This window comes from Pelodiscus sinensis, chromosome 1, assembly GCF_052426305.1.
Source record: "Pelodiscus sinensis isolate ZL-2025 chromosome 1, ASM5242630v1, whole genome shotgun sequence".
Classification (NCBI taxonomy): domain Eukaryota; kingdom Metazoa; phylum Chordata; order Testudines; family Trionychidae; genus Pelodiscus; species Pelodiscus sinensis.
The window spans coordinates 13376436-14514310 of NC_143052.1; the positions used below are offsets into that span (position 1 = coordinate 13376436).

General features: G+C 42.3%; 4 protein-coding genes, 1 long non-coding RNA gene and 1 pseudogene across 33 annotated transcripts; 5 read left to right on the forward strand and 1 right to left on the reverse strand.

The window, feature by feature from the left end:
• Nucleotides 1–210804: 210804 nt before the first annotated feature.
• PNMA1 (PNMA family member 1) lies at nt 210805–213188 on the forward strand. The gene is made up of 3 exons (XM_006130661.3): nt 210805–211851; nt 212414–212536; nt 212955–213188. Exons 1-3 carry the CDS (start codon nt 210805–210807, stop codon nt 213186–213188), a joined length of 1404 nt encoding a protein of 467 aa, XP_006130723.3.
• A 12542-nt stretch (nt 213189–225730) lies between these two features.
• CELF2 (CUGBP Elav-like family member 2) lies at nt 225731–721016 on the forward strand. Of its 17 annotated transcripts, none has more exons than XM_025188438.3 (17): nt 225731–225955; nt 329213–329248; nt 560423–560619; nt 603239–603321; nt 635457–635505; nt 642699–642833; nt 654081–654110; nt 655947–656026; nt 660261–660419; nt 662002–662065; nt 674314–674448; nt 676362–676493; nt 701623–701742; nt 707302–707499; nt 710683–710826; nt 715334–715505; nt 716808–721016. In XM_025188438.3, exons 3-16 carry the CDS (start codon nt 560442–560444, stop codon nt 715459–715461), a joined length of 1635 nt encoding a protein of 544 aa, XP_025044223.1. In that variant the 5' UTR covers nt 225731–225955; nt 329213–329248; nt 560423–560441; the 3' UTR covers nt 715462–715505; nt 716808–721016. The 17 variants fall into 17 exon arrangements, with proteins under 17 accessions (XP_025044223.1, XP_075764662.1, XP_075764570.1 ...); XM_075908547.2 differs by lacking the exon at nt 225731–225955 and adding an exon at nt 225994–226214; XM_075908455.2 differs by lacking the exons at nt 225731–225955; nt 329213–329248 and adding an exon at nt 383251–390578.
• A 102141-nt stretch (nt 721017–823157) lies between these two features.
• On the reverse strand, nt 823158–1063540 carry USP6NL (USP6 N-terminal like). 12 transcript variants are annotated; one of them, XM_075907624.2, is made up of 15 exons: nt 1063448–1063540; nt 1047482–1047571; nt 962144–962217; nt 954642–954724; nt 919822–919861; nt 907313–907393; nt 880673–880780; nt 875938–876047; nt 872431–872479; nt 864136–864256; nt 861463–861557; nt 850659–850724; nt 850469–850568; nt 844706–844858; nt 823158–826968 (listed from the first exon to the last, which is right to left on the reverse strand). In XM_075907624.2, exons 2-15 carry the CDS (start codon nt 1047483–1047485, stop codon nt 825524–825526), a joined length of 2529 nt encoding a protein of 842 aa, XP_075763739.2. In that variant the 5' UTR covers nt 1047486–1047571; nt 1063448–1063540; the 3' UTR covers nt 823158–825523. The 12 variants fall into 12 exon arrangements, with proteins under 12 accessions (XP_075763739.2, XP_075764057.2, XP_006130713.3 ...); XM_075907942.2 differs by lacking the exons at nt 962144–962217; nt 1063448–1063540 and adding exons at nt 945581–945751; nt 1053874–1054113; XM_006130651.5 differs by lacking the exon at nt 1063448–1063540 and adding an exon at nt 1053874–1054113.
• Nucleotides 940253–941418, forward strand: LOC149525539 (uncharacterized; annotated as a pseudogene).
• LOC106732529 (uncharacterized) lies at nt 1054068–1062026 on the forward strand. The gene is made up of 4 exons (XR_003090758.3): nt 1054068–1054201; nt 1060553–1060634; nt 1060943–1061012; nt 1061352–1062026. It is a non-coding gene; the product is annotated as an uncharacterized LOC106732529 (long non-coding RNA).
• A 7294-nt stretch (nt 1063541–1070834) lies between the features above and the next one.
• ECHDC3 (enoyl-CoA hydratase domain containing 3) lies at nt 1070835–1100665 on the forward strand. Of its 2 annotated transcripts, none has more exons than XM_025188437.3 (5): nt 1070835–1072322; nt 1084821–1084942; nt 1090029–1090126; nt 1093884–1094084; nt 1095539–1100665. In XM_025188437.3, the coding sequence occupies exons 1-5, from the start codon at nt 1072237–1072239 to the stop codon at nt 1095869–1095871; spliced, it is 840 nt and encodes a 279-aa protein (XP_025044222.3). In that variant the 5' UTR covers nt 1070835–1072236; the 3' UTR covers nt 1095872–1100665. The 2 variants fall into 2 exon arrangements, with proteins under 2 accessions (XP_025044222.3, XP_075765406.1); XM_075909291.2 differs by lacking the exon at nt 1070835–1072322 and adding an exon at nt 1083254–1083484.
• The last annotated feature ends 37210 nt before the right edge of the window (nt 1100666–1137875 follow it).

The following is a 1137875-nucleotide window of genomic DNA, read 5'->3' on the forward strand; positions in this document are numbered from 1 at the left end:
ATTTGCAACTTCAAATGCCTACATTAGCCTCCCTAGTTCAAACTAGGGGGCTAGTGTAGAAATACCCATTGATGTTAGTTGAAGTCTTACGATTCACTTCAGAAGACTTTGAGTCAAGCAAAGTAAGTCAAATTTCCAAAAAGACTTGGGCATTTAGGATCATGAGGACTCATCTACATGGTGTGTGGAAACTCAGGAAAGCCAGTTTATAGCATCCTAGCTTGCTGCACACTAACTCTCTGGGAAAACCCTGCTACCACACACTGATAGTTCTGTAATGCACTTCACTATACTGCTGTTTAAAACAGGAGTGTGTCAAAATTCACATGGCAACTGAGTGCGCAGCCAGGGCTGTGTAGACTCACACCTGGGTTTGCTGCTCACTCTCACTAAGGGTATGTCTACACAGCAAAGTTATTTTGAAATAACTTTACTAGCGTCTACTCAGACAAACTGCTATTTCAAAATTAATTAATTAAAAGAGCACTTATTTGGTAACTTCATTCCATAAGGAATAATGCCAAATTTGAAATAGCTATTTCAAAATAAGTGCTGTGTAGACACACATATCAAAATAGAGGGTCTCCAGCCTTCCCAGGGTGCTCTGGTGGCCACTCCAGCCTCAACCAAGAACACTGCTCTCCCTCCCCTCTCCCCGGAGCCCTTAAAGGGGTAGACTCTGGCCACAGTGCCTGTACCAGCTCCAATCCTGCCAGACCAGAGCCAGCAATCACTACACCTGACCTAGTGGCCCCAAAACATAAGCCAGAAAGCCACTGGCAGCCAGCCCTCCACCGCTCCCCAGGAGCAGTCTGCCAGCTCCCAGGAGCCTGCCAGGGCCCATTGAAGGCAGGTTCCTTCCTGGTCCAGGGTGGAGATCATGGACCTTATTCAAGTTTGGGGGTGATGCCCCCAACATCCATGATCTCCGCACTAGATGGAGGAATGCAGCCGTCTATGGCAGGATAGCTGCCAGCCTGGCCACCAAAGACCACATGCGAATCCAGGAGCAGGTTTGCATGAAAATCAAGTTGGTCCGGTGAGACCCCCAAACCTGGGACCTGAGCTTCCCCTCCCCCTTCTTCTCCTTGCTTCCCCATTCCAGTTCCCTTCTCCCTGGTTTCCCCCTCCCCTCTTCCACCCTTTCTCTTGCCCTCTCCCACCTCCTTTCCCCAGTTTCACCAGAGTTTCATCCCCTCCCCCCCAGTTTTGTTAAATAAAGAGAGTTTGTGTTTATGAAAATATGTGTATTTTATTTGACATCAGGAAGGGGGATTAGAAAGGGGTAAGTGGAAGGATGTGAGGGAGGAATGAGGCACAAACCTCCAATGGGGCAGACCAGGGAGGCTCTTAGTGCTCCTGAGGGTGGAAGCTCTTCTGCAGGGTCTCCTGGATACTGACAGCACCCCGATGGACTTCCCGGATGGCAGCTATTTTGAAATAACGCTGTAGTGTAGATATACTCTCACTGATTGTGTAGACAAGCCCTAAGAATCAATGAAAGTCAACTGAGAACACAGACTTCTAAATGTACATGTCACTTTTGATTTTGGGATGTAAGCCCCTCAATCACTTAGGTCTGTCTGAAAATTTCCCCATCAGTGTTTAGCCCTTTTCTTGTCAGAAGAGGTTAAAATATTTGTCATTAAAGTCTTGGGTCTCTGGTCTTAACTATGCAAGAGGAACTGACCCTGCTTAGTAACATTTGTTGCCCTTCACACAATTTTAGAACACTTTGAATCCAAACATAATAGTGCATGAAATGATTGACGGGAATCTAAATACCTTTTGGAGTCAATGAAACTGCAGGAGGACTAAATATCACTTGTGTGTCAGTTGTTTTAAAGCCACTGTGGACACAGACCTGTTGAAATGGTTCAATTAGCCCTTTCACTACTGTCCCACCGTATGTTTGTTGACCTTACAAAATCTCCTGGAATGATCTTCTTCTGAGAGCTGGACCAGTAATTGTAGGATTGGTGCCCATGATATGTTGCAGCTGAAATGGTTTAGGGCCACACTAGCACGGATGAAGGATGAGCTGTGTGGCAAGAATGACATTCAGTTAGTTCACATTCACCAGCACAGTTCTTTAGTGTTGGCAAGGCCTCAGCCTCCTTAGATTCCTTTGGACGAATTCAAAAAACACCACCGATAGGCTGGAGGGACAACATATCCATATGGATAGATGGCAGGTTTAAAACAAACAAAAGGAAGCATTTCTTCACACAGTCAACCTGTGGAACTCCTTCCCAGACGATGTCGTGAAGTCCAAGACTATTACAGAATTCACAAAAGAGCTAGATAAAGAGCTGTACAAAACTAGACAATGGCCAAAATTAAGACAGGGGTCTGATTTCTCACTTGTCCTGAGTCACACTGGTGTAAAACTGCAGAATCAGATCTCATGGTGTCAAATTCGGCCAGATTTGGCCATTATTCTTTGGTCCACTAGTCTGTTTGCAGCTAGTCAGGCCTTGACCACAGTCAAGTGTTTTTCCATTGATGTAACATGCTGTAGCTATACTTAAACTCACTTGAGAAAACATAGTAATAGCAGAAAATAAATGGGGCCTAAATGACACAGCCTAATTAGCAGTCCAGTAGGTAAGCTACAAGTCTCTAGCCATTGCAGATCTGGAAAATCACAGCAGCAACTTGCAGATACTACGTTTCCATTAAAGTAGCAACAACTGTATTGAAAGTGACAGACTTAATAGGCAGCTTCCAGAATCTGCATGAAACCCAATTGTAGAAAAACCTCCGTGCAGCTGCTTCTATTTGTGTCCCCAAACCAAACATCCCAGTTCAGATGATTTCAGCATGCATCTATGTTACTGGAGGCATCACTCCACTTTTATTCGCTTCTCCACCCCTATTACTTGTACTCCTACCCAAAGTAACTAAAAATAAATACACATACATCACTGTTTGCTGTGTCATCAAGGAGGTAAGGAGATTTGCTGGGGATATAGTTCAAAGCAAGACTATTGTTCCTATTAAGGCATCTCTAAAAGAGATTGGGTTTTACAGAAGGGGAGGGAAGGGAAAATACCTGATCTAAGCAAAGGTGTGATGTTTTCAAGGAAAGGATTTTTTTGTCCTGCTGAACAAATGTCACAAGGCAAAATGCCAAAGCTAGATTAACACCTTGGAGTATTTTTAATGAGCTCATCCCTTTGGCATCTAGAGATGAGCTGTGGTTCTCTGCTGTGCAAATGTGGATCGTCTATAGAAGCCACTCCTCTAATACTGCAGTTTCAGCTCCAGTGTGTTCAGTCAATGCTGCAGTCTTAGCACCCGTATTCAGTCCACCATATTAACTGCCAGTTCCACACCCCACCTATTTTCCATCACACTTCCATCTCTGAGCATTGGTGTGACTTGCCTCTCTACTACTGTTCATGGTCAACCTTCACTGTTTCATACCATCCCTTCAACTATTGGTCTGAGCTACTTAAAAACCCCTGTACCTCCTAATGCCTTTTTCCTCCTACCCCAACAGATGTACAGAGGGCTCTTGCCCATATATGCGAGGGTGAGATCTTTCGTGCCTTTTGCCCTCATCTACATCCATGGAAACGCTGCATAGAGAGAAGTATGAGGCTTGTCTTTTCCACACCAGGTTCCTTTATCAGGCTACATCTACACTGCAGGGTTTTTGCACAAAAACTACCATTTTTACGCAAAAACCCACAGAGCATCCACACCTCAAGCACGTTTTTGTGAAAGTAAATTTACAGTGAATTGACAGAACAGAGGGCTTTTTGCAGTACAGGCAGTCCCTGGGTTACGTACAAGATAGGGACTGTAGGTTTGTTCTTAAGTTGAATCTGTATGTAAGTCGGAACTGGCGTCCAGATTCAGCCGCTGCTGAAACTGACCGCCAGTTCTGACTTACATACAGATTCAACTTAAGAACTCCAAGTCAGCTGCTGCTGAAACTGATCAGCCGCTGACTCCAGGAAGCCCGGGGCAGAGCAACTGTGCCTCAGGCTTCCTGTAGTCAGCGCTGGTCAGTTTCAGCAGCGGCTGACTTGGGGACGCCTGGGGCAGAGCAGCTGGGTTGCTCCAGTAGCGCGGCTCCTTGGCGCTACTGGAGCAACCCAGCAGCACCCCAGCTGCTCTGCCCCAGGTGTCCTGATTCAGCCGCTGCTGAAACTGAGCAGCAGCGGCTGAATCAGGACGCCTGGGGCAGAGGGCTGGGGTTCTGCTGCGGGACCAACCGGCAGCGCCCCAGCTGCTCTGCCCCAGGGTCCACAACAAAAGCCTGGTCTGCTGGGGGGGGCACACTAGCTGCGCCTCCTCCCCCCAGCAGACCAGGGACACGGGGAGCAAAGCCGCAGCGGCGGGGTGCCTCGCCTCTGAGGCTTTGCTCTGGTGCGGGACCCGCTTTGCTCGCGGTGTCTCTGATCTGCTGGAGACGGTCCCCAGCAGACCAGGGGCACCGCGAGCAAACCCGCAGCCGTGGCGGGGTCCCGCGCTTCTGAGGCTTTGTTCTGGCACAGCCTCAGAAGCGGGGGAACACGCCGTTGCTGCGGGTTTGCTCGCGGTGTTCCTGGTCTGCTGGAGACGGTCTCCAGCAGACCAGGGACACCGCGAGCAAACCCGCTGGGGCTGCTGCTTTGCTCCCAATGCCCCTGGTCTGCTGAAGATGGTCCCCAGCAGACCAGGGGCACCGGGAGCAGCTTTTCTCACCCCGGAGGTCAAGGTGGCTGACCGCTGCCTGTGAGCTCCGGGGCGAGAAAGCCCCGTTCGTAAGTGCGGATCCGACATAAGTTGGATCCACGTAAGTCGGGGACTGCCTGTATAGGTATTCCTCTTTCTGCGAGGAATAACTCCTTTTCACGCAAGAGTTCTTGCGCAAAAAAGTGTGTGTGGACAGGAAACAGGGTATTTTTGTGCAAAAACAGCCTGTTGAAAGAAGTACAGGTGCCCTGGTGGCCAGTCTGTTAATGTCAATCAGAGCTTTCTTGCTAGAGAGTGTCCATGCAGTCTAGATGCGCTCTTGCACAAGAAGTTTTTGCAGGAGATCTCTTCCGCAAAAGGCTTCTTGCTCAAGAAGCCTGGAGTGTAGACATAGCCCCAAATGAACTCACTTTCCACTGGTGCTTGTTACTATAATGTCTGTGCACCTCACAACATCAAGGCATGTAGCCACACAGTGCCATGCTAAGGTGTGGGGCAAGGGCTGTCATTTTGCTGTGTAGTTGTACTTTGGCTTTGGGAGCTGAAAATCAGCCTGATTTCCAGAGATACTGGTCACTCCCGCTCTTTGGGAGCTACCCAGGACTATTGTCTCTGAAAATCAAGATGAAGGTGTTTCAAGCTAGTAAGACTGCGGATGGAGAGGGCAAAGAGGGCAGTTGCCTTGGGGCTCAGCAATTCAACGGGGTCCTAGATGTGGCCACTGCGACTGTGGCAGCATCAGCGACCAAAGCCCTGGGCCCTTAGAGCTCCATGCTGTAGCGCTTTGTGCAGCTCTCAGGGCTGGAAGGGAAGAGGGGGGGCATGCCACACTCTGGGTAGCATGAAGAGCTGGCTAATTCCAGCCCCACCTCTTGTGCCTGAGACCCCACCCCTTCTGAGAGCACGGAGACACCATCCCTGCACATCTTGCCCAAGGGCCAGTGGAAACTGTTGGTGCCTCTGTAAGCTGGGCACCCAAAATGTTGGCCTGGACTGCAAGTCATGTGTATAATCTGTGGAAGAGCCATGTCTCCTGAATCCCAGCGCATGGTTTGACCACAGATCTTCCATCCTTTTTTCAGGGCTTGGAAACCATTTTGCCTATAGTCATTTGGAATAGTTTAGACCTAAGATGCATTGCACAGAGGATGGTATATTTTTCTCCCACTTGCAGGCCTGGCTTGTCTGAGCACTAATGAGAGTTACACACATGCATCAGAAGGCAATACATATCTAAATTTACCAGTGTGAAGGGCCGGCTTCTATACATCTGTATGGTTCGCTTTTAATTCACAGGGGAAAATAATCTTATGAATCAGCTGCTAGGCATTTTATAAACTTAAACAGCCTCCTGACTGATTTATGCCACCTAGAGTACTTGCAATAAGATGTGGGGAAATGACTTCCAACAGACAATTTCTCCCAGTCTATCCTTCCTTATTAACACAATTAACTCCCACACAAACTGTGGGAACACTCTTATTAATCCTGGGCAAACGAGAAAAATAATGTGAACTAATCCTAACCAGCCTCTAATTCTAGCAAAACCCTAAGATACACTAGCACCCATTTAAAATCAACCCTAGAGCTATTCATTCCTAATGATTCAAAACCTGACAGGTTTATTCATATACTTCCCCATGCACACTCATCCCCTGAGGGCTTTGGAACATTTGCTTCCTAGATCCTCAGGGAATTTATGCAAATACCAAGAGTTTTGGGAGTGGAATGACAAGGACAAGGTAGCTCAAGAATGAGGGACTGTGATGTGAGGGGAAGGTTATGTAACACCTGCCTGCATTACGTAATGTGAGGGTAATTAAGGACCGGAACTGTTTACCTAGGTTTAGGGTGGATTGTCTATATCAGATGATTTTTAAATCATATTGGATGGGGTTTTTTTTTTTTTCAAAAGATCTGCCCGGGAATTATTTTGGGGAAGTTCTATGGTGTGTAATATATAGGAGGTCAAGTTAGATGATTACAGTGGTTCATTCCATCCTTGAAATATATTCATCTAAGAATGAAGTCTAACTGAATCTACCCAGTGTTATCAGTCCTTCCACTTTCATGAAAATAAATTCACTCAAGATCCATTTTGCAGTAAGGGTATGTATGCCAGTCCTACCAATTAGCAAAATAAAATGTCCTCTGATATGTTGATGTATACTGTACACTGCATGGCCAATCAAGAAATCTAAAGCAGATCCCATCATCCTAGATCTGCTTTAGTTTTACTTACAATAAATACATGCTACAATCAATAGAAACCTGTGTGCGAGCAGAGAATAAACACATGGAGACACAGGAAAGTTTGAGGCAGTCTGACAGAAAGGTAAATCTAGCTATGGCTTGTTTAGTGCTCACTTACTCAAAACTCCGCTCTACGGCTTCTCAGCGTTGATTTTTATCGTTTGACAACTGTTGGCATTTATCTCATGAATCCTTCTAATAGGGACTCATCAAATAATTTATCTCCATTATGTACAGAGAGCCATGTTATCTCTATAGAGAGACGTCTTGCACATGCTCTAGCTTGATCGCTTGTTTCAGAAGGAGGTAGTATGCTTTCGGACACTATCTAGCAATCTGAAATACTTGTATGGCCCCATTTACTCTAGCACCTAAGCATCTCACTTTTAAAAATATATTTATTCTTTTAACACTTCGGTGGGGTAGGAAAGTGCTATCACCCCATTATAGCAGAGAAAGCCAGAAAGATTGAGGGACAGATATGTGAAGATATTTAGGCACCTTACAATGCAGATGGGTGCTATTTGGGATTTTTTTAGAAGTCTTGAGATACCTATGTCCCAATTAGAGTTAAGCATCTAGGTGCTTTTGAAAAGCTCTCTAGGCAGCTATTTTCATCTTTAGGCATCTAAATACCTTTTAACATCTCGTCATAAATGTGCTGCCCATACAGGAAACCTGTAACAAAGTAGAGAATTGCACCTGGCTAAGACTAGGCCAAAGACACAGGCTAGTACCCATCCCTGCTAGCAACTAACATGTCTATTTTTGTACCTGTCTTTCTAATCCTTCTCTTTACTCAATCCTGAAATCTTTCCATTGACTTTAATCAAAGTTCAATCAAAGCCACAATTGCTTCTCTTTGATTAGGGGTACAGGAATAGAGGCACAACACTGGTACGATAATATAGTCCAGTCCCAGAGAGTCCACAACTCCTACAACAGTCTCTCATTAAGCAAGACATCTAATCAAACGAGATTGTTCTGGGAGATTTGACCTCTTGGTACCTGATTGTGCAGCCTTTGCTCACATTAGAAAGCAGTCAGTGTGAATGAGTGGTGGACAATATAATGCCTGCATCATAACAGTACATTATCTTGAGAAATATGAGTCAGCTTAAGATTTTCAAAACATTCAAAATATTGATAGGAAAAAGAATCCAGGGACTTTTTCCCTTCCCATGCCCTCTATATTTGCCTGGAAATTTTAGAATTTTTTTAAATGATCAGGGGATTGCAAAAAATGTGTATGTTTATTTTGATTAACACTATATATAGCTCACCCTCTGTATTTCTGTATCCACTATTTAGAATATCCATTTCCTAATCTTTAACAGGCACACATTACCAGATTGAAGGCATCTTCTTCTGTTATACACTAATTCAGGTACTTAAGCGTATGCTTAGCTTTGGCTTGAATGGGACTTAATGCATGTTTAAGAATATAACAAAAGAATGTCCATACTGGGTCAGACCAAAGCTCCATCTATCCTAGTATCCTTTCTTCCAATAGTGGCCAATGCCAGGTGTCCCAGATGGAATGAACAGAACAGTTAATTGTCAAGTGATCCCTTCCCTGTCACCCATTCCCAGACTCTGACAAATAGAGGCTAGGAACACCATTTCTACCCATCTTGGCTACTAAGCACTGAAGGACCTATCCTCCATGGATGTATCTAGTTCTTTTTTGAACCCTGTTAAAGTCCTGGCCTTCAGAACATCCTCTGGCAAGGAGTTCCACAGGCTGACTGTGCTCTGCATGAAGAAATAATGTTTGAAGGTAAGCATATGCATAAGTGCTTTTCTTCACTGGGACCCTCATCCTACCACAATTTTCCTATGTGCTTAACTTTAACCATGTGTGTGGTCCCACTGAAACCAGCAAAACTGCTGCTGTGCTTAATGTTAAGCACCTGTGAGCCTAGGTAGGACTGGAGCCTCAGGGAAAGAGGATGATGGTGGCAGTAAAGTCTGACTATTATTTCTTATGTTAACTATATCACCAAAGGGGCAGAATGGGGGCACACAAAGATCAGTAATTATTCCTTTATCCTGTTGTTGACCTCAAATTTTTTTTTTTACAAAAATAAAGACCTTGTCTTTAGAATTTATCTTGGCTTTTTCCCTGTTGCATTCACCCAGGGCAGTTATCATATCATAGTCAGAAAAGATAATTGAATGAAGAATTGATTTTTATTGCCTGTAATAAAAAGCAGCTCTTATTACTTTTACAAATTACTCATAATTACAATTGTCTGGAGAATGTCTTATCAACCTGAGTAGGACAGAAATAAGCTGCATGCACAATAGCACTTCTGTGTCTGTGATTTAAAACTTGTATTCTCATTAATGGCAATGTAAATTAGCATTATGGCAAATTCAGTTCATATCACTTTACTGGACAGATTCTAATACTGTTGAGGAATAGTCTTAAGCAGACATGCAATTTATTTCTGAACAGCCACATTTCTGTTAGAGTGTGTGGATTGGGGCTGACTTAATAATTATTAAGAAAAAAAATGAGAAAGAAAAGACATTCTGGACACTGAATTGTACAAGCTACCGTTCATAAAACATAGAATACTAGGACTGGAAGGGACCTCGAGAGGTCCTCGAGTCCAATCCCCTGCCCTCATGGCAGGACCAAATACTGTCTAGAACCATCCCTGATAGACATTTATCTAACCTACTCTTAAATATCTCCACAGATGGGGATTCCACAACCTCCCTGGGCAATTTATTCCAGTATCTGACTACCCTGACAGTTAGGAACTTTTTCCTAATGTCCAACCTAAACCTCCCTTGCTGCAGTTTAAGCCCATTGCTTCTTGTTCTATCATCAGAGGCCAAGATGAACAAGTTTTCTCCCTCCTCCTTATGACACCCTTTTAGATACCTGAAAACGGCTATCATGTCCCCTCAACATTTCAATTGAGTCACGATCTTTTAGAGCCTAAGTGGCACAAACTTCAATGTGTTCTAACCAAGTGGTACATACTGAGTATGGTAGATGTTAAAAGCTATTCTAAGCCATAAGATTGTACCTATTAGTTTGGCAAATATAGATTGAATGTCCTTTTCTAATCTCTTGTCTCATATTTCATGGAAGAAAAACAGAAGGTAAAACTGTACATGCAGGATATGAATGCTTCTCTTGTTTATGATTCAAACTGGACAATTCAGAAGATAACCAGTTTGGCGGTTGTTGGCTTTATTGTTTTGGAGTTTTTTAGTAAAATTCTTAAACTTGTCTTTTAAAAGACAGAGAAACAAACAAACAAAATCTTAATTGCAAGTCTTTACCCTTTCTCCTTAAAGTAAAAATAATTGTTAACAATATCCAAAACAGTCTGTCTTCCATCTTACAGAATCATACTTGGCAAAAAAAAAAAAAAAAAAAGACTCCATCTTCATAGGCAGCAGGTTTAAAACAAATACAAGGACGTTCTTCTTCACACAGCACATAGTCAATCTGTGGAACTCCTTGCCTGAGGAGACTGTGAAGGTCAAGACTATAACAGGGTTGAAAAGAGAGCTAGATAAATTCATGAAGGATAGGTCCATCAATGGCTACTAGCCCCAATGGTCAGTGATGATATTCCTAGTCTCTGTTTATCAAGAAGTTAGGAGGGATCACTTGTTGATTACCTGTTCTGTTCATTTTCTCTGGGGAACCTTAGATTGGCCATTGTCAGAAGACAGAATACTGGACTAGATGGACCTTTGGTTTGACCAGTATGGCCATTCTTATGTTCTCACGTTAAACCTCTTAATTTAGATACTCTTAATTTGGATACTTGCCAACGTGCTCTCAAATTTCTGTTTTCTCACGGTATGTCTACATACAGTCATAGGTGTGACAGCAGCAAGCAAACTGCAGTAACCACAGCTTTGATCTAGCTAGCTCTAAAACCAGTAGCCATGAAGTCATAGCACCATGGTGTAGACTCTTGAAAAAGAATCCCACCTGCTTCCCATGCTATCATGCTTCATTGCGCTTGTTATTCAAGCTCCCTGATTTCACTCTTGGCAAACCTTCAAAGGAATGAGAGACTGAAATAGACGTAAAGGGGATTACCTATGGCTTTGGTTGTCACCAAGAAGGGAACAGATGGAGAACTTTCCTGCTTTCAGGCCCAGAGGGAATTGTAGTTATTAACAATATATTCAAGGTATAATTAACAAGTGCACATCTCATAGCAGTATTTTACTCTGCCCTTGGTTCAGGAAAGCACCCAAGCAAATGCATAAATCCATTCCTATAACATGGTATCCTGAATAAAGAGGTTTTCTAGACTGAGGACATTGGCTAATAGTCTTGCTGACTTCAGTGGGACTAGCTGCAGAATACAAAGAAAGCAGAAATGGCATTCAAATTTTCTAGATCTTATACCTACAACTCTCTATCAGTGTAATGCAAAGTGGGCATGGCACTCTAACAAAGTTCACCATTCACAACAGTGCTAGCCCTTTACTAACAGTGCTAGCCCTTTGCACTAACAATGTGCAAAATTCAGGGCTTTTTGCCCCAGTTTCTCCATCTGAACATAGATTTAACAGAACTGGTTGAGCTATCAAGGGCTGTGCAAATTATCCTTTAAATTTACTAATCACAAAATGTATTTTCCTCCCTTACCAGGAAGGTGAAAACACTTGCCATTCTTTTCTTCCTTTTAAAGAGAATTACTTGTCCCCAGGAGAACAGACAAATAGAAAGTTGCAACTGCACACTATTCTTGACAATATTGCTATATTACCTGGAAGCATAATTGGATCATAAATGTTACACACTCCAAATTGCTCATATTCTTGCTTTCCTCCTTCTGGGAGTCACATTTCAGGAAAGATGAGGACAAACTGGAGGAAGTACAGAGAAGAGCCATAAAAATGACTAAACGTCTAGAAAACATGGCCTGGAAATATTGAAAAACCTGGGTTCATATAGTCTGGAGAAGACAAGAGTAAGGGGGAACTGTTTTCAGGCACATAAAAGGGTTGTTACAAGGAAGAAGAAGATAAATTGTTCCCATTAAACTCTGAGTATAAGACAAGAATCAATGGGCTTAAATTGTAGCATGTCCAGTTTAGGTTGGACATAGAAAAAACTTGCTAACTGTCAGGGTAGTTAAGAATTGGAATAAATTGCCTAGGGAGGTTGTAGAATCTCCATCATGGGGGATGTTTCAAAGCAGGGTAGACAAACACCTGTCAGGGATAGTGTATCAAAATAATACTTAGTCCTTCTATGAGTGTAGGGTATTGAACTGGTTTTGGGATTCTATTTATGATTCTTCCTTCCTCATAAAAGGGAAACCTCTTAATAAGAAGACCTTACCTATTATCTGCAGCAGTATTTCTAACAGAGCATCTTGGGAATATATTTGATGGTCATTTGAAGTAGTGTTTTAATTAAACTCTTCCCTATGCATCTGCTTAACACAATGTAAGTGAGACAGAGATCCTCATTCTATGGAGGCTGATTGACAGGAAGGAACAGATTGACTTGGCATGTTAGTGGTACTCATTAATCTTCTTCAAGTACATACTGAGAAAACATGGAGTTCTCTCAACAAGTTGTTACAGAAATAGTGCTTCTATTTGAAGAGTTGGAGGCCTAATGGTACAAGTGCAAGTCACAAACAAAGAGTGATATGCTTTCCCATGATAAAGGTGGGTTTTTTTAATGTAATTATGTGTAAAATGTAATACTAAGAACAATGTAGTATTACAGCTCAAATATAGAGGCTTAAACTATCAAAGTCATTCTTGGGTTTCCTTTGTTGGGTTTTGAGCCATAACTTAACATTGACTACAGGTTGAACCTCTCTAGTCTGGCACCCACAGGATCTGACCGGTGGTGAACCAGAGTTTGCTGAACCACGGGAGGTCAATACTGCAGTGAGTGGGTTTATTTCACTGCCTCAAATAAATGAAACAGTGCTTGCAATGCTACTTAATAATGTATGACTGTACTGATACACCCTATTCAAGCCTACACCTTGCTCAGGCTTATGAGGTCTCTTCATAATGCAGTGTTAGTGCTGTTACACAATTTTACTGTATTGGCACAAGGAAACAAGTAGATAAAACATAAAAAAACATGCTTACACTTAGCAGCATTACCAGTACTTCCACTGCTTACCAGGATCTTAGAAGACATGTAGACTTTGTCTACACTGCAGGGTTTTTGTGCAAGAAACTTTTTGCGGAAGAGATCTTCTGCAAAACCTTCTTGTGCAAAAGCGGGTCCACACCTCAAAAGCGCATCACAAAAGCAATGTGCTTTTGTGCAAGAGAGCATTCACACTGCATGGACGCTCTTGCGCAAGAAAGCTCTGATGGCCATTCACAGAATGGCCATCAGAGCACCTGTGATTTTTCTGATAGGCTCTTTTGCACAAGAAACCACTGTGGAGAATCCAAACATGCCTTTTTACGCAAGAGCTGTAGTGCAAAAAGGAGTTATTCCTCATAGGGAGAGGAATAACTCTACTGGCAAAAGCCCTCTGTCCTGTTGATTTACTTGGTTTTTTTTTTTTTTTTTTGGCAGGGGGGAGGAGTTGCGCAAAACCACACTTGTGGTGTGGACACTCTACCTGGTTTTTGCGCAAAAACCTTGTAGTGTAGACATAGCCTTAGGGGTGAATTCGAGCTAAACAGCAGTACAGAAAAGCTAAGACTGGTGGATGTAAACAAAATTCATGGGACCGCAGAAATTTGACCACACCCATGATAAGTGGACAGCTGGCTAACTAAAATCAAGGCGGACCACAGATGTTGCTGGACCAGAGAGTCTAGAAAGATTCAACCTGTATAACCACGTGCAGCTAATTAAAAAGAAAAAAATTCTTACTGTGGCTCCATAACCTTCTGATATAGATGAAAGCTGAATGATAAATATACCTTAGATACAGTGGGTAGTATAGTGGAAAGGGGAACACCTGGATTTCTCTCTGGAGAAGAAGATATGATAGAGATTGTCTCATTGAACTGAGGGCTTCTCTATAAACATCACTTTTATTGTGGAACTGTGTGTCCACACGAGAATGTTAAAGCAACAAAGCTATACATCTGACCTTTTTCTTTGTAGGATTTCATTGGATTTTTTTCAGACTGCTGAAAAGCTGAATTAGCAAGTACTAATATTTAACTACTGTCTACAGATGTTGACAACTTCTCACAGTCTGCTCTTACAATGATTGTTGTGCTTTATTAACAACCCTATTTGTACCATCTGAAGAATGACTTTAATGAATGGAGAATGGAGAAATTTACTCACGTCACCCTACTGTGTATATAAATATGGCTCCATTGTCATGCACCTCTAAACTGGAAGACAATAACCAGTGCCCAGCTAAAGCTTGAATATGCAAAATGCCCAATTCCTACTAGTTTCAAAAGGACAATTAACACCTTACAGGATTATCTCCATACTGAAAAATGGGTGAGGGGCCAAGACACTAGGGACAAACCCCCATCATTTACAGAATGATTCAAGAAATCATTAGTGTCCAGGCAGGACAGTTTTTAAAGGTCTCAGTCACATGCTGTAAATGGCTTCATACTTTGTATATACTTCATCAGGACAAGAGGTGAAGCTGATCTAGATGGAATTTGAAAATGTAGCTGCAGAGAGCATGTGTCATTCATAGTCTTTGCTAATTCTTCTTAGGATACTGTGAGAGTATAAAGAGGTCTGAGTTTAAATGCAAATCAGACCCTAACCCTTTCAAACCTTGTGCTTATACCCCTTAGCCTTTTGATGCATTTCCCATTTATAAAATGAAAAACACCTCCCACTGATGCTGGAAATAGTACTAGTAAATTACACCTTTTCTTTTTAAAGAAAATCATTGAATTAGGTCAGTGTCTCCTCTAAACACAATGTTTTGTAAACAGAAGTTTCCATTCATTATGAAAGGCATTTCTATTCACATTTATTGGGTCCACAGATACTTCTACTGCAAAGCAGTGTCAATCAAACATTTACATACTATAAATCTTACTGTGCACGCATACTCACAGAGAAATTGATCCACAATGCAACATAGTCAAGCATCCATTATACATGCTGGAGCAAAATTGGACATTGTTAATGGAAATTTCATGGTGACAGAAGTACTCCAATATGAATTCTTAATAACATTTGGTTATCAGATATGCTGTGGGGTGTCAGATTGTATCCTGAGAAACACTATTTATAAACATTATTTATAGTAACAGCAACAAAAATGAAACTATAGATTGATCCTCTTCAGTCCAGCACCCTCTGGTCTAGCAACATCCATTGTCTGGATAGCCACTTTACTTATCATGGCTGTGTCCAAGTCTTCCACAGGCCCATAAAGGACATTTACAGCCACCAGTCCTGGATCTCAGTGTTCTGTGCTGTTATTTAGCTCTAATTTACGCCTAAATGTCTTCTAATGGCCCCGTAAGCAGTGGAAGTGCTGGTAATGCTGCTAGACAATATTGACCTCCCGTGGTTCACCAAATTCTCTGGTTCGTCACCGGTCAGGTCCTGAGGGTACTGGACTAGAGAGGTTTAACCTGGACTGTATATAATTATAGAGAAGGTTAGGGTGATGTTAGGTCACACTTCCTTTCTTCTGCACCTTTAATTTCAGCAATTCTTCAGATCTTTTCAATTTCAAAGGACAATACACATTTAAACTAATACGCACTCCTCCATGCTAGATACATATCATTCCCCCCATTTTACAGCTAAGGAAAGGGATGTAGGGAGAAAGAATCCCTTATATTTTCAGATATGTCTCCTGATTTTTCAGTATTTCTACTTTGGGTACTCAGTTGAGATACCATGAGATGATGTTGCTTTCTACTCCAGCTGAAGTCAACAGGAGCTGCAGGTATTCAGCAGCTCAGGAACTCAAGTCCATGGCAATTCTAATGGGCATCCAGAAACTGTCTCACCCAAATTTGATGGCCACTTTTGAACTTAAGAACATAAGAACGGCCACTTTGGATCAGACCAAATGTCTATCTAGCCCAGAATGCTGACTCCGACAAAGGCCAAAGCCAGGTACCCCAGAGGGAATGAACAGAACAAATAATCATAAAGTGATTCATTCCCTGTTGCCCATTCCCAGCTTCTTAACAAACTGAGATTAGGGACATCATCCTTTACCCTTCCTTTCCAATAGGCCTTGATGGACCTGTCCTTTATGAATTTATCTAGCTCTTTTTTGAATGCTGTTATAGCCTTGGTCTTCACACCATCCTCTGACGAGGAGTTCCACAGGTTAATTGTATGCTACATGAAGAAAAACTTTCATTTGTTTGCTTTAAACCTGCTACCTATTAATTTCATTTGGTGACTACAAATTCTTGTGCTGCTGGAAGGAATAAATAACTTTTCTTTATTGAGTTTCTCCACAAGATGTAGGACATGATGACTCACTCAAAGTCATTCAGTATCAGTGGCATGAACATTAGAGTTCAGGAGTTCCTGGAGCTCAGCAGTCTAAGATTGGGATGTTTCTCTGTTCCACAGCAGCTTCCAGGTCAACCCTGTTTTATGTTCTATGTTATATGCCCCCCGCCCCCCCCAAAAAAAATTGTACGTCAGGTGCATCCCGCTCATTTATTATTCTACACATACTGGAGCATCTCGCCCTGGTGTTGTGCCATTAAGATACCAGAACTGGCGTACAGACTTCTCAATCACAAAAGGATGTCATTTAATTTGATTGTGTAATGGCAACCATAATGCACCCAGAATAAATAACAATGCTTCTATTTGGATATAAAATAATGTGCAGTCATGCAGGGAGGAAATGCATGCAACAAGTGTTGGTCAACAGCCTTGACTTTACATTAAAACTAGGAATTTGAGAGCTGCCTGGCTTTTTAAAGTCTCCTGAAAGGCGCTTATCTCAAACTCACAGCATCATGCGGGAGCATCTCCTATGCTGAAATCTCTCAGAGTCCAATGTTAGGATAAATTAAAGTGTCTCAGGGTACGGCTACACTGCGGGGGGGCGGGGATGTTTTGAAAGGAGGGATGCAAATCACACTCTCTTTTGAATATCTTCTTCTGATTCCTTTCCCAGAAAAGATTTTTCCGATATTTGGCCCGTCTACATGGGGCCAACTGTTGGGAAAAAACCCTCTTTTGAAAGCCCCTGTGAACCTCATTTTACGAGGAATAAGGGGGTTTTCAAAATAGGGGTTTTTTTCTGACATTTGGCCCCATGTATATGGGCCAAAATATCAGAAAAACTCTTCCTAGAAAAGAATCGGAAGAAGATATGCAAATGAGAGCGTGATTTGTATACCTCCTTTCGGAAAAAAAAAAACCCCGTAGTGTAGCCGTACCATCAGCTTGTGACTCAGTTTAACAAATTTCATTACAGAGATATCAGGTACACCATTTCTTCACATGCCCATCCCTACCCTACAAACATACCAAGAACACACAATAGATCTCACATTCCAGGTTATTTTATAGATTTCTGTAACATTCTATGTCGTTTTTCTTCTTTAGCTTAAGCCATCTTCTGAAAGCTCCAGGTGAGCTAGATGGATGGTTACTCTTTTAGGTCAGCTTGGCCACATACTTAAGGAAAACATCCAGTTCCTGCTTTTAACAACTTCAGGCAGCAACCAGCTTCACGCCGGGAAGTTTGTTCTGTTGTGAGGAATGATCTGATCTTTTTATCAAAAGTTTTCTTTTCTTTTTTTTCTTTTCTTTTTTTGTGAAGTTTTACTCTACTTCTCTCTTTTTACCTGATCATCATACTCTCCACCACATTAACCGACAAATAGGATAACTTTTCCACAGGGGGATCAGGCTCCCACGGGTGGGTTAACAAGCTGCTGCAACAAATGGATGACTTTTCCAGAGCCATTTTCAGTGTCCCCATGCCCGTCTCGTCTTTGATTTCTGGGAGACTTTTTGCACAGGTCTCTTTTGCTCACCACTCTTTTCTGAAGACTAGAATATGGAAGAGAAAAGAATACTGCCCACAGAAAAGGGTCTGAAAGAAAAGATAAGATAGGTTCACTCCAGGAGAGACAAACTCTTACAGTACAAAGAATGAAATAAAGACTATGTGCAGTCACTCTTATCAGGAAGGTCTGCTATTTCAGATTATACCCTAGCACTATCAAAGCATTCAAGAGAGTGGTAGGTTCATGGGGCCCAATAGCACCATTAAAATTCTCCCTAAAATGACTAAACTCTCTGTCTTCTTTCTATACTATACAAAGGGTCAGATTTCAGGGGCACTAGAACTAGGGGTTTCTATTAAATAGAACAGATGTGGACAATAAACAGCCAGGCTGGAGTTTAGGGGCCCAGTCTCCCCCATCTCAAGGGGGCCTGAGGCATCCTAGCCCAGCTCTGTGACCAGATTACATCTGTGCTGTGCTGTATCCTGGAGACGCAATAAACTTCCTCTATTCCACCGGCTGGTGCAGTCTGTTTGTGCCATTTCGGGGTGCAGGAGACGGGGGACCCCCAACGCGCCGTCACAGTAGCCAATGGGAGCTGCAGCTAATATAAAGTTTTGTCCAATGACTTTCAGCGCCCCTACCATAAAAATTGCTCCAGTGCTCCTGTAGGATTTTCAAAAGCACCAGAGGGTATGTCTACATGACATTTTGGAGTGAGCCTTCCCACCCAGTGTGACAGGCTTGGGCTAGAAAGGCTTGCACCAACACTCTAAAATAGTTGTATAGACAGTGCTTTGACGTTGCAGCTGCTACCGGTGGGTTTAGAAATCTCCATACCACCCAGGTTTATACCCCTCAATTCAACTGTCCCTTCATGTGCACAGCTGCATAAATCTCGTTGCATCTGACTCTATCCTGGTGCCAAACTTTTACTTAGCTCTGTGGAGGTGATTGAACTGGAGTTCCCCAGCTATATAAAGCCTTGATCCTGAGAGTACTTCTACGATAGGATTAACCTGACACACTGAATTCATCGGGAGTACTCACAGTGGAAGCAGTGAACATGTTTGCAGGCTTGAAAGCTATAAAAGTTAGCTCTGGCAAGGCATTGCCTGCCAAGGCACCACCTTCCTTTTGTTCAGAGTTAACTTCAGTGGAATTCCATGATGGACTAAAGGGTCTAGGACTAGGACTTTAGTTTGCAGCAGTTAAGTGACTCATTTAGTATCTTGGCTAAGTTTTCTTATGCTACTGTGAGTGTATAAAGGGTTCTGAGTTTAAATGAGAATTGGGCCCTGACCTTTTCAAAGCTGGGGTTTAGATCCCTTAGCTCTCTGAGGTGTTTCCCATTTATAAAATGAAAAACACCTCCCATTGGGGCTGGAAAATCACATTTTTGTAAAGAAAATCACTGAATTGGGTCAATGTCTCCTTTATACGTAGTGCTTTTCTATGCACTATGTCTAGTGTCTAGTTTCTATTTCCTATGGCGGTCTTTCATAAACCATGTGCATCTTCTAGGTACGAAGACCATAGTAGCTGAGGATCTCACAGTCATTAGTGGAATTTAAAACACCCCAGCAAGAATTGTTAACCTTATTTTGAGAAATGGAAACTGAGGCCCAGAGTAGAATAAGCATCTCGCCTGTGGTCACAATGGGAATTTGTAGCTCAGCCAAGAGTTGAATCCAAGTCATGCTAATGTAGGCATTTGAACTTGCAAATGAAGCCTGGGATTTAAATATCTCGGGCTTCATTTGCATGTTCCCAGATGGGCGCCATTTTTAAATCCCCTTAGTTCAAACTGACTGCCCACGGCTACACACGGCAGTAAGAAGTTAATCCGAACTAAGTGCTTAGTTTGGATTAACTGTTACACCTCATTGCAGGAGGAGTAACAGTTAATCTGAACCAAGGATTTAGTTCAGATTAACTTCTGACTGCCGCATGTAGCCGCGGCAGTCAGTTCGAACTAAGGGGATTTAAAAATGGCACCCATCCGGGAACATGCAAATATTTAAATCCCGGGCTTCACTTGCAAGTTCGAATGCCTACATTAGCCACCCTAGTTCAAACTAGGGGGCTAGTGTAGACATACCCTTAGAATCCTTGATCTGCACCTTAGACCTTTGTCCAGCCATCTTTCCTACCCTCTGTATGCACCTCGAGGCCTACATAGGCACATTCAAATAAATAAAAGGTTTGTGTTAATGCAATTGCACATGTGCACACAAGCTCTACAGCAGTGGTGGGCAACCTACAGCCCGCAGGGCACATACAGCCCATTGAGGTTCTGTGTGGGCATTTCATTTACCGTTGTCCACATGCGAGGTTGCCAAATTCCACATCGTTTTTTCCCTACCACTAAAGTGACACGCACAATACACACGTGCACACAACTGCCTGCACACAACATTCACTGTAAGAGCGGTGGGCTCCCTCTGCATCGAGTCAAAGTGCTGCTATGGTTCAATCAGTGCACCCCACAAATTCTAGGTAGACAAGTGCAGTTAGCAAAACTGCTTTGTCCCAAGAAGCCATCTTGGTTACAACAATTTTGTGGCCCACTGAGATGACAAAGGGCCATCCAGGTGGCCCACTCACTAGCCTTGGTTTCCCAACACTGCTCTACCTTCATGTGTGGAAGAAAGCTGTAAGCCAATTTTCAGTATAGAAACCAAATAAGTACCAGGTGTCTAGAACAGGAGCAACAATAGGAGCCTTTAAATGATGAGCATATTGCTCTATGACCATCTCAATGGTTAAAGAGTTAAGAAAAATGGGAATAAGTCAGCAGAGGAGATGTATATTTTTGGCTGCAATCCAAGAAAGTAACAGCAAAGGAGAGCTTGGAGAACATGCTTTGTGCTTGAAAACCCTCAGGAAAAAGGATGACACTGATAACAATCAATGAAGGGAATATGACAGGCACTTTAAAAACTTATTCATATCTAAGACACCTAGTTCTGCTAATCCAGTCAAAATAGCTTCAAAAGTGCTGGGACTGCATATCCAATAGCAGTTATCTGAGAAGCTGCCACTGGATACCGATACCATTCTTAAAGCTTGCTGTCTACTGGGTGTTACACTACCTCACAAAGTGCAGGGTAATGCTCCAGTTATTGCCAAATAATTTCTGTATTGCTAATTATATGGAGCATCTCGAATAAATTATTCATAAACTGTTTACGCTTTTTTAAAACAAATGCTTGTAATCTAGCTCCTGTTCATTGTATTCGGCACTCTTTCCATTCATGCTTCTATTTTGGAGAATTGAATTGAATTGTTGTTGGTAGCACTGGTGTGTGTGTGTGTGTGTGTGCGTGTGTGCATGCGTGCGTGCGTGCACTTTTAAAGCCTGGGCATCCGGTTAGATACTTCCGGTAATTGCTGATTCTGACTCTGCTGAAAGTAGACCAGGCAATAAAACTAGTCACGGTTAACTGAAGCAAATGTTGTCTGTGCCAAAGTCATGGATCATGTATGGTCAATAATCCAACACATACTGACAATTAATTTGCTCCCTAGTCAGGAACAAGGCAAATGAAACTAAAATTGATAGATCTGGTGTAAGCAAATGTTTGTCATTACTATGACTATTATTCTGTTTCTTTTGCCCCACTGGGAGATTTGAAGATTATTCAAAGATTGTAAAGAACTTTGAAGACGATGATGAAGCTTCTGAACCCTGGTGCTATTGAAGTTACTCTGATTTTACATCATTGTGAATGCATTTGGTAGATGATACTGAACTGTTCAGCACTATTCTAACTCCTAATGTCCATGTCAATCAATCTACCAAAGTAATGTAGATGTATATGAAGAGACAGCTTGTACCGGTGGGTAGGACACAGACTTTGAATCAGGACACAGGCCTGAATTCTATTCCTGTTTCTGTCACTGGCCAGCTTTGTGGCTGTGGGCAAGTCATCATGCCTCAGTTTCTCTTCCTACATTTGTCTGTCTTGTCTATTTAGATTGTAAATTCCTTGGAACAGAAGCAGTTTTTTGCTCTATGTTAGCTGGGAGGGATAGCTCAGTGGTTTGAGTATTGGCCTGCTTAAACCCAGGGTTATGAGTTCAATCCTTAAGAAAGCCATTTAGGGATTTGGGACAAAATCAGCAATGGTACTTAGTCCTGCTGTGAAGGCAGGGGACTGGACTTGATGACCTTTCAAAGTCCTTTCCAGGTCTAGGAGATAGGCATCTCTGTACATTTCTAATAATGGCTAGTACAGTAGAACACAAATCTCAGCTGGTACTCTAGTACATACTGACTATGAATTTTATAATGATGGAAGCTAATTCCATTTCATTAAAAAAAAAAAACATTTAGATGTTGGGCCCATTATGTCCTTGGTTTAACACCATTGATTTCATTGGATTTGCATCATGAATTATTTTGTCCCATAGGGAGAAATCCTGGCCAGTTGAATTCAATGGGAGTTTTGCCATTATTGTTTTGAGGACCGTGATTTCACTCATAATATAATACTAAATTAAGAAAAGGAAGGAGGGAACACTATCTCTGATAAGCTAATTGCAAATTAGAGATGGTAAATAACTGTAAGGTCATAGTATATTTCTTTGCATTATTCCTTTTGGCACATTTACTAGTACATTGTCCTTTCTTATTGTGCTTATCCAACCATGGTGCTTCTACCACTTTGTTGACCATGTTCAGAGTTTAGCAGCCTTAATTATTAGGAAATGTTTTCCTGAAAGCAACTTCCTATCTCTTTGGCACTTCAGTTTACAGACATATCTATTGTACAAAAATTAAGGCAGTTTTCATTGTATAGCATTTACTCTGAAAACACAGATTCTCATCTCTGCATTATTTTTGAATGGGGATGGTTGTTCTTTTCCTCTTTACCACATGGACGGGTATAGCTAATAACGTGTAAAAATATCTCTTTCCTTCACTTTGTGAAATTGTAAAGATACGCGTGGCACTTAACTTCAAAGATCTGTAATTTTCATTTATATTTTTAATACCATTCATTTAAAGTTTCACATCTGCAGATCTGAAGAGGAGGATGTGAAATATAAAGTACACAGCCTCTGTAGGAAAACAAAAGAGGAGTGGGTGGTTTTAGATAAAGAAATTGCCTTGTATCTCTGACACTGATTATTTTGTTTGGTTGTACAAGGCTTGAAAAGAAAGTCCATTTGGGAGAGTCAACTAGTCCCTGAAATTGCCAGCTACAATGGGAAACTAGTGAGACCTTGGTAGAAAAATTATTCAGCTACATTAACATAGAAACAAGTGTGCAGTGTTCGGCAGGAAATTCTATATTAGTGAATGGATGTGAAAGGACAAGACATTTGTCAGACAAATCTAATGGATACCTTTTGAATTGAAAAGACAACATTGCATCCCTTTCTCTGTCCCTTGTTTGCACTGAGGCATCAATGACAAAAATGAACTGTTTGGGGGGGGGGGTATTATTGGAAGAATGCCTTGTTTATTACCAGATGCTCCTTCATTCAGCATTACTCCAGTTAAAACGACATCCTGGACACTATCACACATTACACATATATTCCACACTGGGCACCAATCCATAAGGAATCCACAATCAAAAACAACAGTCACCTTCTGAGCTGGACATCTGCAGAATTAGAGATGGAAATTGGGCTCTTCTCCAGAAACACAGGCACCTGTCGGATCAGGAGGTTTATTTGTACAGTCATATCTCCTCAACTGAGAGTGCTTTGCTTCCAGCTCTTACACACATTTTGAAATCTGCATTATTCTGGGTAATTTACAGGCATTTCACCAAAAGAAAGAAGTTTTTTTGGTGAAATTTTCCCTATTGCACACCTTGCAAGTACGCAAATTGTCTGGTGGGTCAATGAAATCCAGATGGGGAGCACCTTTTATTTTATACAGTACGGCATTTGCACATATATATAAACATTTTTCTGATTTGCTATTTGCTTCAGTTCAGCTAATTGCAATGCTAACAAGGACTAGGGAGCCCTTTAAAGAACTAGCATTTCAGCTTACATTTCTGTTGCAATATTTGCTGTGCATTCCAGTTGAAATAACAAAGCTTTTCCACATCATCCTGTAATTTCTTTCTTCCTCCGTAAAGAAGAAAGGTTGAAATACCATACTTTTATATATCACATTAAAATAATATTTATTGCTGTCATCACTAAGTACTTTACTATTATTAATTCCCAGTATGGGCCTATGTGGTAAGTTAATATTAATATACCCAGTTTACAGATAATTAAATGGAAGCATAGAGAGGCTATGTGATTTAGTCGATCTTCAAGTGGTTCATTAGGCCGCCACAAAAAGAGAACATGATAGTGTTGTCTTCCAGTACCATCTTTCCTACAATGGGAACATACAACATTTCCTCACATTTAAGACTCACATAAACTCAATTATTATTGCCATTTTTCATATTGTTCTACATACAGTTATGAGGGCAAGAAGTGAGACCTGCTCCCCCCATACCTGCCATCCACACACACACACACACACACACACACCCTGCTCTGGTCTCTTTACTTCAAAAGTAAAAGGTTGCAGCAGCCCAAACAGATGTCAGAAGTCCCCTATCCAACCTTGTCAGGATTCTGCCAGCACAGGAACTATAGAGGACGGACATAAAACTGCCTCAGTAGGACCCCCTCAAAAGTCCTAGTGTAGAAGGCATGTAGGGTTTGGGTCTGGGAGTGAGAGAGGTGTGTCAAGAGTGGGGCCACAGAATGCAACACTGTAGACATTCTGGGGAGCACTGTGCATCATGGAGCCATCGGCCCCTCAGGAGTGTGTAAGTAATGCCAGGGGCTTCTCAAGTCCAGGAAGCAACCCTGGCTCAGAAGGGCACATAAGTGGTTTAAACCAGGCCCACTGACATGGGCAGGGATAAAACAGGCAACTGTCTCAAGGCTCAGTGATTCAAAAGGATTTGGTGCTTCAGGCTGCTGCGGCCGCTACTGCATCAATGGCTGGAGACCTGGGCCCTTTAAATCGCTGCATTCCAGAGTCCCAGTTGACACACTGCACAGCACTGAGGGGCAGACATAGTACAGGCAGTGCTGAGAGCTGGCTTCCTTCAGCTTCGTCCCGCCCACCCGTAGCCTCACCCCTCCCATCCAGGGCCCCACCCTTTCTGGGAGAATGGGAACCACCCCGCCCCATGCACACACCTTGTCCAGGGGCCTGGCAAGGCTATTGGCTCCACTGATTAAAGCTATTTCTGCCCCGTTGCTTGCCTGGATTACAATTTCTCTGTTGGGCCTCACCCAAAGTCCTTGCCCCACACAGAACTTCAGTTGTTAAAACCTTGGTTAAAATGAGCCAGAAAACATGAGTGTGATCACATGGATCCTTGCCTGTCCCTTTGGAACCATTTGTTACTGTAATACTTTAGAAATGCAATAGTTGCAGTCCAAAGGCAGTGGAGAATAAGCACCATGGGTACGTTTTTTGAAAAGGTTCTCAAAGCCTCCCCCTGGGAAATGTGTATGCTACTTGGAAATGTAAAATCTATTGACGGGCAAAGATTCTGTAAAGGAATCAAAATTTGTACCCCTTCCCACAGGCAGATGTTTACATGGTTGACACTGAACTGTATCCTTCAAATATGTTGTGCTTTGCATACTCCATTCTAAGCCCACTGTGCCAGAAACACCATGGGAATAGAATTCCTTCTTGTTGTCTTGAGCAAAGGAGATATCATAGGCATTGTGATATCCATTCTCTGTCACTGTTGCAGTATGGCAGAATGCTATGAGAGAAATGAAGATGGAAACAGAGTTTAGAGAGAGACACAAGAAGAAAAGTGAAAATGATATAGAGGACTAAATCCCCAAAAATAGAAGACTGCTAGCTAGGAGATTATAAGAAGCAAATAGACACAAATGAACAAATGTGAGAAAATCAGAAAGCAAAAAGCCGAAGGAAGTTAATATGCTGGAAATACACAAAAGGAAAGAGCAGAATGAAATTAAGCATAAATGCAAGAAGGATGGGACGCTTAAAATAGAGACATCTGGGACAAACCTAAGAAAGAATAACAGAGACAGAAACTTACAAAAGAAGAGACAATAAAATAGTAAAGAGAAAAAAAAAACAGAAATACAATAATAATTGCAGTCAATCACTCCCATGAAGTGCCCATCAATAGGAAGGAAGGAAGGGAAGGAGGGGAGAGGGAGAAGGAAAAAACTGGAATTGGGGGGGAGAAAAAGAGGCAGTGGGTAGATAAATTTCAAAAGGAAAGCCAGGCCAGCATGTAACAAGAAAAACTTAAAAACAAAAACAAATGGTCTGGTAGCACTTCATAGACTAACAAAACATGTAGATGGTATCAGGAGCTTTCATGGGCATGAAAGCTCCTGATACCATCTACATGCTTTGTTAGTCTATGAAGTGCTACCAGACCGTTTATTGTTTTTTTCTGTACAGACTAACTCAGCTATCCCCTGAAACTTCTGAAATCAACAAATAGTTTATTAGCACCTAAAGACTAAATAGTTAAAAGAGGCAGATAAGAAGCATTAGTATGCAAAGTAAAGGAAGAGTATTAACAGTAGATTCTACACAGACATAAAGAACCATTGGCACCTTCATTGTTTGGTTTGTTGATAATGTCCCAGCCATCCAATAGCACAATTTAAACCATATGCATGAGAATTAAACTTGTGAATGAAGTGGAGTTCCAAACCTTCTCTGTGTATTTGGCTTGTGGAATTGGTCTGTACCAAAACAGCAACTTGGAGATCCCTTAATGAGTGTCCAGGGAGGTTAAAGTGTTCATCAACAGGTTTCTGTATGCTCCCTTTTAGGATATCTGATTTCTGTCCATTCATTCTTTCCAGTAGGGACTATCCAGTTTGTCCAATATACATTGCAGAGGGGCATTGCTGGCATTTGATGGCATAGATCACATTACTGGATGTGCAGTTAAATGAGCCTCTGATTTGGTGACAGGTGTGGCTGGGTCCTGTGATTAATTTACTTGTATAGATATGTGGGCATAGTTGGCATAGAGGCTGATTGCAGGGCTGGGTTCCTAGATGCTTATGATGTAGCCATGTAATGTGGTTACCGGAAAGAATTTGTTTCAGGTTGAAGGGTTGTCTGTAAGCAAGAACAGGCCTTTCCCCCAAGGCCTCTTAGTTTGGCAGTTGTTAGTATGTAACTCATGTGCTAAACTTTTTTCACATGATTACAGTGGGATTTTGAATATAATAAAGAATATGCTGAATCAGGACCTGTTGGCACTAGATTAATTTCAGTTAACGTTAATTTTGCAGGCAATGTCAATTTCCTCATATTCAAAGTCTTTGTGTGGGCATTTGGAGTGGTCTTGTGTATTGCAGAGCTCTGCTCAACTGCAATCCCTTTCTCTGTCAGTTGGTCTCTTTGCCACCCTGTTTGTCTACTCAGCAACATTATTTCAAAATAAGTAATGCTATTCCAAAATAACTTAGCCTGCGTCTACACAGCAAGCAGTTATTTTGAAATACTGTCATGCTGGAGGACTTCTTACTCCAACTCCTGTAACTCTCATTGTATGAGGAGTAAGGGAAGTCGGAGGAAGAGTGCTCTATTTCAAAATAAGTTCTGTGTAAACGCTCCCAATTTTGAAATAAGCTACACAATTGACATAGCTCAATTTGAGTAGCTTATTTCGAGTTAAGCGCTGCTGTGTAGATGCACCGTAAGAGAACAAGCATCTGAAACAAATTTGCAAGAGAAAAGTCACATAGGAAAAGCACCATAGATTCAAAATTTGCAAGGATGCCAGGTTGAGTTGAGAGTGGGATTGAAAACTTGCAGCAAAACCAGTTCATGCAAATACAGTATTATCTCTGTCCAGTTTATATGCTAATTAATTACAATAATAAAGATAATAGCAAGCACCCCTTTTTGTGTTCTGTGTTCTTGCTTACTAGCAGGTCAATATTTAAATCCCTTTTGTTTGATGGCTTCGTTGAGCACTCCATTTGGCATGTCATCTGCATCACTGCCTCGTTACATAATTACTAATGTGACCGGAGGCATGATTAGAATATGACTGGGTAAAATGCACATAAAAAAATGAACAGAGGAGGAATCTTAATATAGAGCTGAAGATACAGATCACAGCTCATCATTGTCCTGCACTTTTTGCAGTTACTTACATCTGTGCAAAATGAGTGTGAAAAACTACCAAATAAAAGTATGTAAATGACAACACACAGCGCTGGTTCAGAGCAAAGGCATTTATCAGTCCAAAGAAATGAGGCACAAGCTAACCAAGCATTCCCCAAAGCTACAAAGTTACATTTTGTGCATTCTCATATTTTAATTGATACATGAATGTAGATTTAAGGACCAAATATGATTTGATTTAAATGTCACAACTCACTGTCTCCAGTAGGGAAATGCAACACCAGAAAGTTCACAGTGCTGTGTGAGGCTCCAATCTTGGTAAAGCTAATAGTGCCTCAAGAAGGTGCATTATTACCGTAGCAAGTCACTTCATCAGAGTGTTGCTATGGTAACCACTGCTTGAGCCAGATCCATGCATGTGTCCAAGGAGCCACTGCTAAACCCCAGGTCCACCTCAGACTCTTCCCCTCTCTCCCCACCTCTCTCCCACACACACCCCGGTTTCCAGGGCCAGCTGCTGCTGCTTCACTATACATAAAATAAACTTTAAATAGCTGTTAAATTAAACATTGGACAGGGGTGGAAATAACTGTATTGGGATTTGTGCCTCACCTGCCAGAAAGTCTCATGCTACCATGGGTCCAAAGTGTGGCTGGATAAGTAGCAACAAATCATTCCAGGAAACAACCACTGAATTTTAACGGCTCTACTTTCCTTCCCTTGGTCCTCTCATCTCTGCCTTGAAACCTGGCTACTGTATCATTTGCACAATGATAGTGACAGAAAATTGCACCTCTAGTATGACTACTATTCCTCTTGCATGCCTGTACTGACCAAAGGCATGTCTACACTAGGGAGAAGATCGACACTCTGGAGGTTGATCTTCTAGCATTCGATTTAGCGGGTCTAAAATAGACCTGCTAAATTGAATTCTGAGGACAGCCCCCGCCAGTGTCCGGCACTCCTCCTTCTTTGAGGAATAAGGGAAGCCAACGGGAGTGTGTGTTCTTGTTGGCCTCCCGCTTTGTGGATGCTGCCACAGCTTGGTTTAAGGTAAGCCGACAAAATGTGTAGCTGGAGTTGCATATCTTACATCGACCTACCTAATCTAGTGTAGATCTAGGCCAAGTGAACTTGTACACCAATTGCTTTGCAGAATGAGGGTCAACTGAAACACGTGCTTTGCCAAATCAGGGCCTGAGAAATTAAGTGACCTTCCCAAAATCTTTGAGAAAGTCCATGGAGGAACTGGACTCAAAGCATAACTCTCCTAAGTCACAGGCCAAGCGTCTTAACTACAAAACTATCATTCATCTTTTCCTTCTTGCTGTGGAATGCTGATAGGCCCAAGTTTCTCCAGATGTACTTGCACCTGGCTGCATGGCAGACTGCTAAGCCTTGATCTTAGCAGCTTTTCCTAAATCTGGTGCTGTGCTATTATTCTGTTGACTGTCGTTGTATAATATTCCTCTTGTTCAGTATTTAATTTTAACTCGCTTTTTAGATCTGAATAAATCCTTCCCCCCAAATCTCTCTGCTGGTTTTTGCCACAAACTGTGTGGTAAAAGGTTTCTTAATAGATATGTTAGTTTTATAAGTCCAGGAAAACTATGCCATTGGCCGTGTCCAGACTCAGGGGTTTTTTCGGGAAAAGTAGCCTTTTCCCGAAAAAACTTCCCCTGCGTCCAGACTCAAGCCGCGTTCTTTCGAAATTATTTCGAAAGAACGCGGCTTTTCTTTCGATGGCGGTAAACCTCATTTCACGAGGAAGAACGCCTTCCTTCGAAAGTTCCTCTTTCGAAGGAAGGCGTTCTTCAATGTAAAGAGGCCGTCTTCGAAAGAGAGCATCCAGACTCGCTGGGTGCTCTCTTTCGAAAAAGCGGGTTTCTCTTTCGAAAGATCCGCCTGCAGTCTAGACGCGATCTTTCGAAAGATGCTCTTTCGAAAGATGCTTTCGAAAGAGCCTCTTTCAAAAGAAGCCTGCAGTCTAGACATAGCCATTCTGTTTCCACCAAGCACTGAACTTGCATTTTCTCTTTGTACTTCCATTATAGTAAAGGGGTTTTTGTTATTATTATTTTATGAAGAGGATTCTTAGAGTTCATTATAAGCTACTAACAGAATCATTTAAATATGGCACAGTAAAAACTGCAGAACAAATCATAGATGCTTTTCAGTGTATAGTAATGTACATGCAATTATTGCATTATGAATTAGAGGCAATTAAGATTAAAATCTTTCTTGCTGAGTTGTACTAGTTTATCTGTGATCAGCCAATAGATACAACTCCTAAAACTACAGAGTGAAAGCACTTCTGAGAAACATTTGGATAATCTGAGCACCAGTGACATCAGGAACCAGCACCAAGCCAGGTAGTATTTCTAGGTCTGGAGAACTGAGGCAAATATATATCCTTCGATCTTTGTGACCTGATTCTCTCATTTGGAACAGGAAAAAGACAGCAGGGGAAGAAGGTGTCTTTAAGCTACCTGTGAAATGTATTCTGGTCTAGAGCCATAAGGAGGCTTCCCTGGTCCCTGGTGTGTGTTACAGTGCCCCCAAGGCTGTTCTAACCTACTTTGCTCCTGGTGGGCCCTGAGATGCAGATAATAGCTGTAGTTTAGTATACGCTTCCAAACCACTTCCTGAAGCTAAGGTAGGGAGCCAGTGATGCAGCAGCTGAGGAAGATCCCTGAAAAGAGGTTGTTCTTGGGTGCTTTCTCTGTCCATTGCAAGGCCTCTTTATGTTGCTAAAGAGGCATCTAAAACCCTTAGGGTATGTCTAGAAAGCAGTCTGGACACTCTCTCTCGAAAAAGCAGATCACTTTTTTGATGCACTTTTGCATTGTGGACGCTCCCTTTCGGAAGAAGTTTTTTCAGAAGATCTCTTCTGAAAAAAGCTTTTTCTGAAAGAAGCCTGTAGTTTAGACGTAGCCACAGGGTATATCTACACTGTGGGCTAAAGTTGACTTAGTGATGCAACTTCAGGCACATCAATTGCATAGCTGAAGTGGAAATAGCTTAACTCAGCTTTTGGCACTGTCTACACAGCAGGAAGTTGAAGGAAGAGCACTTTCCCTTGACTTTCCTTACTCCTTGTGAAAGGAGGGTTATCATGAGTCGGAGTAAGAAATCCTCCAGTTCACTATTATTTCAAAATAAAGGCTTATAGTCTAGATGCGCATTTTTTTATTTTGGAATAACGTCAGTTATGCTGAAATAATGCTGCAGTGTAGACATACCCTTAGTGGCCTGAGAATCAGAATAAATGCAGAGAAGAATGACTCCAAACACAGAAGCAGTGGCAATTTTGCTGATCTTGAAGCCCCTGCAATGTCACCAGACCAGGGGAGCTGACAGTCTCTGAGGGCCCCCCAGATGAGGTGGGAATGGGCAGCACCATGCTCCAGGAAGGGGTGGGACCAAGGGTGGAAGAGATGGGGCTCAAAGCACACAACACCAACCCCTAGGCATCTCTCAGCTCTGCCTGGAGCATGTCCTTAAAGTTCACAAGTCTCGGGGTATGTCTACACTACAAAGTTAGTTCAAACTAACGAACGTTAGTTCCAACTAAGTTTCATAGGTGTTACACTAGCGCTCCATTAGTTCGAATTTAATTCGAACTAACGGAGTGCTTAGTTCAAACTAGGAAAACCTCATTTTACGAGGATTAAGCCTAGTTCGAACTAGCTAGTTCAAATTAAGGGGTGTGTAGCCCCTTAATTCGAACTAGTGGGAGGCTAGCCCTCCCCAGGTTTCCCTGGTGGCCACTCTGGCCAACACCAGGGAAACTCTTCTGCCCCCCTCCCGAACCCGGATCCCTTAAAGGGGCACGGGGTGGCTACGGTGCCCGTGCCAGGTGCAAGCCTGCCAGCACCCGGTCAGCAGACCCTGCACCTGGCATGGATCGATCCACCCACCCGATGCCCTCCAGCCCTCCCCCTCTTTCCCAGACCAGGCTGGCGGCTCCTGGGAGCTTGCCCGGGACCGCAAGAGGCGGGCACCCACCTGGGCTAGTGCAGACATCGTGGACCTCGTCCACGATCTCCGCACTAGGCACAGGAAAGTGGCCGGCTAGGGCAGGAGAGCTGCCAGCCTGGCCACCCAGGAACAGGTGTGCAAGAGAATCAAGGGGGTCCAGTGAGACCCCCGACCCTGAGACCTGAGCTTACAATGGCCGTCCTGGGTCAGACCAAAGGTCCATCTAGCCCAGTAGCCTGTCTGCCGACAGCGGCCAACCCTAAGGACCCTGGAGAGGATGGACCGAAGACAGTGACCAAGCTATTTGTCTCGTGCCATCCCTCTCCAGCCTTCCACAAACCTTGGGCAGGGACACCACTCCTACCCCCTGGCTAATACCACTCCATGGACCCAGCCTCCATGACTTGATCTCACTTCCCTTTAAACTCTATTCTAGTTCTAGCCTTCACAGCCTCCTGCAGCAAGGAGTTCCACAGGTTGACTCTTTGGCTGTGTCCAGACTCAGGGGTTTTTTCGAAAAAACTTCCCTTGCGTCCAGACTCAAGCCGCGTTCTTTCGAAATTAATTCGAAAGAACGCGGCTTTTCTTTCGATGGCGGTAAACCTCATTTCACGTTGTTCAATGTAAATAGGGCTTCTTCAAAAGAGAGCATCCAGACTCACTGGATGCTTTCTTTCGAAAAAGCAAGCCGCTTTTTTGAAATTTCTCCGTGCAGTCTAGACGCTCTCTTTCGAAAGAAGCTTTCGAAAGAGCCTCTTTCGAAAGAAGCCTGCAGTCTAGACATAGCCTTTGCTTTGTGAAGAACAACTTTCTGTTACTATTTTGAAGCCTGCTACCCATTCCTTTCCTTTGGTGTCCTCTAGTCCTTCTTTATGGGAACCAATGAAGAACTTTTCTGTATGCACCCTCTCCACCACACTCATGCTTTTAGAGACCTCTATCCTGTCTGCCCTCCGTCTCCTCTTTTCTAAGCTGAAAAGTCCCAGTCTCTTTAGCCTCTCTTCATATGGGACCTGATCTCAACCCCTGATCATTTTAGTTGCCCTCCCCTCTCCCAGCCTCTCTCTTCCCCTCTCCAACCTCCTTTTCCCAGTCTCCCCAAATTTTGTTCAATAAAGACAGATTCCATTTTGGGAGATACGTTATCTTTATTTTGTACATCAAGAAGAGGAGCTAGGGAAGGGTAAGTGGAAGAAGGTGAGGGAGGAATGGGGCACGAGCCCCCGATGGGGAGGACTGGGCTGGCTCTGCGGGCTTCTGGGGGTGGTAGCTCTCCTGCAGCCCCCCAATTGCCCCCTCTCCCCAGATGGCAGCCTGCGGCAAGTGCAGCCGGGCTGATGGCCGAGTGGTGTGTTGTGACCAGTGTGGGTAGTCCGGGCAATCCAAGCCAGGACTCCTTTGCAAGCGGGGCACCCCTGAGAACTGTCTGTCCGGGGTGGGGGTCGGGACCCTTTAAGCACAGCCCTCGGCTAGCCTGAGACAGCATCTCCACGCTCTAAGTCCTCCTCTGATGCCCTGCCGGCACTGCTTCCGGCCATCCTTAAGCCCGGTTCAGGGTCCACTTAATGTGGACATGCTAATTCAAATTAGCAAAATGCTAATTCGAACTAGTTTTTTAGTCTGGATCCGTTAGTTCGAATTAACTTAGTTCGAATTAACTAATTCGAACTAAGTTAGTTCGAATTAACGTTGTAGTGTAGACGTACCCTCTGAGAACAGATCTCTTTTGATATATAATTAATGTGTGTTTGAATCTAAATTCACTTGTAAATACCACAATTCAAATACAGGCAGTCCCCGGGTTATGTACAAGATAGAGACTGTAGGTTTGTTCTTAAGTTGAATTTGGATGTAAGTCGTAACTGGTACATATTGTAGGGGAAACTCTAGCCAAACCTTTCTCCAGAGTTCAGTTTTATTCTCCCACACCTCACTTCCCTCAGTCCTTTATTCTCAAGCTGAGGTGTCTGCTGAGAAAAGCCGCTCCGCGTCTCCCTGGTCTGCTGGGGGGGGAGGGTGCTAGCTTTGCGTCTCCGTGGTGTGCTGGGGGGAAGCAGCTAGTGCGAAGTTGCCTCACCCCGTTTGTAAGTAGGGATCCGATGTAAGTCAGGTCCATGTAACCCGGGGACTGCCTGTACTACATTTGTGCAAAGTGGAGAAAAATTGGGTCTCTCTGGGAGTACATAATGAGATAGTATAGGCCTTCAGTCATTCAAGTCCATTCAAAGTCAAAAGTCCTTACTGTCTGTTGGAACATTTGGTAACATATGGGAAACAAGTTTTGGAGTCCAGTTCCCAATAAATAGGAACACTATATCATAACAACCAATGCTGCTGCTACAACTGCTCTTGGTGACAGTCTCAACTCTGAAGAATTGACATGACACATTGTCTCCCAGAAAGGCCATGTCTCTGGATCATGGTTGAATCATATGAATGGAGCAGTATGACAAATTCTGCACTTCCCCTTGCCTCGCTCCATATGTCGAATGGAGTGATGTTATTTCACACTACACAAGCTTAAAGTGCAGCCATTTTTTGATCAAGAAAGTGACATGAAAATTAAAAGAACCCCATATTTTCTGGCTACAGAGTGAATTTACATATAGCTTTTTCTTTCTTTCTTTCTTTCTTTCTTTCTTTCTTTCTTTCTTTCTTTCTTTCTTTCTTTCTTTCTTTCTTTCTTTCTTTCTTTCTTTCTTTCTTTCTTTCTAAGGGTACATCTACAGTGCACACTTATTATGAAATAAACTATTCTGGAATAGTTATTCCGAAATAGCTTATTTCAAAATAGCACGTCTACACTGCAGGGAAGCCTCAAAATTAGTCCAGTGCAGGCTTCCCTAATGTAGATATGCTATCTCGATTTAGAGCCCTGGAGGCACTGGGGAGGAATAACTTAGGGTGTGTCTAGACTACAAGGTTTATTTAGAAAAAATTAGCCTTTTTTCAAAAAAACTTCCCCTGCATCTAGATTGCTGCCATGTTCTTTTGAAAGTAAATCAAAAGAACACGGCAGTTTTTTCAACTGTGGAAAACCTCGTTTTACATGGAAGAACGCCTTTTTTCGAAAATGCTCTTTCGAAAAAAGGCTCTACGTAATGCAAACTATGCTTTTTCAAAAGAGAGCATTGCTTTTTCGAAAGTACTGGTTGTAGTCTAGATGCTCTTTTTCGAAAGAGGCTTTTTCAAAAGTATCATTCAAAAAGCCTCTTTCGAAAGAGGCTTTCAGTCTAGACATAGTCTTAGAGTGGCCCCTCATGAGGGCTATTTATAAAAAGCAGCAGTGGAGCATCTACATATGCCTTATTTCAAAATAACTATTTTGGAATAGTAATTATTCCTCATAGAGTGTGTCTAGACTACAGTGTTCTTTCAAAAAAATTGCCTTTTTTAAAAAAAAAACTTCCCCATACATCTAGACTGCTGCTGTGTTCTTTCGAAAGTAAATTGAAAGGACGCAGCAGTTTTTTCAACTGCAGAAAACCACGTTTTACAAGGAAGAATGCCTTTTTTTGAAAGTGTTCTTTCGAAAAAAGGCGCTATGTAATGCAAACTGTACTTTTTGAAAGAGAGCATCCAGACTGCCTTGCTGCTCTCTTTCAAAAAAGTGGCTTGCTTTTTTGAAAATACTGGTTGTAGTCTCGATGCTCTTTTTCGAAAGAGTCTTTTTCGAAAGTATCCTTTGAAAAAGCCTCTTTCAAAAGAGGCTGTCAGTCTAGATGCAGCCATAGAATGAGGTTTACAGATTTCAAAATAAGCCATCCATTATTTCAAAATTATTTCAAAATAACGGAATGGATGTGTAGACACATTGTTATTACGAAATAACACTAGTTATCTCGAAATAACAGTGCAGTGTAAATACACCCTATGTCTGCTCCATCTTTTTAAACATAATGACCATAGGTATAATATAAGCACAAAAGTAGAAAAGCTGAGATTGCATCTATTAGAACTGGAATGCAAAGTCAACATGAGTTGCGAGGGCTGTGTTGGGTTTTTTACACACATTTTTGGAACACATCTACACATCTACAGAAAAAAGCATTGTTCCCTTGTTAGCATATTACATGCAAAGGGTGCTGCTGTCTTGCTAAAAGACTAAAGTGTAAGTGGTATGAATTTCAGTAAACTGATGTATTAGTGCTGCACTATATATTTTGCTAGAGAATGCTGTTTTACATTAACTTTTCATAGCTCTCAAATGCTCAGTGTGTGTGTGTTATTGTATATTTAATAAGGATAACTTATACAACAAATAAGGGTAACTGCTAGTTATTTTTGCATCTTTCATGGTAAATGGCTGATAAAATTCAAAGAATAAATTGAATACGTAATGCTTATATATATTATAAACTATATGCCTATATTATACTGATGCCCAATATATATATATATATGTTAGAGATTTGTGCATCTATGAGTCCATCTGTCTGTGTGTTTGTCCGAGAGTCCATTTGTTCAAGAACGTCTCCTAAATGGTAAGAGCTGGGACCACCGAATTTGGTATACAAAAGTCAGGGTTTGGTTGTGCCAAAAAACAAGAAGTGCCAGGAATAGGACTGTTTTCCATAACATGGAAAGGGAGGGACACAGAGAGGAGGGACATGATACTGGGAGTAGCCACTGGGGACTACAGGAGAGCAAGCCCACAGGGGAGAATTATACTGTAGAGAGGCCACTGGGGGTAGTCACACCACCAAGAGAATGGCCAGCAGGGCTCAAGCGCCGCCATCTTGCCTACCTCCTAACTGGATAAGTAGCCCCACTACCCCATATCCTTTCCCTCCCAGCTCTTGGTTACAGTGCCACAGAGAGGGGAGAAAAAAGGCCCCTGCTGCCTGAGGTGGGGGGAGGTTGGGAAGAAACAGAAGGTCCCTGGTAGCTGCGGGGCCTGGGAGAAGACAAAAGGCCCCTGGAAGCCAGGGAGCCTAGACAGAGACAGAAGGCCCCTGGTGACTGTGTAGGGAATGGGAGAGAAAGCCCTGCCAGATGGGACCCCCTCCCTGAGGTCATATATATAACCTTTATGAAATATTGCATCATTCATAGATCTATATCTATATCTACATCTATCTATCTGTCTATCTAGAATGCAGTATTTGCATCATCTCAGCAGAACTCATATTAACAAACTGCATATCCAAATATATACTTTGTATAAAGGACAATACTAAAGTTCCTATTTGGATTAATATATGCAGTTTGTTAATATGAGTTCTGCTGAAGTGATGCAAATATTGCATCATTCATATACATATAAATGTATGAATACTTCATATTGTCTGTTATCTTCATAAATATTAATTAGACAATATAATTATTTCCTTAAATTTTGCTATTAGCATTTAGTAGAAAAACAGCTCCTGAAAGCAATACATTTTTAAATCTTCTCCATTGTAAGTTTCATAGATTGCTGGTGTCTCAACCACTGCTGTGTTTTCAGTTAATCCTTTTCTGAAAAAACGGCATGTTTTGGTCTTATTTCATTTCTCTGGAGAAAGCTCATCACTTTATAACAGGGAAAGCAGCCTTCCATTCTTAAGCGTTTTCCGCCATACATCTCAGAAATCTTATTTTGAAATGTCTTGGGGTCATTTTAATTGTGGTAGCTCATTCTATAGCGTGATGGCCCCACAGAGTGCATGTTTTATCAGATCATTTCTTCGAGCTCTGACTAGAGTTCTTGAAGAGTGTTTGTAGTCTGAGAAGTGACTATAAAAGGACATTGTGGGTTCCCTTATATAGTCTCCCAATAGATTCCACATCACATTTTCTCAGTCTACAAGTGAAACAAAAAGGTTTGTTTTCTTTTCTCCCACTGTTGGCCATGTAAACTCATCCTGGGATCTGAAAATCAAGCTAGGTTCTTTCTGCCTTTTGTCCCTTCACCAGTAATAAATAGAGTGACCACACGGTCTGTTTTGGCTAGTACGGCCCGTTCTAAGCCCTGGCCACCCTGGCTTTTCTTTTTCAAAAGGAGGCATTTGTCTCTTTTACGTTTGCTGATTTGATCAGTTGGCAAGAGCAAATGGGACAAAGGCCTGCCTTTGTAAAAGAAGTGGGGTGCGCTTTTAAGGAATGTGTGTGGGGGGGAGGTGAGCAGAGAAGCCAGGCCCCCATGGGGGGGGGAGGAAGAAGGGCAGAGTGAAGGGGGAGACCATTCCAGCGCAAGGGGGGGCAGAAAGGTTCCAGTGACAACCAACAGTTTCCTGAGGGGGCTGCCACAGGGTTCTGGCCACATGCAGCGGGGGGGGGGGGAGGGGGAAGGAGAAGGCTTGGGTGAGCATTTGGGGGGATGTCCATTTTTCTTTGGGAAATACGGTAACCCTAGAAATAAAGATTCTAGAACTTTTACACATTGCTAATGATGCCAAGATGAGAATAGAATTGCAGCTTGTTCTCACCCATTGGCTTTGCAAGCTTAATCATCTGAGTCTTTTTTCCTCCTGTCAGCACTGAAGCAAAAAGGCCAAGAAGAGATCTATGCAATGAGAAGAGATCATATTACAAAGTGATACATTATAACATGTCAACACTGTAAATAGGTGGTTGTTTATGTATGAAGAGCAGATTGTTTTGGAACAGAGGGTTTAATTATTTTTTTTTAATCTCATGGCAGGAAGAATCAATCTGAAATTCTACTGAGGGCACTGATCCTGAAAGTGATTCTGTAAGAGGCCATTACACCAGAGTCCCATTGGCTTAGAAGATAGGGGCCTTCATTTATGAGTTATGATTGAAAGATAAATAAAAATAACATGTGTCATAAAGACCGTATATTGTTGGGCTTTCAAATCTTAACTGTGGTATTTTTTAAACCATTCTTAGTTTCTGGAGAGCCCATATATTTTTTGTGGACTAGGCTAATGTATGACTTGTTCCTCCAGGCTATCCCAAGTTGCAATCCAGAATGAGGCTAATTGTATTATAGGAGACATTTTGCCAGTCCTAGTTTCAGGTAGATGTTTCTGCATCAGCAGACTCATTTCCATCCTTCTTGCTTCTCAGTCAAGCAGTTGTTTTGAGGTATTACATTGACCATATTGAAGTGTACCTTACTGTCATTAGTTCATATTACCTCTGTCATCCTGTAGAAGAGAGTTCTTTTGTTAGATTTTAAACTGTCAGACAGAATGTAAAAATTAATACATCACATTATTCTTATGAAGTGAAATCACAGCTAAATAAAATTATCAAAAAATAATCAGGGACTAGAGATATGGCGGTGTGTGACAAACCATTTAATCTTCTTGATTTTGATCGCACTAGTGTATTTTGTGGTAGATTATTCCAAAATGCTCTCTGCTCTTATAAAATGTCAGGATTGTGTGTGCGTGCTGTTGTTAGCTATACAGTCTGTGCAAAAGCTAATCAGAGGTGGTCTTTCAAAAAAGAGGTGGTCTTAATGATGCACTTCACCATTCAGATTATATACACATGAGTATAATATATGTGTGTATATGGTGTGCACAGATATGTTCAAGTTACTTTTTAAAAATATTAAATAGCCTCCTGTGGCAAAAAGTAGGTTAATCAAAATTACACTGTCAAGTGCAGAGTACAGACATTCTTATAAAAGAAAATTAAGTAGAACTGGTAATTATAACTAGCGTACAACCTTTGCATGTAGTCAATAAGACAGTCAATTTGCTTAAAATAATGAGGCACTCTGGCATGAACAATCTGTTCATACTTTGTTCCCAAGAGCCTCTAGTGGGAATCACAGTCCTAGCTGACATTTGATACTTTCTGTCAATTTATCAACTCTGTGTCAGCCTCACTTATAAAATGGTGCTGGGAGGTTGTTTAGGGAGAGATATGAAACTGGAAATGTAGAGACTGTTTGCAGTGCAGCATGTGCTTATTAAATGTAGATAAATGACTCACTGTTCCATCTGCATTAGTCAAAAATTGTATTAGGATTGGATCATTTATGTGGATAACAAGAATTTTGGGTGGGATGTTAAATCTCATGATTCAGGGTTTAAGACAAACTAACTATTAATGATTAGGCTAAAACTTAATGTGTGGGTAAATGGTCACACATCTACCCATTGCAGAATTCTTTTACCTTCCTTTGAAACGTCTAATAGTGGTGATTTGATTGTCAGAGACAGGATACCAAATAGATGGACCTCAAGTCTGATGCAGCTTGGTGAACCCTATTGTCAACAAATTCCGAGAAATCAAAGCAAGCCCAAACATTGTGGATTCGCTCTGATTACCTTTGCTCCAACACGATATGTGGAAATATATACAGACAACTAAAATAATTGTGTGGGGGGGGGTCTCTCGTGGCTTGTGGTTCCCCTTTATTGGACCACTTTGCCCCATTCTGCACACAAACCAAGACCAAGTTCCACATGGACAGACCCTCACAACTTCAGATGACTGGTGATCTGGATGGGGACAACAGGTCTTCTGAAAGTGTTCTACAAAAGAGATATCTGTACACATATAGGTACGTCTACACTGCACCACTATTTTGGGATACCAGAGTTATCCTGAAATTGCTACCCAGTGTCTACACAAGTCACCGGTTATTTCAAAATATTTTTTGAAATAACGGGCATGCTATTTCAGCATCCTGGTAAAACTTGTTGCATAAGAGATAAGGGATGATGTGAAATAGCACATTATTTCAAAATTTGGCGCTGTGTACAGGAGCCAAATTTCAAAATAAGCTATTTCAAAATAGTTTTGAAATAAGATAAGCAATTTGTGTAGCGCAAATTGTGTATCTTATTTCAAGTTTAGGGTGCTGTATAGATGCACCCATACATAGTTAGCTAATGGTTAGTGGATCTAAGTTTGCCGGTTGAACACTTGAACAGGTTGCAGCACCAATGAGTTAATGGCTGAGCAGAGATAACATGAGGGTATTACTCTCATGGACAGTACAGGCTTATAGTCAGCTTATCATTTCAACAAAAGAAACTGATTATGCACCACTCTTGTGCTTCAAGTGAAGTCTTCCAAACACTTCAGCCTAGACACACACTGGATTAGATAAAATAATAAGCAAGTTTATTAATGACAGAAAGATAGATTTTTAAGTGATTACAAATGATAAGTCATAAAAGTCAGGTCTGGTTATAAAAGAAATAAAAAGATAAAAACACAAGCTAATTCTTAAACTTTAGGATTTATCGCAAGTATCTTTCTCTCACAAGTTTTAATAGTTCACAAGCTCAATTTCCTTTCTGTCAGAGACCCTTTCTGCAGTCCGGAGTCTTCAGGTGTTTGTTGATAACATAAGCAGAGAGACAGGAAGAGGAGAGGTGAAGTCAAGTGTTATTCCTTCTGCTTTATAACTCAATTTCCTGTGAGACATCCTTGCTGAGTTATGGTAATACACAGCCTATTGTGGACATGATGTTTGAAATACTCCTGTGATGCAATATAACATTTTTTGTTTGCACTTTCCTGCTGCTAAAGAATGGCTGCTTAAACCAGTGATCATACTTTAAAATATGGCTGGAATGCCAGTGAGTCTTTGCCTCTGAAAAACTGCTTTGAACCCCCATGTCTGAACCTGGGAACAACGATACATAGTAGAATCCTATAACTTCACACACAATACCGATACAATGAGAAGTCCTGTGGCACCTATAGATGAACAGATTTATTGGAGCATAAGCTTTCATGGGCAAAGACCCACTTCATCAGAGGCATGTAATACTGATACACACCTTTTACCATGAAAATAATGCTCCAAAAATTATTACTTTTCAAATTATAGCTCACAAAGCATATTTTGCACAAAATATATCATAACCTTATACAAGTGGTGAACATGGCATCCAGGGTGTCATAACCAGTGTTCCCTCTAAGCTGCATGGCAGCACAGCTTCACAGGTGATTAATCAGCCCAGAGTTTTAGGGCTCCCTACATGGAGCTAACTGATGGAGCGGGAGACACTGGTCACAACCTAATGACAGAAAAAAGAGATGGAGGGTAGAGACATTTGCAGTATAGCATCAAGATCACATATGGTATTAATACAAGGACAATTCTACATCCTCAACTGTTGTTTCCCAAGAACAACAGCATTCAATCAAAGACCCAAACAAGTCACATCGCTTTACTTTAGATAAAAATCTTGACTAGGAAAGGAGTTTACCTCTTAGGTAACAGCCCTGATTTGGCAAAGAGAATGTTGTAAAATCTAGTAACACAGAAATCTCCTGGGAGTAAAGAACAATGGATGGAAGAGATATGAACTGGGAGAGCAGCAAGAGGTGCAAATATGGTATAGTTCACTGAAATTAGAGTTTTCTTTATAGGAAGAGAAATGGTACAAGAGTGCATCACATCTGTCTATGGGTGTATCTAGACTACAGGGTTTTGTCGACAAAAGTGGCCTTTTGTCGACAAAACTATACCTGCATCTACACTGCTGCTGAGTTCTGTTGACATAACGTCGACAAAACTCAGCAGTTTTGTCGACGGCTGTAAACCTCATTCTATAAGGAATAATGCCTTTTGTTGACAGAGTTCTGTCTACAGAAGGCGTTATTACATCTATACTGTCCTTTGCATCTACACTATCATGTCGACAAAGTGGCTTGCTTTGTCGACAGAACTGGATGTAATTTAGATGCTCTTTGTCGACAGAAGCTTTGCTGACAGTATCTGTCAACAAAACTTCTGTTGACAAAAGCCTGTAGTCTAGACGTACCCTAAATGTTAACATTAGTTCATGGAAAACATGCTAGTAGATGGTGATCAAGAATAAGCAACATTGTTCATAGGTTTTATAGTCTTAATACCACCTGACTAGTAGTAGGAATAATACCATACTTGGTACCACGTGATATTTTTATTTAAAAAATGAATATAAAATTAACATGCATACATTAAGAGGATTAAGAACTGGCTATCTGCTCAGTCTCAGAATGTAACTGCAAATTGGGAATCATTATTGAGTGGGTATGTTTCAAGTGGGCTCTTGCAGGAACTATTTCTTTGCCCTACACCATTGAACATTTTTATTCATGATTTAAAAAAAAACCCTACAAAATCATCACTCACAAAGTTTGCAGATGAAACAAAAATTAGTGGAGTGGTAAAGAAGAATGAGGTTGGAACATTGTTTCAGAATGAGCTGGAGGGTTTGGCAAACTTAGGGCAAGCAAACAATATTCATTTAAATATGGCTAAATGTTCATGTATAGAGCTAGGAAGAAAGAATGTAGGCCAGACTTACGGGATGGGGAACAGAGTTCTGTGAAGCATCGTTGGTGAAAAAGATTAGGGGATCATTCAGGATAATACTCTGAATGTCAGCTCCCAGTGCAATGCTGTGGCCAAAAGAGTTAATAAGATCCTAAAATGTATAAACAAGAATATTAAATATGAGTAGAGAAGTTATTTCACCCCTGTATTTGGCACTGGTGTGATCGCTACTGGCAAATTGTGTCCAGTTCTGGTGTCCACAGTTCCAGAAGGATCTTGACAAATTGGAGACGGCTCAGTGAAGAGCCATAAAAATAATTAAAGGATTAGAAACATGCCCTGTAGTGATACACTCGAGGAGGTCAATCTATTTATTTTCACAAAGAGAAGGCTAAGGGGTGACTTATTACAGTCTGTTAGTATCCACATGGGAAACAAACATTAAATCTAGCAGACAAAGGTATAACATGATCCAATGGCTGGATGTTGAAACCAGACAAATTCAGACTGCAAATAAGGTGTAAATTTTTAGCAGGAAGAGTAACTTACCATTAGAACAACTCAGGAAGGATCATAATGACATGGTAGATTCTCCATTACTGATCATTTTTAAATCAAGATAGGATTTCTCTCAAGAAAGGCTTTAGGAATTATTTTGGGGAAAATTCTATGGCCCGTGATATGCAGGAAGCCTAGATAATCTGTCCTAAATTGTTGCCCTATATGTGAATTCCATTGTGCAGCAGTTTACATAAAGCCCTACACAATTGTTTGCCTGCATAGAGCTCAATATAACTTCTGGACACCAGTAAGCTAACAAGCGCTTCACTCCCATTGCTTCAGTACATGGTGCACTGCTAATATTTTAACTAGGAGCTCTCTGATTTTATTTTATTTATTTATTTATTTATTTATTTATTTATTGTAACAGGATTGTTTGTCCTGTCAGAGGAAATGGATGAGAGAATTCTCTTGGCTTCTGTGACACAGGGCTCAGCACTTAGCAACATCCTTAGGCCCCAATTCTACTATGCAGGGGAGCTGGCAGCCACTCCAGGCCCCTGGACAAGGTGGGGAGGCCCAGATCTGCACTCCTGGAAGGAACAGGGCCCCAGGTGGAAGAGGTGGGGCTGGGCATCCAGCCCTTAGCTCTTCCCAGAGCACATCACACTGCCTTCCAGCCCTTACAGCTGCCCAGAGTATAGCACTCTAGTGGCAATTTAAAGGGCCTGGGGCTTTGGATGCTGCCTCTGCTGCAGAAGTGGTAACAGTGGCCAGGAGCCCTGGGCCTTTAAGTATCGCTGGGATCCAAGGCAGTTTTCCCATTTATCCCCTTTGCTCCCCCTTTCCCCAGCTGCGGGACTGTGTGTTCTATGTAGGGTTGCCAGGTGTCCAGTATTTGTGCTCTTTCTCCAGTAAAAAAATTCAGAGAATACTGGACATGTGCAATGTCCGGTATTCTCTGATTTTTCTGGCTGCGCACCGGACAGAAGCCTGGCGTGGGCGGGGGAGCGGCTGGAAGGCAGGGCCACAATCGGCACTAGGAGCCTGTGATTGCGCAGAAGCCTGGCGGGGGTGGGAGGAGTGGCTGGGAGTACCAGCCACTCCCCCCACCCTCGCCAGGCTTCTGTGCAATCACAGGCTCCCAGTGCCGATGGTGGCCCCGCCTCCCAGCCTGGGAGTCCCAGCTGGGAGACGGGGTTGCAATCGCCGCTCTGGGTGCCCCAGAATGGAGGGGCTTATTATCCCGTGTTCCTTTTTTTTTTTTTGCTCGACCGAAAAATACCATGTGTCCAGTATTTTTTGGGAGACCCTAGTTCTATGAAGACAGATATCTGCAACTACTGAAAACATCTTTGAGTTCAATGGCATTTTGTCTGTCTGCAGGGGTGCCCCAGCATGGAGCTCACTGCAGAACTGGCACCATAAGACTTGTCTCCCTTTCCACAGATGTTGGTCCTTTGTTCTTAAGAGTTATCGCAAGCCCAGCACAGTGGGCACCGGGTGCAAATTCAAATGGGAAGGTGGTGGGAAATGAAGAACTTTTAAGGTGGATCCTCCCCCATGGAAAGCTTGAAGTGGCTGACTCTTGGGGAAATCTGGCCCATTCTGGAGGCACATGTTTGTTCTACAGAAGGATTTTTCTGAGCTCCTGTGGTAAAAGTCAGGACCAGCAGGACAGCAAAATCATCCTGTTCCACCCTTCAGTTTGGCTGAAAAAAATTAACAAGGTGTTCCTGAGAACTCCCTTCTGCTCAGCATTGCTGGTCTATTGAGTATCAATAGCTAAGGGACAAGTCTAGCTTCACAACAGTTTGTTTTAAAGGAAGAAAAAAAGAGCATGATTAAAGGATAGAGACTTTAATTATTCTCTAATGTAAATCAGCTCTGAATAAAACTTCATCTCTATTAATTTGTTTTGCAAGAACCCCTGACTCACTTTCCAAATAAGGAAAAGTTTAAGTAGGTTGCCTCCATTTTCAAAATACCCCCCAGTAAAAAGAAAGCCATGCCCTTCAATAAATAAGTTCTAAGTTTTATTATTTTCAGCCAGGAAGTCCCCACCATTATATTGGCAAGAATGACCTAATTCTGAGGGGACTACTTAGCAGCCTGGTAAGAATTACTTCAAACTTGGGCAATGTTAGAAGTCATGATTTCACTCTGGCTGACCTTTAAAAATGGCAATTTTGAACAACCAAAGACATTTTTTTAATTCAAATTAAACTAGAATTAACATATGAATGGCCATACTAGGTCAGATTAAAGGCCCATTTAGCTATAGTAGCCAGTGCCAGAGGGAATGAATAGAACAGGTAATCATCAAGTGATTCACCCCTTCACCATTCGTGCCCATCCTGGCTAATAGTCATTCATGGACCTAACCTCCATGAATTTATCTAGTTCTTTTTTGAACCATCTTAAAGTCCTGGCCTTCACAACATCCTGGCAAATTGTGAACAAGGGAGCTTGATTTTTCAAACATGATGCACTTTGACTTTTGTGACGCACCAGACTGCATGCATCACATGGCAAGAGCAAATCTCTGGTGATTTCTGCTCTGATCACCTGCTTCGGTATAAACCACAAACCCCTTAAACTTACAGAGCCCTTTTATGGCCTTTCAAGGAATAGGTTGGGATTAGGGAGTGACTCAAGCAGTCCTGAGAGACGCTCTCTCTGTATTCCCATAAGGGAGGGTTTAAGCTAAACTCTTCCACTCTATTTGCTGGCATAACACTACAAACACAGCCTAAATTCTTTCCAAAATAGATTATGAATTACAGAATGTTTTTCCACTGAATATCCACACATATCTACTCATTTCTATCTTAAACTGAGACAGTCTCTAGGTAAGGAAGGAAAAAAAGATAGGAATGTTTATCCCATGAAACTGACATAATAAGGGAAATTTCCACAGTAATATATAACCACATCCTCATGCATGTTATTGAACCCAGCCCCAAGAACATTCCTCATCAGTGTTACAGAGCTCAGAGCATGGCTTTCAATTTGCATTATGGATTTGCTGGTATTTGTGTGTTTGTATATGTGTGGGTGTGAGTGAGTGTAGCCTAAATTATACAAAGTGACTAGTGATTTTGGGTGTTTTGTTCTTGGAAGCTTTACATGAGACTTCTTTGAAATGGGCTATATTTTCAAAAAGTGCTAAGCATGCATCCACTGATAAACAGCCCCTATAAAAGTTTTTAAGATGAGAATCTGATATTTAAAAGACTCCAAATCACTGTACAATTCAGTCCACATTATATTTATATGTATTTCCCCTGCCATGATGCATACACTGTGACTTATCTAAAATTAAGGTTAAAATGCTAATTTTCCTCTTTTGCAGAAAATAACTAATTATGTAATCCCACCATGCCCAATTTTCCCCAGTAAAGGTTTTCTCATTGTCAACACGTGTTTCATTCAACCTGCTCAAATTAGGAGGGGCCTTTTTGCATCTTACCAGGGAACTTCCAGGTTTCTGCTACTGTGTAGTTGGTAGGGAAATGTTTCAGGTTCCTTCAGGGCTTAAAAACCCCAATGGCCTTTTAAAGCTATGTGCTTAGACATTTTTTTAATATATTTTCCTAGAAGATTTACCCGGCACTGCTCAGCTCCATAACTCAATTATTTTTTGTTTTTTGTTTGTTTTGTTTTTGTTTGTTTGTTTGTTTTTGTTGGGTTTTTCTTTTTTTTTTTTCTTTTTATTTATTTTTTTTAATAAAAAGAAAATGCATATGTTTCATTTAAATCACTGCTCCGTGGTGGGGCTGGGAATGAGCAATTAGTATGCAGGCTGCCCCGGGGAGAGAGGACCACTCCAGCCTTCTCTCACCGTAGCAGCTTGAGGCCAGGTCAGAAGCGGCTCTCCATGGCTGCTGCAGGTGCAGTGGGCACAGCCAGGGAAGGGGGGCATGTTCCCCAGCTGTAGCAGGTGCTGCCTAGTGCACACTTCATCTACAAGAGCTACAAACTGCACAGCACTTGGTATCCTATGGGTTGCCTCTGGTACACTGACTGCTACCACACCCTTTTGGCACTGGTTTACAAAATGTTCACTAAGGACACATGCATGCTGCAGTCAGAGATGTGATTGCAATACATGTAGACATATTCACACTCACCTTAATCAAGGAGGTACACCTTATTCAAAGAGCAATAGCAGTGAAGCAACAGCAGCACAGGCTAGCCACCTGAATAAATGGATAGGGTCACAAATGGGCTTGTGTGGCCGGCACTGAAATCTGTCCTGTGACAACTTTACGACTCTTGGTAGTGGTGTTAGCTAGGTCAAAGCTGGCTCAGGTACATCTGCCTGTGCTGCAGTCCCCACTCCAATTGCAGTGTAGACATAGGGGCGGAAAAACTTGCCAGCTGTCTACACTGGCCTCTTGAATTTCCGCAAGAACACTGACGATCTCATGTAAGATCATCAGTGTTTATGTGGAAATACTATGCTGCTCCCGCACAGTACTGTTTTCCGCAAAAAAGCCCCAATAGTGAAAATGGTGATCAGATCTTTTTTGCGGAAAACCACGTCTAGATTGGCCAAGGACGCTTTTCCACAAAAAGTGCTTTTGAGGAAAAGCGTCCTGCCAATCTAGATGCGCTTTTCCGAAAATGCTTTTAACGGAAAACTTTTCCATTAAAAGTATTTCCGGAAAATCATGCCAGTGTAGACGTAGCCAGGGTGTGTCTAGACTATAGGGATTTTTTTTAAATGTGGCCTTTTTTCGAAAAATTGTTACCTGTGTCTAGACTGCCGCTGCATTCTGTCAACAGTAAATTGAAAGAACATAGCAGTTTTGTCGAATATGGAAAACCTCGTTTTACAAGGATGAACGCCTTTTTTCGAAAGTGCAATAGGGAAGGAGGCTGGACTGGAGGGGTGGGATATGGGAAGCAGCCATGCTGCCGGAGAAAGGGTGCAGCTGGGAGCTGAGAAGCCTAGCATGTGGCTCATCTGGCGGGGGAGGGCGTGCAGCTCAGCTAGGCTGCGTGGAGGGGAGTCGGGGGGGAGGGAAGGGGAAGAGAGTGGGAAGCTGGCATGTGATTGAGCTGGATTGCTTGGGGGAGCAGAGCAGGAGGTGGGGCTGACAGCGGGAGGCCAGAAATGACCATCCCCGGCCTAAAAAAATCCCTCACGCAAGACCAGGCAGGTCCCGAGGATGCTGGACAAGGGAGGTCCAATTTGTAGTTTATCATCTCAAAAAAAATTAAGTTTACAGGATCTTGCGCAAAAGGGGATTTTTTCCGAAAAATGGCCTCATCTACACTGCGGTTTTTTTCGCAAAAACCTCTTCCACAAAAAGGATCAGAAGAGAATATGCAAATGAGAGTGCGAGATTTGCAAATGAGTGCTTCATTTGCATTTCCTCTTCCGCAAAAATCGAACAGTCTAGACGTAGCCTTACATAGCTGCCATGCTGCTCAGCAACTCAAAATGGCAAAGAAGAAGGAACCCCCATCCTCCTATTGTACCACGCAGGCTTCTACCACTGATGCTAAAGGAGAATCTTTGTTTGCATTGTTGGGTTATAAAGCATACACTTTATTAGTCCTAATACATTTGTCACATATGCAATAATTAGTGCATGGCAGTATGATCGGAGATTCTATTTAACTAGATGCATGATAACAGCATATGGCCAGATGAATAGGGATTAATGTGTGGATAGTAGCTCTCGTCCTTTCCCTGTGCTGCAGTAGGTGCACATTGTGTGTGGTTTATTTTAATGATTCAGCCCCAAGGAGATTTTTTATTATTATTATTTTTGTAAAAATATCTTGCCTAACCGTTCCTATGACAGTCTCCTGATGGAGCACTATTAGTCCCAGGAATGAAAGGCATTTCAAATAAAAAATAATATTTCTCAAGTACCTATTTGAACTAATGTTCCAAGCCCAGATAGTCCTAATGATATGTAGCAGATCTAAAATATTTCCCTTTGAGTTTGATATGCTGCCTGAATATTTAGTGTATTTGAAATGCTAAAGTATCCAGTGATTGATTTCTTGAAACTGTAGTCAGCATACATAAAACATGAGCATGTTTATTGTATGTTGTCTTGATATCGCCTCTGGAAATATTTTATAGATTTATGTCAGTCATCACTAGTTCAGAGGTGTTTTCCCATTTACCATATTTCTTCAGGGACCCAGCAGTAAGCAGTATGGAAGGTCTTTGACTTGTATTGGACAGCTGTAATGATCAAGACTGAAACATGGAACAAAGCTGCAGTCGCAAAATGCTTATTAACATGGAGATGGGTGGGTAGTGAAAGTGACTCATTGTAATGCTGCTGGCAGTGCATTTGTTTTGGTGTCTTGTTTTTATTTTGTCATCTGATAAATGTCCATATCCGTTACTGAGAGTTAAAAGCTCATTAGTTAAAATTTAGTGTTATGTCTGGAGTCAGGTCAGGCTGCTGAAACTGATGTTTCGTGGATGCTATTTATATCCATAAAATGTTCTCCCAATAGGAAACATAGAAAGGAAATATTGTTTGTATAACTGTGGAAATAGTCTGAGAGTGGTTATCCTGTTTATCTGATTATAATGTATGCAGAGTATATTTTCTCACATTTTGGTAAGAAGTGAGGGAAGAGAGGTTATGGTGGCAAGTCATAAACTCCTAAACCTTTTGTATAGAAACTTCATGTTCTGTCTTTTTTTAAAAACATGCTGTTAAATCTCTAGCTATTTTTTCTTTGCTGAGTATGCTGGGTATGACAAAACCTATGTATAGCTAAATAATTAATCACTTATATTAACTTAGGGTACTTCTATACTACAGTGGAAGATTGAAGCTGCCACTGTCAATCTTCCAGGGTTCGAATTAGCAGTCTAGTTAATTCGAAGTGAGAAGGGCACTCCAGTCAATGCCAGTAACCCTGCTTTCACGAGGAGTAATGGAAGTCAAAGGAAGAGCGTTCTTCCTTCGACTTCCTGCAGTGTAGACAGTGCCAAAAGCCGAGTTAAGCCACTTCAAATTCAGCTACGCAATTAACATAGCAGAAATTGCGTATCTTAATTTGACTTTGTCCCATAGTGTAGACATGCCTTTACAGTGCTATCCCTGTGTCTGATGGAAGAAAACACTCATCTTCTGTGTCTTATAGTTTTAAATCTTAGTAGTACGTGTTTGATTCCGCAGTGGACTTTAAATGTTAACAGCACTAGTTACATTGCAATTATGGAATTCCAAAAGAGCTGGTCAGATTTATTCTTTTTGTACACATGTAGCCATTCAAAGGAGGGGAAAAATTGCCATCTGCATCTTATCCTTGGAACATATCATGATCTTGACTTTAGAACACAACCAACAAAAATCTGGCAGTATATGGTTATACCCTGAGAGCCAGGGAAGACCTATTATCCCCATTTTAGAGATGGAGAAATAGAGCACAGAGAGACTTTGGGTGTGTCTACACAGCACCCTAAACTCGAAATAAGATACACAATTTGCACTACAGAATCTTATTTCGATTGTATTTCGAAATAGCTAATTTCAAAATTTGTCATGTCTACACAGCACCAAATTTTGAAATAATGTGCTATTTCAGACATCCCTTAACTCTCATGGAATGAAGGTTACAGGGATGCCAAAATAGCACACCGTTATTTTGAAAAATGTTTTGAAATAATGGGAATGTTTAAAAGATGCGTTGTCTAGACATACTCTAAGTGAGTTGGCTAAGGTCAGACAAGAAAGCTGGTGCTGGAACCCAGGTCTTCTGAATTGCAAGCTGTTGCCCAAACCATAAAATCATCCATTCTGTAATAATTATGTATGCATTCCTATACATAATAGCAAGTATAAGGGTCAGTCCATACAAGGCAACGTGGTCTGCAACTGCAGTTGTCTTCCAGGGACAAGGTGAGACGCTGTGTGATGTATGCTGGTTGCACTCATGCACTGCATGGTATAGAGTGAAAGCTAATTTGTGTTGATAGAGCTCTGTGTTGATAACTTGAATCTCATGGATGAAGGAAGAGTTCTTTTCCCCCTTTTTGTTATCAAGGATCTCCCTTACCTTTGCTATTAAATAGTCCACTGGCTATTTCCCAAAATCTCTGCAGAAACTCTACACAGCTAGCAAGGTATATGAGTCTGGGACTAGTGGGACATGAAAACATTAGAATAGATTCAAGTTGCATACTGAACCTTGGCTGTTGAAGACCAGGAATCCCTAAGTCTCTACACAAACTACCCAGCTATTATAGGCCTATTACTTTCTATCTGTAGGGCTTGCAAGGTATATGAGCCTGGGACTGGTGGGACATGAGAAGTGGTTCAAGGCCATTGCAACCCTGATCAAGGGGTCTCAGTCTTCTTTGAACCAGCGCTGCTGTGCATGACAGTTCTATGCTCACTTATTAAAGCCACTAGCCTTATCAGGATTCAGTAAATCTCTTTGCGGGCACCTCCCTGTAAACTTGGCTTCTACCGTGGTGTGACAATGTACTTTTTTGCCTTGTCCCTGAACTCTTGACTATTATAGCCGAATTTGAAACAGCTTTAGCTGCAAATCCTTTTAAACAGAGGGAGATGCGAGAGAGCTTAGTCTGTGATGCACAGCATTACTGACACCTTAAAGCAGCACATGTGATGTTTTAAAAGCAATCTGGAATCCAAATAGACACTGGCTTAAAATCCATTCTGCAGCCATGTTAGCTGTACTGAAAAAGCCAAAATGGCTTTGAGTAGCTTCAAAATGTGAAAAAAAATGGTTAAGAGGACAATGAATTGAAGGTAAAATTCTTTCCATATATTGTGAAAACCCAGTAAAAAGGATTTTCTTTCAAGCAACTCCTTCAATGAGTAAAGGAGATAGTCAATGATGGGTTATAAAAGTAATCTATATCTTTACCTCTCTGAGGCTATCACATATCCCCTTTCACACATGACCTTCAGAGGATGTGGCACTGTTGTTATAGCCCCCTGGAGGGCTGGCCTTACCATGAGGCAAACTGAGGCAGCTGCCTCGGGTGCCAGACTGGAGGGGAGGGAGAGCGCCACTATGACTCAGAGTATAGAAAATTGCATCTACTGCTGGTGCATATGTTTTCTCTCTGCTCTAGATGCACAGAGATAGTGGAGTGCCATGAGAGGAGTAGAACAGGAAAAGGAATAATTGAGACCTTTCAAAGTTTTGGCCCAAGTGAGAGGGCATGGGGGCGTCATTTGAGTTCCCTGCCTCAGGTGCCAAAATGTTGTGGGCCAGCCTTGGCCCCCAGTTTACTAGGCTGGCTGTTTAGCTACAGTTTAAAGCTCTGAAGGGTTTGTCCTGAAACCCTAAAGCTCTGAAAGTTCAGTCCTTGACATCAGCCAATCTGGAAGCCATCATCCCTTCACTCTAAAAACCAGTCAAGTTTTCTGCAGCTCCATATGTGATATTTCCTAGATGGAGCAATGCTATGGAATCCCCCATCAGTGCCAACCAGTAGAAGCAGATGTCCGTATTTGAACACCAGATACGCACAGTGTGAAGACTCCATCATGGGAGGGACATTGAGATAAGTGAAAGAAATTGGGTAATTGGTAGGCTGGAGAGAGAAGCGTGCTGGCAAACTGGTTTGAGGGAGGCTATCTGGGGAGTATCTGGGATAATCCAGTGAAGTGTTAGGATGTGATAGACTGCCTGAAACAGCAGGGACTTGTGGGGAGACTCCACTGGTGGTGGCAGGGGTCAGTTGATGAGCAAGAGTTAGAGGTTGGGGTTTATCTGAGGGACTAAGGAGTGCCTGGTATTGGTGAGTCAAACAAATAAGTGGCCCTTTAAACTCATACAATACAGTGAGAAATGATGTATCCACTTGAAAGAATGTGTAGGAAAGAATGAATTTACCCAAAATCCAATTTGCTCAGGACTGGTTTAGCATGTACTGCACATTTTTTTTTCTTTGAGGCCAATCAGAAGGGATCTCCTAAAAGCATAGTTTATGCAGAAAAGACTTAGTATTTGCATTTTCTTCTGCATAAATAATGCAATATTATGAAAAGGAATAGAAAAAGATTATCCTCTTTTGAGCTCCAGTACTGGGATGAAGGTTGAAAAATATATTATTGTAGTTTGCAACATTAACTTGGAAAAAGAATTTGAATATCAATAAGCTGAGAGATTTTTAAATGGATATTTACATATAATATCACTGTGTGTTTACAGTTAATATCATATTGGATTTAATTTTATTAAATTCAAGAAAGCAATTGGGTGAAGAATAAACACTGTGTGATAGTATCTCATTGATATGCTGCATCAATATGATAATCATATTGCTGATATGAACTCATAAGAAAAGCTTCTGACATTTCAACTAGGCTTCTTAATTTAGTATTTACAATGAATGTATGAAACTATATACTGTAATCTTATTGTTTAATTATAAAGAGTAAACTTTGATTTTTTTCTTATTACTTTTACTCTGCTTTCAGATGATTTTCAAACTACCAAAATGTCATGAAGACATTTCTTTAAGGTTTTTTTTATTAAGAAATATACAATGAACATATACAACAAAAGACTAAAGGAAATCCACACTAAAACCAACATATGACCTATGTGTGTGTGTGTGTGTCCCCAATGCCACAAACTCATTCCGTTCTTCAAGGGGACATCCCAGAATCTTTCAAATGTATTAAATGAAGTAGTTTGGGCATATTCTGAGCTAGAAACATTTAGGAAACATAGACATAGCATTGGATTAAGAGACAGGAGAACTGGCTTTTATTTGTTCCCTTCTGTACTATTCTAGGCAAGTCATTTCCCTTCTCTATCTGTTTCCCTTTGTTTCAGCTGTAAAGAAGAGAGAAAAAATTATGTTTATACAGCAGCTAGCATGATGGGGCTCTGATATGAGTTGGTATCTCTCAATGCTACTATAATGCAAATGATAAATGGCCCCCTGATTCTATATGACATAGTGCTCTGCCAGAGGAGATAAAAGAGAACTCACAAAGGCCTTGTCTATACTACCACAGACCATTGACCTAAGATATGCAACTTCAGCTACATGAATAAAGTAGCTGAAGATGATGTACGTAGGTTTGCTTATTGTGGTATCTTCACCGTGTTGTCGACAGTTGATATTCTCCTGTTGATGCTACTTACTCTTCTCATTTTGATGGAGTATCAGAATCAATGGGAAAATGCTCAGTGGTCGATTTATCGTGTCTCTACTAGACATGATAAATCAACCCCCTGCTGGATTGATCACTGTCCATATTGAAGACATGCCCTGAGATAACACTATACACCCTCTGGATCATTCTCTAGAGGGAAGAATCACAATCAAGTACATCGCAACTGCACTCTTATAAACAAAGACACAACGACAAAATGTCTTTCACAAGTGTATTTAATGATGCAAGGCCTCTTCATGAAATATGTTTCACTGCTGTGTTAAAATAACTTACTGCACTGAAAAGGACTCTGTAAAAAGTTATAATAGTCCAATACCTCTAAAGCAGATATATCATTAAAGTCACTACAACATTCCAGGCACTGCCACAAGTAATTTTGTGAGGTAGGATTGATTGAGTCTCTATTCAAGAATAAAAAACAAGCCATGTGCCAAGAATGTTGACAAGGAGCGATATGAATCCAGTCTTATCTCAGTGTTATTGCTCTTGCCAGTCACTATCTTACTATTAAGATAAAGCAAGTTACCCTGCTGTGTAAGCCACTGATTGAAGGCTGGATAATGATTTCTGGATTTTTCACTACAAGTGCAATATTGGACAGAGTCTGGGAGAAGATGGATTGGTAAATTGGAATTTACGTTTTAGGATATGCAGCTAAAAAGTAATTTTATACATTTATATATTGGTACATATATACATCTCTCTCTTTTTCGTCAGCTTAAGCAAATCATATCTACTCTTTGTAAGTACATACACCTAAACATACTATATATGTTTATTATAGACGTGCTTTGCATTCGAGAAATAAAAAGATGCTACTTCAGATCTGAGGAGTTCTATTGTATATAAGTCTCTCTCCGCACCCAGCAGAGGATTTTGTTGCATGTTTATCAGCAATGGGCAACCTTGGCTATTGAATGGACTGCATAAGTGGCCCTCCTTCATCTTAGTGGGCTGCAGGGATTGTCATAACTAAAATGGTCTCCTGGGATAGGGTAGTTTTGCTAATTGCACTTCTGTTCCTAGAGTTTGTGGGATGTGCCAATTGAACAATAGCAGAGCATTGAGATTGGATGCAGAGGGAGCGCATGGCTCTCACCTCACTTCATGTGCCCTTCCTTTTTTGGGGGGATAACTTTAGTAAATACTGTCAGGAAAAAAAGTAGGCAGATGGAGACCAGCAGAATCTGGCAACCCTGTGAGTGGGCAACAATAAATAAAATGTCTGGGCCATGTGCAACTCCCAGGACGCAGCTTGCCCACCATTGATCTACATTGTATATTCATACACGCTATTTGCATATGCAAAATACATACATAGTGGGCTTGAATCTGAACCCTTTACATCCAAGTAAAGACTTCTATTGATTTCAACAGCTTTTGGGTCAGATCTAGTATGCGTAACACATTCATATGGTATTATATATTTTTGTTCAGAGGGGCAACTTTTAATTCATTTGCTTTGCCTGTGACTCCTAAATGGGTGATATCTGCTTACAAGCATACAACCTTCATTATCTGCATACCTTGCAAGTTACTATGGAATTACCTTCCAATCCATCCCAGTAGGGAGGGAAATATCATTGTGTTTTATATGTCTGTGTAGTGCATAGCACTGGGAGCATGTTTGAGCTACTAGCTGGTAATACAAATAAATAACAATGCTGATTTTACAGATGAGGTTCTGAGGCACTGAGTGATTAAGTGACTTTCCCAAGGTCATGTAAGATGTTTCTGGCAGAGCCAGAACCTGCAATCAGATCGCTGGAGTCCCAGTGTGTAGTGCAGGTGTGGCTAACCTGTTACAGATGAAGAGCCAAAATAGTGGTGGATAGAGTGCAAAGAGCGAAGAGAAAAAAGTTGTTGAGCAAAAAAAATAAAAATAAAAGCCCTGGCTGACATTTGGTAGAGCAAAAAAAAGAAAAAAAAAAGCCCTGGCCACAGCCCTTTTAAGAGTGGATCAGGCATTTCTCTTTGAAGGTGGCCATTTTGAAATCTGCACCGGCATCCCGTACAGAGAGAAACATGTTGCCCCTTTCAGAGCTGCGAATGCAGGTGCGGGAGCCACAATTTTTTCTTTGAAGAGCCGCATGCGGCTCGCAAGCCGTGGGTTGGCCACCCCTGATGTAGTGCCTTAATCACGACATTATTTTTCCTGAAAAATGATTAACAATCAAAGGAGCCCTCAAAAAAATGGGGAGGAAGAAGGAGATTATACAGGTACAACCCAGTGGTCAGTGTGTTTTTCATGTCTTCATCTGGTCCCATGCTTCAGAGGATGTGAATCTGTTACAGCTCCTAACTGCACCATCTGACTCTCTCCCTCCAGCGATAGAGACTCATAGCTTTGAGACTCACAGCTATAGAGACTTTAGCTGTGCAGAGCCCTGATTCAGGGCTTGCTGTGTCAGCCAAGATGGTTGCTGTCATTCATGCCTTTGACCAGGGGTGCAAACGTGGCATTTTCTCTAGATAAGCCCTAGGTGTGAAATTTTGCACACTGCTGTGTGCCCAAAGAGGTATTAAGAACCACATAAGCAATTGGTGATAAGTAACAGTAGTGCATATGGCTTTGGGTAGTCTTTCTGCACTGGGATGAATTCCAGTCTAAGTAAATATACTGGAGAGGCACTTCTAATGAGAAAAATTATACAACTCACAAGCCCCTAAAAAAGAAATGTTTATCATTTTTGTGTGTCCCCAAATGTGGGAGGTGTGGAGGGATGTTCAGGGGATGCAGTGGGGCCTGGGCCAGCCCTCACAGGTGCAGAAGAGCCTTGGCCAGCCCCCACAGGGAGCAGGGAGGGTGTGTAACCCAGCCCTGCTAGCATGGGAGCCCCAGCTCCCATCATGGCCCCCCATCCAAGACCCAGAGCCACTCCCAGCTGCAGCCTCAGCCTCCAAGCCCACCTACAAAGAGATGGGTGGGGGCAAGGGAGACATTTCCCTTGGGCCCAGCAATTCAAAAGAGCCCAGGGATCTCTGACACCGTTGCGGCTACTGTGACAGCAGCCAGAGCCACTGGACCTTTACATTGCTGCTAGAGCGCCGCATGGTGAGCTCTCGGCGGCACTGAGGGCTGCATGAGGAGGGGACTGGATATGAGCAGCCTGGAATCCACAGATCCGCTGTGCTCTGAAATCTGGTCCTACCCCCAGAGCCCTGCTGAGGGGACAGGGTAGGGAGGAGGGGATGAGCATACAAGTGTGCTCTTAGAGCCTGGTGCTTCTTAGCTAGGGGTGGGGACAGTAAACTAATGTAGAAATTTACTGCTCAGGGAGTTCTCTAGTTGCTACTTAAGGCATAACACTTGGGGTATGTTCAAAAGAAGCTATGCAAATGCGGTGGTAATTTGCATATCTCCTTCGGATCGCTTTTTCAAACAAGGTTTGTTTTTTCCCCGAAAAAAGCAAGCAGTTTAAACGTGGTTCTTTCTAAAAAAAAACCACGGGGTTAGTCTCCGGTGGGCCGCCACCACTATGTTTGCCTGTACCTCCACAGGTATCGGAGGATGGCAGCTCCAGTTGGCCGCAAATCACTGTTTGTGGCCCATGGGAGTGGCGGGAAGCATCACAGACTGGGATACTGCTTCCCACCACTCACATTAGCCATGAATGGCGATTCAGGGCCCATGAGAGCTGTGGTCCTCCAATACCTGTGGCAGGGTCTGACCTCAGCAGTCGATTCGGATGCTAGAAGATTGACTTCGAGAGGGTCGATCTTCTTCATAGTGTAGACCTGCCGCCCTCAATGCCCTATAGCAGGATTTAAGAAACAGTGCCTGGAATGGGGGGAAGAGGGGTTTATTGGACTCAAACCCAGAAGTGAGCTCAATTCCCAATGGTAACAAAAGCTTGTCCAAGAGCAGGAATTCCAGAGGAGATGCAGGGTTATGGGATAAAGTGATGACATCTGAGCTTAGGTGAGAGTCAGCTGACTATTGACCTTCTCTACACTTTCAGATTCACTCTATCATCTTGTTCTCACCTCCATTTAAAAGCAGCTGTTAACTCGCTTTGAGTGTGTATTACAGTGGAATCATGAGATTTGGTTGGCTTTGCATTTGGTACAAATCTGAGCTGGGCAGATTAGAAGTGTTAAGTTTGTGCACCTCGGGCCAATTTCTGATTTTCCACTGAAATTCTGCAGGATTTGTCCTTTCACATGGTTTTTGACTCATATCCAAGTGAAATACAATGGTTTTCATTGTTTTGCATAAACATTTTGGTTACAGTTGATTGAATGCTTTTAACAAAAATTATTTCATTCAAAGATTCCCCCCCCCCCCAGTAGAAAAATTATCAGGAAAAATGGGGCTTTTTCCACAAAAAAATTCTGTTTCTTTCAGAAAATTGAAAAACAAATAAATTAGCTGGGGGGGGGGGGGTATTAAAATTACATTATTGGTAAATTCACCCCCTCTATTTTTCTTGTTTTCTACTTTTTCAGTGGTAAAATGGAAAGTAGAAATAAAAAATGAAGAAAGAGCAGGTGGAAAGAAAGAAGGGTAAAAAAAAACAATTAGGAAAATCTGAACAAAATCCATAATTGTACAAATGGGCATTTCCATTAAAACGTTCAGAAATTTTTGACTAAACAACAAAATGTTCTTTTTCTGAAGTTGTAGTTTTAAAATAACTTTCTTTTTAAACAATCTTTAATTTAAGGGTTTTTTTTTTGAACATGTAACTCAATCCAGAGTTTTGATTCTGCTACTAATTTTTTTTAAATTTCAGACTGCTCTTAATTCTTATTTTTTCCATAATTTGGGGATTTCAAACCTGAACAGATTAAAACAAAGGAAAAATCTACATAGAAAGCATTATCTAACTATAAATGTGTGAGGAACTGAAGAACCAAATCTGGGTCCAATATTTAGCTTATCATTAACTGTTTACATCATGCATATTTGTTACATATTATGCACTTTGTTAAGCAAATAATCCATCAATGGTCACAGCTAGGTTAAATATGGATATAATTATTCATTGTCTTGCTAAAGAGAGAGGCTTACATACTGTCTCCTATATAATTTCTTTAATGTGCACTGTATTACATGACTTAATAGGACTTTTCCACATCTAGTTTCTGACTGTGTGATTCATTTGAACTCTTGGCAAATATTTTCCAATAGTAATGTAGCTGACAGTTGAACAAAGAAGTGGAAAGGAATTGTTCATGGTGGTCAAAGCCTTTGATTCAAAGGTACTAAATGGAATCATGCAATGTAAATAATGACTGAAAAACTGGGTTGGGTATCAGGCAAATTCCTAAAACCGAGGTCTATTAAATTGTAGACTAGCTTTTCCTGAACACATTGCATGGACAATTATATTAGACCTGATAAAACACTAGAATATGTGCTATAGGGAACATTCCCAAATGGTCAGGGTCTAAAGTCACAAAAATGTAGAGCTCGAAGAAAGTTACAGATGTCACCAAAACCAGCCCTCTGTGCTAAAGCTAGACCAATGAAATACATCTAGGCTATGTCTACACTGGCGGGTTATTGTGCAAGTACAGCCATTCTTGCACAAGAATCCGCAGAGTGTCTACACTGCCCACCCGCTCTTGCGCAAGTAAATTTACAGTATGGCGTGATAAGAGAGGGCTCCTTGCGCAAGAGTTACGCTCTTTTTTATCAGGTGTAAGCCCTCTTGTGCAGGAGCTCTTGCGCAAGAGGGCAGTGTGGATGCTCGGCAGGGATTTCTTGCGCAAGAGAGCCCTATGGCTAAAATGGCCATCAGAGCTTTCTTGCACAAGAGAGCATCCATACTGCCATGGGAGCTCTTGCGCAAAAGCACAGCACGCACATGGCAGTGTGGACGTTTTCTTGCACAAGACTTCTTGCACAAGAACCCTTGCGCAAGATGTTCTTGCACAAGAAGCCGCCAGTGTAGATATAGCCCTAGAGTAGACCATCCCTGACAGGTATTTGCAAAATTATGAACTATATTAATGGATTAGCTAAACTAGAAGAAGTCCTTGTTCACCTCTAATTTCTAGGAATCTCTTCTCAATCCCTTTTTTTAACTCTCAGAAAATATTTTCCAATAATAATTTAGCTGACAATTGAATAAAGAAGGAGAGAGGTTTTGTTCAGGGCGGTCAAGGGTATTCAAAAGGAATCCTACAATGTAAATGATGCACATGTGCTCCTGGAATGTATGAAACTCTAGCATGATGCCTAGAAGTGATCCCTCAGGTTTAGACCTGAGTTGCATTGACATAGCATAATGAGGCAACTACTCCCTGTGCTCCCTGTTATGACTGGGAGCCAGAGTTTTGATTCTGACACTACATTTTTTGGTTTCAGACTGCTCTTGATTCTTGTTTAGTCTATCCCTAGGATTTTATTTTATCACCTCATGGAACTCATAGGGTCCCAAACACATAAAGAATTTCTAAGGGTTTTAATTTTTTCAACATGGGCATTGATAAATAAAAGCAGCATAAGTCAAATTATCAGTCCTGCATCTATCTAGACTAAGAGATTTGGTCACCAAGCCTTGAATTTCTGGCAACCAGCCTGAAATTAGCTTTAGGGTAGCAGTCCAGTGCTAAATCAGAGCCAAAAAGGGAATATATTGTAAGGTTTGAAATAAGAAATAGCTAACAGAGCTATTTTTGTTAGTCTTGTGCTACAATATTCATTTTTTAACTGAGAACAGAAAGCCTCCTGTCTTGTTTGATCATTATAAGGCAACCTCTAGATTTATTTCATTAATTGATTGCACTAAAGGATGGGATATGTTTATACAATGTAAATCTTCTTCAGTTTCTAATGAGTCCTTATCTGATTTCAGTTGAATCAATGTGTTGTTTTAAATTGCACTGTGACAAATTAGATATTTTTGCGTGAAATTAAAAAAATTGAGATTAAGACAGTTTTCAGCTTCTGTTTATGGGTTTAAAATTTGCATAAGGCCTAGTGTACCATTTGCTCATATTGCATGCATTAATGCCTTTCTTCTGATGATCTCAGATCTCATAAATATGAGGTAAACCCCTTGTAAAGTGGAAGCAATTGTTATCTTAATTTTATACTTGAGTAAATTGAAGCCTGGAGATTAATTCGAAGTCAGACTTACTGGACAAGATTTCTAGCTGACTTTCTATATGACCCTCATTCCCATAGTATGCAACTGTCTCTCAAACATTAATACGTTTAATATATGCACACACCCCTGTGAGATAGGGAAGTTGTTTCCATTTAATAGATAGAAAACCAAGGTGCCAAGAAATTAATTAATTTTCCTACGGTCAGACTCGAAGTCTGTGGTAGAACCAGGATGTAAAACAAGGTCTTCCAAGTTCTGGTTCAGTGACTTAAAAAGAGAAACGTCCTTCTCTAGAAAGAAACCCCCATTTTCTGACTTCTGTTCCCTGTTTTAGCCGCTAGGAATATTGTTATTTGGTATTTATCAGTTAGCTCTGAGGACACTCTCAATAACTGAGTACAAGAGACAGAATATATAGCCTGTAATGCTTTTTCAGAGAATCCAGAACTGTATGTCACCCTGTTACCTCCCCTGCCTTACCAAAAGTGGAATTTATTGATGCTAAAAGTGTTCCTTGCTTCTCCAGTCTGTTGAGCCAGGCAAACAACTCCTTAGGGGTCCGTCTACACAATGGCGCTAATTTGGATTACTTCCGGTATCCCAAAATCGCTATTCCACATCTTTGAAACAAGCTCGTTATTTTAAAATATAATGGATCCGCTATTCCAACATTCCTGTAAACCTCGTTCTACAAGGGTTAAGGGATGTTTCAGAATAGAAGTCTATATTGAAATTTGGAGCTGTGTAGACAAGTGGCAAATTATGAAATAAATTATTTTAAACTTAACTTGAAATAAGCTACACAATTTGTGTAGCTCTAATTACATAGCTTATTTCGAGCTAAGGGTGCAGTGTAGTCACACTCTAGGACTATATCTGTGCTAACTTTCATGCAGGCTAATCATTGACGTATTTCCATTCTCTGACTCTCTAGAAGTGTCTCCTTGCAGCATCCAGTCCTTGAGGATACGTCTACACAGCAGAGCTAAAGCTGAAATAAGCTACTCAACTTGAGCTACGTTAATTGCGTAGCTTATTTAGAAATAGCTTGTTTCAACTTTTGGCACTATCTACGCAGCAGGAAGTCCAAGAAAAAGCACTCTTCCTCCGACTTCCCTTACTCCTCATAAAATGAGGGTTACAGAGTCGGAGTAAGATGTCCTCCAGCTCAACATTATTTTGACATTAAGTCAAAATAACTGCTTGAAGTTTAGGTGTGGGCTATGTTATTTTAGAATAACATTAGTTATTCCTAAATAACACTAATGTGTAGACGTACCCTGACACTGATCATTCACAGAAATTATCAAGTCTGTTGTCTCCAAAAGGACAGTATCTATAACAACCTATTGGTTCAGCTAAATAGTCACATCTTACTTTATTAGTAAACTTATTCTTGGTTTATTATAAATTCATGTCATCTCAGTGCCATTATATTAAAGAACAGAAATTTGAAAAGCTTAAAAAACAACAAATAGTCTAGTAGCACCTTAAAGACTAACAAAACATGTAGATGGTATCATGAGCTGTCGTGGACACAACCCACTTCTTCAGATGACAAGAGTGTTGGAAGCCCAGATCCAAGAAGGTAATTCCATATGATAATAATAATAATAATAATAAATACATAAATAACAACAGTAAGCATATATTATCTACCACCTGACCAGCACAGTGACACTGACTGTGATATACTCAGGGAGATTAGAGAGGCTATTAAAATTTTAAAAATAATGGATTTCAACTATCCCCATATCGACAGGGTACATCTCACCTCAGAATGGGGTGTAGAGATAACATTTCTGACACCTTAAATGACTGCTTCCTGGAGCAGTTAATCCTGGAACCCACAAGAGGAGAGGTGGTTTTTTATTTAGTCCTAAAATCACCCCAACTTTGTAAGCCTAAGCACTGGGGAGGATGACTGTTGTATAAATAGTGAGGAAGAAAAGATGGTTTGGGAGGAGAGGTGATTTACAACATACAAATATTTTATGCTGATGCTGATTTTTTGCTCCTGTAGATATTTCCCAAACGTGCAATAATTTATAATGAAAATATTGTTCCTGAAATGATCCAAAATACAATGGTGATGCTTAGTTTTATCTGTCCAAGTTGATTTTCATTTATGTAGCACACTCATGTGCCTGTACCAAATTGTAAAAAAAGTGTTGGTTGTTTTATTGGTTAACAATATAATTTCAGGCACAAAATGATTTGACCTTGATGAACAATAAAACTTGGAGCACTGGGATTTCATCACTCAACATAGGCCATTCATAGAACAAGGTTATGTTACAGTTCCCACATACACATGGATGAATTTGTATTGAGTAATATATGGACTAAATGAGATAAAACCAGACCAAAGGCTGTAAATCTTAAAGCAGTTAGCTGCATTTAGATTCATGTGATTAACAATCTCATGCAAGTAAGGAAGCTTGCTAACTGTCACAGAGAAAAACCCAATTACACATAAACAGATCTTGAATTCTCCCTCTGGGCTTGTTTCTCTTAGCTATAGATTTTCATTCTTACCTCTGATTTTTTTTTTCAAATGTAATATTTAATACATCTAAAGGTTGCTGTTTTATTGAGTTCAGACAGTGTTATCCCTTGGGTAGCATTCTTTGATTGAACACGATACATTTTAAATTGAATATATTGACAGCCTATTATAACATGCTTGGTCTATAAATTAAGTTGCAGATTTTTATATGTATGTTGAACATGGATTGTAATTACCTGTTTATATTTTTATTTTAATATTTTAACCAGTTTTCAAATGTGAGCACCAAGACCTGGACTACAAACAGATTTTGGTTATTCCTAAAGGAAATTTGTGCAGGAAAGTAGATGACGTAGAAGATTAATAAGAGTATAAATGGGATTATTAACCTCCTATTTTACTGGCTAGAATTCATGTGGGCAGATTTTTAAAGAGCATTACCAACCACTTGTTTTCCTTTTTGGATTGTAGAAGGCAAGTTAGTTCCCTACCAGTTCATACTAGATAACTGTCCACATCTCAAAATCCACCTTTATCTGTGTAGCCTCAGCAGACAGATCTTGAATTAAATTAGTGTGAATCTGAACCATTTAGCTTGTAGAGACAGTCCTTCTGAACAAGCTTGAGGTATGCTAGGTGGGAGTTCGGGGGTGGGGGACAGGAAGAAAGACAGATTGTTCTGCTGCTGCCTATGGTTAAAAACAAGTAGTGGTTAAAAATCCCCCACTAATAGCCATTTAGAACATTTCCTGAGTGCTGAATTCACTTTGTTTTTAAGTATTTTATATTAATAAAAGTAAATTGTAGCTGAATTCTGTAGAAAGGTTAGAAATCCATTACTTACTTGGCATTAACTTTCTTTTCATGCATGCTTCATTATAATCTACTGGTTAGTAATTAAAAACATTATCTGTGGCCAAACTACGCCCATGTGCCCTGAGGTTCCTCTTTTTTTGCCCACAGGGAATTTTAAGCTACCGGTCACATGGGCCTCAATCTTCTAAAGTAGCTGGGAGAGACAAAGAGTGGATATGAGGTTGGGATTGGATCTAGAGTTGTGTGAGAAGGAAGGGCAGAGGGTTATCTTCCACAAAAAGAGATTTCTGAATGCTCTTATTGTTGACTTTCCCGCCTTCTTTCTTCACAGCTCACAGACTTGAGCTCTTCCCTGGTCTTGATTTCTTGTACATTCACCCTAAGAAGATGCTGCTCCTCTCTAACTACCTGTCAGTTGTAATGATTTTAACCCTTACCATTGCATGAACTTCAGATTCCCACCCCCAATGTATATCTGCCACCAGCTTTCCCACAGCACCTCCCGGATTCTCTCTCCTCCATGCTCCAACCTCAAAAGGTGAACACTTCTCACTGCACTCTTCCTGCGCAAATGTGGGTTGAGCCTTGACTAGAGCGGGTAGAAAAAATTCTGTCAAAGCTGTTTTTCAATGGAAAATTGGGTTTGAGTTAAATGAAATGCTTTGCAAACGTTTAAAGGTAATTGAAAAATCAAACATCCAAAAACTAAAAAAGTTTTGGGTTTCAGCCGAAAGCAAACAAAACAAAAATTGATTGGGAAATGCCACAGTGGTGTCTCTTAGGAAGTGTATTTCAGCTCCTTTATGCCCCCATTCTCTTCCCAGTCCAACTACATATTTTTGATCCCTCACAGGCATGGATACCTATAATTTATCTTGGAGTATGTCTACACTACAGAGTTTTTTTCTGAAAAACAGACATTTTTCTGAAAAACCTTCACTTACATCCACACCACAATCGTGTTCTTTCAAAAAAAATCAAAAGAACAGAGGGGTTTTTCCAACAATGGTAAACCTCTTTCTATGAGGAAGAAGCCTTTTTCTGAAAGAGCTCTTTTGGAAAAAGGCATGTGTGGACGGGAGAGAGGGAGTTCTTTCAGAAGAAAAGGAAAGAGGAAAAAGCACAGATGCCCTGGTGGTCACTCCATCCTTAGTAATCACAGCTTAAATGCAAGATAGCTGATCGCTTTTTTGATGCACTTTGGCAGTGTAGATGCGCTCTTTTGGAAGACGTTTTTTCAGAAGATCTCTTCCGGAAAAGCTTCTTCCAAAAGAAGCCTGCAGTCTAGACATAGCGTTGGTTGCTCAACAAGAGGGGAAGTTCATTGTTCATCATGGGAACAGTAGTTCAGCCAGTGCACCTGCCCATACTGCACATGTCTGGTTTTTCCTGTTTTTTTACCGGACGGAGCCTGCAAATACCGGATTGTCCAGGTGAATACCAGACACCTGGCAATCCTAACCCACTCTGAAACTCAGCCCCACCTTAGCATAGAGCTTCATCTCATACCCTGAACCTTTCTGCCTTGGAACCCCCTATTATTCTCCAAAATCCTCATTCTACCCCATTCCAGAGCCTGTACACCCAGATGGAGCCCTCTGCTCCCTCCCCCCCACACCATCCTGGCACCACCCCATAACCCTCATTCTAGTCAAAGGATATAATTATGTTGGGTCATGGGAATCAACAATTTTCTTCAAGTGGGTCATAAGGAAAAAAGTTTGAAAACCACTGATGTAGTGATGAAAATTGATAAAAAAATGTGACATGCTTAGATTAGAACAGCCAAAATATTGTAATTCTTACAAACTAATTGGAGTGCTTAAATTATTCCCATTACACAAATCTAAAGTGATGGCTGCATAGACTATAACTTAAATAATAGGTGGACGAGTTTTGGACAAGTATGTAATTTTATTTCAGATTAAATTAAAAGGGTTGAAAGCCCTTTCATTCTAAAAAAAGTGACTGATTACTGCTAACAAAAGAAACATGTACATTGTAACAGAGAGATTAAAATGAGACAGTAGAGGAACTCCATCTATTTAGCTTGTCAAAGAAAAAGTTAACTGATGGTCTATGCAGGGAGAAGATTTTCTCAGATTAAAGGGCTCTTTATTCTTGGAGACAAAGGCCTAAAAAGATTCAGTGATGTCAACAACATTCAAACTGAAAATATAATGCCATTTTTAAAAAGTTTTAATTGTATTTGTTTTAAGAATAAGAGTAATTCACTGTAGGACCAGATTACCAAAGGAAGAGTTGAATTCTTAGTCATTTTACATCAAAAGTGAGTGTGCTACAAGATATAACTTTGCTAAATCACAAGTAGCTGGGTTGGATGCAGAAATCATTGAATGAAATATGGCTATGTCACAAAGGAGGTCAAACTAAATCATAATGATTGTTTCTGATCTTAAATTCAAGGACTATGAATTTGGTTGCATCATCAAGATGTGGATATAAAGTTAAGTAATTGTAGAATCTTTTGACCCACTTCCTGCTTTTGCCCTAATAACACCTGATAGTTTGTTGTACCATTCTTCCTGCAAGCTCTACAGGACTGGGACTGAGCCTTTATTCTTCTGGTGACGGGTCTGTTTAAAGTGCATAAACAAGCTACTGAGTTGTACCTAGTCCCACAATTAACTTAACAGTATATACATCTATATTAAATGCTTACAGGGCTGTGGCATGATGGAAAAGCATATGCTGCCAAATAAGGTACATTACATCTGGTGTGTGTCTGCATTAGTCCATAATTTGCCCAAATGGTTCATGGATCTAAATGGAGCTATTCTTTGAACAAAGCAGGTTTTATTTTGCCCTGTCTAATAAGAGCATGGTACTGTGCAGTGCAAGAGAAATGTTTTGGATTATCCAGGGGGCTTCTGAGGAGGATTTAGGAGGTCACATAAAGCGGATGTGGGAGAGCTCTGGATGGAAGAAGGAGGGAGAATTAGAGAATGTGTGAATTGCAGCTCTGCAGTCTTAAGGTATGTCTGCTCAGCAAAAAAAAAAAAAAAAAAAAAAATCCCCCCAAAACCTCAATGGCAGCACATCTCAGGGCTCTGGTTTACTGATTTGGCTCACATAACTTGTGCTAAGGGGCTAACAAGAGCCGTGGAGATGCTTGGCCTGAAGTCTTTCATGGGTTGGTTTTGGTTTTGATTTGCCTATATAGACATGCTTTTTCATAGGGAAGGATTGTCTTTCCTTCAGGCACTCAGGTGTTTTCTCCCTGCAGGAGAAATGAAACACGAGACTCAGATTTTCAAAGGAACCGATTCATAAGCACCCGATTCCCAAAGACCATCCATGAGAGTTGGAGCCCTGAACTCCCTTGAGCCCCTTCGAAAATCTCAGTCATAAGGCCCAAATAAATCCCTCTTCAGGATATCTTCAACCTTGGTAAGCAATGTGACAGCAGCTTTGCTTCCTCTTCAGCAGAGAGGACTGTCCATCATAGCCTTTCAACTGGAGCATACAAGAGGTAACCTATTGGAAGCTGTGGAAAATTATGGTGAAATGAGGTAGATCTCAGCAAAAGAACTGACAGACTTTGCTTGTCCTTGGCTCTCAAATGAGACATCTCCCAGCAAACTTTAACACAGGCTTATGAAAGGAGAAATGAAGCTTGTGATGCATAAACTAAGCAGAAACACATGAAAAGAGCATGAAAGCTAAAAGAAATGTGGCTATACCTGTTTTTGAAGAGATCTCTCTTGGGAAGTAGGAGATTATGCAGAAAATATAAATACACTTCCATTACCAGTGGAAGATAAGTTATGGTTCTCACAGCAATTGTATCTTGGTTTTTCTTTGTATATGTAGTATTCTTTATTAAGGTATTGGCTGTAAAGTGTATGCCTTAATGTACTGCAGAATGTGCAATGTGCGCAGAATTGGTTTTGGTCTACTTTGAATGTCCTGAATTTTGTGCATTAAAACTTTCAGACATAATCCCACATGTAAATAGTGGCTCGGGGGGGGGCGGGGGAGGGGAAGATGAAGGGGGTTGTTGAACTGGAGTTTGTTGCTTCTAAAGAGGAAAAAAAGTGTATGTATAATTATAAATGTCAGATATTCATGACAGAACCTGGGTATGATTCTTTTGAAGTCACTGGAAGTTTAATCTAAATAAGAAAGGCAGGAGTGATTTCTTGAAGCAGGCTCGTGGAGAACAGTAATCAAAATGAATTTATTTTTAACATCTGACATCTGGGGATTTTCCCATACTTTGGTCAAAGGGTGTGATGGGCGCTTGTGCTAGTATATCTGAGCTAGTTTTGCTCTAGCTAGTTTCGGTACTGGAGGAAATGGCAGGACTGCGTTCCAGCTTCAGTAATTACCCCAGGGTTCTAAGAGGGCTTGTGTGGCCCTTGCAGAAGCCTATTCCACTGCAGTTCACTACTGCACAGCCTGAGCGAGTTAGATTAAAGCTAACCCTGTTATGGCTACATGAGCTTCAGTCACACCCAGTGTTATCTTGATAACCTGTCAGGTTACATATGAATAGTTTATAGTGCCAGCAAGTTGAGTCCTCAGTCCTAGACTTCTATTTCAACACTACAGCATGAGAACCTTCACTGCAGACATCATATGGGGTGTCCTGCTCCTTCAATGATGATAACCATCCGGTTGTGTGTGTATGCTCCTTTGTGTGTGGTATTGGCTTGCACAAATAGCCACCACAGCAGACTCCGAGAGAGCTTCCACAAACTCAGATAAGGCTTGAACACGCCCAGCCAAGTTTATTGTCAAAATACAATAATAGTTGCCAGTAGACTCTACCGAACCGTTGTACCCCCTGACAATGGATCAGCTCAGTCAATGCCTGCTACAGGTACTACACAATTTAAACTTGTATCATGGTGCATGTATATGTGCCTAAATTGTCATAATTCCAGTGACATCATATGCTCAACACTAGGTAGGTGTGATTCTCCCAACTCTAGTTATATTTCCAGAGAAGGAAAATCTTCAGATAGGGTTGGTCTTTGTTTATTACTACAAGGAGGTCTGTCATTTATAAGAGGCAAGAGTCCTGATTCCTAAACTCAACACATTGAGTTTGTGGTATTGTTACGCTTTGTGATGACCATATCATCCAATATGTTTATGTTAGGCATAGTATTAATATTGACAAGTAATGTTGACTGAATGTATTATACTCTCTCCACAATTCTGTCCACCCATGTTAAACATCCTAATACCTTGCATTAGCTGAAATAAGCTTTGTCTTAAGTGGCTAGGAAAACTGTCAGGATGAGGACATCTGAGTGTTTTACCATAGCAACAAGTAGAGAATTACTCTCGGGCTAATATTATAATGTTTTAAAGGAGAAGGAGAAGATATATCAATGCTTTACCCTGGTACAAACCTAGAAGGTGCTTCCCTGACCCTTAATACTTAGGATTAATGTTTAGAACAAAGAGATAAGAGGTACACCATGGTATCAGAAAAACAAGGTAGAAAGTCAGATAAACTACACAGTACCTTTTACTTGTAGACAAATAAGGCATAAAAATATGTTTTTTGCAGTGTAACTTAGGAAGCACACCTTCTGTATCAGGAAGGTATCTGTGTCAGTAGCCTTCCAAGTGGTTAAATTCACTGCTAGATGAGTTCCTTGCACTGTTACTTTATGTCTAATGCTTTTAATCACTTTTTGAATTATTCCTTGTCAATTATCAGTATCACTGATTACAATATGGGAGGGAGAACTATTATTTTTATGGACCTCCATCCATGATCAAAAAGACAGTTTCAAAATGTGACTGCATATGGTTTGCTGTGATACAGACCTAATAATTGGCTTTTCAACCTGCAATAAATATTCCCCTCCCTGGGCTCTTCTGATTTCTCTGTAATTATGACTAGGAAGACACAGGTTTAACTCTGTATTACAGATATTTATTTTAAATACCTTCTGCTGCATATATTAACATTTCTCAATGTACTCTTTTAAACAGCTTTGAGTTCTGCAATAAAACCAGATTCACAGTTTAGCTATGTTAATAGCCCTGTGTGGCAGCAGAATGGATCAGTTTGCAGGAAGGAGAGGTGAATCAGTCAACTGCAACATAATTGTGTGTGTTTACACTATAGAGAAATGTATATAGAGAAAACACAATGGAAACACATGACTCACATAAATAACACTTATGCTGAATAAATTGTGGAGGGAAGAGTTGTAGAATGGAAGATTTAATACGCTCACTACACATGTTCCTAAAGCATACATTGATGCATTAACTAGGTCTCTCCCTTAGCCTTTGCGGTTTTTGGAAACAATGGAATAGCAACATTTATTCTGAGAGATATCCTTCTGTAATTTGCTGGTGGGAAACTTCACCCTTGTGTACCACTCAAAATAGAGGCTTAAGTGAGTGAATCTTACCATTGATGAGTACTATAAAAATTGATTTTGAGTCTCTGCAATGCAAGGCAGACATCAGGTACGGATCTTTACAAGAGCTTTTGCTGCGACACGTGAAATATTATTACACCACTTGCAAGGGTAACACCCACTGCCATTTGCTTTTAATTGATGGCAGTTTAAATACTAAATGGGAGGACATATCAACTGATATATGCACAGACATGAATAGCCAGCTCTTCTTCAGTATCAAAAGGCCCTCAAAAGTTCATACCTCAGTGCACCTGTGACATTTTGGCTATATGATTTACGCTTGCCCTTGTAATAGCAATGCTGTGGATTCCTGACAAAAGAGCTTTGTACAAATAGAACATAAACTTTATGGTTGAGATTTTCAAAGCCAACTAGGGGACTCTGCTATATAACTTATCAACTTCGTTCGGTGTTGTGTGGCTTAAACCTCCAGTCAGCTATGAACATCTCAACCCCATCGCTCTTTGTTCTTCCCGGTGAAATGTGAGAATTTTCATCTTTTGCTACTCTGTGAAGGACAGGGTCAGACATCTTTCCCTGGGAGCAGTCCAACACTTCATCTTGTATTTGCCATCTGTGAGAATTTGGTTATTTTTGCAATTATCTGTAGTTTTGTCATTACAAACCGGAATGGTGAATTTTTCAGTTTGCAGTAGCATCCTCTTGCAGCTTGACCTAAAACGGTATCACCTGCCTTGATTTGCTGCCAGCATCTCTTTCAGTTTGAATCAGCAACTTCCATTTTGGTGTCCTAAGCCAGAAGATGCTATTTAATTAGGTTGGCGTACTGCTCTCACCACCATAGTATCTGAGCGCCTTGCAGCAAGGCATAAAAGAACATGACTATCACATGTGGTTTGTTCTCTCTCTAATCCTCTCACCAAGGGAGGATTTATATGTGCTGTGTACTATTTGGTTTTTATATGGATTTGAGGAGTTTAAAGGTATATTCTGATGTATGAAAAGACTATTGTCAATAATAAAGCAGCCACAGATGGAGGAAAAGATTAGCTTATAGTTAGATGTATTACAAAAGAGTCACAAATCAGCCTGTTTTCCTCAAATATTAGTACTGTATTTGCAATCAGTTCTCTGGATGCTTATTAAATACTAAAGCAGCTGGATAACTTTCATTAACTACTTCTATCATGTTCAAGAGTCCAGATGAATCCTACACAAACCAGTTGTAATTTGCACTCACTAAATTGGATCTAGATCCACCTGTTTTCTGACAGAAGCATAGAAATAGCAAGGACTTTGGGAAAAAGACTCCTATTTGGTCAGGTGTTTCCTTGTTGGCTGACTACCATCGTGCACAGAGAGGGGATGTAATAACAATATTTTGGAGTTCCTTATACCTTGTCATCGGAGGACCTCAAAGTGCTGTCCAAGTATTAATTAAAGCCTCACGACATCTATGTACTCATGAATAGCAACTTTCAGGTTTTTCAGCTCTTCTTCTGATCATGATGGCTCACAAATCCTCCGTAGCACTGATTACAAAGGGAGACTGCAGATTCCTCCATCCTCAAGACCCAAGCTATTTCCTACTCCTCGCCCAGAAATCAGAGTTGTGGTTCCAGATAATGGTTTTGAGCCCCAATTCAAAGTGGGTAAAATTTGCTAATGCACCCAGGAGTATGTCTGGAATAAAGAATCTGCTGCCCAGCTACAGCTGACCCAAGTCAGTTGACTTGGGCTCACAGAGCTAAACATTGTGGTGTAGACATTCAAGTCCAGGCTGGAATCCAGGCTCTGGGATCCTCCTCTCTTGCAGGATACCAGTGTTCAAGCTCCAGCCTAAGCCCAAACAGGTGTTTAACTGTAGTGTAAACATACCCTTAAGTGACTTAGGTGCCTAAGTCACTTAGGTGGTCAAATCACTTAGACATTTCAGAAAATGTTTCTTGTCTCACACAACATAATCTATATTGATCAGTTTTAGAAAAACATGGCATAAAATGAACTCAGGGTAGTACTGCAGAAAGCAATGCAGTTGCTTAGCTTAGCCATAAAATGCTGAATATTTACCCAGAACTGCTGTCCTAAGCAATCTAAAATCATGAGTCGAGCTTCAGAACATTTTTTTTTTCTAATGGTGATTTTATTTGGCTCCTGAGTTCATGTGTTCAGGCTTTCTCCACAATTCTGAAGACAAAGAAAATTCCATTTGTAAATAAAAGCTGAGTTTATCACATCTCCAGGAAGAGACACTAAATCACACTAAATATTGTGAGACTCACTAAATAGTTGAGACTGGGCAGCTCTGTTTTCCTTATATTGGCTTCTCTTTAGCTCTGAGCAGGACATCTTTTGATGCAAATAATATTCATGATGTGTCAGTTGAAGAAGATCTGCCAGTCCCTGTCCCAAGCGTATGTGTGTAAGCCACTGAGCTTGAGTTACAGATTCCCCTGTGCCTCATCCCAGAAGTTGTGCATCTGTTACAGCCCTATGCAGCAAGCCTTAGCTTAAATGGAAGCAGTTCATGCTTTTAGCTTCAGCAATCCTGAGTTCAGTCTCTGGTATGACAGCCATCGCATGTGGATACTAGTAAATATACTCCCAGTCATTTCCTCCAAGTGTTTCCTTCCTCTCAGATATCCTCTGTGTGGTACTTTAGAGAAATTCTCTGTGCAGTTTGGAAGAGAATTGGTCTCTGAGGGACATGTTGTACTCTCAATCCATGTGTTTCACAGGAAGCGTGTATGAAACAAGAACCATCTACAACTCTTAGCTGGCAAACTTACGACTCAGGGCAGATCGAGTAACAAAATAGAGTTCAAACGTGGCTTTATCTGACACAGTTATAAAACAGGAAACACCATGTTTAATTTATAATTGTCACAAATACGCTAAAAAAAAATTGTCCATGAGAAAATATTGCTTTTTTTTGTGTATTTGTATGTGATTGGCAGGAAGTAATGAAACTCTCACTAGGAACCAGAACACAATACCTAAATGTCTGGATTTATTTTTAATGGCTAATATCATTGTCATACTATGGCATACAGTGTTTTTAATTATCATAGAGAGGATGGATTCCAAACTGAGTTAAATACAGGCTGCTAAGAACATTTTAAATGTAGAGTTTTCTTAGCCTGGTCTTGAGATTGAACGTGGTTTTCTGTTCCAGTTTATAAACATACTGGCATTTGTTTGTTCTCTTGTCTCCCAGCAGGATTTTTTTTTAAAATGCGTATACACACGTTATATTAGACAAGACAAAGACAAAGAAAAGCACCTTGCACTTGGGGCAGAGAGTGGTGATGTTTATGATAGTCTTTAGTTCCCATGGGAGTTCATTGCACAGTCTTCAGGAGGCATCTAAGAAAGCTCGATATCCTTTGTATTATACATAGCCCTGATGTTTCAGGACATCCACTGCATCTATGGAAGCCCTGATCTTTCACATTGTACATTCTGTGCGAATTTTCACCTCCCAGTTGACATTTTACAGAAAAAACATCAGCACCCCCTGGTTCTCTTTATAAATCAGTCCCTAGATGAACTTGACCACCATCACTACCCTGTGGCAGGCCTGACAGTGGACCTGAGGCTTAGTAATGCCCTGGATATAGTCCTGCAGCTCTTTGTGGTCCGTGCCTTTTGGTGCCAACCTTCCAAACATCTGAGACACCTCTGCTGAGATCACTGGAAGTATCCTCCAAACGCTCCACAAACATTTCTGGTCAAAAGGGGTCCTGAACCATTTCTTCCAAGTATAATAGGAGAATCTCCTATCTATCTGGAAAGATCACATCATAATTCAGAGCTGGGAGCTAAATCTGTGTCTCTTGGGGGTGGGGGGGTGTACACTGCAGGGTGTAACTCGAAACAAGCTACACAAATTGAGCTACGTCAATTATGTATCTTATTTCAAAATAGCTTATTTTGAAATAGGGAGAGTCTGCACAACACTTGTTTTGAAATAGAGCACTCTTCCTCCCACTTCCCTTATTCCTCCTACTATGATGATTACGGGACTCGGAGTAAGAAGTCCTCCAGCTTGACAGTATTTTGACATTATTTTAAAATAACTGCCTGCTGTGTAGACACAGAGTAAGCTATTTCGAAATAGTGTTGCAGTGTAGATGTACCGTTGAGTTCCATTACCATGGGTTAGGTACAAAATCATCCTTTCTTCACATTCTTGTCTCAGTGTGTAAGAAGAACTAATACTTCTCTTACTGATTCACCACATGGGTTCCAGAATATATATAGTTAGAAACAATGTATACCACATGTTCAGTCTATAATCCAATGTATAGATTTCTTTCAACACGGCAGCATATTCAGTCTATGATCATAATTTAAAAGGCAGCACTTGTCTGTATCATGACTGTGTTCTCCTTTCAGTGCTTTGTTTCTGAGGAAAAATTAGATAGGGTGTCATTGAAGTTAATGGCCATCAGGATATTACATCAGTCTTACGTTGGTCCGGTCTTTTATCCTTCTGAGACAGATCATTTGAGTTCTGTGCCAGTCGCTGTGTGGATGAGACCTGAAAACAGTTAAGACCTCTATGTGCTGCTTTTCACTATTACTATATGACTTCAAGGCCCCATTATAGGTAAGCAGTGTGGCCTACTGGACAGAGCGCTGGATTGGGACTCAAGAGATCTGTGAACTATTTGTGCTGGCCGACTGTGTGTAAGTCTTATTCTCTCCCTGTGCCTCATTGTTCCCATCTATAAAATGGGAATAATATTACTGAACTCTTTTTAAAGCACTTTAAATTCTATAGATGAAAATCATTATATAATAGCTGTGTTTAATTATTATTAGTAGTAGTAGTAGTATAGTGCTGGGAACTGTACATACACATGTAAGAGACAGTGGCCATTCTGACAGTTTATAATCTAAATAGTCAAATCAGAGAGATTGTGGGAGAAAGGAAATGTTTCCCATGTTTTGGTAAGGACACGAGGCATAGATTAAGTGAGGGGCTCAAAGCCACACAGGGAGTCTAAGAAATCGAGCTGGCTCCCCTGGAAAATTCTGGTGCACGATGACACCCAGGCAGGTGGCATGTAGAAGGACTGGGGAAATTGTTGCCTGGAAAAGGAGGTTTCAGAAAGCTGCTGGGTAAGGGGAAGGGACAAGTTTGGATTGTGGAATTTGTGCCTCTAGTTGTATATAAAAACATGGTGCTGGTGCACTGACAAAGGGGCCTGATGCAGACTTTGGGTGTAACATCACTGCTTCCTGGACTGAGGGGAAAGGCCAGCAGCCTGCTAATTTGAAATACTTACTGGCATTTGAGATTTGAATGCTGTATAAATTGATGCTGCAGTAGGCATTCTGGGCAGCACATACAAAATACAATGTGTTTTCCTTTAGGTTCCTAGCAAATAAAAATGGAATAGTAACAATTAAATATTAAAAAAAATTTTTTAAAGGGAGGGAGGTTAAAGCCTGTTAACACATTGTTGCAATTTTGGCTTCCTTTTACAAAATCATGTCTAGCTTCTACTAGCTCCATGATAAATAGAAGTTGTACTGCATGACACTTGTGAACAATGGGTGAAATGGATATTAGAAAAATCTCATTTATCTTCAGCCTTATTTCTCAATAGAGGGCCTTGTCACCATGACTATTATGTGACTAGCCTTAGAAAGGCCATCTCATTAGTTTTCCTTATCAAGATAGCAAGGTCTCTTTTAACAGGATAGCACATACATTGTAGATTCAATTAGAAAATGGCATTTTTATTTATTTATTTTTTGGGCTGTTACTTCTTCCTTGAGAAAAGTCTCTGGCTGTTTGGCTGCTTAAATGCATAAATTGTTTCCATAGTTGGTATTTCTGTCATTGTGTTGAAATTAACACTCCCATCAGAAATAAGATATCTATGGGCTACAGATGCTGATAATGGTGTTTTATGTGCAGATTGCTAGTATTTACCATGTGCATTTCTTTATTAAACAAAAAACATCAAAGGCAGTATGGTGACTGAATTCTGAATGTATTTTTCCCTTTGTTTCCTCCACTCACAAACATATCCTCCAATCCTCTGACAACTGCTTTGAAAATTTTCCTCTGTTGCCACTAAGGCAACAATGTGAATGTCAACAAATCAGTAACAATTTAGATTATGTCAAATGGAATTCAACTTCCTAGACTCCTTTCAAAAATCTTAATGACAGCTCGATAAAGTTGGACAATGCCATCTCCAGTGAGTTTCTCTAAATTTAGCTGGGGGAGGGGGGCTTTACAAGAAAGAAAGGGTTTAGAAGATTTCTCCGATAGATAAGTCTGGGGAGGACTAATACTATTCATGTAGATCTAATAACACTGAATTGTCATATCAGCCTCATCTAGTTTTTTATACATAATTAAGAAACATTTCAGAGATTGTGAGAGAAAAGATCAATGATTACAAAATCTATATTGCTAGTTTCTCTGTATGGAATCAGAGTGTAGTAGTGATTAGCTGTCATAAAACACTGCTAGGTTTTGATAAAAATCAAATGAATGGATACTGCGAGACACCTTAGCAGAGAAGGGTCTCAGTGGTAATAGGTGGACAGTGAAGTGAATCTAATAACACTATTAACTTTTCCTGTAAATCATTGTGACTTAATTCATTGTGATTTAAATGAAGATAAAATATTAAATGCAAAAAATTACATTAAGGTTATGAATGTAAAGGCATATAAATCAGGAAATGTAAACACTTCTGCTCCAGCAGTAGCAAGCTCTTTAATTTCAATGACAAATTTGAGTGACAAATGTTATACCTAACCATGAAAAATGTATTTCAACTGTGTCTTTTTCAAGCTTGTTAATTTACGATTTGGAATGTAAGAAAATGCAGTTCACAGCATGGGATTTTCCTGAATGTTCCTGCATGCACTGCCACAACCCTACTGAGATCAGGACTGAGTCCCATTGTCTGCTTAAAATGTATGTCGACATAAGTGTGGCTCTCGGTGAAATGAAACATCCACACCCCTGAGCAACATGCCATGTTAACCTGCGGTGTAGGATGATGGCACAGTGCTTCCATTGACCTAGCAGTCATTGCTCAGGCAGGCTACGTCTACACTGGCCCCTTTTCCGGAAGGGGCATGTAAATTTCACCAGTCGTCGTAGGGAAATCCGCGGGGGATTTAAATATCCCCCGCGGCATTTAAATAAAAATGTCCGCCGCTTTTTTCCGGCTTTTAAAAAAGCCGGAAAACAGCGTCTAGACTGGCCCCGATCCTCCGGAAAAAGCGCCCTTTTCCGGAGGCTCTTATTCCTACTTCAAAGTAGGAATAAGAGCCTCCGGAAAAGGGCACTTTTTCCGGAGGATCGGGGCCAGTCTAGACGCTCTTTTCCGGCTTTTTTAAAAGCCGGAAAAAAGCGGCGGCCATTTTTATTTAAATGCCGCGGGGGATATTTAAATCCCCCGCGGATTTCCCTACGACGACTGGTGAAATTTACATGCCCCTTCCGGAAAAGGGGCCAGTGTAGACGTAGCCGCAGTGTTTGAAAAGCATCTTCTGTTGCTGTGGTCTGTGTCTCCAGTACAAGGTTATGCCGGCATCACGACAGCTTTGTCACTATAGTGTAGACACTTTCCTGCAGGCAAGACTAGCCCATGCGGGTTGTCGACAGCTGGGATTGAACCTGGGTGCTCTGCGTCCAAAAGCATGAGCTAAAAGGTTCATCCCAGTTAGCCCATGCTGTAACAGTCTAATATGCCTCTGTGGCCAATCCACCACTAGAGGAAGACAGTGCCTTACTGAATAGTTTTCATAGATACAGACTGATCCTTTGGTGTCAGGACTGAGGTAGAGAGAAGGACTCACTCCTCTACTCTCAGAGCTTATCCTGCTGGCGCCTAACCATTTTGGGGATGATGGAGGAAGGAACAGTCCGTGGTGTCACAGTGTCACCTAAAGGGAGCATGAGGCTTGCTTATATGCACTTCTTTTCTCTGAACCTACTATAAGAAGGGTAGGGGCTTAGCTTGATAGCTTTGATAAAGTACGGTTTGGTGGTTACAGCCACATCACAAGAAGCTAGAGAGACACCCGCATGCTCATTCAGTATAGGTCAATGAAAACTCACCAGGTGTATGGCCTTTAATATTGACCCAATCTCAGTCAAGATTGACTCAATCAAACCTAAAGGGGAAAGGTTATGATTTCCTTGGGATAGATACTATGCAGAGTGCCTGGTCCATTATTAATATTTATTATTTTTACTATAATAGCCCCTAGAAGGCTCCATCGATACTGGGTCCCTACTGTGCCAAGCATTCTACTGTTAAATTAGAAGATGTTCCTGCCTGTCATTAAGCGTTTTTTTGATCTATAACTTCAGAGGGGTAGCCAAGTTAGTCTGTAACAGGAAAAACTTAAAAAACAACAAATAGTCTAGTAGCACCTTAAAGACTAACAAAACATGTAGATGGTATCATGAGCTTTCATGGGCGCAACTCACTTCTTCAGATGACTGAAATATTAGAAGTCCAGATCCAAGAATAAACAAGGGAAGTGGGGGGGCGGGGGGGAGGAAAACAGCAGGGGGAAAGGAGAAAAAAATTAAAAGGAGAGACAGTAAGTAGATGATTCAGATAGTTACAACAGGTTGATAAGAACAATTAGCACCTCCATTGTTTGGTTGATAGGTTAAGTCATAGGATGTGGAAGGTAGTGTGCGAGCTAGCCAATGTCCTTTTTCATACTATTTGCATAAGAATTAAACTTGTAAATGAAGTTAAGTTCCAACCCTTCTCTGTGTATTTGGCTTGTGGAATTGGCCTGGGAAAAAAATGGTGACTTGGAGATCCATTACTGAGGGTCCAGGCAGATTAAAGTGTTCTCCAACAGCTTTTGTGTTTTGCCTTTTCGAATATTTGATTTGTGACCATTAATTCTTTCCCATAGAGACTGTCCAGTTTGGCCAGTACACAAGGCAGTGGGGCATTGTTGGCATAGATCACATTAGTGGATGTGCAGTTAAATGAGTCTCTGATTTGGTGGCTGATGTGGTTGGGTCCAGTGATGAAATCGCTTGCGTAGAAGTGTGGGCAGAGTTGGCACTGGGGCTGATGGCCAGAGTCAATCCAACAGCCACTGCAGTCAGGGCTGTGTGACTCAATGGCCAGAATTAGGGGGCTGCGACCATGGTCGGGGGAGGTGGTAATGGACAGGGTAGGAGAACACAGGCCCTCCCTGCTCTACCAGGTTCCAGCCCAGGGCTCTGTCAGAGGTGAATGTCATCACCACTCAGCCAGTGAGGATCCTACCACAACACTCTAATTTTCCTCAGGTGGTAGGATTCCACTCAACTGTCTCCCTGGTCCACTTCCTACTGCATGTCCTGAAGCTGGGGGTTCAATGCTCCTCGATGCAGATAGCTGACTGGGATTCTGGTTCCAGTCCAGTCTGGGCCTCAGGGACTCTGTCTCCTACAGGCAAAGGCTGAAGTGACTCCTGGACTGGAGCCTCCACCAATCCTTCATTCTCCTCAGCGGTCAGCTTAGAATGACCTGGGATGCTCCCTTTTATACGGAAGCAGCAGTTGGAGCATACCCAGTATGTCTGATGGCTGGGACATCCACTGTCCATAATGTGAGATCAGCCCCATCTCATCCAACGTGGGATCACCCTGTCACACCTCTTTATGGCATAAGATCAGTGGCAGCCCATCAATACAGGCGAACTAGGAAGTCGCCTAGGGTGCCAAGATAAATGGCCATTGAGGGCTTTGGAGGCAGGCGTGCCGAACGTGTGCCGATTGCATGTTTCACCTAGGGTGCCAGTTGCCGGCAGCTCGTCTAGGGCTGCTTCAGCATAAGATAGCTAGAGGAATAGATGCCACTGCCCAAGGCACTCAGCCACATGGCAAAGCCAGAGTAGGGCTTAGCCATGGGGTCTGTACAAATTTAGGGTACTGTTTTAGGCAAGCTTTGTGTGTGCCTGTGTTAAAGCAGCCAGAAACCCGGCACACTGGAGAGAGGCAGTGTAGTCTGTTTGAGAAGGAGCAGAGAGAGAGAGAGCTCTTTGGGGCTGGAGGGGCAGGCTTAGAAATTGTGAGCAAAGAAACTGCCAACTGTTGTTATATGGTGTTCAGGGAAATGGGAAATAAACAAGACCAAAGAACATACCTGACTCAAAGTCAATTGATCCTTCAATGGAAACAACCCCACAAAGGACTCAAATACTGGCTAAAGCGTCAGCAGTACAAACTGCTGAGAGATAGCCCTTCAGAGCTGGAATTTATAACAACTCTACAGGACCAACAAAGAATGGGGAGAAAAGATACAGAGAAGTAAAGTAAATTGCCCACAGACAATGCAACAGGTCAAACAAGGTATCCTGACTTCCAGGCCAAAAGACCTCACTTCTCCTGTCCTCTGAGCACAACCATTTCCTTCTTTTTTTCTCCCAATCTAGAGGGAAAATACATCATTTTTAAAAAATTCCTAAGACCCCTAAATTGCATCAGTTTTCAGATTTTGGAGTGTTGTAAACAAATATATTTGAGGAAAAAGGTGGCTAAGTCTTTTAACTTCCTTCACCATGCACTATTACATATACTGGTCACCTCTGTGGCTCATTGTCATCCTCACACAGAAAAAAAATCCTTGGCCATATAAATACCATTGTTACATAACAAATCTTTATCTATTTACTTTTCCGAACATTAGATCGATCCGTTATGAACTCTGGTCTTCCTACAATCATAACTATTATTGTTTCCTATTCATTGCAACTGCTGAAATATCAGGGGTACTGCTGATGGAAAGACCATGACCTTACTTATTACACCCCCAGTGCACCCTTGAGAACCCTGTAATTGAAACATTACATGTTGACTCACCTTTTTTCTCATGATGCATTGCTACTTCTCAAGGCTAGAGTTTTCAGTCGTGGGTTTTCATAGCTGTAGCACTGAAAATGATTTCAAATCTATTCTTCTCTGAAATAGGCTGCTCTCCCTCAAGAAGCTCTCAACCTTTCCCGGATATGTTTTTACTCCCCTGAAATGGAGGCTCTTGAAACCAACTTTTTTTTTTTTAACTCTGGTTCATTCTTTTACAAACAAACACCGGTGTGTTAACTGGAAGGGTTTAAATCATTTCTGCCAAACAGTTCAGAGTCAGCTTAGGGGAATATGTGAAGTACGTAGCTAATAGGAATGAGTGCTTTTCTTAAAGGAGGTATCTTATATGTGAGACAATCCTGAATTTTATGCGGCACCACAATGCTCTCTGATTTCACAGACAGACCCTCAGCATGACCACAAAAGAGAAAGCTATTTGTCCTTCCCTGCTTGTATTTCCTATCAACTGGGAGAAAGAAGAGGGGAAACACATTTCTGGCACCAGAAACATACTGGGCCAGATTCTCTGTTTAGATCTGGCCACTTGCTCCTCTTAGGCAAATCACTGAGCTACAGAAGGCCATAAGAAATTCATTTGATGTAGGATAACTGCATGTTGGGCCAAGCATGCCTAAGCTACAGAATTCCCGTGTAACTAAGGGTGGAGGAGGAGCCATTTGTTAAAGCTCAGCTTTACTACACCTATCCTCCACTGGTGTACAGCTCTTTAAAGAACCTAAACCAATAAGTTAGAACTACCCAGCAACCATTTTCAGTGGGGCTGGAGGTAGATTTCTGAGTCCACGAAGCTAGAAGACATGCCCTGGTATTCCTCATTTCTTCTGGTACACAAGAGAACCCACCCAAGTGTATTTAATTATTTCAGTTTGAATACTCCTACTTTGCTCTCTGGCTGCCTCAGTACAATTAAACCCAACCCCTTTTCCATACAAAATGTAGACTCATTAACCAAAACCCCAATGAATAAATAAATAAATAAATAAGTAAACAAAAAAATAAACAATCACCAGGCTCTCCATTCTAATATGGAGGTAGATGATGCAAGACCTGCTGGAATGCCCTCTGATTCCATACCTCAGTAAAACCAGACGTACCTATTCAGGATGGATGCTTCTCTAGTTTATAGGCAATCACGTTGTTCCCTCTATGCTGAGGTGTAATTTAATTTTAATTATAACTAAAAAACACCCACGCCATGTTCTGGTGATCATCTGAAGCCTTTTCAAGCCCCAACACCTTAAATTAGCAAATGACTCGGAAGCACGTTCCAGTGATGGACGTCACCTCCTGCAGTAGTTTCAGCAGGGAGTATGTTACTGGATGTTACAGCTACAGAAGGAGCTGTCTATTACAGAGAAAACAGAGCTAAAATAGTCTCAAATAAGTGTAAGGAATTGAACATCTCACCTGAGAACTTACCATGGGGTTGCATAGGACAGTGATTTTCCATTTTTTTTTCTCATGATCCAGTTGAAGAAAATTGTTGATGCCTCTGACCCAGCATAATTTGACTGGAGTGTGGGCTCCGGGGTGGGGCTGAGGGTCAGAGATTTGGGATGTAGGAGGGGGCTCTGGCTTTGGGGGGGGGGTGTGTCAAGGCTGGGGCAGGAAGGGCTAACTTTGAGCTGCTCCCACTCAGTGGTGCAACGGGGGTGCTAAGGCAGCTTCCTGCCTCTCCTGGAACCACTGACCATTCTGCACCCCAGAAGCAACCAGCAGCAGGTTCCTAGCCAATGGGAGTGCGGAGTTAGTGCTCAGTGCAAGGATAGTGCACGGAGCCCTGTGCTTTCTCTTTCCCCCCTCCCACTACCTAGGAGACAGGCCTGTTGTGCAGTCTGAAGTGCCAAGACTGGTAGGTAGCCTGTCATATCACCTCCACTGTTCATCTGATTCCCCTGCAGCAACGAGACCCAGTGTTTGACATTCCATGACCCAGTTCTGGGTCACAACCCATAGTTTGAAAACCACTGAGGCATAGGAGAATTGAAGCATTGGTAATTGAGCTTGTGGTTCATTCAGTTTCTGGTGTGGATTTGCACTGGGTCCTGCAGCTGCAATGCTTTCTGGCTATTTATCCCAGAGTTCCAATTTTGTTAACTATTTCTGGAAGTCTACAAGTGTTGCCTAAAAGATATAAAGCACTGGATTGGTTCTCAGGGGACCTGAGTTCCAGTCTCGGCTTAGTTACTAGCCTGTTGAGTGACTTGGGATAAATCAAGAGACTTCTCTGTGCCGCAGTATTCTGATCTGTAAAATGGGAATAATGAAGTTATCTTCTTGGTAAAGCACTTTGAAGTGTATTGATGAAAATTTCTATATCCAAGCTAGATATTATGCAAGCTGCTTGGGAAAAAAAGGTTAAATTCCCATAGTGCTCTAGGAAAATTCCATAATTCTTGGGGAGAGAGATCACTTGTCAGTCCCTTGATCCCATACCATAACCTAGTTATCTCCTCAAAATGGCATGCAACTACAGACCATTGCATTCCTATTCTAAATGCTTTAAATGATGAATATTCTCTTTTACAACAACAAATTGTATGGATATTAGGTTTGGCTTTAGTTCCTAGAGAAATTTCACACAAAAATGTTATTAAAATGTGTTCATTTATATCAGTCTACCTTGAGAGCTTGACCATGAATGGCTTTTGTTTTCCACATGCTTCTTAACCTGCATTATTCTGTGGTATAAATTCATATGGGAAAATAGAGATGTATTAAAGAAATCATGCTCAGTATACAAATAATTTTTCATGATTTGCATAATAAAAAGCAGTATTCCAATAATGCTCTTTTCAGTGAAATATTTCTTCTCTAAAAGAAATGCTGCCTCAAATCAGAAACTTCTAGCATATGAAAGACATTTTCATTGTATACTGCACCAGTTGCTTTCTGTACCAGTTCTGTAAAAAAAGTTTAAAGGATTTTTGTTAGTCTAGATGCAATTTCATATGTGAATTGTAGGCTTACAAAATATGTCATAGGAATAAAGAAACCCAAATATTCTATTCAGGAGACACAAAAGAAATCCACTTTGTAGCAAATATGTAGCACTAGCTGTAAAGATTCGCTATGTTAATACAGTATAGTTCTTTGCCCCATCTCTTGGCTAGTACACATATAAAGATTTAGGCATCTGCCACTGTTTTCAAGTTAATGGTTCTGGAATCATTGCTCAAGCAGTACACATTCATGTTTCTAAATATCTCAAGTTCAAGTTTCATAGCTGACCTGCCTGGGATGGTATTACACAAACACTTTTCATACATTAGTAATTTTTCCATTACTAAAGTTGTGTTTACTTTGGTGTGTGATGATAAATTCCTTCCCGATCCTGGAATATGTTGGACCAAGTATTTTCCCCATCTCCTCCTTGCCTCTTGAGAAAAAGCTCTCTGAATTTTGTCATACTTCCTCTTAGCCAGAAGAAAAGAATGACGAAACTCTGAGGGTAATCAAGCAATGTGTTTTGAAAAAATGAAAACGCTGAATTTTCCTTTTGAAAAGTATTTCTGGTGGGTTTTTTTGTTTTGGGTTGGTGGTTTTGTTTGTTTTTTTACTATTTCAAAATCACTTTGAAAGAGTAAAAAAGAATGGAACATTTGTATTAATGCTGAGAAAAAAACTTCGGTTGCGTTACGTGCATAGATATGAAACTGTGGGAATTTCTTGAACGCCTTCAAACTTTATAAGCGCCCAGAGAGGACTTGCACAAGTTCTTCTAACAAGAGTTCCTATAGAACTTTTATGTCCCATGAAACAAATACTTAAAATCAGAGATTGTGTCTCCATGATTACTCTGGTTTCTATTCTTCCTATCTGACTAAAAATCCATTGCACCGAACATTTGTCCCACATAATCCACTTATAATACAATATTTTAGGTTTATTTTTAAATTTTGGGATAGAAAATAGAGGAAACTTCTGCATGGGAAGGATTGGAAGAGGAGGAGCAGGAAAAAGAGAAGGAGCCACTCTCTACTCAGCATCCAACTCTTTTGTTCAGCATACATTTACAGAAAGCATTTGGTTTACAGATATATATTAGGATCTAAATTTTCACCTGTAATTAGGTACCTCAATTTCTGGCTGTCCAGCTGGAGACATCTGCAATGGCTTTGATTTTCAGAGGGTGGGTGCTCAGCCTTTCTGAAATTCAGATCTCCAAGGTATCTCCGATAGAGTAGCCTAAAACTGACACACACACCCAATCACCTGTTCCTTGTGAAAACTAATAGAAATGTAGCTGTGTTAGTCTGGGGTAGCTGAAGCAAAATGCAGGACAATGTAGCACTTTAAAGACTAACAAGATGGTTTATTAGATGATGAGCTTGTGAAAACTGAGGCCTGTCTTTTCCATGAGAACAAGTGCATGACCATTGTTATGCTTTTGTGGAAGATCTAAGCTATTGACAATTTAATTTTCAACTTGTGGGAGTCACAGGAAGTTCTCGGAGAAGGAAGATAGGTATCAGCTCCAGCACTGACTTCTACACTCTGTAGCTGTGGTGGTGGGAAATGTCACAAACAGACTCCAGATAGTTCAATATGCTTCACACATCATCTGAATAACATAGATCACTGAGAACATAATGCCCTGGTGTCCTGCCACTAACTCCTTATTCACTCTTGGACATAATTCAGGAGTCTCAAACTCATGGCCTGTGGGCCATTTATGGCCTGGGCAGTTCCACAATCCGGCCCACTCGTGGCTGCTGTCACATGAGGCCCTGCAGCCCTGAGAGGGAGAAGTGTCCATATCCCTCCCCCAAGCCCAGTCCCTGCCCCCTCCCTTTCTCTTCTTGCCCTTGCTCCACACTCTCCCTTCTGCTATTGTGCTCCTTTTCTCAAGCCCCCACCCCTGAGAGGCGTGGCCTCAGTGATCACCAGGTAGCCTGGGGTGCGGTGGCAGCAGGGCCCAAGCCCTCCTGCACTCACCCTGGTGATGGGAGATCCAGTGAAGTAGAGCGACTGGGCTGGCCTGAGAGATAGCAGTGGAGTGGAGCCCATGGAATAACCTGAGTATGAAGGACTGTGTTGTCCATAGGATGGTTAGGGTGGTCACTCTTGGGGCTCACAAGGCCAGAGCAGCCACCCCAAACTATCCCCATTGCACTGCCAATGGAGGTGGGGGGGGCACAGGAGGTTTTAAATCATCCAGGGGTGGCAGGCAGGGCTGGGGGACATAGGAGAAGAGGGAGCATACAGACCCCTCCTCCCACCCCACACCCTGCCAAAATGGGGTGCACACTGGCTCACTAAGAGGATTTGAGGACCATCACTGGTCCTAATGTGAACTGAATTTGAGACCCCGATCTAATTTTAGAAGAACTATCTCGTCTCTGCAATCTGGGGACTGAACTTTGTCTCTCTCTGCAATGACTTCTTTCTAAAATGATGGCATTAATTGCACAAAGAATGATATGCAATTAGAAGATTGAGATTTTTCTGGTATGAGCACACAGCTGTGGTACTCACCTGGAGTTCACAGCATGGTGAGGCATCACACCATCACCTTCTCTTAGATGAGAAAGTCTTGTCTGTGCTGTCAGCTTCCTGAAACTACCAGACAAAGGCAACATAAGCTCTGCCTTCCTGTCCTCCACAGATCTTTCTCTATATATACCATGGGTTCCCAAACTGGGGGGCATGGAGAAATTCCAGGGGGGGCTTGAGGCAACCAATCCCTCCTCCCCCATCACCCATCTAAGTTTTGCTACTAAGTTTTTCGGCCCCGGTCAGTTTCCTCCTTTTTTTTTCTTTTTTTTTGCTCAACAAGTTTTGCTGCTATTGAGGGGGAAGGGAGGCACATGAGTGTTTCTCAGAAATCAGAAAGGGGGCATGATGCCGAAAAGTTTGGGAACCGCTGCTTTATACAGACAAGAATAGGCCTACACCACTGAGAGTCCTCTGAACATTCCCTGCAGTGTCCTGTCCCTCCTGCATTGAATACTCAGGGTATGTCTACACTACCACCCTCCTTCGAACTAGGGTGGTAATGTAGGCAACCAGAGTTGCAAATGAAGCCCGGGATTTGAATTTCCCGGGCTTCATTTGCATAAAGCCGGGTGCCGCCATTTTTAAATGTCCGCTAGTGCGGACTCCTCATTTCACAAGGAGTAACGGTAGTTCGGACTAGGAAGCCTAGTCCGAACTACCTAGTCCATGCCGCGTGTAGCCGCGTGGCACGGAGTCTACACTAGCAGACATTTAAAAATGGCGGCGCCCGGCTTTATGCAAATGAAGCCCGGGAAATTCAAATCCCGGGCTTCATTTGCAACTCCGGTTGCCTACATTACCACCCTAGTTCGAACTAGGGTGGTAGTGTAGACATACCCTCAGAGAATTATCAGGCCTAAGCATGCCCCTGATGAGTGGTACACCACAGCTTATCTGTTATTTCTTAGAAATCAGCTCTGGTAATCACGCAGTGCTTAGATATATTGGTAGTGAAAACTAGAATATGTTTATTATCAAAGGGCACAGATTCAAGTGATCATGAATAAGATCTTTGGAAAAAAATGACTGCATATAAAACAAAATCATAACACACATTCTAGAGACTAAACTCAACCAGCAAATTATCCTCCAGTCTAAAGAAGCTTATCTCACACAATGTTCCCTCCTTAACTTTCAGACAAGTCTGGTTGATACCCTATTTCACTGTCTGTTTATTTTCTGGGGGAAGGATGCCAGGGTGTCCTTTTTGTCCCCCAAACATACCAGAACAAACCTTTCATGTGCAAGTCAAATAGGTTCCCCCCAGCTTTTTACTTCTTCCTGTTAATTTTCTTTCTTTAACATTTTCACAGTCCTTCATTAGCTTTCTGTTCAGAATGGTGAATGGAGGTACACTGTGAACCATACAATATTCAACACGCATGGAAACAGATGTGCAGACTATCACTCCATTTCTGACCTGTCTGTGCTCATCCTCAAAGGAAACTTACACAATTCCAAAAGACGGTCCTGGGAATTTACATTCATAACTTTGCTGGACACTGACAGTCATGGTTTTTTGTTGACAATGACTTTAAAGTTTATCACAAAAATCTGTAACCCACTAATCTCTGCGGGTTTTGTCCTATGCCTGCATAGATGTTAATCGTTCAGCTTGAGCAGTCTTGTGGAATGTGATAAATACTTGCACTAAACAATATGCTCTACCGTGTATTTAGTTGTGACTCTCCGAGTCTCTTTTTCATACTCAGAGAAGAGCTTTGTAGCTTGAAAACAGGTGTCTTTCACCTACAGAAACTGGTCCAATAAAAGGTAATATTTCGTCTATGTCAGCGGTTCCCAACCGCCAGTCCGTGGACCAGCAGTGGGCCATGAACTGCTGTTTGCCAGGTCACACAGCATGTTGTCAGGCCACGCCATGCTGTCTTGTCCCCTCCAGCTGGAGAAGTGCGTGGTGAGTGGTGCAATAGGCAGGTGCTCTGGGGGTCTGTACTAGGCCTGTGGGTGCGTGCAGGCACGAGCAGCACGGGGCATAGGGAATTGTGGGGTTGGGAGGGTGGGGTGTCTCACGCCTCGCAGCCTCGGGGAAGGTGCCACCTGACTGTGGCACAGGCCACTCCAGGAGATCCGGAGCAGCAACGCTATCCAGCCATAGAGCACATGCATGGAACAGAACGTCTGCCAGTCTTTGCTTCTTAGGGGCCCTTCTAGGCCCCTAAGCTGAGGTGTCTCCATGGCTCGTGGCTCCAGCTCATGGAGGGAGCCGTAAGGCAAGAGGGAGAGGTGATGGCGGCAGCGCTTCTGCCTGCACCAGCCCCATCAGCAATCCTAGTGAGCTCGAGCAGCTGTGGCAACGAGCTGCTCTTCTGCTTCCCCTTCCAGTGGGGCTTGGAGCACCGGGCTACCCAGGCTGGGAAGTGACAGCGCAGGGCCATGTGCCAGGTGCCATGGTTTTCTCTAAGCTGTGCACTTGTGCGCACAAAGGAAATTTCTACCCTGCCCATGACCTAAGCAGAGCTGTGCAGCAGCGTGGCAGGAGTCATACTTGGGCTGCTGGGGCTGGAGAAACTGCACGGCTGGCAGGTGGGCAGGTGGGCTGGTGGCTGCTCTGGCTGGCCAGGGCCGGAAGAAACGCATGGCTGGCTGCTTGGCGGGCGAGTGGGCGGCTGTTCCAGCTGGCTGGGGCCAGAGGAACTGTGTGCCTGGCAGGCAGGGGTAAGGCGGGGGTACTACTCCGGCAGTCCAGGACTGAAGGAACTGCATGGCTGGCAGCGGGTGGCTACGCTGGGCTGGAGGAACCGCATGGCGGGTGGTGTCAAAATAACACGTGACAGCTTAAAATAAATTGCCATAATGAATATGTGAATATGCAAATTCATCATTTACTGTAATGAATATGGAAATGTGTCTGCCGGTTCACCAAAAGTTTTTTAATGAGTTTGCCAGTCTGCAGTATAAAAAAGATTGGGAACCACTGATCTAGCTTGTCTCTCTAATATCTTGAGACCAACGCAGATGATTGCAACACTCCAAACAATATGTAAAACAGACAGCTAGATAAATATTTCTTGCCTAAAAGAAAGAGAACCTGGTTTTCACTTTTCCCAATGACAAATCCCTATGCACAAACCTTAAGAACATACTATTGTGTGGTTACACATAACGCCTTACACAACATGGTCCTGATGACCAACGTGACAGCAACTTTCATTTGAGACCTCACGTGCCAGTCTTTGTTGATCTGGAATGTACATACCAGATCCAAGGGACCCCTGGAACTGCTGTTCATGACCTTTGTGCCACTGGCCAGTTGGTAGGAAGAGGTCTTTGGGTCACAGGTACAACAATGCGACACAGACATTGTAGTTATTCAGTGTACATGAATGGTAACTTGGTGACATGAAGATAATGTGTTCTGGCAATTCTAACAAACATCAGTGGTTGGAATCAGTGAACAAAAAAAGGTGGTTTAAATCTGCATAAGCAGTTTTCCACAATGAACTATTCAAATAGCTCCACTCTAGACCGTGTTTGTTTGAATCTCTTCCCTTGCTGTACGTGCTTGTGTTCTTATCTATGTGCAGCAATGACAGCGTGGAGGCAGCTACCGTGCCTGCATGGGAGATGGGGGAAGAGGCAGGATGGTTTGGATGGAAGAGTGTATTTGTAGCTCAGGGGGAAAGCCGGGTTAGAGTTAAGGCTCAATGTTTTGCCATGTTCACTAATGATCTAGAATTTAAAATCAATGCAAATGATCACGGTGCCAGAGAGGCTTTGACAAAATTGCAGGGATTGAAATTCGGAAGCCAGCTATGCCAGAGGCTGACGCTTAAGCAGATTGCAAGATTGCAGTGGTCAAGCCATTGAATTGAAGAAAGTGGTGCGGGGAGTGTGGGAGTAAGAGATATAAATGTACTGAGTTAATCTAGCCTCGCTCCTGCCCACTGCCATCATTAGAGTCCTATTTTGCCACTGAATAGTCTCAGGTAGGGTTTTTAGAATTTGACAAATGAAGGCAATTTGAGGATTTTGTACATGGGGATACATTGCAGGACTGACTGTGTGACTTAAAAGCCTTTTTTCCCCCTGCAAATCAAATATTACCTGGGAAAATAACAATACTAGCAAATGAAACCAGTCAGGTGCCACTCAGGACTGCAGTCCGGCTCTAATCATGCTGCTTTTTGGGACTGTAAAGCTTTTTAATCATGCAGGGCTGCAAGCATTGGAGTTACAATTCATGGAAATCTACAGGTATTATTTTGACTCCTGGAACAGTCCCTATGAGTACAATGGGAATCCTACTGACAAGAGTGATGTCACAGTATTTTTTTCTTAAATGGAATATAATAACTGCTAATTCCAAATCCCAGGCCTACATTCCTATATGGTGCATTTAATGAGAAGTATGTTTCATTTATTGCGTGTTTGTATCGTCTGTACTTCTGCAGTCTGTCTCTATAGTCCCCCGGGGTTGAACATTAAAATGCTAATAGAGACTGACTCTGTTCAAAAACTCCAAGCATACTTTGAATGAATGGCACCATCAGAGCAATAGTTCAGGTTCCCTATCAAGACCCTGGGTAAACCCTTGCACCAAGGCTGGTTTCATTGAGGTATCCTGGTCACGTTTCATTCTGTAATGGACATAGGACAGCTATTAACTGCCGGGGGATAGGATGCAGTGTCTTTTCTTAGATGATGTCATAATTGTGTGAAATGGGACACTATTTATTTGTACTACAGTAGCACCTGGAGGCCTCAACCAAGATAGGGGTGGTGCTAGACCTAAATACAGCGAGAAAGATTTCTGTCCTTGAGCTGCTTACCATGTAAGTAGAGACCAGAAAGGAGCCTAGAGATAAAGTGACCCATTCAAGGTCCAATAGCAGATGGGTGTGAGCATCTGGAACAGACCTTTGCAGCTCAGTGTACCACACACGGTTGGTTAGTGGTACAGTGGTATGGCCATTTCTGGTGTTCCAGGGTAACATGAACAAAATCCACAAACAGAATTGTGTGTGTTTCAACAAACATGTATAAGAAACCATCAAATGTAGTGCAATTTATTTTATTTTCCTAAGTTTGAAAACAGTTTGCCAGGGCTGCCTGGTATCAAGTTTCCAATGAGAGTGATCTGAAATGGCATGTTGTACACAATCTTAGAACTCCAAAATGTAGAAAGAGTAAGAAACCTCAGTCTACAACGGTACCTACTGGTCACTGCTGTAAGTCAAATTCACTACAGTATAATGACCATGTCAGCTTGATTTTATGGGTTACGTTTCCCATGTATCTAAGCCTTCTGAATATTCCTCCAGCAGCAATATTCTTCTTATTGACAAATCTTTTAAAAACCTTATGCAAGCATTGGTTTATGCAAATCAGATTTTCAAAGATGCCATGTGAGAGCGTATTAGATCCAAATCCACCAGAATGCCAGGGATAAGTGCATGTTACAGAGTCATGGAGAGATCGGGGGGAGGCGAAAGAAGATGAGGGTGTGAAAGAAGATTGGGGAGAAGCAGCCGTTCTAGAGTCCTGATTCAATATCCTACAGCACCATTTTCCAGCTAAATTTATTTCTGAACACCATAAGTTTTCAGTGCAGCTTAGCTTGGCTTTCTAAATCCAAGGACTGTCAGCTAGATATTTGAAGAGCTATCTATTTTTTTTCAGACATTTAAATTAATCTATTCATGGATATGCATGGCTTGTAAACCTACTTCTACACACTGATCTTAATGAGATTTTGCTCTCCAGACCTCTGGTTATGGGCAAAACAATACAATCCTGTGACTCCGTGTATATGTCTTGAATATGAAATGTATGTATGCTTTTCTAAGCTGCCCCTCACCGTGGTATCTAGTTGTTAATATATATTATAAATAAATAAATAAATAAATAGGTTTTAAATGAATAATACAGCCATAGTAATCTAGCTAAAACCTTGCAGAACTCAAGCATTTGAAATTGCACATGAGCACAGAATAAGCTGCTGCAGCTTGTGTCTAACAAATGGAGCTTTTAACAAAATATCTGCATGCTGTTAACATTGAGTATAGCATGTACATGCTATTTACAGTGCAATTAGAACCATTTACATCAGAATGCAGTACAGTGCAGTAGAATTCATTTTTCTTGAAAGGTAGATTACTATTGAAATTGTTAATTAACTGAATGTAATTAACTAAGCAAAGTATAAAGGAGTGTATCACCATAACCCAAGTTGCTTAACCTTTAAGTGCCCTGATTTATTAGAGTTATGGAATTGCTTTAAATACAGTCTGAAAATCCAATCTGATTCAACTCAGCTGTAGGCTGTGGAGTATGAGAATCATATTGTACTGAAGAAGTTGGAAACCCACACCAACTTCGATTAGCTGACATAAAGGTCTTGTCTGCATGCTGAAATTGGCCAGCATAGTTATAGCAGAATAAGTTATAACTATTCAGATATAACTCCCTCCTGTAGGTATTCTATTCTAAAATAAAGTGATTTTAACTTAATGCAAAATAAAGTCACTTTTATTCATGAGCAATGTCCATACGATGGTGTTTATTTTTACTATTATTATTATTTATTTCCTTCCCACACCAATATTGGGGGACAAGGCAAAAGTTTTTCTCTTCTATTTCTCTTGGTCACTTGCTGCTGCTTCTAGCCACTCTGTGGTGTTGAGATCAACTGTTCTGCCTTACCAACGAAGGGTTCTTTTTAAGATTTCTCTTGGGCTCTCTCGTTTCCTCACCCCAGTTGGTTTCCACTTGATGACTACATGTGGGAATTAGTGTGTTGGCATCTGAAGTACATGCCCCAGATACAACTAGTTCTTCCTTCTGATTTCAGTGGAGACATTTTGTTGATTGGTGATTTCTCTGATCCTTTCATTAGTGATGACCAGGATCTTCTATAGGCACTAATGAAACCTATGCTGAAGGCTCACACTCTAAGTTACAAATTGGACTTGTTTCCTCATGGGAGATTCGCCACCCAAGGAAAGAGAGGAATTTTTTCAGTAGTACTAGAAAGATTGGTAAGTTTGCAGGACAGTTGATAAAGAGGATTTTAGAGAGCTGTAATGTCTAAGGGTGCTTGTAGTGTTTAAAAAAAAGATTCCAGCCTAGGTCTCTAATATGAATCTATCAAAAATGGAGAATCACCAAAAGACGGTGTTTTGTTTCTTGTGTGTTTATTATATGCTGATGCCTAAGAACTCCAGTTTGTGCAGATGAATAACAAAGGAGAAGACTCTTGCCCCAGAAGTTCATAATCTAGCTGGTAGACAGGATGCAACAAATGAATGACACAGACAAATGGGAAGGTGGGATAACAAAATGATCAGCCACTTAAGAAAGAAAATCTTTGCTGATCACTTGTCTAACAAATATGAGAGGTCATGTAAACAGCATCCTCCCCTCTAGAATTCCTCCTTGTGCCTGGATGAAGTGCTGCAGGAGACTTCACTTGCTGCATGCACACACACACACCAATAGCTACTTGCCCTACAAAGGCCAGTCCCAGCCAGCATCTTCACCCAACTCCATCTCTGGGTCTTTTGTGGTTTGGTCCTCCAGCCATGTCACAGAGCAGTTCCCTCCCCATCCAGAGTAATGACAGGTCCAACTGAAAGTTCACAAGCAGTGTCCAGTTCTTCAGCCTCTTTCGGGCATGAGTGAAAAGCTCTGCTTTCTGGCCCCTACAGAGATTCTCTTGAGCTATGTTTTCCCCAGCAGCAGCATCCCACTGCTTCCATTTGTGAGGGACTCCAGCAATTACATCCGAGCCTCTCCCTGCTCCTTTTAGGCCCTATCTCAGGGCTCCACCAGATTCAGTCTCCTCTGATTTCTGTGAGTGGCTCAGCCTAAGTTTCTCAAGCTCTTCTCAGAAGGAAACACCTCGTTCCTCTATCCAGGGTCTTCTTCCTGCTACTGAGTTCCCAGCTCTATTTAAATAGTGCTGCCCCTTCACTACCAGAGCTAGGGGCAGCTTTTCTAATTAAATCCCATTATACTCAATTGGGGTTTCAGTTTAGCCCCTATGTGGCCAGCCCATCAGTGAGACAAGAGGGGACTCTGGAAAGTCATAGGCAAGGCTGTGTCCAGCTTTCCGCGAAGGGCCACCCAACCTGTGACAGGTGATGATCTATAGCAGCGGTTTTCAAACGTTTTTTCTCGTGACCCAGTTGACAAAATTGTTGATGCCTGTGACACAACATAATTTGACTAGAGTGTGGGCTCCGGGGTGGAGCCAAGGACTAGAGCTTTGTGGTGCAGGAGGGAGTTCCAGCTTTGAGGAGGTGGGGTCAGGGCTGGGGCAGAAGGGGCTTACCTTGTGCAGATCCTGGTCAGTGGTGCAGGGGAGTGCTAAGGCAGCTTCCTGTCTCTCCTGGTACTGCAGCCCATGCTGTGCCCCAGAAGCAGCCAGCAGTAGGTTCACAGCCAATGAGAGTGTAGAGTTAGTGCTCAAGGCAGGGCCTGTTGGTGGTGGCTTCTGGGGTGCAGCACAGTCTTCAGTGCCAGGAAGGGGAGGTTGCTGCCTTAGCACCCCCACTGGCCACCTGATCCCCCTGCAGCAGTGAACCCAGTGCCCAACATTCCATGACCCAGTACTACGTCGTGACCCATAGTTTGAAAAGCACTGATCTATAGGTAGCACAGCAGAAGTAGGTTCTATCTCACATCTTGATAGCCCATGTGAAATAAGTTGGGTGTTTTAATTCTTAACAGTCAGATGTCTGTCACCTGAAACATTTCATACATGGACAAATGGGTGGACTAGTTTGGCCTTTTGTCCCAACTTGAATGGCAGTGGTAAACGAGAAGCATAGGGACATAGCATGAACTTGAATTTGTTACAAATTGGCCCATAAACATCAAAAAGGAATGATATACTTAACCCTTATTATAGATTCAGCTGATTCCAAAAATATTTTATAAGCTTTTCAGAAATATTGCTCAATGCACTCTGCTAAAGAGAATTTGGAACCATTTTAAAAATAATCCTTCTAAATATGGAAGATAACTTGGCATATTCAGTGTTTTTGTAGAGACTCAGAGAAAGTTTTCGAAGAAGCTTTAGAAAAGCAACTATTTTTTTCATTTTCAATCTCCTTTGTACTTCCTGATTTTGGTTACATATGGAAGTGTTGGAAATAATAACTATACACAATTCTCAAGCTATTATTGTCCTAACAAGAAACCAGGAGTACTAGAAATCCAACAAGAAAACTTGTTAGAGTTTCATCCCATTCTTTATAACTTGAAATTTGAATAGTTTGACCTTAGCTCAGATGAAAAACCAAACCTTTGGGAAGTTCTTCATATTTTACTTCTGCGTCTTATTAACGCCTTGTAAGGCAGTCTGTAAGGCCACAGATTTGAATGGGAATTGAAGCAGAACTCTTCTCAAACCTTCTCTGGTGGTATATAAATGGGATAGTGTGGGAAAGCTTGTATTACCATTGATTCTGTAGCATGTGTTGCCACAGAGGCAGACCCAGCCCAAGTTACGGGCTGACCGGGCTACCGCCCAGGGCACCCCATTGTAGGGGGCACTGCATGGGGCTGCCGGACTGGGCAGAGGCGGGGCCATGCATGCGTCGCACTCCCGGGGGCGGTGCCGCGCTTCTGGGGCCTAGGGCGCACAAATGGCTCAGGCTGGTCATGTACAGAGGAGAATATCAAGGACACATCTCTATACTGCATGTAAGACAAGAAGAGAAAAGGAAAGGTGTAATCCACTATAAATATATGTGTGGGTTGTAGTTGTTGTTATTTGAGAACAGTGACCATAGGAGCCCAAAGGTCTTTCCCTTTTCTCTTATTTGAATATTGTTGAAGTCCTACATCACAGAAGTTAGCCTACCAACTGTTGGCTCATTAGTAGCTGGACACCATTTTTGATTGGGGATCATGCCCTTTCCTATCTATGTGCTGACTAGCTAAGAAAGAAAATAGAATAAGTCCTATGTATCTTTTCATGCTAATGGTGGTCCTTTCAAATTTTGTTTCTATAACTTTAGGCTTGAAATGTTCATGCACCTAGGTAATCAAGTTGTATTCAGAAACACAGGCCTGAATAATGTCTTTCAATTCTCTTAAGTCTCAGTCAAGGAAAGACCTTAAACACATGTATAACTTTTACCATGTGTGTAGTCCTTTAGAAGTCAATGGTACCTCTGAGGATAGGACAAGAAGCAATGGGCTTAAGAACATAATAACATAAGAATGGACATACTGGGTCAGACCAAAGATCCATCTAGCCCAGTATCCTGTCTGCCAACAGTGGCCAGTGCCAGGTGCCCCAGAAGGGGTGGACTGAAGACAATGATCAAGCGATTTGTCTCCTGCCATCCATCTCCAGCCTCTGACAAACAGAGGCCAGGGACACCATTCCTACCCCCTGGCTAATAGCCTTTTATGGACCTAACCTCCATGAATTTATCTAGCTCCTTTCTATACTCTGTTATAGTCCTAACCTTCACAGCCTCCTCTGGCAAGTAGCTCCACAGGTTGACCGTACACTGTGGGTGTGTCTAAACTACATGGCTCTGTCGATGGAGCCATGTAGATTAGGCTGATCAGCAAAGGGAAATGAAGCCACGATTTAAATAATCGCGGCTTCATTTAAATTTAAATGGGTGCCGCGCTGAGCCGACAAACAGCTGATCAGCTGTCGGCTCAGCGCACTAGTCTGGACGCTCCCGCGCCGACCTGAAAGCCCTTTATCGACCTCCCCGTTATGCCTCGTAGGATGGGGTTTACCTCCGTCGATGGAGCCATGTAGTCTAGACGTACCCTGTGTGAAAAATAACTTTCTTTTATTAGTTTTAAATCTACTACCCATTAATTTCATTTAGTGTCCTCTAGTTCTCATATTATGGAAACAAATAAATAACTTTTCTTTATTCACCCTCATAATTTTATAGACCTCTATCATATCCCCCCTCAGTCTCCTCTTTTCTAAACTGAAAAGTCCCGGTCTCTTTAGCCTCTCCTCATATGGGACCCGTTCCAAACCCCTGATCATTTGAGTTGCCCTTTTCTGAACCTTTTCATATGCCAAAATATCTTTAACTGCAGCAAGGGAGGTTTAGGTTGGACATTAGGGAAAACTTCCTAACTGTCAGGGTGGTTAAACACTGGAATAAGTTGCCTCGGGAGGCTGTGGAATCTCCATCACTGAAGATATTTAAGAGCAGGCTAGACAGATATCTATCAGGGATGATCTAGAAGGTGCTTGGTCTTGCCATGAGGGCAGGTGACTGGACTTGATGATCTCTCGAGGTCCCTTCCAGTTCTAGTGTTCTATGATTCTATCTATGTGCCTCCCTACAGGCCCAGCCCCCGACTGATTTTTCTGTGGGTCAGTGGCCCCTGACTCACAATAGGTTTCACACCTCTGATATAAATTAACAAAATGTCTCTCTTAGGGAAGGAACATTATTATCTTTAATTTCTGCTCACAATTTTGTTAGGCCTATAGATTTAAAGAGCTAACAGTTTTAGCCAATTGAACAGGTAAGAATTAAACTTTTTCTGGGATTTAAGATTCATTGTTTTCATAAGTCATCTATTTTTCTATTCATAATATAGATCTAAATTATCTTATTTTGCTTTCAATTTCTATATTTGTTATTCATCTTATGCACTCTCATTGTTTCTATGGTATTTTATTGTTTTCTTTTTGGCATTTGTTTATTTCTTTCATATTTTGTTATTGCTTTTTCTTGTGCTTTCATTTCTAGATATTTTCCATATTTTAGTTATTAAATTTTCACTAAAAAATAAGATTGTCAACAACATACCACTAAGTTATATTGGTCAATACAAAGAAACACAGCAGGCTCATGTATTTTTAACTACTAGGAAGCAGGAAAAGGTATGAGCTAGAGAAATTACATGATATACATTTAAAACAAAGTTTCCAATGATTGGACAAATTCTCTGTATTAAATATTTGTTTCTGCAAACATACATGAAATCTCAGTACACCCAGATATATCCTTAAAAGAAATTTTAAAAAATACAGAACATAGCTTTTCTGTGATCCTATGAACTTTATCAGTGTAATTGCTGGATAGCTGAAATGAAATCCCCATCCTCTAATGCATTGTAAAGCTGCAGTTAGATTATATTTATTGTTGCTATAACAAAGCTTCATTAAAATGTACAGGGGTTCAAAGCCCAGAAGATAAATTACAGCTAATATCAATAGTTTACTTGATCACAATTTGGTAAATACATAAATCTTTTTCTCCTTTCCTTAGATATTCAGCTGTTTGCAACTGAATAACAAGGACTAGGTAAGCTATGATGATAAATGATTCATTCCACTATCATATTCTATTTATAGTTATTTCATTCATTAGGGTTTTTAATTTGTTTTGGTTTTGTTGGTTTTCACGCTTGTTTGTATTTCTTTTTTTTTAATTCATTACAGTTCAGATTTCTTTCTTGTCAATATTTTAATTCAATTACTTTTCTCAATAAACAAGCATTCTTTCTATCTATGTGTAATGAACTACAAGCTGAAGTGATTTTTGATTAGACAAGCTAATTTTGAAAGGACAGAAGGAAACAAGCAGTGAGCTGGATAACAATAATTATGGAAGATACCTTGTTAGACGACACATGGAAGAGATTGAGAACATGTGGTAGAGGAGATACTTAATGCTAAGATATATAAATAGGATTTGTCTTATTTATTTATTATTTATATACCACAGTTTAAAAAAATAGCTTACTTGAAACAATCTAGCTACTATATAGCTGTCCTTTGTCAACATGTGTTCTTATTGCTGCTTGTCTCCTCTTCATCCTTTTTTAAATTAAACCCCAGACCTCTTTGCAGGATGGTGGCTTTAATTGTAAATGTGTTAGAGTTGCAACTGTCTTCTTATCTTCCATTTCTACAGAATCCTCACTCTGAGGCCCTTATCTTGTTTGTGACCGCTGGGTACAATCCCAACACAAATAATAACAATAAACAGTTTTGTTAGGAAATCTGCAAAAGAGAAACAATTATGCAGCATGTTGTTTAGACAAAACCTAAATAAGCCCCAACTTTGGCAAAGCAATTAAGTGCATGCTCAACTTCAAGAATGCAAAGTGGCCCCAACGAATTCAATGAGATTGCTCTTCTGCATAGAGTTAAGACTGTGCTTATGCACCTTGCTGAATCGGGACATTAAGTATAATCAATCTGATAGAATCTTCATCAGTTAGCACCCAGGAACCGCCCTTGTGTAAGTTCTATTTATACGTGCACATGTACTAATGTCCCATAGACCATCATGTGCCAACAGTGCCCCTCTGCCATGTACGTCAGACAAACTGGACAGTCTCTATGTAAAAGAATACATGGACACAAATCAGAGATTAAGAATGGCAACATACAACTAGTAGTAGGGGAGCACTTTAACCTCCCTAGATACTTGGTTTTGGACTTGCAAGTTGCCATTCTCAGGCAAAAAAAAAAAAAATCAAAAGCAGACTGCAAGGAGAAACTGCTGAGCTGGAATTCATATGCAAATTTGACACCCTGAACCAAGGTTTAAATAGTCATGTGGAATGGTTCTCGCCTTACAATAGCCAATTTCCCAAATGGGTTTTATCCAGGAAAGCTCATGATCCTACATATTTGTTAGTCTCTTGGGCTACGTCTATACTGCAGTGCTTTTTCAGGATACCGGAGATATCTCAAAATACCTATTCCGTGTCTTTTGAGCGCGCCCCTTATTTTGAAAATAACACAGCAGCATTATATCGGAATAACGTTAGTTATTCCGAAATATCATAGTGCATGTCTACACTACGAGCCTTTATTTCGAAATAATGTCGAGCTGGAGGACTTCTTACTCTGACTCAGAGTAACCCTCATTTCAAGAGGAGTAAGGGAAGTTGAAGGAAAAATGTTCTTCCTTTGACTTCCTGCTGTGTAGACAGCACCAAAAGCCAAGTTATGCAATTGACATAGCTGAAGTTAGGTAGCTTAATTCAGCTTTAGCCCTTTAGCCCTGCTATGTAGACGTACCCTATGGCTACGTCTAGACTGCAAGCCTCTTTCGAAAAAGAGCATCTAGACTGCAATCTCTTCTTTCGAAAAAGTGAGCAGTCTGGATGCTCTCTTTTGAAAAAGCCCTGTTTGCATTCAAGAACACCTTTTTTCAAAAGAACACTTTCGAAAAAAGGTGTTCTTCCTCGTGAAATGAGGAGTACTGCCGTCGAAAGAAAAGCCACGTTCTTTCGATTTAATTTCGAAAGAAAGCGGCTGTCGTCTAGACGCAGGTGAAGTTTTTTCGAAAAAAGGTTACTTTTTTCGAAAAAACCCTGCAGTCTAGACACAGCCTATGATGCCACAGAACTACTCATTTTTTCAAAGTTACAGACTAACACAGCCACGCCTCTGAGACTTCTCACCACTGTTGGAGATGAGCCATGTCCACTCTGATTTAATTTGTTCTGATGTCACAGTCCCATTTCAATATCACCTTTTTGTCTTTTTTCTTTCTTTTCTCTCCAGCATCTGAGGAAGTGAATTGTAGCTCATGAAAGCTTATGCCCTATTACCCTAATACATTTGTTAGTCTTTAAAGTGTCACCAGATTCCTGGTTGATTCTAGGTATTATTGTTATTTGTTGTTTGTCTCCATGACATATATGACAAACTTGGACACATAGGAGCAAAAAGAGAAAGCCATCAATATACGGCTGAAAAATATCAAAATGACAATCTCCTTTATTTTGCAATAAAATTTTTGTTTGGGACATTAACAAATACTCCAAAATAACTGCAAAGTCTTTCCCAGGGTCTGCCACTTCTGGATCTTCTGACAGGAGACAACTGCTTTCCTCTTTTGCTTTGTTTCCTTGTCTGCTACAAGAGAAGTAGCAGACTGTAACCAGTTACACAAGCTACAGAACTCCCCCAACCAATCCCCAGAAATCATGGAGTCCAGGACTTCCGTGCCTAATAGCTTTATGAAAATAGCAAGCATCCTAATATTTTTGCCTACACAGTTGATCAGGTCCCTCAAAAGTTTCAAGTTTCCCATTTGGAAATGCCTTGACTTCTTTCATTGCAGTCTCCCCTCTTTGTTTTGCACACCACCTCCCACAGTGAGAAATTCCCTATTGACAAACGTTAGCATGGATATTTCTTTTAAAAAGCATCAGTGTTTATGGCCTATGGCTTTTTTTGACAGTCATGTTTAAATATATCTTAACACCCGGTCTTGCAGTCACATCTACAAGCAGAGAGTTCTGACCCTCTCTGGAACCTCATTGACTTCAAAGGCCGTATGCAAAGGCATAGTGTCTTTTCAGCAGACTTCATTTCAGGATCAGGACCTTAATTATGAATTGTGAATATTATCACAGGAAAGGGGAAACCAAGGACACTTCTTTCAAAACCCATTGCCTCTAAATGACTGACTGAATATTCAATAACTCTATAGTCATGGGATAAATCTATTTCCCTCCCTTTCTCCATTTTTCTTAGTTTGCTTTGTTTCCTAAATATATCAGATATATTTACCCATCTCTGTAGCGTCAAGATATTTGAGTGGCTCTTTCCCCCTGTACTGAGAAATTCACAAGAATATCACTGGAGTGATATAGCTGTGATATATGCTTAAGAAGAAATAAAGTGATTTAAGGGAGGGACATGATGTGTTACAATGAAGTCCATATCTTGACAAGGTTATAACTCCCTATTGGTTTGCACCTCAACTGGAGTCAGGTGAAAATGAAGGGAAAAGCCTTCTCAGAAGCTTCTTGCCACTGACATATAACAAATAGAAAATAGAAAACATTGACTAGTAAGATTCTGTATCTAATTGCAGGAATAGGCTTGGTAATTTTTTTCACACGGATAGGGTTTTTTTTTTTTTAGTTAATCCTGCAGAACTGAACTGCAAGTGATAGGGTTTGATTCTCCTGTCTCAAATTGTATACTAGACTTATAGGCTGTGTATTCACTGGCAAGGTTTTTCCGGAAAATCATATGATTTTCCGGGAAAACTTGCCAGCTGTCTACACTGGCCGCTTGAATTTCCGGAAAAGCACAGACAATCTAATGTAAAATCAATTCTTTTCCGGAAAAACTATGCTGCTCCCGTTCGGGCAAAAGTATTTTTCCAAAAGACTTTTGCCCGAAAGGGCCAGTGTAGACAGCACGGTAGTGTTTTCTGCAAAAAAGCCCCGATTGCGAAAATGGAGATCGGGGCTTTTTTGCGGAAAACCGCGCCTAGATTGGCCATGGACGCTTTTCCGTAAAAAGTGCTTTTGCAGAAAAGCATCCTGCCAATCTAGACGTGCTTTTCCGAAAATGCTTTGAACGGAAAACTTTTCCGTTAAAAGCATTTTCGGAAATGTATGCCAGTGTTGACGTAGCCATATAGTTGATTTCTCATCCTAATGAAAACAATCTAGTAAAAACTTGAATTTCAGCTAACTGCTCGCACCAAAGTTACAACAATACCAATGTCTAGAGGAAAACAGAATGTAGGACAAAAGTTAAGCAAAATTAAATGAATCTGTTTAACCTTGGTTGTACAAGATTTACAATTGCATAACACTAACCACTGTTGCTTATGCTGAAAGCCAAAAAGTTAAGCAATTAGTGAATGAGTCAAACCAGTTCACATGTGGTTAAATTGCCTGGTGTTCAGGATCTCCATTATGTTGGGAGCAGGGAGGAATTTTACATGAGACCAGTACCATTGCCTGTTTTAATGTATTTCCTTTTGTTAAAGCTTTTGCAGATTTTCTTTATCCTTTCCGAGAAAATGATATATACCACTTCATAGGTAATCGTGAAGATATTCTGCATTCAGACAGTAGAGAAATGCTTTCTGAAACTATTAAGAGGTCGACATGTAATATCATCCTCTAATGATAGATTGTATCAACATATTGTATATCAAACAGCAGAATTTACTGCTGTGAAAGCCTCTGCTATAACACTATGTTAGCTACTGAAGTTAATCACTGAAGAAGGCAGGAGTAGTTGCAGTTGCAGCTTAATCAGGAACTGCTCCACTGTGGAGAGCTAACTAGGGTCACACTTCTCCCCAGCACCCCAGACACTCAGAATTATGCAGAGGCTGTCAGGGGCACTAGGTCCCCATCAGCATCTCCCCTCCCCTTCTTGCATTTGGCCTTGGGGAAAGAAATTACAAGGAGGAGACAGACAAAGATGATAGGGCAGCTGCAGAAATAGCTTAAGAAGGAACTGATAGACTCTGATGTTGGAGTATTTGCTACTGTTTTGACTGGGCATTTTGTCCTTGTGCTGATTGATCACTGGCTTCTGCATTCTCCCATATCAAGTTTCAGTCTCTTCACCTCAGCCTCATCTGATGCCTGCCCAACGTTCCCTTCTCTTTTCTCTCCTAGCTAGTTCTTTCTCTTAGGTGTACCCTCTCCTTTACTTTGTTGTTCTGTCTAGCATCTCCCCTCCCAACTTAACCCTGATCTCCCAAGAATAAATCATGAAACGAATGGGATGTTTTCTCTCATCCGATTGTTTGCTCTTGTCCATTTATATTGCAAGCTTTCTAAGGCTGAGAAGATCTAGTGCTCTGTTTTTTTGGTGCCTTGACCAGCAGGGCTCCAATGTTGGCTGGTGCCCAGGTAATAATGTCACAGACATGATGGATGGTAAAACTTAATGGATGAATTGCATGTGTAGATATGATACAAAGTATAATAAGGCCTCAGTATACTATACAGACAAGGACTTCTCAGCTAAAGAGATTGCTCAGTGATCCTCTCTGGTTCAGGATCACATGGACCACCTCTGTTTTTCTTGTTCATGTTCTCTTTCAATGACAATACACCATTTCCTTGTCACTCAGGCAATAACCAGGGTTAATTTCTGACCCTCGAGCCTCTCTTTCCCCATCTATCCAAGCCAGGTCAATAGCCATACTCCTTCAGCCGCCTTCTGTGTTTTTACAGCCAACACTGCCATCCAGGCCGTAATCATCTCAATTTCTGTAACCTACTTTTCTCTATATAGGGCTTATCTAGACTATGCAAAAGTGTCAAAAGAGATATGCAAATTCCACAGGAATTTGCATATCTTCTTTCAGTTTCACTTTTGAAAGTGGACTTTTCGAAAGTGAAAGTAGTTTGGACATGGCTTTTTTGCAGAAGTCCCCCTTTTTTGAAAAGCCATGTAAACCTCATTTTTTTTAAAAAAGGGGGAGGGTTCGCCAAAAAAGCCATATCCAAACTACTTTCACTTTTGAAAGCTCTGCTTTCAAAGTGACGAGGAGTCCTGTGGCACCTTATAGACTAACTGAAGTGTAGGAGCATAAGCTTTCATGGGCAAAGACCCACTTCGTCAGATGCATGTAGTGGAAATTTCCAGAGGCAGGAAATTTCCACTACATGCATCTGACGAAGTGGGTCTTTGCCCACGAAAGCTTATGCTCCTACACTTCAGTTAGTCTATAAAGTGCCACAGGACTCCTCGTCGCTTTTGCAGATTCAGACTAACACGGCTACCCCTCTGCTGCTTTCAAAGGTGAGATTGAAAGAAGAGATGCAAATTCCTGTGGAATTTGCACAGCCACTTTCGACACTTTAGCGTAGTCTAGATAAGCCCATGTTCCGTGACATCCACATCCCCTCCCTCCAATCCACACAAGATGCTGCCATGAAGAGCATTGGTTTAGCTGCATACTTATTTGTTTTCTCCTTCCCCTGTACCACTCTAGGAGTGGAGAATCTCACAAACCTAAGGAATTTATCCTCACAACGTCCTGTAAGACTGGAAAACGTAGCCCTATTTTACAGATGGAGTCCTGAAAGAGGCTGTGACTTATATACATCAAGTTAGTACAGGTTGAACCTCTCTAGTTCAGCACTCTCTGGTCCATCAGCATCCATGATCCAGAACCATTTTAATTAGCCAGGTGTCTACTTATCATGGGTGCGACCAAGTTTCCTGGAGTCCTATAAAGTTTGTTTACAGCCAACAGTCCTGGCTCGCAGTGTTCTGTGCTGTTATTTAGCTCTAATTTACCCCTAAATTTCTTCTAAGAGCCAGTAAGCAGTGGAAGTGTTGGTAATGCTGCTAGACAGTATTCCAAGACTTCAAGCTTCTTGATTGTGTTCAACCTACATCACTCTCCTTTTCCCTCTTTATCAGCCCATATTACTTCGTACATCACTTCTAATCTCATACCATTTCCCCCTGCAGCTTTTTTCAAATCCAAAGGCAGATCCTGAGTTGCTTCACAAGGTCTTCTAAGAGCCAGTAAGCAGTGGAAGGCATTTGGGTCTTTAGGCACTGCACTCTCTGAATATTAATCCCTCCCTAAAGCCCCATTCCTACCATGTGGTTGCAATGGAAAAGAATTGAGTGAGTGCCTTCCCATTGAGTGAATTCCCTTTAAGTAGCCAGGAAACCTTATACAGTTTGGACCTCCCTGCTTATGGATGAGGGTTTTTGCTGGACTAGGGGAGGTCATTTCTGGCCCCCCTGCTGCTGTCCCCACCCCCCTGCCCTGCTGCCCCACTGGCTCCCCCAGGCAGCCCAGCTGGGTTGTGTGCCAGGCTTCCCACCTTCCTTCCCCCTCCTCCCAAGCAGCCCATCTGGGTCAGCTCTTCCTGGCTTCTCCCTCACTCAGCCCAACTGCATGCCAGACTTCCCAGCTCTCAGACTTCCACATAGGGCTTCTTGTCTCCCCTTTCTCTCCCCAGCAGCATGGCAGCTTCCTGGTTTCTGGCCCTCTTTGCCCCACTCTCCCCGCCCCCTCATGCCGGGCTCCCACACACACCCCTGCATAAGGGCACCCACCAATCCCCCTGCATCATGCTGGGCTCCTCTCTCTTCACCCCCCACAGCACTCCAGGACTCTCTGATCCTAGAACATCCATGGTCCTGCTGGACCACAGATGTTGCCAGACCAGAGAGTTCCCGTTTATAGAGGTGCAACCTGTAGTAGCTCTGGCTATCTTCTATCTTCTGGAACTCACCAGCACCCATCTGCATGGATATGCTGCTCAGGTGTGTATGTTGGAACCATGCTTATGCAGCTCTTTTATATTACATAAGCAGTTAAAGAGCCGGAGGAGAGGGGGATGGAGGACAGAATAGCCAGGTTCCTGGGCAAAGGGGGCAGCTCCATGCTCATGGAGGGGTGGAGCCTTGGGTGGAAGGGGCAAGGCTGGAGAACCCAACCCTTAGCACAGCCTAGACCACACTGCGTGGGACTCTGGAAGCGATTTACAGAGCCCAGGGCACTGGCTGCTACTGCAGTAGTGTTGCCCACTGATCACTGTGTATCTTGGAATACTATCTTGGAACATTATCTGTTCTTTCAGCAAATTTAGTACGGGTGAAAGGTGCCACTTACCGGCAGTCTTCTTTCTTTATCTTAAGCATATTACTACATGAGCAAACACTATTGAAGATTCCACATATCCATCCCCAAGTATGTTTCAACATTACGGCTAAAAGGATGTTCTGCTACTTCTGTCTGTCCTATCAATTCATGTTGCAAAGGGGCTGATATTATTGTCAGACACTATGTTTTTCTGATATGTTTTTATGGTGCTTAATTCAATGGTTTCAATTTCTAGACCACATTGCAATTAATAATAATAATAAAAATCAAGGACAAATTCTCTAGGTGTGTGAGGGTACTTTAGTTTCCAAGCCTATTCATTTGAAGGCCTCACTGCTGATGCTAATGCAAAGAGATTTATTAATTGATAAAATTATGCTGTAGATTACCCAACCACCCAGAATGAGTAAGCAGTATAAGTGTTTGGATTGTCACTGGAGGATCTGGCATATGAAAAATGTGCACATTTGTAAAATTCAGGCTTTTACCAGTTCAGAGGCTTAATTGCAATATTTCAGCTAGTGCCCTGTATTATATGGCTAACCTGATTTATAATTTAGATGAAAATCAGGTTAATTTTTCTCATTTCTCATATATAGTTCTGAAGTTTAGTTAATGTTCTCAGTAGCATAATTTATTTTTCTCTCTAATTTCCTCTGTTCATGGAGGGAGAACTGTGATCTCATGAAACTGACATAAAATTATCAAACAACATTGAACAACCTAATGAAAACCTTAAGCAAAAGTCACTGTAAATTAGTTATTTACTATACTCACAACACAAGCCTTTGTAAACCTGATATTGTTCTTATGTAAACTCATGAATGGAGACTTTCTCAAATAAATTACTTAATAACATCAGAGAGTCATTGGCTGTGTAAATATATCCCAGGGGCACATGCTAAGATTCCTGAATTTAAATGTTCAATAGAACTTCATATTTGTCACCTTTACTAACGAGTTTTTCCTTATGAAATCATTATTAGCATGAAAAAGTTAAATTTTGTATCTAACTTCTTGAATTAATGCTGTTTAAAGACCCTGAGGGTTTGAAAGTTCTTTTACTGGAATGCATCATTTACATAATTTTCATAGCCTGAGCACTTTGATGCTCTCAACTATGACTGCGTATTGTCATTTTTTTATGCTTCAAGGCAGCAGCTTTTATTTTTCCCCACACAAAACAATTAACAGAAAATAACAGGTAATAAACCTACTTTATTTTTCAAAATTATATTAACAGTGAAGGGCCATATTTCATGGCTCTATGGCAAGACTGTGTGCTAAATAGTAAGACAGCCGATGAGGCTCTTGTAAATGTTACACTATGAAAATATTTGATTAGAAAGGGGAAACAGTTGAGTTAAATGAGATCAGTGAGCACGCCATCATTTTCAATATGAAACATTTGCAAGCGTGCAGCAGCATGGCCAGATTTTTAAACAGACTAGGTGGTATTTCCCCAGATAATATATGGCCCTAGGCCATCCCACTTAACAACTGGATTAGTTACCTGACAGGTTTTTGCCTACCTGTCCTTGGTGATATAGCTTCCCTGTATGACTGCTCAGTTCCCCAATACATTCTGGAATTTTCTAGCTCTCTCATGCCATGTGTGCACTACGTGGAAGATCGACGCTGCCACGTTCGATCTTCCTGGGTTCAATTTAGCAGGTCTAGGGAAGACCCGCTAATTCGAACTGAGTGGGCACCATTGTCAGCTGGAACTTCTGCTCCTCATAAGGAGTAAAAGAAGCCGATGGGATCGTTTGCTCCCTTTGACCTCCCACTATGCAGATAGTGATTTAAGATATGTTGACTCCAGCTACATAATTAACGTAGCTGGAATTGTGTATCTTAAGGCGACCTTCCCCTTTAGTGTAGATGTGTCCTCAGTCCACAAGTTTCCTGTTTTAACCAAAAACTTTCCCGACTTTGACCCATTGCTGGTTATTATGTATTATTTATATTATGGTAGGACGTAGAGGACCCAAATGAGATGTGGTAGGCACTGTAGAAACATATCGTGAGACACAAGTCTTTGTCTTGAAGGGCTTATAATATGTTAATGCTAGCGCTAGGATTAGAACCCTGGATTCCTGGTTTACAGGTCAGTTTCCTAAATATTAGACCTTACTGCCCACTAATTTAATTGAAATAAATGTTACAAACATTTAGGGACAGTTTAGGGGAGAGGGGGGTAAAAAAGACCTGTTTATGTAATCTATTGTGTGATAGATTGGTAAAACTCAAAATATATGCTACAATTAACACACTTTTAAAGGCCTGCATGGGAATAATTTATCCTCTCCTATCACACCTTTTTCCTGTCCGTTGCTTCCACCTTGAACCAAAGACAAGTTAAGAGAAATAATGCAGTGCTGTAAACATAGATTTTTAAAGCCAACTTACTGTATCTCAAATTTCCCTCAGTCTTTTCAAGCTCCCACAAATGTAGGGCATGCAGGACTTTTATGAATCCAAAGCCACAGAGTTTCTGGATACTGGGCAAGATGGACCCCTGATCAGACCCAGTATGGCCATTCTTATGTTCTTAGATGACTGGACTGAACAGCAGGTCTTCCCATTCTAATTTTTACATCTAACCTATCCTTGATATCGGTGATTTGGGGCCATCCCTTTCAGCACAGTGACAAATGCTAAAAAGACAAGAGAATTTAATCGAAACAGAATTTGCTGTTAAAAATTAAATCCTACTTCTGCAAGTTTTATAAAGCATGGATTATTAACTAACACAGATTGCTATAAATGCCTTACGTGGGTTATCATGGGATTGGTGGGTTACTCATGGTGTGCATGTCAAAAAAGAGGGTCAGACATTCAAGTCCCCTCCCTGTGCTTTATGATCTCGGCTTATGAATATAATACCTCGAGGATGCTTTGGACAAAATACCTCATGTAACCTATTAATTTTAATGTTACAATCTGCTGGATCTTCATATCTTGTTTTTGGTGCATGTATTGTTCTTGTATATAAAATTAGAAATATGCAGTATGAGATTGTTTATGGTTTTAAATGTGCTAATGAGAGCCATCAATGATGCTCCTGAAGCCTTAACGGCTGGATGATTAACTTAATGACTTGTAAACAGCCTTGCTTGTCCTTTAAATCTAAGAAATGGTAGGTCGTAGGAAGACATGTGACCATACCACCTTGTACTGGGAAACCAGTTTGACCAGGTAATTTTCCATGGAAGGGGGGATGTAGAACAAAAGATTCCTGCCCAAGAAAAAGTCTATTTAAGCAAAGGAAAGCTATCAGTCCATTTGTGTTTAGCTGGTGGGTGCACACTCAAAAGGAGGGCAAGGAACCCAGGTCAAGGAAAAAAGAGTCTTTGACCTGAAGATAATGGCTAAGACAAGAACAGCTCTTTAGGTAAGAAACAGTTTGCAACAAGTTTTAGGGTATTAGAACTAGCTATGCATTTTCTTTTCATTTTAACTTTGTAACTTACTTCGATCTGTTTTCACTTACAATCACTTAAATCCTACTGTTTGTACTTAATAAAAACACTTTTGATTACTATCAAGCCCAGTGTAAATAATTGTTGCCTTGGGGTGGACAACCAATGTGCATATCCTCCTTTCATTGATAAAAGGAGCCTACCTGAATGAACTTTCATTGGGTAAAATTTTTACCCAGAGAAAGACGGATTTATTTGGAGTTTTGATCACTTTTCAGAGTTGGTTTCCTGGCTGTTGTTCCCTAGAACTGCATTCTCCCAGAGGGTAAGTGGTTCAGTGTCTGCATTGCTCCTTGGGGGAGGGTGTTACCCCAGCTCTGTGCCTTGTCTAGGGGAGACCAAAGAATCTGCACAGCAGGACAGGACAGTGGGGGGGGGGGTGAATATGCAGGAAAATGCTAGGTGTCCAGTTTTAGTCTCTGAGAAATCTATACTTAATAATTCTGACTTCTGCAGTCCATATGCCATACAATGGTATGTCATACAAATTTTCCACTGCTACCTCTTGACACACTCTTACCATTGTAACTTTCATTCTGTGGGATGTATTTTTTCCACTGACTCTTGAGTGGTTGGAAAATCTTTGGGTTTATTATCCTCAAAATGTTTGTTGTGTTGTTTTATGTGTGATAAATGCAGGCTTTGTACAGTGTTGGTGTTTTATATGGTATATTTCAATTTAGATAATGGGTGCCCACTTTATAGGGTGTGATTATATTTACTTTATTGCAGTAAGGTGACGTTAAAGGTGACTTGATCATTGTCAAAAAGTATCTATAGAGGGAAGAATTTCTGATTGTAGGTAGCTCTTTAAACTAGCAGAAAAAAAAGCACAATGATATCCAATAGTCAAAAGCGGATGCTAGATGAATTCAGATTGGAAAATATGGCATACTTTTTTATTAACAGTGAAAGTAATTAACCATTAGAATAATGTGCTTAGTGATGTCACGGATTCTTCATTCCTTGCCATCTCTAAGTAAGACTGGATATCTTTCTAAAAGGTACAATGTTGCTCAAGCAGAAGTTGTGGTCTTGGTGCAGAGCTTCTTGGATAAATTTCTTTGGCCAGTGTAATGCTAAATTATCTCAATGGTTTCTTCTGGTCTTGAAATCTTTGAATCTACAAATGCATTCTATTGTTCTCTGACTAGCCAGGTTGATGCTAGGTTGATAGCATCACTTGGATATAACTCAACATTTCTGCCAAATGGTACTTGAAAATAGGCTAATATCAGTCACTATAATAGAAGCAGCACTTATGTACCAAGTACCTACAGTCAAGTGAACATATCCTGCATCTTTTTTAAAAAAAATATTTTTAGAAATTACAGAACATTTATCATAACTATATGTATTATATGAAAAGTATCAGAGGGTTAGTTGTGTTAGTTTGTATCTGCAAAAACAACAAGGATTCCTGTGACACCGTAAAGGCTAACATTTATTTGGGCATAAGCTTTCATTGGCAAAGACCCACTTTTTTGGAGGCACTAAAAAAGTGGGTCTTTGCCCAAAAAAATGTACCCCCTAACAAAACTGCTAGTCTTTAAGGTATCACAGGACTCCTTGTTGTTTTTACTTGTAATATGGTGACAACTGCATGTTGTTTGGAAGGCCCATAAATGTCTATAGTGCTTGCTGATATATAAGATACGGTGAGGAGATTTTTCAAGGCACTAATGACGGTTGGGCACATTACTGCCAATCAAAATCTCTGTGAGTGAGGTGCCTACCAGTTATTTCTGATTTTGAAAGTGTTTCTCTGTATTCCCCATACTGCCTTATAAAGCTCATAACTATAAAGGTCAAGATATAAGTGATGACAGAAGAGTACAAAGTCAAAGGGAAAGGGGGATAGCTTCTTTGGTTACTAAAGCTTGTCTTTTGAAGGTCAAGTAGTGTGTTTAGGAGGGGATGCCAAGCCTTTCAAGAAAGAAATGTATTTTTAAAGAGGGAGTTGGAATAGGAGAAGGTGGAGATCTGGCAATCTGGGTCAGGAATGGGGTTCCAAGCATAGGAGACTGTATGGAAAAAGTCTTAGAGTCAAGAGAGAAAGAAAAACACAAAGGGATTAGAGGATGAAATCAATCAATCAGTAAAAAAAGACTAAATCCGTTATTATTCATTGGTTCTTGCCAGAAAGGATTTAGGCACAGCCAGAAAGGGATTAGGACAGACAATCTAGCCCTCATACAGACAGTCTCAATCTCAAATTCCCATGACTTTTCATTATTGGAAGAATTCCAGATCAATTCTCAGTTTAAACTGATTCGTTCCTTTTCACACTGATGCCACACACCATGCTGCACATTTTGCCTTCTCCCTTGTTGCAGAATAGATGGATTTACATGTGTGGGCGAGAGGAGCCTTAGGCCCCGCTATACTGAGTGGCATCCAGACCACAGCATTAACACTGGAGAATTTTACCATTAGGAAGACACTGTGCATCTGGCTAGTGTCACTAGTGTCAATTCTAGTGTAATTACAAGGTTCCCAACTATTTATGCCTCTGAAGTGTATTAGTAGTGGGTGGATTTGTATAATAACCCAATTCAAAGAATCAGAATATGTTGGCTCCAAATCACTGGCTAGATATGCTAATGTAGAATCATAATTCACCACCTGCCTAGGATTTGATTTTATTAAGGCAATGTAACAATGTTTGGAACGGGTCCCATATGAGGAGAGGCTAAAGAGACTGGGACTTTTCAGTTTAGAAAAGAGGAGACTAAGGGGGGATATGATAGAGGTCTATAAAATCATAAGTGGTGTGGAGAGGGCTGATAAAGAAAAGTTATTTATTAGTTCCCATAATAGAAGAACTAGAGGACACCAAATGAAATTAATGGGTAGCAGGTTTAAAACTAATAAAAGGAAGTTCTTCTTCACACAGCGTGTTGTCAACCTGTGGAACTCCTTGCCAGAGGAGGCAGTGAAGGCTAGGACTATAATAGAGTTTAAAGAGAAGCTGGATAAATTCATGGAGGTTAGGTCCATAAAAGGCTATTAGCCAGGGGATAAAATGGTGTCCTTGGCCTCTGTTTGTCAGAGGCTAGAGAGGGATGGCAGGAGACAAATCGCTTGATCATTGTCTTCGCTCAACCCTCTCTGGGGTACCTGGTGCTGGCCACTGTCGGTAGACAGGATACTGGGCTAGATGGACCTTTGGTCTGACCCAGTATGGCCGTTCTTATGTTCTTATGTTATGTTCTAACAAACTCCATCCTGTAGCTTTTTCCCATGTTTGTATGTTTCTAGAGTTCATCTCTTTGGAGTTCTGAGCTGCACAATCTAGAGAGGGCAATCCTACATCTTCTCATCCAGGCTGGTATTCCACTGTGATACCTGCCACAGTGAGTTGGCATTTCCTAGCAAAGTTCAAACACCTGCTAACGCATCCAGTCAGTTGAAGAAACCAGCCACCTACATCTGATGAAGTGGGTTTTACCCATGAAAGCTCATGATATAACATTTTGTTACGTCTCTAAGATGCCACAAAACTGCTCCTTCTTTTTAAAGATACAGACTAACAGGGCTACCCCTCTGAGACCTCCAGCCACTTTCAGTTAGTATTACATAGTTCTTAAATGGTTGAAATCTACAAAATTGGACTATTTGCATAAGAGAGCCACCATTTTGAGGAGAACTCTGATGGGAAAGACCATGCATGTGAGATTGTGGCCCTATCTAAACCATAACCTAAAAATGGGCCCTTTTTAGTTGTGGATCAGATGAATAACCCAAACCCTATGCTTCAGAGGGGTAGCTGAGTTAGCCTATAACTGGAAAAACTTAAAAAACAACAAATAGTCCAGCAGCACCTTAAAGACTAACTGTGACAGACCGGGCCAGACCTGGGCATCGCTGAGGGCATCAGCTTAGGGCGAGTTGCTAACAACCAGGGGTACTTACAGCCCTCGAATGGAGACCTTTCCAAATAGGCCACAAATCAGTCACACAGAGCACTTCAGCTGCCAATCTGGCCAGCAGGAAGCCTCATAGCAAAACCCCCTCAGACATCCCAGATTTCCCTGAGCCATAATCAGACCTGGACGTTACACATAGGTGAGAGGTTATAAGTCCCAATCTCACCAACTCCAGACAGATCTTCCTGGTCCCAAAGAACCAGCCACATTACCAGGTCAATTTATATTTTAGATCTTATCCACAAGAGCACGCTGAGCCAATCTTTTATAATCTAAAATCTAAAGATATATTAATAACAGAAAGGAAAGGTTGAGAGTGAGATCGTTAAAGAGAATACCTTGCATACATCAGTCACCAAGTTCTTGATGCAGGCTCTTAGCAGAGATGTTACTGGTAGCTTAAAAGTCTCTGAAACAAAAAACAGGACTGTGTAGCACTTTAAAGACTAACAAGATGGTTTAATATGTGATGAGCTTTCGTGGGCCAGACCCACTTCCTCAGATCAAATAGTGGAAGAAAATTGTCACAACCATATATACCAAAGGATACAATTAAAAAAAAGTGAACACTTATGAAAAGGACAAACCAAATTTCAGAACAGAAGGCGGATGAAGGGGGAGGGGAAGGGAGGGAGGTAAATGTCTGTGAGCTAATGATATTAGAGGTGATAATTGGGGAAGCTATCTTTGTAATGGGTAAGATAATTAGCGTCTTTATTCAAATTTGCATGTAGAGTATCGAATTTAAGCATGAATGACAGTTCAGAGGATTCTCTTTGAAGTGCAGTCTTAAAAGGTCTTTGAAGCAGGATGCAGGTAATCAAGTCGTTGAGACAATGTCCTTTCTGGTTGAAGTGGCAAGAAACTGTTTTTTCTTTGGGTATGTCTACACTACAACGTTAATTCGAACTAACTTAGTTCGAATTAGTTAATTCGAACTAAGCTAATTCGAACTAACAGATCCAGACTAAAAAACTAGTTCGAATTAGCGTTTTGCTAATTCGAACTAGCATGTCCACATTAAGTGGACCCTGAACCAGGCTTAAGGATGGCCGGAAGCAGTGCCGGCAGGGCATCAGAGGACGACTTAGAGCGTGGAGATGCTGTCTCAGGCTAGCCGAGGGCTGTGCTTAAAGGGTCCCGACCCCCACCCCGGACAGACAATTCTCAGGGGTGTCCTGCTTGCAAAGCAGTCCTGGCTTGGATTGCCCGGAGTACCCAGACTGGGCACATCACAGCACTCGGCCATCAGACCGGCTGCACTTGCCGCAGGCTGCCATCTGGGGAGAGGGGGCAATTGGGGGGCTGCAGGAGAGCTTCCACCCCCAGAAGCCCACAGAGCCAGCCCAGTCCTCCCCATCGGGGGCTCGTACCCCATTCCTCCCTCACCTCCTTCCACTTACCCTTCCCTAGCCCCTCTTCTTGATGTACAAAATAAAGGACAATTGTGTTCAAAAATGGAATCTGTCTTTATTGAACAAAACGGAGAGACTGGAGAAAGGAGGTGGGAGAGGGGAAGAGAGAGGATGGGAGAGGGGAGAGCAACTAAAATGATCAGGGGTTGGGAACAGGTCCCATATGAAGAGAGGCTAAAGAGACTGGGACTTTTCAGCTTAGAAAAGAGGAGACAGAGGGGGGACAGGATAGAGGTCTCTAAAAGCAGGAGTTGGGTGGAGAGGGTGCATAGAGAAAAGTTCTTCATTAGTTCCCATAAAGAAGGACTAGAGGACACCAAAGGAAAGGAATGGGTAGCAGGCTTCAAACTAGTAACAGAAAGTTCTTCTTCACAAAGCAAAGAGTCAACCTGTGGAACTCCTTGCTGCAGGAGGCTGTGAAGGCTAGAACTAGAACAGAGTTTAAAGGGAAGTGAGATCAAGTCATGGAGGTTGGGTCCATGGAGTGCTATTAGCCAGGGGGTAGGAGTGGTGTCCCTGACCAAGGTTTGTGGAAGGCTGGAGAGGGATGGCACGAGACAAATGGCTTGGTCACTGTCTTCGGTCCATCCCCTCCAGGGTCCCTAGGGTTGGCCGCTGTCAGCAGACAGGCTACTGGGCTAGATGGACCTTTGGTCTGACCCAGGACAGCCATTGTAAGCTCAGGGCTCAGGGTCGGGGGTCTCAGTGGACCACCTTGATTTTCATGCACACCTGCTCCTGGGTGGCCAGGCTGGCAGCTCTCCTGCGCTAGACGGCCACTTTCCTGTGCCTAGTGCGGAGGTTGTGGACGAGGTCCACGATGTCCGCACTAGCCCAGGCAGGTGCCCGCCTCTTGCGGTCCCAGGCAAGCTCCCGGGAGCCGCCAGCCTGGTCCCGGGAAGAGGGGGAGGGCTGGGGGGCATCAGGTGGGTGGCTTGATCTGTGCCAGGTGCAGGGTCTGCTGGCTGGGTGCTGGCAGGCTTGCACCTGGCACGGGCACCGTAGCCAGCCCGTGCCCCTTTAAGGGGTCCGGGGCCGGGAGGGGGGCAGACGAGTTTCCCTGGTGTTGGCCAGAGTGGCCACCAGGGAAACCTGGGGAGGGCTAGCCTCCCACTAGTTCAAATTAAGGGGCTACACACCCCTTAATTCGAACTAGCTAGTTCGAACTAGGCTTAATCCTCGTAAAATGAGGTTTTCCTAGTTCGAACTAAGCGCTCCGTTAGTTCGAATTAAATTCGAACTAGCGGAGCGCTAGTGTAGCGCCTATTAAAGTTAATTCGAACTAACGTCCGTTAATTCGAACTAACTTTGTAGTGTAGACATACCCTTTGTGATCCTGTCTGATATCTGTTTTGTGGGCATTGATCCTTTGGCGAAGTGTCTGAGATGGCCCACGAAAGCTCATCACCTATTAAACCATCTTGTTAGTCTTTAAAGTGCTACACAGTCCTGTTTTTTGTTTCAGCTACACCAGACTAACACGGCTACATTTCTACCACTATTAAAAGTCTCTGATATTCGTACTGTATCAGCACCACTCAGCAAATCCTTCCCAGCTCTGCGTCCCTAGCAAGGATACATCTGGAATCAGGAGCAGGATTGCAGACCAGATGTAGATGCCCCCATGGCACTTTTATATTCCTGGTGCCTGGAGCTGGTCACATGATCAAACTGGAGCTGGTGACATGATCATGTGACCTGTCTGTGTTTCACATGCAAGAAGCCATTATACACTGACTGTTCTGCAGGCTTCCAGATGCATTCCTCAGGTGTGTATTGGCCACCCTGAGAGCCATTGTCCATGAAGCAGTGCTAGTTAGCACAGCCATTCACTGAACAATCCTTCCTCACAATAGGCAGTCCATACCCATTGCTCCCTCTCAGACAGAGAATATTTACAATACAAGAACAGCACCCATATTCATAACTTCACCTACAAAAATCATACAAGTACATGAGTACCCTACGTAGAATCAGCAGAGCATAAGCTTTCATTTGACACCTCACATGGTCCACTTTGTAAAGAATTTGGGGCAAGCACCACCAGTGGGTGCAACAGTGATCTGTCTGCTCACTTTAAAATCCAATAACGTTACACTAACAAAACATGTAGATGGACAGAGGCTAGTCCAAGGATTCTAAGACAACTCCCCCAGGAATTTTGGAAAGGTTTTGATTTGAATTTCTGATTTGGGCCCACTTCTGACTCTAGTTATCAAAAGAATGCATGTGAGCTACAAATCTGGATGATATAAAAATGTAATTGAGCTTGAAATATCAGCAGTGAGTGAGACAGTTAATTTTGCTGTTAAATGTTGTGCAGTGCTAATTGCTAAACATAAATTTAACAATTAGTTTGGAAAATGTAAAAGTTTAATTCGTAATGGGATCTGAGACACAGGATACATTTTGTGTTAATCGTTCTTTTTTTAAAAGCCTTACAGTGGGTTAGAAAAAGAAAGCTGAGATACAGTGGGAATACTCGTTTCCAATAGAGAAATCTGACCAAGAATTGAATGCATGCCTAATTATCTTCAGCCAAATTTGACACATGTACCTTCTGAATTAGATTGAGCTATGGCTGCAGAACACACTTTCTAACGAGTTACCTATGGATTGACTCTTTTGCTTTCCACAGTTTGCCAATATTAATGAACTAATATTGACATTTTTCACTTAATTGTTTATTTAATTGTGACAGTAATTGACATTGCCATTGCATGAGAGTTGGTTGGGCTTGGGTTCTATCTATTTCCAGTCTGTTTAAAGAGGAGTGTCTGCACCCTGGTATTGAGATTAAAAGGAGACTGCAATATCTTTAGCCAAGCTGCATAACTTCAGTAGTGGACATGAAGACATTTTGAGCTACACAGATCTTACAAGATGATAAAACATTGCCCAATAGTTTCACACCTGCCTGTTTAAAGTTAGACACCTAAATTAGAGCTCGACTTTTCCCCTAGACAATTTTTTAAAAATGAATATTTTGTTTCCGAAAAACCCTTTTCTCGAAATAACTGGAAAACCATATTTGAGGTTTTCTCTCAAAATAAAGCTGATACACTTGGCATTTTATTTTGCAATAACACAATTTCAAAATGGCACCTGGACGCGATTATGGTAATGAAGCACGGGATATTTAAATCCTGTGCTTCATTAGCAATTTTGGTAGACTACATTTGCATCCCTATCTTGAGATAGGGAGCAAGTGTAGATGTACCCTCAGTCCTTTCCCTAGCAAACCCTTGGATTTGGCTGTTTCCTCTATGGGAAGGAGCCCAGTCCCTCACCCCGGAGCAGTTATCCTGGAGAGGACTGATTACCCCAAGTCCACCCTTACCAGAGTGGGAAGTGCTAAGTCTGGCTAGATGAAGGATGTGCCTTGTCACAGAAAACAATTTCCACAAAAATATTTCAACCTGCCCTAACTGGAAACCATAATTAAGCCTCCATTTATCAAGAAATGTACTGAAAATGGGTGCCCAACCTGAGACCCCACCTGCCCTTTCAGACAATGTGTTTTCATGCTGGATACTCACCATGGAAGTTCCCCAAATCTCAAGTCACTAGTGAAAATATAAGGTGTCAATATCAACTCAGCTGCCTGGCTTTGGACAGCCAAGTGTGAAAAATTCTGACCTTTGACAGGTTTCAAGGTATGAAAGAGAATCCTGTGTCTCAGGAGAGTTGTACATTTGCAAGAAATACAAACAAACTGAAAATTGTGACTGCTCAGATCTACAGAAGGAAAAATGTTCTTGTTGGCATTTCAGTACAGCCTAAGTTTCTCATTTGTGTCATGTCTTCTGTTTTTTTCATCTCCCTTCATGATGTGAAAACCAGTGGTCAGTAATCCGGAGTATTTTGAGTTTTGCAGTTCTATATCAATGTATCTGACACTGCAGAATCCTTAAGCAAGTACAGGATAAATCTTGGTTTGTGTAGAATTATAATCATGGAAACATCAAGCCTTTCTGAAGGGCTAGATCTTCAGCTGGTGTAAACTGGCATAGTTCCCTTAAAGTCAATCAGGAAATACAAATTTGTGATGGTGGAGAATCTGGGTCCAATGTCTGAGTGTAGGCAAACTCCATGTTCTGATACCCCACTCATCTTTGTGGATTCTGACTCAATGAGTGGTCTGTGGCTGTAGAATAAAATAGCATATGAAAATCAAGATCTGCCAGACAAAGCTGAGAGGAAGATGTTGCCCATGAAGTCGCAGCACAAATCCAAAAGATCAAGAAAATACTTTAGGAGGAAAGAATGCTCAGCTATTTCAACTGCTCTTTAATCAGCGTAAGACAGTTGTATTGTGTTCAGTACACTGCACCAGTATGAGGGGAAACAGTTACTAGAAATAATTTTAATATATGAAATAGAACCACATCATTTTGAAATGCTTTGAACGGACATTGCCTTCTGATGCCTCATCCTTTGCATTCTCTTCGCTAGTAAAAATGCCTTGATTTTTCTGGCTGCTCAGAAAGCATTATAAAGAGTCTTCAGAGCGTCCCTCATCCATATTGGCCTAGGTATAAATGGGTGATTCATTACCATAGAGAGTCACTGCCGGATATCTTCTCATTACTTTTTCCTCTGTTTCCATGATGTATTTTATATGCAGTCCAGTGATCCTCCAAGGGATTGCAGCCACACTATTGTGGAACGCCCAAGCAACACTAATGACAACCACTTCGAGCCTTCTGGGCAGTAGTCTGTTTGGAAATGTGCATTGTATGTCCACAGTGACAGTGATCAGAAATGGTTTTGAAATTTAAGAATGCAATTAATGAATTGAACCTTTTGTTATAACGACAAAACCTAGTGTGCAGTGACTCATCTAGGTCAACAGATTTCCCCCTCTATGTTGCAGGTTTGCACTCTCTTTTCTTAACAAAAAGAAAGAGAGAGAGCTCGAATTATGTCTATTGCAGGCACAGAAGGGGTTGAATATATAATGTGTATTTTAATGGAAGACTGTGTATGATTGCTTTGATAACCACAGAGCCAAATTGAATACAGCAGACTTTTTTATGCTTTTGTTGTAACACTAGCAATATGTTCTAGTTCTTTTAACCCAAAATGAAACAAATGAAATGATCCTGAAAGCAATATGAGTTATATTTGACCTGGTAATCAGAAAAATGGAAAAGATTATATTTGTATTTATTTCCACAAATACTGTAAATATAATTAGATAGGGATTTTAATGCTCTCTTTATAAAGCACTAAAGGTGCAATAAATTAGTAAGTTACTGCTTCCCATAAAATCAAATTGCAAAAGTAATGCATTTCAGTCAATATATATTAACTTGCTTGGGGTTTACACAGTAAGACAAGCCTGTAAATTATGATAAGTGTTTGTCTCTTATTACATGAGTTTCAGAAAGTTTTTAAGTTGTGTCTGTGAAGAGGAGATTAAGACTGCTCTTTCCAAGGGGTCTACTCTTTGGAATGTTGGGATCCTTAACATCACAAAAACAAAACAGATGGATGAGCAAGCAAATGTTTAACAACTAGACTATGTCTACACTGCAGGCTTCTTGCACAAGAACTGTTTTGCGCAAGGGTTCTTACACAAAAGGTCTTGTACAAGAGTGCATCCACACTTCCATTTGCTTTTGCATAAGAGATGTGCTTTTGTGCAAGAGCATCCATGGCAGTATGGACGCGCTCTTACACAAGAAAGCTGATGAGCATTTTAGCCCATAGGGGTTTCTTGCACGAGAAAGCCCTGTTACCCATCCACACTGCCTTCTTGCACAAGAGGGCTTATTTCTCATGGAGAGAGGAGTAACTCTTGTGCAAGAAAACCTCTGTTCCAACGCCTTACTGTAAATGTACTTGTGCAAGAATGCGCATGCAGAGTAGACACTCCACAAGTTTTTGCACAAGAATGGCAATTCTTGAGCAAGAAGCCTGCAGTGTAGACGTAGCCCTAGAGTTTGATGGATTGTTGCAAGGCAATATGGGTATCAAGGAACCTAGAGTGCAAAATACTAAAGTCAAGAAGTGAGATGATTGAGGCCATAGGCCTACCTGTTGGGGTAGAGAGGAAGGGCTAAAAGAACATCCAAGATCTGGTTATGACCTGGACAAGTGGGAAGGCGAAGACAAAGGACTTGTCCACATGGAAACTCAGTTGTGTGGCATACCAGAGTGCAACTGTGCAGTGCTCTAACCTGGTCCACACCAAGTCATTGTGTGCAAATATGTCCTGCTGAAGTATGTCAAAGTGCACTTGAAGTGCACAACCGCTGGGTCAACACCACCACTTGGAATGCCTCACGCCACAGCACTGGACATTTAAACATCAGCGTGAGCACTAAGTGACAGTGTAGACAAGCTCGAACATGACGGCCAGCTTATAAGCCATAAACAATTCTTAAATGTAAAAAAATAGCCTGAAATAGTAGGAAAAAAATTCACTTTCCTGAGAGAGAGAGAGAGAGAGAGAGAGAGAGAGAGAGAGAGAGATCATTATGTATATAACTCACATACACTTTCTGCAAACCAATTATGTTTGGGTTGTCTACCAAAGAATCCAAAGCCCAGTCCAGATCTTTCAGTCAATCCTGGGGATGATGGTGTGATAAAACTAGAATGGAATCCTGGCCTGCCTACCTGGTGGGATGGGCAAAGGGAGCAACTGCTCCATGGTCCGGTGAGTCTAAAGGACCCAGCTGCCATTACTGTGGCAACAGTAGCAGCCAGAACCACAGGGAAGAGGTGGGGTGGTGTGCCACACTCCAGGCAGCACTGAGGGCTGGCTGCACTTGGTCCTGCCCCCTCTGCCCAAGGCTCCAATCCTTCCACGAATGAGGAGTAAGCCTCTACCACCTCCGGCCTGGAACTAGGAAAAGGTTAAAATTATATCCCTTTATATTAGTGTCCAATATAATGGTTATCTTGCTATATATTTTAGAAATGTGCATCTGCCTGTCTGTCCATCAGATTATGAATCCATTTATTCAAGAACTCCTCCTAAACAGTAAGAGCTAGGACCGCCAAATTTGGCAGGCAGCTTCCTCTTATTATAACTTCAAGGTAAGGAGTTAGTTGTGCCAGGACAATGGGATAGGCCTGGAATTCAATTGTTTCTCATAAAATGGAAAGGGGGGGGGGGTCTGATACAAGGGAGTTATACTGCAGAATGGCCACAGGGGACAGCAAGAGGCCAGAGATGGGGACCAGTATGGCTATAACCGCATTGGCCAGGAGGGTCAGGGGTGGAGAAAGGGGCAGAGATCTACTATATATTTCAGAGAGTTTGTCTGTTTATGTGTTTGTCAGTGTTTCTGCCTATTCCCCAGCCAGGGGACATGCACCCCTTCCACGGCTATACCTGTTGCAGCTGCAACACCCATGGACAGGTGCTTCTCACTTGGCCCCAAACTATTGTGGTGAGAGAGGGCTGGGATTTTCCTCTCTCCCTGAGGCAACCTGCATCCTGAGCCCCTCATCCCTGCCCCCACACCAGAACAATGATTTAAATGAAAAAAAAACCACCCCAAAACTTATTTGAATTAAGGACCTGACCAACAGTGGGTAGATCTTCTAGTACTAAATAAAACCTTAGTTATATTAATAAAAGCATACTCATTTTTTAAAATCTAAGCTCCTTTTCACTGTTTATTTTATATTATCACTCAATGTTTCTTGGACAATAAAGTTTAACTAGACAGTATCATTCCCTTATTCTTATGCAGAAGCGTAAATCTTTCCCCTGTGTTTGTAGAACTTCCGGGGAATACTTAATTCTCTCAAGAGACTGTTTATGACCACTCTTATTTGCACAAAACATTTGTGTTCCTATTATGTTTTCTAAATCTCAAAACTGAAATTTGGAATATGTACATCCAAACGATGTCCCTTCAGAATACATCTGTGTTGCTAATCAATGCAAGTGAAATGCATTTTATAATGAAGTGGATAAATCCAGAATTTCTAACAGGTGAGGATAAATCATGTTTGCCTGTGAATAACAGTTTTTATCAGTGACTCAGTGGGATCATAATGTATTCTTTCAATCTGCTCCAAAGGTAGTAGCAGGAAAGCTATTTTATAGATTTCTTGGTAATCTGAGCTGATGTTATACCTGTTACAGGACATTTCCAATAAAATAGAAACACAGCAGGATAAAAAAGATACAAATGGTGTTTTTATACCAGTCAATAAAAGCATGACTCTGTAGTAATAGAAAATTTGTTCATGAATTGTGAAGTATCAGCAGCTCAGTTGGTAAGATATTAAAATAATTCATGTCCTACCTTTGTAACTGTTCTTACCATTGTGTTAGCGCGTGCCTTTAATTTTCTGTCTTATTTTCATTGTCAACTGGGAAAAAAACAAGTCAAGTACTTACAGACACAGTATAATCAAAGTAGCATATTAGACTGACTTCTTTATAAGCTACTTTATAAGTCAATAGTTATGACAAAGGAGGAAAAGTCCAGCACATTTATACATGCCAATTTACTTCTAATGATTGTGTTTCATATTATGGAAATGATATAGTAGTGACACAACTTGCCTTTTCCCAGAGCCTCAGGCTATTTGTAACAAAGCTAAAGCACATTTTTTTAACCCCCTAAGAAATCCTAGACTGCAATTATGCTATCTGAACTCAGTGGATAGACACTTGTCCGGATTCAGAAACAGTGCTGATTTCTGTGGAACTTCATGCAGGTGCATGGGTCTCCTGGTATGGATCACATGGCGGGATTGAGGCTGTAATTTGTACATCCTGGCTAAGCAACTTATGTCAATTCTGATTCTGATCTCAGTAACCCCAATGTAAATCTGAAGTAAGAAAAGACTGTATTGATGTTTTAATGGTTCATGATTTGGCCCTTGCATTGTAAATCTCTCTTGTGAAGCTCTTGAGGTTCATTTCAAATGATGTGCTGAAAAAATTAAGAACAGAATCCAAAGAGCTACAGAGAGAACAACACAGGAATTGTCATACTGCAGGTGTTATCCCCCTAGAAACTGGAAATGATTGGTAATTCCTCCCCCCTCCCCCCCCCAAAAAAAATTTTTTTTACCAAGTTTGTTAGTTCTGATTCTTCCGGAGATGAGTCTTTTGCTCTTCCCCCCTCAATTTTGCATGTTTCTCACATATGCAGGTAGGTTGCCATATTTTCTGTTTCATCAAATGTAAGCAAGTAACCCTTTTTCCTGGAGAGGGGATTTTGTTTTATACAAACATGGTGTTATTAAAAAAAACATATTCTGCTAAGCACATTCAAACCATAAGAGATTTTTCTTTCAACCTTTCATGAAAAAAATATATTAGTAGTATAAATTTTACATTTTTGATCTCATTTCCTCTCTCCTACAGCTCTTGGACAAAGAAAATGGGAGCTGCATTATCTCTTAAAGATGAAACAGTTTCTAATGTTGATAGTCCAGATTCCCTCAGTAATATTCTTGGTGGATATGTTAATAAATAATTAACTAAATGCCCTATTTTGAGACTCTTAGTTCATGATGATGCATCTTTCTTACATGTTTTATTAGATTTCAGTCTTTATTAGAAAGGGTTATTGGAAAAATTTAGGCTCTCTTACATCGGTTTATTTAATACTGAGTTATGTAATAAACAGGAAGACGTATTACATTTCTGCCTGTTTATCATCTTATGGTGCAGCTGTTCATAATTTTACAATGGTTCACAAGTACAGGAAAAGCAGCTAAATTTCCATGAGGCTATCCAGGGTAGGCATGTTGGCTGCTGCTACACTAGCTGAAGCACTTGTCAAAATGATTTCAGGGCAGTTTACTGTTAAATGGGGGAAAAGTCAAGAAGATTTGAGAAGATTACACTTAATGTTTGAACAACAGTGTCCAGCTGAACCATTGTCATACAGCTGTTTTAAGACTGCTTATGCAGGCTTTTCTTAGTCTACATTATCCAGAGCTTTCAGCGCTAGGAAGCAATAGGGAAGACTGAAGATATATTGACTCTCATTAGCCACTTTAGTCATTTCTAATGTCTGCTGAATCACTGTAGCTTTTTTTTTTTTTTTTCATTTCTCTTCTGTGTCCCAAATGTCAGTGGGAAGGAAGAATGACTCATACTAAATGGACTCTCCTTCCTCTGACTGGATGTTTCTTCCTGGTTTGGTTCTTGTTTTTTTATTGCTCCATAGGTCATCTTATATAATGGAGTAGCCTTGGGTAAATTTTTCAAAAAGGCTCAAGTGATTTAGAAGCCCTGGTTTCCGTTTTCAAAAGTGTCTTGGAAACAGAGTCTAAACTGAAAAAAAGAAAGAGCTAGATGAGTCTCTGTGACCAAATCATTGTTGAAAATGGGAGTAAGGCTCCTAAATTGCATAAGCACTTCTGAATATTTTACCCTTTTTGCCTAGGTCTGAAAATTTACTTTTAGGCAGGGTTAGGATATTTTGAGATTTTGTTTAAAATATTATATGTTTAAAATAATATTTAGCATGAAATAAGTATGTTAGAACTCTTAACACTGGGCGGTGGGCTTCATACTTTCAGTCTAACCATTTTCTTTTTTTCAGATTATGTGTGGCAATTATTCTTAAACTCCTCGATAGTAAGTTACAGTCTCGTCACTACAGTGAATTACAAAAAGATGCAATAATTCCATTGGAGATGTAGCTTTATATTTAAAAAATACAATCATGACTTTTTAATACTTTTAGCAGAGCAATGGAAATGCAGAAAATGCAACCAAATGGGACTGCCATGTAAGGTCAGGGCTGTTGCACATCAACAGGGAGGGAGAATTTTCTTTGTCAGAATCAGTCTTTGTTGAAGACAGATCCATATAGTTAGAATTCTGTACGAATCAAATTTTTGAAATTCACCATAAAATGCTCTAGTCTAATGGTTAGGACACTGGCTTTAGATGTGTCAAATTTAGGTTCAGTTAGAATGAAATTTAAACCGAAGTTACCCACATCTCAGCAGAATGCCATGACCACTAGGTTATGGCTTATTTTATAGCTGTTTTCTTTCTCCATTCCCATTTCACAACAAAATTCAAAAAATTCAAAAGGTTTGAGGCTACTACAGTGGTATGGTAAGTGAAGGCTACTTGGGACACTAAAGTTCTTCTGTATCTGGCTAGAGTTAACATCAGTTCGTTGGTTGCTTAACTCTCAATTGCTTTGCTTTCTGCACCATTTGCTTTTCTAAGTGCTAACAGTAAAAAATATCCGTTACCATTATTCATGGACATTGTATTGCAGAACATTGGATTTATTTATCTGTATACATATAGATATTTGTCTATTATTATATATGTGTGTTTGAGTATAATTCTAAAACCTACATGACAATGATGCCTTAAACACTTTATTTACAATATGCAGGATGAGAATGGGGTATTTATTTATGGAATCACTTCATCAGCCTCAAGAATACCCCTGAGTAAATGTGGCAGCTCTTCAACAGTGCACAGCAAAGTTACATAACCATTTAGGACAGAAAGTAAAGACAAACTCTACCTCAGTAGTGGAAATCTAATTATCCTTTCGGAATCGGGCCAAGACACTAGGCTTTTGTGATCTGTGTGGTATTTTCACAATAAGTGAAATGAGTTCTTAAGAGCTACAATTGGTCACAAATTCTGCTCCACTTTCCATACTAAAGAAAGCTCCAGCAGCATCGTGTCCCACTATAACAGGGCCCTCTCAAATTTATGGCCAGGAATAATGTGACCCAGACCATGAAATCTGGTCTCCCCCCATGAAATCTAGTCTTTTGTGTACTTTTACCCTATACTAACAGATTTCATGGGAGATACCAGCACTTCTCAAAATGGGGGTCTTGACCCAAAACAGGGTTATGTGGGGGGACACAAAGGTTATTGTAGGGGGGTCATGGTATTGCCGCCCTTCTGTGCTGCCTTCAGAGCTGAGTTTCTAGAGAGTGGCTGCTGTTAACAGGCCACCTAGCTCGGAAGGCAGCAGCACAGAAGTAAGAGTAGCAATATCATATCATGCCACCCTTACCTCTTCATTTGCTGCCTTCAGAGTTAGGTCAGGACTCCTATAGTTACAACACCATGAAATTACAGAATTAAATATCTGAAGTCATGGAAATGATTATTTTTTAAATTCCCTGACCATAAAATTGACCAAAATGTAGCATGAATTTGGTAGGGTCCTAATTATAACAAAGACATGATATCAGTACTATCTGAGAAGGAAACATGAAGTCTACTGAATCTATCAATACTATTTCCTGCAGCTGTCTGTCTTTGCCTTAGAGGTCTTTCGTGAAAGTATTCACCAGGAAAGATCCTGCTAAATCTGTGACATCTCATGTGGTATGGCAGCAGATGGTAGGATAATGTTGAGTACAAAGGAAAAGGGAGATTAGAACTTAAAAATCTTAATTGTGAATTGCAAGTAGATCCTACCAGCACAGAATATTAATTCCTAGTATTGATTTTTTTCCCCCAAAGGATATTTTGGCTACTGTACCAGCGTCATTCATTAGATAGTCACTGTGGCTGATTTGGAGTTATTGGCTTGTTTTTGATCTGTCTCCTCCTTACAGGGCATATTTAGCATGGGTACCAAATGCCTTTGTACTTTTTGCTGCAATGACAGTTTGAGGTTCATTTCACAAGGAGACAATAGCAATGTTTTCTAAGCGTAATGCATTGTTCCACATCAGATTATCTTATTTAATTGAACATGTGGTGAAAATTATGCTCTGGATTTTGTTTGCTGCAGTTACTTTTCTCTTGCAATATACATCAGGATGTGAACTGTTCTAACTTCTCCCAAATTATCAAGTGATTGTTAAAATCAAAAGTTCCTATTACAAGAATATTTTATAGTTTGGATAACAGTTGTCCTATTGAGGTTCTAAATACTAAATCTGTTGCAAATACTTATATGGATTCTGTAACATGCTAATTAATATACTGTACATAGAGTCCCTAATATCAGCCATAGTATTTGTGCCTGATGCAAATGTGAGGGGAGAGCTTGTTTTCTAGATAAATCTATCTATAGACCCATTTAGCCAGGTTCTTAAGTATATGCCTAACTTGAAGCATATGAATATTTCAATAGATATCAAATATCCAGCTTTTACACAATCCTCTTGTCCTGAATAATTTGGTTTACTTATATAAGATTCAGGATTATTTAAAGATAGCCCCTGTCTAATTTGTTTAGCCAGCAAAATTATGACAGATCTTAAAATCTTTGGTTATGATGCTGTCATATTCCTCCTTCATTGTTGGGAGTATACATTTTCAAGATAATGGATAGAGTATTGATAGAAATTCCATGTGCGAATAATAAAAGAAGAGCAGAAGAAATACATTATTGACCAACTAACCAGAATGGTGATGGTTATTATGAAATGCTTGGGGAGATTAGAGAGGCTGTAAATAGAGCCCTACAGAGATACAAAATTGGTATCTGCATCTGCAGAAATGATCTGTGGATATCCATAAGTTTGCAGAATTCTAGTTACAAAATTTCTATCTGGATCTGTATCACCAAAATGAGCCATGGATATTTGCATCCATATGTACAGATGTGGATACCAATTAATATAAAGCAGATAATACAGCAGGGCTCTCTATAAAAACAGAAAACTAAATTATAATAGGGGATTTCAACTATCATCATATTGAATGGCTGCATGCCATCTCAGAATGTGATGCAGAGATCATCTCTAAACACCATGGCTACGTCTACACTGGCCCCTTTTCCAAAAGGGGCATGTTAATTTCACAGGTCGTAATAGGGAAATCCGCGGGGGATTTAAATATCCCCGCGGCATTTAAATAAAGATGTCCGCCGCTTTTTTCCGGCTTTTAGAAAAGCCGGAAAAGAGCGTCTACACTGGCCCCGATCCTCTGGAAAAAAGCCCTTACTTCAAAGTAAGAATAAGAGATCCTCCGGAAAAGGGCTTTTTTTCCAGAGGATCGGGGCCAGTGTAGACGCTCTTTTCCGGCTTTTCTAAAAGCCGGAAAAAAGCGGCGGACATTTTTATTTAAATGCCACGGGGGATATTTAAATCCCCTGCGGATTTCCCTATTACGATCTGAAAAATTAGCATGCCCCTTCCGGAAAAGGGGCCAATGTAGACGTAGCCCATTAAAGGCTGCATCTTGGAACAGCTAGGTCTGGAACCCACAATGGGAGAGGCAAGTCTTGATTTAGTCCTGAGCAGAACACAGGATATGGTCCAAGAGGTGAAGATAGCTGAACTGCTCAATAATGCAGCCCATAAAATAATTAAATTTAACATCTGGGAACTACAAAAGAAACACAACACAAAGGCATTTAACTTCAGAAAGGGGAACAATGAGGAACCTAATTAAACAGAAATTAAAGTTTACAAAAGTGAAATGAATGGAAAAAATAAAAATATCACAATAGAGACTCAAATTAAAAAATAAACAATAAGAGGACCCCAAAAAGTTACCACGGCTGAGCAACAGACTGAAAAAGGTGGTTTGAGGCAAAAAAAACATCACTTAAAAATTAGAAGTCAGATCCTCCTGTTGAAAATATACAAGAGCAAAAACTTCGGTGAGTTCAGTGTAAAAGTATAATTAGGCAAGCCAAAAAGAATTTGAATAGCAACTAGCAGAAGACATTTTGCTAATAACAATTTTTTTAAATACATCAGATGCAGGAAGCCAGCCAAATAATCAGTTAGGCTACTAGATTGCGTCTCCACTGCACTGTTATTTCGAGTTACCTAGCATTATTTCAAAATAACAGTGCCTTGCATGTAGAGTAGTGATAGAAATGTAGCCGTGTTAGTCTGGTCTAGCTGAAACAAAATACAGGACTATGTAGAACCTTAAAGACTAACAAGATGGTTTATTAGATGATGAGCTTTCGTGGGCCAGACCCACTTCCTCAGATCAAATAGTGGAAGAAAATAGTCACAGCCATATATACCAAAGGATACAATTAAAAAAATGAATACATATGAAAAGGACAAATCACATTTCAGAATAGAAGGGGGATGCGGGGGGTGGGGGGAAGGAAGGTGAATGCCTGTGTGTTAATGATATTAGAGGTGGGGAAGGGTAGATGTCTGTGAGTTAATAGTATTAGAGGTGATAATTGGGGAAGCTATCTTTGTAATGGGTAAGATAGCTGGAGTCTTTGTTCAGCCCCCCGCAGAGAGTGTCGAATTTTAGCATGAATGCCAGTTCAAAGGATTCTCTTTCAAGTGCAGATTTGAGTGTCTTCTGAAGTAGGATGCAGGTGAGTAGGTCATTGAGACAGTGTCCTTTCTGGTTGAAATGGCAAGCAACTGTTTTTTCTTTGTGATCCTGTCTAATGTCTGTTTTGTGGGCATTGATTCTTTGGCGAAGTGTCTGAGACATTTGTCCAACAATAGAACACCACTTGTCATCACCTACAGCTCCCAACTTAAACCTGTCCAACACATTATCAATAAATTACAGCCTACACTGGAACAGGACACTAAACTCCAAGAAGCTCTGAGAGACAGACCCATAGTCTCCTATAGACAACCACCTAACCTCAAGATGATTCTTACCAACAACCACAGGACATACCACACTAATACCAACCTTGGTACTTTCCCTTGCAACAAACCCCGTTGCCAGCTTTGTCCACATATTCACTCTGCTGACACCATTATTGGGCCTAACCAAGTGAGTTATAAGATCAAGAATACATATTCCTGTGCCTCCAGAAATATAATCTATGCTATCATGTGCCGAAAGTGTCCGTCTGCTATGTACATTGGACAAACGTCTCAGACACTTTGCCAAAGAATCAATGCCCACAAAACAGACATTAGACAGGATCACAAAGAAAAAACAGTTGCTTGCCATTTCAACCAGAAAGGACACTGTCTCAATGACCTACTCACCTGCATCCTAATTCAGAAGACATTCAAATCTGCACTTGAAAGAGAATCCTCTGAACTGGCATTCATGCTAAAATTCGACACTCTCCGCGGGGGGCTGAACAAAGACTCCAGCTATCTTACCCATTACAAAGATAGCTTCTCCAATTATCACCTCTAATACTATTAACTCACAGACATCTACCCTTCCCCACCTCTGATATCATTAACTCACGGGCATTCACCTTCCTCCCTCCCCCCCCCCCACATCCTCCTTCTGTTCTGAAATGTGATTTGTCCTTTTCATATGTGTTCATTTTTTTTAATTGTATCCTTTGTTATATATGGCTGTGACTATTTTCTTCCACTATTTGATCTGAGGAAGTGGGTCTGGCCCACGAAAGCTCATCATCTAATAAACCATCTTGTTAGTCTTTAAAGTACTACATAGTCCTGTATTTTGTTTCAAAATAACAGTGTGAGTGTCTACACATTCCATTATTTCAAAATAATTTTGAAATAACGGATGGCTTATTCTGAAATCTGTAAACCTCATTCTTCGAGGAATAACACCTATTCCAAAATAGCCATTTTGAAATAAGGTGTGTGTAGTTGCTCCACTCCTGCTATTTTGAAATAGCCCCTCACCTGGGCCACCCTAAGTTATTCCTCCCCAGTGCCTCTGGGGCTCTACGTCGAGGTAGCACATCTACATTAGGGAAGCCTGCCTCGGACTCATTTTGAGGCTTCCCTGGAGGGTAGATGTGCTATTTCAAAATAAATTATTTCTGGAATATCTTATTTCAAAATAAGCATGCAGGGTAGACATACCCTGGGTGATCAAGGTGCCAAAGAGGAAAGCAAGGAAGACAGGGCCACTGCTGATACATTAAATGAATTCTTTCCCTCAATTTTCATGGCAGAGGAAGAAAGTAAGAGAGATACCCACACCTGAGCTATTCTTCTTAGGTGACCAAGCCAGTTTGAGGTGTCAATAGAGGTGGATTTGGAACGAATTGATAAATTAAATAGTGATAAGGCACCAGGACTGGGTGGAATATTGCCAAGAGTTGTGAAGAAAACTCAAATATGAAATTACAAAATATTAACAGTTGTATGTAATCTATCACTTAGACCAGGCCTACACTAGAGCGGGAAGTTGAATCGACATATACAGGTCCGGCTACATTAATTTCTTAGCTGGAGTCAACGTACCTTGATTTGAGTTTCCCTGACTTCTCCACAGTGGGAAGCTGATGGGAGCAAATGCAGGTGCAGGAGTACTGGCTACCAATGGGGGTACCCTCTGAGTTCAATTCAGTGGGTCTTTACTAGCCCTGCTAAATTGAACTCTGGAAGATTGATCTTGACAGCGTTGATCTTCCACAGAATGAAGACATGGTCTTAGAGCAGCTTATGTACCAGATGCCCAGAGGATAGCTAATGAAATGCAGATTTTTAAAAAAGCTCCAAGGGCAATTCTGGCAAACAGAGGCCAGTAACTTCAAGTACTAGCATAACTGGTAGAAACTATAGTAAGGAACAGAATTATCAGACACATAGATGAATACAATGTATTGGGGAAGAGTCAACATGCTTTTTGTAGGACATCATTCCTCACCAAGCTAGTGAAATTGTGTGAAGTGGTCAATAAACATGAGCAAGGATGATTTAGTGGATATACTTTACTTGGACTTTCAGAAATCCTTTGGTCAGGTCTCTCACCAAAAGGTCTTATGCAAACGAAACAATCTTGGGATATGAAGAAAAGTCCTCACACAGCTGAGTAATTAAAAGACAGGAAACAAAGGGAAGCAATAAATAGTCAGTATTCACAATGGAGAGAGATAAATAGCAGTGTCACCCCAGGATCTGTACTGGGACCAGTGCTGTTTTATATATTTATAAGTGATATGGTATTCAATGAGCTGGCAAAATTTGCAGTCAACAGAAAATTAATCGAGATAATTAAATCCAAAGCAGACTACAAAAAGTGACAAAGGAACCTCACAAAACTGAGTGACTGGATAGCAAAATGGCAGATGAAATTAAAAATTGATAAATGCTAAATCATGTGCATTGGACAGCATAATCCCAGCTATAAACACAAACTGATGGGGTCTAAATTAGCTGTTACTACTCATGGAAGAGATATCAGAGTGATTGTGAACAGCTTCCTGTAAATTTCTGGTCAGTATGCAGCAGCAGTCAAAAAAAGCTAACAATGTTAGGAACTCTTAGGAAAGGGATAGATAAAAAGACAATAAATATCCTAGTGCCCTATATAAATCTATTGTATGCCCACAACTTCAATACAGTGTACAGAATTGATCACCCAGTCTCAAATAACGTGTATACACATATATTAGAATTGGAAGAGGTACATAGAACGGCAAGAAAAATGATTAAGGAAATGGAACAGTGTCCATATAAAGAGAGATTAAAAAGACTGGAACCATTCATCTTAGAACATAAGAACATAACATAAGAACATAAAAACGGCCGTACTGGGTCAGACCAAAGGTCCATCTAGCCCAGTATCCTGTCTGCCGACTGGCCAGCACCAGGTGCCCCAGAGAGGGTGGACCGAAGACAATGATCAAGCGATTTGTCTCCTGACATCCCTCTCCAGCCTCTGACAAATAGAGGCCAAGGACACCATTTTATCCCCTGGCTAACAGCCTTTTATCTTGAAAAAGAGATGACTAAGGGCAGGATATAACAGAAGTCTATACAGTCATGAATTGTGTGGAGAAGGTGAACAGAGAAGTGCTTTTTAGCCCTTCACATAACACAAAGACAAAGGGTTACCTAACAAAATTATTAGTCCACAGATTTTGAATAAACAGATTTTAAATAAGCACAATTCATAGGCAACCTGTGGCACTCATTTCCAGGTCTTCATTATGAAGGTCAAAACTTTACCAGGGATCAAAAAGAATTAGCTAAGGTCATGGAGGATAAGTCCATTGCTGGCTATTAGCTAAGATGGCCAGTGATATAACCCCGTGGTCTCGGTGTCCAAAGCTTCTGACACCCAGAAGCAGGAACTGGATGACAGGGACTGGATCACTTTACCTGTTCTTCATTCCCCTCTGAGGACTCTGGCATTGGCCACTGTTGTAGGACAGGATTAAAGACTGAATGAATTATTGGTCTGACCCGAATGGCCGATTTTATGTTCTTATGCTATCAACTTAAAAATCACATTGTTCTCAAAGGTTTTCCACACGCTGCTATTCCATGTAGCACCAAAGATTCTGTAACTGAAAGACTAAAATATTTTCTTTGAGCATTTGACAACACTTTGTCCTTTGTCTTCTTCACTGCTTCCCCTTCTACTCACTGGCTACGTCTAGACTGGCATGATTTTCCGGAAATGCTTTTAACGGAAAAGTTTTCCGTTAAAAGCATTTTCGGAAAAGCGCGTCTAGATTGGCCATGGACGCTTTTCCGCAAAAAAGCCCCGATCGCCATTTTCGCGATCGGGGCTTTTTTGCAGAAAACAAATCTCAGCTGTCTACACTGGCCCTTTTGTGCAAAACTTTTGCGCAAAAGGACTTTTGCCCAAATGGGAGCAGCAAAATATTTCCGTAAAAAGCACTGATTTCTTACAGTAGGAAGTCAGTGTTTTTGCAGAAATTCAAGTGGCCAGTGTAGATAGCTGGCAAGTTTTTCCAGAAAAGCGGCTGATTTTCCAGAAAAACTGGCCAGTCTAGACACAGCCAAACTCTGTTTCACCTTTTGTTTATGTGGGTATTTCACAAGGTCATGAGTGAGACAAATATTTTTTAAACAGGACAGCGTGATACCATAGTGAAATTATTTATCTCATGATCTGAACCTGAAACTACTTTATCTTATGTTTTGAAAATTAGCTATATTTTAAACAAGCTCTTTATCATACTTATATTATTTAACGGTTTGGTTATGGTGATTGACATAATTTGTTTTGCTTGATATTAGACACAGTGGTGGTCATTTTAACTACATCAAAGTGGATTGATATCTGGATTATTGAATGACATCAGGCAGCATTATTCCCTATAAAACAAGCGTGTGTAGAAAAGAAATAGCATCTGGTCATTGACACTTTAGCAACCAAATTGTTATCATAGCAAATGTTTGTTAGCATTTCTCCACAAGATGTATTTAGAAATGTAGAATCTGAGCTTGCATGATCAGAGACAGAGACAGCCATCTTTTAATTCTTAAACCACGGATAGATATTTCTGCATTTATATCTTTTCATCCTAATGGACTCAGAAGTGCTTGTACTGAAATGCAGCCACCGAAGGGTGGAGTGCAACAACCATCTGATGTAAAATACACAGCATATTTGTTATGCTTTCTGGCCTGAAAATGACAGCTATATTTTAAACTTTGTGGACAAAGAAGCCAAAAGATTTTTTATAATTGCCCAAGGTGCTTAAATCATAATTGAACTGTGCTCAGAAAACTTTCAAAAAACATTTTGGTCTGAAAAATTATAATCTAACTTTCCAAGAGAAACTGTTTGTTTCTGTGTTTGTATCATCCTTTGAAGATAGTAAACAGCTAGTTCTATTAAAGTATTATCATTAGTTATCTAACTTGTTCTTATATTACTTTTTTATAGATTCTATTCTTTTTGCATCTATTTCTTTAGATTTATTAAGGACTGATACCAGACTTTAAGCATTTCAGAAATTTTAAATTATTGTGCATAAAATAGAAATGCCAAAATCAAGCTATCCTAGCCAAGCCATGACTCAGTAATGTCTATTCTCCATGAAAATCAAACCCATAAAAGTTCCATAAAATTCATACCAGCTTTTTGGAGCCTAATCCTTAAAGGCTGTTTCGACCCTCGTTCCAAATGCTCTGAGTTTAGTAACAGAGAAGGTTATGGGACTGATTTTTGTTGATGAGAGAGACAAGCTTTCAAGATCCAGAGATTTCTTCTTTAGATCTGGGAAAGATACTTAGGGCTTGTCTACAATGGCAAGTTACTACACTGAAAGTTTCTTGTTCAGGGCTGTACAATGCTGCAAGTGTAGATAATGGATCATGGATGAAAGTTGGAGGCATGTAGGTAAGCATAGCAGTCAGTAGGTTTCTGGGGAGTGTTTATGGAACCATCATTTGTTTGCACTGTAGCATCCAAGAAGTAGATCTTTTCTGTGGATCGGTCCAGGCTGAGATTGATGGTAGGGTGGAAATTGTTGAATTCTTCAAGGGTCTCCCTCTGTGGATCCAGATAACATGTCATCAATGCAGCAAAAGTAGAGGAGAGATGCTAGGAGATGGGAGCTAAGGAAGCATTGTTCTATGTCAGCCATAAAAATGTCAGCGTACTGTGGGGCCATGCTAATTCCCATAACTGTGCCACTGACTTGAAGGTATCCCCAAACTGAATCATCCCCGAAACTGAAATGGTCATATACCTCAATTCCAGAAAAATGTTGACAAGCAGGATACTTTTGAGAAGACCATCAAAGATGGTTAGACGACTCAGTTGGTGGGGGGTAAGGACTGATTTAGGTGGATGAGGAAAATGAAAACTGAAATATGAATAACTTGACTGAATGATATCTAAGATATGTGGCACAATTGGTTTTGTTTGTCCAGGATTTAAAGCCACTAAAGCAATTTTCCTTACTGGTTCAGAGGCAGGGCTACTCAACACACGGCCTGTGGGCCGCATGCGGCCCGTGGCCCATTTGTTTGCAGCCTGCAGTGAGATTTGGGTTTATGGTGAGGTTTGGGCTGATATGTGTTTTAGTAGTTAAATCCCTGGACAGTTGTGAAGCCAAAACAAAAAAATAGTCCATATAATGCTCTTCTGTTGATATGCATTTTATAGTTAAATCCCTGGATAGTCATTGCTCATTAAAAGTGCTGTCATATGGGTAGAAATTGGGTAAATATTGTGCTTTATTAATACCAGCAGAACTGACTTAACTGGGGCCTGTGTGTTGTGTAGTCTTGCCTTAATCTTTGTATTTATGTCTGTCAGTGTGAAAGAAGCTATTTGCATATATTTGTGTGTGTATTTGCATATATTTGCATGTATATTGCATGCATATGCAACTACACTTAAGTTGCAGCCCTCGGCATGTGCTATGAGTATCATTGTGGCCCTCGGGGCTTCCAAAGTTGAGTAGCCCTATTCAAAGGCATCCATTGCAAAGCTGAATGTTCACACAGGCTTTCTCACTGATCCTCTGCAGTTGAACATATTTTTTGTCATATGGTGACATCCCATTCATTTGTAAAAGATGTTAAATTATTGATGCACATTCCTATAGTATACCCAGAATGTTCTTTTCCATTAAGTAAATGTAACACAGGTGTAAAGTGATTATGTGATTGCCTCAAGGGACAGCCAAAACATTTGGATAACTGCAGATTCGTATCAGCTAATTTTAGTTGCTATATTAATTTTGCATTCAAGCAACAAATGAATTAAAGATAACTAAAATCTGGATTCCCTTGTTGCTTTCCATTTCTACAACACCTTCTATCAGATATTTTCAGTACACGTTGCAAACTTTACCTGAACCACACACCTCCCATGGGAGGAAGGCAGGTGTGGCCACAATTTTTAGAAGGGGTAACCGAGACAAAAAATAGCGGTTGCTTGTCCAACATGTTTCACTCATTACGAAAGAGAATGCAGGTCCCAGACTCCCAGGTCTGTGCCTGAAACATAATTTCACCCTACCTCCTTGACACCAACCTTAAAAAATAGGGTAAAATAGATAGTCACGTGTCTAAAATCCTTGATCTAGTACTAGCAAAGTAGCTAAGTTTAATAAAGAAGCAAATATGAGACCAGATGCTCCCCTTCACTGTGTGTAGTAAAGGAGGGAAACAAAAAAAAATGAAAAAGGGACAGGGTGGTCCCACAACTAGTAGATACAGTGAGCTCTGGCAGGCCTGGGACATGTGCCTCATCTTCCCCAAAATCCTCCCCACGAATGCCACTTGGTAGGGGCTCTGTGGGTTTAAGGAAGCATGCAGAGCTAGCGAGAAACCACTTTGTGCAGCACGATTCTCTCCAAAATTTGACAGCAATCCATGTGGGAGTTAAAAGGCTGCTCGTAATAGCATTAACTCCCACTCAGTGAGGGGGAGTACTTCACAGCCATATGGGAGGGAGTAAATGACAGCATAGCAGCTGTGAGTGAGACATGCTGATGGAGGGAAGGGGAAAGAGAATAAGCTGACAGGCCAACTGGATTTGCCTGCAGATCAGTACTTCATGATAGTGCATTCTGCCTCTCCACAACCCTCTCTCTCTCCACAGGGGAGAATGCAGCAGGAGCTAAAGAAGCCTCAGGAGGTACCTTTCCTCCAACCTTAGGGGTTTGTTCAGGTCTTGCATGTGTATTGTCTTTCAGGCCTCTCTGATACTAACACGTTCATCTGAATACTAGCTTCGTAAAAACTGACACTGTGAGGAAATCTTCATGCAATGATACAGAAACATGATTTTTTCAATCTGAGGACTGTTCAAGTGACCTTTGTGAAGAGTTTAGCTTCAGTCCTGAGTAAAATATCGACGTCACAAAAACCTAACCACCTCAGTCTTTAGGCCCTGTATACTCTAGCACTTACGTCAGCAAAATTTGTCACCCGGGAGCAGTGTTCCCTGTAAGGTGTGCGCTTGTGCGGCCAACTCAAGAGAGATTCAGATGCTGTCCTGCTGATTAGCAGAGTGCCCACAGCTAAGTTTTTGTTTCTCCTGGTGGTGCACATTTGTACCTGCCTTAGTGCACATACAACATTTATTCTGCACCTTGGTGGAAAAAATCTGCACAAGGATGGAAAAATTTGGAGGGAATTTGGAGCATTTAGGCTGGCAAAATGTATGTTGTCCTGGGATTGGTTTTCATACCCTTGAGCAACGTTGCTTAAGGGTATGAAAACCACTCCCAAAACAACATAAGTTTTTCCAGCCTAAATGCTCAGGTGCATAACGCTGCGTGGGCAGGCTATGCTCTCCCATCGACATAGCTACTGCAGCTCACTGAGCTGGTTTTATTATGAAGACGGTAGAGCTCTCTCCTGTCATTGTACCCCAGCTACATGAATGCTTTGACAGTAACACAGTCGTGTTGTACCAATACATATATTACATTGTACAGCTGTGCTGCTGTAAACTGGCCTTAGCAACTTCTCCATTAGAGCCATGGATTCAATGGGCAAGGAGAGTGAGTTGGTTTTGGACCACACATGGGTTCTCACAAATATTCTGGTGGCCTTGGAGTGCAGCCACCAACTCTTGCCAGTAGCTCCTCTGACAGATTTTCCTAAAATACTTATTTAACTGTAGGAAAAACAAATAAATATGCACAGATAAATGTCCACAACATAATTTATTTATGTATTTTTTTTGCAGACTCAGTAATAAAAATAATGTACAGGTGTTGCTATTCTTTACTGGACATAGGCAGAATAGAGCCACAAATAAGTTGCTTTGTACTCTTGGCATAGACATGGGAACTAGGAATATTGGGCAGGTGGACATTCAGAATTCCCAGGCTCCCGACCTCGCACTGTGAGTTCTGGTACCGGTTCTGCACCGAAGGTCCCAGGTGCCAGGCCTGTGTACCAGGGGCTCTGCTGTTGGTTCTAGGCCCAGGGTCGTGGCTGTCAGCCCTATGTGCCGGGGCGGGGTGGACTCTGCTATGATTCTGGGTGCTCTGCTGCCAGCCGTATAACCCAGGTCCCGGCTGCTGCCCCACATGCCAGGGTTTTGCTACTGGCCTCAGCTTGGGGGGACAGGACAGGGCAAGAGGAGGATGTCAGCACCTCTGCTCTTAAAAATGTTCCTGCACCACTGTTTTTTGGTTGATTTTTGTAGACTTGCTGGTGACTAAATCTGTGACTGTGAAAAGTGACATTTGTATATTTGTTGATATTGCTTTTCACTGCAGACTTACTTATCCCCGGCAAATTGGGGGAATAAATTAAATCCTGAATGGGAAGGTTGAAGAGAATGAAGGAGGGCTAGGGATGATGGGGGACTGGATGGGGGGTGGAAGGGCTGGAGCCTGGGGTCCTTATGAACGGCTTGGGGCTAGAGGAGGCACCAGGGGCCAGGGTGGTTGCAGGGCAGGGGAGAGCTTAGGGCCAGAGAAGGAAGCCCTGCAGCTGGGGGACAGAGCCTGACACTGCATGGACACTCACCACCTTAGGGCTGAAGCCTAAAACTCAAGCCCCACCACTCTTAGGTGGAGAACTCACATTTGTCACCTGCTTGTATGGGGTTTGTGGCTCCTGAAGGAAGCAGGGACTGCTTTGCTGGTGGCTCTTCACACACATATGGCTGTCACCATGCAGGAGCCTATGCCCTTCTCTTCCCCCCCCCCCCCCCCCCGCAAAAAAAAAAAAACCCTGGTCTTTGCATTTGAGAAACAATGCACTAGAAGCACTGAAGTGGGGCTGAGGTATATTGCTGTGGCATTGTGTGGAGATTTGCATTGCCCTTAGGACAAAATTTAGTCTTCTATGGAGATGAGGAAAGACATATTGCTCTGGAGATAGGTTATGCCATAACTGCCTATTGCAAGTTTTCCTTCTCCATCTCTGCACTGTCTAATGCTAGCTACTGTTGAAGGCAAAAAAGTGCACCGTATGGATCACTGGAGTGATCTGGGATAGTCTATTTCTATGGCCTTGTCTACCCTGACTGGCACTGTCAATCTACTTCAGCTGCACAAATAGCACAAGTTGACATATTCACGGCAGCATCTTGCATGTGGTAAGGTCAGATAGGGCTGCTCTCCCATCAAAGTCAGGCACTCTTATCATCTTGGTGGATTACCGGCATTGAGGGGAGAGCACTCAAAGTTTGATTTATCGTGTCTAAGCAGACATGATAAATCAACGGCCAATGGACCGATTATTGCAGCATTGATGCACCGTGCAGTATAGAGAAGGCCTATATACCCGCACTAAGTTAGAGAATTTTAGGAGTATCAGAGTAGAACCCTGCCTAAGTATTACATTCACTCACAGTGCATCTCTGTAATGAGCATCTCTGCTTCTTTCCACGTAGAAATGCACTAAGCTTGAGTTTTAGTTGGAAGATTTGAGGCAGGCTTAGGCCTGCCCCAAAAGTTGACAAATTTTAAAATATTAATGATAAGCTTGCTTGTCCTTAATATAATTTATCCATGTTATAACCAGCACCAAAATGTCACTTGAAAGTTAACAGCAATTTATACGCAGACATCAAATATTTAGTAGCTGTTTAGGAAAATAATAATTGGGAAAAAATCAAAGCTGCTATTTGCACTCTTTGATTAATGTTTGCTAGCTGAAGTATTGGGAATAAAAAGGACCTCAGCAATTTTCTTTATCCTTATAAACACATGGGGCCAAATCCTGGTTGCTGTTAAGGCTGCCTAATGAGCTGTAAGAGGATTCACCCAAAGTGGAGGGAGAAGAAGAAGGGGTATGTGTGGCTAAAATGTTGCTGCTTTCTGGCCATTTGCAGTAAGAAATAGCCCCTGGGCTATCTGTTGCTGCCAGCTGAAGTTAAGAGCAGCCTTGAGGCTGTTCTACTTTTCACCAGGGGATGAAAGCTGGCTCGGTGCCCTCACCAAGCACGGATCCAACACAGCTCAGGATCTGACCTATAGTCTTTTCTAAAATCTAGCCTTTCAACTTTAGTGTTTTATATAATGGTCTTTTGTTAAGGGCCTGCCATTTGGTGCCCATCATTTTCCCCACCACTGCCACACACATGGAGGGCCAGATACTCAGCTATACATCAGAATGTAGTTCCATTTCAACACAGTTGATGCCAGAACTCCAGGGTGATGTTGAAATTCTGTTTGTGCTCACTAATGACTAGTTGCAAAACTGCAGGTGCACACATCGGGCTCAATCTTGCAAGGTTTTGAATGCCTACAGGTCACTTGGAAGCCTGTTACTGCAGTATAATTGCCCTTCCTAATTTCATCCTGGGGCATTGATTCAACGTGGACCTCGAAAGAAGTGACATCTACTTAAAAACCTACATCAGTTCTTTGAATGCTTGAGTTTCCTGTGGAGATTTGCTCTGTAAGGATGGTGCAGGCCCAAACTAACTGAGCTGATAAGATTTTTTACGATTTGAGGTCAAGGTGAGTGTGGCTATGGACTTCATCAATCCAGGCTGATTTTAATTGAATTGGGAAAAAAATGGAGTGAAAAAAATCCATTTGTTTCAAATTTTCACACATTTTGAATACAAATTTTTGTTTGACATCTTTTACTGGGAAAAATAGACTTCTTTTTGCTTCATGGGGTTTTGTTTGGTTGTTTTTTTTACAAGCTACAGTTATCGCCTATTTTTAGCTCCCTCAAACTGCTCTGGCAGTGTGAAGAGACAACTGGGTTGCTAAGAAATCTATGTATACAGTGCTGTGAGATGAAAAGTGCCATGTGGTTGTCCATCCTTAGTCCTCCTTCCCTCATGAGACCAGAAGCATTAGAAATGAACATGGAGCTGGACACATCTTGGAACCCAAATTGCATTATACAGGTGAAGGCCTGATGACTGGTATACAAAGTTCCCTCTAAGCTACGCTGCAACGCAACCCCGTAGCTGCTTAATGACCTCAACCAGCCAGGGGCTCAGGACTCGCCCATGGAGCTGCCTGGCTGAGGGAGGGGCACTACTCCTTCAGTGACAGCAGCAGCATCCTGCTGAGGACAGAGTACCGGCTAGGAGAGACTCGCCGCTCTGTTCTCAGCAGAAAGCTGCTGTTGTCACTGAGGGAGAAGAGCTCCTCCCCAGCCAGGCAGCTCTGTGCACGGAGCCCAGAATCCCGGCTGGGCAGGGCTCATTACACAGCTGCAGGGCTGCACTGCCATGCAGATTAAAGGGAACCTTGCTGGTGAAGAGAACCTTAAAGACTTTATAGCCTTATCATTGATGTGATTCTGTTTCTATGGGCTCCCAAGCTGACCCACAACATTTTGGCAGCTGAGGCGGGGCGCTCAAATGACACCCCCTCTCTAGAGCAGAGAGAATACATATGCAGCAGCAGGAGACACAATTTTCTACACTCTGGGGCTATGTCTACACTCGCGGCTTCTTGCGCGAGTAATATGCAAATGAGGCTAAGTGTGGAGTATCGCCGAGCCTCCTTTGCATACCTAATGAGCCACCATTTTTTTCAGAAGAGGCTCTTGCGCAAGAAGAAGCGTCTACACTGCCTCTTATTGCACAAGAAAAACCCTCTTGCGCAATGCCGTTACACCTATTACTTTTCAGGAAGAACGGCATTGCGCAAGAGGGTTTTTCTTTCGTAAAAAGGGGCAGTGTAGACGCTCCTTCTTGCGCAAGAGCCTCTTCTGAAAAAAATGGTGGCTCATTAGGTATGCAAATGAAGCTCGGAGGTATTCCACGCTTAGCCTCATTTGCATTTTATTCGTGCAAGAAGCCGCGAGTGTAGACATATGCTGGGTCCTAGTGGCTCCACCCCCACCCCCATTCTGGCAGGCTGCCTCAGTTCGCCCTGTGGGCTCCCATACAATTTTCTCTTTAGCTGTGATAAACCCCATGTGGCAGGATCAGGGAGACCAACAGACTTGCAGGGCCCCTGGGCCAGGTGGGGGTGCTGGTCTGCACTCCCAGAAGGGGTGGGACCTCAGGCTGAAGGGGCAAGGATGAGGCAGCCAGCCCTTAGTGCCACCCAGAATTCATCACACCATGCCCTCCTCCCGAGCCCCTCAGGGCCACCCATAGAATCACACATGCTCTGCGCTCCAGCATCGATTTAAAGGACTCCAGTCACTGCCTGTCGGAGGGCCTAAGCAGGACACAAATAAGCCAGTAGGTAAGCCATCATAGTACATTTCCATGAAAAAAAAACCCTCATATTTTTGCTCCTTTATAACGTATCTTGATTCTGTAACACTCTGTTCAACTTGTGATGCTTGAAAAGGGGGCAGGAAATGAAGTCCCTTTTTGTGGTGCGGAGGGATCATCTCCTGGGAAATCATACGAGATTATTCGCCTTTTGGTGCAATCTAGTCCATTCCAAAGGAAAAAAAAAATTTGCTCTTCAGAAACATTTCTATGCACCCCAGGGATTAGTCATTTCAGGCATGAATGATTTACCCTGTATCCAAAGCGGGGGTGGACTCCATCAGAGGCAGAGAAATCACACCCACTGTTTTCAAACTGGCAGTGAAATTTTTAACAAGGGGTTCACAAGAGCCCCCTGGAGCACTGCCTCCTGTGATTCCTTTGAAGAATTATGCTGGAGACTTGGGGCCGTATTCTTCAAAGGGCAATGCATAGATACCCTGTTTGTACAATTTTAGCAAATAAACAGCAATCCCTTTAAGTAATTCTTTTACTTCCTCTAGAAATTATGTTCTCTGAAATAGTTTAAGCAAAAGGTTCCGTGAACTGTTTCTAAAGTTAGCAACTTAGCACACCAGTGCTTTCTAAATAGCCTATTATATTGTCTTCTGAACATTGATAGAACCAATAACCATACCTCAGCAATGGTTCATATTGCAGAGTCGCATGCATGTGCAGTATAAGATTAAAAGCTCTGACAGATGTGCACTCATATTTCTTCTTGTAAATAGAAAAAAATGGCAGAGCTACAGTAGTCGTGCCTTTGTCATTTTCTGTGATTGCAGCTGCCAATCTGCCTGATAAATTTGTACAAGATTAAGTCTGATTAAAATCTTATAGTTACTAATAACACTATCGATGATTAGAACTGATTGCATAATAACAGCTACTACTTTTTGGTTTCTTGTACTTTTACGAGTAGTCACTGAAAATAGGCCTACTTTAGTAAGCTTCACTTTAGTTCCTATTTAGCTGAATTTAAAATTATCTTTGGCTTTTCTACTGAATTGGTGCTGTCTGTGGTTTTCAGGATGGCTGACAGACTTTGCTGGGCACTGGGCAAGATGGGTCAGGGCCAGTTTTGGGTCCCCAGGAGTGGCAGGGCCTTAAGGGCTAGGGGTAGGGCTAGGGGCTAGCCTCCCCCATCCAGATCTTCTCTACCACTCAGTGTGCACCACCTGGGACTCCAGCAACAATTTAAAGGGCCCAGGTCTCCATCTCCTGGGGTATGGCTACACTACAGAGTTTTGTTGGAAAAACAGCAGTTTTTCTGACAAAACTTGAGGAACATCCCCACTGAAATTGCATTCTTCTGCAAGAAAATCAAAAGAACAGAAAGGTTTTTCCGGCATTGGTAATCCTCATTCTATTAGGAAAAAGTCTTTTTGCAAAAGAGCTCTTTCACAAAAAGGCATCTGTGGACAAGGAAGCAGGAGTTCTTTCAGAAGAAGAGGAAAGAGGAAAAAGCACAGGTACCCTGGTGGCCATTCCATCCATAGCAATCACAGTTTACATGTGAGAGAGCGTCCATTCAGTTGGAACGCTCTCTTTCAAAAAAGCAGATCACTTTTTCGATGCACTTTTGCAGTGTGGACGCTCTCTTTCGGAAGACGTTTTTTCAGAAGATCTCTTCCAAAAAAAGCTTCTTCCGAAAGAAGCTTGCAGTCTAGATGTAGCCCTGGTGTTTCCACTGTAGAGGCTGTGACAGGGAACCCTGAGTCCTTTTAAATTATTGAGCCATGGGTATTTGACCTCTTTCTCCCCTTCCCTCCCATCAGCAAGCCAGGTGGGTTACACATTTTGGAAGGATTTTTGGTGGGGGAAGAAGAGGAAATTTTATTTTATTGGAGTTGGAGACTGGGGGAAACCGTGGAAATAAATTCTCGTAGCCATATACAAACCATTAGTAGGGACTGAACCTGGAACCTTTGACATCAAAAGGATAAGTTACTACTACATAAGCTAATTATGAAGTAAGCGTGCATACTTAAACCAGAAAATTGTGGAAGTCTTTTTTCTGATCTTCGGTTTAGTGAAAACTTGGCTGGGACCAAATTTGATTGATTCCCTGTAAGCAGTTATTGAAATATCATTGAAAATCAATGGGACTTGGGATTCTAAGTACCTACCTCACGTTTGAAAATGGAACTTAGGCTTTTTTGTCATTATTGCCCTTGGTCACTATCAACACTTTAGATAATGGTGAAATGTAGAGAAAATGAAAGATTCTATACTTATGGCTATTCCTTTGAGCTTTTCAAACACCAGTCTATTATTTAAGTGGGGAAGGCAAAGAGGAATGGGAGCAAATTTATAAAAGTATAGCAATATCTTTTCAGGTCTTCACCGTAAAAATGTAGAGTTATACATCCAAACTTTGGGATCTTTGCACTGTAAATGGATATTTATACATTCTAAGGTCAGAAGAGAGCATTGTGATCATCTAGGCTATGGTGACACATTCCTGCTTTATCTCAAAAAGTCGGGCTCTTGTGCAAAACTCGTGTTAGCGTCATCACTGGAAATCCACAATTTGCCTTGAAACTGCAGAGCTTCAGTTCAAAAATAAAACCACTTTCCTGAGTCTTTTTGCTCTTTGTACTGATGCTTCTTCACTGATTTTCCAGTGAAGACACTTGATTGCTTTTACCAGTCTGATTGCTCTCCGGAATTTTCCCACAATGCAGCACTAGAGTGGCCACTCTTTGAAACTCAGGAGTCCTGCCTGCAGGTATGCGCCGTTCCCCTTTTGTGCCATTCCAACAGCCAGTGCTGTCACTGCTCCAGGGCACAAAAGAAATCATTATTGTGCAATGCTCTTGCTACAATGTGAGCAGAGGCAGGCAGACAGAATGTGATGTGCAGAGTATGTCTACACAGCAAAGTTATTTCGAAATAAAAGTCCGTTGTTTCGAAATAACTTTACTAGCGTCTACACAGCCAAACCGCTATTTCAAAATTAATTCAAAATAGCAGAGCGCTTATTTTGAATTTGGTAACTTCATTCCATGAGTAATAATGCCAAATTTGAAATAGCTATTTCGAAATAAGTGCTGTGTAGACACTTATATCGAAATAGGGGGCCTCCAGCCTTCCCAGGGTGCCCTGTTGGCCACTCCAGCCTCAACCAAGAACACTTCTCTCCCTCCCACCTCCCTGGAGCCCTTAAAGGGATTGACTCTGGCCACAGTGCCAGTGCCAGCTCCAAGCCTGCCAGACCAGAGCCAGCAGTCACTGCCCCTGACCCAGTGGCCCCAAAACGTGAGCCAGTAGGCCACTGGCAGCCAGCCCTCTACCACTCCCCAGGAGCAGTCTGCCAGCTCCCAGGAGCCTGCCAGGGCCCAGAAAAGGCAGGTGCCTTCCTGGTCCAGGGTGGAGATCATGGACTTTATTCAGGTTTGGGGGGGATGCCCCCAAAGTCCATGATCTCTGCACTAGATGGAGGAACATGGACATCTATGGCAGGATAGCTGCCAGCCTGGCCACCAAAGGCTACGTGCGAACCCAGGAGCAGGTTTGCATGAAAATCAAGTTGTTCTGGTGAGACCCCCATACCTGGGACCTGAGCCTCCCCTCCCCCTTCTTCCCCTGGCTTCCCCCTTCCAGCTCCCTCCTCCCAGATTCCCCCCTCCCTTCTCCCACCCTCTCTTCTCCCGTCTCTCGCATCCTTTCCCCAGTCTCACCTGAGTTTCATCCTCCCTCCCCCAGGTTTGTTAAATAAAAAGAGTTTGTGTTCATGAAAATACGTGTATTTTATTTGACATCAGGAAGGGGGGTTAGGGAGGGGTAAGTGGAAGGACGTGAGAGAGGAATGAGGCACATGCCCCTAGTGGGACAGACCAGGGAGACTCTTAGTGCTCCTCAGGGTTGAAGCTCTCCCAGATACTGGCAGCCTCCTAGATACTGGCAGCCCCCCCGATGGACCTCCCAGATGGCAGCCTGCAGAAAGTGCAGCCAGGCTCACAGCAACGCATCCACGAGAAGCACTAGAGTGCCCAGGGGCAGCTCTGGCTCCATGTTGCAGAGTGCTGTGGTGTCCCGAGTGAGGGCAACCAGAGCATGCGGAGACAAAATGCTTTGTTGTCCCTCATCGAGGCAGGCAAGCAAGCAGGGAAAGCTGAGAACTGGCTGTCTGGGGGGGTCCCTTTAAGCACAGGCCTCAGATAGCCACAGGCAGCAGCCACACAAAGTAACTCCTGACCTGATGCCCTGCCAGACCTGGTTCCAGCTGGCCTTAAAAGCGATTCAGTGTCCACTCAGTATGGACGCGCTATTTCAAAATAGCAAAATGCTTTTTCAAAATGCATTTTGGGTGTAGACACTTTATTTCAAAATAACTATTTCAAAATAGTGTAGACATATCTCAGGGAGAAAGTTGGGGACTGAAGTCAGGGTCCGCCCCCCCCCCCCGCCTTGTCTCAGGATTAGTTGCTCCTGGTGGTCATTACATAGACATCTCTCCTCCCCTCCTCCCCCCACCACCACAATAATGATTTATTTGTGTCCCAGAGCAGTGCAGTAGGATAGCAACCATAGAATAATCCTCTCATTGGAGATGCAAATTCTGCTAATGGAAATGGGTGCCTGGGAAAAACAATATGAACACACACAATTGCTTTTCTTTTAGAACTTATCTATCACTGATAAAACAACCAGGGGAAAAACTCTGCATGGGTACAGAACCCTAGTCCAGGGGTCAGCAACCTTTCAGAAGTGGTGTGCCAAGATTTAACTGATTCACTTCTATTTATGGATTTGTGTGCCAGGGGGCAGGAAGGGGCGGAACGGGGCAGGCTGGGTATGGTGACCATATTTTCTGAACCAGATGAATCTAGGGAGAATGGTTTAATTTAAATTATTAAACAGATTAAGCATTTTAACTTTCTCATGTTAGTTTATCAAACTTCATTTTGAATAAAGTAAACTATTAATTTCTGTCCAACACAAAAGGTTTTAATGTTTTCTTTATTTATGGCAGAGGTGGGGAACCTTTTTTGGGCCTGGGGCCACTGATCCACAGAAAAATCAGGTGGGGAACCACACAAGAGACGCAAAAAAGGTTGTCCCTCCTCCAAAAAACCCAATCCCTCACTGATGTGGTCCCCAATTGAGACACCTCACTCCTTTGGTGCTCCTGTCCCACAGGGTGAGGGGAAGAGACAGAAAGGACTGAGGTTCAGGGTTTTCCATAGGCCAGATTTACTTTTCTGGGGTTCTGGAGTTAGTGGATTTTATGGACCCTCTAAGGCTCTGGGGTGGGGACAAAAATGAGGGGTTTGGTGTGCAGGAGAAGGGGGTAAGGATGGGGTGCAGTGTGGGGGGTAAGGATGGGGTGCAGGATCTGGGTGGGAGGAGTGATGCGGGGGGGGAAAGGGTGCGAGGTCTGGGTGGGTGGTAGAGTGCAGAAGCCAGCTTGGAGTAGGGTGTCTGGCTAGGGGGAGGGAGCAGGAGCAAGGGAGGGTGCAGGAGCAGGTTAAGGGTAGGGTGTCTGGCCAGGAGAGAGGGTCCAGGAGGGGGCTTAGGACAGGGAGTCTGTCCAGGAGGGACTGTGCAGGAGCAAGAGAGAGTGTCAGAGCAAGCTGGGGGTGCAGGGTGTTGGCAGGGGAAAGGGAGTGAGAGAGATTAGGATGTGGGGTCTGGGCATGAGGCGGGATGCTTACCTGGCTTCATGCCCCGCTGTAGCGGGGAACGCTTCATGCATCACTGTGTTGCCATTCCCACGGGGTGAAAAGGCAAAGGGAGCTCAGACCCGCCTCCTCCACACAGTGGGGATTCCGGCGAAAGGGGGAGGGGTGAGGAAACCCCGACCTTCCCCACCAGACCCAGCTCACTGCTGCTCGCTCAGCAGGGTGGGGAGGGGTAGGGGAAGAGAGAACGGAAATGCACAGAGCACACCTGCCAAGCCCAAGCTCACCCCACCCTGCTGGGCTCTGGGCTGAAGCGGCAGCTCCAAGGCATGGCGGTCCGGGAGCAGCTCTGCTGGGTTTTGCCTTGGACCTGCCCAGCCCCCCTTCCACTACCTGGCAGCAGCAGTGGTCGCTGAGGTACCAAAAAGCAGCCTGGAAGAGGAGGCGGTGTGGTAGGAACAGGGGCCCCACGCACCAGAGGCAGTCCCATGGAGGAAGGGGTCCACATGGCATGCAGTGGTGGGGAGTGGCTGGAAAATGCATGCCACAGGAAGTTGGCCCGGCTGCCTGCCTGCAAAAGTCCAATGGAGCCGCCTATGCACTCTGTGGGGGAGGGGAAGGAGGCTGCTGCACCGTGTGAGGAGCAAAGGCAAGTAAAATTGGCACGGTCCCATATGGTCGGCGTACAGATCCGGTGGGAAGGCCTGCGTGCCAGTGAAAATCGGCTCACATGCCACTTATGGCACGCACGCCATAGGTTGCCAACCCCTGCCTTAGTCTGATCTCCTGCATAGCACAAGCCATAAAACTTTCCCCAACTAATCTCTAGGGCAGAACTTTTAGAAGAACATCCCATCTGGCTTTAAAAATGGTCAGAGATGGAGAAATCACTACAACCCTTGGTTAATGGTTAATTATTCTTGTGATGCACTAGGGAATCCGGGGGACACGTTAGGATATTTTGACTACCAGTATTGTTAAATGGCAATGAGTTGTGCCCGATAGGCCATGTAAGATATTTGACAAAATATTATAATTTTCCAAATATGGTAGTCTCATTTCTGTGTTTGTATCTTGGGTTATGAATATGTAAGTATGTCTAAGAATATAAGAACAGCTACAGTGGTTCAGACCAATGGTCTATCTAGCCCAGTATTCTCTGTTCTAACAGTGGCCAATGCCAGGTGCCCTGGAGGGAATGGATAGAAACAGGGAATCATCAAGTGATCCATATTCCGTCACCCATTCCCAGCTTTTGCCATACAGAGGCTATGGGCACCATTCATAGCCAACCTGGCTAATAGCCATTGGTGGACCTAACTTCCATGAATTCCTCTAGTTCTTTTTGAAACCTGTTAAAATCCTGGCAAGGAGTTCCACAGGTAGACAGTGTGTGGTATGGAAAAAATACTTCCTTTTATTTGTTTTAAATCTACTACCTATTCATTTCATTTGAGGACCAAATGATTTGCATAGCTTTAAATTCTCGCCATTTATATCTTTCTCTACTAGACAGACAAGCTCATTAACAAATATTTGTTTCCCATGTAGAGATTTATAGACTGTGACTGGGCCACCCCTGGACTTTCTTTTTGTTCAGCTAAGTAGATTGAGCTCTTTGAGGCTATCACTATAAGGCATGTTTTCTAATCCTTTCATCGTTTTCATGGCTCTTCTCTGAACCCTCTCCAATTTATGTGAAAAATCAAACATGAAAATTTATACCCTGCCGGCACAGAGATTACTTTAATCAACAGCTCCAGAAAAGGAAGAGAATCATATGAGGGGTTTTCTTCAGATGTCCTGCTTATGCTAGTGCAAATCATGCATGGATATTATTAAGCATCTTGAATTTTTTTTATTGGTTCTGAGAATAAGGTTGGGATCTCAAAATAACACATTGCATACCATGGCCACAGCCAGGCAGCAGCAGCCCCGATCACACTACCAACGCTGCCTGGGCTGCCATGGCCCTAGCCAGTCTTCCCCTTCCGGGGCCCTGCCCAATGCTGGGCAGCAGACAGCCCCGATCGTACTCTGCTGCCACCTAGTCTGCCCTGGCCCTGATGCTGTCTGAGATGCTGACCTACCACGGATGTTGCCGGAATAGAGAGTCCCAGTTTAGGAAGGTGCAACCTGCATATCGTTTTTAGACTGGGCAATTAGAACTGCAAACAGTATTCAAGTGTGGGTATACCAGGGATTTATACAGTAGCAGTCTGATATTTGCTGCCTTATTATATATTCCTTTCTAATGGTTCTGAATTTAAAGGATAGGTTACAAACCACAATTAATAGTTCCACATTTTCCCATTTGAGTTCTTTCAGAACTCTTGGGTGAATGTCATCTGCTCCCGGTGACTTGTTACTGTTACATTTATCAGTTTGTTCCAAAACCTCCTCTAATGACACCTCAATGTAGAACAATTCCTCAGATTTGTCACCTAAAAAGAATGGCTCCGGTTTGGGAATCTCCCCAAAATCCTCAGCCGTTAAGACTGAAGCAAAGAATTCATTTAGCTTCTCTGCAATGACTTTATCATCTCTGAGTGCTCCTTTAGCATGTTAATGGAATGGATGCTAGCCTTTAAGTTGCTGACCTATCCTCTCAGCCCAGGAACGGCTATTTCAATAGATGTAGAATAGCTATTTTGGGATACTTCTGCTATTCTGAAATAGCTACGCAGTGTAGACATACTCTGAGTGATCCATGAGAGGACCCTCCCTCTTATCCCATGACTCCTTACATTGCTTAAATACCATATATTAAATACAAATTACCACATACAGTAAAACATGTTATCCGGCACGCTCGGGGATTAGGGCGTTCCAGTTATCTAAAAATTCTTGTTATCTGAGGGTCCCATCAACCTAAGAAAAAACAATGGACAATAATAGTAAAACTCAAGTTTTTAATAGTGGTAGTTTTGTAGTATGAGGCAGTTGGTCTCACGTTTCTATTTTGAGTTAAAGATGATTAGTACTTCTTAAATAAAAAATTGTTAAGCCAATCATGGTAAACCAAGCCAGGCCTGTGTGCCTGAAGATGTGACAGTATTGTGGCTGGGGGCAATGCCGGTTAACAAAGTTTTCTGGTTAACAGAGTGCCGGATAACCAAGGTTTCACTGCATTTAGTTAAAGTATAGTAAAAACACACTTTTTTTCTCTAATATGGCCATACTGAAAGTGACTTTTCTCTCTGTCAGACAATTTATTTTGATGTTCATTCTGGTCTGAAAGCTTCTTTTTTTTCTTTTCTTTTCTTTTTTTTCAAAGGAGAAGTATCATGAACTAAGTGTTTATGCTTTGGTTATAGCATTTTTAAATGTGTTGGTTTTAGAAATGATAGGTACAGCTTGTATATTGCTGAATTTCAGGTCTCAAGGGAAAAAAATGTCTTTCTCCTTGTCAAGAGACCTTCTACTTAATTCTTTTCAAAAAGAAAACAAAAAGAGGAAAAACCTTTGTGTGGAAAAACTTAGTAGTTTTGAAAAGGCATTAGTAACAACTTGTACATTTTCAAGAAGTAGAGCTAGAGCAATATGCACATTCATACTAATATATGTGAATGCAAGATATAATCATTTGGGCTATATTTATAAAGTGTCCCAAAGACTAATTCAGTCAAGCTCATTTAACAGTAAATTCAAGTCCATTCAAAGGCAAATTCATTTACCCATGGTTTGCAATAAACGTCAAGTTTTTCACTTTGAAACCACTCACGTTCACAAAATCTTCATTCATCTCCACATAATCCCTGGAAGAAAGAGGATTTTTATTATCTCAATTTGGATGGAGAAAGAAAATCAGAAATCAGCTGACTTTACCTAAGACCATAGTTCTCGCTGTCACTTTGACACTTTGTCAGTTCGATAAGAATGGATGTCTTGGCTTGTTGTCCTGGGTCCAGGCCATTAGAACAGATGGAGAAAACCAAACAAAACAAAGTCTGTGCTCAAACCAGAGATATAGTAAATATCTGGTGAGTTTCCACCTGAGTTTTGGTCCTCTGCTCGGACCACTAGACAGGGGTTCTCGTTGGATATTGACAGCAAATGGTTCCTAATTCAATGTCAGTTGAAAATCAGTGACTTTCTTCTTCTTTCAACACTTACTCTTGCACGTAGCACAGTTGTGCATGGAGCCCTGAACGGATAAATAAATCTGTACCCGCATCTGCATGTATATCCACAAAAATGAGCCATGGATATCCTGACCCACATCTGCGGATGTGGATATAAAGCAGATATTTGCAGGATTCTACGTACAAAATTTGTACACACATCCATATCCGCAAAAATGAGCCACAGATATCCAGTGGGGATATCCACAGCTCTAATTCCATACATTATTTGTTTAGCTGCACTATCTAGTTCAATGCTTTTGGCCACAGGATTTCTTTGTGCATTTATGACCTGGATAGGAACTGCACCCTTATCTCCTGAGTCCTATTTCAAGCCTTAACCCTAAATCCATTAAACCCCCACTCACTGAGCTAAAATTAATATGAGTCAGTCAACACATCAGTGATAGGACCGTGTCATACATGGACTGTAAAGTACCCAGCTAATTTTGGGAACTGAAAAAAAATAGTTTTTATTCTTCAGCTGCTTCATGAGTCATATGAGAACAGATCTGCTTCCAGACGATTGCAAATAACAGGAACAAAGTAATAAGGCATCTTGTTATTACTGTCTGTGAATTGATGCTTCTCAACTATAGCCTTTTTATGTTTAACGGCTAGTAACTTCTCCATTTAGAGACATATCAAATGTGTCTCTTCTAAAGAGACAACATATAGTATGTAATAGAGACAATGTACTGTAATATGTAGAGTGTATAAGTATTTTGATAGCCGCATAGATTTACTCAGAGCTTAAAGCTAAACAGCTAGCTGGTTTCCATATTTATGAGAACCGAAGCAGTTAAATGATTCAACCTCCTAATGTGGTTTATATTTGAGTTCTTGGGGGGTGGAGGAGAAGTTATTGCCATAACAAGGTCTACCGCTAAACTGAACATATGTTGCTCATAATGTCACTTTCTAAATCAATGAAATTATCATTATAGAACATGTCGACAAATTAGACATGTAAAGTGCAGGCTGTATGTGGGAGAGATGTAATTTGGCTCTATAAAAAGAAATTAAACAATAAAATATCAATGACAGATGTAGTCAGCTAAAGGTTTTGAGGTTTAAATACCAATTTGTGGAAAAAAAATTATGCAGATCCAATCAGGGTACTAGTTAAAAATACCAGCCTTCATGCAACAAGATGATAAAGTATTTGGACCAGATGTTCAGAGACCTTAGCTGAGCCCTTTATTTAACTGGCAAGCACACGGGCAAGTTCTTAAATTTGTAAAATCCAGGTAACAAAGGTTAGCTCAGATGGAAGTAATAAAACAATCAAATATCAAGAGTAATTCATGTCTGTGAACTATAGATGTTTTATAGTTTTGAAACATATTTTCCTGCACACCTGCATTAGTTTTCAAGAAAGTGGCTTTTTTTAAAAAGAAACTTACATTGGGAAAAAAAATTAATCTTGTTTGCTGAAATGGGTCTAACAGTTGAATTCATTTAGAATATGGTAGACACTGTTCCCACAAGTTACCATATTGTACAGCTCCGAGGTGTCAGCTAATATTTGATTAGATCTGCATGTCAGGATTATGAATTATATTCTAGCCTTGCCATTGCTTTGTGACTGGTTGAATTCTTTAGGACAAAATTTTCAAATGGTCACTGGTCCAACGAGGATGGTGGTGTTGTTAAACCTTCGTTTGGTATTTATAAGGTATCAATTCAGTTTCTAGCTTTTCCACATACTCTGTGGGGGCACTCGTTTAACCTCTTGGTGCCTCAATTTCCCTTCTGTAAAATGAGGATAATAATACATTCTTTATGTCAGTTCAGAGCAGAAACTGAGTCTTCTTCTATACCCATGTACCAGTTAACACACAGCGCCCTAATCTGGGTTAGCTCCTCGTGGTATTCTCATAAAGAATCTATTTCAGGGTACAAATGGCAGATTCTCAAGCATGGACTTTTCAGAATGTTGGCTGAGAGCATGCAAAGGTGCTTGCACTCCAAAGGATAGACACCTGAAAATGGGGGCTGGGTTATGGAGGTGGCCTCTCACAAGGACATGCACCCAGTTTATTGTCCAACTTAGTTGTTCACAAGTTACGTCTGGTTCGCTCAGGTGATATAGGTGGTCTCCTAGCACCCTCCATTCACCACTGGAAGTATACTGTTGCATACATTGCTTGTTTGCCAGCCTCCAAATCCACCTCACTATGGATCTCCTTTTCATTCAATAAATTTGGCTTCCTTGCAAGACCTACTCCCCTTCCCAAGCTATTTAGACCACTACTTCCACAACCATCGGCAACAATACAGTGCAGCCTGCCCCAGTTTTATAGAGGTAGTTTTGTACGCATGAAGTCAGTCTGTACAGGTTAATTTCTATTTTCTCATATTTTGGTGACTGCAGTGTTTTCCATGCAGTGCCAAGTAGCCAGGTTTATTGGCTTTCAAAACTGGCTGCATAGAGAAAGGCATGCTTCTCAATAACATGTGTCGAATCTGCCAGCTCCACTGAGTAAATGAGGGAGCTGCAGGCAATTTAAAGTCTTGGCTGTCCAGCATAAGTGCCTGGCTTTTAGGGGAAGAGCAGCCTGGTTTACTCAAGGGTGATAAGTGACTGTTTTCATTTGGTATCATACACTCATAGCAAATCTTACAATACTATCTATTCTAGCACAGACACATACATGCCTTATACCCGCTCCACACATTGTCCTGTTCCTCTTCTTCCTTCTCCCCAGGCCCCAGCACTGAATGGAGACGCAGTTTGATGTCATGGTTCTCCTCTGTAATATTTTTTATGTTGCCTGTTGTCACTGGGATATGGCCCAGACACAAGATACTAACAATCCGTTGCTGCCCTAGGGGAAGCAACAGTGGAAGGCGAGATCCTTTCTGCCCTTGCTGCCCTAGTTGGCTCCCTCATTAGCATCAATGCACAGGTAAGGTTTTGAAATGAGAGAGACCATGTCGGCGTTAAAATGGATGCACAGAGCAGGCTCTGTTGCTTGGTACTATGAGTATGCCTCAGGCCCCGTTGGCCTGTCATGTACACTGCTCCTCAGAAGGAGGTCCTAATGGCACTGCGATGGAGGGCAGAGTCCCACGTCCATGCAAAACTTTTGTCCAGGATCCAATTTTCTTCCAGTCTGATGTTGCCAGGATGATAAAACATGTTGTGAGCTGCTCCTCTAATTTAGTCCAGCGTTTCCTGTCCTTGCATACCAGGGGCAGAATGCTGGCAAGTGGGAGCTGTTTGAAAAGTTTCAGCCCAGCCTGTCTCCAGGTATCCACAGCCCAGGCCAATGGGAACTGTGAGGGTGGTGATAGGAGGCACAGGCAGCTCATGGAGATACACTGTCCCCAGGGTGCACAAAGCGCTGGGAGCAGCATGGGGGCACAGCAGGGAGCAGCATGGGGGCACAGCAGGGAGCAGCATGGGGGCACAGCAGGGAGCAGCATGGGGGCACAGCAGGGAGGCAGCCTGCCTGAGCCCCGTTGCCACGTAGGCCAGACCCTGCGCCTCTCACCCCCTCCTACACCCCACCCCTGCCCCAGCCCAGAGCCCCCATCTGCACCAAACCCCCTCCCATAGCCTGAAGCCCTCTCCTGCACCCCGGCACTGTACCAACCCAGCACTCCCTCCAGTACCCAAATGCCCTCCCCACAGCCTAGAGTCCATACCCCTCACCCACCACCCCTTGAACACCAATACCTTGTACCAGGCTGGCACCCCTTCCTGCACCAAGCCAATTTTAAACAGGCAATGGGTCTTATGCTGTGTCTTGGTGACAACAAAATGTAACGTCACAGTGTATTGTTAAATAATTATAGAAAGTAGCCGTGTTAGTCTGGTGTATCCTTTGGTATATATGGTTGTGACAATTTTTTTCCACTATTTGATCTGAGGAAGTGGGTCTGGCCCACGAAAACTCATAGATTCATAGATGAATCATAGAATACTAGGACTGGAAGGGACCTCGAGAGGCCAAGATGAACAAGTTTTCTCCCTCCTCCTTATGACACCCTTTTAGATACCTGAAAACTGCTATCATGTCTCCCCTCAATCTTCTCTTTTCCAAACTAAACAAACCCAATTCTTTCAGCCTTCCTTCATAGGTCATGTTCTCTAGACCTTTAATCATTCTTCTTGATCTTCTCTGGACCCTCTCCAATTTCTCCACATCCTTCTTGAAATGCAGTGCCAAGAACTGGACACAATACTCCAACTGAGGCCTAACCTAATAAACCATCTTGTTAGCCTTTAAAGTGCTACATAGTCCTGTTTTTTGAATTGTTAAAGAATACCTGGGGCAGGGCGAGGAAACTGAATTGGTGCAGTTTATTCCATCACCTATTTTGATTATTTAAATCAGAATTTGTGTGTCCTCTGTTATATACCTGTTGTCTTTGTGTGTGTGTGTGTGTGTGTGTGTGTGTGTGTGTGTGTGTGTGTGTGTGTGTGTGTGTGTGTGTAAAAGTAGCTTTGCATGTGCTGTGGCTCTCGAAATGTTTTGGTCAAATACAATAACAAAACAAAAAGGCTCTTCTTTTTTCAGAATTTGCCATCACTGGAGAGAGAAGGTAATCTGATATTTCTTTATGATAATTAATAACGTATCTTTAAAGAAAACTACCATATTGACATATCTCTGTAAATGTTGTCTTCTCCTTTGTCATGTAAATAAGAAGTTTTCCCCTTTCTCCACAGGGAAATAATAGGTCTTTTAAAACAAACTCATTTTCCATGCCTTTTTATATGTCTTGTGAATTCAACATCTTTTGCATCTTTTCTGTTTATATTTATAAATGTCACACTCCTTTTCAAGCAGAAAAAGTGAAAATCTGATCATGGCCTTTTTTTTTTAATCTGTGCCTTTTCTTCGGTCTTTCATTCCCATGAAACCAGAATGTTGAGTCTATAATTTCCTGTTATGTGTTGACTATCTGAAGTCTTCATCTTTCTTGAGATATCTTAATATGTAAGTGCTTGAAATGGGAATGATTATGGACAGAAGATTCTGATTCTTAATAGAGCAAATCCAAGAACATGTAAACCCATAGGAAACAGAGCTCCAATTTCTGGACCCATGCTTGCAGAGGCTTATAGATTTGCTTAACTTTTTAGGCTCTCTGAGGGTATGTCTACACTACCACCCTAGTTCAAACTAGGGTGGTAATGTAGGCAACCGGAGTTGCAAATGAAGCCCGGGATTTGAATTTCCCGGGCTTCATTTGCATAAAGCCGGGCGCCGCCATTTTTAAATGTCCGCTAGTGCGGACTCCGTGCCACACGGCTACACGCGGCACGGACTAGGTAGTTCGGACTAGGCTTCCTAGTCCGAACTACCGTTACTCCTTGTTTCACGTTTCACGAGGAGTAACGGTAGTTCGGTCTAGGAAGCCTAGTCCAAACTACCTAGTCTGTGCCACGTGTAGCCGTGCGGCACGGAGTCCGCACTAGCGGACATTTAAAAATGGCGGCGCCCGGCTTTATGCAAATGACACCCGGGAAATTCAAATCCTGGGCTTCATTTGCAACTCCGGTTGCCTACATTACCATCCTAGTTCGAACTAGGGTGGTAGTGTAGACATACCCTAAGTAGTTCTGTCAACTTCAATATTATTGCTCCAAATATGAAAAGTTAAGCCTGTGTAATGTACTTAATATGTCATGTGGCCTTCTTGATTAATAAAGGAGATATGTCACAGGTGGCTGACTCTTCTAGAGGCTCATTATCATTTATGATGAATCAGCTAGGTGAGACTGATCAGTTAGGGTTCAGGTGATGATAAAAGCCAGCAAGTGGCTCAATCATGGTGAAGAGGTAAAGGGAACAGGCACTGGAGCAGGTGGTGTCTCTGAGGCACATGACCTGGAGACAGATCTGCAGGAAGGGCGACAACTAATGCGTTTGAGAAATGAAATCCGAGGGCCTGAGAAAAAGGGGCAGAATCATTTTCTGAGTACAGTATCACTCCTTCCTGGGCAGAGAGGATAGAATCATAGAATCATAGATGAATCATAGAATACTAGGACTGGAAGGGACCTCGAGAGGCCAAGATGAACAAGTTTTCTCCCTCCTCCTTATGACACCCTTTTAGATACCTAAAAACTGCTATCATGTCTCCCCTCAATCTTCTCTTTTCCAAACTAAACAAACCCAATTCTTTCAGCCTTCCTTCATAGGTCATGTTCTCTAGACCTTTAATCATTCTTCTTGATCTTCTCTGGACCCTCTCCAGTTTCTCCACATCCTTCTTGAAATGCAGTGCCAAGAACTGGACACAATACTCCAACTGAGGCCTAACCAGCGCAGAGTAGAGTGGAAGAATAACTTCTTGTGACTTGCTCACAACACACCTGTTAAGATGTCAGCAACTTAAAGGCTAACATCCATTCCATTGAGATGCTAAAGGAGCACTCAACGATGATAAAGTCATTGCAGAGAAGATAAATGAATTCTTTGCTTCAGTCTTTACAACTGAGGATATTGGGGAGATTCCCAAATCTGAGCCATTCTTTTTAGGTGTCAAATCTGAGGAATTGTCCCAGATTGAGGTGTCATTGGAGGAGGTTTTGGAATAAATTGATAAACTTAACAGTAACAAGTCACCAGGAGCAGATGGCATTCACCCAAGAGTTCTGAAAGAACTCAAATGAGAAACTGCGGAACTATTAACTGTAGTTTGTAACCTATCCTTTAAATCAGCTTCCGTACATAATGACTGGAAGTTAGCTAATGTGATGCCAATATTTAAAAAGAGCTGTAGAGGTGATCCTGGCAATTACAGACAGGTAAGTCTAACATCAGTACCGGGAAAATTAGTTGAAACTTTAGTAAAGAATAAAATTGTCAAAAACATTGATGAACATAATTTGTTGGGGGAAAGTCAACATGGTTTCTGTAAAGGGAAATCATGCCTTATTAATCTGCTAGAGTTCTTTGAGAGGGTCAACAAACATGTGGACAAGGGGAAGCCAGTGGATATAGTATACTTAGATTTCCAGAAAGCCTTTGACAAGGTCTCTCACCAAAGGCTCTTAAGTAAAGTAAGTTATCATTTTAACCTATCCAGGAACTATCCAGGAACTCATTAATGGATTTAAAAGTAGCCACCCACATACAAAGGAATTTAAAAAAACAACTACACAGAGAAACTGCAGAACTGGCCTTCATATGCAAATTTGCCACTATCTTTCATGGCTTGAACAAAGATCTGAACTGGATGGGCCACTATATTTAACACCCAAATGACACCAAAAGCTAAGTATGGAACACTTCCAACCCACTCATTTAGCCTTATTAGCAATGGCACTATAATTAACAATAATTTTTCCCTCTCCCCATTTTTTTTAATGTAGCTTTCATCATCCCTGTCTTTTAGAAGTGGGGAACTAAATCACAGAGAGGCTAAGTGACTTGCCTGAGGTCATCAAAAAGCCTGTGGCAGAGAAGAGACCTGAACTCAGGGCTTTGGCTTCCTCCGGAAGCACTGAACCAGCCTTGCCTCTTACTCATTGTTTGCCAGATCCTCATAGTTAGGTGTCTGGACCTAAATTGGGACCTAAAATACTTGCTGAATTGGGACCTAAAACATTTGCTTTTCACCACTTTTATCTTAGTTCCTTTCCTTCATGTTCTTGACATTCTAGATATCTCATAAACAAAAGAGGTCTTAAATATCATAGATTGTTCCCTGAGCAATATTCTGCTTTGAAATGTTCAGTCCAATTATAAATGGGTAAAGTTATTGATCTCCCACCATTTTCATGGTGCACCTGTTCTAGATTCCATCACTTCTAGTGTAACACACAGAAAAACTTGCTTTTGTTTTATTTCATCCTATGACTCTCACAGCCACTTGTGATACCTAAAAATGTTATTTTCACTTCTACCATGCTGTGATGCTTTATATAGATCATTTAACTTGTTCTTATACATATTCTTGTCTGACCTTTTGCTCGGCTGAGAGATGAATGGAAACATATTGCAAAAGAGATTTTTGTACATGTTTTACAACCAAGCCTGTGAGTTAATTCCATAAACCTCCCGCCCTTACTCTCTTTTACTGTTTCCTGTTTTAATTGTCTTAACATGGATAGCCACAGCAAAGCATTAATCCTATCAGATGTACCTTTTAAATCTGTGAAATCTTTGTCCAGATCAAATCAGAAATCTTTTTGTATCCTGCCTATGCAATCCAGAAGGATTGTATCACGTAGTAAAAGCTTTTTATTGTTTAAAGATGGGTTGAAAAGAAAAAAAATAATCCTAAAACCTATTACTTTAAAATAATGTATTTGATGTTATGATTTTCAAAACCCTCTAGGAGATTTACCTATACAGCTTTGATAAATTCCTGTAATCTCAGTTTGCAAATATATATAATAAAAATCAGTTTCTCCTTTATTTATCTGCTAAGAGCTTCTCCTCCACCACCATCACCATTCTCCTTCTCACCTTCAAGATATCACAAATACTTAAAATTAAGATAGGGTTGCCTATCTTAATTCTGAACAGGCAGGGAAAAATTGGTTGAGCAAAAAAAAAAAAAAAGGTCACTGCACCTTTAAATTACCATGCTCCTCGCTCCCCCCCGCCCTCGCAGACGCTGCTGGCCATCCATCCGAGGAAAACAGAAAATACCAGATATTTTACATATCCACTATTCTCTGGGTTTTTTTACCGGACGGAAGGCCAAGATACCGAACTGTCCAGGTGAAAATCGGACACCCTAAATTAAGATGGGGCCTGGATCTGAACTTCCCACTTTCTCCCTGAACTGCTGGGAAAATTTGGATCAAGATCTGAACTTTGTAAAACTAGATCCCCTCTCTATTTTAATGGCTGGGAAAGTTGGCTTGGATTAAAGAGATTGGATGCCTTATCTGAATTTAAAAAGGTTGTCACACTACCTTTCACATGGTATAATGTGCAAAGCAATAGCCATTTCCACAAACTGATTTTATAGTAGAGAAGTCAGATGGAGATTTTGTTTGGTCTGGATTTACTGAAGAGGAAACTAAAATGGGAAGCAGAAAGTAAAGAGGAAGTGTAAGGCAGACATGCGGAAACAAACCCGGGACCCCTGGAGCTTAGAACATGAGTCTCTACCACATGAGCTAAAAACCAGCTGACTCATAGCTAAGGCTGTTGAGCAGACTTATTATTCTGTCTGTAGGGGAAAGTCTACACGAGGAAATGATTTTGAAATAACTAAATTCAAAATAATAGCTCCTGAAATAGCAAAATCGAAATAGCATACCCTCACCAGAGGGGAGCCTCAAAATTAGTCCAAGGCAGGCTCTGTTATTGTGGATGCACTACCTCGACCTAGAGCCCTAGAAAGCACTGGGGAGTAATTACTTTGAATTACTCTGGGGAGTAGTTATTTTGAAATAGCAGCAGTGGGGCATCCACATTAATGTGATTTCGAAATAACTATTTTGAAATAAGTATTATTCCTCTAGGAAACCATGAGTACAGATTTCAAAATAACCAACCCATTATTTCGAAATAACAGGCTAGGTAGCCTGGACACTCCACTTATTATTTCAAAACTAGCCAATTAGCCCATCATAAGATGGGATTTTCAGGTCTTCTCTCCTGAGCTCTCTCACTCCGTGTCTCTCTCTCTCTCTTTCTCTCTCCTCCTACTGCCTCCCCACTCTCTCTCAGCTCTCCTCCGCCTCCTGCCTCTCTCTCCGACTCTTTCTTTCTCTTCTCCCCCTCCTGCCTCTCACTCTCCCTTTCTCTTCTCCTCCTCCTCCTGCTTCTCTCTCCCCTCCATCTCTCCCTGCTCCCCTTCCCCTTGCCCTTTCCTCCCGCCATGGCACTTGGCTGAGTGCTGCCTGCTCAGCCGGGCTGCCGCGAGGGAGGGGGGAGGGGCAGTGAGGTACACAGCCAGGGGGCAGGGCTATGTATGTCACCACCCTGCCCACCCTTCCCCTCCCGCCACAGGGGAGCCCAAACGGGCCCTGGCGGGGGAGAGGAAATGGGGGCAGTGACGTACATGGCCCCGCCCCCCGGCCATGTACATCACCGCCCCACCTCTCCTCCCCCGCGGCGGCCCGGCTGAGCGTGCAACACTCAGCCCAGCCACCATGGAGGGAGGGGAAGGAGGGCGGGGTGCTGATATACACGGCAAGGGGTGGGGCCATGTATGTCACCGCCCCCCTTCCCCTCCCACCGTGGCGCTGAGGGGAGCGCCCCTCAGCTGGGACCCAGCAGGGGAGCAAACGGCCACTTACCGCTGCTGCTGAGCGGTGCAGATCGCCACAGCGGAAGGGGAAGGGGGGGCGTGGCACTGACGTACACAGCCAGGGGGTATGACCGTGTATGTCAGCGTTACAGACACACAGACACTGGGCTGCTATATATATGATAAGGGTAGTTATTTTGAAATAACTCCCTAATGTAGATCAGGGCTAAATGGTCTCAGTGCCACTACACTACATCCAGCATGGGTATGGGTTACAGGAGGATTGTGATGTGGATAATATATTGGACTAGGTCTTGCAATCTCAGGCTATAGACATGCAGTTTCCCCACTTTTAAAAAGAGGTTCATAATATGTATTTTTCCCAAATTATATCTGATTTGTCTGGCTGATCATAAGCTCTTTGAGGCAAGTGTGAGATCTGACACAATGGAGCCCTAATCTTAACTGGGCTCCAGGGTTGCATTAACGAATACTAAAATGCAATCTCAAAGGTTATGTCTATACTGCATGTTTATTTAGAAATAACTCGTTATATTGAAATAACAGAATGTGTGTCTACACAACAAGCCTGTTATTTCAAAATAATTTCAAAATAATGGGCTTCTTATTCCAACATCTGTAACCCTTATTTTACGAGGACTAAGGGAAGTCAAAGAAAGAGTGTTCTTTCTTTGACTTCCTGCTGTGTAGACAGCGCCAAAAGCCAAGTTAAGCTTCTTTGACTTCAACTACCTAATTAATGTAGCTGAAGTTGTGTATCTTAATTCAACTTTTGCACTGCAGTGTAGACGTGCCTAGAGTGTGGTTCAAGGCAGGACATACAATCTATTACTGTCAGTATTTGTAATGTAATGGATGCCCAAAACTATTCCTGTCCCAATTTAAGGGCACATCTAAACTACATTCCTCTGTTGAAAGAGGAATGTAAATGAGGCAAATCGAAAGTGCAAACAAAGCGAGGCTTTAAATATCCTGCACTTCATTTGCATATTTGCATCCAAGCGCTTTTTCTAGCACAGTCTAGACGAGGTTCTTTTGAAAAAAAAAAAAAAACCTTTTTCGAAAGAACTCATACTCCTCATTTATTCAGGAGTACAGATTCTTTCGAAAAAGTTTTTTTTTAAAGAACCGCGTCCAGACTGAGCTTTCACTTTCAAAAAACCCTTTTTTGAAAAACCGCTCAGACGCAAATATGCAAATGAAGTGTGGGATATTCAAATCCGTGCTTCACATGCACTTTCAATTTGCCTCATTTACATTCCTCTTTTGACGGAGGAATGTAGTCTAGACATAGACTAAATGGCTACATCTAGACTGGCATGATTTTCCACAAATGCTTTTAATTGAAAAGTTTTTCCGTTAAAAGCATTTGCGGAAAAGAGCGTCTAGATTGGCACGGATGCTTTTGCACAAAAGCAATTTTTGCGGAAAAGTGTCCGTGCCAATCTAGACACAGTTTTGCGCAAGAAAGCCCCGATCGCCATTTTCGCCATCGGGGCTTTTTTGCGCAAAACAGTCCTGAGCTGTCTACACCGGCCCTTTTGCTCAAATACATTTGCGCAAGAGGGCTTTTTCCTGAACGGGAGCATCATAGTATTTGCAGAAGAACACTGACAATCTTACATCAGATCTTTAGCGTTCTTGCTCAAATTCAAGCGGCCAGTGTAGATAGCTGGCAAGTTTTTCCGCAAAAGCAGCTGCTTTTGCGGAAAAACTTGCCAGTCTAGACGCAGCCAATATGTATAGATCCCAGTTGTAGCATGAGGAGAGGAAATGTCAGTAATAGGAAAACAAGGTTGTACAAATTCTAAACATGCAAACCTTTTTTCACTACTGGCACCATTTTTCTTTCATTCTTGGTCTGTCCCCAATCGGCTGATTGTGCAAGAATGTGTGCACTTCCCAGAATTCCCTTCATTCCCACTGAAGACAAAGGCACTCAACACTTTCTAAGGTCAGACAAAACAACATTTGAATAAAATGTAGACACTGCTAAAAATCGTAAATATGGCCACTGAATGGCAGAATTTGCTCATATAAATATTAATGTTGTTTTTAGGTATTTTTACTGTTGCATTTTGCTTTCACTCATTTACAGGGCGATTTTCAGTACCACCCTTTGTACCCTTTAATTATTGTTGCCCTATAATAATTGCTGTTCCCAAAACATATATTAGAGTAAGAGCTTGGTTTTGTGCAGTAAAACAAATTCAATTTTATGGAACTGAAAGGCAAAATGGTAACGGTAGTTTTAGTTCCACTGCTTGTCTGTTCATCACAGTCATGTTGCAGTTCCTGTGATAAAGTAAAAGAGCATGACATTGTCACCTGTCTGTCTCGTCATCCATCATTAGGCTGGAAAGTGTCACATCCCCTGATTGATGTAGTTGGATGCCATTCAAAGTAGGTTGCTATGAGTGTAGATAGTGAAGTCCTACAGTTGCAAAATTCATTTTTGTTTCAATTCAGACTCCAGGTCAAAAAACTACCACATCCTTTTGTTAAAGACTACAAGCTGACCTGGAAGCCCAGGGCACTGACACACATCACTTCTTAAAATAATTGTTGGAACTTCAGATGTATTTTTTGCCATGTCTAAGAAGCCTTCAAGATTCTCTCTGCTCAGTATAGAATGTTTAGGGGGTTCTGACAAATACAGCTGTTGTTGTTGCAGGCATCACCTGACAAAGAATATTTGAGAGGTGAGCATTTAGTTATGCTGGCATTTTGCTGTATATGCCCAAGGCTTGATACAAGGCTCCCTGAAGTCAAGAGGAGTCCTTCAGAATGTACCAGTTTTTGGCTATGTCTAGACTGCAGATTTTTTCCAGGATGCCAGAGGTATCCTGGAAAAACTCTGCCATGTCCAAGGAACACATCTGCTTTTCCAAAAAGTATTTTGGAAAAGCAGACACTTTTTTTTGGCATCCCTGTAACTCTTATTTTATGAGGAAGAAGGGATGTTCTGAAAAAGGGGGGGTTTTCTAACATTTGGCCCAGTGTAGACAGGCCAAATGTCGGAAAAGCCTCTTCCGAAAAAAAACTCGGAAAAAGATACGCAAATTGTGATTCACAATTTGCCTATATTTTTCTGACAGAACTGTGTAGTCTAGACACACCCTTTATTTTATTTTTAAATAGAGCCACACAGACGCCCCACTTCAATTTTGTGATAGAAGGTATTAAGTTGTATAATGCCTCAGGGTTGGGTAGGTTGAAAGGCAGTCCTACTCAGTGGTTGGAGTTTACATAAGCAGTACAGTTACCAGGAGACCCAATCCAAGGGGAAGGTGGGTCAGGTGAGACAGCAAGGCAGGGTCATGTAGGTCCAAGCAGCAACTAGCAGGTAATGATTTGTTGTTCAGACAAGCTGGAAGTTTATATACAGTCACCAGCTAATCAGAGCCAGGACTATGTGGCCAATCAAGAAGTGTGTCACAGAACCCTGGAAGTTGGCCCACACAAGTCTGAGTTTCCTAGTAATATGCAGTGTCTATGTGGTGTGCTAGCTTGAGATGCTGCCTAAAAGCCTCCCAGCTAAGGGTTTGAGATTAGCACCTTGATGGGCTGGTATTATGAAACCAATATAAGCCATTAGTCACTCTTCATTTCCCATAAAACAATGCAATGCAGAGCTGATCTTACTTAACAGCAAAATCAATTTGTTAGTTGTGACTGTTTACATGTTCATTATAGCTGAAGTTCAGAGGGGTCTAAATTTGTGGACGTAGGGAGAGAATAATTTCAATTATTTTACATTATCATTGTTTTCATTTGTACTATTTCTGTTATGATCTTGATCAGTAACAAAATGTTTCAAAGTTCTCACAATCAATTGGAATCTCTAATATGAACTATAGTAGTTTGTTAAATAAAAAGGAAAACCATATAGCATTGTGGGTAATGCTATGCTAATTGCCATGAAGGCAAGCTCAACAGTGCTGATGTCTCAGCAATACCAATCAGTGTCCTTCCAGCGATTTGCACGACATTATTCACAACTTGTGATTTTACTTTTACATTTTAATTTGCTCTGTAGAGCAATCATATTCCACTACTTTTTTTAGAGCAAATTCTGTTAGCGATTCATTTGATTTCATAGCACAAGGTGAAATCAAAGTGACAAGTATTAACCAATATCCAGATAAAGGCTAGTTAGTATTTCTTTTTATATTGAAGCTGTCCCTTATTGATATTTTTACCAATTGTATTTGTATTGTATTTTCATTACACCTACAGATTTTGATGTGGTAACACAACTAAAACAACACATGGAAAAATTCATAAAATTATATATGAAGTATTGTTGTAGAGAGAAGTAATAAGTTAAGGGTCTTAGGATTTGATTCTGGATGTACTTACAGCAGTCATTTTAAGTTTATAGTCCTATGAAATCCAATTGTCGCTAACAGTGTGCATGATTGGGCACTGTTTAATGATGGAATAATTCTTTTCAAGCAGTTGCTTCTGTCTTTTTTTAAATCAATATAAATGTAGTAGCAAATGTTTGCCATTAGATTAAAATAAATTAGAATCCACTATGAGAAAAGAAATACCTTCAGTTGTAAATATTGCATTTTAAAACCAGTCTCAGTGCTGACTAAACCAATGTTAAGCAAATAAATATATTCAAAGATATATTTAATGTCATAATACTATTGCTCTGCCTAATTTGAAAATCATCACAGTGCAATAAACAGAACCCTCCTCCCCAAAGAAGCCCAGATAAAATGAAATAAGATAGGGTTGAACTGCATATATACGAGTAATAACCAAGATATACTCAACTATTAATCTCATATCAATGAAGGAGATCAAGTTCCATGTTAAATATAAAAAGCATAATAAATGTGTAACTAAATAACAGAAGGTCTTTCACCCTATAGCACTATGCAGTATTGACAACCCCAGATGTTCAAAATTCATGAATCAGGTACCCCAAAAATTGAGAGTTAAAAAAAATAATAATTGTGGTTTCTTCTTATTTGCCTTCTAGTTTCTGAGCCTGTAGGATGTGCTCCAGTCACATTTTTAATCTCTGCACCACAACTCTAAGGACTTGTAACTTCTTTTTTGTAATTGAAAGAAGAGATTCTCATAAATTCACAGGACTTCAGCAGCCTGGAGCTTTAAGAAAACACCACCTAACCAGAGACTCTCAATAAAATCACAAGAGTTAGTAACACGGCTATCTATACAACCTGGGATGGCCAGACTTAATTTAAAAAAAGTCAGTTGAGTTAGGCAATGATTCATTAAAATATTTAAACATGTGCTTAACTTTAAGCACATGCTTAAGTCCCATTTCCTTGAGTCATGCTTAAGTTCTTTGGTGAATCCAGCCCTTAACTTCTTCCTGGTTCTTACATTGTCTGACAATCCATAAACATTAGGTTCTGGCTCTTTGGAACAGTTGTATATACTTGAGAGAATACTCTCATAACTGAGGATTGCAATGCATGGTCAGTACTAAATATGCGAGACAACATTTGTATGCAGTGTAGCAGTCTGATCAGTAGAGGCAAGGAGAGATTACATTGCCCACTGCTTGGTTTAATTGGTGTTAAGTAGATCTATTATGTCTGTGTGCCCCATAGACAAGCTGTTTATTTTGATTAATGTATACAATGCTGTGAGTGAGAGTTTGTTTTGTTCTGTTTTATTTTTGTGGGGAATTTAATGAAATAAATTAACAAGAGGAAAGTGTTGTGTTAAACTAAATTTTCCACAGTGACTAGTTCATTTTGGGTGGCCCAAGATGGGGAACCCAATTTTAGCCTCCTAAAGGGGTCTGCTTTCAGAGTAGGTCCCAATCCACATGTTCTGGAAATCAGGCACTTTTCAAGCTGTCTCCAGTTGAGCCCCCACCTGCAACATCCCAAATCACCAGTTGCCAGTGTTCCTTCTAACTTTTTGCATCCATGTGTATAATAAATTTTGTTAGGTGCACCGGGGCAGATATGCACCACCACTAGAAACACATGGTGCTGGAAGTGGATGGTTATGGATGCTCTGCTAATCAGCTGGATGGTATTTCACTCACTCTTGGGAAGCTGCCCAAACACCACTGCCAGTTGCTTTTGAAAACTGAGGTTATGATGTTATTGTTCCTAAATCTAGCCTATGACAATGCCCAGAATCTCAGTGATTGGGCTTTGAGGGGATGCAAGACTGAGAAGGGTCACAATGATTTTTTTAAAGAAGGCCTTTCAAAATAAGATACAAGAAAGTGAACTTCTGTCTCGTCATAAATAGACATTATTTAAACTGGGATGGAGAGTTATTGAACTGGGAAGAGCTAGGAAACCGATTTTTATGGTTCACTCTTTCTTTGTACTTCCCTGTCTGTCTGTTGCCACTTGTCTTATACTTAGATCGGAAGCTTTCTGGGAGCAGGGACTGTCTCAGTTCTGTTTGGAAGCAGCTAGCATTGTGAGATCCCACTCCACAACTAGGACTCCTAGGAGTTAGAGTAATATAAACAATTCATAATAATAAATTTCAGTCTGAAACAAAAGGTCGGAGCATTAGCTGGAGATCAGAGGAGAAAGCAGATGTATAAAGAACTACAATCAAGTCAGTGGATTGTGATCTAGTCTGCTTCACAGAGCACTCATTTTACTGTAGTATGAGGTCTGAGTGAATTGCAGAGTTAAAGAAAGTACCTCCATCAAGAGCAACTGCCCTTTCTCTGTATCCAAAAAGATAACAGTCTGATTCTACTGTATATTGAGCCTGTAACTTGTGGTGGTCAGTGATCACTGATGGCTTCCAGCACTTTCAGGAGCTGTGTTTGCTTTGTTTTCTGTCCTGTTCCAAATGGCTATGAACAAGAAGAACTTTCCTGTGCTCTGCCCCGAGTATTGGTCTGAGAAATTCAGCCCTTAAAGACACAGTCTTTCAGACCACATGCCTAACTACGTATGCCTATAAGGATGTACAAAAAATCTCAGAGGTGTAGCTGTGTGTTAGTCTGTAACTTCAAAAACACCACAATCCTATGGCACCTTAGGCTATGTCTGGACAGCAGGGCTATTTTGGGATACTGGAAGCATCCTGAAATAGCGTTTCTACATCTTTAAAAGTGCCCATTATTTTGAAATATATTTTGAAACAATGGGTGCACTTGAGGGTTAATGGACTTTGTTGGAATAGCACTTTATTTCGAAATTTGATGCTGTATAGAGACAGCACCAAATTTTGAAATAAGCTATTTTGAAATGACCTCAAAATAAGTTATGCAATTTGCTTAGTGCAAATTGCGTAGCTTATGTTGAGGTAAGGGTTCTGTGTAAATGCACCCTTAGGGTATGTCTACACTACAATGTTAGTTCGAACTAACGGACGTTAGTTCGAACTAACATTCATAGGCGCTACACTAGTGCTCCGCTAGTTCGAATTTGAATCGAACTAGCGGAGCGCTTAGTTCGAACTAGGAAAACCTCATTTTACGAGGATTAAGCCTAGCTCGAACTTACTAGTTCGAATTAAGGGGTGTGTAGCCCCTTAATTCAAACTAGTGGGAGGCTAGCCCTCCCCAGGTTTCCCTGGTGGCCACTCTGGCCAACACCAGGGAAAGTCTATTGCCCCCCTCCCGGCCCCGGACCCCTTAAAGGGGCACGGGCTGGCTACGGTGCCCGTGCCAGATGCAAGCCTGCTAGCACCCAGCCAGCAGACCCTGCACCTGGCACAGCACAGAGCCACCCACCCGATGCCCCCCAGCCCTCCTCCTCTTCCCGGGACCAGGCTGGCGGCTCCCGGGAGCTTGCCCGGGACCGCAAGAGGCGGGCACCTTCCTGGGCTAGTGCGGACATCGTGGACCTCGTCCACGATCTCCGCACTAGGCACAGGAAAGTGGCCGGCTAGGGCAGGAGAGCTGCCAGCCTGGCCACCCAGGAGCAGGTGTGCATGATAATCAAGGGGGTCCACTGAGACCCCCGACCCTGAGCCCTGAGCTTACAATGGCCGTCCTGGGTCAGACCAAAGGTCCATCTAGCCCAGTAGCCTGTCTGCCGACAGTGGCCAACCCTAGGGACCCTGGAGGGGATGGACCGAAGACAGTGACCAAGCCATTAGTCTCGTGCCATCCCTCTCCAGTCTTCCACAAACTTTGTGCAGGGACACCACTCCTACCCCCTGGCTAAGACTACTCCATGGACCCAACCTCCATGACTTGATCTCACTTCCCTTTAAACTCTGTTCTAGTTCTAGCCTTCACAGCCTCCTGCAGCAAGGAGTTCCACAGGTTAACTATTTGCTTTGGGAAGAAGAACAACTTTCTCTTACTAGTTTCAAGCCTGCTACCCATTCCTTTCCTTTGGTGTCCTCTAGTCCTTCTTTATGGGAACTCATGAAGAACTTTTCTGAATGCACCCTCTCCACCCAACCCCTGCTTTTAGAGACCTCTATCCTGTCCCCACTCCATCTCCTCTTTTCTAAGCTGAACAGTCCCAGTCTCTGTAGCCTTTCTTCATCTGGGACCTGTTCCCAACCCCTGATCATGTTAGTTGCCCTCCCCTCTCCCAGCCTCTCTCTTCCCCTCTCCCACCTCCTTTTCCCAGTCTCCCCCAGTTTTGTTCAATAAAGACAGAGTCAATGTTGGAAGAAACATTATCTTTATTTTGTACATCAGGAAGGGGGGCTAGGGAGGGGTAAGTGGAAGGAGGTGAGGGAGGAATGGGGTACGAGCCCCCGATGGGGACGACTGGGCTGGCTCTGCGGGCTTCTGGGGGTGGAAGCTCTCCTGCAGCCCCCCAATTACCCCCTCTCCCCAGATGGCAGCCTGTGGCAAGTGCAGCCGGTCTGATGGCCGAGTGGTGTGATGTGCCCAGTGTGGGCACTCCGGGCACTCCAAGCCAGGACTGGTTTTCAAGCAGGGCACCCCTGAGAACTGTCTGTCCGGGGTGGGGGTCGGGTCCCTTTAAGCGCAGCCCTCGGCTAGCCTGAGACAGCATCTCCACGCTCTAAGTCCTCCTCTGATGCCCTGCCGGCACTGCTTCCGGCCATCCTTAAGCCCTGTTCAGGGTCCACTCAATGTGGACATGCTAGTTCGAATTAGCAAAACGCTAATTCAAACTAGTTTTTAGTTCTAGACGCGTTAGTTCGAATTAGCTTAGTTCGAATTAACTAATTCGAACTAAGTTAGTTCGAACTAACTCTGTAGTGTAGACATACCCTTAGAGACTAACCAAAATATATACAATCATGAGCTTTCATGGGTAAAACCCACTTCATCAGATGAATTGGAGTGGAAATAACAGAAACCAAGATATACATATACATATACATATACATATACATATACATATACATATATAATAGCAGAGGAAGTATCTGTCAATTGTAGGATCCATGTTAATGAGACCAATTAAGTGGTTTGGATGTGTCCCATAGATAACTTTTGATGTGGAAATGTAGATGTTAATGGCAAGAGAAATTGACTTTGTAACATGTAATATAACCAGTTAATGTCTGTGTTTAGACCCAAGATAAGGGTGTCAATCTGTAGATAAATTCCAGTACGGCAGACTCTCTCTCTAATTGGTTAGTGAAACGAATGGCTACTTTTAAATCCATGACTGAGTGATCACACAGGTTAAAAAGTTCCTCTACAGGTTTATGTGAATTTATATCTTAGTTCCTGTGCTGATTCATAGAGAGTGTCATCTAAGAAGGAGAGAACATATACAGGGCTTTATAGAACCAAACCAACTTTTTTAAATGTGCAGTGGGTCTGTCTGTTATAGGATGTGTAGCTGGGGGCTTTTATCAAAGGTCATGAGAACAGGAGCTGAGTGATCTTGGAAAATTGGGGAGAGGAAAGCGGGTACTAATTTAAAGTTGCAATAACCGCCTGTGCAAGCACTCCACTTTTCTCAGTGCTTCTCCCAACTAACACTGAACCTCTGAACCTTTCAAGGTTAACATGTCAGTGCTCATAACGTAATTAAGAGATAATGTCAATGAAATGGAACATTGTCCCAGGACAGCCGTTTCCCACTGCTAAGTAAACGCTGAGCCAAAGCCAAGATATTTATTTGCAAAGTGGGAGATATTTATCCTATAAACATGTTCTGTTCCAGTGATTTTATTTCTATTACACCAAATTACTAATGAGGTGGACACCGTCTGATGCATATGGATAAACTCATATCACTTTCTCTATGTCCTACTATTAATGATCTGGATTCGGATTGGATTAGAGAACAGATTAGTTCAGCCTTTTGGTCAATCTGAAAAACCACTGGATTCACACCATTGTGTTTTCTAAAATGTGCCCTACTTGAGTGGCTCACAAACTTTAACAGACGGAGAGCTACATTATCAGGAAATGGAGCTACAGAGCTATCGCATAATTGCCTTGTAAGTCTGACAGCCGCAACTTGGAACTGCATTGAGATGTGAAAACAACCCAGGCTGAGATTTTGAAAGCCACTGGGGAGACTGAACAGGTGTCCCCTTCAGCTCCTGGAACCCTTGGATGTGAAACCTCACTGTGAATTAAGCAGCAAGCAGAGTCTACCAGAGTTCTTCTACAAAGTGTTTATATTACTTATACTCAAGGCAAACCACAACATGCCAGCAGTCATATAGAGCCCCCTTGCTGATCCTTAACTCAACCTTTTAGACTGCTTGCTTTCTTGTCAAGACTACCTGATTGGTGACCCTTCCAAACCAAAAATACCTAAGTCCCTTTGGGTACGTCTAGACTGCAAGCTTCTTTTGAAAGAGAACATCCACACCTCAAACCCAGATGGAAAAAGCAATCTGCAGACTACATGGACGCTTTCTCGAAAGATTGCTATTCACAGAATGGCCAACAGGGCACCTATGCTTTTTTCAATTGCCTCTTTTTTCGAAAAATGTCCCTGTTCTGCATCCACACACTCTTTTTTTCAAAAGAGCTCTTTCAAAAAAGGTGTTCCTCCTCGTAATTTGAGGTTTACTAATGTCAAAAAACCCTGCATTCTTTTGATTTAATTTCGAAAGAACATGATTGCAGTGTGGATGCAGGTGAAGTTTTTTCGAAAAAACAATGTAGTCTAGACATATCCTTTTAGTCCAACTACCCTGACTTCCCAGGATGTTGAAAATGACCAGGGTGCTAGTTTCCAAAGGGATCAATGTATTGCTACTAACAGTGTGATGAGTAGAATCACAAAGATCCCCTTGAGACCGTCACTGATGTGCTGATCATACTAGGGATGTAAGTGAATAGTCGACTAGTCGGCCACCTGATAAGCATAGACATATCAGGTAGTTGAGTCAAGTACTCTCATTTCCCCCCCCCCGCCTTTCTGCCTCTTCATCAGTTGAGTCAATTACTCTAATTTCCCCTCACACGTTGCTGCCGCTGTATCAAAGGCAGCAAGGGGAGGGGGAAACAAGAGCCGGAGCTGGGAGAAGCCAGCTTTCCCCAGCACCATTTCCGTGGTTCCACCTGCTCCCCTTTGCTGCTGCCTCTGTCAGAAGCAGCAGCAGAGGGGCGGGGAGTCATGGGTGGCTGCCATTAAGCAGCCCTTATCCGTGACAGCCCAGCTCAGTCCTGGCTCCTACTACATTTAAACTGCAGACACGGATCTTTCTACATCTAAACAGAAGAGCCGCAGCAGGCGTAGCCGGACTGAGCACCTTCCTTTATCAACTAATAGGCTGTGTCTAGACTACATGGCTCCATCGACGGAGCCATGTAGATGAGGGTTATAGGCAAAGGGAAATGAAGCGGCGATTTAAATAATCGCCGCTTCATTTAAATTTACATGGCTGCTGCGCTGAGCCGACAAACAGCTAATCAGCTGTTTGTCGGCTCAGCGCGCTAGTCTGGATGCTCCCCTGCCAACATCAAAGCCCTTTGTCAGCAGCCCCGTTATTCCTCGTGGGATGAGGTTTACCGGGGCTGCCGACAAAGGGCTTTGATGTCGGCAGGGGAGCATCCAGACTAGCGCGCTGAGACAACAAACAGCTGATCAGCTGTTTGTCGGCTCAGCGCGGCAGCCATGTAAATTTAAATAAAGCGGTGATTATTTAAATTGCCGCTTCATTTCCCTTTGCCCAATAAACAAATCTAAATGGCTCTGTCGACAGAGCCATGTAGTGTAGACGTGCCCATAGTGTAGTCGATAGAATTTTTATCGACTACATGATCAGCCAGTTACCCACCTCCTAACATCCTTAGATCATACCACTGAGCCTGCCTACCTGCCCTTTCGAGTGCCCACCACTCTCTTGCTGAGCCAGAAGCTCTGGACTCTTCCAGCAAAGGCACAGAGTTGGGATAAGAGTAGAGTGACACAGACACCAAGAACAGCTCAGCTCTGGGAGAACTCAGTTACAGGGACATGATAGGACCCAGCAACACAGCCCCTAAAAGGAACCAAACCCCCAGATACCTCTATCTTACTCTGTGTAAAACTTGTATGCAAAGTAAGCTCATAGACTTTATTCTCTTTATCAATGAAAAAAGAGACATACACAGCTATTCTGCACCACCCCCCGACACACACACAGACACCTCCAATAACAATTTTAGCCCCCAGTTCCTGACTAAAGTTTCAGTCTCAAATCTGTGCAAATGCGGTTTGATTTCATTGTACATCTACTTTAAAAATAATTTCAAACAGGACAATAAAGAATCATAAAGTTAGAATTCACAAATAGTCAAGAAAAATAGTCTTTATCCTTGGGAAAACTCCTTAAATTATCCCAGATGAAGTGAATAAGTTCTTGGAAATAAATTGAACATCCAACAAAAGAACTGCATGTCTTACAGTTACCAAACAAATCACAGTTCATTCCATGGCAAAACAAGTGACTATTAATAGTTGTGCAGCCCATTGGAAGCTGACACAACCAATTTAAAACATATAGACTGAGAGGGAATGCTTATATATTGCAAGTTTCCTAGTTACAGATGTTTTTTTTACTAGCTGAACTGAGAGTCGATGCTGTCATTTGCAGCAATCTTCTTCCCTAATTTACTTCATCGCTGGAGCTTTCTTGTGCCTTAGTCCTGGAAACTAGATGGGATTCCCTAATGACATTAATCATATTCCTACATTGGCCATAGAGAACTGTGCAGAACAGTGCTTTTTCTGTATATATACAGATCACTTTTTCCCTCCTAACTCCCCTGTTAGGCCAGGGAGCTCAATCCACCTTATTAGAATCAGATAGGCTCTTATCCCTTGTCTATTCTAACCCTCACTGCCAATCTACCTCAGCAACGCAAATACTGGAGCTGAAGTTGACATCTCACTGCGGCGTCTTACTTGTGGTAAGGCCAATGGGGGCTGCTCTCCCATCCACACCAGCTCATTGGAGTGTCATTAGAGGAGGTTTTGGAACAAGTAGATAAACTTAACAGTAACAAGTCACCAGGAGCAGATGGCATTCATCCAAAAGTTCTGAAAGAACTCAGATGAGAAATTGCGGAACTATTAACTGTGGTTTGTAACCTATCCTTTAAATCGGCTTCCATACCTAATGATTGGAAGACGGCTAATGTGATGCTAATATTTAAAAAGGGCTCTATGGGCTCATCTAGACTACATGCCTCTGTTGAAAGAGAAATGTAAATGAGCCTGATTGGAAGTGCAAATGAAGCGCAAATTTAAATATCCCGCACTTCATTTGCATATTCGCATCCGATCGCTGTTTCGAAAAAGGGTTTTTCAAAAGTGAAACCGCAATCTAGACACAGTTATTCTTTAAAAAACCACCCTTTTTCGAAAGAACCCAATACTCTTCAGGAGTACGGGTTCTTTAAAAAAGGTTTTTTCTTTCAAAAGAACCCCATCTAGACTGCAGTTTCACTTTAGAAAAACCCTTTTTTGAAACAGCAATTGGACGTGAATATGCAAATGAAGCATGGGATATTTAAATCTGCTCTTTATTTGCCCTTTCGATCAGGCTCATTTACATTCCTCTTTCAACAGAGGAAAGTAGTCTATAGACTAGCTCTAGATGTGATCGTGTCAATTACAGACCAGTAAGTCTAATGTCAGCACGGGGCAAATTAGTTGAAACTATAGTAAACAATAAAACTGTCAGACACATAGATGAATATAATTTGTTGGGGGAAAGTCAACATGGTTTCCGTAAAGGGAAATCATGCCTTACTAATCTGCTAGAGTTCTTTGAGGGGGGTCAACTAACAAACAGACAAGGGGGATCCAGTGGAAATAGTCTACTTAGATTTCCAGAAAGCCTTTGACAAGGTCCGTCACCAAAGGCTCTTAAGTAAAGTAAGTTATCACGGGATAAGAGGGAAGGTTCTTACATGGTTTGATAACTGGTTAAAAGACAGGAAACAAAGGGTAGGAATAAATTGTAAGTTTTCCGAGTGGAGAGAGGTAAGTAGTGGGGGTCCCCAAGGATCTGTCCTGGGACCAATCGTATTCAACTTATTTAAAATGATCTAGAGAAAGGGGTAAACAGCAAGGTGGCAACATTTTCAGATGATACCAAACTGCACAAGATAGTTAAGACCAAAGCAGAGTATGAAGAACTTCAAAAAGATCTCACCAAACTAGGTCATTGGGCAACAAAATGGCAAATTAAATTTAATGTTGATAAATGTAAAATAATGCACATTGGAAAAAATAATCCCAACTAAACATACAATATGATGGGGCTAATTTAGCTACAACTACTCAAGAAAGAGATCTTGGAGTCATTGTGGATAGTTCTCTGAAAACATCCACTCAGTGTGCAGCAGCAGTCAAAAAAGCAAATGTAATGTTAGGAATCATTAAAAAAGGGATAGAGAATAAGACAGGAAATAGCTTAGGGTATGTCTACACTACAGCATTATTTTGAAATATCTTATTTCAAAATAGTTATTTCAAAATAGCTTATTTTGAAATAATGCGTCTAGACACCAAATGCATTTTGAAATAGCGTTTTGCTATTTTGAAATAGCGCATCCACACTTATAGGATGCTGAATCGCATTTAAGGCCGTCCAGAACCAGTTCTGGCAGTGCATCATGTCAGGCGTTACCTTGTGTGGCTGCTGCTTGACGCTATCTGAGACCTGTGCTTAAATGGACCCCCCGAACAGCCGGTTCTATGGTTTCCCTGCTTGTTTGCCTACCTCACTGAGGTACAGCAAAGCATTGTTTTCTCTGCATGTACTGGTTGCCCTCATTCAGGACACCACAGCACTCTGCAGCATGGAGCCGGAGCCGCCCCTGGGCACTCTGTTGCTTCTCCTGGACATTTTGCTGCAGGCCTGGCAGCATGTTCTGCAGGCAGTAAGAGTCTCCCTGGTGTGCCCCACTGGAGGCTTGTTCTTCATTCCTCCCTCATGACCTTACACTTACCATCCCTAACCCCCCTTCCTAGGAGGGAGGAGGGAGCTGGCAGGGGGAGGAAAGAAGAGGACGGGGGAGGAGAAGCTTAGGGCCCAGGTTTGGGGGTCTTACCAGCCCAACTGTCTCCCAGCACTGCGGGTGAGGGGGCCTTGGCATACCTGGGTGTGGGGAGGGTGAGGAGAAAGAAGCGGGAGGGGGAAAAGGAGTGGAAGGAGGAGCGGAATCTGGGGAGGCAGCAGGGGCTGGAGCAGCAGGAGGCAGCAAGTTCTGCCCCAGAGTCAATGACCAACTGGGGGGCACAGACCATCCTGCCTCCCAGGATGCAGTCCACGGCATCAAAATAGGGGCAGGGGTCTGGGTCTGCCCCTGGTTGGGAGCTGCCCCCTGTGACCCTGGCATACACCTGCCGCAGCGCCTTTATTTTCATGCAAACCTGCTCCTGGGTTCACATGTGGCCTTTGGTGGCCAGGCTGGCAGCCATCTGTCTGTAGACAGTTGCATTCCTCCATTTAGTGTGGAGATCATGGATGTTGGAGGCATCCCCCCAAATTTGAATTAGGTCCCTGATCTCCACATTGGACCAGGAAGGTTCCTGCCTTTACTGGCCCCTGGCAGGCTCCTGAGAGCTGGCAAGCTGGTCCTGGGGAGAGGTGGAGGGCTGGCTGGCACTCGCTGCCTGCCTCATGCTAGGGCTACTGGGTCAGGTGCAGTGACTGCTGACTCTGGGCTGGCAGGCTTGAAGCTGACACAGGCACTGTGGCCAGAGTCTACCCCTTTAAAGGCTCCGGGGAGTGGGGGAGAGAGAGGAGATTTCTTGGTTGTGCCCAGAGTGGTCACCAGGGCACCCTGGGAAGTGCTGGAGGCCCCCTATTTCGAAATAAGCATCTACTCAGCAATTTCAAAATTGGCGCTATTCCTTGTGGAATGAGGTTTACTAATTTTGAAATAAGCCCTCCGCTATTTTGATTTAATTTTGAAATAGCGGTTTGGCTGTGTAGACGCTGGTAAAGTGATTTCGAAATAACGGTTGTTATTTTGAAATAACTTTCCTGTGTAGACATATCCTTTATGCTTCTATATAAAACCATGGTACGCTGACATTTTGAATACTGTGTACAGATGTGGTTGCCTCCTCTCAAAAAGATATATTGGCTTTGGAAAAAGTTCAGAAAAAGGCAACAAAAATTATTAGGGATTTGGAGCGTGTCCCATATGAAAAGAGAATAAAAAGACTTTTACTTTTCAGATTAGAAAAGAGGAGACTAAGGGTGGATATGATAGAGGTCTATAAAATCATGACTGGTGTGGAAAAAGTGAAAAAGGAAAAGTTATTTACTTATTCCCACAATATAAGAACTAGGGGTCACCAAATGAAATTAATAGGCGGCAGGTTTAAAACAAACAAAATAAAGTTTTTATTCACTCAGCACACAGTCCACATGTGGAACTCCTTGCCAGAGGATGTGGTGAAGGCTAGGACTTTAACAGAGTTAAAGAAAGAACTAGATAAATTCATGGAGGTTAGGTCTATCAATGGCTATTTGCCAGGATTGGTAGGAATGGTGTCCCTAACCTCTGTTTCTCTGGAGGTGGGTTACTATGGAAGAATCATGCAAGGATTATCTGTTGTGTTCCCTCCCTCTGGGGCATCTGGTATTGGCCACTGTTGGCAGACAGGATACTGGGCGGGATGGACTGTTGGTCCGATCCAGTATGGTTGTTCTTATATTCCTATGTTCTTATGTTCTAATCTTCTCGGCCTGATGGACAACCGATGTTGACAAGAGAGTGCTCTGAGATTAATTTATTGCATTAAGCAGATGCAAAACATCGACAGTTGGTGGGTCTATCACTGCATTGTCCTGGCGTAGTGGACACAAGTCCTTAGTTCAGAGCATGAAGCACAAAGCCACCTAGATGGCCCTTATAACGTATTTTGTTACATTTTCTTTCTTTTTGTTATAACTCCCTCAGTGTTGCACTCAGCTGTGTAAAGGCTAAAAAAAAGTAAAGGAAACTCCAGAAGCAACACTAAATATCAATAAACGGGGAAAGCCTCTAGCCATACATCATTTGGGGGCTTTGTTTTTCAACATTCATCTACAAAGGACAGGCATTCTCTCTTGGTATTCCGTAAGCCCCACCATTCACAAACCCCACGGCCTTCTCTGTTTCTTAGATTACATCCACACCTTCTGCTCTTTCAACTATAGCTGGGTTCATTTTAAGATATTTCTGGAGAAGATGCCATCGGGATCTAATAATCACAGCTTGTTGAGAGGATAGTGAAGGTCTTTTGGGCTCCTAGGCATTACTTTGCAAGGGGGCACTGCAAAACCTAAACCTAACTGAATTCCATCAATTTAGCTGTTAATGTGAAAATACGGATCATTTCTCCCTCTTCATTTTCAAATAAATTCAATATTACCATGTCTCCTGAGAAAAGGATCACTGGATACACAGGACCCTAATGTTAGAGTTTCTCTTCAGCATCTTCCAAAACCTTTATTAATGTAATGTTGGCTTCTTTGTTAATCCCCATATACCAGTAACAAGTATTGGGAAGTGTTGATTTTCTCACATTTGTTGTCATGCTTGGAGACTAGGAGATGTGAAATGTTACAATATTATCTCCTGATGTTGTTTTAAAAAAAGATTTCTTATGGAGGTTTTTCTGATATATAATATATAAAGGAGAAAGTTTGTAAGTTTTTGCTCTAATAACTTGGACACTATAAGAGCTACTGCAACCAAACTTTGCATGGGATAACCTTTCATCCAGGAGAAGGTTTCAAGGTACTTTTGGACCTGGTTGGGCCTGAGCTCAAGCTGTAAAAATAAAAAACGAACCTGCTGCACTGCACTGCAAGGGCCGTTCCGCCCACCCTAGGTCCCGTGCCCACCGCCTGCGGCCCCCAGCACCATCTGGGACTCGCCCCCTACTGCCCACAAGGTTACATAAGCGACCCTCTTCCCCACCCCCAACCCCCGGCGCCGGCACACAGTGCCCCGACCCCCACGCACACAATGGTTCGGGCACCCGTCCTGCCCCCCATGGCACCTGCAGCCCTGGGCACAAGTGGAGGTGCCCCTCTCGCGTGTAAGGGGTTGTATCCCCCCTCCGGGGATTACGTGGACCTCTACTTTAATCCCTATAGAAATCAGTGCAACTTTTCTATCATTCAAAAAAAGATAATGGACTACTGTTTTTCTACATTTTGTTCCTTCAGTTTCCCGAGCAACGCTGGGTAACTCCAGCTAGTTATGAAATATTTTCAGGAAGTTGCTATAATTTGGGAGGTCTTCTTACCAATATTTCCAATCAGTATAGTCTTATCATCTGTAAGACTGTTGAGAATACCAACTGATAAACACAAAAATCAATTACAGATTTATGTCTGGCATATTCTGAGTTTTTTAACTGATTTCATCCATCAGTTTTCTGCAACCAGTCTAGATGCACTAGGGAAATTCCATAGGATAAATTTCTGTAAACTGACATTTGCCCTGGAACAGCTATTTTTGATTTCAAAAGGGATTACGTACACCAATGCAAATCTCACATTGAAATTTTTCAAACTAAGAATATTTTTGTTGAAAATGGCCTTTTTTTCTAGACTGGCAGTTTTCATGAAAAAATGCTCATTTATGTAAATTGTTATGAATCTGGAAAAATGGAAATTTAAATTGTTTTTCTCTGTTTTTAAATGTGGTTATTTTCTTCTTTATTTGTGGCAATAAGAGAAAAAAGAAAAGAGAAGGGGAAAGGAAAGCACAAAATGAAAAATTTCAGAAATGAGTATTTTGACTAAAAATATTTGTGGCAAAACTTCTGTATAAACTAGCCAATTAGCTTGTCATAAAACGGGATTTTCAGGTCTCTCCTCCACGTCGGTCTTCTCTCCTGAGCCTCTGGTCTCTCGCTCCATCTCTCTCTCTCTCTCTCCTTCTCCTACTGCCTCCCTCCGTCTCTCTCTCAGCTCTCCACCACCTCCTGCCTCTCTCTCTGTCTCTCTCTTTCTCTTCTCCTCTCCCTCCTGCCTCTCACTCGTGGGACTGCGGAGCCCAAATGGCCATTTGGGCACTGCACTCCCTGTTCTGCATGAGGGGTGTGGAGCCCAAACGGTCGCTTGTGCCACTTGCTCCCATGCGGCAGCCTGGCTGAGCAGCACAGAAGTCAGCCAAGCACCATGGCGGGAGGTGAAGGGGGGCGGGACGGTGACGTTCATGGCCAGGGGTCAGGGTCTGGAGCTGCTGTCATGCTGCACATCACCGCCCCACCCTGCCCCCTTTTGCCTCCCGCCGTGGCGCTCGGCTGACTTCTGCGCCACTCAGCTGGGCCGCTGCAGGGGAGCAAGCGGCCGTTTGGGCCCCGCCCTCCCCATGCAGCACGGACCACCCAGAGGGAACAGCCAGCATTTCAGCAGCAGCGCCACCCAGAGGGAACAGCCAGCATTTCAGGCAACAGCGTCACCTAGAGGGAACAGCCAGCATTTCAGCGTTACAGACTCTCAGACTCTGGGCTACTAAATATATGATGAGAAGTTGTTTTTCTAAACAAAAAATTACTTGGAATTTTAACCATCTTTAGCCAGCTTTGCTTGACAACGCTAGTGGTTACATCTGTGCAGATATATCAATAGCTAGCCAGCAATGGCAGAAGTCAGGGCAAATTCCCAAGGTAGACATGGTCGGAAGAGAATGTTTATGAATATGCAAGCATGAATACCAACATTTTAATATACCCACTATTCCAGATAAAAATTCAATTCACAACAGCAGTGGAAGATTTGAGACATTAAGTCTGCTGCAGTCTATCGTGAAAGCTTAATTTGTATTTTCTATGTTTATTTATAGGTAAGATTTTATTATGAACAGGATGTTCATCTGATCAAATGCAATGATGTAATTAAATTGCTGCTTGTTGAGACAGGTTGTATACCGCTTATTAAAAGTAAATATAAATAAATGTTTGGAGATTTGTGTATTCTGAAGCAGTTCGTGCTATTGGGTGGAAACATTCTGGCAGATAAAATGTTTTAACCCTTAGCGTGCTGCAGAGAAATATATTAACCCTCCTCAATTGTGAATTAACATAGAGAAAGCTGACATAATTTCTTTGGATTTTCAAAGAAATTACAAGAAGTCCCTCACAAAAGGCTAGTAAAAAAGTCCCTCACAAATGGCTCGTAAAGAAACAAGGTAATCATGGGTGAGTGGTAAAAAACTGTTAGGCTATATCTTCATAGCAGTCTTATTCTGGAATAACTGACGTTATTCCAAAATAACATAGTCTGCATCTACACTATAAGCAGTTATTTCGATATAATATCAAAATAATGTTGAGCTGGAGGACTTCTAACTTTGACTTCCGTAACCCTTATTTTAAGAGGAGTAAGGGAAGGCAGAGGAAGAGTGCTCTTTCTCGGACTTCCTGTAGCTAGCACCAAAAGCTGAAATAAACTATTTCGGCTTAAGCTACGCAATTGACATAGCTCAAGTTGTGCAGTTTATTTCGGCTTTAGCCCTGCTGTGTAGACATGGGTACGCAGCAGAAATCAAAGAGGGGGAGTAGACTTTTCAATAGCGCTAAATGGTTACAGTGAGGCTCCCAAAGGTTCTGTTTTAAGAGCTGTATAGTTTTATATATTTGTTAATGATATGGACAAATAGGTAAACATTTGCTGATGACATAGAATTATTTAGTTTACTTGAAACTAAAACGATTTCTATGAGGAACCTAGCAAAGTTGAATGGGCAGGATAATGGCAGATGATAGCTGAGGTTGGCACAGGGATGGTGTAGTACACATTCAGAAAAAAAATAGACTGAACTCCTCATTCACATCACTAGTTCTAAACCAACTACAACAACTCTGGAAAACGGCCAGTCGTCATTGTGCACAACTTGATGAAAATATCTGCTTAATAGGGTTAAAAATATATTATACCTGGTTAGGTGTACATGTATATAGCATTGTTGTATGGCAGTGGCATGGCTATTCATAATCTGTGGATTTTCTTTCTGAACTCTGACACTTTGGAATAAACTGGAGCAGAACTAATATATCTGCACTGTGTATCTGAGTCTGTAGAGATCTAACATTCTGTTTATTGATAGGCAATGAACTCTGTGACTGACGAGTGGGTTTTTTTCCTATTTCAGAAAAAATAATGATTGAACTACCTCTATTTGAGGAAAAAAGCAAACAAACCAAATAACTCTGTATTAGGCTCAAATTCACCTTGGGCCCTTTATCTACTTTTTTCATCCAGTTTTCTCCTGCCTTTTTTCCCTTCTCTGGCCTGCAAGGATTTGTCAGCATCACCGCCCTTCAGCAACATTTGCTGTACATGGTAGGGCAGCAAAATATTAGCAAGTTTAATGACATGCTCCTTCTCCCTCCTAGAGCAGCATTCATCATCATTATTTAAGAAAATCCCTCATCTCCCGTAGACAGGCTCAAACAGATTATTACATCCACATCTTATCAGGAAAGTGGTAACATCTACCTAGAGGTTATCATGAGTCAACATACATTTTACTACTGTTTCATAGAGAATTAATGTATTGAACCGCCGTGTTAGTTAATTATCTGGATCATTGACCTTGACACCTTAATGGAAAATATTGTTCACCCGTTGCATTGCAGTTCATGCAGAATTAGTGTTGCATTCAGGATGCTATAATTAAGGTTTATATGCTACATAAACTGTTAGGAACATGGAAAGGCCATTCAAACCAATTTGCTAGGCCATTCTTAGTCTAGGTTACTCCCACCTTTCTGCTCTTTTCCCAAATGCATCTTTTCTTTCTTTTTTCAGGCATGACTCTATGCATCTTGAACTCATTTACTGGACACATTTTGTTTCAATTACTTTCCTTAGAACTATGCTTCATATATTTATTATCCTTTTCATAATGCAGTTCTGAAGTCTCTATGTACTTATAATTTCTAAATGAGCATCTATTTTGGAGCCTGTTTTGAATCTTGTTACGCTCCCCTTATAGTCTACTTTTCAATTCTTTTCTTAACTTTGAAAACTTCTGGTAGGTCTCCTGCCGTCTCCAAGTTCTTTCTGCGAAAAACAGCCAGATTCCCAGAATGTTGCCTCATATCTTAGTCTTGGAATTAGCTCCATTGTCTTACCTCATATTGTGTCCAGGATACACAAGTTTTGTATAATTATTCAAGGCAAATAAAGAACTTCAAAAGATTTGGAGATTCGGTTAGAAAAAAAAGCACCCAAATTGTGTTTGTGTGTCAGAATCTTACGTTCCTTGCCAAACCCTGCTTAATGTACAATAATGGGCTAGAAATGCCATCAAGCAGTGCTTTTTTTGTGCTGGTACACACCAGTACAGTGTACTGTCACCTTTTTTTGGGAGCACTCACCGTTTTCCCTCAGCATAGCTCCCAGCCGGCTCTGGGGTCAAGTGGCAATTACTCTCCAGAGCCTTTTTTTTTTTTTGCTAGACAAATTATTTTTGAAACCATAGTACTAGCAGCTTTTCTTTTATTAATAAAGCACTGACATCAAGTCAGCTCTTCCTTACCCACAGGTGGGAAATATAATTAGAAATGTCTTTGATCATTGTTTCAATTCCTCTGCTTCTGCTTTATGGTGGAACCAGGAACTGAGCATAATGGACATGTCTACACTACAGAATTAGGTCAATTTTATTTCATTCGGCTTTGAATATCCGATTTAACAAATGTGATTTTGCATGTCCCTACTAGGTGGCTGTGATCAATGGAACACATCTTTTCTTCCTGGGGTTCTGCCAACTCAAGGAGTGATGCACTGTGGATAGCTTTCCCACAGTCCGTGCAGCAGATTGGAAATCTGAGCTAAGGTCCCAATGCCTCATAGGATGAAAACATTGTTGCGGGTGGTTATGGTTACATGTCCTCAGCCTCCCATGTCTGTGGCTTAGAACCAGCCTTGTCCTGTGGTATACTTATCTAAACTCCTTTATTTTCATATGGAATTGCAGTGTGTTCCTGAGATAGCCTTTATCCACCTTATCCACCTGCCCTTTTGCCAGTTTGGAGACTTACATTCAAGCTTGATGATGAGGTGGGGGGCAAAGGAGGCAGTTGCCCCAAGGCCCAGTGATTCATATGGATCCATGGCTCCCCACTGCCATCGCTGTTACTATGGCTAGTGGGGCCGACAGCCACTGCAGGCCCAGAGACAAGGTAGGAAGCAGAATCTTTTTCCTGTTTGGGCCCCTATCCCCCATCAGTAGCAACTTTAGTACAGCCTTTTTTAGACACTCAGGCTGTGTCTAGACTGGCAAGTTTTTCCGCAAAATCATCTGCTTTTGCGGAAAAACTTGCCAGCTGTCTACACTGGCCGCTTGAATTTCCAGAAAACCACTGACGATCTCATGTAAGATTGTCAGTGCTTTTCCGGAAATACTATGCTGCTCCTCTTCGGGCAAAAGTCTTTTTCCAAAAGACTTTTGAGCAAAAGGGCCAGTGTAGACAGCACAGTACTGTTTTCCGCAAAAAAGCCCTGATCGCGAAAATGGCGATTGGAGCTTTTTTGCGGAAAACTGCGTCTAGATTGGCCACGGATGCTTTTCCGCAAAAAGTGCTTTTGCGGAAAAGCATCCTGCCAATCTAGACGTGCTTTTCCGAAAATGCTTTTAACGGAAAACTTTTCCGTTAAAAGCATTTTAGGAAAATCATGACAGTGTAGACATAGCCTCAGAGTTAGGCACAGTCTGTGGAGGTGGTTTACAGTCAAATTAAGCCATGCATTTAGAAAACCCTTTTTTGTCTACATATTTTTAGCTCTTGGGGCTTTTTATCTGTAGCCATAGCAATGTTTCAAAAACAATGAGCAAAAAGAAAAAAGACAAAATACTATAAGATTAAATTACTAACAAGTCAAAGTCAATGTGTAATATCATGACTGGTAAACATAAAGCCCATAAAGCAAATACAGTAAATCTATTTACATATTTTAGTAGATTAGATATATAATACAGGTGGATGACTGTCCTATGCAATGTCTTATTTGCTACACTTAATTAATCACATCTTACAAACTACAATGAATTGTGCTCCTGTATTAATTACATTTTAAGTGATTTCTTAAGCTTTGGACTATTTAAATTTCTAAGTCTATCACAGAGACAGTGAATTAGAATTTCACACAGTGATTGCTATGTGAAAGAATTGAAATAGTAAGCAAAAGTGCTCCATTTTCAGTAGTCTTTCAGCCATTTATTTCTATTAGTATCAAAGTGGGAATTATGCAAAATGTAAACATTCTAAAAAAGGCAAAAGCAAGATGGCTAGTAGATTAACTTGAATAGAAAAGATTATAACATTTCTTAGGATACATACGTTAAACTTCCAAATTAGCTTTGAAACAAATCATCCTTCATATAAAATAAAATTACTGAAGTATCCTAAAGAAAGAGCATTCAATACTATAAGAATATGTATTAGATGGATACTGTAGGATATATTCTGGGTTGTTACTTTACATTACTGTACTTTTTAATAAAGGATGGTATTATAGACCTTGGCATGCTAAAAGAACATTAAGGAAACTCTCAGATACAAAAGTAATTCAGAATAAACCATGACATTTTGGTATAAAACATTGCCTTAATTTATCTCAAGAAGTTAGGCATAGCTATTGCCTCATGATGGTGGTTTATAGACACAATGTTAAATTTACTATGAATTATTGTGCTGTTTCTTGGACCCACAAGTGAACTTTACAACATTTTAAGATTTTCTTGTGCAAATAGCTAACGTAATAAGTTAAAATAGTTTTATTTACAAGGCTGTAGAAACTCAACAGTGCTCTCCAAGCTAGAAAGTGCTAAAAAGAGTTAATTATTAGTAATAGTGTTCTTGAAAATCCTATACTACATGTTGTAAACACCTTCAAGGTAACTATTTCCCTTACAGTTCTTCAGAAAAACAAAGTTGCTTTTCAAGTACATCTCATACACTCATGTGAATGTTTTGGGACTATTTACAATCAATTATATTGATCCAATAGATTAATTCAATTTTATTTAGCCCTTAAGGTTTCCTTTGCTGAGTCCCCTACCTCAAATATAGCACATTACATTAAATGCTAGGTTCTTAGCAGTGAGTGTTTATTAAGCATAAGAAAAGGTTCATTATAATAAAGCTAGTTAACATTTTTCTATCAAAGTTTATTATATAAAAATGGTTATTTTATTAAAATAGATTTTTTTGTCCGTTTTCTGTTAGATTTTTTTATTTTTCGTTAAAAACAGCCATGATAAAATGTTTGGTTTTATTGAAAATGTTTGTATGTCCTGCTTTATTTACATATAGCCTTTCTCCACTCAACCCTGAAGTGCACTACAAAGGAAATCGGTGTGGTTATTCCCATTTTACAGTGGGGAAACTGAGGCCTGGAGGTGCAATTACATGCCTATGGCCATTCCTCAAGCCAGTGGTGGAGCCAAAAAAAGAGGTTACATCCTCCAAGTTTCAGTCCATGTTCTATCAGTTACCCACTGTTACACAGACATCCGGTGATTCTTGGACTTCCTGTACAGGACTTCATATTTGCAGAGGACTCCAGCCAAAACCCTGGATCCAAACATCCTGAAATCTGTTCTATGAATTTGACATTCTTTGCAGGCCAGGCTCAACAAACTCTTTCATGCATGAGACATATTACTCAAGTGTATAAATATCTGCTGGCCGAGTCCCTCATATCCTAGTTGCAAAATATCCCTCCTGCTTTCATTCTCAAGATTTTGAGTTTTAGGATGCAGATATCCACATTTTATGGTTCTACTTTTCATTGTTTTTCTATTTTGGCTCAGCAGCAAGGCTGTGTCCAGACTCAGGGGTTTTTTCGAAAAAACCTCACCTGCATCCAGACTCAAGCCGCGTTCTTTCGAAATTAAATCGAAAGAACGCGGCTTTTCTTTCGATGGCGGTAAACCTCATTTCACGGGGAAGAACGTCTTCTTTCGAAAGAAGGCGTTCTTCAATGTAAATAGGGCTTCTTCGAAAGAGAGCATCCAGACTCACTGGATGCTTTCTTTCGAAAAAGCAAGCCGCTTTTTCGAAAGTTCAACGTGCAGTCTAGACGCTCTCTTTCGAAAGAGGCTTGCAGTCTAGACATAGCCCATGGGAAGAGAAGGAAGCAGGTGCCAGAAGCAGGATAGAAGAGTGGGACTCCTTCAAAACAGGAAAAATTATTCTCAAGCATTGGGAGAAAAAGATAGAGGCTGTTATATGGAACTGGTGCCCGTGGTAGGGATGTAAATCCATTCCAAACTGTACTTCAGCTGCTTTCTCTGAACACATTTTTTGTTTGTTTGTGTTTGTTTCTGTTTTTGTTTGTTTGTTTGCATAATTTGAGAAATTAACCGTTTGTGTTGCATTAAGGATATAGATCTCAAGTAGTCACTGTGGTTTGCATGGCCCTTTTCTCCCAGGGACTGTATTCAGTTACGTCACAATGCTGGACAGTTGTGTTCCAAGCACATCATCAAACTGCTCTATCATTCTTATTGTCCTGAAGCACAGATTCTTTGCCCATCCTGCACTGACACAGCTGCTGAACTCACTGCTATGGCTGGTCTGATTTGGGGAGCACATTCTGTTTGACACTTCCTTTGCAAACCTCAAGAGGCCCTCATGATCAAGACACAGAATCCTTAATAAATAAAGAGGCTGTAACCTAAACAGTGAAAAAGAAGGGAATGGGAGAGAGCTAGGATCCAGGAGACGTACTGTCTGACTTCAGGGGTTTTGAGAGCAGATAGTTGAATCCCACTGTGTCCAAATTCACTAATGACAACTGCTCTTCCTTGCTTATCAAGGGACCTGAACAAAATGGTCAGTCTTTAAAGAAGAGGACTGTCAGGAGATCTACTCTGCTTTTTCCCCAAGAGCTTGGAAGTTTTTAAACTAAGGGTTGAGGGAAAGCTGACGGGTGTGGATGAGCACATGGATCGGACAGAGACATCTCTTGGGGAGGGTCTATTAATAGAGATTATCTATGTTCTAGTAAGGAGGAGAGGATGGAAGATGATAAAATATGGGTAAGATCAGTTAAGAAACAGTCAAATGAAAAAGAATGTGATTCCATTCAAACACATCAGGAAATGGCAAACATCTAAATAGTGACAAATTTTTAAAGTGCTTATACACAAATGCTAGAAGTCTAAATAATAAGATGGGAGAACTACTTGTAATATGCGTGCATCATATTAACGGAGGACATTGATATAATAGGCATCACAGAGACTTGATGGAATGAGGACAAAGGGACACAGTCATACCAGGGTACAAAATATATTGGAAGGACAGAACAGGTCATGCTGGTGCAAGAGTGGCACTATATGTGAAAGAAAATGAAGTAAAAATTTTAAATCACCAAAATGTTCTATAGAATCTCTGTGAATAGTAATTCCATGCTCAAATACAGGGGTAACCAACCCATTCTGGGCAAAGAGTCAAGATATCAGTGGATCCAGTGCGAAGACTTGGGGCAAAGTTGTCAAGCAAAAAGAAAAAAAAAAGAACTGCCTCTTTTGCTCCTTTAAAAGGAACCCCCGGTCGCATTTGGTCGAGGAAAAAAAAAGCTCTGCCCCTTTAAGAAAATGCATTTAAACACGTTTAGAGGCTTTTTGGCCACATAAGGATCCCGCCAGCCGACGCCATCTTTAATTCTACACCTTTGATGGCTGCACTGGATGGCTCTCCTGCCCAGGTCAGCACAGAGAGATGGGAGGAGGGGGCCATTTTGGGGGGTGCGGAGGAGGCTTATGAGCCACAGAGGGAGGGGGCTTCGTGACGGGGGGGGGGGGGTTGGCCACAGCTGCTCTAATAATAAGAATATAGCAGTAAGGTTATTTTACCAACCATCTGACCGGGACAGTGATAGGCTATGTTTACACTGCATGGGTTTTCCAGGATACCAGAAAACGCTCTTTTGGGCATCCCTGTATTCCTCATTTCACGAGGAATAAGGGCTCCTCCAAAAGGGGAGGCTTTTCCGCAATTTGGCCCTGTCTAGATGGAAAAGCTTCTTCCAGAAGTGCAATTTGCGTAGCTTTTTCTGATAAAAATCCGATAGTGTAGACCTAGCCATAGGGACGTTCGATGAGGCGTACAGATAGTTCGGAATGGCTTGCTAGTTCGAACTATCTAGCCCGTGCCGCGTGTAGCCGCGCGGCACGGGGTTCGAACAAGCCAGCATTTAAAAATGGCGCCGGCCGGCTTATGCAAATGAAGCCCGGGAAATTCAAATCCCGGGCTTCATTTGCACGTTCGGTATGCATACATTACCCCGCTAGTGCGAACTAGCGGGGTAGTGTAGACATACCCTAAGGGGTTAAACTCAGGCAGCTAGCAAAGGTGTTGGCCAGGGGCCAGGAGAACCAATCTAGACAGAGTGTTGAAATTTGAATTGCCTCTTTTTTTTTATGTGAGAAAAGTTAAACCAGGAGTGGAGGGACACAGAATGACACAGAATGTTTTAAACCCAGGCAGGACTACCATGCCTCCAAGGAATTTGGGGCATGGAAGTGGACTGAGAAAAGAGAAGACTGGAAGTAAGTAAAAGGGCTAAGTGAATCTAATTGTGTTCAGGGTATTTTTTCTTTATTTTGTGGTTTGGTTTGAACTGCTCTTTGTGAATCTATGCCTCCTCTCCCAATTTACCATCTAGTATTGTGCCCAGAGATTTTTCTCTGTGTTTTAATTTGTTTTCCTTAGTTGATCTGTAACATCTTGCAATCAAGTATGCTTTATCAAGTTTATCTTTTGTAATAAAAATCACTTTTTAAAGGTGATGATTTGATTCTTGTGTACTGGAAGGTGTCCTGGAAGGACTGTCTATTGGTGTGTATCTGCATGCCTCAGACTGAGAGGTCAGCTCTAGAGATAGTACCTTGTTTTCCTCTTTTCTTTTTTCAAGCTCTTTTAGGGCAAAAGAGCTTGGGGTACCTCTGGGGGTAGGTTCAAATGTTCACCCCTGGTTTTTTAGGGATAAAAATCACTTGATGGTGGTTGTGATCCCCCCCAAATCTGTGTATGGTGATTCTGGGGGGAAGGTTTATGTAACCAGCAGACTGTAGAAGCAAGGTTTTTAAGCTCTCTTATGGACCCTCACCTTCTGCACTCAGAGTGCCGGATTGGGGAACAACCCTGACAGGGAGATTTCAACTATACCCATATTGACTGGGTACACATCACCGCAGAACAGGATGCAGAGATGATGTTTCTTTACACTTGAAATGACTGCTTCTTGAAGCAGCTGGTTCTGGAACCAACAAGAGAAGAGGTCATTCTTGATTTAGTCCGAAGTGGAGCACAGGATCTGGTCCAAGAGGTAAATATAACTGGACCACTTGGAAATAGTGACCATAATGTAATAAAATTTAACATTCTTGTGGTGGAAAAAAGTGGCACCGTGGCTTAACAACCAAGTAAAAGAAAGAGGGAGAGATTAAAAAACATCATTTAAAAAGTGGAAGTTAAATACTAGTGAGGAAAATAGAAAGGAGCATAAACTCTGCCAAATTTAAATGTAAAAATATAACAAAGAAAGCCCTAAAGGAGTTGGAAGAACAGCTAGCCAAAAACTCAAAAAGAATTTTTTTTAAGTACATCAGAAGCAGGAAGCCTGTTAAACAACCAGTGGGGCCACTGGACGATGGAGATGCTAAAGGAGCACTCAAAGACGATAAGGTCATTACAGAGAAACTAAAAACTTCAGTCTTTATGGCTGAGGATGTTAGGGGGATTCCCAAACCTGAGCCATTCTTTTTGGGTGACAAATCTGAGGAATTGTCCCAGACTGAGGTGTCATTAGAGGAGGTTTTGGAACAAACTGATAAAATTAACTGTAACAAGTCACCAGGACTATTAACTGTAGTTTGTAACCTATCCTTTAAATCAGCTTCTGTACTTAATGACTGGAAGATAGTTAATGTGGTGCCAATATTTAAAAAGAGCTGAAGAGGTGATCCTGGCAATTACAGTCTGGTAACTCTAACATCAGTACTGAGCATATTAGTGGACACCACAGTAAAGAATAGAATTGCCAGACACACAGATTAACATAATTTGTTGGGGACAAGTCAACATTCCCTGTTAAGGGAAATCATGTTTTACTATTCTACTAGACTTCTCCAAGGGGGTCAAGAAGTATGAGGACAAGGAAGATCCAGTGAATATAGTGTACTTAGATTTCAAGAAAGCCTTTGACAAGGTCCCTCACCAAAGGCTCTTAAGTAAAGTTAGTTGTTATGGGATAAGAGGGAAGGTCCTCTCATGGATTGATAACTGGTTAAAAGACAGGAAACAAAGGGTAGGAATAAATGGTCAGCTTTCAGAATGCAGAGAGGTAACTAGTGGGGTCCCACAAGGATCCATAGTGGGACCAATCCTACTCAACATATTGATAAATGATCTAGATAAAGGGGTAAACAGTGAGGTGGCAAAATTTGCAGAAGATGTTAAACTGCTCAAGATAGTTAAGAGCAAAGCAGGCTGTGAAGAGCTTCAAAAGAATCTCATAAAACTAGCTGATTGGGTAACAAAAATGGCAAATGAATTTAAATGCAAAGTAAGGCACATTGGAAAACGTAATCCCAATTATCCATATAAAATAATGGGAACTAAATTAGCTATTACCACTCAAGAGAGAGATCTTTGAAACATTGCAGATAGTTCTCTGAAAACATCCACTCAATGTGCAGAAGTGGTCAAAAAGAAAACAGAATGTTAGGAATCATTAAAAAAGGATAGAGAACACGGTATGTCCACATCTTGAATTTTGCATACAGATGTAGTCACCTCATCTCAAAAAAGATATATTGGCATTGGAAAAGATTCAGAAAAGAGCAACATAAATGATTAGGGGGTTTGGAACTGGTGCCATGTGAAGAGAGATTATAAAGACTGGGACTTTTCAGCTTAACAAAGAGAAGACTAAGAAGGGGGATATGATAGAGGTCTATAAAATCATGACTGGTGTGGAAAAAGTGAATAAGGAAAAGTTATTTACTTGTTCCCATAGGCTATGTCTACACTGCTGGCTTTTGCCAACAGAGAGTATGCTAATAAAACGCTCATTAGCATTTGTTGCAAGATCTTTATTCCTCGAAAAAGGAGGTATACAGATCTTGTGCAAAAGGAAGTTTTTGCACAAAACGAATCCATCTACACTGTTTGTTTTTGCACAAAAACCTCTTGTGCAAAAAGCCTCAGGCAGAGAATATACTAATGACAGCACAACAAATGCTAATGAGCACTTCATTAGCATACTTTCTGTCAGCAAAAGCCAGCAGTGTAGACATAGCCATAAGGTAAGAACTAGGGGGCACCAAATGAAATTAATAGGTGGCAGGTTTTAAACAAACAAAAAGAAGTTTTTCTTCATGCAATGCATAGTCAACCTGAGGAACTCCTTGTCAGAGGATGTTGTGAAGACTAGGACTTTAAGAGGGTTCAAAAAAGAACTCGATAAATTCAAAGAGGTTAGGTCCATCAATGGCTATTAGCAGGGATGGGTAAGCATGATATCCCTAGCCTCTGTTTTCCACAGGCTGGAAATGGATGTTAGGAGAAGGATTGCTTGTTGATTACCTGTTCTGTTGACTACCTCTGGGGCACCTGGCATTGGCCACTGTCGAAAAACAGGATACTGGGCTAGATGAACCTTGGGTCTGACCCAATCTGGCCATTCTTGTGTAATATTTTCTCTGAAAGTCCAGGTTTTCTGTTTACTCTGTGAAAACAGCTTAGATGGGCTGGTTTCTGTCAGAATTCGGACCACTGGCTCCTAGGCATAGGTGGCATATGGTAGCACCTGGGGGAGTGCACTGCCCACCCCATCCTCTGTCAAAATTTTAGTTGCTAAATGGGGTGCCTTTTCATGCCCCTTTTCTGTTCCCCTGCATGGTCCTCTCTGCACTCCCTCCCCCACAGGCACTGCTCTTAGCACCCTGTCTTCGGTGGTTTTGCACTTCTTGGTTCTGTCCTAGAAGATGGAGGTGCTGGAGAAAGCAACCTGCAGCATGCCTAAATTATTATTTATTAATTGTGTTATGGTAGTATCAAAAAGCTCCAACTGAAGTTAGTATCCCCTTATGCCAGGTGTTATGCCAGCATAGGAAGAGTCAGGCAAATGAGGAAATGAGGCAGAAAATGTTTAGGTGACCCACCCAAGGTCACACATAGAGTCTGTGGCAGAGCTTCATATTTTCTAAGATGCCATCTTGTGTCTTAGCCACAAAGTCATCCTTCCTCTCTTAAGAGCTGTTTTCTACACTGTTTGACTGAAAGCCATGCATATTGCTTTCAGCCTTATCCTTTATTCTTTCTAATTACTATATCTTTATTAAGTTTCCTTTAAATGATGTTAAATGTCAGGGTAAAGAATGCCTGAAAGGGTGTCAAGAAAAATACCAGTGCTTTTCTGAAAGCTTACTATAAAATAAATAAATAAAGCAGTATTAAGAAAAATTACCAGAGGTGTCATAAAAAGTTAGCTTTAGGCCAGAGAAATGTTGCTTTTCATTTCTGTACAGTACATAAGAATATTTTGTGGCCTAACAGTGCATGAATAATGTTTTATTAAAATGTATATCTTTATAGCTTTATTTTATCAGGTTCTTCAAGGCTCGGAATAAAAAAGGTTTAACAAGTTTGACACATGCTGATTTAGCATTTATACCACAAACTGAATCGGCTGCTTTGTGAGGGAAAAATAGGCCAGCTTTCAAAATACGAACACTGTGAAGTATTCAAAGTGAAACAAAACAAAAGGGAGAGTAAGAAGAACAAAAAAACAAGCCATTATCATTCCAAAATGTTGCGTGTGTTTCCAGAAAAGGGCTTTGGACTGACTTGGAGCATTGATTGCATTAACTTTTGCAACTGCTATTGTCTTAAGTGCTGTGATTGAAAATGTGCATGCAGGGCCTGATCCAAAGACCAGTGGAATAAAAAGAATTTCCCCCTTGTCTTTAGTGGTCACTCAATAAGCCCTCGCTGGGCAACTTTATTACCCACAGCAGTACATTTTTTAAAAAAGCAAACAAAATCCCTGAAAAGCAACAACAGATAAAGGAGCCTTATATTGTGGTCACACACAAGGTCAGGGCCAGAGTTAGAAGTAGATTCCTGATCCTCTACTCAGCACTCTATCCAGTGTTTCTCAAAAACCAGTTCATGGACCAGCGCCAGTCCCCGAGATCTTCCCAACACGGTTTAGGAAGGCAGCAAGTTTGCCTCTGATATCAAAAAGACTATGAAACTCTGCCTTAACCCACAGCTTTTGTTGTCTTTGGCCCACCAAACAAACTCTGACACACATACTAACAAAGGCCAGGAGTTCCATAAGGGGCTGCTTTTTTATGGATTCTTAGTTTTCTCCTTCATTGCAGCAGATGTGACATGTGAGTAAAGTCTCACAGGTAATTTGGAGCCTTTAATGATGAGTAGCAGTAGTTTTGACTTGATGAAAACCTATGTCACAAAGTCATTTGTGGTCTAATGGATAGAGTAATGGAAGAGGAGGCAGGAGGGACCACAAGCTGAATATGAGTCAGCAGTGTGATGCTGTTGCAAAAAAAGCAAACATGATTCTGGGATGCATTAACAGGTGTGTTGTGAGCAAGACACGAGAAGTCATTCTTCCGCTCTACTCTGCGCTGGTTAGGCCTCCATTGGAGTCTTGTGTTCAGTTCTGGGCATCGCATTTCAAGAAAGATGTGGAGAAATTGGAGAGGGTCCAGAGAAGAGCAACAAGAATGATTAAAGGTTTAGAGAACATGACCTATGAAGGAAGGCTGAAAGAATTGGGTTTGTTTAGTTTAGAAAAGAGATATGATAGCAGTATTCAGGTATCTAAAAGAGTGTCATAAGGAGAAGGGCGAAAACTTGTTCATCTTGGCTGCTGATAATAGAACAAGAAGCAATGGGCTTAAACTGCAGCAAAGGAGGTTTAGGTTGGACATTAGGAAAAAGTTCCCTAATGTCAGGGTAGTCAAACACTGGAATAAATTGCCTAGGGAGGTTGTGGAATCCCCATCTCTGGAGATATTTAAGAGTAGGTTAGATAAATGTCTATCAGGGATGGTCTAGACAGTCCTGCCATGAGGGCAGGGGACTGGACTCGATGACCTCTCGAGGTCCCTTCCAGTCCTAGTATTCTATGATTCTATTCCTTGACCAGCCACTGATCTATTCTTTCACCTTGGGCACGTCCTTAGCCTTTGTTTCTTCTCCTGCTTTCTTTGTCTTCACTGTGTTCATGAAGCACGCACAGGGTACCTGTGACCCTAGAACTCTGGGAGCCTTGGTCATGGACCAAGATCCCACTGTGCTAGAGACTGTACTAACAGTAAACTGTATTCACATGTATAATAAAACTGCAGTGATATACTCCGAATTCTGCCCTTTTCATGGGGAAACTCTGGGAGTTGATATGTCTAATCATGTCCTCCAGTGTATTAAACCAGTGTTTCTCAGCCAGTACCCTCAGGAGTACTCAAGAAAAGTCTGGGGGGTACATTAACACAACTGAAAATTGGAGAAAACTGAATTTTTGTTTTAAGTTTTACAGTGTTTTATTATTTTTGTACTTTTTACACTGAAAAATTTCATCACCTGCCCGGCTACGATTAAGTTGTTTAAAGAAATGTGTTGCAATGGTAGAAAAAAAATTTTGTGTGTCTGAAAACTGTAGGTACTGGGGGTACTTATAATTTTTTTTAAAGGGATACTTTATAAAAAAAAGGTTGAGAAACACTGTATTAAACAACTTAGAAGAGTTATTAACATAGAGGCTATGTCCACATTATGGTTTTCTGCTGGAAGAGGCAATGTAAATGAATCACTGATTAGTATTTTGTCATGCTGCATTTGCATAATCTCCTCCGATGCCTTTTGCACAAGAGGTTCTTGCTCAAAAACAGGCAGTGTGGACGTGTCCATTTTGTGCAAAAACCCCTTTTTGCACAAGATCCTTAACCCTCTCCCGGTGTATCTACCTCCACACTGCCTGTTTTTGTGCAAAAGCCTCTTGCGCAGAAGGCAGCGGAGGAGAGTATGCAAATGAAGTGTGACGAAATGCTAATCAGCGCTTTATTTGCATTGCCTCTTCTGGCAGAAAACTGTAGTGTAGACAAAGCCATACAGTAAATCCTCAAAGTTGTGACCACCTCAGGAATGGAGGTTGTTTATATCTCTGTTATGTTTGCAAATATGAGCCAAACATTATGGTTGTTCTTTCAAAAGTTTACAACTGAATAGTGATTTAATAGAGTTTTGAAACTTTACTGTACATAAGAAAAGTCCTGCTTTTAACCATCTTAATTTAAATGAAGTGAGCACAGAAGCCATTTCCTTACCTTATCACATTTTTCTTAACTTTCCCTTTCTTGTTTTAGTAGTTTGTGTTTAACACTGTACTGTAATTTTATTTATTTATTTAATCTCTCTGCTGCTGTCTAAGTGTGTACTTCCCGTTTCATATGAGGCATGTGGTCGACCGGTCAGTTTATAACTTCTACTATAAGTGTCTTTTCTGCTCAGATTATGTGTGTGTAAATGGGCTACTTACTTAAACATCATTAGAGGTTAAGAGTCAGTTCATCTCTTTATAATGACACATTAGACCAGTGGTTCCCAAGCTCTTTTATATTGCGGACTGGCAAACTCATTCAAAAACTTTTGGTGCACTGGCATTGAAGCATTTCCATATTCATTATGGTAATTAATGTATTTGTATATTTGCATATTCATTATGGTGAGTCATTTTAATCGGTCACATGTTATTTTACATTGCATCTGTACGCACACAATACATGTCATTGTGTGGATGGGAAGATCAAAATCATACATTGTTAAACAGATGGCATGGTTTGCAGAATAGTCCTGGTTTTCACTAATTTTTGGAGAGAGGCAAAGGGGTACAGCAGGCAGGGTGGGAGAAGGGGGCCTGTGGCCAAGAGGAAAAAGGGAGGGAAAGAAAAGAAAAGGGGGACCAAGCCAAGGTGAGGCTGGGCTGAAAGTGGCAGGGTGCTGACTCCAGCTCAGAGGGCTTCTCCCGCTTTGTCCCCTCACCACCCCAGAGCACCCCCACCCCTGGAGCAGCCCCACTTGGCCATGTGGGCTGGTTGTCCCAGAAGCAACCGGGCTGCATGGCTGCTGCAGAGCTGGAACCGGAGCCATGGCAAGGCTGATCCTAGTAGGGACAGCCTCGCCACGGCACACAGCTGGGGGTATGTCCTGGCAGAGTGCCATGGCCTGCCAGGCAGGGGTTCACAGCCCGACACCAGTCGAAGGACCTGTAGTTGGAACTGCTGCATGACACTACTTCTGGGCCACATCTTTCTGGAATATTTACTTGAGTTTTCTCACTGACACCAGGAAGCAGTGTGTGTGTGTGTTTGTCTAAGCAGATACATGTTACCACCTGAAAAAATATCATTAGCCAAACACAAGGTGAAGCCAATAGTTATTAATGGGAGTATTTTTACATGAACCTGTACCCGTGCTCTAAGAATGAATATGTGTCCTCACCTGAACCAATCCTAAACAATCCTTGTCTGTATGTTAAAATCCTAAAGTACTTCGCCCTTGCCACCTCCATTTTGAGCTTTTAAGCTTCACCTACTGTAAAGCTTTGCTCTTCCTATATCTCTGCCAAGATGGAGACAGGAGGAACTTTCCTGTAATATGACCAATGTTGGGACCTCTATTTCTTGATGCTTTAAACAGAAGTGACCCCATTTGCATCATGATGTCTCAAGATGCAGGTGGAAGGTTTGGTCGCTGATACATGAAGTCTGTAATTTTATGTTGTGTCAAGAATGGAACATGAGAATGGCCATATTGGGTCAGACCAAAGGTCCATCTAGCCCAGTATCCTATCTTCTGACAGCGGGCAATGCCAGATGCCCCAGAGGGAGTGAGTAGAAACATAAAGATAATCATCAATAGAGATGTAGCCGTGTTAGTCTGGTCTAGCTGAAACAAAAGACAGGACTGATCTGACAATTTGAACCAGAGGGGCTGTGTCTAGACTGCATCCCTATTCTGTAAAAGGGATGCAAATTAGACACATCGCAATTGCAAATGAAGCGGGGATTTAAATCCCCCCCCACTTCATTAGCATAAACATGGCTGCCGCTTTTTTCCGGCTCAGAGCTTTGCCGGAAAAAAGCACCAGTGTAGACGGGGATCTTTCGGAAAATAAAGCCTTTTCCGAAAGATCCCTTAAAAAGGAAAGATCCCTTATTCCTTTTTTTAAGAGGAATAAGGGATCTTTCGGAAAAGGCTTTATTTTCCGAAAGATTCCCGTCTACACTGGCGCTTTTTTCCGACAAACCTCCGAGCAGGAAAAAAGCGGCAGCCATGTTTATGCAAATGAAGCGGGGGGGATTTAAATCCCCGCTTCATTTGCAATTGCGATGTGTCTAATTTGCATCCCTTTTACAGAAAAGGGATGCAGTCTAGACACAGCCAGGGAGTTTCTGAGATCTCTGTTCTCCTTACTTTAAGATGCCTGAACTCCATGATACTCTGATGCTGATAGCATTTCAATCATCCCATAAGTAAATAAAATATTTTGGATTTAGATTGACCTTTCTTTGCCAAAACTTTTTTTCAAACTTGAACAGATGCGCAAAGTACTTTTAGGAATCACGTCACCTTCCAGCTGTTTAAGTAGATGCAGTCACCCAACACCTCAATTCAGGAGCAGGAAGCAATGTCTAGAAGAAGGAATGTCACATCCAATTGAAGCTTCCATAGTATAATTTCTTTTAAAACCTAAAACTGCACAAGCAGCTCAATAGAGTGGGGTCACATGAAGCATACAGCATGTTTTTGATGAAACCAATGCTCCTTAAGTAAAAGATCTACCAGGAACAAAAGACTATGGGAAGTGCATGCCAGAAATTCTGTAATTTACTTTTCAGTTTTGTGAAAGCATTCTTTGTTCTGTAGAAAAGTGACTGCTTTGTAGTTTTTGCCAATAGTTTTTATCTTAACTCTTTCATCTACCGTCTTTCCTTAGCAGCCTACATTGGCAAAATAATAAAATACAAAGCAAGGTGAGAGAGTAGTGTTCTGGGGGTAGCTGGTGTGGCAATGTTTACTGAAACTGTAGCCATTTTGTCTATTTTCAAATTATCTCTATAGTGTGGAACAGATTCACAGGCTATTGAAGATACCACAACGCTATACAATACTGCCAAAATGTATCCACCTATTTCTTTTAATTGCCAGATGATTGAAAAGTGGATTTGAAAAAATGCTGAATATCGCCCAGAAATGATTTAGAGAAGAAGATAAGTTTGGGGGAAGAATCTGAAAGTTGGCCAAATTTTTACCTTTGCTCTAAGAGTCTAAATAAGGAGATAACATTCCTGAGGCCCTATTTTCCGGCTGGGTTTTGACAAGCAGGACTCATCTGATAAATAAGAAATATATCTGGAAAATAGCTAGTACAAATTCTACTAGCCCTGCAGATCTGAAGTTCTGAACATTAAGGCTACCAGATTTTTCAGTTCCTTCCACAAATGTCAATATTTTACTTTAATTTAGATCATCTCCATTATTTTACTCAGGTACCACATGCACTTTGTAACACCAGGGCTCCATGACCTCTGCAGCACAAAAGGCCAATTACCCAGTAACAATCCTTAAATTCCAGATCAAGGACTCCTAAATTATGCCTCGGTTTTAATTCATTTTGTTGAGAACCTTCTTTCCCATTTTCTACCACACACACAGTATGGCCCATTGTTGATAATGTTCTTGACATAAAGTTCCTTGATGTTTTTTTCAACAATTATATTTGAGAATGGATTTTTTTTCCCCTCATAGGCTTTGTGTGGCCTGGTTTCTTTCGCTATGGCTACGTTTACACTACGAGTTTTCTCGGTAAAAAAATATGCAAATTAGGGACCAATTTTGCAGGAAAAGGGGGATTTGCGCAAAAAAAAGTCCACACTGCTTGTTTTTGCGCGAAAACCCCATTGCAAAAATGGATTGGCAGAAAATATGCAAATGAGATTGTAACATGTAAATGAGTCCCTCATTTGCATATTTTTTGCTGAGAAAACTCTTAGTGTAGACGTAGCCTATGTGTGTGAGCAATAGAGGAACTTACATCCAGTGTCTGATTCACCACCTCAGCTCCCTAAGGGTCAATGGCTGCACTGTTTTCTGCCTCTGTTTTCTGCCCCAACCCTCAGGTGAGTTTAAACAGAGAGGCTACGTCTACACTGGCAGCTTCTTGCGGAAGAACAGCCGTTCTTCTGCAAAAACTTGCCGGCTGTCTACACTACACGAGCGTTCTTCCAGAAGTAAATTTACAGTATAGCATTGTAAAACAGGGCTTCTTCCAGAAGATCTATTCCTCTCCCCATGAGGTATAAGCCCTCTTGCACAAGAGCTCTTCCAGAAAAGGGCAGTGTAGACAGGCAACATGAATTTCTTGCGCAAGGAGCCCTTATGGTTAAAATGGCCATCAGAGCTTTCTTGCGCAAGAAAGAGTCTACACTGCCATGGATGCTCTTGTGCAAAAGCACATCTATTGTGCAAAAGCACATGGCAGTGTAGACGCTCTCTTGTGGAAGACTTTTTGCACAAGAACTCTTCCACAAAAGAGTTCTTGCGCAAGAAGCTGCCAGTGTAGACGTAGCCTCTAGAGAGTTGGGGATTGAACTCTTCATAGTACAGTTAGTCTGGGTGATCTACACCCCGCTCAGAGCATCTGGGTTAGTGTGGCCCAGGTGCTGACAGCCAATCTGTAAATTCATACCTACATTACTGTATCCTCACTACTGCTGTATTTCCTCATGGTTCTTTGTGCTACAGTAAGCCAAACAGATGGTGATTCTTTCCAGGGAACACCTCTCTACTTCTGGCACCTGGGAAGAATTCTGGGGCAGATGGGAGGACTATCAGCACTCTATACATCTACACTGGCAGCTTCTTGTGCAAGAACTCATTTGCGGAAGAGTCCCTGTGCAAAAACTCTTCCACAAGAGAGCGTCTACACTGGCATGTGCTTTTGTACAAGAGATGTGCTTTTGCGCAAGAGCATCCATGTCAATGTAGATGCTCTCGTGCAAGAAAGCTCTGATGGCCATTTTAACCATAGGGGTTTCTTGCTCAAGAAAGTCACGTTGCCTGTCTACACTGGCCTCTTGCGCACGAACAGTTGTGCAAAAGGGCTAATGCCAGAGTAGACTGGCAGCAAGTTTTTGTGAAAGAGCAGCTGCATTTGTGCAAGATTGCGCCAGTGTAGACACAACCTATGGGTTTAGCCAGTGTCTTCACTACAAAGGGAAGAACAATGAGAAGTCCTGTGGCACCTTATAGACTAAAGGGTATGTCTACACTACAAAGTTAATTCGAACTAACAGCCGTTAATTCGAATTAACTTTCATAGGCACTACACAGGCAAACCGTTAGTTTGAACTTAATTCAAACTAGCGGAGTGCTTAATTCGAACTAGGTAAACCTCATTCTACGAGGATTAACGCCTAGTTCGAATTAAGTAGTTCGAATTAAGGGCTGTGTAGCCACTTAATTCGAACTAGTGGGAGGCTAGCCCTTCCCAGCTTGCCCTGGTGGCCACTCTGGGCACAACCAGGAAAACTCATCTACCCCCCTCCCAGCCCCGGCACCCTTAAAGGGGCACGGTCTGGCTACGGTGCCCGGGCCAGGTGCAAGCCTGCCAGCACCCAGCCAGCAGACACTGCACCTGGCACAACACGAGCCAGCCATCCGCTGCCACCCAGCCCTCCGCCTCTTCCCGGGACCAGGCTGGCGGCTCCCAGGAGCCTGCCCGGGGCCACAAGAGGCGGATGCCTGCCTGGACTAGTGCAGAGATCGTGGACCTCATCCAAGTTTGGGGGGAGGCCTCCAACGTCCACGACTTCCGCACTAGGCACAGGAAAGCAGCTGTCTAGGGCAGGATAGCTGCCAGCCTGGCCACCAAAGGCCACATGCAAACCCAGGAACAGGTTTGCATGAAAATCAAGGTAGTCCAGTGAGACCCCCGACCCTGAGCCCTGAGCTTAGAACATAAGAACATAAGAATGGCTGTACTGGGTCATACCAAAGGTCCATCTAGCCCAGTAGCCTGTCTGCCGACAGCGGCCAACACTAGGTACCCTGGAGGGGATGGACCGAAGACAATGACCAAGCCATTTGTCTTGTGCCATCCATCTCCAGCCTTCCACAAACTGAGGCCAGAGACACCATTTCTACCTCTCTGGCTTATACCACTCCATGGACCCCACCTCCACGACTTTATCAACTTCTCTTTAAACTATGTTATAGTTCTAGCCTTCACAGCCTCCTGCAGCAAGGAGTTCTACAGGCTGACTATTTGCTTTGTGAAGAAGAACTTTCTGGTATTAGTTTGAAGCCTGCTACCCATTCATTTCATTTGGTGTCCTCTAGTCCCTCTATTATGGGAACTAATGAACTTTTCTTTATGCAACCTCTCCATACCACTCATGCTTTTATAGACCTCTATCATATCCCCCCTCAGTCTCTTCTTTTCTAAGCTGAAAAGTTCCAGTCTCTTTAGCCTCTCTTCATATGGGACCTGCTCCAAACCCCTGATCATTTTAGTTGCCCTTTTCTGAACCCTTTCCAAGGCCAAAATACCTTTTCTGGGGTGAGGAGATCACATCTGTACACAGTTCTGAAGATATGGCGTACCATAATTTTATGCTTCCCCTCCTCCTTCTTCCCCTGGCTTCCCCCTTCCAGCTCCCTTCTCCCAGGTTTCCCTCTCCCCTCTTCCACCCTCTCTCTTCCTCTCTCCCACCTCCTTTTCCCAGTCTCCCCAGAGGTTAATCCCCCCTCCCAGTTTTGTTAAATAAAAAGAGTTTCTATTTTTGAACACACCTGTCCTTTATTTTTTACATCAGGAAGGGAGGCTAGGGAGGGGTAAGTGGAAGGAGGTGAGGGAGGAATGAGGCACGAGCCCCCGATGGGGAGGACTGGGGTGGCTCTGCGGGCTCCTCGGGGTTGAAACTCTCCTGCAGCCCCCCCAATTGACCCCCCCGGATGGCAGCCTGTAGCGAGTGCAGCCAGGCTGATAGCTGAGTGCTGTGATGTGCCGAGTGAGGGCATTCAGGGCACTCCAAGCCAGGACTGCTTTGCTGTCCCTCATCGAGGTAGACAAGCAAGCGGGGAACCCTGAGAACTGTCTGTCTGGGGTGGAGGTCGGGTCCCTTTAAGCATAGCCCTCGGCTAGCCTGGGACAGCAGCTCCACGCTCTAAGTCCTAACCTGATACCCTGCCGGCACTGCTTCCGGCCATCCTTAAGCCCGGTTCAGGGTCCACTTAATGTGGACATGCTAGTTCGAATTAGCAAAACGCTAATTCGAACTAGTTTTTAGGTCTAGATGCACTAGTTCGAATTAGCTTAGTTCGAATTAACTAATTTGAATTAAGTTAGTTCGAATTAGTGCTGTAGTGTCGACATACCCTAAGGCTGTGTCTAGACTGCATCCCTTTTCCGTAAAAGGGATGCAAATTAGACACATCGCAATTGCAAATGAAGCGGGGATTTAAATCCCCCCCGCTTCATTTGCATAAACATGGCTGCCGCTTTTTTCCGGCTCGGGGCTTTGCCGGAAAAAAGCGCCAGTCTAGACAGGGATCTTTCGGAAAATAAAGCCTTTTCCGAAAGATCCCTTAGTCCTTTTTTTAAGAGGAATAAGGGATCTTTCGGAAAAGGCTTTATTTTCCGAAAGATCCCCATCTAGACTGGCGCTTTCTTCCAGCAAAGCCCCGAGCCGGAAAAAAGCGGCAGCCATGTTTATGCAAATGAAGCGGGGGGATTTAAATCCCCGCTTCATTTGCAATTGCGATGTGTCTAATTTGCATCCCTTTTACGGAAAAGGGATGCAGTCTAGACACAGCCTAACAGATTTATTGGAGCATAAGCTTTCGTGGGCAAAGATGCATCTAACGAAGTGGGTCTCATTGTTCTTGCAGATTCAGACTAATACAGATTCTGATACTACAAAGAGAGCAGATTACAAGCCTGGGTGAAAGTGGAATGTGGGTACCAGCTCACACCCAGCTGGGCCAATTAGCTTGGGTGGAAAGCACCACTAAAGAGTGAATTGTTTTCTGTGTAGATGGGAGTGGGGTTAGGTACACTATGTCTATACTGCCTCTTTTTTGCAGAAGAGGCAATGCAAATGAAGTGCTCATTAGCAACTTTTCATGCTTCATGTGCATATTCTCTTCCGATGCTTTTTGCAGAAGAGGATTTTGCGCAAGAACAATCGTGTAGATGGGTCCGTTTTGTGCAAAAAAACCCTTTTGCACAATATCTTTATGCCTCAAAAAAGGAAGTATACAGATCTTCCTCACAAGGGGGAGTGTTGTGAAAAATGGACCCATCTACGCTGCTTGTTTTTGCGCAAAAACCTCTTGTGCAAAAAGCCTTGGGCAGAGAATATGCAAATGAAGCGTGTCTTTCCCTCTTTCCCCCAAAAGGACGACATTTTCTTTAAAAACTCTACATCTGAGGCAGCGGCAGGTAAGGGCTGGCTCCCAGTGGTTATCACTGTCCACTCGCTATCTTCCATTGCTATTGTCTGAGGGCCCAAAACACACCAATTGCACCTTCTCCTCTCTTGCTGACTTCACTGTAGGCCAATGGTGTACTTGTACTGAGGCTCTTCTGCTGAAAGCACTTGTGTATTGAGGGGAACCTGGTGCCATATTGCTGAAGAGCTGAAATCTACTGTGAGCTGAAATCACTGTTGCTGAGCTACTAGCAAAGCAGATTGTGGGATGGCTAGCAGAGCAGTTTATGGGGCCAACTGGTGGATGCAGGCAAGCAGCTGGTGGAGATGACCGACGGGTGGCTGGTGGAGCAGCTGCAGGACCTACCAGCTGGTGGCCGGGGAGCATGGATCTAGGCGGGCTGGCAGAGCAGACACTGCTCCGTGGAGTGGCTGGAGTGGCTCACAGGACAGCAGTTGGAGTGTGGCGGAGTGATTTGCACCAACGGCGGCAGCAGAAACCCACGGAGAGGCGGAGCCGCCGGTGGACCGCGTAAGGTGTATCAACCCCTGCCCCGTTCATTGCACCCAGGTTGGGATGGTAAAACCCTGCCAAGTGAACTTTTGAACCCTGGGGCGGCACTGACCCGGGGCAGAGACTTTTGGGGTGTTGGACTTTGGGACTTTAGGTGATTTTGGGTTGCTGGACTCGAGAGACTTTTGGGGTGTTGAACTTTTGGGGACCTTGGGTGATTTGTGGCTGGGGGGTGGGTCTTTGCTCATGTCTGGTTTATGAATCTGAGTTGTGTTGTTTTCCCACTTCAATGCTGATGTCAGTTACCTTGTGTTATTAAAGATTTGCTGCTATACCAAGGCTCTGTGCTTGCGAGAGGGGAAGAATTGCCTCTTTGAGGCACCCAGGGGTGTGTGTAAGATTTCCCAGGTCACTGAGTGGGGGCTCGAGCTGGCGTTGTATTATGTTGTTGGGAGGAGACCCCTAGATATTGAACCCGGCCCTTGCTGCAATTATGTTGTCCTGACATAAGGGCTACATTTTTGGGGGCTCATCCAGGATTATCTGGGTCAGTACCCCTCGCAAGCAGGTTGTGGGCATTCCGTTAAATTGGGAAAACCCAAAATTATTGTTGTTGGTGTTTTAATCCGTTAGATTCGGGAAAATTTACAGTTTGCATAATGGCCTTACACTTGGTAGAGGATTTGTGCAAGGGGATGACTCTTAATCCTGAGAACTGTCTTCTGGTGCCGGGGGTGCCGGAGACGTTTGATGAGGGCTCGACAGAACCTATCTTAAGGACATTCACTGAGTACCTGAGTAAGTGCAAAATGTGTGGGCGCATGTTTGTGAGGGAGCAGGGGACTTTTGCTGTATTATGTGAGCTGCAATTGGCTGTGGACCCTCTGCAGGTCACAGACACAATAGCAGGGGAAGTTAGTGAGTGGACAGTGTTAACCACTGGGATCCAGCCCTTACCTGCCCCTGCCTCAGATGTAGAGTTTTTAAAGAAAATGTTGGCCTTTTGGGGGAAAGAGGGAAAGACTTTGGCTGATATGCCAGGTCTTCTAGGCCTTGACCCGGGAGTCCCAATCCGGGTGGCTACTCCATCACCTGATGACTGGGTGAAGGCTCTGGGGCAGGCATTAGAGAAGGTTGCGCCACCCCACCCTGAGTCTGGACCCTATCTCAAACTGAGGTTGTTTTCTGGGGGTCCCACCCCAATAACTGGGGAGGAGGCATTTGAACCTTGGCTGGAACACACCACTGAGATGCTGCAGGAGTGGGCGGTGCCTGATGCTGAAAAGAGAAGGCCACTAATAGAGTGCCTCAGGGGACCAGCCCTAGATGTGATTCGTACCCTGAAGCTCAGTAACCCTGGGGTCAAGGTGAAGGGCTGTCTAGAGGCCCTTGATCATGCCTTTAGGAGAACCGAGGGTTCAGAGGATGTTTATTGCAAGTTCCTCAGTGCCAAGCAACAAAAGGGGGAGAAAGTTTCTGCCTATATCCAGAGATTGGAGAAATTGTTACAAAGAGCCATCATGAGGGGAGCAGTAACAGTAGAGCAAATGGACCAGACTAGATTGACTCAGATTGTGAGAGGAATTCAATATCAGAACCTGATTCTTCTCCACCTTCGATTAAGGGAACGGCAAGACAATCCACCGAGTTACTCTCGGCTGATAAAAGAGGTCCGAGAGGAAGAGGAGAGGCAAGCAGCTGGAGAGGTTAGGATGTGCAGCCACACCGGGTGACAGGCACAACACCCATACAAATGCCCACAGTACTGATGGTGAATTCTCAAGAGGAACTTACCCAACGATTGCAGGCCCTGACGCAGAAAGTGGCCAAACTAGAGAATACCTTTGATTCAGCCAATACCTCAAGGTACAAGGCACCTTCTGCTACCACAGTCCAGAAGACTACATTTAGAGACTCTGCCCCACCCAGGCAACAAGGGAGAGGACAATCCTTCTTCTGCTACCGGTGTGGCCAGGGTGGGCACATCGCCGCAAGGTGTCACAATGCAGAGAATCCCACGCTAGTTTATCAAAAGCTGAAGACCATTTGGGGACAGTCAGGAAATGGCCCCAGGGCCTGGGAAGGGAGCCGCCCAGACCTGCAGGGTGTGGAGGCTCCCCTGGAAAGAGCCATGCAGCCCGAATCCCACCTGGATTGATAGGACCTTGGGTGGAGGTCACTGTAAAGATTGAAGGGACAGAATGTAGAGCCGTGCTTGACACGGGATCCCAAGTGACTATCATCATATTCCAGTCTTTTTACCGACAGGTGCTTAGGCATCTGCCTATACAGCCCCTTAAAGGGCTTGGCCTGTGTGGCCTCAGCATGGATGAATACCCCTATCAGGGATATATCATAGTACACCTGGAATTCCCAGAAGAGATCACTGGGGTAAGACAGGAGGTGGATACTGCTGCTTTAATATGCCCTGACCCTAAAGGGGCCTCTGAGGTGTCTGTGCTAATAGGGACCAACTGCAGCCTTTTCAAGGTCCTTGCAGATTACCGCCGACAGCGAGCAGGGAACCAGTATCTGAGCACCCCGGTGATACACACCCATTGTGCCGCAGCCTATAGAAAAATTGAGGACACACGAAAAGTGAGGCCTGACTTGCCAGTGGCCATTGAGGTACGCGAGCCCGGTCCCCTTAGTAGTACTTGCGCTGACAGAAAAAGAAGTGATTATCATGAGTACCTGCCTGAGAGGCAGTAAGGGAACATTGGCAGTGGTAGAGCAGCCGACCAAGGGAGGGCTCCCTGAAGGAGTACTGGTCCTCAGTGGTGTCATAAGCCTGCCTTCTGAAACCCAGGAAGAGGTAACTATACTGACTGCTGATGAAACGAGCCGTGATGTGTTTGTAAGACCAGGACAGAAGATTGCAGACATGTTTGAGCCTGAAACCATTTTGAGACCCCAGTGTGAAGCTCCGCCGTTGGATCCTGCAAAGTTTGACTTCAGGGACTCACCGTTGCCTGAGGAGTGGAAGGATTGCCTGAGGAAGAAGCTTGGCAAGAGATCCAAGGTATTCTCACTGCATGAGTAGGACGTGCCATGAGTGCCAAGGGTATGGAACACCACATCAAGCTTCAAGATCCCTGACCCTCAGGGAGAGGTCTAGGAGGATCACACTCTCTGGGGGTATGTCTACACTACCCCGCTAGTTCGAACTAGCGGGGTAATGTATGCATACCGCACTTGCTAATGAAGCCCGGGATTTGAATTTCCCGGGCTTCATTAGCATAAGCGGGGAGCCGCCATTTTTAAATCCCCGCTGCTTCGAACCCCGTGTAGCGCGGCTACACGGGGCTCGAACTAGGTAGTTCGGACTAGGGTCCTATTCCGAACTACCGGTACTCCTCGTTTCTCTGGGTATGTCTACACTACCCCCCCTAGTTCGAACTGGGGGGGGAGGGTAATGTAGTCATACGGAGTTGCAAATGAAGCCCGGGATTTGAATTTCCCGGGCTTCATTTGCATAAAAGCTGGGCGCCGCCATTTTTAAATGTCCGCTAGTGCGGACTAGCTAGTTCGGATTAGGCTTCCTAATCCGAACTAGCTGTACGCCTTGTGGAACTCACGCGGAGTAACGGTAGTTCAGATTAGGAAGCCTAGTCCGAACTACCTAGTCCGTGCCGCGTGTAGCCACGCGGCACGGAGTCCGCACTAGCGGACATTTAAAAATGGCAGCACCCGGCTTTATGCTAATGAAGCCCGGGAAATTCAAATCCCGGGCTTCATTTGCAACTCCGGTTGCCTACATTACCACCCTAGTTCGAACTAGGGTGGTAGTGTAGACATACCCTGACTGACGGGTGGCCAGTGGAGCAGTTGCGGAACCTACCAGCTGGTGGGCGGGGAGCATGGACAGAGACGGGCTTGCAGAGCAGACACTGCTCCATGGAGTGGAGTGGCTCACAGGACAGCAGTTGGAGTGTGGCGGAGTGATTTGCGCCAACGGCGGCAGCAGAAACCTACGGACAGGCGGAGCCGCCGGTGGACCGCGTAAGGTGTATCAACCCTTGCCCCGTCCATTGCACCCAGGTTGGGATGATAAAACTCTGCCAGGTGAATTTTTGAACCCTGGGGCGGCACTGACCCGGTAAGAGACTTTTGGGGTGTTGGACTTTGGGACTTTGGGTGATTTTTAAGTTGCTGGACTCGGGAGACTTTTGGGGTGTTGGACTTTTGGGGACCTTGGGTGATTTGTGGCTGGGGGGTAGATCTTTGCTCATGTCTGGTTTATGAATCTGAGTTGTGTTGTTTTCCCACTTCAATGCTGATGTCAGTTACCTTGTGTTATTAAAGATTTGCTGCTATACCAAGGCTCTGTGCTTGCGAGAGGGGAAGAATTGCCTCTTTGATGCACTCAGGGGTGTGTGTAAGATTTCCCAGGTCACTGAGTGGGGGCTCGAGCCGGCGTTGTATTATGTTGTTGGGAGGAGACCCCTAGATATTGAACCCGGCCCTTGCTGCAATTAAGTTGTCCTGGCAGAAGGGTTACAATAATAAAATGTACTTAATTAGAAAATACTGGATATTTATACGTCCGGTATTTTCGCAATTTTTTTTCCTGGACAGAAAGCTCAAATACTAGTCTGTCCTGTTCAAAACCGGACACCTGCCAACCCTATTGTCATTCAGCACCTGCAATGGATGTAGATGCATATTCTAAGTAGCTGACATTTAAAAACGCCACTAGGAGTTGGCTGTCTAAGTGTTTTTGGAAATCTCCCCTAAAATATTATGCTATTCATCCATCACATAATTTAATGTATCTATCTTGAGAGCTCAGATTTATATTTTAATAGCTCAAATGATGGGAGTTTTCTTAGTGTAACCCACACACCTTCTGGGGGTGGTGTATTGTCCCAGCTAGTGGCACCAAGACCACTTACAGAGAGAAAAATTAGTTTGCTCTACAACTTTAAGTAACAGCCTCGTGGCTTTTAGCTCATGTAATAGAGGCTCATACCCAGAGGCCCTAGGTTCAAATTCCACCCACAGATGACCATGGTCTATCAATGTTATATTAGCACATGAATGCAGCAGGGTGGTTTGAAAAAATGACCTTCACACCAAGGGGATGGTTAAGGTCATTATCTAATTTTTTTATTTCCTGGGTAACATAATGGAGGATGCCTCAACAATGAGCTTTTCATAAAACCCTCTGGGCATATAGTCTGTGATCTGACACAAAACGGATGGAAATGAAAAGTCAGGACATTATGCAGCTCTGGCATCTCTTTCCAAAGTGGCAGTGGAGGGGTTAACTTCTGCTATGTTTTTGAGTGTTCTAAAATTGACCCCTGACTCCCTTGGATGAAATGAAAAGAAACAGATTGTAGGATGTGATCAACCCTTGGCTGAAAATGTCTGGCAAATACAAGGAGCCTTTATTTTCTTTCTTGCATTCTTTCTTTTGAATTGGGAAGAGGGAACCCTTTTATTGGAAACCTCTGAAGTGCCTTCTCTCTGCCAAAGCCAGAAAATGAAACCACTTTCCTCTTGGCAAATAACATGGAATTTAAATATTTGGTACATAGACTGTACCAGGTGAGCTGTGAATAGTTAAGGGTCATGTTGGTGACTGTCTTTTCAGAGACACTACAGAGGTTTCTCTGAGGATAAAGTATGCTGTAAAAGTCACTCTCTGCTAGGTGAATAGGCTTTAAACCACATCTTTGTTCATAAGCCTTTTATTGTGCCAGTTGTCATCATGAGCAAAACCCGAAAGTACTTGAAATTCCATTAAAATCATATTCACATATAAAAATGCTATCTCCATGAAAGTTTGTCTCTGTAGACTATGTTAAAGTGAAAAGTCAATATGTATGAGACACATTTATGTAATTTAAGATTAATGGTTAACTGTTAAAGTGCAGGTCTCACACAATTATGTCGGCTGCTGAGCTAAGAAATGAAACACTTAACTCCAGAGTTGTTGGTTGAAGTCAGCTTCCAAGTTGTTTTGTGTGATAAATGATATTCTGAAATTCAGTGCATCTGTAGGAATATGGGTGATAGCTAATTGTCTTAGTGGTGCTCAGCCACAGTAAATAATCGCACCCTGAAAGCAGAAACTCTTTAGAATTTACTGAATTCTTGTATTAAGACAATGCTGGTTTTTTTTCAAAATTCTTCTGCATTTGTACATGTCCCCTGTGCCTTTCTTAAGAAGCTTACAGCTTCCAGTTGTGAAAGAAAATTGTGTATTTATCTGAGAGAGCCTGGAATTGTTTTTAAGATTCTGAATGTTTTGGATTTGCTCAGACAGATATTAGCACTGGTGTGTTTTGATTGCAAGAGAATGATTAAACTGGTCAGCATTTTATCACTCAAGGGGGCCAAGAACAAGTGCCTGAGTTCCCAAGTTTAAGCAGAGTCTTGCAAACAATAAACTATGTGTCTAGTAAAAAGGGAGGGAAAATGCATTTTCAATTAGTCATGGCATTGCTTAAAGGAAGAGGCATTAGGCACTGTGGGGAGAAAGGGGTTGGTAAGGTGGGAGGGGAGGGAAAGCAGGAGATAGTCAAAAGAAGAGTCATTATCAGAGCACAACAGGCAGTAGCTGAGTTTAAGGCCATTTTTGAATAGAGATAAACTTTTGTTGGCTCTTTGGCAGAGAAGGGGTTTAATGGTAAAAGCACACCAGTGTTTTCCCCAAATAACTTAATGTTTCTATGTGCACATAGGGACTTGCTTATGGGGCCGAGGGGGGCACTAGAAGGCCATGCACTTTTCACTGTGATCTCCCAACTGCCGTTTTATAAGCTGATTATTGGTCAACTTGGCTTAAAAAAAATGAGGACTTTCCCATACTCCCTCAAATCTTTTGGATGAGATGCCACCCCTGCAAAAGATTTAAATAGCTGAACTACATTTGCTCTACTTTCCTCTCTCTGACACAGTTAAATCCTCAGTTCAGTAAGCTCCTGATGTACAAGCCTCAAAAAAAATCACATGGTGACATGAAAACAGCCTTATATATGCTCAGTGGCTATCATGATTTATTAAAAAAATGTTTAACACTGTGTCCTGTACATGACCTGCAAGTGCTTGTAGCTAGCTGATCTAGGGCTTTTTTTGACTACTCACAGCGTAGCCAGCTGTCTAAACCAAAGAGGGTTGTTTTGCTTAAAGGAGTTTTGTGTGTGTGTATGTGTTCTTTTGAGAGGTGTTTTTTTTAAAGATCTTCTAACATTGAGGAAAATCTTGGATGAAGTATATGGTATGAATGGAAAAGTGTGAATCTCTAATTGTTGGCACATTCAGTACACATTACAACAAGACAGACCTGAATTATATGATAAGTAGGCTGGAATTCTTTAATGGGTAGAGGAAACTTTCAGCTCCATTGCCTCCTGGCTAACTGTAGTAAATGTATGTAGTAATACTTTACAGATGTCTTCATCCCTTCCTTGGCAAACAAGCTAAAGTTCTTCCTATTAAAAAAAAGGCAGCTTTGAGGAGTAAAGTCAGAAACCGCAACAGCAAAACAATTTGGCTAAAAGGGGCAACGGTGAAAGCATGAAAAGCAAGTAATTTTACCAAGTGTTTTTTGGTTTGCTTTGGTTTGCATTCCCTCCAGGGCTAATTGTGTTACCTAAACTACATGAGTCTGTTTTGGAAAATCCCTTTTCTATTGCAAGTTTCTCTGTTGCTAAACTTAACCTTCTATATTTTATTTTTAGAAATCTTATACAGGCAGTCCCCGGGTTACATGGATCCGACTTACATCGGATCCCTACTTACAAACGGGGTGAGGCAACCCTGCACTAGCTGCTTCCCCCCAGCAGACCAGGAAGACGCGAAGCTAGCGTCCCCCCCCCAGGAGACCAGGGAGACGCGAAGCTAGCGCCCCCCCCCCCCCATAGACTAGGGAGACGCGGAGCGGCTTTTCTCAGCAGACACCTCAACTTGAGAATAAAGGACTGAGGGAAGTGAGGTGTGGGAGAATAAAACTGAACTCTGGAGAAATGTTTGGCTAGAGTTTCCCCTACAATATGTACCAGTTCCGACTTACATCCAAATTCAACTTAAGAACAAACCTACAGTCTCTATCTTGTACGTAACCCGGGGACTGCCTGTAGTTGCTTTATTCAGTGCTATGGAGAAAATGGAAAAATGTCAGCCAGATCAGGAGAAAGAAGCAATTGGTTTTATTTGACAAGGGAAGAGGGGGGGAAAGTTTAGGCAAAAAAATAATAAAAATGTAAATAATTCTAATGGGGGAGAACAATCTATCTTTGTAAGTGGATCCTTTTGATAGAGAACCGCTGGAGAAGAGTAGTGGTATGCTCTCAGAAGAAGAGCAAAAAAAGTGCCAAAATGAATACATGTAATTTAAGTGGGCCAAGAACAAGTGAAAAATCACTGACAAGGAGCAAGATTTTGAATTGCCATCACTGAAGCTCTGTAGACCCCTGGAATCAGCTGAGTCCAGGTTTGAGTGCTATGCTGGTTTTAACGCTGTCCTCCAGTGAAACTTTAGGCAATTCATTTAACAGTCCTGGGCCTCAGTTTTGTCATCTGTAAAAATGGGGACCAGAGATACTTACCCTACTCTCTGTATAGCTCTTTGAGGAAATATGCTTGTGGTTTGGATCAGGCCCATCTCTATTATGAATTTTTCAAGTAACAAAAAGTGTTACATCCTTAAAACAGAACATAAAAAGAAAAAGAAGAACAGTTCTCACCCCTCCCTGCCTATACTGTGGCCATGCTGGCTATTTTCAGCATGCAAAGACTGGTGATATTGCAAGAGGCTAAAATCAGAGGAAGCTTGACACCACGGCACACTTAATTTTCTTTTTCAGGTGTTAAAACATAGCATCAGTTTTGCACTTTTAATCTTGGCAATTAACATGAGTTCAGCAGTGAGAGACTTAATCATAGAACCATAGAATCATAGAACCATAGAGCTAGAAGAGACCTCAGAAGGCCATCAAGTTCAGCCCCCTACCCAAGGCAGGACCAATCCCAATTAAATCAACCCAGCCAGGGCTGTGTCAAGCCAAGACTTAAACACCTCTAGGGATGGAGACTCCATTACTTCCCTAGGTAACCCATTCCAGTGCTTCACCACCCTCCTAGTGAAATAGTATTTCCTAATGTCCAACTTGGACCTCTCCCACTGCAACTTGAGACCATTGCTCCTTGTTCTGCCATCCCTCACTACTGTGAACAGCCTTTCTCCATCCTCTTTGGAACCTCCCTTCAGGAAGTTGAAGGCTGCTATCAAATCCCCCCTCACTCTTCTCTGCTGCAGACTAAATAGACCCAACTCCCTCAGCTTTTCTCCGTAGGTCATATGCTCCAGCCCCCTAATCATTTTGGTCACCCTCCGCTGAACCCTCTCCAATGCATCCACATCCTTCCTGTAATTGGGGGCCCAAAACAGGACACAATACTCCAGATGTGGCCTCACCAGAGCCGAATAAAGAGGAATAATCACACCTCTGGATCTACTGGCAATGCTCCTCTTAATGCACCCTAATATGCCATTAGCCACCTTGGCTACAAGGGCACACTGTTGACTCATATCCAGCTTCTCATCCACTGTAATCCCCAGGTCCGTTTCTGCAGAACTGATATTTAGCCATTTGGTCCCCAGCCTGTAACAATGCTTGGGATTCTTCTGTCCCAAGTGCAGGACTCTACACTTGTCCTTGCTGAACCTCATCAGATTTCTTGTGGCCCAATCCTCCAATTTGTCTAAGTCACTCTGGACTCTATCCTTGCCCTCCAGTGTATCTCTCTCTCCCCCTAGCTTAGTATCATCTGCAAACTTGCTGAAGGTGCAATCCAACCCCTCACCCAGATCATTAATAAAGATGTTGAACGAAACCAGTCCCAGAACCGAACCTTGGGACACTCCACTAGAAACCGACCACCATCCTGATATGACATTGATCACTACCCGCTGGGCTCGACCTTCCAGCCAGCTTTCTATCCATCTTACCATCCATTTATCCAATCCACATTCCCTTAACTTGCGGGCAAGAATATTGTGGGAATATTGTGGTACATCACATCCACTGACTTTCCCATATCCACAGAGACAGTTATCTCATCATAGAAGCTAATCAGATTGGTCAGGCACGACTTGCCCTTCATGAATCCATGCTGACTATTTCTGATCACGTTCCCCTCTTCCAAGTGCTTCAAAATGATTCCTTGAGGATCCCCTCCATGATTTTTCGAGGAACTGAGGTAAGACTGACCGGCCTATAGTTCCCTGGATCGTCCTACTTCCCTTTCTTAAAGATGGGCACTACATTTGCCTTTTTCCAATCATCCGGGATCTCTCCTGACCTCCATGACTTTTCAAAGATAATGGCCAAAGGCTCCTCAATGACATTTGCCAACTCCTTCAGTACCCTAGGATGTATTAAGGCCGGACCCATGGATTTATGTACATTTAGCTTTTTTAAATAGTTCCTAACCTGTTCTTTTACCAGCAAGGGCTGTCCACCTTCGTCCCATATTGCGTCACTTAGCGCATTAGTCTGGGAGCTGACCTTGTCTGTGAAGACAGAGGCAAAGAAAGCATTAAGTACTTCAGCTTTCCCCACATCATCTGTCACTAGGTTACCACCCTCATCCAGTAGGGGCCCCACACCCTCTCTGATCACCTTCTTCCTAACATGCCTGTAGAAACCTTTCTTGTTATCCTTCACATCCCTTGCGAGTTGCAATTCCAATTGCGCTTTCACCTTCCTAATAAATCCCCTGCATTCTCGAGCTATATATTTATATCCCTCCCTCGTCATCTGTCCAAGTTTCCAATTTTGTGGGGGGTAAGATATAAACTTGGTTTTAAAATAAGTGACATGGCTGGAAGGTAGTGAAGAAGAGAGAGAAAGAAAGAAAGAGAGAGAGAGAGAGAGAGAGAGAGAGAGAGAGAGAGAGAGAGAGAGGGACAAATATTCTCTGCCTGTATTTTAAGACAGCACACCCACTGAACTTTTCTCTTCCGTCAGGGGTTCCTATTCCTGCAGCAAAAAGAAAAGCTGGTTTGTGGAAACTGTTCACTTGTTCCCCCCATTTAAACATAAAGGCTGTGTCTAGATTGGCAAGTTTTTCTACAAAATCATCTGCTTTTGCAGAAAAACTTGCCAGCTGTCTACACTGGCCGCTTGAATTTCCGCAAAAGCACTGACGATCTCATGTAAGATTGTCAGTGCTTTTGCGGAAATACTATGCTGCTCCCGTTCGGGCAAAAGTCTTTTTCTGAAAAACTTTTGCGCAAAAGGGCCAGTGTAGACAGGAGAGATTTGTTTTCTGCAAAAAAGCCCCGATCACAAAAATGGCGATCGCGGCTTTTTTGCGGAAAAGCGCGTCTAGATTGGCCACGGACGCTTTTCCTCAAAAAATGCTTGTGCGGAAAAGCGTCCTGCCAATCTAGACACGCTTTTCCACAAATGCTTTTAACGGAAAACTTTTTTCCATTAAAAGCATTTCCGGAAAATCATGCCAGTGTAGACGTAGCCAAACGTTTTCTCATTACCATAACCAGAAAGAAAGCAACACATGGCAGCTGATCTGAGATCAGCTGCCCTTCATTGGGAATGTATTTACATTGCTCCCAGCATTGTGATAGCCAAGCTCTTCACATTCTGTAATGTGGTTGTCATAATACCCCTGCTGTCATCAGAAGCGGGAGACAAAAGGGGCAATTGCCCCAGCACCCTTCGATTCAAAAGGGCCTGGGGCTGCTGCCTGCCTCCATTCTCACTGCAGCTAGTGGGCCTGGAGACCCAGGACATTTAGGCTATGTCTACACTGGTGGCTTCTTGCACAAGAACACGTCCACACTGTCATGTGAGAGCTGTGCTTTTGTGCAAGAGCGCCCATGGCAGTGTGGACGCTCTCTTGTGCTAGAAAGCTCTGATGGCCATTTTAGCCATAGGGCTTTCTTGCACAAGAAACCCCTGCTGAGCATCCACACGGCCCTCTTGAGCAAGAGCTCCTGCCCAAAAACGCAAATGTAGTGCCCATCTTTAAGAAAGGGAAGAAAGACGATCCAGGGAACTATAAGCATCAAGTGCTCCTGCGCAAGAGGGCTTACACCTGTTAAAAAAGAGAGTAGCTCTTGCGCAAGAAGCCCTCTCTTACCACACCGTACTGTAAATCTTCTTCTGCAAGAGAGGATGGGCAGTGTGGATGCTCTGCAGATTCTTGCGCAAGAATAGCGTTCTTGCGCAAGAACCCCCCAGTGTAGACATAGCCTTAGGGTATGTCTATACATCAAAGTTACTTCAGGATACCAGAGGTATCCTGAAATAGCTACCCCATGTCTTTTGAACATGTCCACTATTCCGAAATATAGTGGATGCGCTATTTCGCCATCCCTGTAAATCTCATTATACGAGGAGTAAGGGATGGCTTGAAATAGCACTTTATTTTGAAATGTGGTGCTGTGTAGACAATGTCAAATTTCAAAATAGCCTATTTTGAAATAAGCTATGCAATTTGCATAACGCAAATTGTGTATCTTATTTTGAGTTTATGGTGCTGTGTAGACACACCCTTAGGGTACATCTACACTGCCACACTATTTCGAAATAACTAGCGCTATTTCGAAATAACTTAGTCCATGTCTACACAGCAGGCAGTTATTTCGAAATAGTGTCAAAATTCTGCCAAGCGGGAAGACTTCTTACTCTGAATCCTGTAACCCTCATTGTATGAGGAATAAAGGAAGCTGGAGGAAGATGCTCGATTTTGAAATGAGTGCTGTGTAGATTCGCCCTATTTCGATATAAGATACGCAATTGACATAGCTTATTTCAAGTTAAGCCCTGCTGTGTAGACGTACCCTTAAACTGCCGCCAGAGCCCAGGCAGGTTGCTCCTAGCGATGGAAAGGGCTGGCTGAAGAGGAAAGGGGAAGGAAGTGTGGCCTGGTCTGGACAGCACTGAAGGCAGCTGCCCCCAACCTTGCCCCTTCCACCAAAGACCCCGCCCCTTTGTGGAACACAGAGTCTCCCATACACCCACCTTGCCGAGGGGCCCGGTAGTTCTGTTGGCTCCCCTGTATGGATGGAGAACTGAGGCAGAAAGAGACAAAGCGACACAAGGGCATGCAGCAGTGTTCTCCGTAAGCTGTGCCCTTGGGTGTTCACCCAAGATTCAAATGCTGCCCAGATTATTAGCAAAACGCCCACACCTTGCATCTTGTGTTTCTGTTGGTGGTGCACATCTTCCTATGTCTTGGTGCATGCCACAAAATTTATTCTGCACATGGATAGAAACAATTAGAGGGAACAATGGTATATAGGTGTTTTATAATAGAGCACGGTACTGAATCAGAGTCTTCTAAGTCCCAAGGTAGAGCACTAACTGCTGGACCATGATTCTCACTACTAGTTTCCCTTCAGATCACAGTGTGATGTCATAAGAACATAAGATTGGTTATACTGGGTCAAACCAATGCCCATCCTCTGACAGTGGCCAGTAGCAAATATTTCAAATTGAATGAATAGAACAGAACAAGCATTGAGATCTATCCCATATCATCTTGTCCCCACTTCTGGAAATCAGAAATTTGGGGACACCCAGAACATGGGTTTGCTTCCCTGACCATCTTGGGAAACAGTCATTGACAGACCTATCCTTTATGAACTTATCTAATTGTTCTTTACTCTGGTTATACTTTTGACCTTCAAAACATCCCAGAGATTAGTTGTACAGGTCAACTGTACATTTTGTGTAGTAGTGCTTCCTTTTATTTTAAATTTGCTACCCATTAATTTCGTTGGGTGACCCTTCGTTCTTGTGTTACGTGAAGGAATAAATAACATTTCCTTATTCCCCATGCATGAATTTAGAGACCTCTATCATATCTCCCGTTACTTGCCTCTTTTCAAAGCTGGACAGTCCAAGTCTTTTGAATATCTCCTCATATGGAAGCTGGGTTTTTTTCCCCCTCAATTCTAATACATAATGGGGAGACCAGAATTATGTGCACTATTCAATGTGTGGGCCTACTATGGCTGTATATTGTGGCATCATGATATTTTGAGTCGTATTGATCCCTTTCTTTTCTTAGTGATTTCTACTACTCTGCTTTTTTGACTGCACAGCACAAATGTTCTCAGAGAGCTGTCCTCGCTAACTACAAAATCTTTCTTGAGTGGTAACAACTAATTTAGACTCCATCTTTCTGTATGCATAGCTGATACTATGTTTTCCAATGTGAACTGCTTTGCTTTTATCAACACTGAATTCCACCTCCCATTTTGTTACTCAGTCTCTCTATTTTGTGAGACCTCTTTGTAACTCTTCATAGGCAGCTTTGGATTTAACTACCGTCAGGGGAATTTTGTACTGGCTGCAGACTTTGCCCCTTCGTCCACATCATTTATGAATGCTGAACAGCACTCATTCTGGTACAGATCACTGGGGGACCTTGCTATATAAAACTTTTGACTGTGAAAACTGACCGTTTATTCCTACCCTTCCAAAAAACTATTACTGGTCCATGAGAAGACCCTCCCTTTTCTCCCATGACTGCCAACTTTGCTTAAGAGCCTTTGTGAGGGATCTTGTCCAAGTCTTGTGTATTCCAAGTATGTTATATCTTGTATCACTCTTTTCCACATGTTGGTTGACTCCCTCAAAGAATTCTAATAGACTGGTAAGGCATGATTTCCCTTTACAAAAGCTTCATTGACTCTTCTCCCACATATCACGTTCATGTGTGTCTCTGGTCATTCTGTTCTTTACTAGATAGTCAACAAGTTCTTAAGAAGAGCGAAGAATAATTCTAAGGAAGGATGATCCAGAGTTCAGAATACTAGCTTGGGACCTGGGAGACTCAGATGCAACTTCCTGCTCTGTTACAGACTTCCTGTGTGAAATTGGACAGTCTGTTCCCTTCCAAAGGTTTGCTCCGAAGATGCCTATTTGCAGCAGAATTTTAGTAAGGCGGTGATTTCCCAGTAAATTCTTCTGTCCGGTACATTAGTGGAGAGGGAGAGAAAAAGACACTCATTTTCATAAGGCCTTTTTTTAGGGGACATTAAAAGGAGAATTTTTTTAAAAGGCACATGTAAGTGCAATGGAATCAATGCGAATAATTTTAACCAAAAGTACAAAGGAAGCAACTCCTTAGGTTTTTAAAATTACTACACACTGGCCCAGAGCACTGTAGTTACATATTACAAACTCTAGCGATCTTAGAAGTTACTGTACTGGTGATGGTTTGGGGGGGTGTTTGCTTTTGTTTTTTTAAGAACCAACCAAAAGAAGAAATGGATTTGAAGGAATTAAACAGACACCTTTTCCCCTTTCAAGCTTCTGAGGGGATACATCTGACTTTGCTTTCTGTTCTACAAAAACAGCAGCCTTGCCAAAAATCAGTCTGCTTTGAATTGTAGCTTAAGTTAACAAAGCTGTTGGAGGTTTTAAAAAAAAATGAAGCCAAATTTGTAAAGGTTCTCAACAGCTTGAAGGGGGGAGGGAAAGTTACTTTTGAAAAGTCCCTGCTTTATAGTGTCAGAAAATCTAAACCACAAAAAATAAGGGGGAAAGAGGAGACCCTAAACAACCTTCAGAAAAGAATATGAAAGCAAACCTCAGAGGCAGAGGAAATACCCAGAAGGAGAAGACTGCAGCTTGCAGTAATCTGTAAATGATTGCTGGCAAAGTCTAGAGGCTTCAAGCTTGATCTGTGTTTGTTCCAAAAGAAAGCCAAGGAGGACGGTGTTAATAAAGAGAGATTTAACTGAGAGCAGTGCTTGGAATAAAGTGGGCTACAAAAAGGTCAAATTTGATCAGTTGGAGCAGATTACAAGGGCTTTAAAAGGTAGTGGTGGAGAAATGAAACTGGGACCGTGAAGCAATATAGCACAAGATTGATTTTGGGGGTGGAGAGAAGCCGGGACAAGTGCTTATCAAGAAGTAGGAAGAGCTGTACTGGGGCTGTTTTCATTCCCACGCTGAGTAGAGTACTCTGCTGCTTTTTGTGGTTAGCCTTCTCTGCAGTGTTTTTATTAGTATTATTTAAATACTATGGTTTCTATAATATCTGAACTGGATCCATTGAAAGGTTGGAAAGTTTTAAGGTAGGCCTATGTTTTCTTCCTTTTGGTGAAGTGGTTCACCCCCAAATTAACTGGAACTTGAGTTATAATTGAAATGTGAGTCTTGGGCTTAAGTAACAGAGGAGTTTTTGGTAATTAGATCCCTTTAAGATACAGAAACCCTTTAAGCAGATGTTTAGAGAGACTCCAGGGAGCATTTAAAATATACTTCTTCTTGTTACAGTGCAGTAAGGAAGTACTGATCATTTTTTTAAAAATGGAGATTGCTCTGTAAATTAAATTTAATAGTAAGTGGAACACCAGTTGATACTGCAAGAGAATTAACTCTTTGCTTACACTGTGTTGCTTGCTAGGGGAACATTTAGGAAACTTCTAAATAGTAAGAGAGGGTAAGAGTGGATCAGTAAAATATGAATATTGTTTTAAGGAAAAGTAACAGAAATGTGCTGTTGTTCCATATTTTGGTTTGCTGCTTTTTTAGGTAGTCAGTTACTTCTCCGATGCATACATTTGAAATTTGCTAGAGAGTTTTGCTTTATCCCTGACATGTATTTTAAAATAATAGTGCAAGACAAAGGGAAAGTTAAGTGTTAAAAGTGACTAAAATTGTTTCTGATTCTTCTCTTTATTACCCAGTGCTAATGTTGCAATATTACCCAGTGCTAATGTTGCAAAAATGTATTTGAAAGATCTGAGGTACTAACAGATTTGGCTTGCTGGTATTTTAACTGCATGTCTTTTCTGTTAAGAGAATTAAATTCCAAAAGTTGGAAGGTGGTTTTACTTACCTATAAGAAAACAGTTGGAGAAATCACACTAAATTAAATTTGACTGACATGTTTTTTTCTTACTTTTATACACTATCCCAATGCACAGAGGTAGTACATAAGATGTTGGATGTGTGCCACTTGTAAAAAGAGTACAGCACAGATACGTTTGACAGTTTGTGTATATTTTACCTTCTTGGCATATACATTTTTAAAGTGCTTAGATATGTCTAGTGATCTTTTTCAAATTGCAGAAGATGACATTCAAAACATGAGAAACTGTGGTTGGTTTTGTTTTTTGTTTTTTCCCCCTGGATCTTTTCTCTCATATTTGCAAAGTGTTGTGCTTTATCAAAAATGAAATGTTTCTTTGATCATCTTTAGGTCTAGGGCTATATATGGGGCATAGCTGAATTTAGAGCAAGCTTTCTTTTCTTACAGCAGGGATTGCCAGCATTTGGAAAGCTTCACCTTATTTTTCAACTTAGTAAAATGCCACAGTTCCTTTAAAAAAAAAAAAAAATCAGTGTACCTATGTGCTTGCTTATGGCAGTAGTAATACTGGATATATGGTGTGACTAAAAAAAGAGTGTGTTAGGCTGTAGCATAAAGATGTTATTGGTATGGCATTTGGAAGGGGGCCATGTTACTTGCAATGGGATTCAACAATGATTAATTTATGTATGACATCCTAAATGAGTGCCAGTAAAAAATGTTTAGCCATAACACCATGGCATCTGTATGTGACACATATGTTATAGGAAATTTTCAGGGAGTAAATTTTACTGGGGTGACATTCATATTCCTGTGCCAGGAAAGCCTGAGTGTATTGAGTTTGTAGTGAACTGGGCCATGAGACAATAGACTTCTGCACAGACAGAATGGACTGAAGCTTGCCTGAGGAGAGTGGAAGAAACATTTCTGTGGCCAGCTGTAGGGGTTTTTTTTGTTTTTTTTTTTTAAAGTGGTGACTGTTTTGAAGCTGTCCAGTCTTTTGGGAAGAATGCTGCTGGCCCGGAGCCAATGGATTGGTGGACAGAGGTTAGGTGAGAGAGTGAAAGGTGCATGGTAATTTTTGTAATATGGATGTGCAATCCCTCACAAGGTGCAGCCGGTATTTTAGATTGTAATACATGTGTAACTCACACACCTTGTGGGTGTACTGTTTTATCCTATGTAGTGGCACAAAGACTACCTCCAGGCTGTGTCTAGACTTCATCCCTCTTTCGACAGAGGGATGTAAATTAGACACTTTGAAATTGCAAATGAAGCGGGGATTTAAATATCCCATGCTTCATTTGCATAATTGCATAATGGTGCTCTTTTTGAAAAAGCGGTTTAGACGCGGTTCTTTCAAAAACGGCAGGCTTTTTCGAAAGATCCTGTATTCCCTTTTTTTGAGGTTTGCAGGATCTTTCGAAAAAAGCCTACCCTTTTCAAAAGAACTGCATCTAGACCGCGGTTTCACTTTCAAAATGGTGCTTTTTCGAAAGAGCGCTATTACGCAATCATGCAAATGAAGTGCAGGATATTTAAATCCCTGCTTCATTTGCAATTTCAAAGTGTCTAATTTACATCCCTCTGTCAAAAGAGGGATATAGTCTAGACACAGCCACAGAGAGAATAACGAGTCTACTCTACGGCCTGAGCTACCAGGCAGCTAATTGTTAGTTCAGGCAATAGATGCTCCAGGGGTCTCAGGTTCAATTCCAGACCAGGCACGGTCTATTGGTATGTTACACTTGTGTATGCTAAAATATTTTCCAAACACATCTAAAGATGACCTAAATAGATAACTTAATATGCTGCAACCTTTAATCAGAGGGATCAAACCATTACATGTTTTTTTTTCTTGGTCATAGTTAAGTAAATTAAACATATTATATCCCCCTCCCTCCCTCCCTTCCCTTCCCTGTTAAGCTTTCAGCCTCTTATCTTCCTCCTACAAATTTCCAACTTAAATGTTGTGGGGCGGGCACTGAAGTTTAAGTCTCTCCTTCCAAATAGCTGAGAAGCTTACTAGGTGGCACTTCTTGTCGTTGTGGTACCAAAGGACGTGAGTCTGATAAAAATTTGAATGTAGTGGCTTCTGAGGCCAGTTTATGAGCAAAAGTAGCATGCAGGAAAACTCAGGTATGGAAGAAGCAGACGTATGGGATAAAGAGGTCAGTGTGGTTGAGTAAAGAGGATGGTAAAGACAATATAGGACATAAGAAATGGAAAGAGTGGCGTATGGCCTTCAAGGATTTTCTACAAGCCTGTAACTTTACAAGGTGGATTCAAAAGAGCTAGTAGAGAGATGCAAAGAGGTATCTCTCTTTATACATATGTAGACACTGCAAGTCTTCCCTTCTGCAAGGACCAATGGAACTTGGATCCACCTTTGGTCATTCTCTTTGCTATGGAGAAGAGGTGTGTTAATGTATTAGATTATTTGAGGAGAAGACAAACCAGTTTGTGCTTTTCTCACAAGCCAGCAGTCTTAGTTAAACCCTGTGGAGAGCCAGCTGCCTTAAATTCTGCAGGATATTAGTTCAAATTAAGAATATACTTGTTTGGGGGAGTGAAGACAAGGTTTTAATGTGTTTTTGTAAATTTTTTCATTCTTTCCTGCAGAGCTGCACTTTTTTTTTTTCTAAAGCAGCCAAATGCTACCCCTCCCAATTAAATCAGTTGGGAGGAACTACTTTTCCAAAGGGCCTTTCCCTTCTCACGTTGTCCAAATCTCATTGTAAACGAAAATGTACATTTTGCTAGTGAGAGACCAGCAGGAAGCATAATTCTAGTCTGGTTTTGGTTATTTCTGAGTGCAACACCAACCATACAATATTTCTACCCCCCCCCCTCCGCCCCCCCAAGGTTGATTGCCCATGTATTAAGATAGGTCTCCATACTGCCTGGTGTTCTGCTTATAGTATGGGGGGAGGGGAAGGGTTGGATTGTGGCATGTTCAGTTGCCAATTTCAATTGCTGGTAAGAAAAATTAAATCCAGGAAAATTCCTTACCATTTACTGAAACAGCACAAATGTTTGCGTGATGCATCCTCTCCATAATAATCTGCCAGAATGTGACCTTCTACATGAATGTGCAATAAACAGAAATACCTTTGATTAATGGGGGAATGGATCTTAGTTATTCTTAGTGATTATTTTACTTCTGCCACTGTCTCTCAGTGGTACTAATGTATATGGAAGATAGTATCTAGTAGCCTTTGCCAATATGTAGAAAGACTTTCAATACTACATGTTCACTGAACATGTTACAGCTTCTGGAAAATAATTTTACAGGCTATATTTTATTTTGAGGCTTTTCGGAACCTCTTCCAACCCCCTTGAAAGGAAGCCTAATTGTGAAACACAACCCTGGATTCCATCATTGCTCTGTAATACAGATAATGCAACTTGGACATTAATAGAGAATCCAATTTCCCTTGTAACGGCCACAATATGTTTGTTTGGAGAAAAATAAATGTGAGAAGAAGGTGTGTACATTTCATGTTGACTAAAAACACATTCAGGAAATTGTTTTCCAGTTAACACATTCAAAAATACAGATCATGTAATACTCTCAAGTCAAGGGAGGCCTGTGCAGGCCCAAGTTTGTTATAAACATGTTAGCTGCTGAGAGGAAGTTAGAATTTATGCACTAGCATTTTCTTGGATTTCATTTTTTAAAAAGTAGGGTTAGCAAAATACAGTTAGGCCTCTTAGTTCATGCATGTGATTTCAATTAAAAATAGATAGTATATGCATCGAGGGTATACATTAAGTTCCTTCCTAAATGTGATTGTGTTTCCTTTGTATATTTCACATACCTGACCTGTTTCTCCAAATGTGCCCTAATTGTGCAGGGGAAAATACTGAGAGGGTAGTTTGAATTAGTCTGCAATTCTGGCTCAACCAATGGGGAATTGCTTTACTTATATTTCCTGTAATCCTCCTGTTTAGTACAACTGCATTTAACGTTTTGCAATCGCCGTTATAGTTTTGACACATGCTTTATCAGCTGCAGGGTAACCCAAGTTCCTTCTTTATTGCACAGACATGTTATCTGGCTAGCTATTATTCCCTGGTTCTATATGTGTGTATTTGAATTATTCCTTCCTATACTGATTTCTCAACACTTGCATTTATTGTTCCTGATTTCCTAAACACCAGCCCGCTTTTCCTCTTGATAGGATTAAAATGCAATATTGAATCCAATCCTTACTTTATCATCCAAGAACTCGATTAGCATACCTGAAATCTCTCCTAATCATTGATTCTGTAATTCCCTGGTCAGGGGTTTACATCTCCTTTGCTTCACCTGATCCATAGAAGATGTGAGACTTTTACCAACCCCAACTAGAGTACAGGACTCCTAAACTTCATCTCTCTAGATGCTGAAGAAGAAAGATCATTGAATGGTGCAAGAGCAAGCCCTAAAGTTAATAGGTGTTTTGCCATTGATTTCAGTGGGAGTAGGATTAGACCCTTACTGGCTAGGTGCAGCTGATTTTATCTATTTAAATAGAGAATAATCCATTTAACCCATTTATATTTAATGGTCAGTTATCAAGACTGGATCAGTAATATGGGAAACTGAATATTCTGAGCATGAATATTCTGAGCATGAAGTCTATCTAAAGCTATTGCGGCCTCTGGGGCTCCTAAAAATATCCCAAGTATTGAGTATTTAAAAAAATATTTCTATGCACAGTATAAACCCACAGCACCCTACAAATTATTAATTCCTTCCAGCCTCTGTTTCAAACTACCCCAGTTGCACACGTCGAGGCAATCATTATGCACTGAATTTGCCAGGAACAAAATGTTTCCTATGAATTCTACTTACTATAACATTTATGTGCTGTTTCCTTGGCTGACACAATTCATCTTTTGAGTGGGAAAACCAAATGAATGGATTCCAGGGTTCTTATGCCTCTTCCGTACAGCATGATCACCCCAGTACATTGGGTCACAGAATGAGTGAGGGTGGGAGTGGACTGAGAAGTCCCCTTTTTTTTTTTTTATAGAACATTAGTAACACGTCACCACCTGGCCTGCTTTTGACAGCCAATGGAGGACCGCATGCTCATGACTTAATGTCATCAGCTTTGAGATCTGCAAGATTCCCCACTCCCACCCATCTATGTCACTGTTAAGTTGGTACATTGGTGTACATGGTTTTGTATGAAACTCTGAATTGGATCTTGAATTGTTGTGGTTTTGGTTATATATTTGAAGGAAGAAAAGGGTTTTAAAATATACTAAAACTTAAGGTAGAGGAAAAGTTGTGTTAGTTTCATTGAGTTCTCAGTCTTGCAAGCCCTAAAGGGAAACAATTTCTCTAAGTGAAGAACAGTCAGGTGGAAGTGTAACCCACACACCTAGGCTATGTCTACATGTGCGGCTTCTTGCACGAGAAATATGTAAATGAGGCTAAACATGGAATATCGCCTAGCCTCATTTGCATACCTAATGAGCTGCCATTTTTGCAGAAGAGGCTCTTGCGCCGGAAGGAGCTGTCTACACTGCACCTTCTTGCGCAAGAAAAACCCTCTTGCACAATCCTGCTACGCTGATTATTTTCAGGAATAACGGCATTGCCCAAGAGGACTTTTCTTGCACAAGAAGGGGCAGTATAGACAGCTCCTTCTGGCACAAGAGCCTCTTCTGCAAAAATGGTGGCTCATTAGGTATGCAAATGAGGCTCAGCCATATTCCATGCTTAGCCTCATTTGCATATTTCTCACGCAAGAAGCCGTGTGTGTAGACATAGCCCTAGTGTGGTTACTGAGCAATGCAAGTGGTACCTAGAGTACAGCAACAGTTAAGACCAAGAGGCCTCTACACCATGGGCTGGGAGCCAGCTGGCTTTTAGCTTAGAGGATAAAGGCTCCTAGGTTCAAATCCGCCTGGTTGTGGTTACAGAAGGTCCTTATCTAGTTTGCAGCTAATGCACAAGGATTCAGTGATCTATCTGCACATACATTTATAACTTGCACAAATGAGGAAATGTATATGGTATGCCAATATTCCACTTGGCTGGGATTTATATCGTAAAAGCAGGATGAATCCTGGATCAATTCAAATCTGGAGGTGTGTCTATACTGGGAAGTTATTTCAAAATAACTCTTCTCTCGAAATAACAAGGTGAGCATCCATGCTACCAAACCTGTTATTTTGAAATAACTCCTGCTTGTAAAGAAGAATAAGCTTATTTTGAAATAATTCCTGAAATAACTATTTCAAAATAAACTGGTAGTGTAGACATAGCCTGAGTGATTACATTCTACAGCCTATACCCCAATTCCCTAGTATATTTCAGTAGGATGACACCAACATCCTTTCCAATCTCAGACTCCTGTCCTTTACTGCTATAGGTAAGCAAATCATTACTGCATTTCACCCATTGGTGGTTGCTTGCCACTGTTGGATTAACAAAGTTTGTATTCCAGTTGGTAGTACTTTTAGGAAAAGTGCTACTTTTCCGTTAATTTTACTGCACACTTAGAGATTTGGTTTTTTTCTAGGGAACACTAAAATTGGAGATATTGGGCATATTTGCTAATCATACCTATTTACTGGCTAAAAAGCGGTCTTAGTTCTCGATCCCAGTCTGGCAAGCTTTGAATCCTGGCCAATATCCAAGGCAGCTAGTTGAGCATATATATTGAATGTGTGTATCTGTTATATTACACATATTCTTTCCAGCAGTAGGTGCTCTTCATTATTAGAGGCCTACCATCCCCTGGGCTTCTATATAGCACCACTGAACGATTCTGGCAACTATAGTCAGAACTCATCTGGACCCTCCAATTGATCTTAAAAGGGTTCATATGGACCTGAGTCATGTCAGAGGCCAAGGAGGAATTTGGGCAGGAAAGGAAAGACAGAAAAGGCCACGAGGCTTGCACTGTTGGAAGGGGTGTGCATTGAATATGGATCGCATAGCTTTCAGGCACATGTGACTCCCATTGAAGTCCAGAGGGATTTTTCATGTGAAAGCAATGGTCATCTTAGATACACAGCTGGTGTAAATGGGCAGATCTCCACGCTGACTTGGCACATCACCTGAGAATTATTATTATTATTTTTTGTAAGAACTGTTTATCTTGCTCTTGAATACAGGAAGTTTCTGTCTCTCAGGGTGGGGAAAATGATAGCCAAAGCATGTATATAAACTGCTTCAAGCCTGTTGATATCTAGTCTTATGCTGCATCTCATCTGCAATCTGGACTCCAAACTCTCCTGGGGATAAGGCTACATGAAGCTTTAATTCATTAGTTTAATAGTGGCTTTATATTTAAAAACAAGGGTAAAAATAGATGAACCTGCCTTTTGCTTGTGCTCCCTGGTTCATCATTCTGGTAGACTCCATAAAATCAGCATAATCCACAGGCTATCCCAGGCTTTTTAGGTAAGGATGGTAACTACTATACACAGATTGTGTACAACTTCAGCTATTGAGAAGCAGAGTTTGAAGTCTTTAGCATGGTATTTTCAGTGTGTGAAATGCTTTTAAAGTGTTTTACATGAGTTTGGGTGGTGATCTGTCATTAATTTGTAGCCACTATTTTCCCTCTTTCCTTCCCCCCCCCAAAATAGCACATCAGTTTAACCTATATTAACTGCATTTCCCCCCCCCCCCCCCACAGATTTGGGAGGGAAGTTACTTCTGATCCCACAGTTGAACAGCATGAGTTGAAACTACATATGTAGGCACAGAGCTGCTCTGTTAGTCATCTTAATCCATACAACCTCTTGTTAATGGGAGTTTAAACTAGGGGTGTCAAAACGTGGGTAATTGTGTAAAACGTGTAACCACTGAAACTCAGCAGTTACATGCACCCGCGGCCTGCTCCCTGGGAGTCAGTGCTTACTGCTCTCAGGGAGCTGGCTACTACCGTGCACTACAGAGACAGTGGCGTGGGGTAGCAGCCAGCTCCCCGGGACAGTGTAGAAGCCTGCATGTTGTAGATTTACATGGTTATCTCTAGTTTAGACTGTGTGAGTGGTTAAAACAAGCGAGAATTTAGAAGGTTGTTGCACTGCCTTAGAACAGTGGTTAACCTGATACTTAGATAAAGATCTATAGGAGTTTTCTTTAATACATTTTGATCTGAAGATTTATTGTACAGTATTCAAGATTGTAACCCCCCCCCCTCCCCCAGGATGCTTACCTTTATTTCCAACCAGTTATACATACCCACCCCATCCCCCAGAGTATTCTGAGCAGCAGTCATCCTGCCTAGTGATAGCAATCAAAATGTTTCTAGGTAACAAATGTTTTGAAAGCAAGGGATTTAATTATTTCATTTCCAAGCCTTTTACAACAATAGGTGTGGGGGTTATTCTCCCACCCACCCTTGTCTGTGTATTGTATAGATGTAGAAGCGATTCTGGCAAATGCACAGCAACACAATAGTTATTATTTTATAGCACTGAAAAGTGTGGTAGGCATTTTACAATACAAGCAAAGAAATGAGCCCGGTGTGGTAGAGTTTACAATGTGATTTTTGATGTGATGTTTACTGCCCCCTCTCAATCACAGTGGGCAAGACCAGGATGAGGAAGGAAGCAAGTTACAGCCATAAAAACGTATAGTAACTTAGTGTAGATTCATGCACATCATAGTGGTAATATTACTTTGTAATTGTATTGTAATTACTGTTCGAATCTTTACTTGCAGGCATTATGGAAGAAATGAGTCTCTGAAGGAGAGACTTGAGTTCACTGACAGTTAACCAGTGAAGTGCACGAGTATGGTGATACTGAACAAACAAAATTTTCTACTGTACTGAGAAATCTAACAAGAATATACTGAGTATTCAGACTAATCCTATTTGCAGTAATTCACTGCCCTTGTTTTCCTGTTAAACTCTGCAGGTGACTACATACTACAAGATTGGGTCTAGGGTATTTGAGATTCAGGTGATGGCTTAAGTTAAGCAGATACTTTGAAAATGCAGAGCATCACAATAGGAAAGATTAAGCTTCGTTGATTAAAATGAACCATGTACATAATCAGTCTGTGACCTGGACGTGAGATAATATTGCAGTTTGGGTTTCAGCATCATAAAGCGCATGAAAAACTGGAGTAAAGAAAGGACTAGTTCTCCATATTTTGTTTTTATCTGTTCCTACATTCTGTAGCCAGTCAGACCACACAGGATGCTTGCACATATCTACCCGGTACACTGAAAGTAGGAAGAGGAAGTAAGCTAGTTCAGCAGCAAGGAGTTTGTGTGTGGTGTAGGGGGTGGGGTATTTTTTTTTCAAAGATTCTCGAGGGGCTGGGAGCTTAGTCTGTTAAATTTGACTGAAATGTGCCTTTAAGAGAGGAAGTTCTATGGTTAAAACTCACTGCCTAGTAAATCCAACAAATGTAAGAATTGTTGTACTGAAACAGACCAAGTTTCCATATATGGGGGTGTGGCATCCTCTCTCCGGGATAGGCCAATTCTGAATGCCTTCAGGAAGATAATAGAGAGATACTTCTAACAGAGAGTTTCCAAAGAGAGTTGGCTGATGATTAGATGCATGGAAAGACTTCCATATGAGGAGGCAGTGAAAGATTAGGACTGTTTAGTTTAAAGGGAAGCAGGCATGAAGTAATGGACATCATGCTGTTCACACTGGGTAATATGCAAGGGCAAGGAGATATGCAACAGATTAAAACTGTTCAAGAAAATACTGTTTATACTCACACAGGACAATTAGTCTCTGGAATACTGTGGCAGTAGATATTACTGATGCTAAGGATTTTAAAAATAGGGATAATGACAACATCCACAGTTGCGCTAGACCAGTGGTCTCCAGCCTTTTTCACCACAAGTTCACTTTTCAATTTAAGTGCAATGTAAGATCTACCTCAAATCCAAATACCCTTGCTCCATTTCCTTCCTGCCCCTTTTTTGAGGCCCTGTCCCTGCTCCCCCACCCCTTTCCTGAGGCCTCACTCTACCCACTCCATGCCCCTTCCTCCCTGAACCTTGCTCACTTTCATCAGGCTGGGGCTCTGGTCTTGGGCCAAAGGGTTTGGAGTATGGAAGGGGCTCTGGGCTTAGCCCAGGGTGGGAGATTGGGGTCTAGGAGGGGGTTCAGCGTGCAAGCTCTGGGAAGGAATTTGGGTGCAGGGGGACTCATGTCTGGACAGGAGGTTGGGTGTAGGAAGAGGTTCAGGACTGGGAGAGGGGTTCAGGAGGCAGGCTCTGGCTGGGCACTGTTTGACTGAAAACTCCACTACCTAGAAGCTAAGGTAGGCTTACTCCTGCCCTGGCCATGCACTACACCTGAAAGCAGCTGGCATTTACAGGAATGGCTCCATGGCACCATGTGCTGCCCTTCATCTACAGGCACTGAGCCCATAGCTTCTACTGGCCACAGCTCCCCATTATTGATGAATAGGAGCTGCAGGAGTGGTGTGTGCAGTCAAGGACAGCATGTGGAGACCCCCTGCTCTGCCTCTCTCAGGGGCTGCAGAGACATGCCAGCTGCTTCCAGGAGCAGCAATTACCACTGGGATAATGACGCCAACAATGACAAGCTGGGTATTCTAGAACTCACTACAGGCAGTCCCCGACGTACGCGGATCCGACATATGTCGGATCCGCACTTACGAACGGGGCTTTCTCGCCCCGGAGCTCGCAGGCAGCGGTCCGTCACCTCGACCTCCGGGGCGAGAAAAGCTGCTCCCGGTGCCCCTGGTCTGCTGGAGACGGTCCCCAGCAGACCAGGGGCACCGGGCGCAAAGCCGCAGCCACGGCGGGTTCCCGCGGCTGCGCCTTTGCTCGTGGTGCCCCTGGTCTGCTAGGGACCGTCTCCAGCAGACCAGGGGCACCGGGAGCAAAGCCTCAGAAGCGCGGGAACCCGCTGTGGCTGCGGCTTTGCCAGAGGCTGCAGCTTTGCTCCCTGTGTCCCTGGTCTGCTGGGGGGGGGGCGCAGCTAGTGTGCCCCCCCCCCCAGCAGACCAGGCTTTTGTTGTGGACCCTGGGGCAGAGCAGCTGGGGCGCTTCCGGTTGGTCCCGCAGCGCCGCTCTGGGCACTACTGGACCAACCCGGCAGCACCCCAGCTCTGCCCCAGGCATCCTGACTCGGCCGCTGATCAGTTTCAGCAGCAGCTGACTTGGGGACTTGGGGTTCTTAAGTTGAATCTGTATGTAAGTCAGAACTGGCGGTCAGTTTCAGCAGCGGCTGAATCTGGACGCCAGTTCCGACTTACATACAGATTCAACTTAAGAACAAACCTACAGTCCCTATCTTATACGTAACCCGGGGACTGCCTGTACTCAAAGAATTACATTTAAGCATAAGAGAGAAATGAAAATTATGAAATGCACAGACCAGCGAAAAAGAACTCCCTTTGCAAGCAGTGATAGTAATGACCCCTCCCCCCATGTATGTGTTGGGTCGGGAGATGAGAATGAAGGATAGTGTGTGTTTGTGAGAATGACAGAGATTTGCAGTGCCAAGTCCCCTCCATCCCCTTCTCTTTGTGTGGAGATAGGGTACAGAAGTGAGGGCAGGGCAGACACCCTGACATCCGTGTGCCCCCCCCCCCCCCCACACACACACTTCCTCCCACATACAGCACTGCACAGCAAGCAGGAGGCTCCCAAGAGGCAGCTCCAAGGCAGAGGGCAGGAGCAGCATGACAGTGAGGTGTAGGAGCAACTGAAGTGCCAGCGCTTGATAGGTTCCAGGCCAAACTAGTCAGGGTCACCTGTCAGAAGCTCCAAGATCTACCAGTAAATCCCAATCTACTGGTTGATGACCACTGTGCTAGACAGTGATATAAACTCTCATGGCTTTAACCAGCCACTAACATTTTAAGGTCAGGAAGAAATTTGCCCTCTTTGGTAGATTGCCCATAGCTTGTTCATTGGATAGCACTTTCCTTGCACTTGTTATATACTGGAATATCAGATTAACTCAAGTATTGATCTGGTTATATATGGCAATTCCTAAATTTCTATGACTGGGCTAAAACCATATAAACTTCACCTAACTGTACATAATACGAGGGGCGATTTCTGCTTGACACCAGCTGGTAATCAGTTTGTTTCGAAGAGAGAGAGAGCACTGGCAACATTTGCTTTACCTACTGTTACTGAAAAGGACATGCCTAGTAAATAATATCTCAAGAAATCCTGTGGCACTGAGTTCCGCAGATTAATTTTAAATTGCATTAAAACATCATTCTTTGTAGCCATTTTAACTTTAATTTTCTTCAAACTATGAGTGCTCTCAGGTAAATTGTTTTTAACATTTGGGAATTTGTTTCTTGTTGTGGGAGATAGTAAAAAATTTAATTAAATCTACATAGAAGAAAATATTACTGCTGCACTTTATGACAATACTGTATAAATCTCAGTCTTTCAAATTAGTTAGCTTGGCAAAGTCTGGTAGAATAATGTAGCATTAGTTATATTTCAGCTCCAAGGCTGTTCATTTTTAACCTTGATGTGTGGCAACTAGCCATAGCAACAGCTTGCACATGGCTGATATATTACAACAAACTTCTTCATAAACAGAATTCTTATTTTGTTTCTGGGAGTTTGATCTCTGATGCAATGCTGGCCATATTTAAATTCACAGCATAGCCCTGCAGTTGTTTATTGGAGCTTTCAAAATCTCACAACCATTTCTATGGTTGCAGCACAAACTTTCCCAAACCAAAAAACCCAACTTTTCCCCTTGGGTGTATGCTGAAAATATGTCACAGATTGCAAAGTGTGCACAGATTACCTTGAAATGTCTGCTGTTGCCTTGGCCCAGTTTTGGTTCCTGTTTAGTCTAGTATGAGGCAATCTTTGAAAGACCCCATACATCCTGGAAAGATTTGTAAGTTACTTTTTGACTTGATTCTTCTCTCCTTCCTACCCCCACATAAAGCAACCAAACTGATTTCGCTCAGATTTATAGATAGCCTAAACACATACCTCCATCCTTCAGTGAATTTGGATAGCTGGGATCAAACTACCTTTCTATGCTGAAGGGAATAAAACCCCTACCTCTGAATACCCTGAACTTTGAAGAAAGTCTACTAGGTCTAGATCTGGAATTTCCATCTCCTCTCTACAAAAATGAGTAGTCCTGTGGCATCTTGTAGACTAACAAATATATAGTATCATGAGCTTTCATGAGGCTCATGATTCTATATATACTTCATCTCTAAGGTGCCAGAGGAATTTTTTTTCGGTTGGTTGGTTGGTTGGTTTTGTGTGTATGTTTGTTTTTAATGTTGGGAGAACTTCAGTTGAATTTTTTTTCTACACTTCCTACTTCTAGCTGAAAAGGGAAGAACCAAGTATATTGCAGTGTTGGCAAATCTCATGATTTTAGTTTTATGAGATTTGATGTTATGGTTACAGCCCCAGATCGTGGAGACAAGTGAATATGTTGGAATCTTTCTTTCTTGTTTAGTAACTTTCTAGGCATTAGTAATAGAGATGTAGCTGTGTTAGTCTTCTCTTGCTGAAACAAAAGACAGGACTATGCAGCCATCCTGTTAGAATAGGACTATGCAGCACTTTAAGACTGTCTCTGGTTTCTAGTCATTGTAAGTGCAGAGACAAGCTCAGACATGTAACTCATGAAAACCATGGAGGCCTCAAATTAGCAGGCAAATACAATGAATCCACAATATATTTTTCAAATAAATCTCAGGATTTTTACTGACTCGTGATTTTTGTACATTAGAGTTTGTTCTGGATACTTAATGTAGCAGTTACGTTAAGCCAGAAATAAGAAATAACACAATTTTGCAAGAGGTCATTTGGATTGGACTACCTAAACTGAATCTCAGAAACTTCTGATTTACACTCCTTCAGTTGTGATATTTTTTTTCCACTCTACATGATCATCACTTGTGATCCAAACTAACTAACCTTTCTTAAATCTGAATGGAAGCATCTGACCTTAAGTTTCATGGTGAAGAATTTTGAAGTACATATGGCAGACATGAATCAGTTGCTGCCTAACTTTGGCAAAAGATGTCGGAGATACTTAGGCTGGGCTGACTGATGAACTGCAAATGTGCTTAGGAAAGAGTGAAGGTCATTTAAAAAATTGACTTGTGCTGGCCAAAAATATACAAACATAGTTAAAAGAAAATGCATTCAAAGATATGTTGGTTTGGAATAACTCTTTGGTGAACAATTGACTATCCAGTATTCTTATACTCAATCCTCATGAGCATAGTGAGACATTCTGTGCTTTTGTTTGTCCAAAAAGAATCTAAACCCAGCCAAAGCTTGTGTAATCACAGAATTCTGGGTGGAATCCTTTCTGTTTAGTTTTGTTTGTCCTGGAAACTGTTATGAAAAAAAATGGGGAAGGGTGGATGTACCCAGCTTAGCAATGGGCGTCCCAGGCTAGTGAGCCAGCCGCATAAGTGGCCTTCAATCTCTGTGAAGCATTGTCTTGGTTATGACAATCCTGTCTTGCAGGATGGGGTAGCTTTGCTTAACTGCACTTGTGTACCTAACATTGTACTGATTGAATCATAGCAGTACTTTGGTTGGATGCAGAGGGAGCGCACAGCTCTGAGCCAGTGTTGAATTCAATCAGCACACACCTCATTTCGCATGCCCTTGTTTTACATGTGTGTTGCTTTAAGTAATATCTTTAGGAAAAAGGACTACATGCATGTACAACAGCAAACAAAATGTCTTGCAAGCGACACATAGAACCCTGGTCGGCCGCACGTTGCTTATCACTGTCCTAGCTTATAAGTTATGTAAACTGTTGGAATTCTTAAAATGTGGCAGGGGTTCAACAGGTTATCTGGTGGAGGGAAAGTTTTAATCCATAATGCGGACAAATATAAATAAATAGACTAGTGCCTATCCTTTTATACTTTGAAGAAATATAAAGAGTAACATAGCACTTTTTTTTTATTTTAACTGAGCATTCATGTATTTTACCAGAATCAACGTACATATTTATATGCAAAACAATACTTTTTTTTTCTGGACACTTCAAATCAGGCATCTCTGCAGCAAAGCGCTTTTGGGGAAGAGGAAATAAATGTATCTAAAATTTATGAAATCTTCAAACAATCTGAATCATAAACCTATTTAGGAAGCACTTTTTATTACTCTACTTTAATCAGTGCAGTCTGTGATACTTTAATAGCATTTCAGGCATTCCAAAATATCACTTTAGCTTTCAAAATGCCAAAATCTCATGTAACAATTATATTTCCTGAAAACCAGTGCCAAAATAAACCAGGAAGATGCACTGTGGGAGAAGTTCTATCTGTTTCTTTTCAACGATTCTGTTAATACTAGCCAATTAGCCCATCATAAGACAGGATTTTCAGATCTCTCCTCCACGTCGGTCTTCTCTCCTGAGCCTCCGAACTCCCGCTCCGTCTCTCTCTTCCTCCTACTGCCTCTCTCTCTCTCAGCTCTCCTCTGCCTCCTGCATCTCTCTCTGTCTCTCTCTTTCACTTCTCCCCCTCCTGCCTCTCACTCGGGGGACCACGGAGCCCAAATGGCCATTTGGCTCCGCACTCCCCGTGCTGCATGGGGGGTACGGAGCCCAAATGGCCGCTTGCGCCGCTTGCTCCCATGTAGTGGCCTGGCTGAGCGGTGCAGAAGTCAGCCGAGCACCACGGTGGGAGGCAAAGGGGGACAGAACGGTGACGTTCACTGCCAGGGGGCAGGGCCTGGAGCTGCTATCACGCTGCATGTCACCGCCCCGCCCCTCTTCGTCTACCACCGTGACACTCGGCTGACTTCTGCGCTGCTCCGCCAAGTCGCCGCGAGAGAGCAAGCAGCGCAAGCGGCTGTTTGGGCCCCGCACTCCCCATGCAGCACAGGCCACCCAGAGGGAACAGCCAGCATTTCAGGCAACAGTGCCGCCCGGAGGGAACAGCCAGCATTTCGGCATTACAGACTCTCAGACACGGGGCTACTATCTATATGATTCCAGAAGGTATTTTATTTTTCTTGCTTTGAAAGTTATTGTATTACATGTAATCTACGCAGGACATACTAATGTCTGTTCAGAAGTGCATAACCTATATTTCATAAAAGTTCTGCTTCAATGTAGCAGATGTGCTTGTACCTATCCAGAGGTGGACTTGTTTAGGCAACATGATATAGCACCTTTCAAAGCACAATACAAGTATTGGCTATTATATGCAATAGATGAAAGGAAAAAAACCTGCAGACTCTAATTCAGGGGTGAGCAATAATTTAAAAAAAAAAAAAAAAAAAATTCTGAGGTGGCCCCAAGCCACCCAAGAAGGGTGGAACCTTGGGCAGAAGGGGCAGAGCCAAGAGACTTCTCGTGCTTCCCCCCCCCCACCCTCTGATTGGCCTGGGGTGGGAGCGCATAAGAAGTCTTCCCCCTCCCTCTGTCACCCCCTAGAGAGAAACATCATCTGTTTTAAAACAGCTGGTGGTTCCCTCTAGGTGCCTAGCGGAAGGAGACCTCGCATGTTCTCCCTTCCCCCAGGTCAATCAGTGTGTCTCTCTAGCAGCCTTGTGCTCTTGCGGGGGTGAGGAGACTTCGCAAGCTCTCCCACTCCCAGACTCTGATTGGCCTGGGTGTGGGGGAGCGGCAGTGCAGCCGCAAGCCAGATCCACCCTGCAGAGAGCCCTTTGCCCACCCCTGCTCTAATTCCACCTGATCTTATAGAAGAAGCTAAACCGTATTTATAGTCGGTTGTATGGCTGTGAGCAGAAGTGTAATCAAAACTATTATACGGTAGTGGTTGTGGATGTCAGTTCAGTGCCAATCTCTTGTCCAAAAGAACAAAATAGAACATGTAACATTAAATTAATAGTTAATCTGTGAAGAGTGGCCAGGGTTCATCATTTCCCTTTGATATCTCTTTACTTAGGTCCTTGACGATATTAAATGTATACCATGCAAACAAATTCATTTAACCAATCTTAAACTTTCTCTCCTGCACCTTCTCCAAACTACCAAATCTTAAAATGGGTTCTTGGCAGCAGTGGAAAGATGGAAGAAGTGGGTGATCTCAATGAGTTTCTGCTCTATCCCTATTTTTAGCCAATAGGCTTCAGTCAGTATCTTCCACTGCTTGTGTGTGTGACTTCAGTCTTCCTTTTCAGTTCAATACTGCTGCTCATTTCTGTATTATTTGAAGCCCAAATCCACAAAGGGGCTAGGTGTCTTGGCTCTCTATACCAATGTTTCTCAATCAGTGGTGTGAGTACCCTCAGGGGTACTCAGTAGAAGTCCAGGGGGTACGTCAACACACCTGACGTTTGGAGAAAACTGAATTTTTGTTTTAAGTTTTACAGCACTTTATTATTTTTGTACTTTTTATGCCCCAAAATTTTATCACGCACCCAACTGCAATTAAGTTGTTTAAACAAATGTGTTGCAATGGTAGAACATTTTTTTATCTGTCTAAAAACTGTAGGTACTGGGGGTACTTATGTATTTTTTAAAAAGGGGTTACTTATAATTTTTTTTAAAAAGGGGTACTTTATAAAAAAAGGTTAAGAAACACTGCTCTATATGATGAATGGGGGATGAGAGGCACTTCAAAATACCAGCCACAAAAGCCACCAGTCATTAGGGCTGAGAGAGTGAATAGGACACCTAAATGGGAGGTGGACAACCCTAGGTCCATTCACCCTGTGCCCTTCCCCCCGCAACTCAAATCACTTTAATTAATATGGAGTATGATGGGTTAGGGTGTGTGTATGTGGGGGTGCAGGAGTATTATAATGCTGTGGTCAGATGGGGGCTGGGCCCCAATTAGGCACTTGTGGGTCAGGCTTCATTTTTAAATAAAGCGGGATGTGGCCATGGCAGCAGCGAGTCTTTCACGGTCAAGATGGTGGCTGTGTCTGCTTTTGTGCCCCTGTGCTGCTCTCAGGCTTTCTGTACCAGGCATGGCTGCCCGCTGCTCCGATGGCCGGATTCTAGTCAATGGAGCAGCAGGAAAAGCTTCCAGGAAGTGCTTTTGTCACTGCTTTGTCCTCCAGCAGGGGAAGGAGAGTGCACATGCGGAGCTGTTTGTGGCTCCAGCTTCTTCCCCACTCATGCAGTGAGGCTCATGGTTTCTCCAACCCTCCCTTGCAGGAAGCTGGCACTGGCTCCAGTCTTGCGAGGGGCACGAGGCTGGATCACCAACACAGGTTCCCCTTAGCAAGTGGGTAGCTGAGCCTGAGCTTCAAGCCATATTTGGCTCCCAAGTGAGCCATAGGTTGCTGACCCCTGGACTAGATGATCAATTCACATGCTAATGGACTCAATCAAGATATGGACTGGTGGGGACTCTACCACTGAAGGTGCTAACAGCTTTCTGAGCGGTATCCTTCCTATCTGTTTAGGTATAAGTATTCTCCAGATACTTAATGATGCCTTGTTTTCCCCCTTCCCCCTTTCTTTTTCCTTTCTCTTCCTCTCTCCTATTTATTTCCGGTTTTCATATCCCCTACTCATAACTCCAGTCATCTGAAGAAGTGGGCTGTGCTCACGAAAGCTCATGATACCATCTACATGTTTTGTTAGTCTATAAAGTGCTACCAGACCAGTTGTTGTTGTTGTTGTTTGTTGTTGTTTTTAAACTTTAAAGTTTGAGAATGGATGACCAACCATGGTCACTGAGAAGTTAATCTTGTTAGCCAGCGGTCCAGCTTGGCTAATGTTGCCTCTTATGGATATTGCTCGTCAGCATATTGCACAATAATGTGTGAATATCATCGTTTTTATTTTTGACTCTTTCTTTTCATCATCTTATGGATTATTTTTAGTGTTGCCTACACTATTGTGGTCCTTTTCTCAACATCTGTACTTTGACAGAAAAATTATTTCGCAGAGCCTCTCCCATCCCAACTCTGCGGTCCCCAACTGCCTGAGTCTTGAAATATTTCATTCCAGTGCAAAAATGCATCACTTCACATTGGTTGGTGTTAGCCCCAACTGATGATGATCAATTCATTGTGGACTTCTTAAAACCAGCTGTGATTGCATGCCCCCTAGGTGTTCCTTATGCCCTTAACAAAACTGCCCACTAGAAATTTCCATGCTATCTCATAGAGCTGTAAAAGGCCATACAAAACAATATGTCCTGCAACTGCATTTCTGCGTTTGTTAAAATGATGCAATGGATGTTCCTTGTGGGATGATTAAAATGCTCATTTTTGGTTCCTTTTTCTGTACAATTTGATTCAGTTTAAGAGCTACCAAATTGGTGATAACTACAGGTCATGACAGGCATTGTGAGACTACTTGCCAGTGGCTATACTCATACCTTCCCACTCTTACCAGGGTTGATGCAGGTGTTCTAATCATGGGCCCAAAGCAGAAATTGTCAATTAGCTTGAGCCTTGTGGTTGTCTTTTGAGTAAATGTTCTTCAGCAGGTAAATTTTAGTGCCTCGCTTCTATTTTCCCTGGGTTTCTCTGTACACTAAAATGAAGTACCTTTCTGAGGAAAAAAAATCTATCCAAGTGTATACCAGATAAAGCAGCTACTCTTGTGAGCTCAAGAAAGAAATAAGAGTGCTTGATGAATGCCTTGAGGCCAAAACAATGATTCTCTTGCTGGTTTCTCTTGGAATAAAATTGTAAGAAGGAAAATCTAAGTTATTTCAATTTAAACAATACCGAGGATTGTGATAGAAGAGACAGACTAGCCTCTTTTATCGGGTCTGCATTTGATCAAATTCTTTTTGAACAATTTCATCACAAGTGGAACAGCGAGACGTGAGATCCTTTACGTCGTTAAAGTTGAAAGTTTATTGGTAAATGGAGCAGTGTAGAGGCGTAGTTCTGTTTCTATCCTTTCATGCAGTGTTAGTGTGAGTGCTGATTTACATTAACATGTTGGGTATGTGGCATTTAAAGGGAAATGGCATGGCTAAATTTCTGTCCATATTCTGGAAACCAGGACCAATGGCATACTACTGAGAGGACAGCTAGAAGAGCAGTTAATGACTCAAAAAGGCCATGGTGATCTAGACAGTACTGGCCCTGCCATGAGGTCAGTGGACTGGACTTGATGACCTCTCAAGGTCCCTTCCAGTTCTGGTGTTCTAATTAGATGAAATTAGAGACTGACCACCTTTTCCACTATCAATGATATAACATGAACAGCCCTTCTGTTCTCAAACCACTACCTCTCGCAGAGCTTGGAAACTGAAAAGGGAGAAGTGTTGGAGACTCCCCTGAAATCCACTAGGGCTTTTGCTATTATTGCTATTGGGTTGTGGGTTTTGTTTGTTTGAGGTTTTTTTTAAAACCACGAAAGGCCTTTGACTAGCTTGGTGATGGGAGGCTATACAAAACTCTACGGTAGAGGGAACATGCCCATCTCACCCACTGCATTGTGGGCACAGCTGCCACTTGTTTCTCAGTTCCAACCCTCTGCCCAACATGCTGGCACTTAATATTTTCAACTACGTTGTTATTGCTGTGAAAACAAAGAGGCTATGGAGGTCTGCTTTGTGTCACTGGCATTCCTAATGGGCTGCTAGGAAATGGTAAGCTAATGATGAGAGCTCCATGAAATACTTGGCTGTAGGCTTTATAAATAATAGCACGGACCCTAAATTCAATCAAGGATTTGATTGGGTCTGGATTTTAGCATTTTGAATTCTACCAAGAAGGGGGAGGCTGATTCTGATTCTTTGTCCTTCCACAGTTGTGAAATGCTACAGGAAGAAATGTGTAACAGAAGTTCAGTTCTTGTTCACGCTGGACTGAGGTCTACATAGAAGTTCAGTATCCACAAAACACATTCAGTTTGGGAGGAAGTTCGGTATTTATCTTGAATATTTGTATTCATGTTACGCATGTACAATAGAGCTATCATTGTGCTTGGCATAATGCATATGCCTATTAAGGTACTTCCCTTCCCCTAATGAGTTTACGGTCGAAATACATAAGATGTTGTTGTGGAAAGGGAAATATTCCTATTTTGCAGATGGGATAGTAAAGCACAAAGAGACACTTTCCCAAGCTTATGCAGGAAATCTGAGGCAGTGCTGGACAAGCCCCTTAAGGCTTTCCTTTCTCTTCAAATTCTAAATTTCTCCAAGCCCTGGGCCGTTTTCTTGCTGTCTACCCTAAGATTTTAAACTTGGGGTAAAGAAAAAAGGATCTTTTGGTTTACTCTCTGAAAGCTGTGTTTTAATATTTAATAGTCTGTTTCCTAGTCATGACTTTCTACCCTTCTATTTATTGTTATCTGGTAATATCGCTCTTTTGTATACCCCCGGTATCACAAAATGTCATTTCTTAACCAGCCAGAAACTCACATGCCCTGTGTTAGAGATGGACTTTCGCAGTGGTGGGAAGTTTGGGATTGACAAAAACACTACACAGACTCCCAAAGGCAATCCAGCCTAATCTCCTCCTCCTGTTCAACTCTGGGCCTAACTCATTGTCCATCTGCAAGGCTTGTCCAAGATATTCCATCTCGAAATTCCTTCGACTACTCGATTAGCTGATTAATCAAAATGTAACATCCCTATGCCTGATACTCACAGCAATTGTCTCCAATCATGAAGATTCTGGTCTGTTCAAATGAATTAACTAAATTCCTACGAGTAGCATTTTATAGTATTGTCATTTTTAGGCTACTCCAAACATCTTAATTCTCTCAGAATAATCTGATTTTTTCCCCTTTCATCTTTTCATTAGTTCTTTCATCAAAAGGGTATGAATTGAAAACAACAGCAAAATATGCACTGTCTTAAAATGGTTTGTAGTAAAGTGTTTTGTTTGAAAACATCCCAATTTTTTGAGTTGTGCTTTTAAAGGTGCTTGGGTTTCACAGTCATGAAATGGCACACTTATTTTTGTGTTGTTTTGCCTTGTCTCTGCTTTACTTTAAATGGAACCTCGGAACACTTGTTAATAGGCAGTATTGAAAGCAATGCATATGGATCCTGATGTCAAGCCATATTTTACTGAAGTAAGATTCCTTTTTAATCTGATGACAGGCTCTTCTCTACTGAAATAAAATGAGAATTTGCTTCTAGCGCCAAGCTACATGTTGTTGAAACAAGATTAGAGCAATGTCGAGCCCAGATATTACTTTTGTAGGTTAAGGTGGTAGAATCATTGTGTGCCTTAAAGTATAATTTTATGGAAATTTTGAGTACTTTAAACTAAATATTCCCAACAGTTTATCTTAAAGATGTCGGAGCACTTTAAACACTTCAGTGCTGTACTGCTTTTGTTTTTTACATTGTGGTGTGTTTTTGTTTTGTCTTTTTTTAAGGAGAGGCTTGGGGTTTGGTCTGTTTTTGTACCCTAGAGGTATACAGGTCTATCAGATATCTGAGAATTTGAATTTTCTGCCATAGGCTGTGCATATCTGTTCAAATTTAAACCATTTTTGAGCAAATTTCCGTTCCTCATTCTGTATAAAATTGCTTTTTTAAACAAGTACATTTTAGATAAAAAGCTTTTCTTATTTGATCTTTTCAACTACCTGTTTATTGCTGTGAAAACAATGAGGCTATGAAGGTCTGCTTTTCGAGAAAAGTGTTCAAGGTAAATCTACTTGTGTGTCAAATGTCTGTACTTTATTTACTAGCTACCACACAGGTCAGAAAATTAGTACCAGAAAATGAGCAAAATTGAGGATTATTTTGGGGTATAATATTACTACATTGTGCCTGAGAGGGTATGTGCAAAGGGGGGGAGGGGATTTGACTAAATGGAAGTTGGCTCTATTTTATTGGGCTTAAAAAGTCTTTGGTCTTTCTCCAGAGGAAGCAAGGTCTGAATTAAGATTACATTTGGGATTAGCAAAGGAATTTAAAACTGCTACAAACCACAAGTTTAACTGGGGTTTTTTTTTTTTGGTGTGTATTTCATATTGGAGAGAAATCCGTTTTTAAATGATGGTTGGGGCAATATAGGATGACTGCTTACAGTGAAATACAGCACTGCGACATTTACTTTACACTCAAACTGTGATTTCAGCAATGGTAGCATGTCATTGTCTTTGTACTGCTGTCTCTTGAGGCACTCTGGAAAGTGGCACTTGGAAAATGGCACCATACTTCCGTTTCTTCTGTTACCGTGACTCTGCCACAAAATGTACTTTGATTTACAAGGAAAGTACCATTTTGTTGTTGCTACTTTCACAAAATTCCTTCTTTCTCATGCATCATTGGTACTGAATCCTTTTCTCTGCTGCCCAGTAGTGCAGACTGTGGGAGCATGTGCATACCAGTGTGCACCAAGCCCTGTGCTTTGTTTCCCCGGTGTGGATGCTGTGGGGGGAAACTTAAAGTTCCTCGTTCACATTCATGTCCCTTGTCACAGTGTGTTACATGAATGTGAATCAGGAACTTTTAGTTTGCTCCTGCAGTGTCCGCTTGAGTACACATAGTTCAGTACTCTGGTGTGGACTGCTGTTCACACTCCTGTAGTCTGACCTTCAAAGCAGTGTAGACATACCCAAAGCTTCTACATTGTGTTGCAGCCGTTCCCTTTGTTCATGGGAAACACTCTATCAGGGTCATAACATGGGGTGGGGTGTTTTTGTGTTTTATTTTTGAATTAAAAATATAATCCCGAGGCCAAAATTATTGCCTCAGGATTTTATGGACATAAGTGGTGGCTTTCTCTCCAAGTCACACCATGCTGCGTGTGATTTGGATGCTCTTATTGGCTACCCGTATACAGAACATGCCCATGCGCAGGTCACATTTATTTTATCCTTGGGAAGTATGTGGTGTGCATTAAAGGTTTCTTGGGCCCCTGCTGCCATTCAACATGTCAGTTTGGCAGCCTTGTTTATCTGGGAACTCAGTGGCTTCCTTTCCTGCCCTGTTCAGATGCTCTGTTTTGGCATGTGTCACCATGTGTGATCAGGTGTAAAGAGGCAGATGGCACCAAAGCGACATGGCTGTCACATAGGATGGACTTCCAGCAGTGGAGATGGTGTTTCCCGCAGCCTGATACAGGCTGCTCTTATAGAACCCACTGATATGTCCTAGTGACACAGTCTTATCAGATAGAAAGGGGTGTTACATCTTGTCATCAACTGAGCAACACCCTGTGGGTTGAGCTCAGGGTTCCAAGTGTGTTGAACACGAAACTGCTGTTTTTGTCCCATGCTGCTTTCTGTGGTCATGTATGGTCAAGCCAGGGGATGTGTCATTGCTAAACCAGCTTCTGGTTGTTGGATTAGTTCTTAAAAATTATATAAAGTCACTTGAGATTCATTTTGCTTGAGAATGGATCAGGTTTTGGAGTGGGGGTGGAGGGAAGTCTCTCTTTATGACATTTCAGCAGAAAATCACCTTGGTGGAGTAGACTCCTGCAGTAGTTCAGTGGAATGGCTGGATTTTAGCTGTATAGCCTGGTGTATAGACTTGTATTTTTAGGAATAATTTCTGTGCAAGAGAAGGCTTTTGATAGAACTATGCCCTGTCCCCTATAGTCAAGGGAGAGGCACACTGGTACAGTCAGAAATTTGCCATGTTGCCTTTGATGTACCAGACTGTAGAGCTGTTGTCCTGTAATCTTTATTTACCTTGAAAATCCAGAGGGAAGCACAGTCAAAAAGGGCTAGTTTAATGATAACTATTTTTGATCCCATACACCAAAATGAGTGGTCCAAGGTAAGCAGGTACTTTTGCTGTTTTTCAGTGGTCTTACAAAGATCATGGAGTGAGATTCTTTTATTTAAAAAAAAAAAAAAAAAAAAAAGGAACGCAACAGAGAAAAGGAACACAGTTTTTAGAGAAGAGTTTAATTTTTTGTTAGGTTTGTCTGTCCAATTTCAGATTGTCCCTGGCTACTGTTGCACATGAAATTCTCTTTGGGATTCTTTGAATCATTAAATGTAAGAGCTTAAGTATAGGGATCCAGAGAACTATTGTTCAAAAACCCCTGGTCAAACAGGGCACTGTGATTAAAAATTGAATCCAAGGACACAGTGCAAAATTCCGGCTATAATTGCAGTTTTGCTGGGTCAAAGTGTTTGTTGAGACAAAGGACAAATGAAAAATATTAACTTCGCTCCACATTTTTTTTTCATGATATTTTGGCATTTCTGGTCTCATGTGAAAGCATAAGATGAAAACTAACTTCTTTACCTGACCAAAAAGATATGGTTCACATGCTCAGGAATGAGTTTTGTACTCTTACCCAAGCTGATATTCTCCCTTCTCTAGTTATAGCTCCAAACTGAAGCTTTCTAATTCTAAGGTTTTTCCTATCACAATGGCTTACCAGAGGCTATTTATCTCTCTCTCTCTCTCTACATTTTTATATTACCTTAAATACAACAACAATACATGTATATGCTATAGAGATGATGCAGTATGTCTTCACAAAGCAGTAAAAGAGAAGCTAACTACAATTTTATGTGATCTTCATATTCTTCCTTTTAAAAATTGATTGATAGGATCAATTTGTTGCAATAAATATAATATTAATTTTAATTGGTATCAAGTTTTTTTAATGTCATTCTACCAAGAATGACGTGACAAATAAAGGAAGCCATTTCTTATTACAACAATCTACAAAATAGTCTAGTCAAGAAGTTCCATGCTCCCAAGTTTCTTTATAGAGAGAGATGCTTTAAACATGGTGATGATTAATTTCATGTACCCATTGTGTTAGAATGTTGCCATTATGGTGTTGTAGAATGGAGGCAAAATTCCTAATTCTCCATGTTGATCTTTCTTTCAGACCCTACCATCAGAAATTGGAATTCATACTGTTCTCTGCACCCTGCATTGGGTAGAAGGAGGGGAACTTTGTCACCCATCTTCATTCATTTAATGAAGAGGTGAAGTTGCATGGATGCTGTAGTAAGATGAGGGCCTGAAACACAAGCCCTTGCAGCACAAGTCTGGTTTGAGGCCTAAAATGGACAACACTTAGCTAATATAAAGCAAAGCTAAACTGTGAGCAAGAGGTAGGCCCCTGCTCACAGAACTTGGCATGAACAGGGCTGAGAGTGCAGAATGCTAACTGCCAATAGGCCCAGGTGTAGAACAGTAATTGGTACTGAAAGCACATTCCAAAAGGATGGTACCACCAGCTCGTTAAAAAAAGACCTTGGTACCCAGATTCCCCACAGATACTGACCCAGGTTCAGGAAAGGGTCTAAAATGACAGCATGATAGAGAGGTTCTAATCGAGCCACGAGGTAAAGGTTAATGGGTGGTATCTCAGTAGCATCAAAGGGTGATAACCTGACACATCAGGACTGATGTGTAACTTGTTTATACCTGTATATAAAGTGGTGTCTTGGAGGGGCAGTCTTTGTCCAGCTGAGGGGGCCGTGTGGCCTCCCATTGACTGAGCTGTACCCATTGTTACAGGTACATCTGTGTAGTGATTTGGTAGAGTCTACTGACAACTATTACTGTATTTCACTTACCAATAAACCTGTCCGGGTGCTTTCAATCCCTATCTGATTCATGGTCTTTGGGGGGCTCTCTAAGAGTCTGCTGTGTTGACTAATTGCACAAGTCAACATGGCCCACATGATTTGAGTGCTCATGCATGCAGCCTTCTGGCTATCATAATTGATGGCACAAAAGACCTGTCAGGATACCAAGACAGTAAATGCTGACCTACTACAGATGCTTTAATAGAAAGCCAGCTGTCCTTTCTTGTGAAGGTTAAGGCACTAGACCGAGACTTGGGTATCCTGTTTCCCAGTCATCCCACAGGAAGTCTGTGGCAGAAGTCTTCTTTGGATAACTCTTTAGGCCTCTGTCTCATCTGTAAAATTGGGATAATTCTCTGCTTCATAGGAAATTTGAGGATGAAATTCATTTATTTCTGGGAGGCGCTCAGCTCTCTTCACCAGGTGCGATACTGCTGCCTAGATTAGTCAGCTTCCTGCCGGTGGGTGTAGCTTTCTGGTTTCACCATATTCAATCAAATTGCAATGTATTCTGCCAGAAGCACCTCTCTCTCCAGGCTCCTTTGTGCGTGACCTTGGGCATACCAGTAGTATTGAATTTTAACTAAATTTTCACTAAAATTACTTGAACGTCGAAGGGCATATAGGGGAAACCATTCCTGGATTGAAGTACTAGTATATTAGGGTATGTCTACACTACCCCGCTAGTTCGAACTAGCGGGGTAATGTATGCATACCGCACTTGCTAATGAAGCCCGGGATTTGAATTTCCCGGGCTTCATTAGCATAAGCGGGGAGCCGCCATTTTTAAATCCCCGCTGCTTCGAACCCCGTGTAGCGCGGCTACACGGGGCTCGAACTAGGTAGTTCGGACTAGGGTCCTATTCCGAACTACCGTTACTCCTCGTGAAACGAGGAGTACCGGTAGTTCGGAATAGGCACCCTAGTCCGAACTACCTAGTTCGAGCCCCGTGTAGCCGCGCTACACGGGGTTCGAAGCAGCGGGGATTTAAAAATGGCGGCTCCCCGCTTATGCTAATGAAGCCCGGGAAATTCAAATCCCGGGCTTCATTAGCAAGTGCGGTATGCATACATTACCCTCCTAGTTCGAACTAGGAGGGTAGTGTAGACATACCCTCATTGCATTTAAATGGTATCATCTGAGTGACTAACATAATTATCTTTTACATATGAAAACAAAAGTTCATAGTCCCAAAAATGCATTCCTTGAAGACTGCTCAATACACAAGGGCTGCATTGGTAGGTTCTGTTTTCTACAAAAAAAAGTTAGCTTTCCCATATTTTTTTTAATGTATTTTCTGTGAGCCTCTCTTTTTGCTTCAGGATCACCAAAGGAGAATGCTGATGGAGGAAATATGAATGGAGAGTCCCATTTTTGTACTAGGTGGTGGTTGTTAAAGCCCCAATCAGAGCTAAATCTTGTTGTGCAAGGAACTGCCAACACAGAGTAAAATACAGTCAATGTTCCAAAGAGCTTTCAGTGTAGTTGACGAGATGCAATAAGTGAGGATTTGAGAATCAATAACAAGGATTGGTGTTCACACAGGATAGTTGTGAACATTGATGGGAATATTTGAGTCTTTTTAAAAATAAACTGTAAGACCTAGATGAAGAAATAAGGTGAATATCAGAGATGCATACTGACCGTTAACCTGGACCTTCTCAGTTGATAGTTTCCCATTGGCGTAACAGTAGAAATGAATGCTGAGGGATCTGTGGTAGAGCAGGTTAGTAACTTTGTTGACTAGTTTGGGGGATGATATTCCATTCATACTTGGGAAGGAGCCATTCAGCAAAGCACAGCTGTGCTTGCTCTATCCTTGTCTGAGAGAAGAGCCTGCAATGCAGTGATGTAAGAAGGGATGGGCTAAGTGACTGCAAAACGAATGAGGGGAGAGAGTTTTCCATAAGGCAAAATTTGGGGGAGGCTTTAAAATTCAACTACAAAACCCCTGCTATTTATAATGTAATATTAGTCTCCCTGCAGGAGAAACTTTTTGCTCTTGTTTTAAAAATTCATATGATCATTTTTAGAAGAAGATTGAAAATGATTGTACTTCTACAGAGTATTCATATTGATAGATGCTTAAAAAAACACCCTCTTTCACAAACATTATTTCATAATAGGGATTAGTGCCTGTGTGTCTTTCAGGGAGAGATTCCTAAATCAGGATAACAGGGGTAGACACCAAATGAATTGGAACACATGTGGAGTCTCATCCTTTTTTCTCTAAGCTTCCTGTCTCTGCTGGGTCCTAGACAGATGGTTAATGTTACTTTCATGTATTTATGGAGAGACATAGTAGTGACTCTACCAAGTTATAAAAAGAGTGCAATAATGATAGAGCACTATCATATACAGGAAGAAAGCTGATGTGGAATCTGAATTACCCTGACATTATCGAGCCTTGAAACTGAAATATTTGTGTGTGCTTCATAGATCTGATCACTCCAAGATCTCTATCCTACACACACACACTCTCACTTACTGAAATCCATTTTAATAGGGCCCTGACACCATGGAGCAATGTACAGTGAAAATATAAAGGACATTTTGTTTTCTTAATCCATTTTTCCATGTGTTCACTCAAGATGCAAAATATACAGTTAAATAAATCCAATTTGCATGAGATTTTTCATGCGTGCAGCTCTTGCTGTGAACTAGAGAAAGTTTCCTTTGCAATCAGAGAAAATATGAGCCCTGCCAGTGGCTAGTTTAACACCTGTAAGCCCATCTGGCTGTTAACCAAATGCCGTGTAGGCTAGTAGATAAGTAGTTCTTATTATTTCAAAGATACCAAGTTTGACTCTGCTGGCTATGCATTTTCTTTTATCTTCTGTGTCCAATCCATTACTATGTTTTCAACACTCAATTCTCTTCAAATCCCCAAATATTTTAAATTGAGAGTGAAATTCACCTCTATCCAAAGGTCCTTGCCTGCATACTATGATTAAAATGAATGTTTTGGAAAATAAGATACTTATATGAAAAATGATGTATCCATTCTTTACATTGGAAATGCAAAGCACCTGATGCAGTTTAGTTTTCATGCAGTGTTTCACAAATGCATACCATATATACTCGTTCATAAGCCGAGTGTTTTGGGGGAAAAAAATACCTCTGTGGAGAGCGGGGGTCGACTTATGAACGGCTTCCAAAAAAGCAGAGTTGTAGCGGGGGATCTGGTATGAGCTGAGGCAGAGCAGTACTGGCCGCACAAGGTCCCAGACTGCTGTGGCTCTGCTTTTTAAGTGTAGTAAGAGCCTAGCAGCTCTTTTTATATTTAAAAAGCAGAGCTGCAGCTGTCTGGGACCTTATCTTCCCTCCTCTCTCCCACCCCCCAATCTTACAGAGAGAAATTGATAAAAAGTCACTGACCCGTTTAAAAGATGACTCCAGTGTACAGCAGTCTGGGACCTTATAAATGAGCCAGTGACTTTTTACCAGTTTTTTTTTTTTCTCGTAAGTTTGGGTGGGAGGGGTCGGCTTATAAAGGAACAAGTTTATGTTCGAGTATATATGGGAGGTCTTTTGTATAAAGCACTTTGAATTTGTTAGGCTAACTTTTATTAGATTAGTCATGTTCCATAGTTCATTTAGTTTTAGTGCAATCTTTGACTGTCCCAAGCATTCCCTCAAAACGACTGTAAAGTTTCTGCTTCCTGCTTGAAAGATCAAATTAGAAGTGTTATTTATGGACGGTTCCAAAAATATTCTGCCAAGAAGCAGAGACCAATGGTAGAAAACTTCCAGTTGAGTGGTTTAAAGTTTGGCAAAATTATACAAACTATTAGGAACAAGACCTATAATGGGAAGAGTTGGGGAAACCTTAATAATAAGGAATGAACTTAAACAAAAAAATGGTCTGGTAGCACTTTATAAACTGACAAAACATGTAGATGGTATCATGAGCTTTCGTGGGCACAGCCCACTTCTTCAGAAGACTGGAGTTTTTCATCTGAAGTAGACTGTGTCCATGACAGCTCATGATACCAACATGTTTTGTTAGTCTATAAAGTGCAACCAGACCATTTTTTTTGTTTGTTTATCCTCTACAGACTAACTCGGCTACCTCCTGAAGCAATAAGGAATGAGCTAGTTAGTTAGTTTTTGTTTTCTGGAAGTGCCTGTGGGCATCCATTAGGAACAGTGACTAGTACATATAAGAGAACATGTTCTAACCCTAACCTGAACGCTTCCGCAGCCCCTATATTGGGGGGAGAGTGAGAATCAGAGATGAAGAATTTGTATGAGCCCATCTCCTTTCATTTAAAAAGAAAACAAATCTCTCGGGGGGCGGGCAGGATTCCCTTTTAAGGGATGGAGGGCCTACGACAGTGACGAGCAACCAAGGGTAGTGAATGGGCTGCATGAATGGCCCACCTTCACCTCAGTGGACCGCAAGATTGTTGTAACGAAGACAGTCTCCCGGGACAGGGTTGTTTTGGTAACTACACTTGTGTGCCTAGAATTTGTGTGGACTGAAATGGTAGCAGCACTTTGGATGCAGAGCGAGCACATGGTGCGCTCAGTTCATATGTGGTACAGTCAGCACATACCTTGATTTACATGCATGTCACTTAAGTAACACTGGTAGGGAAAATGCCTGCCTAGATGAACACCAGCGGAATCTGGCAACCCTGTGTTCAGGTGGTAACAAAACTGGCACTCCAGTAGGGTTACCAGGTAGGTTTAGAAAAAATACCGGACAGGCTGGTGGGCAGGGGGTCAGGGCAGCGCAGCTGGCCTGGAGAGATGGGGGAGGGGTGTGGGGCAGTGCGGCTGGCCAGGGGAGATCGGGAGGAGAACCGGCCGGCAGGAAGCAGGGGTGGTTGGGAAGGGGTCAGGGGCAGCGGAGCTGGTTGGGAAGTGTCGGGGGAAGTGGGGGGGGGGGCAGAACTGACCCAGGTATGTGCAGATCCTGGGGCGTTGTCAGTCCCGCACACGGTCCGGAGGAGCCCGAGTGAATCCGACTGCGGCTCCACCATGCGCTCAGGAGGAGGGGCAGGGCTTCTCCTCCTCCCCAACACGTCAGATGCAGCCAGGGCTCCCTGCGCTGATTGTGCCCTGCCTCCCAGCCACTCCCCCAGCCCTGCCAGGCTTCCGTCCAGCGCCCAGCCAGAAATCCAGGAAATACCGGACATTGCACGTGTCCGGTATTTTCTGGATTTTTTTTTTTACCGGAGACAGGGCCCAAAAACCAGACTGCCTGGTAGAATACCGGACACCTGGCAACCCTACACCCCAATGGGCTGCCTGTGGCCATCTGGCCACAGGCTGCCCACCCTGGCCTGGAGTCAACCAGCACTTTCAGTTATCGGCCCCAGCTAGGAAAGGGTCAGGTGATCCCTGTAAAGTGAGCACTCAGTGAAGGGAGCTAGGGGAGGGAAACTGACTCCTGCAGTAGACCCTGAAGCTAGGGTGAGTGAGAGAGGAAAAGGGGAAAAGCTTCTAGGAGCTACAGCTGGGCTGGGCCAAGAAACTGTTTTATATTTGATGCTTTGCCTAAATTGTACATTCGTAGAATAAAACTCTGGCTAGAAAAACTCACTAGGTATGACTGTGATTGCTTCATGGGCTGGGGAGACCGGCCAGAAGCCGACATGCGGTGGAAAATATAGGCATGTGATCAGCCCCTGGAACTGAGGGGAAACTGAGGCAGTGGCTAGCCCGAAACCAGACTGAGTCAGGTAGCCATGCTACACTCCATGAATTTGTAATCCATGGGATTCTCAGTCGAGTCTCACTCCTTTTCTAAAGCTAGTAGGGTAAGAAAGCTGTAGTATTTGATCTTTAACTTAGCACATGATTTTTTTTTTTAAGCAAAATTCCACCAACATACGTGCAGTATCTATACAAGCACCAAAAGGTCTGCTCTGTCAGGGCTCGAGTACAGGTACCGATTACTCTTCTGAGCTTTTGAGACAAGCCAACTCCCACTGAAATCTGTCCACTGGTGCCTCACAGCACCTCTCAGGATGAACCCCTATCGGCTCACAGTAAATGGGACGCAGTTGGCTCTTTGGTCATCCCAGTTCAAAGTTCTCCCTTTAATAGGCAACTAGATTGAGCCAGACTTTTTTTTTTCTTGCATCTGCCTCTATTCTACCTCAGTGTTTCTCAACCTTTTTTTATAAAGTGCCCCTTTTTAATAAAAAAAAAAATAATTATAAGTACCCCCAGTACTTACAGTTTTAAGACACACACAATTTTTTTCAACCATTGCAACACATTTGTTTAAACAACTTAATCGTAGCCACGCGGGCGATGAAATTTTTGAGTGTAAGAAGTACAGAAATAATAAAGTGCTGTAAAACTTAAAACAAAAGTTCAGTTTTCTCCAAATTTCAGTTGTGTTGACATACCCCCCCAAACTTCTCTCAAGTACCCCTAAGGGTACTCGTACCACTGGTTGAGAAACACTGTTCTAGCTAATATCGCCCTGGTCCCCATTAAATGGCTTGCAAAAGCATCTGCTGAATCTTTAGCATTGCTGAGATCCGTGGGACTACGTGAGGTGCCTAAAATTAAGCAGGGGTTTAAGGGCTTTCTGCATTAGGACTTATCTAGCTGATAACTTTTTTTTTTCTAGGTTAGCCTTTTTAATACATGAAATGTGTTCCAGGGGTGGGGAGTTGTTTTATGCAACAGTTTCTTTTCTTTTCCATGCTGAAAAGGGGAGTGCAAGGTCTCTCTTTCTGAGCAATACATTATCCGTCCCTTGCCAATAATAATTTTCTGTGACTAGCAACAAGGAAACCTAATGCTCAAAAGTGTAAGCTCTCTGCATGCTCTCTCCTGGCAACAAGGAAACATTATTACCTTAAAGCTAAGAAAATGAACTGGGAGAACTTTGTCTAACAACCATTTCTCTTCTTGATTGAAATAAATGAGCCCAAAGATTTAGCCCCATGTTCATGCTTCAGAGAACAGACTTCTCCATTGATTTGCCTCAGTGAGCATAATTTTTTATTTTGATGTGCAATTAGGGCAAATTGAACTTATTTTTTGTCTGACTTTAACTTCTATACAATGTCCCTTAATTAAGAATGCTATGAAGGGGTGGCAGGTGACTTGATATGTAAAGCTGGGACTGCTGTGATCAGAACTTGAGCCACAGTTCGCACCAATTGCCTGCACTCGCTGGACTATATGGTAGGGAAATTAAAGGTGGGGAAGCCAAAAACATGCTGGTTCAGACCAGAGGTAGTCTATGCCAACCAAATTCAGGTCAGCCTTCATTACAGACAAGGCAGAGGGCTGTATTAATCACAATGCTGTGCTTGCCAGATGGTGGTCACATACTGTTGGGGGCACATGTAATTAGTGGAGTCCAAATCCAGCGGCTGGACTCATTGCATTCTTCCTGCATGTTAATGTTGCTCAGATTGTTAGCAACAACCCCAGCCCTAAATGAATGGAAAGGAAGCTAACTGCTTGTCAAGTCAGCAAGTGCTGTGCTAATCATGTTTGTGGGGCAGTCTCCTCCTCTGATCACAGGGCTGGGAATCAGAAATAGACATTAACGCCCTCTGTGGCTTTGCTTAACTTCCATGGGACAGTTCTGCAAGGGTGTCAATATTTTCATCTTCAAAACACTTTGCAAATCCTCAGTGTTCCTTTGTGTCCTCTGGAAAGGCCACTATCCAGGGGCTGCTGTTACAATTTTTATAGTGGGGGTGGGAGAAGAAGCTGAGAGCCATTGAACCAAACTGTAAACCCTGTATTTAACAGAATCCACTTTAGGGCAAGCAGTATAACCTGCACACCTTCTGGGTGTGGTGTACTGCCCCATCTGATGGCACTGAGACCACTTACAGAGAGAGTAAGCATGACCTATGGCCTTAGCTACCAGCCAACATTTAGCTCATATGTCATTTAGCTCATATGGTAAAGGTCCAGGCATTAAGCTTCGACGGTCCCAGCAGCATCACTAATTCCAGCATTTACTCCACTGTCTTTGTCTTCCATGCAAAATCACCCATGGAGATGCATTAGTTTGTCCGGTGGAAGGGGGAAGAGAGAGGATAAAGATACATACAGTAAAACTATTGTGTGAAAAAAATGTCTTTTGCACAAACCATGTTCCAAAATATTCTTCATCATTATCATCAACAACCATGGGCTCAATGCCTGTTGGTGTCCGATGCCTCCCTCACTATTTCCTCCCATCTTTGCCTGTCCGGTACAGAATGGCTCAGTTTCTGTAGAGTAGCTCTGCACCGACCTACTATCATCTACCCATTCTCTGTGGGGTCTGCCTCTCCTATTCAGACCATCCATTATGCTGAATATCAGGGTCTTAAATTTTCGCTCGTCGTTCATTCTGCAGATATGCCCGAATAGCTGTAACTTCTGTTGTAGAACCTACTGCAGTAGGTTCTATTTTGGCTGTATCTTCCTATATAATTCCTTGTTGGTGACTTTCTCATCCATCCTATTCTCAGGATTTTTCTATAACAACTCCTCTCAAATGCCAATATCCTTCTCTTCGAATCTTTTGTTATCACCCATGTTTCACAACATGCTGCTAAATACACACGTTTTCAAGACGCTCAACTTTGCAAAGGGTTAAATAGTCAAAGCAGAGGGGAGTAAAAGCAATCCTGAAATACGAAGTTAAAAGGTGTTTTCAGCTGCATTCTGAAGCCAGATGGAAATGTAACATGACGGCCCTTTCCCCTGGCAAAAGTATCTGCAGAGGGGAGATCTCTTGCATCAGTAGGTGGAAACTTGTGTGCAACAGCAAAGAGGAGACCTATGCTGTGTGAATGGGCATGGTGTAGTAATCTGGGCAATGACAGAGGGGTTTCAGAAGAAAGGAGGGCAATGCTTCAATCAATCCTAAAACTAGTTGGAGAAAAAACTGTTTTCACTGAAGACAGTGATGCACTTCTCTGAGTGGCTGAGGAAGCAAGTCACCACATATACCCCATGTTGGGGCATGTGGGTGGGCAGAGGACGTAGAGGGGAGAATGTGAATGTGATGTATCTTTTTTTTTTTAAATATAACCTGGTTGCCTCAGCCCATAGTTTCTCAGTTAGATGTTATGCAGTAGCTGCTCCCAAATTGCGGTAAAGTGCAGCAACCTGTTATTGCCCTGTAAATAATTGAATAACCTCTTCCAGGCAACATGGTCAAGATGCAGATTTAATTTACTGACAGGCCAGAAGTAAAGATGGCTGCATCGATTCGGTTCACTGTCTTTGGTAGGAGATACAGTGTATTGGTAGGTAAATAGTTTACTGAATCTGCCAGATTTCCTGCAGAGAATAAGCGTACCCTCTGGTCTGTTACATGTGCTTATATGAAACAGTTCCCCTTCAGTTCTCAAGCAGCAGGGAGTAATATATTTTTCCAATACTTTTGTGGGAAGATATAATGAATCATGTTTATTGTAGCAGAAACTTATAAGGGTTTTTTGTTGGTGGTATTGAAGGCTGATTGTCTTTGGTTTCTGTTTCCTGTGAAATGGTAAGACCTAATATAAAAGTGATCCGGAAAGCTTTTTATATGTCAAGGTCTGAGATTAGGACCCCAAGTTGTTCCTGCCACAGATATTACTTCACTAGCACCAGCACTAACTTTTGTTTTCAGTGGTTGGTTATTAAATGTTTAAGATTGGGAAACTGAGCTTTGGGCATTCCAAATTGAAATGCACCACATTAATGCAGAGGACTCGCTCATTCCGTATCACGAGGCGTGATAAATATCACAACCAAAATGTGTGAAGTTGCTTGTGATTTTGAGTGCCCAGCTTGATACTGCTTATCAGGTCCTGACTTTCAAAAGTACTGAGCCCTCGCCTACTGACAACCAGGCTCTGTTAAAGTGTCTAGTTTTTGGACAACTGAAAAATCGAGGGACTCAAAAGCAGAACGGTTTGGAATTCCCTGGTCTGGCGCTGTCAGGACCTGACCAGTCCTGAAAAATGGAGTTTGCTGGACCAGGAGAGGTCAATTCCTACCACCAGCCCCCCCACAGCCTGGCTCCGCCCTTCAGCCAATCCTCCCCAACCCTTCCCCCACCTCTGGCTCATCTCGGCTCCTGATCCTAGCAGAGCTGCCTCCCCCCACTCCTGCTACTGGTCTGGCCATCCCTCTGACCTTGGAATGGCTCCCTGCCACTGGTCATCTACAAGCGCTCCCTGGTCCAGTAACGTCCATGGACCAGCGGTTGTTCTGGACCACAGCGTCCCAATTTAGAAAGGTTTCACCTGCAGTGTTGTCCTGTAATTGAGTAGTGTATTAGGTTACACTTAAAGGAATGAGAAGTAGAGAACATGTGGCCACTTCAACATTGTGCTTAGAAACCAGGGGTGAAACCTTTAGTCTAGTGAAGTCAGTGGCCAAACGCCCCTTGACCCCGAAAGGCCTAAGATTTTTTTCACCCATAATTTTTGGAATATTCTGACTCTTCCGTCTCTGAATTCTGATGTTACGTTACATTTATTTATTTATTTATTTAATTTATTTATGCTTTTATGGTCTAGTTCAAGTGGTTGTGATGTTTTGCTTGAGTAAGGACTAATGGACTGAGGGGTTTTTCTATTCTCCTGAGGACTTTTTAAAGAAAAAAATGGGGGAGTGGGGAGAGAAAGAAAGAAAGAAAGGAAAAATTGGAGCTAATATAGGGCCCTTTACAGAGGGAGACCTTCAGAAAGGCATCTTTATTTGAAGTCTGCTAAACTGTTTTTCTGAAATAATTTGCAAAACCTGAGTTCATTTTTGTTGTGCCTGTTAACGTTAACCTACTGGAGCTCTAGCCCCTGAATCATGTTGACTACTCAAACTGTCAACTGCTGCCTTTTAATAAAAGGCAGTGATATAATAGAGCCATAGAAACTCTATTTAACTATCTGTCTTTTCAAACCAATAAAAGGCCCTAATCACCTATAATCATTAGATTCTTTTGCTCTTCTCATGGTCATAGGAAAATTTAAATCCCCAGATTCCTGGCCGTATTCCAGAACGGGAAATTATTTTCTCTAGCTAAATTCCCTTTGCACTTTTTGATTGAGTACAGTACTTTTCTACACTTCCTGCTGTAAATTGTTTTATGTAGTGTCACTGTGGTCTGTTAAACAGCTATGAAGTTCCTCTCCAGAGAAAGACGCACTTCAGTGGTGCTATGTGCCTAAATAGCTATAAAGTTTAAAAAAAAACAAAACCCTTTCAGATCAGGAGTCACTATATAAATTCATGGTTTTCTTTGTATTTTCCAGCTTTTGAAGGGTTTTAGATAAAATTTAATGTACAGTCCCATGGTTCAAGTTAGGCAGGGTTGATGACTTTTTTGCTGTGTTTTTGAGGTGATAAATGTATTCTACAGAATCTTAAATTGGGGGAGGGGGGGGAGGGGGGTATTTTCCTTTAAAAAGTTTCTAGTCCACAGAGAAGAGAAAAGACACGGATGCAAAAATATCTGCAGACAGTCAGAATCAATAGTTCAGAGAGGTGTTATCTGCTTCTTTCTTCTTCCTGGGGTGTTAACGCTAATGCCCAGTAGTGATGTTAGATAGCAGGTAATAGAACAGTTGACTAACTGCATGAATTCTTAGTGGTTAGTCGATTTTTCTATAGTTCCCGGTGGTGGGGCTGGCAGCCAGTGCACTCTGGCCCCACTCCCGCGGAGTCCCCTGCCACCTCATGCTGCTGCCTCTGATACAGTATCAGAGGCAGCAGTGTGGGGTGCCAGGTGGGAGCCGGTTCATGAGGGGAACCAGTTTAAAAACCAGCTCCCATCATGGACCAGCTGCCTGCCATCCTGAGCTGATACAGAGGCAGCAGTATGGGGTGGTAGCAGTCACTGTCCACAGGGGGTCCAAGCTCCCCGTGGACAGAGGATGTTGGCCTGGAGAGAGGGAAGCGGTTGAAGGAAGCTGCTGCGAAGCAGCCTCTGTCCCCAGCAGCCTCTGCATCACAGCAGGCTCCCCTGCCCATCCTTCCATGCTGCTGCCTATAATAGAGGTAGCCGCACGAAGAGGGGGTAGTCAGCTCCTGCTCTCCTCTCCTTGCTGCCTTTGTTACAGAGGCACCAAGGGGAGGAAAGAGTAGTCAACTAGATTAACCGATAAGTCCAGGCTTATCGGTTAATCATTTAGTCAACTACTCATTGACATCCCTAATGCCCAGTGATTGATTATTTAACTGACGTTAACTATTTCACTGATGATCACATTTAGGAAAGGAGAGGGAGAATCACAGATCTGCTCATTCTTCTGTGAGTGGTTTCTCATGTTGCTGTAGTAAAAGGATGGAATGTGGGAGTCTATAATCTCTTCTTGTTCTCAGTTGGGCCCATCAGGGAGATTCTAGTCCAGAGGCCCCTTGGTGAGCCACTCCTACTTTTAGCTGTGCCTCTGCAGGTGCTGGTGATCGCAGCTCCCATTGGCTGCAGATTGCCATTCTCAGCCAATGGGAGCGGTGGGAAGCAGTGTGGATGTGACACCACTTCCTGAAGCTCCCATTTGCCAGAAACTGCGATCTGTGGCCAACGGGAGCTGCGATGGCCCATACTTGCGAAGACACAAACACATTTAAAGGTGGGAGCCCACCAGGAGTTAACCCTGGTGGACTGGATGTAGCCCACAGGCCAGTATTTGCCTACCCTTGCCCTAATCTCAGAAACCAGTGAGAGGTTCCAGTTTTTCCTCCAACTCACCCCCTCCCTCCATGCCCTGTGTAGCAGGGGCCAAGTCTACTCTTGGGCTGGATGTGGGGCCAAAAGGATTATTTTTATAGTAGCTGCTGCTCTTCTATCTGCTAGAGACTGCAGACTCACAAAACTATTACTGCCTCAATTACACATGAAGAAGTTTTTCAAGTTTGTTTCCAAATATGAGGACTAGAAGCTTTATTGAAAGCTTAGATTCTGGTGTAATTACATGATTCCTGGAGCTGGGGACCGAGTCCTGTGCCTCTGTCTTGCCTGAATGTCCAAAAGCTGTATTCATATCCCACTAAAGGAGAGTCTAGCCTGCATGGTTCCCCTTCAGGCTTAATTTGAAGATCTCCATGCAAATGTGGTGGTTTTATTTTTGTCTCTGCAGAAGGTGGAGCTTATCTAGTGGGTGGAGCCTATGGGAGTACAGCTACTTCTGTTTTTTCAGATGATCCTTGGACAAGTCATGTGGGTTTTGTGGTTTTGTTATACAAATACAGTACAAGGGTTATTTTTGTGTTCTGAGGTTATGCTTTGCTCAACTTTCTGAGTGTTTTGTCACTTATGCAGCCAAGAAAAATCCCAAGATTTTACTGCTTTTCATATACATTTGTTTTCAAAGATATTTTCTCCCACAAATAGACATACCCAAGCAGATGCACATACATATTAGTAAGCACACATATTCATATTCAGTATTGATGGAAGAGTGCTGTGCTGCTTAATAGTTTGTCGCTTAAGTTTCAAGCTTACATAATCTATGGCTGCTGTAGGGCAAAGGTATAAAACTTTCATGAGAAATATAAAATATACAAAATGTTGTTGTTAATATTTAATACAATTTTTCAGCAGTCAATGAGCAAAATCAATGTTTATTAATTAAGTTGCTCTGTTGTAATAGCAGCCTTCACTTTTTCAGGGAAGAGGAGTGCATGTTTCGCAACAGAATTTAGCCAGCTCTTTTTAAAAACAATTATGGTACATATTGCAATTGTATTAGTCATGCTTATACTAATTGGTTGCCTTGTGCTTCAGCAAGTAAACAGGGCTATTTCACTGACATCTTTTATTTAAACATGTTTCTTGACAAGAAAGCTGGGTTTTGTCCAAGGTGTTTAAGTGAGATAAATTGCAGTTCATACTGGTTACGGTTGGAACATCAGTGCTCCCAAATAGCTGGTCTATTATATCCAGAGGCACTGAAGACAAGAATGTTCAACAATAACTAGCAATTCAAAGAAATAATGGGTAACTTGATGTATCTTTTTCCTTCCCGCCCCCATATCGGCCTAATACATCAAGGGACTTAAGCCGGTGCTGAAATTTAATGGGGCTACTTATATTCCTTGTTGAATTGGGGCTTATGAGACCAATCACAGACTCACAAGTAAGGAGTCCTATTGATATCAAGGGAAACACTCCTAATTAAAGTTATTCATGGGCATAACTCTTTGCATGGTCGGGCCGTTTACCAGTCATAATTTCAGTCAACTGTTACAACTCAAGTCAAGTCTGTTTACCAAGTTGGATCACTTTGATCAAGATAGCATGAAAACTGATAGTCTAGATGTCTGTGTGAGAAGACTCTCTGACCAACTATGATTAAGAGCGGACAGCTGGAAATAGTAATATGGCCATAACAGGCCATCTTTTGATTAAATAGATGTCCAACATTATTTCTGTGACTAAATTAGCTTGTTAACTAATCTTGAGGTCGTTTAATCTTCCATTTTCCTATGGCATGTGTCGCTTAAATTAAACTAAATAGGTTCATGTTTGAAATGTGTGTATCAAGAAAAGATTATTTTGGTGTAATGTGAATTTACTGTAAGGCACTAAAACCTTGCTGATCAGTCTTATGAATTTAACAAAATCTTTAATGAGAACACGGGCATGAGAACTAAGGGTGTAGAGGGGTTCTGATCTTGCAGCTGGGCTGCTGGCCTCAGCTCCCTTACTCCTGTCCATGTCCCACTCCCCTCCCAGAGACACAGCCCTGTTCCTGGCACCTCAGCTCTGGGATTCAAACCACTTGCAAAATTGAGTAGATTTCTCTGGAATTTTGTTTTGGAATAAAACTGGGTTAAAATTCTACCAATGCTGACATTTTCTGAATGAAAAATTTAGATTTTTTTTTTTATTTTGCAATGACTTTGTTTCAAAACTTTTTATTTTGTGCTGATTATGCATTATAACCCAAAATGAAGGAATTTTCCATCAAAACAAAATGTTTCACATCCCCCTCCAAAAACAAATTTTAGGGTGTTTGTGGGGAGGGCGGGGGGAAGAGTAGTAAGTTTCCTTTGAAGAGAATTTGAAGTCTTCGGCTTTTCGTTTTAATTCAGAACAAAGCTACATTTTGAAATCTGTTCTGAAATAGAATGTCCATCGTCCTCAAAACTTTTCCAGTAATGTTCTTGGAAGGCACCAGGAATGTAACCAGCTTGCTAGACAGACACATGGGCTAGTCTCTATGTGCTGGGCTGCACCAGTACAGCAATAACTTGTGCTGTTGGCGCACTTCATGAAGATGCTATTTACACAACAGGAAGCTTCTCCCGTTGGCCCAGGGATTGCAGGTCCCAAAGAGGGGGTAGCTATGTTGATGAGATAAGCCCTGCCGTCTACTTAGCACTGTCTACACCAGAAGTTCAGTGGGTATAGCTGCATCACTTAGGGTATGTCTAGACTACAGGGTTTTGTTGACAGAAGTTTTGTCGACAGTATCTGTCGACAAAGCTTCTGTCGACAAAGAGCGTCTAGACTACATCCAGTTCTGTCGACAAAGCAAACCACTTTGTCGACATAACAGTGTGGACACAAAGGATAGTGTAGATGCAATAATGCCTTCTATCGACAGAACTGTCAACAAAAGGTGTTATTCCTCGTAGAATGAGGTTTACATACGTCAACAAAACTGCTGAGTTTTGTCTACATTATGTCGACATAACTCAAAGGCAGTGTGGACACAGGTATAGTTTTGTCGACAAAAGTCCACTTTTGTCGACAAAACCCTGTAGTCTAGACACACCCTTAGGGGTGTGGACAATTCACAGGCCTGAGTGATTGTAGTTTTGCAGACATAAGTGGTAAAGCAAAATATAGGAGCACATTGAGTACTAAAGCAGCATGAAATGTTTGTCATTAATTATTTTTTGTCTTTATTTTTAAGATCTAAAAGGAAATTCCTGTTTAATACATAGTTTGGGCCAAAAATGACTGAGATTACCAAGGATTTTAGTTGTATTAACTTTTTTCTATAACTGCACCATATTACTTTTCTACAGCACTTCTAGGGGTTTATTGAAATCTATCAACCTTATTGCTAATATTTCACAGACAGTTCTTCATTTCAGCAATATTGAATTCAATTTGAGAAATGTGATATTCCTTCTGAAATTTTAAATTCCCAGCAGATGTATAATTCAATTAAGTCCAGAAGATTAAAAAAAAGCTGAAATCATTCTCTCTACATACACTCTTTCTGCTCGGTTCCAAAATAATGAAAAAGTACAGCTGTTCGGTTTTGGTTCATCTATCACTTTGTACAATTTTATGGGTTTTATGTGTAATCACATTTGCAGAGAGAAATTTTATACAGTCTGCTCTATTTTTTCACAGTTATTATCTTTCCACATTAAAAACAGATTGTAAAAATTGATACACACATACAGTCTTTGGTTCCACCCTTTAAGAAAAGTAAAGTGCAGTCATTAATCATTAGCTTTTCTTTTATGCACTATAACTGTTACATTTGATTTCACTGGGACAGTCCTTTTTTTCTCATCACTCTTTCTCCTTATTGTTTTGTATAGATTGGAAAGAAACTTGCAATTGTTGTATATACTAAAGTGAGGTTTGTAGACATTAAAGACATACAGATTGTAAGTTTTGAGCCAGCTGTCTCCAGTAAAAATATCTTAAACTCTTCAAGGTGAGGAGGTTCAATTCAGGCAAATATTCCCATGGCCAGACTCCTTCTCTAGCTCTTCCGGTCTAGAAATCAGACTGGAAATGTTTAGAAAGATGACATTCCCTGCAAGTCTTGATTCTGTCCCTCATAAATATCAAGAATAGCCCTTCTGAAAGGGAAGGACAATGTGTTTAGTGGTTAAAGAAGTGATCCCTTTTGGACATGCTACAGACTTGGTATGGTCCTGGAGAAGTCACTTAATGCCTTGTGCTCCAATTTGCCCATCTGTGTACTAGGGATGTAAAAAAATGGGTTAAAAACGTAACCATTAAAAATTCCTAGCAGTTGCATGGTTATACGCACTGAGGACTGTGCTTTATACTGCACAGTGTACATAAAGCTTCTATATAAGCATTATACTGCAGAGCCTGCAGCGCAGAATGACAACCAGCTCCCTGGGGGAGGGAGCCACAGTGTAACCGAAACAGAAATCAATACGCTGATGCGTATCAATTAACCATTTAAACAGTTGCACTTTTACATCCCTACTGTATAGTGGCTGTAATATATACCTGCTTTTGAGGATATTTGTGGTGGTTGTGTGAACATGTATTATGGATTTTTAAAAACACACACACAGACCACCGCTATTTTGATGAACATTCCTGGAATTCAATTTTTTAGTCCCTCCAGCACTAAAAAAGGCAATCTTCTGTAGCCAGGGACTTCAAATCGTATCCCCTGTGGAACAGCATAGAGGAGGACCTGTAATGCACACTGGCCAGTAGATTACAGTTAATGGGGTACTGTGTTAATGGATTCTGAATACTTTCTCACAAAAGGAACTGGACATTCTCCTTCAGCTCTGAATTTCAAAAGTGTAATGATGTTGGGGGGGGGGGGGGAGTTTGGGGGGAGGGGTGTTTGGTTGTTTGAAACATTAGATTCAGAATAAACAACAAAGGCTAGTTTTTTGGGTTTTTTTATGTTTTTCCTGGCTGGTTGGAAAGAGTTTTTTGCAAATGCTAACTTACCGGCTTATCAGAGGTATATTGCTAAACTAATCTCAGCTCCATCTAATTAACTGACTGCTTTTGCTGCTCTTGGGGAGAGGAGTCCTGCCCTGCCAGGAAATGAACAGTTGACTTGCTGACCTATATCTTGACCCCCCCCCCCCCCCCTTAGACAAGGTTGAGCTGGGAGTTCCCTGTATTGATCATACTTTTCAGAGTTACTGAGTGGCTTCATATTTAGGAAACAGGTGTAAAATATCATCAGCTGGGTTCTTCCATCTGCAGACAAAACCAGGAAATGCAGACACACCAAAATGGGCACAGGGAAGCTTAGTGCTCCCAGTTCCATTTTGATTTACCTGAAATTTTAATTTTCAATTGATTAAATCAGCAATGTGCATGGACAGAGGGAAGTTTGGGTAAGACAGACTATGCTGCAAAGCACCAGGTACCATTGCAACAATTCTGTGCAATAGATTGCTACTTGTCTGGCCAATTGCCCATCTGCCCTATATCCTAGAATACTAGAACTGAAAGGGACCTCGAGAGGTCATCAAGTCCAGTCCCCTACCCTTATGCCAGGACCAAGCACCATCTAGACGATCCCTGACAGGTGTCTGTCCAACCTGCTCTGAAATATCTCCAGTGCTGGAGATTCCACAACCTCCCCAGGCAATTTATTCTAGTATTTAATCACCCTGACAGTTAGGAAGTTTTTCCTAATGTCCAACATAAACTTCCCTTGCTGCAAATTAAGCCCATTGCTTCTTGTCCTGTGGTTGATTCTGTAAGTTCAAATCTTTCCTGTACCTATGAATGGACTCTCAAGAAATAAAAGCCAATTCATCCACATTTAGGGTTGCCAGGTGTCTGGTATTCTACTGGACAGTCTGTTGTTTGCATTCTCTGTCCAGTTTTAAAAAATCAGAAAATACTAGACACGTGCAATGTCCGGTATTTTCTGAATTTTTTTCCTGCTACGCACCGGACGGAAGCCTGGCGTGGGGCTCCCAGCCGTTTCCCCCACCCCCGCCAGGCTTCTGCGCAATCACAGGCTCCCAGCCTGGGAGTCCCAGCTGGGAGGCGGGGCCACGATCGCCACTCTGGGTGTGTCAGAAGCCTAGCGGGGGCAGGGGGAGTGGCTGGGAAGTGGGCACAATTGGTGCTGGGAGTTCTCTACAATCATTTCAGCTGCAGGATAAAAAGGAGTTTTTCTAAATTCTTCTATAGCCTTAGCTTTAAAGGAATAGAAAACAATGAAAACAGCATGCACATTTGCACAATTACTTCTAAGCCTCTTTACATAGAGATGGTGTAGGATGAAGACTGTTTATAATAAAGTTAAGTATTAAACATAGCGTGTGTGTTCGAGGCAGTGGTTTTTTGTTGGGTTTTTTTGCTTGACAGTTTTAGCCCAAGTTTTCGGTATTTTTTGGGAGATCATTTGGCAGCCCTATCCACAATACTGACAGGGCAGTGGAAGAACAACAACCTTATCCTTATTAAATGGCATTTCTTTCTCCTCCTCCAGTCTTGGTTCTGCCACAGCTTTGCAATGGCATTTCTGTGTGTCTGGCTTCCCTCCTTGGCTCAACAGGGCTGATACCTTTACAAATCACTTGGAGATCCTGCATCAATAAACACAGTTATTCTCTGCCTCTTTGCTCACCCCTTTGCTTTGTAATCCAAGGGGCAAGACGTTTCTCTTGTTAATGAAGTTGTCGGTGAATTATGAGTGACAGCCATCCCTTTGCAGACTGTCCACATTGTGGCTGCCTGCATGCCCCATGTCTGGCAGATTGCAGTGAAAAAGTGCTCTTGACTTCCAAAGCTGCCATTCCCACTTAGCAGAGCAGCCTTTCTCTGTACTTCCAGACTAGCCTGCATGCTTCATTTATATTCTGCAGAAACTTGAACACAGCAAGAGGAAAAACGTATAAAGAAGGGTCATAAATACCACCTTGCATGCAGCATTCTATGTACCTGGACAGTCCAGAGGGTTTCATTAAATGCGATTGCACTTTACAGCTGTCGGCTGGTGCCAGATGAAATCTCTCAATTACTTTTACCCCCAACTTCTTATGGTGTGTAAAAGCTCTTTGAACCTTTGTGAAATCCTGGCTGACAAGACACTTTATGATGCCGAACTGGGATATCTGTTGCCATGGGGGTGTGTAGAGAGCTGGCCTGCAGGGTTTTGACAGCTGGGGTGGAAGAATCTGCTGCTTTTCTGCTTTCCAAGAGATTCTTCCCATCCTTGCTTGCATGTCCCTCCTCCATGTCTCCTTCTCCCATCCTAAGCATAAGGGGGCTCAGCTGCCTTTGTTAAATTAGGCCAAAGCTGAACAAGGTACTGGAGCAGATAAATAGCATTGCTTTATCATTGGACTACAATGCAATAGAGCATTCTGGATCACACACGATGCTAGCAGACATATATGCCAACTCCATGGGTGCTCTGGAAATGGAGCACCCATGGAAAAAATATTGGATGTTCTGCACCCAATAGCCACTGCTGTTTGGCAGTGCTCCGACTGATCAGCTATTTGGTGGCTCAAAGGAATGGGGGGGAGGGGACAAAGAGATGTGAGCGGGGGGGGGGGAGCCTTTGGAGATGGAGCGCAGAGTGAAGAGGATTGAGTATGGGTGGGGCTTTGGGGGCAAGAAGAGGTGGGGTGAGGGTAGGGCCTTAAGGGAAGGGGCAGAGTGAGTGTGGGGATGGAGAACCCCTGGGGAAAACTAGAATTCAGAGGTTGCAAACCCATTGCATAGAGGGGACAACCAGACGAGATTCATTCAGGCTATGATTGTCACCTGGCCAATATTAAAACAGCTTGGCCAGTGAACTAATTTATGGATTTACTAGTTGCCAGAAAAATAACTGAGTTTGCTGGGCGACTGGGTGGTGGTGGTTGTGTTCTAAAGATTTTCACTGTTATCGCAATACACTGGGATAGCTAATGTTAAAAGCTTGTGTGTCCACCTAAAGATACTACAATGCTGCCTTTTTCAAAATAAGAAATTGCTGGAAATATCAAAATCAAATGGTAGATATAAAGTCAAGAAACACTCAATGGATGTTCTTTCTGTATCAAGTTCCAAAACATTCACACTGAAGTGTGTGGTTCCAAAAGAAAACCAGTGCAGTTTGGGGGGAAAAATCTCAGTGAAGATGGACATAAACAAAGCAATGAGGAGAAATGTGACCAAAGTAAAGAAATGATGTAATCAATCTTACCTAGAGAAATAACACATATAGGTATTCTAAATCTCTGTAGAAGGAGAAAGGGGTGAAGTGGCCTTGTGGTTAAGGGTTAGGAATGCACCGATGGGTGGGAGGAGTGCTGGCTTTTTAAAAAAATGTTTTATTTTTATTATTTTATTTTTTCAAAGGTGGTGACCCTAATTCAGACCCAGAACAGATAAGTTAGCCCTGGTTGGTTCTTGTGAAACCTGGATGCCTATATAGGGGACAATATAAGCATGAGTAAAGACATGCCAACAATCTATTTTCAAAGTTGTTGGTCTTTTATTTTTTTTCTTTCTTTTTTCTTTTTCTCTCTCTCCATTCAGATACCATGTGTGAATTTTGCATGGCTAGCCCATTGCATAGAGTTTAAAAAATTCTGCCACTTCTTTTGTTGACCAATGAATGGGCCGTTGCTTAGTGTTGTGATCTGTATATGATCAGGAATGTCTGTCTTCTATTGGATCTTATTTCACTAAAGTTTACTTGGACTTAAATAAAAATCTCTATCCACCCCTGAAAGGCTTCCGTTCTTTGTAAAATCTTCAGAAGTGAAGTACTGAAAGGCTTTTCAAACCTGCTATTAAATTTGTCTGGATTACAAGTCAGGTGAGTGGAGCCAATAAATGAAGTTGAATTTCTTACTTGCACTCCAATGTGTGTCTCTGTTTCATTTCTGTGACCATGTTCCATGGTCAACATATACCACCTTTTTTCAGCTATTGCTTCCACAGGAAGCTGTGTAAGGCCCTAAAGTAATTTTGCTGTAAAAGTTTTTGACAGGCTCACGAGTTTATCAGACTCTCCTCTGCCTCGTCTAAAAGAGGCAATGACTGGCTCTTATATGGTTTCCAACAGCTGTTTAAAAGAAAGGTTGGAATGAGCTTGAAGGTTGCACCACTGAAATCTGGGACTCTCTGGTCCGGTAACATCCAGGGCCTGGCAAGGACCATGGATGTTGCTGATCATAAAGCCCTGGCAACTGGGAATGGGGCATGCTGGGAGTCCAGCGGTTGGTGGGCTGGTTGCAGCAGGGCCAATGATGATGGGGGGGGGGGGGGGGGAGGAGGCTGATGGTGGCCAAGAATCTGAGGCCAGGCCGGTGGCATGAGGGCTACTGGCAGCCGGGGAGTCCCCAGCTGATCTGGCAACAGAGGGTCTAGCATCAGCCCAGAAGCCCAAGACAGGCTGGCAGCTGGGGGGCCAGGAAGCTGCAGCTGGGAGCCCCTACTGGGTGGGAAGGTACAACCCCAGCGGCAGGAGAGGCCAGTGGCCGGGAATCCTGCTAGACAGAGGTGGAACCTGTTGAATGGCAGCCAAAACGGGCCACTGGCTGACGGGAGCTTTGACGTTATCGAGTCCAGCAAACTTCCTAGTCTGGGACCACTCCATTCCTGAGGGTGCCAGAGCAGGGAGGTCCAACATGCATCAGCAGCTGGCTCATGACTAAACATGAGTGCTATTTCTCTGGGAATACGTAAGTTGCGACAGAAGAACATAAGACAGACATCCTTCCTGCAGTTTTCTCATGTTTCAATCATGCTTTGATGGTGCCAGATTTATGCACAAACTATGTATGTTTCAGTTTAGCACCTCCGATTATGAGGGCCTCTAAATACAAAATAATTACTAGTTTTCATTGCATCCTCACTTATGTAATGCTATATATTGTTAAATATAAACTATATTATTTCTATTTTCATTGTCCTTTTGTTAGAGTAATACAGAGTGTTGGTAAGGCTGTGGGGCCACTCAAACTTTAGGGCACCTTATCCACTGTGCCAGTGGAGGGACCCCCCCCCTTCCTTCAGGGCCCCCCTTATCTGTCCTATGTCCCAATGGTGCTAGGGTGGCACTTGAACCCTTGACCTCTGGCTCCAAAGGTGGGTACCTTATCCACTGCACCAGTGCAGGAGCTCCCTCACCTTCCAGAGCAGGGGTGGGCAAAAGCCTGTCAGTTGGCTGGATCTAGCCAATGTAGCTCTTTGAGCCAGCCCTCACAAGCTGTTCCCAGCCCCGCCCCCTAACGTGTTGCCTTGGAGTCAGGAATGTGGTGATCCCTTTCAATTAAAGGGCTCACGTCTTCCCCACAGCTGCCAGGTAATGGCAGCCATGGGGAAGGTGCGAATCCTTTAAATAGCCATTGAAAGGGCTCATGCAACCCTTGCTCCCAAGCCACGCGCTAGAGGTGCAGGAACTGTGAGCCCTTTCAACAGCGTCTATTTCAAGGACTCACACCTTCCCTGCAGCTGTCAGGCAATGGTAGCCATGGGGAAGGCGCAAGCCCTTTAAATAGAGGCAGTTGAGAGGTCTCTCATGTCCCGGCTCCCAGGTAACATGCTAGCAGTGAGGCCGGGAGCAGCAGTCCTTTAAAGAACAGGAGTTGAAAGGGCTTGCACCTCTGGCTCCCCATTAACATGAAACCTGGGAGTGCAGGAGAGGCATGAGTCATTTCAACTCCTGCTATTTAAAGGCACCACCCCTTCCAGGCAGCCTGCAACCACTTCAAAAATTGCCCACCCCTAGTTTAGGGCCTCAGCATGTCTTTATTGGGCCCTGTGTTTTGGGTATAGAGAAACGGTAACCTAGAACGCTGCAGTTTGCAATGGCACTGCCCTTGTGTCTAAAAATGTAAATTCTCTATTGTATGTGTCCAGAGACAATGGGCAGGGTGGGGTGGTGGTGTTTTACATGTTGTCCTTTTCCCTTTGTTGTGTATCTAGATGCACTTTAGGACTTCCATTAATTTCTTGTTTACGTTGCCGGAGAGAAACAATACTGATGTGGTCAGCCTTTTGAGGTAACTAAATGAAAGCAATTAGTTCTTTGCGTGCACAGCTATGCACTTGCTCCTCATGGAAAATAAACATGCCGCTTTCCATAATGCTGCTGAACAGTAGAGGAAAGACCCAGTGAACCTGGCTCTCATCTGCCAGATTTCCTGTAGTACTGTTCTTTTATTTTATTTAGGGGCATACTCTGTTGCAGAACGACCTCAGAGAAAGGAAATTGCAGCCCGGTTGAGATTGGTGGTGTGCGAATTCTGAAGCATGTTGCGTCTTGTGCAAATTTCCTTTTTGAGGGCTAAGGTGTTTTTTTTTTTTTTTTTTTTTTTAAAGGAGCAGCTGATAGTTTCCACCCTGCAACAGGGCTACTTAGCACGTGGCCCGTGGGCCGCATGTGGCCGATGGCCCATTTGTTTGTGGCCTGCAGGTAGCAAAACAAAAAAGTAGTCAACATAATGGTCTTCTGTTCATATAGTAATTAAAGTAATTAAATTCCTGGACTGTCATTGCTCATTGAAAGTGCTGTTGTAACCCACACACCTAGTGTGGTTCACTGACCAATGCAGTGGCACCTAGACCACAGCAACAGCTAAGATCAAGAGACCTCTACAACATGGACTGGGAGGCAGTTGGCTTTTAGCTCAGAGGGTAGAGGCACCTATATTCTGCTTCAGAAGTACTCGGCTCAAATCAGCCTGGTGGTGGTTATACTGTCATATGGGTGGAAAGTGGGTAAATATTGCATTTTAATAATATCAGCAGAACTGACTTAAATGGGGCCAGTGTGATGTGAAGTCTTGCCTTAATCTTTGTATTCATGCTTGTCCGTGTGAAAAGTTATTTGCATATATATTGCATGTATATGCAACCACACTTAAGTTGCAGCCATCGGCTTGTGCTGTGAGTATCATTGTGGCCCTGGGGGCTTCCAAAGTTGAGAATCCCTGCCCTAAAGTATCAACAACTAGCTGCTGGAAGTGGTTGGCCCCTTCTGCTGCATACCATCAATTTTAGCAGCCCTCTTCCAACCTTCCAAGAACTTGCTGTTTCCAGCATGGTGCTTGATGTGAGACGTATGTGATGTCAGAAGCAAATGTGGTCAAGTCCTAGGGAAACCCAGATTTCTGCTAAGCTGAAAGTCAGCTGCAGTAGCACAGCAGAGAAAATGCTATTTCCCACCCAGCTGCTGCCACGGAGGACATTGGAGGGTGGAGTGGAGGAAAATAGGGGGAATATCAGCACCTATTGGATGAATACAGCAGGCTGTCCATTAAGGATGTTAAATTGCGGTTAATTGACTAGTTGAGTAGTCAATGGAATTTTGATCGGCTGCTTTGAAGAACAGCCGTTCTTGTGGAAAAACTTGCAGGGCGTCTACACTGCACGCGCATTCTTGCGCAAGTAAATTTACAGTACAGCATCGGAAAATGCGTTCTTCTGGAAGAGTTATTCCTCTCCCCACGAGGAATAAGCCCTCTTGCGCAAGAGCTCTTCCAGAAGAAGGCAGTGTAGACGGGCAACATGAATTTCTTGTGCAAGAAACCCCTATGGCTAAAATAGTCATCAGAGCTTTCTTGCACAAGAGAGTGTCCACACTGCCACAGACGCCCTTGCGCAAAAGCATATCTCTTGCTCAAAAGCACATGGCAGTGTGGACGCGCTCTTGTGGAAGATCTTTTGCACAAGAACTTTTGCACAAGAACTGTTTTGTGAAAGAAGCCTGCAGTGTAGACGTAACCCCTGGAATTAACTGCCTACAGAGGTAGTGGAATCTCCATCACTGGAGATCTTTAAGGGTGTAGATATAGATAAGCACCTGTCAGGGATGCTCTAGATCGGGGTCGGCAACAGATTAAGCATTTTAACTTTCTCATGTTAGTTTATCAAACTTTATTTTAAATAAAGTAAAATATTAATTTCTGTGCTCCATAAAAGGTTTTCAATGTTTTCTTTCTTTCTTGTAGGGGTGGGGAACCTTTTTTGGGTCAGGGGCCACTGATCCACAGAAAGATGAGTTGGGTACCACGCAAGTGAGAAGCAAAAAAACTCCTCCCAAAACCCCCAACCCTCACTGATGTGGCCCCCCAACTGAGACACCTCACTCCTCTGGCGCTCCAGCCTCATGGGATGAGAGAAGGAACAGGGAGGACTGAGGTTCAGCATTTTCCATAGGCCAGATTTACTTCTCTGGGGTTCTGGAGTTAGTGGATTTTATGGACCCCCTTAAGCTCTGGGGTAGGGCCAAAAATGAGGGGTTCGGTGTATGACAGAGGGCTGCCAATGACTGGGATAGGGATGGGGTGCAGAAGGGGGAGAGGATGCATGGTCTGTGTGGGAGTTAGGGTGCAGAAGCAGGCTGTGGGAGTAGGGTGTCTGGCCAGGTGGAGGGAGCAGGAGTGAGGGAGGGTGCAGTGTGTGGCCAGGAGGGAGGATGCAGGAGCAAGGAAGGGTGTCAGTAAGCTGGTGGTGCGGGACCTTGGTGGGGGGAGGGGAGTAAGTGAGGCGGATTGGTGTATGGGGCACGAGGGGGACATTTACCTGGCTTCACACCCTTTTACAGCAACTGCCACGGCCACACAGTCCCAGGCCGGCCCTGGAGGCTAGAAGCACCGTGGCCACACAGTCCCGGGCTGGCCCCAGAGGTCAGAGGCACTGCTGCCACGGCTGCAGCCATGCGGTCCCAGGTAGGCCCCAGAGGCTGGATGCTCCGTGGCCGTGTGGTGCCGGGCCAGTCCCCGAGTCCGGTGGTGCTGCTGAGGAGCCTCACCACCAGCGCTGCCTCCTCCCACCGCAGCCTAACCTGCTGCTGGGGAAGAGGGAGGGCTCCAGTGGCAGCATGGACTCCCTGCTGTGTGGGGGGAGTAGGGGCAGGACTGAGCTCCCACCAGGCATGCCACTGAAAAGTGGCTCGCATGCCACAGGTGACTGACCCCTGCTCTAGATGGTGCTTGGTCCTGCCATAAGTGCAGGAGAGTGGATTTGATGTCCCCTCAACGTTCCTTCTAGTTCTGTGATTCTCCTCTTTGGCTGCAACAATTTCTTAAAAGTTCTTCAAGCAGCATTCTGAGTAAACTCTGTACTTCTGATAAATAGAAATGAGTCAACAGATATAAGACAGGATAAGGGGGCACATTGTAAGAGGAAAATTACGCCCTGGTAATTTTTATCATGTTCTCCTGTAGCACATTCCTCCTTTCTCCTGGTCTGAGGATGCCTGTTGATAGATGGTTTTCTTATCTCACTCTTTCTTTATTGCTTTCTCAGTTGTACCTGATTGATAGAAAGTGGGTAGGCTGGTACTTACATACGATACCATCCCTGACTGATAACTCTTTTGCCTCCTCCTTTTCTAACCGGAGGTGGAATCGCTAGGCTGTCTGTCTGTTACTGATTTTTAATAACACAAAAGGGAAAGAGAAGACTATGACACCAAGAATTACCTGAAGGCAGTTTTTACCTTACACAAATGTCTAACTTCCACTACATCTCTGATCCCACAAAGATTTTAAGTACAGACGCTCAGTATGTACCTGTACCTAGTTCCAGTCCCTTTCAAAGTTAGCACTTACATTAAAGGTTCTGGGGCCTGGGTTCAGTTCAGCTAAAGATCCAAAAAGGTTTAGTTTGAAGTTCTCATAAAAAATGCAAACTTTTTTTTAACTTCTCCCCTCCTCCCCCCCCAAAAAATCTGCTTCCTAAAGCCTAGCATTAATTTGGGATTTAGATATAGAAATTTATTAAACTGAGCTCAGGGATCACAAGCTCCTTGGGACCACATCTTTCTTCTATCTTTTTAAATCCCCATGCAAATCTATGTTTCTATAGAACAAGCCAGGACGAGAAAGGGGGTGAAGGAGAAATACTTCTCACACCAGGAAAAAAATGTCCCTTCTGGGCAGAGTTGAAGTACTTGCATTGCTTCTATCTTAGTACTTCATTTGGAACTAGAGAGAGGACTGTCTGACTTTTGAGTTTCATGCTGTTGAAAAAGTAGCTGGACTGGCAACTCTAATGTCCAAACACCCCAACATATTTGTATTTCTTCTTCTTCTGCCAACTTGGGATGCAAAATGTTACCTGATAAGCATGTGTCTTATTAGCATGCTTACTGAGAGAACTAGTTAACCGGAGGGGGTAGGGTAGCGTCCCCATCTGCAGCACAGTGCAGTGGGTTCGGCTCGGCTTGGCAAGCGTAGCCCTCTGCCACAGGATCATAGTTAACCAGTTAAACACTTTGGTTTTTAATTCATTAACTTTTTAACAGGGATTTTACATCCCTACTACCAATTTTTTGGTAAAAGTAAAGTAAAGTTTTGGTTGCTTCCAGAATTGTGAAGGCACCCAATATGCCAATCAGCCTCTAAACAGTTCTGATAGTTGTCCCTGTGCATCCTTTTCTTTTCATCCTCTTTACTACATACATATGCTTGATGGCACACAAAGTGCAGCTGTGTTTAATAGAACAATTTTGCCATTGATTTTTACTAGCACTTTTCATAGTTAAAAAAAATGCAACAGCTACATCTTACGTGATGATGTTGTGTAAGCAATTTAGAACCCATCAGTGCATATGATTATTACAGTGCAGTACTTTGCAAAGTCCATTTGAATTTCATAAAGGGCTCAAACTATTGATTTTTTGCCAGCACTTTGTGCATTGAGAATAGTAAACAGTGATAGCATGTGGACAATTTGTATGTTGTTAGAATATTTTGATGGCTGGTATGTGTAATAGTACAATACTCATGTCAGTTGTACTGCCTGCAAGCCTAGAGAAGAAAGCCAAGAAATAAAAGAAGTGAAGAGTTTAGTCTAACTCAAAACTGTATTCAGAAGTACAAATAATTCAGCCCTGATAGTCTGAAAGCTTGCAAATAGCATCTCCCAGTGCATTGTATGATTATAACTTTCACATTTAGTTTAATATCTGTTTACAATTAAATACATTGATCAGACATGAGAATAGCATCTGTAACATTCATATCTAACATTCTCTAGATACAAATTAAATGGCCTGCATTAATCTTTTTTTGAATTTTACTTGGAAACAGATGTTTAAAGCATGGTGTCAGTTTTGCATTTTATTAATAATTACTAGAGGGCTGCAACCCCTGCTCATGACACTCGCCAACCCCCCATCTGTCCACCATAGCCAGATCATGGCCTTTCCTCCTACCTGTGCCACAACAGCAGGGGAGCTGCCACCAGCCCTTCCTATGGCCAGATGAGAGCTGGACCATGGTGCCTGCCCCCAAGATCGGGACCAGGGACAGGACACTGTGGCCAGATAGGGGCTGAGCCCCAATTGGGCAGTGTGTCTGGTCAGGATGGGAGGGGTTGGGGTAGGGTGCCTGGACAGAGGGGAGAGGTCAGGAGCAAGCTGGGGGCAGGGTGTCTGCCCAGGAGGGAGGGGCAGGAGCAGTCTGAGAGCAAGGTGTCTGGCCGAGTAGAGGGGGCAGGAGTACGCTTGAGGGCAAGGTGTCTGGCCAGGACAGGACGGGTCAGGGCAGGGTGCCTGGCCAGAGGGGAGAGGTCAGCAGCAGGCTCAAGGCAGGGTGCCTGGATGGGGGAGGGGTGTCTGCCCAGGAGGAAGGGGGCAGGAGCAGGCTGGGGAGAGAGGGTAGGAGTGGGCTGGAGGACAGGTCAGCCCAGGAGAGGAGGGAGCCAGTCCCCTGGGGAGCACGTGTGGATTGCTAGAACCAGGCAGCAACTGTACCTGGGCAGGCGAAGTGGGGGAAGGGTGGCAGCTGCTGTGGTGGTGGCGGCGTCCTTCTCCATGGGGATCTCCATCCCCAGACTGCAGCAGGTGGCTTTGTGAGACAGGGCTGGCCCCTTCTAGGGGCAACGAATACAGGGGCGCCTCAGGCCACAGAGACTCCTCGCTTGAGAGAGAACTTTCCCTTTCAGCCCCCACCAGCTGGCACTATGGTCTCTGCCCCACCTGTGGGGGCTGCTTGTTATGCTGGCTCTCCAACACAGCCAGGGCTAACAGAGAGCAGCGCTCCAAGCAGCACGCAAGGGCAAAAGACAAGAGTCTCAGTGCATATAGCCAGGTTGGCCAGGGAGCTCTCGCAGGGGCCCAATTTAACTTCAGAGGCAAACTTTGTAGCAACCCCCCTGCCCTCAGGATAGCAAATCCTCCCACCCCTGCCACAGAAAGCCAAAGCTCCTGATACTGCCCTGAGCATGGGGGACGGGAGAGACGTAGAAGCTGAAGGCGGAGGAAGGGGCAGTGGGACGCAGAGTGCTATATGACCTAACTGCCATCCCACAGGGGAAGGAGAGTGGGGTGGGGAGAGAGGGAAAGAGAGAGAGAGAATTGTCAGATTGTTTACTTTCTCTTTTTGAACTTGAAGGCATGCATAAAAAGGAAAGAGTTGTATGGTTAAGCCATTCATTAAAAAGGTGAAAGGACCAATTAAAATACATAGATTAAAAACATTAAAGAGAATTTCTGTCCTCCTATACACTTTGTGAGGGGACAAAAAGAATTTCCACTCTTGGTACAGAATTGAATAATTAAGTGTGTTATGGGGGATTTACAACTTTAGAAGAAATCAGCATTAACTACTCTGAGAGATAATCTGTTTGGTGCTGAAGTTCTTATGGTCTTTTAACTGCTTATTAGTCATAGCAATGCAGCATTAACTGTGGTTCTCAGACCTGTAAGAACAAAGATTGGTACAAACAGTACAAATTGCTGAAACATGCTTAGTTCTGTAAGTGCATATTTTACTTTGTATCCACTCAACTCAACCACTGTTCTCCATTCATGACAAGAATAGAGGACAGTGCCCAAGAAGACACATGGAAAGGATACTAGTACAAAATCAGCAGTGTATCTGGATTGGTTGCAGCTACTACAGAGTAAGAGTTCCTAACCACAAAAAAATTATATATATATATATATATATGTTCAACGTACAACTTTTTCCTTTGGTTTTCTTTATCCTTTTTGCATCAAATGGTTAGCCGTGTCCATTAAAAATACAGGCACTTTTTGTGGAAGACTATGGGCCATGTCTCTCTCTAAGCAGAACTGCCATTGATTTTAGAGAATCCAGTTTAAAAACAGATGGCACACTATGGCCTGGCTGAGTCTGCAGGAAATAAAACTGAACTTTTGCTCAGCAAATCCTTTTGAAAGTGGGGTAAATTCTTCTGGCTGTTGCTGATCTGGGTCAGATTGCCAAGAGTTGGGACTGTTTTGCACCTCTTTGTGGGATAATTTCTTACTCTGTAGTGTCAGCAATGCTTTTGCGCATGCCCGTCATGAAAATCATGATTCCTCCATCATCTTCCTAAGCATTCACCCTATTAAGAGGGGCCCTATAGCATTTAAACTTAGAAATTAAACCTTCCTTAGAGTTTAAATGCATGGTATACTGACTTGGTAGCACAGAGGTTCACAATAGTAAATTGCCAAGTGCCTTAGGGCTGCACCTATTTTGCATATGCATTTCCATACATTTACATTAACGTTGAGACTATTTCTATATCCATCCCAACCTTGTGGTGGCATTTACAACAACACATTTTGCATTTATGAATACATGCAGTTTAGCATATGATATTTTTTTCTTCTTTCCTTTCTCGGTTTCCTTACTACGGCCTGAATTCAGCTAAGCGATTAAGCCTTGGATACCTTTAAACACACGAGCAATTTCTTTGACTTCAGCTCGACTAGCCAAATGCTTAAGAGCTTTGCTGGATTGGAGCCTAAGTCCAACAAGTCTGATCGTAATTTTCCAACAAAGGTGAATTCAAGAGATCTGTTCCGGGTGCTCTTCTTCCCCAATGACCCTGAATCTAGTATTGCTTCCATTTTCCTCTCATAGGCACGTGTTGTTTTTACAGTTGTTTCCATTAAGGTGTTATACCTTTTTGCCACCTTAATCTGCTTTTCTCTCACACACACTATTATTACAATAGAACACCTCGCAGTCTTTACAGTATTGATCTTTACAATATCCCTGTGAGGCAAGAAAATCCTGTTATCCCTGTTTTTCATAGAATGAGGAAGTGGTGCATAGAGAGAAACTAAATGACTCTACCCAAAATCACACAGAAAGTCTGTGGCAGAGGAGGTACATGGGACTCCTGAGTCCCAGGTGAGTGCCCAAATCCACTAACCCCATCCTTTCTCATAAGGTTATCTACCTGCTACTCAAGAATTTTTACAGTAGCATCTGAGTTCTGGCTTTGGTACTCTGCACCTTGAATCTTTTTGGCATTTTTTTAGTTTTTCCACTCTTTGTAAAGCTGAGTATTTGGCATGCTCTTTTGACTATTACAGAGAAGATTTTTGCATGAGCATGCCACTGAAATCTAATCTGCCTTTTTCATTGTACATCTAATAGCTGTATTGTTTAGGAGCATGTGGAAAAGTTCTGCTTATTTTTGCACCCATTGGCATATAGCGAGTTGAAATGTTGCAATTGCTTGGATTTATATTCGATAGAAAGAGTAGGGGAAGGGGCTACAGTTGTATGTCCCATGTATGATATATACACAACAGTTCTAGCCTAGCTGGGTTTTGGGGAAGGCAGGAGTTATCTTCTTCCTAATACATAGCCTAGGTTTGTCTTTACCTGGAACATGAGTTTTCAGCCTGGGGACTGAGACCAGAGAAAAATGTGGCAATGATGGTCTATGGATAGAGCACTAGGGCAAAGAGGATACATTCATGTGAGATGTTCAGCTACTGTTGTAAAGAGAATTGTATAGGAAGATAAAGAGATACAGCACACTCTCTTTATAGCTCATAGCTGTAGCTAAGGTGGTGTCTACATGACAAAGAAAAGTTGGAAAAAGATACGTAAATTGTGAACCGCCAACTTACATGGGGGCCAAAAGTCAGGAAAAAACCCTCTTTCAGAACGTCCCTTCTGCCTCGTAAAATGAGGCTTACAGGGATGCCAAAAAACCGCATCTGCGTTTCTGAATTTTTTTTTTCCAAAATTCTTCCTCCCTCCCCCCCCCCCGAAAAGCTCTGTAGTCTAGTCGTACCCTGAGGTCCTCAAACCATTTCCTGTTGTAATGCCATATCAAGGTTGAGACAGCATAGCACTGACCTAGAACACTTTAAATGGTTAATAAACCTTAACTTGAACCTTAGGTTTTCCCATGTCCTTTTTCTCAGGAAACTTTTTTTGAGCATTGTAAGCTGAAAAAATAACTGGAGATAATTGCAGCACCAAAAACTCCATGGAGCTTTGCTCCAAGGGTGGCGTTTTGAGAGAGCAGGAGGTTGCAGCAGCTGTGCACACCAGGATACGACTTGCTTTTCTTCCCGTTCCCCAGACTGTCAGGGAGCGAGGGGAAAGTACTTGCATTCTGTGCGTGCCTCTCACTCCTGGCTGATGAAGGGAGGGGGCAGAGGTGTAAATCACGGAATGCAAGTACTTCCCCCTCGCTTCCTGAGAGTCCAGGGAAATGGAAAGAAAAGCAAGCCACGTCCCGGTATGCATGGCTGCTGTCCCCCACCCCCGAAACTCCGCCCTTGCATTGTTCATCTTTTTATTGCCAAACACACGTTCTAGCTGTTCACTTGTCCATAGGTGCTTAGGCCTCAGCAGTTCCAAATTAATGATCAACAGTACCCCAAAGAGTCACCATAGTGGGAATTCATTCTTTCATTTCTTGTAAAATACATTCAGATTTTAAAGAGCAAGACAGGAAATATTTAGTGATAGTCTCACAGCAAAATGACTAAGTATTAGTATTTCATCAGCTGCAATTGACTAATAACATTAACATCTTAGTATAACTTAGATTGATTTAATTATTAGCCATACTCAGAGCTTCAGACCCTAACAAATTCGGTCCATATTTGTCAATTTCATGATCATAGGAATTTAACAGTCATAAATGTCTTGCTTTCAGTTATTTAAATCTGACATTTTATGGTTTGTCATTGTAGGGGCCCTGCTGATTTAAAAAGGAGTTGTGGGTCACAAAATTATTGCAGTGGGGGTTGTGGTGCTGCATACTTCCTGGCTGCTGGCAGTGGCCCTGCCTTCAGACCTGGGCAGTGAGTGAAAGGTGGCTACTGTTGATTGGGAGCATGGTATGGTATTGCCTCCCTTACTTCTGCTCTGCTGCCTTCAGAGCTGGAGCCTTGGTCAGCAGCTGCCACTTTCCGGCCACCCACATCTGAAGGCAGCACAGACATAAGAGTGGTCTTCCATAATTAACCTTGTGGCCCCCATGCAACTCCCTTTTTGGGTCAGAACTCCCCAATTTGAGAAACACTGGTCTCCCCCCATGAAATCTATATAATACACAGATTTTGGTGCATAGCTGTTTACATAATTAATTGATAAGCCTGGGCTCATCAGTTAATCGAAAAGGTTACACATTTTTCCCCTAACCTTGCTGCCTCTGTATCAGAGGCAGCAAGGGGGAGGGAGAAGCAGGAACTCAGGGAGGTACCGGTACACATAGGAAGAAACTTTCAAGGCAGCTCCCCACGAGCATGGGCTCCTGGCTGCCCCCACTCACATGTAAACATGTAACTGCTGAAGTGTTTTAGTGGTTACGTGTTTACACAAATACACATTAGATACCATCCCTTGTATAAACATAGTGTAAAAGCACACAAAAGACCAGTTATCTGGTCAAGAAATCTGACCACACATATGCTACGTGCCTGAGATAGCTATGCACTTGGGTAAATCGTTCCATGGAGTAGACTGGACCTGCCTTGATCCTATTCATCATGTGTTTCTCCTTACTTAGTATTTTTTTTTGTGACTTGGTGAGGGAAAGTAGTGGAAATCAAGTGGTACTCAGCACAATGCTTTGGGTGTACATGTAATTTCTAGTGCTTGTTGTGTTTGTCGATAGCGGCAGTTCAATAACATATTCAGTAGATGATGAAATTGGACAGTAGAGTAGACCATAACTAGAGATAGTTTTCCAGTTTATAAACCGAGAGATTGTAGTCCAGTTCATAAACAAAGTAAAAATACAGCAGATGGTAAGAGCGTGATTTATTGGTGTATATCTCTTTAGTTTCTAATCACAGTATAAAATTCTCCATGTACTTTCTGTAAGATAACTGGGGAAAGGATGATGCAAGATGTAAAATTTAAAATCCAACCCTATAAAATGTTCATGTGTGTGGATTCAACAGAGCAGAAACTAATCCAAAGGGATTTTCAGTCAGAAATCCCTGGATTTGCTTTCTTGTTGTTCACTACTCTTGGCAGTAATTCCATGAGATGGGACTGTTTGTAGGTGTTAATCTACACATAATGAAGTTTCGGAGAAATGTCATCCTGTTCTTGGAGTTCAGTGCGTATCTATATGATGATACACAATAACCCAGGAAAGTAGGAAAAGGTATTCAGTACACAATGGCTGTGTCTAGACTGGAAAGTTTTTCAGAAAAATCATTTGCTTGCGGAAAAACTTGCCAGCTGTCTATACTGGCCGCTTGAATTTCCGCAAGAACACTGACGATCTCCTGTAAAATTGTCAGTGTTCTTGCAGAAATACTGTGCTGCTCCCATTCGGGCAAAAGCCCTCTTGTGCAATTCATTTGCGCAAGAGGGCCAGGGTAGACAGCACAGTACTGTTTTGTGCAAAAAAGCCCCGATGGCTAACATGACGATCGGGGCTTTTTTGCGCAAAACTGCGTCTAGATTGGCACGGACGCTTTTCCGCAAAAAGTGCTTTTGCGGAAAAGCGTCCGTGCCAATCTAGATGATCTTTTCTGAAAATGCTTTTATCGGAAAACTTTTCCATTAAAAGCATTTCCGGAAAATCATGCCAGTGTAGATGTAGCCAATGTATGTGTGTTTAAGTTTTTTATATGGTGATAACAAATTACTAAAATTATAATGTATATTAAGCAGATGTGGTGGGAAATTTTTAGATGAAACAGCATTTTGTTTGAAAGTGCCAATTAGTCAAAAATTTAACTTTTTGTGGAACTGTATAATTCCTAACAAAAAAGGTTTCTTGGGCCCAGCATGGAATTTCTGGTCATTGAGAGAGACACTCCAGAATAGCCAATAATAGTCAAGTGGTTTGGGCATTCATCAGGGAAGTGGGAGACCAAGACTCTAGTTCCTGCACCGCTTGACTCAGAGGGACTATCCCATCTAGGATTACCACCTTTGAAATGAAAAAACTCAGGGCCCCCCATGAATAGTTCTCTGTATGATTTGCGCTTGGGGGAGTTTCTGGTGCTGCCTCATTGATTAGCAGAGCACACTCAGCAGGCAGCACGTATTTCTACAAGTGGTGCACAGCTGCACTGGTCTTGGTGCACATAACAAAATTTATTCTGCATGTGGATGGAAAATATTAGAGGGCACATTGCCCGTACGACAAGCCTGCCACAACCCCACCCCTTCAACAGCCATGTATAGTATCTATAGAGGCAAGATTGATAACATCATCAATAACCCACAGGTATTTGTTTTCTCAGCACATTTTGCCAGGCAATTCTTAGCATTTGTTTTGTTTAGCCAGTTATCTTTGAATGTGCAGTTTCTGCTGCAATCTTCTTTACTGGGGCAGGGGAGGGGAGTGGCATACAAAGATCACTTGCACTCTCTCTCTCTGATCTTCCTTTATAACTGTCACGTGTATCCTCACTCTTGTGTGACTTAACCCCCGTCCCCCCCCCCCCCACACACACACACACAAGCACGGCGGGCTGGCAGCAGTTGTTGTGTCTACCATTTTGATGAGTTATCATTTAAATGGTGTAAGTCAGAACACTGTGGCACCTTTATCTGGGCACAGAAACGTTTTCATTAGGTAACCAAGTGTATTGTGCAAATCTTTAGCCTCATAGTCACCAGAGCTGGGGGCAAGCCCAAGTGAGGTTCAGAAGTCAAAGGCTTGGCTCAGGGCCAGGACTGGGAACTGATGGCTGCAAGTGAGGTGTAAGGGTAGGAACTGGAGGAGAAGCAAGGACCAAGCATGAGGCAAGAAAAAGGAGGGAACAGAAACAAAAATCAGGTTGAGCCCGGAGTGGAGCAGGAATTGCGGAACAGGATCAGGGGCATGAGGCAGGCTCTGCTACAGGCCCAACAAGAACTAACCTTGTTGCTCAGACAAACTTCCCTTGCCGCCTTGTGTCTTTGCTTCAGCCAGACTGTTTAATTGGTGGAGCCAAGCAATCTTCCATTCAAGGTTTCAACGGGTGGTGTCCTGTCTGAAGCATTGGAGAAATATAGCTATCCTTAAACAGAGTAGCGAAGGGGATCCAGAGAATTAAAAACCAGTCAGCCTACTACTGAAAGTGGATAGAAACTGGAACAAATTATTAAGCAGTCAGTTTGTATGCACCTTAAGGATAGTGCATTTGTAAGGTTAACTAAAGTAACTGCCAACATTACTTCGTCAAAACAAATCATGCCCGATCGACCTAATTTCCTTCTTTGTCAGGGTTACTGGCTGAAAGGGGCAAGATGTAGACATGCTATCTCGTGATTTTTAGTAAGGCTTTTTTATACAGTCCCACATGGCATTCATATAAATGTACTAGGTTAAATGTGATTGAAATTAAATTACTATAGCTGCAAAACTGTGTGGAAAACCATACTCAAAAAGTAGCTAGCAATGGTTTGCTGTCAGACTTGTGGTATATATTTAGAGGAGTCCCACAAGGCCAACTGCTAATCAGTATTTTTGTTAATGACTTGGATAATTAAGTGGAAAGTAAACTTGCTCATTTGTGGATGACACCAGACTGGGAGAGGGTTGCAAGCACTTTGGAGGACAAGACTAGATTGCGAAACAACTATGACAAATTGGAGAACTAGTCTGAATTCAGCAAGAGGAAATTCAGTAAAAACAAGTGCAAAGACCTACATGTAGGAAGAAAGCATTGAATGCACAGCTGCAAAATTGGGAATAACTGTCTAGATCAGTGGTTCCCAATCTTTTTGATACTGGGGACCAGTAAACCTATTCACAAGCTTTTGGAAGACGGGTAACCTTTATCTGCATATTCATTAAGCAAAGGATGAATATGCAAATACATTGTTTCTGATCCTCTCAAAGCCCCCAGTGCCAACCTTAGCAAAGCTTTTGATACAGTCTCCCACAGTATTATTGCCAGCAAGTTAAGGAAGTGTGGATTGGATAAATGGACTGTAAAATGGATAGAAAGCTGGCTAGACTGTCAGGCCCAGGGTTTCCCAAACTTTATATAGCTGGAACCCGGTTTTTTTCAGTACCTTTTTTGCGGCCCAAAAATATAAACACATATAAACTGGGTTGAGACAGGAGGTGCGGGCTCTGGGGTGTGAATGAGGGATTTAGGTGTAGGAAAGAGTGAGAGGTGCAAGCTCTGGGAGGGAATTTGGATGCAGGAGGATGTGGAGAAGGGGATGCTGGTTCAGGGAGGGGGCTCCAGGCTGGGGAGTGCTGGGCTCAGGTGGAGGGTTGGGTTGCTGAGCAAGCCACAGGTTTGTGGATGTGAGGGTGCAGGAGTTTGGGTTGGGAGAGTGAAGGGCTCAGGGCAGAGAGGTTGGGGAGTATGATGGGCTCAGGACACAGATTTGCAGTGGGTGGATGGTGCAAAAGTGTTGTGGCAGAAGACTGAGGATGTGGGGGTGCAGGAGTTTGGGGATGAGAGGCTCAGGACAGGGGGTTCCAGTGTATGATAGGCTCAGATTTGGAGTCAGGTTGAGGAGTACAGGAGTGTTATGATGCTGTAGCCAGATAACGACTTGGCCCCAACGGGGGGCTTGTTGGTCAGGCTTCATTTTTAAATAAAATATTGTCAAACACAAAAGGTTTCAGCATTGTCTTTATTTATGAGAAGGGTGGGTAACCTGTTTTTGAGTCAGGGATCACTGGCCCACAGAAAAGTCAGTTGGAGCCACACAAATGAGATACAAAAATACAACCCCTCAAACCTCACTAATGTGGCCACAACTGTGCTTGTGGGTGCTGGGACAGGGTTCTGGGGCAGAGTGCCAATGGGTGCTGGGGCAGGGGACAGGGTGCTTGTGGGTGCTGGGGCAGAGTACTGGGTGAGAGGGAGGGGACAGGGACCGACACCTGCGGATCCTGCAACTACACGCCAAGGCCCAGGAAGTGCGCAGGCTGCTCCCCCATCCCCCAAAGAGTGGTGCGGTACCTGAAATGCTGGTCCGTCGCATGCCTGATGCCTTCCTGCACGGGGCGTGGGGGAGCCCCAACCGCTGGGGCAGTGTGCGCCTTGCTCCTCCGCTCCCCACGGCAGTGCGTGCTGCCCAAGCAGCTGGAGCCGGCACAGTCCCGGATCCCCACCCCCTCATCAGCACACGATGGACAGGCGTTTTAGGTACCGCACCAGCTGTTGGAGCAGGAGGAAGAGCAGCCCATGCAATTCTGGGACCTGGCGCGCAGCTGCAGAACTGCCCCCTGACTCTGCAGGAAGCCCGCGCTACCTCCGTGGTCCCTGGAGGTAGCATCAGCGCAGCTGCCCCCCCCCTCCCCCCGGTGCCCCAATCCCGTCTGCTTTATCGGCGGTGCTGGCTCCCATTCTGCGTCGGTGCACCCGGCCTTCTCCCTGTGTCCTAGCACCCGCCGGATCTAGCCCCGCTGCCTGGAAGCATGCCCGGCAGAGACGCTGTAGGCAGCGGGCTCTCTCCCAAGAATCGTGCATGCACATTTTTCTGAGGACCAGTTGTTTTTTTTTTCTTTTTTTTTCTAAGGACCGGTACTGAGCCACAGACCACACTTTGGGAAACGCTGGTCTAGATGGTAACACTGCTGGAAAGAATGTGGTGGTTACAGCAGATCAGAGGCTGAATGACACAACAATATGATGCAGATGTAAAAAGGATCACTATTATTGTCGAGTGTATTATCAGGAGCGTCCTATGTAAAAGATGGGGAGGTCCTGCTCTACTCAGTGCTGGTGAGACCACATACGAAGTACTGTGTCCAGTTCTGGATGCCGCATCTGAGAAAAGATGTGAATGAATTGAAGAGAGTAGAGAGCACAGCAACAAAAATAATTACGAGTTATAAAGTCTGACCTATGAGCAAACGTTTTTTAAAAACCAGGTGTGTTCAGTCTTGAGAAAAGAAGTCCTCAAGTATGTCATAAGAAGGACTGTGATCAATTGTTTTCCATATCCACTACAGGCAGGAAAAAGAAGTAATAGGATTTAGTCTCTGGCATGGGAGACTTTAGGTAAGATTTTAGAAAAACAACTTTCTAAATATAGGGATAGTGAAGCCCTAGAATAGAATTCTAAAGGGGATTGTGGAATCTCTGCCATCTGAGGTTTTTAAGATTACTCCATTATCCAAATCACTAACAAATACTTGTCAGGGATGATTTAGGGTAGGGCTACTCAACACATGGCCTGCAGGCCACACGTGGCCTACTGTGAGGTTTGGGTTTATGCGGGGCTCAACACGCGGCCCACGGATGGGATCCTTTGAACGTGGCCTCCACTGGGAACACGCTCCACAATGGTGAGGCATCTCCCAGGTGGGGTGAGCACTGAAAGACACAAGCGGACCGGGTGGCTGGAACAGATGGGTACAGAGTGTCGGCGTTTCTAGCCTCCAGGGAGGAGGTGCTGGGGCACTGTGGGAAGTGCTGGCTGCTTAGCCTTGTGCGCAAAGCCTGGCTCACACTGGACATGTTTGGGTCCGGCACCGCAATTTAAGGCTTAATCTTTGTAGTCATGCCCATCAGTGTGAAAGAAGCTATTTGCATATATATTTGCATATATATGCAACCACATTTAAGTTGCGGCCGTCGGCATGTGCTGTGTGTATCATTGTGGTCCCTGGGGCTTCCAAAGTTGAGTAGCTCTGGTTTAGGGTATGCTTTGTCCTGCTTTGGTCTGTGGGGGGATGTGGACTAGATGATCTTCTTGCAGACATGTCCAGCCTATGATTCTATGAAGTGAACCCGGGACTATAATTGTAAACAGAACTTTAGGTGACAGTATGGAAGTGAGGGAAGATGGGAATAATCTGAGTTAAGGGTGGACTTTTTGGGGATAAGGGAGGCCAGAGCAGGATTGTATTTAGAGGAGGAGTAATAGAATCACTAATATTGGGGTGTGGGTGGAAAGGAAGTGTAGGTCAGTGGGGCTTGTAGAGGGAGAACAGGTGAGAAACTTTAGTAACCACCACAGAGGGGAGAGTTCAGAACATGCTAGACTGGGATAAGAGCTATCCTGGAAGGATGTCAGTCTTTTTTTTTTTAAAGAAAGGGTGTTAAGATCTTGGGCAGGGACCACATGCAGGAAGATACGTCCACTCCTAAAAGAACTGAAGGAGGGAGTTCTATAGATCCGGTCAGAAGCTAGAATTTGGTTTTGAAGTGCCTGTGACCTTTAACACGTGGTTGGGATCTCTCTGATTTATATCACATGTGAAATGTGGCACCTCCAGCAGCACCACATCCCCTTGCATCGTTCCAGGGCATTGGTTCAAAGGACTCAAAAGCAATAATGATGCTTCCTTGAATCCCCAACTAACACTTCCTGGGGCATCTTGGGTTTCCTTGGTGGTTTCTCTCCAAATACTGACCAACTCTGACCCTGTTTAGCTTATGAGATCTGACGAGATTATAGCCTGAGGTAGTATGGTTGTTGTATAGAACTCCGTAGATGCAAGGGAAAAGACAGAATGGGGTCAAACTGATGAGATTTCGGTTGACGTATATTTCCTGAGATTAAAAGGTCAGGTTTTAATGAACCACATGTGTTTTTATTTTCCTATATTCTTCTCCAGAACTTTACAGTTCCTAATCTGGTCCACAAAGTGTAAAGAACGTGGCTCCCTCTGAACATAAGGGCATCAAAATGATAGCAGGCAGAATGGACATTTGGTGCACCTTTTTCTCCAGATCCCCTTTGATTTTCCAGCCTTCATCCCCGCCCCAGTGTTTTCACCCACAGCCCTTCAAATTAGCAACACCTTAAAATGCCATTGCAGCAGGGTACAACTGCTCTGATCTCACTCCAGTGCCCGGGCATGAACTGTAGGACTGCTGAAAGCTGGTGCCTCCAACTAGTCACAAAGGCCCCTCGTCCTTGTATAAAGTCCTAGAGGTGAAGAGACTAATTTAACTTGGGGGTAACCCTCCCGTATAGATGTGCTGCACTGGTGTATTCTAGTGTGCTAGGTAAAATGTCCTGCTGAAGCAGCATGACGGTGCCGGCTCTACGTATCAGACTGACGGACCCAATATCCCTAGGGGTGAAGGAACCAAATCCCCAGCCCTGTTCTCACCAGGCAAATGTAATCTCCCGACCACTGCAAAGAGCTGAGACTGAAAAGAGTTGAGACCTAGCCTACCAATAATTTTTCTCTTACTTGCCACCACTTCCCTCCTCCCTCTGCTCCCCACTTCTTTCCTCCACACCCTTTTCTCCTCAGGCTGCCACTGCTCACGATCACTGCCCTCCTCCTGCACAGAATTTGAACAAGTAAAAAAAAAAATTGCCCCAGCATTAGCCACTGCTTACCTGTGGGAAAGCTCTGAAGGGCTCCTCTGGCCCGGGGGAAGGAGATCCATTTCTCCTGCCCATTTATTGTTCTGCCCAGTGCCACTTAGCAAGCCAGCACAGGTTACCTGCTGCCACAAATGACCCAGCCCCCCCTGCAGGACATACTGAAAAACCGCGTAAGGCTGGCTGGCCTACCTGCGTCTTTGACTAGACCTTTGAAAAGTGATGATGGGGGAGGCCAGGTGGAGCACTGCTCTCACTACCCCTGCCTCTTCTGGCAAATTGCTCCAGCATCACACAATGGGGAGGAGTTGTCATCCCATAAAGTCCCAGACTGAAGTTCTCCTGCAATCCAGGAGCAGGGATAATGCAGAAAGATTTTGGAATTGTAAAAAACACTTTGCAGAATTGTACTTCTCAGCACTTTCCATCTGATGACATCAAAACGCCTCCCTAAAACCAATGAATTTACCCAAACTCCTGAGAGGCAGCCAAGTATTATTATTATTATTATTCCTTTTTTGGATGGAGAAACTGAGGCACAGGATAATTAAACTCCTTATCCACTGTTGTTGGTTTTTTAAATCAGTGGAAAAACTCCCCTTGAGACCAGGCCTTAAATGATGGGTCCAATGTCACACTGGCAGTCTGAGACAGGAAGACCCCTCATCTTCACATTTCTAGCAGAGGGGAGCACAGACCACTGGCTGCATTGAGGTGGGGAGATCACCTGAAACCCCAGCCTGCCCCAGTACAGGAACTCGGCAGTGAGGCTGCACCTGACCCTGACACACTGTGAGGGCAGGCCCTGCCCCTCTGTGCCAGGCGTACCAGGTGTGGCTGGACAGGCTCAGCCCAACATGATCCAAGTGTGGAGGTGGTTACTGTGGGGGATCCAGGTGTGGGGCAGTCTGGGTGGGGGCAGCTCAGTGGGAGATCTAGATGCACAAGGGCTGGTTGTGGGGTTCTGGTGTAGGGGCAGTGGGACTCTGAGCTCAGTGGGGGAGTCAAGGGGACTGGGGGTTTGGGGTGGGGTCCACGTGCTGAGGTAGTGAGATTTCATAGGATAGGGGGTCCAGGTGCAACTTACTGGGGCTTGGGGGGCTGGGGAGCTTGTTGGATGAGCCTGGTTTAGGGGAGCAGGGCTTGAAAGAATGAGAGTTAGATGGACCTACTTAACCAGGGAGCCCCAGCTGCTGCTGAGGGGACACTGCATGCCCGACTCCTGCTCGCCACCCCCTCCCCATTTCCTCATTTCCCCTTTGCTTCTCCATCCCCCTCTCCTCATTCCCCATTTCTTCCCCACCGCCTCTTCCCTCCCCCCCATTTGTCCCCTTTCAACTCCACTACAGGGCACAGAAAACAAGGAAGCATGTGGGAAGAGGACAAGAAGGGGAGGGGATTGGGCACCTATCTCTGCAGGGCTCGTTGGGCTAGGCAACCCCCCCCCACACACACACACACACACCACTCCACACACTAGTGAGGGGGAAGGGAACTATGGGGAGCGCATGTGGGGAGAGGGCAAGAGGAGAAGAGTTCCCAGCAGCAGGCTCAGGAGCAACTAGGCTGGGAAAGTGAAACCAAACCCACCCCCACTCAACATACTAGCAAAGGGTGCCAACCAAGCATGGAGGATACCAAGGAGGAGAAGGGGGGGCAGCAAGGAGGAAGCCCACTTTGCCCACCCTTGGCCAAGGTGCAGGGAGTGGGGGCTGGATGGGGAGAGGAGCCAAGCAGGGCCGGGGCAGAGCAGAAGAAACTGGCAGAGCAGGACTAGCAATGTCCTGGAGCTGGTGAGATGAATGGAATTGCAGACCAATTCAAGCCCTTTCGCCTGTTCCATGCAGGTTCAGGGGCAGGCTGCTGAGGAAGCTCCCTGCTTCTCCGTCTTCTCTGCCACCCTGGAACCTGCCTGAATCGCACTAACCATCCCACAGCAACCCTACGTGCAAGTTGGAGACTGGGAGGGGAGGAGTGGGTAGGGTTGCCAGATACTTTCACAAAAAATCCCGAATATGGCAGGAAAAAAAAGTGGTTGAGCAACCCCACAGGGACCCAAAGTTGTTGAGCAAAAAAGAAAAAAAGGTACTGTGACTTTAAATATCTCCTCACTCCCCTCGGAGCAGGGGCCAGAAATAAAGGACTGTCCGGGCAAAAACTGGACACCAGGCAACTTTAGGAGCGGGGCCAGGGCAGCACAGCTCCGGCTTTTGGTAGGCTGTGCCTTATATACCAGGTGCCCATGTGACTATTCAATAATTATTCTTCAGTGACTAAAATGATTATTCATTACCATTGTTTGAAAATGCAAAACATTAGTCTCTAACTCCCTATGTGGCTGGCTGCCTATGTAGTTTCACTCACAACCCCTACTTTTTCACATGTACAGTTGGGACATACATCATGAAAACACCGCACTCAAGATGTGAATCATCAGCTAACTTAAATGTACACACTGTAGAATCTTGTTGGAAGGCTTGATTTCAACATCAGTTATTTTGATTATGTATGGAACTGAAAAAGATTATCGACAATGCTATGGCATATTCATACTCTTATATGACAATGCAGTAGCTTTCCACAGTCTAGCTTGCTTTGATCTGAACAATCAGCACATCTGGAGCATTTAAACAATGACTTCCCCATTTGGACAAGGAAGCAGATCTTCATCAGAAAGAGAGAAAGAGAATTCTGCCAAGTATTTTTAATGACTAAGCAGGTCAGCCAGATCATAATTGTCTTTAATTTGCACTTCCAGAAGCTGTAACATTTACCTGAAGCTGAGCCGCACTCAGGAAGAGTTTGTGAAATACTTCCTTAACTTTGAAAACATTTAAGATACGGCCTCAGATCTGACATTTACAACAGAATGTCCTACTGATAGACCAAATACCTCAGCATGAATAGGATATACCTTGTTTTTTCTACAGAGCTGAATGATCACTGTGAGTGCCGAACACTAAAACTGAATTCTATAGCACTGCAGTTTTTCTTTTATTTTTTTTAGCTTCCTTCAAGAACATTTTCAGAATGTTCTGTCTTTTTGAACACCAGTGCCATATTGAATTCTTATTGTTCTCTCTCTGAAGTCGTTAGAGACCATGGAGAATTTGGTAACTGAGCTTATCTACGTGTTTGTGTAGTTGGGTTATTGTTTAATATTATTCCTCCCCTTGTCCAATATTTCCTCTCATATCTTCAACATTTCTTTTCCCCATAAGAGATGAGTGAACTATGTAGCCTTTGGTGAAAGTTTGTGCATCTGCTGCAGCATCATTGGTTTCCAGGTGTCCTGCAAGCAACTTATTTTTGTTCTGTAGTATCTTGTAAAATGCTCTTCCCTTTTTGGGTAAGGTGGTGGGCTTTTTTTTTTTTTTTTTTTTTTTAAACAGGAAATACCCTGAGGCTTTAATTTCCTTCAGCTATTTCACTTGCTGTTTAGATTTTAGTTCTTTCTTTTATGTGCCTTTTCTTTACTTGTTCTTTTGTGGAGAACAGCTTCCCTTCAGTATTTTTATTCTGTGGGAGGCAACTGTGGGAGGTTACAGCTGACGTGTGCTTCAGAATTTTGTAGCTTTTGTTCAAAAAATGTACCATTCCATCTGTCTCTTCTTTTATATAACTAGCTTAGCGGTATGTCTCTGTAATGGAAGGGGGGGGAGGGAGGTCTTATAGTTCTGGAGCATAGTTATGACCTGCGTGCCTTAATTCCAGAGGGGCCCTGCAGAAGCAGCTGCTTCCACAGAAAAAATTCTTGGGTTCCAAAGGGTGACTGTCTGAGGGTATGTCTACACTACCCCGCTAGTTCGAACTAGCGGGGTAATGTAGGCATACCGCACTTGCAAATGAAGCCCGGGATTTGAATTTCCCGGGCTTCATTTGCATAAGCGGGGAGCCGCCATTTTTAAATCCCCGCTGGTTCGAACCCCATGCAGCGCGGCTACACGGGGCTCGAACTAGGTAGTTCGGACTAGGGTGCCTATTCCGAACTACCGGTACACCTCATTTCACGAGGAGTAACGGTAGTTCGGAATAGGAACCTAGTCCGAACTACCTAGTTCGAGCCCCGTGTAGCCGCGCTGCACGGGGTTCGAACCAGCGGGGATTTAAAAATGGCGGCTCCCCGCTTATGCAAATGAAGCCCGGGAAATTCAAATCCCGGGCTTCATTTGCAAGTGCGGTATGCCTACATTACCCTCCTAGTTCGAACTAGGAGGGTAGTGTAGACATACCCTGAGTGCCTTGTCAGGGAGAAGCTGATGAAGGACACTCAAGTCTAATGTAGAGTAGTAAAGGCTGAAGATGTGAATCCCTGCTGGAAGCTCTGTGATGTTGAGAGCTGAGGAGATTGGCTGGCGATCCCTTTAAAGCCATGGAAGGGGAACCGAGTTGGTCTGTAACTGGAAAAACTAAACAAAAATGACTAGTCTTGCAGCACCTTAGAGACTAACCAAACATGTAGATGGTATCATGAGCTTTCGTGGGTGTGGGTTGTGCCCATGAAAGCTTATGATACCATCTACATGTTTGGTTAGTCTCTAAGGTGCTACAAGACTAGTCCTTGTTTTTTAAGTTTTTCCTTTAAAGCCAGTCCATCTACTGCTGTAGCACCTGAGAGAAGGCAGGTACTCCTGGAGAGCACAAGATGGCCTCTTTTGCCAGCCACCAGGATTAGCAGGTAGACTTGAGGGTTGGTGAAAGCAACAACACGGCTGAGGGGAAAACTAAGGAAAATAACCGGGCTTCCAAGGACAGAGTTGGGGGCATAAGTACAAGTTGAAACTCTCTAGTTGGGCAAACTCTGGACCGTCAATATCTATGGTCCAGCATGATGTTAGCCAGCCAGGTGTCCACTTATCATAGGTGTGGCCACGTTTCTAGGGTTGCCAGATGGTTCCAACAAAAATACCAGACATACTTAACATTACATTACAATCTGCATTACATCTTATTTAGAAAATACCGGACATTTATATTTTCTCAATTTGTTTCCCGAACAGAAAGCTCAAATATTGGACTGTCTGGTTCAAAACCAGACACCTGGCAACCCTACAGATTTCCCACAGTCCCATAAAGTTTGTTTACAACCACAAGTTCTAGCTCTCCGTGTTCTGTGTTATTTAATTCTAATTTACCCCTCAATGTCTTCCAAGAGCCCAGTAAGCAGCGGAAGTGTAGATAATGCTACTAGACAACATTGACCTCCCATGGTTCAGCAAATTCTCTGGTTCAGCACTGATAAGGTCCCAAGGGAGCTGGACTAGAGAGGTTTAACCTATAGCAGGTAGCCTGCGTTAGAATGGATATTTAAAGTAAGTGGTTGGGAAAGGGACACTTAGACCACTTACACTGAGAGATAAGAACAAAGGAAGAACCAGCTGGCTTTTAGCTTAAGTGGTAAAGGCTTCTACACTAAGGCTATGTCTAGACTACATGCCTCTGGCGACAGAGGCATGTAGATGAGGCTACCCGGCATAGGAAAATGAAGCGGCGATTTAAATAATCGCCGCTTCATTTAAATTTACATGGCTGCCGCGCTGAGCTGATCAGCTGTTTGTCGGCTCAGCGCGGTAGTCTGGACGCGCGGGTGTCGACATCAAAGGCATTTGTCGACCACCCAGGTATGCCTCCTGGAATGAGGTTTACCTGGGTGGTCGACAAATGCCTTTGATGTCGACACCCGCGCGTCCAGACTACCTCGCTGAGCCGACAAACAGCTGATCGGCTCAGCGCGGCAGCCATGTAAATTTAAATGAAGCGGCGATTATTTAAATTGCCGCTTCATTTTCCTATGCCTGGTTGCCTCATCTATATGCCTTTGTCACCAGAGGCATGTAGTCTAGACGTAGCCTGAGGTCCCAGGTTGAAGTCCGCCGGGTGGAGGTTACAAGTTCACTAGGTTTAAGTGCCATGACATGGGACTGTGAACCACACCTAGGTGTGTAGGTTACAAACTGTTTCTCCCACTACAAAGTTTTCGTTGGGGGCCCATCTGAACATTGATATTCTCCCCCCACACACACAATACCAGATCTCTCCAAAGTCTCTCTGAACGGGACAATACATAATGTGTTGCAATACTGTGACATTTGCAAAGCAAGTATTCTTAACATCATTGTTACCAAGACCTTTTCCTCCTTCCTTGTGACACATGTCAATGTCCACCATGTGCAACAGAATCTAGCTTATTCTTTTCCTGCCATTGGAAAGTATATTTCTCTTTTTTGTAAATGTTGAAATGTTACGCAGTGTGTCATGTGTTTAGTTTTAAATAGAACTAAAACATTTTGCTCAATATAGATGTTTTGATTGAGTTCCAGCATATGGAGTGTATTTAATTTTAAAATGGTCACACAAAAAACTCTGACATTGAATTTACTAAAATTAGAATTTCAACTGCAATTCAGTCTCAATTTTGTTACTTTTCAAATGGAATGAGGGTGCTTGACATGAAACTATAAACAAATGCCCACGCTTTTAATGAACTAAGCAGGCTCTGTTTCCAAAACCGCTTTGATATCAGCCTTTGGCTCAGGGCTCAAGGTTTTCAATCTAGAGTTTAAACGCACCTTATCTTTGCTGATGTTTTGATCTGAGGTTTGGTTCCAGGCAGCATCCAAATGTCTGAGTCTAGTTACCTCTTGTTTACTGTAATGAACATTTCTGTTGATTTGCAGTGATTCTGGTACAAGCTAAAGTCCCATGACATTCATGACTCCACTTCACATCAGATGAGTGAATCTTATTTTTGTTTGTGTGAGGTTTTTTCCTCCCTTGCCTCTTCACTCTGGGTACGTCTAAACAGTGGAGCTATTACGGGATACCGGAAGTATCCCGAAATAGCTATTCCACATCTATTGAAGCAGCCCGTTATTTCAAAATAGATTTCGGAATAATGGGCGGCTTCTTCTGATGTCCCGGTAAACCTCGTTCCACAAGGCTTAAGGGACATTTCAGAATAGTGTGTTATTTCAAAATTTGGCGCTGTGTAGACAGTGCCAAATTATAAAATTAGCTATTTCGAAATACACTCAAAATAAGCTACGCAATTTGTGTAGCACAAATTGCGCAGCCTATTTCGAGCTAAGACTGCTGTGTAGATGCACCATCTTCCTGTTCCACTTACTATGATATGTCATGTGATGTACCTTGTGTAGCTGTGATTTTTCTGTGTAGCTATTACTCCTGAGGGCATTCTGTAGGACACATCAGATGGGGTGCTGAGTGTGGAGGGAGGGAGGCTGGGCACATAGGAGAGCAGCTCTCTCTATAGGAATTCCTCCCCCTGCAGCTGAGGTGTGATGGTTGCAGGTTGAGGAATTTGTAGAGCTTTTTGCAACTGGGGGAGAAATCTGGGGGTGGATCTGACCCAGCTTTGGATGCCACATGGGGGGAACCTTATCCTCCCCAGCCCAGCTGGGACCAGCAGCTGAGCACTGTGCAAGATAGGAGCCACCAGCCAGGTTTTCCCCACTCCTGCCACCTGCCCCACAGTGATTTACTTCTGTCAGCTACCCTGGGCACCTGGCACATGCTGTGGGGGAGGGTTGCATGACTACTCTTGTAACTTCCCTTTGCTTCCCCACCAGAAAAGTTCTTTTTCTGCTGGGAAACAAAGAAATCAGCAGAGGACATAAGTTTTGCACATGTGCATTGGTGCAGCATTCCCCTAGCAGTAAACTATGAGCTGACTTCTGTGTATTGCATCTGTAAAATGTGACCAATATCGCAATATATCTGAGAGAGAGGAATTAAATATGGAGGATCTAAGAATGAAAGAAATCCCCTGCTTTTCTTTCTTATGAGTATAAAAGACTTTCTAAAATTTTTTTCGTAAACTTAGCCAAAGTTCTGGCTTTGTAGGCATTGTGTCAAATTTAGGTACAAAGCCTAAAAAATTGTTGGGGTCCTTATATTTGTAAAGAGAACCTCTGCAGATGTAGCAGTTTATTGCACATAAAAGAGGAGACTGAGGGGGGATATGATAGAGGTCTATAAAATCATGAGTGGTGTGGAGAGGGCCGATAAAGAAAAGTTATTTATTAGTTCCCTAAATAGAAGAACTAGAGGACACCAAATGAAATTAATGGGTAGCAGGTTTAAAACTAATAAAATAAAGTTCTTCACACAGCGTGTAGTCAACCTGTGGAACTCCTTGCCAGAGGAGGCTGTGAAGGCTAGAACTATAATAGATTTTAAAGAGAAGCTAGATAATTTCATGGAGGTTAGGTCCATAAAATGCTATTAGCCAGGGGATAAAATGGTGTCCTTGGCCTCTGTTTGTCAGAGGCTGGAGAGAGATGGCAGGAGACAAATCGCTTGATCATTAGATAGACATCTGTCAGGGATGGTGTAGACGGAGCTTGGTCCTGCCTTGAGGGTGGGGGGCTGGACTCGATGACCTCTCGAGGTCCCTTCCAGTCCTATTATTCTATGATTCTATGATTGTCTTCGGTCCACCCTCTCTGGGACACCTGGTGCTGACCACTGTCGGCAGACAGGATACTGGGCTAGAAGGACCTTAAATTTATCTAACTCCATGGGAGAATGAGCTGTCTCCAGCAAGTCAAGTCTGCTTCATTTGCACCTAGCTAAAATAACCATTGTCTATATTTCTATCACATAACACTTTAAAAACTTAAAAATCAATGAATTGTCTTGCAGCATCTTAAAGATTAACAAAACATATAGATGGTATCATGAGCGTTTGTGGGCACAACCCACATGATTGCAAGATATTTTTTTCCACTGGCCTCTATCATAATTAATAATTCTGTGGAAAGGAGTTAAATTTAGTGCTTGGGAATGTTGTCAAGCATAGGACAAAGTAGATTTTTATTTGGTTGATCTTATGTAAGGGTTTGCCTGATGTGGGAGTTTAAAGACATTTGTTCCATTTCACAAAGCAGTAAGTGGATGATTTGCTTTCATTGTGTCTTCCAGTATTACAGCAACACTTATAATGCCCCAACCAAGATTGGTCCCTTTTACTTGTTCTACAAACCCGTGAAAAAAGTTGGGTGTGAAAACAGAAGCACACACAGCTGACGTGACTTTTCCAAGTTCTCACAGCAGGTTAGCAGCAAGGCTGGGTACAAAACCCAAATGTCCTGATTCCCAATCCATTAGTCCAGGCTATCTAAGTATCCAACGTGTTCCATCTGTGGAAGATGTACGGAACTGGAAAGGCATATCAATATGACCCAATACTTGTAATTTGGTATCTGTATTTACGTAATGACACACATTCGCTTTTGTAGTATTAGGAAATGATACATTTCTCACCTGGAGAATTTCACGTGACATATCTTCATGTAGAAGTAACTGTGGTATACATTAAATTTAATTGCTGTTCCTCTGTGGCTTAAAATTGAGGTCAGCTTCAAAAACGTGGGTGACTTTTTATTAAATTTAATTACTTTCCCCTGCAGCTTATATGGTTACTAATCGGGGCAGCTTCTAAACAAAGATTTATTTGCTATCCTTTAATGAACGGGAAGTGATGGGAAAGTAGTCTATAAAATACAGACACAACATACCTTTTAGGCCACCCTTAATTTATTGATGATGATAAAAAAGCAAGCTGACTGTATCATCCAAGTACAGTGTTTCAAATGTTACTTTTTTTAAAAAAAAGTATTTTTTTCAAGATGAATTTGGCCTTGAAGCATTTAAGCAATGAAACCTTCAATTTGTTCAAGTTCCTTTACAGATTTATGGGGTGAAACCAGGTTAATGATAAATTTTTATAGTGTGTTCTATTGACTATAGATGGCAGATCTGACAGTTAAAATGAAAATTGTTCCAGAAGCAACTTGAGTCAAACTAATTACTGGAGATGTTACAGGGATGTATAATTATATTCACCTTTTAAAAAAGAAAGGGGGGAAATTATTACAAATGTGCTTTTTAAAGAACAAGTGGAGAAATAAAAGCTGTAATTGTTCTTAATTATAGCTAACAGTAATTGCACACAATTGCAATATGCAGCATGTCAGGCGTAGATTAAGAAATCCTGGCGTGCGTGCGTGTGTGTGTGTACACGTGTGTGTGTGTGTGTGTGTGCGCGCACATAAGCAACTTCAAGAGAAGAGAGGGAGTGTTATGAATGCTGTTACGTATAATTTAGCTCTTTTACTTTTGATTCCATCCTTATTGATTTAATTTTGGTTTTGTGGTTATTGTAGGGAGGTAATTATGAATGGGGAGGTTCTGATGCAGTGAGTTATCCTCTTCAGTTAAGTCAAGATTATCACATTCCAAAGGAAACTGTCACAGTTGTTAGATGAAGAACCATTTCTCGGTCTTCATGGGCCAGATGCAGAAAAGAGCCTAACCCCATGGATTTAAGCCTGCTGAGGTGCTTTCAGTTTGGCTTACTTGGTACCGATTTGCATCTTTTCAGTGCTTAAGTACCTAGAAAAGGATGACGCAAGTCACTAAGGGTACGTCTAAACTACAGGCATAACGGGGCGGTCGACAAAGGCTTCCGTTGTCGACTGCGGCCCATCCACACTACTATGCTGTGCAGCTAAACAGCTGATTGGCACAGCGCAGCAGCCATTTTGATGTAAATGAAGTGGTCGTTATTTAAATCGCCGCTTCATTTCCCTTTTTCGAGTACACTAATCTACATGGCTCCGTTGACGGAGCCATGTAGTCTAGACATACTTTTTCTGAAACTCAGAGTATTCTGTGGCCAAAAATCCATTCACTTGGGTATCTCAAGTTACGCGGTGGTTTCTATATCATTCATGTAAATCTGAGTGCCCTGATTTTTTAAGAGTAGGTGCAGCTCCTGGTAATTTCAATGAGACTCAGAGTGTCTTAAAAATCACAATTCTGTTATTGGGAGCCTAAAAATAGTCAGCCACCTGGACTAAGAAACCAGATTTTGAAAGTACTGGCATTTTAATTTTATTTATAGACTTACTCATTCCTAATGTCAGGTTAGAGGGGCATGTACTTATGTCTACTATTATTCATCAATGTACACGTGTCTTTGTCCATTGTTGTACGTTTTTGAGTACTTCACATGGACTCTGCCAACTCATCTCCCTGTGCCAAGACTGCTTCTAATATTTCAAAGCTTTCAGCTGCCTCATACTCTTTCTCTTTTGAAAAGACAACCTGACAAAAAAATGAGATCTGCCTTCCTTCTAAATTGTTTGTACAGAATTTGGCAATATTCAATCTTGAACTGCAGCAGGTTTAAGATTAGGGTTGCCAACTCTTCTGGTTTTTCTGGGAGACTCCTGGCATCAGGCTCTGTCTCCCAAAGGCAACTGAAGCTAAGCCAAGAGATTTTAGGCCACTAAAACTCCAGTAGGGTTAAGGCAGTTTTCCTGCCCGCCGTGGACCAGTGCTGCACCCAGAAGTGGCAAGAGCAGTTCCTGAAGGAGATGGAAGATCTCCACATTCTGCCTATGTCCAAAGAGCCAACTCTACCGCTCCCATTGGCTGCAAATTGTGGCCAATGGGAACTGTGGAGGCAGTGCATGTAGTGGAGGCAGTGCATGGTGGCAGGGGACATGCTGGCCAGTTTTGGGAGCAGCACAGGGCCAAGAAAGGCAAAGAGCCTGCCTTTACCCCCCTGCACTGCCAACCACGAACTACCCAAAGTATGTGCAGTGCACCCAGAGCCCTTGTTCCAGTCTCCTGACTCAGCCCTGAATTCCCTCCCAGAACCTACAACCTGTCTTGCACCTAGATCCTGGAGCCTCCTCCAGCATCCAAACTCTGCCAGAGCTTGCACACTGCACACCTCCTGCACCCCAACTCCCTGCCCCAGGCTCAGCCTGAGCTGTCTTCTATACTCCAAACCCCTTGGCCCCACCTCAGAGCCCAAACCTTCTCTCACACCCCAGTCCCATGACCCAGCCTGGTGAGAGTGAGGGAGAACAAGCAATGGAGGGAGGAGGGAATGGAGTGAGTAAGTCGCAGCTTCGGAGAAGGGGCAGAGCAAGGATATGGCCTTGGGGAAGGAGCAGGGCAGAATAACAGTTGGCAACCCTAGATCTAATAGATCACTATTATAAGTGCTTTAGTTTTGAAAGAATCACATTTCATTTAGTTTTGCACGTACAAAGGGAAATTATAGTCTCAGATCCAAGAAATTGTCAGTCTAAATCACACTGCATTGTAGTTTGTGGACAACAAACGTGATCTGTGGCAAATGTCAGTTCTTGAAGAGCTAGAGATACATTTGGGAGATAATCATTCATTCACTTTGCAGAAATATTGCATGTTCTTAAGAAAATCAATGAAGACAAGAGTAGCAGGATGATGCACAAGGAGTTAGAAAGGGGGTTCCACGTTTAAGACATGATGCACAAGATAGCTGAAGCAGAAGTGGGTGAATGAGGGTGGTTCGGAGAACAAGCAGGTAAAGAAGGAACTTAGCAAAGCTGAAGGTGTGATTGGAGCTATTTTTGGAGACTTCTGCTCCAGCTATCTTGTATAAAATTTTTGAACTTATAGCAGAAGAATTCGTTAAAGAAGAATTAGTAGAATCATAGAAGAGAATTAGGAGAATTGAGGGAGAGCAGTCATGACAACTGGTGTACTCAGAACGAAGGAGCTTATTTCATATGGCTGCACTAGAGCGTTAACATATCTCTTACAGGGTTCCAAATGAGCCAATTTGAGTAATATTTCTTGTCAGCAGGAGTTTTTTTAATGCTTCTTTGTTAAACAAAAAATATATAAAGGCTAAAACCCCAATGGCGTCCAATTTGGATACAATTTTATCATTCTAACATTAAGTATAGCTGGATGGATTGACCCTGCTCTGTACATCTAGAAGGATAATACTAGTTAGTGGAAGCTACTTAATGTGGAATTAACTGTGTATACATTTGTGTGTGTGTGTGTGTGTGTGTGTGTGTGTGTGTGTGTGTGTGTGTGTGTGTGTGTGTGTCTGTCCGCAAAAAGCTGCTAATATGATTCTAAATGCAAAACATGTTCACCAGTCCTCTTTGTTAATACATAGCATTGCTTGTGTTCACCAATAAAATATTATTTCTTTGCTACTTCTGTAATTACATTTAATAATCAGCTCTCACAGTCCAATAGTATGAAACATAGGAGTCTTTTCAACAAAGTATGATAAATAGCTGTTTGCAGAACTGTTGTACTTGAGGAAGCTTTATAGCTCGCTTTGTGAGATTTGTCAATTTCCTACTGCAGCTTCAAAAAGCTCCTAAGCTTTGCTGTGTGGCTTCACTTTTTCCTCACTCCCCCTTCTGTGTATGAATGTAGCTGGGTAAATGAAGCTTAATGTGCCATTTCCAAGTACTATGACACTCCTCCAGGGCTGGTTACATTTACCATTGCTAAAGTCTAAATAAGTGAGTTTTAATGAGCAGAAATGCTTGCTAATAGCTGATTCGGGTACTTACTAGTCCATGTTATTTAACTGGGGTAGAATTACAGACCATAAATGGTCTGATGATTAATAGAGGTACCCACTATGTATTGCAGTCTAATAGTTCTTTAATGGCACAACTATCTTAAGAACATGCTATTGTTTGGAGGCCCATGTGGGAGAAAAGATCTAGCTCAGATGTATGTCTTGATGGCATTTACGAAAATCCATAATACCATTAATAAATGTGCAAGGGAAAGAGGTACTTTGGTGTCCCCAAGAGGCCTGGTCAGCAGACTTGCTCTTTATTTAGAGCTGAAGAAGAACTCCATGTAGCTCGAAAGCTTGTCTCACCAGAAGAAATTAGTCTAATAAAAGATATTACCTCACCCACCTTAGCTACAGCAACACTGCGGAAACACTACTTGTTTTCATTTTTTGCAAAGAGGCAGGCTGACCTAATAGGCCAGATCTTAGCCACTTTCTTTCCCATTCTTGCTTAACTTTTGTGCAGTGGCAGAGCTATTAGTGAGGGCAGAATTTGACCAGATTGCTTAAATGGCTCTGGTTAGGAGGGCAAAAAACTCAGAAGCAGTTGTAAGATAGAACAAAGAAATCACAATAGCTGACAAAGGTAACAGAAAGAATTAAGTGTGGTGTGTGTGAAGTATGGGAGAATCAGGTAATTCAATCCATCCAGAGGAATAGACTTCACAATACTTACACAAATCATGCAAGGGCTCTCATGAAATTGCAGCTGACAAAAGAGATTTCCATTGGCTAGTTTCTTTAAGGGTCCCCTCTCTTCTGCTTAGCTCCTGCTGTTGCCTCCCCCCTCCCAGTGCTCCCAGGCACTTTAGATGAAGGTGGGACTTCTGCAGTATCCAACAACTGCAGATGTTGGACCACCCACTCCCTTCCACAGCAGGACAGAAGTGCTCATCTCCCATTGCTGTCCTGGACCCAATGACATCAGCCACCAAATCAAAGGCTCTTTTAACTCCACATCCACCAATGTGATCTATGCCGGCAATGCCACACTGCAATGTATATTGGCCAAACTGGACAATCTCTACAGGAAAGAATTAATGGACACAAATCAGATATTTGAAAAGGCAACACACAGAAACCTGTTGGAGAACATTTGAATCTTCCTGGACACTCATTAATGGATCTTCAAGTCACCATTTTGTTTCAGACCAATTCCACAAGCCAAATACACAGAGAAGGATTGAAACTTAACTTCATACACAAGTTTAATTCTTATGCTAATGGTCTAAACAAGGATAATATATGACTCTCACACTATCTTCCACCTTCTAATAACTCAACCAACCAATGGAGGTGCTAATGGTTCTTAACAGACTCCTGTAACTACTTGAACTATCTACTCACCATCTACATGTTTTGTTGGTCCTTAGAGTGCTGCTAGATTGATTGTTACTGATTGTTGTTGTTTAAGTTTTATCTACTCACTGTCTTTTTCTTCCTCATCCTGCCCCTTCCCTTACTTTTCCTTGTATCTGGACTCATTATACTCCGGTCATCTGAAGAAGTGGATTTTGCTCACAAAAGCTCATGATACCAACTACATGTTTTGTTAGTCTTGAAAGTGCTACTAGACTATTTGTTGTTTTTAAAGTTTTTCTTATTATTTGGTTGGATATTAGGAAAAACTTCCTAAACTGTCAGGATGGGTAAACACTGGAATAAATTGCCTAGGGAGGTTGTGGAATCTCCATCACTGGAGATACTTAAGAGCAGGTTAGACAGACCCCTCTCAGGGATGATCTAGACAGTGCTTGGTCCTATCATGAGAGCAGGGGACTGGACTCAATGACCTCTTGAGGTCCCATCCAGTTCTATGATTCTGTAATCTTCATGTCTCTCTCAAACTCTTTTGTCTTTGCTCCAGACACAACGCAGTGAGTCCATGAGAACTGCATTTCTCATGTGATTTCAGTTACTTCCTGGTTTTTGCTGTGCCCAAACTGAAGTGAGACTGGCTGCTTTCAGAATACAAAGCAGGAAGTAGCAAAAATCTTGAGCCTATTATTTTATGATTGGCAGCTCAGTTTTAAAGAATGGTGAAGATTGCATATTCAGTCGGAGCCCCCTCCCAAAGTGTACCCCAAAATCTAACTAATATAAGCACTCCTAGTGTATTTCTCATATTGGTACCCCATCTAGATCCAAACTTCCCTAATTTAAAGTGTGTTCCAAGAATCAAAATTTGTTCATGTGCCCACATATACTTTCCATAAAATTCCAAACAGCTTTTGAACTTTTAGGGTTTTAAACAAATCTCTAAATTGTTACAGTTTGTCTGTCGCTAATTTTAATGTAATCATTTCAGTCCATTGATATTTCTTCAGATCAGAGGAAAAATAAATCTTCTTCAAACTTGGCACTGAGGGAAGTCAAGGGTTACTATTCTAAAATTACAGCACTTTAATAAACACTCAAAGCCCCCTCAATGATGCCAAGTCAGCGTGGGTTAGTGAAAATGCCCAGTCACATGAAATCCCCAATGTTTTATTCAGTTACAGTCTGTACGACCTTGCAACACCCATTGATTTAACCCTAACCTAAATTAAAAGAAAAAGGGAAACAAATTCATGATTAAACTGAAATGTGCACCACATTCTGCAAATATTATCCAATAAAATGTAAAGCTTTTATAAAACCCGACGGCAGATTACACATTTGAGAACGAATATTTACAATCTGATAAAAGCCTGTCTTCAGTATCAGAAGATGTATTTGGTACACAGTGTGATGGGGTGTGGTCAGAGAAGTCTCCTTGGGGGTGCCTTCCGGAATACTGATACAGCCAGTGCCACTCACCTTCCTGCTCTCTGGGGCTTCTCACTGCCTGATCCTGCTGGGCCAACTCCACTGGTCTCCTGCAGCCAAAGCCCCAGGCTGAGATCCCTCACACCAAAAAGCAGTACAGACACCAAACCTCTTCAGGTCCAAGGCGAGTGCAGTTCTGAACCCAGCTTCCTGGGTAGAGTTGCCAGGTAGGTATTGACCCGGACAGTCTGGTATTTTCGCCTCCTGTCCGGTTAAAAAAAAAAATTCAGAAGATACCAGACACCTAAAATGTCCGGTATTTTCTGATTATTTTTTTTCCCAGCCAAGAGGCGAAAATACCGGACACCTGGCAACCCTAGTGCCAGAGCCCAGCCCCCAGCCTCCCCCCCCGTCCCCGGACTCCATGCTAACCTGGTTCCTCAGGGAAGCTAAGTTCTGTCTTGAAGAAGAACACAAAATGGCCGTCGGCAAAAAGCCTAAAACCAAGGGGAAGCCATGCCTTCCCTGGGTCTTAGTGCTCAACCACGCCCCCTGTTCATGTCCCTATTCTAACTCTGCACTCATGCTGAAAGGGGCCATGCTGTTTTATTATTTAATATTTTTTTTAGTCTTTCCCCTCCCCTCCCCCAACAACTTTGGTCTCCCTGGTGAGGGGTTTTTTTTGGGGGGGGGGAGGCGGTGTTAGGTATTTTTGGTTCAACTATCTGGCAACACTATTCCTGGGATACCACTCCCCAAATGGGATCAATCTCCAACAAAGAAATTATTTAGGTAAGCTCCCTTTAGCAATGAAAGGAGGAATGTACACACGGTTGCCCCTCCAGGTCACAATTATTTGTGCTTGGTTTGATAGAAAATAAAAGTGATTTTTATTAAGTACAAGCAGTAAGATTTAAGTTGCAATAAGTGAGAACAGGCAGAGCAAAGTAGATTGCAAATCAAAAGAAACAAAAACACTTGGCTAATTCTACACTGCAAACTCAGTAAAAACTTTTTCAAACTCACCCTAAAATCTCTTTTCCAGCTGTTCCTCCAATCCAGGGCAGTCTCCTCACTCTGGGGTCTTCAGTTCCTTCCTTCAGGTACAGCCCAGCCAAAGGACTCCTACTTTCCTATTCTTTTTAAAGAATTCCCTTGTTGTATGCGAGTCACCTGGCCACTCCCTACCAACCAGTGCTAAACCTTAAGGACAGAAGGCTATTTGCATATGACTGCCCAGGCACTTGATGGTTTTCTATTTACACATTTAAAAAACCTAAAGTATTCCCTACTCCATATGTCTAATGTTACACACAAGAGTGATACCGACACCCAAATAAGATAAACGGAACCAAAGGATTATGACATGAATATAAGAACGGCCGTACTGGGTCAGACCAAAGGTCCATCTGGCCCAGTAGCCTGTCTGCCTACAGTGGCCAGCACCAGGTGCCCCAGAGAGGGTGGACCAAAGACAATGATCAAGCGACTTGTCTCCTGCCATCCTTCTCTAGCCTCTGACAAACAGAGGCCAGGGACACCATTTCTATGCCCTGGCTAATAGCCTTTTATGGACCTAACCTCCATGAAATTGTCTAGCTTCTCTTTAAACTCTGTTATAGTCCTAGCCTTCACAGCTTCCTCTGGCAAGGAGTTCCACAGGTTGACTACACGCTGTGTGAAGAACTTTCTTTTAATAGTTTTAAACCTACTACCCATTAATTTCATTTGGTGTCCTCTAGTTCTTCTATTATGGGAACTAATAAATAACTTTTCTTTATCCACCCTCTCCACACCAGTCATGATTTTATATACCTCTATCATATCCCCCCTCAGTCTCCTCTTTCCTAAACTGAAAAGTCCCATTCACTTTAACCTCTCTTCATATGGGACCCGTTCCAAAGCCCTAATCATTTTATTTGCCCTTTTCTGAACCCTTTCCAAAGCCAAAATATCTTTTTTTGAGGTGAGGGGACCACATCTGTACACAGTATTCAAGATGTGGGCGTACCATAGTTTTATACAGGGGCAGTAAGATATTCTGTGTCTTATTTTCTATCCCTTTCTTAATCATTCCTAGCATCCTATTTGCCTTTTTGACTGTCGCTGCACGCTGTGTGGAAGTTCTCAGAGAACTGTCCACGATAACGCCAAGATCTCATTCCTGATTTGTTGCAGCCAAATTAGCCCCCATCATACTGTACGTATAGTTGGGGTTATTTTTCCCAATGTGCATTACTTTACACTTATCCACATTCAATTTCATTTGCCGTTTTGTTGCTCAATCACTCATTAGGTGAGATCTTTTTGGAGTCCCTCACAGTCTGCTTCTGTCTTGACTATCCTAAACAGTTTGGTATCATCCGCAAACTTTACCACCTCACTGCTTACCCCTTTCTCCAGATCATTTATGAATAAGTTGAAAAGGATTGGTCCCAGGACTGACCTTTGGGGGACACCACTAGTTACCCCTCTCCATTCTGAAAATTTACCACTTATTCCTACCCTTTGTTTCCTGTCTTTTGAAGACTGATGGATTACATGAAATATTGTCCTCAAAGTACCTTTGAGTTATGTACATTCATGTCCATAAGTCCATTTCAGAAAGCATGGTGTGTGTGTGGGGGGGGGGGGGAGGATCCATCACATAGTCCTTAACAATCAGAGATGGAAAAGACCATAATAGGCCATACTCCATCCAGCTGTGTAGATATGCTTACTGCTTGCAGTACTACTAGGGTTAGTGTTTGGTCTATTTAATATATAGCAGTGACTGGATGTCATGTTCAGTGTCAATATTGACATGTCAAGAGCCAAATTCTGCCTTCAGTTATACAGCTGCACATCTAAGGCACAATCTGATCCCAAACTATTATTAAGATCTAGGGCATAGTTCTCGACCCTCCTGTTGCCACATACACCTGTGCAACCTGATTTACTAGCATTTTACCTCCACTTTGCCCAAGTGTGAATGGCAGCACAGGGTGCAAGGGTATTGCAGATGGAAAGAAGAAATTATTTTATGCAGGGAGGGTCAGACCCTCAGTCTTTCTACAAAGGCATATGTCCTTAGCACGACCACTACAGGTTGAACCTCTCTCTGGCATCCTGAGTGGAGTCAAATAGGGATGTAAAATCCTGTTTCATTGGTTAACCAGTTAATCAATTAAAAGGAGAGTCTGGATGGCGGGTGGGGGCTGCTCCAGCCTAGCTGGAATGCCCCCTCCCCCATGCTGTCACAGCTGAGGCCAGGAACAGAGCCCATCCCTCATTCTGCTGCACCAGCTGGGTGCCCATGAAGTGCTGCAGCCTCCCTCCCCCAACCCGCATCCCTAGTTCCTACACCTATGGTGCAACCATTTAAAACTTAGTAACATAGATGAGTCAGAAATACTGGCATAGCAAAGTTATAATAATGGAAACAACTGCCTTTGAAAGTCACTGTGGGACAAACGAGAAGCATGTCTGTACGTGTCCTCTGTATTATCACAGTCAACTTGTTTTGGAAAGTGTCAGCCTGTACAGAAATAGAGTGTCCATGTGAACTTGCTACATCACTTCCTAAAATGTGTGTTTTAAATTGCGCTTGAACGGCAAGTTCAACAGCAGAAGGTGCAAATAATGCAGTTGTAAACATTAAAAGTGGCCTTAATGACATTCTATTTTTATTTTTTAATCATTTTGACAGATAATTGGTTTACTTTTCGTCAAATTTTTAGATTTTTATTCCTTTTTAAAATGTTGCAGTTGCATGAAATTATGGGGTTTATGCATTTTTTTTTTCAATTTATCTTGTGAAATTTTCACAGTTCCCCAATTTATGGGAGTGTCGACAATTATTTAAGGACAATACATGTTGAGATCCAAAAAGTTAAATTGCTATCACCCATTCAAATACAAATTGTCTACATCACATTTCAAAATGTGAAAAGTAAATGTTCTTAGAACAAGTCACAATTATTTTTACTTACCTTAATTCAAAAGCCTAAATCATAGGATTTTGGCTAATTCTCAAGCAATATTTTTAAATTCTTATTATCAATGAAAATATGTTTTTGTCTGTTGGTGTATGGTGAAATTAATGTGTACCGGCATTTACCAATTAAAAATCTAATCCTTCCATGCCTAATTATGATGTGAATTAGATGGTTATATTTTGCTTGACTCTCTCATAACTAAGTGTATGTGCATGCACACATGCATGTATGTGCTCAATAATCAGGACAAATAGTGGTACTGTTTAATATTTACACTGTGGAAATCCTTGATTTTTGGAGGGTAGGTCCATCAGTGGCTATTAGTATACTCCAGTTAGGGGTGTAACATCTAGACCTCTGATTGCCAGAAGCCAGCAAGGGAAGATGGATAAATTCATCCAAAATTAACCTATTCTGTACACTACCCCTGGTGTCAGCTGCTGTCAGAGACTGAATACTGAGGTAGAGGGATCGAACCCAATATGGCCATTGTTATATTACTGATCAATATTACAATTTTTTTTGAAGAATCTTTTGTTAACTTTTTCAATATAAAACAGCTTGCCACCATTTTTATTTTTGCCAATATCAGCATGCTTATTCTAGGGCTTCATCCGGAAGCACGGGCATTGTAAAAGTATATAAAAGTGGATGCATAAAAGACAAAATAGCCCTCGATAGAAATCTAAATCAGTGCGATCACAATACAAAAGTTTTTCTCTTTCAAAATTTAGAAGGACAAAACTCAAACTACATTCTTTATAATGATAGCTTGCTTATATTAATGATCCCCACCACCCGCCAAACCAAGGAAGTATTCATCTTAAGATCAGTAAGAGCTCCCATCTCAAAATGGAGTTTCAGTAAGTACTATTCACTCCTTTAAGTCAATAGTGAACCAATTGCCACTGCAGCACTGGATATGTGGAATCACAAGAGAGTGCCTCTGAGGGCGCCATTTTTCAGCTACGATGTAAAATGAATGGCCCGACCATTTGTGGTTGTGCAAGATCCTTTGGGAGATCTTCCACAAGAGTGGAAGCATGAACTCCAATGTCCTGGTTACATTCCAGTGTACATAGTTCCATTCTTCTAGCCTTAAATACCTCCTGCAGTTTTAATTGGATGATTCTTCATTTCCTATTGTAAATTATTGTACAATTTTGCTTTCTGCTGTCAGTTACTGTCTTTCATCCTTTAGGTCATGCATTTTGGTAGCGGGTGAATGAGTTCATATATATATGCAGAGTCTGGAAAGTTTGTTACACATCTGGTTCAAAACCAGCTGAAGACAGTAGGATCAGCCCCACAGTTATAAAATAATTTTGACATCCCAACGGGAAGTTGCAAATCTAAATTTATTATGAACATCATTATACACAATCTGAGAGGATGCTTTCTTCTGTGTGCTACATCATGCCTATGACAGATATTCCCAGAGAAATATATAAAGATTCAAATGGTCGAATTGGCTGATTTCTTTCTTTTAGATTGTACTTCCGTTTTATTTCTTTTATGTCTTTTCTTTCCATTTATTAAGTGGCTTCTTTATGATGGTATGAGTGCTTGTACAATCTATAGAAATCTATAGGACCTGACAATGAAAAAGCTGTGAATAGTCATGTCATGATCATGAGAGATGGCCAGCAGCCTGGGGAGTAAGGGGTTAACTATACCTAACTCAGGTAGAGTTAGCCAATACGAATGTAGGTAGGAATTTCAAACTGGGACACAGGAATTTTTGTTTTTTCCCTCTCCCTTTTCCCTGGGCAGTTTCTCTCCAGCTATTGAAGGGGACAGGATCTCTCCCTCTAAGAAAATACTCTTCACAGTCTGTAAGTAGAATAAAGTTTAGATAAATCAGTTAAGTTTTATTGTTTTATGGTTTGGGAAATGGGATCTGATGTCTGTGCTTTTAAAAATGGGTTTTGCTCCCCTTTGTAACTGGCCTATGGTAAATTTCTCCTCCATGAGTATATTATTTTGTTACTGTTCCATCTAGTCATTATGCTTGCAACAGGAATATTGTGGTGATAATAAAAGTTCTTTCTCTTTCACTTTTATTAACCTGGTATTGGTTAATGGTTGTGTCCTGGTTTATACTTTAGGGATGAGATTTCCCAAGTGATCTTTCCCCTGATTTTTGTATCAATACTTGGGTGGCGGCAGCAGAGATTTTATTCCCAAAATCTAGGTTGTTAAGATTTTGGGGGGAAGTTTTATACCAAAGCCTGGTAGATAAGGTTTTGGGGTACTTTTGCTGGCCCCCACTTCTGCATTTATCATGCCAGAGTGGGGAAGGAGCCATGACAAGTCATCAAAATGAAAATGCCTGCTCCTCTATAAATTGCTTCATCCCTGTAATATGACCTGATAATTAACAAATTTCAGCCTTGGTCAACCAGCAAGTCAAGTGAATACAGACAGTCCCCGAGTTGCGAATGGTCGACTTACAACCATTCACAGTTATGACCAAAGCTGTTGTAAATGGCGGACCCCAAGTTACGAAGGCGATCCACGCTTACGAACAGCGCGGTTGCGTGTAATTCAGTGGGGTCGGACTTACGAACGAGCCAAGTTACGATCAATTGCTTGGTCCATAACCAGTTCATAAGTCGAGAAGAGGCTGTACTGTAGTCAAGGAGTGAGAATGAAAAACACCCTCTCTGACCCTCCTGTTTAAGCCAGGGCCTGTTAGCTCAGGTACCCTCAGCTTATTTTATCTCCTGCACTATCACATGGTTGTCTTTGGCTATGCAATGACTGATCCATAGAAGATGGAAAAGCTCTTGTGTTTGAGCCTTTTAATGAGCCTCTTAATTATATGATTAATGAAAAAAGCAAAGAGCCAGATCCACAGCTGGAGTGAGTCGACAGTGCTCCATTGACTTCTAGTGCGACACTGATTTATGTGAATTGAGGAACTGGCACTAAAGAGTTTAATAGGGTGAGAGAGAATGTATCTAATTTTTTTAATATAGAAGAGAACACACGTGGGCAAATGAGAGGTGCAGGAGATCACTAGGAAATTTAAAGTGATAACCCAACTCTGTGTGTGTGTGTGTGTGTGTGTGTGTGTGTGTGTGTGTGTTGTCCCCCCGTTATAGCTATGTATCATTGTGTTCAAATCCAGTGTGATAACATTTGTGTTTAAAATACACACAGGTCCTACTAGAGACAGGCTCTAATAGTTTTCTAAATCCCAGTCATACTGTGGCTCCAAATAGGGATGTTAAATTGTGTTTAATCAGCTAATCGAGTAGTCGATGGAATTTCCATCAACTACTCGATTAGTCAATAAGAGGGGAAACTGCAGAGCCACAGTGGGGTTAGCTCCCAATCCTGGGAGCTATCCCCACTGCAGCTCTGCCTTTTCAATGTTGTGGCTCTTAATACATTTAAAAGGCAGAGGCATAGCGGGTGATTGGAGGAGAGCCGGGAATCAGCTGACAGCTCTTAATACATTTAAAAAGCAGAGGCACGGCGTCTGGGACCGGATGTGAGTTGGAAATCAGCTGATTGCTGGCTAGCACCTGGTCCCCCCGTCCCCCCCACACACACACAAATGGCTCTGCTTCCCTTACCTCTTCCCCCCTACCCCATGGAGATGACAGGTTGAACCTCCCAAGTCTGGGACTCTCTGGTCTGGCAATATCTATGGTCCAGGAAGGCCACGGATGTTGCTGGACTAAAGAGCTGCAGGAGCCAACAAGGACAATGCTGGGTCTGTGGAGTCCTGGCTGGGCCAGCAGCAGCTAGGCAGTGGAACCCCAGTGTCAGCTGGGCCAGGAGGCATCGGGGAGCTCCACCCGGGCCAGGGAATCCTCAGTGTCAGTGGAGTCAGGTGGCGGAGAGCCCCTGGCAGCAGGACTGGTGCCAGCTGGGGGAACCCCATTCCCCGTGGCAGCACAGCTCTGACTGGGGAACCCCGGCGGTGGGGCTAGGCAGCAGCCAGTGAGTCCTGGCTGCAGCAGGGGAATCCCCAGTTGCTGCAGGGCTGGTGAACCCTAGGAAACTCCCGGTGGCAGTGGGGCCAGTACAGAGCAACGGGTCCAGAAACAGCTGGGCAGCTCCAGCCGGGATCCCCCAGAAGCAGCGGGGCTGGCAGCAGCTAGGTAACCCTGGCTGGGGAACCCCTGGGAACTGTGAGTGCAGCCAGATGGCAGCAGTGCAGGAAGCCTCATCAGGGCCAACTTTAGCAGGGCAGCGGCAGGGTGTGGAGCCCTAGGAAGAGGAACAGGGCAGCAGGGCAGCCAGCAGGAGAAACATTGACCTCCCCTGGTCCAACAAATTTCCTGGTCCAGGGTGGCTCAGGTCCTGAGGGTGCCAGACCAGAGATGTCCAACCCGTAGTGTCAACGCACCATTTTGGAAACGCAAGGAGCATTTTTAAGCACGGTTCTAACTAGAATGGCTTGAAATCAACCCCTGAGAAATCTCCTAATGTGAATGTAAGGGGCTTCTAAGGTAATATGCAGAACTCAGTGTGTCTCTTTCCTGCACCACCGCTTACCTCTTGGCAAAAACAGAGGCCAGAATTCTGTCCTTTCAGGACTTTCATGATTAAAAAATAGCAGCATGCAGAGTTAACTGTGAGATGCAACCCCCTGAATGTAGGTGGTAGTAGCAGCTGCCAGTCAGCCTCAGTCAACCATATAATTTCTTAGTGAACAAAACAAATAAAAATGCAACACTTTTCAAATAGTATTGGGAATAGATTTGAACAGCTTTCTTAGGCAACAAGCATTCTGGTGCTTTTTCCATGGATTTTCCCTGTGTGTACAGTTCAGAGTGACGTTTTGACAAAATGGTTACACTTGTGTTCTTGGTGTGTGAACAGGCAAACGCGGGCGAACATGGATGTGTGCACACATCCACTGCTCTAATTTCACAGGAATGGTTTTTCCGTCCCTCTCTAGTAAAGTGTGTGTGTGTGTGTGTGTGTGTGTGTGTGTGTCCACCCTCTGGATTCTCCAGAGCCTCGAAGAATGGTAGCTTCTCATTTCCCTCCAAACACTCCCAGATTTCTTCAGTCTGAAGAGCCTCGCTGCTAGGAACAGTTTCAGTCCACTGTGCCAGTATCTGACTGGGTTTTTTTTTCTCGGTTTTCCAGTAAGATTTGGGATTCTGCTGTCTATTTCCAAAGCGATTCAGGTATTGGGATTCAGCCTTCTTGGCTGACCTATCTCTTTGATCTTGGGTTGGTAAAATCATGCTCTGGTTTACATCCTTTCCACACACCATGATTTCATGCTCTGGTTTACACCCTTTCCATCCAGCATGATTTCTGTGAGGTGGTATGCAGTGTTAATCAGCCCTGTGTCTTTTACACTAGATTTTCAAGATCCTTCTGAACTTTTGCCAGGATCTTACAACTTACAGTTATGTCGTGTTTTTCCCTTGAGTGTATTTTCTTGCTCTTGTTGGCGTATCCAAGACTGACTTATTTTTTTAATAAACTTTTATTTTGCTGCGGAAGTAATAAGCACAAATGATGATTTACTGTAGCTGTCACTTGGGGTTAGTAGGAATATGAAAATGAGTTGTATAAATCTATGTTCTGTTGCTTGAAACATTGCAGTGTGTGTTTCTATTTGTTTTAGAAATAAACCCTCTTCAGGTATTGCTAGATAAGTGACCTGTACCATAAAGAGTGGTTCTTTACTGCCCAAGGAATTTACTTGTAGACTAGTATTGGTGGTATTCCCAATACTCCCTGATATTTACTGTGGTAAATTTTAAGAACTGCAGACAGTAAATATTCAGTTTTATTGGCACTTAGCGCAAGGATTTATTTTTAACAGAGAAAACCCAGATTTATTTTGTAGGAATGTCATGTGTTGCTTACTAATCTACAGGGTCATTCTTGCTAGGTTTAAATTTTTTTTTATAGAGCTAAATTATTTTCTTATCCAAATTTGCTCGGCATGGCGAAATCGTGAAGATTGCTAGGAAATCATGTCTGATTTTTTTTTTATAAAATGGTTTTTTTTTTGAAAGATGTGCTTTGAAATCATGATCAAATCCAAAATTTCTCTTGTTAAAATAAAAGCTTTATATTCCAAAATGTGAAATTGACAAGACAGTGAAACCTATGAAAAGTTTATGCTTCAGAAGTATGTAAGTTGATTGTTTCAAATTCTGTTAACATCAAGATTTTGTTTTAACTGTAATTTTTCTGATTTCAAAGATGGCTTTTATAGGTGTAACTTCTTGTAATGTATGTAGTGGACTATGTAGGAAAAAAATGGAAATTTTTAAAAAAATATATTTTTATGGGTTACTTTCAAAACTCTGCGTTCCAGCATTACACTTCTTTTTAATGATCATTCCTTTGCCTTGTCTCATCTCAAAAAGAGCATAAACTTTGCTCTTTAAAGTACAAGTATGTGGTCGGAATATAGGGGCACGTGTTACGATGGGGTTTGTAGAATTCTGGTTTTGATCATACCATCTCCTCTTGTGATTAAAAACTAGGCAGTCCCTTTGGGAAAAGGAATCGCTACCTCCTCTCTCACCCCAGGGTCTTTCTAAAAGGTTCTTCTTCAGAAGGGGAAAGGTTTGGGATTACATTGTATTAGAAAATGCTCTGGTTAGCATGGAAACCTTAAATGACCCTGTTAATATGGTACAGAAAGCTTAATGCATTCGTGACTTTGAAGTGTGTAAACTGTGGGTTAAACTTGGGAAATTTAATCTCTTGAAACCAATGCTCAGTAGATCCTAATGGAAATAAAACGTCTAAGAACTATAGCTACACACATACTCTCTCTCCACAGAATCAAACCCAATTATGTGCTGCCCCAGTTTAATTCCCTTTATGTCTTCTCTTTTCTGTATTCTCCTTCCCATCCTTTTACATCCTACCAGGTCACTAGTGCTATTACACTTTTAATAATAGGTGTTTGAAAGAAAGATAAGCTAAATACTTAGCTGGTTGATACCGCTGGGGTTGAATTTAATGGCAATATACCCCTAACTAGGTTTTTTAGAATGGACATATTGCATCCATCTGGCTTGCATGGATGCTGACTTCCCCTCTTAGCTGCTGCTCCCATTCCTCTTCTTCTTCCAAGATCCTAACCCTGTCCTTCCTTTTCCACCCCTGCCCCTCCCGACTCAAGTCCTATTGCAACACTTTTCAGCAAGCCCTCACCCCCATGCGTACCCCATCTGTGCTCCTCTCCTCCCCTCCTGGAACATCCTAGATGCTGCAAATCAGCTGTTTGTGGCACTCTGGAAGTTCTGGGAGGGCAGGGGAGGAGCTGATCAGCTGAGCCACAAGCAGGTGAGAGATAGGGGGCAGGGAGGCAGAGCGGGAGCTGGGGTGCTGAGCATGCACTAATTTTCCCCTGTGGGTGCTCCAGCCCCAGTGCACTTACATATTGGCACCGTTGGAGACAGGGTGGAGAGTGTAAGATACCCATATGCCCCTGCATAGCAATTGAATGCAGCCCCTGTATTTCCTGGCGCAAAACACTCCAAAGAGGACAGTGAAGTCTGGGGAGGTGCCAAGATTCTACTCCTGTGTACCAGCTGACTGGATTGGTTAAGCTGTAACCGTGGCAGGCAGAATTAAACCCGAGACCTCCGGAGCTTCGTGCATGAGCCTGTATTGCAGTGTTGTACAACCTGCAGCCCGAGAGCTGCATGCAGCTTATTGGGGCTCCACCTGTGGTCCATGGACCCCCTGGTTTGCCCCATCCTCCCACACACTTCTAATGCACTGGGCATCAGACCCCCACATTTCTCCCAGCATTTTCGGAAGAGCCACCAATCAACTGATTTGTGCTCGATCCCTGCTCTTCCTCCTCCCTCCCAGAGCTGGAATGCCACATCAGCTGTTCTTCCCGGCGCTGAAATGCTGTGGAGGGGAAGGAGCAGGGACAGGGCACAAATCAGATGATTCATGCACCCCAAAAGTTCTGGGGGGGAGGGAATGAGCAGGTAAGTGTGGGGCTATAGCACCCCAATGCGTAAGAGGTGTGGGGGGAAGGAGCAGACAGGGAGCCACGGGGCTGCAGGTGGAACCCCAGTGGGCCATGGACTGCTGCGGCCTATGGAGGTGAAGGAGGGCTACTCATACGGCCCACCCACTATTCATGGTTAGCCATCCCTGCTCTACCAGTGTACAGCAGACTCGTTATTCTCTCTGTAAGTGGTCTCAGTGCAGCTGGATAGAACAGTACACCACACCCAGAAGGAGTGTGGATTGCACACACAGTTGGGAGGGAAAGGTGTAGCAACACACATGGGGCATCTCTAAGCATAGGTGAGCTTCTCTGAGTCAGAACTCTACCTAAACCTCCCAGAAGTCTTTCTGGCTCCTCACGGTCCCCACCTTGCCAATTCAGAGCACAACTGGGCATAGAAAAGGAGATGAAATTCAGGGTACGCCTAGACAGCAGGGCTAAAGTTGAATTAAGGTACACAACTTCAGCTACGCTATTGAAGAGCTGAAGTCAAAATAGCTTAATTCAGCTTTTAGTGCTCTCTATACAACAGGAGGTCAAAAGAAGAGCACTCTTCCTTCGACTTTCCTAACTCTTTTGAAGTGAGGGTTACCATGAGTTGGAGTAAGAAGTCCTCCAGCTCGACATTATTTTGATATAAAGGTTTGGAGTGTATTCCAAAATAACATTGCTGTGTAGACATGCCCTCAGTGTCCACAAGAGCATGTTAAAAGGAACAATTTTAACTTTAGTTTTCTTTAAAGAACCACTGTAATTTCTTATATCAGAGGGGTAGCCGTGTTAGTCTGAATCTGCAAAAGCGACGAAGAGTCCTGTGGCACCTTATAGACTAACTGAAGTGTAGGAGCATAAGCTTTCGTGGGCAAAGACCCACTTCGTCAGATGCATGTAGTGGAAATTTCCAGAGGCAGGAATAAATATGCAGGCCAGGATCAGGCTGGAGATGACCAGGTGGATCCAATCAAGGAGGATGAGGCCCACTTCTAGCAGCTGATCTGGAGGTGTGAATTCCAAGAGAATAGAAGCTGCTTTTGTAGTTAGCAAGCCATTCACAGTCTTTGTTTAATCCAGAGTTGATTGTGTCAAACTTAAAGATGAACTGTAGCTCAGCAGTTTCTCTTTGAAGTCTGGTCCTGAAGTTTTTTTGCTGCAGGATGGCTACTTTTAGATCTGCAATTGTGTGTCCAGGAAGATTGAAGTGTTCCCCTACAGGTTTTTGTATGTTGCCATTCCTAATATCAGATTTGTGTCCATTGATTCTTTTACGTAGGGACTGTCCTGTTTGGCCGATGTATATAGCAGTGGGGCATTGTTGGCACATGATGGCATATATTACGTTGGTGGATGTGCAGGAGAATGTACCAGTGACAGTATGGCTGATCTGGTTCGGTCCTGTGATGGTGTTGCTGGTGTATATATGTGGGCAGAGTTGGCACCGAGGTTTGTTGCAAGGATTGGTTCCTGAGTTCGAGTTATTATGGTGCGGTGTGTAGTTGCTGGTGAGAATATGCTTCAGGTTGGCGGGTTGTCTGTGGGCAAGGACCGGCCTACCTCCCAAGGCCTGTGAGAGCGAGGGATCATTGTCCAGGATGGGCTGAAGATCACTAATGATGCGTTGGAGAGGTTTTAGCTGGGGACTATAGGTGATGGCCAGTGGTGTTCTGTTGGTTTCTTTCTTGGGCTTGTCCCGTAGCAGGAGGCTTCTGGGTACACGTCTGGCTCTGTCAATCTGTCTCCTCACTTCCTCGTGTGGGTATCGCAGTTTACAGAATGCTTGTTGAAGGTCTTGTAGGTGTAGGTCTCTGTCTGAGGGGTTGGAGCATATGCGGTTGTACCTCAGTGCTTGGCTGTAAACAATGGATCGTGTGGTGTGTCCGGGATGGAAACTGGAGGCATGCAGGTAAGTATAGCGGTCGGTAGGTTTTCTGTATAGGGTGGTATTGATATGACCGTCACTTATTTGTATCGTGGTGTCCAGGAAATGGACCTCCCGTGTAGATTGGTCCATGCTGAGGTTGATGGTGGGGTGGAAGCTGTTGAAATCATGGTGAAATTTGAAAACTACAATGCATAGGTGATATTCCAGAAAACACCATCCTAGCCACCATGGATGTAGAGGCTCTCTACACTAACATCCCACATGCAGATGGAGTACAAGCTGTCAGGAACAGTATTCCTGATGATGCCACAGCACAACTGGTGGCTGAACTCTGTGAATTTATCCTCACACACAACTATTTCAGATTTGGTGACAACATATACCTCCAGACCAGTGGCACTGCTATGGGCACCCGCATGGCCCCACAATACGCCAACATTTTTATGGCTGACCTGGAACAACGCTTCCTCAGCTCTCGTCCACTTACACCACTTCTCTACCTACGCTACATCGATGACATCTTCATCATCTGGACCCATGGGAAGGAGACTCTGGAAGAATTTCACCATGATTTCAACAGCTTCCACCCCACCATCAACCTCAGCATGGACCAATCTACACGGGAGGTCCATTTCCTGGACACCACGATACAAATAAGTGACGGTCATATCAATACCACCCTATACAGAAAACCTACCGACCGCTATACTTACCTGCATGCCTCCAGTTTCCATCCCGGACACACCACACGATCCATTGTTTACAGCCAAGCACTGAGGTACAACCGCATATGCTCCAACCCCTCAGACAGAGACCTACACCTACAAGACCTTCAACAAGCATTCTGTAAACTGCGATACCCACACGAGGAAGTGAGGAGACAGATTGACAGAGCCAGACGTGTACCCAGAAGCCTCCTGCTACGGGACAAGCCCAAGAAAGAAACCAACAGAACACCACTGGCCATCACCTATAGTCCCCAGCTAAAACCTCTCCAACGCATCATTAGTGATCTTCAGCCCATCCTGGACAATGATCCCTCGCTCTCACAGGCCTTGGGAGGTAGGCCGGTCCTTGCCCACAGACAACCCGCCAACCTGAAGCATATTCTCACCAGCAACTACACACCGCACCATAATAACTCGAACTCAGGAACCAATCCTTGCAACAAACCTCGGTGCCAACTCTGCCCACATATATACACCAGCAACACCATCACAGGACCGAACCAGATCAGCCATACTGTCACTGGTACATTCTCCTGCACATCCACCAACGTAATATATGCCATCATGTGCCAACAATGCCCCACTGCTATATACATCGGCCAAACAGGACAGTCCCTACGTAAAAGAATCAATGGACACAAATCTGATATTAGGAATGGCAACATACAAAAACCTGTAGGGGAACACTTCAATCTTCCTGGACACACAATTGCAGATCTAAAAGTAGCCATCCTGCAGCAAAAAAACTTCAGGACCAGACTTCAAAGAGAAACTGCTGAGCTACAGTTCATCTTTAAGTTTGACACAATCAACTCTGGATTAAACAAAGACTGTGAATGGCTTGCTAACTACAAAAGCAGCTTCTATTCTCTTGGAATTCACACCTCCAGATCAGCTGCTAGAAGTGGGCCTCATCCTCCTTGATTGGATCCACCTGGTCATCTCCAGCCTGATCCTGGCCTGCATATTTATTCCTGCCTCTGGAAATTTCCACTACATGCATCTGACGAAGTGGGTCTTTGCCCACGAAAGCTTATGCTCCTACACTTCAGTTAGTCTATAAGGTGCCACAGGACTCTTCGTCGCTCTTGTAATTTCTTAATTAGCAGTATAATATATTGGTATCTTTGTGGACTGCTCAAGGAAACCAACCACTCAATACGCAGGATTATCCAAAGACATTACATTGTATTATGAAAAGAATGAAAAAAAAATCTTTACCATATTGTAATGCCATTAGCTTGCTTTCGTTCTGAATATTCTGTACGCCACTGGTCACCCCATCTGAGAAAGTATATAGCAAAAAACAATAGTCCTCACAGGAGACAAATGAAAATGTATTAAAGGCAAGTAAAATCTTTTTATATGAAGAGATTGAACAGATTAGGGCTACCTAAACTATGGCAGAAAAAATGAGGTGACTTGATAAAGAAATGTGTGTATTTGTTTATATAGATATATACAATATCAATAAGACATAAAATAGCATAGAGAAGGCAGACCAAATGTAACCATTGTCATCACACAAGAGCCAAGATGACAGCCAATGAATAAGCAACAAATTTAAAACTGATAAAGCTTTTTGTTCAAAGCATAATTAATGTGACCTTTAATACCACAAGGTGTTACTGAGGCAAAGATTTTAACAGGCTTCTAAAAGCCTGATAGATACACATTTACTGATATACATTTATGTTAAGAATACAACAGCTGAGGAATACAGGGTAGAAATCTATGACCTCTTCCATCATACTTTATGATGGCAGAGGTTCCTACAATTTTTTTTCCCCCTGTGTGGCCTGCCTTTTAAAGCCGAGGAATGCTTGTGAGCCATCTGCCCTCTCATTTGTGATAGCACAACGTGCCTCTGACAGTTACATCAATGCCGCACATGGAAAACCACTGTTAGGAAAGCATGTAATGTCTTTCAGTGTAATGTGAGGAAAGCGTAGGCTGTCTTGCAATGCAATTTAGCAGCTGGAAATGAGGCGACAGCACGGTGTGACCAGTGGCTTTTTTGCAGATCCCAAGTGTTCACATAGTTTGAGAACCTCTGCTTTGGAATATCAGCTGAAGTGACCAAGAAAACTATTGTTGTTGTTCTCCAATGTGGAGGTTTACATGATGGTTTTAAACATCCAGCAGTTAATGTCTTAGAATGCAAGGTGCTAAACTAAGTGGACCTTAGGTGTGGTCTAGTATAACAATCCCTGAGTTCTTTGGTTTTAGGATTTTACACTGGGACTAGGAGGAAAAAACCCTAGTTAAAAATCCCAAATGTTGGTTAATTGTTTCAAGCTATTTTGTGGTGTTGGCTACTAGAACGAGCCCCAGCCAGATGGATTTAGTAGGTGGAGAGCCCATGGAATACTATAGTGATAAATTTTATATATACACCATTTGTGTGGAGGCGATAGCCATTGGATGAATTGTGATAAAACATCCTCCTTAGCCCACCCTCCCTGCCTTCTTCTCACCCATCCATATCCCCTGAAATGTATTACCAACCCAAGAACAGCTTCAGGCAGATAGATGTAATTTTAAAGAGTTATCCATCAATAAAATGCGGCTTTGTTTCCCAAATATGGTACTTTCCACTTAAAAATTACCACTGCCCAAGGCCTAGGGGAGGAAGATTTGCTCCTGAATTAGTGGCACTTCTGTAAAATCCCAGTATCACAGATTTCACATCCAGTAAGCGGAGGCAGGGACAGAAAATGGGAGCTTTTTGCCATTGCAAAAGAGCTTGGTGCTAGTCCTGGAGGAAGCTGTAGGGTTGGAAATTTAAATAGCAATATAATCGTATGGGTAGGAAAAGTAAACCTGGATAATGTAACTGTCAGAAACTCATGCAAAAATCACGGTGATGCGTTTCCTGGTTTTAGTTGCTTGTGTTTATTATCGCTTGGACTGCCATTCCACATATGGGATATGTGTGAACAAAATATAAGGGTGTGTGTGTGTGTGGTGGGGGCGATATATACATTTAATGCATACATGTATGCATACTCATACACGCACTCATACACACTCACACACACTCTTCCAACTAGTGTAAATGTTTTTTGCCTTTAAAATTTTTTAACCTGCAAACACTAACCACCCTTCTGTATATCTCTTACAGAGAGACTGCCACTGAGTTAGCTGGAACATTACCAAGGTAAGCAAGCTGTTCTAAACTCAATCTGTATATGAGTGTCTGGTAGCTGCTGAAAGAAGCACAGCCTCATGAGCCACATTATATCATTCTTTCATGTAGAAACCTGCCATGCGGTGGGGAGACAACACAGATATATGGAGAAACCAGCATTTTTTGATTTGTTTGCCATTCCCAGTAAAATGGTTGTAAAGTGCCATGGTCCCCAAGAACTAATCATTGTAAATCCACATGTTTAAATTGCTTTGAGGCTCAGCTTAGTTGACTACCACCTGAAGAAAAGCATCCCAGATGTGGTTTCCTGGCACACTCAAACTACATATGCTGTAGGTCGTTTCGAGGTTGCCTTCTTTTTTAACAGCAAGGGAAAAGTTGGTTGTGAAAATCCAAATATGCTTTCATTGGGAAAGCGGGAGAACCACATAGCTCTGATCTGTTTCATGTGAACAAGCTCATCATGAAATAAGAAGCACATGTGAGCGCTAAGCTTTCAAAGAACGGCTAAAGAGAGACTTCCTCCTTGTACTCAGAAGAGACAAATATAAGACTGTAATTCTGGAGATGAAAATTATTCAGACAACTGAAAACATTGGGTGTGGCATCCTGAATTCCTATTAAGTGACAGATTTCATTTTTAATGTCAAGGAGCAATGCATATGTTCCCTTTTCCATCTCATTTCACCGCAGCTTCTTTATTATTGTGTGGGTTTAGTTATTTTTAAGTGAATATTATGTTGTAGTTTGACACACATTCACAACGAAAGTGTGCAAAATGCAAACCATGAAATCTTCATTGGAATTATAATTTTATAACAATAAGGTAATAATGATATTTGACGCGTTAGCTATTTCTCACTCTGACAGGCAGACTTTTTAACTAACTTTTTTGGAGGGTCACGTGAGATGCAATTGTTCATTCATACAAAACCACATCTTTTTATGGTGAAGGCCATGGGTTGATTTAATTCCAACATACTTAATTCCAATAACACCGAATAATTTTCCTCCAATGCTGAATTGGTTTTTGTCAGGTTTTTTTTTAGTTGTTTTCCAGAAATGTTTGCAGGTACAACCTAATTGAATACTGCTAGGTCATTCAGCTATTATTCTCTTTTTAGGTTTCCTGTCCTTTTATTATCTTCAAATGTGCAGTGAAATATCTTGGTGCGATTTTAACAAGGCATCTGAAATTCTGTTTATTCTCTTGCTAATGATCTGTGGTACATGACACTTAGAGATTTTTATTCTTTGTAGTCGTAAAAGGATGCTCACAGTTCTGCATCTGGGAGAAATGAAAATAGAGATTCAAATTGTAGCTTACTAGTTAATCCTTGCTTGAAGACATTGATATTTACTATTTTTCATAATCATTTAGTTGTGTCATTTTCACTAGCATAAGAGTGTTTCCAATCTGATTGCACTGTCGATCATTAATTTAACCTTGGCTTGGTATTAGTTGACAATATATACTAAAAATATTAAATCTTTGTACAGCAGAAGTGAATCTATCCTGGTAGTTTTAAATGCTTTGAAGTTAAAATGAGAAATCTGCACTAGGAGCTTGAGTAAGCATCCCGTTTCTTTCTCACTGCTAATGGAAACCTAACTGTGTTTGAATTCTTGCCATAGCTGAAATTAAAGTCTGGTGGTAATATGTCACAAGTAGAAATTAGATTATATGAGCAATGTGCATGAGGCATTGTAATTGTATTATAAATATTAAAGCCAATGATCTTGTCTGGATGAAAACAAATGTTTACAGCTGTGTGAACGTTAGCATTCTTCTACTAGTCTTCACGCTTTTCTTTGGTATGACTGATCATTGCTTTTCTTCCAGGAGTACACTTTTTCTGATTTACTCTGTATTCGAAATATTCTTTGTTCAAACTTTAAATGGATAGTAATGATATTAATGATTCATAAATTGAGAAACTCAATCCAAGAATATTTTGTCTTCTAACAATGCTGATTTTTCTTCCCAAATTGCTTCATTTCAATAGGCACAATTTTAAGTTTGGGGACTTTCATATTTTCAAAGTAAAACTGTTGTTTTGTAGCTACCATGCTATCCACACATTTGCCTAATGAGACAAAAACAAACAGAAAAGACTAATCCATTATGGTTCAGAATATTAAATCTAGCCTATGTAACCAAACATGACTTTTCTCTATTTACAAGTGGTCATAGATATATATGTAGTATAAATTGCTCAGATCTTTTCCTTCACTAGTAATCTTGCCCAAAAGAATCTCTTCATTAATTCTTCAGAGGGTATAGGTGTGTATGTGCCTGCACTTGTGCATATTCACTGTGTATATGCACTTGTCTGCTCATCTTGAAGGATGGAAGCATTTTCAGGGTTAATGGTGCCTCCAAGGGTTTTCTGGCTTTGTCAACATAATAAAAAAAATATTTCTTTCCAAATTTGTACACAGATTAATTGGATTATAAAAGAAATGCCGGTGCTCCAATTTCCCAGAAAGCAGTTTATACATTAGGAAGCATGTTTTCTTTCTCTCCTCCTAATTAAGAGACTCCAAAGTGTGTGTTTAAGAAGTAAGGGTAAGACAATAATCCTTTTAAAACAAGGTGTGTGGTTTTTTTTAATGTTGGTATGAGTTATCTCATGCTGTTAAACATTTTCTAAATAATCATTTTAAATAGGAAGATTTTTTTTTTTTCTGATTTGCTTAGCCAAAAGATTCACCACCAGATTTCATCAATGCTTAGGGTAAAAATGGGGTGGTGGAATGAAAAACAGCATTTTATAAACTTCCTTTAATGGATAATTTTGTATTTGTAGAAAGATATAAATTAGAAACAAATACATGACAGGCTGAACTGCTAGAACTTGATAGCTAGGTTTTAAACCCTGTGTCTTTTTCTCAACTGGCTTATTTCTGTTTATGTTTAGATTATACAAAATCAAGAGAGAATTGATTTTCAACTTAAAATGTAAAAGATACAACTTCATTATTATATATGTATGAGCCTACAGTTTTTTGTTTTTCAAATAAAGGCATTCTGTGTATAACAGCACATCAAAGAAAAGATCTTCATAAGGAAAACTCCATAATATTGTTAGGTTGTTCGTTGCATGACCTATTTAGAGTACTCAGATTCTTCTTGTTGTAGACTACATAATTAAATTTTAAATGGAACATGATAAAGAAATTATACTGGTGATCTCCAGGGATTCGAATACCCTATTTGGCTCTTTACAAGAGTGTAGCAAAGGCATATTTTAAAATTTAATAAAGGTCTGGCCTCATTTTTTTGTTTCAGATTTTCTATAGCTGCTGTGCCAATCTTGTTTCAAAGCTATATTAGCTACATGTTTCCTGAAATAACAGATAAAAATATAGTTCTTAAAAGCATATTTAGTGTGACTTAGGAAATCCATTTATTTGAGCATGATAGTGTATAGCTGATCAATCAAACTAGGCTCATAAAACCTGCATTTCCTGAATTTATAACTGTAGAGAATTGGGATTCATCTTGTTTTGGTCACATTTTGTGTTGTCCTTGGAGCTTATCAAGCAAAAGGGACAGAATATTATTTTGGAGCAAGAGGCATTTTTGCAATGTAGACTGCCTATTCTCAGAGCATAAATTGCACTCCATGAGGGGGTCAAAGAGACAAGTCAGCACAACCACAGAACAAAGAAGAATATTTGGCTTCCTCATCCCAGGAGCCATTCCAATCTCTAGGGTAAATAAAATATAATTTTGAACCTTCAATTTTTTTTATCTTTAAAGGAGAATAACCAGTTAAAAAATTATTTTCGTATTAATAACATCATACATTATTACCTCTAAAAGAAAATTTAAGATCTAGTTTACTTAATATATTTTGTGCTTTTGGCTTAAGTTTACATTTCATTTTTTTTTTGGTACTTGAGAGAATGACATGACCCCGTCACTTCCTGTACTAACCCAAGGCTGTTATTTGCATTTCCAAAACTCCAAGGAAATGTGTAAAATGCCTGTGTAAATAAAAGTAATAATGGCACTGAGTTTTCACCAATATGTGATCAAATTCAGGGAAAAATTTTAATTACACTCTTCTATTAATTGGCCTCTTCAAAAAAAATTAAAGGAAAAGGTGAAGAAAAGGGCAAACAAAAATCTACATTAAAAATATAGTAGATGTTCTAATACAAAGCACCAAAAGAAGACAGGGACACATTAAAATACAGATTGATGATCTGTATTTTGAGTTCTGTGACTATTTGTATGTTTAAACAATATATAAGGTATCCGTTAAGTTGGAGGTTTACAATACATTATTATTTGAATTTTTTGGCATGCACGTGAATAAAGAATAATTTACTCCTTCCCATAACACAAGAGGGTCACCAAGTGAAATTAATAGGCAGTAGGTTTAAAACAAACAAAAGGAAGCACTTGTTCATGCTATGCACAGTAAGCCTGTGGAACTCCTTGCCAGAAGATGTTATGAAGGCCAAGACTATACCAAGGTTCAAAAAAGAACTAGATGAATTCATGTAGGCAAGGTCCATCAATGGCTAAAAGCCAAGATTGGCAGAGATGATCATAGAATCATAGAATCATAGAATAATAGGACTGGAAGGGACCTCGAGAGGTCATTGAGTCCAGCCCCCTGCCCTCAAGGCAGGACCACGCTCCTTCTACACCATCCCTGAGAGATGTCTATCTAACCTGTTCTTAAATATCTCCAGAGAGGGAGATTCCACCACCTCCCTTGGCAATTTATTCCAATATTTGACCACCCTGACAGTTAGGAATTTTTTCCTAATGTCCAATCTAAACCTCCCCTGCTGCACTTTAAGCCCATTACTCCTTGTCCTGTCCTCAGAAACCAAGAGGAACAAATTTTCTCCTTCCTCCTTGTGACACCCTTTTAGATATTTGAAAACCGCTATCATGTCCCCCCTTAATCTTCTTTTTTCCAAACTAAACAAGCCCAGTTCATGAAGCCTGGCTTCATAGGTCATGTTCTCTAAACCTTTAATCATTCTTGTCGCTCTTCTCTGTACCCTTTCCAATTTCTCCACATCTTTCTTGAAATGTGGCGCCCAGAACTGGACACAGTACTCCAGCTGAGGCCTAACTAGTGCAGAGTAGAGCGGCAGAATGACTTCACGAGTTTTGCTTACAACACACCTGTTGATACAACCTAAAATCATATTTGCTTTTTTTTGCAACAGCAAAAAATGTCCTTAGCCTCTGTTTGTCAGAAGCTGGGAATGAGTGACATGAGAGGGATCACTTGATGATTACTTGTTCTGCTTACTTTCAGTGGGGAACCTGGAATTGGCCACTGTTGGAAGACAGGATACTGAGCTAGAGGCACCTTTGGCCTGACCCAGTATGGCCAGTCTTATGTTCTTGTTTGGGATTTGTGTGCATACTTTCCAAAAGTAATCAAGTCCCATTTTCAAAAGAGACTTTTTGGCACCAAAGTCTCACTCAAAACCAATGGGGCATAGGCTACTCAGCGCCTAACTCTCTTTGACAGTAGCATGAAGGCTCTGAAGTATGTTCAGCTGAAGTAGGCTTTTGAAAAAAATTTCCCAACTTCACTATTATTGAAATATAATACAGTTAAGCTTTTATCTAAAGGGAAAAATAAAAATTGACATCCCACCATATGACAGGCAAAGTGAAATCTCTTGATTGCTAACTGACAGGCATTTTTATGATACCATTGTGTTATGGAATGATCTGTCTTCCAAAGAGCGAAGTATACAAGAATTTGAAACATTACTGCCTTGACAGATGAAGTCCAAGCAACGGCTTATAAATTCTGAGTGAATTATAAAATCTGTGTGGCTATTTCAAATTAGTTAATAAAACATCCATGAAGATTTTAATGAAAACATCATCATAAGAAAAGAACATTTGTAATATTAGCAGCAGAGATTTGATTAAAGGGCTACTTGAGATTCATATTGCTTCTCTTCCATTAATCCACACAAACCATACATCTTCACTGTGTGTCACTCCAACTGAATCACCATCCTCTCCCTTTAAATGTTTCCACTGATTGTTAAACAGCATCAAGTTCAAACTTCTCATTAAATTCAAGAATGTCCATAACTCTGAACTTCTTTGCCACTCGTGTCTGTTATCAAGGCACCCTGCGTTTTGTCAGTGGTGTCAGTATTGAACAGCCATTGTCCGCTTCTTCCGTATATGCATTCCTTCACTCTGTCTTTACCTAGGAAACCTTCTTCAGAAGTCCTCCCACAAGTTATTGGGCTCAACAAAGTAATTACTGATAGAATTTTATAGCCTGTATAATGCAGGAGCTCGGACTAGAGAATCCTGTTGCCTTTAAAATCCATTAACTAGTCACAGTTTCCTTTTCCTCCTGCATATCCCTTCTCAAGATGCACTTCTATTCTGCTATCTTGAAGGAATAGGTCAACTAATGACCTCCAGGTTGAGTGGCATTGGGAACAGCAGATAGTGATGATGATTTTTTTTTTCAAATTATTTGGATCCTTTTATATGTGCCCATATTAGAATCATAGAATTCTAGGGCTGGAAGAGACCTCAGGAGTCATCGAGTCCAGCCCCCTGCCCAAAGCAGGACCAATCCCAACTAAATCAACCCAGCCAAGGCTTTGTCAAGCCAGGACTTAAAAACCTCTAGGGATGGGGATTCCACCACATACCTAGATAACCCCTTCCAGTGCTTCACCACCCTCCTACTGAAATAGGGTGGTGATATTTCCTAATATCCAACCTAGCCCTCCCCCGCTGTAACTTGAGACCGTTTGTCATAATCTGAGTGCTGACCAGCAGTTAATTCCTGTATCTAGTCAAGATGGCGGTCAGCCAATAACAACGCAGGTAGAAAATTCAAACTGGAAAAGAGGGGTTTTTTTTCCTCTCTCTTCTTTGTTTTAAGATCAGAGCAGTTTCTCCCAGGTATTGAGGGAGATGGGAGATGCTTCTCTCTCCAAGAACGGCCTTCTTAAAATGTGTAAATAGGGAAAAGTTTAGATAGTTGTTCAGGGCTTATTCTTTTCCTTGTTTGGGGATTTGGAAATCATGTCTGAGCTTGCTAAGTGTTTTTTTTCTTTTGTAACTAAGTGCCCCACCTCCATCCCCCGCCTGCCAGGATCCCACAGTACTCTCCCTGGCCTTCAAATTCTTTAATTGGCATACCCTGTTTCCCAGTTCAAGTGTAGTAATTCTTTCCTATGGCAGAACTGTTAAGTTGATTTATTTGAAGCGTACTGTTTTGAACAAATCATATCAAAGTTATCAGTTAATTTTCTGAAAATGTATTCACTAAAGCACAGGCAATCCTAACAAGTGAGTGGAATATTTGTTTCTTCTGCTACATATTGAAACAATTTTATGTCCATTAAAAACTCGCTTTTTTCAGATGACGTTAGTCATTAAACACATTGATTATGTGGTCTATCAAATTCACCATTTGCTTAATGAAAACAGGCAGTTTTCCATGGAAGAAAAAATAGTATTGTTCATAATTCCTAATTGTGTATTAACTGATTAATTTCTGAAGAGCTATTTCTAAAGAAAGGAAAGATTTGCAAATTTAAAAAAATAATTTTTAAAGGCAGGAAAGTGAGTTATTATCCAGGTAAACTTTCTAGAAATAATTCAAAAGTGCCCAAATCACTGAAAGCCAGATTTTTAAAAGTATTTAGGAGCCTAAACATGCAAATAGGCTCTTTGGGTGATCTTGAAAATCCCACTAACACCTAACTCCCCTAAATACATTTTAGAATCTGGCATTTAGCTTCTCAAACCAGTTGAAAATTTTACCTTCCACTTTCAAAAGCGTTGACCAAAAACCTCTAATTTTAGTGAGAGAGAGAATTATTCTATCAAATTACCCATCATTTGAGTCAACAACTACTTTTACCACCTCCCAATGACAATCAGAACCCTTGAATGAATTGGGCTTCACATCATCTCCAAAAGTCTGGTAGGTTTTTACTTCCATTTTACATATAGGGAACCAGAGGCACATTCATGTATTTTATTCATCTATCCTAGTCTCCTAGAATCTTTTTTTTAAACTTGCGTTTAAAATTATAGCAATCCAAAGATGTCCAGTGCTTTCTGTGGCAGAAAAGAAAAGAACCGAGCTGATTCACATCATTCACATGATTCATGTCCAGATGATGATGATTTTATTTGTATAGTGCCTAAAGAGTGCAAAGTGCTTTCTAGAACACATTAAGTACATGGGTTCCCCTCTCCCCCGAGAGTCTTTATAGCCTAATTTTAAGGAAGGGGCACAATGAATGCAAATGCTAAAAATAAGGGAGAGGCACAAGACAAGGTGGTGTTTGAGGGTTAAAATAATGGGTGATTACTTAGGTTCATTACAGCCCTGCCAATGCTCCAGGGCTCAGCAATTCTAAAGCTACTGCCACTGCTACTGCACTAAATGCTGGGGAGATGCTGTGGCATGTTCAGGACAGCACTGAGGCTGGCTGCCCCTGGCCCAACCCTTTCTGCCTGAGGCCCTACCCCTTCTGAGAGTGTAGAGCCAGCTCCATCTCCACCTTGCTAAGGGGCCCGACATGGCTGTCAGCTCCACTGGGTCCTTATCGACACTTCTTAATGATACCACTTTTGCTTTTCTTACTACTTAAATATGCATTGTCACACTGAATGAGTCACTTCCACCCTGATGTGTTCAGCTCATTTACACAGGTACCCTCTTTCTTTTGTTATCCTTATATATACCCATATCTCTGGAAACTCTGCTCCAATTCATCTGATGAAGTGGGTTTTACCTATGAACCCTTATGCCCTAATAAATCTGTTTTGTCTTTAAGGTGCCACAGACTCCTCAATATTGTTACCAACTGATGGCTTTTTGACAACTTATTTGAAATGAATTGGTGTCATCAATCCATTTTTTTTTTACACTCACATCCCTTAACAGTGGTCAGTCTAGACCAGGTAAAGCATGTTGATGGGACAAGGTGAAGAAACTGGCTTCTTCTGTAGCAGATAACATGAGACTTCAATTTTGCCCCTTTTCTCAGCAGTGCTTTTGCTTGTTTTTAATGTACACAAATCAATTTTATTTATAAAGTCTAATAATTAGAGAAGCGATGTAACAATTATTTTAATTCCAAAAGATCTTGCTATGAATTATGTACAAGTCTTTAAGAATTCTATATAAAATATTTAAAAGATCAAAAATGTAATACTTCTCCCCGGCATTCAAGGTTAATAGTTTATATTTCATCTACATTATATTAAAAACATTTTTATTGGAAACTATAAATGTAAAACGTTTTTAGGAGACAATGATCATAATGGCTCTGAATGCAGTAGATAACACCATGCACAAAGTTTACAAGCAAAAGTTAGTGATTTTTTTTCCATGTTTAAGTTTTTGGGTGCCAGTCTGAGATGCCTCCTTAGGGTCAATGGGAATGCGCCCATTAATAAAGGTTGCCAGGACTGGGTCCTTATGGACCACCACATGAGTAAGGTAAAAAAGAAAATAAATCCAGAATTGGTTAAAACACACACAGTTTATGCCAGATCCTCAGCTGGTGGTGTAGCACAGGTGACTGTAATGGAGCCATGTCACTTTACACCTTTGGAAGGTCTGGCCCATTTTCCTGACCATCTCCAGTGAGTCCCCATAAGTTTTGCAAGATGTGGCGTACATTGTGTTCCCACCATAGCAACATGAAAAAATTGTGATTAGGTTACTTGGCCTACCTTGGAATACATTTTTCATCCAGACATTGGAATCTTTACAAAATTCGTGTAGCTTCCTGTTGGGAATATTTATCTGTCAGCAAATGCGTTAAGTTGTTTTGATCAGGTCTGAGCTACATTTGTTTTAGTTTATTCTAAAGCTCATGGGAGTATGCTGAGGACGAGGCAAGAGACCTGAAAAGGAAGGGCTCCGCTCTCATGTGAGAACAAAGACTTTGCCATCCAACGTTACGCTGGCCTCCTCTCAACATTCACTTCTTGAGACTGAGAGAAAATATAGTCTGAACTTTTAGATCTCAAACCGTAAAACACTTACATGCTTAATTGACGTCTGTTACTGCTCTTGCCAGTAAAATTAAGCCTGTGCAAAAATGCTTGGAGCATAGTGACTTAATTAGTAGTCAGAACTTTCTTGCAATGAACATCTCTCTCTAGTTTGGTATAGAAAAGCAATATAAACGTATCAAAATGAAACGTTGGGCTACATTTGATTTGACAGTGTTTTTTCAAAGATTCTGTCTGGGATTTTTTTTAATGTCTTAACTCAAATTAGGTTCCGAAGTCTGTGATTTAAGAACCTCAAAAGAGGGTTTGATTTTTTTCAGACCTGTTGAGCACTTCTGAAAATCAGCTTCAGTGCAAGTCAGTGGTCATTACAGGTGCTCAGCTCTTTTGAAAACCAGGCCATTAAGATAAGTGACTGCTGGGGAGACTTTCAGACACACAAAATGTGAGTTTCGTACCCAACTGCCATTTGCACTTTTGAAAATCCGTCGGCAGGTTTGGATCCAGGAGACCATCTTCAGGCATTCATTTTTTAAATGTGCATAAAACTCTGAGTTGAGTTTAATTTCAGAGTCACATGATAGGACTGAACAAAAGTTTTTGCTGCTAGGAAATTTTATTTAACAGAAATGAAATATTATTCATGTCATAAATAATTGAGTCCCCAGATGTTTTCATCTGTATCAATGACTCTAGACAATGACTCTAGATAAAGTATGACAGCATGAATTGATTAGTGCTGGTTTTTTGTTTTGTTTTGGTTTGGAACCTCTAAAGTGGCTGTGGCTTTTTAACTGGCTACTAGGAACTGACATTACAGGCTGTGCATTTTCATTTTCATGCAAAATAAAGTAAAATATTACAGAAATAGCATTTCTTCTACCTGCTTCCACACAAGCTTAAACAAACAGAGATGTCCTCCATGTAGCAATTGAATCTGGAAAGGCACTCACAAGAAAAAGATATTGCTATTTAACACCGAATAACCAGAATGTAATAATAAAAATAATTGCTTTAGCAAAAGGCCATCTGTTGACTTCCTTGGGTTTTATGTCCAAAATATTGATTTACAAAAAAACAGCAGAGAAGGGAAGTTTCTGACCCTTTGAATTCTGTGATGAAATACAGGGGAATACATTTTTATTAGATTTAAGAAAAAGTAAAACAATACACGCTCACGTATGTCCGAAGCTGCTGCTAATCATGGTCCTTGCCACTAGGGAGTGAAGTAGTTAAAAAATTAGTTGTATGGCAACTAATGTACTGTGACTACGCCATATATGCTTGTGTTGCTAAATCACACAGAATAACTTCTCTAATAATAGAGTAGTGATCACACCTTCCATCACAAGGATCCCACAGCTTGGTACAAACTGTAGCCAGCCTCGGGGTGGATGGTACATCCTGCAAGTGGAGCACCGCATGCTGCCCTGAATTGCAGAAGTGGCAGGGAAATGTGGGTTTGTGCTTCCATCAAAGAAACTTCATGTGTGATTGTCATCTTCCTGGTTGTATAAAGACAAAACGAGCAATGAATGAGGCACTTTGATAATTAAGCTCTCCCGTTCAGATTGATTTTCTGAGGCACTTGGAATTCTCCCTTTTTGGTGCTCTCCTTTAGAGCTCTCTGTTATGAATCAAGTCAGCATTATACGTGAAATCAGTGTTGCTATGTCTACACTATGGCTTTTGCGGGAAGAGGCAATGCAAATGAAGCGCTGATTAGTATTTTGTGCTTCATTTGCATAATCTATTCTGAACCTTTTTTGGCACAAAAAAAGCAGTGTGGCCGTGGCTGTTTTGCTCAAAAACCCCTTGCAAAAAAACAGCTCGAATAGATCATGCAAATGAAACACGACAAAATGCTAGTCAGTGCTTCATTTGCGTTGCCTCTTTCGGCAAAAGCTGTAGTGTAGACAAAGCCTGTGAGTGAAAGGTCTCTAAGATTTCTAGTTGACATTTTAAGAGTTAGCTCATCTTCATTAATCAAGTCAAGGCATAATGAAGTTCTTATTTAAATGTTTCCTTGTTGATATTTTTCCTCGGTTATAATATAGAAACCATATGAGGAAGCTCAACAGCTCTATGGTTAGAACAAAAAGCAAATGTGCCCCCTGAAAGGATAATATTCATGCAAAAGTAGGAGAGGAAATTCTGTCATAAAGAGACCTTTAATCAAACAGTATCTGTTTTCTCAAAAATGGAGAAGCTGAGAAGATTGCTGTTTAAAGCTGGCTTTGGTTAGCTTGAAATTAACCATAAACTGTGCTCATGTTTTTATTATCAGAACCTTATAGAACCATCACAAGTGTGTGATGATTTGTCTGCAAAGGGAGTGAGGGTGACAGATGGCAGAGTTTCAGTGGGAGATGAGGGGAAACGTACTTTGGGGACTGCAGTAGGTTAAGTAGTATACACTGAAACCGCTTCCAGTGGTCCTAAACAGCTATCAGAAGCAGAGAAAAAGACTTGGCATCTCCTGTATGTCATTGCTAAGCCTTGCGAATGATTGACATGCTTTTGTGGCTCTATCAGTTAATTTAGCACAAATGGAAAGTAATTTCATATCACGAACCTGTTGCGTGATGCCAGGAACATTGCTGCCCTCCTTGACATCTGTCTAGTTGAAAAATCAGAACTTGGGCAGATGTTGAGAATATGGCAGTGAAATCTGGATGGCTACTTGGATACGTGTGTTATAATTTGGCTATTAAATACATTACATTTTATTAATTATGGTGTATTGACGAATTTTCAGGGGATTAGTAACAGCTGTTTCACTATACGAAGTATGTGGAAGGAGCTGTAGATGTACACAGGAACATACAGCATGAGAAGGGTTGACAAGAGTGGTCTATGTAATGTAGCCTTCTATTTTCTGTGATGTGCAGTACCAGATACCTCAGAAGATGGGGCATGAAACCCTGCAGTAAGCACTTATGGAATATCCTGTGTACCTGTACAGGGAAAATGTGGAAAGACTGGGAGGTACTGTCAAAGCTAACTCTGACCAAGTGAGAAAACACCACTTAAGCAACCAACGGTCTTGTCCCCAGAATTTAATTTACTGACATAGATGAGAGAGAAAGAGTATACTATTTAATTCACTATGGACATCTCCATTCAGATTTACGGCATCTGGCAATCTGACGCTGCAGTGGTGAACTCTGTACAGTATGTTTCAGGCACGTAATACAGTACAGCGATTTTTTTTTTTCATAGTAGGTTAACATGGGATGGATCTTTGTTTTCAGATATGCATGGTCGTATTAAAGGTGATTTCACTCTTTTCTAGAAAAACTGGACAAAGAACCCACTCATATAGAATCATAGAACACTAGAACTGGAAAGGACCTCGAGAGGTCATCAAGTCCAGTCCCCTGCCCTCACAGTAGGACCACGCACCATCTATATCATCCCCGAGAGATGTCTGTCCAACCTTCTTTTAAATATCTCCAGTGATTAAGATTCCACAACCTCCCAAGGCAATTTATTGCAGTGTTTAACCACCCTGACAGTTAGGAAGTTTTTCCTAATGTCCAACCTAAACCTCCCTTGCTGCAATTTAAGCCCATTGCTTCTTGTCCTATTATCAGAGGCCCAGAACAATTATTTTCCCTCCTCCTTGTATTGCCCTTTTAGATACTTGAAAACTGCTATCATGACCCCTTTCAGTCTTTTTTTTTTAACTAAACAAGCCCAATTCTTTCTGTCTTCCCTCACAAGTCATGCTTTATATACGTCTAATCATGTTTGTTGCTCTTCTCTGGACCTTCTCCGCTTTCTCCACATCTTTCTTGAAATATGGTGCCCAGAACTGGACACAGTACTCCAACTGAGGCCTGAGTAGAGCAGAAGAATTACTTCTTATGTCTTGCATTAACTGGAGTGTTGTGAGCATACCAGAATCATGTTTCCATTTTTCGCAACAGTATCAGAAAGACAGCCTTGCTAATGAAGATTGGAGGGTCCGTTTGTTATAAGAGTACAGTTTTCCACTTAGCTATTTGTATTCCTAAATTCTCCCCAAAAAACCACAGCAACAACAAATCATTGAGAGACATTGTTCCCTTGTTTATCAGCTATTCAGTACACATTTTGGGATCCTGAAATTTGATAACTTAGATATGATTTTTATAATGAAAAACCCCTGAGGGAATCATGCAAAAGTACTGTAGAAAGCTATTTGATTTATTATGCTCTATTCCCAGGGAGTGTATTAACATTTTCTTTTTTTAACAGAAAACAATATTAAAAATAAAATAATGTGTGTGTGCAAATTCATGGGTTTGGAGGATGTTTGAAGTTTGATTGAAAACTACACACGCATTAACATGGTCTCCTATAATGTGTCACGTTAAGGCCTGATCATATTCTATTCCACTAGTGCCTGATCTGAGAGAATGTCCAATACCTCCTCCTCCTCTTTTGAACTACCTACATGGGGAAAGGGGAATTCAACAGCTATAATTTGCAGGAGGTCCTGATAAAAAAAGAGTTGTTATTAAAGGGGCCCATGCTTGAAGTTTATGCCATCACACATGTAGGAATTCAACTGTGATTGGGATATGTAAATTTATTGTAGAATCTATCCAGAGGATAAAGTGCAATTGAAAGTGTGGAATACTCACAAAGCGAATGCACCAATTCGAAGTATATAAGAAGAAAATAAGCACTCTGATCTATTCAAATAGAACCTCCCAAGGTAAAACTTGTAATTGCTTTAAACTTCTTCTAAAAACCTACAGCTCTGCTCTCATCTCATCCTACACACACTGATGTGCCTTATGTTCTTCACTCTCTTTTCACAGAATGTCTTTCAATATTCTTCTCCCACTCCAAACCTTGCTCCTTCTTTCACTGTCTCTTCTTGGAACAGCCTTTCACTACCCGCCCACAGCCCTCCTTGAGTCCCACTTCTTACTTCGAAATCTTTAATGCTGATATCGACCACCTAAGACCCTGGAGATGAGGATACCTGAAATTTGGCTCTAAATTCAGAAAAAACACTCAACTAGGTGAAACTCAAGAATGCTATGCATAAGCTGAGATGCATTTTATAATATAGATATCCGGTGCGAGAGTACTCCAAGGAGGCTTGAACACGTCTGCATCTCCAACCTCCTTTGTAGGACCCCTTTATCTGGTTAAAATATTTTTTTAAACTTAAAAGCTTAATTAATACACATCTTTCAAATGCATATGCCAGCTCGGCTTTGCAGTTGTCAAAAAAGTTACATTTTTAGATCATAACAGATTATCACATTAATCTTTTGTAACTGATGAAAGGAAAGTACTGCAATAAGATGTTCAAATCAGGCCAACAACTACAAATGCTTGGTTATGGGAGGGTGACTTACTGTATAGTAGCCTCCGCATTTAAACTCCACTCCGTACTTATCCATTAAATAACCTGATTCTAGCCATACTATCTAACCTGGTTTCCTAGCTGCTGATGGTGTGTCACAGTGATAGCAGCTATTCCAAAAAAGAGGGTGAAGAAGGGTAAGAGAGATGCTTAACATATTTGTAATAAAGCTTCAGAAGGGCTGCCGAGTTAGTCTGTAACAAGAAAAACGTTAAAAAAATAGACTAGTAGCACCTTAAAGATTAACAAAACATGTAGATGGTATCATGAGCTTTCGTGGGCATAGCCCACTTCTTCAGATGCCCACGAAAGCTCATGATACCATCTACATATTTTGTTAGTCTTTAAGGTGCGACTAGTCTATTTGTTAAGTTTTTTTAATATATTTGTAATAAGTTTGTTAAACTGTGTATTTGATTTGCAGGTAATATGTCAAAATTGATATATTGCTGGTTTGTTAAAGGATGGATAAGCAGAGAACATGGCACACCAGTGTGTTTTTGTACTTAGTGATGGGAAATACAGAATTTCCTTAGAGGTTGTTTATTTTTTCACAGAATTTATCTTTAAAGGCTGAACTGGATTGTTACCTTGCACAAATTGAAACGGCTTCCAATAAAGAAAAACTACTTAGATTAACAATATGATTCGGTAAAACTATAGCATTGTGACAGTCACCCAAGACATAAAGGCCACAGTAATGGATTTTAACTGATGGGCGTTTCAGATGTAATGATGAAGATTCATACAAATGTGGGAAAGATTTAATTTTTACATAAGAAGGAAGAACAACCATAAATGAAGCCCATATAGTTATTTCTTTCTCAGTTGTGGATGTGCCCTTGTTACTATTGATAGGCAATTATGAGAATGTATGTAGAGGCTGATATAGCTGCTTACAGCATTCTAATTCTTCAGTGTGAATGAGGTATGTTTTGCCACTTAATTTATTCCTACATATGTATCTTGAGCGCTCATCTGTGTACTATGTGTTAAGTTTATCCACTTGGATATGTACAGAAGTTGCTATTAAGTCTGCTCATGGAATATTTTTCTCCTGAGAGAAATTTAAATCACAATGAAAACAAAATTGTTTTCATCAAAGGTTTTATAAACAGGAATTTTCAACTTCCCTGGGGAAAAAAATGTTTACCAGAAAACTTGAGTTCAAATACATTTAGTTTCCTCATGTGTTGTAGTGTGCAGACTTTTAGTCCCCATTCTGTTATATAGCTCAAGCCCCCTGGCCAGAATGCATCTTCCATGATGCACTAATATCACCCTTCCTACTGAGCCACTGCGAAGCATTATGGGAGTTGCGGTCTGCCTGCAGTCCCCCAAAGAGGAATGAAGGCATGAGACGCTTCAATTACTACTTCTGTAAGGTGTTTCCAATTGGAAAATGTGCTGTATTTAACCAATACACAAAGCTGTTTTTTACTTTCAGGCAGTGGGGCTGACAGACCTGACGAGCACCTGGGTAAGGCAGGGGTGGGCCTGGATCCGCACCCCCAGGAAAGGGTGGTGCCTCAAATGGGAAGGCCTGAGATGGGGTAGCAAGCCCTCAGTGTTGCCCGGACTCATAGTGCAGCATACCCCCTCCCTGGCCAGCCTTCAGAGCCGCTCGGAACACACTTCAAGCATTCTGGTGGCAATTTAAGGAGCCTGGCTGTCACCATTTCTGTAGTGGTGGTGGTGGTGGCTAGGAGTCCTAGGCCCTTTTGAATTTCTGGGCCCCAGGCAAGTGCCCCATTGACTCCCTCTGGGGAAGCTGCAGGATCTCACAGTCACTATGTAGTGACTATTGTATGAGTTGAAAGAAGAGCTATTATGCTGGTTGTATGAACAGTCAGAATGAAGAAGGTGCTTTCTTAAGGATAAATGTGTCATATCCTCTTCAGCACTTAATAAAATACCTACCTCTTCTATAACTGTTTACATCACTAGAGCCCAAACAGTTTTGTTACCCCCATTTGACAGATGGAAAAATTGTGGCACGGATTTTTTTTTTTAAATGATTCAGCAGGCTAGTAGGTCTCCTGGTTCTGGAGTCCCTGTTCAGTGTTCTGTCCAGTAGGCAGAAATGCCACCTAGACACCAATGAATGGCTATATCTTTGCTTAACTTTGTAGAATTTAGGCAAATCCCGTTTAGTTGCTTTGGAAATGAACATTCTAAATGTTCCAACTAATAATTAGTTTCTTGATACGTAATAGGAACCGCTTATGGTATGCGGAGGGACAGCCGGAAAGCACATTAAATATTGCACCTTGCAGAACGTGCTCAATTAAAGATCCATAAAATGTAAATAGGAATAAAATTAGGTTGGTGCATCTATTTGGCTCTTGGTTTTGTTTTGGGGTTAAAGTTAACATTACCATTTGCAGAAAGTCCCAAAATGTAATGTTTGGTTTTTACCATGTGTGTACACTTGAAGAAGCGAAATAGTTTTTGTTTGAGTGGAGCTTCTTTCCATCCAATCCACTCGTGAAGAGGAATAGAAGGCATTGGAAGCCTACGTCTGTATCTGCTTCAGCTGGTTTCTGGTCTTTTCTCTGATGTAGGATGTGCCTAGACCAAACTTGAGAGTGGAGAGTTGATGGATGTGACTTTATATCCTTGAGCCGCTCACTGCCTCATTTAACAAGACTTTACAGGACTACAGAGTAATTATAAAACAATAATAGTAATCCATCTAAAAAATAGATGAACTGGACAGAAAGCCAGGATGGTCAGCTGAATTGAATTTATGAGCTACTGGACAGAGAACAACTACTCCTTTTGTTTAGTCTTTATTTTTTTAATCTCCTTCCACATGGCTCAACAGCTGCTCCCATGAGTGAATCCAATTTGCTACAATTCAGTGGGAAGAAAGTTTTATGCTTGCCGAAGCCCAGGGAACAGTGGCTTTTTTTTTTTCTATCTGGCCCAAGAGTGACAACCCCCTCCATTGCACATCCACAGATTCACCCAGAGTGACATTCACGCCAGTGCATAGAGTTCATACCTAGCTCTAACCATTATTTAAGCCCCATTAAATTGGTGCATAGGACTTTGTGTAGGCCCCTCTGCATGGGTTGCCAGATGGTTTCAACAAAAATACCGAACACACTTGACATTACAATCTACATGACATCTTATTTAGAAAATCCCGGACATTTATATTTTCTCATTTTTATTTTCTCAATTTGTTTCCTGAACAGAAAGCTCAAATACTGGACTGTCTGGTTCAAAACTGGACACTTGGCAACCCTACTGCATTGCAGTGAACTTCACTGTCAGTGAGTTCCATTGTACATATTGCCACAACCCCATTTGGTCTATGCTACCATGCGACAATCCAGCTTGGATTTGTGGAAGGTCTGTGATGGACTTGTGGAAAGTCAGCGTTGATCTCATTTGGGCACTGCCATAAAACTTTTGTTGGTGTAGATTAGGAATCTGTACAGTCGCACCTGTGTGAAACCGGTAGAAGTGAACTCTGCATCCAAGTGAGAATGAATCCAAAATTACTCTCTCAGGCTAGATGGATACTCAGTGCCTAACAGAAGAGAATAGAGCTATATGCTCTCCGAAATGGCTTTCCAAAATGCTTGTTCGAAAGGTTTTTTTCCTTCACTTAAAAGGGGAGGAAAAAATCTGCTAAATTTCCATTCATGTAAATCACTTGCAAAATATAAAAACAAAATGCTCTGAATAAGACAAGAAGCTCAGCAACTACTAACTGAGTGTATGCTCTAACAGGCTCAAACACCTTCAATTCGGTATCTTTTCATAGATTATGATTTCTGATTTATTGCTTATGGATGTAGCTTGGACAAACTGGAGAAGATTGTAAAAACTGCAGGAAGATTTCTGAATTTACATTTAAGGTGTAACATCTTTATTTTATTTTTTTTCTAATGAGAGGGCCTTACACTCAGATCTTAGTGAAGGACCTTTTCACAGGGTATTTAAGTAAATAATTTGACTTACCAAGGTGACATTAACGAGTGCCTGGGGGCAGTGCACGTAAGAGCCAGCCAAGAAACCAGACAGTAGAGTCAGACTGACTCATGTGCAACAACTGGAAGTAATACAGTCCAGGGCTTGACATCGGGGTCTTGCAAGTGTCTCTCACACTGAGTCTGACCACAGATGTAGCCCCCCAGTGCCTTAGCAGATTTTTTTTTTAAGGGAAGGAGTTTGGCTTAATTCTACATGTTAAAAAATGCCAAAAACAGAAGTAGACTTTAAATGGCTCAGCTCGGCTTTCGGTTTGAAACTACAGCATCATTTAAGCACGTCAGCGTTGTGTCCACAGAAGTGTGATGACACAACCCTGAACTCTCTGCAATGCCCCAGCATAATAAAGTGGAATTTCTCCCCCTCTTCAGCACATAGGAGTGTTTTCTGGCTTTGAGATTGAGACTAAAGAACCAAGCCTTCACATAGGCACTTGATTCATATTTTGAAGCTCTACCACTACTCTGTTAGCGTCCTCTCAGACCATTAGCATGTTACAGTAAAAATGAAAATTTTAAAAAAATCCAAATCTGGCTGTTTGTGACCTTCGGAAGACACTTCATCGCTGTGAGCGTCTCTTCTCCATTCCATCCTTTGTCTTGTCTGTTGAGATCGTAAGCTCTCCTCAGGGTAAGTGCTGTCTGATTATGTGTATTCATGGTGCCTAACACAATAGGGCACTTTTTCAGTTTGGGCCTGTAGGGGCTATTAGAAGACAAATAATAAATAAAACAGTTGTTTCTGGAACACAAACCCTTGTCTTTAAATTGGAGTCATGCTCTTAAAAAGTCTCTAAAACTGACCTAATTGGTTTCTGTGCTTATTGTGTCTCAATGACTTCTAGAAAAATGCATTTAGTTTACAGGTCAAATGACATTGGTTAGGATTTTCAAAGCAGTCCAGGGAACTTGGATACAATCTTCCTTTGAAATGGAAGATGGCTAGATCTTCTACACTGCTTTGGTAAACTCAACCACTGTTTCACCCTTCCAGCCCTACTAACAGAATGTAATCTGAAAGGGTTTGTTTTACTTTTGACCCCAGCATCAAAGGATATCCAACAGAAAATTGGTTGACAATTCTGTTGGGGATGAACCAGCCAGAATAGAATTCTGCGCTAACAGGAAGAAGCAGTTGCCAATAAATCTCTTTTGGTGGTTCAAGATATCTGAATACATGTAAGTAGGACCCTACCAAATTCACAGCCATGCAAAATGCATCACAGACTGTGAAATCTGGCATTTTGTGTGCTTTTATCCTATACCAGTGTTTCCCAATTGGTGCTCCGCGGAAGTAAGGGTTCCACGAGAACGCAACACACACACCCCTCCCCCAATAAAGAGACAGTCTATTTTGCGGCTTTTTTTTTTCTCGACCAATTCTGGCGTGGCTTTTTTTTTTTTCCCCCTGCTTGACAAATTTTACCCTGGCAGCCCTAGCCATTCCTTGAAATTCTTTTAAGCTGAAAAGGGTTTTGTGGCCAAATAAAATTGAGAAACACTATCTTATTCTATATAGATTTCATGGGGAGAAACCAGCCATTCTCAAATTAGAGGTCCTGATCCAAAAGGGAGTTGTATGGGAATAACAAGGTTATTTTAAGAAGGTCACGATATTGCCACCCTTACTTCTGCTCTGCCTTCAGAGCTGGGCAGCTGGAGAGCAGTGGTGGTCATGTTGGCCGTGTATCCAGCTCTGAAGACAACACCCTGCCAGCAGCAGAGCAGAAGTAAAGATGGCACTACCATACCTATGTCGCCCTCATTTCTGTACTGCTGCTTTCAGATCTCGCTGGTCAGAGACTGGTGATTGCTGACTAAGGGCCCAGCTCTGCAAGCAGCACCATAGAAGAAAGGGTGGCCACACCACACCACCCTTATTTCTGTGGTACTGCTAGCCTTAAATCTGCACACCTGCTGGTGGTAGTGCTGTCTTCAGAGCTGAGTTCCTGACCAGCAGCTGCCACTCTCCAGCTGCTCAGCTCTGAAGGTGCTGCTGTTGCCAGCAGCTGCACAGAAGTAAGGGTAGCCGTACTGCAACCCCCTATAATAACCTTGCATCACCCACACAAGTCCCTTTTGGATCTGGACCCCTACAATTATAACACCATGAAATTTCAGATTTAAATATCTGAAATCATTAAATTTACCATTTAAAAACAATCCCATGGCTGTGAAATTGACCAAAATGGACCATGAATTTGTTAGGGCCCTGCACATAAGGAGTTAGAAGGTGCATATTTTATTATCATACTTATTTAATAGTCATATTGCTGTTGTGCCTGAAGATCCCACCTGGAATCAAGACTTCATTGTGCTGGCTAGCATGGTTGCTGCCCTGGTAGGCTGACAGTATATATATTTACTCATGTGACCATCTCTGCACCCTAGGGAAATCCCCAGGAGATTTCTAGTAGACCTTTCTTCTACTACTGCTACTCAGCAGTCCTTTCTTGATGGCCCTACTGGGGAAGACCATTCTAAATAGAAAAAAAACATATTCAAAACATTTGCGCACTGTACCAATATACAGTTTCCTCCATAATTGTCTGACATTTGATATCCAGTTCTGCATGCAAAACCACTAATCATTATAGCTAAACATCAATTTGTGTTAATTTGCTTGAAACAAGGAGAGCTTAAAATGAAGTCCATGTATAAGCCACCCATTTCAAAGTATTTGAAATTTGCCTAGTTTCATCATGTGTTGACATTTTCTTCATTACTTTCCTTATGTATGCCTTCCATCAATTATGTATTTCACAAGTCTTAACCTTTGGAGCCACCTTCATATTTTTCTCAGGTTTTTATGGGAATGTTTGTCACTTAGGCACTGAAAAGGATCTGTATTGATTCTGGCACCTGTTAAGGCTATAAAGTTTGTTGGTTTATGTTTCCCAGGGAGCACTAGTTGAGATGTTATTACACATTGTTTCTTTACTAGAATAAAGGGTATTTTATCGTTTCCCATTCTGTAACATCAGAAATCCATTTCTGGTAAGGTGCAGGTGTTAAAAGTGTTTTAATGATTAGTGGTTTTTTAATGAGATTTTTTTTTAAAAAATGGTAGAGAGAAAATTAAAAGCTTCAATTTTCAAAAGCGACTAATGATTCGGGAAAACAACGATGAGTTCTGTGGCATCTTAAAGACTAACAGATTTATTTGGGCATGAGTTTGTGTTGCTAAAAATGTTTACCCACAAAGAGCTCATGCCCAAATAAATCTGTTAGTCTTTAAGATGCCACAGGACTCATTGTTTTTGCAGATAAAGGCTAACCCATCTGAGACCTGTCAGCATGCAATGATTTGGGGTGTGTCAAATGCTGGAGGCCAAATCTGAGACCTTAAAGGGGACTGATTTTTCCAGAGAATGGGTGCTCAATATTTCTGAAACCCCAAGCCCTTTTATGATTAAAATTGGATGCACCCAAAATTACTAGTCCTTTTTAAACACGTTGGCTATTATGTCTCTGGAGAATGCTATCTAATCACCTGTAGTTGTAACCTCCTATCATAGTAAAGATCAGTTTGAAGTTGAAGGTGCAGATGTTAAAGTATTTGTGTTCTTGTTTGTCTTTTGATAGCAGAAAAAAGAAATTATCATAGCACCCTAGTATGGCTTCTGATTTCAGCAGAGATATTGTTGATATAAATGAGACTAGACCTGACTCTAAATGAACACAATCTGAACATACTTATAGGGTTGCCAAATACTTTAACAAAAAATATCGAACATGACAGAAAAAATGGGTTGGAAAAGAAAAGGGGGGGAGGGGCACGAGGGACAAAGTTGTTGAGCCAAAAAAAATCACTGCGCCTTTAAATCCCAGCACCCCTACCAGACACAGCAGGGGAAGAATGTCCCATGCAGCCTTCCATCCAAGAAAAACAGAAAATACTGGTATTTTCTGGATAGTTTTTTATTATTTTAATCGGTCAGAGGCCTCTACCAGACACCTGGCAACACTACTTGCTTTCCAATTATATCATTTGTGAAGACTTTCATTCCTTCATTTTCAGGATAAATAATTTCCTACGATCAATGCTCTGTACGCTGAATCAGTTGTAAAGGTGTTAAACACTGGGTACAAAGTGGCGTTTCAAAGCTGCCTCAATTTAAAAAAAATACATTTTTCCTAGTTTGCAATCTAACCCTAACCACATTTCCTAATCCAGACAAACCACAAGGGAACTGTTAGCTCATGAATGACTGAAGAATGAACATTAAATTCAATAAATCAGGAACACAACAAACACAAAACTCCTGAGAGGTAACAGAAATGCTTTTTTAAAAATTCATCATTCAATGATTTTGCTCACTCTTTGCTTCCCTTTGCACTCTGCTTTCCTTGTCACCAGGGGAGCCGACTGGAGAACCAGACCTCTCGGTAATGTGGGGAGGGCCTGACTCCATGTGCCTTGAAGGGCCTTGGGGCTGAGACAGGTGCCTCCACTGCTGCCTGAACAATGTGTTGCTTACCATTTTTCCCACAGAGTCTGCCAGCGTGCATGGCAAAGGGCACTGGAGGAGCCGCCCAGGGCGCTCTGGCCACTGCCTCAGTAGCAGTGGCAGCTGGGAGTTCCTGACCCTTAGAATCTCTAGGTCCCAGGACAGCTGCCCTCTTCCCCCACCCCCTCCTGTTGGTGGACCTGTTTGCCACCTAGATAGACAATATACCATCTAGCCCTTTCCACATCTTACTTGTCTCTGTAGAACACTATTGGCGCTTTGCAAACGGAACGTAATAAAAACCAATCACGAGCAATGTAGGAGTCACAGGATGATTAGGGAAGTGCCTCAGGCTTTTCTGAACCTAAAACTAAGATATCTGCTAAAATGTTCAGGTTTCATCGAGGCAGATGTTTATGAATGAAGAGCAGGACAGTTTTGGTAACCTATTACAGGATCATTAGGGCTTCTGTGGAAAAGAGGGACCATATCGTTCTACAGGAAGTGTGATGAGAAACGTAGTTGCTGTCTTCTTTAGGAAAAACTGGGGAGGGAGTCAGGTCGTTATTGTTATCTGCTTAAAGTGCCCTTGAGAGCTACACCACTAGTTCTATTTGGGATACTCTGAACAGAGCTTTTTGTGTTCTTCCTTTTTGGTGTATTTCTGGGAAGCTGGTAGATTGGTAGTGACACAAGCACTGAGAGAGATGTGGCCTACAAACCACAGAAACTAGGGCTGGTAGTGTTTTTTTTTTTTTTTTTTTTTTTCAGATGTCAAAAGTCCCTATTCTAATGGAGATATAAATGTACTTAGCCCAGGACAGATTTTGTTTTCTGCCTTGTCTCCAATGTCTTTAGCAGATCATTTCAACTTTCTGGTATATGGATGATAGGGATAAGTCAAAATCCCAGCTAATGTTCCTGTTATGAATCTATATGTCATTAATGCTCATTGGGAGAGCAAAATCCTCATTTAAGTTTCCAGACATCTGAAATTGACTGTTCCTTCTCAGAGGGCTTTGAGTGGGGTGTTATTACAAGCAGATGTTAGGAAATATGGAAAATGGATAGCTGGTACTGATTACTCCACCATATAAACATGTCATAAAAATGTCATTACCTTTGCCTTGTTACATAGCATGTAAAGGATGAAATGCTGCACTCATTATGGAAGGAATGGTTAGTGTGTCTCTGCATCCTCAAGCTATAATCAATTGCACTTCATTAACACAGAAAATCTTTACTAATTAGCTTTTATGATCAAACCGTTATCACGAGGCTGGTTTCAAAGAAACTAAAATGAAACTCCATACAGCTCTGCGAGAGAGAATTATTGAAATATAAATGCCTGGGTCATCTTTACAAGTTAGGGCAAAATGGCTTACAATGGTTCATTAGGTAATTCCAACTACTTGAAAGAAAAAATAGTTACCCAATGATGACACACATTGCAATATCTTTGAGTATTGGCGACTGATTAAAATTAAGTTGTTATTAATAAATGAAAGGCAACTTTAAAAGAGCGAAGGCAGTGATGTGTTCTATCCACTGGGGCATTGAATGAAAAGTAGTAGCTCAAAGAGCCATGCATATAGATTCTACTAATCACTCCAGATGTCGCAAAGCAGTTTACAAGCTCTTAAATAGTTTACATTAAAACGAGAGTTGAATTTTATATTTTAATTTACAGAAATTTAGCATACTAAAATGGTATCTGTCTTTGACACACAATAATCATTTCCCAGCATTGCATTTGAGCTTAGTTTTGACTTTTAGGTTCAGATGACTTGCCAAAGAAACTCAAAGCAGGATTCTATTCCATCTGTTTTTTTGCCCTACACTTCCATATTCTTTACCGCACATGCGTATGTATGCTAAATAATTTATATAGCACATACTTTATTTTATACACAGTGATCTAAATTTTCACAGGACTTTACAATTTTCACTGATATCTAGCTGTACTGCCATTGAAATTAATGAAGCGTCACTTGGCACTCTTCAAAATCAAGCCGTTGTGTTTAGCTGCTGGTTTTCCCTGAGTGGGCAATGGCATACTGAACTCCTTGTTTGAGACACTGGGGAAGACCTCCTCTACAGTGCAGTGGGAGTCTCCTTCTTTCAGGACTTTTGACCTAGACCAGGGGAATCCATTTACAAATGGGAGATGTAAACATTTGGGAGCCTGACTGATTGAGGTTTATGTTCCTATGTATCTAAAATATATTTTTTTAACATGGGTCTGAAAAGCTTTTTTGGAAGTTTATCTTAGAACATTTCAGCTCACCTGGGACATCACAATCACCCTCCATTTCTTTATGGCTTGTGGGAAAGGAAGGCAACCTTGTCCCAAAACTACTTTCCGACTGTACCATGGGGTCATGGTACGAAAAGGTTGAGACACACTACATTGCCATTGGGAGCCATCTTCGACTGCCCAAGAACAGACACACTAGATGATGACCAAGTAGGATTCTTTTTTCAATTAATTAGTGATTAATTTGGCCTATTTATTTTACATTGACTTTGGCAGGAGATGATTTTATAGCGAAATACAGAGGCCTTTGTAGCTTGTTAGGTGCAGGAGTGTTCTTATTTTGCATGAACATCTAAAATACATTTGCTTTTTCAGTATTGTTTTATGGTAGGACTTAGAGCAAGTTTTAGTTGTATTACTAGAACTTCTCCTAAATTTAATAAAGATCTAACATGTTTTTTATGTGTGAGTCTCCCTACATTCCTTTTCTTTGGACTATTGATAATGTTTGTCTAACAAAATAAGTAATGCCTCCCCTAGTAGGTCAAGTACTCCAGCCCCCTAATCATTTTGGTTGCCCTCTGCTGGACCCTCTCCAGTGTGTCCACATCCTTAGATAGGGCCACGATAAGGTGGGTGCATAATTGGCTGGATAACCATAGTCAGAGAGTTGTTGTTAACGGTGCTAAATCCTGCTGGAAAGGGATAACAAGTGGAGTTCCGCAAGGATCTGTTTTGGGACCCGTACTGTTCAATATCTTCATCAATGATGTAGATATTGGGCTAGAGAGTACGCTTATTAAGTTTGCAGATGATACCAAACTGAGTGGGGTTGCAACTTCTTTGGAGGATAGGGACATAATTCAAAATGACCTTAGCAAGTTAGTGAAATGGTCAGAGGTAAACAGGATGAGGTTTAATAAAGAGAAATGCAAAGTGCTCCACTTAGGAAGGAACAATCAGTTCCATGCATACAAGATGGGAAGCGACTGTCTAGGAAGGAGCATGGCGGAAAGGGATCTAGGGGTCAAAGTGGACCACAAGTTGAATATGAGTCAACAGTGTGATGCTGTTGCAAAAAAAGCAAATATGATTCTAGGTTGTATCAACAGGTGTGTTGTAAGCAAAACTCGTGAAGTCATTCTGCCGCTCTACTCTGCACTAGTTAGGCCTCAGCTGGAGTACTGTGTCCAGTTCTGGGCGCCACATTTCAAGAAAGATGTGGAGAAATTAGAAAGGGTACAGAGAAGAGCGATAAGAATGATTAAAGGTCTAGAGAACATGACCTATGAAGCCAGGCTTCATGAACTGGGCTTGTTTAGTTTGGAAAAAAGAAGATTAAGGGGGGACATGATAGCGGTTTTCAAATACCTAAAAGGGTGTCACAAGGAGGAAGGAGAAAATTTGTTCCTCTTGGTTTCTGAGGACAGGACAAGGAGTAATGGGCTTAAAGTGCAGCAAGGGAGGTTTAGATTGGACATTAGGAAAATATTCCTAACTGTCAGGGTGGTGGAATCTCCCTCTTTGGAGATATTTAAGAACAGGTTAGATAGACATCTGTCAGTGGTGTAGACGGAGCGTGGTCCTGCCTTGAGGGCGGGTGGCTGGACTCGATGACCTCTCGAGGTCCCTTCCAGTCCTATGATTCTATGATTCTATGATCCTTTCTGTAGTGGGGGGCCCAGAACTGGATGCAGTACAGTAATTCCTCATTTAACACGTGACCGCTTAACACGTTTTTGCAATAGAAAAACCCTGCAAAGTGGTGGAGGGTTCACCACTCGCCGCGCCATTCCCCAGCGACTCCCTCCCCCCCACCGGACGCAGTGCAGGTCCCGGCAGACCCGTCACAGGGGCATACGCCCAACCCAATCCCCCTCCCCTCTCCTCCCCTTCTCTTCCCCAGAGCCAAACACCTCCCCTCCCTGCTGTTACCCAGTACCCTTTCTCCCCCAACCTTATGTCCCAGTCCTAACAGACACCACTGCTTGAAACGCAACCTGCACCTTTTCCATTATTTTCAGTGGGAAAATTGACCCCGCATAACATGTTTTCACTTAACACAATCATTTTCTGAAACGTATCTATAGTGTTAAACGAGGAATTACTGTATTCCAAATGTGGCCTCACTAGTGCCGAATAAAGGGAAAGTTATGCTCCATGTTAAAAAAAAACAACCTACATTTGATCAGTTCTGGAAAAAGTCTCTGTGAAATAGTTCCCATGTGCTCAAGAGACTTTACAATATAATGCCAGCAAATTGTATAAATGTGTCTATAAGTTACAATTGGGCCCTGTTTTAGCAAACTTAAAAGGAATGCTGTAAACCCCTATTGTGTGGAGATGGGTGCCTGACTTTCTGATACCTGGAAAAATTAGAAAATTGTGTGATTTGCAAAATTGAGGCGAAGGAGGCAGGGAAAAGAGAAAGATGCCTGCACCTGTGCTTAGATTCCCCCTCTCCCCCTTTTAGGCTTCTCCTTTCATATTTTAGTCTGCTGCACTTCTCCTTTTGCTGATTTGGATGCTAGATGCCCATCTACATTTCCAGGGCATTTAGTGTTTTACAACACTGAGGGACTGGACAATTAAGAATGTACATGGCATAGAAAAATATTTTGTCTACGGTACTTTCTTAACTCACTATGATCACAGCAACAATAGAATCTAGTCAACTATAGTTGCACAACCTAACAGAATGTTTATTTTGTAAAGGTTCTTTCCCTCCTTCCCCCAGTGGAGACTAGCTGGCTGCACTCTCCCTGCTTACAATCTGTAGAAGAGTCTTTCACAGATCAACAAACTATAAGATTGCTTTTCTGGATCTGAGCCACAGATGGACCTATACAGGGCAGTGTGCGAGTTCTCATTTAAGAGTCTTTTATACTGTCTCAGCAGGGACATCTTGCCCATAGGTTTTGTGAAAGAGAATGTTTTCCTAGCAACTGATTTAATAGTAGAAGGAGGGGGATGGAAGGAAGATTAATGTTTCTGCCAGCCCCCCAGCAAGATCACAAAAACAATTGGCTAGAGCAGGAGTGGGCCGACTCCATTGCGTTGTGGACTTTTTGTTGTATGTATAATGGCACGTTTTTAGTCCAATGTAAAATACAGCCTTGGCAGATCAAATGGTTTAGCTCTCCTTGTATGTAATTCTGTCTCTTTTAGTCAACAGTGTAACCATTTTTTTCTAACATGTGGTACGTAAGGTTGTATTCTTTAACTTCATCAGCTTAATGGGCTTTTGGAGTTTGGATCATCACAGGTGGAAGCTGTTTCATCCCCAGACTCTGTGGGAGGTATTTATGTTTTAAACCGTGCAAGATGCCAGGGTCTGGAGGTCCTCATGGATTGGGACTGAGTGAAACCAAAGCCTGACTGCAGATGTAACTCACTAAAGCATTGGGGTGTGATAAATTCATGTGGCTTCTGATTTATCTTCTGTAATGATGTTTCAAAGCTCAATAGCCTAGTTTTAAATGTTTAGTTTCCCTAGATCTGGACTTCCGAAGCTGGCTAGATTGAGAAGGTTTCTGTCTTGGCTGTGTTCAAAAGTAACTAGTTGCAAAACATGTTCTCAGAAGTATACAGAGGAGTTGTCCCTCCTCTAACATAGGTACTAGTTAGAAAAGTCTCCCGACTTCAACAGCTGGAAAGATTTCAAGTAGCTTGTTTCCCGTTCACATTAGCAAAGCTACAGATTAAGTTAGGCTACTGTAATACTATGTTTCCCTGATCGCCAGATGTACTTGCATTGCAGATGGTTGAAGCCAAATACAATAATCTGTGTGAAGTGTGCCAGATTCTGTAAATTTGTATTGTTCTGTTCTAATGAATGCAGTTGTGAGAATATACATTTGCTAAGCATCTGACACATACATTTAAAATATATTTATACCCTTTTGCATTCAGATAAGAGGTGCCTTGATATTTATTAGTCATTGTTAATAGTTCAGTGAAATAATGCCATATACTGTGTGAAATGTGTTGCTTCCTGTAACCCAACCTTTTTAAGTTCAAAAACGTGAAGATTGAGCCTGGCTAATTAAGAGCGGTGCTGAAAAAATAAATTAGGCTGTGCTATGGAGTGCTGTCTAGGCAATGTTAATTAACTCTCAGACTTTTCCAAAGACTCACTCATTTCACAGAGTAAGAATTTAATGGAGATTTATAGAAATATTTTAATTTAAAAAGGAGTGTATTTAGTGAAAGCCCTGGGATAGAGAAAGAAAGGAACACATGTGGGAGGGTAGGGGAAAGGGTGATGCTATCTGTTTTGTATTAATCTAGACTGAAATTTGAAAAAGGACTCAGAATTTGCCTAGTTGGTTCCATTGAAGGCAGTGGGAATTTTGCGACTTAGGCCAGCTTTTCTGAATACTTTTGAAACTCTCGCCATATATATTTCTCACTTGCACATCCCTACAGTTTGTGAAAAAACGATTCTTGGTTCAGCTGCAGTAATCAGCAGTTTAACTCTAACAAGCGCAGAGTCTAGCAAGCCAACCAAGCTATGAGATTTGAAACAACCTAGCACAAAGCAGTAATGAGGTTACTGGACTGAGTTTTAATTTGATTAAAAATGTGGCTTTATCCTGCTGATTCCCAAGAATCCTCTTCCCAGCAGGGTAAAGTGACAAAATAATTTGATATAAAAGTTATTTTGACAGAGTTATTTCATCTTCATTTGTACAGCAAAAATTGTGAGAGAGGCTGTTTAACCTGTTAGCTTGGGCAGATTGCTTGAGTCTGGACTCCTGGGTTCTCATTACTGACTCACAGATTCTGTAAACTTCCTTGCAGGAGACGTAAGGCATCTGTCGAAAAAGGCTTTCTTTCTCGACAGATCCCCCTCTAGACTGCTGCTTTTTGCTGACAAAGTGCTGAGTTGGCAAAACGTGGCAGCCATTTTTATGCAAATTAGGTGCAGGATATTTAAATCCTTGCCTCATTTGCAATGTCAACCTGCCTAATCTGCATCCCTCTGCTGACAGAAGGACGCGGTCTAGACATACCCAAAGTGGGCACAATAACACGAAGGGTGTTGACTCTTAATAATGGTTTTAAAACTAGAACGTTGGCTTCCAATAGTTACAGCCGTGGTTCAGGAAACCACTTATGTACATGCTTATGTCCCATTGACCATGAGAGTTGAGCAGCTTCTTTAAAGTCCTTGCCTAGACTAGGCCCTGAGTTTGTATGTGGAGTAAACAGCGATGTTACTTGGTTAATGATAATTCTGTTGCTTGTTATAGCAAGTTGCTGCTTGTTATTTGGGGGCAGGATCATTTTGTCTGCCTAGTCAATTGCACAAATGACAAGGTATTGCATTAACAGCCTATCATTCAAGCTGCAAAAATATTTGGCTTGTATGGTGAATACCCACTTTATATATCAGTATGTAGCCAAAGTGAGGATTTGGGTTTTATTAGGAAGACTATGCAAAACGTATGTTGAATGAAGAAAATATTGAAGCCATTAGACACTTAGATCATAAGGTGCATTTTAAAGGAGCGTATTTCTGTATGTAATACAATGTGATGCTTATTTGAACTGAGTGAACATTTTGCCTTCAACTTCTTTCTCTCTCATTCCTGCTGCTCTACGGATAATAATAGAGATGTATATGCACAAACACATCTGCAGCATAAGTGCTGAGACTTTTGGAAGGTGAGATGAGAAAAACAATTGCAATATTAAAACTAAGGAGTAATTTTATTACTTGTAGCAGTTTCCCAGATTGGCTTCAGGCCTGGATTAAAATACACACATAGGAAAAATAAGGTTAGGCCATTATACATTTTGACCCAAATGATGATCAATTTAGGAATTAAATGTTAAAATTTCATTGCATTGATAATCTTCTTTCTTTGCATTCTCCTAAATTAAAATTAACAATTATAGAACCAGACAAAGTCTGTTTTCAGAATTGCATGAAAGACTTTAATACTGAACATTTACATAGTATTTTAACCTTCAAAATGCTTGCGAGTCATTATTTATACAGTGCCGTACGTTTTCATGGTCCTTTATAGTGTTTTAAGTAAAGATGGTCCTTTCCCAGGGAGCTTACACTCTAAAGTCCAACTTGTCAGCACTTAAACATGTCTAACAACACTTTTTTAAGGGACACCTGGGTAAATGTTTACAAGCTGAGGATAGCCCTAGTCTTACAGTGTCAGACAGTCTTGGTACTGGCGGATTCCTCCAAGATTCAAGTCTAAGTACTGCGATAGCAATGGTAGCTGGAGCCCTGAGCCCTTTAAAGCGCCACCACAGCCCTGTGCAGCATCCTCTAGGTGGCTCTGAGGTCTGGCTGGGGGAGAGAAAGACCTGTCCAAGAATAAACAATAGAGCTGTGGATAGGGCAGTTGCCTGGGGTGTAGAAAACCTGGATTCTGGTCCCTGCTCTGCATGCTTCAGTACAGCAATTTTAAACCTTGATATTCTACATCCTACGCGTCTGCTCTACCCAGGGGGTTATCCCTTATAACCTCTGTCTGTCTTTCCAGATGTCTCTTTTGGAGCTGTTCAAATTTGTGACAGAAATTTAATATTCACAATGCTAAAGGGAGCATGAGACTGACTCTTTAGGCCAGAGGTTAGGTTACTCACCTGAGATGTGGAAGAACCAGCCTCCATTGGCTTGGTGTTCTAATTAATTATTTTATATACAATGGAAGAGTTCCTACAGGAGAGATTGAGAGTAATCTTCCCTAAAATAACTAGAGTCTGCTGTCGAGGGTGCTCATCTGGAATTAGCAGAAAAGGCAGAGCCAGGACTTGAATCTGGATCTTGTACAACTCAGATGAGTGCCCGTCCTATTCTGGAACAGGTTTCTCTCTCTTCCTTTCTCACCCCGCATCCCAGATTGCATTGTGGGCTTCAACAGCTTCTCCACAACAAAACTGTTGCTGAAACTGGGACTCTCCCATAACAAGTCTCAATTTTGACCAACTGACATTTTCTGCTGGAAGATCTGTTTCAGCAAAAATTTCCCAGCCTTCTTACCAGGCAGTGGAGGCTGCAAGAAAAAGAAAGAGGAAAGCAAAAATAAATAAAGCTCACATGGTTGTTGTTTTTTAACATCTTTTTAATCCATCGATGGAGGGAGGTGTGTTTTTGCATTAGTTGGTTTTTACAAAAAATAACTCGACAAAATACAACATTTAACTGGTACGTAATTCTAGAATGGTGTTGGATGGAAATAAAACTTCTGAAAAGCTCTATTGATTGTAGTGCAATTGCATTAGGTAAGCACCATTCATGTGCTGGTTTTGGTGCTAAGATAATTTGCAGTGATCTATTATCGGAGCTTGGTCCTGCCTTGAGGGCGGGGGGCTGGACTCGATGACCTCTCAAGGTCCCTTCCAGTCCTATTATTCTATGATTCTATGATTCTATGATTTTCTGTAATAAAGATGTCTTATTTTGTTATTGTTTAGGAAGTGCTCAGTTTCCAGGTACCTAAAGGATACCTGCATTGAATATCCCACCTTTTTATAAAGAAGGAATTCTGCTTAGACCAAAGGCCAGAATGGTTATTTCCAGTGGAGGACTGAATGTTAGTCATGAGTACTGATCCAGTCTCTTGATGTCCGGAACTTTGGATAAAAATGAGCTATTGATAATTTTTGGATTCAAAAACTTTTAACTCATCCACAATGCAATTATGTAAGATGGCAGTAAGTGATGTCTGAATGAGATTAGCAAGGCCGTCCTTGCTTTACAACACTAAAGGCTTGGTGGAAGAGGAGCAGGCCATTCACAGGGCGAGAGAAGAGTCTGTTCACTAACTAAAGGGAATTTCCAACAGGATTGTTTGGTATTTTATTTCATGAAAGTCAAAGATAATTGATTCATGAAATAAATGACCAGGCATGGCAATGTAATATTTGCATTTTGTTCAGCATTCCATCTTGTACTTGCTAGTTTTAAAATCTCCAAAATCTACTCTCCCCATGACTTTACAAGAAGTCAGTGAATATTTAAGAATAGAAATGGCTATCTACTGCCTAAATGCTTATATCCATCGAAATTAGTAAAAAATAAAAAAGTGTTCATGTTACAGGAAAACAATTTAATTTACAATTAATAGTATACAGCGTTTCATCTTTAATTGATTGGTAAATATTTCATACTGGCTGAACTTGGAAATATGGCACTATAAATTCCCAATAAATCTCATGCACCTGGTGGATTTATTCCAAATAACAGACATCTAAATTTGAGGTAAAGAGAAGTTCACTGTCAAATTGCAATAACAATAAAGTCAAATGCTTTCTGATTTCCTAAAGGTATTATAGTCAGTAAAGTCTTTTGAAACATGGGTGAATGTCAAAGAACATCCTAGGCACATGAGGTACATAAATATGTTTTCTGTTTGTTTTCTTTCGTTGATTGGTTGGTGTTTTTTAACAAAAATGAATGAAAAAACTACTTCTGTAATGTGGTGACCTATTTACTACATAATAAGACACATAAATAAGGATAAAAAGATTTGAAAGTATAGTATTAAAATCTGTGCAACTTAAACAGTATTGCAATTTGATAGCCTTGTTGGAAAGTTACCAGTACCTCTATTGACACAGGCTATGAGCGCTAAACAGCAGAGGTAGGACCAGATTTTGATTTGATTTACACCAATGTAAATAAGGAATATCTCCACTGATATCCGTGGTGGTGCAAACTACTGTGAGATGAATAACATCAATACAAAGTGGGATAGAAGCCCCTTTACATGTTTAAATTATTATCAGTCTGGAAATAGTGCATACAGTAACTGTGTGTGCATTCCAGTGTTCCCTCTACATTGCAAGGCAGCACAGGTTCACAAGTGATTAATCAGCCCTGCCCAGAAAGCTCCATGCACAGAGCCCTGAGCCTCTGATTGGGTGGGGCTGATTAATCACCTGGGAAGCTGTGCTGCCACCTAGCTTAGTGGGAACACTAGTGCGTACGTACATGCACATATGACCCAGACTCTTTTTTGCACGCAGGACTTTTTCATCATTTATGTAGGTAGCGCCATTTTAAGACTGCGTTATGTTATGCTTATACACACTTTTAAAGTTGCATTACAGGGACATTAGTATAAATGAGAATTAAATTCATGTACGTGATTGTCTGATTGCCCTGAAGCATCCACGTGCAAGTTATAGCGTGGAATGTGCCCACATAGTTCTAAAAGTGCCCTGTTTTATACCAAGAGAGTGACTGTGTATTCTAGGCAGACATACATACAAAAGCAGAAAATACAAGATCTGAGCACATAGTTGTTGCTGAAATATGCAAAATATTTGAATCATTAGAAGGATCAATGAGTGGTCAGTTTAATTTTTTCCCTGCAATGGCAAACAAATGGCTTAAAGAATATGCAGAGAACAATACATGCACTGGGCATTACTTGATGTTTCTTGCATAAACGATAATAGAGAGGTGCCCACTCCTGCCATCCTTACTTATGAGAGTAAATTTTCCTTGTGTTATAGTGCAAGTCAAGCCTTGTGAGCAAGGGTAGCAAGATTAGGCTCTCAAACACTATTGACACAGGCATAATCTACATTCCGGTTACTGGCAAGGAAGGTAGTTGTAACTGATGAGTATCGTAACACATTACCCTTCCGCCTCGCTCTCCCTAAAAAGGGAGCGACGAGGAGTCCTGTGGCACCTTAGACTAACTGAAGTGTAGGAGCATAAGCTTTCGTGGGCAAAGACCCACTTCGTCAGATGCACATCTGACGAAGTGGGTCTTTGCCCACGAAAGCTTATGCTCCTACACTTCAGTTAGTCTATAAGGTGCCACAGGACTCCTCGTCGCTTTTGCAGATTCAGACTAACACGGCTACCCCTCTGATACTAAAAAGGGAGGAGACTCTTCTTCTTTTGGTGAATTTGCGATACACCAATGATCCAATTACACTGTAAGTCCATTGGGGGCAGAGGCTACAAGACAGCAATACAAATAAATAATAACGTTTTGTGCTCAAATTTGAGAATTTGTGCCTCTAGGTACTTGGCTTCGAGTTAGCGAGGTAAAAGGATAACTGGTAAGCCTCACCCTTCGAGGCTTACCAGCTTCGTATAACTGGTAGGGGCTGGAGCAGCTCCCCACCCACTCCAGGCATGGTGGGCCCAGCCACTCCCCTTTCCCCCCAGCTGCCTCCCCAGCCCCCTCCCTCCCCAGCTGCATGTTCTACACTGGCTCCCTGGGGACAGGACTGGAGTTGCCGGTCCCACTCCCAGGGAGCCGACTGCAGAGTCCACAGCGAAGCCTTCTTCTCCTGCAGCTGCAGAGCCCACAGTGTGTGTAACCATATAATCATTGTGATTTTTAGTAGTTACGTGGTCACATTTTTAATTGCATTAAATTTGTGCCCAACATTTATCCATTTTGTAAGTAAATCCATTTGGATATTACGTTTATTAATATTTTCTAGTGGGATAGGTTTTGGATTTTTTAATGTGGCTGGTCTTTTCAATTTTGGTCTCATGGGGCTCCTTGGAAAATCTATAAACATTGTCATATGATTTAAAAAATTATCCGGTAATTGTCCTGTACATCCAGTAATGATATTTTGTTCATGTAGAATAGTCAATAGATCTCCAACAGGGGCAAGCAATATTTCCCCCTTTTTATAGGTAAGATAAATAATCCTCAGAGATGGAATTTAAGCACCCAAGACCAATAGTCTCCTTTGAATATCCCAGCCTCTCAGAAGTGTCCACTAATCATGGGTGTCTCGTTTGGGGGAGGGTTGAGTGGGTCCTGATTTTTAGACATCCCAAGGGCACATAGCTTCTATCAACATCAACTGGCATGCACACTCAGAAGTTCTGCAAATCTGTTAGGCCAGTGGGCTCATGGTGACATTGGGAAAAGGAAATCCTTAATCCCACATATATTTATGTTGCTGTGTTTTGAAGATGTAGGTTTTTGGTTTGTTTTTAAAGGGAATGACATTTTTGGTGAGAGGGAAGTGGAAAGGGATACATTTTGTTTTCCACAGAAACTCACTTCCAGCCTTACTGGGGTAAGAATTATTGGTCAGCTGGATTTATGGAAAGTCCCTTTTTGTACGATGTCATCCTGTTACGCACAGTATTCCTCTTAATCTAACCTCTTTAAAGACATAATTATTTCTGGGGATGATAATTAAAAATTATCAGTTTACACATTTTAGTTTTCCCAAATTGTTTTCCAGGAACATATGCTGAACGTGGCCTTTTGGTAATCTGTGAATAATAATGTGGGAGAGAGAAAAGGTCTGCTATAGGACTGTAGCTTTGCGTCATGGGAAACTGAATTGGTCTCACAAGAAGTGTTTGTTAATTTATCAGGAAATATTAATTTTTTTTGTATGCCTTTTCAGTTTCAGTAATAACCATTATCTCTCTTCTCCCCCTTCCTCCCCCACTCCCCTGCCAAGTCACTGTTCTGAGTAGATGACAGATATAGTCCCAGTCAGGAAGTTATTGCATTTTTTTATTATTATTGTTTTGACTCTTTTGAAATTAGACAACACTTCGTGCAGCACTGAGAGTGCTTCTTTCTAAATTCTGATTGGGCCTATCCCTGCTATATTATGACATCTATCAAGGTCACAAAATGAGGCATCTCCAATAGCGTAGGGCAAAATTTTCAAAGACATGTGAGTGCACGGCATTGCTGCAAAATCTATGACTGTTTGGCAAAGAGTCAAGTGTTTTAATGCTGGTGAGTGGAAGAAGGACTCCAGACTCAGTCCTGCGCTGATGGTACTATGGACTAGCATCGAATCTTTGGATATGTATACATCTATTTTGTGTCTTTATTTTTTTGTTTGATGCTTAAAGAGCCCCCAGAACTAGCAAATTCTGTCAAAACTGACAAGTACTGACTTGTTCTGAGTTTGTGCAGCACCTAGCACAGTTGGCCTTTGCCCCACAACCTGAGGCTAATGAGCCTCAAATAATAATAAAAAACTCATGTTCATAATTTAATATTTCTTCTAGACACAGAATTGCCTCCAGCATGTGCCATGATGCATGAGTCTAGTGAGGGGATCTGAGTGTGGGAAATCCTAACTGGATGTTTTGTGCCACTTTTACCACAAAATTCTAGTTTTGTTTAGCGGAAGCAGTAAAATGTTTATTTCGGATATGTACACACAAAGTCATTTGCTAATGAAGCACATCTGATGCTATATGAAGGTTACTTCCAAATACTGCAAAAGCAAGAAAGATTTTTAGCCTTTAAAATCCATAAACAAGATGACGTGGTTGACATTTGGCAGGTTCCTACTCCCCTATTGAGCTTTCAAAACAAAACAGTCACAAAGGATGTTTTAAAATTGCAGTGTCTCTGGTATTAAAAAACTCACTTTCCTGAGTGACTTTGCTAAAGTAAAATGTATAGTTTTAAGACTTAGGAGTAACTCAATTTGGGCATTATTGAAACCCGATGATTGAACAAAACAGTCTTTCTTAACAAGCACATTGTTCCCCAGGTTCAGAAGAGGATTTGCAATTTTTTTTTTCTTAATGAAAATGGAATAGCAAGGAAGTACATTTTGTAGACCCATTTCAGAAGTGCTAATGCAAAAGGCACTGTGATAATGAAAGCATAGTTTCTCTTGCAGATAAAGGAGAGTTGTTAAACATGTAATGACTGACAATGGTCACTTTTTTCCCACATTGTTACAAACTTTCTAAAAACTTTATAATAAAATGATTTGATATTTAAACATGGAAATTTTATTAATGTGTTTAGAGGTCAGTGTGGGAGATGTTAAAGATGCCCAGGAAATTATTTGTCCAAAATTATGAAGTTTCTTTGGTAGAATGCCATCAAGAGTGTAGGATTTTACTCTCCCCTAGGTGGTGCTTCAGAAAGCCTTTGAACTCTTAAAAGTGCTACATTACTTGGGCCTGGTCTATACTAGACAAGGCAAGTCAGCTTAAGGAATGTTATCCAGCTATGCAAAATGCATAACTAGACTCTGCTTACCTTAAGCCAAGCCGCCACCATATCTACACTGTGAGAGGCTGACCGGAGCACATGCTCCCATCTCCTTCCCTTACTCCTCACAGAACAAAGAGTATAGGATACTGGCAGGGACTGCCCTCAGCATTCAATTTGGGAGGGTCTAAACTAGATCCACTAAATCAAACCCTAGAAGATCGACCTCCGGTTTGTCGATCTTCTTTGTAGTGTAGACAGACCCTTGGGATCTTGTAGACCTAGCAAAGACCACTCACCTCAGGTGGACAATGGACACAGAGAGTTGAGTTGCACAGAAGATCAATTATATGGGCACTTGGTTATATGGAAATGGATTCCAAAGGTGTCATACACCTTAATTGAAACTCTGTATTACCCAAAGTTGAGGGACGTATCCCAAAGCTTGACAGCAGACATATGAAATGATAGATGACTGGCACCTTAGTTTTGGCTCTCCTAAAATCTGTGAAGACAATTCCTTTAGTTCCACAGTCCTTGAAGATCAGTTGTGAAATAATGAAGTAGTCTTTGACGTCTTCAGTGTTTGGTCTCTAAATGTGCCATTCTACTGGGCCTTCCTCTACAGTTTGCTCTTTAGGTTCCTTCGGAATTATTTCTTACCATGTCAAAAATTTTCTACAAAGACAAAGTTGAAAAGTAGAAACTAGTGTCTCCCTCAATCAGGTAACTATAAGCCATATAGCATTACAAAAGAGTTACCTGAAAGGTAGTATGAAGCTACAATGAAATATTAAAGTGTGGGTCCCATTATCTTCAAAACCTAAAGATTCTGTTATATTTAGAATTTTGTACATTTATTCATAATAGAACTTCACTTTAACTTAGGGAAAATTGGTTTCATTTTCTCTCCCTTGCATTAATAGCTATTAGAGTTGAAAATATGGCTTTATACATATCATTAAAGTACACCTAAGTAACTTGCAATTGACAATTAACTCAGCATGGGTAATACATTATCATAACATTTTCTCCTGATAGGTTTGTCTTTTAAAAGGCACAAGAAAAGACAAAGGACACGTTTGTAAGACCTGCACTAAAGCAATTCTTGTTTTAATTGTTCATATTTTATACATTATCTCAGTAAAAAAATGTGTATACATATTATAGAAAACCATTCCAAACATTTCTTTCTGAGATTTTGACAATGTATGAGTGTGATAAGAAATTGTATATGTGTTTTATAGATCATACATATATGTAGATGCTGTGGGGAACACACAGAGAGAGAGAGAGAGAGAGAAGAACTAAAAAGATCAAATCTGGATTTCAAGAACCCTTAAAGTTCAGTACTGTGTGGTGCTGAGACTTCTTTGCCGAATAGGGGGTAAATAATGCCATTTCTTAATAGGATTTCAGAGTAAGGCACTGTACACTTTCACCTACAGAGTCATAGTAAAATGTGGTAGCATTCTGAAATTTAAACCATTGTTATTGAAATTCAGAGTGCTTGCTCTCTCTGCATAGTGACCAATGAATGCCTGCTTGCAGCACTTAGTTTAAACGTTACTATGGCAATAGACACCCTGATGGAATTTGAATGCAGCCAATGGGCATTGACCTTATCCTGTCAAAGCATGTAAGAGGCAATGTGGGCAACACTGGCTTTGGAAAAATCGGTCACATTTTATCTAGGACACTTCATTTATTATCATATATTGAGTTGTAGAATTGTAGCTCAAACAGCTACAGTATTATATGTTTTAGCTGAGTAGCTAGAAATAGAACTGACCACTGTAGGGTGCATGAATATTACTCTGATACTTTAGAAGGAAGAATGCTAAACATCCACTCTATGCCCCATATTTTTTTAAAAAACTTGTTCTCAAAAGTGTGTGTGTGATGATCTAGAGATTAGAGGTCAGGAGATTTGACAATATGCTTCTGTTTAGAGCATGCTTAACTTAAAGAATGTACAGAAACACAGCAGAAATCAACAACAGTTTGATATTTGAGTGCAGTACTTCCTAACCCATTTCTTCCCCTCAGTCAAAAATCCCAGCTTGAAAATTCCTTAAAAATACCCTTATGCAAACCGTAAATATGAAAGTCAAGTAAGTCCAAAGGAGATTTATCATCCTCTAATTCTTCATTCGTCTTATTAATAATGATGTTGATTCCTCTAGAAACAAAACAAAAAATTCTATAAAGATTTGGTGAGCTTTTGTATTAGGAAAATGTAACACATTGAATGAGTATAAAACAATTATGGGTCTTACTATCAAAATTACCTATGTCAAATTTACCAGAATGAAACTCTTGCTATTTAGCTCCCTAATAGTGATGCATAATTCTTTGCAACCAAAAGATGTAATGAAAATAATTTGATCAACTTGTACTGCATAGAGAATTTTGTGGGAGCAGCAGAATATCATAACCCAAGTCAAAAATAGGTTTTCCTGACCTTGTGTTTCAGAATAGCAGAGATCCAGGGCTTCAAAGAACTTCTAAATGGAGTGCAGTTGAACTGTGCTAGGAAGAATATGAAATAATGTTCTGTTTTTTATAAATGGTCTATCTGTAGCCAAAAATTCTTTGGACAGGACTTTGCCAAATGGTTCAGACTACATAAATAAAACTGTCCGGCTCTGGGAAGGTCTAGGCTGTGTTTTTGGTCTGTTTTACAATGAGGCAGATAACTTAGCTTTCATTAATAATGCTTATTGTTTAACCATTTCCCAGCACTCTGCCTCAAACCTGGTGACTTACAAGTCACCTGTGGCTGGAGGTCTGACTGCAGCTAGGGAACATGGAGGCTCCAGTAGGGGCTAACAACATCAGTATGTAACCAAAGGTGAGGGCAGACTTCTATATCCCATGCTGAAACCTGTGCCACTATGTCGTGCTGCTATTTTTAGCCATGCTAGCTAGATGACAGGTATAACCATATTTTCGGCTATAGTTTAGCCATATTTTAACACTGGTAAGCTCTTCTTTTTAGTTCTGACAGTAAATCCAATCCAGAGTTTCATTAAACAGTAAGCAGATATATGCTGACAGTGGTAGTCTATTGGTCACTCTGGAGTGGGAATCCAAAATTTTAGTATTTGAAAGTGCACAATTTCGATTCTTGGATGCCAGCGTTCATCTGTTGACTGAGTATTGTGCTATCATAAGTTAGTGGGGCACCAACCCCCAGGTAAAGACTTTTGGCAATGATCCATTTAGATAGAAATCATACATCACCTTGTGAATCTCCTCTTTTTCAAGAAACTTGTTTCTCTTCCTAGAAAGCACAAGCATCATCACTCAGGTCTTGACCCAAAACCCAGTGGTCAGTGTAAGTGTGACCATTGACTTCAATGGGCTTTGGATCAGCTGCTTTCTACTTCAAGAATAAACCCAACAGGTAGAAAAAGCAAAGTTGCAAATGTCATGACTTTCCAGCTGCCAATGAGGCAGCATGGTGTTTATATCGGGGGGCTCTAATTTTTTCATAGTGTAAACTGTATTTGGATACAAAAGTTGTCCCATGAACTGTCTCTTCTCAGGCAAGCCAAGACTCCTAAATCAGCAAGAAGTTCTCTCCAGACCACTCATGGTCCATAGACCAGCCTTCAAAAATGTGTTGCCTTAGCTGGATGTTCGTTGGTATAATCTAGGTATGATATACAGGAAACCCTCACCAGAAGGTTCCTGGTACTACCACAAATGGCAAAATTCTCATATCCTTGGAGCCGCAGATCCCAGCACCTGCAGTAACCCTGGAGCTCCTGAACTCACTGTGCAGTCAGGAGCTGGTGGGAACATGCCACAGGGGGTGGACACGGCAGCAAACCCACTACAGCTGCTAAGAGCCATGGGGAACTCACTCTGGCCCTCATCCCCCTCCCCAAGCCGGGAGACATCTGTGAATATGTGGAACCAGGAATAGTGGTTCCACAAATTGCATTGGGGTCTCCTGTAGTACAATATCAAATATGTGACAAATAGAAATCAAAGAGCCCCAGTGAAATGGAAGCACCACGGTAAACTGTGTCAGTTATGTGCTTGCTCACTCTTCCTAAAATGCTCCTGTAGAAGCAGATCTTTCATAGAATCGTATAACCATAGAGCTGGAAGAGACCTTAGAAGACCATCAAGTCCAGCCCCCTGCCCAAGGCAGGACCAATCCCAATTAAATCAACCCAGCCAGAGCTTTGTCAAGCTGAGACTTAAACACCTCTAGGGATGGAGACTCCACTACTTCTCTAGGTAACCCATTCCAGTGCTTCACCACCCTCCTAGTGAAATAGTTTTTCCTAATATCCAACCTGGACCTCTCCCACCACAATTTGAGACATTGTTCCTTGTTCTGCCATCCATCATTACTGTGAACAGCCTTTCTCTATCCTCTTTGGAACCTCCCTTCAGGAAGTTGAAGGCTGCTATCAAATCCCCCCTCACTCTTCACTTCTGCAGACTAAATAGACCCAACTCCCTCAGCCTCTCCTCGTAGGTCATATGCTCCAGCCCCCTAATCATTTTGGTCGCTCTCCACTGGACCCTCTCCAGTGCGTCCACATCCTTCCTGTAATTGGGGGCCCAGAACTGGACACAATACTCCAGATGTGGCCTCACCAGAGCCGAGTAAAGAGGAATCTTTCCCACTAGCCAGGGGATAAAATGGTGTCCTTGGCCTCTGTTTTTCTGAGGCTGGAGAGAGATGGCAGGAGACATATCGCTCGATCATTGTCTTCGGTCCACCCTCTCTGGGACACCTGGTGCTGGCCACTGTCGGTAGACAGGATACTGGGCTAGAAGAGCCTTTGGTCTGACCCAGTACGGCCGTTCTTATGTTCTATGTTCACTACTCTTCTTCCTTTCTGCTTCTGATTGCTTGTGTTCTCTGGGAAATGTTTTTACTGTTGTTTCATTATTTAATGCATCCTAATTTTAACTAAGTATTGTTGTGCATTAAACATGAGTAGTATTGTACCAAGCCACGGCAACACAGCACCTGGCGAGACTCACTTGGTAATTTATATCCTGAAAGCGCCTAGGAAAGTGTGTTCTTTTTTTGAACTGTAATAAGGCTGAAATCACAACTGCCTCAGTTTGCAACATTATGAGGCTGTTTCCTGATGGGGCTACAAACTGTGTGCTACAAGTAGTGCTTGGGAATGATTCTTGGATGAGTGGTCCTCTCTGTAGAGATGGAAGTTTAGGAAGTTTTTGTCAGATGATGACTTATTTTCTTCTTATTCTGGGAACACCCAAAAAGAACAAAAAAAAGTTTCTGGTGCTTTATCTATTCAGGATCTTTCAGGATGTCCATGGCTGTGATATCTGAGCACCTAATTTGAAGCTTATTCAAATTACTTGGGATTACAAAATAGCAGAATCTCATGAGATGAGAGGTCCTGTAGGAGCGTTCTGAGTTCTAGCTGAGCCCAAAATAAAGTATTTCCCCACTTTTGTTTTGTATTAATCTAGACTGAATTTTGAAAAGGACTCAGAATTTGCCTAGGTGCTCCCATTGAAGTTAGTGGGAATTTTACTATTACCGTAAGTTAAATGGAAACAGGCTTAGGCCAGCATTTTTGAATATTTTTTAAACTCTCACCATAGATATTTCTCACATGCTTGTTCCTACAGTTTGTGAAAAAATGACTCTTGGTTCAGCTGCAGTAATCAGCAACTTAACTCCAACTGGAACTGACAGGGACTTGCATGCCAAATAAATGTATATGTGTGTCTGTGTGTTTGTGTGTAAATTAACCTCCAGTTGGGTGAGATTGAAGTTGCTACTAAATTTCACAGACTTCTCGCTGGTGCCCTCTGATGTTTCTCTCTCCTAGGAGAGGTGTTACATGGTCAGCCATGTGGTATGGTAGTCTTCCAAATTAATGTGTTGTAGCAGATCTTTGCATGAAGGAACTTTGTTGTCCTTGAATACCCTGTGGAAATTCAACCAGTCATTTAGCATAATATTAAGTATGCAGCAATAATTATCAAGAGAAAACCTGTCCTTTACTAAAGTCTATTATGTTCAATGAGAAATGGAAAACTCTTGTCTTACCAAAAGATTACAATAGATTTTGGAATAAAAGACCAAATAACACAATTGTAATTCAAGCAGTCTGCCAGGAAAACACAACTCATTTTGTGACAATCAGATTCACAGCCCAGACGCTAACCTTTCCTTTCCAAACTGCTGCCCTAGTACCCTTCACTCCATCATCGTGTTCTCGGCTGTTGCTACAACTCCTTTCCTTTTCTCCTTCCTTCCTTATTCCTTTAGTACATTGATGACCCCCAGTCAACGCTTCAGGCAGCAGAGTAAGCCTGGCTTAGCTTATTATGTACTGGTTCATTAACAGTAATCTGCTGTTGTTTGAGCTGTTGTCTGCACGGTCCATCTTCTCTGAAGTCATCTTACTACAGTTATGGACCACCTACTGGAATTTGCAGCACACACTATGGCAGGGGTGGGCAATAATTTTTGACCAGGAACCACTTCAGAAATTTTTGAAGTGGCCCCAAGCCACCCTGGAAGGGGCGGAGCCTCAGGCAGAATGGGCAGGGCCAGGACACTTTTGTGCTTCCCCATCCACAGACCCTAATTGGTCTTGGGGGTGGGGTAGCGTACAAAGTCTTTGCCCCCGCCCCCCCCCCCCGAGAGAACTGCCAGCTGTTTAGAACAGCTGGCAGTTCCCTCTAGATGCCTGTGCCCCTGGCAGTGGGAGGAGACTTCACATGCTCCCCCCTGCTGCCCCAAGGTCAATCAGGGCCTGGGAAGAGGAAGTATGTGAAGTCTCTTGTTCCCTGCCCTTGCCATGCAAGAGGGCGCAGCTCTTAGAGTCAACCGCGAGCTGAGCAGCTGGAGGTTGACTTTAAGTGTTGAGCCCCTCGTAGGGCGGGAGGAGACTTCACGCACTCCCCTGCCCCCAGGCCAATCAGGGCTTGGGGCCAGGGGGCGAATGCAAATTTCCTCTTGCACAGCCAGGAGCACACGGTGCTTCTAAGCACTGTGCACCACTTGCAAGGCGGGGGCAGGGCGGGAAGAGACTTGGGGGAAGAAATTGGCCTGGGGGAGCGGCAGGGCGTCTGCGAGCCGGATCAATTTGCTTAGTGGGCTGGATGTGGGCCGCAGAGGTCCTTTTATCCACCCTTGCACTATGGTAACTTAACCCTGCACCTCCTGGAGCTCCCCAGTAGGAGTAGGAAGGCTGTAGGGAATGCAGGATTGGATCTGCTTCAGTCTTAGTGTAGGTACCTCCACATGGAGCCTCAGCCTCAGAAAATGGACACACCGTTTGTGTAAGCTGCTGTGAATGCCACATTCCACTGGGATGATGCTGAATTTGTTTCTTTTGATTCTGAATGGGCATAATGCCTCCAGTGCGCAAATCATGAACACACATTTTCTAGATGCATAGCCACTCCATGTAAACAGCACTTATGAGGCAAAATATTAACGAAGAAAATACCATCCCAGCATATGTTACCCCAGCGGTGGTAGTATGATAAAACACTCATGTGCCAAGAATTTCTTTCTTTTTCTGAAGCTGATTGTTATTAACATCGTTTTTCACTGTGGACCTTTTTGAAGTGTACTGCGAACACGGAGTGTCTGGCGTTGGGAACGTGTGTGTAACTTTGGCATATATGAAACAGCATCATTAATCTCCGCTTGTAATTGACATCAAACAAAAGGGCCAAAAAACTCCCTTTGTTCTTGAGCACAAAGGGTGTTTGTTTGCTCAGGGTACGTGAAAGGCCCCATGAAGTCCAACTGAAGATCTTTAATGAATTTGGCAGTCTCCAAGCTGTCTGTCCTACAGAGTAATCCTAATGACAGAATCATCACACAGCATTTAACAGAATGTGACAGAAGAATCTCTGTTTGAACGAGACTGCGGGGAGGAGGGGGAGGGGGACGGTATTCAGCTATTACACCACAGAGCAGGCCCTTAAGGTCATTTCTTTCTCACATGGTCAATGGGTGCTCTTATGTGTCTAAAAACCTGGAAAATCTGTGTTTTCAGGCACAGATTCTTAACCCTCCCACACACGGGAGTAGGATCCGAATTAAAGCAGGAGGGGATTTATGCCCTGGATTGGGGAGTTAGGAGTTTGGCTGCTTTCTTGTTTATGGTTTGTAACAATGCTATTAGTACACTTGATTCTGTAGCAGTCAAATTCCCTACCCTCTGGGTATTTAGAATCTGATTGAAACTGATATTACAGTGATATAAGGGGAATAGGTACCAACTCCTAATGGAGAATGGTAGAGAGAGGGATACAACTCAAGGAAAGAGCCTCTTTAGGCAGCAGCTCATTTAGCATTACAAATATTTGAGCTGTCATGTTACATTAACTTAGTGGGAGGTTATTTTAGTGGCTAACCTTTTTTTTTTTTTTTTTTTTTTTTTTTTAAGTTGAGCACAATTGCTGGTAGCACACAAGTGTTAAAAACAAATGTGTCCAAAATGCACGGCTAGGGAATACCACAGGGGTTGTTGCATTGGGTAGTGACGGCTGAAAGTGTAATGTTGACAGACCACAGTCACCTGTGGGCAGAATCGAACCTGGGTCTTATGGAGCTTAATGCATGAGCATCTACCACATGAGCTAAAAGCCAGCGGGCTGCTAGCTAAGGCTGTAGAGCAGACTTATTAGTCTTTCTGTTAGTGGGCTTAGTGCCAATAGACAGAACAGTGAATTACAACCAGGAGGTGTGTGGGTTACATTAGCATTAAGTAAACTGTTTACGTTAAATCAATGGTGTTTGTATCAGAATGTCCGTTATTTTGGAATGTTTTTGATGGATGTGACAATGGGGAGTGACCATGTACAGATTAGTTATCTGTATGAGATGAACATTTCAGAGAAATGATTCTCAGCTCTTCCACTGGCTCAGGGTGTGTGTGTCGGGGCGGAGACAGAACTTGAACAACTCCTATAATATAGTCTCCTTCTGTACAATGGAGAGAATCATATTTACCAGTTGCAATGCTTAATTACTTAATTTTTATAAAACCCTTCAAAATCTTCAGACGAAATGTGCTTCCTAAGTGCAGAAAGGAGGAGAAGGAGGAGGAGGAGGAAAGGTTCTTTGGGCATTGTAGTGACTTTAGTTTCTTCATGACATGAGTCAAATCTTTCCTGATGCTGAACACACATGCAAAAATACATTCAAATGTCAGATACTGCAGATGTTCCCACAGGACTGAACCATACTTGCTGGCCCAGTTGATACCAAGCCAGTTGCCAGACAAAACCATAATGAGCCATTATAGTGTCAGGGTGCATAGGTAGGATTTGAAGTAACTTACAATGACACAGTAAAATTTTTATCTGGAAATTTATACTTCTCTGCCTGGCATCACTAGATGAAATAATTGCTCATTTTATCTTCTGGTTGTAGAGAGTGTTGTATGATCTAAAACTGCCATCCCTATTTACCATTCCCCCTTATCAAGTCAGATGTCAGAAATCAGGTGTCTTAATGCTTCTGTGACAAGAACAAGGGCATTAAGGACTGAAGGCTGTTACAAAATTGGCTCAAGGTTTTACAAGATCCATCTGGGAACGTGGGCACTAAACGAGCCATAACATTCATCCCATGAGGTAGCAGTGGGGATTAGGGATGTAAGCGACTAGTCGACAAGCCAGGTTTATTGGGTAGTCGAGTCACTGCTTGACTAGTTGTTTCCCCTTCACCCCGCTGCCTCTGATGCAGAGGCAGCAAGTGGGAGGGGGAGCAGGTTACCCCCCTGCACCGTCTCTACAAAGAGGCGGGGAGGCAGAGGTGCAGCAGGGAAAGCGGCGCAAGCAAGTCCCAACTGCTGCGCCTCTGCCTTTTAAATGTAGTAAGAGCAGCCTGCGGGTGGCTCTTACCACATTTAAAAGGCAGAGGCACAGCCGAGAGAGAGAGCACCTCCCCCCCTTCTTTACTAATAGAGTAGTCGATGGAAATTCCATTGACTACTCGATTAGCTGATTAATCAAAATTTAACATCTCTAGTGGGGATTCTGCAACATTGGACCCAAAGTGGAAAATGCCATTTTGGAATGCTTATTTTCCCTTGTCATTTCTATAAGACGTGTTATGCAGATTTGCCTTTTTGAGGATATTATAAAACTAACAGTGATTTTCATAAAACTATTGAACAAAGAGCAGGAGTATATTTCATCACCACCAGCAAAAAATCAGTGATTTCTGGTCTTCACGCAAGCTACTCAAGCCAATTAGCATGAAATTTAATTTGCATTAATCAGCACAAGGTCAGCAAGAAATTAACTTGAGGGTGTGGGTTTCACATATAACAATTTACAGAGGAGGGGGACTGTCCCTGCAGGGTGCTGAGGTGGTATTCAAGATGCTCAGCAGTTTGTAGGTTTGGGCTCTTGAAAGAGAATAGAAAAGTGGTGGGGGCAGGACTATGGAATGTTTTGGGCCCAAATGATTATGGTGTAGTTAGAAATCACTCCAGGCAGTTTAATATATTAAGAGATTTTAACAGACCTCTTGCTATTTCCTTGCTAAGACCTTCCAGGTGGTGTTTTCCTCGCAACAGATGGTAACATTGTTAACACCTAAGGGCTCTGTCCAGCAGAACATACATGCTGTCTTCTTCCATGTGGAGATGGGGACTGTATAGTGGATCAAAAGTTTCAAGACCTTCAGTGTGCAGCTGGGAAGTACATCTCCTCCTCCAGATCCACAGCAGTGTCTTCCACACCTCTGGGGTGGAAAGAGCTTATGCAATTGACTCATTTCCTCTTAAATACTCCCTGTTTGGATTGTGTGTTTAACTTATGCTGAGATCATGGTCTTTTATTCCAGAGCAATACCCCTTCCATAGATCTAGGTCCTTTTCTGGAGCTTCTTGCAATGGTATCTGCCCACCAGGAGTGTATGGGACATGGGAAGAGATTAAAGGAATATTCTACAGTCCTTGGGTGAGCTGGCAGGATTCCTGGGGTGAGTGGAGGACATTTATTCATATCCCTGACAGAACTGCATTTCAGAGTTGTTGGCCCTGGACATGTACAGCCTGAAGTACATGTTTTGTTTGCCAGAGAACAACCTGTTCCTCTCCTTAAGACATTTAGGGACATGCTAAGCATATTTCCATATGTCCTACTGATGAGTCCAGTAGCCTTGGAAAGGGGTGAACCTTGAGCAAAATTACATGGCCAGTTCCTAGAAGAAGTGGCCATACAGTCTTACAAGGCTCACCAAAGTCTTCACAGCTATAGCATCACAAGGAGATAAATCCTTGGGACAGGATAAAGCAGGGCTACAGCCGAAATAAGCTACCCAGCTTCAGCTATGTCAATTATGTAGCATAAGTCGAAATAACATATTTTGGCTTTTGGTGCTGTCTACACAGCAGGAAGTCTGAGTTAGAGCACTCTTCCTCCAACTTACCTTACTCCTTGTAAAATGAGGGTTATAGGAGTTGGAGTAAGAAATCCTCCGTCTCGCCATTATTTTGACATTATGACGAAATAACTGCTTGTAACGTAGACACTGATTATGTTATTTCTGAATAACATCAGTTATTCCAAAATAACGCTGCTGTTTAGACATAGCTTAAGTGTTGGACAGTACCGGTGACCCTGGGCATCAGATAACACCAGCTGGAGATTGTGTTTTGAAAACTGGTACTTTGATAGATCAAGGACCATTTAGCAGAACAAAACCTAAACATGGGCAAGAATTTCAAAGCTGATAAGTGATTTTTAATGTCTCCATTTTGGGGTGCTCAAGTTTAGACACCTTAAAAGGGACAAAACTTTCAAAATCTGCTGAGCATCTAGTAGCTGAAAATCCAGTTCCTTTATTAGAGCTCAACTTAAGCATGAAAAAATATGGACACGTTTAAAATCATTAGCCACTTTTAGGTTTGGGCATAAATATTAACTATATGAAGCAGGAGAGAGGAACCTGAAATCAAACTGAAGATTTATATACCAGACACTTCCTTTTTATGTAACCAATCCTAATACTTAAGAAAATATGTCTAGCATTTAAAGACTTATAAAAGTGAATGATCATTATTTGATAACATGCAGTAGAATTAATTAGAGAGAAGTTACTGAAACAAGTGTTTATAGTTGCTTGATTATGAAATTTTTACAGTTTTTCTTCTAGCTCTTAATCGGTTTTTGTTTTATGGTAACTATATAGAAATGGATCACTTCCTTTTGTTTTAGTCTCTTCAGTGCACGTATAGTATATAATATATGTCTGAAAATTTTCATCTTCCTCCTCCAAAGTTTTATGTCTAGAATTATAGCACTCATCTATTTAGGAATCCTCAACTACCCAGAAGATTTTTTTTTTCCTGAGTCACTTGAAGTTTGGCTTCAATCTTTTTCCTTTGTATGTAGGTCTCTTGAACTAACATGTCATTTGCTGCCATCATATGGTTCACTCTGCTTGTACATTATATCCCTTTTCCCACCCTTGCATATTTATATAGTAAGCTCTTTGGGGCAGGTTCTCTGCACAGTACCTAGCACGATGGGGTTACATCCTCAGTTGGTCCCTAGGCACTATCATAGTAAACTTTAAAGAAAGAGACAGAATGATCATTCTAGATTTACAGGAAAAATAGAAGGGGGACATGATAGCGGTTTTCAAATATCTAAAAGGGTGTCACAAGGAGGAAGGAGAAAATTTGTTCCTCTTGGTTTCTGAGGACAGAACAAGGAGTAATGGGCTTAAAGTGCAGCAGGGGAGGTTTAGATTGGACATTAGGAAAAAATTCCTAACTGTCAGGGTGGTCAAATATTGGAATAAATTGCCAAGGGAGGTGGTGGAAACTCCCTCTCTGGAGATATTTAAGAACAGGTTAGATAGACATCTGTCAGGGATGGTGTAGACGGAGCTTGGTCCTGCTTTGAGGGCGGGGGGCTGGACTCTATGACCTCTCGAGGTCCCTTCCAGTCCTATGATTCTATGATTAAGACTAAAGTGACAAACAGAGGCTAGAGATACCATTCCTGCCCATCCTGGCTAATAGCCATTGATAGACTGATCCTCAATGGATTTATCTACAGGTTGAACCTCTCTGGTCTGGCAACATCCATCATCCAGCATGATTTTATTTAGCCAGATGTCTACTTATCATGGGTGTGCCTAAATTTCCTGTGGTCCCATGAAGTTTGTTTACAGTCTCTAGTCCTGAATCTTTTTGTTCTGTGCTGTTGTTTAGCTCTAATTTACCCCTAAATGTTTTCTTAGAGTGTAGTAAGCAGTGAAAGTGTTAATAATGTTATGAGACAATATTGACCTCCTCTGGTTTAGCAAATTCTCCAGTGTGGCATCAGCCAGGTCCCAAGGGTGCTGGACTAAAGATGTTCTTTAGTACTTTATTGAACCCAGTTAAAGTCCCGTTCTTCACAACATCTTCTGGCAAGAAGTTCCACGGGTTGACTGTGCATTGTGTGATTAAATACAATGATCATGTGATGTCATATGGTTTACGATATACATGGCAGAGCCAAAAGCAACAATATCAGGTCTTTGCCCATGAAAGCTTATGCTCCAATAAATCTGTTAGTCTGTGCCACAGGACTCCTTGTCACTTTTGCAGATTCAGATTAACACGGCTACCCCTCTGATACGTGACGCAATATAGGAATTGTAGCCAGTTAAAAATAAAGATATCCTAGTTTAGGATGTGCAAGTGTTCTATTTATATCAAAGATAGTTTGTTTTCTATTTCAAGTCACAGATTGTAAGTGGAAGTTGTCATCACTCAGTTGTAGCTCTCTGTTTGCCCCAGCTATTTCACTCTGTGCCTTTGATCTGCTTTCTTCTATTTTTTTTTCTTTATCTGCTGGTTGGATGCTATTATGATATGTAGACCCTTCTAAATAAATTATTAACTTTGAAGGAGTGGAGGATGTATAAATTCACAACATGGCCAGTTATCTGTTTCTAGTCAGGAAATATCTTTAAAATGTGCAGATTTATCATGTTCAAAATGGTGATTTGCCATGACTGCATCTTTTTTTTTTTTTTTTAAAAAACTGTTTCAAAAGAACGACTGAAGCACATGATTTAAGAAACTTTTATTTAGTTCCTTCTGGTGCCTCTGTCCTCCAGCTGCAGAGATGATCTGCATCAGCTCTGTTGAACGGGAGAGCATGTCATCTCACAGAGAGGAAGGGCTATGGCAGGAAACTTAAAACAAATCTTCTCCTGCTGCCTTAATAATTATTCTTACCATTTACACAGAGTTTTACATCACCCAAGTGCTTTACGTACAATATTTAATCTTCATTACTCTCCATATGTGTTGCATAAAAAAGCCTCTGCCTCAGCTCACTAGATTTATATACATGGATTTTCTAAAGCTACACCAAACTGTAAGGTCTAAGGTTTTAAATTAACTTATTATGATGCTTGTCAACCTTTGCAATCAGTGTAACTCTCAAATTTACTGTAAACTGCAACTTTGTAACATGCAGCCACCTTGCTTGTAACTTTCCCTAAGCTGAATTCTCGCCTGAGTGAATGGAGACAGTGTGTGAGAGCGTGTTTGAAGAAGACTGGGAACAATGGGGCACATTTCAATGAGTCATCACAGTCTGGGCATGCTGCTTGCTGGATAAAGGGAAGTCTGGGCATGCTCCCTAATGACGAGGTGAATGAGTCACAGGAGCCATTCACACACTATATAAAGAGAAGGAGCATGTGAGACTCTCTCTTTTTCCTTCCCCTGCTCCTGAGAAGCTCCTCTTCAGTGTCCCTCCTGACCATCTTCCCCAGCCATGATGAGCAGACAGACCCTCCAGGATCCACATGCTTTGGCTCCTTCTGCAACCCATATGTCTGTGTAAGTGTGTGATTGCCTGAGGGCAGGAATGAATGGGAGTGAATGAATGGAGTGAGTGTGAGATCTATCTATCTATCTATCTATCTATCTATCTATCTATCTATCTATCTATCTATCTATCTATCTATCTATCTATCTTATTTAGCTTAAACCTTTGGTGGCTGCTTTCTCCTCTTTACTTTTACCTAGTAGAAATAAACCCATACTAGTGTAACCCTGGGTGGTCTCCAGTGAGAATATTTTTTAAGGTAACAGTATGAGGCTCATACACATACAGTAAGACTAGAAAAATCTTACATCATCCAGTCTGACCTGCATTTTTCAGGTCATTATATATTATCACTTCAATTTTTTTAGATAGAAAAACCAGGCAGAGAAGCTAAAACTCTTGTCCAATGCCCTAAAAAGTTTAGGGATCAGTCTGAGACTGGAAAGTACCATTCCTCTGTCCTGTGTTTACACTACCGGCCCATGGTCCTCTCTCCCTTTGCTTCATCTTCACCACAGTAGTTTGATAATACATTTTTTCATTAGGGGTGTTTTGTCTTTGCACAAAGGTGACAACCCTAGCATGTTTATTTTGTACAATGCATCAGCCACATTTTCTGTCTGTTCTGCATTCTCTGTAATTTTCAGGACGGAAGTTATTTTCACTTATGAGATGAGCTTATTTCCCACAAGTGCTGTACAAGGACTACAGTTCACTGTAGAGGCTTTCCTCATGAAATAGTATCCAAAACTGCATTGATCGGGAGGTATGTCTGTGTATTGCAATGTTCTGACTGTGTCTGCTAAGACTGAAGAAAGATCTCCACGCATGTGCCTCTGTACAATACAAATCATGATTGCCTTGGAGTGCAAAATGAGAAAATATTGGCCTAGAATAAAAGTAACTTCTGGAGTGGTGATCTGTTGCCTGAAAGCAAAGGGTGTAATTGGAGAGCAATTTTTCTGTTATTACCCCCAAAATGTTTTGGGGGTATTAATAAAAATAATTGTTTGTTTATTTATTTGTATATCAGTGTATTTATTTGTAAAGCAGTATAAAGAAACCCCAGCTGAGATCAGGGCCCCATTCTTCTGGGGTCTGTACACACATACAGTAAGAGACAGACAGTCAATGTGCCATTAAGCTTACAACCTAACTGGACCGTTGAAAGAAAATGTGGGAGAGGAAACCGAGGCAAATTGATTTTCCCAAGGTCTCTTACAGATCGCTTCCAGAGCCAGAAAGAGAATGCAGGTCTCCTGACCTTATCGAGGGCTAAGAAACAAAATATCCCATGCAGTAAGAGAAGCAAATATGGTAGACGAACAGCTTGACTTACCAAGGAAATCCTTAGCGAGCGTAAACACAAAAAGGAAGCTTATAAGAAGTGGAAACTTGGACAGATGACTAGGGAGGAGTATACATATATTGCTCAAGAACGCAGGGGAGCAATCAGGAAGGAGAAAGTGCAATTGGATTTGCAGCTAGCAAGTGATGTGAAGGGTGACGAGGTTTCTACAGGTATGTTAGCAATAAGAGGGTGATCAGAAAGGGTGTAGGGTGCTTACTGCATGAGAGAGGTAACCTAGTGACAGATGATGTGGGAAAAGCTGAAGTACTCAATGCTTTTTTTTTTTTTTTTTGCCTCTGTCTTCATGAACAAAGTCAGTTCCCAGACTACTGCACTATGCAAAGCAGTATGGAAAGGAGTTGGACACCCCTCGGTGTAGAAAGAACAGGTTATTAACTATTTAGAAAAACTAAACATACACAAATCCATGGGTCCAGATTTAATGCATCCGAGGGTACTGAGGGAGTTGGCAAATGTAATTGCAGAGCCTTTAGCCATTATATTTGAAAACTTGTGGAGATCAGGAGAAGTTCTGGATGACTGGAAAAAGGCAAATGTAGTGCCCATCTTTTTTTAAAAAAAAAGGGGGGGGGAGGAGGGGACAATCCAGGGAACTACAGACCAGTCAGCCTTACCTTATTCCCTGGAAAAATCATGGAGGGGATCCTCAAAGAATCTATTTTGAAGCACTTGGAAGAGAGAAAAGTGATTGGAAATAGTCAACAAGGGCAAGTCATATGACTGACCAATCTGATTAGATTCTATGATGAGGTAACTGGCTCTGTGAATATGTGGAAGTCAGTGGATGTGATAAACCTTGATTTTAGCAAAGCTTTTGGTACAGTCTCCCACAATATTCTTGCCAACAAGTTAAGGGAGTATGGATTGGATAAATGGTCTGTAAGGTGGATAGAAAGCTGACTAGATTGTTGGGCCCAACGGGTAGTGATCAATGGCTCGATGTCTGACTGGTGGTCAGTTTCTAATGGAGTGCACCAAGGATCGGTTCTGGGTCTGGTTTTGTTCAACATCTTTATTAATTACCTGGATGAGGGGATGGATTGTACCCTCAGCAAGTTAACGGGTGATACTAAGCTAAGGGGAAAGCTAGACACGTTGGAGGGCAGAGATAGGGTCCAGAGTGACCTAGACAAATTGGAGGACTGCGCCAAAAGGAATCTGATGAGGTTCAACAAGGACAAGTGCAGAGTCCTGCACTTGGGACGGAAGAATCTAAAGTATTGTTACCAGCTGGGGACCAACTGGCTAAGTAGCAGTTCAGCAGAAAAGGACCTGGGGATTACAGTGGATGAGAAGCTGAATATGAGTCAACAATGTGCCCTTGTAGCCAAGAAGGCTAATGGCATACTAGGGTGCATTAGAAGGAGCACTGCCAGCAGATCTAGAGAAGTTATATTCCCCTTTATTCTGCACTGGTGAGGCCACATCTGGAGTATTGCATCCAGTTCTGAGCCCGCCGCTATAGAAAGGATGTGGACGTATAGGAGAGGGTCCAGCAGAGGGCAACCAAAATGATTTGGGGGGCTGAAACACATGACCTATGAGGAAAGACTGTGGTATTTGGCCTTATTTAGTCTGCAGAAGAGAAGAGTGCAGGGGCATTTGATAGTAGCCTTCAACTTCCTGAAGGGAGGTTCCAAAGAGGAAGAAGAGAGGCTGTTCTCAGTAGTGACAAAGGCCCGGCCTTAGGGGAAGGCGAGCAAGGCGGTTGCCTAGGGCCCCATGCTGCCTGGCTCCCGGCCCCACACACCCAACCACTCACTTGCTATCCTGACTGAGAGTTGCACAGCCATGCAGCTCAGCCACACTGCCTTGGGCCCCACAACCTCTTTGGCCGGGCCTGTAGTGACCAATGGCAGAACAAGGAGCAATGGTCTCAAGTTGCAGTGGGGGAGGTCTAGGTTGGATATTAAGAAAAACTATTTCCCTAGGAGGGTGGTGAAGCACTGGAATGGGTGACCTAGGGAGGTGGTGGAATCTCCATCCCTAGAGGTTTTAAGTCCCGGCTTGACAAAGCCCTGGCTGGGTTGCTTTAGTTGGGGTTGGTCCTGCTTTAGGTAGGGGACTGGACTCGATGACCTCCTGAGGAGTCTGCCAGCCCTGGGATGGTATGATTCCATGAGTTCAGTTCATTGTCCTGTCAGCTGGGCCATGCTGCCTCCCATGGTTTATGATTTGGAAATGTTTTAAAATATTGACTACCACAAAGAAAACATTGTGGTTACTCTGCCAGGGAAGACAACTGAAAAATCTCACTGAGTTCAGTGCTAGCAGAATCAGCCTTGCCTCAGAAGTACTGCAGTGCAAAAAGCATGTTTCTCCATTTTCTGGGAATCCCAAAAATGAGGGGGAAAAAATAGCTTCAGGTGAACTCAAAACATTTTTTTTTTTTCTGAAGACATTTTGGCAAACTAAAAAGCTGGAGAATTTTTTTTATTTCTATTTTTATTTATTTTTTGCATCAAATGAAATATTTCCCTCAAATTTTGATTTAAAAAAAATTAATAACGTTTGCAGAAAAACGTGATACAAAAAGCACCACTGAATTGAAAATAAGCATTTTGTTTAAGAGGGATTTTTTTTTCAATCAAAACAATTTGGCATAATATGTGAAATGTTTTAGTGCCCTCAAGTCTTCATTGTTTGAATACCAAAAATGTTCCCTTGAGCCATGTTATTTTAAAGCCGCCCCCTCCCCATTTAGTACACCATGCAATTGAAAGGTAATAGGCATCACACATTGCTATGCATGCTCAGCAGCTCTGATTCTGCTGCAGATGTTGCAGTGTCAGTTGTTTCATTTTGTATGACAGAAGATGGGCTGTTTTAGGCTTTGAGTGTTACCACTTAATGGTTGGGTTTGCGGTGCTTTCTTTACCCTATTGAAGGGTCCTTCCAGAATCCTTAGACTTCATTTCACCTATCTGCTACTTTTCCATCTCTGTAGGAGAACTGATCAAGGTTTTCTCCACAGAAGCTGCACTGGTTCCATCGCTAAGCCCAAAGCACTCCTCGGAAGCCATTTTACTCAGTCTGAAAAGCAGCCATTGTATTTTCAGCTAGTAGTGTCTTAAGATGGTGATTCTTCCCCTGGTTTTGGACAAGTATAGCAGTTTATCAGCCAGTGTCTGATTCTCCCCTTCCAGCTGTGCATTCTCTCACACCCTGAACCTTGTAACCCTCCAGACACCAGTCTCAGGAATCTGGACCAATGCAGTCGCCATTGCTGGTTGCAGCAGGCAAAAGGGATTTAGAGGAGGAAAGCACTGGTGTGCCCGTAGAGAACCTGAAACTGCATCTTACAAGAGGGAGGGAGAAAATCTGGGGTGCTTGCAGACAGGAAGGGGAGGCAAAGAGGACAGTTGCCCTGGGGCCCAGCAATTCAAAAGAGCTCTAGGCTCCAATAGTTACCAATGCCGTTACTGAAGGAGCAGCAGCAGTTGGAGCCCCCGGCCCTTTAAATCACCACTGGAGTGCCATGAGGTGTGATCAAGGAGGCGTTAAGGGCTGGCTGGGGAATGCAGCACGACACATTCTGGGCAGCGCTGAAGGCTGGCTGTTCCTAGCTCCGCCCCTTCCACCCGAGGCCCTGCCCCTACTGGGAGTGCAGAGTACCCTCTCCACCATGCCCAGGGGCTCAGCAAGTCTGTCAGCTCCCCACCAGTGAAGCCAGAGAGCCATCACCAAAGCCTGAAACGGCTGTACTGGAGCTAATGTCTTAGCATTTAGAATGCGGGACATGAGTTGCAAGACTTGTCGTGGGGTGTAGCATTGTCTCAGCCAACTCCCAAGGCTGTTCTATGGATGCTTTTGTAAAAGCTAACTGCAGTGCCTTTTGGTGCACTCTCCAGCATTGCACTTTCAAGCATGTACTTTTAATAATGCAAATAGACTGTTTATTTTGTTGTTGTGCCTAGAAGCTTGTCATAGACCCCATTGTGCCAAGCACTTTACATGCACACAACAAAGAGACATGCACTGCCATGAATTTGCAACCTGTAAGGGCTTTTCTACCCAGCAAGTCACTGCCTGACTAGCCATGGTATGAATCTATAGAGCACCAGCTTGCTGTGTAGTAACTTGCCATGAAGACTAGCTCTGTGTGCATATCTAAGGACAAAAATTTGCCCATTGTAGTAGTATGTTTTCTCTTCACTGAAGGTGAGAACCCACCACTCTCTTTGCTGGCTTGGTGATTGCTCCTCCAATCTCATGTCCCATGCACCAATAAGACTAAATCCAACCAGTAACACCAAACTGAGCAAGGAAATCCTCCACCTGTGCAATTATGTTCAGCAAATTGATCTATGCTAGTGAACAGTTGCTGTATAATACCGGTGCATGGTATAAAAAGAGGGACTCAGATGAAAACACTAAGATCCAAACACACTGGAACTTTGGGGAAGTTTGTATCCAAAGTTTGACATTCTAGTCTGACCTTAGCTTATTACAAGGTGTACCTGGGGCCCTGCAAAGAATTCTGTATTTAAGATCTGATTCACATTTACCCTGAGGGCTCTTCACTCCACACTGGCAGCATAAGTGTGTGCTGTTGTAGCCAAGAAGGCTAACGGCATTTTGGGATACATTAATAGGAGCATTGCTAGTTGATCTTGGGAAATGATTATTCCCCTTTATTCAGCACTGGTGAGGACACATCTGGAGTACTGTGTCCAATTCTGGGCTCTCTGTTACAGAAAGGATGGGGAGAGAGTCCAACGGAGGGCAACAAAAGTGATTAGGGAGCTGGAGCAGAAAATTTATGAGGAGAGGCTGAGGGATTTGGGCTTATTTAGTCTGCAGAAGAGATGAGTGAGGGGAGATTTGATAGCAGCCTTCAGCTACCTGATGGGGGGTGAGAGGGTTCCAAAGAGGATGGTGAGAGGCTATTCTCAGTGGTGACAGATGTCAGAACGAGGAGCAATGGTCTCAAGTTACAGTGCAGGAGGTCTGGGTTGGATATTAGGAAAAACGATTTCACTGGGGGGGGAGGGTGAAGCACTGGAATGGGTTACCTAGGGAGGTGGTGAGATCTGCATCCCTAGAGTTTTTTAAGTCCTGGTTTTTAAGACCTCAAATACATGAGGTACAGAGGTTTCTTCAGCAATAGCATGAATGGACCCAGATGGAAAAATACGCTTCATTTTGAACCCTTGTGCAGACTGGTGATTAAGGGCCACAGTCTGTTCTATTGAATCTCAGTGGTGAGTGCCCTATTGACTTCAGTGGGAACAGCTTTTGGCCCTACTAACTTTATAGTGACTCTGGGATCTCTTTCAGGGATTAAAAGTGAAGAAATGGTTTGTAATGCAACCCCTAATGGCCGTGCAGAGATGACTGGGGAAGCTGCACGTCCTCATAGTCGCTGGTGAAGGGTGCCATTTCCTAAGGCTACAGAGAAGTTGTGTCCAACAGGAAATGGCAAACTGAAAACTCTCAAAAGGTCCCAAACTCTTCCGCTCCCCCCTCCCTCTCCCCAACTATCAAATCTCAGTTTCTCTGATCAGGGCTAGTGAAATCAGTGAGCTTTGAACAGGGCAGGGAATGAGACGCGGGAGAGAAATCCGACTGTGAATCAGAAGCCCCAGAGTGAGAGCTGAAGCAAAATCCCTTAAAGCACACAAGGTTATCCAGCCCCAGCCTCTGTGTGCTGCAATATTGATAATTCACAAGCAAAAGATGCATTTCCTATTTTCATTTCACCAAACAGAATAGAAAACTCATTAATTGATTTTTTGAAGGTGTGTGTAGGGGGGAGCGGGGTTTACTAATTTTTTTATGGTAATTAGGAGAGCTAACACCAGCCAGGCAAGAGGGAACGCAAACAAGACCCCTATAGGCTGCAGAGTGCATTAATGTAAAATATGCCCAGACAACATAACTTGTCAGAGAGGATTATTTCTGCTTAGTGAATCTGCAGGGGCCCCTTTGCTCCACCACTCAGAGTCTGACTAGAGAGAGAAAGAGTAGCCATTAGTGAGTAGCGACGGTGGCATTGATGTTTGAGCGCACTTCTGAACTGGCTTTTGTTGAGAATATCAGTGCAGAAAGCATGCGCTGTCCTAAATCCGCGGTTACTATGAGAAATGAGGAGCTGCTTTTAAGGTATGTTGTTGTCTCCTTTGTTTAATGTGTGCTTTCTAGTTGCCTGGGCCCGCTGCGACTATAATCATGCTCTGTATTAAGTAGTTTCCCTATTTAATTTTTTTTTAAAAGACAAAGGCATTGCTATGTGCAAGCAGCATTTCCACTAGTTACAATTGCACTTAATACATCTGTCATCATATAGGTTAAGAAAAGCAGGCAAAAAATACAAAAGAAGCTCAAAGCGGGTCCTTCTTTTGCCATCTCCTTTGCAATATTTCTGCCTGATTCATTATTATGCGTTGGGTATAGAATAAGCATAGAATGAGGCTCCATGTTAGAGTTAGTGCCCAAGATACCACTTTAATTTATACTTCTTCTCAATAAATAGTTATTAATGCGCTACTTCGTCCTGATCACTTGAAGCTGTTCAAAAATGTATGTATATATACATGTATGTGTTTGTGTATTCTTAACACTCAGTAGTGTAGTGGCGAGCAAGTGGCGGCTACCTTTTTCGGAGGGAGAGATTCAGAATTATGCTAGAATTGGCACCCTGCTTTGAAAAATGTAGTCTTTTGTTTATTTGCTAGCAGACATTGTAGCACTGAATGCATCTTTTGGTCTGACAATGGGACAGCTGAACAATGGAGCTGTCAAACTAGCTTAATGCATGTCTGGGGCTGGGGTGTGTGTGTGTGTGTGTGTGTGTGTGTGTGTGTGTGTGTGTGTGTGTGTGTGTGTGTGTGTGTGTGTGTGTTCTTTCTCAGCCCATTTTTTAAATTTTTCTTTATACAGACTATATAGTATTAAGTGTTATAGTATGACTTGTTTGTAGTTTTTAAAATTTTTATACTCACTGTTAATAGTAGGCTTTCTGCATCTTGTAATTATGTCTGTTGCATTAAGTTGGAGATTTATTACTCTCCTCTCCTTTAACTGTAGAGAGAAAACTTACTTATTCTGAATGCTTACAAAACTGATGTCCGCCTGGCAAATACATGGTTACTGGACATAGGCATTTACAATAGTTTATGTCTGATCATTTTAATGTTGATTATTATGTTGATGCCCACTATTTTTAAATGTTGTTGCGACCATGAAAACTAACTACAAAAATATAACAGGCTGTGAGATAGCATTTTCCATATTTGTAATCCAACTGTCAATGTTAAATTAGAATTTTTTAAGTCACGAAGCATAATTTACATGGATGATTCCTGTTCTAAAAATCTAACAAATTAACACATAAAACATTTATTGAATTATCCATCTATTTCGGAAGACCTTGTTTAGGATTAGAATGTTGATGACATTTTTGTTTATGGATTCAGATATGCTCTTTTAGTCCTAAAAAATACAGTGTTGTAAAAAAAAATTAATTTACCAACTTTTCTAAAACCTTTTAAATCATTTATCAGGACAATGAATGGCATAAACCTTAAATGGGATACGGTTTCATCAGTAGCCTGGAATTTCCATAACTCTTAAAGTCTTTTAATAGTAGACATATTAATTAACTCTATCACTGGCCTTTCTAATATAATAAAAATGTAATCTTTGAGTTGAATTGCCAATAGAAAAGACTGATATGCTGTGGCATTTGGCTTTGGCTTGGAACAGTTTTTTAAAAGGACTTGTTTTTGTTTAATGTGTTCCATAGTGTTAGTTTTATGAAATCATACCAATGTTTAGAGGGGAATAAGTTATTTCTTAACAAATAAGTTAAGGACATATTGCTGAGAGAGAGCTTGTAACATACTTGTAAACAAAATTATTTTACTTGAGCAGAGAGCCTTGTGCTTATGGTGGGTTTTTTTTTTTCAATTTAGAGATAAAACAAGATGAACAGATCACTCTTTTGGTAAATAAAAGTGATGAGACGTAAAAAAATCATGTGTTTAAAATAGAGGCTATAAAATAGAAAACTTTTGCTTGCAGGACATATATTTCACTACACCACCATAAAAGTTCAGCTTGGTGTTTACAGTCACTCTTTTTTTTTCTTCTATATCTTACAAGAACTTTTTCCTTCCAGAGAAGTGTTAACTAATTCCCACTCAGCCAGATTTTTCCTGCCTTGGACTGTATAGCTGGGGTGAGGTATCTTTTGTTGAGTTATCCTCACTTATGCAGTGCATACTATCAGTTGCTCTTATCATTATCCCTTGTGATTATCATGCAAGAAAATATGTGATAGCTTACTTCAGATTTCATGTGCATACCCCTTTAAGAATTGCCAAAGCTGGGTGCTAATGACACAATGGCAATTCTCCAACTTTGAGTCACAAACATGTCACCCGTATAATGTATATCCAGCTTCCTTTGTTGAGAGATTTTGATTACTAAACCTGTTTCTAAACCCACCCCTTGCAATGAATGTCACTAGTACGTTGCTTTGCGTGTTTTGAGATTAGAGTAATTGATAATTGCAGAGGAAACGATTATATATAATCAGTGTCCATCTTGTCCAGTATACTCCAATGGCATCATACAACATTTTATTAAAAATGTAAAAATGAAGCTTACAATAAAAACAAAACTCATAAAATATTATCCTTACTCTCCTCCGGATGTTTACTGGATCATTGCTCTTTTAGTCTTTAATTAATTTAACAGCTGCTAAGATTGTGAAACATGGTCCCAATTTGAGAAGAATGTACAGGTTAGAGGTCTCCAGCAATCATAAGGTGTGCTTAGCTTTAACCAGTTGTGAATGGGTGAGATTCAAAGAGCAATGTGGCACCCAGAAGTTGGTAAACTTGTCAACATCTTTTTCCATATTAGTGACAAGATAGCTAATTCAGGCACTGCAGTAAGCAGTTGTTTGTTCCTGCAATGACCGAGTGTAATGCCAGAAGGAATTATATTTCTTGCCTAGCAGAGCAAGACTACCTGGTGTGTGAATCTGGGAAATGGCTTATCAGTATGCTGTAAGAAGACGGTAACTGTAACATTTTTAATTATTAGTCTGTAGTCTTTGTATTTTCCTCAGATTTATGAACATCGTGTTAATACTCCTTGTTAAACTGAAATAAAACTGAAGTGTTTCTTTTATCAAATTTAAGACTATAAGATTGCAAACTGTACCTTTGGGGCTGAAAAACAAAGGACAACATCCAGTTAATATTCATATCTAGAACTTTTACTGCAAATGTAGTTTGTGCTTGAATACTTAAGTCATTCAGGAGTGAATCAATACTAATTATTGTAATCAGGAGGGTTAATTAGCTGAAGATGCTGCTGATGGAAAGTTCATTGCTTACAGCCCTGAAAACTCCTAAGTTGATGAAATCTGAAAGCAAGATGCCTAAAAGGACTTTATATCAAGAGCTGTTTGGCTTTCATTTGGCATTTGAGAAGCCGGTTCTTTCAAATAAGAAAGCATAGATGTTTTGCATTTTATATCTAGAAAGGAAATGAGAAGAGACAACTGAGATTCTCTTGAAGAGCTTTCTGTAATGGTTTCTAATTGAATGCTTTTTGAATAACCAGAAAGTCTCAGTGTAACATTCATTTGTAGGTTACCTAAACATTAAGATTTCGGATATATATGGTTATCCATATTGCTTCAGAACTTTATTCGATATCACTTTACCAGTTCCTTATTTTGGACTTTTTACTATATGGTACGCAACTTTAAAAAAAAATCATTGCTTTTTGACTGCTGTGCCCTCTAAGATACCGGTCACATTTATTCTGTAGAAAGGCCATTCAGCTTCCCCTTTATTAAAAGGTTATTAAATTACCAGTTTATGAATTTAAGCTATGTGGTGTGGAATAAAGACTGAAAGAGAAAATTTTCTTCATGAGTGTTTTGGAATTCCCATCCGCCCGTCTCAGAACAGTCATTCTTCTTAAAGTGAACATCTTTGAATTCAAGAAGAATTTAGCTTCAGAAAAGCTTTTGTCACAAGTGGATGGTGAGAAGTTTGTTCCCCCACCCCTCCCCCCCAGCAATCATATCTGTTAAGATTGCAGTCCAAATGAATCTCTCTGTTTGTTTGAACACACTGTCAAAAAAAAAAAAAAAACCAAAGGAAAAAAAAACCCAAACCACTCATAGTGGTGGTTTTGAAAGGGAGAAATTCTTTTTCAAAACCTATCATTCTCTGCTCTCTAATGTCATTAGAGGTTATCTAGTACAGGTGCTATTTATCTCTGCTTTCCTATAACTGTTTTACTTCTTCAAACACATTTACTTGTATGTCAGCCGTATAAAAGGTAACTGAAAATGGCAGCTGTTGAGAAAGCATGTCACCATGCGTGGAATGACATGCATTATCAGGGCAGCATGAGCTGCTGGCACTACAGCCCATTTCTATTTGACCTGCCAAATGATTGGCTGCCTGGGATAGTGATGAATCACTAGAGTTTATGAAACAGGACTGCTGGCATTCCCACAGAGGAAATCAAAACTGGAATTTTCCTCTAACACTATTGTTGTGGCAAGAAAAAAACAGCTTTTTGTTTTGCTTTTGCTTATGTTATCCTGCAACGAAAGCAAATGTCTCCGTTTAGTTCATTTTAATGCTGTCCTTGGCAAGTTAAACATTGTGCCAAAGTTACCCGTCTCCGTTAGATAGAGCTAGAATGTTTGAAACTCCACATCTGAGCACACCCAAGAGTGGAAAGTCTGAGCTCTAGATCTGAATTTGGGAGGATCAGACACTTTTTTTTTTTTCCTATTTGCTGAGAGTGACTATCCGTGAACTGGCCCTGTATATGAATTGCATCTAGTAAATGCTTTGTTTTTCTGCTGTGAGAGTCAGCTGACCAATTAAAAGTCAAATATCAGATGTTGCACTAGTGCTGCGAACTCATGTTCTACACTTTGGAACAGCTGGGTCCATGATATGTGCCGTTTCTAGACGATTCATAAAATATGAAACTTTAAAACTGCATGATTTGGATTACACAGTTTATCTTCTGAGTCTTCTGCTTGTGGAAAAGCATTTTGGTCTTTGAATCTTCCACTATGCCATATAGATTAAGAAACTGTAGGTTGCTCACTGCTCTGCAAAGACAGCCATATGACTGTGCTGCTTACATTTAATAAGAACATAAGAACGGCCATACTGGGTCAGACCAAAGGTCCATCTAGCCCAGTATCCTGTCTGCCGACAGTGGCCAGTGTCAGGTGCCCCAGAAGAAGTGAACAGAACAGGGAATCATCAAGCGATCCATTCCTTGTCACTCATTGCCAGCTTTTGGCAAACAGAGCCTAAGGACACCATCCCTGCCCATCCTGGCTAATAGCCATTAATCAACCTATCCTCCATGAATTTATCTAGCTATTTTTTGAACACTGTTATAGTCTTAGCCTTCACAATATCCTCTGGCAAGGAGTTCCACTGGTTGACTGTGCATTGTTTTATTTATTTTAAATCTGCTGTCTATTAATTTCATTTGGTGACCCTTATGAAAAGGAGAAAATAGCACTTCCTCATCGACTTTTCTGTACCTGTGATGATTCTATAGCCCTCAATCATATTCCCCCCCCCCCAGTTGTCTCGTTTCCAAGATGAAAAATCCTAGTCTTATTCATCTCTCCTCATACAGAAGCTGTTCCATAATCAGAAGATGATCAATTTTGCTGCTCTTCCCGGGTTGGGTGTAACCAAATTCTAGTTTTATTTATTTCTATATACAAAATAATTGGCGAGTCAGCTAACCATATCGCTATCTAGCTCTGGAACCATTTCTATTTAAATATGTATGTCTGTAGTCGCCATTACAGGTTGAGCCTCTCTAGTCCAGCACCCTCAGGACTTGACTGGGGCTGAACCAGACAATCTGCAGAACCATAGGAGGTCATTATTGTTTAGCAGCATTCCCACCCCTACCGCTGCTTACTGGGCTGTGAGAAGACCTTTACGGGTAAATTAGAGCTAAATAACAGCACAGAACACAGAAAGCCAAAGCTTGTGGCTGTAAACAAACTTGATGGGACCTTGCGAAACTTGGCCACACCTATAATAAGTGGACACCAGTTTAACCAAAATCCCTGGGAGGAGGGATAGCTCAGTGGTTTGAGCATTGGCCTACTAAACCCAGGGTTGTGAGTTCAATCCTTGCAGAGGCCATTTAGGGATTTGGGGCAAAAATTCATCAGGGATAGTACTTGGTCCTGCTGTGAAAGCAGGGGACTGGACTCAATGACCTTTCAAGGTCCCTTCCAGTTCTAGGAGATAGGCAATCTCCATTATAGAAGGGGGGACGTGATAGTGGTTTTCAAATATCTAAAAGGGTGTCACAAAGGAGAAAATTTGTTCCTCTTGGTTTCTGAGGACAGGACAAGGAGTAATGGGCTTAAAGTGCAGCAGGGGAGGTTTAGATTGGACATTAGGAAAAAATTCCTAACTGTCAGGGTGGTCAAAAATTGGAATAAATTGCCAAGGGAGGTGGTGGAATCTCCCTCTGGAGATATTTAAGAACAGGTTAGATAGACATCTGTCAGGGATGGTGTAGACGGAGCTTGATCCTGCCTTGAGGGCGGGGGGCTGGACTCGATGACCTCTCGAGGTCCCTTCCAGTCCTATTATTCTATGATTCTATGCTCGACCACAAATGTTGCCAACCAGAGAGTGCCAGACTAGAGAGTTTCTACCTGTGTATTTTTCTTCCTCTTCTGAATCATTCAAAGCAATTGCCTCTGTTAGAGGCCAGATATCTGAGTGCATTCATAGCTCTTCTTATTTAAGCCAGTGATGTGAGCAACTTAGGCTGTGGCCCTCCTTCATCTCAGTGCAAGATTGTCATAACCAAGATGGTCTCCCAGGATCGGGCAGACCTGAGCAAACTCTGCTTTCATCCCTGGAATTTGCAGGATGTGACAACTGAACCATAGCAGCACTTTGATTGGATGGAGAGGGGATGCGCGGATCGCAGAGTTAGTGTCGTGTGCAATCAGCACGCACCTCACTTCATAGGTCCTTGCTTTATGTGTGTGTCACTTCAGCAATATAAGTAGGAAAAGGAACTACACGGAGAGAAACCAGCAAAACCTGGCAACTCCAAGCATGGGCAATGGTAAACAAAAGGACTGCTAATGGCTGCATGCATATTGCAGATTGCTACTTATTTAAGCTCTAAGCATTCTGCTCCTTCCTTCTCCCTCCAATCCCCCCCCCCCCCCAAAAAAAACTTCAGAAGCATTCTGCTATTCAGCTGCAAGTTGGTGGATTCATCCCTGAGCTGGCTTGTCTGACCTCCAGGTGGGTGAGGAGTAAATATTGCTCTCATTCTGAACAGTCCCATGATAGCAAACCAGCGGGTCATCTTCAGGAGAAGTCTTTCAGGATATTGGTGGACAATAGCCTGCCACTGGAGAATAGCGATAGGGATAATTAGGAGCTGGGGGGGAAATAAAGCATGTGAAAACTTCTTATCCCACCTTACTCATTGAGAAGAGAGGATAAAACACTCTGAGAAGAGACTGTTAGGACAGTAATGCTGGTTGCACATATAAATAGCTGCACATGTTATAAAGAGACATGGATGTTATGGAACTGAATTTACAGCCTCAATGGGCATCTACAGAATCAGACCCCATAGAAAGGAAATTTTTGAGTGAGTAGAAAAGCTAAGATTTCATTTATTCATTCTCACAGACCTTGTTTCATCTACAAAGGATCTTTGGTTTTATTTTAGTCTTTTTCCTAACAAAATATGACCAAGGTAAATTCAGCTAAAATGTGAGGAAAAGATTACTCTAGAACTTGGGAACTTATCTGCAGCATTTCAGCCCACGTTTAATTTTAATGGGATTTATATAACTCCTTTAAAAATCACACATAGGAACAGTCCCTGGACTGCACCAGCAATGTCAGGTTTTCCCCGGCAGTGCTGTTGAAGTGAATCACACAGAAAGACTTCTCTGTGCAAAATTGATACATGCATTTTTATTATTTAGTGAGACCTCAGAATGTACCAGACCTGGCCAAAAATTTCCTGATGGAAAATGTTGATTTTTCAAAACTTGAAACATTTTGTGGAACTTTATCAAAATGTTTAATGGGAAATTATGTAAAGGTTTAATTTCTATCTCAGTTCCTCTCTATTTCCAATTTAATTTTATGAATTATGATATAAACCACATAATGATGAATTAAAACAAAATGTTTGGACCTCATCAAAGCTAAAGGTTTTGACCTCCAATAAAATGAAACATTTTATAAAGTGGAAATGAAATATTCCATGAAAAATTCCAATATTTTTTACTTTTTTTCTGATTCAGAATGAAAGAAAAATTTAATTTCAAAATTTGCCATAAGATGGGAATCCCAAATTTTGACCAACCCTCAGTAGTAGGGGTATGTCTATACTGAATGGCTATTTTGGGATAGCGGAGGTATCTTAAAATAGCTACCCCGCATCTACACGAGCCTCCCATTATTTCAAAATATTTTTCAAAATAATGGGCATCTTTTGGCATCCCGGTAACCCTCAAGGGGTAAGGAATGTCTTGAAATAGCCTATTTTGAAATAGCTTTGAAAGAAGATACACAATTTGTGCGGCAAATTGCATATCTTATTTTGAGTTTAGGGTTCTGTGTAGATGCCCCCCAGGAGTCTTACCATCAACAGGTTTTTATTTAGAAATGGGAGTTCAGGAACAATTGAAGTGAGATCTTCTGTTAGAAAAATAATGAAGGTTTCATGTAGACTGTCCTGCAGTTTTTCAACTAGCTTTCCTTTTTACTGTGTGTATCTTGGGTCTAGCGGACTTTGTGTGTTGGAAATAATAGTGTCAAATGGAGACAGACTGTGTAAATCAGTAATAGTGCAACTTTATTTCTGAGCACCCAGGAGCGAGAGACATTTCACAAACCAAACACACCCATGGAATGCCTTCTCTTAAAGAGAGAAAAAATTAATCATAAGGTAAGAAACAGCCAGTTACAGCAACAAATGATAAAAAGAGAATGAGGTGAAGGGAGAGTGGAAGTTGTATTAGTCATGCCTGTCTAGCCAATCAAGTGTGCTAGACAGACATCTTGGTAGTTTAACAGTAGAGGTAAACACTTGAACTAAAATCCCCAATCCTATTTGCATTTTGTCCACAAAAAAAATCTGGTTGGGTCCATGTTTTTTTTTTTTTTTTTCCTAACCTCCCTTTCCCATCTACCCCTTCTTATTCCATCCCATATTTTCCTTCCTACCTTCGCTATTCTTTCATTGAATAGTTCAACTCCTCACCCTACACGCCTCATAGTTAAATTCAGTGCCTGCCTACGAGCTACTCTCTCACTCTTGCCTCCCCCATATCCACCCCCAAACAGTCAATCTCTCAATTGCACAAAACAGCCCACAGAATTCCAAACGGACGACTTCTCCGAGGCAATCCTGGACTTCCCACAGTTGCTGCTGCTTCTCTCCTCTGAAAGGAGACAGGGACTTCTGCCGTCTTGTGGGGGGTGGGGATAGGCCAGTTTACAAAGCCAGATATGCAACTCCTCCCACCAGTGCTTAATTTGTAATGAACAAGGTGCCAGAGCTCAAACAATTAGGTGCTGCGGTTCAAGCCTTTTTTTAAAAAAACATTCTAATTGATGTAGCAAGCTCGGAGGTGTGAGGGGTATGAACTCCAAGCCTAAAAGTGCCAAGGATCAGCCATGGCCAACCCTGGCACAAATTAAGCCCTGTCTACCTCAGCCACCGTAATATTATTCCATTTCACTCGGGAATCGACTAATACCCAAATCCAGCAGTAACAAAGCCCCATCCTATGTTTTGTCTCCCTCACTGTCTGGAAAAGGGGCTTTTTTTTTTTTAAACTCAGTGAATAGAGCAGCTGTTACTTAATAGGAAATTGGAACTGCCCAGTGCAAACAGAGTCCTAGATTTCTCTCCCGGATAATCAACGGCTGTTCCATTCACTCTGTTGCTAGGATCATTCAGTGCTACTTGTGCTGTGGGGAATATGCCGGTTATAAAAGGACTTTATGAATAACTGGGTTATGGGTGGACTGGGGGTAAAAAAGACTGAGGTCCTAAATTCTCTGTCTCTCACGTGTGTATGTAGGTAGGTCTGAAACAGTACATAAAAGTAGCACCTACCTTTTAGCAATAATGTTTTTCACTAGCACTATAAATTGACAATGGGATTTTAGAGCCTGATCCTACAAATACTTAGTACCAGGCATAATTCCAATGAAGCCACTGGACCTATTGTAATCATGCTACTAAACTCTGCATTCAGTAGTAAATGTTTTCAAGATTGGGACTATAGTTTTCAAAGATAACTGCTGACAGTAATTGCAGAACATAAGCCTGAGTAGGAAACATTTTAGAGCCAAATGCCTTAAAACCCCTCTTTTAAAATACAAAATGGATGTTAATAATGTTCACCTTTTGTCATAAAATCTTGCCTAATTGCTTTAGGAAAGATAAAGTTCTTATTACTCAACAAATGGAACAAAGGCCTTATACCCACGGTCAGATGAAATCGCCTTTTCATCAGTATAAAACAGGAAAATAAGAGTGAGTGGGAAGTTTTACTATAGCAACCAAGTTTACATAATACAGTATCATTGTTTTTCAAGCGAAGCCTCTAGAAATGCTTAATTCAAGGTGCTGTGCTAATTTTAAAAGACATTTATTTCTGCAAATCGCTAATTAAGGGGGGGACAGACCCAGGAATCAGACAAAATCTCTCAAGTAACTAGTGTTTATTGGTATTTAATTTGCATTGACTAGACCAAACAAAAAATTCATTTTTTAAATCAAATCGTCTCTAAGCACATTTTTAAAAAACAAACCAAGAAGCATTGGTACAATTTTAATTTAAAAATGTGATGCAGGAAAGATGTGTTTGATACTGGTTTAAAATAAAGAGCAAGCCTTGGAGACTTGGGGGGGGGGGGGAAGACCCATAAATGAAGTTTAGAACCTGATGTTGCACAACCTCACTCCCAAGAGTCATCCTGAATCTCTTCAGGGGTTGGCTTAAAATGAATGAATTAAAATTCAGGAGTGACTGTTGACAGGCCTTTTGATTATGCCGCACAGAGAAATAAGTTTGTCACTTTTGTGAAGCTGCGTTTATGTTGATTTTCAGTAACGTTTTGGGAGAACAGAGTAGAAGCTATGCTAATTTTCCAAAAAGAAAAAGATTGCTTATCTTCATGCTTGTTTCCCTACTTTCCTGTCCCTCCAGAGAGTGGCTACAGATTTCAGACCTTCCTCACTGGGAACCATGAAATGAAAGAATTCATTACCTGCTATTATGCCAACTGTTACTTTCTAGCCTGGGATCTGTGTAGCATGGGTGCATGTTTGAGAAAAATAATGAGCATTTTATTTGCATAACGTAGAACTTCTTGGACATAAGGGTGTAAATCTGGAGTCACTCCACTAATGTCAAGGTGGTTCGCTCCAGATTATTAAACCACTAAAAGTGAGAGAGGATTCTGGCCCCTTGTTTCTGTTAGATGCTTGCTCTGATGCCCATGATAAGCTGAAGCTCAAGCAGTGCTTGTTGGCCTAGATGGGGAATAAAGTAGTGTATTTGAACTCTCTCCACTGCCTTCCGGGCTCATTATGTAATGAAGTCATTCAGAAACGTTCCCTTGAAGTGCTTCCAATATTAGCATTTCCTATGTTTAAAAATAGATGGGAAGTTGACTAAAAGGATGATAATTAAGCTAGAATGGGGGTGGGAAACATGAGCACCTTGCTAAGCTTGACTGTAGCGCCTCTGCTTTACTTTGCATAAACTCACTTAGAGTGAGAGGCAATGATGTCAGAGTGATGTCATATCCTTCATTGTGATCTAACACCAAGATATCCCTTTCTTTCAATTCACTCTCTTGTGTAGTCTTCTAAAGAGACAGATGTTTACGAAACTGGAGCGCTCGGGACTACTTGGCATGGACATTGAACAATATACTAAGAACTGTACAAACAGTGACTGACCCACAGTATTGTGGGGTAAATTAGTATTCTTCTCCCCATTTTACATATAGGAAAATGTAGAAAGATTAAATTTTACTAAAGCAGCCAGGGCCAGACCCTGTTCCTCTATTCAATGGGCATTAAATGGGAGTCCATTTCAGTAGCATAGGTGGGATTAGAACTCACACATTTTTGATTCCCTATCCTAGCTGCCTTCCTGTAGATTAACACAAACTGTTCCAATTGAAAGCAACCAGGATGAAATCAGCCAATAACTGATGTTCCAAAAGACCACACTATAGCTATTGTTTGATGTCGGCAGTAAAAATTAAAGAGACCCTTCTATTTTTTTCAATATTTTTTCACCATTTCATAGCAATAAGTTGTGCCAGAGCTTTCTTTTTTTTTTTTTAAACTCAACAACATTTCTTAATATTTTAAGACATTATAGCATCTGCTTTGATCACAGAAATGGAGCCAATATTAAAAATAATAGCGAACCATAATTGTAATATTGCTGCGTGAAACATTAGGATTTTTTTTTCACTTACCCTCTCGGTACTATATTAAGTGCATATGCAGCCACTACATTATTTATATTTGGAAACTAAACTCTTCAAATACAGCTTCCCTCCCCCTCCAATCTTTTCTTGATTAAAATCTCTGTGTCCTTTACAAAGTGGGTTTCCTTTTGTATTTGACCCTGGTCCTGCCTCTAACTTATAAATAGCAAAAGCAAATGTGCTTTGAAAAGTGTGCTACACTGTAGTTGTTAAATAAAGCAATAACCTATGCACTTGTAATGCTTTTGCTATGACCTACTTACATACTACTTCACCCTCCTTATAGTATGATTAAAAGCTGCTTTGAATCCACTATTCCCTCAAGGGATTTGGGGCTAGAATTTAACAAACTGCTGAGAAGGCTTAAGTCAGTAAGAGGGCTTCCCTACAGCTTCTTCTAGCTAATTCACATGTAATTAAAATGAAAATAAATATTTCAAAAGAACATATGTTTTAATGAAGCATTTTTAAGCATTCATACCTTTTAAGAAAGGAACAAATGTATATGGAGCTCCTCATTTCATATGCAGATTTTGAGCAAAATTATTTGTGCATTTTTCCCCTTTGATGCAAAAAGCTGTTTTCCTTAAGGAGAAATTCTTTTATTCATTAGGACTATCTTCTTCCTAAATGACCCATGTAAAACTCGAGGAGGGTCAGGAGTCTCTGTAGTCCTCTGAAATTAGAAGGCACCACAAAACTTTTAGTAATGGGGAGCATGTGGATGAGGCCCTAAAGGTCAATTGGCAATGGAGATTTCTTACTTTAAAGAATATTTTCATCTTCACTGAGCTCTGCCTGCTTCATCAGGGCTAAAACCTAACCCTTCTCCCATTGCAAGATTTTGAAATTGAAAGTTAATCCAGCTCTACTCTAGGCTGGATTAATCACCGTGAAGGCCTCAGATCAAAAGGCAGGTGGCTGCAGCCAGCTGGAGAAACTTGCACTGACTTTCTTTTATTTCTCTTTCATGCTGATTCTTCTGCCACTATATGGGTTCACTCCGAGGTAGGACGCTGATGCGGGTGGCACAAGGACCTATATAGGATTTCTTAATAACAAGTCTGAAGTTATTTCTTCAGGTTTACGGCTCTCCTAGTCAGATCAGAGGAAGAGCTATGGGGAGCCCTTTTTTAGACCAGTAAAAAGGCAAAAATTCTACCAGCCTAAGGGTTTTTCTTTCTCTCTTCTATTTGGAATGATAAAATTAAACAGTCAAGTAAACTCTTTAAAATTGGTCCACGCTGATGGATATTAACAGTAAATGACAGTTGGCCCAAATTATAACATGGTTAGTATCGATCAGCGGGTGTACATTTCGGTATAAAATTTGAAACACTAAAGATTAAATGTGCTCAAAGTAGTACTCTTTTATTAATTTTATTTGATTTTTTTATTATTTTTTTTTGGTATTCATTGTATTCAAAATTGTAAAATGTAAAAAAGAGACTCGGAAGGAGAAGAAAACACAGTAGAAATAACAAATTGTCTGTCTGGAGTCCTCAGATCACTCGGTGATCTTTGTAAACATTTTATCAATTCTTTTGCTTAGAGCTGTGTTGCACTGGAGCAAACAAGTATAAGGACATAAAGGAAAATGTAGACAGATTTTCACTTTGTTTGGGTTTAGTAATTGGGTGAGCATGTAGAAATTTCTGTATGTCTTGATTATTTGTTTTCTGTATCAGTTGTGTTGAACTTTAAGTTTATTGGTGGGGGGGGGATAAGGATTTTAGCAGATTTATATAAAGTTAATGTCATTGTTATTAAAATGAATACTTTTTATCATGATTAGCAGAGAAAATATTTTCACGCTTCATATTCCTATGGGCCACTACCACAAAAACCTGAAATGGTTGTTTAAGCTTAATGGAAGCCAAATCTTGGATGTGGGAATTTTGGATATATAAAGTCATTACTAAGGAACTAATTGTCTCTCTTTTGTTTCAACGCTTCTAATGCTTTCAGGTTCCTAGAGTAATTGTTTTTTCACCAGTAAATGGAAATTTAATGTTCTTACTGCGAGAACTCTTGGTGTTTAAACTATCATGTTTTATACATTTCAAAAGTGGAATTACTTTTAACAAAAGGAGCTCATTAACAATACTAATATTCATGTTTACATGGAAGCCTGCATTATGCTGGTATAACAGAACTATGTGTGTACTTTAGGTATATATGTCCAAAATGCTAAATTGTATATGATTGCTAGTTTATTTGCCAGCTTAAGGATAAGTATTGGTTGGAATAGTGTAATGGCTTTTCTGGAGTTAATGCATTTTACTCTTTAAAGTTTAATTAAATGAAATGTTATGCTGTGTTGAGAGGAAGTGGAGCTAACATTTTAACAAGAAGTTCAGTCCCTGAAGTACATTGCATGTCATACTTGCTGTTACTGTTTGAACACGTAAAGGGTTAAAGGAAGTCAGTGCAGTCCATTCGAGTCTGTGATTAAAGCCACGGTGCATACGGAGTTTCTCAGTTTCTAGGCGTTCTGTAAGGTTTTTATCTTGCCTGCCGCCTTTTCCTCGCCATTGTGAACACCTACGGGGGTGCATGGGTTAAACTCTAGCTGCAGTGGGAAAGGAGCTCCACCTCCCATTTCAGCACCTGGTGTTCTATAGACAGTTGCCTCAGCAGTAGATTTCAGAGGGGATTGGAGGAAAACAAGAGGGGGAGAGAATGTGACAACTGCTGACTCTGGCGGCTGCCTTGGGGAGGCCTCTCGCACCTGTCCCTGCCTGTCTCTTGGCCAGCACAGTTGTTGAATCAGACAAGCATAGAAACATTCTTATTTGCCAGACCAGAACGGTGTGCACAGAAAAGAACATGACTTCTTCATTCAAGCTGGATTTTCTTCCGGAGATGATGGTTGATAGCCGTTTGCTAGTTTCTGACAGAATGTAAGTAGAGATTCAGTTGCCTGACAGCGTACAGCTATAAAATTGAGCTCCTCTGCCTCTAGTAACAGAGCTTTTTGACATTCATATTTCTTAGAGGGTTGGCCATATAAACAAAGCTCTGGGTTTGCCTGTGACTTGCTGCTGGAAGTCTCCGTGAGGAGTGTTTAAGGGAGAGTATGGATTTTTCCCCCTCAGTAACTTAAAATTGCTTCGTGATTTGTAGTTTGCTGGCCCCCCAAAAAGCAGCAGATGCATATGTTTGATATTTAGTATTCTGAGGAGGCAGACTGATAACGGTGGCTGAGGGAGGAGGAAGAGAAAAGATAAGTATGATTTTATATTCTGCTGCTATAATAAGGAAAAATACACACAAACCTCTCATAAATAAATGCACTCTTATGCCCAGTGGGAATTCCAATACAGATATTTGTCTTCTGCATGTATCATTTAAATTTGGTGTTGGCTATGCAGGGTTGCTTATTCCCTTCAGTAGTATAAATAAAGATTCACTGATAAAAAATTAACCACTAATCCGCTTCAGATTTGCAACTGCAATTCCCTTTCCAATGCAAATGAAATCCTAATGATCAAGTATAAAAATAGCTAGGTGCAGAAATTAGAGGCAATTTTGACTTCATCCCAATGGCTGCATGGTAAATATAGTGTTAATTAATGTGAGGATGGTGATTTCGTATGTAAGAGGACCACTGATAAGATTTATTGGAATATGTCAAGTGCTGGAATTTCAGAGAGAAAAGTATCCCTCTAATTTATGTCTGTCCTATTAATCTTGAGCTGAAAGTTTCTATTATCATCCGGTTAGGCATTGTCAAGTGGTGAGTATTTTCATGTACTCCAGGCATGTAAAAGAAAAAGAGAAAAAGAAAGAGGTAGGCAGTTTGCTGAAATGTATGAAAACTGAATGCCATGTTACTGTATTAAGCATTCCTAAAATACCTTTTATTTGTATGCTTTTTTTCTTGTACTCAGAACAAGAAATGTGTTGAATTCTTTTAGAATCAAGAGATTCTTTGCTATTGGCTAGATACCGTACGTGTTCCGATGGAAGCAGCGTTTAAGTTTCAAGTGTAAATAAAGCTATGTATGTGAAGTTATGACTGTCATCTACAACTTGCTTTACCTAAATCATCTTGTATATTGTGCCCTATTTTAAGACCATTCTGGGTTTTATTACTTATTTCGCTGGCAACAAACTTTCTTGTAAGGTGTTATGTTCTTTCCCTAGCATAAGAAGCATTTGAGTAAAAGTATTCCGTAGGAGCCAAATGCTCAAGACTCAGAGATCTAATAAAAGGGGGAAGAAGGAAACATATATCATTCCAGTCATTTCACTCACTGTGAAGAATGGCTAAGTGTTTGCATAAATGACCAAGTCCAGTGTCTTAATTCAGATAATTTTAAAGCAATGAATTTCTTTGCTTGAAATTTTTCTTGAAGAACTTGGCTTTAATAACACCATTCTCTTCATGTTTTCTTTGAAAGGTTCTCTATTTCTCTCCTTTTATGTAAGTTACCTTATAAGCATATGTTGGAATCTAAACATTCAGAGAGATGCTCTAAGTCTTTTGAGAAGACCTGTCGAAGCCAAGAATTACCTTGTTTTCATCATCTCAGCTTGATTATACTCCTACCTGCTCTCCTGCCAGTCCGTCAGAACGGATATTGCTAATAAACATCTCTGAACTCCAAGGGTCTATTAACTGAATCTGATCATGCCCCAGTTGCTATTTAGGTTTATGTAAATCTATCTTCAACATTCCCCTTGCAGGGTGAGTTCCATGTCAAACGGCTCTTTCTACAGCTGCCTTTATACATTTCTCTAGGAAACCCCTCTACTATATAACCCCTCTCTTTATTCTAGCACACCTCAAAAAGAATAATCTTTCTGCAGGATCAGGTCCTCATGTGTGTTCAAAACCGTACAAATTATTTTAAACATACTTCAGCCTCTTCTAAGTATATCTCCAAAACTGCAGGTCTGAATGATCGAGCATTTTAGGAGGTTTTTTTAATGCTGTTTGGTGTGTTCTTTTATTTGGAAACTTTAGTCCTCTAAACTGCAAGTAGCATTGAACATTGCCTTTGGGGGTGGGGGAGAGTTAATCACTACATTTTTTATTCACCAAATTATGACAAATTCTAAAACTGTTGCTCTATCATAATAAGAAACCTTTGCTTTGCTGCTGATCTAATAGCTGTGAAGTTTTATGATTTTAAGGGATCATTTGCTATGCATAGAAATTAATATTCAGACTAAGTTGGTATCTACAAAGGGAGAAAAATCCCTAATATAATTTTAAAATAAATGAAATATAGAGACTTTGCTACACAACATTGCTAAAAGAGTATACATTTCAATATTTGCATTATCATCATGATTAGGTTTTCCCATAAGCAGGCAATAGGATATATTTATGTTTTATTCTGTTTGCAAGTCCACAGTCCTCTGGACTTTTCAGTGCTGAAGAGCAAATAATTTTAGAGATTGATTGCACATGATGGGCCATTTGTCATGTAAGCATATTACCCTTAAAATGGCCTGTTCCAGACATCAAGTGTGACACCAGCAGAGTATAAAACAGTTTCAACTGTTGGCACAAGGTGCTGGAGAGCATACACAAAGTTATAATTTTAAACACAACTTTTAGCCTTACTGAATGACCTGTCTGTAGGGAATTGAGTCCTAGCAAAAAAGGAATTTCCTATTTTAAACAATAGTAGTTACCAATGAGCATCTAAAAATTGGCATTTTTATTTCCTGGGTGCCTCTAAAATATTTTTAAAATTTAGGTCTGAACATTTTTAAGTACCCTCTACATAATATCAGAACCTATATGTCCTTACAGGGTATCCATAAAACAAATTATTTCTTCCTTCTACCCCTCAATGTCTTCCTTCCTTTCAAAAAGTAACCAAGAGCGCCACATTATTTTAATAGCTATCAACACATTTTAGTAGTTTATTTGACCTATGTAGTTGATAATCATCGTTTATTTACTGTATATAGTAACTAACAAAATAAGAAAACTTGCCACTTTTAAATACTACCTTTTAGCATTTTACTATTTATTTCCTGACTTGAGAGATTAAAGGAAGATATGACTTTTGGCATCTGAGCTTACCTGTAAACTAAAAGGTAGTACTACTTTTGATATATTTTAAATAAATAATTAAGAGAACCAAAACCACCTACTAAGAAAGTGAAAGCTGAAGTTAACTTTTGTTAAGGAATTTTGAAAATTTTGTTCATGGCGGGGAGGGGAAGATTTTAAAGACATCATCAGTGATAAGGTACTGGAATATAATATCTATTGTATATTTCAGATTCAAAAATATCTTTGTTTTGGGCACAGTATGGGAATTTGGATACTACTGCTATCATGAACGGGTTAAGGAAAGAACTTCAACTAGTTACTGATCTACCTCAAAACAGCCAAACAACTTCTGATTTCTTGCAGGACAACCTATTCATGGTCCACATGCATTGCTTATTTATATGCAATGACCAACTTTTGATCTTCAAAGAGAAGGCCGAAATATACATGGAAATTTAAAAAAATAAATTTGGCAATAAACCATAATCAAAGAAAATAAGTTGATGGAACTTGTTCAGTGAATTGTCTTGGAACAGATGCTTCTATATGTAATTTTGGATTCTATAATGACTTGCTGTGAAGATCAGATTTCGGAAAGTTTCTTATGAGAGATCAGGCTCCATTGGCTACTACAGCAGCACTTCTATAGAAGAATTTGGACTAAATGGGATAAGTTAACGTTAGTGTTATTTTTTTATTACTAACTTGAGGGACAAACTTGGGTTCACTTTTGCTTTTGATGACAGTGAATAAAGTACATGATGCCGATGTCAGAGGGGCTAGAACATGTCCATATACAACTGATTGGGTTCCGTAGCAATCTGCCACGAATTATCCATAAAAAAACCATCTTTGAATTTGTCTCCCTCTTATCTTGAGGAGGATGAGTCAAATTTGCATAGATGTGCAATACTCTAATTAAGCAACCAGTGAGGATATATTTTTGCCTTGCAAGGCATTAGCTAGACAAAATTTCATACGAGATTTCATTATTCATGTAGAATATTTGACTGTATGCATGCATGCACACGCACACAGAGAAAACATATTGCAAATCTCCATTTTGCAAGAAACTCCATTCTGTATCAGGCCATGCTAAAGTGAATTATAAAAGAGATGCCTCCTTAGGAAATAACACTTAAAGCCAAAAGTAATCTGATGGCTAGCTCCTTTTATGGTACCACATCAAAACATGAACTGCTAGCTGAAAAGGTGTACATTGGTCTCAGCTGTTTTCTAAGACCATAACCTCACCCTGTGTTGGCATCTTGGAGACAAGCCCCCTCTTCCATCTGGTTAGTGGTATTATTTTAATTGTTAGGACTTGCTACTTAATTGAAGTTTGCTCAACTGAGATTACTTTGGTGTTCATTGATGAAAACTGGGAAGAAATCCTTGAATGAATAGATAAAAAGCTTCAGGAAAAAAAAAAGATCTTCAGATAAAAACTCAGTAATTAAGATTTCATTTGATTACTTAACATTTTTCTGGTACAATCTCTTTTCTAGCAGCCTTTCTGTACTGACAATGTTCAGTATTTGATAAGTCTTACATTTTTTCCAGTAAGATCTTTCATGTCATATTAATAACAATGCAAGTTGTTTTGTTTCTGTTTTTGTTATCCACATTAAAACCCAAATACAGATTGTTGTGAAAAGTTTCATAATTCTAGATATTTCAGTTTATTGTTGTATATTTTATAGTCATCTTGGCTAAGGTGATCAAGTCTAATAATTCCAAATGTTGTTTAAAAATACTGCACACAAATGATAGAGGAGAAAATTATGCAAAAATATCTCTGCTTTTTAAAAATTCATGGAATGCAAGGAATGCATTTCAACAAGAAATGACCCTCTGGAGAATGAGAGAAGTCACTGATGTGATACAGTGCATGCATATCATCTAAACTCTTTACCTCCAGTGTGGAGGGACTAGACTTTTTGTTTCCACAATTCCACATTTCCTACAGTGCATTATTATTTTTCAGTTTGTATAATCAGACTATGTTAAATCTTGTGACATAGTTTTCTTTGATTAAATATACTGATGGCGGGCGTTAGGTAACAAGAGAAGGTCACAGAATATAGAAAGCTTTAGTGCTTCTGATATACATGGCAAAGCTATTTCTTGCGAGATGGTGGGGAGGGGAGAGGTGAACTGGCAAAAAAAATCCCCTGAGAGAGATAAGAAAAATGCAAGAACTGGAAAGCCTATTTAGAAAATAAAAACTAATTAGAGCAATAAATGTGATGCTCTCAGGTAATTGTGAAATAATTATGCCCCTTTAGAATCATCATTGTGTAATTGCTTCACCCCACATTCCTGTGCTTCTGTGTTCAGATGTGAAGGGATGGAACCACTTGTTTCCCTCCAGGATTTCATTTTTCATTTGCAGTAAGCTACTGGCTTTCTTTGTAAAGGTTTTCCGAAATGATTTTGGAAAGCTTAAAACTGAGTTGTGTTTTTCCATGTGATGCTAAAAGTAAAAGGAGAATGGCAGACGCTGAAGTATACTGAAGCTATAAATTCATTCTTATGGTCCAGATAAATCTTCTTGAGATTTACTCATGCAGTTTTATCCATCCACGGAGTTGCGGGTTTGTAATCAATTTCTCCTCATCTGTGAGTCTATATTACATAAATATGACACACTTTAGTGATGTATTCTCCTTGCTCACAGCTTGATCCTTGAAAATCAGCTGACAATAGTTAAAATTATAACATTAATAAAGAGGTGATATCTTGCCTTCAAAATGACATCTGAAAGCAGCTTCTGTTTTGTGTTAAATCTTAATTACTGTAGTTAAATGAATGCCTAGATGAGGCAATTCACAAAGGAGTTACATACTGTACCAACAGAGCTGCTTTGCTTATTTTTCCTTTGGATTCAAACAATTGTCTACATTTAACCGGAAGCAAGGATGGTCTCTTGCCTTCAAAGCACAGGACCGAAAGGCAAAATAGCTTGGTTCTCTTCTTTGCTGTGCCAAAGGCTTAATTAACTTATCTTTGCCCTAGTGTCCTCATTTGTAAAATGGGGATAATAATATTTATCTCACACGAATGTTGAGAGACTTGGGGCTGGATTAAGAAGTCCATGGAAGTCAATGGAAAATGTTTCCGTCAACTTCCAAACCCTTTGCATCAGGCCCCTAATTGAGAGTGTCAAGTCATCGTGACCTAATAAGCCACTGCCTGGAGTAAGAGAGCACTGGTGCAGCTTGAGAAGGAGATTGCTATTCATTCCCCCAGCAGCTCAGGAAAGGGAGCAAGCTGTGCTGGGTCTATATGCAAGTCCATCAGCATTGCTTCATTGCCTGGAATGCTGTATGGAGGTGGAGCCTGCTGAACTATGCCGAGCCTGCTTCCTTCCTACACTGCTAGTGGCTAGGCATATGGCTGTCCCTGGGGAGGAAGCGGCACTCACAATCCTTTTCTTCCTTGGTCCGCTGCACAACTTTGACCCTTGTGGATGTTTGTGTAGGTGCTAGAGAGGTTATGTGTCCTGTTTTAGAAGGAACCCATATACTATAAGGATGCCTAACGCTGGCCATTATAAATAGGGCCCTACCAAATTCGTGGCCATAAAAAAATGCATCACGTATCGTGAAATTTGTTCTGCCCCCATCCCAATTCCCCTCTTATGAAATCTGGCCTTTTGTGGTTTTTACCCTAATCTATACAGATTTCTCAAGGGAGAGACCAAGGGATTTCAAGTTGGGGGTCACAACAAAAGGGAGTTGCAGGGGAACCACAAGGCTATTTTAGGGAGTTTTGGGTTTTGTCTACTTTACTTCTCCTCTGTGGCAACAAAGCGGCAGCTGCTGGCTGGGTGCCCAGCTCTGAAAGCAGTGTCCTGCCAATGCAGTGCACAGTAAAGTTGGCAATAGGGGGGCCCAGCTCTACAGGCAGCAGCGCAAAGTAAAGGTGGCAATACACTACCATGCCATCCTTCTGACCTGCTGCTGCTAGCTGCTTTGCTTCTGGTCATCCGCTGCCATTCTCCAGCTGCTCAGATCTGAAGGCAGCACAGAGCACAGAGCGTAGGACAGCAATACCACCGCCCCCTACAAGAACCTTGCAGCCCTCTCACACAACTCTTTTTTGGGTCAGGACTCCTAGAATTACAACACTATGCAGTATCAGATTTGAGTCATGAAATTTATTATTTTTAAAATTCCTCAGAATGTGAAATTGACCACAACAGAGTGTGAATTTGAGAGAGCCCTAATTATTTTAAAAAATGTCCATTTGTTCTGTGGAAGAGTTGTTGCTACACACGACATAGATTTCTTGTGGTTGATCAGTTTGGAATTCCAGGTAAGACTTAGCTGTTTTTGTGAATGTAATCAATTAGATGACTTGGGTACAATCCCATGTAAATGATCTAATGCTATGGATTTCTTCCTGAAGATTGGGAACAATAGTTCACCTGACAAAAAGGCCTCAGATTGTCACTCCCACGGGTGACTCACTGGCACAGCACTAAGTTGGCAGCTTTTCAATTCATTGATATTTAAAAAGACTGTGGCAAGTCACTTTTAGACAGTCTCAACTCTGCATTAATGGCCGCTGTCTATCTTCAGCTGGCCTCCGTTAGCTCATTGCTTCCAGAGAAGGGGGGTGCTTCCTATTGAACCAGCTGATTCTCCCTCTATATCAAGAGCTGTACTGTTTTGAAGGCATTATGTGTCCTTTGAGCCAACTTCAGATTAAATGGGAGTCATGGCTGAACAGAGCTATCCTTTTTCTCCCAACTCTAACAAGTAATGAAGATCCTAACAGCGTCCCTGCCAAAAGTCACGATGGTACTTTCTTTTCTGCTAAACCCTGGCCCTTCCCTGGTAATTTTGATGCTGTTTTCTTGCTAACTTTGAGTTGCAGACACAAAACTGACCAGGAATTTACTTAAATCCCCACTCATCCGATCAGCTGCAGACCTCACTGGCACTTGGTTGAAAGGCACGGAAAACACACACAGCCTGGTGTCAAGTGAGTGTGCTTTGTGTGCCTAAAACAGTCCTAGGTAATTGAAAATTATTAACCTGTGGCTGAGGACAATGGTCTTTTGAAAATCTGCAAAATCAAGTGATTCTCCTAATGCTTCCTTTGGCTCATTCAGTTGTTTAGGTCTGGTCAGGTCTCCCTCCTTCAGACCATCCTTAGCAACTTGAAATATAACCACACCAATTATTGATCAGTCCTTGCACATGAAGATTTTGGAATTAACCTACCATGGCATTTTGGAGCACATCAACCACAACCTATACTCTATACCAGTATTTCTCAACCAGTGGTATGAGTACCCTTAGGGGTACTCAAAAAGTCTGGAGGTACACAACTGAAATTGCAGTCAACACAACTGAAATTTGGAGAAAACTGAATTTTTGTTTTAAGTTTTACAGCGTTTTATTATTTTTGTACTTTTTACACCCAAAAATTTCATCACCTGCCCAGCTACAAATAAGTTGTTTAAGCAAATGTGTTGCAACAGTAGAAAAAAAATTGTGTGTCTGAAAACTGTAGGTACTGGGGATACTTATAATTTTTTTTAAAGGAGTACTTTATATAAAAAAAAAAAAGTTGAGAAATACTGCTCTATACTACTACTCCTTCAGGCTCTGCTCTTACTTCAGATTGTAGATGGACATTCCAGTTTTGCAGTTCCATTTTTCCCTCTGTTTCAAAATTTATTTTCAGCTGCTTATTTATGCTTTGTGGATTATATAAAAACTTTTTATAGGTTCATTTTCAGTAGACTTCCATAAGTGTGGTCACAACTTTCTTGTTCCATTAACTCAGAAATATACACATTTTTACAAATACCCGTATTTTACTTTTTTAAAAACAGTTTCTTTATTGTTCACATGCTATGCTTTCACGCTTTATGTAACCAGGCACACACACATCACTTCATCGCACTGCTGTTCAAAGCATGAACTGTAGAGTCCATTAACAGGAAGTGATATGAGCTGTCAATTACTTCATTACTAATATGATCAGAGCACAAAGGAATCTGCCTGTTTTCTGGGTTAGTTTTTATAGCTGATTCTTGAAAACTTTCAGCTTAAACTCAAAACCAGAATGCCTAATTATAAAATGGCCAAAGGTAGATGCTCTCAGCATGGAAAGAAGCAAACACAGTTCTCATGGTCTAAAACAGACATGTGTGATTCATCTTCTTCCTTTGAGCACTGAAATAGGTCAGTGCTAACCATGCCAAGTGAGCAGAAGCTTAGCTTTGGTTGTTTTACTCACAGCAGGATCTGAGTTACCAGCTCTTCTCTGGAATTAAATGAGGGGCAAGGAGGGAAGAGAAAACAAAAGTGTCGTTAGTTTTAAGGATTAATTTGCAAAAGATAAAAATATCAAAAGGAAATAGGGAAGAGTTAATAGGGAGATTTGACTGGACTTCTGCAGCAGTGTGCTCTCTGCTATGGGCCAAATCTTTCTGGTCTTCAGGCAAAGCTTCTGCTGAACTTCCTGGGAGTACTGCGTGAGTAAAGAATGCAGAATTGGAATCTGTATTCACTATGCCTTGCTACAGAGAACAGATCCATGTATTGCTACTTTACACATGTTTTTGCTCTAGTTTCCTAGCCCTCTTTGGGCAATTAACTCAACTTTACCTTATAGAGGAGTGGCCCATATGTGCTGCTTTGGTTGAAAAGGAATGAATTGACCTCTGCGCAGATACATTATGAACAGTGCAATATGGCTTATCCCACTAGATTTTCATTTTAGTATGAAGGAAATGCATCTCTGGGTCCTTTTAAGAGAACCCCTTTTTCCCCCCTATGTTTGGTTTTGGTTACTTTTTTGTTGGGCTTTGGTCTTGGAAAGGGCAGGACTTGCCGATGGTCTGGCTAGAGGACCAGATCACTCCTATAGCCATAACTGCCCTGTAGACAGTGGGGGAAACCGAAGCAATGCCACAATCTAGCCAGGATGGAATGTGTTGCATTGGCCTCATGTGGTGTTAGGGCTTCTATTACTGCACATGGAGGGCCTTTTGAAACAGCTGCCTGTAGTCTCTGTTCTATCTCTGTCACGTGTTAACTTCTGACACTCTAGCGGTCTGAGCAAAAGATGTGTCTATGTAAAGAATGACTGGAATAGAAGTACTGAGCAGCTGTAGTAGTCTGCCACAGACTTTATTATGCTCTTGAATACTTCAGTGTGTAGAGTCTGCACCTAGCACAGTGGGTTTCTGGTCCTGGCAACTAGCACAGTGGTTTCTGGTGCTGGACTAGGGTTATACAAATAATTCATAATCATAATAAAACTCCTCAGCAGATCATGCAAACCCTTCCCTTTGGAACATCTGTGGCAATACATAAGAGTCCAAAATAGTGCAAAGGAGGTTTAATTGGACCTGTGATTATCCACACTGACTGCTGTACATGTTTGCAGGAATACATGCTATTCCACAATCCTTCGGTACCACTTCTTCTTGCTTTTTCTTTTAGTAAGCAGAGCGGGCATACCTGTGTACTTCGGGATTGGCTATGCACCCCTTGTGTGAGCATGCTAATTGCCTTGTGCCCCGGTAAATGCTACTTTTAAATGTTGTAATTTGCATTTAAATGCTGGACAAAATAGTTAAAAAAAAACCCAGGAAAATCCCCAAATATGCAAAACTGTCATGATGCTGAATGATGATCCATTGACTCCCAAAGTCCTTTGTGAAAACTTAGCAGGAAATAAGCAAAAACGCATTTGAAAAAAGAAATAGGTCTGTAAATAACGGAAGATAAATAATAAAGTATCCAAGAGCTAGCAAACACTCCCTTTCCATCTGAAAACATCCTGTAAATAATGAAAAACTCTCACTGAACCAATGAAAACAGTAAATTTAGAATATAGTCCTTCAGCGTTCCATCTATACAGCTAAAACTGTCATCTAGACTCTCATGATCTTGTATCTTGATTACTAGAACATCCTACTCTCTGACCTTGAGAAATATAATCTTGCCCCACTCTATCGGTTCAGACTGATGCTGCAAAGATAATTTCCCTACCTTTGACCTTTCTTCCCCTTTTATTGGGTGGTTACTCTTCTTTATCCCATCAAACATAGGCTGCTTATCTTGACTTGCAAGACCCTTTATCACTTATATCTACTTTGTTGTGTCTCAGTCACTATTGAGAGTTTGACACTTGCCTCTGATTGGCCAGTAATGTTATTCACCATTGTTCATCTCTTAAATTTTCAAAGAAGCACCTTTGTACTTTCTGCCATGCGGCAATTCTGGATTGGGTAGTGCTGCCCAGAAACATCCCCAAGCTAACTCCTTGTGCTCCTTGAGATCCCTCCTTAAAATTGTCCTTTGCTACGATGTCTTCGAAAAAGGGGACAAGGGTTAGCCTCTGGTGTGTTAAGACCACTGTCTATGATACTGACCAATATTGCCTGGTTGTTTCCTTGTGGGCCTCTAACTCTGTTTTTTCTTATGTTGTGTGCTAAAGCTTTGTCTACTTTTAAAATGCTGTTGCTGCGCCGTTGCTGCTGCTGTTTAGTGTAGACACTTAATACTGCGATGGGAAAACCCTTCCCATCACTGTAGGTAATCTACCTCCCAGAGAGGCAGTAGCTAAGTCAATGGAAAAATTATTCAGTTGACCTAGTAGTGCTACCTACACTAGGGGTTAGACAGTCCTAACTACATCACTGAGGGGTGTAGATTTTTCACACCTTCAATGTCAATGTAACCTTTCAATGAGACTTTCCAGCCCTTCAGGGTGGGAATCGTCTTTTGTTCTGTGTTTGCATGGCACCCTAGCACCGTGGGATTCTGATTCACAACTGGGGCTCTTATGCACGAACAGAAATAATAAAACTGTTGCATTTATTAAAGAGCTGTGGTAATAGAAATTTGGTTGGCCAAAAATATAATGCATCTTAAAATGGTTAGGTTGTTTTTGCCATAATCTAGGATTTGATCCAGTTCTATCAGTTCTATCAGAGCAATAGTTTGGGTAATAAGTAGGGATGTTACATTTCGATTAACCAGCTAATTGAGTAGTTGATGGAATTTCCATCGGCTACTCGATTAGTCGATAAGGGGACTCCCTATCCTGGCTGTGCCTCTGCCTTTTAAATATAGTAAGAGTCACCTGCAAGTAGTAAGAGCAGTGGGGAACATCGGGGACTCAAGCAGTCCCCGCTTGCCCAGTGTCCTGACTGCTGGGCTTATGCCTTTGAAATGTGAGAGAGTCCCGCTCTTGCTATATTTCAAAGGCAGACACACACAGTCATCAGGGCCCAGCCTAAGCGGGCTCTGCTTCAGTGCCTGCTCACGCCTTTTCCCTGCTGTGCCTCTGCCTCCACTGCCCCCCCATGGAGACGGTGCTGGGGGGAATCGGCTTTTAAGCTGGCTACCCTCAGCACCGGCTCCTGCTCTCCCCTCCCCCCACTCCTTGCTGCCTCCCTCTAATAGAGGTTGCAAGGGTGAGGGGAAGTGACACTTATCCGGTAGTCAACTAGTTGACTAGTCACTTGCATCCTAGTAGTAAGAGAAAACGGCAGCCCCTGTTGTAAAGTACTGCTAATCCTCTCACTTTCTCTGCAATCAGAAATTGTATCCTGGTACTACCTGTATCTGAGTGTGGGCCATTGTTTGTTTGTATAACACACCCCCTCCCACAGACCCCAGCTGCTAGGCCAAAGGATAAGTTGAGTGTGTGCAGGGCCATATCAAGTCCTCATAAAATGCATTACAGCTCCAACTACTCATGGAATTTCCAGAACTTTAACATACATGATTCACTTTCTGTATTAGTAATTGCTTAAATATTATTGTCTTTGTGCTAGGCATTTGTAATGTAGAGTATTTGTTTTTGCCAGTACAATTAACAAATGTGGTCATGTAATCAAAATGCATCAGGAACATCTATACAAGCCTAATAGAATCTTACTTTTTAAAAAAACAATGAGAGCTGAGATTATCGCCTAAGCACATGACTCCACATGAAACATCAGATACAACAAGAGTTGGCAATGCTGGATCCTCCTGGGTTTACTGGTCCTCCTCAATATTTTTCTCTGAGTTGATCCAAGCAATACTCCTTATGTAGGCTGTGCAGGTCAGGTTCTACATCAGTGATGGCCACACTGTATGGAGCTGCACCCCACACCTACCAAGGACAGGGTAGGCCCATTGCTCAGTGAAGAGGGAGAAACAGTAACCGGAAACTTGGAAATGGCAGAATTGCTTAATTACTTCTTTGTTTCAGTTTTCATCAAGATGGTGACAGGATGCCTAACATAGTGAATGCTAGTGAAAATGGGTTAAGTTTAGAAGTTAAAATAAAAGAACAAGTTGAAAATTACTTAGAAAAGTTAGATGTCTGCAAGTCACTAGGGCCTGATGAAATGCATCCTAGAATACTCGAGGAGGTATCTGAGCCTTTAGCTATCATCTTTGGAAAATCATGGAAGTCGGGAGAAATTCCAGAAGACTGGAAAAGGGCAAATATAGTGCCCATCTATAAAAAGGGAAATAAGAACAACCCAGGAAACTATAGACCGTCAGTTGAATTTCTGTGCCAGAGAAGATAATGGAGCAAGTAATTAAGGAATTCTTCTGCAAATATCTCAAGGATAATAAGGTGATAGGTAACAGCCAGCATGGATTTGTAAAGAACAAATCAAGTCAAACCAATCTGATAGCTTTCTTTGATAGGATATCAAGCCTTGTGTATAAGGGAGAAGTGGTGGACGTGGTATGTCTAGACTTTAGTAAGGCATTTGACACTGTCTCACATAATCTTCTTATCAATAAACTAGGGAAATGCAACTAGATGGGTGTACTATACGGTGGGTGCATAATTGGATGGATAACTGTTCTCAGTAGTTATTAATGGTTCACAATCATGCTGGAAGGATATAACATGGGGTTCCACAGGGGTCTGCTTTGGGACTAGTTCTGTTCAATATCTTCATCAATGATTTAGATATTGGCACAGAGTGTATGATTATGAAGTTTGCAGATTATACCAACCTGGGCGGGATTGCAACTGCTTTGGAGGGATAGGGGTCAACATTCAAAATGACCTGGACAAACTAGAGAAATGGCCTGAGGTAAACAAGATGAAGTTTAATAAGGACAAATGCAAAGTACTCCACTTAGGAATGAACAATCAGTTTCACGCATACAGAATGGGAAGTGATTGTTTAGGATGGAGTACTGCAGAAAGGGGTCTAGGGTTACAGTGGACAAGAAGTTAAACATGAGTCCACAGTGTAACACTTGCAAAAAAAAAAAAGCAAACATGATTCTGGGGTGCGTTAACAGGAGCATTGTGAGCAAGACAAGAGAAGTCATTCTTCCACCTTACTCTACACTAATTAGGCCTAAGTTGAAGTATTGTGTCCAGTTCTGGGCACTACATTTCAAGAAAGATGTAGAAAAATTAGAGATCATCCAGAAAAGAGCAACAAAAATGATTAAAGGTCTAGAAAACATGACCTATGGGGGAATAATGAGAAATTTTGGTTGGTTTAGCTTGGAAAAGAGAAGACTGAGAGGGACATGATAGCAGTTTTCAAGTATCTAAAAGGGTGTTACAAGTAGGAGGGAGAAAAATTGTTCTCCTTAGCCTCTGATGATAGGACAAGAAACAATGGGCTTAAACTCCAACTAGGGAGGTTTTGGTTGGACATTATCTAAATGCAGGAATAAATTGCCTAGGGAGGTTGTGGAATCTCCATCACTGGAGATATTTAAGAGCAGGTTGGACAGACATCTGTCAGGGATGATCTAGATGATGCTTGGTCTTGCCATGAGGGCAGGGGACTGGACTAGATGACCTCTCGAGGTCCCTTCCAATTCTATGATTCAGTGAAATGTCTGGAGATAATGGTGGAGCTAGGCCCCATGGTGGATGGGAGGGAGTACCATCCATACCCACTTTGCCCTCAGCTCTGCTCCAGCCCAGCCTCAAGCCGCAATTCCACTCCTAGATTCACCCCTGGCCTCGCCCACAGCTGTGGCCTCGGCTCTGTATGGCCATGGCTCTGTACCAGCCATGGCCTTGGCTCCCAGCCACAGCCCCCAGTTGTACCCCACTGCAACTCCACTCTCAGCTGCGGCCCAGTCTTGGCCTCAGCCTTGGCCTCCAACTTTGGTCCATCTGCGAGACTGCTCCTGGTCCAAGATCCATCCCGATCATGGCTCTGGCCATGATACCAACCATAGCCCTTCTCTTGGGCCTAGCTCTTAACTATAGCTCCCAAAAAGGACGGTGTCTTACCTGTGACAGGGGTGTGAGGTAAAAAGTTTGGGGACCACTACTCTACATAGATGTGTAGGCTTGTCCAGTCTCTTGTGTGAAGAAAGATTTAGAACCTGAATTGCTTTTGAGATTCAGGAGTCCGATGTTTCTTGTTTGCTTTGAATTGAAAATGGCCTCCTTTTCCCTTTGCTTTGTAGTAAATCCAGGTATGCTTTATTGTGCAAGGAGGTTAATTTCTGAATAGATCAAAACACTCAGAGGGATAAATCTGTTGAAAGGGACACAAAAAGGAGTATCAAGATCACTTATGCCTCAGGCTAATTCTGGTTTGTTATTGAGGTGGCAGAGCGGTGAGTTTGAATGTACAAGTACCAGACATTTTTATTTAAGATATAATTAATTTATACGATGCCAGACTTCTCTGATATGGATTTCTTTTTTTGAGATCAAATATGTACAATTCATTTTTTTGCTAAAATCGTTCACTCTGAGGTTGGCTCTATAGGCCAAATTGAAGCTTTGATTTCTGCTTCTTATATTCATGCAAACAATTCGTTCCATTAGCTCTGACATCAACTTTTCTCTTAATGTTAAGCATTAATGTTTCTCTTAAGGTTACTCCATCTCTGAGTAAAGTGACCTCCCTTCTTTCAAAGTTTTATAAGCATCAAGTTTTCAAAGAACCTTGAGTTCATCTTTCTTCTGATTTGTGTGAGGATTCCCAACATAAAGAGTAGAATAATGAAGGGGATAGGAGAAAGTAAAAGTAGAATTTGTGAATGGGTTAGTATAATGCACAAGCCATTTCAGACTGAATATTAGCTTGTCAAAATACCTCCGTGCTTGGCAGGAGACAAGTTTCATAGCCTAAGAGTCTATGATTTGAGTGGAGTTTTCATGCCCCATGTACTCATTGTGTTCTTACTACTGATGCAAGCATTATCTATAATTACATTTTCTAGAGACTGAAAATTGCAGTCTTTGTTGAACAAAAATGCAGCTTGAAGAATGGAATGTATATCCTCTTCACCCTCATTGATAAAGTTTTCAAAAATCAAAATATAAGGCCCATTGCTCTTGCTCTCAACTATATCTCTTCACTGATGTTGGAACCCTTTCCATTTTGAATGCTGACCTTTCAAAGATCATATTGTAATAAGGATGAATTGCATTATTTTTGCATTGTCATCTTTGAGCCACCTAGATTCAAAGGCATGGTCACTTCTGTTAGAAGCAATCTTTCTGGTCCTCTTTCTAAGGCCACATCTTCACTTACCAAGCCAGAGATCGATCTTCTGGCATTTGATTTAGCAAATCTAGTTAAGACCCAAGTTCCATGTAAGCTGCTCATCTACGTGGTTGTGCAGCTGTTTTCTGACCTCTGCTCAGAAGTTCAAAGCTCCCCTGCAGGCTGGGAGCTCTGCTGGTCAGCAGAGCTCCCAGCCTGCAGGGGAGCTTTGAACTTCTGAGCAGAGGTCAGAAAACAGCTGCACAACCACGTAGATGAGCAGCTTACATGGAACTTGGGTCTTAACTAGATTTGCTTGACCAGTGGGGAGGCAGGGCATCGTCTCACTGAGCAAGCATCAAAATGGAGCTGCTCCTGCTTGAAACAGAGCAGCTCCCAGAGCAGGTAAAGAGAGTTACGAAGACAATAAATGGCTGGGGGCAAGGGGAGGAGGGGGAGAGTAAATAAGTAAGAAATTGGATGATGAGTCAAAGGGGAGGGGAGTTTGGAGAGTCCCATCTGTGTGAGGGGAGAGAGGCAGAAACTCAGCACTCTCAAGCCTCCTGGGAAGAGGGAGGTAAGGGGCTCACTGCATGGGGTAGGAGGAGGAAAGAAGGTGGGTGAGTGCTAGCATCTGTGCAGTGAGGTGGAGGCAGGGGGCAGTTTGTTTGGGGTGTCTGAGTCAGTTGCTGTCCCTTCTGTTTGGGTTGGGGAGGGGGGAAGCAGCCTGCAGGGGGGGGGGAGGTGCGCCAGGAGGACATTTACATGATTACAGCCTCTCTCCAAGTTACAAATGAGTTACGGACCAAACACCTGGCCGTAGCTTGATCCATTCGTAACTCGGACCCCATTGAGTTACTCGCGACTGCGCTGTTTGTAAGCACGGGTCGCGTTCATAACTCAGGGACCGCCTTTATGACCACACCATGGGAGCTTTGGTCATAAATGTGAACGGTTGTAACTCGCCCGTTCGCAACTCAGGGAGCAGCTGTACATTTCAAACAAAGTTGACATAGGTGTTAATGGCTTAAGGTAAGAACAAAAAAGATTCTTTTAAAAGAATGCTTTGGAGTGTTATAGATATTTAAAACACTGATCTTGATGATTTTTTTAAATCCTGCATTAATACATGTTCTATTGTACTGCATTAAGGTCAGATCTTTACTATGTGGTACAGTTCTGGCTCTTATGAGTCAGAAGTAGCAAATACGAGCTTGAGCTGTTAGAAAGGTTGATACATGTACTCCAGAGGTAGTGTTAATGTTCTTTTTTATTTGATTTCATATTAAATATCATAAGCATTGCTCCATGTTTTAATATATTTTCTTCTACACATATAGAAAAAATAATTGTGTGTGTGTGTGTGTTTGTGCTGGTGGTGCACATCTACACATGCACTACCTCAGTGTTGGTGGTGCACAGAAGAAATATCAACCCTACCCAAGGATAGAAAATGGTAGAGTGAACACTGGTTAAGACCCGCTAAATCAAATGCTGAGGGTGGCTTCGGTTGGCGCATTTGCTTCCGTAGGCCTCCTTCTGTGAAGATGGCACCAAAGCTTGGCTTAAGGTAAACCAACTCCAGCTATGTACCTGGAGTTGTGTATCTTAACCCAACCTTCCAGGTCTAACATAGACCTAGTCTAAGTAGTGTTTCACATCTGAACTTTCCTCCAAAAAACTAGATCTTCTTTAGAATTCTTGAAAAAAATCAGTTTTAAGAGCATAAGAATGGCCATACTGGGCCAGACCAAAAGTCGGTCTAGATCAGCATTCTGCCTTCTGAGTGGCCAATGCCAGGTACCCAAGAGGGAATGAACAGAACAAGCAGTCATCAAGTATTCCATCCCCTGTTGTCCATTCTCAGCTTCTGACAGTTAGGTACTAGCGATACCATCCCTGTCCATCCTAGCTAATAGCCATTGATGGACCTGTCCTCCATGAATTTATCTAGCTCTTTTTTTGAACCCTGTTATAGTTTTGTCCTTCACAATATCCTCTTGCAAGGAGTACCACAGGATGACTATTGTGTGAGAGAGCATTCCTTTTATTTGTTTTAAACCTGCTACCTATTAATTTCATTTTATGACCCCTACTTCTTGTGTTACGGGAAGGTGTAAATAACATTTCCTTATTTACTTTCTCCACACAAGTCGTGATTTTATGAATTTTCTAGCTTTGTGTTGCAGTTGATAACATCTCTGAAGTTTACAACTTGCAGGTTATCTTCCATGTTCTCATTATCAATGGTATGCTTTCTGTGGATGAAACGCATGCATTGCGCACCCCAAAATTCACAAAAATGTACTCCAACTGCTGGCCTTTGGACCAGATGTGACCACAGGATGATTCTGTCTGGTCTCCAAATGTAGAGAGTATAACTGAATTGCATCCTCAGCAGGGTGTGATCTTGTATGAACCATAAGAACGTAAGAATGGCCATACTCAATCAGACCAAAGGTCCATCCAGCCTACTATTCTGTTTGCTGACAGTGGCCAATGCTAGATACCCCAGAGGGAGTGAACCGAACAGGTAATGATCAAGCGATCTCTCTCCTGCAATCCATCTCCACCCTCTGACAACAGAGCCTAGGGACACCATTCCTTACCCATACTAGCTAATAGCCATTAATGGACTTAACCTCCATGAATTCATCTAGTTCTCTTTTAAACCCTGTTGTAGTGCTAGCCTTCACAACCTCCTCAGGCAAGGAGTTCCACGGGTTGAATGTGCACTGTGTGAAGAAAAACTTCCTTTTATTTGTTTTAAACCTGCTGCCCATTAATTCGTGTGCTGGCTCCTAGTTCACAACTAGGCCATTGTGTGAAATGTCACTTAAAAAGTCAGACCAGTGAGGGCATGCAAGTGTAGAAGCAAGTTGTCCACGACAGAACACAGCTGTCGGCACAAATTCTTTGTCAGGATGGGAAGATTAGTGCAAAATGTGTTCCCTAAAATAATGTTTTGTGCCATATTACAAAATGTCACAGCACGCTATGCAGTCTATTACTCAAAATAGTTTCTAAATGAGAACTGGAATGTTCAAAGGGGTCGAGGGATTTGGGTAGCCTGTTCCTGCTGATATTCATTGATACATACCTACTGATTTGGTTTCTCTTAGCAAATCCAAGCCCTGTGTATATATGTATGTGTGTGAATATATCTGTTGGAAGGATTTACCCCACCACCTTTAGATTAGCTTCAAACAAGCAGCTGGCATTTAGTTTTTAAACCCACTCACCTGAGAGATGTTTCCTTCTCAGTGTGAGTTAGGGTTGAGAGAGAAACCATGCATGAGTTATGTGGATCTCACAAAGAGACTGCCACTAAAACCTTTATACTATACTACACAATCAAATATTAATCACATGGATTACCCAAAATATTTTACAGTACTAAAAATGTATATTGGGACTACTGTTAATATACATTCTGCTCTAAAGCAATGTGCCTTATTCCATCATCAGTAGCAAGTACTGGGATCGTTGGGAGCCCATAAACCTTTGTTACCTGGGACTATGACATTAACTCAGTCTTGCCATTATATCGTTAGAAAAACTTTACATTTGTATGTATAAAACCCCAACATCATATCTATTCTGTGCTTTGGGCTCGTAATTTGGGAACAGGAAAGGGGAGGACAACATTTTAAGTAAAAAGGCTAATTAATTTGATTTTTTTAAATAATGTGATGGCTGTTTGATATATCTCCAGTGTTTGGAATGGCAGAATAAGTTTCAGGTGAAGTAGACTAATGGGCTGAGAACAGGTGGGATGATCAAAGGTTCATGAAAACTGCTGAGCTTTGTGGTATCTCACATGGTATTATCTTCACATATGTGGAAGTATAAACACGTACACACACTTCACTATATTGCTATGGAGCACAGGAAGACAAGGTGAATGAGATAATAGCTTATATGGGACCATCTTCTGTTTGGGTGAGAGAGAAGCTTTCAAGCCACCGAGAGCTCTTCTCCAGGTCAGGGAAAGGTACTTCTAGTTTCATGGCAAACTGGAAGGTGGAACAGATGGTTTAGCATTAATAGTTAGCATGTATTATAAGAGACCACTCAAGACAGAGTGGCCCTTTAACACCTGTGCCTCTATAGGACAAAGGAAGAAGTAAGTAAGACTGTTGGAAGAAGCCATAAATCTAATCTATCCATTCAGTCCATGAATTTTAGTATATAGCTGAGTAATGGATTTAAGCTCCCAGGCTCCTCTTGAAAGTGTTTGTGCAGACTTCCTTCAAGGATGAGGACTGATTTTTGTTCTATGATTGTAGAGGTACTAATAGGCCACTGTATCTTAATTGGTGCTAACTACTTACCCCAAATCTGTTCCACCTTGCATTTTGCCTTGATGCTGGATATGCCTCTTCCAGATGGAAAGAAGAATTCTTTGTGGTTCAGAAGCTTCTCCCATGGCACGCACACACTCTCTCTCTCACACACACTCACACTCACACACACACATATTGGTCCAATAAAAGATGTTACTTCACCCACCTTGATTCTCTAATGTCCTGGGACTGACTCAGCTACAAGTACACTGCATAAATAGAACCATGATAGGTAAAGATTTTATTGCCATGAATTTGCATTGACAGCATTATTCATGATGGATGAGTGTACAAGTGAATCAGATGCATCACCCCAGTGGATCATGAAACCTTCATGCCACTTCATAGTGTGTTCAATAAAAATAAATATTTTGCAGGAAAAGGTGTTGAAAATCCTGTTCTCCCTGTATGTCACATCCCTTCATCTGAGAACTAATACAATGAATCCAACTATATAGAACTAGGAGGAGAACAAATGACTATTGTAGACAAATGAATTTTCTTTACCCTAAAATACCATTTCAGTGTGTACAAGTGAATGCATTGTTAAGGTTCAGTAACTGAGATAAAAACAAAAGCCTTCTCTTGTGGAAATGGGTACTCCTTGGCCTTCTGTAAGGATACAAACAACCATTTTTAGCTTGGAAAGCTCATGAGATACAGAACCTCTAGTCTGGGACTAAATATTGCTCTCTTCTGTTGTAAGATTACACACGAAGGAATATTTGCAAGCTTGGGCCACTGGTGGTTATGCACTCACGGATTGTGACTGTAGCTCATTTATTCTGGATAGTTTTTGTGTTGCAGAAAATACGACAGCGCTCTATGTGAGTAAGCAGCTTTAAAATGTCAGCCACAAGGTGACACTGGCCCTGTAGGAGGGTGCCCAGCAGGCGCACTTTTGTCTCATCAGCTCACTCCGATTTGGGCTTAAAAGAGAGCACCTAGGCCTGAAAAGGGAGAGTGACCTGATAAGACAAGGCTCCAGGGAGGAGATTGGCTGGAGACAGGGGCTGCCAGGGCCAGAAGGTATTTCCTGGAGGAAGGCAAAGGCAAGGAGTAGCAGCAAGAGAGTCTGGGAAGCTGACCACCCCCAAGTCCTCGAGCCAGGAAAGACTGGAGTGGTGGAAAGGGTTGAAGAGAGAAGCAGCACCAAGAGGGGCTTGCCATCTGACTGCCTTGAGACAGAGGGCTGGAGTGGGCTACAGGCAAGAGAGCAGTGGAAAGGTTCACCCACTGATGCCTCTGCACTAACGATCAAGACCCAGGAAAAGAATGAGAGAGTCAGGGGGATGGTGGGATGCTCCCCTGGTAGGAATGATCTCCCAGCAGAAAAATTATGGGGGTTCCCACATGATTGCATGCGAACTGCAAGGGCTGGGGTAACTGTCTTGGCAGAAGAACAGAGGTGGACAGAGACAGAGCATAGATATGGAGTGTATGAGACTGTACTGCCAGCAGAGCGTTTGGGCTGGTTCCCGCTTGTAAGAACAGAGTTTTAGGTTCTACATGCACAGGGTGTGATATTGACTATGTTTAGGGACTTTTTTTGACAGATGGTTTGCACTATGTTTGTAACAAACTGACCCTCAGGAGGGCTATTTCTCATGCAAAAGTAATGGTGAGAGTCCTTGGATTGACTGAGAGGGTAAACTGAGGCAGGCATGTCTCTCATACCGTGGGCTGTGGCAGGGAGACATTTTCTGACCAAGTGTAACAAAATACATTAACTGGAATTAATATTTTGCTTGTGGTTGTGTAGGATGTGGACTGTTGTCAAGATTTTAATGGAAAACTGGAAATGTTTCAGGGTGTAAAGAAGCCAGATTAATGTACTTTATTCCATTCTCTGCCTAAGCTGATAATTCTTTAACCAAGTTCCACAGTCTGGTTAAAACAGGTTATGCACATAAGTACCAATGTGACTAAATTCAAGAGTTCCCTGGATAGCATCTATTCTTAGTGGTCCAGCAAAACTTATTAAAAAAAGTAATTAGAACAAAGCCAAAGTACATTAGCCTCCTTAATGTTCCTGAATTCTCAGAGCTATCTGTGAGCACTGTGAAAGGCAGGTTATGTTTCCACTAAAGGAGTCAATGAAACATACTCTCTGAAAGTTAAACTCACTTTTTGCCTATCTCTTAATACAATAGCTGAAGTAGATATTTTCAACGTAAAGGCAATTGGAGCTGTCTGGAGGATTATTCTGTCTTGCAGCAGCTTTTAAAAATGCATTAGAATGCAAACAAAACTTTCCAGGTGTTTCTGCAACAATGGACAAGTGCCAAAATGTCCATTTTCTTACTGAAACCTGAACTTTTTGGGTTGGGAAGCTGAGACTCTATAGTCTTGTTTAGGGCACCGGGACTAGGATGGGTTTACAGCATTGATTTTCATCCCAGATGCCTCTGAAGCTGAGGCCAGGTCTACACTACAGCCAGAAGGTCAGCTTAACGAATGCAGCTCCAGCTACGTAATTAACATAGCTGGACTCAACATGCCTTAAGCTGAGTTTGGTGCCATATCCACAGTGGGAGGTCGACAGAAGAAATGCTTCCATTGACTTCCCTTACTTCTCGTGACAGTGAGGAGTATCACCCCTGACAGAGGGTGCCCTCGATATTCAATTTAGCAGGTCTTTATGAGACCTCCTAAATTGAACCCTAGAAAATTGATCACCAGAGTGTCGATCTTCTGCTAGAAGGAGACATATCCTGGTAGAGAAGGGACTTGAACCTAGGTCATCAAGCCAGTGCGTTAAACACTAGCCTGTATCAAAATTTGCTCTCTCAAATGACTGGAAAGCCTTGGACCAGAAACTTCCTAACAAAATAGCATATTTTGACAAAGTTTCATTTTGTTGAAAATGTAGCAAGTACCACACTGGCATATTGGAGCCTATTATATTTCGTCTGGTCAGTAAAATCCATATGTAACTGTTACCATATTTGCTAGTCAAAAATCTTCCTAGAACAACTGAGTTCTGTTTTAACTTTCTCTTTCTTTGTTTTGCTACTGCCTTCCCAAAGAGAGGTTTGTTTGTTTTACCATGTCAGCTCCCAAGCTGCAAGATATGTCATTTGGTTATATCCATTTCCTGTTCAAGGAAATCTTTTAAGAGTGAGAAGAACTAGCCTTTCCACCAAGACTACAATCGGGAGATGGGGGTTGAATTACAGGTCGTCTTCTTTTTGTAGAGTCACACTACACTTCTACTCTAAATCAGATATTTTTATGGAATATCATGTTGCTGAGATGATCTTCCTGCATTTGAGTGGTTTTCCCTTTGGACTCCAAAATGTGTTTTCAAGACTGTTCCGATTGTCTGTCTTCCCTGCTGAGCCCAATCTGTGTCTCAGCAGGCTTTTGGAGGATTTCCCATTCCTTTGGGGGATTTCTCCAGGTGGCCCCAAAAATCTCAGTACTCTTAGAGCCATGTTCCATCCGCTACACCCATGAGAACAGTTTTCCATAATGAGATGGACACCACCAAATGAGACCACAAAAAAGACATTTCTTGAGTTTTTACTGGTTGCCCACATTCACGGCGATTAGGTATCTGTTACCTTCATATTTAAAAATAAATCTGCAAATAACAGGAAATAAGACTGGAGAGGTAGGAATCAACAAAATCTCTGGATTTTCAATTATAGGCAGATATCAGAGGCCCCATAATATGAAGAATTAGGCTCTTCTAAGCTTTACAGTACAAACTACTCACAATTAATTTTTCTAACATCTTACTTTGATACAGCATCATTTTTTTATTTTTTTAATTTTTTTTGCTTTCATTGTGCCAATTCCCGAGGAGTTCATTTCCTGCTTTCTTTCAATCTGGGTACGTCTACACTGAAAGCTTCTTTTGGAATAAGCTTTTCCAGAAGATATCTTCCGGAAAAGCTTATTTCGAAATAGAGCATCTACAATACAGGGAAGCCTCAAAATTAGTCCGAGGCAGAGTTAGAGCCCCGGAAGGCACTTGGAAGGACTAACTTTAGAATGGCCCTGGTGAGGAGTTATTTTGACATAGCAGTAGTGGAATATTCACACACACCCTCTTCCGAAAAAGCTTTTATTATTTTTATTTTTGTTGCTTTTTCGGAAGAGGCCTTATTCCTTGTGGAATGAGGCTTACCAGTGTCAGAAAATGCCCTCTGTTATTTCGATTTTCTTTCAAAATAACGCAGTTAATGTGTGGATGCCAGTATTGATTTTCCGGAATAGCAGCCATTATTCCGGAATAACAGTACAGCGTACACGCACCCTCTCAGTTTTTAGCCATGTCCTCCCAGTGCTTCAGTGCAGTCCTTGAATCTTTCTACATTGTTCACTCTGTAGGCTAGTTGGTTGAATTTAGTATCAGTAACAGCTACGTGTCTTCCTATAGGGTGAATCTCATTGCATAATGCTCACTTCTGCCTTTTTTTAAAAGGAGGGGGCGTTTTCATCCAGCAGAACAAGCTGAATGTCAAGGATCCAGGATATTGTATTTCCTTTCATATCTAGAAGAGAATTTCGGAGAGGGAATGTTGAGTATCATTTCAGTACCCTGGATTCAGGATTCATCATAGTGATCTTGAAGGCTTTGGGGGTAAATCTTGTTTCCCATTAGGATGGGTGTTTTTATTTTGTCTTCTGAAACACAGTCATGTTCCTCTTTTTCCTAGGCACTAAACTCTCTGGCATTGAGTGAAATATAGTAACAAATTTAAAATCAAATGATTAATTTAGAAAGATCTTTTGTCAGGCTATGAAAGGTATCCTCAAAGTGTGCCTAGCTGATTTTCACCTGATATCACAGACAGTGAAACTATAACCAGGCTATAAAATTGTGTGACTAGGAAACATTACAGCAGCCAGAAAATCATCTGCTGTTACCAGCATTAAAGGGACCGGTTCCCCATGTTAGGCATCTGAATGCCAGTCCGCAGGCTATTTTATTCTGTAATGCTAATAGCACTAATACGGTATTATTGTGTTTGAGACTTCAGAGATACTGTACAAGCATTTTCTTATGATTTCCTGATCTTTGCATTTATACCCAGCTGTTTGTTATTCAGTTCAGCCATCAGCATCTGAGTCTCAATGGACCATGTAATATGCAGCTGTAGCCAGATGTAATGCTTCCTATTCCTAAATGTTTCTGTTAGAAGCTCAGAGTGGCAGGCTAAAGACTACTGATAACAGTGTTGCTTGCATTAATTTAAACTCTAGAGCTACACTGATTCTGTTTGGCAAATTTATTCCATGGCCAACACGCAGAGCAGTATTTCCAATCTTCATCGTTGCTAGCCGTGTTGACATTAAATACATCAAGTATGTCTGTGCTGATATGGAATATACTTATATTGCTAATTCAAATAGTGTGAAGATGTCCAATCTACATAAACAAATACATTTTGAGGACAGTTCTATTTGAGAGAGACAGAAAGAAGCTAGGTCTAAACAATATCTTACAAAGATTAAAACAATCCAGCGAGTGCTCATCCTGCCTTAATTTTTCATTCTGCTTGGATAACAGAGAAATCTTCTAACATCTTAATTCAGGTTCCTGCCTGCCCTTGCTCTGTGTGACATTTGTGACTGGGGCGGTGGACTGGATGTCAGACCTTGAGCATGCCCTGCCATTGAGTAACTTGGGTCCGCCATAGCAGCCGTGATCCTGCAAGCTGTTGTGTGTGAACAAACTTAGTACCCCCATGGGAGGGGCCCATTAACCACTGGCATTCTGCACCAGCACAGGGGTCTGCCTGAGTAGAGCTATTTGCTGGATCAGTGCTGAAACGGCACGGGCAGCAGGTTTGTAGAAATTGTGGTGGTGCCAAGAACAGGTCCAAGTCTCCCCCTCCCCACCTGCCTAAGGCTCTGAGAGGGAGTTTGGGTGGGGAGAGGGGTGTGGACTCTGGGGGGAATTTGGGGGCAGGAAGCTGTCTGGGGTGCAAGCTCTGGGATGGTGTTGCGATGCAGGTTCTGGGATGGGACAGGAAATTGGGGTGCAGGAGGGGAAGCAGGGTGCAGGCTCTGGCAGTGGGTGGGATGCAGGAGGAGTGAGGGCTACAGCTTCTGGGAGGGAGTTTGAGTGTGCGGGGGGGGGGAAAGAATGGGAGTGTGGTGCTTAGTTGGGCACCCCTTTTGGCTGCAGCTCCTAGGCAGGGGGATCAGGGGACCTCCATGTGCTGCTCCTGGCAAGCACTTTCCTTGCAGCTTCCATTGGCCACAGGGGCTCTCAGGGTGAGAAACACACACAACCCTCACCCACGGGCCATGGGCACGTTCCGGCAGTAATGCGCACAGTGAGCAGGCAGGAAGCTGCTCTAGGGAGCCCATGGGACCTTTTATATTGCCTGAGGGGTGGCAGACAGGGCCAGAGGACACACTGGGGGAGGCATATGGGGCAGCAGGCAGGGCCAAGAGAGAGACCTGGCCCCAAACTTTGCTAGAGCCAGGTCCCTAGGCCAGGAATATTGCTGGAGCCTGGGCACGATGGGCCCATATAACTCGCTGCCCCTGTAACCACACACTGTTCTCATTTACCTCCCTTTCAAAGAAGTAGAGTAAGATCACCTGATTCGCACCCATGTTCTGAAGTTCTTAATGCTTGTTAAAACCCTTGGAGTCTTTCAGCTGGAGAGCACTTCCAAATTGCCAAGTGGTATGAGAGCATCAGGTGCTCTCAGCACATCTGAAAATCTTTATTGCGATAACTTTATTTAGGGGCTTCACTTGGCTTGAGAAGCTAATTTTAGGAACCTGGAAAACTTGGACCCAAGGCTTCATTATTTACAATTCTCCTGGAATATCATTTCAGAACAATGTTTTTCCCTGTATTGACTCATTTTTCAGCATTTATAACTTTTCACACAAAGAATCTTCATAATCTGCCCAGGATTTGGGGTGAACCGGAATGTTTTCCTCTTTCCTCTCCTCTGTGCATGCCTAGGGTATATAGTACCATAGAGCAGCAGGCAGTCTGTACTCACGTGCGAGGCAATCTGCATACATGTTTTGATTTCAGAGTGATCAGCATTACACAAAGGATTTGAAGCAATTGTAATGAATTACATAGGGGAAGTGCTTGTTTGAAATCAACTCTATTAACTTGGAGCACAAACCATGGCAAAATCAACAGTTTTCCAAGTGGCTAGCCCCAAGTATCGCTACTGAAAATGCTAGCCGACGGTTTAATTAGGGGGTGAAAATTGTTGACAGTCAGTGATCCCAAGTTTTGTCATTTTAATAATGGTTAAATTCAGTCCTTTTCGATGCTTGGTGATGTTCTTTGTTTCAAAAACTGCTGATGTCTAGTTCAATTAAACATGAACGTGTGTATTAGAATTGAGCCTCCCTCCTGTGGTAGTGTTTACTTAACCTGCGCTATGACATGACAGGTGGAGAATGACTGATAGACAGCAGTGGATACTGAATGAGTATTAGGGATGTAATAAGTTAACCATTTACACAGTTAACCGATGAGCCAGGAATGGTTATGTGCAGGGTCCCTGGCAGCCGGGAGCCCGTGTGCACCATCACACTGGTTCCAAGGCAGGTGGTTGCTGCCCTATGCTGTTGTCTCTATATCAGAAGCAACAGCAGGGGGCAGCAGTTGGCTTCCTGGGAGCGTGGCCTGCAGGTGAGAGCCATAAAAACGGCCATACTGGGTCAGACAAAGGTCCATCTAGCCCAGTATCTTGTCTGCCGACAGTGGCCAATACCAGATGCCCCAGAGAGAGGGATCCCAACAGGTAATCCTCACATGATCCCTCCCCGTCTCCCACCTCCAGAGAAACAGAGGCTAGGGATCCCATTCCTGCCCCTCCTGGCTAATAGCCAGTGATGGACCTAACCTCCATTAATATATCTAGCTTTTTTTTGACCCTTGTTAAAATTCTAGCCTTCACCGCATCCTATGGCAAGGAGTTCCACAGGTTGACTGTGTGCTGAGTGAAGAAAAACTGCCTTTTGTTTGTTTTAACCTGCTGCCTATTAATTTTATTTGGTGACCCCTAGATCTTATATTGTGGGAATAAGTAAATAACTTTTCCTTATTCACTTTTTCCACATCAGACATGATTTTATAGACCTCTATCGTATCCCCCCTTAAAAGCCAACATCTAGCTTCCAACATGCACTAGCTCCTGGGGAGCTGGCAGCTGCCCCACGCTGAGGGTGTGCATAACCGTGTAACCATTGACATTTTCAGTGGTTACATAGTTTCCCAATAACCTGCTTTTTAACATCCCTAATGAGTATAGTGCTGCTAGAAAATATGCATAATCATGTGAGATGCATGGCCAGTGGGAGCTGCTGAGTGGGAGCCCTTTGGAATATGCTGGAAAGTGCTAGTTACGGTTTTAGATAAGTATCAGAGGGGTAGTAGTCTTAGTCTGTGTCTGCAAAAAGAACAAGGAGTCCTGAGGCACCGGAGGGTGCATCTACACTGCATCCGAAGGTCGAAATAAGATACGCAATTTGAGCTACACAAATTGTGTATCTTACTTTGATCTAATTTCAAAATAAATCACTATTCCAAAATGTCTCTTAACCCTCGTGGAATGAAGGAAACAGGGACATCGGAATAGTGAGCCTATCATTTTGAAATCTATTTAAAAAATAACAGTCTGGTTCAAAAGATGTGGAATAGCTATTTCGTGGAATAGCCTCCGGTATCCCAAAATAGTGCTGCAGTCTAGACATGCCCTTAGAAACCACTGAACAGGTGGTTATGGCTCCATGGCTAGTCTGGATGCTCCCCTGCCGACATCAAAGCCCTTTGTCAGCAGCCCCGGTAAACCTCATCCCACTAGGAATAATGAGGCTGCCGACAAAGGGCTTTGATGTCGGCAGGGGAGCGTCCAGACTAGCGCGCTGAGTCGACAAACAGCTGATCAGCTGTTTGTCGGCTCAGTGCGGCAGCCATGTAAATTTAAATGAAGTGGCGATTATTTAAATCGCCGCTTTATTTCCCTTTGCCTACAACCCTAATCTACATGGCTCCGTCGATGGAGCCGTGTAGTCTAGACACAGCCTAACAGATTTATTTGGTCATAAGCTTTCGTGGGTAAAAACCACTTTATCAAATGCATCTGACGAAGTGTTTTTACCCGCAAAAGCTTATACCCAAATAAATCTATTAGTCATTAAAGTGCAACAGGATTCCTAGGTTTTATTTTTTTTAAGGTAAGTACGTGATGAAACAGTTTGTTTTTAGATTGCAACATTTTCTATTTAGCCCCAAACTTAACAGAACCTGTCACACTGGAATCAGAGAGGAGTGATACCTGTAAGTGTCACATTCCGCCCCCATGCTCGTGGCTTGGTGCAAGATTTTTTTTTTTTAACTGCTTTTAATTTGTGATCATAGTGGCCAGGGGACTGCATTATTGAAATGCAGTGATCTTGCCACGGATGCTTTGTATTGCAGAAGGACATAGCCCCAGTGGGGCCCACTGTGCTAGACTCTGGCCACAAACAACGAGGAGTCCTGTGGCATATACAAAGGCATAGTATCAGGAGTTTTCATGGATAAAACCCACTTCATTAGATGAGTTGGAGTGGAAACTACAGAGGCACAGTAAAAGAGCTTGCCATTTAAATAAACAAGAAAGAACAGAGGCACGAAGATTAAATGACTTGCCTGCGTACCCACATCAGCCTTCCAGACCTTCACAGTTAACTATCACTTGCCAGTGTCCTGTTTCATTGAAAGGCCTTTGTTACACTTTTGTTTTTGTTCCAAAAATGGGTTCATTGGTGGATAAGGTTCAGCTCAACCTGAATGAAGGTACCAAACATGACCTTGGACTGTAAGCTCTTCAGGAACAGAACAATGGAGAAAATCTTGGTCTCATTTAAAACCAGTGGAAATTTTGTCACAGATTTCAGTGCAACCTGGTCTTCTGCCATGAATTATCGTTTTGTTTATGGTAGCATCCCCTTTGTGCCAGCTGGTTTCCAGAAGCCTTTGCTTCAAGGACCTCACAGTCTAAGCACAGGCACATGAGCAAGTAGAGGTTAGGAGGAACGGGACACATTTTTTTCTTTCTTTTTCATTTAATGTATATGTCCTCTATTCAACACAAGCAGATCTTGAAGAAGGATTTGAATTTGAAAAGGGCAGGGGACTCACTGAAGAGGTCAAGAAGGCTGTGCCATGCCTAGGAGGCAAAATAGAAGAAGGTACAGCAGTGTTTATGTGAGACGCTGACAGCATCAACTAGTGTATTCAGGAGACATGGTTTTGGGGGATCTGTTTCAAGACTTGGAAAGAACTTCAGCAGGATCTGATGATCTCTATAAGCCTGATAAACTTCCATTCTAAGTAACTTCTCAGCCTTGACTTTGCTAACTCAAAAAATGTAGTACAATGTACATATGGTTATAGAGGTCAAACCTCCCTGGTCTGGCATCCTTGAGACCTGTCTGGTCCTAAACCAGGGAATTTGCCGGACCAAGGAGGTCAGTACCAGCCCCTCTACTTCTCCTGCCTCCAGGACTCCACTCTGGTGGTAGCAGTGGGGCCGGTATTGACAGAGGGGGGACAAGAGGGCTCTTGGGGGAAGACATTTTGCTCCCAGCCCCCAGCCACTGCACTGCACTCCTAGCCCGCCTCTTCCCCTACCTCCCTGATCTTGAATGCCTCAAATTAGCTATTTGTGGCACTTCAGAAGGTATTCGAGGGGCAGGGTCAGTGTTGCTGAGCATGGGGCCCTTGGCTTTTCCTTGTGAGTGCTCCAGCCCTGGAGCACCTATGGCTTCTGGATCACAGATGTTGCCAGACAGGGGAAGTCCAGATTATAGATGTTCAACCTGTAAAAGATCTCCCATGATTTTCCCCATGGAAAATGATGGAAGGAAGACAAATTCACACCATACACTAGTTGTGGGTAACATCACTAAGTGGCTTAGAAGTCTTAAGTCATTTCTGAAAATGGGACTTAGGCACCTAACTCACTTAGGATAACATTTTCAGATGTACCTATGTCATGTTGTTTGTTACTAGGTGATTTACCCAGCATTGCTCAAGTCCCAAACTCAAATAAGTTTTGTTTTTGTTTTTTCATTTAAATCATTGTTCTGGGATGGGGCTGTGGATGAGGGGTTCAGTGTTCAGGTTGTCCCAAGGGAAGAGGATAACCCCAGACCTCTCTAACCACAGCAGCTTGGGGCCAGGTTAGAAGTAGCTGTCTATGGGTGCTGCAGTGGGTATGGCCAGGGCAGGGGTGCATGTCCTCTTGCTGGAAGACAGGTACACAGACAGACACATAGGCAGACACACACACACACAGAGAAACAAACTCTCTGAAATATATATTAGGTAGCTGTCCCTACTGCTGCTGGTCCAGTAGGTTTATATCTGCCCCAGTCCCCATCTCTGGCACCTTGCAACCCCCCCGTGGTCATTCTACAGCATAGCACCCTCCTACAAATCCCTCCCTTTTCCATTTTATGAGAAACAATTGAATTCCAGGCACATCCCATTATCCTGGCACAACTAAACTTTTATTTTGCTTTAAGTTGTGATAAGAGGAAGCTGCATACCAAATTTTGGTGGCCCTATCTCTTGACGTTTAGGAATAGTTCTTGAACAAATGGACTCATGGATTGATGTATGGACAGACACATGCACATTTCTAAAATATATAGTAATAGGTATGTGTGTATGCACATTGTAATAGCTCCTAGGAATCCCAATCATGGCCAAGGATCCATTGTGTTATATGTTGTACAGAGAGGAAAATGTTTCTGGAATATAAGACTGGCCATACTAGATCAGATCAAAGGTCCATCTAGCCAGGTGCCCCAGAGAGAGAGAACAAAAACGGGTAATCCTCTAGTAATCCATCCCCTGTCACCCGTTCCCAGCCCTGACAAACAGAAGGCACCCAATTGCCACCATGATGAGTACAGAATACCATGCAGAGCAGAAACTGAACAGAATAAAATACTTATGCGACATTACTATTGTTTTGCTAATAGCATCACTGAATATAAAAAACCCAGAAAAGTACAAAGAAAATGCAAATGCTCTCAATTTCAATCCATTGTATTCCTGGAAAGTACTGTAAACATACAGCACTACAGAAGTATAAGCAAAGTGTTTCTTGCTTCGTGTTGTGTCCTGTGCATGTTTTACCCTACCGAGTGTGAGTAAACAGGCCTACATAAACAGATATGCTTTAATTCTAAAGATTGAGCGACAAAGGTGTGTGATCTAAATATTAGTGAAAAGTTATGAATGCATGGTTTTGCAGTGCTTTGTCTCATGGCTTGATTATACAATCAATACAAAATGGCTTTGACTTTGTGAAAACTATATTGATAAATACTATTAAAATATTATAGTCCAACAAAAAAGTATATATAAGGCATGCCATTTGCAGAGCCAGTATTGTAAAAGGGTCTTTCAATATCCTCCTTGTAAACTTTTCTAGTGCAGTAGTTTATTACATAGTAGTAAAATTGTACTCTGGCTTGAAACTTGAGACCTCATTGAAGGATGGAAGCAGTTATTTTGTATTTTAATCAAAACTCCATTGGCTTTATGGCTTTAAAGAGGAAAAAAGCAGGGAGGAATGAGGGAGTGGGGAGTGGTGGTTGCTTGTTTTTTTGTTTGTTTTTGTATTCCTGTAACCTAAAATGAATTTTTTAATGAAAAATTAACCATTTTGTATACTGCCATGCAGGAATGGTATTTAAATACAGGATCTTCCACCATTGGCATACCAGATATGATAGGTAATCTTTGATTTTTTTTCACCTTTTCACAGATACTCCGTGTATAAAATAAGTCAGTGGGCCAAGTCTAGTTTATAGAAGGAAAGTCTCAATGTCACAAGAATCACAAGCTTAATTGGCTCTAAGTAGCATTCTTGTCTCATCAAGACCAGGAATTAAAGAGCGTGAAGAAATGACCTACTCTCAGAGCCCTTAGAAGTGATCTAGGTCAGAGTCAGAGTAATTTTGGGAAGCTTTGGATTCTTATTGTTCAGCTGTATTGATTAATGGGAATTCGGTGTGTACAAGTCTGGTGATCCAGAACCTTCTTAAACTACAAATTCACTGAAGTATATAAAGAGAGAGCTGCTAATTCTTCTTCTTGTTGATTTGATGTGGTAGACCCCAGAAGGTAATAAGCACAAAGGAAGAAGATCCAGTCTTTGCATCAAACAACATGGCTACGTCTACACTGGCCCCTTCTTCGGAAGGGGCATGCTAAGTTTGAACTTGGGAATAGGAAAATCCGCGGGGGATTTAAATATCCCCCGCGGGATTTAAATAAACATAGCCACCGCTTTTTTTCCGGCTTGGGAAAAAGCCGGAAAAAAGCGTGTAGACTGGCGCGATCCTCCGGAATAAAGCCCTTTTCCGGAGGATCTCTTATTCCTACTTCAAAGCACTTCAAAGTAGGAATAAGAGATCCTCCGGAAAAGGGCTTTATTCCGGAGGATCGCACCAGTCTAGACGCTTTTTTCTGGCTTTTCCCCAAGCCGGAAAAAAGCGGCGGCCATGTTTATTTAAATCCCGCGGGGATATTTAAATCCCCCGCGGATTTCCCTATTCCCAAGTTCAAAATTAGCATGCCCCTTCCGAAGAAGGGGCCAGTGTAAACGTAGCCCATATGATTTAAGATGGCAAGCAAAGAAAGAGGCAAAGGAGCTTTATGTATTTCAGCGTGGCCAAGATATTCAGCTTTAAATAGCACAGATGATCTACAAAGGCCAAAATTTTAAAGTTTGGGTACCTAAAAAAGTGACCTGATTTTCAGGCACACTATTCTCAAGGATAGACATCCATTCTATTGTCTTGTACTCATTTTCTCTAATAGAAATAGTAACTACAATAATGTACTTTTCATGGCTATAGCACACTCTGAGGATTTCAGTGCTCTTTGTAACCATCTGTGTGTCAGTACCCCAGCAAAGTAGGAAAATCTTATCCTCATTTTGCCAGTAGGTAGAGTCAGAACCACCTAGCGGGGGGAGGACAAATGGGACAGTATGTAGTAAAGAGTGTGTAAAGAAGATGGAATATTATATGATTACCTACAAAAAGGGGGTATCTGTGGACCAATACTAGCAATATTGAATATCTACCATGTAAAAATACACAACATTCTGGTGTTACAGCTAAGAAAAATCTAGCTCTTCACATGTTTTGGCTGGTGTCACGTTTGATTATTCTCCTCTTCTGCTCCCTAAGGAATGTAGATGAGGTTTAAGGTAGTTGTAATAGTAATAGGTTTAGAATCTAGCACACTTGCCCAAAATTAACTTTGCTCATGTTGATTTGGGAATTAAAATGCTTCATTAATTTAGAGAGTCCTGAACTGACAGCCAAATGGTTCATTTTGTGATTTCTTCTCTGACCTACTCTGAACATCTCTGTGGCCTCCCACAGAGATGGTCTGGAGGGGAGAAGCTATGTGTTGCTATTAGTGTGTGCCCGTGTGTACACATGTCTTTAAGCCTAGGATAAGTAGGAAGCTGCCTAGGGCTCCATAGCCAAGGCAGGTCCACAGTAGGCCAGCATAGTTACCAATAGCATGACCAGTAAGCAGGCCTGCTGACAGCAAACGGAGCAGTAGTCCTGGGTCCTGATGATTTAAAAGGGCCCAGACCTCTTGGCCATTCCTGCTGCAGTAGTTGGCATTGGTGTTGGCAGCCAAAGCCCCTGGGCCCCTTAAAATGCTGCTCACATGGCATGCTCCTGCATAAGGATGTTAAGGACTAGTCAATTTCCCCCGTCCCCCCTGCTGCCTCTATCAGATAGAGGCAGTAAAGGACGGGGGAAGAAGGGGTACTTCAAAGTGGCAGCACTGAACAGCTGAGCCAGGGATCAGCTGTGCAGAGCTGCTGTTTGAAACTCTGCCTTGGGATTTCAAAGGGGCAGCCACCGTACAGCTGATCTGTGGCTGCCTCTTTAAAACACTGAAGCACCGTGGAGCCTGGGGTCAGCTGGGTCAGCTAAACCTGAGTTCCAAGCAGCATTTCCTCAAAACCTGGATCAGCTGGGGAGTCCAATGCTGACCCTAGGCTCCATAGCTTTGAAATGCACAAGAGCCCCTGCTGAGGACCCTTGAAAGTAGGAATAAGAGATCCTCCGGAAAAGAGCTTATTTTCCAGAGGATCGCGTCCAGACTGGCGCTTTTCTCCAGCTTATCTACAAGCCGGAAAAAAGCGGCAGCCATGTTAATGCAAATGCCGTGGGGGATATTTAAATCCCCCGCGGATTTGCCTATTCCAAAGTGCTACATTAGCATCCCTATTACAGAATAGGGGCCAATGTAGACACAGCCATTTAGTTTAACAAAGAGAAGTTGAGGGGTAATTACAGTCTATAAGTATCTATGTGGGGAACAAATATTTAATAATGGTCTCATCTCTTTCAGAAAGTATAATCTGATCCAATGGCTGGAAGCTGAGGCTAGACAAATGTGGCGTGAAAATAAGTCTATTTTTGACAGTGAGGGCTGCTAACTTTGGAATGTACCAAGGTTCATGGTGGATTCTCTATCAGAATTTTAAATAGCGATTGGATGTTTTTCTAAAATGTTATACACATACGCACGCATGTTCTGGGAATGATTGTGGGGAAGTTCTATGAGCCCATGTTCTACAGATGGTCAGATCTCAGTTGTCCCTTCTGCTGTGGTATCTCCGAAGTTATATTGTAATGAGATTGTGGACTTTGCTTTCTAGTGCTCTGCACTGTGTGGAGACTGCATGGTTTCTTCCAACCTTTCCACACCACAAAAAATATCTCATTCTTGATGTATGTTATGATGGATATAGGGCTATGAGGTGATCTCCTCTTTGCATCATAGTGTCAAGCACCATGAAATGTCCTGGCACCAGGCTCTAAGAGTGCAGAGTGAAACCAAATGGTTCTGTCCCAGGCAAACATTGAATGATACAAATATTACCAACAAAATGTGGACCCTCAAGGAACCATAAAAATGTATTATAATGCGCTGAATTATGAAGCAGCTAGAAATAAAAAAAATGTATTGCTATTTAAGAATAGTTTCCTTTCCATGTAACCTCCAAATGGAGCAGTCCAGCCATTGTAAAATGGAATAATATAAACACAGTTATTAGTTCCACAGCATGAGGCAGCCTCTCCATTCCAAGTTATAAGGTTGAGAATGTCCAACCAGTCCACGTTCAGCCAGCAGAAATCTCATTGGCTGAATACCTTTAATTGCTTTGTAATGTAGCATGGTAAAAATTGTCGCAGTAGAGTCAGATTAATTTGGATGTTGGTTTTCTTGTAAACCCTGAAGTCTGTTATACTCATACCAACTAAAATACCACGCAGTACACCAGCATTGTGAAATTCTGCTAGCTTATTCACCTGGGAGAATTGGGTTTTTCCTCCCAGTGGTTGAGTGAATTCTCTTTATTTTCTATTATAATCATCATTAGTAAAATTGTTGCTGTAAGGTTCATTAGTAAAGTTAGATTTTGTAGCTGAGCTAATTATATATTTTACAAGGCTGTTGTCTGTATATGTTTTAACAACGTAGTATCAAAACCTGTATGTTTTCCCTTGAATTTCTTTAAGAAGTTGTTGGGGTTTTTTAAGGCATTCATTGTCAACATTCAGTTTTCCCCCTATTCTTTTGGGGGAGTTAATTTTATTTCTTCGTTGCCCTAAAACCAGTGATAACAATTACTCAACATTAAAAAAGTGAGCAAAATTCTATAGCCAGAGAATAATGAATAAAGACAGAGGGTCATAGATTAGGAGTTGAAATTAGGTACTGGCTCAAGAACAGTTAACCTGCAATAGAATCAAGTTTGGCATAAATTAGAAGTACCATGACCCAAGATCAGTTTTAAGACTTGTGCTCAGTCTTCAAGATGCCTGTGAGCCATCCGCATCCCTGTCCATTACTAGCCTCCAAGCCATGTTTTGTCCTCCTTCCATGGCATTGTCCCCCATGAGCGCAGCTTTGGGGATCACCTGGCACCACACAGAAGCAGGAGTCACACCTCCCCTCCCCTCCCACCCCCCGAACTTCTTGCAGTGGAAAGAGCCACAGGGAAGCAAAATGAGTGAATTCACTCGGTGTGCTCTGCTTCTTCCGTGGCTTCTGCCACCTTGGAAGGTGGACGACTGCTGCTGCCCTGTGGCACCAACTCCCCCCACCCCTAGTGATTCTCAGAGCTATGTCCTTGAGGATGGGGTGCCATGGGGGGAAAGGGCAGGGCTTGGGAGTGGGTGTCAGACAGCCCCCCCTTGGCCTTCTGGGAGCCCCTGACCAGATTTCACAATCATTCTGACCAGGGATCCCTCAACCCCTCCTTCCCCCACAGGCTCAGAGTTTGAGACCCCTGCCATAGACTCTGCCCTTGATCCAACAAAGCATTTAAACATGTGCTTTATCTTTAATGACATGAGTCCCATGGATTGCAGAGTTAAGCACATGAATCCCATTTAGTTCAGTGTTAAGCACATTAAGAATTCAGAGTTAAACTTAAATGTTTTGGTGCTCACCACTTGCAGGATGGAGTCCTTCGTGTGTAATATTAAAATAAATAAAAATAAAACAAACACTGCAGAACGGATGACTGTGCTGAAAACAAGCTCTCCATCTCCATTCGTACCGCAAATGATACTAAAATTGGAGGCAGAGTTAATGACAAGGAACAGTGCAACAGGAATAAAAAAAGGATTTGTATAGTTGAAGTGATTGTTGTCGTCTACTGGCTCAAACACATTGAAATGCAGACTAGTTTAACATGATTATTCTTGGAACAAAGAGCTAAAGTATAAAATGAGAGCTACATGCATTTCTGCACATTCACCAGGCAATGCAGGGTATGTACCACATGCTAATTTGTGTCTCCGTTTATGCAGAAATCTATGCTCAGTTAAGATTTTGGTAGGTAGAGTTTCCTAACAAAAAATTCTGGATATAACTTTTTTGCAATTGTGTATTAATAATTTTGTATTAATATTACTTAATATTAATAGTTGTGTATTCATATGAATTAGGATGTGTGAACAAAAAACATGCACACACTCCTATGTGAACACATGCCAGTTATGAACCTCCTCTCTTGTAAGTAGCAGAGCAGAAGTGTGTTTTTCTGGAGCGATTTGAATGAAGCCAAGTTTGGTTAGAATGTTCCATACATTGAGAGCAGTGTGAAAGATTGCACAGAATTGGAAATCATAGAATTCAAATGGGACCGCAAGGGTGAGCTAGTCTAATCCTCTGCCAAGATCCAGGATTTGTTATGTCTAATGAATGAAAGACTGAAACAAAAGGAAGGGGAGGAGAGGAAACAGCAGAAGAGACAAGGCTGAAGACGTAGGTTGGAGCTGAGGATTAGAACAAAGAACTTGATAGAGGGCACCAAGGTGAGTCGGGGCGGGGGAAGGGGGTTAAGTATGGGTAGGGAGGAGCCAGGGAGGTCATGGTATATGGGGGGAAATAACAGTAAATGAGAAAATGTCAATCTCCTTTCAAAATATAAATCTACTTTTCATTGGCTTTCCCCATTATTTCTGATTCCTTCTTGAAAGAGACTCCCATTAATATATAAATATGTAGGCCATACGTTTAGGTAACTAATTCTGAATCAAGTACAAGTCTGAGAGAGAATCAGAAAACTAAACACCAAAGATGGAAGAATAGTAGTGGGCAGGTTCAGGATTACTTCCTGGGTTGATAAGGGAAAGTCGCTATGAAATAGGGGAGTGAAACACAAAACACCCAGTCTGGAATGGCTTCCGGTTTAATTTAAAGTACCTTTTATCTATAGTATTTTAAATTAAACTATATTTATATATTCTATAATATAAAATATATTAAAAGTCAAACATTAACTATGCTTAGATGGCAAAATTATAATGTAGTGGATCCTTTAGGCAAATTGTAATCTGCTTTCCCCCCTGATTACCAGGGTACATAGAAGTCATGCATACGACCCACCCTGATTGATCCAGTAGGGCCCTAACAATTTCACAGCCATTACATTCTGGTCGTGGACTGTGAAATAAGTCCTTCCCTGTGAAATTTGATGTCTCCTTGTTCCTAGGAGCACCTGATCAATGGGGGCTTCCTACCTCTGATTGGGCAGGGGAAAGACAGGACCTGTTCCTTCCCTGAAAACTGGTCAGGCACTGGGAGACAAGACCAGTCTCACCTCTACTGGAACCACCTGAAGCTGCAGGAAGTTCTGCAGCTGCTGCCTTCAGAGTCCCAGCTCTGAAGGCAGCCCAGAGGTGAGGGTGGCAATCACATGATCCCCCTCCCTTTACACCAGGTTTGTGACCACTCGTCTCCCTTTGGGTTGGGACCCCACCATTACACCACCATGAAATTTCAGGCTTAAACAGCTGAAAATGCAACATTTACCAACTTTCAAGTCCTGTGGCTGTGAAATTGGCCATAATGGACCGTGAATTTGGTAGGACCCTTTTTATCATGTGTCAGTACTGTCCAACTCCCCCACAGCTACCGGTAACAGTTGCTTCTTGTGCAGCACTTTTATAGTGGGGAAAGGCATCTCCTGTGTCTTCTCTACCTCTCGTGCCTCATGCAGGACCAGCAGCAATGTGACTTCTGTGGTACAATAAGAAGCCTGAGTTACAGACAGAAGTAGCCCATGCCTGTTGGCTACTTTCCCAGGACCACTCATGCCGCATGACAAGCTTTCTCTGCATTACTTCTCACCCTGTGACGCCAACCTCCCAAGCTGCTGCAACCTTATGTAACTGCCCCAACAGTCCCAGCATGCCCTAGTTTTAGGGGAGGAAAATGCTGATTCATCCTGGGCACAGGTGCTGCCTTACCTGCGGCACTCAGATCAGGGGGCACTGAACAGAGTATTCTGTGGAGACCCTAATAACCAGAGGCAATGAAAGGCAAAAGGGAAGAAACCTGAGCTTTGTTTCCTGAGGAAAGTCCACCTTCCAGTGCCTTTGTTTCTAGCACTCCCTCCCGGCTGCATTTTGTGGAGGCGGAAAGAGGGGAGAAGAAACTGATAACAGGCTGTGTTAGTCAAAAAGCAGAATACAAAGCAGATGATTCTGGTGCTTAACAGTGATAGAAATGTAGCCGTGTTAGTCTGGTGTAGCTGAAACAAAATGGAATGATGGAAATTTGATTTGTCCTTTTCATATGTGTTCATTTTTTTTAATTGTATCCTTTGGTATATATGGTTGTGACAATTTTCTTCCACTATTTGATCTGAGGAAGTGGGTCGGGCCCACGAAAGCTCATCATCTAATAAACCATCTTGTTAGTCTTTAAAGTGCTACATAGTCCTGTATTTTGGTGCTTAACAGACACTGAGCAATGCTTTGCCATGTTCAGCTCTCTTACACTGGGGCAAACCTGAAGTCGCTCCTCTGCATTCAAGTCAGTCGACTTCAGTGTTGTCATTTGATGCTTACGCCCGTACAGCCCAATACAAATAAATCATTTTAAAACCACAGTTTTAAAATAAATTTAAATGAATCATTTAAAAGTACAGTTTTAAATTACTTTTAAATGACTTATTTAAATTTACAGTTTTAAATTCAGTAGGTTGATATGATTGACAATTAATTCTGTGCCCCATAGTGAGGGAGGAGGAGGAAGAATGCTTAAGGATGAACAGAGAGTCCTGTTCTCAAGTGATTTTACTTGGTTGATTTCCTAGGAAACAGGTTACAGAGCAAGTTGTATCCAATCAGCTTACACAAAGTGAGTATTTAGTAGCCTTACCAGAAAGAAATGTACAAGGCATGTCTACACTGCAGCTGAGAAGTGTGTTTCACAGCTTGGGTACATGTAACTGTGCTAGTTCTGCTCAAAGGGGCGTGCTGAAAATAGCAGTATATGGCCCCAACAGCTGTCTGAGTATGCATGGAGGATCTTAAACAGCTGCAGCTCACAGCCCCGCGCCACTGTGGCCGCTCTGCTATTTTTAGCATGCTAGTTTAAGCAGAGCTAGTGCATCTATGCTTACCCGAGCTGGGAATTACACATCCCAGCTGCAGTGTAGACCATAACCACAGTATGATTGACCTATATAATACCAATTCTAAGAAACCCCTCATTGCAAGCAGACATGTAACTCGTGTTGCTCTCGGGAATTTGGCACTTAAGACTATACTGCCAACCCAGGTGCTAAGAGCCTAGGGTAAATACCTAGGACAGAGATAAAGGTGATGCATGCACATAATTTAAAGGAGAATGGGCTCCTTCAGGCTCTGCATTTGCAGCTGAGAGGGTAATATGTCACAACTTGATTGCGTGATTCCTGTGTGAAAAAGGAACAGAGAGCTAAATTCTTTCATCTTGTCTGACATTTTTTTTTAAAGTTAATTTAATGCCGGTGAAAGGTGACAACCCCTGAGACTGAAAGTCTCAGTTTATCCACAGAAAAGTACAGCATGGATAATGGCAGAGCTAGAATTCCCACTCTGCCTCAGCAATATGCCTCTAAAACAGTTTATTTGTCCCTTACCAAAGATTTTCTAAAGGTAAAACAAAGGTTATCCATCCAGTCATTTATAGTGTGCCTATCGCTGTCAAATCTAATAGAGCTGGGTTCTCCTGTCTGCAAGAGTTTGCAAGATTTCAAATTTATTTCTCGTGTCAAGTCAGGACTGCACAAATCCCAGTGAGCATCCCCTACTGGCCACTAACTGGGATTTCTGCAAGGGAACCCAAGGCTTTCTGTTCTGAAAACCACTCCCCTAGGGGATCCAAACCTTTTTTCCTCATGACCCAGCTGAAGAAAATTGTTGATGCCCTCGACACAACATAATTTGACTAGTGTGTGGGCTCTGGAGGGGTGCTGAGGATGAGAGTTTTGGGGTGTAGAAGGAAGCTCCTGCTTTGGGGTGGGGTCAGGGCTGGGGCAGGAGGGGCTTACCTTGCATGGCTCCCTGTCAGTGGTGCAGCGGGGGTGCTAAGGCAGCTTCCTGCCTCTCCTGGTACTGCAAAACATGCTGGGCCCCAGAAGCAGCCAGCAGCAGGTTCCCAGCCAATGGGAGTACGAAGCTAGTGCTTAGAGCAGGGACAGTGCGTGGAGCCCTGTGCACGCTCCCCGCCCCCCAGGAGCTGGGTCTATTGCTGGCCATTTCTGGGGCGCAGCGCAGTCTGCAGTGCCAGACAGGCAGGTAGCTGCCTTAGAACCCCCCCACTAGTCACCTCATCCCCCTGCAGTGACGAGACCAGTGCCCGACATTCCACAACCCAGTTCTGAGTTGTGACCCCTAGTCTGAAAACCACTGCCCTAGGGTCTCTTGAGTTTCTGGTCCCTCGGGGGGCTGCAGCACAGGTTCTTCCTCTGGCTTATTTGGCACGTTTCCTGGGCACTGACTCTGTTTATCCCTTCTTGGAAATGGAGTCCCTCAACCCACCTACCTTTAACCCCAAGACTAATGCTCATACCAAGATTCAGGTGGGACCTCCCTGGTTCGGCAACCTGAGTGGTCCCGAACACCAGAGTTTGCCAGGCCAGGGGAGGTCAAGGCCCCCCCTCCCAGGTGTTGGCCCTGCTCCACGCTGCAGGTCCGCTGCCCGCAACCCTGCTGGGGCTGTGCTTCCTGTACGGAGCCGGGACTATGTTTCCTAGCACACTGACCCCAACTGGGTCTATGCTCTCGTTGCTAGCCTAGGCTATGCTTATGTGCTCCGGTCTGGGCTGTGCTCCTGGGCACCGGCCCTGCTGCCTCTGGCCTGGGCAGGGCTACACTCCCCGCAATGCTAGCCCCAACCAGGGCTGTGCTGCCAGCCCCCATTAGCTCCACTGCCTTCAGCCCAGGCAGGGCTACAGTCCCTGCTGTGCTGGCCCTGCTGCTGCTGGAGCTGTGCTCCCAAGGGGGGCTGTGCTCCCCACAACACCAGCCCCATGCTCCCCACAATCAGTCCAGCCCCTGAACCCTGACAACTGGGGATACAGAGGCAGCAGTGTGGAGTGGCAGAGGGCTCCCCGGGAATGGGGTCAGAGTGCACTGCCTGCTGGCCCCACCCCCAGGGACTATCGAGTAGTCATGTAACTGCTAAGATTTCGTGCGGTTACATGGCTATTCAGTTACCTGATATCTAACGTCCCTGGTTTCCAGGGCCTTTTATAGCTTCTGCCAAGTGAAGGGAGATCCATTGTTCTCACTATGGATAATCAGAGGGAACAAGATGGTGTTTGGGGTCACATGGACAAATCATATGTCCAAGCGTGATTTTGATAAGTCACAGCAGCCATTACCTAACATGCATAGGGACGTCCGTTAAGTGTAGATAGTGTCTTCCAGGTCCATTGTGGGTTAAGTGTCCCTTGGCAAACCATTTAACTTTGAATAGTCCCTTCCAGATGTGCAGGCTCAATACCTCGTGGGCGCTACCCAGAAGCAAACACATTAGAAAGACATCGGGCCTACATATATAACTTCAGATACGAAAATGATACATGCATTTGTTACAATTATATATAGCATCAGTAGCAACCATGATCTACAACGAGGGGCAACCCAAATTAGTGAATGGACCACAGAATTGACCCTCCTTTATTTCAGTGGGCCACAAGATCCAAATCCAGTGTAGGGCAATCAGTGACCTGTGGGCCACATGCAGCCCACACACTCCCTCTCTGTCCCCTTTCCCCACACTTCTTCCACATTGGGGCCCTGGAGACTTCTATTTACCTACTCCTCTCTCTCACTCCCAGGACTTTCGGAGAACCATGAATTGGCTGATTCTCTCTCTTTCTCACACTCTCTCTTACACATACACCCCTCCCTGACCTACTAGTATCTAAGCACCTTTGCAAATTTTTAACACGAATATGCCCTGAGAGGTCCTACAAGATGGTCATTTTTTGAAGCTTCAAAATGGTTTTTTTTTTTAAAGAGAAAATTCCTATTTGTACAGACTTTCAAACACTTATGGAGAAATTCTACAAAGTGGCCTACAAAACCCCAGGTTTTGAAGATAAACTGACTAATATTCTTTTAAACAAATAATGGTTATCTAACCAACCACGGCATTTAATATAGCATGTGTACACTTAAACATGGCAAATAAAATAATTTAAATCAAAATATTGAAGTCTTTTTTCCTTTTATCTCCTGCCAAGGTCCATGCTACAGCTTCTATAATGTTTTTGCAACACTGATGTTGCGAACACTTGACACTCCATGAGGAATGCAGTGTATGCTGCTCCCTACCCTGCTTCAGTTGTTAGTAATGTCACTGTTGCCAGAGAAACACAGAACCTTGGACTGGGATCTTGGCAGAACAGAAGCCTTTCAGATCATCTCTGATCATATTTAAAAAGGAGGGGAGAAGAGGGACCTTGTAAAAAATCCTGTTTGTCCACTAGAGAGCATATAGGCAGTGTTTCTTCCTCCTCAGAGGACATAAGTGTCAAACTAGTAACATACACAATAATATATTACAGTGTAAGTGTTTACAACAATGGTATCTTCTCTGTAACACACAAAGAATATAGTAATGGAAATAGGTAGCTTCTTAACATCCTCTTTCTATCAGTGTGGCATTATATTTAATTTGCCATGTCATTTTGGAAAAACAATAGGGGGGAAGTTTGAGCTGGTGCATAGTAGAGAACTACCCCAGTATTTGGGTAGCTCTATCAGTTTCTCTAGAATTTAAATTTTATTTTCTAGTTCTTATGGTTGTGAAGAATTTTCTGAATGTAAAGAGGCGGTGTTTTACTAAATCTACCGATGAAAAGTTAGATCTGAGAAGGGCATGCTTTGGAGTCTGACAACTATTTACATGTCGAAATTTAATTTGAGAGGTGGCATTCAATCAGAAACAGAGGTTGGGTAGAATACCTCTTCTTTTTGTTTCTATTTTGACCCCCTTTTAAATTGTCCTCATGGATTTGTGCAACTTCCCTGTGATATTAGGGATTTATGCTCAAAAGGAAGAAAGGTAATAGACCCCCCATTGCATTAACTTCACAGTATTTTTGGCAGTCTGCTTTATGTGTTTAATAGCTCTCATAGATAAGCAAGGTATATTTTTTGTGTAGACTATAAATGTTTCTCTTCAAGCTGTCTAAAAAAGTTATTCTTCCTTTAGTAATAGCCTGTGTTGCATGTGGGAGGCTGCTTTTTCCAGTGGATATGCTACAGTCTTTCTCTGTTGCCTTAGCTGACCTTATTTTCTCTGCCTGTAAAATGGAGACTATTCTACTTATGTCTGCATTGTGCTTTGTGAATACTGGATGAAAAGTCCAGTATGGAAGCTAAGTGCATCTTGTGTTGTGCATCTTTTCCTCTGTATTGCCTATTTGAATTGGAAACTCCTCAGATTTCAGAACTCATCTTAATATATTCAGGTAATGCAACTAAAACTTTTGGAGTGTGATAGAAGTAAAAAATGTGAAGCATTATTTTTTATTATGATGTTACTTCTCCAGTAACCCGTAATATAGGGTGCATTATTATTTGCCGAGCTTCACAAGAGAGCTCAGAGCTTTGCAAAACATTTGTGTATTGCTCAGAGGCTGAGTGTATTCCTCTGTGAATGTCAAATGACAAGGGCGGAGGTATATAGATGCAGATTATCCTCATGGCTGGCAGTTGAACATTTGCATCGCCATTTGTCAATGAGCAGTTGATTTGCCTGTATTGTATAATGTAGCCTGTTGCAGAACAGTATCTTAAAATTCATTTTAATGCGAATAGATTCATTAAAGTCAATATTCTTCTGAAAAAAAAAACGGGGTTGTCTTCCGCCGTAATTGTCTCAGTGGTGCATTGGTGTCAAAATAAATTGTGATGGTGAAATCAGACATTTAGGATCAGAAATAACGAACACAATGCAGCCTGTTATTTTGGATAGATGTGTGTTTGGGATAGCTTTGCTTGATTTTCGAGTGTTCGCAATATGTGTGTCTACCAGACAAATCTCCAGATCCATGTATTTTATTTTAGTGTGGCAATATTAACTTCTGGGGATAATTAGGTCTCTTATTTGACAGCATCGTGTGATTAAGATTCACTCAGCTGTAAAACTGCACTATTAAAACATCTGAGGTAAAATTTAAGAATACTTAAACATGCTAGTCTTACCTCTGAGGTTCTTTAAAAATAAAACTTAATCCCTAACAGACAGTAGAGTTTGTTTACGCCTCAGCCAGTAGTCTGGGGTGGTTGTTGTTTTTTCCTTCATTCAGTGACAGGGAGCATTTTGTGTGCACATATGTGTGATGTAAATATTAAATGACTACATTTGAGTAACTGCACTATAGATTTTAAGCTAATGGCAGTGCATTTCAAACTCGTGGTAGCGACAGAACAATGAAGTGAGGTCTGTCTGGTATTTTACAAAATGTAAAATGTCTTCAATCAAACTGAATGATGTAATGTATTTAATATATTGCTTGGGTCAAACTTCCCCCTACACCCAGGGTAAATAAAGAGTTTGAAACTGCCCTTTCCTGAAACCATGTATGAGGGGGCAGCACTCACTCTTATGATTTCCCCCCCCACACACACACACACACTCTAGTTGGGTTTGTCTGTGTGTTTAGTTTATGATCACTCCGAATGTCCAGAGAAGAGCCCCTCCCCCCCCAAAAAAATTAAAAGTCTAGAAAACATGACCTATGAGGGAAGACTGAAAGAATGGAGTTTTAGTTTGAAAAAGAGAAAACTGAGAGGGTAATGATAGCAGTTTTCAAATGCCTAAAAGGATGTTATAAGGAAGAGGAAGAAAAAATATTCTCCTTAATGTCTGATACAGGGCTGGCTTTAGGCCGATTCTCTCGTGCCCCCCCCCCCCCAAAAAAGGGCCCCATGCCCCAAACCTGGAAGTGTGCTGGGTGCGTTGCGGGAGGGGGCGTTGGCCCCGGAGGAGGAGTGTGGCGGCTTCTGTGCGCCGCAGGAGGGGGAGTCAGCCCTTGGGTTTGGCTGGAAGGCAGGAGTCTGCCCTGTAGTTGGGGACTTAAAGGGGCTATGAGTCTGAGTTGTTTTTTTTTTTTTTTTTTGCTCAACCAAAATTGGGCCCTGCACTTCCTAAAGCCGGCCCTGGTCTGATAACACAAGAAGCAATGGGTTTAAATTGCAGCAAGGGAAGTTTAGGTTGGATGTTAGGAAAAACTTCCTAACTGGCAGGTGGTTAAGCACTGAAATAAATTGCCTAGGGAGGTTGTGGAATCTCCATCATTGGAGTTACTTTAGAGCAGGTGGGTTAGACATTTATCAAGATGTAGCTTGGACAAGTCCTGCTGTGAGGGAAGGAGCCTGGACTTGATGACCTCTTAAGGTCCCTTCCGGTTCTAGTATTCAATGATTCTGCTGGTCTTGAGAGGCTTCACTGACAGAATAAGTAATCCTCTAATAGCCTTATTCTGATAGTGACCTACTCCAGCTATATCACACTTATTTTTTTTATACAGCACTAGCATTGTTTTTATAGATTTAAGGCCTACCGTTTTTTTTTTTTTTCAAAAGTGACTAAATTTTCAAAGTGTCTACATTTAAAAAAAAATGAAATTCTTTCGAATGGTCACGATATTTGAGAAAAAATTGTGCTCCTTCTCTCTAAAAATTAGGTGACAGTAAAGTTTTTTTAAACTACAGTCACACTCCTGGACCCCAAAGAAATAAATCAAAAGCTTTGAAGGCAAACCCCCACCCAACTCTTTATCCATCTCACTTTACTCTACAATCAGGCTGGCCCACTCAAAGCATTCAAAAATCATGAAACTTTTTAAAAACAAAATAATAGTTGGGTTCTTTTATTTCCCTTCTTCTTTCTGAACCTTTGGGTTACACCTGCTTCATGTTTTCAAGCTTATCTCTGCAAAAGTGGGTGATGCATTAATGCAATGGATGAGAGTGAGACAAGTATAAGGAGGAGACAGCACAGAGTGTTGTCCTCTAGTAGTCCTAGCTCCCTCTGGATGTGTGTTATATAATAATGGATTCTGTTTTCTTCAACACAGGAAATTATCACTGCTATACATAGTAAGAAACAATATAACCAGAGAAGAGCAGATCCTAGCTTCTGCGGCATAAGATAGGTGGGTGGAAGGGAATAGCTGCCAGAGATTTCAGTCAAGAAAAGAAGAGCCGCCTTGCAGTGACAAATGAAGTTAAGTTGCACCACTGGGGCTCCTGAGCTTTGTATGCAGAGTTCTGACCTTTATACAGGAAGTACCATTAGCAGAGGGGGAAGCTGAGTGCAACAGCTTGCCTGTGGTTTCTCTCTTTTTGCTCTTCCTGTCTTAGCTGCACAATCAGCTCTGCACAGCACTCTGTACAAATGACAAAAATGTTTTCAGTACAATTTTTGTGGGGGGGTTTTTGGGGGTGGGTGGGAGAAGACTCAGTTTTTCCAGCATATCTGCACAATGGTTATTTTTGCATCAAAACCTTGAAAATTAATAATTTCAAATAATTTTTTTTGTCCTGAATTCAAAATTTTAGATTTGTTATGCTTTAAAAGGACCTTTTGAGTAACTATGAACCCATTATCAAACAGACATTATCCCCTTTTGTAAATACTCTCTCACTCACACACACACACACACACACACACGTAGGTAACAGCTTTTTATGGAATTGGGTCAGTTTTTAAAAAGTCAAAAACTCAGCAACAACTTCTCAGTGTTTTCAGTGTTTGAATTTAATCTGATTTAATTTTTACCGTGGGTAATCAATCACTGTTTGCAGTAATGGCAGTAGTAGCCTTCAAAAATCTTGTCAATCCCCAAAAGTCATGAGATTAGCTTTAAAACCATGAGATTTTAAAAATAACACATTTGCTGTTCTTTGTATTTGGCTTCTCATTTCTTAGCCTCTATGATGGACTATATCTATTCTGCCTGCAGGCTCAGGAAATTCAGCACAGCCAGACAAGAGTACTGTTTCTGAAGAGTAGACATTAATATATTTTTCTTTTTTTCCCCCTCCATATTCCACCTCATACATGCTCAGCTGAAAACTGGAACCTACTGTACAAAGCAATAATCTGCACTCAAGCTCTGCTTTTAAAGACCTGAGCTAGGAGTAAAAAAAATTGCTAATTCATTCATTTTCAACAGGATTTCAATCTCAGATTTAGGTGTGTTGGGGTTTTGGTTGGTTTGGTTTGAATTTTCTTTTTCTAGAGGAGATTTTTGTAGCTCTTTTCCTGTTACTACAGTTGATCGTTGTGCTGAAATTAATTTGTCATTTGTTCTGATGAACCACCATTATCATACAATGTAAAAAGCATTAATATCTGTGCCCTTCACAAAATCATTCAAGGGAGCTTAAAAAATTAAATACCAAAGTCACATCAAAGACTTTTTCCAGATTCATATTTAAAAAGGGATACTACTTTTAAAACCTTAAGTGGAAACTGATGCCTTACTAGACAACCATAATTAACGAGAGTTTAGAAATCCATGAGACTTCAATCAGTTATGTGGGCCAGCCAGATAATCAGCAGTTTTTCATCTCAGGCCCCTTCTTAAGTAGAGTTAAATGTTCTTTGGGTGTCCTTGGTAGGACATTTGGTAAGTTCATCATTGTGGAGAAAAAGCTTCTCTGTTGCATTCCCATATCACCATCAGTTTTCTGATTGGATTATTGAATCCACAAATTTCTCACTTGTTCAAAGAGTTGGTCTGTGTCAGCCTTCAATATCCCCTTGAGTACCTGGAAGCATTTCACAATTTCTCCTTTAAAACAGTCTCTTCTGCAGGGAGATCAGTCCCAGTTTTCCACACAAGCTAATTTTTTAGCCCGGTTTATAATATCTAGTGTTTTCCTGTGGACAATCCCCCCCCTCCCCTCCTAGCTGTTATCTGCTGGATCAGGGTACTCTGCAGAGCTATGTTTAATTGCCTTTTGGAAATTCAAACAGATTGTTTCCCTTACTTTGCGTGTCTGCTTTCTGTGTTGTCACAAACAATTCCACCAGATTTGTTCAATGTGACTTTTTTTTACCTTTTGTGAAACCAAGTCACATAGTTATTACGAGCTCTCGTTTCTCTGCGTGTGCCAGGCCCTCTTTGTACTAAGATGGAGGTATAATATCCAGCTCAGGTAAATATGCTTATGCTAGCCAAAAAGCTCAGGAGAACTGCAGCTGTGTGCTTGGCGTGATGGACTAGCTGTCCCAAATACCTAAGGTTTCAGACACTGCTATTTTTTAGCACAGTCATATGAACAAAGCTGCTGCCTGTGCCTCTGCCCAAACTGGAAATTATACCTTCAGCTTCAGTGTAGACGAGCTGGATAGGTATGCCTTCGTGACGGGGGGGGGGGGGGGGCTAGAGTATGTTCTTAACTCAGATTTGCTAACTCACATTAAAGTAACAGTGGAGACACAACAACTCAGCTTTTAACTCAAGTGAGTGGCTAGGGTTAAAACCTCTTAGGGGAGCCTTGCGTTGAATTCGAGCTGCGAATGTGAGTTAAAAGCCAAGTTCATTGGTATTTTATCCCAAGTTCACTAGTCTGAGTTAAGAACACACTGGATTCTGGCCCCACATCTGCAAATATCTTCCGTGTTTTGCAACTTGAAGCACACAAGTAGGCTCTTTGACTGAATTGGCCCATCTAGTATTTTCTTTCTCACTAAAAAGACTAACCAGACTGTAACTTCCTAGCTTCCTCCCCACAGACACCTGTTTTTGTGATTCTTCCAAGAAGACTTAGTTATCTCCCTTTCATCTCATCATTAGTCACATGTTCTGTACTCGCTGACTTAGGTGCTTTTTTCTGCACATGGTTCTGCTAAATGGCTTTAGTGCTGTCCAATATGACTCAGCTGGTCATATTTTATGATCTCCTGGTTATGCTGCAGAAATTGTACAGCTGTGCAACTTGCTCTGTCTTTAGAGATTTAAAGTAAAAAAGCATCATTAAGCTGGAACCTCGGCTTTTTCTAAAGGGAAAACAGGTAGGCTTTGAGCCCTTTCCCTTGTGAGGCTAGCCGCAAGACAAGAGCATGCCTCCATGTAAATGATGAGTAGTCCCGGGCATCTTAGAGACTAACAAAAATATATAGAATCATGAGCTTTTGTGGATAAAACCCACTTTATAAAGTTATACTCCATGTATACAACTCGTGAGAATGAAGAGGAGCAAGCAGCAGGTTCCAGCTTTGGAGCAAGAAACCGGGAAGGGCCAAATTAAAAATATATAGAATCATGAGCTTTTGTGGATAAAACCCACTTTATAAAGTTACACTCCATGTATACAACTCATGAGAATGGAGAGGAGCAAGCAGCAGGTTCCAGCTTTGGAGCAAGAAACCGGGAAGGGCCAAATTACCTCCCCACTTCTGTGCAAGACACAGAGCTTCATCCACCTCCTATTGAAGTCAAGAAAGGGGCCTTTGCATTGATTTCAATATGATTTAGGGCAAACTAATATACTTGCTGTCATTCCTTTACACAGCAAGGGTATGTCTACACTAGCCCCCTAGTTCAAACTAGGAAGACTAATGTAGACATTCAAAGTTGCAAATCAAGCCCGGGATTTAAATATCCTGTGCTTGATTTGCATCTTCCCGTTCGGTCATCATTTTTTGAAATGTACAAGTCCGGACTAACTGCCTGCGTCTACACGCAGCAAGGACCTGGTATTTTGAATTAAAGCCCTAAAACTCCTGCAAGGAGGTTTAACAGGTAGTTCGATTTAGGGGCTTTAATAGAAAAGGGGTGAATTTAGGGGCAAATAAAGAAAAGTTATTTATTAGTTCCCATTATAGAAGAACTAGAGGACACCAAATGAAGTTAATGGGTAGCAGATTTAAAACTAATAAACGAAAGTTCTTCTTCACATCGCGTGTAGTCAACCTATGGAACTCCTTGCCAGAGGAGGCTGTGAAGGCTAGGACTATAAAAGAGTTTAAAGAAAAGCTAGATAATTTCATGGATGTTAGGTCCATAAAAGGATATTAGCCAGGGAATAGAAATGGTGTCCCTGGCCTCTGTTTGTCAGAGGCTGGAGAGAGATGGCAGGAGACAAATCACTTGATCATTGTCTTCGGTCCACCCTCTATGGGGCGCCTGGTGCTGGCCACTCTCAGCAGACAGGCTCCTGGGCTAGATGGACCTTTGGTCTGACCCAGTACGGCCGTTCTTATGTTCTTATGAGGTTTAACAGTTTTCAGGTACCCGAAAATTATTAAATTGGTTTAAAACCAAGAGATAGTTTTTAAATAGGTTATAGGGTCTCCTTCTGTGCCTTAGAGAAAGGGAATATAGATGTTGAACATTTCTTTGGGCAATAGAACTTCCCCCTCTGATCTATTTTAAAAACAAATAGTAGTCCTGTGGCATCGTAGAGACTAACAAATACATATATACTATAGTATATAGTATCATTAGCTTTCATCCCACTTGATGGGATGATGAGCTGGAGTGGAAATAACAGAAATCAAGTTCATTGTTTAAAAAACAAAAAAAAGTACAGGTCATTGTAGGACTGGTGCTAATGAGGCTAATTGAAGGGCCTGGAAGTATCCCTGTACTTAGCTTTTGATGTAAATGAGGTGTTAAATACAGGGAAGGCTCGCTTTATAATACAACATTCTTAATGTCTTTGTTCAAGCCCACCTTCCCAAGCATTTAACATTTAAATCTTGGCTTTGGTATGATTTGCGGGTATTGCCTTGGGGAAGTCTTAATGGCCCTGCCTCAGTCTCCCCAGCTGTAAAGAGGAGATAGTGCTTATAGTTGCCTACCTCCCAGGATTAGAAAGCATTTCCCAGACTATATTTAAACTTAGTGTTGTAGCACGGGTTGGTATTATTATTAATAATTAACTAACAATCGATCCTGCCATCATACTATCCCAGGCCCGCTGCTGGGGCATGTGAAGGGAGCAGTTGTTCCAGGGCCCAGTGATTGAAAGGGGTTTGTGGCAGCAGCTGGAGCCCCAGACCCCTTTGAATTCCTGCGGGAGTACCGCACAGGGCGCTCAGTGCAGCTCTGAGGGCTGGAGGAGGCATTCTGTGGTCCAGGCAGCACCGATGGATGGCTGCCTCGGCCCTGTCCCTCGACCCGAGGCCTGTCCCTTCTAGTGGTGCAGAGATGGACACACACGTGCACACACCCTTGCTCCCACACCTTGTCCCAGGGTCTGGGGTGGCCGTGGGCCCTGCTGTACTGTCCTTTCCATCATCCCTCTAACCCAATACATGAGTTTTTTAAAAAAATACAAGTTTTGTAGCAAGTACACAAGGTTATTCAATCTCGGCAGTGTCTTACTGGGATAGCATAGTTCATAGTCATGTGGCCCCATGAAGCTAACAATCACATCAAGTGTTGGCCTCTTGATTTGATGCTTGCACATCTCCTCCCGACAGAGAGATGTTTACAGTTTCCACTGTCTTATTGCCGGCCTTTACTAGCCATGAGAGTCATGAGGCCAACACACAGAAGAGAAGTTTAGTATTTAGGACTGGAGCAAAAATAATAACGTTTTGAAAATCTTCCAATATCTGCCCTCAATTTACCCACTTAAGAGATTCAAATGAGTATTCAAATATCTGTGTGTTCCTCAGAACCAAACCTGTGAGCTCTCTGAGATCCTTCCAGAGTTAAAAATCAGACCTGATAAAAAGTAAAATGGAGTGTTTCTAAATATGAGAAGACCAAATGGGTGAATATCAGAAAATGTTAATAAGCTGTGAGCATTAACCTAAAGTTAAGGAATTATAAAGGTATGAAGAGGGGAAAGATGAAGGACTGCTAAACCAAGGCTAAAGTAAAGGTTAATAGGTGATGTCTCTTAAAGTTTTAGAACAGATCAAGCAGTGAGGAGAGTTGGGGAGACTATTACAAAAAGTAAAATACGGTTGTGCTATCAATGTGGTCTAGGCAAAGGTAGGTAAGTGAAGATGAAAAACACAAGAGGCCTGATTCATCATTGTGTTTCTCCAATTGTCAATGAAGTTGGTTTTATATTGGAATATCACTTAAATGTCTCCATTTTGATGAAGGTCACGTTGCCTGCCTATGACTACATCTAGACTACATTGCTTTTCCGGGATACCTTCAGTCCAAAACATTTTTGAGAAAGTGGATGCGCTCTTTCGCCATCCCTGTAAATCTCGTTCTTCGAGGCATAAGGGATGTGTTGAAAGAGCACTTTTTTCTGAAATTTGGCACCGTGTAGATGTGCCAAATTTCAGAAAAGGCTTTTTCAAAAGTAAATCGGAAAATGGCACAATTTGCATACCACAAATTGTGTTTCTTTTTCCAATTTAACTCTGCAGTCTAGACATAGGCTATGTGCTGGTGTAAGATATACCCCAGGCCCTAAGGACTTTACAATCTAAATACAAATGAAGTCGCACCAGAGTAAAAATAACATAATGCAGAAGTGAAGCAGAGCCAAGAATGAGAGGCTCTATGAAAATTGTGTGAGATGCATAGGCCCCACTCCAAAAGATGATAACGTCTGCCTTTTTAATTCGAATACAATGTAATGAAATTACAAGACTTTTACAACTGATCAGCCACAACTGAGTCTGCACTCTAGTGTTTAGGAATCAGCCAAGCCAAGCAAACCATGGTATCATCTGCATAGTTGTGAAAATACAAGCCACGGTGCTGAAAAAAATCACTCAGTGGAAAAGCATGCAACCACTGAAGAATGTCAGATCTAGACCAGAACTGAGTGGCCCACCAGAGTGCAAATTATGTGGGTCAAATGCAAATGTGCTAGTAAAATGAAGATGAGTGTGCTGACCAGAAGAAAGTCAATTGCGCCTAAAGCTATGCCAGAGAACTCCAAACTGTGTTTGTAATTGGAGTGAAGTGAATTCCAAATCCACTACTCTATTATGTTACCCCCAGTATAATCTCTTGCCAAAGAAAACTGTAATTTTAAAGACTTCCTTGAAATGCAGCCAGGTAATTACCTTCAAGAAATTTACATTTCGCTAAGTGTTAATCTAGAGAGAGGAAAAACACATTAAGTAGCATGATAAACATGGAACTCCTGTAAAGGAAACCTTAGGTGTGGTCTTGTGGGAGAGTTCACTGGAATAAGTCTCAGAGGGGGTAAACCTGTTAGTCTCTATCTGCATAACAGTGAGGAGTCCTGTGACCCCTTAAAAACTAACAGATTTATTTGGACACAAGCTTTTGTGGGTAAAACCCACTTCATCAAATGTATCTGCTGAAGTGGTTTTTACCCACAAACGCTTAGGCCCAAATAAATCAGTTAGTGTGTCTACACAGCCACCCTAGTTCGAACTAGGGTGGCAGTGTAGACATACCCTTAGTGTGTCTACACAGCAGGGCTTAACTAGAAATAAGCTATGCAAAATGAGCTATGCCGATTGCGTAGCTTATTTAGAAATAGGGAGCGTCTACACAGCACTTATTTTAAAATACAGCACTCTTCCTCCAACTTCCCTTACGCCTTGTCCTACGAGAGTTACAAGAGTCGGAGTAAGAAGTCCTCCAGCTTGACAGTCTTTTGATATTATTTTGAAATAACTGCCTGCTGTGTAGATGCAGACTGTTATTTTGAAATAAAGTTGCTGTGTAGATGTACCCTTAGTCTTTAAGGTGCTACAGAACTACTTCTAGTTATTGGAGTAAGTGTTAATCCAAGGAGAATGCTTCACCTTTGGTGGGTGCCCTCAGTGCATACATTTGAGACCATATACCTTGAAATACGGTTCTGAATGGCTAGAAATTGGCTGTGGACTGCACGGGCCAAACATAACAGTGTTGATTGTCAGACCATTACTTGTGGTTTTTCAGCCATGAAAAAATAACCAACCTCTTAAGCAGAAATATTATCTTCAGATGCATTGGTTTATTTTACTTTGGCTACAGCTATAAAGTTATTTTATATATAATACATTCCATAAAAATCCCACATTTTCTGGTTTAAGAACATGGAAAAAATTAATCTGTGAAAAAGACAGCTTTCTGCTTTCAATTCCAGCAGTATACATAAGCACGGATTCTTTTTTTCATATCTGTTGATTGGTTTCCCATTGCAACTTTGATCAGCCATGCAAAAAAGATGGGACATTGTAAAAATTCTCTGAATGGTTTCAGGGGGTTAAATCATTTGTCTCTTTTTTTTTCATGCTAATACAACCCTTATTATGATTCCACAACCACCGGAGAGTTTGACATTATCACATTTAGCTGCTAATGTATAAATGCAACGCTAATGTACTAGAATTAAAATACTGTATACAGACTTACCCTTAGCTCAGCCATTAAAAATACATTAATGTTCTTCTTCTTGCAAATTGGCCCTTATATGTATAATTTATTCGGCAATATCTGTGTGTGTGTGTATCCCTGGAAAGTTAATATTCCTCCTTTTGAAGGCTTTTAGTTTAAAAATACAAAACGTGGCCTTTGTTGTTTTTTTAAGAACAGTGCAATTTAATGGTTAGAAAAAGGAAACTAGGACTTCTGGGTGTTGTCCTGGTTCTGCTACTTACTAGGACAAATTCTTTAATCTGTGTGGCATAATATACCCATCTAAAAATCAGTATATTTCCTTCATGTTGAGATTGAGACTTAATTGACAGATGTTTGTAACTGTTTTCAGAGCCTCATAGGAATTGCACTATGTAAGTGCAAAGTATTTGTTACAAATAAGAAAGAATGACACAATGTAGGGGAGAAAGAAATTAATCTATTTTCTGGGGAAGAGGGGAGGTTTAAATGTGTTTGAAGTAGGTGGGGGCATTCAATGACCAAAAAACTCCCATGTAACTGCTGCTTTCTCCACGCCCCTTAACCCAACCCCCCAATGCAGCATGGTTTTAAAGCCTTGAAAAGCAAACTCAGAGCTGAGAAGAACATTTTTTGGAACAGCAATAGGCATGTAGCAGCACTCTTCATGATAACAGCTGTCAGGACACAGGAGATGAAAATGCAGTGAAGTAGAGAGGCTATAGAAAAACTTGGCCTCAGGCAGAGTGCTTTCACTTCAGTAGTTTTAACTCTTTAAATGCTACACGGGACTTTCAAGGGAAAAACGAAATTCCTTTGTAGGTTGTCTTTTGAATATTAAAAACCTAAAAACACATTGTTTGTTTTTCATCCAGAGTGGATTAGGGCTCCGAAGTACAGATGTTGCATTTAGATAGATCAGCTTTTTATCTGATTAAGAACCATGTGTGTTTCTCCTGATGGGAATGACCACAGACATTTTAGTCAGTTGCAATTTCTCCTTTAGATATTCTAATTTATATTTAATCTCAGGCTACAATTTCATATGCTCTTTGCCCACTGATAGAAATGGATTTTGGCAAATTGGCAAAGATACATTTAATTGCCTCAAGAAATTGAAAATCTTAACCTTCGAAGTAGTAGGATCTAAACCAGACAAGTCTTGAAGTGCTCCCTGTTCATGGACTGCAGTTTATCTAATTCATTGTACTTGTGTCTTCACATGAGTGTGTGTCTCCGTGGCAACTATATGAACACAAAAATCAGACCAAGCGGACAGATTCTGATTCTAATTACAGGCAGTCCTCGGGTTACATGGATCCAACTTACATCGGATCCCTACTTACAAACGGGGTGAGGCAGCCCCGCACTAGCTGCTTCCCCCCAGCAGACCAGGCCTAGGCTTCTCGTGTCGTTGAGTCAATACTCAAACAGTTGCTTCCTCCTTCCCCATTGCTGCCTCTATCAGCAAGGTGGGGGAGGCAGGAGCCAGTGTAGAGAGGAACCAGCTTAAAAGCCAGTTCCCCCCAGCACTATCTCTGCAAGAGGTGGGGGAGGAGACAGAGGCGCAGCGGGGGACCAAGCGCGAGCTGGGAATCAGCTGTCCCAGCTCACACTCAGTCCCAGATGCTGCGCCTCTGCTTTTCAATTGTAGTAAGAGCCACCAGGCTCTATTTAAAAGGCAGAGCTGCAGCGGGGTTAGTTCCCAGGGTGGTGCAAGTGGGGACTGCTTAGTCCCGGCTTGCATCGCCCCACGGAGCCTACCCCGCTGCGGCTCTGAAGTTTATATATAGTAGGAGCTGCCTGGCTCTTACTACATTTAAAAGGGAGGCGCAGCGGGGGTAGCAAGCATCCCCCCCTTATTGATTAATTGAGTAGTCAATGGAAATTCCATTGGCTATTCGATTAGCTAGTTATCTGCATCTTAACATCCTTACTATGGTTCGGAACCAGTCAAGTCCCAAGGGTACCAGACTGGAGAGGTTCACCCTGCAGTAAGAATTCAGAGAATCAAACCCTATGTTGTTTCGAGAACAAAAGGAAAAAGAACAGGTCATTAGGAATACTGGTTGTGACGATGCATCGGGGAGCCCCCGACCCTGCAACTCCATCCGCAGCCAGATGTGACTCTGTCAGCCAGTAGAGTAGGAGGTTTTATTGGTTCTCAGGGACATAGGCTATGGTAGCAGAATACACTGAGAGTGGACAGCCTTATCCCTCCTGGGGGCTAGAGGTTCAAGGGCCCTGGAACCAGCCCCACCCCACCCCCTCCACGTTCTGGCTTTAGTTTGCCTTACTCATCTTCTTCCTGTAGACTGCCCCTTCTCCCAGCCACTGGTCACTCACTCCCCCTAGGCAGCCACACCCCTTCCTTTGTTCAAACTCCTTTCCCTGGCCAGGTGTGAAGCTGCTTGGCCATTGTCTGTGTGTCTTGGCTCAGGAGACCCCCATCCCCTGCTTGGCACTGCACAGACACAGACGCTCCCAAAGTCCCTGCATAGCAGCATAGGATCACAAAAGCAGACAGTACCCCCGCTACGTCAAAAGGTGTGATCAGCCTTTTGGATACAGGTCTCAAACTCTCAGCCTGAAGGCCATCCCCTGTCACAGTGATTGTACAACCTGGCCTGGGAGTCCCGGTGGGTCTGGGGAGGGCTGTTCATTACTATTTCCCAAGCCCTGTCCCTTCCTGCCACTACTCCGTGCTCTCCCCACCCATGGAGCCCCATCCCTGAGAATTCAGCTTTGGGGATCATTGTGGGGGAGCCTACCACCGGGCAGTAGCAGTCGTTGGGACCCCTGCATTCCCAGGGCAACAGAGCCATGGTGAAGTGGTGGGCACTCAGCAAGTGCATTCGCTCTGCTGCAATCTGCCAGACTACCCCCTCCAAGTGAACCCCAGAGCCTGCAGGGATGGGGTGCCATGGAGGGGAGGAGAGTAAGGGGACTGGCAAGAAGGTGTGGGGCTCAGGGAATAGTAATGAACAGCCCTCTCTGGACCCACGAGATTTCCAGGCTGGATTGTGCAACTGCTCTGGCTGGGGATGGCTCACGGGCCTACAGGTTGAGACCCTGCTTTAGGAGCAAGTAGTCTGAGAGAGCAGATCGTTTGTGTGGATTATTTCACATATTTGTTTCTGGTTATGTACACTGTTTGAACTTTAATTTACTTTTTTAATCTGATTTATTATTTGTAACTATTTTGCGAATACACCTACCGGTACCAAAGTCAAAGGGAGCTTTACCATTGCCTTCAGTGGTGCCAAGATTTCACTGTATATGTTAAGGCTGCCCTGGAAGTAATTAAATTGATATACAATTCTCTTGAAATAAATATCTGTTTTGTCTGGCCTTTTCTGAGGTTTGAAAGTCATCAGTGAACTTTGCTTTGTCCCTCCTTCCCATCTGTGCTTTGGATTTCTTTCCTTCATTTCTGAATTGTGAAAATTCAAGGTCCTATCCCAGATTCACATTGCTAAGAAGTATGGATAGTACAAAAAAGCCTGAAGTATCCCAACTTCTGACATTTGCCCCTAACTAGTCGTAACATGTCCAAGAATCTTCTTTAGGCATGTTAGAGAGAAATCATACTTTTTTATTTTGATTTTTTTACTTAATCCAAAGATAAAATTAATATTCTTATCCTTTCAAACTATTAACCATGCATTCTGTGTATTTACAGCCAACTCTTATTACCCAAGCTGTACTCCTCCCTAATATGGGTACAGCTAGACTACAAGAGTTTTTCCGGAATACTGAAAGTATCCCGGAAAAGCTCTACTGCGTCCAAGGATGCATTTGCTCTTCCAGAAAAACAAAACGGAAGAGCAAACACGCTCTTTCAGAAGCCCCTGTATTCCTCGTTCTACGAGGAATAAGTGGGCTTCCGAAAGAAGGTTTTTTTTCCAACATTTGGTGCAGTCTAGACGGGCCAAATGTCCGAAATGCCTCTTCCAACAAAAGGATTGAAAAAAGCAGCAGTGTAGCTGTATATTAGGATCGGTTTCTCAGCTAATGCTGAGCAGTGTAGCTTCAATTAAAGATCTGGTCCCTGGAAGTTTTTTTTTAAAGGAGGTTCACAGAAAAAGAAAAAATGAGCTATATTTGCTAAGCATATTATTTACAATGAGTAATTCAACCAGCTGTATTTGTAATAAACTTCACGGTAAGAAAAATATTTGTCTGTCTTGGTTATTTGGTTTCATTTATTTAGAATTCAGCTTTACATAGCTTGCAATTGTCAGTTGTCTCCTGATGGCAACAATTGAACAGATTTTAAATATTCAGCTGTTCAGAACATTCATCTGGGCAACATTTGATAACTGTGGTGAATAAGTTCTATAGAAAACCCTAAGATGCATAGTATTAGAAAATGATTAACTTTCTTGGGGCATGTTCTTTCCTATGGAATGCTGTTGAATTCAGTTGTATCGCGTAGATTGTAAGTTAAGGGTAGATTTTTGACCAACGGTATATTTAAAAAAACTTTTGACAGCATTACCTTGGTTCATATATTCCTGATTTTTGCAGAGAAACCCAAATGTTGCTGGCATTACTGTTCTGGCATATTTTACATCTGTGTTGTGATTATAAAGTTAAATAAGCAAATGAGTAGATAAACAGTTCATGAACCATATGTGGAAGTTTCCCTAAAGGCTTGACTCTTTCAAACAAATCACTGAGAAGCGTGACTCAGGAGATTAAGAATGAAACGCAGGGGCTTTCAGTTATTTCTGTTGCCATTTCCAATATAGCTTGGGTTGGTAGTGATTTAAAGTGTTGCTGGTGGATGGCTGTTCAGTGGAGTGTGTGAAATAAGTTGGTGGCAGGCCCGCTGATGGGGGCTGAGGGTGGTATCTGCCCCGGTGCTAAGTGATTCAAAAGAGCTCACAGCTCTGGACGCTGCTGCTGCTTTACCACTGGAGTGCTGTGCTGTGCGCTTCATGTGGCTCTGAGGAAGGGGGGAGGGTGCACCATGCTTGGATCAAGGTTCCCTCTAAGCTGTGTGACAGCATGGCCCCACAGCTGCTTGCTTAACCCCACCCAGGGGCTCAGGCTGCTGCACAAGGAGTTGCCTGGCTGCGGGAGGGGCACTTCTAGGGTTGCCAGGTATCCGGTTTTGAACCGGACAGGTCAGTATTTGAGCTTTCTGTTTGGGAAACAAATTGAGAAAATATAAATGAGAAAATATAAATGTCCGGTATTTTCAAAATAAGATGTCATGTCGATTGTGATGCAATGTCAAGTGTGTCCAGTATTTTTGTTGAAACCATCTGGCAACCCTAGGCACTTCTCCTTCAGCTACAGCAGCCACTCCCTGCCGAAGACAGAGGAGTGAGTCTCTCCCAGCTGGTAGGCAGGGCAATGGCTGCCTTGACCCCACCTATTCTGATTGAGGCCCCGACTGCTTCCAGGAGCATGGAGCTGCCCTCACACATGGCCCAACAAGGCTGTCAGCTCCCCGTTTGTGATTGCTTTGGTCAGTGCACAACACAACCACAATCACATCTGGCACACATCTCAGCAGATAGGCCGAGAACTGGATAGCCTGTGGAAATAAATTGTTCTTTCACTCCGCCAGGTGAAGCTGTTATGTTGGTGGGGGGACATGAGGCACATTTATACTGTACAGCTGCTGGTGGCCTTTGAGTTGTGACTAACAGAGTCGTCACTCCCACTCTTTACACTTACATTAAATACAGTTAGAAAATAAAAATGTTTATATATGAACTTCTGCTAACATCTCTTTTGGCACTGTTTGTCCAAAGCAAAGCCTAATGATCACAGCTTCCCATATATTTTCTTTTTCCTCAGCCAAATATATAAAATCTCGATATCTAGAACACGAATGCCAAGGCTAAAACTTGCGTTCCATTAGAAGACAGCACGTCACCGGCCTATACATCAGTTAATTCACGAGATAATGTGATCTGCAGTTATAGAGATAAATCAGTTGATTGAGTTGGGTTGTCTGCATACTATAAACTCTCTGGTGAGTGTGAAATCATCTAAAATGAAATGACACTGCACATTATGGAGAGAGTTTTGAGATCCAGTATCCATTTCTGTAATATTTCTTTTATGAGATGTGTGTATATGTTGTTCATAGATTATCCTTGTAATCATTTAATGCTTAATTTTATTAGCTTGAAGTATTTGGATACCAAATGAAATAGCAATTACAAGATTATTTATTTAAGGTTTCCTCTCAGTTCAGAGCTTAGCTACCTAAGAGGAGATAGACCTTGCACGGTATTTACCACTTCCTTCCCGACAGATTTTGGAGCTTTTTCATTGTTGAATTTAGTTGTGCATATAAATGCATATAAATGTCTGTAACTCAGAAGCTAATTAATATTTTTAAATTACAGGTAATTGCATTTGTTTAGTGAACTAAGGGATAGTTGTCCCCTTCTTCCCTAATTTAATCTGATAGGTTTATAAAAACAATAAACTCAAAGCATTTTATGCACTGGGGGGAGAAAAGTTTACCAATGAGCAGGTGGTTTACTAAAATGATCAAATGACACTTTTCATATCACTAAGCCACAAAGCAAGCTCAGAGAAAGGTTGAAGGTCTGATGTGAACCTATACCAGGAAGCTCATAAGGAAAAAAGGTGCAGAGAAGCAGCGATCGGATAGGATTGTGAGGTATTTTAACAATTTTCTTATCTGACACATTGTCTTGAAATATATTTTCATAGAAATGATCTGAAGGTCTGATCCTTTGGGGAGCTAAGGGCCCTTTCAAACACTGTTAGGAATCACTGTGCCGTGCCAGATCAAGCCAGAGGTACAGTTCCTCTGAAATTCAGCCACGCTGAATAACACACATAATTGGAAGAGAGAAAGCGACATTTTGTACAGAGCTTATGGGTGAATGCCTATGTTCCAAAAAGTGTCATGTGACTTTTCACATCCTCAAAGAGGAGAACTGTACTTTATAAGGTCTTTTCTGTTACCAGATGAAAGTGCATTTAAAAGACAGATATGCATATTCATATGATCTTCCTTTTCCTTTTTTATTTCCCCCCTGCTTTTTGGTGGTAATTTGCTTGTCTTGTTTTTAATTGCATGTTGCCACAGTGACAATCTACTGGCGGGGGCAGAGGGAGAAGACTAATAAAAAAGCTAGGGAATAAGAGTTCAGACTATGGTTCTCAAACTAGCCCACCTAATTGTGATTGTTTTGTACAGTGTATGGCATTTGTAAGAATTTTTTGTTTAAGGAACCAGACATGCTTCGTATATTGGAGGAATTAAACACTGTCAGTTTTAAAAAATTGCACATCTGTCTTAAAAAAAAAAAAAAGAAAGGAAAAAAAAAGATTGTGGTTACACATTGCACTTAAAATGACTAAAACTGAAAAAAGATTGGGGGGGGGAATGGTTTCACTTCTTTTTCACTTGGTTTACTTTTCATACATTCTATAGTCAGTTTTTATAATTTCTCATGTTGTTTTAGATGGGGCCTTTATGCAGGTTTTTCTCTCTCATCCTCTCCAATTGCTAACTGTAAACAAGAGATTATCAAGCCATAACAATTGCAGAAAGATTCATTTTTTTAAATTACCAATATTCCAAGCAAACTGACAAGATGGAGCCAAGACTCACTTACTGCAAATAACCTTGGAAGGATTTGATTTGTATTGGTAAATTCTGATAAATGTTGATTTCATCATAGGCACACACAAAGGGCGAAAATATTTCCTTTGGTGATAACTGACATTTTCAGATAGCCAGTGCTGCCCGAGAACTCAGAATATGATTTAAGGCTAACATTTTGACATCTGATATTGCTAGTTTTGTGCTTTGATGTTTACAAAGCTTAACTTTTTGAATCTCAAGTATCTTCTGTCATCAAATAATTGTCTGATGGTGCTACACTCATAATTTCTCACAAGTGTGAAAATTTAAATCGATAAAAATAAAAACACTTTAAATTTAAATTGGAAAAAAATGCTTCAGAATCAACATCAATATTATCCATTGAAATTATATAAAAAGTCAACTGCCAAAGCAAATTGTAAACTAATGTCTTTATCTTACCTATTTAACAGCATAAAATATGTAAAGGAAGAATATAAGGGAAGTGACATCATCTGCTTAGTGTTGGCTGCATATCAGTTTAAAATTAGGGAACATCTAATGGTATGTTCCTCCTCCTCCAAAAACAATTTTTTTTAAAAATCACTCAACCTAATCAAGTAGGAACGTAGAATTCTGCAAGGCTGAAATGGATGTTAATAAATGTTTGACCCTTTTTAAAAAAAACTGATTTATTTTCAGAACTTATTTCTGTGTCCTAGAAATATGTCCTGCATAATATTTTAATGAAATACTGTTCGTTTAATAGACCATCATGGTTAGTGCAAATGGAATGCAAACCTCTTATAGATAAGACCACGGTGGCTCTGAAGGAGCTTTTAAGCAGACTCTGTTGTGAAAATATACACACAATATTTATATCAAGCATTCCTGAATTTGCCTTTGGAGTCACTAATCTATTACAAAAATATGCAAATACACACTTATCAAAAGTGCACTATAAAAATGCTATGCAGCTAGTAGGAATGTACCTAGCACTAATTAGGTCTTAGCAAGAGCATATTGTCCAGTTTTGGGTACCACAATTCTAGAAAAATATGAACAAATTGGAGAGAGTCCAGAGTAGAACAATGAAAATTATATATGTTTTAGAAAATCTGACTCTTGAGGAAACATATTAAAAACCCAGGCATGTTTTAGTTTTGAGAAAAGAAGACTTATATTTAATAAGTCTTTAAATATGTGAAGGGCTGTTATGAAGAGTATTTGTTCTCCGCATTCATTGAAGAAGTAATGACTTAATTTGCAGCACAGGAGACAAATTTTGGTTTATTCGTGTGTTTGCATATTTTGTGTGGACCAGTCACCCTGTCATGTTTTGGAGCATACAGAACAGAAAATTGATAGCTGCATAATACAGGGAAGGAAAATGAGATTGGTATGCAATGTAAACCACTGAATACACTAAATCATATTAATCCACAGATACGGAGGGTGGGGGGAAGAAAGGAATCAATTTTGTACCTGTAGCCATTCTCCAGACTGAACAGTCACAAGGTTCTGGCTCACACTAAAAAACCTGAGCAGTGACACCAGCTGTGATTGGTTAGTTCTGCTGGTCAGTTAGAAGTGCTTTGAAATATATTCTGCTACATGAGGAAGGGATTGGTGCATTTGGCTGCATAGCAACATCACAGTGCATACGTTCCCTACAGATTAAATTTCTAATCAAGTGGCTGCTGAATGAACCTTCTAACAGGAGTGAGGTAAGATTTCTGCACAAGTTAAAACATTTCATTTAGACTGGTTTATCAGTCTTTAAAAAGCGATTGCAAATGCCGTTATTTACTGTCCACCTCTAAAGTTTCTCAGACATGCCGCTGAAAGCTAGAAAGTGTTCTGCAGTTTTAGCAGTAATCTGAATGCAACAGATACATATCTGCAAATTACAGATGTTGAAAAGGCTCAAACTCTGAAGGTGCTGTATGTTTCTTGTAATTGAAAGCAGGTGCCCTGGAGGAAGCCAGAAACTCTGTTTCACTTTATGGAGTATCCAGTGGCAATACAGGCAAAAAATACTTTCAAAGGCTTCATTCGTTAGGACTGTATATGGCCGATTAAAACATTTTTTTCTCTCTGTATCACAGTAGCTCTAAGAGGTGCTGATCAAGTCCTTGTTTTGTCAAGCATCATAGAAAAAGAGCAGTAGAGGCAATCCCTCCCATTAACATCTTAAAATCCAGGTCAATGACAAAATCCGGTGAGGGTATGAAGAATGGGGCAGAAGGTGAAAAAGACACCAGCAGTGTGTGTAGATTTGAATATTGATTCTAGTAGAGTCTTGCTCCTCCATCCATTTGGATTGTTCTTGCTAGATCAGTGGTGAGCAACCTGCGGCCCAAGGGTTCTATGTGTGACCCACACTGGCCCTGAAATTGTGGTCTTTATGCTTTGCTGCCAGAGCTGTTGCTTGGGTACAGCAAATTGAGGCAACCACTCTGGGCCCTATGCTGTGGGGCACCATACGCTTCGACATCACGGTGTCAGACGGGCTGAGGACTGTAGCTGTCTGCCTTGATCCAATGAGCTGGAGGCAGCATGATATGTCTGGCCCCGCCTCTGCCCAGTGGTTTATACCATTTCATATAACTGGGAGTCATGGGGCTTGATAGCCTGGATCAAGGGTTTCTGGCTGCTTCACAGAGAACTGGGCTCACCTGTGGCACCTGTGCACAGATCACATGGTCCCCACCTCCTCCCTCAGATCTTGGGCCCTATCTGGCCCAGGGTGGCCCTGGCAGGAAGGTGCTGCCCTGTGTGTCCACCCCAGCCCTGCCGTTATTCAAATGTGGAGAACAGACAGTGTGGGAGTCCCAGCCCACGTTGGGCAGAAGGCAGCATCTAGCAGACAGGCAACCGTCAACCATCAATGGGTGTGCCTTGCTCTATCACCCCCATAAGCATGTCCTTTGCCACATCCCCCCACCAACATCCCAGGGGGAGACCCTGCATGCTCCCTGCCCTATGGGGGGCATATAAGCTGTATTTTTCCCAGGCCCCACTCCACCTAGTGAAAACCCCGTTTTGCGGCAGTTGGATTTTTCAGAGGGTATGGGAAGGATTTGATTGGTTTTGAATAAACTGGTTTCACAAATATAGATTTTGTCAGGCCAGAGTGTCGACAAGTTAGAGAGGCATGAAAAATATGTTGGGACTCTAGTCAGGGACTCCTAATTTTGAATCTTGGCATTGTGTCTTCCCCAATGGCTTTGGGGATGTCATTTCACATCTCTGTGACTCTGCTTACTCCTCTGTGAAAGGAGGGTAACAGAGGGATGTTGTGATAATTGTTCAGCTGATGTTTGTGTAATGAAGTATGTGTAAATGATCGGGCCCAGCCAGTTCATTCACTCTTGTCTCTGGTCTATGGCAATAGCAAGTATTTGAGAAATCATAAAATAGTCAGGTTCCCCCCCCCCCCATCTTAAATTTTATTAATGTTTCTAGCCAGTGGTGCTGGAGATTGGAGGAGCTGGAATTCTATCTTAGTCTCTGTCACAGTCAGGTGACATCCTGAATCATAATAGCTAATTCTTACCAGACACAGCTGCTAGAAACATTCTTGGTTATAACATTTTCCATCTCTTTTATCCCGTGCAGTAGATAGTGTCTAATAGAATTTCACTATGTCACCAGTATAATTCTAGTCCTACTCCACCAAAAACACTTAAACCAAGTTCAGAAAGTGCTGACTCTTATAGTCACTTGACTCATAACTTTACAGCCTTTTACGTGCAGTCCTCCAAATGACTTTTTAAAAGGCAATCGTGCTTTTTTATAGGAGGGTGTATCTGCATTACTAGCCATTTTTTCTATTACATATGTAGTTGTGGTCAATATTTTCCAACAAAATATAACTCTGTTCCTACAGTTCAACAAGCATCTGTCAGAAAGATGAGAGCTTTCTTGTCTCTATTTCACATTTTGTACATGGAGCATAGATTTTCTTGGGAAAAATGAGATTTATTTGAATGCTTTTTAATCAATGGCCAAGATTTTCAAAATTAGAGGCATAAAGTTAGGTCCTTGCAGCCACATTTAAGCATCTTTAAAAAAGGGGGGTTGCTGAATTTTCAGTGGGAGCCACTGATTGCTCATCAATTCTGAAATCCCAACCCACTTTTTTAAGTGTTTTGGGGGCCTACCTTTGGCTACAATTTTTAGAAATAGCTGTCCAAGAACTTATTTTTGTTTCTATCATCTCTCACTATTTTCAAAGCACAAAAGAAGGCGCTGTTCTCCATGGTGATGTGGGGGGATGGGTCAGAGGGCTGGGGCAGTGCTGGCAGTCTGTGCAACAGCAGCTGCCACTGCCACCCCGCCATTCACTGGCAGTGGGGAAGATGCAGGCTGGGCGGTTCTATCCTGCACAGTGCTGCTTCTCGACAATTTGAGGAATGCTGGGAAAAGGCGGGCAGGAAAGGGTGGAGCATGCTTTGTGACTCGGTCAACACACTCAATCTCCCAGTGGTCTAATGTGAATAATACCTTCCAAGGGTACTGAGAGCCTGAATTTCTTCATGTTTATAAATTGCTTGGGATTCACTGGTGGAAGGCACTGCAAAAATTCAAAGTAGAAGTTCAGTGCCCACGTTTGTTCTTAAAATTGCAATTTTTTGGTATGTACAGCATAAAAGTTTAGAACAAAAGATGAAATTAGTAACAGTTGTCTGTGAACTATACTGTTTCATGTAAAACATTTGTAGGAGCACATCTCTAGAAGACATATTAACTAGAACTGTTTATCTTACAAATTTCCTCTTATTTTAATGTGAACGGCAAAGGGGGAAAAAGCTTTTAATTTTTATGGTTTGTAAATATATGTGTGATGATTGGCCTGCATATGTATTCCTGTTTCACATCTTGGCTGGCGAAACCCGCTGTACATAAAAAAAATTTTTTACGTGTTAATACAATTTACGTGTGTGAAGAACTAAATTATTATTTTATTAAGCACTGTTGAACAATCAACAGCCTTCAAGAGTTATCATGTAGCGGTATAGTCACTCTATAGCAACCATGGGCACTGACAGCTTCGTGGCCCCCTGGACAAGGTGGGGAGGCTGGCTGTGTGCCCCCAGAAGGGGGGGCCAGCTCAACGCTCCCGGAAGGGGTGGGTCCGACGATAGAAGGGGTGGGGCCGAGGACAGGCAGTCCCAATTTAAAGGGCGTGGTGCTCTGGTTGCCACCGCAGCTACTGTAGCAGCAGTGCCAGAACCCCGGCCTCTTTAAATTGCCAGGGCCTGGGGTATCTTCTGCCTTTGCCCTTCCCTCCCCTCTCCCCAGCCTCATCAGGCAACTCTGGACCTCTGTTGCTTACTTAGCAGCAAGCATGATATGCACAAAAATGCAACAGATCACAGACTCCCTTCTGCTAAGCTCAGGACCATGCAGTGAATCTATTGTCCTCTGAGTATTCCAGAATCACAAAGCAGTTTCTTTGCATTAAGGCCCTGATTCTGCAGTTGAAACCCTATAGGTGGCCTCTTGAGCCCCTGTTATATGCTCTCTAACCAGGCATCCATATAGATCCAGTTGCACAATCGAGACTGGTGGTTTGTTTGTTTTTTCTCAAAGTGCACCTCAAACTTTGGTTATCAAATTCCCAGTGAAGTCTAGTGACAGCTGGGCTGCCAAAGCCCTATGGGAAAATGTATTGGAAAGACTAGTGAAATTAAGTACTTTGTCTAAAGCATTTTAAACAGTGGGTTTTCCTCCACTTCCCCTGGGAGGTTATTCAAGTCAGAGGGCTTGTCTTCACTGCAACAGCTAGCATCAGTTAGCACGCTGAAGTTACTGCAGTCAAGCTAGCTGAACTAGAGTGAGAACAGCCATGCTTCAGAACAACCCTGAGTGATTTCATTAGCAGCAGGGTGATTGGATTAGCAGAGTTATTGGATTCACGGTTGATGAGTCCTTGTAACGTGAGCTGTCTCATCTCCACTGCATTAGTAGCTGGAGCATCAGCTTCCATGGATCTTCAACCCACTCCCGCAAGGGTATGTCTGCATTGTAGCTGGGCCTGTGACTCTGCTTCCTAGCTCAAGGAGACAGGCACGTTAGCTGTGCTTGAGCTATTGCACTAAAATTAGCAGTGTGAGTAATGGCTTGTGCTAGCCCCTGAGCTTGGATCCAGGCAGGCAGGCAAATCACTGGCTAATCACTGCCTGTGCTGCTTTGTCCACATTGCTGTTTAAACCCTCTGCCAGCTTTGTCCACATATTCACTCTGCTGATACCATTATTGGACCTAACCAAGTGAGTTATAAGATCAAGAACACATATTCCTGCTCATCCAGAAATATAATGTATGCTATCATGTGCTGAGAGTGTCTGTCTGCTCTGTACATTGGACAAACGTCTCAGATACTTCACCAAAGAATCAATGCCCACAAAACAAATATTAGAAAGGATCACAAAGAAAAAAGAGTTTCTTGCCATTTCAACCAGAAAGGGCATTGTCTCAATGACTTGATTACCTGCATCCTGCTTGAAAGATATTTTAACACCAGACTTGGAAGAGAATCCTCTGAACTGTCATTCATGCTTAAATTTGACACTTTACGCCTAGGTCTTAACAAAGACACTAATTTCCTTACCCATTATAAAGATAGCTTCCCTAATTATCAAATCTAATGTCATTAGCTCACAGACATTTACCTCCCTCCTTTCTCCCCCCCCCCCCCCCATCCCCCTTCTGTTCTGAAATCTGATTTGTCCTTTTCATATGTGTTCATTTTTTTATTGTATCCTTTGGTATATATGGTCATGCCAATTTTCTTCCACTATTTGATCTGAGGAAGTGGGTCTGGCCCATGAAAGCTCATCACCTAATAAACCATCTTTTTAGTCTTTAAAGTGCTACATAGTCCTGTTTTTTGTTTTAGCTCAAACAGGGTTAGTGCAAGTCCATGGCTTCCTTCTGCAGTGTAGACTAGGGATGTTACATATTGGTTAACTGAATAGTCGATTAACCTCATGAATTCTTATCAGTTAGTCAATTATTCTATAGTTCCCAAGGATGGGGCCGGAAGCCAGTGTGATCCATCCCCACTCCCGAGGAGCCCCCTGCTACTCCACGCTACTGTATCAGAGGTAGCAGTGTGGGGTGCCAGGTGGGAGCTGGTCTGCAAGGGGAGATAGTTTAAAAACAAGCTCCCCTCGTGGAATGGATGCCTGTCTCCCTGCGCTGCTGCCTCTGATACAGAAGCAGCAGCACAGGGTGGCAGCAGCTCCTGTCCAGAGGACGGGGGGTTGAGCTCCTGGACTCAACACAAGCTGGAACTGAACTGGGCTGCCTGCCTGGCTCCTAATGCAGAGCCACAGCAGAACAGGTCCCGAACCCAGCGTGATCCAGGACTGAGCTGGGATGCTGGCCAGCTTTCTAAAAAATGTACTGGCAGGTGATGGGGAGGGGAGAAATGTGTGTAGTCTTTAGCATTAACCTATAAGCTTTTGTTTATAGGTTAATTGACTACACTATTACATCCGTAGTGTATACACAACCTATTAGGCCCACGAACTCAAACTGAAAGCATCTCTTAAAGCAAGCTAGAGACTTGTGTGTGGACAGGACTGGAGTGAGCAGTGTAGCTGGAATTCTAAATCGAATTAACTGTGCTGTGAAAACATTTCCTTATAAATGTCAGTGTTGGGATTTTTTTTTCTGACGCCCAGTGTCAGGCATCAATCCTGCATCAATTTCTGCTGGTCTAATCCAATGAAATCAAAGAAACTCCATGAAGGTATATGATCTGTGCTAATGGATCCCAGTGCAGGATTAGTGCTTGTTTTCTTTTATTTAATTTTCTCCAAATATTCCTGATTATACCATTTTTTACCATACTGTACAAATCTGCTTAGGTTTATTGTTTTGGAGGGAGCAGCTATGTGTGTAGAAGAAACAACTGAGGACTTCTTGGGGAAGGGAGAATGGGACAATCTGTAATTACAATCAAGGTCTGAGGGTCACTTTGTAGTTATAGTCTAACTTCCTTTAATTATAAAACTTTATTTATTCTGATGCACCTTCTAAAAATGATTTCCACCTGTCATTTTGCTAGAGGATGGATATTTTTGCTCCAGTTTTGAAGCTAATCAGAAAAGGTATTCTAGAGAAAAAATGCAGAAATGAGGGTTCCTCCCTTTTCCCTTTAGAAAGATTGTCTGATGTCCTGTTAGAAAGTTTTTAACGGCCATGCCGTTAAAAAAATAAAAATGGAACTGGAAAAATTTCCCATCTATACATGATACAGAAGCATAAAAATTAGGTACAGCAATATTATATCATTTGTGTTCTGACAGAAGCACATTCTATAGTTCTTTAGTGAATGAATATGAGGGAGTGAGTGGAATAACAGATGAGAGAGAAGGTGGCCATCCATGAACATTGTGCAAGTTCTGTCGAGTTGAGGTGCTCTAGTCTGTCATCCATATAGTATGGAATGGAAATTGCAAGACTCATAAGTCCATCCCAAACCACTTTTTTCATATTTATTTCCTTATTTAAATGAATCTCACAAGACACATGAACAAATAACCATTAAGTGCAGGAGGGGATAACGGAAAAACAATAAAAGAATTTAGACTACATTGGAATGACATGAATTTCTCTGCTGACACAAATGGGCGCAGATGGTTCAATGAACCATATTTTATGCATTCCTATCAAACTTGCCAGACTCGTCCCATTCGGTAGGGGAACAAGTGTTTGGAGAGTCAAAAGAGGGAAAAGATTATCAGATACAAAATATTTGGGTATCAAGGCTGCGAAAATCCGAATCCAATTTCTTTCTCCTTGGCTTCATTGATTAATTGGTTGGTGTATTCGTTTGAAGTTTGGGGAGTAGTTTTGGAGTATATCTGAACTTCTGAGAAGTGCATCTTCTTTTTAAAAATGGATAGAATCCAGGAGTTAGTAAACTTCTTCAGCTGAGTTTTGGAAGCCAAACCTATAGAGTTTGTGAGTTTTGGAGCTGACTTGGCTGGGGGAAAGGCCTTGCAGAGTGTGTAGCTTCCAGGAGTTAACCAACTCAACATCTGAAATTATAAACTCTGCAGGAACTGTCCCACAAACTGCTTGGATTTAAAACACTTCCCTACTAGAGGCCCAGACTGCATCAATCTGTGTGTGCGTGTCTGTCTGTCTGTCTCTCTCTCTCTCTCTCTTCCCTTGACTGAGATAAAACTTTGCAATTTCTGAATGACTCTTATGGAGGTTAGAAGTTCCCACCATGAACTCCCGAAAGCCCCATGCCTACTGTTACAGAGCCTTCAACTCCATAGAGACAGTTATACACTTTCTCAGCTGCTTCAGAGGTTTGAAGCTTCAGAGCTACAGCTGTGAATCCTAAAAGCTCTGGAATCATTGCTGCTATGTATTTAAATACTTAACCAAATGTCTTAATCTATTACTCTAAATGTATTACTTTACTTCTCTGAGCTTTCAGGGCTTTATATCCTTAATATGTTCTTCAGTTATTAAAGGAAAGTTCTTCTTGCCTTTTCTCTATAGAAATGTCAATAATGTGCTGTTAAGAGTGAACTGCATCATGTTTGACCTACCAGGAGCCTTCTATTGTTTCAAGCACAGAATCTAAGGCCCATCTTGTCAGGGTGTTCAGGAAATTGAGCTTTGTGATTTATATGTTGAGGACAGGCATGTTAAAATATTGATCACCGGTCTCTAGCTAGAGTATGCATGCCATAACCTGGAGAGAAGGAAACATTTTCAATCCCTAATTGAGTGAAGGCTACAACATATGGCAGGGTGAAGTTTGAGATGCTGATTTTTGGCTAGTATAAAGCATATGGAGATGAGGTCCCAATCCTTATTTTCTAAATATGGGTGGCTTAGAATTTAAAGTCAGTCTTTGGAATTTCACGATTGTGAACCCCAGAGCATAAAAATTAGATGGGATTGTGGTAGTGGACAAGCGGATAGGGATAATGTTAATAATGGAACAAAAAGTAGGTATTTCCAGACTTTCTGATGTTTGTTTTTTATAGCATTTCAGCATCCAACTTATCTATTTTTAAAAATGTTGGGATTTTTTAATTAGTTGAAGTTCTGATACTGCTGATGGTAAATAATTAATAGATATTTATTTACTGTTTTATATTGATGAAGCTGAGTATTTGTGCTTTGAAGACATTAAAGAGTAAAATGATGTATAAAATACTGTCAGATACAGATAAACATGGCCATGTTTGTGAACTTGAACAATTCTTGCCTTTTGGGTTGAGTGGCTTGTATCACATATCCTTTCAAATGTTAGTCATCGTGCTGTAGATCACAATTTTGAGTGGCAACATCTCATTTTAATCTATAGTGTTTATACAACTTGTGGGTAAATTCTCATGTCTGCCAATTCTTGGAGCAAAACCTGTCTTGTTTTCAAACTGCTCTGTTTTCTGGGCAGACATGGCCAGTTTCCAAATTGGTAACATTGAGATCTGAAAATAAGTGTAGTTGTCTTTGTCAGGTTTTGCTCTCCGTTGAATATCTCATGTTAACACAATGTATAATGTGATAAGAATTATTATGATGCAAAGAGTAATACTTGATAAGAAAACAGGAAAATTGTTTGCAGATCATACAGGCCCTATCAATTTTTGTAACAGCCATCCAAACACAAACTTATGTTAAGGCAAAGCAGTGTAACACCTAAAGGCAAAAAAGAAATGCACCAGTGTTCACAAATGCTTTGAGCACATGGATTCTATTAAAATAAAATAAAAATCTACCAGTATTTTACATATTTAGCTGAATGACCTTTTAAAACCAACTGGATTGTATTGTTAAATTTTTCTAGTATTTCTTATTTTCTATATAATATGGAGAGAAAAATTCTAACCTTATTACTCATGAATTAATTCAATATTTAAAAAGTTCAGCTCATATTGGTACTCCTTATTTTCAGTACATATCCTAATTCTGCAAGGAACGTCATGACAAACTGCAGTTTACATCTGTGACCATCTAGAAACCCAGAGAAAACCAAACATTTTTAGAATCCTCCCACATTTGATTGGCTACCTAACAAAAACTGGCTTCCTTAACAGGTGTTTTTTTCCCCAGTATTTCCTATTCTTTTGTTCAGCATGATTGCAAACCATCTTTCCTCGCTTTGGGGTTCTGCTTTAGACTGGAGTGCCTGATTTATGAAAGAAAAAAAAATAACCAAAGAGTTAAGATCCTTTAAAACTGGTTTTGTTCCAGACAGGAGTGATGTTAAAGATCTGTTTATTGCCTCTTCTATAATCAGTTTGCGTAGATCTCCAAATTAGTATGTTGTATGTTATCAGGCATCTTTCTAAGATTTCAGCTCCAGCAAATATGAATATGCTACCCTTTTGTTTTATTCTCTTAGAACAAGTGAGTCTATTTTTCCCAAGGCCATTTGATATCTTTAATTTAGTATAAGATACTATAACATATGATTCTAGAGTCTCTTCTGCTCTGTTGTTTGTGGACCAGTTTATGGGGCATCCACAAATTAAGTGTCTTGCTCTGATAGGACTTTGTAAGGCTCTAGAAGCAGCCTCTAGTTAACAGATGGGATCCTTTCACTCCTGCAGTCTTCAAAGAAGCTAGGAAGTGTGGAGGGGTGGGAGGGAGAAGGACGCATCCTCTCCTTCCCTACAAATAAAGTGAAGGGATAGAGGGAAGAATGGGACAAGCGTCCATTGTCTACCACAGAAGGGGAAGAGGAAAAATATCCTAGTACTCCTGGACATGTTCATTGAATGGAATCACAAAATGCACATGTCCTGATGTTGACACATGACATTTGCTTGGTAGTGCATGATGGTGAGCTCCAATGCTACCATCTCACCCAACAAGCTTAACAATGTGTTGTCATGTACAAAGTAGGCAACATAGGGGACAACTTTGTTCCTTGTCTGAACTCCTTTGGAGAAGGCTTATAACACAGCTTTGAGAAAGGGAGCACCATGCTATACCATCCTTGAATGCCACTCCAGTGTTGCACTCAAGGCAGTGCTGCATAATGTTGGTTTCTGAACTAGATTAATATTGCATTACACAGACCCAGTGCCTGTGCCAATACGTGGCATCAGAAAAATGTGCCTGGGACTGCGGAGTGATTTTCTCCATAGAAGCATGTAAATATGTCACTTGCGCCTCCACGCCTTCTAAGTGGATGTTATGATCATGAGGATTAGCCAGCAGCCTGGGAACTAAGGGATTAAGCTTAACTAAGTCAGATAGATTCAGCCAATAGGAGGGTAGGTAGGAATTTCAAAGTAGGACAAAGGAATGTTTGGTTTCTCCCTCCTTCGTCCTGGGCAGTTGCTCTCCATCTACTGATGGGGACAGATAGAATGTCTCCCTCCAAGAATAGAATGTCTCCCTCCAAGAATAGACTCTTCACTCTTCTGTAAGTAGGGTAAAGTTTAGATAAATTCGTTAGGTTTTATTGTTTTATGGGTTGGGAAATGGGATCTGATGTCTGTGCATTTAAAAATGCTTTTTGCTCTCTTTTGTAACTAAGGCTGTGTCCAGACTCAAGGGTTTTTTCGAAAAAAGTAGTCTTTTTTCGAAAAAACTTCACCTGCGTCTAGACTGCAGCTGCATTCTTTCGAAATTAAATCGAAAGAATGCGGCTTTTCTTTCGACGGAGGAAAACCTCATTTCACGAGGAAAACGCCTTTTTTCGAAAGTGCTCTTTCGAAAAAAAGGCGTTCTTGAATGCAAACAGGGCTTTTTCGAAAGAGAGCATCCAGACTGCCTGGGTGCTTTTTTTGAAAAAGCGGCTTGCTTTTTCGAAAGTACTGCTTGCAGTCTAGACGCTCTTTTTCGAAAGAGGCTTTTTCGAAAGTATCTTTCGAAAAAGCCTCTTTCGAAAGAGGCTTGCAGTCTAGACGTAGCCTAAGTTCCTGGCCCAAGGTGGGTTTCTCCTCCACGAATATATTACATTGTAACTTTCCATCCTGTCATTATGCTTGCAACAGGAATATTGTGATGATAATAAAAGTTCTTTCTCTTTTCTTTTCTTAACCTGGCATTGGTTAATTTTTGTGTCTTGGTTTGTACTTTAGGGGTGAGATTTCCCAAGTGATCTCTCCACTAATTTTCTTATTAGTACTTGGGTGGTGGCAGTGGAGTTTTATCCCCAAAATCTAGGTTAAGATTTTGGGGGGAAGTTTTTTACCAAAGCCTGGAAAGATAAGGTTTTGGGGTACTTTTGCAGGCCCCCAAAAGCATTTATCATGCCAGAGTGGGGAAGGAGACTTGACAGTGGCCCTCATGCCAATGAGCATGAAAGAACTGCACATATGTATATGCATATGAATAGAGACTTCCAGACATTCCATGTGAGTGGGTTCACTAGTGCTGAAATATCCACAGCATGGCATGTGAAGGGGGAAACCAGTACAGTAGTTCCTAGTCCAAGAGTAAATCTACAGACTATACCACTCACTAAAATGCATGGGCTGCATGTCCTGGCTGCATGCCTAAACTGATTTGTCATTAAGTTGGGTGTGCATTACTTACATAACTTGGACTTAATATCGCAGTGTTGAGGATATTTAAGAGGCAGCATTAATATTTTCCTTTTTCTAAAAAAATTATTTACAGTCCTGGCACTGGAAATTTCCCTCTCCTTTTACAGGAATTTGTAATGATTCAGTGGAATTCATCCTGCAGGCTAGGATATGCTCAGCATAGTAGGTGGCATTTTAAAGCTTCCGTACTAGGTACAACCTGAGAGCATTGCCAAATAGGTGCAATGCAGGAAAATGTATTTGATAAACCAAGAAGCTCTTCGTTGACCGTTTTTATTACAGAGAAGCACAACTACCCAAAACTCCCAGAGTACATCAATTCCTCAGTACATAACTTCATCCTAATCTGTCTAGCAATGGGGTCACAGGTCACAATGACCCTCCTGTTCATGGCATTGAATCTGTTGACAGCTGACATCTCAGTGGGAAAATAAGAACGTGAGCTGATGAAAGCACCATTATCATTTTGACAATTGCACGTTATAGTGTCCTCTCCGGCAGGTTTAGAAGCATAAACAAAACTCACGTGTGTCTTAAGACATATGTGCATTGCATCTTCTGAAAGCAAACACTTTCTTTTTGAAATTCGCTCAAGTAATTAGATTAATTAGTTAAAAATTAGATGTTCTCCAGTCAGATTTGGGTTTTAAATAACACGCAGGTTATGGCGCAAGCCGCCAGAGATTGGGTAATTCGTAGTCAAGTCTGTCACTGTATGTACATGATTATGTCTTTGTGCCATATACAGGGCACAAAATCATCCCATTGTTATTTCAGGCATTTAGAACCTTGTAACATACACTAAAAAGGAGTTATCTAGGGGCAAGTTATATTAGGAAGTTTCAGGTTTTGACATCTCCACCTTCTTGATAGCCTCTGAAAGCTGGGTAAGGATCTGACAGGTACAGAGGAGAAAACAAACACTAGATGGCTGTAGCTGAATTCTATCATTTGCATTGCAGTCTGAATTTTTATCTCTTACGGGGGCCTCCAATGTCCTTCATAGGGTCTTCTCCTTGGTTTCTGTGCAACTGTTACACTGCTACGCATAGTCTCTGCTTTTTTCCAAAACCATCAAATTTATCCTTGGGGAAACAGAGTCAGCCAATGAGTGTGATTAGGAAATCCCAAGTGTGATTTGACAGTGTGTGGATCTACATACAGCGAAATGTGAATCCCTGCAAGCCATCGAGAACTAATAGAAGAGGCTCCTCCCCTCATAGTATTTGATCCAAAATTGGGGACTTCCATTGACAGGCAAGTTCATCACAAACCTGCCAGCTGTGAAATCTCCCAGCTTATGAAGATGCCTTGCAGACAGCACAGTTTAAAATATTTAGTAACAATGCAGTTCTCCATTTGCAATTAATACACGTCTCTGTTTGCATTTGTTATAGGACTTTTGACAGCGCCAACACAACAAGAAAAACGAACAACCTGAGTAATAAATCTCTGGAGGCATTCAGCAAGTGCCACAGGGCTCATTAATCTTGATTATTCCCCATAATAGATAACTTCACAAATCATCTATTATTCCCAATCATGCACATAAAGATAATGTATATATAATAGCTTCCTGTGTTGGGGGGAAAACAAATAGAATTTCATTTTTTAAATATAAGTCTTGACAAATGCAAGCTAAATTTTTGCTGGGATAAGGTGAAGCTCTTTATGCCTTTTTTTTTTTTTTTTTTTTTTTGAGTTGTGACAAAATGTGGGGAAGGAAATAAACCCAGAGTTCAGAGACTGCTGTGGGAAAAACATGACAACTGTTTGATTGGGGGACAGGAGTGTTTCCATTTCAAAATCACTTAATTTTAATTAAGGAATTTATTTATTTATAGCCTAAAGTAGCTGGGATTTTCTTCCTAAGAGTGTTGGCCACGGAAACGAAGGAATCTGCAGCTGTAGCATCTGTGCCTGTTTAAGGAATGTAGACGGGGAAAATACATGCTACTGAGAAATAGCCTGAATTTCAGGCAATTTAATATTTATAACTGGCACTATGGCAGCTGGTTCACCCTCCCCAGTGTACCAGTTCTACCTCTAAAAGGGGTCATGCTTTCAAAAAGAGGCAAGTCAACAAAGGGAGTAATAGCTGTGATTCAAAACAGACTGCATCCATCTATCAATGTGCCTCTTCCATCCCCCACCTAGCCGCATATTATAATAGATCTGCCATGTGAGAGATCAAATTTACAATAGGATTTGACTCTATATTATTCATTCAGGGTGAGTAATTGACATACCATGCCATGCCCATAGTTGGCATGCCATTACAAGCCATGCTGCAGCATATAGGTAGAAATATCTTTATTGTCTTTTAACTAAAACAGTAAAGGGTACCATGTCAGTGGGAAGAAATGATAGATAAGATAAGACCATTTGTACGTCATGCCCAGTATCTTTCCACAGACAGTGAGATATGCCTGATGCTTAAGAATAGGGTACTGTATTGAATTCCTATAAAGCAACTACAGGTTGAAACTCTCTAGTCCGGCACTCTCTGGTCCATCAGCATCTGTGGTCCAGCATGATTTTAGGTAGCCAGATGTTCACCTATCATTGGTGGGGCCAAGTTCTCACAGTCCCATAAAGTTTGTTTACAGTCACCAGTCCTGGCTCTCAGTGTTCTGTGTTGTTATTTTTGCTCTAATTTACCCCTAAATGTCTTCCAAAAGGCCAATAAGTGGAAGTGTTGGTAATGTTGGACAATATTGACCTCCTATGGTTTGGCAAATTCTCTGGTTTGGCACTCTCAGGTACCAAGGCTGCTGGATTAGAGAGGTTCAACCTGTAGTCAATTCTTTCCTTATACTTTGTCTTTAATGTCCTTCTTTTAGACTGCAAAATTATAAATTAATGTTCTCCTTAAAATACACACACACACACACACACACACACACACACACACACACACACACACTTATTTCTACATGCTTTAGAACCTCAGGCCAGTATTTGACTCTGACATAGGGGCGCCCCAATAATATCTCAGGGTGCACAGGAATGATTTAATGCAGGGGCAAATTAGCCAACTGAATCATTGAAACAGAGTTTCCTTCCTCCCACTGCTTTTCTACTTTTCAAGTAGTCAGGATTTTTTTTGGTCAAATCTAATAGAAGAGGAAACAAAGGGAAAAGTGTGTTAACTTTTGGGATTGAAAATGGGAACAACCTAAATTTTGGATCAGCCCCCTTTTTCCCATATCTCTTTAGTAATCAGTATTGTGGTGTACATTCCTTTGTGCATCCACACAATGAACACTTACGGAGCACAATGCCCCTTTAAGACTACAGTGCACACCTGCCTAGCCTCTTGACATGATAGCACATGTAGGAGAATGAACTTATTTGAGACAGCTTCATCATCCTTATTTGTGGACAATTGCATCTCAAGAGAGGATGTGCTGAATGGGACTCTCCTCTAAGGGAGAAAAGTTTAGGAACATGGTAATGCTAAATCTAATAGATTTTCATTAACTGGTAAGCATTTGTGTTTAGTGCTCATAAATTCCAATAGTCACCTGCAGTGGTGACCAGTGTTCCCTCTTATTTTTTTTTCCATCCATGTGCAGAATAAATTTAGTTATGCACACAAGGCATGTGAGGATGTGCACTACCAATAGAAACACACACTGCTGGATGTGGGCAGTTGCGGGAACTCTGCTAATTTGCTGGGTGTCATTTGAATCTCTCCTGGGTGTCCACTTAAGTATTCATCTTACAGGGAACAGTGATGGTGACAATATCCACCACCTCACATGTACTTTATTGATTTTTGGCAACAACACTGTCTAATTTGACTCGGGGCTAGGAGTCAGGAGATACAGCTTATTCCCTGCTTTCTTACAGCCTGCCTTACTGGGCAAGTCATTTAATCTCTCTCTGCCTCAATTTTCCTTTATAGCTATCCTGGTACTACTTTCCTTTGTAAATTGTTCCATGGCGCACTGATGAAAGAAGGGGGGTTAAGTTCAAAGTATCTTTATTAATGAAAGAAGGGACTAGCTCCTTATTGAAAACGTGCATACTTTACACATGAAAGAACTGTACAGGCCAAGTGTTGATCCTCCACTTGGCGCTTCCGTCTCTCAATTTATGTTATTTTCTCTTTCACCTCTCCATTAATGGGAATATGTTTGTCAGTGATTTGGATGCTGTGCGTTACACTCCCATCAACACCAATGTGTGCAGTTGAACTCAGTTTAGTGATTGACATCAGCCGTAATTTCCTATTCTGTCTGAGAATTAGCATGCCAATAGATGCAAAGTGATGTGCAGTCACTTGTAATTGTTCTCCTTCCATTGCTCTGCTTCAGTTGGTATGCTGATTCTCTGACAGAGTAAGGAGCTAATGCTGGAGATAAGCTTGAACTTTGCTGTTCAGATCAAGATGCAACAGAGGTTTGGGCTTGGACCTAGCTCTAGGTAATGCAACTGTCAATCATCTTGGGTGTAGGTGGTGGAGTAAAAGTTTCTTGTTCCCTCCCTTGGAAAAAATGTAAGTGTTCTTTGTCTACAAATTAATATAAAAAAGTTCACCTATTGAGAAATTATTTGAAACTCTTGTGAGTCACCAAAGGAAAAAAATAGCCAAATAGAAAATATGATACTCTACTAGAATAATGCGTAGGTTTTAATACTGACTCTATTCATTGAATTTTTCTACTCTGTGCTGGTCTCAAACCTGGCCCTCTTCCTCTTTGACCTCTTTCCAGATCTTTTCTCCTGGGTATATTAAACAGAACTAAAACTCCACTTATTTTCATGCCCCAAGAGGGATTTTTCTATCCTTAGCCAGCACAGTGTATAAGGTCTAGGGTTCATAGTACTTCCTAAAGAAGTGAATTTGAGAAGAGAAGGTGAAAACCTGTCAGACCATGTTAGAAACCTACTTCCAGGTCTATGGAACAACATGCAGGAAAGCCAGGACATTACAGTAGGAGAAAGTCCTCATGTCAGATTGTCATATAGCTTGGGCAACAAAGAGAGTGAAAAGAGATATCATAGATGAAGATAAGGACTTCAGGTTGTAAAGCGCCTCGAAAGACAAAATAGTGCAGGTATCCAAAAATGAGAATTCTCTTTTATGTTTACTTGGATCTGGCCTGTGGTCAGTGAGATGTTTTTTGCTTCTCACTTTGTGGTCCCAGACTGAATTTTCTGTGGGTCAATGGCCTGATTTTTCCACTTCCTTGTTGCAACTTGTGTAATCTATACAGGTCTTGTGTACACAAGAAATTTGCACCAGTTTAACTTGAATTGTTTTTAAAGGATGTAACGTGGTGCAAAAGGCTGCATGGACACTGATTTTGGTTTAGCACCAGTCAATTCTAACTCAGTTCAAGCCTATCTTTGAGGTTCTGGGCCAAAGTCAATAATGGATTTAAGATCAACCATCTTAAATTTTCTATCACTGTTTTTCATGTCTGCAGCATCTTTCATAGGTAAGCATCCAAGTAGACTTTTATGGAAATATTTGCAATATATTGGTGGAAATTACTGTGCTCACCACTGGAATGTAGCTGCCTGGCCAAAGTACCAGGCCAAATGTCTGAAATTGTCATAAGTGCCATGGTATTTTAATGATTGCACATTGTAACTCGGGACATGTAAACACAAGAAACACTATAGTGGTACAATTGCACAGTCCTGTAGCATAGATGCTTATTGCAACAATTGCAGAGGTCTGTCTGTCAGTGTCAAACATCTACCTCTTCAAGAGGTGGTAGCTAGGTCAACGGAAGAATTCTTTTGTTGACATATTGATGTTTACACAGTGCTTAGATGAGCATAATTTTTCACAGCCCTAAGTGATATAATTTTAACTAATCTGTAGGGTAGACCAGCCTTTAGATCAATTGTGGGCAACCTGTAGCCCACAGGTTGCATGTGGTCAATCAGGTTTCTATGTGTGGCCCGTGAGACACATCCAGGGTTGCCAGATTCCCACATGCAGCGTTGCCAGATTCCTCTGAATTCTGTCCGTGTCAGTTTTTTCCCTACCGGTATTAATAAGGTGTCATGCATGTAAAGAAAGAGCACACAAAGGGTACATCTAAACTACATGACTCCATCAACGGAGCCATGTAGATTTGTTTGTTCGGCAAAGGGAAATGAAGCCGCAATTTAAATAATCACGGCTTCATTTAAATTTAAATGGCTGCCCCGCTCTGCCGATCAGCTGTTTGTCTGCAGATCGGGGCAGTCTGGACGCTCCCCTGTCGACATGAAAGCCCTTTATTGACCTCCCCGGTAAACCTCATCCTACGAGGCATAATGGGGAGGTCGATAAAGGGCTTTCAGGTCGGCGCGGGAGCGTCCGACAAACAGCTGATCAGCTGTTTGTCGGCTCAGCACAGCAGCCATTTAAATTTAAATGAAGCCGTGATTATTTAAATCGCGGCTTCATTTCCCTCTGCCGATCAGCCTAATCTACATGGCTCCATTGATGGAGCCATGTAGTTTAGACACAACCAAAGTGAGGTGCGTATTGATTGCACACAACACTGACTGTGAGAGCTGTATCCTCCCTCTGCAGCCAATCAAAGCATGGGTACGGTTCAATCTGCGCATCCCACAAAATTCTAAGTACAAGAGCGCAGTTAGCAAAATACCCTATCCCAGAAGACTGTCTTGGTTAAAACAGTCTTGCAGCCCACTGAAATGAAAGGACCACTCATGTGGCCCACTCACTAACGTATGCTGCCCAGTGCTGCCTTAAATTGTAAGGTCTTTGAGACATGCACCCTGATTCTATTCTGTGTTTGTACAATGCCTAGCACAATGGGATCCTGCTCCATAACTTGGGATCCTAGATGCTACTGCAATATAAATAATAAATTATCAGGACTCGAATTTTACCTCTCTTTAGAAAGATTACAACTGTGGCACCACCTAATACCCTAATAAGAAGTTGCTTCAAATAAACGTGGATAAAAGCATGTCCATGTACTATTCATGCATACTACTTCCTACAGTATCTTTTTTTTACTCTGGGGGATATGCTAACTAGGTATTGATGATACCCAACCCCGCTTCCTTTATGATACTGGACAACACCAAAACCTTGTTGTCAGTGTAAATGACAGTCTGGCAATTCATTTATTTTGGAAGTTATTTGGAAACTTGATAAATGGAATAAAGTTAATCCCGAATGATGGGTGACCCTCCCCCCAAAAAAAAAGTTCTTCAAAATGTCTGAAATGTAATTGATATGCACAGAGATCATTTAGAACACAGATTGTACTCAAAGGCCAAAAAAATCTACGTTTAAAGTAGGCTGCCCAATTTGGGAATAAATGTGTACAAATAAATATGTGCACTTGCTAGAATGGGATCTGTGCTATGGAAAAAGTTTACATAATGCTGTTTCCATTATAAATAGAGACTAATTTTGTCAGAAAGGCATTTAATACTAAGCAAACAAGTAAGTTAGTACTAAAAACATTCTCAGTGCTCCATTGCCTTGGGTTTACAATATCATTTGCACATCAAATTATATTTCATCTTATGATTTAGTAATGCCACAAGAATAGATCTAATTCCATGTCTCAGGATACCCTTAAAGATGGAAGATTGCTTTCCATGGAGTGTAAAACTCAATTTGTAGTCATGTGTATAAAACATGACTTTATGGCAGATTAGCTTGCTGTAGATTTAGCTCTCTGACAGTGAACTGAAAAATATTAGCATTGCACTGAGCACAATATTAATGACAAGAAGGGAATATTATAGTAATGTGAGAAATACAGAATGGGATTTTTGAAAGTAGGACCAGTAAGTGGCAGAAATATGTGTTTAGAGATTTGCCAGGAGTTTAGCTAGAGTTGGTTTGACTTTTTTTTGTGCAAGTCATTTTGAGGCATAACAGTGAATTTGCAAAGTTGAATTAAAGTCTCCCATTGCAAGGGAGTTAACAGAATTGCCCCTGGGCAATGAGGAGGGGCTCCATGCTGCCAGAAAGGGTGGGGCCTTGGGCGCAAGGAGCAGGGATGGAGGCTAACCACCCCTCCCCTTCAGTGCAGGGGTGGGGAACCTAAGTCCTGGGGGCCAGATGCATCCTCTGGCTTGCTTGTATCCAGACCCCCCCCTCTCCAGCATCAGGGAGCTGGTGTTGGCGCTTCTGCCCTGCATCTACCCATCACACCCAGACCCCTCATCCCCACTTTGCTCTTGCACCTGAACTCTTGGGCAGATGCCTCACACCAAGCCTACTTCCAAGCAGCCCCCTTCTACACTCTCATTTTTGGCCCAATCCCAGAGCTTAGGGGGGCCACAAAATCTAATACCCCAGGCCTCACTAGTGTGAGAGGGGAATGTGGGGAGTGTCTTTCTGTTTCTCGGGGGCCACAACAATGAGGTATCCTGCTCCCAGCTGATTGTTCTGTGGGTCAGCGGCTCCTAACCCTCAAAAAAGTTCCCCACTCCTGCTTTAGTGTGCTGCTCAGGGTTTTGGTGGTGATTTGGGAGGGCCTGAGGCTCTGGCTGCCACTGGTGTCACAGTAGTGGTGGCGGCAGCTCAGAACCCTGGTCCCTTTGAATCACCAGGCCCCTGGGCAATTGCCCCCTTTATCCTCCTTCCCTGCCCCTCCCCGCCCCACCAGTCCATTGGCCTGCCCCATTGTGCTTCCAATGAAAGTGCAGTAGCCCACCTAGTGGACAAGTAAGGAATTACATTCTGATAGCATTTTTTTTTCTAACTTTAAAGAAGAGATTGGCATATGCCCTTATGCATGGGGGTTTGTATGCCATACACGTTTTTATCTTATCTATGTAACGGCGGAATTTCTTATTAGTACTATAAATGGCTAATCCTTATTTTGATCGATGTAAGCTCTTAGCATCTGTGATATCTTTAATCTTCCTTTAGTCAGTTTTGTAAATGTGTTGCTTTTTAATTTTGTGACATATACTTATTCCCTTATTATGGTGTTGTGGCAAGAGGATAAGCAGGAGCTGAGAAATTGTCTTTTTTATACAGCTCATTTTTGTGTGTAACGGTGGCAATGATGACTCTGTGTTGAAGTTATCTCTGTGTCTAACACAACTCGGAAATGTTCATTCAACCAAGTCACTTGGTCTGCTCAATATCACTAGCAGACGTAGTCTGAGTCAGTTCCATAGAGCAAAAAACTATCAAACTGATGGTTTATAGAAAGATGCAGGATGAAGACAAGTGACAAATACAGGATTTTTATCTTTAAACACTGTTTTAAAGGAAGGTGCATTATTGATAGTACTTAATACTGTCTCTGTAAGGCTCCCTCTGAGGTACGTATCCAATAGCAGTCTGTCTGCCAGAATGATCCAAAACTCTCTGACAGCGTGGTAGATAAACATAATAGCCTTATAAATCTATTAGAAGCACCAAAAATTCAGGGTACAAACTCCTCCTGTGCATGCAGACAGTCTCACAAACATATCTGTTCAATGGCTGAAAAATAGACTCTGCTTTTATTTAAATATAATATTTTTATATAGTAACGTGTCCATTTGAATTCCAGAAAATGGCAAATAATGATGTGTGAAAATAGCATAATTGCCTTTTGATATTTCTTCAAGAGTAATAACTGACTTCGATCTGCTTTGATCCTTCAAGCAATTTATTTTATCCATCAATCATTTATTCTTTTGATTAGCTTTTTTTTTTTTGGTTCATTCTATTCTTTTCTATTAGCTAATTGTCAGTGGGTGTACCTGCTTCTTTTTGTCACTTCATGCTCTGCATTCTTTTAACGTCCCATAAAATATTATTTCTGTCACTTTGCTGCCAATTATACAAGCATTTGAAATTGCAGCTGATGAGCTGAATTGCTACTTTTTCCTGTATAAAATCTTGTCACAGCCTACAGAATTAAAATTATTTTACTGACCGTTTTCTTAATAAAGTTTAGATTATTGTTTCTTTCGTATAATCGCTCTTTCTTTGTCTTAGTTGTAATTTACATGTTCGGGGCCAGATCCTGCAAAGATGCATGCGAGCAGGAGGTGTTTATTTTCTTCATTTTCCTTACAGAAACTAGCCATGATTGGGGCCTCCTTGTGACACGTCCCCTCCCTGCCAGCTGGGAGAGATTTGCTGCTCTGCCCTCAGCAGGAGCTGCTACTGTATCTGAGGGAGAAATGCTTCTACCCCCACCAGGCAGCTCAGTGTGCAAGTCCTGAGCCCTTGGCTGGGTGGGGCTCATTAAACAGCTGCGGGTTATGCTGCCACACAGCTTATAGGGAACACTGGTTAAGAACTCAGTCCCTGTCACAAAGAGCTTACAATTTACATAGAAAAGACAATGATGAGGAGGGTAAATAGAAGCACAATGCTGTGAAGTGACCGGCTTATGGTCACGGAGCAGATTGTTGGCAGAGCTGACCTGGGTACAGGAGGTCTTTAGTGGTCATACATCTGTAACCTTATTCCACACAGGGAGAAGGTGGTGAGATTCAGCAGCTAGGTTCACTCCTGAGTTTGGCTAGGGAGGGTTAGGCATTGTGTTGTAGTTGTATAGCTTAACACTAGTTAATCTATTATTGATGGCAAGGAGCGCTTCCTCTTTAGTTGTTAGAGTCATGATAAACTTGCAGCTGGCCACTCTGAATCCCATCTCGGTGTCTGTTTTCTCCTGGGTGAGCTGGTGAATGGTTGTTTACCTGCACAACAGGACTCTGTGCAAGAGAGGCTGTCGATATTGTATTCTTACACCTTTAAATGAAACAACTATATAAGATTCAAATGAGAAGACTTTCTTTGCAGTCTGATATCCAGCACTGTTAGGCCTTAAGAGTTAATTTTTTGCTATTTGAATGCAAGGAAAAAAGGGGAAGACATTGACCAGTGGCATAGATGACTTGTCACACTCAGGAGACTCACTATCCCCCTATACCCTTGTCAAAATTTTAATTGCTAAATGGAGTGAGCACACATTCCCCCTCCCTGTCTCTCTGGGTAGCCTTTCCACCACAGGTCCTAGTCACCCCGGCATGGTGGTGATAGTATTGCCTGTCTCAAGTTTGTAAAAAAACAGAAGCCACACGTATCCCCCCCAAACAAGAAAGATTTTTTTTAATTAGGTCCATTTAATTTGCGTATTTGTATTTGAGCCTTTAAAGTTCCAGTTGTCATGCTTTTCTCAGCAGCCATGCGGGCACAAAACTTTTTGTTTGAAAATGGAAGCTGGCATTAAGTCACCTGTTGATATGACGTTAAGAAACACACTAAGCTTTGTGACACTTGTGTTAAAAATTACAATAGCTGACAATGCTGCTCCCCCCTTTTTATTTTAAGATGGCTAATTTGACAGTCACTGCTAAACTACCCATAAACAACTTCATACACTTCAAAAGCTTCCTTCTTTACGATGCATTCAAATGACATCTGCAGCCCCTTGAATCCTCCTATATATCCTCCGCTGCACTGAGTAGGGACATTAACACAGCAGCTACTAGAAGACTATGCTCATTTAGAGAGGCAGTCAGATCAGGCCGAGAAGCTGCTTTGGATTTATTTTAGCTAAATATGTTTCCATAGTATATTACATTATTATTAATCATGTTTATTATGGTAGCGTCTAAGGGACAAACTAGAATGGAGCTCCATTGTGCTAAGCTAGGCGAGAGTAATAGTAGTCCCTGCCTCAATATATTACATAAGCTACTAGCAGACTTACCCAGAAAGCTCCGGGCTGGCCCAGGGTCAGAGGGCTCGTGAGGCTGGGGTGGGGGCAGAGGGGTTTTAGGCAGAGAGGCAACTTACCAGTGTCAGGCAAGATGGCAGAGCCCCAGCCCTGCTGTCCTCTCCCTTGCTGTTATAAAATACAGGACTATGTAGCACTTTAAAGACTAACAAGATGGTTTATTAGAAGATGAGCTTTCGTGGGCCAGACCCACTTCCTCAGATCAAGTAGTGGAAGAAAATAGTCACTACATGCCTTGCTGTTATGGCTGTCTCCAGTGGTCACTCTCCACAATAGTGCTCCCTAGAGCTCACTCTAGGGGATTATGAGAATTGTGTCCCTCCGTTCTCCTCCTTCCCTTTCCATGTTATGGAAAAGTTTCAAATTCTAGGCACGCCCCATTTTCCTGGCACAGCCAGACCCTTACTTTGCTTTAAGTTGGGAGAAGAGGAAACTGTATGACAAATTTGGTGGTCCTAGCTCTTACAGTTTAGGAGTTCTTGAACAAATGGACTCACAGACAGACAAACACCTTAGATAGATAGATAAGAGGGGCAGCAGAACCTATAGCTGTCTCAAAATAAGATTACCATGGATCTACTAATAGAATAGCACTGCCTATCTCATGGGTTTGTGGGAAACTTATACCTGGTTTTGTGTTTTATACTGCCACCCATCACTACGGCATCTGACAGCCTTCCAGACAAAATGGATAGTGCTTCAAAGAGTCTGTGGCATGCCTCCTTTTTCACGGTAAAAACTTTGGTTGGAGTAAGGTTTTTGTCTTTGGCTTTTTAAATACTGTTAGTTTTCTAGTAAGTTTATGCAGGGGATTGGTTGAGTTGGGGTAGTTTGAGTGTCAGTGATGGGAGTTACTATTTGGAGGAAGGTATTTTGAAGAGACGATTTTCAGACTCTGGATTTTCCTACTCTCTTCTGGAGGTTTCTTCCACACCGTTGTAGCCGAGAACATTTTGCCCCCAGCTCTTCCAGACTTTCCTCTGGGTTTTGTCATCTAGTCATCTACTAATATGATTTCCACTATATTAGTAGAATAAATGCTTTAATTAAAATGGTTTTGTTTGCCACAGTATTAGGCAACCTGTAGCCCATCAGGATCCCATGTGCTGCCCCGATACATTTTGTATACTATTGCCCACATGCAGAATTACCAGATCCCACTGGTGTCTGTCCATATACTGGCATTACTAAAGTGACACTGCCCTAAAGCAAGGGCACATGAAATGAGGTGCATGCTGATAGCACACAATGCTGACTGTGAGAGCCGTACACTTCCACCGCATCCAAAGCGCTGCTACGGTCCAGTCGGCACATCCTGCAAATTCTAGGTATGCAAGTAAAGTTAGCAAAACTACCCTATCCTGGGAGACCGTCTTAGTTCCGACAACCTTGCAGCCCGCTGAGATGAAGCAGGGCCACTCATTTGGCAAAAAGGTCTAAATCTCTGGCTGTGATCTATGGGTCACACCGCACAAAAGATCTGTGATACAGTGCATGCCCTGCAGTCCTAATCTGTAAGATCTATCTGTAAATCCTTGTTCAGTGGGGAGATGGCTGCAGCAAGAACAGCAGTGGCAGATCTAGTGAGCTGGCCATTGTGTAGATCCAAATCCTTTCCCCAGCCCTTCTGGAATTCTGCTGCAGCAGGCTGACTATTCAGGTTTAGAGACACAGTGGATAGGCAGGGAGAGATCTCTCAGTAAGCACAGTATGAATATTTGGTTTCCACTTTCTGACTAAGAAGCCCAAACAAGTTTCTTTTGCTATTCAGTAGAGACAACAGATTTCAGGGGCGGCTGTGTTGAAAGCACTCCTAATGCTAAAAGAGCTGTTCCCGCTTTGGTTATGAAATCTGTTGTTTTAAAACAATGACAAGTTGATTAAGAGTAATTTTCTAGAGAGGAAATCAAGCTACCTAGAGGAGATAGAGAAGAGGAGAATATTAGGCTGTGTCTGAACGTTTGTGTTTCAGTGGTTGTGCTCCAGTAATTAAATTCTGACAAACAGATGAACAAACAATCTCCAGGGGTAATGAGGCTCAGTCAACGAACCATAAGTGTTCACAAGTACTAACAATAAGAGAAAATACAATTGAAGCTATTGCCTGTGTGTTACTCCAAACACAAGTCAAGAACTAATGAGAGGGATTTTTGTTTACCTGTTTATAAAGTCATACAGTATTTTTGGATTTGGGGGACTGTTAGGAATGGATGGGGTGGGAAGGTTTATCAATTATTTATGTATAAACTCATATGGTTAACCAAGCCCCTCTCTTGAGATCCTTTCTCAGAGAAGCTTCTCAGGTATCTAAAAGGGTGTCACAAGGAGGAGGGAGAAAAATTGTTCTCCTTAGCCTCTGAGGATAGGACAAGAAGCAATGGGCTTAAACTGCAGCAAAGGAGGTTTAGCTTGGACATTAGGAAAAACTTCCTAACTGTCAGGGTGGTTAAACACTGGAATAAATTGCCTAGGGAGGCAGTCTCCATCTCTGGCGATATTTAAGAGCACGTTAGATAGACATCTATCAGGGATGGCCTAGACAGTACTGGGTCCGGCCATGAGGACAGGCGACTGGACTCGATGACCTCTCGAGGGTCCCTTCCAGTTCTAGTGTTCTATGATTCTAAATCCTATTGCTGTCTTGTCTGTGAAATGGGGGACATCATGTAACAAAACAGGAATGCAATTCTTTAAATGTAACGTGTCCACTCTGGAGCCAGACTGGAAAAAATAGAGACTCACAAAAGCATGGTCATAGGCAATGAATGTCCTATTAAAAGATTTTCAAACTTTTGTGTGAACTACATGTTTCACAGGCCTTATATGACTGTCTCTGCTTTTCATGAAAAATGGTGACAAGTCCCATTGCATTAGCCCTATAACACAGTAACTCAGAATCAGTGGAATTCACATAAGTGTCTTGTGTCACATGCTATAAACATTTTGGAATTTTAAAATTTCTTTTTTAAATAAAGAAAAAAATTCTTTTCCTATCATCTGTGGCCTAGTCTTGCCCCCCACCTCTAAGACTTGATTTTTCATTTTGAAGTTCCTTAAGGGTTGATTCTTTAGCCCTTTTAAAAACAAGCATATGTTTTCCAAAAAAGATAGGAGGGATGGCATCTGAGGAGTGCAGCCAGGAGAACTGTTAGTAAAAGGAATGTCAGTTTTACCGTTCAATGCTGTTGTTTGACTGTGAGTGTTAATCCCATTGGTAATGGCCATCACTCTAATTTTCATGTTATTTTGTAATCTATGTTTCCATCCTCTCCTGGGATTGGCCACAATCCATTCTTAGTGTCTAACTTGCCACATATTAACTAGAAACCTAAAAGCTCATATGCATTACAGTAGTTTTTCATTTGAATCCTGTTATAAGCAAGGATCACATGAAGCACTTTGACAAAAACTATAGATGGTGTTTTGTTTTTTATGGCTTAGGCTTTTAAAATATATTCATAAGGTCTATTTGAGCTATTTGGATTATACTAATTACAAGTGATTATTTCCTGGAATAGCCCACAGTATATAATTCCCAAAAGACGGAGGAGACCTTAGAGATATGTGGTAACACATTGTTAGTGGTCATCACTGTGCACATCATATAAGATCATGGCCTTTCAGAACTTATTGGTGGCAGCAAATCCTCTTCATCCAAAAGCACAACTTTATGCCATTTAAGAAAAAAAAGGAATCTATGCATTATAGATCCCATGCTGCTAAAAATCCAGAAATGTGGTTCTAACTCCATCCAGTAGATGGCAATGGCACACATACAGTCCCTTCTAGGAAAGTCGATTACAATGGAACTAGAGTGAATTTGTTAACTTTCCCAAAGTCTAGCAGTGATTTGGATCTATTTGTTTTGATGACCTCTCCAATGAAAGACGAGGGTGATTCATTTGAAAGTAGAGAGCTTTAACTTCAGGTGGCCTTGGTTTTGTAAAGCCAAAACTGTGGGATGGCTGAGAGCTAATTCTCTATTTTAATTCTCTTTCCTAAGAAGGTGCAGAGAAGGCAGTTGTTAATTTAAAGTTTTGGTCCCTCTCTGCACTGAAAATATATTTCTACGCTGTGTTGGGGAAAAGGAAATACAGATTGAACCCCTCTGGTCCAGTAACATCCATGATCTGGAATGATTTTAATTAGCTGAGTGTCCACTTATCATGGGTGTTTCCCGCAGTCCCATAAAGCTTGTTTACAGCCACCAGTCCTGGCTCTCAAGAGTTTTGTGGTGTTATTCAGCTCTAATTTACCCCTAAATGTCTGAGCCCAGAAAGCAGTGGAAGTGCTGGTAATGCTGCTGGACAATATTGACCTCCCATGGTCTGGAAAGTTCTCTGGTTCAGCGCTGGTCAGATCCCAAGAGTGCCAGACAAGAGAAGTTCAACCTGTAGGGAGAACAGCCAATTAATTACACGTTAATCAGTGCTTTTTTGTGCTCTTTTGATTAGAAGGATTCTATAGGCCAAAAAAAGGATGTTTTACGTGTATGCACATGCACCTCCCATTTTATTTGTTTACAGATTTTCACAGCCTAATTATTACTAAGTCAGCAATAATGGGAAATGGGGTGATCTGTGGGACTGTTGTGACCATTGATGATGATGGATTTTATATGTGGAGCAGAATGTTCTCCATAATCCTTGCTTTAAATCCTCTGATTGTCATCTGGGATATGAGCTCAGCAAAAATAATGAGGAGGTGGAGAGTTAGGGAGAGAGATCAGTTGAGGCAGACGGATTTTCAAAAATCCATTGCCCATATAAGAAACTGGCATCCATCAATTTAATCATTTTACATTTCATTTTACCCAGAGGCTTCCTGCAGCAGGAGATATTGCAACAACAAAAAAGTGTAAAAAAATGTATGGAAATGGTTAACAGTGGCTCAAAATCCTAAAATCTGGCTAATGGAATGAATGAAGTTTAAATAAATCCCATATATTTAAAAGAGAGTATCTCAGTAATATATTAACACAGCAAAAAACATGCTAGAAAAACTCAAAGGATCCTGCAGGATATAGCTGCATGCCATCCATTCTCAAACTGCCTGGAAAAAATGTATTCCTAAACTAATTTTAATGATACCGCATTACATGGTGCCAGTCATTCATGGCTCTTAAAGTACTTGGCAAACATTAATTTAGCCTCCAAAATCTATTATTGTAGTCATGTTTTCAGATGGTTAAAGTAAGGCAGAGAGAAGTTAAGCAGGTCTCCTACTAGCAGAGCCAAAAATAGAACCCAAGGGTCTCTGACTCCCAGTTCCCTGCTGCCACCTCTCTCAATACCTACATCAGTTAAAATATGGTTACATGTGACCTTTTAATCTAAATGTAATAGGACCCTTCTAAACAGTTGCCTGTATAACTAGGTAATTATCCTGTTATCAAATGCATAGGTCAAAGTTTTGATGGATATTTATTACATGGGATGCTTTTGCCCCTCCCTTTCCTTCCCAGCTCCCAATTTAAGTACATCTTTTCACTATTCATCAGCCATGCAAAGGATGTTGTGGAATAAATTCCTATAAGACAGGTGGCATTAACAGCAAAACAGTAAGAGGAAAAAATATTCCTTGAAGACACAATTTTAATGGCTTCCATCATTTGAAAGGGAGTCTCCTAACCTGTGCCTTTAACCCCATAGTGAAGTGCCACTATGGGGGGGGGGGTTATGCCACCTGCTCATGCTGAATTTATAAACTAAAGCTATAACATCAAGAGAAAAGGCTTACTGTCAACAAAAGGTTAATTATACACAAAACCAAGCCTCTATTTTTTTTCCTATTATATACTTCACTTCAAGAGCTCCCCGTCTTGGAGAAATGGAGGCTTGTTATTGTCATGTGTGGCTCCAATCAATCCTGTTACCATTAAACTGTTGTCATCTAACATAAATGAAATTGACTTCTGAGTACGCACTCCTGATTTGCCAACATCAAGCCATCTTCCCCATTTCTCTTGCTTGCTCCTGTCACCGAGTCACAGCAGAGAGAGAGAAATTTTCCTTCCACGGATATGTGAACAAACCCTCATTTCCCTTTTGCCTGGAATAATTTTGCTTGAGATAGTCCTGTAGGGATCTGAGCCAGTTTGCCATTACCAACTTTCTGTGGGGTTATAATGATCTTTGCTTTTGTTGACAATTTGGGTAATGACAGCGAAACACAATAACAGAGGAAACATTTGGGTTTACAGCAATTTCCTGTGGGAGAAATCAATGCTGGTATTAAAATTATACTCCAAACGGAACACATTTAAATTTTTAAAGGTAGTATCTTTCAGAAGGAAACATCTACTAATTTATAATGATGTGTGATGTGTGCTATCCCACTATAATGATGGCATAGTTGTCTTTAAGAATATCCATGATGAACGCTTAGTTGCAAATTTAGGCCCTGTTACTGCATCTGGCTGCAGTGGAAGCCTAACAGATATCAACAGGATTCTTACAGTCACAGTCCACCCATAAAGATCCAGTTTAAGGCTCAGTGCCTTAGTCACTGGGATTCGCATTGGGCTATGTATTGTCATTCCATACACAGGCAAAATGTGTGTGGGGTCAGGTTTTCCTTATAATTTATTAATTTTTAAATAGAGTAGCATACATTGATTAGGCTGGTTTACATCAAATCACCAGGTATATTTTTATTCTTTTCAGCATAATTTAAAAATTTTAAGCATTAATAACCACATTTTATCATGTACATCCCAGCTACGTCTAGACTGGCATGATTTTCCGGAAATACTTTTAACGGAAAAGTTTTCCATTAAAAGCATTTTCGGAACAGAGCGTCTAGATTGGCATGGACACTTTTCGACAAAAGCACTTTTTGCAGAAAAGCATCCGTGCCAATCTAGACGCATTTTTCTGCAAAAAAAAGCCTCGATCACCATTTTCGCGATCAGGACTTTTTTGCGCAAAACAAATCTCAGCTGTCTACACTGGCCCTTTTGCGCAAAAGGACTTTTGCCCGAACGGGAGCAGCATAGTATTTCCGCAAGAAGAACTGATTTCTTACATGAGATCATCCTTGTTCTTGCGGAAATTCAAGCGGCCAGTGTAGACAGCTGGCAAGTTTTTCCGGAAAAGTAGCTGATTTTCCAGAAAAACTGGCCAGTCTAGACACAGCCACATAGTTTACTTTACAAAGCATGTGATGTAGAATAGCATTATACTGACTGTAATAATACTTGACACTGATAGTAGTCTAGAAGATTTACCTGATGTTACTCAACTCCTTAACTCAATTAATTTTTGTTTTTCTCCTTTTAAAACATTGCTCTGCTGTTGAGCTAGGAATGGGGGGTTCAGTATGCAGGCTGCCCCAGGGAGAGAGGACAGCCCTAGCCCTCTATCATCTCAGAAGTTTGGGGCCAGGTAAGTAGCACCTGCCCATAGCTGCTGCAGCGGGCACAGCTAGGAGAGGTCCCCTGTCTGGGGTAGGTCTAGGTTCATCTGCCCAGCCAGAGTGAGGAATGCAGCAAACTGTGCACTTTCCCCAAACTCTGTGATGAAGGGGAACAGCCAGCAATGTCCTTGTATGAATTTGGGAGGGCTTCAGCCACCCTGCCCTTCCTCCTGGGAATGGGAGGCTCAGGACTACGGTAGTCCCAGACAGATGGCAGTGCATCTCCAGCCAACTCCTTCCATCTGCCTGGTAATTCTTTCTCTTTTCTGTATGGATTTATGAGATACAATCCCATTCCAGGTACATCCTATTTTCCTGGCACAACCCAACCTTTATCTTCCTTTTAAGTTATGGTAAGAGGAAGCTGTATACAAATTTGGTGGCTCTAGCTTTTACTGTTTAGGAGTTCTTAAACAGACAGACATACAAACTCAAATATATAGTAGGTAGTGATTTTCATCTGTAGATCTCAAATCAATTACAAGAACAGGTTAGGTAAACACTTGTCTTGGTGCAGGACAGTGGACCAGATGACCTAAGGTGCCTTCCAACCTTCATTTCTCTGAGAGGTTTATCTTTAGTAATATCTTCTTATAAATGGAGAAACTGGTGAGTGAGTTGAATTGGTACACCCATGGTCAGGCAGCAGGTCATTGATACAGCCACGAACAGAATTCATGTCTCCTGATTGCCTGTCCCCTGATTTAACTACTAAATTGTTTGTCTCTTCTAACTGTCCTCTACTCAATTTACTGAACACTTTCTGAGCACAGGTTTTTCCCTTCCTTTGTTCTGTTAAATGGCCAAGCTACTTCCAGAAGACAAATGACAATATTTACACAGATTATTGTTATTCATTTTCCTTTCTCCCGTTTAAATTCTTCTGTAACTAAAAGTAGCCAGATGAATTTTCTAGTAAAATCTCTCTCCTACCTTGAGACCTCTTCTATTTATACAACCATTTTTTACAGCTGTGATATGAACTCCTGGAAAGGGAAAATTGAACAATGGAAATTTTGGGAAGCCACAGTTCTGGAATACTCTGTGAGAATATGATTGGTACATAAGTCAACCCAAAAGAGTAGAGTACGTTTGCATTGGTTGCTGAAAGAAGTCTGAACTTCACATAGCGCTTTGACACAGGTGTGAAACAGATGTTGAGTTAAAGAATTGTGACTGTACACCAAACAGATATGTTAAAAACTGTATTTAAAGGTTAATATGATAAAAATTGAGTTCATGTGAGAGTGATAGAAATATTGATCATAAAAAAATATAGTGGCCCAGAAATTCAGTTGAAAAGGAAAAAAAACTAGTTGATGTATGAAGAATTTGAGTTGTGACACTAAGATCAATGGCTGTATTTTCACCCAGTGAAGCATGAGAGCTTCAGATAAGGGCAGTTTAGTCAGTGAAATACTGACTGACATTGCCCTTTTACTGTTGGCATTTGGTCTCCAATATTGATCTTGACTGTCACAGCCAACAAAGTATACCAAGGCTATCTTTGTGTTCAGATAATGCCACATGTGATGCTTTCTGAGTTATAGTCAACAGCAGAGGGCTTTTAAGGGGTTAATTTTGGTAGTCTTCATAGTGTATTTGATTGCATCTTGTATATTGCTACAAGCCATTATAATCTTCTGCCAATCAATCAGAAAGCATAACCCACCATAATCTGCTGAGACTCTTCAAATCCCAAGATTCAGTATTCAGCCTCCAGTGAGAAATGCTGTGCTGTTACAAGCAATAGCTATACATCACATTCATGCTTTGTTGACTATCAACTGTTAGATATGAGGAATACCATATATCTGAGAATAAACAGTAGTATTAGCTAAACTGGCTAAAGGATAAATCAGAAAGAGGAAACCCAAGACTCGTTCTCTAAAAGTATGGTGGTGTTGATAGGAGTGAAGTTGTAGATGTTAGAAATTTGAATAATGTTAGAGCGAAAACGTAGGAATGTTGTATCATGTCATAATAGGCAAATGTCAGAAATTTTTCGATAAAGCCCATTGCTTGGAGATTGGGGCTCTGAATCTCATGTATACAATATTTTTGGCAAATCTGGTTTAGTTTGGGTGAGAAGTGCTTAAAGAAAAGGTTATTCCTTCTGGTGTGTGATGTTATCCCAGCCAACAGCAAGGAAAGCACAGAAACAGGCAAATGACTTGTGCATGGTGACAGGGGTACAGGATGAAAAGTCCAACTGTAGAAACAGTGTCAGGTTTCAAGAGGGATTTAGCTTGTTGTGGCACCCGAGGTGTAGAAATTCAGGCTTGGCCCCAAGCAGTTGCCCATCCAAACTGAGCACATGAACATGTAATGCTGGATACTCAGCATACTTGATAATGATCTCTGTCCTACGATGCTGTCTGCCTCTGCATCCCTTATTGCTAATGAAAGAATAAGTCATGAATGTCAGCAATACCAGCCGCTCTGCATAGTTCACTTGTCTCCCCCTCTTTCTTATTTCTAGAAAGAAGCTCCGAATTTCAGAATCTAGTTATAATTCTTTAGTGTTGTAATTTAAAACATCCTGAGCTGCTCCTTACAGTGTCCACATTTGTTTTTAAAATGCAGCTATGTACAATGAGAGACTACGGCACCATTTTTCTTTAAAAAAATGTCTGTGCAAACTGAGCTTTGGTGACAGGTTTCAGACAGACGCTTCTGGAGACTCGAGCTCTGTGCATATCCATAGAACAGAGATTGTGGGGAAGCAGCAGCAGTGAGTACGCCCTCCCAGACCTGTTTATCAGTGTACGCTAGCCCTGACGTTGAGGAGGGTTAGTCTTCTTTTTCTACTGCACAGATAATTTTGTGGCTCTCTGGTCACTGATCAATGGTGGTAGTGTTACCCGCACACCTTCTGGGTGTGGTGTACTGTCCCAGCTACTGGCATCAAGACTAGTTACAGAGAGAATCATGAGTCTGCTCTACATCCTTAGCTACTATCCAGCTGACTTTAGGTCATATGGCAGAGGCTCAGGTTGTAAGCTCCAAAGGTCCCAAGTTTGATTCCACCTGTCAACATTACAGTAATCTCTGGGTGAAAATCTACACTGAGACTACCTATTTCATTTCACATAGGCCACTAAATAGTTGTCTGATGGTAACTATGCAGTTACATTCAGACTATCCCTTGAATTCTGCTTTCTTCACTCAATTATGAGAGGCTCTGGGTATGTCTGTATTGCAGTCACCATGTCTATAGTGCAATTGCACAGACATACCCAAGCTAGCTTTCATCTAGAGAGATGGGGGACCAGAGCAATAAAGCTTGCAGCAGCACACACTTCAGTACAGGCTGCAAAAGTGCCCCCAGAAACCTGGGAAATTACTCCGATTTGTCAGGTTGGCATCCAGAGACTTTTATAGTGGCGGTGAGTGAAAATGGGCCAACTCAGGATCCAAGATGTGTCATAACTTACTCTTTTAGCAAAAAATAGTGACTTGCCTTGGACGTAATGAAACAGAGTGCTGTTGAGTTGTAGCTTTCATAGCTACAAGCAGAAATTGACACTCTGACGTATTTTGTTTTGTTTTCCATTTTTATAACTGATAGAGGGAGGGGCTAGAATATGTAGCTAGTGTGGGAAATACAGGTCTCTGGTTAGTCTCATTAAGACATACAAAGTTCTTTGAGATCTTGGGCAAATGGTGCCTTGTAATTTGGAAACCATTCTGTATATTCTCCATTAAGTCCTACACGGCAAGACAGTTTTGTGTACCAGGTATGAAATGGAGATATCTCCTAAATAAATCTTAAATCCAGAATCTCGTATTTATTAGCAAATGCCTATGAGATGCATCCAATTCCTTGATAATGGCTGATTGGAAGCCAGAAGAGCAAGAGTGGGCTCAGTAATCAGGATGGTTGTTAGTGCTTCTCTTCAGGAAGAAGGATGCATGCCAGTTAGATTAATAATGTTTAGACTGTGGCTAAACACTTCTTCTTCCCTGAGCCTATTAACCTAGCAGTCAGTTATAGTCCTAATCTGATTCTTCCTTTTCCTTTTTCTGGGGCAAATCAAGATGTTGGTGATAAAACCTATAAATGATCTAGAACTCAGAAATCCTCCATAGATATTTCTAATTCTCTAAGTAGCACCTGTTGTGAGTTCCTGGAACCAGAGAAAGAGCTTTCTTGGCTGGCTGAGAGCCTTCATCTTTGGGATATGCTCAGTTTGACTTCTCACTGTAATTTACAGGCAGGGGTGTAGCATTACTAGAGTCTTATATAAGATGTATCTCTGGCCTAGCTTGTTTAATTCCTAACCCATATCATAGTAATTGTTCTAAATATAACTTTTACTGACGAATGAAACCACTCAAAGACTGGGTTACAACACACTTTGTTAACAGCTTATGAAGATGTATTTGATAGTACAGTACTAGTAGCTTTAATGTAATGACAATTTAAGCCCATTGGCAGACCACATCAGTGTTGTCTTTAGCTCACTGACAAAAAGCAAATGTGAATAGCCAGTTACAGGCTGGGGTCCTTTTTACATTCCATTGTGTAGTTTTGGCATTCTAGATACTTGCTGGTGGTTCTGACTTATCTCCATGGTTTTCAAACTTTTTTTTTCTCATGATGCAATTGAAGAAAATTATTGATGCCCGCAACCCAACGTGATTTGACTAGAGTGTGGGCTCTGGGGTGGGGATAAGGATGAGAACTGGAGGGGGCTCCGACTTTGGCGAGGGGTCAGGGCTGAGGCAGGTGGGGCTTGCCTTGAGCGGCTCTTGGTCAGCAGTGCAGCAGGGATGCTAAGGCAGCTTCCTGCCTCTCCTGGCACCACAGATAGGGGTGGCCTTACCATGAGGCGAACTGAGGCGGCCGCCTCAGGTGCCAGACTGTGGGGAGGGGGGCGCCACTAGGACTCAGAGTGTAGAAAATTGTGTCTGCTGCTGGTGCATATGTAGTCTCTCTGCTCTAGATGCACAGAGATGGTGGAGTGCCATGAGAGGAGTAGAACAAGAAGGCAGAATTGAAACCTTTCAAAGTTCTGGCCCGGGCACGGGGGCATCATTTGAGCTCTCTGTCTCGGGTGCCAAAATGTTGTGGGCCGGCCCTGACCACAGACCCTGCTGTACCCCAGAAGCAGCTAGTAGCAGGTTCCCAGCCAATGGAGATGCTGTGCTAGTGCTCAGGGCACAGGCAGTGTGCAGAGCTCTGTGAGCTCTCCCCTCCTCCCCAGGAGCCAGGCCTGTTACTGGCCGCTTCTGGGGAACAGCACCATCAGTGATACCAGGACAGGCAGGCAGTTGCCTTAGCACCCCCACCGATCCCCCGGCAGTGAGACCCAGTGTTTGACATTCTATGACTGAGTCCTGAGTCGTGACACGTAGTTTGAAAATCACTGCCCTATCTGCCTCATGATCACCATTTTACTGTTCTGTTTCAAATCTCAATTCCTTATTTATTGCTCCAGCAAGAAGACTAAGCCATTCATCCCTTTGGCAGGACTGAGAGCTGTTTCCAGGCCTATCAACATTTGATCTCTTTCTGAGATTTTGTTTCCTTTGATCATTTATAGGCCATTTGAGGAGTTAACACTGGTCATTTAGCTAATGATATCACAGCACTTTCACCAGGGCTACAACAATTAGGAGGTCTGTAAACAAGCGCCTCAGTCCTGATTTTATGAGGCGCTGAATACCGGTGTCAGAATCAGCGGGAGGCATGTAGCATGCCTAAAGATCAGATGTGTTCACTGGTACAGCCATAGGCGCTGTACCAATCATGAAGCTAAGTAAAATGCTAATGTATTTGCTATTGTTGAAGAGTCCATCGGCCCTTGTTTAAGATCAGCGTGTTCTCAGTGTTACTCATGGAGCAACATGGCCTTGTATTAGCAGGGTTGTGATTTCAAATGACTGAAATGACTTCAGTACATCTAGCTGCATTATGAATGTGTAGCAGAGTGTGGCAAAAAAGCCTTTGTTCTTTCTGACTGCAGTAGACCTAACTTAATGCCCTATTCTGGAGCCACTTCACACATGCCACTCCTGTTCTCGTCATTGGCGGTTCCCTGCATAGAGTTTATTTACCTGTCATGTGCATCTGATCAAGGGGGTTAGCGGCTCCATGTTGGGAAAGTTTGCTAGTGTGTGATGTGCCTGAAAAGAAAAAAACAGCATATCTGAGCGGATATTTCCAAGGGTGGTAACTTGGGGGAAATCTCTCCGATCTCTAGGCACTTGTCTACGAGAGAGACAGGAGTTTTATTCTTGTTTTTAGGTAGTTTAGCCTCGTTGTGAAAATCAACCCCAGCAGTGCCTTGTAATGCATGACTGTGCTGCATGCAAAGGAGAAAGTATATCTTATGTCTTGGAGTCTCCTTTTGTTAATAAGGGGGCATCAAACAGTTCCTTTCTACAAGGGTGAGGCAGCTGGATTAGCCAAGGGGCTTGGCACATACCCTAAGTGAGTGGTACTCTGCTGAAGTGCATTCAGTGCCCAGGCACTCCCATTGTTCTCACTGTAAGGATTTGGACACTGAGCACTTTTGAATATCTGGACCCTGTTGTGTGTGCTGTGCCCAAGGGGGCTAACAGCTTTGTGGGGCCCTGGGCAGGGGGAGGGGAAGGTTCGTGCTCCCAGAAGGGGAGGAGCCTTGAGTAGAAGATGCAGGACTGGAGAGACAGCACTCCAGACTGTCCAGAGCGTGCTGTGCTGTGCTGTGATTGCCTCCCTGCTCTTACCTTCCAGGCCATCCTCAGAGCCAGCTGGAGCATGCCATGTGGCACTTTGGTGGTGATTTAAAGGGCCCTGGTCAGTTGCCAGGCTCTGGGGCAGGCCCTTGTTGGCGGGCCTGGCTGAGCACGTTTGAAATTCCATTCCAAGAGCTCCGGTGATGCTTTTTACAGCTCTTTTCCAAATGCTGCTCTCCATTTGATACATATATCGTGTTGCCTAATGAGTCTCCAGCCTTCACTTCTTGTTCTGTTCACCAACTTCACCATCAGTTCTCTCCTCAGGTTGTTCAGTGGAAGAGGTCTAGGTTGGATATTAGGAAAAACTGTTTCTCTAGGAGGGAGGTGAAGCATTGGAATGGGTTACCTAGGAAGGCGGTAGAATCTCCATGCTTTGAGGCTTTTAAGTCTCAGCTTGACAAAGCCCTGGCTGGGATGATTTAGTTGGGGTTGGTCCTGCTTTGGGCAGGGGGCTGGACTCAATGACTCCTGAGGTCTCTTCCAACCCTATGCTTCCCTGATTCAATGAAGAGATGAGAGCAGAGGCCAAAGAGAAATCTGCATTTAAAGCACTAGACCCTCTTCCTCTTTCTCTGCTAAACAATTCTCATTAGGTCCATCTTGCTAGCTCATCTACTTGTCTCTGGGCTTGTTCCCTACAATGGCCTGATCATTACTCTATTTCACTCATATAAAGCTTCCCTTTGGCTCAGAAGCTATTTGTGATATGAGCACTTTGCATGACTACCTTGGCTTGGCCAGAAGTATATTAAATTTGCCTGTGACTATGCCTCTGTCTCTTCTGGTAAACAAATTTCCCTCGGGCTATGTCTAGACTGCAGGCTTCTTTCAGAAGAAGCTTTTCCAGAAGAGATCTTCTGGAAAAACTTCTTGAGAAAGAGAGCGTCCACACAGCAAAAGCAATCTGCTTTTTTCTAAGATAGCGTACACATTGATTGGATGCTAACTCGCATTTAAGATGATTAGTATGGCTGGAGTGGGCACCAGGGCACCTTTGTTTTTTCCTGGAGGACTCTTCTTTCGAGAAAAAAAAAACCCTCTTCCCCATCCAGACATGCCTTTTTTCTGAAAGAACTCTTTCGGAAAAAGGTTTCTTCCTCGTAGAAAGAGGTTTACCACTGTTGAAAAACCCCCTGAGTTCTTTTTACTTTGTTGAAAGAACGCAATTGCAGTGTGGACGTAAGTGTACAGCCATTTTTCCGGAAAAACTATGCAGTGTAAACATACCCTCATTTGTACCTTTGTGACTCTGGAGCAGTACCGCTTAAATATGTGGAGTCAGTCCAGATATATGCAGGTATACAAGAGAAAAGAATTTGGCATTGAGTAGGAAGCTCATGGAAGTGAACAAACTACATACAAAATTTTCGTAAAAATCTCCAAATTTTGAAAGTCTTTATTTTTAAAGACTCTGGGGTTTGTTCTGAGGAAATGGAGAGGCAGGTATATTGTAACTTCCGGCTTTCTGTCTTTGCCAATTCCCCTTGACTGTCTTGGGAATGGAGAGAAATATGTAATATTTGCTGCATTACTATTATTAAAATCGGAGATGAAAAATACGTACTCGGTACAGGCACCTAATCCATATTTATTCTGGGTCAGGATTGTGATTGTAACTTTTTCATCTGTGATCTGAAAGAAAACACCAAATCAGGACTGATAAAGTTTGCATAAAGATGGGGGGAGTGAGAAATAATGAAGCCAGCTCACAACAGAAGAGGTCTAGTAGCATGGACACAAGAAAACAACATGTGTTGTAATATAGCTGAATGTAAATGCTGCATTGAGATGAACTTCTAAATAAGGACCTTTTAGCAGAATCACAGCTGAGGGAGATTGGGACAGATGGTTCAGTCATTAGGGTATAAAGCAGGGCCACAGACATCTTGTGTAATTTTGGGCAAGTCACTTAATTTCCCTGAGCCTCAGTTCCCGCTCTGTAAATGTGGATAATAGAATTTACCTATCTCACCAGGCTGGCATCAGATAAGTACGTTCACAGTTGTTTGTCAAATACTGAATTAATGGGGGTCGTATAAATAGGAAAGCTAGATATACATATTTGAAGAATGTACACACCAAAAAGAGAGAGAAAAAGGAAGAAGAGAGAACCTGAAAAGGAAAGCTTCAGGGGGTAGCTGAGTTAGTCTGTTCAGGATAAACTAAAAAAACAACAAATGGTCTGGTAGCACTTTATAGACTTAACAAAACATATATAGATGGTCTCATTTTTTTAGTTTATCCTGAAAAGGAAAGTATCTCTGTAGGATCTTTCAATTTGTGGAATAGTGTCCCAAACAAAATATATTTTAAGCTATTTTTTAAAATTCCAAGGCCAGAAGGCTCCACTGTGATTATCTAGTCTGACTTCCTGCATAAACCAGAGAACTTCCCTAAAATAATTCATAGAGCAGAGAGAATCATTCAATCTGAGTTTACTAATTTCCAGCACCCCTTGTTAAACTGTTCCGATGGTTAATTCCCCTCACTATTAATAATGCACCCTTTATTTTCAATCTAAATTTGTCCAGCTTTAATTTCCAGCCATTGGATCGTGTTGTACTTTTCTCTTCTAGATTGAAGAGCCCCTTATCAAATATTTGTTCCCTATCTAGACACTTATAGACTATAATCAAGTCACCTTTTAACCTTTTCTTTGCTAAGATAAATAGATTGATCTATTTGGCATGTTGTTTAATTTTTCAGTCATTCTTTTTTGTGGTTCTTCTCTGAACCTTTGTCTGGTTTTCAACATCCTTCTTGAATTGTGAACATCATAGTTGGCGAAACTATTCTAACAGTGGGCGTACCAATGCTAAGTAGAGAGGTTAAATAATTGAGATTCCCTTGCCTATGCAGCAGCAGATCTCATTAGCCTTTGGCCATAGCATTTCACTAAGTGCTTACGTTCAGTTGACTCTCCACCCAGAACTCTCATCCACCCTGTGAGTACAGCCTACACTCTTTGTTCCTAGATGTATGCATCTACATTTAGCTATATTAAAACACATGCTGATTCCTTACCAGATCTCTTCTGTAATGACCTGCCTTCATTATTTCTCACTCCTCCAATTTTTGGGTCATCTGTAAACTTTATCAGTGCTATTTTTATGTTTTCTTTCAGGTCACAGATAAAAAAGTTACATTCACAATCCTGACCCAGAATAGATATGGATTAGGTGCTTGTACTGGGTACATATTTTTTCGTCTCTAATTTTAATATTAATGCAGCAAATATTACATTTTGCAGATAGCAAATTGACTTGATCCTTAAGCATAGCCACTTTCATTTGTGAAAAGTGTCTCTTATTAAACTTAGAAGCAAATGTTACTCAAATCAATTATTACTGAAAAGTGCATCACTAATTGAGTTAGGAGAGTACTCTGCCTAAGCCATTGTTAGAGTGATTCATCGAATATGACAGCTTGGCTTGACGGGAATCGACTAGTATGTGTGTATACGCACGTGTGTGTATGTGAGTTTGAAGCATTGCTGATGCTTACTGAAAGCTGCATGCAGTGAACCAAGACGTATTAATAGTGAAATCAAGGTTCACTGGCTGACAGACATCAATTTGCTAGAGGCCGTTTTTCCACATACTCTTTTGCTCTTTTTTTTATGGCAAATCCAATAGATTTTTGGAATCTGTGCTCTCAAGAAATTTGCCAGCCAGACCTTCATTCATAATGTCTTCTGTAGTTTCCTCCAGGCTGAAAATATAAGTGAGAAGAATTATAGATGATTCAATTAAACTGAATTGTGCAAAACAAAACTCAAAGCAAATGCAATTTGGATAGTGTTTATGTGACTTAATTATCTCCTATCTCCCCACTCCCTTTTTTGAATTTGAAAACAATTATGACATAATTGCCAATACAGAGATTGGTTAGGTGTGCAATAAATACCCCTCATTTCAATAAAATTCTGCTGGTAAATAAAAATGGGACCTTTATTAAAAATACACAAATATATCGGCATAACGTCATCAAACGGCCATCAGGAAATAAAGTTCTGCAATACAGTATAGCAGGGACAGACAGTCACAAATTAATGAACCAGGTAAAATTAATGATGGCAATTCACTGTATATATTCAGAAGACAAACATTTTCAACACTTTGCAAATGCTTTGAACTGAAACCTTTTCTTCTTTGACATCACTTAAGTATTTGGGGAGGTTATTTTTTGGAAAGGAACACATTTTAAGACTCAAACATGACTTTTTGCTTGAATCAGTAGCATGTTTCAGAATTTACTAACAGCTTTTTAATGTGGAATCTGCTTGGTTTAATGGGAAAGGAAAAAATCTAGATCATTAAGAATCCCATACTGTGTGCATATATTCATGAAGCAAGCAAGTGCCTTGGAATTTGTGGGATTCTTTACCCTTATCAGCTGAAGTGCTGTCAGATATGAAGTAAATTTAGAGACCTGCTTGTCCCGTTAGCTATTCATCACTGTTGACTGGCTCTAGTGGCAGCCAGCGGTATTTTTAGAGAAGAGAATGATATGGACTTTCTTCATGTACAGAACATTAGCTGATCCCATTACTCAAAGCTACTCACAAAGTCACAGCTGACACTTTACGTTGGTGCAAAAGAACAGTCGACTTAGAAGGCAAAACACAGGAAAGAAATGTGATGAAAATGCATTTGTGGGGTATGGCTGAATTGTTTCTATTGTCAACCTGATTGTTTTTGTTACTTGGAGTCACCATAATAATAATGTAGTTAGATTTTTTTATGCGTATTTTCTTGGTATTGAACAGAATATATTTCGGCATGCTTTTCATATATTGAACTTGAATGGTAAACTGTAACAAAGAATAATAAATGTTTGTTATGAGAGACAAAGGTGTAAACCATCTCATATTTAAAGATACTTTACCCTGAACCTTGAGACATTTTCAGAGAATTATGGACAGCTAACTACAAATGAGTTATTTTGCAAACAACCAAAGTCATCTGTGTTATTATTTATCATTATTTCATCAAAGAAAATCCATTTAGTTTTAATGTTAATTTGAATTGCATCTCTTGAAGACCTCCAAACCCTAATAGTTTGACGATTACACTCCAGAATGTCAAAATAGTAAATAGTATGTAATTTTCTTTGACAGTAAATGGCTCAGCCCTTGCAAAATTGTTCCCTTTTACACTCATTGTGAAACTATTGCTTTTTCCATTCAGTGATATTTGACTTTTAAAATCCAGAAACAAGAACACTGCAGACCTTTTTTTATAACAAGATGGAGAACAAATTAATTCTAACATTTGTGCTGTTTGAAAAGAGGAAACCAGAAAATGGCCAGTTGTGTTTTGGATCCGAAGCTTCATGTGATAAAGAATCAAGAGTGGACATGTTTGTTGAACATTTTAAAAAATGTATGACCCTCTACAGAAAGTACCTTTTGAGTCACTCTGGTACTGACCTCAAGCAATGTGATACTGAACTTCCAAAGCTTTAGGCTCACAATGAATAGCATTTATTTTAGCTCCTGGTTCTGATCTTGTAAAAGCTAACTCATGCATGCACAACATGATAGACCATGTCACGCCTCAGAGCTTTTTTCAGCACTATCATCTTATACATTTTTTATAAGCCAGAGTGCATTCATAGAATTCTGCCTCAAAAGGCACTCCACTTTAATGACTGCACTGAAATGTGTACTCCCAGGCCTTGTGTTTTAGAAAACAAAACAGTAATCAAAAATATTTAATTTTTTTATGTTTCTCTTTAATAATAAAAAGCAATTAAAGCAGCAAGTTTAAATGTGTAAAAATGCTTGTAAATAAAACTGGCTCCAATTAGTCTTAAACTACAGTTGCTAAGAAACTATGCAATATAGGTTTATGTGTAAACATTTCTCTCGCTCTCGCTCTCGCTCTCGCTCTCTCTCTCTCTTCTCTATGGCAGAAAGAGGTTTTCTTCCAAGCTCCACCTCCTTTTAAAAAACACGTATTTGTCATTTCAGTAAGTCATGTTACTTCCAAACAATGGTAGTATATGTAGCAAATAGAGATAGTTCACAGATATATTTTGTAGCATGATCCAGTGTACCAAAATTAGACATTTAAAAAATTGAGAGAGAATGTTACAAATAATATATTTATTCCTCTTCTGTTAATGAGTAATGGGACATGGACATACTTGTCTCTTCTACTGAATTTGTTTTGAAAATTACAATGGAGAAAATTAATAAGCTATATCAGATCCAGTAAACATTGCCCTTGAAGGTAATACAGAAAGTAGAGATATATTTTTACATTATATGACACATTAAAAGTTGCCTCTCCAGGGCTCTATTGATATGAGAGAACAGTCACAAAGGAGGATAAAGCTAGCAGAGTCCCTAAAAAAACAGAAAATAGCCACCTAAAACCTCATCAGCTGCAGCTACCAGCCCTTCATGACCATTCCTTCATAAAAGCTAGGTAAATGGATGGACTTTGCAACTGACTTGACTATTCTGCATTAGGGATGTGATATCCCATGAAGTCAGTTACCCTGTTAAACTTTATGTTCAACCAGTTAATCGCTTAAATGGGATCCTGTGGGTGAGGGGGGGGGGGGGCGTTGGCTGGGCTGGAGCAGCCCCTCACTCGAGGCATGGGTTGGGGGCTGCTGCAGAGTGGCACAGCACAGCAGGCCCGGCTGAACTGGGGCAGCCCCCCACCACCACCACCACCAGTGGCGCGGAACAAGCAGGGGGCTGCTCTAGCCCAGCAAGGCCTGCCATGCCATGGGCTGCTCCAGCTAGGCCAGGCCCACTATGTAGCCCAGCCAGGCCTGCCACATCAGAGTACCCCCAGCCCACGCCACAGGGGGCTGATCCAGCCCGGCCAGGCTCCCAGCTAACTGGTGACTGGAAAGCATTAGGGATATCAATGTGTAGTCGACTACACAATTAACTGATAAGCTCTGGCTTATGGGTTAATCTTGTTGACTACACACACTCCCCTCCTCCCCTCCCCTGCTGCCTCTATATCAGAGGCAGCAAGGGGGGAAGTGGGAGCTGGTGCCCGTGAGGAGCTGGCAGACTCCCCACAAACACTGAATCTGCCTGCTCCCCCACCTCCATACTGCTGCCTCTGATAGCAAGGAGGCAGTGCGGAGGGTGAGGGGAGCAGGCTGGAGCCAAAACATGCAGGTAGACCCAAACTGGTGGACCAGTGCCTGCCTTCCACCCCACACTGCTGACTCCAAAGCAGGACCAACCCCAACTAAATCATGCCAGCCAGGGCTTTGTCAAGCCAGTACTTAAAATCCTTTCCAGCTGGAGATTCTACCATCTGCCTAGGAAACTCATTCCAGTGCTTCACCACCCTCCTAATGAAACAGTTTTTCCTAATATCCAAGCTAGACCACCCTCTCTGCAACTTGAGACCACTGTTCCTTGTTCTGCCATCCATCACTACTGAGAACAGCTTCTCTCCAACTTCTTTTGAACTTCCCTTCGGGTAGTTGAAGGCTGTTATGAAATCCCCCCTCACTCTTGTCTTCTGTAGACAAAAAAAGCCCAAATCCCGCAGCCTCTCCTTGTAAATCATGTGCTCCAGCCCCCTAATCATTTTGTTGCTCTCTGCTGGACTTTCTCCAATGCATCCATATCCTTTCTGTAGTGGGTGCCCCAGAACTGAATGCAATACTCTAGTTGTGGCCTCACTAGTGCCGAATAAAGGGGAATAATTACTTCAGAATAGAGAATGATAATTATAGATAAGTGTAGACACTGCCTGAGAGAAACAGCTATAGCCTTCTGACCAGAAGCAGATGGCAGGAAAGTGAATACAGTCCTGGTCTTATATATCACCTCAGCTTTCATGGTCCATACCCTAGTCTGTACCAAATACCACTCGAGCACTGGCTGGATCAGATGAGACTTATGTAGAAGAGGTGTCCCTAGGGTACAGAAAGCACCGCCCTCTCTCAGTAGTTGGATGTACTCTTTGCCCAAGAATGAGGTAGAAGATGGAATCCTGGGGTACCACAAGTGCTGGAACTAGGAGTGCCGGGTGCTGAGGGGTCATACCGGGGAAGACAGATCTGGTTGGTAGGGATGGAATGCACTCCAGATTTTTTGGCCTATCTGCTGTTGTATGAAAAAATTAGAAAGTACGTTACAGAGATTCCCCACATTGGCAAATTGTTTTCATGTTCCACAATGTACATAAAAGGGTGTTTGAGTAAGTGATTAGAGTAGGAGACTGTGAGCCAGGAGTCTTTTGGTTCAACTATCATACCCTGAATACGTTTCTTACTGCCATACCTCAGTTTACCCTCCTGTTGGAATGATCCCAGGTCAACAGGATTGGCAGTAGAAAAAACTGAATCCTGGCACCAAAGCTGAAAGGAAAGCATGGTAATTCTAATATGTTAGGAGGGGGTGTGATGTTTGTAAAGCATTTTCAACACCTGAGATGAAAAATCCTGTGTAAGTAATAACTTCACATTTTAAAGAGGAACATTTGTTTTAAAAACCTATGGTGCCCTGATGGCAGCACACGTGCCTCTGGCTTGTGCTAACGTTTGTGTGGCTGTACAAACACTATTGATTATCCCTTGGGCACTGTACATTGATTGCAAAAATTGGATCAGTGTTTGTAATTTCAGCCATTCACCAAGGTCAAGAGGGGTTTAGAATCTGGGAGTTTGGACTGATTTCTTATGTGAGTGATGGGACCACATACTTTCTCTTAGTTAAAAGAGAATTATTCATAGTGAGATCACCTTGTTTCCCAATGGGACAGAAAAGGAAAGAATCTTTGTGTGAGTATCTCTATCTCTATTCAAATGAAATTTGAGGGCAAACAGATGAGCGTTTCAGATTAATACTAGGTATATATATTGGAAACCTCCTGGAGTCCAAAACCTTTGTAAAGGTGTGAAGAGAGAGCCAACATTTTGGAATTGCCATGCGTTCCTCTTGATTGGTCTGCTCGGCTCTGGTTCCACGAGACAGGCTTTTCTATTGCCAGTCCTGCTGGTCTAGGGACATTCCAATAGCAATGGCACAAATCTTGTACTTGCACACTCTAGCCTATCTCAGGCTCACCTACCTACATTTGTGTGGGGCTTCATCAGAGGCTTCAGTAACATTGGTTCAGCTGCTCGAACATCATGTTCCCCACATCAGGCTGTGTGAGCGTCTAAAAGAGAATGGGGACTTGGCAGCAATAGGCTTAAGCCTGACTGAACCGGTGATTAACAAGGGCTTTCAATGTGTGTGTCATTATCATTACATCATCCATGCAGCAGAAGAGAAAAAGACTTTAAGAAGCTATTAGCATAAGCTACACGAATGACCCAAAGCACCGTAGTAAATTGCAGTGCGTTGCATGATTGACATGGAATACCATCATATATTGTAACAAATCCGTAGTTTTCTAGGGTCATCATGGTTGTCACACTGTTTCACACCATGCCCGTTTGGATCCATTCTGATAATAGGGGCTGCAAATCTACCCTAATTGCAAGTGCAGCTGTAAAAAGTATGTGGAAGGTCATCAGACGTCACAACAAACTTTGGAGGGGAAAAAGATGCAAAGACAGACTGAATTAGTCAAACCACAAAGGCCTCCTGATAGAACGCAAGCACTGTGTTAAGTTCATGCCCGGTAAACAAGAAAAGTGTGGAACCCAGAATCAGTGAAATGAAAGGGTCGGTCAGAAACGAAGCCCAATTGGTGGACAAAATGAGACCTTATACTCCCTTTTTGATGTTACACAGGCCGGACTGGAACATCCCCTGCCTGTGGCAAATGTTCCAGCCAGGCCGGACCTGTTATGAGCAGGGATTGTCCTGCCCACAGCATGGCAGGCTACTTGGGCCCAGCCATGCCTGCTTCACTGTGCAGTAGGCCTAGCTGGGCTGCAAGGGGCTACTGGGCTTTGCTTGGCTGCTGGTTAACCGCAACAGAAAAGCATCACCCAATAAGCAAGTTACTGGTTAATCATTCACATCCCTGAAATATACAGTATGAGACAGCTCCCAATCTAAACAGATAAATGTTGAGAGGGAAAATAGAAGATCTGAGGTTGCAGTGACATACCCAGGTCACACAGCTGGCCAGCTGCAGAGCTTGGAATTGAACTCAGGTCTCCTGACTCTCAATCCAGTGCTGTATCTGCCCTGTTAAGGTTATATACCCCTACGCTTATCATCATGGTATCCACTGATAGTTCCCATACAGTCTTTACTGAAAGGTAAAGTGCTTCTTAAAAATGGGAAGGACATAAATCTAAGCTGATTTCTACATCAAGGCCTCTACTGCACTCCTGTATCCCTTCTGAATCAGACAGCCTGTCATCCCAGGTGTTTTCAAAAACACCCTTGCTTTACAGCCTCACTCAACATTTCTGCAATAACACTGGCAACCACTGGAATAATATAAACCACTTACTAATCAGTTTGGTAAGCAAGGACATCTGCTTTACACAAAGCAGAGGCAAATTAAGGAGGCTGTCATACTGCTCAGAAATTGCCTGGTAATGAAGTTTAAAAAAAAAACTAATGGTAAATAAATTGGCCTTTCATGCTGGTTTTCATCCAGGTGTATGCTGCTGCAACACAACTACCTCAGAAAGCCACCTATTATTTATTAAATCAGGATGACTCCAGAAAGCAATTCCTTCATAAATTCCTTTCCAACAGCCTTTTGATTTCAGTAAGCCGCTGGCAGAAGTTATGCTAGAAGAATACTCTATCATCAATCATACCTTTTCACCACTGTAACTCAGAGATAAATTTACCTGCAAACATTTGGAAGAAATTACACATTTCAGAGCGCAAACTTTTGTACCCAGATTTGTCAGCTGACTGGTGGTGTGGCTAAAATGCTCCAGCCTGCCATGCAGGAAGCTGAGGAGATACCACGTCTGAACATCTCAGAGGTGCTAGGTTTGGTTTGCTTCACCTGAAATCTTGAGAGTAAAAGCAATAGATTTTTCCTATATTTTGGAATATCCCCCATTCTCGTTCAAATGCTTCCCTGAGCAGAGTAGTCTTTGCTTGTATTTTACTGAGGCCTCGCCTACAGAAAAAGGGAAGGTCAAATCAAGATATGCAACTCCAGCTATGTTAAATATGTAGCTGGAGTCCACATACTTTGATTTGATTTTCCCCGCTGTACCCACAGTGAAAGCCTGGTGGAAGCAAACACTCCTGTTGGCTTCCTTACTCCTTGCAGGAGCAGGAGTACCAGCTGTCCACAATGGGGTGCCCTCTGAGTTTGATTTAGCAGGTCTTAACTAGACCTGCTAAATTAAACTCCGAAAGATGGATCATGGCAGCGTCAATCTTCTGCTGAGTGAAGACATAGCCTGATGCTAAGTTAAAGATGACACTTGTCCCATGTCCTCCCACTCAATTTTTCTTAACTGAAAAGAGTAGTAATGGAAGCCTGTTGTGGAGTTTATATCTATATATTCCCTTTTAACAATGACTTTCTGGATGTATGTGCCTTTTTCTCTCCTTGGAGCTGGAGACAAAAGGAATAAAGCTAAACAAAATGGTAAATGACACCGTGAAAGATGCTTAAAGCACTTCAATAATTATTTCTGATTACAGCCTGAGTAGTGATGTGAAAAGCAGCAAAGTTTATAAATTATCTTATTTTTTTCTTTCTAAAAACTGAGTGCATGGAAAAGAGTCAGTTTTCTGTCTCTGGAAGCCAAAGTCACCTATCTCCCTGGACTGGTAAATTACTGTAGCAGCAATGCATTCTGCTTTAGCCCTGATCTGAAAGGGGGGGGGGAGAGAATGCCAGTTTTTGTGAGCCATTCAGTTTTTGGCCCCCTTGCTTAATGGGGACCAGTGGTGACAAGCAATGTTCCTCCTAATTTTTTCCATCCATGTTTGGAATAAATGTTATGTGTACTGACATATGTGCGGATGTGCACCACCACTAGCAACACCTGCTACTGGCTGTAGGTGCTCTGCTAATCAGCTGGGTGGCATCTGAATCTCTTCTGGGTGGCTGCCCAAGCACTCAGAGAACATTTGTGACAGGTAAGCCCTTCAAAACTATTGCCCCACTCCTGCATGGGTGGGTGGACTCCTGCTCTCTTGAATGTGTGCTTGTAGAATCCATGCCTGAATAGAGAATTCATTTCATATAGGATCTTCAACAGTCATCAGACTGGGTCAATGCTGTACTGACCCAAAAAATGAAAGGATTTATATCCCATTATCAGTTTAGCCATCCATTGCTCTGCTGCCTGATTTCTCATGATCCATTTAATGTCTACTAAAATTGTGGTGTCCATGAAGCTAGTGTCTGTGGTGAGTGCTGCATAAGTAGTAAGTAAAATCGGGCCCTAAATCTAACACAGATTAAACAACCAGCATCATTAAATGATAACAGCTAAATTCAAGCACATATGGTTCCGTGGATTCCCATCTCCTAATATCCACTATGTGTCTTTTTTCTCCATAAAATGTTCTTTCTGTCTCTCTCATTTAATATTCTCTGCTTTTGGTGGGCTTCTTGGGCAACTTATTCTGTATGTTTATTACTCTTTGGACCAAATAATTCCTCATGAATTCCTTGCTTATTCCATCTCCTATTTCTTTTAACTGTTTTTTCCCCCCAAATCCTTATTCCATTTTCTCCAACCCATATAATTTATTTTTTAAATTCAGGTTGCTCAAAATCTTTCTCTCCATCAGTAGGAATAAGCTCAAAGACACAATTCTTTACAGTGTAAGAAAAATGAAATTGCTGGGGGGCCCGATATGTCTATCCAGTTCTCAGCTTAGCCCAAGACACAAAATAGAACAGACTGAAGACTGGGGGGGTCAACAGAATTTCCGGCTCCCATGCTCCTGGAAGGGGTGGGACTGGAGCAGCCAGCCTTCAGCACTGCCCAGAGCATGGCCTCCCACCCTCCCCATTAGCCCTTACCATCACCTGGAGCATGCCACACTGTGATCCAGTGGTGATTTAAAGGACCTGGGGTTCCAGTCATTGCCATGGTAGCATTGGCGACGGCCAGGAGCCCTGGGACCCTTTGAATCGCTGGACTTGCCTCTTTTACCCCTGTTGGCAGACTTTCCTAGGACTGCCCCACCCTAGACCAGTCAGGGACTAGGAGCTAACTGGAGATCCGCTGGAGTACACTACTGTCCAGTGCTGCCCTTTCTTCATCCCTCCTTATGCCTTCCTATGCACAGTAGGGTAGGAAGGCATGGGATCTAGCTTCAACAGTTGGCCATCTATTGAGGATGCCTTCATGCTAGGAAATCCCCCAACAGGAGACTTGCAGGAAGCTTACCCACACCCACAATGCGAGTAGGAGAGAGCTGAGAATTTGCCCCCAATTTCTTCTGCCTTTCTGTTTTAGCAGATATTTTTGAACCCTAGCTTTACCTTATACCATCTCCAGAGAAACAACCTCCTTCCCCCATTAACCAAGGCCATGCATACAGCATATTCAAGGCCAAATGTAAACAGTGCCTTGGTAGACAAATAACATTACAACAATTTCTATCCCCTGTTGATGCATATCAATATTCTGCTTGCTCCCTCCTACATGTCCTCTCCATATAGCTGGACACTGCTAAGGACTTCAGGGATTTGTCGACAACAGTTTCTGAATTTCTCCCCTCTTCAGGAATCTCTATGGGCTTCCACATCGAATAAACAGTTTTCTCCTCTGATCCTTGATATATAACTGTATTTATCTGCAATAAACAGATGACGAACCAGAGAAGATGCAGTTACTGAAAATGGCCTTAGATTAACAGAAGGCAGGATGCACTCTTTAGTGTCAGATGTGATGTCTGAGACATCTGACAGTTCCAAATATCTGCCCTAATTAATCATTAGCAACTCTTCATTAGTACTGTTAGTTATAAATTGGCATGCAGTGGTTACCTTTGAAAACAAACTGGTAGCCTTAAATGATTGGAATGTTTAATATTCCGTCACTATTTCCTAAGTAAGTATAGGAAATACTGATGCAATGTTTCTAATTGAGGGAATAACTAGCTTGTGTTTAAGGGCAACTGCTATACAAGGTCAAGGTACTTAACAAGTACGATTGATCAGAGACAAGCTTAAGCCTCAAAAAATTCAAAAGAGAATACAAATTTCTTCAAAGTTTAAAGGAGCTCAGATGTGGAGATTCAATCAAGAGATGACATGAATGAGACAATAAGGTCTGTGCCCCAAGAAGTTTGTAGTTAAGAGGGCTCTATATAAGCTGTGAGTCTGGCCACCAGAAGGACTGGAGACAAATGTTCCTTTTGCAGTAAAATCCCATAAAGGTATCAGAGTTTACCTGCATGTAAAGCTAAAGAAACTGGCTTAAGCTCAATTAGAAACAACTGAGGATCATGAGAGTTGGCTCAGTTTGTGATTCTTGACGGAATGGCTTTACTTTCAGTTTAACTATTAGTGCAAAACATTTTTTTAAAAGCCCCTTTTCCCCTTTAATCTCAAATTAGACCTAAAGTAAAATTGTTACATTTTAATGGGAAAATGTTTCTGGATTTTAAATACCTATTTTTTAAAAAAAGTAATTATTAGCTACAAAAATTAAAAATAGCCTTTACCCCTCCAAATAAAATGTGTGCCACCTACTGATGATTGTGGCACTAATAAGCATAAGAAGATTGGTATAAGCAGGGCCTGCTCTCTCCACCCCCGAGCCAGCTTCCCAGACAGCTGGGGGCCTGCTTCCTCCCCCTCACCTCCCGGCTACTCCCAAGCCCACCCAGGGCCTGCTCTTTCCTCCCAGCCTGCCCTGGACCAGTTCTCTCCCCCTCCAAGGTCACCCTGGGTTTGGGGCAGCAAGATGGCAGAGCATTCTGCAGGATAGCTCTCCCCAGCAGGGTTGCTGCCCCCAGTGGCCTTTCTCATATCGCATCCCTCGGAAAAGCAGCCCCTCCCTTTGCATGTTAAGGAAAACAGTCCTTTTCCTGGGGCTTCTGTTCTCCTGGCACGACCAAACTCTGACCTTGCTTTAAGTTAGGAGGAGGGGAAGTTGCCTACCAATTTTGTGGCCCCACATCTTACCATTTAGGAGGAGTTCTTGAACAGACTCGCAGACAGACACACTGACAAACACACTCTAAAATAGATAATTATCCCATGGGGATCTAGGATTGAACTAGCAGCTTCAAAGACAGGCCGATGAATAATAACTAGATTAAAATTTTGAATTAAACGCCAATTGGTTTTAATATAGTAACAAATCCCGAAGACAACAGTATTTACCTCGTACAGAATCGTTCACATGCCTTAAAATCTCAGTTAGTCACACGCTGCTTTTAGGTCAATATTGGTCATGAACTGTAACAATGACTGCTGGCTTCAGTATTTCTTTAGTGAGTTAAGGTTTCAACTTGACTGGGACAGAGCAAGAAAAGGCTTGGTCCAGGTAATGGGGAACTGTTTTGTACCTGGCTGGCGACAGAAGCCAAACTCCCAGATTATGGCACCAAAAGAAAGAAGGGTAATTTAACAAATGCATAAAGATAGAATTTAATTGTGTGAGATTTGAAATCAATCCTTTGCATAATAGATTGCCTGTCACCCTGTGCTGATAAAGAGGCAGGAGTGCGGGGTGGCAGCAGCCCCTGTCTATGGAGGGTCTGAGCTCCCAGACCCGGCGTGAGCCAAAACTGAGCCGTGCTGCCTGCCTGCCTGACTCCTAATACGCTTTAAATGCAAAGCCGCAGCAGGGGTAGTTCCTGGCATGAGCCAGGACTGAAGCGGGCTGCCTCTCTCCTCTACCCCCCATCTTGGCTCCTAATACACTTTAAATGCAGAGCTACACCAGAGGTAGGTCCCTGACTTGTCTAAGCCAGAACCGAGACGGGCTGCCTGCTAAAAAATTTACGGGCAAGGTGTGGGGAGGGAAATGTGTGTAATCTTTAGAATTAGCCTATACGTTTTTGCTTATCGGTTCATCGACTGCACTATTACTTCCCTAACAGGGAAGTCAAGGTAGGATGTAAAACTAAAGATGTCTTGGCCATATCTGTAAAAGATTACAATCTAGCAGTGAAAATAGTCCCGTATAGTAAACTAAACAAATATGAATGACAGAGGCACTAAGGCTGAATTGCAGGGACTTGCAAATAAGCAAGATCTTGAGTAGTCAAGGGATTAGGTGTTAAGCAATGACAGGACCCAATGAAATTGTCTTTGTGTTATAAATGTTCAACTGCAGAAAGTTACAGCTCATTCACGATCTAATATCCATAATGCACCCTGACAGCAGTGAATTCACTCCACCGTCAAAAGGTTTAAATGAAAAGCACTGTTGAATGCCATCAGCATACATAGGAGAGAAAACTGACACAATTGCATCTAATGGCTTCCCCAAAGAGAAGCTGCAATTCAAAAAAGTAGGGCCACAAATAGAACCCCCATTTCTACCTATGCTAAGAGCATGTATGAGAGATTTCCTGTTTGCGGAAAAGAAAGTAGCCTTCTCCAGAGGGATATAAACAGAATCAATTAAATGCAGCACCGCTAAAATGGACAGTGACTCCAAATAATCTTAAAGTACCACCAACAATCAATGGAATCAAAGCAACCATGGTATCAGGCAGCATCAGGAAGAAAGACAGGCCAGTGTCACAGTTGATAAGAATTTCATTAATTACTCTGACAAGTACTGTTCAAAGACTAAAAGAGCAGCACTGCTAGATAGAGTTCAGAGATACACTTATCTCTTGATTGTACAGAAGGTAAGACAGCATGAGGATCTCTCCTGTATTGGCTAATGTGAACATTTAATATATAAACATCAATAATGGAATAATTAAATGGGGTCTTTTCTGGGGGAACTGAAAATAGTAGTTTTGGGCTAGACAAATGCTAATAAAAAATGAATACTTGGAGTCCGGTTATCTATCATGAAAGGAGCTAAGTTCTGTATCTGCTAGTTCAGACTGAGTAAGCTGGACATGACTGTATAAATGGGTAGCAAATCTAAAAGAATGAGTGTTTGGGTTAATAAGTGCTTTATCTCATGTTCGTGTTATTTACCTACTTCCCAGGGCATAGAGAGACTCAAAGAATAGAACTTCAATTTTCAATCATTGTAAAAATTTAAAAAAAAAGAATAACTCAGGCAACACCTGATGAATGTGTACACCAACCGATCTGTCTCTCAGGCTATGGCTACACTGCGGGTTTTTTTATGGAAGAGAATATACAAATTGTGCTTGCATTTGCATATCTTCTTCTAGTTCTTTTAATTTTTTTTCCAATAAAAAGCCCTGTGTAGATGGAGCCATTTGTCGGAAAAAAGCCCTCTTTAGCAAGACCCTGTAAACCTTGATTTAAGAGGAATAAAGAGTCTTGCAAAAGAGGGGGGTTTCTGACTAATGGCCCCATCTACAGGGGGTTTTTCACTGGAAAAACCTCTTCGACAAAAAGAATCGGAAGAAGGTATGCAAATGCAAGCGCGATTTGCATATCTTCTTCCACAAAAAAATGGCAGTGTAGCCGTAGCCTCAGACATGTCTTTGGTCCCATTTGGTGAAGTGGTGTTAATGGTGAATGAATTTCCTAGTGAATCAGGATTCTGATCAGAATGGTGTTGCATAATTTGCTTATATTTTACTAAAGATTTCTTCACACCCATTAGAGATTAATATTATGGTGGTTTTACCTAATGTCTAACTTGGTACTGTAGGGCATATTTTACCTAATGTCTAAGTACCGCAGGGCATGTGGCTCAACAAAGCCAAGTAAAAGAAGAAATGACAATTCAGTAGTAATATTCAAATAGAGGAGTAAGGAATGGTTTGAGAGAGGCCAAGAGCATTACTCTGATCAGCTCTACTCTGTGTGTAAAGCAGGCATGGTTGTTGCGGGTGAGGGAGGAAAGAGCGGAGGAGGGAAGAGGGTGAAGAGAAAACCCCAAAACCTGTCTTGTGATAGCTTCTAACTGAAATATCCAGTATTGTATTTATTGGGCCTTTGAAACTTTCACCTGTGCAAGCACAAGGGACTACAGGAAATCAGTGTTCCGTGGAATTCACACTGCAGGTCAAGGAAAGCTTCATGTGGTGCAACATAATTCTGTGACTTCAAGGGTGTATATGCCATGTTATTTTGGCTGCATCCTTGTTCAAGCTGCAAGAACAAGCTTTGCTTCCAAATGGCTGGTATGGCATTTCACTATTACCTTCAGTGTCTCTCTTGCTCTCTCCCCCAGCTCTCTAATATTTAATTTTTATACCTGTCAAGAAATGGTGGCAGTTGAAAGTCAGCACTGAGTGCATCATTTGCGCGTTGTGTCTCTTTTCCTTGTCGGCCTCCTCTGCCAGAGGAACTGAACTCTCACCAATTAAGAATCCATTTATTTTGTCTTGACTCCGCTGAACTAAAATACAGTATCAAATTAATCAAACAGTACAGTTTAAAAGAATTAAACGGTGCTAAGTGTACTAGTGCCCAGCAAATGTGACAGGATAAAGAACTTAGTCATTTAAAAATCTATCTAAGATCCTCCAGAGATTGTTCAATATGTACTTTACAGAAATGATTTTCAAAAGCAACTACTGTAGAGATTTTGGGTGCCTTGATTTTGGGAGCCCCATATTGGGCACCTTTAAAGGGGCCTATTATTCAAAGAAGGAGTGCTTCAGCATTTTATGAGAATTGGGTACCTTCAAGTTAGACATCCCAAAATTGAAGCCCTTGTCACTTTTGAAAATCTTGGTCTAAATGATTACCAGTCATTGCCCTTGTTATTCCTGTGAATAATGACTGGTATTTTCCATCCCTCCTTGTCCCCTAAATCTACAAATGCGTCGCTGCTGCACCCTATTATACCCACTTGAGTGATTTAGCTGTGTGCTAAAGCTACCGTCCATAGTCACAAGATGAGGTGTTGGGTGACCAGCTAGAGTACAGGATGCCTTCACCATTTATGGGTTCGGTATCTGTGTTTTGCGTATTTGTAGTGCATGGTGCCACACCAGCCCAAGCACACGGTGCTGCGAGATGATGCTTTTTCAGTGCGCTCTAGTAACAGAGCCATCCAGTACCAGGAAATTTCACTGGGGACATGACACTGTGACACATAATCACAAATATTCTGGGAATCACACTTCATCAGTATTGTATGTGGTCACTATCAGAAACTAGAAGTGGATGGGAAAATGTGGTTGTTTTGCGCTGGGAACACACCCACACCCACACCCACCCACCCTAGTATTTGTGGATTTCATCATGCATGGTGATCTCAAGAACGTATCCTCTGCAAATGGCAAGAGCTCCCTGTACATACAGTTAAACAGGAGATGGCAAGAGTAGACTGATTAGAACCCAAAGTTATTAGAGATATGCCTGCTTATATACTGGACTGAACACCATGCGCCAAAGAAAGTGAATAAATGCCCCCTCAAAACTGGAGATTACAGTTATAAACAGTGAATTCAGCTGACAGCACCTGCCCTTTATTGCCTTAGACAGCCAGAGATTATAGTCTAAGGACTCGTTCTACTTGTTTACTGCCTAGGTGTGGGTTTCTATGTTGATGCCATACTGGAGTTGGGAGAGGACGGCAGTTCCCAGATGGATTATAGAATTGTTCTAACTTACATGGTTCTCATACAGATGGGCACATGAACAGGTTTTCTTCAAATCAAACCAAGGCTTGGGAAAACACCCATCTTTGCCAAACAGCCAAACTGATCACATGGGCAACAGTTGGCATTCCTGGGGCTCCTTGTTCAGTTAATTTTCAGAAGCTGCTGTGTAGCATTTTCCCATGAGCAAAGAAGAAGTGAAACAGGCTGCTAAATACAACTTCACTATTTTCCCTTCCAAAGAGGCAACCAGGGACCAGGAAAAGAATAGCAAAATGTCTGTCCAGAATCCAAGAAAAAAAAATATTTAAAGAGATTTCTACCAGCCTATTGATGATGCATGTGATATTTTATATTGTTTTCCATTCCTCATTTTAATGCATTATAAAACGTGCTGGGCCTCTCATTATAGTTTGCTTCTCTGCAAGACATGTCTTGTTATGTGAGGAGTAACTTCAGCAAGATGGGAAGGAGGGATTACTAGCGTAATAAGTATTCATTATTTATTGGATATCATACCAAATAAGGTTCTAAAGCTCACAACACGTAAAGCAAATGCAAATGTGTTACTGCTGTCCTTGATTTAAAGTTACTTATTCTCTTTCCTTTTTGGTATTTCTTGTTGCACTGAAAAATATACAGATTCTTAAATGGATTGGTTTTTTGGGGGATCCACTTATCTTTCATGTATATAAATGAGATGTGTCTAATCTGTTTGCATATAGAACAAATAGAACCAGTTTTATGATTTTCTTGAGTCCCATGCTACTAGAATAGAGGATCAGGCCAGAAGGCGTACCGCTATCGGGTCTTACTTTTGGAGAGAAAATCACAGTTTGGCCCATGAATTGCAGAGATTATAATGTAGTGCAGTGGCCCTAAAAGACTGAGTCCTCTGCTGTCTGTTTGATTTGTTTCCGCTTCAGGCCCGCCCTACAGAAAAGAGGTGAAAGATAGTTAATAAACTTGCTTGGGCTTACGTTGGCTGGCTTGGCAGAAGAGTCAGAGACGAAAGATCATCCATCATTTCAAGGAAATCTTGTTGAATGACTGAAAGTTTAAAGAGAGGTCAAAGTAGGTGTGTTTGGCTTTTGCAAAATCAAGACCGGAGATGTTTGCATCTGAGTTGTGTTTTTATCTGAATCACCGGTTCCAGGGCACAGGAGTTCAAATAAAAACTTTTGTTCCTTCTGTGGGTTGGGAATCCACATGCCTTTTGTTCATTTCCAGCAAAGTTTGAGCTGGTTCAGATACGCTCTTTTAGGCCGCTGGATTTGGAGCCTGAATTTTGAAACCTGGAAACACACCTATAATTTTTATTGCAGCTCCTGTACAGTTTCATCATCTAGCTTTGTTCTAAAGAATTCCTTAATTTAGATTGCATGCTTTTCCCGTTTCCTTGATGAAACTACTAGTATGCAGCTTGGCAACTGCTCTGTGAGCAATATGGCATCTGACCACCCACACCTGATGGTAACAGGACATACTTAAAATATTTTGCTGATGCATAAAACAACTATATATTAATAGTAACGATGGAATGCCACGGGGTGCTAAGTTTAGAGACGTTTTTCTGCACTCCTGTACTGTTCTCTTAGGGTATGTCTACACAAGGCCCCTAGTTCGAACTAGGGAGGCCAATGTAGGCATTTGAAGTTGCAAATCAAGCCCGGGATTTAAATATCCCACGCTTGATTTGCATCTTCCCGGCCGGTCGCCATTTTTGAAATTTACAAGTCCAGACTAACTGCCCGCGTCTACACACGGCAGGGATCCGGTATTTCAATTTAAAGCCCTAAATCAAACTACCTGTTATTCCTCCTGCAAGGAGGTTTAACAAGTAGTTCGATTTAGGGGCTTTAATTTGAAATACCAGGTCCCTGCCGTGTAAATTTCAAAAATGGCGACTGGCCGGGAAGATGCAAATCAAGCACAGGATATTTAAATCCTGGGCTTGATTTGCAACTTTGAATGCCTACATTAGCCTCCCTAGTTCAAACTAGGAGGCTAGCGTAGACATACCCTTACAATGAAAAGATAATATTACCAGAGTTTTATAATTAAAATACTGCTGTAGGATCTCTTATCTGAAAACTTCAAACTGCAGTACAAATGTAGGTTTTCCCAGCCACTGAGAGTTGTGTATTATATTCATGGTACAGATTGGTAAATTGAGGAACAGCGAGTTTGTAACTTATCCAAAGTAGATGGAGTGTATTGCAAAGCTCAGTAGTTCCGCTTTTTTACTTTGTAGTTCCCTCTCCTACCAATTGATAATAATACATAAAGTCTGAACATTCCTAGAGAGCACTGATTATGTGCTGTATCCACTTAACGCCAGTCACTATATTATCCAAATGCCAAATGTGGGAGATTGGAAGCTGTAATGTCATTGTTAAGAAACCATCCATCACTTCAGTGGATTCTGGATTCATATGATATGTGCATACCACTTCCTATAGTGAGGAAAAGCCAGTACAAATATATGATGAAACTTATATTGAGCTCTGTAGGGCTCATTGAGAAGAGATCATCCCAACTTTTTTGCTTTAGAGGCTTCACTAGCCACGTGTCCTGTACCAACAATGCAGTGTCTCCAGTTCCAATGAGCATCCTGGGTCTAACGTCTATCTGCTATGTACTTTGAAGAGTTTGTTTGTGGATTTGTTTGTGCAAACTAAAATCACACTTTGCAATTACCTACAGATATCACATTTTGCATAAACAATCCTGCCACTTAAATTAGCTGAATGCACTACTTTTTATACCAGAACGTGTTGGATGGAAGGTTTAAATAATTATTTTTGGGAAAAAAGTCATGATTATTATGATTGGAGTTCATAAAAAAGAGAGTTGCCAACAAAATTAAAATAGTCACCTATTCAACTGTTATGTTAGTGCAAAGAAAATTTTACTGTTACAAATCACAAAAATATTCAAATTAGTTATGGAAAGAGTAATGGAAGCTTTATGAGATTCTGGTTCAAATTTAGTATGTATGTTAATTATTCAATAAAATTAATAATGTTTGAAGTTGAAATCCTACAAATTTAAAATTGTTCTTTTACTTCCCTTTTGAAAGCACATTAATAAAAAATTCTATTACATATATTTAATTTCTTGAAGTTTCCTATAAAAATAATCTATGCAAAATGACTTTGCCCGGTGAAAGATGGGCCTCACCTACTAGTATCATATATTTGTTGATCACATTATTCTAGAGGTGCGACTCAGGGAGAAGTATTTTAGTGTAGTGCTTAACAAAGTGATTTCAACGTGGCATTTTTTAGAGGGTATTAAGGTGTTTGAGTGGGATTAAAAATAGTATCCATCTATGAATGGCTTGTATTTTGCGAAGTAGCTGTTCAGTCCAACTATATGGTTTCAGTCCTATGCAGTGTTCCCAATATTTGCAAGAAGCTGTAGTTAAGGCTTAGCTGCTGTTTAGCTCTAAAAATAAGACATGCATTAATGAAATGTTTAAGAGATGCTTTACTCAACATTTATTAAGCATTGACTTCAGCTGCTTAGAGAAAACATAAATGACTCTCTGAGAGCTAAGGACAGCTTGATAAAAGTCACATAACTAGCTAACTGCTTGGTAACAGCTTGAAAAATGTTAAATAAGCAGTTTAGCTTGGCATGGGATTGTAGTCAAGCCCTACACTACTGAGGACTTAGAATATGAGGACCAGGACTGTAAATTGGTTCTGGGTAACCAGTTTAGGGAGGCAAAGTATTACTGTGAGATGCTCTCATCTCCCTGTTCTGCATTCTGGACCAGCTACAATTTCTGTGCCTTTCCCCAGTCTTCCCTATTTGGGGAGCACTGCTGTAATACAGCCTCGAAGTAACAAAGGCATAGATGACTATGGCCAGGTTTTCATCTCAAGCGCATGGCGCTGTTTCCTTGCTAGCTGTGGGTGAAAGCAGGCTTAATATCAAATTAAGTTTTTCTCCTAGGAGCTCAAAACGGCAGGGAAACCCACTCAACCCTTTTTTGTGCTAATGAAAGATGACGTCTATAAACACAATTATGGACTAAATGATCCAGCGCTGACATGAATTTCTGAGGGTGAATAGCCTTTTGTTCCAATACATCATGAAAATACTCTTCCTCTTTGCCCACCCCGGTTTCATAATTAGCAGTGATATAAAGCAGCCATGAAGGTAGCCTATGAATGTTAATAAAATTCAGTGACAAGAAAGGAGACATTGAATGCAATTATACGTGATTGAGTTGATGGGGTTAATATTTTTAGGATATAGAGTTAGCCGTTTTTATTCTAAGTAATGGTGTAATGCAATAATAAGTAACTCAGTAAATGGACTCAATTGCTTAAATCATGAAAATTAATTACCAGGATCACACTGAAGTTGTGAGGGAGAGTTGTTTTTTTCTTGACTCTGTGTATGAAGAAATAGAATGTTTGTGTGTCACTCACACAGACGCGCGCACACACACACACAATGACCAAATCCTCTCCACCTTGTCCATGTGAATAGTGTCACTGATTGACCTTAAAGAGGGCTATTTGCAAATGGCAGGCAAGCCTATAAGATATCTACAAAAAGCCTAAACTAAAATATCATTTAAGGAATTTGGGAGATGAAACCGTGCAAAAAAGTGCTGCAATCAATAATAATAATACTTAGCTCTTATACAGTGCACCAAGTGCTTCAAAATTCATGATGTGTTTATTTTCACAACAGCCCTGTGAACTAAGGAAATATTACAATCCCCACTTTACAGATGACTTGAAGTGCAGAGAGACAAACTAATTTACCCAGATAGTATTTGTCAATGTGAATTGTGAACCTGTACTAACCACTGGACCATGCTTTAACAAAACAATACCAGCACTTCTCACCCACAGATTATAAGCACTTAACAAAGCCCGATGAGTATTCTTTAAAGTTTATAGATGGGGAAACTGAGGCACACAGTGTCTTGCCAAAAGAGGCTCAGGAGAGTGAATATTATGCTATTGAGTATTCCCTTCAAAGTTTTGATGAGTGCAAACCTGATTTTCAAAGCTAACGTCAGCGTTCTTCTATTAGCAAGGAATAAAATGGCCAAGAAGGCAAGGGGAAACATTGCCATGAGTGTAAAAAAAAAAAACCCCATACCATTAAGAATCTTAGGGTAAAGCTCTATAGAATGTAATGAGGACAGAGCCAATAGGACAATAGAATTCTACTGAAATTTATCTAAAAGCCTATAAATAAAAAAAAATCTGCAACTGGCCTGGGCCAGCCGATGCGAGCTCACGGGACTCAGACTGTGGGATTGTTTCACAGCTGTGGAGACTTCCTGTCTTAGGCTAGAACCCTGAGCTCCGGCTCCAGCTTGAAAATCACTGACCTGGTATGGGATTAGCAAAACCTAGGGTATGTCTACACTGCAGTCGGAGGTGTGATTCCAGCCCGTGTAAACATCCGTGAGCTCACTTTGGTCTAGTTAACATGAGTATTAATAGCAGTGAAGCTATGGCTACATGGGTTTCAGCGTGTGCTAGCTGCCCACATATGGACCCAAGGTCCCATATAGCTTTCTGCAGCCCATGCTGAAGCTTCTATTGCCACAGTTTCTCTGCTATTGGTAACTGAGCTAACTAGACTAAAGCTAGCTTGGGTTTGTCTACACATGTAACAATCACATCTCTCATTGCAGTGTACACATACCCTTCATTACAGGGGCTCCCATTTTCAGCAGCTGTAAATCCAGTGTATTCTGATTTATATAATCTGAGAGTCAGGCCTGGGGTCTGAGTTAGGGAAAATTACTAGTCTCAAAAAAGATATTAGCCAGTCTTTTGTCTCTCCTGTAAGGAGTTTGTCACAGCAGGGCGCTCCAATGCAGTGTATGCAGGATTAGGCTGTATGGGTAAAATCCTGTCTTCATTGAAGTCAATGGAAAAACTCCTGCTGATTTCAGTTGGGCAAGATTTCATTGTGCAATTTTGATCTAATTATTACTTTATTTTTACATTGTGCCTTGCAACCAACTCTTTTTAGCACTTTAAAAGAATTGAGTTATGTGTTTGATACAGTAAAATAGCAGCTGTGGTCTGTGTTTCCCTCCTTTCCTAGCATTTGTGTTTCCTTTCACCCAAAGCACAGATTATCAAGTATTAGTTGAAGGAAAAGAAAACCTAGAAATTCCCTGTCAGAGAATCCCTTAATTAGGGAATTCAGAAATAGTCCAGATTTACTTGCATGTCCACATAAGGCTGCACAGTAGCTCACTGCTCTGCTAAATTCTGTTTTCAGGACAGATGTGCAACTGAACATGACCAAATTCTCTCATTAATGAAACAGTCTTCATTCCTACAGTGCAAAAGCAAAAAGATGTTAAGCACTTTCCTTAGCAATCCCTGGAGAGTCAGAACTCTAAAAACAAGTGTTGTGTATAAAGTAATCTGTAAATGGAAAGAAACATGTACCATTTTCCAATTTATCCTTGTAAAACAGAGTTCCTTTTGCTTGTCTGTAATTATATTGTGTACACATGTGGCTATATTTTTATATTGTTTGCAAGTTGAGGTAATTGACATGATTATAGAGAGAACAATAATAGCTTTAAATAAAACATTCGGCCAACGTGTAAAAAAAAGACTTTACTTCGTGAGATGTGTTGACGAAACAGTTAACTGAACTAGAAATCATATCACTCTATTTTTTTTAATGAAGGATTTTAACTAATGCTAATGGAGCAGAGCATAAGTCAATAAATGCAACACATAATTAGAGCTGGGCAAACAGTTCATAATGAATAACTTACTCCATGAATTTTGCTTCTAATTGAACAGACCACAATTTCCTCAAATTTATTATTCAGAAATTGTTGCTGAATAATATCTGCAGCTAATTCTTGGACAGTAACTTGTTCATGCACAGTTCATTGTAGGTAGTCTGTATACAGCTGGTCGGGCTTCATGGCCTGGAGCATAACATTTAAAATCGGAATTCTGGTGCAAATACTCATGACTAATTAAAAAGCCACTTTGCATGAATTTCCTGCAATGTGTGTCAAAAATTCTCTGTGTGCATGAACACTTCTTCCAGTAAAGTGAGTTGCTAGAATAGTAATAGGGAAAAAAAACACAAAAGGGGCACAAACACAATATGTTTAAAATTTGGAATATAGATTAACAGATTTTTTTGGCCAAACTCTACTCAGACTAGATAACACTGAAGGGAACAGAGTGGAGATGGGAGAAACAAGTGGGTCTGAGTCTTCATTGTATTGAGCTTTGCAAAGTCACTGTAAAACACGACTGAGTGTAAGGGCATGATCCAAAGTCCATTTAAATCAATGAAAGCCTTTGTATTCATTTAAATAGGCTTTGGATCTGGGACTATCATTACACCAAGTACTAGGCGGTGGAGAATCAGGCTCACACTGGGAGTTAGTCTGAATATAGAATCCAACCGGTTGTTACTGAGTGCCTTCTCTCTTCCAAAATACAAGAACATGGGGATGGGAACATGTAGCTATTGGTAGTTTTAGTCAGAAAAAAGCTCAAGTGGAAGCTAAATAACATTTGGGCATAGGATGAAGGAAGGCTGGTTTGTGTGTGTGTTTGATTCTCTTTAGACTACAGCAAGAGAATAACTAGTAAATGTACTGCAGGGAGCAATTCTACAATGGGCAAGGGAAGGATTGGATAATAATAGGTCTTTTCCATTCTAACTTCCTTTTCTCTCTGTGCTGTGGGGTTGTACCACAGGAGCTAGAGACAGATGGTAGCTGTATGAGATGAGGGATAAAGGATGCTGAAGGGAAATAACCAAAATTAGGAAAGTGAAATAGATTTGCTGCATAGAATGTGTGTTTGAATTTATGTGGAGAGTCAGGATTCACATTGGGCATGGATTGTTTGGAATCACACAGATGAAAACCATTTTGAGCAAAGCACAGACTGAGTAGTTTTAAGCTGTTAAGCAAATCACGTTTCCTCCAAGAAAGGTTCTACATTCTATTTAGCCCCTCCCCCGATATGTATTGGCCCTACTATTTTCTTTCCCTTATGTTAAAAAATAAACTAACATTGGGATGCTACCATTTCATTAGATGAAAGTCCCCAACATGCAATTGCTAGAACAGACTTTGTGTAACTGTGCGTGATGGAAAAATGAGACTTTTCCACTAACTGCATACTACTGTATTCGTAGAATGCTGCCACTCCTGAATTATTTTCCTAACACATGTAGTTCCATCAAACTCCGTAACATGACTTAAAAATATAAAATCACACATGTTGAGTGTAGGGTTGGGACTGATGTGACTTGGACGGTGTGGCAGTACAGTATGTACCTTAGGGACCCTGTGCAGTTGTGGCCAATATTGGTGCCAGGATATTAGGGTACGTCTACACTAGCTCGTTAGTTCTAGCTAGGTAGGGTAATGAGGGCAAGCGGAGTTGCAAATGAAGCCCGGGATTTAAATATCCCGGGCTTCATTTGCATGTTCCCGGGCACCGCCATTTTTAAATCCCCCTTAGTCCGAACTTTCGGATTAAGGGGGATTTAAAAATGGCGGCGCCTGGGAACATGCAAATGAAGCCCGGGATATTTAAATCCCGGGCTTCATTTGCAACTCTGCTTGCCCTCATTACCCCATCTAGCTCAAACTAACGAGCTAGTGTAGACGTACCCTGAGAGACACAAGGCGGGTGAATCATTAGCTTGTTTCTGTCACCCACAGAAGTTGTCCCCAAAAACATATTACCTAATACACCTTATATCTTTTCGTTTAAGGTATGTGATAATTTTGTCCTTTAGTGGCTAGCCAGGCATAGAAAGAATCTTCTGTGAAAATCAGTTGCAATTTTTTGTTTTTAAGGGTCTATTTTGAATCTCGTGAAAGGGGAAAAAAAGTCAAAAAGATTTTAATTTATATATTTTTTGCTAATTCTAGTAATATATTACAATCTCTTATGCCCAGGATCCCAAAATACTTAAACTACGTAATAGGAACTTCTTTACCTACCACTGAGAGGCAACCACCTCTGGCAATTATATAAATGTGCTACACCACACTACACAATAATGTTAAAAGAGCTAAAAAAAACAATGTAGGAATCTCAAACTTCCGCAGAAATGTAAGGAGGCAGAATATAATTACCCATATTTAGATTTAGTCAAGACCCTGGAAATAATATCCTTTCTTTTACAAGTGCCATGGAATTTTAATGGCAAGCATACCAGACCTCAGTTTTACATTTTAATCAAATGACATCACCTTTTACTTTACAGTGGATTCTTATATCTAGCAGGGACATTGGCACAGTATGAAGATGGAAAGTGCCATGTGTCAAATCAATGAGGTCTTCATGGAGTAATTAATATCCACCGAGCATCAGCAACTGCACTTCAACATTTTTTGAATTACATTTTCTACCTGGTTGGTGAGAGGGGCTGCATTCAGCCAGAACAGCTTCAACATCTGGAGTTCATTTATTCCAAAATGAGCACCATCTCACTTAAATCAAATCCCTATTTGTCTCTTTCTGCTCTTACAATATTTGCCTTGTACTGATTCCCCTTGCTAGTTGCGATCCATCCAGCAATGTATATGGAAAAGCCATTTCTTTTGAGCGCTTTAATACTTTTAAATCTTCTTGGCTTTTCTGACTCATTGGTCACCCTTGGAAATCATAAGGGTGCAAACACAGTGATGTCTAACATTATTGTGCTCTTCTAACATTATTGGGTAGTGTGGTGTAGCACCAAAGGACTAGTAGGTGGCATAGGAGTTCATAGTACTATTTGGTGCCATTTTTTTTAAGTTGAAAGAACTATTGTGTTTAAGACCATGAGATTTAAAATGAGGAGCCAAGTTTCCTTCCTTTATATTTTTCAAACCTGAAGAGCCCAGGAGCCTCTGTAGTCATTAGAAAATCTCGTTCTTATATGACACTTGTCCTTATAAGCAGTTCTGTTGTTAGCGTCTCTGAATGTAAAGCAGAATCTTGTTCAGAGCAGTTGCTGAGGGGGAGGGAAAGAATGTCATAAAGGAAAAAATGGAGAAGGGGGAGGGGAGCTACTCTGTGGTTTTTGTAACGTGTTCTTAGCAATTGGATTGCTACTCTGTCTCCTGGGAAAACAACAGTTGATGGGAAAGTAGGTCACATTTGATCCAGGGTCTAAAAAGACAAGTGTAAAAAACAAAATAAAAATCAACTCAGTCATTAATGAGGTGAGAACTTTTTTTTACTCTATGGATCATTCATGAAATTGGGCAAAAATGTTGTTCAGGTTACCTGGCTACGTGACAGAAAGTACAGTTGGAACTCTTACAGGCAACATGGTAGCTGCAATGTTAAAAAAAATACAGTTCTTTGTTTTAAATATGCTCCAGCAGCACACAAAATTAAAAGTGACAGTTTGTGCAGCTTTTCTTTCTGGTCAGAAAAATATAGAACATTGCTGAGTTGCCCTTTCCTCATAAATGAGGCCATTAGTAAGTCTGTGAATAAAATTCTTTAGCAACAGCGGAATAGCTTTAGAAAAACACTCTTCCATCATTGTCCTAAAGTTGAAATCTCACATATACCAATAGTTCTGTTAAGAACCGCAGGCTCACTTTTGGTATAAAATCAGAAATCACAAGCTATACTTTACAGTTAATGACCCCTCAAGGATGCGCTGTTTTGATTTACCCGTAAGTAGCACAAGCACTCATGTAGCTCTGTGCTCTCGTAAGAGGAATGCATGCACTACTCTCTAAGCTTCTTATTGTTCCATATGGCTAAGGGAAAGCGTGTTGTCATCTGTTTCCTTTTGTAGGCTACTTTCTGAAATATTAATGCGATTCAAAGGACACTATGTCAAGGTAGAAGTTGTTGTTCTTACTTCCTGTTGTTTGAGAAGCCTTTTGGAGCCTTGAAACATTTATATAATAATAATTTTTTTACGTATATACTGAAAATTGACTTTCAGAATCATAGAATCATAGAGCACTAGAACTGGAAGGGACCTCGAGGGGTCATCGAGTCCAGTCCCCCGCCTTCACGGCAGGACCAAGCACCTTTCTTACCCAAGTTATTTTTCCTTGCACATACTGGCTAACTGTTACTATGCTCCTGAGATTACAGTGCAGATTTATTTGATACAGTGTCATCTGAACCAATGCTACCCCAGAATATTAATTAAATATTACAGGACAGCAAATGGTCTAATGGACAAATGACCAAAACCAGTAGAGTAAAGCTTGATCTAAATGCCCTCACTCTTTGGAATTCTACACAGTAGGTTTGGATTTGAATCCCCACTACTAAGCCTGCCCAGGCAGCTTTAATTCTGGGTTAGATCCAAATTGGCCTGCTTTCTCAATTCAGTTTGGATACAGTTCCTAGATGTAAATGTAAGATCAGGTAGCTTTGGGTAAAATCCTGCCAGTGTGGGCACAAATGTTGCAAGATTCCATAGCTGTTCAGCCAAAAACTTCTAGCCCTGGTTCCGCTTCTAAACCACCTTTCAAACTCTAATCTCATCCTAATCAGGGATGGGAAGCCAGTTCCTCCAACCATATCTTGAAAAAATGCGTTGTTTAGTGAATTAACAAAGCTGTTTAGGATTTAAGGCCAATCACACATGCAAGGATGACTGGATGGTTTAAGAAGAGTATATGTATTTATATGAAGAGAATCTATAAATGGGCATGACATGGTCCTGGCAAGCAGATGATATATCTGAGCAAAAAAAGCGGGGCAAATTTACATCCTAATTTTTTACCTCTTTAACTTCAACATTTTCTCCGTATGAAACATATCCCGTAACATTTGATTGGGTCTGGGTTTACTAATAAAATTAGATCTTTTTTTTGTTTTGTTTTGTTTTTTGTTTTTGCCTAGCACAATAGGGTCACAGTCCATAACTGGCGCATCAAGGTGCTACTGCAATGAAAATGATGGTAGTGGTTCTTTAAAAGCATTTAGCTGAAGATGTGTTTTCTTCTGTTTCAAATATTTGTCTTAAAAGACAAGTTGGAAACTCTTAAAGTTGAGAGAAAATCACTTATGAAGGTATTTTTACCTTCAATACTATAAGAACAGTTTTGGAGTTTATGTGGTGCTTTTCGTCCAGGGATCTCAGAGTGCCAGGAAAAAAATCACTATACACATTTAACAGTGAGGGAGACTGAGTGACAGAACAGTAAACTGATATGACCAAGGGCAAGCAATATGTCTGTGGCAGAGACAGACTGTGAACCCAAGTGTTGTAGTTTCCAATCCATTTATCTAACCACTAGGCATTTTTCCTCCTTGTGTTCATTCATCTTGTTTTCCTCTGTGACCGTATCCTTCACAGGTACAGCATTTTTTATCCATTCTGGCTTTGCTCCATTTAAAGTCACTAAAAAAACTACCACAGATATCAAGCACTGGGCCTTGAATCATTAAAAAAAATGTTTAGATACAATAATCACTCAACTGCTAGGTGAGTTCCTTTGTGCACGTTGTGGTCCAATGATTGGAATAGGGGCTTGGGAGCCAGTAATCCAAACTTCTCTCATTGGCTCTTCCACAGATTTCCTTTGTCCCCTTGGGCAAGGTATTATACCACTCAGTGGCAGATTAGCACCACAAATCTTTTCTGTTGCCCAATGCAGATTTAAACCAAAAGGCTTGCACTTTTATGTGCTGGTTACAAGAGCCAGTCATGTAGTCTCAGCTTTATTTTTTTCCTTTCCCCTCTTTTGTACCTCAGCTCTATCTCTCCTGGAAAACTGTCCACCAGGACTGGAATCCTTTTTCAACTGCTAATAAAACCACTAGATAAACAAGAAGCCATCAAGATCAGCTGTTCCCCAAAGTATATAATTAGGAGGTTATCTCATCCTTATAAATTCTCCCAGGTACAAGTATTTACTGTGAACTTAAAATACACAGTTGTGTCAAAGTGAGGCATACTTTCCTGTCAACTGGCAAAAAATGCAAAATAGCTGCATTCTAATATTTTCCTATGGATATGTTTGATCAGAATACCATGGGAACACAAAGCAAAAGATGGTGGTTTAACATTAAACTCAAAAGTGTTTGCCTAAGCCACAGCCATTCAATTTCTGAATGGTACTATGAAGTGGTGGTGGTGTTTGAGTTTTTAGTGGTAAAACATGAAGTATAATGTATTAAAAACCAATTCTTATGATGTTTTCATGTTTAAAATATGTCTTCAAAGTGACAGTTACTAGTTTGTAAATATAGATATGTATGTATATTGTGTATGTGTTTGTTTTTTTCACAAACCTCCACGTAAAGTTGCAACCACATTGTCCTGTAGAGACAAATAATTTAATTCCAAGATTAGGATAAATAAAAAAATGCTCTCACATAAAGTCAAGCATAATTACTTCACCTTCCAGCTCACAGTAAGAGTGAGATCTTTTGATTGATAATTTTATGCCATCTTATTTCTTCTGTGACCAATATTTTCACAATTGTAAAAACAGTGAAACTTTGACAACCCAAAATACTAATGAAAAGTAGTCCTCAAAGGATTTAGAAAACACACAGCAGTAGAACATACACGTCGTGGAGACAGAGCAACTCACTTCAACATGGGCACTAATATTTTGCAGCAACAAATCTCTATGTTTGAGGTCTCTCATGGTTGCTTACCTCCCAATGAGTCTGAAGATGAGCTGAGTTGAGGTAAACCTTTACTGTTTGAACCCTAGGAGCCTGCCACCCTTGACTTTGAATGGTATTGTGCTCCATTGGCAAAAACTCCATTGAAATGAATGGGACTATTCCTGTCATAATGAACTGTTCGAAGTGAGTAAGGCTGGCAGAATCCATCCTTAAGGATGGAATATTCATAAGCACACAAAGGATTTAGGAATGCATTAAAAATCAATGGAACCTTTTCTTCCACATCCCTAAAGTGCCTTTGAAAAGCCTACCCTAAATGATTAAATTTAGTGACAATATAATGAGTTGTTATAATTTCTCAGCTGTTATCAAGACTCCCTCATGTACCATATTGTCCAATGGTTAGATCATGGTGTTGAACAACAAAATGATTCGAGTCTATTTGCTACTGACTCACTGTGAAAACTTAGGGCAGTTATTTATCTCTCTTTACATGCGGTTAGGGTTATCTATTAAGGCTGTCAAGCAGTTAAAAATAATCATGCAAATAATTATTTTAAGTAATAGAATACCATTTATTTAAATCTTTTTGAATGTTTTCTACATTTTGAATACATTGATTTCAATTACAACACAGAATACAAAGTGTACAGGGCTCCTTTTATATTTTCATTACAAATATTTGCACTGTAAAAAAATCAAAGAAATAGTATATTTCAATTCACCTAATACAAGTATTGTAGTGCAGACTCTTTATCATAGATGTTGAACATACAAATGCAGAATTATGTACGAAAAACAGCTACATTCAAAACCAAAACGTAAAACTTTAGAGGATACAAGTCCATTCACTCCTACTTCTTGTTCAGCCAGTCATTCAAAATCAAGTTTGTTTACATTTGCAGGAGATAATGCTGCCTACTTCTTGTTTCCAATGTCATCTGAAAGTGAGAACTTGGAACTGTTGTGGTCCGGCATCACAAGATATTTGTATGCCATATTCCCTAAAGATTCTTATGTCGCTTCATGCTTCAGTCACCATTCCAGAGGACATGAATCCATGACCGGTTATGCTTGATAACCAGGGCTGGATTACCCAATAGCCAGACTACATATGTGCTAGGAGCACCAAAAAAAAAAAAAGAGAGATTTTATGGTATAGTATTGTTTTTATTTTGAATTACATATGTGCGGGCACCATAATCTTTCAGTGCTTAGGTCCTCTAAAGGTCTTAATCCGGCCCTGTTGATAACAATCCAGAGCAGCATAGATTTATGCATGTTCATTTTCATCATCTGACTAAATTGCCATCAGCAGACCAGCAGGAGATGTTCTTTTTTGGTGATTTGGGTTCTGTAGTTTCTGCATCATCGTGTTGCGTTTAAGACTTCTGAAAGCATGCTCCACACCTCATCCATCTCAGATTTTGGAAGATACTTCAGATTCTTAAACTTTGTATTGAGTGCTGTAGTTATCTTTAGAAATCTTGCATTGGTACCTTCTTTGCATCTGCCATGAATGTGGTCTTAAATGAACAACATGTGCTGGACCATCATCCGAGACTGCTATAAGATTAAATATATGGCAGAATATGGGTAAAACGGAGCAGGAGACAGACAGTTCTCCCCAAAAAAGTTCAGTCACAAATTTAACTACCACTTTTTAAAATCAGCATTGAAACATGTTCTCTTCAATGGTGGCCAAAGCATGAAGTGACATACATATGTTTAGCATATGTGGCACGCAAATATCCGGCAATGCCAGCCACATATGTTCCAGGTAAACTTCTGTTCTCACTTTCAGGTGACATTGTAAATATGAAGCAGGCAGCAGTATCTCCTGTAAATATTAACAAAATTGTTTGTCTTAGCAATTGGCTGAACAAGAAGTAGGACTCAGTGGATTTGTAGTTTCTAAAGTTTTACATTGTGATTTTTTTAGTGCAGTTATGTAACAAAAATCTATACAGATAAACAGATTATTCTACGGTAGTTGTATGAGGTGAATTGAAAATACTATTTTTATAATTTTACAATGCAAATATTTTGTAATAAAAATACAAAGTAAACACTATACACTTTGTATTGTATTGTAATTGAAATCAATGTATTGAAAATGTAGAAAAACATCCAAAATATTTAATGCATTCCAACTGGTATTCTGTTGTTTAACAGTGCAATTAAAACTGCAATTAATCGTGATTAATTTTTTTTGAGTTAATCACATGAGTTAACTGTGATTAATGAAGAGCCTTTGTTATCATCACTGTTGTCTTAGCTGGCCAGAGATTTCAAAACAGCATCAATCAAGTAAGTTTTTCATTAAATAGGGAAAAGGTAGAAAAGGAGAGAGTGGATTTAAGTCTCACCCTTCTTTTAAAAATTGTGAGATCTGCATTTCTTTCAATTTGTGTACAACTCTGACTAATTTAGCTGACTTATATAACAGGATCCACCACTTTAATATCTGAGTACCTCCAAAAGACTAGACAACCAAAAGGAAAGGGGCCTTATTTTCCTATCTACTCTCTGTTAAGTAGTTGGGGGCTATGGAGTTTTGTTTAAATGGTATTTCCCCCTTCTCTGCCACTGGACTGAGCCAGTCTCTGCATTTGATTTTCATCATTTTTGTTTGTATTACAGTAGCATTGAGAAGCCCCCGTAGAGAACAGAGATTCTCCGAGCTAGGCAATATATACAGACTGAAAGTTTGTCCCAGCTCCAAAGAGTTTACAATCTAAACAGGCAGACAGAAGGTTGGAGGGAAGTAACTTGCCCAAGATCATGCATACAGCAGATCAGAGAAACCAAAGCTGGGATTGGATCCCAGGTCTACTGATTCAAAATCCAGGATCTTTCCATTAGGTCACACTGCCTGGAAGTAATGTTGTAACTCATTGATGGGCAACCTGCAGACCATCTGGGTTCTGTGTGTGGCCCACAAGAAATTTTGCTTACCTTTGCACACGCGTAGGGTTGCCAGATTTCACTGGCTTCCTTAGTCATAATTATTTTCATAATGGAACATGGTGAACCTCTCTAGTCCAGCACTCTCTGGTCATAAGAACATAAGACATCCATGGACTGGTCCAGCAACATCCATGGACTGCCATGATTTTAGTTTGCCAGATGTCCACTTATCATGGGTGTGGCCAAGTTTCCCGCAATCCCTTAAAGCCTGTTTACAGCCACCAGTCCCGGCTCTGTGTTCTGTGCTGTTATTTAGTTCTAATTTACTCCTAAATATCTTCTAAGAGTCTAGTAAGCAGTGAAAGTGTTGGTAATGCTGCTAGATCATACTGATTTCCCCTGGCTTGGCAAATTCTCTGGTTCAGCGCCATTCAGGTCCAAAGGGTGCTGGACTAGAGAGCTTCAATCTGTATTACTAAAGTGAAACATGTAAAGCAAATACCTGTAAAGTGAGGTGCATGCTGATCACACACAACATTAGCAGTGAGAGCCACGCGCTCCCTCTGCATTCAATGAAAGAGCGGTTCTGGTTCGATTGGCACAACCTGCAAATTCTAGACACGCAAGCGCAGCTAGCAAAACTGCCCTATTCCAGGAGATCATCTTGGTTACAACAATCTTGCAGCCCACTGAGATAAAGGAAGGACACTCATGTGGCCCACTCACTCACCCAGGTTGCCCATCGCTGTTGTAACTCTTTTCTGTGTCATCCTGAGTTCATCACACAGATTCCCATATAATTATCCTTTTCACCTAAAACTCTGATTTTTCTGGCACCATCCCCAAGTTCCAGATCATGCCATGAACTCAGCAGGGAAAGTGAGGTCTTAGTCAACATCACAGAATGCCCCTTTTCAGCTCATGTTGGCAGAGTCTATCACACCAAACAGTCCCATGTAAAATTCTCTGAGCCCTGCATCAAGGTGGACTAGCCGTACAAATCTGGAAGAGGTGCACTAATGGAGGATGAAGGGCGGGGTTCTCTTCCGAAGTGTACATCCTTCAGCTCTCCGTAGCTATACTGGTGCATTATAAAACACACTCCTAGTCCTAAGTGCCATGTGAAACAGATTATTCCAACCACATGTTGTAAGGAAACAAGTGTCATACTGTGCAAAAATATGTCTGTGTGTGTCAGCAAGGTGATCTTATGGAGTGACAGCAGAGTGGAAGAATTTCAAAAGGAATTAAGCAATTAAATTTAGAGCCAATATCATTCCTATTCGTTTATAATTTGGCGTAGAGTTTCATTTCAAATAAAGGTTTCAGAGGATAACCACGTTAGTCTGTTTCAGCAAAAATAATAAGGAATCCAGGGGAATCTTAAAGACTTAACAAATTTATTAGGGCATATGTTTCAGCCTAATACATTTGTTAGCCTTTAAGATTTTACTGGACTCCTTGTTATTTCAAATAAAGATAGTTACACATTCTTATTTTTTTAACTCTTACCCTGTTATATTTTTTTCTTGGACAGGTAATACATATGCTAATAGAATTATGCTTATTATTGCAGGCATAGTGCTGCTTGTCAATGAAGCTTCATTAACAGCGTTATCACTGCCTGACATTTATCTTATAATTTTCCAGAGTTGACTGTTACATCTCCATGGAAACCCAAATTGCGATTGAAACAAGTGAGATAATAAAGGCATCCATAGCAATTGACAGCATGCAAGCCCAATATATTTGCAGGCTACATTTGTTTATAGTTCCTTAGAAAAATCTGTTGCATTCGAGATTTTTTAATATTACCTGCCTGCTATCTTATTGTGACAGGTGTTTATTGCAAAAGTTTACCACATCTTTGATTCTGGTTTTGAATTAGGTTGATACATTTTACTGAACTCTTCAAGAGATATTAGAGTGCTGAAGATGTAAATTTCACTTGTTTTTTGGATGAAATGTGAAATTCTTTGTGGATGATTAGGAAGAGGGCTTGTGTGGTGTTTTGTTTTGTTTTTAAACAGCAGCAATGCTGTTTCTTTTCCTCTTAGTATGCAAGAAAGATCTTGTACTATTTTTTTCTTATACCTAAGGACTTGAGCTCTTTAAGTTCATGACTCTAAATCAATTTAGATGGTGCCTCAAAGCATAGAGTCATGAAACTGGAGTGGGTCCAGAGTGAATTAATCTGAAATTAATTTGATTTTGAAAGGCTCCATCTGGCTGTGTTTGGAAAAGGCCGTTAGACAGATATATAAACAAATGATCATCTGCATTCTACGTGCCAGATGTGGTGTCAAAAAAATGAAGAAATGACTTTTAAAAAAAATCAGCTAAGGGGGATTTGGATATAATGATGCACATCCACTTGAAATTACAATTACATTACAATTTCAGAAATAATTCTGTTTTTATTGATATCTCTAAAGAAGGTACAGGAGACAAAGAAAGGCCTGATAGTATATTATTTTTAAAAATAAGAAAAATTGAATATCTCTGCTTGCAAATTTCTCATAAATAAGCACAGCTAAATGCCACTGTCCATATCCTTAATATGAGCAGTACTCTGCTCTTCCTTTCCAAATTTTAGGAAAGCCATTGAGATAAAGCAGTAATATCAGATGTGAGTTGTTGGCCTCCCCCTTTTTGACATATGCTTTTGGACCTTATTAAATTAACATTCAGAACTTGTATAACTCAGTGGTAAGCTGGTGTGCATATATGTGTGTATGTGGGTCTTTGTGCCAGTGTAGGAATGTGTTAGTCTAAAATACTTCCTGCAGTAATCATTTGGCTATACTGTAGGGGATCTAGTATTGTTTTTCAAAAACAAATGTTTTTCCTCCCTCTTGTACACTGTGTCCCATAAACAACTAAGAAAATCCTTGTACAGCTCAGAATAACATGTAGATAAATGCCATTCTGGATGCAGTTCACTAAAACTGGCACTATATTTGTTATCCCCTTTTAAACATAAAAAACAAAACTCTTTCATATTTGCTGTCTGAAGTCTTTTGACCCAAGGAAGAAGGGAAGTGAGTAATAACTTAGCAAATGTTTAGCAATAAGTGTTTAGTATCTGTGGAGAGGCTGAGGTTGTTGACAAGAAAACAGATGCTCAAGCATGATCTGAATTTAAAGTGAATGGCACTATTCTAATTCAGTTGCTGACATGTCGTAAGTGTGTGTGATTTTTGGTGTAATCAGATTTTAAAAAAACAACAACCCTGTTAACGCCAATAAATGTCTCCTGTCACACAAGAAAAAAAAGTATATTTCATTGTAAAGGTGTCTAATTAGGAGAGCACAACATTAGTAATCATTTCCATTAATATTAAGTGGTCAGCTACCTCACAGTCATTTACATTTAACCCCCTTCCTCCATTCCCTGCCATGCAAATCATTGTACCGAGGGCATAATTATAACTGCAGAACAACCTGAGATCTTGCACTTATTTGAATTGCAGTAGTATCTAGCGGCCTTTGTTGGGCCCCATTGTTTATGCTACACACAATTCAGGCTCTTAGGCAACAAAGAGTCTTTGCTCCAAAGAATCTACAAGAAGCAACTGGAAAAGATGTCAAGCAATGAAACAAAAAAGTGTACAGTAAGCATCACCCATCCTACTGGGGTCACCTGACGGTGTTTTTATCCTGACTGTGGCAAAGGTGTGTTTTGAGAGAGAATCTGAAGGAAAATATAGTTAGTGGGGTTTTTATAGACCTTGGCATCCTTACTAAAAGAATATCCAATTGGAGAGAGAGAAAAAACACAGACACAAAAATATGTGCACGTAACTCTGTCTTTTAATAGGTCAGCAGAAAGCAAAAAGCATTACAATGTAATACTCCCACATTGCATGTTATCATGTCATGGCTTTGTGTGTATGTGAATCATGTCTTTCTGCAAGGTACAATAAGACAGTCAGTAATTACACATGAGATGATAAGTCAGGGGCTGGCGACCTAGGCTAGTGAGTGGGCCGCATAAGCAGCCGTCCTTCATCTCAGTGGACCACAAAATTGTCATAACCAAGATCAGGATAGGGTAATTTTGCTAATGTGTTTGGATACCTAAAATTTGCGGGGTGTGCCAATTGAACTGTATCAGTGTGTTGGGTGCAAGGAGTCAATATGTGCAATCAGCATGTACCTCATTGCACATATCCTTGTTTTATGCACGTATCACTTTAGTAATAAAAAAAAAACCCACGAGAACAGATACCAGCGGAATCTGGGCGCAATGGTAAACAAAATATCTTGAGGGCCACACATTGAACTCTGAAGGTAATTGGCTATCTATACAGACTACACATCAAGGAGCAGAACTCTCAGCCTTCAGCTCCTAAAGCACAGGTCTGTGCCAACTGAACGCTAAATGCTTTTCCATTAGCCTCAGCTGTCTGATAGATAGACTAGAATTTTAAAAGAGCCAAAAAGACTGGTGTTAAACACCCCAATGCCTAGACTGCTTTGAAAATCCATTTTAGAGGACTAGACCATTGAACACTTAAACCGGAGTAGTACCCCCGTCTAGGTTGAAACATGCGATCAGTTGTATCTTTAGTTGTTTCAACTATTGGCTGATTGAGCAAAGCTATTTATAAGCTTACTAAGTAGAACCCTCTGACTGTTGGAGCTGAAAGAAGTGTATTTTATTCCTCCTGCTGCATGTATGTGGGTAACTATACAAATTAGGTGCCTGTGTATAGTGTGCATGCCACCATAAATCATTACAAATTGTTAAGAGAGAATGTGCAGGCACAGCTAACCAGAAGAGCTGAGATCTATAGGGTTCTCTGAATGTATTAATGGATTTGAATATTGGGTTTTTGGTGGGGAGGGGGGTTGTGGTTTTGTTTGTTTGTTTGTTTTAAGATTTGATGCAGCAAATGCACTAAGGTTGCAGGTATATTTGTTCATTGACTGAACAATTCAGGAAACATTCACTCCTCAAAAATATGACATTAACATAAAGTTAATCCGTAGTTTGACTTGACAATAGTACAACGCATTCAGAGTTCAATCTGAAATCATGGCCTTAAATCAATCTGTTTTGACCGCTCATGAAAGTAGGGCTGGCTTGGCCATGCTGGCTAAGCAGCTGATGGCCTGGGGTAGTTAAACATTCAGTCATTGTTTGCATGAGTGACTGTAATCTGGTAGGGGCAGACATTTACTGGTTTGTCTTGGGCAGCACAACTCATAGATCCAGTGCATGAAGCTGTAAATCCCCATAGTGAAAGATTATATTTGCTCCAGTATGTACAGCCAGTTAGATCATTAAAATCCAAATGACAGAGAGATTTGGCATCTTTCCTTTTTTCTTTAGCTCCTCCTGTAACAATAATAATAATAATAGCAAGGTATATCCAGACCTCATATTGCATATGTTAAATTTTGGATTCAGCAGTGAAACAAAAGATCATCTATTAGAGCAGCTGATTACAGTGATTTGCTTTATATTACGTTCCTAGAGATTTAACAAATAGACAAGTGCCAGAAGCTGGACTCTGCCAACACCTGAAGAAATGACTTATTGTGAATTATTTGGGAATAAATAATTAAATTAGTTGATTTTTAATTATTTCCTGGACAAGTGGAAGAGATTCCCTCATTTACTGCCATTTTAAAAAAAAAGTAACGTGGCAGCAAATATTTCCTGCACACTGTGAGGGCAATCTGTGAAAATCTTTGCATTTATTGTTCATTGCAACAGTGGCCAATGCCAGGTGCATCCGAAGGAATGAACCGAACAAATAATCATCGGGTGATCCATCCCCCATTGCCCATTCTGGCAACCTTGCAATTGTATGTGAATACCAGTTTGTTATACAAGCACCAGGGCAGCACGACTGGAGTTGCAAAGCGGGGTGTGTGTGTGGGGGGGGGGTAAGTCTTATATTGCATGTGTACAATATGATTACATGCACTGTATTGAAAGCCCTGCAAAGTGCTGCTGTATTAACCAGGTATGGTATCAGATCTGTTCAGCATTCCTTGTATGAGCACCGAGGAAACTTAATGTATTTAAAATAATGAAACCTAGTGTTTTATAGGAATTCTACAGGGGAAAGCACAGGGTATGCCATGCCACGAGATGATGATTTCCAAAGTGGCATTCTTCTCGCAAAGTCAATTTTTGAACTTCAGTGCTTATGGCACAATAAGCTTCAGGAAGTGGCCATCTTTCCATGCGACATAGGCCCGGTCAAGTGTGGATATTAAAAACCCAAAGGCTCTTTTGTGCAAGCCTTTGGTGTCCCGGCCAAAATCCAATTTGGGTTATTACATTCAGTATTTATAACCTCCCACCCCAACGCTCTCAGTTTTAATGGCATGTGAGATTGTTCTTTACTTTCTGGCTTGAACCACTGTGTGTTAAACAGCTGTTGCCTGTCACCCCAGGAGGAAGTCATTCCTCTATACGGCACGTCTGTAAAGCACCTTGTGATCCTTCCAAGTAAAAGGTGCTTATAAATCTATGACAGTAATTTATATGGTCACATCAGCTTTATCACTGTAAGGATTTTAGGGCCATGATAGATCCTTTTCACAAAACCCAACACAACGTTTCCCCAACCCCAGTTGGGGCCAAAAGGTACAGTCACTAAATATTTACGGCTATGTAATTAAAGTGCCTTTGTATTAAAATGGATTTAATAGTTTGTTCATCTGCAGCCTATTTTTTTCCTTATACATTTTCCCACTCTTTCTACATCTATAGAGCATTAATCCTGCCAAATGGAGGCACAATCACTTGCGTACAATTATGCCCATGTTTTGTAGCATTGGACAAGAGAAGGAAAGGCAAATCTGAAGACACCGTTAAAACAATTGGAGTTGGGGGAGGCTTGGAACAGGGAGAGGAGCTAGCCACAGTAAAACTGACAGAAAGGTTCACTTGAGGCCAAGAAACAGGCCTGAACTGAAGCTATTTGTCATTCATAATAATAACGCCCACTGACTGTTGTGGCTTGTTGTTGATGGAAATGAGCTTGCGTGGGTTTCTTGAGACCCAGACCCAAACACTGTAGTTCCAGGGCCCATCTCTAATTAATAAGAAATTCACTTTGAGAAGATTTCCTGGGGGATTAAAGACAATAGCCTGTGGATGCTGCTAGTAAATGTAAGTCATATTAAAACAATCTCTAGCTTCTCAAAGAGTGGCCCTGCCAGCTTCCTGAAATGATGGAACAATAGGTAGGTTATTAGAAGGAAAATTGGCACAAATTGAGAGAAAGGATGCTCTGGCAGCAACCACAAGCAGTCAGCCACTCACTGGCTTAATCTCTGCCCTCAGGCTGCTCTCCACAATACAGATGACACCTTGTCAGTGATTAGGATAACGTGCTGGGTCACCCCTGAGTCCAGTGGACTAAATTGGCCATAGAGGGAGGCTTACTGCAGTGCAGAGGCAGCTGGCCACATAACCTAAATTTTCTTTTTCGATATATCATCATCGGGGTGCTGACAGTAATTGTCATGGGATTCTGCTCTCGTTAGTGTCCTCGAGACACCGCTCCCTTTGTGCTCATGCTTTCAAGAAATAGTGAAGGCTTTAAGCTTTCCAGCATATTGGTTTGTTACCTCTCGGAAATCAAGTTTTGTGTGTGCTTTCTCTTTTTTCCTTGTTATTTTCTGAGTCGGGCGGGAGTGGGGGGAAGATGAGGAAGAGCCACTTCCCCTGAGTTCCAGTGTATCACCAAGAAAAAAGAAGGGGGGAGGGTCGTTCTCTCTGCTACCTAAGAAATCTCACCCTAATATCAAATCTTTTTGAGGAAAGATAACGTTAGGGACATAGGGTTTTTCCCCTGTCCCCCTTTCTTTGGGGTTTCTTTTTTTTTTTTTTTTTTTTTGAGAGGGATTGCTTGGAAATTATGCCATTCATCTCATCATCTTGACCATACCCTACTTCTGGTGACATGCTTATTTCTCCCAACAGACAGGCTGATAATTGAATCTTAATTAAGGTTGCCAACTTTTTAATTGCAGAAAACCAAAAAACAGTGCCATGCCCTGCCCCTTCACTGAGGCCCTGCTGCCCACTCGCTCCATCTCCCCTCCCTCTATCGCTTACTGTCCCCCACCCTCACTTGCTTGAACCCGGCTGAGGTATGGGAAGGAGTCTGGGGTGCGGGCTCCCAGCAGCACGCACTCAGGTGGCTCCTAGAAGTGGCTGGCCTGCCTGCTCCTAGGAGGAGCGGCTGAGGGCTCTGCATACTGCCTATACCCACAAGCACCACGCCTTCAGCTCCCATCGGTTGTGGCTCCAGACCACTGGAGAACCAGAGCTTAGGGTGGGATAGTGTAACCTTGAGTGGGCCAGACATCACTGCCCTTCTCCAGTGTCTAAAGAAACCCCCACTTCCACTGCAGTACTGGAGACCCAGAGTTTAGTCTGTTAGGAATTTCAGCCCCCATGCCTAGGAGCCAGACCATTTCTGGGAACCATGCAGAGCCAGAGAGCCTGCCTGAGCCCCACTGTGCCACCAACTCGTCTTTTAGCGACCCAGACAGCAGTGGTGACCGGAACCAGCAGGGTACCTTTTTGACCATGCATTCTGATTGAAACCCCGATGCTGGGCAATCTAATTTTAATGAAGATGTTTGTGGGATTATGTTTCTGTCGTGGGCTCAGAGTAGATTTCAGGGTGTGGATTAATTAAAACTGGTTCTTCCCTTTCCTGTTAAGAACATAAGAATGGTCACACTGGGTCAGACCAAAAGTCCATCTAGCTCAGTATCCTGTCTGCCAACAGTGGCCAATATTAGAGGGAGGGATCACAACAGGTAATCCTCATGTGATCCCTCTCCTGTCACCCGTTTTTTCCCATTGATTTTTCTTTATCAGTGGTCCAAATGTGGTAGCTCCCTTGTAGTCAGAACAGGGTCTCGATTCCGCTGTGGGCCAGAGGGGGGCCGAGATGCTTGTCTACAGTCCGTCACTAGCTTGTGCTCTGGTTTGGAGAGGGCCAGTCCCAGAGTCACTGAGTCCGGCCTAGCTGCAGGAAGAGCATGGAATTAGTTCAGCCCCGGCCCTTATTCAGGACAGGGCAAGCCCAAAGTCCAGGGGCTGCAGGCAGTGCAACAAACAGCTAGTAAATATCTCAGCACTAGCTAGTTGTTGGGGGAGGCTTCCACCCATGAAGGGCAAGTGGCAGGGCAGTGCAGAACCGCTCACTTCACTGCAAGCCAGCCCATGGCCCTAATGGCAGCAGCTTCATCTGCCACGGAGTCAGTGGGGAATCCACATTGCAACACGCTGACTCACTCCAGTTATCCCTGGGCCTTGCTATACTCCCCCTCCAGGCTCACCTGTAGTCTCAGGGATCGTTCACCTCAAGCAGCCTCTAAGGGTCCATCTCTCTGAGGGATCCTGGTGACCCTGGCCAGTCACTGTCTTGCCCCAAGTCAATGTGGTGGCCCGGGTGGTCCAGGCCCATTGTCCTCTGCCTGTTGGCTCACCTCAGTCTCCCAGTGCGAGGAACCAACATCTGTCTCCTCCTGCAACTGGGGCCTAACTGAGCTCCTGACTCCAGCCTTTATACTTCTGGCCCCACCCCTCTATTTCTAGGGGGTGGGGCAAGACTGATCTGGCTACACTCACTAGGATACTTGCACTGGCATAGCAAAGAACAGAAAGTTTTGAGTGACTTGCCCAGTGAGTCAGTGGATGAACCAAGAATACAGACAGTCCCCGGGTTACGTATAAGATAGGGACTGTAGGTTTGTTCTTAAGTTGAATTTGTATGTAAGTCGGAACTGGTACATATTGTAGGGGAAACTCTAGCCAAACATTTCTCCAGAGCTCAGTTTTATTCTCCCACACCTCACTTCCCTCAGTCCTTTATTCTCAAGCTGAGGTGTCTGCTGAGAAAAGCCGCTCCGCGTCTCCCTGGTCTGCTGGGGGAGGGGGGGCGCTAGCTTCACGTCTCCCTGGTCTGCTGGGGGGAAGCAGCTAGTGCGGGGTTGCCTCACCCCGTTTGTAAGGAGGGATCCGATGTAAGTCAGATCCATGTAACCCGGGGACTGCCTGTAGAAACCTAGGAATTTTAAATCCCATTATTCTGTTTTTTGTTTAGGTCCTGATTCAGCAAAGCACTTCAGCAAGCATTGAAATTTAAACACAAAAATCCATATTCAGTAAAATACTTAAGAACATGCTTAATTGAATCTCCTTTAAATTCCAATAAACTTAAGCATGTGCTTAGGTACATTGTTGAATCGGGATGTATTTAATCATATACTTTGCTGAATCCAGGCCGAAATGATGACTGGGATTAATTGGAAGGAACACCTACCTTTGTTGTTTGTTCATATCGATGTGTTTTTGAAATGTCAATTTCATTAGTTTCAATAATTAAAAACAGAACGCAATGCCATCACAATGCCATTGTTTTTTTCCTCTTACCCTGAACAACTCCAGCAGTGTGTACCCTTGTTGTCCTGCACCAAATGCAATTTGTGTAGTAATTTTTATCTTGTGCTTTGGTGTGTACGTGTATGTTCAAGGAGTCACTAGAAGATAAAAGGAATGGAGAATATAACTTTTAATAATGAATTATATTTGTTAAGGTTTCTAAAATATTGCACATTAATGTAAATAAGAAATCAAAGCACAAGTCACCTTGGTTTCCTAAGCAAAATATATAAAGACTATCATAGTAGAGGGTACCTTGCAGAATTAGCTAGTTAATGTTTCTGAAGTGGTTTGAAATAAAGGAGGAGGTTTTCAAAGGCCCAAATGGCAATTAAGTGCCTGAATCTACATGATGGGCTGGGAAATACGCTAATAGCCATTTACGTCTTTGAAAGTGTCCTCTGAATAGACCAGTATTTTTTTTAACTTATGCAAGTGTGAAATATGGTCCCACATTTCTCAAGGCCAGAAAAGATCATTATGATCGTTAGGTCTGACCTGCTGCATAATATTGGCCATAGATTTTTGCCTAGCAATTCCTGAATGTAATGCTAATAAGTACAATAGTATCATAGGGCTGGAAGAGACCGCACGAGATCGAGTCCAGACACCTGCCCAAAGCAGGACCAATCCCAGCTAAATCATCCCAGCCAGGGCTTTGTCAAGCCAGGACTTAAAAACATTTAGGGATGGAGATTCCACCACTTCCTTAGGTCACCCATTCCAGTACTTCACCACCCTCCTAGGGAAATAGTTTTTCCTAATATCCATCATAGGCCTCCCCCACTGTAATTTGAGACCATTGTTCCTTGTTCTGCCATCCATCACTACTGAGAACAGCCTCTCTCCATCCTCTTTGGAACCTCCCTTCAGGAAGCTAAAGGCTGCTATCAAACCCCCCTCACTCTTCTCTTCTGTAGACTAAATAAGCCCAAATCCCTCAACCACTTCTCGTAGTTCATGTGCTTCAGCCCTCTAATCATTTTGGTTGTCCTCCACTAGACCCTCTCCAATGCATCCACATCCTTTCTGTAATGGGGGGCCCAGAACTGGATGCAGTACTCCAGATGTGGCCACAGCAGTGCAGTGTAAAGGGGAATACCGTAGTTTAGCGAATATAACCCGCACCCGTGTATAACATACACCCATGTATAACCCGTGGTTTTTCTTTTTTGTGTTAAAAAAAAAACCCTTAGATTACCCACGGACATGTATAGCCTGCAGGTCCTGCATTCATCCACTCACTGCATTCACCGCACTCACGCCCAGGCCTCACACAGCTGCAGCCAGGCACAACCCACCCTCCTCCGGGTGGGAGAGCAGAGAGCACAGCGTAGGCAAGCTGGCCGGCCTGCAGGAGGGGAGCCTGTGCCCCGCGCAGCCGCAGCCAGGCACAACCCACACTCCTCCGGGCGGGGGAGCTGCTTGTGAGTAAAAATAAACTTGTATACCCCACAGAAGTGTATACCACATGGGGGGCGGGATTTGTAAAAACGTGTATAACCTGCGGGTTATATACGCTAATTTATGGTAATCACTTCTGTAGAACTGCTGGCAATGCCCCTTCTAATGCAACCTAATATGCCATTTAGCCGTCTTGGCTACAAGGGCACACTGTTGACTCATATCCAGCTTCTTATCCACTGTAATCCCCAGGTCCTTTTTTGCAGAACTGCTACTTAGTCATTCAGTCCCCAGCCTGTAACAATGTTTGGGATTCTTCCGTCCCAAGTGCAGGACTCTACACTTGTCCTTGTTGAACCTCATCAGATTTCTTTTGGTCCAATCCTTTATTCTGTCTAGGTCACACTGGACCTTACCCCTGCCCTCCAACATATCTACCTCTCCCCCTAGCTTAGTGTCATCTGCTAACTTGCTGAGGGTGCAATCCATCCCCTCATCCAGATTATTAATAAAGATGTTGAATAAAACTGGCCCCAGAACCGATCCTTGGGGCACTCCGCTAGAAACTGACTGCCAAGTATCAAGGCCCTAAAACTTGCCGACTGCTGTGTATGGGTGAGCCTCTGCCTTGTGTAGGGTTGTCAGCACCCTGGGATTGGCCTGGAGTTTCCAAGAATTAAAAATTAACTTTTATCTGAAGATTATGTCATGTGATGACAACCTCCAGAATTACTTGGTGTCACATGGAACCCAAGGACAGTTAGTGAGGCTTTGCTTGTGGGGGAGAAGGCTGCTTGCAGGATTAGAGCCTTTGTTTTTCTTCTGCATTATTTCTCTCTCATTCATGAAGCTAAATTAGGTAGCTGATAGCAAAGATCTCTCAGATATGCAAACTGCCATGCTAGTGTTGTTGTGATCTGTGGAAGAGCTTTTAAACTAACAAGGTGTGGAGGACGAGCAAGAATATTTGTACATTAAAGCAATTAGAAAGGGATGAGCAAAATTATGTTGCTTGAGAGCAGACCTGTACATTTTTCTCCTGTGGTAATTCAGGAAAGAGATGAGTCATAGAAGACTAATAATAGAATGAAGTTTATTCTATTGCCCATGGAGCTGTGTTAAACACACTTGACCAAACTGTTGATCAAACTTTTCATCATCAGTTTTGATATGGGCTTTTCATGTAACTTTTTCTCCTCCCTTCAATAACTAGGGAAAGTATGAAAGTTAATTTGGGCATATTAATGTGTTCAGGTGCACAACCAAAAACTGAATAATTTGCCTGAGGTATGGCCTTAAGAAAGAGAAAATATGCAGGGCTTTTATTTTAAAAATACGTAAAATGTACAGTCTGGTCTTTATTCAGACTCCAGCCCTTGAGTGATATGGGTGTTCTCTTCTGGACAGTGTCATCTAGAGATTCTGATCCACAATCAAGATTTTTAAAAGTGACAGATGATTCCAAGTGCTGCTATTTTTATGTGATCATCTTTGGACATGCCATAAAAGGTCTGTTTCAGAGAGTGGGTGCACAGCATTTTCTGAAAATCAGGTCTCTTTAAGTGTGCCAAATTTTTAAAACCTTGGTCCAAGAAAGTCGTTTGGAAATTATCATAGTTAACTACTGATATGACTTAAGTTTTATGCATTTTACCTTTATTCAATATACACAATGATTTGTTTTCCTCACATTCAGAAATAGTGATACTCTGTGATCTACCATGTTCCTCCTACAAGTTGAAAATTATCTGCATTTTTTTCCCCAAAATGCATAGTTGTTTCAAACGTAAACGCACATCTGGAAATCAGAGGGGTAGGGAATTTATGGGGTCTCAACAATTTGAAACACATAATGTTGTTTACATGGTGCTAAACTTTTTAAAGCAGTGTTTTCATTTTCTGAACAAAGCAGGCAATTCTGCAACTAGCTTTCCCTTCTGAATGGGTGCTCTTTGTTGCAGGGTGCACTCGTTCCCTTTTTAAAAGTGTAGGCAACTAATCGGCAGCAACCAGCCACATAGCTGGAGTGTTTTCCATTCTAGGCAATATTATCCTAATTTGATGCACACATGGGTGCTTCACACAATCTGCAAATTCATCGCTGGCATCTTGCATTAGTCATCTGACAGATTGCCAAGCATTTCATATTCCTTTCATGTGACTTCTTACAAAACACACGCGCGCGCATAGACACACACACACGAATCAGGCAGTAGCCAGTTTGGTGCTGTTTACAACAGCTGTATATAGAAACCTCCACTTATTCATAATTATCCTTTGCTTTAAGATGCAAAAGTACTCGCTTGTGGCTTGTATCTTCCAGCTCTTTTCTGAAATAACAGTATTAAGCAACAGCCTGCAGTGAAAGCCAGAGTCAATGAAAAATGTAATGCTGTTTTTGCATTGTTTTAGGTTTTAATATTTATACTGTTAATTAAGCATAATTTTACCCCCATTGTGCCCCATTTACATCTTTTCCTGCATCTACTCTACATCAAAAATGCTCAGTCTCCTTACTATGCCTATTTTTTTTTATCTCTTTGTTCCACTTTCTAGTAACGGCACAGCTAACAAGATGAATGGAGCTTTGGATCACTCAGACCAACCAGACCCAGATGCCATTAAGATGTTTGTTGGACAGATCCCACGTTCATGGTCGGAAAAAGAACTAAAAGAACTTTTTGAGCCTTATGGAGCTGTCTACCAGATTAACGTTCTCCGAGACAGGAGTCAGAACCCACCCCAAAGCAAAGGTACGGTAGTAGGATTGGCTTTGTTTACTTTTTATTTTAAAATTCTTGTGACTTTGGGATTTTGGCAGGGATGTCTGGTTTTCAAGCATATGCTATTGAGCTAGTCAGAGACCTAAGAGATGAGCATTTCTGAATACCTATAGATTACTGGCTACCTTCTCTTCAAAAATTGCAGTTTAAATACCTGTTATCTTGAAGAGGCCATTCCAACTGTGCAAAAAATAACAAAAGAATGCAGCCCTCCTGTAAATTATTATTGCCAAAGGACAAGGAAACCTGAGCGGTTAGTTTCCTTGGATTAGCTCATGAAGAATATAATGTTCCACTTCCTTCCACTTACTCTCTCAGCACCGCAGGTGGGAATAATTTGAGGGTTTATGGACGAGAGAGCACAGCACTGGGTTCTTACTACATCACCTCCCTGGAGACAATAAAAGAAGTCCCGCCTGATTTCCAGATTTCTGATTTCTCTCCTGAGGTCAGATTAGGGACTGGCTCTTTGGCTGCTACTTACCCAAAAGATAGCTTCCCTTTGTCTTCATTTTTGATGTACATGTAATAATATTTATCCTTAACTATATTTCTCTGAGTAGATATATGAATGTAGGTAGTTATCGCTGGATACATGTGTGTGTATGTGTGTGTGTGGGGGGGTGTTAAAATATAGAATGTAAATATTTTGTGTATCTCTGTATCACAGAACATTTTTTTTCAAATAATATGCTCTTTGTTTAATATTTTTCTGATCTTCTCCAGAATGTGTGTGCTAAATATTTATTAGTGTTACAAATAATGAGCTTTCATGGGCAACACCCACTTCCTCAGATGCGCTCTGCTCATCTTAGGAAGTGGGTGTTGCCCACAAAAGCTCATGATACTATATATATATTTGTGTTTGTCTCTAAGGGTACGTCTAAACTACATGCCTCCATCGACGGAGGCATGTAGATTTGTTTATTCGAAAAAGGGAAATGAAGCCGCAATTAAAATAATCGCGGCTTCATTTAAATTTAAATGGCTGCCCCGCTCTGCCGACAAACAGCTGACCAACAAAGGCTTCCTTGTGACCGCGGCGCAGCCAGACTGCCCCGATCTGCCGACAAACAGCTGATCTGCTGTTTGTCGGCAGAGCGGGGCAGCCATTTAAATTTGAATGAAGCTGCGATTATTTTAATCGCAGCTTCATTTCCCTTTACCGATCTGTCTAATCTACATGCCTCCATCGACGGAGGCATGTAATCTAGACACACCCTAAGGGGCCACAGGACTACTTGTTTTTTTAAAGTTACAGACTAACACGACTACCCTTCTGAAAGACATAATGAGCCCTACTCTTCAGGTTTTGGATCCCTGCAGATGGGCACCCATGCCTGTTCCTGAGAAAACTTGATATTCTCTTCATCCTTAGCCTCTCCTGACCACGTCTTTAAAACGTACACACTGTGGAGAACGTCAGAAAGATGTTATGGGTCAGCAGCTGATTCACAATCCCGAGCAACAGTCTGTAAAGTTTCCCATTCAGCAGAGGTGATCACTGTCCTCTGAGTCAGGATCCAAAAATTTTGGATAGCCCCGTGTCTTCTGGCCTTGTAGCAAGTTGATCTGTCTGCACTGGGCCAGGATTGTCTCTCCTCTCCTGTGGCTGTGATATTGGTAGTTGTAACAGAGTCAGCTCTCTTTGGCCTTTTTCCTTGCTGCTCCCCACCCTGATAACCCAGCAGGATACCTTAATATTTTCCCTTGAATTTTTTCTGTAATGCCACTTGTGCTTTTGCAGATTCCCTACATAGATGACATTTGCTCACCAGGCATCGTGTAGGCATCTAGCAAGCATGCGTGGCATACAATTTAGGTAACTAATAACATTCAAGTTCTAGCATTGAAGCTGCATCTTTGGTGCCCCTAAAACAGAAGGCATTTTCTTGTTGTAGCATGGGTGCCCTTTTCCCACCATAGGCTCTGCATATGCCCTAAAGAAACAGAAGGGGATTTATCTTAGTGCACAGCAAAGTTTTCTCACTATGGATCTTTGTCTTTAATGCTGGATAGAAGACTGTATTAAAAGGCCAGCCAACTGGATTTACTACGGCCCATGTTGCTATGGATGAGCAAACTCCTGCTTAGTTTAAACCAACAGAATGCTGAATTTTGAGGCTCGCTTCTTTTAAAGCGCTGATTCCTGACCCACTGAAATGCTTTCCCACGAAGCAGTACATGAAGTGAGGATGGCATTCAGATGAAATAGGAGAAGCCCATTTCTTTGATGTTTCCTATTATTCAATACCAGTTTGTCAGACAAGTTGAAAGTATAAAGGTTAAGCTTCGTAGACCAATTCTCAAAACTTTATTAGTTCCCTCCACCCAATCTCTTATCTAGAATGCTGGCCTTTCTTTTGGCGTGTGTTCTCAGCCAAGGGAACAGGAGAATTAATTGAGTGAGTTTAGTCCCAGAAAAAGCCAGACAGGCTTGCAGACTTAGATTCTGGTGATAACTGCAGCAAGCTGTCCCCCCGGTGAGCCTTTCCACCTTCGGGGTGCAGAGATATGGCCCTGTGCCCATACACTTCTTGCTTTGCTGGGACTGCCTGTGAGGATGCTTGCTGTAGCACCTCTTCCATTTCTGGTGGGCACCTCTCCCCTATGACAAGACCTAGACTTTCATAACCCAGTCTTACAAGAGTTTAGAAAATACACATTATAACTGAGGGGGAAAAAAACCCTTTTACTAAAAGCTGTTTCTAATGTTCTTAATGTCAAAAACACACAGGAAACACTAGGTTATTAAACACCATTTTAGCAGCAGGGACAGACTTTATAATTGATTGGTAATTCTGAGGGATGCACTAAATCGGTGTCTACAGACTACTCAGCCACTCATACCAATTCTTATTTGAGAATAAGTTGGAATAATGGTTGCTGGCTATCCTGAATCTCTTGAGTTTTATTGGCTCACATGTCTTCTAAGTGTCGCTTGCGATGGCAATAGAGCTATTCCTTGTTTTGCATTGCAAGGTCATGGCTTTAGGTCACGTACAACAGCATCATGACATGGCAAGATCAAGACATTGCTTCTTTACCTTCTTCAGGATGTGAATTGCAAAAGTGCAAATGCTAGTTGGCACGACTTCCTGATTTTAAACACTCTGAATCTAAATGTGGAATAGTGTTTGATTGTAGAAAGCCTTCCCTACTACTAAACTACAGCCCTGTATTTCTGCTAGTTTGGCCAAAGAGAATTCCCTGGTTTGGTCTAGAATCTCACTGATGAGCTCTTTGTCAGGCTGAAGTCTGAGTCTTTTACAACTGTCAAAAACAATCAAAGGATGATTCATTCTCCTCTGCTGTCATTAAGACGGCCTTCTGTACCCTTTGCTAGGAATGTCCTAGTTCTTGCATCTCCTAGCTTTATTTTCCACTTATATTCCAAATAACTGAAGTTGGAAGAGGAGACAGATAGAAAGCAACACTCTTCTCACTTTAGAGAAGTACCTGTTTAGAGAAGTACTTGTATCAAGCACAGTACCCCAAGGGTCGGTTCTGGGGCTGGTTTTGTTCCACATCTTTATTAATGACCTGGATAAGGGGATGGATTGCACCCTCAGCATGTTTGCAGATAACACTAAGCTAGGGGGAGAGGTAGACATATTGGAGGGCAGGGATACGGTCCAGAATGACCTAAACAAACTGGAGGTTTGGGCCAAAAGAAATCTGATGAGGTTCAACAAGAACAAGTACAGAGTCCTGCACTTGAGATGGAAGAATCCCAAGCATTGTTACAGGCTGGGGACCGACTGGCTAAGCAGCAGTTCAGCAGAACAGGATCTCGGAATTACAGTGGATGAGAAGATGGATATGAGTCAACAGCGCACCCTTGTAGCCAAGGGTACGGCTACACTACCTTGTTAGTTCGAGCTAGGTATGGTAATGAGGGCAAGAGGAGTTGCAAATGAAGCCCGGGATTTAAATATCCCGGGCTTCATTTGCATGTTCCCGGGCGCCGCCATTTTTAAATCCCCCTTAGTCCAAACTCCGTGCCCGTGGTTACATGTGGCACAGAGTAGGTAGTTCGAATTAAAGATCCTAATTCGAACTACTGTTACTCCTCGTGGAATGAATCCCAGGCTTCATTTGCAATTCCTCTTGCCCTCATTACCCTACCCAGCTCAAACTAACGAGCTAGTGTAGCTGTACTCCAAGAAGGCTAATGGCATATTGCGGTGCATTAGTAGAAACATAGCCAGCAGGTTTAGGGAAGTGATTATTCCCCTTTATTAGGTACTGGTGAGGCCACATCTGGAGTCTTGTGTCCAATTCTGCCCCCTGCCCTCCGTTACAGAAAGGATGTGGATGCATTGAAGAAAGTCCAGCAGAAGACAACAAAAATGATTAGGGGGCTGGAGCATATGATTTACGAGGAGAGGCTGAGGGATTTGGGCTTATGTAGTCTACAGAACAGAAGAGTGAGGGGGGATTTCATAGCAGCCTTCAACTACCTGAAGGAGGATTCCAGTGAGGATGGAGAGAGGCTATTCTCAGTGGTGACAGATGACAGAAGAAGTGATGATCTCAAGTTACAGTGGGGGAGGTCTAGATTGGATATTAGGAAAAACTATTTCACTAGGAGGGTGGTGAAGTATTGGAATGAGTTACGTAAGGAGGTGATGGAATCTCCATCCCTAGAGGTTTTTAAGTCTCAGCTTGACAAAGCCCTGGCTGGGATAATTTAGTTGGGGTTCATCCTGTTTGGGGCAGGGGGTTGGTCTCGATGACCTCCTGACATCTCCTCCAGCCACAAGATTCTATGACTTGGGCTCAGAATTTACTTAGAACTCTCCAGGCTGTATCCACCTTTGCTAAGGAGTGGGATTATCTGGAAAGCAGAGAGGTCACCTTGTGGTAAGTAAATCTGTGTTACCCATGTAACTTTGTGGCCGGGACCCTGGTGGCTGTGTCACCTAGTGGCTGGGTCATAGGGCGAAAAGGCAGGTGCTAGCCCCCCTCCTCCTCTGCTCCTGGCCCAAGAACACTGAACCACTTCCAAGTCAAGTTCTTGAGTTTGGGGCATAGTTCAAAGAATTCAGATTCTCCTTCATTGGGGCTTCTCAATAGGTTCTCCGCTTTTTCCAGAGGGGCAGACTGAGGGTTTTCTTGCTCCCATGGCTGCTGAACAGCCAAGCTGTGGTTCACATCCTTACACTGCTGAACCGGGCCCCTGCCTCCTTGCTAGTCAACCCCAAACTGAGCTAGGCTCCTTCCTTTTCTCCTCCCTCCAGGCCTGGCCTTGGCTGCACGTAAAGCAGGGCAGGGCTAGCTGGGCCCAGAGGCTTTTTTTAAAAGCTAGATCCTCCTTTCTCCAGTCCCTCACAAGCTTTTTACAGACTCCTTATAAGATTAAGTGACGGGCTGCTGATTGAAGGATGAGGTGTTGTCGTCGAAGGCTGGTGCTATGGGTTTATCATGCTATTTCACATGTTAGTTTAAGCTAACTGATGGGCAGTGAGTTCTGATAACACAAGGGGTGCATATGTTACTCGTGTGGGGAGCTGAATGAGTAAACCAGGCCATGTACAAAATCTATTTGTCATTCTTCAGCCACAATTTCACTCATCGGTAATCATCTGATGCAGGTGCATGAGCGTGAGAGAGATAGAGGACAAGGAGGCCCTCTTCCATTCCAGTCTCCTCCCATCTTCTCCCATCACCCATTAGTTTTGAGTCAGCACTTTGACAGAGCAGAAGAGGAGTCCAGACAGCATTGGCCCAAAGTGGGCATTTACCGGGAGGTGCACCGCTCTGTCATTGTGTTCTTTCCATAAATACACCTCTGCTATGTGCTGCTCAGACATGGAGACGCTAAGCAAGCAGTCTACACCTATCTCGCAGATGTCCGCTGGCTGCCAGTGAGAATGTTCTGCTCCAGTGCCCACAAACATGTTATGACTACACCTGGCTCCAGCATGCCTGAGAACTCCAAAGGAGCCTGCAGAGCCTTGCACTTGGGGTACATCTAAACTATATCCCTTTTTTGATAAAGGGATGGAAATTAGACTTATCAAAATTGTAAATGAGGCTGAGATTTGAATTTCCCGTGCTTCATTTGCATAGTGGCAGCCGCGGCTTTTTTCGAAAAGCCGCTTTTCGAAAAAAAACCACGGTCAAGATGGGGATCTTTTGACAGAAATTTTCAAAAAATTAGGGTCACAGGATCTTTTGAAATGGGGCATTTCTGTTGAAAGATCCCCATCTTGACTATGGTTTTTTTTTTTTTTTTTTTTTTTTGTCAAAAAGCGGCTTTTTGGAAAAAAAGCCGCGGCTGCCATTATGAAAATGAAGCGCGGGAAATTCAAATCCCAGCTTTATTTACAATTTCGATACATCTAATTTACATCCCTTTATCGAAAAAGGGATGTAGTTTAGACGTACCCTTGATCTCCTCTCCAGCACTGTAGAGTCTTGATTGATTTGGCCATAAGCAGCCTGTTCCCTGTCCGTAACACCCCTGTGGCCTAAAGCCACATGCTATATCTATGGAATAGCTTTCAGCTGTTCATTCTAATGTGTTTTGCTGAGAATAAATAGTGCTTTCTCTAGTGCCCTTGAGCTAACAAGCACAGACTATAGGTTTAACAAACTTAAATAATGCCATGTGTGTACGCGTGCACATATGTGTGCTTTGTGGAGTTCATTGAAGCTTAAGAAAACTCCAGTCTTCAGATGTGTGTACATGTAAACTACACACCATGGGTGTGGTTCACTGTCCCATATAGTGGTGCTTAGAAAACTATTCTATGCAGCATGGTAATAGTTTTTAAAGGCAAACACTTATAGTTCATAATATATTAAATAACAATTGATAATGCTAGAAAAAAAAACCTTGTCTTGGGCACAATAGAAGGGACAGAGTTAAGGTTGAAATTTTCAACCTCAACCCTGACATTTCTGACTCTTGGATGCTCAGTTTCTAAACCGTAAAGAGCATTCTCTCCAGACTTATGCAGGGGACATTCATGGCAGAATACAATATAGGATAGTTGTGAGCTGATTTAAATAAAGGTATTTCTTCTTTGACAGATCTGCTGGAGTTTTCAAAGAGGTGTCTGAGAAATGGACAGGTGTGAAATGGTGTATATAATCTACTTAGAGTTCCCGGGGCAGTTCACAGTATGTCACACATGAGACTAATGCACAGAGTTGCTAGCAAAGCAGAGAAGGGCCCATTTTCAATGGAGAAAGCAGCTGGTTTTTATAGTTGAGGGCAGATTTGAACAGGGAACGGTTATGAGTTGGGGAGAAAGGGGATGAAGGTTGGAGAACCACAGGGATTGGTATTGGAGATCAATATTTTTTTCTCTGTATGTAAATGACTTTAAAGAAAGTACCACTAACGTTAGCCATGGTTTTTGATCATACAAAATGGATTGGATGGAAAAAGAACCAGCAAATAACGTGTTGAAAGGAATCAGATATGAAGGAGTCTGGCTGGATAAAATGACCCTTGAATTAAAAGAATAAATTTGAGGTTTGTGTCATAGTATATGTTAAACTAATACATTTTGCAGATTAAAAAACAGGAGAAGGATTTTGGGGAGTCATAAAAGCTAAAGCCATGAAAGGACTATCATGATACATTGTATCTCTGTGGTACAAAAGGCACTGAGAAAGCAAAGCAGTATAAATTCAAGCATAGAACACCATTTACAGGGAAATACAGTAACACTCAATATGGACTTTTTTTAAAATATCATATTTTAACTACTGTTCCTAAAATACCTAATATTTAAAACCATTCTATAGAAAAGCACCATTGGCAATAGTCCAAAGTAGAGTAGCATGAATCATAACAGGGTCAGCTATGGTGAAAGGTCTAAGAGGTCTAACTTGAAAAGAGCTTGGAAGAGAAAGTAACAAAAAGAGAGAAGAGAAAAGCTGTGGAAAAATACAAGACTGTACTTGGCTTTTGGGATCTAAAAAAAATTATAGGAATCTGATGGAAGTTTTATAATATGCTAAAGTGCATATTCAGGGTACAAATAGATAGGCTCTCTCAATTAATATCAAACCCTGAGATGACACAGCATAGACTTAAAATAGAAATCAGCAGGCAAAATAAAACAAAAAAACCTCTGCCCCCTTTTCTCTCCATCCAACGGGTAGGATGTTCTTTACCAGTAGAATCAGTGACTATTCTTCAAGAAAGTTCCTCCATCCACCAGTTTCAAAGTGCTGCTTCTGATACAGAAAGCGGCACATAATGTGAGCTCTGCCTCCAGGTGCCAGGTAATGTTTCCTCACTCTGCAATTCACAGGACAGAATGGCAGCTCCTTTGGTCAGTTGGTAAGCTGCATTCAGCTTAATGAATGTCTTGGCCCTCTTGTGACACATGCTATTTTTGCTTGGCGATAGGGTTGAGGAAGAGCAGATGAGGCTAATTTCCCATCACATATGTGACTGTGAACTTGTCTACAAAAATCTGCCTCACCATAAAATCCATTCATGGTGTATTGCAGAAGAAGGAATCACATCAAAACCAACCCAAAGCCCACTGATCAGAATTAGTTTAATTGATGAGCACGTTTCACCAATGATGATGTAAATTGATTTATTCAAAATGACCTGTAAAGGAGAATGGTGAACAAAAGAGGACTTTGCCTGTTTTTGCTGCTGGTTGGTATTTGGAGGGGGGGCCTGGAAAAGATTTTTTTATTCTTGTTTTTAGAAATTTAGCACTTGTTCTCCTTGAATCTCTGGATGACTATTTAATTCTAACATCTAAGAAACGCTTGAGAAAAAAGAAAGTTATGTTAAGGGATCATCGTGCCTGTCGTTGCAATTCATAGATGAGATGGAGCCCAATCTATATTGGGACCCACCATAAATCCAGGAAAAATAGGGAAAGTCAGACACACCACTCCCAATATGTCTAAGGAGAACAAAAATCAGAAATTCGGTCCTTCATAATAAAGAAGAGAAAAGGGGCACAAAATTATTTGCCAGGTTACTTTTCTAATCAATTGCAGGATAATGGAGAGGGGGGAAGGTTGAAAATGTTAAAACTATCATTTTTGCCAGCTGAGATTGCTCTGGGGGGGAAAAAGCATATTGCATAGATATTGATCAAGAAAACAGTAGATAAATCTTATCTTCTTTGAAGTTGGAAAAGATCTTGTCAAGTAATTCAGACTCAACATTTCTTTGTGGGATATTTTGTAATATCTTTTCGAAAATCAAATAATTAGAAATTTGTTCATAAATATAAAAGGATAAATCTGTTAATATATGTATTTAATTCATACATTGCCCTGCACTGCTGAAAACACACAGACAAATTAAAAACCTCACGCTCGGGCATGAGAGTAGGAGTATGAAATTGAATATTCACAAAAATGAAAACAATCAGTAGAGGTTCATTTTCCAAGCTGAATAAAATACAAAAAAAAAATCCATGGAGACAAGTTGGCAGAGCCTGATATTTATCCTATGGTACATAAGGAACTGGATGAAGCGATCCTGGAGCTATTTTCAAGAACTCATGGAGGATGGGGTGAGGACTGGAGAAAAACAAACATAGTACCTACCTGGAAAGTGTGAACAAAGATGACCCTAGGAATTATAAACCAGTAAGCCTAGCTCTCTTACCTGGAAAGATATTGTTATTAAAAATCAATTCGTAAGCCCCTCAATAGTAACAGAGTTAAGGAATAGCCAACATGGATTTGTCAAGAATCAGTCATGCCAATCCAACCTAATTCCCTTCTTTGATAGCATTGCTGGCCTAGTAGACATGACATATCTTGATATTTAGTAGTGCTTTTGACACAGTCCCACATTATACTCCCATAAGCAAACCAGAGAAATGGAGTCTAGCTGAAATTACTGTGAGGTGAGTAAAAACTGGATAAAAAAACCACTGTATCTAACAAGTAGTAATCAGTGATTTGCAGTCAAACTGGGAGAGTGTATCAAGTAGAGTCCTATGGGGATTAGTCCTGGCCCCAACATTATTCAATATTTTCATTCATCGCTTGGACAATGAAGTGAAGAGCATGCGTACAAAACTTGAACAGATGGCACAAAGCTGGGAGGGGCTGCAAGCATGTTGGAGAACGGGATTAGAATTCAAAATGACTTAATTGATTGGAACATTGGTCTGAATGTAACAAGATAAAGTTCAGTAAAGAGAAGTGCAAACTACTTCACTTAGGAAGGGAAAAAATCAAATGCACCCCTACAAGAAGGCGAACAACAGGTTAGGCTGAGTAGGCTCTAGTACTACTGAAAAGGATCTAGGGATTAGAGTGGCTATTAGTCAACAATGTCATGAAGTTGCGAACAAGACTAATATTCTGGGACGTATTAACAGAAACCTTACATGTAAGAAACAAGAGATAAAGGTCCTGTTGTACTCGGCACCGGCATGGCCACAACTGGCGTGTTGTCCAGTTCTGGGCATCACGCTCTAGGAAAGATGTGGTTATAAGAAAAGAGCCCTGAAGAGAACAACAAAAATTATAAAAGAATTAGAAAAACCTGACCTATGAGAGAGGCTTAGCAAAAATTGGGCATGTTTAATTTTGAGAAAAGACTAGGGAGGGAGGAAGACCTGATAAATCTTCAAATATATTAAGGGCTGGTATAAAAAGGATGGTGATTGGTTGTTTTTTGTGTCCATTGAAGACAGAATAAAAAGTAATGGTCTTAGGTCACGCCTTCACTTGCAGCTCCCAAGATCGCTCTTCTGGCGTTCAATTATTTTAGAGGGTCTATTTAATATCCGTAAATCAATCTCTTAGGGCAGCACTGGTCTGCGCCTGTACTCCTTGCAGTCACAAGGAGTAAGAGAAACCGTCAGGAGTGTTTGCTCCTGTCGGCCTCCCTCTCTGAAGGTGGCACCAAGCTCGACTTAAGGTAAGCTGACTCCAGCTATGAATTTTACATAGCAGGAGTTGTGTACCTTTACCCAACCTTCCAGGTCTAGTGTAGACCTGGCCTTAATGTGTTGTAAAGGAGATTTAGATTAGATATTAGGAAATTTCTGGAATGTCGAATCCCCATTATTGGAGGTTTTTAAGAACAAGTTGCACAAACACCTTTGAAGGGCAGCAGTCTAGATTTACCTGGTGCTGCTGCAGCGCAGGGAGCTGGATTTGATGACATCTTGAGATCCCTTCCAGCCCTACATTGCTATGATTCTGTAATCTGTGACAAGTATAATAACTCCTTGATGCTCCAAGCACTTGCTTATTTGAGTTAATGGAAATAAGTGACATAAAACATAATATAATACTTGTGCATAAAATCACTTAGATGTTCAAGCATGGGACCTACATTTTTTATTTGCATTTCAGTGGCAATAATCTGAGGTATTGCTAGTAACACAGGTAAGGGTTTTAAAAAACCCTGTAATTTTCATCTCTAACACTGAGCGTCATTCATTCATAACATCATAATAGCAACATTTGTGAAGGATGAGGGAGCAAGTTTGCCATCTTTACACAGCCTGGTTGGGCACTGGGCTCAGGGGAAGAAAATATTGAGAAATGCGCAACAGTCAAAAACAAAGAGCACTATAGAATAATAGTGAGTCTGTACGTTAGACTATATGGAGCCTCTCTATAGCTAAAATAGGATGTTAAATATCGATTAATTGAATAGTCGATTAACCTCATGAAGTCTTTTTGGTAAGTTGACTATTCTATAGTCCCTGGGGCTGGCAGCCAGGGCCCACTCCCAGGGAACTCGCTGCTGCCTCTCTCACAGAGGCAGCAACACTGGGTGCTAGGTGGGAGCTGATCCACGAGGGGAGCCAGTTTAAAAACCAGCTCCCCTCGTGAACTGGCTGCCTGTCACCCCACACTGCTTCCTCTGATACAAAGGCAGCAGCAGCCCTTGTCTGGGGGAGGGGTGTCTGAGTTCCCAGACCTGTCACAAGCCAGAACTGAGCAGGGCTGCCTGTCTGTCTGGCTCCTAATACACTTAAATATACAACTTCAGCAGGGTAGGTCCCAGACCCAGTGCAAGCTGGAACTGAGCCGGACTGCTGGCCAGCCTGCTAAAAAATTTACTGGCAAGGGGGAGGAGAAATGCATGTAATGTGTAACATTAACCTATAAGCTTTTGCTTATCGGTTAATTGTCTATATTACTACATCCCTAATCTACAATGACTAAACCTATTTCCCATAGTAATGACATTCACAACTTTAGCCCTTCCCACTGCTTAAACTGCCTAAACCGCCTGCCTGTCAGCCAATCAAGAACAAGAAAAAGGAAATAAATCCTTCCCAATCAGAATTTAGAACCCAACAAGAGAGAAATACCAGAGTCATGAAAATATCCACAGGGCACTTCTCCATCACTCTTGATTTAATGTGGAAGGTGCCCAGATCCAAGAGTGATGAGTAGCATATAAACATGAGTAGCATATAAACCCTAAGGGTATGTCTACACTACAAAGTTAGTTCGAACTAACGGACGTTAGTTCGAACTAACTTTCATAGGCGCTACACTAGCGCTCCGTTAGTTCGAATTTAATTCGAACTAACGGAGCGCTTAGTTCGAACTAGGTAATCCTCATTCCACGAGGATTAAGCCTAGTTCGAACTAGCTAGTTCGAATTAAGGGGTGTGTAGCCCCTTAATTCGAACTAGTGGGAGGCTAGCCCTCCCCAGGTTTCCCTGGTGGCCACTCTGGCCAACACCAGGGAAACTCTACTGCCCCCCTCCCGGCCCCAGACCTGTTAAAGGGGCACGGGCTGGCTACAGTGCCCGTGCCAGGTGCAAGCCTGCCAGCACCCAGCCAGCAGACCCTGCACCCGGCACGGCTCGAGCCACCCACCCGATGCTCCCCAGTCCTCCCCCTCTTCCCGGGACCAGGCTGGCGGCTCCCGGGAGCTTGCCTGGGACCGCAAGAGGCGACACCTGCCTGGGCTAGTGCGGACATCGTGGACCTCGTCCACAATCTCCGCACTAGGCACAGGAAAGTGGCCGGCTTGGGCAGGAGAGCTGCCAGCCTGGCCACCCAGGAGCAGGTGTGCAAGAGAATCAAGGGGGTCCACTGAGACCCCCGACCCTGAGCCCTGAGCTTACAATGGCCGTACTGGGTCAGACCAAAGGTCCATCTAGCCCAGTAGCCTGTCTGCCGACAGCGGCCAACCCTAGGGACCCTGGAGGGGATGGACCGAAGACAGTGACCAAGCCATTTGTCTCGTGCCATCCCTCTCCAGCCTTCCACAAATCTTGGGCAGGGACACCACTCCTACCCCCTGGCTAATAGCACTCCATGGACCCAACCTCCCTGACTTGATCTCACTTCCCTTTAAACTCTGTTCCAGTTCTAGCCTTCACAGCCTCCTGCAGCAAGGAGTTCCACAGGTTGACTCTTTGCTTTGTGAAGAAGAACTTTCTGTTACTAGTTTGAAGCCTGCTACCCATTCCTTTCCTTTGGTGTCCTCTAGTCCTTCTTTATGGGAACTAATGAAGAACTTTTCTGTATGCACCCTCTCTACCCAACTCCTGCTTTTAGAGACCTCTATCCTGTCCCCCCTCTGTCTCCTCTTTTCTAAGCTGAAAAGTCCCAGTCTCTTTAGCCTCTCTTCATAGGGGACCTGTTCCCGACCCCTGATCATTTTAGTTGCCCTCCCCTCTCCCAGCCTCTCTCTTCTCCTCTCCCACCTCCTTTTCCCAGTCTCCCCCAGTTTTGTTCAATAAAGACAGATTCCATTTTGGAAGACACGTTATCTTTATTTTGTACATCAAGAAGAGGGGCTAGGGAAGGGTAAGTGGAAGGAGGTGAGGGAGGAATGGGGCACGAGCCCCCGATGGGGAGGACTGGGCTGGCTCTGTGGGCTTCTGGGGGTGGAAGCTCTCCTGCAGCCCCCCAATTGCCCCTCTCCCCAGATGGCAGCCTGCGGCAAGTGCAGCCGGGCTGATGGCCGAGTGGTGTGATGTGCCCAGTGTGGGCACTCAGGGCACTCCAAGACAGGACTGCTTTGCAAGCGGGGCACCCCTGAGAACTGTCTGTCTGGGGTGGGGGTTGGGACCCTTTAAGCACAGCCCACGGCTGGCCTGAGACAGCATCTCCACGCTCTAAGTCCTCCTCTGATGCCCTGCCGGCACTGCTTCCGGCCATCCTTAAGCCCAGTTCAGGGTCCACTTAATGTGGACATGCTAGTTCGAATTAGGAAAATGCTAATTCGAACTAGTTTTTTAGTCTGGATCCGTTAGTTCGAATTAGCTTAGTTCGAATTAACTAATTCGAACTAAGTTAGTTCAAATTAACTTTGTAGTGTAGACATACCCTAAGATAGGTTATAGCACAGCTATTCACTTCAGATTTCCCAGATCTGGAAGTGAAACAAAACCCAGGAAAAACTTTAGAGGAAGTATCTCATTCCTCATAGTACTGAAATATGTTACAAAATGTATGTGGGTGTAACATTTTTCATGTGCATTCATTGTTTAGGAGTTGCAATAGCTTTATTGTGCTGCACACTTTGTTTTCTCAATAGCTACAGGTGTTCAGTGCCAGTTATAGTATTGGGTTTGGGGTGGGGATGAGTGGAATGCTCCTCTCTCTAGCCCATACTGAATCGCTACCATCCACCTATTTCACAGAGGCCAGCAAATAATTTCCTAATGGTCCAGCCTTTCAGCAACAATCTGGTTTGGGCTGAACTCAAATCAGCAACCTGTAGGAATAGGGCTGCTTATCTCATACTAATCTGGGGCCACCCTGAACAGAGAATGAGGCATTGTAAAGAATCTAAGTCCTTTCCTTCTAATCTCTTATAAAAACACTTTGAGAAAATCTGGTGCATAAAATATAAGCTGAATTTTCCACTAGATCTTTTTGGGTTTTCACTGTGCCTAATTACAGTCTAATCTATGCCCATGAGTACACAGTTTTAAGTTGGACATGGCAGACTCTCACACTCAGCAGATTAAACTCTGTGGTGCATAAATTCATTATTATTTGGAAAGAGAGAGAAATTCTATTCTCTACTACACTGTGACTGTAATTTAAAATAACCCCTATTTCTGATGAGTGAATCACACATTCCTTTAGAAGAATAAAATGAACTACTGAGGGAGATGCTTATACATAATAAGCCATGTCTTTTATTTGCCTAACTGAATTTGTATGTCAAAGAATAATTAAACCATTTTAATATATCAAAAGGTTTGAGTTTCACATGTAGGGAGCTGCCAATGAGTGAAATGTATAGGAATGCACAGTCAGTTCATGTAATGTATAGCACTAGTAGGTTTGGGAGGATTCAGATTCTTGTCAGTCAATATTAGCAACGATCAGTTCCATTGTATACATACAAACACATGAAAAATGTTTTCCGGGTGTGAGAATTGAAATTTACCAGAGAGGTAGGTTACGTCTACACTGACAGCTTCTTGTGGAAGAACAGCAGTTCTTCCGCAAAAACTTGCCGGCTGTCTACACTGCACAAGCATTCTTCCGGAAGTAAATTTACAGTATAGAGTTGTAAAAGAGAGCTTCGTCCGGAAGAGTTATTCCTCTCCCCATGAGGAATAAGCCCTCTTGCGCAAGAGCTCTTCCAGAAGAGGGCAGTGTAGACAGACAACATGAATTTATTGCGCAAGAAGCCCCTATGATTAAAATGGCCATCAGAGCTTTCTTGCAGAAGAGAGCATCTACACTGGCATGGATGCTTTTGCGTAAAAGCACAGGGCAGTGTAGACGCGCTCTTGTGGAAGAGTTTTTGCACAAGAACTCTTCCACAAAAGAGCTCTTGAGCAAGAAGCTGCCAGTGTAGACGTAGCCGTTAAGTAAGAAATGTGTTACCTGACAACTTAGTGGAGTTTGAATCTCAACCCCCACAGTCACAAAACAATTGTCTGACCCTTCCATAATTTCCTGCAACTGTAAACATTTAAATTGATAAAAATAGAAAATACAGCAAAAGCTGACATTTGAGGGCCAGAGTTATGAATTGACCCATCAACCCTACACACCTCATTTGGTGAAGTATGCAATCAGGCGGCAGCAGAGACATTCACCAAAAAAAGCAAATTCAGTACAGTACTGTGTTAAACATAAACTACTAAAAAATGAAAGGAAAGCATCATTTTTCTTCTGTATAGTACAGTTTGAAGCTGTATTAAAAGTCAATATTCACTTGTAATTTTGAAAGAACAACCACCATAATGTTTTGTTCAGTTATGAGCATTTCAGAGTTGCAAACCATCTCCATTCCCAAGATGTTTGTAACTCAGGTTCTAATGCAGTGCATAAAAATAAACATTGAATTTATCCTCAAAATTTAAAAAATGCAATTCTGCAAAGCCAAGATATGAAGATTCTTTATGCTTTAATAATGACTTTTGCACTTTTAGCATAAATATTAGCAGTGTTACCAAAAAAAGCTCATTAAACACAATGAGGACTCCTATGGCGCCTTAAAGACTAACACATTTATTTGGGCATAAACTTTCATGGGTGTCAGTCCACAAAAGCTTAAGCCCAAATAAATGTGTTGGTCTTTAAGGTGCCACAGGACTCCTTGTTTTTGCTGAAACTGACTAATATGGAAAATAGATCGTATAATGTTTCACAAAGGTGTGTATCGTCCCCATTTCACAAACAGGCAAAATGAAGCAGGGGAAAGTAAATGGACATTCCCAATGTCTCTCCGTGATTAAGAACGTAAACCCTAATCTCTCTCCTGATCCATTGTCCTATTACCTGCATTACACTTTAATCCTTGGATCTCAAAGGACTTTACTTGGAAGAAAAACTAATACTAACATTACTTATCAGAGGGGTAGCCGTGTTAGTCTGGATCGGCAAAAGCAACAAGGAGTCCTGTAGCACCTTGTAGACTAACAGATGTATTGGAGCATAAGCTTTCATGGGCAAAGACCCACTTTGTCAGATGCATCTGTTACTCTATAAGGTGCTATAGGACTCCTTGTCAACATTACCTATGTTAGTTTCCCCATCTATTTAATGGAGGATAGAGTTTTATGTTCATAGCATATACTCAGAGAAGTTAAATAAAATCATAATGCACTCATGGAGGAAAGTTGCAGTGTAACAGTATTTTATTTCTTAGAATTAAAAACCCAAAACCGAGGAGAAAAAAGCGGGCTGTTCCCTAAAATTGAGAGGTACAATTCAGTCCTCGGTACTTTATGCTGGCTTTCTCCAGAACTGACTTTAACCACATTCTTCCCTACAGAGTACCATAGCCTGCAAGCAAGACTGGAAACTCTTCAAAACTTAAAAAGTGATAGCTTGTAATTTTAACCTAATTTCAATCCAACACACAGAAAGGCTGTTTATAGGCGATGGATTAGGAAGCAAATATGTAGTAGACCTTGGGGCTCTGACTCCCATTTCCATGGCCTTACTATTTTCATCTCCATTTAATGCCATGAGTTTTAAATTAGAGATTTCCTTGTGTGTTTTCAGATCATGGGATATAAAACTATTGTTGTTTCAAAATGCACTGTGTTAACCTGAGCAATTCCATTGGGGTTTTAGCTTCTGTTGAGAAAAGTGTTTTGTTTTGTCTCTGGTTCAATTAAATTTTTCTCTGTGTCAGTTTTAATTCACTTCATCCAAACATGTGAGGAACTCTCTGTGGGAAGGGAAGTTTTTTACTTCTGCTGTATTCTGTTTTTATTTTGGTTTGGTTTTTTTTTAACAGTTTAAAATACTTAATGGTGCCGCATTCTTCCTTGATGTGCATCCAGTGGGAATGGTAATAAATCACTTGGGAGTTCTTTAATAACGTGCAGGGTGATTTTGTTCATTTAGGAGGACTGTGGTGGGGAAAGAGTCATGTTCTCCATCTCTTACTTACAATCTTGCAGCGGCCTGGATTACCAAATACGTCTTCTCCACTGCTCACCTCTGATTACATAATACTTTCTCATCGTGCCTCTCAAAGGTCTCACCTCATTGCAAACATCCACCTGACCACAGAATGTAGGCAGCATTTCCTTCAATGCTCATCAGCACCACCGAGCACAGGACAGACAGGAAAGCTTGTTCTTCCTCCTCTTATATGTCTACACTGCGCACTACGCCTGGACTCCAACTCAGCTTTGAGCCGAAGCTTCCCCTTGCATCCACACACAAATCAGTCAAACTTGGATCAGCATACATACTGGACCTGTGTTCTACGACCCTGTTTGGGAGGGGGCCGGTGTCAGACCCCAGTTCTTGCTATGATTTAGGTTCAAGTTCTGTTTGCGTTGTGAATGCAGCTCATGACATGGATGTGAGTCAACTGGGTGATCTGACCACATTCTGTTTCTATGTTCTGCCTGCCTAAATATTCTTTGTAGCTTCAATTGGATACAACATTTGTCTTCACTTCCTGTCCCAAATTGTTATTTAGTATTGCTGTGTGATATTAAGACGGTTCCCTGTGCTTCTTTGCTTACTAGTTTGTACCTGAAGATCTTTTTAAGTTGAAAAGTGCTACATAACAGAAGGAAATTATTATTATTTTGATGCTGTAGCCTAAGAATAGTTTTAAAAAATTACAACTAAAGGTCAGCATAGCTTGCAGGTTGGCATGTGTGCAGTGCATGTAACCTTCAAAATGTTCATCATGACAAGATAAGTGCAGTAATTATGTTTAAATGAGCGCAGGAGAAAATTTCACTATAAAGTGCATTAACTGGAAAGACTTTGGTCCAAGAGGATTTAATTGAATTAATGTTACTTTTAAATGCTCCACGCAGTGTTTTTACCATTTCTCCTTACTACAAAGAATCATAACAATATTTAGCTCTTAAAAACTCAGGGTCTCACGCACTGAAGTACATGCATGGTCCCAATGACTTCAGCAAATGTTGAAAGCTAAGCCCATATTTAAGTGCTTTGCTCAACTGGGGCCACGTTTCACTTTTTTTTTTTCACCTCTGCTCTCAAAACCTCTTCAGCCCAACAGTACTTCTGGGAATGTAGTACAGCAGAGAAACATGGGTGCTAACAAAGATGGAGCAACAACTCTCTGTCATGGAGAGGGTGATGCAAAGAAGAATTCTGGGGATTTCAGTCTGTGCTATTGTGCCCAATGAAGTGATCAGACAGCAGAGTGGAGTGCAGTGCATAGTTTTTGAAAAAAGATGCTGCAAAATGCCGGGCATATAGCTAGGCTCTCTGACAGTCCATGTACTACAGTTCTCGCCAAGTGGTACCCACAGAAACTAAAATGGCCACTCAGCCAATCCCCAAAGAGATGGGGAAATTTTATTGTGAAAAGGCATGGCAGTACACAGAGAAGGAAAGCCAGGATAAGAGAAGAATGGAAGATGTATTGTGATCTGTGCAATCTATATGGGAGCTGGACCAAGCAATCGATCAAGGGGTTTGAGGCTCTCAAAGCTCTTTACAAAGGAAAGTAAATCCTCTGTGGGCACTTATAGGGCAACATGGGACCTATCCTCCATGAATGTATGTAGGGTTTCTTTAACCCTGTTAAAGACCTGGTCTTCACAACATCCTCTGGCGAGGAGTTCCACAGGTTGACTGTGCACTGCGTGAAGAAAAATGTCCTTCCGTTTGTTTTAAATCTTCTACCTATTAATTTCATTTGGTGACCCCTAGTTCTTATGTTATGGGAACAAGTAAACAATTTTGACCATTTTGCTTGTTGATTGTAGTCTCTTCCTCCGCCTCCCTTTGTCTTTCATTGTAGACTGTATACTATTCCTATGTGATTCAATAGTACCTAGGACAATGAGGCTGGTCCTGTTTGTGGCCTCTGAATGCTGATGTAACCACTCCACCCGTACCTGCTCACCATTCCATTATGGAGTGAGTGTTGTCTGGTGGCTTTTACACAACTTTGGGCCTGGGCCTGAGGTTCCACAGTGCTCTCTGTTTTGCACCTGTGTGTATCCACCCCAGACTAGACCCACTCTGACTAATCCCCATTAACAAAGCTGTATTCTCTCTGGGCTTCCCTCATGCTCACTGCTTCAAGACTAAACTTTCCCGCTTGGCATTGGGGGAGGGAGAGGCATGTTGTATAACACAACCCCACAAACACGTTTTGTCTCCTACTATAACTAAATCCACAAAACAAAGATGCCAAATGTTCTCCTTTTGCACCATTTAAACTCCTCTCTAGGTGCTCTTTAAGTCCTTTTTGATCCTACCTGTAAGGAAACAGGTATCCTGGTCTCTTGGCTTGCCTCGTGCAGCATTCCTACTTTAAAGTGCTATAACTTCCTGCTGGCAGGGTAGCAGGTACTTCCTGGCAGGAACCAGAAATGTTCCCAACATGCTGCAGTTTGTAGCCCACCATTTGTATTTCTCACCACTGCTACTGATGCACACTGGACCTTAGGCTACATAAGCCAAGGGTGCCAGAACAGGCAGAGAAGAGTGAAGAGGTGATGGGCCTCCTTCCTTTTGAAAGAGATGGGTCTGGTCCATCCCCTTTTCACCCAAAAGCCCTGCCCCTCCTGCCAGGGTTGCCAGGTGTCCGGTACTCATGTGCAATGTCCAGTGTTCTCTGATTTTTCCAGCTGCGCACCGGACGGAAGGCTGGCGTGGGCGTGGGGGAGCAGCTAGAAGGCATAACTACAATCGGCTCTCGCAGCCTGTGATTGCACAGAAGCCTGGTGGGGGCGGGGGAGTGGCTGGGAGTCCCCCACCCCTGCCAGGCTTCTGCGCAATCACAGGTTCCCGGCGCTGATCGTGGCCCTAAGGGAGTCCCAGCTGGGAGGCAGGGTTGCGATCGCCGCTTTGGGCACCCGAGAACGGGGGTTGGGGGGGCTTATGATCCATTCCAGTATTTTTTGGAAGACCATCTGGCAACCCTACCTCTCACCCCCAAGGCCCTGTGTCCTGGACAGGCTGGAAGAAGAGACCAGCCTACGGAGACTCTCCATCTGCCTGGGGTGGGGGGCCCCAAACTAGTCCCCAATCCATTTGCTGCCCCCATGGATTTCCCACCCAAGGAAGGTAGAGGGACTGCAGCTCTGCACAGCAACTGGGTGGCTCTTTGGCCCCTCCAAAAGGCAGTGCCAGATCAGGATATGGGCTACGTGAGTCACTGGGGAACCGTGGACCCTCCATCTGCTCTGGGTGGCTCTCGCCACACTTTGTCAGCACTCATCTCCCCTGACATGAGCCTAATATGAACAACATCTAGTAGTATGAACGTAGAGATTCCCAGAATATCTTAAAGCTCTTAGCAGATGTCAGCAGCTAGTACAGGTTGAACATTCCTGGTCTAGCATCCTCGGGACCTGACTGATCCCGAACCAGGGGATTTGCCAGATCAGAGGAGGTCAATGCACCGGGGTCTCCACTTTTCTTCCTGTACACTACACTTCCACTTGGGGCTCTGTTCTCCCCACTGGGTAGGGGGCTCTACTCCCCCTAGCCCCAGCGTAACTCTGCTGCAGCCCGGGGCAGGGAGTGTGTTCCATGCTCTGCCCAGCGGCTTTGCTGACACCATGGGCTCTGGCAATGTTCCTGGCCCCACAGGGGTCACCCCTATGATGCCGGACAAGGGGGGTTGCCAGACTTGGGAAGGCTGGATTATGAAGTGTGAAATTATCGCTGCATGATTCTCACTCTCGCAAAGTCCTCGGATGAGATAGGTATGCACCAAAGTGCCATCAGGCATGATATAGAAGCAAAAATACAGGTAGTAATGTTATCACATTCCCGTTATATGAACAGGTTGTTCTGAGATGCACAGTGGTGAAAATGATTTCCTTAAGAATATCAAGCAAGTCAATGGCAACACCATCTACAGTTCACTTTTTCCAGTATGCTTCTCTAACCATGATTTAATTCCCTTCAGAATCTTTTTTCCCAAAAAAATCAATATCCTGGGAAAACCCTCAAAGAGCAGATTTGTTTTGGAGGAGTAATTTGATACCATTTGATTTTTCCTTTGTATGTTTTATTGTGTTGTTTTTAAAAATATTTTTTTAAATTGCATGCTAAGTTTACTGGAACAAATACCAAAAGGAAGAGGAGGACAATGATTGTAATGAAGTTTTTTTCTTAAAATGCAAACTGATCTTTTATGAAAATTGAAAAACAGTGGAATAGTTTCTAAAGCTACTTTCTTCATTGCTGGCTGAATCAAATGCCAAAAGCTGCTATTATCCTACGCAGCTAACATTTCAACGAACCATGTTTTACTCCTGATTTCACCCACCCTTGCTTATGCATGCTGTTGGCATTCTGTTACAATCAGTAAGGCATGCTATTCAAAGAGCTACAATATGCTCTTTGTTAACTATATATATATATATATATATATAGTTGAGTAATTCTAAAAGTCAAATACTGTTTACGGGGAAGAATTGTGTCTTTTGATGAAAAAGTGTATCTGTTTTTTAACATGATGAATATTAAAAATCTCTGTTTATGAAAGAGAGGCCAGTACATAATGCATAAGTATAATGTTGCATATTGCAAAGAGCTATAGTGCAATATACAGTCCACCAAAATAGGATCAGGTGTGTTTGCTCCATATCAGAAATATCTTCATTAAAATGTACTATGGTAATAAGCAAAACTACTGAAATATTTGGGGTCATTGCTTTGTAAGAGTGTAGAGCTTTTTATAATGGTAAACATAACATACAAGGGTATGAACACTCATAATTTTGGATGGAGTAAATTAAAGTAGTGTGTGGTGTGAGCTATTCTTTTATTTTCCCTAATTTTCATCACTTTGCCATCTCTAAGGGGGAGATTTCAAAGGCACAAAGGGCAGAGACATCCAATTCTCATTGGCTCGAGGGCTTGGAAAATCACCCCTAAAATACATATTGCTCTGTTCAATCTTTTTTCTGCACAGATGGAATTATAATATACAGAGTGCACCCATTAGAAATTATATACAGATAGCATCACACAAATGCAGCCACCTCTGCTGGATTTGTTAAATATCCAGGTGCCACACAGAACAGAGGATAAAAGTAAGGTCTAGATCCAGAGGAGTTTACAGTCTCAAGACTCAATCCTGCAATCCCACAGTTGTTATTTTCATGTATTATTTGTAGGATACATGTGCACAGATGAAATGAGATTATAAAATATGCTGTAGAAACACACATAGTTAAAGAAGGTGATTGCACTAAAGAACATGCCAAGTTAGTTGACAAGTGACCCTGAATAACAGAAGAGGAATGGAGTCCCAAAGAGGTTAAGTAACTTGCTCAAGACCACACAGGAAGTATGTGGCAGGGGTAACATGGAACCACCCTAACCACAAAAGTATCCTGTGTTCCTTGTTCCTGTTCAGAGTCCAGTTGAAGCAGGGGTCTGCCCACACCAATTCAATTGCCGTTTCAGGCATCTAAATTTTAGACAAAATTAGAAAATAGAGCATGATTGCTGAAGAAGGAATAAGGGAAATGAAGACATCTCTTCTCCATGTACTTTAACTTTGCCATCCTGCAGTGTTTCTCTTAGAACTGCATTTGGTGAAAAGAGGTGACATCCCAAATTCTGATGGTCAATCTAAGTACTAGAGTAAGGTTCTGGAAAGAAAAAAAAAGTCCACACATCTCAGTGTTAAAGTTTTGATGATCCAAATATGGAATGGACATCCTGGCAACTTTGACATGCTGGAAATTGACAACAAGAGAGAGATTGTCTGAAAACTTGGCTCTCTATGTTTAGGCTACTCAAACAAGAAAAAAATGCATGTCATACAAAGAGATTATCCCCTTTGCCCTCTGCCCCATCTCTGTTAAGAAAAACAAAGCACTACCTAGCCTGTTACTTGAAGTAATCAGAGTGTTTTATCACTTTAAAAGGTTATTGAGGGTTTGTTGGTTGATTGGATTGTTTGTTTGTTTTGAGGGTTGAATATTAAGATTCATTGCAGCTGGGCAATTTTTGGAGGCGGGACTCATTTAGTGAATTCTACACATCCTTAGAATTTGTTACATGGTTTAATCCTGTTTATATATTTTATCGACTCAATAAATAAACTGCATAGTTCTAAAAACAACAACAGAAATGCTTTGATTCTAAAAACAGCCATTTTAAAGTTACTACAACTTAGAGAGAAAAGAACCTAACCATCTCAGAGAAGCCCAGCTGGTCTATTACATTTGTCAATAAAATTATTAGTGATAAAAAGTATTGCAGCTAAGAAATCATGCTGATAATCTGTCAAGTACTGTAACCAGCAATCAAAACAATTTGAATTATTGATTCTTCGTTTGCAGAAAATCTCGTGTTAATTTTGTGATGGAATAAAATCTACTATAGTCCATGATCAACCCTGCACATAAAATGTAGAGGAGATGTCTCTTTCTGTCTTATCTGTCCTGAATGAACTTAAGCCTTTACCAGCCATTTAAAAAGAAATATAGGTAAGGACCGGTTGTAGTTAGAGAACTGATGAGCAGTGAGTGGGTAACGCCTGACCGTCTTGGGACCGGATCATGAGACCTGTGGATCATTCATGTAATCCACTCAGCATAGCACTCCATTCCCCTCTGCTGGTGGAGGCAATACAAAATAGAAGTCAATTAGCCTGCCCCAGCCTTGGCTAATAGAGTATGGATATTTTACTTGAAGCAGCAGAAGTTTTGAGAACCAGATGTCCCTCCCCACTAGCACTGCCCCCAGGGTCATAGCATCACATCAGCAACTGCTGTGGGAATTCACATGAGTAAATGGATGCAGGCCCAGGGCGCCCTCGGTTTGGTAGAATCAACCAGGGAAGTCAGAAAGCAAAAAGACCCGTTAGCTCACCCATTCCCTCTCCCTGTCAAGTCGCCAGCTGTTCCTCACAATGCCTTTTCAAGTGTTTTGTCCAATTATTTTTTGGATAGAATGTGCACTTCCCCTGAGAGCATGAGTATGTTTCGCTGCACTATAAGCACGCGTGGTTTTGGCATCTCATTGGGTGTTGTTTTGCCTCCATCTATTTCCTCATAGTTTTGTAACCCAAACTCCATGCTAGCATTGATAAATGATAGAGCAACACTTTCCGTCACATAAAACAGTACAGGGGATAAGCGCTGCTTAAGTTTTTGGCTGACCCTTCAGCCGGCTTAGCTCAAAAATTAATTTGTCATTACCCAGGTGCTATGCAGTAAGCTTTATTGGCAGTGAGCAGCCAGGCACACTGTATGTTCTCTGGAAGGAAAAAAGTGGTCATGTAATCACTGAGACACTAAACAGTCATTTCCAATCTGGTAATATTTTATGTGAACTGGCACTGTATGTTGCATATCATTTATCTTCCTAATCCTTGTTCCACATTGCCTCCCACTTGAGGCCAAGAACATTGCAGCTATGCCAAAGAGTGGGTGGAAAAATAGCCTTGTTATTAACCTAAGTTGAAAACATAATGGTTTTTTGAATGTCTTCATTCACAGATGCAGTCACACTAAATATTAATACCCTTTGGTATGGCAAAACAGAACTTTCATTTAATACTCCATTGTTCATGCGTATTGCATAAAAGAAGGCCTGGTGAAAGGAATAAGAGTTTGTAAATGGCTTCATCTTGTTCCTTTTGCTAAATCCTGTTAACCCGTACAGTTCAATAGTCTGCCTTAGCGTTGTCATCAGTGAGCCAAATTCTGCACCAGTGTAAATCCAAAGGTAACTTCAAACAGCCTCCGTAGCGTGACACAGCTGTAACTGAAACTTGTCCAATCGCTTCAGAACAGAGAGTCAGTATGGAGAGGGTTACTGAAATACACAGAATGGCGTCAGAGAGGCCTTAGCAACAGAAGGCTGTACAGTGTTGCCATTTCAATCTTAACCCCATAGCAGTAAGGCAAATGATCTGTGTGTGGCAAATTATCTTGCCAAATAGAATTCTCCTGGAGCAGTAGTCATGAAATCAAGAAGGGGAAATGGTAAATCTCTCCAAATCATGGTATCCAAAAATCTCTATTTTTCACCTGCCCTCCCTCCCCTCAGAAAAATCAGCCAGGAAAAAAGTCCTCTAAAAAGAGTCTTTTTTGTGTTTTCTATCTCTTCTGCTTGCAGAGTGCACAGACTTTCTTCAAAAGCTCTATACATTTGTGGTAGTAAAACCAACTCACACAGCACATCTGTGACATCTCATTGGATTCATTCCTGCAGCTGCCCCTGTGACCCAGGCAGGATGCTGTAGAAAATCATGCCTATCCTGCAAGTGATTAGACATATTCAGGATCCTTGTGCTGTCGATGCCAAGGAACGCTGAATAGTTTCATTAGCTCTGCAGACGTGATTCAGTGTAAGCCCTCCTGCCTCTGCCTAGTCAAGGCCACCTTCGACAGCCAGCAGGAGCCAATACAGAACTGTTTAGGCACTCATTTTGTTCCCTTTCTCTGTTTGTCTTTCTCTCCCTGATTAAGTTGCCAATCATTCTCTTACTCTTTCTCTTCCTGTCTTGATAAGATGCCAGTCATTTCATACAGCCTTGTCATCTCTTGCCAAATACGTCTCTTGTCATAACTTGGAAACAGACTGCTATAGCTTTATGTTATCTCTTGATCACACTGGGGCCACGTATCAGATACAAAGCCTTAGAGTGCAGCAGGGCCTATAGATCATTGTACTGTCTTGAGTTTGGATTGGCCGTGTATGGTATTAGTTAAGGACCTTGAAATGATAGATGATCCCTCCCTCCCTAGAATGTTTCTAGCCAATTTTCCAAATTCTGCCTGGCTGCCTGTTGCATGAAAGAGATCATCAATAATTTAAGAACCCTGACAGGCCATTTTGATAGAACTCTGGGATTAAATGCTCATTTAAATAGAAATTGCAAAATAGGAGCATTCTGGGTGGTTCAATACAATATAACTACGAATAATGAGTTGAAATTAAGCAGAGGACAATTTAACATGAATACCAGGAACAATTTCCTAGCATTGAAATCTAAGAGATTGTGGAATTGTCTCCCAAAGGACGTGGTGAAAACCTCAATACTGGTAAATTTTGAGCTGGACTAGATAAAACTTGGGGAAATTAACCTCAAATAATAAATGTCTTCTCAGGGACACATGAGCAAGATAATTTTGACATCTTTTTCCATTTCTAATTTTTATGACTCTCTGAAAACTATTGTCATCTATTTGTAAAATAATAAGAGTATTTCCCTCTGGTATGTATGCGGACATCTTTATTAGTTTCTTTTCCAGCCAAGAGCACAAGATTGTGAGTTGTGTTGGCTTTATCTTTTCAGCAGTATGTATTATGTACACGAGTATCTGACATTATTAATTTTACGTTAGTAGAATCATCAGATAAAAAATAACAAGCAAACTTAGTTTAAGATCCTTTTTGCCACTAATGCCATCCTTCCTCCAGCTTCACCATTGGGGCAGTGTGAAATAGCAGCGGCTGCTTTTTTAACCAAAACCGTTTTTATACTACTAATCTGCCTGCTCCTCTTAAAACCGGTGGGCTTCAGCATCTAGGATGCTGTAAAAATACCTGAGATGTGTTGGACCAAAAGTCTATCGCCAAATGCCCATGCAACATTTCGGGCTTGATGCTGGTGCGTGCTGAGCCCTGCTTGTAAGAGTCTGTGCTTTTTGTTCCCACACGTAGTCCTTAAGAGGCAGTGCCATGTATATTGGTGTGCACATTCAAATACATGGTTTTATTGCTAAAGTGCTTTGTTTGTCTTTGCTGCTGCTGCATTTATTTTAGTACTCATCTAAACAATTAATTAGGAAAACACTTGACTGCTGAATGTGCTTCTTCACATACACCACTCAGTTGTTGGGTTTGTTTCAGCAGCATCAAGCAATAAAATAAAATGTACTGCAGAATTTTCCTAACAATGACTCTTCCTTCTCTACTGTTCAACTCACTTGCTCCTCCCTCTCCTGTTCGAACCTTCCAAAGACAGACCCTATTGCCTTGAAAGGTCTTGGGCACCATCAAGAGCTCAAAACAAAGAGTGGCCTTTAAATTTCAGAGGTTCTGTGGTGTTGCATCTTCATCTGTACAGAATTGTTCCAACCAAGTAGAAAGATACAACAGCCAACAGAAAAGTTTCTGGTATTTTTGTTCTTTCTCTTGTTTTTATGATTTAATAGGGGAATAAACGTGTCTCTGGTAACAAGTTAGGGGAGAATCAATCTTTTTAGATCAAATGTTGCTTGAAGATGTAGACACTGAGGGATAGATTTGAAATATGTGCGGACCCTCCTCGAGTGAAACTGCAGATGTCTTGCAATCAGCCAAAGACCTGGGAGAGTTTCTATCACTGAAGTCAGGAATAAATTTACTTTTCCAGCTTGTGCAAATGGAACAGGGACCATAGCATACGCTCTGAGAAAGGTGAAGTTCTTAGTATAAATTGGGAGACGGGAACCTCAACTCATTTTGAAGAGGAAGGAGGTCTCAAATAAATAAGAATCAGAGAATTTAAATGGGTATGTAACAAATCTTGGGTCATAGCCACGCTGGTGTAAATCTTTATAGCTCGATTAACCAGCTGAGGATATGACCCATGGACTAGCTCTGAGGGCAATAATGGTAAATTATGGCCTAACTCGGAGGAGAGGGATAGTACTTATCATTGTGGTACATCTGCCAAATCTCAGGCAGTGGAAAGAACTATTTTCCCCTTGCGCTTCCCTTCTCTTCCTCCCTCCCTCCCTCCGCCTCCCCCCCCCCCCGCCTTTCTGTTGCCCTTGAAGCTGGTCTCTATTTGTTTTATTAAATCCTTTCCCTTCCTACATGTAACCTTTTGTGGGAATTATGTAGGGCTTCTGTTTTCCCAGGCAGATGCACCGTTTTCAGACAGTGATTTCTTTAATCTAAATGCAGTGCTTATCTGACCCCCATTACTGTCCTACATGAGCCCCTCACAATCGTTAATGTATTTATCCTCACAGCATCTCTGTGACTCAGGAAAGTGTCGTTATCTGCTATGTTCAAAGGCATAGAGAGACTAATGGCCAGGTTTTTTTAAAATGTACTTAGATGCCTAAAGATATAGATAAGCACCAAGTAGGATTTTCAGAAGCAGCTGATATCTAACGCCAATCAAAATCCCATGGGCACCTCTAAGCATCTTCAGATGTCTAAATGCCTCTAAAAATATAGCCAGAAGTGAACTGTCCAAGGTCACATACAGAGGCTGTGGTAGTATTCCTGGTTTCCCAATTCCTCACCTAGTGCCTTAACCAGCAGGCTACCTTTCTTCTCACTGTATTGGTAAGGAACAGGCCCCAGAAAGGTAGTGTTTCTTTGATTCTGGCTCTGCTTTTCTTTTTAACTTTTTCATCACACTCTTTCCAATTCTCTCCTTAATTTTGTCTCCTTCCCCACTTCATGTTGCTAGCTCCGGCCTCCTTCTGAAGACCACTTTCTGTGGAAGGCAAGCCTGGATATCCAGAGCTGTCGGTGCAGTGGTGGGGGGTATGTTGCCTGCAATTGCATGGTCTTCATACTTAGTCCCTTCCAAGCCTGACTTTCCCACTTGCGATGTAAACTAAGTCCCTATCGAAGTGGATACGGCAGTGTTGTAAAAACCTGCAACTAAATGAAATGTGGGTTAATTCCAACCCTTTCATTCACAAACCTCTGAATCTAATTCTGGAAACAGAGTGTAACATTGGACTCCTGGATCCAAGTTTGTTTGACAAAATAGAACAGCTTAACGTTATAATGGATCTGTTTTTATTCAATAAGGAAAGGCAATTTCATATTCTATTTTCCCCCTTTCTGTAAAGTTAACTAATTATGGAGAGAATTCTTGAGAGAACCACTCTGGCAATACAATACAATGACAAAACCTACCAAATGTAGCAGTTAAATCCCTGATGTTGTCAATTAAAGTTAAATGAGTTAGCAAGATACCTCTAAAGAAGTCATATTTGTTTAGTGAGGCATCTTTGATTAGCATGCTAAATGTCCTGGTTCTTATTTTCCCAGAGAAATTAGATTCCAGGTTGCATGCACAGGTTTTTCATACTGACAGTGTATTTTCAAACTGCTACTTATTTTCTAGATAGTCAAGGTTTAGAAGGTTGAGCCCTGAAATGGAAGTTTTGGGGGAAAGAATCCAAGGATTGTTTTACAGCATGTGTGATATGCAAAAGTGATGCAAATTCCCCCCCCCCCCCCAATCCTCAGCTCCCATTGGTTGGAAACAACTGGCCAATAGGAGCTGAGAGATTGGCCTGGGAGATGGGGGCAGCACAAGACTCCCCCCCCCCTCCCAGAGTCACGTGGAGGGTGCAGGCTGCATTTTCTATGCTCTGGGGCTGCAGCAGGTCAGGAGCCCAGCCTGCCTTGGGGTGCTGCAGGGCTGCTGGCCAGGAGATGCTTAGGTAAGCACCTCCCAGCCGAAGCCTGCCTCTGGAACCCCAGCCCCTCCTGCTCCCCAACTCTCTCCCCCAGGTCACCTTCCAAACCCTCAGCATCCTAATTGCTTCAGGTCACAACTCTCTCCCAGACCCTGTACCCCCTCCCACACTCCTCCTCCAGGCCAGAATCCTCTCCTTCACTCCCCACTCCATCCCTGATCCTACATCCCAATTCCCTGACCCAGGTCACAATCCCCTCCTTCCAGTGTTGTCTTCAATTCATCACTGTCAAGTCCAAGTCAAGTCTCAAGTCACTACAGTTCAAGTCTCAAGTCGAGTCTCAAGTCCCAAAAGTCACTTTCGAATAAAGTTCCAAGTCGAGTCTCAAGTCTTAATTTAAAAAATGTCAAGTCACTTTTGTACAAGCCATCAATATCGGCATTTTCGGACAATTTTTTTACCAAGTCGATTTAACAAAATTAACAAGTCTCAAGTCAAGTCTCAAGTCACAAACAATGAACCCAAGTCAAGTCTCAAGTCGAGTCACCTAAGCGACTTAAGTTGGAATCGAGTTCAAGTCATGGGACTTGAGTCAACAACTCTGCCTCCTTCACCCAAACTCCCTTTCAGACCTCACACCATCTCCTGCACCCTGTAATTTGCAGAGATTTATTTAGCAGGGGGCAGGTTCGCTGTGGAGTAGCTGAGAAGATTTTAACTCATTTTCAGAGGCAGAATCCCCAGTCCCCTTATGTGGGAAGATTGGCAGGTAACCACCTACTAAGGAGAAAGGGGAATGGGAGTATGGTTGGAATACAGTGGGTAGCCTGGGAGTGATGATGTGACAAGAGAACCTTAGAGTGGCCATACTGAGTCAGACTGATGGTCCATCTAGGTCAGTATTCTGGCCACTGCCAGATACTCCAGAGGGAATGAACCAAACAGAGCAATTAATAAGTGATCCAGCCCCTGTCATCCACTCTCCACATCTAGCGGTCAGCGGGGACATAATGTCACAACCACAACATGGGTAGTCTGACAAAGTGGTCAAAGCGGGAGTCAATCCAGATCGGATGACAGGAAGTCAGAGTCCAAGACAGGACTGAGGGCAAATAGAAAATTGAGCCTGAGGATGTAGGAAGGGTCTGGACATCAGGAAGTCAAGCCAGGGGACCATAGCAGGCTGGGTACTAGATGCCTGTATGACTTTCTGTACCTCTGCTAGGTTTACATAAGAGCTGTCTGCCAATTAGGACCCCCAGTATGCTGTCAATCAAGTTCCAGGAGTGGAATCGTTTATCAGGTTTCAGCTTCTGTCCTAGCAGCTGTTAGTTCCAGCCTGCCACCCACTTACTGGCTTCTAAGAGCCCTATGGACCCATGTTCAAGAGCTATAGTCCCTGACATATCCCAAGTATGGGGTTATATCCAGTGTTCCTCTAAGCTGCGTGGCAGCACAGCCCCACAGCTGCTTAATGAGCCCCGTCCAGCCCGAGGCTCAGGACTCCGCGCACCAACCTGCCTGGCTCGGGGAGGAACGCTTCTCCCCCAGTGTCAGCAGCATGTTTGTATTATACTAGCATATAGATGCCAGAAGTGAGGGCAGGGGGTCATTGGGCTACGTACACATAATCAAAGTCCCAGTCTCCAAGGCTACGTCTACACTGGCACCCTTTTCCGGAAATGCTTAAAACGGAACAGTTTTCCATTATAAGTATTTCCGGAAAAAGCACGTCTACATTGGCCACGGACGCTTTTCCAGAAAAAAGCCCCGATCGTCATTTTCGCGATCAAGGCTTTTTTGTGGAAAAGACTACTGTGCTGTCTACACTGGCACTTTTCCAGGACAGTTTTTCCGGAAAAGGACTTTTGCCCGAACGGGTGCAGCATAGTTTTTCCGGAAAAACACTGACAATTTTACAGTAGATTGTTATTGCTTTTCCAGAAAAGCAAGCGGCCAGTGTAGACAGCTCGCAGCTTATTCCGGAAAAGCGGCTGCTTTCCCGGAATAAGTGGCCCAGTGTAGACACAGCCCAACAGTTTACAATCAAAATAGGCAAGACAGATAAAGGGGGGGGGGGGGGCGGGCGGGATATGATTGTCCCCATTTCACACATAATTTCACACAAGATCACATAGGATGGCCATAGGAGATCTGGAAATCAAATCTAGATCTTTTCATTTTTCTGCCTAGTGGCTTAACTATTAGATCACTGTTGTTCTCTGCTTTAAGCACTGACCATATTTTTATGGCTAAGACCCTAATTGCCAATATTCTTTGCCTCAAAGAACTAGAATTCTAAACAGGACAGACACAAACTCGACAATGTTCACTGGAGGCAACCATTTGGATTTTTAACAATTAATATTATTGACTCGCCGTTTGTGGGTGGTGCAAAAGAAGCCTGTCACTAGGAGGAATTTGAGACCATAGTAGCTTGGGTGCACCAGAATTGGAGGAGTGGTATTGCCTATGCATGGACTGCTTCCAGCAGCATTATCTCCTAACAGTAGGCAAGGGCACTGGATCAGCAGTGGCTCGAGGATAGAGAGTTGCCTATTGAATTATCAACACTGCTGCAGCACTTTGTGGATGGGAGTGAGGGGGTGGGGAAGAGAAACATCATCTCTGCAAACAGGGCTGCTAAGATCACATCCCATGGTGGCATGGAGGCTGCCTTCAGTCTCGGAATAGTTATTAATTGCGTGAAACTGCTATTATCAATCTGATTTTTTCTCTTTTAATAGATAACTGTCCCCATCCAGCTGCATTTATCACTCTGCCTGGCAATATCCAAAATCTAATTCTGAACCTTTTGTTTACCTATTACCATCCACTGTGGATGTCAAATGATATTTTCAAGATGCAGAAATGGAATCAAATAAAACTTGTTCCCTTTCTTTACACAGCAAGCTCCAGTGCCTCATTCTCGGAGCAGGCTAGCCATAAACTTTCTATTCGATATGCAACCCACAAGCAAGTTCTAGAATCTGCTAAAAGCTATGATTGTCCTATATGAAAAATGTACATTAAAATTCCTCAGATACTTTTACAGCCATTAGACATTTAAAATTGTTTAATGTAAGACGCTTATTTCAGAGAGCAAGAAAAACACAGATTCTAGCAATTTTGTCCTTGATATCTTTTCTATCTGTGTCGCACTTTAGTCAGAATTTACATAATAATGGATGGGGAAGTGTTGTGGCCCACGAACCAGTGCACATTAGTTCTTAGTTGCTTTCCCAAAAGGCTTGAAAATGCAGCAGATTTAATCTAGGTCAAAAAAAGACCTCAATTTTCCAGGCAGAGGACATTTAGAGAGAGCATTTGTATTCACAAGGGTATGGGAATGACAGAGTATGACTCCTCCAACAGAACTCCCCAATGTAGCTGAAAGATGAGAGGAAGCTAGGTCTTGTGGCCAATTAACAGACAGGCAGTCATAATAGAGAGAAAAAATTGAGCTTCATGGGATTGTTTTTCACTGGCCATTTATAAAGCTGTTATGGGGCTGAGGCACTGGTACTGTAATGTGCTACGGGGTGAGCAAGGCATAGTATGTCTGGTATTACTACCCTGGATGTTATAACCTGAAGAAGAAAAGGAACAGAGAAAGCATAAGTATTGAATGTGGTGCACCCTGACTGGAATAGTAGCCCTCCCCATCTCCAAATAGCACGTTGACATTATAAATGGCACCGCTGTAAAATCTGCTGCCATTACAATTGGAAGTGAGTGGCTTTTCTGCTTCCTGGCTGGTGGCCGGATTCGTAATACGGTTTCCATCAGGGTGCCAATTATATCGAACTCTATAAAACTGAGCTAATTGGAATATGGTATCGTTAAAGGGTTGATTTCTGCAGGATGTGGCAATTCCATCTGTTTGATTGTCCCCCAAATGAAAGGTCTCCATCTTACACAAAAGTTACTCAGTGTATTACAGAGCAATAGCAAAGTACTAAGGGATAATGCAATAATGTCTCCACCACTTCTCCTTTTTCTTTTCTTTTTTTTAAATGAGGGCAAAGGCACTGTTTGATTTCCCCTTCCCAATATATTTTATTTTCCAATGCGGCTCTTTGCTTCTATCTCCACTCTTTCCCTTTCAGCCTTTGCTTATATGGCTCTATGTTTTGTCTGATGCGGTATTAAGTAACCAAAGCAAATCATTCCAAAGTCTCGTTTGAAGTTTGCACCTGTCAGAATGAAGGAATGGCATCATTAGAACCCTGCAAATCTGCAGATATCCAGCTCATTTTTGCAGATACACATGCGGATACAGATACAAATATCTTATCTAGAATCCTGAAAACTTGCAAATATCCACTTTATATCTGTGAGTATCCGCATCCACAGATGTGGATGCGGACATACGTGGCTCATTTTTGCAGATACAGATGCAGATACAAAATTTTGTACTCACAAAGGGCTCTAGAATTTAGTTAAGTGCACAATAATCCATAGTATAGTATAGTATAAATGCAGTCCAGAGTGCCTTATAATGCCCCCCTCCACAATCTAATGCAGTTGAAAGTGGCTGTTCTCCAAGCACCTGCCTAAATTAGTGTAGCAATAGGTCTTCTCTGCAGCTTTAATGGAAAAGACTTTTTGATACCTTAATTGCCTTTTGGAGAATGATAGTACAGGTCATGGCGTGTTTGGCTGAAAGTCATGCTGTTCAGACAGCTCTTCGAGGTTCACGAAGCACGTATTACACTCTTCAGAGGAACAGCTGGAGTTCATGAGACCCCGATAAATGCAGCCCCTTTAAATCATAATGTAATATTAAAATGTATGGTGGGAGGTGAAGTCAGAAATCAAGAGCAGAACTAGAGAAAACCTTCCTTTGACTTAAACTAGCTTGAACTGTGCCGGATTGACAAGAAGCCAGTGTCCCAATTGAGATTCCAAGCTTGCATGAAGCTGGCACCTGTTCTGCTTGCTAATTCGCTTACAAAAGTGAGCTTCATTCACAGAAAGAAAGAAACATAGCAGGACTTCACTCATTTAGCCTTCCAGGGCCTTCAGTCCCTTGATCTGTCAGCCCCTTAGAATTCAAAAGCAGCCTTTAAAGGAATTTTCAATTCACAACATGATGACTTTGTTGATGTCCTGAATGCGAATGTATCTTGAATTGAATTTGTCTGCTAGGATTCCATTACTTGCTAAAAGAATACAGAGTTCAATCATCAGATAATCATTATAGCTGTTTTGAAGTGTTTATTTTATTAGTCTAGAAGGTAAAGCAGATTTCATACTTTTAAGTTGTTGCAGGCTTTGAAGACACACTGATAAGCTCTTGTATTCCTGTATCTTACAGTTAGGGTTCAGATGCCGGCAGCAGGTGATAATATGCACAACGCAGTGGAGCTCCAAACTGACAATTTTTGACAGTTCAAAACTATAAAAGCTCAACAATCAGTCCAAGGAATATGTTGTTGTTTTTCTATTTTTTTTTCTTTTTAACCCAAAAAGTTGTTTGGGCATGGAAAATCAGCACTATGGCGTTCTCTGGATCAAATCATTATCAACTGAGCCCTTATAGGAAATCAGATTTTGCGATTCCAGGAGAAAAACTAAGGGTAATTGTCTTTTGCACACGTATAGTTCCCCATTAACCACAGACTGGATATGGGTCTTTCCAGCCGCTCTTGAGCATATAATTCCTGTGATTCCCTCTAGTACATAGATTTCAGAGGTCAATGACTGGATTCTGTAACCAGAGGATGACCTCTGTATCAAGGGAGGTCTAGTTGTCAGGCTGGAAACTTCCACCACATGTTATTATTTGCAATACTGCCCACTAGTCACAGTAAGGGGAGCTAATGGGTGCATTGTTTTTGGTTACTCTGATCAAGTCAGAAAGGTCTAAGAGTAGTTTGCCGAGCAGTGGTCCAAGGTTTATGATCAAGTGGAGAAGGAGGCAAGAGGAGTGATGGACTCTTGAATTTACTTAGGTCTGGTCTACCCTTAAAAATGAGATTGACCTAGCTGTTTCACTTAAGTCCATGCAAAATTTTGTCCCTTAAGCTCAATAGTTAGGTTGACCCCTCACTGCCAGCGTAAGTGCAGCTAGGTTGACAAAATAACTCTTCCATTGACTCCGCTTACTTCTTTGTGAGGCAGTAATCAGATGCTCATACAGGAAGCATCTATACTTAAGCAGCATAGCTCTAGCTGTGCCACCATGGTGTTTGTAGTGAAGGCATAACCTTAGTGTATTAGACTCTTTCCCACTGATAATTCCACTCTGTAAGGGTGTAATTTTCAGCTCCCAGGCCGCACTTAATGTGCATGGTAAAGGGCCATTAACACTCTTGTCTGTCAGCTGTCATAGCAAAGATATGTCTCAAGGCCAGCTGTGGTGTTGCACTGGGTGTGTCTCTTACATAGTTTCTAAGGAAGGGGTGGGCAATAAGTGGCCCGAGAGTCAGACACAGAATCCCAGGGTTAGCCCTTGGTGGGCTGCTGGCACTATATTTACCGGCACATCCATAGGTATGGCTATTCCTAGCTCCCGTTGGCTGCAGATTGACATTCCCAGCCAATAGGAGCTGCTTATTGCCCACCCCTGTCCTAGTGCCATGAAAGGAAGGCATGGAAGATGTCAGTCACAACTCCAGACTTCCTTTGTGAAGGAGGTTGTGCTGGTAAGCTGTGTGAAATGAGGCCTCTAAACAGTCAATACTGAATAATTTGCCTTGGTTTCATTGGGGAGAAAGTGACAAACTAATGAAGTGATTGAAAAATTACCTCTACCTTCCATGGACGTCTGCTGAGATATTTGCAGTCCAATGATGCTCCCATCTCTTTGTATGCACCTTCTTCTTCACAAAGTGGAGCATAGGTGGGATTCTGAAAGGTATCTCAACGGGCATAGGTGCAAAGGTAGTGCGATAAGCCACTTAGCTTTTGAAAATCCCAGTCTGGGGCTCTAAATTGGCTACTATGACAATGTGCATGAGGAAAATGGCATTTGTTTCACAGTTTAAAAAATCAACAGAAAAATAGGAAAACTTTTCCAAGCTTTTCCCTAATTTGCCCCATGACTTCAGGGATCTCTTATTTATTTCTACATTTTCATATTCTGAATCTTTTAAACTGTCATTTAAAAATTTAGAAGATCCAGCCATTACAACATGCATCAGTATATTCTGCTGGTACCCTGTTTCTTAAGCCAGGTCTATACTAGGGATGAAGACAAACTAAGGTAAAAAACTTCAGCTACTTGAATAGCATAGCTGGAATTGATATACCTTTGTTCAGTAAAAGAAATTCTCCCATCAACTTCTCTTACTCCTCGCAACCCAGTGAAGTACTAAATCGATCAGCAGTCGATTTAACAGGTCCTTGCTAGACCCATTAAATCAAACACCACCACCCTCCCGGGGAGTCCATTGGCCTCTGGGTAAGTTAAGACAAGGCCCTAGATTGGCAGAAAATTGTTTCCCGCCAATCTCACAGAGCAGATCCATACTCATAAATAGAAAGACTCCACCATTGGCAGCAGTTGGTGCCTCTGGCAATCTCAGTGCAGACTAAAGATTGTGTGTCATAGAGAATGAACCACTGTATCACTCAGGAGTTCTTGGGGTCTTTTTCTAGCACTAAATTTGCTTTTAAAGAGACCCTGTTTTTGTGAGGCTGAGGTGTTGATTTTGCGCACACTGGAGCAAGTATCTGAGCATTTCACCCTCAGAAGTTGGAAAAATACATATGCTTCCTCTCTGTTTGGGTATGTCTACACTTGTACCCTAGTTCGAACTAGGGATACAAATGTAGGCATTCGAAATAGTCAATGAAGCAGGGATTTAAATATCCCGTGCTTCATTAGCATGATCTCGCCGGTGTGTTACTCCGATGAACAGCTGTTTCAAAAGTGAAAGTGCACGCCGGGACGCGTTAGTTCGAACCAAACCCCTTGGTTAACGTTACTCCTCAAAAAATTCTGTTCCACCTGGGTTTCTCTCAGTGTTAAACTAGGTTCAGTTTTGGTTTGTAGTAGGTAGTCACAGAACCTTTTGCATCAGATACTTTCAAGATTATCAAGCCCCAGAATGGACTTACCTTCTCAGTTATCCTGCTCTGAAGGATTTTCATTCAGACTGCTAGTTAGTTGAGATGCGGAGGGTTTCAGCTTGAGGTGCAATTTACTGTCAGATTCATCATAGAGTTGCAATGTTAGGGCTAAGAGTGCACGCCTCATTTGTTTTCATTAGTTAAATAGTGACTTCTCTCTAACTTCCAGTGACCGCATGGATTTCCTCTGGGGTAATGAAGGAAGGGCTAATATATCCCTAGGATCCTGTAGCATAATCCTTCAGTAGTTGTCAGATTTGAGGCATACAAAGTACCCCCTTCCTTTTATAGAGGAATAATCCCTCCCCAGATATCCGCAGGTAACTCACAGACTGACTTCTCAGCCAGGTATTGAGGTAAAAAAAAAATCATGTACCATTGATATGCAGGGATTTTACACTGAAACCATGTTCAAATCCTGGCTTGCCCTGTGCAACTACAGCAGTTAAAGTTGGGCCATCTGTCAGTGAATTCTTCTTGAAGATTCTCTAGGACTGAGGTGTATGGGAGTGTATCAACTTTTACCATGTTGTTTTTCTCCAGAGAGAGGGAAAGATCTCACTGTCCAGAGATCCTGCATTCAGTTGAGCTATCTTCCTGTCCTTAGTGTTCCCTACTGACAGGATGATTGCTTTCATTGGCTCATCAGCATCCTGCCTAACTAGATCTTTGAGCATCCATCCCTCACAAGTCTCAGAGCCCAGGTCAAATGATTTGGACTCATGCTACTATCAACTACTCAATTAGTCGATAAGGGGAGAAAACTGTAGAGCCACAGCGGAGTTAGCTCCTGGCCAGGAGCTAATCCCATTGCAGCTCTGCCTTTTAAATGTATTAAGAGCCATCAGGTTCTCAATACTTAAAAGACAGAGGCATGGTGGGAGGACCAGGTGTGAGCCAGGAATCAACTGATTCCTGGCTCACTCCTGGTCCCTGCTGCTGTGCGTTTGCTTTTTATATGTATTAAGAGCTGCTGGACTCTTAATACATTTAAAAAGCAGAGGTGCAACGAAGGGGACAGGAAGCAAGATGGGAATCAGCTGATTCCCGGCTTGAGCCCAGTTCCCTGCTATACCTCTGCCTCCCCTGCTCCCTGGATATGGTACTGGGGAAAACTGACTTTTAAGCTGCTTCCCCTCAGCACCGGCTCCTGATCCCTTGCTCCCAGCTCATCCAGCCTTCTGCCTCACTCTGACAAAGGCAGCAAGGGGATGGGAAGCAACTAGTCGAGTGACTACTCGACTACCTGACAAGGATATGTTTATCAGGTAATCGACTAGTCGCTTACATCCCTAATCCCAAACTCCAGCCACAGTCTAAACCTGTCTGTTATTTTTGGTCTTGTAATACAATGCCAAGTCAGTTGACTGGGCCTCTTGAAATTCAAGGCCATGGGTTTGGGATTTTTTTTTCAGTGTAGATGTAGTCATAGTGACCAGAGTGCTTGGTGAACTCTGGGTTCCTAGCACTCTGTCACATGGATAATCCCAGGATGCACTTCTCATTCAGCTGGGATATAGGCAGGATTTAGGCTTGGCCCCACTCTCATTCCATGGCATCTGGTCACAACCCTCAGGTCAAAAGCGTGTATATATATATATATATATATATATATATATATGATTGACAGTGGGGTATAAAATTGGCTGGTAATACAGGAAAAAATAATTGCTGCGTTTCTGTGTTGTATTACTGAATAATGGCACACACACTGGCTATTCTCACTCACATTTAATTCTGGGGCAAAATAATCTGAAATCAGAAGGCTTGCCCTCAGTGGAAGATTTTTAAACTCTGAACTCCTACAGAAAGCACAAGCTGCTAACAATCAACTGCTGCCTGATTGAATGATCCTTCCTGAATGACCCACAAATGACTCAAATCATTACCAAATGGGCTCTTTTGTAAACTATAAAATTTTAAGGGGATCTGCTGACATTCATTTGTGAGTGGTGTTTTTCCTGACTGTGGTAAGTCTGCATTACTTGCTTATGTGAGTGTATTGTATTGCCTGTGAGTGTTTTGTGTTAGGGGATAAGGTCCCCCATGTATTGTGGCTGGAAACACGATTACTTTTGCTTGTTATAAAAGTAACATTTGTACCTGGCCCAACTGCAAAGCCCCAGAAAGCACTCAAAAAACAATCTGTAGCTTGAACCAAGGGAAAGGTGGCAGGAGGGAGAATTCTGAAGATTCTTCATTCTAGACTGGGATGGTAGCCATCGTGGCTAATTAAGATTCTGTGCTAGCTGTGTTCTCTTCTGTCTCTTATTACCTGCTTATCACTTATGTCTATGCTGAGTGATTAAATGGAAACTGGAATACCAGGTATCACATCATGTTGGTAAGTGCCAGGAAGTATGCCATAGTTAACATTCCAGTCCTTATTCACCACCCAAATGCATTCCTATTTCTACCTTCCTTGTGTTATCACCACCTTCCCAGGAAGCAGGAAGATAATATTGTGTGACCCAGGAAGTTTCTTCTGTACTCTCGGTATTTTTCTGGGCTCTGGGGTCCTGTGTCCTCTGGGCTAGCTGATGGTCTCCTGAAACTCTGAGAAAATATATAGCACCTTAGTCTGTACGAATAATGGTTTGCACCTTTCATCCTAGTATCTCAATGAATTTTAGATCTGCATGTACAGAGAGGTACAGAGGGGTAAAATGTACCTCAGAGGGGTACATTTTAGATCTGCTGGTACAGAGAAGAGCGACAAGAATGATTAAAGGTCTAGAGAACATGACCTATGAAGCCAGGCTTCATGAACTGGGCTTGTTTAGTTTGGAAAAAAGAAGATTAAGGGGGGACATGATAGCCGTTTTCAAATATCTAAAAGGGTGTCACAAGGAGGAAGGAGAAAATTTGTTCCTCTTGGTTTCTGAGGACAGGACAAGGAGTAATGGGCTTAAAGTGCAGCAAGGGAGGTTTAGTCTGGACATTAGGAAAAAAATTCCTAACTGTCAGAGTGGTCAAATATTGGAATAAATTGCCAAGGGAGGTGGTGGAATCTCCCTCTCTGGAGATATTTAAGAACAGGTTAGATAGACATCTGTCAGGGATGGTGTAGACGGAGCTTGGTCCTGCCTTGAGGGCGGGGGGCTGGACTCGATGACCTCTCGAGGTCCCTTCCAGTCCTATGATTCTATGATTCTGAGATATGTAAATATATTAAGGTGAGGAACTGAAGCACTGAACTTAACTCGTTTGTGGCTACACATGAAAATTTTGTGGCAGAGTTGGGAATTGAAACCAAGGATGAGATTTGTGTGTTGCCTTTTGGAGGCATCGCATAGGACTTGCAGCTCTGGGAAAGGGTAGGCAGCTATGGTAGTGTTAGGCCACTTTTGTCTACAAGTTCATTCCTCTATCTCAGACCAAGGAAAGATGCAATAACAGAGAGAGTCTGCAGATTTGGGCTTGAACAAAGACATTAACTGGTTGGTGCATTACAAAGCCAATTTCTCCCACCTTTAACACCTGCGTTTCTGCATCAAAAGCTATGTATGGGACACATCCAGCCTCATTAACATGGGTTCTACAACTGACAGATACTTCTGCTGTTATATGTATCTCATGGTTTCTGTTATTTCCACTCCAGTTCATCTGATGAAGCAGGTTTTACCCACAAAAGCTCATGATTCTATATATTTTGGTTAGTGTCTAAAGTGCCATGGGACTACTCATTGTTTTAAAAGTTACAGACTTAACACTGCTACCCCTCTGAGATTTGCTAGCGGACTGCAAGTCAGCATCCAGAGCAGTCTCCAGTGTCCCCCAAAAGGCACGCTGAATTCCTTCTCTGAACTGGGGCGCTTCTAATCACAGGTTCACAGTGTCCCACCCCCAAACCTCCTTAGAACGCATGATTGTAGATTACCAGAAAAGCTTTGTTCCTATATATGCATCTCTTTAAGCACAGTTTTCTAGCTGAACTGCTTTGCTTTCTACTGCTCTGAGCTTGCAAGCTGCTTAAAATCATACATTAATGGAGAACCTATACAAAATATAACTTTGTTTGTGCTGTGGGGGTCAACTGAATTTTGGTTAACTTAATTTCCAAGTTGTTACAGCCTGCTAAGGATGTAGGCGTGCTATAGATATAATGTGTGGGGGTGGCTTTTTATTATTATTATTTTAAACAATACACGTTTCCTTTGATTCATGGCATTCATGCAGTCTCATTATAGTGCACATTTTCCGCCTTCATAATGCATCATTCAATTATTTTTCCCCTACTGGAATCTCGCAAACTATTCTCAGTAATTTCTTTTCATTTCTCTCTTTAGGTTGTTGTTTCGTAACATTTTATACACGAAAAGCTGCACTCGAGGCACAGAATGCACTGCACAATATTAAAACTTTACCTGGGGTGAGTACATTTTCTTTTTCAACCTAATCACTTGATCACTAGAAAATAGCCCCTTTGCTCAAGATGCTAGTTATAGGCTCTTAGTGCCAAAAATGACTTAGGTCTTTTTGAAGGAGGCTTGCTGACCTGATGGTTCACATACAGTAGCTACGCCAATTGGACAGCCCAGTAGCAATGACATTAGCTTTGAAGAAAAATGCTCCTATATAGAAGGTTCCCTGGATGGAAATAATAGTGATTCCTGCTGTGTAGTAGCAGCTGCTGACGTGTAAGGTGGGGTAAGGGGTTTTTTTTTTTCCAAATCAAATAGGAAAACAAAATATCACATCCCAGGATTCTTCCCCCCCCCCCCCCCCCCCCCGCCCCAGGTGTCTGGCTTGTGTTGTGTTGTTTTTGAGGGAGAAGGGTGAAAAAGAATGAACTGCAGCCAGCATAGGCATAATGGTTTCTAAATAATATGCAGCCATTACTTTGATGGCTGAGTACTGAACATATATTAGAAAATAATATGATGTAACTGTATTCAAAATATTCTCCCATTTTGTTTTGGTTTTCAGCAAACCACTGACCTTATAATAGACTAGAAGATTTACTGAGAATTGCTCGGGTCCTTCACTCAATTAAGTTTTGTTTTTGGGAAATAAAATGAAAATGTACATGCGTTGCATCATTACTCTGAAGTGGGGCTGGGAATGAGGGGTTCCATATGCAGGCTGCCCTGGGGAAAGAGGGCTACCCCAGCCTTCTCTCACCACTGCAACTTGGGACCAGATGAGAAGCACCTCCCCATGGCTGCTGTAGCTCCAGCAGGCAAAGCTGGGGGGAGAGGTGATGTTCCCGGACAGGGGCAGGTCCAGGTTCATCTGCTCTCTGTGCACCCCACTCAGAGTAAGGAATGTAGCAAACTGTGCACTTACCCTTGGTCTGTGAAGAAGGGGATCAGCCAGCAATGTCCCTGTACGAATTGAATGGGAAAGCTTCAGATTGGCCCCCCTCCATTGCGGGTGGGATGCTCAGGGCTGAGGTAATCCTAGATGTGGGGGGCAGGGCACCTCCAGCCAGCCCCTTTCACCTTTCTGGTGATTCCATCTTTTTTCTATATAGTTTAATGAGAAGCAATCCCATTTCATGTACATCCTATTTTCCTGGCACAACCAAACCCTTACCTTGCCCTACGTTGTGATAAGAGGAAGCTATACGCTGAATGTGGTTGTCCTAGCTCTTGCCATTTAGGAAGGGTTCTTGGGCAGACAGACAGACAAACTATCTCAAATATATAGTAGATACAGTTGTATTAATGATCAGTTCTTATGTAGGAAATATGTACTAAGTAATCTTTGCATTCTAAATTACAGTCATAATCCTCATTTTTCAAGGTAATAACCTGATAACCACAAGTCTTTAGAATGAAACAATCAATCGATTTAATATTTTGCATAATTGTGTTAGATACAGCTGAGTATTTGTCCTATGTAGAATACAAAACTCCAATTAGCGTGGGAGTATAAGATTCCAAATAGAAGTGGGGCCAAAAGCACAGTAAAAATAGAGCTCTTGTTGATAAGTATCGGTTCCACTTGGTCTAACGGATACATGTCCAAAAAAAAAATCTTATTTTGCTCCCATGTGCTGCATGTGAATTCAACTCCAGGTGTTTGAAAAATAAGGATCTGGCTGGCCTGCCTTGTACAGTTTATGGGTGGGAAAGCCACACACTGTATAGGGGAAATGGCCTACAGAACAACATAAAGTAATATCTTTAACTAGACCAACTTCTGCTGCTGAGACAGACAAGCTTTTAAGCTTACAGAGTTCTTCTCCAGATCTTGGAAACTTACTCAGCGTCTCACAGCTCAATGTGTAAGCCAATCTAATGATCTCCATGGGAAATATTTAGCTATGACACTCTGTTTACCCGACCCAAAGAAGAGCTCTGTGTAAGCTCACAGGATTGTCTCTCTATCAGCAGCAGGTCCAGTAAAAGATATTACTGCAGCTTGTCCCTATGGAGAACAACGTCAAATAGTTGCCCAAAAGTCCCACAATCGCAGAACGGAGTGCCTCCTTTAGTTGTAAGTGGAAGCAGCTGAGAGACGAGGAGCTAGAAAGTCTTTTAAGTTCTAGCCCGGATGCAGAGAAATAAATGGAAAGCTTTGTCACTTGCAATAATGTGTCTCAGACTCCAAAGACTGGCCCATCGAGCCTCCGTTCTCTTTGTGGACTAAGGATGTAAGCGACTAGTCAACTAATGATGTGACTAGTTGCTTCCCCCTCCTCCTTCTATCAGAGAGAGGCAGCTAAGGGGGGAGCTGGCTTAAAAACGGGTTTCCCCCCAGCACCATCTCCGCAGAGGGTAGGGGAGGTAGAGGCACCTTGGGAAACAGCGCAAGTGGGGACTGAAGCAGTCTTCATTCTGCCGCTTCTGCTGCAATTCTGCTTTTGAAATGTACAAGACCCCCACCAGAGCTCTTGTACATTTCAAAGGCTCAGGTGCCACTGGGCTCTTGCAAGTCCAAAGGCAGAAGCCCCACAGGGAGTGCGGGGCTAGTTCAGTGCTAGCACCATGCTCTCTTCAGGTTCCGCTTTTGTAATGTAGCAAGAGCCCAGCAGCAGTCAACTAGTCAACAGGGCTCTTGCTACAGTTCAAAAGTGGAGGCGCCCTTATAGACTAATGGAATAGTCGATGGAAATCCCATTGACTATTAGATTAGTTAATTAATCAAAATTTAACATACCTATTGTGGACCCCACAGAAGGGCCTCTCCCAGTTGCACTCCCAGTTTTTGAGGAAGCCCCAGAATGTGCCCGAACTGGGCCAGGAAGAAGAAGAGGCCATGCGCCTCTCTCCATACTCCCTGCACACCAGGATGTAGTTTGGGCCAGCCTCTGGGGGGCTGTTGAAGCAGGCTGCTGCATCTTAAAAACAATGAATTCAACCTGCCTAGCAGGCTGCTCAGAGAGGCATAATCCTTCTATGAGCTACTCATGTGTGGTTCAGTTCTGCATGGCTCCTTACTTGGGCCAGTAGCTAAATGCTGCAGTTTGCAGCTCCCACTTCTTTATAACCAGTTGATGCAGGGCTAGCATGAGCACTGATTTTTCCAGTTTTACCAAGCATTCAAAGATCACTAGACTGACTCAAAAACCACAGCATTTTAAAAACGGTCGATTTTTGAAATTTTTGTTCTTGTTTCCCTTCTAGTTTTTCAACTTTTGTGGGTCATGCTTTCCACTTTTTCTCTGCAATTGTTAGGGTTAGAAACGTAACTGTTGTCAGAAAAATGAAAGGAGAGGTAATCACGTAATCATGACTCCAGGGCTGTGTCCAGACTCAGGGGTTTTTTCGGGAAAAGTAGCCTTTTTCTGAAAAAACTTCCCCTGCGTCCAGACTCAAGCTGCGTTCTTTCGAAATTAAATCGAAAGAACGCGGCTTTTCTTTCGATGGCGGTAAACCTCATTTCACGAGGAAGAACGCCTTCTTTCGAAAGTTCCTCTTTCGAAAGAAGGCGTTCTTCAATGTAAATAGGGCTTCTTCGAAAGAGAGCATCCAGACTCACTGGATGCTTTCTTTCGAAAAAGCAAGCCGCTTTTTCGAAAGTTCAACGTGCAGTCTAGACGCTCTCTTTCGAAAGAGGCTCTTTCGAAAGTATCTTTTGAAAGAGCCTCTTTCGAAAGAGGCTTGCAGTCTAGACATAGCCCAGGTGCTGGGTCAGCATTGGCTTTTACTTTCACGGTGCAAGTTGCACTTGCTTCTTAAAGAATAGTAAAATAATGGAATAATCTGAGCACAAATCCATCACCAGTGTTGGACACTCACATGAGTCTACTATATTTCTATAGAGATTGTAGTGTAACACCAACAGACTCTGGTCATTGGCAGTAGTATGGGTTACAGTAGCACATCTTTACACTGGAAGCAATGTTTTTTGCAAAAAATGTCACTGTAAACTAGAGATATGAATGTGTAACGGTATACATACATGGTTAACCAATGAGCTTGGGCAGAGGCAGCAGTGTGGGGGGGAAAGGGAGAGCAGGAGGGAACCCGTGCACATGGGAAGCCAGCTTCCCACACACACTGGCTCCCAGGGAGAGAACTGCCCCTTGCATGTAACTGCTGAAATTACACATTTACCTGAATAAATGCATTTTAACAACCCTCCTGTAAACCACAAAGTTCACACTATTTGGAGCTGCAGTTTGCATATGAAGAACATTGGAGTCTACTTCTCATTAATTAGCAATGCAGCCCAGCTCCCACTGAAAACGGTGAAAAGAATCTAGTCTTTGGATTACGCTACATTAGCACTTGCTACTCAGTGTGAAGGAACCTGCACACAGATTTAATTGTCGAACATGCACAAAGAGGAGCCATCTCTCATTGCTGTTGGGCACCAAACTGGATTTGCACCAGGGAGGAATTGGGACCAATATGTGCTTGGCATCTAGCCACATCCCACTTCACTGTAACACTACATTTTGTTTGGGTGGTTCGCTAGTAAAAGACATCTCCTGCCACCAAAAGAATCACGAGGTTGTTGGATTGTTTGAATTGCATGTGTGCTTCCTGTGTCTCGTCCTCTAAATGAGGGCCTGATCCAAAAGCCACAGTGGAAAGACTTGGATCAGTTTCAGTGAGGTTTGTATTAGACCCTATATGAAAACCAGAAAAGCTTCTTAATGCTTGGGCTTTATTTTACAATCATTTGCTCTATGTTCCTCTATCCATTACAACTTATCTTGGCAACGTGCTGTACTCTGCTGTTTGTATTATAGTTTTAACTGATAAACCTCATCCTTAGCAGAGAGATGAAAACACTGATGTTGTATCTTTTCCTTTGAGTTTCAGCTTTTTAGTGGACATGAAGAAAATGGGACCAGACATAAATGATTAATGCAGATTCTTGGAAGAAAATATTGCAGGGTGCCTTGCTGTTTGATTACAAGCCTTGGAATTAGTCAACATTTCCATAATTCTAAACCAATATACACCTGTTTTCCCACTGTGATGTGAAGGCACAACTTAATTTAACAGAAACCCCACTGTGCTAAATCTCTCATTAAATACCCAGCTAGTTCTGTAATTTAAAGTTGCAGCACCACTATTTTAACTAAATTTCTTTTGTATTATGAAATTAATAAGTTAATCGTGTGCTTTGCAATATTCTTTAAAGGCAACAGTAATAAAATAAGCTAAAGAAGAGTATGGCACCAGTTCACATTCCAAGGCTTATCTGGTTTTAATCATATTAAGGAGGACAATATAATATAAAAGCTTATATATATAAAATATAAATTGTGTCAAAAAAATTTCAGCATATTCCCCGATCAAACAGCTTCTTTCTCCTGCTTGTGATTAGGATACTTTTTCCTTTAGCCATGAAATTCCTTGTCATATAATAGAGTTTTAATAATGCAAACTTGTGTGTTTAGGTATTTAGGTACTATTTGCAGGAACAAAAAAACATTGTCAGAGGACCACAAGTTGGAGCTGATATATCATGCAGTTCACCAAAGCAGATAAGCTCTTCTGGAGCTTGATGTCTTGTAAACAGTGACTGAACTTCTGAATTAATGTTATATTAGAAAATTATATCACCAACTATTCTAGTTTCTGGAGAAAGGACCTAGTGGATGCAGTTTATAAAATGCTATATTTACTTTCAAAATATTCATTTTTAAGTGAAAGTTTTGGTTTAAAAAAAAAGGTAGAACATAAGAATGGCCATACTGGGTCAGACTAACGCTGCCGTGGCCAATACCAGACAGTGGCCAATACCAGATGCCCCAGAAGATGGGAACACAACAGGTAATCCTCATGTGATCCTTCTCCTGTCACCCATTTCCAGACAAACGGAGGCTAGTGACACCATTCCTACCCATCTTGGCTAATAGCCATTAATGGACCTAACCTCCATGAATCTATCTAGCTCTTTTTTGAACCCTATTAAAGTCCTCGCCTTCACCTCATCCTCTGGCAAGGAGTTCCACAGGTTGACTGTGCACTGAGTGAAGAAAAACTTCCTTTTATTTGCTTTAAACCTGCTGCCTATTAAACCTGCTGCCTAAGTAGAAAACCTAATTCTTCTTTGAGTAGTTCCCCAGTGGGTGCTTCACTGGAGATGTGAATGCGTCTCTGTGCTTCTGATCAGAGAACTTTGGTAGTAGTGTCTATCAGGCCCCACCACAAGGCTAACCAGCACACATGGTTTAACCCTTCTCGGTTCCTTCTCAACTGCCCCTGACTAAAGACAGAGTCTTAACACTTCATTTGCAATTGTTAACTTATTTAGCATTTGTTGTATTTAGTCTCCTTCAGTCTTTGGCCGTGTGCATACTACAGAGTTGAATTGATCTAAGTTATGTTGACAATCATAAGTAGCCTTCGTGAAGCACGTCCATACAATGCACCTTCTGTTGCCAAGCGCATCCACAGTTGTTCCTCTTGCATCGAAAGAGAGAAAGAGAGCATTGCATTTTGGGTAGCTTTTCCACAGTTCAATTTTGCTACAAGGAGTTCTGGAAATAGATCGCAGTGAATCCTGGGGATGTGTTCACCCTCCCATGATTCAGTTCTTTCCAGACCAGCATTCAATGTACTTCTTACTTCATTTTGCCCCTTTTTGTAACAGCCTTGTAAACTCTGGCTTGATGCCCTTATCTATCACAACTCACGACATGCCCACTGATCTCTCTCCAAACCACTCCATACCTCCTTTTATAGAATGAAGGTTACACTCTATATCTCAGCCTGGGATTTCTCTACTTTATGGCTTGGCTCCAACTATCTGCGCAGAGCTGGGACAGCACACAGAGAAAACACACACACAGCCAAACATCTAACCACAGTTCCAATGCATAGAAAGCTCTTGCTCAGAGGAAGAAGAAGATCTATTTGTAGTATCCATAGGTGCCAACTCCATGGAGCACCCATGGAAAAAAATTAGTGGGTGCTTAACACCCACCAGCAGCCAAACACCCCTCTCTCTCTCATCTCCCCCCACCACCTCCCCCTGTGGGGAGCCCTGCTGACCAGCTTCTTCCCCTCCCTCCCAGCACCTCCCGCCCACTGCAGATCAGCTGTTCCATGGCATGCAGGAGGCACTGAGAGGGAGGGGAAGGAGCAGAGATAGGGAGTGCTCAGAAGAGGGGGTGCTAAGAGGCAGGGCTGGGGCAGACTGAGGGTGGAAAGAGGTGGGGCGAGGGCAGGGCTTGGGGAAGGGGTGATGTCAGTTGAAGAGGGTTGAGCACATGTAGGTAGACAGGAAGTTGGTGCCTGTGGTCAGCTGATTCTTAAGGCCCACGTACATACATACAGGTTTGCACAGGCAGATCTGAGTTGCATGCAGAGTCCATTTGAAGTCAAGGGCCTCCATTTGCAAGAGCAGGACCAAAGTGTGTAAAGTTCTTTGTGATTCTTCTAGCTGCTGATGTCTGCCTCTGACTACACAGGTTATAAAAATTCTGAATTAAAATGTAAGGTTAATTTTAGATTTCAGTGTCCCCCTGTACCTCTGACAGAAAAATGCCCTATGTAATGCTTCCTGTAGCCCCTTGGAGTTAAAGCATGGAGCAGAATCATTAGAACCATTCATTAGGAATTAAGAGTGTAATAATAGAGAAACAGAGTTTTGAGAGAGCTCTTAAAATGTTAGCAGCAAAGGAGGAGCCTGCAGAATGTAAATGGTTGGCAAAATATGAATTGCCTCTTTCTGCCAGATGTTCTCTGTGAGCAGGTTTTTTTTTTTTTAAAGACTCACTACTGGTTTTATTAAATGCCCTTTACCGAATAGCGATACGCCAGAAGATTTACCTGACATTGCCCGAGTCCTTCAGGGCAGGGGCTGGTCGTGTGGGGGGTACAGGAGTCAGGGCAAGGGGTGAGGAGGGGCTCGGGGCAAGAGGTAGGGGTGGGTACTGGCTTTTCCCTGGGGGCAGCCTAGGACAGCAGGGACTGTGCACCCAGCCTGCTGGCTTGCGCCCAGGGGTCAGCGGGCACAAGCCAGCCCTCCCCTCCACGGCCCCTTCTGGGTCTGATGGGGGGGCGTTCCCCCTCCCTCCTAGCCCAGGTTGGGATGGAGGGGGGACTCTCTCTCTCCCCTTTGGCCTCTCTCAGGATGGGGGGACTGGTGTGGGCTGTCTCCCAAGCGGGGTGGGGGAGCACCTTACCTGGTCTGGTGGCAGGCGAGATGGCAGAGCCCCAGCCCTGTTGGCTACTCTCTTGGTGGTACAAATGCCCCCAGAGGACACTCTGCAGGTTACCTCTCCCCAGCAGGGTGGCTGCCCCTAGTGGCCATTCTCATATCGCATCCCTCAGAACAGCAGCCCCTCCCTCTGCATGTTATAGAATCATAGAATTATAGGACTGGAAGGGACCTCGAGAGGTCATCGAGTCCAGCCCCCCGCCCTCAAGGCAGGACCAAGCTCCGTCTACACCATACCTGACAGATGTCTATCTAACCTGTTCTTAAATATCTCCAGAGAGGGAGATTCCACCACCTCCCTTGGCAATTTATTCCAATATTTGACCACCCTGACAGTTAGGAATTTTTTCCTAATGTCCAATCTAAACCTCCCCTGCTGCACTTTAAGCCCATTACTCCTTGTCCTGTCCTCAGAAACCAAGAGGAACAAATTTTCTCCTTCCTCCTTGTGACACCCTTTTAGATATTTGAAAACCGCTATCATGTCCCCCCTTAATCTTCTTTTTTCCAAACTAAACAAGCCCAGTTCATGAAGCCTGGCTTCATAGGTCATGTTCTCTAAACCTTTAATCATTCTTGTCGCTCTTCTCTGTACCCTTTCCAATCCTTTTCCCAGAGCTTCCAGTTCTCCTGGCACAACCAAATCCTGACCTGCCTTAAAGTTAGGAGAAAAACAAATACCAAATTTGGTGGCCCTAGCTCTTACTGTTTAGGAGGAGTTCTTGAACAGACAGACGTGCAGACAAACACACACACACAGACAGATACGCTCTTAAATATGTATGTAGAGAATAGATTTGCTGGGGCTTTTGTTTAGAATAATCTATTTCAGCCTTAATAGTGCACAAAGTTGTTTAACAAGCCATAGAATATCTGCAAGTAGATGTAAATGAGGCAACTAAGCCTTAAATCTGTGCACTGTAGCTCTCTTAGGGCACGTCTACCCAGCAGGGCAAAAGTCGGATTAAGCTACGCAACTTCAGCTATGTCAATTGCATAGCTGAAGTCGGCATAGCTTAATTCGGCTTTTGTTGCTGTCTACACAGCAGGAAGCTGCAGGAAGAACACTCTTCCTTTGACTTCCCTTACTCCTTGTGATGTGAAGATTACAGGAGTCAGAGTAAGAAGTCCTCCAGCTTGCCATTATTTTGAAATAAAGGCTTGCTGTGTAGACACACTCTTTGATATTTCAGAATAACATCTGTTATTCCGAAATAATACTGCTGTGTAGATGTACCCTTAGAGTGAAGTCTTTGCTACTCCAGGACAAGTTTGCCCAGTGGGATTCAAGTCCAATACCCCAAAATTACTAACCATTTAAAATAAATTGTTCAGGCCCCTGAAGGATGGTAGAAGTGTGTGTTGGAAATATCAATGTGAACTAACTAATGAGGCCATCAGTGGAATGGGTGGAGCATTGCAGAACATGCCCTTGCTTAAATATGCTATCTAGGCAAGGATAGCAGACTGCTTTTTTTCCTTAAACACTTACTTACCCGACCAATAATGTTAGCTGTTTTTTGTCATGCAAAACAGAAAGTACAGGACTTCACTCAGCTTCCTTAGCATTATGGCAAATGTGATTAAAGCTATCTTGATAACAAACAGTTTAGAGAGCCTTCCTCAGTGTCAGAATACTTCCACACATCAGTGAAATTAGAAAAGCAAGTCACAAACAATGTTATGGACATCAAAAAGGAACCATTGTTAGAGATGCCAGGAGATACCATTTGCCTTTCTAAATCAAAGATTTTTTTCTACAAATTAGAGTACGGAAGGGCCAGGGCTCCCATTAAGATACCTAATGCCAACAAATGTGAGTTATGTTATGAATAAAGATCTAAGGCTTCAGAACCTGTTTATAAGTATATTTATATTGTAAGTGCAAAACATATACATCATTGCGACCAGGGCTGTCAAGCAATGTGCTTTATTTTAAAGGGCTCTGCTACATGATCACTGGCTGTAACATTGCACTGTAATCTCATCAGATCTCATGAAATACAGTGTGATTGTTACTTGTGCGGGAGACCTCCATGGGCCATCCAGGGTGCGGTGTGTTACTATTGTTAGTGATCAGTAGCTGGCACCAATGTTCCCTCTAAGCTTTTCCATCCGTGTGTAGATTTTTTCCATCCACATGCAAATTAATATTTTTATGTGCATTGAAGCACCACCAATAGAAACACAAAACCTAGTTGTGGACTCGCAGCTAATTAGCTGGGAAGCATTTGAATCTCTCTTGAGCGGTTGCAAAAGTGCCCAGCTTGCAGGGAACAGTGGCCGGAACTCTCACATCTGAACGAGGGATGTTAAATATCAGTTAATTGAATAGTCGAGTAACCTCAAGAATTCTTATTGGTTAGTCAACTATTCTATAATCCCGGGAGTGGGGCCAGCAGCCAGTGCACTTCAGCCTCACTCCTCAGGGTCACCCTGCCACTCTGCACTGCTGCCTCTGTATCAGAGGCAGCCATGCAGGGTGTCAGGCAGGAGCTGGTCCGCAAGGGGAGCTAGTTTAAAAACTAGCTCCCCTTGCAGACCGTCTGCCTGTCGCCCTATGCTGCTGTCTCTAATAAAGAGGCAGCAGTGCAGGGTGGCAGCAGCCTCTGTCTCAGGTGGGTCTGAGCTCCCAAACCCAGTGCTAGCCAGAACGAGAGCAGGGCTGCCTGCCCGCCCAGATCCTAATACACTTTAAATGCATAGCTGCAGCAGGGGTAGGTCCCAGACGCATTTCAAGCCAGGACTGAGCCAGACTTCTGGCCAGCCTGCTAAAAAATTTACTAGCAAGTGACCGGGGGTGTAGTCTGTAGCATTAACCTCTACGCTTTTGCTTATTGGTTAATTGGTTAATCAACTACACTATTAAATCCCTAATTTGAACCAGTGGAGCCACATGTTGCTAGTATGCACTGTGCTCTCAGAGGTGCCTTACACTGGATAAGAAGAAAAACCTACATCATGTCCACTTGGGCCTTGTCTACACTAACCTTCCCTCCTCGTCGATCTAATCTACATAACTTCAGCCATGAATATAGCGTAGCTGAAGTCATTGTACTTACTGCGGTGTCTACTGCATGATAATGTCGGTGGGGGAGGCTCTCTTGTCAACCTCCAGCCACTCTTCTCATCCTGGTGGAATACCAGAGTCGGCAGGTGAGTGCTTGGAGATAGATTTATTGTGTCTAAGCAGACACAATAAATGAACCGCCTGTGGATCGATCATTGCAGCATCAATCCACCATGTAGTGAAGACAAGTCCTTAGTAGTCATCATAGGTCCCACTTTAAAAATAGCATTTTTGGAGGGAGGGAAGGAGGGTGAGTGGGTGGATACCAGCTCCTGCTTTAAATTATAATTTGAGTAATTATGGTATGCCTTCTTAAATATTCCCTCTCCAAATTCAGTAGGAGAATTTAATCTTCACTTCCGCAGCTAAAACCTTTGGATAATGTTCCTTAGTGTTGAATGACTGCTTCCTTCCACCCACAGTGCTATACTTCACTAGCTGTCAAGGGATCCTTATATGTTATATGCCATCCATAAAGCCCTTTTATGATTTTTCTGGATGAAAGGGTCGGTCTGCAGCATAACCTTGTTTATGGGATGCTCTCTGTAGACATCAGAAACCCTCATATACAGAAAAATGTGAAAAAAAATGTCAGAGTCAGCCTGCCAGATATAAGGTGGCCGTGTTGTGGCTGCCCATCCCATAACCATAGCTGAGGATATAGTTAGATGTGCTTCTGGAGATCCGACGTTTCTGAACCTCTAGTGTGTGTAACTGAATATGGCTTAGTTGAGTGTTTGGGTTATGGGTCTAGATGTTCAGCAGATGTAAATCAACACAGCTCTGTTGTAAACAACTCCATTTTGCACATGCTGAGAATCCAGCCGAATATGCTTTGGTGTCAATGTGCCCATCTTGCTAGCACTACGTACTCTCTGTAGATAAAAAGCATTAACATTAAAGGATTTAAATGCTTTTCATCTGGAAAAGAAATAGATTTGAATGCCAAGTCTGGTGTTTGTCTTATTTTGGAGCTGTACATCATTTTACTTGCAGTGCTGCTGAAATCTCTTAATGACTTTGCTCCCAAGATACAGTCTGTATTTTCTGCAGTGGAGAGGAGCAGTCATTGAAAAGCATGCCATTCCAACTCCATTTATTAATAAAAGCCTATTTCTCATACACAATGCCAGGACAATTAAAAAGGCAACCACTGGATACAGAAAACAATTGTCTAAACAGAGTCCTAAAGCAATGATAAACAAAATGAAGTTTCCTTTGTGATTGGTTTTGATCCAGCGGCAACCAAATATCAAAGTGATATCAAAGGGAAGCTACCCATTAATTAATTCAAACTGACTTCACAAAGCAATCCCTTGCCTTTGCTGATATCTGATTCTGACAACTTCCTAATCTTCACGAGTTGTCATTAAGAATGGCATTAAGCCAGACTGTAATCAATCCCAGTTTTCACCCCACTGTAACTCAAGAGATGCACCATCTCTTATCATGGTGGGCAGGGGAAGCAACTTTTCTTCTTAGAGAATGATTTGCAAGTAGAATTTACTATCTGCCAGAGAAACCTACAAGCAGAAACCTACAACCTGTCATACACAGCAGAGACACATACAACCCATCCCTATCAGGAGTTACATCAAAAATAGGTGCCTGTTTTCACTGGGTGGAAAATACTCTTCTTCTAGGACGGAAAGGAAAGGAAAGGAAAGGAAAGGAATAAAACTTGGGCATCTGAAGTATGTGTACATCCTTTTCATTGATTCAGAATTACAAAACCTGACATACAGGAGATCAGCTGGGGAGGAGATAAGACATTAACCAGGATAAGCGAGATGTTTTTAACCATGATTTTAAAAGAACATATCATCAAAATGCAGATAAATGAAGGTGGTAATTCCACTTGTAGACATATACAAAATGCTCTAGTGGTTCTCAATGTTACTAGAATCCCTCAATGGGATTACAGCTACATGTAAATTGTCAAGGTATGCAATGCTTTTCTATTTTCATTCAAGTATGAATCAACTTAATGACTGAAAGTAGCTTGTGCTTGTGTTCTAGACCATCACTCCAGTGGGTATCCACTAGACGGTGACTAATATTATTTTGTGACCAAATCATGACAATATCTCAGAGTAAAATGTGCTGGGATATTGTATGGTATGTTTATTTCCAAGACTCTATTAAAAACAAAGTGGTAAAATGCTGTTCTCAGGGACAAAATCTCCAGCATCCACAGATAATGTCTTTATTTGTACAGGAGCAAAAGGAGGACAGGAATTGTTTGTGATAATATGTAGAGGGGAGGATAAAATTATAAAATATGGATAAAACTATATGAAAGAAAATTTAGAGTGATTATCAGGTAACATGGGATCTGTTCAGCCTTTCAAAGGAAATGAGATTAAATCTAAATTCTTGGAGGAAAAATTTTAGAAATCCTATTGTAGGGAATAATCTTGCACTGGCTTGAAGACAGTTTAGATGACCTAATAGATTTTTCTCACCTCCAATTCCTGTGATAATAAATTGTTATTGTTATTTCTATGCACAATCCTCACTTACTGCAGATGCAAAAATAAATATTGTTGGCAAAGAAAGAGAAATTAAGAACCACTGTAAAGTGACAATGTGTTTCAATGCTTTGTTTATATTAATAATTCCTCCGTGACATGATCAGAGTTTCTTTTGGCAGGGTTGGTATGCATGCTGCAGGTGTGAAGATATTAAGCCTGCTCATGTGGTACAACCCCTTTGCATGGTACTACTGGTGTATTGTTGGCCCTAAATGTAATTGGCCCAGAGAGGTTTGTTAGACTATAAAGTGCTACCAGACTATTTGTTGTTTTTTTCTGTAACAGACTAACTTAGCTATCCCCTGAAGACCAATGTAAAGGGGAATACACGATAGCGTAGAGCTGACAAAGAAACTCTTATGCTACTCATCCTCCCTGACAGTCCATCAAACAAAAGAGGGGGTGGCTAGATAAAAGGGGGGTCATGGCTGTGGACCATACCAGTCTTTGGCAGTGTTTTCATTCAGCTGCTGGTGGATTGATAACAAGAATTCCTGTGGCACCTTATAGACTAACATTTATTAGAGCAGAAGCTTTCGTGGGCAAAGACCCACTCCATCAGATGGAGGACTGATGTAAGTCTCAGCATCCCTGAGGTGACTAACCCTGGACAGCAGGAATGTAGCCAGTAAGATGACACCTAGCTTCAGGGAGGGTGAAAAATGGCTGAATCCTTATGTTGGTTTTATGGATAAATCTTATACTGGGAATAGCCTCCCATGCCATTAAGCTTTACGTCCCTTTTGCAAAGCATCCCTTGACCTGTGTAGCAGGGCCAATAGCCGCCACGGGCCTCAGGGCAAGGTGGGGGAGCAGCTCTGTGCTCCCAGAAGGGGCAGGGCCTCATACTTCCCCATCCATAGACCATGATTGATCTGGGGGTGGGGGAAGCACATTAAGTCTTTGTCCCCCCCTTGCCCCACCATCCCTGAGGTTCCTCCTAGCCCCCTATGTCCCTGGCAGTGTAAGGAGACTTTGTGTGCTCTCCCATCTCCACCAGGCCCATCAGCGCTTGGGGGTGGGGGAGCACGTGAAGTCTCCTCCTGCCCTGCCAGTAGCGCATGGCACTTCTAAGCACTGCACATTCCTGGCAGGGTGGAGGAAACTTGGTGCACTTCCCCCTAATTGGACTGGGGATGGGGGAGAGACAGGGCCTCCACAGGCCAGATTAACCTGCTTGGCGGGCCGGATCCAGCCCACAGAGGCCCTTTTGCTCACCCCAATCTAACCCATAAAACACAATACAGAGAACCCTGCAAAGCTTCTAGTGACATGTAAAGGAGTTTTCTTGTATAAGGAATAAGTAAGGCTTTGTACATCGATTAAAGGCGGCGAGTAAGTTAATTTTGATGACACATTGTTAGTTCCCCCTTTACCAATAAAATATTATTAGACGGAATATGCAAAGATGTTTCTAGAATCACGTTTCCGTGTAATAACCAGTTAATCACAAGTTTCTTTAAATATCACTCACAGCTGGAACTTATTAAAAGAATAACCAAAAAAACCCCAAGACTGATTTCTATATTTCTTGCTATTATTGCCTATTGGATATTTTTGAAGGGTGCTATTTTCAGAGAGTGACTGGAGAGCACGCTTTAGTAGAGCAGAGAATGTTATGGATGTAAAATGCACATTCCCTGCTACCAAGAAATAACTGGTAAGATGCATTAGATATAGAGAAGCATTAAGGAAGTAGGGGGATGGGTTTACTAAACAGAAGGTTATGTGGCTTTTTGACTACTGAATGTAGATGTTTTTGTTGTTGCTGTTTGTAACTTGATATACCTACAGAGTGAATTATATGCAGGATCATGGGTTATATTTGTAATTTAAGAATGTTTTACCTTTGTGGAGCATTGTACTAACATTGACAACTTTTATTTTGATACAGTATTAGATAGTTAAAGAGAATTAGTAACACTTACGCTCATAGGGTAGTTGGGATGAATCGAGGGATAAGATCCTGAGTTTGGTAGAAACTGGGATAATCCAACTGGCTTCAGTGGAGCTGGGCCCATCTATACCAAATGAGGATTTGTCCCCATTCTGTTTTAACCTCAGGCAAGAATGAGAGAAAATTGTAGGGAACCTTTGGTAACTCCTGTGCTGACAGATAAATCCATAAATAAGTTATCTACAGTTCCTTGCTAGGGAGTTGCTGTTGATTGTCTATTAGTCAGATTTTCAAATGCAATATGCACTGTTGGTTAATGAAAACAGTTTAATGATACAAATCTGCCTAATCAACCCTCGTCTATCTTTCTATTGATAAATTGATTGTCAGTTTTCTACTGTCACGCATCACACTCATATCTGAACCACTTCCAAGTAGAGTCAATAGTAGAGACCCTATTTTGTAATCCATGTTACAAGGAAAGGTGCTGTTGATAGCTCAGCCCTATTGCTCAGAAAGCCTCAGGTGACATCTTGGTAAACAGCTAGGCTACGTCTAGACTGGCATGATTTTCCGCAAATGCTTTTAATGGAAAAGTTTTTCCGTTAAAAGCATTTGCGGAAAAGAGCGTCTAGATTGGACGGATGCTTTTACGCAAAAGCACTTTTTTTGGAAAAGCCTCCGTGCCAATCTGGACGCGGTTTTGCGCAAAAAAGCCCTGATCGCCATTTTCGCGATCGGGGCTTTTTTCCGCAAAACAATACCATGTTGTCTACACTGGCCCTCTTGCGCAAAAGCATTTGCGCAATAGGGCTTTTGCCCGAAAGGGAGCAGCCTAGTATTTCCGCAAGAACACTGATGATCTTACATGAGATCGTCAGTGTTCTTGCGGAAATTCAAGCGGCCAGTGTAGACAGCTGGCAAGTTTTCCCGCAAAAGCATTTGCTTTTGCGGAAAAACTTGCCAGTCTAGACGCAGCCCTATTGGCATGAATATAGGAACTATTAGCCATGACTTCTGGCTGTGTTTATCAGGATATGCCAGTCTGAAGACTTGGAACCCTGGCATGTTACTCATTCCAAACCTCTTTCAGCTAAAAACTGTGACTAGTCCTTGAAATTGTTTTATAATCTTGCATATTGCAAAGTAGTTAGGAGCACATGTAAGACTGTCTCTAAAACCTGGAGGAGACTCAGTATTCATTTGGCGATGGGGAGAAAGGTTGACTGATTTGCACTGGAGATATCAGAACTGTGAATACAGAAATGCATTTCTGGCTCAAAGCTCTTCCTTGTCTTTTCTGAGAAGTGCAGAAGGTCCACATCAAAGCTGCTAAGACTTTCTGCAAACTTCCGTGCCCTCCTTTCTAATTTGAAAGGAAGCATTTCAATAGACATTTTATTTTCCCCCTATTTTAGGTTTATCATGACCATGTTCTTTAAATATGAGATGTTCTCACTGTTGTAGTGTAATGCAAATATTAAGTACTTCCAATAGACATGTTTTCAAATATATACACATAATTATAAAACAAGTTAGAATTTTAGTTTTGAGTCAAATAGATTTCACTTTCTGACAGAAGACTAAGTGAGGCAATGGTCCAAGGTGACCTTTCATTCTGCACAGCAAATCAGGCAGAAGGTTTGCTAGGAAGATGACTGAACATTTAAAAGAAACCCTGTAGTGCAAAACAGAAGGACTGATTGAAGATGGCTGTGCCCCAGAGACATAGAGAAGTCAACTGGATCTGGGCTGTTGTCACTGAAAAAGGCAAGCTCAGAGGTAGAGTTTCTTGTCCTACTAAAATGTTGCTGCGTTTCACATTTTTGCCACCTGTCGTTCCGTTTAAAGTGTTAGTTTGGTCTTTGCAGTGATGCACCTTGAAGTACAGGCCATGTCGCACTTCAGTAATCACCTCATGATTTCCCAAAGTGCTGGTTACAAAGGTGCTAATGCAGAGAAATGCAAAACAAAATGATATGGACAAATGAAGCTCCCACACAATAGGCCTCTGTGTGTCACAGTAGGAATGTTCTTAGTCCTCACTGAGCAGACACTTTCATTATAGAAGACACTATTTTCTGAGGGTGGGAGTGGGGTGTTAATAAAAAGCTTTCATTTGGGCTAAAATTTCTCACGGTTATTCCTAGCTTGACAATGAATTCTCTTTGGTAAAATGGTAAAATTAAATGTAGTTGTTTCGTAGACTCCAAGCATGAAAAAGAGAGGTTTTCTTTCCCCCGGGGCCAGATTAAAGCGTAGGCACTGGAAGACTGTACGTAGAGCCTCAACTCCCGCAGTCACCTGATAAGATTGGAATCTTCGCTGCCTTTTAAGAAGCAAGGGAAGAATAAGGTTTTAGCCAGCAAAAAAAAAGTTGAAAACATGACCCCCAGTGTCCTCAAGGTTGGGGTCATCACCCTGAATCGACAGAGAGCTGAGAAGGGTGAACTGTCCTGGGCATCTCCAGGAGGTGTTAACACCAAGAGCCACTGTTCAGTCCTCTTCCCCCTCCAGCAACACCTGCCTAGCAGAGGACTCTACAATGTGGGAGGAGAAAAGAGAAGTAGATCTGCCCCACTCACTCAAAAATATGCTGTGCTCCTGAAATAAGTAATGACACTTTAAAGAGGATATGGGGAATCCATTTGGAGGGCTACAGGAGTGGAATTATGATGGGTCCTTTGTCATGAGTTATGAGTGGGCCCTTTTTAGGCAACGAAAATGATTAGGGGTTTGGAGTGGGTCCCATAGGAAGAGAGATTAAAAAGACTTGGACTTTTCATCTTAGAAAAGGGGAGACTAAGGGGGGCTATGATAAAGGTCTATAAAATCATGGCTAATGTGGGAAAAGTGAATAAGGAAAAGTTATTTCCTTAGTCACACAATATAAGAGGCAGGGGCCACCAAATGAAATTAATAGGCAGCAGGTTTAAAACAAACAAAAGGAAGTTTTCCTTCATTCAGCGAACAGTCAACCCGTAGAACTCCTATGCCAAAGGACATGGTGAAGACTAGGACTTTAACAGGATTTCAAAAAGAGCTAGATAGATTCATGGAGGTTAGGTCCATCAATGGCTATTAGCCAGGATAGGTAGGAATGGTGTCCCTAGCCTCTGTTTGTCTGGAAATGGGTGATAGGAGAGGGATCACGTGAGAATCACCTGTTGTGTTCCTTCCCTCTGGGGTATCTGGTATTGGCCACTGTGGGCAGACAGGATACTGAGTTAGATGGACCATCGGTCTGACCCAGTATGGCCATTCTTATGTTCTTATGTCATATCATGTCTGGGGGTCCTGTTTTGCCTTGCTCCATCCCTGTTTTCCATACCAGAACAGGGTGCTCTTGAACGCCGATTATGAAAAAAAATACTTAATTGAAAACATCAGGCTTGCCATTGATTTGAATGCAAGACAAAGACTGAAAGGCTGCTCGTAGTTTGGGAATAAAAATGCAGGGCATGTTGTTAGGGCCTAAGTTTCCTAGCTGAACTTGTGAGTTGTGCTTTTCCTCATGCGGTTGTGTACACATTTGAAAGTGGCACATATGGAGAATGCAGTGTGCATGTGTGACCCGCAAACCTACTGGGTGTGGTGTGCTGACCCAAGTAGTGGCACTTAGACCGCTTACAGAGAGAAAGAATGAGTTTCCTCTACAGCTCTAGATGAGAGCCAGCTGGCTTTTAGCTCAAGCTGTAGAGGAACACGCACTAAGCTCCTGAGCTCCCCGTTTCGATTCTGCCTATCAGTGTTACACATGCAGGCAACTGCAACCATGCAGTCATTTTAATTCTTCTTCTCCAGATTCCAGTGAAGTTCAGTATTTTTCTTTTCTTGCAGACATTTCTCCTCACGTTGTGCTAGTATCCTTATGGGAAAGGGATGCAAACTAGCTAGTGAAGAGAAAATGGAATGAATCCACAAACTGGTACAGAGAGTAGCCTGGAGTAGCGAGTTGCAGAGTACAGTTTCAAAGTGCCTGAGTGGCATACAGTAAGACTTAAGCCTTGTCTATTCTTATGGGAAGATTGACGCTCTGGACAGTTAGCAGGTCTAGTAATGACTGTGGTGACGATTTAGCAGGTTTAGTAAGGACTGCAGTGATGTCTGGTCTGGGAGACTTGACATGCTGGAGCATGACTGGAAGGGAGGTGTGGGCCAGAGGACTCCAGAGGAGGATGTTAAATATCAGTTAATTGAAGAGTCGATTAACCTCATGAATTCTTATCGGTTAGTCAACTATTCTATAGTCCCCAGGGGAGGGGCTGGAAGCCAGTGTGCTCTGGCCCCACCCCCAAGGAGCCCCCTGCTACTCCATGCTGCTAGTTCTGTATCAGAGGCCACAGTGTGGGGTGCCAGGCAGGAGCTGGTCCAAAATGGGAGACAGTTTAAAACCAGCTCCTCTCGCAGACTGGCTGCCTGTTGCCCTGTGCTGCTGCCTCTGATACAGAGGCAGCAGCACAGGGTGGCAGCTGTTCCTGTTCAGGGGAAAGGCTGAGCTCCTGCCCAAGCCAGAACGGAACCCAGCTGCCTGCCTGCTTGGCTCCTAATACATGTCTAGTGCAGAGCCACAGCAGGGTAGGTCCTGGACCCAGCGCAAGCCAAAACTGAGCTGGGCTGCTGGCCAGCCTGCTAAAAAATTTACTGGCAGGTGGGGGGGTGGGAATGTGTGTAGTCTATAGCATTAACCTTTACACTTTTGCTTATCGGTTAATTGGTTAATTGGCTACACTATTACATCCCTACTCCAGAGTAGCAGACACAGCTGCACAGCCAGCCAGAGAGAAGTGGCAGTTTTAAGGGGAAAGCGCTGTGTTTCTCCAGCTGCCTGCTGCATGGCTGCTGCCTGCTCCGAGTCCTCCAGCCCGTGAGGGCCATTCGCTACCACCTGGTGAACAGAGGCTGGGTGCTGAGCCCTGGAAGCCCAGGGTGACCAGGAGATGGGGCAGACGGCAGCTGAGCCAGAACCGAGCTGGGGGCAGGCAGCCAGGGGATAGGGATGGGGGCGGCTGGAGCCCGTACGCAGCAGGTGGCTGCCTAGGGCACCATGAAATTTGGGTCAATTTGGTGCCCCACGTTTTGTGGTGCCCTATTCAGCTGTGTTTCGCATATGGTTAGGGACAGCCCTGGGCTGAGAGACCCATGTCCAGCAATTGTAAATTCAGATTACCTCCAACAGGGGTGTGTGTGTGTGTGTGTGTGTGTGTGTGTGTATTTCTATTTATTTGGAAGGTGGTGAGGGATTTATATACTCAAGTGATAGGGACCATGTATAAGTACCCCAGCTGAGCAGAGCAATGGTGCTCTGGGTTCTAATCCAGGCTTCGGCAGTGACTCATTGTATTACTATAGGCATTGCCTCAGTATGCTTCATTTTCATTTTCTTCAGAAGTGTTGGATAATTATATACCATACCTTGAAGGAAATTGTGGTGCTCGGTCGATCATTAGCGAAGCGTTGTATGATCTTTGGATGGATGGTGCCACAGCAGTGTGACAAAGGAAGAAAATATTGGAGTGCAAACTTCAATTGGCAAAATGTCAACAAAAGTTATTGCTGCCACAGACAAAATGAATAAATATCACTGTTAAAACCATATCTGGTGTATGGCTCAGATGTTTTAATGGGTTTGTTTTTTAAGCACGGATAATACAAAGTAGCCCCAGGCATTATTCTGAACAAGACGTAGAATCCCACTTGATGTTATTTTTAGGATTGAATGGGTTTTGTAAAGGCTCATTTCTCTGACGAAAAGATAGTTAATCATTTTTGTTTGCATCTGATTATGAAGGGAAAATGTCAGAGCAAACGTAAGGAAGGGAGGAGGTACTATTCTCTCACTCTCATAAGTCCCAAAGTCACAGCAACATGGGTGGGTGCAAGGGAGTGAGGGAATGAAATGCATGGGAATGTAACTTTGTATCTTATAAAATGAAGATGTCATTTCTAACACCATCAGAGTTGGGGCAGGAGGGTGTGAAGTTATAATTTTTAAAGCTACAGCTTACTGCTAATTCATAACGATGACCATAAGAACGGCCAAATGTGGGCAGTAATACAAATTTCAAGCCAGGTCTGCAGATGATTTGACCAAACTACTCCTTACATCAGTGGTCAGCTGAGTATACTGATTGTTAATTTGTAAATTAAGTTGTTAATTTAGTTAGTTTAAATCCGTGCCTGTGCATGTAATATAACAGTGGTTCCCAACCTTTTTGAGCATACAGACCCCTTTTCAGTCTATTAAAATTTCACAGACCCTCCACTCCCTGGGGGAGAAAAAAAGAAAAGGAAATGTAAGGAAAGAAAAAGAAAAGAAAAGTAAGGATCAGGCCCACCTCGGTGGGCCCAGTCCTTTTTTTTAAACTTTCCCTGGACCCTCTGCAGTACCATCACAGACCACCAGAGGTGCGCGGACCACAGGTTGGGAACTACTGTAATATAAGAACAGCCATACCTGGCCAGGCCAAAGGTTCATCTAGCCAAGAATTCTGTCTTCTAGCAGTGGCCAATGTCAGGTGTCCCAAAGGGAATGAGCAGAACAGGTCATCAACAAGGAATCCACCCCCTGTTGCCCCTTCCCAGTTTTTATCAAAGGTAGATTACAAGTCACTTAATAAGATGTCTCGAATATTTACCAAAAGATATGCAAGCTATCGTTTGGGGAGACATATGGTATTTACCATTCAATATATATTTCAATTTGGCATGCATTTATTTTAAAGCGTAGCATTATTGCATGTGGCTGAAGTTAATGTTCAATTTAACTTGCATTAGCAAAAAATGGAATACAGTGTGCTACAAACGAGTGACTTGGAAAGCCTCCAAAAGCCATTGAATTTCAACAATGTCAATGTTCTTGTATAAAAGAAACAACTTGTTGAAATGAGCTCTTTGCTTGTTCCTGTGTTCTTAATGGAACATAATGATGTTATGCATTATGATGTGGACAATATTTGTTGCGCACCAACCCTGTTCACATATATGGATTTATTAATGCTTTTATTGATTCATTTGGCAGTAACGTCTAGGAACCCTCTGTTGTAGACCTTGGAGACACTTATACAGACCCAGAACAGAGAGCCTGGTTTATGGACTTGTGACTGGAAGACTGAAACTGTCTTCAATCTCCCCTATCATTAAGAATATTTTTCTTTGCATTTCATATTGCTTATGAACACATTACAAATATTAATTGATTGAGCCTGCAACACAGGATGGTAGCCACATATTAGACTCCTTTTACAGATGTATGAAGTGCAGGAAAAGTGACTTACCTAAACAAACCAATGCTGGGAATCAAGACTCCTGCGTCCAACCATTAAACCATTAGAGATTCCGTCCAATCTCTAATCCGGAAAATCCACTAATTCCAATATGAGTCTTTCCACTGACTTCAGTGAAGTTTGAAACTGCCCTTTTTTAGCTGGTTATCCAGTTAACATAGAGAATATGCTACTGCTTACAAATTCATTATATATTCAGAGTGCTAATAATCAATTTTACATGAATACCCACTGCATTAAAGGCAGTGTTTTACTGATAACATCTTGGTTGGGTGTCAACATTTGCTTCCTTCTCCTGCAGGAACATCTCGGTAGACCCTGTTGTGCTTGAGTCACAGCCATAATATTGGCATCATATTGCCAAATTAATTCAGTGCAAAACATACAATTGTATTAAATAGGAAAATGCCCCTAGTCAGAAAGTTGCTGCAGGCTCAGACAACTGGTGACTGGCAAAGGCAAGCAAAATATGGGTCACCACTGAATTGATATGAAAATCTGATGGTTAGCTCTTCTGATCAGGGACTATCCTTGTGTATTTGGAAAGCTCCTAGCAAGTAATGGCTGGTCCTACAAATATTATATAACTAACAATAATCTGGAAAATGGAAGCTCTCTTCACACTCTAGGTCCGATTAATTTCTCGGAGAGGAGAAGGGGAGAATTTTTCCATTACTCCACATGCTGGGAAGGGATATCCTAAAAGGTAGCAAGGGCAGTTTTATTTCTGACTTTCTTTGGATTTCTAGTCTAATTAACAACACAAGTTAATTAAAGAAAAATTGAAATATGTTCCCTAGGCAATTCACTTGCACTTATAGGGTACGTCTAGACTACAGGCTTTTGTCAACAGAAGTTTTGTCGTCAGATACTGTCGACAAAGCTTCTGTCACAAAGAGTGTCTAGACAACATCCAGTTCTGTCAACAAAGCAAGCCAAAGGTGTAAGGGTCCCATAAAATATTGAACTGGTTGAAGGCAAAGGATGATCCATGTAGACACAGAGGGTTACTTGGTCCTTGGTTTTCTTCTGCATCAGAAACAACCAAGACAGGTTGAAAAGTGGCTGATCCCCACCATCAAGCATGGAAATTAAAGCAGTTGGCTGGGACTAAATAATCCCATCGGAGTTTTTTTTGTTTAATGAATTAGATAACATAATGACCATTGTTTAGGGCACTGTATGTACTAGGCCTGACTGCTCAGGAATGCTGAGCATTCACAGATTCCTCAGAGATGCGTGGGAGTTCCACACTTCTGAGGGTCAACTTGGCAGCCCTGTCTACATTATTCCTTGTAGAATGAGGTTTACAGCCGTTGACAAAACAGCTGAGTTCTGTTGTCTTTATGTTGACAGAATTCAGCGGCAGTGTAGACGCAGCTATAGTTTTGTTGACAAAAGTCCACTTTTGTCGACAAAACCATGTAGTCTAGACACACCCATATTTCCCCCTTCTCTTTCTGTTGCTTCCGTTTATCTGCCATGGCCTGGAATATTGTCCCTAGCCTCAATACTCCTTATTCCACTTCTCCCAAGAGAACTGTTTACCTGAGTCCTCCCATAAGAACATTATTTTGCTGTCCTTTTAGGGCTTGGCTCCCTCCCCCGGCCTCCTTTATAAATAGACATGGCTGGATCCTCACTAATGTAAATCACTGATGACTTCAGTAGAATTACACTGATTTATGCCAACTAAGGGCTTGACCCAGAAAGGAAAGAAATCACAAGATGTATGCAAACTGTCACTGTCAAATCCTGTCGCTTTTTGTTCCACTCCTTGCGTGGTTAGGAAATTGTTGATGTAGTTGAAGCTCTGCAGGGGAAGGAGTCTCTATAAATAACAAGAATCCTAGTATCTGATCATTCTCTGCTCCCCCTGCATCTTCCATGGTCCCTTTTTCCACCTCCTTCCCAGAAAGTCTCCCCAGTAGGCAGACTTGGTGAACACAGGGTGTGTGGAGGTATCTGAATTCCTCTTTAACCCTGGAACCACTTACACATTGTGATTCTGCTAACCTCTTAGGGGAGTTCTCTGAAGCTTCCCCAGAACGTTTGGCCTCATCATCCAAACAGCTGCAACATATTTTTTGGAGAGGTAATTTGCAGAAGACGGAGATGCAAGGGGTGAGCTGAAGAGAGGACATGGTAAAACACAAACCACAGCGGGGAAGGGGGCCAGATGAGCCCAGAGGAGAAGAGGTAATAATAGAGGCTGTGAAGCAAGAAGAACAGGATGAAGAGCACCAGAGAAATGAGGGATACTGATGATTTGGAGATTTTGAAAAGATTTGAGGGCTGGGGAGTAAGCAATAATAAGAGCCAAAGAGTTAGAACATGCTCTTCTAAGCCCCTTGCTTGGAGTCAGAGTATACTGAACTCTGATGGAAACTCCTCCCTTCACCCAAAGGTGTAGGGGTTCCATAAAATATTGAACTGGTTGAAGGCAAAGGATGGTCCATGTAGACACAGAGGGTTACTTGGTCCTTGGTTTTCTTCTGCATCAGAAACAACCAAGACAGGTTGAAAAGTGGCTGATCCCCATCATCAAGCATGGAAATTAAAGCAGTTGGCTGGGATAAATAATCCCATAGGAGTTTTTTTTAATGAATTATATAACATAATGACCATTGTTTAGGGTACTGTATGTACTAGGCCTGACTGCTCAGGAATGCTAAGCATTCACAGATTCCTCGGAGATGCGTGGGAGTTCCACACTTCTGAGGGTCAACTTGGCAGCCCTGTCTCCAGCCATGAGAGGGGATGATGTTGCCTTTTAGGGTGAATTCCACTGACTGATACTAGGCTCTCAAAAAGCCTCCTTTCTGCAGGACAGGTGGATTGATAAGGCACTGGGGAAGTAGTATATGTAGAAATTAAGTCTGAGATTAATGGATTAAAGCAGCTTTAAAAGTTTGGATACACGGTTCCCATCCAAGTTAATGAGAAATGGGCACCCAAATCCCTAATGATTTTAGAATATCCCACCCTAGCTGTGCTAATATTGAAGAAAGGGTTAAGCTTCCCATACCAGTAGCTGCTGAGAATTCTCTGATTACACCTGTTTTTTAATATTATTTGAATAAATAACACAAGCTGTAAGCTTATGTTGTTGTGCAATGTGAAAACACACAATAATAATCACCGCTAATGACTCTTCTAAATGCTAAACTGTGCACACCTCCTTGTTTGGTATTTGTTTTGTATACAGAAGGTAACATAGACTGAATAACTAGGGCACCAAGTTACAGATGGGGCTGTGGAATGGTATTTGACAGCTGATTAAAGTAGTCTGACAGGAATGATGACTTAATCACCACGACAAACTCCAAATTCCCAGATAGAATTCCACCCAGGTTAATCTAATTTCCTTGCAAAATTTTTGCCAGAAATAGACTGTTACCCTGCTTGTTTTCCCCCTTACAGATGTCACATGATTTTGACAAGAATGTAAATAGGTAGCGTTATTACCGTTGAAAAGATGACTTTGAGGCTTGAAAGCGAGAAAGGAGTTGTACCTCTGAGAGTGTTTTTCCAGCACAATTGTATTTACATATGGTTGTACCTGCTCAGAAGAAAAGGATGAAAAGCACCTAATTAGTCACCTGTAATGTGTAGGCCATGACTTGGGGCCTGCTCCTGCTCCCAGAAAAGCCAACGGTCACATTCCGATCGACTTAAGTAGGATTGCACATGTTGCGAGCAGTTGTTCCTGTTCCCATGTGGCTCCCCGTTAGTATCTGTTTGTCAGACTGGAGTCCTAGTTTTCATGCAACTTTGCCCTGTGACCTTGTGTGGCTTAGTGAGTAGTGCACGGGACAGGAAGCTCGGGATCTGTTTCTGGCTCCGCTGCTGGCTCTCTGAGCCTGAGTTTCCTCATCAGAAAAATAGAGATAATGGTGCTTGCTTCCTCTGTAAAGTACTACAGAGCAGCTCGGTATGGTTTGTACACAGGGGCAGATGAGAATTCTGCGGGGCTCAGGGCAGCACAATTTTGCTCATGCACCACAGCCACAGCCAACAGATAATAGCACGTACACGGGGCCTATTGAAGCCCAGGGCCGCCGCCCCGCTCACCCTGCCCTATATCCGCTGCTGTTTGTACAGCATCATGCACACCAGCAGAGCTATGGAGAACCTTGACAATGCAGTATGGTTCTATGTTACCGTATTTTCTCCAGCCTGGCTTCAAAGCCCTCAAGACTTCGGGCTTCTACTTAGTTTCTTGCAATGCCATTCTACAAGCAAAAAGACCTTGCTGATAGAAAATATCAACTGTTTCCCTTTGCTATGGGATCTGACCTGTAGCCAGTATGGTGTTGATGTGTAGATTGTTTTTTACCTGTGTAACTTTTATTCTTCTCTATTTATTAACTACAACATCATCCCATAAATACTGCACCTTTTACAAGCAATGCTTCCTTCAAGCCACAGAGAAATGGCTCCACTGTTTTTAGTTATGAAAGCATGACATACTGAGAAATCACTCACCTGGAGATACATAAGAGTGTGGCTTTCTGATGTATATCTACAATAACTGCTTTCTGATAAGACATGAAATCCTTCATTTCAGTAGATGACATGATTCTAGTGGGTGGCATCTAATTTGAAACAGGTTTATATCATCTGTAATCTTTTGGAGGACCTGGGAAAGCACAGCTATTTTATTACTTTATAGCCTACAGTTATACAAGCAAGATATAAAATGCTCTGATTATTTTCCCTTTGGCTCATTGTAGAGGGAAGGGAAAGTACCTATTTAGCCCTTGTCTCCATCTCCTTTAATTTTCTTATTCACTGCACACCTCTTCCAGATTCACTCCTCCCCTATATCCCCTCCCCACACTTTTAAATATTTTATAGATAGAGAGCTTATAATATGTATTGTCACGGCAGCTGTCTCTAGAGGTCAGCAATGAGTTTCAAAATGAGATGCGAACCAGTGACTCTGTAAAACCCATTTCAGGTTATAAATGGCATGTTTTATTGAATCTAGTGTTAAAGGTTGCTCACGTATCAATTGGTGATGGCCAGGGTTAAGCAAGCTTCAACATGAGCGCACTCAAGTAAGGAAACTGACAGGGTAACTCATTTAACCACATTTTTCTTTCCAAATGTCCTGGTTTCATATTTTGTACCCACCTTCCTCCAGATGCCCTCCAAGTTATTCTCACAAGGCTGATTCTCATTTCCTGCTGTCTGGCCCTAATGTAACTCTATTGAGTACAATGACATTACTCCTGATTTAAGGAGAGACTCCGGCCTACCATTTTGATTGAGAAATTTGGAAGTTAGGTGTGAACCACAGTCAGGGCTGAGCCATGAGTAGCACTGTTAATTTCTTTGTAAAAAGGACACACTAATGGCATAACAGCAACTCAGTGGGAATTAGGGGCTATGATGAAAGTTAGAAAGTGGGTGTGGTGCTCTCTTTTATGGGACAAGCTTCTGTTGGTGAGAGAGACAAGCTTTCGAGCCAGACAGGGCTCTTCTTCAAACCGAGTATCAGCAAACTCTTCAGAATAGGTTTTAGGGAAAAGGCTCTGGGAGAAAAGATTAATTTGTTAGGGTTAACCTACTTCTACCAGACTAGAATTATCTGTTTTGTTTTATTTTTAACTGTATTGGTTTCTGTTCTCTTTGTCTAGCATCTCTGTTCTTTATCTCTGTGTTTTACCATAAAACCTCTTGGTGTGATTCCTTAGCTTCGTCAACAGGCTGACGTATGTACTGCCAGAGCCCTGTGTGGATACAAATTTCTGTCCTCGGACAGATAGCTGGATAGCCGCAGATAGATATCGGTATCCGCAGAACTTCAGGGCTCTGTGCCTGAGAACTTCAGAGGCCAAAGGAGAAAAATATGATGCTACAGCTCCCAGTTGCCACCGCCTCATGCCTGCTGCTCCTCTCAGCCATGTGGCTGTTCCACCCTCTAGCCTCATCCTCAGTGAAGGTACAACCCCAGATAGGAGACGAGGCTAGGAGCACTACAGCTTCCTGGCCAGGAGGAGCTGCCTGGGAATGTCAGCACCATGTTCTTCTCATTTGGCTTCTGTGATTCTCAGGAATAGAGCCCTGCAGTTTTGTGGATACCACTTTCTATCTGCGGCAGTCCGCATGTGCAGATAGAAATTTGTGTCCTTGCCAGGCTCTACATGCTGTTGCTTTGGAGACAGCAGACTTGGTCATTTTTAAGGGTTCAGTAACAGGAGCTGGACATTGGTGAGAAATGTGTTTCCAGGATGTTCAAGAACTAGGGTGCAAGCAAGATATGGTAAAAGCCGGCAGAACTTTAGAGAAAATTGTAATAGGCCTGGGTGACAGGGAACCATCACATAGTGGAGCTGCAGCAAGTACTTCTTTTGCTAAGGCAGAGGGTAATAAGGCCACCCATAGTTCCAGGGTCCCTGGGAAAAAAAATGTTGGTGATAAAGTGGCAGATGATGATGACTTTTTGGTGGTAGCTACTACAAAGAATATTTTCCTTATGAGCTTAATCCAGAGTTGACCTCTAAGGTGAAAAAAGAGTCTTCATTTTAGAACCATAAATGTACAGAAATTACAGCTGGGACCAGTTCTCGTCTAGATCAATCTTAGCTAGTGTAGTATTAAACGAAGCGTATACACAGGAATGATAGTTTGATTCCCCATTTAGTATAACTGGGGGGGGGGGGGTTGGGTTTCCATGACTGCGTGTTTTCAATCATAACCCAAGCAATGCTAATTCCAGCACTTCCCTTAGGAGACTTTCAAACAGCCCAATTGACCTTAATGCCAGACAATATCTCTGGAACAGCCTATATTTTCCTTTGCTCGTTGTGCCGAGTGACACCCTCTTGCACCACCCTAAAACAATTCCTTTAGCTCATTGATGACTTCAACTTTCAAATGGTCATTTTAGTGAGCTATGCCCCTTTTTTTTTTTTTTTTTAGTTTTTCCATTGATGGGGGTGATGCACTTTCCTACATTCCCATGAACTTAAATTCCCCTGCAGTGCACACAGACATGCAAGATAGAAAAGGGCCTCCCAAAGTCATCTACTCCACCCCCTCCTTCATTAAGGCAGGATTAAGGATACTCTCTTGATACAGGGCTTCACCATCCTTGTAGTTAGAAAGCTTTTTCCTAATATCGAACCTAAATCTCCCTTAATATAGCTGATGTCAAGGTGACAATTAAACATCGGGTAAAAGAGAGAGACATTCTCCTTCTCTAAAAATTAGGTGAAAATCAGGGAGATGGCAGACAGACACTGGGCGGTTAGAGCCTGGTTGGAAAACAAATGAATCAAAGAAAACAGGATCGTTAAAATAAAAGTATTTTACACATCCCAGGGATTACGTGCACCATGTGGCTCTGCCTGTTCCTTAGTGCGTTGTAAGGAATGAAACAGAAGAGGTTTTGCAAGTATTGCAAGGAACGTATTGATTTGTGGGGCCAGGGGACATTCTGAACTTTAAGCAGATTCTATGGAAGATTCACAGTAATGGTCTCTCCTTGCCAAGGAATCCAGCTAGCGCAGGACTGAAAACTAAACACCACCACCAGAAACCAACACATGTGAGTCATTTTCTCTTTCTCTTGGGCTCCACACACATTTGGCGTGACTGTGTGGTTCCTCTCTTCGGCTTAACTGTTGCTTTTTCCAATTCCATATTTGGCATCTTTTTTTTTTTTTAAATAAAGCTGGAGTAGCACTTGACAGTTTCAGACAGCACGTTGCATTCGTGGAGTTTTGTAATAGCACAGAGTGTTTAACATGCCTGTTTGGAAAGTGGAGGAATCATTGCAGAAAAGCCCATGGGTCCTGATCCTGCAATGAGCTCTGAGTGAGTCTTCAGTGGGGCACTATGTGACTTCAGGTGTCTTTCCCCACTGAAAAATTTGCAGGATCAGTGTCTAAGGCTTTAGAGCAGCAATACAAAATGACCCCTGGTGCAGAGTAGGATTTACACTGAAATTGCCCTGGAAGCTCATCAGAGATATCCTCTTAATAGATGTCAAGTGCAAAAAATGAGTATGTGGTGTAAACTTGGGGGAAAGTTTAAAAAAAAAAAGCCTCAAAAGAAAAGGCACCAGTTTGTAAAGCATTTTCAGGTCAAAAGTCTCGTAGCTGCCCAGGGAATGAAAGATGCAGCATCCCATTTTCCCAGTCTGCCCATTTCAAAAGTCCCTCGTGTGCAGCACAGCATGTTAATTGTAATATAAGGCTCCACACAGGAGTTTGCTTATTGCTTCACAGTTACCTTATGAAACTGGTGGAAAAAGAAAAGTGCATTAGGAGTTTTGATGGGGCCAGAATTGTAGCCAATCCTAAGGTGGCTTGCAGCTTGGTGAATGAGTGAGTACAATGTTTTGAAGTATCAGAGGGGTAGCCGTGTTAGTCTGAATCTGCAAAAGCAGCGAGGAGTCCTGTGGCACCTTATAGACTAACTGAAGTATAGGAGCATAAGCATGCATGCATCTGACGAAGTGGGTCTTTGCCCATGAAAGCTTATGCTCCTACACTTCAGTTAGTCTATAAGGTGCCACAGGACTCCTCTTCGCTTTTGCAATGTTTTGAAGAGCAGGCCAGTCGCTAAGCAAGCAGCAAAGATGGGGACACACGGATCTTTTCCCCTTTGGTACTGGAGGAGTTGTTGTGACACACTTCTTAAATGCAGACCAAAGTTCATTTGTTAAACCAAACAAATCAGGTAGGTTTCTGTTACTACCTGGGAGCTCTTCGATTATTGTAGAGTTTGCTCTCAGTTCTGCTGGTTGTTAACAAACTCAAGAAAAGAAAAGTTATAAGGTGGTAAAAAAGAAATGATGCATACCATAAACCAGCAAGGGATGTAACTTGAGGAGTCTTCTGAAACTAAATACAACAAATTAAACTTTATATGAGTCCTGTGGGACCAATACATTTGGGGGGTTTAAGCTTGCCTGTTATAAAATATTCCTTTAACAGTTTACTTTAGTTTAAAAGCCAATATTATGGTATTATTTGAAATTTATATCTTTCTGACTTGCCAGCCTGTTTAATATTGATTGTGTATCGTTTTAGCCCCCAGAGCAGCTAAACTCGGCAGTGCCAATAAAAATAAAATGCTTGACTTTGTGACGGTCTAACCTGCTTTACTGTCTTTTCATTTATATTTTAGATGCATCATCCCATTCAGATGAAACCCGCAGATAGCGAAAAGTCCAATGGTAAGTGGTTATTCTATTTCCTACTTAAAATATGAGCCTGTATATCTCTTTACATTTAAAAAACAAATGCAAAGTATGGCTTTTGCTTTGCTCTTAATATAGTGAAAATCCTTTAAGGAAGTGTCCCTATAGCTAACAGGTCTGAAAAAATGTTGACCTGCTCTGAACTCCCATTTATCTTCAGTTTAAAGAAAGGAGGAAATGTTCCTAGAGAAATGTTCTTTCCTCTCTGCCTTATGTATTTGTTTTGTTGATCTCCTGCTAAAGCACTGGTAGTTTCTTAGCAATCAGTAACATCTGATGCTGATAACAGTCTGAGATTAAAATAACATGGGAGTGAAAAGAGAAGTTTCCATATTCCAGAAAGCATTTAAGCATGTCTGAATTGGACGTAGATATATTCTTTAAGTTAAGCATGTCTTTAAATTCCTTTCCTGAATAAGGATACTTCTTTGAATCCTGACTTGATTTAGAATCAAACTGAATGTTTTCCTCTTAATTATGAGACCGATATTGACTTTTGTTTTACATAGACCTCTCTCAAATACATTTTATGACACTAATATCCATCCAAAATATAGCTTATTGGCTTAGGCATGTATAGGACACGCAAAATATACAGCATGCTAAATGTATAAAATATGTCAGATCCGGCATTAGACAATCTAGGCTTCCTTACTGTGTGTTTTGTTTTCAAAAAATCTATATGTCTTTTCCCCCTTGAGTCATTCCTATAATTTACTAAAATATAGGTTGAAGAAATCGCCTTCCTTCTTAAACTACAAGACTTCTTTTCCCCAAAAGGCTGACATAATCACAGCTGGTGCCTTCCAACAGACATCTCTGCACCTCATTAATTAGTAATCAGGGCAGAAGCCATGCACTTAGAGATCTACATATCTGCAAATGTAAATTATGATTGGGCTCTAAATCTCTCCGCAAGGTTTTGCTAATTGTCGTGCATCCCATTTTTAGCTTTCTCCACAGACTGTGAAGTTTAGAAGGAAATTAAAACTTTGCACTGTGTTTCTCTCCGTATCTACGGACAGCTTTAGAAGCTGCCCAGGTGCCCACTGGAATTGGGCTGACCCCTTTGTGAAATGGTATGAAGAACTCACTCTTCTGTTGGAGAGTTGCTCACCGAACATAAACCAAAAAAGCACTCATTACTAGGCACAAAGACATCACTCTTGTTTGGATGCTTAGCAGAAAGGCCAAATAGTCTGAGAGCATTGAGACTGGACAAAATCCTAGCCTCATTGAAATAACTGGGAGTTTTCTCACTGACTTCCACTCCCTGTATTTATCATGCTCTCAGTGGACGATTTTTCTATTCTGCATGGGTGTTGCGCAAGACCCTATGGACTAATTAAGTCCAGCATAAGTCCCACACGAGCCCTTCGACATAGGGTAAATTTCACTCTAAAATCTCATGATCAAAATACAAGTGTAATAAACAATTGACAAAAATGGACTGCCCCCCATCTCTAAGACATGTCCATCTAGAACAAGACTGAAGCATGTTGCCAAGTCACTATAGGGAATTTTGCAGTTCCTGAATCTATACTGTGCATAAAAGCCTTGCTTTCCAAAGCATTCTCCTGCACCTTTCACCAGCACTGAATACATCAAAGTTCCTTTTTTCCCCTTCAAAAGTTTTCCAGATTTTGGGAGAAGGCACAGAAGTCCAGATTGAACAAAGGAAAGGAAGGAGGCGGAGTTGCCTCCTTCAGATTAATCTTCTGGAGAAAAGCAAATGATGTCTCATTTTCATATGCACATTTAGAATGTGGAGAAGACTCTGTCTTTGAAGCCGGAGAGGAAAGCTACTGCTATGGTGATCAGTGTAGCATAACACCTCAGAGATACAGGAAATGGGATGAGAGCCAGAGAGTGGGAGGTGAGCTAGAGGTTTCACAGCTAGACTGGTGCAATGCAGATGAACAGCTGTTATCTGTTGGCCACTGAGCGAGCAACAGAAGAAGGGTTTGTGTTGGTGCCAACATCAGCAGGGCACATGAAAAAGGGTCCGAAGAAGGAGAGACAAGTCTGGGGAAGAGATCAAGAGCTAGCTGAGGCAGGTTGGTCTTTGTGATGAGTAGTGTTTTAGCATTTGTGGGGAATGCTTGAAACCAAGGTTCCCTCTAAGCTTCTCCATAGCACAGCCAGGCAGCTGCTTAATAAGCCCCGCCCACAGAGCTGCCTGGCTGGGGGAGGGGCACTTTTCCCTCAGTGACATCAGCAGCTTCCTGCTGAGGACGGAGCTGCGAGTCTCTCCCAGCCCATAGGGACAAGTCCACCTAAAACAAGACTGATGTGCCAATGTGCTTTAGCCTTGTTCTAGGACAAGACATGCTTAGAGGGAACCTTGATTGAAACCCTTTGAACTCTCACCATAGAAACGATGCATCAGAACTGAATGGTCCCGCTGGTTTTACTCATAACCAGAACTGCTAAACATTCAAAGAGCTTGGAGGCTTCTGTTGACCAAAAGTTCCACGTAGCTTGTAAATAGATACCAAAAAACAATAATAAGCGCAGAGAGGCAGTTCTCTTGAGTATACGGGTAGGGCTGATGAGACCCAATGATGTTTGATATGAGACCTGATGTTCCCCAGCAAATGTTACAGGCTTTCTAAGACTCAGCATTTGCTGAGTGACAGTGTTGGCAATCCTATTGAGCTGGATGAGCTGGTCTGACCAGTCTAGACTCAAAACTCAAAAAAAGTTCTTCCTTCCCGAAGATGAAGTATACAGTATACGGAGCTCATAAACATATAGAATTAGAGGCCAGAAGAGGCCATTGTATCTTCTAGTCTGCTCTTCTGTATATCACTCAATATTGAGCCCAAGAGCAAGAGGTGACCAGTCTAAAGGTGAAGATCTTAAGAGGCTATTAGCCAGGGGATAAAATGGTGTCCTTGGCCTGTTTGTCAGAGGCTGGAGAGGGATGGCAGGAGACAAATCACTTGATCATTGTCTTCGGTCCACCCTCTCTGGGGCACCTGGTGTTGGCCACTGTCGGCAGACAGGATACTGGGCTAGATGGACCTTTGGTCTGACCCAGTATGGCTGTTCTTATGTTCTTATAAGATGGAAAATCCGCCATTTCCCTTGATAGCTTGCACCAGTATCAGTCACCCTCTTTTAAATATTTGGGTGCTTTGCTCTAATCCATGAAAACATTCAGACACTTGCTTGAGCTTTAGTAGTCAATGGAACTTATTAACATGTTTGAAGTTAAGCACATACTTAAGTGCTTTGGTGGCTGATGAACGTGCCTTCCATTAACATTCATGATGGTCCTCAGGCAGATGTTCTGAGGACAGCATACCCCTGTATTTCTAAAATGCCAACACTTTGGAGAAACCAAGAAAAACAAAAGGGAACCATGAGGCATTATCCTGGACTTACTGGCTGATGCACTGAAAGGATGAAGAAATGGTTTTCAGAATCCTAAGTGGCGAAACTTGCAGATTTGGAAGCAGTAATTAAATGCCATATGTCAGCACTAACACATAGAAAAGTTGTTAATTAATTCAGGCAGTTCCAGATACAGGTGTGACTTTGACAGATTGTATGCTAAGGTTTTTCGCTGGCGTACAAATAAGGATAAAAAAAATATTTTTCCCTCCCTTCTGGGGAAAAATATTCTATTTAAATAATTAACCCTTACTTGATTGGCTTAAAACAGAGGGCAACTTATTCTGAGAAGGAAATTGTGTTCTGGATATATTTAGAGATTATAATGTCACTAATTTCAGAGGACATTGCCATATATATTTACAGCAGAATTGTAGCTTCAAGGAGGAATGAGAAAAGTTTATCAAACCATCAGCATTTTTCATTATATTTGTAATTGTTGTGTAAGCATTGTTCTGTAGTGCTGTGATCCCCAAAACAGCCCATGATTTTAACATGTGAGCATCTATAATAGAAATGATGGCGTGGGACCAGAGAAGTGAAAAGGATCCATCAGATTTCACTGTCCAAGTAAATTGAGTGAAGTGTAAAAATCAGACATTAAAGCCTTTATTGGTCAATTCAGTGAGTTCACTGGGGCTGCTCATGGGCTCCACCCAGGTAGATACAACATCAGGATTGGTCCAATATACACTTTTATAGGGCTTGATTCACTGGTACACTCTAGCTGCTTTGTCCTGTTCCGGCCATGCAAAGCAGCCATATATCTGTTAACTGTCTGATTATATCGGCTTGCATCTGTTTTACACTGTCAAAATAGTGCAAAGCCAAAAAGCAGCATTTAAAACAAAATCCACGCATCAGAACCACCTCCCCACCCCCCAAAAAGTGATATAAATAAATATTTTTTTTTAAATTATGCTTTATGGTCTGACTTCTGATTATTGAACTGTTCCTGCCCACCCAAAATGTGGGTGGGTGGCAATGACAGGATGAAACTGAAACCTGAGAAATGGGAGGCAGTGTTGCCTACTGGTTTGGGCACTGATCTGGCCCTCGGAAAACCTGGTTCTACCTGGTGCTACCGCTGGTTTGCTGAGTGACCAAAGGCAAATCAGTTCCCCCTTTCCATGCTTCAGTTTCCCTGTCTATAAAATAGGGATAATGAAGCTGACCTCCTTTGTATAGAAGATTGAAAACCCCTCTTATGCTCTCCACTGGCTTCCAGAGCGGATTCTTGTCTCTTACCTGCATGGGTTGGGGCTTTCTCTGCGCTCTCATCTCCATTAACTCTCCATCTTCTAGCACAACAGTGTGAGGTAAGGCCACTGCTGCCAAGAGTGTAGGAAGGAGGCTTGGTCCCAGGGGGAGAAATCATATTTGCCTCCTCCTCACTTGCTCCAGCCCCCAGTTATGGCCCTGCCCTCTGTGCTCACCAGTTATGGGGCTCAGCTGGGCACATACTGCAGCCAACACATGTGGCACAGCAGCCTCTGCTGGTCAAAGTGTGAAACTGCTGGCTACACAGACAAAATCTGTAAGGCTGCCTCCATTTCAGTATGAAAGGTCCCTCCCTCCTCCCCCATTCTCTTGCCAAATTTTGTTAGGGTGTATTTGACCCATAGTCCTCATGGCATTTTAACTAGTCGATTGTCACAACATACAGGCTATGTCTACACTGGCATGAATTTCCGAAAATGCTTTTAACGGAAAAGTTTTCCGTTAAAAGCATTTTCGGAAAAGCGTGTCTAGATTGGCAGGATGCTTTTCCGATTGGGGCTTTTTTGCGGAAAACAGTACTATGCTGTCTACACTGGCCCTTTTGAGCAAAAGTCTTTCAGAACAAGACTTTTGCACGAACGGGAGCAGCATAGTTTTTCCGGAAAAGCACTGATGATTTTACATGAGATTGTCAGTGCTTTTCCGGAAATTCAAGTGGCTAGTGTTGACAGCTGGCAAGTTTTTCCGGAAAAGCTGCTGATTTTCCGGAAAAACTTGCCAGTCTAGACACAGCCTTCCTGTTTATAATGGAAAAACTGAGGGAAGAGAGGCTAACTAACTTGCCTAAGGAGTCCGAGAAAATCAGTGTAAGAACCCAGGAATGTGTGGCGCCCATGATAGAAATAGATTATGCCTTTGTCTGCACTACCGCATATTAATATCAGAGGTAAGGTGCCTCTGCAGTTTTCATCTCATTTTATATGGTTAAGCATTTAACAAAGATAAAATTACACGTTTCTTAAAGTGTACCACTGATCGACAGTACCAAACTGCATTGGATGTGAGGCACGTCATCCTACGATTGTGTCTTCTGTATACCAAGCATTTCCCTTGAAATGTGCGTTTTGAAGATGTACAATACGCAGGAGCTGGTGTTTAATTTACTATTAGCAGAATGCCTTTCTTAACCATTAAGTAAAAAAAGTATTTAACCAGTAAGAAAAAATTACTCCAAATGTTCCTTCTAGCATCAGTAAACATTAGCTCTGTTTTTATTGGTGAAATTATGTTAAGTGCACTCAAAGTATCAATTCATGATACCAGTAAAATCCCTTGAAAATATATAGGTTTCTTCCTTTTCAGCTGCAGTTTATTCTGTTCAACAAACACATGCTAATATACGGAGGGCAGGGCGGGGTGTGAAGGAAAATTCATTTTTCGTAAGTACAGAAGTGAAAATACTTCATTAGAAACATAATTTGCACAACAGAAATAAATAGGAGCGCCACAGACACTGTGGAGTAATGCTTTCTGTCTGCCTTTGCTTCCACAAACTCAGGCAGTCTGCTCATTAACAGTGAATTGGATTTGCATGCCATTTCAACCGCAGAAGAAAGGAACATCATCTGCACCACATCACAAACCCTTAGCTTAGATTTTTTTTAATATAGGGGAGATATTGAGTGAGCAATAAATCTTCCAGATCAACATTGGGTTATTGCAGTTTATTCCATATTTGACACAAGACAGTGGCTTACGCTTTTGTTAAACTTCAGAGCCACTATACACACCCAATGGGAGCAACCTACTTTGTGCTGGCCGTGTGGACAATATAGAAAGGAGATAATCTACGGACATCTTTGGTAAAGTGCCTGTTGTATTTCTTGCAAACTCAGTGTCATTACCAATCCAAGAATTTGGCTTTTGGAAAGTAATATGCACTTCTCTTGTTGAAGTGCCACCCTGGAACATGCATTGTGTCCATCTGAAGAGAGACTACTGTGTCATTATGGGAGAAGAGAGAGGAAAATTTAATGCATTATTCTTTCCATTGCCATCACTACAAACCTGCTTTTGAGTGCCAGGCATTACAGCTGGTTGAAATTGAAAGCTAGGATCCTTTTCATGTAAGAATGTTTCTGTAGAGTATTTTTCATTAACTCATTTTATTATGTGCACTTCCCTCACCACTCGCCACCTGTCTTGCTTCCTTTCATACTTTTCGGAGATTGGGTGGAGGAGGAGAGGGAAAATACCTAAATTCAAATTTATGCAAAAATATCTTAGTGTCTGACACAAGATTCTTCTTTCTCTTAGATATCGTGATGGGCAGGGGGGATGAAAATCATCTGATTCATGCCACTGAGAGAGAAAGAGATTTAGCGAGGAAGAGGGGGAAGGGCTGTAGTATAAAGTGTTTGCCTTAGGACTTGTCTTCAGTTGCAGAGGCAGACTCACATGACTGGAGCTTGGTTTGATGTGGTAATGAAGCATTGATCACAGGAAAAAGATGAAATGGCCTTTGCTCATTCATTATTTTTATCTTCTAGCTGTGGAAGACAGAAAATTGTTCATAGGAATGGTTTCGAAGAAGTGTAATGAGAATGATATCAGGGTGATGTTCTCTCCATTCGGCCAGATAGAAGAATGCCGAATTCTTCGGGGACCTGACGGTCTGAGCCGAGGTGAGTGTGCAGTCTATAAAGTCTCTTTCCTTAAGTGCTAATTGGAGCTATATGTCACAGTCAGGGTAGAGGCAGCCACTGTCTGCAGCTAGAGGTTATGCTGTAATATGTCCCACGTGACGGAGTTACCCACATGAACTTTTCACAGTGACTGAAATTATCACCTTTTATTTCAAATGTCAGAAAGGTCTCGGTGCCGACATATTAACTTGTGTTATCATGCTGTTTGTCAGATTGAAAAGGTACAGTTGAACCCTGAGATAACATCTCCTATTTTCCCTACCACACAATCAGAGATGCACACACACACTTGTGTTTTGTATCAGGGAAAACAAATGACTGGTTAATAACATGTGGGGCCATGCAAACTGGTCCATGCTTTAGGATCAGTCCCTCTACTCATGCATGCTTTGTAACCATATGCAAAATGTGGCTTTGTATTGCCTCTGGAATAAAGGGGTTAACTCCTAGAGTTGTACCCAGACAGAACTCATGAAGAGAGCTTTCATAGCTCAAGTCCCTAGGTTCAATTAGAGCTAGTGCAAGTGTACCAAACTGCAGTGTATTGTGCAGTCATGTGAAAACCCCGAGTTCTGGACCACATGCCAGATTTTTGCTTTATGGTGTTGGAAATTAAGTGCAATGCAGAGTTTGATACTTTCTCACCCTCTCCCCTTCCCTTAGGTATGCAACAGATAGCATTTTGTACCTGGAAAAGGTTCCTGAAAATATATAATAAAGAGAAAACCAGATTTATATCAATGACCTCTGCTGCATATTAAGCCTTTGTTGCATTGACCTAGAATTACTTAGACAGAACAATCCTTCTCACCAACTAATGACATAAGGAGCAGAGTTGAGAACAACAATGGGCCAAGCTTGTCAGCCTTAGGGGCAAAGTGCCATGAAATCATCTACCACAGTTTAAAGGCACAAAGAGTAAAAACTACTTTACAGTGTGGGGTTGCTAATTTTATTAGAGACATGAAATTCAATCATTCTGGTTTTGGACATTCTCTTCCCCCCCCCCCCTATAAAAATGGAAAAGTACATAGGAATCACAGTTTATGCATTTTATTACATTTTCAAAACACCAAAAAATGTGTTTGTATTTTTTTTAACTTCTGGAGCATAATGTTTCTGTTAGACTCTGGTTTCTATAATATGTGAAGCCACTTGTAGGGTTTTTTTAAATTATCCTCTGCAGCAGCTTGTCCACAATGGATAGAAAGTCCATCAGAATAAGTTGGGAAATGGGTGTGAGTAGGTCATCTTCAAAGGTGAAAAGCATGGGCCAGACCATCTCCATGTAAATCACTCACTGAAAAGATGCTCTGTCAATTAATGTTCTGTTTCTAAGCATGGGCCTGTAGTTCTATGATCTTAGTCTGTGATCTCGTAGCTACGTGACCTTCAAGAAGTTTCATATTCCTGGTTTAGAAGTCTAACTCTAGATATGCTTTAAAAAAAAAAACTTGGCCACAGGAAAATAAACTTTTAGTGGGGAGTTGCTGGATAGCTATTTAAATATTTCGTCTTTGAGTCTTACAAGCGTTATTTGATTCCTCTGCACATTTCAGGGGAGGGAAAAGCCATATATGGGGTATCCAAGCATTCACCACGTCTTAATCAATAGAGGCTTCCCATCATAATGATATTGCAAATCATGAGAGCCTATAGAAAAGGGAAAGATGGGGATATTTTTAGTCCCCAGTAGTTAACAATGACACTCTCCAGCTTAAAAAAAGGGATTGGATTTTGCAGTGTAGCTCACTGTGGCAATTTAAGATTATTGAGGTAGGCTTTCACCCTGGGAGAGAGAAGAGCATGTTCCAGGTACGTCACATTCAAACAGTTATTATAACATATTGACTTAGCAGAGCTATGGTCTCTCTAATAGTAAGGTTTATTCTGATAGTCACACACAATAATGTGATACCAGGTCCTGGTGTTGTCTACCTGTTAAACTTGAATTGTTTTCCACACCCCATGTGACAGCCCAGTTTCCAGGAAGGTGTTTGTCAATGTCACAAAACCACCAGACTGTGAGAGAAAGACAAGCATTGGGAAAGTTCAGAGGGTGGAAGAGCTGGACTGAAATGCTGCAGGAGAACTTTGGGTCGGAGGAATCTTGCATGGCACAGTCCCAAACTCAGGTTCTTTTAAAAAATAGAAGGAAAATTAATACAATTAAATCCTGCAACAAGATCCAACATTTAAATGGATTCTCATTCATTGTTAATATTTCCAAACATTCAAATTCCCCATTCCCGCGCACTATCTTGCTTCTCCTGCATAAGTGCCCCCGGTTCAACCCACTCTTCCAGATGGGAGGTCCCTATAAAGAGAAGATGGATACATGAAGAAGAGCCCAGTGGAGTTGAAGGCTCTGCAGGTCCCTGGGCAAGGGAGTGGCCTGGGTCCGCACTCCCAGAAGGGCGGGGCCAAGGCACCCAGCCCTTAGCGCTGCCTGAAGCACCTGGCATGGTGCTCTGGCAGAGGCGTAAGGGGCCCAGGGCTCCAGCCATGGCTACTGAATCACCAGGCTCCAGAGCAGTTGCCCCTTTTGCCCCGACCCTGCATCGGTGGACTTGCGAGAGCCACAATCTTGTCTGTCATCTCAGCATGTGCTCATTTTGGAGTGCACCGTTCAGCACATCAGAATGAAAATAAAATCCAAGAGGCTCAACTGGACGATTTCATCTACTTTTCAATTACCAGCTTGCCTTATCAATTAGCAAATTTACCTCAGAAATAAAAATGCATTTACTGGTATTTATGCAGAGTTTGGAGCTATGTAAAATGTGTTAGAGACGAAATCTTTAGCTGCTGACTAGGGTGCTAAACAGAACAAATTAGTTTTGTGCTGTTATTTTTCTCGTCATAAAAAAGGAAAGCTTTCAGTCAACTTTTGGAGCCTGCTCACAGTAGAGTGGCAACACTTTTGTTGCTAGTATAGCCACGTATGACTGTAAGGTTGTAGGGTAGACTTAGCATTATAGTCTACCTCGCAGTTTGAACAGGAAAAAGAATCCCTGTCTACAATGGCAAAGGAAAATATAACACTCTCTGATGAGTGCGATATAAGTGCTTAGATAAGGAGGCAAAGAGAGAGATTAAACTGGTTGTTGCTAGTGTAGTTTCAAGCCAAGAGTAGATACGGTTCTAATAAATTCACACCCATTCTGCCACTACTGTATAGATAAAAGTCCATCCACATTTCCTCAAAATATGTATTGTCAGCTGCTTGAAACTCATGTACAGGTAGTCTAAAGACATCATAAAAAGTCTCAGTGATGAATTAATATATTTTAAATGCCCTTTGTAGTGCCTCTGTGTAATCACTTTATTTCCACTGATGTTTGTTCCTGCAACTGCAAAATGGTTTGTGTTTTTTCATCTGTACCTGGTTTGGCTGCAACTTAAGTATAGTCAGTAGATAGTGACTGATGGCTGTTTCACAGCTCCTGTGAAGTTAATGAGTTGCTGTAGAGCAGTTCCTAGCTGGTTGATGCATGTTTAAGAATGAGAAAACCCAACTGGCTGTCTCAGCATAGAACCCCAGGACTGGAGTATGGAGACAGTCCAGTTCTCTCACTATTACAATTCAGGTTCATGGGGTTGCATAGGAAATTTTGCCAATGCCTTTCCTGTATTTGGATTCAGCCTCCAGCTTAAACAACTTCTTTTAAAAATTTCTCTTGTTAATGTCCTGCACTACACCCCATTGTCATGTCAAAGCAAAAGTGAACTGACTGGGATGATCAAGATTTTAAGTCACTTATTGCAAAGGGTTTCTAGAAATCTCTGAACTTTTTAGAGAAACTCCAGTATCCTGGCTCCTAGGCCTGAGATCCGTCTACCAGCATACAGCTGCCAAAACAAACAGCAGGGAGCTGCTGGGTAGAATATGCAAATAGTAGCCATAGGATTTGAATTTGATTCCTAGCTCTGACTTGCTGTGTGACCCCAGGTGACTCTCTTTAATCTCTTTTGTGCCTCATTTTTCCCATCTACAGTAAAACCTCAATGCTATGAAGACCTTGGCAATGGAGGTTGTTCATAACTCTGAAATGTTTGTAAACTCTGAACAAAATGTGATGGTTGTTCTTTCGAAAGTTTACAACTGAATATTGACGTAATACAGCTTTGAAACTTCACTACACAGAAGAAAAAGGCTGCTTTTAACCTTCATTTAAGTTAAACAAGCACAGTTTCCTTACCAAATCTTTTTCTACACTTTCCTTTATTTTATAGTAGTTTGTTTAACAACGTATTGTACTTTATTTGCTTTGTTGTTGTTCTCTGCTGCTGCTGCCTGGTTGTGTACTTCTAGTTCCAAATAAGATGTGTGGTTGACCAGTCAATTTGTAACTTTGATGCTCAAAAATCTAAGGTGTACCTTTGTAAAATGCTTTGAGATCAGTAGGTCAAAATTATTATAATCCTGCTAAGTAGTATTAGTCAATAGTAATAATAATAATTAATAATAAAATCCTGATATCTTTATCACAAGAGCTCCGTGTAGCAAATTACACAGGTATTGCTAAGTACAGATTTATATAACAAACACTGTAGTCGGGTGGGACAAGAGCATGCATTGAAGGAATCTGCTAAATATGTGTGCAGACAATTAGATGTAGCACATGCATTTGATACGGTCTCTAAATGCATGTTGCCACAGCACTATTTTAGATCTACTTTGTCTGATTTCTACATGGCCATATTAAGCAAGACTCACTTAAAATTCTGTTAAAAGTCTGGTAATAAGGAGATTATAATTTAAAGAGCAGATAGGAATGGTGTGGGAATCGTTCCACAATCAGGCAGAAATTCAGCTTTTCAAAATCCGACTCATCCACAGTAAGCAGGGATTGTTGGTTTGTTTGCTTGTAAAAATAAAATGTCTTCTTTTTGGCGGGGGGGGGGGGGAGGGCGCATTACCACTTATGGTAAAGAAGAGGTGACTAGTTTTTGTGCCTGAAGCATGAGATTTCCGTGCTGATATTCAGGGCAGCTCTGCAAGGCTGAAGTAACATAACGTGCCACCCCTGAAAGTTGGGTTTATAGCAAGCCTGGCACTCCTAAGGGTATGCAGTGGGGCCGACAGACTTGCTGGGGCCCTGGGCAAAATAGGAGGGCTGGCTCCATGCTCGTGGAAGGGGCGGGGCTTCGGCTAGCCTTCCTCCCCTCCCCCAGCCCTTCAGCACTGTCTGAAGGGCATTTCCCAGGGCAATTTGATGGCACTTCCCAAGGTTTTGATGCTGCAGCAGCAGTGGCCAGGAGCCCTGGGCCCTTTTAAATCACCAGGCCCTGGAGCAGTTGCCCTCTTTTGTCGTCCCCCTCCCCCAGTCAGGAGGCCTCAGGGTACGTCTACACTGAGATAGACACCTGTGGCTGGCCCATGCTAGCTCACTTGAGCTCACTGGGCTCTGGCTAAGGGGGTTTTTGTTTATGGTGTAAACGCTCAGGCTTGAGCTACTGGGACCCTCCCTCTCACAGGAACCTATTTCACAGGCTCCAACCTGAGCCAAGATGTCGGCACTGCAATTGAATTGCCCTCTAGCCAGCACTCTGTGAATCTAAATCAGCTGGCATGGGCCAGATGCAGTTTTTAACTGAAATGTAGGCATACTCTAAGTCGGCATGGGTGGGAGACAGAGCTATTGAGGCTACAGGTTCTGCTTCTTGAAGGGCGGCTTTAGTGGGGCCTTTTAGAAGAGGATCTCCAAGCCCTTTATATTACAACTTTGCTACTCGGCAATTTTTCAGGTTGTTGAAAACTGTGGCAAGGTTATAGTATTTCATTTGTCCGTTTGCCATCACGTAACTTTTCAAAGGTTGGAGAAGTTTTCACAAGTTAAGAGAAAAAAGACTGAGAGAGCCAAGACAATTAAACATTATGCAAGCTGTTGCATTCATTGTCAAAACGGAAAATTAAGAGCGGGGCAAAAACAAAAATTTGAAATGTAGGAAAAAAAACTAAAAAGTGACTGAAAGAAAAATTGATTTGAATTGAATTTGCAAATTTTGTATTGTGACGATGACAAGTATCAGATTTTCTCTTGTTAAATCTTCTCAACATTCTTTCTCCAGAAAGCTGGTTTGAAGTAAATTAATAACTGATGCAAATTTCCATTTCAAGAAAGTCGGTCACCAATAGAAAGTGGTCTTTAGTGTGGGGCTAACTCTAGTCCTGTGTACATTCCAATTACTGGGGTCTACATTTTCCAAAGTCATTAGTGATTTGGGGTATACAACTTTGAGATATTTTCATGGACTCCAGAGGATTTTCCCCCCGTTTTTTTTGTTTTTTTGTTTTTTTGTTTTTTTTTTTTTGCTATCACAATGGAATGAGAAATTTAACCCATCTTCTGATCTCTAGGTGAAGAAAGCCAAAATTCCAGCATGTTGACAGGGAATTATGGTATGAGTGCACTGCAGTTACCTTGAAGTTTCTCTGATGTGTATAAACAGGTGACTTCAATCTCCAGGGCTCTCAGTCCAACATTTTTCACCAGAACTCTTTTTTCATTTGAACTGAGATAGTAGTAATAATAATAACTCAGTTTTCTATAGAACTTTACATCTGTGGATCTCAAAGCATTTCACAATCTTTAATGTATTTAGCCTCACAGTAGGCAGGGAAATATCAGCTGTTTTAACAGATGGGGAACTGAGGCACAGAGCAGCAAACTGACTTGCTTGAGGTCATGCAGAAAGTCAGTGGCTCAGTAAGGAGTGGCACACCCTATTTCTAGGCTAATTCTGTAATCATTGTACCATGCTTTCTGCACTCATGCTCACAGATACCAGACCTGTAGAAAACATCATAGAGTAACCCCTCCAGTAAGCAACCTGGGTATGTCTACACTACCACCCTAGTGCGAACTAGCGTGGTAATGTAGGCAACCGGAGTTGCAAATGAAGCCCGGGATTTGAATTTTCCGGGCTTCATTTGCATAAAGCTGGGCGCTGCCATTTTTAAATGTCCACTAGTGCGGACTCCGTGCCACGCGGCTACACGCGGCACTGAGTCCGCACTAGCGGACATTTAAAAACAGCGGCGCCCGGCTTCATGCAAATGAAGCCCGGGAAATTCAAATCCCCGGCTTCATTTGCAACTCCGGTTGCCTACATTACCACCCTAGTTCGAACGAGGGTGGTAGTGTAGACATATCCCCTGTTAGGGGCCTACTAAAAATCTAAGAACATGAAAACAGCTACACTGGTTCAGACCAATGGTCCATCTAGCCCAGTATCCCATCTTCCCATAGTGGCCAATGCCAGGTGCCCCAGAGGGAATGAAAGGAACAGGTAATCACCAAGTGATCCATCCTCTGTCGGCCATTCCCAGCTTCTTCTTTGTGCCATTAAATTATATTCAGTCTTTTAATAAATATACAACAAAATTGTACTCAGTACCCTTGAGGATACTTTGGAGCGGTTTCTTAAGATGGAAGGTTGCCCAATTAGGATAGCCCTTGTACAGGTTACACTAAACTACTTGACAAAGTATTACTTTTAATGAAACACATTAACGTGTGAACCAGAGGAATTCTTAGGCATGGAAAACTGTGCAAACCCGACCAGAAATAATTGGACATGAATGGATCCTTTCCTTTTATAGACTTGTTCCAAATTGCCTGTAAGTTTTCATTTTAACAATGTCTTCTATTTCTATAGAGCCTTTCTTCCCAGAGACCCCAAAGCACTTTACAGATTTAAATAGGCTGTGCTCAAGGATCACGTCAACAGTCACTGATGTACCCTCACCTGTGGAATGAAACGTGGCTGTTAGTCAACTGGACACAACACCCCTATTGTTTAGGAGAAGAAGTGAAAATAATGGTGTATTCAGTAGAACTTGGAATTTGGAAAGGCAAAACACAGTCACCTACGCAAACTGTATAGCCAGAGGCCGACATTTTTAAAGCAACATTTAAATGTCACTGGTTTTTTTCATCTCAAATCTTTCTTCTGTGACACAAAATATTAGATGACTAAAAAGTCATGCAGATGTTTTTACATAAATTTGATTTTTTATTCAACATTTAGATCAGGGGTTCTCAAACTTCATTGTACCTCATCCCCCTTTGGACAAGAAAAATTAATACAAGACCCCAGGAGAGGGGACCCGAAGCCTGAGCCAACCCGAGCCATGCCACCCTGGGTGGGAGAGGCCAAAGCCCAAACCCCATGGCCCCAGGTTGAGGGGCTAAAGCCCAAATCCAAGGGCTTCAGCCTCAGGCAGGAGGTCTGTAATCTAAGCCCTGACGCCAAGGCCTCAAGCCCTTAGGCTTTGGTTTCAGGCCCGGAATTGTGAAACACTGTCATGTCCTGACTCCCCCCCTCCCCCCCCCCCCCCCCCCCCCCCCCCGTTTGAGAACTGCTAATATAGGTCCATTCGGGTCAATTTTTTCAAAGTTCCATCCTTAACTATAGTGGACTCAAGTCCACATTTAGCCAACAAAGTAAAAGTGGCCTGATAATTGTGGTCCTTACAGCTTGTATTGACTTCACTGGGAGTTGTGAGTTCTTCGCACCGCTGAAAAACTGGCAAGTTTCATTTCTGTGAAGACACTTTTGAAAATGTTCTGTTTCCTATATTATTCACAAGCATTGTCCAGGGCAGTGTTTCTCAACCTTTTTTTATAAAGTACCCCTTTTACAAAAAAAAAAAACTTATAAGTACCCCATTTAAAATATATATATATAAGTACCCCAGAACTTACAGTTTTCAGATGAACAATTTTTTTTTCTACCATTGCAACACATTTGTTTAAACAATTTAATTGTAGCCAGGCGGGCAATGAAATTTTTTGGTGTCAAAAGTACAAAAATACTAAAGCGCTGTAAAACTTAAAACAAAACTTTAGTTTTCTCCGAATTTCAGTTGTGTTGATGTACCCCTCAGACTTTTCTCGAGAACCCCTAAGGGTATTCGTACCACTGGTGGAGAAACACTGGTCCAGGGTATACACATGGTCTTGTGCAGGACTGTGCATGTCTTGCTGGCGTGGAAGTTCCAAAAGAGATCAATGACAGCCTTCTTGCATGGGGCAGCATTGTCTTCAATTGGAGCAATTAGGCCAAGACTTTTCAAAATCATTTTGAAGTTCCAATTCCTGATATTTGGGGGGACTCAAAGGGAGAGGCTTTAGAGATGTATTGGTGATAGGTTTGCCAGTTCTCTTAAAAACCAGTTGTAATTGTGAAAAAAGACAAAACATCGGAGTTGAGAGATCCTTCCGATTGAGATGACAAGTGTAATAGATGTGTTTCCCAAATCTGTGCTGTGGTAGGGCTCTGTGCTTCCCTCCAGTTCCCTCAGTAGGAGGAAATTAAATTGAGAAACCTTTCCCCAGTCGATCGTTTATCTGCTCTAGCCGGTAAGAAGGCAGCCTTAGAGAAATAAGTGAAAAAACACCCCCTTTCTTTTCTGTTAGTGATTCCTGACATTTTGAGGTGAATTACAGGTTGGTCCCATTTACAAAATGACTGTTGTTGTTACACACTGGGTGATTTAAGGGGAAGTAATTTTCATGTTGTCTTGGCTACAAAAGTTGTGTCTTCATGTTCCTGTTACTATTTTTCCTCTCCCTTCCACCCCCGCCCCAACTGTGTTCCATGGCCCCTATTTCTAGTAGTAGTTGAGGCACTAGGCTTGGCCAAAAGATGCATAGGACTTGCCATAGCAGATCAGACTCTTGGTTCATCAGGTCCAACCAAGCTGCCTTTGGCAGTGTCCAATCATTCATGCTTCAGAGGAAGCATGCTCCTTGCCTTAGGCAATTATACAGTGTTTTATATGATGAGGTGAGGGGATGCGGAATTCCCTCTTGATTCCCACAGCTTACACTCTGAAGCATGAGATTTGATTAGTCTTATCTTAACTTGCATAGCTACAAATGTTATTAATGGTTATAAAGCTGTCTGTATGTATCTCACATAGCCACCTGTGGCCATGAATTCTACAGGCTGATTGTGCCTTATGTAAAAGGAGTAATTCCCACCATTCATGCAACGTCTACTGCCTATTAATTTCAAGATAAGGGGGGTGTTATAACATCTGTTGGCCAGAACTGACCCCTCCTCTCCAACATGGCAGATATGGATTTTTCAGAAGGGAAGCTTATCTATCTATCTATATGTATGTGTACTGTGTGCATGTTCCTAATTCTTAGAGCTACAAAAATAACCCCCTAAATGTGAATAAATGGAGCATTGTTTTAGTCTGAAACAATGGTTAGAAAGAGTTGTGAACTCACCCATCTCAACGCTGCACTAATTCTAACACTTTAAAAGCTAGGTTTTCAAATAATTTAGGAGTGCAATTGCACACCTAATTTGTGCCCACAATTATGCATATCAAGTAGTTACATGCGCAAGTGGCCCCGGGTTATCCGTTGGAAATTTGAGGGTAGATTGGGACTTAACTTTGTAGCTTCGGACCCAAATACCATAATTAAAATGTAGTTTAGCCTCCCTCCCTCCATAGAATGAGTCTGAGCACCTTGGAATAGAGCAAAGGGTGCACACATATTCATCATGGGCTGCACTGTGAACAAATTGCCTTTAAATAAGTAGTTCAGGGTATGGTACTTGACTGTTACAAAAATTGTTTCACGCCAGAGCGTAACAGTTCAAGGCAATGCAAACGAATGTGGGTTGTTAGCAAAGAGGGAAGCTATACCATAATATTGGCAGTGCAAGCCCCCCAGTGACTGAGTTTTTTGGTTAAAAAGGGAATGAGCAAGGAGGGAGTGTGGGGCGGGGGGAGCTAGTCCATCTATGAGGGCACATAGCTTAATTGTCTGTTGCTTCACTTTTAATTTGAAACCTGCTAATTGCAACATCTCTCAGTAAGTTACTTAAAGCTGTGCTGCTGGGTAGAAATTGTGATAAATGCATAAACTGTGTCTTATTGATTCTTGTTGACATTTTACATGCTGCTTTTGCATTCCTAACCTCCACTTGGTAATAGTGACTATGGTGCAAGCACTTAGATAATAAAAACAAAGGAAATAAGTGAAACATTTCCTTTCCCATTAAAAGCAGTATTATGAAATGTTCTGTATGGTTTTCCCCCAATAGATCTCTATCAGTTTGTCCTCTTCCCTCACTGAAGTCACAAGATAAGAAATGAAAACGCTTAGTGTTGTTTCCTATATTAATAATTAGAGTAATGTTTTTAAGAGAGATTATTTTGAGACTGATGGTAAATTTGGGCCTCTTTAATTTTAGTGCACAGCATCAATATGGAGTCTAGCAGAGGTACTGTAGCTTATTTACCATTCTACTACACATTTTGTCTAGAATGCCTTATAGAAAGATGTTTGTGAAATTATTTTCTTTGACAAAAATTTGTTTCTAGATAACAGTAGTAGCAACATAATGTGTCTAAATAATAAAAACATCATCAGCTGTTCTGTTATCTGAGAAATATATACAGTAGCACAACACTACTGTAAAATCTGCATAAAGAATTCTAACTTTAAAATTTCTAATGCTAATCTATCAGTAAGATACATAGTAGATTAGTTTCCCTTTTATCAGGGAATTTTATATTTTAAAAAATTACCGCATGATGCAAAAATGCATTGACTTTATTTTCATGACTAGATGTAGTGCTTTCGGGTAATGATCAGGCATTGCTTTCTCTTACTGTTGTTTGATTAAAATGTTAATACAGTCCTGACTTGATAATCTTACCAGGTACACACAGAGCAAAAGAGAAAAGATGTTTTACGCCTCACAAATTGATTTACATAAACCAAGCAATCTGTTGCTTGCTAGATTGCAAAATGGTTTATTTTGCCCATTGGCCACAGGGGCAACAATATTGTATTTTTGGTGCCAGAACATAGCTTTCATGCATTAGCTCTAAAATGACAATATGCTTCAGCCTCTTTTAGTATTTAGATTTGCTTCATTTGGAAATCTTTTAAGTAGTAATAATAATAATGTTTTGAGGAAATTGAGTGGAACACTAAATTATTCTCTGAAACCTAAGTTCAAACTGTGCAAGGCAAAGGGAGCTGAAAATCAATGCACTGTTAAAGTCATTAGAGATCACAAGTGAAATAAGTCTGTGTTGCTTTAGCTAAGCTTTTAGTGTGCCGTGGTATTATTACAAAATCAGCCTGAATCTGCATTAATTTCACAGTCTTTTTCTTTAAGGTGCCCAAGGGTGCATGAAAAAGAATAAAATGTAAATTTCAGAAGGCAGTGTTTTTATTAGTTAAAAGGGCAGTGAGCCATGTAGTACTAAACTTGACCTACACCAGGCCCAGTATTGGTATGAGTAGCAATAAAGGGGAGGCCGGCTGGGGAAACAGCTCAGGCACTAACTATTGTTTAAAAGGGAAAAAGTAGTTTTCAATTATTCACATACACACAGCTCCAGTATATTTGAAGGTGGCCACAGTTTTTGTAGATCAAAGAATTATCCTTGTACTTGTAATCAGGACTTTTTAAAAAAAAATACGTAGGGATTTTTATTTGAAAAAAAATCCATTTAAAAATTATATTCCATGTGCATTAGTGAATTTAGTCTGGGATCAACACGGGGCTCCCCTGTTCTTAATTTCAAAGTTGTTTATACATTTTTTCCCTCGTTTTTATTTGTATTCACACCCTCTCGATGAAATTTACCAGTGGCATTGTGAGCTCTTTCAATTGTGACTTAATTGCCAGTGATGCCAGCAGTTTATTTTAAACCAACCATCAATAAAAAGCCATAGCAGGTAGCTGCTAATGCATGCTTTGGAAGGGATTAAAATGTACATTCCAAACTTTACATTTGAGAACATATAAATAAGCTTTACTTATTTCAAACCGTGTGGCTCACAAAGAACAACAACAAAACCCTTCTCCACCACCCTCTCTGCACTAGTCCCCGCATCTATATTTTTTCCCTGTCAAGTATGGTCAGATTAGCAAGTCAGCACTGTCAATAAATAAATTAGAGGAGTTGTTTACTTTTATGTACTACTGAGAACAGTGTCGTCTTGTGGCCGTTCTCGTAGACTGTGTTGGTTTAACAAGCGTCCAACCCTTTTGTCTTGTTGTTTTTTGTCTTTCCTGCTCCCTGTCCCCTTGTTCCCACAGGCTGTGCGTTTGTTACATTTTCTACAAGGGCAATGGCACAGAATGCAATCAAAGCCATGCACCAGTCTCAGACCATGGAGGTACAGTACTGTATCATCTGCCCTTTCTTTGTTTTCTTTGTGCAAATGATTGTGAATGGTAAAGCCATGGTCTCCTGGAGAAGATCAGACACATGACAATCACAGATTTTAACTTTCACAAAACTCACTCTCTTTTGGTGACATTTATTTTTTCTCGATGATCTTGAAACACAAGCCACAATTGCTCTGTACTAAACCCAGCTATTGCTTTTATAATGAGTGGCATTGAGTAGAAAATAAACATAAATCAAAGAATTAAATTAAACTTATTTGGAGACTAGTTTATGTCCCTGACAAAGTGCCTTAATTTACATGGATTTTAAAACATCACAGTTTGTGCTGCTCTGGGCAAAGGCTCTAGAGGGATTTTTAACCTGGCCATACCAAGCTACTAATGCACATGTTCGGGATTTTTTGTTTTTTTGCACATGGAACCTCTTTTTAAGTTAATATAACTTCTCCTACTTCATGTAGCCAATAAAAATGCTAATTATGTCAGAGCACACTGAAGAGCTGAACTTGTTGCAGAGCATTGCCACGGCAGGCTCTGTACTAACGGCAATCTTTTATTCCCTAAAAACTGCTTTCCTGGCATCGTACTTTATAATAATGAGCAACACGATGCTTTAACTTTACTTACCTGGTGCGACTACAATTTCAGGGTAAGAGCCACTTCTCAGTTTAGTTATTACATTGCCACAGCTCATCTTGTGGTCTCAATTTTTTTAGTCTGTGATTTATGTCATGGTCTCTCAGAACTTTGCACAAAAGTCTCCCAAGAGTACTAAGCCTTTACTCATTCTGGATCTTCTAGTTTAATCATTTGAGACTGCATGTTATATTGTATTATGTATACTGTATCTTTGTGTACTGATGATTTTCTCAGAGGTGGCATTTGGATGTTATGTGCACTTGTTTCTTCTTTTCTTTTCTTTTTTTGAATTATTATTCTTTTTAAACGAGGATCTTTCAGTTTTTCTCCAGTAATTTTTGTTTGCAATGCTCTAGTCTCCCAAAGCATGCTGGGTACTAAACAATCATTATTGCGTCATGTCGTTGAGCTGCTTTGTGTATTGAGCGAAGGGAAAGACAGAGGAGAAAAAAGACACATTGCATGGAAATGTCAATTGTTTTCTGTACTCTACAATAATGATTTTGGCATTGCGAAGCCATTGTCTTTCCAAACATCACATTTGACTTTGGTTAAGATTATTTTATAATCAATGTGTTTTCTTTTCAGTGCAATGCATTTTTATAAACCCTGAATATACAGTGTTAGATGAGAATCTGCCACAGAGAAAAATCAGAATTATTGAAATTATTTTCACTAGGAAGCTGTTATTAGCTAATATATAGTTTACTATGCACTATGACACTATATATGAAATAAAAAGTGACATTTTAGTTTATTGGAATAATGCTTCTTTTTATTTTTCTGCCATACACTGCCCCATTAATTTGGGTCGGTATATTTTTGCTCATTTGGGTTCCACATAAAACAGAAGTGTTGTTAATAATGCTGGGGAATTTATGTGTATTTTCCGTGTATTCTCATGTATTTTTGGTCCAGGGTAATGAGTTTCACATGAATCAACCTCACGTCAGAGGATGTTGTAAAATGAAATAATCCTTAAAGGTCAGATTCTCCCTTTCATATGCTGAATATTGTACCGTATTTCAAACAACACCCCATTGTGATATACTTCCTTATGTTGAGTAGAACCTTATGCCACAGATAATCCAATAGTTTGAAGTGAAGAAATGTATCATGATTTAGTCCTATGTAAATAACTAGTCGCACAGGAAAATACTATTTACCAGCCTTAAAAATAGGCGAATCTTCACCTATAATTAGGGTACACAGGTAGGATCCCAAACTGACAGGGAAGTTCAGAATATCCTGGACCTTAGCATCATGATGTCATCTAGGCTTAGGTCTGTAGCAGAACTAATGTGCTTACTCTTTTGTGGGAGGTGGAGCAGCCTCACCGATTCATGGCACGGTACCGGTAGGAGTCTGCATGTTCTACTTGAACAGCAGAAGTAAAGGTAGAGAGGCAGTGCTTCCCATTGAGACGGAGAGATAGAAAGCACCCGTAAAGTGATGAGGTAGGAGATACCCCATACCTGCTCACATAATAAGGGGTACCTCTTACGTTGAGAAGGAAGGTATTTTTCAGGTCAGTGCTATGACATAAAAAGTTGACTTTTGAGAGCTATTAAATCTGTACATTCTCTGAAATAATAGTGCCCCTGGGCACTTTGATTTTACATTTAATGGGGAAAAAAGACTTGTAAAATAGAAGATTAAGTATTATTCAATGAAGTTTCAATTGAACCACTGCCGGGTTTTTTTTTCTTTTCTAATTTCATTATTTTCAGTTCTTTGGCACACATCATTGACTAAGATGTATTTTCAAAGTGACTCAAAATGATGAGGCTGTTCATGTTCAGAAGAGCAAGTGTCTCCTGGAAATAATGGATGTTTCAATTGCTCATTGCATTTTACTCTTTATCCTGGTTTAAGCAACTCATTTTTAAAACCATAATCCCTGCCCTCATTTTCTGCTTTTCTGCCTCATTTTTGTATTTAAAAAACCATCACTCAATGGAGCGTTAGTAGGAGAAACTAATTTGTTAACATGGAACAAGTAGCAACATTTTTCTCATGTTACAGCCATTTTGTTACGTATAACTTCAATCTTCAGAATGTTTGCTCTCTTGAAAATGATGAAATAAGAGCAGAAATTGGGGGGAGGGAAGAATTAGAGCTTCCTAAATGACAAGGATACTGTTTTTACACAATTTACTGACATTTCAGCATTCATAAATATGATGTCAGCTGTTATGTCAAGTATTGAACTGCTGAGCTGAGAACTGCAACAGACATAAACTATTTCTTTCTTTTGAAATGAATTCCTATGTCCTTTGAAATAGACCTGAGAGTCTCATGTATGCAAATGTAGCAAGCAGTAAACTATCATTGCACTGAGCCTACCACCACCAAAGCCAGTCTGAAATGGCATACAAGCCTTGCTATTACCTTTCTTTATTAGCTAAACTGGAAAAATATTTCAATTTAAAAAAAAATAAGAGCTTGATTTTAATATTAGTATAAAATCACTGAGAAGAGGCAATTGTGTACGAAGCTAACTCCTCCATAATCTTTATTCAATTGCTGAAGTGTGTATCTCCGTTTTTACTCACTGAAAAATTGAAAGACATTTTTACAATGAAATATACAAGCAAGGTACTGGGGGTGGAATAATACATCTCCAGTGATCGTTTTCTAAGATGATAATTCTAAAGGAACGGTATTGATGGGAGGTCTTCACACAAAAGATATTATTACCGTGGCTTATTTCATCATTTTGTCTGTTGATTGTGAATGTTCCTATCGTAGTCCTATTGTGAAGTTCCTGGGAGAAAAAGAATATAGCTACTATTTTGTAGAAATAGAGAATGGGAACTTTTCTGAAGACACTCACAGTGTAGCCAGGGTAGGCCTGAAAGAAGTTTAGTTAGGTATAAACCCCCAGTGCATATTGTAAACTGTGTCTAAAATCCTGCTGTATCTCTGGATCTGAGGCACCTAATGTGGTTCTCAAATTGGGAGTGGGAGAGAAATTTGCATGAAAGTGGGTAGGGTGCTCAGACATAATAGTGATGGGCAGCAATATAAAATTCAAAGACAGCTGGTTTCTATGGAATCTTCTTATCCATTTACCAAAAATAAATTGGAATCAATGCTGTGTTGTTCCAGAGCATTAAAACAAAAAATCTTGAGGTTAATATATGAAAGCAAAAAGTTTCAAAATTAGATAAGAAGAGGAGCTCTGTTTTCATTCATTTGGCACTGTTTATGTCCATCAGGGTCTTTGGCTATTACTTGAAAACAGACAGAAAACAAAGAGACAAGTCCATCTTTAAAACACATGAACCGTGAAGCTTAATTAAAGAGCATTGATAAACTCTGATGTGTCTCTCCAGGGGGCATTCAGATAGTTGAGCATACACAAAGATCTGGAAGGGAAGGAGCTCAGTGAAAAGAGAGAGGAAATTAATAATTTTTCATAAGCCAGATTTCAAACGTAGATGAATAATAATAAAATAATGTAAGAAATCATTTCAGGATATTTCAAATGGATTTAAAGGAAGTAAAAACACTTCATGGTAGAATCATGTAAATGTGTATGCGGTTGACGTCTTTGTTTCCCAATCTGTCCAATCGTAGGGCTGCTCTTCGCCCATAGTGGTGAAGTTTGCCGATACCCAAAAGGATAAGGAGCAGAGGCGTTTACAACAGCAGTTGGCACAACAGATGCAGCAGCTCAACACTGCCACTTGGGGGAACCTCACAGGCCTTGGAGGACTCACACCACAGTACCTAGCTGTAAGTTCTTGTGAAATGTAGTAACCACATTTTTAGACTTAAACTGATATATTTATTTTTGGACGCTGAAAGCTAGTGATAGCGAATCTGATAACATAGAGCTTCCTACATTTTGATTTGGGCTCTTTGGAGCAGATAATGTGACTCGTTCTTTAAAGTGCCACATAACTGTGTGGCACTATATAAAACATTTTATATTGATAACAGCAGTTTGGAATGGAAGCTTCCCGTTATTCCAGTGCCTTGCAGACTTGTGAAGATTTAAATTCCATTTTGATGGGAAAATGCAACTTCACTGATATTTCCGCTGACTTTTTTAACATTAAATTCTGCTTCTTTTTTTAAATAAAATCTGAATACATCTTAAATGCTTTCTCTTATCAAAGTAAAATCTTCACCTTTCAGAGATCAGATAGAAATCTGAAAACTCCCTTTGACTGTATGTGGTGAAAAGTCTTTTGAATCCACAATGCTTGGATTTAATTCTTCTTGCCTATCAGTTTCACATGGGAATATTCCCTGTACTCATTCAAGTTAATCTTTTAATGTATTTGAAAATGGCTATCACATTAACAAGTAAAAGTCTGCAAATTAAATACTGTTTTATTGGTACTAAAAATGCAAGGTTCATATTACTTTATAGAAGGTAGATTTGATGGGCATTTTGGTTATTTTCTCACATTTTTAAATGACATTTTCTTTGACTCTGAAAGCTATGAGAGGAGAATTAGTTAGCTACTTTGCTTTGTACACCTGCCCTCTACTGGGAGGAATCTGGAATAGCTTGAGTGTGTCATAAATCATAGACTGATAACAGAGATTCCCTTATTGCTTGAAGTGGTCAAGGATATCTGCCTTTTGCTGCAGTGGAGTTGTGAATGGTCACATTATATGATATATTGACAACTAGGAACTTCCTATGCGCTCAGAAATTAGGATTTTTGTGTGTACAGACTGTGTAAATCAAGTGTGTGTGTGAATGGGGGGGAGTGGTGGTTATAAACCTGTATAGGTATACCTTAGCTGGCTGTCTTTAAAAAAAAAAAAATAATACCCTTTATACAAAGAGTTAATAGTGATTCTTGACTGTTGTACCAGCTAAGTGCTAGCCTCTCCATTAATGAATATCTGTGCAGTTGATGTACCCTGTTCTAAGGATGACAAAGAAAGAAACCTGAATTTAAGGGGTTGGGTGAGAATGGACGGTGATTGACAGAGATGAGTTATGGTAACTGCTAGACTGTAGAGGGCTATAATTAGTCACGCTATGTTGGTTTAAATAGATTTAACACCTGGTTGTTAAAAAGGGTAAATTGATTAATTGTTTTAAAGCAGCAATGTTATTGAGTTTCCCCAGTGTCTGTGTGTTTCTTAATAGAGATTAGACATTAATATGGATTTACAGCATCAACTCTGGGGATGTTCATTCCAACAATAGGCAGAAGCAAGAGACTATATAAATAAAGTAAAGGAAACTATAAGTATTCCAATTTGAACTTGCTGGATAATTTTGTTTTCATCTTGTTGCTTCTTTTTGTAACACCATTTAGATCACAATGGTTGTATTATTATTCATTTGCAGCTTCTGCAGCAAGCAACTTCCTCCAGTAACTTGGGTGCCTTCAGCGGCATTCAGCAAATGGCTGGTGAGTTAAAAATCATTTCATTTTGTACAATTATATTTCACTTTCTTAGGCTCCTAAATTCCATTTTCTGTAATGATCACATGATGTTAGTCTTTGTGTATAAAATGGGTTTTGTGTATGAGCAAGGAACAACTCGTGATTCAGACTCAGTCCCTGAAATTAAACTAACCGCTTCTTGGTAGTACAAACACTTTATCTTGCATTAGTCACCTGCCATTTGTCCAGAGTAACCAATTGTAAATTGCAGGAGAGCTCTTAGTTCCTGCAGCTATATCCTACCCTACTTAAAGTGGCAATAAAGCAACAGCAGGATTACATTTTAATTTCCAGCTAGGTTTCTGTGTCCTGAAAATCAAATTAATGGCAGCCCTCAAACATTTTAATAATGGGTGACAACTAAAAATGTTCTGACCTTCTTAATGAAACCCAAGATTACAGGCCTACCTTTGATACAAGCTTGCATTCTCCTTTTTTTTTTTTTTTTTTTCTTTTTTTTGTAATCGTGGAAAATTAACTGGGAGCCTTTTATGACTTTAGAACCCTAGTTGACAAAATTACACAACAGAAGCTTTTATGTAAAAGTATAATCTTTGGTCTGGCAGAAAAAAGAGATTGGGGGGGGGGAAGCAAATCAAAGTGTAAGCATATTTGAAAGCCAGATAGTTGGAGGAATTCTTGGTAATGAGCTGTGTGCCAGTAGTAACTGATGTGTAGTGATTAGTAAAAGGTCTCTCCCACTGAGTGACCTGCCATGCTGATACCCTAACTTAACATGATGCTAGAGAAGGCAGCATGTGCAGTAAATCAGAGCACAGATGCACATTATGCCTGCCGTGAAGAACTGTTAAAAAGCTTTTTTCCTAGCTTGATTTAAAAAAAATGGCATGCTAGTTTATTTTAATCATGAACTCAGTGAATCAATGAAATGTAGCATCGGTCTTTCTTTGCCATCACAAAATAACGGCTGAAATAGTCACGTGTCTTTAGGAACATTTTTAATACTTTTTAAATCCGGGTCTTTAGCTTCTTCTGGCTTCCCTTTGAATGGATCTTGAAATACTTTAAACAAGTATAGATATAAAGCATGGGATAGCTATACCCCATAGGTATTCTCGGCTCAATCATTACATTATGCCATTATTGCAGTGGCATCAGAGACTAACGTGAGCCTTCTGTCTGAGAATATAAATTGGCCTACAGATGACAATATCCCTGAATTATTTTCTCTTCCTCAGACCTGCTGGCAGCGCTTGCCGTTTCTATTATGTTACATTTACGATCTAGCATTTTTCTCATCAGAATATATATCTTAATATGATAAACAGAGCAGAGCCATTCAAGGAAGTTTTCACACTTGGCATTTTTGGAGCTTGGTTTGGAGCTCAAGGTTTGTGTTTGATGTTTTGTATTTTGGGTAGTTATATAGAAAGAAAAAACTGAGAGATCCAAGGGGAAAAAATACTTGGAGAGATTTTTCTGCTTTGCATATTCTGTCGTATTTGTATACAAGTAGATTTCCATTGTCTGTTGTCCACAATTACTGTAGGTTCAGTTTTACCTCCTAATAACTGAATCATACCTTGACTGAAATTAAGGATTTTCCTCAGATTAACCCTAGAGCGCCTCTCAATCCAATCTATGAATTATGCATCCTAGGCCATTCAGTTCAAGTAAATCATCTGCTGAGGTCATAGTAGCATGTCATTTTTACTAGAAAGATGCACTTCCTCAGCTAAAGGCTAGATTTCTAATGGCTCCATATTGGATAATAATTTAAGAACTACATTGCCTCCTGAAATGTTTTAACAAGGCAGTTTTCTTACTTACATTTTAACAGAACTTAATGTTTTTATGGGTTTAACTTTTCTTCTCTGGAAATGCCTGGGTCTTAAATCTTAATGTCCAAGGTCAAATTCATGATGTTAAATTTTTCTCCAAGTTTACAACCTCACATGAAAGGGCAAAAGTCCTAGCACAATTGAATCATTAAGTTTGAAAGTTCAAAAGTGATATATTTTGCCCAAATTTCAGGTTTCTCCTGAACCATTAACCATTATTGGACAGCCACTATGTTTGACAGTATATTTTAATAAGAAAGGTATTTTATTAGAGTTTACCAGAGACAAAGGAATGAAAAATTCTATGTATGTACAATATGGATTGGGTTAATATTGCTGCAGCATTGGTCTCACGACCATAATGTAACATGAGAGCTAGATTGGTTCCCTTTTTCAAAGTGTATTTTAAATTACATCCAATCCATACATCTGACGCAAATATAATAATATTAATTTCCAACCAATATGGAACTTGTGTATTAATATTGTCTTAGCTTTGTAAATATGAAAAAAACTAGAAGCAATCCGCTAAGATTCCAAATAGGCTCCAGTGTTAGAGATTGCAAGTTCTTTGAGCCAAAACATGTTCATTCAAAGTCAGATCTTTTGCCTTCTTTCTTGCATTGATTTTAACGGGAGGAGTAAAGTAAGATCCTACTGAACATGAACAATTGTAGCCAAATCTGGTCTTAAATTTACCTGTGCATTTACATAATACACAAGAACACAAAGTATTATTTGCTCTGTCCTGCACCTTTTAAAGTCAGTGGCTGTGTTTCCTTTGGCTTCAGTGGTTCCAAAATCCACTGAAATCAGTGGCCATCTTTCCATTAATTTAAGTAGACTTTGGATCAGGCATCTAATTCTGCAAAGCATTTAAATATGTGTCTAATTACATTAAACTAAATGAGTTATAATTAAGCAACTCAAACTAGTTTTCTTTGCAAACAAAGCAGACACACTCATCTTCAATACCAAGTGTTGTATTTCCTTTTTAAAAAAAATATTCTTCCCCATAATCATATCTGGGAAAGTATAATTAGAATATTTTTTACATGGGAAGAGTGGCTTAGTTTTATCCAAAGAACTGAAAATTGGTTTCAGGTATTTTCCTCAAAACCTCACCTGCAGGCATAGACTGAGCACAGAGACTTTCCACGTCCAAAGTGTGTGCTTTGTTAAATTACAAGCAGGGTGAGACAGGTTAGTCTGTTTAGCTGTAGCCCCTTGGTAGATTATAATAAACAAGCAGTTAGCTTTTTCATTATTGCCAATCCCCAGTGTTCAAAAAGCAAGAGTCAGGTGCAAACAAGTCATGAGGTTCACTTGCAATCATGAGATTTTAAAAATAAATACATTTTAGGTTAATTTTAATTTGCCTTTTGGGGTTTGGAGGCTTTAGGGTGCACTTGATTTTAGCACTTTGTAGCCACCATGATTATGAAGCTTTTTTATTATTATTATTATTATTGAAAGCTAAGAACCTCATGGCATCACTTTACTCCAAGAGCCAAGGCTTGAAGGAAAACAGTATCACAAGAGTCAGCAGTATCCCTTTTGCAATTTTAATAGCATTGTGGTCTTGACTACTGGTGCTATCAGTGTCTTGCCAAACTCTGCTTTATTGTTCTTACATAACATTTATGTCACTGTACTGTGCCATGCTATAATCTTTTTTCCATTGATTACAGTAATGTTTAACAATGTAAAGGCACTGCTTTTCCTTGCATGCATAATATTAGGTTGCCGCGTATGAACTGTACTTTCTCGTTGTCTGGGGAAGGCCAATAATATCGATGAAGGCGATCGTGTGATTTGATTGTATAATAAACAATACAAGCTACGCTGAATGGCTGTTCAAGCCAGAGAGTTCCCCCTTCAAGTATATGTAAGTTGCATTAATGCCCTGATGCAAATTTGAATGAAATCACTTGGAACTTTCCATTGACTTCAGTAGGCCTTTGGATCAGACCTTAAAAATCAAATTTACATTAGGTGAGCTGGGTTAACCGACTTGTTTTAAAAGTACATCAAAGGTATAATGTAAGATTTTTACATTATGTGACTGAATGCCAGGTGATTAGAAATCAGAAGAGGTGTCAAAAAGATATTGTTCATTTTCCTCGTGAAGGTTTTCCATTATCAGTACAATTAATTTCAAATTTTTCATTATAAATAGAAATGGATATATGCATATAGGTAGGTATATACATGTATGTGCATAGTTACGCACACACAAAAAGGGTTATACACTCAAACCTCTTTAATCCAGCATCCCTGGGAAACAGGGTTTGCCAGATTAAAGATTTTGCCAGGACAGAGAGGAAGTGAGGTGGGGTAGAGGTGGGGCGCTTACCTGACGTGCCGCGTCCCCCACTGCTCCCAGGCACTGCCAGTGTTGCTGTGCTGCTGTTCCCCCAGCTGGCAGGAAGGGGCGAGTAGCAGCACATGAAACTGCTTCCAACTGGCAGCGTCCGAACAGTGGGTGTTCCTTAATTAGGGACCTCCGGAGTAGGGAGGGCATAGCGTATTGAATCAGTTGGATAGTGTGAAAGCAAAACATAGGTTGAAATAGGAAAACACTGATCCATACTTTTGTATTTATCCATCTGAAATCCAAATAAAATAAACACTGCACATTCATGTTCCTAATCTTTTTGAAATTCTCTTGCTGTTTGGTTTGTAGTTTGGGCCGAGCATCTGACTGTTCAGATATTGGTTCAGTCCAGTTCGCTATTTTCCCTTTCACCTGAGCCAGGTTTCCTCTGAATCTGTGGGAGCAAACGGAGGAGGGAAATTCCATAAAGTTCTATGGACTGAGTGTGTGCCTCAATAATGCCATTGGTTCAGAAGATATTGGTAGAATAGATAGAAGCCAGGAACTTCTGAATAGAAACACTGTGCTTTTTCATTGGCTCTAAGATCCTTTACTTCCACTCACTCCTCTGCAGCTCTTCTCCAGCAGAAGCCTACTGGCAGGGCCTTTCCTGCTGCACATGGCCCAGGGACCTCTTCAAAGGGGTATCCTGTTCAAAGTGAGGACCTCCATTGACTCCAGGAACAGTGCCATGCCATGGCTGCTTCTTATACACATACAACTGAACATGTTGGGTTAAAAAGCTTCAGGGGGTAACCAAGTTAGTCTGTAACTGGAAAAACTTAAAAAACAACTAATAGTCTAGTGGCACCTTAAAGACTGACAAAACAAGATGGTATCATGAGCTTTTGTGGGCTAGAAACGACTTCCACTGAAAGTGTCATTTAATCAGACCCAAGCAGTCCACTTTTTCTAGGAGATTGGCAATGACGCTTTAGTTGACTTCTTGGAGAGTGCACTATTGAAGGGAAAGGGCCTGTTCTAGGGTTGCCAGGTGTCCGGTTTTAAACTGGACAGTCCAGTATTTGAGCTTTCTGTTTGGGAAACAAATTGAGAAAATATAAATGTCCGGTATTTTCTAAATAAGATATCATGTAGATTGTGATGTAACGTCAAGTATGTCCGGTATTTTTGTTGAAACCATCTGGCAACCCTAGCCGGTTCTATAGTCCGTGTACACACATGCTCCAGCAAACAGGAGTGACACAAACACATTGAAGAGAACCAAACCCTCTGTATCCGGGGAGATTTGTTTGTTTTTCTCTTGCGAGCAAGACACTATGAAATGGACTCTGCGTTAGGTTGAGTCTGTAGGAAGGGACTGCACTCTGAGCTTTAGACCAACTGCAAAAGGAATGGAAGGGGCTCCTTATTCCCTTCTCCTACTGGGCACACATAAAAACAAAGCAGAATATAACAGGAAAGCTTTGATTCAGCAAAGCACGAAAGCATGTGCTTAATACTCTTCCTATTCAGGAAAACAGGTACAGATGCTTAACTTTAAAGCACATGCTGAAATTCCATTGAAGTCACTGGGAAGTTACTGAATTCAATGGAACTTAAGAATGTGCTTCAGTGCTGTGCTAAATAGGAATGAATTCAATAAGTGCTCAAAGTTAAGCATGTGCCCGTTGCTGAATCAGGTTCTCAATGATTAGAAAAAAGTGAAGTACTAAGCATTAGATAAACAGCTGTACTAAAGATGGATTCAGAATATATGTGATTGGATAGAGCTGGAATTCTGAATTTTCTATTTTATCCGTCTTGACTGATGCTTGTAATTTCAAGAGCACTGTTCTGGACCTCTGCCTGTTCCAAGTAAAGTCCTTGAAAAGCTGACAACTTTTTAAAATAAAAAAGGGAATGTCTGATAACATCCATGTTTACCAGTAACTTACTTTGGGATCAGAGATTATCCTGTACCTGCTTTGATCATAGGTCCATGTTTCTGAAACTACAGTCAGGGTTTAATGTAATGCCTGAAAATAAGCGGCAGAACAGCTCTTGCACAAGAGGGGGTTTTCGCGCAACAAGGAGCAGTGTAGTTTACACTGCTCCTTCTTGCGCAAAAGCCCCTTGTGCAAAACGGTGGCTCATTAAGTATGCAAATGAAGCACAGCAATATTCATTGCCGCACCTCATTTGCATATGTTCTTGCGCAAGAGAGCACAATGTAGACGTAGCCCCAATGTTTGGGGATGCTAACGAAACAAAAGGAAAATAGATAAATAAGTAATTGGGCCAATATTATTGATTGTGGGATTCTTCTGTGTTGGGATAACCAAGAGGAAATGCTGTAAAAGGACCTGATTGGAAAATGCTCAGGTTCCATCCTCTGAAAATCGGGCCTAGATAAGATGACCAAGGCTGGTCTCTGAACTGATGCATATTTTCCCATAAAAGAAGGATTTAAGCAGGAATTTCTTCAAGGTGAAGATGCAAGTGACCCTCCGTTATTTCAGCACTTACAAAAAATGTTTTGCATGTAAAGCTTAAATCAGCATAAAAAGCTTTTAAAAATGCCCCATGATTCTGCTGTGCCCTATACAAACAAATCCCTGATCCTTACACTTGCATTTATGACATGGTAAAAAAACTATGGTGCCTTAAGCAAGGCAAATTGCCTTATTGCATGAAAGTTTGCATTTGAGGTAGCACAAGAAGTTGTAAAATGTTAATTTTGTGCTCTCAGATTTTACCCGTGTTTTCACAGAACTGCATCTGTGACTGTGCACCACTACAAAAATTTCCTGCGAATGTGCTAATAGGCCTTATGAGAATGTTCTATAACCATCCATCTGTCACTTTTTAACAGGCCTGATTGGCAAGCACTTGTAACAACTGACATCTGTTCTTGCTTATTGATATGTAGATTTATGGTAATTGCCATGAACAATAAGACACGAAATTACCTAAGGTGAACATTAAATTAAATTTTCATGCCCCTATCCTTATAAATATTTTTTTTTAAATCTTAAGTTTCAAGTAGGCATATTGTGCATCTGTTTTGTACATAATTTAATTTTTTTTTTTTAATTTGCCAAGTAACAAAATGAAAGTTGTATTCCTTGTAGTTCTGACTATTTGCCAGGCTGATGGCACACTGGTAAATACACATTATTAAAAATTATATCAAATTGTAATGTGGTTCTAGCTCTTTATAAATAATTTTGCTTCAGTTCCCAACATTTTCTCCATCACAAAGATCAAGAGTTCTTTCTTATCCAGGAATTCACCCCTTGCAGATGGAATTTCATGTTTTTATGTGCCTATGAGACTGTTCTTCACTAAGTGATTTGCATTTCTTCAGCAAGAGGTACATTTGCTGACTATGCAGCCGTTTCAAATGAATAGGATTGAATCACTATCTCCACGTTTGTTCCGGGGTTTGGGGCTGTTTTGAAAAACCTTTATGATGTGAAAAGCATAAACATCAGAAAAAAAGAGAGTTTGTGAAAGGAGAGTGTGTGCCAGGCAGAATAATCCCACAAAACTATACATTGGCCGGCGGTTAACTGAACCGGAATCTACTTCTGCTGTGGAACCAAATTGGCTGTCGGGTCTGCAGATCAACAGTTCCCTCTTCTGAGTTTGTCCTCACAAGCTGTGAGGTTGACACATTTGACATAAAGGGAAAAAGCCAATAAACAAGGAGCAGCAGCAATGAGAAAACATCTGATGGAGGTTAAATAGAGTGACACTGATGATGGATTATTTATGGATTTTAGCCAAGAGCCTTTGGGATGGGAATGAGGAGATACGCCTGTTGATGTAATCAGTTCTACAGCACCCGGGCACTGGGTGTGTTCTCTGAGCCTTTTACTAATATCCTCACTCTGGAGTTCCACTTGGTTCGAGTCTTTGGTCTTCTTCGCTGACACATTACAACAATGACAAATGGCTCTTTTCTGGAGGCCCCAGAGTTGACACCCAATAACATCTGAAGAGCTGGTTTGTGTCCACTGTGTTGTGGTCACTTCTCCAGTGACATATGATGGGTGGGAAGAGGACTTCTTTGATGTGTCTTTCGTGCTTTTTTTCATTCATTTGGTTTGAAAAATACCTCTCTGAGGCTATGTCTACACTGCAGAGTTCTTGCGTCAAAACAGCCATTTTCACGCAAAAACTTGCGGAGCGTCCACACTACAAGCGCACTCTTGTGCAAGGAAGAGTACAGTTAATTGTAAGAACACAGGGCTTTTTGCAGAAGAGTTATTCCTCTTTCTATAAGGAATAAGCCTTTTTGCGCAAGAGCTCTTACGCAAAAAGGCATGTGTGGACAGGCAAGAGGGTTTCTTGCACAAGAAACCCCTCTGGCTAAAATGACCATCAGAGCTTTCTTGCGCAAGAGAGCATCCACACTGCCATGGACGCTCTTGTGCAAAAGCACATGGCAGTGTGCACATGCTCTTGTGCAAGAAGCCTGCAGTGTAGACGTAGCCTTAGTGGGGGAGATTTCCCTTTGCTTCTACAGAAAACTGTTCTCCTTGCTTCTTTGTTCTATAAAAGGGTTTTGTGAGATGGGGAGACGTGGGCATTCATTTTTCCTCCTCCTGAGTGCTAAACTGGCTCTCCAGCATAAGGCATGTTCTTGCTTTTGGTGCTGCTGATTATCCTTATCTCTAATTCTTTGGTTTTCATTTTCCTTCAAGCATTGCGTATATGCTGTGTCTCAGCTCCCGGAGTCTTGCACCCACATAGCTCTTCAATGACCATGAAGTAGAAAGCAGTAGAGAATGGTTTCAAATTCTTTGTGCTTATAAAATGAGTTCCAGAGAAATCTGCTGAAATTGGTGTGATTCCACCACTCTGGAGCTATTTCCCAAAATTATTTTCAGCATTGCTGCATATATCTTTGTTCACCACTATTTACCTCTCTAAATTGTGAGCTATTTAAAAGTACCTAAAGGAAGCATCACCACAGAGAAAATATAATTCAACCACAACCTCCTTCTGATCAGCAACTAGTCTAATTGAAACAAAATACAGGACTATGTAGCACTTTAAAGACTAACAAGATGGTTTATTAGATGATGAGCTTTCGTGGGCCAGACCCACTTCCTCAGATCAAATAGTGGAAGAAAATAGTCACAATTAATAAACCATCTTGTTAGTCTTTAAAGTGCTACATAGTCCTGTATTTTGTTTCAGCTACACCAGACTAACACGGCTACATTTCTATCACTAATCTAATTGAGAGAGAGCAATCAAGACGTGTTGCTTTATTTCTTATTTCTCCCAGCCAAACTGCAGAATGGCATTAAAGATGTCCTCCATGAAGATTTGCATTGTTTTCTGGAGTCTTAATGTTAAGTTGTGTATACTTCTAGAGCACATGAAATTTTATTAAAGGCACTTTGGAGCAAAAGAAACCTAAGCCCACTTCCTATTCTACAAAATGTTCCCCACACTTGCAAAGAGAGGTGGGGGAAGCAAATTAATAGGTCTCCTTTGTCTGTAAATTTGGTGATCCATTGGCTGAACTACTCGAGAGGTGCTCACCATGTAAATCAGAATTGTAGAAAGTACATTATGCACCCACCTCCATGTAGCAGCAGATTGTAGGTGGCCTAAATGAGTTCACAAGTATGTGAACAAGAGGATTCTAGGAGCTTCTCTATGTTTTTCCTCCCCTACTTTTGTGCCCCTGCATAAGGATCAGGCATAATCTTTACCATTGTGCTTCCTGAGGACCTCTAATACCAGCAATAGAAAGTGTAGACGATGGGGAGGGGCCGTAGCCAACTTCCTTCTTCATACCAGACAGCATAACGACTTGCTGCAGTCTGTAAAAACTTATAGGCTGTGGCCCTGCTGTTCAAGAGGACTTGTACCTGTCTCCAACTGCGACAGTGTACCTCCAAATTCACCTCTTTGCTATCATCACTGCAGTTAATGAACAAGCATTCGGCAATGGATTTTGTGTGTGTGTGTGTGTGAGTGAGTGAACAAGCGCCGAATGCTTGCTCATTAACTGCAGTGATGATCGCAAAGGGATGAATTTGGAGGTACATTTTCTCAGCTAGAGACAAGTACAAGTCCCCTTGAATATCAGGGCCACTGCCTATAGGTAATAACTACTCTCTGAGTATCTTAGTTATTTGTACCTTGTAATTAGAGTAGTTGTATGTTTATTGTGCATTATAACTATTATAGGTTATAGGGATTAAGGAAAAACTTGATGTATATTTCTCAACCTCTCTTAGAATTTGAGAGGTTTCCTATATTAGTTCCTCAAAGCATATGATGATGGCCCCACACCTCTCTTCAGCCACATTACTGATCCAATCATCTATCACAATTTTTTTTTTGGTTGAGCCATTTATTCAAAAGTGCTTGACATTCCCAACTAGGGCTGGTTGTCAAGAGTTCTGTTCTCAGAAGACAGCTCAATAAAGTGGCCAGATTTTTAGAAGATCTCAGTATTTAAAAGCTCTGATATTAGAACAGTGGAAACTTCTGAGCGCTGAGCACAAAGTTTGGCTCGCCTGATTCTGTCCTGTGTTAGTTTAAAGTTATTGCTTCTCTTTATTATGCCATCTGCGCTCAGCCTCTGTAAAATATGCCTCCTGCTCTTTTATTTTATTACCACTCAAATATTTGTAGTGTTATGATATTTCCCTCTTCTAATTTTCTCCTTATTCATATTAAGTTCTCCTGCTCATGTGGTCATAGTTCATTGCTTTAACATTCTTCTCTGGACTTTCTCTAATTTATCAATGTCCTTTTCGTATGGCATACGCAGAACTCCTGCATGTGGCCAAATCAAGGTGGGGGAAAGAGGCATTACTATTTTCATTGTCCTATAAATGATGCTTATGTATATAGCTGTGATGCCAATTCACACATTCAGACTATCATCTCTGGGCAACTGCATCCCATTGAGACTTCAAGTTCTTTGCCCCATTGTTCTTTAATCATCCTTCTTCCAGTTTGCATGCGTGCTGTTTAGTATTTGTCTGTCAACAGATGTTCCATTTCATATTTATCTAAATTAAATTCCCTGCTGTTTACATTTACCCAGCTCTTGAAGGTCTTTACCTCATTCTGAAATGTAGATGTATCCTTCACTAACTACATCTTGTAAAGTAGTGAATAAGTTCATAAGCGATTTGGAGAATCTGGGTGGCTCACTTGATTATAGCACAGTCTACCAAGAGGTCTCCAGTTCAAATCTGGCCCTGAATGGTAGTGACTGAAAATCATTTCTGTCAGATAGCTGTGCTGTGCTGAATTTGAAATGAATTTGATAGACACGATTCAGTTCCAAATAGACAGAAGGAATTTCAGGAAAAAATTGTCATCACAATTGGCTGTTGTTGTGCAGGTAGTTGCAATAGAGAAGTGAAGAGGGGGTCTGGGGACTGAACTTGATAGGGTCTGAGTGCCTCTCAAGCAATAATTAATTGACCTTCTCTCCACCTGTGTGAGGTCAGGAAGTATTATTATCCCCATGTTTCACACAGAGAGATTAAGTGACTTGTCACAGCGCAACTCTTTGATGTAAGTGGGAACTGAACACAAATTTCCTGAGTTGTAAGCCCAGGCTGTAAAACCATCCGCCCTCTCACCTGCAAGAGAGATATGAGCCATGTTGGCTGGGGCCAGTCTGAGGGTTCCACAAGGAGTAACGGTAGTTCGAATTAGCCTAATTCGAACTACCTGCTCCGTGCCGCGTGTAGCCACGGGCACGGAGTCCGAATTACCGAGGATTTAAAAATGGTGGCACCCGGCAAGATGCAAATGAAGCCTGGGATATTTAAATCCCAGGCTTCATTTGCAACTTCGATTGACTACATTAACCACCCTAGTTCGAACTAGGGTGGTAGTGTAGACATACCTTGAGGTAGCTTATATCAGACCTGCCTGTGGTGTAGCTGTTCAGTGAATGATAGGAGGGTTTAACTCACCTGTACAACTGTCAGTCCAGAAATATTTACAAGACTTATAGCCCTTTAGATTAAATCCAGTTTTTAAATGAGGAATCTCTTAATTAACCCTGCTGCTGAAAATGCATTTTGTTCTTTGTGCAGGCATGAATGCTTTACAGTTACAGAATTTGGCAACCTTAGCCGCCGCCGCAGCCGCCGCCCAAACCTCAGCAACCACCACCAATGCAAATCCTCTCTCCACAACAACCGGTGCGCTGGGAGCCCTCACAAGTCCCGGTAAGAGCAGATTACTTTCAATTCCAATTCCACCAGAGGTGTAGACAGGAAGGAGAACTTCAGAAAGTTAATCCTGTATCTGCTTCTCTCCTCCAACAATCTTGCACCTGAAAGGTGTGCAGGGTTTGTGGTTTTTAACGTGTAGGGGTTTTTTAAGTGTGTTTAATCAGCTAACTGAAGCCCAGATTTTGCAAGTTATTCCATGTGGGCATAAGGATCTATGCTACCAAGCTCACTGTGGGGGTAGGACCAATGGAACAGTCTTGCAGTGTCCAACAACCAACAAGCACACACACAAAAAAAACCCCACTCTCTAGTTGCGTAAGGAACGCAATAAAATATAACTTTTCAAAAAGAATCTAGAATGTGAGTCTTCTCAGTTGGCCTGTGACAGAGAGTGGGAAAAGGGAGCAACTTCCCTGAGCCCTTTAAATTGTCACTTAAGCCCCAGGTGGCACTGAAGGGCTGGCGAGGGGAAGCTAGGCCCCACCCCTTCCATCCCAGACTCCACCCCTTCTGGGAACATGGACCCATGCCTCCACATACCTTGCCCAAGGGCTCAGAAGTTCTGCTTCTCATACTGGAAAAAAAATGACAAACTGAATTTGTTCCCTCTTTTATTTTTCTTACCTTTTCTTCCCCTCTCACCCCCACCTTTTGGCGCCTTCAGAGATTGCTCCTGCTGGTAACTGACCGTGAAAGTAAGCATAGCAAAAATCCTGCCGGATTCTGATCTCAGTTCCACTGGTGTAAATCCAGTATACAAGAACTCCTCGTCGTCTCCGATGACAGTGGAGGGTAGAGTGATTTACCACAGTGTAACTGAGCCGAGACTTTGCCCCCTTCTCTTTATATAAAGGCTTCAGGGGATAGTCCTTTGCATCATGAAGTGTGTTTATTGCAGTTCTGAAACCATTCATATCGCTTTAGATGCCACGAAAGAACATTTGCATTTAATCCTGTGTCTACGTATATTCATCCCTCCTGACAAAGTAATCTGTGGCAGAAGGTTTGAGCTCAACAGCAAGGGAGGCAATCTTTGACATATGTTGTAGGCAGAGCTTGTAGTAACACTTATTATTAACACATCCATTGTAAGACTCAATTTTCAGTGGTTTATACCTTTGCAAGACTAGAGGACTGAATTTTTCCATGTCTGGTGTCTGTCTCAGGCTGAAACTGTGACAGAGACTGAGAAGTAAGGAGGGGAAAATAAGATAAAGAGCCAATGAGGACAGGGGGGAAGAGAGTTAAAGAGCTGTGAGGAAGGCAGAGAGGGACAGATTGGACAAGGAGTTGAGGTGGAAGGAACTTAGAGTGAATGGGCAAGTAAAGATATTGGAAGGGTAGGGAGACTGGGACTTGAATGGAGACCTTGTGGGGGGGCGGTTGAGACAGGTTAGGCAAGGCGAATGGGACTGGAACTAGGACAAGGAGACTAGACGTGGGAAGAGACAGGACTGGGATGGAGACAGGTTAGAGTTGATGAGGAAGAAGGGGGTCAGGCTTAGAAGAACTGGCAGCAGGATCTATTCTGACTGCTGGAACACACTCTCCTCCTGGCATGGCTTCCAAGATTCCAGAATCTCACTATTCTTCTGCTGTCATCAGATCTGTGAAAGCCATTGGCAAAGTATGTGTCTCACACTGCTGTCAGATACTCTGTTAGCTCAATTGGCAGACAGCTGTGCAGTGGATCGAAAAGTTCCAACCCTGCTGATGGCCCATACGGGCATCGGTATGATGCCACATGATGCAATTTCTGGGTAGGGGTTTTTTTTTTCAGTTTGCTCTTTTAAAAAACTAGGAAATGACAAACAAGCCACTATGCTAGAAGAACAGTAAGGATGCAAAGTCAAGCACTCGAAAGCTAGGAAATTCCATACTGAGGATCCTTGCCTTATTTATTGCAGAACTTGGAAGTTGTGTAGTGCATGAGGCAGGGGACTGCATGAAAAGGAAGGACAGTCTCATCGTTAGGGCAGTTGAATGTTGCCCTGGAGAACTGGAGTCTATCTCTGCCCTGCCAAACTACGTGATGCTGGGCAAGTCACTTAACCAAACTTTTCACAGGAAGTCACTATTTGTATTTTCATTGTGTTTTGGGTGCTCAACTTGAGACCCTGGGGTCTGACTTGCACAAGTGCTGAGTGCTCACGATTGCCGCGGAAGTGAATAGGTTCTGTGCTTTGAAAAGATAAAGTGCTATATAATGCTCGAAGTGCTCTGAAAAGTCATGTCATGAGCATCTCAAAGAGGCACCCAGAGTTAGTGAAACATCCATAACTTCACAGGGGTTTTGGGAACCAAAATTATTTAATGTTTGTGGTACTATCCTGACGAGTGCCATAGAAAAGTTGATGAGGAAATTAATAACTCCAAATTTAAAGCAGGTTTTGAATAGTGTGCAGTCAATAAAGAATGAGGCCACACAGTAAACAATAAGGAGAAAACAATACACTTTGGACCTTCCTGGTTCGGTACCCATGGGAACTCACCGGTCCCAAGGGAATTTCCCATACTAGGGGAAGTCCCTTGCCACCAGCCTCTGAGCCCACCACCCCTCACTGCCACTGGCTCCGCTTCCAGCCCCCAATCCCCGCCTTGTTTCACCCCTCTTGCCAAACAGCTTCCAGCCGCACCACTGAGCCCCTGCTACCCTTAAGCTTTCTGATCCAGGAACATCCATGGTCCTGCCAGATCATGAATGTTGCCAAACCAGAGAGTCCCAGTTTAGGGAGGTACAATCTGTGTTGAATGGCTGCTCATTCAGTGAGCACCATTCATTCTGTGCACTGAATGAGACGGGGTCCACTAGAAGAAATAGCATGTGCTAATATAATAAAGACTGTATTCTAATGCAGACTTACAAAGGGACTGAATTAAAGTTGCAGATACAACTTTAATTCTATAATGACTTTTCCAGGAGGTCTAGTGTACAAACAGCAGTCCTGAGGATTATACATGCACTGCATTTTAGAGATGAAAAAGACTCCTTGGATCAACTAGTCCAACTGCTGCCAACATACAATTGTTTTAAAGGGTATTTCTAAGTGTTGCTTAAGATGAATAACTCCAGAGATGGAAGTATGTACGCTTCCTTTCCAATGCTATTTAATGGCCTAATTCATCGCGTTGTTTTCTGATGACCCACCTAATTTTTTGTTTGCATCCCACTTTTCCATTAGCTATTCTAAATAATTCTTTCCCCCACAATCTGAGCATTTTAAAAATTAGAGATGGCCTCTTTGGTCATTTAGCCCATGTTGTTCCCAAAAGAATTATTCACTACTGTATGGCTTTTGCATTAAGACTAGTTTTGAATGTCTGAATGTCTTTATCACCTTTTTTCTGGACCCCTCCGAAGTGACTGCACCTTCATTGAACTGAGGTATTCAGTTTAGTGTGCAGTGTTGCAAATGTATTTAATTCCTTGCTCCGTAAAGGTAAGCTAACTTTAAAAGTTGTGCGTGTTAATCTTATAACTCAGGATATATTGATCAGCACATTAAGTTATAAAATTATGTACGTACACAGCTACCCAGTTGTGTTTTATCATCCTTGCTGAGTATTCCCCTCTCATATGGCCAGCCTTTTGGGTTATATTTCCCAAAATTATGTTGATTTGCATTTTTGCGGATAAAAATTTATTTTTTATTCCTTTCCGTTTCTCTGATCAGGCAAGAAATATCAACTCTTTTCTACTTTCCCATAAAAGCATGGAAAACTAAAGCCAGGTCTACACTAAGGAACAAAGTCAAACTACGGTACCCAACTCCAGCTATGTGAATAGCTTAACTGGAGTCAACATATCTTAGTTGGAATTTCCACAGTGTTTGGGAGGTCGACAGGAGAAACTGTTGACTTCACCCCGGTGGAGTACCAGAGTCAATGGGGGCACAATCAGCAGTTGAATTAGTGGCTCCTTGTTGGTCTAGATGATCTCCTGATAAGTGGTGACAAGGCATAAGACTTTTAAAAGGAATGCAGGGCTCCTCTACTGAGTCAGATGCCAAAGCCCTGAATTAAGAGTCAGATTGATTACTGCTATCTCAGCCTGGATATGAAGCTGTAGCAGATGTTTCTGTATGAGCAGTAAATGAGTCTACAAGAGGTCCTAGAAAGAAGTGCTAGGAACAACCCATCTGATGAAGAAAGTTTGGGCTGAGTTTTTACATATATTTTTTTATTTACCCATAAAGCCAAAGCCCAGCAAGGAGGTGAAGTTTGGGACACCTTTGGAAGTGTAAATCACTGTAGCTCTACTGGCTTCAGAGCTGTGCCATTTCATGCTGGCTGAGCTGCTGGCCTAGAGACTCCCGTATGAAAACTGGGGAAGTTTTGGAAGAAGCCAGAGATGGCCTTTAGTTTCTCTGTAATTTTATTCATAAAGCTGAGGGTACTGTATGGACGCTCTGTGTATTAGGCAAACATCCCAAATACACAATACAAGTCAATTCTAAAGAGTGCCAGTGCTAAGAAAACAAATCTTGTGCCATCATGGAAAAGCAAAGGGACTAATTCTTAGACCTTGCAAATCCCGCTGGGAAACTAGGTATTTTCAGATAATGACGCCAAATGGGTTGTGCTGAGGCAGATATTCGGAAGGGATGAGTTAATACCTCCTTGGGGTATTGACCCTAGCAATGGAGACCATGATTTTCAGAAGTAACTGATGATTTTAGGTAGCACCTTTATGAAACTTTTTTTCAGCAAGGGCTGAGCACCCCAGTTATGCACCCCAAATTACAGACCACTTTTCAAAATCTTAGCTGAAGTAAATAGCCACAGAAAACCATTTTCAATATTCGAAAGCTTACTGTGGCAATGAAGAAGTATGTATTTAATAGTCTCCTTATGCCTGTACACACTCCATAACTAAACTAAAACCAACCATTGTTAAAATGTCCTTCAATTTAACCTTTCTTATCTGGTTCCACATTCTTCACCCTAGTAACATATTTTGTAAACCTGAACAACATCTTCCTATATTCTTCTCTTCTCTGGAAAATACATTTCATTCCATAAAGCCTTTCAGAGCAGCATAAAGCATTTCCATTAAAATTTGAAATAGATTGGCAGAAAACATTTGACTCTTCCTTTCAGTATTGGAGGGTTTTTTCTGAGGGATGGGGGTACTTTGGGTCGAGTTTTCTTTTAATTGAATGCTCCAGTTTGCTGAGTATAGTGGGAGTAAATTATACTGTCTGATTTCAAAGCCCAGAATAAGCATGGGAAGAAAATGTTTCTCTTTCCTAATAATGCATTAAATTAACAGGTCCTATTTATTTATTTATTTATTTGCTTGCTTGCTTAAAATATTTTTACCCTGCCTCTCTATTTAAAATATTTGAGGCGGCTTACACAATTTTTAAAAACACAATACAAATATATATAAAAAATTAAAATACGAGACCCCAGAGGGACATAAAACCTGCTAAAAATGTCAAGAGAGAGGGGCACCCACACACAGACTCAAACACCAATAAAAGCACAAGTAAAAAGGGTGGATTTAGCCTGATGCCGAAACAATGCTAACATTGGTGCTATGTGAATATCCCAAGGAAGAGAATGCCACAGCCTGGGTGCAAAAGCTGAGAAGGCCCTGTTCCATGTAGATGTTAATCTTATCTAAATAAGTGGGGTAACACTGAGCGGAGCCTCCTCAGCTGACCTCAGTCCCCGGGCAGGTTCATATGGGAAAGACAGTTCTTCAGATACCCTAGACCCAACCCATTTAGGGCTTTATAGGTCATAACTAAGACCTTAAATTGTGCCCGGAAACATACTGGAGCACTGTTCTCCGGATAACAAGTACTAGTTAAAACTCAAGCAGCCGCATTCTGCACCAATTAAAGTTTCCAAAGGCTCTTTAGAGACAGCCCCACATAAAGTGTATTACAGTAATCCAATTGGGATGTATCAAGAGCATGGGTCACTGTGGCCAAGTCATGCTTGTTCAGGAAGGGTCACAGCTGGTGCATCAGACAAAGCTGCCCTAAAGCGCTCCTGACACCAAAGAAATCTGGTTCTCAAAGGTTAAAAAAGGGTCCAGGAGGACTCCCAAGCTGCATACCTGTTCTTTCAAGGGGAGAGTAACCCCATCTAGAACAGGTACTATGCCACATTCCTGAACAGATGGCCTCCTGATCCATAGGACCTCAGTCTTATCTGGATTCAACTTCAGCTTTTGACTTCATCCAGTCCATCACCGCCTCCAGACACCAGTTTAGATCAGTCACCGCCACACCTGGTTCTGATGTCACAGGTAAATAGAGTTGGGAGTCATCTGCATATTGATGGCACCATCCTCCGAAACTCCTTATGACCTCTCCCAGTGGCTTCATGTAGATGTTAAAGAGCATAGGGGACAAGATGGAATCTTGCAGGACCCTGTAGCACAATCTCAACGGGGTCGAATAGCATCCCCCTAGCGCCACCTTCTGAAAGCATCCCAACAGGTAAGACTTGAACCACTCTAGAACAGTACCTCCAATACCCAACTTCGCCAGGCATTCCAGAAGGATACCATGGTCAATGGTATCAAAAGCCGCTGAGAGGGCCAAGAGAATCAACAGGGACACACTCCCCTCATCTATCTCCTGGCGTAGGTTATCTACCAAGGCGACCAAGGCAGTTTCAGTTCCAAAACCCGGCCTAAAGCCAGACTGAAATGGATCTAAATAATCTGTTTCTTCCAAGAACGCTTGGAGTTGTAATGCCACCACCCACTCGAGTACCTTGCCCAAGAAGGGAATATTATCAACTGGGTGATAGTTATTCAAATCATGAATCATAATTAAGGAAAGCTCTCCTATTCAGGACAGCACTAAAGTGCATGCTTAACTTTAACTGTTTAAGTCCCATTGATGGCAAAGTGCTTTTTTTGAAATGGGCGATTAATAGTCCACCGCCACACAAACTCAAATCCATATTTATCCCCTCTTCCTTCAAAGTTCTGTTCATGCTCAGATCCAGGGTTTTGGTTCCATCCAGGGACTGGAGATAGCAGTGAAATCTGGTGCCCTCAAAAGATGGGTGTTTCGGTTAGGATTCCTCTTTAGACCTGATCACTGGACTTACACTGAATTCTGCAAGACAAACTTGGATGAACTCAGTGCTGCATGGGGACAGACCTAGAGATGACCCCAAACCAAAATTTTGCCTGATCAGAGCAGCTGAGAGAAAGGGATGAGAAAGGGGCAACTGCCCTGACACCCAGTGATTTAAAAGGGCCGGGGGCCACAGGACCTTTAAATTTCTGCGGGAGCCCCAGGTGGTCTGGACCAGGCAGCACTGAAGGACTGAGTGGAGAAGTCTAGCCCCTTTCCCTGCCCGATCCCGCCTCTTCTGCCTAAGTCCCTGCCCCTTCCAGGAGTCCAGAGCTGTGCCCCATACCGGGCACAGTAATTCTGTTGGCAGCCCTGTGTAGCAGCCCCTGTACCTGATATTTGAGGATGCTACAGTTTTGTGGCTGGCCCCTAAGAGGACTTGCAAGATGATTAGCAGCTTGAAAACTAGGCTCTCTGATACTCACTGTTGAATTTATGTGAAACTCCTCCTTTCAAAGTTCATCCAGTTATCTATTTCAAAGTAAATGCCTTGCATTTTACTATGAATGCAGCCCTGTACAACTTCTCACTGGCTTTGACTCTACAATCTGTGGGCAGTCATTCTCCGAGCTGAACATTTTAAAGCATTCTCTCTCTTTCTAAGTACTTTCTCTTATGCTTCAGACAATATTAATCCAGAAAGGACAGAGACAATGCAATCCCCAAAACTATTAATTTTTTTATAATTGTAAATTTATATTTTCAATTTTGCATACCCATAGAAGCCTTTCCCTACAGTATTGTTAGAAATTATTTTTAAAAGCCTTTGCTTAAAAAACATGAAAGATTAAGCTTTCATTTTAGTAAAAAAATTCCCTCAAGCAATAAATAGGTTCTTTTGTCTAGTGGCCTCAGAAAAAAATTTAAAGTAGTTTAAATTGCCTCTGGTTATAGAGTGTTTTTTGCAATTATTAGATGGTAGTGGATAAAAATGAAAGAATAAAAACCAGGTAAATACGTATTACTCTTCCATGAGTTTCTCACAGGTCTTTAGAAGCTTCATTTCATCATTTTTCTTGTCTTTTATTTTGATATGATAATTGTTTCTTTTATTTACTTTAATCACGACTATTTAGTTAATTAATTCTTCACTCTTTTTCCCCATGTTGCTCGGAACACTTTTCTTTTTTTTTAAAGTGGAACTCTGTATCATGTAGAGACGCAATATTTTATAATGGTTAGAACTTCAGATTAGGTATCAGGAATCTTGATTCTCTTTCAGATTCTTTTCCAGACTGTGACAAGATTTTATAAACAGAGGCATTAGCACAGATGCCAGAGCTTGCACAATGCAGGTTAAGTCAATAGGACTCCACATGCTAGCACATGGATGTGCAAGGTCAGGGCCTCTACCTTTAATTCACTGTGTGACACTTTGCTTGCCTTGATTTACCCACATGTAAACTTAGGGATAATATAGTTCACCCACTTCACATTGGTGGTGCTAAGTTTAATTAGTATTTACACAGCACTTTTAAAGTCTCTGGTGAAAGGTACAATATAAGCTCCCAGTATTATACAAACTGATATTCCGGCAAATATACTACAAGATAGGAACATTTTGGCTGCATAAAAAAGTGAGAAAACGCCGAAGTATGGTTCCGCATACACCTTTAATTTTGCCCTGTTGCACATATGCATCACAATATAGTTTGTAATCGTACTATTTCCTAAATATGATATAAATCTTTTTAACAACCAGTATCACATTCTTCCAAAGAGAAGGGAAGAGGCAGCAAAGGATACAGCATACATGTGCCCAATGCAATTTTCTGATACCGTGAGGGATAAAGAAGCTAACTCAGAAGCTAATATAGCTGCAAACTTAAGTAGCCTTTGTATTCCATCACATTTTCACAATTGTCCTATGCTGCTGAAGAATATCTGCCGTATGATATGCAAGAATAGTTTCCTATGCCTAATGCATATCAGTGATCTCCCTGCACGGTGATTATACAAAGTACTACAGGATTCTAGAGATGTGTACTGAAAGTTGTAGAAAAAAATCTGAGGTGATGGAATGTTTTTGAGAACGAGGATGTGATTTTGTGGTTACAGAATGAACTGTAAGCACATATGGGGTCGAGTTAGACAGACAAGCAAAGGTAATTACCCCTCCACAAGATATTTAACAGGGCTGAAATGCAGAACCATTTCAGCCCCACAGCACAAACCTGTACCATCTGAGCCAAGGGAGTAACTCTGCTCCCAGGCATAGTAGATTTATATGTGGACTAGCTACTAGAGGGGAACAGCACACATCCACTCACTTTACAAGCATTCTGTACATACTTACCTTTGCCATTTCCTGACCTTTGAGTGCTTAATCATGCTTGCTGTAGGCTATTTTCAGTGCTTATGGAAGTCAATGGGTCATCTATGATAGCTGTTAATGAAATTTTCTAAAGCGTGTTTTTATTTTGTTTTGCTTTTCTTCTTAAAGATGCATGTATTTTCTGAAAGGAAAATCTGAAGGATTGATCTACTTGGCTAAACAACACTGGAGTGTCTTGTACCAAATACTGTCCCTTATACAATGCCTCTTTATTATTGCAGGAGTTTGCAGCTTTTAAAATACAAGATGAGTAGTGAGTGAGGCATAGTTTCCTGAGTACCCTGTCTCATTCACTACTCACCTACACAACACAACTAAACTGGCTCTGCATGCTTTGCTAGCATGGCTTTGTCAGCCTGCATAGATGGATCCTAGAAGGAAGTGTCTATGCAAAATACATTGTGTGTGCAAAGAATACAATTTTCAACAGGTCATTACACTCAAATCAAAACCAGGTATGACTGTACTCTTTCCATGCCACAGTTCAACTTTCTGTTTCCATCTATTTTAAGTAGTAGAGCTGTTAGAAAAATAAAATTAAAATTAAAAAAGCTGCGAACAATTAGGATAGTAAATAAATTACACATATCCCCATGCTCAAAATAAGTTACTTTCAGGCAGATACTAACACTGGGAAATTTCATCCCCAAAAGAGGAAGTTTCTGAAAGTTATAAAGCAACTGAAAACAGGAGAATAGAATAGAAATCTTTACCCATTTAACAAGGGCAGTTGATGCCAATCCATCTACAATAAATCTGTTCTTTCCTTTATTAAAAATGGAGGGTGGTCACTTATAGTTAGCATCTGTGGTTCATTGGTCAAAAATCTTATTCTCACCAACATCATTGATCTCTGTTCATTTTTCTTAAAGATGAAGTAAAATGATTCTTAAGGACATTATTATGTTATCTACTCAGTAACATATCACAAAGATTGCCTTTGTTAGTTAAAAGTGTTCAAGTTGGGAACACAATTGTTGAAACGTTAAACATTTTACAGAAAATTTAAGATGCCTCAACACAGACACAGGTAAGAATGTTCAAATAGACATTTTTAAAAGCTCCTCTTTTTATTCACTTCAGCACAATACCTATTTCTCCAATCAGCAGTTCACGTCTGCCACCGTGACATTTTGTTATAGGCCAATGCACCCACTGTGCTGTCTATGATTTGCTTCCAGAATGATCCAAAAATAACCAGATCTGTAAGTGAATGTGAAGCTCTGACAGTTTTCTAAAGAATGAATGAAGGGAGATGGTTCATGCTGGAACAAATCAGTTTAAGGCGCAGCGGCTTTCTCTTCCACTTCAATACAAGTTAACACTTATGTATCTTCGTATAGAATTAACATGATCAAGTACAATACGCTGTACTATCATTTAAAAAGCGGTTCATTACGTTTGGAGGCGAGAACTCACCTCGCTTAACCTTCATTATTTTTAGGGCAAAAAAGTGATCTGTCAGGGTATGTCTACACTACAAAGTTAATTCAAACTAACAGACGTTAGTTCGAATTAACTTTGATAGGCGCTACACACGCGAACCGCTAGTTCGAACTTAATTCGAACTAGCGGAGCGCTTAGTTCGAACTAGGTAAACCTCATTCCACGAGGACTAAGCCTAGTTCAAACTAACTAGTTCGAATTAAGGGCTGTGTAGCCGCTTAATTCAAACTAGTGGGAGGCTAGCCCTCCCCAGCTTTCCCTGGTGGCCACTCTGGCCAACACCAGGGAAACTCTACTGCCCCCCTCCCGGCCCCGGAGCCCTTAACGGGACACGGGTTGGCTACGGTGCCCATGCCAGGTGCAAGCCTGCCAGCACCCAGCCAGCAGACCCTGCACCTGGCACGGCTTGAGCCAGCCACTTGCTGCCACCCAGCCCTCCCCCTCTTTCCGGGACCAGGCTGGCGGCGCCCGGGACCACAAGAGGCGGGCACCCGCCTGGTCTAGTGCAGACATCATGGACCTCGTCCACGACCTCTGCACTAGGCATAGGAAAGTGGCCGTCTAGGGCAGGATAGCTGCCAGCCTGGCCACCCAGGAGCAGGTTTGCATGAAAATCAGGGTGGTCCAGTGAGACCCTCCGACCCTGAGCCCTGAGCTTAGAATGGCTGTACTGGGTCAGACCAAAGGTCCATTTAGACCAGTGGCCTGTCTGCCGACAGTGGCCAACACTAGGTACCCTGGAGGGGATGGACCGAAGACAATGACCAAGCCATTTGTCTCGTGCCATCCCTCTCCAGCCTTCCACAAACAGAGGCCAGGGACACCATTCCGACCCCCTGGCTAATAGCACTCAATGGACCCAACCTCCATGACTTTATCTCACTTCTCTGTAAACTCTGTTATAGTTCTAGCCTTCACAGCCTCCTGCAGCAAGGAGTTCCACAGGTTGACTATTTGCTTTGTGAAGAAGAACTTTCTGTTATTCGTTTGAAGCCTGCTACCCATTCCTTTCCTTTGGTGTCCTCTAGTCCTTCTATTATGGGAACTAATGACGAACTTTTCTGTATGCACCCTCTCCACACCACTCATGCTTTTATAGTCCTCTATCATATCCCCCCCCCCGTCTCCTCTTTTCTAAGCTGAAAAGTCCCAGTCTCTTTATCCTCTCTTCATATGGGACCTGTTTCAAACCCCTCATCATTGTAGTTGCCCTCCCCTCTCCCACCCTCTCTCTTCCCCTCTCCCAGCTCTTTTTCCCAGTCTCACCCAGTTTTGTTCAATAAAGAGAGTTTCTATTTTTGACCACACGTGTTCTTTATTTTGTACATCAGGAAGGGGGGCTAAGGAGGGGTAAGTGGAAGGAGGTGAGGGAGGAATGGGGTACGAGCCCCCAATGGGGAGGACTGGGGTGGCTCTGCGGGCTCCTCGGGGTGGAAACTCTCCTGCAGCCCCCCGATTGACCCCTCTCCCCAGATGGCAGCCTGTGGCAAGTGCATCCGGGCTGATGTCCGAGTGCTGTGATGTGCCGAGTGTGGGCAGTCAGGGCACTCCAAGCCAGGACCGCTTTGCAAGCGGGAAACCCCCTGAGAACTGTCTGTCCAGGGTGGGGGTCAGGACCCTTTAAGCACAGCCCTCGGCTAGCCTGAGACAGCAGCTCCACTCTCTAAGTCCTCATCTGATGCCCTGCCGGCACTGCTTCCGGCCATCCTTAACCCCAGTTCAGAGTCCACTCTGTGTGGACGCGCTAGTTCGAATTAGCAAAATGCTAATTCGAACTAGTTTTTAAGTCTAGCTGCACTAGTTCGAATTAGCTTTGTTCGAATTAACTAATTCGAACTAAGTTAGTTCGAATTAGCGCTGTAGTATAGACATACCCTCAGAGAGAGTACTTTTTAAAAGGCATTTGTGTGCACTTATGTAACGGAACTACATACATTCTTATGTTGTATTTTAATTTAGACTGATTTCTTCTGTAAGATGTTCTCTTAGGTTCTGGTTTGTATATTTGAGAGAAACAAGATAGGAAAATCAGGGTAGAGTGTATTATCTAGTGGTCTGAACATGGGACTGAGAGTAGGGAGTTCTAATCCCAGCTCTGACATGGGATCCCTTTATTTGGCCTTTGGCAAGTCATTTAATATCTCTGCCTAGTTTTACCCATATGTAAAACAAGAATAATATGTACTTGCTGACAGGGCATATTGGAGTCTTAGTTTATGTTGGTGACATGCTTTGAAGCTGAAAAGTGCCATGTAAGAGCTAAGTACGATTAGGATAGTTTGTGTTGCAGCTGTTAATGCACTTTGAAGCAAGTCATTATTTCATGGATAGGGAGCACTGATCCCTGGTGTAATTATTGTTATCATGGACATTGCAGAGGGTCAGTTAGCTTTTGATGTGTGATGCAATAATATTACTCATCATCATGTTACTTATTAATAGAACGATTTTATTACCAAGCAGTGGATGCTGTCTTGGTTCACGCACCAGGGCCTGAACTAGAGATCTCTACTGCTGAAAGCATGCGGTGCTACAGCTTGAGTTAAAGAGCAAAGACTCTGTTCTTAAATACTCTATGGATCAAGAACAGAGGTGAACATACAACACACACTGACCGGTGGGTTCCAGTGGCAAATGGCTCTTGATTTTCCTGATGTGTGATTGGCCAGGACTGAAATTAGAATTTTTATGAACAAAACATTCCCTTTAATTTTGAGACTTGTAGCCAATTTTTTTTTATCGTTGATGCCTAAAACACTAATTTAGACACCTAAGCAAGGGACCTGATTCTCAAAGGCTCCAACCCACAAACAGCTCCTGTGAACTTCAGTGAGATTATTGGTACTCAACATCTCTTATTATTAGCTTCAGGGAGCAGCCGAGTTAGTCTGTGCCGGGTAAACTTAAAAAACAGCAAAAGGTCTGGTAGCACTTTATAGACTAACAAAACATGTAGATGGTATCATGAGCTTTCGTGGGCACAGCTCATGATACCATCTACATGTTTTCTTATCATTAGGGGACTCTTCATTAGGCATCTAAACAAAGATTTAGGACCCTAACTTTAGACAGCCATGTTAGAGAATATTGGCCGATAGGTAAAGTTTTTAATAGCATCGGAAATGTAAGCCTCTCTTCTCCCAGATAAATATGGTCTGAGGAGCTTCCAAACTAAAACTCCTGTCTTTCTAAGAGCTATGTGGTGAGCTCTGCCAGAAACTCCATTGAAGTCAAGATGTCCCTTTTCTATCTCCCTCACCTGGGAGAATGACAGTGATGATGATGATGATGACCTGAAGGATGAAGTGGGGGACCCCACATAAGCCGTCAAGCAATCCACAAAGCAGAATGATCTGTTTATAAAATCGAGTTGTCCCTTGAAATGTACTAAGTACTTTCCAGATATTCCTAGGAAATGTGTTCATCTCACAGCAGGGCATATTGCTATAGTAGCGTTACAATAAAAAGATTAGTTCCTGAGATGCCACTGAGTTGTTAACGGTGAATGAAATCAACAGAACATGCGAGTAAATCAGTTTGTGTCAGTCCTGCAACCTTAGGAAGGGTCTTTCTGTAAAACTTCTTGTCTTCTTTTAGAGTGAATATTAACATTGCGTGAGGTTAGATCTAAACTGAACCCCGCATTAGAAGGATCTAATTCAACACAAGAAATGTTTAGGTTTTTTTATATATAGTACATTATCTTCTGCCTAAATTATTAAATCCGTTGTGTTAGCACATTTCAGGTTTTACATTTCTGTATATAGGTAACACTTTTTACTACTGTATATATTGGCTGTGTGTGTCTACCACACAATCTGTAATAATTTTCAGCTGTGGTCAGCCACAAGAAATTCAATTTAAAAAAAATTAAAAAGCTTATCAGTATACGTTGCACATAAGACACAGGAAACAGCTAGACTGCTGGCTTGTTCAGGTTTATTTTCTGCCAAAGAATCATACCATTCTGCTGTCACCTCAGCTACATAAGGTGGACATTCAACCTCAGCTACCACGTGTTTTGCAAGGATCTCTGGCTAAGAACAGGCTGGAGCTGTTAATTGCCATTTAAATCTTGATAAAACCTGCACACAGGAAGAAGTTTAATAGTCATGGTTCACCACTACTAGCACGTACCCAATACTGTCCGGAATTCTACCTGGTGCCCAAAGATATGCTTATTGTGATCTTCTGATCTTCTGTGGAACGTAGTGGAATTCAAATTCGTGGAATGTGTTTTAACCACTGTCTGCTGTAACCTAGTGGGTTGAATATGGCACTAGGAAACCTGGCTTCTGTACCTAACTTTGCCACATCTGTGAAATATTTATCTGCCTTCGGAGGTTTGTAAGCCACATTACTATCCACAGAAGAGATGTGCTAAGTTAAGTGCAAAGTGCTAGTGCCGTGTTGAGTTGGTATTGATAGAATATTTTGCAAAAATTATGTGCAAGGGGAACCAGTTGCATAATTTTACATCAAATCAAATAGTTTTCTGCGACTTTTTGTTTCGTAAAAAGATGTATGATACACACCCTGGCATGTCCCTGCCCATCTTGCATGCGCAAATCAAGAATCCACTCCTCAATCTGCCAACTTTTGCACCGTCTGGATTGTAATTATGTGAGTCAGGAGTTCTCGATTTTTTTCTTTGTATGAGCACCTCATTGTCTCCTGGATGCATCTCTTCTCCTTCACAATCCTGGGGACCACCTCCCCTGTCATTCATAAGCGAACAGCATTCTTGTGGCAAGTAGACCAATTGCTTACCTGTGAATCTTCGGTCTAGGCTCTCTCAGCTCTGAGAATATCCCTGCTCTGAAGAGTTTGAGACGTTGTGCGTGCCAAGAGTTTTATGTGGGTGTACCCTGAGTATAAGCCACCAATGGGCAACCCTAAACTAGTGAGTGGGCTGCATGAGTGGCCCTCTTTCATCTCAGTGGGCCACATGACAATCTCCAGGGATAGGATAGTTTTGCCAGCTGTGCTTGCATACCTAGAATTTGTTGGGGTGTGTTGATTGAACCCTGTCAGTGCTATGGTTAGATGCAGAGGGAGCGCATGGCTATCACAATGAAAGTTGTGTGCAAACAACATGAACCTCACTTCATGTGACCTTGCTTTGTGCCTTGCACATTAGTAATACTGGTAGGAAAAAATGGCCTAGACAGAAACCAGCAGAATTGGCCCACATGCAGGGTTTCTAAAGGTAAGAAAAATGTCTCGGGCCACACATAGAACCCTGATGTACCACATGTTGCCTGCGGAGAGCTCCATTGACCAAAGACCATAAGTACTTTTGGTATTGACTTCAATGGGGCTCGGTATTGGGGTCTGCCTGTGTGGAGCTCATTGAAAGACTGGGGCCCATACGCTTGACTTGCAGCAAAGGAGTTTGAAATCATAAAACTTATGGAAGAAGTCAAATGCAAGGAGAAAGTAAAACTCCAGTACTGGGTATAGCTCCCCAGTACTTTAGCTAACGGCTTGTCTTAGCAGTTCTTTGATCTGCAATGGAGGGGTATACATTTTAATCTGGACTGGCATGTCGTGCATAAGCTAGTCTGTGTGGACCCCGCTGGCGCACACTAACAGTTCCCTAGCGTGTGTTAATGTAGTCCCTTCTCAAACAGCTCTTTTTTTAAATGGGCCCCAGCGCACCCTCTACACAGGCTGCTTCCTGCGTGACACACTAGTGCGAACTAAAACGTACGCCTCTCCCTCCTGCGGACTAACTCACCAATTACTGTAGACAGGCCTTAAAAGCAGGGCCCATGGTAAGCAGGCTACAATCTTTGGCCCCACTGGGCAAGCTGAGCATGTCAAGTTTCAGTACTGGTTCAGCACGGTCGTCTCCTGGTAGGATGTTTTATTGTTCTGTTTTCATACCTGATTACAATTGGAACTGTTTTGTGCCTTGAAATGATATAGCTCCAACCAGGCTAGTACACTGTGCCCTGTTTTTGATTCCACTAGGTGTCTTAAATATATTTGTACATGCAAGACCAAAGGTGAGGCTTTTGTTGTACAGCATGTACAATGTATTGCTATGCAAGGAAAGGAATCTGAAACTGGCAGGTTACGGCACTGAATGCTGATCTTCGCTGATCAATACAGTTCAAACAGAGCAGAAGTAACAATTTCAAACCTGCTCAATATGTTACCTGTTCTGCCCTCTTTGTCCCTCTGCATAATCTCACAAACTCACATTCCCTAAATGTAATATATTTGCTAACATAGTGGGCTTCCTAGAGATAGAGAAGGTGGTAGAGCTAAGAGCTAAGGCCATGATTTAAAAAAAAAAAAAAAAAAAGAGAGAGAAAGAGAGGAAGGAACTAGAAGTTTGGCTCCCAAATCTATATTTGAGCTTCTGTGTAAGTGGCTGAGGTTGTTGCCATTATTTATTTTGTTATTGTTGTAGTACCTAGTTACTGTACAAAATCAGAAGGAAAAGACAGTACCTCCCTAATCTCCATATGAGACTAGAGACTGATATAGACAGGTAGGGAAATACAAGGAAACAAGCATGCAATATTGTCTAAATAGATAAGACAAACACAGAGCACCCAGCAGATACTATTAGCATTTTTGAAAGTCAGGTCAGCTATTTAGAAGCCTAAATCTGGGTTGAGGAATCTAACTTTTGGGTCCATTTTTTGAAAATTTTGGCTCTGGACTTCTGGATGCTCTTTCCAGCTTTGTCATTGAATTGCTGAGTAGCAGGTCATTTCACCTCTCTGTGGGTATGTCTAGACTACATCTTTGTGCATAGCTTTTTCCAATTCTTTTGTCGGAAGAGGCTTTTCCAACATTTGGCCCATCTAGGCTGGGCCAAATGTTGGGAAAAACCCTCTTTCAGAAGACCCCTTATTCCTCATGTAACAGGGAGTACAGGGTCTTCCAAAAGTGCATTTGCTCTTCTGCAACAAAAAGCGGATGAGCAAACACGTTCCCTGGATGCAGAACAGTTCTTCCGAGATACCTCCAGTATCCCGAAAAAACTGTGCAGTCTAGCCATATCCTGTGCTTTGTTTTCCCAGCTGTAAAATGGCTATAAGAACATGTACTCTCTGAACCTCAGAAAATGTTAATTAATCTTTGGTAAGCCCTTTGCAAGGCTTTCATTAAAGCTCCTTAGAAGAGCCATGCCAAATTGCCATAGATATTGAGGCATTCCTGCTAAAATGGAAAGACAGCTTTGGGTTGGGCTGGGAGGTTCAGCTGGAAAAAGACCTCATTGGTCTCCTTTGCCACTTGGAAATTTGAAGCTGCGGTGGCAGCTGCTATTACTTTCCCTCCCTCCCATCTAGAAGATAGTTGTCTCACAAAACATCTTCAGCCTTCTTTCTTTTCCTGGATCAGCCATTATGGGAGTCACTCAGCCTGAATGCGATGATGAAAGGGAGAGCCTGGTATTTCTGAGTTGTTATTACATAACAACTACAGAACCTTCTGTTCTGTGTCGTCACTCCATTGCTTCCATATGGCTCTACTTCTCCCTGACTCTGAGTCATTGTTCTCTACTGGGCTTGTTCCATGTTCTAGAATCTTGATCTTTGACATGCTGCCTTTGACATGCTGACTTCAGAGATCAGCGTACCAGTCATAAGTTTCTAGTTTTCCTTTCAGCCCATCAACAGCACGTGAGATGGCCAGACAGAGAGCCTGCCTCTCTAACCCAAGAATACCCCCATGCCAAAAGTTGCCCCAGTACCCAGACTCGCCTACCTAGTCTCATGACACAGACTATTGCACTGCCAGTTTACTTGGGAGTGAGTAGTCTGCCTTGCTGGAGATCACCATAAAGGGCAGACACTTTAATGCCAATCGCGTGCGCTCGTTAGATTAGAATACTGATGAGCCCTTTGGAAAGGCCAACAGCATCTTCCTACAACACAAATATTGAGTATCCCCTCCCCCTACACACACTTTCCTTTCCCCATAAAAAAAAACCTATCTTCACAGGAATAAATTAAAACTTGGAGGTGTGGTTATTATCACAGAATAATTAGACCCCCTGGGATTAGAGACACTCGGTGTTTGTTAATGCCCCTGGGTTGTGATTATCTAATAAAGATGATGCCTCTGTCATTCCTTAATTATTCTTCCCTTTTTGAACGTTCCTTGTTCAGTCAGAATCCGTAGTGTGTGCTCATCTCAGACAGAAATACTACCACAAATCCCACCATGTAGTGTTATATGGGCTGTTTGATTGACTTGACAAGTCTTCCTTTCCCTCACACACACGTCCCCATGTTTCTACTTTTTATTTAATAAACCACAGCATTACTGCTCTTTAGTTGCTTTTTGCATACATGGCAGACATTTAAGAGATTCATTAAAAGTGACATTGTTGGTCTTGAAAAACGGCCAGTTGCTGTCTGTGGCTATGTTGATAGGGCTGTGTAGAGAGAGTTGGTCTGGATGCTTAAGGTCAGAGCTAGCACTGATTCTAAGTAATGCTATTTTGACAGTGTAAGTCCCATGCTGCATTAGAAACTGCCCACAATTCTGTGTAATTAGTCTCTGTCTTCAGGAGAGGGTTGGGACTGAAACACGAGGCTACGTTGCTGTTGTCTGTCCAACAATGAAAATTCTGGCCAGTGTCCTTAGTCTCTTGGTTTTGCCAGGACTAAAATTCATTATTCACATAACATTTGAGAAATAAAGAGACCCAGTTACCATTGTTTTACAAGATATAGAATAAATGACAATGGAGAACCCTGTCTTTACTTGATTATCCTAAATTCCAGTCTCTCATTTAGCTTTGTTTGCCCTCTTGTACCAAGTGAGGGATTACAAGGTATTCTTTTCACTCGAGGAACTTTTGGGGGAGGGGAGGATTTGTAAATTCCATTCCTTGGAATTAGCTTTCATAGTTTTGTAAAGAACTTTTGGTCCTTTCTTCTACCCCGCTTCCTTCCTTTCCTTCCTTCTTTATCTCTGCATAAGCTTTCATGGATAAAACCCACTTCATAAGATGAATTGGTTAATGCATTACAAAGGCAATTTCCCCTCTCTGGATATTCACATTCCCACACCAAGTGCTATGAATGGCCCACTTCCACCCTGAATAGATTAGCTTCATTAACACAAGCAAGTTCTTCTTTATGAATATATATTTCTGCTTCTGTAACTTCCACTCCAGTTCATCTGATGAAGTGGGTTTTACTCATAAAAGCTTCTGCCCTAATAAATCTGTTGGTCTCTAAGGATACATCTACACTACAAAGGAAGAATGAAGCTGCCACTGTCAATCTTCCAGGGTTCAAATTAACAGTCTAGTTAAGACAGCTAATTCAAATGGAGAGGGGCAATCCAACCGCTGCCGGTAACTTGCCATCAGGAGGAAGGGAAGTCAAAGGAAGAGTGTTCTTCCTTCAACTTCCTGCAGTGTAGACAACATCAAAAGCTGAGTTAAGCTACTTTGACTTCAGTTATCCAATTAATATAGCTGAAGTTGCATATCTTAATTTGACTTTGTCCTGTAGTGTAGACCTATCCTGAGGTGCCACAAGACTCCTTGATATTTTTTTAGATACAGACTACCACGACGTTACCCATCTGAGACTTTCTTTATCACTGACTGGGAAGCTGTTAGGTACTTTGTGAGAAAAATGGACTTCTGCATCATTTTATATTATTCTTTTTTATTTTCACTACAGTAGCACCTAGCAGCCTCAGCCGAGCTTTGAACTCAAGCCCTTTCGTGAGGGTGGATTGACACTCGGGTGCTGCTGATTCTTGAGCGAATAATGATGGGGACTTAGACACTCTGCACTGCTAATCCAATCCTCTGTGCTGCTTAATTGTTGTTTTGGAATGTGGCATCTAGCTAGGTTGCCTTGAGACAGGTTAGTGTGAATGTAGATAATGAAAACTAATGCGGCAGTGAAGACAAGCCCAGCTGACCTTACCCTCTAGCAGAGCTGAGACCATAACTCAGATTTGCAGACTCCCAATCCAGTAGTCTCGCCATTCACTCCTGCTCATTCTGATCTTTTCTTTGGGTCTCCATATCTGACTTGCACTCAGAGCTTACAGCATTGCTCTTGCACTTTTTTTTAAAGCCAGGAACAGATTAAAGTTCCATGCAATCTGCTCCCTGAAGTCAGAGGGGGTTGTGGATGCAGTGGGAAGTCAGAGCAAGTCTGCAGTTGAGGACTGCAGTTGAGGGAAGATCAAGGACTCAAGAAGGGTAGAAAAACAAGAGCTCATCTTGGTAGCTTTGAGAAGAGAAGGCTTTCCGAGATCAAGAGTGAGCGTAGGCTGTACATGAGCGGTGGGCAACTTGTGGCCCACAGACCTCCCCCACCCCCAGCTGCTCTCCTCCCTTGTGCCCCTCTTGCACACTGGGGCATTGGAGTCCTGCACTTCCTATGCCTCCGCCGTCCCTCCCAGCACTTTTGGAGTGTGCAAATCACCTGATTCGCGCTCTGTCCCCACTCCTTCCCCTCTCTCCCCCATAGCTGGAGTGCCGCCAATCAGCTGTTCATGGTGTTCCAGCTCTGGGGAAAAGGGGGGTTCTTTTGAAAAAACCCCGTCTAAACTGCTCTCACTTTCAAAAAAAACGCTTTCAAAAAAGCGATCGGAAGAAGATATGTAAATTAGCACCAAATTTGCATATCTCCTTTCAAAAAAAGAACGTAGTCTAGATGTACCCTGAATGAAGAAAGCACCAAATCAGGCACCCACTCCACAGACCTTTTTTTTTTTTTTTTTTTTTTAAATGTGATCAGGCTTATTTCATGGAGCATTAGTGGGCAACCTGCGGCCAGTCAGGGTTCTGTCTGTGGTCAGCAAGATGTTTAGGACACAGTTGCCCACACACAGGGTTGCCAGATTCCACTGGTTTCCGTCTGGGTAGTTTTTTTTTCCTCCTGGTATTGCTAAAGTGATATGCACATAAAGCAAGGGCACATGACGTGCATGCTGATTGCACACAATATTGACTGTGAGACTGTGTACTCCCCCTGCATCCAGCCAAAGCTCTGCTACGGTTCACTCGTCACAGCCCATACATTGGAGGTACACAAATACAGTTAGCAAAACTATCCCAGGAGACTGTCTTGGTTATGATAATTTTGTGGCCCCCTGAGATAAAGGTGGGCCACTCAAGCGGCCCACTCACTAGCCTAGGTTGCCCATCACTGATGTAGAGTCTTCTCTAATTTATGCAAGCTGGCCATCACTGCGTCATTTTTGCAACTCTCAGGGTGCATCTACACAGTGACACTAGCTCAAAATAAGCTACACAATGATGTACATTGCGTAGCTTATTTCCAGCTTATTTTGAGAGTCTATTTTGAAATTTGGCACTGTCTACACAGTGCCACATTTCAAAATAACCCGCTATTCTGAAACGTTCTTTTACTCCTCATGGAATGAGGTTTACAGGGACGTCAGACTAGCGCAGTGTAGACGTAGCCTCAGAGAACACCAGCACATAGAGATGGCCAATCCCTGCCCTAGATCATGCCCCCATTCTGGGGTGACGCAGGAGCTGATAGATCTCCTGACAGAAAGAATTCTTAAATTGCTGACTACACCAGAATTACAGCTGCTTTGAACTGGAGCATCACAAAGCAGGCTTGGAACAAAGCAGGATCTGGCCCAGTGGATTTAACTCCTATATGGCTCTAGTAAAGAATGCGCTATAGGGAGAGCCTCTATGCACTGAGGCTTGGAGAGGAAGAATTCTGCCCTCACTTTGCTTGCATATTCTGATGCTTACAACAAGAGCAACCAATGTTCCTTCCTTTTAAACAGTGTGTGTGTGTGTGTGTGTGTGTGTGTGTGTGTGTGCGTGCGTGTGTGTGTGTGTGTGTGTGTGACCTAAAACAAACACAATACTGTTAAAATAAATAAATGCCCTTTAAAAATAATAGAAAACACTATTTGGAATCTTAGTTTTGTAGTTCTATTTTCAGACATCTGTTCCAATCTCTTGGAGCCTCACACGCTGCCAAAGAAAAGGTGGGACATCGGTGGCAACCTTTAAGCATATGGTATAGAGCATCCTAGGGTGCCGCTGTTCCGTGGAATGTGCCTTCACTAAGAAGTCATCAGAGACAATTATAATATGACATTTATCACAGAGAGTGAAGATGGAAAGAGCCTATTAGATCATCTAGTCCATCTTCCTGCCAGTGCACAGTTGTTGGCTGCATGATCTCATAGCTCCTTTCATCCAGAACAATGATGGTGACAATTAGTATTTAAACAGCATTTTCATTCATTCCAAAGTGCTTTACAAGCATTAACTAATGCTCCCAGCAGCCCTGGGAAGTGGATAATGTGAACCACTTTGGAGATGGGAAACTTGGGGCACAAGCGATGGTGAGTCAAACACGATTGTGCAAATGAATCTGTGTCAGACTCAGGAAGATGGTTCTATTGTCATTTGAGTTACAATCACACCTAAGGTCCAGCTAACATTATGGCCTCATTGTTCTAGGCTCTAGTACACACAGGAAGAGAGAGTCCCTAACCTAAGGACAGTACAGGGAGATAGAATCTTGTCATGTTGCAAATGGTTATAAAATGGATCCAGTCCTTTAAAAAAATTGGAAGAAATCCAGTCATAGTCTAAAGGCAGCCCCTATTCCTCTACCATTAGTTCACCATCATCCTATATTCGCTGCTCCTTTGTCCCTTTTATCTGACTCTTCGAAGCCAGCTTGTTTCCTTGATGCTGCCTGTATAGCTTACTGAGATTCAAATATATATAGTTAAAGGAGGCAGGGATAAAATTCCCAGTACAAAATGAAGAATAATCAATTTACTGCTAAGGATACAAGCCTCCAGCTCTGGAAGACTAAGCCATTATGCACATTTTGTATATTTCAGTTTTTCTAACAATTAGATAGCAACATTGGTAGAAAGGCAGCCTGGAGAAAAACCTTGCTGTCAGTGCATCAAGCTTTCTAAGAATCTGGAGACAGCTTCCTACTGCTTATTAAGCACCACTGTAACGCAATTCAGATCAGAGCTGCAACATTTCAAAACTTTTTTTATTATTATTATTCAGTGGTATGCCTGCTCCGGAAGAAACCAGTTTATAAATTCAGAAGGTTTCCAATAGATTTTTGTCACCTGGATGACTAAAAGCAATAAATATCAAATAATGCTGTGATGACACTGAAGTATGCTCCCTTTGCCATTAGCACGAGCAACTGCTGAGCCCAAGAGCTTGGCTGATGTTAGACAGTTATTCTGGTTTCCCAAATGAAAGGCACAGACTTTTTTTCTGTGTTTTCACCATCCATACACAAGGTCATTTCAACTGAAGGAAAAGAGGGAAGAGACAGGATAAACTCCTGTAATCCTTCACCTGAGACCGATTTCAGTGTGCACCACAGGTAGGAGAAACAAGAGTGTAGACAGCAGGCATCTATACATAAAGCTTCCATGATATTTTACCTTTTTCTTTATTACACTTTTGTGTTGTGTAAGTTTCATTTGCTGGTGGTATTGAGCATGTTCTGGAAATATTTTCAGCTATTAACCTAACTATATGGCTGCTCTTACTATAGCATATCACAATGTTTGGTTTATTTATCCCCACAACACTCTTTGGCAGTCCAAGTACTCTAACTAACCTCTATTTTATAGCTGGGAAGCTGAGGTACAAAGACTGAATGAATTGCTCAGGCTCACACAGCAAGTCTGCGGCAGAGCAGTGGAATTAAATCTGGTTTCTCAGGTCCCATGCTAGTGCTTTGCTCAGTGGACTGTCCTTGTTCCCTCTCTTTACCGCATGTTAAATTGTATTGTGTAAATGTAAACTCTTTAATACTATACCCTGCAAAGTAACAGCAAGCAAAATAGGAAAGTCGGTCAAGTGTATCTGACGTGTGGCTAACTCCTCCTGTCAGGTGTTCACATCATTTCCAAGCAGTAAAAATAATTGCCAATTATTTGAGACCACTAATTTCTGGCCTGCTTCAGTGCTCTCACTAGTATTTTATCATACTTGTGAGTTACGTGAATAGTCGTTCAAACTAATAAACTCTAATTTCAAATTACAAGAAAATCTGAGGTGACTGCTCTGTGTTGACTGTTAGAATACAGAAACTTGAACCCAGGGACTTAAATCTAGACCCAGATTTTGGTCAGCCACTACTCATGAATTTCAGTTGTGTGGCTCTGATACCAGTCACCAGAATGAAGTCATGGGACCTTGTAAAAGAACAGGATTTGGAATGCCTTCCCCAAACGGCTGTGTTCACGATCCCTCTGCTCGTTATTTTCTCACACAGGAGGAGTTTTAATCTTAAATTTTATGATTTGTGGTTGGTATCTAGTTTGGCACTTCATAAAATTACTTGCTCATGTAACACAAATCATAGAACTGGAAAGAACCTCAAGAGGTCATCAAATCTAGTCCCCTGCACTCATGGCAGGACCAAGCACCATCTAGACCATCCCTGACAAGTGTTGGTCTAATCTACTCTTAAAAAATCTCCAATGATGAAGATTTTACAACCTTCCTAGGCAATTTATTCCAGTTCTTAACAACCCTGACAGAAAGTTTTTCTAGTGTCCAACCTAAACTTCCCTTGTTGCAATTTAAATTCATTGCTTCCTGTCCTGTCATCAGAGAACAATACTTCTCCTTCCTCCTTGTAACAACCTTTTAGATACTTTAAAGCTGTTATCATGTCTCCTCTCAGGATACGGCTACACTGTTGGCTTTTTTTAAGAAAGTATGCAAATTGCTCTTGTATTTGCGTATCTTCCTCCAATGTTTTTTCCAGAAGAGGATTTTCTGATATTTGGCCTGTCTATATGGGGCCAAATGTCGGAGAAAAACCCTCTTTCAGAAGCCCCCTTATTCCACATTTTCTGTTATTGTTTTTCTCTCTTTATTGAGTCATGGGCCTACCTCGTCCTTTGTCTTGCTGTTGGCAGCTGCTCACTTGACAGCATTAGTTACAGGAAGTTTATTACGCCTGGCATTTAGCAGCCGTACAGACGCTTTATTTGCTTATAGATACAATCTGTGGTGGTGACTTCAGCCTACAAGGCTTGGATCCTGACTGACTGAGAAATCAGTGATCTCCACTACATGTACACACTATTTCAGGATTTAAGATCAGTGAGTGCTCTCAAGCTAAGTGCGTCTACCTTGCAAACATAAGAAGGCTCATTGACTTTTTCCAACCCATCTTGCTGGAATTTGTTGACCATTAGAACAGTGTGCAAAGAGCCTTAAGGCTGTCTACAAGCTGAGGGTTAAGTAGGTAGACAGATATGTGTGTAACTTTGTTTAGAGTAGGGAGGAATTGCTTGCAATTGTTTGGATTCTGCTAAGGGCTACTCCCTGACATTGATAAAATTGGTTTCCACTCCTTTGTTGCATTCCATAAGTCTGGGGGCTTTAACTTTGTGGGTGTTCACTGTCCAACTGGGTACTTTTGCTAGAAGAGAGAACCCAAGAAACAGTAAAGAAGAATTGTGACAGAAAGCATTCTTGCACGTTTTACCACAGCCCAGCTAGAACATTGATCTTAAAATGAAATGGTGCCATTTCAGGTAACATTGCTATGGATCTTCTGACAGATGCACGGTACTTGGACTGAGGAGATTATAGCCATAAATCATACATCTGACACAGATTCTAGGTATAGCCTTGAACACATCCCTTAATCTTCCTTTGCCTCAGTTCCCCTTCTGGGAAATGGCAAGGATAATACTTCCCTCCCTCAAAAGGGATAATTACATTTTGCATGTGCTGTGTGCTTGATGGGGGCCACCGAAGTACCTACCTAGATACTACTGTGGAAACTGACAGAAAAATTGTATTTGGTATTTCGTTAGGGGTTTTTTAATAGATATTTCAGTGGTTTGTATTGCATATTTGATGCCCTAAAGATACAATGCCATGATGATGTCTCATTTAGGACAGAACAATTCAGGTTTTACTTGAGCCCAGAACAGAAACTGTTCGAGACCAAATTGCCTCAGATATCAATACCAATCCCTATGAGTAGTATTTTGTGATTCTGTAGTGTTTTGTGATTCTATAGTGTTTCTGTAAAGAAAACCAAATTACTGAAATTTCACTATTAAAGCCATGTCACTTAAATTTCCCCAGTGCTTTACATCAGCAACCAGTATAGGAACTTATTGAGCAAGGAATCAGACCAACACTGAAATCTTACATTTTTGTAAGGAGTCCAGTTACTAAGACTAGAATCAGTGCATGATGTTTTCTGACTGATAAATTGCAAGTTCTGTTTATTTTAATTAATATTGCACTAATTTCTCCCCTTTTAGTGGCTGCATCAACTGCTAATTCTACGGCTGGGGCGGCCATGAATTCGTTGACTTCTCTGGGTACTCTGCAAGGATTGGCTGGAGCCACTGTTGGATTGAATAATATTAATGCACTAGCAGGTACCGTAAACAGTGAGTATTTATTGCTGTGGTGGACAGCCTTTCCCATTAATCACCATAGGAAAACGATCAATTGCAAACAGATTGTTACTTTTTATAAATATGCAAAACAGTGGGTAAAGTTGATCAGCTTCCATTTGTGGCACAGATAGAGTCCTGGAGTCTTAAATTTTCACTAATCTTGCCCTCTGAGGTGGATTCTGTTGAGTTCCTGAAAAAAAAAGACTCATTTTCTTGCAGGATATATGGAATTTTAATACCTGTGCTAGATAGTCAGAATGGATTCTGGTGATCGGTTTTGGTTATATGAAAGGCTCCATTTGATTTCAGAAACCACAAACATAAATTTGTTAAAATAGTTACAGCACATCAGCACAAGATATAATTCAAGAATTTAGGTTATTAAGAAACACCCATTTGCTGCTTTTTCTGTTAGTTACAGAGACAGAATAGGATACCTTCTTTGACTTGGGAGCAGCATATTTGCTTAAAAATTAAAATCAATTTTTTGGTTTTTAATTTGCAAGTATGTGACAATGGCTCAGTCATCTGTAGTACGAAAGCATGTAGATTTCTCCCATGTGGTATAAAACTAGCACTGACATTTCCAGTTAAAAGGATGTCAGTCGTGAATCAGAAACTTCATCCTCATTATCCACCACAGTAGCCAATCACAATCAAGCTTCTCCTAAAGAACAATGATCTCTTCTGTTTCTGTTACAATTACTTCACTTTTGCTTTCATTGGAGGAGATTCATCTGGCTGCATCTTTCCCCTCCTGCCTAGCTTTTTACAGCTCTTGCTATTCCTTGCATCTGCCCTATAATGCAAGGAATCTATTTGGTCACCACCAGTCTCTAGTTCATTACCCATCCTAGCATACCCTTAGGAATGGATGTCCTCCTCAGTATCACTTGCTCACTTTGAAGCTATCTGCATGATGTTCTTTTTGTCACTGTTATCTAGCTGCTCATTCAGTCATTTTGTGATGTGGCCTCTGGTTGTTATTGATGGGAGTTTGGGGGTGGAGAGGGTTCATTGATGTCCATGAACTTGTGGTGAGAGTTTGCATGGGGCTCTGTGTAGAACAGGTCTTGCTTCTGGCAAGGACACAAATACTAGTGAACCAAACAAAACCCTTCAAAGTGTAAGTATGGTTCAAGGGCAGTGTAGCAAAAGTAAGCCAATCCAGAAATGCCCCTGGTTGAATTTTGAAGCAACATATGCTTTTGTTTCTCTCAAAACACGCCACTGAAAATAGTATTCATGAAAAATCTGGTTTCATGAATTATATCAACGATGTCTAAGGAGTCACTGTGTGCTAATGTTAATATTCTTTTTCCTAGTAAATACTCAATGTATGTTAGGTGGGGCATATAAGATTGAAGCATCAAGGGTAGAGTGTGACTTGCCACCCCTTTTCATAACTACTAAGCAGCCACAATGGCACCCTTGGAAACTTAACATCCCTTCACCAAGATTGGTCCATCTTCGTAAATCACCTGTGTGGTTTCAGCTCTTGTGGGAATCATACTATCACCCATTTAGCAATTCTTGCTAGATTGCGGATGATGGCTTCTGATTTTCTTAGCTGGCATTTTCAAATGATATGAATGCAAATCCCATTTGCATGTGACAGCTGAAGAATTACTGACATATTCGCAACCAAGGACCAATTTGACTCCCATGGACTCAGACCAGGGTGGATTTGGTCCAAAATCTCCTTATTTGTGAATGTTTCTGCAGATAGCATGGAGACTGTGTGCACATGGAATATGTGTATGTGTGAGAGAAAAATGTTTTGCAGCAAGACACAGAAAGGGCACTGCTTTCTCATATACTATGATGTGAATAACACCTCTTTCTCTCTTGAGAAATACTATGACATGATTATCAGCCTCTGGTACTTGTAGCAAAGGTAGTTAATCCTTTGTGGACTGTAACTAGAGGCATCCCCTGTCTGTATTAACAATGTGCTTCTTCTAGGCCCAGGTATGCTACCACTAACCATTTCTCATTCAGTTGTTTCTACTCTAACCTGTCATGGAGCATGTAGTCATAAAAATTTGGTTTGGAACTAATATTCCCACCAGTCTTTTCCATCTGTGTGTGGAATAAATTTTATGTGCACTCAGGCATGTGTGAATGTGCACCACCTGTAAAAAAAAACCTAGCTGTGGGTGCTCCGCTAATCAGCTGGGTGGCTTCTAAGTGGCTGCACAAATGCATAGCTTATAGGCACCACTATTTGGAACTCTCTTTGTCCCATGGAAGGGCTATAACAGGATTGATATAATGGGATACAGAATCACCAGCCAGTGAAACCAAGCTCTCAGTCATGTGATCTGGTAAAATTGCCCATAAAACCAATGATACATGCTTGGGCCAAAGCTACATACAGACCGTGGATGAATTAGAAAAAGGCACTCAAGACAAATGCAGATTTGATCATTTAGTTACACAAATGGTTGAGGTCATAGTCATTGAAAGGAGACAGGTTTGAGAAGTGGAATCTGATGAGGCCAGTGGTGAGAAGCAGTTTTACAGGAACTGCAACTGAAGTGCACCCAGCTACAACCAATCCCTAAGTGACTTTCCTTCAGTGAAGCTTCTCTTCTGGAAGATTCAACAACTAGGAAGGGCCAAAATGGTCTTGGGATTAAGAAAGAAAATGGAGAAGATGGAAATCTGAATACTATTGCTTGCTCTGACTTTTCACGCAATCCTGGGAAAAGTCATTTTTCCTTTCTGTCTCTGTTTCCTTATCTGCAAAACAGAGATAATGGCATTGATCTACCTCACAGGTGCACAGAGAAACTTTAATGTACTAATGTTTGTACAGCTATTTAAGATTATTTGACAGAGGGCAGTGGAACGGCTAAGGATTATCATTTATTATTTTAGGACCCTACCAAATTCATGATCCATTTTAGCCAATTTCACAGTCATGGGATTTTAAAAACCATACGTTTTATGATTTTGGCTATTTAAATCTGAAATGTCATGGTACTGTAATTTTAGAGGTCTTTGACCCATACAGGAGTTGTGTGTGGAGAGGGGTTTACCACAAAGTTATTGTAGGGAGTGGTGGTAGTGCTACTCTTAACATCTGTGCTGCTGACAGCAACGCTTCCTTCAGAGCTGAGCAACTGGACAGCGGTAGCTGCTGGCTGTGAACCCAGCTCTGAAGGCAAAGTTGCTGCCAACAGCAGCACAGAAGCATAGATGACATGGCATGGTATTGCACCCTTATTTCTGTGCTGCTGTCTACAAAGCTTGGCCCACAGTCAGTAGCTGCCACTCTCTGGCCACCCAGCTGTGAAGGCAGCAGTACAGAAGTAAGGGTAGCATGGTATGGTTTTACCACCCTTACTTTTGCTCTAGTGCTAGTGAGGCTCTGTCTTCGGAGCGAGGTATGGGTGCCTGTTTAACAGCTGCCACTCTCCAGCTACTCAAATCTGAAGGCAGTGCAGAAGTAAGAGTGGCAATACTGTGACGTACACTCCCTAAAATAACCATGGGCAACTTCCTTTGGGGTCAGGGCTCTCAATCTGAGAAATGCTGGTCTTCTCTGTGAAATCTGTATAGTACCCAGGAAAAGCACACAAAAGACCAGATTTCACAGGGGCAAACCAGATTTTATAGTCTCTAAAGTATTTTTTATGGCTGTGAATTTGGTAGGGTCCTAATTATTTTTATTCATCACTTTGGACAATTCAAGACAGCTGAAAGCAGCTTGTGTTTTGCAGAGTGCAAAACAAATGGAGGTACATTTGTAGAACTATGTGGAAAAGCTTACGTTGGGCCTGTCTATACATCGCTTAATACAAGCCTGTGCTATTATGCCCTAGTAAATTTCATAAAAACAATGATAGAGCAAACTACATAATTTTAAGGATCAGAGACCTTTCTGCAGATCTTTGTTGCTCAAGGTGGAAAATATATTTAGTCATGTCTATTATAGTGAAGGTAGTAAAGTCCTTCCCAGTAGCAGTACCATCACACAGGGCTTTCTGTATAATGATCTGAAGTAGTAGAGACTGGGGGTTTACACAAAGAGACTTGCCAAGAGCAGAGTTGGGTAACACAGAAAAGGTTTTGCTAATGGGTTGATGACTCACAGAGGATAAAAGGGGGGGTTTAATAGTTTTTTTAATAGTTTCACTATCATGTTATTTCAATACTATGCAATAACATGCCAGTGACAAGAAGTGGTTTATCAGGGTCATTTAATTCAACCAATGTTGCAAACAGACACGCACACCCAAGCAATGGCGAAAAACAGTATCCAGCACTCTTGGTTGGGCTGCAGTAAAGTTTCAGTATCAACCCCATTATTTTGCCACTGCAGCTGCGCCGAGTCACCATTTTCAAAGTATTTTCAGTATTTTTACACTTATTCAGCTCCATTTAAAAAAAACAACAACATTTTTGTGATAGGGTAGGTTGGCATCAACCATGGCAGTCTCTTTTCCTCCCTGTGCCGCCCACCCAGTTCTAGAACTTCCAAGTGCATGGCATTTAATTAAGCAGGGACTTGCAGAATATCACATCTCTGTCAAGTGTTAACGTTGCACGAATGATACAAATATCAAAGGGTATAATTTGTACAGTAGTATCCTCTTAATTGGCACAGAGTATTTTGCTAGGATTATATACATTAGAGATGGAAAGGAACTTATTAAGGCATGCTCTTCATCCTTCTGTCAGTGCAAGATTGCTCCCTGCCGTATGCTTTCTAATGCCAGTCCATTTTTAAATTAATCATATAATAGGGTTTCCACCACTTCCCATGGAGAAGACTGTTGCACAGTCTAATAGATGTAATGGTTAATTTTTTCAGGACAGTTACCATAAATTGTGCACCGCTTACCTTCCTGACCTTTCTCCTACATATGTACACCCTTTCTAACACTTCCAGTAATCCATTTTTTCCTTCTTTTGGGTTTGCCATCTTTGGTAATTAACATATCCCCACCTTAGCTAGCATTTTGCCAAGCTATTATCTCTGCATCATAGCCTACATTTTGAACAGTAACTAGTGATTTTGGATGTTTCCATATTTAAGTGCTCACACTGGAAACACCCTGAAGAAGAGGTCAAATGTAAAATTAATTGACAAACTTCATTCATGTGGTAGTAATTTCCAGGCACTGATTTACCTAGTTTGGATGGGAACTATGTGTTGCAGTGAATACTCTGCCCCTTGGCCAATCCCACAAGTTATCCAACCTTGGTCAAGTAGATTCCTTCCTATAGCCTCAAGATCCTGTAGCCCAATGTGTGTGTTGTGGGGCACATGGAAGAATAGGATTTCCGAGGCACCGTGTTACAGTACTTGCCAGTAGCAGCTTGCATGTCGATAGATTTGGTCGTCAAACCCATTGTGCTGCAGTGATCTTCACTGACGTTGTGTTTGGTTGTTTGCAGTTCCATTTGGTGAAGTGCTGACTTGCATGCACGGCCGTCGTTGTCGGTGTCATGTAAATGCAACGACTTTTGGGAAGCACTAATGAACGAGTGCAATTTCTTTTCTCTATTGTTGGGTTTTTTGTAAAGTTGCTCAAATGCTCTCAGGTATGGCGGCCCTGAACGGAGGACTTGGCGCCACAGGCTTGACGAATGGTACAGCAGGCACAATGGACGCCCTCACCCAAGCCTACTCAGGAATCCAGCAGTATGCCGCAGCAGCACTGCCAACATTGTACAGTCAGAGTTTGTTACAGCAACAAAGTGCTGCTGGCAGCCAGAAAGAAGGTAAGCGGCACCTGCTAGGGCCTCCCAGAAAACCTCTTAAGCAGCTATATCAAATTTTACCATACGCTAAATTCGGCCTTTCGACATTGGTTGGGATTGGTTTATTTCTTCATATATGCTTTCTGAAGAAATGGGTTGAGCCTAACCATTGATTTTTAACCTTTTCTTCTTTCCTGTTCAGTGTTGTTTTTGTTTGGTCCTTTAATTTAATTTTTTTGCCATCTATCCTTCAAGATGTATTTTACCACCCATTGTTCGTTAATGTCAAAGTGCGCATTGGCTGCTTCTCACAAAAGACACTAATCATGAAAACCATCCTAAAAGCCCTTTTTTTAAAAAAAAGTATATATTTGTTGTTGGGAGGTCAAGTGGGGGGAAGAGGTGTGCAGGTAATTCTCCTCTTCCCTCTCCTCCTGTGGTTTCCATGTATGCTGTGATCATCTAGCTACTATTAGATTTTAGTTTTCAAGTTAATGGCAAGATCCACTGTTACATGGAGTGGTCCTTTGTTTAACTCTGGGACTTAAGGGGAAGCAAGTCAGTGAGTGATGCCCCTCTTTCTGTACCAACAGAGCAAAATAAACCTCAGGAAGTTAATGCTAAGAATAAATTAATACCAATTACAAACCATTTAACAAAATGAAGATAGACTTTCTCTCTTCTCTGCCCCTGCAGCCTTCTTGGGATTTTGTTTTTAATGCCTCCTCCTCCCTTAACTTTCAGCTAATTTTACAACAGAAAAGTTTTGTGTGCCTTCTAAAGAAAGAGTCTTCATTGTAGTTACTGTTCTTGCCAGAGATTCACTGGAACAAGGACTAGTGAATGGCATCAAAAGAATTTTTTATCCTTTTTTTAAAAGTCTCTTGAATCGTTATGGAACATGGCATCTCATAAGTAGACAATGTTGAAACCCTCAAAGCTAGAGATTTAATAGGGATGCTATCAAGTTAAAATAAGTATGTGTTTTATAATTTCTTTACCATTTTTACTATTAACCTTTAGATTACTGAAAATGAAATTGAATTCATTTACTTTTCTCACTGTTTCTGCTCTGTGGCTTTGTTTGATATTTTTTATCTGTGTTTCATTCAGTTTGAATAATGAAAATAGATTGGATAAAACCATAAACAGAACCTGTTTCTCTGTTGTGACTGGGTGGCAAATAAGTGTAGGGCTGGCTTATTTTTTTAAACTCTTCATTGCTTTAAATACACAAAAGCATTTCCATCAATAGTAAGTTTATCATTCCCCATGTGACAGTGTCCCTTATAAAGTACAGGCCTTTGTCATCTTGCTGTCTTTTCCAGTGGGGGACTGTTAAGGTGAGCGAGTTTCATTATTAAATTCTGCTTGCTTTGTTTGTGTTTCAACATATAACTTCTTATACAATAGCCAGACTGAAATATTTAAAGGGGGATAACCAGATACCAAAGGAAAACAGTGCATTGAATGTTAAACAAAATAGGGTGACTTTTTATGCATCGTGCTATCGATTTTTGTTAAGCCAGTTTTGCTCCGAGATTAAGAAATATCATTTTGTTGAGGTCATTTTTCTTTTTGTAAGCAGAAACTTCATTTTGACTTCTCTTCCATAGTTCCAGGTTACTTTTTTTTTTTTCCATTTCATTTTATAAAAATCTTTTTTTTTTTTACCCTGTTGTTTTGTTGTTAGTTTTTGTTTTGTTTGCTTCCAATCCATGCACCCCTGTCTAGGGCAAATATTGCAGCCCCTTCCCTCAGGCTGTGAGAGGCCAGGCAGTGTGGTTCCTCTATTGTGAACATCAGTGCGGCTCCATGAATCTGTTACCGAAGGTATTCCATAAGTGTCTGGCCTGCGCTTTCCTCTCCTCCCCTAGACAGTAATCAAACACAGCGTATCTGAGACACATGTAGGCCTTGTCTATACTTGCCTGGAAGATTGAATTAAGATACGCAACTCCAGCTGCATTAATTACAAAGCTGGAGTCAAAGTACCTTAATTCGACCTTTGGTGCTGTCTCCACAGCGGGAGGTCAGTTAGAGCAGGAGTTTCAGCGTCGATAGGGGCGCCCTCAGAGTTCAGTTTATTGGTTCTAATAAAGACTAAATCAAACTCCAGAAGATCGACCGGTAGTGAAGATGTGACCATAGTCTCAACTCAAGCCAGAGACTATCCATTTAGTCTACTCCAGAACCTGCCTGCACCAGCATTGTGTGGCATTTTTGACTCCCAGTCATACTGTATGACTGGGAAGGCTACATGTCCAGTTTCATACTGGAAAGCCTTTCTCTACTCTCTTCTTTCCAAATGATTATGGTAATGGGGGAGCAGGGTTGACGGTGAGAAACCACTGACTAGTGCTCAGTGAAAAAAAATCCAGTTTTATTTCAGTGAACAGGCTTTCAAAAATCAAAGCAAAACGCAGTGTATGTGGGGGGGAGAATCCAGTTAAAAACAAAATGAATATTTTCGTTTGAAATGTCTCAAAATTCAGAACGTTTTTCTAAAACACTTCAGTTTCAAGGAAAATGCATTTGTGTAGTTGCGGGGGGGAAAACAGTTCTAAACCGTGACCAGCTCTTTTTCTGCCAGGTAGTGAGGGCTTTCCACCCAGCTTCTTTGTTACTGCAAATTAGTTATTTGCAAAGAAAATCAGCTAGCTCAGTTTGCAAGTCAGAAGGTTTGTTTTGTTACTTTCCTCTCCCCTACAATTGCCTGTCCTGGAGACTTAAACCTGGGATCTTTATAATTGAGCTGGTCTCTTTCTCCTGTGCTAATAATGTCTCTGCAACCAGAATTTAGCTGACAAACCCACTGAAGGTGTGTGAGGAAGCATAGAACTCAACTTGTTCTCCCATAGCTGCACAGCTTAAAGAGATGCAGAGAGCAGAATTGTCGTAAGAAGGTGCCACTTTCATGCACTCGCTCTTCTAACCATAGCCGTGCTTTTGGACACGTTTGGCAGCCTTACATGAGTTTAGGAAGGAGGATGTAGTTCAGCTGCTCTTATAATAGAGATATCAAGTAAAAATATATAAAAGAGGCACTGCTATTTTGTCCATCTGCTTTGTTTTCGTTACCTCAGAAAGTCTGAAACTGAACTGTTTTCCCGTCACCTTCTAAATGACCAACGAAGATAAATGAAATAACTCTTCTAATAGCTTTTTTCATACTTTTTTTAATTGGTTTTCCTCTCTCTAAAGGTCCAGAAGGGGCAAACCTCTTTATTTACCACCTCCCCCAGGAATTTGGAGACCAGGACATTCTGCAGATGTTCATGCCCTTTGGGAATGTTATTTCTGCTAAAGTCTTCATTGACAAACAGACCAATCTGAGCAAGTGCTTTGGTAAGCAACATTCACTCAATTGGTGAACACTGTGAACCTGATCCCAGCATTACGACTTATATTCCTCAAAAGCACAGAAAGAGGCACAGACAAAGCCGCTCAAACCAAAAACTGGATTTGCAAAAATCCTTCCACTCTGACATGTACTGTGGATGTGTCAAGTACATGAAACTAATTATACCCTGTGTGGGGGAATGTCATTTACTATACTATTAAGCTGCCTTATTATGGATACCTAATTATCCTCTATTGTATAGCCGAACCTCTTTAAAACTCACTGCATTTAACCCATTACTTGTACATTACAGGAAAAGCTTTCTTCTGGGTTAAGTACAGTATTGTTCAATTAGTGTTTTTATAGTGTACACATATGTAGCACAGAATTTGTTCCAGCTAGCTGCCTAGATGAGCATCTACAAATAAAAATATATTCAACTGTACAGGTAGCATCTTCAGTTGTAATGGGGCAGGGGATGAAGAAGAGTATAATCAGTGTCAAGTTTCATGTAAAATGCTTGAGACACAGGGAAATTAGATAACTAAGGAGCATACAAAGTAATTTGTATGATGCTTAAACCCTTCTGAAATGAAATAAGATCTAGGTTTGATCAGATGCAGACCTATTGCTTTGATATATTGCATTACAAAATGTAAGTAAGCAGCAATCTCTGCTTGCAGCATCAATGTAATAAGTTCATATATCAAGTAAATGGTATGATCAGGATCTACGGTGGAGACAAAGCCTGCAAAAGAAGCTGGTTTTACATAACATATCACAGCCTCTGTGCCTTATTTAGAAGCGTGTCCCTTTCATTTTTACATTTTTGGCAGCCAGTTTGTGGTTTCTTAATGTGAATTCTCTTTTTTCCCCTGAAAATGGAGAGTGTCTGTCTCATTAATCTGTTTCTTTTGGGTCAGAATTGGGGATTGCACATGGAACAGAGCTATTTGGGATAACACCTTTTAATCTGAAGATCTTCAAGTATGAAAAAGGTGGGGGAAAGCCTGTTCTAGATGGAGACACTGAAGCTAAGGGACTCCTTTCAGGTCTCTTTCAGTGTATCACTGACAGAGTTGGGAACGTAACCCAGGTATACTGACTCTCAGTCCAGGGCTGTAACTTGATACATGCTACTTCCAAAAAAGAGTCTGCTTTTAGCAGATAGGTGGCCATAGGCACTAATTGCATTCTTGTTATCCATCTCAGCAGCGGCTCCAAGGTGTGAGGGGATGAGCCCTGCTCTTTCACCTCTAGAGCAGTCCCTCCAGGTCAGGGTTCTAATGGGGTAGTGTAAGGAAGTTTTCATAGCAGCAGCCTCGGCAGTGCCTGCTGTGTAGATGATCCAAAGGGTTTCAGTCTACAGGGCTGTTGATCCAGCAGCACAAAAGTGAGGTAGTCTGAAAGGAAGGAATTCTTATTATATAGGTTATTGTAGCACCCAAAGATAAAAATCAGGGTCAACTAGGCCAAACTAGGAAGAGGAAATCCTTGCCCCTGAGAGCCTACAGTCTAAATTTAAGACAAGGGAGAACAAGCAGATGCAACAAGAGGAGGACAAAAATGAGGAGGTGGCTAGATTTCCATAAGTAGCATAAAAGAAACGGTTCTTAATGAGGGACTGGAAGGAGGACAGAATAGACTCATAGAACAATAGAACTGGAAGAGACCTCAAGGTCATCAGGTCCAGTCCACTACCCTCATGGGAGCACCAAGCATCATCTAGATCAGGGAGGCCAATGGTTTTTGAAGGGGGCCACTTCACAAATTTCTGAAGTGGTTGCAGGCTGCCCTGGAAGGAGCGGGGCCTCGGGGAGAAGGGGAGGGGCCAAGGAGGCTTCTCGTGCTCCCCCACCCACAGATCTTGATTTGCCTTGGGGCAGGGGGAGCGCGCTGAGGCTGTCTTGCCCACCCCTACGATAAGGGATTCGGGTGCAGGATGGCCTGTGAGGTCTGGGAAGGAGTTTGTGTGAAAGAGGCAGTTCTTCTGCCTGGGGCACGGGATTGGGGTGCAGGGCTTTGGGTTGTGACCTAGAGCAGGGAACTGGGGTGCAGGAGGAAGTGCAGAGGTTTAGGTTGTGACCTAGGGCAGGAGACTGAGGTGCAGGGATTTGGGCTGTGACCTAAGGCAGGAGATTACAGTGCAGAAGGGGATTGTAGTCTGGGACAAGGGATTGGGGTACAAGGTCTGGATGGGGTATGGACTCAGGAGGGGCAGAGGGTTTGGCTTTTGTGGGATAGGGGCTAGGAGTGGTAGGGGCAGAGGACTGAGGGGGGAGACAAGGGCAGGGGTGCCAGAGGCAGGCTCTGAAAGGGAGACTTACCTGTGAGACTCCCCGCCAGCAGCCCAGCATGTTTCTCAGGCAGGAGCCTGCCCTGCCCCTGCACAGGCTGCAGGGCCATGTGCTCTGTGAATAAGAGCTTGAGGGGAGGGGTGACTGGTGCTTTGGGTGCTGCCTGTTTTCAAGCAGGCAGTTTCCATTGGCCAGAACTGGCCAATGGGATTGTGCTGGGGGTGGGAGCAGCCATGAAGCACCACTCCACCCTCCCCTCTGGACTCACAGTTTGTGAAATGCAAATGGCCTGGCAGCCACTTTTCTGACCGGCGTGTGGGGGCGGAGCAAGCAGGAGAGTCTCTGTGGTCCAGATCCAGTGGCTTGGTGGGCCGGATCCAGCCCACAGAGGCTGTTTTGCCAGGCCTGATCTAGATCATCCCTAGTGACTTGACAGTCTAGTTTGGGTAAAGTGTTCCACCATTGGAGCAGAAGGCAGGAATTGGAAAGAGCATGTGGGAGAGGTGAATAAATGATTGAGCAAGGCTAGCTTCACTGACCAAACAGAGTGAAGGGGGCTGGATCTATGTGACACAATGCAAGAATGGATAAGCAGGAGAGTCCAAGGTGGGGGAGAGCCCTCTAAATTTAAGGACAAGAAATTTGAATCTGATGTGGTGGAGAAAAGGAAGCCAGTGAAGGGACACACAATGAGAGAGGCAATTTGGTGACCAGGAAGGTGATCTAAGCAGCTGAATTTTTAATTAACTTGAGACGGAAAAGTGAGCGTCAGGAAGGCCAGAGAGAAGGAATTTCAATAATGAAAACACAAGAGGGGTGGCTCTAAATGAGCATTTTATCGATGTGAACAAAAGCTGGAGATGATGAAGGGGTTAGCCGAGGAGTGCAGGCGAAAAACCTCAGTGTCAATGCCAGGGAAGAAGGAAAAGAGGGTGATGAGTAAGCGAGGGATCCACGCTTTAATCTAATCTAAAATAATTCATTAAGACAATTTCAAGTGGAAATTAAAGAGAGCATGTCAAAGTAGATACATAATACCAGGCTGCAATGCAGTAATTAGCTAGAGCAGAGGTAGAGTGGGAGTCAGGAGTGCTGTGCAATTAAGAGTGGGAGGCCCAGATATGAAAATGAGTTGCAGTTTCTAAGCTCAAGGGGATTAGAGTGCATTATGAAAAGAGCGCCTTTGGTCTCTAGGGGACAAGAAATGTAGACCCAACTAGCCATACTGAGTACAGGCAGAGAACATTACCTAGGGCTCAGTGCAGAGAACTGGAAGGCAGAAAAAACTGGGGTTCTATTCCCCGCTTTGCTATTGACCTGTGATTTAACCTGTATATTTGCCTGCTCCAATTCCAAGGTTCTCACAATTAATTAATTAAGGTATGCATTGTACAATGGAGGCCTGAGAGGACAGGGGCTATAGAAGTGCAAAGTATCAAAATTATTATTAGAGACATGGGTAACGCATGTTTAATTCCTGCTCTGCGACAGATATCATTTGTGACTTAAAATAAATCATTTATTAAGCCATGTTTATACTAAACGGAGGCTCGACATTGCGGAGATTGATCTTCCGTCGTTCGATTTGGCAGGTCTAGTAAGGACCCGCTAAATCAAAAACGGAGGGTGCCCCCATTGATTCTGGTTCTCCTTGCAGTCATGAGGCATTAGGGAAGTCTATGGGAGTGTTTTTTCTGTCAACCTCCCTCTGTGGGGATCCCGAAGAAATTTGTCTTATGGTAAGTCAATTCCAGCTACGTTGTTTATGTAGCTGGAGTTGCATATCTTAAGCCAAACTTCTGGTTTAGTATAGACCTGCCCTTAGCTTCTCAGCACCTGGGGACATAGGACTTCCCTATCTACAGGTGTGTTATGAAGATGCATACATTAAAAATTGAGACACTGCAGTTGTGGGGGATCATCTAAGTACCAGAGAGTGAGAAACTGTCCTGCCCCTTGTCATACAGCTCACAGACACCACAGCTGTTTGGTTGCAGTCCCAGCTGCATGTGTAAGGCGGCAAAATGCTGAACCCCAACAAGATGAGGGGAGAGCTGGGATGGATTTGGAGGGATGGAATATGAAGGAAAGTAGTGAAATGAACGTGTCACTTAGAAGAAACAAAACTTTTTTTCTGTACACTGAACGAGTCCCCCCTTCTTTTGTTTCTAACCTCTAGTGCACTTTCTTTCTACCTCTGTTTCATGTTTTGTAGGTTTTGTTAGCTATGACAATCCAGTCTCTGCGCAAGCTGCTATCCAGGCTATGAACGGCTTTCAGATTGGCATGAAACGCTTGAAGGTTCAGCTGAAACGCTCCAAAAACGACAGCAAACCTTACTGATCTTAACCCCAGATGCTCACTGATCTTATTTTAGCTTTCTTAGGGTAAGTCCCATGAGCAAACCTGCCCTTCTGCGGGGGGAGGGGGGTCTAAGGAAGAACACATTGCCAACCTTCACCAAGAGACAATTATTTTTACAGTTATTGCTTCCATTTCCCCACTCGTCATAATTTAACTTGGCTGCTGTTTCCAAGCCAAGTAATTACTGAGTTGTGTTACTGTATTTTATTTTGCAACATAATTTATCTCCATTTTCTTTTTCTTTTTTTTTAAAGAAATTACATCTTAAGAATAAAAGTTTCAAAAAAGGTGCAATTTAACTCTGTGAACCCTGATGCCATTAGCACACATGGGGGAAATAAAAGCTGTTTTGTATGTATGGACCCAATCTTATCAGGGTGGCACCAGCAGTTGATAGGTTAAACATAATGGTCTTATGCCAGCAGAAGCACTTATTGTGAGACAATGACAACAAAAAGTCTTTCCGCTACGTCATTTTGTTTTTGAAAAGGATTTTTATTTTTATTTTTAGGGTTCAAATCAACATGATTTTCTATTAGTCTGTTATTACACTGGTCTTTATATTTCACTTTTTTTTTAAGTTTTCTTTAGGTTTTTGGAAAGGAATAATGTAAAAAAGATTTAGAGATCTGTTTCTAAAGCTACAGGGTTTAAAATAAAAATAAAATAAAATGAGTGACAATACTTGATGTTTCTTGAGAGATAAATTTAATAATAATAAATAAAAAGAAAGCCACAGGCCTGTAAATTTTATTTGTAAAAAGCATTTCTATTTTTATACAAAAATTTTTACTGCCTCAGAAATAATGGAAGTTATTTATTGCCTATTGTTAACTTATTGGATACCTAAAGAGCAGCTCTCTATGCTAGCTAGATCCTTTGAAGTAGTCTCTAGAGTAATTGTGCCAAGAATGGGCGCTTTTTCACCGTTGAACCCTATACTCTTTACAGTTCATGCTTTTATCCTCTTGTTTGTACTTGTCTGGTTATTTTGTTTGTAGTTTCCATTTTCTAGTTTAAAGTTCAGTTGTCTGACTTTTTTCTTCCCCCCTTCCCCTTATGTTACATTTGTTGAAAATGGTTCTTTCCTCTCTCCTCCCCCAAAGATGAATCCATCTTCTCTAACTCTTTTCAGATGGATTCTTTTGGGGTTTCATTGTGCTGCCTTTGATGAGTATTGTAAGTTAATGCAAATTATGTGAATGGCACATAGACTCTAATGATGAAAGATTTGCATTAGTTTTCTCCTGCACCCATAAAAGTGATTTTGTTTCTGCTGCATAGATTCTATGTAACTTTTTTCCTCTTCCTTGTTTTTTCCCTAGACATCTCCATGCCCGTTAGTTCATCGTTTGCCTAGCATGTCCCTGTGGCGTCTAAAAAAAAAAGTTTCATCGTCCCGTCATTGTTTCTGATGTCTTTCTGACCTCACATCATATTTGGTTCTCCTACTGACCTTTGATCTAGTTTGACCTTTGAAATTTGCATGTGACCTCATCTAGCTATGAATTTTGGGAAGTCAATGTGAAAAAACATTGCTGCATTCACGCAAGACTGAAATTTATTATTAGACAAATTAATAATAGGGTTTAAAATGAAAAAACAAAAAAATATAAAAAAAAAAACCTGTGGCAAAAATGTTTTCGCTTGCTTTCTTTTTTTTTCTTTCTTTCTTTTTCTCTTTTTTTCCTTTTCCAAAAAATAAATAAATAAAATAAAATAACAGACTTGAAAGTATTATACAGGGATTGGCATTCTGCCTGGTCACTGGTGACAATAGCAATATGTGTCCAGAGGCACAGAATGTTGGTTTCTAACAGACTACTTCCAAAACAGTTTGAGAAAAAAAACTGTCTGATTTTAAGTCTCTAGAAGTCTGTAATAGTTTTTACATTTTTCAGGCAGTGTAAAGTTTTTTGATAAGGCCATTTTAGGTGGCTCACTTTCTCATTAAAATATATATATAGAACCACTTTTTGTAGATTAGTATAAGAAAATATTTACCCTGTTTTAGGGCAAATGCTACCTATTTGTGTCACCTTTTGCTGAACTGACTCACAGTTAGACAATCCATGGTTTAATGCACATGAAATTACTATATTTTATACTGTTTCAATGTACAGGAGAAAGGTTACTGTAAACTGTGTTACGTTGGTGCTTCTGTGAATTAAGTTGTGGTTTCATCATGAGTCTTATGGTCTTAAGTGTTCTGTGTTTATAAAAGACAAGTTTAAAATTGGTTTACTTGAACAACAACAACAAAAATGAGTTTAAAAAAAGTTGTTTGCTTAAAAAATTTCATGTGAAAAATTAAAAAATATTCCAGAATAAGTTTGTGTTGGCTTGTGACGCATTGATGTCATTTTTTTATTGTGGACAATTTAGATGTGTTTGTGTTCAGCAAAATGTGATCGGTTTTTCTTTTAAAGGAAAAAAATCAGTGAAAATATAGTGCCAAATTCCAAAGGTACTTTCTTCCTAGAGCTTCAGTGTGTTTCTTGTGTGAAGTAATTTGATAACATGGGTATTTTATTATGTGTTTTGTATAAATCCCTAATATTTAAAGAAAAAAGAGGTTAAAAAGTTTGTTAACTTGCTATCCTGTGGTCTTGTTGCCTGAAATTGTTATTGTTTGTTATTTCTCTTTGATGTTTTTTGTAAAACATTGTATAAGTGCCCATGTTTCACTTTTTTAACCACTCTGCACATCAATGCTGTGAAAGCAAACCTCACAATGTATTTTCTTCATAATGTATGGAAACCTCTAAGGTGAGAAAGTTTTGAACTTTTAACCCTTTCCACCCAGAGCTGTCTTGAGTGTTAATACCTTTTATACATTCACCATTTTGCTGTTTATTTTTATATATATATCTATATATATAAATATATATATATATACTTAGTTTTTTGTGGTTTATTTAATACATGGTTGAAATCAGAAAAATGCACAGGGCAGATCTGAAGGACAAAAAATTATTTTACTGCTGTCTAAATTTCTTCTGTATCTATAACTAAAATTATTTAAAACAGTAATTAACTTGTGGTTTTCCTTTTTAGATTTTGGGTTTTTTGTCTTTTCTTAAAGAGCTTTTAATATGCTGCTGGAATATGCTATTCAGTATTAATAAAATAAAAGAAAATAAAAAACAATTCTTTAATTATCTATTGTGTGAGCCGCTCCCAGACAGGAGTGGTTATTCCACCATTTGAAAACATTGAGGAGAAAAAACAATATTTTTGTAACTAAATAAATGAACTTTTGCTTAAATCAGATGCACTAGATCTTCCTGGGTGAAAATTCAATGTGCACTGCAGTTAAACTACTTTTTATGGATAAAGTTTACATATGCTGTAATGCTTGGTGTTATTTGCCATTATTCGTAATGACAATATATGGGCCCAATCCTACAGACACTCACCCAAGTAACTTGACTTGCACCAGTAGCCAATGAGACTTGTATGTATATCTATGTGACTTAAGTGGTTGTTTGCTGGATTGAGCCCTGTGTAAGGAACCTGAAAAGAAATGCTGGTAGCCTTTTCACTGCCTTTTAAATTTGACTGGATTGCATGTCTACAGCACAAGTAGCCACCAGTGACCAAATTTGGTTCTTTACTACTGGAAAATAGAATCCATTGCCAATTCAATGCATGTGAGCAGCAGTACCTGCTTCTGATAACAAAGTGCCATATCTTCTTCCATTATCTATTCCTATTTTGTTACATTCAACACCTCCTAAAATTAAAAGTGAAGCCCTATATGAACAGCGACATAGATGGTGCACTCTGTCTCTTGTTCCTAACTTTGCTTCAATGCTTGTTTATGTAGAAGCCCTGGGATGGAAAGGAATAGCCTCTAGTGATGCAAAAAAGTTTCCTCCTTGTAGCACGTGCACTTATACCTAAATGGTCTATATTAGTCTCACATGTTTTTACTACTGCTGAGGCCTTCTTACACCCTTTGAGGGCTATTTTGTACGTCTTGCAGCAATTTTGCTTATTCAAAGTATCATCACACATATTATATATATATATATATATATATATATATATATATATATATTATATGAAAATATAATTGATTTTTTTACTATTTCACTAATTCTTCTTATTTTATCCATCATGTAAATTTCCAGTGGTTTTCCAGATCCCTTCAATACAGCAGCCCCAGTGCAAACTGAAGGTTTAGAGTCTAGTTCGAATGTTAGCGTTCATATGCTAGAACCCCAGCTGATGTAAACTGGCATACCATCATAGATTTCAGATGACACCTCTCCCCAGCTGAGGATGTGGCCCAGGGAAAGTTTCTGCATTTCCAGGTGACAACTATATGGGGGAAAGTTTGCCTTTATAAATAATAATAAATATAAAGCTTATATCTCCTTAGAGACAAATTATCTACCAGTTCTCTTTCAAAATAAGGAAAAGGAAAAACGGCTGCAAGGGTGCAAAGGGCCTGAAAGCAAAGGAAGAAAAACAAGGGAAATTGCTTTCCAAAATTCTAATCAAAAGAATAGACTAGTCATTTTTCAAACAAATTAGCTAATTGCAATGAACCGGCAGTCTTCAAATGACTAACAAGTTCATCTTTCTTTCACCATAGGGGTTATAGTTCCTTGGCTTGTGCTTCTCTGAAATCGTTTTACTGTTTCTGTTTTTATTATCTTAAGTGCTAATTAACAAAAGGAAAAAACCTGTAGTTTCATTACCTTTTGGATAATGTCATACAAAACAAAAAACAAAAAAAAACTATGTACTTGTGTTTTGTTTCGGGTTTTGTTTTTTTGGCTTTTTTTTTCCGTGCTGTGAGAATTGTTGTTTGTAGATTAATAATACTATTTTGTTTAGAATTACAAACTAATTTTTAAGTATTGTCTGAGAAAAGCCAAAGTTAATGCAACTTAGTGGAAACTGTAAGAGCATTTGAGTATTGTTTCTGTTTTATTGATGCATTTGGATTTTGTTGTTTGATGGAATTTGAGCCAAAAAAAAAAAAAGCAGGCTTTCCTATTTCTACAACTTGATTGTACTTATGCATTTTGTACCAGTGGAACTTTTTATACTGGAGATTAAAAAACAAATGGAATTTTTTGTGGCTTACTCTTGTGGGCCCCCCTGACCATGACTGATTTTCGAGTTTGATTTCTGGTTGGTAGAAAGAAAGTTGGTTTTGTTTAGAGAATTAAAAACTTTGGCTTGATATCTTTTTTTCCCTTTGCTTATATCTAGTATTTAGAATTTTGTCTTTAAAACAAAAACAAGCGGTAAGTTTCACTTTTTATTCTGTATTGTGCAGTTACACAATAAGATAACTAGAATTAGGAGTACTTGGTCACTTTACGTGGATAAATGTATTAGTTACAACTTTAGGGGTTTGCTTTTTTGCTGTTTAAATCAAAGTTTTTTCTGATTCTTCTGTCCTCATTGTGAACATAACCGTGTAGTTGAAATAGTCAGACTTATTTTTGTAATGTATGTTATTGTGTGATGCAGTTTTTTGCTTCTGTCTCCAATATTAAACCATTTTCCTAATACTTGTCTCTCTCTTCGTGTGTTGTATTGTTGGTGGTCATTATGTGTTGGTAATACATCTGCGCACCTCACTGTTTCACGTCCCTGTTTTTTTTTTCCTATTTGTTGTGTACAAAGATACAGTCGATTCCACCTAAGTGAATATCTGATTCGGGGGGGTGAAAGAGGACTTGCACATTTTAGCTGCCTTTGGTTTATGTTATATTTTTCCTCTCCCCTAGTGATTTTATCACTTTGATCATCTGAGCAGGAGATCATTTTAAATGACTGCCTGCAAAGTCGTAGTAAAGGTTGCTTTTGTTAGTCTTCTGACCTCAAAAGTTGATACATGTAAACACATGAAAATAGAGAAATTTGAGACTACATGAAAGTTTTTGCTTTGCTATTTCAATCGGAGGTCAATTCAAGTGATATTTATTTTTTTAAATGGCTTTGCCACCTGCTTTGCAGAGGCATCTGAAACATACAAGAAAAGGAGGATATAGCCATGGGATTTCTTCCAAACTGTATAGTAATCTGGTGGCATATGTTGTTCATCAAAGACTCCTTAAAAACTAATCACAGTTTAACTAGAGCTATTACAGTCTGAGAAAAATCTACCAGGTGAACAAGCTTGTTTTTTATATATAACAACCTAGGCAGTGCTTGTAACTATTGAAGCCAATAGAAGTAAAACATTTTCCCCCAAGTGCGAAAATGGGCTTATTTTTTTTTCAGTTGGGTGCTTGCAACATGGATCTTTCTCAGCACTGCATATTAAAATGTCAAATCTCTGTGCAAAAAGAAATATGATAGCAGTTGGGTGCAGGGAATGTCTCCACTGTCCCTTGGACTGGTATCCAGTAAAATCTGCAAAGGAAAATAAATGTAGTTATGGGTCACAAAGTCTCTCTCCACTCTTTTTGTCTGATCACAGACATAACACGTTGAGATTTGGAAAGTAAAATAATCCCTCAGGATGGGAAAAAAGCACTCCCAAGTGTTCTCTGGAACTCAAGCCATATCCCCCATCCCCTTCCCTTTGTCCCACTCTCTCTTTCTCTGATGCTCAGGAATCAAAGACCACTTAAAAGTGCTCTTATGAGACCCAAACCACACTTCTCCCTGTGTATCCTGTTTTCTGGTCTCTCCGATGCTCTGACTTTGGCTCACACGTGCAACCACGCCCTAAACTAGCATCCTGTTCGGAAGGTCATGGCGCACTGTTTCCTTAAGGTTTTGACAGCTATGTTGGCTCCTGTGGTTGGAACAGTTTTGAAATTTTCTGGCTTAGGCATTGGCCTCATTTTGCTTTTAATTTATTTATCTCTCTCTTTTTCTCTCTCTCTCTCTGTGAGCATAAAAGGCAAGTGGGGCATGATTTCTAGAACCCCTCACATGCTTAAGTCATCATCTACAGGCTTCACTGTCAGAGTTCAGACTTCTAACAAACATGCAGCTCTGATTTTAATCTAAGATTACAGGAGCTTGTAGGGGACAATCCAGCACTGGGAGCAGAAGGATGGTCTATGAGTCTATGGTGCTGATTCTGATAATAATTGGGGCCTATGTTTTTAAGTCCTTATAGGTGCGGGAGGGTTTGGAGTTTTTTTGCTCTTGTTTTTGAAACTTCTCAGTTGGTAGGAAAGATCGAGCTGACTTCAAGTTCTTTCTTCTAAACACAATTATATTAAAAAGATCCAATATTACAGTTTTTTAGAAAAAAATCACGAGGACAAAAAGGCCCAATTCTTTTTTTTTTTTTAAATCCACCAACAATGGGTAGAAATGAGTTCTGTAAAGCCATGCTGCTGTACAGTTTGTCCTGCTTAAATGCATGCCTTTAATTTAAATTAAGTCAGACACCTTGCAGTGTTAGCAAAATGTCTCTTTGTTAGCTGTATGTGTATCACCATGGGAAATTACCAAACTGTCACAAGACTTGCTGATGAAAGAATACCCTACCAGAGTATGTGTGCCTTTGCCCAGTTTGGTTCTTAGGTATTAATCGAGGGGAAACAATTTAACCAACAAAATGTACTGTGAATCATTCCTGATAAGTGAATAAAACATTGTGACCAAGCAATCAGATTATTCACTTATCAGGAATCGACTGTACTGCTAGCTCGCTTGACTGTTTTTGTTCCTCATCTCTGTTGTAGTTTCACTACTTTGCTGTGTTCTGTTTTTCTCTCTCATGCTCTAGCAAAATCACTGGGGGTATCCCTTCTTGTGACTATGAACCATGCTACTGAGTGAAAAAATTATATCGTAACAAAATCTATGCACTTGCTATCAGGAACACAATACTGGATGTGTCTTATATATATTGAACTATAATAGTACTCGATTTCTTAAATAAAGCTTAAGAAAGGATTCTGTTGTCTGTAACATTTTATGAGCATTAAAAGAAAAAAAGTTTTTCTAGGGTTTGTTATTTTTGTTTTGTTAAATCCCACTGGGTACACAAAGTTTAAAGCTACTGAGGAAAACTGATTGTATGGTATACTTAATTTTGAGAGCCTAGAAAAGTATTTTCCTGGAATTGAGGGGAAATCATATCCCCACAGAGACTGGCAGGAAAAAAAATCAAAAGTCCACACTTTTCAACACTATTATCAAGATACATTTGGTACAGTGTTAAGGCCAAAGAAAATGGAATGTTGTTCCCAGTAGTTACATGGAATTCAGAAAAAACGTAAAGTGTAAGATTCCTTCCTTGCACCTAATAAATCTATTCTGTTTCTGCATATTAATTTTTATTCTCTATATCTCTATTGCATATGCTTAGAATTTAAAAAAAACACAAGTAAATAGTAAACATGTATATAATGTTCCACAGGTTGATCTGTCCTTTGGGAAAGACATAAAGCTTGGCATATTTGCTGCATTCAAATCTTAAACAAGCAATAAAAGTAATATTTGATCAACCAGCATGACTGGGGTAAATTATCAAAGCATTCTGTGGAATTGTAGCTGCATGAATCCCACAGATTGTCATTGGAGTCTCACAACTAAAACCCTGCAAAATGCTTTGGAACGTATACCCTCTGAGGTAGCAGATTTGGCATGAAGACATGTAGGTGTAGGGATCCTTTCAATTTTATATTTATTTTTTATGAAAATGTCTAGGCTAGTTCTAATCAGTAAACTTACAACAATCTCAACTTTATGCAAGACAATACCAGGAACACGTCTGTTTCAGTGGAATTACTTGGTTCATTTTGCATCCATCAGCATCTTTATAAAACCTCAAGGAAACATAATAGTTCCCACCTTGAACACAGTTGTAGGTGATTAGCAAACTTTCTTAAGAAATAGCATTCAGTGCCCTGGCCTTTGGGGAAGCGGGCATGAGTAAAAGCCAGGTCCCACTGACATCAATGGGAGTTGACCCCAACGGTGTAGGGAGTAAATCTGGTTACAAATTGCCACTTAGTGCCCTTGCCAGACGTGCAGTTTTGCCCCTCCTTCTAGCCCCCCAATCAGGGTCTATCACCTGTGAATTAATTAAGTAATGAAGATGATCACTTTTCTTCCCTCCTGTGTAGGTGCAATAAAGAAAGAGGAGGCGATGTTTAGGTGCAAACAAGGTAACACATTATGTGGGACTGATTACAAGAGAGAGAGAAATGGGGGAGATAACCCGACACATGTATGACAAACATACATCAAAACCAAGGATAGTGACAACAACTATCAAGACAACAGAGGTCTTGAAGCCCTGACCCACTAAATCAAACCTTTGGCTCTGAGATTACAATGATAAGAAAGCCCCTAAGTTCAATGCCCTTTCTTTCCTGAGCACTTGGTAGTGGCGATGGTGGAGACACCCAGGACCTTCTACACTGATTTAGAGCCCCTGGAGAGGAGCGCTGGGGAGTCCCACAATGTCCTGCCTCAGACTGGTGGGTGAAGAGGAGTCACAGGCTGGTGATAGTGCTAGCAGATAGTGTATGGATAAGGATGGAAATCCCCTTCCTCTGCTGTAGGCGCTGCTGGAATTGTCCCTCGATGTCAGATGGTAGAACAGACGGACCTGCACGTTGCTGCCACTAAAGCAAACAGCCCTAAGGTGGAGGCAACCCAGTCCTTATAAAGCCACAAGGGCAGGAAAAATTTGAGGAGAATAGAACCCTGGTGACTACGTGGTGGGAAATCCAGTTTAGGCTGGTCACTGAGCACTCAGTGCCCGAGAAGATCCAACGTGGATTCCTAGGTCGAGGGTCACAAACGCCATCTTGGTTGCCCCCAATTCCCAATGTAAACACTGCCATAACAGTATATTTTAATGAGGTGGAATAATTAAATCTCACACAAACAAAACACCCTAACAGTCAGGACTATGCTCCCGGTCTGTGTGTTTGCACAGCCCTCAGCAAGGTGAGCTTGAGCCTGATGGGGCTTCTTGGGCACTGATGTAATATCAATTACACATGAATGTTACACAAAGAGAACATGAAAGATGCGTAGTCAAGCACTCAAAAGTTAGAAAATGCCATATTTAAAGTTGCTGTGCACCCTCCATTCTGCCTGGGCATTGTGATAACAGTCTTTGATTACGTGATCACATACTATTTTTTCCAGAGGACGTCCACCTCATTCAGTGCACAGACCAGGCTTATGCTGGGGGCGAATCAGGGCTGTGTAATAAGGGAGATTGTTATAGGAACATTTGTTGCACAAGTTGTCAGGTGTGACCGGAATGAGGCAGAACACTCCAGAAAGAACAAGAGTGGTCTCCTGGTGAAGGCAGTTGAATGCTGCCCTGCAGAATTAGATTTTATCCCTTCCTCTGCCACAGAGCTCTTATGTGATGCTGGGCAAGTCACTTAAACCAAACATTTACCAACTGGTCACTAATTGTGCCTCATTTTCTGATTCTACCTGAGGCTGTAGGGTCTGATTTGCACAAGTACTGCGCATTCACACCTACAACTGAAGTCAATAGGATCTGTGCTTTGGACATATAAACTGCTATCTCCCCCTCCAATCATGCTGTTCAAATCTCAGTCTCCCTTCACCTTACATCAAATCATAGGCTCCTTGCCCAGTGTCTCCTTGTTCCCAAGTCCTGCTCTGTATCCCATCGGTCTCTCTCCTTCCCCCACTGCCTCTCTCCTAAACTTGGTCTCTGGCCTCTCATTCAAACTCCTTCTTCCCTCAGCTCCCTTCCCTGCCCCTTGCTCCAGCCTCGTTGCCCAAAACTGTCCCAGTTCCTTCTTTTCCATCATCCAGCACCTCATCTGATTTCAAAGTTCCCTCTTGGCCAGCTTCTAGGCTCCCCTTCAATCCCAGATCCCAATCCCTCCTCTTGTCCCAGATTCACCACACCTGTTCTCTCAATCTACTTCTTTCCCACCCCTGGTCCGGATTTTGTCCTCAAACTGGTTTCTCCTCCATACTGTCTAGAGGCCAGCCAGGGAGGAGGGCACTAAAGGGGTGGGGAGTGAGCAGAGCCCACTGGTCCAGTGTTGTAAGTAGCCGTTTCAGGGAAATTCTGGCTTTTCCCCTGTAGCCCTGGGTTGACGGGCGTATGCCCAGTCTCTGTGAGGAGTTGGTGACTGAGCTGTCTGATCAGTTATAATGAGCTGTGAAAAGCTCAAGCATGCTCAGTAAGGACAGAATCTTCAGAGCTTTTAGGCGTGACGCTTCAGCAAGTCACTACTGCGGGTGAGAGACTGATAACTTGGTCCCATTTGGGCAGATTTTTATGAGGATGCCAAAAGGGCAGATGACCAGTTCAAAGACCATGTTTCAAATCCCTGCTCCAAAGCAAGTGAGCACTAAAATGGTTCAAAGAAAAAGTTACCAGAAGTTGATGTGGGGTTTTTTTCATGGGCAAAACAAAGGAGTTTTCCCTAGCTTCATTCTCAAAACCAGTAGAACTACTCTGGCTGATGTGTTCCTGAAAACTTCATTTTCAGACAGACACCTGCATCATGGGAAAAAATTCAGTCCAAACATTCAAGTCTGGGAAAGTTAAAAGCAGCTGAAGACAGGGTCTTGCAATGGGAATTGACAGGCAACCTTAATAGTAGGTGATGCTACCAGTGCTGCCTATAATAGTGATTACCTCACGTTTATATGCCCTCTGGTTTTTCTCATCAACATACTTTTCTTTTCCACTAAAGGGATCTGGAACGTTACAATCATTTTCTGAATCATTTGCCCACTGTTACCAACCTAATTGTTTTACATGAATGCTAATATTTCCTTCTCACACACATCTATATCCATCAGCTAAATCAGCAGTAAAGTTAATTCTGCTGGGATACATTTCTATATCAATTAGCAGGGATTTATGCACCAAAGCCCCATTAGCGTTAATGGAAGTATGCTCTTTAGCATAAACAAGTTGGTTATAGGTCTGGTGGACCTTGTCGTAGAAATAAACATGCATCCAACTCACATTGTTGTCATTTGGAAGAAATCTTCAGAGAGCGATGTCCTAGTCTGAGCTGGCTGCTGTTGGAATACCTTCAAGCACAGCATGTGAATACATTCCTGGGTTACTGGTGAAACGTGTGAGATCAACTTGGAGAGACTGGACCCTTGGAGTCACTGTCAGTGTAAAGTTTGTGGGTATTTTTGCTGAGAACAAAATAGATTTTCTCAGTCTTCCTAATCAATATGCTACGGACAACCCTGGTAATTTCTGATTACCAGGACATCTCCCCATTAGCACACCCTGGGTAAAATTTCAAGAAGCACCTCCATCACTTTGTACTCTCTAGCACACATTGCCTATTGGAAAGCTGTAAGGGCCCTAAGCTTCAATGTGAAGGGTCTATGCTTTGGTGATGAAAGTCTAGAGCTCAAACCCTACTGATGACCTAGGATGAGGATTATTCCATATGCTTTGTTCAATTTCCCATGGGCGTCTGTCCACCAGAGAAACAGCTGCTAGTCATGTACCTTCCAGGGGAACCTAAGGCCTAGGAGTCAAATGTGGCCCGAGTTTGCCTGGATTCACCCCTCCCCCCTTCAGAGTCAGCCCCCCCCCCTCCCCTGCAGCATTAGGGAGCCTGCACTGGCACTCTAGCTCCCACCCCCACCCCCCAATGAAGGGCTGAAGCACACACAATCTATTAGGCTGGACACCCTGAGGCTCTGGTGTGGAAGGGGAACGTGGGATGTGGCTTTCTCCTTCTTAGTTGGGGGCCACATCAGTGAGGGTTTGGGGGGGGTTGGGTTTTTTTTTGTTTGTTTGTTTCTCACTTGTGCGCAGCCCCTGACTAATTTTTCTACAGGTCACTGACCCCTGATCCAAAAAAGGTTCCTTTCCCCTGAAAGCACTGGAAGCATCTCAGAAACCATAACGTGTATTACAAGCACTTGAATGAACTTTGACATGCTTTTAAAGGAGCAGATGCGCTGAATTGAGTCACTGTTGTCGGGACAGATGGCTATAGCTGTTCTAATGCTACACTTCTGAACTTTCGTATGATTTCTGTGAGGGGAATGCACATTTATAAATCAGCAGGGGTAGGTAGAACACACATGTTTCATTTACCCTCATCTGGATCGCAAAACCCTACCTTAATGACAGCAGACACATGGCACTATATAAAGGATACATCTTTTAAAGCAGGCAGTGGGAGAACAGTGACCCTTCCTGGGTGGATGGAGAATGTGCAGGTATATAACAACATGCTGGACAGGAGGATCCTCTAGAAAACAGAAGAAACCTGAGTCATACAAACTGACCTGAAGCCAGTTTCACTGTCTTGAGGTAAACCCCCCAAATACTAACCTGGAAATTAAACTTGCAAACCAGCCTCAGAGCGGTTTGGTGGTTAATATAGCACAGAGAGTCTGTACACACAAACTGAGCTGAGAAGAACCTGACAGCTTGTCTAGTGAGGAATTTGCTGCAACACAGCTTCCTTGATGAGAGACTGACAAGCTAAGCAGCCTTGTAAAATGAGAGTCAGAGGATGTAGCGAATATGCTGGATTTGCCATAATCTTGTTAATCTGGTTCGCAATATGTCTGTGTCTAAAAAGACTAGGAGTGTTTCATCTTAACCAGTTCCTCATTAAATCCAGCTAAATTTGGAATAGATTATAGTTATTTTTCAGACAGCGAGAAAAAGAAACAGACCCATCTTCTGAGTGCAGGCGAAAGAAACAGTCAGAGCACTTGGACGTCCTGCTCCATCTCCTCCTCTATGTTGGACGCACGTTCAGAGCAGACTTCTATTGTACCTGTCTTACCAACGGGGACAAATAGCAGCAGTGAATATAGGAGCCTGGGAAGAAAAGATGGTTTTGTGGTAAAGGTGCGAGCCTGGAATGGACAAGATGTGCAGTCCTTTCCCAGTTCTGCCACACATGTCCTGTAACACCTGGGGCAGACCAGAAAGGCCCAGGACCTCAAAGGTATTTGGTATCTACAGAGTTATGCAGAAACCGAGCAGTGGTGCCTAAGTCCCAAGATAAGCCGCCTAAACCCTGACACTTCCCCGCAACTAATGCACTATGTTCATGCCAAAGCCCCAAACCTAGGATTCTCACAAGCATAGGTGAGCTCAGAGTACATCTGATACCTACAGCAGCAGCCACAGCAGCACCACACACAGGTCTCTCTTATGGGTGCTCTGCAGTCCCTGGACTAATCAAAGACTGCTATTAGTGCAGGAAATAGGCTATTAAACCTATTCAGCAGCTTAGGTAGCTCATGTCCTTGCAGCTGAAATCATCTTTCTCTTGCTCGCATTTCATGCCTATCTCCTAACTCTGAAGGCTAAGATCAAGTGTGGTGTCTGTGTTTATCAATTTAATCTCTGAAAATGGTTCACAGCGAATAATCACAGGCACCCTGTCAGCCAGGTGGATCAGGTTTATCCTCTGCACATTTCCTTTCCTGGCCATTTTTCTCAGTGCTTCCGAGCCTCTCCTGGCTCGTTTAGCTGGCTCCTTAGCCAGCTGACTGGCTTCTGGAAATGCTTTCCTTAGCACTCAGACTCCCCTCACAATGTGTGGGCGAGACTGGTGCCTAAGTCAAAGCTGAGGCTTCCATGAGGCAGCAGGTCACTCAGGGATTACACATTGCAAAGCTTAGGGGAGCAAATGGGATGTGATTTTGAGCAGTGGTTCTCAGCCAGGGGTGCATGTAGCCCTGAGGGTATTCAGAGGATGCAGCGACTCAGTGAGGTACCTGGCTGGGTTAAAACAGGCATGCCATCCCTAGGCCAGAGACGTAAGAGGAGAACTATTTCTCCACCCAGGCTCTGCCCTTCCCCCACCTCTGCTCCCTCCCACTCTGCTCCTTCCCACAATCCTCTGCCCCACCCTCCCTGCCCTCAAATCTCCTCTCCCAAACAATGCAGTCTGATGGAATCAGCTGGGGTCTGGCCCATCCCTTGCATTCACCTGCAGCCGTGGGAAGCGGCAAGACCTCCCCCGCAGCCCGCTCTGCTTCCTGCCACTGAGTGTGGAGGTGGACCCAGTTCCTGCTGCTGGCTCCAGGTTCCCCCAGGTCACTCCAGGCCCAGGATAGTTACCCCTAAACCATCCTACAGATAGGACGACTCTGACAACAGGCTTCATAAAAGGTACTAGCAAACTACAAATTTAATGCTGACAATGCCTTGTTTATACTGCTCTATATATTATACACCGAAATGTAAGTGCCATATTTATACTCCCATTGTTTTCGTTTATAATTACATGGTAACGATGCGAAAGTCAGCATTTTTTCACAATGTGCGGTGACACGTTTGTATTTTTATATCTGATTTTGCAAGCAAGTAGTTTTTAAGTGAGGCGAATCCTGGCGTATGCTAGACAAAGCAGAGTCCTGAAAGGAGTACAGTAATCTGGAGTGGTTGAGAGCCACTGCCTTTGAGGCTCTAGGCCGTATGCTCCTAGCCCTGGGCTACAATGAAATGTAGGTCAACGTTGCCGTGTCAGGCTGGCATTGCTATGGTGTTCAGGGATGTGGATTTTTCATACTCCTACGTCCCTACCCCAAGTCTAGCTGCTGCTACATCAACAAAAGCCTGTTGTTGGGGAAGGCGGTGTTCCTAAAATTCCATTGGGATAGGCAGCAGCCCTGCTAAGGAATTATGCTGTCATAGCTCAGGCAACATAACCATACCCATGTACTTCCTTAACGTTGACACAGTCTTAAGTGCCCAGCTGTAAAATGGGACTAGGACTACTTCTGTACCCCTCAGCTGTGCTGTGACGCTAAGTATATTCATATTTGTTGGGAAGTTAACACTAGACAGTCGGGGTGACAGTGGAGACAGCCCAACAATGGCTGTCCCACCACACACACACACACACACACACACACACACACACACACACACACACACACACACACACACACACACACACACACACACACCAGGCGTCAAGGGTTCTCCCTGGCAGTTCACAGAGATGCCATCACATACCAAAAATGGCCTCGCTCTCTCGCTCATCCTGTATCTATCCCCATGGGAGGGTGTAACGTGCAGACTCCTCAAGCGCAGCTAACACAGGTATGAATAGTTGTGGAGTTTGTGCGGCTGTGCTTAGGCAGGTAAAGACATGCCAAGCCTTTAGAACCTGTGCCCCATGTGGCTCTCTGCACATTCAAGTGGTGCCTGTTTTCAGCAGTGTCCTATCCTGCTGCCTCCTTACACGCTCTTCCCTGCTCCCTTCCATCTTTACCCAGGCTCCTTCCTAGAGGCAGAACCAACCCCACCGGACTTTGGTCCCTTTTCCAAGATCCTCCCTACCAGATCTAAGGATTCTTGCAGCTATTTCCACTTGCAACATGGTGACGTCAGGACTTAGGTAACTGTTCACTTGCCCACTGGCAGAAATTTAGGCACCTAGCGGAATTCACCAATGGATATTTATGCGCCTACAGTGCTAGCCAGCTGCTGAGCAGTAACCTTGCAGGTAAATCCATGTAGTTTTGGTATGAGAAACCTAATGCACACTCTTTTCTGCAGGGAGAGGGGTTTTAAACAGATGTCTAGAAATTGAATATGCAAATCTGGGAGGTCAAAATTTGGACCTAGCAGCCATCACTGAGTTGCTGTAACTGTGCATCTGCATTTTGGGCTTTATGAAGGCAGCATCCAAATATCCTAACAGGAGCAGCCGCTCCCTAAACCTCCATCTTATCTATTTTATTAAAATAAAAAAAACTGTAACCCTGCTAAAAGAAGAGCCACAACGCTGCACACACTTCAGCCCCAGGGAGAGGTTGAGGGAACAAACTGCATGTGACAGATGCCTGGTCATGTTATTTACTGATGTACTTGGCAGGTGCTCAAATACAGTGATGGGTGCTGTATACGAACCTATAAAGAATAGACATTCAATTATAGTTTATTCTTGGGCCCTATTCTGTAATCTACAATATTGGAAACCAACCTGGGAGATTAGATTCCCTCTGTACCACCCTAAATAATTAAACTAGGTGCAGTGAGAAAGAATTAATAAAGTTGAGGCTGAAGAACAGGACAATATTTCCCAATAATGAAATGTGTTTGCTGATGATATTGCCTTTAAGAGGTAGGGTTAGAAGTCCCAAACCTTAGGACTTTTGACAAATGAACTGTAGAGAAGAAATCCTGCAGGGACAGGGAGAGAGAACCCAAGAGGGTTGTTCCATCTCTAATTTCTAAGCCCAATTCTGGGACACAATGTGTGACCAAGATCCAAAATGAGGAACACAGATTTATTCAAGCAGGAAACTCAAAATGCTGTGGGATTCATTCTTTCAGTATGAACAACTTTGTCTATAACCTCAGTTTCATGAGTCTTTGCTTCTGGTGTAATTAATTTTCAACAACAAAAGTTGAGAAGTCATCAAATTAGCACAGCAGGTACATAACTTTGGGACTGAAATGAGCGACAGCCCTTGAAATGAGGTTATTGGAGAAGAATGCATCTATGACTCCTAATATTACACTCAGAAATATCAGAGGGGTTCTTCTTTCCCTTGCTGCGCTGTCTCCTTTCATTACTGAATGTCCAATCACAGACCCATCTGCCATGCTAGTGAATCCTTTTATCTCAGTTTTCTTATCATCTGACCATTTCTGGCTCATGCTAAGAATGGTGCCATGGTTCCTAGGATACATCCAGACAGCAAAAAGAGACCCAAAGCAGCCAGTCTCAGAGCCAGAGACTTAAGAACATAAGAACATAAGAATAGCCATACTGGGTCAGACCAAAGGTCCATCTAGCCCAGTAGCCTGTTTGCCGACAGTGGCCAGCACCAAGTGCCCCAGAGGGGATGGACCAAAGACAATGATCAAGCAATTTGTCTCCTGCCATCCTTCTCCAGCCTCTGACAAACAGAGGCCAGGGAAACCATTTCTAACCCCTGGCTAATAGCCTTTTATGAACCTAACCTTCATGAAACTAGCTAGCTTCTCTTTAAACTCCGTTATAGTCCTAGCCTTCACAGCCCCTCTGGCAAGGAGTTCCATAGGTTGACTACACGCTGTGTGATGAAGAACTTTCGTTTATTAGTTTTAAACCTGCTACCCATTAACTTCATTTGGTGTCCTCTAGTTCTTCTATTATGGGAACTAATAAATAACTTTTCTTTATTCACCCTCTTCACACCACTCATGATTTTATAGACCTCTATCATATCCCCCACACTTGGGCTTGTGCTATTGAGTAAAAATAGTAGTGTAGACATTTGGGCTTAGGCTGTACCCAGGGAACCCCCTCCCCCGTGATAGGTCTCCAGAGCCTGGGCTCCAGTCTGACCACAGACATCTACACTGCTGTTTTCCAGCCCCATAGCCACGTCCATGAGCCCAAGTCAGTTGAAATGGGCTCTGTGTGGGGCTGCTGAAGGTCTTGTTTTGCAGTGTAGACATAACCTTCAATTTGCATAGACCCATAAGCTTAGAAGGGACCACAAAGGTCATTTAGTCTAACTCCTTGCTGTGAGACAGGGTTTGTTGTATCTAATCACTGTCACAGGACCAATCCCTGTGACTATGTCACTCTGAGTGCTAACATTCAGCATCTACTAATGCAGTGTTTCTTAAACTGTATTCCGCAGCACACCAGTGTGCCACGGAGAGCAACAGAATTCAAAATGGCCACCCTTAAAGTAGCAGGTAACCTTTTTTTTCTCAATAATTTTTCCCCGACCCTTTTTTCCCCTCAATAACTTCCCCACCCCACCCCAACCTTTTTTTTTTTTTTTGCGCTCAACAAAAAAGCGTTGGTGTTCCTCATAAAACAGTTTTTTGTTTAGTATTCCTCAGTCTTAAAAGGTTTAAGAAATACTGCGGTAGTGACACAGGGCAATGTTCCACAGTCAGTACTAAGGGTATAGGCTGCTTTGATAAATCTGGCTGGACACAAGGAGACTACAGGCAGTCCCCGGGTTACGTACAAGATAGGGACTGTAGGTTTGTTCTTAAGTTGAATTTGTATGTAAGTCGGAACTGGTACATATTGTAGGGGAAACTCTAGCCAAACATTTTTTTTAGTTTTGGATAGCATAGGGAAAGGTTAACTCCCCTCTAATGTTTGATTTGCTGTCTGTTCCCCTGTTCAGAAGATTTCACATCTATTTCTGTCCCTGTGACAAACTCAGGACTAAAGGAGTAACTCATCAAATACCAACAGCTCTGCACCATGCTTTGAGCTAATAGCTTTATTTCCACACACCACCCAGGGTTCTAGGAGGAGGGTCCTTTTTTTGCTAACACAATGTGGCCAGCACTTTGTTTGTTTTGGTGGAGTCTTTGTTTGCCCAGGGAGCCCAGCATGTATAGGGGGAGGAGGGGCGGAGAGGCTGCTTTTGTCTGCTGTTCAGCAGCCTGTTGCTCAGGGGAGGGGGCAGCCTGTTGCTGGCAGGGGGGGAGGGGGGGCAGCGGGCGTGGGGAGGCACTTTTCCTCTGCCCGGCAGCTCTGCGGGACCCCAGTCGGAGCCGGCCCGAGGAGGAGGAGGATCCTAGGACCCAGGTGAGCGAGCCCTGGGAATGCTGCTGCGCATGTGCGGGAGTTGCCTCACCCTGTTCGTATCTAGGGATCCGACGTAAGTCGGATCCACGTAAGTCGGGGACTGCCTGTATTCCAATGAAAACAACATGGGAGGAACTCAGACAATATGGGAAGTGTGGCAAATCACCAATACTGAGGACAACTTGGTGGTCTAGCTACTGCAGAGACGAAGGAAGTTGTAAGTATCACCCTTTTAGAAGCAGAGTGCTTTGACTCCTTCCCTGTGTCCTGCTTCTGCAGTACAGAAGACAACCTTGATACCAACGCATGTTTGGTGTCATCAATCTTGGGCCTTGTCCATATTTACCTGGAATTCACATATCTTAATTTGACCTTCGGTGCCGTTGCCACAGCTTATGTGAATTGAGGAGTACTGGCATCCATGGCAGCACCCTGCTAAATCAATGGGAAATCCGCTAAATCAAACTCCAGATGATCAACCACCGCAGCATCAGTCTTCCCAGAAGTGAAGAAGTGGCCTTAGAAGAGCTCAGAGCCCCAGCCAGAAGATCACTAGTAACAGAGCCTGGAGTCTTATCAATAACTAGAGCAGACTATGCAGTCTCCAAGTCAGTCTTACTTTGTGGAGCCTGACGATTTCTCAAAGTGGATTTTAGAAAGTGAATAAGACTACATTCTATAGGTCTTCCCTGAGTCTTCCACCATCCTCTTGGTTTGAATTCACTGGTCTACAATTATGGGAGTTATTTAAGGGTTTACCTCACAATTGAGCAGGTCACATTCATTGAACCGAAACATCTTCTTATCAAATGGAATTGTCCGTTTTTCCTTTTGTAAATTTTCTATGCTACGCAGAAATGATACATGCAGTTGCTGCTCATTGTTGGCGCTCAATGAGTAACACATTGCGGCTATAAACATACAAATACCACAAACAACAGCAAAGCTAAGATGAAGGCCTTAAGTTAAAAGAGAAATTCTTTTAATTATGTACAATTCATGCTACTGTAATGGACGATGCGGAGCTGTGCCAGTATTCTGTATCACAGTTACATTCCCCTTCTTCATGCACCTCAGTTCAACTTTTTACTGACACACAGGCCAGGGTGCTGCCTTTCAAAACTTTTCAGATTACATACTTGAATATCGGGGCTACTGTATGAAAAACCCTGTTAAACAGGTGTTAATTGATTCAAAACCATGTCAAAGATTCATAGACTTTAAGGTCAGAAGGGACTATTATGATCATCTAGTCTGACCCCCTGCACAGTGCAGGCCACAGAATCTCACCCACCCACTGCTAGAATAATCCTCTCACCTATATCTAAGATATTGAAGCCTTCAAATACGTTGAAGACCCCAAGATGCAGAGAATCCTCCAGCTGTGATCTGTACCCCATGCTACAGAGGAAGGCGAAAAACCTCCAGGGCCTCTGCCAATCTACCCTGGAGGAAAATTCCTTCCCAACCCCAAATATGGCGATCAGCTAAACCCTGAGCATGTGGGCAAGACTCACCAGCCAGACACCCAGAAAGTTCTCTATAGTAACTCCTATAAGAGAAAGAGTATCATTGACTTACTTAGAAAAAAACAAGCATGTAATGCACACTGATAGCACTGTAAATATTATGGAGCACAGTAAACAGTTTTTGGACTACTCTGACTAATTAAAACAAAGCTATTAGACAATACATATGCTGGCATTCCTTATTCAGACTTTCCCCCTCTGTTTCTCTTACATGTAGTGAAATATATGGTTTCAACATCATATTTTTTATACTTCAGCAATGCATAGCCCGTTCTGATCTTCACTGAGAAGTGGTTTCTGCCTTTAGAGTGTGAGCGTAGTATGTTGTCTGTGTGTGACCTGGATTCTTCAGAGCTTGCAAAGAATATTAGCATTTCATTCCTTTCTAACCCTTCAGAACTCTGTCACTTAATAAGTAGTCTGGGACTAGCCACCGCTCAGAGCAGTTCAGCCTTGGGGTTAATAGCTGACGGACTCTAGGCTACAGATTTCTCCAGCAACTGAAGACCAAATTGCTACAGGACTGGGGACCCAGCTCTCACAACTGGCATGCCTTTTGGTCCTGCATTGATCAGCCCTTGGCTTCAGTGCCTATATTTATAATCTTCTGTTCCCCCACTTGCACTCTGATTGCCCTATGTCTCAGAGAGAGACTGAGGTGAAAACTTTCTATTGGGCTTCAGAAATAGCTACTGAGCATGTACGGTAACTATCTGTAACTGTGCCTCTGTAGGTCACAACTGGGAATGCCCAATTCAGGACAAATTGGTGAGAAATAGGGCAGATGCACTCGAAGAGTCACACTCCTCCTAGGTGGGGAGCACAGGGCCCCACATGCTACCCCCACCACCCTGGGCACTGGCTCCACATGCCCAGTGGCCGGTGCCTTGTCAATACTCCTGTATTTATAATCTTTCCTCACCGCCGCTTGCTGGTGCTTGCTGCCTGACTCCTGCCCCCTGCCTAAGAGCCAGACCATAGGCTACTTCTAGGATGCAGTGTGGTGTCCCAGGATTGACAGGCACCAGGTAGCCTGCCTTAGTGCTGCTGCCCCAGTAAGCCCAAGGCTAAACCCTCCGCCCCAGATCCCAGCCCTGAACTCCCCCCACAATCCAGAGCCACCTCCTGCACCGGTACACTTCATCCCTGGTTCCATTCCAAAGCCCACACCTCCCAGTCTAGAGTCCCTACCTCCTCAAACCCCCAGGCCTGAGCACCTCCCCAAATCTGGAGCTCCACACCCTCTTGTATCCCAAACCCCTCATCCCTGCCACCCTAGAAACTGCACCTCCCACTCCAGAGTCCTCCCCACTGAATCCCAACTCCCTGCCTCAACCCTCAGCCCCCTCTGATATTCCAAATGCCTTGGCAACATACACACGGAGCCTAGAGTCCCCGCCTACCCCTTCATTCCCAGCCCCATTCCAGAGCTCACACCCCCAACTAGAGCTCTCACCCTCTCCCAAACCCTTGCCCCAGCCCAATGAAAATAAGGGTGGAGGAGGTTTAATGGTAGTTTGAATTAGCAGCTTTAATTCGAACTACCTAGCCCATGCCGCGTGTAGCCGCGGGCAGGTAGTTTGAACTGCGGGGCATTTAAAAATGGCGGCGCCCAGAAAAATGCAAATAAAGCCCAGGATATTTCAATCCCAGGCTTCATTTGCAAGTTTGAATGCCTACATTAGCCACCCTAGTTCAAATTAGGGTGGCAGTGTAGACAAACCCTAAGGTGTTTGTACACAAATGCAAGAAGCCTGGGAAACAAACAGGAAGAATTAGAAGCCCTGGCCCAGTCAAGAACTATGATTTGATTGGAATAACAGAGACTTGGTGGGATGACTCGCATGACTGGAGCACTGTCATGGAAGGGTATAAACTGTTCAGGAAGAACAGACGGAGGAGAAAAGGAGGAGGAGTTGCATTGTATGCAAGAGAACATTATGATTGCTCGGAGCTTCAGTACTTAGAGGGAGAAAAGACTGTTGAGAGTCTATGGGTTAAATTTAGAGGCAGAAGCAAGATGGGTGATGTTGTGGTCGGTGTTTGCTATAGACCACTGGATCAGGTGGATGAGATAGACAAAGCTTTATTTGGACAACTGAGAGAAGCTTCCAGATCGCAGGCCCTGGTTCTCATGGGTCTTTAATCACCCTGACATCTGTTGGGAGACCAATATAGCAATACACAGACAATCTAGGAAGTTTTTGGAGACTATGAGCAGCAGGTCAAGCTGCGTATGTACCATGGTCAGTTCCTTCAGCACTTGCACCAAGAAGTTATCCACAACAAACAGGGAGGAACTAGTAGGGTAAGTAGAGGTGGGTGACAAACTGGGAAACAGTGATCATGACATTGTAGATTTCAGGATCTTGACCAAAGGAAGAAAGGAGAGTAGCAAAATACACACCCTGGACTTCAGAAGAGCAGACTTTGACTCCTTCAGGGTATGTCTACACTACAGAGTTAGTTCGAACTAACTTTCATAGGCGCTACACTAGCGCTACACTAGTTCGAACTTAATTCAAACTAGCGGAGCGCTTACTTCGAACTACGTAATCCTCATTTTATGAGGATTAAGCCTAGTTCGAACTAGCTAGTTCTAATTAAGGGGTGTGTAGCCCCTTAATTCGAACTAGTAGGAGGCTAGCCCTCCCCAGCTTTCCCTGGTGGCCACTCTGGCCAACACCAGGGAAACTCTATTGCCCCCCTCCCAGCCCCGGACCCCTTAAAGGGGCACGGGCTGGCTACGGTGCCCGTGCCAGGTGCAAGCCTGCCAGCACCCAGCCAGCAGACCCTGCACCTGGCACGGATCGAGCCAGCCACCCGATGCCCCCCAGCCCTCCCTCTCTTCCCGGGACCAGGCTGGCGTCTCCCAGGAGCTTGCCTGGGACCGCAAGAGGCGGGCACCCACCTGGGCTAGTGCGGACATCGTGGACTTCATCCACGATCTCCGCACTAGGCACAGGAAACTGGCCGTCTAGGGCAGGAGAGCTGCCAGCCTGGCCACCCAGAAGCAAGTGTGCATGAAAATCAAGGGGGTCCACTGAGACCCCCGACCCTGAGCCCTGAACTTACAATGGCCGTCCTGGGTCAGACCAAAGGTCCATCTAGCCCAGTAGCCTGTCTGCCGACAGCGGCCAACCCTAGGGACCCTGGAGGGGATGCACCGAAGACAGTGACCAAGCCATTTGTCTCGTGCCATCCCTCTCCAGCCTTCCACAAACCTTGGCCAGGGACACCACTCCTACCCCCTGGCTAATAGCACTCCATGGACCCAACCTCCATGACTTGATCTCACGTCCCTTTAAACTCTGTTCTAGTTCTAGCCTTCACATCCTCCTGCAGCAAGGAGTTCCACAGGTTGACTCTTTGCTTTGTGAAGAAGAAATTTCTGTTATTAGTTTGAAGCCCGCTACCCATTCCTTTCCTTTGGTGTCCTCTAGTCCTTCTTTATGGGAACTAATGAAGAACTTTTCTGTATGCACCCTCTCCACCCAACTCATGCTTTTAGAGACCTCTATCCTGTCCCCCCTCCGTCTCCTCTTTTCTAAGCTGAAAAGTCCCAGTCTCTTTAGCCTCTCTTCATATGGGACCTGTTCCCAACCCCTGATCATTGTAGTTGCCCTCCCCTCTCCCAGCCTCTCTCTTCCCCTCTCCCACCTCCTTTTCCCTGTCTCCCCCAGTTTTGTTCAATAGAGACAGATTCCATTTTTGAACACAATTGTCCTTTATTTTGTACATCAAGAAAAGGGGCTAGGGAAGGGTAAGTGGAAGGAGGTGAGGTAGGAATGGGGTACGAGCCCCTGATGGAGAGGACTGGGCTGGCTCTGCAGGCTTCTGGGGGTGGAAGCTCTCCTGCAGCCCCCCAATTACCCCCTCTGCCCAGATGGCAGCCTGCGGCAAGTGCAGCCGGGCTGATGGCCGAGTGGTGTGATGTGCCCAGTGTGGGTACTCCGGGCACTCCAAGCCAGGACTGGTTTGCAAGTGGGGCACCCCTGAGAACTGTCTGTCCGGGGTGAGGGTCGGGTCCCTTTAAGCGCAGCCCTCGTCTAGCCTGAGACAGCATCTCCACGCTCTAAGTCCTCCTCTGATGCCCTGCCGGCACTGCTTCCGGCCATCTTTAAGCCCGGTTCAGGGTCCACTTAATGTGGACTTGCTAGTTCGAATTAGCAAAACGCTAATTCTAACTAGTTTTTAGTTCTAGATGCGTTAGTTCGAATTAGCTTAGTTCGAATTAACTAATTCGAACTAAGTTAGTTCGAATTAGCGCTGTAGTGTAGACATACCCTCAGAGATCTGATGGACAGGATTCCTTGGGATGCTTATATGAAGGGGAAAGGAGTCCAGGAGAGCTGGCAGTATTTTAAAGAAGCCTTCTTAAAGGCACAGGAAGAAACCATCCTGATGCGCAGCAAGAAAATCAAATATAATAGGCAACCAGATTGGATTACTAAGGACATCCTTGGTGACCTTAAACACAGAAAAGAAACTTACAAGAAGTAGAAATTTTGACAGATGACTAGGGAGAAGTATAAATATATTGCTCGAGAATGCAGGGGAGTTATCAGGCAGGCGAAAGCGCAATTGGAATTGCAGCTGGCAAGGGGTGTGAAGGATAACAAGAAAAGCATGTTAGCAATTAGAGGGTGATCAGAGAGGGTGTGGGGCCCTTACTGGATGAGGCAGGTAAACTAGTGACAGATGATGTGGGAAAAGCTGAAGTACTCAATGCTTTCTTTGCCTCTGTCTTCATGGACAAGGTGAGCTCCCAGAGAAATGCACTAGGCAACGCAGTACGGGAAGGGGATGGACAGCCCTTGGTGGGAAAGAACAAGTTAGGAGCTATTTAGAAAAGCTAAATACAGGCAGTCCCCGGGTTACGTACAAGATAGGGACTGTAGGTTTGTTCTTAAGTTGAATCTGTATGTAAGTCGGAACTGGCGTCCAGATTCAGCCGCTGCTGAAACTGACCGCCAGTTCTGACTTACATACAGATTCAACTTAAGAACCCCAAGCGTCCCCAAGTCAGCTGCTGCTGAAACTGATCAGTGCTGATTGCAGGAAGCCTGGGGCAGAGCAACTCTGCCTCGGGCTTCCTGTAGTCAGCGCTGGTCAGTTTCAGCAGCGGCTGACTTGGGGACGCCTGGGGCAGAGCAGCTGGGGTGCTGCTGGGTTGCTCCAGTAGCACCGCTCCTCGGCGCTACTGGACCAACCCAGCAGCACCCCAGCTGCTCTGCCCCAGGCGTCCTGATTCAGCCACTGCTGAAACTGACCAGCAGCGGCTGAATCAGGACGCCTGGGGCAGAGCAGCTGGGGTGCTGCAGGGTTAGTCCAGTAGTGCCCAGAGTGGGTGCTGCAAGACCAATCCGCAGCGCCCCAGCTGCTCTGCTCCAGGGTCCAAAACAAAAGCCTGGTCTGCTGGGGGGGGGGCACACTATCCGCGCCCCCCCCCCAGCAGACCAGGGACACGGGGAGCAGAGCAGCAGCGGCAGCGGGGTGCCGCGCCTCTGAGGCTTTGCTCTGGCAAAGTCTCAAAGGCGCGGGACCCCCCCCCCCTCAGCAGACCAGGGGCACCGGCAGCAGCTTACGAACGGGGCTTTCTCGCCCCGGAGCTCGCAGATAGCAATCCGCTACCTCGACCTCCGGGGCGAGAACCCCGTTCGTAAGTGCGGATCCGACATAAGTCGGATCCGCGTAAGTCGGGGACTGCCTGTATACACAAATCCATGGGCCCGGATTTAATGCATCCGAGGGTACTGAGGGAGTTGGTAAATGTCATTGTGGAGCCTTTGGCCATTATGTTAGAAAACTCGCGCAGATCAGGAGAGAGCCCGGATGATTGGAAAAAGGCAAATGTAGTGCCCATCTTTAAAAAAGGGAAGAAGGACAATATAGGAGACTACAGACCAGTCAACCTTACCTCAATCCCCAGAAAAATCATGGAGGGGATTCTCAAAGAAACCATTTTGAAGCACTTGGAAGTGGGGAAGTGATCAGGAATAGTGGAAATGCATTCACAAAGGGCAAATTGTACCTGACTAATCTGATTCGCTTCTGTGATGAGCTCTGTGGATATGGGAAAGTTGGTGGATGTGATATCCCTTGACTTCAGCAAAGCTTTTGATATGGTCTCCCACAAAATTCTTGCCAGCAAGTTAAGGGAATATGGATTGGATAAATGGACTGTAAGATGGATAGAAAGCTGGCTAGACTATCGGGCCCAATGGGCAGTGATCAATGGCTCAATGTCAGGTTGGCGGTCAGTTTCTGGCGGAATGCCCCAAGGATTTGTTCTTGGACCGGTTTTGCTCAACTTCTTTATTAATGACCTGGATGAGGGGATGGATTGCACCCTCCGTGAGTTTGCAGATGACATTAAGCTAGGGTAAGAGGTAGATATGCTATAGGGCAGGGATAGGATCCAGAGTGACTGAACAGATTAGAGGATTGGGCCAAAAGAAATCTGATGAGGTTCAACAAGGACAGTTGTAGAGTCCTGCACTTGGAATGGAAGAATCCCAAGCATAGTTACAAGATGGGGTCCAAATAGCTAAGTAACAGTTCTGCAGAAAAGGACCTGGGGATTACAGTGGATGAGAAGCTGGATATGAGTCAACAGTGTGCCTTTATAGCCAAGAAGGCTAATGGCACAGTGGGATGCATTAGGAGGAGCATTGCCAGCAGATCCAGAGAAGTGATTATTCCCCTTTATTTGGCTCTGGTGAGTCCACATCTGGAGTATTGTGTCCAGTTCTGGGTCCCCAACTACAGAAAGAATGTGGATGCATTGGAGAGGGTCCAGCAGAGGGCGATCAAAATGATTAGGGGGATGGAGCGCATGACCTATGAGGCGAGACTGAAGGATTTGGGTTTGTTTAGTCTGCAGAAGAGAAGAGTGAGGGGGGATTTGCTAGCAGCCTTCAGCTTTCTGAAGGGAGGTTCCAAAGAGCATGGAGAAAGGCTGTTCACAGTAGTGACAGATGGCAGAACAAGGAACAATGGTCTCAAGTTACAGTGGGAGAGGTGTTGGTTGGATATTAGGAAAAACTATTTCACTAGGAGGGTGGTGAAGCACTGGAATGGGTTACCTAGGAAGGTGGTGGAATCTCCATCCCTAGAGGTTTTTAAGTCTCGTCTTGACAAAGCCCTGGCTGGGTTGATTTAGTTGGGACTGGTCCTGCCTCGGGCAGCGGACTGGACTTGATAACTTCCTGAGGGCTCTTCCAGCTCTATGATTCTATTATTCTAGCTGAGTTGTCCTGCCCTGCATTTTGTATGTGCGCAGAGACAGTATTCCCACTAAATTCCATAATCTGCTCCCTACTTCCTTTCTCCCTCACTTTGGGCATACGATGTCAAAGGCTGCATTTAAGTTAGTTATCTTTGGTGGTACCAGTCAATGGATGGAGATTTGATATCCTGCACCCGTGTAGAATGATTATGTGAATTTATCTGGAGGTAGATTAGTATTCCTGTCATTGCGTACTGCTCATAGTCAAAGAGAAGGCACCATTTACTTGAACTGCAACAGGGGATAACACACAGTGGCTAGACTAGGCCGCTTGGTTAATCATTAGTAATGGTCTAATAGCAACACGGAACAACAGCTCACACAGCCTGTGTATTTATTTCCTCAGCCTCTTGTGTATCCCTGAGCTTTTGGTAATGTTTGTTTTGCCCTCTTTTTTGCTGAGGTGGATTTTTTTTCCCCCAAATGTGCAGCACAACAAAATTGTTGCTACTGGTTGCAGATTCAGCCAAACGAACGAAGCTGAAGTAGCAGAAAAACAATTTTACTCCAGGCTTGCACTATGGCATGGATGCTTCAGAGCTACTCCCAGGCACAGCTCCTGGATAAAATGTAGCAGGAGGAGCAAGAGAGGAGGTTTCTCAATGCTCAATTTAGTAGTCAACCCTCCCTCTCCATCGCTATAATTAGCTGTACATTGATGCCACAAAATACAATGCAGGTGCTTTGGCTTGGCACAGTACCTCTCTTCTCTTCTCTTCATTGAGTCTGCTGGATAACGCTATCACTTCATCTTCTGGCTTCTCGGCATACCACAAAGAAAACAAAGCTTTAGGACGTCCTGATGGTTTACAATTCACTCACGCTCATTTAATTAGCTTCTGTAGTGCAGCTAATAGCCACTCAGTCTTCTCTATTTCTCCCCATTGGGTATCAGTGAGGGTATCATTTATAAATATTATGGGGAATTGCTGGGAAGGAGGGGGCGCTGTGCCAGCTCTCCCTTTGCTTTCTGCTGATTTTTCAGTTTAAGGTTAAGCACTGCAGCAAGCAGAGCCTCTACCTACAGAGGGCGGCACCAGAGTAGGGGGAGGAGTGATTCTCTCGTCTCTGCTCTTACATTTTCTTGGAACTTTTTAGCCCTACAAATTGAGCTTTATCAGCTGCCAGAGCTGGAGTCTACCCTCTCCTTACCTTCCTTTCCTCCCGCCAACAAATCCCCTTTCTATTCACACCCATCTGCCGCCTCAGACAATGCTAATTGCTAGCCATAACTGGGCAACACTTTCGGCTGGAATCCGTGCCCCCAGTGCCCAGTCAGCTCTCCAACAAAGGACTCTAAATAGGTGAGGTAAACCCAGTTTAACCTTTTGGAAATTAGCTTATCTTTGAAGTGACTTTTGGGACCAGGTCATTCCTCACTAAGCTGGACCTCTTAGAGCAGCGTTTCCCAAACTGTGGTCACGGCCCAATACTGGTCCTTAGGAAAAAAAATACTGGGCCTCAGAAAAATTGTTGAGTGCCCGCCTTGCTGACCGCAACCCCCAAGATGAACACTGCGCTGAACTCCCAGTGTCAACAGAGGTAGCGCGGGCTTCCTGCAGGGTCGGGAGGCAGTTCTGCAGCTGCACACCAGGTCCCGGAAGTGCACGGGCTGCTCTCTCCCTTCCCCAACAGCTGGCGCGGTACCTAAAATGCTGGTCCATCACGTGCTGGGGACTTTGTTCCCCTGCTGCCTTCCTGCGTGCGGGGAAGTGAGTGGGGATCTGGGACTGTGCTGGCTCCAGCTGCTCGGGCAGCGCATACTGCCATGGGAAGCAAGGCACATGCTGCCCAAGCGGTTGGGGCTGGCGCGGTCCAGAACTCCCCCTCTCCCTGCACAGGAAGGCGTCAGGCGTGCAACGGACGAACGTGTCAGGTACCGCACCGCTGTTTGGAACACGGGGGGGCACTTCTTGGGCCTTGGCAGCTACAGGATTCCCAGGTATCAGTCCTTGTCCCTCCCTCCCTGACCTCCACAAGCACCCTGTCCCCTGCCCCAGCACTAATTGGCACCCTTCCCCAGAACTCTGTCCCAGCACCCACAAGCACAGTTGGGGGCCACATTAGTGAAGTTTGAGGCATTTGTATCTCACTTGTGTGGCCCCGACTGACTTTTCTGTGGGCTAAAGTTGGCACTGGGGGCTTTGGGAGGACCAGAAACAATTTATTTGTATATTCATCATTTTCGTAATGAAAATTCAAATATGCAAATAAATGTTACCAGTCCTCAAAAAGCTTGTTGAATGGATTTACTGGTCCCCAGTATCAAAAAGTTTGGGAACCCCTGGTTTACAGCAAAGCTGTGAAACGTATTCTACTCAGTCACGGACAATGACACCGAATCTTCGTTAGCCCTATGGCAACTGTTAATCATTCATTTGTAGTAACATGATAAATCCATGCCCTAAACTAGAAAGCGTGTTATAAATCACTGGTTCCCTTGGAGCAGCAATGTGTATCACTGAATCACCTGGAGACACATGTAAGTAGAACAGGATACATTGATGTGTCAGCTGGCACCTATTACTCAGGGGACACATGAAGCAAGGCCTACCCTCCAAACGCTTCAGAGTCCAGCTTGTCTCATCTATTTTTTTCCCTTAGTAAGTACAAATGTGTGTAGTGAAATGCTGTAAATGGTGGCAGGTTCATAGCCCCAGGGGGATAGTCATTTATTTAAGTAAAGATCTGAAATGAAAGCAAAAGGCATCTTCTGACAGATGTCCCTAAATTGTCTCTGTGATGGCCTAGATCCAGACAGATCACCATCAAGAGCGGGGGGAGGAGGGAGCAATACAGTTTGATGGGGGGGGGGTGGCTCTTCAAGAATTCGGTAAATGGTCAAGGCCATTCTTTTCCATAATATTAATGGAGGTGGTGCGGGGGTCTGGGATGGTGGCTGGGTGCAGAAAGGCGCTTGGGGTAGAGGACTGAGGTACAGGCAGGGATGCAGGGTGTGGGAGCATGTTTGGGTGCAGGATTGGATTCTGACCTGGGTGAAGGTATAGGAAGGACTTGTGACCAGCGGCTGGGGTACCCAGCATTTGGGTTGTGACCTGCATCAGGGAATTGGGGTGCAGGCATGGGGGGAGGTGTGCCAGGTGTAGGCTCTGGCTGGAAGGTGCTTACCCTAGGCAGCCCTAGGCCAGCAACCCAGTGGGACCCTGGGGCGGGCTCCCTGCCAGCCATAGCTCCACAGGCCACACCAAGCAGCCAGTTGATGGGGCCAGCATGTACATCTCTGGGCAGCACATGCCATGGGGGAAGGGTGAACTCCATGAGCTGCCTGGATCTGCAAACACAGCCCTGGTGCTCCCATTAGCTGGTTTCCTGCATTTTTTAACTTGTGAACCCTGTCATAGTCTTGGCCTTCACACCATCCTCTAGCAAAGCATTAAACAAGCTGGTTCTGCATTGTGTGAAGAACTACTTCCTACAACTCTCAGTGGGTTGTGATGTGGCCATTGTTCATAGGAATTGGCCTGCAGCCGCTACTGGACACAGTCCACTGATCAGCTTTGGTCAATACCAATCTGTAATGGTGTTAAACTGGTGAGTTATCCTTAAAAGGCTCCGTATCCCAGTGCCAACCAGTGACCGAACCCATCCACTCCACCAGCTCATAACTTTTTTACTACTAGTAGCACCACCTACCCAACTAACCTCTTATGACTCAGCACCATGGAGTCTAGAATTCTCCCAGTTCACTATCCTGTACAGGACAGAAAGGGGACCCAGGTGATGCACTAGATTTACCCATCCATTACGGACTGCTCCACCCTTGACATTCACAACAGATAGCCATGTAGCTATCAAAAGCTAGAGAAAAGATTTGGTTGGGGGGAACTGGTTTTGAAACACCACCATACACTGACTATCTGTTAAAGTCAATATGCGCTCTGCAGAATTGCACCTAGCATTATTTTTAACCTATATCGTTACAGTTCTCTGCTTCCTTTGTATTGAAACCACAACAGGCAGTGGAAAGAGTTGGCTGTTTCCAATTAGGAATGGATTTAGGGTTGTAGTAAGTTGAGGGCTGGTAATATGGAGTTAGCAGGCCTGAATAAAGGCCAGTAACATAAAAACAGCAACAGGCCTGGAATCTAGTGAACAAGACTTTGGTTCAGTAACACGGCAGCCAGGAAAGAGGCCCTATTGATAATTGTATGATTGTGTAAGTTAGGGCAAGCATAAAAGAATTTAGGGAGGCACCAGGTACAAGGATTAAGTACAGGTTGTAAGACAGAGGGGAGTAACAGAACACCTCGATAAGAAACGTCTTGGTACCAACCGCCTCCTCATAAATAATGTACATACTGACCTAGGTTCAGGACCATGTTGAAGTTGGCGACATGAAGAATAGTAAGTAGACCATGCTTCTGCAAGGTGAGGATTGGTAACTAGGTAACAGAGGGTGGCAACCTGGTACTCCAGAAGTGATGTCATTGGTCTTCAGACAGTGATCAGTACGACATGCCACAGAGGAAGTGAACAGAGGGAGTCTGTCAAGTGACCCATTTCCCATCATTCAGTCCCAGCTTCTAATAGTTAAAGGCTTAGAGAGCCTCTCCCCAAAAGCATGGGGTTGCATCCCGAGCTATCTTGGCTCATAGCCATACTTAGACCTATTCTCCATGAACTTATCCAATTCTTTTTTTAACCCAGTTATACCTTCACAATATCTCCAGGCAACAAGAGCCACAGGTTGACTGTGTATTGTGTAAGTATTTCCTCGTTTATTTAAACTGTGACTTATTAATTTCACTCAGAGACCCCACTTCACATGTGAGGTGAGCGGCTAAATAACACTTCCTTATTTGCCATTATTTATTCATTTTGAATATGTTATTAGTATACCCATATTCAACTGAACAAAAAATACCAAAAATGTGTACAAAAGACATAGCTTCTGGTTCTTAGAGATGCTACGATTGCAAAGAAATCAATAAGAATAAGAGCACCAGGGTTGGGGATTAGGAAGGAAATCCTCTCATGATATGTTGACTCAGCTCCAGCCTCTTCCTAAAGTGAGTCTCTTACTATGTATTTTAGAAATGTGCATCTGCCTGTCTGAGCCTGTTTGTTCACTAGTACCACCAAAGGTGATAGGCAGCTTCCTCTTATCATAACTTACAGTAAGTTCATGATTTGGTTGTGCCAGGACAATGGGATATGCCTGGAATTCAATTGTTTCTCATAAAATGGAAAGGGAGGGGTCTGACAGAAGGGACAGTTATGCTTCAAAATGAACACAGGGGGGCAGCAAGAGGCCAGAAATGGGGACTGGGACTGCTATAACCCCATTGGGCCAGCAGGGGGCAGAGGTGTAAAAAGGGACAGCTATCTACTATGTATTTCAGAGTGTTTGTCTGCTTGTGTATCTTCTTTGTCTATGTTAAGGATACTAGCTATTGGTTAATTGACTAGTCGAGTAGTCAATGGAATTTCCATTGACTACTCAACTAGTCGATAGGCACTTCCGCATTCCTCCTTTGAAATGTACAAGAGCCCCTGCTGAGGCTCTTGTACATTTCAAAGGAGGAATGCGGAACTCCGCATACAGCCTGGGGCAAGCAAGAAGTCCCGCTGACTCTGGGCTGCATGTGGGTGCCAGCTTTGAAATGTACAAGAGTCCCTAGCAGGAGCTCTTGTGCATTTCCACCCACAGCGCAGCATGAAGCCCAGGGTCAGTGGGGGACTGGCTCCAAGCTGCGCTGCAGCTTTGAAATGCCACATGGAGCCAGGGTCAGCTAGGGACTCCCCAGCTGATCCCAGGTTCCACACAGTATTTCCCCAGAACCAGGTGACCCTGGGCTCCACAGCGCTACTTTGAAATGATGCCTTGGTGTTTTCAAAGGGACTCAGCTGTGCGGGGCTGCCCTTTGAAATGAGGAGGCAGAGTTCAAAGGGCAGTACAGCACAGCTGAGCTGCCGGGATCAGTTGTATGGCACTGCCCTTTTGCTTTTGCTTATTGGATAGTCGACTAGTTCTTAACATCCTTAGTCTATGTGTCTGTCTGTCCCCCAGCAAGGAGATATGCACCCCTCCTGTGGCTGTGTCAGCTGCAACTGCAATGGCCATGGACAGGCATTCACCTGGCCCAAGTTTCTGCGGTGAGAAGGGGCTGGGGTTGTCCTCTGTCCCATGGGCAGCCTGCATGCTTCACCCCTCATCCTCAGCCCCAGAACAATTATTTAAATGAAGAAAAACAAAACTTATTTGAATTAAGGCTCCAAGCAATACTAGGTAAATCTTCTAGCGTTACATATTTACAAACTCCCATTTTCTTTCTTAAGGAGGTTAATCACAAACCAGGAGATAAAAATTTCCAAGGGAAAAGATTGTGTGGAAAGTGTGTACAAGAAGTAGTTGTGTGCTATGCTGGACATAAGAATGGCTAAGGAGTTCCAGGACACCAAGCATGGTTGAGACAGTAAGAACAGTCTATTCTATATCTTGATTCTTACATTGTGTTCATCACCATAATAGTGGAGTACTTGCATACATTAATGTGACTAACATCCAGCACGTGTTTGTTCTCTCAGCCTCCCCCTGGAAAGAGAGGTGTGTATCAAGTGCAGTGCTTTCTCCTATTTTGTGTTTTCTCTCTCTCTCTCTCTCTCTCTCTCTCTCTCTCTCTCACACACACACACACACACACACACACACACACACACACACACACACACACACACACTCTTACACTTTCCTGCTCTATAAGTTTATGATATAAAAGGAAAGGTAAAAGAAACGCACTTAAAATCTTTACATATGCAAAAATCTCATCTCCTTTCATTCTAAGAACTGGAAGGAAGGTAGTGACATTTTTAAAATTCAAAAGTATTCTCCCCTTCTGAAACCTGGAGTAGTTGATAAAAGCAGGATGAGCAATGGCTATGAAAAAAACAGAAAGCAGTGATCAGTCCTGAAGCAAAATATTAAATATGTTTATTATAGTGAAAAAATAATAATAAAAGACAGAGTGTACATGCTGTAAACACCTTTAATGCAATTCTAATGTTATTGTTGCTTCAAGAGTCAGATTGTTATGGCAACAAAACAGGGAGAGAAAGGATACCAGATCGCAGCATTAATTTAATATCGCAGCTTCATTTGTTCCACATTTGTGTTTCAATCCATGCATAATAAGCAATTCCAGTTAAAGGAAAAATAATACTGAAGCCCTAATAATGGTATAATGTAGTATCCACTCAATCCTTGAGTCTTGTTTTTTTAAAAACGTTACAGTGCCAGCAGAAACACAATTTACATCATAATCAATAACACTTGAAAAGCAGGAAGGCCGATTTTTCATAAACACAGTCCTTCTGCACACTGAAAAATGTTAACATAACTACAGCTGAGGTGGCCAAATGTCCTAGAGGAAAGTCCTTCACATTCCATTGAAGGAGACTGAGCTTCAACATTAGCTCCCAGTCTCTTGCCTGGGTTGGCAAACTGTGGATGCACCACACATGAGCTCTCTTCATGAGGAAAAAATTGCCCAACAGCAAGTGACACAATCCCCTTAAGGAAAAAATTGAATTGAAGAAATGAAAGATACGACCTCTACAAAGCTGAGGAATCGGATATCTGTGGCTTACTCAGGATATAATTCCAGAGGCTCTGATGTGTGGGGTTTTTTTTAGTCTGAAAAGTGACTTAGTAAAAATTGCATCTTGAGAGTTTATGAACATAGAATCTCAGTGGATTATTGGGGGGTAATTTGCTCATTTTACTAAACAACACGTGTTTCTTTACCCCAACATTAGCTCTCGGGGTTTGTGATGTCCTCTTATGTCCTCTGGTAGTTGGCACCCAAACTAGGTTCTGTCTGGCTCATCCCAAAGATTGTTGCTTGAGGTGGCACCAGCTTAACTGAGGGCAAAGTTTGAATCCACTGAGTTGCATCGTGGACCCTGAAATTAGTTATCAATTCTGTGGATGATGCACAAACAAGCAAAGAATCCAATTTACTTTCCTTCAAAATGTGTTGTTTCTACTACTTTTGGCCTTACTAAATCATATTCTTTAAAAATCAGAATACACACAAGGCACATGTCTCCTGAGTGACAGGGTGGAATTTATTTAGACCCTTTTCAGAGGAGAGCCATACTTCCACTTGCTCCATCAAGAAGCAAGACTACGGAGAAGCCTGTACCAGAGTAACTTGAGGATCAGGAAAAATTAATGCAGTGTTAATACTGTGCACTGAATTAAGACAGAGAAGACTGATTTGTGCAACTGGCTAATAAACCAGCAAACCAAAAATCTTGGTGATGATTGCATTGTGGTTTCTCACAGAGAGTGACCTTATGCAAATAAATGAACAGGTATATGTAATAATTAGGTTGTGTGTCTCAGACTGGGAGGTAGGCAAAACCACATTTTGGTCAAGTAGGTCCAACTGTACAAGGATTAGAATGTGACTGATCGATCTCTCGCGATTGTTAGTGACAAATGGTCTTGAAGCTAACAGCTTTGTACGGGGGTTATTAGCATCCAAGTACTGTAAAAGAAAAGAGTTTATTTATAAATTACTCAGGTTTACACTGGTACCTGTATTTCCAAACCACAAGCAAGAAAGTTCATCTGAACCAATTTCTAGAGAATAGTCACAGTGCCACTTACTCAGGTGTTTTCTAATCTCTTACTTCATTCAAAACTTTAAAAACAATGAGTAGTCTGGTGACACCTTAACGACTAACAAAAATAAAGGATCATGAGCGTTTGTGGGTAAAACCCACTTCATCAGATGAGTTGGAATGGAAGTAACAGAATCCAAGACATATATACCAGCAAAAGCAGTTACTTGTCAAATGTAGGGCTTAGGGATGTTACATTTAGATTAATTGGCTAATCAAATAGTCAATGCAATTTGCCCCAGGACTGTTGCTACACTTCAAAGGTAAAAGCACTGCAGGAAGCATGGGGCCAGTAGGGGACTCAAGCTGTCCCCCACTGGCCCTGGGCTGCACGTGGTGTTTCAAAGTGGCAGATCCTGGGCTCCATGCGGCACTGCCGCTTTGACGCACCCCTTCTTCCCCCCCCCCCCCCCGCCTCTTTCTGATAGAGGCAGCACGTGCGGGGAGGGGAAGCAACTAGTTGACTAGTGTGTCAACTATCCAATAAGCATTTGCTTATTGGATAGTCAACTAGTCGTTCACATCGCTAGTAGGGCCTGTGTTAATGAAGCTAATTAAGTGGGCTAGATGTGTCCCATTCATAGCTTTTGATGTGAAAATGCAAATGTCAAAGGCAGGGGAAATTGGCTTTAAGTGTGTTAATCTTTATTCAAGCCCAGGTTGACAGTGTCAAATTTGTAAATGAATTCCAGCTCAGCAGTCTCTCTCTGTAATTGAGTAGTAAAATTCCTTTGTAGATGAATGGCTGCTTTTAAATCCATGATTGAATGTCCAAGTAGGTTAAAATGTTCCCTTACAATATTCATCCTAAACTGTTCACTAAAAAGAGAGCCAGTTGCTTTAACTAACCTTGTGATTCAAATTTAGAAAAGTTCACCACAGACCGACCCATGAAGCTGAGCTAACAAAGGTGTACCCCACCACTGCCTCCAGGAAGCTGTTTCTTGCAGCCTACATTTGCCTAATACAGAAGGTGAGTTCTGGCATGTAACCCCAAATGACTGTGCTCAAAGCACTCTGTATGGGATTCAAGCTGAACCCACCAGTACATTAATATGTTTTTCTGTACCTTTCCTTATCTCTTGTTTTCAATAACACATTCCAAGTGCTAGAGGCTGTGAAGGCATCTCCCAAGCTTGTACCAGGGCAAAGCATTCATATATCTTGTTTCTGACAAGTTTCATATCTGCTGATGCCAAATACTGAATTGTGCAAGGGACTGTTGGATGTATACCATGACGACTCTGAAAAGAAGTGAACTCCATTGTGGGAAAGACAAATAGAACCGTGTTAATTTGACTGCCCACAGCCTAGGTATTATCCCACATTCATGTGCTGGGTGCTATGCAAACATGCCAATTGCAGATATGTGTTTGCTAACAATAGTAGCATAAAATAGCTTTATTCTACATAAACGGTGAGTAGCATTGTTACACAGTACATGCCTGTGGAATCGTAATAGATCAAAGCTAGTGGCATTTCTTTTACCAATACTGAACTGAAAATCACACAAAGCAGAGGAAAAACTTTAATGAATGCCAGAAACCAGAGTTTAGTCAGTCAGTCTATAATACTTTGTCTTTGTCTACACTTAACACCTTTAGTGCTGCCATGGCACAAGCGCTGGGAGAGTAAACCACCTCTGCAAGGGGAGTATCTAACAGTAGCTAGCCTGCTTCACAAAGCTGCAATTTGCTGCACTCAGAGGGTGTTTATGAGCCAGAAAGTTAGTGCAGTAACGTGCCAGTATAAACGTGGCCTTAGACCAAGATTCCTCAGACATGCCCTGGAATTTTGAGTGTCTGTCCTGAGACAAATCAAAGGGGACCGATTTTCTGAGGGTGACTGGTTAGTTGTTTGAAAAACCAAGCCCTTTTAAAGGTATTGAGAGCTAAACAACCAAAATCTCCAATGACTTTTGAAAATCTTGGCCTTACACTCTAACAGGGATAAACCAAACATAGTCTTTCAAGTTTCACAGTGTAGTAAGAGGTGGCTTCTGTGTTTAATAGCGCAAGTTGAATAGCATGCCCAGTGTTGGTAGAATTGGTTTACATGGGTCAGCAGTTCATGCCTGGAAGCTGAAGTTCGAGAAATAAAAACTCATAGGCTGTGTCTAGACTGGCCAGATTTTCCGGAAAATCAGCCGCTTTTCCGGAAAAACTTGCCAGCTGTCTACACTGGCCGCTTGAATTTCTGCAAAAGCACTGACTTCCTACTGTAAGAAATCAGTGCTTTTTGCAGAAATACTATGCTGCTGCCGTTCGGGCAAAAGTCCCTTTTGCACAAAAGGGCCAGTGTAGATAGCTGAGATTTGTTTTCCGCAAAAAAGCCCCGATCGCGAAAAACAAAAGCGCATTGTTATAACGCGAACTCCGCGCCAATCAAGACACTCTTTTCCAAAAATGCTTTTAACGGAAAACTTTTCCGTTAAAAGCATTTCCGGAAAATCATGCCAGTCTAGATGTAGCCAAACTGAAAATAAGGCTCAAAGTATGGGCAGCGTAGGCAGAGGTGTGTGGGTACAATTGTACCCAAGAAATCAGTATTCCATCCACACATCATGGTGGCATCACCCCACCCTCGTGTCTATGGTTCTTGCAGACTAGGACACATGGTGGAATCATGCCAACAGAGCATGGGCAAGGTGGGTGTGGATCAGCTCCGCACTCCCAGAAGGGGGGGGGCCTAGAGTGGAAGGGGTACAGCCAGGGGCAGCCAGTGCTCAAACCATGGTGCATCTCACCAGCCCTGCCTGGATCATTTCAAGATGTCTGCATCCACATATTGATCCACAGACACTCTCCCTTCGACTTTCCTTACTCATCGTGGAAGCAGGACTACTGGTGTCGATCTGAGCGCCCCTCTCAGTTCAAATTAGAGTGTCTTCATGAGAACCACTAATTCAAACCCTAGAAGATCGACAGTGGCAGCTTTGATCTTCTCTGTAGTGTAGACATGCCCTGAGCTACTGCTGTGGGATAACTGCAGATGCATGTTGACTTTAATGGCTCTTGAGGCTCTCTCGTGCAGCCACTAAAATTTAGCACGCTCAAAAGTTGGGCTATAACTTCCATTCAGCAAACAGCAGTTTAGAACATGGAATGAAGATGATCACCCAGAGGACCTGTAGGGAGACAGAAAGTTACCACCATTGGATCAGGACAGTTAACAACTCTCTTTTTTTTTTTTTTTTTTATAATCAAAATCACCACATCGTGAGATCTGTTTTGCAATGATCACAAGCAGTCAGGACCTTTGTTTTCCATTTCAACTGAGAACTGGCAGGACAGGGTCCCCTACAGGGCTGGCCTTACCATGAGGCAAACTGAGGCAGCCACCTCAGGTGCCAGAATGTGGGGGGGGTGCCATTAGTTCGTGCTTTTTGAAGAAGGCATTTTAACTTGTTAGTTCTCCTTTATTGGGGTAGGTAGCAGAGCAGTACCATGAGAGGAGTAGAACAGGAAGAAGGCAGAATTGAGACCTTTCAAAGTTTTGGCCCAAGTGAGGGGGCATGAGGGCGTCATTTGAGCTCCCCAGGTCAGGTGCCAAAATGTTGTGGGCTGGCCCTGGCTCCATAACAACATGGTGGCGCACTAATTCAAGCTTTATGCTCGTATTATAGTAGTGCCTAGATGCCCCCCACAGGGGCTGTTAACAGGGAGTTTGGAGAGGGAGTTCTCCAGATAAAGGAGGAAACTAATATAGGACCCTTGAGTGAAGTGGTCTGTCTGTAGTGTGTGTGTGTGTTTAGGGTTTTCTTGCGGTGTGCTGAGCTTGTGTTTGGCTGGTTGTTTTTTTTTCCCCTCCTCCATGGAGTGTGTGCTGTGACTAGCAGGTGGAAGCTGTGAGCTTCTAATCAGGGGTTCTAATCTAGAAGCCTCTGTTCATTGGTTGAGCCTTAATCGGGGATGGGGCTATCAGGCTGTCCAGGGCTTTATAAAGGAGTGAGTTCAGCGACCAGGGGCTGATAACAGGGAGTTTGGAAGGGGTGGGGAGAGACACACTCGCAATTCTTTAACATCTTTTCACTACACTCCTTCCCTTCAAGGAGGCATTTAATAACAACTGAGGAATCTCTCAGAAGGAAGGCAGATATGGGTGGTGATAGGTCTGCTGTTATTACCTGCACAGCATGTGCCATGTTTGTCTTCCTGCCAGAAGAAAGAAGGGATTTCATCTGCACTAAGTGCAAGCTGGCCACCATTTTGGAAGAAAAAATTAGAGGACTGGCGGCCCAAGTATCAACCCTAAGTTCTATCAGAGAGTACGAAGACTTCCTCGATAGAAGGCAGCATTTAATCCTGCAGGCACAGCAGGCTGAAGAGCCAGTCAGGGCAGTACAGGAAAAGGAAGAAAACTGGCAGCATGTAACTTCTAGAAGGAGAAGGCAGCTAATTCAGGTATCACCCATTCCTATAGAGGTAAGTAACCACTTTCAGGCTCTGTCCACAGGCACTGCGGTGGAGAATGCTTTGGCAGGGACCTCTCAGGGAAGAAATCAAAAGGGAACACCATCTACCCAAAGACATGGGATGAGTAGTCCTAGGGATGGGGGTTCCATGACTACCACCCCCAAAAGAAGATGGGTGGTGGTGGTCAGGGACTCCTTCCTAAGAGGGACTGAGTCATCCATCTGCCATCCAGACCTGCAATCTTGAGAAGTGTGCTGCTTGCCGGGAGCTTATTCAGGATGTGACCAACAGTCTTCCGAAAGTGATTAAATCTTCAGATCGCTACTCCTTCTTTCTTTCCATGTAGGAACTAACGATACAGCCAAGAATGACCTTGAGTGAGTCACAGCAGATTATGTAGCGCTGGAAAAAAGATCAAGGAATTTGAAGCACAATTGGTGTTCTCGTCCATCCTTCCGGGTGAAGGAAAAGGTGTGGATAGGGATCGTCAAATTGAGGAAGTAAATGCGGGGTTGTGCAGGTGGTGTCAGAGAGAGGGCTTTAGTTTCTTTGACCGTGATACTCTGTTCCGGGCACAAAGATTGTTAAAGAAGAAAGAGCATCTTCGCGGGCAGGATTGCAAACCTAGCGAGGAGGGCTTTAAACTAGGTTAGTTGGGGAACAGTGACCAAAGCTCTGAGGTAAGTGAGGAACTCGGACACCGGGAAGAATCACAAAGAGTAACAAGCAACAAAGGAGGACTTCTTACTCAGATGGAGAAGGCAGGGTGATCAACTGGTTATCTAAGGTGTTTGTACACAAATGCGAGAAGCCTGGGGAACAAACAGGAAGAATTAGAAGCCCTGGCTCAGTTGAAGAACTATGATTTGATTAGAATAACGGAGACTTGGTGAGATGACTCGCATGACTGGAGCACTGTCATGGAAGGGTATAAACTGTTCAGGAAGAACAGGCGGGGGAGAAAAGGAGGAGGAGGAGTTGCATTGTACGTAAGAGAGCAGTATGATTGCTCGGAGCTCCAGTACTTAGAGGGAGAAAAGACTATAGAGAGTCTATGGGTTAAATTTAGAGGCAGAAGCAAGATAGGTGATGTTGTGGTTGGTGTCTGCTATAGACCACTGGATCAGGGAGGAACTAGTTGGGGAAGTAGAGGTGGGTGACAACCTGGGAAACAGTGATCATGACATGGTAGATTTCAGGATCCTGACCAAAGGAAGAAAGGAGAGTAGCAAAATACACACCCTGGACTTCAGAAAAGCACACTTTGACTCCTTCAGAGAACTGATGGGCAGGATTCCTTGGGATGCTTACATGAAGGGTAAAGGAGTCCAGGAGAGCTGGCAGTATTTTAAAGAAGCCTTATTAAAGGCACAGGAAGAAACCATCCTGATGCACAGCAAGAAAATAAAATATGTTAGGCGATCAGATTGGCTTACTGGGGACAACCTTGGTGACCTTAAACACAAAAAGGAAGCATACAAGTAGAAGAAATGTGGACAGATGACTAGGGAGGAGTATAAATATATTGCTCAAGAATGCAGGAGAGTTATCAGGAAGGCAAAAGTGCAATTGGAATTGCAGCTAGCAAGGGGTGTGAAGGATAACAAGAAAGGCATGTTAGCAATAAGAGGGTGATCAGAGAGGGTGTGGGGCCCTTACTGGATGAGGGAGGTAACCTAGTGATAGATGATGTGAGAAAAGCTGAAGTACTCAATGCTTTCTTTGCCTCTGTCTTCATGGACAAGGTGAGCTCCCAGACAAATGCACTAGGCAACGCAGTACGGGAAGGGGGTGGACAGCCCTTGGTGGGAAAGAACAAGTTAGGAACTATTTAGAAAAGCTAAACATACACAGATCCATGGGCCTGGATTTAATGCATCCGAGGGTGTCATGATTATGAGGGTTAGCCAGCAGCCTGGGGATTAAGGGGTTAACTACACCTAGCCAGGTGGAGTGACCAATAGGAACGTAGGTGGGATTTTTCAAACTGGGACAAAGGAATTTGGGTTTTTTCTTTTTTCCCTTTTGTCTGAGAGAGCTCTCTGCAGCTACAGAGAGGGACAAGCATGTCTCTCTCTCTCCAAGACACCATTCTTCATTTTCTGTAAGTAGGGTAAAGTTTAGGTAGTCTCGTTAGGTTTTATTGTTTTAAGGATTGGGTATGGGATCTGAGATCTGGCACTGCTTACAAGATGTTTTGGCTTTTCTTTGTAACTAAGTTCTAGGCCCATGGAGTTTCTCCATGAGTATATTTTGTTACCTCCCTATCTAGTCATTATGTTGCAACAGGAATATAGTTGTAATAATAAAAAGTTCTTTCTTTTCTTTTATTAACCTGGGGAAAGATCATTTGGGAAATCTCACCCCTAAAATAAAAATCAGGACACACTATTAACCACTGCCAGGTTAATAAAAGAAAAGAAAGAACTTTTTATTATTACAACAATATTCCTATACTTAGTTACAAAGAAAAGCCAAAACATCTTGTAAGCAGTGCCAGATCTCAGATCCTATACCCATGCATTAGGAGGAGCATTGCCAGCAGATCCAGAGAAGTGATTATTCCCCTTTATTCGGCTCTGGTGAGGCCACATCTGGAGTACTGTGTCCAGTTCTAGGTCCCCAACTACAGAAAAAATGTGGACACATTGGAGAGGGTCCAGCAGAGGGTGACCAAAATGATTAGGGGGATGGAGCACATGACCTTTGAGGAGAGACTGAAGGATTTGGGTTTGTTTAGTCTTCACAGGAGAAGTGTGAGGGGGGATTTGCTAGCAGCCTTCAACTTCCTGAAGGGAGGTTCCAAAGAGGATGTAGAAAGGCTGTTCACAGTGGTGACAGATGGCAGAACAAGGAGCAATGGTCTCAAGTTTCTAATCCGAACTATCTAGTCCGTGCCGCGTGTAGCCGTGCGGCACGGGGTTCGCACTAGCCGGCTTTTAAAAATGGCGGCGCCGGCTTTATGCTAATGAAGCCCGGGAAATTCAAATCCCGGGCTTCATTAGCAAGTTCGGTATGCATACATTACCCCCCTAGTTTGAACTAGGGGGGTAGTGTAGACATACCCTCAGTGGCTAATTCAGGAATAGAGCCCAGCTCTCCTGACTGCTAGTTCCAGATCGGCGAGGAGCCCTGTGGCACCTTATCGACTAACTGAACTGTAGGAGCATAAGCTTTCGTGGGCAAAGACCCACTTCGTCAGATGCATGTAGTGGAAATTTCCAGAGGCAGGTATAAATATGCAGGCCAGGATCAGGCTGGAGATGACTTGGTGGATCCAATCAAGGAGGATGAGGCCCACTTCTAGCAGCTGATCTGGAGGTGTGTATTCCAAGAGAGCAGAAGCTGCTTTTGTAGTTAGCTAGCCATTCACAGTCTTTGTTTAATCCAGAGTTGATTGTGTCAAACTTGAAGATGAACTGTAGCTCAGCAGTTTCTCTTTGAAGTCTGGTCCTGAAGTTTTTTTGCTGCAGGATGGCTACCTTTAGATCTGCAATTGTGTGTCCAGGAAGATTGAAGTGTTCCCCTACAGGTTTTTGTATGTTGCCATTCCTAATATCAGATTTGTGTCCATTGATTCTTTTACGTAGGAACTGTCCAGTTTGGCCGATGTATATAGCAGTGGGGCATTGTTGGCACATGATGGCATATATTACGTTGGTAGATGTGCAGGAGAACGTACCAGTGACAGTATGGCTGATCTGGTTAGGTCCTGTGGTGGTGTTGCTGGTGTATATATATGGGCAGAGTTGGCACCGAGGTTTGTTGCAAGGCTTGGTTCCTGAGTTCGAGTTATTATGGTGCGGTGTGTAGTTGCTGGTGAGAATATGCTTCAGGTTGGCGGGTTGTTTGTGGGCAAGGACAGGCCTACCTCCCAAGGCCTGTGAAAGCGAGGGATCATTGTCCAGGATGGGTTGTAGATCACTAATGATGCGTTGGAGAGGTTTTAGCTGGGGACTGTAGGTGATGGCCAGTGGTGTTCTGTTGGTTTCTTTCTTGGGCTTGTCCCGTAGCAGGAGGCTTCCAGGTACACGTCTGGCTCTGTCAATCTGTCTCCTCACTTCCTCGTGTGGGTATTGCAGTTTACAGAATGCTTGTTGAAGATCTTGTAGGTGTAGGTCTCTGTCTGAGGGTTTGGAGCATATGCGGTTGTACCTCAGTGCTTGGCTGTAAACAATGGATCTTGTGGTGTGTCCAGGATGGAAGCTGGAGGCATGCAGGTAAGTGTAGCGGTCGGTAGGTTTTCGGTATAGGGTGGTATTGATGTGACCGTCACTTATTTGTACTGTGGTGTCCAGGAAATGGACCTCCCATGTAGATTGATCCATGCTGAGGTTGATGGTGGGGTGGAAGCTGTTGAAATCATGGTGAAATTCTTCCAGAATCTCCTTCCCATGGGTCCAGATGATGAAGATGTCATCGATGTAGCGTAGGTAGAGAAGGGGTGTAAGTGGACGAGAGCTGAGGAAGCGTTGTTCCAGGTCAGCCATAAAAATGTTGGCGTATTGTGGGGCCATGCGGGTGCCCATAGCAGTGCCACTTGTCTGAAGGTATATGTTGTCACCAAGCAGATCCTTGCTGCTGATCCTCACTGCCAAACCTCATTGCAATTCCCCACAAGCACCTCCTTTCCAGGCCATCTATCCAGCTCAATATCAAGGTAGGGCTTGGCTTTCTGACATTTCAGTCTTTCATCTACCTTCCTACTGTAATTTCCTTGACTTTACTGACTACGTTAAGCACACAGAACACGCTCCCTAGTTCTCATTGGAGGCATCCTGTCACACAGAATGGCATTTCCGGGCCAATAGGACCAATTCCCTTTCATGAAATAAAAACAAGAGAGGCCATTGTGTAAGTCTTGGATCCAGAGAACTGTATTCCCCTCTCCTCCCCATAGGTACATAGTGATTCACTCATTGAGTTTGCCATCCTAGAGTCTTTGGCACTACAGGTTTAAATCCCACAGACACTGACAAACCAACTTTCTGAGATTAGTGCGAGTGCTTAACACAAGACTTAAAACTGGAGTCTTTGTCAGCTCTATGCTAGAACTGACCCCTCTGTGTAGAAAGACCAGAGTTTCCCTAGATGGGACTTATATAAACCTTCTGTCACCTGTTTTACACAGCAAAAAGCACCATGCTCAAATAGAAAGGGGGTCCCTCTTAGAAATTTGGAGTTTGGGTGCTCAAGCCACTGGCATTAGTTTTGAGATCAAAACTACTCTGGACACATTTACTAGGAAATACTGCCCCTCTTGCAGGTCCTGAGTCTAGGTATAAAAAAGGAAAACTTTACTGGGAGGAAGGAAACACAACATCTTCTTGGGTGAATACAATAAACGTGAAATAAAACAGGCTAACTTGATCAGGAGATTGTTAACTCTGCTCACCACTAGCCAGCAGACTGACCAATAGGCAAATGTCCTTTTCGCAAGTCACCTTCCCCTTCTGCATTTGTGAAATGCCCCTCGTGGTTTGGAGTTAGTGGATTGTGTAGTCCTAGGGTCCTGAAGCAAACTCAGGCAGGCTTGTTGCCAGTACCTTGGTGCCTGTTACTGCCCTGAGACTGCATCACTTAACTGAGCCACATTGACTTCAGCTTTACTTTGTGGCTAGGTAAGAGGGGGCCTCACCAGAGTTCACTCCGCTTTGCTGCTGTTCTCTGCCAAAAAGTCCTCTCCACAGTACAAGATGCTCAGTGGCGGGAAAACAGTTGCTTATAGGACCCTGCCACTATGGAAGATCCCTTATGAGCATCCAGGAAAGGAAAGCAGCCATTATTATAATTTGTCTATTTTTTTCTAGCCCAAAGCTAGAAGCCCATTTTCTCTCTTCCATTTAAGCTCCAATATGCAACCAATTCTGAGCATGTCTATAAAGTTGTAGTAGGACAGGTTGAACCTCTCTAGTCCGGCACTCTCTGTTCCAGCAACATCCGTAGTCCAGCACGATTTTTAGCTAGCCGGATGTCCACTTATCATGGGTGCAGCCACATTTCCTGTAGTCCTGCAAAGTTTGTTTACAATTTCCAGTCCTGGTGCTCAGTGTTCTGTGCTGTTATTTAGCTCTAAATTACCCTTAAATATTTACCCTCTAAATTACCCTTCTTAGAAGAGACCAGAGCCGTAACAAGGGTGGGGCAAGCGAGGCACTCGCCCCAGGCACAGTACAGTTAGGGGTGCAAAACTAAAAATTAGAAAGTTAAAATATTTCATTTATATCTTTACTATCATCAATTTGCAATCTCAATATATGTGCAATTAATAACATGTGCAATGAATAAAATTACTACAAAAAATTAAGAATTTTATCTTTTTGGGGGTCGGGAGCGGGAGGGGGGCGCAGTTCAGTAGCTTGCCCCAGGTGCAGAAAACCTTAGTTGTGGCTCTGGAAGAGACCAGCAAGCTGTGGAAGTGCTGCTAATGCTACTAAGCATAAGCATTTTTTTGTATGCTTTATCTACTTGTTTCCTTGTGCCAATACAAGGAATTTGTGTAATAACAGTAACACTTTGTTATGAAGAGAACTGATACACCCTACATAAGCCTACACCTAGCCAGGTTTATCAGTACAGTCTCATATTATTAAGCAGCATTACAAGGATTGTTCCATTGATTCACCTTGGTGAAATAAAAATAAAGACGGACACTCATTACAATATTGACCTCCCGCGGTTCAGCAAATTCTCTGGTTCGACACCAGCCAGATGCCAGAATAGAGAGATTCAACCTGTATGCAGGGAATAATGGGTAGAAAATTTATGCAAATGAGCTCTCTCTCTCGTCATATTTCCCATTGTTCACCAACAGATGGGGCAGAGAGCTCCTTACCCCCCCAAAGCTTCAGGCCACAAGGATTATATTTGCACTAGCCTGCTGCACATATGTGAAAATCACCAACAATTAATATTGAAGGTTCCATGAAGAGTAGATCACTATGCCTTATACAATAATAGGGCTTTGTCATGCACCCCACAATTTCCATGGCTGTGCCATCGTGGGTAGCCTCTGTCCCAAATGTGGTTATAGTTCAGCAGAGGAATGCTTAAGGCACACTACCAGAAGTCTGGGTCAGTTGAATTCAATGGGCGCAAGTCGTCATGTTAGAAAAGAAACAGGACACACATGTAAGAGTCAAAATGGCCATAGGATCAGATCCTCCAGGTGTTTAGGTGCTTCACCATAATGTCAGTGGAAGCTACGTGCCTAAACATTTCTGAGGATCCAAACTGTAGGTACCTAATTTAAGGCATCAAGGTTTTGTCCATCAACTGTGCAGTTGCTTTCTCAGCTGTAAAACTGTGCTGATGAAACTTCCCTAGTCCACAAGAGTGCTGTCAAACTATATCCATTCATGGCTGTACAGCACCCTTGGATAGAAGACACTATGCAAAGTGGTTTCATTATATAGGACATAGTATGGAGGAGATATGTAAATTATGACAGTTATTATTAAAAGCCAGTGGTTACTTTATAGGCTGAAGATACTAGAATACTGACCATATTATTAAAAAAAGAGAGAGTCCACTCTCTTCTTTCCAGACACAGGAAATAAGAGAAAAGATGAACTTTCGGTCATACAAGATAAAGTCACCCTACATCTTTCCATTTCCCTTTGGTCTGCGGAAAACTAGAACAAGGTTCAGTGGAGAAAATGGGGAGCCATTATGCAGAGAGAGCCAGAGGGAGAGATGAAAGGGGTGAAAGAATAAGGCTGAAAAGAGAGTGTGTTAAAAAAGAAGGAATGTAATAAAAAATGGGTCGGGTGCCCCTGCAGAGAAGCCTTCCGCAAAGATAGTGGAGAAAAAAAGATCCAAAGGACAGAAAGCCAATTAGTCCATCAAAGGGTAAGAAGGCCAGTTCTGAAATAATGGGGAATCGCTTCAGGCAGCTGGGGTGCAAGGCGGTTAGGAGCAGGTTAGCAGGGATACACATCCCAGGGAAACGCATCCTCATTGTTATTTGCCCCCCTCCCTCCTGTCTCTGCATCTTGTCGTTTTCTTCTGCTTTGGAGCCATTCACTATCACCACTTCAGTTTTTCTCATCTGCTTCCCAACTACTTGAAATTGGGGCCATTTGTGTCTGAACACTGCTTCTTTCCCCTTTGATCAGATAATTGCCTTTTTGATCCAGCAATCCCTTTTGTCTTCGCCACTGGCAGCCTGATCATTTCTCACCTAACCGTCTCCCTGTGATGTCATTCCTCCCTTCTCAGCTCCAGCTTCTTTATCCAAATAACCTTGCTCCCCTTCTCTCCGAGGCCAAATGTTTTGGCTCTGCACTGAACGTGACTGGGCTCGGGCTAATGCCACCAGATCCAGCATCCATTTCACTGACACCAAAGTGTAAAGCCAAAGCAGTGCCTGTGTCACTCATTGGGCCATTAATGAGCTGTAAATGTAACAAAAAACAGGGCTGTGTAGCACTTTAAAGACTAACAAGATGGTTTATTAGATGATGAGCTTTCGTGGGCCAGACCCACTTCCTCAGATCAAATAGTGGAAGAAAATTGGCATGACCATAAATACCAAAGGATACAAAAAAAATGAACACATATGAAAAGGACAAATCAAATTTCAAAACAGAAGGGGGTGGGGGGGGGGGAAGAGAGGGGGAGGTAAATGTCTGTGAGCTAATGATATTACTCCCCCCTTCCCCTCCTCCATCACCCTTCTGTTCTGAAATGTGATTTGTCCTTTTCATATGTGTTCATTTTTTTTATTTGTATCCTTTGGTATATATGGTTGTGACAATTTTCTTCCACTATTTGATCTGAGGAAGTGGGTCTGTCCTACGAAAGCTCATCACCTATTAAACCATCTTGTTAGTCTTTAAAGTGCTACACAGTCCTGTTTTTTGTTTCAGCTGCACCAGACTAACCCGGCTACATTTCTACCACTGTAAATGTAAGGTTTTTGATGCCGCACCCAGAGCCATTGAAAGGCATAAGATGGGATCTGTTACTCTCCCTGCTGCCAACTCAGAGGAGACTTTTTCCCTTGCTATAGTGCTCAGAGACTTTAATGGACTTAAATGTTTTCTGCCCAGGAGTGGCACCTCACTCCCTCTGATCAGATTGCAATGTATCAGCTCTGTCTTTTTTCCTGGGGTTGTCCAATAACAAATTCCATGACGCTTGTATCTTAATTGGAAAAAGAGCCTTTCCATAAATACTGCCTCCCCGTAGCATCTCCTGAAGCACTGGGAGCCTGCATACTGCCTTTTTTACTGGCCCGTTGAAAACCCTTTTTCCCCCTCATCACAGAAAAGTACATTATGCTAACCCCCTGCCTCTCTCATAGCTGTGTTTGAATGTGACAACAAGGTTCACATGGCGCGTTTGGGTATGTCAGCACTGCAGCTGGCAGCTTGCTTCCCAGCCCAGGAGCAAAAACATTTCCCACTGTTGAATGAAAAGTGTACATTGGCTTTTATAGCTGTATTTTGAAAATGAGGTTTGGGTACTGGCCACCCACTGTCTGTGAATGCCACCTCCGCAGGGTGATAAGGAGTCATGTACGCCAACCATAATTCCTGGTGTATTTTACCCTAGAGTAAATCAGACGCCTCCTCCACCATCTGTCCAAATTGTCTGTTGTGCTGCCTTCCCATGATATGAAGCATGAGCCCTTTCTATGAAGTCCTCATACTTGAGCAAGAAAATACATCTCTCATGATTTCTCACGCATATTATGTTCACATACATTCAACAGGCGGTGCACGAGTTCAGGAGTCTGAGGCATCTTAGATTTGTGGAAAGAGTGGTTAAATCCCAAGATATAGGGAATGCTGGCCACTCAGCATCCCTCTTCTCCAGCTGGCCAATGGATGCCAGGGAATCCCAAAGGAGGTGGAGCTATCTGAGCAAGTATTCTCTCCTCTCTTCTCTGCATTTCCTCTGCCCATTAAGGGAGACGGATGGCATTTGCAAACAATTTAGACAAGCGAGGAAGAGAAATATCTCAGTTTTACAGAGGTGGACAGTGTCACAGCAGAGTTCAGCAGTCTGAGCAGGATCACCCCACGTGGAAGCGACAGGGCGGGATCAGAAGACGTAAGTGATCTCCGGGAAGTGACAGGGCACAGCATCAGATGCCAATTTACTGACTCTGTATGTAAACTTTGAGTGGGCTACAGTGCACTTCCTTGCCCTGCTCCAGGGTTTAACGAAACCCCAATTCCCATGACAAAGTAGCTGGAGACCCAAAATTCAGCCTGAGGATGTTTAACAGGGTCATCGTTCCCACATTCAAATCCCAAAAGGAACCAAATAAATGAATTTATAAAATCTTATGGAAAAGTAACAATTTAATTTTTACAGCATCACATAGATATTTTATAGTCCACATAGATTACCACCACAATTATACATGAAGAAAGAAAACAAATGGAAATCTTGATAGTTCAATCCCCACAGAAACACAGTGAAAAGAACCTGAGGGCTCCCAAAAGCTTAGATTGTGTTCAAGACATTGATCACCAAATCTACAGCCTGCTGTGTCAAAACCATCATCTTCCCTTCACTTGCTTGTGGGAATCTTCCGTTGGAATCCAGGCAGACTCTTCCTCTGCAGAAATCACTGCTCGCCAGTCAGCTAATTGGTTACCCAGCCACTCAGTTATGTATATAGATTTAAAAAAAAATACAAGAAAATACAAAACTGAGGCTAACAAAACAAATGACTCCCAATTACTACATTTAAAAAGAAAGTGAGTGACTCATGCTACTTGAGACAATTTAATTAAAACAGTCTGGCTCAAATCGAAACAACATTCAAAGAACTCTATCAAAATAGAAGAAATTATTTCCCCCTTGCTATAATTAACATTGCCCATGCTTCCCTGTTAGAGGGTTAACAGACAATCCCACTAAGCTACTGCAAAATGCTTCAGAGTGAGGGACAACAGCTTGCTCTCTGCTTCTGGACTCAGCTTCTCCCACCTCGCACAGGGCACATGGTCTCTTGTAAAGCATCTTCCCTGACTGCTTACCCTCATGGTATCGGACCCCTGAAACAGAGAACGTATTGGAGCAGATGCCATACTACCTCACCCAAACTCCAAGGCTACATCTAGACTGGCATGATTTTCCACAAATGCTTTTAACGGAAACCTTTTCCGTTAAAAGCATTTTCGGAAAAGAGCGACTAGATTGGCACGGATGCTTTTCCGCAAAAGCACTTTTTGCGGAAAAGCATCCATGGCCAATCTAGACACGCTTTTGCGCAAAAAAGCCCCGATCACCATTTTCGCGATCGGGGCTTTTTTGCGCAAAACAAATCTCAGCTGTCTACACTGGCCCTTTTGCGCAAAAGTTTTGCAAAAAAGGGACTTTTGCCCAAACGGGAGCAGCATAGTATTTCTGCAAAAAGCACTGATTTCTTACAGTAGGAAGTCAGTGCTTTTGCGGAAATTCAAGAGGCCAGTGTAGACAGCTGGAAAGTTTTTCCAGAAAAGCAGCTGATTTTCCAGAAAAACTGGCCAGTCTAGACATAGCCCAGATGCTTCAGGATGTGGAAGGCTAAATCTGCCTACCAACAATGACCTAGTTCCAATTCACTACCATCAACTGCATGGGTCTGGTAAAGAGATATTTCCCTATTAAGCACATTGGTCATACGTGCTTCCTTTTATATGCATGCCCTTGGATGCGGGGGGGGAATGAGGTCTTCCTTCAACCATGGTTCTTCTGAGAAACATGCAATAGGGATTCCTATTGGAACCGGTCACTTTTTGAACAAAGGTTTTTTGAGAAAGCCCTTTTATAAAATGAAAGTTTAAACAAAAATTCCTCATCAGTTTTTTATGAAAAATGTTATGCTTTTAACACATTAATTATTGAAAATATCAGTGGTTCTAGAAATTGAAGTTTTTGGTAAATGGAAAATGTCTAGGACTATTTTCAATCTGTTTTTCAAAAACAGTTTATAAGATTCTGAAAATTAAAACAAAAACATAAATGCATTTGTTTCAGTTGCTTTGTAATGAAAACAACTTCAACATTTGTCCAACTGTAAGTTTTTATTTGTTGGCCTGTGTAATTGTTGGTGAATTAGTGGGAATACTAAATGAGGTAGATTCTTGTCCTTCACTAGTCCACTCTCATTTCTTAGCCCAGGGCTTCTCAACTCGCGGCCTGCAGGCCACATGCGGCCCATTTGTTTGCGGCCTGCGGTGCAATTTGGATTTACGTGGGGCTGAACACATGGCCCACAGGTGGAAGCTAAAACAAAAAAGGAGCCAATATAATGGCCGCCTGTTGCTATGCATTTTAGCAGTTAAATTCCAGGACTGTTCATTAAAAGTGCTGTCATATGGGTGGAAAACAGGTAAATATTGCATTTTATTAATATCAGCGGAACAGACTTAAATGGGGCCCGTGTGTGGTGTAGTCTTGCCTTAATCTTTGTATTCATGCCCATCATTGTGAAAGAAGCTATTTGCATATATTTTTGCATGTATATGCAACCACATTCATTTAGAGGCCCACTAGGCAAAAGGAGCAGACTTAAGCAGTGAACTGTTTGCCAATTTGTCGGACACTGTCACAGTTCAAGTTACATTAAACTACACAGCTTCAGGATACATGCCAATAAACCATTGCCTTTTCAATGGACTCCTGTCAGTGTCTTTTTATAAATAGGGCCTTCAAAGGAGAAAAAATGTTGTGTTTTGATCTTCTTCATGAAATATAAAGGCCTGAAAGATTTCTGTGTATTTTTTTTATTGATATTTGTTTTTTCCTCTGGTAGTTTATCTTCAAATTATCAGAAATATAAGCTCTTGACTTCCTTGATGTTGATGGGTGACTGAAGAAGGAGCATTTTTCATCCCCCAATTAATGGGCACTGGAGAAGTCTGGTTCTATCACAAAAAAAGCTTTCCTCTCAAGTTCAGTCTACATAGCAAGGCTAAAGTCAAATTAAGCCTCGCAACTTGAGCTGTGTTAATTGCATAGCTTAAGTCGAAATAGCTTAACTCAGCTTTTGGCACTGTCTATACAGCAGGAAGTTGAAGGAAGAACACACTCCTTTTGACTTCCCGTACTCCTGGTGAAATGAGGGTAACCATGAGTCGGAGTAAGAAGTTATCCAGCTCACCATTATTTCAAAACAATGGCTTGCAGTGTACACACTCTGTTATTTTGGAAAACGTTAGTTATTCCAAAATAATGCTGCTATGTAGACATAGCCTTAGAAAGGTGTTAAAATCAGCTCAACATTTTAACCAGACTCAGAAATTCCTTTCTCCTTCAACTGTACGTGAGTTTGTCTCTTGTGATATTGCAATCCCAACAGTCCTTTAGAAAACTCAGAAAAGCTAAGGATCATTCTCTCAAATGGTGAGAGAAAAAGCTTGAACAGTGAGAGGCAAAATAGTGTCATGGCTCCAAAACTGATAGAAAAAGAATCACAGACTACTAGAACTGGAAGAAACGTTAAGAGGTCATCAAGTCCAGTCCCCTGCACTTATGGTAGGACCAAGCATCATCTAGATCCTTGCAGATGCTTATTTAACCTGCTCTTAAATATCTCCAATGATTCCACAACCTCCCCAGGCAATTTATTCTAGTGCTTAACCACACTGACAATTAGGAAGTTTTTCTTAATGTCCAACCAAATCTCTCTTGCTGTTTCTCATCCTATCACCATAGGCCAAGGAGAACAACTTTTCTCCGTCCCTGTAACACCTCTTTAGTCATTTGAAAGCTGTTATCAGGTCCCCTCTCAGTATTCTCTTTTCCAAGCTAAACCAACCCTATTTTCTCATTCTTCCCTCATAGGTCGTGTTTTCTAGACCTTTAATAATTTTTGTTGCTCCTCTCTGGACCTTCTCCAATTTCTCCACATCTTTCCTGAAATGTTGTGCCCAGTTAGGCCTAATCGGCACAGAGTAGAGTGTCTTACTCAGACTTTTTTTTTTTCCAACAGTGTGTGTCTGACTCAAATTTAGCTTGTGGTCCCCTATGATCCCTAGACCCCTTTCTCTTTCCTAGATCTTTGGATCCCTTTCTCCTTCCTAGACAGTCACTTCCCCATTTTAGATATGTGAAACTGATCGTTCCTCCTTAAGTGGTGTACTTTGCATTTGTCCTTATTGAACTTTATTCTATTTACCTCAGACCATTTCTCCAATTTGTCCAGATTATTTTTAGTTAAAACTTTGTCCTCCAAAGTACTTGCAACTCTTCCCAGGTAGGTATCATCCACAAACTTTATAAGCATATTCTCTATGCCATTATCTAAATCGTTGATGAAGATATTGAACAAAACCAGTCCCAAAACTGATTCCTATGGAACCCCACTTGTTATACCCTTCCAGCATCACTGGAACTATTCTCTGAGAATGGTTATCCAACCAGTTATGTGCCTACCTTATAGTAGCTCCATCTACATTCTATTTCCCTAGTTTATTGATAAGAAGGTCATGTGAGACTAGATCAAAGTCTGTGAATACCACGTCCATGGCTTCCCCCTTATCCACAAGACTCGTTATCCTATCAAAGAAAGCTATCAGACTCGTTTGACATTATTTGTTTATTACAAATCCATGCTAACAGTTACTTATCTTATTATCTTCCAGATGTTTGCAGATCAATTCCTTAATTATTTTCTCCATTATCTTTCCTGGCACAGAAGTTAAACTGGCTGGTCTGTATGTTTCCTGAGTTGTCCTTATTTCCCTTTTTATAGATGGGCACTATATTTTCACTTTCACAGTCTTCTGAAATCTCTCCTGACTTCCATGACTCTTCTAAGATGATAGTTAATGGCACAGATACTGCCTCAAACAGAAGAGGATGAAATGGTCTATTTACATCATGGCTAAAGTAGAGATGTAAGCGACTAGTCAACTACCCAACTAGTCGCTTCCCCCCCCCCCCTTTTTGCTGCCTCTATCAGAGAGAGACAGCAAAGCGTGGAGCAGGAGTCAGTGCTGGGGGAGCTGGCTTAAAAGCTGATTCCCCCCAACATCGTCTCTGCGGGAGGCAGGGAATGCAGAGGGGAAAACAGTGTAAGCAGGGATTGAAACAGTCCCACTTATGCTGGTCCTGACTCCTGATCCTCTCCCTTTTAAATTTACAAGAGCCACTTGTAGCTCTTGTACATTTCAAATGAAGAGGCACAGAGGAGAACTCTCACTAGCAGGTTCCCGCTGCCTCTCTTCCTTTGAAATGTACAGGAGCTGCTACAATTCTCTGTCACTTGAACTAATGAAGTGACTGATAAAAGTAGTAGGTTGTCATCCTCTGTATTGTTCAACACTTGGTGAGACATTCTAGGTTCTGGAGGGGAGGAGGTCCCAGTGGGCACAGACTATTCTGTTTGTTGTCATCCGTGTCCCCCCCCCCCCCCCCTCCCCCGCCCCCGCCAACATGATTTCTGCTGCCCTGTGCTCTGAATCTGTGTTTATTCCAGTTCTGTCTCTTCCCCACTCCTGGCTATTTGTCCTAGATCCATTATCCAAATTTTCAAAAAAAATTAAGCCAGAGAAAGACACCTAGAATGGAAAATTTCAGCCTAAATGCATCTACCAAACTTATAAACAACTGAAAACAGTGTCTTATCACATGCAATGTCAAGGAAACGTAATAATAGACCGTGCTGCCAGCCTTTCCTATACTGCTTTGAAAAGAATGAGTGAGTAAGTGAGCTAACATTTGCAGATGACACACAATTATTTAGGTTATTGAACACTAGAAAGGACCGTGAAGAACTCAAGAGAGACTTCAAGAATTATGTGAATTGGCAACACAGTGAAAATCAATGTCAGTAAATGTGAGGTAATACACATTGGAGAGAAAATATTAAACTACTTGTTTACCTTCTTACCAGGTTCTAAATTAACTCTGAATCCAAGAAAGAGACCAGGGTGTCAGTGTAGATTGTTCCAGGAAGTCCTCTTCTTCATGTGTCGGTATGGTCAAAAAGAAGCTAACCAGATATCAGGATTTGAGGTGGGTGAACATTTTGGGGTGAATACTTTGCAAAAGAAAGTCTTGGTGGACCCAGGACTATTCCCAAATTTTTTGAAACTTCGGGAGAGGGGGAAGGGTTAGTAGAGGTGGCCTCCTTTTAACTTTTTGCTGAGTGGTTAGGACTTTCACATGGGCGATCATAGAATCATAGAATACTAGGACTGGAAGGGACCTTGAGAGGTCATCGAGTCCACTCCCCTGCCCTCATGGCAGGACCAAATACTGTCTAGACCATCCCTGATAGACATTTATCTAACCTACACTTAAATATCTCCAGAGATGGAGATTCCACAACCTCCCTGGGCAATTTATTCCAGTATTTGACTACCCTGAACTTTTTCCTAATGTCCAACCTAAACCTCCCTTGCTGCAGTTTAAGCCCATTGCTCCTTGTTCTATCCTAGGAGGCCAGGATGAACAAGTTTTCTCCCTCCTCCTTATGACACCCTTTTAGATACCTGAAAACTGCTATCATGTCCCCCCACAATCTTCTCTAAACCCAATTCTTTCAGCCTTCCTTCATAAGTCATGTTCTCTAGACCTTTAATCATTCTTGTTGCTCTTCTCTGGAACCTCTCCAATTTCTCCATATCTTTCTTGAAATGCGGTGCACAGAACTGGACACAATACTCCAATTGAGGCCTAACCAGTGCAGAGTAGAGCGGAAGAATGACTTCTCGTGTCTTGCTCACAACACACCTGTTAAAGCATCCGAGAATCATGTTTGCTTTTTTTGCAACAGCATTACACTGCTGACTCATATTCAGCTTGTGACCCACTATAACCCCTACATCCCTTTCTGCTGTACTCCTTTCTAGAGAGTCACTTCCCATTCTGTATGTATCAAACTGATTGTTCCTTCCTATGTGGAGTGCTTTGCATTTGTCTTTATTAAACTTCATCCTGTTTACCTCAGACCATTTCTTCAATTTGTCTAGATCATTTTGAATTATGATAGACATGGGTCTGACCCAAATGGTAATTCCAATCAGAAAAGTCTATCAGGCCTTGGTCACGTATGCATGGTGCACAGCAAGACTTTAGAAAAACCCAAGTGAAAACCAATGTTATTAGTATTTCTTCACACAACATACAGTCAACCTGTGGAACTCTTTGCCCTGGGATGTTGTAAAGGCCAAAAAGGAGCTAGATAAATTAATGGAGGCTAGATAGGGATGGTGTACCTTGCCTACATTTGCCAAAAGCTGGGAATGGGTAACGATGGATTGATCACTTAGGCTACATCTAGACAGTAGGGCTATTTCGGTATACTGGAAGTAACCCGAAAAAGCAATTCCACATCTTTAAACATGCCCATTATTTCAAAATATATTTCAAAATAACAGGTACACTATTCCAGTGTCCCTGTAACCCTTGTTCCATGAGGGTTAGGGGATTTGTCGGAATAGTGCTTTATTTCGCAATTACCTCAAAATAAGCTACGCAATTTGCATCTTTTTTAAGTTCAATTAATTCTGATACTGTTCCCTGTTGCAGATGTGAGATGCTGCTGAAGATGGTTTTGTTAAATAGAAGTTTTAATGAAGCATTTCATTCACATCTACTTTTAAGTGATTTTTTTTGTCAAAAATAGAAGTCTGCACAGAAAACATCTATTTCAACTAGATGGTTCCAGAGTTTTTACTGGAAAAGATGTTTCCATTTTCAGAATGTAAAAGACTGAAAAAATTAGAACCATGAATAAAGCTTTGTAGTTTTGGGAGTGTTTGGGGGGTTTTGGTCCATGAAGCTGACATTTCTTGATTTTCAGCTACTAATGGTTAAAAAATGAAAAAAAAATATATTTTTAACCAAAACTCACACTCAAAAAATATGTTTGGAAAATATTTTGACTAATACTTTTCATGGGACAAAATAAAAGACATTTCCCAGCCAGACACTGTTAAACATCCATGTGACCATCTTCCTGAGTCAACAGTGCATGTGTGTTAGGAACAGTAATCCCGCAACTGCATCTGTCCTTAGAGTAGGCAGTATTTTACATAGGAACTAGCGTCATTATCAGGACATTTCAAAAATTATTAATGACTAGGGTAGCTACTGCCACATCCCCAGAATACTGAACCTTCAGGTACATGGGAGCAGCATGATCCCAACCCCATCGGTGCAATCTCACATGCTTAGTGCATATAAGGTCGCATCAGATGGAGGATGCCATTTTCAAGAGTCTACTGCTGGCATGTCTTTGCCCATGGCGTGCAAGGTCATACCAGTGGGGGCAAGCAAGACAGCATGCTCTTCAAAATGGCATCTCCCAGCTATGATATCGGATAAAATCACACCCGTTTTCTCTCAGATCCAAGCAAGGACAAACCTTAAAAAAGACTGTCAATCTTAAATCCAGATGAAATATGTTTGAAATAATGGGAGTGCTATTGTGGCATCCTAATAAACCTAGTTGCACAAGGGTTATGGGATGGCTCGAAATAGCACATTATTTCTAAATTTGGTGCTGTGTAGACATGCTAAATTTCAAAATAAGCTATTTTGAATTAGATTCTAAATAAGATTTGCAATTTGCGTATCTTATTTCGAGTTTAGAGTGCTGTGCAGATGCACCCATACTGGCAAACACAAAAAAGTGGAACCTCCCTCAAGGAATAATTAGTAAATTGTGAAATTATTCAGGAAAATCAGGTGACCTACACATCAATCTGCAATGTACTGAAGCCCAAGGCTCATAGATTGGATCCAGACATATTTTCGAGAGGATTGAATACTTGACAAAATAAACCCCTCAAGCCCTCTTTACCAAAAGTTCTTTGGCTTCTCTAGATTAAAGGTAGATAAACCTTGAACATCAAATATGTTTCATGTGACTCCATTGACTTCAGTGAAGGTCCACAAAGGATTCATTTGATGCTGGATCTAAAATAATACACAGACAAAATAGGTCTCTTGGTTTGTTCTGATGTCATTCAATATGACTGGGACCACAGACTGCACTCATAGTTCTAATCTCTAGCAATTTCAAGTCTGCTTTGTCTTGTAGTAATAGAATTCAAGGGTGAATCGTCTCTTATTCCCTCTCCCACGATCCCATCTGTATAAGCACAGTCAGCCACTGAGGCTTTATTCTGACATCCTTAAAAGGCCATACACTAAAATTGCAAGGTCTTATAATAAAATCAGAATACCAGAACAAGAAGGGACCTCGGGAAGTCATCAAGTCTAGTCCCCTGCTCTCACGGCAGGACCTAGATCATCCCTGATAGATGTCTATCCAACCTGCTCTTAAATATCTCCAGTGATGGAGATTCCACAACTTCCCTAGGCAATTTATTCCAGTGTTTAACCACCCTAACAGTTTGGAAGTGTTTCTTAATGTCCAACCTAAACCTCCCTACAATTTAAGCCCATTGCTTCTTGTCCTGCCATCAGAGGCCAAGGAGAACAATTTTTCCCCCTCCTCCTTCTGAACCCTTTTAGATACTTGAAAATTGTTATGTCCCTTCTCAGCTTCTCTTTTCCAAATTAAACAAGTTGAATTCTTACGCCATGGTCCACTTAACCCAAGGTGGCCAATAGGTTTTCCTTCATTAATTATTATATTTGCAAATACTCACTGAAATATTGATTAAACAGTAAGCTTTTGGGAATACAAAATATTTTTTAAAAACTTACCAGGCTTAGTCTTCAAATGTCAGAAGTGTTTCTTCTAGTTTCACTAGCACAGCAATGTCAGTGACGGTAAAATTTTGGCCATGGAGACCAAGATGAAATCCATCGGCTTATCAAAAGCGCACTGGGGTCTTTAGCATTAAATCAGTGCAGAAGGGACATGGGGGCTAAACTATCAAAAATGGCTAGGTTCATAGATTCCAAGGCCATAAGGAACACTGTGATCATCTCGTCCAATCTCCTGCATAACACCGACTAAAGGACTTCCCCAAGAGAATTCCTAAAGTTGATCTTTTAGAAAAATGTCTGAACTTGATTTAAAAAGTGTCAGAAATGGAGATTTCACCATGATCCTGAGTAAACAGTTCTAATGTAATTTCTCTTGTGGTCTAGGTTTTTGACCTCATTTCCATTCTGAATTTGTGTAGCTTTAACTTCCACTGATTTGACTGTGTGATACCTTTCTCTGCTGGAGTGAAGAGCCTATTAAAAATGGAAGTTAAATCATGAAAGGAATGTGAATTCCTACAGAACATGAAGTCTATGCAGTAAAGGCGGAGGTAAAAGAAATGTAAATAATTAAACCACAAGGCAGTGGAATGTAGGCCTGCCTTTACATGAGTAATTGAACATGGATGAGGCTTCATTTCTTGAGAGAGGATTAGGGAGATAAACAGGTCATCAGGCTGGAAACAATCTCGGTCCTAACAAAGTTAGGTGGGAACATCCATGGAATCATCTCAAAAAAGATACATTAGAAATTGAAAAGGTACAGAGGAGGGCCACAGAAATGATTAGGGGTGTATGGAGCAGCCTCCACATGAGGAGAGATTAAACAGGCTGAGTCTCTTTAGCTTTGAAAAGAGATGACTAAAGAGGCAATGATAGAAGTCTATAAAATCACAAATGGCATGAAGTAAATAAAGAAGTGCTATTTAACACAACACAAGAACCACAGGCCACTCAACAAAACAAACAGGCAGCAGGTTTAAAACAAAGTACTTCACGCAATGGATACTCAACCTGTGGAACTTGTTGCTATGGTACACTATGAGCATCAAAACAATAACTGGGTTAAAAAAAATAATTAGAGACGTTCATAGAGAGGTCAGGTCCATCAGATGGTATTAGCCAAGATGATCAGGGATACAACTCCATGCTCTGGAGTTGTGGGTACCACAACCCTAAGCCACTAACTGCCAGAACCTGGAAGTTGACAACAGGAGATAAATAACTCGATAGTTGTCCCATTCTGCTCATTCTCTCTGAAGCATCTGACATTGGCCACTGTTGGAAGCCAGGATCTTGAAATAGATGGACCATTGGTCTGACCCAGTATGGCCGTTCTTATGCTACTTGATTAAAATCTTATAAGGGATCCAAAGATGAGCCACCCTAGGTTGTTTCTCTTTTCATGTAGCTGTGAAACAGAAATTAACCCAGCACCAAGGGGGAAAAAAAAATCAATAAATACAAGGAGTGACGCCCAATTTCCTACCTCCTACTCAAAAGCACCATCCAAATGTTGTTTTCTTTTAACGGATTATTAATTATGGTTGATGGAGCTACTTTGAATGGTGCAGTAGCCATTTTAAAACATGACAAAACCTCCAACAACTGACAGCCTGGGCAACTGCTGTTTAACTGTGGTGTAAAATAAATGTTACTAAGGAAGTAAAAAATAATAAATGATATGGTGGAGTATTGTAAATAATTTTTAAAGGATTAAATGTTCCTGGACTAGAACGAAGTCCAAATGGTTGAGGATTAAGACCTATTAATGAAAGATAGTACAAAAGTGTTCTATTCATTTATGGGTCATTTTTGTACTGAATTTTACCAATCTGGTATTACCTAAAGAACTAAAATTTGGTGGACTATAGTTAAAAAACTGTTGAAAGGACTTCTGTACAAAAGATATACTTTAAAAACTGCCAAGACAGGGGCAACTACACCAAAAGACACTTAATAGGATTGGCAAAGGATCTGAATTGTTTAAAATTGGTTTGCTGCCGACAGACATGCTGTGGGAACATAACCAAGCATTTCATCAAAATATCAGAACCTTTGTTAATTGTGTGCGTGTGTGTGCGTGTGAACGCACACGCATGCACGCACAATGCTGTAATTTCTTTTAACTGTAACCCTGAGGCACTGAGACCACTGCTCTACAGCCTTCGCTAAGAGCGAGTTGGCTTTTAGCTCATGTGGTAGAGGCATACGGCTAAAAGCAGTACCGATCCCAATTAAATCATCCCAGCCAGGGCTTTGTCAAGCCGGGGCTTAAAGTCCTCTAGGGATGGAGATTCATCACCCTTTGGGTAAACCATTCCAGTGCTTCACCACCCTCCTAGTGAAATAATTTTTCCTAATATCCAACCTAGACCACCCTCACTGCAACTTCTTGTTCTGTCATGTGTGTCTCACAGCCTCTCTCCATCCTCTTTGGAACCCTCCTTCAGGTAGTTGAAGGCTGCTATGAAATCCCTCCTCACTCTTCTGTTCTATAGACTAAATAAACCCAAATCCTTCAGCCTCTTCTCGTAAGTCATGTGCTCCAGCCCCCTAATAACTTTTGTTGCCCTCCTCTGGACTCTCTCCAAGGCGTCCACATTCTTTCTGTAATGGGGGCCCAGAATTGGATGCAGTACTCCATATGTGGCCTCACCAGTGTCAAATAAGGGGGGAAAAATCATTTCCCTTTATCTGCCCGAATGCTGATGATCAGGGTCCAGCAGCTTCACATAAGAAAATACTAAATTAAAATGATGTGTTCTAATAACATCATGTGTAGTATGTGGGGGATACATGCTATAAAGGAAAAAGCTGCTTTATGTTGTATGGTGCAAGTATTATCACCACACAGAACAGTTAAACGTTTGGTACAAGACAGGTGGTACTGTTGCCACAGGGTAAGAAAATGAACTAAGGTCCAATACCACAGAGTTAAAGATAAAACCCACTGCAACCCAATGTGAAATAAATTGGTCCCTCAACTTGAACTGCTATTTGCACCGTAAGGGATTTCTATGAGCAAGAGTAATTATCTTACCATGACTATTACTGGCACGTGAATTCACTCTGGGAGAACAGACTTCAAAAAACAAAGTTGAGACACTTTGGCTGTGTCTATATTGGCAAGATTTTGCGCAAAAGCAGGCACAAAATCTTGCCGCCTGTCTACACTGGCCGCGAGTATTTGCTCAAGAACGCTGATGTGGTAATATACAAAATCAGTGCTTCTTGTGCAAATACTCTGACGCTCCCACTCAGGGATAAGCCCTCTTGGTGCAAGTATTCTTGCGCAAAAGGCCAGTGTAGACAGGCAACGTTAATTTCTTGTGCAAGAAAGCCCGATGGCTAAAATGGCCATCGGAACTTTCTTGCACAAGAGAGCATCTACACTGGCATGGATGCTTTTGTGCAAAAGCACATCTCTTGCACAAAAGCACATGCCAGTGTAGATGCTTCCTTGCGCAAATACTTTTAATGGAAAAACTCTTCCGTTAAAAGTATTTGCGCAAAATCTTGCCAGTGTTGACGTAGCCATTGGCTGGTAAAGTGAAAACTTCCAATGCTGGTGATAACACGTATTGTGCGGTGGCCAAAGTCCAGCTCTAGTATGAACCCAAGGAATGTTGTTTTAAGTGGCCCATAAGCTATTTCACACTTCAATTTCCTGTGGTGACAAATGGAACTTCTTTTTTTTTTTTTTTTTTTACATTTTGTACCAGGATTTTTACAATATATTAAAAGCACAGTTAGGATTACAGAGAGAAGCTATATAGGCAAAGCAAATTTATAATGCAAAAGTAAACCTTAGTGGACTATAGCAGAGGTTCTGAGTTTGCACCCCCGGTTCATACTTTGAGCCCACAATTAATTAGGTTTCAAATGATGACAACTCCTGTGGTCTTAAGAATGTGTTGCTGGGTAGAAAGACAGGAATATGATGCAAATGAAATAAATGCTAATCTGAAAAAGAAAAACAAAAGCATAGAATGTAGGCCTGGCTTGACATGAGTAATTGGACATGGGTGAGGCTTTTTTCCTTGGGAGAGAGGATTAGGTAGGTAAATGGGTCATCAGGCTGGAAACAGAATGTCTGTACTAGCTAAGATAAGGGGGAACAGCTAAGGAAACATTTACAAGATAGGCCTGGAATATGCAAGGAAGAGTAAAAAGCATCCAAAGAATCACAAGCCCATTGCAACGGCAGTGAAGGATCACAACACATAAGAACCTCAACTAATGTCAAAAGTTTTTGCTCTCTCAAATGTACACTCACATTCTATAATCCATTTCTTCTTTGCTTGTAACAGGTACCAGTACTGCCTCCATTTAGTTAAGCAGTCCTAAGAACAAATGTAATTGTGGCACAATTTCTGGTAGTGACAGTTCAAGACTCACCTTTTCTTTCTCTGGTGATTTCCTTAAGTCCATAGCATCAATTACAAGTCCAAGATATTTATCAGACAGTCTGAAAAACTCACATCTCCCTCAATGAACTCTCAGTCCATCATCTTCCAAACACAGCAGGACAGCATCCAAATTTCTAAGACGAGCTCCTGGATCCTTTCCTGCAACTACGACATTGTCCAAATAGCACTGAACTCTATTCAGTCCCTTCAGAATCTCATCTGGGGCTTTCTGGAACAGGGCAGGTGCCAAAGTGAGACAGAAAATCAACCTGTTGTAACAAAACAAGCCTTTCTGTGTGTTGATTGTGAGATATTTGCAAGATGTCAGATCAATTTCCACTTGTAGATGTGCACTGAACAAATCTAATTAACTGAAACACCATTCACTGCTAAAAGTGGCAAGCAAGCCTTCAATATGAGGTGGTGGATACTAGTCTGCAAATATAATTGGATTCACTTGCAATCTCTACAAATTTGGACACAACCATCCTTCTTGATCACCAGTACAATAACTGCAGCCCACTCACAGTGTGAAACCGGCAAGACGACTCTGATGTTCACTAATCAGTCCAAATCAGCTTCCACCAGAGGCTTCAGAGCATAAGGCACAATTGTGGCTTGTGATATTTTGGCTAGCCTTCAAATTTAAGCAGCGTGTCAGCAAAGTTCTCTGCTCTTTGTCCAAGCTCTTTTTCAAATATCTTGGAGTGTCTGACCAGTACTTTTTGAAGATTTCAACATGTTTTTATGACCACCTTGATCTATAGCTTCTCAAGATACTTTCCTTACATCACATACCAAGGTAAAATGACTGGATTGTCCCATCTGACTGAACTTCCACCCTGAACATCTCCTTTGGGATCAACTTTCTTCAGTGTAAATCTTCAAAAACCATGGAGATTTTTTCCAGAGACTCTTCTGGTGAGAGGCAGCTGCAAAATTGTAAAGGCCACTATAATATCCCAGTTCCATTCTTGTAGGAACTCCTTCAATCAAAGGTGTTATCCAGATGCCAAACCTGACTCCAGCCTCTGAAAACATGTACAACTGTAAGTTTTAGTGTCCCAAGAGGTCCTGTCTTTTTCCATGTTACGAATTCCCAGCTCCCATCTTGTCTTTTGTTTCAGCAAGACCAAACTAATACAACTACGTTTCTATTACTATTGTCCATCTGAATGATGTTGCAGGTTAAAACTTGCTCAAAACATTGGAAGCACACCACCCACAATTCTCAGTTGTCTTCAAATTCACCGACCTTGCCCACAAAAATTGCCATTTTCTCTGCTCTCCTGTGGGACTACAGGACTTCCCAGATACCCTTTCGACTTCAGCAAAACTGACTTTTGTTGTTACTGTGCACTATCTGTGCTCAGCCTGCCTCTTCCGGCTACATGCTACATGTTAAAAGGCTAACCAGTAAGCGCACTGGCAAGCCTGAGGGTAGAACCCTGAGTGGATACAAATGTCCACCTGCAGATAGACATCAGGACAAATTCCCAAGAGCCGCTACAGCCAACAACGTGGTCTTGTTGCTCCCAAGAGCCAGCTACCTCTGTTGGCAGCTCCTCCCGGCAGTACATCTGTTCCACCCCCAACTGCAGCATCTTCTATCTAGGGTCGTACTGCTCTGTGGCTTCCAGTATGTGTCACAGGCTTCCAGACACACCCAGACCACGCACCTCTCCACTGGCCACAGTGGCTCTCAGGAGCAGAGCCCTGCGGATCTCGGTGTCTATCCGTGGATCTCTGCATCTGCAGTTAGACATTTGTATCTGCACAGGGCACAACTTACTAGTAAGCTTACTGGTTAACCAGCCGTTGCTAGTTAGCTCTGGCAGTGGCCAGCCACGTGGAGCTGGAGAAGCCCTGGTCATGGAGGGACCAGAAGACAGCATGGGCAGGATCCTGAAAGCAGGACCTCAGGGCTGGGATGTGGGCCAGACAGCAGGACCCATGTTAAAATGATGGATCGGTTAAGGCAGCAGAGGGGGCAGCTAAAGGTAGCAGAGTTCTTCCTTTAGCTGCCTTTCTCTGATGGCTATACACCTTGGCTACGTTTACATTGGCATGATCTTGAGCAAATACTCTTTAACACAAGAGTTCTTGTGTTAAAGTATTTGCGCAAGAGAGCGTCTACACTGGCATGTGCCTTTGTGCAAGATATGTGCTTTTGCGCAAGAGCATTGCGCAAGAAAGCTCCGATGGCCATTTTAGCCATTGGGCTTTCTTGCACAAGAAATTCATGTTGCCTGTCTACACTGGCCTCTTGCGCAAGAACAGTTGGGCTTATTCCTGAGTGGGAGCATCATAGTTCTTGCACAAGAAGCAGTGATTTCACATATTAGAACGTCAGTGTTCTTGCACAAGAACTCCCCTCCAGTGTAGACAGGCAACATGTTTTTGCACAAAAGCGGCCGCTTTGGCACAAGATCGCGCCAATGTAGACACAGCCCCTTTTGTTCAGGCTACGCTGCTTTTCCTCCTTTGCCTGCTTGCAGGTGGTCAACCAATATGACTACTTACTTCCTCCGCACTTTTTTTAGTGGTTCTGATTAGCAGCCTATTCCTCTGTTCTATTTTTGTTTACCTTCTCCCTCCTCTCTAGCTGGCTAGTGCATGTTGTCCCAGCATCAGTCTGTCACTTTGTGCCTCCAGGTGCCTGTACTATTATTTGCTTACATTTCCTCCTTCTTCAGGCAAAGGCAACACTGAACATGAAAAGGATAAAAATCTTTCGTCATTAAAGGTTCTATCTGTACCCAGCAGAGGAGGAGGGAGACAAAGTTGTCTGCTCTGGTGGTGGGCTTGGTTGTTCTGGCTGCAAAAGTGGAATTAACCCAAAAGTGAGGCCTGGCACTAGGGAAAGGAGGGTGTTCAAACACTTAAAGGAACAGGGCATCATGTCCAATGCTCTTGGTTTTATCCTGAGTCTCATAAAACTGGGTGGGTTTTCTAACCACCACAGCTCCTGGTGTCATGTGTCTATGTGAAATTCTCAGTTGCCATTTTAAAAGGAAAGATTCCGGCTGATGCAGTTGCAGAGAAAAGCTTAAAAATATGAACCCTAAATGTCCTGACACAAGACATCAAAGAAAAGGACCCAATTTTGTATTTTAAAATAAGACAGTGAATACTTGAGATTAGGGTTGCCAACTTTCCAATCACACAAAATGTAACACAATGACCTCACCCCTTCTCTGAGGCCTGCCCCTGCTCATTCCTTTCTCCTCTCCTACTCCCCCTCCCCCATCACTTGCTCTCCCTCACCATTATTTACTCCCTCGTTTTTACTGGGATGCGGCAGGAAGTAGGATGCAGGAGGGGGTGACGGCTCCAGCTGGGGATGCAGGCTGGGATGGGGGAAGAAACAAAGGGTTCAAGGATAAGGGTTGGAGCTGAAGAGTTTGATGCATGGGAGAGTTTGATGCAGACTGAAGCAGGAAATTTGGGTGTGGAAGGGCATACGGGCTTTCTGCGCAGGAATGAGCTCTGGGAAAGCAGTCTGAAAGCCAGAAGAGATTCAGGGTGGGGGCAGGTGTTTAGAGTATGGGAGGGAGTGCAAGCTTTGGGTGGCATTTATCTCAGTGGACTTCCCAGACGCTGCGTATCCCTCAGTTCCTAGGCCAGGGGTGGGCAATAATTTTTTGCTGGGGGCCACTTCAGAAATTTTTGAAGTGACCCCGGGCCTCACCAGAAGTGGTGGGGCCTCAAGCAGAAGGGGCGGAGCCAGGATACTTCCGGGCTTGCTCTAATTGGCCTGCGCAGGAGAGTGGCAGGGCCACCGAGAGCTGGATCAATCTGCTTAGCATGCTGGATTTGGCCCGCGGAGGCCTTTTTGCCCACCCTTGTCCTAGGTGTAGGATCAGACAGGCAGCTCTGTGTGGTGCATGCTGCCTCCACAGAGCCCATTGACTGCAGTTCCCAGCCAAATGGAGCTGTGGAGCCGGTTCCTGGAGAACAATGAGAATGTGGAAATATCTCCTCAGGAAATGCACGTCAGTTGCTGTGCCAGTCAAGAAAATTGTCAGCAAAATTTCAGCTGACAAACACACGTACCCCAGCCTCAACACTACCACAAAATGTCAAACCCAGCAAACCAATGAAGAGTGATTGTCAAATACCGTCAAACAATGCACTTACTGCTCCAGGGGCAAACAATTTATAGGAGAAAAAGTAACTGTCATGCTTACTGAGAAAATGGTATGTCTTGGTCCCAGGACAAGGAAAACCCCTCAGCCATTGCCAGAGTGGGCAACAAAGTACCAAAAATGCAGTCCTATTCCCTTCATCCCCACTCTCATGCCTAACTGTGCTTCAAAAGAAATTGGCTGAGAAACACACAGGCTTTCCCACCAAGAGCATTGGCTGAAGCAAACACCACTTTAGCTCTCATAAAGAGTCTTTAAGCAGCACTTCTCAAAGCCCTTTACAAAGGGAGTTATCATTGTCACCATTTTACAGATAGGAAAGCGGAGGTACAGATGGCAGAGGTGACTTCTGCAAAGTCATCCAGCTGGGCACTTGCAGATCTAAATACAGGCCCACTGTTGAGGGCCAAAGGGGGCAACTGCCCCAGGGTCTGGTAAGTCAAAGGGGCCCAAGGCTTCTAGCTGCTTCTGCTGCTACTTTGGCAGCAGCTGTTAAAACATTGCTGGGGCCCAAGGTGGCAGCTTCCAGACAGCGCTGGGGGATGTGTGGTCCAAGTGGTATTGAGGGCCAACTGACCCAGCCACACCCCTTCTTCCTGGAGTTCCACCCCTTCTGGGAGCATGGATCCGCCCCCCTGCCACATTGTACAGGGGCCCAGAGAGTGTTGGTTTACCCACAGAATAGGAATGCAACCCAGCTCTCCTATGTCCCAATCTAGTGTGTTAGCCCATGGATTATTGCATAAGATGCTCGACTTCTGGGTGTTGTCTCAACACTCAGCTGCAGGAAGAGAGTTCTAAGGGTGGAATCTGCACTGCCAGACTCAGGACTGGACCCTGTAAACATCTCGGTTCCCTTCTTGAGTGTTTAAGACCCACACATGTGCCGCTTCATGAGGCTCATCAGCAAGCAGATGCATTACTAGTTACCCATCAGCCACAAGCTGGCCACGATGAGCGGGAGAGAAGTGGACTCATGAAAAGGTGTAGATTTCTGTCTCCCTGTACTGGCACAGACTGGCAGTGTCCACAAATGGCTGGGGAAAGTTAACTCCAAGTGAAACAAGTAGTCCTGTAGCACCTTACAGGCTAGCAAATGTATATATGAATGAATGAAATCAATCAATCAAGAGTTTTTCTGGACAAAACCCACTTCCTCAGGTGGAAGCAGGTGGTGCCCACAAAAGCTCATGATACTGTTTTTATATATCTATTTATATTTGTTAGTCTGTAACTTTGAAAAGTAGTCCTGTAGCTCCTCAGCCTATGTCTATACTGCATTTCTTTTTTTTATTTTTTTTGCGGAAGAGGATATGCAATTGGATGCTCATTTGCATTTCTTCCTCCGATTATTTTTGCAGGGGAGGTTTTGCCACAAAAGAGCCCTATGTAGACGGGGCCATGTGTCAGAAATTTTTTTTTTCGCAAGATCCCTTAATTTCTCAAAAATTTAGGTTTACAGGACCTTATGAAAAAGGGTTTTTTCCTGACAAATTACCCCGTGTACATGGGGCTTTTTAGTGGCAAAACCTCTTCCGCAAAAATAATCGGAGGAAGAAATGCAAATGAGTGCACCATTTGCATATCCTCTTCTGCAAAAAAAACCACAGTGTAAACATAGCTTCAGAGACTAACACGGTTACACCTAGGAGATGTCCAAAAGAAGCGAGAATGAGACGAGCATGCCTACTGGATTGAGCCCCTACAGGTAAGACACATATCTTCACCTGGCTGGAGGGTTGTGCTGGGGCTTAGGTGTGGGACAGATGCCCATCTGCCTGCCTGATGCTAGAGTACATGCATGCTCAGAGACAGAAACCTAAGCTCCTACAGAACTTTTAGTGCAGAAATGTAGGCACCGATTCTTTTAGGCAGGAGAGAACAGGTTTGTGCATGACACTCAGGCTGTGTCTACACTGCATGAATTTCCGGAAATGCTTAAAACAGAATAGTTTTCATTATAAGTAATTCACTTTGTGAATCTGGATCTCATAAAAATGAGTGGGAATATATACAGTCTCCACATTACACCTGTGAAAGGCTGGCTGTTAATAAAGCCATCTTGGTATTGGGGAGTGTAGCATCCACTTTTGTAACCAACACCTTGGCTACATCTAGACTGTATTGCATTTTCAGGATACCAGAGGTATACTGGAAAAGCAATGCTGCATTCAAGGAAATTTTCAAACATTTTTTCGAAAAAGCGGACCTGCTCTCTCGCCATCCCTGTAAACCTCATTCTATGAGGAATAAGGGATGTGTCAAAAGAGCACTTTATTTCGACATTTGGCGCTGTGACGATACGCCAAATTTCAAAAGAGCCTCTTTCGACAGTAAATCGGAAAAAGATACGCAATTTGTGTACTGCAAATTGCGTTTCTTTTTCCGATTTAACATTGCAGTGTAGACCTAGCCAAGAGTTTTAGATCATAAGAGGCGTAAGAAGTTTTAGATCACAGCCATCATCCTTACTTAGGAGAAAGGAACTTTTCACCAACCTGTCCAGACCGAATTCTTAAACCTGACAAACCTTACTTCAGCCCTATCTATTTAAAGCTAGCACAGGTAACCGGAAAAGAAATGAACGACTGCTAAAAGGGCTTAAAAGATTGCATTTAAAAAAAATTAAAAACAGCAACCACGACAGCCTGAGAGCCTGTGCGCCAATTTTAATCCCCTTGTTAATTACAACAGCTGAATTATAACCCTCTTCAAAAATTGGGATTACAATGAAAATGCCAACTGAACAGAGCCTTCGCTGTAACAGCTCTGCTGGCTCCTCTAGAACACAATCACAAAATGGCAAAACATATTGGCGCCTCCTGTATATGCAATTGAAATATTCACTTGGTGCTGTCTCTGCCTGTTAATTGCTGTGTGGAAAGTGGTCCCCTTACAACCTCTTTATCTATCTGCTTCAGGAGCATTGCCTACCTCTGCGATCACTCATGGGGCACAATTGGCGAGGCTTCAAGACACAAATGCCAAGCTCCGAGAAGGAGCTGGTATTTTTTTTTCCCCCAGCAGTGGCATCTGGATCTTTGTTTGGCTTCTAGTCTGGTACCTTGGCTGGTTCTCTTCTTGGCTTTGCAGGGCTGTGGAACAGCTTGCGTGCATCTTCTTGGAACAAGCTCACTGCTGCCACTAGACTAGTTCAGAATCTCTATTTTTTCCTCTCTCATTTCACTAACCCTTGCTTGTCAGAAGTTTGCTCACTGAACACATTTTTCCAGCAGTCCCTGCTTACCAGTGGAGGCAGTGTGGAATAATGGATGAGGCGCTAGGCTAGGAATTAAGAAACCTGGTTTCTGGTCTCTGTCTGCAACTCACCTGCTGTGTAAATTTCTGCAAAACAGTTCACTCCTCCCTTTCCCATCTCACCCTTTGGCTTTTCTGTTTCGATCATGAAGGCTTCAGGAAGGCAACTGTCCATGTGATTATAAGCACCTAGCCTCACATGGTGCCTACAGAATTATACAAAGGGGACCAGGTTTCTAAGTGGTTATGTAATACAAATAATAAATAGAATTAAACTGCAGATGTAATAAAAATGTCTGCTCCTTTCTCAACAGACCTACTTCCTGTCTGCAGCCAGATCCTAAACTGGAATTATGCCAATTTGCACCAGGTGAGGATTTGCTCTCCTCCGCCCCCCACCCAAGCCAAAGAAAATTAATGTTTTTAAAGTATAGTGGAATCATTGCAGCTACAGAAGCTGAAACTAGATTCTGTTCCACTTCTTAAAACCAGACATATCAGCTAAATTGTGATTGGAGAATAGTTATTGGCAGTGGTGATAGCGTGAGGAAGAAGCAGATCACAGGCTGAGTTCTGGGTTGGGGCCATAGTCATTAATAATGTAATACTTTTCATTTATATGCACTATCAAAGGTCCACAGAGGAGCTTTATACATACGAATTCCTAACCCGCATCCTTGTCTTCTGACTAATATAATTCAAAGTAAACAAATAGAGAACTGAAGCACAGAGAGGTTATGTGACTTGCTCAAGATCACACAGCAAGTCAGTGTCAGAGCAAGGTGGAGTGTGAAACAGTGTTGCCTTAAAGTACACTAGGCAGCCTTTAGTACACACCAGCAGGATTTACGTGGACCCATAAATGTGTAACACACTGATGCACTTTAGACAGCATTCCCCTTGTGCATTGTTAAGCATATTGTCCCACCATATAGACAAGCCCTTGGAAAAACAAAGCAATTTCTTTGGAAGCTGAGCTATTCAACTGTATAGTTACTGTAGATAGTGAAGGAAATGAAAATCGCCCTGCAAGAGAGGAAGAAAAAGCTTTTAATCTCCCCATAAGATGTTCACTAGATTGACATGACTAGAAATACAAATGGAAGAGTGTAATTAAACAAGGCTTGTTAATGTTGTTAATGTCTTCACATTCAACATTTTTAAAAAATGTAAATAAAAAGACAGATAGACAAGGCTCAGCATGTTATAACAATTTGCATAGCTGTTAATCAAGGAAGATTAGAAACATAATATAGAAGTGCAAGGCAAGGCAATATTTGATCAAGCAAAGTACTTTAATGACTTCTCCTCCCTAGTTTCATTAAGGTCATACCATTATCATTTGATAGAAAAATACATTAGAGGGACAAGACAGTGCCATGGGGAATTATTTTAAATCCATAAGGTTTGTTGAAAGTTTTGTAGATCTTCAGCTTTTTTAGTTTGGCTTCCTCTTCCTCTTGGCCCCATCCTCTGGAAATTACAAAGATTATTCTAAAAATATATATCAACTCATTAAGCTGTGAGCAAAAGTTGTAAACAGAACTAAAAGCCAATAGAAATAGGACAAAATCCTGGCCAAGTCTAGCCACAGAATGTTATAGAGCAATGAAGTATCACACAGGGCAGACTTTAGAAAGTGGGACCAGATTTACAAATGAGCACAGCTTCCACAATATTCTAATGAGACTAAGGCTATGTCTATACTACAGAGTTCTTTCGGAAAAACACGAGTTTTTCCAAAAAAACTTGAATTACATCCACATTGCAATCATGTTCTTTTGAAAGAAAATCGAAAGAACAGAGGGGGTTTTCCGACATAGATAAATCTTTTTCTAAGAGGAAGAAGTCTTTTTCCAAAAGAGCTCTTTTGGAAAAAGGCGTGTGTGGACGGGGAAGAGGGAGTTATTTCGAAAGAAGAGGAAAGAGGGAAAAGCACAGGTGCCCTGGTGGCCATTCCATCCATAGTAATCACAGCTTAAATGTGAGAGAGCATCCATTCAGTGTGAATGCTATCTTTCAAAAAAGCAGATCACTTTTTCGATGCACTTTTGCTGTGTAGACACTCACTTTTGGAAGAAATTTTTTCGGAATATCTCTTCTGGAAAAGCTTCCTCTGAAAGAGACGTGCATTCTAGATGTAGCCTCAAAGAAGGAAGGTTTTTTATAGTACAGCCTCTTCCTGACTTACAAACCGATTACAGACCAATCAATTGGTCGTAACTCAGTTCATTCGTAAGTCGGACCCCATTGAGTTACACGCGACCGCGCTGTTTGTAAGCACGGCTCGCATTCAAAACTCGGGGTCCACCATTTACTGCAGCTTTGGTCGTAACTGAAAATGGTCATAAGTCGACCGTTCGCAACTTGGGGACCGGCTGTACAAGTTGAACCTCTCTAATCTGGCACACTCTGGTCTGGCAACATCCGTGATCCAGCATGATTTTAGTTAGCCAGATGTCCACTTATCAGGGGTGTCGCCAAGTTTCCTGCAGTCCCATAAAGTTTGTTTACAGCCACCAGTAATGTCTCTCAGTGTTCTGTGCTGTTATCTAGCTCTAGTTTACCCCTAAATGTCTTCTAAGGGCTCAGTAAACAGTGGAAGTGGTAGTAATGCTGCTAGACACTATTGACCTCCCATGGTTCAGCAAATTTTCTGGAAGCCGGACTAGAGAGGTTCAACCTGTAGCACTAAGAGGCCTCAAGTAAGATTGGGGCCCCCTTGTGGTAGACACTGAAGTAGAGTATCATGGCCCCAAATATCTGCCAATCAATACAATCAAAGCAGACAAAATTTGGGTGGGAAAAAGAGAAAGAGACTTACTCAAGACAGTAGAAAATCCAGAACCCTAGAAACCAGGTCTGACTCCCACCTGAGTGCTCCAGCCACATAATCAGGATCGCTTGGCTCAGTTGTGGAAGACTGAACACTTTCACTTTAAGCACTTAATTTGGATGGCTATACCAGACCTCTGGTTCCTAATACTTTAACAGAGACCCACTTTTGAGGGAGCTAAAAGGCAAAGGCTCATAGGACCCTAGAGCCTCTCACCTCTATGGTTGATTCAAGTCAAACCCTGGTCAGCAGTGAATGAACTTCATTGCTGCTTGGTGTTCTTTTGAAGGCTTGCATGAAATGCATTGATTCTCTCAGTCCTGATCCTAACAGTAGACTGCCATCAATACAGTATTGATATAGTCTCCCTGATAGTTGTGCACTTGATAATGAGGCTGCCTGATTAGCTTTAGTTTGCCAAATCAACCAACTGAACCTTTGACGTTTTCCCCAAAGTGCTTCTTTCAAAATGTTTGGATCAGAGAATGGTAGAGATTCGGCCTTGTTGCTCAAATGGTTATAGCTGGCATGAAAAGGGAAACATTTGGGTTTGTTTCTTTTTTTCCTCTCTGGATATACACCAGGGGCCTGAAAAGAGTATGTTATCTTAGAAATAGCATCAATGTGGTTTAAATTCTGGTCTTCTCTGCTTTGCTGGATGATTTTATTGGAAAATCTAAACACGCAGATAGAAGCTGTTAACTGATAATGCAGGGTTGTTGAATATTGAACAAAAGAGCTTTTCTTCTAACCCTTTGTTTTCAGTAGGACTTAAGAAAGATACCCACGTCTTTGAGTATCTTATTTAAAAAACCCAACATTTCATTCAATCAATGATATTTTATTTGAATTATTTCTTTGGTGGCATTATATATCCCTCTTCCACCGCATCATAGTGTCTCCCAGGAAAAACAACTAAGACAAGACTTGAAATTCTAATATATTCCATTCACGTTCTTATACTACCCTCAGCACCATGGCATCTTCATGTGTTAGTACCTTCCTGATTACCTAAAAGATCATCTAAACCTCCAGGATGAAGACCGTGGTCAACAGCTATGTTGCTCTGCTACAGTGGAACTCAGATTGAAGTTAGTTCCATCTTCCTCACAAGCTTTCTCCAGGTCTCATCAGGGACTTTGGGATGAACTCCTTTCCCTGGACAAAGGGCCATTACAAACCTCCCCACCTTCTCTTCCATGTGCAAGGCCAATTACCTTTGTCCAGGATTTCCTGTGGGTCTAACCTTAGCCTTGGAGCTTGATGTTTCTTCTCCTACTTCCTCATCAGTGATACTAAACGCAGTCCGTCCTCTACTGAGACAGCTGTGGTCTGTTAGCTGCTCAGTCATGACCATCCAGTCCAGTGGTAAGCAACCTGCAGCCCATAGGGGTTCTACGTGTGGCTCAGGGGACATTTTGTTTACCATTGCCCTCATGCTGTGTTGTCAGATTCAGTTGGTTTCCATGTTGTTGTTTCTTTTCCTACACACATTACTAAAGTGATACACAAGTAAAGCAAGGGCACATGAAGTGAGATGTGTGATGATTGCTCACAACATTAACTGTGAGAGTTGTGTGCTCACTCTCCAGTCAATCAAAGCACTGCTACGGTTCAAGTGGAACACCCTGTAAATTCTAGGTATACAAGCGCTGTTCGCAAAACGACCTTATCCTGGGAGACTATCTTGGCTACAATAGTCTTGCAGCCCACTGAGATGAAGGAAGTCCAGTCATGTAATCCACTCACTAGCCTAGGTTGTTCATCACTGATCTAGCCTCATCGAAATTCACAGCCATCATTCGTTCAGTGTGCCATTATTGACAAGTCACGCTAAAAATGAACATAAAATGCTAGGAAACTTGGGGGAAGAAACACAGTTTCCCCCTCAAATGCTGTCTTATGTTCCCACCATCTTCAATCAGTCTAACTCTATTTGATTTGCAAGAACTTCTTGAAACAATGACTCCAATATTCAATCATAAAAGATTACTCCTGGACAGGACTGTACTGGGTACTATCCTGGAACAATTGTTAAGAGAAATGTTCTCCAACAAGAGATTTTAAGAAGGATGGAGGACCAGATGGCAGAGGGGGTAGGTACATTAGCTTCTTGGCTCTGGAGACCTAACTTGTAAAGGCTGATTTTTGCAAAACCTAATTTCAACCCAAGAGTGTATTTCTCGAAAATCCTTTAAATGGAACACACATCATGCACTTCTCTGCCACCATCTCCAGGGGATGCTGGGGGGTCAGCAGTCAAGCAGATTCAACAATACCAGGTTTGAGCTGATCCATTACAAGAAATACTGGAATTATTACAGAGTAAAGGAGCCCAGGCAGACTGTGGCTGTTGAGGAACTTCACAAGATTTACAGGAAAGTAGTTCAGAGAAAAGGGAGTTAGGTACCAAACCCAGGCCTCTTGGATCCAGAGGCAGTGCTATACTTCCAGCACAGACTACCTAAATCTATTTGGCTAGCTTACTTAATCTCTTCATGCCTCATTTCCCTCATCAGTGGGTGTGGTTCACTGTCCCATGCAGTGACACTTAGCCCACTTACAGCAAGAAATAAGAATAAGTGAGCTCTACAGCTGAGAACCAGCTGACTCTATAGCTCAAACTGTAGCAGCTCCTACACTAAGCTCCAGATGTCCCAAGTTCAAATCTTCCTATAGGTGGTTACAAGTAGAAGAGACATTTTCCTATAAAACAAGCAATGGGAAGATACATTTGTTAAAGAAAACAGCCAGAGCTACAGATTAACACATTTCTATACTGCTCAAGTTCCAACTTTGTGTCTCTCATTTACCAAGGATTACATCCTGTCTAGAATTCTATGCTGCACAGACATCTAGAGGTTGAATAATATAGTACTAATAAACATTGTTACAAGCAACGATTAAGCATTCTAGTAAGTGGGCAAAGAACTCATATCAATAAGGTTCCCTGCCCTCACCTCCAGAGCCTTACGAGGAAGCTGTTTTTAAAAGAAATTTCTGCATTTCATCTGTAAAAGATTTCTCACCTTTTGTTCACCTGTGTGAGATTTAAGCAGGGAGAACCATGCCCCACACAGTTTGGGATGAGAACAATGGGGATAAGCAGAGCTTAGAAGCCACACTCTATTATAGTGTACATAACTGTATTTAACAGGGGGAGGATGCATCTCTGGTGTTCTTTTCTACATTTGTTGAGTATTAGACCCTCCGAATCTTTTAAATACAGGGTGCGAACATGGGCCTAGGAGAGGGAGCTGAAGAAGAAAGCCAGATGAAGTGCAGGTAATAGGATGGAGGCATTCTACACAATGGGAGGCAGGAGGTGGAGGAATCTAGGCAGGAAAAGGGTACTGATCTTGACACATCTGTCCGGGATCAGGTAAAAAGCAGAGCAGGCAATGGGAAGGGGGTACAGCTATGGAAAAGGCAGGAAAGGACTAAGGATTGGGGGGTAGTAAAGAGCGGGTATTGCATATCTGCAGATTCCAGGAAGCACAGTAGATTAAGGCCAGGCAATAGGAGCGGAAGCAAGGCACTGTAAGTCTCTAGTACCTATCCTTGATATTCCTATCAGTACAGATCTGATCAACATGATTGAGAAGAGTATGCACATGGTATACAAACTGGGGACTGCTCCCATCAGCCTTTCAGAGTGGATTAAAACATGGATTTAAGACAGACCATTGAAAATTACTTCAGTCAGCAGACTCCTGCTTATTCTCCAAATACGGCCAAATAGAATTGGGCTTTCCCCCAGTAATTTCTCATTCCAGGGACACCACTCGTTCCCACCTTGCCCACGACCAAATTCCATGAAATTAAAATTCTCTTGCACAAGATTGTCAGGTGCTGCCTTGGGGTTTCTCTGCCTTGTCATTTTCAGAGATGCAGCTGGCAGGCTGCAATGACTGTGAAGTTTAAAAGATTTCAAACGAGTTTCGTGGAGCAGGGGGAAGGGAGATAGAAAGAGGAGGCTGCATAATTCCCTATGAAAAATACTGACCTTTACTCCTCCAGGCAGGCAGTGCAAGGGCAGGCCCTGGAGGCAATGGGCAGCCTGCGGTAAGAATTTGGGGGCCCGTTTGTGCAGTCACATGATGCCCTGACAGCCAACCTAGCAGCAAATCCTTAGAAAAACTTTCATGTAGAGCAGGGGTGGGCAAGCTCAGACCTAGGGTCTGGATCCAGCAGGTCAAGCATTTCTCTCCAGCCCGCTCAGCTGATTAGCAGAGGCAGACACTTACAGCAGGCAACCGGCAGCAGATGTTCGGCTGCCCCTCCCCCCATCTTACTCCTTCCAGCAGCCAAGCTGCTTCCAGGATTCTCCTGCTAGCTGTGCAGTGGGGTGACGAGGAGAGGAGAGTGCTGAAGTCAGGGTGTCTCCCCTGCCCCTGTACCCCATCTCTGCAGAGCAGGGGTGGGAGAGGGAGACACAGTCAGCAGAACTGCTCCAATCTGAAGCATGTGACTCAGAGGAGTGCAGAACAGAATGGGTGAGGGGAGACAACAGAGCAGCACAGATTTCCCTTAAAGAAACAGTGTGGGGCTGCTTCTCAGAAACATAGCCAGCACACACACTTTTTGTGTCACTGTCTCTCACACTCTCAGTCTGTGCCACACACACAATCACTGTCTCACACACACTCTCCCATATCTCTGTCACCAAGTCCCTCTTTCACACACAAAGTGTCTCATTTACACACACACACACACACACACACACACACACACACACCCTCTATCTCTCTCTCTGTACCCTCAGCCAAACCCCTTCCACCCAAGGTCCCGCCCCTTCTGGAGGGCTCAGAGTTAACTCACAACCACATACCAAAATTTATGACTTGGTCCTCCTGTAAAAATTATTGCCCACCCCTGCTGTAGAGCCATAGTTGGAGACCATTGGCTGTGGGCAAGCCCTTGCTCCACAGAGAAACACTGCATTACTCATCTCCAAGGTCATGGGTTTCCCTGCAGATGACATTAGTATCAATTGTGTGGAATAGAGGGAAATTTTGAGTTTGTACACGCAGGGTGAGATTCTCCCCCATACAGATGTCAGCACAGGGATCTAGGTACCACTTCAAAGGTGGGCGTGCATGCTCTGGAGGCCCTTGCGCTTGGTCCCCTACGCAAGATGAACTGTACCCTTCTCTGAACAATGGCCCATCTGAAAAGCCCTCATCACAAACTGCAGTTTTACCTTCTGTGAAGAATAGGTTAAAATGGCTTCTTTTCTAGCAGACCAAATGTTTAATTACAGCATTCGCAGATTGACAGGACCACAACAACAAAGAGAAACCCCTCTGGCTCCTGAGATTACGCTGATGTCTGGCATTAGAAAAGCCACCGCATGACAGTGCATGCTGTGGTAATTCCTGCTCCTGACATTAGAGTGATTGGCTTTTAATATACTCCTCAATAAATTACCCCATTTGAATGCACAGCTGAGGGGAGAAAAACAGAAGAAGAAATCATCAAGAACCTAGAATGTTCATCGGTCAGCTGAAACATCCCGAAACCAAGAGAGCGTTAGCTAGCATGACCAAGGCTCACCTCCCTGCAGGGTTTAATTTGGAATGGAAGAGGTGCTGGGGCTCAAGCAAAGATTTAATTTGACACTTGGGAGTTGGAATGTGGGGAGGGGGTATTATTGACATTATCAACACCCGAGGGTCGCTGTCTGGACCATTGGCACTAGTGCTTTCCTCCAAGCAACAGCGCGATGCTCCAAGGATGTTCCTCTGGCTGAGTGAGGCAAGCGCGGAGGCAGAGCATGGCCTTCTGGCTGCTTGAATCTCTCTTGCACACAGAACAACTTGCAGAACAGGTAACGGAGAGTGACAGGATATGGTACTACGGCCCTTACTTCGGAGTTGCTGCTGGTGGCAATGCTGCTGCCAGAGCTAAATGGGCAGAGCTGAGAGGTGGAAAGTGAAAGAGGGGTGGGGGCACATCACACACACACACACACACACACACACACACACACACACACACACACACTGTAGTTAATCAAGAAGGTGCTGAGAGGCTGTGGAGTCCAGCTGCTGAAGAGACCATAGAGTCACAACTCCTAAGATCCTATTCTTGGCCACACCATTGCCTGCCTGAGAGTCGTCAGCTAGGTAACTTGGGCCCCAATTCAGAAAATCGTCTATATTCAGGAAACCATTTAAGCACATGCTGATCTTTAAAAACATTTACAGTATTTTGAAGCCAATGGTATTTAAACGCATACTTAAAGGCTCTCCTGAATCAGGGCCTTACATTTATCTATCTAGGTACTTATCTCACATCACAATAGCATCTGTCACAGTCATTAATGAATTTATCCTTCCAATGCACTTGTAAGGGAATGAAATATTATTCCCATTTTACAGATGAAGTTACTGAGTCATGGGAGAATGAAAGGTTTGATCCAAACCACGCTGATGTCAATGGACAGACTCCCATTGATTTGAAACAGCTTTGGATTAGGCCATGTATGACAAAGGAATTTGGGGGCAGAGTTAGGAACAGAACTCAGATCTCCAGATCCCTAGACCATTCTCCCTCTGGCTCTCCTGGACATAAATGCTGCACTGCTCAGCTGAGTTCAATACACTGGTTTTCACTGGCATTTAAAAAATATTTCATGGAAACAACTGGGTTAACACCAGGATTTGTCCACATTTTTATAAACTAAAAGCCAAGTTTCAGGTCTAAATGCCTGAATGTTTAAATTGTATTCATTAGTAAGTGTGCTTGTTTAGTTTGGAAAAAAGAAGATTAAGGGGGGACATGATAGCGGTTTTCAAATATCTAAAAGGGTGTAACAAGGAGGAAGGAGAAAATTTGTTCCTCTTGGTTTCTGAGGACAGGACAAGGAGTAATGGGCTTAAAGTGCAGCAAGGGAGGTTTAGATTGGACATTAGGAAAAAATTCCTAACGGTCAGGGTGGTCAAATATTGGAATAAATTGCCAAGGGAGGTGGTGGAATCTCCCTCTCAGGAGATATTTAAGAACAGGTTAGATAGACATCTGTCAGGGATGGTGTAGACGGAGCTTGATCCTGCCTTGAGGGCAGGGGGCTGAATTCAATGACCTCTCGAGGTCCCTTCCAGTCCTATAATTCTATGATTCTATAACTTACCTTCTGAGTGTTATGACATCACATGGAAGGTGCAAGTGCTTATAAAAGGAAATCTGAGTAATAGAAAAATCATTCAACTCATGTTGCTTATAAACAACCCCTTAGAGGCTTGAAAATGTAACATCCCCACTAAATTTCCTCATCATCACATATGCACACTTGCTTGTTATTATGAGGTTGCTATAATCAACGCCAAAGCACTGGCATCGGGGTTTTATTTAATAAAACCTTAAATATTTTAAAGATTAAAAACAAACCACTGATACTGGAAACTCTGTGCCATCCAACCCTCGATAGCATCCCTCCAACTGATGCGAGGCGCACGACAGCTGGTTTGGAATTTGGTCTGTGCTGGATGATGATCTATGCAATAATTTCTTCGTGAGCGAGGGGAGATAAGGACCCCTGATGTTCTGAATTGCAGCCATGTTGGGCTGAATGCTGGTGATAATTTAATACTAACATTGTGTGACAGAAAATTATTGCATATGCAAATCTCTGAAAAACTTCTCTTCATCTTCAATGGTCTTTCATATGATAATGGGTAATATTTATCCTTGTAACTTCCACACACACACAAAAAAGAAGCAAATAAGGCCTGGAACATCCTATAAACCTGCTAAATATTTTGCCACTGATGCATATTTAATGCAGCTTATTCCAGGGTTCACAGTTTGCGGTGTGAATGCAGCACATGCTGAGGTAATTCTTTGCACTTACATACAAGCCTCCCAACTGTGGCATAGTTACATCACCTAGTGTTGCTATTAGCAGTTTCTAGACAGAAAAATGGAGGCAGGGAGAGTTCATATAATTTGCCTATCGTAGGTGCTGGAAACAGGGGTGTGGGAAATGCTGTAGCACCCATGCTTGGAAGCAGTTTCCATCATACACAGAGTTTTCACTTTGGTTCAATAGTTCTCAGCATCCCCATTATAAAAATTGTTCCAGGCCCCCTGTTGCCTATGGCTGCGTGCGCAGTAAGCCAGTGCCGGGAATTACAACTGAAGTGATCTCTGCTAGCCAGGCCTTTGCATAATTCACTAGCCCACTGTAGCCAGAATTGGATATGTAAATAATTGAATGCTCATAACTGAAATGTTGCTCGTTCTGGCCCCCAATTATATCAGAACAGAGACGATCCAGGGAGAGGCTAAGATACCTGGAGGAAAGTTACAGGGTGAAAAATTAGGCTAATAGTGAGGTGAGGAGAACAGATAATCCCCTCCCCCCACAGCTTCTCTGCAGGATGTTAATTCTGAAATTTTCCCCTGGAGGACCATTTAAATGTCAAATGCTGATAAATTATTTCACCAGGCAGAACCAACCCGAAGCCTTTCTCTTCACATCCCAAGCAGCATAACAACGGTAACCCCTACAGGACTCACATTAGTCAATATAAAGGAGCAAATAAAACACTGAAAACAGCAATGGAAAGGCTGCATTAAGATACACAGGGCAGAACCACTACTGGTACCAACCTGGGCTTCAGAGGGGAACAGCATGGACAGCTGGTGAAACAACCCCCCCCCCCCCCCCACACACACACACACCTCCCACCTGCCCAAACCTCAAGCTTCCGCCTGTGATCCCCCCCCCCCCCCCACACACACACACACACACACAGAGCTGGAACCCTGAGTCCCCCATGGCCAGAAGAATCCCAGTACCAACTACTCCTGTTCACGCTGACAGAGCCCCAAGCTTCAGGCCAATACCTTTAAGGCAGTGGGGGATTCAGGGTGGGACTTCAGGGCAGAGCATGGGCAGCACCAAAGCATGGGTTAGGGTAGGGGTTAGCCTCCCCTGGTCTTCAATCCCCAGTGCCCATGGTGAACATCCCGCTTACCAACACCAGCACGGAGTCTTTCCCTAGCACCTGGTGTCCAGCGAATGATTATCATCAAAAATTAATAAGGGTCTATTGAATATTTTATATGCAGCAGGGCAAGCTATTTTAATCCTCAAACAAAAGGTCTTGAGAACAGCAGGGCCTGGCTTGCCAGGAGAATGATAAACCCCTTGTTTCTCTTCGTTTAGTCACGTCTGACCAGGGCTGCCAACGGGGGGGAAGGGGTAAGGCAGCTGCCCTGGGGCCCAGGGAATTAAAAGGGACTGGGGCTCTTGGCTGCCCTGTCACAGCAGCCAGATTATCCAGCTCTTTAGATCTCTGCTGTAGCCCCTGGAAGCACAGACAAGGGGGGGAGGGGTGCTGAAGTGCTGGCAGGGGGAATCCCGCTCATTCCTCCCAAGGCTCCACCCCTTCTGGGAGCCTGGAGCTGCCCCCCCCCCCACCTTACCCAGGGGCCCAGCAATTCTGTCAGCAGCCCAGCCTCTGACCCTCCCAGTTCAGGCTTTGTTCTCTTCCACTGGGCAAACACCTCCAGTCTCGTTGACTTTTGCCTGCAGCTGGTTTCAGATGCGAATGTTAAGACTCTGTCCTCTCCTTGCTGTGAAGTTGCTCACTCCGAACAGCACGTCTTGCTGGCAGCATGTGGTATGGTCACTGGGCCACTGGCATTCTGCTCCACACATGCCTCTTCCACGTTTCTTCCCACCACCCAGCTCCTAGAACCCTCTTCTCTCGGCTTGATCCCACAAGGCGTGCTGGGAGCGCTCATCACCTAGTAGCGTCAGGTTTTAAGTTTCCTTGTACAAAGGGGGTCCCTTTTTCAAGGCATCTGAGCCACTTGTACGCAGACCTGGAGGGCTGCGATATTCCGCATCCAATGTACATCTTGTTCATCCACCTCCCTCATCTGGAGTCTTGAGAACATGGAGGACAAATACCTCTTTTGCCATGAGACCTTCCCTCCCTTCTTGACCCTTTTCTAAAGGGCATTACTGCAATTGCTGGAAGAACTGCACACTCCCCATCCACCTTAAAAAAAAAAAACCACCTCCTTGCTCACACTCTACAAAACTGACATATCTCCACCACTGGCATGACCAATGCACCCTCCAGCTCCATGTGCCTAACACGTGGCATACCTCATCCCATGCACTAAATACTTGCAATGAGATGCACTGGGTCCTTTGAGGCCTCCTGCTAGGAAACAAATGATTCTACTACATCCGACAGCAGGAAAAGAGCAGCAAAGTGGAGCTTCCAGGCCTGCACAGCAAGGAAAGCAGCCAATCAGAGCCCTGCAGGCTCAGTTAAAAGGAACTGCAGGCGGATGAGAAGGTCATCTTCTGACAGGGACCTGAGCGGTAAGGACAGGTGCTCTGCTCTGACCACAGGAGCACAAGAGAGGTTGAATTTTGGCTGCAGTTTACTTTCTGGACAGAGAGAGGTGACCGGAGAACAGTAACCCAGCCTAAGATAATGAGTGACAAGGTAGAGACAGCGGGAAGTAGCCCAGGGAAAACAGTAGCGGCTAATTGTCGGAGTTAGAAGTAGAAGTGCATGACTGCTGTTTCCTAAAGCCCTGGGTTGGGAATTGGAATAGTAGTCCTCCCCTCCCCACCATTGGGAAAGTGTCCGAAATCTTGAAAAAAGGGGATAAGACTTCACTAAAAGACCAAGAAAGGGGTTGGAATTTAAACAGCCCCAGAGATGGAGCTGATGTCCCTGGAGAGGGCCAAACTTTTGGGCTGTGTCTAGACTGGCCAGTTTTTCTAGAAAATCAGCCGCTTTTGCAGAAAACTTGCCAGCTGTCTACACTGGCTGCTTGAATTTCCACAAAAGCACTGACGATCTCATGTGAGAAATCAGTGCTTTTTGCGGAAATACTATGCTGCTCCCCTTCGGGCAAAAGTCCTTTTGCACAAAACTTTTGCACAAAAGGGCCAGTGTAGACAGCCTAGATTTGTTTTCCACAAAAAAGCCCCGATCACGGGTATTTTTTGCGCAAAAGCGCATTTATATTGGCCCGGACGCTTTTCCGCAAAAGCGCATCATTATAACGCGAACTCCGTGCCAATCTAGACGCTCTTTTCCAAAAATGCTTTTAACAGAAAACTTTTCCGTTGAAAGCATTTCCAGAAAATCATGCCAGTCTAGACGTAGCATTGGAGAGCAGGGCAGCGAGAACAAGAAAGGGCAAAGAGTCCCAAGGGAGAAAGCCGGGTGGGGGGGGCAATACTGCATGGAGCCATCCCAGAAAGGGCTGAGAACTGAGCCCCGAGACAGAGCTAAAGTCTGCAATAGGCCCTGTTGAAGGGCTGCTGATCAAGGAAACTATGTATTTGGGGTTTGTTAGGGCTACTTCAAGCCAGTAAGTGCAGCACCACTTTCCTGTTGGGCCTATGTCACCTCAGAAGGATTTCACTCATTTATTGTACGACTTAGCCAGGCCCACCAATGGGGGTGGGGAACAAAGGGGGCAGTTGCCTCAAGGCCCAGCAATTCAAAGGGGCCTGAAGCTCTCAGCGGCTGCCACCCCAAGCCCTTTAAATCATCACTGGAGTGGCTCTGAGGACTGAGGAGGCTTCCACACTCCAGGCAGCATGGAGGAATGGTGCCCCCATTCAGGGAACATGGAACTTCCCCACACACCGTTCCCAATGGCCCATGGAGGCTGCCAGCTCCCCTACAGAGCCACTGAAGACCTGACTGATGCGCCCAACACCCAGCCAGAAGAAAAAGAAAACTGCAGCACCAAACCCACCCAATTGGAGGCACTTGTGAGAGGTGAACACAGCCCATCACAATGCCCCAATAACCATGGGGGTGAAATCAGACAATCCCTGTGCAGGTGCATGAACTCACGGGAAAATGATAACAGGCAAAAACACCCACTTCACCTGTAGCTGACCTCGGTGTCCTCATCCTCACAGAAAACCTGCACCACTCTGTCAAAAGACGAGCGTGGTTGCTCAAAGCTTCACTAGATTCTAAAAACCCTGGTGGGAATAGATACTTGGGATTTATGGTATAAGACAACATAAAACCCATTTATCCCCCACTTCTCTTCTATGACTGGAAAGGCGTTAACAGACCCCTTCACCTTGAATGAGCACTTAAAATGTGTTAACTACTTATGCTAAACAACCTGTTCCACTGAGAGAGGTCTAGGTTGGATATTAGAAAAACTATTTCACTAGGAGGGTGGCAAAGCACTGGAATCGGTGACCTAGAGGTTTTTAAGTCTCAGCTTGACTTGGCTGGGTTGATTTAATTGGCATTGGTCCTGCCTTGAGCAGAGGGCTGGACTTGATGACCTCCTGAGGTCTCTTCCAGCTCTATGATTCTACCTTGTAGTTAGCTGCGACAGTAAGCGCACTTCCCAGACCCGAAGAGCGTTTCTCTCTCTCAACAACAGAAGTTGGTCCAATAAAAGATATGACCTCATCCACCTGCTGGGGCAGGAGGGGATTATGAGAACGAGGAGTCTCCCAGTTAGAAGTGGGTGGAAGTTTTCAGAGGAATAGTTCATTTACTACATAACGCAGCTGGGGAGTCTACCAACACAATTCATTAACACGTTGAATAGTTCTGAACAAAAAACCCCAACCGTCTGTTCAGGCTCAATGAGAAATGGACTTTGGTTCTGTTCACAAGGCAGGATTAAGTGGAAGTGACGGTGGCCCCCTTATATCCTTTGACTCATGTCAGGGCCGGCCCTAGCACTTATGGTGCCCTACGCAGCCCAAGCACCTGCACCCCCTGCAGGGGGCAGCCTTGCCATGCAGGGCTGACATCCATTAGGCACAGTAGCCACAGTGCCTAGGGCCCACGATACTTTTAGGGGCCCATGAAAATGTTTTAATTTTTTTTAAATCAGAAGAAAAAAAATGAACTTTTAGGGTCAAAGAAAATGTTTTAATTTTTTCTCACATCAGAAAAAAATTAAACTTTTAGGGCCCACGAAAATCTATTACATTTTACCTAAAACAGAAAAAAATAAAATGTTGAAGTATTTAAAGTTATACCAAAAATAATTTTTAATATTGATATTTCGGGACTCGTCGAACCACGGTGAGCCCTGCTCGCCAGTCGCGGTGTCCGGCGATCTGCGCATGAGCAGATCATTCTGCACATGTGCAGATCACCTGAACCCAGCTCTTCTGGGTTGCAATCTACTCGCCACGGGAAAGTAGGTTGCATTATTTGTCGAGCCTGGATATTATTATGGTGGGAGGGGCCCACGAAGGCAAAAGTGCCTAGGGCCCACGAAAGTCATAATGCGGCCCTGTTGCCATGGGGAGGGAGGGCTGCACTTAAGAGATGGAGGGGAAGAACTGTTGGAGCAGGGCCAGAGCTATGGGGAACAGCAGGGATTGGGCCCACTCCTACACTCGCTAGCCGCAGGAAGCAGAGCGATACGGCTGGGAGCCGGCGGACTGGAGTGGGCGAAGGCCAGGTCATTCCACTTCCGCCCCCCCCCCCCACGCCTACAGTGTGTGGGGGCCTGGCCCCTCCTGCTGGCACCAGACCCTCCACTAGGCCTCTGGGCCATGTCACTCGGAGAGGGGGTTGAGGGAAGGGGTGGAATGGGCGGAGAGCAGAGGTGTGACTAGGCGAAGGAGGTATGGAGCTGGGGAGGATGGTTGTCACAGGCCCTACACAGAAGACTCTTTGGTGTGCAGTCCATAGGGGACCAGGGAATGGGACTGGCAATGCTGCCCCAGATGGAGCACCCAGCTGCTTAGGGCACCATGACATTTGGGGCAATTTGGTGTATGAAACCTAGGTTCAAGTCCCCAGTCTGCCTGAATCAGACCCTCAGTCCCCAGCTGCCCAGCCCTAAAAGCAGCAATGCAGAAGTAAGTGTTGCATGGCAAGGGAAGCAATATCCTCCTCCTGAGCTATCTGCTGCTTTTCAGCTGCCAAGCTCTGAAGGCCATGCAAAGAAAAGGTGGCAATGCCTTGAATCCCTTAAAATAACCTTGACTCTCCCCCTTTTGGGTCAAGATCCCCAATTTGAAAATGCTCATCTCCCCCCACACCCGAAATCGGCATGTTGTAGGGTAAAAGCACGCAAGACCAGATTTCATGCTCAGCGATGCATATTTCAAGGCTATGAATTTGGTACAGCCCATCTGGAGCCTTTCTTTTGTCATCTCCTGCCCAACATGTCTTCCGGCAAAGTAACATTTCACACTTGGTACCTGTAGTGGAAATACGGAAGATGATTGTGAGGTAGAGAAAATTAGGTGGTGCACCACAATTGTTCCTTTTTGTGCCGGGATGCTCTAGGCAGCCATTTGTGCTTTTTGCTTCTTATTCTTTTGTTATTCTCAAAGAGTTAGCGGTTTGCTCAAGATGGTACAGTGTAGGAATGCACTGTGGACTTTCAACAAGCTCTGCGACAGGTCCCAAGACCAGGCACCTGCTATAGGAGTGCAGTAAGGCTCAGGAAGATCACATAGCTATCTTTGCTGAATGTTTCCCACCTGATAATGCTAATTATTTGGCCTGGGAAAATATGCAAAGTATCAATGATCTTGTTAGGTTCTCAGAACAACAGGGGTGATTACTGTAGGTCCAACAGCATATAAGTGCTGGGGATGTTCCTAACATTGGAACCTCGGCGTAGACCAAAGCCGCAGAAGGTGTTCTGCACTGGCCACTGGGGTTCTTCCGCTGTTCTTCTTCAGGGGGTTCCCTGCAGCAGAAGGGACATTGCATTTTATTCGGAGATCTGCTTAGGCTTAGTAAGCATTGTATTGTTTTAGTAAGTATTGCATTTTATTTTGAGGTTTGCTTAGGCTTAACAAGTATTGTATTTTATTTTAAGATTTGCTTCATTGTATTTTACTCTAATATTAAGCCTTTTATTTTACCTTAATATTTGCTTAGTAAACGTTTAAGCCTTCACCCAATTGATGTGCTTATTGCCTCCGAATCACTTACGGGAAGAACCATTGCCCTTTGGCAATACAATGCTTTCCTGACTTTGGGCAGGGGGATTTATAGATTTAGAGCAAAACGCTTTTATAATTACAGAGCAAACGTAACCTTTGTACCCCATGTTCTAAGGCAGTGGTCCCCAATGCGGTGCCCACAGGCACCATGGTGCCCGCCGGGGCATTTATGTATGCCCGCCTACTGACCTGGGCCGGCCCGAGCCATTCTTGCGCCCTAGGCACCTGGAAGCCCCAAAAGGTTGGGGACCACTGTTCTAAGGTGATATTTTATCATTAAGATGAATACACGCAAGAGTCTACAGGTTGAATCTCTATAAACTGGGACATTCAGGACCATGGACATTTCTGGACCAGAGAGCCCTGAGCGCTGGCAACTGAGAGCCTAGCCTGGATGGATGGATGGAGAGCTGCGGGGCTGCAAGCCCTGCCAAGGCTGAGAGCCTTGCTGGTGGCAGGGGAACCGATGTTGACCTTCCCTGGACCAGCCAACTCCCTCATTCAGGAGTCAAGTTCCAAGCATGCTGGACCAGGGAGGTCCAACCTTTCCAAGTATTTCATAAGACCTGAACATGAAACCCAGGCTTATCATTCCTTAGCAACGTTAACACACAGTGAGCCAGACTGATTTCCAGCCATGCATTTGTCAGTGGGCAGCGAAGCCTCATGGTTTTGGCATATGATCTGCCAGACACACAACTGCCTCCCCCACTTTCCTAAAACACAATCTAGTGCTTCTCCCATGCAACGTGCCATCCTCTGGGGAAAAGCTACTTCCCTGAAGGTTCGTTCACAAGACTGGACAGGTCCTCACCTGCTGGTCGTGTAAGTGCAGGCTAGACTGGGGGCCTGCAGTCCATACTTTTGCACCAGATTGCTAACCCATCGTTTAACTAGTGAAGCGTGTATTCTGGGAGGTGCAGTGACAAAACTGGAAAACAAGTAATGTTTTTATGCAGCCTGTATGCCCTAGTTTTCTCTGTGGGCCACATTATTCCTGGGGGAGTGGAAAAGGGCTGTTTGCTCTCAAAGGAGGGAAAGAGACACAGACACAGGTGAGATTCTGTGGCCTGCACTGTGCAGGGGGTCAGACTAGATGATCATAATGGTCCCTTCTGACCTTAAAGTCTATGAGTCTATGAGACACGGTTGCCTAGTTGTCGGGCCTTAATCCCCACATCAGTAGAGCAACTGAGATGACAGTGGCACATCTAATTGTCTGGCCAGTCGTACCTAGCAATCAATAACCCAGAGAGCTACAGAATTCCCCATCTCTCAGCTGGGGGGCTGGGCAGCTTTTCTCCAGCCAGAGATCAAAGGACTGGGGAGATGTGAAGTGGGGCATAAAAGTGGGCAGCTGTAGACAGTGTGCACGCTCAGTAGGACTCTGGCAAAAGAGGCCAGATGGGGGGGTCAAACAGACCTCGCATCTGGGGCTTACTACTACTTGGAGTGGCTCAGTGCTCTCTTTGTTCTCTGTGTTACTCTGTGGACTTCCTATCAGAGAAATATCGGACTGGAAGGGACCTTGAATGTCATCTAGTGCAGTCACCTGCTGCCATGGAAGGACTACATCATATCTAGTCCATCCGTGACAGATATTTGTCTAACCTGCTCTTAAATATCTCCAATGACAGAGATTCCACAACCTCCCTTTGGCAACGTATTCCAGTGCTTAACCCCACAGATGGTGAGGAAGTTTTTCCTAATGTCCAACCTAAGCTTCCCTATGCGGTGTGCTAGTTAACTCATAACCTCTCAGTGCTACGTGGGAGTGTCACTCCTAAGGCCTGACCAGCTGCATTCATCCCGAGAGCAAAACAATCTCCAGCCGAGGCCTGTCGCAGTTGGATTCACTGAACGGAGCTCACAGAGTGAAGCAGGAATGCTGTAGACCCAGAGGTCCATTTTAAGGAGGTAGCAAAACCTGGTAGTTTTACACAGTACCAGGGCTCCTCCTAAGAAGAGTGCCAAAGCTGGGACCGTCACCCCAAACCTGCAGATCCATGACATCTGCCCATGGAAATCAATTTTTTTTTTCCTTTTTCAACAAGTTCCATTCATAGGGAGCTTGGGGAGAAAGTGGAATGCTCTGTGCTTCCATTTGCATCTTTACCTCGAGATGCTTTGCCCACTCCCAGCTAAATGCTGCTAAGCTGGGAACGCACCGGCACGTGTGAACGTGAGGTGGTTCTGACTCCCTGACCGTCAGCCCCAATGCCTGTCTCTCCATGAAACTGTCAATCCCTTGGCCCAGGCATAAAGCCATTTAAGTAAATACGAGGACAACAACTGATGAAACCCAGCAAACAACATTACAAATCACATAAATGAAGAGCTTTGTCTATCCACCATTAGCAGGTATATTAGATTCCAACAGACAGTGCTTATTTTTGTACAAGGACCAGAAAGTGCCCCAACAAGACTAGCAATCACCAAAAACATTTCGTAGTTTTGCAATAAGTAGTAAAGTCCAAAATGCCGCTGCCAGGAATTGCTCCTCTCTCGACAACAAACTCCAGACAATAAACACTTGTAATAAAGTCAAGAGCTTTATAGACTAAGAGCTTAGTAATCCACTGGCAATAACATTGAGGAAGTTTGGGGGGGAGGGGAGAAGCACCCACTACACATATTGTGAAATCTATATGGATGTTAAAATGGTCAATAAAAGTAACTCTGGTTTGTAAATATGAGAGAGAAGGGGGGTGGGGAAGGTTGGAGAAAGGGAAAAGAACAAAATATCATTCACTGCCAATATCAGCCGTCCTGTGTTTATAAATGCTGAGTGGGTTGTTTTCAGAATTATCCAAAGGAGAAAACCTACAACCTTCTACATAAAAATACAAAATCAATGTTGTATATACGTAACCAGCATCATAACTACAATGAGAAATTAACTAAGTGCTTCAATCAATATCAGCTCCGGAAAAAAAAGAATGCCTGTGAGTGTCTAGGGACATGGATGAACACCACGTTAAATGATGCACTTTGCATTGAAATGAAATCAAAGTGCTTAGGGTTAAATCCCTTTTTTTCAAATGCAAAAAAATAGACTCCTCCTTTGTGCAGTGTTTCCAATGCCATTGTCCATGGAGGTGTCTTTGTAACTTAACAAAATATGAATATTCCCCACAGTTGTACATGAGGCTGCTGATTGAGGTCAGTTCCTCAACACATCCCAGCCCTGTTTAAAGAAAGAAAGAATTTCCTTAGTAATTCAGGTTCTGGGTTCTGCTGCTCACTCTGGCACCTGCTATTTGGCCTTGTGACTGCTTACACGTTTTTGGCACCATCCACATCACACAGTAATTGTAATTCTCAGTACAGCTCTTACGGGACAGGTATCCACAACCCTCAGTGGCAGTTTCTACAGCAAAACAAGCATCTTGAATGGGCAAAGTGACTTACCTAGCAAGGTACCACTAGAGATAGTCCAAGCAGAGCAAGGTGAGGTAGAAGATTTCAAGCTAAGACAATCCAAAGTAACCAGTGATTTTGAATGCTCAGCCAGAGGTAACTCATTTTCTGATTTTCATAGGGCAGGTGCTCTTCACTTTCTGAAAATCAGACCCCCTTTGAGATGCCATGAGTTAAGAGGCCCAGAAATGGAGGCACTGAAAATCACTGGCCACTTCTGACAGTCTTGGCCCAAGTTTCCAGGGCTGTCCATCTGGAATCTCTCCTTTTAAAGAAAAGCTGGAATTTCTGTATTTTCATCTTTGATAGCAGCCTTCAACTTCCTGAAGGGAGGCTCCAAAGAGGATGGAGAGAGGCTGTTCACAATAGTGATGGATGGCAGAACAAGGAACAATGGTCTCAAGTTACAAGTGGGGACGTCTAGGTTGGATATTAGGAAAAACTATTTCACTAGGAGGGTGGGGAAACACTGGAATGGGTTACCTAGGGAGGTGGTGGAATCTCCATCCCTAGAGGTTTTTAAGTCTCGGCTTGACAAAGCCCTGGCTGGGATGATTTAGTTGGGATTGGTCCTGCCTTGGGCAGGGGCTGGACTTGATGACCTTCTGAGGTCTCTTCCAGCTCTATGATTTTATGATCTTTCATTATTTGTATTATCAGAGCAACAAAAGTGCCAGTCATGGACTGGGACCTCTCTGGGCTACATGCTGTACAAATATAGAACAGATAATCCCTGCCAGAAGAACCTAGAATCTAAGTCTAGGCTAGCAAACAGCAGTATAGCGACAGGGGGAACCCAGATGGAGGAGTATAAGGAGAGAATAAAAGAATACCGGTTAGCATGAGGTGCTGTACATAACAGAGATGCACATACATAGGCACGGAATCCTTAAAGGAGGAGCCAACAAGAAGAGCTTTCAAGGTAAGCAGAATGAATGAGTGAAGTGTGGGGGGAAAAAAGGTAAGAGCTGATAAAACTGGGAAAGCAGAGGTACACCGATCTTCAAGGTTAAGACAAGATGCTTGAACTTAATGGGTTAGAAAGAGGGGGGAGCCCAGGGAAGGCTTCAAAGAAGGTGGTTGGACTGATGAGAGTGTAAAGTAATTACCAACTTTTTTGAATAAACTGGGAGGACAACAACATGAGTTTCAAAGGGGCCAGAGAAAAGTGAGCTGCAGCAGTGGAGAGAGGAGATACATTAGCCTGAATAAATATTTTAGCTGCAAGGATCCAAGGAAACCAATGTATCTTGGTAATGTTAGGGTTGATTAGTGGTTGGAAGATTTCCAAATTCCACTGGTTTGTCTCCATCCCTAGAGCAAAAACATAAAAGTTTAATCCCTTCTGATGGATGTTCTTTCACCTTCTCTTCTTCACCCCCAGGCTGGAATTCTGAACGGTGCCTTAAAAAAATTCTTTACTCTAAATCTTTCTCCTTGGTTAGTTTTTTTTTTTTTTAACTAACTTAGGTTCTGAATTTAGGCTGGTAACTTATGGGTTTGGCAGCCTGCCAAAATCCAGTTTAAATAAAATTTAAACTTGGGGAGAAGACTGCAGCATGTATCACAATGGTCCATCGCTGTATGTAATTATCAATGAAGAATCCATTGAGTCTCAGAGGCCAAAGACAGTGCTGCTTGTTCAGCCTTTGTGCTCAGAGCTATTGAAGGTTTTTTAAATTCTGAAAAGTCAGAATGTAGAAATGAAGCTTTCATATAAGTTCTGGCCATAAACCCTCCTTATTCCAGCAGTCTTTGTCTGCATCTTTGTCCTTGATTTCAACATTTCTTTATACCAAGGACCTCTGAACTAACGCTGTAAAGAACTTGCAGTGCGGCAATAAGTTTCTTGAAGTCTGTTAGAATTAATGTGATTCATTTCCCTTCTGCTGCCTCTTAGCATTGTATTGCTACTTCAAATACAGAGACCACTTAACTTGTTCTGGAAGACTTCAGATGTCAAGGCTATGAGGTTTTTGAGCATCCTGTAGCATTTACAATGCAATTTCATTTCAAACAACATCTTTTAAACAATATCTTTAAAAGAAAGAAAAGCCACTGCAAAAAAAAAAATAGAAAACGCTTTCCAGGAAGGATTAACAATGAGCACACGGAGAGAGATGTTTGTCTGACAACTAGAACAGACCAAAATATTTGGCAATGTATAAAGGATGCTCAGCATCAACCAGCGTTCGGATCCGGCATTTTTAAATGGACACAAAAGCTTCATCTTTTTAAAACTAACAGAATAAACTGGGTGAAATAGAAGCCTAAAGAAACACACAATTTTAAAAATTGGAGGCCAGAAAAATACCTATTATTTATATATTGCCAGTGCCTCATGAGATGCTTTACAAAGGGGTATGATTTCCCATCTCCCAGGAATTCATTAACTACAGCCCCGAACCGGCAAACACTGATGGAAACCTTTACTTTATTTTTCTTGGTCTCAATCTTCAAGCCCTGTAATGTATGTGCTTATTGTTACATAGGCAAATAGTTCCATTGAGGTCCTCACTTAAGTCCTGTGCGTTTGCAGGGCGAGGATCCAAGACAGTGGTGAGCAATCCAGCGGGGTCTTTGTATAGATTGAGACACATTTTGGTTCCCGTTGCCCAAGTGCAGGGTTGCCAGATTCTATCTGGTTTCCATCTGCGTAGGGTTTTTTTCTTACTATTAAAGGGACACGCATGTAAAGCAAAGGCATGGGAAGTGAGGAGGATGCTGACTGCTCACAATATGGACTGGGGTGGGCAATAATTTTTGACGGGGGGGGGCACTCCAAGATTTTGGAAAGTGGTGGAGGGCTACATTCTTCCATGATATTAATGGAGGAGATGTGGGGTCTTGGATAGAGGTTGGGTGCAGAAGGGAGTTTGGGTGAAGGAGGTGGTTGTGACCTAGGTCAGGGAACTGGAGTACAGGGTTTTGGGATGTGACCTAAGGAGAAGGGGATTGTGATCTAGGAGGGGTATGCGTGCAAGAGGGGACATAGGGTTGGGGGGGGCAGAGGGTTGGGGCAGGGAGGGGCTGGGGAGGCCAGAGGCAGGCTGTGTCCAGGAGACTTACCAGCCAGCAGCCAAACCTGCCTGCCTGCAGAGCTTAAAACATTTTTCAGCCAGCCAGCCTGCCTGGCCCCATGCTTCAGTGAATAACTAAGCCGAGGAGAAGGGGTGCGGTTCTTCTTGGCTGCCTGTTATTCAAACAAGCAGTTCCCGGCCAATGGAATTGTGCTGAGGGAGGGGCAGCTCCTGAAGCTTCCCCTACCCTCCAGTTTTGAAACAGAAATGGAACCTGGCAGTATGTTTCTTCAGAGTGTGTGGGGCTGCAGGGGAGAAAGCTTGGGGCTCCCCACTGCCTCTGTGGGCCAGATCCGGTGGCTTGACTGGCCGGATGTGGCCTATGGGCCGTATTTTGCCCAGGCCTGACAGACTGAGAGAGCCATGCACTGCTCCTGCCTCCAGTCAAAGCGCTGCTAAGGTATAATTAGCACACCCAGCAAATTCTAGGTACACAAGTGCAGTTAGGTACACAAGGTACACAAATACCCTATCCCAGGAAATCATCTTGGTTACAACAATCTTGTGGCCCACTGAAATGGGCCACTCGAGCAGCCTACTTACTAGCCTGGGTTGCCCATGGCTGATCTAAGACAGTGGGAGGTTCACATGCAAGTTTGTTCTTTCCTACTTTAACATATCTGTGTTCTGCTCCCCAGTTTAGACTGATTCTTTCATCCTTGGCACTGATACAAACGTTAGCATTGATTAGTCAAAAGGCAAACACAAGAAGCCTTTGCAAACTGATCCTACAATACTATGTACTGTACGTTTAATATTAACATACCAGTCTGAGTTCAGAGAGAAACAGTAGCCAGTAGCTACAAAAGACTCTCTCTCAAGCCGGTAATGCAAGCCGACTGACGATAAAAAGTGGTTGATCAAAAGCATTGGAATGAGAAATATTTTGAGATAAATTCTGCTAGACATAAAGCAGCACTGCAGTGAGGATTTTTTAGAATTAAATGTTAAAATAGTGTTTTGGGGGAATCAGGTTAAATTTCTTCAGGGCCCTATTAAGCTTCACCCTATCACTTTCCTAACGAAGGGGAAAATTCCACTACTGGTTTGTCACTTTAACTTACTATCATTAATTTATGAAGTTACTTATAAAGTTTTAAGTTATATTGTAAGTTACAACCAAGTACCAACCAATTTTCATTACAAACTGCTCTGCAATTGGAATATAGTTTAGAACATGCAAAATTAGGAGACTCTGTTAAATATAGTCTAAAATAAAACAGTGGTCTAAATAAAACTGTAGTCTAAAATAAAATTGGGTGTGCCTGTTGGTCTGAGCACCAGATACGAGGCACAAGAATGCTCCTCACCACCAAGCAGGCCAGGCTATGCCTGCTGTAGCTCATCTCTTTGAAACCAAACAGCCTCTGGCCACACAACCATGTACAGTCCAGGTCTGTGCTGAGCTCACCCTCTTTATGCAGGCTAGTGATAGGTATACACCAACCCCCACAACCTAAGAGCACTTGTCTAGCTATGTCCAGCCCTTCACCAGACAACACTCAGAGAAATAGGCCGATACACTGTCCCCAAAGGAAAAGTGCACTCTGTCATTTGTTTGGCTCAGCAGAGGAAGGACTTCAGGAAAGCATCACATCACTGAGATGCATCATATATATAGTAGCCCAGTGTCTGTGACTAACGCTGAAATGCTGGCTGTTCCCTCTGGGTAACGCTGTTGCCTCCCTGGCTGTTCCCTCTGAGCAGCGCTGTTGCCTGAGTCATGTCCTTCGCTTCCCACCGTGGCGCTCGGCTGACTTCTGCGCCACTCACCTGGGCTGCCGCAGGGGAGCAAGTGGTGCAAGCGACCGTTTGGACTCCACGGTCCCCCGAGTGAGAGGCAGGAAGGGGAGGAGAAGAGAATGAGAAAGACAGAGAGAGAGGCAGGAAGTGGAGGAGAGCAGAGAGAAGGGGGGGAGGCAGGAGGAGGGGAAAGAGAGAAAGCGAGAGACCGGAGGCTCAGAAGAGAAGACCAACGTGGAGGAGAGACCTAAAAATCCCTTCTTATGACGGACTAATTGGCTAGTTTACAAGAAAAACAAAGAATAAAATTTAAGAGACAGTGAATAAGGATCATTATGGAAGCAGAAAAAAAATATGTAGATAGGGAGAGAGTCTAAAGCTTCTTTGCCTCTAAACTTAATTATAGAAGCTAAAAAACCTTTGTCCAAAGCAGCTTCCCTCACTTAAAGGATTTCCATCCAACATGGCAGAATCCCCATTTCTTGAATGACAAAAGCCTTGTCCTTGTTGCTTCCTCAGTGGTGTCCTTTTGCCGCCTTTTTAGACCCTCTAAGTGCACTGTTGTGTCTCCAGTGGTGAGAACAACCCTCCCCACCCAGGGCTTATTCCCATGTTTTGTCTCCTGTTGCCATCCCATCCCCCTGCTGACCTGTATGTGAATGGACCTTCCAGTCTGTCGGCCTACCGTTCTTAATGGCATGGCCAACAGATAGGGGAAGTAAGAGTCTCTCTCTCTGAACCAAAAACTTGTTTGCCAGCTTTGCATTGAAAAGAGATTTTAAAACAATGTCTGTATCTATACACTACTCCTTAAATATCCTCTGTACAGACATTGTGTAACATGCATGGGAATTGGTATGGCATCGGCTTTTATGAGATACCTCCCTTGCCCTGCTGTGGATAAACACTAGGAAAGCAATGCGGTGGGTGTGCAAGGCCTGTCAGGAGTCACTATTACAACACAGTGAACCCTTTACCAGTTGGCGTTGAGGGGTTCTTAGAATCACAGCAATGTCTGAATCTTCAATCCAAGATCCTCTTCTCTGCCTTTCACCAGTCAGTTAGACCCTGATCTACAGAAATGCTGAGCCCCCAACATGTTCTGCTCAAGTCAGCAGAAGTTGTGTGCGCTCAGCCCTCTGGGAAAAAAAAAATCAGACATTTTTAACCTCCTTTCGTCATTGGTGCACTAACGTAGGAATAACACCACAAATACCAGATGGGGGTGTCATGCGCAGTAACAATGGTTAAGTGCTCTGTAAGTACAAAGCATTATCTCTATGGATAGAAGCAATTATAAACCCAAGACAATTGATTGCACATATTTTTAGCAGTACAGTAAGAGAGGAATTTCAGGGACAGCAAATACAGGCTGTGGAGGATTCCAGATTCCGTATGCGAGGGTTTCAACCACTGCTCACTGAAACCAGTGGAAAGACAGACTAAAATGGCCCTTGAGTCAGGCTCACAGGTAGCAGTGGGTAGAGGGTCTTGAGGAGCTCATCTCCTTGCTCCATTGTCCCCTCCACCTGAGCCCCTATGTGCTAGGCGACCAAGGTATCAGAGACGATCCTACTGGCACCACCCACACAAAATCAAAACCTAATGAATCAAACCAAAACAGGCTTTCGCTCTCATAATCTGGAACTTTTTTTTTAAATATTGGGTAGTTCAAACTGCATATGGCACGTATGTCTTTCTGTGCATCTGGCCACTAACCCAGTATTGCATTGGCAGTTAGACTTTTTCATTTGTTACTCCAACCAGAAGCTAATTATATATTTTGGAAGTTTTGGCCTCCTCTTGTAGGAGATCCTTCAGAGCCTCTATTTAGAGAGATGAAATATACCAGATGATGATTCACCTCTAAAGGGAGAGGTCATATTGAAATGATTACCAGGGCTGCACAACTGTGATTTTGGAGGATGAAGGCTCCTATAAGAAAACACTGGGGTGAGAAGGGAAAATATCATATGGCTGAAAGTACTAAGGATAAGAATCCTACATTAAAAGTGATCTGCGTATGCCCTCCCCAGGCTGTACCGTTTTTTGTGCCAAAGTCATAACTTTTGGAAGCATTTCAAAGTACTTCACATATAGTTTCAAAGAAGTTAAATGGGTGCACAACATACTGCAAGTACCCAATGTAAGAGGCACCCAAAGGCTTGATGGGATAATTCACATGACTGCAATATTGGCACAGAGGAGTGCAACTTGTTCAGGAAGGACAGGTAGGATGAAAGGAGGGGGTGTTGCCTGATATATCAGATGTGTACACTTGCGTTGAGCTAGAGATAGGAATAGGAGTTTTTGGGTAAGGATAAAAGGGGTAAAAGACAAGGGTGATGATGTGCTGAGGGTTTTTAATCGACCATCTATCCAGGAAGGAGAGGTGGATGAGACTTGTATTAAACTAATAACCATCCAAAGCACAGGACTTGGTGACAATGGGGGACTAGAATTAGAATTCAAAACAATCTTGACCAACTGGAAAAATTATCTGAAGTAAATGGAATGGAATGCACTAAGGACAAATGCCAAGCACTGCACTTAAGTAATGACAAATTGCACAAATACAAAACTAGAAATGACTGCCTAGAAAGGAGTAGTACAGAAAAAGGACATGGAGATTAAAATGGATCAAAAACTAAATATGAGTTAACAATATGGTTCTGTTGCACAAAAACAAATATTCAGTGATGCATTAGAAGGAGTGTGGTAAGCAAGACACGAGAAGTCTCTGTTCCAACCTATTCACAATTGATAAGGATTCAACTGGAGTATTGTGTCTGGTGTTGGACACCGTACTTCAGGGAAGATGTGGAGAAAGTCCAGAAGAAAGCACCAAAAATTAAAGCTCTAAAAAGCCATGACATATGAAGAAAGCTTTAAAAAGATCTGCAGAGGGGTAGCTGAGTTAGTTTGTAATAGGAAAAACTTAAACTACAAATAGTCTGGTAGCACTTGAAAGACTAACAAAAGACCAGGTCTGTTTAGTGTGGGGAGCAGAAGACTGCAGGAGGACATGACAACAGTGTTCACGTGTGAAAAAATATGTTCTAAGGCAGAGGAGGAGGATAAATTGTTTTCCTTATTCACTGAGGACAGACCAAGTAGTAATAGACTTAAATTGCAGCAAGGGAGATTTAGCTTAGATATTAAGAAAAGCTTCCTGTCAGGGTAGTTAAGCACTGGAACAAATTACCTAGGGGTGGTTGTGGAATCTCTGTCATGGGAGGTTTTTAACAACAGGTTGGACAAACACCTGTCAGGGATGGTATAGATACTACTTAGTCCTGCCTCAGTGCACCAGGGCTGCACTAGATGACTTACTGAGGTCCCTTCCAATGCATTTTCATAATTCTAAGATTTATTTGACACATGCTCTTTTATAAAGTTATTAAATAATCTAAATTCTTTTCCTCTCTCCAATTCCTTCTGACAGAATTGTGTTCCACTGGGAGCACAGGAGAACAGAACAGAATGGCACAAGTTTCAAAGCAATTTGAGAGCCCATGAAAGTTAAAATGATGGGGGAATTATGCAGCATTCAACAGCAGTCTCACCTTTGCCATTAATGCCTTGGCAAGACTTAGGCTGTCCAGGAGGGGCGGTGGAGGAACAAAGTCATTAAAATTGAATACCATTTTGTGCCTTTCAATAAAACACAAAATTTTACTGTCAGAACAGCCATGAATGCTTACAGGGAACAAGGGACTCATTTGATTGTTTATGAAGATAGGGTTGCCCATCAGGAGTTGAAAACACTGATAAAACAATAGCTGGAAGTGAAACTTGAGTTAGTAGCTTAGTAGTCTGGCTGCAGAGAAGGAGCACCTGATGATGTTGCTTATTAACGCCTTTTGCAATAGTGTGCTATGTAGCAATATCATGCTTTACAGCAACAGTGGTTTAGAGTGGACGAACTCCCTTAATTGCAAATTAATTACTTACTCTAGCAGTAAGCTTGTTAATTCTACAGGCTATTTGTTTCCTGCTGAGCTTGCAGCTACTTATTAAATATTTCCATAGTGGCAATGTGCCTGATTTATCTCAGTCGTAGTTGCCCCCCACCATTGTAGCAGCTACTATATAAACACAAAAAGGTAGATGTGATCCCTGACCCAAAAAGTTTACGACCCAAGGCCTTGATTATGCAAAAACATATGGAGGTCAATCAGTGGGACTCTCGGTGTACAAAGTTAAGCGGCTGCACAAGGTCCAGAGCATCAGATGGACAAGCAGTTGGGGAGACATGCAGGGGTGGGGGAAATGGAGACTATTAACTATATGTATTTTCAAGCAACCACACTTTTTTATATAATCTCCTACAGAGTTTTTCTCCACAGCCCAGCTGATTTCTTATAGGCAAAGTGGTGGCAGTGGGTCTTGAGGAGGAGCTTGAAGGCAGTACTATGGATCAATGCAGGCATCATGGAAAAGATGACGACACAGGAGCTAAAGAGAAGACATTTGTTGGCATGACAGACAGGTAGGCAGGTCAGGTCTGGTAGCAGAACTGATGGAACAAGAAAGGCAGACAATGACAGAAAGGGGCAGAATTGAGAAAGGCATCCAAGGGTAGGACGAGAAGCCTGAACTTGAACGAAAGCACTAAATCTTAGCAGCTGGATTGCTTGCCTACTTAGTGTCAGCTTAATCTTCTGTAACAATTAGTTTCTTTACAAAAGAGTTAATTGGTGACTTTCAAAGAAGCTTCAAGATGCTAGGTTTTTTAAAAATCCATGCCGCTTAGTTGGATGTAAAAAAATCTTTATTATGCACACATTAGGCCAAACACTGCTGACACAGACCTGATCTAAACTAGGATATTAGGTTAATGTAACTATATAACTCAGGGATGTGAAAAATCCATACCTCTGAGTGACACACTTAAACCAGCCAACCTCCGGTGTGCGGTGTTAGGTCAATGGGAGAATTCTCCTATCATCCTAGCGACTGACTCTTGAGGAGGTGGAGTACTTATGTCAATGAGAAAACCCCTCCTTGTGGCATAGGTAGCGTCTTTACTGAAGTGCTAAAAAGCACCACTGCAGTTTTGTAAATGTAGATAAGCCCTTACACTCCCATGTGTTCCAAAATGGATCAACTGCACAGGGTTTGTTTGGGGTTTTTTTTTTTTTTTTAAGTGAATGATGCTGCACCTCAATGTACCTAACTTCAAAGTGTAGGTACAACTCAGCATGTTATGAAAAAACAGTGCCCTGGAAGGTCTCTGATGTTGGACTCCCAAACAAGATAACCAAGAATTGCAAGTCACTTTTGAAAATTAAGGCCATCTTCTTTACTACTTATGATCAAATCTCAAATTATTGTAGATACTCAGGCATACTCTAAACTGTGCCCACTTCCCCTGATGTTTGTGCTGGGCCCATAGGTGCAAGATTTGTACAACAGGGCTTTTGTCTAAAAGCCCCTCCTTGTGGTGATGACGGAAAAGATTTAAGTATGGTTTTCTGATGCAGACATTGCAGGTGGCTCATTATCTGCTAGCCAAGGTAGATGTGGCTTTTACAATAGCAGGCTGAACAGCCCTTGTGAGGAACCTCCAGAAACAGACAAGTTTGGGGAGAAGGCTTGACCTAGATTTTCTCTCATTGAACTTGGAGTTCTTTTTGTGTTGAGAGCATATGAAGCAAAGTGGGTTAGACACTAGTTCATAATTATCTTGAACACATACCTTTGTAAATGGCATTGCAAATTCAGACTATACTGAATATCTTAACATCCATCAAGAAGGCAGACATAGCTTTTATCTAGTAGATTCCCCTTCTGAATTGCACATGCATTGCTAAATGTGGAGGAAGAGACCCAGATAATATCCACAGCTGTTTCCATAACTCCAATCTCACCTCTAATGCACTGTCTCACTGCAGCATTATTCAAGTCACTGTTCTACAAGAGTTCTTGGACAAAGCAAGCAAGCAGACCTACATCCCAGTCAAAGGTAAAGTGGTGGAGTGGGAGACAAAACAATAAGACAAAGAGGGTGAGTGGAATGGAGGGAAACATGCATACATATCCTAGGAAGAATTCTTGAAGTGTAACATTGTCAGAGGTTAGCACCAATATATCACTCACCAACACACTTCTGAAAGTCTTTAAAAACCCCTTGAAAAAAAGTTTCCAGAACAGGAGAGACTTAGAACATGCATAATATGTAACCATGTCCCTAAATAAACTTTTATCATTCAAGGCTGTGGATAAACACATTCAATGGCGAGTTTTGCTTTGGATGCTGTTTGGAGAAATCTGAAAAAAGACACAACCTCTGTCATCTTAACCATCTTGACAGTGTTACCAATGAACAGCAACAGATGAGCAAGAATGGAACACAGTTGTTTGGGAAACTCCAGAGAATGGGTCACAGGAAGTCAAGGGAACAAAGGGAAATGAGAAAAATAAAGTTCAGCATAGCTTGGGTTTGTCTGAGTGACCCAAATAATAGAAGCAGAACGACTCAATTTCAAAAACAGTGCCAGAAGCCAGACAAAAGTGTTGGTTCTCAGAAGATTCATACTCACCAGTTTTTGTATCTGTAAGAAGTATGACTGGTCTTCTGCTGATTAATTACAAATGAAGTACAAACAAAACTAGTCCATGCTAGGTAGTAGAAGAACAAGAAACTCAGAACAACTCCGGTTCTTTGTTCCAGGAAAACAAAAGCCTTTGGGCACAAAGAAGTCCAAAACAGTTTCTTTTCTCATGTCTGACAGATAGAGCAGCCATTTTAAAGGCCATGTCCAGATTATTCCAATCAGGGTTCTGATTTTTGTTATGAGTCTGGCTATCTCCTCATTGTAACATGTATTGAAAAGCACTTCCATTGACTTCATATTCCCCCAAAGGGAAAATGCTAAAACAAGTTATGCAGATTAAAATGCTCAGCTTTCAGCATGCTAGGTTCAGATCTTTATAAGCTGCCATGTTTACAGCACTCTTAAAAAGGTATTTTCTTCACTGAAGTACTAGGAGCCGAATGCACACTGCTGGAAAAGTAACGATGGGCATCTGATGGCCTATATTGTGCAGGCAGTGTAATGGGACTCACGGGGAGATACAAAAAAAAATCTATAATTTGCTGGTCCAATTTCAAAGTCATATCTAGGATAATGTGAAACTCAGAGTAGGAATCTTTAGAAAATCTTCTTGGAAAATGTGTGTCCCCCTCGGGGAATCAAAAGGATTTACCTCTCTGCTTCACTAGGTTGTTCTGTCTTTTTGACATTTTGATGTTGTTTACTGTTCAAATCTAATTTTGGAATTATTGAGTGGTTCAAAGGAGTATTTTGACTAACATTCAGACAGCTCTCTTAAGCTATGGCCAAGGAGTTGCTAAGCTCCACAGCATTGGTGCTGGCACTTCTAAATTTCTTTTTGTGGGGAATGCTGAGATGTGCGCTACTTTTCCCAATAAAGGCTCAGTTCTGATCTCCAGAATGTGGGTAGGGTTGCCAGGTGTCCAGTATTGAACCAGACAGTTTGGTATTTTCACCTCCTGTCCTGTAAAAAACTTCAGAAAATACCAGACACCTTAAATGTCCAGTACTTTCTGATTTGTTCCCAGCCAGGAGGTGAAAATCCCAGGCTATCCAGCTCAATATGGAGGCAGCCTGACAACCCTAGTGCTTACTGGGTTCCACAGGGGAGCTGTCTGGCCCCGTGCAGGAAGGCAAGAGGGTGGGTGGCCGCTGGCAGCCTGTTAGGGCCAAAAAGACTCACCACACATTTCTTAAAGGGGCCATGCTGTTTGTTTTTGGTTTTGGGGTTTTTTTTTTTTTTTTGCTTAATTCTCGGGGTGGGGGGGTTGTTCAGTATTGTTTCTGAAACCATCTGGCAACCCTAAATGTGGGTACAGCTCCTACTAAATTCACCAGTATTACTGAAGGAAAACCTGGGCCCTAAATGTGTTTACATGGTTATAATGACTGTTTTCCATGTTTTAGAATTATAAAAAGCAGAGAAAGAAAAGCTCCAGTCCGACGCCAAACCCAGTACACCAGTCAATGCAGAATTGTCTGTATTGTAAGCTATAGATAAAGCTGTCCTCCTGCTGTTTCCTATAATATTGAGCTTTTTTTGTAACTAACCTGGATAATCCCTTTGATGCTTGCCATGCATTTACCTTAAATAGGCAGATGAAGTTTACCCAAAATAAGATTTTTATTTTATAAACTATAACATGCACTGTCCTCTCTGCACAGTACAGATCACTGATACACAAATCCTTAGTAAAATTATATGTGCAGTCTGATTAGGACAATTTTATAGGCCCAACATGTCAATAAGTCCACAGCTGTTGACTGATATAGGGTTAGAACACTGGGATAGGGTAGGAAAATTATAATGACAGAGGAGCCAACAGCGCATGCGCGACCTAGATGGCGGGGAGGGGGGTGGGTATTGCCTTCTTGTCCCTGGAAGAGGCCAGGGCAGCCAGCCCTCTGCACTGCACTCAGCCCTAAGAGCCACATGGAGCCCAGGCCCGGAGCTCCAGCTGCTGCCACAACAGCAGCAGCTCCTGGCCCCCACTGCCTCCTTTCCCCCCCATGTCAGCAGGCCTGATGACCGTTCCTACTGCTTGTTTTGAAAGCCATGGGGCTGGGTTTAGAAATGAAGACGTCATCGATACATTGTTACTTCTAAAACAGTGAAAAGACACTTTAAGAACGATACTGAGATTGCTCAGTATAAGAGAAAACACATACAGACAAATAGGGCATACTTTATTCAAGAGTATACCATTCGTTTTCTAAAAATATCCTGGGAAGACCAGAAGTATGGCTTTCTCTACAAGCATACACATGGTAAAAAAGACACAACAACGTAGACCTTGTTATTATTATTATTATTTTTAACATGTTAAAAATGCAATCACATCAAAATAGAATACACAGTTAAAAAACTGTTGTAGATGGCATAAGAAAATAGTGTGTATATATTTTATATATAAAAATCTACAGTATTTACTAGTGTTGATACATATTTTGGAGCAGTCCCAGGCTGCTAGCACAAAGTAATTTATACAGCTTTATTTTTTATGAATCACAGAACCATGGTTAAAACTTTGGGATTATTACACTTAACCACATTATTATATACATACATTGCTAAGCGGCTGCAAGCAATCAGAACTAAGGTAAGCCTCATTCATCATCACGATTTCAGTTTAGAAGTTTTTCAGTGTAGTGCTTAGCTACTGTTACTTCACCGCAGTTTTCAATCTTTAAAATATCAAACTGCACAGTTCATTAAAAATTACAACGCTCACTATATACACAAAAGAAGCACGTGAAATATACTAAACATTACTTCCATTTTAAAAAAAACATTTTACTTCTGTACCTTAAAACCTAGACAGCTAACCTGCAGCAAGAATAGGCACTACAGCTCATAAAGTTATGTTTTCTAGTGTTCAATGTATTCTGCTAAAGCACCTCTCAAAACAAAATGCAAATGACAAAAACCTCCGCAAACAAAGGAAGTTTTTACGTGTCTCAGAACTGACCAGTGTTTTGGTATTTAAGTATTATAAATCTTTTCTGTTAAAAACTCTAAGGACTCAGTCTTGCAAGAGGCCTCTGACCCTCAGCTCTCATTAACTTCAAAGAGAGTTCAGAGTGCTTAGCAATTCCTACATTCAGCATCTCACAAGACTGCACACCAAGTACGCCACTTAACCTGCAATTTTTTTTCTTTTCACAGTGGATGAAAGCAAAGGAGAATGTAGAATACAAAAGGCTGCCAACACAAATTTTGAAAAATATATTTAATTACAAAGAGCCTATTAAGCTTCTTATTAACAGTCAGGGTGGCTTTAGCGTAACAAATCATACAATCTCACAATGGCGTGACAGTGCAACAGCATTTGCCCAACCCTGACCATGCACCTATTGCTTTCTGGAAAAAGGAGGGCAAAAGCAAAACATGTAATTGAACTGACATTATTGAGCTCATGGGAAGCAGCACTGAATGCATGCCCATTATAGGGCTCTCAGTTTTGGTTGGATTTATTCCTGGAGGTTTCATCACATGACAATCTTTAATTAAAGATTAATCTGTCATTCCTGGAGACTTCAGGACAATCTTAGAGAGTTGTTGACCCTAGGATACACTGGGTCAAAATAGCTACACAACCCCCATATTCTCTCCCCAAATTTCAAGTGACTGGCAATACTCTTGTATCAGGAAGAAGACTGTTTGGCAATCCCGTAGCTCACACTAGGACTGGTTTGCTAAGTGAGACCCCATGGTAAAGCTGCTTAGTGTGAGAATGCAGCACCATTTCTGCTTCTAGCAATGCATACATTATGCTCAAATGGTTCAGAAGACTTAAATGGGAACACAAAGCATTTCGTTAACACTGGATTTGGGTGCAAGGATACAGGATCTGTGCTGAAAGTTCACCCATACACTAAAGACTTGCTATACTCAGACTGCCCTGATTTTAAGCACCATTTGTCGGACAGACCAGACTCTCTTTTGGCTCCATGGTTTTGCTTGCCTGTTCCTCCTAGCTGAGGGATAGGCAAGATAGCAGCCAAAGGAATGAAGATTAATTGGGAATTAGCATACCATAAGATTACATTAATAACCCAGAGCATCTCTCCAAGTCCAATCAGATCCTGGGTTACTGAGGCAGTTTATATAGAAAGACAGGAAAGGCCATCCAAAATGAATGGGTCATTTATCAAATAAATTAAAAAGAAAACAATTCAAGAGAAATAAAAGTACTTCATTAATGCAGCCCAAGAGTAAATGCATCTACATTTTAGACTCTTTAGTTATTCTCCATGTACATGTTTGTGTATTTGCACAAGCACACTTAATGCACTGTAATGTCAGTCAAAATGCAGTTTGCAAATGAATTATAGTTGCTAGGCAGAAAGCTCATAGCTCTGTGCAAATCATTTAAACTTCAGAAACATGGTAGTGTTAGATACATTTGCAGATGAGTCTATTGCTATTGCTATGTTTATCTGTATCAGATCCCTTTCAACAGGTCCAATGCAAGTTAAAAAGCTCAACTTTCAGCCAAATTTTAAAACTGTTTTGAAATAATATTATTATTTTATCAGCGAATTGCATGAACTGCCCACATTCTGTCTAAAATACTGGCTTGGACAATTATAAACACAACAATATATATTCTATTGTTTTCAAAGTTCTTGCCTTTTCAGTTAGCATTGATTGAGTCTCACAGAAGCACTGATTCATGCATAGACAACCCATCATTTTGGTTTCTGTAGAGCTGGGTAGTGGGTGATGAATATTGATATTGTGGTAAACCATGTTCTTCCAAGGTTGGTGAAGTCCTGTATCTTATTGGACTATCCACAGAAACAGTTGGAAGATTATGATCCTGAATAGATGTTGGCTGAAAGGCTGGGTACTTCTGTAAGTTACCCAAGTGGCTTTGGTTAGTATCTTGATTCCGTGGCTGCCCATATATGTCATGTCTATACATATACGCAGCGTCCGGCCTCTTTCTGTTATCTGGCAAATAATCCACTGGAGGAATTATAAATTTGACACCTGTGGGTGATCTAGAATTGCCAGGGTAGGCATCAGCAGGTAAAACTTCTATTCGACTAGAGGGTGAAGAAAAAGGATTTGGGCGATTAGTAGTGTAAGAGTTCATATGCAGTTTATCTGGAGAAAAATCTGTTGGAAAAACAGAACCATATGGTCTGCCAGAACTGTTGGTTCGATTCCCATGATTATACTGTGAAGGTATAAAATTCGCACTAATGAAGCTGGAGACATGTTTTGGAGTGTTTCCATGGTAAATAGGTGGGTTACTGTAAGATGGTGGTGGTTGTTTAACATTTGATCCATGATCTGACCCATCAGACTGAGATGAATACCTTGGGCTTCTTGGCTGGGAACTGACCACATAATTGTTGGATATTTTTGGTGGGCCAGGAATTTTTGCAACTTGTTTTCTAGGACTACTAGAGTATGTTACATTCCTGGGACTTTGTGCGTGAGCTCTTTCCAGCATTTCATCAATAGGATTCTCACTCTCATGGTCAACACCTGGAACATTATCATACTGTGATGCGTTAGAGCCTCGCTTACCTTCATCAACTTCCAAAACCCTCATCTTTTGCTTTACATTCAATGGCTGTGATTCACCAGGACTTGGTGGAGTGACTGAAATAGCATGGTTTACTGGCCCACCTTTTACCTCCACAATACGTTTTGTAGTCTTTTCAAAAACTTTGCTATCTGAAGGTTTATTCCATTTAGGTACAAATTCCCTTCTTGTATTTGAAGAAGCATTAGAATTTTGGTTAGCAGCTCCATTGTTATAGTGTCTAGAATAGTCTTGCACTGCTGACTGAGATTTTTTTCTGATATCTGAGTCATTCTTAGATAGCCCACTCCTCTCGGCTGGTCCAGGCTTCTGTTGTTTCAAAGAAGGTTTCTTTTCCAATGAATTAATTCTTGTTTGGTTATCTGGTGAATTTTCTTGTATTCTTTCAGGAGGCTGTCTCCTTTCTGTCCTTCTTGCTGTCTGTGTTCTTGATATGCTAGTATTGCTCTGTCCATTGAGCATATGAGTAAGATTAATCATGGCAGGCTGAGGTTCCAATGGAATTTGTCCCAATGGCTGCTTTGGAAATTCATCATCTTTACCTGAAAAATAAACAATAAAATAAACTGAAGCTTCTTCATATGACATTCCATGTGGGTCAGTTTAACAAACATCCACACACTCACACCCCTCCTCCCCCCAATAAAATACATGAAAGACAAAGGTCCAGACAACCAAATTCAATTCTGGATTAAGACCTCCAATTCAGTTATAGCTGGATCTAGTTTTTTGCTCTGGTTCATATATAACACAATATATATGGACATATACACATGTTCAATAGGAGTTTATCAGCTGTGAAAAAAATCAGGTCACTTATCTATTGCCAGGGTAGGCATCAGCAGGTAAAACTTCTATTCGACTAGAGGGTGAAGAAAAAGGATTTGGGCGATTAGTAGGGTAAGAGTTCATATGCAGTTTATCTAAGTGCCTAAATATGATTTTAGACATACGCATTTGAATTTTTGGTGTAAATGTTTATCTTTGGAAGTTGTGAAGATACTAATAGACCTAAATATGCACTCAGTACTGCACTGGTTTTCTTCCTGAGTCTGCAACAACTAATGCGTTGCTCAGAGTTTTCCCAACCACCGGAGTGCAATTAACAAGACTCTCGGCTGTTTTACCACTGCTATACTGAACACTGTGGATGAAACGAAACTGGGAAACCTCATGTCATTTTTACATTACTGCTGATGGAGAAAGCACTTAGCAGGGGAATACTGGATTATACATAGAGGGGAGGGATCCCTCTTCATCCCTACAAAAGCCTTGTGGGGAGCAGTAGATTAGTGAAGTTCCATTCCACTGAAGCAGTTCAGATGCTCTGAAGGAAGGGGAAGAGACAGATGTTCCTCCCTTTCAGAAGAGAGAAACAAAAGAATTCAGTTATTAGTGACCTTCTACCTTGAGCCCATACAAGGGTCAAAACCTCGGTAAGCGTCCCAGTTCCATCTTTCTCAGAAGTTGAAGGTGAGATGTTAGGTTTCTCACAAGGCCATTAGCCTTGAGCTCATACTTCTTAATGATATACAGTTTGGGGTTTAGTCCTTTGGCTGGCAGACACCCAGCAAATTTCTGAAGTCCTTTTTATTACTTATACATGTATAGGCCAACAGCTTCAAGGGAATCAGAAATAAACTTAGCATAAAATATTTGTTTCTTCACTTCATTAGTATAAGTATGCTGTTAGGTACACTAGACAACTATATCACACGGAGTGAAGCACAAAGCCAAGAGACTTCAAACACAACAAAAATGGGTGCACTCAAAGGCTATGTCTACACTACATGCTTCTTGACCAAGAAGCCTTTTGATCTAGAGTTTTTGCACAAAAACGTCTTGCACAAGAGCACGTCCACACCTCAAAGCGCATTGCAAAAGCCACGTGCTTTTGTGCAAGAGAGCGTCCACATTGCATGGACGCTCTTGCGCAAGAAAGCTCACAGAATGGCCATCAGAGCACCTGTGCTTTTACCCGTAGGGGTTTTTTGTGCAAGAAACCCCTCTGGAGCATCCACACTTGCCTTTTTGCACAATAGCTGTAGCAATGTAGAAGTACATTTACCTACACTGGCAAAAGCCCTCTCTTCTACATTTTACTGCTGTTTTACTTGTGCCAAAGTGCATTTGAGGTGTGGACGCTCCATATGTTTTGTGCAAAAATGACCATTTTTGCACAAAAACCTTGCAGTGTAGACATAGCCAAAGTGTGACAGCTTTTATTTTTTTTAACCATAGATTCTTGTTAAACACTGACTAGAGAGTTCACTAAAACTGATCATTACATTAGATAGTTACACTTAAAATGTTTTGTAAGCCTCTTTTCATAATGATTCTATTAAAAATGTACCGACTAGCTGAAAAAGTAAGCTTTACCATTAAGTCTTTTTATGGTCATTGTAGTTAGAAGAGAACTTATTTAAATATCTAGGTATTTATAAGGCCCCTTCATCACAGAGCAGGTATGCAGAATGGGAACTTTTCTGTTCTGACAAAGGTGGCACTGAAAGACAACAGCACGTACTTACGAACAGCATGTAAGTGGAGAGTTCTCTTTTGGTTATGAGCACAACATATCTTACATCATTTAATGTTTAAATGCTGGTCTCTTAAGGAGACAAAGCATTCCAGATTGCAACCATGTCAAAAACATTAACAACAAACAGAAATGATAGCTATACGCCTATATGACTATTTATACCAACATTTCTTCTCAAATTACTTTATCCTTTCAGCAATCTTAACTAAGGCTAAGATTTAGTCACAGATATTTTTAGTAAAAGTCACAGACAGGTCACGGGCAATAAAGAAAAATTCATGGGAGCCATGACCCATCTGACACTTACTAAAAATATCCATGACAAAATGGGGATCTGAGAGTTCCCATACAGCTTGCAGTGGGGCAGCTATGCAGTGGATAGGAACTCTGGCCTCACCATGGATTGGGTGTTGGGAGTTTCTGGGTCCTCTGCAGCTGTCAAAGCTGTGAGCTGGAGATGGGGAGGGTACCTCCATCCACCTGTGAGCTGCAGGGGCATCCCCAGTGCCTGTAGTAGCGTAGAGGTGGGATGGATACTCTGCAGCATTCTCTGCACCCATGGGTGGCAGGAATACCCTCTCTCCCCCAAGCGCCCCAGGCTGAAGTCACAGAAGTCACTAGAAATCGTGACCTCCATAACTAAATCATAGCCTTAATCACAGCTATTTTCCCATTCTAAATTAACACAGGTAAATAAGTTTTACGTCCACACTCAACAAAAGTGTAGCTTCCCTACTTATGCACAGCACTGTCTTTCATACTATAAATAAAAAATGTTAGGTATGTTATTGTAAATGTATCTCCCACAATCTGTTTGAAAGTTTGCCTATAACTTTAAAAAAATCAAACAGCATGCCCATATAAACACCATTGTATTATCAGCTAAGTAAAAACTTCAAAGATAGGAACAAAATAATTTTGCTGAAAAATTATGTGGAATTAGCTTTTTAAAAATAGTTGGCAGAGAACTAATTTAGCATTTTGATTCTCATTGTTGTACTAGAGACACAGCACCATGCAACTTTCATCTATTACTCAAAAATCTGAACTTAAAAATTAACCTCTCATTGTCATCAGTTATTTGTATGAACAATTCATTCTGTGTGTGAGTAGTGCACTGAAGGAACTCTCAAACAAAATTGTCTCTAAAATATAGTGCTTAGAAATATTAATAGTGTCAAGGAAAATGTACAATGAGTTACAGCTTTGACAGCTAATTCTCATTGGAGGTACATATGAACAGGAGGGCAAAAATAGATCACTGGATAGCACATAGAACTGCCATCCAGGATCAGGGCCACATGTTAGATTCTGCATAGAGTAAAGACAGAATAAATAAAGACAGAATTTACAGTCTAGGAGTCAGACAGATAGGTGCACAAATCAGTAAAGCACGAGAAGAGTGTGACAGATGAAAAAGTAACAAAATGAGAGTTTAAGTGAGAAGCCTTTGTTTGCTACTCAGCTAACTAATACTAGTTACATAAATAGTAAACTGGTGGTCATTATCATTCTACTCCAATTGAAGTCTACACATGGTGTTCAAAGTTAAACTTACCCCTTTCCTGAGGTCTTGCTACACTGGTAACTTAGAACAAATTTCATCCTTCTAGCCTGACTATTCCTAAGCTTTCCAGTCTCTATCCCCGATTACCCTCGAATCAGAAGATCGCGTCCATCTCTCATAACTTGGCAATGTTAACAAGTTTCCTGCTACACAGAGTCAGCAAAATTCAATCAGCATATTTATGCAGGGCACTAACTCCTGATAACCTTGTAGGTCACAAGAGAGTCCAGAATCCCTATTCAGAGAAGTAGATCTTGCCGTTCAGACAGTTTTATTTAAAAAAAAAAACAAAAAACCGCAAGTGAAACTTTCAAATTGAAGTTTAAGAAAATAAAGCTGTTAGAATTGTTTTCCCACAAGTTTCCAAGACACAGAAAAAGACATAAAAAAGAGAGACTATGAAGGGGCTAGCAGAAAATCCATAAATGTCTTCAAAAACCTGAAACAGCAAGTGCACGCAAATCACTCAGAAGAAATGATCAGTAGGAAAGAACTGACTGCCTTTCTGCATGGTTCTGTTTTTTCTTTCTTTCTTTTTTATTTCATACAGATTACCTAGAAACTGTGATGACAGGTGGTTTAAAAATGCTGAGATTTCTTCATAAAGATGGGCTTCCAAGACAATGTACCTAACATTACATCACAGTTAAAAAATTGTTCCATATTCTTTTTGGGGTAGAATTCACTCCCTACTCAGGCTCTGCAAAACCTTTATATCATTTATGTTCCACTTATTCCCTCAAACTAGTGTGTATGTAGAACATAAGAATATGTAGACTGTGTTTGTCTTCTGCACAGGAGTGAATTTCAGTCTTAATAAATATTCCCAGCACAAATGCCATATGTTGTTAGTTTTTCCCATCTTATTTGTCTCAATGAATTTGTTAAATTAAGAAATGCAGCATTTGAGAAAAACACTTCTGTATAATCCTAAACTGTCTCTTTTAATAATAAGAATTAAGTGTGAGTTGGGAAGCAAATACACACAAAATGCCCTTAAAAAGCATGTAAATTATACAGAAGAGATCTTGGTTTCATAATGCTGTTAAGTAATTTGCAACTTTCAGGTGATCCACAAGGAGTTTTTGGGATGTTGTAAGAAAATAGCCCATCATTAACTATGATGATGTAATTTTAACACCGATAATTTAGGGTGCTTATATGTAATAAATGTCTTCTTTAGAAAAAATGGCCCTCCGTCAATGTCCTCCGTGCTCAAAATGTAACTATTCAATTTATTTCTAAACAATCAATAGTTGCATTCATATTTAAATATGCATTCCAGTGCTCTTCCAGTACCTACATCAATGCATCAACTGTTTTCCCTTCTTGTTCATTCTTGAAGAAATTCACGTAGAGCAAATTGGAATCCTTTGAAATGTGCTTGGTTGAACAATACGTTTTTTTTTTTTTTTTTTAAATTTGACACTTAAGGTCTCTTAATTACCATTAAGCTTCCACAAAACCTTAGCCAGAATATTGCAAACATTTTATTGAATTCTACACTGCTTTGAAGATTATTTTCTGTAATCATTTCGTGTAGTTCACAGTAACAGAACACATTAGCATGGGGGTGTGTGTAGTTTATATGATGTATGCAATAACCTGAATTATAGTTATAAAACAGATGTCAGAACAACACTACACCATAATATTAGTTATGGAACACTGTTGTGAAGCTGTTAGTGTCAGAATGAATTCTAAAGTTTAACAGCCAAAATGCACCAAGCCTAAAACTATTCTTTAGAAAGCTAAAACTGTGCACATTCTAACAGAGACACACCAGGCTTTAGTATTCTAGGATTTGATGATAGGAGCTGAAGCTTAGAATCTGCATAGAAAACAAAAGGTAAGATACAAGATGAAAAAAAGATAAAGCTTTATAACTTCATCATAAGGTCTCCATACAACACAAATTAACTTGACCTCGAACTCAAACAGCAAAAGTCTTGTCTGGATCAATCAATAAGCATTTGTACACCAACCTTTAGCTACAGCCACATTACTAAACTCTGTTAGCTATGCTCAGTTTTTCTAACAGGCAAAGCAGCAAAACTCATACCTGAATCCCAGGCTCAGTTGTGCTCATTCACTAAAGTTTGTCCACATCTTAACATAACACAACCTGGACTAAAGACAGATGCAGTAGTGGCATGGTCCACTAACAAGAATCTTACAGCACAAAGGCATATCCCAAATCACTGCCACCTCCTACAAAACAAGCAGTTTGTTTTAAGCTAGCAAATGTGTGTTTAATACCTACTAAAAATCAACATGGAATCAAACAGGCCAGACTATATTTAAATAGGGTGTTGGTCACCCCCTGTAAATCCACAAAGATTATTAGGAGCTACCAACTACATTAGATGTCAAGAATTCATTGCTCTTGAAAACAATAAGAGCTTTAAAATTAACCTAAAAAATAAGAAAATCCTTTGAGGCACAGGAAATAAAAACAGGGAAAATAATTTGCACACCCATCACCATGCATCTTAATGCAAATATCTATAGCTCAAACTCTCAAAAAAAACCCATGCAAATCATGTACATGAATGTTGTGAAAAAGTCAGAGATAAAATACCAGGAGACACTTGGGGGATAGTAGCGAACAGGAAGACCACGGTATCGGGTGCTGGTAGGAACAGAGGAAAAAGAAATAGGTTCATATCCTCACCTTTAAAAAAGCACAATGAGAAAAAATAAAAAGAAATATGCAGAGTGAAAGAGCAAGCAAAAACCATAGAAACAGAGCACACAAGCCCCTCTGCTGAGAAAAAGTATGCAAATAAAACATCTCATGACTTGTCACAGTAACATGCCAAATATTCCCTTGCAAGTTCTGCATCATGTTCCACCACACGTCAGCCTAAAGCTTCACCGGCAGCCTCAGGCATGCTTTTACCTTGACCCCTTCAACTGCAATTTTTAAGCTCAATTGCTAAGAGTCTCCAGATATGAACACCTGAGAATTAGTAATAGGGCATTCTCAGGGTTGCTGTCTTAACTGGAATTTGTTTCCACCATTGATCCAAAGATTGAGTTTACTAACATTCAGGGAAACTAACTAGTCTGACTGCAGGGCACAATTTTATTATGTTCACAGTTATTTCTAGGCTACATATTTTATTAAGATGCATTTGCACCAAAAGATAATAGTAATGCAGCAACTGGAAAAAAACAGAAAATATGAAGTGGAAGCTGTCAGCTGGTGGCTGTTTTGGTAGCAATAATGAATATTATTATTGCCCAACTGTGTTGTTTTTGTTTTCTGGTCCTTTCAATGCAACTGGATTTTTCTTAGCCTGCCACTATTTGATGCATAGTGAGGTGTGAAACTGTATTGTTGTCTCCTTCCCCACTCCTTTAGCATACCAAAAAGGTAAACAAAGGGTTTAATTATTAGGACCCTCCTCAAAGAAAATCTGACAGAATCTCTGTACAAGATTCTCCAGAGTTGGTACCATGTAATTTTTGTTTGTGTCTGTGTGGAAGCATGTAATGATTTGGTTGCTCTGTGTCTAAAACTAGGGGAGTCCATTCATCATTAGTACCAAAAACCAGAGAGCACAGCAAAACATGGGGGGGGGGGGGGGGGAGAAGGAATAAAGAAAACATTACTAATATGATGCTCATTTATTGGTGGTGGATATGGTAAAATATGTAAATTGGAATGAAGAAGAGATAAGAATCAATACAACTATTCCTAAAGTGAACTGAAATTAAGAGTCACATTAAAGGGGTTTTTGTTCTACTGCTCTTGATCTAACAAGTCTCTGTCACCACCCAGTGGAAATCAATCCCAACTGCAAGACTTTACAGATTAATTGCTCCAGTAGGCACTAACAGCTTCTTGCACTGAATAACAGACATATAATTGGAGTAAAGTGCTTTAAGTGCTCTCTCTGGTGAATAACAGTCTAGTCCTTAATTTCAGCACAAGCATATACGCACTTTGTTCTAATACAATTTTCAAGTATGGTAAAGGGTCAGAAAAACTGTTCAATTAAAATGACATCTTAGTATTTTGTGTTTATTTAGCCTCAGTGACTTCCTCCATCTTCTTTGCACCATTTACAAGTCGAAAGGGACTTTTTAAAATATAACTGCTTGTACGAGAAGCTCAAGCTGCTATCAAAAAGTCAGACTTGCTTCTTGCTCCTCAAAATGCCATCAACAACAAAAGGGAATTCTGTGGTTATAGTTTTGATGATGGAGCGTGAGGAAAAAGAATATACAGCTTGCTTTTCTGCAGCTATATAGGTTTGCGGTGCTGGCAGGTGCAAGAACTAGTTTATAATTATAAATATCCATTTAACAGACTCATAGGAGGGTTGTGCGTCAAAGCAAGGTGATTTTGTAGTCATTTTCTGGTTACATATGTAACATTTACATATTACATTTTATATCACGAATTCTTACATTTCTTGAGAAAAATTCTAGTTTTCACTGAAAAATTCAGTTAAAAAGATTGTAAACAACCAGCTGCAACATAATTTCATGTGTAGTGATATAAAAATGTATAAACTAAAGAGGTCAAGTAATAAAAGATTTTTAAATAGTGCAGAACCAATAGATAAAATTCCACCATTCCATGCCCTTTCATGCTTTTATAACATCAGATATCACACATTAGACAAGCACTAGAAAAGTTGTAAGAAACACATAATAGGAAAGTATTTTGGTTTAGTTGGTTAATAAATAAAGCATAATACAAAAATAGATACGTTTGTTTTCTCCAGAGATATAAGTGAAAAATCCCAAATTCCTCTGAAACAAAAAATAAATAAATAAATAAAAAATACATAGCATCAGAAAGAGTAAATTAAGCAGCTTCATAATTTTGTTGTGTTATTGACAGTGTCATGAGATCTATTTTGCTAACATTTACAGCTAAGGGCATACATCCTTTGGTAGATGATCACTAAAATATTACATACACTGCTGCAGAATTAACAGAAAAACATTAAACTGGAAAACAAAATCTGTGACCAACATAATAGTCAAACTTCTGACTAATTTTTCTGCACACAGAAAAGTCAGAAATGTGTGTGCAATTAAGGCATCCAAACTTTAAAGCAAGGATTACTGCATACACAGTGTATAAAATGATTAAGAGAACAAAGGCAGATTCTAAGCTTAGAATTTGACAGAAAAAGTGTGGATGTATAAAAGGAACACTGCCTATGACATGACTCCAGGCCAAATACTCAACTACTATTAATTGGTGTACCTCCATCAAAAAGGCTTTACAGACATGAAGATTTGGGTCACACAATGATTTTTGGGCCACTTCTGTACATTATGAATCACAATATAGTCAGTAAGGTTGCTGCAAGAGTGGACTTCAGAATTCAAAATCTGAAGATCCTAAACGGCTGGGAAATTTAGATTCAGGATCTAGTTTCCATCCAGTGTCTTAAGTGCTACAGAAAAGGTGGAGGCATTGATTTTGTTATTGGCTCTATGACTGAGAATAGAAATGAAGTTATTCCCACAGTTTAGGAGCATTTCAAAGGATTTTTTTTTACATGAGCAAGTAAAAAATAAAAATTCTGTGTTGAGGTGGTGTTTTTGGTGTGTTTTTTTTTAATTCAGTGGCATAACTCATTACCCCATTGATCTACAGAGTAACAGCCTGTTCCAAAAGGATCCATCAGGATGACAGAAACTGGAGTCATGCAGAATTAGGCTATGTCTACAGTTGCCAATTTTAGCATACTACTGCCACCTCCTACAAACACAAAAATAAAGTTGCTCTAATAAGTCCTGGCTTTGGACTTCGACATTTCAGTGGGTGCCCTATGCTTCATGGTTAGCTCCATGACAACTAACTTGATTGTAATCTCAGTGTGCTCCTGGAGACTGAGTGTTCACATAAAATAAGTATTTAATAGTTTTTTCTCAACACACGCGTGCGAACTATTCAAGCAAAACATTCAAAACAAACTTTGAAATTTTCTGTCCCTTCATCCCCAGGCCCTTCTGCTGAATAAAGGAAGGTCTCTGGTTCGGAGTTTAAAGTGATGCAAGAAGGAACCAAGGAAATGCTGTTCCAGGAGGAAAGTAGCATTACTGTAAGTGTTCGGCAAAGTTAATACCTCTTTTGATATCTGACCACAGCCTGCCAAATAGGGTACCTTGATGTTCCTGTGCTAACAAAGACTGACAGATGGAGAATTCCTCTGAGCTTAATTAGCTCTCTGCAAATTTTTGAATCACTGATCTTGATGCAGTCAAATGAAGACTATATTTTATGTTCTTTTTAAATGGTTTTAGTTCATAATGATTAAAGGTGAAACTATTGCTTGATGCAAGAATGTAAGAAAAGTGGTATATACTCTAATTTTAGTTCAGAAAAAGCCAACAAGCTTTTTTGTCCCAAGACAGCAAAAACCAGCTACTTAACTTCATAATTTGCTTTTCCGAGATGTGTTGCTCATATCCTTTCCATATAGGCGTGTGCGCTGCATGCACGCGTCATCGGAAGTTTTTCCCTTAGCAGTACCTGTTGGGCCAACAGGGGAGCCTCCTGGAGTGGTACTGCTATCTCAACTAGTATACAGGCAGTCCCCGGGTTACATACAAGATAGTGACTGTAGGTTTGTTCTTAAGTTGAATCTGTATGTAAGTTGGAACTGGCGTCAGCCGCTGCTGAAACTGATCAGTTTCAACAGCGGCTGAATCTGGACGCCAGTTCTGACTTACACACGGATTCAACTTAAGAAACCCAGGCGTCCCCAAGTCAGCTGCTGCTGAAACTGATCAGCGGCTGATTCCAGGAAGCCTGGGGCAGAGCAACTCTGCCTCGGGCTTCCTGTAGTCAGCCGCTGATCAGTTTCAGCAGCGGCTGACTTGGGGACGCCTGGGGCAGAGCAGCTGGGTTGCTCCAGTAGAGCCGCTCCTGAAACTGCTCTGCCCCAGGCGTCCTGATTCAGCCACTGCTGAAACTGACCAGCAGCAGCTGGGGTGCTGCCGGGTTGGTACAGTAGCGCCGAGGAGCGGTGCTGTGGGACCAACCCGGCAGCGCCCCAGCTGCTCTACCCCAGGCGTAGGCAAGAAAATCCTGGTCTGCTGGGAGGGGGAGGGAGGCACTAGCTGCACCCCCTCCCCCCCCCAGCAGACCAGGGAGACGCGGCTTTGCTCCCGGTCTCCCTGGTTTGCAGGGAGATGGGGAGCAAAGCCTTGGAGCACGCCCGGGCTGTCCCGCTGCGGGCGTGCTCCGCGGCTTTGCTCTGCGTCTCCCTGGTCTGCAGGGAGACGGGGAGCAAAGCCTTGCAGCACACCCACAGCGGGACAGCCCGGGCGTGCTCCGTGGCTTTGCTCCCCCCCCAGCAGACCAGGGAGACGTGGAGCAGCTTTTCTCGCCCCGGAGGACGGGGGTGGCGGGACTGCAGCGCATCTGGGCGTCCTGCCGCTCCAGTCCTCCGGGGCGAGAAAAGCCCCGTTCGTAACTGCGGATCCGACATAAGTCGGATCCGCGTAACTCGGGGTCTGCCTGTATATCCCTGCTTGCCCTCCACCCTCTCGGTTTCTTCTTACCAAACTACTCAGAAGGGGGGGAAGGCAGGAGGGATTTGGAATGGATACGAGCAACACAACTTGTAGAACAGTTATGAAGGTAAGAAACTATTTTTTCTTCTTCTCATGTCCACTCCATATAGGTGACTCCAAAGCAGAAACCGCAGGAGGATGGGTCAGAGTTCTAACCTTCTACCAAGCAGAGGACACCCCTGCCAAGAGCCGCATCTTCCCTAGCATGCTGAGCCAGATCGTAATGGTTGGCAAAAGTATGGATTGAAGACCATGTCCAGATGTCCAGAATAGGGACCTGAGCCAGAAAGACTGTAGAGGAGGCCTGCTCCCTAGTGGAGTGAGCTGTGAGAAGGGACTGGAACTCCAACCAGACTATAGCACTCCCTGATGCAGGAGGTTATCCATGAAGAAATTCTCTGGGCAGAGACCGGCTGGCCCTTGAGCCTCTCCGCAATTGCCACAAACAACTGCGGGGACTTAAGAAAAGGCTTTGTCCTGTCCAAATAAAAAGCCAATACTCTTCTAACATTAAGAGTGTGTAAAGCCTGTTCTTTACCAGAAGCGTGGGGTTTGGGAGTAAAAAGAAACAGGAGAAAAATGTCCCGGGAAACATGAAACAGACACCAGGAAGTTGGGATGGGGGCGTAATCTGACCTTATCCTTGAAAAAGACTGTGTAGAGGGGGTCTAAGATAAAGGCTCGTAACTCTGACACCCATCTAGCCAACATAATGGCCACAAGGAACAATACTTTCCAGGAGAGATGTAATAATAAACATGTTGCCATAAGCTCAAAGGGGGGGAGCTGGGAGCCTGTTCAGGACCAAGTCAAGGTCCCACTGTGGAATAGGTTGACCAACATGTGGGTAAAGCCTGTCCAGTCGCTTCAGAAACCGATTGACCACGGGCAGCCCAAACAGAGAAACGCTTCCATTTAGCCAGATAGGTGGCCCTAGTGCAAGGTTTCCACCTTGCACCCGCTCTGAGCACTAAATCTCAGCCACTGTCAGCCATGGAGCTTACAGGCCATTAGGTGTAGGGACCTCAGGTTCGTCAGGCTTTGCCACTCAAAGTCCTGCGTTATGACATCCAAATACAGTGGGAGGGCGATTGGTCTCTCGCCAGAGAGGCTCATCAGGGACATGAACCATTGCTGCCTGGGCCAGGCTGGTGCAATGTGGATGAGGGAGGCCCTGAATTGTCTGACCCTCATAAGCACTTCGTGCACCAGTGGGCACAGGGGAAATGCATAAAGAAGGCCCTCGGGCCATGGGGTGCTAAGAGCATCCCGCAGGGACCTGCGACCCAGCCCCATGACAGAGCAGAACCTGGGATACTTCCTGTTCTGACGTGTCACAAACAGGTCCAGGAGGGGAAACTCTACCTGCAGAAAATTTGGAGGGCCACATCCCCCCTTAGAGACCACTTGTGTCTGGTGAAGGACCTGTTCAGCTGGTTCGCCAGCATATTCTGTGTCCAGGGGGGGTTAGAGGCAGTCAGGTGAATATCTGCCCCGATACACAGTTCCCATAGTTGAAGGGCTTCCAGGCACAGGTGAGGGGAATGTGTCCCACCCGATCTGTTTATATAAGACACCGCCACCGTGTTGTCAGACAGGATGAGGACTGTCCTGCCCCTGAGAGAGGGAACGAAGGCCTGGCATGTGAGGTGGACAGCCCACAGCTCCCTGACAATATGCTAGGAGAGCTCCTCCTGCATCCACATACCTTGAGTCTGCACATCACCAACATGGGCTCCCCATCCTGTGTTGGAGGTGTCCATCACCAGCTCAGGGTTGGGCACAGCCTGGAGAACGGGACTCCAGCACATACCACCTCCTCCTGGGTCCACCAGTCCAGGGAGCAGAGGATGTCTGGGGGGACTGTAACCACCCTGTCCCAGGAGTGGAGGGAAGGACTGTGGGCCATGCCAGCCACAAATGTAGCAGGCACATGCGGAGCCTGGAGTGTTGAATCACATACATGCATGCAGCCATGAGCCCCAGAAGGCACATGTAGTTTCTGGCCATGAGCATAGCAAACGCCCACATGGTCATAACGGCTTCCCTGATAGCCAGGAAACAGGACCTGGGCAGAGAGGCTGTGGCTGGTGTGGAGTCCAGATGAACACCCACAAACTCTATGACCTGAGAGGGGAGCAGGGTAGACTTGGCCACATTCAGGAGGAGGCCCAGCTCAGAGAAAAGTCCTGCACCATGGCTATGTGTGCTAGCACTTGGTCCAGAGAAGGATCCTGAACGAGCCAATAGTCCAGGTAAGGAAACAGCTGGACCCCACGCTCCTCAAGAAAGCAGCGACTACAGCCATACACTTTGTAAAAACCTGAGGAAACCCCTGCCCATGAACTCTGGGGAACCACTTCATCCACCCCTAGGCTTAGGAGCTGCTGCACTTCCTCCCGCAGGAGATGCTCATGAGAGGGGTCCTTGAAGAGGGATAGGGCAGGGGGATGAAAGGAAGGGGGCAAGAGGAACAGGATAGCGTAGCCCCTCCCTACCGTCTCAAGGACCCACTGAATCAAAGGTGATGGAAACCCAAGCCCGGTAGAAAGGGAATAAGTGGTCCAAAAAAGGGAGACATGAGACTGGTAAGCTGTCCCTGGGCACACCTTCAAAACCCTTGATGGGGGCCCTGATTTTTGACGGCCAAACCCAACCCTTGGTCAGATGAGGGGTGGGAACGGCACCTGTTGTTCCTGCCATTCCTGTTCCTTCCCCTGCTCCCCAAGAAGTCCAGGCAGGTGGCCAGCAGGGAAGGTTGGAGGGCATTCCTTCCAGGGCATGATTGCCTCTGGGGGCGGGAGTGTGGATCCCCAGGGACTTCAATGTAGCCCATGTATCTTTCAGACCATGCAGATGATGGTTGACCTTCTCCGAGAACAGGCTCAGTCCTTCAAAGGGCAGGTCATGGATAATGGTGTGAAGCTCTGGGGCACCCTGGATCCTTGCAGCCATGAACTGGGACAAAGGGCTAGGCCTGTAATCATGGCATGGGTGGCCACATTGGCTGCATCCAGGGCCACACAGGAGACAACCCTGCTCTCCTCAAAGAGGGACTTGAACTCAGACCGGGAGTCCTGAGGGAGAAGTTTGGTGAATTTGTCCATCACAGTCCAGGTGTTATAAGAATAGCGACTAAGCAGAACCTGCTGGTTCCCTATACGGAGCTGCAGCCCTCCTGAGGCATAAGCCTTCCTTCCCAGAAGGTCTATCTTTTTGGCCTCCCTGTTCTTAGGGGTTAGGCTCTGCTGCCCTACCTCTCATGATGGTTCATCGCCTGGACAACCTGAGGGTGAATGGGAGAACAAGTGTTCATTTTCTTCTTGAGGCGCATAGTGCTTCCTTCTTATCAGTAGGTGGAACAGAGGCCGGGGTCTGCCCGAGGGTCTTTGTTATTTTAACCACAATTTTAAGGGACAAGGACACTCTGGTAAGGGCATCAGCTTGCAAGATGTTGACCATTATGCCAGAGTCCTCCAACATCCTCTCCAGCTGCACCCCCAGACTCTGATCCAGCCAGCAAAAGAGGTCATGTTGTGCCCTCAAGTCCATGGATGGCATCAATGGGAGGGCCTCTCTCAAGGCCTCGTCTTGAGATGAGGATGAGGAGCCCTTCAGACCAGCGTCTTCTGGATCACAGGCCTAGGGAGCCACCTGGGAAGCTGCCAAAGAGGTCACCTTCAAGGCCTGGGCTGTGGGCAGAGCACTTTCCCCCAAAGCCCTGGGACAGACATGGCTTGGGGCAAGGACTGTCCCAATGTAGGGGAACGGACCAGCGGGGTGGTTCAGGGGAGAGCCCTGGGCCCCAAGTAGACCAACTCCGGACTAGAGGGTCCCACACCCTGTGAGTGGAGGAAGCCAGGGAGCCCAAAAGGGCCACTGGACAGGTGCTTGCCACTGCGGTGGTCATAACTGCTGTGCCGTCTGGACAAAAGTGGGCTAGGGTGGCCAGGGCAGCTGTTGCTGCTGCTGTGTTTGAATTGAAGGGCTCCGGTGCCGGGAACAGTGCCCAGACCTGGACATGAAAGCCCACAATGAGAAGACTGACTTAGCCTCCGAGTCAGTGGAATAGTCGAATGCCAACAAGGGTGGTACCATAACTGAGGCCATCAGTGAAATGCAGCTAGGGGCATACCTGGCCATGGACACAGGATTGCCACAGTGCCAAGGTGGGGATGGAGATACAACAAGCTCCAGTGCCTAGCCTGATGATAAAGGTGGTGCCACGTGCTCAGCTTGGGTCAGTGCTGATGCCATAGAGGGGATCAGTGCCGGAACTGGTGCAGTCACCAGTGTGGATAACGGTGCTGGAGCTTGCACTGGAGCTGGGGCTTGAGCCGGTGCCGTAGTCGAAGTGTTTAGCATCAGGGCAGATCTATGGTGCCCCCTCAAGGCCAGGACCAGGTCACTTTGCACCGTAACGTAGACATGGTGCCGTCAAGAGTCTCATGCCCTCATTGAGGGTGATGCCGGGACTGGGGATGAGGTTAGTTCAATGAGACCCTTGTGACCTCAAACGTGTCGAGTGTCAATGGCTCCAGGAGGTCTTCCACCAGGCTGGAGCCTCAGTGTGGGCTGGGATGACCCAACCTTGACAGGCCAGGTACTGAGCCCACTGGTATCCCTGTGCCACTCCAGAGGGCATACTATTGTCACAGTACTTGGAAAGATGGACTTGATGAAGGCTTTGTGCAGGTCCCCGCAGGGAATAGGCTTAAGCACTTGACTCAGGGTTTGAAGCCTTGGGGCCCAGAGATGCCCCACAATGAGTACTGGAAACACAAAGCAACTCCCCATGCCAGAGAGAACTACTTACACTAAGAACTATTTACAGAGATAACAAGAACAATTAACGGGAACACTAGCTAATCTACAAGAACAAACTGGGTGAGAACTGCTAAGAGTGCTTGTGGAGCAAGAGCAGAGAACATCCATGACCAACACAAACGGTAAGGAGGAACTGAGGGGGTGGAGGGCCAGCAGGTGTATATATTAGTCAATATAGATGTCCCTGTAATTGCAGCTGCAGCTGCTCTGGGCTGTGGTGGCATTGACACTGGAACTGAGGTGGGAAGCCTGTTTATCTTATGCTCACAATGATCCCTCCTGCTGGCATCAAGGTAATATGGAGCAAGAAGCCACCCGACTCAAATGCAGAGGGGATGACAACGAGATTTCATGGGAGAAGTACACTGAGGTAGGAGGGGGAACTGTGATCCTATAGCAAGAAGCACCATAGAACATGCATGAGGAAATTAATAATTCTGGTTTTGGAGCATAGTTGAATAGTGTGAACTAAATAAACTTTAAGGCCATACAATGAACAAAAATAAAAATGAGCAAGCGTGTAATTAAAGACTATCACAATGCATATGCAAAAGCAAATTTAATTATCATATTTTGTAACTTTGGAGTGTTTGTGTTTGCAACCTTTTAACACACTGTGTATAATAAAATGCTATTTATAGCTAAAGAGAGTTGCAAATTATCACAAGATAATTTGATATCTTAAAAGATGGCTTTTTTTTTTTTTTTTAAAGTGAAAGAACATCTACAAGGAGTGCTCCATTATATGGTTCCTACATAACTCTGAAAGTAACAATTGCACCCTTCCAGGCTACGTCAACACTACAGGCTTCTTGCGCAAGAAGCCTTTTGCACTAGAGTTTTTTAGCAAAAACTTCTTGTGCAAGAGCACGTCCACACCTCAAAGCACATCACAATAGCCATGTGCTATTGCACAAGACAGCGACCACACTGCATGGACGCTCTTGCACAAGAAAGCTCTGATTGCCAGTCACAGAATGGCCATCAGAGCACCTGTGATTTTTTCCACATGGGTTTCTTGCGCAATAGCGTCCATGCAGTGTGGTCACTCTCTAGCACTAAAAGCAGTTATGTCTCAGAAAAGGAGATTTACCTACAGTGGAAAAAGCCCTCTGCTCTGCTATTTAACTGCCCATTTAATTGCACAAGAGCTCATTTGAGGTGTGAATGCTTCCCAGGTTTTTGCGCAAAACAGCTGTTTTTGTGCAAAAACCTTGTAGTGTAGACGTAGAGTTTCTGAAGGAAACAAGGAGGTTAATCAGTTCAGGATCTAGGAAGACTGACCAGCTACAAGACATTCATAGACTGTATTTGATTAAAAGAATGATTTTTTTTGTTCTGGTTATACTTCGGGGGGTTAGCAGTTCTGCACAGTGGCTAGAACTGTCTATAAACCAGTCCAGAATCTTGGACAGAAATTTGTTGGCTTGAAAAGCAAGCATCCCTGGATTTTTATCTTCTTGCTTGTAAACATCTCCATTTTAAAAGTTCAACCTAATAACATTAATTCAACATAGTAATCTAAATCCAAAAAGTTTAAGTGTTTTCCATATACATACAATTAATTGCTAACCATTTTTTAAATGCAGTTGGCTCAAGGTACAGATTCAAGATGACCGTTGTTTTGTAAATCAAAAAGTCATTCAAACACAAAAAACACTTTATGGTGATGAGGAAACAAATTAATTCATGGATTTGAATGGCAGGCAATTAACAAGTGGGCACCTATATTCTTAATTTGTTCAAAAAATTCTTAAGGTATAGATCAGTATGTATGGTGGAAGTTTCTTACCAGCTGCTGGTAGATCCAACTTTGCTCGTTTCAGTTCAGACATAGAATTTTGGAGCTGCTCTATTACAAAGTCATCTTCAAAGTAGAAATCCTTGGCTAGAGTCTCCTGAAGAAATTCCACAAGTTCTTCCATTTGCAATTTAAGCAGATGTTCTAGATTGGAACAAGAACATTACTGTGGACAAATAAGTTTTTATGATAAACATTCAAAGAAAAAAAAATCTACCAGAGGGGTGAAATGCCTTGACAGCTTCTTTAAAGATTTTGAAAATGGAATAAAATATACTTTATACTAGACATTTACTAAATATGCTAAAAGCCACTCACTTATTGCCCCTCTAAATAGTCTCTCTTTTTTATATCCATATGTTCTCTTTCTAATTCAGTGTCATTCAGGATAATGAAACCAATCACACCTCTACAATCTTGACATGAGATATTAAAATTCACCGATTTTCATTACTATATCTTCTAAATACTGCCCCCACCCCCTACGTTTGGAAATGACTCATAATATACTTATTCTCCATTTAAATGCTTTGAAGACCAGTAAAAATTTAAGACATTTAAGATGCCCTCATTTGTAAATGAGTTAGAACTCACTGACATAACTGGCAGTTTAGAGCAGAGGGTTTCAAACTCCAAGGTGCTCCCTGTAAGTTAACCAAAGTGTCTTCCAACCAGCTAGCAGCTTGCCCTTACAACTCTTGACCCATGAAAACGCCTGATTTAGAGCAGTTGTTTCAGGCTCTAGGCAGATTCAGACATGTGTTGCTGCATCAGATACATTCAGGTCATATTTTGAAGGCTTTTTACAATGTAGCTTTGTTGGCAAAAGCCATTGTGTAGAAGCTGTTATACTGGCAAAAATGCTTTTTTCTGGTATATCTTATTTTGCTCACCGAATCAGAATAAACTGTATCAGCAGAAACACTTTTTGACCAGTATAAATTAGTCTACAAAAGGAGAACTTTGACTGTGCAGTTATTAAAACAAAACTTTTAAGCACAGACGGGACCAAAAGCTGAGACTCTGGAGAACAAATGAGAGGCCTGGCCATGATGCCTCTTTTCTTTTCTTCCTCCCCAATGTGGTCCACTCCTCAGTGCTTCACCCATTTTTCCCATCAGGTAACACCACTCTAAGGGTATGTCTACACAGCAACTAGACACCTATGGCTGGTCTATACCAACTGACATGGGCTCGCAAAGCTTGGACAGTGGGGCTATTTCACTGCTGTGTAGACTTCTGGGCTCTGGCTGGAGCTTGAGCTCTTGGAGCCTGTGAGGTAGGATAGTCTCAGAGCTTGCCCCCCCCCCCCCCCCCCGCCCCCCATGAACCCAGAAGTCAACACAGCAGTGAAACAGCCCTACAGCCAGACTCCAATGAACCTGAGTCAGCTACCATGGGCCAGACACAGAGTGGGTTTATTTTTTTGCTGTGTAGACATATTTCAAGGGTACTTGATAGTTTTACATAGAGAAGTGTTATACTGAACATGTTTAATAGGCCAGTTTAAAACAAAAAAGGTCCAAATTATCACTATTGCTTTTTAGAGGGTTGAGACTGAAAGCTCTTCCCTTAAAAACAAAAAACAAAACAAAAAAAGATGGGAGGGAAAGGCTGGGAGAAATATTACATTGGTTTTATGTTTGCAAATAAAGAGGAAAACTCAGATCTGATTTCTACCACTAATTATTATGATTCTTGAACATTTTAAGAAGTGTAACAATTACAAACATTTTTCATCTTCAAAATATTTTATGTACAAACTAATAAGCAGCTCCCAAAAGAGAGAATGATGCAGCACCCCCACAGTTAAATACGATAAATTACCTAGCAAGATTAAGACATTAATTCTGCAAACTCTTCCCTGTGGACCTCTGCTCTCCTATGGAGCACTGGAGACATCACTAGTGAGCCCATACGACTTACTCAAGGCTCTCAAAGAAGGCAGAATTGAAACCATGACCGGGAAGAAATTTTCCAACATGTCTATGTGACTTAGGAGCCCAAGACTCATTTTCAAAAGTGATATATACACTTATGAGCCTAAGTCTGATATAAAGTAGGGAGCTTGTGCTCCTAAGTCATTTTAGAAAATGGGACATGGCTGGTTTTGAAATTTTTACCTTAGCAATATGAGGTACAAGCTCCTAAATCATATGCTTAGATCATTAGACCAAGTCTCTCTCAATAAAAGCTTCAATAACTTCACTCATATGAAGAAGTGGGTTGTGTCCCACAAAAGCCCATGATACCATCTATGTTTTTTGTTAGTCTCTAAGGTGCTGCAAGACTATTTGTCCTTGATTTGTTTGCTTTTAAATTTCAGTTCAGGTGTTGGCTCCCTTGTTCCAATATATTCTAACAAAGAAAGTCTACAGCAACTTGTAAAAATTACTTTTAGGTATAGGTGATTATCAATATTTTAAGGGTTTACTCATTAACATTTAAAGCTTTAACCCATGTCTTTTTTTTTAACTGTAAAAATGTGTGAAGCAAAAGCTAATAGGAATACAATTTCAAGCCATGCCTGAGGACTGGAATAAACTTATTCCAAGTTGGTCAAGAATGACAGTAATGTCCAGAAGACCCACTTAGGATCAGGTTTTCCACTGTGCTGAGTCTACACAGATATAGACATGGTACATTTTTCTAGGTAGGGATGTCCATCTAAGCAATTAAATAGTTACTACTCTGTAGCAAATCCAGGTATTGTTTCATATAGCACTTTTGCCAATGATCTCAATCCACTTGGATAAAGTATTGTCCTCATTTAACATATGATAAAATTGCAGCTCTACGAAAGTAGTATTTTGTCAAGATCAGAAAGCAATTAATTGGCAAGTGGCATCTAAATCCAGATTTCCTAAATCGAGATCCTTCTGCTCTTATCATTGGATAACACTTGTTTTAGTAGCAGTAAAACAGTTCTAAAATGTTTCTGTAGATTTTGAAATGCAGACACTGAAAGGGAACTTTGACTAAGGGCAAGTTTACACTGGAACCTTTCACCGGCACTTCTGTAGTGTAGTTGGTGAGAAAGAGCTCTTCATACAGCTTAATAACTACACTGCTGTGGGTATGTCCTGCTGACATAGTGCTGTCTGCACTGATGCTTAGATTGGTATAACTATAACACACCCCTGAGCAACATAGTTATACAGAAGTAATTTTGCAGTGTAGAGTAGAGTAGAGTTCAATCTTTAAAAACTCTTTGCTTTTCCTTCTTAAAGTACAGTGTTCATTAAAATTAAATACAGACGCAAGGTGGGTAAGGTAATCTCTTTTATTAGACTAACTTTTATTGGTGAGAAGGACAAGTTTTTGAGCTCACACAGAACTCTTCTTCAGATCTGGGAAACAGAGAATATCACCACTAAATATAAGGTCAAACACACTGCTTAGCAGAAGTAATTAACACACATTTCACCCTTCAAGGTGAAGTGGCCCCATTAACATGCTTCCAGTCATAGGGAGAAAAGAAAGGGAGGTGAGGGGAGATGGTTAGTGGGCTGCAGATTGTTGTAATAATTCATAAATCCAAAATATCTATTCAGTCCATGATTTTTAGTGGACTGGAAAAAGTCTCTATCACCTACAGACGTTGGTCCATTAAATATATTACCTCTCCCACCAGGAGTGTCTAATACCCTGGAACAACACGACTACAAATACACCGCATACGTGAAAACAAATGACAGTACAAGTTTAAAAAATGAGTCAGCAATGTTTTCCAAGGCAATATAATCTGTGAAATATACTGGAGTCTGACTGTGGAGATTTGTCCAAAGCCACATTCTGAATGCACTTTTTAGATATCACACAGCATGCTATGGCTAGTGTGCTCATAACTGAAAATCAAAAGCAATATCTAGGTATTACACACACACACACACACACACACACACACACACACACACACACACACCATAAGAACTACTTAAAAGAGCATGAAGGTTGCAAAGTCAAAAATTCAAAAGTTAGGACAGATGGTGCTCAGTGAGCAGTGATTCAACATTTATTTAATCCTCACTGTTCAATGTGTGGCCCCATGCCTTATTTATTGTACAATATTTAAACCCTGCACTTAAGACAATTATTAATTTAATCATGGGCTTTTCTATGGCACTTATCACTATGATATCTGGCAGCTTCAACAAATATGAATATATATTTCACAGTACCTTTGTGAAATAAGGGGATATTATTCCCATTTTACTGATGAAGAACTGAGGCCGACAGAGTAGGTCAAAACCCATTTGGTTGTGGATGTTCATTTTGGAACTGATTAATTAGTACTATACAGCACTTCACATGTTCAAAACAGATTTTCTACTGATTTCACTTTCAATTGTAAGTGCTCAGCAATTCTATAAATTAGACCCCAAGATCTTGAGTCAGGCATCTAAAAAGTGATGGATACTTTGTGGCGGAGGGAGGAATAAAATCTACTTCTCCAGGGCAGCATTCAACTACTTGAACCTTGAGACCATGTGTTCATGTCCTGCAATCACTGTACACCTTTCAATTTCTGCAACAAATGACACAGGGATCCTATAAACAAATTTTGTTCACTACACAACTCTGATTCATCCCCAAATCTGGTCCATCCTGTGCATTGCATAAGAGGCATCCTGTAGAAAAAATACTCTGTGATCATGTCATTAAAGACTACTATAATGCACATGCACACAAAAGGGTCAAAAATTAAGATGGCACAGGGTAATCTTCAATTTGGAATTTCCTGACTTGACTTTGCAATATTAACAGTGTTTTAAGGCAGCTGTGTGTATGCATAATTTTACTAGTTTAAAAAAATCTGAAAAACTATTCATGTAGCATCATATTGACATCCATATCACTCATGTGCAGGGTTTAATCCTGTAGATCCACCACACAGATCTTTGCTACTTGAGCTAACGGATTAAAAAAAAGGTCATTATTATTCTCTGTGTCAATCAGCAGAAGAGAATGAAACACTGTAACAGAGGGTTTCAAAGATACTTGATGACATCAGAGGAATTACACCATGACACATCAAGGCATGCATCAATGCCATGCCTATAGTCCTAGACAATTGAGGTATCAAAAATAACTCAACCACCACCCTTAGTCTGTTGCTAGTTTACATAACAATTTCATTGGTTGTGTGAGGTAGACTGCACAGAACAGGAAAGGGCCAAATTTGAGACTATTAGACCCCTTTTGATCTAACAACCACTACATTAAAGAATTATTAGAACTAATTTACAATGCTTATTCCCACAGTTTTATTGAGACTGTCATTTACTTAATAAACACAATTTAAATCCCTTTTTTGCTATTGTTCAACTATATAATAAGTAGTAATTTACTCTACTAAATAAGACATTTCTTCTCCTGAGAGTCACTAAAGATTTCCTGGCACAATTACCCATGATATCAGATAACTAGCTTTTCAAGTCCTGTCATGCAATTGGACAATATTTTTTGTCAGTTCCTTGCAGAACAGTAATTCCAGCATCAGCTATGTAGCAGGATCTAGAGAGCTGCTAATTTGAGAGCATCATAGCCTTTTCCACAGTTATCGTGCTGTGCTGTGATGAAAGACAGTGCAGTCACAAAGGAGAGATCAAAACAGCAGAAAAAAAACATTTGTCAGTTTTTGTTTTTTTTATAATAAAGCCAAATAGAGGAAATGGCCAATTTTTTTAAAACAGACTACTTAAGAACTAGTTTAACCTTTGTTTAAGTTAAAGATTATGAGAGATCTCTTACTTCTATGTAGTTTCAGAATTGTGTAAGACATAGCAGTGAGAATGCGTTCTCCTTCAAGTATGTAGATATCCCATATCCTGAGAGTTAATGTAAAGGGTGTCTGCAATGACAGAATCAGCCAGAAATGTCAAAACAGCTTGCCCCCAACATACAAATAAAACTAAATACACAAAGATAAAGAGATACTCACACGATCAAGGAAACACTGAAAAAACCACTTCATTGTGTAAAAGCTAGTGGAGATCTCCTGGGAATCCTGTACAAAGCAACAATTTATAAATACTTAGTTAAGAACACTGCAATATACTACCTGGCAAATAAAAGCCTCCCATTTTTTAACTTGGAGCAACAATGAAGTACCTACTGCCCTAAAATCTAAGTGAGCTGTTAGACTAACTCCTTCTCTATGTCTGGCTCACTGCCCAATTGAGATCTTTGCTACTATTGCTGTCTGTGCATAGTTTTTAAACCAGTCTTCACACAAAAGAATTTTATTTCGAACAGCTTTGCTTCAGTCCAACAATTGCTTTCTCTCGCTTGTTTATATTTTCCCTTCATTATCTTTTTCTGAAGAGCAATGTAGATATCTGAAGATGAACAAATATTGAGATACCCCTGGAAACATTAAAGATTCCACTTATACTCAGAGTAAGTATAGAAAGTGCAAGTTTCTTTTATGTTCTAGAGGAGTCAGAGTCAGGATGCAGACCCATTTAATCTTTAACTTCTCTGCCAACAAGGTTTCTAGCAAGGATGCCTATTTAATGCTAGAGGGGATGATGATCTTGTGAGGTGGACATCTGTCCACCAGGAAGCAGACTAAGACCATCAATTCATTTCACATAGGACCTTGAATAATTAGAACTATAATGAATTCCGTTTCCTACTAACAGGAGCTTAGTTTGAACTGGGGGTTTAAGGGATCAAACATTTTGTATCTCATTAGTCATCTACTGTCTTTCCACCGTGTACACAGTTTATATTTCTGCATAGGAAATATTATTTTCCTTCTAATAGGAACGAGTTCACTCAGCCTAAAATAACTTTCCATATCTTGAGTGTCAATACCAGCTACCAGTAACAAGAGGCAGAAAGACATGACAAGCTTATATTTTTTGTAATTGTAAAACTACTGCCATTCCTGTCACTTGCATTTGCACTAGTTACAATATTGAAAGTCTTTGAAACTAGGCTGCTGTTTGAGGGTGAGGCACCCAAGCAATCAAGTGACACTGAATTTGTCTTCTCTGTTTACTATGGGATAGCAGAATTTTAAATTAAGCCTCCAAGCTTGTCACATTCAGCTATTTCTCAAGTTTTGAAAACAAGTTCTGAATAACCAGGGACTGACAGTACAAGAATCAGTAGTTATCTGGCATGCTCACAAGCCATATATGTTTTGCCATTCGTTGCTGTTCTTTATTGCTCAAAGAGGCTCAACAGGTCATCACAATATAGTAGGTAAACAAATTCAGTCTATTTGTTCAATCAGTTGTAGCATTCTCTCTCATTTTAAGGTGTACATGTAAGAGGTGGAGTATTTGGAATGGTAGAACTATTGATTGCTCTCTGGATTCAGGTCTGTGTTAGATCAGTAAAACCAATGGCATAGTCCAGACTTGCAGTTCTTGAAATGTAGTTCTTGAAATGCAAAAAACCCTCAAAACTCGGGTCATCTGAAGAAGTGGGCTGTGCCCACGAAAGCTCATGATACCATCTACATCAGTGGTCTCCAACCTTTTTACACCCAAGATCACTTTTTATGTCTCAGAACAGGTGAAGATCTACCACCCCGCCCCTTCCTTGAAGCCCCGCCCCCTCTATTCACCTGTCCATCACTTGCTATCCCAAGCCCTTATACACTGTTAAACAGTTTATTTTTAAATTATGCAATATATAAAATTAAAATCACGTTTATAGTTATGAAATAAATGGTCTGTTTTTAATTCATGCTATTTAAATGTCAAATGAAGCATTTACAATTATACATTTTGTTCTCTGCTAATTTGTAAATCTAAAATCAAGTATTGATAATTATATATTTTTTCTTCCAATAACAAAGTCTCAGTGTGACACCTGTGACTGAACAGTATCTGCCAGTGTCTTGAAGTCTGGGTTATAGTCTGAGATTGCTGGTCGTATATAGTCCATCAGATGGGCATCTGTGATTCTGCGCTCAGCCTGGGAAGCTTGCTCCAGCACAGCTGGAGCTAGATGCAGCCTCCCTGGGCTGAGCGCAGGGCAGCCGGGCTGGAGGGACGAGAAGCGGCTGCCTGGCCAGCTGGCCATGGCCCTTAGCCAGGGTGCACCAAGCTCCACGTGGGCAGGTGCCAATCAGCTGGAGCACAGGGCAGCCTCTTTCAGCTGAAAGCCACAATCAGCTTGCTGGGGTGTTTCAGCCCTCCCGACCTTCCAGCTCCCACCATTCCTCGCAGCTACTCACCTGTGTTGTTGCTCGGTGAGTAGCTGCTCCTCAAATGAGGAAATCTAATGTAAATGTACTGCGCAGGCACGTAGTTCAGAGAGGGCTCAAGAGCTACTCTTAGAGCCCCTGAGATCTACCGGTAGATCGCGATCTACTGGTTGGTGACCACAGATCTACATGTTTTGTTAGTCTATAAAGTGCTACCAGACCATTTGTTGTTTTTTAAGCTTATCCTGAACAGACTAACTCGGCAACCCCCTGAAGATTGAAATGTAGAGTACAGGTTGAACCTCTCTAGTCCAGACCATTTAGGACCTGACTGATGCTGAACCAGATAGTTTGCCAGACCATCATGGGAGGTCAATATTGTCCAGCAGAATTACTAACATTTCAACTACCTACTGGTCTCTTAGAAGATGTCTGGGGCAAATGAGAATTTAATAATAGCACAGAACACTAAGAACCTGGACTGTTGGTTGTAAAAGTTTAAGGAACTGAGGGAAACTTGGCTACACCCACGATAAGTGAACATCCAACTAGCTAAAATAATGCTGGACAACAGATATTGCCAGACCAGAGAGTGCCAGACTAGACAGGTAGAACCTGTAGTAATGGGATACATTTATCTTGATTATTATATTACATTATAGTTGACACTGTGAATCATAATTTCTATTTGAAAATAATTATTCATAGGTACTCTTACTAGATGGGCACATCCCCTGTGGAAAATTGTGACAACTTCTAAAAACATCTGAAGCCATTTAAAAAAATAAAGATACATTATTAAAACAAAGGGGCTTGTTTGGAGATTTCCCAGTAAAACATCGAGAATCAACTGCTTATATGTATAAAAAAATATAGTGGATCAGATATCGAGTTGGTGTCAATTGATGTAATTCCAAAAAAAAAAAAAAACCCCCAACAGAGCTAAGCTGATTTATTCTAGCACATGGTCTGGTATACATAATTCAAAGATGCTCTCACAGGTTCTAGTAATGAATATTTATTGAGATTTCATATATTATTGTGCGTGACTGACTGAAAGTTCCCTAAGAAGGTGAGCACTGTTAAGATACCCTAAGTAAAGTGTGCCTACATTAGAAATGTTATAGTGGTATAGCTATACTGTAGTAGACTTTCTGTAGAACTTTTCAAGAAAATCTGAGGAAAAACTGTTCTTGGTTATTAAATATAACAGATAACAATAATATTGTATCAGCAGAATTACTTACTACCATGAGGTTTTGTTATCCAGTCATATTCTACCACTCTTAAACACCAATATTTTAGTTATTGGTTTACTTTGATTAAAAGCACCTATTCAAAAATTAAGTGAGAGAGGATAGCACTGTTCATTTTAAGCAGTAAGACAAAATCTTCTGAAATTAAAATAAGAAGCTTTAATCTGTAGTCCACATCCTGTATAACCTCTACTGTGAAAATTGAAGCCATAATTTTCATTCCAAAGGCAAATGAGCTACTGGATCTCTGTTTTCATTATGCAGTTTTTTTAAAAAAAATCACAAGATACACCCTACAATTTTGAATTACCGGTAATCTATTACTGTAATGAAGAGAATGTTTCCAAACTAATATGACAGAGCATGGTCTAAAAAAGTCTCAGATCATAGTAAAAAAAGAAATTGATTAAATATTAGTGTATACTATTCATGTTCAACAGAAACAAATAGATTTTAGAGGAATGGTGAAAGCTAGTGTCATCAGGAAGTTATTCTCATCATAATGTGTGAGTGTAATATTCCCACAAAAAAAGGTTATATGAGCTTATTGTTTGGCTTGAATTTCGTTCAATATTGTAATGAAAACAATAGAAACCGTCCCTGCCCCAACGGACTGAGAAGTAAACAGTTTGTTAAGTCTTTCTTAGGAGTACACCATTTCTTATGCAGAAGTTCCAAAAAAATCATTCCTGCTACCACAGCTACCCTTTGGGTGATGAGGAGTTGACTCACCTTGAGCAGAAGTTGCAATTCTTCAAGACATGTCCTCCTATGGGTTCTCTACTTCATACATGCCTGCTTCCCTTGAGCCCTTAATCAGAGATTTGTCTAATAGCAACACATTCATGTGTCCTGTGTATCAATGTGCTCCGTACTAAGAGTATAGACCTCAGTTCCTTCTCCATCCAAATAACCTAAAGAGAGCAATCCGAAGCAGAGGGAAAGGAGGGTGCATAGCAGCGTATGCATAGGGACACACGTCTTGAACTGCAGTTACTGCAGAAGGTGACCTCTTTATCTTGAGGAGGAGCCCTATAGGTGCTCCACTTCAATTAACACTTTGAAGAATAACCTTTTCGTCTTTGTCAGTAGGTGTGCTTATGGATGCTGTACTTCAAGTATCAAGGGGGTAGCCATGTTAGTCTGAATCTACAAAAGCGACAAGGAGTCCTGTGGCACCTTAGAGACTAACAGATTTATTGGAGCATAAGCTTTCATGGGCAAAGACCCACTTCATCAGATGCATCGGACGAAGTGGGTCTTCGCTCACGAAAGCTTATGCTCCAATAAATCTGTTAGTCTCCAAGGGTATGTCTACACTACAGCACTAATTCGAACTAACTTAATTCGAATTAGTTAATTTGAACTAAACTAATTCGAATTAGTGCATCTAGACCTAAAAACTAGTTCGAATTAGCATTTTGCTAATTTGAACTAGCATGTCCACATTGAGTGGACCCTGAACCGAGGTTAAGGATGGCCGGAACCAGTGCCAGCAGGGCATCAGGTTAGGACTTAGAGCGTGGAGCTGTCTCAGGCTAGCCCAGGGTTGTGCTTAAAGGGACCCGACCCCCACCCCGGACAGACAGTTCTCAGGGGTTCCCCGCTTGCAAAGCAGTCCTGGCTTGGAGTGCCCTGAGTGCCCACACTCGGCACATCACAGCACTCAGCCATCAGCCCGGCTGCACTTGCCGCAGGCTGCCATCCGGAGGGGGGGGGTCAATCAAGGGGCTTCAGGAGAGCTTCCACCCCGAGAAGCCCACAGAGCCACCCCAGTCCTCCCCGTCGGGGGTTCGTACCCCATTCCTCCCTCACCTCCTTCCACTTGCCCTTCCCTAGGCCCTCTTCTTGATGTACAAAATAAAGGATACGTGTCTTCCAAAATGGAAACTGTCTTTATTGAACAAAACTTGGGGAAACTGGGAAAAGGAGATGGGAGAGGGGAAGAGAGAGGGTGGGAGAGGGGAGGGCAACTAAAACGATCAGGGGTTTGGAACAGGTCCCATATGAAGAGAGGCTAAAGAGACTGGGACTTTTCAGCTTAGAAAAGAGGAGATTGAGGGGGGATATGATAGAGGTCTATAAAAGCATGAGTGGTGTGGAGAGGGTGAATAAAGAAAAGTTCTTCATTAGTTCCCATAATAGAAGGACTAGAGGACACCAAAGGAAAGGAATGGGTAGTAGGCTTCAAACTAATAACAGAAAGTTCTTCTTGACAAAGCAAATAATCAACTTGTGGAACTCCTTGCTGCAGGAGGCTGTGAAGGCTAGAACTAGAACAGAGTTTAAAGAGAAGTTAGATCAATTCATGGAGGATGGGTCCATGGAGTGCTATTAGCCAGGGGGTAGCAATGGTGTCCCTGCCCAAAGTTTGTGGAAGGCTGGAGAGGGATGGCACGAGACAAATGGCTTAGTCACTGTCTTTGGTCCATCCCATCCAGGGTACCTATGGTTGGCCACTGTCGGCAGACAGGCTACTGGGCTAGATGGACCTTTGGTCTGACCCAGTACGGACATTCTAAGTTCAGGGTCGGAGGTCTCAGTGGACCACCTTGATTTTCATGCAAACCTGCTCCCAGGTGGCCAGGCTGGCAGCAATCCTGCCCTAGACGGCCACTTTCCTGTGCCTAGTGCGGAGGTTGTGGATGAGGTCCACGATCTCCGCACTAAACCAGGTGGGCGCCCGCCTCTTGCAGTCCCGAGCAAGCTCCCAGGAGCCGCTAGCCTGGTCCCAGGAAGAGGCGGAGGGCTGGGTGGCTGCGGGTAGCTGGTTCGTGCCGTGCCAGGTGCAGGGTCTGCTGGCTGGGTGCTGGCAGGCTTGCACCTGGCACGGGCACCGTAGCCGGGAGGAGGGCAGTAGAGTTTCCCTGGTGGTGCCCAGAGTGGCCACCAGGGAAAGCTGGGGAGGGCTAGCCTCCCACTAGTTTGAATTAAGTGGCTACACAGCCCTTAATTCGAACTAGCTAATTCGAACTAGGCGTTAGTCCTCGTGCAATGAGGTTTACCTAGCTCGAACTAAGCGCTCCGCTAGTTTGAATTAAGTTCGAACTAGCGGAGCGCTAGTGTAGCGCCTATCAAAGTTAATTCAAACTAACATCTGTTAGTTCGAATTAACTTTGTAGTGTAGACATACCCAAAGGTGCCACAGGACTCCTCGTCTACTTCAAGTGACACCCAAGCAGGATTCCCCCAAAGGAGGAAGTGAGTTCAGAACTGAAGATAGTGCCGCATTACCAAGTGCCACATAGGATCTGGCAGCATAGATCAAGACAGACTGCTTAGAAAATGTACATACCGAAGCCCAAGTGGCAGCCATACATGTGTTAGACCAGGGCTGGGCAAAATACAGCCCACAAGCCAAATCTGGCACACCAAGCCACCGGATCTGGCCTGCAGAACAGCTTTCTGCCCTGTTCCCCAGTATTCCCTCTAAGATTTTCTATCCATAAGTGGAGTGCGTTTTGTCTTGTGCACCAATATTGAGGTTGTGTTCAGATGTGTGCCACTGTGGCATCCAAATTATAATCCTCTCCCTTTTCCCCTCTGCTGCCATGTCTCCCACCCTCCCCTTGCCCCATCGGCTCCCCTGGTGCCTGTTGTTGCCTCCCACTCCTCCCCCTCCTCTGCTGTCCTGACTCCTGCTCTTCTCACTCTCAGCCCTCCTGGGATCTGCCCCACCTCCCCATCCTCTCTGATCCCTGCACCTGCTCTTCCCTTCCCCACCATGCCCACCCCTCCTCTAGCCTGTCCCCTCTCCTAACACCTCCCACCATCCACCTGCCTTACCTCTGTCCTCTGGTGCCCGTCCCTATCTTCCCCTCTGCTACACCCCCGCAATCACTCTGGCACCTGCACTCTCCTGGTGCCTCCCCTTTCCCTCATTGCCCTGCCCTCCCAACACCTGTCCCCCTTGCCCTCTTCTTCCCTGGTGCCCACTCCCACACCACCCTCTGCCTCAGTTATCCTCACGCCCCTCTGCACCCTCACACACGACTTGCTGCACTGTGGCCCAGCTATAGTCCCAGCTCATGGGGCAGCTGCCTGCCATGCAGCCCTGCCCTGGGAGCAGTTAGGACCAGGGCTGCATGGCAATTGGAGCCAGGACCATGATACTAAAAATAGCTCTGTGACCCCAGCTCCATGCTGGTACATGGGGCAGCTGAGGGGGTGGATAGGCCTTGGCGCACAAACTTCTGGCTGGGGGAACAAAAGGCTGCGTTGGAAGGCCAGGGCTTTCCAGCAGTCCCCAATCCCTCTCTGCACTGGTGGATTCACAGAGCCTGGGGATCCATTCCCCCCTTGGAACCAGCTCTGGGAGCCGAGGTGTAGCGTCCCAGCGTGGGGTGCGCGAGACAGGGCTGAAAGACCAAGTCTGCTACCACTGAGCTGCCAACTCTAGTGAAGAGCTGGCAGAAGGCAGTGCCAAGACCAGGAGGATGGGAAGGACAGATCAGGAGATGGGAAGATAAGGCAGGGCTACAGGGAGGGGTGAAGAAATGGGCAGGGGCTGGGAGACAAAGGAAGGCAGGGAGGAGGGTGGCCCCAGCGTGCAATACAGGACTGGCCCTTGGGCCTCCCAGGGAAGAAAGAAACACAACTCGGTTGCTAGCTGAAGGCCAAACCCAGCTACCAGCATGCTGCTGCCTCCTCCCCGCTTCCCATGGGGCTGAGGGCAGCAGCGGTGGTAGCCTGTCTTCACTCCTCAGGGCACCATACCCTAAGTGCCAGGGCTTGAGTCAGGGCTGCAGTGCTATTTTTAGTACCGCAGTCCTGGTCCCAACAGCCACCACACAGCCCTGGTCCCAGCTGCCCCATGTGCCAGGACTGGAGCTGGAGCCTGAGTGCTACTTTTAATACTGTGGCCCAGGCTCCATCTCTGGCAGCCGCTATGCTGAGGAAGTGGGTGGGATTGAAATTCTCGGTGCATGATGCGCACCTTACAGGGAACTCTATCTGTCCCCACACATCCCTTAGAAAAGCATCTGCAGGGCCTTGTGTCTCTTTGAAACAGCTGCAAGTCCAGGGTGGAAGGGGACGGGCTTCGCACACTGCCCCTGCCCCCAGCACAAACCCATTGGCCAGTTTGCAGCCACTGGGAGCTGCCTGTTTGAAGAAGAGGCAGTGGGCAACACGCTCCTCTCCTTCCTCAGGACTGCAACTATTCACAGATGCACATGGCCTCTGTAGCCTGGAGCAGGGCTGTAGAAGGCAGGGAGCCTGCTTGAGAAATCTGCTGGGCTGCTGGTTGAGATTCACCCACGTAAGTCTTTCATCCAGAGCCTGCCTCTAGCACTGCAGCCCTTCCCTCGCTCCAAGCCTCTGCCCCTCGCTCTTGCACCCATACCCGCCCCCAGACCCTGCACTCCAGTACTCTGCCCCAGGTCACAACAGAAAGCCCTGAAGCAGGTTTCAGGGGGTCCTCCAAAATAAACCAGTAGCAGGGCCAATGTCAGATTCACCAGGCCCTATGACAGAAAGTTGAATCATGAGCCACTTCGCTTGGTGCTGAAGCCAAAGCTTGAGCTTTTCCCCCGAGCTGAAGACAAAGCTCCAGCAACTTAACTTTGGGAGGCACCGTGGCATGAGACCCTTGGCAATTGCTCTGCTTGCTACCCCCTAATTCTGGCCCTGACTTTTAATCTACTGAAAACAGTTGTGTGGCATGGATGGGCTGTAGAATGTTAACAGCACGTTGGGGGGCCTCAAAAGGAAAAAGATTGAGACTTTCCAGTCTAAACTATTGTTATTTTAGATTTGTACTTTGGACTCAATAAAAACAAAGAGTTTGGGGAAAGCCCTCTTGTGTATACCAATCATTTAACACATGGAAGGGCCGAGTCCTCACTGAATTATGTCCTGAGCCTATTTGGAAAACAAAGACTAGTTCCCACAGCTTCAGGTTCAGAAAACCACAGGTAACATGGTATCGAGTCTGGAGGTTGAGGACTTTTAGGAGCCAACTTCTTGTGATGAGAGTCCAAGTTCCTCTTCTTCAAAGGTTTCCCTGAGGCTGACTCAGAGGCAGGGTGAAGGGAGCGCTCTATCAGTAGCAGCCTCAATTGAATTTACACATTCTTCCCTGCTCTGGATTCAGAAAATGCATTTCCGATAGTGGCTGCTGCTAACCAGGACAGCCTCCCAACAAGACAATGTTTGAAAACTAGCAAGCCAGACATGCCCTGACAGGAAAGTAAGGCTCCCCAGAGGAAGCTGAGGGAGGCGAAAGAAAATCAATTATTTCATTATTTACATAGTAGTTGTATGTAATTAATAAAAAAACTAACGCTAAACCAATAGCAAACCAAAATACTATGGGTACAATGTATACAGGAATAGCTGAAGCATGATCAGGGCAGATGCCCAGAGGTTTCCTTCTCAACCACCACGGCCTGAGATGGAATGAGGAAAGCTCCCCAAAGAGGCCTATATATGCTTGTGAGAGGCACAAGGATATGTTGGATACATAAGCGTGCTAACACACACAGCTAATAGAAAATCTCTGATCAAAATGTGCATGTGCACCTGAAGTAGAGCAGCCATAGGAACACTACTGAAAGAAAAGTGAGTTCTCCGATTACAAAGTCTCCCGATATCATAAGGCCGTGGTCCCCAACATGTTGCCCGCTGGTGCCAAGGCGCCTGCGGGGGCACTTGCATGCGCCCGCCAGGTGCTCGGGGCTGGCCTGGCCCCGGGCACATGGCGCGGTGCTTGCGGGGAGCGTTGGCCCCGGGCGCTTGCAGGGGGGAGGGGGAAGCGCCAGCCCCGGGCGCTTGCAGGGGGGAGGGGGAAGCGCCGGCCCCGGGCGCTTGCAGGGGGGAGGGGGAAGCGCCGGCCCCGGGCGCGTGGCTATGGGGGGGCCCCGGGTAAGCGGCTATGGGGGGGGGCGCCCCTGGGCATGCGGCTATGGGGGGGCGCCCCCGGGCGCGCAAGTGTCCCCGCCCCCTGGTGCCCGGCGGGCGAACGGCCACATCCCCTGGCGCCCGACAACCTCAAAAGATTGGGGACCACTGTCATAAGGGCTATGTGATCAGTTCTGCATGTGGTAAAACATTCAGTACCTATGAGTTTGCTAAATAGTAAAATCTTTGATTGCATTTACAAAAGACCCAAATCTTTTCAGGAAACCAGCACTCAGAGATGTTACTGCCTATCTGATTTTAAGAGGCCAATCAATGTCCCATTTCAGCCAAAACTCCCCAAGACTTCATTCATGTAACAGCAATAGGACTTTTCCTGATTAGAACCCAATATCCATCTGCCGTATTTGTAGCATTCTAAATCAACAGATTGGCTGGACTGAAACAAGATGATGGGCTTTACTCACCAAGTGTTGCTTAAGTTTAGACAAAAACTTCTTCAGTATTTTCTCATGATGTTCTTGAAACCGCAACAGTTTTGGAAAACCAGGAACAAAAAAGCCTAGGAAAAAAGAGGCACAAGTGGAACATATAACAGGGTAAGTTTCACAAAATGTATCTAATGCCTTAAAAGTGTGTTGGTTCTATTACCCAAAATGACAGCAACTCTCAAAATAATTTACATAAAAAAATAAGTGTAGGTTTTACTGTCCACGCTACTGTGCTAAACTCTCAGCCATTTTCCTATTTACAATTTAATAATAGCTATGATGCATTCAAGTTGTATTGACTCTGATTTAGTCTGCACCACTATAAAAGCACAAGGTGAGCAAAGCTAACTTTTTTATTGACAGAGTCCAAAAAAAAGGTTAAAACCAGAAGTGTGGTTTTGGCCCTCAACAGAGAGTATAAAAAGGAACCTTCTTAGCAGGTCTGCTCTCCAAGTGTATTCACAGAGAAGACACAAACCACACAGCTGTCATAACCTGTGCAGCAGGAAGGGTAGAGAAAGAATGTGTTAGGCAGCTCTCCTCACTCAGATGTGGAGTTAATAAGCAAAGAGCATAATTTGACAACCATGGGCTTCTAAAGTGAAACTCCGGCCATAGGTAACCTGCAGACATTTTAACTGGTGCTACGTCTGAGAATGCAAGCACCCAGATGGACTTTCATTGCCTCAGCTGAGTTTACAAGGAAGACAAACTGTGGGTGAAAACTCATTGGGTATGTCTACACTAGCCCCCTAGTTCGAACTAAGGAGGCTAATGAGGGCAACCGAAATAGCTAATGAAGCGCGGGATTTAAATATCCTGTGCTTGATTAGCATATTCCCGGCTGGTCGCCATTTTGGAAACTGACTAGCCCGAAGTAACTGCCCGTGTCTAAACACGGCAGAGAAGCGGGATTCTGAGATAAACCCCTTAGTTCGAACTAACTGTTACTCCTCATGGAATAATAATGATCAAGGGTATTGCTGTTCTTTTCATTCATACACTAATTCTTTAGCCTAAATCTGGGGGGGCAGTTATGGAAACCCTAAAGGAAACCGCTTTCAAAAAACTAGATCATTTTCATGGTCAGTCACCTCATCAACTGGGAGATCCTGAATGGAATGCCAGGCCTCTGGTAACAAGCCCGACAACAGTAACCATGCCGCATTATGTATGGACACTGCTCAGCCATTTCTGAAATCAGGTGGAGGGAAAAGGGAGTCTGCCACAGGGCCTCAGCTATCTTAGTGATTCACTCATGCAAGAGCAATGCCACCTGAGCCGGGGTGACCTGACCCAACACCACAAACAGGGTGTCTGTGAACTCCTCCATTTCCTCTGCTTGGAGTTTCAAGCCTATTTAAAAGTCCTGGGGGACCCGTTGGGGGTGCCACAATAGCCTTGCTTGTGGACGAGGATAAAGAGTGTTGGCCCATCTACCCTTCCCCTGTTCGTGAGGGTGGGTCTTTTATCTCCTCCTGCATTGGCAGGGTGGTTGTTCTGACTGTCTCCAGTGCCAGAGCTTGACTGGGAGAGGAGGCAGAGAGTGTATCCAAAGCCTGGGTTTGGATTGGAAAACCCCTTGGGGTCCACAGCCACTACTGAAAAGGCCATGGTCCCAGAAGCCACTGTGCTGGCTGGGATGACATGGTGCTGAGGACAGCACCAGGGGGAGAAAACGTGGCTCCGACATGGTGTTCAGTGACCTCACACTGGCTGATGTCCAAGAAGGCAAACAATCTGCTCCATTTGGTACTAACAATCCCCTGACAAAGATGATCTCTGATGCCTCAGCTAGCGAGCACACCAGTGGGTGAGGGATCAACCCCAGTCTCTATATCCACGCTAGAGAAATGGAGACTGGCACCGAGAGGAAGACACTTGGTGCCACGATGACAACCAGGATGTGGAGACTCTTTTTACTACAGATTTTCACTAGATTTCCAGCTTTGCCAGTGAATTTCACAGCCATTTAACAGTTTTTATGATTTTTATTACTGTTCTATTGCTTTATAATTGTCTGCAGAACCAAATTTCAACACTGCCAGGCAAAGATAACTGAAGTAACTTTCATGAATATCAGCAATGGAGTCCAGAAACATAGATCTTAAAAATAAATACCTGCAAGTGCAGCATTTAATATGGAATAGCAGCTACATTTGCATTTTACAAGGCTCTGACAAAAGTGGTATTTGTTACACTACTTTACAGAACAAATCAGTGACACCAAGAGCTGAAGCAAAGACACTGATACATTTAAATAAAATGACAGAGAACTTTTGGATACTTTCCCCAGAATTTTCCTAAGCAGTTAAATCACATGCAAACACACACACAAGTATTGTAATGGGACACAAGGAGAACAACGTAAGAGGAAAGGAAACCTTTAATTTTCATTGATGACTATTTGTAGGATATAATCTATTAAACGATCATATGAAATTGTAGAGAAGTGTTAACCATATTTTTTCAGAGATTATTTAAACATTATTGTACTGTATTAACATGCAATAGCACCACGCAAGATAAGGGTTCCAATGTGCTAGGCACCAAATACACAAATACACAGGACCCCATCTCAAAGAACATATAATCTAATTAAGATATACTGAAATTAAATTTGTAACTACATGAGCTGAAATTCCATACCGTGCATAGCATGTTTGGGACCTGAGAGTAGTTTCACCAGGGCCCAGAAGGCATCTTCTTCATTCATATACATGAGGAGTAAAGCTGTGATCTGGCTCATTCCCTGACAATATCCAACTTCCTGAAATTTAGAGGCCAGGAAATGTTAATTTTGTGTAAAAACCCAAAACAATGAGACAATACACCATTTTCATGGTTAAAATTCTCCTTTAAATTCTATTACCATGACTATACAAAGACAAAACATATACCAGAAGTGATGACCCACTGTTTTCCAACTGGTGTTTGAACTAGCTTTGGCCTTTTGTTAAATACAACATATATGTATATGAAATCCTTTATTTTAAAATGTTCACATATAATTTATATGAATCTACATCCAAAACAGATGTGCTTTCTATTCTATGTCACAGTCCATGTGCAAGTTTAATAGCATAATATATGGCAAGGAGATATGGCAGATACATAAGCAAGTGAGACAGAGACAGCTCTCCTCTTATTCCAAAAACTGTAGCAATGAAAAACAGGAAAACCCACAAGGCTACTGTAGTACTATATTAACTCCTATGGTGGGAATCGGCAATAAGAAACAGACTGCTTAAGTAAGGATTATTACTGACTTTACAAAATCAGCTGCTAATGTATATTTGATGAGAAAGAGATAATTATTGAGACAATCTTTTAGACAGATGGGTTCTTCAGAAGCACTTTGGCCAAGAAAGCCTTTTAATTTGCTTTAATGCTGAAAGATAAAAAGGAAACTAGCTAGCTAAGAAGTCTGATACAAATAAAAGAAAAATGCAACAAGCCTACATACTATTTTTTCTACTTGTTTAAAGACAACAATGCCTATACAATACCCATTGATTTTAAACAGCACCTTCCATGTAGAATAAATTACTTATCGAAATAATGTGCTGTAGAAAACAAAGGAAGTCCAGTCCAAGCAATCAGTTTTAATCCTAACTGTAACCCTAAACACCTTACAATCAACACTAAGTAATCACCTCTTCGAGATTCCCCCTGTGAGTGCTCCACTGTGACTATAAAATAGTACATATCAGGGTGAAGATTATGTTGTATCAGAGTCACCCATTCCAGTGCGCCATGGATTCTGTGCAAAGCATGTGGGATTGAGCTCCGCCTTGCCTGTTTATGTAGAACAGGCAGGCTATGTTTTTGGTGTAGATCCGGACATGTATGCTTTCAATGAAAGGGAAAAACTGGAGGCAAGTGTACCTGACAACTCAAATCTCCAGTACATTTATGTGGAATGATCTTTCTAAGGTGGACCACAGACCCTGAACAGTATGGTCCAAAAGGTGCGCTCCCCATTCTGTGAGGGAGGTGTCTATTATGATAGTGCTGGATGGTTCCTGTCATGTGAAGGGGACCACCCGAACATAGATTGCACAGGATTGTCCACCCAGGAGCAGATGAGAGTTTTGCGGGGCCCAGGGCAGCACAATATCGTGGGGCCCCCCCTTTGGAGAAAAAACAGAAAAAAGGGGTCCCACCCCATGCCCACTCCTCCAGTAGCCCCACAGTGATCATGTGAGCTACCCCCTCCTCATCCCCTCTCCTAACACCTCCCTCTGCACACCTGCCTGCCTCTCTCCTTCTGGTGCTGGTCCCTCCCCTGCAGCTGTTTGCCCTTCTGCTTCACCCCCAGAATCCCCTGGCACCTGCACCTTCCCTTACCCCTGCACCCTCCTGGTGCCTCCCCGTTCCCTCACTGCCCCTGCACCCTTTGCCCTCTTTTTCCCTGATGCCCACCCCCTCACCACCCTCTGCCTCCGTTCTCTTCATGCCCATGTGCCCTCACACATGCCTTGCTCCATCCCCGCCTTCCTCACGCCCACCCCTCCTTTCAAGCCTTCTCCCAGCATCTCCCCCTCCTCCCTTTAGCCCCCAATGCCCTTACCCTCTCCTCTCCCAGCATCACCCTGTTCCACCTCCCCTCCTGCCCTTTTCCTCTTTGCCTCCACTTGGGCCCCTGGCATGTCGTGTCTCCTCCTCTTTCTTCTCCTGACCTGCCCCCCTCCCCTCAGCACAAGCCCCTTCCTCTGCCACCCACCTTCTTCCTTCCAGTGTGCAGGGCGGCCGTGGCCCTGGCCCAGGCTACGTGCCGAACCGTGCAGTGCAACGCTGGGCCATGGTTTTAAAGTCCCGGGCCGTGGCGTCATACCATGCCACGCCACACCCGGGCGTCTCCCCTCTCAGCTGTTGCACGGCGTTTCAGCACGCCACGCATGTACTCCCTCAGCCCCATGTGGACCGTACTGGCCGGCGCCAGGGAATTTCCAAAGTGCGGGGCTGTGGCGCCCCGCCACAATCCTCCCCCTTCCTCCTCCAGCAGCCGCCGGCTGGCCCTTTGGCGGATGGCCCTCCAGGAAATTCCCAGTATCCCGCCAGGCCAGTCTGCCCCTGGCGCTGGCGTGGGGCCTATTAACGCGCGGGGCCCGGAGCAGCTGCCCTGCTTGCCCTGCCCTATATCCACCGCTGTGTCCACCAAGTAAGGGAACATTTGGCCACAGGAGGGATGGAGAGGAGCTTGTTGAGGAAGTAATGTTTTGTCTGTAAACTGTACTCAACCATCCCTGAAAATACTGTATAACAGCACTGTATCATGACCTCTCTCAGATGCCGTTTTCCAGTAACCACTACATTGTAGGCGGCCATGTGTTTGAGTAGTTGGAGACAGTCGTGAGCTGTTACCTGAGGACTACTCTGCAGCTTGTTTACCAAGGCCTTGATGCTGCTGAATCCGTCATGTGGAAGACACACAATTGTAGTTACTGCATCTAATAGAGCTCCTATAAACTATAGCTTTTGAGTGTGGATTTGTTTTTGTTCATTTGTAGGCTGAGGTTTTGGAAACAACAGATGGTTGTAAGGATGCTTCATTGGGAATCCTGTAGGGAAGGTGACTTCAGGAGGCAGTCATACAGGTATGAGAAAACAATAATACCTTTCTTTTTGAGATGCACAATTACTACCGCCAAAATCTTGGAAAAAACTCTCGGTCTGTGGAGAGGCCACAAAAAGTAAGATTCTGTGCTGCTAGTGATTGTGACCGAGAACAAAATCAGAGAAAAAGTCTGCAAGCTGGATGTATAGTTACATGAAAACATCCATCTTGAAGGTCAAGGGACGAAAACCCACCTCCCTGCTCCAGCAGAGGAATAATGACTGAGATGGTCACCAGGGCTCCAGAACTGATTTTTTCAGATCTGTTCAGAGCTCTGAGATTAAGAATTGGGTGCCATCCTCCATTTTTCTTTTCTGTGAAAAACAGTGGGAATAGAATCCCTCCCTCCCAGACTGTGCTGGTACGAGTTGTATAGCTCCAAGTTGGAGGAGACGTTGAATCTCCTAGAGAAGCACCTGTTCACGAGAGTCTTCCCAGAATAGGGCCAGGAAGGGGAGTTGGGTAAGGGGTACTGATATGAAGATGATGGTATAGACTAACCTGATAGTTTGCAGAATCCATCTGAGGTAATGGCATGCTGATTGTTATAGAAAGGGAAGAGATAGGTGACCAAATATTTTTGAAGATGTTGTCAGAACTGGAGAGAGAGGTTTTCTAAACCCTCAACTATTTCCTCAAATATGATTATTGGACTGTGCTGAGACATGGGCCTTATGCTGAGGTTAATGCTGATTATAAGGTCGCTAGGGCTGTTGTGAATATGCAGGGTAACATGGTCTTGGGTATAGTGGATATCTATATTGTCATCACCTACATGCTGTATATGGGTGCGAAGAGAATGGAAAGCAGGCCTGGAGTCCTTCATGGTATGGAGGACCTCACTGTCTTAGCAGTAAAAAGTTTCTCTCCGTCAAACTGGAGGTCCTCTACTGTAGATTGTATCTCCCATGGAAAAGACTAGGAATTAAGCCAGGAGACTGGTTGCATGACTGGCAGTAGCTGTAGACCTTGCAGCCATGTCTGTAGCGGTGAGCACAGCCTGAAGCACAGTGTGGAAGATGATCCTCTGCTATCATCACTTTGAATTGCTGCCTCTTTGCCTCAGGAATGGCATTAATAACGTAAATAAACTTAGAATAGTTCTTTTGGTTGTATTTGCTGAGGAGGGCCAGGTAACTGGCTACTCTAAACTGTAGGGTAGAAAAAGCAAACTTTACAACCAGAAAGATCCAGCCTTTTGCTATCTCAGTCAGAAAGAGTAGAACAGTTCTGTTTGTTCTTTTGGTGAGCAGCTTCAACAACCAAGGAATTTGAGGCTGGGTGTGGGAAGAGGAAATCCGAACTTTTAGGAGGAACATAATATTTCCTGTCCACTCTTTTACATGTGGGAGTTATGGTGGCTGGTGTTTGCCAGATGGTTTGGACAGGGTCTATTTCAGCAGGGTTGATAGGCAGGGCCATCTTAGACAAAGATGCCAATTGCAGAATATTAGTAAGCTCAGAATTTTCTGTAACTTCCTCAAGAGTGATGTAGAGCTCTGTAGCTACCTTCTTGAAGAGTTCCTGAAAATGGGTGAAATCGTCCACTGTCAGGAGAGGGGAGGAGGAGGGAAATGGAACAATGGTTTTGTCTGGTGAGGAAGATGAATTGGTGAGGTATCTGGGGCCAATGACTTGATGTGGTGGAACAGGTTTTTTCCCTTGTAGTTGGAGGGTTTGGGGACGGAGAAGGAGATTTGCTGCGAGTCACAGCATGGCAGTGCTTAGCAGACATCCCTCTATAATGAGGTGCTCATGGACTCCAGCATTGCACTGTCCAGGGTAAGACATAGGAGGCCCCATCCATGAAGGACCATACCACAAAGGGGAATCCCTGGCGTAAGATGATCTTGACCATGATGGAGCTGATGGAGTTGGTAGAAAAGTAGGAGGGGAATGATGAGGTGAAAAAAACTGCCTCTATTTTCATCATCTCACTGGAAAAGGGTATCTGAGATGGTGCTGTGAGCGTTAAATATTGCAATAGAAGGAGGTCGCTGTGGAGTGCAATTGCGGTGCTGGTGTGAAGGGTGAAGTGGTCAGAGGTGCTGGACTTGATGATAAAGATGGTGGGACTGTCAACAGTGACAGTGCCATCATTTGGTGGTGCGATAATGGTGGACAGCACTGAGATCAGCAGTGGTGCAGCTGAAACAGCACTGTTGGTGCTGGAGGGAGGGAGAACTGAGGAGTAGATTGAACCAGAGAGGGTTTGGGGCCCGGTTCTGAGACAGGGCAAAGAGACTTTTCTATAATGATGAGTTTGACTCTTAGGACCCTATCTTTTTGTGCCCTGTAGTATTTAGGACAGCGATAGAGTAAATTTAGGTTACACTGATGTGGCGTTCTGACAGGTCTGCTCTGTTAGTGTTGATAAATGTTAGGCTGCATGCATTTTTGTATGCTCCTTCAGTATATCATCTCATCTCTGCGCAGTTAGCTAGCATAACAGACATTATGAGAGGCCCCAAAGATCACAGACTCAGATAAGATATGAAGGCACCCGAGTCAGATTTATTGTGGAACAAAGCACATTAATAGTTGTCAGTAGCCAGATGGCCTTTGAGCCTCAACAGATTTGTCCCCAGGACAATGGATTTGGCTCAATCAATAGTATGGATTTCACTATTGCCCCACAGGCTGGCCAAAGAGTTAAGTCGAGGTACCCCAACATTTACAGACACAAATTAACAGTCTATAATACACACCGTGTCATCTTACGCATTAATGACATGTTTGGTACCTCCCCTTGTACTTTAAGGAAACTTACCTAATGAATAGGTAACTGATTATCCAACTAAGGTAGATGACGAAGAAGAACTAGTTTTCAGTCTGAGGAATGCTCTGGAGCACCGCCTCAGGCCAGGGACGGTAAAAAAAGAACTGAGGAGGGGGGCCAACATCAAAGCACAGAGGTGCACAAACAGCTCCTGTGCCTGCACGGCCCATGAGGACGCTGCTCTAAAAACTTCCAATCAGTGGCACAGGGGTGCACCGACACCTACAGTGGAGAACTGACACGCACATCTCTCAAAGAAGAATTGTTATGAGCACATAACATAAAAATGGTCATACAAGGTCAGACCAAAGTTCCATCTAGCCCAGTATCCTGTCTTCCGAAAGAGTCCAATGCCAAGATGCCCCAGAGAGAGAACGAACAGAATAGTGAATCATCAAGTGATTCCTCTTCTGTTATCCATTTCCAGTCTCGGACAAACAGAGGCTAGGGACACCATTCCTATCCATCCTGATTAATAGCCACTGATATCCCTAAACCTTCATAAATTTCTCTAGTTCTTTTTTTAACCCTGTTAAAGTCCAGGTCTTCACAACATCCTCTGGCAAGGAGTTCCACATGTTGACTGTGCTGTGTGTGAAAAAAACTTCCTTTGTTTGTTTTAAACCTACTACCTATTAATTTCATTTGGTGACCCCTAGTTCTTATGTTATGCGAACAATTAAATAATTTTTCCTTATTCATTTTTTCCACACCAGTCATGATTTTATACACCTCTATCATATCCCCCACCTTGTCTCCTCTTTTCCATGCTGAAAAGTCCCAGTTGTTTTAATCTCTCTTCATATGGAACCGTTCCAAACCCCTACTCATTTTGCTGCTCCTTTCCAATGCCAATCTACTTTTTTTGAGATGAGGTGACCGTATCTGTACACAGTATTCAAGATGTGGGCGTACCATGGTTTCATATAGAGGCAATAAGATATTCTCGGTCTTACTTTCTATCCCTTTTTTAATGAATCCTAATATTCTATTTGCTTTTTTGACTACTGCTGCACAGTAAGTGAATGTTTTCAGAGAACTATCCACTAGGGATGTTAAAATTTAATCCATCAATCGACTAGTCGATGGAATTTCCGTCAACTAGTTGATATAGGAGGGAGCCACAGTGGGGTTAGCTCCTGGCCCTGGCCCTTAATACATTTAAAAAGCTGAAGTGAAAGCCGGGGGATCTGGCGTGAGCTGGGACAGCTGATTCCCTGCTCATGCTGGGTCCTCCCCACTGTGTACCAGCCTTTTAAATGGCTCTTAATACATTTAATAGGCTGATACACGGCGGCAGGCTCTTAATACATTTAAAAAGCAGAGGTGCAGCATCTGGGACTGAGTGAGAGCCAGGAATAAGCTAACTCCCGCCTAGTGCCTGGTCCTACTACCCCCTGCCCGCCACAGAGACGGTGCTGGGGGAGAACCGGCTTTTAAGCCAGCTCTCCCTAGCACCATCTCCTCCCCTGCTTCTTCTAATAGAGGCAGCAAGGAGGGAGGAGGAAGCAACTAGTCAAGGGACTTGTCTACTATCCAATAAGTTTATGCTTATCAGATAGTGTCAACTAGTTGCTTACATCCTTACTATCCACAATGACTCCAAGATCTCTCTCTTGAGAGCGCTGAATTAGTCCCCATCATTTTGTATGTATAATTGGGATTATTTTTTCCAATCTGCATAACTTGAAATTTAATATTGATAAATGTAATTTGCCATTTTGCTAGCCACTTAGTTTGGTGAGATCTTTTTGAAGCTCTTCAGAGTCTGCTTTGGTCTTAACTATCTTGAGCAGTTTAGTATCATGTGCAAATTTTGCCACCTCACTGTTTACCCGTTTCTCCAGATCACTTATAAATAGGTTGACTAGGACTGGTCCCAGTACGGACCATTGGGGAACACTACTAGTTACCTCTCTTCATTCTGAAAACTTACCATTTATTCCTACCTTTTGTTTCCTGTCTTTTAACCAGTTACCAATCCATAAGAGGACCTTCCCTCTTATCCCATGACAAGAAATGGTGGCCTATCAGATGACCCCACAAACTGACCAAACTGACCAGCCCTTTCATGCCTCAGTCACAAGAATTTTTTTCTCTAAAATTTGCTAATATACATTCATGTCCAGCAGTGTTAGGTGCTCTAATGTTGATGGGCTGTTTGTATTTTATTGTATTGATTAGCTCTCTCGAGCTGACAGTAAGATATTGGCAGCAGCTTGTGGCTCCAACTAAACTACCTTCTCCTAGTACTGCCAGTGCAAGTGGAGATGAGCCAAGAAATTTTTTTTGCAAAGTTTCCCTACCAGAGGCTCCATTTCCATAGGCTCCGGGGACCCAGTCCAACCCCAGTGTAATGTATTTGATTTTCAAACAGAAATACTTAAACAGTGTTTGAATTCAAGCTCCCAACTCCACTACAGCCAGACTGAGCTGGCAGTGGTTCAGCTCTTTATGTGTGGCAAGAGATACGGTTTCAGTAATTTTTGCAACATTATTTAAAAAGCCCATATTTGATCTCAAGTGTACAGGAAACATGACTTACCGTATTATATATTGAATATGCAGCTAAAACATGGAATAAGGATTGTTGCCTGGAGAAACAAGACAGTAAGCAAATGAAAATATTTAACATTGTTTTTAACAGAAAAACAAAACTACTGAATCTACTTTCTGGATACATGTATATCTGTTTCTCCAGTTTAATTTGTTTAATTTTAAGAGAAATACACTTTATAATCAAAACAGATGTAATATAATCAAACAATACTTACTACTTATAATGGTTTACATGTGCAAAGTACATAAAACAACTAATCCATATAACCCTCCAGGATATAAGTGGGTAAACATATAAATTTTAAAGATGGGGAAAGTGAGGCTTAGATTGACTAAGAGTTACTTTTCCAACGCATCAACTAATTTTGGGTGCCAGATCTGACACTCCTTGGACCCAATTTTTAGAACAACTGAGCACCAGCAGCTTTTATTCATTTCACTGGGAGTTACAAGTGTTCAGCAGTTCTGAAAGAAAATAGGCCCAACATGTCTTGAGTTAAAGTGAAACACACAAAATTTAGAGACCAGTCTTGAAAATTTAGGCCTAAATGACTTTCAAGGTTCCACAGCACAGAGTGGCAGACCCAGGAACAGCACGTGGAAGACTGACTCCCAATCCTGTACTTGGTCTTACACAACTTACGGATTCTCATACATGCTTTGAGAATGCTTTGCCCTGTTTAACAATTACTCTCTTTTTCTTTCTGTATTACTCCATCCTGTTAAATTACTATTTGTTAATCCATTAAAGTTGAGAGTGTGGATTCTGCTTCCTCTCCACTTCAAGATTAAGTAATACTGGCTGTATAGTCACTGAATAACTTCCATAATGAAACACAAGATTCACTGGAATTGTGCGTAAACTTCAGCAAACTTAAACATCAAGGCTTGTTCAGAAATGAGAGTTTGGGAATGCGGCCAATATCAACCCAAACTAGAAAGCACATAAATTAAGCTGCTGAGTTTTGCACAGGTCTAGTCAGCTAGCCTACATACCCAATGCATTCTTTCCCTTCCCCATCACTGAACCAAAACTTGTAAATGTCTTGTTCCTCCTCTTCTGACCAAACAAAAATGTTAAATTTTCCATTAATGGTGATAGGAGAGGATAGTTTGTAAAACTTAGAGAAAACCTTCCGTATGTCTATTAACGGTGTTTCCTCTGAACATGCTCACTGCATGATTATGTGAGTGGATACGACGTATTTATAAACGTAACTAGATGTGCTGTTAATACTGTACAGAGGTCAGGAGAAGGGAGGAGGATTGATTATTTTTTATTTTTATTTTAAGCCTTCAACTCGCATATTTTGTCCAAAGTTTTACTATTGCCACAGAAACAATATGGGCAAAAGAATGGAACTTTCAATTGCTATCTGCCTTTAACTGTTAGAATGATGAAGAATTATTATGGTACTAGACATTAAACCAGAGTTATTTTTTTAAGGGGAATTTCTGTATTTTGCTTTATTTGGTCTTTGATTGCATTGGGTGATTAAAGCATGTTTATTTTCATATGATGAAAATTTGCATTTAGCCACAGTTCTTCTTATTCATCCAACACAGATCCACTTCACAAGGAAAAAGGGGGCACACTTTAAAGACAATCTGTGTTGGCAGATAAACAAAAAAGAGAATAAAAGGCTTCATTCGTATCTACATTTGAACTTCATAAACAGATTGTGTTCAGCATTTTAAAAAACTACATCACACTTCATTAATTCAGTTGAAGAATTTTAAAACAAAAAAGAGCATTCAGCGTTCTCTCAAGGTTTAATGTCAATGTATGTATGAAACACTACACATTCTTAAGTCAGGCTTGTGAATACTAAATTAGTAATACATTAGATGAGAAAATTTTGGTCTAACTTCTCCTGGAATCAGATTTAACTGAGCAAAGACATCTTACACACACTATTTCCCTTTATTTTTTATATAAACACACAAACTTCCTTCACTAATTTTTTTTGTTTATCTTTATGTATATATTTTAAACAAAATATTCTGACATTTGTGATTTCTGTTGTCATGACAGTGAAATGTTTAGCTTACTTTTTAAAACAACGTATATTTTAATATGTATTGCTTTAATTTTTAACTTTAAAACCCTCTGGCTGTGAAACTGACCAAATGAACACTGAATTTGGTAGGGCTACAATTATGAGGCTTCAATAAACTTTAAAGGGACTCTGTACACAAAGACAACAGAGGGAAGTGGCCAATCAAAAACTAAATGTAAACGGCACAATATCATTATTGTCTAGCATTAACTACCTGAAACTAGTATCATTTTAGTACTATTTACTCTAAGTGTTCCCACTAACGGACTAAAAAAGGATGAACACAAAAACATTCACAGACAACAAACTGCTAAAAAGGTGAGCAATTTACTTCAAGAAAAAAAATAACTGCACTCCATGGATTTAGTGCAGGATATGGTTACTAAACTTTCACCAAATGACATCTAAAGTGGCACTGGAAATACACAATATTACACATTCTACCAGAGATTAAGGGTTACTGCCCAAAAGGTGCATTTCTAGATTTCTAGAGAATTTAAGGATTTTATTGAGACTCTACATTCTCAAGGGCACAGATTTTAGTATACTATACAGCATGCTATAATAATATGAAAAACAAAGTAGTAAAAAATAACTAATTTACTGAACTTATGACTGTGAATATAACCTTTGGAAGGTGAACTAATGCGCTGAGGTCTTCAAGACATTACTAAAAAAGAATGAAATGATACATTTGAACAGGAGTAAGATCAGTCTCATTCATCTCAACAGGGTGTTGATCCCGAAGCCTAAGAACAATGCTGTCATTTGTCCCAGCAGGTATTTATGTTAAAAATATGTAAATAGTTAACTAATATTCTTTATACAACGTTAAAAATATTACAAAAAAGTTGAAAAGTATTAAGACTGCAAGGTTTAATTATATAAATAATTTTCATGTTCATAGCTAAAATGTTGCTTTATTTGGTTCTCCATTATATTATGAAAGAGGGAAAAAATAGAAAATCTTGGGGAAGGCTAAACGGCTACAGAGGTAGATTACAGTTATTAGAGAAGAAATGGTTATTATAACATTATTTCACAAATATATAAATAATTTATTAAATAATTAGTTTGTTCTTTGCTTTCAATTTAAGCAGAGGCCAACAAATTTTCTCAGATTTAGTAAAAAAAAAAAAAAAGTCTACAGCATCTGGTGGAAAACAATTTTAACTTTTTCATTTAGATTTCCAGTGACCATTTTTTTTGCACATTAAAGAGCAAAGCTGGCAGGGTTGGAGGCTAAACAAGCTGATTTTGAATTGAATATTCAGAGACAATTACATTTCTTTAAGCACTTTCTGAAATCTGCAATGTTTACATTCAAAGGTCTGTCAAGTTTCTTGAGTACTAAACTAAGTTTTAGACAGGTCAAAATCTATTGGACAGGCAAACAAGTAAGGACTGAATTAAATACATTTTGATTGACTTACTTAACACCATATCTGTCTCTAAACATGATATGATCCCTATATGTTCGATTTACATCAAGATCGATTTGCCTGATATCAGGTGAAGAACCTCGTGCTCGATGTTTTAATTTCTAGGAAAAATGGCAATAAAGAAAAGAAATTAGGCAAAATTCTGTTGACATCTACAATAGGAAGATAAACTACTTAAGGCCACAGAATTTATTAGTGGACAAAAACATCTGTAAATTGTGAACTTATATGCTTACTACAGAAAATGATGGGAAAGCAAAGAGAAGCCATGTGGGGTGGGGACACCTTTAGGCACACTGTTTTACCCCCAACCCAACAGAGGCAAGGCATGGGAAGGCATGAGGGGTTGTGTGCCACTGCGCTGTCCCCCTTTTCTGCATTCACAGGTGATGTTTAGACTATGCCATTTGGGTTCTGGTGCTAGTTGTGCTCCTCTTCTGTTTGCTGGGAGCCATCCTGTTTTCTGTTATAACAATGAGTGCCTGGGGTAGGGATGGGCAATGGGGATGGGGAAAATGTGTGTGTGGGGAGGGGGCGGATGTATCAGTGAAGGGAGAAGAAAATGGGCAGGGGCAGTGGAGAAGGGGGGTGGGATGGTGAATAGGATGGGATGGAGAATTGAGTGCTAGAAGCCCAGCATATGGAATTCCCTCAGTGGCAGCACCAACTAGGGCTCGCTCATTAAGTAGGCTCATTTAAATCCTGTGCTGATGAGCCCACCCCTCCTGCAGCCCACTGAGCCCAACCAGCTGCACCACATCAAGCCCCACTCCCTCTGCAGTTGGATTTCCCCGCTGAGTTGCCCTCCTCCCCCCAACATTCATGGTCCTCCTGCTGATCATGAGCCACCTTCCGAGTCTCATTTCCCCTGGACCTCAAATAACCCCAACGAGCTCCCTATGCATCCAGATTTTTCAAGACCCTTCATTGAGTCACTTGTACCCAGACTGCTCCACGCAGAACCCTCTCAAGCCACACCAAACCCCTCTACACTTGGATTTTGTTGGACTGAGCTTGCCTGACCACACCTTGCGGAGAGAGGCAGAGCCCTGGGGTTTTTCTGAAGCAGGCCCAACATATGCTATATCAATGTCAAGCGCAGCCTCACTGCCAAATCCTTGTCCAGATAATGGTAGGGTGTCTGCAGGGTGATCTCCCAACTCTATGCAGCCAGTGCTCTGTGCTCCCCACAATGCTGGAGCCTACGTATTTATTCAAAATAATATGTGCAGACTTTGTTTATTTTTATGAAGAATGTTTAGTTTTTTGGTGCAGAAATGTGGGCAGAAGCCCCAGTTGCTGCTCTGCCAATTTCCAAGATAGGGACATCTTTAAGGAACGTGACTGAGCAAGGTAGAAATTGATCTCATGGAGTGCATATGAACTGTACATAGAGGAAGAAGGCTGCGTCCTTTATAATCATGACTAATACAACCTTAAACTTGTTTGGCAAGTGCTGGAATCAATACTGTGAAGCATTTGGATTTTTCCATGAGCAAAAGGAAGAGTTTAGGGGACTTCTTGAAGCCCTCAGTCCTTCCCAAGTAGAATGCTAGTGCTCTTCTAACTAGGGATGTGAACGTGTAACCATTTACATGATTAACGGATGAGCCTGGGCCTCATCGGTTAACCCTAATGGTTACACACAGGCCCTCCTCCCCAACAAGCTGCCTCTGTATCAGAGGCAGGTGCCAGTGCATGTTGGAATCCAGCTTATAAACTGGCTCCCTGCACATGCCAGCTCCTGTAGAGCTGCCTCTGCCTTCCCCCATGCTGCTGTCTCCCACAGAGGCAGCAATGGGGGAATGGAGGGCAGGCAGAAGCCTGTATGTGCATGAATCCAGCTTCTGTGGTGCTGCCTTCCCCTCCCTTGCCCCTCCCCCCGCCACACACACACACACACACACACACACACACACACACACACACACACACACACAGGCAACAGGGCGGGGAGGAGGAAGGCCCTCTGATATCGAGGCAGCAGTGCAGGGGAGGTGGGGAAAGGGAGGCAGGAGCTGATGCTCATGGGGAGCCGTCTTAAAAGCCGGCTCCCCACGAGCACTGATTCCCATCTGGCCCCTGCATGTAAACGTGTAACCACTGTAAAATTTCAGTGGTTACACATCTACAAAAATAAACACATGTTAACATCCCTACTTCTAACATGTAGCATATGCAGAATTACCTCCCTGATGCCATGAATGTGAGGGAGGGGAGACAGGAAAGTGAGTCTATTGATTCATATGGAAAGCGGAGACAACTTTAGAGAGAAATTGGAAACGCAGCTTCAGAATTACTTTGTCTTTTAAAAAAGGTGCATTGTGGACGTGCCATCGGTGTTGCTATTTCTCCTATGTGGCTGGCTGAGGTATTGGAAATTAGAAATGCTGTCTTCGTGTGGACAGTTGAAAGAGTGCAAGTTACTATAGATTCAAAGAGAGTTCTAGTCAAAGCACTCAGAACAAGGTTAAGATCCCAGGCTAAAGTGAAGATTCCAATGCTCTTAAGGAATCTAGGTGTTAGCAGGTCAGCGAACACTGAGTATTCGTGGAATGACAGTGGAAAGCCATTTTTGCTATGAGATGTTGTGACATTATTGGATTGTGATATGAATATACACATTGTTGTTGCAACCACCATAATATGTTTGCATCAAAAGTTATTCTTAGGTCTAGGCTTACTTTCTATGTACAAAGTTCCCTCACCACTAATTTCAGTGACTAGCTTGTAAATTCTGTTAGATTTATAAATAGGTACTTTCATTCTTGTGAGAATTCAGGAGAACCTCAATTGTCCATATGTTATGTAAAATTACTACCTCCAATTCTCAGCAAAGATTTAACAACAGAGAGCTCTAATTCGTCTCAAAAGCCAAAGACTTAAAATATGTTTACAAGCAAAAAACAAAACAAAAAATCTACAGAAATGCACTTTACTCTATTAAAATATTGGCTAAGACATTATGCTAATTATAATAAACTAAATTATAGCTGTCAAAATAAATCAATAAAGCACACTCCACGATGCCTAATTTTATTTTTATTGTGCTTGTTCTCTTAAGTTCTCAAAATTCAGTAAATTCGATATTGTAGTAATTACCACAAACTAACAAAGATTTGGTGTAATCAACATTTGCAGAGTATTTTATATCTTCAGAGTGCTTTACAAAAATTAAATTAATTCATCTTGGTTATTCTTGAAGCTAGATTTTGTTACTTTGCTTCTGACCAAACATTCAGATACATGAAACTCCTCTGGAGTCAGACAACTTGCAATTATTGTTTTGTTTTTAAAACTTACAGCTAAATATTTTTATTTACTACTATACTTTCTTTTTAAAGAAATCTGTCTCCAGTTCTAAGAAAACATTGGGAAGCACTGTGAAAGTTTTACTAGATATGGGCAAGATGATGAGATTCAGTGCTCCAAGCTTACTTTCTGGCTAATGATTAGAATGTTTTTTCTACAAAGCAAAAATCAAACTTACAGGGTGTGTACAAACTTGGGCTGTGTAAAAATTAATAGGTTTGAAATGGCCTTTTGCATTAGTGGTTCAGCCACAGCATTACCTTAAACATGCTTTTTTCCTTTTGTTTTTGTAGTTTGAGAAGATAGGGTCTGGTTGAGACCAGTATTATCTTTTGATATATATGAACTTGCTCTCTCTCTCTCTCTCTTTTTTCCGTAACCTGGGAAATCAGATAAGTATGGAGTTGCTCTATTATGTCTCTTGCTTATCCTCATCGGCTCTGCATAACATTTCTTCAGGGTGAAATACCTTGTAATCTCTGTAATTTGTTAGTTTGTAGTATAAAAGTGTAGAGTCAATTAGAAATTATATATATAGTAATTAGGGGTGGGTATAACTGTATTCATAATTTGCTTATTAATATTTGTTTTATGGGAGTTAACATTACTAAATAAGGCTTTAGTGATAGACATGAATTAACATACTAAAACAGATAAAAGGGTTTAATAGGCACCAGGTTGTTGCCACTCGGACCTTGTGTTGAATGTCTGGGGTAAACATGCGTAGGCAATAAAGCAGATCCTATTACCCCATCCGCTCCTGGGTCGCCTATTTCTTCTCTAACACAGGCCTTTAAGGGTTCTTTTAGGCCTTGTCTGCACATGAAAATTAATCCAGACTAAAGCAGGGTGAATTTGAAATGGATGAACTATATTTCTTATTGTTTCGATGTTCTTATTTCAAATTAGCTTAATCCATTTCCAAAGTAAACTAAGGTAATTCAGAATAAGGATTAATTCTGAAATAAGTATGCACACATGTGGTAGCTCACTCCCCCAAAGTTCTGTTGGTTAATAAGAATAAAAAACAAATGAACAATACAAGGGGAAAAAGCCACACACAACACACACACCCCTAAAATTACTTTTTACACTGAATTAAAAGGGGGGCTAGTAAAAGATTCTGCTAAACAAAATGATGCTACTTTTGCAGTCATTTTTCTCAGTAGAACTGCACTTTAATTAGTTGACTGATGGAGAGAGGGAATCAGAAAAACTACATAAATTACAAAACCAAAAAATAAGTGGATAAAATGCTGAGCCTGCCTGGGTTTCTCTTTGGCTACACAGTTGAAAACACAGTTCAATACAATTTCAACTCCTTTTGCTACATTTCAAAAAATATAGGTTCAATATTGCCTAGTATCTAAGAGTGCATGATTGGTAATTCTAAAGGGAAATTTTGTAAACTTACATTATAAAAGTCTTTCATTTCTTCTTTCATTTTAGGGACATCGAGTAGTAAACACCAGACTTCACCTCTCAGCTGCAGTGGAATTCCTTTATAAATTCTCCTATGGAACTGTAAAAAGAAACAAAAAAGCAAAAAGAATACAAATGCAAGAGAGCCAGAAAGTCTTGAGCTGAGTGAGGGCCTTCCCTGCATCAAACATTAGCATCAAAAGAAAAAGGAAATAATAATTACAAGCAGCTCTGTAGTAATACTGCAAATATTTTGGCAGGTTCAGTCTGTCTGAAAAACATTGGTACAGGTTGAACCTCTTTAGGTTGGCCGCACCCATGGTCCAGCATGATTTTAGTTAGCTGGATGCCCGCTTATCAGAGGCGTGACCAAGTTTCCCCATGGTCCCATAAAATCATCTAAATGTTTTGTTAGTCTCAAAGGTGCTGCTAGACTATTCATTGTACGAATGTTAAATATCGGTTAATTGAAGAGTCGAGTAAACCTCATGACATTTTATTGGTTAGTCGACTCTTCTATAGTTCCCAGGGGTATTCACAGAGAGGCACTAGCTGTGAAAACTGAGACATCATTTTTGAGCTCCACTCTTCAAGAATGTGTGAAGTTTATAAATTATATAAAATCTCATCCTTTGAATTCCAGAATCTTTACTGCTTTGTGCAACGAATTAGGTAGTGAACATGAGCATCTCTTTTAACACTGTGAGGTTCGATGGCTGTCGAAAGGAAAAATTTCGAAACGACTCTTTGAAAAGAAGGATGAAGTTTTATTGTTCTTGGAGCAACACTCTCCATCCGCAAAAGATGTTATATTTACATTTAAAGACAGGTCTCATGAATTTGATTGGTCAACAATGGTGGCTTACTTATGTGACATTTTGTCTTTTAAATGATTTAAGTTTAAATTTACAAGGCACTAAAATTAATATTTTCAAAGTTCACGAAAAAGTTGAGATAATTAAAAAACTTCGTTTATGGGCACAGCGAGTTAACAAGAGAAACTAAGTCTTTTTGTACTTTAACTGAATTACAAGAAAGATATGCTGAAACTAATATCTCAGATGTGATTTCTGCAGCAATCCAAGAACACCTCTTGGGGCTAACATCAAGTTTAAATGAATATTTTCCTCCAATTGACGCCAGTAAAATGTGGATTAAGAACCCATTTACTGTTGACACCGAAAATGAAGAAATACTACAATTGAGTGCATCAGAAGTGGATTCATTAATTTAACTTTCCTGTGACTCTGCCTTAAAAGAGAACTTTGATAAACTCTCCTTGATTGATTTTTGGTTGAGCTGTAGAAATGAATATTCACATTTATTTGAGAAAGTCAAATTCCTAATGCCTTTCGTCATGACATATAAGTGTGAAACTAGTTTCTCATCTTTGGTTTTCTTCAAAAATAAATATAGAAACAGACTGAATGTTGAACCAGATTTGATGATAAAACTTTCTTCTTTTGCTCCTGACAAATTTGCTATGTGATGCAAAACAACATCACCCTTCCCATTAGTTCTCTTTTTAGTTATTTAAAAGTTATAAAGTGCACACAAATGACTTGTATTCAACTCATTCAATTATAAACAAACTTTATAACTGTTAAAATTCTACTGATTAAATTGTAATTGAGATTTGTGTTATGTACTGTTATTATTGTGGATAAATAATACACATTGAAAATGTATTCATTTTTCATTTCTTTTTCTTAATATGCATTTATATTTTTGGGCTGCAAAAAACAGTACTTAAAAAATGGGTCCCAACTAAAGTAAAAAGTTTGGGAAACCCTGGTCTAGCCAGCTTTCTATCCATCTTACAGTCCACTTATCCAATCCATATTCCCTTAACTTTCTGGCAAGAATATTGTGGGTGACCGTATCAAAAGTTTTGCGAAAGGTGGCACTGATGGGCTTTGGGAGGTCCAGAAACTTATTTGCATATTCATCATTTGCTTAATGAATATGCAAATATATGTTCCCAGTCCTCCAAAAGCTCGTGAATGGATTTATTGGTCCCCATCTCAAAAAGTTTGGGAACCCCTGAACTATACTATTACATTCCTAATTCATTAAGGTTTTCCAGTTACAGACTAACTCAGCTACCCCTCTGAAACTTACGGTCCCATAAAATTTGTTTACAGCCACCAATCTTGACTCTGTGTTTTGTGCTGTTATTTAGCTCTAATATACCTTTAAATGTCTTCTAAGAGCCCAGTAAGCAGTGGAAGTGTTGGTAATACTTAAGGTTGCCAGATGTCCGGTATTCTACCGGATAGTCTGGTATTTGCACTCTGTCTGCTAAAAAAAAAAACAGAAAATACCGCACACGTGCAATGTCCGGTATTTTCTGATTTTTCCAGCTGCGCACCGACAGAAACCTGGCGTGGGTGGGGGGGAGTGGCTGGGAGGCGGGGCCACAATCAGCACTAGGAGCCTACGATTGTGCAGAAGCCTGGTGGGGGTAGGAGGAGTGGCTGGGACTCTCGCCAGGCTTCTGCGCAATCACAGACTCCTAGCACCGATCACAGCCCCGCCTCCCAGCCTGGGAGTCCCAGCTTGGAGGCGGGACAGCGAATGCCGCTCTGGGAGCGTCAGAAGCCTAGCAGGGACGGGGGGAGCGGTTGGGACTCCCAGCCACTCTCCCTATCCCCACCAGGCTTCTGCACAATCACAGGCTCCCAGTGCGGATCGTGGCCCCGCCTTCCAGCCTGGGAGTCCCAGCTAGAAAGCGGGGCCACGATCACCACTCTGGGTGCCTCAGAAGCCTAGAAGCCTAGCAGGGGTGGGAGGAGTGGCTGGGAGGCAGCGTGCTATTGGCACTGGGAGTTCTCTACAATCATTTCAGCTGCAGGATAAAAAGGAGTTCTTCTAAATTCTTGTATAGCCTTAGCTTTAGAGGAATAGAAAACAATGAAAAAAGCATGCACATTTGCACAATTACTTCTAAGCCTCTTTACACAGAGATGGTGTAGAATAAAGACTGTTTATAATAAAGTTATGTATTAAACATAGCGTGTGTGTTTGTGGCAGTGGTGGTTTTTGTTTTGTTTTTTTTTGCTTGACACATTTTTAGCCTGCGTGTTCAGTATTTTTTGGGAGACCATCTGGCAACCCTAGTAATACTGCTAGACAAAACTGATCTCCCATGGTTTGGCAAAATTTCTAGTATGGCACCAGTTAAGTCCTAAGGGTGCCACTTTAGAGAACTTCAATCTGTAACTTATCAGAGAGGCCAAGGATTAGATACGGAGACTGAACTATCCTCTCACTCCTGAAAGAGGCTCTTCTACGTCACGGCATGCACAATGGCAGCAACAGTTGGAGAAACTTGCATTGCTGCTGCCTGTGCTCTACTTATTCTTGAGCAGAGAACTGAAGGGTGTCAGTCTGCCACAGTACAGAAGCACTAAGCTCTCAAACAAAATTATTTCCAAAGGAGTCCATGTGTAACTTGATGTGAAGTAAGTTAAAGTTTCTAAGGGGAGCGGGGATGACGACATAGCCCAGTAATATACAATTCTGAAAAAATCAGTAACACTGAAAACATGAGGCACAATTATTTTTGAACATTTCCTGTGGGGCTGTAACAGAGCCTGCACAACAATCAGGAGGTGTGAGCGCAGATCATGTGTGAAAACCAAAACAAGCTCTGATTTAATTCGAACAGCAGCAATCAGGTATGGGCAGGTCTGTCCAAATAGGAGGTGAGCCTGCTGCCATGGCTACACAGCTATTGTTACTCAAACCAGCTTTAATCTCTAGCTCTCTCCAGTATGCCTAAAGGAGCTGCAATCATGCCTCCTAACTGTAGTGCAGACTTATCCTGAGTTAATGGGTATGCAAGTATAAGACCACCACACCAGGAGAATACTATGTATCAGACTAACGGACTTCAGGTCAGGTATTTTGATAACTGTTACATTTGGACAGATTTAAGACAACTAATAAGTAATCAACATTTTTTTTCTGCTTAGCTGTGCATTATGACTTACAAATTGTATAAAAGTGCATTTTTAAAGGATTTAATGCTTTCGGTTACAGTGACAAATACTGTACGGTACACAGTCATTCCAATACATATTGTTAATGCTAGTTATAAGTATGCAATACAAATTAAATTCCCCATAGATACGTTGCTACACTAAGATGAGCAGAAAGAACTAGAAATGTGGGAGAAAGGCACAACGAAATACTTGTACATCTCCTTCCTATTACACAGCCCATCCAACAGCACTTAAAAGCAACCACGTTCTTCTGTTCTTTTTGGCATTGCCTCTAAAATGTGCTGCTGCACTCAAGCTACAGGAAACAACACTAAAATTATCATATACTGGCCAAGTCCAGTGTGAATCAGAAGATATAAAGATTGGATCAGTGGGGACTCATCCAATCTTCTGTTGGCCACAAGATTTCTGGCCCAGTGTAGAATCCTTTGAGGAAAGAAAAGGCGATAAAGAACACAAATGGTTGATATTCTGGAGCATTCCTCCCATTCCCAAAACAAGCTGAATATCTGTACCAATCATTCCTGGAAACAATGCTTTTAAATGATGGCATTTCTTGTACAACAGCTACAAAATACAGGTTGTATCTCCCTTAACCAGAAGTCCCTGGTCCGGCAACATCCGTGGTCCGGCATGGACTACAGATGTTCCTGGACCACAATGCCCAGGAGGAACAGGGAGGGCTGGCGGTGGGTCAGGAGCATGATAGGGGGCACCAGCAATCCAGTGTGTGTGGGGGGGAAAGAGGGAGAATGAGCAGCACAGCAGGGAATGGTGGCCCCAGCAGCGGCCATGGATCTCCAGCCCCAGCAGCGGCCAGGGAGTTCTGTCTCTGGCCACAGAGCTCCAGCTCTGGCCCTGGCTGCAGAGCCAAGCAGTTGCACAATTCCAGTTCTAGCCATGGTCTGGCAAATCCCCTCATTCAGGACCAGTCAGGTCCCAAGGGTGCTGGACCAGCAAGGTCCAACCTGTAGTATCCTTTTGCTGATATGATTAAGCAAGCACGTGCGCATCACCCACAGTAGATCTCAACAGCTCTGTAATAAGCAGAAATCCCTCTGAACTAACCATAGCTAGTTTGGTTAGCAATAGAAAGATCACTACTAGAACAGTAAACAATAGGTCAGTAGTTAATCAAATAATTCTCATGCTCTTATATCCAGTGCAATACATTTCTCATTCTCATACTCAAAGATATGAACCAGACCAATACATGACTAACATAAAAGTATATCTGAGTTTATGTAGTTTGAGTTTTTATATCACACACACACACACACACACACACACACACACACACACACACACACACACACACACACACACAGGAATATGAGGATATTGCAAATTTTTAAGAGTATAGATTTAATACAAATGGACTGGAAGTTAAGAATGAATCATATCTATTTACTTTCCTCTTCACAGACTCTTATGTAGCCTCACCGCTGTAGTACTTGTGCATCTAAAGATTCTGATGTTATTATAATCACAGAAAATATAGACTGACTCTTACTCTGCTACATTTCTTCTCACCCATTATCTCAGTGTATCATAACTGAAAGCATGAGACAGTACATAATAGCAGCATAATTTAAAAAAAGATTTTATGCAGTTTGGTAACTGGTTTTGTAGTGATTTCATATGGATAAAAACTTGACTATAAACCAAACTAGAGGTAATTCACTAATATATCTATTGGATTTTTATTATTAATTTAGCATATTTTGGAAGTCAAGACAGATTAAATGGAAAGTTACTGCATATACAAAGAAACAGATAAGAATTATGATTATAATCTAAGTAGCGGCTAAAAAACATCCCTCCCCCAAAGGGAGTTAAAAATCACAAATGATGGTAAACTAATATTAACTCAAATTTTCAGTGTTAAAAGGCTACTGAACAAGGTATGTGGGTAAACCTTAGGCTATTTGGGCAACAGAACCCCCTAACTTAAAGGCACATTATCAAATAATCCGAGCTTTAGGTTTAGGAATAGACAAGTGAAACCAGACCATTTGATTTTTTCCACCCATTTTAAAAAAATCAAAAGGATCAGATGCTCCCACAGAAAAACACAACATGTTAAAAAACACAGAATATTGGTGAAGTTAGAAGTTCCCAAAGATAGGGAAATGTATCACTTAATTGTCATCTCTACTATACAAGGCAAGATGTACACAATTTTCACCACTGCAAAACGAATATGCACATCAACCAGAACCAGTGCCAACTACAAAAAGCTTGCAGTCTCAGGCACAATCATGCACATGCAAGTTGTGTGTAGATTTTAGCACATGTATTTTCCTGCTATTATCCTTGTTAATCAGGTGATATATATTGCAGTACATGTGTACTCTGATAACTAGCATTTTTGCTGTTTCATAAGAATGCTGTTGCTTGTTTCTTCATCTATTTCCATCAGCTATTTTCTTAACCTATACATTGGAGAAAAATGTACTAGCAAATCTATATTCTAAAAACACACCTGGGGTTGGGAACAGGTGGGGAAAGGTCAGCAGGATACTGAGCATCTGTACTTAACGAAAGCTCCATAATCTATGCTTTATGATACTAACTTTTTGATGAATTCAAAACAAAACTGGATCATGTATGGAATAAGCGAAATAGCCAAAGGCCTGAGCACTGTATTATTAAACAAAATACCCTTTGATAATGAATAAAACTAAGGAAGGAGAGAGATTTGTTTCCAGGATCTAACAGCATGGGCACCTCTACCACCCTACGTGCTCACTCAGTCTGAAAGAACCAGCAACTAGGACAGCTCTCAGAAATCCTGACTTAAAGGTTGATAAAAGGGATGAGAGAACATTTGTGAAAGCAAAGTTAGAAGAATAGCCAGCACAAATAACCCGAACAAACAAGTGAAAGGTTCATAAAGCAGCAAATGATCTATGGAAAAAATACCGGGATCCACCACAACCACTCAAACTATAGGAAGATATTGATGTGAGCAAAGATTTTTAATTGATTTGAACAGAAGCTTTGTCTACATGCCATTCCAATACTACAATCTGCAAAATGATACCAGGCCTCATTTTAGTCTTTCCTGCAGGCCTTACAGACTCAGATAAATTAACTTTGCTCTCAAAACTACTGCTTGATTTAAACAGAGGAATATCCTCATTACTGAAAGATGTTACAAGAGTCTGACTAGACACACAACAGAACACTAGATTAAGGACTCCCATTGTCTGACATGTTTCACAGACAGAAAGCAGCTCAAAAGCTGCCACAAATAAGATCGATATCTCTTTTGAAGGGAGAAAATGTTTCATGACATAGGCTCAATTACACAGGCAATAAAAAGGGAAAGGAATGTGAAATATCTGTATAGGCGGCAAAAACAGAGCTGCACCATATCCAGCAAAACCAGGAGCTGTACATAACAGAAAACCTTGTCTTTGGAATAAGTCTTCAGCTACCAAAATGTTCGAGAATAGTCAAATGAAAAAACAAATGGAATATTAGCATATTTAAGTCCATTGCCAAAAGTTGTATATTGCTATTACCCTATATAAATAAAAAGGTTATATTTCCTGTACTAGAAATAGCTATTTTATATCATCATTTGACTTGCACAAACAGATTTTGTATTTTCTCCAGATTCAAGTATAAACAATACATGCAGTATTACAGTCCTTCAGAAATGTAGGAATATTCCTTAACAAAACAATCCCAATATCTGATTTAAAAGAAACTTTAGTGCTCGTTAAGTTTAGATATCTGTACGTCCTGTTGGCAACAGTTATCGGAAACATAATATCTGTCTGATAATATTTCTCCATAACAGAACTGCATTATGAAATTGGAATAGTACCATAGCATTAAGCATGATGAAAACATTATGGAGGCATTATATAAAAATTGTACATCAATATATTTTTAAAATGCAAGCTTTTACATCTGGCACACTCTGGAGCTCATCCTTACCCAATTTACTAATCTGGGTAAATTGTCAGCAACACTCAGATTTCAATGGAACTATGACAATTTACACCACCACTTCCTGCCCACTCCATGACTTCAGAGGGAGAGGAGATGCTGTAGAATTGAATCACAGAATCATAGAACTGGAAGGAACCTCAAGAGACCATCAAATCCAGTCCCCTGCACTCCTGGCAGGTCCAAGCACTCTCTCTAGACCAGGTGTCGGCAACCTATGGCATGCCGTAAGTGGCACACGTGCAGATTTTCACTGGCATGCAAGCCTCACTGCCAGATCTACACCAACCATGTATCCCGGAAAGCCCCACCAGACAATTCACCACTCGTGGGGAAGAAGTAACTGAGAAATTGCTCCATGCACTGCCATTACTTCTCATGCAGCACAGCATTCTCCCCCACCCCAGAGTATGCAGGCAATACCACTGGAGCTTTGCCAGCAGGTAGCTGGGCCGGTTTCTGGTGGTGCGCATTTTCCAGCCACTCTTCCTCCCATTTCCCCATTACTATGTGCCTTGTGGTCCCCTCCCTGCCCCCACGGGATTGCCTCTGGTGCATGGGGTCCCCAGTCTGGCCACACTGCCGACTCCTCCAGGTCGCTTGTTGGTACAGTTGTCACCACCACCACTGTCGGAGCGGGAGGAGAGGGGGCAATTCCAAGGTAAAACCCGACAGAGCCGCTCCCAGACATGCATACCTCGGAGCTGCTGGTGAGCAGAGAGGGCAGCATGGAGCCAAAGGTGGGGACTTGCACCAAAATGCTGCAGGTGCCCAAGGAGGCCTTTCACAGCAACAAATTGAAGCTGGTGGCCAAGAGCTAAGGCTCTCTGCTGACTGAGCTGCCACAGTGCAAACAAAGCCTCTGCCTGCATTGGGGGGTGGGTCATGCTGGTGCGCACCGGCCACATGGCCAAAGCCCTGGAAGACTACAGTGCCACCACCCAGCTAGCCTGCCTGCAGTCTGAGGAGTGCAGGATTGGTCAAGACCCTGGCGCACAGACTGCATGAGAAGGCAATGCCAATGGGAAAGGCAGGGCCAGTACGCAGGGGCAAAAAGCCAGGTAAGCGCCCCGTGTCATGTCCAGATCCCCTCACTTCATTGGTCCTGCCTAGAGCAGGGGGATGGACTTGATGACCTTCTGAGGTCTCTTCCAGCTCTATGGTTCTATGATCCTTACTTATTTGTGGTGGAGTTTTACAGCTCCATATATTAGACTGTTATTAGGGGTTCTGCAAAATTCTTTTGAGTTTAAAAGGGTTCCGTGGCCAAATAAAATTGAGAAACACTGAGCTAAATCTTTGATGAAAATATTGAACAGACCAGACGCAGAACTGATCCTTTAGGAACCCCACTTGTTATGTCCTTCCAGCATGACTGAACACTGACAACTACTTTCTGGGAATGGTTATCCAACCAATTATACACCCACCTTATAATAGCTCCATCAAGATCAGGAGTGAGCAAATACTGGTTGTAGGTCAGATCTGGTCTGTCAAGGTGAACTCCTGGCAGGCCACTGCCTCTGTATTTGCCTTCACAACCACAGGTACCAGTGATTGCAGCTCCCATTGGCTGTGGATCACTGTTCCCAGTCAATGGAAGTGATGAAAAGTGGTGTTAAGCAGAGGGGTCAACGTGAGTTGCGATCACCAGTACCTGCAGCCATGCAGGTAAATATAGCAGTGCAGTGCACCAAGTGCCAACACTGGTGAACTGCTGCCATGTTATTGCTCATCCCTGATGTAGGTTGAATTTCCCTAGTTTATTAATGAGAAGGTTAAGTGAGACTATCAAATGCCTTACTAAAAGTCTAGAGATATACCACATCCACCACTTTCCCCCTTCCACAAGGCTTGTTGCTATCAGAAAGCTATCAGACTGGTTTGACATAATTTGTTCTTAATCCCATGCAGTTACTTATCACCTTATCTTCTAGGTGTTTGTAAATTACAGTAAAACTCCAATAGTCCAGCATCTAACTGTTCGGCACTCCCGATACTCCGGCATCAAAATGACAAGCGTTCCTGACCAGCTGATTAAAAAGCCTGCCGCTTAGCACACGTGCTGGCTGTAACCAGATGTAGCATAAGGTTGAGGGGGGGCGGGAGGGGTCGTGGGACATGTGCTGGCAGTAACCAGACGGAGCATAAGGTTGGGGGGGTGGAGGGGAAGTGGGATCGTGTTACAGTATGGAGAAGAGTGTTTTGCTTCAGCGAAGGGGAAAAGGGAGGGAAGAGGTAGGGAGATTGTGTCCTGGCCAGCTGTTAAGCCGTGCAGCTGTACCGATTCTCTGGCAAATCTGATAATCTGGCACCACCTAGGTCCAAAAGGTGCCAGATTATTGGAAGTCTACTGTAATTCCTTAAATATTTGCTCTATTATTTTTCCTACTACTAGAGTTAATCTGACTGGTCTGTGATTCCCTAAATTGTTCTTATTTACCTTTTTCATAGATAAGCAGTATGTTTGCCCTTTTCTAGTCTTCTGGAACCTCTCCCCTGTCTTACATGACTTTTCAGAAATAATAGGTAAAGGCTCAGATATCTTCTCAGTCAGCACCTGAATATTCTAGGATGCATTTCATTAGGCCCTGGTGACTTAAAGACATCTAACTTGTCTTTAATTAATTTTAACTTGTTCTTTCTCTAGTTTAGCTTCTGAAGCTACCTCATTTCCACTGCCATTCACTATGTTAGGTGCCCGGCTGCCACCAACTTTCTGGCTGAAAACTGAAAGAAAAGTCATTAAGCACTTCTGCCATTTCCACATTTTCTGTAATTTTTTCCTCTTTATTGAGTAACAGGACTACCCTGCCCTTGATCTTCCTCTTGTACAATGTTTTCTTATTTCCCTTTATGTCTCTATCTAGTTTGAGCCTTGGCCTTTCCAATTTACACTCTTGTATTCTTTGTTTATATTCTTCCTTAGTAATTTGACCTAGTTTCCAGGTTATGTAAAACTTTTTTATTATTATTTTTCAGTCATTCAAGATCTCCAGGTTTAAGTTGGGATCCTTAAGTAATTCTTTCCAACTCTAAAGTGAAAATACAATGGCATGAATTAAAAGGAAAAGGAAAAGTTAAAAAACCAATCCATTTTGATTTTCCAAGATGATCTGATGATGATTTAGGGATCTGTTAATACAATTTAAGAATTCTGATAGTCATTATCAAGTTGTTCTTCTAAAATTTCTGTATCATAGAGACCCCTATGTATATGCCACCACCATTGCAGACAACATGCACAGCAAGTACACATAAGACTGAGGCCAATGGGGAGGATATAATTTTAATAATTATGTTTTCACTACATGATAATTATGCTAAGGAATATGCTGGAGATGGGAAACCAGCTCAGCCAAATTGATTTGCAGGGGATTGGTAGGTGAGACTGGAAAGTTCACAAGGAGCACAAAAATACAGATTTCAAGAAGAGAATAAGAAGAATTCAGAAGGGGAAGACTCAAAGACAAGTCACTGGAAGAATAAGCAGGAGAGGTGAAGGTGTTAGAGGTGTCCCCCAAAAGGGGGTTGTGAAGGCACACAAGGCTGTGTGACTCGTTCGGAAGGCTGAGTAGCCGCAAGGATTTTAAGACTGAGGCAGTGCATGAACCCGCACTTGGCCAAACAGGGGGCACTCATGGGAGGTGAGTGTCCACCCCCATTACAAACAGAGGAGAAATCTGGCAGCTTGGCACTGCTTTCAGGGACTATGCACTGAGCCACATGGGCTAAACTCAGTACAAGGTGCTAAATTGGGGATCTGTGCACCTTGTGTTGGTTAAAAGACCTGGTCCTATTTTAAACTCTAGAGGCTGAAAATGTGAGCATGCGGATCCCTCACAGCAATCCTGTGAGTGGCCACAAAAGGGGTGGTCAATAAGATATGTGAAAACAGCTGATTAGACAATTTACCTGACTGTATAATGCACAGCAGCCAATGAGACTTACAAACACACACACTCACAGGACCACTGAGAACATCTGAGACACATACAAAAACAAGACACTTCAAGCCATGTTGCAAGAACAAGTTCACATATCTAATTGGCTCAGGAAGGGAAATGAGGCAGCTAACAGAAAGCCTAGTTTCTAAAGTGAGAATTGTTGTTCTGGCTCCCAGTAGTCTGAGGGAGGCCACCAGCTGAAAAAGAATCAATTGTGGCAAGGATAAGAATCAAATCCTGAGATCCTAAAGGAATGTATTTCTATAATGGAGCCTTCATTAGGTATTCCATCTTTCATGGGTTTTCTAACAACAACAGACTGGAAGCATAAAAGCTCTGCACTATCTTATTCTGAAATCTCAGAGTGTGAAAAGTGATTCTTTTATTCAGGCTTTGGAGACTGAACATAAAGCAAGTGGAGATTTGACTATTGGACCCTGTATAAATTCTAAAATACATTTAAGCTACCTTTTCTCTGTAGTTTCTTCTTCCCCCTCCTGCTCCCTATTTGAATAGCTTCTCAACTAAATCTGAAGGCAGACAGTGGAAGGGAGACATACTCTTCCGTCAATATTCCAATGGGAAAACACTATGGCTACGTCTACACTGGCCCCTAATTCCGGAAAAGTCACGCAAAGCAGGTAAGTCAGAATAGGGAAATCCGCGGGGGATTTAAATATCCCCCGCGGATTTAAATAAACATGTCCGCCGCTTTTTTTCCGGCTTGGGGAAAAGCCGGAAAAAAAGCGGCGGACATGTTTATTTAAATCCGCGGGGGATATTTAAATCCCCCGCGGATTTCCTATTCTGACTTACCTGCTTTGCGTGACTTTTCCGGAATTAGGGGCCAGTGTAGACGTAGCCTATGTGGAATTTTATTTAATATTCCTGAAAGCTGTGACCACACTAAATCAGGAAAGCTTTAATATAAGTAGAGACAGATGGCTTTATATGCCACACTGTAAAATACAATTACGTGGTAGAAACACAAACTAGAAAAACTGGTGATAAGAACTAGGTAATTCCACAGAGAAATGGAGGAACTTTGCCATTCAGTAGACACCTTTTACACAGGCTGCTGCTTCTGGAGAAGAATAGAATTTAATTTTGACACGTAACAAACATGAAAAAGGCAAAAGGGTAGTCTATGCAGCTTCAGGAGACCATTTCACAGTCTGAAAGTGTAACCTGTTCTTGAAGAGGTTTCTGAATAGTTTGGAACCAATGAGCTTCATTATGAGATGTGACCACTGAGTTTCCTTCAAGATGGTTTTCAATAAGATACTTTTGACTACCTTTAGGTCACCAGGTCAAATCTGACCAAGGCTTGACATCTTAACCTTCAGATAGCTGTTTGGTCTCAATGCAGTTCCTAGTGATCCATTCAAACTATTACCTTTGTAAGCTGAGTGTATCACCAGAGAAATTAAGGACTGAATGAACTCCTTCCTCACTCCTATAGGTGCCCCTCTACTACACAGGTTAGGAACATGGGCAACACAGTGAGATAAAACATCACTCCAGTGTTTCATGTTGTATCTGGTTTTATGGCTCAAGAAAAAATTCCATGTGCAAGACTCCGCCTTACACCTTTCATAACCTCTGGAATACATCCTAAATCTGAAGAGGGAGATCTAGTTTAGCCTAAAAATTATTTCTCTCCCTCCCTTCTACCCACCCATCCACAGCACATGTGATGAATGCTTTTACATTAAATCCACCTGAAAAATTAAGAAGGAAAGAATTAAGGAAGCAGTTAGAGATATGAAAGTGTAATCATATACTAGGGATATGTTAAATACAGGTTAATTAACTAATCAACTAGTTGATGAATTTTCCATCGAATAGTCGATAAGCAGGGGAGCCATAGAAGAGCTAGCTCCTGGCCCCGGGAGCTAACCCTACTGCGGCTCTGCCTTTTAAGTGTATCAAGAACCCAGTGGCTCTTAATATATTTAAAACGTTGGTGCGCAGAAGGGGGACCCAGCGCAAGCCGGACCAGCTGATTCCTGGCTCGCACCAGGTCCCCCCTGCTGTGCTTTAGCCTTTTAAATGTATTAAGAGCCTGGTGCGAGCTAGGCCAGCTGATTCCCAGCTTGCGCTGGGTCCCTCCCACTGCGTTTCTGATTTTTAAACGCATTAAGAGTAGGCAGGCTCTTAATACATTTAAAAAGCAGAGTCTGGGACTGGGCATGAGCCGGGAATCAGCTGATTCCCGGCTCGTACCTGGCCCCTGCGCTCTGCAGAGACGGTGCTAGGGGGAACCGGCTTTTAAACCGGCTCCCCCCAGCACCAGCTCCCACTCCCCTTGATAGAGGAAGTGGCTAGTTGAGGGACTAATCGACTATTCGATTATTCGATAAGCAAAAGTTAATCGGATAGTTGACTAGTCACTTACATCCCTACCATGTACCTGGTTAACTGATGAGCCTAGGCAGCCCGCTCCCCCACACTGCTGGCTCTGTATCAGAAAAGTTTTCAAAATAAATCATTGTTTAAAAAGGTATACTGTGTACCTTCTACAAATGAAACCTACATATACCTCTGAGTTGTAAAGAATATGTATTAAGGTTGTGACAACTAACAAGCATGATTAAATAGAGTCTTCCTGACTAGTGATTTAAATCAATTTGACTTAAATCAAATCCACCTTGACGTGATCATTGTTTCAATCATACTCATTTTATAAACTTCAATATGACATTTCAGATAGCATCCATCACACCTGAGGTACGAATCTTCTCAATACTAATACCATTTTCACTGTTTTATTGGGAATTAGAAAGCGGGTGTTATTTTTAAAAAGCAAATTTCTGCCCACAAAAGTGCTGCTCAAGCTTTATTATCCACAATTAGTACTAATTCTGATCTAGTTACATTTATGCTGATGATTAAAAAAAAGAGGGGGCCACAGACAAAAACAATCAGCCAAACTCCTGCATTTAATCTCCAAAATAATTTACTTTTATTCAAAACTTAAAGGAACTCATACTTGAAAAAATTCCTCACCCATTTTTCTTACTAGTAACACTTTAGGTTAAATTCTATTTGAAATAAAGTTATTAGTGAGGTGTTATGTATTATTTTAGATACATATAAAATAAATACATTAAAATAATTCACATAAAACCACACACACACGCCACTCATCTGAGCAGGAGTGCTATTTACGCATCCCAGGAACCTGTAACCCACATGCACCCATCTCCCTCAAATGAAAATCGGGAGAGAAAAGTGACCCTGTGGACTTTTAAAAACACCATCAGTCTGAAACATCGTCAGTTTTTAAACAACCTAGCACAAGAGTTGAAAATGCTTTCAGCTGCAACAGAGCCCAACTGTGGTTTTACAACCACTTTTTCCTATTTTTAAAAAAGACGTGTGCAAGACAGAGGAGAAGACTATAGCAAAACAGTGAAACTGCATGAAGATCTGTCAAATGCCCAAAGGGTGCATCTTCACAGTCCAGTAAACTCAAGTGACCACACACCAAAATCCCTTGCTCAAGTGAAGCTAGTTGACCAATGAGGTATGGTGGTTTGAAGCACAAGAGACTCAGTCTCCAACTACTAATGCAGCACAGATGCAGTATCTTGAGTCACGCCAAATCAGTAGCAGTTAATCCATCACTCTATGAGGATAATAAACTCACTCTGTGTAACTACAGTGTCCAGTTGGGGTGCAGTAATTTGAGCATACTAACCCAAACTGCTGCAGTGACGAGAAGCCCAAAGTAAAACTGAAAAACAGTGAGAAATACTCTTATCCAATTTAAGGTACTGCTTATATTGGAACAGTAAGTAAAATGAACAGCAGACAGAAAGGAGCTGATTGTCACTTTAATCGAATTTACTCTTATATCTGAAGAGTTAAGGCTTGTTTACAGCGTGCTGCCTTTTTCTATTTCATTTTCAGTTATCCCTCATTAGTACAATGCCAATATGCTGAGGGCCACAATACTACAAAAATAGTTTAAATCCTTCAGAACAAAAAAGTCAGAAATATCGCAAGAGGTCATTCATTAGGTTTTGTATCTCTCTCTCTCTCTCTCTCATATTAATGTGAAGCCTAAAAGATATTAACTATTTCCCACTAGGTTCCCCCCTTCTTCTTCAAGAGATGTTAAAGGGATTAAAACAAGTCAAGAATTCAAAGGAATTAACAGAGCAACATTTTCTAAGAGTATCATCAAAATACTAAGATTTCCAGTCTGAACTGACAAAGGTGCTTCTTACCAAAGACACCATCTCACACACACAACTGGCACCAATACCACTTAAAGCTACTGTTGCTATAGTTACCAAGCAATACTTTTAAACTATGTCTCAAAGAAAACAGTTTAGTAAAACCTGCCATAATGGGCAATTTGTGTGCTGCTCTTTACAGAAATATTTATGGATTTTTTAAAAATAATGTTATAGGAAGGGAGCGAGGGCAGGAAACAATTGTAGGTACTCAGTATCCCTTCTGTCTCCTTCCAGAGAGGATGAAGGAGCAGCAAGCACACGTGACTTAGCATTTAATTGTGTAAACATCATTATCCCCATCTACAGCTGCAAAGTGGTGCTAAGAAAAGGGAAGTGACAGACTAAGGGTATATCCATGCAGCAGTTGGGAGGGTGCGTGTCTGAGTAGGTAGACAGACACTTGCTAACTCTGCTTGAGTAAGGATGCTAAAAGTAGCCACAGCAGCATAAGCAGCAGCTCAGGCTGGCCATATGCATACAAACTTGCACCCAACCACCTGAGTACACACACAAGTGGCTAGCCTGACTACCCATGCTGCTGCAGCCACGCTGCAATTTTAACACACCAGTGCAAGCACAGGTAGAAAAAGTCCATACACACTGCAAAGTACTCGGACAACTGCTGTGTAAATATACCTTGGAAGTGAACTCTCAGTAGAGCTATCATTTTTTATTTCCCCAAAAAGAGGACACTGCTAGAAGCTGGGGGGGAAGGGTGAAGCTGAGGAAGGGGGATGGGAAGGGGAAGAGTTGTACGTGTTGGAGTTGGTACCTGCAGCAGGGGAACTCACTGGAGGCATGGGTGGTGTTGCTCCCTGTCAAAGACAGGGAGAGTAGCATAAGCCCAGGTTGCAGGACAGCTGTTAGTGCCCCCTTGTGAGACCTCCCTCCCCTGATCTGAGTGGGTGATATCCAACAGCTGCAACCTGCCGTGGAAGGAATTAATTAGGCACAGATGAAGAGAAAAGGACCAACCGGGGCTCTCGCTGGGCCGCAGCTTGTCTGCTTTGCAAAAACTCAGATGCTATCTGTTATTTGAAAAATTTGCCTGGACAGAGAAAGGAAGCTCAGAAAGGAGGCAATGTCCGGGAAAACCTGGATATATTGTAGCCCTTGTGAAGGGCTGTGTACATTCGCTATTCCACCAGCAGCTTTGAGAAGAAACAGTGATTCAGAGAATAATAACTGTTTCCTTCCTGCTTTCTCCAGTGGGTTGTAACTTGCTATAGCCAGGAAAATGTGTAGGTTTCTTCTCCCTCGAAACTAGGAATGTAACCATTAAAAATCCTAGCAGTTATACGGTTAACTGTTTTGAGATCTACAGCGAGAAAGATGGTGAGAGGCGCCCCTATGGCTCCCAGGGAGCCGGATGCTGCCCCGCACTGTGGTCACTGCAGTATAAGGTGACTCCCTAGGAACCGGGCTGGCAGCCAGCTGCTGCCCGGCACTGCGGGCTTTTATACTGCAGGTTTTGCAGCGTGGGGCAGCAGCCAGCTCCCGCTTCCAGCTTCACTCCTCGGGAGCCAGCTGCACTGCGGGAGTTTATCTGTAATGGAAACTGATACGCTGATGCTTATTGGTTAACCAATCAAACTCTGACATCCTTACTTTAAACCCCAGCCTAATTCAGTTTGCTATTGCATGGAGGGGCACAGCCATACTTAAACTTCTGGCCTTTTTCCAGCCCCTGCTCACTTCACTTATAGTAAAGGAGGAGGAGGAAGCAGTGAGACTGCAAGGTCTGTGCGTTTCAGGAGAGACAGAATGAAGAACCAAGCAGGTCTGACACAGCCTCCTGGGGGTGCAGGTTCTATCTCCCCTATGTGGCTGTATAACTTCTGAGCAATATCTAACCCTAAGTGAACTACCCAAGATAGAGCTAGAAAAAAAGTCCAGGTTTCCTGACCCTCAGTCCAGCACCCTATTATTACACAACTGTCTGTCCACACTAGAAAGCCATTAAACACGTTTCCTCAACTCCCGTCCCCTTTCACCCCTCCTCTACCTACGGTACATCGATGACATCTTTATGATCTGGACGCATGGCCAAGAAACACTGGAGATATTCCACAGAGATTTCAACAACCTACACCCCACCATCAACCTCAGCCTGGACCATTCTACACGAGAGATCCACTTCCTGGACACCACCGTACAAATCAACAATGGAAAATTAGACACCACTCTCTACAGAAAACCCACCGACTCATACAGTTACCTACATGCATCCAGCTCCCATCCAGAACACACCACACGATCCATCGTCTATAGCCAAGCCCTTAGATACAACCGCATCTGCTCTAATCCCACTGACAGAGACCAGAAGCTTCAGGATCTCTACCAAGCATTTATAAATCTCAACTACCCACCCAGAGAAATAAAAAAGCAAATTGAAAGAGCCAGACGAATACCTAGAAACCATCTACTTCAAGACAGACCCAAGAAAACCAACAATAGAACACCACTTGTCATCCCCTACAACCCCCAACTTAAACCTGTCCAACACATTATCAATAAACTACAGCCTATATTGGAACAGGATACCATACTCAAAGAGGCTCTGGGAGACAGACCCATAGTCTCCTATAGACAACCACCTAACCTCAAGATGATTCTTACCAACCACCACAGGACATACCACACTAATACCAACCCTGGTACCTTCCCTTGCAACAAACCCCGTTGCCAGCTTTGTCCACATATTCATTCTGCTGATACCATTATTGGACCTAACCAAGTGAGTTATAAGATCAAGAACACATATTCCTGCGCATCCAGAAATATAATCTATGCTATCATGTGCCGAAAGTGTCCGTCTGCTATGTACATTGGACAAACATCTCAGACACTTCGCCAAAGGATTAATGCCCACAAAACAGATATCAGACAAGATCACAAAGAGAAAACAGTTTCTTGCCACTTTAACCAGAAAGGACACTCTCTAAATGACTTAGCCACCTGCATTCTGCTACAAAGACCTTTTACATCTGCACTTGAAAGGGAATCCTCTGAACTGTCATTCATGTTAAAATTTGACACTTGCCAACAAGGACTTAACAAGAATTTGAACTCTCTCACCCATTACCAAGACAGTTTCCCCAATTATCACCTGTAATACCATTAACTCACAAACATCCCACTCTCCCTACCTTTAATATCATCAATTCACAGACACTTACCTTCCTTCCTTCCTTCCTTCCTCCCCCCCCCCCCCCGCATCCCCCTTCTGTTCTGCAATGTGATTTGTCCTTTTCATATTTGTTCATTTTTTTAATTATATCCTTTGGTATATATGGTTGTGACTACTTTCTTCCACTATTTGATCTGAGGAAGTGGGTCTGGCCCACGAAAGCTCATCATCTAACAAACCATCTTGTTAGTCTTTAAAGTGCTACATTGTCCTGCATTTTGCTTCAACTACCCCAGACTAACACGGCTACATTTCTATCACTATTAAACACAGAAATATAGATACCAGACTACATTTATGTATATATTTTCTTTCGTTGTGAAAGCCCACTTGTGGTCATTAAAAATCCCACTGCCATCTTCAAGACAATGAAGTTAACCTCTGGCTGAATCCTGAGTTAAATATCAAATGGCTATTTATACCTACTGAAATTTCAGTTGAGCAATGATTTTCTTTACTTTCTGTCCTGATCTGTTGTGTGGCATTACTATGCACTTTTAAATAGCTACTGGCAGTATTTCAGGGATGACCTTTGTCAAATTGAGTAAAAGCAGTGTACCAACATGTAAGGGTCACCCTCCTAAAATAGCTATCATTGGTATCATAAGGAAGGATGCATAGTAACATGAAACCAAACACAAGGAAAATTTAAATAAGCTGTACGTGGATGTAGATTTTCATTATTTGTTATACATAGAAGGACCAATTCACAGCAGGATCTTTAAAGCATCTTCACAGTGTTCAGGATTGATTTGTTGAACATGTAATTAGATATCACATTTTACAACTAGTCAGGTTCCTTGAGCAGGAATCCAGTACAATTTTCATTGTATAAGTAGCAGAGGCTCTCTTAGCCCATCCACCAAACCCGTGGCTACAAAAGGAGGCTGTTTGTCTACATAGCTGCTTGCTTGACATCATATAAAGCATTAAAAAAGGATTCTAAATGAAAAGCCAGAAGATTCCAGTGTGAGTATACACCACCCGTATCTCAACAGTTTGATTACAAATTTCAACACTGACCACCGCAATAATATTTAGCATAAAAACAGGCACAAAATCCAGACATAAATTTGAGACTCAAAACAAAATTTTCCTAGAGTTCTTATGTTCTAGTCTGGACTTTTGGATTGGGCCTCTTCCTGCATAACTTTATAAAGAAGGAAGTTACTCACCCTGTACAGTAACAACTGTTCTTTGAGGTGTGTCTCCCCATGGGTGCTCCATTGTTGGTGACAGGACATCCCGGAGCCACAGAGCGGAGCTTTTTTCAGCAGTTGTCAGTGGGCTGCACACACGAAGAGCGCCTCAATGCCACTCTTGCTTTGGCGCCTTGAACACATGGGACAGCCACACCCCCCCCCTTTCAGCTCCCCATCTCCTCCCAAGTGACTAAGACTCGGAGTAGAGGGGAAAAAGGGAGGGTCATGGAGTACCCACGGGACACACACTTTAAAGAACAGTCATTACTGCACAGGGTGAGTAACTTCCTTTTCTTCTTCACGTGATGTCCCCATGGGTGCGCCACTGTTGGTGACTACAAAGCAGTACTCGACATAGATGGTCACTGCTTGGCATCTGAAGATAGGACCACAGTAGCCACCACCATATCTGCTGCCAATTGAGGCACTACGGCTTAGTGTTGGCAAAAATGTGGTCTGATGACCAAGTGGCAACTCTGTAAATGTGTGTGTGGGGGGGGGGGGGGTGCATGAAGCTTGGGAAAAAATGTTGGTAGTACTATGGGCTCGTTGACATGGAAAGCCATGCTGACATTGGGTAAAAATGTTGGGTCTGGTCGTAAGCACGCTTTGTCCTTAGTAAAGGCTGTATATAGTGGACCAACCATGAGGGTTCCTATCTCACTAACCCTCCTTGCAGAGGTGATGGCTGTCAAGAACAACACCTCCATTAGTAGGTACAGGAGTGGGCAAGTTGCTATGGGTTCGAATGGAGGTCTCATGAGACAGTTCAAAACTAGGTTCAAGTCCCAGGAAGGGGCTGGAATTCTATGCAGAGGGTATGTGTTCTTGAGACCCCTCAGGAACCACCTTGTTATGGGGAGTGCGAAAACAGATGATCCATCTATCTATTCATTGAAGGCCTGCTGCAAGGTGTATTTTGACAGAGAAGATTGATAAGCCTCCAGTTTTAAGGTGGTATATATAGTCAAGAATGTGATGGAGTGTGCATTGTGAGGATCAGTGTGGGCCTGCTGACACCAAGAGGAGAACAGCTTCCATTTCTTCAGGTAAGTGGCTCTGGTTGACAGTCTTCTACTCTGTAGGAGGACAGATCTCATTCATTCTGAACTTAGGGATTCTGCTCCATGGAACCAGACAGGAGCCACGCATGCAGGTGAAGAGCATGGGGTTGGAGGTGAAGCAGTTTGCCTCAGTCCTGGAAGAGGACATCATGACGGGATGGGAGATAAGGCCTTGCTATGGGCAACAAGTTTAAGTATGGAAACCAGGTTTACCTGGCCCAAGATGGAATTATCAATATGGCTAGAGCTTTAGCCATGCAGATCTCGTGTAGGATTCTGGGAATGAGTGGGATGGGTAGGAAGGTAAACTGTTGGGGCTCATCCCAGCGGATCAGGAACACATCGCCCTGGGATCTCTTGCCCAGTCTTGCATGTGAACAGAAACGGGAGCACTTGGCGCTGCTGGGGGTCGCAAAGAGATCTATGGAAGGATCTCCCCAATGGCAAAAGACAGAGGTAAACACTGCTGGGTGTAGTTCCCACTCATGGTCGATAGAAAAGTTGCAGCTCAGAGCACCCAGACGCTGTTCACCGCAGGTAAGCATGACGCTTTGAGGGTGATCCCGTGGCGGATGCACTAATTCCAAAGATGAATTGTTTCCACGCAGAGTGATGGGGAGTGCGCCCCACCCTGTCCATTTATATAAAACGTTGTGGTCATGTTGTCAGTAAGTATATGGACAACATGGTTAGCAACGATGGTGACAAAGTGGTTGCATGCATTCATCACAGCCTTGAGTTGGAGGAGACTGATTTGGAGCGTAAATTCATGAGACAACCATCTGCCCTGAATGACGTTTTGGTGCAGGTGTGCACCCTAACCCCATGAGGGAGGCATTGGTGATAATCTGTATCGATGGTTCGGGTTGGTGAAAGGGTACTCCTGCTAGGTGGTTGCTGGGTAGTGTCCACCATCAGAGTGAGTCCAGCACCTTCTTGGGAACGAAGACCTGCTTGTGCAGAAGATGACGAACAGGCTTGTAGACTCATGCTAGCCAGTGTCGGAGGGCTCGGAAATGGAGGAGTGCATATTGGACGACGTAAGCCACATGGCTCCTCAATTGGGGGGGCAGGTAAGTACCATAGTGGAAGGGCTTGTGGTTAATATAGTCACAAGATCACCTAGCACAGTGAAGTGGTGATGTGGGCTCTGGCAATGAGTTAAGATGGGCTCCAATAAACTCTATGCTCTGTGTGGGCTCCATAGTTGACTTCTGTTAATTTATCAGGAGGCCCAGACGACTGCACACATCTGGTTCTTGAGACCATGTTGGTAGTTTCTGCATGGGACCAGCCTTTTATAAGGCAGTCATCTTAGTATGGAAAGATCACGACTCACTGCTGCCGAAAGTAAGCTGTGACTGCAGCAAGGACCTTTGAAAAGACCCAGGGGGGATAGAAGACAGTCCAAAAGGTAGGACTCTGCACTGAAAGTGGTCATTGCCTGCAGTGAATCAGAGGTACTGTCTGTGTGATGGTGTATGGTGAAGTGAAAATATGCATTTTGTAGGTAGAGGGCTGCAAACCCCTTGATCCACTGTTGGTATAATTGAAGTCAGTGTTGCCATCTTGAATCATTGTTTCTGCGGGAATTTGTTTAGCTTCCGGAGATCTAATAAAGGTCTCCAGCCCCCTGTGCATTTCTGAGTCAGGAAGTATTTGGAGTAGAATCCTCTTCCCAGGAAAGCGTCCGGGACCCTCTCTATCGCTTCTAAATAGAGGAGATGATCAATTTCTTGTTTGAGAAGAGCCTCGTGAAAGGGATCCCTGAAGAGGGATAGGGAAGGGTAGGGGAAATGGACGTGAAGAGGACGACGTATCCTGTGTGGATGATTTCTAGCACCCACTGGTCTGATGTTATAGAGTCCCATTGGTAGTAAAAGGAATTAAGTCTATTGGTGAACAGGTGGTACTGGTTTGTTGGCAGAGGCAGGATGGGGAGGTCGGGCAGACCCTTGACCAAATGTTCAAATTTGTTGCTTAGTTACCTGGAAACTGGAAGATTGGGAAGATGGAAGTGGAAGATGGGCACTTCCTTTGGATTCGTTGTCTGGAATGGTTATAGTCATACAGCTTTTGTTGTGCGTGGTTGTAACAGCTCTCTCTTTTCTGTTATATAGGGCATAACGCTTCCGGCGGATCCGAGGCGCGTACCTGCTGAGTGTTTGAAGTATAGTGTGGGAGGCCTTGCTGTTATGTAGGACCTCATCCATACTGGCCACAAAGAGCTTATGTTTATCAAATAGAAGGTCTTCCAATTTCAACTGGAGTTCCTTAGACACTCTGACTGATAGAAGCCTTGAGGCCCTTCTCATTACCACTGTTGTGGCTGTTGCCCTGGCTGCTGAATCAGCTACATCTATTGAGGACAGAATGGCTGCACGAGTAATGGTATGCAGTTCAGAAATAACTGATTTGAGTATGGGTCTTTTGGAGTCTGGGAGATGTTCCATCAGCTCAGCAACTTTGGAGTAATTATCAAAATCATGCTTCGCTAGCAGTGCAGAGTAATTAGCAATTATTAGCTGTAGCGTGACCAAAGAAAATAGCTTTCTTTCGAACAAGTCTAACTCTGTGTGTTCCTTGTCATTAGATATTGGTCTGGATTGAGGGGCTTTTGTACTGTGATTGGCAGCATCCATAACCAGTAAATTTGGTTGTAGATGTGAAAAAAGGAAATCTAAGTTCTCCTTTGAAGGGACAAAGTATTTCCTGTCAGCCTTCTTACATGTTGGTTGGGTGGAAGTGGGAGTTTGCCAAATCTCATCTGAGTCTTTCAGGATGGCCTCATCAATGGGCAGTGTGATCCTTCCCTGTGAGGAGGGACAGATGCTCTTTAAGAGACGGTGTTGTTTCTCCTTGACTTCCTGCAGCTGGACATCTTGACTTGCAGCTACTCTTTTGAAAAGCTCTTGGAATTGCTTCAAATCATCTATCGAGTGAGTATCTTCTGCTATTACCGCTTCATGGGGGAAGATGAAGAATGAAGAATTATCTATCAGAAAATCTCCATAGACTTGGATTTGTGTGTGTTTATCAGGGTTTTGCCTCTCCCCGCCCCCTTAGAGTCCACAGTAGTTGGGAGTGGTATGAGATGGTGAAGGTGGAGGAAGAGCAGATGGAACTGTGGACTTTCTTCTGCGGGGATCCCAGTGGTCCCATGGTGACCAGCAGGGGTGGAGGTTATGGCAATTCCGAACACCAGGGCGGGTGCCGCCGTTTACTATGGTAGTAGTAGAGATGATGAAAAGTAGTGGGGTAATGAGCGCTGTGATGAGAAAATGCAGGAGACCATACTGCACAGAAGCATGCCTGGAGGGAGGGCGGGAGTACCCTGCCTGCCACTTATCTCGGGTGCCAGCAAAGCACGTTGTGCCTGGCTCCCGTCATGGTAAGCAGAATGTGCTGGTGCCAGGACCTCTGTGGGGTGGGCAACATTGACTTGAGTGCTGAGGAGCCTGGGTTTGATGTGAGCCCCTTACGTGTGGGCTGTTTGTTTGATGGTGCCGCTTTTGTCCTTGAAACATCTCTAAGTATTGCTGGCACCAGCATGGATGCACACCAGTAACAGCTCTGTGGTGCCGATGCTGCTCTTTTCAGTACTGAGGCTGGGCACAGTGCATCAGTAGCGGTGCTGGATTGAGACCTAGGCTCTATGATGCAGGAAATGCCCAGCATGACCCCTTTGGCCACCCTGAGAGACAGAGAGGGAGGCAATGATTTTGAGGGGGACAGTCTCTTTTCCAGGTGTTTGTGGGGTAGTGGCAAGGCAGCTCTTTTCCTAGGAGCCTGCCTCTGAGGTAAAAAAGATTGCGAGTTCACAGCTGGTTGAATAGCTTTCTCGAATAAAATCATTCGGAGCAGGAGCTCCCTATCTTTTCTGTCCCTGATCGTGAGACTGTGGCAATGACCATATTTTTGGGGCACATGAGCGTCTCCTAAGCAGCAAATGCACACTGAATGTTTGTCTGAGACTGGCATCGGCCCTTGGCATGTCTCACATTTCTTAAAGCTGGGTGAACCCAGCATTGTGCCGTCAGAGTGTCATGGAGGTGTTAACTGACACCCTGCGGTTTCTCTCACTTTTTTTCTCCCTGTTTCCTCTCATTTTGTTGTTTTCTCTTCATCCTTTCTTTTCCTTTTTTTTTTAAAAGGAGGGGAGGGAGGCAGTATTCTGTTGCTTGAGGAAGCCAATGTCAGGCTGCCTGCGACTCTGTTAGGAGCTGACAGGAATTTTTTTTTTTTTTTAAGGAACGGAGAGAGAAACAACAAACAGTCATAAATCTGAAAAAAAAAAAAAAGGATAAGGCTAACTAATTTTCTCTGTGAGGAGAACGAAACACTGAGAGGAACGAAAAGCTCCATCTGCAACCAAAATCGGTAAAAGAGGAACTGAGGGGGGAGGGAGGCAGCAGGCCATGCACGCAAGGCACTAAAGCGAGGATGGCACTAGGTGCTCTTCGCACATGTGCAGCCCACTGATAACTGCTCAAAAAAGATCCACTCTGTGGCTCCAGGACGTCCCATCACCAACAGTAGAGCACGCATGGGGACATCACCCAAAGAAAAAAAATTTAATTTCATCTGAAAATATTTTAAACAATATATTAAAATATAATTATGTTGCACCTGAAGACTAGTAGCTCACTCCCTACTTACCTACTCGTCTTGTGACATACAGAGCCATTCTACCACAGATGTTATATAACATGCACACTAACACTGACTGCTCTCTGAGCCTGCTTGTGTCAATCCCACCCCACAAATACAATGCAATACAGACATTTCTAGGAAATGGTAGTTCCCACTATGCAACGCTGCCCCCCAACACTCCTTCTGTATTTCAACACCAGTTTCTTTGTTATATTGTTGCACCATGCAAATCATAACGGATTTTAATTTTGTTTTTAAATGTATTTTTTTGACTATAAATAGGGATTAATTGTCACTATACTTAATTTAAGACTGCTACATTCAATAGAGGGAACTGACCAAAAACATGCATAACTTACCTTTTCACTGTTCTTGTATTTTTCCCAGCTTTTCAGCATTTTTAGCCATTTTGTAGTTCTTTCAATTTCAAGATGCTTTTGCTGAAATAAAATTACAATTCAGAATAATTTCAAACCTAATTTTTTCGAAAATATCTACGTTCAAGTCTTCTAGAAGTATTAGAAACAAGTTTAATCAAGATATTTTCCACAACAGGGACATTTAAAATGAAGATTTATACTGGCACCACCTTTGCTAAATTAGTCTTGCTTGGAAAAAGCAGGGGGGTTTGCCTACAAGTTCTCAGCCAATTAACTCAAAACAAACTAACTATTTTAAAATTGAATAAACTGTCATTTTAATTGTACTATTGCACAATAGAATACCAACTGAAATGGGATATGTATTTTGGATGTTTTTCTACAATTTCAAATATATTGATTTCAATTATAACAGAAATTTCTAGGAAATGGTAGTTCTCACTATACCACACTACTCACTTTACGTACACTACTCACTATTTTTTACAGTGCAAATATTTGCAATAAAAATATAAAGTATTTTTCAATTCACATCATACAAGTACTCTACTGCAATCTATTGTGAAGTGCAATTTACAAATATAAATGTTCTTTGCATAACTGCACTCAAAAAACAAAACAAAATTTTAGGGCTACAAGTCCACTGAGTCAGCCAAATTTCTAAGACAAACACTTTATAGAATTCCACCAGACCATTTGTTGTTTAAGTTTATCCTGTACAGACTTACTCAGCTACACCCTGAAGCTAAGACAAACAAGTTTATTTACATTTATAGGTGATAATGATGCATACTTCTTATTTAAAATGTCTCCTGAAAGTGAGAAGAATTTGCATGGTACTTTTCTAGCTGACGTTACAAAGTATGTGTGTGCCAGGTATGCTAACCATTCACACGGACCTTCATGCCTTCAACTACCATTCAAAAAGATATACTTCCTCAATGATAATGATTGTTAAAAAACGCGCTAACTGAACTCCTTGGAAAAAAGTGTATATTTCATGCTTCCTACAGTTTATCCACATTCTGCCATATATTTTGTCTTATGGTAGTTTTGGATGACGACTCAGCACATGTTGTCTGATTTAACAACACTCATTGAAGATTTTACAAAACACAAAGAGGGGACCAACGTGAGATTTCAAAAGATAGCTACAGCACTTGACCCAAGGTTTAAGAATCTGAAGGGCGTTCCAAAATCAGAGAACACAAGGTGTGGAATACAATAACTAAAATCTTAGAAGAGCAACACTGCAATGCAGAAACTACAGAAACTGAACTACCAAAAAAGAAAATCAACCTTCTGTTACTAGCATCTGACTCAAATGAATATGCATCAGCCCACACTGCTCTGGATTATTATTGAGCAGAACCCATTATCAGCATGGCAGCACGTCCTCTGGAATGGTGGTACAAGCCTGAAGAGACAAAAATGTTTAACATAGCTGGCACAACAGTATCACGTAAATGTCTGATTTCATATTCAGGTGTCTTTGTAAATAAGAAATGGACAGCATAATCTCTCGTAAATGTAAACAGACTTGTTTGTCTTAGTATTTGGCTGAACAAGAACGAGGACTGAATGAATTAGTGGTTTGAAAGTTCCACTTTTTAAAACCTAAGTGCACTTAAAAATAAAACAAGGCTGCACTTTCACAATGAAGAGATCAAACTACAATACTTATGAGGTGAATCGAAAAATACTATTTCTTTTAACTTTTTTACACTGCAAATATTTGTAATAAAATAATATAAACAATATATATGCTTTGTGTTCTGTGTTATAATTGAAATCAATATATTGGAAAACCAAGAAAACATCCAAACATATTTAAATAAATAATATTAACTGTGCTATTAAAACTGGGATTAATCATGATTTTTAAAGTCTCATGATTAACTGAGATCAATTTTTAAATCCTTTGAAAGCCTCATTTATATATTTTACTTCTGTGAGAATTCTGTGCCACTGCACATGCGCAGAACACACATCCACCATATAATCCTTTTTTTTTTTTTTTTGCACAGAAACAATATTCTTCAGGAGTGCTGCAGTTCCACCTTTCACCCACCAGAAGCACTGTGGCACCAGAGCAGGCAGAAGGGGACTGCAGGGACACACAAGAACAAGGATTGCTGGGACACAGGCTTATGGAGCAGATGTGCCTACTCAATAGGACAGGCTCAAGGTTAGCCAGGGTCCACATAGGCAAGGCTCTCTAACTCCCTAATCCATCCTCACCCCATCCCCCAAAAACCCAAACCTTGTTCCATACTGTTCCCACACACAAAACAGACAAACTCTCCAATATCATTCCCAGGCTCCCTCTCTTTTCCTCACCTCCTCTATTGCTTCTGATTCCCTAAAGCCTTTGCACTGCTTCTGACAGGTATGGGAAATATGTTTGCGTATTGTAGTTTAAATTAATTACTCAAAGTTGTCTGTTAATTTCTCTAGTAAGAATCTACTTATAAAAAAATCCTGAATTTTGTCTGTATTACAGAGATAACCGTTATTTTGAAATAAGTTACCAACATAATTGAGATGGGTGTTGTTATATTGCATTATTTTGACAAATAAAGTATGCAGAATTTTAAAATATTGTACATTGTATTTTATTTTTAGGAGAATTCCATATAAAAAAATTAAAAATTCTTACACACACACACAGTAGAGAGGGTTTATATTTCTTTCTGGAACATTTTTGGCAGCACCAAGTACATTAAATGTCTAAATAAAATAAAAATACCTGACTGACAAAAGTTTTACTGACAAAAGGCTCTGGGGAATAGAATGATTTGTCAGCATGAGACGCTCTCCCAACACCAAAGCTAACACCTCACAGTAGAGGTGGATTTATTTTGCCAGCAGACACAACTTACAGCACCCACAGCTGTATGTCTATAAGATATCCTATGTAGCTACTTCTCTACTGACAGGAGAGCGCTCTCCCATCAAACAACCCACACCCAACAAATAGCAGTAGCTATATCAGCAGTCCACAATGGCGCTTCTGTTCATGTAACTTTTGTTACTCAAGCGTGTTATTTCACAACCCTATGCAACATAAGCTTTACCAACAAAATCACTAGTGTAGATATACCCTGTATTCGTTTCCCAAATCTGAAGAAGGGCTCTGTGTAGCTCAAAAGCTTGTCTCTCTCTCTCTCTCTCTCTCTCTCTCTCCAAAAAACAGCTGGTCTGAGCCTGAACTAGGAGCAATAGGGCTCAGGCCAGGCCTAAACTACAAACCTACATATTGGTATAATTACATCATTTACAGCTGTGAAAACTCCAGACCCCTCAGCAACATAGTATGTGGATGCAGACAATACTATGTCAATGGGAGAGCCTCTCTGACGATAAAGCTACAGCTTCTCAGGGAGGCGGATTAACTATGCTGACAGAAGAAGCTTCCCATTGGCTTAGCTGTGCCTTTGTAGTGCTGTGTGTGAAGACAAGGCCTAAGTAAGCTTACAGTTATTTTTCAACTTTAAATTAAATTCCATGATAAAAGTCATGAAGTACCGTGTAAAATAACATGTTTTGAACATATTTATTCTTATCTTCATCCATCTGGCCTAAGTCTGGAGGCAGAGATAATCCACTTTATGTATCAGATATATTATTATAATTAACCATGTATACTACTACTGTTTGGTGAAATCAGGTAAAGGTTATTTCAGAAATTCTTTTAAAAGTGGAATACATAATTGTACAAAACCTTAATTCTCATACACACACAACTTCTGCACTCTAACATAACAGATTTTGATAGAAAAAAATTATACCATATTGATAATTGCCACGGAGAATGCACAAAACAGCCAAATACCATGTGTAGGCTAATGATAGCACTGTATTGCTATGTTAAATAGACCAACAGAGATAACTTTCTGCCAGTCAGAAACCTAACACTGTTTTTATAGCATTACAGGCCATTAGAAAAAACAGAAACATGATGTGCATGATAGCAATTTTCTCCAACTCTCACTTATAAATACTATGGGAAACTATTGTTAGTCCATGAAGTTTGGTATTAAAAAAAAAAAAAGAAGGAAACATTCAAGAGATAGCATTAGAAATATCTGAATGTGAATGTACAATAAAAACTTCATTTTTAAATATGCTGATCAGTAATTTCATAAATGACATCATATGAATTGACTCCATATGGATATACACTTTAAGATAATAGTTCAGTTATATTCAGCAAAATGTATGCAGAAATAAAGCAGCCGGATATAGCTAGAGGTCTGAAAAGCTGAAAGGAAGTATTAGAAAGTTAAAGGTGTCCAAAAAGCTTCTTCCATACTAAAATGGAAATGAAAAATATGACCAAAGTAAATACATGGATGACACACAATGAAAAAACAATGTTATGTCCATTTTCTTGAGTGGTTTAAACACCAGCTCCAATGAACAGGGTTGAGTCAGATATTTCTACTCAGCCGGTCTAACTCATCTTACTTTACGCATTGTACTTCATTGTATTGAGGTTCTTGTATAGTTGCATGCTATTGATGCATTTTTATGAGGTTTGCAGATAAATAGGGGCATCTTCAACTTTTTAAAATATTATTTTATCATGAAATGTTTAGCTTAAAGAGGGATTTACAGAAATGCCTCTCACTTTCTTAGGTCTAGCATCGCTGCACTTATATTGTTTTCACAGTGAGACTGTATTCCTTATAAATATCCCACTAGCAAAATTTTTCCAAATCATATCACTGGGTGTAGTTCAGTCTGGGGATAGAAATATACATACAAAGTTTACAATAAGGCAAGCCAGGTTTCTGTTCCGGACAAATTATTCAGGTGGTCAGAAAAATAAAATCCCATCTGCACCCTGAGCCTCTAATATTGAACTCTGCAATTGACTTTCAAGATCTGCCTTTTCTGAAATGAGTTTCTGGCTGCTTTAGGTTAATTCAGGATTTCTTGTCTCCCAGACAAGGGCTTAAAAACTAGTCTTTGCTGGTTTTTAAGCCCTTCCAAGGTTGTTTTTTGGACAATTGTGGCTTGTTTTTTAACCCGAGCAATGCTCACTTTCACATTAAACAGGACTTGCTTGGATAACACGGCTATATCTCAAGAATCACATTGTGTAGAAGATGGATACTACTGCTTTATCAGGAAATCTAGAGTCCATGAAACTGTTTCAGAAGAAACCTATTGTTCTGTATTCTATAGTGAGTTTTAAAGGCTATGTTTACAGAAGAAACCTTACAGAAGCACAAATGTATTGCTGTAGCTGCACTCCTCTAAATAAGGTCTCTGGTGTAGCTGCTCTCTTATCTCCAAAGAGTGGTGACAACTTGTCAGCAACAACACCTCTCCAATCAACACAGCACTGTCTACACCAGTGCTTCTGACAGTGTAACTTATGTTGGTCAAAGCTATGTTTTTTTCACACTCCAGACCTACAGAGTTTCTCCAGCAAAAGTGCTGGCTCTTGGGGGGAGGGAGAACAAGGATGAGGAATTTGGGTTCAGAGCATGGGAGTGGCTGCAGGGTGCTAGATCCAGGCGACATTCACCTGGGACAGTTCCACGCAAGTGGACACATATACTTGCTGCTCCCAGGCAGAGATGCAGCTGGGTAGCTCTGTGAACTGCCTTTGCCCACGATTCCTACCCACTTGGAGCTGCAGAGCAAGTGCTCAGGGTGGGATGGGAGCAGCTCACGGATCCCCTATGGCTGTTCCTCCATCTAGGAGAAGCAGGGACATTAATTTATTTATTTAAAACATTTTTACCTCATCTCTCTATTTTAAAAATTTTGTAAGCCATAATGTCACTACTTTCACAGAGCCTGTCAGTTCCACACCAACCTGACTGTAAACGAGACTTGCAATGAAGATCAGAAATGGAGCTTTCTAGTTGGTACAGATCCAGATAACAGCTGTTACTGTACTGCAACAGCACCTACAGAAAGGGCCAAGAGTGGTGCCTTCGTAGAGCCCCAACCAAGGTGGGGGCAAGGTGGTGTGCAAATACATGATACAAACTACTAAAACCTGAAGAGTTTACAGTCCAAACAAATAAGCCACAGTGAGGAGAAACAGACACAGTGGTAGGGTTAGAGACAGACACATGAAGTGATTTGGACAAGAGAGGCAGAACTAGTTATAGAACCCAGCAATGCAGACAGGGGGCTGTGGGCAGGCAAGTCTGCGAGGGAGCACAAGAGATCCTGCCACTGAACAGGCCACCAGGAGAGTGTACTAGCTTTAGTGAGAGTGAGTTTGTTCGACTGTTTGCATTTTGTTTCTGTTGCAGATTATTTCAGTTAGCATCGCAGTTGGGAATGGGTGTCCGGGAGTGTGTGTTCCCTTGATTCCATTTGATCAGCTTCACTCAGGCTTGTGATCAGCTTCCCAGTGTGGCTAACCAGGGGGTAGGCTTGACCGAGGTGAGCAGGCTTTAAAAGCCAGAGGGAAAGTGACCAGGGGAGTGAAGCGGACAGGGAGCTACAGACAGGAAGTTTGAAAGAGCACTGAGCCTGTCTCCTTTGCCTGTGCCTGCAGCCAGATGAACCACTTGACCATGAATGCCTCTACCCAGTCCTGGTGTGGTTTTGCAGGGACTATGGTTTGCAATTCCCACGTACAGAAATCTAGGCCGAGGAGACCATCCAATGCGAAAGGTGCCTGCTGGTGAAATCTCTCAAGAAGCAGGTGGGAGAGCTACAGGAAGAGGTGGCTAGGCTGAGGAGCATCCTGGTTCATGAGGAATTCCTTGAGAGTATTCATGTGGAGATACCTGAGGCTAAGGAAGCTATCCCATTACAAAAGACTGTCGACACACCACTGGTGGAGGAGGAAATGGCTTAGGTGGGACACTGGCAGTTGGTCATTTCTGGCAGTGCTCCACCCCTGCTCCCAACCCTCTCCTTGTGGTTCTGAAGCACTGTTATGTTGTTCTGGATACAGGAGATAAGGAATCACCCCATAAGGCAGAAGAGGAGAAGCCTTGACCCCTCAAGGCTGGGACATCTGCAGCCACCACTGCGAGGAGGAAGCATAGAGTAGTGGTGGTTGAAGACTCTCTTCTGAGGGAGAGAGAAGCAACCATCTGTCACCCTCACATGACACTTTGGGAGGTATGCTGCCTGCCAAGGGCCCATATCCAACACGTTACAAGGGCACTGTTGAATATTATCCAGCCCTCCGATTACTACCCCATGCTACTCATCCATGTGAGCACTAATGATACTGATAGTTATGATCTTGAGCAGATCAAGAGTGACTAAAGGGCTCTGGGAATATGAGTGAAAGATTTTGGAGGTGGTACTCTCTTCCATCCTTCCTATCAAAGGCAGAGGCCCAGAGAGAGAGAGATGCATCCTAGAGGTGAGTGCCTGGCTGCAAAGATGGTGTTGCCGGGAGGATTTTGGCTTCCTTGACCAGGGGATGCTGTTCACAGGACGACTGCTAAGCAGGGGTAGGATTCACTTTTCAAGGAAAGGGAAGTGAGTATTAAGATACAGGCTGGTTAACCTAGTGAGGAGGGCTTTAAACTAGGTGCGACGGGGGGGCATATGACCAAAGCCCACACGTAAGTGACAAAATGGAGTCCTGGAAGATGGGTCAGAAATAAGAGGAAGCTGGGCTAGAATAGCAGAGATAGAGGGGCAAGGCAGAACTGGGATGCTTGTATACAAATGTAAGAAACATGGGAAATATGCAGGAAGAACATGAAGTGTTAATAAACACAGCTATGACACATTTGGTATCACAGAGACGTGGTGGGATAATACACATGATTGGAATGTTGGTATGGAAGGGTACAGATTGTTCAGGAAGGCTAGGCAGGGGAAAAAAGGGAGGAGGTGTTGCCTTTATATTTTAAAAATTATACACCTGGACTGAGGTGGAGATTGACATAGGAGACAGATGTGTTGAGAGTCTCTGGGTTAGGCTAAAAGGGGTAAAAAGCAAAGGTGATGTCATACTAGGGGGTCTACTACAGACCACCTACCAAAGCAGAGGAGGTGGATGAGGCTTTTCTTTAAAACTAACAAAATCATCAAAGGCACAGGATTTCCCAGCATATGTCAACTATCCAGAGCACAGCAGCAGAGCACAGGTTATCCAATAAGTTCCTGGAATGCATTGGAGACAATTTTTTATTTCAGAAGGCTGAGAAAGCTACCAGGGAGAAGCTGTTCTAGATTTCAATTTAACGAATAGAGAGGAACTAGTTGAAAATTTGAAAGTGGAAGGCAGTCTGGGTGAAAGTGATCATAGAATCGTGAACTCTATGATTCCAAGAAATGGTAAAGGGAGAACAGCAAAATAGAGACAATAGATTTCAGGAAGGCAGATTTTAGTAAACTCAGAGATCTGGTAGGTAAGGTTCCATGGGAAGGAAGACTAAGAGGAAAAACATCTGAAGATAGTTGGCAGTTTTTCTAAGGGACATTATTAAGACTGAAAAAGCAAACTATTCCACTGCATAGGGGATCTTACATAATCTAAAACCCGAAAAGGACTCACATAAGAAGTGGAAATTAGCTCAAATTACTAAGGATGAATATAAGAAAACAATGCCAGTATGCAGGGGCAAGATTAGAACGGCAAAGGCACAAAACGAGCTCAATCTAGCTAGAGACATAACAGGTAACAAAACAACATTCTACAAATATATTAGACGCAAGGGGAAGACCAAGGACAGGCCCATTGCTTAGTGAAGAGGGGAAAAACAATAGCAGGAAACTTGGAAATGGCAGAGGTGATAATGACTTCTTTATTTTGGTTTTCACTAAGATGACTGATGATAACAGGATGTCTAACAGTGAATGCTAGTGAAAATGGGGTAGGTTTAGAAGTTAAAATACAAAAAGCTCAACTTAATAATTACTTAGAAAAGTTAGATGTCTTCAAGTCACCAGGGCCTGATGAAACGCATCCTAGAATACTTAAGGAGCTGATAGAGGAAGTATCTGAGCCATTAGCTGTCATGGAAGACGAGAGAGATTCCAGAAGATTGAAAAAGGGCAAATATAGTGCCCATCTGTAAAAAGGGAAATAAGAACAACCCAAGAAACTATAGACCAGCCAGTTTTACTTCTGTGCCAGGGAAGATAATGGAGGAAGTAATTAAGGAATTAATCTGCAAACATCTGGAAGATAATGAAATGACATGTAACACCTAGTGTGGATTTTAAAGAACAAATCATGTCAAATCCATCTGATAGCTTTCTTTGATAGGATAACAAGTTGTGTGAATAGGGGAGAAACATTAGACGACATATACCAAGACTTTAGTAAAGCATTTGATACGGTCTTTCATAGCCTTTTTAATCTATCAACTAGTGAAATACAACTTACATGAGGCTACTACCAGGTGGGTGCATAACTGCTGGATAAAGGTTCTCAGAGAGTAATTATTAATGGTTCATAGTCATTCTGGAAGGTCATAACAAATGAGGTTCCACTGGGTTTTGTTTTGGGACCGGTTCTGTTCAATATCTTCATCAACGATTTAGATGATAGCATAGAGAGCATGCTTATTAAGTTTGCAGGTGATACCAATCTGGGAGGGATTGCAAATGCTTTGGAGGATAGGGTCATAATTCAAAATGATCTGGACAACCTAAAGAAATGGTAGACAGGATACTGGGCTAGATGGACCTTTGGTCTGACCCAGTACGGCCGTTCTTATGACGGGCATGAATACAAAGATAAAATTGTGAAGCATGTAGAAGAACATAATTTGTTGGACAAAAGTCAACATGGTTTCTGTAAAGGGAAATCCTGTCTCACTAATCTGTTAAAGTTCTTTGAAGGGGTTAACAAACATGCGGACAAGGGGGATCCAGTAGACATAGTATACTTGGATTTTCAGAAAGCCTTTGACAAGGTCCCTCACCAAAGGCTCTTGTGTAAATTACATGGCCATGGGATAAGAGGGAAGGTCCTTTCTTGGATTGAGAACTGGTTAAAAGACAGGAAACAAAGGGTAGGAATAAATGGTCAATTTTCAGATTGGAGAGGGGTAACTAGTGGTGTACCCCAAGGGTCAGTCCTGGGACCAATCCTTTTCAACTTATTCATAAATGATCTGGAGAAAGGGGTAAGCAGTGAGGTAGTAAAGTTTGCAGATGATACAAAACTGTTTAGGATAGTCAAGACAGAAGCAGACTGCGAGGGACTCCAAGAAGATCTCACCAAACTGAGTGATTGGGCAACAAAATGGCAAATGAAATTTAATGTGGATAAGTGTAAAGTAATGCACATCGGGAAAAATAACCCCAACTATACGTACAGTATGATGGGGACTAATTTGGCTATGACAAATCAGAAAAGAGATCTTGGAGTTATCGTGGACAGTTCTCTGAAAACTTCCACACAGAGTGCAGCGGCGGTCAAAAAGGCAAATAGGATGCTAGGAATTATTAGGAAAGGGATAGAAAATAAGACCCAGAATATCTTACTGCCCCTGTATAAAATTATGGTACGCCCACATCTTGAATACAGTGTACAGATGTGGTCTCCTCACCTCAAAAAAGATATTTTGGCCTTGGAAAGGGTTCAGAAAAGGGCAACTAAAATGATTACGGGTTTGGAACGGGTCCCATATGAGGAGAGGTTAAAGCGACTGGGACTTTTCAGTTTAGAAAAGAGGAGATTGAGGGGGGATATGATAGAGGTCTATAAAATCATGAGTGGTGTGGAGAGGGCTGATAAAGAAAAGTTATTTATTAGTTCCCATAATAGAAGAACTAGAGGACACCAAATGAAATTAATGGGTAGCAGGTTTAAAACTAATAAAAGGAAGTTCTTCTTCACACAGCGTGTAGTCAACCTGTGGAACTCCTTGCCAGAGGAGGCTGTGAAGGCTAGGACTATAATAGAATTTAAAGAGAAGCTGGATAATTTCATGGAGGTTAGGTCCATAAAAGGCTATTAGCCAGGGGATAAAATGGTGTCCTTGGCCTCTGTTTGTCAGAGGCTGGAGAGGGATGGCAGGAGACAAATCGCTTGATCATTGTCTTCGGTCCACCCTCTCTGGGGCACCTGGTGTTGGCCACTGTCGGTAGACAGGATACTGGGCTAGATGGACCTTTGGTCTGACCCAGTACGGCCGTTCTTATGTTCTTAAGTCTTAAGCTGTGGCGCCGGACCTAAATGTGGCCAGTTAGAGCCACTCAGCACCTCTCAGGCTCTGCCTACAAGGCTGAGCAGCTAGTGCTTCCCACAATGCCCCGGTGCTACCGGCATGTCCTCCCTAGGGGCAAGAAATGCCAACACTCTGTACCCGACTGTTCCACCCAGCCCAGCCACTTGAGTCTTTCAATGCACACCCCACCTGGGATATGCCTCGCTGTTGTGGAGCGTGTTCCCATGGGTAGCCATGTTCAAAGAATCCCACCTTTGGGCCGGGTGCTGAGCCCCGCATAAACCCAAACCACACCATGGGCCTCAAGCTAACAGGTTGAAAGCGGCCCGCATGTTGAGTAGCCCTGATCTAGACAGTGCTTGGTCCAGTTGTGAGGTCAGGGGACTGGACTCGATGTCCTCTCAAGGTCTCTTCCAGTTCTAGTGTTCTATGATTCGGTTACATACTCTGTACACTGGACCATGGTGCTTCTCTTACATTTTAAAACACTGCATAAATGTGAAGATCGGTTGGTTTATAACATAGTACAACAGTTTCCAGCATTTAAACATTCAACTGGCCTCTGTAATGAAGTGTAGAAAGTAGTTAGTTGTTCAGTCACACTAACCCCATCCTAAAGCATTTTTATGTGTTACACAAAGAAAAGTATTTTATGCTGTACAGTGGAACATGTAGGAAGGACAGGATGTGATCAAAGTGAAAGTATTTCAAATTTAACAAGAAAGAAATCTCTATGCAGGCCACACACTGGCCAAAATACTACCTACATTTGCTTTTGGACATCACAGAAGATCAGAAATGATACAGAAAAAGGGTAGACCCTCCACTGTCAAATAAATTAATTTTTAAAATCTACTTTTTTCTTTATTATTAGCCCACAATTAAATTATATGTTAATTGGCACATCAACTACTATGGTAACATGGAAATTGCAGTGAACTGAAGCATCACTGACTGGAGTAATGCAAACCTCAGCCTCAGGCCACCAGAGGTCAGGATATCACCAAAAAGTATAACTAGAATACAGTGTAGCTATAAAAAGAAGCTACATTTGCAACTTAACATTGAAAGGTATATAATATAGTTCCTATGCAGACACCCTGTCTGGAAAAGTATTATTAAAACATGGGACATGAGAAATAGACACTCATTTTCACACCATAATATATCTCATGCTTAGTTAAGTGAATCAGAACTTGAAGTGTAGTATATCACAATACAAATAGTTATAAGTTGTCTAATATTTGAGACCGTGAAAAATCTACAGTATGACATTGTATACCCCAATTATAAAACTTATAAAGGATACATTGTCAAGTGTTGATATTTGCTTACAGTTTTAAGAGAAGACAGAGGACTTACCCTTTCTATTACTGCATCATGAAAAGGAAGCTCCTCCGAACTAACAAACAAACAAAATGAGATTATTAGTCGTGTTTAATTGGCACAAATTGATTTTTTCATAGGTTCTTACAAGTATTTAGTTATCAAAATTAATACTGAAAATGAACTTTTAAAAAAATTACAACATTTCCTGAAAGCAATCACAATGGCACAGAAATATAGTCAAATGCTTATTAGAATACATAAATTATTTTCTGCAATTGAAAAAACCCAGTGAAATAAATTTCAAATCATTATCATATTGGAATTCTAAATGTATACTGTACTGTTTCAAATAAGTTGGGCTTTTCTAATGAAATCTTTTTCACCCAAATGTTTCCCTGAATAGCTCTATTTTTCTTTTAAAGATTAGCTAGTTTCAAAATACGGCTCTGGCAATCCTTAGTCCATTGCATATGGTTTTCAATCAATGCCAATCTTGCTTAGTAAATTGTACCAGTCTCACTTGCAGCTAAAGACAGGGGTTTTCTTTGCTTTTTGTTTGCATTTTACTCAGTTGTGGGACATGGATTGGACTCAAACAGCCTGAGCTAGAGGGAGAAACTTCAGTCTTTCAATTACTAGTAAACTCAGATTAATGGGAGAAGAACATGTAGTGCTTTTAGTAAGTGTCTAAATTCTGAAGAGAGTTCTTTCATTTCTCACCCTAAATCTAAAAGGCAGCATGAAATACAGATGTAAGAGACTAGCTGACTAGTCAACTACCTGATAAGCCTAGGCTTATCATGTAGCTGAGTCACTACTCGACTAGTCATTCTCTCATCTTGCTGCCATCTTAAAAGCCGATTCCCACCAGCACCAGCTCCGTGGAGGGCTAGGGGAAGCAGAGGTGCAGTGGGGAATCCGGTGCAAGCGGAGATTCAAGCAATCCCCGCTTACGCCGGGGCTGACTGCTGTGCCTCTCTGCCTTTTAAATGTAGAGGCGCAGCAGTCATGACCCCAAGCTGCACTTCTGCCTTTAAATGTAGTCAGGGCCCCACAGAGCCACATTTAAAAGGCAGAGGGGCAGCCGCATCAACTACTCGGTAGCTGATTAGTCGAAATTTAACATCCCTAGCATGAAATGATATCAGCTCTAACTGTAAATTTACCATTCAAGGACTCCTTCAGGCTGTGTTAGCTACTTGCACTGTAAGACTCAAAATTTACCCTTTTCCTTGCTACCATCAAGCAAGGTTAATGTAACTTGCTGCCAAATGGTATTTCTTTCTGGTGTGTGTATCATCTTCAGCCTCTGTGGAACTCTAGCAGCTAATCAGTAATATTAACTGGGTTCCCCTTCCTTGTTGTAGAGCACGGGTAAACAATAAGGAGATAAATATCAAGGAAAGTAATTGCTTAAAGCTGGCCAACGCCTTCGCAGGAGAAATGTCAATGTATATAAAATACTCAAAAAACATAGGACCAAAAATAAGGTCGCTGATGTGCAGCTCTCAAGGAACACTAACCTTTGAACACGAAGGGTAAGAGCTCAGCTGTTATGTCAAAACCCTCAATGCTTGCAGAGCAACAGACTAAAAAAGGGGTCTTTATATGATTCTTTTGTTAGATACCTCTTATACTGAATGTAGAAAAAGGACAAAGTTGAAAAGGTGGTAACGTTTAAGCTAAATACATCAAAAACATCCTATTTTTTTGCCAACCTAGTGTTCTAAAGGGCCATTACATACCAGCATAATTTAGAGCTCCTCACAGTGGCACAAGGGCTAAAACAGGAGTTCTCAAACTGAGGGGTCTCACAAGCCCAACCAGGTGCAGATGCTGTCAGCCCCAAGCCCCTATGAAAGTTTCCTATTTTTAATTTATAAGGGGCAGGGGCTCACTCATAGGCTTCCTATGTGAAAGGGATCACCAGTATAAAAGCTTTCAGAACCACTGGGCTAAAAGGACTCGTCAGAGCCAGAAGGAGTTTACAAAGGTAGTTTAAAGCCTCCTTTTACCTGTGGTAGTCAGCACAAAACTGAAGGAACATAAAATCCAGCACAAGTGAGATTGACTTTTGGTCACATTCACTTCATTTAAAAAAAAAATCTGACATTTAAAAATTGGGGTGTACATATAAGCTGAATAAGGATGATTTTTTTTAAAGAAACCTACTGTATAAAATTTGCACGTTTAAGTAACATGGTTTCCAGCACACATACTGAACAGTAACATGAAAATCCAGAGAGTCAATCTTTTAAACATACCTACAGCACAACAGAAGGATTGGTTAACTTGACAACATTTTATAGATATTTGAATACCTTTCTGAAAAGAAAGAGCAAGATAACAAGGAAATCTGCTGAAAGGCTAGATTCTGATAAAGTGGGTTTTATCCACGAAACCTCATGATCTAATGTATTTGTTAGTCTCTAAGGTGCCACATGACTAACTGTTGTTTTTAAAGATCCAGAGTAACAGAGTAACCCTATGAGACTTCTTACTTTATGTGCACCATCAAACTTGTTTTGCTTTATACTCAAACTAACCCATACTGAAAGTAGCCCTTCACTTATACTCAGTATCACCTAAAATTAAGCCATCTTGAATAAAAATTGTAACAAATAAATAGAATTTCACTCTAAAATAGAATTTTCAGTTCTTCAATTACCCCTTTCATTTCCCCCCAGTGACAACTCCTAAGTGGCTTGTTCAGCTGCAGGCACCATCTGCACACACTAGGAGATCTGACATCATTTGTGTTGCTATATGAATATACAGTAGCTTCATTCTGCATGAATTTACGGATTACGCAAGTGCTAGTCCCAAACACAAGAGACGCCTTTTCTCAATGCCAAGGCATATCATCATTAGCAGCATACAGGACAGCATTCTGAAGTCTCCATACTTCTATGTAGCTCACATAAGACACACAGCAATTATACCACCAAGCTAGTCTAGTTTGGCAGCTTACCTTTTAATTTTGTGGTTTGCTGTGGGAGTTAGTCAACTATGTACTGAATATGTACTACACTGTCCTACTTTAGTCTAGCACACCAAGTAACTGATTTTGGTTCCACCCACCAAAATACAGCAACTGATTCACTAAGCTGTGGCGATATGTAAACTTTATATAAAGGAAGTCATCTGGGTCTCCTGAGAACACATCAGGCCGCTCCTTTATCCTGTAAGGTGATTTTCTTTTCTCCATGACAGATTAGTTTAAATCAGAGACCCCCAAACTAGGGGCACACCCCTAGTGAGTAGAGGAAGGGAAGCAGCAGGCCCAGGCCATCCAAAGAGGGGTTAGAGTGCCACCCAAACCCCTCCTCACCTCAGCCTTGCTCCAGTCCCCACCCTTAGTCATGTGCCCAACTCCTGGCCCTGCATATGGCCCCTTCCTCAGCCTCAGCACAGCTCCACTACTGGCTCCATGCCAGCTCCCTGCCTTGGCTGCTGCTCTGTACCCAGCAGTGGGATGAGGCTGGGGGTGAAGCCTTGGGATGTTAAAATGCAGTTAATTGACTAGTCGAGTAGTCAATGGAATTCCCACTGACTATTTGACTAGTCAATATGCACTTCTGCATTCCTCCTTTGAAATGTACAAAAGCCCCTGCTGGGAAGTCCCGCTGACCCCAGGCTGAAGCGGGTGCCTGCTCTGAAATGTACAACAGTCCCCAGCAGGGGCTTTTGTGCATTTCAAAGTCATGGAGCCCGAGTTTAATGGGGGACTCCCCAACTGACCCCGTTTCTGCACGGCATATCAGCAGAACCCAGGATCAGCTAGGGACTCCCCAGCTGTCCCCGGATTCCACACAGTATTTTCCCGGAACCCGGGGTCAGTCCCCAGCTGCCCCCGGGCTCCACAGCTGCCCCCTTTGAAATGTGGAGGCAGCATTTCAAAGGGGCAGCCGGCTCAGCTGTGCAGCGCTGCCGCTTTGAAGTAAGGCAGCAAGCGGGAGATTGACTAGTCAGCAGACTATCCGATAAGGAAATGCTTATTGGATAGTCCACTAGTCCTTAACATCCCTAGTGGAGACACACATAGCCATGGGCACAGCTGCCAGCCCCACTGCAGCCCCCAACCTTGACCCCATAGCCTTGTTTGTATTTCTCACCCACCCCAGGGCCATGAGCACACTCCAGCTTCCAACTCTGATGGGGGAAGAAAATATGAGCTTCAAAAGTTCAATTAATCCTTCAATGCTGGGCAAGAATATACCTGGTACCTACTAAAAAATCCTGATGACACCTCTCTGAGGTATTATTCCCATTTGACAGATAAGAAACGGAAGTAGAGAAGTTGAGTGACTTGCCAAAGGCTGCAAAGTGACTCAGTGGATTGGAACTCAGGAGTTCATAGCTAGACCAACTCTCACATATACATGTCTACACACAGAGGTTCAAGTTCAAGCTCCCAAATCACAGGCCCTACTTTCTAATGGTGGACTTCAATCACCCTGACATCTGTTGGGAAAACAATACAACAGCACACAGACAATCCAGGACATTTTTGGAGAACGTTGGGGACATTTTCCTAGTGCGTGTGCTGGCAGAACCAACTAGAGGCCACGCTCCTCTCAACCTGCTGCTCACAAAAGGGAAGAACTGGTAGGGGGAAAAAGTGGGGGCCAACATGAGCGGCGGTGACCAGGAGATGGTCGAGTTGAGAATCTTCAGGAAAGAAAGAAAGGAAAGCAATACATTACAAACCTTGGACTTCAGAAAAGCAGACTGACCCTCCCAGGGAACCGATGGGCAGGATCTCTGGGAGGCTGATATGAGGGAAAAGGAGTCCAGAAGAGCTGGCTACATTTTAAAGAAGGCTTATTCAGAGTGCAGGGACAACCATCCCAATGTGCAAAAAGAATAGCAAATACAGTAGGTGACGAGCTTGGCTTGAGAGAAATCTTTGGTGGAATCTTCCAAGTGGAAACTTGGACAGATGACTAGGGAGGAGAATAAAAAATACTGCTTGAGCATGCAACAGTGTAATCAGAAAAGCCAAAATGCAATTTGAGTTACAGGGATATGAAGGATAGCAATAAGTGTTTCTATAGGTATGTTAGCAAAAAGGTAGGGGTCAGGGAAAGTGTGGGACCTTTACAGAATGGGGAAGGCAAATTAGTGACAGATGTGAAAGAAATAGAAAGTGCTCAATGCTTTTTTTTGCCTTGGTCTTCACAGACAAGGTCATTGGGCATCACATTATGGGGAAGAAGTGAGCAACCCTCAGTGCTGAAAGAACAGATTACGGACAATTTATGAAAAATGGACATCACAACTCCGTGGGGCTGGATACAATGTATCTGAGGGTGCTAAGGGAGTTGGCTGATGTGACTGAAGAGTCATTGGCCATTATCTTTGAAAATGTATGGTGATCAATGAAGGTCCTGGACAATTGGAAAAAGGTAAATATAGTGTCCATTTTTTTTTCAACGGGAAGGAGAAGAATCTAGAGAACTACAGAGCAATCGTCACCTCAGTCCCCAGAAACAGTCATGGAACAGGTTCTTAAGGAATCCATTTTGAAATACTTGGAGGAGAGGAAGGTGATCAGAAACAGTTAACATGGATTCACCAAGGGCAAGACATGCTTGAGTGTCTTCTATGATGAGATAAATGGCTCTGTGGATATGGGGAAAGCAATGGACAGGGATATTCCTTGACTTCAGCAAAAATTCTGATATGGACTCCCATAATACTATTGCCAGCAAGCTAAAGACAGATGGACTGAATGAATGGACGATAAGGTGGATAGAAAGCTGGCTAGGACATCAGGGTCGAGGGGTACTGATCAACAGACCGATGTCTAGTATCAAGTGGAGTGCCCCAGGGGCCAGTTTTGTTCAACATCTTCATTACTTATCTGGATGATAGGATAGATTGCACCCTCAGGAAGTTCTCAGATGACACTAAGGTGGGAGGGGAGACTGATACACTTGAGCAAGAGTGGGGAACCTACGGCCCAGGGGGCCAGATGCAGTCCCTGGCTTACCTAGATCCGACTCCCAGGGCTCAGAGCTCCACTCCACCATCACTGGCACTCCAGCCTCCATTGTCCCCTGCCTGACTGATTTTCTGTGGGTCAGCAGCCCCTGACCCAAAAAATATTCTCCTCCTTTGCACTAGAGCAGGGGTGGCCAATCCGTTCAGGATGAAGAGCCAAGATATTAGGGGATTCAGCGCGAAGAGCTGGGGCAAAGTTGTAGAGCGCACCAAAAAAAAAAAAAAAAAAAGAGGAAGCCACCAAAAGTTCTAGGAAAAAAGCCTGCCCCTTTAAGAAGTGCAAGAAGCACGTTTCTATGCTTTTTGACCTCAGCAGGCTCCCATCAGCAACCACCATATTGGAAGTGCCTGACGGCTCCCCTGCCCCAATTAGAACAGGAGAGCCGGGAGCAACTCTCAGGGGTGCAGGAGCAGCTTTGCAAGCCTCAGTAGGGGGAAAGAGCTGCATGTGGCTTGCAAGCCACAGGTTGGCCATGGCTGTGCTAGAGGATAGGGATTAGGGATGTAAGTGACTAGTCGACTATCCAATAAGCATATGCTTATCAGACAGTCGACTAGTGACTCAACTAGTCACTTCCCCACCCCACCCCTTGCTGCCTCTATCAGAGAGGGACAACAAGCTGGGGGAACAGGAGCCAGTGCTGGGGGGAGCCAGCTTAAACTGTGTTGAAAGCACAGTTTAAATAGTATACTGTTAGATATTTATTAATAATATATATCAAAGACTTCATGCTATCCAGTCATCAGGTTTGTTTGATCTTCCAAATTTAACTGTGTTTAACTTCAATGGACCAAATTTACCACTGGCACAGGTCAGTACACAGTATGGCTCTCAAGTTACCTGTTTTGGAAATAGATAGGTCTTCCTTTTCTGTAGTTAAGAACTTTGATTTTCAAGCATTCCCTATCTCAATCTGGAGGGACGGTTAGTGGTCTAAACATCAGCTTTAAAATGCCTATACTCCTTGGAACCATCCAGTTGAATCCCAAAAGAATAAATTCAATCCTTCATACTTTTAAAACAGATAGACTGTATACTATACACAGAAGGTTTTTCAGAAACAGTCTAAAAAACACAAAGATCTTGTTGATTTAGCATCGACGCTATAGTCCCTTATTTAATGTAGGTAAGAGTAAAGATGTGATCTAGTGTTTCTGCCACGCATTTATCCACCCCCACATCGTGCACCATTTGGCCTGCTGTAGCCCTCTCTCCTTGACATGACTGCTTTTCAGTATCCTATACGTCAGTGAAGTTTATAAAGAGCTTTGGGATCCTTCAGAATGAAAGGTGTATAAATCCAATTTTTGCTATAATTTAATTCCTAAATTGAAGCATTCAAAATGTTAATGCTTGTTACATTTTTAAAGCAAATTCCTTTAGCATTGACTAGGTCACGGTGCACGCACAAGTAAACCTGGTGCAAGTGTGTAAGAAATGGTTACTTACCAGAACTGTGGTTCTTCCAGATGTGTGCTCCACTTAAGGGTGTGTTCACTCCACTTAAGGGTGTGTGGCGTTGCAAAATTTTGCCTAGCAGTAGCTGTACTGGGGCAGCACTCATGCCATCGACCCTGTCCTGGCTACACAAGATGGCTCAGACCCAATCCCACTCAGTTCCTTCACACCAAATGTCAGACGTGGCTGCAATGCAGATGGAATGAAAGGTGGGTTGCAGAAAACATGTCTGCATCATATCTCCAAGAGCCACAGTGACAGTAAAGTAACCATTTCTTCTTTGAGTAGATAGGAGCCGTGCATTCCACTTATGAGTCACAAACAATACCCCAGGCAAAAGGGCTCAGATGTTTATCAAAACAAGGATTACAGGACCTGCTCCCCAAAGTTTGCATCTGCTCTGGATGCTGGAATAATGACACAACGGATCACAAACATATGTACTGATAACCAACTGGCATCCCTCAATATATATAACAGTGATACACCATTTACAAATGTTATGACATAGCTCACATCACCGAGCGAGCACAGCCAAAGCTGTGTATTGGTAGGAGGAAATAAGTAAAGCATAAAAATCACGCTTATGCTCAGAAGCATTACCGGCACTTCTACTACTTACTGGTCCTTTAGGGGTAATTTAGAGCTAAACAACAGCACAGAACACCGAAAGCCAGGATTGGTGGCTGTAAACAAACTTTATGGGACCATAAGCAACTTGGCCACACCCATGATGAGCAAACATCCTGCTAATTAAAATCATGTCAGACCCCAGTTTTTAGACCAGGGTGCCAGACTAGAATGATTCAATCTGTAATTATATCTTAGGGCACTGGTCACCAACCAGTAGATCGGGATCTACCAGTAGATCTTGGAGCCTCTGACAGCTGATCCTGACTGGTTTGGCCGGGAAGTTACCAAGCGCTGGCACTTCAGTTGCCCCTCCACCCACTGTCATGCTGCTCCTGCCCTCTGCCTTGGAGCTGCCCCCCTGGGAGTCTCCTGCATGCTGTGCAGTGTGTGGGAGGGAGAAGGAGGGAGGGGCACTGATGTCAAGGTATCCCTCCTCCCCCCACTCCTGTACATTATCTCCACACAGGAAGAAGGGGATGGAGGGAGCTTGACAATTTAAAACTGTCACTTTTACACAGTGGATACGTCTAGATTACATGCCTCTGCCGACAGAGGCATGTAAAATAGGCTACCCGACAGAGTCAATGAAACAGGGATTTAAATATCCCTGGCTTCATTAAAATAAAAATGGCCACTGTGTGGTGCCGGCTCAGCTGATCGTCGGCACAGCGCGCGAGTCAAGACGTGGCTCAGTCAACAGGGAACGCCTTTGTCAACCGCTCCCTTATGCCTGTGCAACAAGGTTTACAGGAGCGGTCAACAAAGGCATTCCCTGTCAACCAATGCGCGTCTTGATTCGCGCACTGTGCCGACGATCAGCTGAGCCGGCACACTGCGGCAGCCATTTTTATTTTAATGAAGCCGGGGATATTTAAATCCCCGCTTCATTGACTATGTCGGGTAGCCTATTTTACATGCCTCTGTCAGCAGAGGCATGTAATCTAGACATACCCAGTGTGTGTGTCTGTCATTCTCACACACACAAACTGTCCTTCCCTCTCATCGCCCCACCCAACACGCACATAGGGGGGTGGTTGTTACTTGTTTTACTGCTTGCAGACTTATTTTTTACTGGTCCTGTGAATTTCATAATATTCATTTCTCTCTTACACTTTGAGTAGTGAGTTCTAAAATGCTTAACTGGTCGTGAGGGGAGTGATTATCCCAATGGTAACTGCTGCTCCTGGAAGTGGCTGGCATGTCCCTGCAGCCTCTGAGAAATGCAGAGCAGGGGGTCTCCACATGCTGTCCTTGCCTGCAGACACCACACCTGCAGCTCCCATTGATCAATAATGGGGATTCGTGGCTAGTAGAAGCTGTGGGCTCAGTGCCTGTGGATGAGGAGCAGCACATGGCACCATGGAGCCACTGCTGTATATGCCAGCTGCTTATAGGAGTGGTGCAAGGCCAGTGCAGGGTAAGCCTGCCTTAACTCCACTGCTCCAACACCCGGAAGCCATCTCAGTTAAATGGTGCCCAGCCAGAGGTTGCTCCCCTCCAACCCAGTCCCGAACCCCCTCCTGCAATCAACCTCCAGCCCCAGATAAGAGTCCCCCTGAACCCAAAGTTCTTCCCACAGCTTACACCCTGAAACCCCAGACACCAGCCTGCATCCTAACACTCTACCCAGCCTGATGAAAGTGAGTGAGGATAGGGGATGGAGTGAGCAGGGTGACGCCTCAAAGAAGGGGTAGGAAGGAAGTGGGGGGAGAGAGAACTTTGGTTTGTGGTAGATCGTACATTGCACTTTAAATGAAAAAGTGATCTTGTGGTTAAAAAGGCTGGAGACCACTGCCCTAGGGGAAATGTTCTGCATTGTCAGACATGGACTAAATGATCTAACAAGTCTTTTCCTCTTTTACCTTCTGATTCTGTGACTCACAAAATTTGTCAAAAGAATAACAATTAAAAAAATACTATGATAGTTAGCAAGATATATTCTAGCTTTGTGTATGCAAACATTTCACCCTTTCCCAACAGCTTTCAAACAGATGCTCCATAACGTGAAATGAGGCAACAACAAATGTCTAGGAGCAGCTGACTTCCATGAAAGAATTAACTGACATTGTCATATAGAAGATAGCCTAAATTAATATTGCAAATCATATAGTTTATCATATCAAACTTTGGGATGAAGTTTATTTATCACTGCGTTAAATTAATGTAAAAACAGAACGTGTCATAAAACGAACAGACTTCTAAAATGACCCAGAAGATACCAATTACTTTTACAAATAGGAATCAAACAATCATTAATTTTACATTTGTTCAGACCCACCTTTAAAGTGTTCTACCCTATATAGAGCACATCCGAATTATAATTATGTTTGAGCCCTTTACCCCTCACTCCACTCTCACTTTTTTAATGTCTACACTTAAGCTCAGAACAAAACACAAAATATCTTTTTATATAATAGAATTTGGAGTCCTATTCTGGTTCTGTGCAATTGCACTTGCATTAAGTTTTAAATGGAAATTACCAGAAATAGTGGCTTCTTCAAAAGAAATTCTACTGAAAGCTGCAGCACTTTTCATAGTTTTGCAAATCCTTGTGCTGAGAGAAACAAGGAAGGAGGAAAAGTTTATAAAGTAAGCAAGTGAGGTTTACACACACACACACACACACACACACACACACACACACACCCCCACCCCCCACAGTGACCAAATAAAATTAACTTCTCTCGCTCATCTTCCTTCCCCTATTTTTAAGTAGTTAATTTGAAGTTTGATCTTATACCTATATAACCTCAATGCCAGCGGGAGCTTTGCTACTAGCTTCAGAGAGAATTAGAATTGAACCATTAGCCCCTTAACTCTAAAAGATGGACTGACTGCATTGGCTGTAGGAGACAAAATTCATGAATGAACTACAATTAACAGTGATCTGGCACTGAATGTGCGGGACTGGGAGATGGGTTGGAAATGGGGGGGACTACGGCCTATAATGGCAAGGAGAAAGGAGGGTCAGGGCACAACAGGGAGGCAAGATCAAATCAGTATCTTAGATGCCTATATATAAATGCGAGAAATATGGGAAATAAGCAGGAAGAACTGGAATTGCTAACCAATAAATACAACTATGATATCATTGGTATTACAGAAACCTGGTGGGATGGGACGCATGATTGGAATATTGGTATGGAAGGGTACGGCTTGCTCAGGAAGGACAGACAGGGAAAAAAGGGAGGAAGGGTTGCCTTGTATATTAAAAATGTACACACTTGGACTGAAGTGGAGATGAACGTAGGAGATAGCTGTGTAGAGAGTCTCTGGGTTAAGCTAAAAGGGGTAAAAAACGAGGGTGATATCATGCTAGGAGTCTACTACAGGCCACCTAGCCAGGTGGAAGAGGTGGATGAGGCCTTTTTTAAACAATTAACAAAACTATCCAAAGCCCAAGATTTGGTGGTGATGGGGGACTTCAACTATCCAGACATATGTTGGGAAACTAACACAGCGAGGCACAGGCTATCCAATAAGTTTCTGGACTGCATTGGAGACAACTTTCTGTTTCAGAAGGTTGAAAAAGCTACCAGAGGAGAAGCTGTTCTGGATTTGGTTTTAACAAATAGGGAGGAACTAGTTGAGAACTTGAAAGTGGAAGACAGTATAGGGGACAGTGACCACGAAATAATAGAGTTCATGATCTTAAGGAAAGGTAGAAGGGAGACCAGCACAATTGAGGTAATGGATTTCAGGAAGGCAGATTTTGATAAGCTCAGAGAACTTGTAGGTAAGGTCCCATGGGAAGCAAGACTGAAGGGAAAAACAACTGAGGAGAGTTGGAAGTATTTCAAAGGGACGTTGTTAAGGGCCCAAAAGCAAACAATTCCGCTGTGTAGGAAAGATAGAAAATATGGCAAAAGACCAGCTTGGCTTAACAAGGAGATCTTGCATGATCTCAAAATAAAAAAAGGAGTCATATAAAAAATGGAAACTAGGACAACTAACAAAGGATGAATATAGGCAAGCAACACGGGAATGCAGGGGCAAGATTAGAAAGGCAAAGGCACAAAATGAGATCAAACTAGCTACAGGCATAAAGGGAAACAAGAAGACCTTTTATAAATACATTAAAAGCAAGAGGAAGACCAAGGACAGGGTAGGCCCACTGCTTAGCGAGGAGGGAGAAGCAGTAACAGGGAACTTGGAAATGGCGGAGATGCTCAATGACTTCTTTGTTTCGGTCTTCACCGAGAAGTCTGGAGGTGTGCCTAACGTAGTGAATACAAGCAGAGAGAGGGTAAGTTTAGAAGATAGGATACACAAAGAACAAGTTAAAAATCACTTAGGAAAGTTAGATGTCATCAAGTCACCAGGTCCTGATGAAATGCATCCCAGGATACTCAAGGAGCTGATAGAGGAGGTATCTGAGCCTTTAGCTATGATCTTTGAAAAATCATGGCAGACAGGGGAGATTCCAGAAGACTGGAAAAGGGCAAATATTGTGCCCATCTATAAAAAGGGGAATAAGAACAACCCAGGAAACTACAGACCGGTCAGTTTAACGTCTGTCCCAGGGAAGATAATGGAGCAGGTAATTAAGGAAATCATATGCAAACACTTGGAAGGTAATAAAGTGATAGGGAATAGCCAGCATGGGTTTGTGAAGAACAAGTCATGCCAAACTAATCTGATAGCTTTCTTTGATAGGATAACGAGCCTTGTGGATAAGGGAGAAGCGGTGGATGTCATATACCTAGACTTTAGTAAGGCATTTGATACGGTCTCGCATGATATTCTTATTGATAAACTAGGCAAATATAACTTAGATAGGGCCACAATAAGGTGGGTGCATAATTGGCTGGATAACCGTAGTCAGAGAGTTGTTGTTAACGGTTCTAAATCCTGCTGGAAAGGGATAACAAGTGGAGTTCCGCAAGGGTCTGTTTTGGGACCCATACTGTTCAATATCTTCATCAATGATGTAGATATTGGGATAGAGAGTACGCTTATTAAGTTTGCAAATGATACCAAACTGGGTGGGGTTGCAACTTCTTTGGAGGATAGGGACATAATTCAAAATGACCTTAGCAAGTTAGAGAAATGGTCAGAGGTAAACAGGATGAGGTTTAATAAAGAGAAATGCAAAGTGCTCCACTTAGGAAGGAACAATCAGTTCCATACATACAAGATGGGAAGCGACTGTCTAGGAAGGAGCATGGCGGAAAGGGATCTAGGGGTCATAGTGGACCACAAGTTGAATATGAGTCAACAGTGTGATGCTGTTGCAAAAAAAGCAAATATGATTCTAGGTTGTATCAACAGGTGTGTTGTAAGCAAAACTCGTGAAGTCATTCTGCCGCTCTACTCTGCACTAGTTAGGCCTCAGCTGGAGTACTGTGTCCAGTTCTGGGTGCCACATTTCAAGAAAGATGTGGAGAAATTGGAAAGGGTACAGAGAAGAGCGACAAGAATGATTAAAGGTCTAGAGAACATGACCTATGAAGCCAGGCTTCATGAACTGGGCTTGTTTAGTTTGGAAAAAAGAAGATTAAGGGGGGACATGATAGCGGTTTTCAAATATCTAAAAGGGTGTCACAAGGAGGAAGGAGAAAATTTGTTCCTCTTGGTTTCTGAGGACAGGACAAGGAGTAATGGGCTTAAAGTGCAGCAGGGGAGGTTTAGATTGGACATTAGGAAAAAATTCCTAACTGTCAGGGTGGTCAAATATTGGAATAAATTGCCAAGGGAGGTGGTGGAATCTCCCTCTCTGGAGATATTTAAGAACAGGTTAGATAGACATCTGTCAGGGATGGTGTAGACGGAGCTTGGTCCTGCCTTGAGGGCGGGGGGCTGGACTCGATGACCTCTCGAGGTCCCTTCCAGTCCTATTATTCTATGAACTGTGTGTGCTGTCATACTATTACTATAAGAAAATATACTACAAGAAACAGTATTGTACTGCCAGAAATATATCAGAAGTGATACTATTAACTACATTGTTTAATTATGCATTGAATGGTGACAGTATGTACAGCATGCCCATGTTACCCCTTCATGCTTCAGAAGCAGTCTCTCCAAACAGCCACAGAGCTACATCATTACCCACCTTCAGGACCCTGCTGAAAACTCTGTTTCCATGATGCCTACAGAAAAATCCACAATAGGTAACCTACTGATGTGCTATGACCACTTGTGTTGTTTTCTGTTTCAAGTGTAACTGTACAAATCATTGTTATCACAGGAATATAAATGCAACAACTCTTATACAAAATGTGATGCATGGCTAATAAAGGTTAAGTAGCTTGAAGGATAAATGAACCAGAGTCAAACTACAGAAATACGTTAGAAAAGTATGTAAAAGATAATTATGGCCATTCCATGTTAGACTGGCTAGAACTTTGAAATGCAAACCTGTATTGTTGGAGAATTAAAGGTGATACTAATTCATAGAACACTAGAACTTGAAGCGACCTCGGGAGGTCATCCAGTCCAATCCCCTGCCCTCATGGCAGGAGCCAGTACTATCTAGACCAGCTCTACTCAACTCGTGGCCCATGGTCCACATGCGGCCTGCGGGGCAGTTTGGGTTTACTCAACAGGCGGCCGCAGGTGGGATCCTTTACACATGGCCTGTGCAGGCTCCATAAATGCAGACATGCTACCTCGACTTAGAGCCCCAGAAAGCACTCGGAACTAATTACTTCAAATTATTCTGGGGAGTAGTTATTTTGAAATAGCAGCAGAGGAGCATCCACACTATTTCAAAATAAGTGTTACTCCTCAAGAAAAGTAGGATTACACATATCAAAATAAGCAGCCCCATATTTCAAAATAATGGGCTTGGTGGAGAGGTTATTTTGAAATAACTCCATAGAGTAGACTAGGAGAACAAGACTAATTAAAAAAGGAGGTCCTTCAGAACACATTTTTTTAAGTTACAGACTAATACGGCTACACCTCAGTCATAAACAGAAAGTTCTTGTCTACTATTATAGCTGTTGATTCAAAGATCAAAATAGAATATTAACATTTAAGATTAATCTTAGGTGAAATAATTTGTCTATATAAGCGGCTGGCAACCTATGGCTCACTAGGGAGCCAGATGTGGCTTTTTTGCTGTTCCAGATGTGGCTTTTTTGCTAAGCCCCCTTTTGCTCCCCTCCACAGCAAGGAACCCATACTGGTGCTCCAGCCTCCCAGCCCTCTGCAAGATTAGAGCACCAGCACTGGCTTCCTGAAGGGGGTAGGAGGAGAAAGCCTCAATGCTCCCTGCCAGATCTGGCTTGCCGGGAAGCATGCGCACTGCTGTTTCCCTTCCCCCGGCTGGGGAGTGCAGCACAGGGACTCGCTGGAAGCCTTCCCTGCTGTGCCAACTCACCAGAATCAAGCCAATTAGGAGCAGCAGAAGTGAGGCCTAAGCACGGTAACTGCACGCACAAGCAAATAAGCTTTCTTTGCAGTTCACCCTAATGAAGTGACCTCAGTTGGCAAAATTCATGAATACCGGGAGCTGGAGCTCCATGTGGCTCCTGAACATACCAAACAGGCCAGGAGCCACGGGGAACTCACCATTGGTTCGGGTAACTGTGGGTGACCAAGTGCTGGGAGCTATGGTGAGTTCCTCGCAGCTCCCAGCCCCTGCCAGATCCCCCCCATCCTCTAAGCCAGGACAGGAAACCCTCATGAATAGGCGGAACTACGAATAGCAATTCTACAAATCATGAGGGTCTCCTGTTCAACAAAATGCCGATTTCAGACCTGGGTGCAATATTACTCCGAAGAAAAGACATGTGGCATATGCATTCAGAATCTTAACACACAGATGCTTAAAAAATTGTTTTTAAAAGAAAAGAAATGTGTGATGCAACTTCCATTATTGTAGAAGAATATGGGTGTGCCAATTAATGCCGATTCTCTATATTGGAAAACAGGGTTCTGGACTACAAGAGAGAACACATGAGGCTAGCTGAACCAGTGCCGTGTTCTGTTTAAAGTACAAAGCTCTCCATCCTTAACATCATCACACGACACAAAAAATTGTCTGCGCAAATTAGTAAAGGTTCTTAGTGTCATTATTTGGAATGCTTCAGAGTTCAGAATTCAGTTAGATATGCTGCTAAATTTTTAAACAGGAATGATGATAATTAAGAAAACCTGACAGATGGTTTCTTGACCTCAAGTTTGTATATTTCTAGAGTATTTCTGCATTATATTGCTAATTATATTTTGAAATCCTTCTAAAATGTGCAATTAAAATATATGTTTTTAAAACTGCTTAATGTCTTTGAAATCACCAGATCTTTTCTTGTGCTAGTAAAGTGGATCATGAAATTAATTTTGACTTTCCATTACTAACTCAAGGAAAAATTCCAGTATGCTCATTTAAAAAAAGTGTGTGAAAGAAAGAAAGAAAGCTTGACTGCACAATAGATCATAAAGGTCGAAAGGGTAATTGGAGCCGAATTTGCTATTTAACAGTACTTCCTCAACAATTCCACCCAAGCTAATTAGCAATACATAATCTCACAGAGTAGAATCAGTCTAGGGAAATTCATCACATATTGTAAGGCAAAATTTGTGGCATATCATTGGAAGGTTGTGTTATATCTTTGATAAATCCCTGTTGTCAGGAGCAAAAATACTTCGTAAGAAAATAAAATCTCTTTCAGTCAAACTCCCAGACACAAGAGCTCAATTCCAAAGAGAATTTACAAACATAAATTAAAAAAACTAAATTTTGATTTTTGAATTTGTCTGAGGGTCTGCCTATGGCAGAGACTACTAGGATCTCTCCAGAGAAGTGGGAGTAAAATCACTACCTTGACTGACAGGGCTGTCTTGTCTTCACATGCAGATGAGAATGGGGAAAACCCTGACAGCAAGCCTGGATGTGAGAAAGTAGAATAACGTAACAAGATATGAATTCATAATTAATGTCCGTAAAGAACAAACATTTCACTGATTTTTCTAGTACACGGGCACAGTTGGGTGCCACTTAAAGAGTTTGTTAATACCTGCCTAGGCTGAGGAATTGAAGGATATTGGTTATGCCTCACCATAAACTATGGCTTTATCACATTTTCCAACAATGTGATAATGTTAATACAGCTTTGCTAATAAACCAAATTAATATAACCTTGAAGTGCTGGATTTTCTATTTATTTCTACTACCAAGATCAATTAAAGTTACTACAGCTTGATGTAAAGCTGCAGCAGCCTGGTAGTACATCTCTACTACTTTTATGCGCCTCACTATAACACAAACTTTGTTTGACATCCAAATTCAAGTCAGCAAGACCAGTTGCATGAATAAGGATTTGCTCTTGAAAGCCATGGTGTTTTCTGAACTATGTAGAAGTGATCTTGGGAATGTATAAATGATGTAATGATAGTCTTAAAAGAAAATAACGGTTTGGGGACTAAAGACAATATTCCAACAAGGACGATGCATAAATACACTGAAATTAAAAGAAAAATATGCTTATCAAAACTTAGATTAAAAAAAAAAATCAGTGTTTTCATTTGGAAACATTTAATGGAGTATCCAACAGCCCTGGATTGAAATTCATTGTTTTGCCTTCATTATTTTCATTTTTACTGCTTGCTGCAAAAATGCATTAGGCAACTAATAAAAATTCAAAACACTTAAAGAATACAGTTTGATAGAAAAAGAATGGGTCTTTGAGAGACAGAAAAAGTACTCATCTTTGCTGACTGATGTATGCCCCAGGCAAAGCAACCTCCAGCATTAGCAAACTATTCTGAAACATGTTCAAGATTTTAGCAGACTCTTAGGATAAAGAGAACAAAACTATAAGCTAAAAGCTTAGCTGTTGTAAATTGGTGCAACTCCACTAAAATCAATACTTGGACTAAACAGAGCTGTCTCAATTTACAAAAACTGAGAATCTGGTCCACCACCACTTTAAGGACCTACATTTCAATATTCACTGATAGACTTCTAATTTTAAAAAAATCTATACCAACGTGTACTTTCCAGAATCAGCCCCAAACAATGCTCAGCTCCCACACCTTGATGTTACTTGCAGAACAAATATAGTGGTCTCTGCCCTGTATGTTATACAGACAGTCCCCAGGTTACGTACAAGATAGGGACTGTAGGTTTGTTCTTAAGTTGAATTTGTATGCAAGTCGGAACTGGCATCCAGATTCAGCCGCTGCTGAAACTGACCAGCGGCTGACTACAAGAAGCCCAAGGCAGAGTTGCTCGGCCCTGGGCTTCCTGGAATCAGCCGCTGATCAGTTTCAACAGCGGCTAACTCTGGACGCCTGGGACAGAGCAGCTGGGGCGCTGCCGGGTAGGTCCCCGCAGCGCCGCACCTCAGTGCTGTGGGGACCAACCCGGCAGCACCCCAGAAGCTCTACCCCAGGTGTCCCCAAGTCAGCCACTGCTGAAACTGATCAGCGGCTGATTCCAGGAAGCCCGGGGCAGAGCAAGTCTGCCTTGGGCTTCCTGTAGTCAGCCGCTGATCAGTTTCAGCAGCGGCTGACTTGGGGACGCCTGGGGCAGAGCACCTGGGGCAGAGCACCTGGGGTGCTGCCGGGTTGGTCCAGTAGCGCCGCTCCTGAAACTGACCAGCAGCGGCTGAATCAGGACGCCTGGGGCAGAGCAGCTGGGGTGCTGCCGGGTTGGTCCCGGACCGCCGAGGACCGGCGCTGCGGGACCAACCCGGCAGTGCCCCAGCTGCTCTACCCCAGGCATTGGCGAAAAAAGCCTGGTCTGCTGGGGGGGGGGGGGGGGAGGAGGCGCGCACTAGCAGCGCGCCCCCCCCCCAGCAGACCAGGGCGACGCGGGCGGCGGGACCGCCGAGACGCGTGTGGTCCAGTTGTCCGCATCCTCCGTGGCTTTGCTCCGCATCTCCCTGGTCTGCTGCCCCCCCCCCCCCCAGCAGACTGGGCCCGCCCCCCCCCAGCAGACCAGGGAGATGCGGAGCAAAGCCCCGGAGGATGCGGGCGGGAGGATTGCCGACATATGCCATGGTCCCGCCCGCATCCTCCCCAGCTTTGCTCCGTGTCTCCCTGGTCTGCTGGGCCCCCTCCCCCAGCAGACCAGGGAGACGCGGAGCAGCTTTTCTCGCCCCAGAGGATGCAGGCAGCGGGACCACGGCACGTCTGAGCGGTCCCGCCGCCGTATCCTCCGGGGCGAGAAAAGCCCCGTTCGTAACTGCGGATCCAACATAAGTCGGATCCGCGTAAGTCGGGGATTGCCTGTACTCCAATTTCAGACAGAAAAATGGGTGACAGTAACAAAGAGTAGGAGATGGGATAAGGGTAGGGGGAGAAGTTAAAGTAGATTTACTGCACGTAAGATTATTGATTTTATTACGTTTCAATAGTTTTCTTTTTTAAAAACTGCAGAGATCTCCATATTGTTACAGTATATTTCTGACCAACAGATTTTGAGTGTGTCATGTCTTGACCAATATCTATCCCAGAGGAAAGTAGTTGCTGGCCTTGGTAGCTTTCTTGTTAAAAATATACAAAAATATATTTGTAGATAATAGAAAAATTAAGATAGAGAGGAGACAGATGTAAGAAATTCTGCCTAGTAAATATGATTGTGGATAATATAGATCACAGTAGCTAACAAAGGAAATACAGGTGCATAATGTGAAATCTATTGCTTAATCACTGTATACTAGATGAGCATTTAAAGGAAATTGTTCTGACTGATTCCAAATGAAGTATCCAAACATATTTCAGATGTCTAATGCTACTTAAACTTGCAAGGAAATGTTTTTCAGTGATTTAGTAGGTGAGCTAATATCTTTTATTGGACCAATTTCTGTGGATGAGAGAGGAGCTTTGAAGCTTACACAGAGCTCTTCCTCCAGTCAATAACTTGGTGATTTCCATATGGAGAAATGAGATGTCACTGGCTGCATGTTACCAGAGGAATGCTTGATTGGAAAAATAAACAAGGGAGCTTTTTTTGTTGTCCTATCTACAGACTACGCCCCTTCAACCCTAGGAAGCTACTGAGGCTGCCGAATTTTAATTAAAACAACAACAAAAAACCACATCCACACTGGTTGCCACATTGCGTGACTTTAATTCTACTAGACAATAAATCTATAATACACAGTGCTACTCCCTACAAAAAAGAAAAGACAAGAAACTATCTAAGCTACTCCATGCCACAGGATACTACAACAGCGACAACCTCAGCCCACTGGATAATATTGTTAACCTTTCCAACTACAGACTCAGCCCAACAGAACAGTCTGTCTTATCCCAGGGTCGGTCTTTCTGTCTCACCTCCCCCACGAACTGGGTTCAGCTTTGTGGTGACCTTGAAGCTTTATTTCACCATCTCCGTCTACAGGAATACTTCCAAGTCACCAATGAACATCAAGCTGACCGGCTAGATTCCCCCTACCAACACCAAAAAACTCTATGTGGACTCCCCCCAACGGTCATAGTTACAGTCTGGATTTCTATATTCAATGCGTCCACAACCGTGCACAGACTGACATTATGCGCAAACAACAGGTGACATATAATCGCAGCCATGCTGAACACTATGCTATCCAGAGTCTCAAGAACAACTGTAACATTATAATTAAGACAGCCGACAAAAGGGGTGCTGTGGTCATTATGAATAAGTCAGACTGTGAACAGGAGGCAGCTAGACAACTCTCCACCACCACATATTATAGACCTCTCTCCTCTGATCCCACTTTAGAATCCCTAAAGAAACTATACCATCTGCTTAAGGAACTCCCTGCCTCTACTCGGGACCGAATTCACACAGACATGCCTTCTGAACCCCAGACAGAATTATTCTATTTGCTTCTCACAATCCATAAACCTGGAAACCTCAGATGTCCCATCATTTCAAGTATTGGCACTCACTACCAGATTATCCAGCTATGTAGACTCCCTCCTCAAACCCTATGTTATCAACACTCCTAGCTATCTCCAAAATACCACTGACTTCTTGAGGAAATTACAAAACATCGATAACCTGCCTGATAACACCATCCTTGCCACCATGATGTAGAAGCTCTCTACACCAATATTCCACATGACGATGGACTACAAGCAATTAGAAACACTATCCCAGAGATTACCATTGCAAATCTGGTGGCAGATCTATGTAACTTTGTTCTTACCCACAATAATTTACAATTTGGAGACAACTTATACCTCCAGATCAGCAGCACAGCAATGAGTACCTGCATGACCCCACAGTACGCTAACATCTTTATAGCTGACTTAGAACGTTTCCTCAGCTCCCGTCCCCTATTATCCCTCCTTTACTTACACTACATCAATAACATCTTTATCATTTGGACCCATGGTCAAGAAACACTGGACAAATTCCACAGAGATTTTAGCAACCTACACCCCTCCATCAATCTCAGCCTACACCATTCGACACAAGAGATCCATTTCCTGGACACCACAGTACAAATTACTGATGGTGAAATCAATACCACTCTCTACAAGACGCCCACTGACTGCTACACTTACTTACATGCCTCCAGCTTCCATCCAGGATACACCATATGATCCACCATCTATAGTCAAGCCCTTAGATACAACCACATCTGCTCTAATCCCACTGACAGAGACCAAAAACTTCAAGATCTCTACCAAGCATTCGTAAAACTCAATTACCTCAATTACTCTGAGAGGCTCTGGGTGACAGACCTGTACTCTCCTATAGACAACCACCTAACCTCAAGAAGATTCTCACTAACCACCACAGAGCATACCACATTAAAACTAACCCTGGAGCTTTCCCTTGCAACAAACCCTGTTGCCAGCTTTGTCCACATATTTACTCTGGAGACACCATCACTGGACCTAACCATATACAGGACTATGTAGCACTTTAAAGACTAACAAGATGGTTTATTAGATGATGAGCTTTCGTGGGCCAGACCCACTTCCTCAGATCAAATAGTGGAAGAAAATAGTCACAACCATATATACCAAAGGATACAATTTAAAAAATGAACACGTATGAAAAGGACAAATCAAATTTCAGAACAGAAGGGGGATGCGGCGGGGGGGGGGGGGGGAGAGAGAAGGTAAATGTCTGTGAGCTAATGGTATTAGAGGTGATAATTGGGGAAGCTATCTTTGTAATGGGTAAGACAGCTAGAGTCTTTGTTGAGACCCCTGCATAGAGTGTCGAATTTTAGCATGAATGACAGTTCAGAGGATTCCCTTTCAAGTACAGATTTAAAAGGCTTCTGAAGCAGAATGCAGGTAATTAAGTCGTTGAGACAGTGTCCTTTCTGGTTGAAATGGCAAGAAACTGTTTTTTCTTTGTGATCCTGTCTAATATCTGTTTTGTGGGCATTGATCCTGTGGCAAAGTGTCTGAGACGTTTGTCCAATGTACAAAGCAGACGGACACTTTCGGCACATGATAGCATAAATTATATTTCTAGATGCGCAGGAATGTGTGTTTTTGATCTTATAACTCACTTGGTTAGGTCCAATAATGGTATCAGCAGAGTGAATATGTGGACAAAGCTGGCAACGGGGTTTGTTGCAAGGGAAGATACCAGGGTTGGTACCACACTAATACCAACCCTGGTACCTTCCCTTGCAACAACCCCCCCCCCCCCCCTTCTGTTCTGAAATTTGATTTGTCCCAATACGGGTACCAGAAGGATGATACGGTTTGTTTCAGTAATAATATGACTGCAATCCCATGGGTGAGAAGTGTGGCGATGAAAACATACTCCTATGGTCATCATCGCCCAGGACGGTCTGCTGAGAGAGTACTGTAGATCTAATGAGACCTGGAGAGCTGTGGGTTGAAGATGGGGTTGGGGATGGATTCATAGAGGCAGGATGCAAATGGTACTGCCTGCCATGGTTTCCTGGTGCCAACGGTGTTTGTTCAGGTGCTGCCCATAGCGGGTGCTGGGGTGGTTCTGTTCCTGGTGCCGTAGGAGCTGAAGGCGGTGCCATGGGACTCAGTGTGCTGAGCTCATCGGTGTCTGTTGAGTTGACTTCGGCAGTGCTGATTTAGTGGTTGGCACTGAGTCGCGGTGTGGTGCTGGAGCCGATGATTGTCTTTGGGCTATTGACAGCACCAAAGAGGCACAGAGTGGTGCCAGGGACAGTTCCGGCAGTGTGGGAACCACACCCGAGTTCCTCATTGTCATGGTACCAGATGTATCCAGTCTATCCCCTCGTTAACTCTAGGGGAAGAGGAAGGAGGGAGAGACCATACTAGGGAAACTATCATTTTAAACAGAACTATGTAGCACTTTAAAGACTAACAAGATGGTTTATTATATGGTTTCATCTTGTTAGTCTTTAAAGTGCTACATAGTTCTGTCTTGTTTCAGCTAGACCAGACTAACACAGCTGCATCTCTATCACTATCATTTTAGAAGCCTTCCTAGACAGCGAGGGGATGGCTCTTTTCTTGGCTGAGGCCTCTTGTGACTGCTTTTTCAAAAAAGATCATTTTGAGGCAGCGCTCTGTCTTTCCTAGCTCTCACAATTGCAACAATGCTCTCACTTTTGTGGGATATGAGCTTTCCTCAGGCAGTGGATACAGAGTGAATGTCCATACGAGGCTGGCATGGTGTCGCGACATTCGTTGAATTTCTGGAAGCCCAGAGAGCCTGATATATTGTTAGGTTCACGGCTTTCTTCTTCTTTTTTTATGTTTTTTTTTTTTAAACGAAGTAACAAGGAGGGGAGAATTGGGAGGAAATGAGGTCTCATAGCCTTTTGAGCAACTAAAGTCGTGTCCAGCTCTGCTGAGGGAAGAAACATTTTTTTTTTAAATAATGAACTAAATCTAAGCAAGAAAAACTATTTACGATAACTATCTATAACTAATTATTAAAACTACGTACAAACTAAGTGCGAGAGAGAGGTTGAAGCTCTGTCCACAACTGAGGATGGTTAACGAGGAACTGAAGGAGGGGGCTGGGCTGTGTATGCAAGGCACTTAGCAGCTAACACCACAAGGCGCCTTCTCGCACATGTGTGGCACAACATGGGAAACTGCTTTGCATGGCTCCGATCTCCAGCTCCAGGCAACACATCACCAACAGTGGAGAACCTACAGGGACATCGCTCAAAGAAGAACCTTTATTATGGTGTTTTGAAACAGTATCTGCAGCTTGAAGGCATTTCAATCTTGTGACGGTTTCTTTTACCACTTCCCCAGGAGTCTACGCTGCAACCTAATATATCTGTCAGAAGGCTTTTCCTGATATTAAGCTTCAAATTTTCCCCCTTTATTAAATTTCACACTGTTAATCCTTATTACAGTACTGTATTGTACTTTTCTATGAACACTGCTCCATTTATGGCCTCTGTCGCCTTAATTTACCAGCAATTTATTCTGACAACTCATCTTTAAATTGCATTTTAATAACAAGGCCATGCCAATTTCTTTTCAGTACTCAGCATCAACAGTACATCCAAAATTCATCAAAAGAATTATAAAATGGAAAACATTAATGCGAATAATTTGAACAGCTTTCCTTAGGCAATAGTTATTAAAATTGGAATAGTACGTGTTTGTTGCAAGCAATATTAAGTCACTGTAAATAAATTACTGGTATAATAATAATTGGAACCGACCGAAGTTTTACAATTGATATTTCACTGTGGTTTTAAATTATAGTTAGCATCAGGGTCAGGAATCTACCTTGAAATGGAATCTCACTTTTGCTGCCAATGTGTCACATTTCCAGATTATATGCAACGATACCCACTCCCTCCTATTCCACATAGCCTCAGAAAAAACTAACTCTTGTACTAATTATTACCAGTACCAGAGAAAGCAGGGAAAAGACTGGCAGCATTTCGCTCTCCCCAAGGGGCATAGTAGCCAAGCTGTAATAGGCAATATTTTTAAAAAGAAAAGCTAGTACTTCCTGGAGTGAAAGACAAATGCTGGGGACATGAGGAAGGTGGCATAACCCTGAATCCACCCCTATGCATACATGCCACTACAACTGCTCCTTTAAAACCTCTCAACTTCTTCTTACTGCTTATTTCATAGTTAATAATGCAAATAGTCACAGAAGTGTATGTGTGCATGACTCCAGACAAATGAAGTAACCTACCACATTAAACTTTACATTAAACCGTATCAGCAGTCAGCTCAAAGGAGTATGTCCATAGAGCCATCAAAGGATGGTACAAACAGGATGTAGCCTTCTAATAATTAGGAGGAATGAAAAATACAAATTATGACAATCAAAGGCCCACTGCAGTCTAATTAGTGAGACCTAATTCTATGATAAGTTTCCTACATTCTGCACATTCCACTGCATCAGGCAGGAAATTCTACAGAAGTTTAAACTGCTGTGCCTGACTCTTAAGACCCTTTCCAGCACACAAGCAGACAAGACCACATCCAGCTGCAGAGACAGACTGTAGTCAGATCTGTGAGAGGATTCTGCCAGCACTCACATGTACATCCTCTGTGGAGGAGTAAGCCCCCAGTGAATATGGTCTTGCACTTTACAGAGGTATCTGCACAACACAAGCGCCTAAAAAATCACCAACTCCCTCAATGTAGAAGAAAGCATGCACAACTTTTTGCCCCTTCATTCCCCCAGATATGAATTGTACAAACTGGGTTATGTTATAAACAAGAAATAAGTTTAACCACTACAAAAGATGAATGTTAAATTATTATAAAGCAAACAGAACAAAAGAGATTACTGAGCAAATAAAACAAAATAAGCATACTAAGCTTAAGATTTTAAAGAAACTGATTCCTCACCCTAATGTTGATTTTGGGAAGCTGGCAGAAATTTTTGAAGGTGAGCTACCTTGCTTACAGCTTAAATCTTCAGGTATCTTATTCACAGACCAGATCCTTTTTCCAGACTGAGGTCAGTACTCTTCCCCATTTTCCTTTGTCCTTGGTCCTTAAGTGTTTTCAGCAGTCATCCTGAGTGAGGATTTTGTGAGTGAGAGTGAACCCAAATTAATGTATGTCCCAGCTGTAAATAAGATTTATATAAGGTAGGAATCTTTATTTCCCTGTCTTGACCTCCCTCCTCCTTTTAGTGGAAAATTACTGGAAATTCAAAATAGTGTTTAGTACCAGGTAACAGGACCACCTCATTAGTAATGTCACAGTTACATCCCAGGACACCTCTCAAGAAGGAGAGAGATGAGCACCTTCAGTCGTATAATTTCTTCCGAAAGGCCCATCAAGACTGGTAGCCTGTTGTCTGGTGGGTGTTTCCCAAACACACACTCACGTGTAATTGTTACATAATCCATACTCCTAACTTTACATACAGAAATGATAAATATATACAAACTGGATAATTATATTCAGTAAACCATTACCTTTCCAATGATATGACTCATCTTGCACAAAACAGACCTTAGTTGTGCCATATTCTTATCACAAGAATCTTTCTTTGAAGAGCATGGGGTCTAACATCGCAAAAATCACTACAGATTTCCTTATTTTCTATTTTGATGTCTCATTGAATTTACATTGTCTCCATATTTCCAATATTCATTCAAGGCCAATATAAATGCTGTCAAGGAAACTTGGTCTTGACAACTGAGTAAGGAACAGTTGGGGAAGAAAAAATGTCAGACAAGTTTGTTCCCATAAAAACATCAACCAGTGAAATCGTTAATGCAGATGTTTTGTTACCTTTAGATTTCAGAATAAACAGCAAATTGAAAGGAACTGGGCAGTTAACATCTCTTGGGGCCATTGTTACAGCCTTTCTGCAAACTGCATTATGATTACACTATTTTGAAAGTTATTATTACAGACATGAAGCTAGAATCTTTTTCCCCTTTCTATAAAAGCTTGCAACCTGAAGCACAATTCTTTGCCAAGGCAAAATACATGGGACTGTAGATGATTAAAAAGTGAACCCAGTGTAAACTGGCTTTCCCAAAATGGGAGTTTGACATTCCTGTTTCGAGTAAATTCCTCTTTGGGTGGTATGGTACGGTACATCTCAGAATAATATAGAGGTCATCTAGAATGAGTTCTAGGTTCAGGAATCATGAAGCTGCATTCATGGCACTCAAGTGAACTCCGATTCTCAAGGATTAATGCATAAACAGAGAGATACGTCTCTTCCACAGATCTATGATTTTTGCTAATTTATGCAGTCTTCATGTACAATGAATCTTTCAGTTTCCATTCCAATACACAGGGATGGATTTTGTACAGAACTGTGTACCAATGAATAATGTCAGCACTGTAGAGGAAATGTGATTCCATGATTCAGACACAGAATTAGAGTTCATGAGTTCTGAGTTTCCAGAACACTGACTAGCTGAAGAGAAAAAGAATTATAGCAGAAGTGAGGGGTTGGGTAATATTTGAAAATTACTCAAGGAAGATAAAGTTATTCAGGTAGCAAGAATTAAAAACATCAATTTAAATGCCTATTTCATAAGAGATGTCTAAATGCAGAATCTGTTAGTAGATTTCTAGTACATTTTGATTCAAGCTCCTCAATGGGAGACTTTCCCATGACTGCAGTGACCTTTGCACTAGGCCCTAGGAAAGCAACAAGAAATATTTTTTCTTCTCCACCATCCACAAATATATTTATTTTTTATCCAAAACGCATGCAACATAATAGCAGTTTACAAAGTATAGCATCTTTCATCCCACTTGACTCAAAAACACTTTACAAACCATATATGCAAGAATCAATTCATCCACTAATGAAGCAAAACCTCCTCCAAGGCAAAATTTGACTGCTAATTAACAGCTTGCAAGCAACATCACAGAATAGCACAAGCAGGAAGCAAGGAAGAATATATTTATTAAGCCTTATAAATAGCATCTTCAGCAGCCAGTCACCACTCTAGACTAAAAAAATAGTTCAGAAATTGAAAACACTGTTGGACAACTATTCCATGAAACACTAAGGCCTAGTCTGCACTAAAGTCAGGTTGACAAACACCTCGTATAAACCTATTTGTGTATGTCTATGCTCAAATTTGTCTCCAGCTGACAAACACCCTGTGACAATGAAAGCACATCCTGAACAGCACACAGCTATTGTCGAACTTTGAAAAACACTGAGGAGAAAGAGATGAGAAAGAAGCGGATTAAGGAGAACCCGTTCAGTGAGATACCATAAACCAATTCTGCATCAGATGGTGACCAAAGGGCTTAGTGGGCCAATACAACTGACAGCATGGAGAACCAGTCAGTGCTTGTTTCTCAATGAAGCACCACTTATGGGTTTGTCTGCAGCTGCTCCAGGAACACCACCGACAGCGTTGAATTGTTTGTTGCTATGTCCTTCAGCAAACAGTTCAAAAAAAAAAAAATCCTCACATTCTTCATTGTTGCAGTACATCCTGCGGATGTGCAAATACAGGAGAATCGTGAATCCTGTATTTGCAGCATTTATGAGAACTCTGCAAAGCTCTGTGGGCTCCATGCTTCTGTCAGATTGCAGAGAGAAAAGTGCCCTATGGATTTGTGGGGGTATTTTTTTTAAAAGGCATAACAATTATGGAATATGAATGGCATTTTGATACAAATAAAGCTGCATGCTTGGAACTTGAGCACTAGCTCCCAGAAATTCCTGAGCAAGTCATTTCTATCTTCCTGAGCAAGTCATTAGATAACTGCAGCGGCACAGGAGCAGCAAACAGAGCTGTAAACAGGGGAGTTTGAGTGGGAGTTTGTAAAGGGAGTTTGGATATTGAAACCTGATTGGGGTTTGTTTTTGCTGAGGAGAGGGTGTTTTGGTCTGTTTTTGTGTTCACCAGACTAATAGGATTTTGGTGAGAAAGTAGATAAAACACAGAGGCAGTAGTGGCCATGGCCCAAGTAGTAGAGAACACAAGGAGGATGATTGGATGTGGTAGCTGCGGTATGTACATGAGTCTGGAGGGAGTACCTGAAAGGAGCTTTGTTTGCATGAAGTGCCGCCTGATAGAGCTGATGGAAGAAAAGATTCAAGGACTGGAGATGCAGGTGGAAACACTGGTCGAGTTTAGAAGGGGGTTTGAGCAGATGATGGAGCAAAGGCATGACGTGGCTGAAGGGGAAAGCTTAAATATGCAGATGGAAGCAGGACCAAGGGCCTCAGAGGGGGGACTGCTGGGAGAAGAAAATGGACAGTGGAAGCATGTGACTCAGAGAACCAGGCAGAGGAAAAGATGGGTCAGTGAAGGAAAAATAGAGCTCAAGAACAGGTATGTGGAGCTGGAGAATAAAGAAGGGGTACAGCAGGTAGATAATGAAGATAGAAGGGTAAGGAAGAAGAGAAGAGTGGCTAGTCCCATAGATAAAGGGGAAGAGTTAATGGAGACAACACCAATAATGAGCATTAGGAGGATACAGGATGGGTTAAAGAGGATTACAAGGGAAAATAGGAATAACAAGGACTTGCAGCCAGAGGAACCAAGAGATAGACCAGAGAATTGCACTGTCACTAGGAAAAGGCAGGTCTATGTGATTGGGGACTCCTTATTGAAAAGAATAGATAGGCCAGTAACCAGAGCTGATCCAGAGAATAGAAGGGTGTGCTGTCTGCCAGGTGCTAAGATACGGGATGTGGAACTGAGGTTGAAGAGGATTATTAAGGGAGCAGGAAAGAATCCATTGATCATCCTTCATATAGGAACAAATGATACGGCTAGATTCCCGCTGGAACGAATTAAGGGAGACTATGCTAGGCTGGGGAGGATGCTCAAAGAAATTGAGGCTCAGGTTATCTTTAGTGGGATTCTGCCTGTTCCTAGAGAAGGGCCATTAAGATGTGACAGGATTATGATGATCAATAGATGGCTTAGGCAGTGGTGCTATAAGGAGGGCTTTGGGATGTATGGTCACTGGGAGGCATTTATGGACAGAGGACTGTTCTCTCTGGATGGACTTCTCCTAAGTAGGGAGGGAAATAGACTTCTAGGATGGAGGCTGGCTCAACTTATTAAGAGAGCTTTAAACTAGGAATTTGGGGGAGACGGTTGGGAGATGCCCAGGTAATCTCTACGCCAGATTTTAACACTGAGAGGGAGGAAAACGAAGTAAGAAAGGATATAGCTGGGGGTAGGAGAATGTACATGAGGAAGGGTAGGGTGGATACTAGTCTAATAGGTCATATTGGAGGTACAATGTCCGGGCCAAATTGGGTAAAGAATATGAATGAGGCCAAACAGCAAAAATTAAGATGTTTGTACACCAATGCGAGGAGCCTAGTAACAAAAACGAGGAACTAGAGCTATTGGCCCAGGAAGTGAAACCAGATATTATTGGAATAACAGAAACATGGTGAAATACTAGGCATGACTGGAGTACAGGTATTGAAGGGTATGTGCTGTTTAGGAAAGACAGAAATAAGGGTAAAGGTGGTGGAGTCGCATTGTATATCAAAGATGAGGTAGATTGTAAAGAAATAAAAAGTGATGGAATGGAGAAGACAGAGTCTGTTTGGGCAAAAATCACATTGGGAAAGAAAGCTATCAGATCCTCCCCTGGGATAGTGCTTGGGGTGTGTTACAGACCACTAGGATCCAATTTGGATATGGATAGAGACCTCTTTAATGTTTTTAATGAAGTAAATACTCATGGAAACTGCGTAATCATGGGAGATTTCAACTTTCCAGATATAGACTGGAGAACAAGTGCTAGTAATAATAGGGCTCAGATTTTCCTAGATGTGATAGCTGATGAATTCCTTCATCAAGTAGTTGCTGAACCAACAAGGGGGGATGCTATTTTAGATTTGGTTTTGGTGAGTAGCGAGGACCTCACAGATGAAATGGTTGTAGGGGACCACCTTCACTCGAGTGATCATGAGCTAATACAGTTCAAATTAAATGGAAGGATAAACAAAAATAAATCTGAGACTAGGGTTTTTGATTTCAAAAGGTCTAACTTTATTAAATTAATGAAATTAGTTAGGGAAGTTGATTGGACTAAAGAAATTAAGGATCTTGAGGTGGAGGAGGCCTGGAATTATTTTAAGTTAAAGTTGCAGAAGCTGTCAGAAGCCTGTATCCCAAGAAAAGGGAAAAAAGGTATAGGCAGGTGTGTTAGACCAAGCTGGATGAGCAAGCATCTCAGAGAAGTGATTAAGAAAAAGTAGAAAGCATATAAGTAGAAGAAAATGGGAGGGATCAGTAAAGAAAGCTACCTTATTGAGGTTAGAGCATGTAGCGACAAAGTGAGAAAGGCTAAAAGTCAGGTAGAGTTGGACCTTGCAAAGGGAATTAAAACCAATAGTAAAAGGTTTTATAGTCATATAAATAGGAAAAAAACAAAAAAAGAAGTAGGACCACTAATTACTAAGGATGGAGTGAAGGTTAAGGATAATCTAGGAATGGCCCAATATCTAAACAAATACTTTGCTTCAGTCTTTAATGAGGCTAATGAAGAGCTTAGGGATAATGGTAACATAACAAATGAAACTAAGGATGTGGAGGTAGATATTACCATATCCGAGGTAAAAGCCAAACTTGAACAGCATAATGGGAGTAAATCGGGCGGCCCAGATAATCTTCATCCAAGAATATTAAAGGAACTGGCACATGAACTTGCAAGTCCATTAGCAAAAATTTTTAATAAATCTCTAAACTCAGGAGTTGTACCATTTGACAGGAGAATTACTAATGCAGTCCCTATTTTTAAGAAAGGGAAAAAAAGCGACCCGGGTAACTATAGGCTTGTTAGTTTGACATCTGTAGTATGCAAGATCTTGGAAAAAATTTTGAAGGAGAAAGTAGTTAGAGACATTGAGGCTAATGGCAATTGGGACAAATTATAACATGGTTTTACAAAAGGTATATCGCGCCAAACCAACCTGATCTCCTTTTTTGAGAAAGTAACAGATTTTTTTAGATAAAGGAAATGCAGTGGATCTAATCTACCTCGACTTTAGTCAGGCATTTGATACAGTACCACATGAGGAATTATTGGTTAAATTGGAAAAGATAGGGATTAATATGAAAGTTGAGAGGTGGATAAGCAACTGGTTAAAGGGGAGACTACAGCGGGTTATATTGAAAGGTGAACTGTCAGGTTGGAGGAAGGTTACTAGTGGAGTTCCTCAGGGATCAGTTTTGGGGCCAATTTTATTTAATTTTTTTATCGCTGACCTTGGCACCAAAAGTGGAAGTGTCCTGATAATATTTGCGGATGACACAAAGTTGGGAGCTACTGCCAATTCAGAAAAAGATCAGGATATCATACAGGAAGATCTGGATGATCTTGCAAATTGGAGTGATAGCAATAGGATGAAATTTAATAGTGAGAAGTGTAAGGTTATGCATTTAGGGATTAACAACAAGAATTTTAGTTATAAGCTGGGGACACATCAGTTGGAAGTAACGGAGGAGGAGAAGGACCTTGGAGTCCTGGTTGATTATAGGATGACTATGAGCTGCCATTGTGACATGGCCGTGAAAAAGGCTAATATGGTCTTGGGATGTATTAGGCGAGGTATTTCCAGTAGAGATAAGGAGGTGTTAGTGCCATTATATAAGGCATTGGTGAGACCCCATTCGGAATACTGTGTGCAGTTCTGGTCTCCCATGTTTAAGAAGGATGAATTCAAACTGGAACAGGTACAAAGAAGGGCCACTAGGATGATCCGAGGAATGGAAAACCTGTCTTATGAAAGGAGACTCAAGGAGCTTGGCTTGTTTACCTTAACCAAAAGAAGGCTGAGGGGGCACATGATTGCACTCTTTAAATATATTAGAGGGCTAAATACCAGGGAGGGAGAGGAATTATTTAAGCTTAATACCAATGTGGAAACAAGAACAAATGGATATAAGCTGACTAGTAGGAAGTTTAGACTCGAGATTAGACGAAGGTTTCTAACCATTAGAAGAGTGAAGTTCTGGAACGGCCTTCCAAGGGAAGTAGTGGGAGCAAAAGATCTATCTGATTTCAAGATTAAACTAGATGGGTTTATGAAGGGGATGGTTTGATGAGAACATGATCTTGGTAACTAATTGACCATTCATTATCAGTGGGAAATAGGTCAATGGAGGGATGATAGGAGTTATTAGAGAGAACTTTCTGGGTGTCTGGCTGGTGAGTCTTGCCCACATGCTCAGGATGTAGCTGATCACCATATTTGGGGTCAGGAAGGAATTTTCCTCCAGGGTAGATTGGCAGAGACCCTGGAGGTTTTTCGCCTTCCTCTGTAGCATAGGGTACAGATCACAGCTGGAGGATCTCTGCATCTTGGGGTTTTCAAAGTATTTGAAGGCTTCAATATCTGAGATATAGGTGAGAGGATTATTCTAGGAGGGGTGGGTGAGATTCTGTGGCCTGTACTGTGCAGGGGGTCAGACTTGATGATCAAAACGGTCCCTTCTGACCTTAAAGTCTATGAGTCTCTCTCTCAATACATTGCAAACATTTCTCAAAAGGCACTACACTAGATGGTGGCATACACACACTGCCATTTATGTACCCATGATGTACCACAGTTTGCACCGACCAGTATCCGTGGTGAGTGCACCAGTACCAACACAAGCAGCCAAGTCTGCACAAGCCCAAGCAATATAAAAACTTCAGTGTTTGTGCCAATACAACTTGTATGCACCACAGTTTGTAGTGTATACATAACTTAAAAATGCTGAAGAATCCTGATTTGTTAGTGGAAAAGTTAGCAAATCATTGTAAGTGTTCAATACCTGCAAATTGTTCTTCTCAGAATATACTTTTACTCCCATCTATAGACACTAATGAAAGGCTAGTAGCTTTGCTAAAGATATTTCCAGGTCTAGAAGCTTATTTTATGGCCTGATCAATTGTCTATGCAGACAATGGAAAGATACCTCAATGTTAACAGAATGTCATGACTGTATAACGGAGTACAGAAAAGTGAAGAAAAATCAATCTTCAGTCTACTTCCTTTGCAATATTTGTTATGCTGGTCTTCACTTACATATTAGAATTTAATCCGGATGCTTTTTAAATAAATAATAGGTGATCAAATCTATGCTGCGATGCAACAGAGGTGCACACAATCTGAGTTCTGGAATTTCCTGATTTTGAGTGCTTAATTATAAAATTTTAGGCCCCAAACCTGGAAAGACATATGTAAGAGCTTAGCTTTGTACAATATGAATAGGCCCAATAACTTTAATGGGACTAGTCAGTGCATAATGTGAACCGCAGTCATCCATCTTTACAGGATCAGGAATTTTTTTTTTTTTTTTTAAATCACTGTAGAACTCTGTATGCAATTTCCTACACATTTGAAAATGAAAAAGATGGAAAATTCAGTAAAAACATAAAAAGGAAGCTTCCCTCTCTAGGACTTCAAAACTTCTGATCTGCACTTTTTCAATATTTTATATGGATGTTACAATTTTCATTTTAGAGATACAAAGTAAGTGAGATATCTTTTATGGGACCAATTTCAACTGGTGAGAGCCAAACTTTTATGGTTACACAGAGCTTCTCTCCTTCAGATCTCTAATATCCTTGGACCAATGCTACAATTATTCTGAAATTTTTATTTTGTAAATTTGAAAATACAAATAATATATGTAATCTTAATTCAGAAGCATGATTGTAAGTATTCACTGTAACTAGCTATAACTCTCACACCCAAGTAAAATAGTCAAACCTTTCAATTCCCAATTGCAAATCAATTTCAATCATAGAAATAAAATAAGCGGAGAATATAATAACTGAAAAACCACAGTGCAAGACCATTTAAAAATGCATACACTAACTGGAATTCTGTTCTCACAGCAGTTCTATTAAAAGCAAGCAACACTTTCACCAATTAGGCATACATCAAAAAATACTAATAAGTTTTGATAAGATTTTAAAATCTTATTTCCTTGTGAAACTAGCAACTTACTGTAGAAAGCCAAATCTGTCTGTGACTTTGTAAAGAAGGTAGTCTGCATCTTCCCAAGGTTCAATCTGGGCACCGTCTCGTCCCTAAAGAGACAAAGAAAGGCAACAATGAAGTCTTATGGCACCAAACAGCAAGATAGACTAAAATTTAAGAGGACAGTACACAAATTCTACAGCGGGAGGCATATTTTATATCTGTCCTGTAGGACAGCATCACAGAGTGCCCAATCTGACCCACAGAGGATGAGAAAGCGCCACAACCATCTGACTAACTTTAGTCATTTAAAATACATTTCTATTGTAGGTTCATGAGGGTTTTGTACAATCATTCTTGTCACTAGAAGAGCCAGGGTACAATGTGGTAAACGAACAGATGAATTGAGAGGGAAAATGTTTTAAAAGGCTTTGAATGACAGGACAAGTGTCTAACTTGTGATGAGAAAGGGGAAGCTCGTGGAGAGATTAGAAAGGGAGGGGTGATATGATCAGATCAACAAGGAAAGATTATTTTAGCAGCTGCATTTTGTAGAACGGCTAAGAGTAATGTTTGTCACAAAGGTCTGAGGTGGTGGTGGAGACGGCTGAAATAGTGAAGCTATGAGACCATGCAGAATTTTAGCTGTATGGGCAGAAAGAAAACTATGAATCTTAGGCATATATGGATGAAGAGCAGCCACATTTATATACCCTCTGGAGACCAAGAGGAAGGAGGAAGAATTTGAAGATTTCATCCAGATTACACGCAGGCCTGAGTTATACAGAAGATGACCATTTCTAGTAAAAAACAAAGCTGATGTTCATTTATGCACACACATCCTTGTTGTTCATGGCAGGTGCCATTCTGACAGCCAGTATGCCTCATCCAGGGAGGCGGCCTGGGGCAGATCAGTGCAAAGTTCCATCTTTGATACATTCACTGACCCCATAAGAAGAATGCTAGAATAGGTCTCCATTAGTGCCAACTGTGATGGCTATTTTATACGAATTCCTGTCTGGTCAGGATATTGAATGGATCACCAAAACCATTTTACAGAAGCCCTCAAAAAGTCAAGATAAAAACTTTGGTACTACCAACATGGGCTGGATGTGAACCAGATATCACAAATGGAAAATTTCATATCCATCAGAAGTCTTTTGTTTTAGCCAACTCCCAAAACAAAGCAATGGAGTAAAGATCAATGTTTATTGATCACCAGCACAAAAATAATTTCAATTCACTGTCAAAAAACTAAGTTATTGAATGAAGTGTTACGGTTTTATGGTGGTCAGGTTTTGTGTCATGCACTGGCACAACACTGAGTTGGCGAACTGTTAGAAACCACAAAATGCAGTTGAGATTGCCTATACTAACTTAACTCTGCCCTCTTTCAGCAATGTCCCAACATGCCCTGATAGATGGGAACAGCCTCTCTCCCTCTCCAGATCCTGGCACATACACAGGAGTAGCAAAAGGGGCAAAGATTCCCCACACATCCAAATCTGGGCACACACAAAAGTGGGCAGAATGAGAGGCTTACAGGTGCTCCTGATCCTATTATCCCCAAATCCTTCTGCCACTCACTCCCCCTTTTCCCTTCTCACTGTCCCACCCCTCCACTTCACCTAAACCTCCCTCACCTGAGCCCCTAAACTTCCATCCCCTATCCTACCATCTATCCATCCCCATTTACCCCTCCCCAAAGCCACCTACCTTTGCAGTCACTACAAACCCCTTTCCCTCTAGGGGTCAGAGGAGTTGGGGAATAATTACCCCTCCCAGGAAGCATTCACGTGTCTACTTTTCCCCAAAATGATTTTGGGATTTCAGGGGAGATGGGGTGCTCTGGGAGAGCTGGAGGTGCGGGAGGGAGGAGGGGGGCGTTGTGATGCACTCAGAAACTTGCAGAGTGAATGGAGGTTTAAATGCAAGGGGCTACAGTGTACTGGCAAGGCTGAGATGCACGAAGGTTGGGGTACACTGACAGCTGTGGGGTGCAGGAGGATTAGTGTGCAGGAAGTTTGGGGAACACTGGCAGAACTGGGGAGTGTGCCCCCACTCTTGCCTCCTCCGCTATCCTCATTTATATCATTCCTGATAACACCCCTCCCCTTGCTGGAGGACCAAATCCCTATTCCCTCACACCTCCATACTCTAATGCCCCTCCCAGAATGCATTACATGTCCAATGTCCCACCCCAAAAAAACCTGAATTACATTACTCCGAAAATAATGCTCCCACCCCATGATTCACAAGTTATAACAACTGCCAGCTGCTCAGTTTATAAAACTTCTTTTGTCTTAGGTGGGGGCTTGTGATTAATTTATCCTTAGTTATGTTATCTGAAGGGTAAGTTCGCAACCATCACGATTCACCTCATCATTAGCATGTCTCTGTATGAGGCAGCACTAGACAACCATTTTTGAAGGTGTCTTTGATGTAGGAATTCCTTGGCTAAATGACCCCAAATTCCCACTCCTCATGTGGGGAAAAAACTTTTAATGTAATACAAGGAACTAGTCAGACTGAGTACTTACAAGGGTCAAGCTTTAAAGTACAAAAAATGGCAAGAATGGAAATCTTTCAGCTGTATTACTGCATGAATACAGGCAGTCCCCGGGTTACGTACAAGATAGGGACTGTAGGTTTGTTCTTAAGTTGAATCTGTATGTAAGTCGGAACTGGCGTCCAGATTCAGCCGCTGCTGAAACTGATCAGTTTCAACAGCGGCTGAATCTGGACGCCAGTTCTGACTTACATACAGATTCAACTTAAGAACCCCAAGCGTCCCCAAGTCAGCTGCTGCTGAAACTGATCAGCGGCTGATTCCAGGAAGCCTGGGACAGAGCAACTCCCAGTTGGGGACGCCTGGGGCAGAGCAGCTGGGGTGCTGCTGGGTTGCTCCAGTAGCACCTCTCCTCGGCGCTACTGGACCAACCCAGCAGCACCCCAGCTGCTCTGCCCCAGGCGTCCTGATTCAGCCACTGCTGAAACTGACCAGCAGCGGCTGAATCAGGACCTGGGGCAGAGCAGCTGGGGTGCTGCCGGGTTGGTCCAGTAGTGCCCAGAGCAGCGCTGCAGGACCAATCGGCAGCGCCCCAGCTGCTCTGCCCCAGGGTCCACAACAAAATCCTGGTCTGCTGGGGGAGGGGGGGGCACACTAGCTGCCCCCCCCCCCCCCCCCAGCAGACCAGGGGCACCGGGAGCAGCTTACGAACGGGGCTTTCTCGCCCCGGAGCTCGCAGGTAGCAATCCGCCACCTCGACCTCCGGGGCGAGAAAGCCCCGTTCGTAAGTGCGGATCCGACATAAGTCGGATCCGCGTAAGTCGAGGACTGCCTGTAGTACTAAAAAAATCATACATAAATTTCCTGTGGAATGACAGGGTGATGTCATCACATCACTCTGTCCCCCACAGGCTCCGCCCTCATATGGACTTCCCGCCCCAGACACTGTTCGGGGACAGGCAAAGCCACCTGGCAGCCTGGGCAGATTCCGCCTCCTGAAAGGCTGCGTCCAGAGCTGAGCAGGAAGGACCCTTGGGAGGTGGAGTCTGCCCTATCAAAGCTGCCTAGCAGCCCCACCTGTCCCCGAACAGTCTCCGAAGCAGGGAGCAATTCCATCCAGGGCCTGGACACTGCTCCAGATCAGCCTGTTGCAGGGAAAGGGTCTGTGCCACCGCCATTGCTCGCAGGGTAGACCCCAGGTAGAAACTCCGAGGTGTCTGGACCTGGGGATGCTGGGGGCCTTACCAGGCCAAAGGGCCTGAGGCGCCACACAGGAGCAGGTCCACAGGGGGAAGTGGCACGGGGCCTGGAGGCCGAATGAAAGTGCTGGCTATGTGCTGGGCCAGCCCTGACAGCTCTCTGCTCAGGGAAAGTGTGACGGCGCGTCGGGATTTTCCCATCTCCTGCACCCCCGAATTGGCATGAACAGACTTCACCAGCCAGTAGAATGGAGGTTGTTTATTGTTCCTCCAGCACAGTGCAGCACAGATGTAATCTGGTTACAGGAACTGGGGCTAAGAGGCCTCAGTGCCCCCCTTGAGATAGGGGAGTCCCAGCCCCCCTCCCCAGCTCCTTCTTCCCTGCCTTCCAGCCAGGAACTACCTAACCCTCTTCCAGCCCTGCCCCCCAGCCAGGGCAGCATTCCACCTTCCTTTGTTCCTCTCCATGGGGGTGGCTGGCCATACTCGTTTGCATAGTGACTCATCCTGTTTTGCTGGGTCATGGTACCCACGGCAGCCAGTGGGGGTTACCCCAGAGCCAGCAGCATAGAAACCAGCCAGGTACCCCCACTACGTCACAGAAAGCAACTGCTGCACCATGTCCATTTCTGGAAGTTGCCTGTGGTGCACGACCACATGTGTGGGGCAGGCTGAGCTTTGGCTTGTTGTGTGGGAACAGGGGCCATTCTCCTCCCAGGCAGGGGCTCTCAGTCCCACCGGCCCCGATAGCTGCTTCATCTGGTGCAAGGCCTGGGCAGGGCCCACTCACACCGGGAACAGAGTGAGGCTCCGCACCTTGCATCCCCAGTTGCCTGCGACCCCATCCTCTGCCACGCCCTGAGTGTCTGCACCAGCACCAAGCCGCCCTGCTGGAATCTGCTGCTGCAGTCCGGCAATCCCCGAGGCATCAAAAAGGGGAGGCCCAGCAGTGTTCGGAGCAGCTGCCAACCCAGCCAAGTGGGAGCGGGAGAGGGGGGAGTGGCCTGCCTCTGCATGGTGGCACCAGGCGACTCTCCCTCACTGCATGCCCCCCTCCCCAGCCCTCTTTCTAACCACCAGGTGTGTCCTCGGCACCTCCCCTGCACCTCAGACTGCACTCCCACCTTCTCAATCTGGCATCCCAAAGGAACCCCCACTCTCTGGCCTCCCTCCAGCCTTTTTCTCTGCCTCCTTTCCATTTCCTCTGCCCATAGACCCCCCCCCTTTTCTGTTTCACCCCAGCAGTACCACCTATGCTGCCCTTTCTCTCCAAGCAGCTGCCCAGATCCTGCTGTCACAGCACCCAGAGCATGCCCTTCTCCCCCTGCCCTCCAAATTCCTGCATATGGGCCTGGTGCTGTTTCTTTGCTGGTTAGGGTACCTGTTCATGGGAGGGAAGAAAGGGGATAAGGGTGTATGTGGGGATGGGTGATGCACTAAGGGGGGGATGGTGGGAGTGAAGTGGATATAGGAATGGAGGCAGCGGGATGGGCAGTGTTGGGGTGCAAAGGGGGAGGGGTTAGGAAATGGATAGGGGTATAGGAATATGAAGGAAGGAGGGACAGGCAGTGTGGGGGAAAGATTACAGAGGATGGGTGGATGTAGGAATGAAGGTGGGGGAAGGGTTAGGAAGGATGGTGGGTGTAGGAGTGGAGGCAGGAGAATGGGGGCGTAGGAGTTGAGGACAGAGATGGGGCGTGTGGGCCATGGACTATTTTATGGCAGGTGGGGCTGGAGTGGGAAGGGTGCAAGCAGGGGGGACTGGCTGACAACTGAAGGGCACAAATGCATAGGATGGGCTAAGAATATTTGGATACAGGGGGCCGTCCAGGGCTCTGGTGGGCAGGAGTGGAGAAGGATGCAAGTGACTTGGGGTCATGGAGAGCACAGCTGGGTTCAGTGCAAGATTAACAGGCTCTCTGGCTGTGAAAACGGCAAGCTGGAGGGGGATTGGTGAGCGTAGTGAGCAGGAGGCTCAGCCCTCTAGTTTTCTTAAATATTGTTTTCAGCATGGGGACCCAAAAATTTAGTGCACCACCTAGGGGCAAACATGACAGTTTGAAACCATTTTCTCCTGTGTCATATCACTAGTTTGATCTCTAGCTCTGTAAAAATAAAAAAAATCGAAGTAACAAATAAGATAAAAAATAAAGTAAAGATGACAGATGCCAACTACCCGCTTTTTTTTCCTGAACTTTCATATCTGGAACCCCAGGCTCAAATGACTCTAAACTTAAGTCATTAACCCTAGCCTATACACTCCAGAAACACACCAACTTTCAGACAAATCTGGAAAAGTATGTCTAGTTAGGATTGCTTACCCAGGTCAACTTTTAAACAGATGCACCACTTATTAAAAAAAGTCTCTCAGTCATTACTACTACTCACTTTGTACTAAAGTTATTGCTAGACAACAAATGTCAGTGAAAAGAAAATCCCTATGACTCTCTTAAAATCATACATATTCTAGACTGAGTGAGCTCATGAGTTGCAAGTGGCTTTCCTGTAACTCTTTGAAATACAGGCAGTCCCCGGGTTACATGGATCCGACTTACATCGGATCCCTACTTACAAATGGGGTGAGGCAACCCCGCACTAGCTGCTTCCCCCCAGCAGACCAGGGAGACGCGAAGCTAGCCCCCCCCCCCCCCCCCCCAGCAGACCAGGGAGACGCGGAGCGGCTTTTCTCAGCAGACACCTCAGCTTGAGAATAAAGGACTGAGGGAAGTGAGATGTGGGAGAATAAAACTGAGCTCTGGAGAAATGTTTGGCTAGAGTTTCCCCTACAATATGTACCAGTTCCAACTTACATACAAATTCAACTTAAGAACAAACCTACAGTTTGGTTACCTATCTTGTACGTAACCCGGGGACTGCCTGTACATGAAATTAAAACACTATGAGATTTACTTGACCATATTAATCAATAAGGATGCTTTTATTATTAGCCAATCAAGTTATCAACTAAGTTATTAACCTATTTGCTGGCAGAATATGTATTTTTTGTGTGAAAGTATGTATGCATGTATATGTAGAGCACACTTCCCGTCATACTATGTAAATATGAAAATACAGTACTATAGCCAGCTACTGTTGTGGCGCTTTTCAGTAATGTTAATCAATAATTTGGCTCCTGAATCACTGGAGGACTGAGCAATAAGGTTAGTAAGGCTACCAATGATTCTGTGAGGAGAATAGGTGAGTAACATGCAGGCATTCATATCACAGTTGCATTATATGACAGTCTTACTTGGCATATGGTTCAAAAACAGCTCAGGATGAAATGTTTTTGTTTACATAAAATAGGTGACAATGGCAAATCAATTTGGCTATATTTTTTTCAATTGCTATTTCTGATTTAGTATTTATTTCTATTATTGCACATCAATAAAGAGTTAAAGTATGTATGGCCTCAAAAAGTAATGTCTGTAGAATGATACACAGGTTTTCACTAAGCAGGAAAATCAGAATAAATAAAACTCAACTGGCACCTCAATATTAGTAAGAGAAAATGACGAAAGTCTTAAAACAGCTCTGAAGCAGCATGCATACATCTGAATCTGAAGTTCAACAAACCATCACCGAAAACAGTAAGGAGGAAAAAAAGGCTTTGTTAATCTAGCTACATTTTTTCTTAGTTTCTACGGTGCGTGGGACCATTCATTGTTTACATTTTTTACTAATTTGTACTAAGCATCATACAGAACATCACACAGAATATTTTAGGAGACAGCTATTTATTTCTGAACTTGAGAGAGGAAGATCACACTTCAATTTCAAACAGTCAATGCTAAAATTACACTATTATGAGGGACACTTACTTTGTCATACTTGGCAACTATTTCGGCTCGTTCCTGGGCAAGTTTGATAGCAGCATCCTGCTCAGCATCTGAATCTGTTCAGGATTAAAATAAAAAGTAACTGAGGTCTGGCTCTCTCTAATAGAAAACTGTTGCTAAATAATTAGAGAATAAATCTTGATGTCAGAGAGATTAGGTCTCAAGAGTACCAAAACCAATATAGCAAAATGAAATATAGCAGTATAACCTGAAAAGTAACAATCTGAACACTGTTAAAAAAAATTGCCCTATCCCTACTGCTGAAAAGATGCAACTTCAACTCTCAAACCTATAATCCAACAACATATTTCATTTCTATAATATTATGAGAAATCAAAGATCTAAAGCTTCTTGTGATATGATGCATTATTAAGGACTTCTGAGATACAACTACAGAATTTGTGATTTTTTTCACAATTTTTACTAGCCATAGTGTTTCATTCATTGATTTTCTTTCTTTTTTTTTTTAAAAGAACAGCCATCATATCATCAAATATTATAACGCAATCTTATATGGCAAACTGTTGGCATGCCAATGCTACAGTATTTTCTCTAGCCTTACCAGAAGATGAATATTTAAATCTTGAAAAGAACTAAAAGGCCTGAGGGTACAAAAACTTCCAGATCCTGAAGAACTCAGATACTGAAGGTAATGTTGCAACAGGTTATTGCCACTTTAAAAAAAAATTAACAAATTAACTCTGTACAGTATGTAAAGTTCCAAAATTCATGAAGTGGCAGGATTAGAATATACCAAAACTATTAATGAAGTAGCACTTGAATTAACTCTTGGGATCCTGGCTATTCCTAAGGAAGCAACAAATGAAGAGATGGGTCCATATCAGGAACTGAAGCTGGAGCAAGAAAGAGTTAGTGCAGTGGAACGAGCACGACATATCAAGATGGTAGGTCTGACACATTAGAAAAGATGGATGGAAAGGTAGTGCGGGGCCTTGCAGTGGACTGATTAGCAAGCTAGATTTTTGTGCAGCACTGAGGTCAAAGTGATAGAAAAAATATCTTGTTGACGAAGAAGGGAGTGGACAACAAAATAAGAGTGTGAAAAATCAGATTAGTTTATTTGGCTCTAAACCCAACATAACACTCAACCCTTAATAGGAGACGTAAGATGAAAAGAAGTTAAAATATCTTACCAACCAACATTTGACAATGATTATGTAATTAATCTAAAAATAGTTATGTCATCAGAACTAATGAGGGAGACCATTTTCAACCAATGAAAAATGATCATTTAATAGCAAAACATTTTGAAAAAATATCTGTTGAAAAAGATTTAGAATTTAAAGAATGCATGCATTTCAAAACTATTGTCATTCACCATTTAGTCCTCGCAGTGGGTATCCTAGAGAAATAATACACTACAAGAAAGGGAACACTCCAAAAACATATGCCATGAAAAATGGTAAACTGTAAGGGATTTTATGGAAGAGCAACATATCGCAAGGGCAGACCTTTTATTGACGTGCTTTTCACATTCTGTTTAACCCTTTTAATTCCTTATGGGCTATAACTTTGCCTTCAGAGCCAGGCTCCTGGCCAGCAGCAGCTGCTACTCTCCAGCTGTTCAGCTCTAAAGGCAATGCTGCCACCATCAGCAGCAGAAAAGTAACAGGAGTAAGTATAACAACCTTCTCCCCCCTGAAACAACCTTTTTGAGTCAGGAATCCTATAATTACACCACCATGAAATTTCACATTTAAATAGCTGTATTCATGAAGTTTACCTTTTTTAAAATTCTAAACTGTGAAATTGACCTAAACATAGCACTAATCCAAATAAGTAGTATCACAGAAGATTAGGGCTGGAAAAGACATCAGGAAGACATCTAGTCCAAGCCATAGCTGAAATAGGACCAACACCAACTAAGCCACTCCAAACTAAGGGTTTTGTCAAGAAGAGATTGCAATTCAAGTTCAACCAACTGCCCTATCACCCTGCAAACAAAAGATGATCAGAGAGCACTGGACTGGGACCTAAGTTCTCTCTAAGGCCCGCAAAGCTGCCTCAGCTGCAACAATGAGAAATGCCTTTCCCCAAACCCTGAACCTGCACTGCACAGCCTGAGGAGAGGCACTTCTGCCCGCCAGCCTCAACCTGTAGCTGCCACAGCCCAGCCAGAGGCTCCTCTGTCCACTGGTCCTCACACATAACTGTTCCAACAAGGGAACAAGGCACCCCTTTCCCAGCCATGCCCACTCGAGCTGCTGGGGCAGTAGAGACGCATCTTTCACCTGGCCCTGAGCTGCTGTGGTGCAAACACGCTGCAGGGAGAGTTCTCTCTCCCCAGAACAGCTTGCACCCCAAAACCTTCATCCTCAGCCCCATCTCAGAGCCTGCACTTCCAGCCAGAACTCTCACCCCACACTTCAACCATCTGCCCCAGCCCTAAGACCCTGCCCACGCTCCACCTCCTCACACCTGCCCTTGCCACACACACCACTTCCATATTGGTGGACATAACAAAAGTCATTACACATACGGACATAAATTAGAGGGAACTATGGCTGGGATTTAAGAGAACTAGGTTATAATCTCAGTTCTGTCAGTGATTCACTATTACCTACCGTATATACTCGAGTATAAGCCGAGTTTTTCAGCACATTTTTTGTGCTGAAAAATGCCCCCCTTGGCTTATACTCGAGTCAGCGTCTCGAGAACTGAGGAAAGTGAGTACGCTGGTCAGGTTCTAAGGCATCCAAGTTGTCGTATCTGTCAGGAGGTGTTATTGTTATGGACTGCGCTGTAAATTCATCATCAAAGTATCTCGTGTCAATTTCTGAGGTCTGAAAGCTCTATGTATGTGCGATGAACAGCGCACATACATAGGCTTGTTGGCTGCACAGTGACTGCCAGTGATTGGCTTGTCACTGTGCTGTGGGCAGAGGGCGGGTCCGGAGGCAGAAGCGCGGCTCGGCGCAGGCTGAAGAGAAGAGATAAGGTAAGGGGCCTGAATGGAAAGGATAAAATCCTTATGGAAAGCAGGATCTGCCCAGGGATTGTGGAAATATTTTATCCTCTGTGTCGGGGGAATGGTATATGTGGAGAGGGAGTTGCCATCTGCAAGTTTCCCTCAGCTAAAAACACGAAAACAGCTAGGAAGCCGGGACACCTGAGGAAAAGAGCTATGGGGAGCTGATTGAGCTTGGTTGCTGATTGAGCTAAGGTTGTTGTACTTTTAAAGTTACGGTATTTTTGATACCATATTGTTTTTGTTGACCCCCTTTTCCACTTACAGAGCTAGGTTATTGTTTTTCTTTGAAATAAATATTCATGTAATTTTATTGGTATCTATCTTCATTTTTTACATTTACCAGTAGCTGCCTCATTTCCTACCCTAGGCTTATACTCGAGTCAATATTTTTTCCCAGTTCTTTGTGGTAAAATTAGGTGCCTCGGCTTATATTCGGGTCGGCTTATACTCGAGTATATACGGTAATTTTCTGTGCCACATTTCCGCCTGTTAGTTATAATAAACTGCTGAAAGATTAAGCTAATTTAGTTCTGTCAGTTTCTTCAAGGTGCTCAGATGAAATATGCAATAAACGTAAAAACAGATCATTATTTGAGAGAGAGAGAGAGAGAGAGAGAGAGAGAGAGAGAGAGAGCGAGCGAGCGCGCACCCCACTATCTGGTAATTTTCCCCAACATGATTCACTTGCAGAAGGAGGGGTAAAAAGGAAACCGAGTCACAGAAGATGCAAAGCTATTTCCCGTTACTTTACTCAAATTCTTGCTTGTTTGTACATTCCACAGGTCAAAAAGCCAGCAGCATTAATATAAATTATAACTGCAGGCATTGTCAACAGCTGTTCTGCATCTGCAGTATCACATTCAAAACTCCTCTTACTTTAGAGTGACATTTGGAGGGTGGGGGGAGTTAAACTGTGTGACCAGATCAGCGTTCTTTTAATAATAATATTCATTCTCCCTTCCTATTTTAAGACACAGTACTTTACTGTAACTGACATATCTGGGCCCACCACGCTAAAGGAATATTGGAATTCCTAGAAGCCATCCTCAAATCACACCCCACACAAAGGGCCTTCTTCCTCCAGGACACAACTGACTTCCTCCACAAACTCTGCAGCATTTAGACCAGGGGTGGGAAACTTGCTTGGGGTCATGGGTCACTGATCCACAGGGGGAAAAAAATTAGTCAGGGGCTGCACACATATGAAGCAAAATAACCCAAACAGACCCTCACTGATGTGGCCCCAGACTGTGAAGAAGAAAGACACACTCCTCACATTCTCCTTGAGACCAGATTCTAGGGAGGCCCAGACAAGAAGATTTTGTGTCAACAGCCACTGACACCAGCATACTTCCCCAATATGCCAACCTCCTTAGGGGACACCTTGAAGAAAAAAATTTGGATAAATACAACAAAACCAATCTCCACCTGAGATCCATTGGTTATATTTGCATCCTCTGAAGAAACAAACTCCCATACCAGTTAACTTCCTGGACACCATGATCAGCTTCAAAATAGAAACCTACAGACAGACAACTATATACAAAAAACCCATCACCACCACACTTGCCTTCCTAGATCTAGTAACTACTTCACACACACCAAGAAATCTGTTGCAGACAATCAGGAACGCAGATATTCCAAAATATGCTTCAAGGAGAAAGTCCAACGTATACACCTGAATGCACTCAAAAGCCTTCACCAAGCATAGATACTACACCACAGGAGCCACCTAAATACCCAGAGAGAATTTGCTTCAGTAAAGAAAGAACACCCTCTTCAACCACACAAATCTTGTTGTCACTGACCATCCCTCACTGGAACCCATATAGAGGAGTACCATAAAATAATTACAACAGCTCCCACTCAACAGGGATTCTATCCTGAAAAATCTTTCCTGAACCCCCTCTTCTGGTCTTCAAATAACCCACCCAATTCTCAGTCTCGGTATCAGAGGCAAGCTCCCCACAGAATAGGACACCAACTCAAACTGACACCTGACCCCACCAGAACAACACACACAGAGTATCAAAATGTATCACCACTATAATGACCAACATCTCCCCCTTCAAAAACCATGCATCCTACAAATGCCTATAACAAGGTGTACCTCATCCTGTGAATTAAATTCTCTAAAAGCAACTATGTCGGGAAAATCAGACAATCAGAAAATGATAAAGACAAAAATACCACATCACGTGTGGGTGAATGCTTTTCACAAAGTGATCACTCAATGTATAACCTGCCAGTCGTCATCATCAAAGGAAACCTTCACAACATTTTCAAGAGTCTAAGCTGAAAGCTTAAATTCAAAACTTTCTTAGACACTAAAATCATAGACTAATTAGAGAGACTGGATTTATGATAGAAATGTAGCCGTGTTAGTCTGGGGTAGCTGAAGCAAAATGCAGGATAATGTAGCACTTTAAAGACTAACAAGATGGTTTATTAGATGATGAGCTTTCGTGGGCCAGACCCACTTCCTCAGATCAAATAGTGGAAGAAAATAGTCACAGCCATATATACCAAAGGATACAATTAAAAAAATGAACACATATGAAAAGGACAAATCACATTGCAGAACAGGAGGGGATGCGGGGGGGAGAAAGGAAGGAAGGTAAGTGTCTGTGAATTGATGATGACAGAGGTGGGGAGAGTGGGATGTTTGTGAGCTAATGGTATTAGAGGTGATAATTGGGGAAGCTATCTTGGTAATGGGTAAGATAGTTTGAGTGTTTGTTCATTCCTTCTTGAAGAGTGTCGAATTTTAACATGAATGACAGTTCAGAGGATTCCCTTTCAAGTGCAGATGTAAAAGGTCTTTGTAGCAGAATGCAGGTGGTTAAGTCATTGAGAGAGTGTCCTTTCTGGTTAAAATGGCAAGAAACTGTTTTTTCTTTGTGATCTTGTCTGATATCTGTTTTGTGGGCATTAATCCTTTGGCAAAGTGTCTGAGATGTTTGTCCAATGTACATAGCAGACGGACACTTTCGGCACATGATAGCATAAATTATATTTCTGGATGCGCAGGAATATGTGTTCTTGATCTTATAACTCACTTGGTTAGGTCCAATAATGGTATCAGCAGAATGAATATGTGGACAAAGCTGGCAACGGGGTTTGTTGCAAGGGAAGGTACCAGGGTTGGTATTAGTGGATTTATGACTCATTAAAACAGCCTGCTAACCCCCCCTTTTGTCTTATCACAGTGTATCATCAGGCAGGCCACTTTACCTTGAATAGTCCCTAGAATATGTGTTAACTACTTATGCTAAACGAAAGGTCTCAAACTCCAGCCAGCAGGCCATCTTCTGCAGAAGCAGTTGCATAATGAATCCATCCTGGGAGTCCCAGCCGGCCAGGATGGGTGGCAGGTAGGGACATGAAAGTGTAACAGCTCATCAGTTGACCTTCATTTACATCCAGGCACCATGCGCATACCAGCTCCCAAGGAGCCACTTGCCCCACCACATGCAACCAAGTAACTGATACAATTTCAGCAGTTACAGATTGTATCCTTTGGTATATATGGTTGTGACTATTTTCTTCCACTATTTGATCTGAGGAAGTGGGTCTGGCCCACGAAAGCTCATCACCTATTAAACCATCTTGTTAGTCTTTAAAGTGCTACATAGTCCTGTATTTTGTTTCAGCAGTTACAGAGTTACTTAATGAAATGCATTTTAACATCCCTAGCGGAGGGGGAGCCTGTCCATTTACATTCACCAAACCTCATCCCTTCCTGACACCGACCTGCCCTCTCCCCTCCATGAAACCTCATCCCCCAAGGGAGCAGCCACAGAGATTACCGGGCAGGAGGAGCCTGGTGCGATGTGGCAGCAGCAGCAGCAACTAGACCTCCCCCTGCACTTCCCACAGTGATGGGAGATGCAGGGAAGCTGAGTGAATGCACTTGACAAATGTGCTCCACTTACCCACAACTCCCACTGCCACGGAGAGCGTGGGGGGACCCAACCACTGCTGCTGTGCCACTCCAGTCCCCCCAGTAATCTCTGAGGCTGCCCCCTCAGGAGACAGGAATGGACAGCCTACTCCCCCCTCCCCCCACCTGCCAGGACTCTGGAGCTGGCACCAGAGTTGGAGGGCCAGGGCCAGCGCTCCCTGGCTGTTGGGGCCAGAACAGCCCCAGCAACAGAGCTGGAGGGCTGCAGAGCTCTGGACCCAGCAGCAGAGCTAGGTCAGCTATAAAGCCCCCAGGGGGTTGGGGCAACAGCAGGGCCAACCTAGAGCCCTAACCCTGGGGGCAGCAGGGCAGCACAAGGCATAAGGGGCAGGAACTCCCTTGGTCTGGCAAATCCCCTTGTTTAGGATCAGTCAGATCCCAAGGGTGCCAGTGCCAGACAAAAAGGTCCAACCCAGTGGTCCCCAACCTTTAGAGGCTCCCGGGCGCCTGGGCCACTCACGCGTCGGGCGCCCAGGGGGCGGGGCCACTCACGCACCGGGCGCCCGGGGGGCGGGGCTGCGCGTCTGGGAGCACGCCAGGGGACTGGGATGCCCTTGCACCAGGCGCCAGCATGTGCCCTAGGGCCCGGGCGCCTTGTGCCGTGGGCCCGGGTCCGGCGCTGCCGCCCGAGCCGCGTGCCTGGGGCCAGCACTGGCGCCGCTCAAGTGCCGCGCGCCCGAGTGCCCGCATGTGCCCCAGGGCTGGGGCCGCCCAAGCGCCGCGCACACGGTGCCAGTGCATGTCGCGTGCCTGGGGTCCGTGCCTCCTGTGCGCCGCGGGCGGGGCCGGCCCAGGTTGTCAGCGGGCGCACACAAATGCCCCGGCGGGCGCCATGGCACCCACGGGCACCATGGCACCCACGGGCACCACGTTGGGGACCACTGGTCCAACCTGTACTATTCCAGACCTGAAGAACAACTTGAAAGCTTGTCACTCTCACCAACAGAATCTGGTCCAATAAAAGATATTGCCTCGCCCATCTTGTCTCTCCACTTGAAAAATAATAAGCAGATATCGACATCCACTCTCATGCACACATAGAAAAGTTAATCTAAACAAGCCTTGGAATATTATACACCCTTTCTTGTATTTATTTCACACACACTTCAAAGGCAGATTTTCTGAACTGTGAAATTAAGTTAAATATTTAGGGTTGAGGAAAAAAGTTGAAATACCACAAATAACAACAGATGCTAGAAAAGAAATTATATTTAAATGCAATTAATAAAATTTGAAGAAATATAAAGGCAGAGTGAATGATTTTAGCATTATAAAATATCCATATTGAAAGTCAGCAGCAACGTAAAACGAAATTATATATGCTAGGATAGTGAGCAGCATCTTTTAATTCTTAAGGAAGCTATATATCAATCAATTACAGATTGTTGAAAGACTTGAATTAAAAAACAAACAAACAAAAACTACACCATTCTTTAGATTTTTATTTCCAGTCCTGTCCTGGTAATTACACATAGTCTGAGTCTTCATGGAGCGACTTTATTTACTTTTAGATCATATTCTAAATTACCATATCGAGTATATAGTAAGTGGCGAAAACATACTAAACATCTTTCCTCTACTGCAGGAGTGGGGAACCTTTTTTGGTTCCCCCAACTGAGGAGCACGACACTCCCCCTTGCCCAGCCTAGTAGATTTGTGTGTGCTCCAGGCCCGTGGTGAGACAGCAGACAGGCTGGAGCACTAGCATAGGCTCCCCAATGCTGGGGAAGATGGGGGGGGGGGGAGGCTCTGAGCTCAGGGGCCAGATCCAGGCAAGTCAGGGTTGCATCTGGCCTCCAAGCCTGAGATCCCCATCCCTGCTCTACTTGGAACAAATGCTTCAGATAACCAAGTCACTTTGTGTTTTCCCCTTTTCTAATTTAAACAGCAATCCCACTATAGCTATGTGGGCTACAATCATCCAAACAAAGATTTTAGTTGTTCAAAAGAAGCGTCTTTCAGGCTACACACAAGTATTATCTGTTGCAGCCTACAGCCTAGCATTCCACCTAATAAACAAGTGAGTTGAACAAGCAGCTTCACAATAAGTTCCTGAAACACGTCCTCCTCATAGCAGTGCTCTTGGCTAAGCAGTCTTTTTGGTGTTTACCACTAAAGAGATTTTATTCAAACTTTTGAAGAGTTACAGTTCCAGGTGCCCCCATTTTAAACTTTGTTCATTTAGAAAACAAGTTTAATTCTGAAACTAGGAAAGAAAGCAAATCTGTAGAAATATAGTTCAGTTTTCCAGTATCTGCCTGAGCCAAAACCCATCTGAAAGTCCCTGTTCAGCATTCCTTAAAAATGCCTGGCAGGATTTCCTTATTCTAAGTTACTGATAGAACCAGGAGTGTACTTGGTGGGGGGATAAGGGGGAATTTGCCCCACCAAACAGCAGGGCAGGAGTAGCAAGGGGCTGGCCAACAGTCAGTGGAGCCAGAGTCCCTGGGCATCCATGGTGAGCAGTGGGTGGAGGCACTGGTGCCCACGGTGAGGGTCACTCCTCCCCCTAGCACTCACTGGCAACATCAGGGCAAGCAAAGCAATGCAACCACGCTCCTAGTGCATCGCTCAGAAGAGGGGCCGGGACTGCCTCTATACTCACCATCAGGAAGTGGAGCTACACGGCTTGGGGAACAGAGCGAGCTGGGACCATATTACTCCACTTCCCTCCGCCACTGCCAGTTAGTGCAGGGGAGCTAGACCTACATTGCTGGTGCCAGACCTCTAGTCCTGCTATTCCTATTCCCCCTCCCCCAGGTTGTATTACTGAGGGCTAGGGGAGAGGGCGGAGTAGTGGCAGGGAAAGGCCAGGCCGGGGGGGGGGGGGGGGAGGGTCGCATGGCCTGTGGACCCCCGCCCCTCCTCCCATGCCTCCCTTCCCCAGTTGCCCATGGACAGATACCTAAGTTTTTCTTTAGGTCTAGGTAACTAAACATTTTAGTATCTGAAATGCCTAGAAAAAATGCAATACAATGCCAAGAGTTGATAATCCTTCTCTAGACAAACCAACTCACTATTCAGAAGTAACACGATCCATCTTTTTCCTCCAGCTCAGCACATGCTCAACATGACTCTGGTAACACATGACAACAATTCATCAACAAATTTGGTCTACTGGTTGGATCATGAACTTCTTGGACCCAGGTTGGGCATGACAAGAAGTGTGACAAATGAAAATTTGTAACTGTGAGCACCATCAAAAACTGGAAAGCAATCTCAAATTGTACCTATTAATACATACAGATCAATACATCTAACCGGTAAGCATATTTTGCCTTTAAACATATTTTCTTAAGCAGAGTTACATCTGAGGACTGAGAAACAACAAGTGCCTGTTGCAGACCCTGTGATTCACTGCATAACCTGAACTTTGAAAATTCTATCTGCAAGACATATGAGGGTCTAATCCATCTCCAATAAGTCAATGAAAAAATTCCCATTGATTTCAGTGGGCCTTGATTAGGGCTCTGAAAGTGCAAGGCATTATTACAGATGTAATCAGTTTCACTTCATTGTTTTTCCTATTCAGTGCCTCACACTGAATTAAATGAATGTTTCAGTGGTTTTAACCCTCCACTTTACACTATTCACTGTGGTACAGATTTTAGCAATTATCTTTAGTTCTAGTACATTCAATGCTAACTGCTAGCCTGTATCATATAATGTATCTTCACAAGGTAGCATGCTGTTAAAAAGTATCAATACCAAATGCCTTTATAATTATGATCTAACACCACTAATGAGTTAATTTATAATTGAATGCAGGCCTATTTGGTATGCTCTCACTACTTTTCTACATATTTGCTTCAGGTAGTGATGGTCCCTTGTGGGCAATTGTCCTCCTATATAATTTTTTAAGTATTTTACCAGCTTTTCTTATGACAAATGACTAATAGCCTGGTAAAACTCATTAATTTATTTTTCCTTATCTTCCAAGCTATTACCTTACTTTTCAATGTATAACTTTGCAAAGAGAAAGAGCATGAAAGGAACTTGCACAAATTGACTATTTGCTCATTGTACTGTGTCTCAGTTTGTTTGAACAGATACCTCTGAATTATATGAATTTTAACTTTAATGTTCCTGAAATTCTTATACAAGCTATTAGAGGTTAGTGACTGTAAACAGCTGTATTCTCCTACCTTTTTTGTTTTGTTTTAACTGGTTATTTAAAAAAAAAATCAAACTCACAAGACATACAAAATATCCCCAATAAAATGGAAAAAAAAACCTCACACAAGGTTTCAGGCTAGTTTTTTGGCTTGAAAATTAAAGTTATTTTTACATATGTGTAGTCAGACTGGAGGAAATAAAGAGACTTGAAAATAATTTTCAAGTTTCTCTATAGGATTATTATCTGCACTGAAAACACATTCCAAGTGAATTCAAACATATGCCAAAAATAAGATGAGCTCTGTTAACATTTCTTCCATAGAATTTGCTGTAGTTACAGGTAGGGCTCTACCAAATTCACAATCAGTTTTGGTTATTTTCACGATTATGATATGAGCTATTTTAATCTGAAGTGTCAGTGTTGTAATCGTAAGGATCCTGATACAAAATGGAGGGGAGGGTGTTGCAAAGTTATTGAACTGTTACCCTTACTTCTGTGCTGCTGCTGGCAGCAGCACTGCCTTCAGAGCTGAAGAGTCACACCTGCTGGCTTGATATTCCAGCTCTGAAAGCAGAAATACTGCCTGCAGAGCTGAGCCCTCAGACAGCAGCCATCAATGACTGGCCACTCAGCTCTGAAAGCAGCAGGACAGAAATAAGGGTGGCATGGTATGGCATTGCCATCATTACTTCTGCACTGCTGCTTGCAGAGCACTGCCTTCAGAGATTGGTGTCCAATCAACAGCTGGTGTTATCCAGCTGCCCACCTCTGATGGCAATGGAGAAGTAAAGGAGGGGCAATACCACAACCCATCTAAAATAACATGGCAACCACCTACATTTCCCTTTTGCACAAGGACACCGAATTTGAAAAACACTGGCCTCTCCTCTGAAATCTGTATACTGTAAGTAAAAGCACACAAATGTCCAGATTTCATGGTCCGTGACACATTTTTCATGACCGTCAATTTGGTGAGGCCTTACTTATAGGTATGGGAGGGAGGGGATAGGAGTAGAGAAAGTAATGTATATTACATAGGAAAACAAAAATTTAACTTCCCTGTAGGGAACTTGATTCAACACTCACCTTTATGAAGGATCCAATTTCATTACAGCAGAAGACTGACAGCTCTGTAAGATTTCCTGTGAGATTCTGTATATTACACTAATACAATAAGGATTCTTTGGACACCAGGCTCCATGATAAATTATAAATCATAATACTGCAGCAACTGTCAATTTGTCAGCTTCAAAGTACTTCTCCAAACAATCCTCAAAGGACTCCAATAAAGTAAGTATTATTCACGATTTAAAAATGAGGATACTGAGGCAGATATGTTAAGCAATTTATCACAGTGTGAGTATGTGTCAGAGACAAGATTAGAACTCAGTAGCCTGTCACACACAAAGAATTTAAAAATCAACTCTCTCACGTCAACAACTCATCTGAGCATCCAAAGAAGCTTTACAAACATTAAAATCAATCTTCATCATCATTATTATGTAGGTAAGAATTTTTATAGTAGAGTTTAATAATTGTGTATTTCTTATTGTGAGAACACTGAAAGTGACAATTTTGCCAACTAGTGAGTGAGCACACAAAAAAAAAAATCACATCACAAAATGTAGTTTGGTAATTGGACACATGCTGTTTCGTTTTAATTACTAATAGCAATTTATATAAATGATACAAAAAAAGAAGATCTTACTATTTAGCCTTTACACTGCACCCTCCCATATTTTTACCTAATGGGGAAGCTGTCATCTGAAATCTCACTACAGCATCCTATATTAAATCTTTGCTCAGTACACTTTCTATCACGTGAATTATGGAGTACAGGGATCATCAGTACACTGGAAATTAGTAACTATTTTATAGCTGTGCCCTATGTGTAAGTGGACAAGCACTTGTGGATGAGGAGTAGGTGTTAATTTACTGAAGGCTGACAAAGTGAATCTCTGCCAAAGTCCAGAGATATCAGAGCTTATAGATCATTGTCCCAACTACCAGAAAAACAGAAGTGGGCTGGCACAATTTTGGGCTTGGCAGTATAGTATCTATGGACCAGTTCTGTTTGTGCTACAACTAGCTAATTTCCTATGCTTTCAGATTAGGTCATCTTTTGCTCTCCTTCCTCCAATGGGTGTAGTCAGTATCAGTCCTTACTTCCTGTCTCTCACTGGTATGAATAAATAGCACTTATGAGATGATCAAACATCACTCACTCACATAAATCTTCCTAGATGTAGAAATTAACCACTATTCTGGTTAGATTAATGACAACCCTGCAGCCACCTGTTAAAATGGTGATCAAAGCATGCTATAGTATCACTATTTCCATAAATACTATAACCAGAAGCAATGAAGCTGTAGAGTAGTCTCTATAAAACATAGTACATTTTCTAATCTTCATTTTACAACCTTCTGTTAAAAAAAAAAAGACAAAAAAATCATAAAACTACTTCTCGGGCTCTAATTCACATAGGTGTAATGTGCTTTTGGCATCCCACATTTGTATAAGATTATGTCTACAGTTGCAGGGTTTTTGTGCTGTCAGTTTCACTGGTGATAGAGAACCCATAAAAGAAAAGCACTGATTTGTGTATTCTCTCGCTTCCACAGGCATCAGAGAGCCTTTACATTTGCAGAACTTCCATCACAGATGAGAGCAGCAGCCAGAGTGCAGCTCTGTTTTGATTATAAGTCTTGTGGGAAGCATGGGAGGTGATCACAGGGCATCCTGAGTCCCTGCCCAGCCCCCTCTCCAAACACTGACACGCTCTGGCAGCTCAGCATTCCTGCAAGTGGGTAAATCATTTGCTCCATAGAGCAGACATCGTCACCTGGGCAGATAAAAGTGTGTGCTTGCCAAGAAAATAGGAAGAACAGTTTCAATATTCCCAGGAATTTACAAGGGGACAGAGGGCAGACATTTGTTTGCCTCGAGTCAGAGCAGCAGAGGTGCAGGCCAGAGTGGCCACCTAGGTACCGTGGGATGCCTGCAGTGTCTAAAAGCTCTGTATACAGCAAGAATATGTCTTCACTTGCACACAGGGTGGAGAAAAAAAGATTAAAAAAAAACCATGATTTTTTTTATTTAAAATTGAATTTTTTATTTCTTAAATCAATAAAATGTTACATTTTATTTAAAAACAACACTTACAGTTAAATCTCATCACAAACATGTTACACCTACACTTAGTTTCATAAAATGAATGAACAGCTCTATTTTGTCTAGCTTATCTAGCAGGTCTTGCTTCTTGAAAGTTCTGGACTTTCAATTTCTGTTTCTCAGCAGACTAAAAAGTAACTTGTGCAAAGAAAGACACAAGCTGCATAAGATTGTTTTTGTCCAGATGAGTCAGTTAAGACAGAGAAACAATATATAGGAAAGGATGGAGGCAGCATAGTAAGGAACAGTGGAGTAGACTGAAGATAAAAAGAGAAGACATTCAGTACATATACAAGCTTTCTATGTTCTCCCACAGAAAAACTGTCATGCTTTCCGGGCATAAGAGAGACCTGATTTGGAAACACTCTAAAAACATTAATTTCCTGGGCAAAAAAGGAGAACGTGTCTGGTAGTAAGGCATCACCTAATATAGGGATCAGCAACCTATGGTTCTCAAACCAAATATGGCTCAGTACACAACCAAATATGGCTATTTTGTCATTCCCAAAATACATGCAACTTTTTAAATGAAAAATGAAAAATTAATTCAAAATTTTAAACACACATAATTACTCATGTCAAGATGGTCTTTTTTTTGGTCCATTTCACCTTTAACCAGAGGTGAAAGTAAGGCAGTACATCCCAGTAAGAGCAGGTTGTGTAGTGGCAAAAGCTGTCTGGGGCACTCTGCTTGTTTAAAGGGCTGGCAGAGGGCACACTTCCAGCTGGAATAGTGAGAGGGACTAGCGGCAGCAGATGTCTCCATCAGGCCTCAGCAGCCTGGCTCCAGCCTCTGACTGCCAGAGTCTGTCCCCAGCCACTGTGCTCCTGGGGTAGACCCTGCAGCCCAGCTCTGGAGGCCCTGCAATTGCTGCAACAGTTACTCTGACCACTGCAGCCTGGCCAACAAGGCCCAAATCGGGGCCCAGGCCCCATCTAGCCGTAGTGTCCTGTCACTGGCCCCAATCCTGGGACAGACACCATGGTCCAGCCCCCATCTGGCCACAGAAGAGCTGGCGGCGTCCTCCCCCACCTTTCCACTGTGGCATGGGTAGGAGGAGAGGCCATGATCCAGCTGCAGCAATCCTGGCACAGCCCCTCATCTAGCCACTGTTGCCTAGGTGCAGCAACCCAGCCCCGGGCCAGGTAAGGTAATCCAGTCCCAGGGCCCCCCTACATAGTCCCCACCCTCCGTGCCCTAAAGACCACAAATTCAGATCAGGATCGAAGGCCAGGTTTATTGTCAAAGTACAAGAGTAGTGGTCAGTAAACATTACTGAAGCACTACACATGTACCCTCTGACAATGAACACAACTCAGACAGTGCCAGGGATGAGAGACTGCCCCCTTGGTTGGACAAACACCACCCTTTTATACTCGGGTACAAACAAGTTACACGTCACTCCTGAGGTGGCCACCCTCTGATGTTACCGAGATCCATCCAATTCCTTATACACGGGGGTTCTATCACTATCAAACATGCTGTCATTGAGACCCTGTCCTGAACCTGGGTCAATATGTATGCTATTTGTGGGGTGAGTGATTGTACCAAGATGTTTCTTAACAAGGTGTTTTTATGACCACTCTGGAATGTGCTCCTGGCCTGTGCTTAGTACCTCTTAGGTATGAGTGTTTCTGTAATATCAGCTCTGTTCTTGCCAACTCCTGTGAGCAGGGGCCTGCCTCTTGCGTACAGCTTCACTTTGCTTTATATCTGCAAAGTCTTGACCATTGTGACTTTAAATTTGACATAATTTCCCCTTATAAAAATGGTGTGTGTTAACAACTGTTAGCATTTTGTTTTTCCTGTTATTGTTTATATTCCTCTGGCTATGTGTAGAACCCTACCAAACTCATGGTCATGAAAAATGTGTGTCAGACTGTGAAATCTCATCTCTCCCATGAAATCTGGTCTCCACTATAAAATCTGGCTAGCATAGGGGGAGATGACAGTGGGGGGGGGGGGGGCTCTTTCTTTGTGTTGGTCTACATATGCTAGTCCCAGCTGGGCAGAGAAGGGCTAGGTCCTCATACTCCCATGCAGGAGTAGCTCCCAGGGATGGATCATACATATCTTCCCTAGTTGCAGGTAGTGCCACAGCTGTAGGGGTGGGAGCCTAGCTCTGAAGGCAATGCCATTGTCAGCAGTAGCACTGAAATAAGGGTGGCAACATTGTGACCTTCCCCTCCCCCTTCTCCCCCATGACTCCCTTTTGAGTCAGGACCCTCACAGTTACAATATCTGAAACCCTGAAATTTACTATTTTTAAAATTCTATAACTGTGAAATTGACCAAAGTGAAGAACTGTGAATGTGGTAGGACTCTAGCTATGTGTGATTAGCAGTGTCACTGTGTTGATTTCTGGCATCTGGTCTGCTTTGCATTCTCTATTAACCAGAACATACATCAAGGGCATATTTTTTTCCTTTCAATTTTCAGGCTATGTCTACACTATGGAGTTATCCCAGAAAAACTCCACCACTCTGCTCTTTTGCTTTTTTTTTTTTTTTTTTTTTGCACAGAAGAGCAGACATGCTCTTTCAGAAGCCCTGTCTTCCTCCTCCCACAAGGAAGAAGGGCTCTTCTGAAAGAGGAGACTTTTTCAAAATTTGGCCCACTGTCTTCAGGCCAAATTTCAGAGATGCCTCTTCCAAAAACACTATCGGAAAAAGTTACACAAATTCATTGTAGTGTAGACATAGCCACAGAAAGCAAAGGTAGGGAGTCTATCTGTGACCTTCTTTGGTAACAATGAAGGAGCAAGGATTCACTAGGAAATGAATGGTGCATGTGTAGATGTCTGAGAGAGAAGCTTTTGTAGATACATATAAAATTGTCTACCTCTATCTATATAAGCTTTTCTCACAGACTTTCACACATTAAAAATAGTGCATAAAACTCTTCCACCAAAAATATCCAACATGGTGTGTTGCTGTCTAAAACACTGGTTTATATTAAACATTTAATGGCATTATATAGTTTTAAATCTGGTTTATATTAAACATTTAATGGCATTATATAGTTTTAAAAAACTTCTAAACGTCCATTTAGTTTGTGGCAGATTACAAATATGCTTTTAAGGTTTTCAAATTAAAGGTTTTAACAATGGGAACATTTTTAATACATTTACTTTTATTTGAATAGCTATCATTTGCAAGTTACTGTATTGTACTTTATCAGTAAGAAGACGTGAATGTTTTACTAGCACTAAGATTTGCAGCATTATTATGTATAACTAACCATAACATGGTTCCAAATTTAGACAAAAAACAGAATTCTGAATGTTTTATACACAAGAGTTATATATTTCACAGCAGTAGACTTAGACATAAGTCACCACAATGCACTCATCATTTTGAGTCTTATCAATCATTTCCCCCTCAATATTAGCCAAAATTTATTATACAAAAGTTAAAGCTTTTTAAAATGCTCAATGACTTCTTTGTTTCGGTCTTCACTGAGAAGTTTGGAGGTGTGCCTAACGTAGTAAATACAAGCAGAGAGAGGGTAAGTTTAGAAGATAGGATACACAAAGAACAAGTTAAAAATCACTTAGGAAAGTGTCAGCAAGTCACCAGGTCCTGATGAAATGCATCCCAGGATACCTCCTCTATCAGCTCCTTGAGTATCTGAGCCTTTAGCTATGATCTTTGAAAAATCATGACAGACAGGGGAGATACCAGAAGACTGGAAAAGGGCAAATATTGTGGCCATCTATAAAAAGGGGAATAAGAACAACCCAAGAAACTACAGACCGGTCAGTTTAACGTCTGTCCCAGCGAAGATAATGGAGCAGGTAATTAAGGAAATCATATGCAAACACTTGGAAGGTAATAAAGTGATAGGGAATAGCCAGCATGGGTTTGTGAAGAACAAGTCATGCCAAACTAATCTGATAGCTTTCTTTGATAGGATAACGAGCCTTGTGGATAAGGGAGAAGCGGTGGATGTCATGTACCTAGACTTTAGTAAGGCATTTGATACGGTCTCGCATGATATTTTTATTGATAAACTAGGCAAATATAACTTAGATAGGGCCACGATAAGGTGGGTGCATAATTGGCTGGATAACCGTAGTCAGAGAGTTGTTGTTAACGGTTCTAAATCCTGCTGGAAAGGGATAACAAGTGGAGTTCCGCAAGGGTCTGTTTTGGGACCCGTACTGTTCAATATCTTCATCAATGATGTAGATATTGGGATAGAGAGTACGCTTATTACGTTTGCAGATGATACCAAACTGGGTGGGGTTGCAACTTCTTTGGAGGATAGGGACATAATTCAAAATGACCTTAGCAAGTTAGAGAAATGGTCAGAGGTAAACAGGATGAGGTTTAATAAAGAGAAATGCAAAGTGCTCCACTTACAAAGGAACAATCAGTTCCATACATACAAGATGGGAAGCGACTGTCTAGGAAGGAGCATGGCGGAAAGGGATCTAGGGATCATAGTGGACCACAAGTTGAATATGAGTCAACAGTGTGATGCTGTTGCAAAAAAAGCAAATATGATTCTAGGTTGTATCAACAGGTGTGTTGTAAGCAAAACTCGTGAAGTCATTCTGCCGCTCTACTCTGCACTAGTTAGGCCTTAGCTGGAGTACTGTGTCCAGTTCTGGGCGCCACATTTCAAGAAAGATGTGGAGAAATTAGAAAGGGTACAGAGAAGAGCGACAAGAATGATTAAAGGTTTAGAGAACATGACCTATGAAGCCAGGCTTCATGAACTGGGCTTGTTTAGTTTGGAAAAAAGAAGATTAAGGGGGGACATGATAGCGGTTTTCAAATATCTAAAAGGGTGTCACAAGGAGGAAGGAGAAAATTTGTTCCTCTTGGTTACTGAGGACAGGACAAGGAGTAATGGGCTTAAAGTGCAGCAGGGGAGGTTTAGATTGGACATTAGGAAAAAATTCCTAACTGTCAGGGTGGTCAAATATTGGAATAAATTGCCAAGGGAGGTGGTGAAATCTCCCTCTCTGGAGATATTTAAGAACAGGTTAGATAGACATCTGTCAGGGATGGTGTAGGTAGAGCTTGGTCCTGCCTTGAGGGCGGGGGGCTGGACTCTATGACCTCTCGAGGTCCCTTCCAGTTCTATGATTCTAAAATTCATTGTTTCCCATGCACTTTCTATTCCTAGCTTAGGACTTTATCCAAGAAAACCTCAGAAGAGCACAGTTGGTTGGGGACTCTTTAGTGAGGCAGTTTGTGTGTATGTGTGTGTTTTTTTTTAAATGAACTTGTATCTGACCTCCTCCCACACACATGATGGTCTCAGCTGTACAAGTTTGATCATGCATTCATTCCATTCTACAGATTTTCCCAGCTTTCAAAGAAAAACATTTGACTCCCCAACCCACGCACCCTTTGAATTATATATTGGTTAATGATAGAACTCCATTGTCAAGAATATATCCACACTGAATGTTTCACTATTTTTTGACAAGTTACAGTAATTGCCTTCCGCAAAAATATTCTGACAACCCATCCACCTTGTGGTCCAATGAGTGTCTCCATGGGAATTTTGTCTCCAGAGGAGGGGATGAGGGAAATAAGATTGTGTCTGTAGAATGCTATTACTTAGACAACTGTGGGATCAGCAAGCCACAGATCATAGAAAATTAATATACTTGAGCATCTCCAGTCTCCTGGAGAAGACAGTGGAGAAAGGTGCAGCCCAATACCCTGATGCTCTCCTTTTGATAAACACACGAGTATGGGTTGGCAAGGACTAATTCAGGGCTTGTCTATATTAGGGATGTAAAATCCCATTACATTAGTTAATCGTTTAAATGTTATGTTTAACCAGTTTAACAATTAAATAGGGGCAGGCAGGGAGCTGCGCCAGCCCAACTGGAGCAGCCACCCTACCCTCCATGACCAGCCTGAAGCAGCCTCCTTCCCCTCCAACGGGCAGGGACTGCTCTGGCCAGGCTAGAGCACCCCAGTCCACAGTGGGCCCCAAGAGACTGAAGCACCCCCTGCCCATAGCAGGAGGCTGCTCCAGGTCCCATCGGTCAACCGTAACAAGTAAACATCACATCCGTAGTCTAAATAGGACACTCAGGAAAATTAATCTAGTTAACTAAAGGTGTGAAATAAAAGTGGATTAGTTAAAACTTCTTTAAACAAACCCCCCATATAGAGACATATTCAAAATGCAAGTGGCCTTTTTTGGCTTAGCTCAATTCACTTCAATTCTCAACGAAAGCAAGAATTATTTCTCTCTGCACTTCCTCCCTGATTCTGAGCCATACAGAGGAAGGCAAAGTTGTCTGGTCCTCATACCTCACCAGGACCTCTTCATCTTCTATAGACAGCCTCTTCAGAAGGACTACCACGTGACTGATGCATGTCTATCATGTATCCATTTCTAAAAAAATTACCCAGTGGAACAGAAAAGGCTGGAAGAGAATTCAGAAATCCCTATTTTCCTCCAGAGCATAAGGAGTTTCCTCCAAAATCACATGTTGTACAGAGAGGGAGGTTGGTAAGATAGTTACATAATATATGTCTACTTTGGGATAAAAGACCCACAGCAGAGCTGCGGTTGGCTCAGGTCACTTAACATGGGTGTTTAGCTTGTGTGGTTCTTTTTAAAAAAATTATATAGACACTGTGTAGACACTTGGGCTGGAGGCAAATCCTGGTACCCTCCCCTCACAGGATCCCACAGCTCATGTGCCAGCTCATGCCCGAATATATACGTAGTGATTTTTCAGACCCAGAGCCTGAGCCCTGAGAACCTGAGTCAGCTTACCCAGGTCAATTGTGGGTATTTTAATCCCTGTGTAGACATGGGCTTTCTGGCCTGCTTGATTGCTTCTCCCAAGAGTGATAAAACAGAGAGATTGCATAATCCATACTGGAGATATTCCACAGAGATTTCAACAACCTACACCCCACCATCAACCTCAGCCTGGACCAGTCTACACGAGAGATCCACTTCCTGGACACCACAGTACAAATCAACAATGGAAAATTAGACACCACTCTCTACAGAAAACCCACCCACTCATACAGTTACCTACATGCTTCCAGCTCCCATCCAGAACACACCACACGATCCATCGTCTATAGCCAAGCCCTTCGATACAACTGCATCTGCTCTAATCCCACTGACAGAGACCAGAAGCTTCAGGATCTCTACCAAGCATTTATAAACCTCAACTACCCACCCAGAGAAATAAAAAAGCAAATTGAAAGAGCCAGACGAATACCTAGAAACCATCTACTTCAAGACAGACCCAAGAAAACCAACAATAGAACACCACTTGTCATCACCTACAACCCCCAACTTAAACCTGTCCAACACATTATCAATAAACTACAGCCTATACTGGAACAGGATACCATACTCCAAGAGGCTCTGGGAGACAGACCCATAGTCTCCTATAGACAACCACCTAACCTCAAGATGATTCTTACCAACCACCACAGGACATACCACACTAATACCAACCCTGGTACCTTCTCTTGCAACAAACCCCGCTGCCAGCTTTGTCCACATATTTATTCTGCTGATACCATTATTGGACCTAACCAAGTGAGTTATAAGATCAAGAACACATATTCCTGCGCATCCAGAAATATAATCTATGCTATCATGTGCCGAAAGTGTCCGTCTGCTATGTACATTGGACAAACATCTCAGACACTTTGACAAAGGATTAATGCCCACAAAACAGATATCAGACAAGATCACAAAGAAAAAACAGTTTCTTGCCATTTTAACCAGAAAGGACACTCTCTCAATGACTTAACCACCTGCATTCTGCTACAAAGACCTTTTACATCTGCACTTGAAAGGGAATCCTCTGAACTGTCATTCATGTTAAAATTCGACACTTTCCAAAAAGGACTCAACAAACACTTGAACTATCTCACCCATTACCAAGATAGTTTCCTCAATTATCACCTCTAATACCATTAACTCACAAACATCCCACTCTCCCTACCTCTAATATCATCAATTCACAGACACTTACCTTCCTTCCTTCCCCCCCCCCCCCCGCATCCCCCTCCTGTTCTGCAATGTGATTTGTCCTTTTCATATTTGTTCATTTTTTTAATTGTATCCTTTGGTATATATGGTTGTGACTACTTTCTTCCACTATTTGATCTGAGGAAGTGGGTCTGGCCCACGAAAGTTCATCATCTAATAAACCATCTTGTTAGTCTTTAAAGTGCTACATTGTCCTGCATTTTGCTTCAGCTACCCCAGACTAACACGGCTACATTTCTATCACTCTTCATAATCCATATGTAACTTTCCTCAGTTTGAGGAGATCTCTACTGAGGTATGAAAGATTTTGGCTTCTGCTACTCCACACTCAAGTACTCTAAAACCAATAATAAGTAACCTTCACTCAGGAGGACACTTTGCAACATGCCAAGTACCTTAGGTACTTAACTTATTTCTGGAGTTCAAGTAGATGAATATAATGGAAAATGTGTGTTTACAAAACAGAATTTTTAAGTTTGGTTCCAAAGACACAAGGAGGAAGTGTCAGACATCAAAGCAGTTAAAAGGGTGGGATATTTCACTTTAAAGTTTTTATATAAAAAGGGAGTTAGATTTCAAACTATATTCTCCTGTACTACTGTGACTAAAAAGGCAACCTAGTTAAAAAGACAGGACATTTTATTACAAATATTTAACTTGTATACCATTTGGTAACTGTACTGCTAGTGTTTAGTAGCTTTATAAAGGTTTGACAAGTCATTAAATTATATTTAATTGTTATTTAACAACCTGAAAGGAATCAATAGCTCACAGCACATATTTGCTGGGTCCTCAGATGCCTGACATTTTCATGAGAAATATATTACTTTAAGCTTTTTCCAGAAGGAAATTACCTTTCCTGTACATCGTTATCTTAGCTTGTATTTCAGATGGTACATGGTCTCATTAAAAAGATATATAACCAATTTTAAAAAAAACATTTATCTGATTTTCCCTCTCGTTATTGTTACAATAAAACACCTATGGTTACCATAAATTGAAAGACTAGAGAAAAATCTCACTGGTTTTCAGTTTTATGTTCTTTTGACAGCACAGTGAGCAGCTTTTCTCTCACAAATAGTGAGTCAGTCCATTTCCTTTATTTGTGCTATTCTTCCACATCAAGATTCAGAAAAATAGGACTATAAAGCCACAAGAATAGGCAAGGGACACAGAGACAGGGATAGTACCCAAACTTACTTTATTTCAGGTTTTGGGGGAAGGATTGGGGTTTGTTTGTTTTTCCATTTGCATGGTTTCCATGTAAGGATATCCCCTTTAATTTTACAACTTTCTGAGTCCAAATTAGATATAATTTGGAAATATGAAACATTTATTGTATTTGACCCATTTTTATATGAACTCAGCACTGATAATCACTCAGACAAGAGGACATGGGAGGAAGTTTTGGTACTTTTGACAGCAAAACTCCCATGGACTTAAAAGGACCAGGATTTCTCCCTGGGAGATTGCCAACACCCTTTCTATAACTGCCCAAAAAACTCTGGACACTTAATGTATGCCCTACTGTTGACAGCTAGATACAAAAATTGGTAAATTATCTTAAACTTAGTTTTTAATTATACTAAGAAAGCAACCCCACACACTTCACAAGTTTTGATTAGTTTATGGTCTACCTCAGTCCTGAAAAATAAACTTGTAACATTTAATATGAATGAAAGCAACTCAACAAAGGGTTAAAGAGCCATAACAGACCCTGCTTCAAACAATCAATGTATTTTGACAAATTTGCTCTGAACTGTCCTCAGATAATTGCTTCCCTAATTCAGCACAAAATACAATACAAAAAATGGTAATATTTATCCTATCCTGAACTATTAAACAATTGCTGAACGATTGCTGAAGTTTATTTTAAATGTATTTTATACTCTGTGCTATTTTGATTCCAAATGTATTGGGCAGACTTGTCTAGGAAAACTAAAAATGTGCAAATTGTTTCCAACCCTTCAAGTAGCAAACAAGTTCCTCCAAATAATCAGTATTATTGAATTTTTTTAAAAAGAGGAAGCTGCAATTGCAAGAATTGTCAGGGGAAAAAAAACTTCAAAATGTAAAATTAAGACGTTTCTTAGCACTGAATTTAAGAGCCAGTCTTCTAGGACATGGGGCTTTAGAACTGCTTAAATCAAGTAAAGGCTGAACTACTCTAAATCAGTACTCTATGGTCTGGCAACAGCTGTGGTCCAGCAACACCATGGATATTCCAGGACTAGAGTCTCCTGGTGGAGGGCTGGTATCTAAAACTGCTTTAGTATTTCAGCAGATTTTTTTCAAATACAACTTGAAGCAATGACCTAGCTGTCACTGGGGGAGCTTCCTGGCACCACTCAGACTTTTCATGCATCTTGCCCTGAGGCTTCGCTTTTGTACATCAAACAAGTATAGATGTACTTATTAGTTGTAAGTTGGTTAGCTTTCAAAAGCAGAGCTGCAGAAGAAGAAAGCTGCTTAAACTGAAGCAAACCATTGCCAAAATTGCAGGAGGTAATTTAAAACTAGTTTACTCGTTGATTTGGTGGAGATAGTACTATTTTAAACAATGAGACTTTTAAACTCAGATGTAGGTTAGAGAAACAGATCTAGATTTGGAGCCACACATGGGGAGGTCTGGTCACAAGGAATCTAGTTGCAGCTCTTTGATTGCAGGGCTGGTTCTCTGAGGGCCTCAGAAGGCTGCCCTGAAACACACCAAATGGTTATGGCTTACAAGGGGAATATCCATCAGCCAGTGATAACTGAAACACAACGTGCTTGAACTAGGACTCTTCCTTTCTATTCTGGGAACTGTAGGTGGCAGGATGGGTGAAGAAGCCACCTTTTACACTAGATATCTGCCTTCTGGTGACTTGCCCACAATGTGGAAATCCCCAGCTTCTTCCATTCTGAACCATAACACTCTTTCTAATGTTTATTGCTTTCCCATTGAAGATTCAGAGGAAAAAAAATTGAAGAACAGAACTCATTCAACAGTCTTCCTTAGCAGAAACAAAAACTACTACATAATTGGGGGGGGAGGGAGGATTACAAAATTTCATTTTGAAAAGAGTTCATTTTGACTCCTGTCACTGAATACACCTTTAATATATGTTAAAATCCAAGCTTAGCTGGCCTCCTTTTGACCTGAAATCCTGTCTATAACATAACCATGATCTCTCGCTCTGTGTGAAGAAGTTAACTATAAAACAGTAAGAATGCTTTTCTCAACAACTTCATAAAGACATTCAACATATATGGCCCTTGGAAGAGAAGATAAGGATGAACACACTACAATGTTTCCATACTTATGGGATGCTGAAAGAGTTCAAATTCAGTGAAGAGCTAACAAATTATTTTTCATCAATGTTTACTGGTCAAAATTATTTTCTATTTTAAACAAACAATCAGGACAAAAACTTTAAAAAAACCTGGGTACATGACCTGCTAACAAGAGTAAAAATACAGCTTTGTTTTCACTTGAGTTATCTTGCATGTCAAAAACACGCTAGTTTAGCAATGAAGACCTGGCCAGCAACTTATTTATGTTTTTGCAAGAACCTATCAACTGCTTTGTCCATCCTAGAAAAAACAAGGCAATCTGCATCATTCGTTATTATAATTCATGTTTGTTATGTCCTTTTACGTTATTTCCCAGCTAATACTTTTTAAAATCCTGGTGTAATAAGGGGCAAGTTGTAGTTTCATCTCAAAGCTACAATTTGCCTGTTCTACACAAGAATTTTAGAACATACTAGCTAGAAAATAAATATGCACTATAAATTGGACCCTACAAAATTCACAGCCATGAAAAACATGTCACAGACCATGAAATCTGGCCTCCCCACTTTAGTTCTCAAATACTGAGGAAGGGGATTAGGGGTGCCCCAGCTGCAAGGGAGGGGGCCTCCAGCTATATGCTGGGCTCTAGCTGCTAATCCCAGTCAAGCTGCAGAGGGATGGGACTTGCTCTGCTACTTCATTAGCTACTCCAGATGCTGGGTCAGACCCACCTATGTAGCATACAGAAGAGGGGCAATAGTATACCATGCCATACTCACTTCTGCATCAGTGCTGCTCTCAGAGCTGGGCTCCCAACCAGCAGCTGCCTCTCTCCAACCATCCAGCTCTGCCAGGAGTAGTGCAGAAGTAAGGGCAGCAGTACCACAACCCCATTACAATAACCTTGTGACAGCTCACACAACTCCCTTTTGGGTCAGAACTTCCATAGTTAAAGTACTGTGACGCTTCTGATATAAATATATGAAACCATGACATTTAAGATTTTTAAAATCTTATGACCATGAAATTTAACAAAATGGACCATGAATTTGGTAGGACCTTAAGTACAAAAGTCAGTGACAAAAGTTCAGTTCAAGAAAACAGTTGTGTAAAGAGTGCTACCACTAGAAGCTGCAGAGAAATGGCAGATTTACATAGCCACAGTGACTGCATTTAGGATAGAAAATAGAGCCATTGTCGAAAGTTCAGATACTGTGGTGAAGTGTGCAAAAACCACTGGCATTAACAATAGAAACCATTGAATAGGCTGTTTATCATTGAATCCCACTCAGCATTGAATGCTAAGAAGTTTCTATGAAAATATTATTAAATTTTTGGGCAATGCTGTTATGCTGCCTTCATTAGAATTACAGGTGGGGTGTTTTATCTCCAAGCATCAAGTGAGGTGTTGTACTGAGCCACTGGTTTTGTAAAGCAGATAAAAGTTTTTAAATAAAAAATGTGTATTCATTTTGGTTTATCTATTCAGGTAAAAATAATAAAAGAATGAACACAAACTACATGGATCTACAATTAAACTAAACAGCTTCTGAAGTTGCTCTGGTGTCTGGAGTAGCCTCCATCCGTAGGGAGCCCAGCCCACTGTGGACAAGAGCTGCTCCAGGAAGGCTGGGAGCCAGCAGCCCCATCCCTGACACCTAACCCCAGTGCAGGACTGGGAGCAGGAGCCCTGCAGGCTGGGGACTGCTCCAGTCAAGCTGAAGTGGTGCCCCCACCTAGATCCTGCTTAGTCAGTTAACCAGTTAAATGTTAGATCACCAGTTAACTTGTTTATTAGGGATGTAAATTCCAGTTCTTACCAGGATATAAAGACTGTGTAAAATAAGACTATCACTATCATAAATTATCCAGATCTGCTGTCATGAGCTAGCTATGAACACACACAAGATAAATGAAGCCATACAAGTCAAAACTGCATTTCAGAGTTATTCACCGTGCAGACCCCTAAGCTATAGCTCAGCTCCAACTCTACAAAATGAACCAGATACATAAAATTTTTCAGAATCAATGACCTATGTAATTACTTTGTCCTAATATGACAGCACAGTCTAAGCTCAGAAAAGCAGAAGACTGATAATTTAGAAGTTCCAAATGGCCCAAAAAATGTCACAATGAAGGATATGACAGAGAAGATACATGGGAAATGAGAAACAGAGAAGCAGTGTTAAAAATAATAGAAATAAAAGCTGAGAGGTCAAGGTACCAAAACAGCTTGACACACTAAGTTTTCAACTTAAAACATGAAGTAATGTGGGGCAGAGAAAGAGTATATTAGTTCTATGACAAGATAATAGGGTCCCAGAACAATTCAACACATAATTTACAAATATATAAAGTGGATGATAAGCAGGCACCAATTTAAGAGGTTTTGGCCAGTGGATTATTGAATTGTTGTGATATTTTACTATCTTCTCTTAGAATTAATTATATCAGAAATATTGGGCCTGATCCCCCATTGCCTTGCAACCACTGAGTCATTTACAGCCAACAGTTAGAATAGTAGTTTTTTATACCCCAATTGCACAAGTGCAAAGCAACAGAATGAAAAATAAAACCTTAGAGCAGTGTTTCCCAATGTTTTTTGACCACGGAACCCTTTCAAACTCAGAAAAATTTCAAAGAACTCCCTAGCCAGGACTTAAATTTGTCGAGCAAAAAAAAACGCCCAAACACACACAGACTGCCAGTACACCACAACTGATAGTAATAAGATGCTAAATACCATTCTTTTAAATTCAACATATTGAATATAACACCATTCATTTATATTCAGCAAAAATCATGAAATGTACAATAAATAAAACTATCAAATAATATTAATTATATTCATAGTTTTCAATGCGAAGAGTGGTTTTTCTTCTTTTCTTGGCAAATTATTTTTATATTTAGTTTAATACTAGAAAGTTGGATTCACATATCTGGCGCAGCATTCAGTCGATTTCTGTATTTCGTTTTCGTTGCTGCATAGTTCGAGAACCCAGTTTCGTACAAGTATGTACTGGCAAAGGGTAACAACTGACGAATTGCGCGTCTTGATAAAGATGAATATTCTTGACTTTGACATAAATCACTCCAAAATGTAATCAGAGAAACTTCTTTAAATTTTTGTATTAATTGGCCATCTGAAGTGATTTCAATTAGGTTTTCATAATCTTGTGTAGAAAAACTTACTGGCTTTTCTGTTAAACTTAATGGATTTTGAATCCAGTTATTGTTGTCATTGATGTTTGGAAAATACTTAATGATGTTCGTGTATAAATCGTGGATATGATCTGCAATGTGGCTGTGAATATCTTCATCAAGTTTGTATCCATTTTCTTCAAGGAAATCATTCAGAGTTGGTAAACAATCCAAATCATTTCGTCCTACAGACGAGATCCAAAACTGTAGCTTCCGTGACAATGACAAAATTTTGTCTTTCGCATTAAAAATATTTACATTCTTTCCTTGCAGCGACAGATTTACTTCATTTAGTTTTGTAAAGATGTCTGCAAGATACGCAACTCTCCATAACCACAAAAAGTCTGTTAAACGATCAGACAGTTGGAATTTGTGATCCATCAGATATGCGGAGAGCTCATGACGCAACTCAAATAATCTAACCAGCACTTTTCCTCGTGATAGCCACCTGACTTCTGTATGTAGAAGCAGGGCTGTGTGCTGACTACCCATATCTTCACACATAATTTTGAACAGTCTTGATTGTAATGGTCGAGTTTTTATATAATTAATAATCTGTACTGCTTCGTCCAACACATTTTTAAGAGAGAGAGAAATATTCTTAACTACCAGAGCGTGTCTGTGGAGAATGCAGTGACTGCTGGTGCAGTTTGGTGCTACATTTTTTATTCGTGTTACAGCGCCAGCCACTGTTCCTACCATTTCTTTGGCACCATCACTGCACACATCAACACATTTTTCCCAGCTTATTTGATGTGTTTTCATAAAGTTATTGAGACAATTGAATATATTCTCACCAGTTGTATTGGTTTGCAAAAATTTACATAAAAGTAAGTCTTCTTCAATAGAACTGTTAAAATCATAACGGACAAATACAAGCAGAACTGCAAGACCTGCAATGTCAGTGGACTCGTCTAATTGTAATGCATATGCATCACATAAATGCAGCCAAAAAATAAGCTCCTTCTCGATGTCAGCAGCAAGATCGTGAATACGACTTGTAACAGCATTGTTGGATAGTGGCACAGCCTCAACTTTTTTACTAGACTCCTGATCCAACATACACATTACAATATCTTTTGCACATGGTTTTATGAGTGATTCCCCAATAGTGTGTGCTTCTCCGGCGAGCGATATACGATAGCTTACTTTGTAAGACACCTCTGTTGCATTTTCATTATCAGATTTGGCAATTTTTGACATGAAGAGTTTACTTTTTTCAAGTGATTCAAGCTTTTGCTTAAAAAAACTAATGTCTTTATCTTTGTATTCTGGATGATTTGTTTCAAAATGTCTTCGCAATTTAGCAGGTACTAAACAACTATTAGATAATATTTTGTTTCACACTACACACTGGGCACCTGGAGCATCTTCATTTCCATTGCTTGTGAATCCAAATGCCAAATAGTCCTCACAATACTGCGTTTCTTATTAGTCAGCTGAAATTTTTCAAAATTAACTTGAGCTGCCTCAGTATTTTCCTTGCTGGTTTCAGTAAAAATATTGGAGTTTGAAGTACTCACTTTTCTCTTTAAAGTTCCTTCTTTTAACCAACGATCCATAGGAAATTTTGATATTAGATTGAATTCTTAAACTTAAAGTCACACACAGGAGCCACATGTCCTCACAGCGTGTATGGGGATTTGTTCCGATCCTCACAGTGAGTAGGAGTTCTGGTGTTCCACTCACTGATAGTATTCCCCCCCGCACACACATGCTGACTTTACCAAGGGACCTAGCAGCAGCAACAGCCGCTTGTCCCGCTTCTGCCCCATTAACCAAAGATCCCTCTCCCGCGTCCCCCGCTGCCGCTCTGCTTTTACCCTGGGACCTACCAGGTCAAATGCGGGACAAGCAGCTGTTGCTGCTGCTAGGTCCCGGGGTAAAAGCAGAGCGGCAGCAGGGGATGGGAGATGTCTGAAAGGGCAGTGGGGAAGGAGCCAGCGTCTTTGCGCGCCGGGCTCCTCTCGGTCTCTTTATGGGCGGGGGGAGGGGAGCGTTCGGGTTCTCACGGAACCCTTACATTCACTTCGCGGAACCCCAGGGTTCCGCGGAGCACCATTTGGGAAACACTGCCTTAGATCAACTTCCTTCCTCTAAGTCCAGACACACTGGGAAGAGATGTGTCTGCAGCTCCGAAAGTGCATCACCAGAAGGGGCTATGGAACCAGAGCATAATTTTTCCTGGGGCTTGCAGCAGCTCCACCCCAGCATCTCTTTTCATAGTCTTCTGTTATGGCAGCAATCTCCAACCCTTTTAACACCAAGATCATGTTTTGAATTGAAGTCAATCCAGGATTTACGTCAGACCCAAATACCTTTGCCTCTCCTCCTTCCCAGCGGCTCTGCCCCTGCCCCACCCTCCTTACTCTGGGAGATGGAGTACAGGAACAGGGAAGGAAGAACACCCTAACATCAGCACCCCACTTCTCTGCCTCCTCTACCTCACACAGCAAGTAGCAGGCTGCCAAGAGGCAGCTCCAAGATAGAGTATGGAGTAGCATGGCAGTGGGGAGAGGGGCTGAATTGCCAGCACTTGATAGCCTCCCGGCCAGATCAGTCAGGATGGCTTGTCAGAGGATCCCAATCTCCTGGTTGGTGACCCACTGTGTTATGGCATCTTACATGCACTAAGACAGTAAGGTCATGCTTATAGGGGCATGCAAAACCTTGTTCCCCACGTGGTTCGCTCTGCTAAAGCCTCGGCACCTCTTTTCTTATTAAAGAAGGTTGTTGTGGGAGAAGGAAAGCTACAAGAAGAACTTATAGCTATCATGGAGAGGTTTAAAAAATGAAAAATCACAGCCATTACTAAAGGCCATGAAGGAATTAGAAAGTGATGGATTGGAAGGGAGACCATTCTAGATGTGTTTATTAGAACTAATTTGCAGGACTTTGTTATCTTAAGAAGAAACAGATAGCTACCATACACACAAGCTGCTATAATTTATTCAACAGATGCATCCTACCCCTCTATCACAATACTTTCACCAAGTACATGAAGTGTTATTCTGTGATGATTAGCTTACTGTAGTTGTCTCTTCCAACTTCATTATCGTGCTATATTCCAGACAGTGCAGATAACTAGACAGACAAATTCCATATAGCTAAAACTAATCTGGGCTCACAGACAGAATCCTAGTTTAAATGATGCACCAAACAGGTATAAGCTCTTGTGCTAAAGTCCAGGACTTAAGGGTTGTCCCTTCAGGGGGCCAACCTATGGAACAACCTCCTCACCCTGCCACAGACCCTGCCCCACCTCTTCCCATCCCACTCTACTCCACTCCTTCCTGGAAGCCCCACCTCTGCCCCACTACATTACACCCCTTCCTCTAAGCCCCCTGCCATAAGCGACACAATCTGGGGGATTACTGGAAGGCCTGACACAGGCAGCAAGGGTTGCCCCCCTGCACTTGCTGCAGCAAAAGGAAACAGAGCAACCCAACCTCAGCCCGCTCCACTCCCCAGAACCCAACTCCCAGCCACATCACTCCAAAAAGCATAGCGGGCAGGGGCCAAGTAGCTACATTTCCTGCAGCTGCCGCTGCCATTGGTGAGTGCAGGGGCAGGCCTGACCACTGCTGCTAGCACTAAAGCCAGCCACCCTGGTGTCATGGAGGCCCCCAAAGTGCAGGGTCTGAGGTGGCCGCCCAAAATAGTCCTATGGATGGGATGGCTCTGCATTCAAGATAAGAGCCCACAAGAACAATGGATTTAGAAGAAGCTTATTGTTAGCCTGGAGATCCTCCCTAAGTATGCTGTGAACAGCCTTTGAGTAATGACTGTGTAACACTGCACAAACTTGTGACCTGGTCACCTAGTGTCAGAAGCTATATTGGAATACCAGTGTTTTTCCACAGACCAGCAAGAGAACCATGTTTGTGTAAGCTGTTCTGAGATGGTTGCTCATCCAGCTTTGTCGGGTGAGTAGTGACTAACAGTATCAAAGGAATTTTAGCATGATGAGATTAAAGTAGTGACATCATCAAGGTTCTTCACTTACTCCCCATCCAAACTGATTCCTGGAAACACCCAAGGAACAAGGAGTAAACTGGGGTGAGGAGGGGGGAAGTGTTGGAACCAGGCTAGAGGGATTTTTTTTGTCTGTGAAAGGAACACCTAGGAACCGAGCAAATTTCATGAGCTTATGTTGTACAGTTCTCTTTGCAGCAAAAGATTATATAATTCTGGGTTTACACTCCAGAGGGGGCATCTGTGCCTTAGGAACTGGGAGGTGCCTCAGATGTGCCTTCCCATCCAGGAGCTGGTTAAAAAAAAAAACCTGCGTATACACAGGCCGTCCTTATTATGGGTGTGTCTATAACAAGGTTTTTTCGAAAAAAGTAGCCTTTTTTCGAAAAAACTTCACCTGCGTCTAGACTGCAGCCGCGTTCTTTCAAAAGTAAATCGAAAGAAAGCAGCAGTTTTTTCGATCGCAGTAAACCTCATTTTACAAGGAATAATGCCTTTTATTAAAAGTACTCTTTTGAAAAAAGGCACTATTGAATGCAAACTTTTTTGCTTTTTCGAAAAATCTGCTTGTAGTCTAGACACTCTCTTTCAAAAGAGGCTTGTAGTCTAGATGCAGCCAAAAAGTCCAAGATACAACCCAAAAAACTTGGACTTAAAGTGGGACTCCCGCAGCAGACTTCCATTTGTGCAAATTGGGGTTTTTTTGGTGCAACTTAAGAGTGTGGAACAGGGGGACTTAAGGACTTATAATTCATCAGTTCCTACAAGCATTGACAACTTTAGTGTGGAATTAATATATAGCAGGGCAACTTATAGCCAGGATGCCCTGTAACTGAAACTACCTATATGTTTGCTGGAACATGGGAGAGGACATGGCAGGATGTTTACAGTACTACAGCATCCAAGCTGGTGGGTCAGGGAGCTTAATGTTACTTCAGTACCAGATAGTACCCCAAGGAATTGGTCAGCTGCTGCAGAGTGGTGAGGACTTGGGAGAGTCCTCTCTCCTTGCTGAAGCCTGGAGTCAATCTGAACCACCAAATCCCTCAGCCTCAGCTCTACCTGGAGGACCCCCCCCCCCCCACCTATCCTTCAGTCCTGGCCCTGGACCCCTCCCCTCCAGACCCACCCAAGAGCCCTCACACTCCTGCACTCCAATCCTCTGCCCCAGCTGGGCTCCTGGAGCTATCCCCACTGCAGCTCTGCAGAGCAGTCCTATCAACTAATCATGTAGTTAATAAATTTTATCAACTATTTGATTAGCTAGGTAACTGCAATTTAACATCCTTATATCACAGCTGTTTGGGTGAGACCACCTCACTTTGATCTGTTTAGGGATGTAAGCAACTAGTCAACTAACTGATAAGCAAAAGTTTATTGGATAATCAACTAGTCCCCCAACTAGTCGATTCCCTCCCACATTGCCTCTATCCAAGGCAGAAGAGGGGGAGCAGGAGCCAGTGCAGAGGGGAGCCAACTTAAAAGCCGGTTCCCTCCAGCACCGCCTCCACAGGGGGCAGAGGGGTAGCAGGGACTGGGCGCAAGCCAGGAATCAGCTGGTTCCTGGCTTGTGCCCAGTCCCAGATGCTGTGCATCTGCTTTTTAAATATCAGAGGGGTAGCCGTGTTAGTCTGAATCTGCAAAAGCGACGAGGAGTCCTGTGGCACCTTATAGACTAACTGAAGTGTAGGAGCATAAGCTTTCGTGGGCAAAGACCCACTTTGTCAGATGCATGTAGTGGAAATTTCCAGAGGCAGGAATAAATATGCAGGCCAGGATCAGGCTGGAGATGACCAGGTGGATCCAATCAAGGAGGATGAGGCCCACTTCTAGCAGCTGATCTGGAGGTGTGAATTCCAAGAGAATAGAAGCTGCTTTTGTAGTTAGCAAGCCATTCACAGTCTTTGTTTAATCCAGAGTTGATTGTGTCAAACTTAAAGATGAACTGTAGCTCAGCAGTTTCTCTTTGAAGTCTGGTCCTGAAGTTTTTTTGCTGCAGGATGGCTACTTTTAGATCTGCAATTGTGTGTCCAGGAAGATTGAAGTGTTCCCCTACAGGTTTTTGTATGTTGCCATTCCTAATATCAGATTTGTGTCCATTGATTCTTTTACGTAGGGACTGTCCTGTTTGGCCGATGTATATAGCAGTGGGGCATTGTTGGCACATGATCGCATATATTACGTTGGTGGATGTGCAGGAGAATGTACCAGTGACAGTATGGCTGATCTGGTTAGGTCCTGTGATGGTGTTGCTGGTGTATATATGTGGGCAGAGTTGGCACCGAGGTTTGTTGCAAGGATTGGTTCCTGAGTTCGAGTTATTATGGTGCGGTGTGTAGTTGCTGGTGAGAATATGCTTCAGGTTGGCGGGTTGTCTGTGGGCAAGGACCGGCCTACCTCCCAAGGCCTGTGAGAGCGAGGGATCATTGTCCAGGATGGGCTGAAGATCACTAATGATGCGTTGGAGAGGTTTTAGCTGGGGACTATAGGTGATGGCCAGTGGTGTTCTGTTGGTTTCTTTCTTGGGCTTGTCCCGTAGCAGGAGGCTTCTGGGTACACGTCTGGCTCTGTCAATCTGTCTCCTCACTTCCTCGTGTGGGTATCGCAGTTTACAGAATGCTTGTTGAAGGTCTTGTAGGTGTAGGTCTCTGTCTGAGGGGTTGGAGCATATGCGGTTGTACCTCAGTGCTTGGCTGTAAACAATGGATCGTGTGGTGTGTCCGGGATGGAAACTGGAGGCATGCAGGTAAGTATAGCGGTCGGTAGGTTTTCTGTATAGGGTGGTATTGATATGACCGTCACTTATTTGTATCGTGGTGTCCAGGAAATGGACCTCCCGTGTAGATTGGTCCATGCTGAGGTTGATGGTGGGGTGGAAGCTGTTGAAATCATGGTGAAATTCTTCCAGAGTCTCCTTCCCATGGGTCCAGATGATGAAGATGTCATCGATGTAGCGTAGGTAGAGAAGGGGTGTAAGTGGACGAGAGCTGAGGAAGCGTTGTTCCAGGTCAGCCATAAAAATGTTGGCGTATTGTGGGGCCATGCGGGTGCCCATAGCAGTGCCACTGGTCTGGAGGTATATGTTGTCACCAAATCTGAAATAGTTGTGTGTGAGGATAAATTCACAGAGTTCAGCCACCAGTTGTGCTGTGGCATCATCAGGAATACTGTTCCTGACAGCTTGTACTCCATCTGCATGTGGGATGTTAGTGTAGAGAGCCTCTACATCCATGGTGGCTAGGATGGTGCTTTTTAAATGTATTAAGAACCTGCCAGCTCTTGGGGGGACCCGGCACACGCTAGGACAGCAGATGCCTGGCTCACGCTGGGTCCCCTCTGCTGTGCTTTAGCTTTTTTAATGTATTAAGAGCCAATAGGCTCTTAAAGGCAGAGCTGCGGCAGGATTAGCTCCCGGGTTAGCTCCCCTGCTTATCGACTAGTCAACGGAAAATCCATCAACTAGTCGATTAGCTGATTAAACTAAATTTAACATCCCTACTTCTGATTCACCAAATAACTCACTTAACGGCATGTGTTTTTGCATCACAATTATTTTCCACGCACCAGTTATTTTCTGCTTTTTTTCTTTATTCTTACACAGTATTTTAAACACAAGCACAAAGCATAATCGGCCACAGCAGTAAGTGGATAAAAAATTCTGTGTATATTTCACAACTGCTAAACCTAGAGGCTAATATTCATATTTAACATATTAATTCCAAACTTGATATGCATGAGTGTATAAAATTGCTCAAGGCTTACAATAAAAGCAACAGTTTTTCAAATTAGGTCAGCTCTAACTGCTTTAAGCATAAGCATCATATTAACATTGCAAGTTTATCTTTAGGGAAAAGAGGGTCTTTTAATTGTCTAATAAAAGAAAGAAATTATTGTATAATTTATTGTACATGTACCACTGAGGATCCAAAAGAAAAACCTTGTGTGCGTGCAAAACTTATCTCTGCTATCATAAAAAAACTGCAGAATCCTCATTGCATACCCCAAAATATAGGTATCAATGAAATGTTCATCTGAAAGTACAACTATGTTAAGTTAGTGACATTATCTGCTTTGCTACAAATTCTAAAATACTGAACTTATGTTCAATAACATGCAATCAAATGTACAGATAGACATTTATTTATATCAAAACTAGAGACGTACCCTTGTTGCAAAGTTCATAAATATGTACTCTCTAAAGACCAGAAACTATATGAGTCAACTCGCAGCCTAAAGCTCAAAAAAAATTGACAAGTTTGAGTAAGGATTGGAAAAGCCATTAATTCCTCATGCACAAACTATCTTTCATCCTCTTCTCTCTCTCAAGAATCTCCTTAAAAATCAGACTACTTACAAAAACTATCTTGGTTTTGTTTGGTCTTTGTAACAGCCTGCCAAGTTCCCTCTGCTATGGCCAATTATAAAGGAAAGCTTGTTTAAGAGATACCTATCTTGGTCAAACAAGTTCTTATTTGGAGGCCAGCACTTCTCCAGCTTCACTGTGTTAGTATTTTTACCAGAAAGAACCAATGAGTTCGATAACTAATATAGTAAAACTTAGAAAATAGTTATCAAAATTGAAAATGCCTTTTTAAACAAAAAGATAAAGAAAAGAAGCCTACATAAAAAGAATAAAGTCTGCCTTTATCAGGGATCTAGCCAGCCAAATGAGATGGTGAAAGTATTGCAGTATTAATGGACTAATGTCAGCACCACCATAGTAGGCTCACTTCTGTTTCTTTAACAAATCAAATATGGAAAGGTAGGAAATATTGTGACTCTTACTCCAGTTCTAGTGCCAGAGGTAAATGTACACGTGCATGTAGACAGGGAGGCAGATGAGATTCTGCTGGCATCCATGTATTTCTCTTCATTCCACAATGTGCTAGGAGCCATACAAACATAAGACACATCCAAAAACATATACCCTGATCTAAACAGTTTACAATCTTAAATAGTGAGAGACAGAAAGATATACAACATACATATCTATTATCAGGCTGGAATTCAGCACACTCTGCATTTAAAATGCCCATGAACAGATGGCAGCCATGGCAGCTAGGGTGCAAGCCAGGACCACAGTGATGTCGTCTTGTCACGCGACCTGTAGCCCTGTGTGCTTCAAATGCTTTTTGCTGCTGTAACTGCGCACCTTGGAGTATCATAACCAGCCTACAGGTCAGATCCTGAGCCTCTGTGTAGTAGACAGCCCTGGTTCAACAACTCTGACTCCAGTCTGGCTTCCAGCATCCTTGTTTTCAACCAGCAAGGTAACCCACCAAAATATTCCTGTTTCAGATTTTCCCCAAAGCATGTGCTCTGAAGTGTCCAGCCCTCACCTGGACCACTCAGAGAAAAAAGATTGGTTGCAATTTTAAAGAGACAGAAGCACAGTACAGCTTTATTAACTTTGCTGTGATAAATATATCCCTCCTTTCAAACACTGTACTGATCTGGTTTATAGTAAAAATAAACAAACTAAATGAAGTGATTTCAACTAAGTAAAAACAAACCAAAATATACTTTAGTGACTGAGACTTGCAGCTTTTGTTCAAGGTAGATTTCCAATCAGTCAGTCTTCTTTCCAGCCACAGTTCACTTTTAACCAGGATCTTCTACAGAGAACATGCAGCTGGTTTCCCTTGTCTTCCTAGGTGAAAGATCTTTGCCTAAGAGGTTTTTCATCTATCAATTTCTAGAGACTTCAACACCCCCCCCCCCCCCCGGTTGGGAAGACCCATCTCTCTCAGTTGGCAAGAGCCCGTTTCTTTGTGTATCTACCAGTGGATACTAAAAATTACTTGTCTTTGCTTATATCTTTCAAGGTTGTATAATCTTATTTCAAGAGGGAGGATGGGAAGGCAACGCAGTATGGGAAGGGGGTGGACAGCCCTTGGTGGGGAAAGAACAGGTTAGGAACTATTTAGAAAAGCTAAACACACACAAATCCATGGGTCCAGATTTAATGCATCTGAGGGTACTGAGGGAATTAGCAAATGTCATTGCAGAGCCTTTGGCCATTATCTTTGAAAACTTGTGGAGATCAGGAGAGATCCCAGATGACTGGAAAAAGGCAAATGTAGTGCCCATCTTTTAAAAAGGGAAGTAGGACAATCCAGGGAACTACAGACCAGTTAATCTTACCTCAGTCCCCGGAAAAATCATGGAGGCGGATCCTCAAGAAATCCATTTTAAAGCACTAGGAAAAGGGGAAAGTGATCAGGAATAGTCAACATGGATTCACAAAGGGCAAGTCGTGCCTGACCAATCTGATTAACTTCTATGATGAGGTAACCGGCTCTGTGGATATGGGAAAGTCAGTGGATGTGATATACCTTGACTTCAGCAAATGTTTTGATACAGTTTCCCACAATATTCTTGCCAGCAAGTTAAGGGAGTATTGAATGGATAAATGGACTGTAAGATGGATAGAAAGCTGGCTAGAATGTCGGGCCCAACGGGTAGTGATCAACGGCTCAATGTCAGGTTAGCGGTCAGTTTCTAGCGGAGTGCCCCAAGGATCGGTTCTAGGACTGGTTCTGTTCAACATCTTTATTACCGTCTTTTAGCAAATACACCCCGCACCCAAATATACCCCGCACAAGAATATACCCCACGGTTTTTGCTTTTTGAGTTAAAAAAATTCTTGTATACCCCACGCACGAGTATAACCCATGAGGTATACAAAGCTATGTCGGGGGAATATTTATGGTGCAGGGGGGAAGGGAGGGGGTTTAGGCAGCCACTCACCGCCCGGTTCCTGCACAGCTGCCAGCCTCCAGGCGGGGGAGCACTCATCACCCAGTTCCTGCGCAGCCTGATGAGCACTCCCCCTGCTCCTGCCTACAGCTGCGGAGGAATCAGGCGATGAGAGCTCTCCCGCCTGGATGCTGGAGGCTGCACAGGAACCGGGCAGGGGAGCGCTCAGTGCCCGGTTCCTGCACAGCCGGATGAGCGTTCCCACTGCACTTTCCTACAGCTGCAGAGGAACTGGGTAGTGAGCTGGTATGTTAAAAAAAAAATATGTGTATACCCTGCACCCGAGTATACCCCGCTGGGGTGGGGAGGTTGTAAAAATGGATATAACCCACAGGTTATATTCACTAAAATACGGTAATAGTCTGGATATGGGGATGGATTGCACCCTCAGCAAGTCTGCAGATGACACTAAGCTAGGGGGAAGAGGTAGATATGCTGGAGAGCAGGAACAGGGTCCACAGTGACCTAGACAGATTAGAGGGTTGGGCCAAAAGAAATCTGATGAGGTTCAACAAGGACAAGAGTAGAGTCCTGCACTTGGGACGGAAGAATCCCGAGCACCGTTACAGGCTGAGGATCTGCTGGCTAAGTAGCAGTTCGTAGAAAAGGACCTGGGGATCCCAGTGGATGAGAAGCTGGATATGAGTCAGTGTGCCCTTGTAGCCAAAAATATTAGGCTGCATTAGGAGGAGCATTGCCAGCAGATCCAGAGAAGTGATTATTCTCCTTTATTCAGCTCTGGTGAGGCCACATCTGGAGTATTGTGTCCAGTTCCAGGCTCCCCACTATAGAAAGGATATGGACGCATTGGAGAGGGTCCAGCATAGGGCAACCAAAATGATTAGGGGGCTGGAGCACATGACTTATGAGGAGAGACTGAGGGATTTGGGTTTGTTTAGTCTGCAGAAGAGAAGAGTGAGGGGGGATTTGATAGCAGCCTTCAGCTTCCTGAAGGGAGGTTCCAAAGAGGATGGAGAAAAGCTGTTCACATTAGTGATGGATGGCAGAACAAGGAGCAATGGTCTCAAGTTACAGTGGGGGAGCTCTAGGTTGGATATTAGGATAAATGATTTCACTAGGAGGGTGGTGAAGTACTGGAATGGGTTACCTAGGAAGGTGGTAGAATCTCCATCCCTAGAGGTTTTTAAGTCTCGGCTTGACAAAGGCCTGGCTGGGTTGATTTAGTTGGGACTGGTCCTGCCTTGGACAGGGGGCTGGACTTGATGACCCCCTGAGGTCTCTTCCAGCTCTATGATTCTAGAGCCTCATGTTTTTTCCTTCCTCTGGTCTTCCCATTGCTTTGCTGATTTGATGTAAAACAAACTTTCACTGGTTTTGGTCACAGCTTGCTTAAGTTAATTGGAGACAGCTAGCTAGCTGCTGCTATTCTTGTCTGGGAAAACGCCTGTTTCTCCCTTTGCTTGATCTCAGACTGAAAAGCATAGTATCTGTGAGTACTAATAATTCCTCATACAGCATTATGACACACATTTCAGGATGATATCCAGGGGTGGTGAATGAACTTAGGATTGAGGGGGGCAAGTCAGCTCTATCCCTTCCATCCACTCGTGGCAGCCATGACCCCCGACTGTAGGAACAGGACCCCAGCCCACCCATTCCCAGGCGGGCAACATGAGGCCTCAGCCTTCCTGATCCCAGAGCACAGGAAGGGAGGGTGGCCACAGCTGAAGACTGGGCAGCCCTGGGAGACTGAAGGAAGATGCACAGAAGGTGGAGTTAGGGGTGGAATGTGAGCAGGGCCACACCTGGCAGTTTCGGAAGGCATTGTTTTCCTCTGCCTCTGATACGTGCCACACTTGATCATATCACCACTATATTATAAGCTTTCATTAAGTATACCTTTATAATATAGTAATATCATCTGTGATTAAACTGTTTACCATTTGAGATTCAACTTCCAGTCTTTGCAAGCCAACAAACCTTGCAATGTATTCTTTGAAAAATAAAATCCAGTCCAACCTTCTTTCTTCTCCTTTCATCATACTGTCTCCTCTCCCTCTTATAGCTTTGTAAACAAACCTTTACTGTCTCTCCCTAACCCTGAGGCTGGTCAGAGAAACAAAACACATTCCTTTGTCTAAGTTAGACCTGTCTACCAACTCCCACAACATGCCTTGTTTAAACACACTTGAGTCCTAGTTCCAGCATACGCCCATAACACAATACATACCCGGTACATATATCATGCAAGATATTAATAATTAGTGGTTTTGCAATGACATATTTAAAGGACACCTTTTAGTCAGTTGGGGTGCACTGAATTGGCCAGGTCAGCTGAAACTCATTAGACAACAGTGTGTCCCTTGCCTTCTGGCATTTAGATGCTCTTAGGGCAGGGATGGGGAACCTCAGGCCCAGCTTGCCTGCATCTGGCCCTGAAGGCTCAGGGCCCCTCCCCAATTCATTGGGAAGCACTTGACTGATTTTTCTGTGGGTCAGTGGCTCCCAACCCAAAAAAGCTTCCCCGCCCCTATCTTAGGAGAACACTGACACCCTCTTTCACTGCAGGAGGGTTAGCCACTATCTGACTCAGACAGCAGGTCAGAGACCACTTTCCTGGACAGGGTATCTGCCATTATATTTTCTTTCCCTTTTATAAAGGAAATGCCTATTTTGTCTTTTGCCTGTTCACAGTCTCCAGGACTTAGAATCAGACAGCATTCATCAATTCACCTACAGAGTTATGTACATTCCACAGTGATATTAATGATTTTTATATATAAAACTTAATACACACGCTCAAGAATATACAGTGAGATATTAGTTGTCAAACAATATATGTCAACTTTTAAATAAATACCATGATAAGTATATGAAGTGAAGTTGATATGTGATGCCTGACACGAGTTGCTGACACACAGCAGTAACCCACAAATGGCCAATGTATCACACAATGGAAGCCCATGCTACACAAAATGCCAGTTTGGTTAAGTCTGCTCCTGCAAAATCTGTTCAAGTCACTTAGTCATCATGAAAATTCTTCTCCAATAGCTCAACCAAAATCACATTCTCCAGTGCAGAGATGTGAATAGATAATAGGTTAACCAACCCCTGGGAGCAGCCCCCTGACCCACAGTGGACCACAGGTGGGAGGCTATTCCAACCCGGCCAGGCCCACCATGCCGTGGATCAGGGATGAGGTCTGCTCCAGCTAAGCCAAGTGAGGAACCACTTAATCAGTTAACTGGTTAAACTTTGATTTTACATCCCTACTCAAGTTTGACCATATACTCTTACACTAATCTCAAAAAGGCTGACTGGTGCCTAAGTTATACCTCTCTCCACCAAAAATTAGAGCAATTACAGTGAAGAATAAAAGAGCTCTGGTAAATAGGAAAAAAGAGAACAAGATTATCTGTTTCATAGTGAGAAAAATTGCAGCAGTAGGGATTTAAAATAAATTTTCAAGTGTATTTAGACACTTTACAATTTTTAAATAGTTGAGTGCCAAGCTGTGATAAGAAGTCTGGAGAGCAGCTTCATGTGTTATGCCCCTCTCAAGCCAGTGGCATCAGTTGCTTTATTTCATTAACCTCAAATGCAAGCACAACAGTTATTTCTTTTTCTCTGAACTTTTTTTTTTGGGGGGGGGGAGCACTTTCATTAGCTAGACGTACATTTTAATGCAATGAAGTAAGATGACAACACCCAGGAGGCAAACACCACAAAAGCAAATGACCTTCTTTCTCGGACAATATCTGTTACTGCTGTGGGAATTCTGTGCCATTGCACATGTGCAGAATTCATGTCCTTACAGATTTCCCTCTCTCTCTGCAGAAAGACTGTCAGAAAACCAATACAATTACATTGTTCACCTACCAACGGCTGCTGTGGCACCAGAAAAGAGGGCAGCCGTCTCATGGGCCTTGTAGGGAGCAGTGGCTGTGTTTCTCTCAGAACACTGCTCATAAGCCAGGTGATGAGGCACATGGTATCAAGAGGAATAAAGCAGGAAATAAGGGCCGGCTGGTGGGTCACAGATTGGGGCTCAGAACAGCCCGTGGGGGGACAGACTAGGGCAGAGGCACAGGAGCTAGAGGGTTTACAGCATGAAGCCAGATACTGAATTGGAATGGAGTTGCAGGGACACATGGGGGTAGAGGCAGAGGTGCCTGACTGAATGGCAAAGGCTAGGGTCATCCAGGGTCTGCATGGGGAGGTTTCCCAACTCCCAAACAATCTCTCCCACACAGACACACAAAAGCTACCAGGTTCACTCTCAGGCTCCTTCCATAAGAACATAGGAACGGCCAGACTGGGTCAGGCAAAAGATCCTTGTAGCCCAGTATCCTGTCCTCCAATAGTGGCCAATGCCAGATGCCCCAGAGGGAGTGAACAGAACCAGATAATCATCAAGTGATTCCTCTCCTGTCATCCATTTCCAGCCCCTGACAAAACAGAGACCAGGCACACCATTCCTACCCATTTTGGCTAATAAGTATTGATGGAACTAACCTCAATGAGTTCATCTAGCTCTTTTCTGAACCCTGTTGAAATCCTGGTCTTCCTAGCAATTACTTCCCTCTTCCTAGCAATTACTTCCCCCTCTCACACCTCCTCCATTTTCCCTGAAACACCAAGCCTTTTCTCTGCTTCTGTACTTTAGTTTAAATTATTACTCAAAGTTCTGTATTAATATGCCTAACACAGAATCTGTGTGTCAAAAAGCTTTTCCTCAATCATTTTTGTTGTTTGTATTCTTACACACATACTTATCAACAGGTATTTTGAAATAAATTACCAAACTAATTTAAGCTAGTAGGATTGTATTTATTGTGCTGTTTTGACAAAATAAGAATTTTTCAGAATTTTAAAATGTTTTGCAGAGAATTTTTTGGAACAGAATTTCCCCCAGGAGTAAACTGTAGTTGAGCAACATTACTACATACAGATCCTCATTACCTCATTTTTCTAAAGTTCCATTAAAACAGAATCAAACTAAAAAATATAAGGAACTAATTTTGGTAAGCCCCAGATAAATCCCTTGGTACAACATCCAAGCATTTTGTTGATAGCATTGGTATAACTAATAATAAAATATCAAACATGTGCAAGAAGTAATACTCATTAATAACTACACGTAGCTCAGCCTTTCCTAACCACCTCATGTGATGTCTGATTAGTGAGAAAAAAAGATGTAGACATCATCCATTTTTAAAGGGCAATACATTATCTGGGTAAGGATTGCATTTGGAATAATACATTTACCATTGTGCACAAGACATCAGTATTGAAAGCCAGAGATACTGAATGGCAGAAGAAACTAATATTAACTGGAGTAAAACATTTTAGATCAAAGTCCATTTGATAAGTCAGAATGTTCACTATAAGTCAGTGGTCACCAACCAGTAGATTGGGATCTGCCAGTAGATCTTGAAGCTTGACAGGTGATCCTGACTGGTTTGGCCAGAAAGCTTTCAAGTGCTGGCACTTCAGTTGCCCCTCCACCCATTGTCATGCTGCTCCTTCCCTCTGCCTTGGTGCTGCCCCTCTGGAAGCATTCTGCTTGCTGTGCAGGCTGTGGGAGGGAGAAGAGGGGGACAATGTTGTCAGGGTATCCCTCCTCCCCCCACTTCTGTACCCTATCTCCACACAGAGAAAGGGATGGAGGGAGCTTAGCAATGCAAATCTGTGTCACTCTCATACAGTGTGTGCGTGCCTGTCATTCTCACAAACACACATTGTCCTTCACTCTCAACTCCCAACCTAACACATGCATTATTGTTACTACTAGTACTGCTTGCCAAGTGTGTTATATTTGGTTTTTGACTGGTCTGTGCATTTCACAGTTTCTCTTTCTCGCTTATGCTTAAATTTCATTATTTGAGTAGGGTGTTCTAAAATGCTTAACCTGTTGTGGCTGAAGTAATTACCCCTGTGGTAACTGTTGCTCCTGGAAGCGGCTGGCATGTCCCTGCAGCCCCTGAGAAAGGCAGAGCAGGGGGTTCCCACATGCTATCCTTGTCTGCAGATACCACTCCTGCAGCTTCCACTGATCAGTAACTGGGAACTGTGGTCAGTAGAAGCTGAGAGCTCAGTGCCTGTAGATGAAGGGCAGTACATGGCACAATGGAGCCATTGCTGTACATGCCAGCTGCTTTCAGGAGTGGTACAGGGCCAGGGCCAGAATAAGTCTGCCTTAACTCCACTGCTCCACCACCCAAAACTCATCCTAATTAAGCGGTGCCCACCCAGAGCCTGCTTCCTGAACCCCTATCCCAGCCCTGAACCCCCTCCTGCACCCAACCTCCTGACCCAAACATGAGTTCCCCTGCACCAAAATTCATTCCCAGAGCTTGCATCTTGAAACCCTACCTGGACCCCAATCCTCTGCCCTGGGGTAAGCCCAGAGCCCCTCCCATACTCTGAACCCTTTCTCCCAAGACCAGAGCGTGCACCCCAAACTCCTATCCCAGCCTAGTGAAAGTGACTGAGGTTCAGGAAGGAAGGGGGATGGAGTGAGCAGGGTCAGGCCTTGGAGAAGGAGTGAAGAAGGGGCAGGGCCTCAAAGGAGCAGCAGGAAGGAAGTGGAGCAAGGATATTTGGATGTGAAGTAGATCTTACATTGCACCTGGATTGAAAAAGTGATCTTGGTTAAAAAGGTTTGAGACCATTACTATAAGTCAATTATTTTCTAATAGCATATTGTTTAATTATCCGTGTGTGATCACATCAGTCTGGGGTGAAACATCCCATAACATCCTAAACACACACATTAGTCTAAGGGTATATCTACAGTACAAGCACAACCATGTCAGGGGGCCCAATTATAACAGGATTCAATCTCTAGTATACACAGGCAGCCTCTTCTTGTATGAAGTTTCTTGGGAAGAAGGAAATCATTTTGTTTAAAGCAACAGAGAAAATCTTAAAATAGTGTCTTTAATATCAATGCAGAACAGACTGAACCTAGGTTTTAAGATCTCATCCAAATGTAAGATAGCACAGAAATTTAAGACAGCAGGAAAAGGGGCTTTTCCCCCCCGAGAAGTGGGAGGGAAAGGAGAAAAATGATATTTTCTCAACCAAAGCAGCAGTTAAAAAAGCTAAAGTAATATCAAGGTATTTTTAAATTATTTATTTCTGTAAAAGCTCTCAATAGTTTCCTCTACTTTAATTTTAAATGGATTTTCTTCTGTGAAGGGGAACAGTTAACTCTGAAACCCCTATCAAAGGCAAAACCCTTAGCAACTTTTTCATCAAAGAGGGTAGGTTGAACATAAGATCGAAACCTTGTAAAGACTAGTTCCCATGAAGGTGTATGTATCATGTTACTTTGGTATAGAAATGTATCAAGAACTCCTGCAGCAAATATAATAGCATTTTACAGACATGTGAAAAAAATGACTATTTCCTCCAAAACAAGATAAACCAAAAAATGTTGTCAGTTTCTTGCCTCACTGATCACCAACCCTAATACCAAAAATGAAGGCCTTGCCCTATAGTATTTGTGCATAACTTTTGAAACTACTTCCAGAATTTTATCACCTACTAGAAGCTTTACCAGGCATTGCTTGGGTACATAATCAAATAAGTTGAGTTTTTCTTCATTTAAATTATTGTTCTGGGATGGGGCTGAGGATGACAGGTTCATTATGTAGGCTGCCTCAGGGAGAGAGGACAACCCCAGCCATCTCTCAGCACAGAAGCTTGGGTCTAGATGAAAAGCGTCTATCCATGGCCGCCAAAGTCACAGTGGACACAATTGACAGAAGGGTGCATATTCCCCATTGGGGCAGGACAAACATACACAAGACAAACAGAGATAGACAAACACTCAAATATATAGTACATAGCTGTACCTTTCTCCACCCCAGCTCCCTGCTGGCCCAATGGAGTTATAGCTGTCCTGGTCCCCATTTCTGGCCCCTTGCTGCCCCCTTTGGTCATTCTGCAATATAACTGCCCCTCCAACCAGATCCCTCCCATTCCATTTCATGAGAAAGTCAAATTCCATGCACATCCCATTATCTTGGCACAATCAAACCCTAACCTTTACGCTACAGGAGGAAACTGCATATTCAATTTGGTGGTACTAGCTCTTACCATTTAGGAAGAATTCTTGAACAAATTTACTCACAGATGGACAGATGTACATTTCTAAAATATATAGTAAGATATTACTAACAAATCAAAACAGGTAACACTTCCCAACAGATATCCTGTTCTACGTGCAAGCTTACAGCAATCCCCTAACCCTAAAATGTAAAATATTCATGGGCTTACCCATACACAACCATGAATTCATTGCCACTGTCACCTACCTACTGATATACAGCAGATTTTTATCTAAACCGCATTATCCTAAAGCAGTGTTTCTTAAAGTGGTCCACAAAAACACTTTGAGAAAGCTGTTAACTGGCCACGCAGGTATGTTTACCGGAGCAGCAGCCACGGAGCCTTGCAACTCCCATTGGCTCTGTTTCACTGTTTGCGGCCCACGGTTCCCTTTGGCTGTAAACAGAGAACCAGAGCCACGAAGCTCCATGGCTGCAATGCCGGTAGGTAAACACACTGGAGTGGCCAGTTAACAAGTTTCTCAAAGTGGTTTCATGGACCACTTTGAGAAACGCTGTCCTAAACTTACAATTCAATACTGTTAAATGGACAGTGACCAAATATATTGTTTCCCACTCTGTTAAAGACAGAAAGAATCTTTTCTTGGATATTAAGGCATCCATTACTTTGGTATGTTAAACTTTCAACTGTTCCGCGTAGTCTAAATAAGCCCTGTAACGGAGTACACTCACCGCCACTGCGTCACCAGCCGTCGGTCCTGGGAATTAGCTCTGACGGCAGGTGGCGGGGATCCTTTTCAGGACTCAGCCCTCCAGCAGTGCCTACAACAGCTTCTAAGCTCCCCCGTTCCGGGTGCAGGTTGTTGATTGGTAGGCCTTCGGGAGGGGGTTCCTCCACCTCAGGTGCAAGTCAGTGAGTCAATACCTGGCCTTGCTTCAGGTCGGGGTGAGAGGCAATAGTTCGCGTGCCCGGCCTTGCTTCAGGTCCGGGCCATGGGGGAAGAAGTTTACCATATACTCAAGTCTCTCAGCTCACAGAGCAACAGGAATGACTAAAGGTTTAGAGAACATGACCTATGAGGGAAGACTAATAGAACTGGGTTTGTTTAGTTTAGAAAAGAGAAGACTGAAAGGGGACATGATAGAAGTTTTCAAGTACCTGAAAGGGTATCAGAAGGAGGAGGGAGAAAAATTGTTCTCCTTGACCTCCGATGATAAGAAGCAATGGGCTTAAATTGCAGCAAGCGAGGTTTAGGTTGGACACTAGGAAAAATATCCTAACTATCAGGGTGGTTAAACACTGGAATAAATTGCCTAGGGAGGTTGTGGAATCTCCATCACTGGAATGATTGAAGAGCAGGTTAGACAGACATAATCCAGATGGGTGCTTGATCCTGCCACGAGAGTAGGGGATTGGACTTGATTACCTCTCGATGATTAATTAAATTTGTGTCTGAACCGCATGAGGAAGAACTGTATATTTCCTGCTGTTTTACCCACATTCTTTTACCCACATATTTTGTGTTATAGCAGTCTCGTACAATAACCCAACACGTTTGATATAAAAATGCTTTCACAGCAAATATGATAAAACTCAAATAATGTACCAAAGTCATATTTCTAAAAATAGCTACAGCACTGTACCCAAAGTTTAAAGATTTTAAGTGCCTTTCAAAATCTGAGAGATACAAAGTGTGTAGCATGCTTTCAAAAGTCCTAAAAGAGCAACAGTCGATGTGGAAACTACAGAACATGAACCACCAAAAAGGAAAGCTAGCCTTCTGCTGGTGGCATTTGACTCAGATGACTAAAGTTATCATGCATCAACCTGCATTGCTTTGGATCGTTAACAAGTGGAACCTATCAGCATTAGGGACTCATGTCCTCTAGATTGGAATTTGAAGCATGAGAGACATAGGACTCTTTACTGCATCTAGCATGTAAATATTTTAAACACCAGCTACAGCAGTTAATTAAAATGCCTGTACATACTTTCAAGTTACATTGTAAACAAGAAGCAGGCAGAACTCTCTCTTGCAAATGTAACCAAATTTGTTTGCTAGAGTGATTGGCTGAACAAGGAGGAGGACTGAGTGGAGTTCAAAGCGCTATTTTTTACATTGTTTTCTTTTTTAATGCAGTTATTTTTGTACATGATTCTAAATTTGTAAGTTGGATTTTCATTATAAACAGACTGCACTATAGAATTTGCATTCAGTGGACTGAAAAATACATTTTACAGAGAAAATATTTGTAACCAAACCAGTTCTCTGTACACTTTGTATTCTGTTATTGAAATCAATATATTTGAAAATGTAAAAACGACGTCCAAAAATATGTAAAATAAATGGTATAATGTTCACAGCCCTAAAATAAAATTAACACACCTTTAGAATGAGGATATATTTTTTGAGGAATGTCTAGCTTTGAATTAGAATAATTCTTGAGAGATTTTTGTCTAGGGTATCTTATCTTAAAGGCACTGACTCAAAAGTCATTAAAATCAATGGACGCATATTAACTTTAATGGCTTCAGATCAGCCCTTTAAGAAGTACATTTTTAAGATTTCTGTAACATAATAAAGAAAAGCCCTACGATTTTGAAAACTGACAATTTTTACAAATATTTCATATTTCTCTGAATTTGAACAGTGAACGTTAACCAGTCTTTCCCATTTAACGTCTCATCAATACACTATTAATTGGTCTTCCATTAAAACAATGGTTTGGGGATAGCAGTAATATAAAGGAATAGTTAAATAACTTTTCCACTGCAATTTGAGGGTCATGCAAACACTTGTATTATATTACGTGTATTTTATTTTTATAAAACTTATCTTGGATTGGATTTAATTTGACAGCAGTCCTTTCAAGCAAAATTCACATCTAAAATTATTTTTAAATTTAAAACAAATGAAAATTATTAGCCATAATAGATCATTTTATCAGCACTGTTTTTGATAATCCACTGTTTTGATGAATAGCTAAGTGGACAACAAATAACTCTAGTATTCAGCAATAGCTAATATTAAGTATAACAAAGCAGCTATGGTTTCTGCCCTGCAAAGAATTATTCATACAAATATTTTTAGTCATGTGTTTGCAAGATTCAGAGCTATATTTGTTAGTCATATTCTTCAGTCACATTATGATGAGAGATACTAAACCAGTGTTTCATAAACTGTGTTCCAGGGTACACTGGTGTGCTTCAAGGCAGTCAGAGGTGTGCCACAGAGAAGAACAGAGTTCAAAATGGATGCCCTTAAAGGGACAGGCAATCTTTTTTTTTTGCTCTATAACTTTCCCCCCAACCCCACCCCACTTTTTTTTTTTTTTTTTTTTTTTTTGCGCGCTCAAGAAAAAAATCCTTGGGGTTCCTCGAAAAAAAGTTATTGTTCATGTTCTTCAGTCTTAAAAAGTTTAAGAAACACTATACTAAACGAAATCCAATATGATTAGTTGCCTGGGTCACTTTAGGCTGAAAATAAACTCAAGGCTCTTTATGATGTGCAGTTAGAATAGACTGCTTTGGTAAACTGTTCAGATAGTCTGTTAAATACATAATGCAAGTTTGAAGAATGGAAAATAAGAAAGTTGGTTAAAAGAAAACATTTAAGTCTTCCAGGAAATAGCCAATCTGCATTTTATTTGCTTTATTATCAATTCTTGTTTTCAAGCCTTGAAAGCTATGACTGTAAAAATGTGCTCCTGCCTGACACTTGCCATTGATGATCTCAGACTAGAAATAATCTCAGGGGAGGGAGGAGTTAAAATATTAATTCGTAGGTCATTATCGTGTACATTTCAATGGAAAACTAATGAAGTTTTCAAGAGAAATATATATAGCTGTTAATATATGTATTATAAAATTGTGTAACATCGCCACCCTTATTGTGCCTAAATTAAAGCATATTTAAATTATACATATTTTCACCTGACGTGCAGTACCCCCACCTAGTAATGACCACTCTGTCATTTTCAACATAAATTCTCTGTGTCAGTGACTCAACAGAGATAGCACTAGCAAAGTTGTAAAAAGATTTAATCCAGATTAAGAAATTTGATCCAAAAGTTAAATTTACAAAAATAAAATCTTACAATAAATACTTTTGCTTATAACAAGCTAGCATTTTTTATTTATAGAGAAGAGTACCTGAAAACCATATTGACCTCTGCCATATAACAGTGATTTGGAAACACACAATTCACATATCTATCATACCTCACTAAATTCACCTCACATTCTAATGTACTGGGCTTCCTTGCAACCTTCCTTTACAAAAAAAAGTCCCCGTTTACTGAAAACCACTGACTATAGTTCTTTACATGAACAAATTATACAGGATTAATTCAATTACAGGTTTCAAGTGATATAAAACTGAACATTTATTCACACTACTCTGTTTCCAACTATTAACATTTTCCCATTTTTGATTATTTCTTCAGAGTATTATCAATTCCTTCACTAATGTTAAAAATGTAATAACTTAAACAGTTTATACATATAGGTGATACAGTTAAAATAAACACTATATCCTGGTCAATTACTAGCAGCATGCAACCCTTAAATTTAAGATGACCAAAAAGTAGGAAGAACAGATTCACAGCCATTTAACAATAGGGAACAAGAAAAACTAAACTAAGAAAATTAATTTGGCTTTTTCCAGACATAGTCCAAAACAAATACTGATTTCAATGCAAAGTGAAAATGTACATAGTCAGGGATTCTGGTGTGTTGGGGTGTGAGAGTGCGGGGGGGGAGGGGATTAAACCCAGTTATTTCACTACTTCTGTAAAATCAAACACTACACCATAAATTGCTTCATCATCTAGCTATACTTATATCAAAAAATCCAACCTATTTTCCCATCGATGCATTTGTATAAATTATACTGTTATCAATGAAAGCTAAGCACAGAGATCAAAAAGGAGACGAGGGTCTCTCCTCATCATTTTTAATTATACATTAGACATTCATAAAAAGATAAAATCGAACTGACTGAAAAGTCCATCCAAGAATTTATTACATCATTTCACTGATCAGAATGAATTATCCAAATTACCACAGAAACAAATAAGGTAAGCAAATAATTTCGGAAATTCAGCTTTAATTCAGTACCTGCTTTGGCAAATAGGGCCCAGTTTGTGGTCATATTGCTTTTACAAAATAGTAGGTTCCAATGACTTCTCTGGAGATATTTTTAATTAATACTTGTGGTATGAGGGATTTAGAATCAGGTCATTGGCCTCTCAGAGCTTACTTAAGAAGGATGCACACAAAAAAAGCAGACAAATCAAACACAGATGTTTACATGGTGAATGCCTTAAGGCAAGTTACACACAGTAGAAAAAAATCCTGCAATACTGTCAGGAAGTGAATTTCTATAAAAGGTTTTATAAAACAGTTTTCATTATTGGATCCTTACAAACAATGCATTTGTTAAAAAAATTTCTAAAAATATTTAAATAAATTGAAAAACTCAAAATGGGCAATTAAAAAAAATCCAGCATTTTACCAAGTTTCTAATCAGGTGAAGAGTACCACTTTCTGCAAAGAATTCTTTCACTTTAATCAATAGCAGCAAATATTTGACACACTGAGCAGATTAACACAACAACAGCAATCAATTTTAAACTATGACAAAATGTTTCAAGTAATGTTTCAATAACCATTTATAGGATTTTAAGGTTAGAAATATTCCATAATGGTACTGCTGTTTAGGATGGTTAAAATGGGTTATTATTGGACTTTTGGTCTCATTTCAATAAATGTTAAGTCTTTTATTATACTCTAATATGAAATACTTAAATTCAAAAATCATATTCCTGTGACAGCCTTTTCACAGCCTCACCTATGTGCACAAGGCAAATATTTTAGTACAGAAGAAAAAGGTTATGGTCCTTATGACAAAGTAATTGTTACAAATACTGGAAAAACTCCATCGACAGCACAATAAATCTGATGAGGATTCTTTTTAGAACAGCAGCAGTTGCAAACAGTGATAATGGGTTTAATGTAGTTCAAAGCCAACTACAGTAAATGAATATTGTTGCGACAGTATGCAACCATATACTAAGGGTTGAGTACACATTTCAAACAATTATACTAGAACCAAACCAGGAGATAAACCTAGCTTATAAACACATTGCTTAAAGGGTTAAGAATTAAATTTCAAAGCTGCTCCTACCTTTCTTCACAGCATCTGTTCTACGTCTTGCTGGCGACACTAGCTCCTTCACAATCTGTAACACCTGAATCATTGCTAGTTAGCAAGATCAAAGACACCAGCTGCTTCTCCAGATTTCCAACAGGTTTCATCACTACAGATCATTACATGTCTGTCTTCAGTAAGCTCAAACAAAACCCATGCATCTCTGTTACCTTTCAGAAAAAAATTCTACATGACAACTATACAGTCTGAGGAGAGGGATTTAAAGTGATTTCTACACATGGAGACAAAGGCAGTCCCTCAAGGACTGCAGATTGTATTAGCACAAAGCGTTCTAAATTAGTTATGTATAAGTCAGCGTGGACCTTTTCAATTAATAAAGTTTAAAGAAAAATGTTTCACCTCCAAAAAAGGGGGGAAAAAAAACAACTAAAATTCCTTTAAATCAAAGTTGACAGATGCAACATAATCCCTTAGGCACACCATAAAAAAATCATGCTTTGAAATATTTTTCTATGAAACATTTTAAGGAATCTGTTGATTCAAAGAAATCTGAAAACATAGTAATGAAGAAAAAATTGTCAGGTCGACCAATGAAACTAAAAATCTAGCTTACTAAATTCTGAGTCCTCAGTAATGCCAAAACAATCTAGCACAATCTCAAGCACCTGCTAAAAAGACCCCCTTTCCATTTCTTCCCAGCCCTCCCAGCCTCTTCACACACACCCTTCTAACATTATTAAACAATATCACTACAGTATCGCCAGATGTATAATTCTTATACATTACACTGCACACTAGAAATCCTAGGTGTATTTGTAACATTTTTTTTAAACCAACGAGGCACAGAGAACACAGAATTTCAACTGAAGTATCATCATTGCTTCTGTCAGGTAATTTTAACAACTGAATTGCAACAAATGCTCAAGTAATTTTTAATACCATTTTGCAAAGTGTACACTGACCATTCAGAAATCTTCTCTGTAAAAGTAATCCACATAAAAAGATGAAGGGGGAAATCATTTTTATAAGAGGTCCATTAAAATGCTAGATAGGCAGCTCTTTTAAATGCACATTTTTGAAAACCAAATCCTATGAGGAATCATGTGGTCTGGACTACACAAAAAGAACAGTTTAGAAAGCCAACTACGTATTCCAGGAAAACCATAACATTAAAATAAAGCACAGATCACAACCAAAGAATAGCAAGACCGGTACTCTGTCTCTTAGATCTTCTATTCCTAAACACAATAAATGGAACAAGTTTTGGAAGGAGAGGTAAGTAGCTCTATTTTCTATCTGCAGAGTGAAAACATTTATGATTCTAACTATGCTGACACATTCCTGTGCATGCTTCTCTTTCCCCCTCTCGTTCTCACACAAAATGCATGAGAAACCGCATTTATCATGTTAAAGTCATCTGCATCTGCCTATTAATCCCTCCCCCCAGAAGTAACAGCATCATATCTGGTTTAAAGAAAACAAAAATAAGAACTTCAGTCAGACGAGTTGTCAAAGAAATATTTTCCCCACACGCGTGCACGCACGCACACACACACACACACACACACAATCAAGTCCTGAATTAATAGGAAGCTTAGAAACCATTACTGTGCAATTTACTCCTAGTTAAAAGAAAGTGCTTTATGCCACTAGAAGACTAGGAATACCCCCTTTCCAACCGTGATACATCACCTCAGATTTCATGCTTCAGAATAATGACTTCAACATTAGAGAAAAGCCATTTTAGTTCTATTTAAAGGATTGTAAAACTTTGTTGTAACTTCCCTAGTAGGGATGTGAAAGGTTAATGAGTGATGCTTACCACTTCCAGTTAACCAGTAGGGGCTAGAGTAGTTAGCCACACACTGCTCCAGCCCCCCACTTTAACTTTAAACATGATGTTTGACCAGTTGACCAATTAAATTGAATTTTACATCCCCATTCTCTACCCCAGGGATTCCTGTACAATTGGACTTAGGATAGTATGGCAGGAAATCAAAATGATAATTCCAATAGAGAACAAAAATACAACTCTAACTTAAATTAATAAGAAAGATAATTTAAATTAATAACTATTGAATTCATGACTGCATAGTACACAGGTTTTATTTGTGCTTGTTTAGAAGGACCTCATGGCACATTAAGCAGCGGAGACAATGACTTGCACAACTCATTTGCTGCATAACTTGTTAGCGACATGGGCATCCCAAACTCATGCTCGTAATGCCTTTATACCACACCATTCCGTTATGTATTCTCTGTTTTATGAAGTCATGATATCACCATTTCACAAACTATCTTTAAGTAGATAAATTCTCAAAGGTGCAGTAAAACCTCATTGTTTCCCAGTTGATTACATTGCAAAGTCACATTGAAAAGCTGATTTCCAATTTTCTTGGACACAGAACACAATTAGGGATCTTAAACTGCGAGTAACTGACTAATTGAATAGGATGCCTCCACCCACCTCTTAAGTGTATCATCAGCCCTACACTTCAAAAGCGAAAGCACCGCATAGAGCCCAGGGTCAGTTGAGGACTCCCCCACTGACCCTGGACTCCATATGGCACTGCCACTCTGAAACGCTGCAGGGAATCCAGCATCAGGCTCCACACAGCGTCTCAAAGAGGCAGCGACGCACAGAGCCCAGGGTCAGCGGGGGAGTCACAAGCTGGCCCCGAGATGCACGCAGCATTTCAAAGAGGCAGCACCACGTGGAGCCTGAGGTCTGGCCCCAAACTCCACGCAGTGCTGCCGCTTTCAAGTATCCCCTCGTCTCCCCCACCCTTGCTGCCTCTGACAGAGGTGGGGGGAGGAGGAACGACTAGTTCTTCACATCCCTAAACACAATGCTATAAATTATTCTTACATTGCCCAAAAGCTAAGATCAAAACTATAAAAAAAGATAGAAGCCTTTTCTCCCAAACAACTTAAAACCTAAGTTTTAGGTGAGCTAACAAGTAAGGCTAAAGAAAAAGCAGGGAAGGAATGAAGTAGAATGAAGTAAGATTACACTATAACCCAGTTAATCACAAACATATCTTGAGGATCCTGTTAAACGAATGTTTAAATAAAGAGAACTCTTTCACTTCCACAAAAGGGAGTGCTTGAATAAGGACAGCATGATGGCGCTGCTAAAAGCAACACACAGAGTAGGTGAAGAAGAGGATGCACTTCATGCTTAGAATAGCAATGTGTGTTGTGTTAGAATATAACTTCAACTGACAAACTGCACCTATGTGCCAAAAGGGGAAAAAACTAGAGAATGTCCCCAAATCTTCCCATGGCTCTGGGATAAGACCCATAAGAGAGCTACAGCACTCTACTAAAATGTAGGAATGATCTTGTTTTCGCTTCCTAACAGAAGCAGTTTCTCCCCCCTGTTGATAATTAGGGAGAGAAATGCAGTGACACAAAACTCTTTGTGGTCTGGCAGTTTTGCTGGGGCCACAATCCGTAGAGCCCTGCAAATCTGTCGATATCCGCTTTATATCCACAGGTATCCACTTCCAAGGATGTGGGTGCAAATATCTGCAAAAATGATCTGCAGATTGTGGATCAGATATGGATACAAATTTTGTTTCTAAAACCCTGATAATTTGCAGATATCTGCTTCATATCCACAGATATCTGCTGATCATTAGACAATTTTTCTATTAAACAGCCTTCTGTTCTTGTCCGTCTCTCGGTCATGGGATGTTCAACTTTCACACACAGATGCATATACATATACAAACATATGAATGTGCATTGTATTTGTATTGCAAGGGTTGGAAGGGCTTCTGGAAAGTTCGATTTGATTGGGATCGTGCCAACGTTTGCTTACCTTGAAAGATGGATAAAAATTGAATATTCAGACAAGACCAGCCATCATACGCATCCCTCACTTTTCATATACAAGAGACAAAGAAGGATACTTCTATAACTTGTTGTTTCTTCACAAACTTTTTTGAAAGGAATCGGAGCTTTTGGAGGAACATAGAACTGCTGAGAGCAAGCCTTTATTGCCAATCAAGACTTTTTGCAATCAAGGAACAGTAACATTGAAGAATTCCAGCCATTTGAACAAGAAATCTACGTGGTCATCCATCAAATTAACACTTTCATGCAGATAGAGGACGGCAAAGCTCAACAATCGAAAAGCAGATGAAATCCAGCCGATTGAGGTGGAAGAATCAAACTTTAACATGCCGGACTAAGATTTCAAAAGCAGATCTCAAATGAATCTCAAACAGAGACAACTGTTCAACTACATTATATCCTACATTCAGCGTGAGCTATCAGCCACAGATCAAAATCCAGCACCAACACCTCTCTGGTTATTCATCACTGGAGGCGCTGGCAAGACATTTCTACTCAAGCTGCTGATTGAGCTGATTCGTCATCTTTACCAACCAACAGAGCCTGCTGGGACCTTCGTCAAAGTAGCCCCCACTGGAGTAGTTGCACTATTGGTCAAGGGCCAAACACTGCACTCAATGCTCAAGTTCCACATTCAAAAAGACCGCCACATGCCCTATGACACCCTTGTCTGCAGATTACCTGCAACTTATGTAACGTCAATGGCATAATGTGAGATTCGTTATCACTGACAAAGTTTCTATGATACCATATGAGTGGTTGGTGTACGCTGATCATCGATTAAGAGAACTTGATCAATCACCTTAATTACTTGAGCCTTGCCTTAAACACAACTGGTTTTAATTACAAATATAAATACCTAGTGCAAAAAAAAAAAAAAACATGTGCAAGAAAAATCTCTCTCAAAATATATAAGTACATCAAAATGAACCTTGGCATTCTTATTACTTGAAACACTAGATTTAAGACCAAAGACAAAAAATTAAAAAATATATATATATATATAAAAAAAACTTAAAAAAAAAAATCTTTCTAAAAGCACACCAAAAAAGACTGAAAATAATAAAAAAAGTGCACCAAAAAGTCAAAAATAAAGTTAAGCTAGCAATTTGGGAGAAAGATTAGATGACTAACAGCAACTAGCTTGAATCATACTTAGCCATCCAATCTCTCTCAAATTGCTAGCTTAAAACTTTATTTTTGACTTTTTGGTGAGCTTTTAGAAAGACTGTCTTTTTTAAAAGTTTTTTTTTTATAGATTTTTTTTTATTTTTGCAAATGCAATTGTATCTATATGGGGCTCTACCGATGCAAGTGTAAAAAAGTACACAAAACAACCTTAGAATAGCTATGTCATTCCCATTTTCTTCAGTAAGCCTGTGCTTCACTGTTCCAGGTGGCAAGAAGCCATGCCATGGAGTGAGAACAATGATAGCTGCTGTATATGGATACCATTGTTGAAGCTAGATGCTAGGTGTTGCACATTCGCACATGCTTTGGTACCCATAAAAAAATTATTCTGCCCTTTGATGGAAAAGATTAGAGGGAACATTGGTCACTTGCACTGATCTCCTTTGGCAATCAATAACTCACATTATTTCCCCCCTTCCTCTTGTTAGCAAGGATATAGTGTAAAAAGTCAAGAATTTGAAGTATTAAAGTGGCCTTGGCAATCTAAACAAGTTTATCTGAACATCCTGTTTGCCAAGAATATAAAACAGTGAAGAAACTCGCCTGAGTCAGATGCAGACATTATTCATGATGAACAATGTAATGAATAGTTTAGGAAAACTTATACACCCATTGCAGAACCAGACACCAGTTTTACTGGCTGCTATTTATCCCCCTTCACCAAACAACCAAAAAATAGTGTTGCACATTGACACTTGCTTCTAAAGAAACAAGACAAAATTACCGGGGGCTTCATGTCAGTCCTACTGATTTCTCCCCTGAAAAGCAAGTTAACAAGCCAATCCAGTCATCAGTCTCCTTTTACTGTTGAATGATTACAGAGTAATAGTTTAAAGTGTTTTTTCTCATCTCTAAATCATCTGACACTGATATAGTTTTTCTAAAAACCTGCATTTGATACAGATGTGATTTTTCAGGACATTTAATCTTAATACAAATAAAAATGATTACCTACAGCTAGTCAAGAACAGCTTGCAGGAATTCTGAAAATTTTAAAGACTGATTCACTATTAGAGATGTGGAAGTTAACCAGTAGGCACCACTCTGACGGAGTGCTGTTTACCAGTTATGGTTAAAACAGCCCCATGCCTGATGCAGACAGAGGGTTACTCTAGCCTGGAGTGGGCCCACTGCAGGCATAACATTTAACTGGTTAACTGACTAAGCGGGATTGTACATCCTTATTCACTACTGACACAAAAGAAAATTTAAGTGCACCTTCATAATTCTACTATATGCAAATATTTAAAAATCCAACAGACGCTACTCAAAGAAACATTCTCAACTTTAAATTAGTGAATGCAATGGGGGTGGTAAGAAATTAGCACTAATATCTGTCAACGCTACATGATTATGGAATACACATCTATTAAAGTAAAATACATCACCTTCCATGTAACAATGAAGAAAGTTTAAAGACAGAAGTGCAGGGTAGTAATGTTCTGAAACCAGTTGTTATATGAAGAAAGTTATCTAATATTGGATTTTATGGATCACTATGATCAGCTCTTAACCAACTTTCAAGGAACAGAAAGAATAACCTCCATTTTGCTTAGGCAGCTGTCATTACTCAACATCAAAAATGCTTCCATTGATGTAATTACAATTAGCTGTTCTTTGAAAACAGCCTTTTATGAAATGTACTGCCAGAAGGCAACACATAAGAGAGCCAAGAAACCCTTTTTCAACCTATGGCTCCACAGAAATCTGTCAGAAATACTTACGTCAGTTTCTTAAATGTGAGGAAATCCCAACAAGTTTTCTCCTGATATTTCCTTCCAACATTTAGCCTGGAAAAATTTAATGCTCATGGCATATTGTCTAGGTTTTTTTTTTTTCCCATCAATCATCATCATCCAGCATTACAGCTACCCAAAAAATACACCTGTTGGTTGTGCCCTCATTTAAAGAGAGGAAGATGAACATGCTACTAAAGAAAAAAAGCTTAAAGGAATACAAACAAATAACTATAAATTTACACATTTTCTAAATGCAGTATTATATCACAGCCACTCTGTTTCCAATTTTAAATAAAGCAAGCATTCCCAGGACTTGGGCTGATTTTGACTATCAGGCAGCAAACTGATCAGCAAGATCTTAGTTCTCAGTGATTAAAAACTACTAAAGCCTCTGATAAAATATTTTCCCTGACCACAATATACATGGGTGTCAGTGGAACATGTTATATTACAGTATTCAAGCTAACAGCAGGAGTCTCACCCATTCTCCTGGTTATTCGATTTGGCCCCAATCCTGATTAAACTGGGAAAATTGAGGTTCCATTGCATACATTTTTTCCATAAAAATAAAAATGTAGAAGTGTCAAAACACTGTTGCCAAAAAGTGCTTTCTTTATTCTTTTTATCATACAATTATAAAATAAAACCAACTGGAATAAAAATATTCTACTTAGTTCAAAGTATACTATATAGAGCAGTATTAACAAGTCATTTTCTGTAGGAAGTTTTAGTATGTACTGACTTCACTAATGCTTTTTATGTAGCCTGTTGTAAACTTAAGCAAACATCTAGATGAGTTGCTGTACCCAGTGGAAGACTTTTATATACCCTCGGGGGTAGATGTACACCTGGTTGAAAATAGGGATGTAAAGGTCTAACCAGTAAACCAGTGTAAACTTAAACAACAAATAGTATGGTAGCACTTCATAGACTAACAAAACATGTAGATGGTATCATGAGCTTTCTGGGCACAGCCCACTTCCTCAGATGACTTCTCCAGCCAGGCCCACCATGGGCTGCTTAAGGATAACCAGTTAAACATAGCATTTACCCAGTTAACTTTTTAAATAGGAATTTACATCCCTGGTTGAGAGCCACTGATCTAGAGGTCCAATCCAATGTACCGCTGATTTCAGCGGTACAGATCAAACCTATTCCACTACCATGTAAAGAGACAGGTAAGTACGACTGGGGTGAAATGAATGGGGTACCAAAGAATGTCTTTAAAGTTTGTACTGTTTAGTTAGTTCTACAAAAGTTGATGCCAAGACTTGCATTTATACTAGAAGATCTACCAGATGTTGCTTGGGTCCTTAACTCAAATAAGTTTTGTTTGTTTTTTCCATTTAAGTCATCGTTCTGTTGTGGGACTAGAGTGAGGAGTTCAGTATGCACACTGATTCAAGTCAGAAACTCAAAAAAGAGATTCTAAAAAACACAACATTTTTGCTTTTGAGTTTTTCAAGAAGGTTAGAAATTTTATTTCATAAAGCTTATTAGGTTACAAAAAAAACAGAAGACCAAAAAAGGGGGCTATGAATCGGTATTTGAGTCCTTGGGATAAAAAGTATTTTTTCTGAAGAATGGCACTCACTTTAAAAGGGGACCACCAAAGTGGGGGAGGAGTGTACCACCTTTTCTACTTTAGAATTTACATAAAGGCATGAAACATCTCTTACAAAAAAAGTCTAATCTCTACTGGTTTTTGTACATTACAATTTCCAGTCTTCTCTAATCTCCCCCACCCCCGCACTAAAAGACTCTGGCCATGTTTTCATTTCAGAACTGATGGAAGCCATAAGGTGAAATCCTGACCACACTGAAGTCCATGGGAATTTTAACCAGTATTCACCCATAATGTACACCAGTCTCCAACATTTTTATACCCAACATCACTTCCTAAATGTCAAGGCAAGCCAGGATCTACCCCATCCCTTTCCCAAGACCCCACCCCTTTCTTGAGGCCCCACCCTTTCCAAGGACTACCTGTTGCTAATGAAAACTCACCATAAGTTACATAATTACACCTGAGCCATTTTGCTAGTGCTGCAGCTGGGGAGAACAGTTTAATTTAAATTGTGAAACAGATTAAGCATTTTAACTCTCATGTTAGTTTATCAAACTTCATTTTAAATAAAGTAAAATATTATGTCCAACACAAAAGGTCTCAATATTTCCTTTATTTATGGCAGGCATGGGGAATCTTTTTTGTGTCAGGGGCCATCGATCCACAGAAAAATCAGTTGGGGACCAAAGTGAGAAGCAAAAAAAAAAAAAAAAAAAAAATCTACCTGAAACCCCTAACCCTCACTGATTTGGCCCCCAACTGAGACACCTCACTCTCTTGGCACTCCAATCCCCAAGGGGGGATGGGAAGGGACAGGAAGGACTGAGGTTCAGGGCTTGCCATAGGACAGATTTACTTTTCTGGGGTTCCAGAGTTAGAGGATTTTATGGACCCCTTTAGGCTCTGGGGTGGGAACAAAAAAGAGGGGCTCAAAGTACAGGACAGGATTACCATCTAGTGGTATAGGGATGCAGGCTCTGGGTGGGAGGTAGGGTTCAGGATGGGGTGAGGAGGGCAGTGTCTGGAAGAGAGTTTGGCAGCAGGAGAGTGTGTGTGGAAAAGGTACGAGAGGGAGTTTGGGAGCGGCAGAGGACTGGGGAAATAACACAGAGAAGGTGAGAGGGTGAGAATGCAGCCTAATAGCTAGTTGGGGAAGGAAGCAAAGAAGTGGTGTGTAAAGGAAAGAGCAGTTTCTGCAAAGTAAAATTGTATTCCACCTCAACTTCCATCTGCTCCAGCCTCACTGCCCTCAGCGCCATGATCCCCCCCAGCCTGATACCCTGCATCACCCCATGTTCCTCATGTTCCCGCTGCCCCCTCATCCTCCTTTGACCCCACTCCTGTCCCACTCCTGTCCCCACATCCCTGTGCCCCAAAGCACACTCACCAGCAGGGAAGAAGCACTGGGACTTGCAGCCTCCCAGGAATAGTACTGGGGAAAGGCGGGGGAGGGACAAAGTCTCTTCCCTGCCCAGCCCTTTGCTTGCAGGCAGCAGCTCCAGGACTCTGGCTGAGGCAGGCAGAGACCAGGGCTGCGGAGGGCTGCCCAGGGCTGACTCCAGCCCAGCCAGGCGCAGTGGGGCGCTGAGAAAGGGGCTCTCCGACCCCACACACAGCTTGCGGGGAACAGCATGGTGTAGCCCCCATCATGCCATGTGTGCTGGCCACCCAGCCCTTGCTCTGCCGAGAAGGCCAAGCCCCAGACCTACCCCCTCCTGCCCAGAGCAGGAGACAAAAGCCAGGGATGCACACGCACCTCTTCCCTCCCCCACCAGCCAGCAAGTTAGTGAAGAACCCAGCTGGAATGCGTCCAACTGGGCGGGCGGCTGTCCCTCTTTTCTCTAGCCTATCTGGCTACGGCGTTCAGCCCACCGAGATTGATCCAGCTCAGCTGGAGCATGGCACAAACAGAGGCACCCAGGGCCGGATTCAGGGGGGGGCTACCTGGGCAGCTGCCATCAGGCACCATGCACCCGGGGCCAGGGACCATGCAGCATCCCTTAGAGCAGCAATCAGACACCGCGTGCCTGACTGCAGCTGTAAGGTACGCAGTGCGCCGGGGCCATGCATGCGCCGTGCACCTGCTACCCAGGGTGTAGGAGTGGCTTGAGCCAGCTCTGCAGCCACCTTGCCAGCTGGCCAAGGTGATAGACTCGTAGGGGCGCTGCAATCAACCAGTCGGTGACCACTGACATACACAAACATCCAATTTTTATCAACATTAAGCCCCTTGAAATACACAATTAAAACAGTGTTAAAACCTAAATCTAGATGTGGGAGCCTCATCCAGCATGAATTGGTGGGAATTCTTTTATGTTTTAATTTCCCCTGTTTTCAGGCTCATGGCTGGCTAGAGAACTAATGAGTACACAAGAGATAAACCATGCAAATGAAAACTGTTAAACCTCTTTCCTGTATATTTTTGTAACACCTATTTGACACTTGGGAAAAGTTCTCTAGTAGAGACTCAGGACCCTCCACACCTTCAATTAAAAGGCAGATAAAGACTCTGTCAACCTACACCAGTCATCCAAGCTTTGTCAAGCAAAAAGACTGAGACTAAAAAGATATTAAGCTAAGAATGTCAGGAGACAGAACATACAAGAAACCAGCTAGTACTGATGGTTATGTTAAGCAGCGAGCAGTCATGAATAATTTGTTTTAAATTTTGAAATAACTATTGAATTGTACACATAGCTATCAAGTAATATTATTACCATTACTCATGTCCTCCTTCCTCACTTTCCTCATAGGCTTTTTCTACATTAGTTATAACCCTTATTCTACAAGCCAGCCTAGACAAATTCCTGTGCCCTGGTAGACAATGGGATTCTCCCAGATGGATCATCTTTCAAGATCAGGGCCTAAATTACTCCAGGTTGAACCTCCTTGGTCCCAAGTATCAGAGGGGTAGCTGTATTAGTCTGAATCTGCAAAAACAATGAGAAGTCCTGTGGCACCTAATAGACTATCAGATTTATTGGAGCATAAGCTTTTGTGGGCAAATACCCACTTCGTCAGATGCATTAAATCTGTCAGTCTATAAGGTGCCACAGGACTTCTCATTGTTTCTCCTTGGTCCAGCACCACTGGAACTTGACTGGTCCCGAATGAGAGAATTTGCTGGACCAGGGGAGGTCTCCTGCCACCGGCTCCCAAGACTGCCCCAGCCAGCACCCTGCCTTGCCTTCCTTCTCACCCTCACCAAACCTGGCTGAGCTGCTTCCCCAGCTGCTGCCAGCTTCCTGGGCAGCAAAGGCTCCTACTCCTGCTTCAGAGCTTGACTCCAGTCCCACACTCCTGGGGTTGTCATGATTCTCCAGCCCCATGCTAAGGGAACTAGTGTGGGACTCTGTCCCTGACCCCACGTTCCAAGAAGCTGCCGGAGGACTTCGGTCCCGCACTACCATGGGGCTCCAACCTCAATCCCAAGCTCCCAGAGGCTGCCACGGGCTCCAACCCAAGGCCAATCTGTGCTGCCAGGGGACTTCAGCAATCGCAAGAGCACAAGGTCCTACAGGAGGCTGCTGCGGGGCTCTGACCTTGGTCTCATGCTGCCCCCAGCTAGGCCGCCAACCCTGCTGTGCCCTGGGTGGCTGGCCCTCCTGATCTTAGGCTCCTGAGCTCTCTGATCTAGGAGCATTCGTGGTCCTGCCAGATTATGGATGTTGCTGAACCAGAGAGTACTTGTTTTTGGAGGTACAACCTGTACCCGCTGATAACAGATGCCAGCCACTGATGCAGGAGAATACAGTTCACCTCCAAGCATAGCAAAGCACAGACTATTTGGTCTAATTTCAGAAGCCAGCATTTGCTTAATATGAATAGTCTCTTCCAGCAAAATACACGAGTTGTACAATTTTTAATCACAGTTTTACAGTAAGTGGACCAGTCACATGCAAAAATTTACATCAAAATTTAAGCATGTGAGCAAAATAGTTCAAGTCCTTGCAACACCCAAGTCCAACTACTGCATGCTAATTGTGCAACAGTGGCTATGCAGAAATCTGAGAAATGTAGTTTGCATTACTGTTCGCAAATGTGTTGTTTGGTAAAGAACAGCTGTAATGCTGAACTCTGAAAATAGAAAAGGTACAATAGCTATTCTTAAGTCATGAGTGTATTGCCAGGTCAAGCTAAGATACCTGAATGTTGAAAACAGTGAACAGAGACTCAATGATTCCTCACCTCACTCTTTCAAAAAATATATTTCACAAAAGACTCCAATCCACATTCCCCACTAAGTCTGGATTTTGTGTGTGCGCAAAAATGTAAACATACATCATGCAACTGTAAATACTGTTTTAACTGATCCTATTTTTAAAAATATAATATCCTAAAATTCATTTGTGGATGAATGGCAATCTTAATGGGAATCCAGGCATCAAATCTCATTTTAGTGTACATTTGTAGACAAAAAATAAAGGCACACAATTTCTCATACTCTATAAATTAGAGTTAGACCCTCAATACACTTTTAAATTATATATAACAACAATTGACAGAGTTAGAGGAAAAATTTACATTAGAAGATTAAAATAGAAATATTTATAGTTGCAATAAAACAGCCAATCAACGCAGATTCAAAGCAGAAATGTAAGCTATTAATACAATATCATGGTAACATAGGTACTGCAAGTTGTTTCCTCAATCTTGCAATTCCTGGCTTGTTTCATAACTTTAATGTTATTCACAACAGCATTTTAATACTCACAGTTTTAAGCAATTCTGTAAAATCTGCATAGTGTGTCAGAGGAACCATATTAACAACTAACAAGACTAGATCAATTCAAACAGACAATGGAGAAAAGTAATATATTTTTGTCCCTAAACATAGTCTTTCTTCAATTTTCTGCTGAGAAAGATATTAACAAGATCATTACCTGCTTACACACCACTAAGTTAACTACACAATTCCATCTGTCACTATTTGTTAGCAAGATCAAATTCTTCACTGAATGAAACATACCTTTGTTGATATTTTTAGTTCAAGAAATAATAGGATGCAGCTGCCCACTGCCACTACAGAGAAGACATCATACCTTACTTAACTACTGCAAGGTACGTGGATTCATTAGCTGCACAGAATAAACAGCAATAATAAATACTGCTCACTAAAGTGTGAATTTTTCTTTTGCTAAAAAGGTCAATATACACAAAGGGAAATACATGCAAAAGCCTTCATGTTTAAATACATTTTATTGGATTTTGATTTATACACTGAAGAAATTTTATCTTTTCATAGTAATCTAATCAATACCACCTACACAAGTGAAACTTTTTTTACTCTATTAATTTAAAATAGCAAAGGGAGGATAATACAGAGATTTTACCTTTTACAACATTTACATTTGGAAAACTGATTTTAAGAGCAAGCATACAAACCCACAATGCTCTAAGCTTCCTTTTTAGGAAGTGTACCTGTTGCTTAGAGTATTTTTTTTTACCAGTAGTACTAGTAGTTTTACTCAGACAAAGCACTGTTTTAAAACATATTACTAACATTTTAACTTGTATCAAAATACAATTTACATTGGCCTAGTAGACTAGGACAGGCAGCATTTTAAAACAGGCTGGCTAGATATAGTTAATTCTAGGATTATATTGCATCTACAAGTCACTGCACTTCTCTCACACACAATTTATCTGTAAAATGACCTGGTAAAAACATCTGTGTGCCATAGTTACCTCTACAGAAATTCAACTTGCTAAACAAAGGGTAGCAAAGCAATAGTAGACAAGGCCTCTGTATGCAATAATTCTCACTTTAACGACATCTGTACGAGGGATGTAAAATCCCATTTAATTGGTAAATCGGTTAAACATCCAATATTGATTTAACAATAGCCAGTGATAAAGAATCTGCCACAACCCATGATAAATTATTCCAAGGGTTCATTATCCTCACTGTTAAAATGTTGCACATTATTTACAATGTTAAGCTGTCCAGCTTAACTTCCACCCCTTAGATCTTATCTTTGTCTGCTAAATTGAGCAGACTATTATAAAACAGATATTCGTAATAACACACAGAAAGCTGTTGGGGAACATTTTAACTTACCTGGGCACTCAATAACAGATCTAAAAGGGACTGTGCTCTTACAAAGCAATTTCAAAAATCAGCTGGAGAGAGAACTTGCCTTCATTTGCAAATTTGACACTTTAATCAAGGTTTGAGTAAAAACATTAACTCGATGGGCCATTATATTCAACACCCAAAAGACATCAAAAGCTAAATACCAGACACTTTTACAGCTCACTTTATTAGCCTCATTTAGCATGGACACTAATTGACAGGATTTTTTTCCCCTTCTCTTTCCCTTCCCATCCCCTCTTTTTCCGCTATGTATTTGTACCTCTGGACCGCTTGCTCCATTCATCTGAAGAAGTGGGTTGTGCCCACAAAAGCTCATGATACTATCTACATTTTTTGTTAGTCTTTAAGGTGCTATGTATTCACCAACCAAGGGTGAGAGGCATGCATGGAATGCAAGCCCTTTCCCCTCACTCCCTTAGCATTTGGGGAACAGGATGAAAAGCTAGCTGCATCCTAGAGTGCACGGCTGCTGTTCCCACCTCTCCCTCCCAAAATGGTGCCCATGGCTGTGGGCGCTATGCTTATCTCCTGGGTAACTTCCCAAGCACTCAGCTTACAGGGAACACAGTTCCCTTGGAAAAGCTGAAATGCGCTGAAGTAAAATAGGGAGTAGATTTATGGTGTCACCTTTATGATCTGTGGCCATCATCTTCCAAAATAAGAGACACGTATTATGTAATATAAAATAAGAAATGACATGCAGTTGTAACTAGATTTCTAGATACAGTACTAGATTTATCTTACTACAGCTTTTTGTATTGTACACTAGATTCTAAACCTAACTAAACTATGGATGTAAAATCTCATTTCATCTGTTAACCTGTTTAACATTATGTTTAACCTGTAAACCTCTTACACAGGCAGGGGCTGCTCCTGCTCCAGTTGGGCTGGAGCACTCCGCAGCGCAGCAGGCTACTCCAGCCAGGCCAAGTCTGCTGTACCACAGTGCAGATGGGGTGTTCCGGGGCCGGAGCAGCCCTCTGCTCATATCACTCAGGAGATTGCTTCAGCCCTGCAAAGCCACTGGTTAACTGATAACCAGTAAGCATCACCTGGTAAGGGTGATGCTTACCAATGAAGCAGTTAACCACTGACATCCCTAAACTAAACTAGCCATAAGGATTAGCTAAAGTAAACTTTTTTTCTAGAAACATCCCACATAGCAAACAGCTTGGGAATTTACTCGTCAAATCATAGTTATACTAAAAGGCATGAGAGTGTCTTCAAGAATGATGCATTCTTGAGTGAATCATTTAAGTTACTAACCAGATGATCCATTCAGCCGTATCCATACCTTAATCCAAGTCATTCCCCCCTCCTCACCCCATAAGGAAAACTGCTTATGATGTTTCATTCTTGCAACTAGGCCCTCCATAATATTGACACCTTTCCCTTTTTTACCCACGGAACAAATTTCTTTAAAATATTGCCAGATAGGGTCTCTTTTACATCCAGAAGCCATGACAGTTTTTTCTGTGGCAAAAGTGTGGGGAATATAGGAAGTTCTGTGTGTGTGCGCGCGCGCACACGCATGCACGTTTGTGTGCTACGGTTGCCAGGTGTCCGGTTTTGAACCCGACAGTCCAGTATTTGAGCTTTCTGTTCAGGAAACAATTTGAGAAAATATAAATGTCCGTTATTTTCTAAATAAGATGTAATGTAGATTGTGATGTAATGTCAAGTGTGTCCGGTATTTTTGTTGAAACCATCTGGCAAACCTATTGTATGCACATTTTTGTGAGCGCGTGCTCTAAAAAAGTCTTCCCTTTTTCTTTCCAGTGCACTCCACTGTTCCATTCTATGCTGCCTCCATCTTTTCCTATATATTGTTTCTGTCTTTCATACAATGTCTAAACTAACTCCTATTCCATACTTGGCCACAGTCAACCACTACATAAGCACAGAACAAAAACAATCCTATCCAACCTGTCTTTTTGCACGTTACTTTTTAGTCTGCTGAGAAACAGAAATTGAAAGCCCAGATCTTTCAAGAAGTAAAAGCTAGTAGTTAGGGTGGACAGACTAGAGCAACTAATTCATTTTATGAGACTGTAAGTGTATGTGTAACATGTTTGTGATGAGATTTAATTGTAACTATTATTTTTAATTGAGAAATGTAATATTTTATTGATGGTTTTTAAAAAACAAAAGCAATCAGTTTTTAAATCCCATTTTATCTTCCTTGTAGAAAACACAAATGAATTTTTTAAATGCTTTTTTATACTAGTGATTTGTGAGATTAGCAATTGTATGGGCAAACAAGTCAGCAATGGGGATCCTACAGTATAGTAGTACCCTTTCCTTCGTAGGCAAAAAAAATTATATACAACATACCAGGAAAACAAATTCATCTTTGTAAAATATACATATGGATCTCCCAGGCTACTATCTACTCACTTCAAAAATTTTGGCCAGCATAGTGGGCAAAGGCATGCCAATATCCTTGAAAAACAACACCTATTAAGTCTGGCCAAGAGTCAGCAAGCTGGATGGTTTCACAAAGAAGTTTTTAAACTGAAACAGAACCAGTTGTGCAATCCTGCTAAGATTATCTGCATTACTGTGTAATGCAGTATCCCCAGTATCTTCTATCTGTGTTACAAATCGAAGAGTTTGTATCCAATAAGAAAACATGTTAAGAACTGTGGTGTGCCACAGAGTAAAGCAGCTTTTTGATTAACCACAAATCAATCTTTAAAATTAGTAAATTGATATGCCTGAATTAGAATATATAGGCAGTAAGAAACAACCATTTAAAAGCTGTTTCATGTTTAGTATTATTCACAACTCTATTCCACTGGTGGGTGGTGGCTGCTCCATCTTTCCAGTACAATGCTGTATATTGCTTAATCAACAGCACAGTCAAAAGGATAAGAACATCATGACAGATATTAGAAAGCTTTCTATTTGCTTAACGCTGTGGTTCTCAACTGGTGGGCCATGGTGACTTTTTAAGTGGTCCACAGGAACATTGTCCAAAGTACAGCATGAGCAGGCGCTGCCGTTAGGCTGTTTTATGCCATGTTCACAAGCACGCGGCGTGTCATCTATAGCGTCACCTAGGACGCAACCACGTTGTGTTGCTAGAAATTCCGTCTCTGGCTCGGAGCATCAGTGTAGCTGCCGCCATCGTGCTGAGCCATTGCTGTGTCATTCGTCCTGTGCTACATGTGCTGTTTTACAGATGCGGTGTAGTTTGTTTACAATGACAACGACAGGAAGAAATGTCAAGCGCAAGTATTTGGAGGACTACATCAAATTCGGCTTCACTTGTCAAGAAAAAGGCGGCATGGATTTGCCAAAATGTGTTATTTGTTTCAAAGTCTTGGGGAATGACACAATGAAGCCGGCTAAGCTGAAACTCCATTTCGAAAAGTGTCACCCCAACTTGTTGGAAAAGGATGAAGATTATTTTGAGCAGCGGTTATCAGGTCTGAAACGGCAGCGCCTCGCCTCAACAAGTGCATTCTACAAGAAGATAAGCAATGCAGTGCATGCTTCCTGCATCGTTGCATACTAAGTTGTGCAGACCAAGAAGCCTCATACCACTGTAGAGCAACTTGTGCTCCCCCTGAGAAAAAGAGATGGTGCAGTTTGTTCTTGGTGAAGAAGCAGCAAGGAAGCTCAATGATATATTGATCTCTAACGACACAGTATCGAGATGAATAAATATGAGAACACAGAACATCAGTGAACAAGTTGTGGATGAAATAAAGAAGTCTCCATCGTTTGCCATACAATTTGATGAATTGACCGACGTTGCATTGTGCTCTCAGCTATTGGTGTTCGCACGATACATGGTTGAGGGAGACTTCGAAGACGAGTTTCTTTTTTGTAAGACTCTTGATACCACCACAAAGGCTCAGGATGTGATGGAAATAGTTAACACTTTCTTTGAAGACCATGGTCTGGATTGGGTAAATCTTGTGGGTGTCACCACTGATGGTGTCATGCTGGGCTCATGATCAGGCTTTCAAACACTGGTGATATAGCACGCTCCAATGTAACCAGAGTTCATTGTTTCATTCATAGGGAAGCTTTGGCGTCAAAAACATTGCCTGATCAACTGAACGCTGTTTTCAAAGGGTTGGTGAAAGTGATGAATCACATCAAATCATCGGCTCTGAACACCAGGCTGTTCAAAAGATTTTGCTGAACATGGATTCCGACTTTGATGTGTTGCTGTTCTACACTTCTGTACGCTGGTTGTCAGCAGGGAACGTGCTCAACAGCATTTTTCAATTGAGAGCAGTTGGATTTATTTCTCCAGGCTCAAGGGAAAGAGGAATTCCAAAAAGTGATTCCTAAAAAACCTGTGGGTCCCCTAAACAATCGAGATATAAAAGGAGCAATCAAGGACGATAAAGCCATTGCAGAGAAACTAAATGATTTCTTTGCTTCAGCCTTCATGGATGAGGACGTTAGGGAGATTCCCAAATCTGTACCGTCCTTTGTGGGTGATGAATCTGAGGAACTGTCCCGGATTGAAGTATCATTAGAGGAGGTTTTGGATCAAATAGAATAACTTAATGTTAACAAATCTCCAGGACCAGATAGCATTCATCCAAGGGTGCTAAAAGAACTCAAATGGAAAAATGTTGAACTATTATCTGTGGTTTGTAAACTATCCTTTAAATCGGCTTCCATACCTAATGACTGGAAGGTAGCCAACGTGACACCAATATTTAAAAAGAGCTCTAGAGGTGATCCTGGCAATTACAGACCGGTAAGTCTAACTTCAATACCGGGCACATTAGTCGAAACAATAGTAAAGAATAAAATTGTGAGGCACGTAGAAAAACATAATTTGTTGGACAAAAGTCAACATGGTTTCTGTAAAGGGAAATACTGTCTTACTAATCTATTAGAGTTCTTTGAAGGGGTTAACAAACATGCAGACAAGGAGGATCCAGTAGATACAGTATACTTAGATTTTCAGAAAGCCTTTGACAAGGTCCCTCACCAAAGGCTCTTGTGTAAATTACATGGCCATGGGGTAAGAGGGAAGGTCCTTTCTTGGATTGAGAACTGGTTAAAAGACAGGACATAAAGGGTAGGAATAAATGGTAAATTTTCAGAATTGAGAGGGGTAACTAGCAGTGTCCTCCAAGGGTCAGTCCTGGGACCAATCCTTTTCAACTTATTAATAAATGATCTGGAGAAAGGGGTAAGCAGTGAGGTGGTAAAGTTTGCAGATGATCCCAAACTGTTTAGGATAGTCAAGACAGAAGCACACTGTGAGGGACTCCAAAAAGATCTCACCAAACTGAGTGACTGGGCAACAAAATGGCAAATGAAATTTAATGTGGATAAGTGTAAAGTAATGCACATCGGGAAAAATAACCCCAACTATACGTACAGTATGATGGGGGCTAATTTGGCTATGACAAATCAGGAAAGAGATCTTGGAGTTATCGTGCATAGTTCTCTGAAAACTTCCACACAGTGTGCAGCGGCGGTCAAAAAGGCAAATAGGATGTTAGGAATTATTAAGAAAGGGATAGAAAATAAGACCCAGAATATCTTACCGCCCCTGTATAAAACTATGGTATGCCCACATCTTGAATACTGTGTACAGATGTGGTCTCCTCACCTCAAAAAAATATATTTTGGCCTTGGAAAGGGTTCACAGAAGAGCAACTAAAATGATTAGGGGTTTGGAACAGGTCCCATATGAAGAGAGGTTAAAGCGACTGGGACTTTTCAGTTTAGAAAAGAGGAGACTGAGGGGGGATATGATAGAGGTATATAAAATCTTGAGTGGTGTGGAGAGGGTGAATAAAGAAAAGTTATTTACTAGTTCCCATAATATAAAAACTAGAGGACACCAAATGAAATTAATGGGTAGGACTTTTAAAACTAATAAAAGAAAGTTCTTCTTCACACAGCGTGTAGTCAACCTGTGGAACTCCTTGCCAGAGGAGGCTGTGAGGGCTAGGACTATAAGAGTTTAAAGAGAAGCTAGATAACTTCATGGAGGTTAGGTCCATAAAAGGCTATTAACCAGGGGATAGAAATGATGTCCCTGGCCTCTGTTTGTCAGAGGCTGGAGAAGGATGGCAGGAAGCAAATCGCTTGATCATTGTCTTCGGTCCACCCTCTCTGGGGCACCTGGTGCTGGCCACTGTCAGCAGACAGGCTACTGGGCTAGATGGACCTTTGGTCTGACCCAGTACGGCCGTTATGTTCTTACGATGACACAGTCAAATTTAGAACTTGCATATCTTGTCGATATTTTTGGAATCTTGAACAAACTGAATCTTCAGCTGCAAGGGAAAGATGCAAGTTTGTTCTCTCACCAAAGCATCATTAAGGCTTTTCTTTACAAATTGGAACTTTGGATCGTAAGAGTCAAAGGCAATAATTTGGTTCAATTTCCATATGTGGATGCCATGCTCAGGGAAAAGGAAGCCATTCGGACGCAAATTCTCGATCATTTATGGAAGCTACAAGACGAATTCCAACGATACTTTCCAGAGGTGGACATGACAAAGGATAGATTATCTTTCATCAGGAATCCATTTATAACAGATATTAATAGTGTTCCAGAGGATTTGCAAGAGGAATTCTTGGATCTGAAAAATGATTTTGTGGCTCAAGACATGTACCAGCAGTCTACTACAGAGAAATTTTGGACCAGCGTGACCGGGAGTTACCCAAATCTGTCAGCACACGCAGTCAGATTTCTTTTGCCATTTGCATCACCTTATATGTGTCAAGACTGGATTTTCGTGTTTGTTGCACGTTAAGTCCAAACAGAGGAATCCGATTACAGTGGAAAGCAATATTCATTGTGCATTATCAAGTATCACTCCAAACATTGAAAAGCTTGTCAGTAAGAAGAGAATCTAAAAATCTGTTAGTAAGAAATAAATTTCAAACCAAAATGTTCATTGTCCGCTCTTTGGTATCATCTCTCAAAAAGGATGTGGTCCATGAAAATTTTTTGATTGGCCTGGTGGTCCATGGACTGAAATGAGTTGAGAACCACTGGCTTAATGCATCTGAAGCTGCCCAACTCTTCATGCATAGGCAGAACTGTTCTCTTATGAATGGATTTGAAAATAATTTACATCACTAAGGGTATATCTAGACTACAGGCTTTTGTCAACTGAGGCTCTCTCGACAGATACTGTCAACAAAGCCTCTGTCGAAAAAGAGCATCTAGACTACAGCCAGTTCTGTCGACAAAGCAAGCCACTTTTTCAACAGAGTCTAGACACTCTCTTTTGAAAAAGCACAGTGCGGATGCAATAGCGCCTTTTTTTGACATAACTATCGAAAAAAGACGTTATTCCTCAAAGAATGAGGTTTACCGCCATCAACAAAACTGCCGCGTTCTGTTGACTTACTGTCGACAGAACTCAGCAGTAGTGTCAGGGCCGGCCCGAGCCATTCGTGCGCCTGGGTTTTTTCTTGCTGGAAAAAAAATATCGGACTACTATGATCAAAAAAGCCTTCATTTGACTCACTTCCTCAGAGGCAGGAATCAAAATTGTCCTATGGATTGATAAGTGGGTTTAGCCATCTATCCAGAACCAAAATGCTCATTTTCTATTGGTTGCCAAGCTGCAAAGAGATTTTATTATCTGGAAGGGTAAAATCAAGGCACAACAGGAATCTCCATCCCTAGAGGTTTTTTAATTTCCAGCTTGACAAAACCCTAGCTGGGATGATTTAATTGGGATTGGTTCTGCTTTGGGCAGGGGGCTGGACTCGATGACCTCCTGAGGTCTCTTCCAGCCCTAGGATTATATGGTTCTAATAGAGTAAAGTATTTCCTCAAATATTTAAAGAAAAAAACCCAGTGCAAATAGAAAGCGATAAATTGAAATATAGTCTATGTGGAATCACCTCATCCACTCAAACAGAATTCACACAGTAACATCCTATATTCTGGGGCTCTTTTTACTTAAGTGGACAAGGTCTTGTCTGTGGAGGCAGTTTCCCTTTAGCAATTCATCATTGTGACAAACTGTTATCACTGTTTTGCAGACACAAAATGCAGCCTCTAACTGGCTGTCTGAAAGTTTGCTTTAAACTAGTAAGGATACTTATTACTTAATACTTCACACTTTCAAACACAGCACTGAAATTAAGTTATCATACAACAGTAGACAAATGCAATATAATCCAGTTGTGAGGTGTCTAGTACTGACCTCAGTGAAGATTATCCACTAGTATTAAAGTACCCTATAATTTATGATGTGTCAAAAATTGAGTAAAAGTGACAATACTATACATTTTCCTATCTCTTAGCTGACAGAAATTTCTCTTTCAAGAGCTCAGTCAAGGCCTTTTCTCAAAGATGAGAAAGTTTCCATAACTTTGTAATTCTGACCTAAACACCAATTTCTTCATTTTAGACTAGACACCTACCTCTAACATGCTGCTACTGCTATAACCACTATGTTTCTTCTAATGCTGGTTGCTATCTCTGAAGTGCAGAGAAGCCAACCAGCTGACCCAGCATGTATAGACAGTATCTAAAACAGAGCTGGGCAAGAGGCTGTCAGCAGGTCAGATCCGGCCCACTTAGCTCTTTCATCTGGCCCACCACAACTCCACCCCTTAACACATTGCCTGGGAGCCACCAAGGATGCGCAAGCCCTTTCAACACATGCTATTTAAAGGCTCCACCCCTTCCACCTGAGGCCCCACCCCATCGGGGAAGCCAGCAACCACTTCCAAAATGGATGAAGTGGACCCCATTCAAAAATTATTGCCCATCCCAATCTAAAAAGCGGAAATAGAAGTAAAAAGCTGCAAACTGAAGAAAGAGAAGAATAGACCAAAAGTCAAACTATACCAAGAACAAAACAGAAAAGAGGACAGTACTGATCCCTGAAAGAAAAAATATTTAAGTTTAAATATGTATTTTTATTGACCTTTTAAGTTTTTAACTATTTATGTTGTTTATTATGCCCATCACTGAACTTAACATGATTAACCCATATTTCTCCTGGAGACCTGAGACCCATCCCACATCAGTAGTACCCATTCAATTCCTCTGCTGTGTAACATTAGGAAGATGCAGTTCACAAGTCTTTCAAGTAAGATGTGTGTGACACTGTGCCCCATATTCACTATATTATGATAGGATATGCAAGATAGATAGATAGATAGGATTGTGGCATAATTATGATGAATTTTGTACAATATGATCATGTGCGGTGTCATTGGAAAAGTTAATATCCGCCAAATACGATTACCCTATTTGTGTGCATGCATCATTTTTGTATCTGAAGTTATCAAAACTACTCATTTACAAGCTGAACTTCTCTAGTCCGCAACACTGGTCCAGCAACATCCATGATCCTGTATGATTTTAGTCAGTCAAATGTGCCCTTATGGGTGTGGCCAACTTTCCCGTGGTCCCATAAAGTTGGTTTACAGCCACCAGTCCTGGCACTCAGTATTCTGCCCTGTTTAGCTCTAATTTACCCCTAAATGTCTTCTAAGAGCCCAGTAAGCAGTGGAAGTATTGGTAATGCTGCTAGGCAATACGGACCTTCCGTGGTTCAGGAAATTCTCCGGTTCGGCACCAGTCAGGTCCAGAGGGTGATGGATTAGAGAGGTTCAACCTGTATCTGGATTTCACTTCCCCCTTCAGATGGGAAACATATACTACAGCCTCAAAGCTCAGTGGTTAAGATAATAAACTTGTTTTAGGTTTATCTACATAAAGGTAGATTTTAAGTGATTGAAAGTGTAACTCTTCAAGCCTCTGACAGATGATCCTGACTAATTTGGCTGGTAAGCTATCAAGTGTGCACTTTAGCTATTGCTGTCTCTTTCTCCTTCCTCTACTCCCACCCACCCACCCCAATGCCATGCTTCTCCTGCTCTCTGCCTTGGAGCTGCTCCCTGGAACCGTCCTGCTTGCTGTACTGGGATAGGAAACAGAGGAGGGAGGCACTGGTGTCAGTGTGTCCTCTTCCCCCAACTTCTGTACCCCATCTCCACACAGAGATGGGAGACATGACAGGGGTCAGGATGGAGGAAACTTGCTGGCAGCTGCTCCTATGTCCAAACATGCTCAGCATACATAAAGGGACTATGCAGATCGCTGTCACTCTCACAAACACACTTTGTTTTTCACACTTGTCTCCATACTCAACACATACTTACATTGTTGTTGCTAATTTTGTTTCTTTTGTAGTATGTTATGGTAGGTTTTTGAATGGTCTGTGCATTTCATAATTTTTATTTATTTCTTATGCTCAAAGTTTAATTCTTTGAATAGTGAGTTCTAAAATGCCTACCTTGTTGTAGCTGGAGTAATTATCCCTATCCTAATTTTTAAAAATATATCTAGGTTTTTGGTTTTTACTGGTGGTGCACATTTGCACATTACCTCAATACTGGTGCACATAAAATTCATTCTCTCTATTTTTTCCCACTATGTGTAGAATACTGGCCAGAAGACTCATAGAATGGACTTGATCTCCGAGAGGCTCCTGCAACCAAATTTGGACACTGACCATGAACAGTCCAGAGGAGCTAAAGCAGACTCCCACCTGGCTCGGCCCTGAACCTCTCCTGGAATTGGCTGGCACATTCCTGCAGCCCCTGGGAGAGGTCTGTAGATAGCCAATAGCAGACATGGGGGCAGTACCTACAGACGGGGGTAATGCTGTGCAGACCCACTTGCTCCTCCCCCAGGAGCCACTCCTGGATATGCTGGCCACTTCTGGGAGACGTGCAGTCAGGGAGGGCTGAGCCTGCCTTAGTCCCATTGTGCCACTACCCAGAAACTACCTGAAGTAAGCAGTGCCCAGACAGAGCCTGCATCCTGATCCCTTATCCCAGCCCTGAACCCCCTTCCTGCACCCCAACTCTCTGCTCCAGCCCTGAGCCCTTCCTGCACCCACACTTCCTACCTGAACCTACGTCCTGAACCCCCTCTTGTACCTGAACCCCCTGCCCCAGGCTCAGCCGAGAGCCTCACACTCACTGCCCCCTCGGCCCAAGACGAGGATCTGCATCCCACACTCCCGTCCCAATCCAGTGAAAATGGGGATGGGGGAGGGAGGGAGAGAGGATGGAGTGAGCAGAATGCGGTCTTGGAGAAGCAGTAAGGTAAGAGGCGGGGCAAGTGATCTTGTGCTTAAAAATGTTGGAGACCAGGGTCAGAGACTATGATTAAGTCATCCCTTAACATTCTCTTTGTTAAATTAATAAATTGAGCTACTTGAGTGTCACTATATGATATGTTTTCTAATCCTTTAATCATTCTTTGGGGCTCTATCAACCCTCTCCAATTTATCAACACCTTCTAGAATTGTGAACACCAGAACATTCAACATTGCAACATTCAAGAAACCAGTGCCAAGTAGAGAGGTAAAATAACTTCTCTACTACTCTTCCTCAGGAGTTTCCTATATACACATCAAAGGATTAGAATAATAGAATACTAGGACTGGAAGTGACCTCAAGAGATCATCGAGTCCAGTCCCATGTCCTTATGGCAGGACCCAGTACTGTCTAGACAATCCCTGATAGACATTTATCTAACCTACTCTTAAATAACGCCAGAGATGGAGATTCCACAACCTCCCTAGGCAACTTATTCCAGTGTTTAACCACCCTGACAGTTAGGAATTTTTTCCTAATGTCCAACCTAAATCTCCCTTGCTGCAGTTTGAGCCCATTGCTTCTTGTTCTATCCTCAGAGGCCAAGGAGAACAATTTTTCTCCCTCCTCCTTGTGACATCCTTTTAGATACCTGAAAACTGCTATCATGTCCCCTTCTCAGTCTTTTCTTTTCCAAACTAAACAAGCCCAATTCTTTCAGTCTTCCTTCATAGGCCATGTTATCTAAACCTTTAATCATTCTTGTTGCTCTTCTCTGGACCTTCTCCAATTTCTCCACATCTTTCTTGAAATGTGGTGCCCAGAACTGGGCACAATACTCCAACTGAGGCCTAATCAACGCAGAGTAGAGCGGAAGAATGACTTATCGTATCTTGCTCACAACACATCTGTCAATGCATCCTAGAATCATATTTGCTTTTTTCATTAGCCATTCCATTCACCTTTTTGGCCATAGCATATCATGGGGAACTCAGGATGAGCTGATTATCCACCAGAAACCCTCAAGCCTTTCCAGAGTCGCTGCTTCCCAGTATAGTGTCCTACAGGGTTCCATAACCAAGCTTTTGATATCAGACTAATGTTGTCAAATTTCAGTGATAGAGTCAGAAACAAAAAGTTTTTCCTCATCTTCCTATCCTTTAGAACAAGGATGGGGGACCTGAGGCTCAGGGGCCAGATGCAGCTCCCAGCTTGCCTGGATCCAGGGAATGCGGGGAGTGTCTTTCTCCTCCTCAGTCAGGGGTCACATCAGTGAGAGAGTTTTTTTGTTTTTGATTTTTTTTCTTTTTACTTCTCATTTGTGTGCAGCCTCTGACTGATTTTCCTGTGGGTCATTGACCTCTGACCTAAAAAGTGGTTCTCCACCCGTGATTTAGAAATAGGCTGACAAGAAGAACATATCCTACTCTGTGAAGTCAGGATAACTTGTGGGAAAAAGTGACATCCCTACCACACACATTTAAATATAATTTATAAAGCTGCGTGTTGTTAACAATGATAGTACACATAACTCAATATATCACATATTAAAAGCAACAATCTACTGTGGCAGCTGTTTATTACCCTTCATTGTAAGTACATTTATATTTACTTTCTTTTTCCAAGGGATGCAATTTATTTTGTGGATAGGAGCCATTCATCTCTTTTCCTTTTTGATGTTCTATTACAATTTACTGGCCACAGCCATAACAAAGTATTTTTAAAAAGCTATGTAGTCAGTTATTTGCAAAATTCTTTATAGAGAAAACCCAAAATACATCATAGCCTCATACTTCATGAAAGTACAGGGAACTGTTTGTCTGCCAGCATGTATGTAACAAAACACCTTAACTTAGCCCTACAAGTTCACTCCAAACACAACCCGGCTCACAAAAACGAAAAGGAAACATGGATTTGCATTTGAGGTTTAACAGGCGGTCCAATTATGTGCAAATGCGTACATACAATGCTTTTCTCTTTAGTACCCATCAGCTATATTCTGTTTTGGCCTTTTCTTTTTTGTCTATATGTGGGATTTTTTCCTATGAAAGTGTCAGATTGACAGCTCATTCCACTTCATGTACAGAACATGTACACCACAAACATTGGTAACACACACCTTTCCTAACAATGATTTAACATTCAGTTACTATGCTCAGACAATCCAATGCTTATCTGCTAATAGTCAACAATGCAGCCAGCTGTAATACAAAAATGAGACCACCAATCAAACAAACAACTTTTTTTTGTTACCAATTTGGGCTTGATTTGATCATGTAGCCTACAAGACATGAAAGGCTTCAGATCTCATCATCACTGGTCTCACCTTGCCTGTTTTTAGACGAAGACAGCAATATTTATATTGGGGATTTAAAATCTCATTAACTGGTTAAACATCACATTTAACAGTTACCAGTAAGCATCACCCAAGATGGTTAAACAGTTACATCACTAATATTTATTATTGAGATTTAGATTTCAGTGGAACCCACTAACCAAATAAAGATGGCAGAGTTCTTGCCTCACTTTATAGATATGTTGGGCTTCATATAAGTAAGAAATGTTATTGAAGTTGTTTTCCTAAACTTGGGCACTGTAAGATTTTTGTGGGTACAGAAAATTGATGGATAAAACACATAGTCAAGGACGAATCATTTTGTCCAAATAAACTCTACTGTCATGGTTATTTAGAAGATTGTCGGGGGAGTGAGGAAAGAGACTTAGCATTACATTCCATTATTTTTTTTAAAAATGAAGCAGTCAGCAGTTTGTTGCAAGAATAATAGTATCAAGTACAACAGTGTGTACTAACATTTGAATTTCATTGTTTCTAAATTCCAAGTTAATGTAGCAGCTCAAAGAATAAAATTCACTGTGTTGACCTTCTCTTTCTTCAATGGAGTAATCAAAAAAAGAAAAAGAAAAATAGATACTGAAAGCAGAGAGTCTGTAATCACAGGAAAATTTTAATGAGAACCTGTACATTTCCTGCAGCTAAATGGCACTAAGAAAATTTCACAAATGGACTGAACAAACGCCTGCATGCAGAATTTTAGCAACACTAGGTGCAACCAGAGTTTTTACAATAAGCAGCTTATCTTTAAGTATCTAAATATGAAATTAATCCAGAATAGTCACACTTCAATATGCATCTTTACCATGCCTTCATGTATCATCTAGTCGTAACACTATACAAACAATACATATGTATGACTTGACAACTGCATTTAATTGTCTTTGTAAACTCAGATATTTATAAAAACACTAGATATCAACTCAGTGAAATAAATGTTTCAATAAACATTGCTTACATTTGAACATGTCAAATAATCTAACCTCTGTGCATACAATGGACTATATCTTTCCATAGATATTCTTCACGTAAGCCTGGAAGTGTTTGCAGGATTGGGCCTATATCTTTCAAACCAGTAGTCATAGCAGTGTAAACAATCAAAACTACTCACATGCTTAAACATAAGTCATTTATAAGCATCTGCAGGACCAAGATCTTACATGTTAGCTTTTATGTTCAATCATGCTGTTCAGATGATAAAACAAACAATGTGATCTAAAATCACAGCACATTACAGAGACTGAAATGTTAATATTTTATATTACACAGCAAATGTGCATTTGAAACTTCACTTCCTGGTATGAGCATTAGAAAAAATAAGAATCAAGTAGTTAAAACTATTTTAAGGTATCTGACAGCAGACATAAGGCTCTAGCTCTTCTCAATGCATGGGTGATTAATGACATAATGTATATCTCTCACCGTATACAAGTAAATTCCCATGTCAGTGAAAAGGTAATATCTCTGAGGCTACAAAATATTTGAGAGAGCAAAGTCTAATATTACATGGAACAACTCTTACTGCACAATGTTTTTAAGGTAACAAACTTTAATGCCTCCCCCAACCAGTAGAGTTGCAATACTACCCACCGCTAACACCTGTAAAAACACAATTTGCACTAATGTCATTTAGAGGAAAAGGCAACTTTACAACTCTGTCCTTGAAAACCATTTTATCAGCATGAAATGGAGCATCTGCACCTGACCAAGAGATCTGCTGTTCCCCTCAATTCACAGGATTATATACTGATTAACATAATACCCAAAAAAACACCACCAAGTTTTCAGAAACAGGCACTAATTTCTCTTGTCCAGCATTTATAGCTCCCACTGACTTCGAAAGGAGCTGCAGAGGCTCAGCACTTCTGAAAAGTCAGGTCCAAAGTACCTCAGACTAGCATCTCAAATCTGTGGTCACAGCTGACAATGTTGGTTTTAGCAATCCTAGTGTTAACTTTTATCTGAACTGATTTGTAGAATGGACTTCATATGCTTCCCAATATCAGGCCAAATCTTCCAGTTCATATTCAACCAAAACTCCCACTGAAATTGATGTGACTATGCCCAAGTAATGACAACATTAATTACAACATCCGCAATGATTCTATAAACAACAATCACTAGAATACTTTAGGAACCAGACTGACCCGTTCTGGGAGGAAAAAAATTTCCAGGCAAAACAAATATCTACATTATTCAGCAGGCAGTGACCAAGGAAGACTAATATAGCAGTGTTTGACAAACCAGTATATTAAAGTTTATGGAATGCTTGGTATATTTAATAAGAATCATTGGTAAAGTTTATTATTATTATAATAAATATTTTAAACAGAACAAGATCACCTGTAATCTGCCATGTTCAGGAGAAAACATTCCACTAATCTCACAAACGTCCAGCCTATAAACAGTATCCAACCACAGTAGCAGCTAAACACTTGACAAGTTCAATAAATTAATCTGACAAAAAATTTTAGATGTCAGCAATCTTTTTTTTCCCCGCCCCCAGAGGAATTGGAGGGCAGATCAATTAACAATTACTCTAATCAGTTTTGCCTTTTCCCAACTGAGAAGAAAAACATTTTCCCTTGTTTTGAATGAATCTGAAATTAACAGCAGTTTTCCTTCAAAGAAAAATATATAAGTGGGGTCATGCTAGAAATGAATAGGACTCTTGACAATACCTTCAACAGGAGGAAGATCCAGGCCATGGGTTCTGTGTATGCCCATGTTGTTGTTCAAGAGTTCACTATAATGGGAATGGTTTTATTAATAAGCTATCACTCACACAGGTTTAAAGAGGAATATCATTGTGGTTCTGGGAAGTGAAGTTTAAAACAAAACAAACCAGAGGATTCCAAATTTAGAAGCATATTAAGTCTTGATCTAAACTTGATATTGCATTCTGATTACATTAAACTTGTAAAAGGACTGTATTACAAGGTCTTGCTGTTGTTTCTATGGAATATAACTACACAGTATTGCTGTCATGGATTTTACTAGGTCTTACTTGTGTGAAACTTCCTAATATGCAATTGACATTTATCTCTTTTAAAAAAAAAAAAAAAAACTAAATTTGCTAGAAAAGGAACAAAAGAGAAATCTTCTCAACCAGAAATGGTCTTACGACAAATACTGGTGTTTTCAGCTTCCTTCCTTTTCTGTTTCTCCCCCAGACTAATCATCGGATTCTCCAGCTCAGGCCTCCCAAATACAAGCCAAAGGACATTTGCTTTCATGCCTCTTTTCTGAAACTTGGTCAATATATTTCCCTGTTCCTTTAACTGAAATCTCATTATTGCATGTTGGACTTGTACCAAATATTCTAATGTAGAGGACGACATCCGCATATTCTGGAGTTCTTTAGTAGCACAGGGAAGTTTTCAAGCTCAAAAGCCTATAGCATAGTTAATCCAAATGAATAAAATCAACTTGCTTCAGAACTTTCCTCCCTAGATTATATCAAAATTCTGTCAGAACAAGGATCCTATAAAAAAACAGAAATCCTATAAAAACAGACATTTTTATTTTTTATAATATATATTCAAATCAATCAATCACTTTTTCTGTGATTTAAAAAACCACCTGATCAATCCTTGACTTTTTTTTAAATGAAATAGGAACCTTTACAGATGTCAATTCTACTGAATAGGTTTTGTGAGAAATTTTCAAAACCTAATAGGGGCATTGGTTTCTTTTGTAAAACAAGTTTTACAAATTCTTACTTTGAGTTCTGAGTAAGAAGATATAGTCAAAGGAATTTACTCACTCATGACTGGAAACTTCTTTGCCTATGGCTCAAGGCAGATATAGAACCAAGGTATCTTCTTGGAAAAGATTTCTCAGAGGTATACATGTCCTGAGGGGAAAAAAGAAAAAAATATTATTCTTAGAACTTATAGCCAAAGAATTTAAAAATTATGTTTTCAAAATAAATTGTTAGACTGACATTCCCTTTATAAAAAAAAATCTCAAACCAAAAAATGTCTCTTAATTCTTAGACTTCATTGTTTTAGGATATAAAACAGCATTTCTGAATGGTAATGTTCTGAAATTCTCACTTTCCTGTAACAATGATCTAGCAGGTTTTCAAAGACTAATTAATAAGCAGTAACTGCTCCCTTATGGGTAATAAATGTTCATCATGCACGATCCACGTAAATTCAGTTAGCAGTAAGATGCAATAAAAAGTCTATGAGAGGACTGCACACAATATTTAGTAAATAAATATGGTTTTGGCACTAACTTCTAATATCCACCCCCCAGACACCAAGTCTTGAAAAGTGACAACTCCAATTAGTGTGAGTATAAGCCATCACACCTGTCAAATATAAAAATCCAAACCTAAACAAGACATCTAAGTAGGACAGAAGATTTTAGCTAGTGATACCTGGCTTTATCCAAAGCACTAATTTGTAATAGTGAAAGCACAGTGAGTATGTTTTAGAATGTTTATTTAAACCTCCATCCTGCTGCAATGAGCAATCTTATATAGATATATGAAAAGAGTTAAAATTGAGATATTGTATGTCATAATTAACCTAGAAAGAAAAAAGCAAAGTTCATTATATATTAGACTATAAAGAGAGTATTCTTTCAATTCCAGCACAGAAGCAGACTTTCTGTGAACTAATGAATATTCTTTAATGTGATCTATTTCTTCTTTCAAGGACCAAATATAACTTGCAGAGCCTGACCACCTGTGCTAGTCAAACCAGATAATTCCTTCTGCTGACTCAGATTTCAAGTCTCAATTCTCTTGATCTCATAAGACTAAAGAGAATACACACAAGGAGAGACAATTATTACACTTCTTTAAAAGCATGACTAAGCATAGTATTTACAGATTTGCCGCAAATGCTGAAAGTAGAGAAAAGAAAATATTCATGTACTGCTGAACCAGTTCCCACTGCTGGATCAACTGCTAAAACTGTCAAAAGGGACAGCTAGGAAGAAGACTGTAAGACTGCAGTGCTGTTGCAAATACCAATGAATACTGCAACCAAACTGTATGCTTTGGAGGGAAAGAGAGAAAGGAAGACTTACGAGGGAGAAGAAAATGGAATCATATTTAAAAACAAAACAAAGAACAACACTGTGAGATGCTACAATTGCTAAAAGACAAAATTTGACATTTAAAGTCCTGTCAATGGTCTTCATTTAGCGATGAATGATTGCTAAATTGAACATCTAAGCACACACATTTTAATCAAAAATAAAATGCCTTGTTAAAACATATAATTAGAACTGCAGTCTTTTCAGTTTTCTTTTGATTACGGATGTCAAAATTAGCAAATGTAATGTTCACTACATTTAATCACTTACTCTAAGATAATAACTGTAGTTAGTTTAAACAAAAAACAGGACTGTGTAGCATGTTAAAGACTAACAAGATGGTTTATTAGATGATGAGCTTTCGTGGGCCAGACCCACTTTCTCAGATCAAATTTCCTCACATCAGATTTGATCTGAGGAAGTGGGTCTGGCCCACGAAAGCTCATCACCTAATAAACCATCTTGTTAGTCTTTAAAGTACTACATAGTCCTGTTTTTTGTTTCAGCTAGACTAGACTAACACGGCCACATCTCTATTACTGTAGCTAGTTTAGTAACATTATGGCTCAGTTGATAACACTCAGCTCTGGTCCAGAAGCATTGACTGGAGCTCTAAAGATTTGGGCCCCAGTTTTGAATGTGTAGAGTCAGCTGGAGAATCAGCAACCTCCATCTAAATGCATTTTCAGTGGGCTATTGTCTCACCTATACTAATGGGGGGAAACACATACTAGCATAGTGCTCTGCTGTAGAGGTATTTGTATTACTATATTGCTTATTGGAATAGGAAAACACAGTTCTACAAATGAAAATAAATCCTTAGCTTTGGAAAATAGTCAGAGTTGTTAAGTGACAACTACATAGTTATACCCCACATCACTTACAAAATCCAACCACTCAGAACTAAGGAAATTAGTACTTAAGGTCATCATAAACTTTACACTGTCCAAAAATCAAGTACAAAATGTTTGCTTATTAAATATGAAAAAATGCATATTTCACAACATTGTAACCTGAAATAATCATTGGGGCAAGAGGGCACGGTGTTAAATGATTTCAATATCTAAATATTTATTTAAAAGACACACTGTTAAATTATCCATATCCATTAATATTTTTATGATGGAATATACTTTCTGTTCCTCAAGAATAAAGTTTACAAAAACTGTGACATTTTCAATTCATGATAAAGTGTGTATGTGGATACTGCTCTTATATTATTTTTAAGTTGTGTGTTGTGTTTGTATTTTGAGATTATTAGTGAAATAATAATATTGGGGGAGGGAACAGTGGAGGTCAATGTGTTGTGACCAAATATGAACTGTAAAATGCATAAGAGTATTTATTATTGTTTGGTATTGTATTTATTATTGTCTGGTAAAATCTGGGGTTGGGAGGTTTCAAATGATGCAGTAAGTACCTACATTATTGTCCCTTTGCACCTTTTTTAAAAAACAAAGGTATGTAGGGATTTTTTGCAATGTTATAAACTTCTGTTTTTACACATACTAACAACATTAAGTGTTAGAACACACCTGGACTTCAGTCATACAGGAAACAAGTGATAAATGTTTCTCTTGTAGAGAAGATGTTTCCCTTTAAAACACTGTCTTCATGTAAGACATTCAATCCTTTATGCCTCCCAGTAGCTAGCCAGGTAGGAAGTAAATACCTACTGGCTACGTCTACATTGGCCCCTTTTCCGGAAGGGGCATGTTAATTTCACGAGTCGTAATAGGGAAATGCGCGGGGGATTTAAATATCCCCCGCGGCATTTAAATAAAAATGTCCGCCGCTTTTTTCCGGCTTTTAGAAAAGCCGGAAAAGAGCGTCTACACTGGCCCCGATCCTCCGGAAAAAGCGCCCTTTTCCGGAGGATCTTATTCCTACTTTGAAGTAGGAATAAGATCCTCCGGAAAAAGGCTTTTTTTCCGGAGGATCGGGGCCAGTGTAGATGCTCTTTTCCGGCTTTTCTAAAAGCCGGAAAAAAGCGGCGGACATTTTTATTTAAATGCCGCGGGGGATATTTAAATCCCCCGCGCATTTCCCTATTACGACTCGTGAAATTAACATGCCCCTTCCGGAAAAGGGGCCAATGTAGACGTAGCCACTGACTTGTACTCTTTCCCGAAACAGTTAATCGTAGCCAATACTGCCTCTATGAATAAAGCAGGTTTTTATATCCTTTGGTGGTATCCAAGTTATTGCTGAGCTTTTAAATACTGACAAATTACCTATACAGTCACTTAGTTACCAGCATGTAGCAATTAGCTTTGAAAGGAACATTTGGATACCTTGGTATGGGAAAGAAGCTCTTTAGAATACTAAATTCAGGTATACTTTTTAAAAAATCCAAATACATCATATCCACCTAAAACTGTATCAGCATTTATACTGATTATTCCTTTTGTAAACTGTAATTTCTACCTAAGCCATCATGAACGTAATCAGGGCTGTAACTAAATTACAGGATACGACATTCTAATTCTAGTCAGTTTGTTTCCATGCAATGCCAAACAAGAATTTCACAAAGCACAAGAGTACGAGATTCCTTTAAAATTATAATTAGAAATTCCACTCTAATGCTGTTCTGTGCATACTCAATTTTAGTACCATTTTAACTTAGATGCACAGAAGTTTTAAATAAAGAATGTGCATTTCAACTCATCAGGAAGCAGAGAGTCTGCAGGATCTTTGTTCTGTGGATTTCCCAATTATATGTCATGTACTCACAGAGTTTATATACATAAAATCATGATAAAGTGATCTAAATGGAGCCTGCTAAGTACAAAAAAATTACTATGGGAAAAGTAAATTACACCAGAAGCCTAAACTGCTATTACCCTACAAAAGCCAACAGATTCGGAGCTTTCACAAGGGCACATCTGAAACTTTGACAGGCAGCAAGTGATCAAAATACAACATCTGAAATAATTAGTTTACAAGACACATAATGAAAGAGCAAAGAGACTGCTATTTTAAAGGCAATTTCAGTAAACTAAAATATTTTACACTTCATACAGTTTGCATCTGAAGCAACAATTTATAATCAGTAGCATTAAATAAAATATTTTTTAAAGTTTAAGAACTGGCAAGCACAGTCAACTCAGGGAGGTACCATTGAAGAGAAACTTAAAAGAAGTTCTTAATTTTGAATCTGTCAGAGTACGTCTACACAGCAGTGTTATTTCAGAATAACTGACATTCTGAAATAACAGTGCACGTCTACACTACAAGCCTTTATTTCAAAATAACATTGAGCTGGAGGACTTCTTACTCCTACTCACGGTAACCCTCATTTCACGGAGAGTAAGGGAATCCGAAGCTAGAATGTTCTTCCTTCAACTTCCTGCTGTGTAAACAGCGCCAAAAGCCAAATTAAGCTGTTTCGACTTAAGCTACGCAATTGACGTAGCTGAAGTTGTGTAACTTAATTTGACTTCAGCCCTGCTGTGAAGATGTACACTTACATATGGTCAAGAGAAATAGAACATAAAATTCATATTAACAAAAGTCCTACAGTTTAATGGGATAGGGTGGGTGAGGCAATCTTTTTTATTGAGTGTCACCTTTTATTGGTAGGAGAGACAAGCTTTTGAGTTTACACAGAGTTCTTCTTCTGACCTGTTCCAATAAAAGATATTGCCTCTCTCACACCTTGTTACTCTAATATCTTGGGACCAACAGTTACAACACAGTATACTACTGTTTAATAATCTAAACTCACTGACTGAATCACTGACCGACCACAAATAAGGAAGCATAAAGTAGAAGCACAAATCAAATGCGCACAACACACCCTCTCTTTGAAAAGTCTCAAGGGATAGCTGTGTTAGTTGTTTTTGAAGTTACAGACTAGTAATCCTAAAGCACCTCAGTGACTAACAAAAATATGGCACAGCTGGAGTACCTACACTGTAAAAAAGTGTTCAGCAAATTGCTTCTAGCTCTCTGAAATGCTGATTGGTTCCTGGATTCTGTGTCTGTACAAAACAAAATTAGAGATTCTTCTAAAGCTGCTATTGCATATTAATTAACAGAATAGAGAAGTTTGGTGATGCACTAAGTAATTGTACAAGAGTTATCCTAAAAGATACTGTACAACACTAATCCTCTATTATACATTGTAAAGAAGGGATATAGTCTCATTCCATTAAACCATTAAAACTGAAGTCCAGCTAGTCCCTAGAAGTTGAGTTGCTATGCCGCTACTTGTTCCAAACCACAACTACTCAAAGAAAGCTGTTCTTGAGTTTTCATGAGCAACTGAATGGTTCATGAGATGGTAAGAGGAGGCAAAGCATTTTCTCCACATTTGAATCCAGCCCCAGCAAACAGTGAAATAAATTTTGTTTCAATCCAGTACCCTTCCGACAGGTTTCTATAAAAACCAAATCATTTGACACAGTTGAGACCAAGGACTGAAGATTATGAGCAGGACTCTGTCAGAACCTTGTTTAGTCAAGTTGCTATACAAGGCTTGGCTGCCTGGCATCTTCAGGAAAGTAACCCAGAGTTTTGATGGTATCCAGAATTATTCGAGACAGAAAGTTCACATTACTACGCCAACTAGCCAGACCTCAATTACCCCAAACTCTCCCCACTCTCCAACACCAAAGAGCCCCCAGATTATCCGAGTATCCTCATTGCCACAATGGCAATAGCAACCAAATGCCTTCATCCCCCTGGCACCACTTCCCCAGGTGATGCTTCCCCAGACACTCCCCAATTATCTCGAACTCCCCATTCCCTGACACACCGCGCTCACCTGCACACACACACAAAACCAGCTCCCTCCCCAACAGGGCGGAGACCCACACAGAGGCTCAGGAGAGGGGCCTGCGCCCCTTCCCTGGTCTGAAACTGGGAGTGCTACCCACTCGCTGAGTGGCAGGGGCCGACCCGCCTCCGAGGGGAGCCCCAGCGCTCTCCCCTTGTGGCGCTCGCAATGGGGGGCTCCGCCCTCCCACCCCACGGGCGCAGGGATCCGACCCAGAAGGGAAGAGTCCGCCGCGCCTCCCTAGGCTAGGACCCACCGGCGCGAGGCCGGAGCTGGGCGGCGGCCGGTCCCAGGGCGAGCGCGAAGGCCGGACGTCCCGTCCCTACCTTGTCTCGGCCTCCTGCTCCTGCCGGGGCTCCCTCCCCGCCGCGCTTCCCAGTGCAGTGCCGCGGCCGGCCGCAGCGGCCTCCAACCAGGAAGCGCCCCGGTGTGTGACACCTACTCGCCGCCGCTATGGAAACCCCCCCGCCCAGCCGGCCTGCGGCCAGAGCACCGCCCCACAGGGCGAGCCCGCGGTCGCCGCCATCTTGGGCTCACAACGAGGCGGAGGGGGGGGGGAACGGCCCGCGGCCGCACGGGGCGAGCTGCCGCCTGCTGCCATCTTGGGCTCGCGACGAGGCGGAGGGGCGCGAGGTCGCTGCTGCCCGGCTCGGGGTAGGGAGCGGGTCGCTCTCCCTCAGTGCGAAGGCGAGGCCGGCCCCTGCGCGGGGCAGGGGATGTTGCCTTCAGGCGGGTGTCGGTCTCTGGGAAGGGGCCGGGCCCGCGTAGGTGTTAAGCAGGGGCCTGCAGTGTGATGCAGACACCGGGTGGCCTGGCAAGCCCTGGCAGGAGGGGGCGAGTGTGAGTGGGGCAAGGATACGCGCGGGAAAGGGGGGAGCTCAGCAGAGGCATCACTTTTCTCTTTGTACCACACAGACTCCTAGTTGTGGTGACTTGAGTTGGACAAGCCCCCGTCTTCGGAAAGCCCCCGAACCAGACCTTTTTTTAAAAAAAAAAACACAAAAAAGAATATCTTTGAAATACTTTACTGCTATTTGAAGTCCAAAGAGGACATGGAGCTTTTCTGCACAGCCAGAAAGCTTCGAAATGAACTTTAAAAAGAAAAGGGGGTGAGAAAACAGATTTTCCCATCATCGCTTTTCTTTCGGTGCTAGGATTTCAAGAAAAAAAAAACCCAGCAAATATCACAAGATTCAGTAACTGCCTCCTAATTTTACAGAAAGAATAACAGGTTGTCCTTGGTTGCTTTTGGCAGAGCTATGGTAGATCCCCCATCTCAGCCACGCAGCTTTTTAGAGTTTGGCAAGTGAGGATTCAAGACCAATAGCATTTTATGCTGATTTTGTACAGCAATAAAATGACTCAAAGGCTAGTGGAGAATCAGATCTTAGTGTTTATGTGTCTTCTCTATTATCATCCTGTTCAGATGGGGGGAAATCACAACATGGCTGTGATTTATGCTTTCAAATATTTCAGGACATAGTTATGATCAGGGCTTGACAAGTGGCAGCGGCCCCTCTCGTCAACTGCGCGGTTTAGCCACAGGCGAGTAGATTGCCCTGGTTATGATTGACTGGCATGTCAGCACCTCACAAATCCTGAGAGGTTTACAATGGCCTGTTCTGACTCCTTCTAATTTAAAGTCTTAAATGTCTTTTTCAAGATTTTAGAAGCTGTTTGAATATATAAACACATTACGTTTTCTTTAAGTTGGGGATATTTTCTGTCCCTAAATGGCTAGTTCCTTAAGATAAATGTCTTCCAAAGAAAGCTCTCTCCTTCACCTAAGCCATCTGCCCTCTACCTACAACACATTCAAACTACATGTCATCATTTTCTGGTTCCTACATGATCATTGGTTTCTGTTGTAATGTCACAACCGGAGTTGTGAAATTGTTTTAAAAGTGCAGTTTTCAGAGTTGCTGACGATGATATGCTTGTGTTAGCAATTACCTTACCATTCACAGGTAATGTTTCCACCAGCATTCCTTTTTTATTGCAGTGCTTAGATAGTCAGACCAACAATCAGTCTTATTTATATAGCATCAAAAACAAATATGTGGTACTACAGAGGCAAAAAAGAGACAAGGGTCAGCTCTTCAACTGATGTCTCTACTGAAGACAATGGAACTGTACTGGTTTACATCAACGGATTATCTGGCCTATGATCCTAGCTTTTAAAGATTAGTCTGTCGGGTCATAGGAAGGCCTTATGGTCAGAAAAGGAGGTAGGGCTACTGGTTAGAGCCCAAGTCTGAGGACCCAAAGTCAAGGCACAGTCAGAAGTGAGGAATAGGAGCCAAAGGTCAGAGTCAGAGTCTTAATGCAATAACCAAGAGTCGAGACAAAGTCAGACCCAGGAATTAGTGCTGAGGGTCAAAGAACCAAATTATCTGGAGTCAGAGTATGGGGGAGCAGTTGCAAGGCAAGAGCAAGGCTGGGTGCAGAGCTTGGTAGGAGGCAAAGACAGGGAGGCAGAGAGTCTACAGTCCAGCGGTCCCCAAACTTTGGAGCAAGCCTTCCCTGGGGGGAATAGAGGAACTTTTGGGGAGCATGGCCACCCAACCCTGCTCTGACTCCAGATATGTTCCATCCCCATCTATAGCCACAGCCCTTGGCTCTCCCAGCCCAGCCACTGTTCTACACTCAGCCATGGTCCCAGCCCCACCCCCACCCCAAGCCTTGGCCCTGAGTCATGACTCCACCCCAAATGCAGCTTCACTTCTGGCCTTGGACCCTGGTTCCCAGCCCCAATGCAACTCCAGCCCTAGGCTTTGGCTCCAACCACAGCCTTGCTCTCAGCCCCAACAATTGCCCAGCTCCTGACCACAACTTCCAGAGGGAAAGGAGTGCAGAAAAGCTATGGGGGTGGGGAGGTGAGAAGTAAAAATGTAGGGAATCACTGCCTTAGCCGATCAAGTGGTTCTGCTGAGGCCCAGTGGCACACATTGCTTCCCTGACTGGTTAGGCACAGCTGCAAGCCCTCATTCCTGACACAGTCCTAGATCTTACAGTGTTTTGGGCTCTCTCCATACCCTGACTGAGCATGGGCACTGAGAACTCTATACATCAGAACTTCATCTTATTTCCTTACTTAGACACAGTCCTGCAAGGGACTGAGTTCTTATATAACTCTGCTGTAATAATTAAAAACATGCTATACTCAAAAAACCAATACATCTGGCTGAAGTCTCTCTATAATAAAGTAATGTATTTAGGGATGCCAAGAATCCAGTTTTCTATCAGAACACCTGTTTGAAAAGGAACCCCTGGCAGCTGTGCACAGCAAAGTCCAATTGGCTACAGCAGCCAGCTCCCAGAAGTGGCTGGCATATTTCTCTGGCTCCTAGGCGGAGGAACTGCTAGGAGACCTCCATGCACTTCCCCTGCCTTGTAGGTGCTATCCCAAGCACCAGCTCCACAGCTCTCTTGGGCCAGGAACCATGGCTAATGGGAGCTACAGGGGTGGTTCCTGCACATGAGGATAGTGTACAGAGCCCCCATGGTAACCCCTGTGCCTAGGAGCCACAGGGATATGTTGCCACTTCCTAGGAGCTTCGAGAGGTCAGTGCCACCCAGATCCCACACCCCAAATTGCTTCCTACAGCCTAACTCAGAACCCCCTCCTGCACTCAAACTCTCTCCTGGAGCTTGCATGCCAACCCCCTATCCCAGTGCAGAGCCCTCTCCTGCACCTCAAACCTTTAACCTCAGCCTGGAGCCTGAGCCCTAATTGAAGCCCTCACCTCCCTATACCCTGGCTCCAGCGCGGAGCCTCCCTCCCTAGACTTAAAACTCCTTGTCCCCAACCCCATCTAAGAACCCATACCTCCAGTTGGAGCCTCACTGCCTCCTCAACTTCCCAGCCCCAGCCCAGTGACAAAGAGTGAGGGTAGGGGAGAGCAAGCAATGGAGGAAGGAGAGAACTGAGTGTGCGGGGCATGGGACTTCAGCACAGGGGCAGTGCTAGGGTGTTCTGCTGCTTCAGTCAGGAAGTTAGCAACTCAAAACATTCTACCAGATGCAAGACAAACGCCAAAATGTATAATATGACTGTATAATCTTATATGCACTAGGGATATAAAATCCCATTTAATCAGTTAAACAGTTAAACAATACATAGGTTTAAGCAGTGAACCTATTAAGCGGGATCCTGAGTGGAGGACCACTCCAGCCCCACTGGAGTAGTCTCCACCCCACAAGCTGCCAGCTGCCACCCCAGCATGCAATGCAGTGGGCTCAGTGGAGCTGGAGCAGCCCTCCACTCACGGCAGTTGTGGGGCTGCTCCTGGATGCCGTTAACCATTATCCAGTAGGATCCCCTAGAAAGGATAACCAGCTACCCATTCACATCCCTATTAGGCAACTATTTCTCAGTATGCGGTGCTCTTTACTTTTGTGCTGTCGTGGAGTCTTTAAAACCAAACCTTTCACTCTTTTCAATAAAACAGATTTTAAAACAAATTATGAAACCATTATGTGTGCAGAACCATCCAAAATAACCATGACATCTTATTGTTGTAACCTTGGCTATCAGCAGATTATCTGTAGAACTTTTCATCATTGTATCTGTGGGCTTCCCAGGTAAACTGGGTTGATATTGTAAAGGCATCATGGTGTCTTTTGTTCTTCTCCTTTCTAGGGTTATTAGAGGCCTTACTCTGGGGTATAATTTGTGTATTCTTGCTATTCTGTTTATGGTGGCATTAAATGGAAAGTCTTCCAATGTGTCTTGAAGATGATCAGACTTTGAATGAGCCTCATCTCTTTCATTCAGTAGCTCATTTCACGACTGAAGTCTTTTGACCATGCACATCTTATTTTATACTCGTAGGTGATGTATCCTGGGCTTTGACAAAAGTGTTTGTGTGTCACAGATCACAGAATCAGAATCCTAGAACTGGAAGGGACCACAAAAGGTCATCGAGTCCAGTCCCCTGCCCTCACAGCAGGACCAAGCACTGTCTATGGAAATGGATTCACTGAGGTAGTTAGGTTCAAACACATCAATAGCTTGGAAATCCAGGACCAAGTTCTCAAATTGGTAGCAATATAAGACTGGGAACCAAATGAAAGTATCAGAGCATAAAAGTAACGTGCTGACAGTAGCCTATTCCACTGAGCAAGTCCATGATGCAAGGCGCAACCCAGACAAAAACACATTCCCAACCCTGAAAAGCATAGCTGTGACATTATAGAATGATGCATTCTGGAGCTTCAGATGCCTGCATAGCAGTAGGCATTTGTTGGACTTAACTTTTAAAAGTTTTTGGTTTGGTTTGGTTAGGTTTGCAAGGCTGCCAGTGAGTGGGCTAGAGATGGGGTACAGGATCTGGGTGGGAGGTGGAATGCAGGATGCAAGGTGTGGGCGGGAGGCAGGGTGCAGAAGCAGGCTGGGAGCGGGAGCAAGAGCAAGGGAGGGTGCAGTGTGTGGTCAGGAGGAAGAGTGCAGGAGCAACGATGGAGGCAGGAGTAGGGTGGGAGTAGGTGTCTGGCCAGAGGTGAAGTGCAGGAGCAAGGGACAGTTCAGGAGGAGGCTTGGGGTAAGGTATCTGCCCAAGGGGGAGGGTGCTGGAACAAGTGAAGGTGTAGGAGCTAGCTGAGGGTGTAGGAACTTGGGAGGGGAGTGAGGGAGGGAGATTGAGGTGCAGGGGTCTGGGCATGAGGGGGGATGCTTACCTGGCTTTACTCCCCCATTGCTCCCATTGGCCAACCAATAGGAGCATTGCGGAAAGCCTCCATACAGTACATCACCACACTGCAGTTCCCTCAGCAGGGTAAGGGTAGCTAAGCCCCACCCTTCTCCTCACACAGAGGGGAGCCTATGGTGGCTGGAGCTTCCCTGCTCAGAGGACTGGGTGAAGAAACCCCAACCTTCCTCGCCAGACCCATCTCACAGAGAGAAACAGAGCAAGTGGCTCCATGCTCAGTGAGCCAGATCTGGCAGGGAAAGTGGGTTTTGGTTAGATTGGTTGTTTGTTTGGTTATTGGGTATTTTTTAGAGGAGATGCCCAGGGCATTAATAAGATGCTTAGTACAAACAGCCAGAGGTGGGAGGGGCAAGGAGCTGGAGGCAGGCAGCCCTACAATGTGACTTTGCAGAAGGCTCTCTTCTTCACGTACTTCAGTCAATATTTCCTCTTGAACTTGGCTCGCTCCCTGGGCTCAATCAGGTTCCTCTTCTGCAGGCTCCTGAACCAGTCGTGCAGGATGCTGCCCTTGGGCTTCAATGTCCACAGGGACTCGGCCATCTCCATGCTCAACTGCACCTGCATATCGGGCTCTTCGTACCTGAGCTGGCCTAGCCACTGGGGCTTGGTGGCCTCGGCCCATCTCTTTGCCAGCCGTGCCCGGTGCCTGCACAGCAGTTCAGCCTCCTGCCACTTCACCTGCAGCTGGATGGCACAGAGCCAGAAAGCTCCTGGCACCAGCACCGCATGGCCGTCTCACCCAGCCGCTGGGCCTCCAGGACTTTGGCTTCCTTCTCCCTCATGCACTGCTGCTCCATTTTCTTCTCGAGCAGAAAGAAGGTTGAGGCTTTCTTCACATACCTCCTCCGTGCCCTCCGAGCAGGAAGCTGGAGCTGGTGATGCAGCCTTGTGGGTGCACAGTGACCATGAGGCTGCAGCGGCAGCACAGGCTCCCCGCTGCCGGGGGAGCTTAAGTCGCAGACCGCTTGGGAGGCAGCCACGGACCACATTTTGAGAACCACTGGCTTTGAAGAACCAGTCAGTATCTAAACAAATGAAAGCATAGATCTTTCATTAGGCCTGAAATTAAATACTTACTGTTCAGCCTTGGAGGCTTGTCAGTTTTAAAAACTACACTAACCACTGTAAAGGATATCTTTGAAATGTGTTTGATATTAAATCATTAAGGCAGTAGGAATAATAAGTGCTAGGCAGCAATTCCAGTGTCATGGAATAATGCATGTCAATACTATGTAAAGTTAAATGTACTCAACTTTGAACTACTGCCTTTGAAAATTATTTGTGTGTGTTTCAGGTGGTACTTTTATAACCTCACTTGCCTGATTCTTCAGTCCTAATGCATGCAAGACTCCCAAGGATATTAAGGAAAGCTTAGAGTAAGTCAAGACTGCAAACTCCTGTTGATAGTATTTTGGATGCATACAAACCATAGGATCATCCCTTGGCAATAAATCCAGTGAATGTATTGGGAATTGCAGCAGAGCAAAAGCATTTTGTGAGAAGGGATGGAACTAGGAATCTGAGTTGGAGTGTTTGCCCTTTTCCACATTCAGGCTTTAGTACTGAATTGCAGTCCTCTTATTTTTCTGGCTGCCTAAATCTTATTTTCTTTTCCCTTTTGGTTCCAATTGTTCATTTGGTCTCCTATAGCTCCATTGTCAGCTGACTTCTTTTGTTTTCTTAGGTTGAGCTCAGTTGATTGAGGCCTCCGCTTCTGCTCCTGCCGGCTGCTGTCTTCCTAATCGGTTTTGAAGGTATGTAGTGCTTCCTGTCACTGCCTGATAAAATGGGCTGCTTCTGTCAAGACAAATTTTCTCTATCTCTCTGCCTCCCTCTCCTCTCTCATATTTTCTGTCTGCTCTCCCATTTTCTTGCCTTTCTCCATTAACCTCCTCCTGTCTCTTTCTCCCCTCTGTTATCTATTTCACATCCTCATTGTTTCTCTGTCCCTTTCTCTCTCTACTTATTTAATTTTGATTGAGCCTTCAGTACATTTGCAGAGACGATAAAATGTATCCACAGAAAAACTGAATAAATGAATATAACACAACCCTACTTTTTCACGTATTCCCATGATATCCATTGCCTTTCAGGAAAATTAAAAACTACTGTACACAGATACTAAAAAATATGTTACCTGTCTGCAAATGGAAACTGCAAGCAATGAATGCTGCACTAGAGCTTTCTCCACTACTCTAAGGGCATGCCTACTCTGGGGAGTATTTCGAAATAACAAGGTGAGCATCCCCACTCCCAAGCCCACAATTTCAAAGTAATGGGCTTGTTATTTAGAAATAATAACTCCTGCTTGTGAAGAAAAAGAAGCTTATTTTGAAATAGTTATTTTGGGAGTTATTATTCTGAAATAACTTATTTAGAAATAACTCCCCAGGGGAGACATGCCCAAAGAGGCCAAGAGCCTAATTCATCTCTTTAACAGTATGCTGATGCTTAAGTGCTGTCCTGATTCAAAATGTTTTCCTGAATTGGGGTATTATCTTAGAATTACCTGACCTGATCCTGTTCCCAAAGCAAAGTGAGCAAGGAGGCAATCAAAGAGAAAAAAGAGGCCATAATCAGATGGTGTAATTACACCCAAGGAGAAGAAGGGGGGTGTGATGGAACAGGAACAAAACCAATTAAATTGTAATAAGATAAAGCAGAGGGTTATTGATGGTAATGCAGAAAAAGGGAAGATGCAAGTTTTGCATACCCATTTGCGTTTTCAAGGCTAACAATTGGAAAAAAAATATTTTGTAAGCTGTGCAGATCTGTGCAGATCTGATTATGAGCCTATAAACCTAGAATATCAGGATGCCATTTTTATGGAGTCACTTTTCAGAACACAACTGCATATAAAGCTAAAGTTTATTTATGCCATTCATCCATTGCACAAAAAATTACTGAAGTGATTTTCCTCACATTTAGCAGAAAAATTCACTTCTAGACTAACAGTAAGAGTGGCAAGTTTTAATGCCAAGAAAGAATTTTCCGTAAAGTTATAAGCAAATGAAAACAGGAGGCTGTAATGGAAAATTGTAGGTACCCTGAGCTATAGGGTTTGTTACTTCAAAAGCTATAATTACATGTCTAATGTAGTGCAAAAGTTAATCTTCAGTATCTTTTCCATTTGCTGCTGAGACAAGCAGACAGGCATATACAGAAGTGTAATGGATTCTGATGGATAAGGAACATATTCAATTCACCCAGGTAAAGCTCCTTGTGGGATGTCAGAATATATTTGTTCAAGAGTGTTATGTTCGCAGACTTTTTCCTGACTCTTCTTTTTGCATATATCTAAATAAAATGTACACCCACACTACCTTTTTAAAATTTACAGACTACAGAATAATATTAGAAATGGCTCGACTCTTCTATTCAAACACAAGCGGTGCAAACAGAATTCACTAAAAAATTCTAATTTATACATCTGTATTCTCTACAACCCTAGTCCTAATCTTCAGCTGAGGAATGCTCAGCCAAATGCGGGATGGAAGTACAAAGGTGGCTTTAAAACACATCTTTCCCTGTCAGGGACCACTATGTGTCAGACCAATCTCCAATGCAAATTAAAGCAGACTAACTGTCCCCTAATGTGCCATTACCACAGCATAACTTGCCAGGAAAAATGGAAGCTCTAGCTATGGCCCCTATGCCCCTCAAAGAGTGCAGCTGGAATAGTAGCCATGATTACAGTAACTGTACACCATCAGAGGATTCCCCTACATCTGACCACAAAGCCAGCTTTAAGGCAGCTTTGCAGCATTGGAGCATTGCAAAGCTATGATAGCAGAAGAGAGTATTTGGCCTACCCAACTATGGAGTATAAACACTTTTTATCACCTCACAAAAGTCATTAAGCAATTAGAAGTTTTGTGAAAGCCAAGACAACAAATATAGTTTTCAGTCATTCTAGATCCCTATTTATGCAAGTAACTTACTATTATCACTAGCATGCTCTTTTTTCCTTCTCCAAACTGAAAATATATTCAGGGTTCAATCTGACTGTATTTCAGATCAATCAAAAACAGGAAGTATCAATTTTCTTAAATACCAGGGGGGAAAGTGAATTTGTGCAGGGGCATATATACCAGGAGATATATGAGCTAGTCAGCTTAAAATGTTGTTTTGCCCTGACTTGACAAGGCTGAATGTCTTGGGCAACATATCATCTCTTTTAATATACTACCTGGAATGTGATGGTGTTTGAAAATGCTTCCAAAATGCAGTTTATCTTGAGGGTTGACACCTTAATAGAAATTATGCCATCTCTTTGGGAACTCTGTTAAAAAGCAAAAATTAATAAAGGTTACAGTTGATTCGGGGGAGAGACAGATGGTGAGAGGTAGTGAATCAACTTGTCATAGATTTTGAGCAGTACTTTAAAAAATTATGTGCCCAGCATAGGAAAGCTTTCTCTAAACAGACCTGGCATGACAAAGCCACTGGAATTGGGGAATTAACTTGGGGAAAATTACAGGGCTTTTGTCCTTTGCATCAACAGCTTTCATAAGAGGTTCCTTCTCTCATTCGTCATCGTCAGCATGATTTAAAGTTATGCACTTAAGACTCAAATAAGCTTCTTTGCAAACACTGTCAAGTATAGAGCGATTACATATAAGCTTAATTATGTTATATTGCATTTGAAATCATTCAAAATTGCATTTGAAATCATCCAAAAATTAGAGGACTGGAGGCACAAGTGTTGACCCTACACTCGATCAGAGAGGATGAAGACTACCTCGATGGAAGGCAGCGTTTAATCCTGCAAGCAAGGCAGGAAGAGCCAGAGAGGGCAGTACAGGACGAGGAAGAGAACTGGAACCATGTAACTTCTAGAAGGAAAAACAGGCCAGCACAGGAATTCCCCCATTCCTACAGAGGTAAGTAATCGCTTTCAGGCTCTCTCCACAGGCTCTGCGATGGTGAATGCTTTGGAAGGGACCTCACAAGGAAGAAATAGGAAGGGAACCACTTCTAATGGAAGGCATGGGATGCATCATCCTAGGAATGGGGTTTCCATGACCACCACCTCCAAAAGAAGAAGGCGGGTGGTGGTGGTCGGGGACTCCCTTCTAGGAGGGACTGAGCCATCCATCTGCCATCCGGACCTGGAATCTCGAGAGGTGTGCTGGTTACCAGGAACTCGAATTCAGGATGTGACTGAGAGTCTTACAAAACTGATCAAACCTTCCTGCTTCTCCATGTGGGAACTAACTCTCCTTCGCTACCCCTTCCTACTTCTCCATGTGGGAACTAACGATACGGCCAAGAATGACCTTGAGTGGGTGGGTTACTGCAGATTACGTAGAGTTGGGAAGAGGATCAAAGAATTCGGAGCACAAGTGGTGTTCTCGTCCATCCTCCCTGTTGGAGGGAAAGGACTGGGTAAGGATCATCAAATTTAGGAAGTAAATGCGTGGTTGTGCAGGTGGTGTCAGAGAGAGGGCTTTGGTTTCTTCGACCATGGGACTCTATTCCAGGCACAAGGATTGTTAGGAAGAAATGGGATCCACCTAACAAAGAGAGGAAGGAGCATCTTCACGGGCAGGCTTGCAAACCTAGTGAGGAGGGCTTTAAACTAGGTTCGTTGGGGGACAGTGACCAAAACCCTGAGAGGAATGGGGAAGTCGGATACCGGGAAGAAATGCAAAGAGGAACATGCAACAAAGGAGGACCCCTGATTCAAATGGAGAGGGTAGGGCGATCAACTGGTTATCTAAGGTTTTTGTACACCAGTGCGAGAAGCCTGGGTAACAAACAGGAAGAATTGGAGGCCCTGAACCAGTCCAAGAACTACAATTTGATTGGGATAACAGAGACTTGGTGGGATGACTCGCATGACTGGAGTGCTGTCATGGAAGGGTATAAACTGTTCAGGAAGAACAGGCAGGGGAGAAAAGGAGGAGGAGTTGCACTGTATGTAAGAGAGCCCTATGATTGCTCAGAACTGCAGTATATAGAGGGAGAAAAGCCTGTTGAGAGTCTGTGGGTCGAGTTTAGAGGTATAAGCAACAGCAGTGATGTTGTGGTTGGTGTCTGCTACAGGCCGCCGATTCAGGTGGATGAGGTAGATGAGGCATTCTTTGGACAACTGAGAGAAGTTTCCAGATTGCAGGCCTTGGTTCTCATGAGGGACTTAAATCACCCTGACATCTGTTGGGAGACCAATATAGCAATACACAGACAATCCAGGAAGTTCTTGGAGAATGTTGGGGATAACTTCTTGGTATAAGTGCTGAAGGAACCGACCAGGGCCCGTGCGCAGCTTGACCTGCTGCTCACAAACAGGGAGGAACTAATAGGGGAAGTAGAGGTAGGTGGGAAGCAGTGATCACAAGATGGTAGATTTCAGAATCCTGACCAAAGGAAGAAAAGAGAGTAGTAAAATACACACCTTGGACTTCAGAAAAGCAGACTTCGACTCCTTCAGAGATCTGATGGGCAGAATCCCCTGGGATGCTAACATGAAGGGGGAAAGAGCCCAGGAGAGCTGGCAGTATTTTAAAAAAGCCTTATTGAAGTCACACAAAGGGTGTGTCTAGACTACTGAGTTTTGTTGACAAAAGTGGACTTTTGTCGACAAAACTATACCAGTGTCTACACTACCGCTGAGTTCTGTCAACATAACGTCGACAGAACTCAGCAGTTTTGTCGACGCTGGTATACCTCATTTTACGAGGCATAACACCTTCTGTCGACAGAGTTCTGTCGACAGAAGGTGTTATTGCCTGTAGGGTTGCGTCTAGACTACAGGGTTCTGTCGACAAAGCAGCTTGCTTTGTCGACAGAACTCAATGTGTCTGGACGCTCTTTGTCGACAAAACTTCTGTCAACAAAACCCGGTAGTCTAGACGTACCCAAAGAAACCATTCCAACGAGTAGCAAGAGAAGCAAATATGGTAGGAGACCGGATTGGCTTACCAGGGAAGTCCTTAGTGAACTTAAGCACAAAAAGGGAGCTTACAAAAAGTGGAAACTTGGACAGATGACTAGGGAGGGGTATAAATGTATAGCTCTAGAATGCAGGGGAGTTATCAGGAAGGTGAAAGCACAATTGGAATTGTGACTCGCAAGGGATGTGAAGGATAACAAGAAAGGTTTCTACAGGCATATTAGCAAGAAGAAGGTGATCAGAGAGGGTGTGAGGCCCCTACTGGATGAGGGCAGTAACCTATTGACAGATGATGTGGGGACAGCTGAAATACTTAATGCTTTCTTTGCCTCTGTCTTCACGGACAAGGTCAGCTCCCAGACTAATGAGCTAAGTGATGCAATATGGGACGAAGGTGGACAGGCCTTGGTGGGAAAAGAACAGGTTAGGAACTATATAAAAAAGCTAAATGTACATAAATCCATAGGTCCGGCCTTAATACATCCGAGGGTACTGAGGGAGTTGGCAAATGTCACTGAGGAGCCTTTGGCCATTATCTTTGAAAAGTCATGGAGATGGGGAGCGATCCCGGATAATTGGAAAAAGGCAAATGTAGTGCCCATCTTTAAGAAAGGGAAGAAGGATGATCCAGGGAACTATAGGCAGGTCAGTCTTACCTCAGTCCCTGGAAAAATCATGGAAGGCATCCTCAAGGAATCCATTTTGAAGCACTTAGAAGAGGGGAAAGTGATCAGGAATAGTCAGCATGGATTCACAAAGGGCAAGTCATGCCTGACCAATCTGATTAGCTTCTATGATGAGGTAACTGGCTCCGTGGATATGGGAAAGTCAGTGGATGTGATATACCTTGACTTTAGCAAGGCTTTTGATACAGTCTCCCACAATATTCTTGCCAGCAAGTTAAGGGAATGTGGATTGGATAAATGGGCGGTAAGATGGATAGAAAGCTGGCTGGAAGGTCTGGCCCAGGGGGTAGTGATCAACAGCTCAATGTCAGGATCGAGGTCGGTTTCTAGCGGAGTGCCCCAAGGTTCGTTTCTGGGACCGGTTTTGTTCAACATCTTTATTAATGACCTGCATGAGGGGATGGATTGCACCCTCAGCAAGTTTGCAGATGACACTAAGCTAGGGGGAGAGGTAGATACGCTGAAGGGCAGGGATAGAGTCCAGAGTGACTTAGACAAATTGGAGGATTGGGCCACAAGAAATCTGATGAGGTTCAACAAGGACAAGTATAGAGTCCTGCACTTGGGATGGAAGAATCCCAAACATTGTTACAGGCTGGGGACTGAAGGGTATGCATGTGTTCATTTTAAACAAAATGTGGTTTGGAAAGTAGGTATGCATAAAGAAGCATTCTGTGGCTCACCACCCTAGGAACAGCCTAGAAAAGGCCAAGAGGAGGGGGGGTGAACTCAACATGTGGAGTGGAGAAGTACAAGCATGTCACAAACAAAGCCATATATGGAAAGGTTGAATCGGATTGGTTTAGAAGTTTGTGTTATGTAACCTGTTATGTAACTGCCATGTGCTATAAAACAGCAAGGGGAGGGGCTCCTTGCTCGAGGGGCTCTGGCTGATTTTAGTACCAGGGGCTCTCCCTTTGTGCACATTGAATAAAGTCTTGTTGAATTGAATTGAATTGAATTGAATTGAATTGAATTGAATTGAATTGAATTGAATTGAATTATCAAAGACCCTTGATTCTGCCCAGCACCTGACTCTCTGGGAACCACAAAATCCCAACATGACCAACTGTCTCAGTAGCAGTTCTGCAGAAAAGGACCTGGGGATTACAGTGGATGAGAAGCTGGATATTAGTCAACAGTGTGCCCTTGCAGCCAAGAAGGCTAATGGCATATTAGGATGCATTAAGAGGAGCATTGCCAGTAGATCCAGAGGTGTGATTATTCCTCTTTATTCCGCTGTGGTGAGGCCACATCTGGAGTATTGTGTCCAGTTCTGGGTCCCCAATTACAGGAAGGATGTGGATGCATTGGAGAGGGTCCAGTGGAGGGTGACCAAAATGATTAGGGGGTTGGAGCATATGACCTACGAGGAGAGGCTGAGGGAGTTGGGTCTATTTAGTCTGCAAAAGAGAAGAGTGAGGGGGGATTTTATAGCAGCCTTAAACTTCCTTAAGGAAGGTTCCAAACAGGCTAGAGAAAGGCTGTTCACAGTAGTGATGGATGGCAGAACAAGGAACAATGATCTCAAGTTGTGGTGGGAGAGGTCCAGGTTGAATATTAGGAAAAACTATTTCACTAGGAGGGTGGTGAAGCACTGGAATGGGAAGTAGGGAAGTAGTGGAGTCTCCATCCCTAGAAGTGTTTAAGTCTCGGCTTGACAAAGCCCTGGCTGGGTTGATTTAATTGGGATTGGCCCTGCTTTGGGCAGGGGGCTGGACTTGATGACCTTCTGAGGTCTCTTCCAGCTCTATGGGTCTATGATTCTATTCCATGTGAAAATTAAAAGAATACTGGGTTGCAAAAAGAATGCACAAATGAAATTATATGAAAATATATAAAAATAATCCAGGATGCAGGGAAAGGCCACATGTTGAGTGTAGAACAGTTTTCTTTAAAATGCCTATCTTCAAGGACTATGATGGCTGATGGGAGGGAAAATAGATGACAGGAACTTTTACCCTTTGAGTTATTAATTTGAATCTGTCTCAGGTCTGTTACCATCTGTCTCTATTCTTTACAGAATGAGCTGGTGGTCCCTAAGCACGTGCTAACTTCATAGAACAAAAGCAGTGGTCTCATCAGCAACATTGTGGGTTGAATGGGCATCAAAACTAAAGACCGATGATTCCAGTTTTGGGCTGGAGTGGGAGGCTAGCACTGCCACTGCTGAGCTCTACTCGCTTTATGGCCAGGCAGCTGACTTCCATTCCTAGGTGGTGAGTGCTTTACAAGCACAGCATTTACTATTTGAAAATTTGCAGTGAGGGAATCTAAACAATTAAAGACTATTTTGACTGATCCTTCATTTTCACTGTAATTCCGATTGACATGGTGAGTCAAATTTAGCCTCAGTATAAGTGGACATGACTGCAGTGGAACTGAACCTTCTTAAAGCCAGAATTAATTTGGCCCAGTTATACTAACCTACAGTTCTGCCAATTTCTGTGCCTGAAATTACAAATTAGGAAGCAGACCAAGGATTGCATGTTGAGGTTTGGATTGCATGTTTAGGGTTTAGGCTGTAGGTCAGAGTTTGGGATTGAGGCTAACCAATGAGGTTCAACAGAATCAGAAGTTTTTGAGTTGTTCTTATGATATTTCCACCAACTTGCGTCACATCAAAATGGAATCCACAAAACAGGTCCCTTCTGGTTTTGGATTCAACCCAAGAGCTACTGTGAGGTGGTTTTCAAGACACATCAGTCCCTGTAAAGTTCACTGAGGTGGGCTTAGTTGGATTTTAGATTCCAGTGCAGGCTTTTCCCTAGTTTTAGAAGCTGCAAAAGGGTTATCTGGATTTTACATCCAGTCACAGGTCTGCAGCAGCTTGGATCTAAGGTTTCACTTGGGCCTAAGGTAGAGGCCATTTTTATCCCTATCAAAAAGGGGACGAATGTTTTGATCTGCTGTTGTGGCCTGGACCTGTCCGATCAGAGGAGTATTATTTATAGTAGATGTTTTCTAACCAAAGAAACAAATACCTTAAACACTAAATCTATACCAGTAGCTGCCAGGTGGTAGTGAATTGCTAGATTCCATCAGCAAAACAGGAAGGAAATGTTTTAAAGCAAGATTGTTATTTTTCTCTTGTTCTTATTGTGAAACCTTTCTGAAAGAAACTCTTAAAAACCTGGAACCTCTTCTAGGGGCACGAATAGAACCATACACATGGGAAACTCACAAGAAAGCAGTTAAAAACAAGGGAAATGTATAGTAGCAAATCACTGAAATAAAATACCCATGGCTGAGTTTCTAGTTTGGGTGCACATGAAGTGAAATACATTGAAGAATAAAAGGAAAAATAATTCCCTTAAAATAATAATTATTCCCTTAAAATAAATGGTGTTGGTTTCCCCTTTAATTGTCACAGAATTAAAGATGGCAGCTGGATTCTTCACTCTCAACGGGAAATAAGACTGAAAGCTGGAAAGGAGATAAGATAAGCAATTGTGTATTCACCTCACTGGGTTTATAAGGCTTAACTAACTAGCATTTGTAAAGAGCTTTGATATCCTTGGGTAAAAGGTACTGAATAAAGGTAACATAGCATCATCACCATTAAAAAGAATAGAATGGAACATCATGAGGAAAGTCACCTAATATGAAAATAGTCCAAGAAATTGATTTAAGTTCTCTCCAATTCAATGAAATATTTAAATATTATTCCCACAAGCCAAATTGATTACAGAGGACCAGAACTTGGTCTGCACCCATTCACAGCAGCTGAGGATTTCACCCATGCTTCAAATTTAAAGTATAAACCAGATAAGGCAAATCAAATGTATATAAAACTGAAAAGATGCACACTAGGCACAGTACTGTTGCTCTGCTCCTTCTATTTAGAAGAAGTGCAAAATAGAAGGATGAAAATTGCATTTGGAAAAAAGCAGAGAACAGCAGTAGAGTGTTTGCTCATTTTATCAGCTCCTACCTAAAATTAATCCGCTATCCCTTCATAGCACAAAGGGCTTAGAAATATACTCTGACAGGACTAATATTTCCACTGAGCCAATTAATTATATTACACAGCATTTGTGGCTTAAAATACATTAGGGGTTTTTCATACAACAGTGCAGATCTATCTCACATGAGCTGTATCAAACTTCCCTTGATGATTTTACTATAGGACTGCTGAGTTCCACTGTGATTTTTCATACATGCAAAGGCAAACCTTGCCAGCTCTATCCCATCAACCACCATAATAATTATTCCTAAGAAAATAACACACTGCTGCAAGGACCTCCTTGTATGGATACTCTCCTTTTTGTGGAGAAAAGTCAACTCTGTGGTACTGTCTCACCACACCTTGGGGAGTAGCAGGCAGGGTACTCTCCCCCGCCAACACCATGGAGCTTCCCTAGTTTTTTTCCTATAGTATCCCCTCCACAATATGAGGACCCTGACTGGAGACACAACCAATAGGAAGCCTGGTTATGCAACTCCAGTGGAGCCAAGCTGGCAGCAATAAGCGTGGAAGGCCAGCAGGTACAGAGTTGCAACAGAGGCATAGGACTTATGCACTTGTACGTGCAGGAAGTAGACGCATCTGGGTCCCAGCCACCAGTCTGTGCCTGGGAGTCCCACTGCCACTTGGGGGCACAGCCATTAGCTCCAAAGTTGTCCCAGCCACTGGCCTTCTGCTGCTCGAGGGTCCAGTCACAGGCTTTGCTGTTGGTCCTGGCCGCTGGGAGCTCCACTGCTGCCCAGGGTCCCAATGGCTCTGCTGCAGGCTTCACAGCCACCCCCCAACTATAGCCCCAGTCTGAGGCAGTAAGAGACACAAATAGGGTAAGGTCGAGGGGACTTCCACCCTAAAATTGTTCCTATACCACTGTACGCACAGATGATCCCAGGTTTCCAGTGGATCTGTTGGCATCTGCAGGATTTCTGGACAAGCTCCATGCACATGGGGATCAATAGGATACCCTAACTGAACATACTTAGAGATTACTTATCCAGAGATTGGTGGGTGAGATTCTATGGCCTGTGTGATGCAGGAGGTCAGATGAGATTATCATAATGGCCTTAAAATCTAGAACCTTAATTGCTGTGATGGAATAAATGGAGAGAAGTCATCTTTCAAGTATGTGGCTTCAGAAAATATAATGCATGCCTTTAATTGCAACGAGCACTGAAGGCAGTCTGTACAAATATCAGACAGTAGACTGTTGTTATAGCCTTTCACCTCTATTTCTGGTGGCCCATCCTTTTTTGCTGTTTCTTTGCTAAACAGCCTAGAGACAGGATCTGCCTTTACAGAAGTATATTAGGCTGATTTGTTCTTTTCAGGATTATGGGCATTTTATCTGTCTTTTAATTTGTGAAACATGCACTGTGACTGGCTGTTCTCATAAAAAACAAAATGTTTACCTTTAATGGATATGTGCTAGATGGATGACACAGTCCGTTAACAAGCATATGATTCACAGTTTTCAGACTGAAGACAAAAATCCACTGTATGTAGGTGCAAATGTCCCCAGGTGAGGATACTACCATGTGTATGTATATAAAGTTTGTTAGATTTACATATGCTTCAAAATATTCATATTGCAATCTGTTTTTGCCTGAGATGATGATGATGTGTATATGTAACTCAATGTCTTAAATGCTAATGAAGGCATTCGGATATTATTGTACAAATATTGGGTAAGCAGGTGGCTCCCCTGCTCTGTTCCTCACATCACACACACTGGATATCGCCCACATGTATCCATTCTTCGGGTTTTTCCTTTAAAAACAATCCTTCCTCTGAAACTAGTCTGATTAAGATAGTGCACTGAAAACAAAAGCACTCACACTCACAAAGGTAGTGGCTAGCTAATCCATATATGTACCTGCGTTTTCAGATGGATTCATGCTTGGGGCAGCTAGCCCTCTCTGCTGCCCACAAGGCCACAGCTACACTTCTATTTTCAGTGCACCAGCTTGATGAGCTCTAGTGCAGTTATGTCTACTTGAGATGGAAATTACACTGTCTAGTTCCAGTGTAAATGTATGCTAAGTGTTTGCTTGGCTCTGTGTAGTTCACTGAGTGCACTGGGAACTTTTAATGAAAGGTAATTTCTGAATATAACTTATCATAGTGACTCTGTGCTGTAGGAAAGGTAAATAGGCTATGCTGTGTTTACTAGTGAGCACATTATATCCATATCAAATCCTGGATTTCTCATGAATCCCAAACTGGCTTCATTACAAGATCACAGACATAAAGTCAGCAAGTGAAATCCTAGCCCTAATGAAGTCAATGTGAACTTTGCTATTGATGTCAAAAAGAGTCAGGATTTCCCCCATAAGGCCTGGAAAAGTCAGACACCTTTCTTTTCTTAGCAATTAGGATTAAACGTTGGTGCCACAGTGAGACACTGAACTTTTGTTTTCTTGAAAAAATAACAAATCTATGAAAAACTTTTTAATCACATTTATTTAATCACATTTAAAAAAAAAGATTTATGTTATCTCAGCTTTCCAAATATATGCGGCCATTTCCCTGAAGGATCCTGCTGAAAACAGTAATATAATCTATGACATTCACACTTCCAGAATGTACGAAGAGCAAAGTCATTCATCCCACTACTCATGAAACCACAAGAAAACAAAAAAAAAAGTCCAACTGGCATAAAATATTAGCCAGTAATGCCTTTGATTTTCTTCTCCCCTATCTAGGTTTATTACAAGTTTGATGAAAGGGAAATGCAAGTAGTCATGATAATCTGTATTTTCAAACAAACTGCAAGTAATCTGCTGGACAGTGTTATTTTGAAGAGATGTTGCCAAATCCTTGTCTTTTTGCATGTATTGCAGATCACACTGAAGGAGAAATTTATCAAAAATTAAGTATTGTAAATTATTGTCAGTGGGATCAAACCAGTTATATATCAGGGAAGAATTTTGCTCCATTGACTCCAGTGAGGTTGAAAAGATGTAAATCACACATTTCCCTGCAATACTGAAAGCCCAAACAGAAGCACACTGCACATAAGAATGGCCGTATTGGGTGATACCAAAGGTCCATCTAGCCCAGTAGCCTGTCTGCCAACAGTGACCAACACCAAGTGCCCCAGAGGGGGTGGACCGAAGACAATGATCAAGTGATTTGTCTCCTGCCATCCTTCTCCAGCCTCTGACAAACAGAGGCCAGGGACACCATTTCTATCCCCTGGCTAATAGCCTTTTATGGACCTAACCTCCATGAAATTCTCTAGCTTCTCTTTAAACTTTGTTATAGTCCTAGCCTTCACAGCCTCCTCTGGCAAGGAGTTCCACAGGTTGACTATGCACTGTGTGAAGAAGAACTTTCTTGTGCTAGTTTTAAACCTGCTACCCATTAATTTCATTTGGTGTCCTCTAGTTTTTATATTATGGGAACTAGTAAATAACTTTTCTTTATTCACCCTCTCCACACCACTCATGATTTTATAGACCTCTATCATATCCCCCCTCAGTCTCCTCTTTTCTAAACTGAGAAGTCCCAGTCACTTTAGCCTCTCTTCATATGGGACCCATTCCAAACCCCTAATCATTTTAGTTGCCCTTTTCTGAACCCTTTCCAACTCCAAAATGTCTTTTTTGAGATGAGGAGACCACATCTGTACATAGTATTCAAGATGTCGGCGTACCATAGTTTTATACAGGGGTAGTAAGATATTCTGTGTCTTATTGTCTATCCCTTTCTTAATAATTCCTAACATCCTATTTGCCTTTTTGACCGCCACTGCACACTGTGTGGAAGTTTTCAGAGAACTATCCACGATAACTCCAAGATCTCTTTCCTGATTTGTCGTAGCCAAATTAGCCCCCATCATACTGTATGTATAGTTGGGGTTATTTTTTCCAATGTGCATTACTTTACACTTATCCACATTAAATGCCAATGTGAAAATGAATCTGAACAAAGAAAAACTGACCAGCAAGGGTGCCATTTATGGAGAGTTGGGGGGGCAGTAGCCCCCCTCCTAAGTTGGAACCCCTGGATTTCATACTTGAGGTGTGCTTAAAGCCCATGTCTTGACTCCAGAGGCTATTCATAAATGCAACAGAGTTTGAGCTGCCTGCAGCTTTGCCTTTGGGGCAGGGAGTTTGTTATAAAAAGAAGGAAGCAGGGTGATTAAGAACAAAAGGCTGGTTATTCAGGTAGCTGAAGGATCATTAGATCATCATGAAAACATTCCTGGGGGTAGAGTAGGAATGAGTGTTGTGCAGCAGGGATCTACATTTGGACCCACAGAGGCAGCAGGGGAGAAAGAGGGGACAGGTGGGAAACTTCCATAGATAATCATCTTTGTCAGGTTCTTATGCCATGAATTATGATAATGGCACAGCGCATAAGAAAAGTCTAATGCTGTAACCTTTGGGATGCACATTTTAAAATTCAAACTCTAAGGCTGAGGAGATGGGGAAAGGATAAGAAAAGAATCTGAAACAAGGTGGGTGAGGGTAGGAAGGGCTTCAGGGAAGGAGCAATGAGAACAGCAAATAATGAGGGAACAGTGCAGAGATTAGGTGACAGAAAGACTTTGATCATTCAACTGGTCTTGAAGCAGAGAATAAAAATAAGAAGCATCTCTTCAATGGAGAAGTGCTGCCACACAGTGACAAGGAAAGAGATCTAAGAGCTGCAAAGGCAGTTATACTAGAAGCTTTATGCCTAATGGCTAACATGGGCAAAGAAGCTTGTTTGCTGAGGGAACACCACGGATAACCACAAAAGGAAATATTATTAACAGATAAGGGACTGGTTTGATCTTGGTTAGAGTGCTGGCTGCTGTTCTAGTTACCATGCTTACAATTTTATTACAAAGGTGTCAGTAGCAGCTCCGTAGTTAAGGCTGTATTGAAATCCTTTAGGCAGGTACAAAAGACAAGCATGGATGAGAACCAAAAGCATATCACTGCTAGGGCACCGGATGTCTTTCTGGGAAAATCTGAAGTTAATTTGCTCTGTAATTTAGTCTTTTAATCGCCTCAGAGCTTCATTGCCATCAGTCATACTTAGTATCATTTGATCAGGTCCCACTCTCAGGGGAGGTACATTTTTAAACATTATTTTGTACCCAGGGTAAATTATAAACAAAAAATAATTTAAAAACAACCAAGACCAAAATTTTCACCCATGGCAAGGGATTTAGATGCCCAAATTCTATTGACTTTCAGGAGGGTAGCACATAGGGAGTCCATAGGGGTTTTGGAATATCAACCCATGTTATTAGTATTATTTAATGTTCCTATCTCCATAACAGGAGCTGATAGCATTCCATATCCCCAGCCAGGGGCCCTGTCCTTTTCATGAAAAAGAAAGTTGATTCCATGTGGATTACTGTGCTCTAAATAAAAATCTCAGTGTGACATCAATATCTGCTACCCCTGATCCCAGAGCTCCTGGATTTCACAAGAACAGCCCAAGTATTCATCAAGTTACAGCTCAGAGGGACATACAATCTAGGCAGAATCCAGTATGGGGATGAATGCAAGACCATTTTTCACACTGTACATAGCCACTTCAAATAATTGGTGGGAGATGTGCTTTGGACTTATGAATATGCTTGTGATATTTTTGCATCTAATTAATAATGACTTACAGGATATGTTTCACTGCCATGTGGTTGCTTTTATAGAGAACATCCTAACTTACTCTGAAGACCAGCCTATGCTATACTAGAGAAATGTATATCAATCAGCTCACAGTGGATTCCTTAGGCTACATTCTGCCTTGCAAGGGAGTCCACATAGATCCTTGTAAGACAGAAGCAGTTCATGATTAGGCATCACTATGAAGTTGTGGTACTTCTTCCTACCAAGGAATAGGGGAGGGATAGCTCAGTGGTTTGAGCATTGGCCTGCTAAACCCAAGGTTGTGAGTTTAATCCTTGTTGAGGCCATGTAGGGCAAAAATTTGTCAGGGGTGGTATTTGGTCCTGCTGTGAAGGCAGGGGACTAGACTCAATGATCTTTCAAGCTCCCTTTTCATTCTAGGAGGTAGGCATTCCCCATTAATTTAATTTATAGTTGCTTCTCATTCTGTATGTGTAAAACTGATTGTTCCTTCCTAAGTGGAGTACTTTGCATTTGTCCTTATTAAACTTCACCCTGTTTATTGCAGACCATTTCTCTAGTTTGTCCAGATCATTTTGAATTATGACCCTATCCTCCAAAGCACTTGCAGCCCCTCCAAGCTTGGTATCATATGCAAACTTGATAAGTGTACTTTTTATGTCATCATCTAAATCGTTTATGAAGATATTGAACAGAACCCGTCCCAAAACATACCTCTTTGGAACCCTACTTGTTATGCCCTTCCAGCATGACTGCGAACCATTAATAACTACCCCCTGAGAATTGTTATCCAGCCAGTTATGCACTCACTTTATAGTAGCCCCATCGAGGTTGTATTTCCCTAGTTTATTGATAAGAAGGTCAAGAACGTGTCAAATACTTTACTAAAGTCTAGGTATACCATGCCTACCGCTTCTCTCTTATCCACAAGACTTGTTATCCAATCAAAGAAAGCTATCAGTTTGGTTTGACATGATTTGTTCTTTACAAATCCATGCTGGCTGTTACCTGTCACCTTATTATCTTCCAGATGTTTGCAGATAAATTCCTCAATTGCTTGTTCCATTATCTTCCCTGGCACAGAAGTTGAACTGACTGGTCTGTAGTTTCCTGGGTTGTTTTTAATTTCACTTTTGATAGATGGGCACTATATTTGCTCTTTTCCAGTGTTCTGGAATCTCTCCCATCTTCCATGACTTTTCAATGATAGCTAATGACTCAGATACCTCCTCTATTAGCTCCTTACGTATTCTAGGATACATTTCATCAGGCCTTGGTACCTTGAAGACCTCTAACTTTTCTAAGTAACTTTTAAATTGTTCTTTTTTTATTTTAACTTCTAAACCTACCCCATTTTCACTACTTGTCACTATGTTAGGCATCCCGTCATCACCAGTCTTCTTGGTGAAAACCAAAACAAAGAAGTCATTATCACCTCTGCCATTTCCAAGTTTCCTCCTATTGTTTCTCCCTTTTCACTGAGCAATGGGTCTACCCTGTCTTTAGTATTCTTCTCACTTCTAATATATTTGTAGAATGTCTTCTTGTTACCCTTTATTTCTCCAGCTAGATATGAGCTTGTTTTGTACTTTGCCTTTCTAATTTTGTCTCTGTATATTTGTGTTGTTTGCTTATATTAATCCTTTGTAATTTGACCTAGTTTCCACTTTTTATATGGCTCCTTTTTTATGTTTAAATTGTAAGATCTCCTGGTTAAGCCAACGTGGTCTCTTGCCATACTTTTTATCTTTCCTGTTCAGTGGAATAGTTTGCTTTAATAGTGTCCCTTGAAAAAGTGCCAACTGTCTTCAAACTACCACTGAAATAACTGGGGCTTACTGCTTCTACACACAGAATTGGCATACAATAATGCAGACCACACCTCAATCAAAATGAGGTGGTGGGTTTTTTTTTGTTTTGGGGTTTTTTTTTGTTTGGGGTGTTTTTGCAAATTATGGTTTCCCTGTTTTCACCCCCACAGCACACATAGTTCCCACAGCCTCAGGCCTGACTCATCAAATCCATCAGACAAGGATGAGTTGAAAAAAAACTTAGAGGCAGCCAAGACAAAGTACAAATCTCATGCTGACCACCAGACAGAGGGCCCTATATTTGCATTAGGCTTAAAGTCTGGTTACTGGCCATGCAGCTCAAGAGCTGCAGACCTGTATGTAAACTGGACCATCTGTACCCTACCAGATCTGCAGCCAAATCAACCTAGTAACCTTCAAACGTCAACTTCCCTACTATCTTAAGGTGCATTTTGTAATTCCATATCTTTTGCCTGAAATCCTTCTCCAACATTCCCTTTCCCTAATGAAAACAGCCTTCCCCTCCATCTCTCCAAGGCCAAAGTAAGTGCTTGTCCATGAGATCCTGACTCCCCTTTGAGGATTGGGAAGAGTACAGGCTGGAGGAGCGGTCCCGAGAACCTGTCCTCAACGGGCATGCTCCTGAAACTGTGAGGTGTTCCACAGAGCCCATCTCGACAAACCCAGTCTTTTGGCACAGCAAGCAAGAGGTTTGGTGTCTGGATGGTGGTATCGAACCCAAGTCTAGCAGGCTCTGGGGGAGCATCCTTAGGCTTGTACCATAGCAATGCCCTGAACTGGTGCCCCGACAAGCAGCCTTGGTGTTAAAACCCTCCAGACACCCACAAGCCACACCCTTTGCTTCTGATTGGATGGATAGGCAGCACTCAACCCCAACAAGAAGTGGACATTGTGTAAACAGACCATTGCCTGCTCGTCACTGCTTAGATCATCCTGCTGCCTCGCCTTACGCCGCCTTGCCACTTCACTCAGCCTTGCCTACCTAAACCACTGACCTGGCCCCTTGGATTGAACCATCTTGCTACCTACCAACCCCAGTGAGAACTCCAACTGCTATTCCAAACAGTCTCTGATATTGATCAACCTTCTAGCTGCCTAATTACCTGGGCACTGTTAATTAATGCTCTGAACTCCCCCTAGCCCACCACAGCCACCAAGTACAAGTGCCCACAACTAAAACAAAAGTGTATGGGAGCTCTGGGAAATCAGTAGGTATCCCTGAAAATCAGGCCCTTATTCTAGACATCTGTAGCAGTGTTCCCTCTAAGCTATTTGCCTGGGTGACCATCCAGAAGAGATTTGGGTCCTGCCCATCTGATTAGCAGAGCACTCATGGTCAGCAGTATTTATTTTTACGGGGGGTGCATACCTACACATGCCTTATTGCACATAACAAAATGTATTCTGCACATCAATGGAAAAAAAGAGAGGGAACATTGCTCTGTAGGTACTTCACAGAAGTGGTTCCCAGGTAGGTATACATGTATTCCTGGGGGTATGCAGAGGCTCCCCAAGATGTATATCAACTCATTTAATAGACTGCATAAAAAACACCATAAAGTCAGTACAAACTAAAATTGCATATAGACAATGACTTGATTATACTTCTCTATGTACTATATACTGAAAGGTAAGTACAATATTGATAGTCCAATTTATTTATAATTATCTGGTAAAAATGAGAAAGTTGGCAATTTTCCAGTAACAGTGTGCTGTGACACTTTTGTATTTTTATGTCTGATTTTGTAAGCAAGTAGTTTGTAAGTGAGGTGAAATTTGGGGTATGTAAAAGGAATCATATTCCTGAAATGTGTACCATGTCTAGAAAGGCTGAGAGCCACTACTTTATAAGACCAGAGCCAGACTATCAGAAATAGGGAGGTTTTTTTGAATACGAAGTTGAGTGAAATCAATAATTCATATCCACAATGCACATATTTTGTTGTGTGTATCTTTGTACATTATTTCTACTGTACCAATCACCATGGTAAACTTTGTGTAGAGCCAATGGACCTAGGTCATTGGCAGGAGGGATTGAACCCACGACCTTACAGGTTAAAGCCCTGTGCCACTACGACAGCATCAGCTAAAAGCCAACTGCCTGTCAGTTAAGGCTGTAGAACAAATTTCACTCTCTTCTTCTCAGTGGTTTTAGTGCCTCTGAGTTACATGTGCATAAAACATTTGTATTTGTCAATATTTCTTTTAATGTTTGGTAAGCAGCATGAGGTGAGTTGGTATGATTGTAGATGAGGATAGAAATCTGTGGGGATGGAAGAACCTTGCTGTACAGAGAATGGGATGCACAATGCCAGTGTTCTATGAGTACAAAAGCATCTTTTCCAGCTGATCAGCAGCCCCTTAGGATATGTCTATACTGCACCCTTCTTGCGCAAAAGCCTATGCAAATGTAGCACAGATTAGAATATTGCCATGCTTCATTTGCATAATTAATTAGGGCCCGTTTTTGCACAAGAGGCTTTTGCACAAAAAGGAGCTGTGTAAACGGCTCCTTTTTGCGCAGAACCCCCCTTTTGTGCAAGAGCCATTCTTCCTGAAAAAATGAGGAAGAACGGCTCTTGTGCAAGAGGGTTTTTTTGCGCAAAAGCCTTTTGTGCAAAAATGGCCCCTAATTAATTATGCAAATTAAGTGCAGCTAATGCTAATCCGCACTTCATTTTCATAGGCTTTTGCACAAGAAGGGTGCACTATAGACGTAAGCCTTATTGTCTGCCTGCCTGTGGTGGTTTATGCACACCTCATCCACCGTTGAGATGGATTTTGGGCATGGTGACACTCTGGTTACGCTTTACCAGACCATTCTGGGACTCAAAACACTGCAGCTCAATGGTCAGAGTCAAAGTGACAGCCCTTGGCATAGCCTAACGGATAGGGTCCATGCAGCAGCCTCTGGGAGTAGGGCTGCATATAGCCTAGGGCCAGATCCAAGGGCCACCACCAAAGTGGGGGTGGCAGCCAACGAAGGGCAACCCGAGCCCACCTGACTCCACTGAGTCTCAGCCCCGTGCCATAACAGCAGAGGAGTGATCCATGGAGTCCTACACCTCCATGGGTATCTGCTTTATATCCATGGGTATCTGCACCCACAGATGCATGCAATATCCATGACTCATTTTTGCAGATACAGATACAAATTTTGAATATAGAACCCTATTTGTTCCCATAATATAAGAACTAGGGGCCACCAAATGAAACTAATGGGCAGCAGGTTTAAAACAAATAAAAGGAAGTTCTTCTTCACACAGTGCATAGTCAATCTGTGGAACTCCTTGCCTGAGGAGGTTGTGAAGGCTAGGACTATAACTGGGTTTAAAAGAGAACTAGATAAATTCATGGAGGTTAGGTCCATAAATGGCTATTAGCCAGTATGGGTAAGGAATGGTGTTCCTAGCCTCCGTTTGTCAGAGGGTGGAAATGGATGGCAGGAGAGAGATCACTTGATCATTACCTGTTTGATTCACTCCCTCTGGGACACCTGGCATTGGCCACTGTCGGCAGACAGGGTACTGAGGTGGATGGACCTTTGGTCTGACCCAGTATGGCCATTATTATGTAAAAATTTGCCGATATCTGCTTTATATCCACAATTATCTGCATCTCTGGATGTCGATGCAGATATCTGCAACTCATTTTTGTGAACATGGATGTGGAAAAGATGCAGATTTTGTATCTGTGCAGGGCTCTAGTGATCCACCACTGGGTCAGAGGGGAATGCAGCTGTAATGCAACACGCTGGCTCGTAATGTGAACATTCCTCCCCACGAAATTTAGCAGTGAAGGAAATATAGGTTGTACCTCTGGCTCTGTCACTGTCTTGTTGCATGAACTTAGGAAGGTTGCTTCTATCTCTGAGCCCTGAATGACCCTGTTGGTAAAATGGGAGTGATTAACATTTATTGAATCTATAGCTCACAGGAATGTTGTAATAATTAACAGCTTTTGCGATCTTTCAATGGAAAGGAGCAATGTTAAGTATAATTAACAAATTGGCTAGTGTGCACATGTACCAATGCAATCCATTGGGTCTGAACTGCTCAAGTCTATGTCATAGGAGCAGTGAGATTATTTTGTCCCCTCCACACTCCTCAACTTAGGCCACAATCATTTTGCTCTCGCAAGTCTTATTTTCACAAGTGACACATTACGGGAGCCTGGTGTTGACTAGTGCAAAGAAACTGATTTTGATTCCCTGTTCTGTTGTCAAATCATATGATCTTGGGAAAGCCACTGCAGCTCTGTGCCTCAGTTTCCCTGTGTGTAAAAGGAAAATAAATCAGATTGCTGAGTGGCTGTCTCACAAGGTGGCTATAAATCTTAATTTAGGTTTTTAAAGTTCCTTCAGAACTTCAGCTAGAGACAGACAATATCGCTCCAATCTGCAAATTAAGACATTTTTCAGAAATTAGGATTTCTTCTCTCTGTTTCAGGATGATCAGTGATATCAGCCCAAAGCCCATTTGTTACCCATTATCAAAAGGCCATTTAAGATAATTAGAGATGCAGGCTTAGATCTATGTTCCCATAAAATCAAAATGTCACAGATCCAGCAGTTTTGCTGAGGGTATAAAGGACCACAGAACTTTATTCAAAAAAGAAAAGAGTAATTCCTTCTGCATGAATGCTGAGCACCTCAGCAGTTGCCTTCCTGATACAATAAGCAGCTGCAAATATACAACTAATCCCCTACTGGGCATATTAAGAAAGTCACTGCTGCTTTAGGAGCCTGCATAGCAGCATCACACCAGTGACTGTATCTGGGGTCGAGTCCAGTTCAGTAATGCATAATCACATACCCGTGCAAAATGAGCGCTGCCCATGGCTAAATCCACATGGCAATGCTTTTGCACTGATGTGCAGCGACAGAGGCAGGCAAGGGGGCATCAGGCTGGGTGTGCCTGGAGCAAAGGCGAGCAGGCAGAGGGAGCAGGTTACTGTTGGTGCCGAGGTGGAAGCAGAGTAGCAAGCTAAACCCCAGGCCTTGATTCATCCCCTCCCCCCGCTTCCCTGCCAAGCCCTGCCAGAGTAGGAGTCAGCAGCGAGCCGGAAAGGCTGCAGCCACTGAACAGCAACTCCTCCCCCAAACAAGCAATGGCTGCCAGCCTGAGATTATGGAGGCTGAGGTCCTCCTGGATCTTCCGCTGCCCCGTTGCTTCGAGGCTCAGCAGCGGCGCCTCAGCTGGATCCGGGCAGCAGCCACAGCTGGAGAAACTCACCAGCACGCGGCAGCTGGATGGCATCAGGTGAGGCTGCGCTGCACCCATGTCAGCTGCAGCGGGCAAAGGGTCCAGCGGAAGCGGCCAGCGCTGCGACGTCAGCAACCCCCCATTGCTCCCCAGTGCCCTACGGGCCGTCCCTGTCCTGGGATTGTGTAATCCCCACCTGAGGGGTGTCGGGTCACGCGCCGGACCCCACCCCCAACTCGCCGCTCAGGGCAAAGAAAGGAGGCTGAACCGCTGGTGGATTTCCCTGACCTGCAGATAGAATTTTCTGCCCAGTTTCTCTTCGTAACTCTGGTGTCAGTGATGTAATGGGGCGATGCCAGGTTTTGTGAAGGACCCACATAGATTTGGCCGCAATGAGTGAGTGTAACTGAAAGGTGGCTGGGGGACAGTTCAAGGCCAGTATTGCAATCAGCCCTTTTAAAATGTGGGCATAAAATAGTTTACAGGAGCTGAGTGAGACTGGCCCTTTCCCATGTGTCTGTTGAGTCCCTAGCACGCTGGGAGGGGCTTAATTTTGACAGCATATTTGCACTTCTGAATTTTCCTGCTGGCATATAAAACCCTGAATACACAGCTCATGGTGTACATGGTGCTGCTCAGAGCTATGAGGAGCAGGGAGCCTCCCTGCCACAGAGATTTACCAATGTAAGGGATGGATCCTGCAATTGCTTCTGTAACATGGACAGATCTGTGTGCCTGCATGGAGCTCCATTGCCTAAGGCTCCCGTACCCTACCCACCAAAGTGCTCACCAACCAGTTTTGTCCTGATGAACTAAATGGGAGTATTCACAATCACAAATATCATGCGTGGTTTTAAGTGTGTGCTGGATTGGACCCTAAATGAGGTACAGGACATAACCACTAAGTCCCCTAAAGTGTGTGGCTTGGAATTTATAAATTAAATTGTGTATTTACTTTAGAGCAGGGGCTCCTGCTTTCACTTTATGAAATTGTCATGCTCTTACCCTTTGCCACCATGGGAGAGAAGTGATAATAGAATAAACATTCTAGCTGTCCCAAGAGGTGGCCTCCCAAGGTTCTAATGATGAATACATCTGGTGTGCATAAGCAAATTCCGTAGCTGGTCCATCCCTGACACAGAGGAACAAGGCAGCCTCCATCAGGGAACAAAATTGTCAAAATCCCTTTCTGATGGCAAATTTAAAACCAGATTCAGCTGTAAATTCTTTAGGGCAGGGACAGTCTGTTTCATAATTGTACAGTGCCTAGCAGAATAGGGTCCCGAGCACTGATAATATAACTAACAAATTTCAAGGGCCCATCTTTGACCAAAGCTTTGATTCCAGAAACAGTTGCACTGGATCATGACCTTTATTATTAAAATCTTTACAGACACATTATCTTGAATAACCCTAAGAAGAGAAATGCTTTGTCACTCCCTATGCTGAAGTGTCTCCGTGATGATATTCTGCATGATATGGAAAGCAAAGCTCTCAGAGTTATCATCATTTCAGGTACTTCCTTGATCTCAGGGGGAAAGACAAAGGGTTAGGAAAAAAGAAAATAGGTTAATTGCCATGTTCTACACCGGGGTGGGAAAATACTGGCCTGTAGGCTGGATCCAGTCTTCTAGGGTTAGCCCCTGGTGGGCACCCACACCAACACATTTACCTGCGCCTCTGCAGGTATGGGGGATCGCAGCTCTTGCTGGCCACAAATTGCTGTTTCCAGCCAAGAGGAGCTGCAGTTGTCCATACCTGTGGAGGTGCAGGTAAATGTAGCGGCCGGGGCTAACTCTGGTGAACCACTGCTATTTTATTGCCCACCCCTGTTCTACACAGCCAGCTGCATAGCAGTAGTTTGCACAGTGTTAGAGCTGGGCAAAATAATGGAAGTTTTGGTTCATTGGCAGGTCCAAATTAAAAAAAAAAAATAGTTCTAGGTCAAACTGACAATGAAAATTTTTTCAGAATTTTGGGTGAATTGAAAAGTTAAACCGATTTAATTTTGTTTCAACATTGAGGGCATTTTTCAGTTCCCTTGAAAACTTCAGCAAACTCGGCACAAGTTTGTGAACAGCTTTGGGTCAACTGGATTTGTGGGTGATAAAAACTATTTGTTGAAAAAATTGTAGCCAGCTCTGTTCAGTGTTACACCAGTGCACGCTACACCATGAAAAAAATAATAGGAGTGCAGTGTAATTGGTAGGGACCTGATGCACCATCTGTCTACACTCGCTGCTTCTTGCGTGAGATATGCAAATGAGGCTAAGCCTGGAATATTGCTGAGCCTCATTTGCATACCTAATGAGCCACCATTTTTGCAGAAGAGGCTCTTGTGATGTCTACACTGCCCCTTCTTGTGCAAGAAAAGCCCTCTTGCGCAATGAAAATAATCAGCGTAGCGGCATTGCGCAAGAGGGTTTTTCTTGCGCAAGAAGGTGCAGTGTAGACAGCTCCTTCTGGCACAAGAGCCTCTTCTGCAAAAATGGTGGCTCATTAGGTATGCAAATGAGACTCGGCAATATTCCACACTTAGCCTCATTTGCGTATTTCTCGCTCAAGAAGCCACGAGTGTAGACATAGCCCTTGATTTTAAGTTTGTGCTTAATCCCATTACCGCATAGCTCTTAAGCATGTGCTTAACTAGAAATCTGCATCTTGCTTAATAGGAATAAAATTAATTTAAGACTTTAGGTGGACTTAACACCAAGCATGCGCCTAACAATTTTGCAGGAGGAAAATTCATGCTTCTGGGTATTATTACCGGCTCTCCTGTCTACCCCTTTTTTAATTGGTTAACCCGTTAAACAAAGTTTAACGGGTTAACCAATTAAATGGGATTTTACATCCCTAGCGGGGAGATACTCTAGCCCAACTGAGCTGGAGTGCCCATGGCATGGCATGGCGGGCCCAGCCAGGCTAGAGCAGCCCCCCTGCCAGACTGCCAGTTAACTGTTCCAGTAAACATCACCCAGTAAGGGTGATGCCTACCAATTAACCTGTTACCATTTACATCCCTAGTGGGCTTTAGAAATCTCCCCCTCATAGTCTGCATTACTGATCTGTGTAGATACAAGTGTTTATGTCCAGTGTTTATTTGATTTGTATCATGGGTGTTTTATTGGTTAAGACCTAAAATCAGAAGTCCTATATACATGCTTAACTTTACACAATACCTTCAAAGTCACTTGAAAGAGTACAACCTACCCTGTGTGACACTAAGTATATGCTTTAATCCATACAGGATCTGGGTCTTCTCTATCAGTGCAATAATAAGTACTGACTAGGCTGCATCTAGACTGGCATGATTTTGCTCAAAAGCGGTTGCTTTTGTGCAAAATCTTACCGCCTCTCTACACTGGCCGCGAGTATTTGCGCAAGAACACTGACTTTGTAATGTACAAAATCAGTGGTTCTTGCGCAAATACTCTGACGCTCCCTCTCAGGTATAAGCCCTCTTGCACAAGAATTCTTGCGCAAGAGGGCCAGTGTAGACAGCAGCATTAATTTCTTGCGCAAGAAAGCCCGATGGCTAAAATGGCCATCAGAGCTTTCTTGTGCAAGAGAGCGTCTACACTGGCACGGATGCTTTTGCGCAAAAGATGGCACGGATGCTTTTGCGCAAAAGCATCCGTGCCAGTGTAGACGCTCTCTTGCGCAAATACTTTTAATGTAAAAAACTTTCCGTTAAAAGTATTTGCGCAAAAGCATCTGTGCCAGTCTAGACGCAGCCCCCATAGTAATAACTAAGTTTTTCTTCACTCATTACAAATACGAATCTACACTGGTGACAAAGACTACAGAAACCCTCTTGTAAGCTGCATGTTTTGGACCATTAAGCAATATATTTTTAAGGGTTCATAAGTCCAATTGTTACTTTCTTTTCTTTTAAAATTCAGTTTTATATACAGGCAGTCCCCGACTTAAGCGGATCCGACTTATGTCGGATCCGCACTTACGAACGGAGCTTTCTCGCCCCGGAAGTCGGGGCAAGAGAGCCCCGTTCGTAAGCTGCTCCGGTGCCCCTGGTCTGCTGGAGACCGTCTCCAGCAGACCAGGGGCACCGGGCGGGTTCCCGCGCTTCTGAGGCTTTGCCAGAGCAAAGCCTCAGAAGCGTGGGAACCGCTGCTGCTGCCCCTTGAGATCCGGTGCCTGTGGTCTGCTGGGGACGGTCCCCAGCAGACCACAGGCACCCGGACTGAAGCCGCAGCCGCGGGGGGTTCAGTCCGGGTGTCTGTGGTCTGCTGGGGACCGTCCCCAGCAGACCACAGGCACCCAGACTGGAGCGGCAGCAGCGGCGGTTCCCCGCGCCTCTGAGGCTTTGCTCTGGCAAAGCCTCAGAGGCGCGGGACCCCCCCCGCGGCTGCGGCTTCAGTCCGGGTGCCTGTGGTCTGCTGGGGACCGTCCCCAGCAGACCACAGGCACCCAGACTGAAGCCGCAGCCGTGGCGGGTCCCTCGCCTCTGAGGCTTTGCCAGAGCAAAGCCTCAGAGGCACGGCACCCCGCTGCCGCTGCGGCTCTGCTCCCCGTGTCCCTGGTCTGCTGGGGGGGGGGGGGGCGCAGCTAGTGTGCTCCCCCCCCCAGCAGACCAGGCTTTTGTTTTGGACTCTGGGGCAGAGCAGCTGGGGCGCTGCCGATTTGTCCTGCAGCGCCCGTGGGCACTACTGGACCAACCCGGCAGCACCCCAGCTGCTCTGCCCCAGGTCCTGATTCAGCCGCTCCTGGTCAATTTCAGCAGCGGCTGAATCAGGACGTCTGGGGCAGAGCAGATGGGGTGCTGCTGGGTTGGTCCAGTAGCACCCCAGCTGCTCTGCCCCAGGCGTCCCCAAGTCAGCTTCTGCTGAAACTGACCAGCGCTGACTACAGGAAGCCCCAGGCAGAGTTGCTCTGCCCCGGGCTTCCTGGAATCAGCTGCTGATCAGTTTCAGCAGCAGCTGACTTGGGGACGCCTGGGGTTCTTAAGTTGATTCTGTATGTAAGTCAGAACTGGCGGTCAGTTTCAGCAGTGTCTGAATCTGGAGCCAGTTCCGACTTACATACAGCTTAAGAACAAACCTACAGTCCCTATCTTGTACGTAACCCGGGGACTGCCTGTATAGGAATCTTTTTGACAGAAGAACAGATTGCACTGACCCTCAAGATAAAGAAATTCTTTTTTTAAGAGTTTCACTGTTCGGAGATGCTGAGCTCATACAACTCCTGTTGATGTCCGTGGCAATTACAGAAGCTCTTGTGCTTAATGTTGCTATTGTGATCAATGTCACAATATGTTATGCAGAAGTTCAGTGGCTAGGACACTTATTTGGATTTAGGAGATTTAGATTCTATTCCCAGCTCTACCACTAGCCTTCTTTGTACTCTTAACCTCATCGTCCCCGTGTTTCCCTATTTGTAAAAGGAAAGATGCAAGCATTATAAAGATCTAAAGGTGACAGGGATAATATAAAAGAATAGCTGGATTTGTGTTTGTAATTCTTTTAGTTTTGTGTGCATGAGAGTGAGAATTGGATTATGTGTATATCTCTGTGGGTGAAGGATATATAGGGGGAAAGGTAAATCAGAGATGAATTTTCATTTAGCTCTGAAGGCCCATGGTATTGATATCACTTGCTGCAATGAGTTTCATCATCTAAGTGCAATGCCAGTAAAAATTCTGGATCCTGTACACTCATGAGCTGCCCTAAGATGCACCACACAACAGAGGATGAAGCAAATAGGGGGAAAGTGACATTTTTTTGAAAATTCTGTACTAAATTATCAAAGTTAAAAAGAGTAAACATTTTGTGAAATATTATACATGTTTGCATTGGGAGGCCAATCCTCACCTACAGACAATCCCCCAACCTGAAGCAAATGCCACCAACCACATGACACACTTCAGATACACTCACCCAAGAACCTACCCCTGCAACAAACCCCGTATCCAACTCTGTCCACATACCTATACAAGCGACACCATCATAGGACCTAACCACGTAAGTCCCAACATCAGGGGCTCATACAACTGCACCAGTAAAATTGTATTTGCATATTTACATATTCATTATACAAATAATAAATATGCAAATAAACTTTTGCCAGTCTGCCAAAAGCCCTGATCCTGGAGCCCTCCAGTGCCAGCCCTAACCCTTAGAGCCCTCCACCCTTTCACTAACCCCCAGCACTAGCCACTGATCCCAGAATCCCCTGTACCCAACCCCCCCAGGGCCAGCCTCCTGCCCTCAGAGCCCCCCAGTGCCAGTTCCCCATCCTAAACACCTCAATGCCAACCCCACTTAAATCCCACCACCATCAGACCCCCAGTGCCAGCCTCATTTCCAGAGTCCCACTGCACCCAACCTCCTCAGAGACCCTGCAGTTCGTCTCCAATATTAGCCCCATCCCCAGAGCTCCTGAGTGCCAGCCCTGCCCCCAGAGCTGCTGCACTACTAGCCCTGCCCCCAGAGCCCCTAAGAGCCAACTCCCCACCCCAGACACCCCAGTGCCAGACCCCTATCTCTTAGAGCATTCTGAATTGCCACTAGCCCAAGATGCTAGATTCATTTCAGATTAGCAACATGTAATGTTTTTTCCTTTCATTTTGTTGAATGCTTTGCAGCTGAAGGACCTGTGTTTTCTGCTGGCCACGATTTAAAGGAATTGTCTTTTGAGCAGGACACCAAGTACCTCAGAGACGTATTTGAGACCTGTGCTGAGGTAAGCCAAAGTGGTGGCTTTGCATTAGTTACAGTGAAGAGATGTTGGCATTTTCAGTGAATCCACTGCAACAAGTGAGGAACTGACAGGGACAATGAAACAAGTTTATGAAGGTAGAGAATGTGAGGGTTTAGTGCAGAAATAGGCAATAATTTGTAATGGGGGGCCACTCCAAGATTTTGAGAAGTTGTCAAGAGCTGCATTTCTATGGAGGGTGTGAGGTCTGGGATGGAGATTGGGTACAGAAGGAAGTTTGGGTAGGGAACTGGGGTACAGGAGGGGCCAGGGGGTCTGAGAGGAAGTTTGGGTGAAGAAAGGGGTTGTGATCTGGAGCAGCAGCTTGGGGTACAGGGTCCAAGAGGGAGTAAGGGTGCAAGAGAGGATTTTATCCTGGGGGAGAGGGTGCAGGGTCTGGGAGGGAGTTGTGACCTGGGAGAAGGGGGGAAAGGGGTACAGAGGGTTTGGGTGGTTGCCTGGGGCAGGTAATTAGGGAAAAAGAGGGGGTGAGGTGCCATAGGCAGTTTCTGGCTGGGAGGAACTTACCTAGGCGGCTCCCAGGCACCAGCCCTGCAGGAACTGGAGGCAGGCTCTCTGCTGAAGTCTCAGTCGGCTGGCTGCTCCACGTGGGGTCTGCTCCAGGCATAAGAGGGGGAGGGAGAAGGCTTCACAGCTGTCTCTGGCCTGAGCAAAATGTCTCAGATCCTATTGGCCAGAGACTGGCCAGTGGAAGCTGAGAGATTTTGCTGGGGCCTGGATCAGTATGCAAAGCCTTCCTCCTCAGCAGCCTTTTTTCCACACCTTGGCTAATGGTTAGCATAGCACTTGGTGCTCTGGACTCCTGACTCTGCCAGTGATTTACTCTCTGATCTTGGTTTTTTTCTCATTTTTTCTCCATATGCAAATAGAAGTGCAAGGATAATGCATGATTTAAGGCTTGTATCTGCGATATGTAGGTATCCTAAACTAAGAATAATTGTGCAATGTTCCTTACTTTACATCTTTTTTTTGCCCACGTGTCATCACTGCAGGAGTCTCGCACTCTGAGCAAATATAGGCAATTCCTTATCTGTTAAATAAGCATAATACGACTAATCTACCTTGCAGCAGTTAGTATCTGTTGACCTAGTCCAAAACCTAGTAGATCAGCTGCAACCAATAGGGACTTATGAGTGTTGTCAGGATTCATTTACTGATATTTGTTAAAATCTGTGAGACCCTCATGGGAAAGTTGCTATATAAGTGCCAGGTTTCATTAGACATATCAATAACACCCGTAGTTTTGCCTGTTGTCCTTATTTTAATACTAATTTTAGGCTACGTCTATACTGCAGGCTTTTTGCAGAATGTCTGCACTGCACGTGTGTTCTTGCACAAGTAAGTTTGCAGAAAAGCATTGGAAAACAGGAATAAGCCCTCTTGCGCAAGAGCTCTTCCACAAGAAGGCAGTGTGGACAGGCAACAGGGATTTCTTGGCAAGAAAGCCTTATGGCTAAAATGGCCATTAGAGCTTTCTTGCACAAGAGAGCATCCACACTGCCATGGGAACTCTTGCGCAAAAGCACACGGCAGTGTGGACGCACTCTTGCGCAAGACCTTTTGCACAAGAACTCTTGCGCAAAACAGTTTTTGCGCAAGAAGTCTGCAGTGTAGATGTAGCCTTATAGTATGAGCAAGACAAATGTTTAATTGAAGGCCAATCTTTTGCTCTTTCAGTTGGGGACAGGAGTGGCTTTAGGGTGGGTTACTGGATTCAGCTACCCCCACAGAAATCATGAAATCAAGGGTCCAAAAACAACGAAATATGAGGTGGTGGCAGCTAGGCTGAACCTGAGTGACACTGTGACCCTATGTGCCAGTTTGCTGCACCCAGCATGGGGACATAGAGCCAGCTATGCAGGACAGCAGCTGCTGCTATGGGGTGAGTTAGGGGGTGGTCTCATTCTCCAGTTCCTGCCCATTGGAGCCTCCTCTCAGCACTAAGCTGCGATTACAGGTGCTGTGTCAGGAAGGAGGGTGCTGCTGCAGGCCTGCTCAGCAGTTTTGTATAGTGCACCCTTTGAATCAGGATTGGTTACCTCTGTACTAGTTGAAGTTTTGAGCCTAACCCTATCTGAGCAATGTCCTGCCCCACTGGCCATCGGCAGCTGAGCAAGCAGGTACTGTTCACGGAAATGGGAAAATCAAGCTGAAGAAACATAAAACCTGGTCTATTGCCATATAAAGCGGAATCAAGAGTTTGCAAGTTTTTCCACTTCAACACCAGAGGAAATTAAACTGTCCTGTGTGTATAATTACCAACATGAACTTGTGCAGGATTTCAGTGATCAGCAGTTCCAGCAGTAATCAGCAGGCAGATTGGAATAGAACGGCTCAGATATTTCATTCTTGGGATTCATGATGTAGCAAGCTAGGCTTTGATTTAATAAAGAAAAATATAGGAGGATTAGCAAGCTATTTGCAGTGTAAAAAAGTTAAGACAGCACAGACATCTTTTGCAGAATCAGGGCCTTAGTGTATGACAAGTGTAATAATTTAGCCATGAGTGTAAAGAACAAATAATGCATCATGCTTCAAATAAATATTCCTGGGACCATGAAAATGATAAAGAAGATTCAGGAGGAAATGAAATGCCAGGGACTCAAATAAATCTATGATCTTTTTTTCTTACAGTAAAGTCTTATATTTCTATAGCCCCATCTGAGGATCATAAGGGGATTTAAAAGCAGTAATAAATCAAATCTCACTTAACCCCTATCTGGCAGGGAAGTATGATTTTAAATAGCCACTTCTTGCTTGTGGAAAAACTGGGGAAGTTAAGTGACATACCCAGGCAGTGTGGTCTGGTAAATGTAGCACTGCATTAGAGATTTAAGAGATGTTGGTTTTAGTCCTGACTTGGCCTATTGGGTGCCCTTGGGCAGGTTACTTCATCTCTGCCTCAGTTTCTCCATCTGTAAAATGGGGATAGTAATACTGACCTACTTTGAAATCTACTGATGAAAAGCACTATTTAGAAGCTAGGTACTATTATTGTTCCACACCAAACTCAGATATAGCTTGGAGTAAAATATAGATCTCCTAATACGTTTAAACACACATAGAAGTACATATGGTAAGAAAAATCAAAACAGGTTACTTTGAAGAAAGTGCCTGCAGATATGATTATTGTACACAAACGGATTCTTTGCCGGGTTCCATTTCTCAAGAAGTGCTGAAGACTAGTATTTTTTTTAAAATAACACAAGGACTCAGATAAAGGCAGAGCTAATGCAAAACTGAATTTGGAGCTTTCAGCCAAGGAGTGTAAAATATGATTAAGCAGAAGTGATTTTCCCATATAAGAAGAAAGAAACCAGATGAAATTTGTCATCTAGTCACAATGTGCTGATGTGAGTCCTTTATCTGGGCCATCGTGATGACATTTAGCAAGTAAATAGCATGTTTTATCTGTAGAACTCAAGCATGGGTAAGTATCATTGTACAGATGAGGAAATAGGAAGCATAGAGAAGATAAGCAACTTGCCCAGGGGATCAGTAGTATAAAGTGTCCTGACCCCCAGCACAGTGTACTGTTTGGGGAAGGTACTGCCTTTTATTGCGTGTTTGTTTAGTACCCAGTACAGTGGAACACTGTGCTGCCATAGTAAAAATGATCAGTGAAAATAATTGTTGTATCTGTATTACTCATCATGGATAATGGGAACACATTGCAACTACTCATCTGTGACCTGCTGACCCCTTTCTTTTGCACATACAGGTCATGACTCTGCTCCAGAAGCTCCCCGTACCAGTGATTGCCAAAGTAAATGGCTTGGCTACAGCAGCAGGCTGCCAGCTGGTGGCAAGCTGTGACATTGCAGTAGCAAGTGAGAAATCCAGGTTTGCTACACCCGGAGTCAACATCGGGCTATTCTGCTCCACACCAGCTGTGGCCGTAGGGAGAGCCCTTCCTAGAAAGGTAGGCCTTGCTCAAGAGAGAACTGTTCTCTCTAGTTTCCTGAAAGCAGATCCCGTTTTTACATGCTCTAGCTCCGATGTGTGCAACTCCCTCCCTCAGCACTTGGCAGTGCAAAACATTCCATTACTAAGAGCAACTTTAAAAAAAAATAGGACTAAGGGAGGTGGGGCAGTCCAAGAATAGGGCAGAAGTGACCTGTATTCCAGGACAACTGCTCTGCTGATCCCAACCCCCAGATCCCCATAGCAGCAGTAGAGAGACCCTTCCAAGCTCAGGATACCAGTGCCGTTAGGTGTCCATTCCCGCAATGCACTGACATTTCATTGACAGCATGATCTGCCTAGCTCTGTTTTAAATCACAGCTCTGACCCTCGTTATCTCCTTCCCATATCTTTCCTCACTACATAAGGAATACAGTGCACTGCACAAAGCTTTGTTTAACACATGCAGTCTTATGTCCCAGTCCTCATACTGGGACAGAAGCTAACATCCCTGCTATGTCATTGCGGCTCTGCTCAAGTACAAGCAGTTCTCTTGTGCAAGGAACCTTAACCCCTAACTCCCTGGCTCTGATGCCATCATCTGGAAATCTAGTCCATTATTTATTGAGTGATTTAAAATGGTTTGATACTACAGGTGTTCCTGAATCATCCTTCCAGTGTTTCTGATTGTACAATATAAAATGCACAATCCATGTTTAAATGATGTTATATTTTTCCATGTGCAAGTGCCCCCATATCAGATAAACAAGCACTCTTGTTGCAACTATTCAGATTTCTAGTTTTTCATCTTATTAAATGAAATGTGGCCATGATACTTATATTTGTAGTTACTGAAGCAAAGATGATAACATGGGTAATTACCCTGAATCATGATTGCCTTTATGGTCAGCAAGGCATTTTTCTCCCTATATATTTAGCACTGTACCGTTAGCCAAATACATCATGAATTTTTTTTTCTCCCTTCATTTGACGCATTAGGCACAGGTCACTGCAGGAAGCAGGATACGGAAACAGATGTAGCTGTGATCTAACATGGGCAACAGGAAACCTAATTAAAAACACACACGCCAAACCAAACTAAGGACATTTTCAAAAACTACCCACCAGTCTGGCATGCCTTCATTTTTATATTGTATGTGCCTAATTTAAAGTACCAAAGTGGGCCTATATTTTAGAAAACACTGAGCACCCTCCGCTCTTTTTAGCTTCCATTGGAATCACAGGGATTCAGTTCTTGTGACCCAAGTTGGCATCTAAAATCTGCAAGTATTTTTGAAACATTTTCATCTCTGGACTCAAGCCTGCTCCTATTGAAGCCCATTAAAAATTTGCTGATTACTTCAGGGAGTGCAAGATTGGGCCTTATGTCTCCATTTTAATTGCTGACAGAAATCAAAGCAAGTTGAATTGGCTCAGTATGATTTTTTTTTTTTTTTTTTTTGCACTGTACAGGTTGCATTAGAGATGCTGTTCACAGGAGAGCCTATTTCTGCCCATGATGCTTTGCTGCATGGACTTCTCAGCCGGGTGGTACCAGAAGACAAGCTGGAAGAGGAGACCATGAAAATTGCACGCAAAATATGTGAAACCAGCAGGTCTGTTGTGGCACTGGGGAAAGCCACCTTTTACAGACAGATGGCTCTGGACCTTGATGCTGCCTACAGAATGACCTCACAGATCATGGTGGACAATCTAACCCTGAAGGATGGACAAGAGGGAATAGAGGCCTTTATTCAGAAACGCAAGCCTGTCTGGTCACATACCGTGGACAGAGCTTGCAAATGAGTTCAAGGAAAATTCATCTAATTTCTATGCTCAAGCTTACCTAATCCATACCACTGTCTTCTCTATGAAAATCCCAGGGAGTGTGTTTTTGGTGTAACCCTTGGGAGGAGGATAGCCGTGGGTGATGGTGATGAGGAAGATAATGGCTAACATTTCAGGTTGTTCTTCAAGGGATACCAACAATCATATTACAAGGTTTCTGAGCACACCATTAAATGAAGTAAATCAAATTTAATCAGCCTTTTCAGAATGCAGACTCAGGTCAGCACTTTCAGAAGGGCTCAGTTCTACCTGGTGCTATAATCATTGTAACATATTCCTGGCTACTTGGTATTTCACAGACATTGTGGGGACAGAGCTTAGTTCCTCCTATTCTGAAAGCATAGGCCCCCTACTCCTTGAGCCAAGTGAGAATCTCCATTAGTTATTAAGGGAGAGCCTATGACACACAGCTAAAGGATTTAGATTCATCCTAGCGGGGGGAATTGTACATGTACACATATAGAGTTAATTACAGTATGAATTTATAGTTATGATCTATACAGAAGCCAGCTAGAGTCCTTTCTATAGGTAGTTCTGTACCAGCAAAGTCATTAATCGATTTCCCTCAGCCAATGTATAATTATTTCCTTCAGTTCATCTTCTAGTGCCTTGTCTGTTCTAGTTTTACATAAATATCACAGTCATGGAATTGGCACCGTTTGAGTTCATAAAATTAAGATTTGCTCTATAAGACAGTGTCTGTGCAGCTTCTTAAATGATAGTTTTCAACTATCCCACAAGGCCAAAAAAAGGCCTGATCCGGACTCATTTAAGTCAATGGGAATTTTGCCATTAACTTCCTCGAAGTTAGGATTCTGCCCAGGATGTTCAGTTCAGACTACAGGCAAGTCCTCAGCTGGTGCAAATTGGCACAGAGCTGGTACAAGTCACTGGTGCTATATTAATTTATACCAGCTGAGGAGCTGGTCTTCTGCCATTAAGAGTCTACAATAATGCACAGCTCTTGGACTGTAGGTCTTTGATTCAGCTGCTTAGGTTGCCCTGGGATCAGTCACACTGGCCATTGGAAAGTCAGAGAAAGCAAACATGGAGCCCTATATATAGGCATTTCTTTTAGATTTTTTTTTCTCTTCATTCTTTTGTCTACACTTCAGTCTTGTTAACATGAAGCACTTAGGGGTCTTCCTCCGTGTTATCCACTGAATTCCCATTATTCTGCAGATATACTTTCCTGCTTCCTATAACTTTTGCCCAAAAGTTAAGTGCAATAACTTCAATCTTAATGCCATAAGCATTTCACCAGCAGCTGTCTGCATTACACACAATAGTGTTGTGATGAAGGCACCACGTGCAATGCATAATGCATGAGCTTGGATTGAGTCTAGCTTCTTTAGGTTTGTTTTTAAATGCTGAACTAAACAGTTGTCATCCATACTCAGTGTTTGGTTTTATTAATGCTCTGCAACACATTGCCATTGCTTTCTTTTATGCTCCCAGATGGGTTCAGAAATGCTTTTTAAGTTAACTGAGTTTACCTTTACATTTATCTACAATATTTGGGTGGTCCTGTTTTGGGCAGGGAGCTGGACTCAATGACCTCCTGAGGTCTCTTCCAGCCCTAGGATTCTATGATTTTAATGTGATCCATTCAGGTTAGTTTGCTATTAAATGTCACACCAAGGAATTTGTAGCTTTTAACTATACCTATTTGTTGTTCATACAGAGACAATTCATCTCTTTAATTTTCCTTCCAGTGACTATCATTCCTTTCATTTTGAGAACTGAAAGTTCAAAGCCCCTCATTTCTTCATTCAGCACTTTTCCTAAGTACTTCATTAATTTGTTTCACATCTATTTCTGGTTTCAGCCTCGATGGCATGATCATCTGAAAACCAGGATATGCCTAATTCTGCTCTGATCTTTTTTGGGGGATCATTTATCATTACGTTGATTAAGGTATGGCTGATAACACTCCCCTGCAGACTGCCATTTACAATTATATACGTACTGATGTAGGCTTTTTCTACTCTGACATGCATATTTCTTTAACTTAAAAAGTCCTTTATCCACCTCTGTATTCTTCCTTTGAGGCCCAGGGATGTTGTTGTATGCTATATGCCCTCTCTCGATAACACGTCATATGCTTTTTCATTATCTAGGAAAACTATTATTTTTTTCTCAGCCCATTTTGGGACTCCATCTCTACTCTTGCTATGTAATCAGCCACACTCTTTCCTCTCCTGAACTGGGTTTGCACATTGCTTATCAGTCCATTTTTCTCTGGATATGTTGTTAATTGTTTGGCCACCATTCCTTCTCTGGCTTTCCCTAAACATGATGTAAGGGCAATTGGCCTGTACGCATCAAGTCGTATTCACAGATTCCCTGGTTTCCATGCTGCGACTGCAGCCACACGTTTCAGCTTCATTGGTAGCTCACCTCTTCCCCACACACCGTTTGTATGGTTTTAGTGGTATTTTCAGACTTCCTTCATCCAGGTGTTTTAGCATTTCGTTACAGACACCATCTTTCCATGATGCAGAGGTCTGGTTTTAAATCGATAGCTTTTTAAAGTTCCCTCATGGCAAAGATTTTGTTTAATATGGTATTCTCATCTTCCTACCAGTTCCAGCAGTCATCTTAGGTGGGGTAGCTGGGAAGAGCCAACACATGAATTACCTCACTACCCACCCTTAAATAGAATTTGCATAAAATGGGAGTCCTTCTGTAGTTTGACTCCCTCCCAGCTTCTCATGAAAAATTACAGAAATCAAGATGAGTTCCAATATCAGGTGACATAGTCTCTATAGCAGGCTGTCCAATGGGGAGTGCAAAGGAAGCGGTTGCCCTGGGACCCAGTGACTCAAAGGGGCTTGAGGCTTGGCAGTACCAGGACCCCAGAGCCCTTTAAATCACTGCCTGGAGTACTGTCCATCTATTAGACAAGGCATGGGCTAAATCAGGCCCAGGGCCCGGATGAGGCCCACCAAGCATTTCTCTCCCAGCTGATTAGCAGAGGAGAATGCTTACAGCCCACAGCATGTTTTCAGCTGCCACCCTACCTTGCTCCATCCTGCAGCTGAGCTGCTTCCAGGATTCTCTTCCTCGCTATGCAGAGAGGGGGAGGAGGTGCTGAAGTCAAGGTGTTCCCCTGCCCGGCACCCCATCTCTGCAGAGCAGGGGTGGGGGCAACGCACAGCGGAGCTGCTCCAATCTAAAGCATGGATGGTAAGTGGCTCAGAGGAGTGCAGAGCAAGGAAGGGGGGGAGACAGAGCAGGACAAATTTCCCTTAAAGAGATAGAGCATGGCTTCTCTCATCAGAAACTTACCCAGCAACAGCCAACACACCCAGTCTGTGTATCACTGTCTCTATGCCACTCACACACAGTCACTGTCACATACACACTGCCACATACGCTACTGATAAGTCGTTAATATGTAGGTACTTTCCTGCTGCTTGAACTACCATTTTAATTTTCTGGTTTTTCCCTTGCTAGTAGGGATGTTGAAGGTTAACCAGCATACTTACTGGCTAACCAGTTAACCAGAGCCTTCCATCCCACATGGCAGCCCAGCTAGCATGGCCGTGGTGTGCAGCAGTCCCAGAACAGTCCCCGCTACACTTGTCACTGCCATGGCGGGGCCAGAGCAGACCCTTCCACCCATATCACAGCGGGGCCAGAGCAGCCCTCACCACCTCTGGCAGAAAAGGAGCAACCCCTGCAGCCAGTGGTTAACTGATTAAACAGCACAGTAAGGCAGTATGGTAACCAGAGACTTTGTATGTAATGAAAACCTACTTGCCAGAGGATGTGAAGACCAGAACTTTAACAGGTTCAAAAAAGAACTAGATAAATTCATGGAGGTTATGTCCATCAATGACTATTAGCCAGGATGGGTAAGAATGGTGTCTCCAGCTTCTGTTTGTCAGGGACTGGAAATGGATGACAATCCCTTGATGATTACCTGTTTCTGTTCGCTCCCTGTGGGGCACTTGGCATTGGCCACTGCCAGAAGACAGGATTCTGGGCTAGATGGACCTTTGGTCTGACCCAGTGGTCCCCAACACGGTGCCCGCGGGGGCATTTGTGTGTGCCCGCCAAGTGCTCAGGGCTGGCCTGGCCCTGGGCATGTGGCGCATGCATGGTGCCGGAGCCGGTCCTGGACGCATGGCGCACGGTGAGCGCCGGCCCCAGGAGCGCCACGGATTGGCCACCCGCGCTCTGGACGCATGGCGTATGGGGGGAGCTCCGGCCCTGGGCGCGCGGTGCTTATGGGGAGGGGGGACGCACTGGCAGCTATGGGAGGGCCCCTGCCCCCGGGCACGCAGCTATGGGGGGGGTCCCACCCCCGGGCGCACAAGTGTCCCCGCCCTCTGGTGCCTGGCGGGCGAACGGCCACGCCCCCTGGCGCCCGGCAACCTCTAATGGTTGGGGACCACTGGTCCGACCCAATTTGACTTTTCTTATGTTCTTAAACAAACTTCTCTTAGTAGCTTCTGCTTTATTTTGAATCTCTCTTGCTTAGCTGCTATACTAGGGGTCGGCAGTGTTTCAGAAGTGGCATGCCAAGATTTAACTTATTCACTTCTATTTATGGATCAGGGTGCCAGGAGGAGGAGGTGGGGGGAGGGGCAGGCTGGATACGGTGACAATACTTTCAGAACTAGCTGCAGTTAGGGAGAACGGTTTAATTTAAATTATTAAACAGACTGAGCATTTTAACTTTCTCATGTTAGTTTATCAATTTTCATTTTAAAGAAAGTAAAACATTTATGTCCAACACAAAAAGTTTCAATGTTTTCTTTATTATGGCAGAGGTGGGGAACCTTTATTGAGTCGGGGGCCACTGACCCACAGAAAAAATCAGTTGGGAACCACACAAGAGAGAAGCAAAAAAAACCCTCCAAAAACCCCCAACCCTCACTGATGTTGCCCCCAACTGAGACACCTCACTCCTCTGATGCTCCAACCCCACGGTGGGAGGGGATGGGACAAAGAGGAGTGAGGTTCAGGGCTTCCCATAGGTCAGATTTACTTTTCTGAGGTTCCAGAGTTAGTGGATTTTATGGACCCCCTTAGGCTCTGGGATAGGGACAAAAATGAGGGGTTCGGTGTGTAAGACAGGGCTGCCAGTGTGTGGGATAGGGATGTGGAGCAGGATCTGGGAGGGAGGTAGAGGTAGAGCAGGATCTGGGAGGGAGTGCAGAACGGGGAGAAGTTATGAGGTCTGGGTGGGAGTTAGGGTGCAGAAGCAGGCTGGGAGCAGGGTGTCTGGCCAGGTAGTGGGAGCAGGAGCAAGGGAGGGTGCAGTGTGTGGCTAGGAGGGAGAGTGCAGGAGCAACAGTGGATGCAGTAGCAGGGTGAGTGTAGATGTCTGACCAGGCCAGGGGGGAGGGTGCAGGACCAGGATGGGGGTAGGGTGTCTGGCCAGGAAGGAGGGTGCAGGAACAAGGGAGGGTATCAGAGCAAGCTGGGGGAGTGGGGTCTTGGCGGGGGGAGGGGAGTGAACGAGGGGGATTAGGTGTGGGGGTCTGGGCATGAGAAAGGACGTTTGCCTGGCGTCATGCCCTCTTGAAGCAATGCTGTGGCCATGCAGGCCCCAGAGGCCAGAGGCACCGCTACCACAGCCATGCAGTCCCAGGCCAGCCCTGGAGGCGCTGCTACCACGGCCATGCCATCCTGGGCGGGTGCCAGAGGCTCTGCTACCACAGCCATGCAGTCCTGGGCGGGTGCCAGAGGCTGGAGGCGTAGCTGAGGAGCTTCAGACTGAGCGCTGCCTCCTCTCACTGCAGCCTAACCTGCAGCTGGGGAAGAGGGAGGACTCCAATGCCAACGTGGGGGAGGAGGAGTGGGACTGAGTTCCTGCCATGTGTGCCATTGAAAATCGGTTCACATGCGACTTATGGCACACATACCATAGGTTGCCAACCCCTGTGCTACACGGTTTCCACAGGCTACGCTGTGCTTTCCTCCACAATTACTACATGTGTCATAGAAGTGCTCTCCTCACTGAGGCAGGCTATGTGGTTTTGTCAAAAAAAAATCTGCTCTCCTTTTGTGATCCTCTCTGAAAGGATTCCTCCTTTAACAGCAACTAGCGCAGCTATTAACAGCTTTTTCCCTTCCTTTTGTGGTTATCAGCCACTTAGCACATGCCTGCTTTACTTCATCTTCAGGTAGCCCATACACAACTCCTCGCCTCCATCACCATCTTAGGCAGATGACAGCTCACTTTCTGTTTTCCTAACAATTTATTCTTTAACAAGATCCCCATTGTTCATTGCTTTTACATTCTAGTAAATCATCTCCTTGTAGCGTCCCAGCTCTGTGTCTCAGCACTCTTTTAATCCACTCTGCCACTTTCAGAGCTTTTATATTTTCTACCTGCATCCTGGGCTAGTGATCGTGTAATTATTGCCTTTATAGACTTTTCTCTCTACTCTTTCCTGTCTTTCTGCCTGTTCAAATAACGAGGCGTCCTGTGGCATCTTAAAGACTAACAGACTTTTTTGGGCATAAGATTTCACCCACAAAAGCTTATGCCCAAACAAATCTCACTCTATCTCTTCCCCACCTCCTCCTGGGAAAGTGCCACATCCCTGCTCCATCTTTCTCCCGGCGTCTTCTGATGCCTGTTTTGTGGCAAGTGGAAGGCACTGAGAGGTAGAGGAAGGAGTTAGTGGGCAGAGCCACCAGTGAGCAAGAGACACAGGGGGAAGGTGGGCCAAAGAGGGAACTTGGCTGCCTGCAGGTGCTGAGCAGTGAGTTGTGAATGGTTAACCAGTTAAGCACCTTTACTGTGTGATGCTTAATGGTTACAGTTAACCAGTGGCCCAGCCGAGCAACCCTGCCCATGGCAGGGACTTCTCCAGCCCAGCCAGCCCATTCATGTTTAAACGGTTAACTGGTTAAACACGACATTTAACCAGTTAACTGATTAAATGGGATTTTACATCCCTATTCCCGAGGCTATGTGCTGTATTCTGTATTTTGTTCGTTGCTTCAAGTCTCACACTTTTTCTGTATTCTTAAGAATTGCAGAAGAGCTTCTTTTTATTTTTAAATTGGACCCAATCTTCCTTATATTCGTGCTAGACTTTGCAAAGAAAATGTTGTGATTTTTAAGTCCTCTGAGTTTCCTATATAAACACCCCCTTTCCATTGTGCAGTCCTTATGATCCCCAGGGATGTGTTCTTTCATTTCCTGCACCTTCCGTGTTCTGCATAATCTATCTTGATGCACTTTAATTAGAAATAAAGTACTATTAAATCTGCAGTACCCTGACAGAATTCTAAATCGAGCCACTTTGCTCTTCCTCTCAGAGCCTGGGAGGAAATCAACATTTTCAACTCTTGGGCACACTTTCCAGAAGTTTTGACCGTTTGTTTGCCCACACTTCTTGCCATTCCTTCCTTATCTTGTTTTTATGTAAGTGTTTAAATTCCAGTCTGCTTAAGGGGATTCCCAGGTTAGTGCAGTCATGATTGATTGCACTTTTTGCCTGTTTGGTCATCAGTTCATTGCCTGCTGTCCCTACTTGTGTCAGGATCCATGCAGTTACCACGGTTACGTCCAGTTGCATTAGTTTGCTGTTACCAGTCATAGCTCATTAAGAAAATTTCTGCTGTCAGACTTGACACTGGAAACTGCCTGCAGCCCTGATGAGGAGCCGGACAAGTTGGCCATGGAGTAAACAACCACTTCCTGCTCTCAACGGCTTTGTTTTATAGAGCTGATCCAACCCTCTCCCAGCTGGGATTCACTCTGTTAACACTGGCCCTCCTCCCAAGTGATAGGTAACCTATCTGGTCTCAGGTCCTTGCTAAGTTTGTCAGGGTTGGTTTGGGGTGCACAACCCATCACAGTTTCATCAGATTTCTCAGACAGATACAGCAAGGAAAGGGCTAAACATGGGGGCAACTAACCGTGGCAGCGTCCTTTTCAATATAATACGATGCTATGCTTAGTACATTTTTACATGGCCAGAGTACTGGGGAGACAGTGAATTTTTTTATAATGTTTCTATTTAATTAGAGTTATTCAGCTACTCAGTGAATCTCTGTTGGCTCTTCAGCATCGAGCTTTTAGGAATAAGTCCAATACTGAATTTTGATAGAATTCTGTCCCCCCAAACGTGGCACTCGACTGGTTCACCTGGCCCATCCTAAATCACAAGTGATATTGTTTATGGGCGCACTCTCTCTTTCACGAGACAACTATATTTTTAGAACTTGTCCTCATGCAATTAACTTGCTGCAAAGCTACTTCTTTAGATGGCTCCCTTGATACTGTCTTGAGGGGGCTGGGTTGTTTTTTTAAAGAAAATTTTCTTTCTGATTAAATTGTTATAAGTAAGAGTTGTTAAACTAAATTAGATTCAAAACCTGCTCACCTTACTCCTGTGAATAGGTCTACTGATTTTAAGTTCCATATTCTACCCATTTTATTCACAAAAATAAACCCATTAATGTCCCAGTCTTGCAAAGACTTATTGGATATGCTTAACTTTATTACTCGTGTTCATCTCATTGAAATTGCCTTATGCAAAGTTAAACACACCCACCTTTGCAAGAATGAGGCATAAGCCCTTAAGTGAGGGAATGTTGGTTACTCATTAGATAGACCCAAGAAATCAGATGCAGCGCTCCTGAACAATATAGCCTCTAATTTTTTTCCATCCATGTGTGGAATAAATTTAATGATGTGCACTGAGGCATGTGTGGATGTGCACCACCATTCGAAACACATGCTGCTAGCTGTGGGCACTCTGAGTGCTCTGCTAAACAGCTGGGTGGCATTTGAATCTCTCCTGGATGGCTGCCAAAGCACTCAGCTTACTGGGAACTCTGCTCCTGACTTCTCATCCAAATTCTACCACTCACTGCTATTTGGGGTCAAAATTTCCAATGTCCTGGGTTTCGTCAACAACCTCAGTGGAAGTTGAGTACACTCAGCACTCTGAAGGATCAAGATCGAACCCTTAATCAAGCTGGTTTTCTAAGTCCAGTGTCTGTCTCCTCAGATGCATATTCTGAGGTCTAGCCAATTCTGGACTCAGCGCTTTGAGATCTTCAAATGAAGAGCATTGCTGAAGTATCACAAGCACTTATTTTTTAAAATTAAGATATTTGTTTGTTCTAGCTTTGAACAATAAAGCAACTGTGTAATTAGTATAGGCCTGGTTTGACTTAGAAATCCTTACAGTTAGTAAAGAATTAGTCTCTATAGTGCTGAAGCCTGTGGATCAGTCTCCTCCATGGGGAATGCTACATGTCCCATTGCTTGACATGCCTCTCATTGGACTGGGCAGAGCTTTGAAAGAATAAAAGAAACCTGCAGAAGGACTGGCATGGTGACCAAGTTTCCATCTCTAATTTCTGCACCGTTTTTTTAAACACACAAGAGCCTTTATCTGTTTCCATGAGCACACAGAATATTACTGGAAAGCAGGATTGTTGCAAAAGTGTTAATTAAGTTGTGCAGCCCAGGATCCGCAAACCGGATGATAAATTGAAAGCCCTACTGCTGTGCCTCGCTGATGCCTGAAGAGTCTCTCCTTCATGGCCCCATTCATTTCTATTAAAGAACCTGCTCTAGAGTATTCAGCCTGCCAGGTGATTAGCCTAGTTCCAGGTGACCCTAATCGCAAGTGACATGTCTGTGTGTTGGGCTTATAGGAATGAAGCTTATGTGGCTTTGATAGGACAGGAAAAGTTTTCTACTAACTGTACAACATACCCAGCAGCAGCGGGAGCTGGATCTGGTACAGAAAATGTAACAAATTGCTATCCCACATCGGCGCAGTGGTCCATGTGGGCAAGCATCTTACCTCAGAGAGTAGGTAGGAGCTGACGTTTTAGAACAGTGGCACCAAATCTGGAGGGAGGTGCCCCTCAAGGGGCATGGAGGAATATCGGGGGGTACTCAGCTGGGCCCAAACCAGCCCAGATGGGGTGGGAGGGAGTACTATGCAGTTCCACTCTGCATCAAACATCCCTCCAAGCCTGCTTCTGCTCTCAGCTACCACCACCACTGGCTACTGGCTCCTGCTTTCAGCTGCTGGCCCATGACTACTGCCCCCGCCCCACTCTCAGGCCCTGCTCCTGGCCCAGGCCTGGGGAGGAGGGCACACCAGACACATTCTACTACTGGTAGGGGGAGGGGGGCACGAGAAGAAAAGTTTGAGCATCACAGTCTTAGAGGAAAGTGGGCAAACACCATAATGACCAATTTTAGGCCACACTTATGTCTTGCAATCTCAAGTAATGTTACATGAATGTGTATGACATAAAGAGATTCTTTTCATGAAGACTATAAGCACACAAGCTAGGGCGTAAAGAGTGACTTTATCTTCATTGAAATGGTAATGTAATGACTGCCCTGGCTTAAGGAGAAATGTTCTGTTCTAGGCAAATATGCTGAGAGGTGTCTTTTTACACTGACACACTCAGGATGCCAGGCATAAAGACACTTGATGTTAATATGCAAAAGAGCAGGAAATCAAATCCATTGTAGAGAGTGTGTGTGTGCATATTTGTGTGTATTCTAGTCCTTATGGAAATTTAAAACAAAAATTGTGTGTGTGTGTGTGTGAGAGAGAGAGAGAGAGAGAGAGAGAGAGAGAGAGAGAAAGAGAGAGAGAAATAAGGTTCTGGTTCAAAAGGCAAATAAAAAAAACCCAAATTTAGTCATTTTTGAAGCTTGTTATTTTAAACCAATCTCTTTGATTTTGGAACGCAGGGGGTTGGCAATACTGCTCTTATCAGCCCCATTTTACAGATGGGAAAAATGGTGCCTATTGTTTTGTCCAAGATCACATGGTCAGTCAGAAGCAATATGCTTCTTCAGTAGCAAAGTTTTCAGTGAAATCAGCAGAAATGCAGGACGGATGCATACTCGGAGAAAACTCTGCAAATGTGTTAGGAAAGGAATTATGAGCTACTGCATCAAAGATCCCATGCTTGACATTTATTGGCTTTTTGATGAATGTTGGTGTAATTTTACTGTCAACAATTTCTCATTAGGAGCCTCACAAAGTTCTTTCTGACCATTATCTTGCTCAATATCACATCAAGTCGCCACAAAAAGCAGAGATTCTATGTAAAAAAAATCTATCTCTGTAGCTGCAAAATGGTCTAATAATTCTGTGTTTAAATAATTCCAAGGAAATGTTGTCAGCCTTCCCTAAACAATAAGGAGAATTTAGACAAATGACCAAATTTTCATGAAGAGTTAAAGCTCGTTAGACAAAATTCATACCAAGGATATGCAGAGGTATGCAGTTCCACTGGGTTCAGTGGTGATGCACACAGTTTCTATTGTCTGCTTTTAACCCACTGGCATGCTGTAGCCCTCATAAATATGAATGTTGGGGGAAGGGATAAGAAGATATACAAAGGGGTATACAAATTTCAGGGCTACGTCTCTTTCACTTCTTTATGATGTATACAAAATGCTTAAATACATTTCCTTAAGTGTTTCCTGCTTTTTTTTCACATTAAACATTTATGTCTCGTCTAGACTTGAAGCCCTTCTGGGAAAGTGGTAGGAAAATGACACCACTAATTCCACTGATTAATTGAAAGGGGGAAGTGATTCTATTGAAACTGTTTCACAGTGTTCCTAACTTTCAGGATTTTAGCATGTGTCTTGCAATAGTTGGTATTTTTCTTAAAGCCGCAGCTCCTGGAGTTACATGAGAATGTCAGTGCCTTTGTAAAACAGCAAAGAGTCCTGTGGCACCTTAAAAACTAACAGAAGCATCAGGGGGTAGCCGAGTTAGTCTGTACAGAAAAAAACAAATGGTCTGGTAGCACTTTATAGACTAACAAAACATGTAGATGGTATCATGAGCTTTCATGGGCAAAGCCCACTTCTTCAGATGACTGGAGTTATGAGTTTAGGATGTGTAGGCCCAAAATAAATAGGAGAGAAGGGGGTGGGGGAGAAGGAAAAAAAGGAGGGGGTTGGGAGACATGGAGCAGAGGGTATAGAAAATCAGGACGGTAGAGGGAATCATTAATTATCTGAAGATTGAGTAGTTAAAACGAAGCAGATAAGAATCAAAGTCAATTGATAGTATCCTCCCTGATATAGGAATCTACACAAAGAGCTGTTTGCACCTTCATTGAATGTTATGTTGATAGTGTCCCAACCATCCTTCATCATGATTAAGTCCATTAGCATGATAATTGAATTTGCAGATGAACTCTAATTCCAATGCTTCTCTGTGTATCTGGCTAGTAGAATTGGTTTGTGACAAGACTGCCACTTGAAGATCTTCTAAACAGTGATTAGGAAGATTAAAGTATTCCCCAACAAGTTTCTGTATGTTTCCTTTACGTATATTTGATTTGTGTCCATTGATTCTTTCCCGCAGAGACTGTCCAGTTTGTCCAATATATATAGCAGTGGGGCATTGCTGGAATTTGATGGCATAGATAAAATCACTGGATGTGCAGTCAAATGAGCTTTTGATTTGGTAGCTTAGCTGGCTCTGCTCCCTATCTCCCACTCCCCTTCCTTTTTTTTTCTCCCCCCACCTTCTCTCCTGTTTATATTGGGTCTGCACATCCTAAACTCAAAATTCCGATCAACTGAAGAAGTGGGCTGTGCCCACGAAAGCTCCTGATACCATCTACGTGTTTTGTTAGTCTATAAAGTGCTACCAGACCATTTGTTGTTGTTGTTCTTGTTTTTTAACTAACAGATACTCTTGGGCACAAGCTTTTGTAAGTAAAAATCACTTTGTCAAATGTGTCTTGTCATCAGAGACAGTGGTTTTGTGGTATGTTTTGTTGTGTGTGTGTTTTTGTTGATTAATCTATCTAGCCCTTGGAGTTGCAAAGGAAAACTGGAGAGTATGACCTCTAAAGATTCAAAAAGCAGAAAGCAAATAAAAAGATCAAGATTTTATTATTAAAAACTGCCTGATTTTTAAGCCAGTCTCAGTTTCTGGAGATCTGACTCATGATTTTTAAATGTTTGGCGTTGGCAGCACTGAACTTTTGATTCTTCTTTTGCTAACAGTTACTTAATGAAAGGGCTTGAGGGGAAGAGCTCTTGTACAAGATATACTGTTTTCATGCTGTTGTTTGCAGTAGACTTAGTTAACTGAGATAATGAGCAATCAGTTCAAACTAAAACATCACTGCAAATCTAGACAGACCCTCAGGAAAGATTGTAGTATGCATGCTTCCCATGCTAAACCAGCTGTACCCATGTCTGAGGCATCCCGGAAGCCTTCCCGTTGAACCCTGGCAGACCAGTCCATGAATTTTTAATATTTATAAGGTACAAAACCAAGAGAAAAATTAAGTGACCTGTGTTTTTCAGGCCTTCTTTATACATCACAAAGCAGTAAAAGGGGCACAAACAAGCCACATATTCTTTTCCTTTGGCAAGACATCTTTAAAAGGCCTTCAGATCTGAATGACACATCCCGCACCCTTTTCTGCAGTCCTTCTCTACTACCCTCCTCTCCCCTTCACCTCCTCTCCTCTCCACCCCCCGCCCCGCCCCGACACCCACAGTTGTCCATGAGAATGTTGGGCTGGTAAGAGCCAGAGGACTTTATCCTAGAACAATTGCTGAAAATACAACTGTTTAAAAAAAAGCTTTCTAAGTGTAACCCCCTTTTTCCTTCCCGGGTTACTGGGGAGCAGGTCACACTCACAGGTGTGCCTGGGCGCCTGGTGTTTTAACCCCAAAGAGATCCTGAGCGCCCCAGTGGTGATGGTGTTTAGGTGGGGAAAGCCCTATCCACCCCCTTGCTGCAGTCCCTTGCTGGCAATGAATGTAAAGTGGCAGTGCCTCCACCTGGCTGGCCTTGTACACACACTGGTGCCTTGAGAGCCTCCAGGAATATACTCATTCCAACATAAATCTGGATCTAATTCCAGAACAACTACAAATCATATGCATCTAATAGAACACTTTAAAATAAACCATCTTTACTTAATTTAACTAAACAGGGATTAGCAGAATTAGCAAGGAATAGCATTAACAATAATTGCAGCTTATACAGCTACCATTTGTACTAATAGTGACCCCACCCCAGTGTGCACACCCCTAGACTCAGTCCCAGACACTTGCTTGCGTTGGCGCGCTGATGTTGCAGCTGTAGTGGGGATCTGGTTCAGGTTACACAGCAGCTCTGTCCCAGGCAGCACTTTTCCAACAAGGCCCAAACTTACTGCCTCATGCTGTGCCTATAGGATGCAGCCTGCTACCTCCCAGTTCCAACAGGCATCTAGTCCAGTCTGTAGCTGCATCCAACAGCCCCTGCACTGGATCAATGTCCTTGGCAGCAGCCTCCCCCCCCCTTCGGTTCCAAACCCCAAGGCAGAGTCCCAGACTGCTAGGCCTCTTTCTTCAAGCACATGGAAAGAGCAGTCCTGTCTCCCCCCAGAGTCCTCCCTTCCTGTTTTTTTCCCAGGGGTTCATGGGAATTGTAGTCTGGATTGTAGCACACTGGGTCTTTTCAGAATAAAACAGAGCCCCCTTTAGTAAGGGGACTACATAAGAATAACTTAACTGTAACAAGTATCAGAGGGGTAGCCGTGTTAGTCTGAATCTGCAAAAGCGACGAGGAGTCCTGTGGCACCTTATAGACTAACTGAAGTGTAGGAGCATAAGCTTTCGTGGGCAAAGACCCACTTCGTCAGATGCATGTAGTGGAAATTTCCAGAGGCAGGAATAAATATGCAGGCCAGGATCAGGCTGGAGATGACCAGGTGGATCCAATCAAGGAGGATGAGGCCCACTTCTAGCAGCTGATCTGGAGGTGTGAATTCCAAGAGAATAGAAGCTGCTTTTGTAGTTAGCAAGCCATTCACAGTCTTTGTTTAATCCAGAGTTGATTGTGTCAAACTTAAAGATGAACTGTAGTTTCAGAATGGGGCATTGTTGGCTACGGGACAAGCCCAAGAAAGAAACCAACAGAACACCACTGGCCATCACCTATAGTCCCCAGCTAAAACCTCTCCAACGCATCATTAGTGATCTTCAGCCCATCCTGGACAATGATCCCTCGCTCTCACAGGCCTTGGGAGGTAGGCTGGTCCTTGCCCACAGACAACCCGCCAACCTGAAGCATATTCTCACCAGCAACTACACACCGCACCATAATAACTCGAACTCAGGAACCAATCCTTGCAACAAACCTCGGTGCCAACTCTGCCCACATATATACACCAGCAACACCATCACAGGACCTAACCAGATCAGCCATACTGTCACTGGTACATTCTCCTGCACATCCACCAACGTAATATATGCCATCATGTGCCAACAATGCCCCACTGCTATATACATCGGCCAAACAGGACAGTCCCTACGTAAAAGAATCAATGGACACAAATCTGATATTAGGAATGGCAACATACAAAAACCTGTAGGGGAACACTTCAATCTTCCTGGACACACAATTGCAGACCTAAAAGTAGCCATCCTGCAGCAAAAAAACTTCAGGACCAGACTTCAAAGAGAAACTGCTGAGCTACAGTTCATCTTTAAGTTTGACACAATCAACTCTGGATTAAACAAAGACTGTGAATGGCTTGCTAACTACAAAAGCAGCTTCTATTCTCTTGGAATTCACACCTCCAGATCAGCTGCTAGAAGTGGGCCTCATCCTCCTTGATTGGATCCACCTGGTCATCTCCAGCCTGATCCTGGCCTGCATATTTATTCCTGCCTCTGGAAATTTCCACTACATGCATCTGACGAAGTGGGTCTTTGCCCACGAAAGCTTATGCTCCTACACTTCAGTTAGTCTATAAGGTGCCACAGGACTCCTCGTCGCTTTAACTGTAACAAGGAGATGGGTGACATTCAGAGTACTTTAGCTGATGATTCGGTGGAGGGTGTTGGGGCACCTACTGCGCTATTCCAGATCTATTGAAAAAAGCCTATTCCAAATCCACCTTCTATCAACAATTACACTGAAAAATCACTTGGGTGAGATAATTGCAGCTTTGTTTCACTTTCTACCTTCAACATCCAGGTTAGTATAGTATTTCCACTTTATCGGTCTTCCCCCAAGGGCACAGATTTGATGTTTTCAGAATAAGAGATAATAAAAATGGATAGTCACAGAGAGGTAGCTGTGTTAGTCTGATCTTGGTAAAACAAAAAAAGCAGTCATGTAGCACTTTAAAGACTAACAAGATGGTTTATTAGATGATGAGCTTTCGTGGGCCAGACCCACTTCCTCAGATCAAATAGTGGAAGAAAATAGTCACAACCATATATACCAAAGGATACAATTAAAAAAAATGAACACATATGAAAAGGACAAATCACATTTCAGAACAGGAGGGGGATGCGGGGGAGGGGGGAGGAAGGAAGGTAAGTGTCTGTGAATTGATGATATTAGAGGTGGGGAGAGTGGGATGTCTGTGAGCTAATGGTATTAGAGGTGATAATTGGGGAAGCTATCTTGGTAATGGGTAAGATAGTTTGAGTATTTGTTCATTCCTTCCCGGATGTAAAGTAATTATCATCTCGATTAAGGCCCATTTGCAACCTGTCGAATTTTAGCATAAATAAAAGTTCTGAGGTCTCCCTCTGTAATCTGGTGTTAAAGTCTCTTTGTTGTAAAGCGCATGTCATCAAGTCTTTAAGGGAATGACCAATTTGATTGAAATGCTGGCTGACAGGTTTGTGTGTGTGGAGTAAACCATAAATAATTGGGAGTAGGGGAGAAGAGAATTTAAAAATGCTTACGTAAAGCTGTGTGCTCATGCAGCTTTCGATTCAGATATTACCTGTTCAGTGAGACAATGTAAATTGAATGCCATTAAGGTCTTGTCATCTAGCATTCAAAGGAATTAAAGTTACAGCAGAATTTTCCTTTCCAGTAAAGATAATAATGTAGATATAAGAGTTATCAAAATTCAAAAATCATGATCCTCATAAGACTGGTTCAAAAATCGTGGGAGTTTTTTGGGGGGGTTCTTTTTATTTACCTTTTGTTTTCTGAGCCTTTTTGTGCACTTGGATCACATTTTCAAACTTTTTTGCTGTATGTATTGTGGAAAGTAAAATGGAAGGTTCGAGAATGTGGCCAGCCCCAGAGAGGTGCAGAAACAGGCAGCCTTGTATTTAATATTTTTAACTTTTATTAAAATGCTTTTAACTATAACTTTTTATTTATCAACTTTTTACATGCGTGGGCGCCAGATAACTATTAACAGTAACAATAAACAAACTGCAGTACAATAGAGGAAAATGCCCTGGGGTTTCTCTAAGTCTAAGTAATTATCAATAACAACCCAGGGATTTTTATCAGTTATATTTACATTAATTTCACTTATGAGGTTTAACATCTATTTAAACTCCTAACTATACTATTTAACAAACTTCTAACTAACTTACTCTTAACACTATTATTTATCAAACCTTTAACTAACTTTACACAGCAATACTCACAATTATCAGACATACAAGAGACAACATAGACAACAGCATATTTGTTATTCGTTACGCTCTGCAAAAGATTCGGTAGATTCGGTGAGCGGGAGGGGGTCCTTGGGTGATCAGCCCTCAGAACCTGGCTCGTGTTCTGCCTTCCAAGTGTTCGGGAACCCTCAACTGCATGCAGGAGGGGAAGCTGTTTTATAGAGAGAGCAAGAGCTTTCCCGCGCCTAGTTGTGATAGGCTTGACAGATTCAGTCTGCCTAGTGACAGGCTGAGGGGGAAGGGGAGGGGGTGAGATGGCCCTTGAGTGGCGCGAACTTTGTATGACTTTTACCTGCCTGGTGTCTTACTCCTGGTTTTTACTGATTTTAAGTCACATAGTGCAGGATTTTTGGTTTGAGGGGAAGGTAAACTTGGGCTAGGAAGGCTATGCGCACGAGGCCTGGCCAGAAAAGAGCCTGTTTTTACATGTATGTGGGCTAGAAGCTTATTTAAAAAAAGAAAGAAAGCTGAGCTTGTCACATAATCCAGGAGCTGGGGCTTTAAGAAAAACACCAAGTATCATGAGACATCGCCAAGGATCAAAATACAATCACAACTGGTAACTCTGCAATAAATACTACAGAGTGGAAAATGACACATTATAATAAGCAGAATTAAAGCATTTGATTCAAAATACCAGGGAAGGAAATAACCTTCTGGAGAAAGTCTAGGGATATGGGGGTAGGACTCCATGGAGCCTTTCCCCTATGTGTTTATTCAGGAGGAGATAAATGGTGTTTGACTTCCTCTGCCCATGGGAGCACCCTGAAAATGTAATTGTGTTAAAGCTTCAGGCTGTGTTAACGTTGGGGTGAATTTATCATCACTACTTGTGGGGGACCACATGTATCCTTCTGTATGTCCTTAAAGGTGCCCATGCCAGGTGCAAGCCTACCAGCACCCAGCCAGCAGACCCTGCACCTGGCACGGATCGAGCCACCGACCCGATGCCCCCCAGCCCTCCCCCTCTTCCCGGGACCAGGCTGGCGGCTCCCAGGAGCTTGCCCGGGACCGCAAGAGGCGGGCACCCGCCTGGGCTAGTGCAGACATCATGGACCTCGTCCATGGTCTCCGCACTAGACACAGGAAAGTGGCCGTCTAGGGCAGGAGAGCTGCCAGCCTGGCCACCCAGGAGCAGGTGTGCAAGAGAATCAAGGGGGTCCAGTGAGACCCCCGACCCTGAGCCCTGAGCTTACAATGGCCGTCCTGGGTCAGACCAAAGGTCCATCTAGCCCAGTAGCCTGTCTGCCGACAGCGGCCAACCCTAGGGACCCTGGAGGGGATGGACCGAAGACAGTGACCAAGCCATTTGTCTCGTGCCATCCCTCTCCAGCCTTCCACAAACTTTGGGCAGGGACACCACTCCTACCCCCTGGCTAATAGCACTCCATGGACCCAACCTCCATGACTTGATCTCACTTCCCTTTAAACTCTGTTCTAGTTCTAGCCTTCACAGCCTCCTGCAGCAAGGAGTTCCACAGGTTGACTCTTTGCTTTGTGAAGAACAACTTTCTGTTACTAGTTTGAAGCCTGCTACCCATTCCTTTCCTTTGGTGTCCTCTAGTCCTTCTTTATGGGAACTAATGAAGAACTTTTCTGTATGCACCCTGTAGTGTAGACATACCCTAACAAAGTATTTTCTAGCACAACATTTGAATTTTCCCTGCTGCAGCCAATGTTCCGTCTAATCTTTTCCATCCACCTGTGGATTTTTTCCATTCATGTGCAGACTAAATTTTCTGTGCACCAAAGCAAATGCCAATGTGAACCACTAGTAGAAACAAATCCTGGCTGTGGGTGCTCTGCTAATCTGCTGAGCGGCTTTTGAATCTCTCCTGCGCAGCCAGACAAGCACCCAGCTTACAAGGAACACTGGCTGCAGCTTAAGCTAGTTTCCTTCTCTGTGACAGTCTGACAGTGTTTTCACCAGGACGCATCAATCTGAGGGAAATCTGGATCCGCAATTCTTCACTGGCAGAGTTCTACTGGAGATGGCAGACAGGTATTTTTACCACTCTATGGTCTCTCATACCAGGCTGGAATAGTAACCATTTATTCACTCTCATGATCTTCACAACCCCATTTGTTTGCCCTCCATGAATATTCCTGGGAGTGATATCTTTACACACAGGAATGTTTGCAGAAAGAAAAAAAAGTCCTCCTGAATCCATGCATCAATATTTATTCAGCTGAATAGTCGAGCCAAAGGTGCCCTTTGGGCCTCTTTTTTGTGGGATCAGGGAGTGGAAACAACTCCCTTAGATTTCAGTAGCTGTTCAAACAATCTTAATAGTGAAATACAAATAGCAAATGCCCAAAGTGACCATCACAGTTCAGGAGCAATTCCTAGGCTAGAAGGCCTACATGTAATCTCTCTTAGGGATTTCTATAATACTCATCATTCTAGCATTGAAATATGTTTCTATAAATCATTTGTTGCATAATTCTGAATGATGGACAAGAGAAGACTGTAACACAGTAAAGCCCTGGACCAAAAAGATACAGATTCACTTCTCGGCTCTGTCACACAGTCCCTGTGTGGCCATGGACGAGTCATGCAGCATTAGGCTACAAGAGAGCATTAGATTGCCTAGTCTGGTCTCCTTTATAGCACGCTCCATTACATGTCACCCAGTTACCCACCAGCACTGACTTTCCCATGTGCCAGGGGTGTGCTTGGTCCCCAGTTCTGTCCCAGGCCCCACCCTTACTCCACGCCTCTTGCTCCTGCTCCACTCCTACCTCTTCCCTCCTATTCCACCCCTCCACAGACTGCCCCATGCCCTTGCTCCTCTTCCCTCCCCCTAGCACCTCCTGCATGCCTTGGAACAGCTCATCCTGGTGGGCAGGACATGCAGGGAGGGAGGGGGAATGTTGATTGGCAGGGGTCACTAGTGGGCAGGGGGCATTGGGGCAGGGGGGAGGGAGAACTGATGGGGAGCTGCCAGTAGGTGCTAAGCACCCATCATTTTTTCCCAGTGAATGCTCACGCCCCAGAGCACCCTAAAGTTGGTGCCTCCGCAGTTACCCCAATAATTCTGTTTGCCTAACTATTGGAAGACACCTAGAGGTGAAAGGATCCACCACAGCCACGAGCACTGGGTTCCCATGGCTATCACCCTCCTGGTTAAAAATGTGAACCTGGTTTCTAATTTGAATTTGTTTGGCTTCTGCTTCTAGCCCGTCCGACAGAACTTTGCACTGCAAGCTCCACTCAGTCTCTTTGTGTCTCAGCTCCTCCTCTGGAACAGGGGCCATTCATCCTTCTTTGCTCCCACCTTTTTGTCGGTCTGATCGTGTTGAGAAGTAAGCTCTTCAGGCCCAGGACTGTCTCTTACTATATGTACAGTGAAGCACTTTGTCAGCAGTGCCACTGAAATACATATGTGAATGAACATATTCATAGCAACCAGAGGCTGTTTGTGGATAACATGCAACCAGACAGAGAGACTGAAGTTGGACCAACAGTGTCACTTCAAATAATGCACCCAATTCATCATAAATTCTCAGAATTCCTACTATGAGCTGCAAGGGTAGGAAATAACTTATTTTTAAAGGAGCTATAGAGCAAACCACCAGTAGATGGCAAGAATAGCCCATATTTGGAAGCACTGCAGGCTAATGGCCTAGTAGCTTGTGTTTTCTTTTACTGGGGTGTGTACATGGAAAAAGCGCTCTGCACAGCACGGGTGAGAAAATATATCGTTGTAGTCCAAGAGCAGAGACGGACTCAAAATTCATATCTTTCTGACCGAGGTTTCCAGGTCCCATTAGGTTACTGAAGCCCCTTTCATCTACCCTCACAAAGCCCAGCGGCTATGTCTACACTATGAGTTTTTGCTGGAAGAGGCAATGCAAATGAAGTGCTGATTAGTATATTGTCGCGCTTCATCTGCATAATCTCCTCTGATGCCTTTTGTGCAAAAACAGGCAGCATGGATGTGTCCGTTTTGCGCAAAAACCCCTTTCTGCATGTTAGAAAAAAAAACTGTCCTCCCCTCCCCCCCAGTAAAAAGTTTGGCCAGGCGGCTCTTGCTACAGTGGGCTGCAGTACTCCTCGGGAGAAACCGGCCGCACCCTTCCTGCATACCATTGCCTTTAGAAAAAGGGAAGGTGTGAAAAGGGGAAAATAGCCTCAGACTCTCCCACCCATCACCTTGGCGTGAGAACTGTGGGGCTTACCTGGTCACATGAAACCTGCTCAGTTTCGGCCCAACCCCTGGGACACAGACCCCCCACTTGGTGACCGTTGGGCCATATATGGTAATATGCAAGTGCGGGAAAGCGATGTGCAGATTTAGGGATAAATACCCATCGCACAGTTCGCTCGAGGAGGTCTTCGCAACACACGTACTACCGTGCGTGTGCCTTCCCGTATACTTCAAAGCGCTGCCGGCCTGATCAACCGACGAGCCACCTCCCCCGACTCTCGGGCGTAACCAAGGCCTTCGCAACCGAACCGATATCTTTGAAATGTTCCGTGTGCTGTGTAAGTTGGTATGTATGATTTGATTTTTCTTGTTGTATAAGCTTAGTGTTGTAGTTGTTTTGGGTAGTACATAGAGTTTATAGTTATCACTGTTATTTAATTAGTGTAGCTGGATATTTTTAGAATAGAGACTATTCCCCTCGCCATTCCCATCCTTATATCTCTGACACGTTTAACTAGAAATAATAGAATAAATATAATAAATACTGTAAATTCATTATTAACACGGTCTATTAAAAATCTGAGAATAAATACTATAAATTCATCACTGTTATAAATAAATATTTTTTATTTGATAAAACGGTCCACCTGGTTCTGTCCTTCCCCCCTTGGGTATGCATCATGGGACCTGTGATTCTTGCGACACTGCACAAGATCCTTATCCCTTATCTCATATCCCGCTAGGGATAAGGATCTTGTGCAAAAACCTCTTGTGCAAAAGGCATCAGAGGAGATTATGCAAATGAAGTGCAACAATATGCTAATCAGCTCTTCATTTGCATTGCCTCTTGCCGCAAAAACTCATAGTGTAGACCAGGAGTTCTCAAACTTTGTAATACCACGACCCCCTAAAATTCTAAATGAATTTGTATGACCCCCCCACCCTTCCTGCTTCACGAGTAAAGGGGAAGTTGGGGGGTCGTCGGGGGCAGCGGGGCTGGCTGGGGGAGATCGGGTGGGGGAACCGGCCAGCAGGAAGCAAGGCTGGTGGGGGGGGGGGAGTCGGGGGCAGTGGGGCTGCCGGGGAAGTTGGGGAGTTGTCCAGGGCAGCGGGTCTGGCCAGGGGAGATTGGGTGGGGGAACTGGCCAGCAGGAAGCAAGGCTGGTGGGGGGGAGTCGGGGGCAGCGGGTCTGGCCAGGGGAGATCGGGTGGGGGAACTGGCCAGCAGGAAGCAAGGCTGGTGGGGGGGGGTCGGGGGCAGCGGGTCTGGCCAGGGGAGATCGGGTGGGGGAACTGGCCAGCAGGAAGCAAGGCTGGTGGGGGGGGGGGGTCGGGGGCAGTGGGGCTGGCCAGGGGAGATCGGGTGGAGGAACTGGCCAGCAGGAAGCAGGGCTGGTGGGGCGGGGGCGGGGGCAGCAGGTCTGGCCAGGGGAGATCGGGTGGGGGAACTGGCCAGCAGGAAGCAGGGCTGGTGGGGGGGAAGTTGGGGCCAGCGGGACTGGCCAGGGGAGATCGGGTGGGGGAACTGGCCAGCAGGAAGCAGGGCTGGTGGGGGGGGGAGGTCGGGGGCAGCGGGGCTGGCCAGGGGAGATCGGGTGGGGGAACTGGCCAGCAGGAAGCAGGGCTGACGGGGGCAGCAGGGCTGGCCGGGGAAGATCGGGAGGAGAACCGGCCGGCCGGAAGGGGGCCAGGGGAAGCGCAAATTGGCCGGCGGGGAGTGGGACTGACCCGGGCACGTGCAGATCCCAGGGTGCTGCTCGTGCCGTGCACAGTCCCGGCTAAGCGCAAGTTTCAGCTGCGGCTCCACCACATGCTTGACCAGGGCTCATGGGCACATACAGGGCTTCTCCTCCTCCCCAAGGTGTCACATGCAACCAGAGGCTCTCAGCGCTGATGGCGCCCCGCCTCCCAGCCATTCTCCGCACCCCCGCCAGGCTTCCATCGGGTACCCAGCCAGAAAACTAGAAAATACTGGAAATTGCACATGTTCAGTACTTTCTCAATTTTTTTACCAGACTGTCCCAAAAAACCCAAAAAACGGACTGCTCTGTGACCCTCTAAGTTGCTCGAGACTCCCCTGGGGGTCACAACCCAGAGTTTGAGAAACACTGGTGTAGACAAAGCCAGCATGGCTACTTGCTCTCTATCATACGGATGCATTGTTATCTGCCAAAGTCCAGGTTCGATAGCCTCAGAGTGTGGCTACCAACTCATACTGGTGGCTACTCTGACCATTTTTCCTAAAATACGCAATGAACTTTAGGAAAAACAAATAAGTATGCACATATATGTGTCTGGTTCATTGCAAGTTATTTACGTAGGGTGTTTTCACAGACTCAGTAATAAAAATAATGTAGTTTTCCATTCTTTTCTGGGCCTAAAGTGAATAGAAACAAATCATGTGGTTTTGTTGTTGTTTCATTTGTATTTTTGGCTGTGTATTTTTTAAGACTTTAAGTCAGTTCCTGTGAAAAGTGATATTTGTGTTGTGTTAATATCACTTTTCACAGGTGCAGATTTGCTGGCTAGTAGGGAGGCCATGAAAAGGGCTATTAACAAACACACAAAAGTCACTTTTCACAACAGACTTACTCAGCCCTGCCAAGCTTGGGACAAATTAAGCCCTGGGTGGGGAGGTGGGGTGAGAGGCAGCTGGGAGGCAGGGGTGATGTGGGGGAGTGAGACGGGGAATGGAGCCCTGCAGCTGTACAGCCAGCGGGTGCAGTGGGGGAAGAGGTGAGCTTGGGCCATCAGTCACTGCTGCATGGCTGGAGGCCAGGGTTGGGCCTCACGGATTCACAGCTGACGTCCGAGGTCAGAGCCCCCTGCTGCACCACTGGAGCCGGGGGCCAGAGGAGGCAGCGGGTGGGAGGTGGATGAACCTGGGGCTGGGGTGAAGCTCAAAGCCATGACCAGGGGTGGAGCCTGCTGCTGGAGCCTGCCACCTGCCACCCCAGGTCTGAAGCCTGAGCCTCACCAACTGCCTGCCCCTTCAGCCTCTGTGGCTCCAGAGGGCAGGGGCGGATATAGGGCGGGGCGAACAGGGCGGCCGCCCCGGGCCCCACGCTTCAAAAAGCCCCGCGCATGCGCCATGGCAAAGGGGGCCCCCGCGAAATTATGCTGCCTGTGTCCCCGCAAATGTCATCTGCCCCTGCCAGAGGGGGACAGGGCCCAACCCCTGCTGGGAGACCTGTGCAAAGAGCCACTGCCCATCACCACCCAGGAGGCTGTGGCCAAACAAAAAAAACCCTGGTGGTGCAGAGAGGCAGGTTTAGAGCTAGAGTTACCAGATGATTTCAAAAAAATACCAGACACATTTGATCTCAGATGAGGGCGGGGGGACCGACCGGGAGAGGAGCAGGGCTGACCGGGAGGAGGTCAGGGAGGAGTGGGGAACCAGCCAGCAGGAAGCAGGGCTGGCTGGGAGGGGGTCGGGAGGAGCGGGGCTGGCTGGCGGGGAGAACCAGCTGGTAGAAAACCAGCCGACGGGGAGCGGGGCTGGCTGGGGGAGATCAGGGAGGGGGGAAACCCGCCAGCAGGAAGCAGGGCTGGCCGGGACGGGGTTGGGGGGAGCGGGGCTGGCTTGGGCGCATGCAGATCCCAGGGTGCTGCCCGTCCCACGCACGGTCCCGGCGGGGCCCACGGGCAAGTTCGGCCCCAGGGATTCCATCCTGTCCCGGCCCCGCCCCCATCCCCTCCTTTCTTCGGTGTAGTTGCGTACTGCCTCTGCATCGGTAACCCACTAAGAACCTCCCTCCCCTCCAGTTACTTCCTCCTCCCCTTTTCTTTTCTCCCCTAGGACTGGAAAGGTGTTAACTGTCCACTTCACTTTGAATGATCCGCGCTAACTGATCTGTTCCACCTTGTTTAGCTGTGAGTCTCTAAGTGGCTTCCCAGCCCTGGAGAAGAGCTCCTTGTAAGCACCTCTCTCTCACCAGCAGAAGTTGGGCCAATAAAATTTATTACCTCACCCACCTAGTCTCTAATACCCTGGGACCATCATGGCTACAGCAACACTGCATCCAGGGATTTAAGGGGTTACTGACAATAGGCAGTTAAATGCGGAGGCACAGCAAGGACTACAGAACATAAACAACTTTCTGTAGAGTCCCTTTCCAGTAGGAACAATGTCCCATCTGTGATGCAGCTTTTTCTGCAAAGTCATTCTGACCCCTCTGCGGGTGGGCGCTCTGTAACCGTCTGCTACTCTAATCATTAAACTATGGTCAGTATTAAATTATCCCAATCCCAGGTGTCTCTCGATCTGGACTTGGATTTTATGCCAGTTCTCAATGACAAATACAACAGTGAGGTATTAATACAAAGTAACAATAGAATTAATACTGCCTGGAACTTTTGTTACTTTACAAAAACTAATGAATAAACCTCACAACAGTCCATGATGTCAGGAAGGGATATAAAAGGGATTCCTAGGGTGAATGCCACAACAGCTTAATGCGCAGAAACAACAGCCAGACCAAGAAGGGAAGGAGAATATTGGATCCAGTTGAAACTGTATTCAGGCAAACATTCAGCTGTCCCCCTGCGATGTGGCAAACTGGGTTATTTTGAAAAGAAACCCTTCCTTCAAAATAACCCTTAAACCTCAATTTTTAAGGAGTAAGAGTTATTTCAAAGGAAGGGTTTCTTTTTGAAATAACTCCATTTCTCGAAATACAGTATTTTGGAAAAGCGGCCGGCCGTGATTATGCAAATGAAGCATGGGAAATTCAAATCCCCGCTTCATTTGCAATTTCATTTGTCTGTATTTGCATTCTTCTCTTGAAGGAGAAATGTAGACATACCTTAAGTCTCTTATGGATGCCACAGCTTTGATGTATCTCTCCGAGAAGGAAACTTTGTAGTCAGTCCATAGCTGGCCATAGTAGCCTGACCTTCTCAGTAGCAGTCCTGAAACCTACTGTTTATAAGGTGTACTAATCAGAAGTAAACTATTCCCAGAGAAAAGAAACAGAAGGGAAGCAATTATAAAGGTTGCAAACATAAGGAACAAAGGTTGCAGGTTTGATGCCATCAGCTTGCCATTCTTCAAGGCTTCAGATAACTTCAGTTTGGCTGTGTCTAGACTGGCCAGTTTTTCCGGAAAATCAGCCGCTTTTCCAGAAAAACTTGCCAGCTGTCTACACTGGCCACTTAAATTTCTGCAAAAGCACTGACTTCCTACTGTAAGAAATCAGTGCTTCTTGCGGAAATACTATGCTGCTCCCATTCAGGCAAAAATCCTTTTGCACAAAGCTTTTGAGCAAAAGGGCCAGTGTAGACAGCTCAGATTTGTTTTCCGCAAAAAAGCCCCAATCGCAAAAATGGCAATCGGGGCTTTTTTGTGGAAAAGCACGTCTAGATTGGCACGGACGCTTTTCCGCAAAAAGTGCTTTTGTGGAAAAGCGTCCGTGCCAATTTAGACGCTCTTTTCCGAAAATGCTTTTAACAGAAAACTTTTCCGGAAATCATTTCTGGAAAATCATGCCAGTCTAGACACAGCCTTTGGGTATAATCAACAAACCGGAAAACCATTAAACTAACTCCACCAGGAAATTGGAGACATTCAGGTATGTTCTTTCATTTATTATATCAGGAAATGGGCAGATCATACCTATGATTACTTTGTGCTGAAAGCAATCACCAAGATGACTATGAAAGGGCTTTGGTTATGTTTGATGCATTCTTTTAACTTCAGATAACCTTGGCTTATGAAAGAGCATGTTTCTGCCAGAGAATTTAGAAACCAAGCAAAAATGCTGAATCTTTTATAATCATGTGATGTCCTGCTTAGGTATTCAAAGCTATGAGCCTTGTACTGCCTGAGCCATTTTGGCACCCCAGGCACATGGCGCCGCCCCTGGGACGCGTGACCCCGCCTCTGGGCGCACAACGCATGCGCAGGCCCGCCCCCGGGGTGCGTGGGCAGACACACGGCACATGCGCTGCCCAATCGGCCCGGCCACCGCCAATGGCGTGCAGCCTGGGGCTACCCAGGACGGCCTGCACCTGGCCGTGCAGGGTCCTGCGGCCGCAGAGGGCAGGGCACTGCTGGCCAGTGCTGCGGGGTTTAACACAGCCCCCACCCCGGGAGGCCACTGCAGCCCGCAGGAGCCCAGGCGCCCCCTGTAGGTTGGCGCCCTGGGCAGCTGCCCGGCTAGCCCACCCCTTATTCCGGCCCTGTGTGTGACTTCTCTCAGCCTCAACAAGTCTAGACTGCAGGCTTCTTTCTGAAAAACCTTTTTTCAGAAGAGCTCTTCCAAAAAAACTTCTTTCAAAAGAAATCATCCACACACAAAAGCACATCAAAAAAGCAATCTGCGTTTTCAAAAGAGAGCCGTCCACACTGAATGGACGCTATCTCGCATTTAAGCTGTGATTACTATGGACGGAGTGGCCACCAGGGCACCTGTGCTTTTTCCTCTTTCCTTTTCTTCCGAAAGAACTCCCTCTTCCCCATCCACACATGCCTTTTTCCTAAAGAGCTCTTTTGCAAAAAGGCTTCTTCCTTATAGAAAGAGGATTACCAATGCTGGAAAACCCCTCTGTTCTTTCAATTTAGTTTCGGAAGAACGCGATTGCAGTGTGGACGTAACTCAGGTTCTGTCGGAAAAACAGCTGTTTTTCCAACAAAATTCTGTAGTGTAGACATGCCCTAAGAATTTTGCTATTACTATGTTGTATGATGACTCCCTGACAGACCAGTCTGTCTGCCTTGCCAGCAACCTCTTTAGGACTCTGCCTGCCCAAACCTTGCCTATCAGATAACAGTCAGTGAACCCTTGTTCCCAAGTTGCCCAAAGATGTTTCTCTGCTGAGACCAGTCCCTCTCACTAGACATTCACTCAAGTTACAAAGGATCGGGTCGATTTTGTCAAAGCATTTTTCTCACCTATAATCAGTTTCCAGCTACTCTTGCTTTCTAGGCCAAGAGGATTCAGCTTCTATAGGCTCAGACTCAGTGATGGATACCTAAAATGTCCCCTCTCCACCACCTCTCCTCCTTATATTACCTAAAATTTGTTGTCTCTCTTTTGAGAGCCAAGATAGAGATTCTGACTGTTCCTCGGCATGATTGCTAAATGGTCTTTTCCTATACTCGTTTAGCTTGATGGCTTTGTTTACCTTATATGTAAATGAATTTCTATTGTCCTCTGCCTTAGCCAAGTTGGTCAGACTGGTAAATCCATGCTCCGTTCTTTAGGATGGTTTGGGTTCCTTCTTTTCCTTCAAAACACATTTAGACAGGACCAGATTGTTACACATTTGAGTCATGTAATTAGAAAAGTATGATGCAGTGACATTTAACAAACTGATCTGTGCTGAACTTCAAAGCTATCATGACAGTGTAAATTTTGTAAATGGCAGGAATGTAGACGGTAAAGGAAGACACAAAATAACATAAACTGTAGTATACTATTCATCCACTAGGTGGTAACATTTGTAACATATTAAGCTCAAGCGGTGAGGAGTTCTGTGGTACCTTATAGACTAACTAAAGTGTGTGGTATTGATGTGACCGTCACTTATTTGCACCGTGGTGTCTAGGAAATGGACCTCCCGTGTAGACTGGTCCTTGCTGAGGTTGATGGTGGGGTGGAAGCTGTTGAAATCATGGTGAAATTCTTCCAGAGTCTCCTTCCCATGGGTCCAGATGATGAAGATGTCATCGATGTAGCGTAGGTAGAGAAGGGGCGTAAGTGGATGAGAGCTGAGGAAGCGTTGTTCCAGGTCAGCCATAAAAATGTTGGCATATTGCGGGGCCATGCAGGAGCCCATAGCAGTGCCACTGGTCTGGAGGTATATATTGTCACCAAATCTGAAATAGTTGTGTGTGAGGATAAATTCACAGAGTTCAGCCACCAGTTGTTCTGTGGCATCATCAGGGATACTGTTCCTGACAGCTTGTACTCCATCTGCATGTGGGATGTTTGTGTAGAGAGCCTGTACATCCATGGTGGCTAGGATGGTGTTTTCTGGAAGATCACCTATGCATTGTAGTTTTCTCAGGAAATCCTTAGTGTCACGGAGGTAACTGGGAGTGCTGGTGGCGTAGGGTCTGAATAGAGAGTCCTCATAGCCAGACAGTCCTTCAGTGAGAGTGCCAATGCCCGAGATGATGGGGCATCTGGGATTTCCAGGTTTGTGGATCTTGTGTAATAGATAGAACAACTGTGGTCGGGGCTCTAAGGGTGTTGATTTGTTCCTGTGCTTGTGTAGGGAGTGTCCTGAGCATATGGTGCAGTTTCTTAGTGTATTCCTTAGTGGGATCTGAGGAAAGAGGCCTGTAGAATTTGGTATTGGAGAGTTGTCTGGCAGCCTCCTTTAGGTAGTCAGGCCTGTTCATGATGACAACAGCACCTCCTTTGTCAGCCTCTTTGATTATAATGTCAGAGTTGTTCCGGAGGCTGTGGATGGCATTGCGTTCTGCACGACTGAGGTTACCAGGAAAGCGATGCTGTTTTTCCACAATTTCTGCCTGTGCACGTCGGCGGAAGCATTCTATGGAGAGGTCCAGACTGTCATTTCGGCCCTCAGGAGGAGTCCATGTGGAGTTCTTCTTCTTGTGCTGTGGGTGGGAAGGTATCTGTGTGTCAGTGCACTGTTCAGTGTTGTGTTGGAAGTATTCCTTGAGACGGAGACACTTCAGTTAGCCTATAAGGTGCCACTGGACGCCTCGCCGCTTTTGCAGATTCAGACTAACATGGCTACCCCTCTGATATTAAGCTTAGTACACTCAAGTATACATCTCTCTGGGGGTGGTATATGGACATTTTCAAAGTTTTAATCTGTAATAGCTGGCACAGCTCGGCCATCAATCGGGATGTCATATTTGTGCCCTGGCTGGTTAAGATCTCTTTCGGAAGCCGTACTCACAAAAATATTTGTATCAATTCTGTCACAAGGGTCGGGGCAGTCGTGTTCCAAAGGGGCACAGCCTGCAGGTACTGGGTAGCATAGTCCACGACAATGAGTACATACCCCTCCTTTGACCACTCCAATGGCCCTATCAAGTCCAGGGCTATTCGCTCAAAGGGGGTGCCCACCACTGTCCCCGATCCAGTATGCTGGCTGGCAGGGCAGGATTTACAAACGTTCTTAATGTCCTGATACACCCCCGGCCAGTAGAACCTCTGGCATACTCGTTGTAGTGTTTTCTCCGGACCCAAATGGCCGGTCCAGGGGTTGTCATGGGTAAATTCGAGAAGGGGTTGGTGGTACCGAGCGGGCACTAACAGTTGCTGTAACTCCCCTCCGCCGGGTTTCTGCATAACTCAATAAAGCCAGTTCGCACATACCTCAAATCTCAGCCCCCTCGTTTGCAATCCAGCGCGCCCCGTCTGTTGCGTAGTCCCATGCTCGGTGGAGTGAGGGGTCCGCTTTTTGTTCTTCCATGAAATTTTTGCTTTCCTATCAGTCCGTACTGCTCGTATCTGATACTCCTTGGTTGAGGAGTGTGGGGGCTGGCCTCGCACCTGTATCCACCGTTTCTGGTGCTTGCCCCGGGCTCTCTGTGGGCTGGTCCAGGCCCCTTGTGTGTGGCCTCCAGCCCCTTGCGCTTGTCAGTTCTGGTGGATCCACTGGAACCTGCTCCAGTCACGCCCAAGGATCATGGAGTAGGCCAACCGAGGGGGAACGGCTACTCAACACCGGGTCTCCTCACCCCCTTCTGCTAGACGTGCCCAGACCATCGGATAAGCACGAATGTCACCGTGCACGCACAGCATGCGCACAGGGGGTCCTGCGTCTGGCAAGCCTTTTACCAGGTCTGCCCAAACTAGGGTCTAGCTGCTCCCCGTGTCTACTAACTCGTCTATGGGTACGCCTTCCAGCACCACCCTGGCCGTAATCTTTAAGTCTCGCTATTCTGTTCCTCAGGGGTCAGCGTGAGCACCTGCCCGAAGGAACAGTCCATGAAGGGGCAGACCGTCTTAAAGTGCCCTTCTTGCCCACACTCGAAACAAACCTTTTTGGGTGTCCCTCGTTCAAATGTCACCAGGCACGCCTCAGGATCATCATTCGCCCCCATCTTGGTTAGCCTTATTGGCAGCTGCGCTCCTCCTTCGGCCCCCCCCCTCAGGTCCTCTAGGTGGGGCGGTCGTTGGGCGGCTCTGGCTCGCCTGCTGAGCTTGCTGGTGCTCTACTAGTTTGCGCATCAGCTGCCTTTGCTGCTCCTGGTTTTGGGCCATCAATTGTTGCAGCAGCTGGGCTTGCTGCTGCTGTTGCTGTCTATGGCTCTCGGCCATCCATTGCAAGGCTATGTCTACACTCGCGGCTTCTTGCGCGAGTAATATGCAAATGAGGCTAAGTGTGGAAGAGCAAGAGGCTCTTGCGCAAGAAGGAGTGTACACTGCCCCTTCTTGCACAAGAAAAACCCTCTTGCGCAATGCCGTTCTTCCTGAAAAGTAATAGGTGTAATGGCATTGCACAAGAGAGTTTTTCTTGCGCAAGAAGGGGCAATGTAGATGCTCCTTCTTGCGTACGAGCCTCTTCTGAAAAAAATGGTGGCTCATTAGGTATGCAAATGAGTCTTGGCGATATTCCACGCGTAGCCTCATTTGCATATTACTCGCACAAGAGTGTAGACAGCCCAAGAGTTTGGAAGTCTCCGTCCTGGTCCCCTTCTCTGGCCCACCATGGATCCCTTAAACACAAGAGCTACAGTTGCCTAGCCCCCCACTCTCCTAATTTTTTTCCCTCCACCCGCGTGGGCCCGCTATGCTCCACCATGTGCAAAAGGTGGAGCCTCCAACCCAGTTCATGCCTGCCCTTTTATTGCATTGTCGGTGCTACACCCATGCTCCGAACCTTCATCCCGCGCCTGGACCAGAGTCCTGCATTGGCTGCTCACGATCCGAGGCAGGTAAGGGGGGCTTGGGCCCTCCCTCTCTCTGAACCCCGACCCAGGGCCCTAAGGACTGGGGTCACAGACCCTGTCTGCTTGGTGGGGAAGTTTCCCACAATGCACCGACCCACGGGCTTCTCACTAGCTACACCCTGGGTCGCTCCTACCACCTCGGGTCCTCAGTCGGCTCCATTCCTCTGCTCGACGTCCCTGGGGAAAGGAATCCGTCCTCTCGCTCTGGGCTGCCTCTGCTCCCAGCTTCTCCTTCTCCTTCTCTGGGTCTGACGGCAGCCTTTAAATGACCTGCCGTGCCTGCGCTGTGGATGCCGGGGCCAACATCCCCGCCTGGGCTGACCCTGCCCTCGTGTCCGGTCTCACGCCCTGCCATGGCTCGGCTGCAGCCACTGAGCACGCCTCACAACGGCGCCACCGTGCTGCCACTGCCGGCTGTCCTGTCCAGCACGCCGGGGATGGCACTGGGTGAGTGCGGGGCCTGCTGGTCGCCCCATCACAACCCACTAAATCAAACTGTGAGGTTGCCCCGTCAGTGCTGGTATTCCTGGCTATTGCAGGAAGTAAGGAAAGTCATAGGAGCATTTCTCCCATTGACCTCACACTGTGGAGATGGTGCCACGCTCGGCTTAAGGTACATTGACTCCAGTTACATTATTTGCATAGCTGGAGTTGTGTACCTTAAGCCAGGGGTGGGGAACCTCAGGCCCAGGGGTTGGACGAGGCCCCCAGCTTGCCTGCCGGACTGGAAGCAGACAAAATCTACTAGGCTGGACCCCCCCTAACTCTGGTGTGCAAGGGGAATGTGGGGAGTGTCTTTCTCCTCACTCAGGTGCCATATCAGTGACGATTTTTGTTTGGTTGGTTTGTTGGTTTTGCTTCTCATTTGTGTGCAGCCCCTGACTGATTTTTCTGCCTTAAACCAACCTTCCGGGTGTAATATAAACCTGGCCTCTCTCTCTCTCTCTCTCTCTCTCTCTCTCTCTCTCTCTCTCGGTAAGTGGTCACTACATGGGACAGTGAACCACACCCAGTAGGTGTGCAGGTTGCACCTAAATACTTTTAAAGCTCTGGAACTTTGTGGCTAGAGGTGAAAGTCTCCACAGCAGGAATTAATTTCTATCCTCTGTTATCCTAGGTAATCGCATTGACCGGCATCCTGTGAAATCCAGCAAAAGCTGTAATCGCTCATTAAAACAACGTTGAAAATGTTACTGCTAACAAAAGCAATGCAGCAAACAGTGCTACAAGGTGAGTGTGCACGCTGCAGTTCCTTTTAAACAAGTGACTAGAAGTAATAACGCACTTACCATATCTTTGCAGGCCAGGCAGGAATGTGGGCCGGGATGGTTTATTGTTCACACATTCTGTATTGTTTGACTGTGGACGCTGCTCAGACACTTGCAAAGCCATTTCCTTGTCAGCAGTGTTCCAGTGCAGTCAATAGGGTTACCTGGGTGCAGCAATGGGTTTTGCAGAATCTGTATGGAGAGCAATCCTGGAAAACATCCACTTTTCCTGTTGCCACCTTCTTTTAAAAATATTGCATCAGGACTTTTGTGATGGGCCAGAATCTAATACCCGTACTGGTAGGGTGTAATACCTTAATATGGACGCCATGAAATCAGTAGGGCTATTGATGGAGGCAGTATTGCCTAGGGGATAGTGCATTGGATTGGGACTTGGGAGACTCTTCCCCTAAGAGTGCTGCTAGGAGAGCAAATCACGTCACCTCTCTGTGCCTCAGTTTCTCAATCTATAAAATGGAGTTAATGATATTGACCTCCTTTGTAAAGGGCATAAGTGATAGGTATTATTATTATTATTATTATTACTTTTACTACAAATGCAGTATACAGTTAAGTTATTAGCGTATTAGACTTTTATCGTTCATGAGTTAAAGCTCAAAATACTCTTCAAAATATATCTTCCACCCCTGCCTTCCCAGTGTTGCCAGCCTCATGATTGTATGGCAAGACTTGTGATATTTGAGGTTTTTTTCTTTCAGTCCTAGCTGTTAGAGTCCTGTACATAAACCGCCAGACCTCAATCCCTCTGCCCCACCAAAGTAAGTTCTGATCTGGAAAATGTGACCCAGGAAGATGCAAAGGCCAGAAGGCAAGACGAAACTCCAAAGTTAGTGTTTGGTTGGGCTTTGTTTTTAATTTGCGTGATTTTTAAATCAATCATAACTTTTGGGGGACTGACCGCTGATTTTTTGAAAGCTGGAGATTGTCACTCATGCATGCCTGCCCTGGTCTGTTGTTATTTGATTCCCCAATTGTATTTACAAACTATGTTCTTCAAGGAATGGACTTACGGACAAGTTTGGAGCATTATCTTTCAGTAGCTTATTACGTATAGATGTTGTTCACCCATATCTAATGGAAGGATACATGGCTGGATCTAAACACAGGAGGAGTAACGGTAGTTCGAATTAGAAAGCCTAATTCGAACTACCTACTCCATGCCACGTGTAGCCGCACTAACGGGGATTTAAAAATGGCGGCGCCCGGCAAGATGCAAACGAAGCCCGGGATATTTAAATCCCGGGCTTCATTTGCAACTTCGAATGCCTACATTAACCACCCTAGTTCGAACTAGGGTGGTAGTGTAGACATACCCATGTAGACATACCCAGTGTGAGCAGGGCCAGCTGGGCAGTTTGGAAAGGCTTTGCCCTCCTCTGCCTCTGACACCCACCACCCATGACCAGAAGTTCTGAAATAAAACGAGCCAAACATATTTGTGAGTGTCTTTATTTTACTGTGTTTAATAGAAAACATCATAGGCCATTTATTGTTGTTCTTTCCTTCCTTCCCTTGTGGGACTAACATAATTAACACTGATTCTACATGGTGATTTATCTGTGAAATTCTTAACAGGGAAGGAAACCTCGTCCATTTCAAAGGCGCTGAGGTAAATCATTGGACTGTAAGCTTCTTGAAGCAGGACAGGGGTGCTGGAATAATTTGTACAGTGGGGAAGCTGAGAGCCATTGAACCAAACTGCTAACCCTGTATATGATGGAAAGCACCTCAAGCCAAGGGATGTGAGAGTACCCCCAACATATGTAGTTCCAGTATCGGCACAAAAGGGTCCTTGTCCATGACTTGGGTCCTAGGAGCTACAGTAACATAAATCGATAATAATGAGAGAGAGACAGACAGAGGCAGAGCCTCTGTCTTGATTATACAAGCCTCAGAGGGTATGTCTACACTACAGCGCTAATTTGAACTAACTTAGTTCGAATTACTTAATTCGAACTAAGCTAATTCGAATTAGCGCATCCAGACTTAAAAACTAGTTCGAATTAGCGTTTTGCTAATTCGAACTAGCATGTCCACACTAAGTGGACCCTGAACCGAGGTTAAGGATGGCCAGAAGCAATGCCGACAGGGCATCAGAATAGGACTTAGAGCGTGGAGCTACTGTCTCAGGCTAGCCGAGGGCTGTGCTTAAAGGGACCCGACCCCCACCCCGGACAGACAGTTCTCAGGGGTTCCCCGCTTGCAAAGCAGTCCTGGCTTGGAGTGCCCTGAGCGCCCTGCGCACTTGCCGCAGGCTGACATCCGGGAGAGGAGGAGCAATTGGGGGGCTGCAGGAGAGCTTCCACCCCGAGCAGCCCGCAGAGCCACCCCAGTTCTCCCCATTGGGGGCTCGTACCCCATTCCTCCCTCACCTCCTTCCACTTACCCCTTCCTAGCCCCCCTTCCTGATGTACAAAATAAAGGACACGTGTGGTCAAAACCAGAAACTCTCTTTATTGAACAGAACTCGGGGAGATTAGGAAAAGGAGGTGGGAGAGGGGAAGAGAGAGGGTGGGAGAGAGGAGGGCAACTAAAAAGATCAGGGGTTTGGAACAGGTCCCATATGAAGAGAGGCTAAAGAGACTGGGACTTTTCAGCTTAGAAAAGAGGAGACGGAGGGGGGATATGATAGAGGTCTATAAAAGCATGAGTGGTATGGAGAGGGTGCATACAGAAAAGTTCTTCATTAGTTCCCATAATAGAAGGATTAGAGGACACCAAATGAAATGAATGGGTAGCAGGCTTCAAACTAATAACGGAAAGTTCTTCTTCACAAAGCAAAGAATCAACCTGTGGAACTCCTTGCTGCAGGAGGCTGTGAAGGCTAGAACTATGAGGGTATGTCTATACTACCACCCTAGTTCGAACTAGGGTGGTTAATGTAGGCAACCGAAGTTGCAAATGAAGCCCGGGATTTGAATTTCCCGGGCTTCATTTGCATATTGCTGGGCGCCGCCATTTTTAAATGTCTGCTAGTGCGGACTCCGTGCCCGCGGTTACACGTGGCACGAACTAGGTAGTTTGGATTAGGCTTCCTATTCCGAACTATCTGTACTCCTCATGGAGTAAGCAACTTACCCAAGTAAGCATCAGGGCCTAAGCAACTTACCCAAGGTAACCGAAGCAATTCATGGCAAAGATGAATCTTGTACCCAGCTCTCTAATGCACCAGTTTACTGCCTTAACCACAAGACCATCCTTCCTCACTCAATAAGCAATTGAAGAATAGTTCTTAGGCTTTTCCCCTTCACAAGTATCTCCATGCACTGCCACAGGCAATTGTAATCAGAGATTGTGATTACACGTGCAGTTACACTGGCATGAAATGCTGAGCAACTCCATCATACTTCTTGGCTGTGTCTACACTGGCATGAATTTCCGGAAATGCTTAAAACGGAATACTATTCCTGTAGCCAGACACAAAACCCCATCTTGTTTTTCCACGAGCCCCATCTTGTTTCCCCCCCCCCCCCCCCAGAGAGCAAGAGAAAGGCAGTCAGCCTTTGATGCCCTGGGAACACAGGTTTGCTGCCTGTCCCTGACTCTACCATAAACAGAAACCAGACAGTAAATGGGCTAGCTGATGACCCGGGGCCTCCCGTCGCCCTGATGGCTAGTACCGGTAATTGACACGCCTGCACTGTCCCAGGAGAGGAATCTTCGCCCATCACATACCAGAGGTGCCCATTGTCTGCATTTTCCCAGGTGTGAATTATGCTTTGCACCCTTCGTGGGAAACTTGGCATTCAAAGCCATTTTTCCTAATTGGCCACTTGAGCCCAGGAAGAAGCCTACATGACCCAAGGGGTATAAAAGAGGTTCAGCAGCCCACCCCATTTGAGCTCCAATCATCTATACCTGCTGGCAGGTATTGATTGTCTCCCGAGGTCTGTGGGACGCCCAACCTCGCCCTACTTCTTCCCGAGGGATTGAGAGAAAGACGCTGGCCACGCCAAGTCTGGAACGCAGGGGTGAGAATATGTACCTGCTATGTGTCTATTTTGCATGCATTTAATAAGAGCTCAGAGAACCAAAGGGTTTCATGGTACCTGTAAGTGACTTATTAGTGTAATTTCTGTCCTGTCCTTTGTAGTGTCTGTGTTATCTGTAACACAGTAGTAGCATTTAACAACTAAGTTTACCCTGTAACAATAAAATAGTAACTGTTTAAGCTTTAACCTGACTCCTTCAGTTGCTGTAACAGAACCAAGCACAATTTAAAAGAACTTCAGCCAGTCATAAGGGACTCACTGCCCTGACCGTCGGCTGACAATTCCGTTTTCAGTTTTTCCGGAAAAGGAGCGTCTACATTGGCAGGCTGCTTTTCCAGAAAAGCCCTTTTTCCGGAAAAGCGTCTGTGGCCAATGTAGACGCGCTTTTCTGGAAAAGAGCCCCGATCGCCATTTTCGCGATCGGGGCTTTTTTCCGGAAAAGACTACTGGGCTGTCTACACTGGCCCTTTTCCGGAACAGTGTTCCGGAATAAGGACTTATGCCCTAGTGGGAGCAGAATAGTTTTTCCGGAATAGCGGCTGATTTTGTACAGTAGAGCATCGTTGCTTTTCCGGAAATTCAAGGGCCAGTGTAGACAGCTCACAGTTTATTCCAGAAAAGCGGCTGATTTTCCGGACTAAGTGGCCCAGTGTAGACACAGCCCTTGTGTATTACACCGCAATGGCCCAATACGCACTGTTGGTTCTACTCAGCACAATGGGGCCCCAGACTTATCTGAGACTTCTAAGTGCTACTGTTATATAAATGATCAATCATAACAACAATTACAGTAATCATAACAATAAGCCCATAGTCAGAGTAATACAATTTAACTCCTGCTACATCTGCCCATATTATAATTATGTTATCCTCTCTCAGCACCTGCTCTGTCAGTTTTTCCCAGCTGTTGCATCCTGTCTGACATGTAGATGTTGAGCTCTCCGGGACAGGAACTGTCTTTGTTCTTTGTCTGTACAGCGCCTGGTATGATGGGACTCCAATTCTTGATCAAGCTACTTAAAGGCTACCACCATACAAATGAGTAATAATAAATTATAACGACCCTTCATTTTATTATTTTTTTCCAATTGCTTAATACCAGCCATTCAACCAGTCCAGCCCAAATATGGGGGGAAAAGCCAACATGAAAGCTGGTAATTCAGAAAGTTTAAAATAATGTGGGAAGGAATGTTGGAGCTCAAATTAGGTTCTTTTTTACCCTACATATCCCAAATATAATCAGACATTTATAACAGCAAAAACAGACTAACAACATGTGTGGGATGGTGGTGATTTTTTTTGTCTGTCAACTACATGACCTCCCTTCCAATGTAGGCTCACAGAAATAAGTCCATCCTGCAGTCCTGGGACTGGCAAAGCTCATAGGGAAGAGGCAAGATTGAACTCCAAAGAGATATGACTGTTATGACACTGTCATCAGGTATGTTTTGTTGTTGTCATACTTCTTATTGGACAGAAATCAAGCGAGCACGAATACACATGAAATCCTGTTGCACAATGACCAGAAATGTCAATACAAATGTCAGTAAGCAGTGGCACAGGAAGGAGGTGCATGCTTCACATTTTTTAAAAACAGGTGTAACAAGTTAGTGGCATGCAGTGTGCAGGAGCTCTCAATACTGCTTATAATGCACAGGTAACAGGCTAGGAACTATCCACCATGAATTTCAGGAATGAACGTAGCATACATCCCTTTGTGAGTTCTTTCCCAGAATGTCATCTGCCTCTTGGATATAGCAATTAAGCTAACAGATGGTGTTGAAAAATGAGGAAAGAAAAAAATGAAAATTAAAAAATAATTTAAAAACATCCTTCCAGCTGACTTATAGTGAGGAGAGAGAACACACAGACAGGAGAAATTTTGCATATAATTCCCTTTTGAGGCATAAGGCACTGACATCAAGAGCCTGGTATAAATCATTAAATACAAAGTCTCTGTATATACCAACAGGACTGACAAAGGTCTGGAAAGCAGCTGGTTTCCTTCAGTGTGATCACTCACTGTAAGGGAAAAACGAGGAATAAGAGCCCCAGCTCTTAGTGGCTGCTGCATAAGTGTGCAGTTAACATTGCTTCCTCGTAAGCAATAGTAAGGATACTTTACAGCTTTCTAATGTCTTTCCACAGTGAATCTCAAAAACTTTTTACAGACACTGTATTTATTATGGCCCTGATTCTGGAAAGCATTTAAGCACAGACCAAATGTTAAGTAATTTCCTGAATCAGTATCTAAAAGCACTCTGTAAAAGCATCATTCCGATTTTATATAGCGAGACGTAGGTACCTCTGACCTGTAGCAATAAATAATTCATTAGTAGTTAATAAGCTACAAAATGGAATAATGATTTCACATTTAATCATAATTGTTTAACAACTGGCATTTGGGATTGACATAGGCCTATCATTAGGGTTGCCAGATACCTTCACAAAAAATCCCGAACATGGCAGGGGAAAAAATTGGTTGGTTGAAAAAAAAAAAAAAAGGAGGCACCAATCTTGTTGAACAAAAAATATATATTTTCTGTTTTTTTTCTTACCGGATGGAAGGCATGATTACTGAACTGTCCAGGCAAAAACTGGACACCTGGCAACCCTACCTATCACCATCTAGCAAGCTGGTGGCAGAGCTAGGAACAGAGGATAGCAAAAATTCTCAAACTCCATTGCACTGTGACCCCCTTCTGACAACAAAAATTTCTATGTGACCCCGGGAGAGGGGACTGAATCCTGAATCTCTAGAAGCCACACAACCCTGGTGGGGGCGGGGAAATGAGGCAAAGCCAAAGCCTGCCTGCGCCCATCAAATCAGCTGGGGAGACCAAAGCTGAAGTCTGTAACCTAAGCCCCACCATCCAGGCCTGAAATCTTCAGGCTTTAGTCCTGGGTGGTGGGGTGCAGACTTTGACCCCAGACCCTAGAAAGTCTAATGCCAGCCCTGGCAAGCCTAATAACAGGGGGGATGGAAAGAATTGCCAGGCCCCTAGGCAATGTGGGGGGTGAGGCGCCACAGTCCTGGAAGGGGCGGGGCCCTAGGCGGAAGGGGTGGGGCTAGGGCAGCCAGTCCCCTGTGACACCCAGACTGTGCTGCACCCTCTCTCCCCCTGCTGGCCCTCTGAAGCACCTGTATCATACCTCACGGTGCTGTGGCTGAAGCTGAGCCCCGGGCTCTTTAGAAGCACCAGGCTTCAGAGCAACTGCCCCCTTTGCCTCCCCTTGATGGGCCTGCCTATTAAAAAGGGTTTGTGACCCACTTTGGAGTCCTACACACAGTTTGAGAACTGCTGGTGCATAGGAATCCCGAATCCCAATGCTTTACTCCTCCCACTACAACTGTTCTCGCTACTATATAAAATTCTAAATATGTGACAGGGTGAGGTGCTATAGAAGTTTTTTATAGTCAGAAATTTGAGTGATTGTCTTACTCAGGGGTGGCCAAAGCTTACGTGGTGTCCCAAACATCGGTGATATAAATTGCATAGCATCCCACTCAATCTTCTATTTTAGTTATTTCCATTTCTTTGATATGCTGTTAGCTCTTTTTCACAAGTCTCCTCCTGCTTCTTTTTGAAGTGCTGCAGAGAAAAATGGTGTCATGGGTCTGGATGGAGAGAGCTAATTTTCATACGCACAGCACAAAATCCAGTTTAGATAATGGCTTGAAATCTCTACTGTGTGGTTTGTAAAATAAATTAATGGCATGATCACAAATAGGGTATAAATAAATACTTTTGCGATAGTTGGATTATCACAATACTTCTGTTAATTTTATATGGGGTTGCCAATTTTGGCTGGATGTATTCCCAGAATTTTCTTCATGTGACAGACTCTTTAATTAAAGGTTAATTTGTTAATTTCTAGAAACTGCAGGACAATCCTGGCAGGTTGGGAACTCCTATATATAGGACTTTATAATAGATCCTGTTTCTGTATTCTCCAGTTGAGGATCTTACATCACACCCATCATCATGGTATTTGAACAACAGTGGTACGGCTGCTTTTTGAATGCTTGTTACACTGCTTGTATATGTAACACACGCACCTACTAGATGTGGTTCACTGTCCCCGTGTAGTGGCACTTAGACCATTTATATAGAGAAAGAATGAGCATGTACTACAGCCTTAGTTAAGAGTGAGCTGACTTTTAGCTCAAGTTGAAGAGGCTCATGCACTAAGCTCCAGAGATCCCAGGTTTGTTCGGTTCC

Excerpts from the sequence above, each read along its gene's own strand:
- ECHDC3 (XM_075909291.2), top strand. The coding sequence starts at position 1,083,333 with ATGGCTGCCAGCCTGAGATTATGGAGGCTGAGGTCCTCCTGGATCTTC. Across the intron at positions 1,083,485-1,084,820 it reads CGGCAGCTGGATGGCATCAG|ACACATTATCTTGAATAACC; the intron begins GTGAGGCTGCGC and ends AAATCTTTACAG. Across the intron at positions 1,090,127-1,093,883 it reads TATTTGAGACCTGTGCTGAG|GTCATGACTCTGCTCCAGAA; the intron begins GTAAGCCAAAGT and ends TTGCACATACAG.
- USP6NL (XM_075908353.2), bottom strand. The coding sequence starts at position 1,015,919 with ATGATTCAGGTGTTACAGATTGTGAAGGAGCTAGTGTCGCCAGCAAGA. Across the intron at positions 864,257-872,430 it reads CATATTCAATATATAATACG|GAAGTTGGATATTGTCAGGG; the intron begins GTAAGTCATGTT and ends TCTAAATTTCAG. Across the intron at positions 826,969-844,705 it reads GTTGGATCTACCAGCAGCTG|GTAAAGATGATGAATTTCCA; the intron begins GTAAGAAACTTC and ends TTTATTTTTCAG.
- PNMA1 (XM_006130661.3), top strand. The coding sequence starts at position 210,805 with ATGGCCTTACACTTGGTAGAGGATTTGTGCAAGGGGATGACTCTTAAT. Across the intron at positions 211,852-212,413 it reads AGAGGCAAGCAGCTGGAGAG|GTGCTTAGGCATCTGCCTAT; the intron begins GTTAGGATGTGC and ends TTTTACCGACAG. Across the intron at positions 212,537-212,954 it reads TCCCAGAAGAGATCACTGGG|GAAGAGGTAACTATACTGAC; the intron begins GTAAGACAGGAG and ends TCTGAAACCCAG.
- CELF2 (XM_075908455.2), top strand. The coding sequence starts at position 390,472 with ATGTTTGAGCGCACTTCTGAACTGGCTTTTGTTGAGAATATCAGTGCA. Across the intron at positions 603,322-635,456 it reads ATATTAAAACTTTACCTGGG|ATGCATCATCCCATTCAGAT; the intron begins GTGAGTACATTT and ends TTTATATTTTAG. Across the intron at positions 674,449-676,361 it reads GGGAGCCCTCACAAGTCCCG|AACTTGGAAGTTGTGTAGTG; the intron begins GTAAGAGCAGAT and ends TATTTATTGCAG.